Source organism: Ranitomeya variabilis, chromosome 1 (genome assembly GCF_051348905.1).
Source record: "Ranitomeya variabilis isolate aRanVar5 chromosome 1, aRanVar5.hap1, whole genome shotgun sequence".
NCBI classification, from domain to species: Eukaryota; Metazoa; Chordata; class Amphibia; order Anura; family Dendrobatidae; genus Ranitomeya; species Ranitomeya variabilis.
In genome coordinates, this window is record NC_135232.1 from 814,423,375 (window position 1) to 815,576,807 (window position 1,153,433).

Here is a 1,153,433-nt window from a genome sequence, read left to right on the forward strand (position 1 = left end):
AGACCCAGGCCTTGTTCATTTTCTGAAAAGTAAGCCGGTCAACGTTATCGGAGGATAATCGCATGTGACGCTCTGTTAGTACACCACCTGTGGCACTAAGGACGCGTTCCAATAATACACTAGCAGCAGGACAAGCCACCACCTCCAATGGCTAAGCTCTGGCCATGTATCCAGCTTAGAGACCCAAAACTTGAAGGGGGAAGAGCCGTGTGGGAGAACAGTGAGAGGGCAAGACATGTAGTCTGTCACCATCTGACGGAAATGTTGCCTCCTGCTGACTGGAGCCGTCTGTGATGGTGTAGACATTTGTGGCTGGGACACAAAACTTTGCCACTGTTGGGCCATACTGGTCTTGCCTTGTGCTGAGGCGCTGCTTCTGCTCCCTCTTTGTGCAGAGCTTCCTCCACTGCCTTGACGCACTGAGCTGCTTTGTAAAGCACTAGCAGCACTGCTCTTGGTTGGAATGGAGAACATGATGGAATGCACAAGTGTGTCTTGGTACTCCTGCATTTTACGCTCCCAGTTCAACGGTGTTATGAGGCTTTGTAAGTTTTCCAGGTAGCGAGGAACTAGAAGGGTGTACACCTAATAATCAGCCGTGTTGAGAATGTGGGCGATGCGGTGGTCGTTTCTCAGGCACTGCAGCATGAACTCAACCATGTGCTGCAGACTGCCAACTGGCCAAGAAATGTTGTCCCCTGCTTGAGGCATCATCTCTTCCTGCTCTGCATCACCTCACCCTCACTCTACATACTGACTGCTAGAGCATGGTGTACCTCCCTCCTCTGGACAGATGTCTTCCTCCTCCATTGACTCCTCCTCATCCTCCTCACAAAGTGTCCCCTGCCTAGGCCTTTGTGAGGAACCATGTTGCGCAGACTGTCCAGAAGCAGATGGCATTTGTGTCTCCTCATCCTCCACCTCTTCCACAACCTCCTCCCTTAGTGCTTGCAGTGTTTTTTTAAGCAGGCAGATGTCCTTCATAGAGGCCCACTCAGTGGTGGCTTAGTGTAAACGGTGCGCAGTGTGACTTGTTTGCGCCTGATGCAGCTGGTACTCCACTACTGCTGCCTGCTGCTCATACAGCCATTCCAACATATGTAACGTTGAATTCCACCTGGTGGGTAGGTCATGATGCGATGTTCCAGAAAGCTGCAATGCGCGATCTTGCCATGCTGGAACGCCGCAAGTGAGCGCACTCTATGCGGACCTTGTGCAGCAGTGCATCAAGATCCGGATAGTCCCTCAAAAAACTCTGCACGACCAAGCTGAGCACATATGCCAGACATGGGATGTGAGTGAGGTTGCCTAGGCCCAGAGCTGCCACCAGATGTCGGCCATTGTCACACACTACCATGCCTGGCTGGAGATTCGCTGGCACAAACCACACGTCGCTCTCCTGTTTGATGGCATTCCAGAGCTCCTGCGCTGTGTGGCTTCAATTCCCCAAAGAAATTAATTTCAATACGGCCTGTTGACATTGGGCCACGGCTGTGCTCATATCGGTTGCAACAGGTAAGCGTTCACGGGTCCATGTGGAGGTAGAATATGATGGCTCCTGCAGCGCTGATTCAGAGGAACTGGAGTATGAGGAGGAGTCAATGTGTACAGACTGGATTCCTGCAATCCTTGGAGTTGGCAGAACACGTACAGCGCCACTCGCAAGATCTGTGCCCGGCTCACAACATTTACCCAATGGGCAGTGAGGGAAAGGTATCGTCCCTGTCCATGGTTACTGGTCCACACATCGGTGGTCAGGTGGACCTTGCTACTGACGGCGTTTAGTAGCGCATGTTTAATTTTTCCCTCCACATGCTTTTGCAGGGCAGGGACAGCTTGCCTGCTGAAATAAAAGCATCTGGGCACATTGTATTGTGGGACTGCCAATGCCATCAAGTTACTGAAGGTGTCAGTCTCCACCAGCCTGAATGAGAGCATTTCAAGGGACAGTAATTTTGCAATGCCAGCATTTAGAGCCTGTGCTCGGGGGTGGTTTGCCGAGTATGGGCGCCTTTTCTCCCATGCCTGTGCTACCAATGGCTGTAGACTGGCCTGGGAGTGTGAGGATGACAGGGAACGTGGTGCTGGGGGTGGAATGACACTGTGTGTCTGTACAACAGTGCCAGAGGTTCTTCCATGGCGATCCTGTGAGGAAGCCGAACCAGCTGTGTGTGAGCTGAAGGAAGAGGCTACCACATGAGCTGAAGAGGTGGTAGGTGGTGCTGTATGTTGGCTTAGGTCTTCAGTGTGTCTTTGTAACTCCACCACGTGCTTGGTCCGCACATGTTTGCACATATTTGTGGTATTGAGGTTGTTGACACTCTTCCCTCTTTTGACTTTCTGATTACACATCTTGCATTTGACAAAGCAAATGTCATCTGCAACTGTGTCAAAAAAGGACCAGGCACTGCAAGTCTTGGGAGCGCCCGTTTTGGAAGAGGCATGCTCCTAATGGGTGCCGAAGTGGAGGCTACAGGCAACCCAGTCTGCCCCCTCCCTCTCCCTCCTTATTGGGCCATTCGGGGAATCTCTTCCTCAGAGCTGCTCCCACCACCTTCCTGTACCCCACGCCATGATGGGTCAAGGACCTCATCAACTACACTACCCTCTTCCAACAACTGCTTCTCCTGTGTAGTCTCAGCAGCACAGTATGCACCAGAAAGTGGCACCTGAGTCTCACCATCAGATGCGTACTGAGGTGTGCCAACCATAGGCACTGGCCCACCCGCCTCTTCAGATTCAGAGAGGCAAAGCAGTTGCGCATTACTGCATACTGCCTCTTCTTCTATTTCTCGAATGCTGCTTGGCTGACCTCCTCTTTCCAAGCCAAGAGATTCAGAGAACAGAAGTAGAGATGGCTCCTGTCCAGGGCTCTCTGACTGCCTGGGCAATTTGGCAGGTGGTGAAGAGACAGATGGGTGCTCTTCAGTGCTCTGGACCTGAGAGGATGTGGTACTAATTGAAGTTGATGCGTTGGCTGCCATCCATCCAACAACTGCTTCAATTTGTTCCTCCCGCAGCAGTGGGGTACGGTGAGCTCCTACAAAGCTGCGCATAAAGGACTGTTCCATGGTAAAACTGGGGGATGCTGAGTCACTGGTGCCCGCAGCAGGCACAGAATCCTCACGTCCTCTCCCTGCAGAAACTCCACAACCACATGCCTTACTCCCTGCCTTCTTCATCTTGGTAGACTGATAAACATAGGCAGAAAAGTACTAAGGGCTTAGTGTGCTTATTCCTGAACAGCTGCTAAAAGGTATAAGAAACACTAATTTTATAAAGTGTGGACTAGACTTTAGTAAGAGCTAATGTGGCCTACACAACTGTAAAGTGGAGTGTTTGGTGAACTTTATTTAGGTTTTTTTTTAACAAAAAAAAAATGGATGTGCCCAAATATGTCAAACCGATAGTATCACAAACTTTTTGTAGGTATTACAATGCAGGAAGGTAAACTACAATGCAATAGATGAGGCTACAAAAAATAGGCTAATACTAATCTGGCTGGGGCTGCAGGGCACAAGGCTGCAGAAAGGCTCCTCTATCTACTTCTATATAGTGTTTGCACACTATCTAGCTGGATACAGATGGAAACACACTAATAGGAGAAATCAGGAAAAATGTGCAGCAGCACTAATGCAAAAAAGGACAATGTAACAGTATGAGGCAGTGACGCATGCTGAGCGGACTACAACCAGATGTGGCTGCAGAACACACTACAGCGTGAGCTGCACTCACACACAGAGACCTCGCAGACAGCCGTGAACAGCGCTGCAAGGCAAACAAAAGCTTCTCACACAGCGGTTGCTAAAGTAGCCTGGGTGAAGCACAATGAAGCAAATCGCTATCTCAAACTGTCCCTCAGTCAGAACAGCAGAGTCTAGTCCCTAACTGAATGCACAGCAGAATGGACCCAAAATGGCGGCGGCAGCTTTTATAGTGCATCATGACATCATTTCAGCAGCCAATCACAGCCATGCCATTAGTTACATGCCTAACATGCATAACAGGATGTGCCCACACTTCTTAGGATTCCTCATTGGCTGAATTAAATCAATCTGGCTCATTACATTGTGGGAACTTCCGATTCCAGTATTCAATATTGCAAAAGTATCGGAACTCAGTATCGGAACTACGATACCGCGAATATCGGCCGATACCCAATATTGCAGTATCGGAATGCTCAACAGTCAACACTAGTCAGCAGTATTCCTATCATAACTATTCGGGGATCATGTTGCAGACAGAAGGAACTGATATGTTGGGCTCTACCATGAGGTCCAAGCTGTGTTGGTAGCTGAGCAACAATGAGGCTTGTTTCATCCATCCCCTCCCACCAACCACAAACAACAGAGAGGGGGGATTATCCTCTTCATCTGACAATTGCTCGTCCATCACTTCTTCCTCCTCCGTTTGTTCCTTGGATCTTGCACCTTCGATAATAGTTTGTCTGTTATCACCAACATCCCTCGATCGCAGTAATCCTCCCTCGGCACCCACCTGTGTGACGACAGTCTGGAAACTTAGAGACAATGTTATCCCTTCCGCATCCTCCTCTGCTTCCTCCTTTTCTTCTGGGACCACCATCTCCTCCCACAGGTTATTCAAAGTCTGCTCAAGCATATAGATGACCGGAATAGTGATGCTCATGAGGGTGTTGTCAGCACTAACCATCTTAGTAGCCATTTCAAAGCTGTGCAGAAATGTGCAGAGGTCCTTAATCTGTGCCCACTCCGTAAAAATTATATGCGCCAAGTCCGTACTGCGTTGGCTCAGGCTATGCAACATGACATACTGTGTCAGGGCTCGTTGCTACTGCCACAGTCGCTGCAACATGTGCAGAGTGGAATTCCACCGTGTCGGCGCATCACATATCAACCTGTTAACTGGCATGGACAAAGACCTCTGTATTGATGCAAGTCGATGACATGAGGAGTGCGAATGGCGGAAATGAGCACACAGCTTTTGTGCCTTCTGAAGCAGCTCCTGCAGGCAAGGATAATGGCAGAGAGAATGCTGTACCACCAAGTTGAGGATGTGAGCCATGCAAGGCTCGTGTGTGAGCTTGCATTGCCGTAGGGCCGCCACCAGGTTTTCACCATTATCGGACATAGCCTTCCCTGGATGCAGGTTCAGTGGAAACAGGCATTGATCAAACTCAGCCTGGAGCGCTCTTTAGCTGTATGATTGTGATCTCCAAAGCATATCAATTTTAATGCTGCCTGATTTCAGTGAGCCCTTGCTGTGCAGCACGGAGGTGGTGGGGATTCGCTCTGCACTGTTTGAATGCATGTCTCATAAAGGCAGAGATTGAGGGAGGAGGTGGAGGCCCAAGAGGAGATAGAGGAGGAGGCAGAAGCAGTGGAGGAACTTTAAATGTAGAGGCTTTTCCTGCAAGCCATGGGGATTCTAAGACTTGTGGAGCAGCGCTGGCACCCACAGCCACTAGAGTCAAACAATGCCCAGTCAGTGGGATGTAACGCCATCGGTAGATTTAGTCAAGGAACAGGTGAGGTTGTATGTGACATGCTGGTGTAGTGCAGGCACAAGTAATGGCGGCTGGGCAATTGGTACTGGGGGACTGCGATGGCCATCAGCTTTCAGAAACTGCCTGCATCTACCAGGAGGAAAGGCAGCATTTCCGTGGCCAACAGTTTGGAGATGGTGGAGTTCAACCTCTTAGCTTTGTCATGAGTAGGAGGAAACAATTTTTTACGTGACCACAACTTCAGAACCGTGGGCTGGCTGCAGTGCTGAGAGAGAGCTGAGTATGGTGAACTGGACAAACTTCTGGACCGTGAGAGAGGTGCAGACGGAGTTGTTATGGTGGATTGAGAAAGTTGTGGTGTGCTCGTGCTCTGAGATCGGTCAAAAACAGCAGACATATCCGCTTCTGTTACAACTGACAGCGGGCTCTCAGTCAGCATGACTGGAGTGGGTAAAAAACCCAGGGTGCTGGGCGTCTCAATAGTTGGCACAGTAACAGAGGAGGAGGAAGAAGCAGCAGATGAGATTGATGGGGCGTCTGATGGTTGTTGAGGTCTGCTGGTCCACATTTTTGTGCCGTGGGGTTCCCACAGTAACGCATGTTGATTGCACGTGTGGTTTATACATGTAGTAGTCAAATTATTGCACTTTTTACCTTGACTGTTTTTTTATTGCAAAGTTGGCAGATTACGCAAATTAACTCATCCTCTGCAGTGTCAAAAAAGGCCCAGGCTAGGCAACACTTGCCAGCCCTGCAAGCTGCATACCAGTGGACACTGCTGGTCACAGCCACGGTTGTGGCTGAGGATGAATTGCTCGTCGTGGCTGCATCACTATGTGTCTGCGACATACAGTGCAATGTAACCTCCTCGTCTTCTTGCTCAGATGACCAACTCAGCTGTGTGCCTCTATGTTCACACCAACTGGGATCTAACATCTCATCATCATCCTCAGAGTTATCACATTCCTGGCTGTTGCAGTCACTTTCCTCCTCTTCTTGCCCTGACAGCAAAGGACAGTCCGTGTGAGCCTCAGATATCTGAGTCTCTTCAGACTCACTCCTCTGTGGTTCTGGGGACGAGGGGGGAAGCAAGGGGAATATGGGTGCCACCTCTGTGGACTGCACTGAGTGTGATGTTGAGGTGGAGGAAGAGGGTGAAAGGCCACTTCAAGCTGCACTTGCCATCCACTAAAGCACATGCTCTTTCTGGGCCTCACCAATAAGGCATACCACTGTGCGTCTGTCAAAAAAAGGTAGTGGAGCAGCCCGTCCAGTAACAGAAGTTGTCAAATGTCTTTGCCTAAGATGTGACGTTGATGGTTCATTAGTGCTTTCACTAGCTTTACCACTTACCCCTTGAACACCAAGCCTAATTCCCATTCCACCACAGCCTTGCTTTTTTCCAGGCATGTTTCTCAGATACTGTGGTACGAGCACAGTATTTTCAACAAAAAAATAGATTTTAAACTCTGCACCACCTCTGCAAACAACTGAATTTCAGGAAAAGTAAATTCCAAGTGAAATATGGTGTGCTGTATCGCGTTAGTCACTGAAGAAAGAATAATAATAATTTTTATTTTTACATAGCGCTAACATATTCTGCAGAGCTTTTTTTGCACACATTATCATCGCTGTCCCCAATGGAGCTCACAGTCTAAATTCGCTCTCAGTATGTCTTTGGAATGTGGGAGGAAACAGGAGTACCCAGAGGAAACCCACGCAAACACGGGGAGAACATACAAACTCCTTGCAGATGATGTCTTTGGTGGGATTTGAACCCAGGACTCCAGCGCTGCAAGGCTTGAGTGTGGATTAGGCTTGTATGAGAAAGAAGATATGCTACAAACAATTTGAAAGTCAGATGTCCCCTACTGTATGATGTTAGGAATACAAGAATTTTTTGGTTGCCTCTTGATAAGGCCTCTATAACACACTAGAGGCTGTGACCTATTTAAAAGTCAGGTCCCCTGCTGTATGACACTAGGAACAGAATAATTTTTTGGTGGCCTCTGGATCAGGCCTTTATAACACACTAGATGCTACAAACTATTTTAAGATCAGGTCCCCTACTGTGTGACACTAGGAACAGAATACTTTTTGGTGGCCTCTGGATCAGGCCTCTATAACACACTAGATGCTACAAACTATTTTAAAAATCATGTCTCCTACTGTGTGACACTAGGAACAGAATAACTTTTTGTGGCCTCTGGATCAGGCCTCTAAAGCACACTAGGTGCTTTAAACTATTTTAAAGTCAGGTCCCCAACTGTATGACATTTAGCAACATTTTTTTGGTTATGTGCATGAGATCTACAGACAGCTTAATTTCAACTCAACAAAATATCAAAGTGTGATACGGCATGCTGTCTAACTTTTTGTAAAAATTATAATTTCTTTTAATGTGCCTTAGGTCTGCAAGAAGTTTCATATCACCACAGCACTAAATGACAGAGTGGGATACAGCAGGCTGTTTCTCATTGAGCTAGTGAAAAAATATTATTTAGAATGCTATACTCGTGCATGGAGCACAGTAGAAGCAGTGCACAACACACTTGTAGGACATGTGCCCTGCTAGCTTTGTCTGTGGACCTCCATAATGGCCAAAAAAATGCTGGAAGATAAATTTAACAGCCACACTGGACAGTAGCTAGCTACAGGATCTGACTGATATACAACCAACTAGCTAACTAGCTAAAATCTTGCTGCTAACAGTGCCTGCATCAGTAGCAGCCTCTCTGCACTGTTACAGTGTCAAAATTGCGCTAAAACAAGATGTCTGCTCTTTATATAGAGAGGGACATGTGATTTCAGCAGCCAATGACACAAGCTATGGTTTCAGGACATTGTGAATGTTTCCTGCACCTTTATTGGCTAACCACAATGTGCACACATAAAGTTAGGAAAAAATAAATGTTTATGAGAACACAGCGCCTCTAAGCTTTGCAAGCCCCCTCTTCTCATCAAACACATGCAAAACGCTCATGATACACCACCATTATCGTTGCAAAAGTGCTGAAAATACTTTTGTGGCAGCTCAAATATTTTCCCACACTTTTTAGCGAATGTTACCGATTTTATAATATTTTGCTCTTGTTTCCTATCACGAATAGTGTTGAGCATTCCGATACCGCAAGTATCGGGTATCGGCCGATACTTGCGGGTATCGGAATTCCGATACCGAGATCCGATACTTTTGTGGTATCGGGTATCGGTATCGAAACAACATTAATGTGTAAAATTAAGAATTAAAATAAAAAATATTGCTATACTCACCTCTCCGACGCAGCCTGGACCTCCGCGAGGGAACCGGCAGCGTTGTTTGCTTAAAATTCGCGCGTTTACTTCCTTACTTGAAGTCCCGGCTTGTGATTGTTCGCGTGCCGCCCATGTGGCCGCGACGCGACCAATCACAGCAAGCCGTGACGTAATTTTAGGTCCTTCAGGATTTTAAAATTACGTTCTGGCTTGTGATTGGTCGCGTCGCGGTCACATGGGCGACGCGACCAATCACAAGCCGTGACGTCACGGGAGGCAGGACAAGCGCGCATTTTAAAATGCGCGCGTGTCCAGCCTCCCGTGACGTCACGGCTTGTGATTGGTCGCGTCGCCCATGTGACCGCGACGCGACCAATCACAAGCCAGAACGTAATTTTAAAATCCTGTAGGACCCAAAATTACGTCACGGCTTGCTGTGATTGGTCGCGTCGCGGCCACATGGGCGGCACGCGACCAATCACAAGCCGGGACTTCAAGTAAGGAAGTAAACGCGCGAATTTTAAGCAAACAACGCTGCCGGTTCCCTCGGTAAGGTGCAGGCTGCGTCGGAGAGGTGAGTATAGCAATATTTTTTATTTTAATTCTTTATTTTACACATTAATATGGTTCCCAGGGCCTGAAGGAGAGTTTCCTCTCCTTCAGACCCTGGGAACCATCAGGAATACCGTCCGATACATGAGTCCCATTGACTTGTATTGGTATCGGTATCGGATTAGATCCGATACTTTGCCGGTATCGGCCGATACTTTCCGATACCGATACTTTCAAGTATCGGACGGTATCGCTCAACACTAATCACGAATCCGAATGTTCCATATTCGTGCCGAATTCATGAACAGATTCGCTCATGACTAATCAGGATGCCGGGTAGAGAAGGCAGCAGCATGGTGTTGCCTGTGTGCCAATGTTTTCAGATCTTCAGCTATCTTCATTCACAGGCCGGACTGGAAGAGCTAGAGGGCAGTGGTGTATCCAGGGGGGGGCAGTCGGGGCATGTGCCCCGGGCGCAGCCGACAGGGGAGCACCAGCGGGCCACCTGATGATCCAGCGGTCCAAGGAGGCTCATCGTTGGCGGCATTCTGCCACCCCCACACTGAGATAGTCCCGTTCTCTGAGCCAGCTGTCATATTGACAGCCGGCTCAGAAAAAGTGCTGCACGACCAATCCCAAGTGTCAGCGGCGTAACTACCGTGGTCGCAGGGGTCGCAGCTGCAACAGGGCCTGGAGTGCTTAGGGGCCCACCCAGTCCAGCAGAGACTGGGCGGACCTGTAAGCACTCTGAGCTACAAAATGGGTCGACGGCCCTTTAAATCTTCAGTACAGGCCCTGGTGCGCGTGCACTCTCTCAGTGCGTGCGCGATCACGGGTGGGAGTGCATTTGTCCCACAACAGAGCCCCTCCACCGCAGAGAGCCGCACACCATAACTATTGCTGCCGCTGCTCTGTGTGCACAGGACCTGTGATGAGATCACAGGAGGGGAGGAGTCAGGAGCCACATGATCAAGGGCCTCCATGTAGTGCAGGACTCTGCTGGTTGTCATGGTGCTGGACGAGGGTAAGCTTTTGTGTGGGGTGAGGAGTGGTTTGTGTGGATGTAGCAGAGCCATGTGTGTACGAGGTGTACAGAGCGGAAGCTGTGTGTGCAAGGTGTATGGAGCGGAGCTGGGTGTGTACGAGGTGTGCAGAGCAGAAGCCATGTGTGCAAGGTGTATGGAGCAATGCTGGGTGTGTACGGAGCGGAGCCGTGTGTGTACGAGGTGTACAGAGCGGATCTGGGTGTGTGCAATGTGTATGGAGCTGAGCCGTGTGTGTACGAGGTGTACAGAGCGGAGCCATGTGTGTACGAGGTGTACAGAGCAGAACTGGGTGTGTGCAAGGTGTATGGAGCGTAGCCGTGTGTGTACGAGGTGTACAGAGAGGAACTGGGTGTGTGCAAGGTGTATGGAGCGGAGCCGTGTGTGTATGAGGTATACAGAGCGGAGCCGTGTGCGTACGAGGTGTTCAGAGCGGAGCCGTGAGCGTACGAGGTGTACAGAGCGGAGCCGTGTGTGTATGAGGTGTACGGAGCAGAGCCGTGTGCGTACGAGGTGTACGGAGCAGAGCTGTGTGTGTATGAGGTGTACGGAGCAGAGCTGGGTGTGTACAAGGTGTATGGAGTGGAGCCGTGTGTGCAAGGTGTATGGAGCAGAGCCGTGTGTGTCTATGAGGTGTATGAAGCAGAGCCGCGTGTGTACGAGGTGTACGGAGCAGAGCCGCGTGTGTACAAGGTGTATGGAGTGGAGCCACGTGTGTACGAGGTGTACAGAGCATAGCCGTGTGTGCAAGATGTATGGAGCACAGCCACGTGTGTAGGAGTAACTAGGTGTGGCCATTATACTGTACGCAATATGTGTGTGCGTGTTTGTGCGTGCATGCGTAGCACTGCGGATGAATGTGCAGAGATGTAAATGGTTTTGTGTGTATGTGTACGGGGAGGAGAGGTGAGGGCAATGATGGGGCTGACGGGGAGAGGCAATATTTGGGATGGAAGGGGAGGAGGAAATGATGGATACGGTGGAATGGGCAATGATGGAGGTGGAATGGGCAGTGATGGGGGTGCAGGGGAGGAAATGATGGAGGTGGTGGAATGGGCAATGATGGGGTGGGGGGAGGCAATGATGGAGGTGGAAATTGGAATGGGCAAAGATGGTGGTGGGGGGAGAATGCAATGATGGTGGAGAGGAGGAAATCATGGAGGTGGTGGAAAGGGCAAAAATGAGGGGGGGGAGAAATGATGGAGGTGGTAGAATGGACAAGGATGGTGGTGGTGGAAAGCACACTGTTGATATTGGAGGGGGAGAAAATGATGGAGGTAGTGGAATGGGCAAGTATGGTGATGGCGGCGGAAAGGATAATGATGATGGTGGTGGCAAGGGCAATGATGGGGATGGTGGGGGAAGAGAAAATGATGGATATGGTGGAAAAGGCAAAGGAGGAAATGATGGAGGTGGTGGAATGGGAAATTATGGGGTGATGGGGAGAAAGCAATGATAGTGGTGGTAGAGAAGGCAAAGATGGAGGTGGTGAAGAGAGCAATGATGGGATGGGGTAGAGGAAAATAATGGGCATATATGAGGAAACAGTACAGGAGAATGGGGGGCATATCTGAGGAAACAGTATGGGGGGATGGGTGCAGACAGTATGCGGAGCGACGGGGGAATGTATGTGGACACAGTATGAGTAGCAGTGTGAAAAATGTATGTGGACAGAGTACAGGGAGTGAGGGTGATGAGATGTAGTGAGTAACTGAGTAGTGGGGCGTAGCATGGGGGGACAGTGTAAGGGCACAGCCAGGAGGGGACAGTATACCATAGAGGGGGAGTGTGATGAGAGAGTACAGTATAAATACTGGGCCCTATAGGGAGGACACAGTGTGAGAGGACAATGTGGAGAGGGGGGCCGGAATGGAAAGGAGAGGTCAGTGTAAAGAGCATGTACCATAAGAGGGACAGTGTGGGGGTCATATTTTGTGCAGACAATATAGTGAGGGGCAATTTTTTATTCAGGAGCATTATAATGACACTTGTATCTTTAAGGGCATCATGTGGAGATTTTCGGCAAAAGAGCGGAGAAGATGGAAGTCTGCAGAGACGAGCTGTGGATGAGAAAACTCATCATGGGGTCTGGACAAGATGAAGAAAAGGAGAATGATTCCAGAGGTGACGTCATCTATAAGGTACCTGGATGTAAATGTTATTTGTGATACTGACTAATTCTCATGTTTTTATTTATGTTAGGAGAATTAAAGGGGATGTCCAGGTTTGTAATGAGTCTGCAGTCATTCTTTGTGACTGCAGAGTTCTGACTTCTCACAGTATGCCCTGCACGCTGTCAGGATTCTCTCGTGCTGGCGATTTACATACATGTGGTCACATGCTGACTAGATATGTGTGGCCTCAGTCAATGAAAATTAACTGAGAGAGTCTAGTCGGAATGTGGTCAGAAGTATACAAATCGCATGCTTGTGTTGACATGACTGTCCACCGGCAAGGGAGCATCCTAAAATTATGCAGTGCATTAGTTGTGAGAATTCAGAAGTCTGCGATGCCAGGATTCAGCTCTGCAGGTTCCAGTAGTCGTCACATGGACACTTCACTCACATGCGACTTTCATACTTATGGTCCTGTGACAACGAGCTTCTCTTCTGCTTCTGTTTTTCACTGAATATTGAGAGCATTAGGGAGAGGAGCTCGTGGGCACATGACTAAGTGTGCAAATTGCATATGTCCTGGGGGGGGCGCCAAAATGTATTCTTGCCCCGGGTGCCAGAAACCCTAGATACACCTCTGCTAGGGGGCCAGATGTGGCCCATGGGCAGTACTTCGCCCACATCTGAGAAAGACCATAATGATAAATGTGAAGTTCTTAGCACACATTTTAATCAAATTATTTGAATCTATTCACTAACAACAAGGCAACCTCTTTAGATGGGAGACCTCACTATTTGCTACACATTTTTACATTACTTTATTCAACGTATCATTTCATACTATAATAAACGTTATATATTAATCAGATGTCCTCATTGATAAGTATGGCCTGGATACATATGATACATGAATAGATTAGTCTTTAGCACTCCCAGGTCTGCTTTTATCTGATCATTCCTCATTCTTGGACAGCAGACAATAGTAGTTAAAGAGCTCTGAGTTTATAAAAGATCTTCATAAAGCAAAAGAAATCTGTGAGCATCCAGTGCACATGATATGGAATACGGTATATTCTCATGGACAAAAGAATATCACACAGCAAGTAAATGTAATAAGAAACCACCAGTCCTTTACAAGAACATTTTCTTTTCTAATTATACTGGTATGCTTAGTAGCTATTTAATGCTGTAATGCTGGTTTAACACTAAATTTAGCGCAAGATTGAAAAGTAATACTGAAAATAACTTTAAATGAGCAGCCATAACAGTATCTCAAAGTGTTATAGATGCATATTTAAGAATTTTAATTAGCTTGTGTTTCTTAGCAGATGTTATCTTGCATTATTTAAACATACAATGTTAAAGAAAGTACTTACATGGTTAGCGGTTCTTCATTGCAATTAACCCTCGGGGCACTCTTTCAAGGTTTCAGTATCTGAACAAAAGCTGGCACCCCATCTGGCCTTACCATGGCATAAGTACCACAGAGTAACACATATACACAAAGGTTTGTAAACATGCTGGGATGCTTTACTTTGGTGGAAAGCCATAAAATAAATTGGAATAAATTACGGTATGTAAAAATAGCAGCATGGCACAAGAAACATTTACCATAAGCTCTGCATACAAGGTAGTTACTGTATAAACACATTTATAGGTACAGTAAATTAACTTATTGACTCATACATTGTTTTGCTGACTCTGATGTTTAAAGTGAATCTGTCATCCAATTTTTGCTACCTCATCTGGAAGCAGCATAATAGAGGAAAAGAAGCTTTGAATCCAATGATGTATCACTTAGAATACTGGGTGAAGCAGTTGTGCTAAAATCAGAGTTATTAGATGTATAAAGGTGGATATAATTGCATAACACCGCTTTGAAGACCTCTTTTGTTTAATGTGTGAATAGTGTACTGTATTGCATGTTTTTATCCTCCTGGGGGCTGCAATTCCTATTTGTCAAGGGGTAACAGAGTTAACAGTAGGGCTGGCCCATAGATGGGGAGGAGTCAGGGGCTGGCTGGCAAATTTTAGCCTAGGGGCAAGCACAATGCAGTGGCCCACTGTGACGCGGGCCGTGGCCCATCTTAAGGCTTGGGTCTCCAGTAGTAGCCCCCCCGATGTAACCTGAAAGATAAGAAAAACAAGTTATATTATACTCACCCAGGGGCGGTCCTGGTTCGGTCCGGTCCGATGGGCGTCGCGGTCTGAGTCCGGCGCCTCCCATTTGCATACGATGTCATCCTCTTCCTTGCTTCCTGTCGTGGCTCCTGTGCAGGCGTACTGATTTGCCCTGTTGAGGGCAGAGCAAAGTACTGCAGTGCGCAGGTGCCGGGTCTATCTGACCTTTCCCAGCACCTGCGCACTGCAGTACTTTGCTCTGCCCTCTACAGGGCAGAGAATTACGCCTGAGCAGGAGCCACGACAGAAGCAAGGAAGAGGATGACATCGTATGCAAATGGGAGGCGCCGGACTCAGACCGCGACGCCCATCGGACCGGACCGAACCAGGACCGCCCCTGGGTGAGTATAATCTAACTTGTTTTTCTTATCTTTCAGGTTACATCGGGGGCTTTTTTACAGCATTACAGAATGCTGTAGATAAGCCCCTGATGGCGGTGGCCGCAGTTTATAGCGGCATAAGTAGGTGACAGATTCCATTTAAATCAATAAATATCAGATAGACGATTTTAAGTGTTCTACCGAGCAAATGCACTAATAAGACTGGCACAAACACTATTGTTGCATATATTCCTGTTAATATCATCTAATTCAGTTTGCTATTCAAAAAAAGGCATAATACAACCCAAAGGTATCTGTGTGCCTATATTACTACAGTCAAAGTGAGAAAGAAATATAACCAGACTACATGCAAAGAAAGATCCACTATGTGATGTCCACATGGAGTGTAATTAAATATCTGACTCCTGATCGGGGCAGGAGGCTGCAAAGTCCAGACAACGGCACTATAAGGCTATGTGCACACGTTGCGGATTTGCCTGTGGAATTTTTTGTGCAAATTCTTCCTCTCTTGCCAGAAAACACATGTAAAAATCCGCGTGGATTTGATGTGTATTTTCATGTGGCTTTCTCTGCATATTTGTATGCGTTTTTGTAAGCTAAATAAAGATTATTTAACAAAAAATAAATAAAATAATTGTGATGTCAGTTCCTTGCCCAACCACTTCTTTTACATACTCCAATGAAGACCATAATATCACATACCATGCACACACAAAACAAATATAAGTGAATATATTATATACAGTGCCTTGCGAAAGTATTCGGCCCCCTTGAACTTTTCAACCTTTTCCCACATATGCTTCAAACATAAAGATACCAAATGTAAATTTTTGGTGAAGATAGAATCAACAACAAGTGGAACACAAGCGTGAAGTTGAACGAAATTTATTGGTTATTTTAAATTTTTGTGGAAATTCAAAAACTGAAAAGTGGGACGTGCAATATTATTCGGCCCCTTTACTTTCAGTGCAGCAAACTCACTCCAGAAGTTCATTGTGGATCTCTGAATGATCCAATGTTGTCCTAAATGCCTAATGATGATAAATATAATCCACCTGTGTGTAATCAAGTCTCCGTATAAATGCACCTGCTCTGTGATAGTCTCAGGGTTCTGTTTGAAGCACAGAGAGCATCATGAAGACCAAGGAACACAACAGGCAGGTCCGTGATACTGTTGTGGAGAAGTTTAAAGCAGGATTTGGATACAAAATGATTTCCAAAACTTTAAACAACCCAAGGAGCACTGTGCAAGCGATCATATTGAAACGGAAGGAGTATCATACCACTGCTAATCTACCAAGACCTGGCTGTCCTTCTAAACTTTCATCTCAAACAAGGAGAAGACTGATCAGAGATGCAGCAAAGAGGCCCATGATCACTCTGGATGAACGGCAGAGATCTACAGCTGAGGTGGGACAGTCTGTCCATAGGACAACAATGAGTCGTACACTGCACAAATCTGGCCTTTATGGAAGAGTGGCAAGAAGAAAGCCATTTCTCAAAGATATCCATAAAAAGTGTCATTTAAAGTTTGCAACAAGCCACCTGGGAGACACACCAACCATGTGGAAGAAGGTGCTCTGGTCAGATGAAACCAAAAATCGAACTTTTTGGCAACAATGCCAAATGATATGTTTGGCGTAAAGGCAACACAGCTTATCACCCTGAACACACCATCCCGACTGTCAAACATAGTGGTGGCAGCATCATGTTTTGGCCCTGCTTTTCTTCAGCAGGGACAGGGAAGGTGGTTAAAATTGATGGGAAGATGGATGGAGCCAAATACAGGACCATTCTTGAAGAAAACCTGTTGTTTTTTGGAGTCTGCAAAAGACCTGAGACTGGGACGGAGATTTGTCTTCCAAAAAGACAATGATCCCAAACATAAAGCAAAATCTACAATGGAATGGTTCACAAATAAACGTATCCAGGTGTTAGAATGGCCAAGTCCAAGTACAGACCTCAATCCAATCTAAAAACTGTGGAAAGAGCTGAAAACTGCTGTTCACAAGCGATCTCCATCAAGCCTCACTGAGCTCGAACTGTTTGCCAAGGAAAAATGGGCAAGAATTTCAGTCTCTCTCACCATGGATACAGCAGATGCCCACCCTATTCTCAGGAATCAGCCGGTAGGGAATCGTGGTCCTCAATAGGGATTCCCATCTCCCTGAGTCCAACAGGCCAGTCATTTGCACCCTGTTTACTGTGTCGGGGCATGCCTGCGGTCCCTTGCCTGGTTGAGGGACAGCACTGCAGGTGGGATATGCGAAAAATGAGCAGTGCCGTCCTATGCTGCAGTCCATTGTCTCGGTGGTCATGGGGCAACGGGCGGCTATGTCTTGCTAATGTGTGTGTGTGGTTGTATGCCTGTCGATGGATGAAAGCTCTGAATCATTCCCATCCCTAGTGTCGTTGACTGTTCGCGAATGGTGAAAGCTACCTAGTGCCTGACAGTGCTATCCAGTGCTAGCCAGTGCGGGGCCGTGCGCCAATAGAGCGCTTTCCTGGCCCATGTTTGGGTGGTTAGTGGCATCCGCCAGAGCGGCGCTGCACGCACTCTTGTGCAGTAAATTCCTAGTTCTCTTCTGACAACCGGTCAGTGTAGGGTGGGAATTCCCACTTGGACTCTGCATCTGACTCAGGGCGTCATCCGGCGCTGGCTCAAAAGCCACCGAGGGTCAGAGCAAGTCCAATCACCAGGCTAGTGGGGGTGATTCATAAGGATCCCACCAGCGTCTTTCAGCTGCACCCTGTGGCTGCTAACAGGGCATTCACACTGGGTGAGGTCTAACCCACGTATGAGCAAGCGTCCATCCGCCATTACTCAGCAGCAGGTTCCATCTCTGCATGGTGGACCCCGGGCTGCGAACGCACCTTATATCATAATTATAATTATTTGGTGCATTCCGCCAGCCCTAACAGCCCCTCCCTTTTGTTATTTACTTTCATCGGTGGATTAACCTCTTTTATTTGTTTGATTTCAGTATGATTTATCTTTATGTCTCCTCATTTTCCACCATTAGATCACCAGGCTTAACGTCTTCTGTGCCGCTACAGGCAGTCCAATTTTTGGCAAGGGTGTCTATGATGCCAATAGTATATTTTTAAAAAATGTATCCCCCTTGAGGAAATGTTTGTCAGGCCATGCACTGCGTGTATGGGCATTACAAGTCTAGGAGACACATTCCTTTACATTGGGTCTAGTTTTTAATGAGGCCTTCAGCAATGTCTCCTCATTTTCGACCATTAGATCCGCATGCTTTGTGACTTTAAGAGTCCCTCCTTCATAAATGAAACAAGATGGGTCTACTTATGTGTCACACACCACATGGCCAGCTAGGGCTGTTAAATGTTACAATGACATTTCCCAGTGAATGCATTTGTATTGGTTGAAAGCAATGTTAAAGTTGAAAATCGCATCAAAAACGCTGCATGTGAACATAGCCCAAGTGGTGGAGGAACATTTTGGTCTGGGGTAAATTATTTTGCCTTATATACAAATCATTACCCTGGAAAGGATGTACGTTAACATATTTCCCAGCAAAATCCATTTTGGTTTCTTTTTGTGTGCACATGTAAAAATGGCGTGAAACTCTGACAACATTGTTTACAGCTGTGACCTAGGAGTCAGAAATGCTTCCAAGGACGATCCCCATGATGTCTCTGTGTCATTTGAGCAATGTTTCCATCATTTTCAGACGTTTTTAGACCTTAAAAGGACCCCACAGCTCATACCTCCCACTCCTACCCCCTCCTATCGCTCCCTATCTAATATGAACTACCGCAATCTTTCCAACATAAAACGCATGCACCAGACGCCCACCCCCCTGCTCCCTCTCACTGGAGCACTCTGGAATGCCCGCTCAATCTGCAATAAGCTTCACGTGATTCACGACCTTTTTCTCTCTCGCAATCTTGCCTTCCTTGGCCTCACAGAAACATGACTAACACCCTCTGACACCGCCTTCCCTGCTGCGCTGTGTTACGGAGGCCTCCACTTCACCCACACCCCTCGACCTGGCAACAACCATGGTGGAGGAGTGGGTCTTCTCCTTTCTTCTAACTGCAACTTTAACCCCTTCACCCCCAAGGGTGGTTTGCACGTTATGGACCGGGCCAATTTTTACAATTCTGACCACTGTCCCTTTATGAGGTTATAACTCTGGAACGCTTCAACGGATCCCGGTGATTCTGACATTGTTTTCTCGTGACATATTGTACTTCATGATAGTGGTAAAATTTCTTTGATATTACCTGCGTTTATTTGTGAAAAAAACGGAAATTTGGCGAAAATTTTGAAAATTTTGCAATTTTTCAACTTTGAATTTTTATGCAATTAAATCACAGTGATATGTCACACAAAATACTTAATAATTAACATTTCCCACATGTCTACTTTACATCAGCCCAATTTTGGAACCAAAATTTTTTTTTGTTAGGGAGTTATAAGGGTTAAAATTTGACCAGCAATTTCTCATTTTCACAACACCATTTTTTTTTTAGGGACCACATCTCATTTGAAGTAATTTTGAGGGGTCTATATGATAGAAAATACCCAAGTGTGACACCATTCTAAAAACTGCACCCCTCAAGGTGCTCAAAACTACATTCAAGAAGTTTATTAACCCTTCAGGTGTTTCACAGGTATTTTTGGAATGTTTAAATAAAAATGAGCATTTAACATTTTTTTCACACAAAATTTACTTCAGCTCCAATTTGTTTTATTTTACCAAGGGTAACAGGAGAAAATGGATGCCAAAAGATGTTGTACAATTTGTCCTGAGTACGCCAATACCCCATATGTGGGGGTAAACCACTGTTTGGGCGCATGACAGAGCTCGGAAGCGAAGGAGCGCCATTTGACTTTTCAATGCAAAATTGACTGGAATTGAGATGGGACACCATGTTGCGTTTGGAGAGCCCCTGATATGCCTAAACATTGAAACCCCCCCACAAGTGACACCATTTTGGAAAGTAGACCCCCTAAGGAGCTTATCTAGAGGTTTGGTGAGCACTTTGACTCACCAAGTGCTTCACAGAAGTTTATAATGCAGAACCGTAAAAATAAAAAATCATATTTTTTCTCAAAAATTATCTTTTCACCCCCAATTTTTTATTTTCCCAAGGGTAAGAGAAGAAATTGGACCCCAAAAGTTGTTGTACAATTTGTCCTGAGTACGCTGATACCCCATATGTGGGGGTAAACCACTGTTTGGGCGCATGGCAGAGCTCGGAAGGGAAGGAGCGCCATTTGACTTTTCACTGCAAAATTGACAGGAATTGAGATGGGACGCCATGTTGCGTTTGGAGAGCCACTGATGTGCCTAAACATTGAAACCCCCCCACAAGTGACACCATTTTGGAAAGTAGACCCCCTAAGGAACTTATCTAGAGGTGTGGTGAGCACTTTGACCCACCAAGTGCTTCACAGAAGTTTATAATGCAGAACCGTAAAAATAAAAAATCATATTTTTTCACAAAAATTATCTTTTCACCCCCAATTTTTTATTTTCCCAAGAGTAAGAGAAGAAATTGGACCCCAAAAGATGTTTTACAATTTGTCCTGAGTACGCTGATACCCCATATGTGGGGGTAAACCACTGTTTGGGCGCATGGCAGAGCTCGGAAGGGAAGGAGCGCCATTTGACTTTTCACTGCAAAATTGACAGGAATTGAGATGGGACGCCATGTTGCGTTTGGAGAGCCACTGATGTGCCTAAACATTGAAACCCCCCCCACAAGTGACACCATTTTGGAAAGTAAACCCCCTAAGGAACTTATCTAGAGGTGTAGGGAGCACTTTGACCCACCAACTGCTTCACAGAAGTTTATAATGCAGAGCCGTAAAAATAAAACAAACATTTTTTTCCCACAAAAATTATTTTTTAGCCCCCAGTTTTACCTAAACAGTAAAAAAAAACCACAAGTGACACCATTTTGGAAAGTAGACCCCCTAAGGAACTCATCTAGATGTGTTGTGAGAGTTTTGAACCCTCAAGTGTTTCACTACAGTTTATAACGCATAGCCGTGAAAAAAAAAAAAAACATTTTCACCCCAAAATTATTTTTTAGCCCCCAGTTTTGTATTTTCCCAAGGGTAACAGGAGAAATTGGACCCCAAAAGTTGTTGTCCAATTTGTCCTGAGTACGCTGATACCCCATATGTGGGGGGGAACCACTGTTTGGGCGCATGGGAGGGCTCGGAAGGGAAGGAGCGCCATTTGGAATGCAGACTTAGATGGAATGGTTTGCAGGCGTCAGATTGCATTTGCAGAGGCCCTAATGTACCTAAACAGTAGAAACCCACCACAAGTGACACCATTTTGGAAAGTAGACCCCCTAAGGAACTCATCTAGATGTGTTGTGAGAGCTTTGAACCCCCAAATGTTTCACTACAGTTTATAACGCAGAGCCATGCAAATAAAAAATATTTTTTTTCCACAAAAATTATTTTTTAGCCTCCAGTTTTGTATTTTCCCAAGGGTAACAGGAGAAATTGGACCCCAAAAGTTGTTCTCCAATGTGTTCCGAGTACGCTGATACCCCATATGTTGGGTAAACCCCTGTTTGGGCGCACGGGAGAGCTCGGAAGGGAAGGAGCACTGTTTTACTTTTTCAACGCAGAATTGGCTGAAATTGAGATCGGACGCCATGTCGCGTTTGGAGAGCCCCTGATGTGCCTAAACAGTGGAAACCCCCCAATTATAACTGAAACCCTAATTCAAACACACCCCTAACCCTAATTCCAACGGTAACCCTAACCACACCTCTAACCCAGACACACCCCTAACCCTAATCCCAACCCTATTCCCAACCGTAGATGTAGTCCAAACCCTAACCCTAACTTTAGCCCCAACCCTTAACCCTAACTTTAGCCCCAACCCTAACTGTAGCCTTAACCCTAACCCTAGCCCCAACCCTAACCCTAGCCCCAACCCTAACCCTAGCCCCAACCCTAACCCTAGCCCCAACCCTAGCCCCAACCCTAACCCTAGCCCCAACCCTAGTCCCAGCCCTAACCCTAGCCCCAGCCCTAACCCTAGCCCCTGCCCTAACCCTAGCCCCAACCCTAACCCTAGCCCCAACCCTAACCCTAGCCCCAACCCTAACCCTAGCCCCAACCCTAGCCCCAACCCTAACCCTAGCCCCAACCCTAACGGTAAAATGGAAATAAATACATTTTTTTTAATTTTTTTTATTTTTCCCTAACTAAGGGGGTGATGAAAGGGGGTTTGATTTACTTTTATAGCGGGTTTTTTAGCGGATTTTTATGATTGGCGGCTGTCACACACTGAAAGAAGCTTTTTATTGCAAAAAATATTTTTTGCGTTACCACATTTTGAGAGCTATAATTTTTCCATATTTGAGTCCACAGAGTCATGTGAGGTCTTGTTTTTTGCGGAACGAGTTGACGTTTTTATTGATAACATGTTCAGGTACGGGAGATTTTTTGATCGCTTTTTATTCCGATTTTTGTGAGGCAGAATGATCAAAAACCAGCTATTCATGAATTTTTTTTGGGGGAGGCGTTTATACCGTTCCGCGTTTGGTAAAATTGATAAAGCAGGTTTATTCTTCGGGTCAGTACGATTACAGCAATACCTAATTTACATCATTTTTTTTATGTTTTGGCGCTTCTATACGATAAAAACTATTTTATAGAAAAAATAATTATTTTGGCATCGCTTTATTCTGAGGACTATAACTTTTTTATTTTTTCGCTGATGATGCTATATGGCGGCTCGTTTTTTGCGGGACAAGATGACGTTTGCAGCGGTACTATGTTTATTTATATCCGTCTTTTTGATTGCGTGTTATTGCACTTTTTGTTTGGCGGTATGAGAATAAAGCGTTGTTTTTTGCCTCGTTTTTTTTTTTTTTTTTTTTTACGGTGTTCACTGCAGGGGTTAACTAGTGATATAGTTTTATAGGTGGGGTCGTTACGGACGCGGCGATACTAAATATGTGTACTTTTATTGTTTGGTTTTTTTTTATTTAGATAAAGGAATGTATTTATGGGAATAATATTTTTTTTTTTTTATTTATTTAGGATTTTTTTTTTTTATTTTTTTTTTACACATGTGGGAATTTTTTTTACTTGATCCCAGGGGGGGACATTACAGATCGCTGATCTCACAGTGTGCACAGCATTCATCTGCAGCCTGCTCGGCACCCGGAAGTGATCCCTGCAGGACCCGGATGCAGCCCCGCGGCCATTTTGGATCCGGGGCCTGCAGGGATAGGAGGTAGGAGACCCCCGGAGCAACGCGATCACATCGCGTTGCTCCGGGGGTCTCAGGGAAGCACGCAGGGAGCCCCCTCCCTGCGCGATGCTTCCCTGTACCGCCAGCACACCGCGATCATGTTTGATCGCGGTGTGCCGGGGGTTAATGTGCCGGGGGCGGTCCGTGACCGCTCCTGGCACATAGTGCCGGATGTCAGCTGCGATAGGCAGCTGACACCCGGCCGCGATCGGCCGCGCTCCCCCCGTGAGCGCGGCCGATCGTGCTGGACGTACTATTCCGTCCTTGGGAATTAGGGCCCACCCCACATGGACGGAATAGTACGTCCGATGACAGAAAGGGGTTAACCCAATCCCACCTCTACCCTCCCTTATCCTCCCCTCTTTTGAAGTCCACTCTGTCCGCATCTACTCTCCCTCCAACCTCCAAGTGGCCGTCATATACCGACCTCCAGGCCCAGCCACTGCCTTTATTGACCAATTCTCCACCTGGCTTCTTCACTTTCTCTCTGCTGACATTCCCACCATCATCATGGGTGACTTCAACATCCCCATTGATACTCTTCAGTCAACAGCCTCCAAACTTGTCCCTTACCTCATCCTTTAGACTTACTCAGTGGTCCTCCGCAGCCACCCACACAGACGGACATACATTAGACCTGGTATTCACCCGTCTCTGCTCTCTATCTACCTTCACCACCTCCCCTCTCCCTCTATTCGACCACCACCTGCTCACCTTCTCATCCCTGTCCTCCTCACCGGTCATCCATGTCCAGCAAAATGTGCACCCCCGCAGAAACCTTGCACACCTAGACGCCCACACACTCTCTGACTCTATCCTACCACTGGCATCCATATCTTCACTCCACAGCACAGACACTGCCACTGCTTTCTACAATGTCACTCTTGCATCAGCTATTGACACAGTTGCCCCTCTTGTCCATGGCAGAGTGCGACGTATCAATAGACAACCTTGGCACAATAACACCACTAAAAAGCTCCGGCAAGTGTCCAGGGTTGCGGAGCGGCATTGGAAAAAAACACACCTGCAAGATGACTTCACTGCATTCAAACAGGCAACACTCGCTTTTAAATTTGCTCTCACCTCTGCTAAACAGGCCTACTTCACAACCCTCATATCTTCCCTATCCTACAACCCCAGTTATTCAAAACCTTCAACTCCCTCCTCCAGCTCCCTACTGCCCCCTCCAACCTCCCTCATCTCTGCTGAGGACTTTGCCACACACTTTAAAAATAAGATCAACCAAACAAGGCAAGTCTTCATTGTTCAACCACCACAACCCCTTTGTATACCAGACCAATACCCAAACCCCATAACCTCCCTATCCAACATCACCGAAGGGGGGCTTAATTGTCTCCTCTCCAAATCGCACCTCACCACCTGTGCGCTCGACCCCATCCCATCCCACCTCCTCCCCAACCTCACCACCACACTTATCCCATCTCTAACCCACCTCTTCAACCTATCACTATCTTCTGGTACCTTCCCTTCTGCTTTCAAACATGCCACAATCACGCCTATCCTTAAAAAGCCAACCCTCGATCCAACTGCTATGTCCAGCTATCGCCCAATATCACTGCTCCCATTCACTTCCAAACTCCTGGTGCAGCACGTCCACTCTGAACTTTCCTCCCACCTCTCATCTAACTTACTCTTTGACAATCTATAATCTGGTTTCCGCCCCCATCACTCAACTGAGACAGCCCTGACCACAATCACTAATGACCTACTTACCGCCAAAGCTAATGGACAATACTCTGTACTCCTCCTTCTAGACCTGTCCTCTGCTTTCGACACAGTTGACCACTGCCTCCTACTACAGATCCTCTCCTCCTTTGGCATCAAAGACCCCGCCCTATCCTGGATCTCCTCGTACCTTTCCAACCGCACATTCAGCGTTTCCCACTCCCACACTAACTCCTTATCCCATCCTCTCTCTGTTGGAGTCCCCCAAGGCTATGTTCTAGGACCCCTACTCTTCTCAATCTATACACTTGGCTTGGGACAACTCATAAAGTCCCATGGATTCCAGTACCACCTCTATGCTGATGACACTCAGATCTACCTCTCTGGCCCATACGTCACCGCTCTGCTGTCAAGAATCCCAGAGTGCCTATCAGCCATATCCTCCTTCTTCTCCTCTTGCTTCCTCAAACTCAATGTGGACAAATCTGAACTCATCATCTTTCCTCCATCCCATAGATCTTACTTACCTGACCTATCTATCGCAATCAATGACATCATGCTTTCCCCCGTACCGGAAGTCCGATGCCTCGGAGTAAACTTCGACTCTGCCCTGTCCTTCAAACCGCACATCCAAGCTCTTTCCACCTCCTGTCGCCTCCAGCTCAAAAACATCTCCAGAATCCATCCTTTCCTCAACTGTTAATCTACTAAAATGGTTGTGCATGCCCTCATCATCTCCCGCCTTGACTACTGCAACATCCTTTTCTGCGGCCTCCCTGCTAACACCCCTGCACCTATCCAGTCCATCCTTAACTCTGCTGCCCGACTAATTCATCTCTCTCCTCGCTACTCCTCTGCTTCCCCCCTCTGCAAATCTCTTCACTGGCTCCCATTCCCTCAGCGTATCCAGTTCAAATTACTAATACTGACCTACAAAGCCATCCATAACCTGTCTCCTCCATATATCTCTGAACTAATCTCCCGATATCTTCCCTCACGTAACCTCCAGTCCTCCCAAGACCTCCTTCTCTTCTCCACACTTATTCGCTCCTCATCCAATTGCCTCCAAGACTTCTCACGAATATCCCCCATCCTCTGGAATTCTTTGCCCCAACACGTCCGACTATCAACCACATTCGGATCCTTCAGACAGAACTTGAAAACCCATCTCTTCAGGAAAGCCTATAGCCTGCACTGACCCCGCTGCCTCCTCATTACTACTGAAGCTACCGCCTCACCAACACTGGAGCTGCAGCAACCCTCAACCTATTGTCTCCTTCCCCATAATCCTGTAGAATGTAAGCCCGCAAGGCAGGGTCCTTGCCCCTCTGTATCAGTCTGTCATTGTTAGTTTGTTTACTGTAAGTGATATCTGTAACTTGTATGTAACCCCTTCTCATGTACAGCACCATGGAATCAATGGTGCTACATAAATAAATAATAATAATAATAATCGCGGTAAAAATACTCGGGTCTCCCATAGACTTACATTGGGCTCGTTGTTCTGGCCGAGTACCCGAGTATTCCAATCTGCTTGACCCAAGCAACGAGCACCCGAGCATTTTAGTGCTCGCTCATCACTAATACATAGATCTATAGATAGATAGATAGATAGATAGATAGATAGATAGATAGATAGATAGATCTATAGATAGATAGATATGGGATAGATAGATAGATAGATAGATAGATAGATAGATAGATAGATAGATAGATAGATATGGGTTAGATAGGTAGATAGATAGATATGGGATAGATAGATAGATAGATAGATAGATAGATAGATAGATAGATAGATAGATAGATAAATAGATATGGGATAGATAGATAGATAGATAAATAGATATGGGATAGATAGATAGATAGATAGATAGATAGATAGATAGATAGATAGATAGATAGATAGATATGGGATAGATAGATATGGGATTGATAGATAGATAGATACAGAGGCGTATCTAGGGTTTCTGGCACCCGGGGCAAGAATACACTTTGGCGGCCCCCCAGGACGATTTGCACACTTAGTCATGTGCCCATGAGCTCCTCTCCCTAATGCTCTCAATATTCAGTGAAAAACAGAGAAGCAGAAGAGAAGCTCATTGTCACAGGACCATAAGTATGAAAGTAGCGTATGAGTGAAGTGTCCATGTGATGACTACTGGAACCTGCAGAGCTGAATCCTGGCATCGCAGGCTACTGAATTCTCACAACTAATGCACTGCACACTTTTTGGATTCTCCCTTGCCGATGGACGGTCATGTCAGCACAAGCATGCGATTTTATACTTCTGACCACATTCCGACTAGACTCTCTCAGTTAATTTTCATTGACTGAGGCCACACATATCTAGCCAGCAGGTGACCACATGTATGTAAATCGCCAGCACGAGAGAATCCTGACAGCGTGCAGGGTGCACTGTGAGAAGTCACAAGTCTGCAGTCACAAAGAATGACTGCAGACTCATCACAAACCTGGACATCCCATTTAATTCTCCTAACATAAATAAAAACATGAGAATTAGTCAGTATCACAAATAACATTTACATCCAGGTACCTTATAGATGACGTCGTCTCTGGAATCATTCTCCTATTCTTCATCTTGTCCAGATCCCATGATGAGTTTTCTCATCCACAGCTGTCTCTGCAGACTTCCATCTTCTCCGCTCTTTTGCAGAAAATCTCCACATGATGCCCTTAAAGATAGAAGTGTCATTATAATGCTCCTGAATAAAAAATTGCCCCTCACTATATTGTCTGCACAAAATTTGACCCCCACACTGTCCCTCTTATGGTACATGCTCTTTACACTGACCTCTCCTTTTCATACCGGCCCCCTCTTCACACTGTCCTCTCATACAGTGTTTCCCACTATAGGGCCCAGTATTTATACTGTACTCTCTTATCACACTCCCCATGCTACGCCCCACTACTCAGTTTCTATTCTGTGCCAACTCACTTTTCTCCCCCATACTGTCTCCTCACACTATTCCCCTCCCTCCTCATACTGTCTGCTCTCAAATCCCCGCTGTTCACCATACTGTCTCCTCATATATTTACCCCCTCACTTTCTATACTGCCTGCTCACCTGTCTCCCCATACTGTGTCTGCACACATCTCATCACCCTCACTCCCCGTACTCTGTCCACATACATTTTTCACATCGCTACTCATACTGTGTCCACATACATTCCCCCGTTGCTCCTCATACTGTCTGCACTCATCCCCCATACTGTTTCCTCAGATATGCCCCCCATTCTCCTGTACTGTTTCCTCATATATGCCCATTATTTTCCTCTACCCCATCCCATCATTGCTCTCTTCACCACCTCCATCATTGCCTTCTCCACCACCACTATCATTGCTTTCTCCCCTCATAATTTCCCATTCCACCACCTCCATCATTTCCTCCTTTGCCTTTTCCACCATATCCATCATTTTCTCTTCCCCCACCATCCCCATCATTGCCGTTTCCACCACCATCATCATTTTCCTTTCCGCCGCCATCACCATACTTGCCCATTCCACTACCTCCATTATTTTCTCCCCCTCTAATATCATCAGTGTGCTTTCCACCACCACCATCCTTGTCCATTCTACCACCTCCATCATTCCTTCCCCCCCCTCATTATTGCCCTTTCCACCACCTCCATGATTTCCTCCTCCCCACCATCATTGCATTCTCCCCCCACCATCTTTGCCCATTCTAATTTCCACCTCCATCATTGCCTCCCCCACCCCATCATTGCCCATTCCTCCACCTCCATCATTTCCTCCCCCGCACCCCCATCATTGCCCATTCCACCTCCATCATTGCCCATTCCACCGCATCCATCATTTCCTCCTCCCCCTCCATCCCAATTATTGCCCTCTCCCCGTCAGCCCCATCATTGCCCTTGCCTCGCCTCCTAGTACACATACACACAAAACCATTTACATCTCTGCACATTCACCTGAAGCGCTACGCATGCACGCCCAAACACACACACACACATATTACGTACAGTATAATGGCCACACCTAGTTACTCCTACACACACGGCTGAGCTCCGTACATCTTGCACACATGGCTCCGCTCTGTACACCTCGTACACACGTGGCTCCACTCCATACACCTTGTACACATGCGTCCCTGCTCCGTACACCTCGTACACACGCGTCTCCGCTTCATACACCTCATAGACACACACGGCTCTGCTTTGTACACCTTGCACACACCCAGCTCCGCTCTGTACACCTCATACACACGGCTCTGCTCCGTACACCTCATACGCACACGGCTCTGCTCCGTACACCTCGTACACACACGGCTCTGCTCCGTACACCTCGTACACACATGGCTCTGCTCCGTACACCTTGTACGCACACAGCTCCGCTCCGTACACCTCGTACGCACACGGCTCCGCTCTGTACACCTCGTACGCACACGGCTCCGCTCTGTACACCTCGTACCCACACGGCTCCGCTCTGTACACCTCGTACGCACACGGCTCCACTCTGTACACCTCATACACAGACGGCTCCGTTCTGTACACCTCGCACACACCCAGCTCTGCTCCGTACACCTCATAGACACACACGACTCCGCTCCATACACCTTGCACACTCGGCTCCACTCCGTACACCTCGTACACACCCAGCTGTGCTCCGTACACCTCATACACACACGGCTCCGCTCCGTACACCTCGTACACACATGGCTCCGCTCCATACACCTTGCACACACCCAGTTCCGTTCTGCACACCTCGTACATACACACATGGCGCCGCTCCATACACCTCGCACACACCCAGCTCTGCTCCGTACACCTCATAGACACACACGACTCCGCTCCATACACCTTGCACACTCGGCTCCACTCCGTACACCTCGTACACACCCAGCTGTGCTCCGTACACCTCATACACACGGCTCCGCTCCGTACACCTCGTACACACACGGCTCCGCTCCATACACCTTGCACACACCCAGTTCCGCTCTGTACACCTCGTACACACACGGCTCCGCTCCGTACACACCCAGCTTCGCTCCATACACCTTGCACACATGGCTTCCGCTCCGCACACCTCGTACACACCCAGCTCCGCTCCATACACCTTGCACACACGGCTTCCGCTTTGTACACCTCATACACACACGGCTCAGCTACATCCACACAAACCACTCCTGACCCCACACAAAAGCTGACCCTCGTCCAGCACCATGACAACCAGCAGAGTCCTGCACTACACGGAGGCCCTTGATCATGTGGCTCCTGACTCCTCCCATCCTGTGACCTCATCACAGGTCCTGTGCGCACAGAGCAGCGGCAGCAATAGTTATGGTGTGCGGCTCTCTGCGGTGGAGGGGTTCTGCTGTGGGACAAGTGCAGTCCCACCCGTGATCGCGCACGCACTGAGAGAGTGCATGCGCACCAGGGCCTGTACCGAAGATTTAAAGGGCTGTTGGCCCATTTTGTAGCTCAGAGTGCTTATGGGTCCGCACAGTCTCTGCTGGACTGGGCGGGCCCCTAAGCACTCCGGGCCCTGTTGCAGCTGCAACCCCTGCGACCATGGTAGTTACGGCGCTGACACTTGGGGTTCGACGCGCAGCACTTTCTCTGAGCCGGCTGTCAATATGACAGCTGGCTCAGAGAACGGGACTATCCCAGTGCGGGGGCGGCAGAATGCTGTCGACGAGGAGCCTCCTTGGACCGCCGGATCATCAGGCTGCCCGCTGGCACCCCCCTGTCGGCTGCGCCCGAGGCACATGCCCCGGCTGCCCCCCCCCCCTCCCCCGGATACGCCACTGGATAGATAGATATGGGATTGATAGATTAGTGTGATCGCTAGATACAGACATATAGATAATTAGATGGCTGGATAATAAGATATATAGATCAGAGACAGAGCCAGTTGATAGATGATGCATGTAATACATAACTAGCTGTGTGAGCAGAGTCCTGCCCTCTTGCGCCCCCTGTCGGCCTCACACGCTTCTACGTGCACTGATGTAGTAATCGCTAATAAACCATTCGATCACGATGTAGCAGTGACAGCCACGTGTGCTGCCGACCAGCCCCTGCTATCTACCAACAGAGGAAGCTGCACACATGTCCGGCATGTGATTGGGCCATTTTCTGTGACGTCACAGTAAGTAGCTCCAGGTCTAGGAGCCCGCCCGCGTTGCTAAGGACGCTGTCAGCCTGAAAGATGGAGGAAGAGCAGAGCGGCGCCGCAATGGACGGGATCGTGGCGCAGTACAACACGTACGAGGACTTCCTGGACTCGCAGATCTCCTCGCTGGATCTCTTCTATCTGGAGGTGACAATCCGCGGGGCTGTGAGGCCGGGTGGTTAGATCAGCCTGCACTGTGCCACGTGATCTGTGTATACTGTGCCGTGTGCAGGGAGACTGGGATCAGCCTTCTCAGGCAGCAGTGCTCTGTGTGTTACACATCAGTTTACACCTACTGATAATCTATTGTAAATGGACCCAGCCACCCTCCCCCCACACTGATTGGGTATAGAACTATATTCTCCAGAAAAGCTGCAGATTGTGGACATTTGGGCCCAAATCTGCACATGGTTATTATTATTATTTTTTTTTTTTGCATTTTTTTTAGTTTCAAATGTGCCAAAATTCTGAAGTGGTGAAATGATGTGCATCCTCAGATGGCATCAACGTCCATTTTTTCTTTTTTTGTCACTGGTGTGTAAAATGCCAATCCTAAAGGGGCTCTGTCATCTCCATTCCTCACACTGCGCCTCCTGGGGGCGGGCACTCCTGCATGACTGACAGTTCTGACCAGCTGCGTTGTTGCAGCCAGAAGATACTGCTTTGCCTCTGTAATGGCGGAGGAGCTCAGGAGCACTGGAGCTAACCAAATCCAGTGATGTGGCCAGCGTCAGAGCCTCACTTACAAGCTCCATACCAAAGATCTAGTAAGCACTGTGCTCCTTCGCTAGGAGACCGACCACCTCTGACAGACTACGTTAGTGTCCTGTATCCTTGGCAACGAGCAATAAATAATATGCTTTCACTTTTACTTTCCTCAGCAGTCTGATTTCCAGTTATGGGCTGGTACTTATAGAAGGCTCCCCAAAAATGTCTGTTGTGGGACAGATGTTGCTGTCACTGAAGTAGCTTTTAATCATAGAGCAGCTTCTGCCATCATTATTGGTTACTTGGAACCAGTATCTTGCACCAGGTTCACCATCAGTGTTCCCATGTAACCATTAGTGATGAGCGATGACTAAACTGCTCGGGTCCTGGACCCAAGTAATGAGTATAATGGAAGTCAATGGGAAACTGGAGCATTTTTCCAGTGCTTTTTCTCCCGCAGGCCTGGAGGGAGTCTAAACATTTCTGAAAACAATGGAAATGACATGGGAACAACATGGGGAAAAACCCAGTAGTCATGTCTTAGTCCCAGGTCGTTGCAGAGAACAATGTTTGAGCATTACCCCACCTTTACGGAAAAACTCGCAGCATTGTGCGATTGTAATTGTAAATCGGATCGCTCCCTATAGTAGAAGGCAATCGGTGCGAGAAAAAAATCACACAACACTCGGACCCTGCGATTGCTGTCCAATTTTTACACACCGATCTCCTTGTAAAAGCCGGCAATTCATGTGCCGCATACAGTAAAATCACACTGACGGGTTAGAATAGTATAGATAGAATAGATATATACACATAGGATAGATAGATATACAGATATCAGTGACAGACACATATATATACACTGCTAAAAAAAATAAAGGGAACACTAAAATCCCACATCCTAGATATCACTGAATGAAATATTCCAGTTGTAAATCTTTATTCATTACATAGTGGAATGTGTTGAGAACAATGAAACCTAAAAATGATCAACGTAAATCACAACTAATATCCCACGGAGGTCTGGAGTTGTAATGATGCTCAAAATCAAAGTGGAAAATGAAGTTACAGGCTGATCCAACTTCAGTGGAAATGCCTCAAGACAAGGAAATGATGCTCAGTAGTGTGTGTGGCCTCCACGTGCCTGTATGATCTCCCTACAACACCTGGGCATGCTCCTGATGAGGCGGCGGATGGTTTCCTGAGGGATCTCCTCTCAGACCTGGACTAAAGCATCCGCCAACTCCTGGACAGTCTGTGGTGCAACGTGAGGTTGGTGGATGGTGCGAGACATGATGTCCCAGATGTCTTCAATCGGATTCAGGTCTGGGGAGCGGGCGGGCCAGTCCATAGCTTCAATGCCTTCATCTTGCAGGAACTGCTGACACACTCCAGCCACATGAGGTCTGGCATTGTCCTTCATTAAGAGGAACCCAAGGCCAATCGCACCAGCATATGGTCTCACAAGGGGTCTGAGGATCTCATCTCGGTACCTAATGACAGTCAGGCTACCTCTGGTGAGCACATGGAGGGCTGTGCGGCCCTCCAAAGAAATTCCACCCCATACCATTACTAACCCACTGCCAAACCGGTCATGCTGAAGGATGTTGCAGGCAGCAGATCGCTCTCCACGGCATCTCCAGACTCTGTCACGTCTGTCACATGTGCTCAGTAGTGAACCTGCTTTCATCTGTGAAGAGCACAGGGCACCAGTGGCGAATTTGCCAATCCTGGTGTTCTGTGGCAAATGCCAAGCATCCTGCACGGTGTTGGTCTGTGAGCACAACCCCCATCTGTGGACGTCGGGCACTCAGACCATCCTCATGGAGTCAGTTTCTAACCGTTTTTGCAGACACATGCACATTTGTGGCCTGCTGGAGGTCATTTTGCAGGGCCCTGGGTGTTCCCCCTGTTCCTCCTTGTTCCTCCTTGCACAAAGGCTGAGTTAGCGGTTCTGCTGCTGGGTTGTTACCCTCCTACGGCCCCCTCCACGGCTCTTGGTGTACTGGCCTGTCTCCTGGTGGCGCCTTCAGCCTCTGGACACTACGCTGATAGACACAGCAAACCTTCTTGCCACAGCTCACATTGATGTGCCATCCTGGATGAGCTGCACTATCTGAGCCACTTGTGTGGGTTTTAGAGTCCGTCTCATGCTACCCTAAGTGTGAAAGCACAACCAACATTCAAAAGTGAGCAAAACATCAGCCAGAAAGCATTCGTACTGAGATGTGGTCTGTGGTCCCCACCTGCAGAACCAATCCTTTATTGAGTGTGTCTTGATAATTGCCAATAATTTACATCTGTTGTCTATTCCATTTGCACAACAGCATGTGAAATTGATTGTCAGTGTTGCTTCCTAAGTGGACAGTTTGATTTCACCTAGTTTGATTTACTTGGAGTTATATTCTGTTGTTTAAGTGTTCCCTTTAATTTTTTAGCAATGTATCTACAACTCTGGCAAAAATTAAGAGACCACTTCAAAATGTTCAGTTTGTCTGATTTTTCTCTTTATAAGTATATTTTTGAGTAAAATGTAAATTGTTCTTTTATTCTATAAACTACTGACATGTCTTTGAAGTTCCAAGCAATAAATGTATTTATTTTCTGAAAATGGTCAAAATAACAAAAAACTGTATTGCTTGCAGACCTCAAATAATGCAAAAAAAAAACCCAACTTCATAATCATTTAGAAACAACAATAATGTTTTAACTCAGGAAGAGTTCAGAAATTAATATTTTGTGGAATAACCATGATTTTTAATCACAGCTTTCATGCGTCTTGGCATGCTTTCCACTAGTCTTTCACACTGCTTTTGGGTGACATTATGCTACTCCTGGTACAAAAATTTAATCAGTTCTTCTTTGATTGATGGCTTGTGACTATCCATCTTCTTGATTACATTCCAGAGGTTTTCAATGGGGTTCAGGTCTGGAGATTGGGCTGGCCTTGACAGGGATTTGATGTGGTGGTCCTTCATCCACACCTTGATTGACCTAGCTGGGTGGCATGGCACATTGTCCTGCTGGAAAAAAAAACAGTCCTCAGAGTTGGGGAACATTGCCTGAGCAGGAGCCATCAACTGTTTGTCCAGGATAACTTGTATGCAGCTTTATTCATACGTCCTTCGCAAAGATCAACCTGCCCAATTCCAGCCTTGCTGAAGCATCCCCAGATCATTACCGATCCTCCACCAAATTTCACAGTGGATGCAATACACTGTGGCTTGTATGCCTCTCCAGGTCTCCGTCTAACCATTAGACGACCAGGTGTTGATCTGGGGATGCTTCAGCAAGCTGGAATTGGGCAGGTTAATCTTTGCGAAGGATGTATGAATAAAGCTGCATACAAGTTATCCTGGAAAAACAGTTGATGGCTTCTGCTCAGGCAATGTTCCCCAACTCTGAGGACTGTTTTTTTCCAGCAGGACAATGTGCCATGCCACCCAGCTAGGTCAATCAACGTGTGGATGAAGGACCACCACATCAAATCCCTGTCATGGCTAGCCCAATCTCCAGACCTGAATCCCATTGAAAACCTCTGGAATGTAATCAAGAGGAAGATGGATAGTCAGAAGCCATCAAACAAAGAACTGCTAAAAAATGTTGTACCAGAAGTGGCATAAGGTCACCCAAAAGCAGTGTGAAAGACTGGTGGAAAGCATGCCAAGACGCATGAAAGCTGTGATTAAAAATCATGGTTATTCCACAAAATATTGATTTCTGAACTCTTCCTGAGTTAAAACATTAGTATTGTTGCTTCTAAATGATTATGAACTTGTTTTTTTGCAATATTTGAGGTCGGCAAGCAATGCATTTTTTTTGTTATTTTGACCATTTCTCATTTTCAGAAAATAAATACAAAATTTATTGCTTGGAACTTCGGAGACATGTTGTCAGCAGTTTATAGAATAAAAGAACAATTTACATTTTACTCAAAAATATACCTTTAAAAAGAAAAATCAGACAAACTGAATATTTTGCAGTGGTCTCTTAATTTTTGCCAGAGTTGTATCTAGTTTAAGTCGAACAGTGACCAAACCTCCAGGGTTTAATAACTGTGATATATATAATAAATATGAATATTTATTATAGAGCCAATATATCGAAGCATTACTTCCTATGAAATATATGGTGACATATCCATTACCAGCAAAGTCATGCCCCGGATTTAGGGGGGGGTCCAAGGGGTCCGGGCCCTGGGCCTCCCAGGAAGCGGGGGCCTCCCACCAATATAGGGATAAATATCTCAAAACATGTAAAATACACGTCTCTTTGCTGTGAACCATTTCTAATGATAAGGAACATTTAAGAAAAGAGAAACTATTGAAAGTGTAGGGACCTGGCTACGGTCCTACATCTCAGTGGCTGGCGCAGAGCGGCAGAGTCATGGCACCTGACCTGCATCAGCATCCACTGACCTGGCTAGCCAGACTTCCTTAGTACCCTCTCTGTACCTAATGTTTAGCTTATGGCATGTGGCAGCCTTCTCTGATCCCAACAGAAGCTTTTAGGTGCTACCTATTCAGCTATATGATCGCTCCCTCGGATTAGATCAGATGAGTTTGTTCAGCTACCTTCGAGGAAGGAGGTGGAGCCACGATGTCGGCGTGAGAAGAGGATTCTCCACTGCGGAGCGTGGCAGGACTTCACTCTGGATCTTCAGTCACTGAAGATCCAGAGGTGAAGTGGTTCAGTCTTCACAGTGTCACGGTGGGTGAGTATGATCTCTGTGTGTGTGTGTCTGTGTGTGTCTATGTATCTTTCCTACAGCTCCTGTCCTACACAGTACCATACTGTATATATATAATAAGGACTGTGTAGACAAAAGAATCAGCTTGAAATTGGTATTAACACCACCTTCTGGAATGATATCCTGCAAAGAACAGATGCTACTAGTAAAAATCTACAACACGCAAAACTCGATCTAAACACTTCTGTGACGTCACTGACCAGCTAAAAAAACTACTGTATGTCGCATCAAAGCGTGACTCCTTCAAAATTTATGAGAAGCAAGGCGAAGAGCTGTCTGGTTGATCTAAGTATGTTCAGACGATAAGTCGACACGGGCACCGAAACGTGTGTCTCGATCCATTGGATTATGGCCATACAGAAGAAGTACAACTCAGCCCTTCTGAAACATACAGAACAGAAACTTTCTTATCATTGATCAGTTTATTGCTTCTCTTGACCAACGTCTTCAAGCATGTAAAGATATATCAAGCAAATTTAGCTTTTTTATCCATCTGAAAGAACTGTCTTCAGATGAGCTTAAGGCTATAGCAGAGCAACTCATCAGATCTTATTCAGATGACTTGAACATTACATTACATTTATCGATGAACTGTGTCAGTTTGTAACATTTGCCAATTTATTCACAGACGAGGATCCAAAAGACATCAGCACTGAACTTTTCATGTACAAGCTTATCATGGAAAAGGGTGTGCAGGACACTTTCCCAAATATTGAGATAGCTCTAAGGATATATCTAATTTTGATGGTAACAAACTGCAGTTGTGAGCGTTCCTTCTCAAAACTCAAATTAGTTGAAAACCGATTAAGGACATCCATGAAGCAGGAACGACTTGTAAATTTGGCTATCATGAGCATCGAGTCAGATATACTGCGTGAATTGGACTTTAGTGACATCATTAGTGATTTTGCAGCACGGAAATCAAGGAAAGTGCCTGGATTGTTAAAAAATAATGATTTTACCTGAATTACTCTGCGTAAATGATTTTTGTAAATAAACTTGTGTTCGTTTCATTTTGTGTTTTTGCATTACATATTGCAACACCTTGAAAAATGGGCCTCCCTCCAAAATGGGCCCCGGGCCACCCACCTCCTAAATCTGTCCCTGTAGTAGATTTTGTAATTAAATGCTTCCTCCAGGGGTGGTTAGAAGCTTGTAAGGTACATTTTTATAGTGCCATAGATCAATAGAAGGGAGGAGGTGTACGATCCAATGAAAATGTTCCCGCCGCATTATGTTATACTTAGGTGATAATCACATGATTGTGAGGGGAGGAGTTGCCATGCCGAAGTGCAGTCAAATCAGGTTGCATCAAAGCTACAGCCTACAGTCGGCGGTCACGTAAGTGAAGAAGGCCAGCTCGGATGAGCAGAATACTCATTGCAGGGTGCATTGCATGGTAGTGGGGTGGCACTTCCGGCTATGTGATTGCAAGGAAACCCGGTCACATGGTAAAAAAAACACATGATCGGGTAAAATCACATTACTTATGCAGAACTGACAAAACAAGAAGATGCAACATCCAAAAGGTCAAGAATATGAAATGACAACTCAGCACAAAGTGCCATGAGAAGCAAAAAGTGAAAACTGACATGAATAGCAAAAATCTGAGTGAAAATAAGAGGTAGGTATGGCCCAATAGAGATGTGTATGGAAAGTGAATATATGTAGACGGTGAAAGCTAAGAAGGGCTATAATAAAGATAAATGACAGATATTATTATACTATTGATACCAAAAAACAGAGTGAAGATAATGAGGACCAATAAGAATATAGCACATAATCATTGTCAACCACCATAAACAGAAATAAGAGCCAAAAAGGAGTATAAAAATGTAATATATGATTCTTTTAATCAAAGTGACACATAATAATTATGCATAGTGTAGGAGACATGTGCATCTGACTAAGATTAGTAATATTTTTTGTGCCAGAAGACGTTTCCAGTTGCCTCCACATGGACCAATGAAAACCCTATTGATTCCTTGAATTGCAGTCCAGTAGGGTCACAGTTGTGGACTGCCTTGAACTGACGTGGAAGAGGTTTAAGTGTGGTGAGGTCATCTACACATTTTGCTCCCTCTATATCCAGGACATGCTCCCAAATACTTCTTCTGAATTATCTGGTCATCATCCCAACATGTAGTCCACATAAACATGTAGCGTAATAAATCACCGCTTTAGTGGTACAGTTAATATTGTATGTGATGATAAATTTCCTGCTCGAGTCTGCATTGACTAATTCTTTTGCCATGTCCACATTTTTGCATGCTAGGCATTTTCCACACGGGGAACATCCCCATGCTGGGTCCTTGGAGCCAAAATATATTTTTTATTTTCACCTTTATGGTGACTGTGTACTAGTTGGTCACGTAAATTTTGGGCTCTCCTGTAGGTCACAGCAGGGGTGTTGTCAATGAGTTTCGATAGTGTTTTATCAAGAGATAGAACAGGCCAGTGTTTTTGCAATATTTTGTGCATGTCATCACTACGAGAGTTGTAATGCAATATATATCATACCTTGGGATTCACCAACTTTTTTTTTCTGGATTTGTTTCTCAGAAGGTCATCCCAGTTACTGGAGCGTGCTCTGGTATAAGCCTGACATAGTGGTTTCATTCCGTATCCGCGTTCCTTCAACCTTGTGTATAAATCTTTGGCCAGTTTTTCAAATAGAGAGTTGTTAGAGCATATCCTCCTGGCTCTAAGGAACTGTCTGGTTGGGATGTTGTTCAGTAGATGCCTCGGGTGCTGGCAAGTTGCATGTAATAGGGTATTGGCAGCTGTACTTTTGCGGAACAAGTCCGTCTGGATACTTCCAAAGCAATCCACCTTTATAGAGACATCCAATAATTCCATAAGATGTTGGCTGCTTTTGTAAGTCAATTCGATGTTAAGCTCGTTTACATTCAAATGATTGAAGAAAGAGTCAAGATCATTCTAGGTCCCTTGCTAAATGAGGAGCACATCGTCTATATACCACCACCATGCAACCACCCCAGAACTGAATGCCACTGGATCAAATTGGAAGATGGTCCTCTCCCAAGGCCCAGAAAGAGATTTACATATGAGAGCGCACAGGACGCCCCCATTGTGGTCCCCTGGAGCTGCAGGTAGAGAACATCCCTGAACATAAAAAAGTTGTGTGTAAGGACAAAATGTAAGGCCCTAATGAGAAAATCACACAAATACCTGTCCAAACTGCTTGATGTCAAGAAAAATTAGACCACATGTATACCATCTTTGTGTCGGATTGAGGTATACAGTGACTTGACGTGTATACACTATCAGTGTATACACACCTTCTCTGAAAGGCCACAGAGGCTGCAACACCAATAAGCAAGAGGCACCACTAACCAAACAACACCATGAAGACCGAACAAGCTAGGAACAAAGTTGTTAAGAAGTCAGGGTTGGGTTAAAAAAATATCCCAATCTCTGATGATCCCTAAGAGCACCATCAAATCCACTATCATCATGTGGAAAGAACATGGTACCACAAAAAACTTGCCAGAAGAGGGCCATCTACCAAACTCTCAGCCAGAGCAAGGAGATCATTAATCAGAGAGGCAGCACAGAGAGCAAATGTAACCCTGAAGGAGCTGCAGAGTTCCAAGCAGAGACTGGATTATCTGTCCATGCAACCAAAATATATAGTGCACTCCATAGAGGTGGCCTTTATAGAAGAGTGAGTAGAAAAAAAAGCCTTTACTTACACATAAAAATTTTAAGGCTCATTTTGAGTTTTCCAAAAAGACACGTGGGAGACTCCCCAGATAGGTGGAGGAAGGGGCTGTAATCAGATAAGACAAAAATTTAACTTTTTAGCCACTAAGATAAATGCATTATCTGGTGCCAAACCAACACAGCTCATCAGCATAAAAACACCATGTTTTTTGGCAGCAGGGAAAGGGAAAATGGTTCAAGTCAAGGGGAAAAAAGATGGTGCGAAATACAGGAATATTATTGAGCAAAATATTTTTCAACTAGTCAGATTTTTTAAACTGGCACGAAGGTTCACCTTCCACCAAAACAATGACCCAAAGCATACTGCTAAAGCAGCACTTAGGTTGTTTAAGGCCATGTTCACACTTTGCGGTTTTTACCGCATATCTGCGGCGATTTTGATGCTGCGGGTCCGCAGCAGTTTCCATTGCGTTTACATTAACATGTAAACCCTATGGAAACCGCAAACCACAGTGCACATGATGCGGGAAAAACCGCGCAGAAACGCAGCGGTTTACAACCCGCAGCATGTCACTTCTTTGTGCAGAATCGCAGCGATTCTGCACCCATAGAAATGCATTGTTCCGCTTACTTCCCGCATAGGGCTGTGCCCACGATGCGGGAAGTAAGCGGATAATGTGCGGTTGCTACCCGGGGTGGAGGAGAGGAGACTCTCCTCCAGGCCCTGGGAAGCATAAATAGTGTAAAAAAAAAAAAAAAGAATTAAAATAAAAAATGATGCTATACTCACCTCTCAGCGCTGCACGCGGCCGTCCGGTCTCAGTTGCTGTGCGAGCAGGGCCTGCGGTGACGTCGTGGTCAAATGACCGTGAATACGCCGCGGTCACATGACCGTGACGTCACGAAGGTCCTTCTCGGCACAGCATCTTTGGAACCGGAGCGCCGCGTGCAGCGCCGAGGAGATCGGGACGTCAGAGGGTGAGTATAACCAATTTTTATTATTTTTAACATTACTATTGATGCTGCATATTTCTGCATATGCAGCATCAATAGTATAGGAGTAATCCCGCAGCGGAAATCGCAAAACAAGCCGCGATAAATCTGCAGGGATAACCGCAGCGGTTTTGCCCTGCAGATTTATCAATTCCGCTGCGGGAGAACCCGCAGAGCACGCCGCAGAGTGTGCACATAGCCTAAGGGGAAACCTGTAAATGTTTTTTAGTGGCCTAGTCAAAGCCCAGACCTTAATCCAATTGAAAATCTGTGGTCAGACATGAAGATTGCTGTTAACCAGTGGAAACCATCAACCGTATATACTCGAGTGTAAGCCGACATTTTCAGCCCATTTTTTGGGCTGAAAGTCCCCCTCTCAGCTTATACTCGAGTCATACCTGGGGGTCGGCAGGGGAGGGGGGGTCGGGGGCTATCTAATTATAGTCACCTACTGCTGGCGCTGTCCCTGCGCGTCCCTGCTTCTTCCAGCGCCTCATATTCTTCCTGTACTGAGCGGTCACATGGTCCCGCTCATTACCATAATGAATATGCGGCTTCACCTCCCATAGAGGTGGAGCCGCATATTCATTTCGGTAATGAGCGGTAACTGTGACCGCTCAATACAGGAAGAAGCAGGGACTGCACAGCGCTAGCAGTAGGTGAGTATACAGCGCTGCGCGATATTTACAGCTCCTTGTTCCGATGCGGCTCAGTCATCAGCGTGTTCTGGCTGTGACGCTCAGGTCAGAGGGCGCGGTGACGTAGTCAGTGTGCGCCCTCTGCTGAACGTCAGTGCTGAAGACTGAGCCGCACGAGGAGCAAGTAAATATTGAAAGTGCCGGGGGTCCTGAGCGAAGAGAGGTGAGTATGTGATTTTTTTTTTTTATCCCAGCAAAAGCATATGGGGCATAATCTATGGAGCATCTGTATGGGGCCATAACGATTGTGCAGCATTATAAGGGGCAGTGACTGTACGGAGCATCTGTATGGGGCCATAACTATTGTGCAGCACTATAAGGGGCAGTGACTGTACGGAGCATCTGTATGGGGCCATAACGATTGTGCAGCACTATAAGGGGCAGTGACTGTACGGAGCATCTGTATGGGGCCATAACGATTGTGCAGCACTATAAGGGGCAGTGACTGTACGGAGCATCTGTATGGGGCTATAACGATTGTGCAGCACTATAAGTGGCAGTGACTGTACGGAGCATCTGTATGGGGCCATAACGATTGTGCAGCACTATATGGGGCAAGTGACTGTACGGAGCATCTTATGGGGCCATAACGATTGTGCAGCACTATATGGGGCAAGTGACTGTACGGAGCATCTTATGGGGCCATAACGTTTGTGCAGTATTATATGGGGCATGTGTCTGTATGGAGCATCTTATGGGGCCCTTATTACCCTTTATGCAGGGTTATATGGGGCATATTTTAATATGGAGCATCTAATGGGGCCCATCAAACTTTATGGAGCATTATATGGGGCTCCTGATTCAATATGGATATTCAAAAACACTTAACCTACTGATGTCTCAATTAATTTTACTTTTATTGGTATCTATTTTTACTTTTGAAATTTACCGGTAGCTGCTGCATTTTCCACCCTAGGCTTATACTCGAGCCATTAAGTTTTCCCAGTTTTTTCTGGCAAAATTAGGGGGGTCGGCTTATACTCGGGTCGGCTTATACTCGAGTATATACGGTAACTTGAAGGAATTGGAGCAGTTTTGCATTGAGGAATGAGCAAAAATTCCATTGGCAAGATATGGAAAGCTTATACAGCTGTGATTGCTGCAAAATGAGGCTCTACAAAGTACTCACTTTAGGGGGATGAATAGTTATGCACAGTGAAGTTTTCAGTTATTTTGTCCTATTTGTTTGCTTCACAACAAAAAGAAAACAAAATGTTCACAGTTGAAGGCATGTTCTTTACATGAACTTATACAAACCCTTTAAAAATCAGTGAAATTTTATGCTGTGAGATAGCAAAACACAAAAAATACCAAGGGGGTGAATACTTTCACAAGCCACTGTGCATGCTGTAGAAAAACCCTTTATATGCACGTGGGCTAGACCCAACCACTTCTAGGTCCATATTGTCTAAAGGACCTACATACACATATGACATAAGTCCAACTTCAGCTTGGCTCATGTTCTCCAAAAGCCATTTATAGACAAATGGGTTAGGCCCATATTGTTTAAAGGACCTATATACACACATGGAAAAGGCCCAACCTCAGCTATGCCCCTACTGTCCAAAGGCTTTATGTTTACACATGGGGATAGACCCAACCTCTAGTGGGCCCATGCTATGCAAAGGCCCTATAATAGCTGCATGGACTATGTGCCTATTATTTCATGGTTCCTAACATTTAATCAAAAATTCTTGACCACACTAATTAATGACAGTTTTATCAGTGAGACCACATTAAATAAGGTGATCTTCGGGATGAGGGTTTTTTTTATATGGTTTTATTATGTATCTTCCGCTAATGCTTGATTATTTTCATTAATTTTATATCTTCTGTTGATTTTGCTGAAACATTTTTCAGAGACACTAGATGGCAGTAGATGTTCATTTGTTTTTTCCCCAGCATAATCTCTTATTTGTATTTCTATGTAGCAGGGTGGGAATGTAGCCTTCTTTATAATGTCCACAATGTTTCCTAAATATTAATTGCATGGTATTCTTCAAGAATAGTAATGAAGAGACATGCTAAATAGAAAGCCTTCATTTTAATGACAATTCTGTATTTTTCTTCCTATTTGGTAAATATTTTTCTAACAATTACTTTTTTTATTTATGGTAGAATATTTTTAATTGCATTTTTATTTACTTTACACAAATTTAGCATTCTGAACACTATCTTAATTCATATTCATTAATTACAGCAATTTTCAGTGTGTAAAAAGTTATATTCAAGAGTATACAGTATGAAATTGTCAATATATCTAATACTTTATATTTTTTTTGTTATTTTTTATTTTTTTTTAAATTTCAGAATCATTACTTCCATATTTAATATCATATTTGCTTTATATAATGATATAGATATAGAATCTTTTATGTGCATAAGGTGAAAACTTGGGGCCCCTGTGCAAGAAATGTGTTTGGGCCCCCCTCCTTTTGTGGCAGCAAGGCTACATACAAGTGCTTCTCACTAAATTAGAATATCATCAAAAAGTGTATTTATTTCAGTTCTTCAATACAAAAAGTGAAACTCATATATTATATAGAGTCATTACAAACAGAGTGATCTATTTGATGTTTATTTCTGTTAATATTGATGATTATGGCTTACATTCAATAAAAACCCAAAAGTCATTATCTCAGAAAATTAGAATATTTTATAACACCAGCTTGAAAAATGATTTTAAAATCCGAAATGTTGGCCTACTGAAATGTATGTTCGGTAAATGCACTCAATACTTGGTCGGGGCTCCTTTTTCATCAGTTACTGCAGAGGGGTCAAACTGCATTCCTCGAGGGCCGCCAACAGGTCATGTTTTCTGGATTTCCTTAGCATTCCACAAGGTGCTGGAATCATTCTGTGCAGGTGATTAAATTATCACCTGTGCAATACAAGGAAATCCTGTCCTGGATATATCTGTGTGGTGGTCCTTGAAGCAATGACTCCAGCAGCAGTCCAATCCTTGTGAATATTCTCCAAATTTTTGAATGGCCTTTTCTTAACATTCTTTTTCAAGGCTGTGGTTATCTCAGTTGCTTGTGCACCTTTGTTGTACCACATTTTCCTTCCACTCAACTTTACATTCATATGCTCTCTGTGAACAGCCAACTTCTTTAGCAATGACCTTTTGTGGCTTACCCATGCTTTTGCCTAATTTTTTGCCTGTGTTTTTGATTGATTTGAGTGAAGTCAATGATGACATGCTGCAGATTATATTCTTCACCAAATCTGCATGTCAAAAATACTCAACGTGTGCTTGACATGACAGGTTTTTCATTCGCTTTGTTTCCATCAGGATTGCTTCAGGTTTATTTATAAAATCTGCAAGGAAAAAAACGCACCATATCTGCAATGTGTTCTCCAAATACCACCCAAAAAATGATAGGTGCATATAGTCTCTAAAAAATTCTTACATTTTATTGAAAATAGACAATAAGAATGCATGTAAATTCAACAGAGTAATGCAATGGAGGACCACATAATTCACATAATTATATCTGATTTTCCTTAGTGCTACATAGTATATGGTAAAACATACCAAAAATAGATATAAACCTCAGCCGAGTGTTCGCACTTAACTTTCTATCTTATAGGTATGATACATGTTGCAAAGATACTAGCTTGTTTAAGCTGATGATACTAGTTGCTTTAACCCTTTCCCGACCTGTGACGCCATGTAGACGTCATGAAAGTCAGTGCCAATCCGACCTGTGACGCTTATGTGGCGTCATGGCGGGATCGCTGTTGTGAATTCCGCTCTTGGGCTCCCTCCGGTGGTTGTAAGTAGCACTTTTGTGAATTCTGCTCTTGGGCTCCCTCCTGTGGTTTTGAGTGGTATAGCTGCTTCTTGTATTTAGCATCAGCAGCTGCTTCCACTGATCATCTTTCTGGCTCGGCTATTTTAGTCTGGCCTTATCCCTCAATCAATGCCAGTTGTCAATTGTTCCTGCTTGGAGCCACTGCTCTTTTGGATTTCCCTGACACTCTGTCCAGTTCAGCAAAGATAAGTCCTTGCTTGTCCTTTTGCAGTCCACTTGTTGTGGACTTTATTATTCAGTACATTCTATGTTTTGCTCATTTGTCCAGCTTATCAGTATGGATCTATTCAGCTAAGCTGGAAGCTCTGGGCTGCAGATTTTGCCCTCCACACCTTTAGTCAGGTGTGGAGATTTTTGCATATCTCTGCGGTGGACTTTTTCTAGTTTTTATTACTGACCGCACAGTGTTCTTTCCTGTACTATCTATCTAGCTAGAAGTGGCCTCCTTTGCTAAATCTTGTTTCATACTACATATGTCATTTCCTTCTCCTCTCACAGTCATTATTTGTGGGGGGCTGTCCTATCCTTTGGGGATTTTCTCTGAGGCAAGATAGCTTTCCTGTTTCTACCTTTAGGGGTAGCTAGTTCTCCGGCTGTGACGAGGTGTCCAGGGAGTGACAGGAACATCCCACGGCTACTGCTAGTGTTGTGTTAAGATCAGGAACTGCGGTCTGTATAGTTACCACCTGCTCAGAGCTAGTCGCATGTCGCTCCTAAATTACCAGTCCATAACAGTACAACTGGTCAAAAATGAGTTGAATGCATCTCAAAAGAAGGAAAAGAAAAAGAGTTCTGAGCCATTTTTTTTTTCTTTAGACTGTTTTGTCTTTTTCCTTCCTCTTAATCTCTGGGTGGATTTGGGCGCGGACATGGATGTTCAGGGTTTGTTTTCTCATGTGGATCAGCTTGCTGCAAGAGTTCAGAGTAACCAAGATTATGTTGTTCAGACTCCAGCCTTAGAGCCTAGAATTCCTATTCCAGATTTGTTTTACGGGGATAGATCTAAGTTTTTGAACTTTAAAAATAACTGCAAATTGTTTTTTGCTCTGAAACCCCGTTCCTCTGGTGACCCCACTCAGCAAGTTAAAATAGTTATTTCTCTGCTGCGTGGTGACCCTCAGGACTGGGCATTCTCCCTTGAGTCAGGGGATCCGGCATTGCTTAATGTAGATGCATTTTTTCAATCGCTCGGATTATTGTATGAACCTAACTCTGTGGATCATGCAGAAAAAACCTTGTTGGCCCTGTACCAGGGTCAGGAAGCGGCAGAATTATACTGCCAGAAATTTAGAAAATGGTCTGTGCAAAGTGGTGCACCATATGGTAGCATCCTCTGAACAGAGTCCTGAGCCTATGCAATGTGATAGAATTCTGACTAGAGCGGAACAGAGGGGATACAGACGTCAGAATGGGCTGTGTTTTTACTGTGGGGATTCTGTTCATGCTATCTCTGATTGCCCTAAGCGTATTAAGAGGGTCGCTAGATCTGTTACCATTAGTACTGTACAGCCTAAGTTTCTCCTGTCTGTGACCCTGATTTGCTCATTGTCATCTTTCTCTGTCATGGCATTTGTGGATTCAGGCGCTGCCCTGAACTTAATGGACTTCGCCAGGCGCTGTGGTTTTTCTTTGCAGCCTTTGCAGAGCCCTATTCCATTGAGGGGTATTGATGCTACACCGTTGGCCAAGAATAAACCTCAGTATTGGACTCAGCTGACTATGTGCATGGCTCCAGCACATCAGGAAGATTGTCGTTTTCTGGTGTTGCATAATTTACATGATGTTGTTGTACTGGGTTTTCCATGGTTACAAGTACACAATCCAGTGTTGGATTGGAAATCGATGTCTGTGACTAGTTGGGGTTGTCAAGGGGTACATAGTGACGTTCCTTTAATATCAATTTCCTCTTCCCCCTCTTCTGATGTTCCAGAATTTTTGTCAGATTTCCAGAATGTATTCGATGAGCCCAAGTCCAGTTCCCTTCCTCCACATAGGGACTGTGATTGTGCTATTGACTTGATTCCAGGCTCTAAGTTCCCTAAGGGCCGACTTTTCAACCTGTCTGTGCCAGAACATACCGCTATGCGGAGCTATGTTAAGGAGTCCTTGGAGAAGGGGCATATTCGGCCGTCTTCGTCACCATTGGGAGCAAGATTCTTTTTTGTTGCCAAGAAGGATGGCTCCTTGAGACCCTGTATTGATTATCGCCTCCTTAATAAGATCACGGTCAAATTCCAATACCCTTTACCTCTGCTCTCTGATTTGTTTGCTCGGATTAAGGGGGCTAGTTGGTTTACCAAGATTGACCTTCGAGGGGCATATAATCTTGTTCGTATTAAACAGGGTGACGAATGGAAAACTGCATTTAATACGCCCGAAGGCCATTTTGAATACCTGGTGATGCCTTTCGGGCTTTCTAATGCTCCTTCTGTATTTCAGTCCTTCATGCATGACATTTTCCGCAATTATCTTGATAAATTCTTGATTGTGTATTTGGATGATATTTTGATTTTTTCCAATGATTGGGAGTCTCATGTGAAGCAGGTCAGGATGGTATTCCAGATCCTTCGTGATAATGCTGCATTTGTGAAGGGGTCTAAGTGCCTATTTGGAGTTCAGAAGGTCTCTTTTTTGGGGTTTATTTTTTCTCCTTCGTCTATAGAAATGGATCTTGTTAAGGTAAGGTCCAAGCCATTCATGACTGGATTCAACCCACATCTGTGAAGAGTAGGGTTGAGCGAAACGGATCATTCATTTTCAAAAGTTGCCGACTTTTGGCAAAGTCGGGTTTCGTGAAACCCGACCCGACTCCAGCGTGGGATCGGCCACGTGTTCGGCGATCTTGGCACCAAAGTCTCGTTTTGTATGACGCCTTCCCCGCCATTTTTTCAGCCAATTAAGGAGTGTGGGCAGCGTGATGACATAGTTTCCGGCCTGGTTTCTGCGGCGTCATAGAGCCATATTACCGTTTGGGCTGCAGTGATTTCCGCAGTCAAACACAACATATGCTTTGCACGGAGGGGAGAGAGAGAGAGAGGGAGAGGGAGAGAGATATTAAGTAAATGTAAAAAATAATCCACATTGACTTGCATTGGGTTTCGTGTTCCGGTCCGGAACCCGACTTTACAGTAGAATCGGCTGATTTCACGCGATCCGACTTTCGAGAAGGTTGGGTTTCACAAAACCCAACTCGATCCTAAAAAAGCAAAAGTCGCTCAACCCTAGTGAAGAGCCTTCAGAAATTTTTGGGCTTTGCTAATTTTTATCGCCGTTTCATTGCCAACTTCTCTAGTGTTTTTAAGCCCCTGACCGATTTGACGAAGAAAGGCGCTGATGTGACAAATTGGTCCTCTGAGGCTGTTGAGGCCTTTCAGGAGCTTAAGCGCCGATTTACTTCTGCCCCTGTCTTGCGTCAGCCGGATGTGTCTCTTCCTTTTCAGGTTGAGGTTGACGCTTCTGAGATTGGGGCAGGGGCCGTTTTGTCACAGAGGAATTCTGATGGTTCCTTGATGAAACCATGTGCCTTCTTTTCCCGAACGTTTTCGCCTGCGGAACGCAATTGTGATGTTGGCAATCGGGAGTTGTTGGCTATGAAGTGGGCATTTGGGGAGTGGCGACATTGGCTTGAGGGAGCCAAGCACCGCGTTGTGGTCTTGACCGATCATAAGAATTTGATTTACCTCGAGTCGGCCAAGCGGCTGAACCTAGACAGGCTCGATGGTCCCTGTTTTTCTCCCGTTTCGATTTTGTAGTTTCATATCTTCCGGGATCTAAGAATGTTAAAGCGGATGCCCTCTCTAGGAGTTTTTTGCCTGATTCTCCTGGAGTTCTTGAGCCAGTTGGCATTCTTAGGGAAGGGGTGATTCTTTCTGCCATCTCCCCTGATTTATGGTGGGTGCTTCAGGAATTTCAGGCTGATAAACCTGACCGCTGTCCTGTGGGGAAGCTGTTTGTTCCTGATAGATGGACAAGTAAGGTAATTTCTGAGGTCCATTGTTCGGTGTTGGCCGGTCATCCTGGGATTTTTGGTACCAGAGATTTGGTGGCTAGGTCCTTTTGGTGGCCTTCCTTGTCGCGGGATGTGCGTTCTTTTGTGCAGTCCTGTGGGACTTGTGCCCGGGCTAAGCCTTGCTGTTCCCGCGCTAGTGGGTTGCTTTTGCCTTTGCCTGTCCCTGAGAGGCCCTGGACGCATATTTCCATGGATTTTATTTCAGATCTCCCTGTGTCCCAGAGGATGTCTGTTATCTGGGTGGTTTGTGACCGATTCTCTAAAATGGTCCATTTGGTACCTTTGCCTAAATTGCCTTCCTCTTCTGATTTGGTTCCATTGTTTTTTCAGCATGTGGTTCGTTTGCATGGCATTCCGGAAAATATGGTGTCTGACAGAGGTTCCCAGTTTGTTTCCAGGTTTTGGCGGGCCTTTTGTGCTAGGATGGGCATTAATTTGTCTTTTTCTTCGGCGTTCCATCCTCAGACAAATGGCCAAACTGAGCGAACTAATCAAACCTTGGAAACCTATTTGAGATGCTTTGTGTCTGCTGATCAGGATGATTGGGTGGCTTTCTTGCCGTTGACCGAGTTTGCCCTTAATAATCGGGCCAGTTCGGCTACTTTGGTTTCGCCTTTTTTTTGTAATTTTGGTTTCCATCCTCGTTTTTCTTCAGGGCAGGTTGAGCCTTCTGATTGTCCTGGTGTAGATTCGGTGATGGACAGGTTACAGCAGATTTGGACTCATGTGGTAGACAATTTGACGTCTCAGGAAAAGGCTCAGCGTTTTGCTAACCGCCGTCGGTGTGTTGGTCCTCGGCTTTGTGTGGGGGATTTAGTCTGGTTATCTTCTCGTCATGTTCCTATGAAGGTTTCTTCCCCTAAGTTCAAGCCTCGGTTTATTGGTCCTTATAAGATTTCTGAGATTATCAATCCAGTGTCTTTTCGTTTGGCCCTTCCAGCCTCTTTTGCCATCCACAATATTTTCCATAGATCTTTGTTGCGGAGATATGTGGTGCCCGTTGTTCCCTCTGTTGATCCTCCTGCCCCGGTGTTGGTTGAGGGGGAGTTGCAATATGTGGTTGAGAAAATTTTGGATTCTCGTTTTTCGAGGCGAGTATCTTGTCAAGTGGAAGGGTTATGGCCAGGAGGATAATTCTTGGGTGGTTGCCTCCGATGTCCATGCTGCCGATTTGGTTCGTGCTTTTCACTTGGCTCGTCCTGATCGGCCTGGGGGCTCTGATGAGGTTTCGGTGACCCCTCCTCAAGAGGGGGGGGGTACTGTTGTGAATTCCGCTCTTGGGCTCCCTCCGGTGGTTGTAAGTAGCACTTTTGTGAATTCTGCTCTTGGGCTCCCTCCTGTGGTTTTGAGTGGTATAGCTGCTTCTTGGATTTAGCATAAGCAGCTGCTCCCACTGATCGTCTTTCTGGCTTGGCTATTTTAGTCTGGCCTTATCCCTCAATCAATGCCAGTTGTCAGTTGTTCCTGCTTGGAGCCACTGCTCTTTTGGATTTCCCTGACACTCTGTCCAGTTCAGCAAAGATAAGTCCTTGCTTGTCCTTTTGCAGTCCACTTGTTGTGGACTTTATTGTTCAGTACATTCTATGTTTTGCTCATTTGTCCAGCTTATCAGTATGGATCTATTCAGCTAAGCTGGAAGCTCTGGGCTGCAGATTTTGCCCTCCACACCTTTAGTCAGGTGTGGAGATTTTTGCATATCTCTGCGGTGGACTTTTTCTAGTTTTTATTACTGACCGCACAGTGTTCTTTCCTGTACTATCTATCTAGCTAGAAGTGGCCTCCTTTGCTAAATCTTGTTTCATACTACGTATGTCATTTCCTTCTCCTCTCACAGTCATTATTTGTGGGGGGCTGTCCTATCCTTTGGGGATTTTCTCTGAGGCAAGATAGCTTTCCTGTTTCTACCTTTAGGGGTAGCTAGTTCTCCGGCTGTGACGAGGTGTCCAGGGAGTGACAGGAACATCCCATCGCTACTGCTAGTGTTGTGTTAAGATCAGGAACTGCGGTCTGTATAGTTACCACCTGCTCAGAGCTAGTCGCATGTCGCTCCTAAATTACCAGTCCATAACAGATCGCGTTCCTGCAGGTCGGGTGAACTGGTTAACTCAAACGTCACCTGACCTGCAGGTGCAAGGGGACTTGTACTTGAGCCCAGGGGGGGTGGCTTTGCCACTCCCATGGATACGATCGCTCTGATTGGCTGTTGAAAGTGAAACAGCCAATGAGAGCAATTGTAATATTTCACCAATGAAACTTGGTGAAATATTACAATCCAGCCATGGCAAATACTGCAATATCATTGGCCACGGCTGGAGACCGCGATCTGCCCCCGCCACCGATTGATGGTTGTTTATCTGCCGCTGCCGTCAGTCTTTCCTCCCCTCCCTCCTGTCCTCCGCTGCCCTCCTCTCCCCTCTGTCCTGTCCTCCACTCCCCCTGCAGTCTGATCCCACCCCCCGGTACCTCCCGATTCCTGGTGCCCCTCCTGGTGTTCGTCCGTCTTTCCCCATGGGCGCCACCATCTTCCAAAATGGCGGGCGCATGCGCAGTGCGCCCGTCGAATCTTCCGGTCAACAGATTCATTCATTCATTTTAGGTACATTTCGATCACTGTGATAGACCCTATCACAGTGATCAAAATAAAAAAAAATAGTAAATAAATCCCACCTTTATCACCCCCAAAAGTACGGAAAATAATGACATAAAGAAAATATTTCTATTATTTTTCCACTATGGGTTAGAATTAGAGTTAGGGTTGGAATTAGGGTTAGGGTTGGAATTAGGGTTAGAATTAGGTTTAAGGTAGGAATTAGGGTTAGGGTTGGAATTAGAGTTAGGGTTGAGATTAGGGTTGGGGTTGGAATTAGGGTTAGGGTTGGAATTAGGGTTAGGGTTGGAATTAGGGTTAGGGTTGGAATTAGGGTTAAGATTAGGGTTAGGGGTGTGTTGGGGCTATGGTTAGGCTGTGGTTAGGGTTAGGGTTGGGATTAGGGTTAGGGTTGTGGTTAGGGATGTGTTGGAGCTAGGGTTGTGATTTGGGTTATGGTTAGGGTTGGGATTAGTGTTAGGGGTGTGTTGAGGTTAGTGTTGGATTTAGAATTGAGTGGTTTCCACTGTTTAGGCACATCAGGGGCTCTCCAAACGTGACATGGCGCCACCATTGATTCCAGCCAATCTTGCGTTCAAAAAGTCAAATGGTGCTCCCTCCCTTCCGAGCCCCGACGTGCACCCAAACAGTGGTTTACCCCAACATAAGGGGTATCAGCGTACTCAGGACAAACAGGACAACAACTTTGGGGTCTAATTTATCCTGTTACCCTTGGGGAAAATAAAAAATTGGGGGATAAAAAATTTTTTTTGCGGAAAAAGATTTTTTTATTTTCACGGCTCTTCGTTATAATATTCTGTGAAGCACTTGGGGGTTCAAAGTACTCATAACACATCTAGATAAGTTTCTTTGGGGGGTCTAGTTTCCAAAATGGGGTCACTTGTGGGGGGTTTCTGTTTAGGCACATGAGGGGCTCTGCAAATGTATCATGACGCTCGCAGACCATTCCATCAAAGTCGACATTTCAAAACGTCACTACTTCCCTTCTGAGCCCCGACTTGTGCCCGAATAGTGGTTCGCCCCCACATATGGGGTATCAGCATACTCAGGACAAACTGGACAACAAATTTTGGGGTCCAATTTCTCCTGTTACCCTTGTGAAAATAAAAAATTGCGGGCTAAAAAATCCTTTTTTGAGGAAAAAAAGATTTTTTATTTTCACGGCTCTGCGTTATAAACTTCTGTGACGCACTTGGGGTTTCAAAGTGCTCACCACACATCTAGATAAGTTCCCTGGGGGGTCTAGTTTCCAAAATGGGGTCACTTGTGAGAGCGCTCCAATGTTTAGGCACACAGGGGCTCTCCATATGCGACATGGTGTCTAACGATTGGAGCTAATTTTCCATTTAAAAAGTCAAATGGTGCTTCTTCCCTTCTGAGCCCTGCCGTGTGCCCAAACAGTGATATATGACCACATATAGGTATCGTTGTACTCATGAGAATTTGCCCAACAAATTAATTTTAGGATCCATTTTATCCTCTTGCCAATGTGAAAATGAAAAAATTGAGGCTAAAAGAAAATTTTCGTGAAAAAATAGTACTTTTTCATCTTTATGGATCAATTTGTGAAGCACCTGGGAGTTCAAAGTGCTCACTATGCAACTAGATAAGTTCCTTGGAGGGTCTAGTTTCCAAAAGGGGCTCTCCAAACGCGACATGGTGTCCGCTAACGATTGGAGCTAATTTTCCATTCGAAAAGTCAAATAGCGCTCCTTCCCTTCCGAGCCCTGCCGTGCACCCAAACAGTGGTTACCCCCACATGAGGGGTTTCAGCGTACTCAGGACAAATTGGACAACAACTTTTGGGGTCCACTTTCTCCTTTTACCCTTGGGAAAATAAAAACATTTTTGGTAAAAATCATTTTTGTTACTAAAAAGTTAAATATTCATTTTTTCCTTCCATGTTGCTTCTGCTGCTGTGAAGCACCTGAAGGGTTAATAAACTTCTTGAATGTGGTTTTGATCAGCTTGAGGGGTGCAGTTTTTATAATGGTGTCACCTTTGGGTATTTTCTGTCATATTGACCCCCCAAAGTCACTTCAAATGTGATTTGGTCCCTAAAAAATGGTTTTGTAAATTTTGTTGTAAAAATGAGAAATTGCTGGTCAATTTTTAACCCTTTATAACTTCCTAATAAAAAAAAGGTTTGTTTCCAAAATTGTGCTGATGTAAAGTAGACAGGTGGAAGCTTTGAAACGTTCCTAAGTTATTACCTCATAATGGGACACTGGTCAGAATTGCAAAAAATGGCCCAGTCATTAAGGTCAAAATAGGCTGGGTCATGAAGGGGTTAAATGATAGACAATAATAAAGAGATAATTTACATCTTTATGCCGACTAGTGTGGTGTGTGGTCCTGGTGCCCCAACATACTTTTTTTTGTTTACACTTTGCTTCATCAGGGGGCATACTTCGGGGCACCAGGATCAGATACCACAAAGACGTAACTAATCTCTTTATTATTGTATATCATTTTTGGTATTTTTACCATATATTATGTAGCACTATGGAAATCAGATATAATTGTGTGGTCTTCCATTGCATTATACTGTTGAATTTACATGCATTCTAATGTCTATTTTCAGTAAAATGTAAGAATTTTTTAGCGACTACAGGTGCCTATCTTTTTTTCGAGTGGTATTCATAGTTCAGTTGTGTGTTTCGTGATTATTTATTAAGTATACATGCTCTAAATGATGGTAGCCATAAACTGTACACAGCCTAAAGGAAAGAATAGAGGAAGAAGAACTAGGAAATAACACCTTGAGAGTGTGGTCAGCAAGGTAGGAGGAGATCCAAGACAAAGCAGTATCCTTGAGTCCGATAGAGCAAATTCTTCAGAGAGATCCAGGAGAATTGGCAGGGAGTAGTGACCATTAGATTTAGTTGTTAGTAGATCATTAGAGACTTTATAAATGGCAGCTTCTGTAGATTGGAAAGAGTGGAAACAAATTCTAAGGTAAAAAAAAAAAGTTATCTGAGAAATATCGGACTAGAAAAGAGTAGACCAAGCATTCCAGAAGTTTAGAGGTAAAGGGGAGGTTAGTAGTGATGAGCGAGTATACTCGTTACTCGAGATTTACGAGGATCCTCGGGTGTCCTCCGAGTATTTGGATGTGCTCGGAGATTTAGTTTCTGTCACCATAGCTGCATGATTTGTGGCTGCTAGACAGCCTGAATACATGTGGGGTTTATCCTAACAAACAGGCAATCCCCACATGTACTCAGGCTGGCTAGCAGCCGCAAGTCATGCGTCTACGTCGACAGAAACTAAATCTCCGAGCACGCCCAAATACTCGGGAAATCTCAAGTAACGAGTATATTCGCTCATCATTAGAGCTTAGAGATAGGTCTGTAGTTAGCAGAATAGGGCTGGTTAATAAATAGTTTTATTAGCTAATGGGGTTTTGAGGACATCAGAAGATATGTTGGAAAATGGATAGTGGATTACTTCATACTTCAATTTGTAGATGCAGAGAAGTTAAAAGGAAATTGACCTTAGGTCTATTATAAATAATGGCTCCAATGTTTAATTAAAATATGTCATCAAACATTTTAATTAAAAATTAACAATTGAAGAAAGTTATTGGCAATTCTCACTGTTGACATGGTCCTTGTGTAATAAATTTAGCAGGAAGGGCTGTAATGTTATGGATAAAAATATGTAATTGTATTATCCAGTAACTAATGGTCCCGATGGGAATTTTTGCAGCAGAGCTAATCTGATATTCGGATAGAAGTTTGTGTAAAGGTTGCACTTTGAATTACAGCCAGGCCCCATATTGTGTGAAACTGCACCCTATGTAATAGTGCATACATCCTCCACTGCCTGAAGATGATCTCACAAGCACATTTAATGGATGGATTGGGACATGGAGATGCATTTGGAAGGATTCATATGTTGGAGGAGTTGAGCTCATGTGCATTGCTAAGGATTATTATGGAATAGTCCATGGTATATGTTGTGTATGCACAAATGTACATTTTTAGCATTGGTGTTAGATTTTGACTACAAGCCAGGGAGTGGAGTTGATGTGAATCAATTTAAAGGACCAAATTCATTGGCAATGTCAGTATTCTTTCGCTAATGCTTGGGAGACATAATGTCCACCTCTTACCTGAGGACATGCATGGTTGGCAAATCAAAAGAAGAACTGCAGAACCTGGGAGGTAGGCTGCATTTCTCAGTGCTCCTACCCGATGGTCATGCATTAATGATCTGGACCTCAGAATTCATATGTATCAGGTATTACTTTTCGGTGTATTTGTATCAATTTTTGACACCATTATGTGTATACATGTTTCTTTGTGTGATTTATCTCTGGGCTGTATAGTTGTAGTTTTCTTTCTTTTTTATCTTCTAACTGTAGCTTTATACTTAATTTTAGATTGCCAAAATTAGGGCATTTAAGACCTGCTACAATGAAGGCCACTAAATGCTCTACTTAAGCATTCTTGAACCTTTTGTGGTCCTGTTTTCAAGATGGTCCTCTCAAAATTGGGACCATGAATAAGTCTGTACCTCTCTTCCCAGTCTTTCCATCTGTATGGAGCCCAGCCTATTCTTTCTATATTTTTTCTAGAGTGGAGCTAATTAATACATTGGATATAAAATTTATAAACATCCCTCTTAAAGACCAGGTTTTTATCATGTAAAAAAAACATACCAAGAAGAATAATTTCAAAACTTTTCCTCTCTTTGTTGTCACTTTATTGTCACTCATAATTTGTACAATTTAATTGAAAATAAACTGATATCTTTTCAGGTGGAAAAATAAAAATAAAGAACTCATTTAATGTGGTTGCATGTTAATGACCAGGCCAGTTTTTACAATTCTGACCACTGTCCCTTTATGAGGTTAATACTTTGGAACGCTTGCATAGATCCCGGTGATTCTGACATTGTTTTCTCATGACTAGTGTTGAGCGATACCGTCCGATACTTGAAAGTATCGGTATCGGAAAGTATCGGCCGATACCGGCAAAGTATCGGATCTAATCCGATACCAATACAAGTCAATGGGACACCAAGTATCGGACGGTATCCTGTATGGTTCCCAGGGTCTGAAGGAGAGGAAACTCTCCTTCAGGCCCTGGGATCCATATCAATGTGTAAAAGAAAGAATTCCAATCAGAGCGCCGTGACCTCATCTAAGGCCCTTCAAGCGCGCATTCTTAGGTACAACGGCTCCCGGTTACGGCGGTAAAGTCCAGGCTGCGTCGGAGAGGTGAGTATATCCCTATTTTTTATTTTAATTTTCTTTTACACATTGATATTAATCCCGATACCGATTCCCGATACCACAAAAGTATCGGATCTCGGTATCGGAATTCCGATACCCGCAAGTATCGGCCGATACCCGATACTTGCGGTATCGGAATGCTCAACACTACTCATGACATATTGTACTTCATGTTAGTGGTAAAATTTCCTTGACATTACTTGTGTTTATTTGTGAAAAAAATGGAAATTTGGCGAAAATTTTGAAAATTTCACAATTTTCCAACTTTGAATTTTCATGCCCTTAAATCACAGAGATATGTCACACAAAATACTAAATAAGTAACATTTCCCACATGTCTACTTTACATCAGCACAATTTTGGAACCAACATTTTTTTTATTAGGGAGTTATAAGGGTTAAAAGTTGACCGGCAATTTCACATCACATTTGAAGTCACTTTGAGGGGTCTATATGGTAGAAAATACCCAAGTGTGACACCATTCTAAAACCTGCACCCCTCAAGGTGCTCAAAACCACATTCAAGAAGTTTATTAACCCTTCAGGTGTTTCTCAGGAATTTTTGTAATGTTTAAAAAAAATGGACATTTAACTTTTTTCACAAAAAATTTACTTAAGATCCAATTTGTTTTATTTTACCAAGGGTAACAATAGAAATTGGACCCCAAAAGTTGTACAATTTGTCCTGAGTATGCCGATACCCCATATGTGCGGGTAAGCCACTGTTTGGGCACATGGCAGAGCTCGGAAGGGAAGGAGCGCCATTTGACTCTTCAATGCAAAATTGGCTGGAATTGAGATAAGACACCATGTCTTGTTTGGAGAGCCCCTGATGTGCCTAAACAGTGGAAACCCCCCAAACATGACACCATTTTGTAAAGTGGACCCCCTAAGGAACTTATTTAGATGTGTGGTGAGCATTTTGAACCCCCAAGTGCTTCACAGAAGTTTATAATGTAGAGCTGTAAAAATAAAAAATCTTATTTTTTTCACAAAAATTATTTTTCACCCCCAATTTTTTATTTTCTCAAGGGTAAAAGGAGAAATTGGACTGCAGAAGTTGTTGTGCAGTTTGTCCTGAGTACGCTGATACCCCATATGTGGGGGTAAACCACTGTTTGGGCGCATGGCAGAGCTCAGAAGGGAAGGAGCGCCATTTGACTCACGTTGCGTTTGAAGAGCCCCTAAAGCACCTAAACAGTAGAAACCTCCCACAAGTGGCCCCATACTGGAAACTAGACCCCCCAAGGAATTTATCTAGATGTGTTGTGAGAACTTTGAACCCCCAAGTGTTTCACTAAAGTTTTATAACGCAGAGCCATGAAAATAAAAAGAAACAAATTCCACAAAAATTATATTTTAGCCCCCAGTTTGGTATTTTCCCAAGGGTAACAGTAGAAATTGGACCCCAAAAGTTGTTGTACAATTTGTCCTGAGTACGCTGATACTCCATATGTGGGAGAAAACTACTATTTGGGCGCATGGCAGAGCTCGGAAGGGAAGAAGTGCCATTTTGGAATGCAGACTTGCATTGCGTTTGCAGAGCCCCTGATGTACCTAAACAGTAGACACCCCCCAAAAGTGACCCCATGTTGGAAACTAGACCCCCAACGAACTTATCTAGATGTGTTGTGAGAACTTTGAACCCCAAGTGTTTCACTACAGTTTATAACGCAGAGCTGTGAAAATAAAAAATCTTTTTTTCTTCACAAAAATGAATTTTTAGCCTCCAGTTTTGTATTTTCCCAAGGCTATCAGGAGGAATTGAACCCCCAAAGTTTTCCAATTTGTCCTGAGTATGCTGCTACCCTATATGTGGGGATAAACTACTGTTTGGGTGCGTGGCAGAGCTCAGAAGGGAAGGAGCACCATTTTACTTTTTCAACGCAGAATTGGATGGAATTGTGATCGGACGTCATGTTGCATTTGCAGAGCCCCTGGTGTGCCTGAACAGTGGAAACCTCCCAATTCTAACTCCATCCCTAACCCAAACCCACCCCTAACCCTAATCTCAACCCTATCCACACCCCTAACCCCAACACACCCCTAATCCTAATCCCAACCCTAACCACACCCCTAACCCGAACACACCCCTAATCCTAATCCCAACATGCCCCTAACCCTAATCCTAACCCTAACCATACCCCTAACCCTGGCACACCCCTAACCCAACCGTAAACGCAATTCAAACCCTAACCCCAACTCTAGCTCCAACCCTAGCTTTAGCCCCAACCCTAATTTTAGCTTTAGCCCCAACCCTAACTTTACCCCCCAACCCTAACCCTAATGGGAAAATGGAAATAAATATTATTTTTTATTTTATTATTTTTCCCTGAGGCGGTGATAAAGGGGGGTTTGATTTACTATTTACAGCGGGTTTTTATAGTGGGTTTTTATGTTTGGCAGCTGTCACACACTAAAAGTTGCTTTTCATTGCAAAAAATATTTTTGCGTTGCCACATTCTGAAGCTATAATTTTTCCATATTTTGGTCCACAGAGTCATGTCAGGTCTTGTTTTTTGTGGGACGAGTGACATTTATTGGTACCATTTTTGGGCACATGACATTTTTTTATCGCTTTTTATTCCGATTTTTGTTAGGCAGAATGAACAAAAAAACAGCAATTTGTGAATTTCTTTTGGGGGGGCGTTTATACCGTTCCGTGTTAGGTAAAATTGATAAAGCGGTTTTGTTCTTCGGGTCAGTACGATTACAGCGATACCTCATTTATATAATTTTTTTTATGTTTTGGCGCTTTTATACAATAAAAACTATTTTATAGAAAAACAAATTATTTTTGCATCGCTTTATTCTGAGGGCTATAACTTTTTTATTTTTTTTTGGTGATGATGCTGTATGGCGGCTAGTTTTTTGCGGGACAAGATAACGTTTTCGATGTTACCAAGTTTATTTATATCCGTCTTTTTGATCGTGTGTTATTCCACTTTTAGTTCGGCAGTATGATAAAGCATTGTTTTTTGCCTTTTTTTTTCTATGGTGTTCACTGAAGTGGTTAACTAGTGGGACAGTTTTATAGGTCGGGACGTTACGGACGCGACGATACTAAATATGTGTACTTTTATTGTTTTTTTAATTTACATTAAGAAATGTATTTATTGGAACAATATTTTTTTTATTTTAGGATTTTTTTTTTTTTTTACACATGTAAATATTTTTTTTTTACTTTATCCCAGGGTGAGACATCATGGTATAGTGTCAGATCGCTGATCTGACACTTTGCACAGCACTGTGTCAGATCAGCTATCTGACAGGGAGTGCTGCAGGCTTGTCGGTGCCTGCTCTTAGCGGGCGCTTGCAAGCCACCTCCTTGCAGGACCAAGAAGGCCCCCCGCGGCCATCTTTGATCTGGGGCCTGTAGGGAGGAGGATGCAGGAGATGCTCGGAACAATGCGATCACATTGCGTTGTTCCGAGGGACTCAAGGAAGCAAGCAGGGAGCCCCCTCCCTGCGCGATGCTTCCCTATGCTGGTGGAACGCTGCGATCATGTTTGATCGCAGTGTTCCGGGGGTTAATGTGCCAGGAGTGGTCTGTGACGGCTCCTGGCACATAGTGCCAGATGTCAGCTGTAATAATCATCATAATCATGTAATAACCCCCCGAGAGCACGGCCAATCGCCTATGATGTACTATCCCGTCCCTGGGAATGAAGTCCCAGGTCACCTTGACGGGATAGTACGTCTAATAGCAGAAAAGGGTTAAACTAATACTTTGTTGAGTTACCTTGAATTTATAATATAATAATAATAATTTTTATTTATATAGCGCCAACATATTCCGCAGCGCTTTACAAATTATAGAGGGGACTTGTACAGACAATAGACATTAGAGCATAACAGAAATCACAGTTCAAAATAGATACCAGGAGGAATGAGGGCCCTGCTCGCAAGCTTACAAACTATGAGGAAAAGGGGAGACACGAGAGGTGGATGGTAACAATTGCTTTAATTATTTGGACCAGCCATAGTGTAAGGCTCGGGTGTTCATGTAAAGCTGCATGAACCAGTTAACTGCCTAAGTGTGTAGCAGTACAGACACAGAGTGCTATTAACTGCATAAAGTGTATGAGAACATGATAAGAGGAACCTGATTATGTTTTTTTTTTAATAGGCCACACAGGGATAGTTAGGTTAATGCGTTGAGGCGGTAGGCCAATCTGAACAAATGAGTTTTTAGGGCACACTTAAAACTGTGGGGATTGGGGATTAATCGTATTAACCTGGGTAGTGCATTCCAAAGAATCGGCGCAGCACATGTAAAGTCTTGGAGACGGAAGTGGGAGGTTCTGATTATTGAGGATGCTAACCTGAGGTCATTAGCGGAGCGGAGGGCATGGGTAGGGTGGTAGACTGAGACCAGAGAGGAGATGTAGGGTGGTGCTGAGCCATGGTGTGCTTTGTGGATGAGGGTAGTAGTTTTGTACTGGATTCTGGAGTGGATGGGTAGCCAGTGTAATGACTGGCACAAGGTAGAAGCATCGGTGTAACGTTTGGTGAGGAATATGATCGTGGCTGCAGCATTCAGGACAGATTGGAGCGGGGAGAGTTTGGTAAGAGGGAGGCCGATTAGTAGCGAGTTACAATAGTCCAGACGAGAATGAATAAGTGAAACAGTAAGAGTTATGTAAATTTATGACAGCATTCAGTCTTTTTGGGTAGGAATCTATCCGGATGGTACATCTGGAATTGGCAATGTGTGCCCACACTTCCTTGCAGTGGTGCTCCAAATCTGTTAGATTTCGATGATATATATCTATATCTGACTGGACCATTCCAAAACTGTGAACTTTTTCTGGTGAAGCTATCCTTTTGTTCATTTAAAAGTATGCAAAGGATTGTTGTTGTGTTGAAAAGTGAAATTCCTCTTCATTCTCTGCTTTTGGCAGAGGCCTGGAGGTTTTGATGCAACATTGGCATTTGGACCTGTTCATAATTCCCTCCACCTAAAGTAAAGCTCCAGTTACTGCTGTCGGTAAAACATAGCCAGACTTGGGTGTTTTCTTTTTAAGAAAAGGCTAAAAAATAAATGAAAGCGATGGTGTGAGGGTCCCCCTTATTTGTAATAACCAGCTAAAGGAAAGCAGACAGCTGTGAGCTGGTCTTAATAGTCTGGGAAGGGGCCAATAACTATGGAGCTTCCCAGCCTATTAATATCAGCTCACAGCTGTCTGCCTAGCCCTTACTGGTTATTAAAAAGGGGAACCATTGCTAACCCGGTAGTCAAAAGAAAGAAGCACACACACAAAAGTCCTTTATGTATAAAAAGCACTCAGTCAAATTATTTTTTACCCATTTATTACCAAAAAAAGATTAATTCACAATAGTCCGTTGAAGTCCATATGGATGTCCAACGAGAGTCTCCAACTTTGCTACATCTGGAGGCTGTGATGATTGGTGATATCAGTAACGTTGCCACTCACCACAGCTGCCGGAACACACAGAGCAGCGTGAGTACCAGCAGCAGTGATGAGCGGTGACGTGATTAACCCCTTTCTGACATCAAACGTAATATTCCGTCAATGTGACCTGGGCCTATTTGACCATAGATGGAATATTACATCATCGCTATCGCCTGTGCACACGGGAGATGCACGGACGATCGCTGCCGGATGTCAGCTGATTCTGACATCTGACACCTGTCACTAGATGCCATTAGTGGTCATAGACCGTTTCCGCCACTTTAGTCCCTTAATTTCTGCGGTCGAACACGATCGCAGCATCCCGGAAGCCGACAGAGGGCTGACAGTCCCTCTGCCTTTGGATCGGAGACCCCGACCCGACTATAAACGTTGTGTTTGGAGAGAGGTCAACAAGGCCTATGATGAAAGGAACACCATTCCTACTGTAAAGCACAGAGATGGATCGCTGATGTTTTGGGGATGTGTGCACTACAGAGGCGCAGCAAGCTTGGTCAAAGTTGAAGGAAAGATGAATGCAGCATGTTATCAGCAAGTACTCGAGGCAAATTTGCACTCATCAGCCCAGTAGCTGCGCATGGGATGTATTTGGACGTTCCAATATGACAACTATCCAAAACGCAAGGCCAAGTCGACCTGTCATTGGTTACAGCAGAACAAAGTGAAGGTTGTGGAGTGGCCATCTCAGTCTCCTGACCTCAATATCATTGATCCACTCTGGGGAGATCTCAAGCATGCAGTTCATGCTAGACAGCCCAGAAATTTACAGGAACTGGAGGTTTTTTTTTCCAAAAAGAGTGGGCAGCTTCACCATCTGATAAAATGAACAACTTCATCCACAACTACCACAAATGACTTCAAGCTGTCATTGATGTTAGAAGGGGCATGGTAATACACGGTACTAAGAAATGGGGTATGTGAACTTTTGATCAGGGTCATTTGAATGGTTTGGGTTGTCATTATGATTTAGAAAGAGAAAACACAGTAGTTTGACAATAAATGGCTTCACCCAACCACTAACCATGAGGGGAGAAAAAGTTTTGTTATCATTCATATTCTCTGAAAAAAGGCCAAGAAATCAAAAATTCTGCCAGGGTATGTAAACTTTTGAGAACAACTGTATATTCTATCTCTAAATAAATATATGAATGGAAAAATATATATAAACAATAAAAGTACACATATTTGGTATCGCCGCGTCCGCAACGACCTGACCTATAAAATTGTCCCACTAGTTAACTCCTTTAGTGAACACCATAAAAAAGAATAAAAAAAAAAGGTAAAACAATGCTTTATCCTCATACCGCCAAGCAAAAAGTGTAATAACATGTCCAAAAAGATGGATATAAATGAACATGGTACCGCTGAAAACTTCATCTTGTCCTGCAAAAAACAAGCTACTATACAGCTCCATCAGCGGAAAAATAAAAAAGTTATAGCTCTCAGAATAAAGGGATGCAAAAATAATTATTTTTTCTATAAAATAATTTTTATTGTATAAAAGCGCCAAAGCATAAAAAAAATATAAATAAGGTATCGCTATAATCATACTGACAGGAAGACTAAGGCTGCCGTCACACTAACAGTATTTGGTCAGTATTTTACATCAGTATTTGTAAGCCAAAACCAGGAGTGGGTGATAAATACAGAAGAGGTGCATATGTTTCTGTTATTCTTTTCCTCTAATTGTTCCACTCTCGGTTTTGGCTTACAAATACTGATGTAAAATACTGACCAAATACTGCTAGTGTGACAGCAGCCTAAGGCTACTTTCACACTAGCGTCGTACGACGCACGACGATATGCGTCTTTGCGACGTACCGATGCAAGCAGTGAAAGCGCCGCACAACGGGGGCAGCGGATGCTGTTTTTCAACGCATCCACTGCCCCATTGTGAGGTGCGGGGAGGAGGGGGCGGAGTTCCAGCCGCGCATGCACGGTTGGAAATGCTGGACACAACGCACCAAAAAACGTTACATGCAACGTTTTTTGGCGGCGACGGTCTGACGCAACACGACGCAACCGTCGCACGATGGTTGCGACGTGTGGCAATGCATCGCACTGCGTCGCTAATGCAAGTCAATGGAGAAAAAACGCATCCTGCAAGCAGGATGCGTTTTTTCTACCGAACGACGCATAGCGATGTGCAGTGCACGACGCTAGTGTGAAAGTAGCCTAGGACTGCCTTATCAATTTTACCACACACAGAATGGCATAAGCCCCCCAAAGGAAATTCATGAATTGCTGTTCACTAGAGCATACTGGTCACTACAACAGCAGTTTGCAATTTTCACTCTGCAACATTCATTGCTGCTTGTTTCTGGAAAATACCCATGGAGTCAAAATCGTCACTACACCTGTAGATACAGTAAATTCCCCAAGGGGTATAGTTTCCCAAATAGGGTCTCTTGAGGGGAGATTCTGCTCTTCTAGCAATTAGGGGCTCTGAATATGGAGTCCGCAAACTGTTCCTCCCGAGTCTCTCCGTATGGCTAAGTAGTACTGTACAGCCACATATGGGGTAATGCCACGATCAGTAGAAATTGTGGGACATATTTTGCTGCCATTTTTACCCACTTCTTGTGTGAAAATATAAAATCTTTGGTTAAAACAACATTTTGGTGGTAAAAATGTAGTTATTTTGTCTTCTCTGCCCAATGGTATAAAATTCTATTACATACCCATGGTGTCAATATGATCACTGCACCCCTTGATGAATTGATTGAAAGGTGTAGTTCATAAAATGAGGTAACTTATGGTGGGTTCTGCTCTCCCAGTGGGTCATGGCACCTGCAAACCATAGCAGTAAAATCTGGCGCTCCTTGCCTTCTGAGCTTTTTACTGTGCCTGAAAAATATTTCCTAATTACATGTAGGGTATTGGCGTACTCAGGAAAAAAACGGACCTCAGTTTGTTGTAAAAAATATCCTATTCGCTCTTAGAAAAATTAAAAATTTGGGGCTAAAACAACATTTTAGTGGTAAAAGTGTAATTTATTCTTTCTTCACTGCTCAGTGGTATAAAATTCTGTGAGGCGAATGTGGTGTCAATATGATCACTGCACCCCTAGATGAATTTTGGGGGGTGTAGTTTGTAAAATGAGTTCCCATATAGGGGGTTTCTGTTGTTATGGCACCTCAGGAGCTCTGCCAATGACCTGCAGGTGGTACCACACTACCCGAAAGCATACTACCACAAAGCTGAAACAAATACTAACATTTGCCTTGGGGGCTTTCCAGCTTGCCAAACTCCTTGCCCAGCCGATTTCAGGCAGGTGCATAAAAATATTTGCTACATATGTGGAAGTAGAATAAAAGTAAAACTTTACCTGTTTCAGACTTCAGCTTTAAAACTGAAGATATAAATGAATGCAGCCTAAGGCTACTTTCACACTAGTGTCGTGCGACGCACGTCGCAATGCGACGTGGCGACGTACCGACGCATACTGTGCAAGAAAAACACAATGAGGGTAGCGGATGCAGTTTTACAACGCATCCGCTGCCCCATTGTGATGTCCGGGGAGGAGGGGGCGGAGTTCCGGCCGCGCATGCGCGTTTGGAAATGGTGGACACGACGCACAAAAAAACGTTACATGTAACTTTTTTTGTGCCGACGGTGCGCCACAACACGACGCATCCGTCGCACGACGGATGCAACGTGTGGCAATGCCTCACTAATGAAAGTGTATGGAGAAAAAATGCATCCTGCAGGCAATTTTGCAGGATGCGTTTTTTCTCCAAAACGACGCATTGCGACGTGCGTCGTACGACGCTAGTGTGAAAGCAGCCCTAAAGACAGGTTCTGAACCATCAGATTTTCTGTATTATTGGACAGTCATTGAAAAGTCTAGCTTCCTTCTAAGGTTGCAGCTTGTTGCTGACCTGGAGTCACCTCTGGTTCCATGTAAAAATACTGCAGTGTTGACATAACTTACACTGTACATTGTTTCCCGATGGGAGAGATTGGGTAAAAAAAATGCTGCTACCCCTGTTATTTTGCAAGGTCCTGACAATCAGACCCCTTCGGATCAGTAAGTAAAATATCATTATGTTTAATGTTGGGGATCTCCTTTAGGCTGGAGTCACACACAACGTATAAAAAAAAAAATCCATCCGTTTTACACGGACGAGAATCACAGAAATGTTCCCTGAACAGTGATCCATACGTCATCCGTGTGCAGTGCGAGGATGCAATTTTCTCGCATGTAAGCATCCGTATGGCGAGATCTTCTCACCGGCTTGCAAAATGGACATATAATGGATCCATGGGCTCAAATATTCATGAAAACACACACATATATATATTGTAGGGATTTCACTCACTCAGGTGCGACGGCTGACACGTAGGAGGCAGGTTCCAACAAAAGTTCAAAGGTTTATTACCTCATAAACCACATGGCAAAAATAACAGCAAACAAAATAGCCTTTAGTTCAGGAAAAGAAGAACAGCGTGTCCAGTCCTTCAGGCTCAGTCCTATAGCCTTAACACACTCAGGAGGGTTTCACCTCCACACATATCCCCCTGTGTTAAGCATTAGCCTGTCTTATATAAAGCTAACCACACCCAGTAACCCATCACATGATTAGCCATGTGGTCTGACATCACCACAGGTCCTGAACACACATATATACATGGTTATATACAACAAAGAAATAGTCCGGGCTACATTACAGCAACAAGGCACTTATGTGGCACATACCTCCCATCGACTACACACCCTTTAGCCATGCTACATACCTCTCCCCTCTGCGTAAAGCCGTGGGGCTTGGCACTTTTCCCCACTAAACAAGGGATTCTTGATAGGGCATCTGCATTACCGTGCAGCTTTCCGGCCCTATGTTCCACATGGAAACTGAAGTCCTGCAGGGCTAAGAACCAACGGGTGACCCTAGCATTTCTACCCTTTGTTTCCCTCATCCATCTTAGTGGGGCATGGTCAGATATCAGTCTGAATTTACGACCCAGCAGATAGTACCGTAACGTGTCCACCGCCCACTTTATGGCCAAACACTCTTTTTCCACGACTGAGTAGTTCTTCTCAGATGAGGACAGCTTTCTACTCAGATAGAGCACAGGATGCTCCTCCCCATGTAGCTCTTGGGAAATAACTGCTCCTACCCCAACATCTGAGGCATCTGTCTGAAGAATAAATTCTTTATTAAAGTCTGGAGCCATCAGAACGGGCTGCTTACATAGAGCCCCTTTCAACTCTTGGAAGGCTGAATCTGTCTCTTCGGACCATTTAACCATCACCGATTTTGTCCCCTTTAACAGATCAGTCAGAGGCGCAACCACTGTGGCGAAGTTTGGGATGAACCTTCTGTAATATCCCACGATTCCCAGAAAGGCTTTAACTTGCTTCTTGGAGAGTGGTTTCGGCCATGTTTGGATTGCCTTCACTTTCCTGATTTGGGGCTTTACACAACTCCCTCATCACTTTGCTCATGAAAGGTGTCCCCTGGTCAGTCAGGATCTCCTTCGGCAGACCTGTCCGGGAAAAGACATGGACCAACTCGCGGGCTATACTCTTCGAGGAGGAATTTCTCAGAGGAATTGCCTCAGGATAGCGTGTGGCATAGTCCAGGATGACTAATATATACTGATGGCCCCGGGCTGATTTAACTAAGGGACCGACCAAGTCCATGGCAATTCTCTCGAACGGCACCTCAATAATGGGCAGGGGCACAAGGGGGTTACGGAAATGAGGAGTGGGAACAGTTAGCTGACATGTAGGGCAGGACCTGCAGTAGTTCACTATTTCCCGGTGACACCCAGGCCAATAGAACCTCTGCACAACCCGTTCCTGCGTTTTTTCCACCCCTAGGTGTCCACCCAAGATGTGTGAATGGGCCATGTCCAACACCTTCCGTCTATATGGACCCGGCACTAACAACTGTTCTACCAACTCCTCCCTTATTTTCATGACCCAGTACAACAACTCCCCCCTCATCAGAAAATGGGGAAATCTTGTGTCTGCCCCCGGCTCCTGTACCACCCCGTCAATAACTGTGACATTATTAAAGGCTTCCCTCAGAGTGGGGTCCCTATGTTGGGCAGTCCCCAAATTTTCACCGGTGACCTCTAACTCCAGAATGTCAGATGCAGGGGATACTTCCTCCTCATCCCCAACCAGCACACAAAAAGGAAACCTGTCTGTCTCTGGGTGTGGTGACACCCTTCCAGGGTTCACTGGTTCCCTACACTTGCTAGGGAGCTCAGAACCTTTTCCCCACAAATCCCAAAACAGACAGAAATCCCGGCCAATAATTATAGGGTGCAACAAGTCCTGCACGATGCCAACTATGTGGGACTCAGTGCCACATGCCATTTCAATGTCCACCCTGGCCAAAGGGTAGTCCTTGGCATCACCATGTATGCACCGCACGCCGACCTTCTTTCCCGGGAGCAGGTGGAGAGGGAAAGTGGCCCTCACCAGGGTCACTAAGCTCCCTGAGTCTAACAGCGCCATTGCTGCTCGACCGTTCACCCTTATGGGACACGCTTGAGGTCCCTCGTTGGGCGGAGAGTTCACACTGCAGGCTGGACACGCATAGTATGAACAACGGCGTCCCATGCTGCAGTCCATCTGCTCAGTCGTCTGGGAACAACGGGCAGCTATATGTCCTGGCCCGTGGCACCTCCAGCAAATAATATCACCCGTAGGGACCTTGGGCACCACCTCCCCCACCCTTTGTGACCTTGGACGCGCCACCCCTTTTTGGGACTCAGCAGCTTTCTGGGACCCCCAGTACGACACGGGCTGCCTCCCAAAGGAGCCTTCCGTCCCTTGGTATCTCTCGACCAGTCCGATCAGTTCGTCGGCATTCTGCGGATCACCCTGGGCAACCCAAGTCTGTATGGACCTCGGGAGGGAATGCACAAACCGATCCATCATCACTCGTTCCACCATCTGTGCAGGTGTACATGACTCTGGCTGCAGCCATTTCTGGACCAGGTGCAACAGGTCAAACATTTGAGAGCGAGGCGGTTTGTCCCGGTGATAGGCCCAGCTGTGAACTCGCTGTGCTCTGACAGTCAGTGTCACCCCCAAACGTGCGAGAATCTCAACTTTCAATTTGTGATACTCTTTGGCATCCTGCAAGGTCAAATCATAGTACGCCTTCTGGGGCTCTCCCGTCAGGTATGGCGCCAGTACCTCTGCCCACTGCTCTGGCAGGAGTTTTTCCCTCTCAGCGACCCTCTCAAATACCGTCAGGAAGGCCTCAACATCATCCCCGGGGGTCATTTTCTGCAATGCGCGTCTTACCGTTTTCCGGACGTGGGTGTCATCAGCCAGACCTGGGGTTGGGGCACTCGTCTTGCCCTGGATGGCGGTTGCCAGAAGCTGCATCTGCTCCCGTTGCTCCTGCTGGCTCTGTTGCATCTGCTGCCGTTGCTCCTGCTGGCTCTGTTGTATCTGCTGCATCAACAGCCTGTTAACATAGTAACATAGTAACATAGTTAGTAAGGCCAAAAAAAGACATTTGTCCATCCAGTTCAGCCTATATTCCATCATAATAAATCCCCAGATCTACGTCCTTCTACAGAACCTAATAATTGTATGACACAATATTGTTCTGCTCCAGGAAGACATCCAGGCCTCTCTTGAACCCCTCGACTGAGTTTGCCATCACCACCTCCTCAGGCAAGCAATTCCAGATTCTCACTGCCCTAACAGTAAAGAATCCTCTTCTATGTTGGTGGAAAAACCTTCTCTCCTCCAGACGCAAATAATGCCCCCTTGTGCCCGTCACCTTCCTTGGTATAAACAGATCCTCAGCAAGATATTTGTATTGTCCCCTTATATACTTATACATGGTTATTAGATCGCCCCTCAGCCGTCTTTTTTCTAGACTAAATAATCCTAATTTCGCTAATCTATCTGGGTATTGTAGTTCTCCCATCCCCTTTATTAATTTTGTTGCCCTCCTTTGTACTCTCTCTAGTTCCATTATATCCTTCCTGAGCACCGGTGCCCAAAACTGGACACAGTTGGTCTCTTGCTGCCATTGCTCCTGCTGGCTCTGCCGTTGCTCCTGCTGTGACTGCAACTGGACCAAGGGTTTCAGCAGTTCCTCCATTTTCCCCGGCTGGTTTACAACAGACTTGACCCAGGACATTCAATAACAGACTTTTCGTCTCTGCTGGGAACGCTGCCCGCATTCTCCACCAATTGTAGGGATTTCACTCACTCAGGTGCGACGGCTGACACGTAGGAGGCAGGTTCCAACAAAAGTTCAAAGGTTTATTACCTCATAAACCACATGGCAAAAATAACAGCAAACAAAATAGCCTTTAGTTCAGGAAAAGAAGAACAGCGTGTCCAGTCCTTCAGGCTCAGTCCTATAGCCTTAACACACTCAGGAGGGTTTCACCTCCACACATATCCCCCTGTGTTAAGCATTAGCCTGTCTTATATAAAGCTAACCACACCCAGTAACCCATCACATGATTAGCCATGTGGTCTGACATCACCACAGGTCCTGAACACACATATATACATGGTTATATACAACAAAGAAATAGTCTGGGCTACATTACAGCAAGAAGGCACTTATGTGGCACATACCTCCCATCGACTACACATCCTTTAGCCATGCTACAATATATATATATATATATATATATATATATATATATATATGTCAGTGACACACATACTTCTCCGTGTTCATCAGCTCATTAAATACATTTACATTTGACCAGCTTAATTTTCCTGATATTGCCTGTGCCCCCGACAATGTGCGAAAATTTTGCACGGGCCAGCTAGAATATGCATATACCAATCAAGAGTCTTTCATATATTTTTGTTCATTGCTCCTTACTACATTTGTGGCCATTTAGGCATTTGATATGGTACCAGGGCTGTTGGATAATGATTGTGTTGTGTTTACATGTTTTTAAATGTTCTTAATGGGTTTCTGTATCCATAGTTATGAAATTAACTTTAGTATTCTTTGATTTTTTTATCAGTTGTGCACACCTATTTTTGTATTGGTCTTTTTCTCCCTTTTACATGTACTTTGTCTCTCATACAATGTGCAGCACCCTGATGTACGCTTAGCTTGGTGTTTCTTTATATTAATCGTTCATAGGTGCTCGCTAGTTTATTATACTCAAAAGTAGTATTTCCCTACATATGAGGTATCAGCGTACTCAAGAGAAATTGCACAACAAATTGTATGGTGCAATTTCTCTTGTTACCCTTATGAAAATGAAAAATTTGGAGCTAAAATAACATTTTTGTGAGGAAAATGTTATTTTATTATTTTCACGGCTCAACATTATAAACTTTTGTGAACCACCTGGGGCTTCAAAGTGCTCAACACACATCTAGATAAGTTCCTTGTGGGGTCTAGTTTTGAAAATGGGGTCACTTGTAGGGATTTCCACTGTTTAGACACATCAGGGCTCTCCAAACACGACATGGCGTCCCATCTCAATTCCAGCCAATTTTGCGTTGAAAAAGTCAAACAGCGCTCCTGCCCTTCCGAGCTCTGCCATGCGCCCAAACAATGGTTTACCCCCACATATGGGGTATCAGCGTACTCAAAACAAATTGCACAACAACTGGTGGGGTCCAATTTCTCCTGTTACCCTTGCAAAAATAAAAAATTGGGGGCGATAAAATGTCATTTTTGAGGAAAAAATATGATTTTTTTTTATTTTCACGGCTCTACATTATAAACTTCTGTGAAGCACTTGGAGGTTCAAAGTGCTCACCACACATCTAGATAAGTTTGTTGGGGGGGGTCTAGTTTCCAAAATGGGTTCACTTGTGGGAGGTTTGCTGTTTAGGCACATCAGGGGCTTTCCAAACGCAACATGCTGTCCGATCTCAATTCCAGCCAATTTTGTGTTGAATTAGTCAAACAGCGCTCCTTCCCTTCCGAGCCCTGCTGTGCGCCCAAACATTGGTTTACCCCCACATATGGGGTATCAGTGTACTCAGGATAAATTGCTCAACAATTTCTGTGTCCAATTTCTCCTGTTACCCTTGAGAAAATAAAAAAATTTGGATCTGAAGTAAATTTTTTGTGAAAAAAAATTAAATGTTCATTTTTTTAAAAAACATTCCAAAAATTCCTGTGAAGAACCTTAAGGGTTAATAAGCTTCTTGAATGTGGTTTTGGGCACATTGAGGGGTGCAGTTTTTAGAATGGTGTCACTTTTGGGTATCTTCTATCATATAGACCTGTCAAAGTGACTTCAAATGTAATGTGGTCCCTAAAAAAACGGTGTTGTAAAAATGAGAAATTGCTGTTCAGCTTTTAACCCTTATAACTTCCTAACAAAAAAAAAATGTTGGTTCCAAAATTGTGCTGATGTAAAGTAGACATATGAGAAATGTTACTTATTAAGTATTTTGTGTTACCTCATAAAGGGACAGTGGTCAGATTTGTAAAAATTGGCCTAGTCATTAACGTGCAAACCACCCTTGAGGGTAAAAGGGTTAAGTTTACTGCAGTTCACAGCTGTCCAGCTCACACAGAGGTTCCCGTGAGAACTGCCGGCTGTGACCTGCAGTATCCTTAGTGATGTCACCGCTCGTCCTCTACCGCTGGTTCTCACGCTACTCTCAGTGTTTTCTGGCGAACATTGTGAGCGGTCATGTTGCTGATGTCACCGCTCATCACAGCCTCTGGATGTAGCACAGTCGGTAATCATCATGGGACATCCATCTGGATACGATGGATCTGCGGGGGTGTTTTTAGCGAAAATAAATAGGTTAAAGAGGGTGTCTGTTTTTTTAAATTTTAAAATAAAGGACTTTTCTGCTTGTGTGGTTAATGATTTTTACTTAAAGGGTTTGTAATAAGGGTGTCTGACTTACAACTCTCCCTTACTAACCCCAGGGCTTAATGGCAGCTGTAATTTTTGACAAAACAGAGCTGTCGTCAACTCTTATAATACCCCAATTGTCACCACAACAAGGCAATTGGGATGAGTCGGAAAAAAGCACCAGAATTGGCGTATCTAATGTGATGCACCATTTCTGGGGTGGCCACGAGCTTCTATTTATTGGCCTTTCTTTAACCAAGGACTGTCCCAACCTGATAATAGAAGTCTGCAGCTGTCTGTTTTATATGCACTGGTTTTCAAATATAGGGGGTTCCCCACGTCATTTTTTTATTCCATTAATGCGCAACATGGGGAAAAAAGGAAAACTTCCCTCAATTCCCAGGGGGTGGGTGCTGACTACAACTGTCATCAGCATCGCCTGGTCTCGCTGATCGCAGTGAAACCAGGTGAGGATGATGACAGTTGTAGTCAGCACCCGGTGCTTGGGAATAGCGCTGAGTGTACTGCTTCTCCCATCCGCCAAAGGATGTCATTCCGTTATGTGTCACACAGATGACTCACAGATGTCATCCATGTGTCATCAGCTTACATGTGTGTGGGACGTATTGACATCTGTGCTGCCGGAAAAAAAATAGACATATCCACGTGTGGGTCACACGGACACCTGGTCTGTGTGAACACACTGACATGTGCGCAGCGCCATAGATTTAAATGTGTCTGTATATGTATATGTCTCCAGTACATGTGAAAACTGTCACCACACGTACTGTAGACACTGACGTGTGAAGGAGGCCTTAGTATGATTGTTACATGGCAAAAACCTGGCATTTTAACGGGGGTGTATAGAATTTTTATATCCAATGCACCTTAACGTATAGGAAATGAATGTTATACATGCCTGCATTGCAAGATCAATTATAGTGCAACATTTTGGGCAAAACATTTTTGGGGCTCCTTCCATTATTTTAAGAAGAGAAAAAATTAGTATTGCCATAACACTTCTCATAAAAGTTTCATGCTGGTCTTATGTAATAACTCTATACAGTACCGAATAACTATCACATAATTCCTCTCTGATTTTGCCATATAGTTTTCTATCTTATTTTGATATGGTTGTGGAAGCCTCTTAAATGTGCAGGCTAAGTGTCAATAGCTGTTGCGCATCATGCTACAATTTAGCCTTGAAAAATAAACTTTCTTGCTACCTCTAGTGCCCCTCCAAATGAAAATGGTAAGCAATATGATGCTCTCTCCATGTACTTACCCATGTCTCTATGGATTGTATAAAATAACACTGAGTTCTGTGTCTGACCTCCAATGGATCCCGAGTGCCACAACGTATTGAGCTATGTCTGCCAATGCCATAGTATTAAATATGTCTTGAAATGTCAAAATGTTTTCAAAACTTACAAAGCTTTTGTGTTTGCTTTGAAGATGTTAATTTGTCCTTGGATGGAAAGTTATTACATTATTATAGAACACTAAATTTTCCAAACAATGTTTTTGCCAGTTTTGGGGGAATGAAAGTAGAGAATTGTAAAGCTGGATAAACGTAATTATAATATTGTTGGCCCTTAGTAAAATATTTCAAAATGTTGTATGACATCTGTAGATTATTCATGGATTTTAATCACGCTTTTTTTTCCCTAGAGAGTTCTAATATGTTCAATATGAACCGTGATATTACAGAGAATTAAGTTCCACTGGATTCACATTGTAATGTGTTATAGACCACCATTGGTGAATATGATGGATGGCCTTGGTAGACAGTTCATCTTTTGTTAGTTTACTTTACTGCTACTTCCAGTTATCTTCAGAAGTTAAAGTATGGTATTTCATAAAGAGGATGACCTTGACAAATTCTGTAAACGTTTCCTTAGTCGTAGTGTTCAGCCAAATTGCTTTGTTTAATCTGATCCTAATTTTGTGGACACCGCTCACATTAATCCAAAGGAAACCCAAAATGGGAGCTTTTTTATACTTTGCATAACTTATTTCATTATACAATCCCTGGTAAAAATTATGGAATCATCGGCCTTGGAGGATGTTCATTCAGTTGTATAATTTTGTAGAAAAAAAAGCAGATCACAGATATGGCACAAAACTAAAATAGTAACATAGTAGCATAGTTATTAAGGTTGAAGGAAGACTGTAAGTCCATCTAGTTCAACCCATAGCCTAACCTAACATGCCCTAACATGTTGATCCAGAGGAAGGCAAAAAAACCCATGTGGCAAAGAGTAAGCTCCACATTGGGGAAAAAAATTCCTTCCCGACTCCACATACGGCAATCAGACTAGTTCCCTGGATCAACACCCTATCAAGGAATCTAGTATATATAGCCTGTAACATTATACTTTTCAAGAAAGGCATCCAGTCCCCTCTTAAATTTTAGTAATGAATCACTCATTACAACATCATACGGCAGAGAGTTCCATAGTCTCACTGCTCTTACAGTAAAGAATCCGCGTCTGTTATTATGCTTAAACCTTTTTTCCTCCAGACGTAGAGGATGCCCCCTTGTCCCTGTCTCAGGTCTAAGAGTAAAAAGATCATCAGAAAGGTCTTTGTACTGTCCCCTCATATATTTATACATTAAAATAAGATCACCCCTTAGCCTTCGTTTTTCCAAACTAAATAGCCCCAAGTGTAATAACCTATCTTGGTATTGCAGACCCCCCAGTCCTCTAATAACCTTGGTCGCTCTTCTCTGCACCCGCTCCAGTTCAGCTATGTCTTTCTTATACACCGGAGACCAGAACTGTACACAGTATTCTAAGTGTGGTCGAACTAGTGACTTTTATAGAGGTAAAATTATGTTCTCCTCATGAGCATCTATGCCTCTTTTAATGCATCCCATTATTTTATTTGCCTTTGTAGCAGCTGCCTGACACTGGCCACTAAATGTGAGTTTGTCATCCACCCGTACTCCCAGGTCTTTTTCATTGACGGTTTTGCACAGAGTTTTAGAATTAAGCACATAGTTATACATCTTATTACTTCTACCCAAGTGCATGACCTTACATTTATCCCCATTAAAGCTCATTTGCCATTTTTCAGCCCATGCTTCTAGTTTACATAAATCATCCTGTAATATAAAATTGTCCTCCTCTGTATTGATTACCCTGCAGAGTTTAGTGTCATCTGCAAATATTGAAATTCTGCTCTGCCCCCTACAAGGTCATTAATAAATATGTTAAAAAGAAGAGGGCCCAATACTGACCCCTGTGGTACCCCACTACTAACCGCGACCCAGTCTGAGTGTGCTCCATTAATAACCACCCTTTGTTTCCTATCCCTGAGTCTGCTTTTAACCCACGTACACATATTTTCCCCTATCCCAATTATTCTCATTTTATGTATCACTATTTTGTGTGGCACCATATCAAAAGCTTTTGAAAAGTCCATATACACTAAAGTCATTTCAGATGGCAACTTTCTGGCTTTAAGAAACAGTAAAAGAAATGAAGAACAAAAAATGTGGTAGTCAGTAATGGTTACTTTTTTAACCAAGCATAGGGGAAAAATTATGGAATCACTCAATTCTGAGGAAAAAATTATGGAATCATGAAAAACAACCAAAAAAAACTCCAAAACATCACTAGTATTTTGTTGCACCACCTCAGGCTTTTATAACAGCTTGCAGTCTCTGAAGCATGGACTTAATGAGTGTCAAACAGCACTCTTCATCAATCTGGCTCCAACTTTCTCTGATTGCTGTTGCCAGATCAGCTTTGCAGGTTGGAGCCTTGCCATGGACAATTTTCTTCAATTTCCACCAAAGATTTTCAATTGCATTGAGATCCAGACTATTTGCAGGCCATGACATTGACCTTATGTGTCTTTTTTCAAGAAATTTGTTTTCACAGTTTTTGCTCTATGGCAGGATGCATTATCGTCTTGAAAAATGATTTCATCATCCCCAAACATCCTTTCAATTGCTAGGCCGATAGGCAGAAATAAGGGAGGAGATGTAAGGGGGTGCCGCACTGTGGAGAGCTTTGTGGTGAGAACAAGTACTGTAAAAACCTTCATTGTTTTCTTTATATATAGTGCCTTGATGCAGTTTATCAGTGGAGCAGTACTTCACAACATTTTTCTCAATATTCTATTTTGACATGTTTTTCCTGTATACACAAATAGTTATTGCTAAATGGGGTTGTTTTATAAATCAAGCCCTATTCTAAGCTAGGATTCTTTTTTATAGCCTCTAAATTCATTTAAAGAGGACCTATTCACCAGTCTGGGGATACAGAGGTGAATAAAATATATATTTTTTTAAATTCCTCTTCTCCATTACAGGTATATTAGTTGAAAATGTTTAGGTTATCATTTGTTATTTTCAAAGGGGTGTTACCAGTGATTTGTCACTAGGGGAGTGTCCTTCTTCATCTGCATTGGTCGGCCAATTGTAACCAGGCAGTAACATACTGGGAAACATTAAACATTGAATTGGAAGTGTGTGCAGTGAATGAAGCAAACAAGTGTTCCTTTGCCTAATTGCATTGCAGCCACAATGTTTCTGTCAATGTTGCTTACTAGGTTGCCCAGTTGTAGTTGACGAGGAGTCATCCTGTGTGATATTTCATACAACATTCTGCCCTGTTGCTGATGAGGCCTGGGAGATATTTCTGCTGCAAAACACAGAGAATAGGAGGAAAGGATAACAAATCCCAACTATCTAAAAGTTAAACTTAAGCATTCTACCGTTGGGGACATCCACAGTGTTAGTGCCACATCACCTAGCGACAAACGGAAAGGTACCAACAGTGTGTTCAGACACAGATGTCACAAGTTTTAATACAATTGTGGGAAAATATTGAAAACATTTTTAAAACACAAACACTTTATGAGATAGGCAGTTTCATTTCGATTTCTGGAATGTTGGAGAATTTTCTTTTGTCTTTTTTTGTAAATGAAATAAAAACCTTTAAAGAAAGAAATGCAAAAAGTTGTCGCTTATGACTAGAGATGAGCGGTGTTCGAGTCGAACTGTTCGCCAATTTCAAATTCGAGCTGTTTTGGGCAGTGTTCGAGTCGTTCGACGAACCCAAACAATTTGCTTAAAATTCGGCTGTTCGAGTTTCTGTTCGATAACTGTTCGTTCACCAGAAGCCTAGCTTGATTTGCACATTAAAACTGATTATCATTGTTAATGGACTGTTTCACTGTATAGTGGGCGGGGGATAGATCTGTGCTGAAATAACGCCGATCTCCATTTTTTTTCTTTCTTTCCCGCATTTACAGAGGGGCGGTGCAGTCTCAGCCTATAAGCAGTGCACACACACACAGCAAAGTGCATGTGATGCACACAAGCAAGGGCATGTGTCATTGGCTGTGTATGTCACATGTCCTTGCCCTATAAGAACCAGCCATTTGCCCCGTCACCACCATTTCCTCACTGCTGCAGCTTAGTGTTAGACGGTACCGCTGCTGCTGTGGGCACTATACAGACTAAGAGTGTTTTTTTGGAGCGAATTGTCAGAGAGATAGGTTTAGGGAGTCGGGACTAGTTGTAATTTCAGCCCTTTTCAGGGTAGGTTACAGCAGTTCATAGCACTATTTGCCAGGCAGGTCTGAGCCAGTGCTGTGCAAGTGTTTGTCACAGCATTTGGTGTAATCTAGCTCAGCCAATCCTTTTGGGCTAGTAATATTGTCTGCACGTCAGCAGAGTAGCCCGCCTGTGAAGCTAGCTACACCGCCTGTGTATCTCAATTTTTACTGAATCTAACCCAGTAAATCGTTTTGGGGTTTTGGGCTTAGTAGCAGTTTCGGCACGTTAGCAGAGTAGCCCGCCTGTACAGCTAGCTACACCGCCTGTGTATCTCTATTTTCACTGCATCTAATCCAGTTAATAGTTTTAGGCCTAGGAGCCGTGTCTGCACGTCAGCAGAGTAGCCCGCCTGTGAAACAAACTATACCACCTGTGTATCTCAATTTTCACTGCATCTAATCCAGTTAATAGTTTTGGGCCTAGGAGCAGTGTCTGCCCATCAGCAGAGTAGCCCGCCTGTGAAACAAACTATACCGCCTGTGTATCTCAATTTTTACTGCATCTAATCCAGTCAATAGTTTTGGGCCTAGGAGCCGTGTCTGCACGTCAGCAGAGTAGCCCGCCTGTGAAACAAACTATACTGCCTGTGTATCTCAATTTTCACTGCATCTAATCCAGTTAATAGTTTTGGGCCTAGGAGCCGTGTCTGCACGTCAGCAGAGTAGCCCGCCTGTGAAACAAACTATACCACCTGTGTATCTCAATTTTCACTGCATCTAATCCAGTTAATAGTTTTGGGCCTAGGAGCAGTGTCTGCACGTCAGCAGAGTAGCCCGCCTGTGAAACAAACTATACCGCCTGTGTATCTCAATTTTCACTGCATCTAATCCAGTTAATAGTTTTGGGCCTAGGAGCCGTGTCTGCACGTCAGCAGAGTAGCCCGCCTGTGAAACAAACTATACCGCCTGTGTATCTCAATTTTCAGTGCATCTAATCCAGTTAATAGTTTTGGGCCTAGGAGCAGTGTCTACACTGTCCGACGAGCCCTGTTGCAATATGTTATGACTTATAGCCTGGGCCAACGAGCTCAAGAGGTGGGGCAAATCACGCTGCAGGAGTGGTCTCAGATCTGGGACCTATGCACCCTTCTGCACAGTTTTGAAATAGCAACGAACGAAGATGTTTAGTGCTGACGATGCCATTATCAGCATGACCATTCCGGTGGTTTACATGCTGGATCATACCTTACAGTGTTCGGAGTTAGGTGGTGCAACAAGAGGAGGAGGAGGAACAGGAGGAATCGTATGCGGAGGGGATCATATCTCCAAGGTCAAGAAGGTTGGCAGCACCAAGGTGGCTGGCATTGGAGGCTGCGGGAGAGGGATTACCGAGGGCGCATGGTAGCAGCCAAACTGTTGAGGAAGGTGCAGGAGGCGAGGAAGAAGTGGAGGATGAACTGGCGCTGGGCATGGAAGACTCATCAGATGACGGAGACCTTGATCAAATTTCTGTTGTGCGAGGTTGGGGGGAGAGGGCAGACAAAGGAAGCATGATTTTCACCTCGCCACCACCAAGACAACAAGGACTTGGTCCTCCTGGATGCGCAAGACACATGAGTGCCTTCTTGCTGCACTAACTGCAACATGACCCTCGGATTGTCAGAATCCGAAGTAATGCCGACTACAGGGTTGCCACGCTCTTAGATCCCTGGTACAAAAGCAAATTTGGTGAAATAATTCCTGCCATAGAAAGGGATTCACGCATGCAGGAGTATCAGCAGAGACTGTTACAGAATCTAACATCTGCTTTTCCACAAAACACCAGTGGTGCACGTAGTCAATCTCTGAGTTCTAACTTGCCAACCGTGGGACTATCGAGTCATCTCTCTAACCGTAACAGTAACATCGTATCTGGTGGTAACAGCAATTTTTTCCAATCATTTCAAGATTTTTTTAGACCATTCTTTGCAAGGCCACAGGAGACAAGAAGTCTGACGCACAGCCAACGCCTAGAGAGGATGATACAAGAGTATCTCCAAGTTAACATCGATGCCATGACTGTGGAACTGGACCCTTGCTCATTTTGGGCTTCCAATCTTGAAAAATGGCCTGAGCTCACCACTCACGCCTTGGAGATCTTGTCGTGCCCCACAGCCAGCATGCTCTCTGAATGTGTGTTCAGCACTGCTGGTGGTGTGCTGACAGATAAGCGCACACGGCTGTCTAGTGACAATGTAGAGAGACTAGCGTTCATCAAGATGAACAAATCCTGGATCTGCAAGGACTTTTTTACCCCTGTGTCATCTTGGGGAGACTAAAAGCTTGATGATTTTTGAAAATCACCTCACCAACCATTTTAAAAAACTCTGGCGAAATTGATGCCACTTAAGTGGTGTCTGTGGCCGAATTTTTTGAAAAAATGGAGACTCTTTTTTTTTTAGTCCCCTTGCTGACTTTTACATGATGTTGCCATCGTCAATTCCAGGTGTGTGGGGTCATCTGCAGAGTTGTTTACTCATACTGTGGCCTGGGATTCAGAGGTCTTCTCCAAAGCTTCAGTGTCTGCTAGTCAGCAGAGTAGCCCAGCCACCCACCGCCTGTTTACCTAAGTACTATTTTGTAACGGCATCTGGCCCAGGAAATCCTTTTGGGCCTAGTAGAATTTAGTGCTACTCAGCAGCGTACCCCACCCATGAAGCAAGCTACACCGCCTGTTTACCTAACTACTATTTTGTAACGGCATCTAGCCCGGGAAATCCTTTGGGGCCTAGTAGAATTTAGTGCTACTCAGCAGCGTACCCCACCCATGAAGCCAGTTACACCACCTGTTTACCAAAGTACTATTTTTTAACGGCAACTAGCCCAAGAAATCCTTTTGGGCCTAGTATAATTTAGTGCTACTCAGCAGCGTACCCCAGCCATGAAGCAAGCTACACCGCCTGTTTACCTAACTACTATTTTGTAACGGCATCTGGCCCAAGAAATCCTTTTGGGCCTAGTAGCAATTTCTGCTACTCAGCAGAGTACCCCACCCATGAAGCAAGCTACACCGCCTTCTTTTTTTCTCAATCTAACCCCTCGGCTCTGGGGTGTCCACTCTCCCTCCAGCTCTCTCCTTCTCACAGGTGGACTACCACGTGTTTTCACACTGTGGCGAATATTTTGGGCCCAGGCATAAGAAGTCGTCTTCTATGTAGTATGCTCCTTCACAGAAGCAGCCAAATGGGAGGACACTATTTGGAGGCACAGGTAGTAACCGGAACACCCACTCAATGTCTGTTTGGGCCATTAGGGTGCCCCTTACCAACTTCTTGACCCGCCTGATTGCCTCGTCAAAGGAGGTACAGTACATAGTACTGTACTTGGTTCCGCGTCGATGTTGTCGTTTACTGACCTGTCCCTTGGATATGACAAATGGTGGATTAGTCTGAATGTATTGGGTTCATTTTTTGGCACAACTCCCAATGGGGGTACCACTACATCTTCTAAGGAAAGTGTTCTGAATGGACCCACCGCCATTCTACCTAAAGATATTTATTTTTATTTTTTTTTTGTCAAGACGTCTGGGTGTTGGTAGAGTGAGTTTAGATTTTTACTCCAGCCTTTCTTGATTTTAGAAGGTCATGACATGCCTATATCTGTGTCTCCTCCTCCTTTTACTCCTCCACCTCTTTTCTTTTCGCATGACTCGACGTCACTGTTCGACGAACCGAACCCGAACACTAGGGAGGTGGCTCATCTCTACTTATGACTTGTCCATCTCACAAGCAAGGAAGCAAACTTTCTCAGGCAGACAAGCCTTGGTTTCAGTATTTTTCTTCAGTCGGAAAATTATTACTGAGGGTCTTAAAATGTAATTCTCATTACTAGTCATCAAGAATGAAAAAATCTATCACAGATCAAATAATACAGTCACACAGACTCTAAAAGTTCTGCACCTCCCTATCACTTGTATTTATATATTATTTTCAGAATGAGCCTATGACTCCCATTTCAATGTGCTTTAGCAATGCAGTAGCACAATGCGTTCAGATTTAAGCCTTTTTCTGTTCTTGCGTGTAATGAGTTGTGCGCTCTAATTTCCAATTCCTAGGATGTAAAACCATAAAATGGCCACTGCTTTCCCTGCATCATCTTTCGTAATGGCTGTGCTAGACTATGTGATATTATAGCTCCTTGGCATTATAGGGAAGCCAGCGTGGCCGTGCCTGATGTTGCATGAACCGGCTTTTTGTTTATTTGTAACTCACGGGATTCAAATTTCAGATTGTCCTAAATTCTGGGATCTGCATTTTAATAAAATTGACTGAAAGACAATTTCAGCAGATTAATTCCATCATCTCTAATTTCTAATACTTCCTTGGGTTGTTATTTTAACGTTGCTTTTTAATTTATATTGCTTATATAGCACTATATTCTGCAGCACTTTGCATTCATTACCATAGCCTACCCCAGTGTATCTTACAATTTAAATTCTCTATTAGTATGTCTTAGGAGCACCCAGAGGAAACCCAAGCAAACACAGGGATACATACAAACTCTTTGCAGATGTTGTCTTTGGTGGGGTTTGAACAAAGGAGCCCAGTGCTGCAAAGCAATAGTGCTAACCAGTGAGCCACCATGCTGCCTTAGGGTGTTTGCTTGCAAGGAGGTTGACTGAGAAGCATCACTACAGTTCCCTATAGATAACATATCCTTCAACTCTATTGTTGAGTTGTTCCAGTGAAGTAACCGAACAGTCTAAGGTATTTTATATTACGTTTGCTGTCATTATGGTAATGCAATCACTGCCTCTTTTAGTAATTTTAATGGGTTGCTCCACTCCTTTTATATTATAATTTATAACCTATACTAAAGATTGGTTATCAATGAAATATCAATGGAGGTCTGGCATTTACACTGAGCTGTTATTCTCGGTGCCAGTGGTGGTCAGATGTGGGCAGTTGCGGAGTTGAACAGTAGACCACCATCAACTGTGTAGCTGTGTCTGACAGATACTTTAGATCCCCTCGGGCACGGACACTGAACACGAACTTCACCAAGGAGTCCGTGTTACTGTTCGAGTTCAGCCCCCTTAACACCAGGTATTTGTTGCGCTGTCATGTGCATGACAGCGCACCAAATATAGCTTCTGATCAGTCAGACAGCTGCGGTTCCCACGCTGTCAAATGACAGCATGAGACCGCAGCTGTTGTCGGAGGTAAAAAGTTTACCTCCGGTTACTGGCATGGGCTGATGGGACTACTGCCCTTCCCACTTGCCCTGTAGCTGTGGCAAAGTGGGTTCATATTTGTGGGATTGATTTCACCTTTTTATTTTCCGGTGACATCAAGCCCATGGCTTAGTAATGGAGAGGCACCTATCCATTACTATTCCTATAGTTTTATGATAAATAAACACACAGCAAGTATAAAGTCCTGGTACCCGAATCTGAACTTTTTTAACTGTTCGGCCAAACCTGCTGGACCTGAACATTCAGGGGTCCGCCCATGTCTATTCCTATTCATTCGACATGCTACAGGCATGACAATTCTTGCACAGTATAGATTCTTCTTATACTGTATGTTCCTTCATCTCTGTACAGTTGTACATATCTCACTGCCCTTTTTAGAAAGCAGGACTGTGACAATTGCAGGGGGTAGACTAGTAGATCTTTTACAAGATGCTGGCTTGTAAATGGAGAAAAAGACCAGTCATTTGAACTTCAGAGCAAATAATTTTCACAAAATTTGTAAAAATTTAGGAGTTTTAGCATTATGACTCACAAACATATAGTTATCAAATATTGTATTACAATTGACTGTGGTATGTTGGATTCATAATCTATCTATATGGAACAAGTTCTTATCCTGTTAGGCAGCTGGGAAACGGTGGGTTGTCGCCTTCAGGGGGTGCAGCTGGCGCTAGGCCCCACCTTGCCTGTGTACTCCTTTCAAGGGGACCGGCCTCAGAGCATGATGTGGTTGGGAGACAGGCCCCCATCGCTCTCAGTGCTGATGCTATTCAAGGGCCCTGGGATGCCAGGTTCCCCAGCGTCATCTACTGCTAGGAGACATAGACACTATGTCTCCTGGTTCAGATATGTGGTGGGAGATTCCTTTCTCTCCTCCCTCCTCGCCCCTCCCCTTGCCTCTCTGGGCAGAGAGTGAAGATTGGGTGTTACCTCAGCTGTGTCAAGTGATCCTTGAAAGGTATATTTGAAACCCGCCATATCCTCTTCTCATCACTAATTATTCAGTTGCTCATCAGTGGCATGGTTGGAAATTCTTGGTGAGTGTTTCTTTTGTTTGTCTCTGGCTCTGGTTCCTACATACCTATTTATACTCTCTGACCTTCCAACTTTGGTTTGCCAGATTCGTCTGTGCCATAACGTTATAGTTTATTGGTGTATTTGACCAAACTGTGGCCGATGTGCCCAGCCACCCCACTATTGGTACCTGGGGAACGCCAAAGTCCCCATCCCTTTTGTGTGAGCGGGTGAAGAGTATTCCCATCCTTCTAGGGTGTCCATAAGCGTGATGGCTTGCGCCAAGTGTGTCTGACATACCGCTATTACTGGCCTTCAGTCCGGTCATCTCACCACTAGAGATGAGCAAATTTGATTGGGTCCCTGCTTATTCGACAAACTATAGCGCTTACCAAATAAGCTGCAGAGGGAACCCGGATATCTGGAGCTCACTGGCCGATCAGCTGTTCATCTCCACAGCTGCATGTGTCACGGCTGTGTCACAGGAGAGTCCAACACACAGGCTGTCACACAGCTGAGACACATGCAGCTGCGGAGCTGAACAGCTGATCAGCCGGCAGTCTCCAGGTATCCGGGTTCCCTCTGCAGCTTATTCGGTAAGCGCTATAGATTGCCGAATAAGCAGGGACCCGATCAAATTCGCTCATCTGCACTCACGACTACTCAAGTATTAAATGTCCCCTTTTAATATCATTGTAAACTCACTTGGTAACTCTGCCCAGGTACGTAGCTATATTCCTATGGTCCCAGAGAAAATTTTGGAAAGTAGTGTTGTCCCCTTATGTGGCCAAAATATAGTAGTAAAATTCATTAAAATACTTTTATATGCTCTCCGATTTCCGATATAATTAGCTTTGCTAAAGTCATCAGTGTTTTATTGCACAGGTTCCCCAATTAAGGTACTTTGTTTTAGTTATGTCTTTTAATTTTAAATAGTCATTAATTACCACAGTGCCTTACAGATGTTCATCATCACTGTCACCATCGTGGCTCACAATCTAGATTCCCTATCAGTATGTCTTTGTCTTTGGAGTGTTTGAGGAAATCGGAGAACCCATAGGAAACCCATTACGAGGAATACTTGAACAGCAAAAATTGGTCCAGTACTTCCATAAAATTTAAATATTTTGTATTTTCAAAGTTACATAAAAACACATATGATTTACCAATCAGCTCCCATGATTCCCGTATCTTGCCAAATATGTTTCAAATCTATGTACATGGTTCTTTGTTAAGACATGTGGTCGGTAGGGCATGTTATGTAACCCATCCTAGTTGGCTGGTAAGTCAAGTGGGTGTTTTTTATGCAAACACATGTACGACTTTTTGGAAATAAAGAATGTTTGAATTTATGGAAGTGCTGTATCAATCTAGGCTGTAGAAGTAAAATTCCCTTTATTCCTTCATACATTAATGCAATAATGCCACCCCCCACCATTCATCCACGCGGCATCCATGAAGTAGCATTGTCTCTCTTTGTTTCCCCCATACAGTAATAATGTCCATTTTTATGCCTTCATGCATTATCAATTTCCCTCTTTCTGTTCCCACACCAAAAGTAATATCCACATTTTGGTCTACTATATAGTAGTAGTGTTCATCTTTGTGCCCTCGTACAGTAGTATCACCCACCTTTGTGCACCTATAAGGCAGTAATATTCTCATTGGTGACCCCCATACTGTAGTAAAGGCCACTTACAGTAGTATGTCTTTAATTTGTGCCTCCAATTCAGTAATACTGTTTCTCTTCATGACCCCAAACAGTACTTATACAGTACACAGTAATAATGCCTCCACTTGGTGCCCCCATACAATAATAGTGTATTTTTTGTGTGACCTCTCAACAGTAATAGTGCCCTTGTTTGTGGCACCCCTTACAGTAGTTATGCCCATTTTATCACTCCCTTTACAGTAGTAACAGCCCTTTGTGTCTCCCGTACTGTAACAATATCCTTATTTTGCGGCCCACATATAGTAGTAATGCACCTCTTTATGGCTCATACAGTAGTTATATCTTCCCTTCGTGCCCCCATACAGTATTAGTTGTACAATTTTTTTACCCCTCAGTAGTATGGGCCCCTAGTGTGGCCCCTCTATAGTAGTATTGACTTTTTTTATGAACCTCATTAAAGGACTAATGTCATTATTTTATACTTCCATATCATAATATTAGTGATAGCGTCCTAATACAGAAGTTCTTACACTAATAACATCACCACCCTCTTTGCAGTAATAATTGAAAATAAAATCTTTAATAATATCACCCCACCCTAAAACCACAATATGTGGCTCAGCCTTTTTCCTGCCAGTGCACTGCCTGTGAAGAGGAACTATGGGTCTCTGCTGCTCTAATTCTATGATAGGCCTTTTTAAAACATAAAACATTATTCCATGAAAATTGTTATAAATTGTCAGTTTATAGAAAGCAGGTTCTAAAATGCAAAATGGTTGTTGCATAACAATGGTATGTGTACAATTCAGTAAATGCAAGTATAAGTCTTACCCATAGTGCACAGAACAAAAGTGACACATATGATCTCTTGAGAAACAGCCATGCAAAATTCGCATTGGGGCAGCGGCTATCATATGTGGCACTGTTGATGTATGTACCATGGGTAAGATTTATACTTACGTTTACTAAAATGTATATATTTTATCGTTTTGTACCATCACTTTTGCATTATAATCCTATGCATTGTATTTGACGAGGAGCATGTTGTATTAGGGTATTTTTCCTTGAACTGCACTTGTTCTTTTGAATCTGTTCTCTATAAACTGACAATCTTCACAGTTTTCATGGAATTATGTTTTTGGTAGTGCCTTAATCATGTTGATATTATTTCCTATCCTCCTTTTATGACCCTGGAATTGTTGTATGAATTGTGTTCTGTTTTGGGATGAAATATTAAAACTCCTAGGCTGCGAGCCCACGATCAGTAATAGTAGCATTCTAGACGCAGCATATTTTTGCTGCGTCCAAAATGCTGCATTGTACAGTGCAAGCACAGTGGACAGGATTAATAGAAATCTCATACCCACTGTGTTTTTTTTACGCTGCGTAAACTCACCTGTGGTACGTATTACCAAGCCGCAGCATGTCAATTTCTCTGGCAGGAATGCCAGTCTTCTGTGCAGAATGTCCCCAAAGACTTGCATTCGATGCGGAAAATCCTCAGTTAAAAAGAAAGTACATGCGTTTGTAAGTGCGTTTATGCATGTGTTTTTGGCATGACTTAACCTAAGAAATCAATAATTAATTTAAAAAAAAGACTTGGGGTCCCCCGCTATTTCTGATAACCAGCCAAGGTAAAACAGACAGCTGTGGGTTTATATTATCAAGCTGGGAAAGTCCCTGGTTATTGGGCCCATCCCAGCCTAAAAATATAAGCCTGCATCACATGAGATTCACCAATTCTGGCACTTTGCATTCCTCTTCCTGATTGTCCAGGAGCAGTGGCAATCGGGGTAATGGCAGTTGGGATTGATGACAGCCGTATCAAAAATCACAGCTGCCATAAACTCCAGAGGTTACTAATGGAGTGGTGTCTATCAGACACCTCCATTACTAACCTGGTAATAAAAAATAAAAACACACACAGAAATAAACACTTTATTTGAATAAAGACTTCCCCCATACTATCCCTCGTTCACAACTTTATTGAAAAAAGTAAAAAATTCCATGCAGAGCCGCAGTAATCCACCAAATCAAATGTAGTCCAGAAATGTATTCCTGAAAAACATAAAAAGACAGAAATAAACACAAGAGACAGTCTCTTGTTCACCAATTTATTTGTAAAAATGTTCCCACAAAGCTCCGACACGTAAATTTTTTCCATTTATTTATATGATTAATGCAAAGCTACACACACACTGCTCTAATTATATATCTCACGGATATCTATCTATCTATTTATCTATCTGCACACCTAATCTAACATACCAAAGAGAGACAAAACTGGATGAAAAACGCAAGTGACCTTAGGTGCGTGATTCATTCAGAAATACCGCAGCGTGACAGCCTGAACAAATACTGATCATTGGACCAGACCCTTATTTTTATATGATAAATTTGCGACTCCATTTTTGTTTTTGTAATATTAATACAGAGTCCTAAACAGGAGTGTTTGTTATTTAGCGATGATACTTTACGTATACAGTGTATTCATTCCTAATATATAAATTACGCAGTATGAACAAAGTAAAAAAAAAAAAAGATTATACTGTACAAAAAATGGTCACTTTATATAATAAACATCTTCCAAGCAATCCATGGCCTTGTTAAGACCAGTCTATACATGTATTTAGTATTTGATAGCAAACTTAGATGAACTCATCCTAATCTAAAACAAACAGTAGCCCGCCTAGTCTATTACTTAACTATTTACTTACTACCATTTTAAGACCATGTTAAATATTTAAGTACTCAATCACTTATCTAAGCGATAGCCTACCAAGAAACGTGAGTGTTGGTTTTAGATAAGTCAAAATTCTCCTTATTTCCTTGCACAAGGGACAATAAGTTCATTAACTTTTTAAATACAAGATTAATTATATTACACAATACAATGAATTGCCTTCTAGCATAACTTTCTATACCCACCCAGTTCAGTTATTTCACTTTACATTCTACTTTTTTCATTAAGTCAACATGATTAAGTCAGGGTACTGTGAATTACTTCTGAACTTAGTAAAAATTGAACGTGCATTATGTGCATCACAACAAGTTTCAAAGGCCAGGGAGTGCCCAAAAGCCTACTATGTCGGTACCCATGTAACAAGACAATTGCTATTAAACAGCGTACAGAAGAAATAGATCCCCTGAAAATATGGCCAGCTCAAGGTTTATGCAGTGTTATGAGCAATTGCAGAGAGACTCAGCAAGCCTGGCCCTAAACCGAAAAAGGCGCAGCCACAGACGCACTTGGCACAAACTGCCCCAGTTAGACGAGCCTTAAAGTGCTGGGATACTCTTCACCCAACTCCCAGTAATAAAAGGGGGACTTTGGGCAGATCCCTTTCCAGGCCTGCTGTTGCTGGGCAACTGGCATCTGATGATGTGACCGGAGCCAAGTCGAGAACAGGTAGGTGTTTCTGCAAGAGACCCTGGGAGTGTAGCACTAAGAGAAAAGGAAGGGAACTCTCAGACCAACCCTGAAAGAGAGGAACCAAAACTGAAAGCAGCACTCACCACCACAACTCATATGAACTGCAATAAACAGCACAGACCTTAGCTGCGAACAGGGTTAAATAGCCCGCCTGATGCTGAAGGAAATGATCAGGTGTTGAATGGACACAATCCCACCACTGCCTACTACCAGACACAGCAGCTTCCTGCATTGCCTTGCAACCAGCGAACACGCCCTTTTTCGTTTTTGTGTTTTAGTTTTTCGCTCCCCTCCTTCCCAAAGTCATAACTTTTTTATTTTTCCGTCAATATGGTCATGTGAGGGCTTATTTTTTGCGGGACAAGTTGTACTTTTGAATGACACCATTCATTTTACCATGTCTTGTACTAGAAAACGGGAAAAAAATTCCAAGTGTGGTGAAATTGCAAAAAAAGCGCAATCCCACACTTGTTTTTTGATTGGCTTTTTTGCTAGCTTCACTAAATGGTAAAATTGGCCCACCATTATGATTCTCCAGGTCATTACGAGATCATAGACACCTAACATGTCTAGGTTATTTTTTATCTAAGTGGTGAAAAAAAATTCAAAACTTTGATCTGGGGGTCAGGTGAGGGCTTATTTTTTGTGTGCTGAGCTGACATTTTTAATTATACCACTTTTGTGCAGATACGTTCTTTTTATCGCTCGTTATTGCATTTTAATGCAATGTCGCGGCGACCAAAAAAACGTAATTCTGGAGTTTTGGAATTTTTTCTCGCTACGCCCTTTAGCGATCAGATTAATGCTTTTTTTTATTGATAGATCGGGCGATTCTGAACACGGCGATACCAAATATGTGTAGGTTTGATTTTTTTTTTATTGTTTTATTTTGGATGGGGCGAAAGGGGGGTGATTTAAACTTTTATATATTTTTATTTTTTTCATATTTTTAAAAACATTTTTTTTACTTTTGCCATGGTTCTATAGCCTCGATGGGAGGCTTGAAGCTGGCACCACTCGATCGGCTCTGCTACATAGCAGCGATCATCAGATCGCTGCTATGCAGCAGAAATGCAAGCTTGCTATGAGCGCCGACCACTGGGGAGCACTCACAGCAGGCCGGCATCAGTAACCATAGAGGTCTCAAGGACCTCTATGGTTACCATCCTGATGCATCGCCGACCCGGATCATGTGACGGGGGTCGGCGATGCGCTCATTTCCGGCCGCGCGGCCGGAAGCGCCAGACAGCGGCATTTAACAGGTTAATAGTGGCGGGTGAATCACGATTTCACCCGCCGCTATTGCGCGCACGTCAGCTGTATAACAAATTACAAATATAATTATAAAAAAGTAGCCAATGGTGCTTGAAAAAGAGTCAAACAGATTTAGGTGGCACCACCCTGGGCAGGAAAGTCTAGAAATAACAACTAAATGGCATTGAGTAAGTTAAATGTCTATACCAAATCCAAGTTGAATAGACTGGGACACTAATAGTCCATACCATTAAGTCAAATAGAATCATATAGTGTGCTTGTGTAGATTCAGCAGATAGTAATGAAGAGAAGCACCGAAACTGCCAGAAAAAGTTAACAAAACCCCTAAAAATACATGTGGGAACAACTTAACTAAGCCCAGGTGACGGTGCCACTTCCCCTACGCACGTTTCGGCGGCGTGCCTTCGTCGGGGAGTGGCATCACAACCTAATCATGCCCCTTTTAAACACAGAGTGACCAATCACAACATAACAAACCCCAAGTCATGTAACCGCAGACAGCAGGAAGTCGGTACAAAGGCTGCCGTTATTTGTAGTTTCATTGCAAGGCATTTGATCACATGTAGATAGTTAAGTCATGTGATCATAGCAGGCAGGGGATCGGAAAAGAAAATGTAATAAAGTTGCAATCTGTCTAAGTAAAAACAGCTATAAACCGGGAATAGTGGCCGATGATCGGTGCATGCAAGTACCGACAGTATTGGATCAGATGAGGTGGATGAGGGCACCGCGGCAGGTGGCAAGATGCCGGGAATGGGGTGCAAACTACACAGGCATGTGGGCGGAGTACCGACCCGGCGCCCCGCCCACCGTCGTGGAGTGGCACCGTCATCAGCAACATGTCCAGAACATCAGTGTGCATGCGCTCCATCCGAGATAAGTACAAATGCCCAAAGTCTCACCTAATGTCCACCGGGCTAACCACATTGAAACCAAGATTACACCCCATAATGAAAGATCAGTATTACCTGGAACCACATGTGGAATTCTTCAGAAAACATAAATCAGACCTTTATATATCAGTAGAGATAAATAGGGAGGGGGGAGAAAGAAGAAGAAAAATAAGAGATCGAATAAAATAGAGAACATCGCAGCCACGAAGATGAATAGTGCAAAAGATAACCCAATAGGGATTCGTAGATGGTGAGTAGTGAGAGTGGTCAGTGATTGCAAGTCATTTATGCCACCCCTTGAAACAGGTGCGGCGCCTCCCATCTTCATGCAATGACGTCCTCTTTGCTTCCTGTCTCGGCTCCTGTTGAGGGCAGAGCAAAGTACTGCAGTGCGCAGGCGCCGGGAAAGGTCAGGTAGAATGATCAAACTGATTTTTCTTACCTTTCAGGTTACATCAGGGTCTTATCGACTGCATGACAGAATGTTAAAACTTACAAGAGTTAAAGTAAGCAAAAACCCTGATGTAACTAAATAAAAAAGCAAAAGTGCATTTAAATAACACAGAGTTTTTAGTAATACTGCTTTTTGATCAAAAAATAGCCATCCCACCGCGTCAAGGTAACTCTGATCGGGACAGTCCTACACTGTCTAATATTAAAACCTTACCATGTGTCAATGTTGACCTCAGTGTGAATAAGGGCAGACAAAAGGACTGCGCCCAACCAGGGAACACCAGACTGGGAAAGACTTATATACAATCTCTAGCTCAAAAACAGGGAGGCCACAATCCGGCTTGCACAAAATGCAATAATACAAAGAACAAACACAAAAATTTAGCTTAACTAGAGTTGGTACACATGCAAAAGTTTAACGCATGTTCACATTGGCCACTGTTGTGAACTGTATTTCTTGGCTCCCTCTTGTGATCACTGGTGGTATGACACGTGGATTGTCTTTCTCCAGGTTGGTACCCACCTGGTTCGTTAGGCCTTGGGTGTTCCTATTTAGACTTCCTGGAAACTCAGTCTAGTGCCTGGAATCGATGTAGTCAGTCTATGTCTGTTTGCTCCTGACTCCTGGTCTCCTGCTTTTTGCAAGATAAGCTAAGTCCTGCTTTCTTATTTTTGTTTATTCGCATTGCTGCTATTTTGTTCCAGCCTGTTACAATGTGATTCCTGATTTTTGCTGGAAGCTCTAGGGGGCTGATATTCTCCCCCCACACCGTTAGTCGGTGCGGGGGTTCTTGGATATTCAGCGTGGATATTTTTGTAGGGTTTTTGCTGACCGCATAAGTTCTCTTCCTATTTTCTGCTATTAATTAGTGGGCCTCTCTTTGCTAAATCTAGTTCATACTTACGTTTGTCTTTTCTTCTTACCTCACCGTTATTATTTGTGGGGGGCTTGTATCATAACTTTGGGGTTCTTTCTCTTGAGGCAAGTGAGGTCTTATTTTCTCTGAAAGGGTTAGTTAGTTCTCCGGCTGGTGCGAGACGTCTAGAATCAACGTAGGTACGTTCCCTGGCTACTTCTAGTTGTTGTGCTAGGATCAGATATACGGTCAGCCAAGTTACCACCTCCCTATGAGCTGGTTTTTGTGTTTGCGGACTTAGCTGGAACTTCTGAGGTCCTCTACCACTAGGATTATAACAGTATTCCAGGCCATAAAGTGAATATTTAATGCATTGCAGAAGCGGGATTAAAAGAAAAGAAGTTCAGAGTTTTTTTTTTTTCTTCTTCCCCTTTTTCCTCTGAGTGGCTTGAAGCTCTGCTGCAGACATGAATGTTCAGACGCTGATTACTAGTGTGGATCAGCTTGCTGCACGAGTGCAGGGCATTCAGGATTTTGTTACTAGTACTCCTATGTCAGAGCCTAAGACACCTATTCCTGAGCTTTTCTCTGGTGATCGATTTAAATTTAGGAATTTTAGGAATAATTGTAAATTGTTTCTATCTTTGAGACCTCGTTCGTCTGGAGACTCAGCTCAGGAAGTTAAAATTGTTATCTCTTTCTTGCGTGGCGACCCTCAGGATTGGGCCTTTTCATTGGCGCCAGGAGATCCGGCATTGGTAAATATTGATGCGTTTTTTCTGGCGCTGTGATTGCTTTATGAGGAGCCCAATCTTGAAATTCAGGCAGAAAAAGCGTTGCTGACTATCTCTCAGGGCCACGATGAGGCTGAAGTGTATTGCCAAAAATTTCGGAAATGGTCCGTGCTCTCTCAATGGAATGAGTGTGCTCTGGCCGCAAATTTCAGAAATGGCCTTTCTGAAGCCATTAAGAATGTGATGGTGGGTTTTACCATTCCTACAAGTCTGAGTGATTCTATGGCTCTGGCCATTCAGATAGATCGGCGTTTGCGGGAGCGCAAATCTGCTAATCCTCTGGCAGTGTTGTCTGAACAGACACCTGACTCAATGTTATGTGATAGAATTCAGACTAGAACTAAACGACAAAATCATAGACGTCAGAATGGGTTGTGTTTTTACTGTGGTGATTCTACACATGTTATCTCAGCATGCTCTAAACGCCTAACAAAGATGGTTAGTCCTGTCACCATTGGTAATTTGCATCCTAAGTTTATTTTGTCTGTAATTCTAATTTGCTCATTGTCTTCCTACCCTGTTATGGCATTTGTGGATTCAGGTGCAGCCCTGAGTCTTATGGACTTGTCGTTTGCCAAGCGCTGTGGTTTTGTCCTGGAGCCTTTAAAAAATCCCATTCCTCTTAGAGGAATTGATGCTACGCCATTGGCGGAGAATAAACCGCAGTATTGGACACAAGTGACCATGTGCATGACTCCTGAACATCGGGAGGTGATTCGTTTTCTTGTTCTGCATAAAATGCATGATTTGGTCGTTTTAGGTCTGCCATGGTTACAGACCCATAATCCAGTCTTGGATTGGAAGGCAATGTCTGTGTCAAGTTGGGGTTGTCAGGGAATTCATTGCGATTCCCCGTCGGTGTCTATTGCTTCTTCTACTCCTTCTGAAGTTCCGGAGTATTTGTTGGACTATCAGGATGTATTTAGTGAGTCCGGTTCCAGTGCCCTTCCTCCTCATAGGGACTGTGACTGCGCTATAGATTTGATTCCTGGTAGTAAATTTCCTAATGGACGATTATTTAATCTATCTGTACCTGAACATGCCGCAATGCGTTCTTATATAAAGGAGTCTTTGGAGAAAGGACATATTCGTCCATCCTCTTCCCCTCTTGGTGCGGGATTCTTTTTTGTAGCCAAAAAAGACGGGTCTTTGAGACCTTGTATAGACTATCGGCTTCTGAATAAAATCACGGTCAAATTTCAGTATCCGTTGCCACTATTGTCGGACTTGTTTGCTCGGATTAAGGGTGCCAAGTGGTTCACCAAGATAGATCTTCGTGGTGCGTACAACCTTGTGCGCATTAAGCAGGGAGATGAATGGAAAACTGCGTTTAATACGCCCGAAGGCCATTTTGAGTATTTGGTGATGCCTTTTGGGCTCTCTAATGCTCCTTCAGTGTTTCAGTCCTTTATGCATGACATCTTCCGGAAGTATCTAGATAAATTTATGATTGTTTATCTGGATGATATTCTGTTTTTTTCTGATGATTGGGATTTTCATGTAAAGCAAGTCAGGATGGTGTTTCAGGTTTTGCGTGATAATGCTTTGTTTGTGAAGGGCTCAAAGTGTCTCTTTGGAGTGCAGAAGGTTTCCTTTCTGGGTTTCATTTTCTCCCCTTCTACAGTGGAGATGGACCCAGTCAAGGTCCGAGCTATTCATGATTGGACTCAATCCACGTCTGTTAAGAGTCTTCAGAAGTTCTTGGGTTTTGCTAATTTCTACCGTCGTTTTATTGCTAATTTCTCTAGCGTTGTTAAACCTTTGACGGATATGACCAAGAAAGGTTCTGATGTGGCTAATTGGGCTCCGGCAGCCGTGGAGGCTTTCCGGGAGCTGAAGCGTCGGTTTACTTCGGCGCCTGTTTTGTGCCAGCCTGATGTCTCACTTCCCTTTCAGGTTGAAGTGGACTCTTCTGAGATCGGTGCAGGGGCTGTTTTGTCGCAGAAAGGCCCTGGTTGCTCTGTGATGAGACCTTGTGCTTTTTTTTCTAGGAAATTTTCGCCTGCGGAGCGGAACTATGATGTTGGTAATCGGGAGTTGTTGGCCATGAAGTGGGCATTTGAGGAGTGGCGTCATTGGCTCGAGGGAGCTAAGCATCGTGTGGTGGTCTTGACTGATCACAAAAATTTGATGTATCTCGAGTCTGCTAAGCGCTTGAATCCTAGACAGGCTCGTTGGTCGCTGTTTTTCTCCCGTTTTGACTTTGTGGTCTCATACCTGCCTGGTTCGAAGAATGTGAAGGCTGATGCTCTTTCTAGGAGTTTTGTGCCTGACTCTCCGGGAGTCTCAGAGCCAGCTGGTATTCTTAAAGAGGGAGTAATCTTGTCGGCCATTTCTACTGATTTGCGACGTGTGCTGCAGAGATTTCAGGCTGGTAGACCTGACCCTTGCCCACCTGATAGACTGTTTGTTCCTGATAAAAGGACCAGCAGAGTTATCTCCGAGGTTCATTCCTCAGTGTTGGCAGGGCATCCTGGGATTTTTGGTACCAGAGATTTGGTAGCTAGGTCCTTTTGGTGGCCTTCCTTGTCGCGTGATGTGCGTTCTTTTGTGCAGTCCTGTGGGATTTGTGCTCGGGCTAAGCCTTGCTGTTCTCGTGCCAGCGGGTTGCTTTTGCCCTTGCCCGTCCCGAAGAGGCCATGGACACACATTTCCATGGATTTCATTTCAGATCTTCCGGTGTCCCAAGGAATGTCTGTCATCTGGGTGGTGTGTGATCGCTTTTCCAAGATGGTCCATTTGGTGCCCTTGCCTAAGTTGCCTTCCTCTTCCGATCTGGTTCCTTTGTTCTTTCAGAATGTGGTTCGTTTGCATGGCATTCCTGAGAATATCGTGTCTGACAGAGGATCCCAGTTTGTGTCCAGGTTCTGGCGATCTTTTTGTGCTAAGATGGGCATTGATTTGTCGTTCTCATCTGCCTTTCATCCTCAGACTAATGGCCAAACTGAGCGAACTAATCAGACGCTGGAGGCTTATTTGAGATGTTTTGTTTCTGCGGATCAGGACGATTGGGTGACCTTCTTGCCATTGGCTGAGTTTGCCCTCAATAATCGGGCTAGTTCTGCTACTTTGGTTTCGCCATTTTTCTGCAACTCTGGTTTTCATCCTCGTTTTTCCTCGGGTCATGTTGAATCTTCTGATTGTCCTGGGGTGGATTCCGTGGTGGATAGGTTGCAGCGGATTTGGAATCATGTGGTGGACAACTTGAAATTGTCACAAGAGAAGGCTCAGCGTTTTGCCAACCGCCGCCACGGTGTGGGTCCCCGACTTCGTGTTGGGGATTTGGTTTGGTTGTCTTCTCGGTATGTCCCTCTGAAGGTTTCCTCTCCTAAGTTTAAGCCTCGCTTTATTGGTCCTTATAAAATTTTGGAAGTCCTTAATCCGGTGTCTTTTCGTTTGGATCTTCCGGTGTCATTTGCCATTCACAATGTGTTCCATAGGTCTTTGTTGCGGCGGTACATTGTGCCTGTGGTTCCTGCTGTTGACCCTCCTGCTCCGGTCTTGGTTGAGGGCGAGTTGGAGCACGTGGTGGAGAAGATCTTGGATTCTCGTCTCTCTAGACGGAGGCTTCAGTATCTGGTCAAGTGGAAGGGCTATGGTCAGGAGGATAATTCCTGGGTGGTCGCCTCTGATGTTCATGCGGCCGATTTGGTTCGTGCCTTTCACGCTGCTCATCCTGATCGCCCTGGTGGTCTTGGTGAGGGTTCGGTGACCCCTCCTTAAAGGGGGGGTACTGTTGTGAACTGTATTTCTTGGCTCCCTCTTGTGATCACTGGCGGTATGACACGTGGATTGTCTTTCTCCAGGTTGGTACCCACCTGGTTCGTTAGGCCTTGGGTGTTCCTATTTAGACTTCCTGGAAACTCAGTCTAGTGCCTGGAATCGATGTAGTCAGTCTATGTCTGTTTGCTCCTGACTCCTGGTCTCCTGCTTTTTGCAAGATAAGCTAAGTCCTGCTTTCTTATTTTTGTTTATTCGCATTGCTGCTATTTTGTTCCAGCCTGTTACAATGTGATTCCTGATTTTTGCTGGAAGCTCTAGGGGGCTGATATTCTCCCCCCACACCTTTAGTCGGTGCGGGGGTTCTTGGATATTCAGCGTGGATATTTTTGTAGGGTTTTTGCTGACCGCATAAGTTCTCTTCCTATTTTCTGCTATTAATTAGTGGGCCTCTCTTTGCTAAATCTAGTTCATACTTACGTTTGTCTTTTCTTCTTACCTCACCGTTATTATTTGTGGGGGGCTTGTATCATAACTTTGGGGTTCTTTCTCTTGAGGCAAGTGAGGTCTTATTTTCTCTGAAAGGGTTAGTTAGTTCTCCGGCTGGTGCGAGAAGTCTAGAATCAACGTAGGTATGTTCCCTGGCTACTTCTAGTTATTGTGCTAGGATCAGATATACGGTCAGCCAAGTTACCACCTCCCTATGAGCTGGTTTTTGTGTTTGCGGACTTAGCTGGAACTGAGATCCTCTACCACTAGGATCATAACAGGCCACAAAACATTAAAACCTACAAGAGAAAAAGTAAGCAAAAACCCTGATGTAACGAAGTAAAAAAGCAAAACTGCATTTAAATAACACAGTTTTTAGTAATACTGTTTTTTTTTTTTAATCAAAAAATAGCACAAAAGCCTTCCCACCGCGTCAAGGTAACTTTTGCATGTGTACCAACTCAAGTTAAGCTCAATTTTTGTGTTTTTTTTTAGCATTACAGAATGTTATAGGCCCAAAATTAGGTGACAGATTCCCTTTAAAGACCTTTCCTGCCTTAATTGCCTGTCCGAACTAAATACCTTTGTCTACGCACAATAGACATTCTCATTGGCACTGCTGCCTGCATGTTAATTAATATTTCACTATCCAGCTATATCTGATTTCCTGCTTCTTTAAGCCCATTGTACCATTCTAATTCTACGAGACTCAAACTGTCAGCTATTTTTGCTACTGCAATTCCTGAGTGAGAGGAAGAGGAAAGGGGGGGTCAATGCCCCCCTCACTAGTGGCTTCAGAGATTTTAATATTTTCTATGGCATCTCCCCATTTTTGAGGGAGCATGGGGGCTGATTTACAGATCATCCCCAAAAGCCTGCATTACGGAGCATCCTTCCTGGATCTCACCATACCCTCTCCTTCTGGGATGTGGAGATTAGCCTCTCCGAGGGGGTTACAGCTGTGCTCAAAAGTTTACATACCCCTGTAGAATCTTTGCTTTCTTGTCCTTTTTTCTGAGAATATCAATGATAGCGAGAAAGCTTTTTCTCCACTCATGGTTAGTGGTTGGGTGAAGCCATTTATTGTCAAGCTACTGTGTTTTCTTTTTAAATCATAATGACAACCCAAAACTTCCAAATGACCCTGATCAAAAGTTCACATACCCTGGTGATTTTGGCCTGATAGCATTCACAGAAGTTGACACAAATAGGTTTGAATGGCTACTAAAGGTAACATCCTCACACGTGACCTGTTTGCTTGGAATCAGTATGTGTGCATAAAAGCTGAGTGTGTTTCTGGGATCCAGACAGACTCTTGCATCTTTCATCCAGCCACTGACATTTCTAGATTGTGAATCATGGGGAAAGCAAAATAATTGTCAATGGATCTATGGGAAAAGATATTTGAACTGTATAAAACAGGAAAGGGATACAAAATGATATCCAAACATTTGATAATGTCAGTCAGCAGCTTTCAAACTGTGATTAACAAATGGAAAATTAGGGACTCTGTAAAAACAAAACTACAGTCAGGTAGACCAACAAACATGTTGTCCACAACTGTCAGGAAAATTGTTTGGGATGCAAAGAAAAACCCACAAATAACATCAACTGAAATATAGGACTTTCTGAAAACTAGCGGTGTGGCTGTTTCAAGATGCACAATAAGGAGGCACTTGAAGAAAAATGGGCTGCATGGTTGAGTTGCCAGTAGAAAGCTATTTCTGTGCAAATGCCACAAAGTATTTCGCCTACAATGCGCAAAACAACACAGAGACAAGCCTCAAAACTTCTGGAACAAGGTAAATTTAGAGTGATAAGATCCAAATTTAACTTGTCCACAACCATAAATGTAAAATTTTGAGATAGGTCAACAAGGCCTATGATTGAAGGAACACCATTCCTACTGTAAAACACGGAGGTGGATCGCTGATGTTTTGGGGATGTGTGAGCTACAAAGGCACAGGAAACTTGTTCAAAGTTGAAGGAAAGATGAATGCAGAACGTTATCAACAAATACTGGAGACAAATTTGAACTCATCATCCCGGAAGCTGCTCATGGGACGTACTTGGACGTTCCAACATGACAATGATCCAAAACACAAGGCCAAGTCGACCTGTCATTGGCTGCAGCAGAACAAGGTGAAGGTTCTGGAGTGGCCATCTCAGTCTCTTGACCTCAATAGTCAGGTCTGAGATTCCTGGCTAGAGGTAGCCAGAAATGACACTAAGACCCCCACCTAACAGGGACTGTTATCCAGCTGGATGATGAGGGTCCAGAAGAATGTTTTTTGCATTCCTGTCTCTCAGGCCACATTTGACAGATGCTAGATAAGCCGTCTCTCTGGGGGATATCAAAGTTTTCCTATTTTTGTGACAGACTGTGGATCCAACTCTCCCACCACTCTGAGAAACTGTGAATGCTACATTCCTGCCACTCTAACCAATCTTGCTATCTGATCACCCTGACAAGTTGTGGGACACTCCTTCCCACCATCCTGACAGACTCGGGGTACAGCTTTACCACACCCCTGACAGGCTTTGGGTACTATTTTCCCATCGCCCTGACAGAAGGCACCTTTTTGTCACCCTGATCAGTTGTGGGACATACATTCCCACTAACCGGACAGTCTGGGGGTTAGACCCTTCCTGCCTCCCTTGTTATCGTAAGTGCTGTGCTAATTATGGGGCAGCTACCACTGACCATGTCACTGTCATGACCCTGGCCAGCTGCATGCGACAGCCTTCCTTATGATTCCCATGCTTCTGCCCATCCTCCTGTTACCTCAGGAGCCATGCTAATTATGTGGCAGCTACCACATAATCATATCACCGTCCATCGTGACACTGTTCAGCTGCATGGTATCACCTGCTTCGCGATCCCTGTCCCCATCGCCATTTATGCTGGCTCCTTTAAGGGGATCCTCAGCAACATCACCCCGAAGTGTGACGTGGCTGAGTTCTCCCTTACTACAGAACATGTTTTCCTTATGCATAACATTCACGTTCCCAGTATTAACCATTGTAATGCATGACATGTCAAATCTTGAACGGTTGTCAGTAAGATATTGGACTTTCCAGATCAGTTCCCAGTAACACATTTGTGGGGAGTTCTTGGAAATTTCCACTTGCCTTATCTCTGTCCCTGCAGACCAATCCAGGAAAACTTGGGCCATCAGTAAGAAATGGCAAACACCTCCAAACCCCTCGACAGTCAGGGTCTTCCCAGGGATTAATTCTTCCAGTAGCACAACCTTAGGGTGGATGAGGGTATGTCCTGTGTCGGTGTCCTTAAGCCCACCAGTATTGTGTTGCCTCTATGGGCACACTAGGCTGATGTGATCAGTTTGGTTGCAGGTATAGCACTGGCGGGAGTCAGATGCAGGCCTGGTGCCAGAAGATGGGGCAGGACCCCAGAAGGCTATGGGGATGGTTGTCGACTTACACCCTTTCCAGCTTGCGACAACTGACTTCCACACCTCAGGCGTATGTCTGGCCTCATAGGCATCTGCAATCTGTGCTGCTTTAGCAGCCTCGTTTGGCTCCTGGATCAGCACGAACTGTCGCACCTCCACAGGGTAGATATGAAGGAACTGGTCTTTCATCATCAGGTCCTGCAATTCCTCAAAGGTGGTAACTGATAGTCCCTGGATCCACTGGTTGAAGTTGGTTGTGAGCCCATGCACCAAATCCCTGTAGCTGTTCTATGGTCCACACTGAAGGGCCTGGAAGTTTTTGCAGTACATCTCTGGTGTCGGTACTTTATCAGGGCCTGTTTGATGGCCTCACCTCATACTCTCCATCTTAGTCTCGCAGGAGAGAAGCAAACACCTCCAGAGCTTTTCTTCAGAGCTCTGAGGTTAATCAGGCCCACTGGTCCTCAGGCAGCTGGTACTGTCTGCAGGTTTTTTCAACCCCCCTGCACAAATATGTTCACGTCCTCATCCTTGTCTATCATAGGTAAATGCTCAGGGCGGGGTTTGAGACTGTTGGCATTGCGAAACTCTTGGCCCAGTGGTGTGGATATCTCTGGATTTGGGCTTACTCCAGCTTGTACTGTCGCTGCTCCCACTCGGCGTTGGCCTGTCACTAGACTTGACACTCAGCTTTCTCAGCCTCTCAGTACTGCTGAATCAGGTTCAGATGTCCCTCTCGATCCTTTGCATCGAGTTACCATCTGCAGGTGGGGGTCCACACTACCCTGGTTGCGGGTATGGCTAGTATTCACAGGTGGAACCTCTGCAGCCACCTGCGCGTTGGCTGGCCTCCCCTTCATCAGGGCTTAGGTGATGGACTGGCTCTGCATCACCTTGCAACAGTCCGAGAAAAAAAAAAATTAAAACACTGAATCTGATTCCTCACACGTTGCATAAAATTCTCACAAGAACCATGCAAGTTTTCAGTGACAGGGATGATTTCTCAAGCCAGAGCACTGATGTTCTGAAATTTCCCACCGCTTGCCACCAATTTGTCAAAGATTACAGCCTGGGAGGTCATTCAGATCTACTCGCTGTTATCTTTGGAGCAAATAGCTCTCTGCTGCCTCCCTATCATCCAGACAATTGCGCGTTTGACTGACGATCACTAATAGGGCTGATATTAGGAAACTAACAGCATACAGTATGTACACCTCCGATTCCAATACATGGAATATATGTACAGTTAAGTCCATATATATTTGGACAGAGACAACATTTTTCTAATTTAGATTATAGACATTACCACAATGAATTTTAAGCAAAACAATTCAGATGCAGTTGAAGTTCAGACTTTTAACTTTCATTTGAGGGTATCCACATTAAAATTGGATGAAGGGTTTAGGAGTTTCAGCTCCTTAACATGTGCCACCCTGTTTTTAAAGGGACCAAAAGTAATTGGACAGATTAAATAATTTTAAATAAAATGTTCATTTTCTGTACTTGGTTGAAAACCCTTTGTTAGCAATGACTGCCTGAAGTCTTGAACTCATGGACATCACCAAACGTTGTGTTTCCTCCTTTTTGATGCTCTGCCAGGCCTTCACTGCGGTGGTTTTTAGTTGCTGTTTGTTTGTGGGCCTTTCTGTCTGAAGTTTAGTCTTTAACAAGTGAAATGCATGCTCAATTGGGTTGAGATCAGGTGACTGACTTGGCCATTCAGGAATATTCCACTTCTTTGCTTTAAGAAACTCCTGTGTTGCTTTGGTCATCGTTTCATACTACAGATGGACAATGACCCAAAACATAAAGCCAATCAGTTTTGCTGCATTTGGCTGGATCTGAGCACACAGTATGTCTCTGAATACCTCAGAATTCATTCGGCTGCTTCTGTGCTGTGTCACATCATCAATAAACACTAGTGACCCAGTGCCACTGGCAGCCATGCATGCCCAAGCCATCACACTGCCTCTGCCGTGTTTTACAGATGATGTGGTATGTTTTGGATTATGAGCTGTACCACACCTTCGCCATGCTTTTCTCTTTCCATCATTCTGGTAGAGGTTGATCTTGGTTTCATCTGTCCAAAGAATGTTCTTCCAGAACTGTGCTGGCTTTTTTTAGATGTTTTTAAGCAAAGTCCAGTCTAGCCTTTTTATTCTTGATGCTCATGAGTGGCTTGCACCGTGCAGTGTACCCTCAGTATTTACTTTCATGCAGTCTTCTCTTTATGGTAGATTTGGATATTGATACGCCTACCTCCTGGAGAGTGTTGTTCACTTGGTTGGCTGTTGTGAAGGGGTTTCTCTCCAGCATGGAGATTATTCTGCGATCATCCACCACTGTTGTCTTCCGTGGGCGCCCAGGTCTTTTTGCATTGATGAGTTCACCAGTGCTTTCTTTCTTTCTCAGGATGTACCAACCTGTAGATTTTGCCACTCCTAATATTGTAGCAATTTCTCTGATGGGTTTTTTATGTTTTCGCAGTTTAAGGATGGCTTGTTTCACCTGCATGGAGAGCTCCTTTGACCGCATGTTTACTTTACAGCAAAACCTTCCAAATGCAAGCACCACACCTCAAATCAACTCAAGGCCTTTTATCTACTTAATTGAGAATGACATAACGAAGGGATTGCCCACACCTGTCCATGAAATAGCCTTGAAGTCAATTGTCCAATTACTTTTGGTCCCTTTAAAAACAGGGTGGCACATGTTAAGGAGCTGAAACTCCTAAACCCTTCGTCCAATTTTAATGTGGATACCCTCAAATGAAAGCTGAAAGTCTGAACTTCAACTGCATCTGAATTGTTTTGTTTAAAATTCATTGTGGTAATGTCTATAACCAAAATTAGAAAAATGTTGTCTCTGTCCAAATATATATGGACTTAACTTTATATACTCCTGATACAGTCAATGCGAACTCCACGATAACTCAAGACTACTCGCTGCTACCACCAGTTGTGTTTTATTTCTTTACTTAGCTGCTTTTTTCTTGCCATAATACAAATTCTAACAGTCTTTTCAGTAGGACTATCAGCTGTGTATCCACCAGACTTCTGCACAACACAACTGATGGTTCCAACCCCATTTATAAGGCAAGAAATCTCACTTATTAAACCTGACAAGGCACACCTGTGAGGTGAAAACCATTCCCGGTGACTACCTCTTGAAGCTCATCAAGAGAATGCCAAGAGTGTGCAAAGCAGTCATCAAAGCAAAAGGTGGCTACTTTGAAGAACCTAGAATATAAGACATAATTTCAGTTGTTTTACACTTTTTGTTAAGCATATAATTCCACATGTGTTAGTTCATAGTTTTGATGCCTTTAGTGTGAATGTACAATTTTCATAGTCATGAAAATACAGAAAAATCTGTAAATGAGAAGGTGTGTCCAAACTTTTGGCCTGTACTGTAGATCTTATGAACTAACATCCGGTGGGGAAACACATCAAGATGTAACCCAGAAGAATATGTGGACTGATAAGTATCATGGTGCGTGGTCTGTCATTTTATATTTGCATCTATGATAACATTATAATTATTATATTGGATGTAATTGTGTTTTCACCTACATATAAGTTACTAAATTGTCTCTTATTGTATGAACTATTGTCGTACCAATATCTTGGTAGCGGTGGTACATTGTTGTGTACATGTTGATATATGATAATATATCTGACCTTATAAACACCTATTAAGGCTATGTGCACACGTTGCGGATTCGGCTTAGGAATTTCTGGTGCGGATTCTGTCTCTCCTGGCAGAAAACACACCTGAGGTTTTTTGTGCGGTTCCGCAGCGTTGTTTTGTGCGTTTTTGCTGCGGTTTTCTTGCGGATTTGCTGCGGTTTTTACCCCTGCGGTTTTCTATAATGGAGTGGGTACAAAAACACTGCAGATTCACAAAAAAGAATTGACATGCTATTTCTTTAAAACTGCAGAGTTTCCGCAGCGGATTTTCTGTAGCGGATTTTCTGTGAAGTGTGCACAGCATTTTTTTTCTTCATATATTTACATTGTACTGTAAATCAATTGCGGATCTGCAGCGTTTCTGCACCTCAAAAAACGCTGCGGATCCACAGCAAATCCGCAACATGTGCACATACCCTAAGTGCTCACTTTGACATAGTTTAGAGAGATCCTTTGGCAAAAGAAACTTCTGTTGGTGTTTGTTTGACTTATCCTGTCAACCCATGGCTTGCTTGGAATCTTTTTACTGTATATATATCTGATGGTTTAGTGGATGTACTTAGACCCTTCTACGAGAAATACTGACACACTATGTACTGAATATTTTTTCTCTCTGCCTCAGGTGTATCTATTCAACTATTATTATTATTATTATTATTATTATTTATTTATATAGCACCATTGATTCCATAGTGCTGTACATGAGAAGGGGTTACATACAAGTTACAGATATCACTTACAGTAGACAAACTTACAATGACAGACTGATACAGAGTGGCGAGGACCCTGCCCTTGTGGGCTTACATTCTGCAGGATTATGGGGAAGGAGACAGTAGGTTGGGGGTTGCAGGAGCTCCGGTGTTGGTGAGGCGGTAGCTTCAGTAGTGATGAGGAGGCAGCGGGGTCAGTGCAGGCTGTAGGCTTTCCTGAAGAGATGTGTTTTCAGGCTCCGTCTGAAGGATCCGAATGTGGTGGATAACCGGACGTGTTGGGGCAGAGAATTCCAGAGGATGGGGGATATTCGGGAGAAGTGTTGGAGGCGATTGGATGAGGAGCGAATAAGTGTGGAGGAGAGAAGGAGGTCTTGGGAGGACCGGAGATTACGTGAGGGAAGATATATGGAGATTAGTTCAGAGATATATGGAGGAGACAGGTTATGGATGGCCTTGTAGGTCAGTATTAGTAATTTGAACTGGATACGCTGAGGGAATGAGAGCCAGTAAAGAGATTTGCAGAGGGGGGAAGCGGAGGAGTAGCGAGGAGAGAAATGGATTAGTCGGGCAGCAGAGTTAAGGATGGACTGGAGAGGTGCAAAGGTGTTAGCAGGAAGGCCACAGAAAAGGATGTTGCAGTAGTCAAGGCGGGAGATGATGATGGCATGCACAAGCATTTTAGTAGATTGAAGGTTGAGGAAAGGACGGATTCTGGAGATATTTTTGAGCTGGAGGCGACAGGAGGTGGAAAGAGCTTGGATGTGCGGTTTGAAGGACAGGGCAGAGTCGAAGGTTACTCCGAGGCAGCGGACTTCCGGTACGGGGGAAGCATGATGTCATTGATTGCAATAGATAGGTCAGGTAAGGAAGATCTGTGGGATGGAGGAAAGATGATGAGTTCAGATTTGTCCACATTGAGTCTGAGGAAGCGAGAGGAGAAGAAGGATATGGCTGATAGGCACTCTGGCACTCTGGGATTCTGGACAGCAGAGAGGTTGTACTGGAATCCATGGGACTTTATGAGTTGTCCCAAGCCAAGTGTATAGATTGAGAAGAGTAGGGGTCCTAGAACAGAGCCTTGGGGGACTCCAACAGAGAGAGGGTGGGATGAGGAGGTAGTGTGGGAGTGGGAGACGCTGAAAGTGCGATTGGAAAGGTACGAGGCGATCCAGGATAGGGTGAAGTCTTTGATGCCAAAGGAGGAGAGGATCTGTAGTAGAAGGCAGTGGTCAACTGTGTCAAAAGCAGAGGACAGGTCTAGAAGGAGGAGTACAGAGTATTGTCCAGTAGCTTTGGCGGTAAGTAGGTCGTTAGTGATTTTGGTCAGGGCAGTCTCGGTTGAGTGATGGGGGCGGAAACCAGATTGTAGATTGTCGAACAACAAGTTAGATGAGAGGTGGGAGGAAAGTTCAGCGTGGACGTGCTGCTCCAGGAGTTTGGAAGCGAATGAAAGCAGCGATATTGGGCGATAGCTGGACATAGCAGTTGGATCGAGGGTTGGCTTTTTAAGGATAGGTGTGATTGTGGCATGTTTGAATGCAGAAGGGAAGGTGCCAGAAGTTAGTGATAGGTTGAACAGTTGGGTTCGGGATGGGATCAGTGTGGTGGTGAGGTTGGGGAGGAGGTGGGATGGGATGGGGTCGAGCGCACAGGTGGAGAGGTGCAATTTGGAGAGGAGACAGTTAAGCCCCCCTTCAAATAGCAAGTTAGATGAGAGGTGGGAGGAAAGTTCAGAGTGGACATGCTGCTCCAGGAGTTTGGAAGTGAATGGGAGCAGTGATATTGGGCGATAGCTGGACATAGCAGTTGGATCGAGGGTCGGCTTTTTAAGGATAGGTGTGATTGTGGCGTGTTTGAAAGCAGAAGGGAAGGTGCCAGAAGATAGTGATAGGTTGAAGAGGTGGGTTAGGGATGGGATAAGTGTGGTGGTGAGGTTGGGGAGGAGGTGGGATGGGATGGGGTCGAGCGCACAGGTGGTGAGGTGCAATTTGGAGAGGAGACAATTAAGCCCCCCTTCGGTGATGTTGGATAGGGATGTTATGGGGTTTGGGCATTGGTCTGGTATACAAAGGGGTTGTGGTGGTTGAACAATGAAGACTTGCCTTGTCTGGTCGATCTTATTTTTAAAGTGTGTGGCAAAGTCCTCAGCAGAGATGAGGGAGGTTGGAGGGGGCAGTGGGGTGTGGAGGAGGGAGTTAAAGGTTTTGAATAACTGTTTGGGGTTGTAGGATAGGGAAGATACGAGGGTTGTGAAGTAGGCCTGTTTAGCAGAGGTGAGAGCAGATTTGAATGCGAGTGTTGCTTGTTTGAATACAGTGAAGTCATCTTGCGAGTGTGTTTTCTTCCAACGCTGCTCTGCAACCCTGGACACTTGCCGGAGCTTTTTAGTGGTGTTATTGTGCCAAGGTTGTCTGTTGATACGTCACACTCTGCCATGGACGAGAGGGGCAACCGTGTCAATAGCTGATGCGAGAGTGGCATTGTAGAAAGCAGTGGCAGTGTCTGTGTTGTGGAGTGAGGATATGGATGCCAGTGGTAGGATGGAGTCAGAGAGTGTGTGGGTGTCTAGGTGTGCAATGTTTCCGCGGGGGTGCGCATGTTGCTGGACATGGATGACCGGTGAGGAGGACAGGGATGAGAAGGTGAGCAGATGGTGGTCGGATAGAGGGAGAGGGGAGGTGGTGAAGTTAGATAGAGAGCAGAGACGGGTGAATACCAGGTCTAGTGTATGCGTGTGGGTGGCTGCGGAGGCCCGTTGAGTGAGTCCAAAGGATGAGGTAAGGGACAGTAGTTTGGAGGCTGTTGACTGAAGGGTATCAATGGGGATGTTGAAGTTACCCATGATGATGGTGGGAATGTCAGCAGAGAGAAAGTGAAGAAGCCAGGTGGAGAATTGGTCAATAAAGGCAGTGGCTGGGCCTGGAGGTCGGTATATGATGGCCACTTGGAGGTTGGAGGGAGAGTAGATGCGGACAGAATGGACTTCAAAAGAGGGGAGAATAAGGGAGGGAAGAGGCGGGATTGGGTTAAAGGTGCAGTTTGAAGAAAGGAGAAGACCCACTCCTCCACCATGTTTGTTGCCGGGTCGAGGAGTGTGGGTGAAGTGGAGGCCTCCGTAACACAGCGCAGCAGGGGAGGCGGTGTCAGAGGGTGTTAGCCATGTTTCTGTGAGGCCAATGAAGGCAAGATTGCGGGAGAGAAAAAGGTTGTGAATCACATGAAGCTTATTGCAGATTGAGCGGGCATTCCAGAGTGCTCCAGAGAGGGGGAGCAGGGGGGTGGGCATCAGGGACATGGGTTTTATGTTGGAAAGATTGCGGTAGTTCATGTTGGATAGGGAGTGATAGGAGGGAGTAGTAATGGGAGGTATGAGATGTGGTGGTCCGGGGATGGGAGATATGTCTCCAGCAGTGAGGAGAAGTAGAGAGAGAGCAGGTGGGAGAAAGAGAGTAGCCGACTTGTTTATTATCTTAGGACGAATTTGAGGTTGAGGAGCAGGTCTGCAGAGGAGGACAGGTGGGGAGGGAAGGGGAGAGGATTACTAGGTTAGAGAGTGCTGGGGTTTGTGATATCGAAGGAGAGAGAGGATTAGTGGAGCAAACACTGTAAGGGCACATGTAAACATGATGGAGTAAGAAGGGTTAATAGAAAAGCTAGGTCCAAGTAAATAAGAATTGCTTACTCAGAAGACTGAGGACTCTCAATTCTAAACATTTTACTCAGAAGACATACCCAAAAGAAACAGATACATAGAGTGGGGTCCTGACTCCTGCCGTGACTAACTGCCGTTGAAATAACTGCGGCGTCTGTATGCTTAGCTGCATGATGCTTTGCTGCAGGGATGCGCGGGCCTGACCCCACACGCGTGCCCCCCTTAAGATGCTACTGAATTTATAGGACTGAGTAAAGGATCAGGTGAGAGGGATTGTGGGTCCTTATTTGGGATAAATTAGCAATTGACCAACACCCCAGGGGAGGTTACATAATCAAAGGCACTGAGCCTGGCAACAACCATATGCTCTAACACCTTGACCACGATAATATCTCCTGTGACCCCAGCATGGATGTACAGCAGTAAGTAAGACAATGCAACAAATGAATTTAGCAAACATTCAACAGGCACATTAAAGGCAAGGTTGCAGGATGGTAGGCAGCAGATAACAGCAAGCAGCAGAGATGTTTGTACCATTAAAGGGGAAGGTTGCAGGATGATAGGTGGCAGATAACAGCAAGCAGCAGAGATGTTTGTACCATTAAAGGGGAAGGTTGCAGGATGATAGGCGGCAGATAACAGCAAGCAGCAGAGATGTTTGTACCATTAAAGGGGAAGGTTGCAGGATGATAGGCGGGACTAGAGGGATTAGGGGCATATAGGGATACTGAGGGACAGATGACTTGTGAGTGGTGGCGCCACTGGCATGCTGATTTAGGGTGCCAACCTCCAAAGATAGGAAATGTGAGCTTAGAGGATTTTGAGTATAGTAAATTCCCCCCAAACTAGCCAGGACATCTATCGCATCCATAAACCCATTTTAAACAATATTTGGACAATTTTGGGTTTGTTTCTTTGTTTTTCCGGTTACTTAGTGCAGGTACCCATTTCTCTTTTAATATACACACATGCTCAAAATTGTTTGTACCCCTCGTTTAATGACAGAAAAACACACAATGGTCACAGAAATAACTTGAATCTGACAAAAGTAATACAAAATCTATGAAAATGAACAAATGAAAGTCAGACATTGCTTTCCACCATGCTTCCACAGAATAAAAAAAAAAATTAAACTCATGAAATAGGTCTGGACAGAAATTATGGTACCCTTAACTTAATATTTTGTTGCACAACCTTTTGAGGCAATCACTGCAATCAAACAATTTCTGTAACTGTCAGTGAGACTTCTGCACCTCTTGACAGTTATTTTGGCCCACTCCTTAAGAGAAAACTGCTCCAGTTGTCTCGTGTTTGAAGGTTGCCTTTTCCAGACGGCATTGTTCAGCTCTTTCCAAAGATGCTCCATAAGATTTAGGTCACGGCTCATAGAAGGCCACTTCCGAATAGTCCAATGTTTTCCTCTTAGCCTTTCTTGGGTGTTTTTAGCTGTGTGTTTGGGTCATTATCCTGTTACAAGACCCATGACCTGCAACTGAGATCAAGCTTTCTGACACTGGGCAGCACATTTCTCTCTAGAATCCCTTGATAGTCTTGAGATTTCATTGTACTCTGCACAGTTTCTAGACACCTTGTGCCAGATGTAGCAAAGGAGCACTGGAGCATAACAGAGCCTCCTCCATGTTTCACAGTAGGAACAGTGTTCTTTTCTTAATATGCTTAATTTTTCCGTCTGTAAACATAGAGCTGATATTCCTTGCCAAAAAGTTCCATTTTTGTCTCATCTGTCCAAAGGACATTCTCCCTGAAGCTTTTTGGCTTGTCAACATGTAGTTTTTTCAAATTCCAGTCTGGCTTTTTTATGATATTTTTTCAACAATGGTGTAGTCTTTGGTTATCTCCCATTAAGTCCACTTTGGCTCAGACAATGACGGATGGTGCGATCTGACACTGATGTTCCTTAAGCTTGAAGTTCACCTTTAATTTACTTAGATGTTTTTCTGGGCTTTTTTGTTACCATTCATATTATCCATCTCTTTGATTTGTCATCAATTTTCCTCCTTCAACCACGTCCAGGGAGGTTAGCTTCAGTCCCATGGATCTTAAATAATATGTGCAACTGTAGTCACAGGAACATCAAGCTGCTTGGAGATGGACTTATAACTTTTACCTTTAACATGTTTGTCTATAATTTTCTTTATAATCTCCTGAGACAACTCTTTCTTTCGCTTCCTCTGGTCCACGTTGAGTGTGATACACACCATGTCACCAAAAAGCACAGTATCTGTGGCCCTATATTATTATTTTTATTATTATTTATTATTATTTATATACAGTTCCAGTCACTGATTCCAAGATTGTAGACACATGTGATGCTAATTAGTGGACACACCTTGATTTAACATGTCCCTTTTGTCACATTATTTTCAGGGGTACCATAATTTTTGTCCAGACCTATTTCATGAGTTTTATTTTTTTTAAATTCGGTGGAAGCATGGTTGAAAAACAATGTCTGACTTTTATTTGTTCATTTTCATAGATTTTTTTTAATCTATGATAACTTGTGTCAGATTCAAGTTATTTCTGCCACCATTGTGGGTTTTTCTGTCATTAAACGAGGGGTACCAACAATTATGACCAGGTGTGCATATACTTGGCATGCCTATATCTTGTATATATTTTCTGTCTGCCCCTGGTGTTTCCACTTAACCAGGGGAATTAAGGACATTAAGGATATTTGTCACTGGCTTGCTGAACTAGTGTGCCAACCTCCACGGACAGGAAGGGTGAGGCTAGGATATTTAGAGTACAGTCATTCCTCCTATGTGGGTAATTGCACTGACTGTGATATTGAATTCAGTAAAGGTTTTTGTACCTTGTTGAACACTTTATTCACTTTACCTGGGATTTTTTTTGAAGAATATTTTAATATCTTTAATAAAATTATACTTTTAAATTGGTTATGTAAATAGTTATGTCCTTATCGTTACTTATATTTATTTTGTAAGCCAAATTTCAGTTACCCTTTAAAAGAAGGAAATGGTTAAAAATTCAGATTAATTAAACAGATTAATTTCTGTTGTTATGTAGGATGAAGAATTAGCCCGTCAGCTGGTAGAGCTGGGCTACAGGGGAAGTGGAGAGGTACTTAAAAGAGAAGAGTTTGAGACAAGAAAGGCTGCGGCAGAGGCTTCCAGACTCGCCCAAAGAACTCAACAAAAGTAAGTCCCAGCTGTGTCTGGTAACAAGTGGACCACATTCTCTGCATCTCCTCTGTATGATTAGAAACAGTTTTATTGGCATGTGCTTCCCCTCAACTTCAAATAAGGACACTAGTTACAGGTCTGATATTGTACCAAGACACATGTGCAGCGCAGATCAGTTAGGGTGAGCGAGCTGGAAGATATCTGCTGTGCGACCACATTTGACTGTAAGCTACTAATTTATGAAAAGAGGATAAACATAAAAATATGTGTGCACAACCAGCAGACCATGATGAAAGCACAGGGACAGTACATCGTTTCTAAAAATGTATGCCGAAACAAGGGAAGTCCTGGAACAGATCAAGAATAATCACTGCCCAGAACGTCCCAAGTGTTCTGTTAGTGACAGTAGAATCAAGATTTCTCTAGTAGTTTCCTCTTTTCTGTTTGATCACTGAAACCCGAATACCAATCTCGACAGAAACAACGTAGTCATTATTTAGTTTTCTGTGGCAGCATGTTCCCTTCCTTTCCACGAGGCTCATTTGTTCTTTGTCAGATGAGTTTTACTGTGTCTTCAGGCTTCAGGAAACCAAGTAAAAGACTGGAATAGATAAAGCATGAATGCCAAGAAGCATTGCTTACAATATGCGGTACTAAAAAGGATATTGCTCCTGGCCAAATGCATGTGTTAGTTTATTTCTTCTTTATTACTTAAAGGAGGTTTTCCATACTTTTAGATATTTTTTAATATGCAATTCAACAAAGCTCTAGATGATTTTTTAAGAAGATAATGGATCTCACAGCATGTTTTGCTTTATAACTTGTCTCCTTGTGGAGAGTGACATGCCTGGCATGCCATATAATGTTCCTCTGGGAAATTAAAAATGCAAACTTGCTCTTCAGAGAGGAAGAGGACTTGACCTCTAGCGCCACTTATTGAATGTAGCAATCTCAAAAGTCACTATAATTGAGCTTTGCCATGATAAATCAGAATTTGAATTTGCAGACCCGTGTTTCGGGGCGTTGCCCCCTCCTTGGCCCAAAGCATGAGATCTGATTTGGCTGTATCTACTTCCGATAAAGGGCACAAGAGTTCAAGTCCTCTTCCTCCCTGAAGAAGCAATTTGCATATCGTTTTATGCATGTCATACTTCCAGTCTGACATTTTCTGTGTTCATTTCTTACATATCTCAGCCTGCACTGAACACGTATCAAGCAAACTGAGTGATTTATCTGTGCATGCTCACTGTATGACTAAATGTTTTCAGTCCTCTATTAAATATCAATTTCAACATCAATGATCAGATCAGAACATTGAAACTTTGAAAAATCTGATTGAAGGTATGGGATTTGGAAGTGTCATCAACGGGGACCAGGAAGTTTTATATGTCTAGCATGATGTGACTTGTGTGTCACAATTGGTTGATTTATACATTTTCGGCAACATGAGTAACTTGGAAAGTGCTTTCATTTTGCATTAAACATTAGTTGATTAGTCCCAGAAAACTTTTGCCTGTTGATTCAGTTTTTATCAAGAACACATATTGTACTTACCCTCCCTGAGTATATTGCTGTGTCTCCAACACTACCCTGGTCTCAGTTGTCTGGCTGCAGTAGTGATTTCACTTTGACGGTACTGGAGCCAATCACTGAGTTCAGTGACTCGTGCCGTCTACCTCAGCCGAGCTGCTGAGCTAAGGGCTGGCTGCACTGCAGTCTACGTTATGTCACTGCTTCAACCCATCACCAAGCAACAATAGAGATCAGGGATCAATTAAGAATAGCCAGGTTCCTGGGCAGTTTAGAAGATGTGGCCCCCCAGGAACCCTATGTATCACTTGACATGTCACATGATCCCCCTGATCATTTTCCCTTATATATGGCACTGTAAATAACATAGCTCTATACAAAATAGAGCAGGGATGGCGGATTAATTTTCCCATGAGGCCACATGAAATTAATTCTGCTCAATATTAATGTAATTTAAAAAGAAATGATTAATTATCGTATGACTTAATACTGAGCAAGAATTAAGTATGCTGACATCCCCCAATATAAAGTATGACCCACCAAATAGCCCCCTAAATACAGTATGAGCCCCCACATAGCCCTCTCAATCAACAACCAAAGCAATCAACCTATGGGGCCCCTATACATGTAAATCGCAACAAAAAAACTCTTAAAAATTCTCTCTTCATTTGGTAATTTTAAAACCCAAATACATAAAGACATACAGTGAAGAGCAAAAGGGTAACAATATTTTGAACTTTTGACTTTCGGGCTCCATATTTCACCATCCACTATGGCTTTGATCGTGAGACTATTAGCATTTTATAGACAATCATCTTGGATATCTCATACATAAATTTGACTTGCATCCATTTAGCATACGATTAGTTATGCAAATTATTGTCATGTCACTGCATTGTTATTGTTATTCTTCCTGAATACTGCAAAATACAACCTGCTCTCACATTCCCTAATAGTTCAGTGTAGTATTAGGTTGATTCCCAAGTGAAAGGTCATTGGTTCGAATCGAGGAGCAGCTATGATGACAATTTTGCAAGAAAAGAGAATCATGATCCAGCTCATCGATAGCGGTCTCTTGGCCAAGAAAATTGCCAAACTGCATCATGTGAGTGCCATGACAATTGGAAGAATACAAAATTAAGTCCATCCATCCATTCAGAAGCCAAAAGGTGGACATCCAGGCAAAATATCGGAGTCAACAAGACATCCCCGGAAGAAGCTCAGGGCGAAATGCACATCAGGGTGAGGGGGAACGTCCGATCTACCCACCATTACTCTCATTGTACTGCGTTTCCAGTGTCCAAGTATTATAATCTTTCATTGTCTCTACTGTGCTATTGCATTTTACTTATGATGTCAGCGGGGTTGTGCAGATATACAGGTCACAGTTTATTTAGGGATGCTATTAGCACTCAATTACTTTAATCTATGTTTTGTACTCTACCCCTTGGTCATTTTTCTGTGCTGTATATGACATCTTATTATAGTATAGTTGGCACAGTTATTTTATAGTATTTATGATGCCACTGGAATAGGCTTAATCTGCCTACCTCATTGCTGCACTGTGCCTTCTAATACTTCTACCTAATCTGATGTCTTCTCTGTGAATCTCACTTCCACTCTTAATTTATTTGTTGGGTATATGTCAGAGTTCCCCCTATTGGGTGTGTGTGTAGTGTGCATCTTTTTAATAAGTTTGTAATCTTATGTAATATTTCAATAAACATTTTAGTTTTATATATGGATCTCCTTATTGTTTACTACAGTTTGGCTACCTGTTGTTCTAATTCATCCCAAGGTCTATCAGTTCAGGCACGACAAACAGGGCAGTGGAGGTGGCTTGTGTGCTTCCTAATAATGAGATCGCAGACATCGATGCAAGCACCGTGAAATGCATAATGCCAGGGCCGGCGTTAGGGGCAGGCAGACTAGGCAGCTGCCTGGGGCCCCCACTGCCCTAGGGGCTCCCAGCCAGGGGCAGACATACTGTTGATGGCACTGCTCCAGGGCCCAGAGGTGGAGGGGGGCCCCTGCAGGCAGGCCCGGTATCATGCAGGATCGGGCCCCTCTCACTCCTGTAATCATGTTACATCGGGTGCCGGGAAAGAGAGCGGGGCGCGAAGTGCAGGAGATCAAAAAGGGGGCGTGTCATGCAGGGAGAGACGCTGGCCAATGAACGCTTTCCTTACCTCACAGTGACCAGACTGAGGAGAGCGCTCACTGGCTGCCGTTTGTCCCCCTGCATGGAGCGTCCTAATCGTGAGTACTCGCCTAAAGTCAGGGGCCCCGGCTGCACAGCACACAGGGACATCAGTGGAGGAAGAGCAGGACTTACAGGGGGTCTTCTGCTCCCTCCACTGTTCTGTTCAGAGCAGGCTGCAGCGTCTCCTCACAGAGAAGAGATGGGGGAGGAGCTCACTGCAGGGGACAGCACAGCAGCAACAGGGGGCTGATATTAGTGCTGTCTGCTCTGTGCCCCATCCCCCTCAGTGGGGTCTGCAGCCCTCTCCAGCTGAACTGACCTGCAGGGCTCATCTGATCACCTATACAAGATTAGTATGTATGTATGTATATGCTTGTATATGTGTTGTGAATTTGGTTTCTGGGCTCCCCCGGTGGTTTCTGGTGGTACTGCACTTGTGTGCTTCATCTCCTCTGTTCACCTGTTTCCATCAGGATGTGGGAGTTTTCTATTTAACCTTGCTCCTCAGTCATTTCTATGCCGGCCAACAATGTTACCAGAAGCCTTTCTGTTGCATGTTCCTGCTCCTAGACTACTATCAGCTAAGTTGGACTTGTAGTCCTAAGTTTGTTTTGCATTTTTGTTCCAGTTCTCTGTGATTGATTATTTCTGAGGCTGGAAGCTCTTGTGAGCTGAAATTGCCACTCTGGTGTCATGAGTTGATATTAGAGTCTTAAAGTAATTTCAGGATGGTGTTTTGAAAGGGTTTTCAGCTGACTGTGAAGTTCCCTTTTCTGTCTTCCTACTATCTAGTAAGCGGACCTCAATTTGCTAAACCTATCTTCATACTTCGTATGTCAATTTCCTCTGAAATCACCGACAATATATGTGGGGGCTACTGTCTGCCTTTTGGGGAAAATTTCTCTAGAGGTAAGTCAGGTCTGTATTTTCCTCTGCTAGGGTCAGTCAGTTCTCCGGCTGGCGCTGGGCATCTAGGGATAAAACGTAGGCACGCTACCCGGCCACTGTTAGTTGTGCGGTAGGTTTAGCTCACGGTCAGCTCGAGTTCCCATCTTCCAAGAGCTAGTCCTTTTTGTATGCTTTACTATGTTCTCTTGCCATTGAGAACCATGACAGTTTGGCCGGCCAAGGGTTAAAATAATTGGCAGAAGAAAGGAGAGAAAAGAACCCTGCAGAGAATTTTTTTTTTTTTTCCTGAGTTTGCTCATTAGTTGATTCACTTGCATCTCTGCTTACTGCAGCCTTCGTCTCTCTCTCCTTCTAATCCTTGAATGGTTCTGATTTCACCTGATTAATATGGATCCTCAGAGTTTAGCTGCAGGTTTGGATAATCTCGCTGTGAAGGTTCAAAGTTTACAGGATTTTGTTATTCATGCTCCTATATCTGAACCTAGAATTCCTTTACCTGAATTTTTCTCCGGGGATAGATCTCGCTTCCAGAATTTCAAACATAATTGTAAATTATTTTTGTCTCTGAGATCTCGCTCCGCTGGAGATCCTGCACAGCAGGTCAGGATTGTAATTTCCTTGCTCCGGGGCGACCCTCAGGACTGGGCATTTGCTTTGGCACCAGGGGATCCTGCGTTGCTCAATGTGGATGCGTTTTTCCTGGCTTTGGGGTTGCTTTATGAGGAACCTCATTTGGAGATTCAGGCTGAAAAAGCCTTAATGGCCCTGTCTCAAGGGCAGGATGAGGCTGAGATATACTGCCAAAAATTTCGTAAGTGGTCTGTGCTTACTCAGTGGAATGAGTGCGCCCTGGCGGCGAATTTCAGAGAGGGTCTCTCTGATGCCATTAAGGATGTTATGGTGGGGTTCCCTGTGCCTACAGGTCTGAATGAGTCCATGACAATGGCTATTCAGATTGATCGGCGTTTGCGGGAGCGCAAACCTGTGCACCATTTGGCAGTGTCTACTGAGAAGGCGCCAGAGATTATGCAATGTGATAGAATTCTGTCCAGAAGCGAACGACAGAATTTTAGGCGAAAAAATGGGTTATGCTTCTATTGTGGTGATTCAACTCATGTTATATCAGCATGCTCTAAACGTACTAAGAAGGTTGATAAGTCTGTTTCAATTGGCACTTTACAGTCTAAGTTTATTCTATCTGTGACCCTGATTTGCTCTTTATCGTCTATTACCGCGGACGCCTATGTCGACTCTGGCGCCGCTTTGAGTCTTATGGATTGGTCCTTTGCCAAACGCTGTGGGTTTGATTTAGAGCCTCTGGAAGTTCCTATACCTCTGAAGGGTATTGACTCCACGCCATTGGCTAGTAATAAACCACAATACTGGACACAAGTAAATATGCGTATTAATCCGGATCACCAGGAGATTATTCGCTTCCTTGTGTTGTATAATCTACATGATGTGTTGGTGCTTGGATTGCCATGGCTGCAATCTCATAACCCAGTCCTCGACTGGAAAGCAATGTCTGTGTTAAGCTGGGGATGTCAGGGGACTCATGGGGACGTACCTTTGGTTTCCATTTTGTCATCTATTCCCTCTGAGATTCCGGAATTTTTATCTGATTATCGTGACGTTTTTGAGGAGCCTAAAATTGGTTCACTACCTCCGCACAGAGAGTGCGATTGTACTATAGATCTGATTCCGGGCAGTAAGTTTCCAAAGGGTCATTTATTTAATCTATCTGTGCCTGAACATGCTGCTATGCGGGAATATATTAAGGAGTCCTTGGAAAAGGGACATATTCGTCCTTCGTCATCTCCCTTAGGAGCCGGTTTTTTCTTTGTATCTAAAAAAGATGGCTCTTTGAGGCCGTGTATTGATTATCGGCTTTTGAATAAAATCACGGTTAAATATCAGTATCCTTTGCCACTGCTTACTGATTTGTTTGCTCGAATAAAGGGGGCCAAGTGGTTCTCTAAGATTGATCTTCGTGGGGCGTATAATTTAGTGCGAATTAAGCAGGGGGATGAGTGGAAAACCGCATTTAATACGCCTGAGGGCCATTTTGAGTATTTAGTAATGCCTTTTGGTCTTTCAAATGCCCCTTCAGTCTTTCAGTCCTTTATGCATGACATTTTCCGTGAATATTTGGATAAATTTTTGATTGTGTATCTGGATGATATTTTGATTTTTTCGGATGACTGGGACTCTCATGTCCAACAGGTCAGGAGGGTTTTTCAGGTTTTGCGCTCTAATTCCTTGTGTGTAAAGGGTTCTAAGTGCGTTTTTGGGGTTCAAAAGATTTCGTTTTTGGGGTACATTTTTTCCCCCTCTTCCATTGAGATGGACCCTGTCAAGGTTCAGGCTATTTGTGATTGGACGCAACCCTCTTCTCTTAAGAGCCTTCAGAAGTTTTTGGGCTTTGCTAATTTTTATCGTCGATTTATAACTGGTTTTTCTGATGTCGCTAAACCGTTGACTGATTTGACTAAGAAGGGTGCTGATGTTGCTGAGTGGTCCCCTGCTGCTGTGGAGGCCTTTCGGGAGCTTAAGCGCCGCTTTTCTTCCGCCCCTGTATTGCGTCAGCCTGATGTTACTCTTCCTTTTCAGGTTGAGGTCGACGTTTCAGAAATCGGAGCTGGGGCGGTTTTGTCGCAGAAAAGTTCCGACTGCTCCGTGATGAGACCTTGTGCGTTCTTTTCTCGTAAGTTTTCGCCCGCTGAGCAAAATTATGATATTGGTAATCGGGAGCTCTTGGCTATGAAGTGGGCTTTTGAGGAGTGGCGTCATTGGCTTGAGGGGGTTAGACATCAGGTGGTGGTATTGACCGACCACAAGAATTTGATTTATCTTGAGTCCGCCAGGCGCCTGAATCCTAGACAGGCGCGCTGGTCGTTATTTTTCTCTCGGTTTAATTTTGTGGTTTCTTACCTACCGGGTTCTAAAAATGTGAAGGCGGATGCCCTTTCTAGGAGTTTTGAGCCTGATTCCCCTGGTAATTCTGAACCTACAGGTATCCTTAAGGATGGAGTGATATTATCTGCTGTTTCCCCAGATTTGCGACGGGTCTTGCAGGAGTTTCAGGCGGATAGACCTGATCGTTGCCCGCCTGGTAGATTGTTTGTTCCTGATGATTGGACCAGTAGAGTCATCTCGGAGGTCCATTCTTCTGCGTTAGCAGGTCATCCTGGAATCTTTGGTACCAGGGATTTGGTGGCTAGGTCCTTCTGGTGGCCTTCCCTGTCGCGAGATGTGCGAGGTTTTGTGCAGTCTTGTGATGTTTGTGCTCGGGCCAAGCCTTGTTGTTCTCGGGCTAGTGGATTGTTGTTATCCTTGCCTATTCCGAAGAGGCCTTGGACTCACATCTCCATGGATTTTATTTCTGATCTCCCTGTTTCTCAGAAGATGTCTGTCATCTGGGTGGTGTGTGACCGTTTCTCTAAGATGGTCCATTTGGTTCCCTTGCCTAAATTGCCTTCTTCATCCGAGCTGGTTCCTCTGTTTTTTCAAAATGTGGTGTGCTTGCATGGTATTCCGGAGAATATCGTTTCTGACAGGGGAACCCAATTCGTGTCTAGATTTTGGCGAGCGTTCTGTGCTAGGATGGGCATTGATTTGTCTTTTTCGTCTGCTTTCCACCCTCAGACTAATGGCCAGACCGAGCGAACTAATCAGACCTTGGAGACTTATTTGAGGTGTTTTGTGTCTGCGGATCAGGATGATTGGGTTGCCTTTTTGCCCTTGGCGGAGTTTGCCCTCAATAATCGGGCTAGTTCTGCCACCTTGGTTTCTCCTTTCTTCTGTAATTCGGGGTTTCATCCTCGTTTCTCTTCCGGTCAGGTGGAGTCTTCGGATTGTCCTGGAGTGGATGCTGTGGTGGAGAGGTTGCATCAGATTTGGGGGCATGTGGTGGACAATTTGAAGTTGTCCCAGGAGAAGACTCAGCATTTTGCCAACCGCCGTCGTCGTGTTGGTCCTCGTCTTTGTGTTGGGGACTTGGTGTGGTTATCTTCTCGTTTTGTCCCTATGAAGGTTTCTTCTCCTAAGTTTAAGCCTCGGTTCATCGGCCCGTACAAGATATTGGAGATTCTTAACCCTGTGTCCTTTCGTTTGGACCTCCCTGCATCTTTTTCTATTCATAATGTCTTCCATCGGTCATGGTTGCGCAGGTATGAGGTACCGGTTGTGCCTTCCGTTGAGCCTCCTGCTCCGGTGTTGGTTGAGGGTGAGTTGGAGTACGTTGTCGAGAAGATCTTGGACTCCCGTGTTTCCAGACGGAGACTTCAGTATCTGGTCAAGTGGAAGGGCTACGGTCAGGAGGATAACTCTTGGGTGACAGCCTCTGATGTTCATGCCTCCGATTTGGTCCGTGCCTTTCATAGGGCTCATCCTGATCGCCCTGGTGGTTCTGGTGAGGGTTCGGTGCCCCCTCCTTGAGGGGGGGGTACTGTTGTGAATTTGGTTTCTGGGCTCCCCCGGTGGTTTCTGGTGGTACTGCACTTGTGTGCTTCATCTCCTCTGTTCACCTGTTTCCATCAGGATGTGGGAGTTTTCTATTTAACCTTGCTCCTCAGTCATTTCTATGCCGGCCAACAATGAGTTGATATTAGAGTCTTAAAGTAATTTCAGGATGGTGTTTTGAAAGGGTTTTCAGCTGACTGTGAAGTTCCCTTTTCTGTCTTCCTACTATCTAGTAAGCGGACCTCAATTTGCTAAACCTATCTTCATACTTCGTATGTCAATTTCCTCTGAAATCACCGACAATATATGTGGGGGCTACTGTCTGCCTTTTGGGGAAAATTTCTCTAGAGGCAAGTCAGGTCTGTATTTTCCTCTGCTAGGGTCAGTCAGTTCTCCGGCTGGCGCTGGGCGTCTAGGGATAAAACGTAGGCACGCTACCCGGCCACTGTTAGTTGTGCGGTAGGTTTAGCTCACGGTCAGCTCGAGTTCCCATCTTCCAAGAGCTAGTCCTTTTTGTATGCTTTACTATGTTCTCTTGCCATTGAGAACCATGACATATATGTATGTGTGCATCTGTGTGTATCTATGTGTATGTTTCTATCTGTGTGTGTGTATCTGTGTATGTACAGTATATGTGTGTATGTATGGTATAGTTGTATGGCTGTGTGTATGCATGTACAGTATGTATCTGTGTATGTGCAAAAAAATTGTATGGATATATGGTATATATGTATGTTTATGTGCATGTACATACAGTATATGTGTATGTATATGTGTGTACGGTATGTGTATATACTGTATGTGTGTATGTACGGTACGTGTATGTGTATCTGTATGTTCGGTATATGTGTGTGTATGCATGTAGGGTATATGTATGTATGTACGGTATGTGCATTTGGGTGTATTTTATATGTATGTACGGTATGTGTGTACTATATGTATATAACTGTATCTGTGTATGTACGGTATATGTGTGTGTATCTGTGTGTATGTACGGTATATGTGTGTACGGCATTTGTGTGAATGTACGGTATATGCATGTGTGTATGTACGGTATGTGTATGTATGACGGTATATGTATGTGTATCTGTGTGTATGTATGGTATATGTATGTGTTTGCATATACTGTATTTGTGTGTGTGTGTATGTACGGTATATGTATATGTATGTGTATTTGTGTGTATGTATGGTATATGTATGTACGGTATGTGTATACTATATGTGTATATAACAGTATGTGTGTATGCATGTAAGGTATATGTCTGTGTATGTATGTACGGTATGTGTATCTGTGTGTATGTACGGTGTATGTATGTACAGTATATGCCGGAACAAAAATCATTGTTCTCATCAGCACATCACCCAGTTAAAACTGCAGATATTCTGCTAAGATGACATTGTATGGGGACAGATTGATTTACTAGTGATCATTCTGTACCCAGCCAGTGTAAAGAGGCTGGAAACAAGTGGTGAATGACTTCAATATTGTTGATCACGCTCGTTTAGTGGCCTGAAATCAGCGCATGTAGCTACAACCAAAATGTTTCTGTTGGTGCAATATGTTAGCATTTGGGGCCCCATTTTAAACTTTTGCCTAGGGCCCCACTTTGCCTAAAACCGGCCCTGCATAATGCACAAGTTTGTAATGGTGGCCCAAAAAAGGTGAAGAACTCTCAACTTCAATATTGTCAATAACTTCAATATTGTCATAAGAAGTGTCGGTTCGAGTACGAAAAGTGGACAGCAGAAGATTGGAAACTTTGGTGATTTGGAGCGATGACACGAAAGTTAATAGACTAGGTTCTGATAGGTGCAAATGGGTCTGAAAGAAACAAGGGAAAAAGAGGCTAATGCATTGAGAAATTGAAGGAAATGTCAAGTTCGGTGGAGGAAGACTGATGATATGGGGTTGCTTCACAGCCAAAGGCATTGGATACTTGACCAGGCTCAATGGTGGTCACAATCCTGAGTTATATGTCTGTATCCTACAATATGAGTTACGTCGTACGCTCAAGTATGAAAAGGACAACATAGTGTTCCAACAGGACAACACGAAGCATGTCTTCCTGGAGCAGAACAATATTGTATCATACAATTATTAGGTTCTGTAGAAGGACGAAGATCTGGGGATTTATTATGATGGAATATAGGCTGAACTGGATGGACAAATGTCTTTTTTCGGCCTTACTAACTGTGTTACTATGTTACTATGTTATGTTATTTCAAGATTGGTAAAGAAATGGTTCAATGACAATGAAGTAGAGGTGCTGGAATGGCCCCCACAGTCCCCCAATCTCAACGCAATCAAACACTTGTGGGTAGAATTGAAGAAAGAACTGTATACATACCCAAGTGAGTTGACCAGTATGCACCAACTTTGAGAACGTGTAGAAGAGTCCTGAGATCAAATTTCAGTCCACACATGTTTGAATCTGATCGAGAGCATTCCCGAAACGATTCAGGACGTGCTGAAAGCCAAAGGTGGATTTACAAAATACTACTAAAATTATAGAAATTAAAATTTAGATCTTTAGGAGCAAAATAGTAACAAGTCAGTAACATGACAAGAATCTGCATAACTAATCGTATGCTAAATAGTTGCAAGTCCAATTTAAGTATGAGATATCCAAGGTGATTGTCTATAAAATCATGGCAGTCTCAAGTTCAAAGAAGAAGTGGCTAATGAGATATGGAGCATGAAAGTCAAAAGTTCAAAATATTGTTACTAGTGATGAGCGAATAGTGAAATAATCGGATTCGGGAAAATCAGTACGAATAATTTTTAGTATCCGTACCGAATAACGACTCCAATGCAAGTCAATGGGAAAGCCGAATATTTTCTCTTGGACCCAACAAACAGGTCTGGGTACCTGAGAAAAATTGGATTGGAAAGAGCTAAAACTAAATGGGAACAGCATGGATAAGATGCCTGCATGCCTTTCTGACTCACATATGGTATATGGGAATAATGTTGTCAGACTATTGCGCCGGTTTAACGTATTTTTAAAAAGACCTTCCAAACCTAGCCTAATTTTTTTTAAAGGGAAAAATGCCAAGAAACATTTTTTCCTTTATAATTACTTGTATATAACGCAAAATAATAATAATAATAATAAAAAATTATACCTCCCCTTTAGCATATGTTCACACAGAGTTTTGGCTTTAGTTTTTCCTTTAACATTTGTGAGGGCTCTCACTCCTACATTTGGGAGGAATCTCTCTTATTACAAATTGTTAGCAAGATAGTGGAATACATATTCTCCATCCTTTTATAATGCCAGTTAAAACATGGCCATTTGAATTTTGGGCTTCGCCCACCACCACCTCCTTCATGTCTACCGCCATGTCGTTATGCGGCCCTCTCTTCACATTTTCAGAGTGCCAACAGGTGCCGTGAAACCTGAGTTTGGGAAGAGCCCTCAGGTGGCCCTGTATCATACATTTGGGAGAGCTCTCCTATATTTGTGAGGTCCCTCCCTCATTTCAGATTGTTAGCAAGACAGTGGAATACATATTCCCCATCCCTTTGCAATGCCAGTTCAAACATGCCCATTTGAATTTTGGGCTTTGCCTGCCACCACGACCATGTCACCGCCATGTCATTATGCGGACCTCGCTTCACATTTTCAGAGGGCCAGCAGGTACCATGAAACCTGAGTTTTGTGAGCTCCACAGTTCATTTTGGCCACCGGATCCCAATGGAGCCACTGTCATAGCGGGTGCAGCCACTGTAAGGTGAATGTAATACAGGAGTTGAGGGAGCTGTATGCTCAATGTCAGTAAATTGGATTCTACCAGACACAAAAGCATTAGAATTAAATTTTGACTACAATGTATGCAAGCGATGGCCTGTATTGTGCTCAGTTCGTTAGGCCTTAAACTAATGTCAGGGACATGTACAAGCCTCATTTTACTTTGAAGCAGCCTCCTCAAGGGAAAGAGACAGGAGTGCCATTGACCAATCTGCACAAGCCTACACAGTTCTTCTGGAAACTACCCAACCAGGCAGAATGTATCTTTTGCATGGTTTTGAGCAACAATGGAGTAGTTAGAGGACATGTCCCAGAGACTGTTGAGGTCTGTGGAGTGTATTACTCAGGTGACAGGCAGTGCTTCAGAGCTCAGGTAAAGGCCTTAGTGTGGCAATGACTATGTTCCAATATGTATAAGGCTGCGGTCTGAATTGGACTGTGGAGCATATTAACCCAGTCTCTTGGACCTTCTTAAAATGTATAGAAACTGGCCAATACCCCACTACCATTTTTTTGTAAGAAACCAAATTCAGAAAATTTAAGCAAAGCGACAGTTTAATAAAGAGACAGAAGTCTCATTTAGGAGCCTGGAAAAGTCAGCAATGCTCTTTGTCCAGCACCAGACAATGTAAAGTGCTAGTGAATATGTATGCCCTATCTAACTAACAATTAGTGAACAGACATACAGTATATGCTGACAAGCGACAACTGAATGCTGCGCTCGGACAAAGAACTGGACATGGTTGCTGACTGTTGTGTCTGTGCACCTGCAGGTTGTGGACAGGAGGCATGAGCGCCTGCTTCCTGGACAGCAGATTGGGAAGGATGTAACACAGGGGAAGGACCAGTGGTTTCACCGTCAGTCACAGATTTTGTACCCAGGCTTTCCGCCAACCTACTGGGGTGCTGCGTATATGAGCTGTTTATGGCATTTGCTAACAGATGTATTATGTCGAATTTCTCTTTATAAAAGGATGTATGGGTAAGATTTTCGAACTAGAGGCATATATAGAGCATGCTTCATTGCTCATATTATTATTCTGTGTAAGGCTGAAACCTGAAGAATTGTGTGGAGCATATTAATGCATTGATGTTCCAAAATGTCCAAGTGCAGACCCCAAAAAACACATCAGGCTACCAGATACACACTTAAAGAGACCGTGATAAGGGCAACACAATAAAAAAATTATAATAATAGAATATATAGAGATTGAGAGCAGAAGTTTGACCATTGCACAATGTACAAAGGTTTCCAAAAATTACCTCAAGGGGTCTGTATCATACACGCTGAAAGAGGCTGTGATGGGGACCTCACAATAAATTTTACAGTTATTTAAATAGGTAGAGATAGGGAGTACAAGTTTCACCATTGCACAGTTTTCAAAAAACTACCCAAGGGGTCTCTATCAGACCAGATGAAAGACACAATAAAGGGGACATCACAATACTTTTTTCAATTATTACAAGACAATATGCAGTTTTCAAAAAGGAAAACTATTACCCACGTGGAGTATACATAGATGACCACTAAGTACTTGTTGCAGAAGCAGGGTGAGGAGGAGGATGAGGTGATTTCCTGAACAAAATGGGTTTTGATGGTAAGAGATGGACATTAACACAACTTCCAAAAAAAACCATTTGTGCTGCATTTATATTACATTGCTGTCATTCATAGGGCTTACAAAGTCAGAGGAAATCCTGCCTTTGTTCAATTTTTGAAGAGTCAGCCTGTCTGCATTTTCCATTGACAGCTGTGTGCGCCTATCCCTTTTGCACCAGCTGAACTAAAAGCTTGCTCATACAACACACTTGTGGCAGGACATGGCAGAACCTCCAAGACATACAAGAAGAGGTTGGGCCAAGTGTGCAGCTTGGACAATCAATAGTTAAAGGGCACTAAAGAAAAGGGAAGGACGGTGGTATGTTCACTTAAGTAATCCTTCTCCATCTTGGTCAACTTTTCCCTCGTCAAAGTTACACCCACAGATAGCTTTTGCTGATGTGACGGTTTCATGAAAATGGCCCAGTTGGTGGACATCCCCCCCCCCCCGAATTACAACTGGTGTGTGTGGCCCTCCCCTGTAATACTTGTGGGTGAAAAAAGCCAGTACCTCTACCACCAGCATTGTCTGAAGGTAATCGTTTTAGCAAGTCTTCCACAACGGCCCTCTGGCATGCTTGCATAGAAAATGGCACGTCTGCTTCCGACATAAGAGAAGCAAATTTCTCCTTGTACCGTGGATCAAGAAAGGTGCACAACCAGTATTTCATGATGGACAAAATTTGTTTCACACAAGGGTCTTGGGAAAGGCATCTGGACATGAACTCTGTTATGTTTGGCAGACTACAAAGAGTCAAATGTTCTGTGTCCTCACCATGAATCCTCTACACCTCACGGCGCATAGCCTCCTCCTCCTCCTCTTTAGGCCATCTATGCAGGACAGGCATGAAGCTGGGATTGGGAGTCTCCTCTGTAGCACAGAGCAAAAACTCCTGTTCCTCCTCATCCTCCTCATCCTCCTGTCCCTCGTCATCACCCAATGTGGCCTGAGAATATTGTTTGAGGCTTGGATGTGTGGTACCAGCCACTGTAAAATCTTGCTCCATAGCCGCCTGCTTGGCACTCAAAGCATCCTCTTTCAGATTCTACAACAAATGTTTTAATGGACTGAGCAGCGGGATGGTTATGCTGATAGTAGCATCATCAGTGCTCACCATCTTGTTGCAGTACTCAAAGTTTTGAAGAACCTCACATATGTCAGCGATCCACACCCACTTAGCAGTTATGTGTGGGGGCTGAGTGTTACTCTGACAAGCATTTAGAAGCTGGAATTCAGACACTGCACTCTGCTGCTCACTAAGCCTTGCCAGAATATGAAATGTCAAATTACAGCGTTTGCGCAGGTCAAAAATCAGTAGGTGACAGGGCAAATTAAAAGCGATGCTGCAGCGAAGCTAGACCATCAAAAGCCTGAGATGACTTTCGTAAATGTGAACTGACACAGTGTACCTTGGCAAGTAGGTCGGACAATTCAGGGTATGTTTTTAAAAACCGCTGTATAACCAAGTTCAGCAAATCGGCCATATGTGGAACGTGTACCACTTTGCCTAGCTTTAAAGCCACCACCAAGTTACGTCCATTATCGCACACAACCAGACCTGGCTGGAGGTTCAGCGGGGAGAGCCACTGATCGGTCTCTTTTATCCCTTTCAACAGCTCGACTGGGTTGTAAGCTTTATCACCTAAACAGATGAGCTTCAGCATAGCGTGCTGCTGCTTTGCCTAGACAGTGCTGCAGCTGGGGAGTGATAGGGAGGCTAGTTTCGCTGAGGATGAGGAGGAGGATGAGGAGAGACAGGAACTGGAATACGAGGAGACCAAAACCCTGAAGGAAGTTGGGCCCGCTGTTCTTGGTGTGGATAAGATGTGTGATGTCCCAGCATCTGACTCTGTCCCGGACTCCACCAGGTTAACCCAGTGTGCCATCAGGGAAATGTATTGTCCCTGTCAACAAGAACATGTCCACGTGTCTGTGTTTTGGTAGACCTTCCCTGTGACTGCATTGGCCAGAGCACGGTTGATATTGTGTAGCATGTGCTTATGTGATACTGGGACGGAATACCGGGAAAAATAGTGTTGGCTGGGAATTGAGTACTGTGAGGCGGCCACTGCCAAGAGGTCGCGGAAAGACTCAATTCCCACAAGTCAAAATGGCAACTTAAACAGGGCTAACAATCTGGCAATGTGGGTGGTTAGCATTTGGCCTGGGCCTGTGGGTGGGTGTATATTTCTGCTTTCTTTTAAACATCTAGGGCAGGGACAACTGAACGCTGCGATGGGACAACAAACTAGACGTGGTTGCTGACTTTTGTGTCTGTGCAACTGCAAGTTGTGGGCATGGGTTGAGACATCAGTGCCTGCTTCATGGACAGAAGATTGGGAAGGCCGTAACATGGGAATGGGCAGTGGCTTCACCATCAGGCAAAGATTTTGCATCCTGGCGTTCCGTCCACCTACTGGGGTGCTTGGCTGCCATGTGCTTTAGCATGATGGTGGTGCTTAGGTTGGCAGTTTTCTTGTCTCTTCTTAGCTTGGTTTGGCAGATGCTGCAAATTACAGTTATTTTGTCTGAAGGAATTTCAGAAAAAACTGCCATACAGGCAAACAAAGCACCCTTGGCCTGTTATCTAGCCCAGTGATTTTCAACCTTTTTTGAGCCGCGGCACACTTTTTATACTTAAAAAATCCCGGGGCACACCACCAACCAAAATGGCACAAAATGACACTAAAACAGTACATATTCTACATATAGTTAATAATATAGATTCTATATGTATTTATACTCACTCAGTGTGAAACCTGGGCCTGTTTCGATAAACACAAAAGGGATATCCTGGCAGGAATGGTGGAAAGACACACACGAAGCTCTTCCTCAACAGTTCTCAGTCTCTCCCTGTTTTTAGTTATTTTTGTGCACATGCCCTAACCCTACCCCTAACCCTAACCCTAACCCTAACCCTACCCCTAACCCTAGTTCTAACCCTAGTTCTAACCCTAACCCTAGTGGAAAAAGAAAAAAAAATATTTTCTTTTTTTTTATTATTGTCCCTACCTATGGGGGTGATAAGGGGGGGGTCATTTACTATTTTTTTTATTTTGATCACTGTGATAGGTTATATCTCAGTGATCAAAATATACCTGGAACGAATCGGCCAGCCGGCAGATTCGGCGGGCGCACTGCGCATGCGCCCGCCATTTTGGAAGATGGCGGCGCCCATGGAGAAGACGGACGGACACCGGGATGCCTGGTAAGTATGAGGGGGGGGATCTGTGCATGGGGGGTGGATCGGAGGACGGGGGGGTGGCATCGGAGCACGAGGGGAGTGGGCAGGAGGACGGGGGAGCGGACAGGACGACGAAGCGGAGCACCGGACGGAGGACCGGAGAGGAGATCGGTGGTGGTGGGGGGGGGGGGTTTCATAAATGTTTCCAGCCATGGCCGATGATATTGCAGCATCGGCCATGGCTGGATTGTAATATTTCACCAGTTTTTTAGGTGAAATATTACAAATCGCTCTGATTGGCAGTTTCACTTTCAACAGCCAATCAGAGCGATCGTAGCCACGAGGGGGTGAAGCCACACCCCCCTTCGGTGAAGTACCACTCCCCCTGTCCCTGCAGATCGGGTGAAATTGGAGTTAACCCTTTCACCCAATCTGCAGGGACGCGATCATTCCATGACGCCACATAGGCGTCATGGGTCGGATTGGCACCGACTTTCATGACGCCTACGTGGCGTCAAAGGTCAGGAAGGGGTTAATGAGCTGTTGCTGACTTAATGATTATACACAGCATTATTGGCGGGCATTACCTTGGCGGCGGGCAAATGCGAGAGTCTCTCCGCTCTCAGGATGATGCGCCGGCCTCGGTGACGTCATTAAGTCGCGCGAGCGTTCAAAGCTCGCGCATGTGTTATTCCGTGACTGCGCATCGCTGCGCATTGCCGGGGAACAAAACAAAGGGGGCACCATAGTTTGGGGAACTTTCCCCGCCGCACACCCGAACACTGGTTGAAAATCACTGATCTAGCCGAGTGGGAGGGGGGCTTTGTGGAACAGTTTACCGAGTTCTCCCTCTTGTCAAACCACTACCTCTTCTTGTCTGTTTTCGTGCTACGGATACATCCCTCTCTGCACTGCTGTGCTCGCTAAGCATGCCACTGTGCCAGGTTTGATCAGTGATCTTCCAATTCATCAATCTGATCCTCCTTCTGAGTTTCGATTTTAAGCTGATCTGATGGCAGTTGTGCATCATGATTATCCCCCACTTCTTCAGACATGAATTGACTTTCCCCAACGTGGCTACTTTTTACTTTCGATCAGCTTCTGTCACACTATTTGTGATGTCAATTTTTTTTAAATGTTGGGTAATGCACATGTTTGCATGGTTTCCTTTTATAAAAACCTATACAGGGAATGTACAGTATGTCTCAAAAATCTTTCCTACTTTTAATTGTATTTTTTTTTTAATGATTCAGAAAGTTAACACATGACTAGAATTTGCACTGTCATTCTCCTGTGGTCTCCAGAAAATAAATTTAAATTTATCATCAGGAAAGATAAGGTGGCTTTTCCTTTTAGAATAATTTATAAGTACCCATGGTTGTGTTTGCAGATCTATTTAGCCCATTATTATTTTCTTCAGAAGAAAAAATAGTTGCAATTCCTCCATCAGATGCAGTAGGCAAACTGTATACATGCAGTAGTTTGCAAAACTTTTAGACAAGAAAAAATGTACAGTAAGAAAGCTTTAAGCAAATGTAAGTGTTAATACAGGTTGATCTACTCACTACTTTACCTTGAAATATTGCTGTAACGTCTAGAAGTTTGGTACATGATAAATGAAAGTGCAATGAACCTCAGCAACGAGAAACTTCCTTGTGCCGGGTGGTCTCGTCGACTTGTTACCCTGCATGCTTGTCTGCAGGTTGGTAGTTTGTGTGGTGCTTGCATTTCTCTCCTGCTGAATTCCTTCTTCATTTGTGACCATTGTACAGATACTTTGGAGCAACATGTTTTCATTGTGAAAACCTATTGGAAAAATGTGTCCTTAAAGGGAACCTGTCACCTGAATTTGGCGGGTCCTTTTTTGGGTCATATGGGCGGTGTTTTTGGCTCTTTTATTAACCCCTTTTTTTCCCGCTGGTCGCAAAATTGACTTGATGTTGATTCGGTTTCCTCCCTAGTTAACGCATGCGCAAAGCAATCTTGCCTTGCGCATGCGCAGTATGCTTTGCCCAACTGCGGGCAAAGCCGAAAACCATTAGTGCGCATGTGCCGGTACACTATGTCCCGGAACACAGCGAAATACAGCGGGAAAAAAGGGGTTAATAAAAGACCCGAAAACACCGCCCATATGACCCAAAAAAGGACCCGCCAAATTCAGGTGACAGGTTCCCTTTAAAGAGGTGCCAAAGTGACTTTCTAAAGAAGTTTGGAGGTCTAACTGATTTGTCCAAACCATATATTCTGTCATTGTTGAATAAGCTGGAATCACGGGAACATTAGTGGATAGTCATGATGGAGGATGTCCGAAAATGTCTAAGGAAACAATTCAAGATATGAAACAGCATCTTCTGGCATCTCCACCCACGTAAATCATTTCTCAGGCTTTCCCAGGAGACAGGCATGTCATATTCCACATGCCAACGAACGGCCAAGAAAGGTCGCCTGTTGTCGTTCATAAATTGAAAAGGCCCAATCAAGAGAAAATAATTTGATATTCCCAAATATTTATCTTTGGGGCCATTTGAAGGGTTGGGTGTCCGATAACAAACCATGAATATCGCAGGCACTCCGAGAGTACATATTGTACATATAGGGAGAAATTCAAGCTATGACCCCAGATGTCCTGCGAATACATTTAACAATATGAAATGGGTGTTTGTAAGCATGCTTGGATGCAAAAGGTGGACATTTTCAACACTTGCTTTAAAACATCAGGGAGAGTGGCTGAATACAATCAGTAGACTGGGATTAGGCCTGTGCAGTCCATTGGCAAATATATAGCTGCTTTTTTAGGCCAGTCTCACATGTCCAGATAATTCCGGTACCGGAAAAATCGGTACCGGAATTATCCGTGTCTGTGTGCCCGTGCATTTCTGTGGCACATCACCGTGGCACACGTGTGCTGCCCGTGTGCCGACTGGGTACCACACGCACCGTGCAGGAGACAGCGCTAGAGATAAGCGCTGTCCCCCCCACGTGGTGCTGAAGCCGCCATTCATATCTTCTCTGCAGCAGCGTTTGCTGTAGAGAAGATATGAATAATCCTTTTTTTTGTTTCTCGTGTTTAACATAAAGATCCATGTCCCCACCCCCTGTGCGCCCGCCCGCTCGCTGTTATTAAAATACCCGGCTCCCTCGCTTTCGCTGCTTCCTGTCCTGGCCGCATCTTCTACTGTATGAGCGGTCACGTGGGGCCACCGATTACAGTCATGAATATGTGGCTCCACCTCCCATAGGGGTGGAGCCGCATATTCATTTCTGTAATGGGCGGCCCCACGTGACCGCATACAGGAGAAGCTGGGGCCAGGACAGGACACAGCGAGGGAGGCGGGTGAGTATTTTAAGAACAGCGGGCGGGCGCACAGGGGGTGGGAGGGGGGTGGGGACATGGATCTTTATGTTAAACACGAGAAACAAAAAAAAAAGGATTATTCATATCTTCTCTACAGCAAACGCTGCTGCAGAGAAGATATGAATGGCGGCTTCAGCACCATGTGGGGGGGACAGCGCTTACTGTAGCGCTGTCTCCTGCACGGCACACGGACTGCACACGGACAACGTCCGTGTGCGGTACGTGTTTTACACGGACCCATTGACTTTAATGGGTCCGTGTAATCCGTGCGCTCCCACGAACACTGACATGTCTCCGTGTTTGGCACACGGAGACACGGTCCGCAAAAAGTCAATGACATCTGCACAGATGCATTGATTTCAATGTGTCTACGTGTGTCAGTGGCTCCGGTACGTGAGGAAACTGTCACCTCACGTACCGGAGCCACTGACGTGTGAAACCGGCCTTAGGGGAAGGGGGGCAGGTTGAATTGAATATATTTTGATCCATCGAGTATTACTTGATTTGTGTTACTAAATTTCTTACCCATTTACTATTCTGTGTTTTGGATTATTTTTTTATATATAACACTCCAAAAAAGCGTTACAATTTTTTGCAGGCTCACATTTCTCAGCCATACAGTTTCACGTGTTCTGTGGTGCATTTCTGTGACATCTAACATTTCAAAAAGCATTAAAAAAATTAGCTGGATTACATTTCTCTCCCATACACTATTCCATGGTCTGGGGTATCACTTCAAAAAAAGCATTTGAACATTTTCCTGGATTGAATTTGATTGTCATCCATACACTTACACTTTTCTGTTCTTTCTGTTACATTACAATGGTATTAAACTCCTAAAAACTGCTTTGACTGCTGCAGGTGACCAATTTTTTTCTTTTATTAAAATTAAACTATTACAAAATGTACAAATTGGAAGGAAGGAGGGACAGGGATGAAGGAGCTTACCACGTTGGAAGTATGCCAATGAAAATTGTTCTGAAGCTCCACCTGAGGGTGCCTTTTTCACTGGTGATCACAGGAAAATAGAAAAAAGATGGGGAAATATTCCGGCACAGCCATCCAGGGATAAAAGGTAGATTCTTTAATGTAACGTGGTTAAAACACTTAAGAGGTGAGGCCTCGTACCTGACGCGTTTTAGTTGTTTAGAACACTTTTATTTAGGTACGAGACCTCGCCTTTTAATGTTTTAACCAAGTTACAATAAAGAATCTACTTTTTATCTCTGGATGGCTGTGCCGGAATCTTTCCCCATCTTTTTTTTTATTACAAAATGTGTAAGGAGTGCGGTAAGGGACAGGGTAGTGTCAGTGCTCATAATGATGCATGCAGATGCCAAAACATGGGGCAGGTGCAACTATGCCTGTTGCTGGAGCACAAGAAACACTCCCATCCAAGACACATAGGTTCCTGTCCTACTTTGCAGGGAGGCACGGTACTCCACTTCTGAAGCCTGAACAGTGCGAACTGAAGTGACCGATGAAGTAAGCGAGAATCAACGATCTTGGCTATTTGAAATTCCAAATTACCATCCACAATGACTCCACAATGACTGAAGATGACAGTAGCGATGATGGTACAGAAAACACAACATATTTTTTGATTAGAGATCGATGAAACACATTATGGATCCTAAAAGTGAGCGGCAAAGCAAAGCGGAATGCTATGGCATTGACGAAGGCCACAATCTTATAAGGACCGATGAACCTAGGATCCTGTTTCCAAGAGGGAACCTTTAACTTAATGTTTCTTGAGGACAACCACACAGTCACCAGCACACAGGTCCGGACCCACCATCTTCCTCAAATTATCAATAACTAGTGTTGAGCGATACCTTCCGATACTTGAAAGTATCGGTATCGGATAGTATCGGCCGATACCCGAAAAATATCGGATATCGCCGATACCCGATACCAGTACAAGTCAATGGGACACAAATATCGGAAGGTATCCTGGATGGTTCCCAGGGTCTGAAGGAGAGGAAACTCTCCTTCAGGCCCTGGGATCCATATTCATGTAAAAAATAAAGAATTAAAATAAAAAATATGGATATACTCACCCCTCCGGCGGCCCCTGGACCTTACCGATGTAACCGGCAGCCTCCGTTCCTAAGAATGAGGAGTTTAGGACCTTCGATGACGTCGCGGCTTGTGATTGGTCGGGTGACCGCTCATGTGACCGCTCACGCGACCAATCACAAGCCGCAACTACATTTGGACTATAAAATGTACTCCCATTTTCTTCCCAAATTTGGAAAAAAGAACGTCATAGTTATAGTCTGAAAATCCAGTATATCTGCAGGTATTGTGATATGGCTGTATATGGGCCTATTATTGTATGTTTTATATTATGTTGGTATATTTATTGCACATGTCTTTTAAAAAAATATAATTACTTCACCTATAAGTACATGGCTTTTACATCCTGTTAATTGCTTGAAAAACGTTCACATTTTGGAACAGAAATGTCACTACAATGGGCCAATAAAATAATCACTTTTTATACTATTTTGGTTTACTGCCTCCAGTTGCTTTTTTCTATTTGTGAATGGTTTATTTTTTGTCAGGGAGACTTTACACCCTTTTTACTGCTGCTCTATTTTTCTCTCTCTCTCTGTTCACGCTTTCATCACATACAGAAATCTGCTATCACAATTTGCATTACTGCTGTTTTATAATCATATTTTGCAATTAAATTTCCTTTGTATGCAAAGCCTGTATTTGTGATTTAGGTGACAACTATTGTCAATAGTTGTACATTTTCCATGTGCATTTTCATCATTTGTGTAATGACAACTACATAGATCTTTTATCAGATATTTATAGCGTAAAAATAGTAAAGTAAACAATACAAAGATTTCACTTATACCCGACCTGGACAATAATAAAGCAAATAATGTACCAAATGTTTAGCAATTGCACAATTCTGTGTTTGTCTGTGTCTTGCTTGTCTTATGCTTTTAGTATGCCATTGTCATTGAGTTTTTGACAACTGCAAGTTTTTATATATGTGACACCTGGGTCATTTTAGAATGATTATATCCATCTTTTAGAAAGATTATGGAAAACGAATATTTTTTATATGAATAAACTATAAACAGTAAAATACAATCTGTAATTTTATATTAATATTAGGTAATGAAATAAAATTACGGAAAAGAATGTGTTCGTATGTTAAACACATTTTATTTATGTGACAGTTCTAACACAATCTCTTGTAAAACACTAATATCAAAAAACTGACCAGCACCTCTAAACAGAATAAGACAAGTGTGAACAGGTGCAAGCTGTCATGACTATATAATATAACCAAGAAAATCCAGCTGCACTCTGAAATGCTATAATATGCAAACAGTAAATATATGAAATTACAATTGCATTACTGCTATAGAAAATATGTTAAAAAATGAAGGTATGTAGCTCCCAAATTGGCCAATTCATGAGAAGCCAAAAGCCAGTGACAAGGCGTACCTCTTTGTTGGGACTGTAACCTTATATGTCTATCATGGGCTGAAAGCCTACAATTTTAAAGGAAGGGAGTATCCAGCTCTAATTAAAAATGCCTTAGGCTAATGGGAGGAGTGCTCAGTGTGAAAAGAGTACACTACAATTGTAAAAGAAACTGACCAGCACCTCCAAACAGAATAAGACAAGTGTAAGCAGGTGCAAGCTGCAACGACTATTCAACATAACCAAGAAAATACAGCGGCACTCTGAAATGTTATAATATCAAAACATTAAAAAACATTATACTAGGGCATGTATGGTAACAAAAAGTGTCCTTAAATTGTTCCATCTAAGCCTTTTCAACCAGTATGTCGAAAAGTTAGGGGGCTGGCAGAGAAGGCTAGCCCATCTGGTTCGATCCCACACAAGAGTTTCAGTTGTACAAATGGCAGAGGAAGTAACTACTGGCTATGATTGAAAGGTGCCCTGCATAGCATAGTGTTTATCTGGATGCCGGTAAAAAACGATAGATAGAACGATAGGCAGGCGAGCGATTTTGGCACCAAACTTACGCTCGCAGTTCGGGCTGAGAAAAAATTACCGGCATCCAGATAAACACTATGCCCATATGATCACTTCCGGGGCACCAAGGCTAAAGTTACGACCCGCGCATGCGCAGTGATGTAAATTATGCTATTCACTGCGCAACTGCTAAGAAAAAGCGCGATCTGTGCCATTCACAGATCGCGTTTACGAAAGACACGCCGAGAAGCTGGGGGGAGGAACCGCTATTTAATCACGCCCATCCGACCTGACCAACTTGAGTGACAGGACAAAACGGACACTTCACAAAGGTATTTCGGCAGCCTAACGGGGGAATAAAGGCAACAAAAAGACACTAATGTAAAGCCCAGCTCTGCCCCTATTTCACACTATTTTTATCTAATCTTTAAAAAACGGGGTGATAGGTTCCCTTTACTGTATGAACTGTAAGGCCACAAGCACACATTCAGTATTTGGTCAGCATTATACCTCAGTAATTGGTCAGTGTTTTACCTCAGTATTTGTAAGCTAAAACCAGCAGTGGGTGATAAATGCAGAAGTGGTGACGTGTTTCTATTATACCTTTGCTCTGATTGTTCCACTCCTGATTTTGGCCTACAAATACTGAGGTAAAAACTGACTAACTACTCAATGTGTGCAGGTGGCCTAATTGGTGGATTAATTTTACTTGTAATCGAACGTAAAGGTAAAGATCGGGGGCTTTTGAGAATATTAATTCACCAAGTCTTAGCAATCAATTCTGTTATCTTCCCCTAAAAGACATGGGTCTTACAGGGTCTTATACTCAGGGATAATGCTGCATGGGGTGCCTTACATTTTTTTCAAGCATCAAGTCTTTCTGGGATAATTTTGATATTGGGGGATATTAAATCCATACTTAGCCAAATTAATTTATTTAACATGAGATTCCTGGTACCTTTAAATGGTCGGAGTACCAGGCACCAGACTTCAATTAAATTTTGAGATAAGGCTGGATTTTGAGATTCTTTTTCCCCATTTTGAAAGAGAATAGGCCACCTTTGAACCCAGGACACTATTTCTCAGCCACAAATAGACTAATGAAAGAATATACTTTCCAGAGGTATCTCTCATTAAAACATGTAAAGCATTTGAGGGGTTCAATAAATCAAACTGTTTGGGCTTCAGGACGCCCCTGTAATCTGGCAATGAAACAAAAAGTGGGAGTACAAGTAGGTTATATCTTATGCATCATTCAGGCAAGGCATAGTATATGTCATATTGGTGGTGAAATAGATGTTAGACTGATTTGATGCCTTTCTCATGCCCAGAATTTGATCAAATTTCAGATGTCTCAAGAGTGACAGGTACTTAGTAGTATGAGTTGAAGTGAAGGACAGCATCCAATCCAGGTGAAAAAAATTCCTCTTTATTGTGCCATAAATGCAACGTTTCAACCTCAAGGGTCTTTCTCAAGCATTAGTTGTAAACATGAGAATTTCAGTCCTTCCATGTTTTATTTAGGCTCTTTATATTTATGTCAACTCTTAAAGGAGTGCAGCATCTAAAGGAGACACTTTTTTTTCTAGAAGAGAGTTATTTTGCATATTTTTTCCCAGTGATGCTGGATCTCTTCGAAGAACTCAATAAATGAAATTGACTGAAGGCAGTACCATGCTTATGGATTTCTGGGAGAAAGCAAAACAGCCCATAAGCCTCCTCACACTGGCATGCAAGGCATGCCACTCTCCACGAGGAGAAACGTTGCTACTTAGAACCCACCATTTACATTGATTTCAGGAGGGTGCCAGGGAGATCTGCCATCAATTGAAAGTTTTGACAGTTGGGTATAAAATCAGGCAGCTTGTTAATCTGTTAGATGCAATTTACTGTGCAAAAAAGAAATTAATAACTAATAATAGTAAAAGAAAAGTTGTACTGTACAAATGGTCTAGTATTGTAAAAAATTGTAAAAGTTTAAGACTGAATAATTGAAGGGGTCACCTTAATTGGTACTATAAGAGTTACCTCTCATGCAAATGAATGGAAGAGAGTCATTATACTGATCAGGGCCATTACACATTGTATGCAGCTGTGCCACTGCTGGTATGCCTTCTATCCGCTGATTGGTGGGGGTACTGGGAACCAAACTCTCTTGATCTAACTTTGATTACTTATCCTAAGAATAGAAAATCCTAGGGTCACTGTTAGAAAGCTATCTCTTCCATAACTTCTTATTAATGGCTGCTGGCTGCATACATTAAAAAAAATGTATACTTTTCTATAGTATGCTTGCATGCTATAGCGTTACAGAGTGACTGCCAAATTTTTTTATATTTGCATACACCAGTCTTCTGATTGAGCACTTCATCCATCAGCCTATGGCAATTTCAAGTTTTATCCTACCTACCCATACAATTGTAGGTTTTTGGCCCATGAGAGGTATCATATTAGGTTAGGTTCCCAGCAGAGGAGATCACCTTGTCATTGGCTGCTGGGCAGACATAAATTGGCCAATTTATGCATGTAAATGTTTATTGGAATGCCATAACTATAGTTTGAGACAGACATGTCATGATTACTATCAGTGTCTGCATTAAACATACACAGAATCAGGCTGGTGTCATTTAACACACTTTGACAAAAGACACCAAATTTGGATGAACTATTTTGGCACAACGAATCATGTGAAAATTTCTTATAGCTAAATTATCACCAGCTGTGACTGCCGGATTCATTTTTTTTACAATCCACCCACTTGCATATGTGTTCAGTGATGGAGTGTATATACATTGGTGAAAGCAAAAGTTGTAAATAGAAACATCATTATGCCTTAGCTGAACGATCACTTTGGGGTCATACAAGATGAATCATACTAAAGAATATGTCAGTGGGTTCCTAGAAATCACTCATAGGTCTTTTTAACAAAGTATACAAAATACAAACTCTGTGTATATAAACATATAACCCAGACCCATCTCACCAAGCCAAGGGATGGGCTACACTCCAATCAACTGTTGAACATAAAGATCCATGGAGCAACTATTAAGGTGCATATCGAATCAAGAAGTGTTAGACTTTTTTCTCTGATAAAACGTTATAACTTTATTAATGTCCCAACTACATACAATAAAAACAACACATAGTAAAACAATGCCTCATCAACTTGAAATTTTTGATTATTATGGCAGAAAAAAGCAGAAAAAATAATGAAAAAAAATAAAAAATACAAAGGCTAGCAGGAGCAAAAGCAGTAATAATGAAGTTTCTATGGTTGAATTAACCTGACCTACTGCATACAATACAGTGAAACTACATGCTTAGATGTATACAAATAGAATTTAACATGCCCTTTAGTTATACTTGGTGTAATAAATATATATTGCAGCACCTTGCTGCCAGTACGAAAATAACAGGGCTTTACAATATTCTGAGATTTAGAAAAGAGTTTCACAAGGCAAATGCGGTTACCCACTTCATAACATAAAATATGGGCTAACACGGTGGTTATGCTCAGCAACAAAATATCAAGTCAAAATAATCAATATAGATCTCAACAATAGGTCTCTAAAAAGCAAAAAGCAGGAAAAACGGCCTTTAAGCCACACAATACACTGTCCATATGCACCTGCCTAGCAGAAGCTAAATGTCTCCAGTGTACAGCATAATCTGAACAGACGCCATTGGATTCAATGCGTCACCTTGCTGAAGTAGAATACGTCTTACAATGACAGGACCCGCTGCTCGCCGGTACATGACATGTATGAATGAAAAAAGTGGACAGAAACTTCAAAAATACATATTACCTGCAACTATAATGCTTCCCGCTGCCAACCACGTAAGGCACACCAATCTCTGCCAGACCCCGACGCGCGTTTCGCAACAGCTTCCTCTTGGGGGCGTGTCCGAATAGAGGCGTCATAGAGCCTTTAAACAACCATTGACCAATGGGGTCATAGGGGGCGGAGTCTACGTCTCTCAAGTCGTACCTCTGCACACAAATCTGCTGAGCTCTACAATAACCAAAGATCAATCTCATGACCGGTGTGTGGGTGGCGCACAAGCTTAGTAATCCAGCTCACAAGGCTGTAACTCAGTACAAGAAATAGGGGCGTAAATCGCAGGTTCTAGCTATGGCGAGCATGAAACTGTGACAATATATATTTTATACTGAGAAAACCAATTAAAGTGACGGTGCAGCCAAGTTAAATAACGAGAGGATCGTACACAGACGTGTCAGCCAAAAAATCTCTAAAATTACCGATCATAATATATATAATATAATACATAAGAACTGTTTAAAAATAAAGAAAACATAAAAGTGAGGTGAACTATAGTGAGAATAAGAATGAAGAGAATTTATAAGAAAAATGTATAAGAAAATAGAATGCTGAAAAATAAAATAAAACATGTGTGCAATTAGGTATGGGGTGACAAGAGCTACCGCCTGCAGGTTGGTGCAACATGTCAGACCCATAACCCATGCATAAATGTGTGAAATAAAACAATTAAAATGAAGCCCATCGTGCACAATTTAATTTGGTAAAAACCTGTGATTGTATTGTATTATATGCAAAAGACACCGGATGAATAAGCAGCAACAAAAACCGAAAAGATTGCCTAAATAGACCAGAAACAAGAACAAAAGTGAACAAGGTGACCAGAGGTGAGTGAAAATAAATTTAATAAGTGGTGCAATGGTGCAGAAAGAATTTCTTAGAAACCGTTACAATTGAGAAGGAGAACAAGTGATATATATCATAAACACCTATACTAAATATGTGTGACAATGAAATATTCAAAGGTGAAAAAACAAAAATTTAGCATCAGACATTATCCACACCTCGAAATCAGGTGAGTGTAAATAAACCATTAGGACAGCTTTTACGAATAAAAAGTTTGTTGCTAGTGTTCAAATATAAATTATGATGCTCATAAAATAGTTCCACATGGTAAAATAGTCCGAAGATTACGAAGAGAGTTCTTTGCATATAATAAATTGCCATCAGTCCATAATCCGCCTGAAGCAAGGAACAACAGTCACTTGGCCAACTAGCAGATGTTCCAAGAGGTAGAGGAGATTGATGGATCAATAGTCAAGTCCTGGAGATCATCCCCCGGTGCAACACAGACCCCAAGGATAGACGGATGAAAATACGGTACGTCATGTCAAGGCTGAATACAACATGAGCTCTAGAAATAAACAAACACTAATTAAAACATGATTAAAACGTGTACAACCTCAAAAGACACACAAACAAAATTAAAATTAAAAATGACCAATGCTAATATATAATGTATAGTTTATGGTGAACAATATAAATCACAGAAAAGCCCCAAAACCAAAATTTTCATTGAGACCTTGAGGTGCTAATGTCCCTAGGCGGTAGATCCATCGACTTTCGACCTGGGCCAATTTTTTGGCTAAATCGCCTCCTCTCGGACCCAGGTTGACCGAATCGATGGCTACAACACGCATCAATCTAGGATCACTGTTGTGAAATTTTTTGTAATGTCTAGGGAGCGTTTTAAGGCTGGCAACATCCTGGACAACCTTAGACTTTTCTATGTCAAGACAATGTTCACGAATACGTATTTTTAGCTCTCTCGTTGTGAGACCAATATAGATTTTGCCGCATGGGCATGTTGAGTGATAAATCACTCCTTTGGATGAACAAGACAGAAAGCTTCTTATATCGTACTTTTGAGATCCATCAAAATTGGAAAATTTTTTTGCTTTAACGCAATTAGCACAGGCCTTACATCGGCCGCATGGAAAAAAGCCAGTTAGATCTTGTTTAACTCTTTTATTTTCCTTGACTGGTTCATAGTGGCTATGTACCAAAATGTCCTGGATGTTTCTCGATCTTTTAGCCACTAACAAAGGTCTAGACGGTAGAACCTGTTTCAAAACTGGGTCTGTTTGCAAAACAGCCCAGTTTTTCTCTAAAATGTTTCTAAATTGAAACCATTTGTTGTGGTATTCAGTGATGAATCTGACTTGATCTTGTTCTTTTTTCAACCTTGTGGCATTCTTATATAATAAGGTATTTCTGGGAGTTCTTTCTGCCCTACTTCGGCCTTTTTGTATTACTTTCTGGCTATAACCACGTTGTAAGAATCTGGCCGTGAGGTCATCAGCATGTCTATGGAAATCTTCATCCCTGGAGCATATCCGTCTAACCCGTAAGAATTGACCCACAGGTATGCCCTTAATTGTGGACGGCAAATGAGCAGATTTCGCATGAAGTAGCGAATTGGTGGCCGTTGGTTTACGGTATACACTCGTCACCAAATCACCTTCGGGCAGGGCATGTATCCGCAGATCAAGAAAATCAATTGACCGACCATATTTAAAGGTCAGTTTGATATTTAAATCATTGGAGTTGAGGGCAGCGATGAGGGTATGTAATTTGTCAATGCTCCCCTCCCATACAAACCAAATGTCATCAATATACCTCATCCAACCTTGGATGAGGTCATGCTGGGGGATGGGATTGCTCATAAAAATCTCCCTTTCCCAAGCCCCCAGAAAAAGGTTTGCATAAGAGGGGGCACAACAGGCCCCCATCGCTGTACCCTGTAACTGCAGATACATGCCCCGCCCGAATAAGAAGACGTTGTGTGACAAAACAAATTCCAAGAGCACAAGCAATAGCTGGACCAGATTTCTTTCAAGATTACTTGCACTCAAAAACAATGCCACAGCCCTGATACCATCCGAATGCCTGATCGAAGTGTAAAGAGCCTCTACATCAGCGGTCACCATTACACTGTTAGGACTCAAATGTAAATTGTCTATTCTTTGTAAAGCAGATGTAGTATCCTTGATAAATGATGGTAACTGACTTACCAAGGGTTTGAGATAATAATCTAAAACTTGAGTGACCAATTCACATAGTCCACCGTTCCCTGACACAATTGGTCTACCAGGAGGATCCCTGGGATTTTTGTGTATTTTTGGAATGAGATATAGTGTTGGCATTCTAGGGTGCATGTTTTTAACAAGTTCCAGCAATCTCTTAGGGATAGTTCCTTCAAAAAAAGCCCTCTCCAAAATCTCAACCAATTCCTCTTGAAAAGACTCCATTGGGTTCAGGCTAAGTTTCTTGTAACACGCTCTGTCGTCCAACAATTTATAGGCTTGTTTCTCATAGAGTGTACCCTCTGTACCCCCTGTAGCCTCGTACACTCTATGAGAAACAAGCCTATAAATTTTTGGACGACAGAGCGTGTTACAAGAAACTTAGCCTGAACCCAATGGAGTCTTTTCAAGAGGAATTGGTTGAGATTTTGGAGAGGGCTTTTTTTGAAGGAACTATCCCTAAGAGATTGCTGGAACTTGTTAAAAACATGCACCCTAGAATGCCAACACTATATCTCATTCCAATAATACACAAAAATCCCAGGGATCCTCCTGGTAGACCAATTGTGTCAGGGAACGGTGGACTATGTGAATTGGTCACTCAAGTTTTAGATTATTATCTCAAACCCTTGGTAAGTCAGTTACCATCATTTATCAAGGATACTACATCTGCTTTACAAAGAATAGACAATTTACATTTGAGTCCTAACAGTGTAATGGTGACCGCTGATGTAGAGGCTCTTTACACTTCGATCAGGCATTCGGATGGTATCAGGGCTGTGGCATTGTTTTTGAGTGCAAGTAATCTTGAAAGAAATCTGGTCCAGCTATTGCTTGTGCTCTTGGAATTTGTTTTGTCACACAACGTCTTCTTATTCGGGCGGGGCACGTATCTGCAGTTACAGGGTACAGCGATGGGGGCCTGTTGTGCCCCCTCTTATGCAAACCTTTTTCTGGGGGCTTGGGAAAGGGAGATTTTTATGAGCAATCCCATCCCCCAGCATGACCTCATCCAAGGTTGGATGAGGTATATTGATGACATTTGGTTTGTATGGGAGGGGAGCATTGACAAATTACATACCCTCATCGCTGCCCTCAACTCCAATGATTTAAATATCAAACTGACCTTTAAATATGGTCGGTCAATTGATTTTCTTGATCTGCGGATACATGCCCTGCCCGAAGGTGATTTGGTGACAAGTGTATACCGTAAACCAACGGCCACCAATTCGCTACTTCATGCGAAATCTGCTCATTTGCCGTCCACAATTAAGGGCATACCTGTGGGTCAATTCTTACGGGTTAGACGGATATGCTCCAGGGATGAAGATTTCCATAGACATGCTGATGACCTCACGGCCAGATTCTTACAACGTGGTTATAGCCAGAAAGTAATACAAAAAGGCCGAAGTAGGGCAGAAAGAACTCCCAGAAATACCTTATTATATAAGAATGCCACAAGGTTGAAAAAAGAACAAGATCAAGTCAGATTCATCACTGAATACCACAACAAATGGTTTCAATTTAGAAACATTTTAGAGAAAAACTGGGCTGTTTTGCAAACAGACCCAGTTTTGAAACAGGTTCTACCGTCTAGACCTTTGTTAGTGGCTAAAAGATCGAGAAACATCCAGGACATTTTGGTACATAGCCACTATGAACCAGTCAAGGAAAATAAAAGAGTTAAACAAGATCTAACTGGCTTTTTTCCATGCGGCCGATGTAAGGCCTGTGCTAATTGCGTTAAAGCAAAAAAATTTTCCAATTTTGATGGATCTCAAAAGTACGATATAAGAAGCTTTCTGTCTTGTTCATCCAAAGGAGTGATTTATCACTCAACATGCCCATGCGGCAAAATCTATATTGGTCTCACAACGAGAGAGCTAAAAATACGTATTCGTGAACATTGTCTTGACATAGAAAAGTCTAAGGTTGTCCAGGATGTTGCCAGCCTTAAAACGCTCCCTAGACATTACAAAAAATTTCACAACAGTGATCCTAGATTGATGCGTGTTGTAGCCATCGATTCGGTCAACCTGGGTCCGAGAGGAGGCGATTTAGCCAAAAAATTGGCCCAGGTCGAAAGTCGATGGATCTACCGCCTAGGGACATTAGCACCTCAAGGTCTCAATGAAAATTTTGGTTTTGGGGCTTTTCTGTGATTTATATTGTTCACCATAAACTATACATTATATATTAGCATTGGTCATTTTTAATTTTAATTTTGTTTGTGTGTCTTTTGAGGTTGTACACGTTTTAATCATGTTTTAATTAGTGTTTGTTTATTTCTAGAGCTCATGTTGTATTCAGCCTTGACATGACGTACCGTATTTTCATCCGTCTATCCTTGGGGTCTGTGTTGCACCGGGGGATGATCTCCAGGACTTGACTATTGATCCATCAATCTCCTCTACCTCTTGGAACATCTGCTAGTTGGCCAAGTGACTGTTGTTCCTTGCTTCAGGCGGATTATGGACTGATGGCAATTTATTATATGCAAAGAACTCTCTTCGTAATCTTCGGACTATTTTACCATGTGGAACTATTTTATGAGCATCATAATTTATATTTGAACACTAGCAACAAACTTTTTATTCGTAAAAGCTGTCCTAATGGTTTATTTACACTCACCTGATTTCGAGGTGTGGATAATGTCTGATGCTAAATTTTTGTTTTTTCACCTTTGAATATTTCATTGTCACACATATTTAGTATAGGTGTTTATGATATATATCACTTGTTCTCCTTCTCAATTGTAACGGTTTCTAAGAAATTCTTTCTGCACCATTGCACCACTTATTAAATTTATTTTCACTCACCTCTGGTCACCTTGTTCACTTTTGTTCTTGTTTCTGGTCTATTTAGGCAATCTTTTCGGTTTTTGTTGCTGCTTATTCATCCGGTGTCTTTTGCATATAATACAATACAATCACAGGTTTTTACCAAATTAAATTGTGCACGATGGGCTTCATTTTAATTGTTTTATTTCACACATTTATGCATGGGTTATGGGTCTGACATGTTGCACCAACCTGCAGGCGGTAGCTCTTGTCACCCCATACCTAATTGCACACATGTTTTATTTTATTTTTCAGCATTCTATTTTCTTATACATTTTTCTTATAAATTCTCTTCATTCTTATTCTCACTATAGTTCACCTCACTTTTATGTTTTCTTTATTTTTAAACAGTTCTTATGTATTATATTATATATATTATGATCGGTAATTTTAGAGATTTTTTGGCTGACACGTCTGTGTACGATCCTCTCGTTATTTAACTTGGCTGCACCGTCACTTTAATTGGTTTTCTCAGTATAAAATATATATTGTCACAGTTTCATGCTCGCCATAGCTAGAACCTGCGATTTACGCCCCTATTTCTTGTACTGAGTTACAGCCTTGTGAGCTGGATTACTAAGCTTGTGCGCCACCCACACACCGGTCATGAGATTGATCTTTGGTTATTGTAGAGCTCAGCAGATTTGTGTGCAGAGGTACGACTTGAGAGACATAGACTCCGCCCCCCTATGACCCCATTGGTCAATGGTTGTTTAAAGGCTCTATGACGCCTCTATTCGGACACGCCCCCAAGAGGAAGCTGTTGCGAAACGCGCGTCGGGGTCTGGCAGAGATTGGTGTGCCTTACGTGGTTGGCAGCGGGAAGCATTATAGTTGCAGGTAATATGTATTTTTGAAGTTTCTGTCCACTTTTTTCATTCATACATGTCATGTACCGGCGAGCAGCGGGTCCTGTCATTGTAAGACGTATTCTACTTCAGCAAGGTGACGCATTGAATCCAATGGCGTCTGTTCAGATTATGCTGTACACTGGAGACATTTAGCTTCTGCTAGGCAGGTGCATATGGACAGTGTATTGTGTGGCTTAAAGGCCGTTTTTCCTGCTTTTTGCTTTTTAGAGACCTATTGTTGAGATCTATATTGATTATTTTGACTTGATATTTTGTTGCTGAGCATAACCACCGTGTTAGCCCATATTTTATGTTACGAAGTGGGTAACCGCATTTGCCTTGTGAAACTCTTTTCTAAATCTCAGAATATTGTAAAGCCCTGTTATTTTCGTACTGGCAGCAAGGTGCTGCAATATATATTTATTACACCAAGTATAACTAAAGGGCATGTTAAATTCTATTTGTATACATCTAAGCATGTAGTTTCACTGTATTGTATGCAGTAGGTCAGGTTAATTCAACCATAGAAACTTCATTATTACTGCTTTTGCTCCTGCTAGCCTTTGTATTTTTTATTTTTTTTCATTATTTTTTCCGCTTTTTTCTGCCATAATAATCAAAAATTTCAAGTTGATGAGGCATTGTTTTACTATGTGTTGTTTTTATTGTATGTAGTTGGGACATTAATAAAGTTATAACGTTTTATCAGAGAAAAAAGTCTAACACTTCTTGATTCGATATGCACCTTAATAGTTGCTCCATGGATCTTTATGTTCAAAAATACAAACTCTGTTGTAAATATATTTATTTTGGTTAAAGGGGTAATACTTCATTTAAAAATGTTATTGCAATAGTATTCATATTCCAAGTTATTTAATGTACAAATTGTCACTGTCCATACATCTACAGCCCTACACAAATAGAACCCACCAAAGGCAACTTTTGACCACAGCTACACCGCCTGAATCAAGCCTTACAAATAATGTCATGATGAAATCTTTCACACTTTATGTGAGCATGATATTCCCAAGTCAGTGAAAGCTGCAGACAAACTGTATAAGGTTTGGAAGGAGCCAGACAGGGATAGCATCTCTATTTTTATACGCTATAGACTATACCGTCATTCCCAGCTGGATCCACACTACCAGTCTTCACTGTGGTGCTATCACCCCCGCCCCACCCCTGTGCACCTAATTAGTCATCAATCATAAGCATGCATTCACTGCAACACAGTGAAAGGTAAGAAGCAGCACAAAATATATAAAAACACTTTCCACAAATATTAAGAGAGCACAAGGTACAGTACACATTACTTTGCACTGTATATCATACCTCCAAACTTCACTATCACTCCTATATAGATACTATATTACTAAAACAAATCAACCAACAAAGCATTTAAAGACTGAGATAGTGAAAAGGGTATGGGAAAAGGGGATAGGGAAGGTAAATCACAGACCTGAAGCTTTATTGAGAGATAACACACAAGAGGGAGAGGGAAAGTGGAGAGGGATTTAATCCTCTTCATTGACATCTGGACTGTAAAAAGATATCTTTGTCTCTGAGCAGGCTTTGGATGATTCTTGGATGGACACGTTCTTCCTTTAAACAAGGATCCCAAAAGAATGATCCTTAGGAAATATTCAATGAAACAACTGTGATTCCTCTTTCCACTATGGCCAGCTCCCTATATTGACCCTCATTGGGTCAATTATAGTTACCCAGGCATGCATATCTGATGTCATATTCTAAGACATTTTAAAGCCAGTTCAGGTGGCTCAGGTGCTGAGTATTCAGGTTGCAAGTGCATAATGCTAACACATCCTAGCCAGGACTCTAGCTATATTGTTGTCTGCACTTCGGAATCTGCTGCATCAAGGTAATTAATTGCCTGCTCATTAGTGATGCGCGAATATACTCGTTACTCGAGATTGTTCGAGCATGCTCTGGGGTCCTCCGAGTATTTTTTAGTGCTCTGCGATTTAGTTTTTCTTGCCACAGATGAATGATTTACATCTGTTAGCCAGCATAAGTACATGTGGGGATTCCCTAGCAACCAGGCAACCCCCACATGTACTTATGCTGGCTAACAGATGTAAATCATTCAGCTGCGGCAAGAAAAACTAAATATCCGAGCACTAGAAAATACTCAGAGGACCCACGAGCATGCTCGAGAAATCTCGAGTAGCGAGTATATTCGCTCATCACTACTGCTCATCTCTGTCATAGGTGCTGTCCACACAATTGGCACTGCTGCATTTCACACTTACAGCTGAGCTAAACCATGTGCCATTCTGCATATCCAGTTCTACTAGTCCTTGAAGTTCCACATGCTGTCCTACTAGTCCAGCCACGGTTAACCTGACCTATGGCTTAGAAAATCCACTTAAAAAAAAAGAGCCAGTAAAAACACCCCATGTAATGGTAGGCTGTTCCTTGCTCCTTGTTAGGAAGTCCAGCACACTCTTTGCAATGTGACAATCCCAAAGGTCCTACAAAAATGTTTCTTCCACAAAAGAGCATTTTGGGCAATATCTACACTACCGTTCAAAAGTTTAGGGTCAACCAGACAATTTTGTGTTTTCCATGAAAACTCATACTTTTATTAATCAAATGAGTTACCAAATGAATTGAAAATCTAGTCCAGACATTGACAAGGTTCGAAAAAAAGATTTTTTTTTTAAATAATAATTTTCTCCTTCAAACTTTGCTTTCGTCAAAGAATGCTCCCTTCACAGCAATTACAGTATTGCAGACCTTTGGCATTCTAGGAGTTAAAGAAGTTGTCCACTACTATAACCTTTTTTTTTTTTTTTTTTTTTTCATAAATCTTGCTATTATGGGCCACTGAAAACATCTACTATGTTTATTTTAGCAATATTACCTTTTATCATGCTGTAGCAGCACATTTTAGTGCTGGATTCAGCTCTCATGGGGTTAATCGACAACTTCCTTTCTCCTGAGTCATTGTGCTCTAATACTACAAGTTCCATGATGCATTGCACTGCTACTAAGCCTGAACCTAGCACACCCTCTCCAAAACACACCCCAACCCCTCCCTCCTCTCCCTCCTCTAGCTTGAAAAAGATTTGTGATGTCATTTCTGTCCAACCTCCTCTTTTACATTTGTCCAACCCACACTCCATTACACACAGATAGATAGATATAGATAGATAGAGGGAAAGATAGATAGATAGATACATACATACATACAGATATATCTATGTCTATTTCCATAGATATGTCCATATCCATGTTTCTAAACCCCTTCACCCCCTGGAGCTTTTTTGTTTTCGTTTATCGCTCCCCTTTCCAGAGCCATAATTTTTCCGTCAGTATGGCCATGTGAGGGCTTATCTTTTGCAGAACAAGTTCTACTTTTGAACGCCATCATTGGTTTTAGCATGTCGTGTAGCAGAAAATGTGAAAAAAATTCAAAGTGCAATGAAATGGCAAAAAAAGTGCAATCCCACGCTTGTTTTTTGCTTGGCTTTTTGGCTAGGTTCACTAAATGCTAAGGCTGTGTGCACACGTTGCGGATCTGATTGCAGATCCGCAGCGTTTTTTGCTGCACGTGTAGTGTACAACCAATGTAAGTCTACGGTAGCCGCAGACTTGTGCACATGCTGCGGAAAAAGCCGCACCGAAACCGCACCAAGAACTGCATCAAAACCGCACCAAAAAATATATCAAAACCGCACCAAAACTGCGAAACTGCACCAGGTTTTGATGCAGTTTTTGGTGCAGTTTTGATGCAGTTTTTGGTGCAGTTTTTATGCTTTTTTGGGTGCGGTTTATGCGCGGTTTTAATGCCGTTTTTGGAAATAAGTAAATAAACGGAAAATGTGCATGATTTGAATGGAAACATGCATGAAAAAACGGATTCCAAGGCCAAATTCATCATTTCACAGCTCAGTTTCATACTTTTTTTGCCGGATCCGTCGCTGTGCGTTTTTTCGCCGGACAGAAAAAACGTTCCTCTGTATGTGTTTTCCATCCGGCGGAAACAGCTTTTTTGACGGATCCAGCAAAAAACGGATGAAACTCTATGAGAAAAAGACGGATCCGTCGGAAAAAAATGGATCCGTTTTTTTCAAAACTCGCCGGATTGTGCCTCATGGCAAAAACCTGATGTGTGAAAGCAGCCAAATATATGGATAGATACATCTATGTATCTATAGATATATCTATAGATAAATATATCTATAGATAGATATATCCATAGATATATAATAGAAAGGCCGATGTTTCTATAAGGCTACTTTCACACTTGCGTTTTTCGCAATCCGTCTTTTTGGGAAAAAAACAGATCCTGCAAATGTGCTCGCAGGATGCGTTTTTTACCCATAGACGTGTATTAGTGAAGGATCGCGACGGATGGCCACACGTCGCGTCCATCGTGGAACGGATGCGTCGTGTTTTGGCGGACCGTTGGCACATCCGTCACGTCTGCCATTTTCTACCGCGCATGCGCGGCCAAAACTCCGTCCCCTCCTCCCCGGACTTCAGAATGGGCAGCGGATGCGTTGAAAAACTGCATCCGCTGCCCACAACGTGCACAAATTTCACAACGTGCGTCGGTACGTCGGCCCAACGCATAGCGATGGACCCGTGCCGACGCAAGTGTGAAACAGGGCTTAATGAGCGTTTAATTTAATAAAAAACTGAAAAAAACGGCGTGGGCTCCCGCGCAATTTTCTGCGCCAGAGGGGGAAAGCCGACGGCCAAGGCCAATATTTGTAGCCTGCTATGAATATCAGCCCGCAGCTGTCTGCGTAGCCTTTACTGGCTATTAAAATAGAGGGACCCCCCAAAAAAAATGACGTGGGGTCCCCCTATATTTTATAGCCAGAAAGGCTACGCAGACAGCTGCGGGCTGATATTAATAGCCTAGAGAGGGGCCATGGATATTGGTCCCCCCCCCCCCGGCTACAAATACCAGTCCGCAGCCACCCCAGAAATGGCGCATCTGTAAGTCTACGTTCACATTAGCGTTCAGCGCCGCAGCGTCGCCGCATGCGTCATGCGCCCCTATATTTAACATGGGGGCGCATGGACATGCATTGTGCTGCGTTTTGCAACGCATGGTTTTTTTTGGCCGCAAGCGTTGGGCGCAGAGGACGCAGCAAGTTGCATTTTTTTTGCGTCCAACTTTCGGCCAAAAAGGACGCATGCGTCGCAAAACGCAGCGTTTTAGCGTGCGTTTTGTTGCGTTTTTGTTTGCGTTGTGCGTTGCGTCTCCGACGCTGCGGCGCACAACGCAAATGTGAACGTAGCCTTAGATGCGCCAATTCCGGCACTGAGGCTGGTTTCACACTTGCGTTTTTTGACGCTGCGTTTTAGCGCTAAAAATCGCATGCGTTTTTTCCTATACTTAACATTAAAAACGCATGCGTTTTTCGCATGCGTTTTGACGCGTTTTCGGCAACGCATGCGTTTTTGAACGCGCGCGTTTGTTTGCGTTAAAAACGCATGCGTTTTTATAGAAAAAAAAACAGAAAAAACACTGAAAAACCACCCACCACCATCAGGGTGATAAAGGGATCCAAACCCTAACCCTACCCCTAACCTCACCCCTAACCGTTTAATGAACATTTTATGACATAGTGCCACGATATTTCAGTGCCACGTATATAAGTGCCACGTATGTAAGTGCCACGTATGTAAGTGCCACGTGCCACGTATGTAAGTGCCACATATGTAAGTGTCACGTATGTAAGTGCCACGTATATAAGTGCCACGTATTTAAGTGCCACGTATGTAAGTGCCACATATGTAAGTGCCACGTATGTAAGTGCCACATGCCACGTATGTAAGTGCCACGTATGTAAGTGCCACGTATGTAAGTGCCACGTATGTAAGTGCCACGTGCCACGTATATAAGTGCCACGTATGTAAGTGCCACGTGCCACGTATTTAAGTGCCACGTATGTAAGTGCCACATATGTGAGTGCCACGTATGTAAGTGCCACGTGCCACGTATGTAAGTGATACATATGTAAGTGTCACGTATGTAAGTGCCACGTATATAAGTGCCACATATGCAAGTGCCACATATGTAAGTGCCACGTATGTAAGTGCCATGTATGTAAGTGCCACGTGACACGTATTTCAGTGCCACGTATTTAAGTGCCACGTATTTCAGTGCCACGAGCCATGTATTTCAGTGCCACGGATTTAAGTGCCACCTATGTAAGTGCCACGTATTTCAGTGCCACGTATTTAAGTGCCACGTATGTAAGTGCCACGTGCCACGTATGTAAGTGCCACGTATTTCAGTGCCACGTATTTCTGTCACGTTTAGGGTTAGGCCCTAACCCTACCCCTAGCTATTTCTATTTATAGTGGGTTTTCTTGTGGATTTTGATGATTGGCAGCTGTCACACACTTCTCAGCATGCGTTTTAAAAACGCAAACGCATGAAAAAACGCATGTAAACGCGGCAAAACGCCGCTTTTTTTTCTACATGCAAAAACGCATGCGTCTAAAAAACGCAGCGTTTTACCACGTTTACATGCGTTTTTTCACACATTCGGTTTTTAAAAAAACACATGCAGATAAAAACGCAAGTGTGAAACCAGCCTAAGCCCCTCGCTTCCCACTCCCGTGTAGCGGTGGGATATGGGGTAATAAGGGGTTAATGTCACCTTGCTATTGTAAGGTGACATTAAGCCGGGTTAATAACGGAGAGGCGTCAATAAGACGCCTATCCATTATTAATCCAATATTAATAAAGGGTTAATAAAACACACACATTAGGAAAAAGTATTTTAATATTCTTCATTTCACCATACTTACCATACTTCAGCCCCTGCAAAAAACGTAAAATAATAAACCGTATACTACCTGTCCGCCGTAGTCCAAATAATAATGAGTGTCCCACGACGATCTCCCCTATAGAACAGTGACATCGGGTGATGTCACTGCTCTATAGGACCCTCAGTGACACACTGACAGGAGACAATGGCTCCTGCAGTGCATCACTGAGGTTACTATAGTTCACTGGTCTCACTTTATGGCAAAAAGCTGCGTGGGAACTTTCTCATACAGCATACCATAAAGTGAGACTAGGGACTATTTTCTCACAGGGGCGTAGGAATACATTGTGGGGAATACATTGTGGAAGGATACCTTCCTCCCCTCATTGTCTTCCTGGAGCCCCTGGAGAGTGGTTGCATCAGCAGATGCTCCTGTTCTCCACGGGAGATCGTCGTGGGACACTCGTTTTAATTGGATTTCTGCGGATCAGGGAGTATATTGGTTGTTTATTATTTTAATATTTTTTATGACACTGGCTTCGGGGATCAAAGTGACAAGTGATGGTGAGTATGTAATCTATGTTATATGTACTGTATGTCTGTATGTATGTACTGTATGTCTGTATGTATGTATGTACTGTATGCGCATGTCGTCGCATGGCGCATGTCGTCGCATGTCGTCGCATGGCGCATGCTGTCGCATGGCGCATGTCGTCGCGTGGCGCATGGTGTCGCATGGCGCATGTCGTCGCATGGCGCATGTCGTCGCATGGTGCATGTCGTCGCGTGGCGCATGGTGTTGCATGGCGCATGTCGTCGCATGGTGCATGTCGTCGCATGCCGGCGCATGTCGGCGCATGCAGCATGTCGTCGCATGCTGCATGTCGTCGCATGGCGCATGTTCTGTATGTGTGTATGTACTGTATGTGTGTGTTTGTTTTTTTTTTGTTTTTTTTTACATTCAACACATTAGCCGGATGATGAGACTACTACTGTCCCATCATTGGCTAATGTGTCACTGACTGTCACTGTAGCAGGCAGAGCACGATGGGACTTGTAGTCCCATCGGACAATGCCTGCACACAGAGACACACACACACACACACACACACACCAAAGACCACCCCACCCCCCGCAGCAGACCCAGCACATACCGGCAGCAGAGCCCCGGCGCCGGCATCCCACCCCCACCCCCACCCCCACATGCCGGCGCAGAGCCCCGGCGCCGTACCCACATTCCGGCGCTGGCACGCAGAGCACCGGCGCCGGCCCCCACCCCCACATGCCGGCGCAGAGCCCCGGCGCCGTACCTACATACCGGCGCTGGCACGCAGAGCACCGGCGCCGGCACGTACATACAGACCTCAGCGCCCGCACCTTCATCATCACTGCCTAGCCCCGCCCGCCCCCAGCACAGCCCCGCAGGCAGCCACCAGCCCCGCCCACAGCCCAGTCACTCTTGATGAGTGACTGCTCTAACTGTGCGGCTGGGACACACCTGCTGCTGACGTCACGTCAATTTCCAGAGCCTGGAAATTGACATGACGTCGGCAGAAATAAGCGGCGGCTGCAGCCTGGGGGTCACGTGACCCGGACTCAGCCGCCGCTACAGCGCCACTCACAGGCAAAAACGGCAACAAAAGGTATTTGCACAATTCATCAGGGGCCCCGGGGGGATACATTGGGGGGTTAATTGAAAGTAGTGGACAACCCCTTTAATTTGCTGAGGTAATCTGGACAAATTTCACCCAATGCTTCCAGAAGCCCCTCCCACAAGTTGGTTTGACTTGATGGGCACTTTTTGTGTACCATACGGTCAAGCTGCTCCCACAGCAGCTCAATGGGGTTGAGATCTGGTGACTGCGCTGGCCACTCCATTACAGATAGAATACCAGCTGCCTGCTTCTTCCTTAAATAGTTCTTGCACAATTTGGAGGTGTTCTTTGGGTCATTGTCCTGTTGTAGGACGAAATTGGCTCCAATCAAGCGCTGTCTACAGGGTATGGCATGGTGTTTCAAAATGGAGTGATAGCCTTCCTTATTCAAAATCTCTTTTACCTTGTACAAATCTCCCACTTTACCAGCACCAAAGCAACCCCAGACCGTCACATTACCTCCACCATGCTTAACAGATGGCATCAGGTACTCTTTCAGCATCTTTTCAGTTGTTCTGCATCTCGCAAAGGTTCCTCTGTGTGATCCAAACACCTCAAACTTGGATTCGTCTGTCCCTAACACTTTTTTCCAATCTTCCTCTGTCCAATGTCTGTGTTCTTTTGCCCATATTAATCTTTTCCTTTTATTAGTCAGTCTCAGATATAGATTTTTCTTGGCCACACTGCCCTGAAGGCCAGCATCCCGGAGTCGCCCCTTCAGTGTAGACGTTGACACTGGCGTTTTGCGTGTACTATTTAATGAAGCTGCCAGTTGAGGACCTGTGAGTCATCAATTTCTCAAACTACAGACTCTAATGTACTTGTCTTATTGCTCAGTTGTGCAGCGGGGCCTCCCACTTCTCTTTCTACTCTGGTTAGAGCCTGTTTGTGCTCTCCTCTGAAGGGGAGTACTGTTATGATCCTAGTGGCAAGGATCGCAAGTTTGACTAGCTAAGTAACTAAACCGACGACCAGCTCTGGGGAAGTGGTATCTGGATTGACCGCAACCTGATCCTATCCGCAAACAACTATAGGCAGCCGTGGAACGTTACCTGGAAATCCTAGACGTCTCTTCACGGCCTGAGAGACTACCTATTCCTAGAGGGAAAGTAAAGTCCTTACTTGCCTCAGAGAAATGACCCCAAAGATATAGAAAAACCCCCACAAATATTAATGGTGAGTTAAGGGGAAAGCACAAACGCAGAGATGAAATAGATTTAGCAAATGAGGCCCGCTAACACTAGATAGCAGAAAATAGGAAGGGAGCTGTGCTGTCAATAGAAAACCTTAAGCAAAATATCCACGCAGAGATTGCTCGAGCCCCCGCACCAACTAACGGTGCGGGGGAAGCAACTCCGTACCCCAGAGCTTACCAGCAGCAATAACTCACATATTAGCAAGCTGGACTAAACTCACCATACACTGAAATCATATTGCAGACTGATGAGCAAAAAATAATGAAACAGAAATTTAGCTTCTCCAGAAGAGACTGAAAACGAAGATAATCAGGGGAGATCAGAATAGCACTGAATACATTGACAGCCGGCAACAAGTGGAGGTGAAGCAGAGCTAAATAGGAAACTCCCTAGTGCATAACGAGGCAGCTGATCCAGCCACAGATCCGCAGGATAACAAACAAAGCCACCAGGGGGAGCCCAAAAACAAAACGCACACAATACCACCTGTGACCACAAGAGGGAGCCCGAAAACAAAGTTCACAACAGTACCCCCCCTTGAGGAGGGGTCACCGAACCCTCATCAAAAACCCCCAGGGCGATCAGGGTGAGCCACATGGAAGGCACGAACCAAATCAGCCGCATGAACATCAGAGGCGACAACCCAGGAATTATCCTCCTGACCATAGCCCTTCCACTTAACCAAATACTGAAGCCTCCGTCTAGAAATACGAGAATCCAAGATCTTCTCCACCACGTATTCCAATTCTCCCTCAACCAGCACAGGGGCAGGAGGCTCAACCGAAGGAACCACAGGCACCACATACCTCCGCAACAACGACCGATGGAACACATTATGAATAGCAAACGATGCTGGGAGGTCCAAACGAAATGACACAGGGTTAAGGACTTCCAAAATCTTATAAGGACCGATAAACCGAGGCTTGAACTTGGGAGAGGAGACCTTCATAGGAACAAAGCGAGAAGACAACCACACCAAGTCCCCAACGCGAAGTCGGGGACCCACACAGCGACGGCAGTTGGCAAAGCACTGGGCCTTCTCCTGTGACAGCTTCAAATTGTCCACCACATGATCCCAAATCTGATGCAACCTATCCACCACAAGATCCACTCCAGGACAGTCCGAAGGCTCCACCTGACCCGAGGAAAAACGAGGATGAAACCCCGAATTACAAAAAAAAGGCGAAACCAAAGTAGCAGAACTAGCCCGATTATTAAGGGCGAACTCGGCCAACGGCAAAAAAGCCACCCAGTCGTCCTGATCAGCAGAAACAAAACATCTTAAATAGGTTTCCAAGGTCTGATTAGTTCGCTCGGTCTTGCCATTCGTCTGAGGATGGAAGGCCGACGAAAAAGACAAATCAATGCCCATCTTAGCACAAAAGGTCCGCCAAAATCTAGACACAAACTGGGATCCTCTGTCGGAAACAATATTCTCAGGGATCCCGTGCAAACGAACCACATTTTGAAAAAACAGTGGAACCAACTCAGAGGAGGAAGGCAACTTAGGCAAGGGCACCAAATGGACCATCTTAGAAAAACGATCACACACCACCCAGATGACAGACATTCTCTGAGAGACAGGGAGATCTGAAATAAAGTCCATGGAAATGTGCGTCCAAGGCCTCTTCGGGACAGGCAAAGGCAACAGCAAACCACTGGCACGAGAACAGCAAAGCTTAGCCCGAGCACAAATTCCACAAGACTGCACAAAGGAACGCACATCCTGCGACAAGGAAGGCCACCAAAAGGACCTGGCCACCAAATCTCTGGTACCAAATATTCCAGGATGGCCTGCCAACACCGAAGAATGAACCTCGGAAATAACTCTGTTGGTCCATCTATCTGGGACAAACAGTCTCTCCGGGGGACAACGGTCAGGTCTATCCGCCTGAAACTCCTGCAGCACTCGTCGCAAATCTGGGGAGATGGCAGACAAAATCACCCCTTCTCTGAGGATACCAGCCGGCTCAGAATCTCCAGGAGAGTCAGGCACAAAACTCCTAGAAAGAGCATCAGCCTTCACATTCTTCGAACCAGGCAGGTACGAGACCACAAAATCAAAACGAGAGAAAAACAACGACCAACGAGCCTGTCTAGGATTCAGCCGCTTGGCCGACTCGAGATAAATCAGATTTTTGTGATCAGTCAAGACCACCACATGATGCTTAGCTCCCTCGAGCCAATGTTGCCACTCCTCAAATGCCCACTTCATAGCCAACAACTCCCGATTACCGACATCATAATTCCGCTCGGCAGGTGAAAACTTTCTTGAAAAGAAAGCACATGGCTTCATCACAGAGCCATCAGAGCTTCTCTGCGACAAAACAGCCCCCGCTCCAATCTCAGAAGCATCAACCTCGACCTGGAAAGGAAGAGAGACATCTGGCTGACATAAGACCGGAGCCGAGGAAAACCGGCGCTTCAGCTCCCGAAAGGCCTCCACAGCCGCAGGAGACCAATTAGTAACATCAGAACCCTTCTTGGTCAAATCCGTCAAAGGCTTAACACCAGAAAAATTAGCGATGAAGCGACGGTAGAAATTAGCAAAACCCAAGAACTTCTGAAGACTCCTAACAGATGTAGGCTGAGTCCAGTCATGAATAGCCTGAACCTTGACTGGGTCCATCTCAATAGTAGAAGGGGAAAAAATGAAACCCAAAAAAGAAACCTTCTGGACTCCAAAAAGACATTTTGAGCCCTTCACAAATAAAGCATTGGCACGCAGGACCTGAAACACCATCCTGACCTGCTTAACATGGGACTCCCAATCATCAGAAAAAAACAGAATATCATCCAGATACACAATCATAAATTTATCCAGATACTCATGGAAGATGTCGTGCATGAAGGACTGAAAGACAGAAGGAGCATTAGAAAGTCCAAAAGGCATCACCAAGTACTCGAAATGGCCTTTGGGCGTATTAAATGCAGTTTTCCATTCATCACCCTGCTTAATACGCACAAGGTTATACGCACCACGAAGATCTATCTTGGTGAACCAACTAGACTCCCTAATGCGAGCAAACAGATCAGATAAAAATGGCAAAGGATACTGAAATTTGACCGTGATTTTATTTAGAAGGCGATAATCAATACAAGGTCTTAGGGAACCATCCTTCTTAGCCACAAAAAAGAATCCCGCACCTAGAGGGGAGGAGGAGGGGCGAATAAGTCCTTTCTCCAAAGACTCCTTTATATAACTCCGCATAGCAGTATGCTCCAGCACTGACAAATTGAAAAGTCGTCCCTTAGGAAACTTACTACCAGGAATCAAATCTATAGCACAATCACAATCCCTATGAGGAGGTAGAGAACTGAGTTTGGGCTCATGAAATACATCCTGGTAGTCCGACAAAAACGCAGGAACTTCAGAAGGAGTGGATGAAGCAATTGACACCACAGGAGCGTCGCCATGAATTCCGTGGCAACCCCAACTTGACACAGACATTGCTTTCCAATCCAGGACTGGATTGTGAGTCTGCAACCATGGCAGACCCAACACGACAACATCATGCAAATTATGCAGAACAAGAAAGCGAATCACCTCCTGATGAACAGGAGTCATGCACATGGTCACTTGCGTCCAGTACTGAGGTTTATTCATAGCCAATGGTGTAGCATCAATACCCCTTAGTGGAATAGGGAATTTTAAAGGCTCCAAAACAAAACCACAGCGCCGGGCAAATGACAAATCCATCAGGCTCAGGGCAGCACCTGAATCTACAAAAGCCATAACTGGGTAAGATAACAGGGAACAAATCAGGGTAACAGACAAAATGAACTTAGGCTGTAAAGTACCGATGGTGACAGATTTATCAATCCTTTTTTGTGTGCTTAGAGCATGCTGAGATAACATGAGCTGAGTCACCACAGTAAAAGCACAACCCATTTTGCCGTCTATAATTTTGCCGTTCACTTCTGGTCAGAATTCTATCACATTGCATAGACTCAGGTGTCTGTTCAGAAGACACCGCCAAATGGTGTGCAGGTTTGCGCTCCCGCAAACGCCGATCAATCTGAATGGCCAGAGTCATTGACTCATTCAGACCTTCAGGCGTAGGGAACCCCACCATGACATTCTTAATGGCTTCAGAAAGACCCTTTCTGAAATTTGCAGCCAGGGCACACTCATTCCATTGAGTAAGCACCGACCATTTCCGAAATTTCTGGCAATACACCTCTGCTTCATCTTGCCCCTGAGAGAGGGCCAACAAAGCTTTTTCAGCCTGGTTCTCAAGATTAGGTTCCTCATAGAGCAATCCAAGGGCCATAAAAAACGCATCCACACTGAGCAATGCAGGATCCCCTGGCGCCAATGCGAAGGCCCAATCTTGAGGGTCGCCGCGCAAGAAAGAAATAATAATCTTAACTTGCTGAACGGAATCACCAGAGGAACGAGGTTTCAAAGAAAGAAACAACTTGCAATTGTTCTTAAAATTCAGGAACCTAGATCTATCTCCAGAAAACAACTCCGGAATAGGTATTCTAGGCTCTGACATAGGACTGTGAACAACAAAATCCTGAATACTTTGTACCCTTGCAGCAAGATGATCTACACTGGAGGCCAAACTCTGGATATCCATGTCAGCAGCTGAACTCAGAGCCACACCAAGATTAAGAGGAGGAGAGCAGCTAGACACACGGCAGCAAAAAAAAAAAAAAAATTCCTCAAGGCTTCTCTTCTCCTGCTTCTGCCATGCAATTAACACTTAATGGGCCGGCTGTACTGTTATGATCCTAGTGGCAAGGATCGCAAGTTTGACTAGCTAAGTAACTAAACCGACGACCAGCTCTGGGGAAGTGGTATCTGGATTGACCGCAACCTGATCCTATCCGCAAACAACTATAGGCAGCCGTGGAACGTTACCTGGAAATCCTAGACGTCTCTTCATGGCCTGAGAAACTACCTATTCCTAGAGGGAAAGTAAAGTCCTTACTTGCCTCAGAGAAATGACCCCAAAGATATAGAAAAGCCCCCCACAAATATTAACGGTGAGTTAAGGGGAAAGCACAAACGCAGAGATGAAATAGATTTAGCAAATGAGGCCCGCTAACACTAGATAGCAGTAAATAGGAAGGGAGCTGTGCGGTCAATAGAAAACCCTAATCAAAATATCCACGCAGAGATTGCTCGAGCCCCCGCACCAACTAATGGTGCGGGGGAAGCAACTCCGTACCCCAGAGCTTACCAGCAGCAATAACTCACATATTAGCAAGCTGGACTAAACTCATCATACACTGAAATCATATTGCAGACTGATGAGTAAAAAATAATCAAACAGAAGTTTAGCTTCTCCAGAAGAGACTGAAAACGAAGATAATCAGGGGAGATCAGAATAGCACTGAATACATTGACAGCCGGCAACAAGTGGAGGTGAAGCAGAGCTAAATAGGAAACTCCCTAGTGCATAACGAGGCAGATGATCCAGCCACAGATCCGCAGGATAACAAACAAAGCCACCAGGGGGAGCCCAAAAACAAAACGCACACAATACCACCTGTGACCACAAGATGGAGCCCGAAAACAGAGTTCACAACAGAGTACTACACACCATTGTAGGAAATATTCAGTTTCTTGCCAATTTCTCACATGGAATAGCCCTCATTTCTAAGAACAAGAATAGACAGTCGAGTTTCACATGAAAGTTCTTTTTTTCTGGCCATTTTGCGAGTTTAATGGAACCAACAAATGTAATGCTCCAGATTCGCAACCATCTCAAAGGAAGGTCAGGTTTTTAGGTTCTCTAATCAGCCAAACTGTTTTCAGCTGTGCTAACATACTTGTACAAGGGTTTTCAAGGGTATTCTAACCATCCATTAGCCTTCTTACACAGTTAGCAAACACAAAGTACCATAAGAACACTGGAGTGATGGTTGTTGGAAGTGGGCCTCTATACACCTATGAAGATATTACATTACAAACCAGATGTTTGCAGCTGGAATAGTCATTTAACACATTAACAATGCATAGAGTGTATTTCTGAATCATTTAATGTTAGCTTCATTGGAAAAAACGGCTTTTTTTCAAAAATAAGGAAATTTCTAAGTGACCATAAACTTTTGAATGGTAGTGTATATTTGCACAAGTTTTGAGCATGAATGACCGGATGGGCAATTAGCCCAATATAGTTATTATGACAAGACCTTGTTCCTGTTAGCCAACTTTCCAAAACACATTAGTGAAATTTCATTGAATGAGAAGTCGTCAATTCCTGTACATTCTGCTCTACAACCTTAGCCTCTGGCAATGCTTCTTCACTGACTTAGTCCACCTTCTTCTGTGAGGGATTCACACCTGGACTGTCCTTCAGCTTCCTTTTCCTCTGGTTGATATCTGAGGATACAAAAGTGGGAAATTTCTCCAAAGAGAGGACTATAGTAGATTCTGCAAATGGTGACCCCAGGAGCTGGGCAGGATGTGATGCAAGTGAACGTAGCCACTGTCATTTGCAGGTACGGGGGAATGATGAAGATGAAAGCCTCAGTGTGGAAACTTGGATTCTTTAAAGTATCCTGGTTTTACTCTGATGACAACTTTACACACTCTTGGCTTTCTCGCAAGTAGCTTCATCAGGTAGTTACTTGTAATGGCTTCCAAAAGTTTGAGTATTTGTTAGCTGTTTTGCCTTTATTCTCTAGTCCACTGTTTTGCCTTTATTCTCTAGTCCATTTCAACCGAAACCATCTCATTTGGGTTTAGGTCAGGTGATTGTGGAAGCCATGTCATGTGATGCAGTACTTTTTGGCCACTTAGTAGAGATGATTGACCACTAAAATGCTTGAGTACTTGGTACTAAAATTGAGCAGATCAGACGAAAGGAGAAACTCATCACAGGTACTCATTGAAGGTATATTTTCCTGCCTCCATTCTAGCACAGTAGAAAAACAAAAGCACTGCGGCTAACAGGGAAAAAAATAAGAATTCTGGAGCCTCATGCAAGTAAGATTACACCTAATATATACACTCACTGGCCACTTTATTAGGTACACCTGTCCAACTTCTTGTTAACACTTAATTTCTAATCAGCCAATCACATGGCGGCAACTCAGTGCATTTAGGCATGTAGACATGGTCAAGACAATCTCCTGCAGTTCAAACCGAGCATCAGTATGGGGAAGAAAGGTGATTTGAGTGCCTTTGAACGTGGCATGGTTGTTGGTGCCAGAAGGGCTGGTCTGAGTATTTCAGAAACTGCTGATCTACTGGGATTTTCACGCACAACCATCTCTAGGGTTTACAGAGAATGGTCCGAAAAAGAAAAAAAATCCAGTGAGCGGCAGTTCTGTGGGCGGAAATGCCTTGTTGATGCCAGAGGTCAGAGGAGAATGGGCAGACTGGTTCGAGCTGATAGAAAGGCAACAGTGACTCAAATCGCCACCCGTTACAACCAAGGTAGGCCTAAGAGCATCTCTGAACGCACAGTGCGTCGAACTTTGAGGCAGATGGGCTACAGCAGCAGAAGACCACACCGGGTACCACTCCTTTCAGCTAAGAACAGGAAACTGAGGCTACAATTTGCACAAGCTCATCAAAATTGGACAGTAGAAGATTGGAAAAAACGTTGCTTGGTCTGATGATTCTCGATTTCTGCTGCGACATTCGGATGGTAGGGTCAGAATTTGGCGTAAACAACATGAAAGCATGGATCCATCCTGCCTTGTATGGAGCATCTTTGGGATGTGCAGCCGACAAATCTGCGGCAACTGTGTGATGCCATCATGTCAATATGGACCAAAATCTCTGAGGAATGCTTCCAGCACCTTGTTGAATCTATGCCACGAAGAATTGAGGCAGTTCTGAAGGCAAAAGGCGTCCAACCCGTTACTAGCATGGTGTACCTAATAAAGTGGCCGGTGAGTGTATGTTTTATTAGTTTAATACCTCCTCTAAGTAACAAGAGTCTAAATAGTTTCTTTTATAACCAACAGAACTAAAATAAAAGAGTAAAAGATGGAATCATAGTGTTAAGTAAAGTCCATGTCAGAAAATCATCCAGTATTTTCTATTGCTCTAAGAGATCACTGAGGCCAGCAAGTGTATAAGACACCCGCTCCACACCTGCTATTTGTCAGAAATCTTCAAGTTGGGAGTTGACATGATATAGTCTGTTCTACAGACAAGCTGTTGCTTCTGCTTCAGGTCATAGACCTTAAATTCCTCTTAATCCCTAGTCAACAACCCAAGGCACTTAAGAAGAATTTACAACCAACATGGAAACACATTCCAGGCCAAATCCTGCCAAAAAAATAAATCATTTTTAGGTGTCCACTCCTAGATTACTGTTTGCAAATTGGCAAACGCTTCATTGCTTGAGATTGCTTGTTTTCTACATCAAGTATTTCTTATATTCTTGTAGTCAAAAACATAAAACAATAACAGAAAGTAAAGTATTGTGAAATAAAAGTCAGTAGAAAATTGCATAGCTAACAGTTAATTGTAACCATGTGTCATCTGCTGTAAATACATTACCCCACACCAAAGATCCTACTTAAATAATATGCCTGTCTTTAACATGTCCATATAATACTAGCTATTGAACCCGTTCTACGCCCGGGTGGCGAGCATTTATATTGGTATATGGCCTCCATCCTGGTATGTGCTGCTCTCATCTTGCTCTCCCATCCTGTCATGTGCTGCTCCATCCTGCATCCCCATCCTGTCATGTGCTGCTCCATCCTGCATCCCCATCCTGTCATGTGCTCCCATCCTGCGCTCCATCCTGTCATGTGCTGCTCCATCCTGCATCCCCATCCTGTCATGTGCTCCCATCCTGCGCCCCCATCCTGTCATATGCTGCTCCATCCTACACCCCCATCCTGTCATGTGTGTGCCCCCATCCTGTCATGTGCTGCTCCCATCCTGCGCCCCATCCTGTCATGTGCTCCCATCCTGCACCCCCATCCTGTCATGTGCTGCTCCCATCGTGCGCAATCATTCTGTCATGTGCTGCTCGCATCCTGTGCCCCCATTCTGTCATGTGCTGCTCGCATCCTGTGCCCCCATTTTGTAATGTGCTACACCCATTCTGCCTGTTCCTGTTTCCATTCTGCCATATGTTGCTCCCATCTTTCTCTCTCCGGCTCTACTGCCCGAGTGTGGCTGTGGTGAGTGCGGGCGGCTGTGGTGAGTGCGGGCGGCTGTGGTGAGTGCGGGTGGCTGTGGTGAGTGCGGGCGGCTGTGCATGGCTGTGGTGAGTGCGGGCGGCTGTGCGTAGCTGTGGTGAGTGCGGGTGGCTGTGCGTGGCGGTGGTGAGTGCGGGTGGCTGTGCGTGGCGGTGGTGAGTGCGGGCGGCTGTGCGTGGCGGTGGTGAGTGCGGGCGGCTGTGCGTGGCGGTGGTGAGTGCGAGCGGCTGTGCTGAGTGCGGGGAGCTGTGCTGAGTGCGGGCGGCTGTGCTGAGTGCGGGCGGCTGTGCGTGGCTGTGGTGAGTGCGGGCGGCTGTGCGTGGCGGTGGTGAGTGTGGGCGGCTGTGCTGAGTGCGGGCGGCTGTGCTGAGTGCGGGCGGCTGTGCTGAGTGCGGGCGGCTGTGCTGAGTGCGGGCGGCTGTGCGTGGCGGTGGTGAGTGCGGGTGGCTGTGCGTGGCTGTGGTGAGTGCGGGCGGCTGTGCTCAGTGCGGGCGGCTGTGCTCAGTGCGGGCAGCTGTGCTCAGTACGGGCGGCTGTGCTCAGTGCGGGCGGCTGTGCGTGTCGGTGGTGAGTGCGGGCGGCTGTGCGTGTCGGTGGTGAGTGCGGGCGGCTGTGCGTGGCTGTGGTGAGTGCGGGCGGCTGTGCTGAGTGCGCGCGGCTGTGCTGAGTGCGGGCGGCTGTGCTGAGTGTGGGCAGCTGTGCGTGGCTGTGGTGAGTGCGGGCGGCTGTGCATGGCGGTGGTGAGTGCGGGCAGCTGTGCGTGGCGGTCGTCAGTGCAGGCGGCTGTGCGTGGCTGTGGTGAGTGCGGGCGGCTGTGTGTGGCGCTGGTGAGTGCGGGCGGCTGTGCGTGGCGGTGGTCAGTGCAGGCGGCTGTGCGTGGCTGTGGTGAGTGCGGGCGGCTGTGCTGAGTGCGGGCGGCTGTGCTGAGTGCGGGCGGCTGTGCTGAGTGCGGGCGGCTGTGCTGAGTGCGGGCGGCTGTGCTGAGTGCGGGCAGCTGTGCTGAGTGCGGGCGGCTGTGCTGAGTGCGGGCGGCTGTGCGTGGCGGTGGTGAGTGCGGGCGGCTGTGCGTGGCTGTGGTGAGTGCGGGCGGCTGTGCTCAGTGCGGGCGGCTGTGCTCAGTGCGGGCGGCTGTGCTCAGTGCGGGCAGCTGTGCTCAGTACGGGCGGCTGTGCTCAGTGCCGGCGGCTGTGCGTGTCGGTGGTGAGTGCGGGCGGCTGTGCGTGTCGGTGGTGAGTGCGGGCGGCTGTGCGTGGCTGTGGTGAGTGCGGGCGGCTGTGGTGAGTGCGGGCGGCTGTGCTGAGTGCGGGCGGCTGTGCTGAGTGCGGGCGGCTGTGTGTGGCTGTGGTAAGTGTGGGCGGCTGTGCGTGGCGGTGGTGAGTGCGGGCGGCTGTGCGTGGCGGTGGTGAGTGCGGGCGGCTGTGCGTTGCTGTGGTGAGTGCGGGCGGCTGTGCGTGGCGGTGGTGAGTGCGGGCGGCTGTGCGTGGTGGTGAGTGCGGGCGGCTGTGCGTGGCGGTGGTGACTGCGGGCGGCTGTGAGTGGCGGTGGTGAGTGCGGGCGGCTGTGCGTGGCGGTGGTGAGTGCGGGCGGCTGTGCGTGGTGGTGCTGAGAGTGCGGGCGGCTGTGCTGGGGGCCTGAGGAGACGGGGACACCGGCGCGCTGTGGGGGTCAGGTGCCGGAGTCGCCGCTAGCTCAGGCCCCCGGGTCCTCTGGCTGTGACTGTTCAGTCAGAGGGCGGCGCGCATTAAGCACGTCATCGCGCCCTCTGAACTGAACGTCACAGGCGTCCGCGCTTTCCGGCACCATTTTCTTGAAGACACGCAGTGTGTCTTCAAGAAATTGGCGCCGGAAAGCGTGGACTGCGCAGGCGCCGATTCCGGGAGCAGGGGGACATTCACGGCCCGGAATCGCGTCAGTGGAACGGGACAGGTAAGTATTGCATACTCATCCTTCTGGCTCGTCCCTGCTTCTCCGTTGGAGATTGCGGTGTGCGTTCAGCGCTTACGCATACCGCGATCTCCTGGGAGCGTCACTCTGTGGGGTCCAGACTGCGCCGGCGCTTGCGCAGTCTATAAAGGCTTCGGACAGAGTGGCGCTCCCAGCGTTATATTATAGATGTGGGAGGTTGGTTACCCAGTCGGGCACAGTTATGTGGTCATTTAATGTAGTGACTGCATAGCAATGCATCTCTGCACTGTATCAATATTATCATGTTGCTAATGTTTTCTTATCCTTGAACCCACAAGAGCTTATCTTCTATTTTCACTTAAGGTACCTTCACACTAAACGACTTTGCAACGAGAACGACAGCGATCCATGACGTTGCAGCGTCCTGGATAGCGATATCGTTGTGTTTGACACGCAGCAGCGATCAGGATCCCGCTGTGATATCGCTGGTCGTTGCTGAAAGTCCAGAACTTTATTTGGTCGTCAGATCGGCGTGTATCGTCGTGTTTGACAGCAAAAGCAACGATGCCAGCAATGTTTTACAATGGTAACCAGGGTAAATATCGGGTTACTAAGCGCAGGGCCGTGCTTAGTAACCCAATATTTACCCTGGTTACCATTGTAAAAGTAAAAAAAAAACACTACATACTCACCCTCTGATGTCTGTCACATCCCCCGGCGTCCGCGCTGCTGCTCAGAGCTTCCTGCACTGAATGTGTCAGTGCCGGCCGTAAAGCAAAGCACAGCGGTGACGTCACCGCTGTGGTTAGGGACGGCGCTTACACAGTGCAGGGAAGCTGAAGGCGAGGGACGCGACAGACACGGCAATGTAAGTATGTAGTGTTTGGTTTTTTTTACATTTACACTGGTAACCAGGGTAAACATCGGGTTACTAAGCGCGGCCCTGCGCTTAGTAACCCTATGTTTACCCTGGTTACCCAGGGACTTCGGCATCGTTGGTCGCTGGAGAGCTGTCTGTGTGACAGCTCTCCAGCGACCACACAGCGATGCTGCAGCGATCGGCATCGTTGTCGATATCGCTGCAGCGTCGCTTAATGTGACGGTACCTTAAGACACATGCTAGGATGGTGCAGATATTTTTAGCAAATCCATTGATTATGGCAACTTGTGGTCCCCTGGTCCATGTTCTGCAAGACACAACACCAAGCAGTAGAACTTTAGACAATGTTTTTGAGGGAAAATTGTACAAATCATATTTATCTCATAAGAAGAATGTCCTCTCCGGAGTTCTACCTAGAGTCAGAAAACATACCTGAGACCTAATTCATAGGAATTTACTTTATAAAACACTGAATATTAATGTTGATGTAGTTTTAGTCTGAAGTGGGCCATGTTCATGAAGCAGTGGTCTTGTTAGTGCACATGAAATACTACATCTATAAAAGTCATCGATTTGTATCTGTCTTTAAACAAAACACACAGGGTTTTTTCCTCATTTCTTTTCCACTTAATGCCTTAGTGGCCAGATCATTTTTTTCTGCACCTGGTACATTTACATAAGATCAATAAGGAGTAGCAAAATGGCATACAGTGCCTTGCGAAAGTATTCGGCTCCCTGGAACTTTTCAACCTTTTCCCACATATCATGCTTCAAACATAAAGATACCAAATCAACAACAAGTGGAACACAATTGTGAAGTTGAACGAAATTTATTGGTTATTTTAAACTTTTGTGGAAATTCAAAAACTGAAAAGTGGGGCGTGCAATATTATTCGGCCCCTTTAACTTAATACTTTGTTGCGCCACCTTTTGCTGCGATTACAGCTGCAAGTCACTTAGGGTATGTCTCTATCAGTTTTGTACATCGAGAGGCTGAAGTTCTTTCCCAATCTTCCTTGCTTGGCAAACAGCTCGAGCTCAGTGAGGTTTGATGGAGATCGTTTGTGAACAGCGGTTTTCAGGTCTTTCCACAGATTCTCGATTTGATTGAGGTCTGGACTTTGACTTGGCCATTCTAACACCTGGATATGTTTATTTGTGAACCATTCCATTGTAGATATTGCTTTATGTTTGGGATCATTGCATTGTTGGAAGACAAATCTTCTTCCCAGTCTCAGGTCTTTTGCAGACTCCAATAGGTTTTCTTCAAGAATGGTCCTGTATTTGGATCCATCCATCTTCCCATCAATTTTAACCATCTTCCCTGTCCTTGCTGAAGAAAAGCAGGCCCAAACCATGATGCTGCCACCACCATGTTTGACGGTAGGGATGATGTGTTCAGGGTGATGAGCTGTGTTGCCTTTACGCCAAAAATATCGTTTGACATTGTTGCCAAAAAGTTTGATTTGGTTTCATCTGACCAGAGTACCTTCTTCCACATGTTTGGTGTGTCTCCTAGGTGGCTTGTTGCAAACTTTAAACCATACTTTTTATGGATATCTTTGAGAAATGGCTTTCTTCTTGCCACTCGTCCATAAAGGCCAGATTTGTGCAGTGTATGACTGATTGTTGTCCTATGGACAGACTGTTCCACCTCAGCTGTAGATCTCCACAGTTCATCCAGAGTGATCATGGGCCTCTTGGCTGCATCTCTGATCAGTCTTCTCCTTGTTTGAGATGAAAGTTTAGGGGGTCGGCCAGGTCTTGGTAGATTTGCAGTGGTATAATACTCCTTCCATTCCAATATGATCGTTTTCACAGTGCTCCTTGGGATGTTTAAAGTTTTGGAAATCATTTTGTATTCAAATCCAGCTTTAAACTTGTCCACTACAGTGTCACTGACCTGACTGTTGTGTTCCTTGGTCTTCATGATGCTCTCTGTGATTTAAACAGAATCCTGAGACTATCACAGAGCAGGTGCATTTATACGGAGACTTGATTACACAGGTGGATTATATTTATCATCATTAGGCATTTAGGACAACATTGGATCATCCAGAGATCCACAATGAACTTCTGGAGTGAATTTGCTGCACTGAAAGTAAAGGGGCCGAATAATATCGCACGCCCCACTTTTCAGTTTTTGAATTTCCACAAAAATTTAAAATAACAAATATTTTTAGTTCAACTTCACAATTGTGTTCCACTTGCTGTTAACTCTTCACCAAAAATGTACATTTGGTATCTTTATGTTTGGAGCATGATATGTGGGAAAAGGTTGAAAAGTTCCAAGGGAGCCGAATACTTTCCCAAGGCACTGTAAGTATTTGAAACCCCTTTCAAATTCTAAAGGCTGCACGTGTCAAGGAAGTGTTATATATTGCTTACTTAACTGAAACAAGTACAATCTTTGGAACAGCACAATAGCCCACTTTTCTTTGAGATTAAGAGTGCCATACTGAGTAGACAATTTTTAGCAGTTTTTCATACACTCTAGTTTGAAGAATAATGCTATACAAAGAAACTGCAACTCTTACAACACGTCTGGTATGAATCAACAAAAAAATATTGTGACCTCAGATTTCATGCAGCCCCAATTCTAGGTTTACTACTGCCTGACGTGAAAATTGAAATGGCGCCACTTTCAGCAGTACATTATAAACATGTAAATTATAAAAGGTAATAAACCTAATAATTCAGTCATCTTTTTGGCTTATACAGTATTCATTGCATGATAAACAATATCCTGTGAAAATTATTATCTCGATCAATATGACTACTTTGATACCAAAGTTTCATTAATTTTTTTATAATAATAATAATAATAATAATTTTTTATTTATACAGCGCCAACATATTCCGCAGCACTTTACATTATAGAGGGGACTTGTACAGACAATGGACATTACAGCATAACAATAAACACAGGGTTTAGAAGAAAACCTCAAAACATTGTGTTTTATGATATTACTTTTTGTGACCTTTGACATTGGTATTTTTGCTTCTGTGGAGTTGCTTGTTTTTTCATGGTAAGCTGATTTCACTCATAGAAATTTGGGGTACATACAATGTTTTTATTTTTTTTATTTTTTTTTTAGGGATGTTTTGTGAAAAAAAAATTCTAGAATTTCGATTTTATTTTTCCATTACAGGTCAATTAATTTTTGATAGACTGGATCTTTATGTATGCCGCGATACCAAATATGCAAATTTCTAATACATTTGTTTTTAATGAGGGAGAACTTATTTTTTACTTTTTTTTTCAGTTCCCTTAGTAGAATTGAACCTGTGATTGTCTGATCGCTGCTACTATACACTGCAATTACAGTTTCTTATGAAGCTCAGAACCTGTGGTTGAGTTTCACAGGTGAGCTAAAATAGCAGTGACAGGGAACTTCTAAGGCTGGGTTCACATTGCGTTAATGGTGTCCGTTAGACGGACTATGTTACACCGCGGCATAAACGCGGTGTAACGTAGTGCGTTACGGCCGCCATGGACTGCAATGTCGGCGCATCGCTAGCGCACGCCCACAATGGGCGTGCGCTAGGGATGTGCCGTCATTGAGTGACGGACCCTGAGACGCGGGCTCCAGCGTTTCCGGGTCCGTCACTGCTAGCGCAGATAGAGCTGGCAGATGCTCCATCTGCGCTAGCACGATGTAATCGTCGGCACTTGCGTTATCAACAGCCCGTTAGCGTATGTGCTGAACGGGCTGCTGCTAACGCAGTGTGAACCCAGCCTAATATATTTCTTAAGTAAATATCAATGAAATAATCCTTAACTTGTCAGTCAGCACAAAACGTATTATCATAGCCATGCAGCACATCATCTGACAAGTTATGGATTGCTACTTGTGTACAGGATCAGATCCAATAACGGTACAGGGATACAGCACTGGAGACATCATCAGTACATAATTATAGAATGTAACTGAAAGGTAGTAGGTTCAGAATAGTGACGGCTAACATGGAAGGAACCCCCCTAAAAAATATAAAATCTAACTTTTATTAAAGATGATTAAAAAAGAGACTAACAATAATCACGAAAAGACATACACCACACACACTCTAGGTCAACCCAATAAAATATTTCCTAGCCTTTGTTCCTGACTCTTAGCAGTGGTTGGCACCCTACAGGTTTAGCCACACAAATGGTGCCCCCGCTCCTCTGCAGCCGTACCTCCCTGCCCTGGAAAACACTATATGTAAGGGTACCGTCACACAGTACCATTTACATCGCTATGACGGCACGATTCGTGACGTCGCAGCGTCGTATGATTATCGCTCCAGCGTCATAGACTGCGGTCACACGTTGCATTCACGGCGCTGGAGCGATGCCGAAGTCCCCAGGTAACCAGGGTAAACATCGGGTTACTAAGCGCAGGGCCGCGCTTAGTAACCCGATGTTTACCGTGGTTACCAGCGTAAAAGTAAAAAAAAACAAACAGTACATACTCACCATCTGATGTCCGTCAGGTCCCTTGCAGTCTGCTTCCCGCTCTGACTGAGATCCGGCCGTACAGTGAGAGCAGAGCGCAGCGGCAACGTCACCGCTGTGATCTGCTCTCACTTTCCGGCCGGCGCTCACAGTCAGAGCGGAAAGCAGACTGCAAGGGACCTGACGGACATCAGATGGTGAGTATGTACTGTTTTTTTTTTTTTACTTTTACGCTGGTAACCACGGTAAACATCGGGTTACTAAGCGCGGCCCTGCGCTTAGTAACCCAATGTTTACCCTGGTTACAAGCGAACGCATCGCTGGATCGCTGTCACACACAACGATCCAGCGATGTCAGCGGGAGATCCAGCGACGAAAGAAAGTTTCCAACGATCTGCTACGACGTACGATTCTCAGCAGGGTGCCTGATCGCAGTAGCGTGTCAGACACTGCGAGATCGTAACGATATCGCTAGAACATCACGAATCGTGCCGTCGTAGCGATAAAAATGCCACTGTGTGACGGTACCCTAAGTGATAGCAGACACACAATAATCTTACACAATCAATAGAGCTTAACACCACGTAACAGGGCAGAACATCAGGATGTAGCAGAAAGCAACAAATGTCCTGTAAAAGCAATGTAAGAAAATTGCTGGGAATAATCTAACTGCAATGCAATGATAAAACAAGATAAATGTAAATAAATCAAAAAAGACCCATAAGTTTACCTTAAACTGTCTCATATACTGGAAACCTGCCTAAACAGCGGAGGTTGGCACACTACTTTTCAGCGGATATGGCGCCCCCCCGCTCATCGTGACGGTCCCTGGGATGCTCTAGTAAAACACTGATAATATCTACTTGACTACATAATAAGACATCAATTCATCTTACCTCCTGATGATCCTCATATTTGTGAAACACATTGAGGTCTAAAGCTGTATGATATTTGATAAGTACCCTTTTCATTAATCTCCACATACTGGAATGTATTTTCTATTATGACCCCAATGGCAGAGGGTCTCAGGAATAATGCTAAGTCTGTAAATACAAAAAACCAGCTCATAGGGCAGTGGTAACTGGGCTGACCATATAACTAATCCTAGCACCACAAATACCAGTAGCCGGGGAACGTTCCTACGTTGATCCTAGACGTCTCGCGCCAGCCGGAGAGCTAACTACCCCTAGAAGGGAAAAGAAAGACCTTTCTTGCCTCCAGAGGAAATACCCCAAAAGTTGGATAGAAGCCCCCCACAAATAATAACGGTGAGGTAAGAGGAAAAGACAAACATAAGAATGAGCTAGGTATTTAGCAAAGAGAGGCCCACTAGCTAATAGCAGAATATAGAAAGATAACTTACACTCACCGGCCACTTTATTAGGTACACCATGCTAGTAACGGGTTGGACCCCCTTTTGCCTTCAGAACTGCCTCAATTCTTCGTGGAATAGATTCAACAAGGTGCTGGAAGCATTCCTCAGAGATTTTGGTCCATATTGACATGATGGCATCACACAGTTGCCGCAGATTTGTCGGCTGCACATCCCAAAGATGCTCCATACAAGGCAGGATGGATCCATGCTTTCATGTTGTTTACGCCAAATTCTGACCCTACCATCCGAATGTCACAGCAGAAATCGAGACTCATCAGACCAAGCAACGTTTTTCCAATCTTCTACTGTCCAATTTCGATGAGCTTGTACAAATTGTAGCCTCAGTTTCCTGTTCTTAGCTGAAAGGAGTGGTACCCGGTGTGGTCTTCTGCTGCTGTAGCCCATCTGCCTCAAAGTTCGACGCACTGTGCGTTCAGAGATGCTCTTAGGCCTACCTTGGTTGTAACGGGTGGCGATTTGAGTCACTGTTGCCTTTCTATCAGCTCGAACCAGTCTGCCCATTCTCCTCTGACCTCTGGCATCAACAAGGCATTTCCGCCCACAGAACTGCCGCTCACTGGATTTTTTTTCTTTTTCGGACCATTCTCTGTAAACCCTAGAGATGGTTGTGCGTGAAAATCCCAGTAGATCAGCAGTTTCTGAAATACTCAGACCAGCCCTTCTGGCACCAACAACCATGCCACGTTCAAAGGCACTCAAATCACCTTTCTTCCCCATACTGATGCTCGGTTTGAACTGCAGGAGATTGTCTTGACAATGTCTACATGCCTAAATGCACTGAGTTGCCGCCATGTGATTGGCTGATTAGAAATTAAGTGTTAACAAAAAAGGACAGGTGTACCTAATAAAGTGGCCAGTGAGTGTATATGGTCAGCAAAAAATCCTATCAAAAATATCCACACTGGAAATCCAAGAACCCCCGAACCGACTAACGGCCCGGGGGGAGAACACCAGCCCCCTAGAGCTTCCAGCAAGGACAGGAATCACATTTAGTACAAGCTGGACAAAAATGATAGCAAACAAATAACCCAAAAAACAAAGAAGCAAGACTTAGCTTAATTTTGCACGAACCAGGACCAGCAAACAGGAGCAAACAGAATGTGTCTGATAACACCGATGCCAGGCACTGGACTAAGGTTCCAGGAGGTTTATATAGCAACACCCCTGAAGTAACGACCCAGCTGGGTTCAAACTGAGGGAAGGAAATCCCAGAGTCATATCACTAGTAACCACAAGAGGGAGCCAAAAAAAGTCTAATTCACAACAGTACCCCCCCCCTTAAGGAGGGGTCACCGAACCCTCACCAAGACCACCAGGGCGATCAGGATGAGCAGCGTGAAAGGCACGAACTAAATCGGCCGCATGCACATCAGAGGCAACCACCCAGGAATTATCCTCCTGACCATAACCCTTCCACTTGACCAAATACTGAAACCTCCGCCTGGAGAGACGAGAATCCAAGATCTTCTCCACCACGTACTCCAACTCGCCCTCAACCAACACCGGAGCAGGAGGCTCAGCAGAAGGAACCACAGGCACAACGTAGCGTCGTAACAAAGACCTATGGAACACGTTGTGAATGGCAAACGACACCGGAAGATCCAAGCGAAAGGACACCGGATTAAGGATTTCCAATATCTTGTAAGGACCGATGAAGCGAGGCTTAAATTTAGGAGAGGAGACCTTCATAGGAACAAATCGAGAAGACAGCCACACCAAATCCCCAACACGAAGTCGGGGACCCACACCGCGGCGGCGGTTGGCAAAACGCTGAGCCTTCTCCTGTGACAATTTTAAGTTGTCCACCACATGATTCCAGATCTGCTGCAACCTATCCACCACAGAATCGACCCCAGGACAGTCAGAAGGCTCCACATGTCCCGAGGAAAAACGAGGATGGAAACCAGAGTTGCAGAAAAATGGCGAAACCAGAGTAGCGGAACTAGCCCGATTATTTAGGGCAAACTCAGCCAACGGCAAGAAGGTCACCCAATCATCCTGATCTGCCGAAACAAAACACCTCAAGTAAGCCTCCAGAGTCTGATTAGTTTGCTCAGTTTGTCCATTAGTCTGAGGATGAAAGGCAGACGAGAACGACAAATCAATGCCAATCCTAGCACAAAAGGATCGCCAGAACCTGGAAACAAAATGGGATCCTCTGTCAGACACAATATTCTCAGGAATGCCGTGTAAACGAACCACATTCTGAAGGAACACAGGAACCAGATCGGAAGAGGAAGGCAGCTTAGGCAAAGGCACCAAATGGACCATTTTTGAAAAGCGATCACATACCACCCAGATGACAGACATACCCCGAGACACCGGGAGATCAGAAATTAAATCCATGGAAATATGTGTCCAAGGCCTCTTCGGAACAGGCAAGGGCAAGAGCAACCCACTGGCACGGGAACAGCAAGGCTTAGCTCGAGCACAAGTCCCACAGGACTGCACAAATGACCGTACATCCCGTGACAAGGAAGGCCACCAAAATGACCTAGCCACCAGATCTCTGGTGCCAAAAATTCCCGGATGACCTGCCAACACCGAGGAATGAACCTCGGAAATGACTCTGCTGGTCCACTTATCAGGAGCAAACAGTCTGTCAGGTGGACAAGAGTCAGGTCTACCAGCTTGAAATCTCTGCAACACACGTCGCAAATCAGGAGAAATGGCTGACAAAATAACTCCTTCTTTAAGAATACCAACAGGTTCTGTGACTCCAGGAGAGTCAGGCACAAAGCTCCTTGAAAGAGCATCAGCTTTCACATTCTTTGAACCTGGTAAATACGAGACCACAAAGTCAAAACGGGAGAAAAACAATGACCAGCGGGCCTGTCTAGGATTCAAGCGTTTAGCAGACTCGAGATGCATCAAATTTTTGTGATCAGTCAAGACCACCACACGATGCTTAGCACCCTCGAGCCAATGACGCCACTCCTCAAATGCCCACTTCATGGCCAGTAATTCCCGATTGACAACATCATAATTCCGCTCAGCAGGCGAAAACTTCCTAGAGAAGAAAGCACATGGTCTCATTACCGAGCAACCAGGGCCTCTCTGTGACAAAACGGCCCCTGCCCCAATCTCAGAAGCATCCACCTCGACCTGAAAGGGAAGTGAGACATCAGGCTGGCACAAAACAGGCGCCGAAGTAAACCGGCGCTTCAACTCCTGGAATGCCTCCACGGCTGCAGGAGCCCAGTTAGCAACATCAGAACCTTTCTTGGTCATATCCGTCAAAGGTTTAACAACGCTAGAAAAATTAGCGATAAAACGACGGTAGAAGTTAGCAAAACCCAAGAACTTCTGAAGACTCTTAACTGACGTGGGTTGAGTCCACTCATGAATAGCTCGGACCTTGACTGGGTCCATCTCCACAGCAGAAGGGGAAAAAATAAACCCCAAAAAGGGAACTTTCTGTACTCCAAAGAGACACTTTGAGCCTTTAACAAACAAGGCATTCTCAAGCAAAACCTGAAACACCATCCTGACCTGCTCCACATGTGAGTCCCAATCTTCAGAGAAAACCAGAATATCGTCCAGATAAACAATCATAAATTTATCCAGATACTTCCGGAAAATATCATGCATAAAGGACTGAAATACTGAGGGAGCATTAGAAAGCCCAAAAGGCATCACCAAGTACTCAAAATGACCTTCGGGCGTATTAAATGCAGTCTTCCATTCATCACCTTGCTTAATGCGCACAAGGTTGTACGCACCACGAAGATCTATCTTGGTGAACCACTTGGCACCCTTAATCCGGGCAAACAAGTCCGACAAGAGAGGCAAAGGATACTGAAATTTTACAGTGATTTTATTCAGAAGCCGATAGTCAATACAAGGTCTCAAAGATCCGTCCTTCTTGGCCACAAAAAAGAATCCCGCACCAAGAGGGGAAGAGGATGGACAGATATGCCCCTTCTCCAGAGACTCCTTGATATATGAACGCATTGCGGCATGCTCAGGTACTGACAGATTAAATAATCTTCCCTTAGGAAATTTACTACCTGGAATCAAATCTATGGCGCAGTCACAGTCCCTATGAGGAGGCAGAGCACTGGATCTGGACTCACTGAATACATCCTGATAATCAGACAAATACTCAGGAACTTCCGAAGGAGTAGAGGAAGCAATAGACACCGGCAGGGAATCAGCATGAATTCCCTGACAGCCCCAACTTGACACAGACATTGCCTTCCAATCCAAGACTGGATTGTGGGTCTGTAACCATGGCAGACCCAAAACGACCAAATCATGCATTTTATGCAGAACAAGAAAACGAATCACCTCCCGATGTTCAGGAGTCATGCACATGGTCACCTGCGTCCAAAACTGCGGTTTATTTTCCGCCAATGGCGTAGCATCAATACCTCTAAGAGGAATAGGATTTACTAACGGTTCAAGAACAAAACCACAGCGCTTGGCAAATGACAGATCCATAAGACTCAGGGCAGCACCTGAATCCACAAACGCCATAACAGGGTAAGAAGACAAAGAGCAAATTAAAGTCACAGACAAAATAAATTTAGGTTGCAAATTACCAATGGCGACAGGACTAACAACCCTTGTTAGGCGTTTAGGGCATGCTGATATAACATGTGTAGAATCACCACAGTAAAAACACAACCCATTCTGACGTCTATGATTTTTCCGTTCATTTCTAGTCTGAATTCTATCACATTGCATTAAATCAGGTGTTTGTTCAGACAACACCACCAGAGGATTAGCCGTTTTGCGCTCCCGCAAACGCCGGTCAATTTGAATAGCAAGTGCCATAGAATCATTCAGACTTGTAGGAGTGGGGAAACCCACCATCACATTCTTAATGGCTTCAGAAAGGCCATTTCTGAAATTTGCGGCCAGAGCACACTCATTCCACTGAGTAAGCACGGACCATTTCCGAAATTTTTGGCAATACACTTCAGCTTCATCCTGACCCTGAGAAATAGCCAGCAAGGCTTTTTCTGCCTGAATTTCAAGATTGGGTTCCTCGTAAAGCAATCCGAGCGCCAGAAAAAACGCATCAATATTCGCCAATGCCGGATCTCCTGGCGCTAGCGAGAAAGCCCAATCCTGAGGGTCGCCCCGCAAAAAAGAAATAACAATTTTAACTTGCTGAGCTGAATCTCCAGATGAACGGGGTCTCAGAGAAAGAAACAATTTACAATTATTCTTGAAATTCCTAAACCTAAATCGGTCTCCAGAAAACAATTCCGGAATAGGTATTTTAGGTTCAGACATAGGACTACTGGTAACAAAATCTTGTATACCCTGCACACGAGCTGCCAGCTGGTTTACACTTGTAATCAAGGTCTGGACATTCATGTCTGCCGCAAGCACAAGCCACTCAAAGGTAAAGGGGAGGAAGAGAAGGAAAGAAAAAAATAAAAAAAACTCAGAATTTCCTTTCTTATTATCCCACTTCTGCAATGCTTTAAACATTCAATGTTGGCCTGGCATACTATTATGACCCCAATGGCAGAGGGTCTCAGGAATAATGCTAAGTCTGTAAATACAAAAAACCAGCTCATAGGGCAGTGGTAACTGGGCTGACCATATAACTAATCCTAGCACCACAAATACCAGTAGCCGGGGAACGTTCCTACGTTGATCCTAGACGTCTCGCGCCAGCCGGAGAGCTAACTACCCCTAGAAGGGAAAAGAAAGACCTTTCTTGCCTCCAGAGGAAATACCCCAAAAGTTGGATAGAAGCCCCCCACAAATAATAACGGTGAGGTAAGAGGAAAAGACAAACATAAGAATGAGCTAGGTATTTAGCAAAGAGAGGCCCACTAGCTAATAGCAGAATATAGAAAGATAACTTATATGGTCAGCAAAAAATCCTATCAAAAATATCCACACTGGAAATCCAAGAACCCCCGAACCGACTAACGGCCCGGGGGGAGAACACCAGCCCCCTAGAGCTTCCAGCAAGGACAGGAATCATATTTAGTACAAGCTGGACAAAAATGATAGCAAACAAATAACCCAAAAAACAAAGAAGCAAGACTTAGCTTAATTTTGCACGAACCAGGACCAGCAAACAGGAGCAAACAGAATGTGTCTGATAACACCGATGCCAGGCACTGGACTAAGGTTCCAGGAGGTTTATATAGCAACACCCCTGAAGTAACGACCCAGCTGGGTGCAAACTGAGGGAAGGAAATCCCAGAGTCATATCACTAGTAACCACAAGAGGGAGCCAAAAAAAGTCTAATTCACAACAATTTTCTATTTTCCTATATAGTCAATTTATGAAGTCAGTGCGATATTATCAGAGTTCAGCACCTGCTTATGCATATGTGTGAGACTTTGGTTTATGCCATCACATGTGTTTATTAACTATAACTGCTACACTGTACCTTTTATGAACTATAACCACCAATCTGTCCTCCTTTATAAAGTATAACTTACATACTGTCCTCTCTTATAAACTGTAACCAACATTTAATCCACCATTATGAACTATAACATACACACGCTCTGTCCTTATCAACTATGTCCTCCCTTATGAACTATAACTGCCACAATGTCTATCCTTATGAATTATAATGGCCACACTGTCCTCCCTTATGAGCTATGAACTATAACTACCACTCTGTCCACTCTTATGAACTATTAAGACCACACTGCCTATGAACTATAACCATTGTTTTGTCTGTCTTTATTGAACTATAACCACAGCACTGTCCGTCATTATGAACTATAACCACCACACTGTTCTCCATTATACACTATAACCGCAACACTGACAGTCCTTGTGAGCTATAATTGACGCACTATCCATTTTTATTTGCTATTATTTCCAGACTGATTTCCCATATAAACTATTGCCTTCACACTATCCCTAATTCATGCTATCCCCTCACTTCTGTTTCCCCTCAAGCTGCCTCTCCACACTGCCCCCTCTACATACTGTCCCCCATGTTGCCTTCTCTCCAATATGTGCACTAACACTGTCACTTCCACACTGTTCCCTCTTCATATTATACCTTCACACTGCTCATTTTCTATACTGTGCCCATTCTCACGCTTTTCACCCCTCTGGATAATGTCCCCACCATACTGTGGACTCACACTAACTACAGTGCCATTACTCCGAGTTTCAATTGTATTTGTACGTGAAAAGTACAAATGTACGGTACTTAAATGCAGACAGAAGAACTGGTGTTTTAACAGTTTTCTGAGCCGCCTGTCAGTTTAACAACTGGTTTGGAAAACTGGCCAAATCACATTCTCGGGGCAGCAAAATGCCACCCCTTGAGAGATATGTCATACCGCTGCCTCAGACGAGATGCTCATCTTGCCTCCTTGGCAAATGTGATCCTGGTTTTACGGAGTGTCTAATGTTATTGTATTGATGTAGGTTATATAGATTAGATTAGATCTCCGTGGTGTGTAACATGAAGTTTCAGTTCTAGCTAAGACATGTGTGCCAACCTGCCTTGTAGAATTGAAATGTTACCATAAGTGAAGACCTCAGAGCTCCCTCTACATTTGTTCAGCTGATATAAATTAGTGCTCTGTTCTATAACAAGTCCGTGTGGGTGAATTAATGACTTGACAGTTCTGTGATGCCCAGGTTTGCGGTTTAGACCTTTGGTTTTCTTTCTCCAAAATATAACATGAAACCCAAACCACATAATTTTCTCCAATATTGCAAATGTTTTTTCAGTATTGGCTATGCACGTATTATAGGCAGACTGTACATGAATGAGGAAAATTGAGGACAATTATCTTTACTCGTTTTTGTACTACCTACACGCATGTACGTTTTCTGTCTGCTCAATGTCTATTTCTCTGATCTGATTTATGCTTAAATATAGCAAAAATGTTCCTTTAAAACATAATACATTACCTTTTTTCTTTTCCCACCAATATGCAGTGGTAATCAGGAACAAGAGAAAGATTTTGGAGCCGCAAGATATATAGTTAGGAAAATATGGTGGAATCTGTACTAAAGCTCAACCCCTTCATGTGGTCCTTACAAATGATGCCTTATAGTACACCATATGTATAACTTGCATGATTTTTGTCCAATATAATTAAATTTTTGTGTTTTTTAACATTTTTAGCAAATCGTTTATAATAATACAGCTTTTATTCTTAGACACAGGCTTGAGGTTTACTATGCACATTGTTATGAAATGTTACTAAGTCTCAAATTTCAATTTAATTTATGTAAATGGAATGTTGTGTACTCTGCACATAAAGAGTGGTCTCTGATCAAAATATTAATTTAGTTTATGGAAGGAACTAAGGCTCAGAATTCATAGAAGGAACCCATGGAACCTCCAGGATTTGGAGAGTGTTTGTGTGGAAGAATGTTCCTACCTGAGCAATACGTGTGACTCAATCGTTCTTATGCTCCTCTACCCCCACAACTTCCCGATCCACTGAAACTCTTCTATAATTTCCCTGAAGACCAGGGAGTATGTACTATGTTGGCTGAACTGCCAGCAGTATGCACTAGTGATGAGTGAGCATTAAAATGCTATGGGTACTCCTTACTGGAGTATAGCAAATCATAAGGCTCAAGTAATGCGTATAATGGAAGTCAATTTGAAACGCAATCATTTTTCCGCCCCGCCACCCCGGAGGTCTCGAGGGGGTCTAAAAATTGCTGAAAATGACAGAAACAGTGCTGAAATGGCATGATGATAGCATGAGGAAGACCTTTGGAAGCATCTCTAAATCCCAGGTCGCTGCTGGGAAAATTGTTGTCAGAGTATTACACCACTTTTATAGGCTGACAATAAAAAATACAAAACTGCACTTAAAATGGATTTGACTGGAAAAAATGTTAAGAAACATTTTTTCCAGGATAATGACTTATGACTTGTATATAAGGCAAAATAAATAAGAGAAAAAAAATGCTCCCTCACTCCCTCACACCTTGGGCTATGTTCACACACAGTCTTTCTGCTACGTTTTTGCCTGTTTGCATTGCTTTCAATGGTGAAAAACACATTCAACAGGAAATGCAATTTTAGTATTTTACTACCTTATTTCGCCATGTGGTGTGTGAGACAAGATCAGACACATTGAAAGTCACACTTTTTTTTTTAGGGCCATCAGCCAACCATTAATATTTGTAGAGGGCCATCAGGCAGTCCTTTCTATTGTTATTTTTGTGGACAGATGAGACCAAGACAGAGTTTTTTGTTAAAGCATATAATTATTATTGTGCCATTTATAACCATGGCGCTTTACATATGAGGAGGTATACAGAATAAAAAATAAGTACAGTATTCTTAATACAAGTCATGACTGGTACAGAAGGAGAGAGGACCCTGCCCGTGAGGGCTCACAATCTACATGTTGTACTGTTTACTATAAATGGAATGAGGCCTACAAATAAAGTAACAGAGTAATTACAGTCAAATACAATGGAGGTTCAAAGATATTTTGAGGTTGTTTTGCTGCCTCTGACCCTGGGTGCCTTGAATGTGTGCAAGGCATCATAAAATGTGTAGATTCCCAAAGGATTTTGGGTCGCAATGTAGTGCCTGCAGTCAGAAAGCTGGGTTTGCATCTTAGGTCATGGGTCTTCCAGCAGGACAATTCCCCCAAACATACTTCAAAAACCACCCACAAATAGATGAAAAAAAAAGCACTGGAGAGTTCAGAATTGGAAATTCCAGCTCCAGTAGTGTAAACTCTCCCACCACTACCTCTTACGTACAGATGCTACAGTGAAACTGTAAAAGGGCACATTAACTCAGTTAATTTTGCCTTTTTGCCTGCTTTGATGAATTTCTAGATGCACATGACCGTAAAAAACATGAATTGGTCACTGAGTGCATGGAAAAAACAGCATCAAGGCTTAGAATTTATAAGGCAATGATCCCTGACTGCGTGCTCATCATATGCTATCCCTACTGCCACACCTCACCATTGATGAATTGCAGATAAGAGCAGTATTATAGTAGAATATAGAAGGGATTTGAATCAGCCCTAAAAAAAAATAAATCTTGTACGTGGTAGCAATAAACTGTGGAATAACACAAGTAACACTGCCAGCTTTGATGAATTTCAGAGTACAGGTGAATGTAAAAAAACATGAATCAGTCAATGAGGGCATGGAAAAAAACAGCAGCAAGACTTACAATTTATAAAGCAATAATCCCTGACTAGATGCCTGTCATACGCTACACCTACTGCTACATTTCACCTTAGACGAATTGCAGATAAGAGCGTTATTATTATAACAGAATAGAATGTATTTAAATTAGCCCTGAAAAAAGTGATTAGTTAAATATAGCAGCATCAAGGACTGTTATTTCATCAACCCTGCTGGGGAATATAGTGGAGCGTTTCGTATCTACTCATACTGATATGGAGGAGACCAGGTTCTTCTATACTAACTGTGCAAACTTTCCTGTCCCGGCTGTGAAATCCTGTATGCAGTAGGATAACTCCCTATGTGATGACTCCCTGACAGCCCACAACAAGGCACTAAATCATATACTAATAGAAATTTTGGGGTTTAAAAATATGTTCCTTTGACTAGAAGGTGGATCCACAGAAAAGCATTTTTCCCATTACTAAGGAGTAGGTGTCCTACACTAAGTGCAAGGGATGCCAAAAATTAGAAGGAGGCACTCCAATACACCTTTGAATAGATGTGGTGGAGGGCCTCAGAAAACATTTTTTCCCCATTGTTAATATGTGGGTATCCTAGACTGTTAATGCCCATGCATTAAGTGCATGGGCTGAAAAACGTACCCCTGGGGGTATACATATGTATATAAGAAAATGTTTGAGATAAGCTTCTAAAAATAGTTAATGAGGGCATAATAAACACCCTTAAAAAATATATAGTGGGGGTAGCGTGATCACCCTGTTGATATGGTTTTGGAGGAGGCGGAGGAATGACACGAAGAAATTCTGAAGTGTATACCTATGTTTTGGTGGGAAGGGGTGCATGCAAATAGATCAGAAAGAAAAACAAAAAAAGACTGGATTTGAGTTTGTTTTGCTGCTGTCATCCAGTGGAGTACAGAAGTCTGGCCCAGTCTGGCGCAATCTAGCCCTTGTTCATTTTGATAAGAGTCAACCTGTCAGCATTTACAGTTGAAAGGCGAATGCGCCTATTGGTTATAATACCTCTGATGGCACTAAAAACACACTCTGACAAAATGCTAGTGGCAGAGCAGGCCAAGTTGTAGAGAAACAATTCATGCCACATGTCTAGCTTTGATACCCAGTAGTTGTAAGGCACAGAGGAATCACAGATAACTCTGGTACAGTTGGCAAGGTAGTCATTCAGCATGTTCCAAAACTTTTCCCTCCTTGTCAGAGTACCCTAAGCATCAGGGCTCGGACACTGGGAGGGTCTGAGAACACTATCCCAGGCCTTTGAGAGTGTTCCCCTTCCTCTGCTGCATCTGGTGTGTGTCTCCCTAGTCTCCACTTCTGCCACCAGCGTGACCTCTGCCATCAGCATTGTCAGATGGGAATTTTTTTAATAATTCTTCATCTAGGTCCTTCTAGTACTGCAACATTTTCTTAGACATCTTGGCCACGGGAAGGAAACATGTAAAGTTCTCCTTGTAGCATATGTCTAGAAGGGTGACCAACCAGTAATTAATGTTGGCCAAAAGGCATACAGTGCAAGGGTCACGGGAAATGCCGTGGAACATAAACCCAACCATGTGTGTCAGACTGCCAACAGCCAAGACCTCCCTGTCCCCATCAAGAGGGTCACTGTCAATGTTGTCTTCCTCATCCTCATACTCATCCTCCTTTTCCTCCTCATTTTCAGGCCATCTATGCTAAACAGATGGGATGAAGGTGGTGAGGGTACTACTGTCTGTAGTACAGGTAACCAGCTCCTGTTCCTCTGGTCTGGTCTGTTAGACCTTTCAATAACTCCATGGTTTGTTAGCAGATTAGCTTCAGCACAACTTGTTGCCGCTTAGTCGAGGCTGTGCTGCAGTGCTTCTAGCTTGCAACTGATGTTGATGTTTGTGAGATGGAGGATGAGGAGGAGGTGCAGGAACTGCTGTAGGTGGGGCAACCCTGATTGAACTAGGGCTCGCAATCCTCTGTGTCGGTAGCATGTGTTTCATCCCAGGGTCCAACTGGGTCCCGGCTTCCACAATGTTCACCCAGTGTGTCATCAGGGAAATGTAGCGTTCCTGGCCACAAGCACTTGTCCAGGTATCTGTGGTTTAATAGACCTTCTCAGTCACAGCGTTGGTCAGGGCACAGCTGATGTTATGGGACACGTGCTTGTATAAGGTGGGGACGGCACACCGAGAGAAATAGTGGTGGCTAGGACCATGTACCGAGGGATGGCCACCATCATGAGGTTGTAGAAAGGTTCCATCTCCACAAACCTAAACAGCAACATTTTCCAAAGCAAGTAGTCTGAAAATATGGCCATTTAGCTTTGTAGCCTGTGAGTAGATGGCTGCGTATTTACGCTTGCACTTCAAGGACTGGGGTAAGGACAGCTGAATGCTCTTCTGGCACAAGTACGTGGATGTGGTTGCTGATGGTGGATGGACATGGGCAGTGACAGGTGCAGAATGTGAGGCATCTTCGCTTTTGTCATGGACAGTGGATCAGTGTGCCCGTAGAACAGAGGAAGAGGCAGAGGTGTTACCCACAGACACTGTTTCTGGACCCTGACGTTCAGCCCAAGTATTCGGGTACTTTGCTTGCATGTGCCAGAGCATGCTGGTGGTGGTCAGGCTGGTATTTGTGCTGCCTCTGCTTTGGGTTAACTGGGCTGTTTTTAAAAAGTGCCAGACTCAGGAACACTTAACCCTTGGCTTGGCAACTTCACTGATGTTGGTGCGCTGGGGATCAGTTGCCCACCTTATATCTCTGACCACTGCAATACCTCTTCTTGCCTGTTGTAGTGCTGCAGAAATCTCCCCTTGTGCACTGCTGTCCTTGCTCTGCATGTCACCTTCCCAGGTTGGGTCAGTGACTTCTTCGTCCACCACCTCGTCTTCCACTTCTGCACACTGGTCCTCCTCCACTTGCTGTCAATTTTGTGTCATCATCATCCAGCTCTTGCGACAGTAATTTTCCCTCCGTCGCCTTCTTGTGAGTATTGCTGTTCAAATATTTGAGCATCGCTGCATGCAATCTCCTCATATCCCTTTTGTAGAGTAAGAGGCCAAAGTTTATAAATGGAAATGTGAACAGTTCTTTGGAGTGTCCAAGTGTGGAATAGCTTGTCTCCATGCACTTAGCATAGTGGAAGGAAGGAGGATCAGGGTGAAGATTATGTGGTCCAGAATCACGGCTTCTGAGACTGGACCATGTGGTTGACCGTGTGATGCTGCCAGTGTGACTGGAAGCATCTGCTATCCATCCAACAACCTTTTCACACTGATCTGGCTTCAAGAGTGGTGTTCCATGCCCCCCTACAAAGTGGGACAGGAAGCTAGATTGATATGATGTGTGTGTTTGTTTTGCTCCCCCAACAGGCACAGTTTCTCCTTGCCCACATCCTCCATTAGCATCACATCCACTTCCCCATCCCTTACCAAGCACCTTGCACATTTTAAATTACATATGATATATCTCTATTGAGATAACGTTGCAAACAGTATTACAAAGCCAACAAAATGTGCCCATTACAGATTGACACAAGACTGTAGTATCAATATAGCAATGCTATTTGTAACCAAAGTTTCTTTTTGTGTGTTTTGAGGCTCAACTCTAGCATGATAAATGCCATATAAAATGTCACTGATTCCAGCAAAATTTGCCCACTTCAGATGGACGTATAAGACTGCAGTATTAATATAGCAATGCAGTTTTTTAACAAAAGTTTTTTGGGGGGAGGGGCTTGAGGCCCAATTCCGGCATGATAAATGCCATATAAAAAGTCACAGCTCAAAAGAAAGGCTGTATTACAATGCCAGGCAAATTTACGTCCAGGGTGGATTGATTTAAATCACGCCGATTTAAATCATGATTTAAATCACGATTTAAATCAAAAGATTTTTTTCTATTTAAATCGGATCGATTTAAATCATGATTTTAATCATGATTTAAATCACTGATTTAAATCAAAAGGTTTTTTTTAATATAAATCACGATTAAAATGAGAAGTGAGAGCAGTGCGCATGTGCGCCCATAGTTACACGGACGAAACTAGGGGCAACGATCTAACGCCAGGGTGAGGGGGGGACCCCAAAGTAAGTAAAAATCTTTTTTGTTTTACTATATGGCAATAGGTAGGTGTTTAAAAGCAGCATGTCTTAATTGTATAAACTATTAATAGCCTCCACATTTTGTTCATACTGCCCCTTTAATTCCACACTTCTAGCTTGGTTTCACTTTTGGTTTAGTTTCTTTTTCCATTCAGTTGACATGCCCAAACTTGTTGGATAGTCAGCATCCTACAGAAACCTCTGGAAGAGCATGGCATTGTGAATGTTACACATATACAGCCTTTATTCTACTGAGTTAAACAACTCAGCTTTATCTCATGATGGAAGAACCTTTGGATGGTAAAATATTTTCCTCAAAAAGCAGTTTATTGAAAAAAATCCGATTTAAATCAAAAAAATCCGATTTAAATCAAAAAAATCCGATTTTTTTGATTTTTTTAAAAAAACATTGATTTTTATCCACCCTGATACTGACCGCAGACCCTGAACTTAACACATCAACTAGAAGTAGCCGTGGAATGTTCCTTTCACTCCCCAGACACCTCATCACGGCCGGAGGACTAATTACACCTAAAGAAAGAAACAGGAATACTATCTTGCCTCAGAGAAAATTCCCAAAGGAAAGGCAGCCCCCCACAAATATTGACTGTGAGAGGAGAGGGAAATTACAAATGCAGACTGAAAACAGAATTTAGCAAAGGAGGCCACGCTACCTAGAAAGAAAAGACAGGAAAGAGTACTGTGCGGTCAGTATAAAAAATACCACAAAATCCACCACAGAGAATACAAAATCTCCACACCTAACTAAAGGCATGGAGGGTAACTCTGTGACTCCAGAGCTTCCAACTTGGCTGAATAAATCTTAACACAGACAAAGCTGGACAAGAAAAAACATAGCAATTCACAGAACTATTAAGTCCACCGCATGTGGACTGCAAAAACAGAGCCAGGACTTATCTTTGATGATTTGGACAATCCAGAAGGAGAAACCAAGCAGAGATGTGGATCCCTAGAAAACAATGGACAACTGGCACTCACTAAAGGAAGGAGCCAGACTAAATAGCCTCGTCCAAAGTGGAAGCAGCTGATGACTGTTGTGAGGGACAAACAGCAGCACTACCACTTATAACCACCGGAGGGAGCCTAAGAGCAGAACCCACAACAGAATTCACAACAATTAATATAGCGATGCAAATTTTTGAAGTTTCTTTTCTGGGGGAGTTTTGAGGCCCAACTGTAGTACACTAAATGCCATACAAAATTTCACAGCTCAAAAAAAAGGCGTGTTACAATGCCTGGCAAATTTGCACACCTCAGACGGATGTATGAGACTGCAGTATAAATGTAGCAATGTGATTTTTTTTAACAAACAATTTCTTTCTTTGAGGGATTTGAGGCCGAACTATAGCAGGATACATGCCATATAAAATTTCACTGCTCAAAAAAATGGAATATCACAATGCCAGGCAAATTTGCGCACTTCAGATGGACATATAAGACTTCAGTATCAATATAGCGATGCTATTGAGATTCAACCAAGTCTGGCTGCATTCTTTTGATGCACAACTGCTGCAGTAAAATTGGTGTATAATATTTCCCTGCTCAGAACAATTTGCAGGATTAAGAGCAATAAATAAAGAATATTATTACCGCTGAGAAGGGGTTTTGGTATCAGTTGCAGGCTGCAGCAAAAGATGTAAAAATTCACCCTATCCTGTCCTACACAATCCCTTCAGCTCAACTCTCCCTAAGTGCTGCTGACAGCAGTATTACTGTTGATTCTAATTATCGCCAAGAAGGGCTGTTGTACTTAACAGAAATATAAATGTGGTTGAATCCCTGGCTAATACGCAGCTACAATTATTATTATTATTATTATTATTATTATTATTATTATTATACATTTTTATAGCACCATTTACTCCATGGCACTTTATATGTGAAAGGGGCAGATATAGACAAGCACAATAAGCATGAGCAAAACAAGGCACACACAAGTACAGAAGGAGAGAGGGCTCACAGTCTACAGGGGATGGGTGAGGATACACTAGGAGAGGGTAGAGCTGGTCGTGCAGTGTTTCAGCAGACTAAGGATCAATTCTGTCCCTCTCTCACCAGCACCTCTCCCTACGCTGCCTGTGTCCGGGGTACAGTGTGCCGAGCATAGCGTAAAGGGTCTTATGTAGACCTTATGATGTTATGTGGCCAGCCAATCACAGTAATGACACAACCAAGATGGCTATGGCATTACAGTGACTGTTAGGCAATCCCCACTGTTCATTGGCTGCCTACAAAGTACCAAACATGAGGGGCGGGGACTCGAGCTCCCGCTCGAACATTGAAAAAATACTTGCTGAGTAACAAGCATCCTGAGCACACTGATGTTTCAGCAAGTTGCGAGCAGTGTCGAGCACACTCGATCATCACTAGTATGTACTCATGACTTCCTTTATATTACTTCCTACAATGCATTGCATTTTATTGACGTGATGCAAAGCTGTGGAAAAGCTGGGATACAGTTCATTTTTCAGTTTTGCAATCATGACTGCACCCTGACTTGCATAATATTCAGTGCTCAGTCGCAGTGAGGCAGGTGACACAGTGATAGTATTGAAAATCAAACCATTGCTCTTTGTTTTCTACTTTCTACTACTATGTACTATAGAGAGGCTCCTTGCAATAAGAGGTCCTGTTTCTGTTTAAGGCTACGTTCACATTTGCAGTCAGCGCCGCAGCGTCGGGCGCCGCAGCGGCGCCGCATGCGTCATGCGCCCCTATATTTAACATGGGGGCGCATGGACATGCGTTGTGCTGCGTTTTGCGCCGCATGGCCGCAAGCGTTGGACGCAAGAAACGCTTCAAGTTGCATTTTTTTTGCATCCAACTTTCGGCCAAAAAGGACGCATGCGGCGCAAAACGCAGCGTTTTAGCGTGCGTTTTGCCGCGTTTTTGTTTGCGTTGTGCGCTGCGGCGCCGACGCTGCAGCGCACAACGCAAATGTGAACGTAGCCTAAGAGCAGAGAAAGAAGCAGCAGGCATATCAAGACATGGGGCCACTTTCTGTAATCATCCTGCTTGTCTATAGCTATATTTGGATCAATCTTGATAGCAGGCAGTAGTCAGCAAGCTTAGAAAGGAGACAACTTTTAGCCATAACATTAGAAGAATTTTTCACAAAAAAAACCACATTTTTTTATATTATGCTTTTGATAGTGTAGGCAATCTAAAGTTTGTCAAAATGACAGTGATCACTTATGCAAATTGCCTCTTCTGAGAAAAAGAGGACTGAACTCTATAGCGCCACCTGTTGGAAGTAGCGATCCTACAAGTCACAATCAACCCTCTAACGAGTCGTGCAATATGACTTAGGATAAAAGCCAAATCAGAAATCCATAAGGAGAAACGATACCCCTTAGACCCCAGTGATCACTTAAAAATTCTTTTGGAGATTACCTTCTCTTCTAGATGACTTCTCCTACTACTAGCTTACCAAATATATCTGTGTTACATAAATTTTGTACCCTCAGCAACTTCAAAATGAATTCCCACAAATCGGAAATGCTTACTATTTCTCTCCTATCAACATTAGTTGCCCAGTTGTGTTCTTCCTTTCCTTTTAGATGGAAAACTTAATCTCTTACCTATGTACGTGTTAAAATAACTGTGGATCCATGTCTTTTATACAATGCCAATTTTTTAGTGCACCACCTAAAGCTGAGCAAGATCTTGAGAAATGGAATAAATTCCAAATGTCATGGTTCGGAAGGATTAACACAATAAAAATGGACCTTTTGCCTCGCCTCTTCTACTTCTTTCAGACAATTCTCCTTTGCCTACCTGCTTCCTTTTTCTTATATCTTATGTCCGCCATAACTAAATTTATCTGGTCACAAAAACACTAACGTTTATCCTGCAGAGCAGATCAAAACAGGCAGGTGCAGGCCTCCCAGATTTTCTCCTTTGCAATTACACTTCATTAGGGACATGTACAGTTAGGTCCATATATATTTGGACAGAGACAACATTTTTCTCATTTTGGTTATAGACATTACCATAATGAATTTTAAACAAAACAATTCAGATGCAGTTGAAGTTCAGACTTTCAGCTTTCATTTGAGGGTATCCACATTAAAATTGGATAAAGGGTTTAGGAGTTTCAGCTCCTTAACATGTGCCACCCTGTTTTTAAAGGGACCAAAAGTAATTGGACAGATTCAATAATTTTAAATAAAATGTTCATTTCTAGTACTTGGTTGAAAACCCTTTGTTGGCAATGACTGCCTGAAGTCTTGAACTCATGGACATCACCAGACGCTGTGTTTCCTCCTTTTTGATGCTCTGCCAGGCCTTCACTGTGGTGGTTTTCACTTGCTGTTTGTTTGTGGGCCTTTCTGTCTGAAGTTTAGTCTTTAACAAGTGAAATGCATGCTCAATTGGGTTGAGATCAGGTGACTGACTTGGCCATTCAAGAATATTCCTCTTCTTTGCTTTAATAGACTCCTGGGTTGCTTTGGCTTCATGTTTTGGGTCATTGTCCATCTGTAGTATGAAACGACGACCAATCAGTTTTGCTGCATTTGGCTGGATCTGAGCACACAGTATGGCTCTGAATACCTCAGAATTCATTTGGCTGCTTCTGTCCTGTGTCACATCATCAATAAACACTAGTGACCCAGTGCCACTGGCAGCCATGCATGCCCAAGCCATCACACTGCCTCCGCCGTGTTTTACAGATGATGTGGTATGCTTTGGATCATGAGCTGTACCAAGCCTTCGCCATACTTTTCTCTTTCCATCATTCTGGTAGAGGTTGATCTTGGTTTCATCTGTCCAAAGAATGTTCTTCCTGAAAAGTGCTGGCTTTTTTAGATGTTTTTTAGCAAAGTCCAGTCTAGCCTTTTTATTCTTGACACTTATGAGTGGCTTGCACCATGCAGCGAACCCTCTGTATTTACTTTCATGCAGTCTTCTCTTTATGATAGATTTGGATATTGATATGCCGACCTCCGGGAGAGTGTTGGTCACTTGGTTGGCTGTTGTGAAGGGGTTTCTCTTCACCATGGAGATTATTCTGCGATCACCCACCACTGTTGTCTTCCGTGGGCGCCCAGGTCTTTTTGCATTGATGAGATCACCAGTGCTTTCTTTCCTTCTCAGGATGTACCAAACTGTACATTTTGCCACTCCTAATATTGTAGCAATTTCTCGGATGGGTTTTTTCTCTGTTTTCACAGCTTAAGAATGGCTTGTTTCACCTTCATGGAGAGCACTTTTGACCGCATGTTTACTTCATAGGAAAACCTTCCAAATGCAAGCACCACACCTCAAATCAACTCCAGGCCTTTTATCTGCTTAGTTGAGAATGACATAATGATGGGATTGCCCACACCTGTCCATGAAATAGCCTTGGAGTCAATTGTCCAATTACTTTTGGTCCCTTTACAAAACAGGGTGGCACAGGTTAAGGAGCTGAAACTCCTAAACTCTTCATCCAATTTTAATATGGATACCCTCAAATGAAAGCTGAAAGTCTGAACTTCAACTGCATCTGAATTGTTTTGTTTAAAATTAAATTGTGGTAATGTCTATAACCAAAATGAGAAAAATGTTGTCTCTGTCCAAATATATATGGACCTAACTGTATTTCAGACATATTCCACCAGAGTGGATAAAAGAAATGAGTAGAATTAGAGATATCCCAATCTAAATCTTATCCCCCTGCAACTCTTTGGGCCTTGACTATCACATATGTAAATATCAACACACTCCCATTTCATAGTAAAAATCTCATCTACTTTGTTAGAAAAGATAATAAGTTCTTTCACCTCATTTCAGTACCTGGACCCTTAATGTCTCTCTATGATAACCCGTTATTTCCAGCAGGGCTTAATAGAACAACATTTCTAAATAAATCCAGGAACAAACATCCTATTTTGCATGACTTTATATCTCGTTATCCTATTTTGCATGACTGTGTATCTCGTTAGACCAATACATTGTTTTTTCCTAACTCCAACATCCACCCCTGATACTTGTTTTTTCCCTGCACAAGTAACGAGTTTTATAAGATTCATGTCATCACAGGCTGATATCTTCAGACATCTTACCCACTTTGAGGGTCTCTATCTGGCTGCTGACCTTACGGTACATAACGTCTCATCACTGTATGGAATACTTCAGGATGATCGGATCATCAATAATAACTCCCCCTTGGATTTTTCAAAGTGGGAAGGAGAGATATGTTGACCTCTTTCTTGGAAGTATGTTCCAAAATATTTCTTCTCACCCATAAGTCTTCACTTTGCTCACTGTCACAGGAGAGGAACTACAAGGTTTTATCAAGATGGTGTAGGTGTCCCTCAACTATACCACACTATATTTTCCTCAGCCCCAGATATATGTTGGTGATGCATAAAGGAGAAAGGAACTTATATTCACCTATGGTGGTCTTGCCCACCTATAAGTCATTTCTGGAAGCAGAGTTCAAATTACTTAACAAGCCATGAACAAGATCCGACCCTCAATGGAGCTAGCTCTTTTATCTTTGAGTGACATTTCAATTTCTAGATATAAAAGGAGTCTGCTCAAGCACTTTCTAACTGCAGCTAGGAAGCTGATCCCTAGGTACTGGAAACAAGAGAAACCTCCATCACGTGCTGAATTAATAGGCTAAATCTCAGGTAATATGGATAAAGTTATGGAACCTGGGCACCTTGGATTATGTTTAGAAATATCCCTGACCTAGCTACTTGGTTAAATTAGTGTGAGACCTCCATCCTGCTGCATATTTATGCATTTTGTATACTTATGTTTTCTTTTCCCCTTTTTTCCCTCTTTATTTATTAGTATTCAAGAATCAGATATCAGGAACAGTGTTATGTTTGCCACTAATTTGTAATGCACTCCACTACCGATCCCACCGCTGCCACCAATTTGTCAGGAACTGACACTACCGATCCCTCCGCTGCCACCAATTTGTCAAAAGTTCAGAAGTATATGCCACCACTGCCACCAGTTGTCAGTGCAATCATACAATTGACTGAAGATTGATGGACAAGTCAACGACTACTATTGTTACTAAGCCTGTTTGGGCTAACATTGAACATATATACATATCAGATTCTATTTTTCACCAGCAACTACCTAGACAGATTAAAACACTTAGGTATATTTATAATTCAGTATGGTCACCTCCAAGTTCCACTGTGCCTAAAGAAAAACCAGCTGCCACCACCAGTAGTTTATTGCAGGCCGATTGGATGCCCAATTCTGGTAAGATTGAGCCTCACAAGGCTTCAGGGGTGGGGTTTGTAGAGCAAGATGAGCAAAGCTATAACATTTTATATATTTAATACAAAAATTAAGCCGTGCTTGCAAAAATATGCAAAAGATGTTGCAAAGGGGACAAGTCAATACAATATATATAGTTACATAAAAATGAAAGAAATAAGCAAAATAAAGTTACTCCATCTGTTGTTATAGGAATGGTGCAGATCTTGCGAAGGGAGCACTCCATTTAGAAAATGACACAATCCTTACACCATGATGTTTCTCCCAGTATTGAACAATGGTTGTAGGCCAGAATCTGCTTTTACCAAGTACCAACCACTCCCACATACATCCCCTGGTGACCTCAGATACGTTGGTAAATTAAACACAGGCTCAGATACCAAAAATGGTGAGACCCCCAATCTTAACGATATCTGCCGCCCTGGCGGTCTTAGGTGGGAATTATTACCGCTATATTTCCTAGCATAATTTTCTATACATATGAGACATGTCATATGCAACTTTATCCATCTGTCCAATATTAATTCTGGGATAATGAATGCAGTGTATTCGGCACTGCGCCAAGATTCAAAAAAATGTTTCCCATATCTATAAAACCTAGACATGTCACAGAATAAAAACACATAGGATCTGAAAAGTATGCAACATTGCTTTGTGTGGCTCTTGAAGACAGAAAGGCTAAATGCACAGGGACAAAGAAAGTATCACCACAACATGGGTGTGGAATGGGCATTGAACTATAATGTAATTTTTTTAATATATTTACAAAACATATCAGACGTCTTTTACAAATAGGTAAAACAAATAAATCAACTAAGGTACAGTAAATAAATAAAAATAGAGCTAATAGGAACACAAATATATTAATGATTGCAGTAATCCATATCGCACAAGCTAATGTATGTATGAATAAATACATTAATAATTTTAAACAATTAACCCCTTTCTGACATTGGACGTACTATCCCGTCGAGGTGGGGTGGGCCCGTATGACCACCAACGGGATAGTACGTCCAGCGCGATCAGCGGCGCTCACGGGGGGAGCGCGGCCGATCGCGGCCGGGTGTCAGCTGGCTATCGCAGCTGACATCCGGCACTATGTGCCAGGAGTGGTCACGGACCGCCCCCAGCACATTAACCCCCGGCACACCGCAATCAAACATGATCGTGGTGTGCCGGCGGTACAGGGAAGCATGTCGCAGGGAGGGGGCTCCCTGTGGGCTTCCCTGAGACCCCAGGAGCAACGCGATGTGATCGCATTGCTGCGAGGGTCTCTTACCTCCTCCTTGCTGCAGGTGCCCAGATCCAAGATGGCCACGGCATCCGGGTCCTGCAGGGAGGGAGGTGGCTTACCAAGTGCCTGCTCAGAGCAGGCGCTTGGTAAGCCTGCAGTGCTGTGAGGCAGATCGGTGATCTGACAGAATGCTGTGCAAACTGTCAGATCAGCGATCTGTGATGTCCCCCCCTGGGACAAAGTAAAAAAGTTTTTAAAAAAAATTTCCACATGTGTAAAAAAAAAAAAAAAATCCTAAATAAAGAAAAAAAAAAAATTATTCCGATAAATACATTTCTTTATCTAAATAATAAAAAAAACAATAAAAGTACACATATTTAGTATTGCCGCGTCCGTAACGACCCCACCTATAAAACTTTGTCACTAGTTAACCCCTTCAGTGAACACCGTAGGAAAAAAAAAAACGAGGCAAAAAACAACGCTTTATTATCATACCGCCGAACAAAAAGTGGAAGAACACGCGATCAAAAAGACGGATATAAATAACCATGGTACCGATGAAAACATCATCTTGTCCCACAAAAAACGAGCCACCATACAGCATCATCAAAGAAAAAATAAAAAAGTTATAGTCCTCAGAATAAAGCGATGCCAAAATAATTATTTATTCTATAAAATAGTTTTTATCGTATAAAAGCGCCAAAGCATAAAAAAATTATATAAATGAGGTATCGCTGTAATCGTACTGACCCGAAGAATAAAACTGCTTTATCAATTTTACCAAACGTGGAATGGTATAAACACCTCCCCCAAAAGAAATTTATGAATAGCTGGTTTTTGGTCATTCTGCCTCACAAAAATCGGAATAAAAAGCGATCAAAAACTGTCACGTGTCCGAAAATTATACCAATAAAAACGTCAACTCGTTTCGCAAAAAACAAGACCTCACATTACTCTGTGGACCAAAATATTGAAAAATTATAGGTCTCCAAATGTGGAGACGCAAAAACATTTTTGCTATAAAAAGTGTTTTTTAGTGTGTGACGGCTGCCAATCATAAAAATCCGCTATAAAAAATGCTATAAAAGTAAATCAAACCCCCCTTCATCACCCCCTTAGTTAGGGAAAAATAATAAAATAAAAAAATGTATTTATTTCCATTTTCCCATTAGGGCTAGGGTTAGGGTTAGGGCTAGGGTTAGGGCTAGGGTTAGGGTTAGGGCTAGGGCTAGGGTTAGGGTTAGGGCTAGGGTTAGGTTTAGGGCTAGAGTTAGGTTAGGGTTAGGGCTAGGGCTAGGGTTAGGGTTAGGGCTAGGGTTAGGGATAGGGTTAGGGTTGGGGCTAGGGTTGGAGCTAAAGTTAGGGTTAGGGTTGGGGCTAAAGTTAGGGTTATTGTTTGGATTACATTTACAGTTGGGATTAGGGTTGGGATTAGAGTTAGGGGTGTGTCAGGGTTAGGGGTGTGGTTAGGGTTACCATTGGGATTAGGGTTAGGGGTGTGTTTGGATTAGGGTTTCAGGTAGAATTGGGGAGTTTCCACTGTTCAGGCACATCAGGGGCTCTCCAAACGCGACATGGCGTCCGATCTCAATTCCAGCCAATTCTGCATTGAAAAAGTAAAACAGTGCTCCTTCCCTCCCGAGCTTTCCCGTGCGCCCAAACAGGGGTTTACCCCAACATATGGGGCATCAGCGTACTCGGGAAAAATTGGACAACAACTTTTGGGGTCCAAGTTCTCTTGTTACCCTTGGGAAAATATAAATTTGGGGGGCTAAAAATCATTTTTGTGGGAAAAAAACGATTTTTTATTTTCACAGCTCTGCGTTGTAAACTGTAGTGAAACACTTGGGTGTTCAAAGTTCTCACAACACATCTAGATAAGTTCCTTGGGAGGTCTAGTTTTCAATATGGGGTCACTTGTGGGGGGTTTCTACTGTTTGGGTACATCAGGGGCTCTGCAAATGCAACGTGATGCCTGCAGACCAATCCATCTAAGTCTGCATTCCAAATGGCGCTCCTTCCCTTCCGAGCTCTGCCATGCGCCCAAACAGTGGTTCCCTCCCACATATGGGGTATCCGCATACTCAGGACAAATTGGACAACAACTTTTGGGGTCCAATTTCTCCTGTTACCCTTGGGAAAATACAAAACTGGGGGCTAAAAATTAATTTTTGTGGAAATTTTTTTTTTTTTTCACAGCTCTGCGTTATAAACTGTAGTGAAACACTTGGGGGATCAAAGCTCTGAAAACACATTTTGATAAGTTCCTTAGGGGGTCTACTTTCCAAAATGGTGTCACTTGTGGGGGGGGGTTAATGTTTAGGCACATCAGGGGCTCTCCAAACGCAACATGACATTCCATCTTAATTCCAGTCAATTTTGCATTAAAAAGTCAAATGGCACTCCTTCCCTTCCGAGCTCTGCTATGTGCCCAAACAGTGATTTACCCCCACATATGGGGTATCGGCGTACTCAGGACAAATTGCACAACAACTTTTGGTGTCCAATTTCTTCTCTTACCCTTGGGAAAATATAAAATTGGGGGCGAAAAAATAATTTTTGTGAAATAATATGATTTTTTATTTTTACGGCTCTGCATTATAAACTTCTGTGAAGCACTTGGTGGGTCAAAGTGCTCCCCACACATCTAGATAAGTTCCTTAAGGGGTCTACTTTCCAAAATGGTGTCACTTGTGGAGGGTTTCAATGTTTAGGCACATCAGGGGCTCTCCAAACGCAACATGGCATTCCATCTTAATTCCAGTCAATTTTGCATTGAAAAGTCAAATGGCGCTCCTTCCCTTCCGAGCTCTGCCATGCGCCTAAACAGTCGTTTACCCCCACATATGGGGTATCGGCGTACTCAGGACAAATTGCACAACAACTTTTGTGGTCCAATATCTTCTCTTACCCTTGGGAAAATAAAAAATTGGGGGCGAAAAGATAATTTTTGTGAAATAATATGATTTTTTATTTTTACGGCTCTGCATTATAAACTTCTGTGAAGCACTTGGTGGGTCAGAGTGCTCACCACACATCTAGATAAGTTCCTTAGGGGGTCTACTTTCCAAAATGGTGTCACTTGTGGGGGGTTTCAATGTTTAGGCACATCAGGGGCTCTCCAAACGCAACATGGCGTTCCATCTCAATTCCAGTCAATTTTGCATTGAAAAGTCAAATGGCGCTCCTTCCCTTCCGAGCTCTGCGGTGCACCCATACAGTGGTTTACCCCCACATATGGGGTATCAGCGTACTCAGCACAAATTGTACAACAACTTTTGGGGTCCATTTTCTCCTGTTACCCTTGGTAAAATAAAACAAATTGGAGCTTAAATAAATTTTGTGTAAAAAAAATTTTAATGTTAATTTTTATTTAAACATTCCAAAAATTCCTGTGAAACACCTGAAGGGTTAAGAAATTTCTTGAATGTGGTTTTGAGCACCTTGAGGGGTGCAGTTTTTAGAATGGTGTCATACTTGGGTATTTTCTATCATATAGACCCCTCAAAATGACTTCAAATGAGATGTGGTCCCTAAAAAAAATGGTGTTGCAAAAATGAGAAATTGCTTGTCAACTTTTAACCCTTATAACTCCCTAACAAAAAAAATGTTGGTTCCTAAATTGTGCTGATGTAAAGTAGACATGTGGGAAATGTTACCTATTAAGTATTTTGTGTGACATATCTCTGTTAAGGGCATAAAAATTCAAAGTTGTAAAATTGCGAAATTTTCCAAATTTTCGCCAAATTTCTGTTTTTTTCACAAATAAACGCAAGTTGTATCGAAGAAATTTTACCACTATCATGAAGTACAATATGTCACGAGAAAACTTTGTCAGAATCGCCAAGATCCGTTGAAGCGTTCCAGAGTTATAACCTCATAAAGGGACAGTGGTCAGAATTGTAAAAATTGGCCTGGTCATTAACGTGCAAACCACCCTTGGGGGTAAAGGGGTTAAAAAAATGGCAATTTCCTAGTTTTAGAACAGTACCTCTACTAAACCTACCTTTACACACTTGGTCAAAATTGTTGGTACCCCTCGTTTAATTACAGAAACACCCACAATGGTCACAGAAATAACCTGAATCTGACAAAAGTAATAATAAATAAAAGATCTATGAAAATGAACAAATGAAAGTCAGACATTGCTTTTCAACCATGCTTCCACAGCATTTTTAAAACAATAAAACTCATGAAATAGGCCTGGACAGAAATGATGGTACCCGTAACTTAATATTTTGTTGCACAACCTTTTGAGGCAATCACTTAAATCAAACAATTCCTGTAACTGTCAGTGAGACTTCTGCACCTCTCAACAGGCATTTTGGCCCACTCCTCAAGAGCAAACTGCTCCAGTTGTATCATGTTTGATGGTTGCCTTCTCCAAATGGCATGTTTCAGCTGTTTCCAAAGATGCTCAATAGGATTTAGGTCAGGGCTCATAGAAGGCCACTTCAGAATAGTCCAATGTTTTCCTCTTAGCCATTCTTGGGTGTTTCAGCTGTGTGTTTTGGGTCATTACCCTGTTGCAAGACCCATGACCTGCGACTGAGGCCAAGCTTTCTGACACTGTGCAGCACATTTCTCTCTAGAATCCCTTGATAGTCTTGAGATTTTATTGTACCCTGCACAGATTCTAGACACCCTGTGTCAGATGCAGCAAAGCAGCCCCCCAGAACATAACAGAGCCTCCTCCATGTTTCACAGTAGGGACAGTGTTCTTTTCTTGATATGCTTAATTTTTCCACTTGTGAACATAGAGCTGTTGTGCCTTGCCAAAAAGTTCCATTTTTGTCTAAACTCATAGGACATTCTCCCAGAAGCTTTGTGACTTGTCAACATGTAGTTTGGCAAATTCCAGTCTGGCTTTTTTATGATTTTTTTTTCAACAATGGTGTCATCCTTGGTCGTATCCCATGAAGTCCACTTTGGCTCATACAACAATGAATGGTGCGATCTGACACTGATGTTCCTTGAGCTTGAACTTCACCTTTAATCTGTTTAGAAGTTTTTCTGGGCTCTTTTGTTACCATTCGTATTATCCGTCTCTTTGAGTTGTCATAAATATTCCTCCTGTGGCCACATCCAGGGAGGTTGGCCACAGTCCCATGGATCTTACATTTCTGAATAATATGTGCAACTGTAGTCACAGTGATATGGAAATTTGGTTTGGATAAATTTATCCCTGTGTGTGCTGCGGCTGTTCCCAATAAGACTGAGTATTTTGAGCGCTCATCAAGAATGGACTGTACACCATTGTGACAGAAAAGCTTTCCATCAATACTGATACTTTATTGTACATACATAGTTTTATAATTGCATATAGAAAGGAGTGGTTAGGGGTTGTTAGGGGTGGTTAGTTAATTACCATATTGTCTAGCTCCTCTGTCATTGGTTATCTAGACATATATGGAATATTGTGATTAATGCACATATGAATGCTGATTAAGCAACTAAAATTGAGCTCTCTGCATCTTTCTGCATCTAGGACAGAGTTGAGACATCTGATCAGCACTTAGTACTCCGGCGTTGTTCTGCTTTTGAGATGGAAAACCCCATACAATCTGTCTGGCTTATATCAGTTTATGTCAGCCATTTTAAGCCATTGATTATAATGTATATATTAGCTGTGAGTATATGAGTATATATGATTATAGAGGAGTATACATGCAAGTGAGATCTACATGATATATATATTTCTATCACAACAGGAACATCAAGCTGCTTGGAGATGGTCTTATAACTTTTACCTTTAACATGTATGTCTATAATTTTCTTTCCTACTTGTCCATGTTGAGTGTGATATACACCATGTCATCAAACAGCACAGTGAGTATCTGTCGCCCTATATACAGGCCCACTCACTGATTCCAAAATTGTAGACACCTGTGATACTAGTTAGTGGACACACCTTGATTTAACATGTCCCTTTTGTCACATTATTTTCAGGGGTACCATCATTTCTGTCCAGGCCTATTTCATGAGTTTTATTTTATTTTTTCAAATTCTGTGGAAGCAAGATTGAAAAGCAATGTCTGACTTTAATTTGTTCATTTTCATAGATCTTTTATTTATTATTACTTTTGTCAGATTCAAGTTATTTCTGTGACCATTGTGGGTTTTTCTGTCACTAAATGAGGGGTACCAACAATTTTGACGACATGTATATGTCTTTAGTGTATAAACCAAAACTTGCTGATGTTCATATAATAATAATTTTATTTATATATCGCCAACATATTCTGCAGCACTTTACATATTCCTAAAGCTGTGATGCACTGAGCAAGTAGATAATGCCTCACCCTTTAAATATTCAAGCACATCACAATATTACACTGTCATGTTGTTTGCACAGACTAATCAACTCTACAGTATAGCATCCACACATCACCATGGCAGCCATTATTGCATATGCTATAGCCTTGCTGTTACATGATTCCGTTCAGCTAATCTGTTAATAAGTGTGCAGCCAGTGCCATTGCACACATGGGCATAAAAGACTACCAGATTGGGAGGCTGTTGAATATTTATTGGCATGCATTGATCTATTTGATCTGTAGATTTCAAGATATATATTTTTTATGCCTATTGAAATATGAAATGAAACAGTGCCAAAAATTAAAAGAAAATACATTTAACACAAAAATCGGATTTCGTAGTTATTTTCTGATTAAACATTCTCTTTAAAGTGTACCTTTTGTTTAATTTAATGTTTCAACTAAATTGGAGCATATCAGTTTAGCGTGGTGAGAATTTACTGTACATTCTTTATCTGATACAAGTCCGATTCCACCTTTTACAGAATTATTCTGTTAAATGATGAGATTTTATCTGCCTGCTGCCAAGGTTAGAGAGTGCACAAATAAAAATACATAAAAAAGTGAAATTGAGATGGTTAGCATAGAAGGGTAAAATATACAAAATTAAAATGTACATACAAATGGAAACAAAAGATGAAAGGATGTAATGCTTCAGTTTCTAAATCAAAATAATAATGTTTATGTGTTACACATATTCCCAAACTTTTTGTAATTAGGAAATAAACAAGTAGCATGAGAATTGAAAACAAATAACTAATTATTACAAAATACAACTGAATTATGTTACAGCATGTACATAGATTTTACAAACTATATTCAGACATTTCTAAGTCATATGTATTTCTTCAGTACATCAGTCATGTGTGAACATACTGTAAGTATTTACTGTTTGCTATTTATTTCCTAAGTTATGATTCGGTTTTTGCCATTTGCTAAAGCAAAAGTGCAAAGTGGTCTCTGCAACCACTTTGTGGTCAATAAACTTCCACTTTGTAGCCACTACTTTGTAGATAGAAGACCAAAAGACACTTTTAACCCTACAAAGCTACTACTTTGTATTCTGTAGACAGCCCACTACTTTGTGATGTGCTGAATAAATGTTTGTACTATAGAATGCCACTTTTTAGCCAGTACTTTGCTGTATTCTGACTTCTTATTTGTAGCCAGTACTTTGTGGTCAGGAGTCTGAAACTTTTATCCACTACATTTTGGTTAGTAGACCATGTCTTCGTAGCTGCTACTTTGTATTCTGTAGACTGCTCCTTTTAGCCACTATTATGTGATTTGGTTACAGCAAGTTTGCAACCACTACTTTGTGTTCTGTAGACTGCCACTTTGTAAGTACTATTCTGTAGTCTGTTGACTACCCCTTGTAGGTACTACGCTGTGGTCTGTTGCCTGCTTCTTTGTAGATACTACCCTGTGGTCTGTTGACTGCCCCTTTGTAGGTACTACACTGAGATCTGTTGACTGACCTTTTGTAGGTACTATACTGTGGTTGGTAGACTGCCGCTTTGTAGGTATTACTGTGCGGTCTGTTGATTGCCCCTTTGTAGGTACTACTCGGTTGTCTGCTGCCTGCCACTTTGTAGGTACTACTCTGTGGTCTGTTGTCTGACCCCTTTGTAGGTCCTACTCTGTGGTCTGTTGCCTGCCCCTTTGTAGGTACTACACTGTGGTCCTTTGACTGCCACTTTGTAGGTCCACCTCTTTGGTCTGTAGACTGCCACTTTGTAGGTACTACTCTGACGTCTGTTGACTGCCCTTTTGTAGGTACTACACTGTGGTCAGAACACTGGCACTTTATAGATAAAACTCTGTGGTCTGTTGACTGCCCCTTTGTAGGTAGTACACCGTGGTCTGTTGACTGCCCCTTTGTAGGTCCTATTCTGTGGTCTGTTGTCTGACCCCTTTGTAGGTCGTACTCATCTGTTGCCTGCCACTTTGTAGGTTCTAATCTGTGGTCTGTTGACTGCCACTTTGTAGGTCCTCCTCTGTGGTCTGTAGACTGCCCCTTTGTAGGTACTACTCTCTGGTTTGTTGACTGTTAGGGCTGGCGGAATGCACCAAATAAATATAAAGATAGTAATAAGGTGCATTTGCAGTACTTGGTCCACCTTGCAGAGATGTTAACTGCTGCTCGGTAATGGCAGACACAGTATGGGAGTATCACACTGGACACACGTGGGTTAACATCCACCCGGTGTGTAGTTGCGATGAACTCTGTTGCCTCACAGAGCTACTATACTGCAGAATGCCAATACCCTGTTAGCCGTCACAGGGCACAGCGGTATTAGCACTAGTGTTAGGCCACAAGCCTCTGCCCCAAGGACGCAGGGGTATGAGTCTATCTAGATCCACTAGACGCTCGGCATCGCGCTAGCGATGCCTGAATTAGCACTAAACTAATAGAGTTAGTGCACAGAGTGCAAGCAGCATTGCACTGGCGAACGCCACTAACCAAACTAAGTATTTAGCGCACGGAGTGCACGCGGCGTGCACAGGCATACACCACTAACAGACGCTGACCAACCTGTCTTGTGCTGGCACTGCCACAACAAGGCGCTGTATCTTAGCTCCAAACACCCGGACTCAGACACAACATAAGGGTAGGGAATGATTAGTAGCAGTCAACAGATACATACATGCTTGCAGACACACACCATTATGGAATATACTAGCCGTGCTATCCTTTCATAGCCGCAGCCTTCCGTGACCTTGCAGATGGCCCAATCTGAGCTGCTTGAGGACCTTAGCATGTGACCTCTGACCACCAACGCGTGGTCATCTCACGGGTATGCTCAGATGGAAAAAAAGCAGGACTTAGTCCCAGGAGCGTCTGCTCACCGCTGACAAATTCTGGTTGCTATAGCTGGACCTGGAATGGCAGCAGCAACCAGACACACAGCATTAGCCTGAGCAAGACGCTGGGACTGATGTCTCTGCTGAGCAGGCTCCTCTGCGGCTGAGGAAAATTGTGAGAACGCAGAGGACATGGCTTGAGATTCTCCCTGTGCAGGGGAGGGAACTCGGTGCCTAACAGACTGCCACTTTGTAGGTCCTCCTTTGTGGTCTGTAGACTGCCACTTTGTAGGTACTACTCTGTGGACTATTGACTGCCCCTTAGTAGGTTCTATGCTGTGGTCTGTTGACTGCCCCTTTGTAGGTACCATGCTGTAGTCTGTTGACTGCCCCTTTGTAGGTTCTCCTCTGTGGTCTGTAGACTGTCACTTTGTAGGTGCTACTCTGTGGTCTGTTGACTGCCCCTTTGTAGGTACTACGCTGTAGTCTATTGACTGTCCCTTTGTAGGTTCTCCTCTGTGGTCTGTAGACTGTCACTTTGTAGGTGCTACTCTGTGGTCTGTTGACTGCCCCTTTGTAGGTACTACGCTGTAGTCTATTGACTGTCCCTTTGTAGGTCCTCCTCTGTGGTCTGTAGACTGCCACTTTGTAGGTACTACTCTGTGGTCTGTTGACCTCCACTTTGAAAGTCTTTTGTAAAACTAATTTCTACAGAGACAAATCATATTTTAGCAGCACTATAGCTCTTTAAATCATTATACTTTATGCATCTGTTTCATAAAGGAAATATCTTGGTTGAAGCTCTTTTATTATCTGTTTTAATTTATCTTCATTTGATCAAAGAGCAGTTGAACTAATCTCATGTGCAAGTAGACATAGTGGATTATAAAGTTAGTTCATTTTGCTGTTTTCCCTATTTTTTACTCGCTGATGGGTAGGATAAAGAAATAACTATGTCAGCAAAAATCTACACACGCATGGAACTTTCTCATACTTACGTACTTTCCTTACTATACTTATATATGTGACATGTTTGTTCTACAAATTCTGGTCTTTGCCAAACTAGTTAATTAGCTTCACAAATTCTAAAAATCTGTTTCTATAGCAAGCCACAGAAGATTACTCACAGCTATATAAGCTGATATTGTGTGTTTTTCATGGCTGCAAAGGGCTTAGCATTCCATGTGTATCTTTGGCTTTTCCCCTTATATGATACATCAGCAAAGAGTGGTGAACAGTTCAAATTTCACATTTGGGACGAATCCAAGTGCAGTTTTTCCAGATGCGAAACACAAGCACATGGTCTGCAATTAGAGAACAGGTACACTAGAATCTTATGTAGTGAGAACAGGCTGTGTGTCCTAATGATTGTAAAATACATTGCGCTTTTGCATTCTCTAAAGGCAGAGAGCGATCAGTTCTTTGTTTATGTTGTTGGGGCGTGAAGTTTATTAACCTATCATCTGTTCACTCGGATTTCTAGATACCTATTTTGCACTGTGTGACATATATTATTACCCTGTGTTAAACAAATGATACAAAAGATTTAGAGACTGCTAGGATGTGTTTTTTATGATTGCGACTTTTTAGTCTTTTGTAGAACATTTACTTACTCACTTATATTGCGCCATTAATTCCACAGCACTTTACAGACATTATCATCACTGTCCCCATTGGGCTCACAATCTACATTCCCTGTCAGTATGTCTTTGGAGTGTGGGAGGAAACCAGAGAAGCTGAAGGAAACCCACAGAGAACATACAAACTTCTTGCAAATGCTATCCTTGGTGGGATTTGAACCCAGGACCCCAGTGCTGTAAGGCTGCAGTGCTATCCACTGAGCCACCACGCTGCCTGAGATGTTTAACTTGTTTTCATGAGGAAACACATTAGGTTAATAGCTCTATCAGAGTCAGCATATTATTTGGAATAAGTACTTAAAGTTCTAGTATTACCTTGTAGAGTTCCTTTATTAACTGGTATTTATTTGGGCTAGTCATACAGTAAAAGCAAGAACTGATATATGTCTCGCTGCCTGGATAATACTCAATAGACGCAATGCAATTTCCATTGAAAACAAAGTGCAGCAGAATTATCAATGATCTGTTATAGGCTATTTTTTTCCATACTTATGAACGGAAGTTACTGTACAAGTGTTTTAGAGTCTACTTAAAGGAGTAATCTCATCTAGCATTAGCAATCACTGCATGATTGGAAGGTATCTGACCTCTTGTACCTCACCAATCCTGTGAATGACTACATAAAATATAAATACATAAGAATAGGAAAAAAGTCTTTAAAATGTGATGGGACATAGCATTACCTTTCAACCTGTAATATTTAGCCCATGACAGATTCACTAACATTGCTTGCACCCTATGGATGAGTCTGTCATAGAATGAAAAGATACACAAGATGCAAAGAAATTTTATAGACATTAAAATATTGGAGATAGGTTCGCTCTAAGTCTCCTCCATTTCAAGAAATATTGAACAAAAAAAACTATTGTAATCCCTTATCTCACCTACTACAAAAATCATATATCTCCTTTAGGAGAAGTCAATATAAAACATTTTCTAAGACCAGGTTCACAAAATGGAGAGTAGCCAACATCAAGGTTGTAGATACCATATCGACAGATGATGATGTGGCTGCTGTGGGTCCCTTGAAGACTATATCTGGCACTGTTTGACTCCATTCCTATTGCTACTAGGCATTGAGAACCTATGGTCACATTTGGTGATGACAATCTTTGGTCAAACCTTTTTATATGTTCATAATAAAACCAAGATTTAAAACATATTTCTAACTGCCAAACAGAAAACTAGAAATTTGCAGGAAAACATTTCATATTGCAATTGCCATGATATAATTTAAGTCATAGCTCCCCAAACTAGTCCTCATGGCCCCTGACACATCATGTTTTTAGGATTTCCCTAGTATTGCACAGGTAGTTGAATTATTACCAAAAATATGTGAGTTTCCATACGTATGAAATGTGGGCAAAGCAGTCACACCTAGAGGAACCGGGTGCTAACCAGAAACAATCCATGTGAAATTTGAAATGAAGAGAAGGTGACACTCACCGGCCCTTTGAAATCCACAGTTTTATTCAAAATGTCACATTAAAGCTGAAAACAGGGAAGAGTGTGAAACTTATGTCCATTCTATGTACTACACTTTTCCAGGCTGCCAGTTTTAATGTAAAGTTTTGAAAAAAACTGTGGATTTTAAAGGACCGGTGAGTGCAACCTTCTCTTTGCTTCAAGTTTCACAGGAATTATCATCAAGGCAGCAGAAATTGCTACAGCTTCTATACAATACTAAGGACTTGGAGTCCCGAAAACATGATCTGTTTTGGACCATGAAGACTGGAGTTTGGGAAACACTGCTTAAATTGTAAAAGTGCCACCGAGAAACCACCCTTTATTTAAAGGTCTACTTACTGGTTAGATCAACACGTTCACAGGTTACTGATGTGAATACACACTGAGCAGGAGACCTTCATATTCTGTCTGCTGCAAAACTTTCCATGCAGACAGGTTGTTAGAGAAGTAAACTTTATATCTTCTATAATTTCTTTTTTATACATTACAAGTAGTCTTTTTTTATTATGAAGCATTATGTCCTTGCCATCATGTCTAGAGTATAAAGGCTGATCTGCATGTATAACATCAATATTCACAATGAAGTAGAGCAGTGGTGGACACAGACAGAAAAGGGCCCCTGTGCAGAAGCAATATATGGGTACTTGCCAATTGCTAATCGCTATGCACAATTCCACCTGCTTTGGAGGTGGAAATGGGCCCCCTTACCTCTCGGTCTCTTATGTGGCTGCACAGGCTGCAACAATGATGTGACAAAGCTAAGGGAAGCTTAGATGGCCTAACACAGATGTTGGTATGCTATTGAGGTACTCAAGGCAGTAAGCCTTATGTTAAAGGGAACCTGTCACCCCGTTTTTTCAGTATGAGATAAAAATACCGTTAAATAGGGTCTGAGCTGTGCGTTACAATAGTGTATTTTGTGTACCCTGATTCCCCACCTATGCTGGCGAAATACCTTACCAAAGTCGCCGTTTTCGCCTGTCAATCAAGGTGGTCTGGTCAAATGGGCATGGTGACATCGCTGTTTCTTCCCCCAGATCTTGCTTATCTTTCCGTTGGTGGCGTAGTGGTTTGCGCATGCCCAACTGCCGAATCCACTGCGCAGGTGAAGAAAAAGAGCGCGATCTGCGCTATTCCCCTGGTTATCGGTGGGGGCGGCCATCTTCCTGAGGCCGCGCAGGCGCAGATGGAGTGCTCTGCTGCCCAGGGCTTCAGGAAAATGGCCACGGGATGCCGCGCGTGCGCAGATGGAGATCGCGGCGTCCATTTTTCTGAAGCCGAGATGCGAACTCAGCTTCAGAAAAATGATAAAAAAGATAAGCAAGATCTGGGGGAAGAAACAGCAATGTCACCACGCCCATTTGACCAGACCACATTGATTGACAGGCGAAAACGGCGACTTTGGTAAGGTATTTCGGCAGCATAGGTGGGGAATCAGGGTACACAAAATACACTATTGTAACGCACAGCTCAGGCCCTATTTAACGGTATTTTTATCTCATACTGAAAAAACGGGGTGACAGGTTCCCTTTAAGTATCTTCCGAAGAAATTGATTTTTTAAGCTATAGTTGGTTAGATAATATCTATTATGTGTTATGAATTAAAAGAAAACCTTACATTTCTGACAATTAAAGGAGTTTGCTCACTTTGGCCAATTCTTGTATAATTGACTAGTCCTTTGAAAATAAGCTGGTAACAAATTTTCCCTTGGTATGCTCCTCATGGATCAAATGAATATGTTAATTCAAATTAATGGTCTGTCTGCGTGATGTAGGACATGGCAGGTCCTCCAAAGCAAGAAACGCTATTTGTAATCACTCTTTGTTTTAAGAATCATGAATAGAGGATTTATGACCACAGAATTCTAAAATAAGGTGTATGAAAATTGGTCATCATAACTGTATCATCAGTTTAATTCCCTCTTGAAGGAGTGTGCTTTACTTGTTTGATTTCCATGTTGTCCTCAGAAAAGTCAAAGACTAGAAGCATATGCTCTGAGAAAAACTGACGCGTAGTCAGGAGCAAAAACAAAGATCATTACCAAGAGTGCAACCAGGCTAGAAGACAAGATGAGGAAGGCAAGGCTTCAAAGGTGTCAAAACCAGAAATGAACCACAGGCATCAAAGATCAGATTTTAGGACCGAAACTGAAAGCAGGGCAATATCAGAGTCAGTATAGGGTCAAAGTTGAGAACAATATTATAAGGAATTAAAAGTCTGAATTTTATAGGCATGTACTGTGTGGTGTCACTGGGAGTCGGCGGGCGCACAAGTCCGGTAGCTGAAGCCAAATGGACTAAGGATCGTCCCACTGCATGCCCGCGCTCCCTGTAATGTGGGCATAATGCTGCGCAGATAACACAGGGTGAGGGTAAAACAATGTGGCAATATTTTATTGAGCCACAAAACAGGCAGATAACACGTAGAATGTTCCCAGAAAATACCCAAGATAGTGCACATTACAGAGTCTCACCTTTCCGCTGACTCGATAAGATAATGGCAGCTGTTACTTCAGAGTTCCAGGGTTGACTACCCTACCTGTGGTACGCACACAGAGTGAATGTAACAACAAGCTTAGGAAGAATACAGTCCAATCAGGTACAAGGGCCAGTTGACCGGAGGGTGATAACCTGGCTTCATCTTCCATGGTCGATTACCCCACCTGTGGCACGCACACAGAGAAGAGGTAATGACAAGATTAGGAAGGTGAAAGTCCATTGAGGTACAAGGCCAATTGACCCATGGGTCACAACCTGGCTTCTCCAAACATCTCCATGGAGCCAGGTGACCGGCGGGTCCCAATCCTGTTTTCTCCAAATGTATCCATGGTTCAGTGATGGTCAATGGAGCAGCTCTGTATTCTTCCAAACGGGGCTGAGGTCCCCTAAGCCAGCATTCTGTAGAATGATAAATCTGTGTCCATCATGATGTGGCTATGCTGTCTTGGCTGCTGTGCTGTTTCTGGCTGTTTGAATGTCTTGGCTGAATCTTTGGCTTTCTCTGCCTCTGTATAGAGGCATGTAACCTCTTTTTATAATTATCAAGTGTCCTTATTCAGCATTAGCATAATGGGTAAGAATGGAGATGAGATCAAGTAGCATTACTTGATTATTTATTGTTTTTATAGTTTTTCCTCCTCGAAGTGTTTTCGAAGTCAACAAACTATCTAGCCTAGACAATGCATAATTAGCATATCAGTAAACATCACTAGTCATCTACTATATAATTGTCTAAGAGTCACTCCCGTCTGTCTGTCTGTCACGGATATTCATTGGTCGCGGCCTTTGACTGTCATGGAAATCCAAGTCGCTGATTGGTCGTGGCAAAACGCCCACGACCCTTGCCACGACCAATCAGCGACGGGCACAGTCCGGCGGCAAAATGGCCGCTCTTTCCTCCTCGCAGTCAGTGCCCGCTCCATACTCCCCTCCAGTCTGCCTTTACACAGGGTTAATGCCAGCGTTACCGGAGCGCGGTGTAACGCACTCCGGTTACGCAGCTATTAACCCTGTGTGACCAACTTTTTACTATTGATGCTGCATATGCAGCATCAATAGTAAAAAGATCTATTGTTACAAATAAGAATAATAATAAAAAAAAGGTTATTCTCACCCTCCGACGTCGCCCGCTGTCCTTGGCAGTGCAAGCGGCAGGTTCCGGTTCCAAGGATACTATGTGAGAAGGACCTGCCATGACATCACGGTCATGTGATCGCGACGTCATCACAGGTCCTGCGCTCATATCAACCCTGGGACCGGAAGCTGCCGCGTGCACCGTACACAGGCGCCAGGACTTCAAGAGGGGCCTTCGGAAGGTGAGTATATGTTTATTTTTTATTTTAAGTCTTTTTTAACCACGCATGTAGTGCCCACATTGCTATATACTATGTGGGCTGTGTTACATACTGCAAGGGCTCTGATATATACTACATATCTGTGCTATATACTGCGTGGCTGCTATATACTGCGCGGGCTGTGTTATATATTACGTGGCCAGTGTTATATACTGCGGGGGCTGTGCTATATACTGCGTGGCTGCTATGTACTGCATGGGCTGTGCGTGGGCTGTGTTATATATTATGTGGCCAGTGTTATATTTTATGTGGCCAGTGTTATATACTGCGGGGGCTGTGCTATATACTGCTTGGCTGCTATATACTGCGTGAGCTGTGCTATATATATAAATCAAAGCAAAAGACAAAAAGGTAGCATGCATTTCTAGAGGGATCACCACTCGGAAGTATCAAAAGGGAGAATAATTTTATTAAATCACAACACTAACACTGCACAAAAGTTAAAAACATTTAAAATTACAAACCACAACGAATACAGATACAAAGACCCATAATAAGGTCATGCCACAGTCCCACCGTAAACAAGGATAAATATAACAGGTGCTATCGATAACTCACAGGTAACCATGCTGAGTAAACAAAGGCATCATGTTAGTATAATAAAACAGATATATATATATATATATATATATATATATATATATATATATATATATATATATATATATATATATATATATATAATAGGAGTCTATAGTCAAGGGTTACTGCAGCGCCCCAGAGTCCTGGTCGTTGCAGTAATGTCGCTCTGCCACTAAGGGGAGTGATGTTACGTCTGATTGCACTAAAGGAGTTCACCTGACCAAGTATCACAGTCACACATTACACTTCACACTCTGGCCACCAGGGGGAGCAAAGGGTTCTATGTATTAGGCCACTCCTCACACTCTGGTAAAACTGGGGGTTGGATAGGAAGTGAGTGAGAAGCTGACTGGGTTTTGCCCAGGCAACATCCTGTGAGAGAGGGAGTTTCTGGGAAGATTCAGGGGGGTCTCTGTCAGGGGTGGGATCCTGACAGTGGCCTAGCGAAAAGGACAGATCGTTACGGAGCCGCGCCTGCACCCGTTTCGGCGGCATCTTAAGAAAGGACACGAAGCGAGGTTTATTGTGGAGAAGTGAGAAACGAGATCACAGCACAAAGGAGAATAGAACCAGTAGGAGTCGTGCCCTAAGATCGTGGCAACATCCTACTGAGGCGCGTAGCCGGTGGCTGGAACGTCGAGGAAGTATTGGGCTCCAAGCATTACTTCAAACAAACGGCAGGACAGTTAACTTTAGGTTGGCTGTCTCACCTAATTCACCTAAGCAGACAACGGAGGCAATTGTGGGAGAGGGGCATCTCTAGGGTCCCTATAAAATAACTCCAGGCCTACCCCGTCATACGGGTGCGTCCTAGCCATATCATCTGGGGGACAGAGAGAGAAAGAACATCAGAAACAGACACAACAGTTGTGAGGACTATCCCGTGGTGCTCAGCAGGGAAGTACTACAACACACAGGCGCTAGAAGGTAGGCACTGATTTCCACCTGCAAAGGAAACTCTGGATGTGCCTTCGGACCGGCCGGTCTCAGCCAGCCCTGTTAGCAGTGCTATGGATTGCGGACCCCGAAGCCTTCAGTAAAGTGGTAAAGATAATGCAACCCTGTGTCCTCGTTATTCATCATGCCTTGCACCACGCACCGTCATCACCTTTCATTGGACGCCCCTTAGCAGGGTCACAGACCAGGTCTAGCCACCGTGACAACCCCAGGGCCAAGACAGAGAGGCCTTGTACCGAGTACCCTGCAGCCCTGCGTCTGGGGGCACTCCAACTTGGCGTCACGAACAGGATCTACTTAAGCCTGAAGAATCAGGTCATGTGTGCCTTGGAACTGTGTCTGAATTGTGCTTGAACCGTGATTTGTTGCAAAGACTGTGTATTGCTATCTGCCGCCAAAAATTCCCACCAAAACCGACGCCATTACAGCGCTAAGAGGAGCGCAAGAGAAGAAGAAGGGCGTGGAGTGGGTGTACACAAGCTGGAGAGCGCGAAAGATAATGGCCACCCAGTCTAAATATTACTGTATTCTGAGGACGTGTCCGTCAGCAGCTGAGACCCGCCTCTTGATCTTCTATGGCGGGCGGAGACCGAAAAAACGAAACTATGACTCAGATGAGGTGGGACTGGAGACCAGAGAAGGACTACGAAAGAGAATGGCCCCACACCAGCCCCCATCACCGGAGGATTACTCCGACATGCCTCCGTTGGAGGATCTGGATCCATGGGAGCTGCCGGTGGAACGTCCACTGCCTGAACTGTCACCAGTCCGTACGCCTTCCTCAGGAGAGTGGAGTGGCGCCGGAGGAGTTACCTCGAGCGCAGGTACTCGGTGCCGCGACTCCCAGGGAGGTCGCCTCACCTCTGCACCTGACCCAGCGGCCGCTGGCGCCCCGGTGTCCCCGCCGTCTGACCCCAAATTACCGGGGGGGCATGTTCTTGGGCCCTTCCCCTGGGGAGAATACCGGAACCACCTGATCACGAAGTTCCAGAAGGAAGTGGAGCGGAAGGAACGGGGCTAGCTGCTGGATGGCTCCCTGCCGCAATGGGGTGTTGTGATTATCTACCAGCCCCAGGAGGGGAAAGGCTTCGTCCAGGAAATCGGAGCGACCCTGAGAGTCCGCATCACCCGGGACGAGGTGGAGCCCTGCCTGTGCGGAGACGGTGCAAAGTCCCTTCTGCAGCCTGGAGACGTGGTGACTTATCGCCGACACCTAAAGGGAAGGAGTTGGTGGGCCTGAGATATGCAGCGCTGTACAGCCGTCCTGGCGGTATCCAGAACCGAGGGGGAGGAGCTTTCCGCTGAAGCGGCTGCAGCAGCCTCAGCCGCTGCTAGTGTTATCCACCGGCCCACGCAGACACTCATCGCAGCGCACGACCTGGTTGTGCAGAAGACCCAAACTCATAAAGTGCACCTGGCACCGGGAGCAGACTTGGAGTCAAGCTTTCCTGAGCCACATAAGGCCACCTGTCAGGTGAAGCCCCGGTGGAGGCCGCCAGAACCAGAGTAAGCCTCAAAGTCATGGAACTGTAAATAGTTATTTGTTTGTCTTCTACTATTTTGCTGCTAGTACCCGACCAGGGTTGTCTTTAAAGGGATCCCTTCGTTTACCCGGGATCCCTATTGTTTTTGCTTTTTGTTTTTGCTTTTGTTCATCTTTGTTTACAAAGACTGCCGAATCATGGACGGTGAATGGTTCACAAACTGTGTTGTAAATAGTTTCCACCTTCTTACAGGTGCCCCCTACTGGTTTTACAAAAAGGAGAACTTTTTGAAGAGACTGTTCTTGAATACAGCGCAGAAGTTCTCGCCTTAAATGGACTTGCAGATAGAGAGTCTGCACTACCTCAAAGAGACTTGGTCCCCTCTTAAAGGGAATGTTCATGTGTTGCACTTAAGTATAATGTTACTTTAAGAACGTTGAATAGTAATGAATAGTGTGTAGTTATTTAAGAAATAATAGGAAATGTTCGATGATGTTACTAGAGATTGAGGACAGGAAAGAGTTGAAAGCCGAGTTTCAGTGAAGTGGACCCGTAGGGGTTAGTGAGTCCTCCTGGAAACCATAGAGAGATGGTTGATTGATCTTATACTGTGAATAAAAATTGAGCTTATAGAAGAAAAGAGGCAGTAGGCCTGGACGAATAGCCAGGCGGTCCTGCATGTTCGAAGTCAGAGAGTAAAGAAAAGTGTTGCATTTAGAAAAGAGAAATAAAGACAAAGTTAATTTATATTTTAGAGTTTTATAGTAAGCCTTTAGTGGGTTCAGCTTATACGCCCTTAAAGAAAAAGTTAAATTATTGTTCAAAATTTGCACTTAGTAGATAGAATACCCGGCTGGGTAATGATGGTTATTTATAGTCGAGTTAGTCATAAGTGTTATTTATAACCTTGAGTAAAAATGTAAATATGTTTCCGTTTGTAACGTTCAAGTGTCCTCACCTCTCATAAAGGGAAGCACTGTTAAATTTACTTGTTCATTGCATTTCAAAATTTTGTATGTCTTTTGCTAACATGTATTGTTGTTCTTCTTCCCAGTCCGGGAGTACTGGATTTAACCGGGGGGGAGTGCAGCGCCCCAGAGTCCTGGTCATTGCAGTAATGTCACTCTGCCACTAAGGGGAGTGATGTTACGTCTGATTGCACTAAAGGAGTTCACCTGACCAGGTATCACAATCACACATTACACTTCACACTCTGGCCACCAGGGGGAGCAAAGGGTTCTATGTATTAGGCAACTCCTCACACTCTGGTAAAACTGGGGGTTGGATAGGAAGTGAGTGAGAAGCTGACTGGGTTTTTCCCAGGCAACATCCTGTGAGAGAGGGAGTTCCTGGGAAGATTCAGGGGGGTCTCTGTCAGGGGTGGGATCCTGACAGTGGCCTAGCGAAAAGGACAGATCGTTACGGAGCCACGCCTGTGGCGGCATCTTAAGAAAGGACACGAAGTGAGGTTTATTGTGGAGAAGTGAGAAACGAGATCACAGCACAAAGGAGAATAGAACCAGTAGGAGTCGTGCGCTAAGATCGTGGCAACATCCTACTGAGGCACGTAGCCGGTGGCCGGAACGCCGAGGAAGTATTGGGCTCCAAGCATTACTTCAAACCAACAGCAGGACAGTTAACTTTAGGTTGGCTGTCTCACCTAATTCACCTAAGCAGACAACGGAGGCAATTGTGGGAGAGGGGCGTCTCTAGGGTCCCTATAAAATAACTCCAGGCCTACCCTGTTATACGGGTGCGTCCTAGCCATTTCATCTGGGGGACGGAAAGAGAAAGAACATCAGAAACAGACACAACAGTTGTGAGGACTATCCCGTGGTGCTCAGCAGGGAAGTACTACAAACCACAGGCGCTAGTAAGTAGGCACTGATTTCCACCTGCACAGGGAACTCTGGATGTGCCTTCAGACCGGCCGGTCTCAGCCAGCCCTGTTAGCAGTGCTCTGGATTGCGGATCCCGAAGCTTTCAGTAAAGAGGTAAAGAGACTGCAACCCTGTGTCCTTGTTATTCATCGTGCCTTGCACCACGCACCGTTATCACCTTTAATTGTCGCCCCTTAGCAGGGTCACGGACCGGGTCTAGCCACCGTGACAACCCCAGGACCGAGAACCCCGCGGCCCTGCGTCTGGGGGCGCTCCATTACAAGTGCAATATTTCCCATTCAGAAATCCCTTTAGGTTTAAGGTGCCAAACAATATAGCAACCTGTACAACCTGAGCCTAAGGACAAGGCTTCCCAAACAGGGTCTCTGTGGGAAGCATGGATGCAATGAAGGGTAAAGAAAGGAAGGGTGGAATCGGGCACTAAACGCCCAACGCGTGTCGCCAGTCACACTGGCTTCTTCAGGGGCTGTGCTATATATTACGTGGCCAGTGTTATATACTATGTCGCCTGTGTTATATACTGCGTGGGCTGTGTTATATAGTATGTGGGCTGTGTTATATACTGCGTGGCCACTGTTATATACTGCGTGGCCTGTATTAACGCAGCGGGTATTCTACAATATGTATGTATTTATGTATATAGCAGCCACATAGTTTATAGCACAGGCCACTTAGTATTTGTCTGCTATATACTACATGGCTCCTATATACTACGTGGACTGTGCTATATACTATATGGCTGCTATATACATACATACATACATATTCTAGAATAGCCGATGCATTAGAATCGGGCCACCGTCTGGTCAAGGATAAGAGCACAATATGTTTTATCAAATGTCAACTTACAAGTCAATATTACAGGCTTACACTGGGAAAAGTCTGTTTTCTTGACCAACCAGAAATAAATGCTTAAATTCAAAAGCTAACAGTTTATTCATTTTGGCTTGCTAAAAATAGTCATCTGGTTACTTAAGATACAATTTTGTGTCTTAAAAACAGTTATAATGGTTTTTTTTTTAAATGGACAGCCAGATATAACAATTTTGGTGCTGCTGCAGGCATTACCTTCATGGAAACATGTGTAAGACATCATTGCTTTGCTTCAACTGGGCTTTACAGGCAAGGACATTGCTGCTTGTAAAATTGCTTCTAAATCAATCAATAAATCAATCTTTTTTAGATCATGAAGGACTTAAAAGAGAGAGAGGTTAATTTGCTGTGAAGAAGGTTTCAGGGCACTCAAGAAAGTTCAGTAACTGACAGGACCAGCTCCTAAAGAGGATTCAGCTATAGGATCAGTTTAACACCAGTGCAGAGCTTGCTCAGGAATAGTAACAGCAGGCAGGTAATCAATGTATAACAAGGTGAAGGCCTTTGGAGACTGGCCTGATGTCAAAAAGGGCAGTAAAGCAGCCACCTCTCTCCAGGAAAAACATCAATTTATTGCTAAGGACGGGGTTCCATTAGTTAACGTTTCTCCTTGCAGAGAGTGACATGTCAAGCTTGGCATGCCAAGGTGAGCAGACTTTTAAGCCTTGCAAAGATCCACTGGGGAAATAAATATGCAAATTGTGTTTTCAAAGAGTTAGAGGACTAGAACTCTAGTGCCACCTATTGGAGGTATCAGTCCTAAAAGTCAATGTTGACCCTTTAACGAGCCTTCCTCTCTTGACATTTTGCATGTACAGTATAAGGACTGGGTAAAACATTTTCCTGATGAATCCTCAGTCAGACTGTTTTGTTCATTTGTATGAATGATTGTCTAGAGAAGAAATTGTGAGTGCTACCAGGAGTCCTGTGCATTTCAACAGTAAAGCATGCTAAGGCCATTCATGCGAGGGGTTGCTTTTCATCCAAGGCAGTGATCACTCAAAATTTTGCGTAAGAATACTGCCATGAGTAAAGAATGGTATCTAAACATCATTCAAGACCAACTTCTCTCAACAATCCAGGAGTAATTTGGTGATGAACATTACTTTTTCCAGCATTATGGAGCACCATGTCACAAGGCAAAAGTGATAACTCATTGGCTCAGTGAAAAAAGCATTGACATTTTGAGTCCATGGTGAGGAAACTCACCATATCTCTATCCCATTGAGAACTTGTGGACAATTCTCAAAAAATAGGTGGACAAACAGAAGCACAGAAATTGTGATGAACTCCAAGCACTAACAGGAATGTTTTGCCATCAGTCAGGATTTGGACCAGAAAGTAATATCCATCTTTGTAGGGCAAAATACTAACACTTGAAAAATAAGTGACAATTCTGTGAACCTTGAATCTCTGCATGAATATCATCTACTTGTCAATAAAAAGGGTAAAACTTATGAAATGCTTATAATTGTACTTCAGCAACAATAGTAACATCTGACTAAAATATCTAAAAATACTGATGCAGTAAACTTTGAGAAATCCAAAATTTGTTTCAGTCTCAAAACTTTTGGCCACAGCAGTATATAGCAAAGCGAGTTTAAGTCATAACTTTGATTTACCATTTGCTGAGACAGATGTGTCAGACAGATTTATTCCAGACCCACGATTCTGAAACAGTGCCTAAACATCTGTGATCATATAGACTTGTTTCCAATGATTTGTGTCTTTTCTTTCTTGCAAACGATTATGATATGCTACTACTATACTATGCACTTGTTGCTCACTATTTTGCTCTATTGGAGAATGTGGGTTTATATAAGATTTTTGTAGCCCTATTTAATTTAAATATTATGTATCCTACATACTTTATATTATATATTAAAGATTTTACTATGGACACTGTATTGCAATGCTGAGTCCACACCTTGTCACATATATATATGTATTTCTGTAGATGAAGGTCTGGTATATAACGTGCAACTATTGAAATAAACATTTTTGGATAAGATATAAACTGTTCATATGCCTTAGCATTCCTGCTTACTATATGCATCGGCTGCAGGCAGGATTGTGCATAGATGACCATTCTCTGCAGAATAAAGCATTCTCTACTTTGTTCACTATGCTTTACCATCCCATGAAAGGTCTAAGAATGCAATTTCCCTGTTATGCCATGAGGATGTAAAACATACCAGACAATGGGAAATGATTTAGTTTTTAAATGCATGCAGTTGCAATCAAAATGATTCTACTCTATTGAAAATTAGATTTATATATGTTTTGCAATAATCTAATCAATAAAGGGTAGTTTAAATAGCTCAGCAAAACTGACATCTCAAGTGGGTTCACCAAATTCAATTCTAAATTCCAATCAATATGTTAGTAACTGATACCACGCTCAGGTGATTAGAGGACCTATCCCTAGCTGCAGGGATGTGATAGTAGAATAAGGCTATGTGCACACTTTGCGGCGTTCCTCTGCGGGTTCTCCCGCAGCAGAATTGATAAATCTGCAGGGCAAAACCGCTGCGGTTATCCCTGCAGATTTATCGCGGTTTGTTTTGTGATTTCCGCTGTGGGATTACTCCTATACTATTGATGCTGCATATGCAGCAATATGCAGCATCAATAGTAATGTTAAAAATAATAAAAACTGGTTATACTCACCCTCTGATGTCCGGATCTCCTTGGTGCTGCACGCGGCGCTCCGGTTCCAAAGATGCTGTGCCGAGAAGGACCTTCGTGACGTCACGGTCATGTGACTGCGGCGTCATCACGGTCATGTGACCGCGACGTCATCTCAGGCCCTGCTCGCACAGCAACTGAGACCGGACGGCCGCGTGCAGCGCTGAGAGGTGAGTATAGCATTATTTTTTATTTTAAGTCTTTTTTTTTACACTATTTATTAGTGTTGAGCATTCCGATACCGCAAGTATCGGGTATCGGCCGATACTTGCGGTATCGGAATTCCGATACCGAGATCCGATACTTTTGTGGTATCGGGAATCGGTATCGGGATTAATATCAATGTGTAAAAGAAAGAATTAAAATAAAAAATAGGGATATACTCACCTCTCTGGCGGCCCCTGGACTTTACCGCCGTAACCGGGAGCCGCTGTACCTAAGAATGCGCGCTTGAAGGGCCTTAGATGACGTCACGACGCTCTGATTGGTCCGTAGCGGTCGCGTGACCGCTACGCGACCAATCACAAAGCCGTGACGTCACCTAAGGTCTTTCAAGCGCTTGAAAGACCTTAGGTGACGTCACGGCTTTGTGATTGGTCGCGTAGCGGTCACGCGACCGCTACGCGACCAATCAGAAGCTGCGGACGTCTTCTAAGGTATTTCAAGCGCTTGAAAGACCTTAGGTGATGTCACGGCTTTGTGATTGGTCGCGTAGCGGTCACGCGACTGCTACGGACCAATCAGAGCGCCGTGACGTCATCTAAGGCCCTTAAAGCGCGCATTCTTAGGTACAACGGCTCCCGGTTACGGCGGTAAAGTCCAGGGCGCGTCAGAGGGTGAGTATATCCCTATTTTTTATTTTAATTCTTTCTTTTACACATTGATATGGATCCCAGGGCCTGAAGGAGAGTTTCCTCTCCTTCAGACCCTGGGAACCATACAGGATACCGTCCGATACTTGGTGTCCCATTGACTTGTATTGGTATCGGGTATCGGTATCGGATTAGATCCGATACTTTGCCGGTATCGGCCGATACTTTCCGATACCGATACTTTCAAGTATCGGACGGTATCGCTCAACACTACTATTTATGCTTCCCAGGGCCTGGAGGAGAGTCTCCTCTCCTCCACCCCGGGTAGCAACCGCACATTATCCGCTTACTTCCCGCATCGTGGGCACAGCCCCATGCGGGAAGTAAGCGGATCAATGCATTTCTATGGGTGCAGAATCGCAGCGATTCTGCACAAAGAAGTGACATGCTGCGGGTTGTAAACCGCTGCGTTTCTGCGCGGTTTTTCCCACAGTATGTGCACTGCGGTTAGCGGGTTCCATAGGGTTTACATGTTAATGTAAACGCTATGGAAACTGCTGCGGACCCGCAGCATCAAAATCGCCGCGGATCCGCGGTAAAACCCGCAAAGTGTGAACATGGCCTAAGAACGCCCCCACTATAAGTAGTGGTACGCTCAATTATAATGGTCTTTTCAGAAGTGGCACATTTTCTGAGGATATCAGCAGCTGGGTGATTCTATCGGTCATTCTCATTCATCTGGTGGGCATCAGTGCTGAGCGCCAGTGATATTGTTATATATATTTTTGCAATTCTAAATTCCACTTTCAATGACTACTCCCATGTAGAAATCACCACTTTATCTGCAGTAGTGCCTGAAAAAACAATAGCTTATCAATCACAAAGAAGAACCCTGTAATACTGTATAATTTATCTTTCTACTCTGCTTTTTAAATACACTAGCTGATGTGTTCTTTCCAAGCGCTAGATAATAGCACTTATATTCCAGGAATGTATTATCAAGCTAAGTATACACCTAAATAAAATGGGAATGGTTGGTGATATCAACTTCCTGTTTGTGGCACATTAGTATATGGCAGGGAGAAAACTTTTCAAGATGGGTGGTGACCATGGCGGCCATTTTGAAGTCATCCATTTTGGATCCAAATTTATTTTTTCCAGTGGAAAGAGGGTCATGTGACACATCAATCTTATTGATGTGTCACAAGAAAAACAATGGTGTGCTTGGTTTTAACGTAACTTTATTCTTTTATGAGTTATTTACAAGTTAACACATGAGGAGCGGATAGAAATTATGTTGATGTCTGGTGAACGCAGTACCTGGGTCATTGCAGCAGAGTTCAATGCAAGACACCTTACGCAAGAAAACTGTCACAATTCCCATGTTATTTAAGTGCATCCATATAAATGGCCCACTAAGGAATAGTTTGCCTCATCACTGAACATAATGTTTTGTGTAAACTGAGGGTCCTGTTCCAACTTTTGTTTTTGCCCGTTCTGCAAATTCAGCGATCCGATCTGGGTCACCCTCGTTGAGATGCTGCAGCAACATGGCCCACCCTGTGTGTGTGTGTGTATATATATATATATATATATATATATATATATATATATATATATATATATATATCTTTGTAGGTGGGAAAACTTGCAAAATCTCCAGTGTATCAAATACTTATTTTCCCCACTGTAGATGCTTAGGCCTCTATTAAACATGGCATCCAAGGTGGATTCTAGCCATTACAGCTGGATGTCAGATATACTGTAATTTACATCCACCATTTGTTGATAACACAAACACAGTTTCTGTGCCCATGCTACCAATCACATGTAATAAAAAACCTACAAGAAGCAAAATAAGCATAAACTCTGCTGTAACTAAATAAGTAAAAAGCAAAAGTGCATCTAAATAACACAAGGTATCTCTGATCAGGACAGTCCTACACTGTCTAATGTTAAAAACCTTACCATGTGTCAGAATTGATCTCAGTGTGGGAATAAGGGCAGACAAAAGGACCAGGGTCCCAATATGTGGACACCAGTCTAGGGAAGCTCTTAAATGTAGTTTCCAGCTAAAGGGAGGGAGGCCATGCCCCAGCTTGCACAAAATGCAAAAATAGCAAAAACACAAAAATTGAGCTTGGATTAAGTTGGTATTCATGCAGCACATAAACGCATTGTCATATTGACCATAAAGCATAAAAAACCTACAAAAAGCAAAATAAGCATAAACCCTGCTGTAACTAAATAAGTAAAAAGCAAAAGTGCATCTAAATAACACAGGGTTCTTAGTAATACTGTTTTTGATAAAAAATAGCATAAAAGCCATCCCACCGTCGACAAGGTGACCCTGATTGGGACGGTCCTACACTGTCTAACATTAAAAACCTTACCATGTGTCAGAATCGACCTCAGTGTGTGAATAAGGGTAGACAAAAGGACCAAGTCCCAGCCTGTGGACAGTGACACCTGTCTAGGGAATCTCTTAAATGTAGTTTCCAGCTCAAGGTAGCTCATGTAATGTCCATTTTCAGTAGGAATACCTAATTTTGGTTAAGCAATTGCGCTCAGCTGTAGGAAAGGTTAAAGGGGTGGTCCAGCAGCTAAACTGCCCTTTCAAACTATTTATCTTTGCACCGGAACCACTTTTGTAATTATCTATGTTATACAATACCCTGCACGTCTCACTTTCTAGGTTATCCCTAATGGGCAGAAATATAAGCAGCGCCGCCCCACAGCTTCTAGCATCACCCTCAAATGAATTGTTATCTTGGGGTGGCGCTGTTGTCACTCACTGGTTCTATCACCGCACCCTGATAACGACTCATTTGAGGGTGGGGCTAGAAGTTGTGGGGTATGCTGATGATTTGTTTGAGGACAATGCTGCTGGAGAGGTGAGTGAAACATCGACAATTTGCTTCTATCTCCACTGCTGTAGCTTCTGCTCATAGCAAGTGAGCATTTCTGCTACATACAGATGATCTGATCATCGCCTGTATGTGGCGGAGCCTATCGGATTATGGCAGCTTCTAGTCTCTCATGGAGACCATTGAAGTATTCCAAAAAGTAAAAAAAAAAAGTTTTTAAAAATATAAAAAAAATAAAAAATATATAAAAGTTCAAATAACCCCTCTTCGCAACATTCAAAATAAAACACTAAAAAAACCCAAACATACACAAATTTGGTTTCACTGCCTTCAGAATCGCCCGATCTATCAAAAAAGTAAACAAGCCAGATGTACATTTTTTGGTCGCTGCAACATTGCATTAAAATGCAATAACAGGCGATCAAAAGATCGTATCTGCACCAAAATGGTATCATGGAAACGACAGCTTGGCACGCAGAAAATAAGCCCTCACCCAACCCGAGATCACGAAAAATAGAGACGCTACAGGTCTCGAAAAATGACGCCATTTTTTTAAAACAAACTTTGGATTGTTTTTCACTACGTAAATAAAAAAGAACCTAGACATGTTTGGTGTCTATGAAGTTGTAATGACCTGGAGAATCATAATGGCGGGTCAGTTTTAGCATTTAGTGAACATGGTAAAAAAAAGCAAAAAAATAACTGTTGGATTGCACTTTTTTGCAATTTCAAGGCACTTGTAATTATAGTTACATAGTTATTAAGGTTGAAGGAAGACTTTAAGTCCATCTTGTTCAACCCATAGCCTAACCTAACATGCCCTAACATGTTGATCCAGAGGAAGGCAAAAACACCCCATGTCGCAAAGAGTAAGCTCCACATTGGGGAAAAAAATTCCTTCCCGACTCCACATACAGCAATCAGACTAGTTCCCTGGATCAACGCCCTATCAAGGAATCTAGTGTATATACCCTGTAACATTACATAGTTACATAGTTACATAGTTATTAAGGTTGAAGGAAGACTGTAAGTCCATCTAGTTCAACCCATAGCCTAACCTAACATGCCCTAACATGTTGATCCAGGGGAAGGCAAAAAAACCCCATGTGGTAAGAGTAAGCTCCACCATGGGGAAAAAAATTCCTTCCCGACTCCACATACGGCAATCAGTCTAGTTCCCTGGATCAACGCCTTATCAAGGAATCTAGTGTATATACCCTGTAACATTATACTTTTCCAGAAAGGTATCCAGTCCCCTCTTAAATTTAATTAATGAATCACTCATTACAACATCATACGGCAGAGAGTTCCATAGTCTCACTGCTCTTACAGTAAAGAATCTGCGTCTGTTATTATGCTTAAACCTTCTTTCCTCCAGACGTAGAGGATGCCCCCTTGTCCCTGTCTCAGGTCTATGATTAAAAAGATCATCAGAAAGGTCTTTGTACTGTCCCCTCATATATTTATACATTAACATAAGATCACCCCTTAGTCTTCGTTTTTCCAAACTAAATAGCCCCAAGTGTAATAACCTATCTTGGTATGGCAGACCCCCCAGTCCTCTAATAACCTTATTATACTTATATTACATTATACTTTTCAAGAAAGGCATCCAGTCCCCTCTTAAATTTAAGTAATGAATCACTCATTACAGCATCATACGGCAGAGAGTTCCATAGCCTCACTGCTCTTACAGTAAAGAATCCGCGTCTGTTATTATGGTTAAACCTTCTTTTGTCCAGACTTAGAGGATGCCCCCTTGTCCCCGTCTCAGGTCTATGATTAAAAAGATCATCAGAAAGGTCTTTGTACTGTCCCCTCATATATTTATACATTAAAATAAGATCACCCCTTAGCCTTCGTTTTTCCAAAATAAACAGCCCCAAGTGTAATAACCTATCTTGGTATTGCAGACCCCCCAGTCCTCTAATAACCTTGGTCACTCTTCTCTGCACCCGCTCTAGTTCAGCTATGTCTTTCTTATACACCGGAGACCAGAACTGTGCACAGTATTCTAAGTATGGTCGAACTAGTGACTTGTATAGAGGTAAAATTATGTTCTCCTCATGAGCATCTATGCCTCTTTTAATGCATCCCATTATTTTATTTGCCTTTGTAGCAGCTGCCTGACACTGGCCACTAAATGTGAGTTTGTCATCCACCCATACACCCAGGTCTTTTTCATTGACGGTTTTGCCCAGAGTTTTAGAATTAAGCACATAGTTATACATCTTATTACTTCTGCCCAAGTGCATGACCTTACATTTATCCCCATTAAAGCTCATTTGCCATTTATCAGCCCAAGCTTCTAGTTTACATAAATCATCCTGTAATATAAAATTGTCCTCCCCTGTATTGATTACCCTGCAGAGTTTAGTGTCATCTGCAAATATTGAAATTCTACTCTGAATGCCCCCTACAAGGTCATTAATAAATATGTTAAAAAGAAGAGGGCCCAATACTGACCCCATGTGGTACCCCACTGCTAACCGTGACCCAGTCCGAGTGTGCTCCATTAATAATCACCCTTTGTTTCCTATCCCTGAGCCAGCTCTCAACCCACTTACACATATTTTCCCCTATCCCCATTATTCTCATTTTATGTATCAACCTTTTGTGGTGCACCGTATCAAAAGCTTTTGAAAAGTCCATATACACTACATCTACTGGGCTCCCTTGGTCCAGTCCGGAACTTACCTCTTCATAGAAGCTGATCAAATTAGTCTGACATGATCGGTCCCTAGTAAACCCGTGCCGATACTGGGTCATGAGGTTATTCCTCTTCAGATACTCCAGTATAGCATCCCTTAGAATGCCCTCCAGGATTTTACCCACAGTAGAGGTTAAGCTTACTGGCCTATAATTTCCGAGTTCAGTTTTTGTCCCCTTTTTGAATATTGGCACCACATTTGCTATACGCCAGTCCTGTGGTACAGACCCTGTTATTATGGAGTCTTTAAAGATTAAAAATAATGGTCTATCAATGACTGTACTTAATTCCTGCAGTACTCGGGGGTGTATCCCATCCGGGTCCGGAGATTTGTCAATTTTAGTGATTTTTAGACGCCACCGTACTTCCTGCTGGGTTAAGCAGGTGACACTTAATGGGGAATTTTTGTTATCACTGATCATATTGTCTGCCATGGGATTTTCTTGTGTAAATACTGATGAAAAAAAGTCATTTAGCATATTGGCTTTTTCCTCATCCTCATCCACCATTTCCCCCAGACTATTTTTAAGGGGGCCAACACTTTTATTTTTTAGTTTCTTACTATTTATGTAGTTAAAGAATATTTTGGGATTATTTTTACTCTCTCTGGCAATGAGACTCTCTGTCTCAATTTTTGCTGCCTTGATTTGCTTTTAACAGAATCTATTTAATTTTCTGTATTTATTTAATGCCTCCTCACTACCTACTTCCTTTAATTCTCTAAATGCTTTCTTTTTGTTACTTATTGCGCCCCTTACAGCTCTATTTAGCCATATTGGTTTCCTCCTATTTCTAGTATGTTTATTCCCATACGGTATATACTGTGCACAGGTCCTATCCAGGATGCTAATAAACGTCTCCCATTTTTTTTGTGTATTTTTATGTCTCAGGATAACATCCCAGTTAATTGCACCAAGATCCTCTCTCATTCGCTGGAAATTTGCCCTCCTGAAGTTTAGTGTCCTTGTCACCCCTCTACTACCCATCTTATTAAAGGATACATGAAAACTTATTATTTTGTGATCACTATTCCCCAAGTGACCCCCAACCCTTATATTTGATATGCGGTCTGGCCTGTTAGTTAATATTAGGTCTAGCAGTGCCCCCCTTCTTGTTGGGTCCTGAACCAGTTGTGAAATGTAATTGTCTCTCATAGTTGTCAAAAACCGATTACCTTTGCTGGAACTGCAGGTTTCTGTTCCCCAATCTATTTCAGGGTAGTTGAAGTCCCCCATAATAATGACTTCTCCTTGAGTCGCAGCTTCATCTATTTGCTTTACGAGGATATTCTCCATTGCTTCCATTATTTTTGGAGATTTATAACAAACCCCTATCAGTAATTTATTATTTTTTTCCCCCTCCCCTTATCTCTACCCACAGGGTTTCTACATTTTCATTAAATTCACCTATATTATCACGCCGGATGGGTTTTAAGGACGATTTTACATACAGACACACCCCTCCCCCTCGCTTATCTGTACGGTCATTTCTGAAAAGGCTATAGCCCTGCAAGTTAACAGCCCAGTCATGGCTCTCATCCAGCCATGTTTCAGATATCCCCACCATGTCATAATTATGCTCCAACAACATTAATTCTAATTCGTCCATTTTGTTGGCCAGGCTTCTGGCATTAGTATAAATGCACTTGATGTTCCTCTCTGTACCTCTATTCTTTCTTAAATTATTAACTGTTCTAACCCCACCCCCCATGCCAACGCCACCCTCAACTTCCTTATTTGTGCCCAGGTCTCTATATGCCCTATCTTCCCCTCCTATAAATTGAATACCCTCCCCCCAATCCCTAGTTTAAACACTCCTCCAACCTTCTAGCCATTTTCTCCCCCAGCACAGCTGCACCTTCCCCATTGAGGTGCAGCCCGTCCCTTGCGTAGAGCCTGTAGCCCACTGAGAAGTCGGCCCAGTTCTGCAGGAACCCAAACCCCTCCTTCCTACACCAATTCTTGAGCCACTTATTAACCTCCCTAATCTCCCGTTGCCTCTCTGGCGTGGCACGTGGTACAGGCAGTATTTCGGAAAATACCACGTTTGAGGTCCTTGCTTTCAGCTAGCAGCCTAATTCCCTGAAATCATCTTTAAGGACCTTCCACCTACCTCTAACTTTGTCATTTGTGCCAATGTGCACCATGACTGCTGGGTCCTCACCAGCTCCTCCCAGTAATCTGTCCACCCGATCAGCGATGTGTCGGACTCGAGCGCCAGGTAGGCAGCACACCGTCCGACGATCCCTGTCTTTGTGACAGATTGCCCTATCTGTTCCCCTAATAATTGAGTCCCCCACTACCAGCACCTGTCTGGCCTGTACTGCTCTCCTATTTCCCTCCTTACTGTAGCAGTCACTCCTCCGGCTTTCAGAGGACATGCCTTGCTGCAGCAGTGCTACCCCTGTTCTGGCACCCCCCTCATCTGCCAACTTAGCAAACTTATTGGGGTGTGCCAGATCAGGACTAGCCTCCCTGGCACTCTTCCCTCTACCCCGCTTTCTGAATGTCACCCAGCTAGCTACTTCACTGTCCTGCAGCTCCATCCTACCATCCCCCTCTCATCTATCCCAATGAGCGTCTGCTCAGTGAGCAGAAGACTCCTCTCCATATTATCTATGGATCTCAGTGTTGCCAGCTGCACATTTAGATCCAGAATCTGGGCTTCCAAATGCTCAACGTGCTCACATCTCGCACAGCAGTATGCACCCTCGACCGGCTGATCAAGGATTGCATACATGTGGCAAGATGTGCACTGGATGGCATTAACAATAGTGGAGCACATTTCCTAATGGGGATTGCACCAGACAGAAACATTAAATAAAAATAAATACAAAGTATTAATAAAATACAGACAGCAATTCAGCAATTCCTCCCTTGGAAACTCCCTGAATCCAAAGTCACTGAATGACAAGTCACACTTACCGCCGTTCACACTTACGCTGAGGTCACACTCAGCTCGTTCACACTCGCTAAGCTGAAGATTTAAAGATTTTTTTTTCCCCTCAGCAACAATCCACCTTGCTGTTCAATGCTCTACCAATTTCTCGTTTTTGAGTACATGACATGGTTAACCCAATGGTATAGTTCAAAAGTACAACTTGTTCTGCATGAAACAAGCAAGCCCTCACATGGCCATATTGACCAAAAAATAAAAAAGTTATGGCTCTGGGAAGAAGGGGAGCAAAAATTAAAAATTAAAAGATACTGCTGGTCGTTAAAGGGTTAATACACTTTATTGCTTCAGCAGGATGGCAAACAAAAGGCATATGTTTCTACGGTACAGATCAACCTCCTATAAGTGCTACCTCTCATGAACTACTCAAAGTACCCTTCATTTAAGCGGAGTTCACACTGGGTTTGCAGTACGTCAGCAGTATTTCATGTATACTTGCTTTTAGTACTCCAGCTGTGATCCGCTGCAGTATGGTGGGGCAGACCTCTTAATACATTTGGCACCTTTTTTTTTTGCCATGTGTGCACCAGAAAATGAAATCTATACCAGCCATGAGCTGCCAGTTTTGTTGCATATACTGTGGTGATTTTGTTGCTCAGCGATAGCTTATACTTACTTTTACTAAGTAAAAAAAATTGCGCAAAAGTGCAAAAAGTCGCAAGATACCACTTGCAGCAAATTGCATATTTTAGACTCGTTTCCTGACATAGAAGGAATGATAAATTCTCTCCCTAGTGGCGGATGTCTTCCGTAGGCTTCCAAAAATTAATCTGAAAAATGTATTTCACTTGTTAATAATAATCTTTATTTTTATATAGCGCTAACATATTCCGCAGCGCTTTACAGTTTGAACACATTATCATCACTGTCCCCGATGGGCTCATAACTTAAATTCCCTATCAGTATGTCTTTGGAATGTGGGAGGAAACCTGAGTACCTGGAGGAAACCCACGCAAACACGGTAAGAACATACTAACTCCTTGCAAATGTTGTCCTTGGTGGGACTTGAACCCAAGACTCCAGCGCTGCAAATCTGCAGTGCTATCCACTGAGCCGCCAAGCTGTTATACTTCTTTTTGCAGCATGTCTGTGCAATGAATAGTATAGTCAATGACACCATTCAAATACAATAAGTTAATTAGTTAAAATTGAAAAATATGATTACACATACTGTATCTCACTTATGTATGCTAAATGGACATTGTTTTAGAACATGTTTGCTCAATGGGCTCAAATGGAGACATTCAGCTCATGTAACTGGGAGTTTCGGTGGCTTATGCAGCTTTTGTATAGGTAAAATATTTTGTGAATAAGTATTGTAAAGATGAAGTAGCTCTAGTAAGAATTTGACTATCTTCGTGTGTATATCCCTATGATGGATGAAAAGGCTCCATAAAGCCTGTCACAGGAAAAAGCAGAGAAAAATGCGAAAAGTGGGACTTCAATGATTGACAGTGTGGTAGCAAAAACAGCAGAACGCAGAACATGGAGAGTGGAGTTCTTTGATATCCAAGAATAAAGCTGCTTTTCAAAAGTGAAATGTACAACATTGATGTATCTGTCAGACGTGAAATTGTATCCTTTCTATAGATCATCACCATGGTAGAGAATAATAGGAGCTCGTATACTAATTTCACCCTGCCTACTTCCCTGAATAAGTTCAGATTTGCCAACTCTATGTTAATCGCTTATGTAATGGAAGTTCTAATTTGACAGAAATTTTTATACCATTGTAAGTCAACTGGATGGTATTTATTTTTCGTAATAGTAATAACAATAATAAAAATGGGGAGTAGTTGTACAACTATATATTTTTTTAGCAAATTTTAGAAAAGAGAAAAGAAAAAATGCTCCCCACCACAGTTGCACAACTTGATTTGAGTGGAATTGAATTATACTCAAATTTTACAAAAATCTGTATTTTACAGAATGTATATTTTATTGAAATTACTCCTAGTGAATTCATAAAAATGGAGGCCCACTGAACTGGTTCAACTACAGAGGTCCAGCGAAAGGTTAAAAATAGGGATGAGCGGACTCCTGGGTATTTGAATTCGTCAGGATCAACCTAACTTAAGTAGAAAGTTTGGTTTGTGTACCAGAACTCTACCTGAACTTGAACCCAACCCCCATAGAAGACAATGGGGACCCAAACCTTAGGGCTGTAAAATGGTCTTGGTAAGGGCTAGGGGGCTGTGAAAGAAAGCAGAGTATCCACACAGAGACTCTCTTCTCTCTCAACTCCAAACATTAAAATGGACTTCTGGGAGAAGTCAATGTTTGGCGTTCATCAACGGACACTAGGCGTCTGGTATGAACCCCGAACTTTACAGTTCCAGTTCGCTCATCTTTGGTTGAAAACAAAAAAAATTAATGCCGCACCAATCACCTCAAGTGCTCACTCTCCTCCCGTACAGCCCTTGGCTCTTTTTACCACTGTCACAAACTGAAACCTCAGGCATCTTCACTCTAGGTTAGGACTAGATCTGGGATGCAGGTCCTAGTCACATCTGTAAGTACCATCCGAGAGTGTGAGTCACAAAGTCTTGGCACACATTGTGATGTCACAACTTAATAGGCCTAGCATATTGTATTGTTTATGCTTGCAAGGTGGAAGCAAAGATTAACCTTGTGATCCTGATCACTTTACTGGGTGCAGCAGTTGTGATAGACTCATCATTTTCTCTTCTGCAGATCTAGCAGAGCTCAGTTGTTGAGCTGTGCATAACCCCACCCACACCACTGATTGGCAGCTTTCATTGTACAATGTAGTGACAGAGAGCAGCCAATCAGTGGTGGGGGCAGGGCTAGACTAGCAGGCATGAGAACAGTTATCCTGTAGTGATAATCTCCTGCTGATATAGCGCTGATTGTATTGAAACAGCAAAACACAGCCCAGTAAGTGACACAGCCCTGGTATCAGGATCTCTGCCCCTACATCATGGTGTTCTCTGGTTGCATAGAAAAACCCTGCTGAGAGATCCTCTTTAAAGCAATGGTTTAATACTATAATATTATGCTTATTATCAGCCAGATTTGCAGAGCGCCTCTTGCTCCGTCTAAAGGAGTTATCAGAAGGAAGTCGATTTGACTTTGAGTGCATGAAAAGCAAGAGCAATTAAACCATGTAGTATATTTATTTTATATTTTCCATTATAAAGATTTACATTTTTATAAATCTAAAAGTCTATTTTTACTATTGTAAATAAACTAGAATTGGGTTGGGATTTTGAACTAGATTTGTTTTTTTGTGAGTCTTGGCTTTGGTTTGAGTCTCAAAATCGTTTATTCTTAGCACTTGGTTGTTTTAGCTGCTAAGTGTTTTGGGAGACTCGTTATTTTGTGATGTTTTGTGACATGACTTCTAACAGCAATGATTCAGAGTTTGGAAGGTTGAGCTCATGCTCATTGAGCTATGAGCAGGTGCTAAATGATGTCCCCAGGCAGTTAGGGTTTGTGGCCTTGAGCATTTTTTATTAATCTGCCTAGAGCATGACAGCCTTACTGGATGACTCTCTTGAGTGTCTGATGTCAGCGTTCAAGTATTAACTGTCAACACATTGCTTCAAAGACAAGTGCATGGTGCTGTGCTGAGACGAGAGCATTGTCTTGGATTGATACATCAGACATCAATGTCAGCAGTACTGGCATGAACTCAATGGTTATAAAATGTAGTGAAGCATGGATCTTGTATCAGTGTGAACATAATAGGATTTTTTAAAAATAAACAATTATATTGCAAATACATAGCCATGTAAAAGTTTGGGCACCTCGGTTAAAATTACTGTTATTGTGAACAATTAAGCAAGTTGAAGATGAAATGATCACTAAAAGGCCTAAAGTTAAAGATGACACATTTCCTTTGTATTTTAGGCAAAAAAATAAAATATATTGTCATTTTTAAATTTTAAATAGTAAAAAAAATAGAAATGGGCCAATGTCAAAGTTTGAGGACCCCCTGGAGATTTGTGTGCTCAGATAACTTTGACCAAGGTTTCGTATCTTAATTAGCTTGTTGGCTTGTTCACTATCATTGTTAGGAAATTCCAGGTGATACAAATTTCCCAGCTTTATAAAAACCCAGCTTCCTCTAACCTTGTGCCAAAAACCGCCTCCATGAGTTTTTCGAAGCAATTGCCTAAGACTTTGATAATGAAAGTGGTGGAGGCCAAAGCAGGAGAAGGCTATACGAAGATAGCAAAGTGGAGGTCAAGATAAGGTCTGGGAGACCAAGCAAAATTTAAGTGAAAGCTGCTCTAAAGATTGCTGGAGAGGTAAATCAGTTTGGCTGCAAAAGAAAGATTTATACTGCCTATAGATGGATACAAAGTATCCATGAGCCACTCACACGAAAACATAAAATCAATAAAGTTTATTGAACATAAATTTTAAAACCAGATATCATACAAAAGAAGACATATTAATGAGGTTTGTAACAAGGAGGATATATCAAGTATGGAGAAATGGGGTGGTGACGAGTCAAAAATAAAGTATAAGGCAATAGTGCCACATCAGACCAAATGCAGATCACCATAAGCAGTGCAATTGGCAATGGACATTTCATGTGTGCCTGAACAATAGTCCAATGGGTCATACAGTTGAAGTTGTTGCAGCATCAGTGCTTAACCATGCTATGATGTGCGAAGTCACAGACACCACCGCAAACACCCCAACACGCGTTTCGCTCGTGCTTTCTCAAAGGCAGTGTAAAATCTTCAGAAAGATTAAGCAGATGCTGGAGTTGTGGTACATTGTTCTATTGTTCAATGACACCTGCACAAATATGGCCTTCATGGAAGAGTAATAAGAAGAAAGCTTCTCCTGTGTCCTCACCAAAAAAAATTAGGCGTCAAAAGTTTACAAAACAATATCTAAACAATAAACGTGTGTAGAGAACAAAGAGAAATAGCACTCACCATGAGCTGCAGTAATACAGTCTTATAATCCAGCATACTTGCCCAGAGAGGTGGTAGGCGAGGGATGTGCTGTGGAGAGAAAAAAATCGACGACAGCCTTTTCATCCTATTGCTTGTGCTTCTACGGGTCCAATAGTGCAATGATGTGAAACTACTTCCTTTTACAAGGTAAGCAGCCTCCACCTCTGCACCTGTTCTGTGCCAGGAATTAACACACCATTAACACCATTAATGGGTCGCGGTTAGTAGTGGGGTACTACAGGGGTCAGTATTGGGCCCTCTTCTTTTTAACATATTTATTAATGACCTTGTAGGGGGCATTCAGAGTAGAATTTCAATATTTGCAGATGACACTAAACTCTGCAGGGTAATCAATACAGAGGAGGACAATTTTATATTGCAGGATGATGATTAATGGGGATAAGTGTAAGGTCATGCAATTGGGTAGAAGTAATAAGATGTATAACTATGTGCTTAATTCTAAAACTCTGGGTAAAACTGTCAATTAAAAGGACCTGGGTGTATGGGTGGATGACAAACTCATATTCAGTGGCCAGTGTCAGGCAGCTGCTACAAAGGCAAATAAAATAATGGGATGCATTAAAAGAGGCATAGATGCTCATGAGGAGAACATAATTTTACCTCTATACAAGTCACTAGTGCAACCACACTTAGAATACTGTGCACAGTTCTGGTCTCTGGTGTATAAGAAAGACCTAGCTGAACTAGAGCGGGTGCAGAGAAGAGCGACCAAGGTTATTAGAGGACTGGGGAGTCTGCAATACCAAGATAGGTTATTACACTTGGGGCTATTTAGTTTGGAAAAACGAAGGCTAAGGGGTGATCTTATGTTAATGTATAAATATATGAGGGGACAGTACAAAGACCTTTCTGATGATCTTTTTAATCATAGACCGGTGACAGGGACAAGGGGGCATCCTCTACGTCTGGAGGAAAAAGGGTTTAAGCATAATAACAGACGCGGATTCTTTACTGTAAGAGCAGTGAGACTATGGAACTCTCTGCCGTATGATGTTGTAATGAGTGATTCATTACTTAAATTTAAGAGGGGACTGGATGCCTTTCTGGAAAAGTATAATGTTACAGGGTATATACACTAGATTCCTTGATAAGGCGTTGATCCAGGGAACTAGTCTGATTGCCGTATGTGGGGTCAGGAAGGAATTTTTTTCCCCATGGTGGAGCTTACTCTTACCACATGGGTTTTTTTTGCCTTCCCCTGGATCAACATGTTAGGGCATGTTAGGTTAGGCTATGGGTTGAACTAGATGGACTTAAAGTCTTCCTTCAACCTTAACCCCTTCCCGACATGCGCCGTACTAGTACTGCGCTGCCGGCACTGCGTTACTGACAGCCGCAGTACTAGTACGGCGCCCCGATCACCGCGGTCTCACGCTGAGCGCCGCGGTGATCGGGTGCGGGTGTCAGCTGTATATGACAGCTGACACCCCGCAGCAATGCCCACGATCGGCGCTGTCGCCGATCGCGGGCATTTAACCCCTCTGATGCCGCTGTCAATAGTGACAGCGGCATAGAGGGGGATCGCGCAGGGACGGGGGCTCCCTGCGCTCTCCCACCGGAGCAGCGCGATGAGATCGCGCTGCTCCGGTGACCTGGAAGGAGTCCCCGGATCCAAGATGGCCGGGGGACTCCTTCCGGGTCATAAGATGACCCTGCTTGCCGGCGTCTGCTGAGAATCCTCATAGCAGGCGCCGGCAAGCCCCTGCAATGTGCCTGGCACATCGGTGATCAGACCGAGTGCTATGCACACGGTCTGATCACCGATCTGTGATGTCCCCTCCTGGGACAAAGTAAAAAAGTAAAAAAAAAATTTTTCCACATGTGTAAAAAAAAAAAAAAAAAAAATTCCTAAATAAAGAAAAAAAAAATAAATATATTCCCATAAATACATTTCTTTATCTAAATAAAAAAAACACCACACAATAAAAGTACACATATTTAGTATTGCCGCGTCCGTAACAACCCCACCTATAAAACTATATCACTAGTTAACCCCTTCAGTGAACACCGTAAAAAAAAAAAAAAAAAACGAGGCAAAAAACAACGCTTTATTCTCATACCGCCAAACAAAAAGTGGAATAACACGCGATCAAAAAGACGGATATAAATAACCATGGTACCGCTGAAAACGTCATCTTGTCCCGCAAAAAAAAAGCCGCCATACAGCATCATCAGCAGAAAAATAAAAAAGTTATAGCTCTCAGAATAAAGCGATGCAAAAACAATTATTTTTTATATAAAATAGTTTTTATTGTGTAAAAGCGCCAAAACATAAAAAAATTACATAAATGAGGTATCGCTGTAATCGTACTGACCCGAAGAATAAAACTGCTTTATCCTTTTTACCAAACGCGGAACGGTATAAACGCACCCCCTAAAAGAATTTCAGGAATTGCTGGTTTTTGTTCATTCCGCCTCCCAAAAATCAGAATAAAAAGCGATCAAAAAATGTCATGTACCCAAAAATGGTACCAGCAAAAACGTCAACTCGTCCTGCAAAAAACAAGATCTCACATGACTCTGTGGACCAAAATATGGAAAAATTATAGCTCTCAAAATGTGGTGATGCAAAAACTATTGTTTGCAATAAAAAGCGTCTTTTAGTGTGTGATGGCTGCCAACCATAAAAATCCGCCCAAAAACGCTATAAAAGTAAATCAAATCCCCCTTCATCACCCCCTTAGTTAGGAAAAATAATAAAATTTTAAAAAATATATTTATTTCCATTTTCCCGTTAGGCTACTTTCACACTAGCGTCGGTACGGGGCCGTCGCGCTGCGTCGGCCCGACATACCGACGCATACTGTGCAAGCGCCGCACAACGGGGGCAGCGGATGCTGTTTTTCCACGCATTCGCTGCCCCATTGTGAGGTGCGGGGAGGTGGGGGCGGAGTTCCAGCCGCGCATGCGCGGTCGGAAATGGTGGACCGTCAGCACAAAAAAAATTACATGTAACGTTTTTTGCTGCCGGCGGTCCGCCACAACACGACGCAACCGTCGCACGACGCTTGCGACGTGTGTCAATACGTCGCTAATGTTAGTCTATGGGGAAAAAACGCATCCTGCAGATGACTTTGCAGGATGCGTTTTTTCGCCAAAACGACGCATTGCGACGTATGCAAAAAAACGCTAGTGTGAAAGTAGCGCTAGGGTTAGGACTAGGGTTAGGGTTGGGGTTAGGGTTTCAGTTAGAATTGGGGAGTTTTCACTGTTTAGGCACATCAGGGGCACTCCAAACGCGACATGGCGTCCGATCTCAACGCGTTTGTTTGCGTTAAAAACGCATGCGTTTTTATAGAAAAAAAACAGAACACACACTGAAAAGTCACCCACCACCATCAAGGTGATAAAGGGATCCAAACCCTAACCCTAACCCTACCCCTAAACTCATCCCTAACCGTTTAATGAACATTTTCTGACAGTCATAGTGCCACGTATTTCAGTGCCACGTATTTCAGTGCCACGTATTTCAGTGCCACGTATTTCAGTGCCACGTATTTCAGTGCCACGATATTTCAGTGCCACGTATTTAAGTGCCACGGTATTTCAGTGAAATACGTGGCACTGAAATATCGTGGCATTTACGTGAAATACGTGGCACTTAAATACGTGGCACTTAAATACGTGGCACTTATATACGTGGCCACTGAAATATCGTGGCACTTATATACGTATATACGTATATACACGTATTTCAGTGCCACGTATTTCAGTGCCACGTATTTCAGGTTAGGGGTAGGGGTAGGGTTAGGGGTAGGGTTAGGGTTTTTTGGTTTTTTCTTGTTTTCTTGTGTTTTTCTATAAAAACGCATGCGTCTAAAAAAACGCATGCGTTTTACCGCGATTACATGCGTTTTTTCACACATGCGTTTTTTAAAAAAACGCAAGTGTGAAACCTGCCTTACCCTTGGGAAAATAAAAACATGGGGGCTAAAATATAATTTTCGTGGAAAAAAATATATTTTTTATTTTCGCGGCTCTGCGTTATAAACTGTAGTGAAGCACTTGGGGGTTCAAAGTTCTCACAACACATCTAGATAAGTTCCGTGGGGGGTCTAGTTTCCAATATGGGGTCACTTGTGGGGGGTTTCTACTGTTTAGGTACATCAGGGGCTCTGCAAATGCAACATGACACTGCAGACCAATCCATCTAAGTCTGCATTTCAAACGGCGCTCCTTCCCTTCCGAGCTCTGCCGTGCGCCCAAACAGTGGTTTATCCCCATATATGAAGTATCAGCGTACTCAGGACAAATTGGACAACAACTTTTGTTGTCCAATTTCTCCTGTTACCCTTGGGAAAATAAAAATGTGGGGGCTAAAATATAATTTTCGTGGAAAAAAAAATATTTTTTATTTTCATGGCTCTGCGTGATAAACTGTAGTGAAACACTTGTTGGTTCAAAGTTCTCACAACACATCTAGACAAGTTCCGTGGGGGGTCTAGTTTCCAATATGGGGTCACTTGTGGGGGGTTTCTACTGTTTAGGTACATCAGGGGCTCTGCAAATGCAACATGACACCTGCAGACCAATCCATCTAAGTCTGCATTTCAAACGGCGCTCCTTCCCTTCCGAGCTCTGCCGTGCGCCCAAACAGTGGTTCCCCCCAATGTATGGGGTATCAGCGTACTCAGGACAAATTGGACAATAACTTTTGTGGTCCAATTTCTCCTGTTACCCTTGGGGGAAAAAAAATTGCGGGCTAAAACATCATTTTGTGGAAAGAAAAAATTATTTTTTGATTTTCACAGCGCTACATTCTAAACTTTAGTGAAACAACTGGGGGTTAAAAGTGCTCACCACACATCTAAATAAGTTCCTTAGGGGGTCTTCTTTCCAAAATGGTGTCACTTGTGGGGGTTTCCACTGTTTAGGCACGTCAGGGGCTCTCCAAACACGACATGGGTTCCGATCTCAATTCCAGCCAATTTTGCATTGAAAAGTCAAATGGCGCTCCTTCCCTTCCGAGCTCTGCCATGCGCCCAAACAGTGGTTTATCCCCATATATGAAGTATCAGCTTACTCAGGACAAATTGCACAACAACTTTTGGGGTCCAATTTATCCTGCTACCCTTGGGAAAATAAAAAATTTGGGGCAAAAAGATCATTTTTTGTGAAAATTAATATTAATTTTTTTTACGGCTCCACATTATAAACTTCTGTGAAGCACTTGGAGGTTCAAAGTGCTCACCACACATCTAGATTAGTTCCTTAGAGGGTCTACTTTCCAAAATGGTGTCACTTGTGGGGGTTTCCACTGTTTAGGCACGTCAGGGGCTCTCCAAACACGACATGGGTTCCGATCTCAATTCCAGCCAATTTTGCATTGAAAAGTCAAATGGCGCTCCTTCCCTTCCGAGCTCTGCCATGCGCCCAAACAGTGGTTTATCCCCATATATGAAGTATCAGCTTACTCAGGACAAATTGCACAACAACTTTTGGGGTCCAATTTATCCTGCTACCCTTGGGAAAATAAAAAATTTGGGGCAAAAAGATCATTTTTTGTGAAAATTAATATTAATTTTTTTTACGGCTCCACATTATAAACTTCTGTGAAGCACTTGGAGGTTCAAAGTGCTCACCACACATCTAGATTAGTTCCTTAGAGGGTCTACTTTCCAAAATGGTGTCACTTGTGGGGGTTTCCACTGTTTAGGCACGTCAGGGGCTCTCCAAACACGACATGGGTTCCGATCTCAATTCCAGCCAATTTTGCATTGAAAAGTCAAATGGCGCTCCTTCCCTTCCGAGCTCTGCCATGTGCCCAATCAATGGTTTACCCCAACATGTGGGGTATCGGCGTACTCAGGACAAATTGTACAACAACTTTTTTGGTCCAATTTCTCCTGTTACCCTTGGTAAAATAAAACAAATTGGATCTGAAGTAAAAATTTTGTGAAAAAAAAGTTAAATGTTCAATTTTTTTTAAACATTCCAAAAATTCCTGTGAAGCACCTGAAGGGTTAATAAACTTTTTGAATGTGGTTTAGAGTACCTTGAGGGGTGCAGTTTTTAGAATGGTGTCACTTTTGGACATTTTCTGTCATATAGACCCCTCAAAGTCACTTCAAGTGTGAGGTGGTCCGTAAAAAAAATGGTTTTGCAAATTTTGTTGCAAAAATGAGAAATCGCTGGTCAACTTTTAACCCTTATAACTCCCTAACAAAAAAAAATTATGTTTCCAAAATTGTGCTGATGTAAAGCAGACATGTGGGAAATGTTGTTTATTAACTATATTATGTGATATAACTCTCTAATTTAAGGGCATAAAAACGAAAAATTTGAAAATTGCTAAATTTTCATAATTTTCGACAAATTTCTGTTTTTTTCACAAATAAATGCAAGTCATATCGAAGAAGTTTTACCACTATCATAAAGTACAATATGTCACGAGAAAACAATCTCAGAATCACCAGGATCCGTTGAAGCGTTTCAGAGTTATGACCTCATAAAGTGACAGTGGTCAGAATTGTAAAAATTGGCCGTGTCAGTTAGGTGAAAACAGGCTTCGGGGTGAAGGGGTTAATAACTATGTAACTATTAACAACATAAACATGAAATATGCATAAACACTCAACTGAATTCATTAAAAAACAACATCTAATCTATCGTTCAGTCCTATTGGACCTTGGACATTAGTGTTTAAGATCCACCTAAATTATTTTCTCATTAAAAAATTCTTTTAATTTCATTAATAAATGTTAAATCTTAGTATATTTATGGTTCGCTTCATTTAGTTACCAGTTTTATTACTGCTTTCTTGGTTTGCTTGTATTTTCTCATTAATAGTAAATTATGGTTTCCACTTTTTACAGGATATTTTACTCTTTCTTACCCTGCAAAGCAGAGGCGATTCGGATCGGCGTTATGGCATTCTTTCATATGTTTTATCAATCTACTCCCTTTCCTGTACTAATGGAACGATAATGCTCCCTTAACTGGACAAATAAGGATCTATTTTTTTTCCCTATATAGAATTTTTTTTTTAAGGACTGTAACTTCAAACAAGATAGTCAAGTCAGGGACACAAAGACCTTAGAAAACAAGATTAGCTTTCTCTAGGAAAAAGAAAAACATTTTATTTTAGACTATAGTGTCTGGTAAATCATATGATGAATCAGCACGGGTGCCACGAGGACTCCTGATCTTTAAAGAAATCTCACAATTTTATGATGATGAGATTTTCTGTAAACTATGGGAACAGATCCACCTTGAATGTTCTCAGAAACTTTTAAATTTGGTCTTAAAAAGAATTGAAAGATAATATTCTGACTTAGTAAATGAATTAGAAAAAGCTAAATTGGAATTAAAACTCTGTTCACTGACAATAAGTTGAAAACCTTTTCCATAACACTGGACAAAAAATTGGTACCTGCGCAAGCGGAAATAAAAGAAAGAACGAAAAGTTTAACTTTGACAATCAGCAAATTTTTTGTTTGGAAAAAAATATGTATTTTCAAAAATAAAAATAAATGTAATGAAATTAAATCATTCAAGCAGTATAGAAGATGCCCTAATCAAGACAGATGGACTACAGATTCTGATTTCAGCACTGCAGAGGAAACATCTGCAGGACGAGAGATGGATTTTATAACAATTCTCACTACATCCACCAATGGTCAGATCCATTCAGGAAAAGCACTAGAGAAGATATGTGCTCCTGGGAACATCAGAATAGAAACATAAAGGAAACAAGTCTCGAGGAAGGATCAGCGAATACTGGCTTGCAGAATAATGAAGTCATTAATTTAACAGTTCACCATATCCAATGAATAAATATAAAAATCAACTAAGGACATTTCTAAGACAACAAGTTGAAAATGGAAAAATTTGGGAAAAAACAGGATTAAAACTTTTACCAGAATTCCCGTGTAAACCTGACTGGTATTATATACCGAAACTCCACAAGTCATTTTCATCACCTCCTGGTCGCTCAATAGCATCGAGGATAGGTTCAGTCACTGTCACGCACAGTGTAAGACAGACTAAGTGCAATACAAAGGGATGAGGGTAAAGGGAGCCCAACACTAGGGAAGCGGGGAGTGGAGACCTCTAGGCAGATCTAACAACATCCTGCCTGCCCTAAGAGAGCCTAAATAGGTTCCGCACCTATCGCCAAGCAGTGTACCTAGACCCTGTCAGACCCTAGCAGTAAGCCCTGCTTAGGGAAGGAAGGGGTGCCCTGGTCGATCCCCACTAACACTAAAGATGTCTAGGATACACAAAACAAGGAAACACTGCTTGAGTAGACTCAGAGAGAAACAGTCGTCCCTCAAACTCCAAAGAGGACGCTAGCTGACTGCTGCAGCTCCAAGTCTCAACAGGGAAGTGCAAATAGAAAATATCACATGCAATTCCCAACAGGAGTTATAAACATCCAGATACAGATGTGACCATTAGAGCCGGGAGAGGTTGCCACTGGGTCCTAGCATCCGAAGAACCAGGCAGAATTCTGCAAAGCAAACTACTGAGACCTTTTGCAGACAGATGCAGTGCAACAGTTTGCAGCCTATTACACATCCATGTCAGTACCCCCCTTTCTACCAGTGGCCTCTGGACACTCAGGACCAGGTTTCTCAGGACAAGAAGTGTGGAACGAATTAACCAGCTTGGGGGCATTCACCTTCAATGCAGAAACCCACATCCTTTCCTCTGGACCATAACCTATCCAATGCACAAAATATTGAAAGGAATGACGTCAGAGGCGAGAATCTACAATCCTTGAAATTTGAAACTCGAGGTTACTATCAACCATTACTGGGGGCGGCAGTTGGAGTGAGTGCTCAAGGGGTTCCACATGTTTCTTGAGCAAAGACTTGTGAAAAATGTTGTAGAGCTTAAGAGCCTGAGGTAAGTCAAGACGAAATGCTGCTGTACCAATGACGGCGGTTATCTTATAGGGACCAATGAATTTAGATCCCAACTTCCAGGAAGGAACCCTCAACCTGAAATTCCTGGTATACAACCACACAAAGTCTCTCACATTCAGGTCCGGACCTGGCAAGCTTTTACTGACAGTCATACGTCTATACCTGTTCCCTTGACCCTGTTAGGAACAGGTAGTGATGAAACAGGACTAGATGGACAAGTATGCGGTACGTTAGAACATATGCAAAAACTGAAGGAAGCCACTTGTTCAACCTGTAGATACAGCAGAACCATTGGAGTGTGGAGACCCTTCAGGCATAACAAGGGATTACATCATAATGAAAATACCCCACCTTCAGTCTTATGTTATGAACAATTTGTATCAGTGTTCTTTGTGCAAGTGGTGCTGAGTCGATGGTGCAAATGAGAATACAGTAGGTTTAGCCAAGTTAGAGCAGACAAAACCATGAGTTCTAGCAAACTCAGCATACACCATACTGACTCCAGCTCCACTGTCTATAAACATACATTTTTTCAGACCTGCTTTCTAGCACCACTTCTGCTGTCAGGTAAAAAGGAGACTTTCAGATTGAAGAACACACCCCTTGATTATCAATATAAAACCAATGTAAAGAAGTAAAAAGCAAAAAGTGCATCTAAGTAACACAGAGTTTTTAGTAATACTGTTATTGATCAAAAATAGCATAAAAGCCATCCCACCATGACAATGTAACTCTGATTGGGACAGTCCTACACTGTCTAATATTAAAAACCTTACCATGTGTCAATGTTGACCTCAGTGTAAATAAGGGCAGACAACAGGACTGGGCCCAACCAGTAGAACACCAGCCTGGGGGAGCTTTATAAACATTCTTCAGCTCAGAAAATGGTGGCCACCCCCTGGCTTGCACAAAATGCAATAATGCAAACAAAAAATAGAAAAATTGAGCTTGACTTAAGTTGGTACACATGCAGCACATAAACTCATGTTCACATTGGCCATAAAACATATAACACCTACAAGAGAAAAAATTAGCAAAAGCCCTGCTGTAAATAGGTAAAAAGCAAAAAGTGATTATCAAGCTCAAGGCTCCCAAGGGTTAATCGAGTCTCTTTTTGTTTTGGGATCGCAGGACTTTTCACGATAAACTGTCCCTTCATCCTACAAAAAAAATTCACCCTTTTTCTTGCAAATGTAGGGAGAAACATGCAACGTAAAGGCACCTCCCAACTGCATAAGTTCCTCAAACTCTGCAAGTAAAGGTTCTGTTAGGGGTCGAATTCCCGCCTCTGCACAGGGGAATCTTGGGCCATCTCCGCTGCGGTCTCCCATTCTTCTCCTGCCGCAGTGGAGCCTGCTCAGTGGAGATGTCAGTCCCAGCATCTGTACAGAGAGTTACTGCTGCTTTTCCTGCTTCTGCCATTGGAGTCAGTGCTGGGCAGCGGCGAGCAGACACTTCTGGGACTAAGTCCTGCTTTTCTCGTTCTGAGCATGCCCAGAGTAAGATCTGTCAGTGGAGATCGAGGGTTACATGATCAGACACTGCAGCTAAGGCCATTGGTCCTTCAGGAAGGCCCTGTAGGTGGTCACGCTCTGTGGCAGCCTCTCATTGGTCCTTGTAGCTTAAGGTCCTGAACGTGCTGCAACTATTTAAGGCTCGCATGGCCGCACGGCCATGCGCTAGTATTGTTCTAAGTTATGCACTTTGCGCCAGTGTGGTCATGTATGATTGTGTTCAGGGACCCGGCTGAAATAAGCCCCTAGAATGCTGGCACCTCCGGTGAGGAGTTTGTGTGTGTATGTATTCAGGGACCTGGCTGAGAAAAGCCCCTAGAACGCTGGCACCTCCGGCTAGGAGTTTTGTGTGCATGCATGACCACTGACTGCTCTCACTTGGGTAGTTAGCCTGTGCCACTGTGAAGTCTAACAGGGCGCAGTGCTTTGAGTTCACGGCTACTCTGTGAAGTTAGCTCATACCGCCATATTGTTCCGCCGTATGCTAGCAGCAGGTTCACCTGCACGGTGGACCCGGGCTGCGAACGCATCTATTATAATAAAATCTCTATATTCATTTGGTGCGTTCCGCTAGCCCTAACAGGTTCACCCCCAGAGCTTCCCCCAGCACCGGAATCGTGTCTCAGAAAGAGGGCTCAGAAGCAGGTGGTCTTGCCCATAAGTCCCTCAGGTGTTTATCTACCCAAATAGCCAAGGACATGGCAGCCTCCAAAGACTCTGGAGTTTCATACAGTGCTAATGCGTCCTTTAACCTTTCAGTGAGAACCTAAAGGAATTGGCTTCTGAGAGCTCTGTCATTCCATTTGTTATCAGTTGACCACCTGTGGAATTCAGAGCTATACGTCTATACTAAACTATTCTCTTGCTGAATATGATGCAGGCTGGATTCAGCCAATGAAATACGGTCAGGATCATCATAGATAAGGGCTAGTGCCCTGATAAACTCTTCCACAGACCGCAGACACATAGTATCATGTGGTATAGAAAAAGCCCAGGACTGAGGTTCCCCCTGCAACAGTGAAATAACAATTCCTACTCGTTGCTCCTCATCTCCAGAGGAGTAAGGACTCTTTAAACACAAAAAAATTGTACCTACCCCCAGAAAACCTGTCCAGGAGGTCAATTTTGGGTTCAAGCTGTACCCGTTTACCTGCAGCGTCCCCCACAATAGGAGCCTTCAGCCGCTACCATTGCTGCTGAACCTCAGAACGAAGGTCAGTCACCTCCAGTGCCAACCTCTACAGCTGCTCTGCTAGCATAGAAATGGGATCCTTGAATCCAGCAAAAGAAAAAAATCCACACAGAAAAACCACACCAAAAAAACCTCCATGTGTCAGTTTCTTTTCTTTTACAAACGTGGGCGGCAGGTGATAATATCACGCACAGTGTAGAACAGGCTAAGTGCAAAACAAAGGAATAAGGGGAAGCACTAGGGAAGCAGGGAGTGGAGACCCCTAAGCAGATCTAAAGTCACCCTGCCCTAAGAGAACCTAAATAGGTTCTGCACCTATCGTCAAGCAGGATACATAGTCCCTGTCAGAACCTAGCGGTAAGCCCTGCTTAGGGAAGTTAGGGGTGCCCTGGTCGATCCCCACTAACACTAAAGACAGCTAGGATACACAAAACAAGGGAACACTTTGCTTGAGTATACTCAAAGAGAAACACTGTCTTCCTTCAAACTCCAAAGAGAACGCTAGCTGACTGCTGCAGCTCCAAGCCTCAACAGGGAAGTGCAATAAGAAAATATCACCACCAACTCCCAACAGGAAGTTGGGAGTTATAAGCACCCAGATCCAGGTGTGTTAGGGCTGGCGGAACGCACCGAGTTAATTGAGAGATATTATTTGGTGTGTTCGCAGCCCGGAGTCCACCGTGCAGGAGAGGACCTGCTGCTGGCAGATGGCGGCCCTTTATGGCGGTAGAAGCGAACTCTGTTACTTCACAGAGATGCTGTGCCAGATCTCACTTTGACCCTTGGTGGCTATAGTGCCCGTGCCTGAGGACGCCCCGAGTCAGCAGCTGAGACCTTGGCAACTAAGGAAGGCGGAACCCTGTTGACTTCACAGAAGTATCCAGCAACTGCCGAGCTGATGGCAGTGTGTGGCAACACAAACATACAATCTCCTCACCGGAGGAGCCGGTATTCTAGGGGCTTATTTCAGCCAGGGCCCTAAATCCATGCACACAATCTCCTCGCCCGAGGTGCTGGCATTCTAGGGGCTTATTTCAGCCGAGTCCCTGAACACACAAATGTGACCACACTGGCGCATGCACAAAACTGATTCAATACTAGCGCATGGCCGTGCGGTCATGAGAGCCTTAAATAGCTGCAGCAAGTACAGGACCTTCCTAGAAGGGCCAATGAGAGGCTGCTACAGAGCCTGAGCACCTTCAGGACCTTCCTGGAGGACCAATGGATTTAGCTGCAGTATCTGAACATGTGACCCTCGATCTCCACTGAGAGATCTTACTCTGGGCATGCTCAGAACGGGAAAAGCAGGACTTAGTCCCAGAAGCGTCTGCTCGCCGCTGCCCAGCACTCGCTTTAATGGCAGAAGCTGGAAAAGCAGCAGTAACCCTTTGTACAGAGTCAGACTGAGCGAGACGCTGGGACTGACGTCTCTGCTGAGCAGGCTCCACCGTGGCAGGAGAAGAATGGGAGACCGCAGCGGAGATGGCCCGAGATTCCCCCTGTGCAGAGGCGGGAACTCGACCCCTAACAAGGTGTGACCATTAGAGACGGAGGAGGTGGCCACTGGGTCCTAGCATCAGAAGGACCAGGTAGAAGTCTGCAAAGCAAACTGCTGAGACCTTCTGCATACAGATGCAGTGCAACGGTCTGCAGCCTCTGACACATCCGTGACAGTCACGGATCCTTTGTTCAAATATTTAGATTGGTTATTGCGACCGGTATAAATAACATTCATTCTTACTTGAAAGATACTAGAGACTTTCTAATGGTGTTGTTTGAAAAAGATTGGCAGAAGAATAATTAAATAGATGTGGAAAGTCTGTACAAACCGATCCTTCAAGCAGTAGAGATTGAAGCCATAAGAAAAATCTTGAAAAAACAGAATAAGGAAATGGACTTCATTATTTTTGCTACTGAGGCTCTCAATTTCGTACTATTCCATAATCTTAATGCCTTTAAATTTAGAGAACAAGTGGTTTTACCAAAAAGTTGGCATAGCAATGTGGACTCATGTCACATATACTATTGCTAACCTTTAAGTAGCATTTTTTGAAAATAAGTACATCACCACAAATGATAATCCATACTTTAAACAAATCTGTGCATACTGCAGATGTGTGGATGCTGTGTTTATTGTGTGGCCAGGCTCAGCACCTGATTTTATGTCTTTTGTGAATTACCTTAATGATATCAGTGTTGAGAATATGAGGTTTACAGCTTATTGCGGAAGAGACTCTTAGGAGTTTTTAGATGTAAAAATTAACATAAAAATGGTAGAATCTATACAGAAACATACAAAAAACAACTGCTACGAATTCATTGTTGCACTTCAATAGTACTCACCTTTTACATACTAAAAGAAGCCTTCCTTAGAATCAATCAATGAGAATAAGAAAAATTAACAATTATGACAACATTTTCCAGAAACAGGCCAGCGAGCTGGGAAATAGTTTTCTGAAGAGAGGTTATCCCCCCCCCCCCACACTGTTAGATGAAGCATTACAAAAAGTTTTGCCAGAAACCCAGAGACCTATTAAGTAAGAAAAATAATAAAACAGAAGATTCAGAAAGATTTGAGTTTATGTTTAAACACACAAATATGGATGAATTGTCCATTCAGCTATAAGAAGAAATTGCATCTTATAGAGAGCAACAGTGATTTAAACGATAAAGCAATACAAAAACCTCTATTCTCATATAAAAGAATTAGCAACCTGTGTGATCTACTAGTTATTAATAGATTAGAGACAGACAAAAAGAAAGTGGTCTCCCAAAGGGGATTTTTAAATGTGGTCATTGTTCTTTGTCATCAACATTATCAACATCTGACGCTTCTTTTCAGTTAGGACCTGTTACTTGCTGTGTCAAAACTAAGCACGTAATATATGTAATCTTTTGTCCCTGTACATTTTTTTTATATAGGGAAAACAATTAGATCGTTATTTGTCCAGTTTAGGGAGCATTATCGTTCCATTAGTTTTGGAAAGGGAGTTCCTAGATTGATAAAACATATGAAAAAATGTTATAACGCCGATCCGAATTTCCTCTGCTTTGCGGTGTTAGAAAGAGTAAAATATCCTATAAAAGATGGAAACCATAATTTACTATTAATGAGAAAATAAGTTAGGTGGATCTTAAACACGAATGCCCAATGTCCGTTAGGACTGACCGATAGATTAGATATGTTGTTTTTCTATTAATTCACTTGAGTGTTTATGTATATTTCATGTTTATGTTGTTAATGGTACGTGTTAAATCCTGGCACAGAACAGATGCAGAGGTGGAGGCTGCTTACCTTGTAAAAGGAAATGGTTTCATGCGATTAAACTATTGGACCCGTAGAAGTGCAATCTGTAGCGCAAAACGTCTGTTATCCATCTTTTCTCTCCCCTGCAATCCCTTTGCCCACCGCCTCTCTGAGCACGTATGTTGGATTAAAGGACTGTATTACTGCAGCTTGTGGTGAGTGCGATTTTTCTTCTTTCTCTACAAACATTTCAAGTTATGTCTTATGTATAGCACCTCCAACATTTGCTGTAAGTGGCTATTTCATAAATGAGTACTCGAGATATACACTCACCGGCCACTTTATTAGGTACACCATGCTAGTAACGGGTTGGACCCCTTTTGCCTTCAGAACTGCCTCAATTCTTCGTGGCATAGATTCAACAAGGTGCTGGAAGCATTCCTCAGAGATTTTGGTCCATATTGACATGATGGCATCACACAGTTGCCGCAGATTTGTCGGCTGCACATCCCAAAGATGCTCCATACAAGGCAGGATGGATCCATGCTTTCATGTTGTTTACGCCAAATTCTGACCCTACCATCCGAATGTCGCAGCAGAAATCGAGACTCATCAGACCAAGCAACGTTTTTCCAATCTTCTACTGTCCAATTTCGATGAGCTTGTGCAAATTGTAGCCTCAGTTTCCTGTTCTTAGCTGAAAGGAGTGGTACCCGGTGTGGTCTTCTGCTGCTGTAGCCCATCTGCCTCAAAGTTCGACGCACTGTGCGTTCAGAGATGCTCTTAGGCCTACCTTGGTTGTAACGGGTGGTGATTTGAGTCACTGTTGCCTTTCTATCAGCTCGAACCAGTCTGCCCATTCTCCTCTGACCTCTGGCATCAACAAGGCATTTCCGCCCACAGAACTGCCGCTCACTGGATTTTTTTTCTTTTTCGGGCCATTCTCTGTAAACCCTAGAGATGGTTGTGCGTGAAAATCCCAGTAGATCAGCAGTTTCTGAAATACTCAGACCAGCCCTTCTGGCACCAACAACCATGCCACGTTCAAAGGCACTCAAATCACCTTTCTTCCCCATACTGATGCTCGGTTTGAACTGCAGGAGATTGTCTTGACCATGTCTACATGCCTAAATGCACTGAGTTGCCGCCATGTGATTGGCTGATTAGAAATTAAGTGTTAACAGGAAGTTGGACAGGTGTACCTAATAAAGTGGCCAGTGAGTGTATATATATAATGATGAATTTGGACTGGTGCCCATATAGCTTCACTTTTGTGTTCTAACATAAACAATCCTGATGAATTTTTGAAACAAGTCCTGTGGGGCGATGAGGTTAAAATAGAACTCTTTTACCACAATGATCGAAAGGTATGTGTGGAGAAAAAAGGGCACAGAATTTCAGGAATATAACACTTTGCCAACCATTAAGCATGGGGATGCATCAATCATGCTTTGGGGTTGTGTTATAGCCAATGGCATGGGTAACAGTTCATGGATAGAGGGAAGAATGGATTCAATGAAATTTCAGCAAATTCTTGATGCAAACAGAACATCATGTGTACAAGTAAAAAAGCTGAAGTTGAAAAGAGGATGGCTTTTACAACTGGATAAAGATCCTAAACACATGACAAATCCACAATAGACTACCTTAAAATGCGCCAACTGAAGGTCTAGACCTTAAAATAGGAGTGCATGCAAGATGACCCAGGAGTCTCACAGAGCTGGAAGAATTTTCCAAGGAAGACTGGGTGAAAATCCCTCAAACAAGAATTGAAAGACTCTTGGCTGGCTACATAAAGCATTTGCAAGCTGTGATACTTTCAAAAGGGTTTCTTCTAGGTACTAACCATACAGGGTTCCAAACTTTTGCATTGGCCCATCTGACTTTTGTAAGTTTTAAAATGTAAAAGATGACAATACATATATTTTTTGCCTAAAACACAGAGGTAATGTGCCAACTTTAGTCCTTTTAGACATCATTTCATCTTCAACTTGCTAAACTGTTCACAATAACAGTAGTTTTGACCAGGGGTGCCCAACCTTTTACATTCCACTGTATGTCCTTTTTTAAATGTATAACATAAATCAAAATACGTTAAGATTGCAAGATGTTCACAGGTTACCAAGAGGTAACAAGCTTAAAGGAGTTGTCCAAGTTTGGAACAGAAGTCTGCAGTCACTGTATGTAACTTCAGACTTTTATATACTGTACTTAAATCGCATATGGCTCTTGCTGTCAGGATTCTCTGGTGGCGATGCCAGGAGTGGGCTGTCATGTGACCACAAGTATGCAATATGCTTGCTCCTGGCCACAGTCTGACTAGACGTGTTCGGCATCACTCATCACATGTGACTTGAGCGAGGCTTTGCACATCTATTTGGAATGTGGCTACAAGTATGCTTGTGGTTACGTATGGCTTATGGTTGTATATGCAAACTTATGGTTACATGACCATCCGGTCTCATTGATGACAACAAGAACGGTGCCCGATGTGAGTATTTACAAGCCTGCAGTCACATAAAGTGACTGCAGACTTTCGTGCCAAATCTGGACAAGCCCTTTAAAAAGCATCATTTATTAAAACATTTTTAAAGTAAACACCTTCTTGCTTTTAGCAACCAATCAGAGTTCTGCTTGAATTTATTACCGTACCTGAAAAAAAATGAAATCTGCTTAGTCTTTGGTTACCATAGATCCTTCAAAGTCTGGACCTGTCTCTGTGTGTTAGGCGCCGGGATTCTCCCACTGCACAGGGTAGATCCCAAGCCTTGTCTGCCTCTGCAGTCTCCCATTCTTCTCCGGTTGCAGTAGCAGCTGCTCAGTAAAGATGTCAGTCTCAGCGTCTTGCTCAGACTAGGGCTATTCGCTTGAGTTACCGCTGGCCTTCCAGCCAAAGCTATCATAATCAGCAATAAGCAGTGGCAAACAGATGCTCCAGAGGCTAAGTCCAGAAATCACTCTACTGAGCATGCTCATGAGGTGGCGACTTCTCATTGGTGGTCAGCTGTCTGCTGCTTGGGTGATGTGGCAGTTCTGGATTGGCCCTCAAGCAAGGTCCTGTCTGACTGGACTTAAGCGGAACATATATAAGGTTCTCTGGAACGCACGCCGGTGTGCTAAGACCACTTATGTCATGTGTGTGTGTGGAGCATTTCGGTAGTGTGGACTTGTTTGCATGTGCTCAGGGCAGACATAGAGCCTTTAGAATTCTGGCACCTCCGGAGAGGAGTTTGTGTGTGTGCATACACTGTGGCTGTGTCCACAACCTGTTTCCTTACCCCTGAGAGGGTTGCATTCACCTGTGAAGTTACAGTAGTGCCATTTTCATTAGCGTGGCATCTAGCTGTGCCATACTGTCTAGGAACAGCTGTATTTCCGTTTATACCCCTCTGTGAAGCTAACAGAGTTGGATAATTAGTTTCAATTCACACAGGGTGACATTTAACCCCGTATGTTTTCAAGATCGCTTGCCACATGCTTCTGTCATCGTTTACTAGCTGCGGTTTTCCATCTCTGCATGGTGGACCCCGGGTTGCGATCGCACTTCATCATAATTTATATTTAGTGCGATCCACCAGCCTTAACTCTGTGTTAGATTAGAAACTGTGCAAAATGCACACGTATGCTTTAAATAATATATTTTTTCTTTAACTGATGCTTTCATGCTATAGACAATGACTATATAAACAGTTAAATACATGTTATGAAAAAATTTTCACAGTAAAAAGTGGCCTTTTTGTACTAAATCTTCAAAATAAACGAGATGAGTGAGCAATAAAATGCTTGGGTACTTGTAGGTTGAACCGAGCAATTCCTAATACACAAATGCTCTTTTCTAGTGATGAGCGAGTATGCTCAGGTGATTGCCGAGTATATGTTAGTGCCCGGAGATCTAGTTTTCGTTGCCGCAGCTTCATGATATACGGCTGCTGGACAGCCTGAACACATGTGGGAATTCCCTAACAAACAGGCATTCCTCACATGTATTCATCCTGTCTAGCAGCCGTATATCATGCAGCTGCGGCAACGAAAACTAAATCTCCGAGCACTCACAAATACTCGGAGACCACCCGAGCAATGAGTATACTCGCTCATCACTACTCTTTTCGAGTAATGAGTATATTGGGAGTCATTAGGAAAGCCAAGGTTTTTTTTGGCAGACTCTGCAAAGAGGTCTGGGGGGTGCAATGGAAATATTCAAATAGATGGGAAAAGTGATTAATGGAAGGGGAACAGCATGGAGAAGACCCCTGGAAGTATCTCTGACTCCCAGATTGCTGTTGAGGACAATGGTGTCACAATTTTACTGCACTTTAAGGAGTGACAATAAAACATTCCAAACCGACAAAAAATTGCTTTTTACAGGAAAAAAATGTTAAGAAACATTGTTCCTGTACAATGACTTGTATATAAGGCAAAATTTTTAAAGGATTTTTTTTTTATTATAATTAAGTAAACTAAAATTGTTTTTTTTAATTGGAAATTTCAATTTAATTTATGAAGGAAGCAAGAACTGCTAAAAATTATAGACTCAGATACACCCTGTATTAGACATAAAGGAGGGCCTCATACACATTCTGTTAAAATGGTCATATATTAGTACTCCTAGACTCAGAAAGGCTAATCACTTTTGAGGCTTATATACCAAGGAAATGTACTCCGGAGCACGGAAAAATCTATGGGTGAACAATATAATATCGATAAAGCTATGTGCGCACGTTGAGTAAAAGTTCTGCGCCATTTCTGCACCTCTTGGCAGGAAAAACGCAGCTGCAAATATGCTCTTTTTGGTGCAATGCATTTTTGATTGGTTTGAGCGAAGTCAGTGGTGAAAACGCAGGGCAAAAACGCACAGAGAATTGACATGCTGCAGATTATATTGTGCACCAAATCTGCAAGTGCACTTTAGGTTTCTCATTCACTTTGCTGGCATCAGGTTTTGCTTCAGGTTTTCTCACAAATCCATACCGAAATATGTGAAAAAACGCACAAAATCTGCAACTTGAGCCTTATATAGCAACTATATCTACCAAAGAATATGTAAAAGTCTATGGATGAGCAATGTATTATACCGATTAATTTTAAACAAGTTTTTTGAAGCTTATATACCACTGGAATCTACCCAAGAATATGTAAAAGTCTATGGAGGGGCAATATAAAGCCGATAAATTTTTAACAAGTTTTTTGAGACCTATGTAGCAACAAACTGTACCCAAGAAGATGTAATGCCTTATGGATGAGTAATGTAATACCGAAAAATTTTGAACAAGTTTTTTGAGGGTTACATACGAACACAATGTACCCAAGAACATGTAATACCCTATGGATGAGCAATATAATATCAGTGCTTTTTTACAAAAGTTTCTGGAGGCTTATATAGCAGCGAAATGTACCCAAGAAACATGTTATACTGTGTCTATGCACAATGTGATACTAAAAAAATTTGGACCAAGTTTTAGAGACTTTTATAGCAACAAAGTGTACCCAAGAAGACGTAGTACCCTATGGATGAGCCATATAATACATATAAAATTTTGAACAAGTTTTTTGAGGGTTATGCAATAAAAAAGAAAGAAAAGTGTAGCTCACCCACTCTGAAGTTTGGTACTTAGAAAGCCTACAGTGCTACGGGGAGTTGCAATCATGTCAAAAAAAATCCAGCATTCAAAAGACTTACTAAAATCACTTACTTTATTAAATTCCAATAAAACTCATTCACCTGGAATGTCACAACCAAATGGGGGGAAAATGGATATACAAACGCTATTCAGACCCTCACGTCTTTAATCAATGCATATTCAAAGTGCTGAACACTCAGTGCTTTATACCATATCTTGTTTGGAATAAGTAAATTTATGAACAAAATAAAACCATGTATTATAAACCCTAGAAACAATATTTTGAGATGGATAGACATATAAACTAAAATTATATGAGAACAGTGGGAGCAGGAGGAAAATAATCAACCATAATGGTATATAAAACCATCTCTTACATTCATGCCTTGCAGTGTCCTGGTTTGTAACAGGTAAATCCACCAGGTCTCCTGATTGAGTAATTGTTATGGTTGTCTCCTCCTCTGTGTGGTCTGCTAACCCACTTTATACCTTTGATGGAACATGGGGTAGCATCACCTACATAGTGAAGTGAAAAATGCTTGGAGGCGGCAGAATGTTTGGATGTAAGTTTATTAGGTGCACCTGATAAATGGCGTCTGATGCGTTTTTTTAATGGACCAGTAGTGCACACTATGTACTGGACATTGCAGATTTGGCACATAATCAAGCTATTAATGACACTTTAATGGCAACATCATGTCACTCTAAACAAATGATAAAAAGTATTCTGTTGGGGGAATTGATTTGCACAAAAAGAAACATATCTTCTGATATTAAATTTCAATCAGAAGCAGTTACAGTACAACAAAGAATACAAGACCAAAAATATCCAAATTGGATGATCAAGAGGGCACAAAACATGGTACAACACATGATCAGACAAGATATTTTTAAAGAAAAAAGCATACAACCTTTATATATTTCAAATCAGATCACTTTTGTGACTACTTACACATCTCAATTTACAAAAATTAAGAATATCATACAGAAACACATTTGCTAAACTTAAAAAAATCCTCCTTGATCCAAAAAGATTTATGACCCAAAACACCCCACGTTAGGTAGTATTTTATCTCCTAGTCTTTATTAGAGATGAGCGAACCTTTCTAGGTTCGGTTACGCGAATGTCCCAATGTTCGCCGAACAGTTCTTCGAACATACCCGAACCCCAATGGATTCAATGAGAGGCAAAACCGAAAGCATAGACAACACCTTAAGGGAGAAGCAAACATCTTCCCAAACAGCTCAAATTAGGGGCAGACATTAGGAAAAGTGGTGTCAATTGACCCAGAGTACAAATAGTATAACTGTGCAGCATGGATGCATGGGACTGTGCTTAGACCAGCATTTCTAGCTGAATCATTGATCAGTAACAGGTAGATGAGTTATAGTTGTAGGCCTGGTGCTCTGAGAGCCCTGCCAAATTCAGGCAACACACGAAGGAGACACAACTTGAAGTCCAAACATTTCCAAAAATTAGGGGCAGCCACCAGGAAAAGTGGAATCAATTGACCCATGGTAGAAATTTGATAATGTCATAGCAGCAGTTAGCCATGAGCCATGCATGATGTATCTGGGTCTGGGCCAGCATTTAGAGCTTTGACTTGAATTTTCAGTTAAGATGAGGAGGGTGAGGGAGCAGTGTAAGCCTTCTTTGCTCAGAGCCCTGATATCTAATGAAACAGGTCAAACTGTTTTGTTCCCCAGCCACACTCGGGTGGCACAAATATCAGCTTGGTAGAACACTAATTTTTAAAAAATGTAAGGATGGTAACTAGTGTTGAGCGATACCATCCGATACTTGAAAGTATCGGTATCGGAAAGTATCGGCCGATACCGGCAAAGTATCGGATCCAATCCGATACCGATACCCGATACCAATACAAGTCAATGGGACTCAAGTATCGGACGGTATTCCTGATGGTTCTCAGGGTCTGAAGGAGAGGAAACTCTCCTTCAGGCCCTGGGATCCATATTAATGTGTAAAAGAAAGAATTAAAATAAAAAATATTGCTATACTCACCTCTCCGACGCAGCCTGAACCTCAGCGAGGGAACCGGCAGCGTTGTTTGCTTAAAATTCGCGCTTTTCTTTCCTTACGTGAAGTCCCGGCTTGTGATTGGTCGCGTGCCGCCCATGTGGCGGCGACGCAACCAATCACAGCAAGCCGTGACGTAATTTCAGGTCATTCAGTATTTTAAAATTACGCTCCGGCTTTGTGATTGGTTGCGTCGCAGTCACATGGGCGACGCAACCAATCACAGCAAGCCGTGACGTAATTTCAGGTCCTTAAGGATTTTAAAATTACGTCCCGGCTTTGTGATTGGTTGCGTCGCAGTCACATGGGCGACGCAACCAATCACAAGCCGAGACGTCACGGGAGGCTGGACACGCGCGCATTTTAAAATGCGCGCGTGTCCAGCCTCCCGGCTTGTGATTGGTTGACCGCGACGCAACCAATCACAAGCCGGGACGTCACGGGAGGCTGGACACGCGCGCATTTTAAAATGCGCGCGTGTCCAGCCTCCCGTGACGTCACGGCTTGTGATTGGTTGCGTCGCCCATGTGACTGCGACGCAACCAATCACAAAGCCGGGACGTAATTTTAAAATCCTTAAGGACCTGAAATTACGTCACGGCTTGCGGTGATTGGTTGCGTCGCCCATGTGACTGCGACGCAACCAATCACAAAGCCGGAGCGTAATTTTAAAATACTGAATGACCTGAAATTACGTCACGGCTTGCTGTGATTGGTTGCGTCGCCGCCACATGGGCGGCACGCGACCAATCACAAGCCGGGACTTCACGTAAGGAAGTAAACGCGCGAATTTTAAACAAAAAACGCTGCCGCTTCCCTCGGTAAGGTCCAGGCTGCGTCGGAGAGGTGAGTATAGCAATATTTTTTATTTTAATTCTCTCTTTTACACATTTTTACATTAATGTTGTTTCGATACCGATACCCGATACCACAAAAGTATCGGATCTCGGTATCGGAATTCCGATACCCGCAAGTATCGGCCGATACTTGCGGTATCGGAATGCTCAACACTAATGGTAACAAAAGTAGTTGACTGATCAATTGACCCATAGTATAATTCAATTCAATGCATGGAGTAGCAGGGTCTGAGCCATCATTTAGAGCTTTGAATCAAAGTTTCAATTAAGACAAGATGGGTGAGTGAGCGGTGTAACTCTTCTTTTCTGGGAGCTGTGATACCTCGTGCAAAGCTCAAACAGTTTTTTTCCTAGCCACACTTAGGTGCTACAAACCTCAGTTAGACTACTATTGGTAGAAGAATCTAAGGATAGTAACACAGGTAGTTGACTGATCAATTCACCCACAGTAAAAATTTGATAATGTCACAGAAGCAGTAAGTCATGGGCCATGCATGAAGTATCAAGGTATGGGCTCATACTCTCCTGCGAGAAACTCGGATGAATCTCGTATGTTAATACCCGGTGCTGCTGCCAGCAATCAGATCGGAGGATGTGGCCACATAGGAAAACATGCAGCCGCATGCTCTGCTCCTGAGTGCCAGGTGCAGTGCCGGGTATTGACGTGCGAGACTCATCCAAGTTTCTCGCAAGTGAGTATGAGCCCTATGGGCCAGCATTTAGAGCTTTGCAAATTAAGTTTCAATTAAGATGAGGTTTGTGAGGGAGCGGTATAAGAATTCTTTGCTGGAATCCTTGACACCTCATGCAACAGCTCAAACAGTTTTTTTTCCCAGCCACACTCAGGTGGCACAAATATCATCTTGGTAGAGCACTAATGTTAAAAAAATATAAACATAGTAACATAGGTAGTTGACTGATCAATTCACTCACAGAAGAAATTTGACAATGGCATAGCAGCAATAAGCCATGGGCCATGCATGAGGTATCAGGGTCTGGGTCAGCATTTAGAGCTTTGAATTTAAGTATCAATAAAGATGAGGTGGGTGAGGGAGCCTTGTAGGAATTCTTTGCTGGAAGCTTTGATACCTCAAGCAACAGCTCAAACTGGTTTCTTGCTCAGCCACACTCAGGTGGCACAAATCTCAGCTTGGTAGATAACAAATGTTATAAAAATGTAAAGATAGTAACACAGGTAGTTGACTCAAAGTAAGTGCACGTCTGCCGGTCTGGAAACCCTACTGCTACAGGCAACACACATGAAAGAGTCCCAACTTGGAGTGCAAACATTTCAAAAAAGTATTGCCACATACTACTAAAGTGTCATCAATTTACCCAGAGTAAATATAATATAATGGGCCTCTGATACCCCTTCCACTACAGGCAACCCACCAGATGGAGACCTAACTAGGAATCTCCACATTTGAAAAAATATTGTCACACACCACTGAAGTGGCATCAATTTCCCCAGAGTAGAAATAGTGTAATGGGCCTCTGACACCCCTTCCACTACAGGCAACCCACCAGATAGAGACGCAACTTGGAGTCTCCACATTTGAAAAAATTATCGTCACACACCACTAAAGTAGCATCAATTTCCCCAGAGTAGAATAGAATGGGCCTCTGACAATCCTGCCACTACAGGCAACCCACCAGATGGAGACATTTAAAAAAAAAAATTGTAACATCAGCAGCAAGCACAGAAGCCACAACAAAGGTTTTACAGACTGAAATAAGGCAAGATCAGTGCATGACACTAAAAACACCTAGTCTGCCAAGTCTGCAACTGGAGTGCAAAAGTCATTGAAGAGCCATGACTTCTTCATCCTGATGAAAGTTAGCTTGTCTACGCTTTCAGGGAACAGCCGGATGCACTTATCCGTCATGACATCACCAGCAGCGCTGAAGACATGTTCTGAGACAACGCTGGCTGCTGGGCATGACAAAACCTCCAAGGCATGACAGTCAAGCACTTCCATTTTAGAAGACCTAAATGCAAAAGGGTCCAAATTCCCCCTTATGACATTGATATTGAGCTTGAGATACTCCTGCACCATCCTCTAGTCGTTCACAACTTGTCAGACTTGTAAAACTGTAAAGCGCTGCGGAATATGTTGGCGCTATTTAAATAAAGATTATTATTATTATTATTATTACTTGTACTCTGTTCTGCTGGTGCATGGGCTGATCTAAACAAATGTGTGAAACAACTCACAGAAATTGCTTATGCCACTTACACTGCTGCTGCTAATGTTTTTGCATTGATAATTCGATGGGTTGTATGTCTATAACGGTGATTAACACTGTGTGCCTCACTGTTGTCTTGAGGAAAGCCACCCTTAAGATTGTCTACAAGCGTGTTTCGATACTCCAGCATGCTGGCGTCCCTTTCCAGGGGGGGAAGCATCTGGGAAAATTTACTCTTGTACCAAGGATCTAACAGATTAGGGTAATATTCAAGCTTGCTTCCTCCATCCCGTTCTGCCATCCATGGACAACAGAAAGTGGATCACTATCATCTCGATCTCCTGACTATTGCGCCTCCATCAACTGTTCCTCTTCATTCTCCATTTGTTCCTCGGCTCCTGCACCTTTACTAACAGGTGTGTATGGCTGCCCCGGCTTAGGGCCGCCACCAGGTTCGAACTGTTATTGCACATGGCCTTCCCTGGCTCCATGTCCAGTGGAGACAGTCATTGCTCTAACTCGGTTTGTGACTGCTATCTCGAAGGCATATCAATTTAAAAACTGCCCGATTATGGAGAGTTTGGCTGTGCAGTACGGATGTGGGGGGATTCTCCCTACACTGTTGGAATGCGTGTCTCATTAAGAGAGAGGTTGAGGGTGCCAGTTGAGGCCCTAGAGGAGGTGGAGGAGTCAGACGCAGTGGAGGAAGTGTTAGATACAGAGGTTTGTCATGCAACCCTTGGGGATTCTAAGACTTATTGAGCAGCCCCTTGCCCACCTGCCCCCACAGCCACCAGAGTCACCTATTGCTCAGTCAGTGAAATGTAACACCCCTGCCCGTGTTTGCTCCTCCAGGTGTCAGTAATGAAATGAACTCTGGCAGACATAGATTTTTTCAGGGAATGGGTGATGTTGACTACAACATGCTGATGTAGCACAGGCACAGCGTTCTTAGAGAAATAATGGCGACTGGGCAACTGGTACTGGCGACTGCAATGGCCATCAAATTTCAGACACCGTCTGTTTCCAACAGGCAGAAAGTTAGCATTTCCATGGCCAACAGATTGGAGATGGCGGCGTTAAAGCTCTTTTCTTTGGCATGTGTAGGTGGAAACATTCTTTTACGTGACTACAACTGCTGGACCGAGGGCTGACAGCTGTGATGAGAGATGGTGGAGTATGGAGTACAGGACAAACTGTTGTACTGTGGGTGAGGTGCAGGCAGAGATGTTATGGTTGATTGAGAAAAATATGGTGTGCTTATTGAAACAAAAACAGCAGGCATCTACATTTCTGTAACAGCTGAAGCGCTCTCATCCCAACTGTTGGGGTTAAACAAGTGGAGGTTCTGCGGTCATAGACCAGTGTGACAACACTTGCCATTTTGACAGAGGAGGAAGCAGCAGATGAGGTTGATGGGATGGCCAGTGGTTGATGAGGCTCACTAGTACACATTTTGGTGCAGTGTGATTCCCAGACTAAGGCATGTACATCATGCATGTGCCGGTTCATGCATGTAGTAGTTAAATTATTGCAATTTTTGCCTCTACCAAGTAATTTTTTGCAAAGTTGGCAGATAACGGGAATTGGGTCATCCTTTGTGGTCTGAAAAAAAGCCCAGGCTAGGGAAACGTTGCTGCCCATGCGAGCTGCAGACTCGCAACTGGTGTTGGCCATAGCCATAGTTGTGGCTGACAATGCATTGCTTGTCATGCTTGCATCACTCCTTGTCTGTGTGGCAAGCCGCAACGTAACTTCCTCATCTTCCTCCTCCACCTCATCTGCTAAGCTACACAGCTGCATACCTCTGGGTTCACTCTAAGTGGGATCTACAACCTCATCAGCATCCTCTTTGTTCCCACACACCTCGCCCTGAGAGTCAACATCCTCCTCTTTAATCCCTGACACCACAGTACAGTCCACGTGCGCCTCAGGTATCTGAGTCTCATCAATATCTCCTCCACCCTCGTGGGTTAATGTCTGGTGATAAGGGTGTGGATTCTGTTTGGACCCGACCTCATCCGGCCTTGGATACAGCAGTAAAAATTTTGGGCATCGGTGCAGATTCTTTTTTCCTCTAGATTCTGTAAATCTTTGGAGCGGACCTTATATGCCTATGGAATAGAATGTGTGAACAGCTTTGCAGATTTGCCCATCTGTGGTTCCTTACAGTCAGTTAGGTGGTTGGAGAGTTGTGACTTGGGGGAAAATAAGGGTGATTGGGTTGCCACCTCTGAGGATTTTGCTGTGTGTGATGTTAAGGTGCAGGAAGAAGAGAGGCCACTCGATGCAGTGCTTGCCATCCACAGAAGCACATGCTCTTTTGGACCCTCATCTGCAAGGCGTACCACTGTGTGGCTGCCAAAAAGGGAGTCGAGTAGCCCATCCAGTAACAGATGTTGTCAGTTGTGTTTGGATAGTATGAGACAGTGTTTATTCAGTAGATCCTTCAGTATCATTATCACCTAACCCACATACACATCAAACACCAATTGTTTAACAATGGTTGATGGCAGAATGTTCTTGTGGCTTTGTGAGTAAAAGCGCCTATCTGGTGGCTGTGAGGTCACAAGTTCAAGTCTCAGGAGAGAGAACATCAAACACCAAGACTATTCCCACTCCCACCACGACCTCGCTTTTTCCTACTCATGTTTTATGTTTCTTCCCCCTCTTTTAACCAGCTGTTTTACAATTCTAGGCCCAGACCTGTCAGCCACCAATCACTAAATGAACAGTATTTATTTTCTGAGAAAGTGTGCCTGCACAAAATTATTAGCCCAAATGATTTTGATTAGCAATTGGAGCCTGGTGTCTGCACTCCAATATTAGCTCTAACGATTTTGATTAGCAAAGGGGCCTCAGGCTGCAACCTAATATTAGTGCTAGCGATTTTGATTAGCAAATAGGGTCTCCTAGGTGCAGCCCAATATTAGCATTAATGATTTTGATTAGCACTGTGGGCCTCCTGGCTGCGCCTCAAAAATATCCTAACAATTTTGATTAGTAAATGGTGCCTCCTGGCTGCATCCCAATATTAGCCCTAACGATTTTGATTAGCAAATGATGCCTCCTGTTTGCCCCCAATATTAGCCCTAATGATTTTGATTAGGAAATGTGACCTCCTGATTCCTGACTGCAACACAATAGTAGCCCAAATGATTTTAAATGGTAAATGTGGACTCCTGCTTGCACAACATTCTTAGCTCAAACTAGTTAAATGCTCGAAGATCGATTTCACACAAGACAGTATAATATCTATATGACAATTTGCAGCAGTAGCAAGAGCTGTTTTTCTGTGCTGTTACACTGAGAAAATTGCACCAGCAAAGCAACATGTCCGCTTTTTATATGGAGAGGGACATGTGATGCCCTTGTGTCTGGACGTTGTGGATGGTTTCTGCACGCTGATTGTCGGCCAGAATATGCACACAATACGTTAATAAAAAACATCCACTCCGCTGCCGCTCCTCTGACTTATTCACACTCCCTCCCCTCAAAAAATATGTCCCCCCTGCTCATCATACAGAACCACTATCCTAGTCAAAATCCTATCAAAAGCATTACTGGAAACGTGATCAATTACCTGACTGTGACCAAATTTTGCTGACTTTGAGGAAAAATGCGCTGGAAACCAAACACGAATGCGAATGTGCTACGTTCATGTTGAATTTGAGGTTGGCGAACGTTTTCTGAACAAGTTTGCTCATCTCTACTCTTTATGTCAATGACAATAACTCCCCCAAAGGATCTTGGCTCCACGACAGGATTTTTTAAGTGCGGCCGTGCAATTTACACATACTGCCAACATATTACCAAATCAACGCATTTTACTTCATCAATTACAAATAAAACATACAAAGTGCACAACTTCATTAACCGCAATTCGTCTTACATATTATATTTGATTACCTGCCAAACCTGCAATGTCCAATACGTAGGCTGCACTACAGGTCCGTTAAAAAACTGCATCAGACTCCATTGATCGAATGTGGCTAATAAAGTTACATCCAAATGTTTGTCAGCCTCCAAGCATTTTTCACTTCACCAAGGAGGTGATACTACCTCATGTTCTGTCATAAGTATAGACCGGGTTAGCGATCTCAAAATACTGTTTTTATGGTTTATAATATATGGTTTTATTTTAGTCGTGCATCTACTCTGATTGGACACCTTGAGTCCGTGTGTTCCAAACAGGATATGGTATAAAGCACTGAGTATTCAGCACTTTGTACAGCTCGGGCAAAAATTAGGAGACCACCACACCAAAACCCTGTCATGGGCAGCCCAGTCTCCAGATCTGAACCCCATTGAAAACCTCTGGAATGTAATCAAGAGGATGATGTATAGTCACAAGCCATCAAACAAAGAAGAGCTGCTTACATTTTTGCGCCAGTAGCAGTGTGAAAAACTGGTAGAAAGCATGCATGAAAGCTGTGATTAAAAATCATGGTTATTCCACAAAATATTGATTTCTGAACTCTTCCTGAGTTAAAACATTAGCATTGTTGTTTCTAAATTATTATGAACTTGCTTTATTTGCATTATTTGAGGCCTGAAAGCACTGTTTTTTTTATTTAATTTTGACCATTTCTCCTTTTCAGAAAAAAATACCAAATTTATTGCTTGGAAATTCAGAGACATGTTGTCAGAAGTTTATAGAGTAAATGAACAATTTACATTTGACTCAAAAATATACCTATAAAGAGAAAAATTAGACAAACTGAACATTTTGCAATGGTCTCTTAATTTTTGCCAGAGCTGTATATGCAATGATTAGAGACCTGAGGGTCTAAATCACGTATTTCTATCTATTTCTCCCCCCATGGATTCCAGCTGAATCACTCTTATTGGAATTTAATAAAGTAAATGATTTTATGAAGTATTTTGTATGCTGGATTTTTTTGAGGGTTATATATTAACAAAATGTACTCCAGACCACTGAATAGTCTATGGGTGAGCAATATAATACCGATAAAATTTTGAACACGTTTTTTGAGGCTTATATACTTTTGAAATCTACCCAAGAATATGTAAATGTCTATGAATGAGCAATATAATACCGATTAATTTGTAAATAGGTTTTTTGAGGGTTTTATACCAAGTAAATGCACCAAAGAACATGTTATATTGTATGGCTGAGAAATGTAACCCAGTCAAATTTTGAAACTTTTTTGGAGTGTTATATATCGCAAAAATGTACCCCAGAACACAGAATAGTGTATAGATAAGAAATGTAAACAAACAAGCACAATTTTTGAACGTTTTTTGTAGTATTACATATCACCAAAAATGTTACAGAAAGCACATAATACTCTATGGATGAGTAATCAAATCCAGAAATATTTTTCTACTCTTTTTGTTTTATATACCACCATAATACAACAATAACCATGTTAAATTGTATAGATGAGTCATTGAGTCCATAAAAAAATTTGAACATACATATTTTGAAAGTGTGCTTTTTGTACTTATACACTCATAAAGGATTTGCAGAAAGTGCAAAGCCAGACAAAAATTATGAGGAGGTGCATCCATAGACCCCTGAAAGGCAACAACTGGCAGGCCTCATTCAAATATTTTGAAAGTGTACTTGCGGTACTTATACATTCATAAAGACTTTGCACAAAATACAAAGCCAGGAAAAAAATATAAGCAGTGTAATACAGTAATCCTCTTCTGGTGTCCACTTCTTCTTTTCCTTCCTCTTGAAGCTGGGTGGACTGCCTCCACCTGCTTCCTGGAGCTTGAGTGCTATGTGCCTGGGCTGTAAGTGACCTGGCGTTAGGTAGCGCTGGAGCTCCCAACATATAGAAATGGACAACAGCCCCCTGTGTCACCTACACAAGTGGCGGCTCACGAATAGGAGGTGGAGAAAACCAGGGACTGTACGATGTCTTGGGTGTGGTAGTAGCCCTATCTTGAGCCACCTCAAGAAGACTCTCCCAGGCCTGTTCACTCCTCAAAAGAGTTCATCTTGCTCCCTTCCTTCTTGGATCACACACACACTGCATTCCAGCTATGTTGCCCCTCCATTTTGAGGAACGTCACTTTAGTTCCAGATGTTAGCTCTTGCAGCCTTCAAGGTTATTGTCCCCTTTTTACAACCCGAGGTGCGGATTTGAGTTTCACATGGAGCATCGCCCATTACTCACTGAGTAACAAATACATCCAAGCACTGTGATATTTGAGTAATGACCAGGTTTCACGGAGCACGTTCGTTCATCCCTAATTATATTGCTTCAATCTTTGCAACACATATAAAAAATTACATATTATTTAATGTGCACATAAACAATGTAAAAAAAACTTCCATCCCCTAAAAAAGGAAGCTTAGTCAATAACAATAATTTCCTGAAAAAATGGTTATGTAAAAAAATTAATTGTCAACAAAAATAATTCCTCAAACGGCTATAGTACAAAAAGTCTTTCCATATATTTGTCTTTCTCTATGTCTGTCTATGTTTTGACTTACCTATCAACCTGATCAAATAAAAAGCTCTCCTGTGTAAGCGTGTTGTATGTGGTTATTTGTATATGGTGTTGCATGCACTGTGTGATCAATACTATTTTAAGCATTCAGTGTATGCAACTCTAGAGCCAGAAATCTTGAATTTTGATATCAAAATATAATTCACATTGCTCATATAAATGTTTAAAATTTATTATGAGTTAGTAATCAAATAGATCAAGTTCATGTGCAGAATTCCAAATCTCCAGCCAGATGTGTCAGGGTTTATGTCTTAAAGTGGCTCAAATCCAGGACAATGAGCAATTCATTTGACTCGTATTTTGCAGAATTTATAGCTTTCTCCATATCTTACATGAGAAGATCTGCAGTTTCTATCTCTTACCTGGTACTATGTAGACATTTCTGAGTGGGAGATCAGGAGTCAAGCAGTGCTTGCTAAGCTTGGAATGACCTTACTTACTGCTTCTATTTCATTTCCTTTTTGCTTCCCTTTGTAGACGATAAAAGGGTAAGCATGGCCTTCATGTTTGCACAGATGAGGGTATACCTCAAAAATGCATTAAGACAAAAAAAAGCAATAACATTTTCACTGAATATGCCACATGATTATTAAAAACCAAATGTTATTTTCTATAATAAAATTGTATTCTACTGCTTATGCTGCTTGGACTTTGTGAGAAAAAAAATATATATGTACAGATGCTTCTCACAAAATATCATCAAAAAGTTAATTTATTTCAGTTCAATACTTCAATACACAAAGTGAAACTCATATACAGTATTATATAGAGTCATTATAAACAGAGTGGTCTATTTCAGTTGTTTATTTCTGTTAATGTTGATGATTATGGCTTACAGCCAATGAAAAGCCAAAAGTAATTATCTCAGTAAATTATAATAATTTACAAAAAAGCACCTGCAAAAGGTTCCTGAGCATTTAAAAAGGTCCATTAGTCTGTTTCAGTATGCTCCACAATCATGGGGAAGACTGTTTACTTGACATATGTCCAGAAGGCAGTCATTGACACACTCCACAAGGAGAGTAAGCCACAAAAGGTCATTGCTAAAGAAGTTGGCTGTTCACAGAGTGCTATATCCAAGCATATTAATGGAAAGTTGAGTGGAAGAAAAAAGTGTGGTAAAAAAGGTGCCCAGCAAAAGGGATAAAAGCAGCCTTGAAAGGATTGTTAAGAAAAGGCCTTTCAAAAATTTTGGGGAGATTCACAAGGAGTAGACTGCTGCTGGAGTAATTGCTTCAAGAGCCACCACACACAGATGTATCCGGGACATGGGCTACAAGTGTCGCATTCTTTGTGTCAAGCCACTCATGACCAACAGACAATGCCAGAAGCGTCTTACCTTGACCAAGGAGAAAAAGAACTGGACTGTTGCTCAGTGGTCCAAGATGTTGTTTTCAGATGAAAGTAAATTTTGCATTTAATTTGGAAATCAATTTTCCAGAGTCTGGAGGAAGAGTGGAGAGGCACACAATCCAAGCTGCTTGAGGTCTAGTGTGATGTTTCCACAATCAGTGATGGTTTGGGGAGACATGTATTTTGCTTTTGTAGGTCCACTGTGTTTTATCAAGACCAAAGTTAGCACAACCGTCTACCAGGAAATTTTAGAGCACTTCTTCATTTTTCCCTAGCCGACAAGCTTTTTGGAGATGGAAATTTAATTCTACAGCAGGACTTGGCACCTGTACACACTGACAAAAGTACCAATACCTAGTTTAAAAACAACAGTATCAGTTTTGTACATCGAGAGACTGAAATTCTTGCCCATTCTTCCTTTGCAAACAGCTCGAGCTCAGTGAGGTTTGATGGAGAACATTTATGAACAGCAGTTTTCTGCTTTTTCCACAGATTCTCGATTGGATTGAGGTCTGGACTTTGATTTGGCCATTCTAACACCTGGATACGTTTATTTGTGAACCATTCCATTGTAGATTTTGCTTTATGTTTGTGATCACTGTCTTGTTGGAAGACAAATCTCCGTCCCAGTCTCAGGTCTGTTGCAGACTCCAACAGGTTTTCTTCAAGAATGGTCCTGTATTTGGCTCCATCCATCTTCCCATCAATTTTAGCCATCTTCCCTGTCCCTGTTGAAGAAAAGGAGGCCCAAACCATGATGCTGCCAGCACCATGTTTGACAGTGGGGATGGTGTGTTCAGGGTGATGAGCTGTGTTGCCTTTACGCCAAACATATTGTTTGGCATTGTTGCCAAAAAGTTTGATTTTGGTTTCATCTGACCGGTGCACCTTTTTCCACATGTTTGTTGTGTCTCCCAGGTGGCTTGTTGCAAACTTTAAACAACACTTTTTATGGATCTTTTTGAGAAATGGCTTTCTTCTTGCCACTCTTCCATAAAGGCCAGATTTGTGCAGTGTATGAATGATTGTTGTCCTATGGACAGACTGTCCCACCTCAGCTGTAGATCACTGCAGTTCATCCAGCGGGTCTTGGTAGATTTGCAATGGTATGATACTCCTTCCATTTCAATTTGATCGCTTGCACAGTGCTCCTTGGGATCTTTAAAATTTTGGAAATCATTTTGTATCCAAATCCAACTTTAAACTTCTCCACAACAGTGTTGTGTTCCTTGGTCTTCATGATGCTCTCTGTGCTTCAAACAGAACCCTGAGACTAACACAGAGCAGGTGCATTTACACGGAGACTTGATTAAATACAGGTGGATTATATTTATCATCATTAGGCATTTAGGACAACATTGGATCATTCAGAGATCCACAATGAACTTCTGGAGTGAGTTTGCTGCAGTGAAAGTAAAGGGGCCGAATAATATTGCACGCCCCACTTTTCAGTTTTTGAATTTCCACAAAAATTTAAAATAACCAATACATTTCGTTCAACTTCACAATTGTGTTCCACTTGTTGTTGATTCTTCACCAAAAATTTACATTTGGTATCTTTGTTTGAAGCATGATATGTGGAAAAAAGGTTGAAAAGTTCCAGGGAGCCGAATACTTTCGCAAGGCATTGTATATTATCTCTTAGATGGCTGTATTTTGGTGCTTACTATTATTATTGAACATGACTTTGGTAATATGATTGTTTATTCACTTTTTTGTTGCTTAGATTTCTTTCACTTAACCAGCTATTTCTTTTTGCTTTCCCCTCTTATTTGGAGTAGTTATTAGTTATAAGCGAGTATACTCATTGCTGGGGTTTTCCCGAGCACACTTGGGTGATCTCCGAGTATTTGTTAGCGCTTGGAGATTTAGTTTTCTTGGCCTCAGCTGCATGATTTATGGCTGCTGGACAGCCTGAACACACGTGGGAATTCCCTAACAAACAGGCATTCTTCACATGTATTCAGCCTGTCTGGCAGCCTTAATCATGCAGCTGCAACAACAAAAACTTAATCTCCGAGCACTAACAAATACTCGGAGACCACTCGAGCATGCTCGGGAAAACCCGAGCAACGAGTATACTCACTCAACACTAGTGGTTATACTTCTTATAACCATCATTTCCATATATTTTCATGGATTGACATTTTTTTGTCACATTTTGTCTCTCCTCTGGAGTCCTACCTAATTCAGCATCTCTACACTTTGCACTTTGAATGAAAACTTATTACGGCCATCTTTACTATTCTTTATTATTATATGTATGTACTTATATATATTTGTACACTTACATTTATGTGTACCATGTGTAAGATTGCACTTACTGAGTGTATTGGGGGACACTCGCTTGGCACGGGATTAAAGCACTTAGGCACTGATTTTCTACTTAAAGACTCCACACGGTTTATTATGGCATCATAAACCTGACTATGCACAGTTCATCATATACACTTCATAGAACACAATAGGCACCAACCGGTGACATTAAATTACAGCTTTATCTTTAGACACTTCATATTTGGCTTTATCTCACGGACACTAAACATGCAGGACCTCTCACTTCCTCCAGTTACCATGGGTGTCCGTACGCCGAACAGTTCATCAATGTCCCTAGTCATATAGCGCACATGACATTGGGTCGCGGTCTCTAAACACGCTGATCCTTATCTGACCAGTTGCCGTGGATGACCGCACAGCACCCCATATGCTGGGTTAACTTCTCGGAGCTCCTGCTCCATACGCTGACTCCTGTCAGTACTCTCTCAGGGAAGCTGCCGAACTGGGATCACCATCCCGGGCAATGCCTTGCTCACCAGGCCACCTGACAGTCCAGATCCTCAGATGGGCTGTAGCTTCCCCAAACGCAGTGCCATCACGGACTCTGCACACACGTCCTCTCTGTGCGCTATTTAGGACGTCCATCCCCATCTGGGACCGTCCAACACACAGGCCCCCAGGTCCAAGGCCTCCCCCATGTGCTCTTCAGGGATCTAGTCCTACTCCCAGGACCTCCCAACACAGAGTCCCTCCAGGACCTGGCACACAGAACACTCAGGTCCATCCATTTTTCCCCAAGTGACCCACATGGTCACATTATATACTTGTAGCCACTCCCATAGGTGGGAGGTGTGTGTGGCTAGTTCAACCATTACAACTACATATATGCCTCCATGCATATCCTGAGGAGCACATGCAGCACCCCCTAGCTGTAACGGGTCACTGCATCACACATGTCAGTTTGCCTGATCCCTTTTAACATTGTGCCTTTTTTGGCTTTTATTGGTACATTTAATAATGGATATGTTTTTATATATTTTTTGTCTTGCATTTAACCTCTTTTTGGTTTTCCTTAATATGCCCTTAGACCAAGTACTAGGCTGTTTATTGCTCTGTTGTTTTATTCTATTCTAAAACGTACAACTACAATTAAACTAAAAATACTTATTTATTTCCCATATGTTAAAGATAATTGATAACATTCATTATACATGCAGCACTTATCTAGATTCCCCAGAATTGCCAGTTGTGTAGAGTATTGCAGTGGCACTGAGCTACAATACCAGTGAAATCATGTGGATAACGGTGGCGCAGACCCTTATTTCTAATCTCCCAAAATTACTTTAAAAAAGTCTTCTCTCAGTCAAATTGTGTGGCAACATTTCCATTAAGACCTAAACAATAATGATATTACCATTGTGTAAACAGGTACTTGACAATAAAAAGCAGCAGCTGGGCTTTAAAGGGTTATTAAATCATCAGTGTTTTGATGATTCATTGAAAAGTCTAACATGCCAAGATACAAATGATACTCGTTTAGAATTTTTGTTACTTTCAAATGAGTAACAGATGATTGCACCAATCTGTTTCTAATGGTATAGAACCATGCAAATGGGAGTCAGCTGTGGAGGACTGTTCCACGCTAGATGCTGGTAACTGACTCACATTGTTAGGTTTACTTATATTTCAAGAAGCAGAAATGTGGTTTGTCCTGTGCAAAAAGGTTATTCACATCAAACATAATTATATGTTGACTTTATTGCTCTACTTTGCTACATACTTTATTATAATTAGATTTATTTATAGAGTAGTGACATATTACTTAACATTACATTGAGGATACATTTTGCCCATGTACTCTCTAAAATGTCTAAGCCTGTGCTAGGATATTTATAATATTATGAATTAAGATCAGGTGTGCATTTGTCTTTAATCCCTTCCCAAAATAAGGTGTAATATTAATCCTTATTTGGAAAGAAGTTCACAAAAATGGATGCACTGGTATGTTTTAGTGTATGTGTGGGCACTGGAGCTGTGCCCAACATGATCACATATGGAGCTCATCTTCACTGAAGGCCTACTTCTGGCAGTAACACCCTGGCAGTTCTACCCTCTAAATGTAGAGAACGAAGGCTCCCACTCCCACTCCTCTATTCCCTCCGCAATATGATATCACATAGTGCTGATGGCTGTCATATGAATCAGAGGTCAAAGAATAACCTCCAGTTCTACCAGGTACAGTAGCCTGTTAGGCCCTGCTAAAAGCAGTGATTTCTAACAAGACTTCTGTCAGTGTAAGGCAGGGGTCGGACAACATATTTTCTCTCATTCAAGAGAATTGGGCTGATTATGCTAATCACACTCTGATCTGAGTGTGATCATAGTGTGATCATAGTGTGCTCCTATAATCTTGGTTGAGGAGAAGATGGTAAAAAAAAAATCTCCATGTTCTCCATTCTGTCAGTCCATGAAAATCAGACCACACTAAGATGTCATCCGAGTGCAGTCCAATTTTTTCACAGACTCATTGATTTGCGTGACCGAGTGCAGTCCGAATATCGGATACAAATTGAGCATGCTTCCATTTTTTCCTCAAACAGACTAAATCTGAGGAAAAAATTAGACATGTGCACAGCCCCATAGCATAACATGGGTCCGCAAATATGGTCATCTTCTTACGAAATTCTCACACAGCGAGCGATAACATCAGTGAAGTGACCAGAGTTCATCTATGAACTCCAGTCACCTTTCTGACATTAGCGCTTGGCACTGAAGCTGCGTTTGCACAGGCAGCTCAGTGTCTTCTGGATGCCAGGCTGAGTGGTCTCATTTCATGTGACTGCTCAGCAAAGCATCCAGATGTAACTGAATTGGGCTCATCATGGGACAAATGGATTATCGGCGGAATAGGTGAAGATGTCTTTAGTTCTTTTTTTTCTTTGGATATTAATAATGGGTAAAAAAGGGATGGCGAGTTTTTATTTCAAATAAAGGACTTTTCTGTGTTCCTATGTCTTTATTACATATGACTATGGGGTTAGTAATGGAGATGTCTTATAGATGCCTCTTCGTTACTAACCCATGGGATTGATGTCACCTGACATGACAAAGCTGACATCAACCCCAATACTATTACCCCACTTGCAACCACACCAAGGCTAGCAGGAAGAGCTGAGGCTAAGCGCCAGAATTAGCACATGTAATGAATTTCTGAGGTGGCCGAGTGCTGATGTTTTTAGTCTGGGAGGTGACCAATATCCATGGCCCTTCGTAGGCTATTTATAGCAACCTGGAGCTGTCTGACTAGCCTTTGCTGGCTATTTAATATAGGGGGATCCCACGTAATTTTTTTTTAGGGTGGGTCAACCTTAGTTAGTAGCCAGTAAAGGCTTAGAATCTATGAGTTAATAGTCCTCTTTTTCTATGAAGAGGCAATTTGCATAGAAATAGTGTGGGAAGCTTCATGTTTATTACTCCTTATTACTCCGTTCCCAGATTATAAACATCAGCCCCCAGCTGTCAGCTCTTTAATAATAATATAGGGGATCCCACTCATTTTCTTTAATATATACAGTGCAGACCAAAAGTTTGGACACACCTTCTCATTTAAAGATTTTTCTGTATTTTCATGACTATGAAAATTGTACATTCACACTGAAGGCATCAAAACTATGAATTAACACGTGGAATTATATACTTAACAAAAAAGTGTGAAACAACTGAAATTATGTCTTATATTCTAGGTTCTTCAAAGTAGCCACCTTTTGTTTTGATGACTGCTTTGCACACTCTTAGCATTCTCTTGATGAGCTTCAAGAGGTAGTCACCGGGAATGGTTTTCAATTCACAGGTGTGCCCTGTCAGGTTTGTAAGTGGGATTTCTTGCCTTATAAATGGTGTTGGGACCATCAGTTGTGTTGTGCAGAAGTCTGGTGGATACACAGCTGATGGTCCTACTGAATACACTGTTAGAATTTGTATTATGGCAAGAAAAAAGCAGCTAAGTAAAGAAAAATGAGTGGCCATCATTACTTTAGGAAATGAAGGTCAGTCAGTCCGAAAAAATGGCCAAACTTTGAAAGTGTCCCCAAGTGCAGTGGCAAAAACCATTATCGCTTCGAAGAAACTGGCTCACATGAGGACTGCTCCAGGAAAGGAAGACCAAGAGTCACCCCTGCTTCTGAGGATAACTTTATCCTAGTCACCAGCCTCAGAAATCGCAGGTTAACAGCAGCTCAGATTAGAGACCAGGTCAATGCCACACAGAGTTCTAGGAGCAGACACATCTGTTAAGAGGAGACTTTGTGCAGCAGGCCTTCACGGTAAAATAGCTGCTAGGAAACCTCTTCTAAGACAGGCAACAAGCGGAAGAGACTTGTTTGGGCTAAAGAACACAAGGAATGGACATTAGACCAGTGGAAATCTGTGCTTTGGTCTAATGAGTTCAAATTTGAAATCTTTGGTTCCAAACACCGTGTCTTTGTGCGATGCAGAAAAGGTGAACAGATGGACTCTACATGCCTGGTTCCCACCGTGAAGCATGGAGGAGGAGGTGTGATGGTGTGGGGGTGCTTTGCTGGTGACAGTGTTGGGGATTTTTTCAAAATTGAAGGCATACTGAACCAGCATGGCTACCACAGCTCCATGCTATTCCATCCGGTTTGATTTTAGTTGGACCATCATTTATTTTTCAACAGGACAATGACCCCAAACACACCTCCAGGCTGTGTAAGGGCTATTTGACCAAGAAGGAGAGTGATGGGGTGCTACGCCAGATGACCTGGCCTCCACAGTCACCAGACCTGAACCCAATCAAGATGGTTTTGGTTGAGCTGGACCGTCGAGTTAAGACAAAAGGGCCAACAAGTGCTAAGCATCTCTAGGAACTCCTTCAAGATTGTTGAAAGACCATTCCCAGTGACTACCTCTTGAAGCTCATCAAGAGAATGCCAAGAGTGTGCAAAGCAGTCATCAAAGCAAAAGTTTTGATGCCTTCAGTGTGAATGTACAATTTTCATAGTCATGAAAATACAGAAAAATCAGAAAAATCTTTAAATGAGAAGGAGTGTCCAAACTTTTGGTCTGTACTGTGTATGTATATATATATATATATATATATATATATATATATATATATATACAGTGAGTATGGAAAGTATTAAGTCCCCTTTAATTTGTTCACCCTTTATTTCATTGCAGCTATTTGGTAAATTCAGAAACGTTTATTTTTTTTTCACGTTAATGTACACTCTGCACCCCATCTTGACTGAAAAAACATCAGAAATGTAGAAATTTTAGCAAGTTTAATAAAAAAGAAAAACTGAAATTTCACATATTTTTTGGAATTTACCAGATGGCTGCAATAAAACAAAGCGTGAAAAATGTAAGGGGGTATGAACACTTTCCGTACCCACTGTATGGTAGAGTCAACTGAGATGACTGTCGGCTGAACCATCGGAGGAAGCATCATTCTGCTGACAATGATAACGTGTGTGGCCATCATAAGAGTTGTGTTGCTAGAAATCAGACATGTTCAAATAACCAACAGCAGCATTATAGAAAAAAAGGCATTACAACTAGAACTGCAGGATTGCTGACACAGCTAGACTTGTATTCTTTTAATTCATATTTTAATTTTTACTGATTTTTTTAAAATTTATAATCACAGTTTAATTGAATATAGTGCGAATACAAGGTGAACACATTAGCACTTTGCCTGTTGTTCCAACACCTTTTCACTCTTCTTAGATCATAAACAACTCTCATTCAGAAACTATCCCTAGTTGTGATCACCATGGCTGTCCTTAAGAAATAGACCCCGAATTTAGGGACATTTGATGTTTCCATAGCCAGTGAGTGAATAAAATGTAGTGCGGAGAAAGTATTTTTTTTTGCTCCTGGTACTGCTCTGGCTATCATTACTGAAAAACACTTAACCAGGCAGTGGGTCCAAGACATTCTTAGTATTATTCGCTCTCTAGCACCTAGACATGGATTTAGAGTTCACTTCATGGAGTTCTTAGGTTACAGATCCTGGTGTAGTTGTAATTTGACAGTTTACAGCTGAAGATCAAGATAGAACTAAGTTATAAACAGAAGCCAAGCAGGTAGACATTAAAGGCATGAGGGACATGTGGCAAAAATCAGGACAGGAGCAAGGCATGGTCAATAGTAAGCTGTAGTAAGCAAGTTCCAGATTGGCAAGCAAAAGAGCAGGCAAACAGCCCTCAGTACACAACATACCATGGAAGAATCCGACACAAGGTCACGTAACAAGCTTGGTCCAAGTGGCAACATACACTTCAAAAATGACGAGGTTATGTAAACTTGGACTTGGACTAATCGGCATGAGTGATCAATAGATTTAATTAGCATACAGTGCACTGCTTTCTGACTGGTCAGGTGACTAAATCTCCAGATTAGCAGACTAGCCGATTACACAGATGGGGCAAGGCGACCATGCACCTCATATACACATTTTGGGGGACAGTTGGTGCAAAGTGATAGTGCTGGAGTACTTTTGCTATTGTCAGTCAGACTCATTAAAGGGACTCTGCCAGCACAGAATGACTGTTCAAACTAAGTCCAGTGGCTCGGTGCTTCAGGGTGAGACAAAAATTTAAATATACCTACCCACCTGCTTTGTTTCCATCAATCTCCACCCTTCTGAGGCTCTGTAAAACCAGAGCTGTCAATCAAAGAAGAGGGGTGGAAATAGATGGAAAACAAGCAAGCAGAGAGGTGTATTTAAATGATTGACCCCTCCGTGAAACATTGAGCAGTGAGACTTAGTTTGAACAGTCATTCTGTGATGAAAGAGTCCTTTTAACTGTGATCTACAAATATCTCCTATCTGCCACTCCAGAAATTAAAGGGGTGGTCCAGTACCTAAAATGTTCTTTCTAAATATCTATTTTTACACCCTAACCACTTTTGTAATTAGTTTTGCTATACAATGCCTTACACGTCTCTTCACTATCTCTCATATCCCAAAATGTATATTTTTTGTTACTGCACTTCCTGTGATGTTTCATTTTAGTGGAGTCTCAAACAGGAGGTCACGGAAGGCTGGGGCTGCGCTAACTTCGCTGCAACATTTATTACCACTCCTGGGACAGTATGTCATCAGGGGCAGTGCTGTAGTTACGTACTGCAAATTCTTACATCGCTGGCTTTTGCCCTTTTCCCTTACATGTGTGAACATCAATGCTAATTTTAGGTATGCATACATTAATTTTAAAACTGAACTTATTCACAAATTCATACAAGGAAATCAATCTTCTGAGCTAGTTAAAGAAGACCCACAAAGTATATTTTTCTGGTCCCCGAATTTAAAAATACTCCCCACCCCTCACCACTACCACAATAACCACAATGCATACTGATTTTTAAAAGAATAAATCACATTTTTTCCCTTAAAAATGTATGTCTTGTGGTAAATTGAATAGGTTTTGACTTGCTGATTTTTCCATTTACAGTATACTTATATTTTTGTGATCTTTGTCGTATTATTCATGGCTGACCCCACAATAACCAATAACCAGATTCTGTTTTGTTACTATCTTGAAAACCAACATTCTTATTAACACTCCTTAGGCTGTTATTCTTGGAACCAAGTATATTCATTAATCCAGATAAAACAAGATTTATTGCTTTGGGTTAATAATACATCAGTACTTTGACCTCGTAGTTACTTTTACACTTTTCTCCTATTCATGGAAGCTTTTGTGTTGACATACAACTTTAGTCTCTTCTGTTTTCCAGTTTGCCTTCTTAGTCTTATTTATTTTTAAATACTTTATTTTTTGGTAAGTTTCCAGTTTAGCAGAAGAGCTCACTTTATCATACGTGTGAAATCCATTGCTATTATTAGTGCTGGGATTATCAACTCTTAACCTCAGTCTCACAAGAGAGTAAATCCAAAATTATAAATATTAAATTGCCCAGCATCTATTTCTATATTGTAGTTGTATTTTTTTTTCCTTAATATTTAAGGTTACTATAAAGCCACCATAAATCACTTGTTAATTATACTCTTTATTTTTGCCTTACATTTTTTGCTAACTAACTACACAATACAAATCAAAACTTCACATACCTAAACATTTTTTATGAACATTAATGTTCATATAGGCAGTTAACCAAACATCCTTTAACAAAATGCTTGTTAAACTGCTTAAAGGGACACTGTCACCTGAATTTGGAGGGAACAATCTTTAGCCATAGGGGCGGGGTTTTCGGGTGTTTGATTCACCCTTTCCTTACCCGCTGGCTGCATGCTGGCTGCAATATGGGATTGAAGTTCATTCTCTGTCCTTCATAGTACACGCCTGCGTAAGGCAAGATTGCCTTGTGCAGGCATGTACTACAGAGGACAGAGAATGAACTTCAATCCCATATTGCAGCCAGCATGCAGCCAGCGGGTAAGGAAAGGGTGAATCAAACACCCGAAAACCCCGCCCCTATGCCTAAAGATTGTTCCCTCCAAATTCAGGTGACAGTGTCCCTTTAAAGAGGACTTGTTAGTAGGTCAAAGTTGTCAGTTTTTGCTCCTATCTTCTGTGCACTGCTTACTCGGGTGTACCTTATTTTAACCCACTATATGGTCCCAAACATGAGCATTTTCATTTAGTGCTAGTTTTTATAGTCTTTACAAAGGGGTGTGGCTCACTGTATTTTCTGGGAATATATCTTTAGACTGCCCTGTATAATTACTCTGTGAGTAATGCCCCCTTCTAAAGTCCATTAAAATCAACACTATATAAAAAGGCCCAAATCTCTCCATATGGCAGATTAAAGCAAACAAAAACATGAATATTCAAGGTATCAATCGTAATAAAACAAGAGCTAAAAACTGGTCTCTTTTGACCAGGAGACAAGTCCTATTGAAGGCATGAGAGGAGATAGGGCTGAGATTGCTCTGACAACCACACTGTGCGTGTCAGTGTCAGTGTACCACGGATTGATTTCAGAAATTACTCATTGTGGGAAAGTAAGCACTATCAATCAGGACTGGGGAAAGGAGTCAGAAAGCAAATTGAGGGATTGTAATGGTACACTGAGTCCTGAGCCATGTCAAGGGTGAACTGAAGCCTCTTCATTTGTTTATAAAATAAAAATATTTTTCTCAGTCACTAAAAAATTAAAATGTAGGGTGATTATTTAATTTTTATAGGGGTTCCTCTACATAACTATATTTTTCGGATTATTAGATGCACTTTTTTCTCCAAAATTTAGGAGGAAAATGTTGGTGCGTCTTATAATCCGAAGGTATTTAAAGGGAGTTGACTACAGTGGGGCATGGTCACAGGTGACAGGGTCGCTGCTTCAGGAGGCCGGTGGTGGCAGGAGTGGGGTGATTATGCGGGCCCCTGGCTGGGAGCAGGGAGTGTCCTGGCACTGCAAAGCTGTGTGCCCTGGGCTTTACTAAGATTTTGGTGCTGACCGGAGTCCTCCTTTTCATTGATTTCCCGGATGTCAGCATTGGGAAAATGGCCCCTGGAGGCGGTGCATGAGCAGATTGAGATCTCGTCCAGAGATCTCATCTCCAAAGATCTCAATCTGCACATTTGCTGCCTCTGGTGACCACAGGGAAATCAATGAGAAGGAGGATTCCGGTCAGTACTGACATCTTAGGAGAGCCCAGGACCCTTAGTTTCGCAGCATCAGGACACCCCCTCCTCCCAACCTGGGACCCGCAGTATCGCCCCATTCCTGCTGATGGCGGCCTACTGAAGCAGCGACCCTGCCTCCTGTGACCTCGCTCCACTGCCGCCGACCCACTGGTTAGCTACTGTGAAATGGGACTAGAAGACGCATTGCCATTTTATTTAAAACATTTTTTTTCTTATCTTCCTCCTTAAATTTAGGGATGCATCTTATGGTCCGGTGCACCTTATAGTCTGCAAAATATGGTAATTTAATATGCATTTTGAGGATGACAGATTTCATTTAACCCCTTTCCGACACTGGGTCTAATAGTATTCCCATGTCAGAATCCCTCCCTTTGATGTGAGCTCTGGCGCTGAGCCCATATCATTCCCGTCACATGTCAGCTGTTTTGTGTCTATGGTGTCTTTGGTGTCTATGAACTCGTAATAACCAGGAGAATCATAATGGCAGGTAAGTTTTAGCATTTAGTGAACATGTTAAAAAAAACTCCAAAAAACAACTGTGGAATTGCACATTTTTTGCAATTTCGCCGCATTTGGATTTTTTTCACATTTTCCAGTACACGATATGTTAAAACCAATGGTCCCAGGAGCTGTTTTTTGAATACAACAAAGCCAGGCCATATGTTGCTCGTGCTACAGTGCAGACTGTGTGGCCTAAGGCTACTTTCATACTAGTCCATCGGTACGGGCCATCGCAAACCGTCGGCCCGATGTACCAACGGACAGTGTGTTAATGTAGCACAACGGGGGCAGCGGATGCAGTTTTTCAATGCATCTGCTGCCCCATTGTAATGTCCGGGGAGGAGGGGGCGGAGTTCCAGCCATGCATGCGCGGTCGGAAATGGCAGACACAATGCACAAAAAAAGTTAAATTTTTTTGTGCCGACGGTCCGCCAAAACACGACGCATCCGTCGCACGACGGATGCGACGTGTGGCCATGCGTCGCTAATTCAAGCTTATGGAGAAAAAACGCATTCTGTGGTCAACTTTGCAGGATGCATTTTTTCTCCAAAACGACGCATTGCGACGTACAGCAAGCGACGGTAGTGTGAAAGTAGCCTTAACCATGGCCTGCAGCATCTCCGAATTTGCCTCCCATCAAGCACATCTGTGATGTCATTGGTGGAAAGGGGGCTGCAAGCAGCAGATCGTGGTGATTTCTGTGCAAAGTGCATTCAGCGTGGCAGAACATTCCACAACCATTAATATCCACATTGATTTAATGCCATATGGTGAAACTTCGTGTATTTATGTGCATGATGCTTATACTTGATACAGAATAAATCAGGATATTTTGAAAATATGATTTCCTTATTTTTGTAATTTGTATGTCATAAGTATGTCTAATCATCCTATGATTTGCATAATTTCATGAGGTTTACATCTTGGTATTGCAATTTCCATGTTGAGTAGTGTACAATAAATACTGCCCGCTAGGCTGGAAACAAAACAAAGAAAAGTGCACACAGGTAAAAATATTAACATATTAGACATAAATGCAAAAGAGACAATTACAAAAAAGCTATCATGGAAAGCAATAAATAGACATATAGATAAATACTTGTAGATATATTTTTGTTAATAATGATATAGCAAATTGTGTCTGTAATTTAAACCTAAAGGAAAACAACTATTCATTGCTAAAATCGAAAAGGTTTCACAGTTCAATAATGACCCCTGCTTGACTTTACAATTGTAGACAGAAAGCAGGCATTTTTGAACCAAGTGGAATTTTGATATAATGAATAAAGATGAGTGAATTTATTTGAGATGAATTGAATAGGCCTCATGCAATTGCTCAGATTCACCAGAATCCATAATTTTAGCAATTTGCTTTATACGAATTCAGCAATATAGCAACCAGTTGGCCTCCATTTTGCTGAATTGTAAAGGGCAAGGAAAATGGTTAAATAAGAACATCATACTTTGTCACTCACCTGTCCAGCCACCACTCCAGCCCTCTGTCCCGTGCTTTGCACCTCCAAGTTGCTTCTTTTGGCTTTTTCCCGCCATGCAGCATTCACTTCAATGTTCTTCACTCTGTTCTTGGGTTTCCATGCCAAGTAGACCTCTGACAGTATAACGTGCCTCGCCTGTAGCCTAGTCAGCGCCTTGGGTGATGCACATGGTAAGGTGACAAAACAATACTTAGTGCGACATACATCAGAGGTCTAGTTACTCCTGGAATCCCTAGCGAGTGAAGAAGGTCGAAAGCATGTTACACATATGGAGAAGATGAAAATAAGAGGGTGGCTCGTTCGGGGGACAGGTAAACAGTGAGATTAGTATTTTAGGTTTTTTTAGGACCCTTTTTAAATTTGCAGATTTGTTCATTTCTAATATGCTGGAAAAGTTTCTTGTGTCATATAGTAGATATCCTGAATAATTTGCTGACTTTGTTGACAGAGAGCCTGTATAGCGGATACATCTGAGTTTTTATGACTTTATCCTAAATGTATGACTTCAACTACATACAAGTAGTACTACAGTGCAATTTCTGTAATATTATAGACAATGTTGGTGGGATTTGAATGCTAGATAACATTTCACATGTTATTTTGCCTATTAAATATATTGAGCATTGACTTGATAGTCGGCAGGCAGCTGATATCTCGGTGTATTGTTGTGACTGTGTTATGACAGGTTCATGTAGATGGTAGCTCTCAGTTAACTGGTTTAAACATTAGTTCTAATGTTTAGTCAGGTGTGTACTTTCCACTGGAATCCAAATTCTGTGATAACCATGGCAAAGGTTCAGCTTATCAGTCACAAATATACATTTAGTATTTAAAAAAACTCAAATGTCACATTAAAGCTGGCAACCCCTTTGTATTATCTTGCAAAATTCTTATTACAGCCCTATAGTAGATTGGTAAACTTATTAAGTGATATTTAGGAAACTAAGAAACTTTTATCAGAAGGTCAATCATCCCCTTCAATGCTTCTGGCTTCTAATGCAAAATATAAATATACAGATGTCCTCAAAGACTTTTATCATATTTTATATTATTGTAGAATAAATATAAGCAATAAAGATGAAATATTTTTTTTTTAATTCGAATTTGCTTGATTCAATGGATTTTCCCAGAATATTCAATTTATGGCAAAAATGTGTATGATACAATTTTCTATTACTTCTAATATTACTATTTTTCTTCACATGTTAAATTGTCTTCAGAGCTGTGCAGTCACACACACTGTACATGTTTTACGGCATTCTCTCCTATCTCTGCTGCTCTATGGCTAAGCTTTCTGTGACACCCTTTCACTATCCAGATTCACAAAAAAAGGCTGCTGCATTTCCTGTTTCTGCTTTTCTACATGCTATCATAGTCCCTAATTATAGGCTGTGCTGCATCATGTGATGTGATAGCTCTATGCATTATGGAGAAGCCTGGACAAGGTCATCTGGTTATTTTCTGGCTGATGTAATGTTCTGAAATGTGTAAAATGGTCATTTCAGGCGATTCACGTGAAGTGGAGTGCAAATAGTTTGAATTTCTAAAATGTTGTCACAAATTTAGATCAGATTGAATCAATTCTCTCATCTCTAGTAAACATTAAACACTGACTGGACATTCTTTCAGAAGTAAAGCTTCCTTTACCCCTTTTGATTATTGTATATCAAGCCATGAGAGTTCCAAGAAAACATATTATTGAACGATACTAAAAAAAAAGCCATGCACATATAAATACACATAACATATAGAGGTAGAAATATTAAAATGCAAAAGTGCTAATACTCAGATTACTGTGCTTAGAATATGAAAGTGCCCATGACAATACTAGTGTTCTGTCTTCATACACGTTGATACGGTGTGTGATCCGACATACGGCATAAACCACTTCTGTCTCCCAAATAAGCGGACTGTTCTCTGTAGTCTAACTTGTTTATTGGTAAACATGAGCGCGGTAAAACTAGAAGAATACAAATGATATGTATAAGTATTGGGCTAACGATAACACAACTGCAACTAACAGGGAAACATACAGTATGGTGCAACCTCTACATAACTACATACAGCAGATTTCTGGTAACCACATTTCCTGTGTACTGGCTGCTATACAGTTAATCACACTCTGAACAACACTACAGTACAAGAACAGAAATAATGATCTTACCGGATAAACTTAACAAGGATGGGAAGTAAGTGAGGTAGTTCCAACACAGCTGAATAACACGAGTGAACAGGAAATACAAGAGAAAAGGCTGGGGAATTCCCCAATCCCATGATGCTTTGCTGAAACCCACAATGCAACACTCTATTATTCATGGAAAACACAGGTTATAAATTTATCCACCACTGGGTGGTGCTATAACACAAGAAACCCAGAACTATAATAATAGTTAACCTTTTAATGCTTGAAATGAACTCCTGTCCTGTTAGAAGGACAGAACACTCCCCGCTTGGCATCAACCGATGCCACCTACAGGTGCTTTTGGCGAAAACAGTAAGACAAGTTCCGCCACTGGTCTGAGGAATAGTTTGCTTTCCCCAGACTTGCCTACTTTGACCTCGACCTTACGGATCTTCCCATCTTTGCTTGGGAATACTTTAGTGATGAGGCCTAGTGGCCACTCATTTCGGTGTGACTGGCTGTCTTTCATGAGAACGACATCACCGGTTTTGATGTTTGGTTTGTCGGTCTGCCACTTCCTCCTTGGTTGTAAGGTGGAGAGGTACTGCTTCCTCCATCTGTCCCAGAAGGTATTGGAGAGACTTTGGACTTGTCTCCATTGTCGTCTGTAGAGGTCCTTGTTGCTAAATTCTCCAGGTGGAGCGCTGAGAACGCTGGCTTTCTGAGTAAGTAACATGGCAGGAGTGAGAATGGTCGGATCCTCAGAGTCACTAGAAAGTGAAGTCAATGGTCTGGCATTAATGATGGCCGAAACTTCTGCTAGAAATGTGGTCAAACTTTCATGTGTGAGTCTTGCACTACCTGCTTGCAAGAAAATGGAGTCGAGGATTCTGCGTGCTATTCCTATCATCCTCTCCCAGGCACCTCCCATGTGAGAAGAGTGTGGTAGATTGAAAGTCCAGGTACATCCCTGCTCACTCAGATATCTTTCCACACCGGTGGTGTCTAGGTTGGAAGGGATTTGAAGTTCTTTCACTGCTCCTACAAAGTTGGTACCTCTATCGGAGCGTATGTGCTTCACGGGACCTCTGATGGCGATGAAACGTCGGAGTGCATTTATAAATCCTGAAGTGTCCATGGACTCAATTACTTCAATGTGGACTGCTCTAATGGACATACAGGTGAACATAACAGCCCAGCGTTTGGCATTGGCCTGGACTCTTCTAGTGTTCCGTGCAACCACAGACCATGGCCCGAATACGTCCAGTCCGACGTTGGTAAAGGGAGGTTCGGTACTAAGTCTGTCTGGTGGGAGATTGGCCATCTTCGGCTTTTGAGTCCCGCCACGGAGTTTGCGACAAATCACGCAATTGTAAATGAGTTTACTCACGCATCGTTTTGCTCCGACTATCCATAGTCCAGCAGTTCGTAGATTTCCTTCAGTAAACAGTCGTCCCTGATGTTTCACCAAGACGTGGTGGTGTTGCACAAGCAGGGTCGTGACATGATGATGTCCAGGAATTATTATAGGGTGTTTCTCCCCAAATTCCACTTCAGCTTCTTGAAGACGACCTCCAATTCTTAACAGCCCATCCTGGTCAATGATTGGATCAAGCTTCTTCAAGACACTATCTCTGGAAACAGGTTGGCTTCTATTGAGGTTATCTATTTCCTTGGCGTAACATTCACGTTGTATGGTACGGATTATAAAGTTCTTGGCATTTTCCATGCTTGGAACGGTAAAAGCAAGCTTGCAGTGGTGCCAACCTTTGCAAGGTTTCTGGATGGCGGGTGACGTTGACTTGTAGGATCGAGCCACATGAATTAAACAAACGAGGGCACGAACAAGTGAGTCCCAAGTTGAGAACCTGTTGAAGCGGTGGGATTTGAGGTGATTGTCTTTAGTCACCGTACGTAGAACGGATACCTGAGGGCGGATTTCCTCATCTGCCTCTGGATCCACCAATTCAAAGATGTTTGACTCGTCCACATATGGCGTCGAACGGTATAAGAATGTAGGGCCGGTGAACCAGGTTGTGTCCTTAAGTTGTCTTGCTTCAACGGATCTGGTTGCGTGGTCCGCCGGATTGTTGTGCGTGGACACATAGTGCCACTGTTTAGGTTCTGTGGATCTCCTGATCCTTAGCACCCGATTGCTGACATAGACATAGAAGCGACGAGTTTCATTGCAAATGTACCCCAGCACTACCTTGCTGTCAGTGTAGAACTCGACTTCTTTGATTTCCAGGTCCATTTCTGTCGAGATAAGCTCAGCTAACTCCACTGCTAGCACAGCTGCACAGAGTTCCAGTCTGGGTACTGTGTGTTCACGGAGTGGGGCCAATTTTGTCCGGCTCATAACAAGCCTTACGTGGCATTGTTCATTGATGTCAGTTGTTTTCGAATACGCCACTGCTGCAATTGCCTTGGTAGAAGCATCGCAGAAGACACAAAGCCTTTGCACCTTGATTTCTGATGAAGGCACAGAAGCATATGGTCGTGCCACGTAGAGACTCGACAGGATTTCTAAAGAATTTTTCCATCTTTCCCACAATTCTCTTTTATCGCTGGGAAGCGGATCATCCCAATCGGATGTCTCTTGGGTGAAGTCTCTCAACATCATTTTACCTTGGATAGTTACAGGGGTTACGAATCCCAGGGGATCGTACAAACTGTTCACAACGGACAGGACGCCTCTACGCGTGAAGGGTTTCTCTTCTTCGCTGATCTGGAAGGTGAATGCATCCTTTTTCAAATCCCAGAGTAGACCGAGGCTCCGCTGCATGGGAAGGGAGTCCGTGCTTAAATCCAAGTCTTTTAAATCGGTTGAGTAATCTTGAGAAGGAAAGGCTGCCATTAGTTTCTGGCTGTTGGAAGCAATTTTGTGCAACCTCAAATTGGATGAAGCGAGCATTTCTTGTGCCCTTTTTAGGAGACTGACTGCCGACTCCTCTGTGGGTGTGGATTTCAGGCAGTCATCTACGTAGAAATCCTTTTCCACGAAAGATCTTACATCCGATCCATACTTCGCTTCACCTTCTCTGGCTGAATGTCTAAGGCCATAGATAGCGACAGCAGGGGAAGGGCTGTTCCCGAAGATGTGAACCTTCATACGATATTCCACGATGTCCTTGTAGGGGTCATTATTGCGGTACCAGAAGAACCTCAAGTAGTTTCTGTGTTCTTCTTTAACAAGGAAGCAGTGAAACATCTGTTGTATGTCGGCCATAAATGCTACTGCGTCTTTGCGGAAACGAAGAAGTACTCCCAGAAGTCTGTTGTTGAGGTCTGGACAAGACAGGAAGACGTCGTTTAAAGAAACACCTTCGTATCTGGCACTTGAGTCAAAAACCACTCTTATCTGACCTGGTTTCTTCGGATGATACACGCCGAAAATAGGTAAGTACCAACATTCCTCGGAATCTTGAAGTACAGGTGCAATTTCCGCGTGGCCACTCTGGAATATTCTCTCCATGAAGGTAAAGAAGTGTTGTTTTGTTTCTGGTGCCTTCTGCAGTTTGCGCGTAAGGGAAACAAATCGACTGTAGACAAGTTCTCTGTTGTTGGGTAAGCGTTGCCTCTGTGGTTTGAATGGTAAAGGTGCGACCCAACTCTTTGATTCATCTCTTACTATCTCTCGCTCCATGATGTCCAAGAACAGTCTGTCCTCTATGGACATTGCTACCTGGTTGTCTTCTCTTGTCCTGTGGAAAACTGTGCACCCTATATGATCTTGCTCACCGTTGCATGCATGGTCTTCACAGGAAGGATCAGCTAACGGACAAGGTGGAGGGGTGTGGTGTGGCAATTCTTTAATCAGGAAACTACTCTCGCATGGCTGGAAGAGAGACGGGCGTCCATTCTCGAGGGTATTGGTGAGCATGCTGTTGACTGATGTCGGCCTGTGTGCTCCACCCAAACAGACATCTCCCACAATGACCCATCCTAGGTCAAGTCTCTGAGCATATGGGGCGTTTTGTGGGCCATTGATCTGTCCTCTAGCCTTGTGGACCCGTAGTATGTCTCTTCCGAGAAGTAAGACGATAGGAGCTCCTTGGTCGAGCTCTGGTATCAGGTGAGCTATACATCTCAAGTGGGTGTGATGAGCTGCTACCTCTGGTGTAGGTATCTCAGACCTGTTGTCTGGAATCTGGTTGCACTCCAGTATTGATGGCAAGGATAAGCAGGTTTGACCGTCTATAGACTCTACTTTGAATCCAGTTGCTCTCCTCCCCGCCGTCTCGACAGTACCTGCACATGTTTTCAAGGAGTACGGAGAGCCGGGACCAGCAATGTTGAAGGTGTCGAAGAGAAAGGATTTAGCTAGAGACCTGTTGCTCTGATCATCCAAGATTGTATATACCTTGATCGCCTTATCCCGTTGGTTCACTGGGAATACTCTGACAAGACAGATCTTTGAGCAGGATCTTCCTGCTACGAGTTCCTTGCAAATTTCTGTGCACCGAGAAGTGACCACTGGGGTATCCACGTCGGGGTCCGTCTGTTTTTCGGCAGACTCTTCTACTCGTGACGATACCCCTGAGGGTGGTCCAGGATGTAAGGCCGTGTTGTGCTCCACACTACTACATTCTGTGCATTTCACACTGGTCTCACAGTTCTTGGCGAAGTGTGAGGTTGTCGTGCAGCATCTGAAGCATATCTTGTTTTCCTTTAGGAAACTCTTACGGTCTTCTAGAGACTTCTCCCTGAAGGCTCTACATTTTAGGAGAGGATGAGGTTTCTTGTGTAGGGGGCAGTATTTGCTGAGATCCTGCGGTTTGTCCTCTTCTGGAGAGGACTTACTTGCCCTGTAAAGAAAACCTGTGGAGGTAACATTAGTTTTGTGGACTGCCACTGGTGTTTTACTGGGTTTTACACCAAAGGCAGCAGTACATGACATAGTGAAATCGAAACTAGGGTCATTTCTAACTTTAGCCTGCTGGGCAACAAAGTCTACAAACACCCTGAAAGGAGGAAATGGTACCTTATGAGCCTGTTTGTAACGGGACCCGTGACTGACCCACTTTTCTTGTAAGTTGTAAGGGAGCTTTTGGACAATTGGGTTGACACCTCTGGCAGTGTCCAGGAATGCCAACCCTGGTAGATCACCTTCTGCCTGAGCAGCATATACCTCCATTAACAAGTCGCTCAGTTCCCTGAGCTTTTGGTAACCCTTATTTGCTATCTTGGGGAAATCATCAATTCTTTTATACAAAGCATTTTCTATAGCTTCTATTGACCCATAACATTCTTCAAGTCTCTCCCACACCATACGAAGTCCTGTGTGTGGGTACTTTATGTTAATGTTCCTGATTCTTTTGGCATGTTCAGCTGACTCGCTCCCAAGCCACTTAACCAATAGATCTAACTCTTCACTACTGGAAAGATGCAAGTCTCTGATGGCATTCTGAAAAGAGGCTCGCCATGCTCTGTAGCTTTCAGCTCGATCAGTGAACTTTACAAGTCCCTTGGTCACCAGCTCCCGGCGGGTAAAGAACCTTGCAAAGTTCATAGTGGCTGAGTCTGTGCCGACGTGAGCTGGTGTGCTGTTGTTATGCGGTGTTTGTGGTGCATCCTCATACCTGGTAGGAGCTTCTGGCATAGGAAAGTCTGTATAAACCCGTTCAGTGGCGAAGGGTGTCCCTTTCAGTCTGGGCGGAGGCCGTACCTTCTGTTCCGTAGGACGGTAGTGGTGATCAATGTCGTTTCGCAGTAAACTTTCCTGCTTCCAGTACGGTGTTTGGAGGAAGGATCTCTGGTAATCTGTATAGGCTGGTTGGTGTAACGGATCAGAGTTGTCTTCTACTTGGGGATGTTGACGGACATATTCAGAGACGCGTTGAGCAGGGTCCTGATGATCAAGGTCTGGTCCGCGTATGTCGCTGCCTCGCTCGGATTCAGGAAACTCCACGGCTTCTAAAAGCTCAGCTTTGGCTATTGCGGTTGCTGCTTCCTTTTCAGCGGAAAGCCTTTCCAAGGTCGCTCGCAGGCGCGCTGTATCTGCGTCTCTATCGGCTTGCAGGCGGGCTCTTTCTGCGTCTATATCGGCTTGCAGGCGGGCTCTTTCTGCTTCTTGCTCTGCTTGCAGGCGGGCTCTTTCTGCTTCTTGCTCCACTTGTTTCAACTTTAACTGCATCTCTTGTGCGGCAAAGGAGGATCTTACTTTAGCCGCCTCAGCTTCTGCTCGGGCGAGGGTGACAGACCTTTTCGAGGAAGACTTGCTGGAGCGGCTTGTTTGGGACCTTGTCCTGAGTGAAGATGCTTGACTTGCAGACATTTTATGTCCGTTTGCAGGCTGTAGGACGTCTCAGAGCGGGTAGGGGTGACTTCGGCGTGGACTGAGACGTGTGGTACTTGGTGGGCTGCACTCTCGGTACTTGTGACTGTATGGCGGCTGCTGCGGTATTTGCAGGCAGTGCGGTGTGGTACAAGCGGCTGCGTAGGTGGTATTTGCTATCGCTGGCGTCTAGCCTCCCTTTACTGTAATCCCGGCGCCTAGCTTCCGTTTTACTGTTCTGTCTTCATACACGTTGATACGGTGTGTGATCCGACATACGGCATAAACCACTTCTGTCTCCCAAATAAGCGGACTGTTCTCTGTAGTCTAACTTGTTTATTGGTAAACATGAGCGCGGTAAAACTAGAAGAATACAAATGATATGTATAAGTATTGGGCTAACGATAACACAACTGCAACTAACAGGGAAACATACAGTATGGTGCAACCTCTACATAACTACATACAGCAGATTTCTGGTAACCACATTTCCTGTGTACTGGCTGCTATACAGTTAATCACACTCTGAACAACACTACAGTACAAGAACAGAAATAATGATCTTACCGGATAAACTTAACAAGGATGGGAAGTAAGTGAGGTAGTTCCAACACAGCTGAATAACACGAGTGAACAGGAAATACAAGAGAAAAGGCTGGGGAATTCCCCAATCCCATGATGCTTTGCTGAAACCCACAATGCAACACTCTATTATTCATGGAAAACACAGGTTATAAATTTATCCACCACTGGGTGGTGCTATAACACAAGAAACCCAGAACTATAATAATAGTTAACCTTTTAATGCTTGAAATGAACTCCTGTCCTGTTAGAAGGACAGAACAACTAGTGCAGGTAAAAAATGGAGTGGACTCACCGGTATCCTTTGTTTGGATATAGCCCAAGATAAAAAGGCACTGGCAGAAGGGGGAGGTAATAAGGTAACCCTAATTTCCCCTGTTCCCCATGCATAGACTCCTGCCCTGATAAGAGCAGTACCCAAGAATAGACCTACTATACGTGGCCCACAAAGTCCCTAGGCGTTTCAGTCTAGGTGTCCAGGCATCATCAGGGGGATGAAAAGTTCAGAGGGGAGAAAATTGTGAGTAGCAAGTAAAATAGTTAGATGTTATTATGGTCCCATGCAGGGCTGTGCAATGGCACTGTACCCTGTGAGGTGGATGGATTATCTCAGCACAGGAGAAGAGCTCACTAAGACAGATTTAGACAAATTTGTGAACAATCTTTGAGAGAAAAGACCTTTTGAGTACATGGAAAAAGTCTTATATCTTTGAGTTCAGTTCATCAAAAATATGAGCAAAAACAAAAGTGTTGGGTTTATATTTTTGTTCAGTGTAATTCTGCACTCAACAGTGGACAATAGTGAAGAAGTCGAACATTGGATACTTTTTAATGAACTATAATTATTTTTTTTAGCCATAAATACATGCATCTAAGGATAAAAAAAAGTCCTCATAGGTGGAAATCCCCTTTAAGGTATTAGCAAGAGCGGCGTCAGCACCTCACCAACCTGTCAAGTGCCAGGGCCCTGAGCAAGCCAAGCGGCACACTCGCCGTTGGGGACATCATCACTGCTCAGAGCCCTGGTACATGCAATACGGACCTCTCTGAGTTCCTCCTCTGCGGCGTCTTCCATGTCTCCTGACTCTGTGATGTTTCAGGTCAGAGGGCGCAATGACGTCAATATAGAAAATGTAAGGGAGTGGGCACCACCCAAATTATTAAGCAGTTGGGATCAACCTGATGCATACAAAAAAATACATAGAAAGAAGAAGGAGAAAGGGTATGCAGAAATAATGATCACCAAAGAGAATAATTGTATATATAAATATATATATATATATATATATATATATATATATATATATATATATATACTGTATATACAAAGAATTTTATAATAACATGATTGACAACATATGAGAAAATAAATACATTTTAAAAACATTTAAAAAGAAAAATAAGCCAAATAAGGCCTACCGAGACCACACACAAAACAACCTGAAATATGGTTGTTAATGATCCCAAAGATGGATGAAGGGGCATATACCAATGAAAGACAAAACATGTAAACATGGACATAAAGCCTCACTTTCACTCCCATGATGGATTGCATTTTGGCACGCATAGGGACATTTATCCCGCCTAGTGCTAAGTGTTGTTTTATAGCTGTTCTTTGATTCACCATCTTGCCTGCTATTAGTTGACTTATCCTTTATTTTCTCTGCACTTCGGTACTCTGTGACATTTTTGCATGGACAGGTGATTTGAGGACCTTGTGCATTCAACACAGTGCTTTTATGGGATAGGAAACACACCTGCCCTTCTATGGCTATTTGAGTACTTTGTGTTTTTTTACAATTAGTGCTCTATCTAGGTAAGCACTCATTATATAGCACTATTGAAATTTGTGCTTTCTTTAATCTACCATATTTTCCTATTGCGTGTATCAGCTAGCACTATTGCATTTTTTGTCCATGTTTACACGCTTTGTCGTTCATTGTTATCATTGTTATATGCCCCTCAATCCATCTTTGGAACACTAAGGACCATATTTCAGGTCCTTTTTGTTTGTGGTCTCGGTAGGCCTTATTTGGCTTGTTTTTCTTTTTAAATGTATTTAAAATTTGCTTGTTTTCTCATATGTTATCAATCGTGTTACAACAAAAAAATTTGTATATATATATATATATATATATATATATATATATATATATACAATAATTCTCTTTGGTGATCACTATTTCTGCATACCCTTCTCCTTCTTCTCTCTATGACGTCAATATAGTGCACTCTCTGCTCTGAACAGTCACAGTGCAGAAGTGCAGAGAGCAGCAAGACAGAGACACTGAGGGGTCCGGAGCAGAGTAGCGGCTAGTGAGGAGAGGTGAGTGTTTCATTTTTTTAAATTTTTTTTAAAATGTTTGGAGCAATATATGGGGCCCATTCTGTATGAGGCATTATATGAGGCCCATCATATACTGGAGCATTATATGGGGCCCATTATAAATAGAGCAATATATAGGGTCATCATATACTGGAGCATTACATGGGGCCCATTCTGTATGGAGCATTATATTAGACCCATCATATACTGTATGGAGCATTATATGGGACTAGGGTTGAGCGAAACGGATCGGACAAATTAAAAAATCGCCGACTTTCGGCAAAGTCGGGTTTCATGAAACCCGACCCGATCCTAGTGTGGGATCGGCCATACGGTCGCCGATCTGCGCGCAAAAGTTGCGTTTCGTAGGACGCTTTCAGCAACATTTTTCAGCCAATGAAGGAGGACGCAGAGTGTGGGCAGCGTGATGACATAGGTCTCGGTCCCCACCATCTTAGAGAAGGGCATGACAGTGATTGGCTTGCTTTCTGCAGCGTCACAGGGGCTATAAAGGGGCATGCATGGCGACCGCCATCTTACTTCTGCCGATCTTAGCATAGGGAGAGGTTGCTGCAGCTTCATCAGAAGAATGGATATAGTTAGGGAGGGAAGATTAACCCCCAAACCGCTTGTGCTGTAGCGATTTCCACTGTCCAACACCACCTTTTTTTGCAGGGACAGTGGAGGCTAGATTCTTGTGCATCAGCTCTGTAGCTTATTAGGCTGCCTTATAAGGCTCCCTGATAGCTGCATTGCTGTTTGCACGCTGCTGTGCAAACCAGCTGCTTTTTTAAAAGCAAAAATCCTGTTGCTCCTTTCTGCACAGTTATCTTGTTTATTTGTCCACACTTTTGTGTGCAGCAGTCCTTTTTATTGCTGCCATACTTGTCCTGAGATCATTGTAGGGAGATTGAAATTGTACTACAGTCCTTGTATTTTTTCATATATCTTCCAGCCACTTTCTGCCACTTACATTGTGTTGTTTTATACACTGGGCCTGAGTTTTGGTTCAGTCTCCCCCAAAAAAAAGTGAGATTCAAATTCTCACAAAATGGATATACTTCAGTCCTGTTAGTTTGTCGTATGTCAGCCAGCCACTTTCTGCCACTTAGATTGCATTGTTATATACACTGGGCCTGAGTTTTGGTTCAGTCTCCCCCAAAAAAAAGTGAGATTCAATTTCTCACACAGTGGATATACTTCAGTCCTTTTAGTTTGTCGTATATCAGCCAGCCACTTTCTGCCACTTACGTGGTGTTGTTTTATGCACAGGGCCTGAGTTTTGGTTCAGTCTCCCCAAAAAAAGGGAGATTTAAATTCTCAACAAGTTTATATACACTTTCTACCTTGTTTTACAGTACCATATAACGGTTGTTATTTTGGTTAGATTTTCCAAAAAATGAGGAAGTCTGGTGGAAGAGCCCATGGGCAGTGGTTGCCAGCTAGTACTGATGGTGGTGGTGGTGCATCTGGTGGGAGTGGCAAAAGCACAATAGCACCTAAGGCTGGTGGTGTTGAGCCAGCGTCATCGTTTGGCTACACAAGGCCTAGGAAGTAGGGAGTAGGAAAACCGCTTTTAAAGCCGGAGCAGCAGGAAAAAGTTTTGGCTTTCCTTTGCTGACTCAGCCTCTAGCTCTTTCGCCTCCTCTTCAGAAAGTTCCAAATATAAAAGCAGCGAGTCGTCAGTGGATGCTCCCGGTCAGGAACAAGACGTTTCCTTATGTCCTTCACCCAAACCAAAAGTGAAGGATGCATCAGGCGACACTACAGGTTACTCCATGGAGCCCTTTACACATACCGTGCCTGGGTTAGAAAGGGAAATTGTTAACTGCCCATTACAAGATGAATCGGACATGGAGTGCACTGATGCACAGCCACAGCTTGATTATTATGCTGTTCCATTGACTCAGATCACTACATTGCCCTCGCAGTGTACTGAGCCAGAATCTGACCCTGATGAGACTATGGTGCCCCGTCCTGAACGCTATAACACCTTACACGGTGACACAGAGGAAGGTGCGCATGACATTGAAGAGGAGGTGATAGATGACCCAGTTGTTGACCCAGATTGGCAACCATTGAGGGAAGAGGGTGCCGCTGCCAGTAGCTCAGAAGCGGAGGAGGATGATCCGCAGCAGCCATCTACATCGCAACAGCTGTCATCTGGCAGGCCCGTATCAGGCCAAAAACGTTTGTCAAAAACAAAAACAGTTTTAGGACAGCGTGGCCATCCAGTGAAAGTAGCACAGCGTGCAATGCCTGAAAAGGTATTCCATAGTAGGAAGAGTGTAGTGTGGCAATTTTTTAGCCAAGATCAGAATGATCAGTCAAAAGTTATCTGTAAGAAATGCTCAAAGACCTTTAGCAGAGGGAAGAATCTTCAAAATTTAAATACAACGTGCATGCTTAGACATTTAACCAGCATGCACTTGCAAGCCTGGACAAACTACCAAACGCCCCGTACCGTTGGTGCACCTGCTCAGAATGAAGGTAGTCAGCAACGCTACATTGCTTCCCTCACTGTAAGCCCACTGGTTAGGACACCACCAGCAGCAAATGTGGAGGTATTGTCACAAGGCCAAAGCAGTCAGGGAATCACAAGGTTATTGGTAGGAAACACTGTATGTAGGCCAACATCAAGAATACCATCACCAACCCTCTCTCAATCCGCCATGTCCACCACCACCACCGCTAGTTCCACCATATGCAGCTCTCCAGTCCAGCTCACCCTACAAGAGACTCTCATTAGGAATAGAAAGTACTCATCCTCTCATCCGCGTACACAGGGTTTGAACGCCCACATTGCTATACTAATCTCGCTAGAGATGATGCCCTACCGGTTGGTTGAAAGCGAAGCTTTCAAAGACCTGATGGCCTATGCAATACCATGCTATGACTTACCCAGTCGGCACTTCTTTGCAAGAAAAGCCATCTCAGCCCTCCACCAGCATGTCAAAGACCGCATTGTCCATGCACTGAGGCAATCAGTCAGTGGAAAGGTGCACCTCACAACACATGCATGGACCAGTAGGCACAGCCAGGGACGTTACGTGTCCATCATGGCGCACTGGGTTAATGTGGTGGATGAAGGGTCCACAGGGGACAGCCATAGTGGGACAGTTCTGCCTAGCCCACGGTCTAGGAAACACTTGGCTGTAGGCGTTCGCCACCCCTCCTCCTCCTCCTCCTGAAGCGAAAGCTCATCCACAGAGCGCATTCGCATGACCACTCCATCTGCAGCTGCCAGTGTTGCACACGAGGTGTCCCATTATCGAACAGCTAGTGGTAAGCATCAGCAGGCTGCGTTACAAATGAAGTGTTTTGGCGACAACAGACAGACCGCGGAAGTACTGGCCAAGGACTTGCAGCAACAAACTCAGTCATGGCTGGGCACTGTACATCTTGAGGCAGGCAAGGTAGTCAGTGATAACGGAAGGAATTTTATAGGTGCCATAGCCCTTTCAGAACTGAAACACATACCTTGCCTGGCTCACACCTTGAACCTGGTGGTGCAGTGCTTCCTCAAAAATTATCCGGAGTTATCAGCCTTGCTCCTGAAGGTGCGAAGACTTTGCTCGCATATCCGCCGGTCGCCCGTACACTCCAGCTGTATGCTAAACCATCAGCGATCGCTGAATCTTCCCCAGCACCACCTAATAATCGACATTGCAACAAGGTGGAACTCCACATTGCACATGGTTCAGAGGCTGTGCGAACAGAGGCGTGCTGTAATTAATTTGTGGGAGGATACACGTACACGGGCAGGCAGTTGGATGGCAGACATGGAGTTGTCAGCTGTGCAGTGGTCAAAGCTACAAGACCTCTGTCAAGTCCTTCAGTGTTTTGAAGAATGCACACAGCTGGTAAGTGCAGACGATGCTATCATAAGCATGAGCATCCCACTAATGCGTCTGCTGATGCAAAGTTTGATGCACATTAAGGAGCAAGCGTCTGCAGCTGAGGAGGAGGGAAGCCTTGATGACAGTCAGCCATTGTCTGCTCAGGGAACTCTCCTGGACGAGGTGGCGGACGAAGAGGAGGAGGAGGAGGTTTATGGGGATGAATATTTATGGGAGGAGGATGCTTCTCAGGGGGCAATAGAACTGGTGGTGTTGCAAGGTCAGGTACAGGGTTTTTGCAGGACACAAGTGATGTTGATTTGCAAGAAAGTGCTCCTCAACCCAGCACAAGCAGTGAATTGACACCTGGAACATTGGCCCACATGGCTGAGTATGCCTTGCGTATCCTAGAAAGGGACCCCCGCATTATCAAAATGATGACCAATGACGATTACTGGTTGGCCTGCTTCCTGGATCCATGACATAAAGGAAAATTACAAAATATCATGCCACATGAGAACCTTGAGCAAATATTGGCCACCAAACAATTCTTGTAGACCGTTTGGTTCAGGCATTCCCAGCACACAGCGGCTGTGATGATTCTCACACGAGCCGTAGGGGGCAACATGGCAGAGGTGTTAGAGGTGCACAAATCCGAAGTGGCGTTGGACAGAGGGGTTTTATGACCAGGTTGTGGAGTGATTTCGCAATGACCACTGACACGACAGGTACTGCTGCATCGATTCAAAGTGACAGGAGACAGCATTTCTCCAGTATGGTTACGAACTACTTCTCCTCCCTTATCGATGTTCTCCCTCACAGGTCATTCCCCTTTGATTACTGGGCATCTAAAATAGACACCTGGCCTGAATTGGCAGAATATGCATTACAGGAGCTCGCTTGCCCTGCTGCTAGTGTGCTATCAGAAAGAGTCTTCAGTGCTGCTGGTTCAATACTGACCGAAAAAAGGACACGTCTGGCTACCCAAAATGTTGATGATCTAAACTTCATTAAAATGAACCAATCATGGATTTGAAATTATTTTGCCCCACCTTCCCCTGCTGACACGTAGCTTGCCTGAAAAATGTCTTGCTTTTGGCCGCCTCTTACTGACTTTTCCAATTCCTCCATTTGCAACTGCTGAATGTCCACCATAGGCCATTTTTATACGTCCTTAAATGGGCTGACTCCCCCCACAGGGCTGTGGTCACCACCTGGAGCAAGCACCCGTGCGAGTGCCATTTGCCTGGACAGGTGGGTGGGCCCACTCTTGGGCGACGGAACTGGCACAGGGTCCCTCATAGTGCAATGAAGTGTCTCTGACGGTGGTGGTGCACAACCAACGTTAGACACACCGTCGTAATATGAGGGGCCCTGTGCCAGTACCACCGCCCACGAGAGAGTGTTCCCCCCCAGCTCGAACAGTGCTCTACCACTTGCAATACTTACCTCTCCCTGCTCCACCACTGTGTAGTCTGTGCTGTTAAATCCTTCAATGGCACTGCCAATACAAATTTGTTGAAATGAGAGATGATAGTTAAAATATACTGGGGCCCTGGCCTCCATTTAGACCAGTTAATACTTTGCGCCTACTACCACTGTCTGCTACTCAGCAGAGGAGCCCACCCCTGTACCTAGCTATGTCACCTGTTTATTTATGAACAATTTTTTGGCAGACATTTAGCCCACTTTATTATTTGGGCCTACTAACTTAATCTGCTACTCATTACAATTTTCCGACACTGAGGAAAGCAATGTCGCCTGTTTATTTATGAACAATTTTTTGGCAGACATGTAGCCCACTTTATTATTTGGGCCTACTAACTGTGTCTGCCACTCATTACAGTTTACCTCCACTGAACAAAGAAATGCCGCCTGTTTAGTCCTGTTAACAATTTGAACTTCATTTAGCCTACTTTATTATTTGGGCCTACTAACTGTGTCTGCCACTCATTACAGTTTTCCTCCACTGAACAAAGCAATGCTGCCTGTTTAGTCCTGTTACCACATTTGAACTGCATTTAGCCTACTTTATTTTTTGGACCTATATCTGTGTTTCCTCCTCATCCTGCCCATTGCCCAGCCACTGCTAGATGAGTCTGCTGGTACATTGACCCAGACCACTACATTCCCCTTGCACTCTACACAGCCAGAATCTGATGCTGCTGAAAGTCAGGTTCCCCTTCCCGCATACTATACCACCTTACACGGGGACAAAGAGGATGGTGCAGATGAAAGTGCAGGTTCCTTCATCAGGTGGGGGGCATACTCATTGGCGACTTCACTGGCACAGGGCCCCTCATAGTACGCAAAAGTGTCTCTGCCAGTGGGAGGCGCCACCCGCCGTCAAACACACCACCGTACTATGAGGGGCCCTGTGCCAGTGCTAATGAGTGGCCCCCCCTGCTTGCTCAGGATCACAGCACTTGCAAAGTTGAAATACTTACTTCTCCCTGCTCCACCGCCGTGACGTATTCCGCGTTTCCTGGGCCCATGAAAATCTTGAGCCAGCCCTACCCCCCACAACTTTAGCCAAATGACCCCCAGTTTTCAATGCCTAACTATTATTATAAAGTAAATTAAGATTGACAAGCTTAAGTAATAAGAATTGATGTTTTTGGCATTAAAATGGGCACTGTAGGTGTTTTCCTGTCCTCCACTCACTGCCGACTTTGATTCCCCATTGACTTGCATTGGGTTTCGTGTATCAGTCGGCCCCCGACTTTTCGCAATAATCGGCCGATTTCACCCGACCCGACTTTTGACAAAGTCGGGTTTCGCGAAACCCGACTCGATCCGAAAAAAGTAAAAGTCGCTCAACTCTAGTGGTCTCCCATTCAGGCTCTGCTGCTGGGATGACATCTCAGCACAGACTCCGGTCCCAGCACCTTGCCCAGGCTCATGCTGTATGTGTAGTTACTGCTAGCTCAGCAGCTAAGCCTATGGTGACTACTGGTTTACATGTGCAGGATTGTGCTCTGGAGCCTAAGTCCAGATGTCACCCTGCTGAGCATGTCCATGATATGGCACCTTCTCATTGGTACTCGGACCTCAATTGCTCTGGTGATGTGGCAGCTTCAGATTGGTCCACAGGCAAGGTCCTGTCTGTCTGGACTTGAGCTTTAGGTATAAGAGACTCTCAATGGCACACGCCTGTGCGCTAGTATCAACTTATGTTTATGTGTGTATGAACTTTGCAACTGTTTGGTCTGTGTCTGCATGTGCTCAGGGTCGGCTGTAAGCCATTAGAATTCCGGCATCTCCGGAGAGGAGTTTGTTTGAATGAATACAGGGCTGGCATATAGCCACTAGAATTCCGGCACCTCCGGAGAGGAGTTTTTTTGTGTGCAGTTGCTGACTGTATAACACTGTATGCTACCTGCTCCGTTAGTTAGCTTTGATCCTTTGTGAGTTTAATAGGGATCGTATCTAGCATCATTATTTGCCTTACTCCTGTGATATTTAACAGGGTATAGCACTCAGCGCTCTGTGGTATGTTGCCGCTCTGTGGAGTTTCAGAGCTTGCTGCTGAGTTTTCTGTTAACACAGTGTGATGGATAACACTGTGCGTTTAGGTTGCTATTTCGCTACCTTTAGTTTGCGATTGTTCACATTAGCTGCAGTTTTACATCTCTGCACGGTTGACCCTGGGTGGTGAACGCACTTTATTATTATATTTTATTTAGTGCGTTCCATCAACCCTAACAGAGCCCATCATGTACTGTATGGAGCATTATATGGGGCCCCATTATGTATGGAGCAATATATGGTGCTCATTATACCGTATAGAGCAATATATGGTGCTCATTATATAGTATGGAGCAACATATGGGGCTCATTATTCTGTATGGAGCAATATATGCAATTAATTATACTTTGTGGAACATTATATAGGGTAGATTATTCTGTATGGAGCAATATATGGGGTCCATTATACCGAATGGAGCAATATATGGCATCCATTATTCTGTATGGAGCAATATATGGGTCCATTATACTGAATGGAGCAATATATTGGACTCATTATTCTGTATGAAGCAATATATGAAGCTCATATTCTGTATGGAGCACTGTGTGGTGCCCATAATACTGTGAGGAGCAATATATGCAATTCATTATACTTTGTGGAACATTATATGGGGTACATTATTCTGTATGGAGCAATATATGGGGTCCATTATACTGAATGGAGCAATATATGGGGCCCATTATTCTGTATGGAGCAATATATGGGGCTCATTATTCTGTATGAAGCAATATGTGAAGCTCATTATTCTGTATGGAGCACTGTGTGGTGCCCATAATACTGTAAGGAGCAATATATGGGGCTCATTATTCTGTATGGAACAATATATGCAATATTTTATACTTTGTGGAACATTATATAGGGTCCATTATTCTGTATGGAGCAATATATGGAGTCCATTATACTGAATGGAGCACTATGTGGTGCCCATAATACTGTATGGAGGACTATACTGTCCGGTTTCTGAGCTATTTACAATATCACTCATGTATTGTAAGAAGTGAACTCTTTGGCATTGTACAATTCCTTTAGTTCTCTGCTGTATCTGTGAATCATGAATCATGGTATGTGCTAAAGGGACCCACGGAGACTCTTTAGCCCGAGGCCCACGAAAACCTGGAGCCGGCCCTGGGCATTAGTAATGATTCAGAGATTCAGATCTACATAATATTAAGAACAGTGTTCATTGCCTTTTACTTTTGATAATTATATTACTACTGTTAATGAAAAGTTATTTTAAGATTGATAACGATTTTCATATATCATTGATGCATGTGCTTGCAGGTAATGAACAAATATATACAATAAACAACATGGCTAAAAATATGAGCACACCTGAACTTTACAGCTTTATATGAGCTTTCTAGACAAGTCATTCCAAACACTAACACTGCATTAAAATGGTATTGACCTGGTTTTGTGGCTGTAGTTCCTTCACTCTAATAGGAGGGCTTTCTTCTACATTTTGAGCGTGTTTCATTTGTGGTATTATTGTAGAGTTCTTAAAAAAATTTCACATTGATCCAATAGCTACATTGGTAGGATATGGCTGTAGGACCAGAGCCCTGTGAATCTCCTCTTACCTGGTGACATCCTCATTGCCTCTTCTGATTAGTGGGCCCGGTATGACATCATCATTGTGGTGTGATTCATGCATGATGTCACGCTGGGCCTACTAAAAAAAAGCACTGAAGATGCTGATAGACAGGAAGATGTTCACATGACTCTGGTTCAGTGGCCATGGACTACAAAAGTGGTCAGTGGACCGGGGTCCGTAAACATTTTTCTCAACTCTAAACAGTTGTCAACATTTCTGAGGATGTATAAGTCTTTCCCCCATCCACACCCCTTTTGGGAATACACCCAACCCTCTTCGTAATAACTCGATCTACTCTAGAACACCCATGTTTGGGGTGTGGTTTACATGCTATGGGAGTTTGTCCCTACGTAGCCAAATTTTTTTTTGAAAATTTAGGAAACAGTGTTGGACGAGAAGGTTTGTCTCACAATCATCATATCATACATGACTTTAGGCTTTTTGACATCTGTTTACCGTATATAGCTGTTTTATCTTATTTTGTTTCCAAAATGTATGAAGTGTGAAAAGTCTCCAAGACTCTCAGGCTGCCAATCTAAAGGTTAATATACATGCATGATGTGTGTGAAGTAAAACACTGTAAGGGGCCATCAGGGCAAAACAGGCTGCAGAACATTGAAATAAAAGTCACTGTGTTAAAGTAGTGTATGTAAGTTGTAAATGCATATTCATCATTACAGTTGCCTTTTCTATTTTTCAGGATATTGTCAAGTGCAGGAAAAGAATTGAAAGATAATTTCCTAAAAGCATTAGCCTTAAGGGAAGAGGCAAATCGCAATGGGAAGATGACAGTGAGTACTATAGATCGGATTCATTGCTGCTCTGTGCAGTAGTTATTTTCTGTGGTCACACTTCACTGATTTGGAAATTAATTGCTGAATACTCATCTGAGATTTAGGCAGATGGTCGTTCTTACCCTTAGATTTGTAATGTATACACACTGCTCAAAAAAATAAAGGGAACACTAAAATCCCACATCCTAGATATCACTGAATGAAATATTCCAGTTGTAAATCTTTATTCATTACATAGTGGAATGTGTTGAGAACAATAAAGCCTAAAAATGATCAACATAAATCAGAACTAATATCCCTCGGAGGTCTGGAGTTGGAATGATGCTCAAAATCAAAGTGGAAAATGAAGTTACAGGCTGATCCAACTTCAGTGAAAATGCCTCAAGACAAGGAAATTATGCTCAGTAGTGTGTGTGCCCTTCACGTGCCTGTATGATCTCCCTACAAGGCCTGGGCATGCTCCTGATGAGGTGACGGATGGTCTCCTGAGGGACCTCCTCCCAGACCTGGACTAAAGCATCCGCCAACTCCTGGACAGTCTGTGGTGCAACGTGACGTTGGTAGATGGTGCGAGACATGATGTCCCAGATGTGTTCAATCGGATTCAGGTCTGGGGAATGGGCGGGCCAGTCCATAGCTTCAATGCCTTCATCTTGCAGGAACTGCTGACACACTCCAGCCACATGATTTGTGGCATTGTCCTGCATTAGGAGGGACCCAGGACCCACCGCACTAGCATATGGTCTCACAAAGGGTCTGAGGATCTCATCTCAGTACCTAACGGCAGTCAGGCTACCTCTGGCGAGCACATGGAGGGCTGTGCAGCCCTCCAAAGAAATGCCACCCTACACCATTACTGACCTACTGCCAAACCAGTCATGATGAAGGATGATGCAGGCAGCAGATCGCTCTCCACGGCGTCTCCAGACTCTGTCACGTCTGTCACATGTGCTCAGTGTGAACCTGCTTTCATCTGTGAAGAGCACAGGGCGCCAGTGGCGAACTTGCCAATCCTGGTGTTCTGTGGCAAATGACAAGCATCCTGCATGGTGTTGGGCTGTGAGCACAACCCCCGTCTGTTGACGTTGGGTACTCAGACCTTCCTCATGGAGTCGGTTTCTAACCGTTTGTGCAGACACATGCACATTTGTGGCCTGCTGGTGGTCGTTTTGCAGGGCTCTGGCAGTGCTCCTCCTGTTCCTCCTTGCAAAAAGGCTGAGGTAGCAGTCCTGCTGCTGGGTTGTTGCCCTCCTGCAGCCCCCTCCATATCTCCTGGTGTATTGTCCTGTCTCCTGGTAGCGCCTCCATCTTCTGGACACTACGCTGACAGACACAGCAAATCTTCTTGCCACAGCTCGCATTTATGTGCCATCCTGGATGAGCTGCACTACCTGAGCCACTTGTGTGGGTTGTAGAGTCCGTCTCATGCTACCATGAGTGTGAAAGCACACCCATCATTCAAAAGTGACCAAAACATCAGCCAGAAACCATTGGTACTCAGATGTAGTCTGTGGTCCCCACCTGCAGAACCACTCCTTTATTGCGTGTGTCTTGATAATTGCCAATAATTTCCATCTGTTGTCTATTCCATTTGCACAACAGCATGTGAAATTGATTGTCAAACAGTGTTGCTTCCTAAGTGGACAGTTTGATTTCACAGGAGTTTGATTTACTTGGAGTTATATTCTGTTGTTTAAGTGTTCCCTTTATTTTCTTGAGCAGTGTATATTTACTCCATACATTGTAATTGTAGGTGTATATATTATACGTTCACTGTGAAATGCCCAATGACCTGCCTAGTATTGAAAGCAGCTGTGTCCTCTTCCATCAATCGTAAGTCAATTACAGTTAGGTCCATATATATTTGGACAGAGACAACATTTTTCTAATTTTGGTTATAGACATTACCACAATGAATGTTAAACAAAACAATTCAGATGCAGTTGAAGTTCAGACTTTCAGCTTTCATTTGAGGGTATCCACATTAAAATTGGATGAAGGGTTTAGGAGTTCCAGCTCCTTAACATGTGCCTCCCTGTTTTTAAAGGGACCAAAAGTAATTGGACAATTGACTCCAAGGCTATTTCATGGACAGGTGTGGGCAATCCCTTCATTATGTCATTCTCAATTAAGCAGATAAAAGGCCTGGAGTTGATTTGAGGTGTGGTGCTTGCATTTGGAAGGCTTTGCTGTGAAGTAAACATGCGGTCAAAGGAGCTCTCCATGCAGATGAAACAAGCCATCCTTAAGCTGCAAAAACAGAAAAAACCCATCCGAGAAATTGCTACAATATTAGGAGTGGCAAGATCTACAGCTTGGTACATCCTGAGAAAGAAAGAAAGCACTGGTGAACTCATCAATGCAAAAAGACCTGGGCGCCCACGGAAGACAACAGTGGTGGGTGATCGCAGAATAATCTCCATGGTGAAGAGAAACCCCTTCACAACAGCCAACCAAGTGACCAACACTCTCCAGGAGGTAGGCGTATCAATATCCAAATCTACCATAAAGAGAAGACTGCATGAAAGTAAATACAGAGGGTTCACTGCACGGTGCAAGCCACTCATAAGCATCAAGAATAAAAAGGCTAGACTGGACTTTGCTAAAAAAAACATCTAAAAAAGCCAGCACAGTTCTGGAAGAACATTCTTTGGACAGATGAAACCAAGATCAACCTCTACCAGAATGATGGAAAGAGAAAAGAATGTTGAAGGCGTGGTACAGCTCATGATCCAAAGCATACCACATCATCTGTAAAACACGGCGGAGGCAGTGTGATGGCTTGGGCATGCATGGCTGCCAGTGGCACTGGGTCACTAGTGTTTATTGATGATGTGACACAGGACAGAAGCAGCCGAATGAATTCTGAGGTATTCAGAGACATACTGTGTGCTCAGATCCAGCCAAATGCAGCAAAACTGGTTGTTGTTTCATACTACAGATGGACAATGACCCAAAACATAAAGCTAAAGCAACCCAGGAGTTTATTAAAGCAAAGAAGTGGAATATTCTTGAATGGCCAAGTCAGTCACCTGATCTCAACCCAATTCAGCATGTATTTTACTTGTTAAAGCCTAAACTTCAGATAGAAAGGCCCACAAACAAACAGCAACTGAAAACCACTGCAGTGAAGGCCTGGCAGAGCATCAAAAAGGAGGAAACACAGCGTCTGGTGATGTCCATGAGTTCAAGACTTCAGGCAGTCATTGCCAACAAAGGGTTTTCAACCAAGTACTAAAAATGAACATTTTATTTAAAATTATTGAACTGTCCAATTACTTTTGGTCCCTTTAAAAACAGGGTGGCACATGTTAAGGAGCTGAAACTCCTAAACCCTTCATCCAATTTTGATGTGGATACCCTCAAATGAAAGCTGAAAGTCTGATCTTCAACTGCATCTGAAATGTTTTGTTTAAAATTCATTGTGGTAATGTCTATAACCAAAATAAAAAAAATCTTGTCTCTGTCCAAATATATATGGACCTAACTGTATATACTTATCTTGATGATTGGAAGCAGCAGAGTGCTGGTCTGTGACAAATTGGCAGCAGTGTTGAAATATCTTCATGATCTCGTGGATGTTCCTTTACAATAATAATGAAGTAATGAAGTGTTTGGAAAGTATTGCATGTACACTTTTTACGCACAATGGTGGTGTTTGTAGATTTGTTTATTCACTGTGCCACATGGCCGGGTATGCCCAGTAAGGGGGTAGCTAAGCAGCTATCTCTTGTTCTCTTGAGCTCCTAATGGTAGAGACAGACTGGGCTGCAGGAAAAAGCAAGGTACCACTCCAGGGCAGAGACCGGTATTGCAGCTGCTGACCCCAGGGTCAGGTACCCTGACACTGATTAGGGCTAGGTTTCCGTTTGGAATAGTAAGTTCTGGCACTTCTACAGAACAGTTACTGACATGGATTTGGGCTGGCTTCAGACACTTCGGTCTAGGATACTTGATCAGGGTTTGCCCGCACATGGAACGGGGACAATGTTCAGGCACTGGCCACTCATGGACCAGGGGACGAGGTTCAGGCAATGACTGCTCCAGGACCAGGGAACAAGGTTCAGGCACTTGCTACTCTGGAATCAGGGACTTCTGAAACAGGACTGCCCACTCCAGGACCAGGAGACTACATATACAGGACTGGCCATATCGGGACTAGGGGCACAGGTTCAGGACACTGGCTGCACCATGACCAGGAAATCTCACAACTCACTAATAGTATGTCGTACTCACTAATAGCACTACACGTTGCTTAACAACTCCCTAGGGAATAGGGATTCTTTTATATAAGATGCCTCCCAGCTACTGGCTGTGAGCCATCTTGCAGGTGCACAAAATTATACTATATGCCTCTCAACTAAAAGCTGAGTGCATTAACTAAAAGCACACGCTTTCGCTTTAAGAGCAGGGGAGTGCACGCACACGCACACTAGGCGTGCTGTTGGGAACTGTGGTGCACACACACACACAGGCCAGGCAGTAACATGAAGCCGGAGCACGTCGAGGGGCCTGAGCGTTGAGTAAGCTGGCATCCCTGCATGGAGGGGGAAGGGGACAGCATGCAGGGACGCCGGCAGTAGCGCTATGCCTGGCATGCTTACATGGGTAATAATAGGGAACAAGCGTTCCTAAAAATGCTTATTTGCCAATTATTGTCTTGTCTTAAGAAATAATCAGCTGATTGCGTGTTGCCTGACATGTTTTCACAGGTAATATTAGGGTACTGTTATTCCTAAAAATGCTCGTTTGCCAATTATCGTCTTATCTAAACGAGTCTTAAAAAATAGTCCGCTGATGGGCCTGGCTGCCTTCCATACAAATAAGGATTCTCTTGAAAAGACAACTCCTTTAAACACTTACCAAATATAATGAAAAGCTGAAAGGCAAGAAAAAACAACCCCATAGCAGTAAATAGTCGAACAAGTGTCATAACTTTATAACTACATTAATTATTAACACTTGCTGAAACACCACATTGTAATTATTTTAACATTTGCAATAAACAACTGTTTTTTTTTGAATAAATAACGTGTGGTATTTCAGCACTTAGAAGGTAAAAGCAATAACTAAGCTCTGTCTAGTAATATCTACTGGGAAATGAACTTCTGGCCCTGACCCACTAATACAAGAGTATTTGTTAATGAAATGCCTTGATGTTAGTTTATGCTGACAAAGTCAGACGCCCATCGTGTTAGGTTTGTGTGACATGAAACACTCTGATCGGTTCAGACAGCGCAAATGTAAGCTGAATCTGTGAAGCCATTCTCCTTTGACATAACGTTCGGCCTATTGGCTGTGACATTAAGAGCCAACTGAAGGTTGTAAGGGAAGGCGCTCCTGATAGCAGTGAAGTGTGCTTTAGAACTCTGACAAATGTTAAATCCTATGTATAATGAAAGAACATTCAGGAAAAGCTCCAAAATAAGCCTGACCTAATGTTATAGGAAAGTGATAGGTATGTCTTATAGGTCCATTCATCCATTCATCGTGGAGGATTGCTAAATCAATATTAGCATAAAAGTGCATGCGTTCTGTGTTTATTTTCATGAAGCATATATCTACTCTATTACATAAGTTAATAATTTGTCTTTCCTCTTATGTGGCATTGGTATTACGTCAGATTTAGTTTAGCGCCCTTAATTCTCGGAATACCATTCTCAAGCATTTTATCACATTACCTTAGGTCTTCTTGACCAAACAAATTTAAAAATAATTAAGCAGTTCAATGATAGCATAAAGTCTGTGCAGGCATAAATAGAGCAAATTGAATATACTAATTCTGCTCTAAAGGTTCAATATTTGTTAGAATATTCCCTTTTTATCAATGCCATACTTTTTTTTTAACATAATAAAAGTATAAGATAAATTGCTCACGTCTTGCTTTGCCTTTAATAATCTAGATTAATCCACATAATGTGAGATGTTAATTTATCTCCACTCACTCAATCGTTCTCTAAAACTCCATTATAGGCTGTAAATTGAGCAAACTGAAACACATTCCACATACCCAAGATATACAACATGCTGCCGCCAATCACTGGGCAGCACAGTGGCTCAGTGGTTAGTACTGCAGCCTTGTAGCGCTGGGATCCAGGGCTCAAATCCCACCAAGGACAACATCTGCAAGGAGTTTTTATGTTCTCCCCGTGTTTTGGTGGGTTTCCTCCCACCCTCCAACTACATACTTATAGGGAATTTAGATTGTGAGCCCCAATGGGCACAGTGCCAATAATGACTGTAAAGTGCTGAGGAATTAATGGCCCTATATAAGTGAGTAAAATAAATAAAATAAACGGGGAAGTCCTAAAAAATGTATGCTGCTGTCTTACAGTCAAAAGGCCAAACAGTCTCCAAAAGGCTATGGATTATTCAGAGTATACAAGGATAAAACTTGTTAAAGTTTTAAACTTTAATATATAAAGTACAGTACTTAAAACAAAAGGTATAAAAAGAGAAAAATACCTCATATACTTGAGTATTTGCCAACCCGAGTATTAGCCGACCCCCCCTAATTTTGCCACAAAAAAACTGGGAAAATTTAATGACTCGAGTATAAGCCTAGGGTGGGAAATGCAGCAGCTACTGGTAAATTTGAAAAGTAAAAATAGATACCAATAAAAGTAAAATTGATTGAGACATCAGTAGGTTAAGTGTTTTTGAATATCCATATTGAATCAGCAGCCCCATATAATGCTCCATACAGTTTATGATGGGCCCCATAAGATGCTCCATATTAAAATATGCCCCATATAATCCTGCATAAAGGTTAATAATGTCCCCATAAGATGTTCCATAGACACATTTGCACAATATAATGCTGCACAAATGTTGATTACGGCCCCATAAGATGCTCCATAGAGACATTTGCACAATATAATGCTGCACAAATGTTGATTATGGCCCCCATAAGATGCTCCATAGAGATATATTTACCCCATATAGTGCTGCACAAATGTTATGGCCCCATAATATGCTCCATAAAGATAGTTGCCCCATACAGTGCTGCACAATCATTGATTATGGCCCCATAAGATGCTCCATGTAGACACATTTGCCCCATTATAGTGCTGCACAAACGTTAATTATGGCCCCATAAGATGCTCCATAGAGATATTTACCCCATATAATACTGCACAAACGTTATGACCCCATAAGATGCTCCATAAAGATAGTTGCCCCATACAGTGCTGCACAAACGTTGATAATGGCCCCATAAGATGCTCCATAAAGATATTTTCCCCATGCAGTGCTGCACAAATGTTGATAATGGCCCCATAAGATGCTCCTTACAGACACATTTGACCCATATAATGCTGCACAAACATTGATAATGGCCCCATAAGATGCTCCATAGAGATATTTGCCCCATATGCTGTTGCTGCGATAAAAAAAAAGAAAAATCATATACTCACCTCTCGTCGCTCAGGCCCCCGGCACTTTCAATATTCACCTCTCCTCGTTCCGGGCGCCGCTCCCTCTTCAGCATCTTCTGCACTGACGTTCAGGCAGAGGGCGCACACTAACCATGTCACCGCGCCCTCTGACCTGAGCGTCACTGCAGAAGACGCTAAAGACGGAGCGGCGCCCGGAACGAGGAGAGGTGAATATCGCGCAGCGCTCCCCCTCCCCATTATACTCACCTGCTCCTGGCACGGTGTCCCTGGTTCTCCGGCAACGCAACTTCTTCCTGTACTGAGTGGTCACCGTTACCGCTCATTACAGTAATGAATATGCAGCTCCACCCCTATGGGAGTGGGGTCCATATTTATTACTGTAATGAGCGGTACCATGTGACCGCTCAGTACAGGAAGAAGCTGCGGCGCCAGGAGAACCAGGGACCTGCAGGGACCGCGTCGGGAGCAGGTGAGTATTATTTGACTCCCCTCCCCTGCCGACCCCTGGGTATGACTTGAGTATAAGCCGAGAGGAGGACTTTCAGGCCAAAAAAATGGGCTGAAAATCTCAGCTTATACTTGAGTATATACGGTAAGTTGATATGCAAATATGAAAACAATTATAAAATAAAAAAAAGAAATAGAAGAACAACTATATAGGTAAATGTTTAGATATTTCTACTGTTTCCTTTTGGGTAGGGAAGGTTTATGGTTCACACTCAGCTCAGCTGACCCCAACATGTGAACCTTTTTCCATTGTTTCCCCCATGTTTTATATGGAAACTCAAGTTTCCAGGATGGTTTATATTTTAATATGAATCCTTACCTGTCAGTGTACGTTGTCTCTACCTGCATGGCTTTTGACATTTTCTGTAGTGGCTAGCGGTCTGCGACATGCTGAATGACGTGGATCTTTTACTTTGGATCCGTGCTGTATTAAACAAACAGTATCAGCAGCATTGTGACCTGTCACGCTTGCTTGGACACTTGCTTGAAAAAGAAAAACTTCCATACCTGTCAGTGTACGTTGTCTCTACCTTGATGTCTTTCAAAGTCTTCTGTAACACTGAACCCAGCAGGTCTTAATGGTGAAATATAACAGTTTGTTTTTTAGAGAGAGAATGATCAATTAACATTTGGACCAATGTGATATGGCACTTACCTATAAAAGAACTGCCACAGCCATGGGTTGTAATGTCTGAGGAAGGAGGGCAGCACATCAGAAATGCGTTGGATAATCAGCACTCTTTTTTTTGCCTTGAAGAGAGCGTGTGGCTAGTGATGTCACAGAGGCATATCGCAGCAGTTTTTCTTTTTCAAACAAGTGTCTGAGCGAGTGTAACCAACCGTGGCGCTGCCAACACTGTTCTATACAGTACGGATCCATAGTGAGAAATCCTCCCCATTTCCTCCGCATTCCTATCCAGCATATTGCTGGCTGATATTCATGGCTGAGGACTTCGAAAGCCATGCTGGTAGAGACAACTTATACTGACTATCAGTCTATTGCCATTCACTACAGAGGAATTCTAGAACATTGTTTTTTCAGTGAGTACAATTTATTATGCATGTGGGCAAGGGGTGCGCCAGTACAGGCAGCCGTAAGCACCAATATTTAAGTGGAAGACCTGGTGCACACTTGTCATCTGCTTCCAATTTAATGTGTGAAAAATTAAAAATGCATAGCCAGTCATTGCTTACCAGGGATGAGCTATTACAGCAGGCGACCAATTTGAGCAGTTGAAAAATGTTGCTTGGTTTCGTTTGGTGGAAGTAGATGGTGTGGGGAACATTATTATAGCACATGTTGCAACTTTTGATAACTGTGGATGAATATTTGGACAAGTAGGACTTACCTAAGCATTCTTGCTCGCCAAGTTCACCCCTTGACGGCAACTGTTTATCCTATGGCAGAAGATCACTCTCAGCTAAACAGTACACCATACCACAAGGGTCCTACAGTTTTAGGGTACTGTCACACAGTACCATTTTGATCGCTACGACGGTACGATTCGTGACGTTCTAGCGATATCGTTACGATATCGCAGTGTCTGACACGCAGCAGCGATCAGGGACCCTGCTGAGAATCGTACGTCGTAGCACATCGTTTGGAACTTTCTTTCGTCGCTTGATCACCCGCTGACATCGCTGGATCGTTGTGTGTGACAGCGATCCAGCGATGTGTTCGCTTGTAACCAGGGTAAACATCGGGTAACTAAGCGCAGGGCCGCGCTTAGTAACCCGATGTTTACCGTGGTTACCAGCGTAAACGTAAAAAAAACAAACAGTACATACTCACATTCCGGTGTCTGTCCTCCGGCGTCTCAGCTTCTCTCCACTGTGTGAGCGCCGGCCAGCCAGAAAGCGAGCACAGCGGTAACGCGGTGACGTCACCGCTCTGCTTTCCGGCTATGGCGCTTACACAGTGGAGAGAAGCAGAACGCCGGGGACAGACATCGGAATGTAAGTATGTACTGTTTGTTTTTTTTACGTTTACGCTGGTAACCAGGGTAAACATCGGGTTACTAAGCGCGGCCCTGCGCTTAGTTACCCGATGTTTACCCTGGTTACCGGGGACTTCGGCATCGCTCCAGCGCCGTGATTGCAACGTGTGACCGCAGTCTACGACGCTGGAGCGATAATCATACGATCGCTGCGACGTCACGGATCGTGCCGTCGTAGCGATTAAAATGGTACTGTGTAGTTCCAGGGGCATGACTGAGAACTTCACTGTCCACAGATCTTAATGCTCAAAGGGAGGAAAGAACCGAACTAGAAGGTCAAAATGTGAAGCAAAAAATGCAAGTACGTACACAATACGTAGTACAAAAAATTTAATAATTTATTATTAAGAACAAACAAAGGAAGAACAAAATGGTTAACATGGCTCCAATAGCACACAGTGTATATCTGCTCATGAACATACACACGACCACAATAGCAACGTTATAATACTGGCACCAAATGAAGTGATAACCTAATCATACAGAAAAGGACCAAGTACGTAATATGGTGAGTAGACTAATAGCAATGCAACTAAATATTGGTCCAAACAATGAAATAAAAAATATATATGTATTTTATAAAAATGTGTGTTGAATCTAGATATATCTGCACTAATTGAAGGTGACCAGCACCAAACTACACATATGTGTCAGTAATAAATTATGGTAAACCAAATAGTGAACAGGTAACCACCATAGTAGAAGAACATGTAAATATATGACATCAAACAAGATGTGGTAAAAATAAATGTAAATAATAAAAATAGGTGAATAGAAAACAATGTCCACAAAGGCACAAGAGGGCAGGAAAGTAATGAGGGAGAGATTGTCTACATCATGGTAGTGCAGCGCTGCACAAAATGTGAAGTAAATAGGCTATCAATTCCCATCAAGGTGTCCACAAAGCCCAGATACCAAATGATACAGCGTAATACTGAAAGTATTGCCACAGGACAGAATTACCACAGAGAGTAAGGTAGAGAAGTTAGATGCTAACATAAGTGGTGGTTACCTGAGTGGTCATGTGGATGAGAGCAGGCACGCGCCCCACCAACTTTTGATAACTGTGGATGAATATTTGGACAAGTAGGGCTTACCTAAGCATTCTTGCTCGCCAAATTCACCCCTTGACGGCAACTGTTTACCCTATGGCAGAAGATCACTCTCAGCTAAACAGTACACCATACCACAAGGGTCCTACAGTTTTAGACTAGGTCCATGGGCATGACAGTGAACTTCACTGTCCACAGATCTTAATGCTGTAGAGCATTTCTGGGATGAGGTAGAATAGTCCGTTCAGAGCATATCAGTACGTCTATCTAATTTACATTAACTGTGTAGAGATATTCTGCCCACATGGGCCAGAATCCCTGAAAGACTACGTCCACAAGAGATCAAATATGCTACTAGATGGGTGCTTCTAGTAATGTGGTTATTCAGTGTCAATAGGGACATGGTTGTCTTCATAAGACAACGACTTGATTATGCAATTTCTGTAGCATTATTCAGTTTAGTCTTACATGGACAGGCCAAGCACACCAGAGCAAAAGTCACTCCTATGTGCCATCTTTATGTTCTGGCTTATCGTTGGGATCTTGAGTGTCAATGACATCTATGTGTTTAACAGACCTATTCATTTTTATTCTGTTCACTTATTTTATGAAAGTGCTGCTGATAACCCACAGCATGACTTTTTACTGTCATCACATAGTATTTGGTCAGGTAAGGCCCACATCCAGACAAAACAAAAGATTGGTCCATTAGAAATGTTGCACTCTGGAACATCAAATAAATATTCAGAGAAAATCTTGAATAAAGTCGATCCAAACTTTTGTTTGTTTCACTTGACAAACTGTTTCTATTTCACAGCAGTTAAATGTTTCACTGGCTCACTTGAATTTAGCAATAATTATGACCGTGATATCATAAAAGTATCTGAAGAAAAATGTGGAAAAGTTGTGATGAAGATTTATAGTATACAATCTGGAAAACATCAACAAATATCACCCCTTCAAAAGGGGAAAAAAAAAGAGACAAATTGGAGGATTTTTCCATGCCAGATGGTAGTGTTACCGAGTGGCACAAGAACAAATGAGCTGAAGAAAAAGGAAAAAAACATGGTCTATGACGGATTTCTGAGAAACGTGATGGGATAGCTGCTTACCAGAACTGAAAGAATAAATATATAAATAAACATAGATTGTTTTCGACCTACAAAGACATTTTTTCGTACAAATTAATTTTTTTCTTATAAAATTAAAAAATGTAAAGTATTTCCATAATTATATAACAAAATGATGTCATGCCTGTTTGATATTATGAAACTTTTTAGGATCACTCAACAATAAAGCCACCATATAATTTGTACATTATGTGACAGTGGGAAAAAAAGATAAATTACTTTACATTCAAGGAATAAACAAAGAAAAACTGTCTACATTTTGTGCACAGCTATTGGGCAATTTGTTTTATGAATAATTTTATTATTGAACCACTACAGTGCGGTTGGTCAATCCAAAAGGGGAATATCTGGAAACCAAAATATTTAACAAAGTAAAAGTGAGATTTTATCATTCTTAGGAGAATATCTACGTGCCTGATACCCTGGGATTTTTGGGCTAACACAAATCTCCATGTGTGGTGGTAAACTAACACTGCACATCACTATGGAAACACCATCCTCACTGTCAAATATGGCGGTGGCAGCATCATGCTGTGAAGATGATTTTCTCCAGCAGGGACAGGGAATCTGGTCAGAGTTGATGTGAAAATGGATGGAGCTAAATACAGGAGGAAAACCTGTTAGAAGCTGCAAAAGACTTCAGACTTTTAGGAAGACTTTCTAAAATTGCTGTTGACAGATGCTCACCATCCAATCTCACTGAGCAAGAAGAGGTTTACAAAGAAGAATAGGCAAAAATTACAGCCTCTAGACGTGCAAAGCTAGTAGAAATATACCCCAACAGACTTGAGGCAGTAATTGCAGCTAAAGATGCTCTTACAAAGTATTGACTCGGGGGGCTGAATATTAATGTACGTCACAATTTTCAGATTTAGATTTAAATGTACAGAAAACCATGTATAATTTCCTTTACACTTCACAAATACTTGTTATTTAGTGTTGATATTTCAGATTGTGGGTTTAATATGAAACAATGTGGAAACGTCCATGGGGTATGAAGACTTTTTCAAGGCACTGTATGCATAAATATACAGTATATAGTGTATCTGAGAAGGTAATGTTAAACTTGTTTTGCAGCATTTAAAGTCATGGCATGGCATCTTCTAACTATATGAATTTGACATTTCATGTTAATGTTAAGAAAATTAGTGCACCCATATTATGTCGTACTGCTGAAAAACGTATGATATATATGTGCAAACATGAGCAGTTCAGACGTCATTAGGTTTCATGTGTCCACAGGAAATCTAAATGTTAAAATGCAGTAGTTTAAAGGAAGTACCATTTGTGGTAAGGTAAATCTTTCCAGTCTAGGCTGTTTTAAATGGAATTTCTCTGAAAGGAACATTTATTCTAAAGATTGTCACCTTTCACCTTTAAAACTTTCCCACTCTCCCTGAAAGTAGCTGACTTTTTGATGTGTTGTACACCTATTCACTCAAGTTACTTGTGGGCTTCAGAGTCTATTTTGCCGTCCAGGCTGCTTGCGAACAAACTAGATTATCAGATTTAATTTACACTGTTTTATGCTATTTTATCCAATGGTGTGAAATGCTCTACTAGGTGCAAATATATATCAATGTTTTTTAATATAAATAAACTCAGCTTTAATGTAAATGTACACAACATTTGTCAGAAGACTGCGCTTGGAGTTTTTGCAATTTTCATGACCAGTATTATGACTGTTTGTTATATGACTACCCTTACGAAACCTAAATTAGATATTTTTAGCTCTCTTTATTGGATAATGATTTTTCTTAGGCTACTTTCACGCTAGCATCGTGCACTGCACGTCGCAATGCGATGTGCCGACGCAACGACGCTAGCGTTGAAAGCGCCGCATAACGGGGGCAGCTGATGCAGTTTTTCAACGCATCCGCTGCCCCATTGTAAGGTCCGGGGAGGAGGGGGCGGCGTTCCGAACGCGCATGAGCGGTCGGAAATGGCGGACACGTCACACAAAAAAAGTTACATGTAGCGTTTTTTGTGCCGACGGTCCGCCAAAACACGACGCATCTGTCGCACGACGGATGCGACGTGTGGCAATCCGTCGCAATGTGTCGCTAATGCAAGTCAATGGAGAAAAAATGCATCCTGCAAGCACTTTTGCAGGATGCGTTTTTTCTCAAAAACGACGCATTGCGACGGAGGCCAAACGATGCTAGTGTGAAAGTAGCCTTAGTCTGGCGATGTACACTAGATACCTGTCAGTCAAGTTTTGTCTATTGTCTATTCCATCCCCACATACAAATGAGTTTTAAGTGGGGAGAGGTCAGAAAGCCAATGGCCCACAGCAGCACAGCAGCATGTTAGCATTCAATGGCCTATTCCTTTCTTTCCCCAACATCAACCATCAGGACAGTTGCGAATCATCAGATAGTTGTCCATATATACACTATGTTCCAAATTATTATGCAAATGACATTTTTCTCTGATTTTCCTAAATGGTCAGTGCAAATGACAGTCAGTCTAAAATCACCCGTTAGAGTATACATCGAATTTTATTGAAGAAACCTCCCAATAATAACAGTATTATCTCCAAAATGAATAAAAACTCAAAATGCACTGTTCCAAATTATTATGCACAGTAGAATTTCTAAACATTCGATGTTTTAAAGAACTGAAAATGCTCATTTGTGGAATTTGCAGCATTAGGAGGTCACATTCACTGAACTAAAAAGCTATTTAACTCCAAAACCTCCTAACAGGCCAAGTTACATGTTAACATAGGAACCCTTCTTTGATATCACCTTCACAATTCTTGCATCCATTGAACTTGTGAGTTTTTGGAGAGTTTCTGCTTGTATTTCTTTGCATGAAGTCAGAATAGCCTCCCAGAGCTGCTGTTTTGATGTGAACTGCCTCCCACCCTCATAGATCTTTTGCTTGATGATACTCCAAAGGTTCTCTATAGGGTTGAGGTCAGGGGAAGATGTTGGCCACACCATGAGTTTATCTCCTTTTATGCCCATAGCAGCCAATGACTCAGAGGTATTCTTTGCAGCATGAGATGGTGCATTGTCATGCATGAAGATGATTTTGCTCCTGAAGGCACGTTTCTGCTTTTTAGACCATGGAAGAAAGTTGTCAGTCAGAAACTCTAATTACTTTGCTGAGGTCATTTTCACACCTTCAGGAACCTTAAAGGGCCCTACCAGCTGGTTCCCCATGATTCCAGCCCAAAACATGACTTCACCTCCTTGCTGACGTCGCAGCCTTGTTGGGACATGGTGGCCATCCACCAACCATCCACTACTCCATCCATCTGGACCGTCCAGGGTTGCTCGACACTCATCAGTAAACAAGACTGTTTGAAAATTAGTCTTCATGTAATTCTGGGCCCACTGCAACCGTTTCTGCTTGTGAACACTGTTTAGGAGTAGCCGAATAGTAGGTTTATGCACCACAGCAAGCCTTTGAATGATCCTACACCTTGAGATTCGAGGGACTCCAGAGGCACCAGCAGCTTCAAATAACTGTTTGCTGCTTTGTAATGGTATTTTGGCAGCTGCTCTCTTAATCCAATGAATTTGTCTGGCAGAAACCTTCCTCATTATGCCTTTATTTGCATGAACTCTGTATGTGCTCTGTTTCAGTCACAAATCTCATCAGAGTATGATGATCACTCTTAAGTTTTCGTGAAATATCTAATTTTTTCATACCTTGTCCAAGGCATTGCACTATTTAACGCTTTTCAGCAGCAGAGAGATCATTTTTATTTCTCATATTGCTTGAAACCTGTGACCTGCTTAATAATGTGGAACATCATTTTTAAGTAGTTTTCCTTTAATTAGAATCACCTGGAAACTAATTATCACGTGTGTTTAAGATTGATTTCAGTGATTCATTGAGCCCTGAGACACAATACCATCCACGAGTTTATTTGAAAAACAAAACAATTAAATCTTTATGACACTTAAATCCAATTTGCATAATAATTTGGAACACAGTGTATATATATACAGTACAGACCAAAAGTTTGGACACACCTTCTCATTTAAAGATTTTTCTGTATTTTCATGACTATGAAAATTGAACATTCACACTGAAGGCATCAAAATTATGAATTAACACATGTGGAATTACAGTCATGGCCAAAAGTATTGACACCCCTGCAATTCTGTCAGATAATACTCAGTTTCTTCCTGAAAATGATTGCAAACACAAATTCTTTGGTATTATTATCTTCATTTAATTTGTCTTAAATGAAAAAACACAAAAGAGAATGAAGCAAAAAGCAAAACATTGATCATTTCACTAAAAACTCCAAAAATGGGCGAGACAAAAGTATTGGCACCTTCAGCCTAATACTTGGTTGCACAACCTTTAGCCAAAATAACTGTGACCAACCGCTTCCGGTAACCATCAATGAGTTTCTTACAATGCTCTGCTGGAATTTTAGACCATTCTTCTTTGGCGAACTGCTCCAGGTCCCTGATATTTGAAGGGTGCCTTCTCCAAACTGCCATTTTTAGATCTCTCCACGGGTGTTCTATTGGATTCAGGTCTGGACTCATTGATGGCCACCTTAGAAGTCTCCAGTGCTTTCTCTCAAACCATTTTCTAGTGCCTTTTGAAGTGTGTTTTGGGTCATTGTCCTGCTGGAAGACCCATGACCTCTGAGGGAGACCCAGCTTTCTCACACTGGGCCCTACATTATGCTGCAAAATGTGTTAGTAGTCTTCAGACTTCATAATGCCATGCACACGGTCAAGCAGTCCAGTGCCAGAGGCAGCAAAGCAACCCCAAAACATCAGGGAACCTCCGCCATGTTTGACTGTAGGGACCGTGTTCTTTTCTTTGAATGCCTCTTTTTTTATCCTGTAAACTCTATGCTGATGCCTTTGCCCAAAAAGCTCTACTTTTGTCTCATCTGACCAGAGAAAATTCTTCCAAAACATTTTAGGCTTTTTCAGGTAAGTTTTGGCAAACTTCAGCCTGGCTTTTTTATGTCTCAAGGTAAAAAGTGGGGTCTTCCTGGGTCTCCTACCATACAGTCCCTTTTCATTCAGACGCCGACAGATAGTACGGGTTGACACTGTTGTACACTCGGACTGCAGGGCAGCTTGAACTTGTTTGGATGTTAGTTCAGGTTCTTTATCCAACATCCGCACAATATTGCATTGAAAGCTCTTGACAACTTTTCTTTTCCGTCCACATCTAGGGAGGTTAGCCACAGTGCCATGGGCTTTAAACTTCTTGATGACACTGCGCACAGTAGACACAGGAACATTCAGGGCTTTGGAGATGGACTTGTAGCCTTGAGATTGCTCATGCTTCCTCACAATTTGGTTTCTCAAGTCCTCAGACAGTTCTTTGGTCGTCTTTCTTTTCTCCATGCTCAATGTGGTACACACAAGGACACAGGACAGAGGTTGAGTCAACTTTAATCCATGTCAACTGGCTGCAAGTGTGATTTAGTTATTGCCAACACCTGTTAGGTGCCACAGGTAAGTTACAGGTGCTGTTAATTACACAAATTAAAGAAGCATCACATGATTTTTCGAACAGTGCCAATACTTTTGTCCACCCCCTTTTTTATGTTTGGTGTGGAATTATAGCCAATTTGGCTTTAGGACAATTCTTTTTGTGTTTTTTCATTTAAGTCAAATTAAATGAAGATAATACCAAAGAATTTGTGTTTGCAATCATTTTCAGGAAGAAACTGAGTATTATCTGACAGAATTGCAGGGGTGTCAATACTTTTGGCCATGACTGTATATACTTGACAAAAAGTGAGAAACAACTGAAATGATGTCTTATATTCTAGGTTCTTCAAAGCAGCCACCTTTTGCTTTGATGACTGCTTTGCACACTCTTTGCATTCTCTTAATGAGCTTCAAAAGGTTGTCACCAGGAATGGTCTTCCAACTATCTTGAAGGAGTTTCCAGAGATGCTTAGCACTTGTTGGCCCTTTTGCCTTCACTCTACGGTCCAGCTCACCCCAAACCATCTCGATTGGGTTCAGGTCTGGTGACTGTGGAGGCCAGGTCATCTGGCGTAGCACCCCATCACTCTCCTTCTTGGTCAAATAGCCCTTACACAGCCTGGAGGTGTGTTTGGGGTCATTGTCCTGTTGAAAAATAAATGATGGTCCAACTAAACGCAAACCAGATGGAATAGTATGCCGCTGCAAGATGCTGTGGTAGCCATGCTGGTTCAGTATGCCTTCACTTTTGAATAAATCCCCAACAGTGTCACCAGCAAAGCACCCCCACACCATCACACCTCCTCCTCCATGCTTCAATGTGGGAACCAGGCATGTAGAGTCCATCCGTTCACCTTTTCTTCGTCGCACAAAGACACGGTGGTTGGAATCAAAGATCTCAAATTTGGACTCATCAGACCAAAGCACAGAGGTAGTCACCGGGAATGGTCTTCCAACAATCTTGAAGGAGTTCCCAGAGATGCTTAGCACTTGTTGACCCTTTTGCCTTCACTCTGCGGTCCAGCTCACCCCAAACATCTCGATTGGGTTCAGGTCTGGTGACTGTGGAGGCCAGGTCATCTGGCGTAGCACCCCATCACTCTCCTTCTTGGTAAAATAGACTTACACATATCTATCTATATATACACACATATACTATTATGTTTTATTTGTATTATTATGATTTATTTTGCTCTACATTATATATACATAAATGTCATACTGATGTCTTGTGCACGTCTACTGTCATGGTATAATTTTAACAACATACCGCATCTCCAGAGGTGACGCAGAAGAGAGTATACAGACAGAACAGCAGGGCATCATAGCTGATAGGGTTAAACAATTCACTGCCTGTTTGTAAACATGTTTTACCTCACAGAAAGAATCAGCTATGATCCCATGCTGTAATGTCTGTATACTCTCTTTCTCCTCTCCTGCACAGGATCTGTGGTATAATCAGACCATGTCCCATATGGTCAAACACAGACATTACACAGTACACAGCAGGGACACATTTATAAGATTATCTCAGCACATTTTTTTACACATCCAGTTGTTTAAATTATTTTTATTCAAAACGCTATTGATGATGATGTACTTTGTATGTAGGGTAATCCCTTATGTGTCCCTTCAGCGCATGCACTGTGACTGCGGGTATTCTCCGCTACTGGCAGGTTTTTATGCACACTCCACTCCAGAGCCTGACTAGTGGGCATGGCCATGCTCGATGCACTTGTATTGAGCGAAGAGTGATTGCTCCCAACTAGTTGTCCAACCCCACTGGAAGGTTGCATCACTAGATGGGCCATGGCTTCCTTCAATACAAGTGTATGGAGCAAGGCTGTGCCCAGTTATCGGGCTCTGCCTTCGAGTATGCATAACACAGATTCCTGGCTCAGAATCTGGCAAAATGACTGCAGACTTATCATTTTGGACCACACAACCCCTTTAAGTCATATTTTTCCTTATTCACATGTCCCTATTTTCATCAGTATTTGTAAGCTAAAATTAGGGCTGTAAATTACACAGTGAAAAACCGTAATTAACCTAAATCTGAAAAATTTACGCCTCTGCTTTGTTTTGGAGCTGCACCTAGTTTTGGCTCACAAATTCTGACCAAAAATGCTAATTTGTTAAAGGGAGCTTGACAAAATGGCTATTCGAGCCTAGTCCAGATGTTCAATGAAGCTTTGGTGGGCTGAGCTGTTCAGTGCCTCTTCACACCTACTTATTTGGTATCTATATCTACCATTCTCTCCATTCCTTGATGGCTCTGGCTTTTCAGGAAATGGAGGAGGGTGGAAACAGATGGAAAATAAGAAGTGGGATGGGAAGCTAAACTGTTTGGCCACTCCACGGGTGCACCGAACCACTGTGCTTCGTTTTGAACAGTCACTTTGTGGTGACCAACTTTCTTTGATGAGTGATTGAAATCCATATTGGCAAAAGGAATCTAGCGATACATTATGAAAAAAGTACATACATTTTTATTATTGTTCCCTTTTTTGTTTTACTTCTTATAGTATAACTTAATATCCACCACAGCTGAAGACCTTGTTTTAGCCTTCAGTAGTACAGCGCGTATAGACGTGCACAGGTATTTAATGGATAAATTAAACGAGAGGTGGTTTCTTTTGACCAACCAAAGAAACAGTAGTAGGAAACCGGAGAATTGCATATTTTAACTACAAGTTGTACATTTTGGGAATCGTGGCCTCCTATGTGCATTAGACACGAGTGAGTGCACACATGAAGACAGATTTGAAGACAGATATATATATATAGCATTTTTCTGTATTGTAGTCTACCACTAGCCATTAGTTTAATAAGAGATAGAAAGAATGTAAATAGGGCCCAAGTTACAAAAACATGTACTTTCTTTGTAGCCATGAGACGTGATATGCATGCACTGTCATTTAACATATTTCAGTCCTGTAACAGAAACGACTCCGTGGCAGCTGGGACTGACATGATAAACAATAAGCCCCCTTTGTACTTTTGTTCCTATGCCCTACAGTGGGGGCACGCAAGCATTCCAAGTGGTCTAGAGTTGTGTTCTAGCAGTGCATAGATGACTTGTTTTGAACTGGACACAGAATCCTACAGCAACTGTAGAATAAAAGATCATTTTTCATGTGTAGATACAGTTAGATAAGAGACCGGGGGCTCTGTTAGCTTCTAAGGCATCTCATACTCTACTCCGTGCCATTGCCGCCGCTGTATCAGATAATCTGAAGGAGAGATAGCAAACCTTATTAGTAGCTCCACAAAATATAGAATTCATTATAATTACCTTTGGCAGGATGTTTCAGCAAAAACTCATTCTCTAATTTAGGGAGTATATCTGAATTATTAATAAATAATGATTCTCTTTCTAGTGTAATCCCTTACGCTGGAAAATAATGGCTGTCAGGTACCTTTATATTAACTTGACAAGAGGCACCGGTCTATACAATAGCAGGGTTTGTCTTTGGTCTGTGGACCTGGGACGTTCTGCATTGATAGAACCTTGTTCAGTACAGGTAATAAGCTGGTCAGTCATGCAGCCAAAAGATCAAGTTTAAAGTTAAAATTAAGGAGGAATTCCCAGCGCTATTGTATTTCAACTCACGTCGAGCCATTAACTGTCCAGTGCTTCATCTTTGTTATAGGTACGGAAAAGGGAACACAAAGTTGCCTTATGGAAAATGATAATGTCGTCGCATACATTAAGGATAACAGAAGGAATGAATATGTGGTCAAGGTCATTTGTTCTAGTGGAGGCGCACATAAATAGGTAGCAAGTTGTATTATAGAATATTTAAAGGGGTATGCCTTTAAGATCATCGCTAATCCTTCATTTTTTTCCTCCACATCGGTGCTGTGGGCCATTATTCACTTAAATAATGCCATCCTCGATGATGTAATCAAGAATGACCCCATGTAGAGGAAAAATTGTGAAGGAAACACAGCAGTGAAGCAAAGCTGCGGCCCATTCATATATAGCATAGAGGGGGATTCTAGCAACTGATGGCAAATCCTAATTATATACCTTTATTTACTATACTAGGAATACCCTTTTACCCTTTGTTATCTAACATCACATACAAATAACCCGAGAATTTTTGAGCCCTTTTCTATGGATTGCTAAGGATTCCAAGGGTCGGACCCTAAACAATCAGCAAGTAATCTCCATCTAGTTCTAAATAACTCAAGTTTAATACCATTAGTGCATGTAAAACACCATTGACACCATTGATAAAGACTGATTGGTGCAACCAATTTCACCTTTGAATATTTGAAATATTCTTTTATAAAAGGTCACATAATAAAAGCTTTGCCCTTTGATATGGTGCACAATGTGCGGCCCGAGATGCCATTCTGGCGGCCCCCAACCATTTGGGCAGAAAATGCTTGCATAACAGTTTAACTCTATGCGAGCAGCCATACATAGAAAAGTAATGAGTAATATCGCAAATCCCAAAATCATATTATTAGTCTGGGACAAACACATGTGTGTTATATATGACCAGACACATCAAATCGCTCAAAAAAACATATGAATAAAGCTAGGAGAACCTGGAGCATAATGTAAAAAATGCTTTATTAATACAAAAATTAAGAACAACATCTATCAGTAACATTTAGAGGTGCATAATAGTTGCCATGAGTCACATATATCAGGGGAAAGAGACCCCACCCCTCTGAAATCCCCATACTGCACAATAGTCCTAAGAAGAGCGTAAATCAGAGGCCCCTTCTATGCAGTATAACCTGGTACGGCGGCCAGCACGCCAGTAACTTAAATGCCATGCCCAAGAATCAATGTATATAAAAAATATTAGAGAGTCAGCTTAAATAAGCTTACCGGAGCCAGGGGGGAGACAGAGAAGCGGGGTCCCGCCAGAGTAACGACCCCGATGCGCGTTTCGCAGCTGGAAAGTGCCGCTTCTTCAAGGAAGTATAAGGTGAGGAGCGAATAGGACCTGCTATTAACCTATGTGACCTCCGTCACATGCCTGTAGCTGGCCAATCACAATGGCGCCAGCGGCGCATGCGCACGGTGACGGACAGGTCCTCCATGGGGGCAGGGCGTCAAGCCCAGTGCGCGTGCGCCGGGAGGACATCCCGGAGCGCCCGCACAAAGCCTCTAGACGCCCGCCCACATGAAGGAGCCGCCCACCAACCGGGCGATGCGCACGGCCACAGAGTGAGGATCATAAAGATGTCCTGCGCTGTTCCGAATTTAAATCAAGTGATGGCTCCAAAACTTTCAAAATAAGACATCGGATTTCTTGCGGGACAACAAACATCATTTATTATGCTACCTGTCCGTGTCCAAAAATCTATGTGGGCCTCACGACACGTGAATTTAGGATTCGTGTACGTGAACACGTGCGGGACATTGACGCGGCCAAGACAGTGCCCACGGATGCAGAACTAAAAACGCTCCCCCGACACTTTTGGTTGCACCATAATTGCAACTCAAAGTTACTCTCTGTTCGGGGGATTGATGCACTCCACCTGGGCGTGAGGGGTGGGGATAACAAAAAACGACTAGCGCAAATTGAAACAAAATGGATTGTCTTGCTGGATTGTACGACTCCTAAGGGGCTAAATGAGTTCCTGAGTTTTGCTCCGTTTCTCTAGTTATTTACCATCTTTATATTTGATTTATATGGGTTCCCATCTTCTTCTCGCCAGAGTTATTATATAACTCTTTGTTTTTATTCCATTTTTTTTTTTTTTTTTTTTTATTATTAATTTTGTGTCTTCTGTTTTTGTATCATCAGTAATTTTTCTCACCTATGGGCCTTTTGCTGACCATTGTTTCCTTCCTCCTTTCGGCCGTTTGGATCCATCGTCTTGGCGTTTCCATCGCTTCTGATATGAACATCTATGGGAATAAAAGCTGGTCACTACGTCATTTATGCCATTATGCTATTAATTGGATATACTCAATTTTTTGTTTCCAATTGTAGGGAATAGATGCACTATGACATTTATAATATGTATATATAATGATGTGTGATGGATTTTTTCTATTTTGTGCAACATATGTATTTGTCATTTTTATGGTCATTCATCTTCTGTCAACCCCTGTACAGCTTACTATATGATATATACTAACAGTTCTTTGTATGTGGGGTTCATTTGTGCTATATCCCCTCTCATTATATATAGGTTACCGTGTTCTTGTTCCTGGCCAGCATTTCTTATAGTACGCTTGCCCCTTTATGATCCTCACTCTGTGGCCGTGCGCATCGCCCGGTTGGTGGGCGGCTCCTTCATGTGGGCGGGCGTCTAGAGGCTTTGTGCGGGCGCTCCGGGATGTCCTCCCGGCGCGCGCGCACTGGGCTTGACGCCCTGCCCCATGGAGGACCTGTCCGTCACCGTGCGCATGCGCCGCTGGCGCCATTGTGATTGGCCAGCTACAGGCATGTGACGGAGGTCACATAGGTTAATAGCAGGTCCTATTCGCTCCTCACCTTATACTTCCTTGAAGAAGCTGCGCTTTCCAGCCGCGAAACGCACGTCGGGGTCATTACTCTGGCGGGACCCCGCTTCTCTGTCTCCCCCCCCTGGCTCCGGTAAGCTTATTTAAGCTGACTCTCTAATTTTTTTTATATACATTGATTCTTGGGCATGGCATTTAAGTTACTGGCGTGCTGGCCGCCGTACCAGGTTATACTGCATAGAAGGGGCCTCTGATTTACGCTCTTCTTAGGACTATTGTGCAGTATGGGGATTTCAGAGGGGTGGGGTTTCTTTCCCCTGATATATGTGACTCATGGCAACTATTATGCACCTCTAAATGTTACTGATAGATGTTGTTCTTAATTTTTGTATTAATAAAGCATTTTTTACATTATGCTCCGGGTTCTCCTAGCTTTATTCATAGAAAAGTAATGGCAGCAGTTGAGGAGCAGTACTGGCAAGTAATAACGGTGCCCTGTGTCGACAGCTCTGGATGCCTCATACATCAGGAGAATGGGGTCTCTTAACCAGTTTTCCACTCGTGAAACAAGTATGTGAATTAGATAGGTGGCCTTCCATGCCTGTGGCCTTCCATGCCTGTGGCCTGACACCACTTTAGGTTACAGGAAATGTAAAACATTAGGCAATAAGCATAAAACCCATAACCTATGGTAAAGAGCCATGTACATGCATCTCCTCATCCACTTTAGGGCCTATTCACACCATTACTTACCAGAATTTAATAGACTATTTTAGTGCAAATTACTTACTCTACGAATAAGCTTCCTATTAGTTTTACTGGGAAATGTTCAAAATAATGTGCGTGAAAAACGCAGCACTGTGTGCACTAAAGAAGCTATCCAATTTAGTCGGAAATGTATTCAACGATTATTTGACATAGTTTTTGATTTGGCTTTAGGAGCAGGATCTGATTCTAAATACTAAATTCTAAAACTCTTGAGTGAAAGTAGCATGAGTCTAGATTCCCATGGTGAGTTTTTGATGTTGCAGGTATTCTGTAATAGTTATAATAATAATAATCTTTATTTTTATATAGCACTAACATATTCCGCAGCGCTTTACAGTTTGCACACATTATCATCGGTGTCCCCGATGAGGCTCACAATCTAGAATCCCTACCAGTATGTTTTTGGAATGTGGGAGGAAACCCACGCAAACACGGGGAGAACATACAAACTCCTTGCAGATGTTGTCCTTGGTGGGATTTGAACCAAGGAACCCAGCGCTGCGAGGCTGCAGTGCTAACCACTGAGCCACCGTGCTGCCCAGGAGGAGCAAATTCCTTAATTGATGTAAAAAGACATAAATCCATGTGACACATTTATTCCTGCACTGTGTGTCAAAGGTCATCATCAGCTTATATTCTCAGACTCTTCTGTCTCTCTGAGATTTGAAGTTACCTTTTAATACAAGTAATTTCATGTCCATAATGCTATGATCAGGGAGACAAAAATGTATTGCCACATGTAGATCTATTCTTTTTTCTCTTATTGTATGGAGATGAGCGTTCATCCTTGTTCTCAGTTTCTGCCCTGTCTCTTCTACATAGGGACCCCCAGTTGAACATTTAGTACAAATAATTAGGTACATCAAATTAGATCAGGCCATGTGGGGACATCATGACATAGAACCAGACCCCATTTAGAGGACAATAAAACATTCACACTCCTTATCTATGAACCGTTTCAATATTTATGGACATAACTGTTTATCACTCACATAATGGTTGATCTGCTTCACGTCACCTGTCTTATCTATGGCATTTTTCCGTGCTGTGTTGTGCATAAATACGAGATTCTTCAGAATTTCTATTAGTCTAAGCCTGATGAAGGGACCGGAGTAGTCTCAAAAGCTTACAGTTTGTTACCATCTTTTCAGTTAGCCATTAAAAGGTATCAAGCACTGAGGACTCTCAATTCTAAATATTTTTCTATCCACTGGCTAATACGGTACCAAGATATATATATCTTTCCTGTATCAAAAAAGTTGTACACTCCTGAGGGGTAAGTCAAAGGTGTGGTCAGGAAACTGTCCATGGTCAAATGCCAGAAGGGTACGCCAAGACAAGGGAGTAAAACAAACGAATAGTGAGAGGCCAAGTCTGTGGTCAGATACCTGAAATCAGAGAGCAACAAGAGCGGGATGAATAATCTACAAGAATAGTAACAACAAATCCTAGGTATGGCAACAAGTTCAGAGGAAAGATACACAGAGCTAAGCAAACACACCTAACTGAAGCAAAGCTACAACTGGCACTGACTACTAACAGCTAGCCAGCTAAACACCCGTCAAATTATTAAGGATGGGAGGCACCTGGGAAAAGTATTCATACTAAACCAGATTGAGCAGTAGGGCTGTCAATCAAAATGTTAACAATCCAGCATGCCCCAAGATCAGATTGAATAGATTGAATAACTGGACTGTCACTCACAAAACTGACAGCACACTTCAGGTCCCATAGAGCGGCTGAGCTGTCACTCACAGCATTCCTTTGCCACAGTCAATGTTGAAACCGTGACAGATCCTAACTTGGGGGTTAAGAACCATTTATGACTGTACAACATGCAGCTCCATACCTGACTGAGTATGGTCTGTCTAAAAATTAATACTAACTGGTTAATATTAGTTTATCCAATACTCAAGGCAAGCTTGTTGATATATGCTTCCTTAGTAACTGACTTATATAGTTAACCATCATCATAAATCACTGCACATAAATAGAAAGCAAAGCCAAATCTGATTCTTATGCAAGTTTACAAAAATCTCTAAATTCTAGGGTGTTACTCTCTCTTGAGTATCTTGTTTTTCACACATTCCTCAACAGAACACTCTACAATATCAAACAATGAAATATAACTCGACAAACACGCAAAGAAATCTAAGCCTACAGTCAGCCACTTTACTGTATGTCAGATCCAAACTTCATGGCTCTAACATATCCTCAGTGTAAGAATCATAAAAGTTGTAATAATTCATGTTGTTAACCTGAAGTTTTGTTATTCCCTTGTTGGCTTCATTAATCTCCTCTGGGTATCAGTTTTCCCTCAGAGACCTCAGAAAGATTGGTAGGATATTTGGTCTTTTAACTTATTTAAAATTATGTTTAACATTTTCTGATGGTTATCTTGCTTGGAAGAAAGGTGTTCAATCAAATAGTATAGTGTTGGAAACATTCTGATTGTGCATAATGCATTTCTATTTTGCAATTTTATTTGTACATATTTTTAAAGGTTTTTCTTAAAAAAAATCCATATTTTCAAAATTGTACAAAACACGAGCGTGCAAGTATATACCGTACATAAAGTCAGTGTCCAAAGATATATTTCTGTAATTTTCCAATTTCTCTAAAAAGTAACGCACTTTAGTTTTCACATAAAATTGCTAATATGAATACCTGTTACATCACCTTAACTGTAATAGAGATACTACTACTTTTCCATTTTTTAGCTAAATACACAATCTTGCAACCATTAGAATATGGGGGAATAACAATCTATCTTCCTTGGGAAGATTATTATCATTTATTTATATAGCACCATTATTTCCATGGTGCTGTACATGAGGGGTTACATACAAGTTACAGATATCACTTACAGTAAACAAACTAACAATGACAGACTGATACAGAGGGGCGAGGACCCTGCCCTTGCGGGCTTACATTCTACAGGATTATGGGGAAGGAGACGGTAGGTTGGGGGGTTTTGGCAGCTCCGGTGTTGGTGAGGGGGAAGCTCCGGTGGTGGTGAGGAGGCAGCAGGGTCATTGCAGGCTGTAGGTTTTCTTGAAGAGATTCCGTCTGAAGGATCCAAATGTGGTTGATAGTCAGACGTGTTGGAGCACAGAATTCCAGAGGATGGGGGATATATACGGGAGAAGTCTTGGAGGCGATTAGGTGAGGAGCAAATAAGTGAGGAGGAGAAAAGGAGATCTTGGGAGGATGGGAGATTACGTGAGGGAAGATATCGGGAGATTAGGTCAGAGATATATGCGGGAGACAGGTTATGGATGGCTTTGTAGGTCATTATTAGTAATTTGAACTGAATACGCTGAGGGAATGGGAGCCAGTGAAGAGATTTGCAGAGGGGAAAAGCGGTGGAGAGAGATGAATTAGTCGGGCAGCAGAGTTAAGATGGACTGAAGAGGTGCGAGAGTGTTAGCTGGGAGGCCACAGAAAAGGTTGTTGCAGTAGTTGAGGCGGGAGATGATGAGGCCATGTACAAGCCTTTTAGTAGATTGAGGGTTGAGGAAAGGACAGATTTTGGAGATTTTTTTGAGCTGGAGGTGACAGGAGGTGGAAAGAGCTTGGATGTGCGGCTTGAAGGACAGGGCAGAGTCAAGAGTTACTCCGAGGCAGCGGATTTCCGGTACGGGGGAAAGCGTGATATCATTAATAGTGATAGATAGATCAGGTAAGGAAGATCTGTGAGATGGAGGAAAGATCATGAGTTCAGATTTGTCTACATTGATTTTGAGGAAGCGAGAGGAGAAGAAGGAGGATATGGCTGATATACACTCTGGGATTCTGGACAGCAGAGAGGTGATGTCTGGGCCAGAGAGGTAGATCTGAGTGTCATCAGCATACAGGTGGTACTGAAATCCGTGGGACTTTATTAGTTGTTCCAGGCCAAGTGTATAAATTGAGAAGAGTAAGAGTACCAGAACAGAGCCTTGGGGGACTCCAACAGAGAGAGGGTGGGATGAGGAGGTAGTGTGGGAGTGGGGACACTGAATGTGCGGTTGGAAAAGTATGAGGAGATCCAGGATAGGGCGAGGTCTTTAATGCCAAAGGATCTGTAGTAGGAGGCAGTGGTCAACTGTCGAAAGCAGAGGACAGGTCTAGAAGGAGCGGTATAGAGTATTGTCCGTTACCTTTGGCTGTAAGTAGGTCGTTAGTATTAGCAGTTTAAATCTTGATTTTCAATAGTATAGATAGTCCATTGAGCATGCATCATGTTATATACATCTGTCAATTATTGACGGATACCCATAAAATTACATCTGATATATGAATAGGTTCCAACCTTATTTTACACCTCCAGCATAAACTGAAAGTATTTAGGAAACAATTTAAATATAGAATATAATAATAATACTTTTATTTATATGGGGCCAACATTTTCTGCATCTCTTTACAAATCAACAGGGACTTGTACAAAAAATATTAGATATTATAGAGTACCACATCATTCAACAGTTTAAACAAGAGGAGTCAGGGCCCTGCTCACAAGAACATAGCATCTTTAAGGAATATATGGAGTTTCCTTGAACTGTTCGAGTGATTAAAGAAGCTGTCCACTACTTCCACATACCCCTCGCTTGGCCACCATAAAATAATAAAGCACTTGCTCTCCCCAGGGCTCCCGTGCTGTTGTTGTGACACGAGATGCCAGTGACCAATCAGCGCCGTCATCACTGTCCCTGCCTCCTGATGAATTGAGCATGAAGAGGAAGTCAGAGATCAGCTGCAGTGTGGACTTCCTTCTCATGTTTGATTTGTCCAAAGGCAGAGACAGTGACGCCAGCGCTTATTGGGGACCAAACATTTTGATCAAGAAGGGGTTATCCTAGTAGTAGACAACTCCTTTAATGTTTTTAGATTTTCTGCTTGGTAAGTTTTTTGACTCACTTAATTTCTTTACTCATTTACAAACGTAATGGGGACACAGGTCCTTCAACAGCATTTTATAATGATAGCCTTCTTTATTTTACATTGTCACTATTGTCATGGCCCACAAAACTGTATGCAGTATCATGGTCTGCAAATTTGTACATTGTGTTGTCTAAAACAATCGGAAGATTGAAAATCAAACCTCCGCCATCAGTACTGAAATATCCAAAGTTCTTTACTCACACTAGTATCTGTTAATCTACAGTACTTTAGTATCTCCAAAGGTAGATTTTCTTTCAAATCTGGAAATAAATTTCTCTCTATTTTCTATATATTCCATGCTTTGACCTGCTTGTCCAAGCTTTTTTTATCATAAAATATTGTATCATCATGTCAAATACGAATTCTACCTAGCGATTACAAGCCTCACTCAACTAGAGTGCGCTCAAGTGCTCCAATATTACCACTTGATAATAAGATTTAAAGGGGTTTTCCCATGAACAAAGTGTTAGGGTTGGCAGATAGCACTAAATAAAATAAATAATAAAGTACAATCGCAACCCAGGGTCAACCGTGCAGAGATGTAAAACTGCTGTTAATGTGAACTATGGCGGAAGCACAACAGCGAGCGATTGCTTGTGCACACTAAGTTAAGGCCACACAGTGTGAACGGAACGCAGAGTACCCTGCTCGGTTAATTACCAGAGTGGTACAGAACAGTAGATTTCTAAGTGCAGTGCCCTGTTAAACATCACAGGACTAAAGCACATGGATAGAACTAGCACTGCAACCGACCAAAATGAAACAGATGCCGAGTATAATACGCTTGTTAAGGGTTGAGCTTGCTCTGAAACTCTACTGTGCTAACTCCACACATGTAGGTAACAGATACTAAGCCAACAGCTAATTGCCCCCACTGACCCTAGCTGCCTGCCTACGTGTACAGTCCCAAAGCTAGACAGACACGAAACACATGCAGACAGTGTGGTAGAGCCTCCACTCACATAGCCACGCATAAATGATACTAGCATGCCCGCGTGCACTGCTGAGAGCCTTTTAAATGCAATGCTCCACCCCAAACATGCCCAGCCAGCTGTGACATCGCCCACGGGCCAATCCGAAGCTGCTACACCACCAGAGCAACTGACGTCCTACCACCAATGAGAAGATGCCTCATCTCTGACATGCTCAGTAAGGTGATTTCTGGACTTAGACTCCAGAGCGTCAGATCGCCGCTGCCTATCACTGGTTACCATAGACTTGGCTGGAGAGCCAGCAGTAACCAAATGAACACCACGAGCATGAGCAAGACACTGGGACCGATGTCTATGCTGAGCAGCACCTGCAGTGGCTGAACCTGAATGTGAGATCGCAGATAAGGTTTGGGATCTATCCTGTGCAGCGGGAGAATCCCGACACCTAAAATAAAGTTCATTTTAATCAACATTTTAATCGATAGATCTTTAACCCCTTTCTGACATCGGACGGGATAGTACGTCCGAATTCAGAAGCCCCGCTTTAAGGTGGGCTCCGGTGGTGAGCTGACCTCAAAGCTGCAACATATCAGCTGTTTTCAACAGCTGACATGTACCCGCAATAGGTGTGTTCGGAATCGCGATCCGCCCGTGCCTATTAACTAGTTAAATGCCGCTGTCAAACTCTGACAGTGGCATTTAAATCGAGCCGGAAATACACGCACCACTGACCCACGTCACGTGATCAGGGGTCAGCGGTGCTTCGGCATGACAACCAAAGGTCACCTTAAGACCTCCATGGTTGTTAATGCCTGATTGCTATGAGCGCCACCCTGTGGTCGGCGCTCATAGCAATGCAGTAATTCTGCTACATAGGGGAGATCTGACATGGCCTCTATGTAGCAGAGCCGATCAAGTTATGGCAGCTTCTAGCCTCCCATGGAGGATATTGAAGCATGCCAAAAGTTAAAAAAAATGTGATTAAAATTATGAAAAAAAATAAATAAAAGTTTAAATCACCGTCCTTTCGCCCCATTCAAAATAAAACAATTTAAAAAAAATCAAACATACACATATTTGGTATCGCCGCATTCAGAATCGCCTGATCTATCATTAAAAAAGGAATAACCTGATGGCTAAACAGTGAAGTGATAAAAAAAAGTCAAAACGCCAGAATTACTTTTTTTGATCGCCTCGACATTGCATTAAAATGCAATAACGAGCGATCAAGATATTGTATCTGCACAAATATGGTATCATTAAAAACGTCAGCTCGGCGCACAAAAAATAAGCTCTCACCCAACCCGAGATCATAAAAAATGTAGACGCTACGGGTCTCGAAAAATTGCGCAATTATTTATTTTTTTTAAGCAAAGTTTGGAAAATATTTTCACCACTTAGATAAAAAAGAACCTAGACATATTTGGTGTCGATTAACTCGTAATGACCTGGAGAATTATAATGGCTGGTCAGATTTTGCATTTAGTGAACCTAGCAAAAAAGCCAATCATAAAACAAGTGTGGGATTGCACTTTTTTTGCAATTTCACCGCATTTGGAATTTTTTTCCCATGCTAAAATCAATGGTGATGTTCCAAAGTACAACTTGTCCTGCAAAAAATAAGCCCTCACATGGCCATATTGATGGGAAAATAAAAAAGTTATGGCTCTGGGAAGGAGGGGCGCAAAAAACAAAACGCTAAAACGAAAAAAGCACCGGTCTTGAAGGGGTTAAATAACAATCTGTTTTAAAAAAAATGTTCCTGTGCTGTAGCTCCGCCCCCACCACATCACCACACATAATTCCGCACCCCCACCACATTACCACACATAACCCCGCCCCCCACCACATCACCACACATAATCCCTCCCCCACCACATTACCACACATAACCCCGCCCCCCACCACATCACCACACATAACCCCGCCCCCCACCACATCACCACACAATCCTGCCCCCCACCACATCACCACACATAACTCCACCCCCCACCACATCACCACACACAACCCCGCCCCCCACGACATCATCACACATAACCCCGCACCCCCAACACATTACCACACATAACCCCGCACCCCCACCACATTACCACACATAACCCTGCCCCCACCACATCACCACACACAACCCCGCCCCCCACAACATCATCACACATAACCCCGCACCCCCACCACATTACCACACATAACCCCGCACCCCCACCACATTACCACACATAATCCCGCACCCCCACCACATCACCATACATAACCCCGCACCCTCACATCACCACACATAACACCGCCCCCCACATCACCACACATAACCCCGCCCCCCACCACATCACAACACACAACCCCACACCCCCACCACATCACCACACATAATCCCGCCCCCATCACATCACCACAAATAATCCCGCCCCCCATCACATCACCAAACATAATACCACCCCACCACATCACACACATAATCCCACCCCCATCACATCACCAAACATAATCCCGCCCCCATCACATCACCACACATAACCCCGCCCCCCACCACATTACCACATATAATCCCGCTCCCATCACATCACCACACATAATCCCGCCCCCCATCACATTACCACACATAACCCCGCCCACCACCCCCCACCACATCACCACACATAACCCTGACCCCCACCACATCACCACACAATCCTGCCCCCCACCACATCACCACACATAACCCCGCCCCCCACCACATCACCACACACAACCCCGCCCCCCACGACATCACCACACATAATCCCGCCCCCCCACCACATCACCACAAATAATCCCGCTTCCCCAACACATCACCACACATAACCCCGCCCCCCACCCCATTACCACATAATCCCGCCCCCACCCCATTATCACACATAATCCTGCCCACCACATCACACATAATCTGGCCCCCCAACCACATTACCACGCATAATCCCGCCCCCCACATTACCATGCATAATCCTGCCCCCCACCACATCACCACACATAACCCCGCCCCCACCACATCACCACACATAATCCCCCCACCACATTACCACTCATAATCCCGCCCTCCCACCACATCACCACGCATAATCCCGCTCCCCCACCACATCACCACACATAACCCCACCCCCCACCACATCACCACACATAATCCCGCCCCCCACCACATTACCACGCATAATCCCGCCCTCCCACCACATCACCACACATAACCCCACCCCCCACCACATCACCACACATAATCCCGCCCCCCACCACATTACCACGCATAATCCCGCCCTCCCACCACATCACCACACATAACCCCACCCCCCTCCACATCACCACGCATAATCCCACCCCCACCACATTACCATGCATAATCCCACCCCCCACCACATTACCACGCATATTCTCGCCCCCTTACCCAATTACCACACATAATCCCGCCACTTTACTCCATTACCACACATAATCCCACCCCCCCACATGACCACGCATAATCCCGCCCCCCACCACATCACCACACATAATCCCGCCCCCACCACATCACCACATATAATCCCGCCCCCCACCACATCACCACACATAATCCCGCCCCCCACCACATTACTACACCTAATCACGCCCCCACCACATTACCACAGATAATCCCGCCCCACCACATTACCAAACATAATCCCGTGCTCCACCACATTACGATACATAATCCCGCCCCCATCACATCAGCGCACATAATCCCGCCCCCCCACCACATTACTACACATAATCCCGCCCCCCACCACATTACCACACATAATCCCGCCCCATCACATCACCACACATAATCCCGCCCCCCACCACATTACTACACATAATCCTGCCCCCCACATTACCACAGATAATCCCGCCCCCACCACATTACCACACACAATCCCGCCCCCCACCACATTACCATACATAATCCCGCCCCATCACATCACCGCACATAATCCCGCCCCCTCACCACATTACCACACATGATCCCTCCCCCCACCACATTACCACACATAATCCCGCCCCATCACATCACCACACATAATCCCGCCCCCCCACCACATTACTACACATAACCCTGCCCCCCACCACATTACCACACATAATCCAGCCCCCCACCACATTACCACACATAATCCTGCCCCCCCACTACATTACCACGCATAATCCTGCCCCCCACCAATTTATGTTTCGTTATGAAATTTGTTTAGATGCTGGAATGAATAAAAAATGCACATCTTACAGAATCCAGTTTTTTTTTTATTTTACACTGTGAATAAAATGTATTATTAGTATTATTCTGATTTTTAATGATTATTATTGTTATTAACTTCATTTTAAGTTAATTTACCACCTGCGTAAGTGCTATTGAATGTTGTGATTATTTACTTTAGGTTAGTCACCAGCAGCGTTAATTAGATAGCAATGAGCGTGCCGAGCGTTAGCTGGCTGGAAACAGCTAGTAATCTTATAAATGTGCCCCTGCTGTGTACTGTGTATTGTCTGTGTCTAACATTGCAGGACACGGGCAGGGGAGGAAGCAAAAGACTATACACACAGGACAGTACAGTTTTGCAGCTCCCGAGCTCTCAATCTGCTCAAGCGCCAACTCTGACAAACATTTTCCTGTAGTCCACATCAGTGAAAATAATGGAAAGTGCGGGGACTCCGTTGACATTTTCTGAAAGACCAGGACCCACTGCAGCCTCGCACCGCTGAACACCCTGAGGCCTGCAGCATCCCCCCACTCCAGCTGCATCACACACATAACCCCGCCCCCCACCACATCACCACACATAATCCCGCCCCCCACCACATCACCACACATAAACCCGCCCCCCACCACATCACCACACATAACCCCGCCCCCCACCACATCACCACAAATAATCCCACCCCCCATCACATCACCACACATAATCCCGCCTGCCCACCAAATCACCACACATAATCCCGCCCCCACCACATTACCACACACAACCCTGCCCCCCCCACATTACCACACACAATTCCACCCCCCATCACATCACCACACATAACCCCGCCCCCCACCACATTACCACACACAATGCCGCCCCCACCACATCACCACACACAATCCCGCTCCCTCAACACATCACCACACATAACCCCGCCCCCACCCCATTACCACATAACCCCGCCCCCACCCCATTACCACACACAATTCTGCCCCCCACCACATCACCACACATAACTCCGCCCCACCACATCACCACACATTATCCCTCCCCCCAACCACATTACCACACATAATCCCACCCCCACCACATTACCACACATAATCCCGCCCCCCACCACATTACCACACATAATCCCGCCCCCATCACATCACCACACATAATCCCACCCCCCACCACATTACTACACATAATCCTGCCCCCCACCACATTACCATAGATAGTCCCACCCCCCACCACATTACCACACATAATCCCGCCCCCCACCACATTACCATACATAATCCCGCCCCCCACCACATTACCACACATAATCCCGCCCAATCACATCACCACACATAATCCCGCCCCCCACCACATTACTACACATAATCCTGCCCCCCACCACATTACCACAGATATTCCTGCCCCCCACCACATCACCACACATAATCCCGGCCCCACCACATCACTACATATAATCCCGCCCCCACCACATCACCACACATAATCCCACCCCCCACCACATTACCACGCATAATCCCACCCCCTACCACATTACCACACATAATCCCGCCCCCCACCACATCACCACACATAACCCTGCCCCCACCACATTACCACACATAATTCCGCCCCATCACATCACCAGACATAATCCCGCCCCCCCACCACATTACCACACATAATCCCACCCCCCACCACATTACCACAGATAATCCTGCCCCCACCACATTACCACACATAATCCCACCCCCACCACATTACCACACATAATCCCACCCCCATCACATCACCACACATAATCCCGCCCCCCACCACATTACCACACATAATCCCGCCCCCCACCCCATTACCACACATATTCCAGCCCCCCCACCACATTACCACACATAATCCCGCCCCCCACCAATTTATGTTTTGTTATGAAATTTGTTTAGATGCTGGAATGAATAAAAAACGCACATCTTACTGAATCCGGTTTGTTTTTGATTTTGCACTGTGAATAAAATGTATTATTAGTATTATTCAGATTTTTAATGATTATTATTGTTATTAACTTCATTTTAAGTTAATTTACCACCTGCGTAAGCGCTATTGAATGTTGTCATTATTTACTTTAGGTTAATCACCAGCAGCGTTAGTTAGATAGCAATGAGCGTGTCGAGCGTTAGCTGGCTGGAAACAGCTAGTAATCTTATAAATGTGCCCCTGCTGTGTACTGTGTATTGTCTGTGTCTAACAGTGCAGGACACGGTGTGATCATCTCCTGGGCAGGGGAGGAAGCAAAAGACTATACACACAGGACAGTACAATTTTGCAGCTCCCTAGGTCTCAATCTGCTCAAGCGCCAACTCTGACAAACATTTTCCTGTAGTCCACGTCAGTGAAAACAATGGAAAGTGCGGGGACTCCGTCGACATTTTCTAAAAGACCAGGACCCACTGCAGCCTTGCACCGCTGAACACCCCGAGGCCCGCAGCATCCCCCCACTCCAGCCGCCACTGCCAGCTTCCTGCAGCAACAACCCTTTAACCCCATTCCACCATAGCCCCCTCCCCGAAAGCTACAGTAAAATTGTACTATATGACGCACCACCATTTTATTTTAAAAAAATCCTATTTTCCTACACAAAATTTGGGGTGCATCTTAAGGTTTGATGGGTCTTATATTCCACAAAATAATTTCATTAAATTGCAAATTTGTAAATAACTTAATTTACAGAAATATCTTACTCCCATAAGAATGCCTAAAGTGTTGGCCACTAGGTCTCTCCATTGCCTTTAACTGACTTTCTATGGAAGCATTTTAGGCACAATCGTCCTTAGTAATAGAGAAGTAGAGAAGGATCACAGGAAGTGGGTGTGGGGCTTACCGTCTGCTGGGTGTGAACTGTATTACACAGAGGAGACAGATCTGGGGACCTCTCTTCATGCACAGCTCATCCACAGTCCATCTTACGTCTTCATTTTCTTGAGCTCTGCACAAGCTTTGCTCCCCACACAATTATGATTCCTGTCCTCCACTTCTTTAAGCCAGCTCTGCTGCACCACCATCAAAAACTGTGTACACTTGGTATCGCAATAACTGTACTGACCCAAGAAAACAATAGCAGAATTGCTGTCTTTTTTTTAGCTCCGTTATTTTTCAGTACTTCATATGGTAAAATGAAACTTCAGCTCACCTACAAAAAAAACAATACCTCATAGAGCTGTGCTGATGGAAAAATTAAAATGCTATGGCTCTATGGAAGGCAAAGAGGTAAAATATGGCTGCATTTCAGTGAGGTTGCCTTAGTCCAAATATTATCCCAAATTAATACAGTGATCCAATCAGTGATCCAATTGCTGAAGGTTCCCAAATAATACAGCTAGACAGTTAACTAATCATATTGGCATTTGGAAAATTCTGTAATTCAGCTGAAGCTCCCGTTTCATAGAATTAAGATCCAGGTGCCCAGTACATGAGGGCCAATTTGACCCCATTGGTAAGGAGTGCAAAAATTTGGTCTGCCAGCAGATACGAGGGAAACATGCAATAATCAGTAAATAAATGAGTTAACTAATTAGTGCCTACATGATGTCATAAAGGGAAAATGGGGATGTAAGAAGACATAGGGAACTAATGGGGATGATTTACACAGGGTAAAAGCAATGAATTGTTGAGCATGAGCAAAATATGTCAAAAGAAGTGAGCCAAAAGAAGAAAACATCACACCCTATACAGGTCTAGGGAGCAAATGTGAAAGATGCCAATGGTAGCGCTGGCGGACAAAAGCCACAAATTTCCAGGGAGTAGTTTGAAGTTGATTGAAGATGTAAGACAGGAATTGTTTAATGCTTGTCATTCTGACCATAATATCTCTTACATGTTTCCACAAAAGCTTTTTGGATAGTCCCAGAAGACTTATTACAGAGCCACTAGTCATTAGGTTACCAACACAATGGAGAATAGTCTGTGAACACTGTGGAAAGTCAATAACAATGTGACAAAGGTTTATAACCAACTTCCTGGAGATTCTTACTTTTTGAAGTCTATTGGTAAAACTGAAAGACCCTTTTCAGTCATTTATATTATGGATCGATCGTTAAAAAGTCTGATTGTTATGATCTGAAAAGCCTCTTGACATTATGTTGTTGTAAAAGCGATGACCTTCAATTTTTTTCTCTCCATCAGTATATTCATTAGTACATGAGGACTTGTAAATGTATTACAGCTAATAAGTGCATCTAAAAGTAGAGATTCTGCTATTTTGTGTTTGTTTTTTTTATTTCTTTTTGACGAGATACAGTAAGTATTATCATATTTTAGTGTCGGAGTCTGCAATACCAAATGTGTTTCTTTTTTATTTACATTTCAGGAAAAGAAAGTGATTTCATCTTTTTATTTTTTTTATATTCTTTAAAAATAATTGTTATTTTTTTACATTTTTTTTTAGTCCTCCGTAGGAGTTTCTAGCTTTGGCTGCTTGATTGCTTGTCTATTACATGCAATACTATTTCACTGCAGCTTCAATCTTAGCAAACAACAGTCATGTCTAGACGTTTCTGGTGGATTGCCATCACCTCCTACAGTACATCCATACCAACCAGGTGACCACCTTATTTGTCAAGGCATCCATTCTTTATAAACTAAATGACCTCCTTTGAAGCCCAATCATGGGCTGGGTTTTATAAGAGTACAAACATGGCAGAAAATGGACCTCCAGCTACCAGAACAATACCATTGGCACCATTGAGTGTAGAAAACTCCTTTTCTCGATATTCAACCTATTAAAAGAGTAGCGTAATATAGTGCAAGTGAATCTGATTCCAATGGTGTATCACTCAGTTTACTGGGTGCAGCAGTTGTGACACAGAGTAAGAAACTGATCCCACCCACACCACAGCTTTCTGCGTACATTGTATATTGACAGTGAGCTGCTTATCAGAGGAGGGGGTGTGGTCACGATAATGATAATCTCGTAATGATAAAACCTTCATTGAAAGTATGTAAACAACAGCACGCAGCCTTGTGCTGAATTCCGTGTCTCAGCTGCTACCTCATGCTGTCCTCTGATTACATAGGAAAAATATATTTAAGAAAGTTAAATTGATTGTCTCAACGGGATAAATGGGTCAAATTTCAAAGTGCTTCTGGAAATAAGCCTGTTACAATGTTTGTGTAATTAAAAATACTCTCTATGTTCTAGAATGGAGAGATTTTTCATTCTAAAGTTAACTGCTCTTCACCTTGCAATCATTTTGCTAGAGAGCTTGCAAGCATTGCTATGAAGCTGGATGGATCGTTGGATCTGGCCAGCACTAGTGCCCCTGCGATCCTGCTGCGTTAGGGAGGGCATATCTCAATCAGTGTCACCACCATGCCGCTGGTCAGTAATATTAATCTTCAATAGCACACCACATCTCTCAGCAATCAGGAAGCCTGAAGACTGATGTTGAGATCACCCCTTTTACCATCGGTGTTTCATCGGTAATCTTCACGTATGGAAAAAAAATACTTTGCAAAGCTTCTCCGACTCAATTTAGTCGCAGACGGCACATGGATTGCTCACTTTTGCCTTCCGTGTGGTCTCAGTGATTTTCACAAACACATAAACTTGGATGGGTAATTTTGATCCATGACTCCCATGAAAAATGGCCATGTCTCCAAACAGTTGGTCAGCAAAAAAAAGTGCTGACGTGAATACATAAAACAAAGTACGTGAAAAATGGACGCCTGACTGAGGCCTCAGTTAAATGATTGCATCCTTGATACCAAGTCACTGTAATTTCATCCTTAGAAAAACAGCAATATCATATCTAGACTTTTCTGATATTACCATCACCTCTAACATCCATAGTGACCTTGTTACTAACATTGTTGAGTCCGTAAACTACAGTCATGCATAGAGCAACTCAGCCCTCATTAGAAAATAGCAGATTGTTTGAAATTCAAAATTGCCAGATTTTTCCCAAAAATTTGATTTGTGTCGAATAAATTGCACATTTCGTTTCAATATGATCTCAATATCCACTTACCCAATGAATCTGGAAATGCAATCCAACTCTGCCTGCCCCGTACCCGGCCGTACTTCACTGGGATCCACTGATCGCTGGTGACCCAGGTATGATAATCCACGTGATAGACTGGATGTGATGTCATAGCTGCAGGGCATCGCGGGGTAGCCCATGCAAAACATCATTACACTGCGCTCTCATGCTTCAGGAGTGTGGGCAATACTGCCAGGCATGTTTCTTTTTCTTCCATCCTTGCAAATGAAATATCAAAATCACATGAAACCATGAATTTCAGAAAACTTGACTGGAAGTCGATCCTCCTCAGATCCATCTGCTTATATCTCATTCTAATCATTGTAAAATCATAAGCACCCACATGCTGAAGACTAACGCTCAGCTGAGGGTCACATGCAGAATTTATATGTATGCGTTATATTATATGTATATATGTAGATTAGTCTAGCGGTTGCATCTGATCAGCTTCTATATGGAGCTTTTCATGGGCTGAGGCCAAGAAGCCTGTGACAAAATACCTGTAGTTCCTTAAATTCCCTGTAGAAGGAGCCCTTAACTTTTGGTGGTAGACACATAGGGAGCTGTCACCCTCACCGCTTCTCCTCAGTATTTCTTTTTCATCTCTTAGTAAAAGTAATGACACATAGATTTATTATACATTGTAATGCTATTTTTGAAAAGATCTACTTAGAATGGTTACTGCTACTTGCTGACAGACAGATGTCTCACAGATGGCAAATTTCTCTACCGTGCATTGTGCTGGTTCTTTGGAAAGTGATGAAAAAAATCATCATCATAATGTGTTTTTTTATTCCAAATGACAATTTTATCCCTGCTATGATGGTAATACCAGCTCTCCTTACAAAGTGCTATGCCGAAGTCGTAACTGTGGGTTCAGGTCAGGGGGAGTGGGTGGAAAACACCACAGAGTTAGCTCCCACCAGGGTAATGCAGGGGCGCACTTTCATTGTAGCAGTTTTGTAGGGAAAGTGAAAGCTGATATGTCCGTGTATAGGCAAAGACCTGTCAATCCAAGGCAGCGGGCGGGGGGAAGTCGCCGAGGACCCGCCTGTCCAATTAGTCTCCAGCGCAGCTTGGTCCTTCGGTGGCTTTGAAAATGTGTTTTTGTTAGAAACGTTGAGATGAACATACCTTAGCTGATATCATACAGCTAGTGCCGGATACATGCTGCCCGCGGTTCGGTCGGGCTTACTGTAAACCCCCAATTGGGCTCATCAGCAGATAACTAGACATTCAACGGTATATGCATCACCGAATGGGGCTTCTCATCATCTTGGGCAAGAACGCTCGGCTTCCTGCCTTCCAGCTTCTTTCTTGTCGAAGGGGTTATGGGCTCTTGCTTGAGTGACAGTTCGCTTCAGCGGCATGGTCAGCACATTAGTCTGTACTGTGCACTCTTTGGTTCTGCAAGCAGAGGCAGCTTTGACTTTGCAGTATCAGAGGAGTGCAGGGGCACTGAGGCTGGTCAGATCCTGCATTCCAGCCTGCTTCAGAGCAGCGCTTCCAAGCTCTATAGAAAACAACATTGCAAAGTTTCTTGTTTTTATTAGCACTTTGGAGTTTTACCTATTATTAATGACAGGACTAACTTAATATTCTGTTGTCCTTAGGGTTGTGTTTTTCAAGGAAAACTTCACCTCAGAAAAAGCAAACAGAAAAAAGCACCATGTGAATGAGATTCACATAAAGATTTTTTGCATAGATTTTAAGGCAGATTTAGTTTTAAATCCACCTCAAAGTCTGCTCTCTATATCATTACACCCTGTGGCTTCCTTCCCAGGCAACACATTTAATTAACAATTTTGTAAAGTGTGAAATTTGCACCTATATCTTCAATATAAATGCTAAAGATCAGTTCACTTCAACTCTGCAGAGCGCAGCAGACGAGCTGACTTTGTGACTGGCTACTGCCCTTAGAACATAGAAATTGAATGTGCAGAGCGTAGCAGCCAGTGCCAAAGTCCGTTTGTCTGCTGCACTCTGCAGAGGCTGCACTTGCACTGATAAAGCTGAGCTTAATTAGCGCTCAGTGTGCATTACACAGCAGCCGGTGCTGAGTTGACTGCTCAGCTCTGCGCACTGTAGGAGGCAGTAGTCAGGAGCCGTCCCTTCCAAAATAAAAGCTGTCATGTTAGGCCACACTTAGACCCACTTCAGATGAACATATGCAAAATTGTTGTTTCTCATCCAAACAAACCCATATGTCTGACATCCATACGTCTGCTTTTTACATCTGTCTGGCATTCGGTTTTTTAAATTAACATTTTAATAAACAATAAAAGGCGATATGCAGTTTTTTATGGTGATAATTGCACAGAATCCATAGAAAAAGGATGTCATACAGATGGAGTCAGTTTTTTAATGGACCCATTGAGTAAAATTGGCAAATATGATTAAAAAACAGATCAAAGTAACGCATTCTGTAATTTGTTTCAAGTGGACCATCGGTCTATCTGTAAAACACGCTCACATGAATTACCCTATTGGCTTGCGTTGATACACGGTCTGCCTGTATGTTATCCATTATCCACATGGATTGATTACATGCTCATCTGAACGAGCCCTTATTATGCACAAGGAACACCTGGTTTTTGACTAGTTGCAAGTTAACAATATCATGTCCTCTGCGGCTTCCCCGATCTATTATCGCCGAGATGTTTAGAGAATGATTTATTCAGTTTGCTAATATGAGAGTATCTTTGACTAGAGATCCAATTCACCTCTTGCACTTCCATCATTTTATACATAAATTGAATTTACCTAATTTTTACAAACACATCAATCTAGTCAACTGACCGCTGCTGCCAATTTAAGACCTTAATGGTCCTGTGGCAGAAGAATGGTGACATCATGGCTCCCAGTGCCAGTGAAGATGACCACTGGATCCATGTAGGTTACAGTAGGTATTACTCCATTTGATAGCTTTAATTCTTAATGCTCTGCGTAAAGTTTCTATTAAGGCTGGACATCCCCTTTATAGGGAACCTGTCACCAGGTTTGACCGATATAAGATATGGCCATCACCTTTCTGGCCTTATCTACAGCATTCTAGAATGCACCTCCCATCTTCTTGTGATGCCGCTCTCCTGCTTTCTTCATGGCTCCCCGGCATTGTGCTCCTGTGCAGGCCTACTTCTCTGCCCAGATGAGGGCAGAGCAAAGTACTGCAGTGCGCAGGGGCTGGGAAAGGTCAGGGAGGCCCAGCTTATTTTTCTTCTCTTTCAGTACAAGATATTTTTATGGCTACTTAAAGCGAACCTGTCACCAGGTTTGGCTGATATAAGTTATGGCTACCCCCTTTCAGGGCTTATCTACAGCATTCTATAATGCTGTAGATAAACCCCTGATCTAACATGAAAGAGAAGAAAAATAAGTTTTATTCTACTCACCCGGGGTTGTCTGGTCCGATGAGTGTCGCAGGTCCGGTCCTGGTGCCTCCCATCTTCTTGCAATGCAGCCCTCCTGCTTGCGTCATGGCTCCACAGCATCGTGCTCCTTTGCAGGCCTACTTCTCTGCCCAGTTGAGGGCAAAGCAAAGTAATGCAGTGCGCAGGCGCTGGGCCTCCCTGACTTTTCCCAGGGCCTGCACACTGCAGTACTTTGCTCTGCCCTCAACTGAGCAGAGAAGTAGGCCTTCACAGAAGCGCGATGCCGGGGAGCCATGAAGCAAGCAAGACAGTGGCATCACAAGAAGATGGGAGGTGCCGGACCAGGACCTGCAACACCCATTGGACCTGACCGCCCCCCAGGTAAGTATAATAAAACTTATTTTTCTCTTGCAGGTCAGATTGGGGGCTTATCTACAGCATTCCAGAATGCTGTAGATAAGCCCTGAAAGGGGGTGGCCATAACTTATATCAGCCAAACCTGGTGACAGGTTCCCTTTAAGTAGCCATAAAAATATCTTGTACTGATCATTAGTGAAAGTCTGCAGTCAACACAAGCAGTCATGGAGAATGTCAAAACAGGCATTTGTGGAAGAAACCTGATTCTCAAAAATTGTGACAAAAACATCGCAAATCTTCTCTCAAAAAAGAGAAAGAGCACAGAAGAGAAGACTACCATGTAAGGAATAGAGAATAGCACCACAAACGTTTTATCAGGGCAGTTTGAGGTTTTGGAGTACTTTTAGTTTGCTGCAGATCAATTCACCGCAAATCAAATTTCTTGGCAAATTTCATATTTTAAACAATTCCCTCATCTGTAATAAATAGTAATCCGCTAATTAAAGAAATATTTGTTATGGAATTGCTGACAGTTTTGGTAGTTTTCCTGTACTGAACACTACTTACTCTTTGTAAGCACATTATTTTGTGACCTTATTTGTCTGCAACATTCAGAAAGTGACAGGAAATTTTAATGATGTTCCTGGCCTCTATACTAATTGCAGTGGAAGATTCAAATTGCCAAACCACCACAGTAATTTCCAAGGCTTGTAATTTTGCCTTAAGGTAATGAAAATGCATATGTTCTACATCTGTATTGGCGAGTTTAGTCTTGACATTCCTTCATCTCATGCAATATTTGTCAAATAGTCCAGAAATGAATAGGATCAAACATGCTTTGGGCAGATGTGTTTTGAAGGCAGATGTGGTGTGTCCACCAAGACTGCACAGTTTCCTAGCTGTTCAAAGCAACTGTGTCCAGTCTTTGGTGATGAGTCCTTTTGATGTATTTCCTTGCTTACTGTTTTAATCAGTACACCAAATTGAAATGAGGAGTTAGCTGTTGACCCCATACTTCCCCAATATCATTCCTACAGGTGTCCAGGAAGAACCTGAAATTGTTCAGTTGGATCATCACAATGGAGGTCTGCTTTCAATATCCTTGTCCCTATCTTGTGGTCAGGAAAGATTTTCTTTCCTTTCATATAAATGATCTTTATATGGCTCCAACATATTTCACAGCACTGTACAATACTGAGAGCAAATTTACAAACAAAAGTATGCCAGCATAATTTCAGCCCCAAAGCAACCGTAGATATATGCACATGTTGCTCTTTCAAAGGCAAGTCCAGCAATACCTTTACATAGCCATTCTGTTCCTCAGTTACTTAGAAATCAGTGTGTGACTTGATATGCAAATGATGCTAAAGAGTTTTTTGCAGATCTAAAGCCTCTGTCACTCCAGCTCGATTTCCCTTCCAGCAGTGCTTCATCCTGCCTGACTGGCAGCCTCTATGCTACTTGTCAGGCAGGAGGAAGCGGCACTGGCAGGAGAATAGGGCTGGAGTGACAGAGGCTTCAGATCTAGAAATAGTTTTTCAGCATCATTTGCATATATAAAATGTAAAGTGCGGAAAATAGATTGTAACAGGTTAAGAAAAGAGAAATCAGACCTGTGCATATGACATTTCAAGAGTAAGATATTGGGATTTTCAGCAACTAGGCCTGAAATTTCAGGTTGTGAATAGCGTTATGCTTAAATTGTATTTACGTATGAGAGTCTAACCAGCAAAGTATTTGTCTTATAATATTAATACTGCTTTGATATTTTAAAGGGAATCTGTCACCTCATTTTTCGCATATAAGCTGCGGCTACCGCCATTAGGTGCTTATCTACACAATTCTGTAATGCTGTAGATAAGCCCCCAATGTAACCTGAAAGATAAGAAAAACAAGTTAGATTATACTCACCTGGGGGGGAGGGGGGGCACTCTGGTGCGTTCCGGGTCTGATGAGCGACGCAGGTCCGGGTCCGGCGCCTCCCATCTTCATGCGATGACGTTCTCTTCCTTGCTTCCGTCGTGGCTCCTGCACAGGCGCAGAGGTGTATCTAGCGTTTCTGGCACCCGGGGCAAGAATTCATTTTGGCGCCCCCCCCCCAGGACATATGCCCCCCATCAGCCCCATCATTGTCCTCTCCTCCTCCACCATCCCCATCATTACTCTCCCCCCGTCAGCCCCATCATTGCCCTCTCCTCCCCCACACACACACCATTCACTTCTCTGCACATTCCCCTGCAGCGCGATACACACACACACACCCAATACTGAGCCACACACACACATTCACACACACACAGACACTCACATACACACACACATATTCACACACACACATTCACCCACACACATACACCCACATACACACACTCACATACACACACATTCACACACACACACACACATACACACATTCACACACACATTCACACACACATTCACACACACACACACACACACACACATTCACACACACACACACACACACACACTCACACACACACCTCTCACCTCTCCTCGTGCTCTGCTGCAGCAGCTCCATCGCCTTCCTCTGACACAGCCAGCAGCTAAATGATGACGTCATCCAGCGGCGCGTCTGTGTGAGAGGAAGCAAGAGGAAGCAGGAAGACAGATCGCTGGGCAGCAGAGCTGCAGGGATTTCTCCCTGTCCCCACAGCCACTCTGCAGGGGCTCCCCTCCCCCTCTGCACACTTTGGGAGCCGGCGCTCTGCAGCTTCTCTGTGCCGGCTGTCAGCTTGACAGTCGGCACAGAGAACAGCTGACTCCCAGACCGGGGGCGGCAGAATGCAGCCGCCTGGGGAGACACTGCGGACCGCCGAATTAGGCGGCCCGACTGCGCCCCCCTGCCGGATGCGCCCGAGGCACATGCCCCTGCTGCCCCCCCTAGATACGCCACTGCATAGGCGTACTGATTTGCCCTGTTGAGGGCAGCATAAAGTACTCCAGTGCGCAGGTGCTGGGCCTCTCTGACCTTTCCTGGTGCCTGCACACTGCAGTACTTTGCTCTGCCCTCAACAGGGCAAATCAGTACACCTGCGCAGGAGTCGCGACAGACGCAAGGAAGAGAACGTCATCGCATGAAGATGGGAGGCACCGGACCCTGACGGTGACGCCCATCAGACCGAACCGCCCCTGGGTGTGTATAATCTAACTTGTTTTTCTTATCTTTCGGGTTACATCGGGGGCTTATCTACAGCATTACAGAATGCTTTAGATAAGCCCCTAATGGCAGTGGCTGCAGATTATATGCGAAAAATGAGGTGGCAGATTCCCTTTAATATATACAAACAGATATATATATATATATATATATATATATATATATATATATATATATAGAACCATATTAAGGAGATTATATCATATAGATGGAGACAAAGTAAACAGTTTGGATACTGTAACATAAAAATTAAACATAATATAGTTTAAATAATAGAATAATAGCATTATATATTGTGACAAAACACTCCGGGATCGCCTTTGCTGGGGTCAAAGGTCACGTGGTTTGTGCATTGAATTCTGAGGCGTACAGCAGGTTTCCGAGTAGGCTGACCTCAGGTCAGATTTATTAAAGTGAAAGCAACATAGAAAAAACAAAACATAAAAATAAATCCTAGCCTGTCCGGCACTAACTAAACCAACACGTTGCTATCTTAACAACTGGGGGGGCTTCTCCCACCCAGCTAACAACACACAGTCCTTGAGCACTGCACTCACTCACGTTTGTCTCACACAGACAGGCAATCTGTGTGCCCCAGGCTGAAACCGGAACCCCCCAGCTGGTTATCTTTTATTCCTGCACTTATTAACCCATCAGTATCCTGAAGATACTGAGCAGCCTAATTCACATAGGACAAGTACCTGGGCGAGATATATCTGCCCCCGACTACCAGACCGACATGACTCTTACAATATATATATATATATATATATATATATATATATATATATATATATATATATAGTAGTGTTCAAAATAATAGCAGTACAATATAAGTAAACAGATTAATCTCTGTTTTTTATGTAAATTATATTACCACATGTCAAACAATTTACCAGTTGGTGCAGTAGATTATAAGAAAACCACCAGACTCCGCATTCATGATCTGCATGGTTTTGAGTCTGTATGTTAGAATAATTAATTGACAGGGAGTGTATTCAAAATAATAGCAGTGTGGAGTTCAATTAGTGAGGTCAATCATTCTGTGAAGAAACAGTGGGGAATCAGATGGCCCTTATTTAGGGCTAAAGCCAGGACATGTTGTACATGCATTTCTCCTTGAAAGCCTCAGAAATATGGGTCGTTTGAGACATTGTTCAGAAGAACAGAGTACTTTGCTTAAAAAGTTGAGTGGAGAGGGAAAAACTTATAAAGAAGTTCAGACAATGATAGGCTGTTCAGCTAAAATGATCTCCAATGCTCTAAAATGGAAAGTCAAACCAAAGAGACATGGAAAAAAATGGAAGACTACTATTCGAATGGATGGAAGAATAGCAAGAATTGCAAAGGCTCAAAAAATGATCAGATCCAGGATGACCAAAGACATTCTCAAGTTACCTGTGAGTACTGTGACAGTTAGAAGATGCCTGTGTGACTCTAGTCTCTTAGCAAGAAGTCCCTGCAGAGTCCCACTGTAAAAAAAAAAAAACATGTACTGAAGCAGATACAATACCCAAAGAACACATCAACTGGCCTAAAGAGAAATGGAGAAACATTTTGTGGACTGATGAAGGTAAAATTGTTCTTTTTGGGTCCAAGGGCCCCAGACAGTTCATCAGACAAGCTCCAAACTCTGCATTCAAGCCACAGTACACTCTGAAGACAGTGAAGCATGGTGGTGCAAGCATCAGGACATGGACATATTTTTCTTGCTATGGTGCCGGACCTATTTACTGCATACCAGGGATCATGGACCAGTTTGCATATTTTAAAATACTGGAAGAGGTCATGTTGCCTTACGCTGAAGAGGCTATGCCCTAGAAATGGGTGTTTCAACAAGACAACGACCATAAATACACCAGTAAATGAGCACAATCTTGGCTCCAGTCCAACAAAATTGAGGCTATGGAATGGCCAGCCCAATTCAAAACCTAAATCCGATAGAACACTTGTGGGGTGATATTAAAAATACCATTTCTGAGGCAAAGCCAACAAATGCCATATAATTGTGGAATGTACTCCAAGCATCCCGGGAAGGAATAACAGTTGACAGGTGCCAGAAGTTGGTTAACTCTATACAACATAGATGAGAAGTAGTTCTAAAAAACTGTGGGTGCACAACTAGATATTAGGTTTGTGATTCACAGGAATGCTAAATTATCCTAAAAAAAATATTACATATTGTGAGTTTGTAAAGATAAATGCAGACACTGCTACTTTTTAGAACAGCCCAATGTTCATTTTTTATTTTCTGTAAAGTAGTTAAAAATTATACGCATTTCTCTTCATGTTTTGAATTAAAAGACAGTGTGCAATGTTCCCGATGCATGGAAATAAAAACTAGTATAAAGATTTTGTGATTAACTCATGTTTTTGAACTCACTGCTATTATTTTGAATACTACTATATATATATATATATATATATATATATATATATATATATATATATATATATATATATATATATATACTGTGTATATATATATATATATAGAGAGAGAGAGAGAGAGAGAAAAGACAAAAGCAGCACCAGCAAGTGCGGGGTGCAAAGCCTCCCAGGTACATGCATGCCATTCCTCTTTTTGTGGCTTTGCTTTTTAGTTTAGTGTTAGGACTCGCAAGTGTGAGGACCCTTGACGTAGGTTGCGGGCTTGCATATATTGGCCAAAATATCGACCAATACCTCATATATTATATATATATATGGTGCAGCCAAGCCCAGCATTTCTGGCATTGTAAACTAGGGTGTCTTTTCTCAAGAGATGCACTTAGACAGTGCTGGGCAGCTCGCCTAATTTAATAGTATGGGCGTCACTAATAGGCTGTAAGCCAGACACTTTGCACTGCATGTGTGTGACCAGCACCCTCTACAAGACGCTTTTGTGCATCTTAATGCCCCTCCATGAATTGTAGGTTGTGAGTAGTTGTATCATCAGTATTTGCACCTGAGTTGCCGCCATCTATACTACATGGGTTTTCTGCATCCTGAGAGTCATTAGTTCAGGACCTAGGCAAGTGAACAATGTTGCCCCTTTTTTGCGAAATATCTATATCTTTACTGTGTATATATATATATATATATATATATATATATATATATATATACTGTATATATAGTTAGAAAAAATGGAACAGCACTAAAAGTTAAATGTGTGCAAAGTCTCCCAGCAATCAATCCATACTTGCCAACATATAGTAGTAAAAAACAGAAGGCAGCACTCCAAAAAGTAGTTTCAAGATAAGGTGGACTTTATTAGGTCCACATGGCGTGGCGACATTTCGGCTATAAAACGTAGCCACGCCATGTGGACCTAATAAAGTCCACCTTATTTTGAAACTACTTTTTGGAGTACTGCCTGCTGTTTTTTACTAATATATATATATATATATATATATATATATACTAGCTGAAGAGCCCGGCGTTGCCTGGGCATAGTAAATATCTGTGGTTAGCTATAGCACCTCACTTCTCTTATTTTCCCATCACGCCTCTCATTTTCCCGATCACATCTTTCATTTTCCCCCTCACATCTCTCATTTTCTCCCTCACACCACTCATTTTCCCCCTCACTCCTCTTATTTTCCCCCTCACTCCTCTCATTCCCCCCTAACACTTGTCATTTCGACCTCACATCTGTCATTTTCCGATCACTCCACTATTTTCCCTCACTCCTCTCATTTTGCACTCACACCTTTTCATTTTCACCTCACACCTCTCATTTTCACCTCAGTATATACATGTTTGTCATCTCCCTTATATATAGTATACACCTGTATGTCATCTCCTGTATATAGTATATACCTGTATGTCATCTCCCCTGTATATAGTATATACCTGCTGTGTGTCATGTCCCCTGTATATAGTATATACCTGTATGTCATCTCCTCCTATATATAGTATATACCTGTGTGTCATCTCACCTATATATAGTATATATCTGTGTGTCATCTCCTCCTGTATATAGTATATACCTGTATGTCATCTCCTCCTATACATAGCATATACCTGTATGTCATCTCCTCCTGTATATACTATATACCTGTAGGTAATCTGCTCCTGTATATAGTATATACCTGTGTGTCATCTCCTCCTGTATATAGTATATACCTGTATGTCATCTCCTCCTATATATAGTATATACCTGTGTGTCATCTCACCTATATATAGTATATATCTGTGTGTCATCTCCTCCTGTATATAGTATATACCTGTATGTCATCTCCTCCTATACATAGCATATACCTGTATGTCATCTCCTCCTGTATATACTATATACCTGTAGGTAATCTGCTCCTGTATATAGTATATACCTGTGTGTCATCTCCTCCTGTATATAGTATATACCTGTATGTCATCTCCTGCTGTATGTAGTATGTACCTGTATGTCATCTCCTCCTCTATATAGTATATACCTGTGTGTCATCTCTCCTGTATATAGTATATATCTGTGTGTCATCTCCTCCTGTATATAGTATATACATGTGTGTCATCTCCCCTGTAAATAGTATATACCTGTGTGTCATCTCCTCCTGTATATAGTATATATCTGTATGTCATCTCCTCCTGTATTAGACGCGGCGACTTTTATGTTTCAACTTTTATGTGGCGAGGTTGGTGTATGTGTGGTGAAATGTGCGCTGAGGGTGGTATATGTGTTCGAGCACGTGGTAGTGTGTGGCGCATTTTGTGTGTGTGTTCATATCCCCGTGGTGGTATGGTGATTATCCCATGTCGGGGCCCCACCTTAGCAACTGTACGGTATATACTCTTTGGCGCCATCGCTCTCATTCTTTAAGTCCCCCTTGTTCACATCTGGCAGCTGTTAATTTGCCTCCAACACTTTTCCTTTCATTTTTTCCCCATTATGTAGATAGGGGCAAAATTGTTTGGTGAATTTGAAAGCCCAGGGTTAAAATTTCACCTCACAACATAGCCTATGAAGCTCTCGGGGTCCAGACGTTTGACTGTGCAAAATTTTGTGGCTGTAGCTGCGACGGTTCAGATGCCAATCCCGGACATACATATACACATACATACACACATTCAGCTTTATATATTATATATATATTTATATATATATATATATATATATATATATATATATATATATATATATATATGTGTGTGTGTACATGCATACCGTATATACTTGAGTATAAGCCGATATTTTCAGCCCAAAAAAATGGGCTGAAAGTGCCCCTCTCGGCTTATACTCGAGTCATGGTCGTTGGGTGAGAGGGAGCGACAACTGTCAAATACTCACCTGCTCCCGGTGCTCCTCACGCGGTCCCTGCATGTCCCACGGTCTTAGGGCACGGCAGCTCTTCCTCTGTTCAGCGGTCACGTGATACCGCTCATTAAAGTAATGAATATGGACTCAACTCCCATAGGGGTGGAGCCGCATATTCATTACTGTAATGAGCGGTACCATGTGACCGCTCACTACAGGAAGAAGCTTCCGTGCCCAGAGACAGTGGGACATGCAGGGACCGCGTCAGGAGCGCCGGGAGCAGGTGAGTATTTCATATTCACCTTTCTGCGTTCCACCGACGCTCCGTCTTCCCCATCCTCTTGCAGTGACTGTTCAGGTCAGAGGGCGCGATGACCTATTAGTGTATGTGCCGCCCTCTGCCTGAACAGTTACTGAGGAGAGACGGGACGCTGAGGAGCAATGGGCAGCAAGAGAGGTGAGTATGTAATTTTTTTTTAGTGCAGCAGCAGCATTACATGTGGCACATTGTAATATGGAGCATCTATGGGGCATCTATGGGCCATAATGAACTGCATGGAGCATTATATGTGGCATCTATGGGGCCATAAAGAACTGCATGGAGCATTATATGGGTCATCTATGGGGCCATAATGAACTGCATGGAGCATATATGGGGCATGTATGGGGCCTTAATGAACTGCATGGAGCATTATATGGGGCATCTATGGGGCCATAATGAACTGCATGGAGCATTATATGGGGCATCTATGTTATATGGGGCATCTATTTGGCCATAATGAACTGCATAGAGCATTATATGGGGCATCTATGGGGCCATAAAGTACTGCATGAAGCATTATATGGGGCATTATATGGGGCATCTATGGGGCCATAAAGAACGGCATAGAGCATTATATGGGGCATCTATGGGGCCATAAAGAACTGCATGGAGCATTATATGGGGCATCTATAGGGCCATAAAGAACTGGAAGGAGCATTATATGGGGCATCTATGGGGCCATAAAGAACTGCATGGAGCATTATATGGGGCATCTATGGGGCCATAAAGAACTGGAAGGAGCATTATATGGGGCATATTTGTATATTGAGCGTCTTATGGGGCCATAAAGAACTGTATGGAGCATTATATGGGGCATATTTTAATATGGAGCATCTTATGGGGCCATAATGAACTGCATGGAGCATTATATGGGCCTCATGATTCAATATGGATATTCAAAAACACTTAACCTACTGATGTCTCGATTAATTTTACTTTTATTGGTATCTATTTTTATTTTCGACATTTACCGGTAGCTGCTGCATTTTCCACCCTAGGCTTATACTGGAGTCAATAAGTTTTCCCAGTTTTTGGGGGCAAAATTAGGGGGGTCGGCTTATACTCAGGTTGGCTTATACTCAAGTATATATGTTACATACAAGTGCTTCTCACTAAATTAGAATACCATCAAAAAGTAAAGTTTTTTCAGTTCTTCAATACAAAAAGTGAAACTAATATATAGAGTCATTACAAACATAGTGATGTATTTCAAGTGTTTTTTCTGTTAATGTTGATGATTATGGATTACAGCCCGTAAAAACACAAATGTCATTATCTCAGTACATTATTATTATTATTATTATTATTTATTGTTATAGCGCCATAGTAACATAGTAACATAGTTAGTAAGGCCGAAAAAAGACATTTGTCCATCCAGTTTAGCCTATATTCCATCATAATAAGTCCCCAGATCTACGTCCTTCTACAGAACCTAATAATTGTATGATACAATATTGTTCTGCTCCAGGAAGACATCCAGGCCTCTCTTGAACCCCTCGACTGAGTTCGCCATCACCACCTCCTCAGGCAAGCAATTCCAGATTCTCACTGCCCTAACAGTAAAGAATCCTCTTCTATGTTGGTGGAAAAACCTTCTCTCCTCCAGACGCAAAGAATGCCCTCTTGTGCCCGTCACCTTCCTTGGTATAAACAGATCCTCAGCGAGTATTGTCCCCTTATATACTTATACATGGTTATTAGATCGCCCCTCAGTCATCTTTTTTCTAGACTAAATAATCCTAATTTCGCTAATCTATGTGGGTATTGTAGTTCTCCCATCCCCTTTATTAATTTTGTTGACCTCCTTTGTACTCTCTCTAGTTCCATTATATCCTTCCTGAGCACCGGTGCCCAAAACTGGACACAGTACTCCATGTGCGGTCTAACTAGGGATTTGTACAGAGGCAGTATAATGCTCTCATCATGTGTATCCAGACCTCTTTTAATGCACCCCATGATCCTGTTTGCCTTGGCAGCTGCTGCCTGGCACTGGCTGCTCCAGGTAAGTTTATCATTAACTAGGATCCCCAAGTCCTTCTCCCTGTCAGATTTACCCAGTGGTTTCCCGTTCAGTGTGTAATGGTGATATTGATTCCTTCTTCCCATGTGTATAACCTTACATTTATCATTGTTAAACCTCATCTGCCACCTTTCAGCCCAAGTTTCCAACTTATCCAGATTCATCTGTAGCAGAATACTATTTTCTCTTGTATTAACTGCTTTACATAGTTTTGTATCATCTGCAAATATCAATATTTTACTGTGTAAACCTTCTACCAGATCATTAATGAATATGTTGAAGAGAACAGGCCCCAATACCGACCCCTGCGGTACCCCACTGGTCACAGCGACCCAGTTAGAGACTATACCATTTATAACCACCCTCTGCTTTCTATCACTAAGCCAGTTACTAACCCATTTACACACATTTTCCCCCAGACCAAGCATTCTCATTTTGTGTACCAACCTCTTGTGCGGCACGGTATCAAACACTTTGGAAAAATCGAGATATACCACGTCCAATGACTCACCGTGGTCCAGCCTATAGCTTACCTCTTCATAAAAACTGATTAGATTGGTTTGACATGAGCGATTTCTCATAAACCCATGCTGATATGGAGTTAAACAGTTATTCTCATTGAGATAATCCAGAATAACATCCTTCAGAAACCCTTCAAATATTTTACCAACAGTAGAGGTTAGACTTACTGGCCTATAATTTCCAGGTTCACTTTTAGAGCCCTTTTTGAATATTGGCACCACATTTGCTATGCGCCAGTCCTGCGGAACAGACCCCGTCGCTATAGAGTCCCAAAAAATAAGAAATAATGGTTTATCTATTACATTACTTAGTTCTCTTAGTACTCGTGGGTGTATGCCATCCGGACCCGGAGATTTGTCTATTTTAATCTTATTTAGCCGGTTTTGCACCTCTTCTTGGGTTAGATTGGTGACCCTTAATATAGGGTTTTCATTGTTTCTTGGGATTTCACCTAGCATTTCATTTTCCACCGTGAATACCGTGTAGAAGAAGGTGTTTAATATGTTAGCTTTTTCCTCGTCATCTACAACCATTCTTTCCTCACTATTTTTTAAGGGGCCTACATTTTCAGTTTTTATTCTTTTACTATTGATATAGTTGAAGAACAGTTTGGGATTAGTTTTACTCTCCTTAGCAATGTGCTTCTCTGTTTCCTTTTTGGCAGCTTTAATTAGTTTTTTAGATAAAGTATTTTTCTCCCTATAGTTTTTTAGAGCTTCAATGGTGCCATCCTGCTTTAGTAGTGCAAATGCTTTCTTTTTACTGTTAATTGCCTGTCTTACTTCTTTGTTTAGCCACATTGGGTTTTTGCCTATTTCTAGTCCTTTTATTCCCACAAGGTATAAACCACTTACAGTGCCTATTTAGGATGTTCTTAAACATTTTCCATTTATTATCTGTATTCTTATTTCTGAGGATATTGTCCCAGTCTACCAGATTAAGGGCATCTCTAAGCTGGTCAAACTTTGCCTTCCTAAAGTTCAGTGTTTTTGTGACTCCCTGACAAGTCCCCCTAGTGAAAGACAGGTGAAACTGTACAATATTGTGGTCGCTATTTCCTAGATGCCCGACCACCTGCAGATTTGTTATTCTGTCAGGTCTATTAGATAGTATTAGGTCTAAAAGTGCTGCTCCTCTGGTTGGATTCTGCACCAATTGTGAAAGATAATTTTTCTTGGTTATTAGCAGAAACCTGTTGCCTTTATGGGTTTCACAGGTTTCTGTTTCCCAGTTAATATCCGGGTAGTTAAAGTCCCCCATAACCAGGACCTCATTATGGGTTGCAGCTTCATCTATCTGCTTTAGAAGTAGACTTTTCATGATTTCTGTTATATTTGGGGGTTTGTAACAGACCCCAATGAGAATTTTGTTACCATTTTTCCCTCCATGAATTTCGACCCATATGGACTCGACATCCTCATTCCCTTCGCTAATATCCTCCCTTAAAGTGGACTTTAGACAAGACTTTACATAGAGACAACCCCTTCCTCCTCTCCAATTTTTATGATCCTTTCTAAACAGACTGTAACCCTGTAAGTTAACTGCCCAGTCATAGCTTTCATCTAACCATGTCTCGGTTATTCCCACTATGTCAAAGTTACCTGTAGATATTTCTGCTTCTAGTTCTTCCATCTTGTTTGTCAGGCTTCTGGCGTTTGCGAGCATGCAGTTTAGAAGATTTTGTTTTGTTCCAATCTCCTCGCTGTGGATTGTTTTAGAAATGTTCTTACCTCCCTTCTGAGTATGTTTTCCTGGGTCTTCTTTGTCCAAGTCTAATGTTTTTCTTCCCATCCCTTCTTCTACTAGTTTAGTACATTAGAATAATTAACAAAAACATCTGCAAAGGCTTCTTATGCATATAAAAAAGTCCCTTAGTCTGTTTCTGTAGGCACTATAATCATGGGGATGACTGCTGACTTGACAGATGTCCGGAAGGCAGTCATTGAAACACTCCACGAGGAGGGTAAGCCACAAAAGGTCATTGCTAAAAAAGCTGCCTGTTCACAGGGTGCTGTAACCAAGCATATTAATGGAAGGTTGAATGAAAGGAAAAAGTGTGGTAGAGAAAGGTGCACAAGCAAGCGAGATAACCGCAGCCTTGAAAGGATTGTTAAGAAAAGGCCTTTCAAAAATTTGGGGGAGATTCACAAGTGGACTGCTGCTGGAGTCATTGCTTCAAGAGCCTCCACACACACAGACGTATCCATTACATGGGCTCAAGTGTTGCATTCCTTGTGTCAAGCCACTCATGACCAATAGACAACGCCAGAAGCGTCTTACCTGGGCCAAGGACAAAAAGAACTGGACTGCTGCTCAGTGGTCCAAGGTGTTTTCAGATGAAATTAAATTTTGTATTTCATTTGGAAATCAAGGTCCAAGAGTCTGGAGGAAGAGTGGAGAGTAAGGAAGGATTGAAGAAAACATGAATGCTGCCAAGTACAGAGATATCGTGGATGAAAATCTCTTCCAGGGTGCTCTGGACCTCAAACTTGGCCGAAAGTTCATCTTTCAACAAGAAAATGACCCTAAGCACACAGCTAAAATAACAAAGAAGTGGCTTCAGAACAACTCCGTGACCATCCTTGACTGGCCCACCCAGAGCCCTGACTTAAATCTATTTGAACATCTCTGGAGAGACCTGAAAATGGCTGTCCACCAACGATCACCATCCAACCTGACGGAACTGGAGAGGATCTGCAAGGAAGAATGGCAGAGGATCCTCAAATCCAGGTGTGAAAAACTTGTTGCATCATTCCCAAGTAGACTGATAACTGTACTAGCTCAAAAGGGTGTTTCTACTCAGTACTGAGCAAAGGGTCTGAATACTTATGACCATGTGATATTTCAGTTTTTCTTTTTTAATAAATTTGCAAAAATTACTACGTTTCTGTTTTTTTCAGTCAAAATGGGGTGCAGAGTGTACATTAATGAGAAAAACATGAACTTTTTTGAATTTACCAAATGGCTGCAATGAAACAAAGAGTGAAAAATTTAATGGGGTATGAATACTTTCCGTACCCACTGTATATCTCCCTGTCAAGCTACAAGGACTCCATGTGGAACCATACAGATTGCATGATTGCAAAGACAAATGAGTGTACGACATCAGGCATTTTTATTTAACTGTTATTGAATATATAAATGCTTCAGTTAGAATATGCAAATTGCCTCTTCTGAGAAAAAGAGGACTTGACTCTATAGCGCCGCCTGTTGGAAGTAGCGATCCTACAAGTCACAATCAACCCTCTAATGAGTCGTGCAATATGACTTAGGATAAAAGCCAAATCAGTAGCTCAATTCGCAGACATGGTGTTTCGGGCTGTTGGCCCTCGTCAGTGCGAAGCATGAGAACTGATTTGGCTAGGTGAGAGGCTCTGTACTGGGGTCTAAGGGGTAACGTTTATCCTTATGGAGAGTGACATACCAGCTGGCTTGTCAAGGTAAGGAGGCTTATTTGCCATACAATGCTCCTCTGGGAAATTAAATATGCAAATTGCCTCTTCTGAGAAAAAGAGGACTTGACTCTATAGCGCCACCTGTTGGAATAGGCTTTGATCTCAGTCATCATAGCCTCTGATAGTTCCAAAATCCCAGAAATAGAGCCATTTGGGTTTTATGGTTCTATGTCATAACCAGATTCTGTAACCATGCTATTATCAGAAAATGATGATTACATACTTTCACCAAGATAATATAGTACATTGTACACATACATATAACTGAAAGCATAAAAGTATTGTCATTAAAGGGAATCTGCCAGTAGGATCAAACTTGATATTTGCAATCCGATGTTTTATTCCAAGGATATCTATATTTTTCTATATGTAAATGAGCTGTTAAGATCTTTGGGCAGGACACTGATATCCAAGAGGATTTGCTTCCAGAGCTTATTTTAGATGAAAGGGGAAACTATCAGTGTGAAACATGTAGTGCCTGACGGCCTGCCCTTCTGAACTACAGGTGCTTCTCACAAAATTAGAATATCATCAAAAAGTTAATTTATTTCACTTCTTCAATACTAAAAGTGAAACTCATATGTTATATAGTACTGTTTATATACACTTCCAACAGGTGGCGCTATAGAGTTTAAGGCCTCTTTTTCTCTGAAGAGGCAATTTGCATGTTATATAGAGTCATTACAAACAGAGTGATCAATTTCAAGACTTTACTTCTGTTAATGTTGATGATTATTGCTTACAGGCTGTACAGCCAATGAAAACACAAAAGTCATTATTTCAGTAAATTAGAATATTTTATAACACCAACTTGAAAAATGATTTTAAAATCCAAAAATGTTGGCTACTGAAATGTATGTTCAGTAAATGCACTCAATACTTGGTTGGGGCTCCTTTTGCATCAATTACTGCATCAATGGGGCGTGGCATGGAAGCGAGCAGCCTGTGGCACTGCTGAGGTGTTATGGAAGCCCCAGGTTGCTTTGATAGCAGTCTTAAGCTCTTCTGCATTGTTGGGTCTGGTGTCACTCATCTTCCTCTTGACAATACCCCATAGATTCTCTATGGGGTTAAGGTCAGGGGAGTTTGCTGGCCAATCAAGCATAATGATACTGTTGTTTTTAAACCAGGTATTGGTACTTTTGGCAATGTGGACAGGTGCCAAGTCCTGCTGGAGAATGAAGTTTCCATCTCCAAAAAGCTTGTCAGCAGAGGGAAGCATGAAGTGCTCTAAAATTTCCTGGTGGATGGCTGTGCTGACTTTGGTCTTGATAAAACACAGTGGATCTACACCAGCAGATGACATGGCTTCCCAAACTATCACTGATTGTGGAAGCTTCACACTAGACCTCAAGCAGCTTGGGTTGTGTGCCTCTCCACTCTTCCCCCAGACTCTGGGACCTTGATTTCGGAATGAAATGCAAAATTTACTTTAATCTGAAAACAACACCTTGGACCACTGAGCAACGGTCCAGTTCTTTTTCTCCTTGGCCCAGGTAAGACACTTCTGGCATTGTCTGTTGGTCATGAGTGGCTTAGAATGCAACATTTGTGGCCCATGTCCTGGATACATCTGTGTGTGGTGGCTCTTGAAGCAATGACTCCAGCAGCAGTCCATTCCTTGTGAATCTCCCCCAAATTTTTGATTGGCCTTTTCTTAACAATCCTTTCAATGATGTGGTTATACCGGTTGCTTGTGCACCTTTTTCTACAACTCTTTTTTCCTTCTACTCAAATTTCCATTAATATGCTTGGATACAGCACTCTGTGAACAGCCAGCTTCTTTAGCAATTATCTTTTGTGGGTTACCCTCCTTGTGGAATGTGTCAATGACTGCCTTCTGGACATCTGCCAAGTCAGCAGTCTTCCCCATGATTGTATAGCCTACTGAAACAGACTAAGGGACCTTTTTAATTACTTAGGAAGCCTTTTCAGGTATCTTTTGTTAATTATTCTAATTTACTGAGATCATGACTTTTGGGTTTTTATTGGCTGTAATCCATAAACATCAACATTATAACAGAAATAAACACTTGAAATAGGTCACTCTGTTTGTAATGACTCTATATTATGTACTAGATGGTGGCCCGATTCTAATGCATCGGGTATTCTAGAATACATATGTATGTATGTATATAGCAGCCACATAGTATGTAGCACAGCCCACGTAACACAGACAGCCACGTAGTATATAGCACAGCCACGTAGTATATTGGAGCCACGTAGTATATAGCAGCCATGTAGTATATAACACAGCCCACATAGTATATAGCACAGCCACGTAGTATATAGCACAGCCACATAGTATATAACAGCCCACATAGTATTATTATTATTATTATTATTATTATTATTATTTATTGTTATATGCCATTTATTCCATGGCGCTTTACAAGTGAGGAGGGGTATACATAATAAAAACAAGTACAATAATCTTAAACAATACAAGTCATAACTGGTACAGGAGGAGAGAGGACCCTGCCCGCGAAGGCTCACAATCTACAAGGGATGGGTGAGAATACAGTAGGCGAGGATAGAGCTGGTCATGCAGCGGTTGGTTGATCGGTGGTTACTGCAGGTTGTAGGCTTGTCGGAAGAGGTGGGTCTTCAGATTCTTTTTGAAGGTTTCGATGGTGGGCGAGAGTCTGATGTGTTGTGGTAGAGGGTTCCAGAGTAGGGGTGATACGCGAGAGAAATCTTGTATACGATTGTGGGAAGAGGAGATAAGAGGGAGTAGAGAAGGAGATCTTGTGAGGATCGGAGGTTGCGTGTAGGAAAGTACCGGGAGATGAGGTCTCAGATGTAAGGAGGAGACAGGTTGTGGATGGCTTTGTACGTCATGGTTAGGGTTTTGTACTGGATTCTCTGGGCAATGGGGAGCCAGTGAAGGGATTGACAGAGGGGAGAGGCCGGAGAATAGCGGGGGGACAGGTGGATTAGTCGGGCAGCAGAGTTTAGAATAGATTGGAGGGGTGCGAGAGTGTTTGAGGGGAGGCCACAAAGCAGGAGGTTGCAGTAGTCAAGGCGAGAGATGATGAGGGCATGGACTAGGGTTTTTGCAGATTCTTGGTTGATGAATGAACGGATTCGTGCAATATTTTTGAGTTGAAGTCGGCAGGAAGTGGAAAGGGCTTGGATATGTGGTTTGAAGGAGAGATCAGCGTCAAGGATAACCCCGAGGCAGCGAGCTTGTGGGACTGGGGAGAGTGGGCAGCCATTTACTGTAATGGATAGGTTCATTGGGGGGTCACGTGAGATGGGGGAAAGATGATGAATTCTGTTTTGTCCATGTTAAGTTTCAGAAATCTAGCGGAGAAGAAGGATGAAATAGTGGACAGACATTGAGGGATCCTGGTTAGTAGGGAGGTGATATCTGGTCCAGAGATGTAGATCTGTGTGTCATCAGCATAGAGGTGATACTGAAAGCCATGAGATTCTATGAGCTGTCCCAGGCCAAAGGTGTAAATGGAGAAGAGCAGGGGCCCAAGGACTGAACCTTGAGGGACTCCGACAGATAGGGGGCGAGGTGAGGAGGTGGTGTGTGAGTGGGAGACGCTGAATGTCCGGTCTGTTAGGTATGATGAGATCCAGGATAGGGCCAAGTCTGTGATGTTAAGGGATGAGAGGGTCTGTAATAATAGGGAATGGTCCACTGTGTCAAAGGCAGCCGACAGGTCGAGGAGGAGGAGAATAGAGTAGTGTCGCTTGCTCTTGGCGGTTAAGAGGTCATTGGTGACCTTAGTTAGGGCAGTTTCAGTGGAATGGTGTGACCGGAAGCCAGATTGTAAGCGGTCAAAGAGGGAGCAAGAAGAGAGATGGGAGGACAGTTCAAGGTAGACGTGTTGTTCCAGTAGTTTTGAGGCATAGGGGAGAATATGTATAGTATAGTATATAGTATATAGTATATAGCACAACCACGTAGTATATAGCACAGCCACATAGTATATAGCAGCCATGTAGTATATAACACAGCCACGTAGTATATAACACAGCAATGTAGTATATAGCACAGCCACATAGTATATAACAGCCCACGTAGTATATAGCACAGCCACGTATTATATAGCACAGCCACGTAGTATATAACAGCCCACATAGTATATAGCATAGCCACGTAGTATATAGCACAGCCACATAGTATATAGCAGCCATGTAGTATATAACACAGCCACGTAGTATGTAACACAGCAATGTAGTATATAGCACAGCCACATAGTATATAACAGCCCACGTAGTATATAGCACAGCCACGTATTATATAGCACAGCCACGTATTATATAGCACAGCCACATAGTATATAGCAGCCACATAGTATTTAACACAGCCAACATAGTATATAGCAGCCACGTAGTATATAGCACAGCCACGTAGTATATAACAGCCCACATAGTATATAGCACAGCCACGTATTATATAGCACAGCCACGTAGTATATAGCACAGCCACATAGTATATAGCAGTCACATAGTATTTAACACAGCCAACATAGTATATAACACAGACACTCAGTATATAACACAACCCACGCAGTATATAACACTGCCCACGTAGTATATAACACTGCCCACATAGTATATAACACTGCCCACGTAGTATATAACACAGCCCACCCAGTATATAACACTGCCCACGCAGTATGTAACACTGCCCATGTAATATATAACACTGCCCACACCACATAGTATATAACACAGCCCACGCAGTATATAACACTGCCCACGTAGTATATAGCATCCATGCAGTATATAACACAGCCCAAGTACTATATAGCAGTGTGGGTACCATATCCCCGTTAAAAAAAAAATTTAAATAAAAAATAGTTATTTACTCACCCTCCGGCGGCCCCCAGGTCCAGGCGAGGCGTTTAGCGATGCTCTTGTCCCATGAATGCATTGTGGTCTCGTGAGATAATGATGTAGCGGTCTCGCGCGAGAGCGCTGCGTCATCATCTCGCTAGACCGCAATGCATGGCCCGGAGCGTCGTGAGGAACGGAAAAGGTGGCGGAAGGTGAGAATAGCCCGATTTTTTATTTTTTAATTATTTTTAACATTATATATTTTTACTATTGATGCTCTATAGGCAGCATCAATAGTAAAATGTTTGTCACATAGGTTTAATAGCAGCATTAACAGACTGCGTTACACCGCGTTATGCCGTGGTGTAACACAGTCGGTTTAACGGACTACTACAACGCTAAGTGGGCGACGGGTGCTGACTGGGGGTGAGTATGGAGGGGGCACTGAGTGCAGGGGAGTAGGGAGCGGCCATTTCGCAGCCGGACTGTGCCCATCGCTGATTGATCGCGGACAGCTGGCCGCGACCAATCAGAGACTTGGGATTTCCGTGACAGACAGAAAGACAGTCAGAAAGACGGAAGTGACCCTTAGACAATTATATAGTAGATGAGTTTCACTTTTTGTATTGAAGAACTGAAATAAATTAGCATTTTGATGATATTCTAATTTTGTGTGAAGCACCTGTACATGTCTCACACTGACAATGCCCCCTTCTGTTTAAAACAAGCTCTTGGGGCAGATTCTCCTGCAGATCAGTGTCCTACCCAAAGATCTTAACAGATCATTAACATATTAAGAAAAATATGGATTTCTCAGGGACAAGACCGGATTGCAGATATCAGTGTTTCATGTTATTCATCCTCCTATGACCTGCCTACCGATATAGATGGCGTAGGAGGGTTGACTCTACTGACAGATTCCCTTTAAGTAATTAGCTGTGACGGAATCCAAATTATCTGTCTTCAAAAGTAAATCAAATGTGATCTTTGTGTTATAATCAGGGCACTATAGTTAGGGCAGCACAGGATCCTGGGTTCAAATCCTACCAAGGACAACATCTGCAAGAAGTTTGTATGTTCTCCCCGTATGGAATTTCAGATTGTGAATCACAATGGGGACAGTGCTGATAATGTCTGTAAAGCGGTGTGTAAAATAATTGATCTGGTAGATATAGCACCATTGACAATCTATTTATCCATTGAAAATATCGAAATTCTTAACAGGGCTGCAAGATTATTACTAAAGGGGTCCAGTAATAGGTGCTGTCTACTATGACATCTTATAATCCTTTAACCAGATAGAGCTGAGCTGCAGTACCAAACACAGCTGATGGACAAAACTGCAGCTGTTGCTGAAAAAAATAATGACTAACCTCTTAAAATGCAGAATTTGAGGAACAATAAATAGCGTAAAATACTTTTTTCCAACAATTCCTTTACTTCTAATTTGCCCAAATTCTTGCATAATTGTCACTTTATAACAATGACTTTTCTACATTTAACTACCTATAAAATACATGAAATATGATTCTTTTATGATCACATATTTACAAATCTACAGCGTTTTCCACACAATACTGAAATAAGATTATTTTTTACATTTTCCTTTCCCTTTTTCTACTGGATAGTTAAACATATATTTTTTTTCTTTAAAACTCTTGCAAAGTAGTAAAATTATGTGAATGCCTGATTGTTCTATACCAATAAACACTTTTATAGTTGCCTAGGCTGTAGTGCTTGGTTAGGGGAGTCGGCCATGAAAAGCAGACAGATAGGATGCTGATGGGAACTATATGACTTGTTCCCATGGAAGGAAAAAAAATAATGAAAATACCACTTTGGTTAATCGGCCTTTTTTTTAGCAGTCTAGACTAGCTTTGCATCACTACAGATTTTGAGATCATTCGAAGAGTGTTAAGGGTAGTTTTCAGTCCAAACTAAACTGCAGCTGGGTCAGATGAACTTAGGTTTAGGCAATAAGGGAGTTCTTTTTGCTGCAAATCCCCTGTAAAATATTTTTAAAACTTTATTTAATATAATAAATTTACCTTTATAAATTTATTTAAGACCACCCAAGTTTTATATGTGTGCGTAATGTGATTAGTATTTATATTCATAATATATTATACATACACATTTTAGCTGTAAAAACCCACCTGCCTAATTTTGGGTACTGTAAGCCTCTATTCGGCTCCTTATTCTGCTGACAGAGGCCACTGCCATAAGGGAATACAGTGGCCTCAAAATGTTTTTTATTATTTTGGAGTAATAGGTAGATGATAGGTGTTCTCTTCTCACGTTAGGTGACTTACACACAGGAGGCTGTCCAGATGATGTCAATGAAAGTAGGATTCGTTCAACCAGGTCACCTTCTTCCAAAGCTTCTTGGTCCAGATGTTCAAATGCTTTTAGTCAGTGAATTTTGCAGCAAACGGAGTCATCATGGGTACTCTCAGATAATAAAATGAACATTCGCTATTTTCTGACATCTTTCTATCATAATCGGCAGTAACATTTTCAGCAATCAGCCTGTCACGGGTGCAAGGCTTGTACACTGATACAATCACTGGTGCAAGACTTTAGCCAGGTATGATTAATTCTAAAACACTGCAACTTTAAAACGTTGCTGGGGATCAAGTCTCACGGTAAGCTAATCCAGGTGGGCCCACAGTGGCTTCTCCCCACCTGCTCCCCTCCTTGAGTAACAGGTCACTACCTGCATAGGAAAGACCTGGCAGCCGGTGGGGAGGAGATGCAAGGGAGCTGCCTGTCCGTCTAGTCTCACATGTGGTTCAGTCCCCTGCAGCATAAAGTGCCATATGTTTTTTCTCTGAAACACCATAGCTTTTCAGAATTAAAAATACATGGCTGATATAATACGGCCAGTGTCCGATACTTAGTATTGGTGGATTGGACAGCATATATCCGCTGTCAGGTTCCCGTTAAATGACTGCATAAATGAAAACCAGTGGTCATTTATCGGCCTGTTTAGACAGGTGGACCATAATTCTAGGTGCACAGAATGATCAGTAAAACAATTGTTTTGTGTTCATTAAAGTATGTGCTGCCAATAACGATGACTTTTAAATCAGTTAAAAACCCATCATTTCTCACCGACAGGCGACATTGTCTGCCTGTTTAGACATTGGGATAATCGGGAATGAACATTCCTATGAATGTTCATTTTCCTATTATCGGTCCATATAAATGGGCCATAATAGAGAAAGCTTGCATTTACAGCATGTGACTGCTGAGGAAAAATGATCGCCTGCAGCTTTCCATTCACAAATGGTTCGGTGACGTAGACCATGGGCCGTAGACTATAAAGTTAAAAATTCCTGCACTTTTGAAAACTAGAAGCATTTTTAATAAGAAGTAAATTGCATGTTTTATAAGAACTTTGCAGTTTTAGTCATTTAAAAAAATGGAGACAACCCCATTAAGAAATCTATTAATGACATGGCCGGGACAAGGTATTTTAGTGCTCTAGGCAGAGAAGCCGATGGTGCCCCCCCAAATTAATCCTCAGCCCCCAAGTAAAGGAATGGGTCAGAGACTAAGTTATCAGGTCATCTAATACCCCCTTGCTCCCACTCTGATAACCACTTTCCCTATATTTGTTACTTTTTTCGCCCACAAAAGTATTAAAAAAGTGGTATATTTGAGGGGTGAGGCTCAACAGGAAGTGTGTTTTCAAAGTTAGATATAAAATCAATCATTGTTTGATCATGTTTCAATTAAGGTGTTCAGCATTTGGCAGATATTGCAATATCTGCAGATATAAACAGACCCCATTGTAAACAAAGGGATACGTCTGATGGTTTTTAGTACTTGAATACATCACCTGAACTACCATAAGTACATAATTACATCACCAAGCTTAGTACAGCAATCTGTATACACATGTGGTCAAAATTGTTGGTACTCCTTGTTTAATGACAGAAATACCCACAATGGTCACAGAAATAACTTGAATCTGACAAAAGTAATAATAAATAAAATTTCTATGAAAATGAACAAATGAAAGTCAGAAATAGTTTTTCAACCATGCTTCCACAGAATAAAAAAAAAAAAAAACTCATGAAATAGGCCTGAACAGAAATGATGGTAACCCTGAAAATAATGTGACAAAAGGGACATGTTAAATCATGATGTGTCTATTAATTAGCATTATCGGTGTCTACAATCTTGGAATCAGTGAGTTGGCCTGTATATAGGGCTACAGATACTCACTGTGCTGTTTGGTGACATGGTGTGTATCACACATAACATGAATCAGAGGAAGCGAAAGAAAGCGTTTTCTCAGGAGATTAGAAAGAAAATGATAGACAAACATGTTAAAGGTAAAAGTTATAAGACCATCTCCAAGCAGCTTGATGTTTCTGGGACAACAGTTGCACATATTATTCAGAAATTTAAGATCCATGGGACTGTAGTCAACCTCCCTGGACGTGGCCTCAGGAGGAAAATTGATAACAAATCAAAGAGACGGATAATATGTACTTTAACAAAAGAGCCCAGAAAACTTCTAAACAGATTAAAGGTAAACTTCAAGCTCAAGGAACATCACACCATCCGTCATTGTCTGAGCCAAAGTGGACTTCAAGGGATACGACCAAGGAGGACACCATTGTTGAAAAAAAATCAGAAAAAGCCAGACTGGAATTTGCCAAACTTCATGTTGACAAGCCACCAAGCTTCTGGGAGAATGTTCTATGGACAGATGAGACAAAAATGGAACTTTTTAGCAAGACATATAAGCTCTATGTTCACAGGTGGAAAAATGAGGCATATCAAGAAAAGAACACTGTCCCTACTGTGAAACATGGAGGAGGCTCTTTTATGTTCTGGGGGTGCTTTGCTGCATCTGGCATAGGGTGTCTAGAATCTGTGCAGGGTACAATGAAATCTCAAGACTATCAAGGGATTGTAAAATGAAATGTGCTGCCCAGTGTCAGAAAGCTTGGTCTCAGTCACAGGTCATGGGTCTTGCAGCAGGATAATGACCCAAAACACACAGATAAAAACACCCAAGAATGGCTAAGAGGAAAACATTGGACTATTCTGAAGTGGCCTTCTATGAGCTCTGACCTAAATCCTATTGAGCATCTTTGGAAAGAGCTGAAACATGCTGTCTGGAACAGGCAACCTTCAAACATGAGACAACTGGAGCAGTTTGCTCTTGAGGAGTGGGCCAAAATAACTGTCGAGAGGTGCAGAAGTCTCATTGACAGTTACAGGAATCATTTGATTGCAGTGATTGCCTCAAAAGGTTGTGCCACAAAATATTAATTTAAGGGTACCACAATTTCTGTCCAGGCTTATTTCATGAGTTTTTTTTTTTTTTAATTCTATGGAAACATGGTTGAAAAGCAATGTCTGACTTTCATTTGTTAATTTTCATAGATTTTAAATCTATTATTACTTTTGTCAGATTCAAGCTATTTCTGTGACCATTGTGTTTTTTTCTGTCATGAAATGATGGGTAGCAACAATTTTGACCACGTGTGTACATTTGTATCTCATGAACCTACAATTCCCAGTATGTCTTTAATAATGGTAAGGAGATGCTTGGAGTTGTTATTATCAGTCATTATCATACTTCAGACAATACAGGAACCACAGTACTGATGAGATGTAGTCAGTATTAACAAGAACACAGTTACATCCCGGTACCTTATCGATGACTGACATCTAGTGATGAGTGAATATACTCGTTATTCGAGATTTCTCGAGCACGCTCGGGTGACCTCTGAGTATTTTTTAGTGCTCAGAGATTTCGTTTTTATCGCCGTAGCTGAATGATTTACATCTGTTAGCCAGCATAAGTACATGTGGGGGTTGCCTGGTTGCTAGGGAATCACCACATGTAATCAAGCTGGCTAAGAGATGTAAATCATTCAGCTGAGGTGATGAAAACTAAATCTCCGAGCACTAAAAAATACTCGGAGGTCACCCAAGCGTGCTCGGGAAATCTCGAATAACGAGTATACTCGCTCATCCCTACTGACATCTTCTATGATTCAGTCATTTCTTTCTTTTCATCTCCATTTTGTCCAGACACTATGATGGCTTTTCACATTCTAAGCACATCTCTGCAGATTTTCTTTTAAAAATAAGTGTTATTAAAATGGCCTCTGCATAGAAATATCTGTCCATACTATGCATTAAATAAGCCCACTATGGTATATGGCCTCCACACTGTCTGCCCTCATGAACTATAATCATCACACTGTCGTCCATTATCAGTTATAAACTCCACATCATCCACCCTTATGAACCTTGGCTTATACCCATGGCTATCCCCTCCCCACAGTTTTCCCTTACACTCTCTATAACTCCACACTGTCCTCTGCCATGCTAACCTCTCTCCATACTTTGCCCTCTTTCCATATCTATTCTTTGACCCCTCTTCTCAATATGCCTCATACTGCCCACCACATTGTCCTCAACAAACTGTACCCTTTCCTCACACTGTCCCCCTATAAGGTATGATGGTCATCACAGCCTTCCATACAGAGAGTAGTACATCAATATACTCTATGATGTCAACCACAGTGCCATATGTAGTATTATGTCCACAACAGCCCCCATTATATAGTTTGGTCTCCACTACAACCCTCTATAGACAGAATAATGGCCACCACAGTCTTCCATATAATATGATGTCACCACAGCCCCTCTTGTAATGTTCCCCACAGCTCCTCTTCTAATGTCACCACAGTTAGCCCCTCTTATAATGTCCACACAGCCAGCTCCTCTTGAAATGTTCCCATAATCAGCCCCTCATAATGATCCCACAGCCAGCTCCTTATAATATCCCCACAGTTAGCCCCTTGTAATATCTCCACAGCCAACCCCTCAATGTCAACAGAGCCAACTCCCCATAATGTCCACACAGCTAGCCCTTTATAATTTCCACACAAGCAGCCCCTCATTGTCCACAGAGCCCAAAACTCATAATGCCCGGAAAGGCAGCCCCTCTTAATGTCCCCACAGCCAGCCCATCATAATGTACCCACAGCCAGACCCTCATAATGTCCCCACAGCCAGCCCCCCATAACATCCGCACATCTAACCCCTCATAATGTCCCCACATCCAACCCCTCATAATGTACACACAGCCAGCTACTCTTATGTCCCCACAGTCAGCCTCTCATATTGTCCCTACAGCTAATACTCTTGTAATAGTCAGGTGAATTGCGGTCTCAGGGTAGCACATAGGAGGCAGATGGTTCGGATAGATGAATATTCCCCTGCAGCTCCAGCAGTGTGCCTCCAATGGAGGATGGATGCAATAGTAAAATAAAATGATGGTCTGAGGAGCGCTAGGAAATACAGGACACAGGTGATTTGGGTGAATCCACAACACGTTTCGATGGTACCCCGTCTTCATCAGGTGGAGATTTATTAATGACACACAGGAAGAGGTTTTTAAACGAGATACAACCAAACATAATGCAATCATCATGCAGCTGTGTGCCTGTCATGGTGCTGATTTCCTGCATCCAGAGGAAGATGTTGGGCGGCCTCAGACTTTCAGCAATATTTTTTTTTCAGAGAACGCCCCCATTCGCATGGCAAGAGGTGGCATCCTAGGCAAGTCACTACCCTGCCTATCCCTTGTCCCAGACCTGACTAAGGCCACATTAACACATTGAGTATTTGGTCACTATTTCACATCCGTATTTATAAGCCAAAATGAGGAGAGGAACAATCAGAGGAAACGTATAATAGAAACACGTCACCACTTCTGTATTTATCAGCCACTCCTGGTTTTGGCTTACAGATACTGATGTAAAATACTGACCAAATACTCAATGTGTGAATGTGACCTAAGAGTGATACTTTTTTAATAAATTGAACGCTCAGATATTTCCAAATTGTACAGATTTAACTAATTTGTGTACATTGTTACAACTAATTTTATTAATTGGGTAAACCAAGCCGTAGTGCTGTGGAAAGGATCTTTCAGTGCTTTCCAATACTTGACTCACTAAATTGTATGCTTTCTTTCAGTTTAAAACATTACCATCTATCATGCAAACCTTACTTAAACCACCATCTCAGGAGGGGTCATTTCAAGCCATCTGATACCACCTTTAATTCATCCTTCCCAATATAATTATCTTCTGACCAAACCAGTTAGAACTTAGTATAAGCACACCCTTAACACCAGATGGATGTCCAGATGTTTCTATCCGGTGCCCATTCTCCTGTGGTCAGTAGTGGCCAGAGATACTTTGCTTGTTTTTAGTGGTAAACTCATTGCCCTTCCGTGGTTATAATGGGATGCAGCCCTTGTCTGTGGCTGGTCTAGTCTTACATTGTGCTATGAGAGTTGTAACTTTTAATTTTGACATAAAGTGAATACCAAAGTGAGAAACTACAACCTCAAAAAAAACATTCTTCCATGAATCTACTAAGCTACTGTATTTGTCTCTATCAGAATCTAGAGTCACAAATGCCCATTTTCCATCTATATTTTTTTCATCATTGAAGCCAGTTTTCTTATTTTTAGATGTTTTGCCAGAACTGAACACATATTTCTTGTGTTAGCCAATTATAGAATTCTGTTAAATCAAGACCGGCTGGCCTCAAAAGAGATGTTCCAACCTCTTTGTTTGCATGCTGACATGTTTATGTGGTAGTCATGCTGTGTAACAACCCTCCAAATAAGCTGTCAAAATGTCTAAAAATGGAAGTGGATTGTGCCGCAGAAAAAAACATTGTGTGACCTTTAACCTTTAGTAAATCATCCCTTACTAAGCAAAGTTACACATATTGATCTTCTTATGTCTTTATTTACCGCAGATTAGTTGCTTGATTTAGAAGCAGGTATTGTGTGCATTGGTTTATTTGTGCTTTACTGTTCAGTAGAAACATGTTAATTGATAGAAATACACAGACCCGGAAATTGGGACTTTCCAATAAAAATTAACTTGGTATTGAAGTCTCAAATTAACCTAATATTGTTTGCAATGATTTTTTGATAGATGAAAATATTATTGTTAGATTTAGTGGATGAATTTAAAGTAATGTTGGTGGACCCTCTGGTACTATGGGGTTTGTATGTTAGGAGTAAAATCAATTTGTGAGTCTGTTTTGTTCTGCAAGAGGGCTAACATGCATATTCTTCTCTGATTTAAGACTTAGCTCATCTCTTTAGGGAGATCCAGCAATACCCTCACATATGCTTAACAGCGAAATACAAATAAACCAATATCAGGCATGCCTGCCCCTAAATTGTGCATTCAATCCATGGTAAATAAAGCTATGAGATCAATAGGTGTAGCTTTGTTTAGTAAGGGATGATTTGCTAAAGGGCTGAAGTTCACGCAATGTGCAATTCTGCTTCTATTTGCAGATATTTTAACAACTGATTCATAAGGTTATTTAACAGCATGACTACCATATAAACATGCCAGCTATGCATGCAAACAATGTCATGGAGTCCTTAAAGCAAAAATATACTTGATTTGGTTTAATAAAATGCATTTGCAAAGCATTTTTCACTTGGACTTTTCTGCAGGACCTGTATTTAACCTTAAATGAGCTCTATAAATGGCCAAAGTGCGCCCCTTGTGGCCATAAGCTCTCACTTTCCTAATTCGTTAGTCACTCCACTATATGTAACGTTTGGGCTATTAGAAATACACATATAGGCTACAGATGTTTGTACTTTTAAGAAATATGCCATGATTTATTGTAATATCTGATTTTATTTGCTTCATTTGCACATGTCTTGTCTCACAAATATGGAACTAAACCAATTTTTTTCTGCCAACACGTGGAATTTTTTGTTTGTTATACCTGTTACCAAGTGCGGACAGTTGGTTCTAATATAGGCTGTAAAACGCTGAAATGTTACATAGTGTATCTGAGTTCTTTGGATTCCTTTCTTTATAGCACTCCTCTAATATCCAAGCCTGAAGAAATGTTGTGTGGAGTTTTTTCTTCATCTGCTTCTCCTTCTCTCAACAAACTGAAGGAGTAATGCAATGCTGTTGTTAGAGTATGTTGTGGTTGTGAGAAATTATGATATTATTTTGCAAATTGTATCTCCAGAGAGATGAAGGGTTGAAAGATTAGGGCCACATATTGGGGTGGCGGGGGAATAGAAATCCTAAAAGTCACTATTGACTCTAACACTTTTCAAGCCTTGCCACCTGACTTCGGATAAAAGGCCAAACCAGACGCTCTATTTGCAGACATTTGGTATGTTTTGTGGTATTTGCCCCTCATCAGTGTAAAGCAGGAGATCAGATTTGGCTGCGTGAGAGACCTCCGACAGGGAGCCTAAGGGGGGACATTTTTTATGAATGTGCCAAGCCAGCATAAGGAGACTCTTAGGCCAGACAATGCTCTTACAGAAAATAAAATATGAAAATATTCTCTTTAGAGAGGAAGAGAACTAGAACTAGCAATCCTCAAAGTCAATGTTGATCCCTTAATGAGCTTTGCCACATGACTTGGAAGAACAAGTCAAACCAGTCACTCTATTTACAGACTCATGATTTTATTTTAAAGGGAACCTGACAGCTGATGCATGATGCTGATCCATGTGCAGCATGTATCAGACACTGGTTGCATGTTTTCACCCATTTATGTTTAACTCAGACATGCATCGATGTTTCAGAGAAAGACATAGTCACCGGAGACTGAGCCACATGGGCCACTAATTGGACCGGCGCCTTCTTACCACCTTCTGCAGTGGATGGACACATCTATCCCTTTTGTCAAGGGGACGGGCATTTTTGTATCAGATTACAGGTTCCCTTTAACCCCTTCATGACTTATGATGTATATTTATGTCATGTGACATGTCTCTGACTGTGATGTGAGCTCCGACACTGAGCCCACATCTTTCCCTGCACGTGACAACTGATTTAATCAATTATCATGTGCCTTTATCAGCTGTTGGTGAATTGGAACTCCACTCACAGCTGTTAACCATTTAAATGCTGCTGTCAATCTCTGACAGAGGGATTTAACATGCTCTGGCCGAAAGCGCTTCATTCTGGCTGCCCATCGGTTCCGGCTCACTTGTGACATGATCACGGGCACCAATGGGTTGTTATGACAGTCAGAGATCTGCGGAAGACCCCCGTGCTTATCAATTCAAAGCTCCTAAATCATATCCTCTCCAAAATGGTATCAGTAAAAGTCTCACCTCAGGACGCGACAAATAAGCCAACAGCCAGCGCCAGATTCCCAAAAATGGAAACGCTATGGGTCTCGGAAAATGGCAACAAACGCAAAAACTTTTTTTATACAAATTTCTGCATTTTTTCCACTTAACCCCTTTCTGACATTGGACGTACTATCCCGTCGAGGTGGGGTGGGCCCGTATGACCACCGACGGGATAGTACGTCCAGCGGGATCGGCGGCGCTCACGGGGGGAGCGCGGCCGATCATGGCCGGGTGTCAGCTGACTATCGCAGCTGACATCCGGCACTATGTGCCAGGAGCGGTCACGGACCGCCACCAGCACATTAACCCCCGGCACACCGTGATCAAACATGATCGCGGTGTACCGGCGGTACAGGGAAGCATCGCGCAGGGAGGGGGCTCCCTGCGGGCTTCCGAGACCCCTGCAGCAACGCGATGTGATTGCGTTGCTCCGAGGGTCTCCTACCTCCTTCCTCGCTGCAGGTCCCGGATCCAAGATGGCCGCAGCATCCGGGTCCTGCAGGGAGGGAGGTGGCTTAACGAGTGCCTGCTCAGTGCAGGCGCTGGTAAGCCTGCAGTGCTCTAAGTCAGATCGGTGATCTGACAGAGTGCTGTGCAAACTGTCAGATCACCGATCTGTGATGTCCCCCCCTGGGACAAAGTAAACAAGTAAAAAAAAAAATTGCCACATGTGTAAAAAAAAATAAAAAAAAAATTCCTAAATAAAGAAAAAAATATATATATATTATTCCCATAAATACATTTCTTTATCTAAATAAAAAAAAAACAATAAATACACATATTTAGTATCGCCGCGTCCGTAACGACCCCACCTATAAAACTATATCACTAGTTAACCCCTTCAGTGAACACAGTAGGAAAAAAAAAAGGCCAAAAACAACGCTTTATTATCATACCGCCGAACAAAAAGTGGAATAACACGCGATCAAAAAGACGGATATAAATAGCCATGGTACCGCTGAAAACGTCATCTTGTCCTGCAAAAAACGAGCTGCCTTACAGCGTCATCAAAGAAAAAATAAAAAAGTTATAGTCCTCAGAATAAAGCGATGCCAAAATAATTATTTATTCTATAAAATAGTTTTTAGCATATAAAAGCGCCAAAACATAAAAAAATGATATAAATGAGGTATCGCTGTAATCGTACTGACCCGACGAATAAAACTGCTTTATCAATTTTACCAAATGTGGAATGGTATAAACGCCTCCCCCAAAAGAAATTCATGAATAGCTGTTTTTTTGTCATTCTGCCTCACAAAAATCGGAATAAAAAGCTATCAAAAACTGTCACGTGTCCGAAAATGTTACCATTAAAAACGACAACTCGTCCCGCAAAAAAGAAGACCTCATATGACTCTGTGGACCAAAATATGGAAAAATTATAGGTCTCAAAATGTGGAGACGCAAAAACTTTTTTGCTATAAAAAGCGTCTTTTAGTGTGTGACGGCTGCCAATCATAAAAATCCGATATAAAAAACGCTATAAAAGTAAATCAAACCCCCCTTCATCACCCCCTTAGTTAGGGAAAGATAATATAATTAAAAAAAATTATTTATTTCCATTTTCCCGTTAGGGTTAGGGTTAGGGCTAGGGCTAGAGTTAGGGTTAGGGTTAGGGCTAGGGTTAGGGCTAGGGTTAGGGTTAGGGTTAGGGTTAGGGCTAGGGTTAGGGCTAGGGTTAGGGTTGGGGCTAGGGTTGGAGCTAAAGTTAGGGTTAGGGTTGGGGCTAAAGATAGGGTTAGGGTTGGGGCTAAAGTTGGGGTTAGGGTTTGGATTACATTTACAGTTGGGATTAGGGTTGGGATTAGAGTTAGGGGTGTGTCAGGGTTAGGGGTGTGGTTAGGGTTATCGTTGGGATTAGGGCTAGGGGTGTGTTTGGCTTAGGGTTTCAGTTAGAATTGGGGAGTTTCCACTGTTTAGGCACATCAGGGGCGCTCCAAACGCGACATGGCGTCCGATCTCAATTCCAGCCAATTCTGCATTGAAAAAGTTAAACAGTGCTCCTTCCCTTCCGAGCTTTCCTGTGCGCCCAAACAGGGGTTTACCCCAACATATGGGGCATCAGCGTACTCGGGACAAATTGCACAACAACTTTTGGGGTCCAAGTTCTCTTGTTACCCTTGGGAAAATATAAATTTGGGGGGCTAAAAATCATTTTTGTGGGAAAAAATGTTTTTTATTTTCACGGCTCTGCGTTGTAAGCTGTAGTGAAACACTTGGGGGTTCAAAGTTCTCACAACACATCTAGATATGTTCCTTGGGAGTTCTAGTTTCCAATATGGGGTCACTTGTGGGGGGTTTCTACTGTTTGGGTACATCAGGGGCTCTGCAAATGCAAAGTGATGCCTGCAAACCAATCCATCTAAGTCTGCATTCCAAATGCGCTCCTTCCCTCCCGAGCTCTGCCATGCGCCCAAACAGTGGTTCCCCCACACATATGGGGTATCAGCGTACTCAGAACAAATTGGACAACAACTTTTGGGGTCCAATTTATCCTGTTACCCTTGTGAAAATACAAAACTGGGGGCTAAAAAATCATTTTTGCGAAAAAAAAAAGAATTTTTATTTTCACGGCTCTGCGTTATAAACTGTAGTGAAACACTTGGGGGATCAAAGCTCTCAAAACACATCTAGATAAGTTCCTTAGGGGGTCTACTTTCCAAAATGGTGTCACTTGTGGGGGGGTTTAATGTTTAGGCACATCAGGGGCTCTCCAAACGCGACATGGCGTCCCATCTTAATTCCAGTCAATTTTGCATTGAAAAGTCAAATGGCGCTCCTTCCCTTCCGAGCTCTGCCATGCGCCCAAACAGTCATTTACCCCCACATATGGGGTATCGGCGTACTCAGGACAAATTGCACAACAACTTTTGTGGTCTAATTTCTTCTCTTACCCTTGGAAAAATAAAAAATTGGGGGCAAAAAGATAATTTTTGTGAAAAAATATGATTTTTTATTTTTACGGCTCTGCATTATAAACTTCTGTTAAGCACTTGTTGGGTCAAAATGCTCACCACACATCTAGATAAGTTCCGTAAGGGGTCTACTTTCCAAAATGGTGTCACTTGTGGGGGGTTTCAATGTTTAGGCACATCAGGGGCTCTCCAAACGCAACATGGCGTCCCATCTTAATTCCAGTCAATTTTGCATTGAAAAGTCAAATGGCACTCCTTCCCTTCCGAGCTCTGCTATGCGCCCAAACAGTGGTTTACCCCCACATATGGGGTATCGGCGTACTCAGGACAAATTGCACAACAACTTTTGGGGTCCATTTTCTCCTGTTACCCTTGGTAAAATAAAACAAAATGGAGCTGAAATAAATTTTGTGTAAAAAAAAGTTAAATATTCATTTTTATTTAAACATTCCAAAAATTCCTGTCAAACACCTGAAGGGTTAATAAACTTCTTGAATGTGGTTTTGAGCACCTTGAGGGGTGCAGTTTTTAGAATGGTGTCACACTTGGGTATTTTCTGTCATATAGACCCCTCAAAATGACTTCAAATGAGATGTGGTCCCTAAAAAAAAATGGTGTTGTAAAAATGACAAATTGCTGGTCAACTTTTAACCCTTATAACTCCCTAACAAAAAAAAAATTTGGTTCCTAAATTCTGCTGATGTAAAGTAGACATGAGGGAAATGTTACATTTTAAGTATTTTGTGTGACATATCTCTGTGATTTAAGGGCATAAAAATTCAAAGTTGGAAAATTGCAAAATTTTCAAAATTTTCGCCAAATTTCCATTTTTTTCACAAATAAACGCAAGTTATATCGAAGAAATTTTACCACTATCATGAAGTACAATATGTCACGTGAAAACAGTGTCAGAATCGCCAGGATCCATTGAAGCGTTCCAGAGTTATAACCTCATAAAAGGACAGTGGTCAGAATTGTAAAAATTGGCCCGGTCATTAACGTGCAAACCACCCTTGAGGGTGAAGGGGTTAAATAAAAAATAAACATACATGTTTGTATCCTTGTACTCATACTGACCTTGGGAATCATATTATCAGGTCAGTTTTACCATATAGTGAACATGAGAAATTAAAAAAACAAAAAAAAATTGTGGAATTGCATTTATTTTGCATTGCACCATACTTGGAATTTTTTTTCCCGTTTTCCAGTACACTCTATGGTAAAATCAATGGTGACATTCAAAAGTACAACTTGTCCAGCAAAAAAACAAACCCTCTTATGGCTATATTGATGAAAATATATAAAAAAAGTTATGGCTCTTGGAAGAAGTGGAGGAAAAAACGAAAACGCCAAGTGGCCACCATGTGAAGGGGTCCAGCATAGCTTAAAGGGATTAAATGCTTTAGATACTAATGAGACCTCCAAACTTTAGATGTACTCTCTAGGAAAACTTGACAGCATTCTTCAAGTTTCCTTACTGAAGCAGTGCAGGGAAAATTAAGAAAGTGCCATTAGTCCAATAGAAATACTTATGCTGTCCTTATACTATATGGACTTGTCCAGTGCTCCTCAGTCCTGTCGGACTCAGAATTCCCTGTAATATGGAATGAGATTAGGGTATATGAAAATAGATTTTCTAAACTCAATAAAACTGAATACCTTAAAGAGGTCGTCTGCTGTTTTTACATAGATGGCCTGCCCTTAGGATAAGTCATCAATGTCTGATTGCCAAGGGTCCGTCTCATGGCACCACCGCCAACCAGCTGTTAGGTGGCAGCCGCCAGCCATAAGTACTTACTTGTGGAGCTGGCCATCTACTTGTGGTGGCTGGGGTTTGCTACTGTACATCCGCCTCTTATTGATTTGAATAGGAGGCGGATGTGTAGTACCCTATGGCGGCCACTACAAGTAGGCAGCCAGCTCCGCAAGTGAGTCCTTCCAGATGGTGGCCACCACTACTGCCACCTATGACAGCAAGTCGGCGGGGGTGCCGAGTGCCTAGCCCCGGCCGATCAGACATTGATGACCTATCCTAAGGATAGGCCATCAATGTAAAATTAGTGGACAACCTCTTTAAGGATGTGAATTTATCATTCTAAAGTAGCATATTATTCATTAATACATTTTAAATGTACAAATATTGCTAAAGGGAATCTGTCATGTGCATGCTATTAACCTGCAGATATAGGGTTGATTTGTTTGCTAATAGTGTTCCAAAGTTGCCCAGTCACCTTACTGAAAGCCCGGCTACTGGGAGAAAATGAACTTTATTCTACCTGGGAGCCGCCGGCTTTCAGTTATAGAGGTGTGCACGGAGAGCTTATCGTCCTTGCTCACAACATTGTAATTGTGGTTGTAAAAATGCCCCTACACTTTGATTGACAGCTCGCTCTACCGCTCGCTGTCTACTGAGTGGTGAATGTAGCAACTTCGTACATGCCTCAATGACTGAAAGCCAATGGCTCGCAGGAGGAATGAAGTTCATTTTCTTCCAGTAGCAGACAGTTTACTATTAGCCTGCAGATTCCCTTTAACTGTCAATAATATTTGGATTGTATTCACACATTGTAAGTGTATTAATGTACAGACCATTTATGAACAACTTTTTTAATTTCAGACCATAGCTTGATGGAAGACCTGTAATTATTTCCAAAGACCCCAACATTTAAAACGAAATATAGGAAAAAAATGAAGATAAAAGAAAAATAAGCATTAAAAATAGATAAAGCATATCCTTACATATACCAATCACAAATAAGCTACTGGTGTCCATGTTTTACAAAATATAAAAAAGTAAAACATAAAAGTTCAAATCACCCTCCTTTTCCCAGATTAAAAATAAAGATAATTTAAAAAAATTAGCTGCTTCCAGATATGTCCAATCTATGAAAATATAAATGTAATTAACCCGAGTGGTAAACCCCAAAACTTGCGGGGGGGATTTGGTCACTGCAACACCACAAAAATGTGTAAGAAGTGAACAGTGTCATAACTATCCTCAAATGGTATTAGTATAAATGTAATTTCTTTTCACAATTTCCCTAAACTTGAATTTTTTTTCCCATTTTCCAATACATTATGTAGTAAAATGAATGGTGTCATTCAAAAATACAATTTGTCCCTCAAAAAGCAAGCACTCATGCATCTGGATTGCCCCCAGGGGCATGGCAGTGAGGTACTCGGTACCGGGTCCCTCTGTCTCAGTTCTGGGGATGTCACGGTGGCCCGACCCGGTCCGTGGCCCTGCTAAGGGGCGCCCAATCAAAGGGTGAAGTTTGTCAAGTGTTCGTGACGCCACCTGTGGTGTTCGGTCAGGGTGACCGACGCTGCTTAGGGGTCCGCTGGGGTGATGTTATGGCAGCTAGATGGAATACCTTCCCACAGGTGAAGTATGTCCCCAGGGCTTCCCAGTAAGGTAAATGATGATGGTGTAGGTCGCAGTAAATAATGAGGACACAGGGTTGCAGTCTCTTTACCTTTTACTGAAGACTTCAGCATCCACAATCCAGAGCACTGCTAACAGGGCTGGCTGAATCCGGCCGGTCCGAAGGCACATCCAGAGTTCCCTTTGCAGGTGGAAATCAGTAGCCTTCCTACTTGCGCCTGTGTGTTGTAGTACCTCCCTGCTGAGCACCACGGGATAGTCCTCACAACTGTCGTGTATGTTTCTGATATTCTCTCTCTCCGTCCCCCAGATGGTATGGATAGGACAACCCGTATTACGGGGTAGGCCTGGAGCTATTTTATAGGGACCCTAGAAACGCCCCTCTCCCACAATTTGCCTCCGTTGTCTTCATTAGGTTAAATGTTGGGCAGCCAACTTGGAATTAACTGTCCTGCCGTAGTGTGAAGTAATGCGTAGAGCCTATTACTCCCACCGGCTATGCGCCTCAGAAGGATGTTGCCGATCTTAAGGCAGAACTCCTCCCGGTATTATCTCCTTGTGCTGTGATCTCGTTTCTCACTTCTCCACAATATACTCCGCTTCTTGTCCTATCTTAGGATGCTGCCGCAATGGGGTGCAGGCGCAGCTCCGTAACGTTCTATCTCTTGCTAAGTCTCTGCCAGGATCCCACCCCTGACAGGGACCTCTGTCTGCAGCTCAGATGTTCCTCCTTCTCTCCCTGTCTGCCTGACAGGTCTTTCCTGGGTCTCACCCAGTAGCGTTCTCCCTAACTCATTATCCAACCCCCAGTTTTACCCGAGTGTGAGGCGTGGCCTAATAGATAGAACCTTTTGCTCCCCCTGGTGGCCAGAGTGTGAAGTGTAGTGTGTGACTGTGATACCTGGTCAGGTGAACTCCTTTAGTGCCATCAGACGTACCATCACTCCCCCTGGTGGAAGAGCGACAATACTGCAATGACCAGGACTCTGGGGCGCTGCACATCTATGTGGACTGAAAAATAAAATAGTTATGGCTTTTGGAAGAAGAAGAAGAAAAAAAATGGCTGAGGCAGGAAGGGGTTAAAGGGTTTTTGTCACCAGGTTATGCCACCCAATCTGTGAGCAGCAAATGATGTAGGGCAAGCAATATGACACTTACTGGGTGGCTTGTTGTAGTTTCAATACAATCACTGTTTTATCAGCAAGAGATTATCACTAGATGACTAGTAAACCTGCTGCCAGATAGTCCAGTCACACCCCCAACACTGATTGGCAGCTTTCTACCTATGCCCAGTGCATAAATAATTCTGCCAATCAGTGGTGTGGGCGGGGTTATACAGAGCTCAGCACTCAAAGAACTGCTACATCTGCAGCAAGCAGCCCAGTAAATGACATATCACCGGAATCAAGGTCTCTGCACTTACATCCTTCTGCTCTCAGATGAGGTAACAAAAACATGCGGACAGATTCCTTTTAGATTGATTTGTTTTTTATTTAATTTTTCTACTTAAATCTCACAATAATAATATGAATATGATTGTATGTATTTTTGGGATATTATTTTTACTACAGAGCAATAAAACATACCCCACAGCTGCTTTGGTTTCATAAAACAATATCCATATGTGGTTCGTAACAGTACAATCCAGAAAAATAAAAATGCTTTTCCATCCTAATTATGGCCCATTAGATATAATTACAGTCTTTCCCATTACATGTTTTTAATAATTAGCAGAGGATCGAATTAGACGTAACTTGTCATGGAGAAAGTAATGTAACCGTTTTCTCAAAGTGATATAGTAATTATGTAAATGCTAGCTACTGGAATTCTGAACACAAAGACCCAGGAGAGCGAATATGGAGAGCTGTCAATTGCATTCCAGCTAAACAGTCCCATACATTGCAAGCAACGTGGGATCTTGGCAGAATCTTCGCTGGCAGAAAAGTAATCTCTGTGATCTGTGCCGCTTGTTCCTTTCATTTTGGTGCTGAAGTCAAGTGGCTGTAAGATCTTTCATGAATTCCCTTTACATTGGATAACAAACAGCCATGTGAACATCAAAAATACAAACAATTTGGTGGAAAACTTAGCAACTACATTTCTGTAAATACATCCATACATGCTCAACCAATATCTTTTTGGAAAAGTAAACGTAATCTTCCTGTAAATATGTCCCCGTTGTGAATATATTGTTTTATAGCATCATTTTCAATCTCAATGTAAACTTGACAGCCCTCGTGGTAAATTTGCTGGGTTTTTTATTTTAGTGTAGGGACTCACATGACAATGAGAACCCTTGACGTGGGTTGCGAGCTTGCGTATTTTGGCCAAATTATAGACCAATACCTCTTGTATGTTGTATATACTGTATTTTACTGCTCATTTTTTTTATTTCTATGCAAGATACAGCCAGATTCATGAATGTTGGTGTAACAGGAGTGTTGGAACCACTGTGCCATGGTCCGAGGAGAGCCTGGAGGGGCATGACTAGGTGATCCCCTGACTTTCACATTCTCAATTGGACTGAGATCTGAGTAGTTTCCTGACCATAGACCCAAAAAGTCAATGTTTTTGTGATGCTGAGTCACTTCTCATGGATAAGCCATGATTCAGGTAGTCAAGGAGTCGGAGGTCAAGAGCCAAAAGGGTTTGTCATAAACAGAGGGAAGAGATAAAGGCATAGTTGAGTCGCCCGCAGGGCAGTGGGGTACTCGGTACCGGGTCCGGTCGCAAGGGGGGATATCATGGTGGCTGCGACCCGGTCCGTGGCCCTGGGCCTCAACGTCAAAGGGGAAAATGTTCAAAGTTAGTCGTGACGCCACCTGTGGAGTTCAGTCAGTAGTAGCACTGACGCTGCATTAAAGGGGTCCCCTGGGGGATGTTGCGACAGCACAGATGTTACACTTCCCACAGGTGAAGCGGGGTCCCCAGGGGTCCTATGGTGTTGGGTGTAGATGGTATAGCCGGTAAATAAATGAATGAGACATTTGTAAGTCTTTACCTGGTTTACTGCAGGTTGCTGGCCACAGTCCAGGGTACCAGGCATGGGTGATGGTGGTCCAGCCGGCTCAGGCAATAGAGGGTTTCCTTCTCCAGTAGAGGTCCGTGAGCCTTTCCAACTAGCGCCATTAAAGGTGAGGTCCCTGCTGCCTGAAGCTTCCTACAGGGTCCTCCAGTTTCCCCCTGTCCTGGGACAGGTACCTGCACGATGGGCAGCTTGAGCCTTTTTACAGGAACTCTAACATGCCCCGGGCTCCTCAGGTGCTGCTACATCTCAGGCGTGGTGCGGGCAGGTAATGTGTAGTGTTGTGCCCTCCGGTTCTGCTCTGTGTCCTAGAGTCCCACAAAAGCCTCAGGCTCCAGGTTCCCGGCTACTGCGCTTCAGCTCTGAGGGTGCCCTGCCACAGTTCCCCTCTGAGCTCTGTTCCTCTCCTATGCTCCTTCCCTTCCAGCTACTCCACATTCAAACCCTCAGGTCTTCCTCCTTCCAGAGGCTGCAGCTCCCTCATGGCTACCAGGCCTCTCTGTCTGCACTCAGTTTCAGACTTCCTTCTACTTCTGTGTCTCTCCCAGACTAAACTAGCTCCTCCTCCAGGTCAGGATACATAAAGCCTAGAGAACCCTGAATCCGGGTGCTGAGCTCCCCCTCCTGGCCTGGATTCAGAATTTGTTGCATATGTGTGCCTTACCTGGTGAAGAGAACTCCATTGCCTCTGAGCATGACATTACCTTCCCCAAAGGAAAAGCAACATCACTGCAGCAACCGGTCACCTGGGGTGCTGCACAGTCAGGTCACAATCCATAGTCAGAATTTCAAGAGTGCATCAAGGTAAAAGGGATAATACAAACATGTAGTCAGTAGGCCAATCCAGGGTCCTTCAACAAAAGATCAGAATGTCTGAGTTCAGAACTTGCAAACACAGCACTGAGCTGATAGCTACTAAGCTATCTGGGACTGACAGCTTAGTTAAATAGCCATTTAATCACTAAAAACAGGGAGTACCTGAAATTAGCTCAGCACCTTTCAGTCTCAGATTGGACAGCTGAGCTGTCAATCAAATTACCAACAGCTCAGCATGTCCCTGCACTAGATTGGATGACTAAGCTGTCTATCAAACTACTGACAGATCAGCATGTTCCTGCAAAGAAAATTGGATGACTGACCAGTAACTCATAGTATCCAAGACACACTGAGTGGTGGAATCATGACAGTTTTGTACACAAAGCCATTTATCACTTCTGCCGTACGTATTATATGGTGCTCAATCATGCTGAAAAAAGCATTGTTCATTACTAGTGTTGAGCATTCCGATACCGAGTTCCAATATTTTTGCGATATCGGGAATCGGGATCGGAATGCATATTCATGTGTAAAATAAAGAATAAAAATAAAAAATAGGGATATACTCACCCTCTGACGCGCCCTGGTTGTAACCGCTGCAATCGGTAGCCTCCGTTCCTAAGAATGAGCGAGTGAAGGACCTGCGATGATGTCGCGGTCTTGTGATTGGTCGCGTGAGCGGTCACATAAGCGGTCACGCGACCAATCACAAGCCGCCACGTCATCGAAGGTCCTTCACTCGCTCATTCTTAGGAACGGAGGCTGCCGGTTAACACCGCTAGGTCCAGGGTCCGCCAGAGGGGTGAGTATATCCATATTTTTTATTTTTATTCTTTATTTTTTACATGAATATGGATCCCAGGGCCTGAAGGAGAGTTTCCTCTCCTTCAGACCCTGGGAACCATCCAGGATAGCTTCCGATACTTGTGTCCCATTGACTTGTATTGGTATCGGGTATCGGTATCGGCGAGATCCGATATTTTTCGGACATCGGCCGATACTATCCGATACCGATACTTTCAATTATCGGAAGCTATCGCTCAACACTATTCATTACCAAATTGTTCCTGGATTCTTGATAAAAGTTGCTCATGGGGGATGTTTAAATACCATTCTTTATTCATGGCAGTGTTCTTAAGCAAAATAGTGAGTGAGCCCACCAAAGATATTCTCATGATGCTTCACTGTTGACATGACACAGGACTCATGGTATCTCTCACCTTTTCTTCTCCAGACAATCATTCTTCCAGATGTCCTAAACAGTCCGAAGGGAACTTTATCAGAAAAAATAACTCAATATTTTGGTCACAACTGTACAGTTTATTTCCCGAACCCTTTCCATACGATGTAGTATTGAAATCTATGATGTGTATGAACATTTCTGTCATAGCCCAGCTTCTTATCACTTTTCTAAACTGTATATGTTAAACTTGTATTTGTTTCACTTATAACATTTATGACAGACCACACACCTTTCTCTTACTTGTTTTCATTGCCTTACACTTCAAGAATGGTTGACATCATGTCCGGACTGGCCATCTTTCAATTCTGGCAAATGCCAGAAGGTCCTGTCTGGTCATGGGCTGCCTTATCTGCTACATTATTAACAGAATCTGTGTTCTCAAGATACCCGTACTGTTAAGAGTTGTGATGGAGCACAAAGTTGCTGACTCCGTCACCGCAGCAGGCCACCAGTATTAGAAATATTGGTCTCGTAGTGAATCTTCCTTTCCTCCATCCAGGGTAATATTAGTGATATATTCCATTTGGTTCTTGGGGACAGGGATGACATGGGCCTGTGTGATTTCAAATGCCAGGGCTGAATTACAGCCCGAGTCCGTACCTGGTTGACATCTTAAACATAGAACATATATTGGTTTTGACAAGGGTATGATGTGGATCTACTACTCTCAACAGGGGCGTAACAACTGAAGTCTCAGGGATGGGAATCTCAGCAAACACATAACACTCCCTGCTGGCCACGCCCACAACAGCCAGCTTCCCCAGACTTCCAGCGGTGTGAGGCGAGTGGGCGTGTCCCTGATGGACATGTGACCTAGCAGTAGGGCTGGGCGTGTCGCTGAAGCTTGACAGAGATGGAGGGGAAACAACAAAGCCGAGAAGCCTGCAGCAGCTGTCACAGAGTCCGGGTGAGGCGCGAAGGCAGCAGCAGGTGAGTCAAGTGCAGTCGCAGCTGTAAAGTGCTGATGTGTGGCCAGGGTGCTGCTTACACCTGTCATGCATGCACCTACCTGCACCCGCAGAGCCACACACCATATATATATATATATATATATATATATATATATATATATATATATATATATATATATATATATATATGTCTGTTCTGTGCACACAGAACCTGTGATGAGGTCACAGGAGGGGAGGAGTCAGGGGTCACATGATCAGGGGCCTCAGTGTACCCAGGACTCTGCTGTGCTGGTTGTCATGGTGCTGGATGAGGGGAAGTTTATGTGTGGGGTCAGGAGGGGTGTACAGTGTGGATGTAGCAGAGCCGTGAGTGTACAAGGTGTACGGAGCAGAGCCGCGTGTGTGTAGTGGAGCCATGTGTATGAGGTGTACAAAGCAGAGTCAGGTGTGTACGAGGTGTACGGAGCGGAGTCGTGTATGTATGGGGTGTACGGAGCGGTGCTGCGTGTTTACGAGGTGTATGGAGCGGAGCCGCTTGTGAACGAGGTGTGCGGAGCGGAGCCGCGTGTGGACGGGGTGGATGGAGCATAGCCGCATGTGTATTGAGTGTACGAAGCGGAGCCGCGAGTGTATGGAGCGGAGCTGTGTGTGTACGAGGTGTACGGAGTGGATCCGCATGTGTACGGGGTGTACGGAGTAGAGCTGCGTGTGTATGAGGTGTATGGAGCAGAACCGCGGGTGTTAGGAGCGGAGCCGAATGTGTACGAGGTTTACGGAGCAAAGCTGCATGTGTATGGGCTGTAAATTTCCAAGTCCAGCATGTGTCATGTGCACCGTGGGGGAGTATTGGGTGTACACACTAGCGTCAGAATGTGCAGTGTGCATGCTCCGGAGCCGACCAGTACACCCAATACACCCCCACAGTGCACAGGACCGGAAATGGCGCAGGCGGGCATCATACCTGAAAGAAACAGCACACAGATTTCAAACGCCGGGAGTGCGCTTGGAATTAGAGCGAGGGAAGACATGAACGCCCAGAGTGTCTGCACTTCCGAAGACATCACCCTAATTAGCATAGGGACATGTTAGTTATAAAATCATTTTTCTCAGTGATTATAGGGCAGTATTAGGTCAGACTATACAACATTGCAACAAAACTACAGGTCCTTCTCAAAAAATTAGCATATAGTGTTAAATTTCATTATTTACCATAATGTAATGATTACAATTAAACTTTCATATATTATAGATTCGTTATCCACCAACTGAAATTTGTCAGGTCTTTTATTGTTTTAATACTGATGATTTTGGCCTACAACTCCTGATAACCCAAAAAACCTGTCTCAATAAATTAGCATATTTCAACCGTCCAATCAAATAAAAGTGTTTTTTAATAACAAACAAAAAAACCATCAAATAATAATGTTCAGTTATGCACTCAATACTTGGTCGGGAATCCTTTGGCAGAAATGACTGCTTCAATGCGGCGTGGCATGGAGGCAATCAGCCTGTGACACTGCTGAGATGTTACGGAGGCCCAGGATGCTTCAATAGCGGCCTTAAGCTCATCCAGAGTGTTGGGTCTTGCGTCTCTCAACTTTCTCTTCACAATATCCCACAGATTCTCTATGGGGTTCAGGTCAGGAGAGTTGGCAGGCCAATTGAGCACAGTAATACCATGGTCAGTAAACCATTTACCAGTGGTTTTGGCACTGTGAGCAGGTGCCAGGAAGCATGAAGTGCTCCAAAATCTCCTGATAGCTAGCTGCATTGACCCTGCCCTTGATGAAACACAGTGGACCAACACCAGCAGCTGACATGGCACCCCACACCATCACTGACTGGGTACTTGACACTGGACTTCAGGCATTTTGGCATTTCCTTCTCCCCAGTCTTCCTCCAGACTCTGGCACCTTGATTTCCGAATGACATGCAAAATTTGCTTTCATCAGAAAAAAGTACTTGGGACCACTTAGCAACAGTCCAGTGCTGCTTCTCTGTAGCCCAGGTCAGGCGCTTCTGCCGCTGTTCATGGTTCAAAAGTGGCTTTACCTGGGGAATGCGGCACCTGTAGCCCATTTCCTGCACACGCCTGTGCACGGTGGCTCTGGATGTTTCCACACCAGACTCAGTCCACTGCTTCCTCAGGTTCCCCAAAGTCTGGAATCGGTCCTTCTCCACAATCTTCCTCAGGGTCCGGTCACCTCTTCTCATTGTACAGCGTTTTCTGCCACATTGTTTCCTTCCAACAGACTTACCATTGAGGTGCCTTGATACAGCACTCTGGGAACAGCCTATTTGTTGAGAAATTTCTTTCTGGGTCTTACCCTCTTGCTTGAGGGTGTCAATGATGGCCTTCTTGACATCTGTCAGGTCGCTAGTCTTACCCATGATGGGGGTTTTGAGTAATGAACCAGGCAGGGAGTTTTTAAAAGCCTCAGGTATCTTTTGCATGTGTTTAGAGTTAATTAGTTGATTCAGAAGATTAGGGTAATAGGTCGTTTAGAGAACCTTTTCTTGATATGCTAATTTATTGAGACAGGTTTTTTGGGTTATCAGGAGTTGTAGGCCAAAATCATCAGTATTAAAACAATAAAAGACCTGACAAATTTCAGTTGGTGGATAATGAATCTATAATATATGAAAGTTTAATTGTAATCATTACATTATGGTAAATAATGAAATTTAACACTATATGCTAATTTTTTGAGAAGGACCTGTATAGTGTGCGAAATGAATAGGGAAAATGTGAATTTCGGGGGGAAATATTTTGGCATTGGCCCATAACTTTGTAGTTATGCCACTGACTCTTAACATTAGCCGTGGGAAAGCAAATACTTTTAGTTATTACCAACATAAAGCAGAAAAATGGAACATCATGACACCTAATTTCTAAATCTGCATCAAAGATATCAGGACAGTGTTGTAAAAAGTATATATTCCTATTATTGCAGACCCCAGCTTAGCAGGTTGGCACCACTTGAAGTGGGCATGAAGATTGGAACATTTCTAGGACGTGACTGAGGATTGGCGGTGTACATAAGATAGATGCAGACTGCATGGCTTTCATGGGGCTCTTAAAAAATGGGGCCCCTTCCAGAATGCTCGCTTGATAATCACTGGATCACACAGCAGCAGCTACTGACAGGAGAGACGGAGGAGGACTCTTCCTGTGCACACACTGACACTGCGTGTGCTTGTTCTTGGCCACTCCAGTGTCAGTGTGTCCAGCGCTGGCAGTTTAGATCAGACAGCACTCCAAAGTGAGCTCTGCCAATCACCATGAAAAGAGGAAGGAAATATTTTAATTGAGGGGTCAGAAATGTGCACGAGCACTTGACCATGCCATGGGTGCCCCAAAGCCCCTCATTACTATATGTAATAAAAAGTTTTTCTCTAAAGCACATTAACTAAAATCAACAACTATACCAGTACGATTTTTATAATGGCTAAGTCTTCTTTATGAAGGTTTAGATTATGCATTCAGTGACACCAAAATGTTGATCACAGGTATAGTTTAAGGCACAAAATAATCTGCACAGTGAAATAAGTTGTGAAATCTAAACACAGGCATAATATTATTTTGTAAAAAATTGTTTAATGTGCAGTATATGCTTTTTGAAAATAAGACCCTTTGTGCAATGAAAGCCACTGTGGCAAATATGATAGGCCTTCATTTAATATACTGTATTTTTCGGACTATAAGACGCACTTTTTTTCCTCCAAATTTGGGAGGAAAGTGTGGGTGCGTCTTATAGTACGGATATAGCATGTGGGGAGGGGGGCAGCAGCGAGTGGGATCGCAATGATATCCCACTTCAGGATGTCCCCGCTGCCCGGAATCAGCTGCTGTGGAAACCACATGGCCCCGCTGATTAAGTGCAGTGAATATTTATTAGCTGCTCCCCGCCCACCGATCAGCTGAGCGGTGAGCTGGGAGCAGCAAATGAATGCTGCACTTAAGCAGGGACACACAGTTTCCCCAGCACTGATTCTGGGGAGAATCTGTGTGTCCGGGGGAGGAGGAGGCAGCAGCAGCAGGGGCCAGGAGATCGCTGCATACCTGCCTGTGCTGGACGCTGAGCTGTCTGGTGCACAGGGAGGACCTGTGTGATGTCAGAAGTGGGCGGGCTGGAGCATCACATGGCAGCTCAGAGCCCTCCCTCTTCTGACATCATCACAGGTCCTTCAGACTCCCACCTAGAATCTGCAGCTTTCTCTTATGTCCTGCGCTGTGGAAAGGCAACAACAGGGAGGGCTCTGTGTGTGTGCAGCCATGGGATGCTCCAGCTTTTACCTCACCACAGTGTGGCTGTCTGCCACAATTAAGAGGTTAGTCTTTACAAAACACAATAAAGCACTCTGTCACTCCTTTGGTGAACTATAACTCCCAGCATGTCATAGGATCTGCAGGACATGCTGGGAGTTATAGTTCTCCCATGGGATTTTAAAGCAGCACTCCAGTGTTATTTTGCAGTGATGGAGTGGTGCTTTCACTATAAGCCCTGTGCACCCATTCTTAGGGCTCATTTCCACATGCGAGGCACACGTCCGTATCTCGCATGTGGAAACCAAGCTCTGTTGCCGAAACTCCAGAGCGGAGCGTGCGGCCGCATAGGAACACATGGAGCTGCACAGCTCCGCTCCAAAGTGCCGGCACCAGAGCTTGGTTTCCACATGCGAGATACGGACGTGTGCCTCGCATGTGGAAATGAGCCCTTATACTCACCCTCCAGCGTCTTCATATCGTACTTCACAGACACCACACTGGTCCCGCAGCTTCCAACATAATAACATACTATTATATATAATAACACCACATATAATAGTATGTTATTTATGTCATTAAATATTTTACCACATTTTTTTTGCTTCAAATATTTTTTTCCCTATTTTCCACCTCTAAAACCTGGGTGCGCCTTATAGTCCGGTGCGTCTTATAATCCGAAAAATACGGTATGTGTTGGGAGCTTTTTCCAGTTTGTATGTCAAACTGAGGCCATACATGTGATGAAAACATAACCTAAGCTGCAAACTCTGCTCTATTAAATTATTGATTCGTTATATTATTAAGCGATTTGGGGCTGATAGTAAGCCAAATATTTTCTGTAGTTTATTGTCAGCCAAGTAACCTTATAACATTTGTGTTCATGGTGGAATGCTAAGCAAATTAATAAATGAAATGATCTTGTCCGGGCGGATCCACTCCAGGCATCTTTCTCTGAAGTTGTGTTAAATGGTTTTAATTATGAGCTAATAAAATAATAGTTGTAATGTGTGTAGAGTGCCATGGGACTCTTCACCTTGGCCAAGTACTTTTCAGACTAAGTATTGTATTTTTTATGCCAAGCCAATGAACTTTGACCATTTTGGAATGTGTCAAACAAGCTAACACGTTACCCTGGGTGTGATACGTTCATCGTTTCTTTATATTGTATGATAAGAGGGTGATTGTAATAATTATAGGGGATAACTCAGGAGACTCTTTGCGTGGAACAAGACAACTACAGGACACAGTTTTATAAGTGGTAAAGTCTATATTATCACACGGTGATTCAAACAGGTGCAGAGAGAAACTCAAGTCCACAACACTTGGTGTAAATATTAAACGCAGCTTAGCAGTCTATAGGAACCTTCAGAGGAAAATGCAATCACGCAGAAAGTCTATGAAGCACAATTATTCTTGAGGATACTTGACACGAATAAGTCCTTGTTAGTCCAAACACAGATAGATATGCTTATCAGGCAGTTCAAATAATATCTTAGCTCAACCAGGGAGGCCTGGGTAATAGTCTCAGGTTTTTGCAGAGCAGAAACAGCTTACATGTCCGGCAAATGCAGATGGAGAAAACACAAGCAGCAGATGAAGGAGGATTACTGGAAACTGATGTATGCAGCAGGAACTTAGAGCAGAGTAGCAGGATCACCACACAGATTCACAGGAGGTATATAGCCAGGGAGTCACCAGGGTCAGGAGCTGGATGCAAGGCAGAATACTCTAGCACAGACTGAAGGCTGGGGTGGAGTTTTATAGCAGGAAGACACAGTGCATATGAGACCAAAGACGCCATCTTGGAAAAGGGCAGTAATGCACAAAAGGTAATAAAAAATGTTCAGAGTCCTGACAGTGATCTTGGGACATTGCCATACATACAATTGTTTACAAAATCCTACAAGTTCTACTTTCGATGCACTTTGCACCTGCTACAAGGATAACTTACCATTGAAATACCAGGGAAATACATTGGGTCATCTATTTATTGGCAGTTGGTATCTTCTATTCGGCACAGCTTGGCACTAGGATCCTTATGCCACTATCCAATCGTTGCCATCTACACTCCCTGACAGAAGTTATGTCGCTTATCCATGTTATGTAAATAAAAGCTTATAACCTGATGTTAAATTCTGTTGTGAATTGACTTTTTGGCTCCCTCTTGTGGTCACTAGTGGTATGACTCTGGGATTGTCTTTCTTCAGTTTGGAACTCACCTGGGTCGTTAGTCCAGGGGTGTCGCTATATTAACTTCCTGGATCCGTAGTCCAGTGCCTGGCATCGTTGTAATCAGATCCTTCTGTTGCTCCTGTCTGCTGTCCTGGCTCTTGCAAAATTAAGCTAAGTCCTGCTTCTTTGTTTTTTCAGTTATTTGCTTTGCTCCTATTTTTGTCCAGCTTGTACTAAATGTGATTTCTGACCTTGCTGGAAGCTTTAGGGGGCTGGTGTTCTCCCCCCGGCCGTTAGTCGGTTCGGGGGTTCTTGAATATCCAGCGTGGATATTTTAATAGGGTTTTTGCTGACCATATAAGTCATCTTACTATATTCTGCTATTAGCTAGTGGGCCTCTCTTTGCTAAATTCCTAGCTCATGCTTATGTTTGTCTTTTCCTCTTACCTCACCGTTATTATTTGTTGGGGGCTTGTATCCAACTTTCGGGGTCTTTTCTCTGGAGGCAAGAAAGGTCTTTCTTTTCCCTTCTAGGGTTAGTTAGTTCTCCGGCTGGCGCGAGACGTCTAGAACCAACGTAGGCACGTTCCCCGGCTGCTTCTATTTGTGGTGCTAGGATTAGATATATGGTCAGCCCAGTTACCACTGCCCTATGAGCTTGCAGACTTGGTATTTATTTCCGAGACCCTCTGCCATTGGGGTCATAACAGTATGCCAGGCCAAACATTGAATGTTTAATGCATTGCAGAAGTGGGATTATAAGAAAGGAAATTCTGAGGTTTTTTTTTTTTTTCCTCTTTTCCTCCCCTTTACCCCTGAGTGGCTTGAGCTTGCTGCAGACATGAATATCCAGACCTTGATTACAAGTGTGGACCAGCTTGCTGCTCGTGTGCAAAGCATACAAGATTTTGTTACCAGTAGTCCTATGTCTGAACCTAAAATACCTATTCCTGAACTGTTTTCTGGAGACTGATTTAAGTTTAGGAATTTCAGGGATAATTGTAAATTGTTTCTATCTCTGAGACCCCATTCATCTGGAGACTCAGCTCAGCAAGTTAAAATTGTTATCTCTTTTTTACGGGGCGACCCTCAGGATTGGGCCTTCTCGCTAGCGCCAGGAGATCCGGCATTGGCAAATATTGATGCGTTTTTTTCTGGCGCTCGGATTGCTTTACGAGGAACCCAATCTTGAGGTTCAGGCAGAAAAAGCCTTGCTGGCTATTTCTCAGGGCCAGGATGAAGCTGAAGTGTATTGCCAAAAATTTCGGAAATGGTCCGTGCTTACTCAGTGGAATGAGTGTGCTCTGGCCGCAAACGTCAGAAATGGCCTTTCTAAAGCCATTAAGAATGTGATGGTGGGTTTCTCCATTCCTACAAGTCTGAATGATTCCATGGCGCTGGCTATTTAAATAGACCGGCGTTTGTGGGAGCGCAAAACCGCTAATCCTCTGGTGGTGTTGTCTAAACAAACACCTGATTTGATGCAATGTGATAGAATTCAGACCAGAAATGAGCGGAAAAATCATAGACGTCAGAATGGGTTGTGTTTTTACTGTGGTGATTCTACACATGTTATATCAGCATGCTCTAAACGCCTAACAAGGGTTGTTAGTCCTGTCGCCATTGGTAATTTGCAACCTAAATTTATTTTGTCTGTAACTTTAATTTGCTCATTGTCCTCTTACCCTGTTATGGCGTTTGTGGATTCAGGTGCTGCCCTGAGTCTTATGGATCTGTCATTTGCCAAGCGCTGTGGTTTTGTTCTTGAGCCGTTGGTTAATCCTATCCCTCTGAGGGGTATTGATGCTACGCCATTGGCGGAAAATAAACTGCAGTTTTGGACACAGGTAACCATGTGCATGACTCCTGAACATCGGGAGGTGATTCGTTTTCTTGTTCTGCATAAAATGCATGATTTGGTCGTTTTGGGTTTGCCATGGTTACAGACTCATAATCCAGTCTTGGATTGGAAGGCAATGTCTGTGTCAAGTTGGGGCTGTCAGGGTATTCATGGTGATTCCCCGCCGGTGTCTATTGCTTCCTCTACTCCTTCGGAAGTTCCTGAGTATTTGTCTGATTATCAGGATGTGTTCAGCGAATCCAGGTCCAGTGTTCTGCCTCCTCATAGGGACTGTGACTGTGCCATAGATTTGATCCCAGGTAGCAAATTTCCTAAGGGAAGACTATTTAATCTGTCTGTACCTGAGCATACCGCAATGTGTTCGTATATCAAGGAATCTCTGGAGAAGGGGCATATCCGTCCTTCCTCTTCCCCTCTTGGTGCGGGATTCCTTTTTGTGGCCAAGAAGGACGGATCTTTGAGACCTTGTATTGACTATCGGCTTTTGAATAAAATCACCGTTAAATTTCAGTATCCTTTGCCTCTGTTGTCAGACTTGTTTGCCCGAATTAAAGGTGCCAAGTGGTTCACCAAGATAGATCTTCGTGGTGCGTACAACCTTGTGCGCATTAAGCGAGGAGATGAATGGAAAACCGCGTTTAATACGCCCGAAGGTCATTTTGAGTACTTGGTGATGCCTTTTGGGCTCTCTAATGCTCCTTCAGTGTTTCAGTCCTTTATGCCTGATATTTTCCGGAAGTATCTGGATAAATTTATGATCGTTTATCTGGATGACATTCTGTTTTTTTCTGATGACTGGGACTCGCATGTGGAGCAGGTCAGGATGGTGTTTCAGGTTTTGCGTGAGAATGCTTTATTTGTTAAGGGCTCAAAGTGTCTCTTTGGAGTACAGAAGGTTCCCTTTTTGGGGTTTATTTTTTCCCCTTCTGCGGTGGAGATGGACCCAGTCAAGGTCCGTGCTATTCATGATTGGATTCAACCCACGTCAGTTAAGAGTCTTCAGAAGTTCTTGGGTTTTGCTAACTTCTACCGTCGTTTTATTGCTAATTTTTCTAGCATTGCTAAACCTTTGACGGATATGACCAAGAAAGGTTCTGATGTTGATAACTGGGCTCCTGCAGCCATGGAGGCTTTCCAGGAGTTGAAGCGCCGGTTTACTTCGGCGCCTGTTTTGTGCCAGCCTGATGTCTCACTTCCCTTTCAGGTTGAAGTGGATGCTTCTGAGATTGGGGCAGGGGCCGTTTTGTCGCAGAGAGGCCCTGGTTGCTCTGTGATGAGACCATGTGCTTTTTTCTCTAGGAAGTTTTCGCCTGCTGAGCGGAATTATGATGTTGGCAATCGGGAGTTGTTGGCCATGAAGTGGGCATTTGAGGAGTGGCGTCATTGGCTCGAGGGTGCTAAGCATCGTGTGGTGGTCTTGACTGATCACAAAAATCTGATGTATCTCGAGTCTGCTAAACGCCTGAATCCTAGACAGGCCCGCTGGTCATTGTTTTTCTCCCGTTTTGACTTTGTGGTCTTGTATTTACCAGGTTCAAAGAATGTGAAGGCTGATGCTCTTTCAAGGAGCTTTGTGCCTGACTCTCCGGGAGTCACAGAACCAGTTGGTATTCTTAAAGAGGGAGTTATCTTGTCAGCCATTTCTCCAGATTTGCGACGTGTGTTGCAGAGATTTCAGGCTGGTAGACCTGACTCTTGTCCACCTGACAGACTGTTTGTTCCTGATAAGTGGACCAGCAGAGTCATTTCCGAGGTTCATTCCTCGGTGTTGGCAGGGCATCCGGGAATTTTTGGCACCAGAGATCTGGTGGCTAGGTCCTTTTGGTGGCCTTCCTTGTCACGGGATGTGCAGTCCTGTGGGACTTGTGCTCGAGCTAAGCCTTGCTGTTCGCGTGCCAGCGGGTTGCTCTTGCCCTTGCCTGTCCCGAAGAGGCCTTGGACACACATTTCCATGGATTTCATTTCAGATCTCCCGGTGTCTCAGGGCATGTCTGTCATCTGGGTGGTATGTGATCGCTTTTCTAAGATGGTCCATTTGGTACCTTTGCCTAAGCTGCCTTCCTCTTCCGATCTGGTTCCTGTGTTCTTTCAGAATGTGGTTCGTTTACACGGCATTCCTAAGAATATTGTGTCTGACAGAGGATCCCAGTTTGTTTCCAGGTTCTGGCGATCCTTTTGTGCTAGGATGGGCATTGAGTTGTCGTTTTCGTCTGCCTTTCATCCTCAGACTAATGGACAAACGGAGCGAACTAATCAGACTCTGGAGGCTTATTTGAGGTGTTTTGTTTCTGCGGATCAGGATGATTGGGTGACCTTCTTGCCGTTGGCTGAGTTTGCCCTTAATAATCGGGCTAGTTCCGCTACATTGGTTTCGCCATTTTTCTGCAACTCTGGTTTCCATCCTCGTTTTTCCTCGGGACATGTGGAGCCTTCTGACTGTCCTGGGGTAGATTCTTTGGTGGATAGGTTGCAGCAGATCTGGAATCATGTGGTGGACAACTTAAAGTTGTCACAAGAGAAGGCTCAGCGTTTTGCCAACCGCCGCCGCGGTGTGGGTCCCCGACTTCGTGTTGGGGATTTGGTATGGCTGTCTTCTCGATTTGTTCCTATGAAGGTCTCCTCTCCTAAATTTAAGCCTCGCTTCATCGGTCCTTACAAGATATTGGAAATCCTTAATCCTGTGTCCTTTCGCTTGGATCTTCCGGTGTCGTTTGCCATTCACAACGTGTTCCATAGGTCCTTGCTGCGGCGGTACGTTGTACCTGTGGTTCCTTCTGTTGAGCCTCCTGCTCCGGTGTTGGTTGAGGGCGAGTTGGAGTACGTGGTGGAGAAGATCTTGGATTCTCGTCTCTCCAGGCGGAGGCTTCAGTATCTGGTCAAGTGGAAGGGCTATGGTCAGGAGGATAATTCCTGGGTGGTTGCCTCTGATGTGCATGCGGCCGATTTAGTTCGTGCCTTTCACGCTGCTCATCCTGATCGCCCTGGTGGTCTTGGTGAGGGTTCGGTGACCCCTCCTTAAGGGGGGGGTACTGTTGTGAATTGACTTTTTGGCTCCCTCTTGTGGTCACTAGTGGTATGACTCTGGGATTGTCTTTCTTCAGTTTGGAACTCACCTGGGTCGTTAGTCCAGGGGTGTCGCTATATTAACTTCCTGGATCCTTAGTCCAGTGCCTGGCATCGTTGTAATCAGATCCTTCTGTTGCTCCTGTCTGCTGTCCTGGCTCTTGCAAAATTAAGCTAAGTCCTGCTTCTTTGTTTTTTCAGTTATTTGCTTTGCTCCTATTTTTGTCCAGCTTGTACTAAATGTGATTTCTGACCTTGCTGGAAGCTTTAGGGGGCTGGTGTTCTCCCCCCGGCCGTTAGTCGGTTCGGGGGTTCTTGAATATCCAGCGTAGATATTTTAATAGGGTTTTTGCTGACCATATAAGTCATCTTACTATATTCTACTATTAGCTAGTGGGCCTCTCTTTGCTAAATTCCTAGCTCATGCTTATGTTTGTCTTTTCCTCTTACCTCACCGTTATTATTTGTTGGGGGCTTGTATCCAACTTTCGGGGTCTTTTCTCTGCAGGCAAGAAAGGTCTTTCTTTTCCCTTCTAGGGTTAGTTAGTTCTCCGGCTGGCGCGAGACGTCTAGAACCAACGTAGGCACGTTCCCCGGCTGCTTCTATTTGTGGTGCTAGGATTAGATCTATGGTCAGCCCAGTTACCACTGCCCTATGAGCTGGTTTTTTGTGTTTGCAGACTTGGTATTTATTTCCGAGACCCTCTGCCATTGGGGTCATAACAAAATTCATCCATTGGTTGTATAAATTATTCTATTGAAAGCTGAAACCCTCCGAAATGTGGATTAGGTTAATAAAATAAATTGGCATCAATGCAGAAATATTGATCAATTAATGGACACAGAATGGTCAGATATTGACAAGGCAAAAGTTTTGTCGCCTGGTCATATAGTTCACCCAATCCTAGTTTACATCCTCACCTGTGCTAAGTAAATGATCAGTTAATTAGTGTGTGTGTATAAAAAGAAACCCAGCACCCCAGACCTTCACTTGAACTGCTACTTGAGCTCTACAACATGCCAAAAATCCACCCTGCGACCAACGCCTGGATTATCAAGAGGCTGAAGACCAGATCCACTGCAGAGGTGGCTGGCACCATTAATTTGTCTCAGCGTCAAGTACAAAGAATTAAAAAAAGATTTGAAGAGACTGGAGATGTGTTTGACAAGCACAGGCCTGGCAGACCCCGCAAGACAACTGCTCAGGAGGGACATTTGTTGGTTAGAAAATCCAAAACAAGCCCCTCTTCCACTGCCACAGAGCTCCAACAGGCCTGGTCACCTCAAGTCCCTGTGTCAACTAGAACAGTTTTGTAGGATTCTGTCTCGAAATGGCCTCCATGGTCGAATCAGTGCTCAGAAGCCAGTACTAAACAAAAGGCAAATAAAAAACCGTGTGGCATTTGCAAAGTCCCGCAGCCTGCTAAACAGATGGACGCTGGAAAAGTGGCAGAAGGAGGATTTCTCTGATGAATCTTCAGTAGAATTACACCACAGCTGCCGCAAACACTGCAGGAGACCTACTGGAGCCCGTATGGATCCAAAATATACACATAAAACAGTTACATTTGGTGGTGGAAAGATCATGGTCTGGGGTTACATTCAGTATGGGGGTGTGCGAAACATTTGCAAGGTGGAAGGCAATATCAATAGCCTAAAATATCAAGAAGTATTAGTGGAGCGCCCCCAGACGCAGGGCCGCGGGGTACTCGGTACCGGGCCTCTCTGTCTCGGTTCTGGGGTTGTCACGGTGGCTAGACCCGGTCCGTGACCCTGCTAAGGGGCGTCAAATGAAAGGTGTGATGGTGGTGCGTGGTGTGAGGTGCGATGAATAACGAGGACACAGGGTTGCAGTCTCTTTTCCTCTTTACTGAAGGCTTCAGGATCCTCAATCCGGAGCACTGTTAACAGGGCTGGCTGAGACCGGCCGGTCTGAAGGCACATCCAGAGTTCCCTTTGCAGGTGGAAATCAGTGTCTACCTTCTAGCACCTGTGTGTTGTAGTACGTCCCTGCTGAGCACCACGGGATAGTCCTCACAACTGTTGTGTATATTTCTTTTCTTTCTCTCTCTCTCTCCGTCCCCCAGATAATATGGCTAGGACACACCCGTATGACGGGGTAGGCCTGTAGTTATTCTTGGACCCTAGAGACGCCCCTCTCCCACAGTTTGCCTCCGTTGTCTTCGTTAGGTGTAATGGTGAGACAGCCAACCTATGGTTAACTGCCCGGCCGTAGTTTAAAGTAATGCGTGGAGTCTCTTACTTTCTCGGCGTTCCGGCCACCGGCTATGCGCCTCAAAAGGATGTTGCTGATCTTGGCGCACGACTCCTTCTGGTATTATCTCCTTTTTGCTGTATTTCCGTTCCTCACTTCTCCACAATAAACCTCGCTTCTTGTCCTTTCTTAGGAGTCTGCCGCTGTAAGGCACAGGCACAACTCCGTAACGATCTGTCCCTTTCTAGGACTCTGCCAGGATCCCACCCCTGACAGGTCCTCTCTCTAGCTCTTCCCAGCTACTTTCTCCCTCACTTCCTGTCCAACCCCCAGTTTTACCAGAGCGTGAGGAGTGGCCTACTAGATAGAACCACTCCCCCTGGTGGCCGGAGTGTGAAGTGTAATGTGCGTGTGTGATACCTGGTCAGGTGAACTCCTTAAGTGCCATCAGACGTACCATCACTCCCCTTAGCGGCGGAGCATCAGTACTGCAACGACCAGGACTCTGGGGCGCTGCACTCCCCCCCCGGTTAAATCCAGTACTCCCGGACTGGGAAAATAAGAACAACAATACATGTTAACAGAAAACACATAAAATTTTGAAACACTATAAACAATTAAACATAACAGTGCGTCCCTTTATGGGAGGTGAGAACACTTGAACGTTGCAAAAGTTTTGGTCATGCACAGTTCATGACTCCCAGTTCAGTGGTTGTAACTTTAAAACAGCAGGGACCCCGGGTAAACAAAGGGATCCCTTTTGAACGTTTTGGAGCAATTCACTGTCCACTGCTCCGTTGTCCATTTTTAAACTTGTAACATAGATATTTACACAAACACAATTAGCACTTTAGTTAATACCTCCAAGTTTTGTAGCGAAGGGGAGTCTGATTCTTGGTGCTACGTGTAGACCTCCATAGTGCAGGGGTTGCTATTGGCCTAGCAGGGCTCGCTATGCTTGCTACCACTGGTGTAGTGCACTGCCTTCTAGCTATGCTTCTGGTGAGTCTGGGTAGCACTGGCATGCTGGATCTCTCAGAGCTGCTGCTACCAACAGTGGGTACGGCAGATTCGCCGATAGCAGAGGGCGGCTCCGCCGGTCCGACGGTGGGCATGGCATCGTCCGGCGGGGTCTGTGGTGATTGTGGGGCCGGAGGATCTGGCATCACATCTAGTTCAGGCGGGTTCGGTTGACGAAACGTTAAGACAGGTACCACGATGGCCTGATTTATTTGAGTCCAAGACTGGGGAAAATCGCCAAGAACAGTGTGTATCATCTTCTCCTCTTCTACAGGTGGAGAGGCTCTTGAATCTGCTTCCTTCTCCCTCAACTTATCGGGGCATACCTTAAGTTGGTCTCTGGATATTGCCGTTGAGGTTTCCCCTCCATCTTTGCTGATGAGACAGACTTTAATATTGTCGAAATCGGATGGCAGGATGGTATACGGTTCCGCTTCCCATTGGTCGTCAAGTTTGTGTAGCCTTCTCTTCCGCTTGAGTACCTGTTCACCAGGTGGCAAGGGAATCGCAGGAACATGCTGGTTGTAGTCCCTTTCCTTTTTTTGCCTGGCCTGAGCGAGACTCCTTTCCACGCATTCCTGCACTTTGCGGTACCTTTGCTGCCTCTCCGTATCCCAATCGACATCTGGCGAGGTATCTTTGGGGGTTAGAACCCCCATGTCCAGATCAACGGGCAACTTACTAGACCTTCCTCGCATCAGGTACGCCGGAGTGCAATTAGTAGAATTCACTGGGATGTGGTTGTACATGTCGACCAGGTCGGGCAACTTGGTTGGCCACAAGTTCCGTTCCTCTACAGGCAAGGTCTTCAATAAGTCGATCACCACTTGGTTCATCTTTTCACACATCCCGTTGGTTTGTGGGTGGTACGGTGTGGTTCTGATCTTCTTACACCCGTACAGATAGCAGAACTCCTGGAACACCTCCGCCTCAAACGCTGGTCCCTGACCGGTCAGTACCTTCTCCGGGTACCCATGGGGCCTACAGAAGTACTGCTGGAAGGTCTTAGCGGCCGTCCTGGCCGTGAGATCCTTGACAGGTACAACCACCAGGAACCTGGAGTAGTGATCCACGATGGTGAGAGCATAAATATAGCCCGACTGGCTAGGTGTCAGCTTCACGTGGTCTAGAGCGACCTGTTCTAGTGGCTGTTTGGTGATGATGGGCTGCAAAGGAACCCGTTGGCTATCACAGTCCTTCCTGCGTAGGCTGCACGGGCCACACTCCCGACACCACTTCTCGATGGCTCTTTTCATGCCAATCCAATAGAATCTCCCTCGGAGTAGTCTCTCCAACTTCCTCCACCCGAAGTGCCCAGCCCCATCGTGGTACGCTCCCAGAACCATTGGCGCATCTTGCCTGGGAACCACTATCTGCCACACCAATTCATGAGTGCGGGGGTCGATACTTCTTCGGCACAGCTTACCATCGTGAATAAACAGTTTGCTTCTCCCCTTCCACAGCTGTTGGGTTTCTTGTGGATCATCCGGGCCGGGATGCAAACCTGCCTGCGTCAGGAGCTCTTTCACCCGATGGACCGCAGGGTCACCATCCTGGGTCTCTGCCCACCCATGGTGGGGCAGGGGATTCAGCGTGGCATCCTGGTTGTTTCTGTGCCTGTTCTTTACATGATGGGAGCACTGAGTGGCTTTGGGGCGATGGAAAGCGGGCAGCTCTACTTCTTCAAGTGCCTCCGGGTCCTCCCCCGTTTCTGACAAATTGGGCATCCGAGACAAGGCATCGGCATTCGCATTCTTGCGTCCTGCCCAGTACTTGATGGTGAAGTCGTAATTGGACAGCCGGGCCATCCACCGCTGTTCCAAGGCCCCGAGTTTTGCTGTGTCCAAGTGTGTTAGTGGATTGTTATCCGTGAAGACGGTAAATTTTGCTGAAGCCAGGTAGTGCTTGAACCTCTCCGTCACTGCCCAAACGATGGTGAGGAATTCCAGCTTGAAGGAACTGTAGTTGTCAGGGTTCCTTTCCGTGGGACGCAGTTTCCTACTGGCGTATGCGATTACCCTCTCCTTGCCTTTCTGGACCTGAGACAACACAGCTCCCAGTCCTACGTTACTGGCATCTGTATACAGTACAAACGGTTGATCATATTCAGGGTAGGCCAGTGTTACCACCTTCACCGCCGCTCTGCGGCGCCGTCCATCTGCTGCGGGGTCCGGGCGCGTCTGTTCTTCTTCCTCAGCTGCAGCACCTAGTGCGGGCGCTGCGCGCTCCTGCCGCTCTGTCCCTGGGTCTGGGCGTGCCGGCCCTTCTCTCCCTGCTGCTGCGCGCTCCCGGCTGTCTACTTCCGGGTCCGGACGTCTCCTGTTCCCTCCTTCACTTCCGGTGCCTGGCTCTCTGGGGAGTGTGCAGAGTCTGCGCAGGCGCTCCAGTTTCCCCAAGGGACGCAGGCGTCTCCTTTCCGTTCCTCCGCCCTGAGGTCTCCAGGTCAGTACCTCGGTAACCAATCCCGCTCCAGTTCCTGCTATAAAAGGCAGGTTCGCCTGCTCCCCTGCGCCTGATTGTCATTTGCCTTAGCTTGTGCGTCTGGCCCCTTCCGCTACAGTGCTGCGTTCCTACTCCGTTTGGTTCTCCGCCCAATTTCTTCGTTTGTCCCCGGCTCCCCTCCAGTACCTGCTCCTTCCCTTTCCCCTTGTCTTATTGTTCTTTTCTTCCTTCCATCAGCCTTACCGCTCCGGGTTCCAGTTCTCCTAATCATCTCTGCCTTCCTGAGTCTCCAGCCGGTATTGCCTCTCCAGCCTCGGCAGTCTTCCTCCTTCCCTCCTGGAGCCGTTCCTCTTGGTACTCCACCGTGGGTAAGTCTCCTCTGGGCCTGCTCCTAAACGATCCCTGTATAGGGGTCGGTTCCACTCTAGGTCCGCTCGCCCAGGGGTAGGTCCCCCACGGTCCAGAGGGTCCACTCTAGTTTTCTGTCCTGCCCGTCACAGTACAATCAGGCCATGGACCCCACAAGTACCCCTTTTTCGGCCCAGAAGGAACTGGCCCTTTTACGTGATAACCAGCAGCGTATGATGGCTTTCATGAAAACTATGGAGTCACGTTTAACCTCTCTTCAAGCTGCTGATCCCGTAAATGCCACTCAGCTGGCTAGCCTCCAACAGGAGCTCTCTCAGCAGCGAGATACTCAGTCCCGCATGCTGAGTTACATGGTGTCGATTGATGACCGCCTGTTTAATTTACAGTCCGCTCCTACTGCTTCTGCTCTAACATCCCCTCTGGACTCCGGTTCTTCGACCGCTTCTCATCCCCCTCCTCGTCTGGGTAAACCTCCAAGGTACGGTGGTGATCCTAAACTCTGCAGAGGGTTCTTGAACCAATGCCGTCTTCATTTTGAGCTCCTTCCCCAGCAGTACCCCTCGGATCGAGCCAGAGTGGCGTTTATTGTGTCTCATTTGGAGGGAGAGGCCCTTGCTTGGATTAATCCTTTATGAGAACGTGACGATCCTGTAGTCTCCCACTTAGAGGATTTTCTCGAGACCTTTCGTAAGGTCTTTGATGAACCTGGACGTTTGGCCTCTACTACGGAGTCCCTCTTTAATTTACGTCAGGGATCCTTATCCGTCGGACAATATGCCATCCGTTTTCATACGTTGGCATCAGAGCTTGGGTGGAACAATGAGGCTCTCGTGGGTGCCTTCTGGCGGGGTTTATCCAGCCGGATTAAAGACGAGCTTGCTGGACGTGACACTCCGACTACTCTGGAGGATCTTATCTCTCTCGCTACTCGGATAGACCTCCGCTTCCAAGAGCGGTCTCGTGAGACCGCAAGAGAGAGGAGACCGAATTCCTCTACATCCACCTATCGCCAGCCTAGTAGTCCTCGTGCTCCCGTCACTACTCCATCTACCTCTCCTGCTTCAGAACCCATGCAAGTAGATCGATTAAGGATGGCAGAGCAGCGCCATAAGGAGAGGCGTACCCAGGGTCTCTGTTTTTATTGTGGTAGTGCCGCTCATTTGCTTCGCAGTTGTCCTGATAGACCGGAAAACTCCTCCACCTAGGACAGGTAAGAGAGGCCTCCCTAGGTGATCCAGTTTCCTCTCAACCTTTGACTCTTTCAGTTTTACTTGTTTCCAACCAGGATCGTTCCTCCGAGGTCGCGTATGTGGATTCGGGCGCGGCAGGCAATTTTATCAGTCTTGAGGTGGTTCGGAGGCTTCGCGTCCCAGTTATCTCGTTGGACTCTCCTCGCCTGGTTGCGTCGGTGGACGGAAGACCTCTGCAGGAAGCTATTTCTTTAGTCACAGAGGAAGTAGAGCTTCAGATCGGCGCTCTTCATCGTGGAAAGATTGCTTTTTATGTTCTACCGAGTCTTTCTCACGCCTTTTTGCTTGGTCTTCCATGGCTCAGACTTCATGAGCCCACTCTTAATTGGCGTTCCGGAGATGTCCTGCGATGGGGCCCTTCCTGCCATGATCGATGTCTACAGTCTGTGCGTCCTGCGTTCCCTCTTCAACCCACGAGTATTCCGGTTGGTTTACCTTCTCCCTATTGGTCGTATGCCGATGTCTTCAACAAGAAAGAAGCTGAAAATCTCCCTCCACATCGTTCCTACGACTGTCCGATTGACCTCCTCCCCGGCTGTTCTCCTCCTAGAGGAAGAATTTACCCCCTCTCTGCTACGGAAACTAAGTCCATGTCTGAGTATATTCAAGAAAATCTTGCAAAAGGATTTATCCGAAAATCTTCCTCCCCTGCAGGAGCAGGATTTTTCTTTGTAAAGAAAAAAGATGGTTCTCTACGACCTTGTATAGACTATCATGGACTAAACAACATCACAGTCAAGAATAGGTATCCTCTACCTCTGATACCCGAGCTCTTCGACCGTCTTCGTGGTGCCCGCATCTTTACTAAACTTGACTTGCGAGGAGCTTACAATTTAGTCCGAATCCGCTCCGGAGATGAGTGGAAAACCGCCTTTAACACCCGGGATGGGCATTACGAATATTTGGTCATGCCCTTCGGCCTGTGCAATGCTCCTGCGGTTTTCCAAGAATTCGACATCTTCCGAGACCTCCTCTACATATGTGTAGTAGTTTATTTGGATGACATTTTTGTATTTTCTCCAGATCTCCCATCTCATCGAAGGAGTGTGCGCAAAGTTCTGCAACGTCTACGGGATAACCACCTGTATGCGAAGTTCGAGAAATGCGTCTTCGAGCAAACTTCCTTGCCTTTTCTTGAATACATCATTTCGGATTCTGGTCTCAAGATGGATCCCGAGAAGGTGAGTGCCATTCTCAACTGGCCACAACCCTGCGGTGTAAAAGCCATCCAACGCTTTATTGGATTCGCCAGCTACTCTAGGCAATTCATTCCGCATTTTTCTTCGGTCATCAGTCCGCTTTCTGCTCTTACTCGAAAAAATTCCGGCTCCAAGATGTGGTCTTCAGAGGCTGAGAAGTCTTTTCTTTTGCTTAAAGAATCTTTTTCCTCTGCTCCAGTTTTGCATCACCCGGAAGTAAACAAGCCCTTCGTTCTGGAGGTAGACGCCTCTTCCTCTGGTGCCGGAGCTGTGCTCTCTCAAAAGTCTTCCGAGGGTCGGATGGTTCCCTGCGGTTTCTTCTCCAAAGCCTTTTTGACTTCAGAACGGAACTATACCATAGGAGATCGAGAGTTGTTAGCCATCAAGTTGGCTTTGGAGGAATGGAGATATCTTCTTGAGGGATCTGTACATCCGTTTGTAATCTATTCTGATCATAAGAATCTTGCATATCTGCAGACTGCGCAAAGATTAAATCCCCGACAAGCCAGATGGTCCCTGTTTTTCGCCCGTTTCGAGTTCGAGCTACGCTTTCGGCCTGGATTTAAGAACATTAAAGCAGATGCCCTGTCGAGGTCTTTTCAGTCTCCCGATACTGAGGAAGAGCCTACTTACATCATTGATCCTTCTAAGGTCATAACAGTAGCTCCTTTACAGGTGATTCACCCTCCACCGGGTAAGACCCTTGTCTCGGAGGACGACACAAGAAGAGTGTTATCTTGGGGTCATTCTTCTAAGTTAGCGGGTCATGCCGGATTCAAAAAGACTTTCCTCCTTATCTCTCGGAACTACTGGTGGCCTACTTTGCGTCAAGACATCAAAGAGTTTGTCGCTTCTTGTCCCTCGTGTGCCAGGAACAAAGTACCAAGACAACTACCATTTGGAAATCTGCTCCCTCTTCCTGTGCCATCTGCACCTTGGCTACATATTGCCATGGATTTCATTACCGACTTACCCAGCTCTTCCGGATGTACTGTCATTTTTGTTGTGGTGGACAGGTTCTCTAAGATGGCCCACTTTATTCCGCTGCCTGGTTTACCCTCTGCTCCTGAGTTGGCGGACATCTTTATCCTGAACATTTTTAAACTACATGGTTTACCACTACACATTGTGTCTGACAGAGGTGTACAATTTACTTCTCGCTTTTGGAGAGCTTTGTGCAAACTCCTGGGGGTGACTCTGGACTTTTCTTCCGCATATCACCCTCAGACTAATGGTCAAGCTGAACGGACCAATCAGACTCTAGCCGCCTATCTACAACATTTCACCAATGCTCATTATAATGACTGGGTAAATCTCCTTCCTTGGGCTGAGTTTGCCTACAATAACCATTCCAGCGAAGCCTCTGCGAGAACTCCCTTCTTCATTGTATTCGGACATCATCCTGGTGTGCCCCTACCAGTCTCCTCTACCTCTGGTGTTCCGGCAGCCGATTCTCTAGTCTGCGAGTTTTCCACTATCTGGAGTGAAGTCAAGGAGACACTCGACAAGGCATCTTTAAGAATGAAAAGGCAAGCAGACAAGAGGCGTTTAGATCCGCCTTCTTTCCTGCCAGGTGACAAGGTCTGGCTTTCCTCGAGGTTCGTCAGACTCAAGATCCCATCCTACAAACTTGGACCACGATTTATAGGTCCTTTCGAGATTCTGCGTCGAGTCAACGATGTTGCTTACAAGCTGAAATTGCCTGCCTCGCTCCATATTCCCAATACCTTTCATGTCTCTCTTCTCAAACCAACAGTCTTTAACCGCTTTCATCCCTCTTCTGACTCGTCCCCTCAACCAGTTAGCTCTGACAACGTCTTTGAGGTAAAGGATATTTTGGCTGTTAAGAAAGTTCGTGGTAAAGATTTTTTTTTGGTTGATTGGAAGGGTTTTGGTCCTGAGGAGAGATCTTGGGAGCCTCGGGAGAATATTAATGCCCCTCGTATTCTATGTAAATTTTTTTCCAGTCTACGTAAAGGGGGTTGTAAGGAGGGGGGTACTGTTACCACCTTCACCGCCGCTCTGCGGCGCCGTCCATCTGCTGCGGGGTCCGGGCGCGTCTGTTCTTCTTCCTCGGCTGCAGCACCTAGTGCGGGCGCTGCGCGCTCCTGCCGCTCTGTCCCTGGGTCTGGGCGCGCCGGCCCTTCTCTCCCTGCTGCTGCGCGCTCCCAGCTGTCTACTTCCGGGTCCGGACGTCTCCTGTTCCCTCCTTCACTTCCGGTGCCTGGCTCTCTGGGGAGTGTGCAGAGTCTGCGCAGGCGCTCCAGTTTCCCCAAGGGACGCAGGCGTCTCCTTTCCGTTCCTCCGCCCTGAGGTCTAAAGGTCAGTACCTCGGTAACCAATCCCGCTCCAGTTCCTGCTATAAAAGGCAGGTTTGCCTGCTCCCCTGCGCCTGATTGTCATTTGCCTTAGCTTGTGCGTCTGGCCCCTTCCGCTACAGTGCTGCGTTCCTACTCCGTTTGGTTCTCCGCCCAGTTTCTTCGTTTGTCCCCGGCTCCCCTCCAGTACCTGCTCCTTCCCTTTCCCCTTGTCTTATTGTTCTTTTCTTCCTTCCATCAGCCTTACCGCTCCGGGTTCCAGTTCTCCTAATCATCTCTGCCTTCCTGAGTCTCCAACCGGTATTGCCTCTCCAGCCTCGGCAGTCTTCCTCCTTCCCTCCTGGAGCTGTTCCTCTTGGTACTCCACCGTGGGTAAGTCTCCTCTGGGCCTGCTCCTAAACGATCCCTGTATAGGGGTCGGTTCCACTCTAGGTCCGCTCGCCCAGGGGTAGGTCCCCCACGGTCCAGAGGGTCCACTCTAGTTTTCTGTCCTGCCCGTCACAGCCAGTACCTCTTCTCCCATCAGCGCCATCTTCAAGCAAGTGAATGATCCTTCCAGTCCTTCGTTCCAATCAAATGGGGTATTCTTCCCCCTGGTCTTCTTGGATTGGCCCACCAACAGATCTTGCAATGGCGCGGCCTTCTTGGTGAAGTCCTTGATGAACCTCCTGTAATAGCCTACCAACCCGAGGAACTGCCGGACTTCATGGAGGTTGCTGGGTTTCGGCCAGTCCTTAATCACCGTAACCTTGTCGGGGTCCGGGGCCACTCCTTCAGCACTCACCACATGGCCTAGATACTGCACTTTGGGTTTCAGCAGGTGGCATTTGGATGGTTTCACCTTTAAGCCAAAGTTGGACAGGGCTTCAAACACCTCGGCCAGGTGCTTCAGATGGTCTTCATAGGTCTTAGAGAAGACAATGACATCGTCCAGATACAGCAGTATGGTTTCAAAGTTCTTGTACCCCAGACAGCATTCCATCATCCTCTGGAATGTCCCCGGGGCGTTGCACAATCCGAAGGGCATGTAGTTGAATTCACAGAGCCCCATCGGCATCGTGAAGGCCATCTTCTTCTTGTCTGCCTCCGCTACGGGAACCTGCCAGTACCGGTGAGATCCAAGGTATAGAAGTAGTTAGCAGATTTCAAAGCGGCCAGGGACTCCTCTATCCTGGGCAGTGGGTATGTGTCTTTATGTGTAATGCGATTTAACTGCCTATAATCCACACACATTCTCATTGTGCCATCTTTCTTCCTAACGAGGACTAATGGAGCTGCCCAGGGGCTACAACTGTCCCTCACTACCCCAGCCTCCTTCATCTCTTGCAACATGTCCTTGGCACACTGATAATGAGCTGGGGGTACAGGACGGTATCTCTCTTTTATGGGTCGGTGATCCCCTGTGGGGATATGATGTTGGATCCCTTTTACCTGCCCAAAATCTAGGGGGTGTTTGCTAAAGACCCGCTCGTAATCATGAACCACCCTGTAGGCCCCCTGTTTCTGGTGAGGTGGGGTAGAGTCAGTGTCCATGTGTAATTCCCGACACCAATCCTTCGGTTGCCCTGCAGAACCGTTGTTCTCTGCCGGATTGGACGGGACCAAGGGCCCAGGTGCCTGTATCACACTACTATTAACAGTAAACAGTTTGGCAAGTGTGGCATATTTGGCTAGCTGGACTTCTTCCTCCCCGCAATTGAGAACTTGTACTGGCACCCTCCCCTTGCGGACGTCAACCACCACTCTGACTGTCAGGAGGGTAGGCCTATTATCCGAATATACGGGTTCTACCAGGACCTGATAGTCTTTACCCCTGAGGCCTATGGCTGCCCGACACCAGATTAACATTTCACTCCTGGGGGGTATCGCAATGGGGTTTGAATCACTCACTGTGACACGACCAATTTCACCACCAGTCAGCTCCACCTGTTGTCTTTGCATCAGGGCCCTGATTTCTTTTTGCAGGGCACGTTGTTCACTGTAGCCAGCTGTTTCTGCTACCTGTTGTAATAGGACAATAACTTCTGCAAGACAATTTACTATAACATTAGTACCAATGGTCATCATGGGATTACATTCACGGCGGTCAATATCAACAATTACAATCCCTTGGGCCTTCAATTCCACCCGCCTCACTTTGATGGTGACCTCTTTATACCCCACTTGTGGCAATGGCTGACCATTACTGGCTATTATGGTGAAATCGTCATCAGGGCCACAAGTAATATCGGTGTCCTCCCAATACCATTTATAAAGCACGTAAGGCATAGTCGTCACCTGAGAACCGGTGTCCAGCAAAGCGTTCATGGGGATACCGTCGATCACAATAGGAAGGACTGGTCGCCCTCCAATGTATTTGGCTCTCCAATGCTGTGGGCCTGATCTTCCTACTCCTGGGGGTTGGCCCTCTGCCCCAGGGGTTGCTCGTTTAAATGACAGTACCTTGCAAGGTGGCCCACCTGATGACAGCGGCAGCAGATAGGTCGTCTGTCCCGATGAAAGCGATCGTCGTCCCTGCCTCTGGTCGGCGGAGTCCTCCTCTGTCGCATCCAGGGGACATCCTCTGGTCTGGAGGCCAGCTGGATCTTCTCCTTGGGGGCCTCCTGTAGGGACTGCACAATCTGGGCTAGGGCAGCAATGCTCTTGGTCAGCTCCTGCATCTGGAGGCGGAGTCCTTCGGGGAAATCATCCTCTAGGATCTGGGCATCGGCCTCGGCGGCGACTGGGGCATCCGACGCCACCTCCTGGTGGTATGTGAGAGCTTGACGCCTGGGAGGCACTGCACGGCTGGGTTGTCGCTCTTGTAGTGCTTGGATGGCTTTATCCTTGAATTGCGCAAAAGTCAGGTCTGGATTCTGCATGGCCAGGAAGTGCAGTTGACCCCTTTGGTGGCTGCACAGGAGCCCCTCAATGAACCGCTCTTTCAGGAGTTTATCTTCATCTTGCATGCTGCCAGGGTCACTCTCTTTGATGGCCCGCAGCGCCTCCTGGAGGTTAAGGGCATAGTCCCGTAAGCTATCTTGCGGCCTCTGTTTGCACCCATAGAAAGTCAACTTAATTTCTGTAGCGGTGCGGGTGTCAAAGGTGGCTTTAAGCTTTGCAAAGACCTGCTGTGCAGTTCCCTTATCCGCGGCGGGCCAGGACTTCACTTCTCTCAGAGCCGCCCCAAAGAGTTGGCCTGTTATCATATGAACTTTCTGAGGCTCTGTCAAGGGATAGAACTCGAGCAGGCTGCAGATCCCCTCCTTAAAGTCAGTTAGTGTATGTGATTCTCCAGAGTATCGCGGGAGCCAGGCTGCTCCAGGTAGGTACGGCATGGAGAAGGGCATTATGGCCGTGGTAGCCGCGGCAGCCTCCGGCTGGCAGATAGGGGCGGCGAGCTCTGCTGCAGCCGGCTGTGGTACAATGCCCGCGGCTGCATCTACCGTGGGGACCGAAGGTGCCTCTGGGTCTACGGCTGCGACCGCCGCCTCTGCTCCCCCCACTCAGACATGGCTGCTCCTTCCCCCTGCTAACCTGCTGGAAGTTGGTGTCCCTCTTCCGGGATCGTCGCTTTACCGCGTCTTCTGGTTCCGCGCTCTTTTTGACCGGCTCCGCCCGCGAAGCTATGGCTCCTCCCTCCGTGCGCGGCGATGGCGGATTTTGGCGGCAAATGGCCACACACAGTCTTTGCAATAAATCACGGCTCAAGCACAATTCAAACACAGTTTCAAGGCACACATGACCTGATTCTTCAGGCTTAAGTAGATCCTGTTCGTGACGCCAAGTTTGGAGCACCCCCAGACCCAGGGCCGCGGGGTACTCGGTACCGGGCCTCTCTGTCTCGGTTCTGGGGTTGTCATGGTGGCTAGACCCGGTCCGTGACCCTGCTAAGGGGCGTCCAATGAAAGGTGTGATGGTGGTGCGTGGTGTGAGGCGCGATGAATAACGAAGACACAGGGTTGCAGTCTCTTTACCTCTTTACTGAAGGCTTCAGGATCTTCAGGATCCTCAATCCGGAGCACTGTTAACAGGGCTGGCTGAGACCGGCCGGCCTGAAGGCACATCCAGAGTTCCCTTTGCAGGTGGAAATCAGTGTCTACCTTCTAGCACCTGTGTGTTGTAGTACGTCCCTGCTGAGCACCACGGGATAGTCCTCACAAATGTTGTGTATATTTCTTTTCTTTCTCTCTCTCTCTCCGTCCCCCAGATAATATGGCTAAGACGCACCCGTATGACGGGGTAGGCCTGGAGTTATTCTGGGACCCTAGAGACGCCCCTCTCCCACAGTTTGCCTCCGTTGTCTTCGTTAGGTGTAATGGTGAGACAGCCAACCTATGGTTAACTGCCCGGCCGTAGTTTAAAGTAATGCGTGAAGTCTCTTACTTTCTCGGCGTTCCGGCCACCGGCTACGCGCCTCAGAAGGATGTTGCTGATCTTGGGGCACGACTCCTTCTGGTATTATCTCCTTTTTGCTGTATTTCCGTTCCTCACTTCTCTACAATAAACCTCGCTTCTTGTCCTTTCTTAGGAGTCTGCCGCTGTAAGGCACAGGCACAACTCCGTAACGATCTGTCCCTTTCTAGGGCTCTGCCTGGATCCCACCCCTGACAGGTCCTCTCTCTAGCTCTTCCCAGCTACTTTCTCCCTCACTTCCTGTCCAACCCCCAGTTTTACCAGAGCGTGAGGAGTGGCCTACTAGATAGAACCACTCCCCCTGGTGGCCGGAGTGTGAAGTGTAATGTGTGTGTGATACCTGGTCAGGTGAACTCCTTAAGTGCCATCAGACGTACCATCACTCCCCTTAGCGGCGGAACATCAGTACTGCAACGACCAGGACTCTGGGGCGCTGCACTAGCTACCTCTTATATTCCAAATCATAAAAGGGATCAAATTCTGCAGCAGGATGGTGCTCCATCTCATACATCCATCTCTACAACAAATTTCCTCCAGGCAAAAAAGATCAAGGTGCTCAAGGACTGGCCAGCCCAATCACCGGACATGAACATCATTGAGCATGTTTGGGGTAGGATGAAAGAGGAAGACAAAACCAAAGAATCTAGATGAACTCTGGGAGGCATGCAAGACTGCATTCTTTGCTATTCCTGATTACTTCATTAATAAACTGTATGAATCATTGTTCAACTGCATGGATACAGTCCTTCAAGCTCATGGAAGTCACACAAAATATTAAATATGACTCTAATAGCACCACAACTTCATTCACCAATGTTATGCAACATATATTTGTATTTTAAGTTAATTATTTGTTTGAATATGACATTACTTTCTGTGGGCAATAAAACTTTTGTCTTGCCAAAATCTGACCATTCTGTGTCCATTAACTGATCAATATTTCGGCATTGATGCCAATTTATTTTCTTAGCCTAAACCACATTTCAGAGGGTTTCAGCTTTCAAAAGAATAATTTATACAACCAATGGATGAATTTAATGTCAGGTTATAAGCATTTATTTACATAACATGGATAAGCGACATAACTTCTGTCAGGGAGTGTATAGTGAGATATACCATTTCAGCTTCCACAAGGTACAGAGCCCAAGCCAAATGCAGTGTCATGTGGTCTGTTTGAAAAAAGCATTTATAGTAAAAAATATCAAGACTTTTTTATATACACTGCTCAAAAAAATAAATGGAACACTAAAATCCCACATCCTAGATATCACTGAATGAAATATTACAGTTGAAAATCTTTATTCATTATATAGTGGATTACGCTGCGAACAATAAAATGTAAAAATTATTAATGTAAATAAAAATTAATATCCTATGGAGGTCTGAATTTGGAATGATGCTCAAAATCAAAGTGAAAAATCAAATTACAAGCTGATCCAACTTCAGTGAAAATGCAGGAAATTATGCTCAGTTGGGTGTGTGGCCTCCTCGTGCTTGTGTGACCTCCCTACCACACATGGATATGCTCCTGATGAGGTGTCGGATGTTCTCCTGAAGGATCTCCTCCAAGATCTACATTAAAGCTTCAGTCAATTCTGGGACAGTCTAAAGTTCAACATGGCATTGGTAGGACATGATTGTCAGGACTCTGACCATTTTTTATTACCTTTTGTGCATTACTGCCCTTTTCCAAGATGGCGTCTTTGGTCTCATGTGCACTGTGTCTTCCTGCTATAAAACTCCACCCCAGCCTTCAGTCTGTGCTAGAGTATTCTGCCTTGCATCCAGCTCCTGACCCTGGTGACTCCCTGGCTACATACCTGCTCCTGTGAACCTGTGGGGTGATCCTGCTACTCCTGCTACTCTGCTCTGAGTTCCTGCTGCATACACCAGTTCCAGTAATCCTCCTTCATCTGCTGCTCATGTTTACTTCCATCTGCATTTGCTGGACATGTAAGCTGTTGCTGCTCTGTAAGAACCTGAGGCTATTACCCAGGCCTCCCTGGTTGAGCTATAATAATAAGATATTATTTGAACTGCCTTATAAGCATATAAGCATATCTATCTGTGTTTTGGACTAAGCAAGGACTTATTTGTGTCAAGTATCCTCAAGAATAATTGTGCTTCATAGACTTTCTGCGTGATTGCATTTTCCTCTGAAGGTTCCTATAGACTGCTAAGCTGCGTTTAATATTTAAACAAAGTGTTGTGGACTTGAGTTTCTCTCTGCACCTGTTTGAATCACCATGTGATAATATAGACTTTACCACTTATAAAACTGTGTCCTGTCATTGTCTTGTTCCACGCAAAGAGTCTCCTGAGTTATCCCCTATAATTATTACAATGATGTTCCAGATGTGCAATTTACAGTGACAACCCAAAGCTTAGCATTTTTTGTAGAAGTGTGATTAGCTCTGCCTGGTTGTCGTCATGCCATTTTCCTGATGATGAATTAAAAGTTGTTATCATTCAAGACCTTAATTTTAACCAAAATGCTTTAGAAAATATATATGGTCATTTAATTAAAGAAAACTGACTGCCAAAACTTTTGCATATACTATTTATTGATCAAAACATAGAGAGTAATTCATTGTTTACAATGCAATAACTTAATATTTTGTAGTATAACCTCTTGCTTTAATTACTGCACCACACAGACTGGGCATTGAAGCCATTTGGGTATTCAAGACTAGTGTTGAGCATTCCGATACCGCAAGTATCGGGTATCGGACGATACTTGCGGGTATCGGAATTCCGATACCGAGATCCGATACTTTTGTGGTATCGGGAATCGGTATCGGGATTAATATCAATGTGTAAAAGAAAGAATTAAAATAAAAAATAGGGATATACTCACCTCTCCGACGCAGCCTGGACTTCACCGCCGTAACCGGGAGCCATTGTACCTAAAAATGCGCACTTGAAGGGCCTTAGATGACGTCACAGCGCTCTGATTGGTCCGTAGCGGTCGCGTGACCGCTACGCGACCAATCACAAAGCAGTGACGTCACCTAAGGTCTTTCAAGCGCTTGAAAGACCTTAGGTGACGTCACTGCTTTGTGATTGGTCGCGTAGCGTTCACGCGACCGCTACGGACCAATCAGAGCGCCGTGACGTCATCTAAGGCCCTTCAAGCGCGCATTCTTAGGTACAACGGCTCCCGGTTACGGCGGTAAAGTCCAGGCTACGTCGGAGAGGTGAGTATATCCCTATTTTTTTATTTTAATTCTTTCTTTTACACATTGATATGGATCCCAGGGCCTGAAGGAGAGTTTCCTCTCCTTCAGACCCTGGGAACCATACAGGATACCGTCCGATACTTGGTGTCCCATTGACTTGTATTGGTATCGGGTATCGGTATCGGATTAGATCCGATACTTTGCCGGTATCGGCCGATACTTTCCGATACCGATACTTTCAAGTATCGGACGGTATCGCTCAACACTATTCAAGACATCTTGAGGGATCTTGCTCGATATCATTTGTAAATCTGCAAACAATTCATCTTTGTTGCTATGCATGCTGGCCCCAACTCGTTGCCCTAATTCATCCCAAATGTGCTCTATTGGTTTGAAATCAGGTGATTGGCTTGGCCATTGCAACAGGTGAACATTTTTCTTTGCTAACCAATTTTTTACAAAATTGGATATGTGGTTATGCTCATTGTCTTACTGGAATTTCCATTCCCTGCTTACTTTGGTGTTACCATTTGGCAGCATTACATTCTCCAGTAAATCCTTGGACATGGTATCATATAACTTTCCATCAATTCTATGCAGAGGGCCAATGGCAGATGCAGAAAAGCAGCCCCAAACCATGACATTGCCACCACCATGCTTCACTGTAGGTGTATGGTGCCTTGCATCATTACGTTTTCCAACAGGGCCTTATATATAGTACTTGCCATCACTACCAAATAGATTGAACTTGGATTCATTCGACCACAACACCTTAGACCTTAGACCAATCTGACTCTTTCCATTGGCTGTGTTCTTTGGCAAACTCAAGTCGGACCTTCCGGTTCTTTGCAGAGATGAAAGTTTTCTTGACTCAAACTTGTGCATTCAACCCTCTTAGCCATCGCACCATAATTTGACGACTCACTTTGACCCCATATTATGTGTTCATTTTGTGCAAAATTTGTACAGCACATTTCTGGACATCAGATGCTGATTTTGTCTTAATAATGTGATCAACTTTGGAGGAAGTTTTCCACTGTTGCCAGCTGTTCCATAACCTTCATTTTTCTTTTTTTATTACACGTGACTCTTGACTCTGAGAACAGTTGAATTCCATAGCTATCTCTTTTGGCTTTAGCCTGACTACACTCTCATAATAGTAAGATATCTGACAACTGGTGATAAGTTTGCCAATGTCTTTGCATGTTTTAAGCTAAAAACACACAAAGAAAAAATTTCAACAAACCATGACTACCCAAAAATTCGACAACCCATTATAAAATATGCAAAACATTTGGCCCAGCAAATGTTGAAAACTAACACATAAAAGGGATAAAGCAATGTCAAACACAATTTTCATACTTGCGGCCGTGCCCTTTCTTCTCCCAGAACCATTCATATAGAGTGACTAAAGACTAGTAGTTTAAGACCGAAAAATTCACATACCACCTCTTATCTCCCCTTACCACAATAGCGTACAAGATTTCTCCCACACATCACCCCTACTCTGGAACTCTCTACCCCAACATATTAGACTCTCGCCTGCCATGGAAACCTTCAAAAAGAACCTGAAGACCTACCTTTTCCGACAAGCCTACAATCTGCAGTAACCACTGATCGACCAAACTGCTGCACAACCAGCTCTGCCCTCACCTACTGTATCCTAACCCATCCCTTGTAGATTGTGAGCTCTCGCAGGCAGGGTCCTCTCTCCTCCTGTACCAGTTGTGACTTGTATTGTGATAGTATTGTGTGTAATATTACTGTACTTGTTTTTATTATGTATACCCCTCCTCACATGTAAAGCGCCATGGAATAAATGGCTGTATAATAGTAAATAATTATTATTATTATTATGACCTCAAAGGTACTATTACTGCCACAATCAAGCTTCAAGAAGTCCAAGCACATTTGAGTTTATGTGATTTGCTTGTCACAATTGCAGTATCGTGGGGGTTGCAATGAGTCGCCGTGTACCTTATAAATGGTTGGGGGCTAGATGTTACTGAGAGGATGGAAGGTATGAAAAGGCTCCACATCATATAGAAGTTAAAGTCATTTCTAAAGGTGTTATTACTAGAGATGAGCAAACTTGTTCGGGAAATGTTTGGCAATCTCAAATACAGCACAAATGTATGCTTTCACAAGCATTTTCATTCGTAGTTGGCAAAATTCGGTCTCAGTTTGGTAAATCATCACATTTCCACTAATGCTTTTGTTATTACTTTGGCTTTGGTATTGATGTTGTGTGATGAGTGGAGGTGATGGGGAGACATGTTTGATGAGGGGATGGGTTTGGAGAGGTTAGAAGAGCATGTGAAGAGATTAGAGGAGCAGCACGCTCTTTTTTGCCCCTTAACTTTGTGGTTTTTTCCGGAAGCCAATCAGGGAGCAGAAACCATCCACAATGCCATGACACAAGGTCTTATGTGCTTGGCTGCTGAAGTCACATGTCCCTGGCCATATAGAAAAATGGACATCTTGTTTTGCTGTCGCCATTTTTCAGTGTCGCAGTGCAGAGAGGTTGCTCCTGCGCTAGTGCTGCTGCTGAAAGTGAACTTTTAGAATCCTGTGTGAAATCGATCTTCCAGCATCGAACTAGATGGTGCAAAAATTGTGTGGCAGTCTCCGGAGACATCATTTGCTACTCCAAATAGTTTGTGATAAAACTGTGTTTCAGTGGCAAATCAGAAGGCCAGATATCCACTTAAAAATTGTTAGGCCTAATATCGGGGTGCAGTCTAGAGGCCCAATTAGCTAATATAAATCGTTTGTGATAAAACTGTGTTTCAGTGGCAAAAACAGGAGGCCAGATTTCCACTTAAAAATCTAGGTCTAATATTGGGGTGCAGCCACGAGGCCCAATTAGGTACTCCAAATTGTTTGTGATAAAACTGTGTTTCAGTGGCAAATCAGAAGGCCAGATTTCTGCTTAAAAATTGTTAGCTATAACAGTGTTGTTCAGGCATGCTATCTAGGAAAATAAATAGTAGTTGTTAATTTAGTGACAGGTGACTGACAGCTGTGGGCCCAATATTGTCAGTGTTCAAATTAATATGCCTTGGAGATCACAGGCACACAGCGCATTGTGGACAGCTATCCAGGTCAAATTAGAGCAATTGCTGTGTCCACTGAGCCTGGAGCCAGGGAAGGCTGTGTGCAATAACAGTGCAAACCTGTTGGCGGCCTTACGCCAGGGCCACCTCACTCACATGTCTCGCATGACTCACGTCCTCAACCTGTTGGTACAGCATTCTCTCCGCCACTGCTCCGGCCTGGATGCACTGCTGCAGTAAGCATAGTCACCGTGTGCTCACTTCTGCCGATCGCACCCCGCTGGTCATCTACTTGCATAATTACAGAGGTATTTCCACCTACAGGTTAACCATTTGATTTGCGATGTTCTGACATGGTGGAATTCCACTCTGCACATGTTGCAGCGACTGTGGCAGCAGCGACAATCCTTAGTGCAGTATGTCCTCTTGCATAGCATAGACCAATGCAGTCCAGACGTGGTGCAAATCACGCTTGCGGAGCGGGCACAGGTGAAGGACCTCTGCAACCTTCTGTACAGTTTTGAAATGGCTACTAAGATGGCTAGCGCTTAAGATGCCGTCATCAGCATCACTATTCCATTCATATACATACTGAAGCACATTTGGAACAGTTTGCTTAAGCAGGTTTTGGTCCCAGAGGAAGAGTTGGAAGCAGAGGAGGATGCGGAAGGGATAACAATATCTCAAATTTCTGGACTGACATTGCACAAGTGGGTGCCATGGGAGGGTGGCTTCCAGCTGTCGAGGGGAATTAATGGTACCAGACAAACTGTTAGTGAAGGTGCAGTAGCTGAGGAACAAATGTAGTAGGACGAGGTAATGGACGCACAACAGTCAGGAGATGAAAAAGATAATGATCCCCTTTCTGTTGGTTGGCAGGAGGGGACAGAGGAAGCAACCTTGAGTTGCCACCAACACACCATGGACTTGAAACTCATGTAAGCACCCGACACATGAGCGCCTTCTTGCTGCACTATTCTTAGGCTTAGAAATAGTTCTGACTACTGGGTTGCCACTCTTAGATCCACAGAACAAAAGTAAATTTAGCCAGATGCTTCCAGCCCTGGAAAGGGATGAACACATGCTGGGGTATCGAAAAGCGCTTGTAGACAATCTTAAGAGTGGTTTTCCCCAAGACAACAGTGAGGTACACTGTTCTAGATGTGCAACCATGGGAACGTCAAGGTGTCATTGCAAAAACATTATCAGCAGCAGTGTAAGTGGCCTAAGCAATTTCTGTTAGGTGTTTTGGAGGTATTGTCATGCCCGTCAGCCAGGGTTCTCTCAGAATGTGTCTTCAGCGCAGCTGGTGGTGTCCTGTCAGATAAGTGCATCCAGCTGTCCCCTGAAATTGTAGACTGCCTAACTTTCATCAAAGTGAACAAGTCATGGATCTCCAATGACTTTTGCACCCCAGTCGCAGACTAGGCAATGGTGTTGTTTTTACTGTCATTAGTGATGAGCGAGAATACTCATTGCTCGGGTTCTCCCGAGCATGCTTGGGTGGTCTCCTAGTATTTGTAAGTGCTCGGACATTACGTTTTTGTTGATGTAGCTGCATGATTTGCGGCTGCTAGACAGCTTGAATACTTGTGTGGATTCCCTAGGAACCAGGCAACCCCACAAGTACTCAGACTGGCTAGCAGCCATAAATTATGCAGCTGCGTTGACAAAAACTAAATCTCCGAGCACTCACAAATACTCGGAGACCACCCGAGCGTGCTCTGGAAAACCCGAGCAATGAATATACTTGCCCATCACTAACTGTTATGCATTGATTTCACATTATTGCAATCTGTGCCATCTTTGTGGTGTGTTCTGTGCCTGCTGTTGCTACTGCTGCTTAAAAATGTTTGAAATGTGGAGATTCCAAGTTGGGTCTCTAGCTGGTGGGTTGCCTGTGGTGGAAGAAGTGTCAGAGGCCTATTATACTGTTTCTACTCTATGGAAATTGATGCCACTTTAGTGGTGTGTGACAATTTTTTTTTCAAACTGTGGAGACTACAAGTTGGGTCTCCATCTGGTGGGTTGCTTGTGTAAGTAGGGTTCCCAGACAGGCAAGCCTGCATTCTCTTTCCGTCAACTACCTGTGTTACTGTCCTTACATATTTTTACCAATAGTACTGTATGAAACTGATGTTTGTGCCATCAGAGTGTGGCTGGAAAAAAAAATGTAATGTGTTGCATGAGTCATCACGGCTCCCAGATCAGAAGGCTTACACCACTCCCTTAGCCACCATGTCTTAATTGAAACTTCAATTCAAAGCTCTAAATGCTGGCCTGGAGCTTAATTTCACGGTTCGTGGAACATTGCTGACTTCTGCTCTGCCATTATCAAATATCTACTGTTTGATGCCATGTTTCCTGTTGTCTGCCCCTAATTTTGGGAAATGTTTGTACTCCAAGTTGAGTCTCCTTCATGTGTGGTGACTATTGCAGTATGGCTCCCAGACCGGCAGGCCTGGACTTACTTTTAGTCAACTGGCAGTGTTACTATCCTTTCATTTTCTAACCACATGCTCTACCAAGCTGTCATTTGTGCTGTGTCACCCGAGTTTTGCTGGGAAAAAAAATTGAGTTGCTGTATGAGGTATCAGTGCTCACAGCAAAGAAGGCGTACACCTGTCCCTTAGCCACTACATCTTAATTGAATCTTCAATTCCTTACTCTAAATGCTGGTCTAGACCCTGATACCTCATGCATGGCCTATGGCTGACTGCTGCTGTGCCATTCTAAAATTTCTACTGTGGGGGACTTGATCAGTCAAATACCTGTGTTGCTATCCTTAATTTTTTGTACCAATAGTAGTCTACTAAGGTGATATTTGTGCCACCTGAGTGTAGCAGATCAAAAAAGAAGTTTGAGCTGTTGCATGTGGTATCAGGGCTCTCAGCACAGCTGGCCTACACTGATCCCTCACCCACGTAGTCTTAATTTAAACTTAAATTCAAAGCTCTATATGCTGGCCCAGACCCTGATACCACATGCATGGCCTATTGCTGACTGCTGCTGTGCCATTATAAAATGTTCTACTGTGGGTTAATTGATCAGTCACCTACCTGTGTTACTATCCTTACATTTTTCTAGCAATAATAGTCTATGAAACTTATGTTTGAGCCACCTGAGTGTGGCTAGGAAACTAAAAAAAATTGAGCTGTTGCATGAGGTATCTGGGCTTCCAGCAAAGAAGGCTTATACTGCTCCCTTAGCCACCACGTCTTAATTGAATCATCAATTCAAAGCTGTAAATGCTGGCCCAGACCCTGATACCTCATGCATGGCTGACTGCTGCTGTGTCATTACTAAATTTTTACTGTGGGTCAAGTGATGCCACTTTTCATGGTGTCTGCTCCTTATTTTTGCTGTTTGGGAAGCTTTTTGTTACCCCTTAAGGTGTTGTGTATACATTTAGTTTGGCCTCCCATTGAGTTTAATGGGGTTCGGGTACGTTCACTGAACCGTTCGTCGAACGTCTAAACATTTGGCAAATCGAATCAAACCTTGAAAGGTTTGCTCATCTCTAGTTATCACAGCTGATTCCATGACAAATGTAGGGGTCTGCAATCCCACATGTTTAGTCCTTCTATCACATATGTAGTTTACATTTCTCGTGTTTATGATTTGGCATGGAATGGCTTTTATTGCTGTTAACTGAGGACTGAGTGAGATCATAGCAGCTAGGTTGCGGCCTTAATGCAGCTTGTCTCTGAGGTAGAAACATGGGGCGTCTTCCATTTAATCACTAAACGTGTACTGTCTGCTTTGAGAAACAATGCAATGAAGAATGTGACCCGACGTCTGGAAAGTGAACTGTTGCCAAGGGAACTGCACATTATGTTCATTATCTCATACCACACACACATCTGATAAGGGGAGTTTCAATCTTTTGGAATAAATTCTTGGTTATGTACCAGAACACTGCGCAACAGGTCAAAAAAAGATCTTTATTATTTATTTAGCAGCTAAGGTATGCAGGTGCTAATGTGAGACACATGATCATAGGGTCAGAGAGATCCATAGTAAGGAATGAAAAAAATAGGTAAAAGTTAGATTTTTATGTCCAGGTAAACACAATTCTGGTGGTGTTTTTTAAAAAAATTGGCCAGATCGGAGTAGAGTTTCGAAAAGTTCAGTTGCAAAAATTATCTTCATGATCTGGAGATTATAAGCTAAATACTTTTGTCACTGCCTTAGTATCAGCAGAGGCCATGTCACTGCATCAGATCATATTTTGGATGAGCCATCAAGACAACAGCAATATGATAAATGTGCATTGTTTTCATTTTCTACCTTATAAATAAGATTCTTTATATTAAAGTTGTTGAACCATGATTACAAATTTCATTCTCTTTGAGCAAACATATGCAAATCTTTTAAAAGATAAAGACACTATTTGGTACATTTTTTACTTAAATGCATGTGTTTTGAACTACAAATATTTTTTGCAATTGGGCTTTATTAAAAGAATTACATTTTGTTTTTACAGCCCTTTGCTTCCCTGCACATTGCTTTCTGCAGAAGGAAATAAAGGGAACCTTCAGGCCTGATATACAGCATTCTATAATGCTGTATAAAAGCCCCAACTCTACCTTAAAGAGAAGAAAAATAACTTTTTCTATACTCACCTGCTGGGCGGTTTGGTCTGATGGGTGTTAATTTTCTTAGTCTGGCGCCTCGCATCTTCTTGCGATGCCGTCCACCTTGCTTCGAGTGGCTGATGCATCCCAGAATCATCCACACAGTCTCCTCAGCATCACGCTCCTGCACATACTTCTCTGCCTTGTTGAGTTCAGAGCAAAGTACTGCAGTGTGCAGATGCCTGGAAACTTTGACCTGTCCTGGCTTCACACTGCTGTAATTTGCTTTGTCTTCAACAGGGCACAGAAGTGTGCCTGCGCAGGAGCATGATGCCGAGGAGACTGTGTGAATAACACAGGAACGCGTCATCCATATAAAGCAAGAAGGAGGGCGGCGATCGTAAGAGATGGGAGGTGCCGGGCCAAGAACATTGACACCCATCAGACCTGACCACCCCGCAGGTGAGTATAGAAAGAGTTATTTTTTTCTTCTCTTACAGGTCAGGTTGGGGCTTATATACACTATTATAGAATGCTGAAAGGTTGTGGCCTTGTCGCATATCGGCCAAAGCAGGTGACAGGTTTGCTTTAACTAAGAATCCGTTAGTGAGCTCATTCTGATGAAAGACTTTGAAACTCTCGTAATTCTTTTTTTTGTGCAAAATTCCTCTCATAACCTCAAACCATATCAAAGAAAGGGTGCTCATGTGGTCATAAACCAACAAAGAGGAATTCATTAAAAGATGGAGAGAGCTACACATTTTCTATTAGAACCATCTTACTGATGGAATCTTAGTCAAGTCATTTTGAGAGTTTCTCCTCCCGGTGCTAACAGGGATCTCACCGAAGTCACCGCAGTTCAGCCTGGCTGGGAACACAGCCTTGGTGACCAGAGGTAACCTCAATGATGTAACCACCGGTCACTGAGGCTGCGTTCGTTCTCCTGTAATAAAACTAAAAAAAACAACGATATACCATACCTGTCTGTCATTCTGTCCCACTCCGTAATCCTTGTGTGGGGAAAAAGCAGTTTTCAACCTGGACAGTGCCAAGAGGCGACCATCCAGGCTGAGAACCACTGGTGACTGAACTACTGCGAGTGCAGTGTCAGTGACTAGCGGTGATGGCATCGAGGTTACCTCCAGTCACTGAGGCTGTATTCCCTGCTGGGCTGAACTCCTGTGACCTCGTTGAGATCCCGACTAGCATCGTGAGAGTTTTTCCTCATGGTGCTAGCAGGGATCTCTCCGAAGTCACCACAGTTCAGTTCGGCTGGGAATGCAGCCTCAGTGACCAGAGGTAACCTCGATGATGTCATCACCGGTCATTGAGGCTGCGCTCACAGCAGTTCAGTCACCAGTGGTTCTCAGCCTGGAAGGTCGCATCTTGGCACTGTCCAGGTTGAAAACTGTTTATCCCCAGACATGGATTATGGGACAGAATGGCAGACAGGTATGGTATATTGTTGTTTTTTAGTTTAGTTTTATTACAGGAGAATGAGGGCTTCGGTACAAAAGGCATTAGGTAAGAATAACTGTGTTTGCTATTTTTAAATAAAAAAGTAAAAGTGTGTTTTGTTTTATTTCTAATAAAGGACTTCATTCTGGCTGTGTCTTTATTTACCGTACCACTATAGGATTAGTAATGGATAGGTGTCTTATAGACACTTCTCCATTACTAAGCCATGGGCTTGATGTCACCGGACAATACAAAGGTGACATCAACACCACAAATATTAACTCCACTTGCCACCGCAACAGGTCAAGTGGGAAGAGCCGTGCAAAGTGCCAGAATTGGCGCATCTAATAGATGTGCCTTTTCTAGGTGGCTGTGGGCTGCTATTTTTAGGCTGGGGGGCAAATATCCATGGCCCCTTACCAGCCTGAGATTACCAGCCCCCAGCTGTTTGCTTTAGCAAGGCTGGTTGTCAAAAAGGAGGGGGACCCCACAACTTTTTTAAAATTATTTATTTAAATAATTTTAAAAAATACAGCTTGGGGACCCCTCTATTCTTGATGACCAGCCTTGCTGAAGCTGACAGCTGAGGGTTGCAGCCCCCAGCTGTGAGTTTTGCTGGCTGGTTATCAAAAATACAGGGGAACCCACACTGTTTTTTTAAGTTTTTACAGCGCAGGAGTGGCTGATGAATACTCCCACCAGACGCTCCTACTCTCGCTGTTATTAGCTGCAACAGGTGTCGGATGATGGGAGCTGTGGTCCCATCAGCTGACACCAGTGATCAGAGATAAACTTTATACCTCCGATCACAGCTGAGCGCTCACTCTGTCATTTGACAGCGTGGGAACCGTGGCTGTCTGACCAGTGGGGATGATTTCACTGACGATCAGAAGCAGTGTTTGCCACGCTGTCATGCACATGACAGTGAGACAAACACCCGGTGTTCAGGCAGCAGAACCCAAACATTAACACGGACTTCCAGGTGAAGTCCGTGCTCGGTGTCCGTGCCCGAACAGTAGGTGTTCGGTACGGACACAGAACTTTACTGTTCGGGTTCGCCCATCTCTGGTACCCAATGTTATTTACATGCACTAATACATTTTTTTTATTTTTTGGCTTTGTGAAATGGCCACAGTGTGAATGTGCTCCTACACATTGTTGCACTCCAATTTATGTTCTGGCTCATTTCTTTGGTTTTTTAATTAATCTACTGTGATTAGTGGTTGTCTGAAAAATACACTTATTTATGTATTTTACTTGCTATTATAGCGCTATCTTATTGCACCATGCTTTACAGACATTATTATCTCTCCACATTGGTGCCCACAATCTAAATTCCCTATCAGTATTTCTTTGGAGTGTGGGAGGAAACTGAAGAACCTGAAGGAAACCCATGTAGCCATTGTGCCCATACACTTCTAGGATAATAATTTTTACATTACCATTACATAACATAACATTAACATAAGAGGCATTGGGTGGTGGAACGGAACTACTAAGCTTACATGTCTACAGGCACAAGAGAGGAATTAGAACACTAGGAGGTGCCATTACAAGAACTTACAAGACCCCAAAAATCCATTGAAAAATATTTTTGCGTGACCTAATATACATTTTTTAATAGCTGTACAAACCCCATTTAGCAGATCGAAAAACTTTCCATTAGATTAGGCTCTGCAGTGAAAAGAATCATATTTCATAACATGTTACCTTAAATAATACTCAACAGCTCCAAAATAACTAATTTCTAATGACAATATCCTTGCAATAAAATTTGCTTCAAATGGATCTTTGAACATAATGCACTGAATAAATTCTTTGGCACGCTCTATATATTATCATTGCGGAGCAGCCCACAAAGAGCTGTATTATTGCACCTGTATAAATACTCTCTCACCCATTGAGGTCAATCCATATGTTTGAGGGGAAAAAAAGGGGAAAAGTATTGGCATTCTTTAGCGTTTTGTTTCACTTTACCGTGGACAAGAATTTTTTGCTGAAGTTCAGTGCCATCTTACCGGATGCAGTTCTTTAATATTTATGCTACACGTCATCCAGCTGCTCAGGTCATAAACTGTACATCAATATTTTTCTTCTAAACAGGAATCTCAGTCTTTCATTCAGGTCACAGTTGACGCTACCAGCATAGTTTATGGAGGTTACGTGTGCCAAATTTTTCAAATATTTTAATTTCATTGTAATGCATAATAGCAGGTGTACAATATTGCTGCCAGGCTTGGAAGATTCCGCACAAGTTATTATTTACTAAAATAAAAAGGATTCGATTTCAGAGTGTAGAAAATGGAAATCCGCAACTTTAAAGTAATATTGGTTGTGTGTAAGTGATACATCTATCTGTTCCGTGACTGAGTGAAAACACGATGGGCTCAGGCAAATCTGGAGCTGTAGATAGCATGCATACTTTCGTCATGTTTACAAAGCTGTGTACTGCCAGTTTTGCATGGTTTCTCATTGCACAATAGTTTTCAAGTTGTGGAATTATTTAATTTCATGTGTGCTTTAAATTTATGTGATAAAAATATCAATTTCTGTTCCAAAATCTTCTTCTGTCCCAAGAACCCATGAGATCCACAATTCAGAATTTATTCAGAGCACAACCAGCAATGACCAGAAATATTGCTATGTACTGTATGTTGTCTAAAATTTAATGAAAAAGTATATTAAAAAAAATGCAAAGCAGCAAATTGTGATGGGCAGTTCCAGTAAAGAAAAAATGTCAGGACTGAATATGACAAAGTAAAGTGGAAAGTGGTTGTCAGACCAGGCAATTGTTTTAAGAGGTTATTTAAAAGGGAACCTGTCACCTGAATTTGGCGGGACCAGTTTTGGGTCATATGGGCGGGGTTTTCGGGTGTTTGATTCACCCTTTCCTTACCCGCTGGCTGCATGCTGGCCACAATATTGGATTGAAGTTCATTCTCTGTCCTCCGGAGTACACGCCAGCGCAAGGCCACGTGGGTGCAAGGTATGTAGAGCATATATCCAGAATGTCTCACGTTGTTTTAATAATTTCACATGGTTACCTCCTCGCCTCGGACGAGAGACTTTTTCTATGACCTGAAACCTTAGTTGTGCTACATTGTGGTTGGCTTCTTTGAAGTGGAGAGGGAGGGGAAGCCATAGTTTGCCACATCGAATCATGGACTTATGGCTAGATATACGATGACTTATTGCCTGGGTGGTCTCCCCTACATATAACAGCCCACAGGGGCATTTTCTAATGTAGACTACAAATTTGGTTTCACAGGTGTAGTGATCTTTTATTTTGTATGACTTTCCAGTCCATGGGTGTACTACCTCGCTGCCCTTGATCACGTTGGAACAACTCATGCAGCCCAAGCATGGAAAGGTCCCAGTGCGTTTATGTCCCAAGAGTGTTCTGTCTACTAGTGCTTTTTGTGTGCCTAGGTCAGCTCTAACAACCCTGTCTCTTATGTTCCTGGGCCTCCTGGTGCACATCAGAGGGGGTTCTTTAAACACGGGGATGGTTGGATAGGCTCTATTCAAAAGTGGCCAATGTGCCCGAATTAAATTGTGTATCTTGCACATTGTGGGGTGGTGGCGATGTACAAATGGAAGTCTCGGGTTCTTATGGGAGTCTATCGTCTTATTTTCTGTTTCCTCTAGAGCTCTAGTGAACTCCGTGTTGAGGAGGTCAATGGGATAGTTACGGGCCATGAACTTGTCTGACATTTCTTGTAGCCTAGTTACTTTTATATCGGGGTTTGAGACAATACGGGATACTCTCTTAAATTGTGACCTAGGAAGGCTGTCCTTAGTGGATTTAGGGTGGCAGCTATTGTAGAGCAGAAGGCTATTACAATCGGTCGGTTTGGAATAGATATCTGTGTTCAGGTTACCCAAGGAGTCTTTGAGGACTTTGGTGTCTAAGAAGGTGACTTCATTGTCGTGGTATGAGAGTGTAAAGGTAAGTTCCGGTCTAGTTGTATTGATAATGTTGTAGAACTCTTGAAGGCTGGTATGGTCACCTTGCCATATGCAAAATATATCGATATATCTGTACCAGGTCAATGTGTACTGTTGGAATATGGGGTTGGAATACACGTACTCCCTCTGGAAATGATCCATATACAGATTTGTATATGCCGGGGCCACGTTGGACCCCATGGCAGTGCCGCAGGTCTGTACAAAGAAGTCGTCCTCGAACAGGAAGAAGTTTTCTCTAAGTACCAAATTCAAGAGGTCCAAGCAAAGGTCGTGGGTATTTGTGTCAATTTCTGCTTCCTGTAGAGTCATTGAGACAGCTGCGATGCCTCTATCGTGTACGATAGAGGTATAAAGACTATTGACATCCAACGTGAATAGAAGGCTGTCAGGTGGAATGTTGGAGATGTTACGAATTTTAGATAGAAAATCACTAGTGTCCAGTACAAATGATTTCGTCAACCGGGTGTAGGGTGTGAGTAATTTCTCCAGAAATTTGGAAAGGGGGTTGAGTATTGAGTCAGTCGATGCTACAATGGGACGGCCAGGGGGATTTTGGAGGTTCTTGTGTATTTTAGGCAGAATATATAATACTGGAGTTACTGGGTGATGATTAATGAGGAAAGTCTTAGTTTTGGTGTCAGTGGTTCCTAGGCCCATATGTTTGTTAATTACAGTATTAATTTTCCATTGTATGTAATATGTGGGATCTCCCTGTAGCTTTCTAAAGGTATCTTTGTCAGATAGCTGTCTCCTAACCTCGGTGACATAGTGATGTCTGTTCATAATGACGATGGCTCCCCCCTTATCAGCTGGTTTAATCACGATGTTCCTATTTTCACTCAATGAGTCTAGTGCCTGTTTTTCTAAAGGATTGAGATTGTGGCGGACAGGGAGGAGACCCAGGCGTTGTTCGTGTATGGTCCCCTTGATATCCCTGTCAAGGAGACTAATGAATGTTTCCACCGCATGGTTTGATTTAGGCGGGACAAAAGTACTAGGGTTTCTCAAACCTAGTGATCCTATAGTGATTTTTGCATCCTCTCTCTGACTAAATGTTGTGCCTAATCTATTGACTACTGGGTTAGAGGTCTCCTCAAAGTGTACCTTTAGTCTTATGTTTCAATAGAAGCGTTGAAGATCCCTCTCTAGTTGGAATGAGTCCCATTTGGGAGTTGGACAAAATGATAGACCCATGTTTAAGACCTTGAGCTCTAGAGGAGAAAGAGTGTAGTCAGAGATATTCACTACAGAGTTTGGACTCCTACCTGTGATCTCAATGTCATGTAACGATCCTCGTTTCTTCTTCCTTCCCCTCCTTGTGGGCGTGCGGCTTTTCCTAAAAAACGTGGTCCTGTTGTTTGGGCCCCACCAGTCTCGCTGCCGGATCCTGCAGAGGAGCCCCCGGCAGGCGAGGAGCCCCCTGAGGGGTAATTCCCTCCTGGTGTGCGTCGGAACCTTGATCTTGTTAGTCAGGGAACTGTATCCTCCCATCTGTACACTTTATTAGATAGGTAGTCCTCGGTGTCTCTTTGGAATTTTGTACGTTTCCTTTCCTCTAGGGTTCGTTGGTGGGTGGCAAGGCTGGAGTCTATTTTGATTTTAAGTGTAGAGAGCTCTGTAGTGCTTAGGGTAGATGTTAGTTGGGTTTCAATGCTCTCTATTTTTTCCTCAGTGTCTTTTATAGCTTCTTGCAAGTATTCAATAGTCAATAGTATTATGTCGAAGAAACATTTGTTTAGAATTTTTTGGAATGTGGCACAATGTTTTTCGTTGTCTGAAAATAGTGTTGGACATAAATTGCAGCGTAAACCCCGAGGTATTCTGGCTTGTCGGTGGTATTCTCCCAGTGTTACACAATGTAGGTTGTAGCCAATGAGTTTCTTCCTCTCTCTCTCCCAATCCCTTGATTTCACGTCCTTACTTGGTAGATGGAGAAAGTCCGTCTTCGTCTTAATCTTGGATAGAATGGTAGAACCTGTCGATTCTTCATACACGTATGTCTCGGCTGACATGGATTCGATTGGTGCTTACAACTTAAAGGGATAATCACTTGTAGAAAATACGAAAAGCTAGCACTCAATCAGTGTAGTTCACGGTGCCAGTGAACGGGATACTGGGTCCCACAAATCATAAAGTTCAAAGTAATCACTGCACTCATGTAGTTAAAGTTGCAAACATCAAAGGTTTTATTGAACTAGGAACAACAGATGTGAGACCCCAGCACAACCTACAGATAAGTAAACTAAAAACCTCTCATAGGGTATTGAGCTTTCTGTTATCCTCTTACTTACAGTGCCACTAACCCTATGTCCTCCTGGGATATACCAAACTACACAAGGAATATACAACTCAACCTGTGCCCCTGAGTCCCTAAACGAGACAGGTACCTTAAGGGACCGCATGGGACCGCATTTTTACATGTATTTACCAATTCCTTGCCCTAGGTCTTAGCCACCTATTATCCTCTTGCCCACAGCACTATCTTCCACAGCTCCCCTTTGAGAATTCAGAAGCAGCAGATATTACACACCTGATCAATATTCCTGATTGTGTATACATGACAAGTATCCTATAAGCTCTTCTTGTCCATATTTTGGTTACTTAGGATTCCTTCCCCCCCCCCCATTTGCTCTCATGTATATCTAACTTATATTTCAGCAATTGTTTCCCCTTCGGCTGGATCTACAGCTATAGTGCACGGGCAAGCGATTATACCATATCATTTTGGTCAGTATATTTACAGTATGTCTTTGATACCAAACCCACCCCCATGGTGTATATAACTATATACATGGATCTAGGGCACCTTCCCCCTGACTTTGATATAAATGGGGTTTTCCCTCTGGACTCTAGCCTGACTACAGCATTCCCATATGAAACCTCTCCCCGGAGATCGCTGGGTAATATTCCATTGAGCACAAACCGACTATACTATTCCATTGAGCACAAACCGACTATACAATTGCATATATACAATTCTTATTGCTCCCTTACTGTACATTATTCCTTTCAAGTTACACAACTGTGTCCTTCTATCTGACTCATCAGACATACGTTATCCTTACTTTAAACAACAGATTTCTATTGGGGTAGGTCCTCTTGCCTTATTGTGGCTCCATATCATGTATATACATTTTCTTTGAACTACTCTCTTTTGGATCTCTGTGATTTCTGGTCCTCGTGAGCCTCACTTACTGGATACAGTTTATGTTCTTTATTTTGGATATATGGATCCGACTATGGCTGTCAGTATCGGTATCATGGATTTTTTCATGTAAATATGTATATGTACACCTATCTGTTTGTGATATTTTGTTTGTCTTTTTTGCCTTGTTACAGCGATTTTGTGATCAAGGCCACGGGCTGGCAGAAACGTTATATTCGCCAAGCACCTTTTTCACTGATTCAAGTTCAATAAAACCTTTGATGTTTGCAACTTTAACTACATGAGTGCAGTGATTACTTTGAACTTTATGATTTGTGGGACCCAGTATCCCGTTCACTGGCACCGTGAACTACACTGATTGAGTGCTAGCTTTTCGTATTTTTTAGAGACTTTGGTTGTGTTTTAAGGAACCCCAATTCTCATGATGGGAAGTGGTCTCCTATGCCACATGTGCCATAAACATCTCATAGACAACAAAGGACTACTTAAATATGTTTTTTAAAATTTATTCTCCTTTCTATCACAATTATTTTTCTATTTTTTTTAATGGTTGAGGTGCAAATATCAGCATTTTTTTTGTTTGTTTTTTTCTTAATTTATTTAATTGTTCCTTTATTTTGCATTTATTTCGTACATTCTGCCCACCATAATTCAAAAGATATCTATATGCATAGGACCCATCAGTTCATGACTACTGGGTTCGGAGGAGGAAGCAATGTCAGTGTACGTTACTGTTTGTTCAATAATGTTTATACAATGAAGAGGAAGGTAGAGATAGTAACAAACCATCGGTGCCTTCTCTGTTGGGAGTCCGACTGTGTCTGACAGCCGTCCTCCCAGTCCTGCAGCTCCATGATGTCGTACAGCTGCTCTCTTATGAAGAAACATTTTAGAAACAGACTGCCTATATACACGTTTATGGTCTATGAGCACCCCATGGCATCCATTTAATGGATACATCATGGAAAATCTCATGACATATGTTAATTGGTAAAAATGTAGACAGCAATACAAAAAGCAGGTGAGCAGATATCCAAAATTCTTTATTCTGCCTTATACAGGATGCAAAGTTTCGACAGGTATTTTTCAACCTTACACGTTTGTTGGTTCCTCTAAATGTCTATTCGTGATGGGTGATGAACATTGCTGTTAGGCATCCATCATATCCTCTGTATATTTAAGAAGCTTTTCTCAGGGGATAGGTTATATAGAGGCCAAATACACGTTGTGGATGTAGCCAAACTCATTCAGGACCACTTTTGTGATATATTTTACAAAAGGTTTATTTTCTACTGAAGTTGAATCCAGATAGTAACTTTCATGATTGATTTACCCACTAATGAGTATGATAATAATGTACTGCTGAAGTTGGCGGAACATCAGACATTCCTGAAACTGCAAAAGCAACATGCCTCTTCTCCAGCCTCTAATTACCATGGAACAAAGGTAATTGCTGGTTACCAAAACAAAGTAATGCATCCAAAACGTAGTAGCTTTACACAAAGCGATGTAAAATGGAGATTTGATTTCAGGCAAAATGTTATCTTGACTTACTTGACATGATGGCTTTGTCTTAGCATTAAAGGGAACCTGTCACCTACAGAAATGCTATTTACCTGCAGATATAGTGTTAACTTGCAGATAAATAGCGATTAAATAATGTTTGGCAGTGTAACTGGAACAGCAGCTACAGGGAGAAAATGAAATTATATTCTCGCTTCAGCCACTTTCATCCAGTCATTGGGGTAGTGCAGTGGGTTGTAACAGTAACAGTTTTTTCTACTATAATGCACATTTGCAGTGTTGGGATACTTTTTAACTGTTTTTTAGACCGCCTGTGATGGATTTGAATTTTAGACCTGGCAAATATGCAAGGCTCTGTTTTCTCTGGGACAGGTTTGTTACTTTGTGCAGTACAAGAGATACATATTGTTCATCAGATATAGCATACAGATGTAGGAATTAAATGACTAGTTTGGTTCCTTAAGTAGTTTTTCTTATTTGATACTCATGTAAAATTGTTTGTCTACTGTACCGGACGGTACAGAACTGTAATTGTGCTGCTGCTCGCAGAAACGCAAATCTGTGAATACTGTACAGATGAAATGCTTAAGAAACTGGTTGATTACAGAATACAATATTATTGGAACTTTTACCCTTCGCCATGACAGCACCCACTGGAGAGATAGGGATCCGCCCCAAGGAACAGGAAACCTACAGAGACATAAAAGGGGGCGGTCCCCCGCTCCTCCTCAGTTTAGGTTTCCTGTTCCCAGGGGACAGGATCTCTGGATTCTCCGAGCTACAGCATACCTGGGCTAGAAGCATCCGCCTGTGCGGTTTCCGCGGGAACGGCAGGGGATGCAGTCCAGAAGCAGCGTCGGGGGAGACTCCGCTAGACGGCTCCCCCCTCGTCTGGCCGGCATGTGGAACGCCTGGTCCGGGGAGGCCGCTCGGTTCCACGAGGCAATGCGGCAGAGGTGCGGCCCTGAAGGAGCTCCAGACACGGACCGGCAGGTATGAGGTCCAGGATCTGAGGCACAGCTGCAGTGGCAGCCGGCACACCGCTCCATAGCGCAGGCCGAGCAAGATGGCGGCTGCGCATGTGTGGAAGCGGTGTAATAATCCCCATACTGCCCCGGGGCGGGTGAGCACTTCTGGGTCACCCACACAGCGGTGAGGGAAAGCGCGGTTTCGCGCATGCGCAGTACACCGCTGTGGGGTACGAAAAAAAAAAAAAAAAGTTGACCGTATCTTGGCCTATAAAAAGGGGATAGTTGCAAACGCACAGGCGATGCAACATGTCGTCCCCAGGCAAAACAGTGGACCCAGCAGGTGAGCCAGCCAGCAAAAGGTCCTCAGATGCCAGCCACAGGAGCGAGACCAAGGATTCAAGATCCAGAAAGTCGCAACCTCCTATTTCGGTACCGTACAGCTTCACTGGGTGAGTGTAATTCCCCTCTGCCTATAAAGCTGACACTCTTTTCCACAAATGTCTTCTTCACCCAGGCCAAAAGGAGACAAAAATCTAAGCACAAACAGTGTGCGTTATGTGACGAGCCTCTCCCAGATTCCCACCCCAAAAAACTCTGCAATCAATGTATGACTGAAACAATGCAGAGTCCATCTATGTCGGTCACAGATATACGGGCCATAATTAGAGAAGAATTACAGGCCATCTCACAAACCAGTACCCCCCCTAAAAAATCCAGGAAAGAAAAGGCAGTATCCAGCTCTGAGTCCGAGGAGGAAGGCGTTATCCACTCAGACTCCTCGCAGGTGTCATCCTCTTCCTCGACACAGTCGGACATTGAGGGTCGAGCTTGTTTTCCCCTTGATGGGGTGGACAACCTAGTAAAATCCATCAGGAATACAATAGGTTGTGAGGATGCAAAAGACGACCAAACTGCACAAGACATCACGTTTGCAGGGTTGGCAGAGAGGAAGAGAAGAGCATTCCCAGTAATTCCTGCGGTTAAGGCACTGATAAAGAGGGAGTGGGAGAAACAGGACCAGAGAGGTTTTCTCCTGTCAGCCTCCAAAAGGAAGTACCCCTTTAATGATGAGGAGTTAATTTCATGGACTAAAATTCCTAAGGTGGACGCTGCAGTCGCCTCCACTTCAAAACAGTCAGCTCTACCAGTCGAGGATGCGGGCCTACTTTCTGATCCTCTAGATCGGAAGGCAGAATCGTCACTAAAACGATCATGGGAATCTTCCACGGGCATATTTAAGCCATCAATTGCCAGCACGTGCACAGCTAGATCCATGCTTGTTTGGATTGATCAGCTGGATCAACAGATCGAACAGGGGGTCTCCAGACAAAAATTGCGGGATGCGATACCACTAATTAGAGGGGCAGCAGCATTCATGGCCGATGCTTCAGCTGACTCACTTCGCCTTGCAGCAAGATCAGCGGGTCTGATTGATAATGCCAGACGTGCGTTATGGATGAAGAGCTGGAAGGGGGATACGCAGTCAAAGGCTAAGATCTGTGCTATTCCATGTGAGGGTGAGTTTTTGTTTGGGAAAGCATTAGACGAGATCCTCAAAAAAGCGAAGGAGAGGAAAAAAGCCTTCCCTGACCCCTCAATTCCTTTCTATAGGAAGACCTTTAGGAAGAGGCCGTTCGGGAAAAGAACACAAAATGAAAGATCGTCACGATGGGCCACAAGAGAGGGAAAACAGGGTGGCACTATGTTTAAAGGCCCCCCCTTCCGTAGAGACAATAAATTCTAAAACACCAGACACCCCAGTAGGGGGTAGGTTAAAATTTTTCTTTCCCCAATGGCGAAAAATCACGTCAAGTTCCTGGGTGCTAAATATTATTAAGGAGGGAATGAAGATAGAATTCCTCCAAATTCCCCATGACTCTTTTATTTTAACAGCCCTTTCCTCACCAGTGCAACAGAAGGCCCTTGAACTGGAAATTCGAAGTCTCATAGTTAAAAATGTTTTAGTTAGGGTGCCAAAGGGACAAGAGGGTAGAGGGTTCTACTCTCCGTTATTTTTAATCCCTAAACCCTATGGTTCATTTCGAACAATTATAAATCTTAGAAAACTCAATACGTTTATTAAAAATTATACGTTTAAAATGGAGTCTATTAGATCGGCCATTAAACTCCTTTTTCCAAATTGTAAAATGGGCGGCATTGATTTAAAAGATGCCTACTACCATCTCCCTATCCATAGCAGGTATCAAAAATACTTAAGAGTGGCAGTAACTCTTGAGGGGGAGATTCATCATTTCCAGTATACAGCCATGCCCTTTGGTCTCTCCATGGCACCTAGGATCTTCATGAAGGTAATGTTAGAAGTAATGGCCTACCTTCGCCAGAGAGACACCTTAATCATTCCCTACTTAGATGATTTTTTAGTTGTAGGAAATTCGTCCCTTCAGTGTGCGGAACGATTAACTGACACTGTCTCGTCCTTAGAAAACCTGGGCTGGATCGTCAACTATAAAAAATCCAGACTCATCCCACTTTCTCTTCAGACATTTTTAGGGTTCAATCTAGATTCCATAAAACAAAAATGTCTACTTCCCCAAGAAAAAATATCTCTTATAGAGGGTAAAGTAGTGGCGGCCATTCACAAACCTCAAATGTCCCTGAGGGCAGGAATGTCCTTGCTAGGATCCCTCTCCTCCTGTACTCCAGCCGTTCAGTGGGCACAACTTCATACCCGAACGTTGCAACACCAGATACTTTGGGAACAAAGAAAATTTCTGGGGCACCTTGAATCAAAAATAACTTTATCCGAGAAAGTCTTATCCTCCTTAGAGTGGTGGCTAAATAAAAACAACCTAGCGGGGGGTGTCCCTTGGGTAATATCACCATCCCACATGGTAACTACGGACGCTAGTCCCCACGGTTGGGGCGCACACATGGGAGATAGATTCTGCCAGGGAACCTGGGATAAAAATGAGGATTTATATTCATCAAACCTGAAAGAATTGAATGCGGTAAACTATGCACTGCGTCAATTTCTCCCACAGCTACGAGGAAGCCACGTCAGAATCTGTTCAGACAACACTACGACAGTGGCGTATTTAAACAAACAAGGCGGCACAAGATCAGACGCTCTAATGTCTTCCGCAAACAGTACCTTAATCCTGGCCGAAAAGCATCTGTTGTCCCTCTCGGCAGTCCACATCAAAGGAGAGAACAATCAACAAGCAGACTTTCTAAGTCGACACACTCTTCATCAAGGAGAATGGTGTCTCAATCCTCACATTTTCCACAAAATAACATTGTTATGGGGCAAGCCCCAAATAGACCTATTCGCTACAGAACAGAACAAACAAGTCCAGAAATTCGCATCTCGGTCCCGTGCAGATCACCCGGACATTCTAGATGCTCTTCAAACACCCTGGCAATTCAAACTAGCGTATGCTTTCCCTCCGATAATTCTGCTTCCACAAGTAATACAGAAGATCAGGGAAGAGCAGGCCAGGATAATACTGATAGCACCATTCTGGCCCAAGAGACCATGGTTCTCGTGCCTGCGGTCAATGTCGCTGACGGATCCTTGGGTCCTTCCCTCAATCCCAAACCTTCTCTCTCAGGGACCTTTCTTCCACCCTCAGGTGGACAGCCTCCACCTGACGGCCTGGAATTTGAAAGGCAGATATTAAATTCCAGGGGTTTTTCAAAAGGCCTAATTGATACACTCCTGCTTAGCAGGAAACCATCTACAACAAAAATTTACACCAAAATATGGAAAAAGTTTCTTCAGTTCCATACTAGTTCAAACCCCTCTGAAGTCCCAATAAAATCTATACTAGAATTTCTACAGAAAGGGAAAGAGTTAGGTCTGTCGGTTAATACACTAAAGGTCCAGGTGTCCGCTCTGGGTGCCCTCTATGGCCATAATATTGCTGGTAATAAATGGGTATCCCGCTTCATCACGGCCTGTGAACGAGTTACTCCTGTCCACATACCTAGGGTAGCTCCTTGGGATCTAAATCTAGTCTTAGACTCTCTAACATAATCTCCGTTTGAGCCTATAGACACAGCATCTTTGAAACATTTGTCGCTAAAAACAGCCTTCTTGGTAGCCTTAACATCGGCTAGAAGAGTCAGCGACATTCAGGCCTTGTCGATAGATCAACCTTACCTTCTCACATTTCACGACAGACTAATCTTAAAACCAGACCCCTTATACCTTCCTAAGGTAGCAGGGAAGTTCCACAGGTCACAAGAGATACATCTTCCTACTTTCTTTAAAGACCCCTCTACTCCTGAAGAACAAAAATTTCATACTCTAGACGTCAGGAGAGTAGTTTTGCAATATATTGAGAAAACTAGTAGTTGGAGGCAGAGTAGGGCTCTGTTCATATCCTTCCAGGGCAAAAAGAAAGGACATGGAGTCACAAGAGCAACATTATCCAGGTGGATAAGAGACGCTATCCGGTTGGCCTATTCCATGAAAAATGAAGAACCTCCGGAGGGCATCAAAGCACATTCCACCAGAGCCATGGCTTCTTCCTGGACCGAAAAAGGGAACGTGCCAATCGAGGATATATGTAAGGCTGCAACTTGGTTGGCTCCTTCCACTTTCTATAATCACTACAGGCTTGACCTGTCTTCCGACTCTGACCTACACTTTGGCAGGACTATCCTCAGCACGGTGGTCCCCCCCTAGGTGTTGGTCTCTGGAAATCTCTCCAGTGGGTGCTGTCATGGCGAAGGGTAAATAGCCGGATTACTTACAGTAATGCTCTTTTAACCCCTTCCCGACATTTGACGTACTATCCCGTCGAGGTGGGGTGGGCCCGTATGACCGCCGACGGGATAGTACGTCATCACCGATCAGCGGCGCTCACGGGGGGAGCGCGGCCGATCGCGGCCGGGTGTCAGCTGCATATCGCAGCTGACATCCGGCACTATGTGCCAGGATCGGTCACGGACCGCCCCCGGCACATTAACCCCCGGCACACCGCGATCAAACATGATCGCAGTGTACCGGCGGTATAGGGAAGCATCGCGCAGGGAGGGGGCTCCCTGCGGGCTTCCCTGAGACCCCCGGAGCAACGCGATGTGATCGCGTTGCTGCGAGGGTCTCCTACCTCCTTCCTGGCTGCAGGTCCCGGATCCAAGATGGCCGCGGCATCCGGGTCCTGCAGGGAAGGAGGTGGCTTACCGAGTGTCTGCTCAGAGCAGACACTTGGTAAGCCTGCAGCCCTGCACAGCAGATCGTCGATCTGGCAGAGTGCTGTGCACACTGCCAGATCAATGATCTGTGATGTCCCCCCCTGGGACAAAGTAAAAAAGTTAAAAAAAAAATTTTCCACATGTGTAAAAAAAAAAAAAAAAAAAATCCTAAATAAATAATAAAAAAAAAAAATATATTATTCCCATAAATACATTTCTTTATCTAAATAAAAAAAACAAAACAATAAAAGTACACATATTTAGTATCGCCGCGTCCGTAACGACCCAACCTATAAAACTGCCCCACTAGTTAACCCCTTCAGTAAACACCGTAAGAAAAAAAAAAAAAAAACGAGGCAAAAAACAACGCTTTATTACCATACCGCCGAACAAAAAGTGGAATAACACGCGATCAAAAAGACTGATATAAATATCCATGGTACCGCTGAAAACGTCATCTTGTCCCGCAAAAAACAAGCCGCCATACAACATTATCAGCAAAAAAATAAAAAAGTTATAGTCCTGAGAATAAAGCGATACGAAAATAATTATTTTTTCTATATTTTAGTTTTTATCGTATAAAAGCGCCAAAACATAAAAAAATGATATAAATGAGGTATCGCTGTAATCGTACTGACCCGAAGAATAAAACTGCTTTATCAATTTTACCAAACGCGGAACGGTATAAACGCCTCCCCCAAAAGAAATTCATGAATAGCTGGTTTTTGGTCATTCTGCCTCACAAAAATCGGAATAAAAAGCGATCAAAAACGGTCACGTGTCCGAAAATGTTACCAATAAAAACGTCAACTCGTCCCGCAAAAAACAAGACCTCACATGACTCTGTGGAGCAAAATGTGGAAAAATTATAGGTCTCAAAATGTGGAGACGCAAAAACTTTTTTGCTATAAAAAGCGTCGCTGGTTTCACACTTGCGTTTTTGTCTGCAGCGTTTTTTGCACAAAAAAACGCATGCGTTTTTTCCCTATATTTAACATTGAAAACGCATGCGGTTTTTTTGTACGCGTTTGGTCGCGTTTTCAAACGCATGCGTTTTTTTTCTGCATGCGTTCATTTTCAGAAATACAACCTGCAGTATTTTCTTGCGTTTTTAAGCACATGCGTTTGTTTGCGTTAAAAACGCATGCATTTAAACACACTGAAAAGCCACCCACCACCATCAAGGTGATAAAGGGATCCAAACCCTAACCCTAACTCTACCCCTAACCTCACCCCTAACCGTTTAATGAACATTTTCTGACAGTCATAGTGCCACGTATTTCAGTGCCACGTATTTCAGTGCCACGTATTTCAGTGCCACGTGTTTCAGTGCCACGTATTTCAGTGCCACGTATCACATATTTCAGTGCCACGTATCACGTATTTCAGTGCCACGTATCACGTATTTCAGTGCCACATATTTTAGTACCACGTATTTCAGTGCCACGTATTTCAGTGCCACGTATTTCAGTGCCACGTATTTCAGTGCCACGTATTTCAGTGCCACGTATTTCAGTGCCACGTATCACGTATTTCAGTGCCACGTATTTCAGTGCCACGTATTTCAGTGCCACGTATTTCAGTGCCACGTATTTCAGTGCCACGTATTTCAGTGCCACGTATCACGTATTTCAGTGCCACGTGTTTCAGTGCCACGTATTTAAGTGCCACGTATCACGTATTTCAGTGCCACGTATTTCAGTGCCACGTATTTCAGTGCCACGTATCACGTATTTCAGTGCCACGTATTTCAGTGCCACGTATTTCAGTGCCACGTATTTCAGTGCCACGTATTTCAGTGCCACGTATTTCAGTGCCACGTATTTCAGTGCCACGTATCACATATTTCAGTGCCACGTATTTCAGTGCCACGTATTTCAGTGCCACGTATTTCAGTGCCACGTATTTCAGTGCCACGTATTTCAGTCACGTTTAGGGTTAGGGTTAGGGGTAGGGTTAGGGTTAGGGCTAGGGTTGGAGGTAAAGTTAGGGTTGGGGCTAAAGTTAGGGTTGGGGCTAAAGTTAGGGTTAGGGTTTGGATTACATTTACGTTTGGATTAGGGTTGGGATTAGAATTATGGGTGTGTCAGGGCTAGGGGTGTGGTTAGGGTTACCGTTGGGATTAGGGTTAGGGGTGTGTTTGGGTTAGGGTTTCAGGTAGAATTGGGGAGTTTCCACTGTCCAGGCACATCAGGGGCTCTACAAGCGCGACATGGCGTCCAATCTCAATTCCAGCCAATTCTGCGTTGAAAAAGTAAAACAGTGCTCCTTCCCTTCCGAGCTCTCCCGTGCGCCCAAAAAGGGGTTTACCCCAACATATGTGTTATCAGCGTACTCGGGACAAATTGAACAACAACTTCTGGGGTCCAAGTTCTCTTGTTATCCTTAGGAAAATAAAAATTTGGGGGGCTAAAAATCATTTTTGTGGGAAAAAAAAGATGTTTTATTTTCACGGCTCTGCGTTATAAACTGTAGTGAAACACTTGGGGGTTCAAAGTTCTCACAACACATCTAGATAAGTTCCTTGGGAGGTCTAGTTTCCAATATGGGGTCACTTGTGGGGGGTTTGTACTGTTTGGGTACATCAGGGGCTCTGCAAATGCAACGTGACGCCTGCAGACCAATCCATTTAAGGCTGCATTCCAAATGGCGCTCCTTCCCTTCCGAGCTCTGTCATGCACCCAAACAGTGGTTCCCCCCCACATATGGGGTATCAGCGTACTCAGGACAAATTGGACAACAACTTTTGGGGTCTAATTTATCCTGTTACCCTTGTGAAAATACAAAACTGGGGGCTAAAAAATCATTTTTGTGAAAAAAAAAAAGAATTTTTATTTTCACGGCTTTGCGCTATAAACTTTAGTGAAACACTTGGGGGTTCAAAGTTCTCAAAACACATCTAGATAAGTTCTTTGGGAGGTCTAGTTTCCAATATGGGGTCACTTGTGGGGGGTTTGTACTGTTTGGGTACATCAGGGGCTCTGCAAATGCAACGTGACGGCTGCTGACCAATCCATTTAAGTCTGCATTCCAAATGGCGCTCCTTCCCTTCCGAGCTCTGTCATGCGCCCAAACAGTGGTTCCCCCCCACATATGGGGTATCAGCGTACTCAGGACAAATTGGAAAACAAATTTTGGGGTCCAATTTATTCTGTTACCCTTGTAAAAATACAAAGCTGGGTGCTAAAAAATCATTTTTGAGAAAAAAAATAAAAATTATTTTCACGGCTCTGCGTTATAATCTGTAGTGAAACACTTGGGGGTTCAAAGCTCTCAAAACACATCTAGATAAGTTCCTTAGGGGGTCTACTTTCCAAAATGGTGTCACTTGTAGGGAGTTTCAATGTTTAGGCACATCAGGGGCTCTCCAAACGCAACATGGCGTCCCATCTCAATTCCAGTCAATTTTGCATTGAAAAGTCAAATGGCGCTCCTTCCCTTCCAAGCTCTGCCATGCGCCCAAACAATGGTTTACACCCACATATGGGGTATCATCGTACTCAGGACAAATTGCACAACATTTTTTGGGGTCCAATTTCTTCTCTTACCCTTGGGAAAATAAAAAATTGGGGGCGAAAAGATCATTTTTGTGAAAAAATATGATTTTTTATTTTTACGGCTCTGCATTATAAACTTCTGTGAAGCACTTGGTGGGTCAAAGTGCTCACCACACATCAAGATAAGTTCCTTAGGGGGTCTACTTTCCAAAATGGTGTCACTTGTAGGGGGTTTCAGTGTTTAGGCACATCAGGGGCTCTCCAAACGCAACATGGCGTCCCATCTCAATTCCAGTCAATTTTGCATTGAAAAGTCAAATGGCGCTCCTTCCCTTCCAAGCTCTGCCATGCGCCCAAACAATGGTTTACACCCACATATGGGGTATCAGCGTACTCAGGACAAATTGCACAACATTTTTTGGGGTCCAATTTCTTCTCTTACCCTTGGGAAAATAAAAAATTGGGGGCAAAAAGATCATTTTTGTGAAAAAATATGATTTTTTATTTTTACGGCTCTGCATTATAAACTTCTGTGAAGCACTTGGTGGGTCAAAGTGCTCACCACACATCTAGATAAGTTCCTTAGGGGGTCTACTTTCCAAAATGGTGTCACTTGTAGGGAGTTTCAATGTTTAGGCACATCAGGGGCTCTCCAAACGCAACATGGCGTCCCATCTCAATTCCAGTCAATTTTGCATTGAAAAGTCAAATGGCGCTCCTTCCCTTCCAAGCTCTGCCATGCGCCCAAACAATGGTTTACACCCACATATGGGGTATCATCGTACTCAGGACAAATTGCACAACATTTTTTGGGGTCCAATTTCTTCTCTTACCCTTGGGAAAATAAAAAATTGGGGGCGAAAAGATCATTTTTGTGAAAAAATATGATTTTTTATTTTTACGGCTCTGCATTATAAACTTCTGTGAAGCACTTGGTGGGTCAAAGTGCTCACCACACATCTAGATAAGTTCCTTAGGGGGTCTACTTTCCAAAATGGTGTCACTTGTAGGGAGTTTCAATGTTTAGGCACATCAGGGGCTCTCCAAACGCAACATGGCGTCCCATCTCAATTCCAGTCAATTTTGCATTGAAAAGTCAAATGGCGCTCCTTCCCTTCCAAGCTCTGCCATGCGCCCAAACAATGGTTTACACCCACATATGGGGTATCATCGTACTCAGGACAAATTGCACAACATTTTTTGGGGTCCAATTTCTTCTCTTACCCTTGGGAAAATAAAAAATTGGGGGCAAAAAGATCATTTTTGTGAAAAAATATGATTTTTTATTTTTACGGCTCTGCATTATAAACTTCTGTGAAGCACTTGGTGGGTCAAAGTGCTCACCACACATCAAGATAAGTTCCTTAGGGGGTCTACTTTCCAAAATGGTGTCACTTGTAGGGGGTTTCAGTGTTTAGGCACATCAGGGGCTCTCCAAACGCAACATGGCATCCCATCTCAATTCCAGTCAATTTTGCATTGAAAAGTCAAATGGCGCTCCTTTCCTTCCGAGCTCTGCCATACGCCCAAACAGTGGTTTACCCTCACATATGGGGTATCAGCGTACTCAGGACAAATTGTACAACAACTTTCGGGGTCCATTTTCTCCTGTTACCCTTGGTAAAATAAAACAAATTGGAGCTGAAATAAATTGTGTGTGAAAAAAAGTTAAATGCTCATTTTTATTTAAACATTCAAAAAATTCCTGTGAAACACCTGAAGGGTTAATAAACTTCTTGAATGTGGTTTTGAGCACCTTGAGGGGTGCAGTTTTTAGAATGGTGTCACACTTGAGTATTTTCTATCATATAGACCCCTCAAAATGACTTCAAATGAGATGTGGTCCCTAAAAAAAAATGGTGTTGTAAAAATGAGAAATTGCTGGTCAACTTTTAACCCTTATAACTCCGTCACAAAAAAAAATTTTGGTTCCAAAATTGTACTGATGTAAAGTAGACATGTGGGAAATGTTACTTATTAAGTATTTTGCGTGACATATGTCTGTGATTTAAGGGCATAAAAATTCAAAGTTGGAAAATTGCGAAATTTTCAAAATTTTCGCCAAATATTCGTTTTTTTCACAAATAAATGCAAGTTATATCGAATAAATTTTACCACTAACATGAAGTACAATATGTCACGAGAAAACAATGTCAGAATCGCCAAGATCCGTCAAAGCGTTCCAGAGTTATAGCCTCATAAAGGGACAGTGGTCAGAATTGTAAAAATTGGCCCGGTCATTAACGTGCAAACCACCCTTGGGGGTGAAGGGGTTAATGAGTCCATGACAGCACCCAGTCACATCCCTCCCTAATAAAAGCCAATGTAATTACTTCTATGAAATTTATATTCTGATGATACATTGTAATGGTTGACTAACACTGGCGGTCCTCCGGGTACTCTGAAATTAAACTGAGGAGGAGAGGGGGACCGCCCCCTTTTATGTCTCTGTAGGTTTCCTGTTCCTTGGGGCGGATCCCTATCTCTCCAGTGGGTGCTGTCATGGACTCATTAACCCCTTCATGACCTTGCCGTTTTTTGCAATTCTGACCAGTGTCCCTTTATGAGGTAATAACTCAGGAACGCTTCAACGGATCCTAGCGATTCTGAGATTGTTTTTTCGAGACATATTGGGCTTCATGTTAGTGGTAAATTTAGGTCGATAATTTCTGAGTTTATTTGTGAAAAAAACGGAAATTTGGCAAAAATTTTGAAAATTTCGCAATTTTCACATTTTGAATTTTTATTCTGTTAAACCAGAGAGTTATGTGACACAAAATAGTTAATAAATAACATTTCCCACATGTCTACTTTACATCAGCACAATTTTGGAAACAAATTTTTTTTTTGCTAGGAAGTTATAAGGGTTAAAATTTGACCAGTGATTTCTCATTTTTACAACAAAATTTACAAAACCATTTTTTTTAGGGACCACCTCACATTTGAAGTCAGTTTGAGGGTTCTATATGGCTGAAAATACCCAAAAGTGACACCATTCTAAAAACTGCACCCCTCAAGGTGCTCAAAACCACATTCAAGAAGTTTATTAACCCTTCAGGTGTTTCACAGCAGCAGAAGCAACATGGAAGTAAAAAATGAACATTTAACTTTTTAGTCACAAAAATAATCTTTTAGCAACAATTTTTTATTTTCCCAAGGGTAAAAGGAGAATCTGGACCATGAACGTTGTTGTCCAATTTGTCCTGAGTACGCTGATACCTCATATGTGGGGGTAAACCACTGTTTGGGCGCACGGCAGGGCTCGGAAGGGAAGGAGCACCATTTGACTTTTTGAATGAAAAATTGGCTCCAATCTTTAGCGGACACCATGTCGCGTTTGGAGAGCCCCCGTGTGCCTAAACATTGGAGCTCCCCCACAAGTGACCACATTTTGGAAACTAGACCCCCCAAGGAACTTATCTAGAAGCATAGTGAGCACTTTAAACCCCCAGGTGCTTCACAAATTGATCCGTAAAAATGAAAAAGTACTTTTTTTTCACAAAAAAATTATTTTAGCCTCAATTTTTTCATTTTCACATGGGCAACAGGATAAAATGGATCCTAAATTTTGTTGGGCAATTTCTCCTGAGTACACCAATACCTCACATGTGGGGGTAAACCACTGTTTGGGCACATGGTAAGGCTTGGAAGGGAAGGAGCGCCATTTGACTTTTTGAATGAAAAATTATCTCCATCGTTAGCGGACACCATGTCGCGTTTGGAAAGCCCCTGTGTGCCTAAACATTGGAGCTCCTCCACAAGTGACCCCATTTTGGAAACTAGACCCCCCAAGGAACTCATCTAGAGGCATAGTGAGCACTTTAAACCCCCAGGTGCTTCACAAATTGATCCGCAAAAATGAAAAAGTACTTTTTTTTCACACAAAATTTCTTTTAGCCTCAATTTTTTCATTTTCACATGGGCAACAGGATAAAATGGATCCTAGAATTTGTTGGGCAATTTCTCCTGAGTATGCCGATACCTCATATGTGGGGGTAAACCACTGTTTGGGTGCACGGCAAGGCTCGGAAGGGGAGGCGTGCCATTTGACTTTTTGAATGGAAAATTAGCTCCAATCGTTAGCGGACACTATGTCGCGTTTGGAGAGCCCCTGTGTGCCTAAACATTGGAGCTCCCCTACAAGTGACCCCATTTTGGAAACTAGACCCCCCAAGGAACTTATCTAGATGCATAGTGAGCACTTATAACCCCCAGGTGCTTCACAGAAGTTTATAACGCAGAGCCGTGAAAATAAAAAAATATTTTTTCTTTCCTCAAAAATGATTTTTAGCCCAGAATTTTTTATTTTCCCAAGGGTAATAGGAGAAATTGGACCCCAAATGTTGTTGTCCAGTTTGTCCTGAGTACGATGATACCCCATATGTGGGGGTAAACCACTGTTTGGGCGCACGGCAGGGCTCGGAAGGGAAGGCACGCCATTTGGCTTTTTGAATGGAAAATTAGCTCCAATCATTAGCGGACACCATGTCGCGTTTGGAGAGCCCCTGTGTGCCTAAACATTGGAGCTCCCACACAAGTGACCCCATTTTGGAAACTAGACCTCCCAAGGAACTAATCTAGATGTGTGGTGAACACTTTGACCCCAAAAGTTGTTGTCCAGTTTCTCCTGAGTACGATGATACCCCATATGTGGGGGTAAACCACTGTTTTGGCACACGTCGGGGTTCGGAAGGGAAGTAGTGACGTTTTGAAATGCAGACTTTGATGGAATGCTCTGCGGGCGTCAGGTTGCGTTTGCACAGCCCCTGATGTGCCTAAACAGTAGGAACTCCCCACAATTGACTCCATTTTGGAAACTAGACCCCCAAGGGAACTTATCTAGATGTGTAGTGAGCACTTTGAACCCCCAAGTGCTTCACAGAAGTTTATAACGCAGAGCCGTGAAAATAAAAAATGTGTTTCCTTTCCTCAAAAATATTTTTTTAGCCCAGAATTTTTTTATTTTTGCAAGAGTAACAGGAGAAATTGGACCCCAAAAGTTGTTGTCCAGTTTCTCCTGAGTACACTGATACCCCATATGTGGGGGTAAACCACTGTTTTGGCACACGTCGGGGTTCGGAAGGGAAGTAGTGACGTTTTGAAATGCAGACTTTGATGGAATGCTCTGCGGGCATCAGGTTGCGTTTGCAGAGTCCCTGATGTGCCTAAACAGTAGGAACTCCCCACAAGTGACTCCATTTTGGAAACTAGACCCCCAAGGGAACTTATCTAGATGTGTGGTGAGCACTTTGAACCCCCAAGTGCTTCACAGAAGTTTATAACGCAGAGCCGTGAAAATAATAAATGTGTTTCCTTTCCTCAAAAATATTTTTTTAGCCCAGAATTTTTTATTTTTGCAAGAGTAACAGGAGAAATTGGACCCCAAAAGTTGTTGTCCAGTTTCTCCTGAGTACGCTGATACCCCATATGTGGGGGTAAACCACTGTTTGGGCACATGCCGGGGCTCGGAAGGGAAGTAGTGACGTTTTGGAATGCAGACTTTGATGGAATGGTCTGCGGGCATCATGTTACGTTTGCAGAGCCCCTGATATGCCTAAACAGTAGAAACCCCCCACAAGTGACCCCATTTTGGAAACTAGACCCCCCAAGGAACTTATCTAGATGTGTGGTGAGCACGTTCAACCCCCAAGTGCTTCACAGAAGTTTACAACGCAGAGCCGTGAAAATAAAAAATCATTTTTCTTTCCTCAAAAAAGATGTTTTAGCAAGCAATTTTTTATTTTCACAAGGGTAACAGGAGAATTTGGACCCCAATATTTGTTGCCCAGTTTGTTGTGAGTACGCTGATACCCCATATGTGGGGGTAAACCACTGTTTGGGCACACGTCAGGGCTCGGAAGGGAAGTAGTGACATTTGAAATGCAGACTTTGATGGAATGGTCTGCGGGCGTCACATTGCATTTGCAGAGCCCCTGATGTGCCTAAACAGTAGAAACACCCCACAAGTGACCCCATTTTGGAAACTAGACCCCCGAAGGAACTTATCTAGATGTGTGGTGAGCACCTTCAACCCCCAAGTGCTTCACAGAAGTTTATAACGCAGAGCCGTGAAAATAAAAAATAATTATTCTTTCCTCAAAAATTATGTTTTAGCAAGTAATTTTTTATTTTTGCAAGGGTAACAGGAGAAATTGGACCCCAACAGTTGTTGCCCAGTTTGTCCTGAGTACGCTGGTACCCCAAATGTGGGGGTAAACCACTGTTTGGGCGCACGTCGGGGCTTGGAAGGGCTGGAGCACCATTTGACTTTTTGAACGCAAGATTGGCTGGAATCAATGGTGGCGCCATGTTGCGTTTGGAGACCCCTGATGTGCCTAAACAGTGGAAACCCCTCAATTCTAACTTCAACACTAACCCCAACACACCCCTAATCCTAATCCCAACTGTAGCCATAACCCTAATCACAACCCTAACCCCAACACACCCCTAACCACAACCCTAACCGCAACACAACCGTAACCCTAATTCCAACCCTAATCCTAACCCTAATCCCAACCGTAACCCTAATCCCAACCCTAACCACAACTGTAACCCCAACACACCCCTAACCCTATCCGTAACCCTAACCACAAGCCTAATCTTAACCCTATTTCAAACCCTAGCCCTAATTCCAACCCTAACTCTAATTCCAACCCTAACCCTAAGGCTATGTGCCCACGTTGCGGATTCGTGTGAGATTTTTCCGCACGATTTTTGAAAAATCTGCAGGTAAAAGGCACTGCGTTTTGCCTGCGGATTTACAGCAGATTTCCAGTGTTTTTTTGTGCGGATTTCATCTGCGGATTCCTATTGAGGAACAGGTGTAAAACGCTGCGGAATCCGCACAAAGAATTGACATGCTGCGGAAAATACAATGCAGCGTTTCTGCACGGAATTTTCCGCACCATGGGCACAGCGGATTTGGTTTTCCTTAGGTGTACATGGTACTGTAAACCTGATGGAAAACTCGCTGCGGATCCGCGGCCAATCCGCTGCCAATCCGCTGCAGATCCGCGGCCAATCCGCTGCGGATCCGCTGCCGATCCGCTGCCGATCCGCTGCGGATCCGCGGCCGATCCGCTGCGGATCCGCGGCCGATCCGCTCTGTGTGCACATGCCATAACCCTACCCCTAACCCTAACCCTACCCGTAACCCTAACCCTACCCCTAACCCTACCCCTAGTTCTAACCCTAGTTCTAACCCTAACCCTAGTGGAAAAAGAAAAAAAAATATTTTCTTTATTTTATTATTGTCCCTACCTATGGGGGTGATAAAGGGGGGGGGGTTTATTTATTATTTTTTTATTTTGATCGCTGTGGTAGAACCTACCACAGCGATCAAAATGTACTTGTAACGAATCTGCCAGCCGGCAGATTCGGCGGGCGCACTGAGCATGCGCCCGCCATCTTGGAAGATGGCGGCGCCCAGGGAGAAGACGGACCGACTTCGGGAGGATCGGTAAGTATGAGGGGGTGGTGGGGGGTGGATCGGAGCACAGGGGGGGGGGATCGGAGGACGGGGGGAGCGGACAGGAGCACGGGGGAGCGGACAGGAGCACGGGGGAGCGAACAGGGGGACGGAGGGGGGTACCGGACAGAACGGAGGACTGGGGAGGAGATCGGGGGCGGTCGGGGGGGCCAAAACATGATTTCCATCCATGGCAGATGCTATTGCAGCATCGGCCATGGCTGGATTGCAATATTTCACCATTTTCATAGGTGAAATATTGCAAATTGCTCTGATTGGCTGTTGCACTTTCAACAGCCAATCAGAGCGATCGTAGCCATGTGGGGGCAAAGCCACCCCCCCTAGGCTGAAGTACAACTCCCCCTCTCCCTGCAGATCGGGTAAAATAGGAATTAACCCTTTCACCCGATCTGCAGGGATGCGACCACATAGGCGTCATGGGTCGGGAAGGGGTTAAAAGAGCATTACCGTAAGTAATCCGGCTATTCTGCAACATTTACATACAGTGATATGGAATATTCTGTATGTTGTAATGTGGGTTAGGCATTGACTTGTTCCAGCTAAACTACATGCCAAGATACATTATTGCAGTTTCTGTCAATTATTTTATCATTTGGAAACTGGATTTCTGACAGCCAAAACACATTTACATGAAATTCATTACAATAAGATTAATATTATTATATATGGGCCCAGATTATTGAAAAACTATAAATGGCTAGGTTCACAGCAGTGTTAAAACAGAACAGAAAAACGAACTCATACAGAAAATGGAATCCTCACACAACAGATACAAACATTGCCAGTAGGGTTTGCTGAATTTACATCAGGGTATCTGTCCACTTACTGGGGAAAAAAAAAAAATATATATATAGTTTCGCATGAGCTTCTTCTGGGGGTAAGTCTCTCCCTGGGTCTTGTTATTTGTACAATTGTTTCAGGTGATGTATTCTTTTCTTCTTATTTTAATAATGTTCTTGTTCATGGCACTTTACAAGTAATAATGTATGATGCAACTTTGCACACTGATTGCTGACATCTTGTTGCTGGCAGTAAATATTATCAGCACTTCATGTCTCCCATTTCCTATATTTCAGCTCTGTAATCTACTTCTATGGATTCCTTTTTTGCACTAAGCACTTTACACTTGGAAACCCCAATACGGTCACTGCCTTGAACAGAATCTGATCTGATACTAGTCTGCATTAACTTGTCTATGAATTACATGTTGGATATTACATTTAGTGACCCATGTTTTAATGTGTTATCTTCTAACTTCATATCAATAAAATCATTATTTTATTAATCATTTTCTGGAAATCACTTTGTATCTCTAAACGGCATAACCCTAGCTGATAGAGATAGTCTATCTTTCAATCAGAGTTCTTAGATGTAGCATTTAGCAGAGCTCAGAAATCTGATCTCGCCTACACCACAGCTTTCTGTGTACATTGTATATTAACAGTAAGCTGCTGATCAGAGGTCATGGTGGAGTTGGACCAGGATGCTTTTGAGCTGTAGTCAGGACAGTAATTATCTCCTGCTGATAAAACACTAATTGTATGTAAATAATAGGACATAGCCTAATCAGTGTTTCAGCCCCTTCCTCATGAGGTATTTAGATTACAATGCAAAAACCTGCTGACAGATTCCCTTCAGACATCTCAGATGCAGTGAATGAAGCCTACAGAACAAAGTTCCTGAAGTTGCCAGTAATATAAAGCTGAGTTCTCATCTGCACTATCATTTCCATTTTTCTGTTCTGTCTAACCCTATAATGTAATCCATCAAGTTTAGGCAAGAAACTGAAAAACCAATGAAGTTACAGCTGAAAGCGCCCTGTACATGTTACAATTATTTTTTGAGAGATGTCTGATAAAAATACAACTCTTTCCTGCAGGAGAGTTAGGGTACATGTGCACATAGCAGATTTGTTCTAGAAGTTTCTGCCATAGTTCCATTCATCAAAATTGGACTTGCTGAAATCCATGCATATCTTGTGAAAAGAATCTAAGGATATGTTCCCATGGTGCTTTTAAGACGCTGTAAAAAAATGTCTGCGTTTTCCAAGGTGAAAATGCTTCAGGGAAGCTGACAGTCATTTTCCTAAGGCATCTTCTTAGTCATTGTTTGCCCTATATTTGAAATGTGTGGAGTATGGGTTTTCCAAGCAAATTCGCCTGAAAACTGAAGAACAGGTTACTTCTTTTACCTGCTTCAAGGTTTTCTGAACTCTGAGGTGGAATCCACTTGAAAAAGACATGTGCACATTGCCTAATTCAGATAGGTGGCTTTTCAGTCGCAGAATACATTTCTGTGTAATCCATATTAGGCTGTGTTCCCACACAGAGGTTTTAGTGAGTTTCTGACTGTCGTTCTTTTACTCAGTGTAAACTGACCTAAGGTGCAACATGTCAATTTCTCTCACGGGTCGCTGAGTTTTATTTGTAGATTTTCCCTATAGACTTTCATTAGATGTGGAAAATCCTCAGGCAAAAAGCTCACAAATGTGTTTAGTGTGTTTCTATAAAAAAAGCATGGAATCCGCACATAACTATATAAATGTAAGGGGTGCGAGGGGCCAGTTTAATGCCCTGCACTCGTTGCATATGTCCCTGGTATATTTCATATGTCATGTAATGTTTATATATTGTATATTGTATTGTACTTATGTTCATGTGTTGTAAAGCTATAGGGATAGTGTAGGACTTTGACCAGTAGGGGGACCACAGTAGAATAGAGTAGAATAGGGATTAGTTAGACCAATAGGATTTTGTCTGCTTAGGAGGGGAACAACCCTTAACTCCCGAGACTCACGGCCTAGTAAGGAATGGAAGAGCCATTCTTCGACTTCACGTTTGGAGAGGGAAGCGGGCAGGGAACTCCTGAAGCAGGTTAGGCCTCTTTCACACTTCCGTCTTTCGTCTCTCGTCACAATCTGTTAAGTTTTGAGAAAACAGGATCCTGCTAATTTTTCTGCAGGATCCTGTTTTTTCTCATAGACTTATATTAGCGACGAATTGTGACGGATAGTCATCCGTTTCATCTGTCGTGCACTGGATCCGTCGGCAAAAAAGGTCCTTCGGTCGGAGAAAACGTTCAGAGGAACGTTTCTTCTGCACGTCGGAAAATCGCTCAGCGACGCATCCTGCGCTGCCCGTCACTAGCTATAATGGAAGCCTATGGGCGCAGGATCCGTCACTGACTGTGAAAAACAGGAATCCAGCGACGTATGACGTTTTTGTGTTCTGAGCATGGCCGGAAGGATTTTCTAGTCAGGGAAAAAATCTCTCTCTCTCCAGAATTTTTTACCTTAAAATTCGGCCGGTAAGTCATTCGACGCATCCGTCATAACACTTGATGCGTTACACACGTTTTCCACTATTTTCAACACATCCGACGATACGTGGCTTCACTGCATCATGACGCACCCCGACCGACGGAAGTGTGAAAGAAGCCTTAGTCTGACCAGTCAGGAAGCTGCGGCACTGGTGGATCAAAAGGATATTCCTGGAGTAGTGATGGACAGTGCAGGGAACAGAATGGTGATATTCTGCAATGAATCTGTGACTAAACTAGGCGAGCTGAGAAAAATTGTTATGTTGAAGATGACCCTGAACTCTTACTGTCATTGTGTGGTGTTGAAAGAAAAGGAACCCCGGCAGTGTGGAATGGACCTTGACTTACAAGTGAGTGGACTGCAATTTGTTCATGTGACGGAAAGCCAGGGTGTGCCTGTACTGCCACCCTCAGCCACGACTACCCCCCTGGCCTCCATTTTATAAATAACATTTTGTCCAAGCCAAATACCAGGAAGCATCAAAAACAAGCAACTTATTTAACCCCTTCTTGACATGCGCCGTATATGACCGGCACTGTGGGAGCTGCACACCAGCAAAGTGAGCAGAGTAGTGAGTATTCCGGCAGCTGTCCTTCGGCTTGTAAACAGCGCATGACTTCCCTGCCATGCGCTGCTTACAAGCATAAAGCAGCTGCTGGCATCATACAAAGAAACGCTGCGAGGGAGCGCATGAAGGTAAGTGTAATGTTTTTATCTTTTTAATGTTCTGATGGGGCTATGCATACCAGGAGGGGGATGGGAGGCCAATCATACAAGAATAAGGATGGAGCCATGCATACCAGGACAGGGATGGGGGGCAATCATACCAGGATAAGGATGGGGCCATGCATACCATGATGCCAATAATAGAGAAGTGAATATTCATTGCCCTCCACGCCCATGGGCGTGGAATGTAGTGAACATTCATTTCTCTTTAGCAGCGGGCACAGGAGTTAGCCGCAGCCGTCAGCTCCTGCCTACTGTGACCCGCTGCTCCACCGCTGACGCTCCCTCACCTTCCCACCACAGCCAGAGCTGGTACATCTGGACTATAAGAAACACCCTCCCATTTTCCTCCACATTTTTGGAGGAAAAAAGTGCGACTTATAGTCCAAAAAATACAGTAAGTGACATCCAATGTTCTTTAAAAAAAAAAATAAAAAATAGTAGTATACAGTAGCTTTATGGAAGGGAGGTAGTGTTTTTCTTTTGAAAAGTAAAAAAAAAGGGTTGTTATCACCTGGTAACTTCTTAGCTAGTGCATTAGGGAGGGGACCATACGTCGCAGTGTTAGTGACGTCTGTTTTTTTTTTTTAAGAATAATTAACGCCAGGTAAATTTATAGCTAGTGCATTAGGGGAGCATACTTGTGTTTGTGACATTCATGTTTCTTTTTCTTTTAAACATCTTTTTATTGGGTTATATAACACAAATAAACAATCATGTAAAATTACATAACAGTGTGTGTGTGTTTTTTCAATAGAATCTTGTCAAAAGTCCTTTCATTAGGTCGTCACATAGTACATTTTAAGACTAATCATAGTAGAAGTTACAATCTTTCATTCCACAACAGTTTGTCTTCATTTTCCTATTGTTATATAAGGAAGGAGTCTAACCCAATGTGTACACACCTATAGGTCTTAAATTATAACATTGATACAGAGAGACAGATAGTGAAAGTAGGGTGGGGAAAATCAGATGAAGGAGAGGAGGTAGGGGAGAGGTAGGGGAGTCCTCCATGTAAGAATGGATAGTGGTATCGGCGGTTAGTGCCTTACAGCTTCATGAGACCTATGTAACAAGCATTAATCTCTCATGAAAGCTTGTTAGTTTTTATGGTGGATGCCAGATCTTCATTCAGTCGCTGTGTGAGACTGCTGACTCATCATCCTTAAGTATTCATCCGATTCTCTATATAGAACCCATGGCTCCCATGTTACCCCAAACCTGTCTCTTGAGAAGTTTGTGAAAGTTCCAATTTCCTCTACATCAGAGGTGTCAAACTGCATTCCTCGTGGGCCGACAACAGGTCATGTTTTCAGGATTTCCTTAGCATTCCACAAGGTGCTGGAATCATTCTGTGCAAGTGATTAAATTATCACCTGTGCAATACAAGGAAATCCTGAAAACATAACCTGTTGGCGGCCCTCGAGGAATGCAGTTTGACACCTCTGCTCTACATAATAAAGCTGATCAACTTTTTGGAGCCAATCAACAACGCTCGGGCTACTCTGAGAGCGCCATTTTGTGGGAATAATTAGTTTGGCCGCTGCTAATAAAAATAGGAGTATTGATTTGTTCTTGGTCTGTGAAATATCGCTAGACCAGTTCAGAAAGATAAGGTTCGGCCGTGGGGGGTTTGAAAGTTTGCATAACTTGGTAATAATTTTCAAAACACTATTCCAAAATGGTCTAATCTTATCACATGACCACCAAATGTGCAGGAACACCCCTTTATCTCTATTACATCTCCAACAGGTTGAGGGTATGTTGGGGTACCAGGTATAAGTTACCACTGGGGTGGTATACCATCTTGTGATGATCTTATATGACTTTTCTTGAACTGTTACACAGCTAGATGGCCCAAACAAATTTTTATAAATGCGCTCAACCTCCCAGTCTTGCAGTTTATTTCCGAGTTCTTTCTCCCATGCTAATGTATAGGCACGTTTAATAGATACTGAGTCTGACAAAAGGGTCTGGTATAATTTTGCTAATACTCCTTTGGGTTGTTTATGTTGTGTTAATAAGGTTTCAAAAGTCATTAATTCCCTAAATGGGATACCAGCTTGTAAATACCATCTAATAGCTTTCTTAAGTCTATTATAGTGGAGAAAGTTAATGTGTTTTTTGGGGAATTTATTTTGTAATTCTCATAACGGGAGCAGTGTACCTTCTGTGAGTACACTATATATGCCCTCTTTAATCGAGTGCAAGATGTCTCTGGATTTAATCATAGTTTGATCCAAGTACAGCCCTGGTAAATCTATCACCTTGACCAAAGGTGACGGAAGTGGCATTAATAGGTTGGAGTTTCTAGCCCAAGTGTGTACCACATTCCTAGACATAGTGTTAGGTATTTCCAATTTGTGGATAAAATCTTTGGAAGCATGAAGTATGGTAGTGATCGGGACAGGTACTGAGTCATCTGCTATCTTCGTCCATAGCTTATGTTTAACGTTCCTTACCCAATCAACTATCAAAGATAGTGTCGCTGCTGTATGATATTTCTGTGGATCGGGAGTGCTCATACCCCTTTTTGTCCTGGGGAGTGAAAGTATTTTCTAGTTAAGTCTAGATCTTGAGCCTCTCCATATACACTTCCCAAAGATGGAGTGTATTCTCTGAAAAAATGTAATGTAGGGTTGATCAGAGGAGCATAGTTAAGTGAGAATAATGAATGCCAATGTGGGCTTAATTTAAATCCCAAGTATTTAATAAAGCTCGAGTTCCACTTAATTGGAAATCTGGATTTAATGTCTTGAAGGGTCAAGTTCTGGACATTCATACTCATAGCCTCCGATTTATCAAGATTTATTTTAAAATTTGATATGCATCCAAATTTTTCAAACAATTCCAGCACTGCGGGGATTTATTTGCTAGGATTTGTCAATAATAGTAATAAGTCATCTGTGAAAGCTGCTACAATATGGGACATTCCAGCTAATCTAACCCCTTCTATGTCCGGGTGATGGAGTCGGCATACTCCTCCCCCCCAATGCACCTTCCAGGTCATCCCCCCAGCTTCATCACTCTCATTCCCTTCTTTTGAGGTCCACACCATCAGGCTCTTCCGTCCCCTCACCCTCAGAGTAGCAGTCATATACCGGCCCCCAGGCTCACCCACCCACTTCCTGGACCATTTCTCTGCCTGGCTGCCGCACTTCATGTCCTCAGAACTCCCAACCCTTTTCCTGGGAGACTTCAACATCCCCATAAACAGCCCCACTTCTACATCTGCATCCCAGCTTCTATCACTAACCACTTTGCTCGGCCTCTCACAGCTCTCAACCTTTGAGACAAACAAGGACGGTAACACCCTTGACCTGGTCTTTGTCCGGCTGTGTTCAATCTCCTACCTAAATAACTCACCGCTTCCCCTCTCTTACCACAACATTCTCTCCTTCACGCTCACAAATCCTCGCCCACCCCAGCACACTCCTACCTACCATTCAGTCAGAAATCTACAAGCCATTAACCCTCATTCACTTTCAGACTCCTTACACTCATCACTGTCCCTAATCTCCTCTTTTTCCTGTCCTGATCTGACGGTACATCACTACAATGACACTCTTAGAAGCACCCTGGACCAAGTAGCTCCCCTCACCATCAGAACCTCCAAACACAGAGTAAAACAGCCCTGGCTCACATCGCAAACCCGATTTCTCCAGCGATGCTCTAGGAGTGCTGAACGCTTATGGAGGAAAACTCGCACACCAGAAGACTTCATACACTTCAAATTTATGTTAAAAACCTATAACTCCGCCCTTCACCTAGCCAAACAGACCTACTTCACCACCCTGATCTCCTCACTGTCTAACATTCCCAAGAAACTTTTTGACACCTTTCACTCCCTCCTCAGGCCAAAAGCACAAGCCCCTATCACAGACATTTGTGCTGATGACCTGGCCTCCCACTTTATAGAGAAAATAGACAATATCCATCAGGAAATCCGCTCCCAATCACCAAGTTCAGGGACTCCCATCCCTCGCTGCATCTCCCCTGGCTCACTCTCCACATTTGATCCCATCACAGAAAAAGTTTCCAGGCTCCTTCTCTTCTTCTCATCTGACTACATGCACTACCGACCCCATTCCCTCTCATCCCCTCCAGTCTCTCTCTCCAGTCGTCACTACTCACCTAACTACAATCTTTAATCTCTCACTCTCCTCAGGCATTTTCCCATCCTCCCTCAAACACTCTATCATTACTCCATTACTAAAGAAACCCGCCCTCGACCCATCCTGCACAAACAGACCGGTCTCCAACCTCCCCTTCATCTCTAAACTCTTGGAGCGCCTAGTCTACTCCTGACTTACCTGTTACCTCTCCATTCACTCCCTCCTAGACCCTTCACAGTCCAGCTTCCGCCCCCTACACTCGACAGATACTGCACTCATCAAAGTGACCAACAACCTTCTGACAACAAAATGTAACGGTGACCACTCTCTGCTCATTCTTCTCGATCTTTCTGCCGCTTTTGACACTGTTGACCACCCTCTCCTACTCTATAGGCTCCAATCACTAGGCATTAAGGACACTGCTCTCTCCTAGTTCTCCTCCTATCTTTCTGACCGCCCCTTCAGTGTTCTGTTCTCTGGCTCCACTTTGTCTCCTCTTCCTCTCATTGTCGGGGTGCTCAGGGCTCAGTCCTTGGCCCCCTTCTCTTCTCTCTCTACATGGCCCCAATTGGACAGACCATCCGCAGATTTGTCTTTCAGTACCATCTTTATGCCGATGACACACAACTATACACGTCATCCCCTGAGCTTACTCCCGCTGTACTACAGAACACCAGTGACTGTCTGTCCGCAGTCTCCGACATCATGTCCGCTCTCTATCTGAAACTCAACCTCTTCAAAACTGAACTTCTACTGCTCCCACCATCTACTAACCTCCCTAAACCCGACGTTTTCCTCTCCGTGGGTGGCACCATAATAACACCCCGGCAACAGGCGCGCTGTCTGGGTGTTACGTTTGACTCTGATCTCTCCTTCACATCCCATATATAATCTCTTGCCCGCTTGTGCCGCTTACATCTAAAGAAGATCTCTAGAATTCGCCCTTTTCTCACTATGGAAACAAAAACCCTCACTGTCGCCCTGATTCACTCCCGCCTTGACTACTGCAATGCTCTATTAATTGGCCTCCCCCTTACTCGACTTTCCCCTCTCCAGTCTATCCTTAATGCAGCAGCCATGGTTGCCTATCTAGCTAATCGTTACTCGGAGATCTCAAGATCTCTTGCATAAAAGTCCAGTTTACCCTGTCGAACGCCTTTTCCGCATCCGTTCCCATCAGCACCAATGGTTTATGATGGATTTTAGCATGTTGCATAAGGTATAAGACTCTTAGAGTGTTATCCCTACCTTCTCTGTCCCCAACAAACCCCACCTGTTCCAGTGAGATTAATGTGTCTAGTACCAGACCTATTCTTTTGGCAATCATTTTTGCAAACATTTTAAGATCGTTATTCAATAAAGAGATTGGTCTGTAATTGCTTCATATCTCTGAGTCTTTACCTTCCTTATGGATCAACGATATGTGTGCTTCTAGTGTCTGTATCGGGAAGGTCGCTCCCCCCAACACCTCATTACACAATTTCAGAAGATATGGGCTCAATATCTCCTGAAAGGCTTTATAGTAGGAGGCCAGGAGTCCATCTGGGCCTGGGCTCTTTCCTGCCGGACAGTTCGACAGGGCAGACTGGAGTTACCTCAGCGTGAAAGGGCCTACTAATTCTAGTTGTTCTTCGGAAAGGTTTGGTAAATTAATGGTATTTAAAAATTCTTTTATGTTAACTTTTCTTGTTTCTAATTGTTCTTAACTCTCACAAGGGAGAATATTATATAGAGAGGAGTAATGTTCTTTAACAGCTGAAGCAATGCCATCTGGGTCTCTAATTTTCTCTCCATTTGATTTTTTGAGCGTATATATTAGTGACTTAGCTTTTTTTCTTTTTAATCTGAGACACCATGAATTTTGACACTTTATCCCGTGTGCAAGCATTTTGTGTTTCCATTTTGTGAACACCCTGATTGAATCCTTATTCATTATATCTCTGAGTTCTCATCTTTTTTGCCACAAAAGATTAAAAGTGTCAGGTCTAAGGGTACCGTTACACTAAACGATTTACCAACGATCACGACCAGCGATACGACCTGGCCGTGATCGTTGGTAAGTCGTTGTGTAGTCGCTGGAGAGCTGTCACACAGACAGCTCTCCAGCGACCAACGATGCCGAAGTCCCCGGGTAACAAGGGTAAACATCGGGTTACTAAGCGCAGGGCCGCGCTTAGTAACCCGATGTTTACCCTGGTTACCATCGTAAATGTAAAAAAAAACAAACAGTACATACTCACATTCCGGTGTCCGTCAGGTCCTTTGCCTTCAGCTTCCCGCCCTGACTGTGAGCGCCGGCCGTAAAGTAAAAGCAGAGCACAGCGGTGACGTCACCGCTGTGCCCTGCTTTCCGGCCATAGTGAGTAGAGATGCGAACTCTACTTCAGGAAAATGGCCGCCGCGATCTCCATCTGCGCACGCACGGCATCCCTCGGCCATTTTCCTGAAGCCCGGGGCAGCAGAGTGCTCCATCTGCGCACACGCGGCCACAGGAAGATGGCCGCCCCCACCGATCACCAGGGGAATAGCGCAGATCGCGCTCTTTTCCCTCCCCTGTGCAGTGGATTCTGGACTTGGACATGCGCAAACCACTACGCCACCAATGGAAAAATAAGCTAGATCTGGGGGAAGACACCACGCCCATCTGACCAGACCAGCCTGATTGACAGGCGAAAACGGCTAATTTGGTAACGTATTTCGGCAGCATAGGTGGGGAATCGGGGTCCACAAAATACACTATTGTAAAGCACAGCTCAGGCCCTATTTAACAGTATTTTTATCTCATACGGAAAAAACAGGGTGACAGGTTCCCTTTAAGTGTTTCTTCTAAATTTTTCATTTTTACTTTTTTACTCTCTACTCTTTTCTCCAGCATCCCATTCTTCAAGACCGTCTCTGTCAAAGGTACAGTTGCATGCTGCATCATGCGAAAAAATCAGAGAGGCCTCCCTAAGCCACTTATTTGACAACTGCTGAGAAACAGTGCCAGCAGAGCCCTATGCAGCAACAACATTCTGGTGGTCAAGCATAAGGACAAGTGGGATTTCCTTATCTTGACCTCCATACACTGTGACAACAGCTCCCTTGTCATTGTCCGAGGTACCACAATAGAAGTCCCAAAGCCAGACTATATCCTGGATTATAATAAGTACATGGGAGGTGTAGATCTCTCAGATCAGGTCCTCAAATCATATATTGCTATGCGAAAAGAGAAAGTATGGTACAAAAAAACTGCCCGTGCATATTGTACAGATGGCACTGTACATTGCTTTTTTGTTGTTTTGATCTGCAGGTAATAAAGGGTCCTTCCTTCAGTTTCAGGAGGTAGTCATAAAGGTCCTAATGTTTGGCAATCGGGAACTGGATGTGCCTGTACCGTACCAGGTCAACTCGTTTTTTTCGGAGAGGTTCCCCAAAAAGCAAAGAAGGGAAGATCACAAAAGAGATGCAAAGTATGCTCCAAGAGGGGAATACGAAAAGACACAATTTACCATTGTGAAACTTGCACTGAGAAATCTGGTCTATGCATTAAAGATTGCTTCAAAGCATACCACATGTCCATAACATAAATTAATAAATTTGTTTTTCTCTGTTGACACAACCAACTTTTATAATCTGATGTATTTTGCACAACTTACACATACCACAACATTATAAATTCATACACCAGTAAAACCAAAAGCATTATAACCATTACTATAAAACTATGCCTTTAGATAAATTCCTTGAGGTGTGTAATTTCCAAAATGGGGTCATATGTGGGGGATTTCTACTATTTAGGCACAGCAAAGGTTCTCCAAACACGACATGGCCGCACAGATCATTCCATCAAAGTCTGCACTCCAAACGTCACTCTTTCCCTTCTGAGCCCTGTCGTGCGCCTAAACAGTAGTTATCCACCACATATGGAGTATTGACGTACTCAGGATAAATTGCACAACAACTACTTGGGTCCATTTTGTCCTGTTACCCTTGTGAAATAAAAAAATTGGGGTTAAAACATTTTGTGAAAAAAAATTTGATTTTTTTTTATTTTTTTGGCTCAATGTTATAAAATTCTGTGAAGCATCTGGTTCTCACTACATATCTAGATAAATTCCTTGAGGGATATATGGTCACTTGTGGGGAATTTCCACTGTTTAGCCAAATTCAGGGGTTCTCCAAACCAAATGGTGCACGCAGAGATTCCATCAAAATCTGCTCTCCAAAATGTCACTCCTTCCCTTTCAAGACCTGCTCAATGCATAGACAGTAGTTTTCCACACATATGGGCTATCAGTGTACTCAGGAGAAATTGTACAATCATTTTTGAAGTTAATTTTCTCTTGTTACCCTTGTGAAAATAAAAAAATATGGCTGAAAGAACACTATCTGAAAAAATGTGATGTTTTTATTTTCACAGCTCAACGTTATACATTTCTGTGAAGCACCTAAGGGTACAAGATGCTCACCACACATCTACACTTGTGCGCAAAAGTTTACATACCCCAGCAGAATTTTTGCTTTCTTGGCCTTTTTTCAGAGAATATGAATGATAAGTTGATAACACCAAAACTTTTTCTCCACTCATGGTTAGTGGTTGGGTGAAGCCATTTATTGGTAAACTATTGTGTTTTCTCTTTTTCATTCATAATGACAACCCAAAATATCCAAATGACCCTGATCAAAAGTTCACATACCCTGGTGATTTTGGCCTGATAACATGCACAGAAGTTTACAAAAAATGGGTTTGAATGGCTACTAAAGGTAACATCCTCACCTGTGACCTGTTTGCTTGTAATCAGTGTGTGCATAAAAGCTGAGTGAGTTTCACAGATCCAGATAGACTCTTGCATTTTTCATCCTGCCACTGACGTTTCTGGATTGTGAGTCATGGGGAAAGCAGAAGAATTGTCAACGGATCTATGGGAAAAAGTAGTTGAACTGTATAAAGAAGGAAAGGGATACAAAATGATATCCAAGGAATTGATAATGCCAGTCAGCCGCGATAAAACTGTGATTAACAAATGAAAAATCGGGGGCTCTGTAAAAACAAAACCACGGTCAGGAAGAACAACAAAAATATCATCCACAACTGCCAGGAAAATTGTTCAGGATGCAAATGCAGCGCCCCAGAGTCCTGGTCGTTGCAGTACTGTGGCTCCGCCACTATGGGGAGCTACGGTGCGTCCGATGGCACTGAAGGAGTTCATCTGATCAGGTATCACAGACACCAATACATTTCACAGCTGGGCCTCCGGGGGGAGCTAAGGGTGCTATTCATTAGGCCACTCCCCACCATAGTGGGTAAACTGGGGGTCAGGCAGGAAGTTAGATCAGAAAGCTGACTGGGTTGGAACCAGGCAACACCTTGTGGCAGAGGGTGTTGTAGGGGAAGATACAGTAGGGTCTCTGTCAGGGGTGGGATCCTGACAGAGGCTTGGCATTGGAAAGAACGTAACGGGCCCGCGCCAGCTCCGGGAAGCGGCGGGGCCCAAGAAAGGACTAGAAGCGAGATAGATTGTGCTGAGTGAGAAACGAGATCAAGCAATAGGAGAATACCAGTAGGGGTCATGCTGTAAGACCGGAGCAACACCCTACTGAGGCGCACTACCGGTGGCCGGAACGCCGAGGGAGTATTATAACATTCAGCTTCAAGCAATACTCTAAACAGTGGCAGGACAGTCAGTCTAAGGCGGGCTGTCTCACACAAATCACCTATGAAGTCTTGGGGGGCACCTTGTGGAGAGGGGCGACTCTAGGGTCCCAGAAGAGCTCCGAGCCTACCCGTCAAACGGGTGCCGTCCCAACCAGAACATCAGGGAGGGACGGAGGATTAGAAGAACATCATTTAATCGAGTTGTGAGGAAACTTAAGAAACAGACACAACGGTTGTGGGGACTTTCCGTAAGCACAGCAGGGAAGGACCGCAACACTTAGCGCTAGAAGGAAGGCACCGATTTCCACCTGTGAAGAGAACTCTGGAGGTGCCATTGGACCGGCCGGACTTGCGCAGCCTGGTGAACCGTATGCTGGACTGTGGACCCAGAGATCTTCAGTAAAGAGGTAAAGAGACTGCAACCTGGTGTCCTCGTTATTTACTGCACCGCACCCCCCACTACCAACATCCACACCTATCATTCACTGTGCGCCCCACGGCAGGGTCATGGGCCGGGGCCTAGCCGCCGTGACAACCCCAGAAGCAGAGACCCGTAGGCCCGGTACCGGGTACCCCTCGGCCCTGCGGCGGTGGGGGCGCTACAACTTGGCGTCACGAACAGGATCTACTTAAGCCTGAAGAATCAGGTCATGTGTGCCTTGGAACTGTGATTTGTTGTGCTTGGACTGTACTATATTGAGAGACTGTGTGCTGCGCCATTTGCCGCCAAAACCCGCCGCCATTGCAGCGCTGAGGAGAGCGCCGGAGAAGAAGAGGGGCGTGGAGTGGGCGTAGGCAAGCTGAAGAGCGCAAAAAAACAATGGACGCCCAGTCTAAATATCTCGGCCCCTTGAGGACGTGTCCGTCAGCAGCCGAGATCCGCCTCCTGATCCTCAATGGTGGGCAGAGACAGAGAAAACGAAACCGCCCACGAAGGAGAGAGCGGGAAAAGGACCAGGAAGAAGGAGTCAGCGACATGGAGGATGCCATGGCCAGCTGCCAGGAGCCGGAGCGTGGGGTCGGAGCCGAGGACTCCCCCAGCTACCCGGTGAGGCACTGCAGCCAGACCTCCACAGTTGACGCTGACCTCCTGCAGACCGGAGCGGACGAGCTGATCCACCAACTCCTGCGGACGCAGCTGAGCACTGAGGCCGGGTGGAAGAAGACCAACATCGGGAGCCTCACCAGACATCTGCCGGCAGCCTCCTCTGGTCCGGAGCAAGAAAGAAGTTCCAGCGCTCCGAAGCCAGAAAGCAAGGCTTTGCTGGAAAGCGAGATGCTGCAAACGGAGATGACAACGCCGCAGCGCAAGGCCCTGCAGCTAGCGTTCCAGACCCCAGCGGAGGCAGAGCAGACCGGCACCGGAGGGACTGCATCTGAAGCAGGTATGAAGGACGACCCTGCCCTGACGACCGACACCACTCCAGTGACTGCTAGTGCCACAACTGCTGACCTCTTTCCAGTGACTGATCTTGCAGCAGCCGTTACCTCTGCTGCAGCAAATGCCCATACTCAAGCTGCGCAGACCTCCATAGCTGCGCATGATTTAACCGTACATGCAAGACGGATTAACGGCGTTTGTCCAGCACTGGGTGTAACCCTGGGCCTCACTCTTCCCAGGCCAAGAAGGGTTAAGTGCCAGGTGCAGCCCTGGAAGCCGTCCAACTAAACCTCGGAAACCTGAAACTGTACATAGTTAACTGTTTGTTTCCCTGCTTTTTGCTACTTTAAACCCGACCTGGGTTATTCTTAAAGGGATCCCTTTGTTTACCCGGGATCCCTTCTTCTGCTTTTTTGTTTTGTTTCCTGTTTATTCATTACTGAAAGAACTGCTGGATCATGAACAATGCATGATACAAACTTCTTGTATATAGTTTGCACCTTATTAAAGGCGCTCCCTACTGGTTTTACTTAAAGAAGGACTCTTTGTGAAGATACCGCACTGGAACCTTTGCTGAGTATGGACTGGTAGCTTGAGAAGATACGCTACCTCACAGAGACTTGGTCCCCTCTTAAAGGGGATGTTCATTTGTTGCGCTTAAACCGTGATATTGCTTTAAGATTGGAAGCAATAATGTCTTGACCAAAGAAAGTGATGATAATGTTTACATGAGAAAGTTATATGTGTTTAATTAGTTAAATGTGAAGAAAAACTGATGATGTGCTCTGAGAAGTAAAAGGTGAAAGATAGAAGAAGGATGCAGTGGACCCGTAGGGATAGATGTGGTGTCCAGCATGCATGAAAGAAAGAAAGATAATGAGAAGGTTTAATGTTCGATAGAAAATGTTTTTGATAATGCTGATAGATAGTTAGGATAGAAGGTAAACCCTGAGTCCTCATAGGAGTCATGTAGAGATGACTTAGTGCTCTTAAACTGAAAGTAATGTTATGTTCTATACTGTGTATAGTAGTTGAAAAGGCAGTAGGCCCTGGCTGAACGGGGCGGTCCTGTAACAGAAAGGAGAGGCAGTAGGTCTGGTGCCGATAGGACAGGCGGTCCTGCAGATTTAAAGAAGGAGAATAAAAAAGTTAAAATACCTTATAATGTGATTATAGGAAGGTCTTTAGTGGATTAAGAGTGTATGTCCTTAAAGGCGAAGTTAAATTATTGTTCAACAATTTTTGCACTTAGTAGAATACCCGGTTGGGTAAGAAAAGTTAATTATAGCATGTTGCTATGATATTTTACCATGTTTGTAACGTTCAAGTGTCCTCACCTCCCATAAAGGGAAGCTCTGTTCAAATATGCTTATTGTTATTGCACTCAACAAAATTGTATGTCTTTTTGCTAACTTGTATTGTTGTTTTCTTCCCAGTCCCGGAGTACTGTGTTTAACCAGGGGGGAGTGCAGCGCCCCAGAGTCCTGGTCGTTGCAGTACTGTGGCTCCGCCACTATGGGGAGCTACGGTGCGTCCGATGGCACTGAAGGAGTTCATCTGATCAGGTATCACAGACACCAATACATTTCACAGCTGGGCCTCCGGGGGGAGCTAAGGGTGCTATTCATTAGGCCACTCCCCACCATAGTGGGTAAACTGGGGGTCAGGCAGGAAGTTAGATCAGAAAGCTGACTGGGTTGGAACCAGGCAACACCTTGTGGCAGAGGGTGTTGTAGGGGAAGATACAGTAGGGTCTCTGTCAGGGGTGGGATCCTGACAGAGGCTTGGCATTGGAAAGAACGTAACGGGCCCGCGCCAGCTCCAGGAAGCGGCGGGGCCCAAGAAAGGACTAGAAGCGAGATAGATTGTGCTGAGTGAGAAACGAGATCAAGCAATAGGAGAATACCAGTAGGGGTCGTGCTGTAAGACCGGAGCAACACCCTACTGAGGCGCACTACCGGTGGCCGGAACGCCGAGGGAGTATTATAACATTCAGCTTCAAGCAATACTCTAAACAGCGGCAGGACAGTCAGTCTAAGGCGGGCTGTCTCACACAAATCACCTATGAAGTCTTGGGGGGCACCTTGTGGAGAGGGGCGACTCTAGGGTCCCAGAAGAGCTCCGAGCCTACCCGTCAAACGGGTGCCGTCCCAACCAGAACATCAGGGAGGGACGGAGGATTAGAAGAACATCATTTAATCGAGTTGTGAGGAAACTTAAGAAACAGACACAACGGTTGTGGGGACTTTCCGTAAGCACAGCAGGGAAGGACCGCAACACTTAGCGCTAGAAGGAAGGCACCGATTTCCACCTGTGAAGAGAACTCTGGAGGTGCCATTGGACCGGCCGGACTTGCGCAGCCTGGTGAACCGTATGCTGGACTGTGGACCCAGAGATCTTCAGTAAAGAGGTAAAGAGACTGCAACCTGGTGTCCTCGTTATTTACTGCACCGCACCCCCCACTACCAACATCCACACCTATCATTCACTGTGCGCCCCACGGCAGGGTCACGGGCCGGGGCCTAGCCGCCGTGACAACCCCAGAAGCAGAGACCCGTAGGCCCGGTACCGGGTACCCCTCGGCCCTGCGGCGGTGGGGGCGCTACACAAAGAAAAACCCACAAATAACATCAGCTGAAATACTGGACTCTCTGAAACCTAGCTGTGTGGCTGTTTCAAGATGCACAATAAGGAGGCACTTGAAGAAAAATGGACTGCATGGTTGAGTCGCCAGAAGAAAGCCAATACTGCGCAAATGCCACAAAGTATCTCAACCACAATATGCAAAACAGCACAGAGACAAGCCTCAAAACCTCTGGAACAAAGTAATATGGAGGGATGAGACCAAAATTGAACTTTTTGGCCACAACTAGTGTTGAGCATTCCGATACCACAAGTATCGGGTATCGGCCGATACTTGTGGGTATCGGAATTCCGATACCGAGATCCGATACTTTTGTGGTATCGGGTATCGGTATCGAAACAACATTAATGTAAAAATGTGTAAAAGAGAGAATTAAAATAAAAAAATATTGCTATACTCACCTCTCCGACGCAGCCTGGACCTCAGCGAGGGAACCGGCAGCGTTGTTTGCTTAAAATTCGCGCTTTTCCTTCCTTACGTGAAGTCCCGGCTTGTGATTGGTCGCGTGCCGCCCATGTGGCCGCGACTCGACCAATCACAGCAAGCCGTGACGTAATTTTAGGTCCTTCAGGATTTTAAAATTACGTTCTGGCTTGTGATTGGTCGCGTCCCGGTCACATGGGCGACGCGACCAATCACAAGCCGGGACTTCACGTAAGGAAGGAAAAGCGTGAATTTTAAGCAAACAACGCTGCCGGTTTCCTCGGTAAGGTGCAGGCTGCATCGGAGAGGTGAGTATAGCAATATTTTTTATTTTAATTCTTTCTTTTACACATTAATATGGATCCCAGGGCCTGAAGGAGAGTTTCCTCTCCTTCAGACCCTGGGAACCATCAGGAATACCGTCCGATACTTGAGTCCCATTGACTTGTATTGGTATCGGGTATCGGTATCGGATTGGATCCGATACTTTGCCGGTATCGGCCGATACTTTCCGATACTGATACTTTCAAGTATCGGACGGTATCGCTCAACACTAGCCACAACCATAAACGTTACATTTGGAGACAGAAAGAGATTATTTGGTGTGCTGGTGCAATGGACCAGTGGTCCAAATAGCAGAATAGTCGAAATTCACCGCACTCTCATGTGGATTGGTTATGCAAAGGATAATATCCGTTTATTGGGAGCGTAACAGAATATTACAGTATATGCGATAAACAACGTTTCGGCTCAACCAGAGCCTTTGTCACGTGTTCGCTGTAGAAAAAAAGAAAATACGCAAAACAACACAAATAAAGTAAATAACACGAAATAATACAACAAAAACAATAATGAGTCATCCTAGAGGTAAAGGGAAGAAGAGAAGGACGCCTGTGGAAGTGACGACCAGGGGTCGAGCATAGGTGTAGGTACCAAATTGTCCTGTGCATCCTGTGGATAGGAATAATAATGGCATAATGAGTGCCAATACTGAAGTATGTACAATGCAGAGGGAAAAGAATAATCATAATAGTACAGGTGCCACATATTACATACATTTCAATCATTGTACCCAGATTCACATAACTTTAAGTAACAACAAAGCCTGTCTTAGAAAATAGTTGCATAGGTAATTAGTTGCATAGGTAATTACCTTATTAGATTATAGAGTAGTGCGCAGAAAGGGAAGTGTCCCAGCGGTGCAATGTAGGCGTTCTGTAGAGATAGTGAACAAAGGTTAGCTGTAGTGGTATACTCAAAAAGGTGCCCATAGAAGCTGATAGATTACCTTGAGCAATGTATTAAATACGTCTATGCCTCTAAAGGCTCCCTTTGGACGGTGTGGACCTGTGTAAGGCAAGAGATGCGCATATGGTACTCCCATGTATGACTATCATAGATGCAGAGGCAGAGATATAGGACTAATCGCTTGTTACCTTTGTTGATCCTGAATAAGAGCGGCGCTCCCGCGCTGTGCTCTGGTGCAGCATGTGCCTGGTCTATGGTGGGGACGGCGCGCATGTCTTCAATGTCCGCCGCACCGGAAGTGGTTGGTGCGGACCGGAAGTGACATGCCACTGTTCAGTGGGGCCTTATTGCGCAAGCGCTGTTACTGGTTATAGCAACCTAGTAACTAAGCGCCGCCTGCAGCTAGGAATAAGGCAATGTGTGCCAAACTGAGGCCAAATGGAGAAGTTGTGCGGCATAATGATGGCAATATAATAGCTGTGCACCGGTCTGGGGACTATGTAGTAGTATTTTGAATAGCGTACTACCTGTAGCTGTGAATGTGGCACTGCATAATATACAATAATGGTTAGGGGCCAGATGGAGATATTGTTTGGCCTGGATTGGAATGTTTCAGCGGTCTGGGGGCTATATGATGGCAGTGATATCAGAGTGTGTGATGCCTAACCCGGGATGTCAGAATAATCAATTAAGTCTACAATAAATAAAATTAAATAAAATAAATTAAAAGCTGCACAAACTGATAACTTAGATAAGCAATATACAGTTATTAGAGGCTACGGGGCTCAGGGCAACTCACCCAATCTAGTAGAAGGTGAGTAGTATGATGCTAACGAGTCTGAAAAAGAAATATGGTTATGGAATAGATTCAATTAAATTGAAATAATGCTCATACCAGCCAATCAATCTCCCTGTTAAGTCCCTTAGGAGTCAGGGTATCCAATTTATAGATCCAGTGTGTCTCGCGTGCCTTGAGAAGTTTAATATGATCGCCCCCTCTCCTGGGGCGAGGTACATGCTCAATGACTTGAAACTTGAGCTGGGCTACAGTATGTCTAGATTTGGTGAAATGATCTGGTAGAGGTAACCAATTTTTTCCGCACCTAATCGTGGACTTGTGACTATAAATCCTGTCCTTTATGTGCTGCGTGGTTTCCCCTACGTACAGGAGACCGCATGGACATTTTATTAAATAGACGACAAAATTGGAGTCGCACGTATGGAATCCGCGTACTGGATATGACTTCCCAGTTCTTGGGTGGGTTATGGTGTCGGATTTGATCACGTTCGAACAGGCTGCACAATTTAGGCAGGGGAACGTGCCATTACGCCAAGTGCTCAATATTCTCTGCGTGGTAGTAGGTCGCTTGCTGCCAATATCTGCCCTCACGAGTTTGTCCCTAATGTTGGGAGGTCTTTTGTTACACATCAAGGCTGGTTCCTTAAAAGGAGGGATAGTGGGATAGGCTTTTGCTAGGAGTGGCCAATGTCTCCTTATGATGTAATGTACTTTGGGTACCAGCGGGTGAAATACATGTACAAAAGGAATCCTTTCGTGTATTTCTCGGGGGCTGAGGTGATGGAGGTGAAAGGATACGTGTTTTCTCTTCAGCGAGCAATTTCGGAGGATAGCATCGTGTTTGAAATTTGGAGGTCATAGTGTCCAATCTGTCAGTTAATGTCACTGGGTCAGAAACGATACGGGCTACCCTATTCAGCTGGGAACGTGGCAGACTATTTTTTAATGAACGTGGGTGGCAGCTGGTGTAATGCAAAAGACTGTTGCAGTCAGTGGGTTTGCAATACACATCTGTGGAAAGACTTCCATTGGTGTCCTTGAGGACCTCGGTGTCTAAGAAGGGTACTGAATTGGTGTCAAAATGAATAGTGAATTGAAGCTCCGGGAGAACAGAATTTAGGTGGGAGTGAAAGGATGTCAATGCGTCAGAGGTACCAGTCCAAATGAGAAAGATGTCATCAATGTAGCGATGATAACATAGAACATGCTGCAAAAAAAGGTTGTTAGTGAACACATGGGTTATTTCAAAATGGTTCATAAACGCGTTGGCATAAGCTGGCGCAACGTTCGAACCCATCGCGGTGCCGCACTTCTGGATGTAAAAGGTGTCTTCAACCAAAAAATAATTCTCATGGAGCACCAGGGTAAGTAGGTCCATGCAGAATTGCATGGCGTCTTCTGATATTGAAGACTGACATAATAGATGTTTAGTGGCCTCGATGCCTTTAGTGTGTTGAATTGACGTGTAGAGGCTATTGACGTCAAGTGTAACCAAGGTACTGTTGGGTGGTACTCTGTCAAGCCGTTTAATGATATCAAGAAAATGTCCGGTATCCAAAAGGAAGGAACAGGTGGGTTTGACTAGTGGTGTAAGTATTCTCTCCAAAAAAACAGACAGAGGAGACAGGACAGAATCTGTTGAAGCTACTATAGGTCGGCCAGGGGGATTTAGTAGCGATTTGTGGATTTTGGGTAATATGTAGAAGACCGGTGTCACAGATTGGGGATTTGTAAGGAAAGTAGCTGTTTTTTGATCGATGGTATGTTGAGTCAGGTAAGTGTCGATCACAGTTTTGATTTTGTGGCTGATGGTTGCCACCGGGTCCCTAGGTATGATATCATAGGTGTTGGTATCAGCTAGTTGTCAATTAATCTCCCCTATGTACTGTGCACGGTTCATAACTACGATAGCTCCCCCTTTGTCGGCCGGCTTCACTATAATTGATGTATTGGTGTGAAGGGAGGACAGAGCTTGTTTCTCAGTGGAAGAGAGATTGGAATGAGGAGGAAATAGACCAAGACGCTGTTGGTGTATAAGTGAGTCGACCTCATTGTCCACCAGAGAAATAAAGGTTTCTGCCGCATGGTAGGTCTTAGGAGGATAGAAATTGCTCCGATTTCGGAGCCCAAGGGTGGTGATAGACAATGCCGGTGGTGTATCAACCCCAGTTGAAAGTACTGGAGCCCGAGCATGATCTGTATTCAGACCAAAATGAGTCTTTAGTCTAATTGTCCGATAGAAGTTTCCAAGTCCTTTTTAAGTTGCAAAGCGTTCCAATTTGGTGTCGGACAGAAGGACAGTCCCTTCTGGAGTACTGAAAATTCAGCTGGGGACAGAAGATGGTCCGATATGTTAATCACTAGGTTCGTAGTCTCACCTGTGATCTTGTTGTCATTCTTTCGCTTTGCTCTCCTTGTGGGTCTCCTTCGCGATGTCCCCCTCTGCGTCCCTTGGATAAAAAATGGCGACGGTTGGAATGGGTCGAGGAGTCGCTTTCGGAACTGTAGGAACCATCTCTGCGTTGATATCTTGGTCTGTGCCAGGTGGAGGTAGAGGATTCGGTCCATTTGTAGACTTTATTGGTGGCGTAATCCTCGGAGTCTCGTTGGAATTTGAGTCGTTTGCGCTCCTGTAGGACCTTCTGGTGTTCTGTTAAAGCCTTCTCAGTCTTGGTTTTGAGGGAAGACCACTCAATAGATGAAAGGGTGGTTGAAAGCTGTGTCTCTATATTCTGAATATTCTGTTTAGTCTCCGCTATTGCTTTCTGGAGGAATTCTATTGTTAGTATAATAATATCAAGAGAACACTTATTAAGGATCCTCTTGTATTTCTCACAATACTCAGGGTTGTCGGAAAAAAGGGTGGGATGTAAATTGCACCTGAGTCCCCTAGGTATCTTATTTTGCCTGTGGTACTCCGCTAGGGTTGTGCAGTGAAGGTCGTAGGAGAGAAGCCTACGTTTTTCCTTCTCAAAGTCCCTGGTCCTCAGTTCATTCACTGGGGTCCTTAGAAATTCACTTGAACTTGTCACATGGGACAATATATCAGAACTTGTGGCCACATCATACGCAAATGTGTCAGTAGACATGGGAATGTTGCAATGATGTTAGAAGGAATGGCCGGTGCAACTACCAATAGTAGTAGTAGAAAGAGATTATTTGGTGTGCACTCAGCCTGAATTCAGGTGAGGTGCTGGTGCAATGGACCAGTGGTCCAAATAGCAGAATAGTCGAAATTCACTGCACTCTCATGTGGATTGGTTATGCAAAGGATAATATCCGTTTATTGGGAGCGTAACAGAATATTACAGTATATGCGATAAACAACGTTTCGGCTCAACCAGAGCCTTTGTCACGTGTTCGCTGTAGAAAAAAAGAAAATACGCAAAACAACACAAATAAAGTAAATAACACAAAATAATACAACAAAAACAATAATGAGTCATCCTAGAGGTAAAGGGAAGAAGAGAAGATACGTGTCCACTAACAGACATAAGAGGACGCCTGTGGAAGTGACGACCAGGGGTCGAGCATAGGTGTAGGTACAAAATTGTCCTGTGCATCCTGATAGATGGAGATAGTGAACAAAGGTTAGCTGTAGTGGTATACTCGAAAAGGTGCCCATAGAAGCTGATAGATTACCTTGAGCAATGTATTAAATACGTCTATGCCTATAAAGGCTCCCTTTGGACGGTGTGGACCTGTGTAAGGCAAGAGATGTGCATATGGTACTCCCATGTATGACTATCATAGATGCAGAGGCAGAGATATAGGACTAATCGCTTGTTACCTTTGTTGATCCTGAATAAGAGCGGCGCTCCCGCGCTGTGCTCTGGTGCAGCGTGTGCCTGGTCTATGGTGGGGACGGCACGCATGTCTTTAATGTCCGCCGCACCGGAAGTGGTTGGTGCGGACCGGAAGTGACATGCCGCTGTTCAGTGGGGCCTTATTGCGCAAGCGCTGTTACTGGTTATAGCAACCTAGTAACTAAGCGCCGCCTGCAGCTAGGAATAAGGCAAAGTGTGCCAAACTGAGGTCAACAAGGCCTATGATGAAAGAAACCCATTCCTACTGTAAAGCATGAAGGTGGATCGCTAATGTTTTGGGGATGTGTGAGCTACATAGGCACATAAAACTTGGTCAAGGTTAAAGGAAAGACTAATGCAGCACATTATCAGCAAATACTGGAGACAAATTTGCAATCAGCAGCCCAGAAGCTGTGCATGGAACGTACTTGGACATTCCAACATGACAAAGATTCAAAACACAAGGCCAAGTCGACCTGTAATTGGCTACAGTAGAACAAAGTGAAGGTTCTGGAGTGGTCATCTCAGTCTCCTGACTGCACATGTTGCACATGTATTTGCTTACAGGGGACTCCATCAGCTGAGACATGAACTGAGTCCCTCAGTCGGTGAGCATTTCCTAGGGAAACCCCACTCGGGAGAAAATTTCCAGTAAGGTGGTAGCCACTTTTTCGGCCCGAATGGACGACAAAGCTACCTCTTCCGGGTACCAGGTGGCTTAATCTTCTACCGTATGTATGAAGCATTTCCCGGAACGGCTGGGAATGGACAGCAGTCCAATGAGATCCATAGCTACCCTCTTGAAAGGCTCTTCAATGATGGGTAGAGTTACCAGTGGGGCTTTAGGGCGTGGCCCCGCCTTCCCCGCCTCTGACAGGTGTCACATGAATGACAGTAGGCAACCACATTGGTCCCCATTTTAGCCAGGAGTCCAGCCATCATAATCTCATGTGTGATCTGCAACAATTCTGCCCAGAATGGATATTGTACCACTATCTGTTGGTCCAGGAGCCATGCCTCTGGTGAACCCTGCTGGAATATTACCTGGTACAGCCATCTCTGGTCCCATACCACCCACTCACAGTCTGACTCCATGGTAGGCTGTGCCACCTGCTCCTTAAGAGCTTTCAGGCTGTTGTCAGCTTCTAACACCACCTGAAAGCCCTGACTAGATGTGGCCAAAATAGACAAAAAACTGTCACGTCTTCCATCAGTTCCCCGGGACCTGTCTCCCGGCCTCTGTCTGACTCGGCAGCCACTTGGTCGGAGGTGGGTTTAGCTGCTGGACCTCCGTGAGGTTACTTAGGCTCTGGTGCTCCCACTCCTGGTGACAGCAGCCATGACCGCTGCATCTGTGGGTAGTGCCCGCTTACCCTCGGCTCCTCCTTGATTAATTAACACATGGCCTCAAATTCTCTGGCCATATGGAGCGTTCCTGCTCTTTTGGGATTTTGTGTACTTATCTCATGGGTAGGGGCCAAAATTCGGCAGCAGATGGAGATCTCTGGATTACATATTGTGCCTGAAATTAGTAAATCAAAATCGAGTCTCCCTTGTCCCTCACAAGTTAGCTCTATAGGGGCTCACACTGTATACAGGAGGCTATGTGTGGGCTCATACTGTATACAGGATGCTATGTGGAGGCTCATGCTGTATATGGGGAGGCTATTTGGGGCCTCATACTGTATATAGGAAGATTTGTGCAGTCTCATACTGTAGGGTTATTCTTTGTTGTACAAGGATATCATATATGTTTCTTCTTGGACTTTGTTAGGATTTTTTTCAGGTCAGATTGTTGAAAAATATTGATCATATATCAATATAATACACCTCAGCCAACTATTATGTAAATGTTGTATATATTTATATATGCTCATTACATAGAGTCGGGAAAATAAGTGATCCCTTGCTGATTTTGTAAGTTTTCCCCCTGACAAAGACACACTGACCCAAAACATACAGCCAAGGCAACAAAGGAGTGGCTCAAAAAGAAGCACATTATGGTCATGTAGTGGCCTAGCCAGTCTCCAGACCTTAATCCCATAGAAAACTTATGGAGGGAATTGAAGCTCCGAGTTGCCAAGCGACAGCCTCACAATCTTAACCCCTTTACCCCCAAGGGTGGTTTGCACGTTAATGACCGGGCCAATTTTTACCATTCTGACCACTGTCCCTTTATGAGGTTATAACTCTGGAATGCTTCAACGGATCTTGGCGATTCTGACACTGTTTTCTTGTGACATATTGTACTTCATGATAGTGGTAAAATTTCTTCGATATAACTTGTGTTTATTTGTGAAAAAATGGAAATTTGGCGAAAATTTTGAAAATTTTGCAATTTTCCAACTTTGAATTTTTATGCCCTTAAATCACAGAGATATGTCACACAAAATACTTAATAGGTAACATTTCCCACATGTCTACTTTACATCAGCACAATTTAGGAACCAAAATTTTTTTTTGTTAGGGTTAAAAGTTGACCAGCAATTTCTCATTTTTACAACACCATTTTTTTTTAGGGACCACATCTCATTTGAAGTCATTTTGAGGGGTCTATATGATAGAAAATACCCAAGTGTGACACCATTCTAAAAACTTCACCCCTCAAGGTGCTCAAAACCACATTCAAGAAATTTATTAACCCTTCAGGTGTTTCATAGGAATTTTTGGAATGTTTAAATAAAAATTAACATTTAAATTTTTTTTACACAAAATTTATTTCAGCTCCAATTTGTTTTATTTTACCAAGGGTAAAAGGAGAAAATGGACCCCAAAAGTTGTTATACATTTTGTGTTGAATACGCTGATACCCCATATGTGGGGGTAAACCACTGTTTGGGTGCACCGCAGAGCTCAGAAGGGAAGGAGCGCCATTTGATTTTTCAGTGCAAAATTGACTGGAATTAAGTTGGGACGCCATGTTGCATTTGGAGAGCCCCTGATGTGTCTAAACATTGAAACCCCCCACAAGTGACACCATTTTGGAAAGTAGACCCCTTAAGGAACTTATCTAGATGTGTGGTGAGCACTTTGAGCCAACAAGTGCTTCACAGAAGTTTATAATGCAGAGCCGTAAAAATAAAAAATCATATTTTTTCACAAAAATTATCTTTTCGCCCCCAATTTTTTATTTTCCCAAGGGTAAGAGAAGAAATTAGACCACAAAAGTTGTTGTGCAATTTTTCCTGAGTATGCCAATACCCCATATGTGGGGGCAAACGACTGTTTGGGCGCATGGCTAAGCTCGGAAGGGAAGGAGCTTTTCAATGCAAAATTGACTGGAATTAAGATAGGACACCATGTCGCGTTTGGAGAGCCCCTGATGTGCCTAAACATTAAACCCCCCCACAAGTGACACCATTTTGGAAAGTAGACCCCCTAAGGAACTTATCTAGATGTGTTTTGAGAGCTTTGATCCCCCAAGTGTTTCACTACAGTTTATAACGCAGAGCCGTGAAAATAAAAATTATTTTTTTTTTCACAAAAATGATTTTTTAGCCCCCAGTTTTGTATTTTCACAAAGGTAACAGGATAAATTGGACCCCAAATGTTGTTGTCCAATTTGTCCTGAGTACGCTGATACCCCATATGTGGGAGGGAACCACTGTTTGGGCGCATGGCAGAGCTCGGGAGGGAAAAAGCGCCATTTAGAATGCAGACTTAGATGGATTGGTTTGCATGCGTCACGTTGCATTTGCAGAGCCCCTGATGTACCCAAACAGTAAAAAACCCCCACAAGTGACCTCATATTGGAAACTAGACCTCCCAAGGAACTTATCTAGATGTGTTGTGAGAACTTTGAACCCCCAGGTGTTTCACTACAGTTTATAACGCAGAGCCGTGAAAATAAAAAATATTTTTTTCCACAAAAATGATTTTTTTAGCCCCCAGTTTTGTATTTTCCCAAGGGTAACAGGAGAAATTGGTTCCAAAAGTTGTTGTCCAATTTGTCCTGAGTACGCTGATACCCCATATGTGGGGGGGAACCACTGTTTGGGCGCATGGCAGAGCTCGGGAGGGAAAGAGCACCATTCAGAATGCAGACTTAGATGGATTGGTTTGCATGCGTCACGTTGCATTTGCAGAGCCCCTGATGTACCCAAACAGTAGAAACCCCCCACAAGTGACCTCATATTGGAAACTAGACCTCCCAAGGAACTTATCTAGATGTGTTGTGAGAACTTTGAACCCCCAAGTGTTTCACTACAGTTTACAACGCAGAGCCGTGAAAATAAAAAATCTTTTTTTCCCACAAAAATGATTTTTAGCCCCCCAAATTTATATTTTCCCAAGGGTAACAAGAGAACTTGGACCCCAAAAGTTGTTGTGCAATTTGTCCCGAGTACGCTGATGCCCCATATGTTGGGGTAAACCCCTGTTTGGGCGCACGGGAAAGCTCGGAAGGGAAGGAGCACTTTTACTTTTTCAATGCAGAATTGGCTGGAATTGAGATCGGACGCCATGTCGCGTTTGGAGAGCCCCTGATGTGCCGAAACAGTGGAAACTCCCCAATTCTAAAGGTACCTTCACACTAAACGATTTACCAACGATCACGACCAGCGATACGACCTGGCCGTGATCGTTGGTAAGTCGTTGTGTGGTCGCTGGGGAGCTGTCACACAGACAGCTCTCCAGCGACCAACGATGCCGAAGTCCCCGGGTAACCAGGGTAAACATCGGGTTACTAAGCGCAGGGCCGCGCTTAGTAACCCGATGTTTACCCTGGTTACCAGCGTAAACATAAAAAAAAAACCACTACATACTCACATTCCGGTGTCCGTTAGGTCCCTTGCCGTCCGCTTCCCGCACTGACTGTGTCAGTGCCGGCCGTAAGGCACAGCACAGCGGTGACATCACCACTGTGCTCTGCTTTTACTTTACGGCCGGCACTCACAGTCAGTGCGGGAAGCGGACGGCAAGGGACCTGGCGGACGGCAAGGGACCTGACGGACACCGGAATGTGAGTATGTAGTGTTTGGTTTTTTTTACGTTTACGCTGGTAACCAGGGTAAACATCGGGTTACTAAGCGCGGCCCTGTGCTTAGTAACCCGATGTTTACCCTGGTTACCAGTGAAGACATCGCTGGATCGGTGTCACACACACCGATCCAGCGATGTCTACGGGAGATCCAGCGACAAAATAAAGTTCTGGCCTTTCTTCTCCGACCAACGATATCACAGCAGGATCCTGATCGCTGCTGCCTGTCAAACACAACGATATCGCTAGCCAGGACGCTGAAATGTCACGGATCGCTAGCAATATCGTTTAGTGTGAAGGTACCTTAACTGAAACCCTAATGCAAACACACCCCTAACCCTAATCCCAACGGTAACTGTTGTGAATTCCGTTCTTGGGCTCCATCCTGTGGTTGCGAATGGTATTTTTGGGAGTTCTGCTCTTGGGCTCCCTCTGGTGGTTTCAAGTGGAACTTAGCAGCTGTGTTCACTAATCGGTTTCCTGGCCTTGTTATTTAACTGGGCTATTGGCTTTAGTGGATGCCAGCTGTCAATGTATTTCCTGTGGATTCAGTCCTTTCCTGGAAGTTCTCTGTTGGCCAGTCCATTTTCAGCTTAAGATAAGTCTGCTACTTTTTGGGTGTTTCCCTGCTTATGACCTTCTGTTCAGTTCAATTTATGTCTCTTTTGTCCAGCTTGTCATTATGAAATATTCCGGCTAGTTGGAAGCTCTGGGGTCGCAGATTTGCCCCTCCACACCGTGCGTCGGTGTGGTGGTTATTTTTGTAAACTCTGCGTGGACTTTTAGTTTTTATACTGACCGCACAGTAGCCTTTTCTATCTCTGTCTATTTAGATAGTAGTGGCCTCCTTTGCTAAAAAATCTAGTTTCATTTCTGAGTTTGTCATTTTCCCTCTCCACTCACCGTCAATATTTGTGGGGGGCTATCTTCCTTTGGGGTTTTCTCTGAGGCGAGATAGCTTTCCGTTTCCATCTTCAGGGGTAGCTAGTTCTTATGCTGTGCAGAGGCGTCTAGGCAGAGATAGGGACGCTCCACGGCTATTTCTAGTTTTGGTGTTAGGAGTAGGGATTGCGGTCAGTAAAGTTACCACCTCCTCAGAGCTAGTCCTATTTTTGTTTTACCCACCAGGTCATTTCAGTGCTGCTCCTTAGCGAGTCCATGATTGGTTTTGCCCACCAGGTCATCTCAGTACCGCTCCGTACCCACCAGGTCATAACAGTACAGCTGGCCCACAATGTGTTAAATGCATCTCAAAAGAGGGAAGAGAAAGTTCTGAGTTATAGTTTTTTTTTCTTGTTGCTTGTTTTGTCCTTTTTTTTCCCCTTGATTTTTGGATGGTGCGGGAGCTTGGTGCTGATATGGAGGTTCAGGGTCTGTCTGCGCGTGTTGATCATCTCGCTGCAAGGGTACAGAGTATCCAAGACTATGTTGTTCAAACTCCTGTTTCTGAGCCTAGAATTCCTATTCCTGATTTGTTTTCTGGGGATAGATCTAGGTTTTTGAATTTTAAAAATAATTGCAGATTATTTTTTGCTCTGAGACCCCGTTCCTCTGGTGACCCCATTCAGCAGGTGAAGATTCTTATTTCTCTGTTGCGTGGTGACCCGCAGGAATGGGCATTCTCCCTTGAGCCAGGGAATCCTGCATTGCTCAATATAGATTCGTTTTTTCAAGCACTTGGACTGCTTTATGACGAACCCAATTCTGTGGATCAGGCAGAAAAAATTTTGCTGACTCTGTGTCAGGGTCAGGAAGCAGTAGAGATATATTGTCAGAAATTTAGAAAGTGGTCTGTGCTTACAAGATGGAATGAGGATGCCCTGGCGGCTATTTTCAGAAAGGGTCTTTCTGAAGCTCTTAAAGATGTTATGGTGGGATTTCCCACGCCTGCTGGTCTGAATAAATCAATGTCCTTGGCCATCCAAATTGATCGGCATTTGCGGGAGCGCAAAATTGTGCACCATTTGGCGGTGTCCTCTGAGCAGAGGCCTGAGCTTATGCAATGTGATAGAACTTTGACCAGAACTGAACGGCAAGAACACAGACGTCAGAATAGGCTGTGTTTTTACTGTGGTGACCTGTTATGACCCCAATGGCAGGGTTTCCCACGCCTGCTGGTTTGAACGAATCAATGTCTCTGGCCATTCAGATTGATCGGCGCCTACGTGAACGTAAGGTTGTGCATCATATGGCGGTGTCCTCTGGGCAGAGTTCTGAGCCTATGCAGTGTGATAGAGTTTTGACGAGAGCAGAACGGCACGAGTTCAGACGTCAGAATGGGCTGTGTTTTTACTGTGGTGACGCTACTCATGCTATCTCTGACTGCCCGAAGCGAACTAAGAGGGTTGCTAAGTCGGTTGCCATCAGTGCTTTACAGCCTAAATTTCTCTTGTCTGTTACCCTGATTTGCTCATTGTCGTCCTTTTCTGTAATGGCATTTGTGGATTCTGGCGCTGCCCTGAACTTAATAGACCTGGAATTTGCCAAGCGCTGTGGTTTTTCCTTGGAGCCGTTGCAGAGTCCTATTCCCTTGAGGGGGATTGATGCTACACCATTGGCCAAGAATAAACCTCAGTACTGGACACAGTTAGCCATGAACATGGCTCCAGCACATCAGGAAAATATTCGCTTTTTGGTGTTGCATAATTTGCATGATGTGGTTGTGCTGGGGTTTCCATGGTTACAGGTACATAATCCAGTGCTGGATTGGAAATCTATGTCCGTGACTAGTTGGGGTTGTCAGGGGATACATAGTGACATTCCTCTGATGTCAATTTCCTCGTCCTCTTCTTCTGAGGTTCCTGAGTTTTTGTCAGATTTCCAGGATATATTTGAGGAGCCTAAATCCAGTCCTCTGCCTCCTCATAGGGACTGTGATTGCGCTATTAATTTGATTCCTGGCTGTAAGTTCCCTAAGGGTCGACTTTTCAATCTGTCTGTGCCAGAGCATACCGCTATGCGGACTTATGTAAAAGAGTCCTTGGAGAAGGGGCATATTCGCCCGTCTTCATCACCGATGGGAGCGGTGTTCTTTTTTGTTGCCAAGAAGGATGGCTCATTGAGGCCCTGTATAGATTATCGCCTTCTCAATAAGATCACGGTCAAATTCCAGTACCCTTTGCCTTTGCTTTCTGATTTGTTTGCTCGGATCAAAGGGGCTAGCTGGTTTACCAAGATTGACCTTCGAGGGGCGTATAATCTGGTCCGCATCAAACAGGGTGATGAATGGAAAACAGCATTTAATACGCCCGAAGGCCATTTTGAATATCTTGTGATGCCTTTCGGGCTCTCTAATGCTCCATCTGTGTTTCAGTCCTTTATGCATGATATTTTCCGGGAGTATTTGGATAAATTTATGATTGTATATTTGGATGATATTTTGGTTTTTTCTGATGATTGGGAGACTCATGTGAAGCAGGTCAGGATGGTATTTCAGATTCTTCGTGCTAATACACTGTTTGTGAAAGGGTCTAAGTGCCTTTTTGGAGTTCAGAAGGTTTCTTTTCTGGGGTTCATTTTTTCTCCCTCGGCTATTGAAATGGACCCTGTTAAGATCCAGGGTATTTATGTTTGGACTCAGCCCACATCTGTGAAGAGCCTTCAGAAATTTTTGGGCTTTGCTAATTTTTATCGCCGCTTCATTGCTAATTTTTCTACTGTGGTTAAACCTCTGACCGATTTGACCAAGAAAGGTGCAGATGTGGTGAATTGGTCCTCTGCGGCTGTGGAGGCCTTTCAGGAGCTTAAGCGTCGTTTTACTTCTGCCCCTGTGTTGCGTCAGCCAGATGTTTCTCTCCCTTTTCAGGTTGAGGTTTACGCTTCTGAGATTGGGGCAGGAGCTGTTCTGTCTCAGAGAAGCTCTGATGGCTCTGTGTTGAAGCCGTGTGCTTTCTTCTCCAGAAAGTTTTTGCCTGCTGAGCGTAATTATGATGTCGGCAATCAGGAGTTGTTGGCTATGAAGTGGGCATTCGAGGAGTGGCGACATTGGCTTGAGGGAGCCAAGCATCGTGTTGTGGTCTTGACCGACCATAAGAATTTGATTTACCTTGAGTCGGCCAAGCACTTGAATCCTAGACAGGCTCGGTGGTCTTTGTTTTTCTCCCGTTTTGATTTTATGGTCTCGTATCTTCCGGGATCTAAGAATGTGAAAGCTGATGCCTTGTCTAGGAGTTTTTTGCCTGATTCTCCTGGAGTCCGGGAGCCGGCTGGTATTCTCAAGGAGGGGGTGATTCTTTCTGCTATCTCCCCTGATTTGCGGTGGGTGCTTCAGGAGTTTCAGGCTGATAGACCCGACTGCTGTCCTGTGGGGAAACTGTTTGTTCCTGATATATGGACTAATAAGGTGATTTCTGAGATCCATTGTTCGGTGTTGGCTGGTCATCCTGGGATCTTTGGAACCAGAGATTTGGTTGCCAGGTCCTTTTGGTGGCCTTCTTTGTCACGGGATGTGCGTTCCTTCGTGCAGTCCTGTGGGATTTGTGCTCGGGCTAAGCCCTGCTGTTCTCGTGCTAGTGGGTTGCTTTTGCCCTTGCCTATCCCTGAGAGGCCCTGGACGTATATTTCCATGGATTTTATTTCCGATCTTCCTGTGTCTCAGAAGATGTCTGTCATCTGGGTGGTTTGTGACCGGTTTTCTAAAATGGTCCATTTGGTACCTTTGCCTAAGTTGCCTTCCTCCTCTGATTTGGTTCCTTTGTTTTTCCAGCATGTGGTTCGTTTGCATGGTATTCCGGAGAATATTGTGTCTGACAGAGGTACCCAGTTTGTTTCTAGGTTTTGGCGGTCTTTTTGTGGTAGAATGGGCGTTAATTTGTCTTTTTCTTCCACGTTTCACCCTCAGACAAATGGACAGATGGAGCGAACCAATCAGACCTTGGAAACCTACTTGAGATGCTTTGTGTCTGCTGATCAGGATGATTGGGTTACCTTCTTGCCATTGGCCGAGTTTGCCCTTAATAATCGGGCTAGTTCGGCTACTTTGGTTTCGCCTTTTTTTTGCAATTTCGGTTTTCATCCTCGTTTTTCTTCAGGGCAGGTTGAGCCTTCGGACTGTCCTGGGGTGGATTCTGTGGTGGACAGGTTGCAGCAAATTTGGACTCATGTGGTGGACAATTTAACATTGTCTCAGGAAAAGGCTCAACGTTTTGCTAACCGCCGTCGGTGCGTTGGTCCCCGGCTTCGGGTTGGGGATTTGGTCTGGTTGTCTTCTCGTCATGTTCCTATGAAGGTCTCTTCCCCTAAGTTCAAACCTCGTTTTATTGGTCCTTATAGGATTTCGGAAATTATTAATCTGGTATATTTTCGTTTGGCCCTTCCAGCTTCGTTTTCCATTCATAATGTGTTCCATAGATCTTTGTTGCGGAGATATGTGGTGCCCATGGTTCCCTCCGTTGACCCTCCTGTTGTGAATTCCGTTCTCGGACTCCCTCCTGTGGTCATGAATGGTACTTTGGTTAGTTCTGCTCTTGGACTCCCTCTGGTGGCTTTGAGCGGAACTGCTGGTCACTGAGGTTGGTTTTGTCAGCTGCTCTCGTTTATTGCTATGCTGGCTTCCCTATTTAACTCCACTCAGATCGTTACTTCATGCCAGCTGTCAATGTTTCAGTATTGGTTCAGATCTCTCTTGGACTTCTCTGAGGACCTGTCTACTCCAGCAGAAGCTAAGTCTTTGCTAGTTCATTTGTTGTTACTGCTTCCTGAATATATTTCTTAGTACTGCTAATTTCTAGTCCAGCTTGCTATCATGATATTCCCTTGCTAGCTGGAAGCTCTGGGGTGCAGAGTGGCACCTCCACACCGTGAGTCGGTGTGGGGAGTCTTTTTGCTTACTCTGCGTGGTTTTTTGTAGTCTTTTGTGCTGACCGCATAGTTCCCTTTTCTATCCTCTGACTATTTAGTGAAGTCTGGCCTCCTTTGCTAAAACCTGTTTCATTCCTGTGTTTGTGACTTTCCTCTTAACTCACAGTCAATATATGTGGGGGGCTGGCTTTACCTTTGGGGAATTTCTCTGAGGCAAGGTTAGGCTTCTATTTCTATCTTTAGGGGTAGTTAGCTCTTAGGCTGTGAAGAGGCGTCTAGGGAGAGTTAGGTATGCTCCACGGCTATTTCTAGTGTGTGTGATAGGAGTAGAGTTTGCCGTCAGCAGAGTTCCCACTTTCCCAGAGCTTGTTCCGATTACTAGTTTACTCATCAGGTCATTCCGGGTGCTCCTAACCACCAGGTCCATAACACCCTCCTGCTCCGGTGTTGGTTGAGGGGGAGCTGGAATATGTGGTGGAGAAGATTTTGGATTCTCGTCATTCAAGGCGGAAACTTCAGTATCTGGTCAAATGGAAGGGTTATGGCCAGGAGGATAACTCTTGGGTTTTTGCCTCCGATGTCCATGCTGCCGATTTGGTACGTGCTTTTCATTTGGCTCGTCCCGATCGGCCTGGGGGCTCTGGTGAGGGTTCGGTGACCCCTCCTCAAGGGGGGGTACTGTTGTGAATTCCGTTCTTGGGCTCCATCCTGTGGTTGTGAATGGTATTTTTGGGAGTTCTGCTCTTGGGCTCCCTCTGGTGGTTTCAAGTCGAACTTAGCAGCTGCGTTCACTAATCGGTTTCCTGGCCTTGTTATTTAACTGGGCTATTGGCTTTAGTGGATGCCAGCTGTCAATGTATTTCCTGTGGATTCAGTCCTTTCCTGGAAGTTCTCTGTTGGCCAGTCCATTTTCAGCTTAAGATAAGTCTGCTACTTTTGGGGTGTTTCCCTGCTTATGACCTTCTGTTCAGTTCAATTTATGTCTCTTTTGTCCAGCTTGTCATTAGGAAATATTCCGGCTAGTTGGAAGCTCTGGGGTCGCAGATTTGCCCCTCCACACCGTGAGTCGGTGTGGTAGTTATTTTTGTAAACTCTGCGTGGACTTTTAGTTTTTATACTGACCACACAGTAGCCTTTTCTATCTCTGTCTATTTAGATAGTAGTGGCCTCCTTTGCTAAAAAATCTAGTTTCATTTCTGAGTTTGTCATTTTCCCTCTCCACTCACCGTCAATATTTGTGGGGGGCTATCTTCCTTTGGGGGTTTCTCTGAGGCGAGATAGCTTTCCGTTTCTATCTTCAGGGGTAGCTAGTTCTTAGGCTGTGCAGAGGCGTCTAGGCAGAGATAGGAACGCTCCACGGCTATTTCTAGTGTTGGTGTTAGGAGTAGGGATTGCGGTCAGTAAAGTTACCACCTCCTCAGAGCTAGTCCTATTTTTGTTTTACCCACCAGGTCATTTCAGTGCTGCTCCTCAGCGAGTCCATGATTGGTTTTGCCCACCAGGTCATCTCAGTACCGCTCCGTACCCACCAGGTCATAACAGGTAACCCTAACCACACCCCTAACCCTGACACACCCCTAACTCTAATCCCAACCCTAATCCCAACCGTAAATGTAATCCAAACCCTAACCCTAACTTTAGCCCCAACCCTAACCCTAACTTTAGCCCCAACCCTAACCCTAGCGTTAGCTCCAACCCTAGCCCCAACACTAACCCTAGCGCTAACCCTAACCCTAACCCTAGCCCTAACCCTAACCCAAGCCCTAACCCTAGCCCTAACCCTAGCCCTAACCCTAATGGGAAAATGGAAATAAATATATTTTTTAAATTTTATTATTTTTCCCTAACTAAGGGGGTGATGAAGGGGGTTTGATTTACTTTTATAGCATTTTTTATAGCGGATTTTTATGATTGGCAGCCGTCACACACTAAAAGACGCTTTTTATAGCAGAAAAGTTTTTGCGTCTCCACATTTTGAGACCTATAATTTTTCCATATTTTGGTCCACAGAGTCATCTGAGGTCTTGTTTTTTGCGGGACGAGTTGACGTTTTTATTGGTATCATTTTCAGACACGTGACAGTTTTTGATCACTTTTTATTCCGATTTTTGTGAGGCAGAATGACAAAAAAACAGCTATTCATGAATTTCTTTTGGGGAAGGCGTTTATACCGTTCCACGTTTGGTAAAATTGATAAAGCAGTTTTATTCTTCGGGTCAGTACGATTACAGCGATATCTCATTTATATCATTTTTTTTATGTTTTGGCGCTTGTATACGATAAAACTATTTTATAGAAAAAATATTTATTTTTGCATCGCTTTATTCTGAGGACTATAACTTTTTTCTTTTTTCTTTGATGATGCTGTATGGCTGCTCGTTTTTTGCGGGACAAGATGACGTTTTCAGTGGTACCATGGTTATTTATATCCGTCTTTTTGATCACGTTATTCCACTTTTTGTTCAGGGGTATGATAATAAAGCGTTGTTTTTTGCCTCGTTTTTTTTTTTTCCTACGGTGTTTACTGAAGGGGTTAACTAGTGATATAGTTTTATAGGTGGGGTCGTTATGGACGCGGCGATACTAAATATGTGCACTTTTATTGTTTTTTTTTATTTAGATAAAGAAATGTATTTATTGGAATAATATATATTTTTTCTTTATTTAGGAATATTTTTTTATATATTTTTACACATGTGGAAATTTTTTTTTTTACTTTTTTACTTTGTCCCAGGGGGGAACATCACAGATCGCTGATCTGACAGTTTGCACAGCACTGTCAGATCACCGATCTGACTTCCAGTGCTGCAGGCTTGCTAAGCGCTTGCTCTGAGCAGGCACTTGGTTAGCCACCTCCCTCCCTGCAGGACCCGGATGCCGCAGCCATCTTGGATCCGGGCACCTGCAGCAAGGACGAGGTAAGAGACCCTCACAGCAACGCGATCACATCGCGTTGCTCCGGGGGTCTCAGGGAAACATGCAGGGAGCCCCCTCCCTGTGCGATGCTTCCCTGTACCGCCGGCACACTGCGATCATGTTTGATCGCGGTGTGCCGGGGGTTAATGTGCCGGGGGCGGTCCGTGACCGCTCCTGGCACATAGTGCAGGATGTCAGTTGCGATAGTCAGCTGACACCTGGCCACAATCGTCCGCGCTCCCCCCGTGAGCGCCGCCGATCGCGCTGGACGTACTATCCCGTCGGTGGTCATACGGGCCCACCCCACCTCGACGGGATAGTACGTCCAATGTTAGAAAGGGGTTAATCATTTAGAGATGATCTGCAAAAAGGAGTGAACCAAAGTTCCTCCTGACATGTGCGCAAACCTCATCATCAACTACAAAAAATGTCTGACTGCTGTGCTTGCCAACAAGGGTTTTGCCACCAAGAATTAAGTCTTGTTTGCCAGAGGGATCAAATACTTTTTTCTCACTGCAAAATGCAAATACATTTATATAATTTTTACAGTGTGATTTTCTGGATTTTATTTTTGATATTCTAACTCTCAATGTTAAAATTAACCTACCCTTAAAATTATAGATTGTTCATGTCAGGGGCGGACACTGAGAGCTTGGGGCCCCTGTGCAAGAAATGTGTCTGGGCCCCCCTCCTGTTATGAAGGCAAATCTTTATTATATATATATATATATATATATATATATATATATATATATACCGTATATACTCGAGTATAAGCCGAGATTTTCAGCCCAAATTTTTGGGCTGAAAGTGCCCCTCTCGGCTTATACTCGAGTCACGCTTGGTGGGTGAGGGGGAGAGGGCGCTGAGGCATACTTACCTGCTTCCGGGGCTCCTGGCGTGTCCCTGCAGTCCCACGGTCTCCGGGTGCCGCAGCTCTTCCCCTGTTCAGCGGTCACGTGGGACCGTTCATTAGAGAAATGAATAGGCGGCTCCACCTCCCATAGGGGCGGAGCCGCCTATTCATTTCTCTAATCAGCGGTGCCGGTGACCGCTGATAGAGGAAGAGGCTGCGGCACCGAAGACCAGCTGTCCGGGGGAAGGAGCGGGACGCCGGGAGCAGGTAAATATTACATATTCACCTGTCCGCGTTCCACACGCCGGGCGCCGCTCCATCTTCCTGGCGTCTCTCTCTCCGCACTGACTGTGCAGGTCAGAGGGTGCGATGACGCATATAGTGTGCGCGCCGCCCTCTGCCTGATCAGTCAGTGCAAAGAGACGCCGGGACGGGACGCTGAGGAGCTGCAAGCAAGAGAGGTGAGTATGTGTTTTATTATTTTTATTGCAGCAGCAGCAGCACAGCTTTCTATGGCACAGCTTTCTATGGCACATCCTATATGGCACAGCTATGGGGCAATAAGGAACGGTGCAGAGCACTATATGGCACAGCTATGGGGCAATAATGAACGGTGCAGAGCACTATATGGCACAGCTATGGGGCAATTCTGAACGGTGCAGAGCACTATATGGCACAGCTATGGGGCAATAAGGAACGGTGCAGAGCACTATATGGCACAGCTTTCTATGGCACATCTATGGGGCAATAAGGAACGGTGCAGAGCACTATATGGCACAGCTATGGGGCAATAAGGAGCGGTGCAGAGCACTATATGGCACAGCTATGGGGCAATAAGGAACGGTGCAGAGCACTATAGGGCACAGCTATGGGGCAATAATGAACGGTGCAGAGCACTATATGGCACAGCTTTCTATTGTACAGCTATGGGGCAATAATGAACGGTGCAGAGCACTATATGGCACAGCTATGGGGCAATAAGGAGCGGTGCAGAGCACTATATGGCACAGCTATGGGGCAATAAGGAACGGTGCAGAGCATTATATGGCACAGCTATGGGGCAATAAGGAGCGGTGCAGAGCACTATATGGCACAGCTATGGGGCAATAAGGAACGGTGCAGAGCATTATATGGCACAGTTATGGGGCAATAATGAACGGTGCAGAGCACTATATGGCACAGCTATGGGGCAATAAGGAGCGGTGCAGAGCACTATATGGCACAGCTATGGGGCAATAATGAACGGTGCAGAGCACTATATGGCACAGCTTTCTATTGTACAGCTATGGGGCAATAATGAACGGTGCAGAGCACTATATGGCACAGCTATGGGGCAATAAGGAGCGGTGCAGAGCACTATATGGCACAGCTATGGGGCAATAAGGAACGGTGCAGAGCATTATATGGCACAGCTATGGGGCAATAAGGAGCGGTGCAGAGCACTATATGGCACAGCTATGGGGCAATAAGGAACGGTGCAGAGCATTATATGGCACAGCTATGGGGCAATAATGAACGGTGCAGAGCACTATATGGCACAGCTATGGGGCAATAATGAACGGTGCAGAGCACTATATGGCACAGCTATGGGGCAATAATGAACGGTGCAGAGCACTATATGGCACAGCTATGGGGCAATTATGAACGGTGCAGAGCACTATATGGCACAGCTATGTGGCAATAATGAACGGTGCAGAGCACTATATGGCACAGCTTTCTATTGTACAGCTATGGGGCAATAATGAACGGTGCAGAGCACTATATGGCACAGCTTTCTATTGTACAGCTATGGGGCAATAATGAACGGTGCAGAGCACTATATGGCACAGCTTTCTATGGTACAGCTATGGGGCAATAATGAATGGTGCAGAACACTATATGGCACAGCTATGGGGCCATAATGAACGGTATGGTGCATCTATTTTTATTTTTGAAATTCACCGGTAGCTGCTGCATTTTCCACCCTAGGCTTATACTCGAGTCAATAAGTTTTCCCAGTTTTTTGTGGCAAAATTAGGGGGGTCGGCTTATACTCGGGTCGGCTTATACTCGAGTATATACGGTATATATATATATATATATATATATATATATATATATATATATATATTTCCACACACACATACATGTATATATATTACATACATATATTACATGTTAAGTATATTGCCGTTCCTTATTATACAGTGCCCTCTCTTGTTATGTACAGTACCGTCCCGTACATATTGGATTATATAGAGCCCTGTTTTATTACAAACCGTCCTGTCTTGTTAGAAGTATAACGCAATGATGGCTGATGGAGCACGAGAAAGCTTCTTTTCTATTGGAGGAGCTGATGGACTGGTCTCTGGTCACCGGCTCCTCTATCAGCAGTCATTTTATATCGAAAAAGAGAGGAGACTATGCAATAAAAGAGGGCGTTATGAATAACAAAATTAACAAGAATATACTATGTAAGAGACAGCACTGTACATAACAGCAGAGGAAGCTATATAATAATGGTCCGCACCATATATAACTAGAGAGGATGGTACGTAATAAGGGATGGTGTTATACATAATACAAGAGGAAACTATGTAACTAAGGATGGTGTTATACAGAATTAGTGAGTACACTATATACTAAGGAACTGTGTTGTACATAAGTATGTACACTATATACTAAGGGACTGTGTTAGACATAATAAGCAATAATAATGTCTTCCTCTGCCACCCCCTGTTCCTAAGTCCATTATAAGTCCCCCTTCCTCCCATCCCAATGCCCCACACCATTCATTGTCCTCCTCTGCCCGCATCCCATTACTGTCCTCTCCTTCACCACCACCATCATTGTCTTCTTCTCCACCATTTCCATCATTGTCTTTTCCGCTACCACCATCTTTGCCTTCTCCCCCACTCCCATCATTGCCCTTTCCACCACTTCCATCATTTCCTCCTCCCCCACCATCCCCATCATGGCCCTTTCCACCACCACCATCCTTGCCCATTCAACCACCTCCATCATTTCCTCCCTCTCCACCCCATTATTGCCCTTTCCACCATGTCCATCATTTCTTCCTCCCCTACCATCCCCATCCTTGCCCATTCCACCACTTCCATCATTTCCTCATCCCCATCATTGCCCTCTGCTCCACCTACACAGCACCATTCACCTCTCTGCACATTCCCCCTCAGCACTACGCATGCACACAAATACACATACATACAACAAAACACACACACAGCACCTCTCACCTGTCCGCACGCTTTTCCGCAGCTGAATCATCATTGTCGGCAGCTTCCTCTCTGGCACGGCTGGCCGCTGAATGATTATGTCATCCAGCAAAGCTGCTGTGTACATGAGAGGATGCGCATGCAGGAAGCAGGACAGATCCCTGCAGCTCCACTGCCATTTTCTCTTTAGGCAGCGGAGCTGCAGGGATCTCTCCCTGCCTGCCGCACATGAGGGCAATCTGGCCAGGGGCCCCCTGGAGCCTCAGGGCTGGATAAACAGGCCAGATTGCTCTCATTATTAGCCACCCTGCAGGGGCCCCCCGGTGCCTCTGGGCCCCTGTGCAGCCGCACAGGCTGCGCATGCGGTATGTCAGCCCATGGTTCATGTCTTTGTCAGTGGGCAAACTTACAAAATCAGCAAGAGATCAAATAATTATTTCCTTCATATTTCATACTTCATATTCATTCTGTCATATTTCTGTCCAACCGCTTCACCGATGCCTCCATCTTGTGCCAGTCATTACACTGGCTACCCATTCGCTACAGCGTCCAGTATAAACCCATCTCTCTCACCCACAAAGCCCTCCACAGTTCTGCACCGCCTAACATCTCCTCTCTCATCTCTATCGCCCTACACGTGCCCTCTGTTCTACAAATGACCTAAGACTAACATCTCCTGTAATCCGAACCTCACACATGCGTCTCCAAGACTTCTCTTGTGCTGCGCCAGCTGTCTGGAATGCACTTCACCAGACGATCAGACTGATACCTAGCCCCGACCTATTCAGGCGCACTTTAAAAACCGATCTCTTCAAACAAGCCTACTACATCAACTACTCAGTAAACTAACTTTGCCCTGTTCCCTCCTTCCAAATATTACTCTGAATCTGCACCCTACTATTCATCTGTCTCCACACCATCCATGCACATGATAACTGCACTTGATACTTGACTATTGCACTTAAACACACGGGCTGATGACTGGATCATGCAGCTTTATATGAAATTCCCTATTTATTATAATTGCCAGACCTGAAATAACGAGCACTTTTCACGTATTGTGTCCCTCCATTGCCTTGTTGATTGTAAGGTTGCGAGCAGGGACCTCACTCCTAATGTCACTGTTTAAATTGTCTTAACTTGTATGGAATTTGTCTGTACATGTCCCCGGTTAATTGTAAAGTGCTGTGGAATATGTTGGCACTATATAAATAAAAATTATTATTATTATTATTATTATCAGATCACCTATTGAGGATGCCTGGTCAGTTAGCGTAGTGGTAGGGCTACATAGTGGCAGTCAATGAGGAGTAGGGGTACCATACTTAGAGTGCCAATCTCCGTTGTCAGGAAGGGAATTGTGGAGGGCAAAACTAGGCTCTGTCTCCCCTCATTTCTGCTCTTGTTTTATATCACTGTTTTTCTGTGCAAATGTGTGTGCAGTTATATCTCTATGTATTGGGTTTTTAAACTCACTAAATACAGAGAATGTTTTATGTTTTCTTTTTGCTATGGTTTACAAGTAGGGTTGAGCGAAACGGATCGGACAAATTCAAAAATCGCCGACTTTCGGCAAAGTCGGGTTTCATGAAACCCGACCCGATACTAGTGTGGGATCGGCCATTAGGTTGGCGATCTGCGCGCAAAAGTCGCATTTCGTATGATGCTTTCAGCGCCATTTCTCAGCCAATGAAGGAGGACTCAGAGAGTGGGCAGCGTGATGACATAGGTCTCGGTCCCCACCATCTTAGAGAAGGGCATGACAGTGATTGGCTTGCTTTCTGCGGCATCACAGGGGCTATAAAGGGGCGTGCACGCCGACCGCCATCTTCTGCCGATCTTAGCATAGGGCAGTGATGGGCAACCTTTTGAGCTTGGTGTGTCAAAATTCGCCAAAAAACCGAACATAACTTGAGTGGTGTGTCACCTTGATAAAAAAAAACATAATTTTGCGACATGTATAGTTTAAAAACAAATATGTATAATTATAATTATTTAACTTACCTGCTTAGTGACTTCTTTGTTCATCTGTCAGTTGGTTTCTTTTGTTGGTCTTGCTATTATTTAACTTGTGTGGGGTGCCGTGAACTAAGATAAGTGAGGGGGAGGGGGAATTCTTCCAGTGATGGCGAACCTGTGGCACTCCAGCTGTTGCAAAACTACAATTCCCATCATGTCTTCACAGCCAAAGCTTTTGCTTGGAATGGCCAGGCATGATGGGAATTGTAGTTTTGCAACAGCTGGACTGCCACAGGTTCGCCATCACTAAATTTAGTGACTTTTTTGTTGCTGAATTTCACTAGCTAAATGTTCAATTGAAGGTTGGTATTTTGTACACTTCAAGCCCAAGCAAGCGCTACTAAGTTCATCTGTCAATCTGTTTCTTTTGTTGGTTTTGATATTATTTAATGCTGAGAATAAGGTCTCACAAAAGTAGGTAGAGGGAAAAATAGTGAGTAAAGCCATTGCTATATTTTTCAGGGTGCTATAAGTGTCTGGTAACCTATTCCAGGCACTCCAAATTTCCTGTTCATAGTGGCACTCCTCTTGATTCTCCAAGCGGCACCTTTCTAGATTCTCAAGCTTTGACCTCAAGTCAACAAACACCTGAGCCCAGATGCTGTCCTGAAATTCTGCAAGTTGCATCTCCAAATCATCAATTTGTATCCACTGGAAACCATTTAATTCCAAACTACTGTAGACTACTACATCAGGATACTTAATTATTTTCATGGTCTGTTCTAGGCTTCTAAATTGATGAAATCTATCACTGAACTGGTCAAGTAACGAGTCTAAAACATGCTGGTACTTTATATGCAAGGGTTCCATTTCATTTTGTACAGCTGCACTGGCCTTCTCAAAATACTTTGTTACTCGAGGAAAATACTTATAAGTTTTAGTTTCTACATCTCGCTTGAAAATTTTAAGTTTACTTTCAAAAGCTTTTATGTATCCAAACATAACGTCAATACTTTTGCCAAAACCTTGTAGCTTTAAGTTCAGTTCATTAATATGAACAGAGAGATCTGTAAAAAACATCAGGTTGTTGACCCACGTAGAATCATAGAGCTGAGGAAAGTTTCCCAGATCCTTATCCTCAAGAAATACCTTAATTTCTTCAAAACACTCCACAAAGCGCTCAAGAACTTTGCCTCGGCTCAGCCATCTTACATTATTGTACATCAGCAGTCCACTGTAGGTGGAATCAACCTCCAGTAAAAGTGCAGAAAATTCTCGCTTGTGAAGGGGGCGAGCAGCTATTAAATTAACTATTTTTGTAACAACTGATATTAAGTCGTTTAAGTCAGTGAATCCTGCTTTGGCACATAAAGCCTCCTGATGGATAATACAATGAAAAGGAACAATCGGATGTCCAATACCTTCCGTAAACAATTTAACAAATCCGACTTTTTTCCCCACCATGTTTGGTGCCCCATCTGTCGTCACTGACACAACTTTAGAAATATCAATGCTTAGGTCACAGAATGTTTGCATAACAACCTTACATATTTCACTTCCTGATGTACTTGTTGGCACTGATACTAACTTTATCAACTCTTCTCTCATTGTGAGACCATCAGAATATCGACCAATAATGGCCAACTGAACATGTGATGTGACATCAGTAGTTTCATCAAGAGAGATCGAAAAATATTTACAATTACTTATGTCTCTCTTTAATTGATGTTGTACGTTTGTGTTCAGTCTCATTATTCGGTCTTTTATGATATTTCTACTCAGTGGTAACTCAGATATTCTCTTAATAATTGCATCTTTATTCTGCATATCATGAAATAGAACTGGTGCACATCTTAAGAGAGTATCTTTAATAAATTCTCCCTCACTGAGTGCTTTTCCATGCTGAGCTATGGAGTGAGCAATGCTCAGACTTGCAGATGTTAAATTTGTAGAGCTTTTTACAAATTTAAGGATGGAATTAGATTGGCTCTTATGAAGGTGTAGCTGCCTGGAAATGTATTCCTTCCTTTCATCCTCACTTTTTTTCAAGAGCTGGGAATGATTAGTTTCAAAATGTCTATTTACATTCCACGATCTGCTTACTACCGTTTCACTACATAGAACGCAAAATGATCTGCCATTTTTTTCTATAATGCCATACATCTCAGTCCATGTCTCTTGAAAGGGTCGGCTACTACTACTACCACTCCCTTTACTTTACTTTGTTTTTTTATTTTGTGGCTTCTCCATGAGAGAAGATTTACAGTTAGCCCTGCAGGCAATTAGCAGAAATAGGGGTTAATAAGGATGCACAACAAACAGTAATGGTGGTGAAATGGAGTCTGTACTATGCTGCAAGATGGCGTTCCTAATGGCAGGAAACGGCACCCATAGCACAGGCCTCTTCCAGCCTCCCCCTCACTTATCTCAGTAATGGCCAATGACACCCCACAGTTCACTGGATGATGGTTGCTGTAGTAGTCACAGGGCCTGCAGACAGCAATCACAGGGCCTGCAGACAGCAATCACAGGGCCTCCAGACAGCGATCACCTCAGGCCTCAGAAGTGCATCCCAAGTGCAGCCTGGGACTTCCGGCCGGCGCAGCAGGGAGCAGCGCAATGCCACCCAAATAACAGAGCTAGGGCGCAGAGCGTCTAGGCATGGGACCGGTAGGTCCGATCTTTCCGGCCAGCGAAGCAGGGAGCAGGGAGCAGCGCAATGCCGCCCAAACAACAGAGCTCCGGCGCAGAGGCTGGGACTTCCGGGAGCTGCGGCCGGGCCTACCGGAAGTCCCAGGCCTAGACGCTCTGCACCGGAGCGCTGTTGTTTGGGCCCACAGACCTCCTGCATGGCATCCGATCCGATAAAAAATCGGAACGGCTTGCCATGCAATGTAAGGATGCAATTTCTATGGGGCCGCGGCCGGCGGCCTGCGTGTCACTGAAAATGACTACGTGTGTCAGCACTGACACGCGTGTCATAGGTTCGCCATCACTGGCATAGGGAGAGGTTGCTGCAGCTTTATCAGAAGAAGGGATATCGTTAGGGAGGGAAGATTAACCCCCAAACTGCTTGTGCTGTAGCGATTTCCACTGTCCAACAATACCTTTTTTTTGCTGGGACAGTGGAGGGTATATTTTTGTGCATCAGCTCTGTATCTTATTATGCTGCCTTATAAGGCTCCTTGATAGCTGCATTGCTGTTTGCACGCTGCTGTGCAAGCCAACTGCTTTTTTAAATGCAAAAATCCTGTGGCTCCTTTCTGCACAGTTATCTTGTTTATTTGTCCACACTTTTGTGTGCAGCAGTTTTAGTTTATTGCTGCCATACTTGTCCTGAGATCATTGTAGGGAGATTGAAATTGTACTACAGTCCTTGTATTTTTTCATATATCTTCCAGCCACTTTCTGCCACTTACATTGTGTTGTTTTATGCACAGGGCCTGAGTTTTGGTTCAGTCTCCCAAAAAAAAGGGAGATTTAAATTCTCAACAAGTTTATATACACCTTCTACCTTGTTTTACAGTACCATATAACGGTTGTTATTTTGGTTAGATTTTCCAAAAAATGAGGAAGTCTGGTGGAAGAGCCCGTGGGCAGTGGTTGCCAGCTGGTACTGATGATGGTGGGGCACAATCAATGTCAGACACACCGTCGTAATATGAGGGGCCCTGTGCCAGTACCGCCGCCCACGAGAGAGTGTTCCCCCCCAGCTCGAACAGTGCTCTACCACTTGCAATACTTACCTCTCCCTGCTCCACCACTGTGTAGTCTGTGCTGTTAAATCCTTCAATGGCACTGCCAATACAAATTTGTTGAAATAATAGATGATAGTTAAAATATACAGGGGCCCTGGCCTCCATTTAGACCAGTAAAACTTTGCGCCTACTACCACTGTCTGCTACTCAGCAGAGGAGCCCACCTCTGTACTTAGCTATGCCACCTGTTTATTTATGAACAATTTTTTGGCAGACATTTAGCCCACTTTATTATTTGGGCCTACTCACTGTGTCAGCCTCTCATTACAGTTGTCCTCTACTGAACAAAGCAATGCCGCCTGTTTAGTCCTGTTACCACATTTGAACTGCATTTAGCCTACTTTATTATTTGGGCCTATATCTGTGTTTCCTCCTCATCCTGCCCATTGCCCAGCCACTGCTAGATGAGTCTGCTGGTACATTGACCCAGACCACTACATTCCCCTTGCACTCTACACAGCCAGAATCTGACCCTGCTGAAAGTCAGGTTCCCCTTCCCGCATACTATACCACCTTACACGGGGACAAAGAGGAAGGTGCAGATGAAAGTGCAGGTTCCTTCATCAGGTGGGGGGGCATACTCATTGGCGGCGTCACTGGCACAGGGCCCCTCATAGTACGCAAAAGTATCTCTGCCAGTGGGAGGCACCACCCGCCGTCAAACACACCGCCGTACTTTGAGGGGCCCTGTGCCAGTGCCAATGAGTGCCCCCCCCTGCTTGCTCAGGATCACAGCACTTGCAAAGTTGAAATACTTACCTCTCCCTGCTCCACTGCCGTGACGTATTCTGTGTTTCCTGGGTCTACGAAAATCTTGAGCCAGCCCTACCCCCCCACAACTTTAGCCAAATGACCCCCAGTTTTCAATGCCTAACTATTATTATAAAGTAAATTAAAATTGACAAGCTTAAATAATAAGAATTGATGTTTTTGGCATTAAAATGGGCACTGTAGGTGTTTTCCTGTCCTCCACTCACTGCCGACTTTGATTCCCCATTGACTTGCATTGGGTTTCGTATTTCAGTCGGCCCTCGACTTTTCGCAATAATCGGCCTATTTCACCCGACCCGACTTTTGACAAAGTCGGGTTTCGCGAATCCCAACTCGATCCGAAAAAAGTAACAGTCGCTCAACTCTATTTACAAGTATAAGGGCCCCATAGGTTGATCTCTTTGGTTGTTGATTGAGAGAGCTTTGCGGGGGCTAATACTGTATGTAGGGAGAAATGTGGCAGGTCATATTGTTTATAGGGGGATGTGAGCATACTTAATTCTGCTCAATATTAACTCATACAATTATTAAAAATTGTTTTTTATATTATATTAACATTGAGCAGAATTAATTTCAGCCTATTGGTTTGGCTTCCACAATAGTCACAGTATCTCATGTAGCCCCTTGGGAAAATTAAATTCCCTCCCCTGCTCTATTTTCTATAGTGCAATGATATTTATAGTGCCATATTGTGCTGCACACATGGCGCACCGCTATCTCGCTGGCTTTCCGTGTACAGATGTGCCCCAGTGCACTTGTGTGTTACATCACCTGTCACATGATCTATTGAAGGATCATGTGAAATGTCACGTGATACATCAGGTACCTGGGGGAAGCCCATGCCTTCTAAACTACCCAAGGCCCTTGCTACTTTTAATCCACCCCTGGCAAGGCCACAAGCGCAGGTTGAGTTTTTGGTCAGTATTTTACCTCAGTATTTGGTCAGTATTTTACCTCAGTATTTGTAAGCCAAAACCAGGAGTGGGTGATAAATGCAGAAGTGGTGCATATGTTTCTATTATACTTGCATCTGATTGTTCCACTCCTAGTTTTGACTTATAAATACTGAGGTAAAAAACTCACCAAATACCCAATGTGTGCATGTGGCCCAAAAGATCAGAAACTGAATAATTTTGGTGGCATAGTGTTTGCAGTCAGTATGAACACTCTATGAGGTAATGTACATCGACTATTTCTTGTTTAAGAATATATTTATATATTACTATATGTAATTCATTATTATAATTAACAATATAATTTATGTTAGTTGCACAATGTACAGTACAAACAATATTTTCACTTGAATTCACCATTGGAAAATACAACCTGTTAGCTTGTGGAGAGGTTTGGGAGACAGTACTGGATTACACTGTAAAAACAATTTCTTATTTCAACTCATCAAAGACAGCAGACTCAGGTATGTGACAGTGTTTGTCTTTCTCTTCCCCAGGGCTGGTGAAATGACAATTGACGCACTTTAGCTATAGTCTAATGATTGTTTTGAGATCATTAAAGGCTTGGTAATATGAGGGAAATGAGCTTGTTATGAATAGTTGTACACTTTGTATGCAGCAAACTGACTGTACTTTCTATCACCCACATAAATGCTTTAATAGATGTGCGGGTGAGATGGGATCAAAGCTGTTTCTCCATAAAAGCTGCGCCTCTTTAGCTCAAATTACTGGGCCGAAACTGTCTTTGAACATGACATTAGATTGCATGCTTTAATTTTCCAGTTAAAGATGCAAAACAAAAGAAACAAAGGATACACCACTTTAAGTGACAAAGTGATAATTATGGCAAATGCGAATTAAATCATTTTACTATTTCATGAATTGTAAACCTAAAAATATGATACACAACCAGTATGTATGGAAAAATATATAGCATTTATTAACAAAATAATGAAATCAAAATATTTACATCACATGACTAATAAACACAGAAAGGAAAAGCCACCAGGTGGCAAAGGGGTACAGGGTTCCACAATTTAATTTTTTATCCATTGCTATAGATGTTTTGTTAATCTGTAACTATATTGAGTCTCAATTGGAGTCTATATATGCACTAATGATTTATTTTTGCGCAGCAACACATTTGTATCTATTAATATTTTGATATTAATAGCCTAGTCATACCTACTCGCAGTCTTTTGCTGAATGTGTTATCATGTATAAGTAAATAAACAATCATTGTTGGACTTGATACACAGAATGCTAGTATTATTTATTAATTAAGATTATTGTGATTCATATATTTTTTATAATAATATATATATTTTTTGTGTATTTATTTGTCTAACTTATTGTACTGTGTACCGTATATACTCGAGTATAAGCCGACCCGAGTATAAGCCGACCCCCCTAATTTTGCCACAAGAAACTTAATGACTCGAGTATAAGCCTAGGGTGGGAAATGCAGCAGCTACCACTAAATGTCAAAAGTAAAAATAGCTACGAATAAAAGTAAAATAAATTGAGACATCAGTAGGTTGTGTTTTTGAATATCCATATTGAATCAGGAGCCCCGTATAATGCTCCATAAAGTTTATGATGGCCCCATAATATGCTCCATATTAAAATATGCCCCCTATATTCCTGCATAAAGGTTAATAATGGCCCCATAAGTTGCTCCATAGACACATTTGCCCAATATAATTCTGCACAAATGTTGATTATGGCCCCATAAGATGCTCCATAAAGATATTTGCCCCATATAGTGCTGCACAAACCTTGATTATGGCCCCATAAGATGCTCCATACAGACACTTGCCCCATATAGTGCTGCACAAACGTTGATTATGGCCCCATACAGACACTTGCTCCATATAATGCTGCACAAATGTTATGGCCCCATAGATGCTCCATACGGACACTTGCCCCATATAGTGCTGCACAAACGTTTATTATGTCCCCATACAGACACTTGCCCCATACAGTGCTGCACAAACGTTATGGCCCCATAAGATGCCCCATACAGATACCTTCCCCATTTGCTGTTGCTGCGATAAAAAAAAAATCACATACTCACCTCTCCGTCGCTCAGGCCCCCGGCACTTTCAATATTCACCTGCTCCTCGTTCCGGCGCCGCTCCATCTTCAGCGTCTTCTGCACTGACGTTCAGGCAGAGGGCGTGCAGAGGGCGCGCACTAACCACGTCACCGCGCCCTCTGACCTGAGCATCACTGCTGAAGACTGAGCAGCGCCCGGAACGGGGAGCAGGTGAATATCGCGCAGCGCTGCGCTCCCCATTATACTCACCTGCTCCTGGTGCTGTGCAATCCCTGCTTCCCCGACACTGCTGCTTCTTCCTGTACTACTGAGCGGTCACCGTTACCGCTCATTACAGTAATGAATATGCGGCTCCAACTCTATGGGACGTGGAGCCACATATTCATTACTTTAATGTAAGGGTACAATGTGACCGCTCTGTACAGGAAGAAGCTGGGGCACCAGGGAGCCAGGGACCTGCAGGGACCGCGCCAAGAGCAGGTGAGTATAATTAGACAGCCCCCGCTCCCCCTCCCCTGCTGACCCCTGAGTATCACTCGAGTATAAGCCGAGAGGGGGACTTTCAGCCCAAAAAAAGGGCTGAAAATCTCACCTTATACTCGAGTATATACGGTAAGTGTGTTCAATAATCCATACCCTTTGTTGAAGCCTGTACCCTTTTGCCACCTGGTGGCTTTTCCTTTCTGTGTTTATTAGTCATGTGATGTAAATATTTTGATTTAGTTATTTTGTGAATGAATGCTATATATTTTTCCATACATATTGGTGGTGTGTCATATTTTTAGGTTTATAATGCTCAGTGGATACACATAAGTGTAATTACATATTTATTACGTATTTCTTATATATTAATTATTTCATGAATTGTGACACATAATTCATAATACAGTAGATGCCACAGATGATTCAATGTCTTCTATCTATCTATCTATCTATCTATCTATCTATCTATCTATCTATCTGTCTATCCATTTTTCTATCTACACACATACAGACATGGCCGAAAGTGTTGGAACCCTTGAAATTATTCCAGAAAGTATGAAGTATTTGTTCTAGAAAATTATTGCAATTACACATTTTACATGCACACATTTATTTAATTTGTGTGTATTGGAATAAAAGACAACACAAACGAAAAGTCAAATCAGACATAATTTCATAGAAAAAAACAAAAATGGGCTGGACAAAATTGTTGGCACCTTTCCAAAATTGTGGCTAAACAACTTTGATTCAAACATGTGATGCTCGTTCAAACTGACCTGTGGCAAGTAACAGGTGTGAGTAATATGAAAATCACTCCTAAAACCAAATAAAAAGAGAAGTTGACTCAGTCTTTGCATTGTGCAGACATTGTGTATCTGTGTGTGTCACACTAATCATGGAGAATGGAAAGAGGAAAAGGGACTGTCTGAAGATTTGAGCACCAAAATAGTTGAACAATATCAACAATCTCAAGGTTACAAGTCCATCTTGATGTTCCTTTGTCCATGATGCAAAACATAATCAAGAAGTTTACTACCCATGGCATTGTAGCTAATCTCACTGGAGGTGAACAGCAGAGAAAGATTGATGAAATGTTGCCATGCAGGATAGTCTGAATGGTGGATAAGGAGCGCCAATAAAGTTCCAAAGAAATTCAAGCTATTCTGCAGGATCAGGGTGCATCAGTGTCAGCATGAACCATCCATCGATATTTCAATGAAATGAAACGCTATGATAGGAGATCCATGAGGACCCCACTGCTGACAAAGAGAAAAAAGCTAGACTGCAGTTTGTCAAAATGTTCGTGAGTAAGCCTTAATTTATGGGAAAGTGCATTGTGACCAGATGAGACCAAGACATAGCTTTTTGGTAAAACACATCATTCTACAGAACACAGTACCTACAGTCAAATATGGTGGAGGTTCAAAGATGTTTAGCTGTTGTTTTGTTGCCTCTGATACTGGATGTGTTGACTGTGTACAAGGCATCATGAAGATTTTCAAATGATTTTGGGTCACAATGTAGTGCCCAGTGTCAGAAAACTGGGCTTACGTCCTAGGTCATGGGTCTTCCAGCAGGACAATTACACAAAACATACTTCAACAAGCACCCAGAAATGGATGGAAAGAATGCGTTGGAGAGTTCTAAAGTGGCCAGCAACAAGTCTAGATCTAAATCCCATTTAACACCTGTGGAGAGGTTTTAAAATTGCTGTTGAGAGAAAGCACCATTCAACTGAATGAGAGACCTGGAGCAGTTTACAAAAGAAGAGTGCTCCAAAATTCCATTTGAGAAGTGTAATAAGCTTCATGATGGTTATAGGAAGCGATCGATTGTGGTTATTTATTCCAAACAGTGTTCAATCAAATATTAGGTTGAGGGTGTCAACAATTTTGTCTGACCTATTTTTGGGGCTTTGCATGAAATTATGTCCAATTTACCTTTTTTGGCAGTTTTCTTGTGTTAGGGCTCATACTCACTTGTGAGAAACTCGGATGAGTCTCACACGGCAATACAAAATCAGCTGTGGAGGATATCCACTACTAAAACATAACCTTTAATAGTAAAATTCTAAAAAATGCGCACCCAACAGGACACAAACAACAAAAAAAAAGTGCTCAGGTGAACCAGTGCTCAAGATTTAGAAATTGTATTGATCTCACCCAAACTGCCGGACACTGTATGTTTCCGAACGACACAGTAGAGGTCCAGGGTTGTGAAGTAGAGGCAGGGCTGGGGTTCAAAAATCTATCCTGTAACCCCTGTGTAACTCCTGTCCTGACAAGGACAGGCCCCAAATGGACCTCACTAAGGGGGACCGCCACACCGAGTATATATGAAGGCAGAGTCCTCTTATTTCTTCCTCAAAAATACGGTTTCTTCCTCCCAACGCGTTTCAACTCTAGTCACGGAGAATCATCAGGGGAGTCACATAGAAGGAAGTGCCAACAGGCACACAAACTGTAAGTATAAGTCCGTGCAAAATATGGGACCTGCAGTGGCTAGGTATCCCAAATTAGAAGCGACCGTCCACGGTCTCTGGTAGAATGCAGCCCGTCTCAGAGAGCCTTTCTATATATGTCCAAAACCCCTCCCCCTAGTCAATGATATCGAATGTTTGGGAAAACCTGGAACGGACCGTGGCCACATAGCGCAAAATGCACCATAGATATAAATACATACAGCGCGGCCAAAGGCGTCATGCAGTAGTTACGCGCGAGAAACATTAATCATGCCGGCACATTCATGAGAAGTATGCATAATGAGAGTGCATGTCCCCATATATAGATATACACAGCACAGCCAAAGGCGTCATGCAGTAGTTACGACCAAGTAATATTAATGATGTCGGCACATTCATGAGAAGTATGCGTATTGAAGGCACACGCCCCCATATATAAACCGGACAATAAATGACCAGTGTTATGAGGGACCGGGAGACAGAATACCATGATGTAGCTCACCATGTGCCTATAGCTAGTCCCCGGACTGTATGTAAACACTGACATGTGGAAGACGCGGAAACCGAAAGTTGCCGCGCCATCTTGTGCGCGTCACATCCTGGCCGGCGCTCATCTATTCACTAGGTGAGTGCGTTCCGGCATTGAAGCGCAAGCTGACTACCACATCCATGATGACAGAGCGTCAGCTAGCACAATTTCAAAGGGGCGTTCCGGGATGTAACGGAGCCCTAGATAACAAGCATTTGGAGTACACATATATGATAGGCAAAGAAAAGGAGTAATAATAGATGGTCATAACTGATGAGCCCAGGTAGGGGAGGGGTAGAGATTTTCACAAATAAACCAACAGGTAAAAAGACTACCTTACTAGGTTAGGGGCTGAAACAATACACTGTGTAACGACTAGGTGAAGTGTACATAAAAATGGGTGCGCAAAATGAAAAAAAAGGGGCCCACTCTAGATTTAACGGTGTCGCATACTGTAATCAGGCCAACACCTGTTACATAATTGTCTAGAGGGCCAAAAGCAGGGAGTAGCAGTGCCTAGTTCCCAAAGAGATCCAAATGGATCATAACGACTCTTGCTTTCTTTGGCACAGTAAGCTAGCCGAGGGCCCATCAAACAAAACATTAGTTACATAAGCCGACACAATAGTATAAGTATATTTGATCATAGGAAAAAGGGAGAGGAGTTGGACTGGGGGATACAGCAGATGACAGGAGGGGAGGGAATAGATTAAAGAAAACAACTATAATTAAAGGGAACCTGTCACCACGTTTTTGGAAGATGGGATAAAAATAGCGTTAAATAGGGGCAGAGGTGGGCGTTACATTAGTGTGTTTGTTATGCGTTTATTACCCACCTAAGTTGCCGAAATACCTTTGCAAAGTCTCCGTTTTCGCCTGTCAATCAGGCTGGTCTGGTCAAAAGGGCGTGTTGTCTTCCCCCAGATTTTGCGTAGTTTTCCGTTGGTGGCGTAGTGGTGTGCGCATGCCCAAGGTCCCGAATCCTCTGCCAGGGGATTTAAAATAGCGCGCTGTTCGTTATTTCATTGGTAATCGGTGGGCGCGGCCATCTTCCTTTGGCCGCGCGTGCGCAGAAGCGGCGCTCTGCTGGCCGCGGCTTCAGGAAAATGGCCGCGAGATGCCGCGCGTGCGCAGATGGATACCAAAGGCCTCCTTAGTGCCCCTCCACAATATAAAAATATAATCTATATATCTGACCCAAAGATCCACAAGGGCCAGGAAATTCTTATAGGTCTCAGAAAAGGCAATACTATCCTCCCACCAGCCCAGGAACAAGTTTGCGTAGGTTGGCGCACATGGGCTGCCCATGGCAGTGCCCCTGAGCTGGTGGAGGATCCTGCCATCAAAACAGAAATAGTTGTTATTAAGTACAAATTCGTTAATGCGTTAATTATTTTGCCAAGCGAAGGCCTGGAAATGGATTGCGAGAACAATAAATTATTACAACAACCGCTGTGTTTATTTCATTAAAATCCTTTTTAATCATGTGTGTGTGTGTTTTTTAACCCTTTCCTACAATTGGATTAATAATGGATAGGTGTCATAATTGACGCCTCTCCATTATTAATCTGTCTTAATGTCACCTTACAATAGCAAGGTGGCATTAACCCTTCATTACCCCATATCCCACCGCTACAGGGAGTGGGAAGAGAGTGGCCAAGTGCCAGAATAGGCGCATCTTCCAGATGTGCCTTTTCTGGGGTGGCTGGGGGCAGATGTTTGTAGCCACGGGGGGGCCAATAACCATGGACCCTCTCCTGGCTATTAATATCTGCCCTCAGTCACTGGCTTTACCATTCTGGCGGAGAAAATTGCGCGGGAGCCCACGCCAATTTTTTCCGCCATTTAACCCTTTATTTCAGCAGCTACAGCGCTGAAATTTTGCACATACACACTACTAACATTAGTAGTGTGGAATATGCAAAAAAAAAGGGGATATGACATGGTTTACTGTATGTAAACCATGTCTCATATCCTGTCGGGTTTGTGCAGGAGAAATGAAAAGCCGGCAATTGAATTACCGGCTGTTCACAGATATCGCGCTGAATGAAATCTAAATACAGAATATATATATATATATATGTGTCTCAATGACATATATATATATATATATATATATATATATATATATATATACTGTATATATGTTTTCCCTAACATTTGAGCACATAAATCCATTAGATGTCGGTTTTGCAAGCCTGCGAGAAAATATCGCAGTACGGATGCCATACGGATTACATACGAAGGATGCCATGCGCAAAATACGCTGACACACCCTGCCTACGGATCACCATTTTGGGAACATTTCTCCATATTACGGCCACAAAATCTTCTATACACATTTTTTTAATAACGTTAAAGAGTATAATCCCTTTAAAGTACATTTCTTGATCTTTGAAAATGTAATTTATCTTAACTATAAAGCTTCTAAAATTTCACTTCAGTATATATCATGAATACTATGTAAAGATGAAACATAGCTGTGCAGAATTTTTTAATGTTTCAATAGCTTTATTTGTCAAAAATTCCATTTTCACCAATCTAATAACAAGACTTATTTGCCAACTATCATGCATACTACTTTTTAGCCATGCATTGTAGAAATGACTGAATGATTACATGAAAGACAGGTGAAGCATTCTTCTAAAAAGATTTGAGATCAAAGTTAATTTTGCTAATCCTACTGTGTCTGTCTTCAAAGTCATTGTCACGTGCCTCATTTTTCCTCCTGTAAAAATGCCATGAAAACTTTTTTACTGTATGTTAGTCAATTTATATATTGTTTTAGTTTTCTAATGTGAGGTTTGCAATGAAAAATTATAGGACAGATATACTGTAAGGCAGCGGCTTTCGTGTCTTTGTGACAATGAGGCAGTGACCCTGGAAGCTCAACTTAAAAATCTTTATTTTCAAAACTCACAAAATAAATCCAGAATTGTTATCCAGTCCATTGCTGTGGGTTACTGCACGACTGTATCACTCCTGAGTGCGTCAATAGCTTTGGAGGGTTGAACACCTATCACAAGGGTTGAGCGAAACGGATCGGACATTTTCAAAAATCGCCGACTTTCTGCAAAGTCGGGTTTCATGAAACCCGACCCGATCCCACTGTGGGATCGGCCATGCAGTCGGCGATCTTCGCGCCAAAGTCACGTTTCATGTGATGCTTTCCCCGCCATTTTTCAGCCAATGAACGAGTGTGGGCAGCGTGATGACATAGGTTCCGGCTAGCTTTCTGCGGCGTCACAGGGGGTAAAACGCCATATTACCGTTTGGGAAATAGCGATTTCCACAGTAGCGATTTCCACAGTCCAACACAACCTTTGCTGTGCACGGAGGGGAGAGAGAGAGAGAGAGAGACTGACTTTTTCCCCCAATTGACTTACATCGGGTTTCATGTTTCGGTCGATCCCCGACTTTGCGCGATAATCGGACAATTTGACTCGACTCGACTTTTGACAAAGTCGGGTTTCGCAAAACCCGACTCGATCCTAAAAAAGTTAAAGTCGCTCAACCCTACCTACCATACAGGATGCCTGTGACAGGGTATCCACTTTTCCTTGCGCCTTCCCAGCTCAGTGTTCCACTGAGAAACTTAAATATTACAGTTACACAAACCATCTAGTGACTCGAGAATTCCTCTCCTTGACATTTCTCATCCGGACCAAGGATGAACGGTCCATTTCCAGGCTAAACTGTCACCCGAGGAAATAATAATGTAGGGACTTCAAGGCCCCTAATTTTTGGAAATGTTTGAACTCCAAGTTGTGTCTCCTTCATATGTGTTGCCTGAATTTGGTAGGGCTCGCAGAGTACCAGGCCTGCACCTGTCACTCATCCACCTGTTAGTGATCAATGTTTAACCCCTTCATGACCTTGCCGTTTTTTGCAATTCTGACCAGTGTCCCTTTATGAGGTAATAACTCAGGAACGCTTCAACGGATCCTAGCGATTCTGAGATTGTTTTTTCGAGACATATTGGGCTTCATGTTAGTGGTAAATTTAGGTCGATAATTTCTGAGTTTATTTGTGAAAAAAACGGAAATTTGGCAAAAATTTTGAAAATTTCGCAATTTTCACATTTTGAATTTTTATTCTGTTAAACCAGAGAGTTATGTGACACAAAATAGTTAATAAATAACATTTCCCACATGTCTACTTTACATCAGCACAATTTTGGAAACAAATTTTTTTTTTGCTAGGAAGTTATAAGGGTTAAAATTTGACCAGTGATTTCTCATTTTTACAACAAAATTCACAAAACCATTTTTTTTAGGGACCACCTCACATTTGAAGTCAGTTTGAGGGTTCTATATGGCTGAAAATACCCAAAAGTGACACCATTCTAAAAACTGCACCCCTCAAGGTGCTCAAAACCACATTCAAGAAGTTTATTAACCCTTCAGGTGTTTCACAGCAGCAGAAGCAACATGGAAGTAAAAAATGAACATTTAACTTTTTAGTCACAAAAATGATCTTTTAGCAACAATTTTTTATTTTCCCAAGGGTAAAAGGAGAAACTGGACCACGAACGTTGTTGTCCAATTTGTCCTGAGTACGCTGATACCTCATATGTGGGGGTAAACCACTGTTTGGGCGCACGGCAGGGCTCGGAAGGGAAGGAGCGCCATTTGACTTTTTGAATGAAAAATTGGCTCCAATCTTTAGCGGACACCATGTCGCATTTGGAGAGCCCCCGTGTGCCTAAACATTGGAGCTCCCCCACAAGTGACCACATTTTGGAAACTAGACCCCCCAAGGAACTTATCTAGAAGCATAGTGAGCACTTAAAACCCCCAGGTGCTTCACAAATTGATCCCTAAAAATGAAAAAGTACTTTTTTTTCACAAAAAAATTATTTTAGCCTCAATTTTTTCATTTTCACATGGGCAACAGGATAAAATGGATCCTAAATTTTGTTGGGCAATTTCTCCTGAGTACAGCAATACCTCACATGTTGGGGTAAACCACTGTTTGGGCACATGGTAAGGCTCAGAAGGGAAGGAGCGCCATTTGACTTTTTGAATGAAAAATTATCTCCATCGTTAGCGGACACCATGTCGCGTTTGGAAAGCCCCTGTGTGCCTAAACATTGGAGCTCCTCCACAAGTGACCACATTTTGGAAACTAGACCCCCCAAGGAACTCATCTAGAGGCATAGTGAGCACTTTAAACCCCCAGGTGCTTCACAAATTGATCCGCAAAAATGAAAAAGTACTTTTTTTTCACACAAAATTTCTTTTAGCCTCAATTCTTTCATTTTCACATGGGCAACAGGATAAAATGGATCCTAAAATTTGTTGGGCAATTTCTCCTGAGTATGCCGATACCTCATATGTGGGGGTAAACCACTGTTTGGGTGCACGGCAAGGCTCGGAAGGGGAGGCGTGCCATTTGACTTTTTGAATGGAAAATTAGCTCCAATCGTTAGCGGACACCATGTCGCATTTGGAGAGCCCCTGTGTGCCTAAACATTGGAGCTCCCCTACAAGTGACCCCATTTTGGAAACTAGACCCCCCAAGGAACTTATCTAGATGCATAGTGAGCACTTATAACCCCCAGGTGCTTCACAGAAGTTTATAACGCAGAGCCGTGAAAATAAAAAAATAATTTTTCTTTCCTCAAAAATGAATTTTAGCCCAGAATTTTTTATTTTCCCAAGGGTAATAGGAGAAATTGGACCCCAAATGTTGTTGTCCAGTTTGTCCTGAGTACGATGATACCCCATATGTGGGGGTAAACCACTGTTTGGGCGCACGGCAGGGCTCGGAAGGGAAGGCACGCCATTTGGCTTTTTGAATGGAAAATTAGCTCCAATCATTAGCGGACACCATGTCGCGTTTGGAGAGCCCCTGTGTGCCTAAACATTAGAGCTCCCGCACAAGTGACCCCATTTTGGAAACTAGACCTCCCAAGGAACTAATCTAGATGTGTGGTGAGCACTTTGAACCCCCAAGTGCTTCACAGAAGTTTATAACGCAGAGCCATGAAAATAAAAAATAATTTTTCTTTTCTCAAAAATGATTTTTTAGCCCACAATTTTTTATTTTCCCAAGGGTAACAGGAGAAATTGGACCCCAAAAGTTATTGTCCAGTTTCTCCTGAGTACGCTGATACCCCATATGTGGGGGTAAACCACTGTTTCGGCACACGTCGGGGTTCGGAAGGGAAGTAGTGACGTTTTGAAATGCAGACTTTGATGGAATGCTCTGCGGGCGTCAGGTTGCGTTTGCAGAGCCCCTGATGTGCCTAAACAGTAGGAACTCCCCACAATTGACTCCATTTTGGAAACTAGACCCCCAAGGGAACTTATCTAGATGTGTAGTGAGCACTTTGAACCCCCAAGTGCTTCACAGAAGTTTATAACGCAGAGCCGTGAAAATAAAAAATGTGTTTCCTTTCCTCAAAAATATTTTTTTAGCCCAGAATTTTTTTATTTTTGCAAGGGTAACAGGAGAAATTGGACCCCAAAAGTTGTTGTCCAGTTTCTCCTGAGCATGCTGATACCCCATATGTGGGGGTAAACCACTGTTTTGGCACACGTCGGGGTTCGGAAGGGAAGTAGTGACGTTTTGAAATGCAGACTTTGATGGAATGCTCTGCGGGCATCAGGTTGCGTTTGCAGAGTCCCTGATGTGCCTAAACAGTAGGAACTCCCCACAAGTGACTCCATTTTGGAAATTAGACCCCCAAGGGAACTTATCTAGATGTGTGGTGAGCACTTTGAACCCCCAAGTGCTTCACAGAAGTTTATAACGCAGAGCCGTGAAAATAATAAATGTGTTTCCTTTCCTCAAAAATATTTTTTTAGCCCAGAATTTTTTTATTTTTGCAAGAGTAACAGGAGAAATTTGACGCCAAAAGTTGTTGTCCAGTTTCTCCTGAGTACGCTGATACCCCATATGTGGGGGTAAACCACTGTTTGGGCACATGCCGGGGCTCGGAAGGGAAGTAGTGACGTTTTGGAATGCAGACTTTGATGGAATGGTCTGCGGGCATCATGTTACGTTTGCAGAGCCCCTGATGTGCCTAAACAGTAGAAACACCCCACAAGTGACCCCATTTTGGAAACTAGACCCCCGAAGGAACTTATCTAGATGTGTGGTGAGCACTTTCAACCCCCAAGTGCTTCACAGAAGTTTATAACGAAGAGCCGTGAAAATAAAAAATAATTGTTCTTTCCTCAAAAATTATGTTTTAGCAAGTAATTTTTTATTTTTGCAAGGGTAACAGGAGAAATTGGACCCCAACAGTTGTTGCCCAGTTTGTCCTGAGTATGCTGGTACCCCAAATGTGGGGGTAAACCACTGTTTGGGCGCACGTCGGGGCTTGGAAGGGCGGGAGCACCATTTGACTTTTTGAACGCAAGATTGGCTGGAATCAATGGTGGCGCCATGTTGCGTTTGGAGACCCCTGATGTGCCTAAACAGTGGAAACCCCTCAATTCTAACTTCAACACTAACCCCAACACACCCCTAATCCTAATCCCAACTGTAGCCATAACCCTAATCACAACCCTAACCCCAACACACCCCTAACCACAACCCTAACCGCAACACAACCGTAACCCTAATTCCAACCCTAATCCTAACCCTAATCCCAACCGTAACCCTAATCCCAACCCTAACCACAACTGTAACCCCAACACACCCCTAACCCTATCCGTAACCCTAACCACAAGCCTAATCTTAACCCTATTTCAAACCCTAGCCCTAATTCCAACCCTAACTCTAATTCCAACCCTAACCCTAAGGCTATGTGCCCACGTTGCGGATTCGTGTGAGATTTTTCCGCACGATTTTTGAAAAATCTGCAGGTAAAAGGCACTGCGTTTTGCCTGCGGATTTACAGCAGATTTCCAGTGTTTTTTTGTGCGGATTTCACCTGCGGATTCCTATTGAGGAACAGGTGTAAAACGCTGCGGAATCCGCACAAAGAATTGACATGCTGCGGAAAATACAATGCAGCGTTTCTGCACGGAATTTTCCGCACCATGGGCACAGCGGATTTGGTTTTCCTTAGGTGTACATGGTACTGTAAACCTGATGGAAAACTGCTTCGAATTCGCAGCGGCCAATCCGCTGCGGATCCGCGGCCAATCCGCTGCGGATCCGCGGCCAATCCGCTGCCAATCCGCTGCAGATCCGCGGCCAATCCGCTGCGGATACGCTGCCGATCCGCTGCGGATCCGCGGCCGATCCGCTGCAGATCCGCGGCCGATCCGCTGCCGATCCGCGGCCGATCCGCGGCCGATCCGCTGCGGATCCGCGGCCGATCCGCTGCAGATCCGCGGCCGATCCGTGGCCGATCCGCTGCCGATCCGCGGCCGATCCGCGGCCGATCCGCTGCGGATCCGCGGCCGATCCGCTGCCGATCCGCTGCAGATCCGCGGCTGATCCGCTGCGGATCCGCGGCCGATCCGCTCTGTGTGCACATGCCATAACCCTACCCCTAACCCTAACCCTACCCGTAACCCTAACCCTACCCCTAACCCTACCCCTAGTTCTAACCCTAGTTCTAACCCTAACCCTAGTGGAAAAAGAAAAAAAAATATTTTCTTTATTTTATTATTGTCCCTACCTATGGGGGTGATAAAGGGGGGGGGTTTATTTATTATTTTTTTATTTTGATCGCTGTGGTAGAACCTACCACAGCGATCAAAATGTACTTGTAACGAATCTGCCAGCCGGCAGATTCTTTGGGCGCACTGAGCATGCGCCCGCCATCTTGGAAGATGGCGGCGCCCAGGGAGAAGACGGACCGACTTCGGGAGGATCGGTAAGTATGAGGGAATGGTGGGGGGGTGGATCGGAGCACAGGGGGGGGGATCGGAGCACGGGGGAGCGGACAGGAGCACGGGGGAGCGGACAGGAGCACGGGGGAGCGAACAGGGGGACGGAGGGGGGTACCGGACAGAACGGAGGACTGGGGAGGAGATCGGGGGCGGTGGGGGGGGGCCAGAACATGATTTCCAGCCATGGCAGATGCTATTGCAGCATCGGCCATGGCTGGATTGCAATATTTCACCATTTTCATAGGTGAAATATTGCAAATTGCTCTGATTGGCTGTTGCACTTTCAACAGCCAATCAGAGCGATCGTAGCCACGTGGGGGCAAAGCCACCCCCCCTAGGCTGAAGTACAACTCCCCCTCTCCCTGCAGATCGGGTAAAATAGGAATTAACCCTTTCACCCGATCTGCAGGGATGCGATCATTCCATGACGCCACATAGGCGTCATGGGTCGGGAAGGGGTTAAGCTAGAAATGCTGGTCCAAGCCCTGTCCCAGGCCCTATCCTATGCATCCATGCTGCACAATTATACTACTTGTACTCTGGCTCAATTGATACCACTATTACTGCTGTCTGCCTCTAAATTGAGCTATTTTGGCAGCTTTGGGGCCCTCCTGAAGTTATTGTCTATGCATTTGGTTTTGCCTCCCATTGAATTCAATGGGTTTCAGATATATTCAGCGAACTATTGATTTTTGGCTAACACTGATTTTTGGTGTTTACCCTTCTCGACCCTCGCTACAAGGGGAACTTTCCATTTCTCCTTCCTGTGGTGGAGTGGGCTAGTAAAATGGTGCAAAACCAGAAGGTCCTAGTCGAACATTTAATAAAAAAATCTGACAAAGCTGGTGGTAGAGGTATTAGATCCATGAGTAGAGTTGAGGGAATTTGTTCGGATTCGGTCCCAAATACGATGGGCATCGAATAGTGTTTTGCAGTATTCGTTGAACACAGCCGAACGTCATTAGAGTGAATGGGAGTAGAAATTACCAAATATGTTTGGAACCGATCATCAAACGTACATTCGGCACGAATAGGGTTTGCATATGGCCCGAATATGGCAAATTCAGATTCTGCGACCAAATCCGAACAACTTCGCTCAACTCTATCCATAAGCAACCATGGAGCATAAAAGAGGGAGACACACACCAGGTCCAACAGAGGTAGGAAAACACTATAAAAATCTGAGACAGTTTCATTAGAGCCTCCTAGCGCCCATGCCCTAATGCCCAGGGTAGTCTGAAAAGGAGGGAAACATTTTTGAAGATGGTGAAGGAGTACCTAGTCAACTATATAAGCATCCTCCTTGATTCCTCTGTGTCGTACAACTATTGGGTATCCAAGCTAGACACATGGCATGAACCTTTCCTCTTCACATTGGAGATGCAGGCATGCCTTGCCACGAGCGTTTTGCCATAGCAGGTTGTAGTGCTGCTAGGGACGTAATAGCTAATAGGCACATTCACCTGTCAACTGAAAATGCTTACAGGCTGACTCTTATCAAAATGAATAAGGCCTGGATTGGCCCAGACTTCTCAACCCCACTAGATGAAGGCAGCCCTCACTCAAAATCTTTGTACCAGAGGATTGTCCAGTGGTCTCAGGCACTGACCTCTGCTGGCATTCAGAGCCAGCATCTGCCTAGGGCCCCCACTGCCCCAGGGGCCCCCAGCCAGTGGCGTGCCGCTAACAGCGGTGCACTATGCAGCTGCTTATGGGCCCATGAATCAGGGGGGCCACCCGGCACCAGGGAGCAGCAGCGGTGGAGCAGTGGGCACAGGAGGCAGGAGTCTACTGCTGCGGCTAAAGCCTGTGCCCACTGATATAGAGAATTGAATATTCACTGCTCCTCACTCCCATGGGTGTGGAGAGGAGTGAATATTCATTTTCTTTACTAAAGAGAATGAATATTCACTCCTCTCCATGCCCATGGGCATGGGGAGCAGTGAATACTAATTTCTCTTTAGCAGAGGGCACAGGCTTTAGGTGCAGCAGCCAGCTCTTGCCTCTAGCTGCTCCACCACTGCTGCCCCCAGTGCGTGCCGCATTCAACTGTATCGGCATCAGATGATGCTCTCACCCATCATTCTCCTCTGCCTCTGACACAGCTGGTGTGCGATGATGTCACTTCTTATACCCTATGAGGGGGCTACATTATATCATATGGGGTCTGCATTATACCCTATGAGGAGGCTGCATATATTCTTTGGGGAGAGGGCTGCATTATCCCCTGGGGGGCTGCATGATACTATATGAGGGGGGCTGCATTATACGCTATGAGGGGGCTACATTATATTTTATGGGGGGCTGCATTATACCTTATGAGGGGGCTACATTATATTCTATTGGGGGCTGAATTATATCCTATAAGGGGGCTACATTATACCCTATGAGGGGGCTGCATAGGGGATACATTATATTCTATGGAGGGGGGCTACATTATACTCTGAGGGTCTACATTATATTCTATGGAGGGCTGCATGATTCTATATGAAGGGGCTGCATTATACCCTATGAGGGGGCTACATTATATTCTATGGGGGACTGCATTATACTATATGAGGGGTCTGCATTATATTCTATGAGGGAACTGCATTATACCCTATGAGGGGCTGCATTATACTGTTTCATGGGACTACATTATATTCTATGTGAGGGCTGCATTATACCCTATGAGGGGGTTGCATTATACCCTATGAGGAGGCTACATTTTATTCTATGGATGAGGGCTGCATTATACTCTGATGGTCTACATTATATTCTATTGGGGGTTGCATGATACTATATGAGGGGGGCAGCATTATACCCTATGAGGGGGCTACATTATATTCTATGGGGGCTGCATTATACCTTATGAGGGGGCTGCAATTTACTTTGAGGGGGCTACATTATATTTTATGGGGGATCTGCATTATACCCTATGAGGAGGCTGCATTATACTCTATCAGGTGGATGCATTATACTCTATGTGTGGGCTACATTATATTCTATGAGGGGGGCTTCATGATATTCTATGAGGGGGCTGCATTATATTCTATGAGAGAACTACATAATATTCCATGAGGGGGCTGCATTATATCCTGTGAGGGGGCTGAAATACTCTATGTGGGGGCTACATTATATTCTATGAGGGGGCTGCATTATGCCCTATGAGGGGGCTGCATTATACCCTGTGAGGGGGCTGCATTATACTCTATGAGGGACTACATTATATTCTATGAAAGGAGCTACATTATATTCTATGAGGAGGGCTACCTCAGCCTCTGCTATATCATTAAGACATGTACTACCTTAAATTATACCGTGATAGTGTGTGTTACTGCACCGGTGGTCTTGTATTTATTTCTATGTAGCTACATAGTAGGCCCCCAAAATGATTTTCTCTGGTAGGCCCAAGGTGCTCCAGTCCGACGCTGTTTGTAGGTTCAACAGGCAACCCTCCCTCACTAAATGAACAAGGCCTGGGTTGGCCCAGACTCCTCAACCCCACTGGATGACTACAGCGGAATATAAAGTCAATTCAAATGTGGGGTCATCATGTGGTCCTCATGGCAAGTTTTTAGAAGTTCATTATGCGTCACTCTTTTCCTTGACCAGCTGGTCGAGGGTGCATACTGCTGTGCGAGATGTGAGCACATTGTGCATTTGGAAACCCAGATACTGGATCTAAATGTGCAGCTGGCAACACTGAGATCCATAGACAATATGGAGAGGAGTCTTCTGCTCACAGAGCAGACGCTCAATGGGATAGATGAGGAGGGGGATGGTAGGATGGAGCTGCAGGACAGTGTGGCAGTTAGCTGGGTGACAGATAGAAGGCGGGGTAGAGGGAAGAGTGCCAGGGAGGCTAGTCCTGATCTGGCACACCCCAATAAGTTTGCTAAGTTGGCAGATGAGGGGGGTGCCAGTACAGGGGTAGCACTGCTGCAGCCAGGCATGTCCTCTGAAAGCCGGAGGAGTGACTGCTCCAGTAAGGAGGGAAATAGGAGAGCAGGGCAGGCCAGACAGGTGCTGGTAGTGGGGGACTCAATTATTAGGGGAACAGATAGGGCAATCTGTCACAAAGACAGGGATCGTCGGACGGTGTGCTGCCTACCTGGCGCTCGAGTCCGACACATCGCTGATCGGGTGGACAGATTACTGGGAGGGGCTGGTGAGGACCCAGCGGTCATGGTGCACATTGGCACAAATGACAAAGTTAGAGGTAGGTGGAAGGTCCTTAAAGATGATTTCAGGGAATTAGGCTGCAAGCTGAAAGCAAGGACCTCCAACGTGGTATTTTCCGAAATACTGCCTGTACCACGTGCCATGCCAGAGAGGCAATGGGAGATTAGGGAGGTTAATAAGTGGCTCAAGAATTGGTGTAGGAAGGAGGGGTTTGGGTTCCTGCAGAACTGGGCCGACCTCAGTTGGCTACAGGCTCTACGCTAGGGACGGGCTGCACCTCAATGGGGAAGGGGCAGCTGTGCTGGGGGAGAAAATGGTTAGAAGGTTGGAGGAGTGTTTAAACTAGGGAATGGGGGGGAGGGTATTCATTTTATAGGAGGGGTAGATAGTGCAGATAGAGACCTGGGCACAAATAAGGAAGTTGGGGGTGGCGGTGGCATGGGGGGTGGGGTTAGAACAGTTAGTAATTTAAGAAAGAATAGAGGTACAGAGAGTAACATCAAGTGCATGTATACTAATGCCAGAAGCCTCGCCAACAAAATGGATGAATTAGAACTAATGTTGTTGGAGCATAATTATGACATGGTGGGGATATCTGAGACGTGGCTGGATGAGAGCCATGACTGGGCTGTTAACTTGCAGGGCTATAGCCTGTTCAGAAATGACCGTACAGATAAGCGAGGGGGAGGGGTGTGTCTATATGTAAAATCTTCCTTAAAACCCATCCTGCGTGATAATATAGGTGAATTTAATGAAAATGTAGAGTCCCTGTGGGTGGAGATAAGGGGAGGGGGAAAAAATAATAAATTACTGATAGGGGTTTGTTATAAATCTCCAAAAATAATGGAAGCAATGGAGAATATCCTCGTAAAGCAAATAGATGAAGCTGCGACTCAAGGAGAAGTCATTATTATGGGGGACTTCAATTACCCTGAAATAGATTGGGGAACAGAAACCTGCAGTTCCAGCAAAGGTAATCGGTTTTTGACAACTATGAGAGACAATTACCTTTCACAACTGGTTCAGGACCCAACAAGGAGGGGGGCACTGCTAGACCTAATATTAACCAACAGGCCAGACCGCATATCAAATGTAAGGGTTGGGGGTCACTTGGGGAATAGTGATCACAAAATAATAAGTTTTCATGTAACCTTTAATAAGATGGGTAGTAGGGCAAATTTCCAACGGATGAGAGAGGATCTTGGTGCAATTAACTGGGACGATATCCTGAGACATAAAAATACACAAAGAAAATGGGAGACGTTTATTAGCATCCTGGATAGGACCTGTGCACAGTATATACCGTATGGGAATAAACATACTAGAAATAGGAGGAAACCAATATGGCTAAATAGAGCTGTAAGGGGGCAATAAGGGACAAAAAGAAAGCATTTAGAGAATTAAAGGAAGTAGGTAGTGAGGAGGCATTAAATAAATACAGAAAATTAAATAAATTCTGTAAAAAGCAAATCAAGGCAGCAAAGATTGAGACAGAGAGACTCATTGCCAGAGAGAGTAAAAATAATCCCAAAATATTCTTTAACTATATAAATAGTAAGAAACTAAAAAATGACAGTGTTGGCCCCCTTAAAAATAATCTGGGGGAAATGGTGGATGAGGATGAGGAAAAAGCCAATATGCTAAATGACTTTTTTTCATCAGTATTTACAAAAGAAAATCCCATGGCAGACAAAATGACTAGTGATAAAAATTCCCCATTAAATGTCACCTGCTTAACCCAGCAGGAAGTACAGCGGCATCTAAAAATAACTAAAATTGACAAATCTCCGGGCTCGGATGGGATACACCCCCGAGTACTGCAGGAACTAAGTACAGTCATTGATAGACCATTATTTTTAATCTTTAAAGACTCCATAATAACAGGGTCTGTACCACAGGACTGGCGTATAGCAAATGTGGTGCCAATATTCAAAAAAGGGGCAAAAACTGAACTCGGTAATTTTAGGCCAGTAAGCTTAACCTCTACTGTGGGTAAAATCCTGGAGGGCATTCTAAGGGATACTATACTGGAGTATCTGAAGAGGAATAACCTTATGACCCAGTATCAGCACGGGTTTACTAGGGACCGTTCATGTCAGACTAATTTGATCAGCTTCTATGAAGAGGTAAGTTCTATACTGGACCAAGGGAACCCAGTGGACGTAGTGTATATGGACTTTTCCAAAGCTTTTGATACGGTGCCACACAAAAGGTTGTTACATAAAATGAGAGTAATGGGGATAGGGGAAAATATGTGTAAGTGGGTTGAGAGCTGGCTCAGGGATAGGAAACAAAGGGTGGTTATTAATGGAGCACACTCGGACTGGGTTGCGGTTAGCAGTGGGGTACCACATGGGTCAGTATTGGGCCCTCTTCTTTTTAACATATTTATTAATGACCTTGTAGGGGGCATTCAGAGTAGAATTTCAATATTTGCAGATGACACTAAACTCTGCAGGGTAATCAATACAGGGGAGGACAATTTTATATTACAGGATGATTTATGTAAACTAGAAGCTTGGGCTGATAAATGGCAAATGAGCTTTAATGGGGATAAATGTAAGGTCATGCACTTGGGTAGAAGTAATAAGATGTATAACTATGTGCTTAATTCTAAAACTCTGGGCAAAACCGTCAATGAAAAAGACCTGGGTATATGGGTGGATGACAAACTCATATTCAGTGGCCAGTGTCAGGCAGCTGCTACAAAGGCAAATAAAATAATGGGATGTATTAAAAGAGGCATAGATGCTCATGAGGAGAACATAATTTTACCTCTATACAAGTCACTAGTTCAACCACACTTAGAATACTGTGCACAGTTCTGGTCTCCGGTGTATAAGAAAGACATAGCTGAACTGGAGCGGGTGCAGAGAAGAGCGACCAAGGTTATTAGAGGACTGGGGGGTCTGCCATACCAAGATAGGTTATTACACTTGGGGCTATTTAGTTTGGAAAAACGAAGACTAAGGGGTGATCTTATTTTAATGTATAAATATATGAGGGGACAGTACAAAGACCTTTCTGATGATCTTTTTAATCATAGACCTGAGACAGGGACAAGGGGGCATCCTCTACGTCTGGAGGAAAGAAGGTTTAAGCATAATAACAGACGCGGATTCTTTACTGTAAGAGCAGTGAGACTATGGAACTCTCTGCCGTATGATGTTGTAATGAGTGATTCATTAATTAAATTTAAGAGGGGACTGGATGCCTTTCTGGAAAAGTATAATGTTACAGGGTATATACACTAGATTCCTTGATAAGGCGTTGATCCAGGGAACTAGTCTGATTGCCGTATGTGGAGTCGGGAAGGAATTTTTTTCCCCATGGTGGAGTTACTCTTTGCCACATGGGTTTTTTTTGCCTTCCTCTGGATCAACATGTTAGGGCATGTTAGGTTAGGCTATGGGTTGAACTAGATGGACTTAAAGTCTTCCTTCAACCTTAATAACTATGTAACTATGTAACTCTTTTCAAACTTTTAGAGAGTCATTATACTTCACTCTCTCCAAATTTTTAGGAGGTCATTATGCGCTTCTCTTTACAAATATTTAGTGGGTCATTATAGTCACTCTCTCCAAATTTTTACAGGGCCATTATTCATTACTCTCTCCAAATTTTTAGGTCATTTTGTGTCACTCCCTCCAAATTTTTAGAGGGTCATTATAGTCACTCTCTCCAAAGTTTTATTTAGAGGGCCATTATTCATCACTCTCTCCAAACTTTTAGGTCATTATGCGTCACTCTCTCCAAATTTTTAAAGAGTCATTATAGTCATTCTCTCCAAATTTTTAGAAGGTCATTATGTGGCATTTGTTGAAAATTTTTGTTTTCCAGGGTGCATTGCAGTTCCTTCTAATATTTTGGCAGCCCTTGCACTTAGTGCATGGGCTTTATGAGTCTAAGAGTCCCAATGCCTAACAATTTTAACAGAATGTGTTTGAGGCATGTTTTTTTTTTTTTTGCTTTTTATATTCTGCCTTATATACAAGTCATTATGCAGGAAAGAATATTTCCTAACATTGTTTCCTATGAAATCTATTTTATCAGTCCATAAAAGATGCATAATATTCTGATCACATTGTTCCCAGCAGCAAGCTGGGAGTCAGAGATGCCTCCAGGCATCTTCTCCATGCTGTTCCCATTCCATTTGAGTGATGTTTCCTTCTATTTAATTGATTTCTCTGCCCCCCTGACCCCCCAGCCCTCCGGTTAGAGTCTTCCAGAAAAATGCTTGAGTTTCCCTTTGGACTTCCATTATACTCGTTACTCGAGTTGAGCCTGTATGAGCATCTGACCTGCTTAATCCGAGTACTGAGCAGGTATTTTAGTGCTCTCTCATCAATGGTGCTAATACTATACTGATAATGTTTTTTTCTGATACCCACTTAATTAGTGGTAATGCTGTACATTCTGTCAGGCATCTAGGTTCCAGAGCTTATGCTTTGTGGTCAGTTTCAATGTCTGCCTAGCCACAACAGATGCACCTTTTCTCCGCTTGTTTAGTTTCTGTTATCCTTGCTTCAGTCTTTTTAGGGTAACAGACGTTATCATTTGCTCTATTACTTTTTTGGGTGTGGCTTTATATACTGTCCCCTGCTGGTATTTCCTGCTGGTGATTGTCTCATTTGGATGTCCAGCCATACTGCTGCCAGTCAGTGAAATACCAGCTATGGTTTATCTCTCTGCTGTTTCTTCTGTTTCTTTTTATGAAGTAGACGGCATATTCTCTAACCGTACTAACTGAATCCTTTATTTTGTAGTTTGTTTTACTCTGGGATATCTCCTGTTTCAGCACACTTTCCCTTCTGTAGGTAATTTTTTCACTGCTGAGCCCTCTGGTTCTTTAGGAGCAACATGAAGTGCTCAACAGCCTTTCAGGCAGCATAGGTCTGAGTTGCTATTGTCTAGTCTGTGGTTAGGGGTATCTCAGTTTACACAGGAACCTCTAGGCCAGTGTTCCCCAGCTCCAGTCCTCAAGGATGTGTTTTCAGGATTTCCTTAGTATGGCCCAGGTGATGGAATTGTTGCCTGTCTAGGTGATTGAATTCCCACCTGGGAAATACTAAGGAAAACCTGAAAACATGACCTGTTGGTGGCTCTTGAGGACCGAACTTGGGGAACTCGGCTCTAGGGACTGTGGGGACAGGATCTCTAGTCTGTACAGGAAGAGTGAGTTGATTCTCTATCACAACACAATCCTTATGAAAGTCACGTAAATATTTAATGTTTCCAATTTATTGTTATATTCTTTCTGTTACATTTTGTTTGAAACTTCAAATAAAAATGATACTTAATGATATTGCTGTGTGATTTCCTATGAAACGCTATGGCTCAAATTATTAAGACTGGTGTTTTGTACACTGCTCAGGCTATTTCCATTGTCAGCAGCAAAAAATAATGAAATTTTCTCTGCTGATGGCCCATGATTTTTAGCTTGCTGATACTTATATGCTATGTACCATATACGTATTTATCTGGAATTTCTAGTTTCTACATCCAAGAGCTTATTGTTTACTTTCCTTGTTTTTCATAGTTTTTTTCAATTGCATTGCATGCTGGGTTAGTGGTTGTTATTAGACCTTACACTTATAGGTTGCACGGTTAAAATTCAGTTGGAGCTACATGTTCGTAGAATTTGTTTGTTCTCGTTCTTGCATGTTTTTTTTCTCATATTTTCAAATGATAACATTTTTTATGAAGATGACCGTAGTGTAGAAATGCAGAAATTTGATTATCAGTCTCTCTGGGGATATGGAAAGTAGATTTAGGTGCCATGGGCATAATGATAAATTGTGAATAATCAATTGAAGCTGAGACTTTCTCCCTGCTGGACCCATACAAAGCACATGATGCATTTTAACCTTCCCCAGCTAGAAGCATCTCAAAGAAGTATTCTCATTATGACAAGTTCTTAGAATATCCAATACACAGTAAAATGTAAAGAATTGGGCACCCCTGATCAAAAATACTGTTATTGTGAATATATATGGCAATACATACTGTATATATATATATATATATATATATATATATATATTTTTTTTTTTTTTTTTTCTTTTGCTTAAAATACAAAGCAAATATGTCTTCTTTAACTTTAGCTGTTTTAGAGATCATTTCATATTCAACTGGCTTAACTGTTCACAACAACAGTAATTTTGACCACCACCTTTCAGACATTCATGGCATATTTAAAGGAGATCTTGAAACATTGTACGCAGATACCCAACTTGTCACCCACTGATTTTCACCTTGCTCCAAAACTGAAGAAATAGCTTATAGGGATATAGGGGTGTGATTCCTTGATGCCTATTTGAAAGACAAACATTTCCTATGCTTATCAACATCACATACTGTATGTGCTGCATTGTTATCTTATTTTCTTAATTCCAACCATTTAAAGAGATTTTACCATTAGGCTCTCAGCGCATGGCTACGAGACATCTAGCTGTTCTGTAATACCAAGCATGTTTTCACAGAAATATGATCCTACATGTCACAGCATCATTACATTGAGGGATATTTTGCTAAGATTTTATCATCTCTTGGACAGGTTTAAACTGTAAGTTCAAGTTTGATGAACCATTCAGGCAATAAAAAATGCATTGTAAAGTTCTACAGCCTATGAAAGCAGTGTATACATATATTATGTATAGAATATAAATGTAATGTCTATGAATTGATTGCACACGGTAACCCTACCAGACCCTAGAAGTCAGATTGAAGACAAAAAAAGATCAATTCATTCCAATGTGCAGTGTGCTAAGTGCAAGATGTCTGTCCGGTGGAAAGTGACACAATCCCTATAGTGCTGTGTGATGCTACCTGCCTATAGGGATATTCTCCATTGGAAACAGTTGAATATGGCACAATTTGTTTCTGTCATTGACACATAAAACTGAAAGAAGGATCCCTGAGATTATCCTAAAATTCTGGTCTGGAATTCACCGTAGGAGATTAACAATGTTGTTTTAATGTCTTTCAAATGTATTTTAACTATATATTTATTGTCATTGTGTTATTGAAAAAGATGTCTTCCATGTTGTTTGGTTGAATCAGAACAACTGGCGCACTTACATTTTTACAGAGAAGGAATGAGATTGATCACAATCTCTAAGGCACATGCGTGAAACATAGGAGATATGTGGGCCTGCGTGACTGGAAATATTGGACCATGGGAGGCACATGCACAAATAAGAGTTTGAGTAGAGATCACAAGAGTGGTAAAAAGTCAGATATTTGTCCGATACTTGTGCAGCCGCAGTAGGAGTATAAAACCTCTAGTTACTTTCAAATCCTTGTGCGGAGAAGAATTTCCCGAGCAGATTGCTGTCACCATAATATTTTAGGGCCTAAAAAAGAGTAAAATTGATGGCAATAAACCACAGTTTGGGTTCCCTGAGACCATAAACCATTTCCTACTTAAGTTATTAGACTCCCACATGTCATTTGAAGGTAATCAGGATTTTACGCACATGTAGCTCGTGCAAAGACAAGTCTAGTCATATCGTTAGCTAGACAGTCCATTCCTCCATTATCGAGAAATCTGCATTTGTATCAATATGCAAATTAGGCTATAGTGCTTTTGTGGCATGAAAGCTCTCCCCAAATCTCTGCTTTCCCCACCTCTATGCCTCTTCCAGCCATGCCTTCTCCTGTTGGACACACAGCAAGTGAGCTGTTAGTCAAGCATCACTAGGTGGAGATTAGAGCAGGTGAGAGCAGAGGCTTAGAAAAAGCTTCAAGGCACTGAAAGCACTTCAGCCTAATTTGCATATTGATTTAAATGCAGATTTCTTCTTAATGGAGGAGTAGACTGGCTAGGCAAAGGTATGGCTGGACTTGCCATTGAAGGAGATACATGTGTGCATAAATAGTTTGTGGCAAGAAATCCTGCTAAAAGGTTCCCTCTACATTGTGCTCATAATGCCCCATTGGTAGTTCTGGCACATTTGATGGCAAGAATCGATCAGAAAATAGCGCTACTGTCAAACTCAGTGTCATAGCTTACAATTAAATATGTTCAAATGTGGACAGCTGTGAACAAAGCCTTAAGGCCCCGTCTCACTTAGCGACGCTAAAGCGATCCCGACAACGATACGACCTGTCAGGGATCGTTGCTGCGTCGCTATGTGGTCGCTGGTGAGATGTCAAACAGTGAGATCTTCCCAACGACGTTGTGTCGTGTCGTTGGTCGTTGTGACCCTGTCACATGGCAGCTATTATGACGATTCAGACCTCGATGAGGGACGTCCTGTGTGAACGAGGTTGTTGGTAAGGTGTCAAATACAGCGATGTGTGCTACCCAGCGGGACCTCAACGATCAAAAAAAGGTCCAGGCCATTCCGACACGACCAGCGATCTCACAGCAGGGGCCTGGTCGCTGCTACGTTTCAAACATAGCGAGATCGCTACTGAGGTCGCTGTTGCGTCACAAAACTTGTGACTCAGCACTGATCTCGCTAGCGACCTAGCTTAGTGTGACGGGGGCTTTAGAAAACGTAAGCTGTCACTCAGAAAACCGAGATTGGACGAAAAATTGCTGAACAATTGCATTCAGAAAGCTGAGGAACAGCTTAAATGCTAATTTTTGGCTTGTTTGTCTGTGTGTCTCTGAATTGAGATACAAAAATGCTGAGAAATTGTGTGGCAGAGACATATTTGCACCACTTTTTCATTAAAAAACACCTAGAAGACATATTTATGTATCACCTCCTGAGCACTCTAAGCAAGTGAGAGGGGGAAACTGAAGTACATAATTCCTGTAAGTGACACAAAGGATTAGCAATAGGTTAATGATAAATGTGGAATCTTGAGGTCCTTAGTGGGGCCATTTTTGTTTAAATGATCTTAAATGCCACATGACAACGTGGAAGTGCAAGGAATTTGACAACACTGATTTAAAGCAGGGAGAATTGTCTTATCTGGCATTAATCACTGTAGAGGATGTCTGTGTTTGAACTGACAAATTGAATTTATCAGTGAAGTCATAAATTATTGGATGTAAGGGGTAAAACACACATATGAGGATCAATGGCAGACTGCGATAACATAGATAAAGTAAACAGAGCAGTCTGCACACATCTGACATGAACAGCCATTAAACTTCTCCAAGGGTCATTACACCCTGACAAGAGACAGAGGCTTTAAGCTTTCATGTAAAATTGATTTTTATAAAGAATTATTGGAAATTTCCATTCACTTATTTTTGTTTCTCCCATCACAGGGTAATATGTCATATGGGAAAATACTGCACTATCCTAACATGTATTTTCTAGCATAAAGCCTTAACTTTGAAGGGTTCGCACAATAAAAAGGAAGATGTTTTTAACCCATTTTAACCAAAACTATATAAATGGAAACAGGGAAAAATAGTGTTCATTAGTTTTAGTAATATTTTAGCTTTATTTTTACTTTCAGGCCGGGGTCACACTTGTGAGTGCAATGCAAGAAACTTGCACGAGTCTCTCGCATCAATACCCGGCACTGCCGCTGGCACTCGGGACCGGAGCATGCGGCTGCATAGAAATACATGCAGCCGCACGCTCTGGTGCCGGGTATTGAAGCGAGAGACTTGTGTGAGTTTCTCACATTGCACTCGCAAGTGTGACCCCGGCCTCATAGTAATAATTAGTTGATATTTGTGGATAGGAGAAAAACTATGATTGGTGTCACATTTGTTTTTATTTTTTGTTATTATTTGTTTTTTATTTCTATAAAAAGTACTTCAAGGCATCCAGTTGTGCTAAGCTTGATAGTCGGACCGGTGGTCTCCACACTGATCAAAAGAAGAATAATGTCCAGCTCCACCGAATCAGTGAAGATAAAATTTCTTTATTCACAAACTTGTAACATGTCATGATTAACCCCTTCCCGACCCATGACGCCTATGTGGCGTCATGGAATGATCGCATCCCTGCAGATCGGGTGAAAGGGTTAATTCCTATTTTACCCGATCTGCAGGGAGAGAGGGAGTTGTACTTCAGCCTAGGGGGGGTGGCTTTGCCCCCACGTGGCTACGATCGCTCTGATTGGCTGTTGAAAGTGCAACAGCCAATCAGAGCAATTTGCAATATTTCACCTATGAAAATGGTGAAATATTGCAATCCAGCCATGGCCGATGCTGCAATAGCATCTGCCATGGCTGGAAATCATGTTCTGGCCCCCCCCCACCGCCCCCGATCTCCTCCCCAGTCCTCCGTTCTGTCCGGTACCCCCCTCCGTCCCCCTGTTCGCTCCCCCGTGCTCCTGTCCGCTCCCCCGTGCTCCTGTCCGCTCCCCCCGTCCTCCGATCCCCCCCCTGTGCTCCGATCCACCCCCCCACCATCCCCTCATACTTACCGATCCTCCCAAAGTCGGTCCGTCTTCTCCCTGGGCGCCGCCATCTTCCAAGATGGCGGGCGCATGCTCAGTGCACCCAAAGAATCTGCCGGCTGGCAGATTCGTTACAAGTACATTTTGATCGCTGTGGTAGGTTCTACCACAGCGATCAAAATAAAAAAATAATAAATAAACCCCCCCTTTATCACCCCCATAGGTAGGGACAATAATAAAATAAAGAAAATATTTTTTTTACTTTTTCCACTAGGGTTAGGGTTAGAACTAGGGTTAGAACTAGGGGTAGGGTTAGGGGTAGGGTTAGGGTTACGGGTAGGGTTAGGGTTAGGGGTAGGGTTATGGCATGTGCACACAGAGCGGATCGGCCGCGGATCCGCAGCGGATCGGCCGCGGATCCGCAGCAGATCGGCCGCGGATCCGCAGCGGATCGGCAGCGGATCCGCAGCGGATCGGCCGCGGATCGGCAGCGGATCGGCAGCGGATCCGCAGCGGATCGGCCGCGGATCGGCAGCGGATCGGCTGCGGATCGGCCGCGGATCGGCAGCGGATCGGCCGCGGATCGGCCGCGGATCCGCAGCGGATCGGCCGCGGATCCGCCGCGGATCGGCCGCGGATCCGCCGCGGATCCGCCGCGGATCGGCAGCGTATCCGCAGCGGATCGGCCGCGGATCTGCAGCGGATCGGCAGCGGATCGGCAGCGGATCGGCAGCGGATCTGCAGCGGATCGGCCGCGGATCTGCAGCGGATCTGCAGCGGATTGGCCGCTGCGAATTCGAAGCAGTTTTCCATCAGGTTTACAGTACCATGTACACCTAAGGAAAACCAAATCCGCTGTGCCCATGGTGCGGAAAATTCCGTGCAGAAACGCTGCATTGTATTTTCCGCAGCATGTCAATTCTTTGTGCGGATTCCGCAGCGTTTTACACCTGTTCCTCAATAGGAATCCGCAGGTGAAATCCGCACAAAAAAAACACTGGAAATCTGCTGTAAATCCGCAGGCAAAACGCAGTGCCTTTTACCTGCAGATTTTTCAAAAATCGTGCGAAAAAATCTCACACGAATCCGCAACGTGGGCACATAGCCTTAGGGTTAGGGTTGGAATTAGAGTTAGGGTTGGAATTAGGGCTAGGGTTTGAAATAGGGTTAAGATTAGGCTTGTGGTTAGGGTTACGGATAGGGTTAGGGGTGTGTTGGGGTTACAGTTGTGGTTAGGGTTGGGATTAGGGTTACGGTTGGGATTAGGGTTAGGATTAGGGTTGGAATTAGGGTTACGGTTGTGTTGCGGTTAGGGTTGTGGTTAGGGGTGTGTTGGGGTTAGGGTTGTGATTAGGGTTATGGCTACAGTTGGGATTAGGATTAGGGGTGTGTTGGGGTTAGTGTTGAAGTTAGAATTGAGGGGTTTCCACTGTTTAGGCACATCAGGGGTCTCCAAACGCAACATGGCGCCACCATTGATTCCAGCCAATCTTGCGTTCAAAAAGTCAAATGGTGCTCCCGCCATTCCAAGCCCCGACGTGCGCCCAAACAGTGGTTTACCCCCACATTTGGGGTACCAGCGTACTCAGGACAAACTGGGCAACAACTGTTGGGGTCCAATTTCTCCTGTTACCCTTGCAAAAATAAAAAATTGCTTGCTAAAACATCTTTTTTGAGGAAAGAAAAATGATTTTTTATTTTCACGGCTCTGCGTTATAAACTTCTGTGAAGCACTTGGGGGTTCAAAGTGCTCACTACACATCTAGATAAGTTCCCTTGGGGGTCTAGTTTCCAAAATGGAGTCAATTGTGGGGAGTTCCTACTGTTTAGGCACATCAGGGGCTCTGCAAACGCAACCTGACGCCCACAGAGCATTCCATCAAAGTCTGCATTTCAAAACGTCACTACTTCCCTTCCGAACCCCGACGTGTGCCAAAACAGTGGTTTACCCCCACATATGGGGTATCAGCGTACTCAGGAGAAACTGGACAACAACTTTTGGGGTCCAATTTCTCCTGTTACCCTTGGGAAAATAAAAAATTGTGGGCTAAAAAATCATTTTTGAGAAAAGAAAAATTATTTTTTATTTTCATGGCTCTGCGTTATAAACTTCTGTGAAGCACTTGGGGGTTCAAAGTGCTCACCACACATCTAGATTAGTTCCTTGGGAGGTCTAGTTTCCAAAATGGGGTCACTTGTGCGGGAGCTCCAATGTTTAGGCGCACAGGGGCTCTCCAAACGCGACATGGTGTCCGCTAATGATTGGAGCTAATTTTCCATTCAAAAAGCCAAATGGCGTGCCTTCCCTTCCGAGCCCTGCCGTGCGCCCAAACAGTGGTTTACCCCCACATATGGGGTATCATCGTACTCAGGACAAACTGGACAACAACATTTGGGGTCCAATTTCTCCTATTACCCTTGGGAAAATAAAAAATTCTGGGCTAAAAGTCATTTTTGAGGAAAGAAAAATTATTTTTTTATTTTCATGGCTCTGCGTTATAAACTTCTGTGAAACACCTGCGGGTTATAAGTGCTCACTATGCATCTAGATAAGTTCCTTGGGGGGTCTAGTTTCCAAAATGGGGTCACTTGTAGGGGAGCTCCAATGTTTAGGCACACAGGGGCTCTCCAAACGCGACATGGTGTCCGCTAACGATTGGAGCTAATTTTCCATTCAAAAAGTCAAATGGCGCTCCTTCCCTTCCGAGCCTTACCATGTGCCCAAACAGTGGTTTACCCCCACATGTGAGGTATTGGTGTACTCAGGAGAAATTGCCCAACAAAATTTAGGATCCATTTTATCCTGTTGCCCATGTGAAAATGAAAAAATTGAGGCTAAAATAATTTTTTTGTGAAAAAAAAGTACTTTTTCATTTTTACGGATCAATTTGTGAAGCACCTGGGGGTTTAAAGTGCTCACTATGCTTCTAGATAAGTTCCTTGGGGGGTCTAGTTTCCAAAATGGGGTCACTTGTGGGGGAGCTCCAATGTTTAGGCACACGGGGGCTCTCCAAATGCGACATGGTGTCCGCTAAAGATTGGAGCCAATTTTTCATTCAAAAAGTCAAATGGCGCTCCTTCCCTTCCGAGCCCTGCCGTGCGCCCAAACAGTGGTTTACCCCCACATATGAGGTATCATCGTACTCAGGACAAATTGGACAACAATGTTCGTGGTCCAGTTTCTCCTTTTACCCTTGGGAAAATAAAAAATTGTTGCTAAAAGATCATTTTTGTGACTAAAAAGTTAAATGTTCATTTTTTACTTCCATGTTGCTTCTGCTGCTGTGAAACACCTGAAGGGTTAATAAACTTCTTGAATGTGGTTTTGAGCACCTTGAGGGGTGCAGTTTTTAGAATGGTGTCACTTTTGGGTATTTTCAGCCATATAGAACCCTCAAACTGACTTCAAATGTGAGGTGGTCCCTAAAAAAAATGGTTTTGTAAATTTTGTTGTAAAAATGAGAAATCACTGGTCAAATTTTAACCCTTATAACTTCCTAGCAAAAAAAAAAATTGTTTCCAAAATTGTGCTGATGTAAAGTAGACATGTGGGAAATGTTATTTATTAACTATTTTGTGTCACATAACTCTCTGGTTTAACAGAATAAAAATTCAAAATGTGAAAATTGTGAAATTTTCAAAATTTTTGCCAAATTTCCGTTTTTTTCACAAATAAACTCAGAAATTATCGACCTAAATTTACCACTAACATGAAGCCCAATATGTCACGAAAAAACAATCTCAGAATCGCTAGGAAATCGTTGAAGCGTTCCTGAGTTATTACCTCATAAAGGGACACTGGTCAGAATTGCAAAAAACGGCAAGGTCATGAAGGGGTTAAGGGAGCTTAGTCTCCAGAAACGCGTTAAGATTTACACCCACATGGTTTGTGCTGAAGTTTGTACCCTCTATGTTACAAGTTTGTGAATAAAGAAATTTTATCTTCACGGATTCGGTGGAGCTGGACATTTTTCATCTTTTGGACTTTACACGTTTGGACACAGCGGGTCTTTGCTCCCGAAGCTCAACTAATGCATCATGGGTGAGCTGGTTCATTTTTCTTTTCTCCACACTGATACCAACAGCTGGAGCAGAAGTCAAGCATATATGCCTATTCACACTCAATGGGAGTGCCAGAGTGCTCGTCTGACACTGGCGGTCCAATAAAGAGTGGAAGTACACATGCTCCACATCTGCTCTTTTCCCAGGAGCTCTTTAGAGCCATGTTTTTAGGATCAGGGGGGACGTCTAGCAGTCTGACCCCTAGCGATCATGAAGTTATTTCCTAATTCCATGGATAGGGCATACATTACAAACTTGGTACAACCTCTTTAATTTTTACCCATATAGTATTTATGCAAAGGGTTAAAAGCACAATAACTGATATAATACGCTGTAAAAAAAGTAGCCAAAAAAAATGGACCTATGTGGTATTGTACTTGATTGTGTGGTAGCCTTTGTTAGGTGTTGAGTTCCCGCCTCTGCAAAGGGGGAATCTCGAACCATCTCCGCTGCGGTCTCCCATTCTTCTCCAGCCACAGTGGAGTCTGTTCAGCGGAGATGTCGGTCCCAGCGTCTTGCTCAGTCTCACTCTGTGCATAGGATTACTGCTGCTTTTCCAGCTTCTGCCATTGAAGCCAGTGCTGGGCAGCTGCGAGCAGACGCTTTTGGGACTAAGTCCTGCTTTTCCCCTTCTGAGCATGCCCAGGGCAAGATCTCCCATTGTAGATCTAGGGTCACATGCTCAGATACTGCAGTAGATCCCATTGGTCCTCCAGGAAGGTCCTGAAGGTGCTCAACTTCTGTGGCAGCTTCCCATTGGTCCTCCTGGGAAGGTCCTGTACATGCTGCAGCTATAAAAGGTTCGCATGACCGCACGGCCATGCGCTAGTGTACATATGTGTGTGTGTTGATGAGTGCAAGTCGTCCTTAAATATCCCATCCCTATTGAATGACTGCTCGCGTAAGGTGGATGATTGATATCTAGCACCCGACTTAGCCAGTGCGGCGCCGTGTGCTTTCACAGCGCTTTCCTGACCCAAGCCTGGGTGGTTAGTGGCGACCGCCAGTGCAGCACCGCACGCACTCTCGTGCATCTTTATTATTATTATTTCTTTCACTCTGACACCCCAGTTGAGGTGTTGAGCTCAAGAGGTCTATATGAACTGAAATCCTGTGTCTTGGGATTGAGTTCTGAGACTCCTTGCTTGCGCTCTTGGTACGGTACCGCAGCCCTGTGACGCAACAGGGTTTGCTTCCTTCACACAGGGTGAAGTTAACCTGTGTGTGTATCCACATTGTACCACCATATAGTCCGTCATTACTTGGCAGCAGGTTCGATCTCTGCACGGTGGACCCCGGGCTGCGAACGCTCCTTACTCTATCTTTCTTATTATTTGGTGCGTTCTGCTAGCCCTAACAGCCTTATTTTGACATCTGACTGCTGGTATCAATGCCAGAAAAAAAAAGTGGGACTTATTCCAGGACTACTTTAGAACACGATACAGATGAGAAAATAGAGATGCTGTACAATACTTTGGATTCCTATAATAGCTCCTGAAAATCACATATTGTATATTCAGTTGCTAATTTGATTTACAAGGTATAGTGAACTGCTGAGTGTAATAAAGGCCACATATAAAGACTAGAGCAAGTCAATAACAGCTCACCATTACCTAACCTGAAGTCTACAGTTGAGTGACTTTTACTTTTTTCGGATAGAGTCGGGTTTCGCGAAACCTGACTTTATCAAAAGTCGGGTCGGGTGAAATCGGCCGATTATTGCGAAAAGTCGGGGGCCGACTGAACCACGAAACCCAATGCAAGTCAATGGGGAATCAAAGTCGGCAGTGAGTAGAGGACAGGAAAACACCTACAGTGCCCATTTTAATGCCAAAAACATCAATTCTTATTACTGAAGCTTGTCAATCTTAATTTACTTTATAATAATAGTTAGGTATTGAAAACTGGGGGTCATTTGGCTAAAGTTGTGGGGGGGTAGGGCTGGCTCAAGATTTTCGTGGGCCCAGGAAATGCGGAATATGTCATGGCGGTGGAGCAGGGAGAGGTAAGTATTTCAACTTTGCAAGTGCTGTGATCCTGAGCAAGCAGTGAGGGCCCACTCGTTGGCATTGGCACTGGCACAGGGCCCCTCATAGTACAGCGGTGTGTCTCCAACCGGCAGAGACACTTTTGCGTACTATGAGGGGCCCTGTGCCAGTGACGTCGCCATGAGTATGCCCCCCACCTGATGAAGGAACCTGCACTTTTATCTGCACCTTCCTCTTTGTCCCCGTGTAAGGTGGTATAGTATGCGGGAAGGGGAACCTGACTTTCAGCAGCATCAGATTCTGGCTGTGTAGAGTGCAAGGGGAATGTAGTGGTCTGGGTCAATGTACCAGCAGACTCATCTAGCAGTGGCTGGGCAATGGGCAGGATGAGGAGGAAACACAGATATAGGCCCAAATAATAAAGTGGGCTAAATGCAGTTCAAAATTGGTAACAGGACTAAACTGGCGGCATTGCTTTGTTCAGCGGAGGACAACTGTAAGGCGTGGCAGACACAGTTAGTAGGCCCAAATAATAAAGTGGGCTAAATGCAGTTCAAAATTGGTAACAGTACTAAACCGGCGGCATTGCTTTGTTCAGCAGAGGACAACTGTAAGGAGTGGCAGACACAGTTAGTAGGCCCAAATAATAAAGTGGGCTAAATGCAGTTCAAAATTGGTAACAGGACTAAACAGGCGGCATTGCTTTGTTCAGCGGAGGACAACTGTAAGGAGTGGCAGACACAGTTAGTAGGCCCAAATAATTAAGTAGGCTAAATGCAGTTCAAAATTGGTAGCAGGACTAAACTGGTGGCATTGCTTTGTTCAGCGGAGGACAACTGTAAGGAGTGGCAGACACAGTTAGTAGGCCCAAATAATAAAGTGGGCTAAATGCAGTTCAAAATTGGTAACAGGACTAAACAGGCGGCATTGCTTTGTTTAGCGGAGGACAACTGTAATGAGGGGCAGACACAGATAGTAGGCCCAAATAATAAAGTGGGCTAAATGTCTGCCAAAAAATTGTTCATAAATAAACAGGTGGCCTAGCTAGGTACAGGGGTGGGCTCCTCTGCTGAGTAGCAGACAGTGGTAGTAGGCGCAAAGTATTAACTGGTCTAAATGGAGGCCAGGGCCCCTGTATATTTTAACTATCATCTATCATTTCAACAAATTTGTATTGGCAGTGCCATTGAAGGATTTAACAGTCCAGACTACACAGTGGTGGAGCAGGAGAGGTAAGTATTGCAAGTGGTAGAGCACTGTTCGAGCTGGGGGGACACTCTCTCATGGGCGGCGGTACTGGTACAGGGCCCCTCATATTACGACGGTGTGTCTGACGGTGGTTGTGCACCACCACCGTCAGAGACACTTCATTGTACTATGAGGGACCCTGTGCCAGTGCCGTCGCCCAAGAGTGGGCACACCCACCTGTCCAGGCAAACGCCACTCGCACGGGTGCTTGCGCCAGGTGGTGACCACGGCCCTGTGGGGGGAGCCAGCCCATTTAGGGAGGTATAAAAATAGCCTATGGTGGACAACATTCAGCAGCTGCAAATGGAGGAATTGGAGCAGTCAGTAAAAGGAAGCCAAAAGCAAGACATTTTTCAGGTAAGCTATGTGTCAGCATGGGAAGGTGGGGTCAAATAATTGGAAATCCATGATTGTCTCATTTTAATGAAGGTTAGATCATCAATATTTCGAGTAGCCAGACGTGTCCTTTTTTCAGTCAGTGTTGAACCAGCTGCACTGAAGACTCTTTCTGATAGCACACTAGCAGCAGGGCAAGCGAGCTCCTGTAATGCATATTCTGCCAATTCAGGCCATGTGTCTATTTTAGATGCCCAGCAATCAAAGGGGAATGACCTGTGAGGGAGAACATCGATAAGGGAGGAAAAGTAGTTCGTAACCATACTGGAGAAATGCTGTCTCCTGTCACTTTGAATCGATGCAGCAGTACCTGTCGTGTCAGCGGTCATTGCGAAATCACTCCACAACCTTGTCATAAAACCCCTCTGTCCAATGCCACTTCTGATTTGTGCACATCTAACACCTCTGCCATGTTGCCCCCTACGGCTCATGTGAGAACCATCACCGCCGCTGTGTGCTGGAAATGCCTGAACCAAACGGTCTACAAGAGTTGCTTGTTTGGTAGCCAATATTTGCTCAAGGTTCTCATGTGGCACGATATTTTGTAATTTTCCTTTATATTGTGGATCCAGGAGGCAGGCCAACCAGTAATCATCATCAGTCATCATTTTGATAATGCGGGGGTCCCTTTTTAGGATACGCAAGGCATACTCAGCCATGTGGGCCAATGTTCCAGATGTCAATTCACTCCTTGTGCTGGGTTGAGGAGCACTTTCTTGCAAATCAACCTCACTTGTGTCCCGCAAAAACCCTGTACCTGACCTTGCAATGCCACCAGTTTCTATTGCCCCCTGAGAAGCATCCTCCTCCCATAAATATTCATCCCCATCCTCCTCCTCCTCTTCGTCCGCCACCTCGTCCAGGAGAGTTCCCTGAGCAGAAAATGGCTGACTGTCATCAAGGCTTCTCTCCTCTTCGGCTGCAGATGCCTGCTCCTTAATGTGCATCAAACTTTGCATCAGCAGATGCATTAGTGGGATGCTCATGCTTATGATGACATTGTCTGCACTTACCAGCCGTGTGCATTCCTCAAAACACTGAAGGACTTGACAGAGGTCTTGTAGCTTCGACCACTGCACACCAGACAACTCCATGTCTGCCAACCAAGTGCCTGCCCGTGTATGTGTATCCTCCCACAAATTAATTACAGCACGCCTCTGTTCGCACAGCCTCTGAACCATGTGCAGTGTGGAGTTCCACCTTGTTGCAACGTCGATTATTAGGCGGTGCTGGGGAAGATTCAGCGATCGCTGATGGTTCAGCATACGGCTGGAGTGTACGGGCGACCGGCGGTTGTGCGAGCAAAGTCTTCGCACCTTCAGGAGCAAGGCTGGTAACTCCAGATAATTTTTGAGGAAGCACTGCACCACCAGGTTCAAGGTGTGAGCCAGGCAAGGTATGTGTTTCAGTTCTGAAAGGGCTATGGCAGCCATAAAATTCCTTCCGTTATCACTGACTACCTTGCCTGCCTCAAGATGTACACTTCCCAGCCATGACTGCGTTTGTTGGTGCAAGTACTTGGCCAGTACTACTGCGGTGTGTCTGTTGTCACCCAAACACTTCATTTGTAACACAGCCTGCTGACGCTTACCACTAGCTGTTCGATAATGGGACACCTCGTGTGCAACACTGGCAGCTGCAGATGGAGTGGTCATGCTACTGCACTCTGTGGAGGAGCTTTCGCTTCTGTAGGAGGAGGAGGAGGAGGAGGAGGAGGGGTGGTGAACGCCTACAGTCAACTGTTTCCTAGACCGTGGGCTAGGCAGAACTGTCCCACTGTCCCCTGTGGACCCTGTATGCACCACATTAACCCAGTGCGCCATGATGGACACGTAATGTCCCTGGCCATGCCTACTGGCCATGCATCTGTTTTGAGGTGCACCTTTCCACTGACTGATTCCCTCAGTGCATGGACAATGCAGTCTTTGACATGCTGGTGGAGGGCTGGGATGGCTTTTCTCGCAAGGAAGTGCCGACTGGGTAGGTCATAGCGTGGTACTGCATATGCCATCAGGTCTTTGAAAGCTTCGCTTTTAACCAACCGGTAGGGCATCATCTCTAACGGGATTAGTCTAGCAATGTGGGCTTTCAAACCCTGTGTACGCGGATGAGAGGATGAGTACTTTCATTTTCTAATGAGAGTCTCTTGTAGGGTGAGCTGGACTGGAGAGCTGCATATGGTGGAACTAGCGGTGGTGGTGGTGGACATGGCGGATTGAGAGAGGGTTGGTGATGGTATTATTGATGTTGGCCTACATACAGTGTTTCCTACCAATAACCTTGTGATTCCCTGACTGCTTTGGCCTTGCGACGATACCTCCACATTTGCTGCTGGTGGTGTCCTAACCGGTGGGCTTACAGTGAGGGAAGCAATGTAGCGTTGCTGACTACCTTCATTCTGAGCAGGTGCACCAACGGTACGTGATGTTTGGTAGTTAGTCCAGGCTTGCAAGTGCATGCTGGTTAAATGTCTACGCATGCACGTTGTATTTAAATTTTGAAGATTCTTCCCTCTGCTAAAGGTCTTTGAGCATTTCTTACAGATAACTTTTGACTGATCATTCGGATCTTGGTTAAAAAATTGCCCCACTGCACTCTACCTACTATCTATTACCTTTTCAGGCATTGCACGCTGTGCTACTTTCACTGGATCGCCACGCTGTCCTAAAACTGTTTTTGTTTTTGACACACGTTTTTGGCCTGATACGGGCCTGCCAGATGACTGCTGTTGCCATGTAGATGTCTGCTGCGGATCATCCACCTCGCTTCTGAGCTACTGACAGCGGCACCCTCGTCCCCCAATGGCTGCCAATCTGGGACAACAACTGGGTCATCTATCACCTCCTCTTTAATGTCTTGTGCACGTTCCTCTGTGTCACCGTGTAAGGTGCTATAGCGTTCGGGATGGGGCACCATAGTCTCATCAGGGTCAGATTCTGGCTGAGTACACTGCGTGGGCAATGTAGTGATCTGAGTCAATGGAACAGCATAATAATATAGCTGTGGCTGTGCATCAGTGCACTCCATGTTCGATTCATCTTGTAATGGGCAGTTAACAATTTCCCTTTCTAACCCAGGCACGGTATGTGTAAAGAGCTCCATGGAGTAACCTGTTGTGTCACCTGACGCATCCTTCACTTTTGGTTTGGGTGAAGGACACAAGGAAACGTCTTGTTCCTGACCAGGAGCATCCACTGACGACTCGCTGCTTTTATATTTGGAACTTTCTGAAGAGGAGGCGAAAGAGCTAGAGGCTGAGTCAGCAAGGAAAGCCAAAACCTTTTCCTGCTGCTCCGACTTTAAAAGCAGTTTTTCTACTCCAAGATAAGGGAGCCTTCGAGGCCTTGTGTAGCCAGATGATGACGCTGGCTCAACACCTCCAGCCTTAGGTGCTATTTTGCTTTTCCCACTACCACCAGATGCTCCACCACCATCAGTACCAGCTGGCAATGACCGCCCACAGACTCTTCCACCAGACTTCCTCATTTTTGGGAAAATCTAACCAAAATAACAACCGTTATATGGTACTGTAAAACAAGGTAGAAGGTGTATATAAACTTGTTGAGAATTTAAATCTCCCTTTTTTTTGGGAGACTGCACCAAAACACAGGCCCAGTGTATAAAACAACACAATGTAAGTGGCTGGCTGATATACGACAAACTAACAGAACTGACGTATATCCACTTTGTGACAATTTGAATGTCCCTTTTTTGGGGGGGAGTCTACACCAAAACTCAGGCCCAGTTTATAACACAACACAATGTAAGTGGCAGAACGTGGCTGGCTGATATATGACAAACTAACAGAACTGACATATCCACTTTGTGACAACTTGAATCTCCCTTTTTTTGGGGGGAGACTGCACCAAAACTCAGGCCCAGTGTATAACACAACACAATGTAAGTGACAGAACGTGGACAGAATAATATTGCACGCCCCACTTTTCAGTTCTTGAATTTCCCCCAAAATCGAAAATAACCAATAAATTTCATTTAACTTCACAATTGTGTTCCACTTGTTGTTGATTCTTCATCAAAAATTTACATTTGGTATCTGTATGTTTGAAGCATGATATGTGGGAAAAAGTTGATAAGTTCCAGGGAGCCGAATACTTTCGCAAGGCACTGTACATTTATGTAATGGTGTCTTTTTTGAACAATGAGCATACATAGAAACTTATAAATGATAGCGAAGTATGGTAAGGTCATAGGTCAACATCTGCAAGGAGTTTGCATTCTCTCCCCTTGTTTGTGTGGGCTTCCTCCAGGTACTCCAGTTTTCTACCACACTCAGGGCCAAGGTAAAGGCAGGGCAGACTAGGTATTTGCCTACAACACCCACTTTTCCAAGGCCCCAGATGGCAAGGTGCATGCCTCTAATAGTGATAAACCACGCGACCGCTATGAGGTCCATGAGTCAGGGTTGCCCCGTGCCTGCACCACTCTTGGCCTCCCTGTGCCTGACATCACACATTCAATGATATCAGCCTCCTAGATGCCGATACAGTTGAAAGCACTGATGGAGGAGGAAGTGACGCTCCCTCTCCCATCATTCCCCCTCTGCACCAGATGGCTGACACAATGGGCATGATGACATCACTTCATCGCACCATGCTATTGCGGGCAGTTGAGCTGTTAAGGAGACATGTTGCTGAGACCACAGCGGCGGGGGAACAGGGAGAGTTTTTTTTTTTTTTTTAAATCAGTGATTACGTGGTGGCTGTATTACTGTAGGACTTTGATATGTGCATCATACTATATGGGGGCTGAATTATACTCTATAGAGATGCATTATACCATATGGAGGGCTTTATTATACTATATGGGGGCTGTATTATACTACAGTTGTATATACGGTACTCAAAAACCCTCCAATGTGGCTGAATTACAACAATTCTGCAAAGATGAGTGAGCCAACATTCATCCAGAGTGTAGTAAGCAACTTATTGCCAGTTATCACAAATGCTTGTTGTTTCTGCTAAAGATGGCCCAACCAGTTATTAGGTTTAGGGGGCAATCACTTTTTCTCAGAGGGTCCTGTAGGTTTGGATTTCTTTTCCCCTTTTTAATAAAGACATTAACTTAAAAACTGCATTTTTTGTTTACTTGTGTTATTTTTGTCTAATATTTAAATTTGTTTGGGACATGAAACATTTAAGTGTGACCAACATGCAAAAGAATAGGAAATCAGGAAGATGGCAAAAACTTTTTCATTCAGCTGTATAAGGGCGCAGCATTATACTATATGGGGGCAGCATTATACTACATGGGGGCTGCATTATACTACAGTGGCATGCAAAAGTATTCATCACCCCTCCCCCCCAACCAACCCTAGCATTTTTCGTGTTTTGCTAACTCTCAACCTGGAATTTCATGTTTTTTTCAAAGGTTTGATTCAGTTCATGTAAAAACCATGCCTACAACTGTGAACATTTGTTTTTCTTTTTATTGTGAAGCAAACAACAAATAGGGAAAATAAAAATGAAAACCTCAGTGTGCATAACTATTCATTCCCTCTCAAGTCAGTACTTTACAGAGTCTCCTTTTGCGGCAATTACAGCTGCAAGATGCTTTGGGTAAGTCTCTATGAGCTTTCCATGTCTTGCACTGGGATTTTTGTCCATTCCTCAAGGCAAAACTGCTCCAGCTCCTCCAAGTTAGATGGTTTCCTCTGGTGAACAGCAATCTTCAAGTTTGACCATAGATTCCCAATTGGATTAAGGTCTGGGTTTTTATTAGAACTATTCCAAAAATGTACACGTTTCCCCTTAAACCATTCGAGTGTTGCTTTTGAAGCATGCTTTGGGTCATTGTCTCATTGAAAGGTAAACCTCCATCGCAGTTTCAAATCACTGACAGACTGAAACTGGTTTTGCTTGGGAAAATCCCTGTATTTTGCAACATTCCCCTCGACTCAGACCACTTTCCCTGCTGCCGAAAAACATCCCCACAGTATGATGCGGCCACCACCACCATGTTTCACTGTGGGGATGGTGTTTTGGGGTGATGGATGAGCTATGTTGGTTTGGCACCAGACATAGTGTTTACATTTGGGAGCAAAAAGTTAAATTTTGGTCTCATATGACCACAGCACCTCTCTCCATACATTTGGCAAACTCAGTTTTTGTGTTTAGTTTAAGTAAAGGCTTTTTTCTGCCCATTCTTGAAGAAAGGCCATATTATTGTAACCATATGGACAGATTCTTTAGTTTCTGCTTAGGAACGCTACAGCTCCTTCAGGGTTACCTGTGGTCTTTGTTCTGCATCTCTGATTAATGCCCTCCTTGCCTGGGCTGAGAGTTTTGGTTGGTGGCCCTCACTTGGCAGATTTGTTGTGGTATCATGTTGTTACCATTTGATTATAATGGATTTGATGGTGAGCCAGAGGATCATCAGAGATTGGTATACTTTTTTATAGCCCAATCCTCATTTGAACTTTTCAACACGTTTGTCCCTGACTTGTTTGGAGATCTCCTTGGTCGTCATGGTGTTCTTGGTTAGTGGTGCTTCTGGCTTAATCATGTTGTAGCCTATGTGGCCTTTCAGAAAAGGTAAAGCGTGCCCTAAAAATGCATTTGTTCAGACTGGCCTACCGCCTCAACGCATTAACCTAACTATCCCTGTGTGGCCTAATTAAAATTTAAAAAAAAAAAAAAAAAAACATAATCAGGTTCCTCGCATCATGTTCTCATACACTTTATGCAGTCAATAGCCTCTGTGTCTGTACTGCTACATACTTAGGCAGTTAACTGGTTCATGCAGCTTTACATGAACACCCGAGCCTTACACTATGGCTGGTCCAAATAACTAAAGCAATTGTTACCATACACCTCTCGTGTCTCCCCTTTTCCTCATAGTTTGTAAGCTTGCGAGCAGGGCCCTCATTCCTACTGGTATCTGTTTTGAACTGTGATTTCTGTTATGCTGTAATGTCTATTGTCTGTACAAGTCCCCTCTATAAGTTGTAAAGCGCTGCGGAATATGTTGGCGCTATAAATAAAATTATTATTATTATTATTATTATTAAAGTGTTTATACTGACAATGTGACACTTAGATTGCACAGAGGTGGACTTCTTTTCACTTAGTATGTGACTTATGAAAGTAATTACTTGCACCACAAATTTTTGTTGGCTTCATAGCAAAAGGGGTGAATACATATGTACATGACAATTTTTAGCTACTTGATCCTATAAATTTATTTTATGCATATATTTTTCTCACCTCCTTTACCAACTTGGACTATTTACTGCTGAGGCATCTCATACAAATCGGAATACAAAAATATTTAAACACGGGTTGTAATGTAACAAAATAGGTCAAAGCCAATTAGAGTGGATACTTTTGCAAACCACTGTGTATGGGGGCTGCATTATACTTTTAGGGGGTTGTATTATACTATATGGCAGCTGCATTATACTATATTTGGTAAGCATTATACTATATGGGGGCTGCATTATACCATATGGGACGGGTGCTGCATTATGTAATGTGGGGCTGCATTACACTATATGGAGGATGCATTATATCATATGGGGGCTGCATTCTACCTTATCAGGCTGCATTATACCAGATGGAGGCTGCATTATACTATATAGGGACTGCATTATACTATATGGGGAATGCATTATACCATATGGGGGCTGAATTATACCTATGGGGTGGCATACCATATGGGGCTGCATTATACTATATGATGTGTCCATTATACTATATGGAGGCTGCATTAAATCATGTGGGGGCTGCATTATACTATATGAGGGTTGCATTATACTCTATGGGAGCTGCATTATACCATATGAGGACTGCATTATACTATTTGTGGGTTGCATTATACTTTATCAAAGATTTTGGACTTGAACATTATACAATATCTACTCTAGGGTGGCTGCATTATACTCTATCAAGGACTATGGGGTGCATTATATTATGTGTACTATATGTGGGCTGCGTTATACTCTATCGAGGACTATGAGGTACATCATGCTGTATGGAGGAATATGGGGAGTGCATTATACTGTATGGAGGGCTATGGGGAATAAATTATACTATATGAAGGACTATGGGGTGCATTATATTATGGAAAGTGTAAAGTACTATATAGAGGACTATGGGGCGGAGCATTGTACAATATAGAGGACTATAGAGTGCATTATACTGTTTGTAGGAAAATGGGGTGTGTATTATAATATATGGAGGACTATTTGAAGTGCATTATACTGTATGGAGTGCAGTGAAATTGCAAAAAAAACAGTGCTATTCCACATTTTTTTTACCACCTTCACTAAATGCTAAAACTGACCGTCCATTATGATTCTCCAGATCATTACAAGTTCACAGACACCAAATATGTCTAGGTTCTCTTTTATTTAAGTGCTGAAAAAAAAATAAAAAATTTGAGTGAGAGCTTATTTTTTTCACGCCGAGCTGATGTTTTTAATTGATACCATTTTGGTGTAGATATGATCTTTTGATCTCCAGTTATTGCATTTTATTGCAGTGTAGCGGTGACCAAAAAAAGCATAATTCTGGAGTTTTGAATTTTTTTCTCGTTACACCATTTAGCGATTGGGTTAATTCTTTTTTTGTATTGATTAATCGGGTGATTCTGAATGCCCTGTTACCAAATATGTGTATATATGATTTTTTTTGTTTGTTTTATTTTGAATATCGCGGAAGTGGGGTGATTTGAACTTTTACATTTTTATTTTTTAATATTTTTAAAAACATTTTTTTTTTTTTACTTTTTGCATGCTTCAATAGTCTCCATGAGAGACTAGAAGCTGCAATACTTTGATCGCCTCTACAACATACTGCCTCTGCAATCTGGCAATTACAACCATTGAGGTCTTCTGCAGACCTCTGGTTGTCATGTCGACTAATCGGTGAGCCATCATCATGTAATGGGGTCATTAGCGACACGCTTCCTGTAAGCGCGAGTTAAATGCCGCTGTCAGAGATTGAATGTGGCATTTAACTAGTTAATAGCCATGGATGGATCGCGATGCCACCCACTGCTGTTGCAGGCACATGTCAGCTGTATAGATCAGCTGTATAGATCAGCCGTCATGTGCCCAGAAAGGTGTGAGCTCAGTGCCGGAGCCCACAGGGGGAGTCCGACATCGGTTTACTATTATACCACATGTCGGAAAGGGGTTAAACTCAGCGTGTGTAAATACAGCCAAAATGTTTCTCTGTGATGGTGCAGTATGTCAGATGTGTCTAAGACCCACACTCCAAAGACATACTGATATTGAATTTAGATTGTGAACCCCAATACTGTCTTTAGAGCTCTGCGGAATAGGATAACGCTATATAAAGTAGTAAATTAAATAAATGAGAAAAGATAATAAAACAATTTACTGTAGTATAGCATTGGAGGCATATGTTATCCCACCCGAACAAATAGGAATAGAAATCCCAAGCAGAATAGTTAGCTGAGCATTGATTGCTAAACAAACTAAGGAAATAACTTCCAATTGGGGAACAAACCAGTTGACAGAATGATCATTCAACCAACATATAAAGGATATCTGTCGCAAGCTTAAAGGGAACCTGTCAGCTGATACATGCTGCCCTAACTGTGGGCACCATGTATCAGCCACTGGCTGTAGTAGTAACATGAAAATTAAAAAGATTATCTGGCACCCTCCATAGTGGAATAGTCTGCCAACATCTGAATATAAAGGATCAACAATAAACAGATAAGTCATTTCATGTGCTACAATATAGCTTTCATCAGTTCATATACAGATGAATAACTGCTATATACCCTACACGCAGCCTTTTAGTCAAATATCAGTAACATCTGTGTTTATTCTCTGTGTATGAGTAACATGGAACTATTTTCTACCAGCTGCACTGTAATGTTAGGTTATAAGTGTGTAATTGACAATTTAAGTCATATTTATCAAAAGAATCACACAGTGCCAGAAGCCGCGTAAGTACAAACTCACCCACTGAACATCTAATGGCATGTTATAATGATTTACCAATTAAGTCATCTTCAGAGGGATTACACATAGATTAACTTAAAGAAAAAATAATAGGATTTTCAGTCTCTAATGAGATCCTGACTTATGTCATACTTTTTATTTTACTGTGACTAAAATTATAATAATATGTTCCCCAGAGCTCTCTATTAACCAGACTTGTTCGGTTCAAGGGAATCTGTCAGAAGTTTTTGCTATGTGATCTAAGAACAGCATGATGTAGGGACAGGGAACCTGATTCCAATGATATATCACTTGCTGGACTCTTTGGTGCAGTTTTGATAAAATCCCTGTTTTATCTGCTGTAGATGTAGCACTGGGCAGAATGTTGAGCTGTGTATAACCCCACCCACACCACTGATCAAGCTGCCAATCAGTGGTGAGGGCGGGGTTACACAAATTATCACTGCCGTGCACGTGAGACATGTTCAGGTAGTGATAATCTACTGCTGATAATACTTTGATTGTATTGAAACTACAGCACACAGCCTAATAAGTGGCACATCCCTAGAATCAGACAAACTTGCCCTACATTATGCTGCTCTCAGGGGATCGGGTTGTTCTCAGTCATTTTTCTCCACCATCTGAACAAACGATATGGCTGTCCAATAAACTAAGGGGATGCTTTAAATGAGTAAAACTTTTATCACAACTTGACCAGGGTATGCTTTGGGACCAAAGTTGTGATCTACAAAGTAAAATTGGCATTGGGAAAGACAATACTGGAATTTAGGAGAATGGTGGCCACATACTGAAAGGTCCGGATGCACCAATTGTGAGACATATTTACAATGAACACGGAGGGGACAACAGGGTGAATAGCTATATGAGGATTGATTTGAAGCCAACACTTGAGGACTACCCTTGTCAGAAGGAGCTTTTACATGGGGCACAACAGGGATATTGGTCATCTTGAGTACCTAAATAACCCTGCTAACAGAACCTCTGATGCTCCTTGAACCAGGACACCACATCATGATGTTTGGGTGAGATCTAACCTTTACTACAAGAGCACGGCTATTATTGGGCACTTACACATTTATTTTTCCTTGTCGCCAATGGTTACGGCTGATGTATTTCTTTTGGTTTGTCTCCTCATAGACATACGAGGTTGTAATATTATTTGTATGTGGACTAATCCCCCTTATCTATATATCTATTTAATAGTTACATTTTAACCATTTCTCTCCTTGCTGCAGTAGAAAAATCTACTGACAGATTACTTTTCAGTCTAGCAGTATACAGATTAACTTGTCTCCTCTGTTCCTCTTCAACCAGTAGACTATTTCCCTGTTAGGCCTCTTTCACATGTCCTGATATTTCTGGTACCAGAAAAAAACAGTCCAGAGATATGAGAGTCTGTGTGTCCATGTGTGTAATATATGTGGCAACCCTTTACCACCCGTACCGGTGCCAGGGAAGCAGTGGTACTGTTCACACTGTTTGCCAGCATCAGATAGTGAAGACCGCTCTCATCATTTGCCCCTGCTGGGGCAGTATTGAGAGTTGTATTCATCAGATAACAGGGAGAACAGGCAGTGGCTGATGGGAGTATTCATCAGCTGCCGCCTGCACTATAAATAAATTAAAAAAACAGCATAGGTTCCCCTTTATTTTTGATATTGATAACCAGCCAGGCAAAACTGACAGCTTCAGGCTGCAACCCTCAGCTGTCAGCTTCAGCAAGCTTGGTTATCAAGAATAGAGGGGTCCTCACTCTGATCGTTTTAATGATTTAAAGGGACTCTGTCACCTGAATTTGGAGGGAACAATTTTCAGCCATAGGGGCGGGGTTTTCGGGTGTTTGATTCACCCTTTCCTTTCCTGCTGGCTGCATGCTGGCTGCGATATTGGATTGAAGTTCATTCTCTGTCCTCTGTAGTACATGCCTGCACAAGGCAATCTTGCCTTACGCAGGCGTGTACTATGGAGGACAGAGAATGAACTTCAATCCAATATTGCAGCCAGCATGCAGCCAGCAGGAAAGGAAAGGGTGAATCAAACACCCAAAAACCCCGCCCATATGGCTGAAAATTGTTCCCTTCAAATTCAGGTGACAGAGTCCCTTTAATTTAAAAAACAGATGGATTCCCTCCCCCTCATTTTGAAAACCAGCCTAGCTAAAGCAGACAGCTGTTTGCTGGCTTTCTCAGATTGGTAAAGGTCCATGGATATTGACCCCCAGCCTAAAAATTGCACCCTGCAGCCACCCAGCAAAGGCAAATCTTAGATGCGCCAATTCTGGTGCTTTGGTGCCTGTGGCGGTGGCAAGTGGATAATATTTGTGGGGTTTATGTCACCTTTGTTTTGTCTGGTAACATCAACCCCACATGTTAGTAATGGAGAGGCGTCTATAAGACACATATCCATTACTAATACTAAAATATATAAAATATATAAAGATAGAGCAAGTATAAAGTATTTTATTTGAAATAAAACAAAACACACTTTTCTACTTTTATTTAAAAATAACAAACACAATTATATTCATTTAACGCCTAATTCCGTTGAAGCCTTCTTCTCCTGTAATAAAACAAAAAAAGCTACCATATCCCTCACTTGTCCGATGTTCTGTCTCACTCCGTAATCCATGTCTGGAATAAATAGTTGTCATTTTGGACGGTGCCAAGATGTGACCGTCCAGGCTGAGAATCACTTTTGAAAGAGCTGCTGCGAGCGCAGCATCAGTGACTAGTGATCACATTATCGAGGTTACCACCAGTCACTGAGGCTGCGTTCCCAGCTGGGCTGAACTTAGTTGACCTCCACCATGAGAAAAATTCACTGAGTTCACCACAGTTCAGCTCAGTGAGTTCACTGCAGATCACCACGAGAATATCCCATCAGACTCTGCCTGCTCTTGCTGTTATCAGTAGAATACAACTCTCAACATTCTCCCCTGTTCGTGCTGATCACTGGCAGAGCAGGATAGAATTATGAGAGCTGTCTTCAGCACCCAGCGCCAAGAAACAGCGTTAACAGTACCACTGATTTCCAGTCATCGGTACATGTCACACTGATGACACACGGATATCATCTTGAGCTTAAGTTTGGTAGGATTAGATTAACCCAAGCATCCACGAGTCTGCTCATCCCTAATCATGTACCATGGTTTTGCTGGCTCCAACGACAACACTACACCCCTTATACCTATTCCGAGGCATATATGTTGAATTCTTAAAGGAAACCTGTCACCTGTTTTGGTCGCTATGAGATGCAGCCACCGCCTTTCAGGGCTTATCTACAGCATTCTATAATGCTGTAGATGTTATGGTTACCCCAATGACCAGGGGAATAAAAATACAAAACAGACTAGCTCTCGGGTGATGGAAACTAAGGTCGACCGTGACCTGAACCTGACCCAACACTTACAGTAGCCGGGGGATGTACCTACGATGCCCTAGACACCACGCGCCAGCCGGAGATCTAACTACCCCTATAAGAGGAATATACAGGCCTGCCTTACCTCCAGATGAACCCCAAAAGGTGACAGTAGCCCCCCACAGATATTGACGGTGAGTTCAGAGGAAATGACATACGTAGGATGAACAGCAGATTTAGCACAGTGAGGTCCGCTTACTAGATAGCAGAAGGACAGGAAAGTGTTACTTCACGGTCAACCTAAAAACACTATTCAAAAACACCATCCAGAAACTACTTTAAACTCCAGTGACAACTCATGCCACTGGAGTAGTAATTTTCTGTCCACAAGAGCTTCCAGCACTGAAAGGTCACATTGCAGATAGCTGGACAAAAATAGCAAAACAAGAAACAAAATTCAACTTAGCTGAACTGGGACTTGAAGCAGGTGAATGCAACAGAATGCTACTAGCACATTGATGGCCGGCATATGACTAACAGCCAAACAGCCTTAAATAGGAAACTCCCCTAGAGGGTGGCGACAGGTAATCAGAGATGGAAGAAGGCACATAAGAGACACTACCATAACAAACCACCGGGGGAGCCCACAAACCGAATTCACAACAGTACCCCCCCCTTAAGGAGGGGGCACCGAACCCTCACCAGAACCACCAGGGCGATCTGGATGAGCACTATGAAATGCACGAACCAAATCGGGAGCATGAACATCGGATGCTGTCACCCAAGAATTATCCTCCTGGCCATAACCTTTCCACTTAACCAGATACTGAAGTTTCCGTCTGGAAACACGGGAGTCCAAGATCTTTTCCACCACATACTCCAATTCACCCTCAACCAACACAGGAGCAGGTGGATCAGCAGAAGGAACAACCGGTACCTCATACCTCCGCAATAATGACCGATGGAAAACATTATGGATATTAAAAGATGCTGGGAGGTCCAAACGAAAGGACACAGGATTAAGAACCTCCAGAATCCTATAAGGGCCGATAAACCGAGGCTTAAACTTAGGAGACGAGACCTTCATAGGAACAAATCGAGAAGACAGCCACACCAGGTCCCCAACACAAAGACGAGGACCAATACGCCGATGACGATTAGTGAACTGTTGAGTCTTCTCCTGGGACAACTTCAGATTGTCCACAACCTGTCCCCAAATCCGATGCATCCTATCAACCACAGCATCCACTCCAGGACAATCCGAAGACTCCAATTGACCGGACGAAAACCGAGGGTGAAACCCTGAATTACAAAAAAATGGAGAAACCAAAGTGGCAGAACTGGCCCGATTGTTAAGGGCAAACTCTGCCAACGGCAAAAAGTCAAGCCAATCATCCTGATCAGCGGACACAAAACACCTCAAGTAAGTCTCCAAGGTCTGATTAGTACGCTCAGTCTGGCCATTAGTCTGAGGATGGAATGCAGACGAAAAAGACAAATCGATACCCATCCTGGCACAGAACGTCCGCCAAAATCTAGACACAAACTGAGTACCCCTGTCAGACACTATATTCTCAGGAATACCATGCAAACGCACCACATTCTGAAAAAATAGAGGAACCAACTCAGAGGAGGAGGGCAATTTGGGTAAAGGTACCAAATGAACCATCTTAGAAAAACGGTCACAAATCACCCAGATGACAGACATCCTACGAGAAACCGGAAGGTCAGAAATAAAGTCCATAGAGATGTGCGTCCAAGGCCTCGTAGGAATAGGCAAGGGCAACAACAACCCACTGGCCCTAGAACAGCAGGGCTTGGCCCGAGCACAAACATCACAAGACTGCACAAACATGCGCACATCTCGAGACAAAGAAGGCCACCAGAAGGACCTAGACACCAAATCCCTGGTGCCAAAAATTCCAGGATGACCTGTCAACGCGGAAGAATGAACCTCCGAGATAACTCTACTGGTCCAATCATCAGGGACAAACAGTCTACCAGGCGGACAGCGATCAGGCCTATCCACCTGAAACTCCTGCAAAGAACGCCGCAGGTCTGGGGAGACAGCTGACAATATCACCCCATCCTTCAGGATGCCGGTAGGTTCGGAATCACCAGGCGAGTCAGGCTCAAAACTCCTAGAGAGGGCATCCGCCTTCACATTCTTGGACCCAGGCAGATATGACACCACAAAGTTAAATCGGGAGAAAAACAACGACCAGCGCGCCTGTCTAGGATTCAGACGCCTGGCCGACTCAAGATAAATTAGATTCTTGTGGTCAGTGAGGACCACCACCTGGTGTCTAGCACCCTCAAGCCAATGACGCCACTCCTCAAACGCCCACTTCATGGCCAGAAGTTCCCGATTTCCCACATCATAATTTCGCTCAGCGGGCGAAAACTTTCGGGAGAAAAACGCACATGGTCTCATTACTGAGCAGTCAGGATCTTTCTGCGACAAAACTGCACCTGCTCCGATCTCCGAAGCATCCACCTCAACCTGGAACGGAAGTAACACATCAGGTTGGCGCAACACAGGAGCGGAAGAAAAGCGGCGCTTAAGCTCTTGAAAGGCCTCCACAGCCGCAGAGGACCAATTAGCAACATCAGCACCCTTTTTGGTCAAATCAGTCAAAGGTTTAGCAATGGCAGAAAAACCCGCTATAAATCGGCGATAGAAATTAGCAAAACCCAAGAACTTTTGCAGACTCTTCAAAGAAGTAGGTTGCATCCAATCACAAATAGCCTGGACCTTGACAGGGTCCATCTCCATAGATGAAGGGGAAAAAATATATCCCAAAAAGGAAATCCTCTGAACTCCAAAACTACACTTTGAGCCCTTTACAAAAAGAGAATTAGCTCGCAAAACCTGAAAAACTCTCCTGACCTGTTGAACGTGAGATTCCCAGTCCTCCGAAAAAACAAGAATATCATCCAAATACACAATCATAAACTTATCCAGATATTCACGGAAAATATCGTGCATAAAGGACTGAAAAACGGAAGGGGCATTTGCGAGACCGAAAGGCATTACCAAATACTCAAAATGGCCTTCATGCGTATTAAATGCGGTCTTCCACTCATCCCCCTGCCTAATCCGCACCAAATTATACGCACCACGTAGATCGATCTTAGTGAACCACTTAGCCCCCTTTATGCGAGCAAACAGATCAGTCAGTAAAGGTAACGGGTACTGGTATTTAACTGTAATCTTATTCAAAAGTCGATAGTCGATACAAGGTCTCAATGAACCATCCTTTTTACCTACAAAGAAAAATCCTGCCCCTAGTGGAGACAACGAGGGGCGAATATGACCCTTTTCCAAGGATTCTCTGATATACTCCCGCATAGCAGTATGTTCGGGCACAGACAAATTAAACAAGCGACCCTTAGGAAACTTACTACCGGGGATCAATTCAATAGCGCAGTCACACTCTCTGTGGGGAGGGAGAGAATCAACTTTAGGCTCTTGAAAGACATCATAAAAATCTGACAGAAATGCTGGGATCTCAGAGGGAGTAGATGAAGAAATAGGAACCAAAGGTGCATCCCCATGAATACCCCGACATCCCCAGCTCAACACAGACATAGATTTCCAGTCCAAGACGGGATTATGAATCTGTAACCATGGTAATCCAAGCACTAAGACATCATGTAGGTTATATAATACAAGGAAACGAATAATCTCCTGATGGTCTGGGGTAAGACGCATAGTCACTTGTGTCCAATATTGTGGTTTATTGCTAGCCAAAGGTGTAGAATCAATACCCTTCAGGGGAATAGAAACTTCCAACGGCTCCAAATCAAACCCACAACGCTTGGCAAAGGACCAATCCATGAGACTCAGAGCGGCGCCAGAATCCACATAAGCATTCACAGTAACAGATGATAAGGTACAAATCAATGTCACGGACAAAAGAAATTTTGACTGCAAGGTACCTGTAGAAAAAGATTTATCAACCCTTTTATCAACCTTATTTATACGTTTAGAGCATGCTGATATAACATGAGCTGGATCACCACAGTAGAAGCACAATCCATTTTTGCGCCTGTAATTTTGACGTTCGCCTCTAGACAAAACACGATCGCATTGCATATGCTCTAATGCCTTTTCAGAGGTCACCGCCAAATGGTGCACAGGTCTTTGCTCAGAAGACACCGCCATATGGTGCACAGGTTTTTGCTCAGAAGATACCGCCATATGGTGCACAGATTTTTCCTCAGAAGACCCCGCCATATGGTGCACAGATTTGCGCTCCCGCAAACGCCGATCAATCTGGATAGCCAATTTCATGGCATCATTCAGACCTGTAGGCACAGGGAACCCCACCATGACATCCTTCACGGCATCAGAGAGACCTTCTCTGAAATTAGCTGCTAAGGCGCACTCATTCCATCTAGTAAGCACCGACCATTTACGGAATTTCTGGCAGTATATCTCAGCTTCATCTTGCCCTTGGGAAAGAGCTATCAAGGCTTTCTCAGCCAAAATCTCCAAATTAGGCTCTTCATAAAGCAACCCCAAAGCCTGAAAAAACGCATCTACATTTAACAACGCAGGATCCCCTGGCGATAATGCAAATGCCCAACTTTGTGGGTCGCCGCGCAGTAGAGAGATAACAATTTTAACTTGTTGAGTATGATCACCAGCAGAGTGAGATCTCAGAGACAAAAACAATTTGCAATTTTCCCTGAAACTCAAAAACCGGGATCTGTCTCCGGTAAAGTATTCAGGCAGAGGAATCTTAGGTTCAGACATTGGAGCACGTATAACAAAATCTTGTAGGTTCTGTACTTTTGTCGCAAGGTTATTCAAACCTGCAACTAAACTCTGTGAATCCATGATTCAAATGGGTGTAACCCAAACATTCAGAGGTTAAGAGGAGAGGAGAAAAAAAAAGGCTGAAGACTGCAGTTTAAGCAAGGAATACAAATGAGCAAACTAAGGTGCACTTTCAAACACAGAAAAAAAAAAACCTTTTCTCCTCCTTCCTGCTTTAGTGCATATTTTAACACATAGATTTTTTACAGGCCGGCCAAACTGTTATGGTTACCCCAATGACCAGGGGAATAAAAATACAAAACAGACTAGCTCTCGGGTGATGGAAACTAAGGTCGACCGTGACCTGAACCTGACCCAACACTTACAGTAGCCGGGGGATGTACCTACGATGCCCTAGACACCACGCGCCAGCCGGAGATCTAACTACCCCTATAAGAGGAATATACAGGCCTGCCTTACCTCCAGATGAACCCCAAAAGGTGACAGTAGCCCCCCACAGATATTGACGGTGAGTTCAGAGGAAATGACATACGTAGGATGAACAGCAGATTTAGCACAGTGAGGTCCGCTTACTAGATAGCAGAAGGACAGGAAAGTGTTACTTCACGGTCAACCTAAAATCACTATTCAAAAACACCATCCAGAAATTACTTTAAACTCCAGTGACAACTCATGCCACTGGAGTAGTAATTTTCTGTCCACAAGAGCTTCCAGCACTGAAAGGTCACATTGCAGATAGCTGGACAAAAATAGCAAAACAAGAAACAAAATTCAACTTAGCTGAACTGGGACTTGAAGCAGGTGAATGCAACAGAATGCTACTAGCACATTGATGGCCGGCATATGACTAACAGCCAAACAGCCTTAAATAGGAAACTCCCCTAGAGGGTGGCGACAGGTAATCAGAGATGGAAGAAGGCACATAAGAGACACTACCATAACAAACCACCGGGGGAGCCCACAAACCGAATTCACAACATGTAGATAAGCCTCCAATCCGACCTGCAAGTGAAGAAAAATAAGTTTTATTATACTCACCCGGGGGTGGTCTGGTGTGGTCCGGTCCGATGGGAGTCGCAGGTATGTGATGCCACCCTCCTGTTGCTTCACGGTTCCCTGGCATCGCGCTCCTGCGCAGGCGTACTTATCTGCCCTGTTGAGGGCAGCGTAAAGTACTGCAGTGCGCAGGTGCCGGGCCTCTCTGACCTTTCCCAGCGCCTGGGCAATGCAGTACTTGGCTCTGCCCTCAACAGGGCAGATAAGTAGGCCTGCGCAAGAGCACGATGCCGGGGAGCCATGAAGCAACAGGAGGGCGGCGATCCTAAGAAGATGGGGGGCACTGGACCCAGATCTGCGACACCCATTGGACCAGACCGCCCCCCAGGTGAGTATAATAAAACAAATTTTTCTTCACTTGCAGGTCAGATCGGGGGGCTTATCTACAGCATTTGGCAGCATCTTATTGCGGCCAAAACAGGTGACAGGTTCCCTTTAAATATTCACTCTTAGGTTGCTATATTTGTATTTTATACATGCCAATCTACTGTCTTTTGCAATATCCTTAAAAATGATCTTTTACATGATCGGAAGGGTGTTACTCCTAATATATTTTAATTCTTTTTAACAGTTTAGCTACCAAAATATATGGACTAATAATAACGATAAGAGCATTTGTTGCCTCTGTTACCTATTTATAAAGTTCTTTCAGTTTTCTGCAGGCACAAGTTCTGTAGTAAGGGGGAAGGATAATATTGACGTAGGAGACATGTTTGGAGTTTGGGGCGCGTATGGTCTTAAAATAGCAAAACTGAATATTTGAATTTGTTACAGGTGTTGTTATACCTTTGTTGATGATAAGGTTGATGGTTTGGAAAGCGCTGTGTTTAAACCATAATTTCACTGACGTCAGGTGGCAAGCAAAAGACGGCTTTTGGGAGAAGAGAGGGTATCAGCACCTTCCACTAACAAATTTAGTTTACTTGTGGAAAAGAAAACAAAAAATGCTGGAAGCCATGAATAAGATCTTGTAATAGGAGACAGGAAAGGGTAGGGGAAGAGGCCCTGCAGGAGAAGATTAAATAAAGAGAAGAAACAACAAAATAGATTTTGATTTTCAGGTTTTGCCTTTTCACTTAAGGTAATTACCATCACTAAATAATTACTGGTCTTGTCACTCCATTCAGATTATCTGCACATCGGCTTTTGGTCCAGGCCCCTAAACATTGGATTAATTAACTTCCACCTGTGGCTTTGTACGCTGGAATGTCTCCGCTGTGTGAGGGTTTGGGGAGCGGAGCACCTGCTAGGAGGGACAGGGAAAGCCGGTAAACATCAATTATCTGCCCTATGTTTGTCAGGCAGGGGAGCTGGAGCAATAAACAGAGTGGAGCTGACTAGATTTGCATGGTCATGTTGAATGAGACTAATGTATCATGTATGATGTATCAGCCACTAAGATGACCTCAAAAGCAGATTGGCCAGAAGATGCACATATTTTGAAAGACAAAATCATATATAGAACAATATTTACAAAGCACATGACATAATGTAGTATACCGTAGTTAAGGTACTATAATAAGCAGGAGGAGTACTTATATAAACAATATGGTTAGGACCCAGAGGACGGGATCTACTATAGGGACCTGAAAGTAAAGCAGAACAGCATCCCTTCTCAACTATCAGTAGTATTCTGCAGGGTGCTCATAATGAACGTTGTGCTCCACAGTCAGGAGAACTGTGTAACTATATGGCAGCATTATGAATGCACTGTGTGGGAGTATTAGATTAACTCATTACGGATAGGACTACAGTTCAGACAGTGAGATTGATTCATAGTGGCCACACAGCTATCAAAGTGGTCATCGGCTACCTTTCAACTTCAACTTTGTATTCTCCAAATCTATGGCTGCTGATTATCTTGGTGATTAGCAAAAGGATTTGGCATTTAAGTTTAGCCTCCTTTACAACCAATGACAGACATATTTCATCATGAGCAGGTGTCAGTTCCCGCACCATGACAGCTATGCCCGTCATGACTTTAAACTGCAGTGGTGGTTTAGTCCCGACAGCTGTCACAGAGTCCTTGTAATTCAGGGTGCTGTGATCTGATCTGTCAGTCAATCTGATTGACTGATCACAGCATGATTGCACAGGAGGTGCTGAAACATTAGCACCTCCTGCCCAGTCACAGCAGGAGCTCGGTGCTGCTAGTGGATGAGCTCCTGCACTAACAGCTTGGCTGTTTAACCCCCTAAGCAACATTTAGGAGGCAGGTAGAGGGAGGGAGCTATCTCCGCCTTCAGATTAGTGCCCCACAACATTACTGCGGGGCCCGATCTTTGCTATGGTGACCCGGGGTCATCACCAAGCTGCAAAAACCTGCCTAGACTATGCTCACAGCATGGTCTAATATGCTTTCTGTACAGGTATAATGCATTGCAAAAAAGTAAAAAAAAAGTTTACAAAAAATTGCAAAAATATTTCTTAAAAATACAAAATAATAAAGAAATAATAATATTACACTAGTAAATTACGCATGTTTATGTGAAAAAATAAAAAAGTACACATTTTTGGTATTGCAATGTCAGTAACAACTTGATCTATAAAACTGGCACAAAAGTTAACCCCTTCAGTGAATGCCGTAAAAAAACTAAAACATGGAAAACTGTGGTTTTTCATCATAGTGCTGGAAAAAAAGTGGAATAAAATGTGATAAAAAGATGAATGAAAATAAAAATGGTATCTTTGAATATGTCATCGTGTCTTGCAAAAAACAAGCCACCATACATCTCCATCAGTGAAAAAATTAAAATGTTATAGCTTTCAGAATACAGTGATGCAAAAATTATTTTCTTTTTTTATAAAATTTTTATTGTGTAAAAGTGGCAAAACATTTAAAAAATGCCATAAATGAGGAAACGCTGTAATCATATTGACCAGAAGAATAATGCTGCCTTATCAATTTTACCACATACAAAACTGCATAATGAAACCTCTTCAAAAAACAATTCCTGATTTGCTGTTTTTTGTTTTTTCTGCCTCCCAAAAATTGCAATAGAAACCAATCAAAAAATGTCATGTGTCTAAAATGGTATCAATGAAAACATCAACTCAACCTGCAAAAATCAAGACCTCACATGACTTTGTACGCAGAAATATAGAAAAACTATAGCTCTCAAATTATGGCAATGCAAAAACTAGTTTTGTTTTTTTTTTAAAGCAATATTTAGTGTCTGACAAACATAAAAAAGATATAAATCTGTTATTGCTATAATTGCACTGACCCAAAGAATAAAGTTGTCTAATCACTTATAACGTACAAGCAATGGTGTAAAAAAGAAATAAAAACAATTCTTCACCTGTTGTTGATTTTTTCTTATATATCACAAACATCGCAGTACGTCTCGGTGCATATTTATCCTGTGCTCTACGCTGAGCGCTTACACCCCAGTTTCCTTGTAAATCTTTGAAATAGATGATTCAGACGGAACCCCCGACAGAAGATCCCCTAAAATGAGGCAGATGGAGGCAGCCGTCAGGCTGCCTATGATTCGGCGAGGTCCATCTTTTTAGGTGTGCATAATAGTGCCGTCACCGCAGATTTGTGCACTTCAGTTTTGTGCACTTCTGAAAAGAAGGACACCGCTGAACGGAGGCCAGACGGGGTTTTATTTGAATCATGCAATTTGGAAATTTAGATGGAAACCCCAATGTAAATGCTAAGCATAGAGCGCAGGATATATGTGATTCAAAATGTTATGTAGAATGTTCCCAATAAAAGCTTCAACTCAATCCACAAAAATAACAAGTCCCCACTCAGGGCTGTCATCTGTCAATGAAAATATAGGGGGCTTCCATATTACTGGTAGCACAAAGGCTCTAGAAAAGCGCTACGGTTTTTCGCTGCCCAAAACAAAATTCAGCTAATTCTGCACTCCCAAATCCAACTGCCCCCTCGCTTCTGAGCCCCACAGTGTGCCTAAACCACATTTTGCAACTGCATGTTTGGTAGGGATATTTTTTCCAAAATGGGGTAACTTGAGGGGGTTATTCTGCTCTTATAACACTTAGGCTCTGTATATGATGTCTGCAAACTATTCTAGGAAAATCTGCTTTCCGTCCCTCCTGAGTCTCGCTGTGTGGTTAAGCAGTACTGTACAGCCACATATGGGGTATTCCCACATTGCGCAGAAGTTGTGCGACAAATTTTGGTGCTATTTTTACCACTTTCCCATGTGAAAATGTTAAGGCTGAAACAAAATTTGTGTGGTTAAAATGTAAATAATTTTTCTTCACTGCTCATGGTATAAAATTCTGTGATGCACCCGAGGTGTCAATATGATCACTGCATCCCTAGATTAATTCATTGAGAGGTTTAGTTTGTAAAATGGGGTCACATATAGGGGGTTCTGTTATTCTGGCATCTCAGAGGCTCTTGCAGAAGGTTATGGCACCCGCAAACTATAGCAGTAAAATCTACACTGTAATATGGCGCTCATTTTCTTCTGAGCTTTGCACTGTGCCTGAAAAGTATTTCCCGATTACATGTAGGGTATTGGCGCAATCAGAATAATTTGCAGAACAAACTGAGAGGTCCATTTTTTCCTATTAGCCCTTATAAAAAGAAAAAATGTGGGGCTAAAACAACATTTTAGCTGTAGAAATATAATTATTCTTTCTTCACCACTCAATGGTGTAAATTTCTGTAAGGCACATGTGGTGCCAATATGCTCCCTGCACTCCTAGATTAATTCATTGAGAGGTGTAGTTTGTAAAATAACATTGCTTATGAGGGGTTTCTGCTGTTCTTACACCTCTGGGGCTCTGCCAATGTGACATGGCCCCCTCAAACCATTCCAGCAAAATCTGAACTCCAATATGGCACCTCTTCCCTTTCAGCTTTTCACTGTGCCTCAAGTAGTTTTTGACCACATATGGGGTATTGGCGCACTCAGGAGAAATAACACAAAAAAATTGTACTGTGCATTTTGTCCTGTTGTGGAAATAAAAAAATTGGGTCTAAAAGAACATTTTATGTGGTAAAAATATGATTTTTTTTAATGTTCATGGCTCTACCTACCATGTTCAGCTCATAATTACAGCCAATATTGCGCTCCAAATAGTGCTCTTTCCCTTTCGAGCCCTGCCATGTGCCCAAACAGTAGTTTTACTCCACATATGAGGTATCGGTGTACTCATAAAAAATTGAAAAACAAATTTTGGAGTCTAGTTTCTCCTGTTTCCATTGTAAAAATGAAAAAATTGAGGCTAAAAGAACATTTTTGTGAGAAAGATGTGATTTTTGTTATTTACACGGCTCTACATTATAAACTTTGGTGAAGCACTTGGGGTTCAAGGTGCTCACCACACATCTAGTTACATTCCTTGAGTAGTCTCATTTCCAAAAGGGGGTCACCTGTTGGGGTTTTTCTCTGTTTCGGCACATCAGGGGCTCTCCAAACGTGATATGTCATCTGCTCTAGATTGTAGCCATTTTTGTGTTCAAATGTCAAATGTTACTCTTTCCGTTTGAGCCCTGCCATGCTCTCAAAAAGTAGTTTTTCTCCACATATACGGGATAATCTTACTCAGGAGAAATTTCACAACATATTTTGAGGTACATTTTTTTCCTGTTACCGTTGTGAAACCTAAAAATTTGGAGCTAAATTAAATTTTTGGTGAAAAAAGTAAAATGTTCATTTTTTCTTTCCAAGTTACTTTACATCCTGTGAAGCACTTGAAGGGTTAATAAACTTCATGAAAGAGATGTGCAGATTTTTAGAATTTTGTCACTTTATGGTATTTTCAGTCACATAGACCCCCTTAAATTGTTTCAAATGTTATGTGGTCCCTAAAAAATTGGTTTTGTAAATTTTGATGGAAAATGGAGAATTCACTGGTCAATTTTTAACCCTTCTAACTCCCTAACTAAAAAAATGTTGTTATCTCTGGACTGGTGTCCACATTTAGCCAGTAGCTAATAGGCCATGTAACATGCTCAATGAGCTCTGGAGCCTGTTTGTGGCCAAAAGCCCTGACCTGGAGTGAGCGCCGACCCTGAGATGCGACATGATGGAGGTCAAGACAGTAAACATGGGGAGGACTGAGAGGAGAGATGTAAGTGTGTTTTTTTTATTTTTAGGTTTTTGCTGGCCCTCTACTGTTCAGCAAGATGGTGGCCACAGCTTGTCGCCATTTAGCTACATTTCCACATAACGAATTACAAAAAATCTGTACTCTAGAGTATTTTCTATTCAAATAAATTTACCCAACTCTAGCATGCATGTGTTCTCAGTTGGATAAGGGGAGAGAAGACATCTCTAACAGCAGTCTATGTCCCAGAAAAGAAGAATTAGGCTGTTGAAAGTCAACCGTTAAGGGAGAGTTTGGAGGCCCGCACGCATGTTAGACAGTTGTCAAGTCCTGTCGAAGTCAAATACATTTTCAATCTACCGTACTTTTTGCTAATGCATAAAGCGGCCATTTTGGCTCAATTATTCAGTATTCCTGGGACAGGAGAGCTACTGTATAACATTCACATCCTTCACAGTGACACACATGCACCACTTCGGTGTTACAGTGCCAGGGACCGATGTGGTGGTGATGTATAGCTCTGTCCAATATGCAATAAATGCAGATATGAAATAAATAGCCTATGTCTTTCTCGAAATATTCCAATTCTGACCCTACCTATTTGGAAATATTTTTATGAAGACGATTCTAAAATTCTTCGCTTTGGTCTCTTTTCCCTTTCGGGTGATAAGTGAACAGCATAGGTGCGAATTAATCTAGGTGGAAAGTGGGAAGAAAACATAATCTAATTATTCGCAAAGTACTGGCTGCTTCTTTGTCACCGTTAGAGAAAATAGTGAAATACTTACATGCTCAGCTGTTAATTCTTTCACAATAAGCTGTGCAGTTGCCATTAGCTGAGTGCTGCCAGCAAAAACATCCGCTGGGTTCATTTTACCACTAAATACTTTTACACTTCTGAACCAATAAATATAAACTACCATGGCTGGAAGTGGCATATAAAATTCTTCTGATCTTTACATTATACACTGACTGTATAAAATTAACTATAAATATTCCAGTGAATTACACTACATCATGTGAGCCTGTTTAATAAATCAGCCCATGGAAGTACCACACTTCTGTAAATGTTATTTGAGAAAGTGTCAGGAATACAATGCAAATCAGGCACGACATTCTCGTAATATCATAGAGAGTGAGACATGTATGTTTGTGTTTGTTGCAGAAAGGATACCAATATATGCAAATTATCCATGATTCTGAAAAATCTGACATTTTTGCATCTGTTTCATCTTCCGTACTTAGCTTTCTCATATCCGTATGTAATCCAAATGTCCGTTTTGGCCATCGATATGGCATGCAGCTTTTACATCAATAATTTAATAAATAATAAAATAATTTTACAATTTCCTATCTTGTATACATGACATATAGATGATGACCAATATGTTATCCATTTTTTAAGCACCCAGTTTTTATGGGTGGGATTGAATCGGAAACTGGATCAAAGTAGTGCAGATCATCAGTCTGTGTAAAAACATGAATCAAGTGTACTAGCACATTATTTTGCATTAGTCCTTAAACTGTCCATTTGCTACCTATTTTCGACACAGGTGCCAAATACCTTTGCCTGAATAAACCCTCACATAATAATATAACTCATAACCTATGTAATCTAGAGTCTTTAATTAGACATAGGAGCATTTACATGTAAAATATTATAAGTCTTCAAGAGTGAAGGTTTTAGAGATGAGCGGATTGGTCCACAAAGGATTGAGTTCAAGTCAAATTTACTGAAACTCGCTGTTCCACGTGAATTTCAACACTTTGAGATTCGATTTGTGATTTGAGGTACAGGACACTGGCCACACTGGGACCAAGGATTCGAGTTCAGGACGCTGGCCACATGAAAAACCAGGGATTCAGGCTTAGGACATTGGCCACACCAGAACAAAGGGTTCAAGTTCAGGACACTGGGAACACCGAGACCAGGGGAATCTCACAACTGCACTGGTATAACGCCACACTACCTAATGACTAAACTCATTTCTTGGTGACTTCTTAATGGAGATGGAGTCTTTTATATAGGATGGCTCCCAGTGTTGCCCCTTTAAGAGCAGGGAGAGCGCGCCCGCAAAAGGTGCACCGCCATGTACATCAGCATGCATCACAACAGGAGGTAGGAGCACACTGAATAAGCCAACAACCCTGCATGGAGGGAGAAGGGGACACCATTACAGGGGTGCCGCCGATTGCACTACACCCTACACTACAAACATAGTGGGCAGGTAAAGAATGACAGACCTTGCTCTACATATGGAGGTCAAGTAGAGAGTGACAGATCCCACATTACACATGCAGGGCAAGTAAAGAGTGACAGACACTATGCAACACATGGAGGGCAGGTAGAGAGAAAGAGACCTTGCACTACACATGAAAGACAGAGGATGACAGTCCCCACATTGCACATGGAGGGCAGATAGAGGATGACAGAGCCCACATTACACATGGAGGGCAGATAGAGGATGACAGAGCCCACATTACACATGGAGGGCAGATAGAGGATGACAGAACCCACATTACACATGAAGGGCAGATAGAGGATGACAGAGCCCACATTACACATGGAGGGCAGATAGAGGGTGACAGAGCCCACATTACACATGGAGGGCAGATAGAGGATGACAGAGCCCACATTACACATGGAGGGCAGATAGAGGATGACAGAGCCCACATTACACATGGAGGGCAGATAGAGGATGACAGAACCCACATTACACATGAAGGGCAGGAAGTGAGAGACAGACTCCTACGGCACATAGGAGGACCACTAGATAGTGACATACATGTCACTACATGTGGAGGGAAGGTAAGGAGTGACAGGCCCCACACTACACATGAATGGCAAGTAGAGAGAGACAGACGGCATACTACACATGGAGCACAAGTAGAATGACAGACTTCAAACTACACACAGGGGGGAAATAGAGTTACAGACCCCACACTATACATGGAGGGCAAGTAGAGAGTGACAGACCCTGCACGACACATGTCGGGCACACATGACAGACCCCACACTACACAGGGAGAACAAGTAGAGAGCGACAGACCTCACACTAAACCTTTGGGTTTAAAGGTTTAAAGCAGTTTAAGACCTCAGGCACACAATAATGCTCATTTCAGCTCATAGCATAGTATGCAATTCAGTCTAATACTGTAGTGTGTAGTTTAGAATGAAACTGTAATGCTTTTTAGGCAAAACTTTTCATTTTGGGTAACATTTTTCAGACTGTACTCCCACATAAAAGAACTCTTTTCAGAGACAACAATTAACAAACATTTCATATTTAACAATAAAATGATCTATGCCGTGATGCTTAGCGGCGCTAAAATACAGTAAAACTGTGTTATAGATCCACATGTCATGAGTCCCCAATACCTATACCTGGACACCTGCAGGAATGGTCCTGAGTCTTCAGCTTCAACTTGTATCCTCCTGTAAACTTAGGTGCTTTTAAAGTGCTTTTAAAGTTTATGCTTGTGTTACATAGTTTTTATTTTTATATTCCTTATTTTTTTATTATTAGGCTGTTCTTGAATTGTTTCATCATTTCAATAAGTTAGCTAAAAAAGGTTCCAAAACAGTCATATTTTCATATTTTGTACCATTGATTTGTGTGATAATTGCTGATATTATATTTCTCAGACCAGATGTTTTACAATGCTATAAGTGACATCTACAGAAAAAATCCAAAATAAAGTATGTGTATTTAATCTTTAGATGGGGATAAATATGAACATGTGTTTGACTGCACAATCTATTCCCTTGATGATTGTCTTGCCTCCTGCAATGCAACTATTCACTCCTGGGTGGTCAATACAGAGCTTTCCTGAACACTTGGTAAAAGTGCACCATCCCATTCCTCGGGGTAAACAGCGTTATAGTTGTACTGTGTGTACATTGAAGGATATTTAGCAATAAGACCACAATTAATTATTATAAGGTAGCCTGGGAAAGACTCTTTAATCAGACAAGTAGGGACGAAGAACTTGTTCATTACTGGAAATGCGGGTGGTGTGATCTGTGAATGATCATAGATTTCAAAGCAGAACCAGAAAATAACTGCACTTGATGAATTGGAGTCTCATAAGGAGTTGAAGGATTATGGCTTGATGTAGTCCTGTATTGTTATCCCAACATACATACTGGAAATTTCTTAGGCTTTATTAACCAACTCTACTTAAATAAATGTTATTCTAACCACACTGTTTATTTTAAAAAGTTTCTGCTGATAGGGTTACATCTAGACTACAGGTAATCATAGAAATGTAAAATAGCTTGTGTTAGTTCTTTCCAGTTTATTATGTTTATTCCCTAGTTTCCTTTACTACGTAAATATTTCCTTTTTTATGTTTTCCTTGTGTCTTAGTGATGTGATTAGTTTGAATAGTAGCCTGAAATAAACATATACATGAATAGGTGCAAGGCTCTACCTAAAGGTACCGTCACATTAAGCGACGCTGCAGCGATAGCGACAACGATGCCGATCGCTGCAGCGTCGCTGTTTGATCGCTGGAGAGCTGTCACACAGACCGCTCTCCAGCGACCAACGATGCCGAGGTCCCCGGGTAACCAGGGTAAACATCGGGTTGCTAAGCGCAGGGCCGCGCTTAGTAACCCGATGTTTACCCTGGTTACCAGCGTAAAAGTAAAAAAAACAAACAGTACATGCTCACCTGCGCGTCTCCCAGTGTCTGCTTCCTGACACTGACTGAGCTCCGGCCCTAACAGCACAGCGGTGACGTCACCGCTGTGCTTTCACTTTCACTTTAGGGCCGGATCTCAGTCAGAGCAGGAAGCAGACGCTGGGAGACGCGCAGGTGAGCATGTACTGTTTGTTTTTTTTACTTTTACGCTGGTAACCAGGGTAAACATCGGGTTACTAAGCGCGGCCCTGCGCTTAGTAACCCGATGTTTACCCTGGTTACCAGTGTAAAACATCGCTGGTATCGTTGCTTTTGGTGTCAAACACAACGATACACGGCGATCGGACGACCAAATAAAGTTCTGGACTTTATTCAGCGACCAGCGACATCACAGCAGGATCCTGATCGCTGCTGCGTGTCAAACTAAACGATATCGCTAGCGAGGACGCTGCAACGTCACGGATCGCTAGCGATATCGTTTAGTGTGACGGTACCTTAAGATTGTCGTCTGTAATGTGATTTCGGCAGTGCTAGCCTGTTATCTTGTGTGCTTGGGTCTATATTGGTTTGTTCTTTAGGCAGATAAGCCGTAAACAAAATGAGAGTATTGAGGATGGATTAATCCAAAATATGTAGGCTGTTTATGTGGTTATTGTTATGTGAGCTTACTACCTGCAATAACACTCGCTCCATCATACCGCTACACGACCAGCTCTACCCTCAGCTACTGTATCCTTACCGATCCCTTGTAGACTGTGATCCTTTACGGGCAGCGTCCTCTCTCCTCCTGTGCCAGTCAGTGACTTGTTTTGTTCAAGATAATTGTACTTGTTTTTTATTATACACTGCTCAAGAAAATAAAGGGAACACTTAAACAACAGAATATAACTCCAAGTAAATCAAACTTCTGTGAAATCAAGCTGTCCACTTAGGAAGACAGTCAATTTCACATGCTGTTGTGCAAATGGAATAGACAACAGATGGAAATTATTGGCAATTATCAAGACACACTCAATAAAGGAGTGGTTCTGCAGGTGAGGTCCGCAGACCACATCTCAGTACCAATGCTTTCTGGCTGATGTTTTGGTCACTTTTGAATGTTGCTTGTGCTTTCATACTCATGGTAGCATGAGACGGACTCTACAACCCACACAAGTATCTCAGATAGTGCAGCTCATCCAGGATGGCACATTAATGCAAGCTGTGGCAAGAAGGTTTGCTATGTCTATCAGCGTAGTGTCCAGAGGCTGGAGGCGCTACCAGGAGCCAGGCCAGTACACCAGGAGACGTGAAGGGGGCCATAGGAGGGCAACAATCCAGCAGCAGGACAGCTAGCTCAGCCTTTGTGCAAGAAGGAACAGGAGGAGCACTGCCAGAACCCTGCAAAATGACCTCCAGCAGGCCACAAATGTGCATGTGTCTGCACAAATGGTTAGAAACCGACTCCATGAGGATGGTCTGAGGGCCCGATGTCCACAGATGGGGGTTGTGCTCACAGCCCAACGACATGCTGGGTGCTTGGCATTTGCCATAGAACACCAGGATTGGCAAATTCGCCACTGGCACCCTGTGCTCTTCACAGATGAATGCAGGTTCACATTGAGCACATGTGACAGAGTCTGGAGACGCCGTGGAGAGCGATCTGCTGCCTGCAACATCCTTCAGCATGACTGGTTTGGCTGTACGTCAGTAATGGTGTGGGGTGGAATTTCTTTGGAGGGCTGCACAGCCCTCCATGTACTTGCCAGTGGTAGCCTGACTGCCATTAGGTACCGAGATGAGATCCTCAGACCCTTTGTGAGACCATATGCTGGTGCGATTGGCCCTGATTTCCTCCTAATGCAGGACAATGCCAGACCTCATGTGGCTGGAGTGTGTCAGCAGTTCCTGCAACATGAAGGCATTGAAGCTATGGACTGGCCCGCCCATTCCCCAGACCTGAATCCGATTGAGCACATCTGGGACATCATGTCTCGCTCCATCCACCAACGTCATGTTGCACCACAGACTGTCCAGGAGTTGGCGGATGTTTTAGTCCAGGTCTGGGAAGAGATCCCTTAAGAGACCATCCGCCGCCTCATCAGCAGCATGCCCAAGCATTGTACAGTAGATAGGTCATACAGGCACGTGGAGGCATCATTTCGTTGTCATGAGGCATTTCAACTGAAGTTAGATCAGCCTGTAATTTGATTTTCCACTTTGATTTTGAGTATCATTCCAAATCCAGACCTCCATGGGATATTCATTTTTATTTACATTAATAATTGTTATGTTTTATTTGCAAAAAAATTTGCAATTGGAATATTTCATTCAGAGATATCTAGGATGTGGTATTTTAGTGTTCCCTTTATTTTTTTGAGCAGTGCATATTCCCCTTTTCACATTTAAAACTCTATGGAATAAATGGCGCTATAGTAATAAATAATAATAATGTGTGGAAATAAAGTACAATTTTATACTAGAATCACCAACACATGCAAAACCTATACAAAACCAACACATATTCAAAACCATCATCATTCTTGTAGTCTACTGTTAGGGCATTTCAGTGATATGGCCTCAGACGTGCCTTTCAGTGATTTAGTTTATGTCAATGCAGCTGCATAATTTGCAGCTGCTAGACTGCTTGAATACATGTGGGGATTGCCTGTTTGTTAGGCAATCCCCACATGTATTCAAGCTGTCTAGCAGCCACAAATCATGCAGCTGTGTCGACATAAGCTAAATCCCTGAAAGCACGCCGAAATGCTCGGAGACCACCCGAGCAAAGAGTATACACGCTCATCACTAGTGTCTACGCATCAGTTCATCTATGTATCCCTTATTGTTTAACTGTATTTGAAGGGTAATCCATTGCTTCATAAATGTATTTTAAATGGCTATGCAGTTTTGTAGGGACTTGGACCCTATAACAACCATACTAGCACTGTACCTATTGCTGGTACAGTGCCTGAGAAAATAACTTTTAATTCATATGCAAATGAGGAGGCTTTGGTGCTTGTGGTGGCTTGTTCTCCTCCCTGTCTGCTGTCTTCTGCTACTGCTTGCTATAGGAATATAGGAATACATCTGGAAGTGTAGCAAGCACCCTTAGTAGAAAGAAGACAGGGAGGAAAACACACGCCTGCAGCATTCAGACAGCGCTCCCTCTGGGAAGGGAGCACTGTCAAATTGAAACAGGGAAAGGGCCATAAAATGCAAATGAAGAGGCATAAGTCTGCACCCAACTCTTTGTGCCATGTCAATGGGGCACTTACGCCTCCTCATTTCCATAGTTATTTTCTTAGGCACTGTGATAGTAACAGGTACAGTACTAGTATGGTTGTTGTACAGACTAAGTTGCCTACAGCCCTGTATAGCTTATTTATGATGCATTTTTGGGTGACAGACTCCCCATCAAGGTAAATATTCAGAACTGTCAATTTTCTTCTCTGCCCTGGAAACGTCTACAGTTTTCCTTTGTCTCTCTCGGCTCCTGCCTACCTCCAGTTTATCCCCTTTCCTACTTGATAGACTTCGATAGGCAACGGGTGAAGTTTGACCCCTCACTTTAGACAAGTCTTTAGTAGTAGACCGATTTGAGCAGCTTTTGAGGATGGAGGGAAAGAAGTGACTGGTAAATAAATGGAGAATCATTTCCCTCAACACCAGAAACCACCTGGCCAGATGGAAATGATTGACCTAAATTACTCCCTCTTGTCCAACACTGACTTCAATGATTACAGACATCGAAATCCAGGTTTTTATGGCAGTTGGTTGCCAATTTTGTAGCGTAAACGATTGAAGGCTCTGCCAAGAAGAATAGAGATGTAAGAGAACACCCGAAGGGCTCACCCAATTCTTAAATGACAGATTGTTAATATGACCATGTACGTAGGAGAGACTGTCCGTGTAGCAGACTACACCTATAGCCATATATGTTTAACGAGATTGTTTTCTGCAAGCTGTCAGTCTCAGTCCCTGAATAATGTCATGGAGGCACAAATTGTCTCACCAGCCACTGGCCAGAACATCACACGTAGCATAATACCATCTGCAGGCACGGTGGATAAAAAAAAGCAGAACAATTTAGACTGTATGATTGAAATGTCAAGTTCTGGGAAACCCCTTTCAGCCTTAGCAAAGCTAAACTGTGTTTATTTTGTTACATTTATTTCGAGATGATAGATGAAATTTTAGATATTTGTATTTTAAAGGGTTTCCCCACCAGGCATGTCATACAGATCAATCGTTGTGTAAAAGACAGGAATCATCTAAAAGCAGGTGTTGGAACTGAGAACGCAGGAAAGCTGCCATGTTCTGTATATAACTGAGCCTTTGAAAAGGAGTTTTTCTTTTTTTTTTTTTTTAATACTAACTCAAAGTCATAGAGTGTCCATGAATTTAGATACATAACAGCTAAACTTAACTTGCTTAGTGGGCTACAGCAAATACAAAAATAGTGAAATTAGACTGGTAGAGGCTTAAAGATCAGGAGAGACAAGTCAGAACTTGCCAGTTCTTTAGCCGGAATGGAAACTAGGAATTTGAAGCTTTACACAGCTGGTGAATGTTCTCCGTCCAGGGATGGAACGCAGCCAAGTCAGTAGATTCTGAGGAGCAATGGTGGTTCCTCTGTCAAAGCTGAATGCCACCCGTAGTTAGAGGGTTCTTCCAGAAGAGTAACAAGTTAATTAGCTGTCTTGTTTTATGGATGTTATTCTTTATACAGTGGCATAGAAGCTAATTATTGGTACTTTACCCAATTATTGCTAGTTCATAAAATATACACTATTTCATTGTAAGATATTGTCAGCACTGCTAGCAGCTTTGAAGACAAGTAAATGTCTTGTATTGCCTTCACTACAGGAAAAAAGTTGTCAGCTACTTTTAATCCATTTTTTTTTTTAAATAATCTTGTTGCATGGGCATATGCAATCTAGCACTATGTTGTTTTTCCCTTTCTATGATGACAACACAATATCAATAAACAGCTAAGATCAAATTCACACCACTTTTAGCCGTTCCTCCAAATGCATTTAAAAGTTTCCTCCAAATGTGGGCAGCATGGTGGTTCAGTGGCTAGAACCTGCAGTGCTGTGGTCCTGGGTTCAAATCCCAGCAAGGCCTGCATCCAGTGGCGTAATTAGAGTCCAATGGGCCCCAATGCAAGATTTGGACAACTGCAAAATGTTCAGTTTGTCTGATTTTTTCTTCATTTTTGAGTAAAATGTAAATTGTTGTTTTTTTCTTTAAACTTCTGACAACATGTCTCCGAATTTCCAAGCAATAAATTTTGTATTTTTTTTAAAAAGGAGAAATGGTCAAAATACAAAAATAACCTGCTTTCAGACCTCAAATAATGCAAAGAAAGCAAGTTTATAAACAATTAGAAACAACAATTCTAATGTTTTAACTCAGGAAGAGTTCAGAAATCAAGATTTTGTGGAATAACCATGATTTTTAATCACAGCTTTCATGCTTCTTGGCATGCTTTCCACCAGTCTTTTTCACACTGCTCCTGGCGCAAAAAGTTAAGAAGTTCTTCTTTGTTTGATGACTTGTGACTATCCATCATCCTCTTGATTAGATTCCAGATCAGGTCTAGAGATCGGGCTTCCCACGACAGGGTTTTGATGTGGTTGTCTCTTAATTTTTGCCACAGCTGTATATACCCTCCATCCTGGTATATACAGTGGGTATGGAAAATATTCATACCCCTTTAAATTTTTCACTCTTTGTTTCATTGCAGCCATTTGGTAAATTCAAAAAAGTTCTTTTTTTTTTCTTATTAATGTACACTCTGCACCCCATCTTGACTGAAAAAAACCCAAAAATGTTGTAATTTTTGCAAATTTATTAAAAAAAATAAAAACTGAAATATCACATCATAAGTATTCAGACCCTTTGCTAAGTATTGAGTAGAAGCACCCTTTTGAGCTAGTACAGCCATGAGTCTTCTTGAATCTTGATGCAACAAGTTGGATTTGGGGATCCTCTGCCATTCTTCCTTGCATATCCTCTCCAGTTCTGTCAGATTGGATGGCGAATATTGGTGGACAACATTTTCAGGTCTCTCCAGATATGCTCAATTGGTTTAGGTCAGGGATCTGGCTGGGCCCGTCTAGAATGGTCACAGAGTTGTTCTGAAGCCACTCCTTTTTTATTTTAGCTGTGTGCTTAGGGTTATTGTCTTGCTGAAAAATGAACCTTCGGCAAAGTCTGAGGTCCAGAGCACTCTGGAAGAGTTTTTCATCCAAGATATCTTTGTACTTGGCCACATTCATGTTTCCTTCAATGACAACCAGTCATCCTGTCCCTGCAGCTGAAAAACACCCCCATAGCATGATGCTGCCACCACCATGTTTCACTGTTGGGATTGTATTGGGCAGGTGATGAGCAGTGCCTGGTTTTCTCCACACATACCACTTAGAATTATCACGAAAAAGGTCTTCTTCGTCTCATGTGACCTAAGAATCATATTTCTCATAGTTTGGGAGTCCTTCATGTGTTTTTTAGCAAACTCTATGCAGTCTTTCATATGTCTTGCACTGAGGAGAAGCTTCCGTCAGGTCACTCTGCCATAAAGGCCTGACTGTCGGAGAGCTGCAGTGATAGTTGACTTTGTGGAACTTTCTCCCATCTCCCTATTGTATCTCTGGAGCTCAGCCACAGTGATCTTGGGGTTCTTCTTTACCTCTCTCACAAAGGCTATTCTCCCACGATTGCTCAGTTTGGCTGGACGGCCAGGTCTAGGAAGACTTCTGGTGGTCCCAAACTTCTTTTATTTAAGGACTATGGAGGCCACTGTGCTCTTTGGAACCTTGGGTTCTGCAGAAATTCTGTTGTAACCTTGGCCAGATCTGTGCCTTGCCACAATTCTGTCTCTGAGCTCCTTGGCTAGTTCCTTTGACCTCATGATTCTCATTTGGTCTGACATGCACCGTGAGCTGTGACGTCTCATATAGACAGGTCTGTGCCTTTCCAAATCAAGTCCTATCAGTTTAACTTACCACAGCTGGATTCCAATGAAGGAGTAGAACAATCTCAAGGAGGATCACAATAAAATCATCAGCATGTGACTTAAATATGAGTGTCTGAGCAAAGGGTCTGATTACTTATAACCATGTGATATTTCAGTTTTTATTTTTTGTTAAATTTGCAAAAATTTCTACATTTCTGTTTTTTTCAGTCAAGATGGGATGCAGAAAGTACATTAATGTGAAAAAAATGAACTTTTTAAATTTACCAAATGGCTGCAATGAAACAAGGAGTGAAAAATTTAAAGGGATCTGAATGCTTTCCGTATCCACTGTATGTCCCTCATTCTGGCCCCATTCTGGTATATACAGTGGGGAAACAAAGTATTTAGTCAGCCACCAATTGTGCAAGTTCTCCCACTTAAAATGATGAGAGAGGCCTGTAATTGACATCATAGGTAGACCACAACTAAGAGAATCAAAATGAGAAAACAAATCCAGAAAATCACCTTGTCTGATTTGGCAAGGTTTATTTTGCAAATTATGGTGGAAAATAAGCATTTGGACATTAAAAAAGTACATCTCAATATTTTGTTATATATCCTTTTTTGGCAATCATAGAGGTCAAAATACAGCAAATGGAGTTGATACCAAAAAAGTTCTATTTTGGTCTCATCTAACCACATGACCTTCTCCCATGCCTCCTCTGGATCATCCAGATTGTCACTGGCGATCTTTAAACGGGCCTGGCATGAGCAGGGGGACCTTACGTGCCTTGTAGAATTTTAATTCCGGAGCGGGTACTGTGTTACTAACGGTAATATTTGAGACTGTGGTGCCAGCTCTCTTCAGGTCATTGACCAGGTCCTCTTGTGTAATTCTGACTTGTGTATATAGAGGCGATCATTGACAGCTGCTACAGTGCCGGCGTGGGTGGTGCCATCTTGGAGGAGGAATTTGTTTTCTTCTCTAGCAAGATGGCGTCGCCAGCGCCTGAGCAATAGCAGCTATTAGATCACCTCTATAAATACCGGTAGTTGCTACCACGTGGGCGCGGCAGGCTCCATTTAATTTTTTTTTTTTTTATACTCAGAAAAACATCAATCACATTTATTAACTACACATTGAACATGCGATTATGCTGCAGTACAGGTGCCACCGCTGGTACCTGCCTGCTGAAGGGGTTTATGCAGTATGCATTATGTAAACTAGGGGGCAGGTCAGTGAGGGATCAGTGACCTGTCAGCAGTCTGCATTATTAATACCTAATCAGAGCATCACATGAAGACCCCACAGGATGCCCCCAAGAACGAGAATCTCATTATCTCAACACTGAAAATAAAGATTAAACATCAACCACAAGACGGATTTCATCACTCAAGGTATCATATTAAGCAGTATAACGGCACCGACCTGACACTGTTTTATAGGTTACTGTGCACAATCCTGCTGACAGGTTCCCTTTAAAGTCAATTTAGCTGTAAATCTCAGATCCATCCACGAGGAGCACCAGACCAATTCTTTGAAGTCCACTGTTTTGATTTGCAAGGCTCTACAGTATTGGCCACAGGATTTGTATTATTTATTAAACAAATGAAACACTGCAGTTACATTTTGGGGTTTGTTTTTCATGTATACTTTGTTAAAAAAATAAAATCAGACCTGCTTGCTTTTAGCCTCTCCATTACTCCCTCTTCTTTGCTGCTAGGGTCTTTGTTGGCTGCAGAAATTACATCACAAATGCAGCACACTACTGCTGCAGCCAATTACTGGGATGGGCTTACTTTTTAACTTTTATATGTGAGGTCTTTAACTGTATTATTTGTTCATTTTTCTTTAAAAAATAAAAGCTCTCCATTTTTATTTTTCTTATTTTGGGTTGATATTTTTATATTTTCATAGCCAATTACTGTTTTTTTTTTTCAGTTTTTTTCAGAGTCATGGTCTAAGTTACAGTATTTTTTAGTTATTATAATTATGTATCTAGTAACCTAGTAACCTACAGCAAATAAAAAATCAGACCTAATGAAGAAAAATTTAAATGACAAAAGTCTGATATCTAATGAATGCGATCACGTGAAAAAATATACTCTAAATGTATACTGTATAACCGTCTATTTAATTTTGAGACCTCATGCAACCTATAGGGAAACTGTCAGGTACGCAAACGCTATTAACCTGTGGTTATAGGGTTAATCTGCACTTTAATAGCATTATGAAGGTGCCCGGCTGCAATACTGAAAGTGTGGCACCCGGGAGAAAATGAACTTTATTTCTTCCAGGAGCCGCCGGCTTTCAGTCATGCAGGCAAGCTCAGAGGAATTGCAGTCATCACTGACAGCACTGAGAGCGGCAGCTGTAAGTATGCCGCACCACTGTGTTTGGCAGCTCACTCTACAGCACATCTGTGCACTGCAAGCTGTATACCAAAGTACCAGGGAGCACTTACAGCTGCCGCATACAATGCTATGAGTGATGACAGTATTCGCTTCCCGCACTGCCTCTATAACTATAATCTGGCTACTCCCGAGAGGAATAACGTTCTTTTTCTCCCAGTAGCCGCTTTTTCTGTGTGGTGGCCGTACAGCTATGAAACACTTTACTAATCTGCGTATTAACCCTATATTAACAGGTTAATAGCGTTTTGGGACATGAAGGTTTCCTTTACTATCTTTCACGTAGGTGAGCGTATGCAGCATTTTAGAGTCTTACTGAGTCAACAGAGTACACTCAGCAACTCCTGCCAATTAGTAGTGCTGGCAATCAATGAAAGAAAATGTGTCTCCCAGAACTGATGATGGTTGATGATGATTCTGGCTGCATTTGAATCTTTCTTGCTAAAAGTCTGAGCGCTGTTACCAGCCCATCCTGACATGTGCCAACTGTAAACATTGCTATAAATCTGAAACAGTATTGAACGCATTTCATGGCATCTATTGTAACTATTACTTTAGTGACCGGAAGCGTTGGAAAATAGGACATTTTGCAAAAGCACATGCAGCTGTAAAAACAATGTATTTGTTTTATTATACCTAGCAGAGATAGATAGAGTTTAATATTGTTTCATTGTATGACCAAAAACATTTGTAGTAATCTGGGCAACTCGCGCAGAACCAGAGAAGTGTGGTATTACATGACTCCCCTTCCGATAAATGAACAACCATGAGATACATGGTCGCACTTAACCTCTAGAACAGAAGATACTTTTCGTCTCAATCCTCCACTATAGAGGTATGGAGGGTCTTGGACTTCTCATTAAACAATCATTTTAGGGTTCATTCAGATGTCCATGTATAAGAGTACAGACCGCTATGCACGGACCGGCTGCTGGTCTCCTGACCCAGACTTAACAGCTTTATAGGCATATATTGGATTGTCAAGTTCAGATCAGGAGACCTGCGACCGGTCCATGCATTGCAATTCATGCTCAGTCCTCTATATACATGGATGTCTGAACGAGGAGGAACTTGCTGAATTTTCTTTTAAATTCTATTGCCGTATTGCAAGCCTTATTCACATCATAAATGAATATAAAAATATCAACTAGATTGGCCAATATTGTGCAGGAGTTTCACATGAATCATTTGTACTATGATGGATTTTCTTGCATTGTGTGAAGGTTATGATATCAGGTTGCATACCTAACATAGACAATATCAGGACATTTCAGTCACTCCTCTGGAGATAAAGAGAGAGCAGAAGGATACTCACAACTGAGTTTAAAAGTTAAAAGAGTTTAAAAGAGTTCTGTGCTGGACCAGCGGCGGATACCTCGTCCTTACATGCCACTGCGGCACGCCGCACTCATCAGCTACAAGCCTACAGGTCAGTCATTTTTTCCGGCTTTATGCTCCTTTTTTCACCACCGCCTTGGAACCATTGGTACTGTAATCAGTGACTGTTAACTGTTTGCGTCCATTTTCAGGCCCCAATATCTGCATCTTTTATTCCAGGATGCACAGTCTTCTGGGTATGTGGTTATTTTTTCATTACACTGCATTTCCATTTGTTTCCCTCTTTTTTGAACCCATGCGGTTTTTTCAATATGGCCCATCTGAACCAAAAGAAACACTGCAATTTGGTATCTGCCAACACACATTATTACCATCATTAACTCTCTGGCCTCACTACTCTGGCCCTTGCATTTCTGTCTCTGCACCTGAGTTTTGCATATACTGTATGTTCTTTTGATGATGTTTATGGTGAACATAACTCTCTGGCCTCACTACTCTCTGGCCTCACTACTCTGGCCCTTGCATTTCTGTCTCTGCACCTGAGTTTTGCATATACTGTATGTTCTTATGATGATGTTTATGGCATCAGCATTTATTCTGCTTCTGACTGTTTTACCACTTGACCATGTGACTTCCATTTATTGTATATACTTTCTTTGTGTATCGTTTGCTTCTTTATATTCTTTTTGTAGTAACTGAGGAAGGTCTGATGTAAGACCGAAACGTTTTTTGACCACTACAGTGAATCAAATGAAATAACCGTATTGATCCCTTAAGTTGAGTGCTGAGTTTCTTATTATATACTAACGGTGTGGGAACCTACCCTGGCACCCTCAATAGTTGTGTGCACGGTTCTCAATTCCAGTCAAAAATGTCATGACATGCTTACAGCCATCAGAAAAACATGACGATCAGATAGAGGTGGTCATTGACCATACACTACCATTCACAAAAGCTCTCATGGTACAGAGCACCATAGTGCAAGATGGCAATGGAGACTAGAATGGCAATTTATCTTTTTAAGCTATGAGTTCTGCTTTCATCTTGAATGCAATGAAAGCTAGAGATTGGTTTGGAGATTTAGTGGGCAATGTCATGAGTAAGCCTTCACAAGGGAATGTGAAAGTGTTCCAGCAGCTATTTTTTAACACTACAACCCACCCAGGCCGCATGTTGCTCTTGCTACTGTGAGTAGCCTAAGTGGCCTAAACGTGTTACCATGGCCATGGACTGTAGCGTCTCCAGACTTGTCTCGAATTAAGCACATCTGAGATGTCATTGGTTGCCAACTGCAAAGGTAGTTGCCAGCAGCAAATCTTGATAATTTTTGCACTGAAATGCATTCAGCATTGTAGCATATTCCTCAGACACCTATCAGTAAACTCATTGAGAGCCAGTGAGTGTAAGTGCTTGTATTTTTGTTCATGGTGCTCAATCTCAATGTCCTGAATTTTATTTTTTTCCTCTTTTACATATCTTTAACATTTCTATCGGTCCTGTGATAGCTTCACAACATTTTCTTCGTGGTGTTGCAATTTCAATCTTAAAGTGTTTTTTTTTTCCCACAAAGTAAATTTTAATCAGTAGATCTTTGAATAATACCTTCCACAATTGGGTGTTTTAAAAATAATGTTTCTGTGCTGAGATAATCTTATAAATGCGACCCTGCTATGTGCTGTGTAATGGCCGTGTCTGACCGTACAGGAACATGTAAAACTGCACTCTGGATTGGTTAGAATGGTACATCTAGAAAATTGTAACTGCATTACTGCCATAGAACATTGGTTAAGTGCTATATTATGTACATGTGAAATTTTGGAAAATTGGAAATGCAATATTGCTATAGGAAAATTTACAGTATATAGAAGATACTTAGCGCATAGATTGGCCAAGTGTAACATCAATGCGTACCTTATAGTTGGGTCCCTGTCCTGATAAGATACCTCTCTTGGACTAAAAAGCCTACAATATATGGGGCAGGAAGGAACCAGCTAGTTAAAACCACTTGAATCTGTTGGGATTGGGCGTCGGAGTACACATGTCACATGAGTTTGCTACAAACAGAAAAAAATGACCAGCACATCCCAACTAGTGTGAATAGGTGCAAGCTAGCATAGCAATTCTAAGAAAATATAAAGCTGCACTCTGAATTGTTTAGAATGGTATATCTAGAACATTGGAACTGCATTACTGCCATAGAATATTGGTTAAGTGCTAAATTATGTACTTGTGAAATTTTGGAAAATTGGAAATGCAATATTGCTATAGGAAAATGTCCTATACCAATATTGCATTTTCAATTTACCACATTTCACATGTACATATTCTCAAGAGATCGGTCTCAGACTACCTCTTTCTAGCACCATCATTATCCTTGTCTAGTGCTTCCCACGGTGCAACCACCAGTCCACCTTCTGTAGGGTCTGACTGATGCTAATTGTGTCAGGTATTGCCACAAACTACCTTCAATTCCTCTTTCTGGCTCCTTACATGGCTGCTGCAACAAAACAGCCATGATCACAGAAAATTTTTTCAACACAGCATAATACATATATAGACACATACTATCTATAGCTACAGTATTCACGACTTATACAGTATACCAATATACAGTAAAGCAGGTGTGGGGAACCTCAGGCCCACAGGCCATTTACAGCCCTCAATAACCTTTTCTTTAGTCCTGGGCAGATTCTCAGCGACCACAGTGCTTGGTCCGGCAGCTATGTTTGATGGCCTCCAGCCCTTTAATTTCTTCTTGCTCTGTGAGTATGCGCACGTAGCATTCATTACTGAATGCTGAGGCGAGTGCAGTGAAAGATTATCTCCTTACACCAGTGCCAGTGTCATGAAGTACCATGTAGGAAGAGTTAGCGCGTGATTTGTACATCCCCGAAGGATGGTATAAATATCCAATAGGCCCTTGGTAGAAAATTGGTTCAACACCCTTGCAGTACTTTGTCTGCCCTGTTGAGGCCCTGCAGTACTTTGCTCTGCCCTCAACAGGGCAGACAAATTACGCCTGCGCAGGAGCCGTGACAGTAAGCAAAGAAGAGGACGACATTGTATGAAGATAAGAGGCACCGGACCCGGACCACGATGCCCGTCGGACCAGACCGCACCGGGACCGCCCCTGGGTGAGTAAAGTCTATCTTGTTTTTCTTATCTTTCAGGTTACATCGGGGGCTTATCTACAGCATTACATAATGCTGTAGATAAGCCCCTAATGGCGGTGGCCGCAGCTTATAGGCCAAAAATGGGGTGACAGATTCCCTTTAAAATCATTCTCGGCAGCGAGTTATCATATTGCTGATCGGGGATCGTTTAACACCACGCATCAGCTGGCATAAATAAACCCTAAGGAAAACCAAAAGATCATTCTACTCGATGAACTGGCGTTTTTCTAATTTCCTGGTGATTAGCAGCCTGTTTTTGATGCATGGTTATTTGGAAATGATCGTTCTGAAAAAAATTCCAAGTAATTGTTCAGTTTAATTGCATCTTTACACGCTAATCTTTTTTTGCCAACCTTTGCATGTTCTTTGCTCAACAAGTGACCTGGGACTCTTCTTACTCTCATCTGCAGGACTTTTTCCATTCTGAACCCATTCTGTGGAATGTCTGTATGAGACAATTAAGACGTGCTCCTAACTTTCCCACTTTTAATTGTGCTTTGAAAACTAATGTGCAGAACTTGTCCTGATCATTAGTATTTCCACTGTAAGCTGAAACCCTGCCTGCTACCTTTGTCACATCACCCGAGAATTTTTATTTATATTGGCTCAGATTCTAGCTGACTCGCTGAAAATTGCCATCAGCTTTTGGCTCCACCATACAGATTGTACATCTATGTCTCAGCGCAGACTAGATCATACCTGTCTCAGTAGACATATACTCAGTAGACAGTATACTGAGCAGACCATAGCAGCGCACATGATGGAGTGGCTGGGTAAGTAATTTTAATTTTGTCAGTTCTTGTGAGGGGAAATATATCAGTGGGGAACCGTGGGGGCATCATTCTATGTGCGTGGAAGATTTTGTGGGCCTTCATACTGTGTGGGGATAGTGTGGGACAGCATTCTCTGTGGGGGCTATACAGGTCATCATATTATGTGGCTATCATACTCTGGAGGGTGGAGGTGGTAGGGGCCGTGAACCTGTGTGAGGCCCTGTTGGTGCCATATTACTTTGTATGTAGTTACTGTGTGGGGTGTTTGTGTGAGCTATCATAGTGTGTGTCTGGGGGCTGTTAATGGGTGTAAACCTATGTGAGGGGCTATGGGTGCCTTGATACTTTGGGTGTACCCCATCATACTGTGTGGGGGGCTGTGGGGGCATCATACTTTGTAGAGTTCATCAAATTGCGAGGGCTTTCACAATGTATGTGGGGATGGTGGGGTGCATTTTGCTGTGGTGGGTCACTGTAGGTGCATCATGCCGTGTTTCGTGGTTGTGGGGGCATTACACTATATTGGGGCTCTGTGGTGTGGCAGCATCATAGTTTTTTGGGTGCACTGCGGATACATCATACTTTGCTGGTGGCACTGTGGAGTCATTATACTGTGCATGTGAGGGCAAATTGTGTTACAAAATTTACTGTGGAGGTATCATATTGTGAGCATCAATGACGGTATCAAAGTGATTGAGAACACTAGCTTGCTTTAGTAGGGACACAATTACTGTGTAAGTGCTCCAAAAAATGTCCTCTCCCTTCCTTTGGGAGGTATGCCCTTCGATGACTCTACTTTTGCGCTGTGTTTCCTCTTACATCCACCAAATATTTTTTTTTATATAGGGGGGCAGTTAGGATTTTTTCTGTGGCACTTAATAATTTTTATGTACTCCTTTGTTTTTAATACTCAGAGTAAACCATTATTCTAGATTATTGGAAGAACATTGTGAAGTAACAATTGCCTTCAAGAATAGAGATATTTTTTTTTGTGGACATCCAACTCAATTAAAGTATAGATGCAATAAAAATAAATAAATAACGAATGAAAAAAAATAGTTAATTTTGCTTCATCTCCTGCATCCACCTTTTGGGTTTCTGTTTTTTTGGCCAGCTCTAGGATCTTGGAATCAGCTGTGTGTGTATTACATCTAATATATGTGTCATGTGAAAATTTCCACATCTTACAGTTGTTTTTATGGCAAGCAATCTAAAGTAGGAATTGAGGTTTGTAAAAATATAGTGTTAGTCTGCAGCATTTCAATATGATAGGTACTAAAACATCTAAAACACTTGGATTCTGTCATACATCATACATGGGAAAGAGGTAATCATGCTTTTTTGACACTCAAACACTTCCATGTTGTGCTTTTGTAGAATGATCTACCACCTGGATATGTTGGCAGCAGACGAGAAGAAGACTAATTGAGACAAGGCTAAAGCAAAACATGTCAAAGTTGAGTGTTTGTCCAGTGAAAACGTAGATAATTATGGTGGGCAGGCCAATTTCTGATGCAACATTGACTGCTCACTAAGAGCCAGTTTGTTTATCATACTTTTCAGTAACACATTAAGGGTGTAAATCCAGTTTGATTATTGTTTGACGCTCCCATAGATTCTCGGATGGTTAATTACTGGAAGGCTAGCCAACATTTTTCTGTTTGCTCGATACTGTCCAGAAGCATACAGTGTGTTGTGGCTGGAGTGTTCAAAGCAAGCAGTGCGAAACACAATATCGCTTAAATATACACTCATTAACTACTTCCTTCTGGCAATGTTGTTTGGTTTCTTGCAGGTTTAGTATTCTTTATTGCTTGAAGTAGAGAATTGTCTAGTCTAGTTATTACATCATTTATGAACTAGCTGGAATGATGTTACCTTAAAGAGAGCCTGAAAACTGATACATACTGCCCAATCCGTAGGCAGCATGTATCAGGCACCAGCTGTATGATCTTAGCCAGGTATGTTTGTTTCTGAAATGCTGCGACATTTCAGAGGAAAACCTACTTTATCAATGCTGGAGACTGAGCTGCACGGGAGACCAGTCAAACAGGTGGGCTCCTGGAGGCTTCTCCCCGCCCACCGACCTGGATTGACAGGTCTCTGCTTCCAAAGCAGCTAGGTCACCTTCGGCTATTAAAGCATGTTGTTCTCTAATATGCTGTAGTATTTAAGAGTCAAACATACCTGTCTGAGGTCATACAGTGCATGCATGACACATGTTGCTCACAGATTGAGAGTCTGCTCTCTGCTGCAGGGCTCCCACTCCTATCATGTCTGATGGAACCAAAGAGACAACATTCTGAACACCATTTAAAGATAAATTTAGTTAATTTAAAAACATTTTTATTAACCCTGCTGTTTTGTTCGCATTTACTATACACTTGTAGTGTTCCGGGTCACTATGACCCGGCTTATTAAACCTTGATTTTAGACACTCTAACTCCATTTTTTTTTATACTTTTTGCTTACTTACTAGACTGTTTGTGAACATGTTTGGTAGTAAAAAAAAAAGAAAAATGAACTAGAAATCTTTTTTTTTTGTTTTTATTCTGAAAAAACAGATCAATGAGCAAAACGAAAATATAAAACTACACATATTTTGTAAAAAAAACAAAACAAAACAAAACATGTGTACTGATAAGAGCAGAGAAGATAAGAACTCTTCTGAAAACAAGCAGATAAGCCAGGAAGACTGACTTACTTAGCAAAAAAAAATTATTTGCAAGACTTTACAGCTCAGCTTTACAAAAAAAAACGTCTTAGACAGCGCGTTCTGAGCAGTCCGTTCTGCACATAATATACACGTGTAGTGCACACCTAGTGATCTCTCCGGATGCACTCTACATTTTAGAATAGACTGCGCACCAAAAATAATCAATATAAAGCCATTTTTATGGTGCGCAGATCTCAATACATACCCCCGGTAGAGCGCGTGTACGACCCCATTGAAATAATTTAGGAAATAAATCAATTGATATACAATAGTAGATGCAATAAATAGACCCAACTGAGGTTATAACTCCTTTATTTCACTGAAAATATGGCCTCACAGCTGTAAAAAACTATGTCGGGTCACTATGACCCGAACACAACAAGTGTAACTTTTTGCGTGTAGCAAAAAGTAAACGAAAAAAAAAAAAAAAAATACTCATAGGTAGGTCCCCCCAAATGAGGAAAAGTCAAGGAGTCTCAAGTTTTATAGACTTACAGAAAAAAATCTACAGGGCCGCAAAAGTCTGTTCGGGTCACTAAGACCCGAACAGAACATTAGGGTTAAGTACTATGAATAGAGGGGAGAATTAGACATCACTCATACTGGCTACTAGAAGAAGTAAAATTCCGGCAATTCAGAGAAAATATATTTTAAAGCTCCAGTCAGGGATTATAGGCAGTCACAAGTCTAGGCAGGTCTCTGCATCAAGAGAGATCAATCACCTCTAGCAGCACAGGAGAAAACCTGTTTTGAGCTATTATGTGGGCATGTTCTTTTTTCTTTTTTTCTCAGTTGCTGTCTGTTTATGATAGGTCAACGTCATACAGGGGAAGCGGTGCATACCCCCAGAGAAGTATTTCTGGTAACGCCGTCATAGACTTAAAATAAATTATAATCTAAACTTTACAAGTCATTATCTCCACACAAGAGATGAGAAATTAAAAAGTGAAAACTACATTTTTCCAGCTCTGCAGCCACTATTCCATGATGTGATTAGTTGAACCTTTCAAAAACCAGTGAAGAGTCCCCTTTAAATGATTATTTAGTCAAAAAACGTTATTTTTGCAATTGGGTTTCATTAATAATGTTGCACTGTTTTGCCTTCTATAGCCTTCTGTGCACTGTCTTTTGCTGGCCACAGAATGAGTTGACTAAAAACTTTCAGTGAGCTTATTTTAATGGAAGACTATGAACTCACTGATTCTCAGTTAGCTCATTCTGACGCCATTGATAGTTCACGCAGTGCTTGAAAAAGGAAGAGTGTCTCTCGAAACATCCAGATTTTAATTTTTCTATGGACTGTGAGAGAGGACATTGTTCGTACATAGCGTTACCACAATGCATTTTGTGAGTTTGGTTTACGGTAATTTAAACTATTAAGTTAAAGAGATTATCCTCAATTCATCAAAGCTTTCACATCAGAATTCAAGTGTAAAAACTCTTTTTCACTCAAGTTTCTCCCAGATCTGACAAAATGGGTGGAGCTGAGGCCGGATGGAGGCATGGTGGGACACCACAGCTCCATTACTTCATGATGAACTGTTCCCTAAGCTAGAAATCTCACTCCAGTGCCTGACTACAGTAAGATTGCGGGTGTAGCACACGGAAGTGCATGCCAGTTGTTAGCTGCTCCTGATTCATGAAGAGTCTGATGTCTGACTCAACCACGGGGTCAAGAACAATGCTGGTCTTGAATCAGTGAATCAGGCCTTTAAGCTATGGAAAGCAAAAGGTGCTAACTGGTGAATCCTAACTGCAAAAATTCATCAATTAAAGAGGTTGTCCTATTTAAAGGTTTTTTAGCCCATATACCTGAGTTCTACGTATCTTCTTGGTCCAGTGATGCCTTTCTGCACTGCTCTGGTATATGTTGATAGGTTGTCGTGAATCATAGAGCTCAGCAGCTCATCCAATGTAGACGCCATAAGCTGCCGACCTCACTGTTTGGTTGCAGTACTATTGAAGGGGTCATAATTGTAGCTTATCAGCAAACACCAGAGCAGCAGAAGGGGGAATTACTATATTTTTTTCATTTACTGATGCTATTCTTTGGTCATTAACATCTTTTCATATTTCATAAGTGATGTCCTTATGTGCAAGAGAAAGAACATGGCACTCAATTATCACTTGTGAATTAGATGAGTTTATTGCTGCACAATCCAAGGACACAACATGTGACGTTTTGGTTATCTCACGTGACATTCATCCGATATTTATAGAAAAGCAACATTTATTCAGTATACATGTTGATTATAATATGAATGTTTACAATGAGCATGTTATAAGCAGTGTGTGTTTCCAAGCTCTGAGAACTAAGCTCTCTACTTTGAACAAAGGAGATATTTTGATCTCCTTCACATTGACTTTTTGTCCCTTTTTAAACAATGTCAGCAGTTTAACTGTTTCTCGATCACATCCTATAAAGTGAGGTCATATGGTCACTACAGGTATATAAAGCACATACCGGCATCATACCTGTCAGATACCGGCTGTGTTACACAGCCAGCATCTGCCTGCAACAGAAATGACCAGAGCTGCTTTTCAATCATTCAAAGTCTACTGTCAATCAGCAAAAGTGTCATTTAAATGGCTGAGTGCACATTGGCCCTCCCCACCATCATATGATGTATAGTAAGCTAAGGGGACATAATACTGTGTATAGGGTGCCATTTAATCATCATACCGCATATAGGGGATACGTGTCCATCATAATGTGAATAAGGGCAATGCAGCCATCATACTAGGTTAAGGGAATATGGGGCATGTACTGTGCAGATGGGAGTCTGTGGGGCCATGATATTGTGTATAGGGGGTGCTGTGGGGCCATCATACTGCATGTATGGGGGCTGTGGTTCATCATACTTCATATAGTAAGAGTGTGGGGGCATTTTACTGTGTGGGGGAGCATGTGGGGGTTATTTTAGTGGGTGAAAACACTAGGAGGCTTCAGCAGGGACACAATTATTGTGTCCAAACTGCAATATATGTCCCTCTCCCTGTCTATAAAAGGTGGGAGGCCTACCCTTGTGTGAGTGCAGATATTTTGACTTTTGCTCTAGGGCCCCATGATCCTATTGAAGTTCCACATGGCTGCCATGTAGGTTCAACTATGAAGACCAATTTTGCAGTAATTTAACTATTTACTTCAATACTGTGGTTTTGCAGTGTATAGTATAAGCAATCAGGTGATTACAGGTTCATGCCTCCTAAAAAGGTCTAAAAATGAATATAAAAATGTTGAAAAAAATTTTAAAATTAAAAAAAATGAAATCAACTTTCTCATTAAAAAAGGGAGAAAGAAAAAAATAAACATTATAGTTGAAATTAAAAGGTGATATTTCCAACAATGATTAAAAAGTCCCAACGCAGCAGCACAGTTAAGTAGGTTATACTTAAAAGAGGGACAAGAGGTAGTTGGGAACCTTAAAATGGAGTGCCACAAGAAGAGAAAAGCTTCAGTTTCAAGTAAGGACTTGGACTCTCATAGGTAGAAGGTCATTAGCTCATGGAACTTTGAGAAAAGAGCCCATTGTGCAGTAACTGAACCCTGGCAGAGCAGTCAATGTGTAATTTCACGTATTTAAATCTAAATAAAATGTTTGTAGTGAAAATACACTTCCAGGAATCGTGTTAGCAAACTCTTCATATAAGGTATGGCTTTTTAATAGTTGTCCATTAGATTTACAAGTCTCTTCTTCATAGGCACTGTCCCTGACCAGAACTTGAAGGCAGCAAATAATAATATGCACTTCAAGAGGACCAATACAGCTGTTAGATATCAACACCTTCCTTGGCAGAGACATGAAAGCTTATGGCAAAATACCTACCATTCAGGGAGTCATAAATTTGAGTATGAAAGTCCTATCCTGTTATAGATGATAATTAATATGTTTCCAAACTGTGCAGAGTGTCTAATATCAAGTGAGTTTTAAGTTGTTCTCTGGAACGACAGCAGAATCCCAGGCAGCTCATTCAGCGGATCCATTGAGTGAAGTGCACCTGGAAAAGCACGGCGTGGAACACTGACACTTTCAGTTCTCGCTTTAACGTCAAGTCATCTTCTAGTTTTTTTTTCCTAAATATGACTTTTTCCATAAACCTATGGCTATAATTCCTATTTTTTTGGAGTTTTTTAGTTTGTAGTTGTTTTTTTGTAGACTTTATCAAATTAATGTCATTCTATAATGTGTTTATATTTTTAGATTTTTCACCGTTTTAAATATCTTTTTTGTTTATAGTATGGCTTAGCCTCACAAAAGATTACATATTTTTACACATGCCACCATCACACCCATCCTTAAAAAAACTAACCTTGACCCAACTGCTATGCCCAGCTACCGCCCCATATCACTGCTCCCGTTTGCTTCGAAACTCCTTGAGCAGCATGTCCATGCTCAAATTTCCTCCCACCTCTCATCTAACTCTCTCCTTGTCAACCTCCAATCTGGCTTCCGCCCCCACCACTCCACCGAAACTGCTCTGACCAAAATTACTAATGACTTAGTCACAGCCAAAGCTAACAGACAGTTCTCCATCCTCCTCCTTCTTGACCTGTCCTCTGCTTTCGACACAGTCGATCACTGCCTACTGCTACAGATTCTTTTTTCCCTTGGCATCAAGGACCTTGCCCTGTCCTGGTTTGCCTCATACCTTTCCGACTGCACATTTAGTGTTTCCCACTCCCACACCACCTCATCATCCTGCCCTCTCTCTGTTGGAGTCCCTCAAGGCTCTGTCCTAGGGCCCCTACTTTTTTCCATCTATACCCTTGGCCTAGTACAACTCATAAAGTCCCATGGCTTCCAGTACCACCTGTATGCGGACGACACTCAGATCTACCTCTCTGGCCCAGATGTCACCTCTCTGCTGTCCAGAATCCCAAAGTGTCTGTCATCCATATCCTCCTTCTTCACCTCTCGCTTCCTAAAACTCAATGTAGACAAAACCGAACTCATCATCTTTCCCCCATCTCACGTATCCCCCCTACCTGACCTATCTATTATGGTAAACGGCATCATGCTCTCTCCCGCACCTGAAATCCGCTGCCTCGGAGTAACTCTCGACTCTGCCCTGTCCTTCAAACCGCATGTCCAAACTCTCGCCACCTCCTGTCGCCTCCAACTCAAAAATATTGCCAGAATCCGTCCCTTCCTCAGCCCCCAATCTATCAAAACTCTTGTGCATGCCCTCATCATCTCCCGCCTCGACTACTGCAACACCCTCCCCTGTGGCCTCCCCGCTAACTCTCTTGCACCACTCCAGTCTGTCCTCAACTCTGCTGCCCGGCTAATCCACCTCTCTCCTCGCTACTCCCCTGCTTCTCCCCTCTGCAAATTTCTCCACTGGCTCCCAATTCCCCAACGAATCCAGTTCAAACTACTAACAATGATCTACAAAGCCATCCACAACCTGTCCCCTCCCTATATCTCTGAACTAATCTCCCAATACCTTCCCTCACGTAATCTCCGATCCTCCCAAGACCTCCTACTCTCCTCCACACTTATTCGTTCCTCACACAACCGCCTCCAAGATTTCTCCCGAATATCCCCAATCCTCTAGAATTCCATGCCTCAACACGTCCGACTATCCACCACCCTCAGATCCTTCAGACGGAACCTGAAAACCCATTTCATCAAGAAAGCCTACAGCCTGCAATAACCATTCTGCCGCCTCACCATCGCCAGAGCAGCCGCCTCACCACCGCCAGAGCTGCAGCACCTCTGACCTTCTGTCTCTTCCCCACTATCCCATAGAATGTAAGTCAGGGTCCTCTCTCCCCTCTGTACCAGTCTGTCACTGTAAACATGTTTACTGTAAATGATATCTGTAACTCTGTTTGTAACCCCTTTCTCATGTACAGCACCATGGAATTAATGGTGCTATATAAATAAATAATAATAATAATAATATTTTTGTAAAATCATTTCCTTAAGTCAGTGAACCTTTAAGTTAAAAAAGAGATAAATGAGGCTGAGGCTTTCAGGAATACTGCATCGTATTATTGGTAATGAGTTGGTGAAAACTGCTTTTCAATCTAGGAATTTGTTAGGGTGTGCTCGCACTTAGGCCTCCTTCACACGCCCGTTTTTAAACACATTTGTGAAAAAAATGGTACCTCAGTTCAGCAAGTCTAGTGATGTTGAAACCGGTCATAATTAGGAGGGGGGTGAATTGGGGTCACGCATTCTTGATTCATTAAGAAGTGCACATCAGGAACTGGAGTAACATTTCTGCTGTAAGGCACAACACAACTCATTATGAATTAGATAAGCCGTAGCATCACATCTCCGTCCTATCCCAGCTACGCCCATTTTGGCAAAAGCTATCTGCCAGAATGCCCTGTCTTTCCATTTGTTCTTTCAACTTCTAGATCACATTCTACTGGTCTTTCTCACTCTCTGTCTGCAAGCTTGTATCATCTGCACATCTCAGATTGCAGACTTTTTTTTTACTATTTTCACCCCAACTTTTGAGTTATCGAAGTCCAGCTTCCTCATAATTACTTCTGCGTAGAGGGGGAAACAAAAATGAGAGAGGTTTCATACTTGTCTTGGGCCATTTTCACCTTGCACCTTTCTGTAATACCATACTTGATTCCCAGTGTATCTTAATTGTTGTAGAGTGACCTTATTAAAGTAATTAGGTGCACAATCACTCCTACCTAACTCAATGTTTCCCAAAGCTGCTTCTGGTATAGTGGTATCAGTGCAGTATTTTGAGAATTGTTTGAGCAGCTGTGCAATGATATCATTATTGCCATGTGTCTTGTCATTTGGCAGTGCCCAACTGACTTCATTTTCCAATATGTATGGTTCTGGTTCTTCTTGGCCCCTGCGCTCCTCAAGATGGTTTGTTCTGGGGCTGGCATTTAGTTCCTCTGAGTATTCTTTTGATCTCTGCTTTACATCCTGCTAGTCACTAACTTAATGCTCATCATGGCTTTTTCACTTGTTTCATCATTTCAAAAAATTTCTTAATGTTTTTTGCATCAGACATTCAGGAAACTGTCCTTATCTTTCCTTGCTTCTCTTTGGAAGTCAGCATTAAGGTGTCTCTCCTCATTCAGCCTGTCCCTGGTCTTGGTCTCTATTCTTACTGGCATTCTGGAGGGTGGTTGCAGTTGATTAATTCCCATCACATAATGGCTTCTTGTTTGGCACATGCTCTTGAAGTTTCAGTGACGATTCCTTTGTTTTCTGCCCAATATTCATCTAGGTCCCCTTCTTCCTGCCTCAGCAGGTTGAATTTGTGACTTCCATTACATACTGTGAATGGATCTTACTGACATCAAACTTCCTTTACATGGCTGCATGCTTAACCGTGCATAGTCTGACCCTGACTTTAGCTATGAGTAGTTTGTGATCATACCCATAGTTCTACTAATAAAAATTACCAATCTTTCAACACCCTACAATGATAAAACATCGCTTTTATTTACAATCTACTGTACATCTGTGAATTCATTATACCATCAATGAAATGTAGCTCGTGAACACTAAGAGCACTCATGCAGCCGCACAGAAGACACTGCCTCCACCATGTTTCAATGTAATACCATTCATTTAGACAAATGAATTTAGAAAAATGCATTATACTTACAGTTAAACATGGTTGGGGCAGTGTCCTTATGTGGGGCACTATTAGTGCTCCTGGTGTCAGGGAGATACATTTAATTGATGTTAAAATTATTTGACATATGTCCTTATCTATATTACCGTATATACTCGAGTATAAGCCGACCCGAGTATAAGCCGACCCCCTTAATTTTGCCACAAAAAACTGGGAAAACTTAATGATTCGAGTATAAGCCTAGGGTGGAAAATGCAGCAGCTACTGGTAAATTTCAAAAATAAAAATAGGTACCAATAAAAGTAAAATGATGGGCTCCATAAGATGCTCCATATTAAAATATGCCCCATATAATGCTGCACAAATGTTGATTATGACCCCATAAGATGCTCCTTAGACACATTTGCCCCGTATAATGAACCACAAATGTGGATTATGGCCCTATAAGATGCTCCATAGAGATATTTGCCCCATATAATGATGCACGTGGCCCCATATAGATATTTGCCCCTTATAATGCTGCACAAAGCCCCATAAGATGCTCCATACAGATATTTGCCCCATATAATGCTGCACATGGCCCCATACAGATATTTGCCCCATATAATGCTGGACATAGCCCCATAAGATGCTCCATACAGATATTTGCCCCATATAATGCTGTACATGGCCCCATACAGATATTTGCCCCATATAATGCTGCACATGGCCCCATACAGATATTTGCCCCATATAATACTGCACATGGCCCCATACAGATATTTTCCCCATGTAATGCTGCACATGGCCCCATACAGATATTTGCCCCATATAATGCTGGACATAGCCCCATAAGATGCTCCATACAGATATTTGCCCCATATAATGCTGCACATGGCCCCATACAGATATTTGCCCTATATAATGCTGCACATGGCCCCATACAGATATTTGCCCCATATAATGCTGCACATGGCCCCATAAGATGCTCCATACAGATATTTGCCCCATATAATGCTGTACATGGCCCCATACAGATATTTGCCCCATATAATGCTGCACATAGCCCCATAAGATGCTCCATACAGATATTTGCCCCATATATTCCTGTACATGGCCCCCTACAGATATTTGCCCCATATAATGCTGCACATGGCCCCACACAGATATTTGCCCTATATAATGCTGCACATGGCCCCATACAGATATTTGCCCCATATAATGCTGCACATGGCCCCATAAGATGCTCCATACAGATATTTGCCCCATATAATGCTGCAGATGGCCCCATACAGATATTTGCCCCATATAATGCTGCACATGGCCCCATAAGATGCTCCATACAGATATTTGCCCCATATAATGCTGCACATGGCCCCATAAGATGCTCCATACAGATATTTGCCCCATATAATGCTGTACATGGCCCCATACAGATATTTGCCCCATATAATGCTACACATAGCCCCATAAGATGCTCCATACAGATATTTGCCCCATATATTCCTGTACATGGCCCCCTACAGATATTTGCCCCATATAATGCTGCACATGGCCCCACACAGATATTTGCCCTATATAATGCTGCACATGGTCCCATACAGATATTTTCCCCATATAATGCTGCACATGGCCCCATAAGATGCTCCATACAGATATTTGCCCCATATAATGCTGCACATGGCCCCATACAGATATTTGCCCCATATAATGCTGCACATGGCCCCATAAGATGCTCCATACAGATATTTGCCCCATATAATGCTGCACATGGCCCCATACAGATATCTGCCCCATATAATGCTGCACATGGCCCCATAAGATGCTCCATACAGATAATTGCCCCATATAATGCTGCACATGGCCCCATAAGATGCTCCATACAGATATTTGCCCCATATAACGCTGCACATGGCCCCATAAGATGCTCCATACAGACTTTTGCCCCATATGCTGTTGCTGCGATTAAAAAAAATAAAAAATGACATACTCACCTCTCAGGCCCCCGGCACTTGCTATATTCACCTGCTCCCTGTTCTACCGCCGACCGCCGCTGTGTCTTCCCAGTCCTCTGCACTGACATTCAGGCAGATGGTGGCACGCACTCTGACCTGAGCATCACTGCAGAGGATGCGGAAGACATAGCGGCTCCGACGGTGGAACGAGGAGCAGGCGAATATCGCGCACGGAGTTATACTCACCTGCTCCCGGCGCGGTCCCTGCACGTCTGTTTTTTCCTAAATTCACAGTGCCTACAGTGAAACATGCTGGTGGCAGTGTCCTTATCTTTGGCTGCATGAGTGCTACAAATGTAGGGAAGCCACATTTCATTGATGATATCATGAATTCAAGATGTACTGCTCTATATTAAAAGAGAAGATGCTATCATCACTCCTTTCCCTTAGTAGACATGTACTTTTTAAGCATAACAATTATCCAAAGCACACATCTAAAAGGCCATTTTAAAGTGAGTCAGTGGCAAGTATATCTACTGAGTTGAGCGCAATTGAACACCTATGATGAATTATCAAGAGACAAGTTGAGCATCACTCTCCATCCAACATCTATGCTCTAAAATAGGTCGCTCTTGAAGAATGGAAAAGTATAGATGTTGCAATATGTCAACAAATTGTTCATTCCATGCCTAGAAGACTTGGTGTTGTCCTAAAATATCATAGAAGTCATAGAAAATATTAGATGGAGTAGTTTTGATGTGGGGAATTTTCATTTTGCATCAAATAATTTGACTTAGGCTATGTGCACACGTTGCAGAATTTCCGCGGAAATTTCCACGGCAATTCTGCAACTCCCTGCTGCTGGAAATATGCATGAAGAATTGGCATGCATATTCCTGCTAAACACTAGCATTTTGCAAGAGTAATTAGCTTGCAGAATGCTAGCGTTTTCCAAGCGATCTGTGGCATCGCTTGGAAAACTGATTGACAGGTTGGTCACACTTGTCAAACATAGTGTTTGACAAGTGTGACCAACATTTTAGTATTGATGCTGCCTATGCAGCATCAATAGTAAAAAGATATAATGTTAAAAATAATAAATTTAAAAAAAAATCGTGATATTCTCACCATCTGGCGGCCCACGCAGCCTTCCCACTCCTCACGATGCTCCTGGCTGCTCCCGTTCCCAGTAGTGCCTCGTGGCAATGACCGCTACGTCATCGCAGGTCATTGTCGCAAGGCATTACTGGGAACGGTAGCATCGCGAGGAGTGGGAAGACTGCGGGGGCCGCCGGAAAGTGAGAATATCACAATTTTTTATTTTAATTCTTTTTTTTAACAGGTATATGGTTCCCAGGGCCTGAAGGAGAGTCTTCTCTCCTCCACCCTGGGGACCAACCGCACATGATCCGCTTACTTCCTGCATGGTGGGCATAGCCCCATGCGGGAAGTAAGCGGATCAGTGCATTCCTATGTGTGTGGAATCCCTGCGATTCCGCACAAAGAACATGCTGCGTTTTTTTCCGGAATGCGATTCCGCCGTGGGAAAAAACACAGCATGTGCACAAAAAATGTGGAATGCATTAAAAGTGATGGGATACTTATGGAAGTGGGTTTTATTAGAATTTTTTGGTGGAAAATGGCAGAAAAAACGCTAAAAAATGCTAAAAATCCTGAACGTGTGCACATAGCCTAAAACTGAACATTTTGCAATGAAACTTATATTATTAACCTTACTTTCATGTTATGGGCAACACAAAATATTCTATGAAACTCAGTCTTGTAACAATTTGGAAAATTGTTCTTATATTCAGTGAGATAATGATTAAAATCTTACTTTTCAAAAGAGATGTAGGTATTTATCCTGAGCACTGTATACATATACACTCATTTTAGCAGGTGGTCAGGTCTAATAATATTCTTCTTTTCCTTGACATCTTCACAAACGACATGGTCATCAGTTATGCAGATGTTCTTTGCTTTCAAACAAAACTCCCTTCTAAGTATAACTAAGATATCCAAGGCAAAAATAAAGTCATTGAAATAGTGTTCCATAAGAAACTTAGAAACTGAAGCTACCGAACATAAAAGACAATGTAATGATAGGGACATTGCCTCAGGAAGAAAGTAATTTATTTTATTACACACATTGGTGGATGTTTCGTTCTGGAAACAATATTCTTTATATGTGTGTGGCTTACATATAAATTATATATCTGCTTTGGAACCTTTTTTTTTTTACAAAAAACCCTCATGCTTTAAATATTTTAGGTAGTATTATTATTTTAAACCCCAAATAGTTTGTTTTTTGTTTAAAGAAGTCCTCTTGTGTGCAGACTTTTTTGACTATTGATACAGAAGCAGTTTGTACCTTTTTGAACTCTTATTGCTCACCAAAAATTAGTTAAATTTGTATTCTCTTGGGTCACGACTAGGGTTGAGCGAAACGGGTCGGCCATTTTCAGAAGTCGCCGACTTTTGGCAAAGTCGGGTTTCATGACCCTGTGTGGGGTCGGCCATGAGGTCGGCGATCTTCTGAATCTGGTATCGGAATTCCGATACCGAGTTCCGATATGTTTGCGATATCGGAAATCGGTATCGGAATCCACATTTAAGTGTAAAATAAAGAATTAAAATAAAAAATATTGATATACTCACCTCTCCGGAGGACATCGCCGCTGGTAACCGGCAGCCTTCTTTGCTTAAAATGAGCGCGTTCAGGGCCTTCCATGATGTCACGACTTCTGATTGGTCGCGGCCGCCCATGTGACCGCCACGCGACCAAGCACAAGCCGTGACGTAATTCTCAGGTCCTAAATTCCTAATTCTAGGAATTTAGGACCTGAGAATTACGTCACGGCTTGTGATTGGTCGCGTGGCGGTCACATGGGCGGCCACGACCAATCACAAGCCGTGACGTCATCTAAGGCCCTGAACGCGCTCATTCTTAAGAAGGAAGGCTGCCGGAAAGAAGCAGGGCGCGTCCGAGGGTGAGTATATACCTAATAGGAATATACTCACCCTCGGCTTCTTTCCGGCAGCCTTCCTTCCTAAGAATGAGCGCGTTCAGGGCCTTAGATGACGTCACGGCTTGTGATTGGTCGTGGCCACCCATGTGACCGCCACGCGACCAATCACAAGCCGTGACGTAGTTCTCAGGTCCTAAATTCCTAATTCTAGGAATTTAGGACCTGAGAATTACGTCACGGCTTGTGATTGGTCGCGTGGCGGTCACATGGGCGGCCGCGACCAATCAGAAGCCGTGACGTCATGGAAGGCCCTGAACGCGCTCATTTTAAGCAAAGAAGGCTGCCGGTTACCAGCGGTAAGGTCCAGGCTGCGTCGGAGAGGTGAGTATATCAATATTTTTTATTTTAATTCTTTATTTTACACATTAATATGGATCCCAGGGCCTGAAGGAGAGTTTCCTCTCCTTCAGACCCTGGGAACCATAGTATCCCATTGCACTGCATTGGGTTTCGTGTTTCGGCCGACCCCGACCCCGACTTTTTTATAGGATCGGCCGATTTCACTCGACCCGACTATTGAGAAAGTCGGGTTTCGCGAAACCCGACCCGATCCTATAAAAATAAAAGTCGCTCAACCCTAGTCACGACTATATACAGTTGTGTGAAAAAGTAGCTGTCCCCTTTCTATTCTTTTGCATGTTTGTCACACTTAAATGTTTCAGATCACCAAAAAATATTTAAATATTAGACAAAGATAGCACAAGTAAACACAAAATGCAGGTTTTTTTTATTAAGGTTAAAAGAAATCCAAACCTACGGGGCCCTGTGTTAAAAAGTGATTGCCCCCTAAATCTAATAACTGGTTGGGCCACCCATAGCAGCAATGAGTCTTTTACAATGCTCTGGAGGAATTTTGGCAAACTCCTCTTTGTAGAATTGTTATAACTCAGCCACATTGGAGGGTTTCCGAGCATCAACCACCTTTTTAAGATCATGCCACAGCATCTTAATTGGATTAAGGTCAGGACTTTGACTAGGCCACCCCAAAGTCTTAATTTTGTTTTTCTTAACCCCTTTATGCCTAATGACGGACATAGCATGTCATGAGCGGGTGTCAGTTCTCGCACCAGGATGGACTATGTCTGTCATAACTTTGTGCCAGACAGCTGTCAGTGGAAAAATAAAAAAGTTTAGCTCTCAGAATAAACCAATGTAAAAATAATTATTTTTTATATAAATCTTTAAAAACTTAAATATATATATATATATATCTATATATATATATATATATATATATATATCTATATATATATATATATATACATATATATATATATATATATATAAAACTTTTATTGTGTAAAAGTGCCAAAACATAAAAAACTATATAAATGTGGTATCGCTATAATCTTACTGACCCAAAGAATAAAGCTGCCTTATAAATTATACCACACGCAGAATGGAAAAAAAACCTAAAAGACAATTGCTTAATTGCTAAATTGCTGTTTTTGTTCATTCTGTCTCCACAATTAAAACATCAACTCATCCCGCAAAAAACAAGCCTTCACATGACTCTGTCAGCTGAAATGGAAAATTAATAGCTCTCAAAATAAATAAAACCATTTTTTGCAATAAAAAGTGACTGATAGTGTGTGACAGCAGCCATACATAAAAGCCAAAATATAAATATAAATCTGGTTTATTTTTTCCTATTGGTCCTTTTAAAAATGAAATAATTGGGAGCAAAACAAGATTTTAGTGGAAGAACTGTAATTATTCTTTATTTACCGGCTAATGGTATAAATTTCTGTGAGGCACATATGGTGTCGCTGCACTTCTAGATGAAGTCACTGAGAGCTGTAGTTTGTAAAATGACATCACTTATGGGTTTTTTGCTATTCTGGCACCTCAGGGGCTCTGCTAATGTAACATGACACCCTCAAACCATTCCAGCAAAATCTGAACTCCAATATGGTGCTTCTTCTCTTCTGAGCACTATGCATCAAAAGCAGTTTTCTCCTGCATATAAGGTATTGGCACCCATTGGAATCCACTTTTTGTGGAAAAATTGACTTTTTTCAATTTTCTCTACTTTGTAAACTTCTGTGAAGCACCCGGGGGTTCACATCTAGTTTAAGTTCCTTGAGGGTCTAGTTTCCAAAATAGGGTCATTTGTGGGGGGTTTCCACTATTTAGGCACATCAGGGGCTCTCCAACCGCAATATGGCATCTGCTCTAGATTCCAGCCAATTTTCTGTTCAAAAAGTCAAACCTTGCTCCTTCACTTCCGAGCACTGCCGTGTGCCCAAACAGTGGTTTTCCCCCATTCATTGGGTCTCGGTGTACTCTGCACAACAAATATCGGGGTTCATTTTTTAAAAAAAAACTTGTGAATATAAAAAAATTGGGTCCTAAGTTATATTTTTGTGAAAAAAATTAAATGTTTACTTTTTCCTTCCACATTACTTCAGTTTCTGTGAAGCACCTGAAGAGTTAATAAACTTCTTAAATTTGGTTTTGAACACCTCGAGGCTTGTAGTTTTTAGAATGGTGTCATTTTGGGTATTTTCTGTCATATAGGCCCTTCAAAGTCACTTCAAACATGATGTGATCTTTAAAAAAATAGTTTCGTAAATTTTGTTGGAAGAAAGATAAATCGCTTGTCAATTTTTAACCCTCATAACTAAAAAAAATATGTTTCAAATATTGTGCTGGTGTAAAGTAGACATGTGGGAAATTTTATTTGGGAACTATTTTGTGTGACATACCTCTCTGATTTAAGGGCATAAAAATTAAAAAGTTTGAAAACTGAAATTTTCAAAATTTTGTCCAAATTTATGATTTTTTCATAAAGAAAGGCAAGCCAGAGCAAAGAAATTTTACCACTGTCATTAAGTACCATATCAGAATCAGCGGTATCCGTTGAAATGTTCCAGAGTTATTAATAAAGTGACAGTGGTCAGATTTTAAAAATTAGGTCTGGTCATTAGCCTACAAAGTGGCTCGGTCCTTAAGCGGTTAAGAAATTCAGAGGTGGACTTGCTAGTGTGTTTTTGATCATTGTCCTGCTGCATAACCCAAATGCTCTTCAGCCTGAGGTCACGAACAGATAGCTGGACAGTATCTTTTAGGATTTTTTGGTAGACATCAGAATTTGTGGTTCCATTTATCACAGCAAGTCTTCCAGGTTCTGAAGCATGAAAGCAGCCCCAGAACATTACACTTCCACCACACTATTTTACTTTTGGTATGATGTTCCTTTTCTGAAATTCTGTGTTACTTCTATACCATATGTAATGGGGCATACACCTTCCAAAAAGTTAAACTTTTGTCTCGTCAGTCCACAGAGTATTCTCCCAAAAGTCTTGGGGATCATCAAGATGTTTTCTGGCAAAACTGAGATGAGCCTTTATGTTCTTATTGCTCAGCAGTGGTTTTCCACTTGGAACTCTGCAGTGCAGGCCATTTTTGGCCAGTCTTTTTCATTTTGTGGAGTCATGAACACTGACCTTAACTGTTATGGACCTGGTGGTTAGGTGCACCAGGAATGACCTGATAGTTAAACAAGGAATCGGGACGAGCTCTGGGGAAATGGGAACTCTGCTGACCGCAAACCCTACTCTTATCAACACAACTAGAAATAGCCGTGGAGCGTGCCTGACTCTGCCTAGACACCTCTTCACAGCCTAAGAGCTAACTACCCCTAAAGAAAGGAAACAAAGCCTCACTTGCCTCAGAGAAATTTCCCCAAAGGTAAAAGCAGCCCCCCACAAGTATTGACTGTGAGTTAAGAGGAAATCACCAACACAGGATGAAATAGGCTTTAGCAAAGAGAGGCCAGTCTAACTAAACAGATTGAGGATAGAAAAGGGATCTTTGCGGTCAACACAACAAACTACAAAAACCACGCAGAGTGTGCAAAAAATACCCCCGCACCGACTCACGGTGTGGTGGTGCCACTCTGCACCCCCAGAGCTTCCAGCTAGCCAGGCAGTTTCACAATAGCAAGCTGGACTAGAACTTAGCAAGAAAAAACCATAAGTAACAAATGAACAAGCCAGAACTTAGCTTTTGCTGGAGTAGTCAGGTCCTCAGAAAGATCCAGGAGAGATCTGAACCAGTACTAGAACATTGACAGCTGGCATGGAGTAATGATCTGAGTGGAGTTAAATAGAGAATCCAGCCTAGCCCCAAACGAGGGCAGGTGGGAAAGGATTCTCAGAACCAGCAGCTCCACTCACAGCCACCAGAGGGAGTCCACGGACAGAACTCACTGAAGTACCATTCATGACCACAGGAGGGAGTTCGAGAACGGAATTCACAACACTTAACTGAGGCAAGTGAGGTCTGCAGTTTTTTGGATGATGTTGTGGAGTCTTTTGTGACCTCTTGGATGAGTCATTGCTGTGCTCTTAGGGTAATTTTGGTTGGCTGGCCTTTCCTGGGAAGGTTCATCACTGTTTCATGTTTTCACCGTTTGTGGATAATGGCTCTCACTGTGGTTCGCTGAAGTCCCAAAGCTTTAGAAATGGCTTTATAACCTTTTCCAGACTGATAGATCTCAATTACTTTGCACAAAAAAAAGCATGAAACGCACATCCAAAAATCATACATTGATCTAATGTCTTAGTTTGACATTCTGATCAGTGTGTATGAAGCCCACTGCCACGTCACAGCAAACCTCGTAGTGGGTCCTACCGCCCTAACGGAGCAGAGTCGTGTGCCGACCACCGCCACAGCGGCAATGCTCCAGCAGGGCATACGGCCTGGTGCCCCACAGCACCCATGGTGCAGGACTGAGTCCCCATGACTCCAGACCATGCCACCCCACCAGCACAAGGCCACAGCAACAATGGCCACCACACAGCATCCACACCAAATGAAAGGAGTACTGAAACTCACCTTCCTCTTTCTCTTCAGTGAGAGCAAAAATGGGCTAGACCCCTTACTTTGCAGTCTCCTGCTAATTAAAATCACCTGTGCCAAATGGGAGGAGTGTTGGTCCAAGAAAGGGTTTTAACATGCTTTGCACAAAAAAAGCATGAACCGCGCATTCAAAAATCATACATTGATCTAAAGCTGCTAGGCAAAAATTTATATAACTGAACATGTGATTCTTAGGGTGGTAGGACCCACTACGAGGTTTGCCGTGATGTGGCAGTGGGCTTCATACAGTCTGATCAGAATGTTAAACTAAGAACCTCATGTTCAGTTATATATATTTTTGCCTAGCGGCATTGGATCTTTGTATGATTTTTTGAAGGTGCTGTCTAGGGTTGAGCGACTTTTATTTTTATAGGATCGGGTCGGGTTTCACGAAACCCGACTCTCTCAAAAGTCGGGTCGAGTGAAATCGGCCGATCCTATAAAAAAGTCGGGGTCGGGGTCAGCCGAAACGCAAAACCCAATGCAGTGCAATGGGATACTATGGTTCCCAGGGTCTGAAGGAGAGGAAACTCTCCTTCAGGCCCTGGGATCCATATTTACGTGTAAAATAAAGAATTAAAATAAAAAAAATTCATATACTCACCCTCTGACGCGCCCTGGTAGTAACCGGCATCTTCCGTTCCTAAAAATGGTGCTTGAAAGACCTTTCGAATGCTTCACGGCTTGTGATTGGTCGCGGCGGCCCACGTGACCGCTGAGCGACCAATCACAAGCCGGTGACGTAATTCTCAGGTCCTGTTCTGGTTCTCAGGTACATGAGAATTACGTCACGGCTTGTGATTGGTCGCTGAGCGGTCACGTGGGCCGCCGCGACCAATCACAAAGCCGTGACGTCATCGGAAGGTCCTTCACGCGTTCATTCTTAAGAAGGAAGGTTGCCGGAAAGAAGCAGGGCACGTACGAGGGTGAGTATATACCTAATAGGAATATACTCACCCTCGGCTTCTTTCCGGCAGCCTTCCTTCTTAAGAATGAACGCGTGAAGGACCTTCCGATGACGTCACGGCTTTGTGATTGGTCGCGGCGGCCCACGTGACCGCTCAGCGACCAATCACAAGCCGTGACGTAATTCTCATGTACCTGAGAACCAGAACAGGACCTGAGAATTACGTCACCGGCTTGTGATTGGTTGCTCAGCGGTCACGTGGGCCGCCGCGACCAATCACAAGCCGTGAAGCATTCGAAAGGTCTTTCAAGCGCCATTTTTAGGAACGTAAGATGCCGGTTACCAGCGGCGATGTCCAGGCTGCGTCGGAGAGGTGAGTATATCAATATTTTTTATTTTAATTCTTTATTTTACACTTAAATGTGGATTCTGATACCGATTTCCAATATCGCAAACATATCGGAACTCGGTATCGGAATCCCGATACCAGATTCAGAAGATCGCCGACCTCATGGCCGACCCCACACAGGGGTCGGGTTAGGTTTCATGAAACCCGACTTTGCCAAAAGTCGGCGACTTCTGAAAATGGTCGACCCGTTTCGCTCAACCCTAGTGCTGTCCATTCTCTTTTTTTCAGCATATTTCAATTACTTTGTTTCTCATTTGTTCCAGAATTTCTTAAGATCGTGGCATGATGTCTAGCTTTTGAGAATCTTTTGGTTTACTTCACTTTGTCAGGCAGGTCCTATTTAAGTGATTTCTTGATTGAGAACAAGTGTGGCAGTATTCAAGCCTGAATGTGCGGGAGGGGAGGGGGCAATCACTTTTTCACAGAGGGCCCTGCAGGTTTGGATTTCTTTTTCCCTTAATATAAAAGACCTTCATTTAAAACTGAATTTTGTGTTTACTAGTGTTATCTTTTCTAATGTTTACGATTTGTTGGTGATGGGAAACATTTAAGTGTGCAGTCACAGATAGGAACACAGTGTGCAGTCACAGATAGATAATTATACATTTACATAAAATATCACATTAGAAAAAAGTGAAATCCACTCTCTTCTATGACTTTTAATCTCTAAATTATTAAGATTTGTTTTATGAACACTCAGGAAATCTATACAGCACAGCCTTATATGGTGTACTCAGGATTTCTACTTTATTAGCATATGTAAGCTACTGTAACAACTCTGCTGGCATCACGGCATGGCCTCGCATCTCTCACAGTATCTTACCCACTGCTCCAGGTCATGATGTGGTTTCTGTTTCATGCCAGCTCCATGTTCTGTGTCTCTGCTCTCTGCATGCTTCATAGCTGTGTGTATAGGGGGGCGGCGCCTGTACTCTCTGGTTCTTATAGGAATCAGGTGCATCTGTGTAATCTGTTCCTGACCAATTGCCAGGAGGCCTCCAGTATATAGTGCAGCTCCACCCAGTGGTCTGGGCCTGTGCAATGTGTTAGCTCAGTTTGTGTTTAGCTGCTGAGTTTGCCAGGCCTTGCTCTGAGTTACTCCCTCTCTGGAGGCTTTTCTCTGTGCTATTGCCTTGATCTTGTTGTCTGCCCTCCAGGAGGCAGAATATCCTGGTCCCTGTGTCTTTGTCTTTGTTTCTTGTCTTGTTCCATATCCTTGTCTGAACTTAGTCTTATCTCGGTCTCCTTGTCTGTGGCTTCCTTCCCTGCTGTGTCTTTCCTCGTGTTCTCAGTCTGCTTACTCTTGCGGCTCTGCCTGCTCTGTACCCTTGTGGCTTTACCTCTACTCCGCACTCCTGTGGTTCTGCTCCTTTCTACTCTGCTTATCTTCTGCTGCTGCAGTTATCCCTTGCTGCAGCTCCTCTCCACATTCCATGTGGCTCCGCTCTGCTTTGCTGCAGAAACCTCTCGCTGCAGCTCCTCTCTGTATTCCTTGTGCAGCGCCCCAGAGTCCTGGTTGTTGCAGTACTGATGCTCCGCCGCTAAGGGGGGCTATGGTACGTCTGATGGCACTGAAGGAGTTCACCTGACCAGGTATCACAGACACCAATACACTTCACAGTCTGGCCTCCAGGGGGAGCTAAGGGTGCTATGTATTAGGCCACTCCTCACAATCTGGTAAAACTGGGGGTTAGATAGGAAGTTAGTCAGAAGCTGACTGGGTTGGAACCAGGCAACATCCTGTGGCAGAGGGTGTTGCAGGGGAAGATTCAGGGGGGTCCCTGTCAGGGGTGGGATCCTGACAGAGGCCTAGCGAACCGAAAGAACGTTATGGGACCGCGCCTGCACTTCATTGCGGCGGTACCCCAAGAAAGAACAAGAAGCGAGGTTTATTGTGCTGAGTGAGAAATGAGATCAACGCAACAAGGAGAATCACCAGTAGGAGTCGTGCTGTAAGATGAGGCAACATCCTACTGAGGCGCGTAGCCGGTGGCCGGAACGCCGAGGAAGTATTGAGCTCCAGGCCTTACTTCAAACCTACGGCAGGACAGTCAGTTCTAGGCGGGCTGTCTCACCCAAAATCACCTAAGCAGACACAGGGGGCAACATCTGGAGAGGGGCGACTCTAGGGTCCCGGAAGACCTCCGAGCCTACCCGTCATACGGGTGCGTCCTAGCCATATCATCTGGGGGACGAAACAGAACATCATAATCGAGTTGTGAGGGAACTTCAGAAACAGACACAACAGTTGTGAGGACTATCCCGTAAGCACAGCAGGGAAGGACTACAACACACAAGCGCTAGAAGGTAGGCACAGATTTCCACCTGCAAAGGGAACTCTGGAGGTGCCATCGGACCGGCCGGACTCACGCAGCCCGGTTAACCGTATTTCAGACTGAGGATCCGGAAGCCTTCAGTAAAGAGGTAAAGAGACTGCAACCTGGTGTCCTTGTTATTTACTGTGACCGGCACCACACCACAACAGCATCACTCTCCACCTTCATTGGACGCCCCTCAGCAGGGTCACGGGCCGGGTCTAGCCACCGTGACAACCCCAGAACTGAGTCAGAGAGGCCCGGTACCAGGTACCCCTCGGCCCTGCGGCAGTGGGGGCGCTCCAACTTGGCGTCACGAACAGGATCTACTTAAGCCTGAAGAATCAGGTCATGTGTGCCTTGGAACTGTGATTTATTATACTTGGACTGTGACTTATTGCAAAGACTGTGTATTGCCACTTGCCGCCAAAAGTTCCCGCCAAAACCCGCCGCCATTGCCGCGCCACAGGGAGCGCAGAGGAAGAAGAAGGGCGTGTCATGGGAGGAGACTACCAAAGCGGCGCCAAAAGCAGCGACCGCCCCCTCCGACTTCTGCTGCGAGATGACGACCTGCCCAGCAGCAGAGGAGAACCGCCCCCTGATTTGCAACGGCGGGAACGAGGTGAAGAGGGAGCTCGACCTCGGAGAAATGGCAGAGTCAGGTGCATGCACGGCTGCCGATCTCAAGACAGCGAAGATGATCAGCAGGTGCCCGAGCGACGGCGAAGTGATCCCGGCTTGCCCTCACCCACCAGAGGCGGACTCGCATCCACCGCAGCTGAAGGATCTGAACTCCTTGGAGCCGCCGGCAGAGGAGCCGAGCTTACCTATCCCGACCACGGAGCCAGCATGTGCGGAGCCATGGAGAGCGGAGCCACATCGAGAGGCCACCTTGGAGGAGCCGCAGTCTGGGCTGCAGCCGATTCCAGTGTCCTTGTCAGCGGAACGGATCGACATCGGTGGAATCACATCAGGCGCAGGTATGGAAGGCGCCCCTACACCCCCGGCCGATTCTGCTCCCCCGACCGATCCTGCTCTCCTGACCGATCCCGCTCCCGCGACCGCTCCTCACCCCAACAATAACCGTTTCCTCTCAGTGGAGTGGGTGATCCTCACCCCCGACACGATGGGGAGGCTGGTACCTCCACTACCGACCAAGATGGGAGAACCCATAGACGTGAGCTCAGAAGGGGTGATCCTCCAGTGGGACACCCCCTGGATCGGGCCAGATGGAGCTCGGGAGGAGGGCCTCACCCTTGCTGTGCTCACTTGGGAACAATATAAACAATGCCTGATCCTACATTGGAAAAACCGAAAAGAGACAGAACAAACTGATGCGCCGAAAGTACAACACCCAAAGCCTGTGCGCGGCAGGAAAGACGTTGTAAAGCGGGGAACTGTGCTGGCCTTTCACCCAAAGCGGGTTTGGGGCTCCATACAGGAACCGGGTCTACTGACTGACGTCTTCGTTACCAGTTGCAACGTGAAGACTCCTTTCCGCAACCGATATGGTGACCCACTATTGCAAAGGGGGGATCAGGTGACCTACACCCGCCACCGGAGTGCACAAGGATGGTGCGCTCGGAACGTCCAACTATGTGGGCCTGAGGGGGTGTCACCTGTTGCCTCGACCATGATTGAACCAGACTTGACAGATCTTGCTACTATCGCCACCGTACGCCTTGTTGTGGCTACTGAGCTTGCAGCTAAGGTTTGCCTTTGAATCCAGACACTGGGTGACCTGACTGCACCCGAGAGACCAACCACTGACACTGACACCACATCAGCCGGGGACCAGGGGCCGAAGCCTGTACGGTCAGGAGATGTCCACTATCGGCTGATGTCTTGTAACATACTATGAAGCCCTAACGCTCGACAAAATTTGTATATAGTTAACTGTCCGTCTTTCTATGTGTCTTCTTGCTGCTACAACCCGATTAGGGTTAACTCTTAAAGGGATCCCTTAGTTTACCCGGGATCCCTACTTTTGTCTTTTTGCTTTTGTTTCTCGTTCATCATTGTTGAAAAGAACTGCTGGATCATGAACACTGCATGATTACAAACTTATTGTAAATAGTTTGCACCTTCTTAAAGGTGCCCTCTACTGGTTTTACAAAGAAAAGGACTCTTTGTGAAGAAACTGTTCTTGGAAACAGCACCGGAGTCCTTGCTGTATACGAACTTGCAGCTTGAGGAGTTGCACTACCTCCAAGAAACTTGGTCCCCTCTTAAAGGGGACGTTCACCAATAGCACTTAAAGTCAAATAATGCTTACATGTCAAAGTTATATGTAGATAGCTAGTTAATTGTAAGAAATGCTTAATAATGTGTTAGAGAATGAGGACAGGAAGTGAACTCGTATGGGGTTAGTCGGTGAGTCCTCCTAGGAGCCATACAGAGATGGCTCAGCGATCTTGAACTGAGAGAAGGATGATAAGTTCTATACTGTGTATAGTAGCAGAAAGGCAGTAGGCCCGGATGAGAGATGGGGCGGTCCTGCAACAGAACGAGAGGCAGTAGGCCTGGGGCAGATAGACAGGTGCTCCTGCAGATGTAAAGGTGGAAAATGAAGAAAAGTTGATTAGCCTTATAGTGTTTTATAAGAAGGTCTTTAGTGGATTCAGCGTGTACGTCCTTAAAGGCAACGTTAAATTATTGTTCAGAAATTGCACTAAGTAGAATACCCGGTTGGGTAAGAGAAGTTATTTATAGTATGTTATTTAAAATATTTAACCATGTTTGTAACGTTCAAGTGTCCTCACCTCCCATAAAGGGAAGCCTTGTTAAAGTTTACTTGTTATTGCATTTCACAATTGTATGTCTTTTTGCTGACATGTATTGTTGTTTTCTTCCGAGTCCAGGAGTACTGGATTTAACCGGGGGGTAGTGCAGCGCCCCAGAGTCCTGGTCATTGCAGTACTGATGCTCCGCCGCTAAGGGGGGCTATGGTACGTCTGATGGCACTGAAGGAGTTCACCTGACCAGGTATCACAGACACCAATACACTTCACAGTCTGGCCTCCAGGGGGAGCTAAGGGTGCTATGTATTAGGCCACTCCTCACAATCTGGTAAAACTGGAGGTTAGATAGGAAGTTAGTCAGAAGCTGACTGGGTTGGAACCAGGCAACATCCTGTGGCAGAGGGTGTTGCAGGGGAAGATTCAGGGGGGGTCCCTGTCAGGGGTGGGATCCTGACAGAGGCCTAGCGAACCGAAAGAACGTTACGGGACCGCGCCTGCACTTCATTGCGGCGGTACCCCAAGAAAGAACAAGAAGCGAGGTTTATTGTGCTGAGTGAGAAATGAGATCAACGCAACAAGGAGAATCACCAGTAGGAGTCGTGCTGTAAGACAAGGCAACATCCTACTGAGGCGCGTAGCCGGTGGCCGGAACGCCGAGGAAGTATTGAGCTCCAGGCCTTACTTCAAACCTACGGCAGGACAGTCAGTTCTAGGCGGGCTGTCTCGCCCAAAATCACCTAAGCAGACACAGGGGGCAACATCTGGAGAGGAGCGACTCTAGGGTCCCGGAAGACCTCCGAGCCTACCCATCATACGGGTGCGTCCTAGCCATATCATCTGGGGGACGAAACAGAACATCATAATCGAGTTGTGAGGGAACTTCAGAAACAGACACAACAGTTGTGAGGACTATCCCGTAAGCACAGCAGGGAAGGACTACAACACACAAGCGCTAGAAGGTAGGCACAGATTTCCACCTGCAAAGGGAACTCTGGAGGTGCCATCGGACCGGCCGGACTCACGCAGCCCGGTTAACCGTATTTCGGACTGAGGATCCGATAGCCATCAGTAAAGAGGTAAAGAGACTGCAACCTGGTGTCCTTGTTATTTACTGCGACCGGCACCACACCACAACAGCATCACTCTCCACCTTCATTGGACGCCCCTCAGCAGGGTCACGGGCCGGGTCTAGCCACCGTGACACCAGAACTGAGACAGAGAGGCCCGGTACCGGGTACCCCTCGGCCCTGCGGCAGTGGGGGCGCTCCACTTGCGGTTCTGCTCTGCTTAGCTTTTGTTGCTACACTATCTCTTGCTGCTCTACCATTCCTATCTGCAGCCTTGCGATTCTCTTCCTGTGTGAACAGGTCCCAACCTGTTCCTTCATTCTCCTTTCCTTCTGGCTTGTTTCCGTACCTACATCTCCTGTGGGAACAGGTCCCAACTAGTGTTGAGCATTCCGAAATCGCAAGTATCGGGTATCGGCCGATACTTGCGGGTATCGGAATTCCGATACCGAGATCCGATACTTTTGTGGTATCGGGAATCGGTATCGGGATTAATATCAATGTGTAAAAGAAAGAATTAAAATAAAAAATAGGGATATACTCACCTCTCCGACGCAGCCTGGACTTTACCGCCGTAACTGGGAGCCGTTGTACCTAAAAATGCGCGCTTGAAGGGCCTTAGATGATGTCACGGCCCTCTGATTGGTCCGTAGCAGTCGCGTGACCGCTACGCGACCAATCACAAAGCAGTGACGTCACCTAAGGTCTTTCAAGCGCTTGAAAGACCTTAGGTGACGTCACTGCTTTGTGATTGGTCGCGTAGCGGTCACGCGACCACTACGCGACCAATCAGAAGCTGCGGACGTCTTCTAAGGTATTTCAAGCGCTTGAAAGACCTTAGGTGACGTCACTGCTTTGTGATTGGTCGCGTAGCGGTCACGCGACCGCTACGGACCAATCAGAGCGCATTCTTAGGGACAACGGCTCCCGGTTACGGCGGTAAAGTCCAGGCTGCGTCGGAGAGGTGAGTATATCCCTATTTTTTATTTTAATTCTTTCTTTTACACATTGATATGGATCCCAGGGCCTGAAGGAGAGTTTCCTCTCCTTCAGACCCTGGGAACCATACAGGATACCGTCCGATACTTGGTGTCCCATTGACTTGTATTGGTATCAGGTATCGGTATTGGATTAGATGCGATACTTTGCCGGTATCGGCCGATACTTTCCGATACCGATACTTTCAAGTATCGGACGGTATCGCTCAACACTAGTCCCAACCTGTTCCTTCATACCTCATTCCTTTCTGCTTGTTTCCTTTCCTGCACCTCTTGTGTGAACAGGTCCCTACCTGTTCCTTCATAAACCACATCAACCAGTTCTGTGTTTTCTGCCGTGCCTTCCAATCCAGTGGTCCTGCCGTTCCTGCCGTGCCTTCCACTCCTGTGTTCCTGCCGTCCTGTGTTTCCTGCCGTCCCTGCCAGTCTTGTGTTCCTGCCAGCCCTGTGTTCTCTGTCGTGTCTCTGCCAGCCCTACTACTCGTCTGAGTTTCAGCCATGCTCTTCTGCCAGTCCTGCCTGATGCCCGCACCAATCCTGGTGTTCCTGTCTCCCAAGTGGGATCAGCAGCCACAGACAGACACCACCCTGGAGTAGCACCTGGCAGCTGCCTGCTGCACAAGCCTGACCTCAACATCAGAGACTCCAGTGAAAACCCAGGCAGCTGTCATAGTCACGCCCCTTCCAGGGTAGTCTGGTTTGTGGCACAGTGGGGCCACAGACAAAGGAAAATTTCCCTCCAAAATATTTATCCAATAGGAACTTTAGAGGCATGAATAGAAATATGGAGCTTCCTCGTCCAGTGATGTTATTTAATCCCCATGACAGGAGTTGTAAGAGAAGAAGCATACCACAGATGCAAAATAGAATCTGACATCTCACATCTGTATTAGTCCCTAATTACAGTGTAAAGGACCCAACTTTGTAGCAAAAGTTGGGTGTGAAGTTTCAGGTTGTGGGATACCGGCATGAAGAACGTGACCATGCTACCCTGTACAGCCTTCTTTAAGGTTTTACACTACCTGACTTGCAGCATTAACCCCTTAATGCTCAATTACATAAATTGCACGTCATGAGCAGGTGTCAGTTCCAGCATCATGGCGTGCTATGCACATCATGTAAGTGAACTGTCACTGTGTGAAAACACAGTGACAGCTCCATGCTGACAGTGGTTCACTGACTGCTGACCAGCATGGCTAGAGATGCAGTGACCCATTTCAGTGGTCCCCGCTCTCTGATGCTGTGATCGGTCAGTCAATCTGCGTACAGGACATATCATGTAATTGATAAGAAGTGCTGAAAAATCAGCACTTCTCCGCACGATCACCACCGTTTACTCGGCTCGGAAGACAGCCAAGCTCTTGCGGTAAGAGCCAGGGAAGGTGCCTGTATTGTCCCTAGCTGATTAACTCTTGAGATGTCGCAATGTAAAGTAATCTCAGCATTTAGAAGGTTGTGAAAGGGAGAGGGCTCCCTCTCTCACCCCCATAATGCAATAACATGGAGCCAATGATTGTCATCGCACCCAAAGGTCAAACAATAACCTGCTGGTGTTCCAGTTACAGTGGTCTGTGAGACCCATCCACAGGCAGGGTCTGGCAGGCATTCTGCATCTGCAATCTCACTTGTCTCATGCATTACAGTACTGGTGCATTGCAATGCCTGAGACCAGAGATTAGACTAATAAAAGCTAAAGTCCCATGGAAGGACAAATTAAAAAAAGTAACAAAGTTAAGAAGAAGATTGGAAGAATTATTTAAAAAATAGCAAAATAAAGAACCAAAAATATTACACCAATAAATAGACTTATTTATGAAAGGACAAAAAAAGTAAACATATTTGGTATAGCCATGTCTGGAACAACACAATATATAAAAATGTCAAACCAGTTAACTTCTAGTAAAAAAAAGAGGGGGCAAAAACTATGGTTTTTATCACATCTGGGAAAAAGTGGCATAAAGCATGATTAAAAAGACAAATATTAATAAAATTGGTATTGCTGAAAATGTCATCTTATCCCCAAAAAACAAGCTGCCATACAGCTCCATCAGTGGAAAATTAAAAAAGCTAAAACTCTCAAAATACAGCAATGCAAAAAAAATATTTTTTCTATAAAATTGTTTTTATTGTATAAAAGCAACAAAACATAAAAATTATATAAAATGTGGTATCGCTGTAATTGTGCTTACTCAAAGAATAAAGCTGCCTTATCACTTTTACTATGCAGGTGTGCATAAAAGTGCAGTTGGACACAGTTTTGTGCATCTCTTAAAAGCCAAATACCACCATGCAGAGGCCATACAGAGCACAGAGTATCTCTCCTGCCTCATTAGTGCCTCATTAGTCTCTCCGCAGCATTCGAAACTGTGGATCATCAGCTCCTCCTCACTATGCTACACTCCATCGGCCTCAAGGACACCGTTCTCTCCTGGTTCTCCTCCTATCTCTCTGACCACTCCTTCACTGTATCTTTTGCTTTTTCCTCCTCCTCTCACCTTCCCCTTACTGTTGGGGTTCCTCAAAGATCAGTCCTAGGCCCCCTCCTCTTCTCTTTGTATACTGCCCCTATTGGACACACAATCAGTAGATTTGGTTTGTAGTACCATCTCTATGCTGATGACACCCAATTATACACTTCTCCTGATATCACGCCTGCCTTTTTAGAAAACACCAGTGATTGTCTTACCGCTGTCTCTAACATCATGTCCTCCCTCTATCTGAAACTGAACCTGTCAAAAACTGAACTCCTCGTGTTTTCTCCCTCTACTAACCTACCTTTGCCTGACATCGCCATCTCCGTGTGTGGTTCCACCATTACTCCCAAGCAACTTGCCCGCTGTCTTGGGGTCATATTTGATTCAGAGCTTTCCTTCACCCCCCACATCCGATCACTGGCTCCCTCTTCTTATCTGCATGTCAAAAACATTTCTAGAATTCGTACTTTTCTTACTTTCGACTCTGCAAAAACTCTTACTGTTTCACTTATTCATTCTCGTCTGGACTATTGTAACTCTCTACTAATCAGCCTCCCTCTTACCAAACTCTCCCCTCTCCAATCTGTCCTGAATGCTGCAGCCAGGTTCATATTCCTCACCAACCGTTACACCGATGCCTCTACCCTGTGCCAGTCATTACATTGGTTACCCATCCACTCCAGAATCCAGTACAAAACTATTACCCTCATCCACAAAGCACTCCATGGCTCAGCACCACCCTACATCTCCTCTCTGGTCTCAGTCTACCACCCTACCCGTGCCCTCCGCTCCGCTGATGACCTCAGGTTAGCATCCTCGGTAATCAGAACCACCCACTCCCGTCTCCAAGACTTTTCACGTGCTTTGCCAATTCTTTGGAATGCACGACCCAGGTTAATACGATTAATCCCCAGTCCCCACAGTTTTAAGCGTGCCCTAAAAACGCATTGTTCAGACTGCCCTTCCGCCTCAACGCATTAACCTAACTATCCCTGTGTGACTCATTAAAAAAAAAAAAAACTTAAACCATAATCAGGTTCCTCGCATCATGCTCTCATACACTTTATGCAGTTAATATCCCTCTGTGTCTGTACTGTTACATACTTAGGCTGTTATCTGGTTTAGGGCTCTTTCACACGTCCTGATATTTCCGGTACCGGAAAAAACCGTGTCCGTATGTCCGTGTGCTCAAGTGGCACATACGTGCGGCATCCGTGTGCCGCCTGTGTGCCGCCTGAGGACCACACGGACTGTGCAGGAGAGACAGCGCTACACTAAGCGCTGTTCCCCCCGCATGTGGTGCTGAAGGCAGAATTCATCTCTTCTCCCCCAGCGTTCGTTGGAGAGAAGAGATGAAAGATCTTTTTTTTTTTTTTTTTTTTTGGGGGGGGAAATAAAGTTTGCATGTGCGTCCGCATCCCCCCCCCCCTCAGTGCGCTGCCTGGCCCCTTGCCACAGAAATACTCACCCGGCCAGCTCCTGCGATGTCTCCTCTGTCATCTCAGCGCCGGCAGCTTCTCCTGTGTGAGTGGTCACGTGGGAGCGCTCATTACAGTCAGTGAATATTCCCTGACTGTAATGAGCGGTCCCACGTGACCGCTCACACAGGAGAAGCTGCCAGCGCGGAGAGGACAGAGGAGACATCGCGGGAGCTAGGTGAGTATTTCTGCGGCAAGGGGCCAGGCGGCGCACTGAGGGGGGAGGCGGGGGGCACATGAAAACTTTATTTTTCACAAAAAAACCCCAAAAACTTGATCTTTCATCTCTTCTCTCCGGCGGGGGAGAAGAGATGAATTCCGCCTTCAGCACCACAGCGGGGGGCCAGCGCTTAGTGTAACACTGTCTCTCCTGCGGGCGGTACGTACACACGGAGGAGAGTGCCCACTGTTCTCCGTGTGCACGTGTGCTGTCCGTATTGTGGTCCGTGCTGCCGGTAGAAAACGGACATGTCGACGTGTTTTCAGCACGGACATACGGTCCGTGTGAAAACACGCACATGTGCATAGACCCATTCATTTAAATGGGTCTACGTGTGTCAGTGTCTCTGGTACGTGAGAAAACTGTCACTACACGTACCGGAGACACTGACGTGTGAAAGAGGCCTTATGCAGCGTTACATGAACACCCGAGCCTTACACTATGGCTGGTCCGAACAACGAAAGCAATTGTTACCATCCACCTCTCATGTCTCCCCTTTTCCTCATAGTTTGTAAGCTTGCGAGCAGGGCCCTCACTCCTCTTGGTATCTATTTTGAACTGTGATTTTTGTTATTCTGTAATGTCTATTGTCTGTACAAATCCCCTCTATAATTTGTAAAGCGCTGCGGAACATGTTGGCGCAATATAATTAAAATTATTATTATTATTATTATTATTAGTGAATTAATCCACTGGTAGTTTCATTTGAATCATATATTTTCTAGATTTAAATAGAAACCCTAATGAAAGTGCTCAACATAGAACACAGGATAGATATGAACTGATCCAAAATGTTCTGTACCCCTGAATGCCGCCAATAAAATCTTTTATTCAACCTACAAAAAACAAGTCCCCACTCAGGTTCGTTAGCTGTTAACACTAATACAGAGATGGCCCATATTACTGGTAGTACAAAGGCTGTGGAAAAGTGTAATGGCTCCCACCAAAAGAATCTGTGCCCCAAGTCCAAATGCCCCCTCCTCCTGAGCCCCACAATGTGCCTAAACTTCAGTTAGCATCCACATGTTTGGCATTACTATAGCGATGAGAACTCACTTAATTTAATGCATAAGCTGGCCACAATGTATGGGCACTACAATGTATGGGTACTGAAATGTGCGAGCTCTACAATGGAGTATTTGCATTTTCATACTGCAATGTCCATTGCTACTTGTTATGAAAAACACCAATGGAATAAAAATCATCACTATGCTCTTAGATGAATTCCTAGAGGGCTGTAACTTCAAAATTGGGGTCAACTGAGGGATGTTTGTGCTCTTCTGATACTTGGGGGCTCTGTATATTGAGTCATCAAACTATTCTATGAAAATGTATTCTCAATTATTCAGACAGTGCTCCTTCCCTCCCTAGTCTCGCCGTGTGGTCAAACAGTACTGTACAGACACATATGGGGTATTGAAAGGTTCACGAGAAATTGTGTTACAAATTATGTGGTCAGGTTTATCTATTTCCCCTTATAAAAATGTAAAATCTGGGGCTAAAACAACATTATAGTGTTCAAAATGTCATTTTTTTTCTTCACCAACTGATGAGGTTCATAGTTTAATATTCTGATCAGACTGTATGAAACCCACTGCCACGTCACGGCAAACCTCTTAGTGGGTCCCTATCGCCCTAACGAAGCAGAGCCATGCGCCAACCACCACTACAGCGACAATGTACCGGCAGGGTAGACTGCCTGGTGACACACAGCTCCCATGCTGCAAGACTGAGTCCCCATGACTCTAGACCATGCCGCCCCACCAGCACAAAACCACAGCAACAATGGCCGCCACACAGCGCCCACACCAAATGAAAGAAGCATTGAAACTCACCTTCCTCAAGCAGAAATGGGCTATACTTCGTAATGGCATGCTTTCTGTTGTGAGCTTTGCACTGTGCCTAAAAAGACCATACATAGGATATGCCCTGGGCCTTGGCGGTCCCCAGAGTAGGACATAGAGTGGGCCCGCTGGTTTAAACTGAATGTGAGTCTGTTTCAATAGTTATTGAGGGCACCATCCCAGCAGAGGCCATTGGCTGATGCGTGTGCACCCGTTGCAGGCGGCGCATGACAATGATATCTCCAGCGTCAGTGATGTCATTTTAACGTGATCATGCCAGATCTGTAAGAAGAGAACGCTGTAGGGAGCACAGGCAGCTAAGAGGAATCTTTTTTTCTTCTATGGATGAGGCATGATGCTGGGGCGAGAACAAGGGACAGGTGGGTCAGCTAGGCCAAGGGACATAGTATGCTAGCCAGGCCAAGTGACATAGAGGGCCAGCCAAGACAAAGGACAGTGGGGCCAGCCAGGACATAGTGTACCAGCCAGGCCAAGAGACATTGTGTGCCAGCCAGGGCAAGGGACATAGGGGTCAGCGAGCTCCATGGACATAGGGGGCCAGCCAGGCCAAGTGACATCAGAGGCCAGCCAGGCTAAGAGACATAGGGGGCCAGACATGCCAAAGGGCATAGGGGGCCGGCCAGGCCAACTGACATCAGAGGCCAGCCAGGCCACGGGACATAGGAGGCCAGACATGCCAAAGGACATAGTGTGCTAGCCAGGCCAAGAAACATCAGGGGCTGGCACACCCAGGGACATAGTGTGCTAGCCCAGCCAAGTGATATAGTGTGACAGCGATGCCAAGGGACATAGGGTGCCCGCCATGTGAATGAACATAGTGTGCCAGCTAGGCCAATAGACATAGGGGACCAACCGGGCCAAGAGACATTATGTGCCAGCCAGGGCAATGGACATTGTGTGCCAGCCAGGGTAAGGGACATAGGCGGCCAGCCAGGCCAAAGGACATAGGGGGCCAGCCAGGTGAAGAGATATAGGTGGCCAGGATGGGGCACATTATTAAATCAAGGGGCAGGACAAGGGTCATAATTACTGTATGTGGGCCAGAATGAGAAACATACATTATTGGTTTATGGTGGCAAATGGGGGACATTATCACTGCTGTAATATAATTTACTTTTTAGAAGACTGTTTTTCATGGGGGGGGGACAAAAAGGGGGTCCTGTTACTTTGCAGGGTGGCACTGTTTTTTTTTTTTTTTTGAGAAAAAGTGGGAAATCCGCTCTAGGAGCAATCAGCTATAAATAATTGTTATTTTCTGCAGAGACAATTCCTGGCAGGAAGAAATGATGGTGGTCTGTGCCAGATGAAGTGGAAAATCGAAGAAGACCTAGAGACATCACTGATGAGTCACTGTATCACATGTACACGCACACTTTACACAATATGCAGAGCTCCTGTGTATAATGTCACTGGTGATCACTGTATTACCTGTACACTGATACTGTATACAGAGCTCCTGTGTATAATATTACTAGTGATCACTTTACTACTTGTACTCTATACACTATATACAGAGCTTCTGTGTATGTAATGTCACATGTGATAACTGTATTACCTGTAAACTGACACTATATACTGAGTTCCTGTGTATAATGTCACTGGTGATCACTGTATTACCTGTACACTGACACTATACACTATACTGTACACTATACACTTTTGTGTGTAATGTCACTAGTGGTAATAACAGTGTTGTCAGTATTGTGGTTTTTATTCATGATCAGTATTGTAGCATCCGGTCACTAAGTGGTGGTAATATGTGGTCTGGTCACAGTGTGATGTTATTTCTCCCTTGTATGTAGTATTATTCGTCCGCTATGTGGTTGTAACATGTGGTCTGGTCACTGTGTGGTGGATTTGTCCCTGTATGTGATATTATTTGATAACTTTTTGTTGGTAATATTTGGTCTGGTCTGATGTAGTGATATTTGTACCTTGTATGTAGTATTACTCTGTCATTATGTGGTAGTAATATGTAGTCTGGTCACAATGTGGTGATATTTGTCTCTGTATGAGGTATTATTTGGTCACTATGTGATGGTAATATGTAGTTCAGTCATGGTGTGGTGGTGGCTGCACCACTATAACGGGGATGACAGCTAACAAATATTTCCATATAGCTGTAAAGTGGGCCCTAGAGTAATTTCCCCTGTGGGCCCCAGACAACCAAGTCTGACTCTGCTCAGAAGGCATTGCTTAACAAATTTTGTTGTCCATTTTCTTCTATTAGCTCTTTTGAAAATTAAAACTTGGGGCTAGAACAACATTTTAGTGGAAAAAAATTATATTTTCATTCTCACAGCCCAATGTTATACATTTCCGTGAAATTCCTGTGAGTTTAAAGTGTTTACTACACCCTTAGAGGAATACTTTGAGAGGTGTAGTTTTCAAATTGGGGTCACTTGTGGGGGTTTCTCTTTTATTTAAACCATGGCGACTCTCTAAATGCTACATGGCATCCATATTCTATTCCAGACAATTTTGCACTCTAAAAATCAGATGACACTACTTACATTCCAAGCCCTGATGTGTGCTCAAACAAGATTTTTTAACCACATATGTGGTATCTGTGTACAACAAATTGTGTTGTCCATTTTCAGGGTCCAATGTTTTAAAATTATGTAAAGCATGTGTGAATTTAAGAAGCTCACTACATCTCTAGATAAATTTCTTGTTTAGTGTACTTTCCAAAATGGGTTCCTTTGTGGGGGATTTCCACTGTTTAGTCACATCAGGGGGTTTGCAAATGTGATATAGCGTCCGCTATTTATTCCAGCCAATTCACCGTTTAACTCCTTTTCTTCTGAGCCCTGCTGGGCACCCAAACAGTAGTTTTTCACCACATATTGGGTATCGGTGTACTCATGAGAAGCTGCACAAAAAGCTGATTGGTCCATTTTCTCCTACTACCATTGTGAAAATGAAAAATGTGGAATTAAATCAACACTTTTATGCGAAAAACATATTTTTCATATATATTTTTCATCACTGCTCAACATTATAAAATTCTGTGAAGCACCTGCATGTTCAAGGTGCTCACCACACCTCTAAATGAAATCCTTGAGTAGTGTAGTTTCCAAAATGAGGTCACTTGAGAGGGGTTTACACTTTTTAAGCATATCAGGGGCTCTGCAAACGCGACATGGAGTTTGCAAGTTATTACAGCCTATTTTGCACTCCAAAAGTCAAATGGTGTTCCTTCCCTTCCGAGCCCTGCTGTGCACCCAAACAGTAGTTTTCTACCACATATGGGGTATCGCAGACTCAGAAGAAATTGTTCTGTCCATTTTCTCCTGTTCTCCTTGTGAAAATTAAAAATTTGGGGCTAAAGCAATTTTTATGGGAAAATATTAAAATTTTCGTTTTTTCCATCCATATTGTTTTAATTCCTGTGATGCACCTAAAGGTTTAATATACTCCTTCAATGTGGTTTTGAGCACATGGGGGGTGCATTTTTTGAAATGGTGTTACTTTTGGGTATTTTTTCATATAGCCCTTCAAAGTCAATTCAAATATGCTGTGGTCCCTAAAACAAAAAGATTTCGTAAATGTAATTTGGTCCCTAAAAAAAGGTTTTGTAAATCTTGATGGAAAAATGAAAAATTCCCGATAAACTTAACGTTTATAACGTCTTGGCAAAAAAAATGTTTTGAAGATAATGTTGATGTAAAGTAGACATATAGCAAATGTTATTTATTAACTATTTTGTGTGGTATAACTATATGATTTAAGGGCATAAAAATTCATAGTTTGAAGATTGTGACATTTTCAGATTTTTTTGTCAAATTTGGGATATTTTCATTAATAAACATAAATCAAATAGACCAAACTTTACCTCTAACATGAAGTACAACATGTTACAAAAATTAGCCTCAGTATCACTGAGATATGTTGAAGAGTTATTACCTCATAAATTGACGCATGTCAGATTTTAAAAATGAGGCTCGGTCCTTAAGGGGTTAAGCAACAGTTAGCTGGTAAACATTTACCTATCATGACCATTTATTATTCTGCTTACACTGGCAGATGTGCACCAAGATCATTCAGCATGTATAGACTGCCAGTGTTTTGAGCAGCACATGTCATGTTTACACAGGCTAATGCTCTGCGGAGAAAGATGATCTATCACCTGATGCACAAGCATTTTGCTCACTCATTAAGCGATTGGCAACCTGTCTACTGCAAGACTTTCTATGGATACTCACAAGAGTGTAAACAGATCCAGACTATTTTCACACTTTGCATTTTTGCTGCATATTTTTCTGCAGTCAAAACCTACTCCCGTGGCAGTAAAGAAGCTGCTTACAAAAAGGAGGTTTTGCTACGTTTTTGTTGCCTCTTGTGCATGCTGATTTAGTTTAGTGCCCCCAAAAAATCCTCATGCAACTTCCTTAAGGTTTTTGCACCAACAGCACAGCAAAACTTGTACCTGCGTTTTTTTGCTGCGTTTTTGCATTGCTTTCTATGGGTGAAAAAAATGCTGAAAAAAATCATGAAAGAAGTGACATGCTGCAGTTTGCCAAATCAGTCAGGAAAAAAAACAATGTGTCTGCGTGAGATTTCTGAAATCTATTAGCATTTGCTGGTACTGGAAAAATCAGCTTAAAATTTGCATAAAAATGCAGCAAAAACGCAACGTGTGAATATAGCCTTAAGGTACCGTTACACTAAACACACAGTCACACAGACAGCTCTTTCCAGCAACCAACGATCAGGGGAACGACTTCGGCATCGTTGAAACTGTCTTCAACGATGCCGAAGTCCCCCTGCAGCACCCGGGTAACCAGGGTAAACATCGGGTTACTAAGTGCAGCGCCGGCAGTAACAGCGGTGACATCACCGCTGTGCTCTGCTTTATGGCCGGTGCTGACACAGTCAGTGCAGGGAAGCTCTCGGCTACAGCACATGCATATTAGCAGCGCTCTTGCCGAAAGCAGTTTTAACCCTGTGGACGCCGGGGGACGTGACAGACATCAGAATGTGAGTATGTACTGTTTTTTTTTACTTTTACAATGGTAACCAGGGTAAATATCGGGTTACTAAGCGCGGCCCTGCACTTAGTAACCCGATATTTACCCTGGTTACAAGTGAACACATCGCTGGATCGGCGTCACACACGCCGATCCAGCGATGACAGCGGGTGATCAGCGACCAAAAAAAGGTCCTGATCATTCCCATAGACCAACGATCTACCAGCAGGGGGCCTGTTGTGAATTCTCGTTAACGATATCGTTATGTGTGACTTAGCCTTTACTGTGAATGCACAAACACTTGCATATTATTATGAGATCTCATTATTTTAACTAAAAAAGTGCTGTTGAATTTTTTACAAAGCAATTATCCATCAACTAGATGGAGGCCCGATGCAATCGCATTAGGAGGGCGGTAATGCCACGATGGGGGCAGGCATATGGCGCTGTTGTTGCCTAATGGCATCCTGTGATAATCTGATGACTTTTAAATCAGGGGACTTATGTGCTTGACGCCTACACTTATATGCATTGTTTTTGTCCCAGCAATGCTGTTGCTCTTCAAGAGTCTCATTTGCCCTTTGTTGTCTTCGACGTTGTGCCTTTGCTGCTTTCTTTCATTGTCATTGGTGTACTTTTTATGGGGAGCCATGTTGGCATTGATAATTGCTTTCTAAAGGGGTTTTCCCAAGAACAAAAGTTCATTTTAAAAATTGTCTGTGTCTGGCAGTGTACCGAACATACCACAGCTCCTGGGCAGGGGAGGAAGCAAAATACAATACTTACATCACAGGAGATCGCAGAGGATACATTTTGTGAGGTAAAATATTTTTTAAAAACAGTCCGTGAAATATTTTACCTCACAAAATGAATCCACTGTGATCCCTTGCTGTAATATCAGTATTGTCTTTTGCTTCCTCCCCTGCCCAAGAGATGTGATATGCTCCGAACACGGTCAGACACACTCATCCCTGTGTCTGACCATGTACAGAGCATACCACAGCTCCTGGGCAGGAGGCACTTTTGTTTGTGGGAAAACCCCTTTAATGTGACTGGCTTCCTCTGCCTGTAGACACGTCATGCATCTGCTGCCAGGATCAGCCGAATGATTCGCTGCACCTGCGCGTAATTCACGTAGGCACAGTAAATCAGAACACCACCATCTTTGTGCAGACAGGTAGCGGCGGTCACATTAAAACTGTGCATACACTCCTCCTGTACAAAGATGAGTCAGTCAGTGAGTCATTTGGCTGATCCTGGCAGCGGCATGTTTGCGACGGTGTTCCGCTTGTAATACCACGCAAGAGGCTGCGTGAGTGTGAGTGACTGTGAATGTGTGAGTGTGAGTATGTGAATGTGAGTGTGAATTTGTGAGTGTGAGTGTGAATGTAAGGCTGGAGTCACACCGCAGTATTTCTCCTGCGAGAATAGCATAGTAAGACTTGTACTGGCTGATGGCTCTCCTGACCTGAGCTTGACAGCTGCATAGTAATCCATCATGCTGTCATACTCGGGTCAGGAGAGGTGACAGCCAGTCCTTGCAGTGCGATGCGATTATCGCACGAGAAATACGGCAGTGTGACTCCAGCCTAAGTGTGAGTGTGTGTGAGTGTGTGTGTGTGTGTGGTGGGTATGCCATATAGCGAGTGTGTGTGTGTGTGTGGTGCGTACAGCGTATAGAGTGTGTGTGTGGTGCAACGGTGTTCCGCTGGTGGTACAGCGCAATAGGTTGGTACCATCAGCAGTTTCCATATTGAGACACCCATCACTTGATGAACTTCCTCCGCTTGGAATTCTGACAGACGGTGACATCTGGACAGAAGAGGAAATTAAAACAGTACAAGGCAATTATATAAATATATGCTCTTTAAAATGAATCAGTCACTAGGATCAACCCTCCTAAGCTGTCTATATGGGCATATAGGTCATAGGAAGCTGAATAGAATGATACCCTGATTTTTATGATCTGATGTCTTTTTCCAGAGAAATCCATGTTTTTCTTATATTTAAATTAGCAGGACTATTTGCAGGACATTAATCTGCACGAGAATTTTTCCTCCAGAGCTTATTTTATATGAAGGGGGCATTACCAGTGTGATGTGTAATGGCCGCTCTCTGCTCTCCTGATCTCACTGCAGAGCTGTGTGTGATTAGAACTGACACATCTGCAGATTCCTCTCGGCTTTAGCAATGTTGAGAGCTGTGAGAGCTACAGCTGAAACCGTGTTGTAAGGAGACAAAGTTCAGTTCTGTCTGTGTTAGGCTAGGTTCACATTGCGTTAGGGCAATCCGTTTAGCGCTAGCGCTAGCGGATTGCGCTAACGCAATGTTTATTTAGGGGCCGCGTTCAGGGGTCGCGTTAACGTCCCCGCTCTCGCAGATCCCCGATCTGCGAGAGCGGGGAATGGACCTCGGGCGCGCCGCGGACGCTGCAAGCAGCGTCCGAGGCGCGTCACAGAAGAACGGCACATCACTAGCGCGAGCCGAAAAAGGCACGCGCTAGTGATGCGCTGCAGGCGAAATTTACATTGCTGTCAATGGGTGCGCTAACGGACCCGTTGCACGGCGTTAATTGCGACATTTTCGCCGTGCAACGCTGTCCGTTAGCGATCACCCACTAACGCAATGTGAACCTAGCCTTACATGTCTCACATCAGTAACATTGCCTTTCATTTACAATAAGTTCTGGAGGCAAATTTTTATGCATATCATTATCTAGTGAGGTTGAAGTTCTGGAGGATAATGGGTTCCTGATTGCTTGACACATAATTTTTCTCAAATCTTTGGTCATTAATATGTTTTTTTTGTCAATACATTTTTTGTGACCCTGTTGACTCTTGCATCAAAACTTGCTATGGTTCTGTGATCACACCACAATATATTATCAATTCAAGAGTGCTGCAACCCTGTGTAACACATATAACAATTTTTTTACTTTTTAGAGTCATTTAAAACTCTTATGCTATGTGCGTATGATGCATTTGTGATCCATTTTCGCTGTGTTTTTTAAGCATGTAAATAGTCCAAAAACGCAATGGAATACTAAAGCAAGATAATTCAATGACAATCCTGAAGTGTTGTGCACCTGATCAGTAAATTTCCATCCATATTTGCAGCATTTTATTTTCAGCAGCTGACATGCTTTTTGCATTTCTGCAGTGTTTTTGATTCATTGACTTCAATTGAGTCAGTCAAATCTGCAGCAAAAATGCAGGTGTAAAAAGGTTTGCATATTTGCTGTGTATTTGCTGCCAAAAACACTGTGAATTGTCAAAGGGAAATGATCTCAGAAGGAGGAAGAGTGTCTGGGTGGAGAATGTGTGTGGGCAGAGGATATTTGTGTGTGTCTGTCTGTGTGTGGGCGGAGAATATGTGCATGTGTCTCTATGTGTGGGCAGAGAATATGTGTGTGTGTCTCTGTGTGTGGTGGAGAATATGTGTGTGTGTCTCTGTGTGTGGGCAGAGAATATGTGTGTGTGTCTCTGTGTGTGGGCAGAGAATATGTGTGTGTGTCTCTGTGTGTGGGTGGAGAATATGTGCGTGTGTGTGTGTGTGGGGGCAGAGAATATGTGTATGTGTCTCTGGGCGCGGGCAGAGAATATGTGCGTGTCTCTGTGTGTGGGCTGAGAATAAGTGTGTGTGTCTCTTTGTGTGGGCGGAGAATATGTGTTTGTCTCTGTGTGTGGGTGGAGAATGTGTGTGTGTGTCTATGTGTGGGCGGAGAATATGTACGTGTGTGTGGACGGAGAATGTGTGTGTCTGTGTGTGTGTACCCAGGTGTTGCCTGATGGGACAAAAACTCCCATCCATCAATGTCTTTTGTCACATAAAGCAGAGACAGCATGAGCTGATGATGGGTGAATAGCCTCATCATCCAACGCCTGTGTTCAGTTGTAAAATAAATCAAAACATTTACATATTCACATACAAAATGCATACTCACCAAATGCCTAATCCCCGATGCCCATGTCTCCTGCAAACATATACTCATCTTCCCGCCGTAGTCCATTTAATACCGAGTGTCCCATGTCGATCTCAGCTGGCCTCCGGCGATACACTGACAGGAGGTGATCGCTCCGGCAGTGTATCACTGAGCCACTATGAGAGTTCACCGGAGTTCATCAGCTGATCAGCTCCAGTGTCCTCACTTATAGCACCACTGTGTGGGAAAGTTCTCACACAGCGGTAGTGCCAAAAGTGAGAGCACTGGAGCTGATGAACTCTGGTAAACTCTCACGGCAGCTCAGTGATACACTGTGAGAGAGATTACCTCCTGTCAGTGTATTGCCGGAAGCCGGGTAGAGAGGTCACATCTCCCGATGAGATCGCCATGAGACACTCGGTATTAAGTGGACTATGTCGGACAGGATAGTATTATACGTTGGTTTATTATTTTTTGATTGTTTGCAGAAGACGAGGGCGTCGGGGATTAGGCTTTCAGTAAGTAATATGGTAAATTTAGATTCAATAAAGGAGTTTGTTTGATTATTTCAAATAAAGGACTTTATTCTGGGTGTCTGTGTTTTTATACAATATCACTATGGGGTTAGTAATGGATAGACACCTATCCATTACTAACCTGTGGGCGTGATGTCACCTGACAATACAAAGATGACATCAACCACACAAATATGAACCCCATTTGCTACCGCTACAAGGCAAGTGGGAAGAGCGAGGTTAAGTGCCAGAATTGGGGCATTATAAATTTCACCATTTCTGGGGTGGCTGAGAGCTGATGTTTTTAGCCTGGGAGGATGCCAATATCCATGGCCCCTTCCTAGGCTATTAATATCAGCCCACCATTGTCTGCCTAGACTTTGATGGTTCAGTTTTTTTAGGGGGACCCCATGTCAATTTATTTCTGGGGTTCCCCTGTAAACTAGCCAGTAAAGGCTAAGCAAACAGCAGTGAGCTGGTCTTAATAGAATGGGAACCTTTGGCTATTGGCTCCTTCCTAGAATATTAACATCAGCCCTCAGCCGTCAGCTTTCCCTCTGCTGGTTATGAAAATTATGCAGGAGCCCATGCAATTTGTTTTTAAATTTTTTGAAAACTAAACAGATAGGTTAGGTATGTTAATGCTCCTACATAGGCTGGTGTGTGTGTATGTCTTTATTTAATATTAATGAGAGTATCTGGCTGAAGAGGTTGAACAAGTAAATGACATCGCAATTCTTTTTTTTAATAATATATCTTTATTTAGCTCTATGGATTAACAAAATTGCATGAAAAAACGCATGCAAAAATGCCACGAAATGCAGAAATTTCTGCAAACAAATACGTAACGTGCACACATAGCGTTAGATGCAAAAAAATCCTATATGTAGTCCTATTGGTAACAATGTCAAAACTCAATACATAGCATTATCACAACCATCTCATAGGAACAAATAAACCTAGGATATTACAGAGTATAGTAAACCAAAATCTTCTTTATTAAATTAAAAACATTGAACAAGTAACAAATCAGAGTGCTGCTATTAAGGTGCAGGGATATATAGCATACCAATCCCAGTCAAGATTAGCAAGCAGTACCAAACACTTTAAATTAAACTTTTTGTAGTGTGTGTAGGATAGCCAACCTGTCCCTTAATCATTAGGGATACAGTAGCAACATGCATGTGTGCAAGCAGTGATTAGCATGGATTATGTGGATAGCATCAAACAATAATTGTATAGGATGGTAGGATTAGTTAACTGTATGGCAAATAGGTATGAGTAAATTTTGGCAAGGTGCTTTAACCGCCCCCCAACGTGCGTTTCGTCCTTTCTATCCTTAGGCCACATCTTGCTTCATCACAAACATACACATCATCTGACCAACCTGCTTGATCCAATAAGCATTCAGATTTGTACAGCTTGAAGTTGGAAAATATGCATTAAAATTATATATAGTTAAAATTCTTACTTGCCTAATAATTGTGCATATTGTGTATGTTTTCATAATGTACTCAGTATTACACATTAAATTAAGTCATTTCTGGTTTGTTCTCACTTCCTTATGTAAAATGTAAAAAAGGAAATAACCAAAGGTAGCCATTATGAAGGCCGTAGAGAACTTGCTTCAACAAGCTGCAGCCCTCTTCTTATGTCTACCTATCTTTATGTTACAACCTGTAGTAACTGAAGTTAAATACAATGCTACATGGAGGTAGAAATACTTGCCTAACAGGTATCTTTGGCCAAGTAGCCAAAAATGCAAATCCTCCCTCTTAGAATTTCCATGAATTCAATAGGGATAACTGTCAGATCCATACTAGGAGAGCATTGAATGCTATGCTACATTTAGACTTTTTTTGTCTATTCTGTTCTTAGAAACAGGCAGAATTAATGTAAAAAAAATGACCAGTTGTATAATTGATATGAAAGAAAGCACAGAGGACTCCATTTATTGTTATGGAGACCCTCTGTAGTCTGCTATGTGTCCATTTTAAAAAGTTTTTCATGAAGTGCCTTTTCTTTCGTTCTAAAAATGGACACATAGCAGAACCTAGAGAGACTCCATAAAAATCATTGAGGTCCCTCTACTTACATTTGCATTAGTTATGCAGTGGATCCATTTTCACATTAATTCAATTTCTCTTCCTAAAATATGAGCTGACAAATGAAATGCCAAGACACTAGTGTGAACATAGCCTTACTAAAAATATGGTAAAACAAACAGTTTTTGACCAAATAGCTTGGGGTCCACAAATTATTTCAGCTTTGTATCAATAATTAAGTGTTCCCTCTACTACGCCTTGCGTGTACCGCATTCTATACATATGACCTAAAGTGTTAAATTAAAAGCAGTTGCAGTATTCATATGCATTAATAGCACATACATAAATTTTACACCCACTGGGAAAAGAATAATCTTCCAGGTGCTCTTTATCTTTGCATTTTTCTGTTTTGTTTTATCTGCTGTTAGATTTTTCTGTTCCTCCAGGGTCATTACCCAACACATGCTGCAAACACATGGAGAAGATGACTTTTTTTGACCCGCATATTCATCTAACAACTTAAAAAAATAAATGTTTCATGTCTAAGGAATAGTGAAAAATGCGATTCGTATATATTTTATGTGCCAGACACATTTTTATACTCCTTTAAATGTGAAGTGAGAGTATTTTGTGCAATGCTAAGTCTTAAAGGATAACTGTGCTTTCATGTAACTATTCAGAATAAGGTGCCCTGTGTATGTACATAAGGAATTACACCATTTCTTGCCTATGTGACTCACATCTTGCATTCCTACCAGTTTTCCCCTCTTCATGCTATATCTGTAATTTGCAATCCATTGGTTGGTTAGGAGACAATCTGCAGTGATTTATCCTGTAGGCAGAACTGCACTAAGAGGGGGAATGCCTTCTCTTCAATCACTTTTTATCTCACGGACAAATGCTAAAGCAACATGGAGAACATTACACAGCAGAGCTGAGCTGTGTTAATCGGAGTCAAGCTCTGATGTGTAGTAAAACACTTTTTGTAGAGCTCTGCACCATGTTATTCTGTTTCCCTCTCACTAACAAGTGCAGAATGAGAACCGGTAATACTTATAAATTCCATCAAAAGAAACTGGCTCTTCAGGCAGAGTGTAACTGCTGCAGCTAAACATTACACCCTGAGTGGCTGCAGTTGGCACATGACATCTCCTCCAGATGTTAATGCGCCAAGTGCAGAGTAGTAGCAGCAGTCTAGGAGGTGAATATAACATATTTTTATTACATCACTTTTTTCCTAATAAGTTTCAACATGGAGAAAAAGCCTTTAAAGGGAGAAAAAAGGGCTCAGAATTTCAGGAAAAGAAGAACTTGCCAACCATTAAGCATGCGGTGGATCAATCATGCTTTGGGGTTGTTATGCAGCTAGCAATCAGTGAACCCATGGATGTTTGGGTCCAGTGAGTTCGGTTGAAAATCAACAAATTCTTGATGCAAACATAACACCATCTGTAAAAAAGCTGAAGTTGATAAGAGGATGCTTCTGCAACTCAACAATAATACTAAACACACATCAAAATCAACAATAGACGACCTCAAAAGACGCAAGCTGAAGGTTTTACAATGGTCCTCACAGTCTCCTGATCTGAACATCAATGAAAATCTGTAGCTAGACCTCAAAATAGCAGTGCATGCAAGACAACCCAGGAATCTCACAGAACTGGAATAATTTTCCAAGGAAGAGTGGATCAAAATCCCACAAACAAGAATTGAAATACTCTTGGCTGGCTTCAAAAAGCCTTTTAAAGGAAGAAAAAAGGGCGCAGAATTTCAGGAAAAGAACAACTTGCCAAACATTAAGCATGGGGTCAATCAATCATGCTTTGGGGTTGTTTTGCAGCTAGCAATTGGTGAACCCATGGATATTTGAGTTCAGCGGGTTCGGTTGAAAATCTTAGAAAGTTTGATTTTGGTACCAAAATGGCACCCAAATCCTGACTCCATTCAGATGAGTAGGTGGTCTGAGCATCCATCGTTTGCTATGCTGTCATCTGCATGACTGCGCGGTAAACATAGGCTCTGATCGGTTTTAAGATCAATACCATCGGTCAGAGAACTGCAGATCCCATGCTGTCAGATGAAAAAAAGGTTACCTCCATCGGCTGATGAAAAAGTGCTACTCTCATCAGCCTTCTGTCGCTGATAACAGCCAGAGCCGGCGCCGCTGATGGGATATTCATCAGCAAGCATCTGTGCTATAAATAAATAATTTAACAAAAAAAAGACATGGGGTCATCTCTTTTTTTGATAACCAGTGCAGGCAAAACTGACAGCTGCAGGCTGCAACCCTGTAAGCTGGTTATCAAGAATAAAGGGGTCTCACGCCATTTTTTTAACAATTATTTCCCCTTATTTTTTGACAACCAGCCAAGCTAAAGCAGACAGCTGGGGTCTGGTATTCTCAGACCGGTAAGGGGCCATGGATATTGGCCCCCTTAGCTTAAAAAGAGCCCGGAGCCGCCCCAGAAAATGCACATCTATTAGATGCCCCAATTCTGGAGCTTTTCCTGTTCTTCAAACTTCACCTGTTGTGGTGGAAAGTGGGGTAATATTTGCAGAGTTAATGTCAGCTGTTTTATGGCCACTGACATCATGCCCCTGGGTTAGTAAGGCAGAGGTATCTATAAGACGCCCCCATTACTAACCCCACAGTTATACTGTAAAAAAAGACAGAAACAGAATAAAATCCTGTAATTGAAATAATGATACAGACTCCTTTATTTGAAATAAAAATAAAAAAGCACAGTTATAGTCACTTGAATGCCTAATCCATTGAAGCCCATGTCACATGTAAAAAGCAGACAATAATAAACAACCATAATACTCACCTTTACACCTAATCCACTGATGTTTATGTCCCCTGGAAAAAAAGGAAAATAATAACCATATCCCTCACCTGTCCGATGTGAAGATAATCCATGCTGTCCCACGATGATCCAGAAAATTTGGATAGTGGACACATCAGTGATGTGACCGATAGCCACGCCAGCCGGAACACACTGTCACAGGAGCGTACTTGCTTCTGCAATGTGTTGTGCTGAGCTGCCATGAAAAAGTTCCAGGAGGAGTTTAAAGCTGATTTTTTTATTATATATTTTTTAAATTTATTTATAGCCCACAGGCGCCGATTGATGAATATTCCCATCAGCGGCACCTGCTCTCGCAGGTGGTATTACTCTCTCATCAGCCGATGCCTGTGACTTGTGGGAACCGCAGCTCTCTGACCAGTGATAATGATCTTAACACCGAACAGAGCCACTGGTGTTTCTCGCACTTCATGACAGCATGAGAAACGGCCAATGTTTGGGGTGCCGAACTCGAACACCAACACGGACTTCCTGGAGAAGTCTGTGTTCGGGGTCCGTGCATGAACCCTAGGTGTTTGATACAGACCATGAACTTTACTGTTTGAGTTTGCCCAATTGTAGTTGCAGCCAATGGCACGGGGAATATTTCACGGGTAAAGGGAAGAATGGATTCAATTAAATTTCAACAAATTCTTGAAGCAAACATAACACATCTATAAAAAAAAGCTGAACTTGAAATGGGGATGGCTTCTACAACTTGATAATGATACTAAACACACATCAAAATCCACAATAGACTACCTCAAAATATGCAAGCTGAAGGTTTTACAAAAGCCCTCACAGTCACCTGATCTGGACATCATTGAAAATTTGTGGCCAAACCTCAAAATAGCAGTGCATGCAAGACGACTCAGGAATCTCACAGAACTGAAAGAATTTTTCAACGAAGAATGGCTGAAAATCCCTCAAACAAGAATTGAAACACTCATGGCTAGTGTAACAAAACACTCAGGGATCGCCTTTGCTGGGGTCAAAGGTCACGTGGTTTGTGCATTAAACTCTGAGGCGACAGCAGGTTTCCAGGTAGACTGACCTCAGGTCAGGTTTATTAAAGTGAAAGCAAATACAGAAAACAAATCATAAAAATAAATCCTAGCCTGTCCGGCACTTACTAAACAAACACGTTCCTATCTAACAACTGGGGGGGCTACTCCCACCCAGCAAACATAACACAGGTCATGAGCACAGCTCTTACTCACATTTGTCTCACACAGACAGGCATTCTGTGTGCCCCAGGCTGACACCTGAAACCTCCAGCTGGTCAGCCTTTATTCCTGCACTTATTAACCCCTCGGTATCCTGAAGATACTGAGCGGCCTAATTCACATAGGACAAATACCTGGGCGAGATATACCTGCCCCCGACTACCAGACCGACATGACTCTTACATATCCTCCCCCCCGCTCAGACCACTCAGGTCGAGCAAGAATACTCTCGAAACAGTGTACTCGGGACAGGGCATCAGCGTTCCCCATCTGCACCCCGGGGCGGTGCTCCACCGTGAACGAGTAAGCCTGCAGAGCAAGGAACCACCGGGTTACCCGACTATTACGGTCCTTGTGGAGATGCATCCACTTGAGAGGGGCATGGTCCGTGACCAGCCTAAACTTCCTACCTGCCAGGTAATATTTGAGGGAGTCGAGAGCCCATTTGATGGCTAGGCACTCTTTTTCTATCACGGCATACCTCTGCTCATGTACATTCAGTTTCCGACTGAGGTAGAGGACCGGGTGTTCGACTCCGTCCCTTACCTGGGAAAGTACAGCTCCGATACCAGTATCAGAAGCATCAGTTTGCACCACAAACTCGCTGCTGAAATCAGGAGTCACTAGTACGGGCTGAGAGCACAAAGCCCGTTTCAGTCTGTGGAAGGCCTCTTCGGCCGCTGAAGTCCACTTTACCATGACGGAATCCCTCCCTTTGGTAAGATCCGTCAAGGGGGTAGCCATGGCCGCAAAGTTGGGTATGAACCGGCGATAATAGCCGGCAATGCCCAGGAAAGCTTGAACTTGTTTCTTGTTCACTGGTTGCGGCCAGCCCTGAATTGCCTGTATTTTGTCGATCTGGGGTTTAACCACTCCTCTGCCAATCACGTAGCCCAAGTATCGGGCTTCTTCAAGGCCGATGTGACATTTCTTAGGATTCGCCGTTAAGCCTGCGTCTCTCAGGTCATCAATCACCGCCTGTACCTTCCGGAGGTGAGCTTCCCAGTCCACGCTGTAAATTATGATGTCGTCTAGGTAGGCAGAGGCGTACTGCCTGTGGGGCCTCAAGACTCGATCCATCAATCTCTGGAACGTTGCTGGGGCTCCGTGAAGTCCAAACGGCATGTAGATATACTGGAACAGCCCTTCCGGTGTAGCAAATGCCGTCTTCTCTCTGGCCGCCTCGGCCAGAGGGATCTGCCAGTACCCCTTTGTTAGATCCAGGGTCGTAATATATCGGGCTTTACCCAGCCGATCGATCAACTCATCGACCCGGGGCATAGGGTAGGCATCAAATTTAGAAACCGCATTCAGTTTCCGAAAGTCATTGCAAAACCGTATAGAGCCATCCGGCTTAGGTATCAACACGATTGGACTGGACCAGGCGCTGTGCGACTCTTCAATGACTCCTAAGTCCAACATGGCCTTCACCTCCCGGGAGACGGCTTCACGGCGTGCTTCCGGAATCCGGTATGGCTTCACATGATCTGTGACACCAGGCTCTGTGACAATCTCATGTTTCACTAGTCTAGTCTGGCCAGGTTTTTCCGAGAAAAACTGTTGGTTCTGTAACAAAAACTGCTTAACCTCAGATTTTTGTCATTCAGAGAGTCTCGGCAATCTGTACCTCCGGTATGGTAGGTGAGCAAACCGGACGGGGCAGATCCGCTGTTAGGGCAGCGCGGTCTTTCCAGGGTTTTATCAGATTCACATGATAAATCTGCTCTGGTTTTCTCTTACCAGGCTGGTGCACTTTATAGTTCACTTCTCCAACTCGTTCCATGACCTCAAAGGGGCCCTGCCATTTTGCCAGAAATTTACTATCCACCGTAGGGATTAGGACCAACACCCTATCCCCGGGTGCAAACGTACGGACCTTGGCGCCTCTATCATAACTTTGCCTCTGGGCTCCCTGGGCCTGTAACATATGTTCCCTAACAAGGGGCATGACAGCAGCAATCCGGTCCTGCATGTGCGTTACATGGTCTATCACCGTTTTAAAGGGAGTGACTTGACCTTCCCAGGTTTCTTTTGCGACGTCCAACAGTCCACGGGGACGACGGGCATATAATAGCTCGAAAGGCGAGAATCCTGTGGAAGACTGGGGAACTTCCCTAATGGCAAACAGCAAATAGGGTAACAAGTAATCCCAGTTCTTCCCATCTTTGTCTATCGCCTTCCGGAGCATCTGTTTTAAGGTTTTATTGAACCGCTCAACCAGGCCATCTGTTTGAGGGTGATAGACAGACGTACGCAACTGGTCTATTTGTAAGAGCCTGCAGAGCTCCTTCATCACCCTTGACATAAAGGGAGTCCCCTGGTCGGTGAGTATCTGTTTTGGAATTCCCACCCGACTAAACACTTGTACCAACTCTTTGGCGATCGTTTTGGTAGCAGTGTTACGCAAAGGGATGGCTTCGGGATAACGAGTGGCATAGTCCATGATGACGAGGATATGTTGATGCCCACGTGCGGACCGGGGAAGGGGCCCAAACAAATCCATCCCAATTCTCTCAAACGGGACCCCAATAATAGGGAGGGGTACCAAAGGGCTAAGGAACCGAGGTTTAGGTGCCGAGATTTGGCACTCTGGACAGGACTCACAATAGTTACGCACATCATTGTGTATTCCGGGCCACACAAAACAATGCAATATCCTTTCTATGGTTTTTTGTACCCCCAGGTGTCCCCCCGTTATATGTCCGTGGGCCAGGTCCAGTACCTTCCGCCGATAAGGTTTGGGTACCACTAACTGTTGCACAGTGTCTTCCCCTTTTTTCTCTACCTGGTAGAGTAAATCATTCTCAAGAACCATGTACGGGTACGCTAGCCTAGTGTCAGGTTCCACGGGTACGCTATCTCTCACTTTTACATTTTTCCTAGCCTGAGTCAGGGTAGGATCTTTCATTTGTTCGCTGTGGAAGTCATCCAACTGAACTCCCAAATCGGGTAGGCAGGGTGCTGGATGACTGTCTGCCTCTGCCTCTCGCTGAGTTTCCTCAGTTTCCTCAGTTTCCCCCACCATAACTGAGAAGGGGAACTGAAGGTTAGATTCAATAACCTCCCCAGCAACATCTTCCTGTGGGGTCTCGTCTAGGAACTTGGGACCTCCAGATGGCATGGGGGAAGATTCACGGTTACAGCTACCGTGAAGGAGCAACTGATTCTCCCACAACTGCCAGAAATGAGGAAAATCCCTGCCCAGGATTATATCATGTAACAATGCGGGAACGAGTCCCACTTTGTGTTGCACAGACCCATAGGGAGTGGAGATACATATGACCGCTGTAGGATATGAGCAGGTGTCACCATGCACACACGTTACAGAGAATTTATCAGACGGAACAGATGGAAGTGCCACCAGACTGGCTTTCACCAGAGTCACCACACTTCCAGAGTCTAGCAATGCCACAACATTTTTCCCATCTACAGACAATTCACGCAGGTGTTTCGCTGTATCATTTTGACCCGCATTCACACTTACTAGCTGTGTAACCAAAGACATGCGTTTCTTAGAGTCCGTAACGTCGCACTGCATGGGTTCAGTGGTGACAGGACAGTTCGCAGATACATGGCCCTTCTCATGGCAACGGAAACACCTAACAGGCCCCCTATTGAAACCAGAGTCCGACACCCTTGATCTCGGGGTGCGAGCAGTCCAGTGTTCCTCCCCCACAGTTTTTGGCAATTTTCCTTCCCCCGCAGTCCCTGGAACAGTCTTACCGATTCCACGAGGAGGAGGCACAGTTCGGGTAGTAGCGGTATCATCAGGAAGTCCTTCCGCCACGGAATAACGCTCCACCAAGTCCACCAATTGATCCGCTGTCGCGGGATTTCCTTGGCTCACCCACTTTTTCAGCGCCGGTGGTAGTACTCTCAGGTACTTGTCCAGAATGATCCGCTGGATTATCTCCGGAGTTGTCAGTACCTCGGGTTGCAGCCATTTCTTTATCAAGTAGATCAGGTCGAACATCTGCGACCGCGGCGGTTTATCTGGCTGATAGGTCCACTGATGTACCCTCTGTGCACGGACAGCCGTCGTCACACCCAGCCGGGCCAGGACCTCAGCTTTCAGCCTCTCAAAGTCCTGAGCGACTTCCGGGTCCAAGTCATGGTAAGCTTTTTGGGCCTCACCGGAGAGATATGGAGCAATTAGATCGGCCCATCGTTCCTTCGGCCACTTCTCTCTCAACGCTGTCCGCTCAAACGTTGTCAGGTACGCCTCGACGTCATCTTCTGCGGTCAGCTTTTCCAGTACCGACTCACATGGATTCTCCTGGACTCTGCTTCCGGGGTAGCCTCAGGCATGCTCACCAAGCGCTGCGCCACCTGTTGGAGAAGCTGGCGGTCTGCAGTCGTCACGTCCATTAACTCCTTCAGCTGTGCGGCCATCAAGCGATTAGCTTCATGCTGTGCGGCAGTAGCCTGCTGCTGTACGGCAGTGGACTGTACCAGGGCTTTCACCACGTCTTCCATACTGTCGCCTGTGCCACGCGATGCCCGCGTTCTCCACCACAATGTAACAAAACACTCCGGGATCGCCTTTGCTGGGGTCAAAGGTCACGTGGTTTGTGCATTAAACTCTGAGGCGACAGCAGGTTTCCAGGTAGACTGACCTCAGGTCAGGTTTATTAAAGTGAAAGCAAATACAGAAAACAAATCATAAAAATAAATCCTAGCCTGTCCGGCACTTACTAAACAAACACGTTCCTATCTAACAACTGGGGGGGCTACTCCCACCCAGCAAACATAACACAGGTCATGAGCACAGCTCTTACTCACATTTGTCTCACACAGACAGGCATTCTGTGTGCCCCAGGCTGACACCTGAAACCTCCAGCTGGTCAGCCTTTATTCCTGCACTTATTAACCCCTCGGTATCCTGAAGATACTGAGCGGCCTAATTCACATGGGACAAATACCTGGGCGAGATATACCTGCCCCTGACTACCAGACCGACATGACTCTTACACTAGGTATAAAAATCATTTACAAGCTATGATACTTGCATAAAGGGGGTGCTACTAAGTCCATTTTCCTTTTTGTAATTTTTAAAATGTAAAGAATTACAATATTTTTTGTCCAAAATACAAGCTAAATGAATCATCTGTAACTTTAGCCTTTTTACAGATTATGTAATCTTCAACTTGCTTAATTGTTCACAATAACAATAATTTTGACCAATGGTTCCCAAATTTTACATGCCACTGTAACTCCCCTTTGTTTTGTCTCAATTCACAATAGTACAGTGATTTTAACTTTTAAAGTTGAAGTTTTTAACCACTTTTTAGTTTAGATCATTCTCCATAATTTTAGCAATCAAGTTCTATTGTAGCTTAGAAACATCCTATGGAGGAACATAGAAATCTGCTCCATATACTGGAACGCTCACAGAATATTTCATTATTGGATTTGAATAATATTCTATCCCAGTAGGGCTTTCTCTGTAATGTAAGTGTTATTTGTTATGTAACCTCACTGAACTGTATGGCTTTGCCAGATGAAATACAGCTGCTATTGTTTAATGTACCTCCTGGTGCCCAGAATGCAACCAATGTTAATACAACTCCCAACTGAGATTCTAACTTAAAAGATACAATGACTTTGCTTCAGTCGTAGTCATTTCTTGTTGTGCATAGAAAAACAACTGCTATCAATTGTGTGTCTGCTTGTATAACATTTTTGCCTTCTGTATATCTGCTGCATCAAGAAATAAAAATGAAAAGATTAAGTAAAACTGCATCAAATGATTTAGCAAAAATTTCAGGGGGCACAACTCTGTTGTGTTCATTCAGTTGTTTTCCTTATTAAGCCAGTTATTGGAGAACTCAGAGTGAGCGAATGGAATATGCAGTGGGTACGGAAAGTATTCAGACCCTTTAAATTTTGCAGCCATTTGGTAAATTCAAAAAAGTTCATTTTTTTTTCTCATGAATGTACACTCTGCACCCCATCTTGACTGAAAAAAAAAATAGAAATTTTGTAATTTTTGCAAATTTATTAAAAAAGAAAAACTGAAATATCACATGGTCATAAGTATTCAGACCCTATGCTAAGTTTTGAGTAGAAGCACCCTTTTGAGCTAGCACAGCCATGAGTCTTCTTGGGAATGATGCAACAGGTTTTTCACACCTCGATTTGGGGATCCTCTGCCATTCTTCCTTGCAGATCCTCTCCATTTCCATCAGGTTGGATGGTGAACGTTGGTGGACAGCCATTTTCAGGTCTCTCCAGAGATGCTCAATTGGGTTTAGGAAGGGCTCTAACTGGGACAGTCAAGAATGGTCACAGAGTTGTTCTGAAGCCACTCCTTTGTTATTTTAACTGTGTGCTTAGGGTCATTGTCTTGTTGGAAGGTGAACCTTCGGCCAAGTCTGAGGTCCAGAGCACTCTGGAAGAGGTTTTCATCCAGGATATCTCTGTACTTGGCTGCATTCATGTTTCCTTCAATGCCAACCAGTCGTCCTGTCCCTGCAGCTGAAAAACACCCCCATAGCATGATGCTGCCACCACGTTTCACTCTTTTGATTGTATTGGGCAGGTGATGAGCAGTGCCTGGTTTTCTCCACACATACCAGTTAGAATTATCACCAAAAAGGTCAAGCTTCATCTCATAAGACCAGAGAATCTTATTTCTCATAGTCTGGTAGTCCTTCATGTGTTTTTTTTAGCAAACTCTATGCAGGCTTTCATGTGTCTTGCACTGAGGAGAGGCTTCCATCGGGCCACTCTGCCATAAAGGCCTGACAGGTGGAGGGCTGCAGTGATAGTTGACTTTGTGGAATTTTCTCCCATCTTCCTACAGCATGTCTTGAGCTCAGTCACTATGATCTTGGGGTTCTTCTTTACCTCTCTCCAAGGTTCTTCTCCCACGATTGCTCAGTTTGGCTGGATGGTCAGGTCTAGGAAGACTTCTGGTGGTCCCAAACTTCTTCCATTTAAGGATTATAGAGGCCACTGTGCTTTAGGAACCTTGAGTACTGCAGAAATTCTGTTGTATCCTTGGCCAGGTCTGTGCCTTGCCACAATTCTGTCTGAGCTCCTTCGCCAGTTCCTTTGATCCTATAATTCTCATTTGGTCTGACATGCACTGTGAACTGTGAGGTCTTATATAGACAGGTGTGTGCCTTTCTAAATCAAGTCCTAACATTAAAAAAAAAAAAAAAAAAAATCTTACTTGCCTTTCTGTGCTGCCTCACGGCATCTAGTTCCAGTGAAAGCAGCTAATTTATGCTTGTAAGCAGCTCATGGCAGTGACATCATGCGCTGCTTACAAGCAGAGCACAGCTGCCGGAATACTCACTGATCTCCATACCGGGACGAGGTGCGTGGAGGGCAGTGAGTATACATTGTTATTAAGTGGCACGCACAGTGTCAGCCGCAGCCACCGTCCGGTCACATGTGCCCCTACTTAAAAGAAATGAATTTTCACTTCTCTTAAGTAGCGGGCACCCGTGACAACCCATCCACTACAGAAAGCCGTCGGCTGCAACTACTGTGCCCTTTATTACAGAGAAATGAATATTCATTGTCAGTGCTGTGAATATTAATTTCTCTTTAGCAGCAGGCACAGGCTTCAGCTGGATCAGCCGTCTCCTGCCTTCTGTGACCCACTGATCCACCGCTCCCCCTCCATCTTCTGGACCCTCACTCGAGTATAAGCCGAGGTGGGCGTTTTCAGCACAAAAAATGTGCTGCAAAAACTCTGCTTATACTCGAGTATATACGATATTTAATCTAGAAAAGTAGAGAAGGTTTACAAACCACGATGTTGGCTTGTCCTGGTGAAGAAGTTGTAAAACTTTGAAATGCATTGACAAGTAAACTACTTACACTAGGATTCTGCATCCCTTCATTCTTCTCCAAGGGCAGCACAGATTATCACATTTGAGAAATTGTACTTCTCCACCTCTGAGTATGCGAATCCTAGACTTGGTGGCTGTCTCTCAGCCGATCCCTTGTTGTATTTACCTGTTCACAGCAAGAGATCCTACTTCAATGGACATTGAAGTGTCATCTTTCTCACTTTCCAAGTAATAGTTAATCACATATGATCAATGTGAGGGTGATATGTCCCCTCTCCAGAGATGTCTTTATAGATTTTACTATTTTTCTCTATGACAAAAAAAGAATACACCCAGTAACTGCTGCTTTACCTGTTTGGCATAAATTGAGGAGTTGTCGGCAAAACATAACTATTTTCTTCCAAAGACAATGCACATGTCACAGGCTTACCATGACAGCGGGGGCCAGAAGACCTCGATGTCTGATTTCATGAACTCCTGCACTGATTAGAAGTCCTTCACCATCATATTAAAGAGTGCAGGTTTCTGACATATTAATTTATTCACAAACCTACACAAAAGGAAATGCCAAATATAACAAAACTGATGAATGCCTATGATCATACAAGATTTGAACCTATAGAATTTGTTAAAAAAATAGGCAGAATCATACAGATTCAAAAATGATCATTTTATTTAAACAATAACATTGACAAAACACCATAAATAAAAAGGAGGGGATATGGAAAAAGGTGGGAAACGTTAAAAGAAAAAGGGGGAAGGGAACGGATGTGCATAACATGTATACAAGGTAAAGATGTTAGGAGTAATTCAATATATGATAGGATAACAGTATTAGTAAATACATCTTATATAAATGCATTATAAATAAGGATGATAACAGATGTAATTGATGGCTAAAGAGATCAATCAAATACAACCTGAGAAAAGAGACACCCCACAGAGAGTTATTTTTGTGCAATAAATATTAAATAATGGGTATGTTCCACCTAATTATGTAAAAAATATTTAAAAATAATTACAACTAAAAACATATTGCTATCCCAAAGGGAGAGTGTAAGTTGGCAGATGACCCCCAAAATATATATTATAAATTCATAATACTGTATATTGCACAAATCCCGATTGCAAAAAGCCCTATTTAACTCATGGAGAGTGTAGTCTCCCACAAATGAATGCAGTAGAATGCATAATAAGGGTTAGGTAAAATTCAATAGGTATATAAGATTCCAAGGAACGCTAAACCATTGTATTTTGATAAATCATAGGCTGAAAAAAACATGAAAATGCATACTGACCTAGTGAAGAACACCACGTCCCCCTTCACCAACTCCAATGCAAATTTTGCTTCCGCTTTGTCAGGGAGTCAGATGGAGAGGGAGTGAGTAGTTTAAATAGGGTCTGCACTGCTGAGTATATCTGCAATCAGGTATGTCACATTACCGCGTGCCGCACACTCATATGCACGTGACCCGCCATCCCCACCACTGCTTTACGTGCGTTATCGAAGTGCGACCAAGGTTGCAGTTCAACAACCCAGTGTCCCACCAGTGTCTGATTTCACATACTTCTGCACTAATTAGAAGCACGTCATCATCATATTAAACAGCCGTGCAGTGGTTAATCTGTTCAGCTGAGAAATCCTGGAGCTTTCCTGCTTTGATCTCAGCTGTTCAGTGTTGGTTACTCTCCTCTGCTAAGTATACTCGCCTCTGGCAATCAAGGACTGCCAGTGTTACTGCCTGGTTCTGGAGGTGGAGGTGTTGGTTGTTTGAGGAGGCGTTTGGAGTGTTGTTCAGAAGGCTGTTGCTTGCTGATTTATCTGTGTGCATATCCTCATCCACTCCTATTTATTTTTTCGTTCCTTTACTTCTCACTGCTCCACTCTGTTGTTTTTGAGTTCATATTTGTATGATTGCTATTTTCATTTATTCCTGTACGTCTACCCTTGTTAGTCTGGTTTGTGTATTCTTATACACTGCAAATTCACACTTCTCTAGGTGGGTGAGGGTACAGATAAGGGCTAATTTAGGAGCTCAGCAAGGCACATGGCCCTGGTGTCTTCGCCATCAGAAGTAATCCAGAGAGCAGGGATAGCTAGGGTGCCCCTAGCTTTAGGGATGGTAAAGAGCCCCTAGCCCTGGGATATCCTGTAATAGTGCCATTACAGCAGACCTGTCCATATTTTGGGTGTGATTTTACTGCTCAACCCCACTAAAAGAACCACTCCATTGATATATTTTTTCCTGTGTATAAGTGTCATGAAGGTTGTAACAATCTTGCCGGTTACCAACTTCTCCCAGTTTCAGCAGCAGGTTCTTGGTGCCTACTGGTAACCGCATTTGTTACCTACCAGATCTCACAGCAGTTACTTTGTGGAGCAGACGTCACTTCTTTCTCAGTGCATGGGAAATTAAAGCTGAGAACACGGATGTGTAGATTCGTGGATCGAGATAAAAGAGCAGCCCAAGGTTAAATTATATATTTAATTGCCTTAAGGGCACACTATACAATATACTGTATACACAATAGTTATAAATACTGTATACAATAGTCAGATATGCAAATACAGGTAAAGTACAAAAGATATAAGCAGATGAATCATGTTAATTACCAGTTTAATGTCCGACTATGTGTGCTGGGCCACATAGGGGCATGGGCTGCCAGCTGGTTCCAGTTCCTCCCAGCACGTTACTCGATGTGCCCCTTCCCTGCAGGATTAAACAGCAAGCATGACAACAAGAGAGAGCACTGACCTTGCACAAACCTTTTAACTCTTTGCTCAATCACACCCTTTTCGCCCACTGGGATGTGCCTTATCCAATTCCCTGGGTGTTTGTAGATAAAACTCCCAAAGCCTATGAAGGATCAAAGCTTCCCAAAGGAAGATCATAGGGTGGAGGTTCTGGCGCCAGCGGATCTGGCCTTGCCCCCGTTATACTTAGAGGCCAAACACGGCTTTGCTACCTGGCTTCTACTAGCCGGTCGGCGTATCTACCCACCCCGGGGTGCTGGAATGAATCGAGTCCCTGGAAGGCTTTCGGCACGTTACAGAGATCTCAAAACTATAACAGTGTGTGGCTAGGACATTCAATAACTCCATATTCTCCTTAAATCTCCTTATGAAATCCTACCTGACTGGAGGAATATTGAATGAAGCAGTCACACAGCATGGGCTTCACAGGTGGTTATCCTGTGTGAGCCTGAATATTTGCTGGTGGGGTTGGACCACCTGCTGAGCTATGTGTCCTGTTAACTCCCTCCATTTCCTTCACACATGCACTACCATTTTTATTGATCTAAAATTGAAGAAAGAGCTAATTCAAGAAATGTTTATCAGTTGGAGGTAGAGGGCTTGGGATTTGAAGAACAGGAACAAGTTAAGGTCTAACCAGAGGCATTGGGTTTGGGAAATTGGAAAAGCTATTAGTAGTGATTAATAGATCTGGTGATGGAGGGTGAAGTGAGATGGTGTAGAGATAAATAATTCAGTTGACTCCATGTTAAATTTCCAGAAATAAAGGATAAGCAGACACATATCTGACACTTCAGAACTCTAATTACCAGAATGGTAGCATCTAGGACGTGGGATACTATGAATTTGTCTAAGCCAAAGATAAAAATGGCAAAAATGGGAAACAGTAGAGGTTCCAGGAATGATCTTTGACATCTGCAGAAAGCTGAAAGGGCTAAGATGAGGTGATAATATTTATGGTTGGTGAGATTTGAGGAAGTCCTGATCTGTGATACCAATGGATGAAAGAGTTTGTAACAAGAGAAAATGGTCAACTGTGTTTAATTAAGGGGACAGGTCTAGAGGAAGGCGCATGGAATAGTGTCTGACTCATGAGGCCTTGGCACTTGGCAGATCCCCACTAATTTGGCTAAAGTATATTAAGTAGAGAAGGGAGTTTGGAAATCAGATTGTAGTTGATAATCAAAACATCCACAAATGCTGCAAATATACACTCACCGGCCACTTTATTAGGTACACCATGCTAGTAACGGGTTGGACCCCCTTTTGCCTTCAGAACTGCCTCAATTCTTCGTGGCATAGATTCAACAAGGTGCTGGAAGCATTCCTCAGAGATTTTGGTCCATATTGACATGATGGCATCACACAGTTGCTGCAGATTTGTCGGCTGCACATCCCAAAGATGCTCCATACAAGGCAGGATGGATCCATGCTTTCATGTTGTTTACGCCAAATTCTGACCCTACCATCCGAATGTCGCAGCAGAAATCAAGACTCATCAGACCAAGCAACGTTTTTCCAATCTTCTACTGTCCAATTTCGATGAGCTTGTACAAATTGTAGCCTCAGTTTCCTGTTCTTAGCTGAAAGGAGTGGTACCCGGTGTGGTCTTCTGCTGCTGTAGCCCATCTGCCTCAAAGTTCGACGCACTGTGCGTTCAGAGATGCTCTTAGGCCTACCTTGGTTGTAACGGGTGGCGATTTGAGTCACTGTTGCCCTTCTATCAGCTCGAACCAGTCTGCCCATTCTCCTCTGACCTCTGGCATCAAGAAGGCATTTCCGCCCACAGAGCTGCCGCTCACTGGATTTTTTTTCTTTTTCGGACCATTCTCTGTAAACCCTAGAGATGGTTGTGCGTGAAAATCCCAGTAGATCAGCAGTTTCTGAAATACTCAGACCAGCCCTTCTGGCACCAACAACCATGCCACGTTCAAAGGCACTCAAATCACCTTTCTTCCCCATACTGATGCTCGGTTTGAACTGCAGGAGATTGTCTTGACCATGTCTACATGCCTAAATGCACTGAGTTGCCACCATGTGATTGGCTGATTAGAAATTAAGTGTTAACAAGAAGTTGGACAGGTGTACCTAATAAAGTGGCCAGTGAGTGTAAATACTAATATTAATAGTCAACCTGTAGCAGAATAGGAAATCTCAATCTACCAAAGATATATAAAACCAAATAAAACTAAAAGCTCTATCTGTTTTTTGCATAATGTTTCGATAGTGGTTGTTGATCTTGTTTTACAGATATTATTAATATGTTCTCTAATATGTTTGTATAATGAGCATAGAGTTCATGGAGAAAGTCATCAACTGTATTGAATTCAGAGGACATGTCAAGAGAAAAGTGCATGGAGTAGTGTTGTGAGGCTTTAACACTTGGCAGATCATTACTGATTTTGACTAAAGGTACCGTCACACTAGGCGATATCGCCAGCAATCCGTGACGTTGCAGCGACCTGGATGGCGATATCGCTGTATTTGACACGCAGCAGCGATCTGGATCCCGCTGTGAAATTGCTGGTCGCTGCTAGAAGGTCTGCACATTATTTGGTCGCTAGGTCGCCGTGTATCGCCGTGTTTGACAGCAAAAGCGACGATACCAGCGATATTTTACACTGGTAACCAGGGTAAACATCGGGTTACTAAGCGCAGGGCCGCGCTTAGTAACCCGATGTTTACCCTGGTTACCAGCGTAAAAGTTAAAAAAACAAACAGCACATACTCACCTGCGCGTCCCCCAGCCTCTGCTTCCTGACACTAAAGCGCCGGCCCTAAACTGAAAGTGAAAGCAACAGCGGTGACGTCACCGCTGTGCTGTTAGGGCCGGAGCTCAGTCAGCGTCAGGATGCAGAGGCTGGGGGACGCGCAGGTGAGTATGTACTGTTTGTTTTTTTAACTTTTACGCTGGTAACCAGGGTAAACATCGGGTTACTAAGCGCGGCCCTGCGCTTAGCAACCCGATGTTTACCCTGGTTACCCGGGGACCTCGGCATCGCTGGTTGCTGGAGAGCGGTCTGTGTGACAGCTCTCCAGCGACCACACAGCGACGCTGCAGCGATCGGCATTGCTGTCGCTATCGCTGCAGCGTCGCTTAGTGTGACGGTACCCTAAGGTATATTCAGTAAAGGAGGGAGGTTGGAAAACAGATTGTAGTTGGTCAGATTGAGAATTGGATCTGAGGTGGAAAGACAGTTCAAGGTGGACATTATGTTATTGCTACAGAGGAGAAATGAGATGGAGCGATAGCCGGACAAAGAGTTATGAGTCTGAGTAATATTCTTTCACTTTATAAATAAAGGATAATAATAATTAAGAGTTTATTTATTAGAAGACTAATTTTATTAATTTTCTACAATAGAGTTGCACATTTTTAATGCTCTAATTAATGGTAAATTTCATAGTCACTAGAACAGATATCATTCTAGAAAATATTACACAGTTAACTCGAGTGAGTATAATACACACACTGTGCTTAATTGCTTTGTAATAATAGCGTGCTTTGCACAACACGCTACTGGCCTAGACATATTGTCTGCTACTTAATGTAGCTTTTGTTTATCTTTAAATACATTTGTAGACTTTTTTAATTGACTCAGGAAGTTGTCGTTCTCTTCAGTTCCAAATTTAATTTGAATTTTAATTAACTTTTCAGTGAATGACAATTGCTGAAATTACAGCCAGGCTAACTGTATTCATATACAGTTGTGTGACAAAGAGTTTGCTCCCTTCCTGATTTCCTATACCTTTGCATGTTATCACAAACGCTTGATTGCAGTTGTTGCTGCCAACCAGTTATTATGTTTAGGGGGGCAATTGCTTTTTCGCACAGGGCCCTGTAGGTTTGGATTTCTTTTTCCCTTAATAATAAAGACTTTAATTTAAAAACTGCATTTTGTGTTTACTTGTGTTAGCTTTATCCAATATTTACTTTGTTTGGTGATCTGAAGCATTTAAGCGTGACAAACATACAAAAAAATAGGAAATCAGAAAGGGGGCAAACACTTTTTCACACAACTGTAGTTGCTTTGTTAGATAACTGTTAAGTATACTAAATTGTTAACTGTTAAGTATTTTTAATTGTATGCCAGATAGATAGATGGATAGATAGATGGATAGATAGATAGATAGATAGATAGATAGATAGATAGATAGATAGATAGATAGACTGTGTGCACAATTATTAGGCAAGTGAGTTTTTTATCATATCATTTTTAAGCAGATTTTCCTACTCCAAGCTGTATAAACTTGAATGCTTATTGGATGAAGCAAATCAGTTGATGCGTTTTTCTGTTCATCAAGGTTTGCTAAATTATTAGGCAGCCTGTTTTCTTCATGTGAAATAAGCCAAAAAAGAGATATGTTTCTGAACAGTAAAAAAATTGATACAAGTTTTACATAGGGATGCAGCAATCTTGAAATTGCTAAAGTATTGTGTGATCCCAGTACCATCAAAGGCTTTCTTGCAAAAAAAACACGCAATGAGAAAAATAACGCACATTATCTGCCAAATATTTGAGAAGAATCAAACATGGAGCGACCAGGAACCCATTATTCTTCAGTGCTGTCATAATCCAGAACTGCAACCTCCCTGGAGTGCTCTGAAATATACGGTGTTCAGTTGTCAGAGCCATGTTCAAAGTAAGGAAGGCTGAAGCCTGACCAACAATGAACAAGACACAGAAGATGGAATGTCAAAAAATATCTAAAGACAGATTTTTCAAAGGTTTTATTCACTGATGAGTTGAGAGTGACTCTTAATGGACCAGATGTATGTGCCCATGGCTAGATGAGTGACAAGCACAGTCCTCTACTTCAACTCAGATACTAATAAGGTGGAGGTGGGGAACTGCTATGGGCCGGCAATATTAAAGTTGAGCTAGTTTGTCCTTTTCGGCTGGAAGATTCTTCTGTCTTCTAGATAGGTAGAAGATCTATTTTATATCTATCTTCTACAATAGCTATCTTAGTATATACTTACCTTGTAATGTCATCACATCCTGTTCCGTCCAGATGTGTCCGGATCCCAGAATTCCATACTGCAGAAGTTCACCGACCGCCATATTGGGACACTCAAGTGATGGGTATCTCAATATGGAAACTGCTGGTGGTACCTGCCTCTTGCAGGCGACGCAACGCACAACGCATGCAAAAAGCATGCAAAACGCAGCTTTTTGTGATGCATGCGTCCAATTTTGGCATAATTTTCGGCGCAAAAAAAATGCAACATGCAGCGTCCTGTGCGCCCTGACGCTTGCGCCAAAAATGATGCATGCGTCACAAAACGCAAGACAATGCATGTCCATGCGCCCCCATGTTAAATATAGGGGCGCATGACGCACGCGCCGCTATGCATTGCCGAACCTGCGCCCGACGCAATGCAAATGTGAACGTAGCCTAAGGCCTGGGCTGGATCCGGGGGCCGCCAGAAGGTGAGTATTATAACTATTTTTTATTACCAGGGCCTGGAGAAGAGTCTTCTCTCCTCCACACCCGGCAATCATCAGCACATGATCCACTTACTTTGCTCATGGTGGGCATAGCCCCATGCAGAAAGTAAGCGGTTTAATGCTTCCCTATGTGTGCGGAATCGCCGCGATTTCGCACAAAGAATGAGCATGATGCGTATTTTTCCACAATGCGATTCCACCGTGGAAAAATACGCAGCATTAGCACAGCATTGAATTCAATGGGTTGTGTATGCATTTTTGCAGCGTTTTTGCCACATTTTCGCAGTGAAAAAACGCGGCAAAAATGCATACAATCTGCAACATGTACACATAGCCTAAGGGGTCATACTCATTTGTGAGAAAAATAGACCAGTGCAGTCTGATAATAAATTGAATTGCACTCTGACTAAGGCTATGTTTCCATGGGGTGTAATCTCTGCGCTTTGGACACAGCGGATACCCCGCTCCGCCCAAAGTGCCACCCCCTTTTGTACGTGCGATGATTCCGCAGGTGTTCATTGAACACCTGCGGAATCACCGCATCATATTCATAGACTGGGCTAGCATGAAAATCGTGTAACACTTGCATGACACTCATCCGACTTTTCGGGAACAACAACAGACCAAAATTTATTCATGCTGATGGGTTGAGCCCAAAGGCAGTTTATCATGCAGTGTGTCTACTCTTTTTGACAGGGGATCATGATTCATCTCTGCCTAATCCCACTAACAACTGAAGACTACCCTGTACACAGTCACTAAGGAATAAATCCAAGGAGATAAGTCTTTGTTTGGCTGTATAGCAATGTTCAGCTATTATGCCAAGAGAGAATACTGCTGCTTTGTTAAAATTTAATTATGTGAAAAACATAAACAGATGGATTAACACCGAGCAGTCACTTTAGGAATATAACCCTAGGGTTCATTGAGTTAATGAATTTGTCTTGATTGTGCAAATACTTGGTAGACCTTTTGAATGGGAGTTTCTGTTAAAAAATATTTGTTCCAGCAATGAATTAATCACAGTAATGTCACTGTGTTTTATTTATTATCAATTGTACTAGTGGAAAAAGCTGTGCCAATGGTATTGAATGAGCGGAGGCTGAGTATATGCACTTTTGCTCCATTCTGGAAGGGTGTGCTGTTATGACCCCAATGGCAGAGGGTCTCAGGAATAAATACCAAGTCTGCAAACACAAAAAAACAGCTCATAGGGCAGTGGTAACTGGGCTGACCGTATATCTAATCCTAGCACCACAAATAGCAGCAGCCGGGGAACGTGCCTACGTTGGTTCTAGACGTCTCGCGCCAGCCGGAGAACTAACTAACCCTAGAAGGGAAAAGATAGACCTTTCTTGCCTCCAGAGAAAAGACCCCAAAAGTTGGATACAAGCCCCCAACAAATAATAACGGTGAGGTAAGAAGAAAAGACAAACGTAAGAATGAACTAGGTATTTAGCAAAGAGAGGCCCACTGACTAATAGCAGAATATAGTAAGATGACTTACACGGTCAGCAAAAACCCTATCAAAATTTCCACGCTGGATATTCAAGAACCCCCGAACCGTCTAACGGCCCGGGGGGAGAATACCAGCCCCCTAGAGCTTCCAGCAAAATCAGGAATCACATTTAGTACAAGCTGGACAAAAAATAAGAGCAATTACATCTTAACACTATTGGCTCTGAGCCTCCCTATATAAGTAGGCTTTACCTTGTCATTAGCCATAAGCAAGTGTTCACATTGGGTAGTAGCTCAGAGACCATAGGTAAGTGTTCACACCAGGCAGTCAGTGTAGTTACCCATTCAATCTGAGATTACCTTGTCGTTGGTGAATGGGCTCACAAAGTTTGGCCAAATCTTGTGCTAAAATCTCATGTTTGTTCATAAAGTTCATAAGCGGTTATGCTATTCCTATTCCATATATTTCAAACTTCCTTATTTTAGCACAGATGTGTGCGGCCATAATCTATTATGTATGTATCTTTTTTGGCTGCGCACCAGCATTTATAATTGTTTTATATATATTGTTCAGTCAGTTTACTTATTTTTACTATATACTATTTTCTGACTTGAACGTCCCGCCCTGCACCATACCTGTGATTTTAATTACATCTTAACACTATTGGCTCTGAGCCTCCCTATATAAGTAGGCTTTACCTTGTCATTAGCCATAAGCAAGTGTTCACATTGGGTAGTAGCTCAGAGACCATAGGTAAGTGTTCACACCAGGCAGTCAGTGTAGTTACCCATTCAATCTGAGATTACCTTGTCGTTGGTGAATGGGCTCACAAAGTTTGGCCAAATCGAGAAGACAGCCATACCAAATCCCCAACACGAAGTCGGGGACCCACACCGCGGCGGCGGTTGGCAAAACGCTGAGCCTTCTCCTGTGACAACTTTAAGTTGTCCACCACATGATTCCAAATCTGCTGCAACCTATCCACCACAGAATCTACCCCAGGACAGTAAGAAGGCTCCACATGTCCCGAGGAAAAACGAGGATGGAAACCAGAGTTGCAGAAAAATGGCGAAACCAAAGTAGCGGAACTAGCCCGATTATTAAGGGCAAACTCAGCCAACGGCAAGAAGGTCACCCAATCATCCTGATCTGCAGAAACAAAACACCTCAAATAAGCCTCCAGAGTCTGATTAGTTCGTTCCGTTTGTCCATTAGTCTGAGGATGAAAGGCAGACGAAAACGACAAATCAATGCCCATCTTAGCACAAAAGGATCGCCAGAACCTGGAAACAAACTGGGATCCTCTGTCAGACACGATATTCTCAGGAATGCCATGTAAACGAACCACATTCTGAAAGAACAAAGGAACCAGATCGGAAGAGGAAGGCAGCTTAGGCAAAGATACCAAATGGACCATCTTGGAAAAGCGATCACATACCACCCAGATGACAGACATGCCCTGAGACACCGGAAGATCTGAAATGAAATCCATGGAAATGTGTGTCCAAGGCCTCTTTGGGACAGGCAAGGGCAAGAGCAACCCGCTGGCACGAGAACAGCAAGGCTTAGCTCGAGCACAAGTCCCACAGGACTGCACAAATGACCGCACATCCCGTGACAAGGAAAGCCACCAAAAGGACCTAGCCACCAAATCTCTGGTGCCAAAAATTCCCGGATGCCCTGCCAACACCGAGGAATGAAACTCGGAAATGACTCTGCTGGTCCACTTATCAGGAACAAACAGTCTGTCAGGTGGACAAGAGTCAGGTCTACCAGCCTGAAATCTCTGCAACACACGTCGCAAATCCGGAGAAATGGCTGACAAGATTACTCCCTCTTTAAGAATACCAACTGGTTCTGCGACTCCAGGAGAGTCAGGCACAAAGCTCCTTGAAAGAGCATCAGCCTTCACATTCTTTGAACCTGGTAAATACGAGACCACAAAGTCAAAACGGGAGAAAAACAATGACCAACGGGCCTGTCTAGGATTCAGGCGTTTAGCAGACTCGAGATACATCAGATTTTTGTGATCAGTCAAGACCACCACCCGATGCTTAGCACCCTCGAGCCAATGACGCCACTCCTCAAATGCCCACTTCATGGCCAGCAACTCCCGATTGCCAACATCATAATTCCACTCAGCAGGCGAAAACTTCCTAGAGAAAAAAGCACATGGTCTCATTACAGAGCAACCAGGGCCTCTCTGCGACAAAACGGCCCCTGCCCCAATCTCAGAAGCATCCACTTCAACCTGAAAGGGAAGTGAGACATAAGGCTGGCACAAAACAGGCGCTGAAGTAAACCGGCGCTTCAACTCTTGGAAAGCTTCCACGGCTGCAGGAGCCCAGTTAGCAACATCAGAACCTTTCTTGGTCATATCCGTCAAAGGTTTAACAACACTAGAAAAATTAGCGATAAAACGACGGTAGAAGTTAGCAAAACCCAAGAACTTCTGAAGACTCTTAACTGACGTGGGTTGAGTCCAATCATGAATAGCTCGGACCTTGACTGGGTCCATCTCCACCGCAGAAGGGGAAAAAATAAAACCCAAAAAGGGAACCTTCTGTACTCCAAAGAGACACTTTGAGCCCTTAACAAACAAAGCATTCTCACGCAAGACCTGAAACACCATCCTGACCTGCTCTACATGCGAGTCCCAATCATCAGAAAAAAACAGAATATCATCCAGATAAACAATCATAAATCTATCCAGATACTTCTGGAAAATATCATGCATAAAGGACTGAAACACTGAAGGAGCATTAGAGAGCCCAAAAGGCATCACCAAGTACTCAAAATGACCTTCGGGCGTATTAAATGCAGTTTTCCATTCATCTCCCTGCTTAATGCGCACAAGGTTGTACGCACCACGAAGATCTATCTTGGTGAACCACTTGGCACCTTTAATCCGGGCAAACAAGTCCGACAACAGAGGCAAAGGATACTGAAATTTAACAGTGATTTTATTCAGAAGCCGATAGTCAATACAAGGTCTCAAAGATCCGTCCTTCTTGGCCACAAAAAAGAATCCCACACCAAGAGGGGAAGAGGATGGACGGATATGCCCCTTCTCCAGAGATTCCTTGATATACGAACGCATTGCGGTATGCTCAGGTACAGACAGATTAAATAGTCTTCCCTTAGGAAATTTACTACCTGGAATCAAATCTATAGCGCAGTCACAGTCCCTATGAGGAGGCAGAGCACTGGACCTGGACTCGCTGAATACATCCTGAAAATCAGACAAATACTCAGGAACTTCCGAAGGAGTAGAGGAAGCAATAGACACCGGCGGGGAATCACCATGAATTCCCTGACAGCCCCAACTTGACACAGACATTGCCTTCCAATCCAAGACTGGATTATGGGTCTGTAACCATGGTAGACCCAAAACGACCAAATCATGCATTTTATGCAGAACAAGAAAACGAATCACCTCCCGATGTTCAGGAGTCATACACATGGTTACCTGTGTCCAAAACTGCGGTTTATTTTCCGCCAATGGCGTAGCATCAATACCTCTAAGAGGGATAGGATTTACCAATGGCTCAAGAACAAAACCACAGCGCCTGGCAAATGACAGATCCATAAGACTCAGGGCAGCACCTGAATCCACAAATGCCATAACAGGGTAGGAAGACAATGAGCAAATTAAAGTTACAGACAAAATAAATTTAGGTTGCAAATTACCAATGGCGACAGGGCTAACAACCCTTGTTAGGCGTTTAGAGCATGCTGATATAACATGTGTAGAATCACCACAGTAAAAACACAACCCATTCTGACGTCTATGATTTTTCCGTTCATTTCTAGTCTGAATTCTATCACATTGCATTAAATCAGGTGTCTGTTCAGACAACACCACCAGAGGATTAGCAGTTTTGCGCTCCTGCAAACGCCGATCAATTTGAATAGCCAGCGCCATGGAATCATTCAGACTTGTAGGAATGGAGAAACCCACCATCACATTCTTAATGGCTACAGAAAGGCCATTTCTGAAATTTGCGGCCAGAGCACACTCATTCCACTGAGTAAGCACGGACCATTTCCGAAATTTTTGGCAATACACTTCAGCTTCATCCTGGCCCTGAGAAATAGCCAGCAAGGCTTTTTCTGCCTGAATTTCAACACAAATAGCAGCAGCCGGGGAACGTGCCTACGTTGGTTCTAGACATCTCGCGCCAGCCGGAGAACTAACTAACCCTAGAAGGGAAAAGATAGACCTTTCTTGCCTCCAGAGAAAAGACCCCAAAAGTTGGATACAAGCCCCCAACAAATAATAACGGTGAGGTAAGAAGAAAAGACAAACGTAAGAATGAACTAGGTATTTAGCAAAGAGAGGCCCACTGACTAATAGCAGAATATAGTAAGATGACTTACACGGTCAGCAAAAACCCTATCAAAATTTCCACGCTGGATATTCAAGAACCCCCGAACCGTCTAACGGCCCGGGGGGAGAATACCAGCCCCCTAGAGCTTCCAGCAAAATCAGGAATCACATTTAGTACAAGCTGGACAAAAAATAAGAGCAATGCAAATAACCAAAAAACAAGGAAGCAAGACTTAGCTTAATTTTGCTAGAACCAGGACCAGCAGACAGGAGCAAACAGAAAGGACTGATTACAACGATGCCAAGCACCAGACTGAGAATTCAGGAAGTTCATATAGCAACACCCCTGGACTAACGACCCAGGTGGGTGCCAAACTGAGGAAAGACAATCCCAGAGTCATATCACTAGTGACCACAAGAGGGAGCCAAAAAAGTCTAATTCACAACAGTGTGCAGAGTCCTGTTCTCAGTGTTCTATTGCCCTGAACTCAGGATTGCTGGGGGTCTCAGTCAGAGGCATAGCTAGGGGTTCAACTCAGGAGGGGGAGGGTCTGAAACATCTGAGCGGACCCCCAACCAGGTAACCCCGATTCCAAATACGATGGCACACCCTAACTGTGGGTAGAAAAGTATCTTGGCAAATGGTAATGCTACTGCTGAAAATAACTCACTATACAAAGACCAACACTGATATTATTGTCATATGGTAACCATATAGTTTTAGGACATATAAGAGAGCACAGTACAGTTATAGATGGTGACTTACAGCTGACATTCTTTCTGATGGAGTCATTCTCTTTTTCCATCTTTTCCATCTGGCCCAGACCGACATGATAACTTCTCCAGTCACGACTCTACAGAGTGTCATGGTTCTCAATGGCAAGAGACCGTAGTAAAGCATACAAAAGGACTAGCTCTTGGAAGATGGGAACTCGAGCTGACTGTGAGCTAAACCTACCGCACAACTAACAGTGGCCGGGTAGCGTGCTGTTATGACCCCAGTGGACAGGGTCTCAGAGGAACGTGTAAGTCTGCAAGATACAAAAATCCAGCTCATAGGGCTGTGGTAACTGGGTTGACCAAATAGCTACTCCTAATGCCAACACTAGAAGTAGCCGGGGATCATGCCTACGGTGATCGCTAGATGACTCGCGCCAGCCGGAGAATCTAACTACCCCTAGGAGAAGAAAACAAAGACCTCTCTTGCCTCCAGAGAAAGGGACCCCAAAGCAAGATACAAGCCCCCCACAAATAATAACGGTGAGGTAAGAGGAAATGACAAACACAGAAATGAACCAGGTTCAGCAAAGAGAGGCCAGCTTACTAATAGCAGAATATAGCAAGATAACTTATCTGGTCAACAAAAACCCTATAAAAATCCACGCTGGAGATTCAAGAACCCCCGAACCGTCTAACGGTCCGGGGGGAGAACACCAGCCCCCTAGAGCTTCCAGCAAAGGTCAGGATACAGATAGGAACAAGCTGGACAAAAATACCAAACAAAACAAAAGCAAAAAGCAAAGAAGCAGACTTAGCTTGAAAAACAGGAACCAGGATCAGAGGACAAGAGCACAACAGATTAGCTCTGATTTCAACGATGCCAGGCATTGAACTGAAGGTCCAGGGAGCTTATATAGCAACGCCCCTGAACTAACGGCCCAGGTGAGGATATAGGAAAAGACAGACGCTCCAGAGTCAAATCACTAATGACCACTAGAGGGAGCAAAAAGCAAAATCACAACAGCGTGCCTACGTTTTATCCCTAGACGCCCAGCGCCAGCCGGAGGACTGCCTGACCCTAGCAGAGGAAAATACAGACCTGGCTTACCTCTAGAGAAATTTTCCCCAAAAGGCAGACAGTAGCCCCCACATATATTGTCGGTGATTTTAGAGGAAATTGACATACGAAGTATGAAGATAGGTTTAGCAAATTGAGGTCCGCTTACTAGATAGTAGGAAGACAGAAAAGGGAACTTCACAGTCAGCTGAAAACCCTTTTCAAAACACCATCCTGAAATTACTTTAAGACTCTAATATCAACTCATGACACTAGAGTGGCAATTTCAGCTCACAAGAGCTTCCAGCCTCAGAAATATTCAAACACAGAGAACTGGAACAAAAATGCAAAACAAACTTAGGACTACAAGTCCAACTTAGCTGATAGTAGTCTAGGAGCAGGAACATGCAACAGAAAGGCTTCTGGTAACATTGTTGGCCGGCATAGAAATGACTGAGGAGCAAGGTTAAATAGAAAACTCCCACATCCTGATGGAAACAGGTGAACAGAGGAGATGAAGCACACAAGTTCAGTACCACCAGTGACCACCGGGGGAGCCCAGAAACCCAATTCACAACAGTACCCCCCCCCTCAAGGAGGGGGCACCGAACCCTCACCAGAACCACCAGGGCGATCAGGATGAGCCCTATGAAAGGCACGGACCAAATCGGAGGCATGAACATCAGAGGCTGTCACCCAAGAATTATCCTCCTGACCGTAGCCCTTCCACTTGACCAGATACTGAAGTCTCCGTCTGGAAACACGGGAGTCCAAGATCTTCTCGACAACGTACTCCAACTCACCCTCAACCAACACCGGAGCAGGAGGCTCAACGGAAGGCACAACCGGTACCTCATACCTGCGCAACAATGACCGATGGAAGATATTATGAATAGAAAAAGATGCAGGGAGGTCCAAACGAAAGGACACAGGGTTAAGAATCTCCAATATCTTGTACGGGCCGATGAACCGAGGCTTAAACTTAGGAGAAGAAACATTCATAGGGACAAAACGAGAAGACAACCACACCAAGTCCCCAACACAAAGACGAGGACCAAGACGACGACGGCGGTTGGCAAACTGCTGAGTCTTCTCCTGGGACAACTTCAAATTGTCCACCACATGCCCCCAAATCTGATGCAACCTCTCCACCACAGCATCCACTCCAGGACAATCCGAAGACTCCACCTGACCGGAAGAGAAACGAGGATGAAACCCCGAATTACAGAAGAAAGGAGAAACCAAGGTGGCAGAACTAGCCCGATTATTGAGGGCAAACTCCACCAAGGGCAAAAAGGCAACCCAATCATCCTGATCCGCAGACACAAAACACCTCAAATAAGTCTCCAAGGTCTGATTAGTTCGCTCGGTCTGGCCATTAGTCTGAGGATGGAAAGCAGACGAAAAAGACAAATCAATGCCCATCCTAGCACAGAATGCTCGCCAAAATCTAGACACGAATTGAGTTCCCCTGTCAGAAACGATATTCTCCGGAATACCATGCAAGCGAACCACATTTTGAAAAAACAGAGGAACCAGCTCGGATGAGGAAGGCAATTTAGGCAAGGGGACCAAATGGACCATCTTAGAGAAACGGTCACACACCACCCAGATGACAGACATCTTCTGAGAAACAGGGAGATCAGAAATAAAATCCATGGAGATGTGAGTCCAAGGCCTCTTCGGAATAGGCAAAGATAACAACAATCCACTAGCCCGAGAACAACAAGGCTTGGCCCGAGCACAAACATCACAAGACTGCACAAAACCTCGCACATCTCGCGACAGGGAAGGCCACCAGAAGGACCTAGCCACCAAATCCCTTGTACCAAAGATTCCAGGATGACCAGCTAACGCAGAAGAATGGACCTCCGAGATGACTCTACTGGTCCAATCATCCGGAACAAACAGTCTACCAGGCGGGCAACGATCAGGTCTATCCGCCTGAAACTCCTGCAAGACCCGTCGCAAGTCTGGGGAAACAGCAGATAATATTACCCCATCCTTAAGGATACCTGTAGGTTCAGAATTACCAGGGGAATCAGGCTCAAAACTCCTAGAAAGGGCATCCGCCTTCACATTTTTAGAACCCGGTAGGTAAGAAACCACAAAATTAAACCGAGAGAAAAATAACGACCAGCGCGCCTGTCTAGGATTCAGGCGCCTGGCAGACTCAAGATAAATCAAATTCTTGTGGTCGGTCAATACCACCACCTGATGTCTAGCCCCCTCAAGCCAATGACGCCACTCCTCAAAAGCCCACTTCATAGCCAAGAGCTCCCGATTACCAATATCATAATTTCGCTCAGCGGGCGAAAATTTACGAGAAAAGAACGCGCAAGGTCTCATCACGGAGCAGTCGGAACTTTTCTGCGACAAAACCGCCCCAGCTCCGATTTCTGAAGCGTCGACCTCAACCTGAAAAGGAAGAGTAACATCAGGCTGACGCAATACAGGGGCGGAAGAAAAGCTGCGCTTAAGCTCCCGAAAGGCCTCCACAGCAGCAGGGGACCAATCAGCAACATCAGCACCCTTCTTAGTCAAATCAGTCAACGGCTTAGCAACATCAGAAAAACCAGTTATAAATCGACGATAAAAATTAGCAAAGCCCAAAAACTTCTGAAGGCTCTTAAGAGAAGAGGGTTGCGTCCAATCACAAATAGCCTGAACCTTGACAGGGTCCATCTCAATGGAAGAGGGGGAAAAATGTACCCCAAAAACGAAATCTTTTGAACCCCAAAAACACACTTAGAACCCTTTACACACAAGGAATTAGAGCGCAAAACCTGAAAAACCCTCCTGACCTGTTGGACATGAGAGTCCCAGTCATCCGAAAAAATCAAAATATCATCCAGATACACAATCATAAATTTATCCAAATATTCACGGAAAATGTCATGCATAAAAGACTGAAAGACTGAAGGGGCATTTGAAAGACCAAAAGGCATTACTAAATACTCAAAATGGCCCTCAGGCGTATTAAATGCGGTTTTCCACTCATCCCCCTGCTTAATTCGCACTAAATTATACGCCCCACGAAGATCAATCTTAGAGAACCACTTGGCCCCCTTTATTCGAGCAAACAAATCAGTAAGCAGTGGCAAAGGATACTGATATTTAACCGTGATTTTATTCAAAAGCCGATAATCAATACACGGCCTCAAAGAGCCATCTTTTTTAGATACAAAGAAAAAAACCGCCTCCTAAGGGAGATGACGAAGGACGAATATGTCCCTTTTCCAAGGACTCCTTAATATATTCCCGCATAGCAGCATGTTCAGGCACAGATAGATTAAATAAACGACCCTTTGGAAACTTACTGCCCGGAATCAGATCTATAGTACAATCGCAATCTCTGTGCGGAGGTAGTGAACCAAGTTTAGGCTCCTCAAAAACGTCACGATAATCAGATAAAAATTCCGGAATCTCAGAGAGAATAGATGACGAAATGGAAACCAAAGGTACGTCCCCATGAGTCCCCTGACATCCCCAGCTTAACACAGACATTGCTTTCCAGTCGAGGACTGGGTTATGAGATTGCAGCCATGGCAATCCAAGCACCAACACATCATGTAGATTATACAACACAAGGAAGCGAATAATCTCCTGGTGATCCGGATTAATACGCATAGTTACTTGTGTCCAGTATTGTGGTTTATTACTAGCCAATGGCGTGGAGTCAATACCCTTCAGAGGTATAGGAACTTCCAGAGACTCTAAATTAAACCCACAGCGTTTGGCAAAGGACCAATCCATAAGACTCAAAGCGGCGCCAGAGTTGACATAGGCGTCCGCGGTAATAGACGATAAAGAGCAAATCAGGGTCACAGACAGAATAAACTTAGACTGTAAAGTGCCAATTGAAACAGACTTATCAACCTTCTTAGTACGTTTAGAGCATGCTGATATAACATGAGTTGAATCACCACAATAGAAGCATAACCCATTTTTTCGCCTAAAATTCTGTCGTTCGCTTCTGGACAGAATTCTATCACATTGCATAATCTCTGGCGCCTTCTCAGTAGACACCGCCAAATGGTGCACAGGTTTGCGCTCCCGCAAACGCCGATCAATCTGAATGGCCATTGTCATGGACTCATTCAGACCTGTAGGCACAGGGAACCCCACCATAACATCTTTAATGGCATCAGAGAGACCCTCTCTGAAATTCGCCGCCAGGGCGCACTCATTCCACTGAGTAAGCACAGACCACTTACGAAATTTTTGGCAGTATATTTCAGCCTCATCTTGCCCCTGAGACAGGGCCATCAAGGCTTTTTCAGCCTGAATCTCTAAATGAGGTTCCTCATAAAGCAACCCCAATGCCAGGAAAAACGCATCCACATTGAGCAACGCAGGATCCCCTGGTGCCAAAGCAAATGCCCAATCCTGAGGGTCGCCCCGGAGCAAGGAAATTACAATCCTGACCTGCTGTGCAGGATCTCCAGCGGAGCGAGATCTCAGAGACAAAAATAATTTACAATTATGTTTGAAATTCTGGAAGCGAGATCTATCCCCGGAGAAAAATTCAGGTAAAGGAATTCTAGGTTCAGATATAGGAGCATGAATTACAAAATCCTGTAAACTTTGAACCTTCATAGCGAGATTATTCAAACCTGTAGCTAAACTCTGCTGATCCATTTTTATCAGGTGAAATCAGAACCATTCAAGGATTAGAAGGAGAGAGAGACGAAGGCTGCAGTAAGCAGAGATGCAAGAAATCAACTAATGAGCAAACTCAGGAAAAAAAAATAAAAAATTCTCTGCAGACTTCTTTTCTCTCCTTTCTTCTGCCAATTATTTTAACCCTTGGCCGGCCAAACTGTCATGGTTCTCAATGGCAAGAGACCGTAGTAAAGCATACAAAAGGACTAGCTCTTGGAAGATGGGAACTCGAGCTGACTGTGAGCTAAACCTACCGCACAACTAACAGTGGCCGGGTAGCGTGCCTACGTTTTATCCCTAGACGCCCAGCGCCAGCCGGAGGACTGCCTGACCCTAGCAGAGGAAAATACAGATCTGGCTTACCTCTAGAGAAATTTTCCCCAAAAGGCAGACAGTAGCCCCCACATATATTGTCGGTGATTTTAGAGGAAATTGACATACGAAGTATGAAGATAGGTTTAGCAAATTGAGGTCCGCTTACTAGATAGTAGGAAGACAGAAAAGGGAACTTCACAGTCAGCTGAAAACCCTTTTCAAAACACCATCCTGAAATTACTTTAAGACTCTAATATCAACTCATGACACTAGAGTGGCAATTTCAGCTCACAAGAGCTTCCAGCCTCAGAAATATTCAAACACAGAGAACTGGAACAAAAATGCAAAACAAACTTAGGACTACAAGTCCAACTTAGCTGATAGTAGTCTAGGAGCAGGAACATGCAACAGAAAGGCTTCTGGTAACATTGTTGGCCGGCATAGAAATGACTGAGGAGCAAGGTTAAATAGAAAACTCCCACATCCTGATGGAAACAGGTGAACAGAGGAGATGAAGCACACAAGTTCAGTACCACCAGTGACCACCGGGGGAGCCCAGAAACCCAATTCACAACAACAGAGATTGTAACAAAGACACATTTGACTTCTCAGATTTCGAGCACTGTCCTCATTCATTCCCAACCTGCATATTTATTCCTGCACATTTATTCCTCATTCTGCTGTCACCCTAATTTTGGGTCGCTGCTGACGTATGTGTCCCTACTACTGCACCTGCTGTTTAGCACAATAACAGTGCTCCTCCTACTGCCCCACATAATAATGCCCACCGCTGGGCCCCTTGCAAAGTTAAATGCCACCTTTATGCCATCTAGTTGGTAAAATTTCCCTCTAGAAAATATTAAAGCCCCTTGCAAATGCCCTGGAAAACATTGTCCACAGTTTGCCTCTAGAAAGAAATAATTCCCCATGTGCACCTTTGATGGCCACAGTTTTCTGTGGGCTCCTATAACAATAATACTTCTTAAGTGTCCACTGAACATTTAATAATGTCCCCTGAGTCCCCCATGTACAACTGCCCTGTACACAGTATGATGGCCCCACAGATCTTATACATTTTATGATGGACCCACAGATCCTCTATACACTGTTTGATGATGGTTTCACAGATTTATACATAGTATGAAGGACCAACAGTTCCTTTATATACAGTATGATGAGCCCACAGCTCCTCTTTGCTCAGTATGATGGCCTTACAGTTCCTCTGTACAAAGTAAGATGAAACCATAGCTCCCCTATATACAGCATGATGAGCCTACAGCTCTCCTATATGCAGTATCATGAGCCAACAGCTCACCACCTATACACAGTATAATGCACCAACAGCTCCACTATACACAGTGTGGTGGGACCACAACTCCCCTTTACTCAGAATTCTCTGCACATAGCTCTCCTATACACAGCATGATAGACAAACATCTCTCATAATAGTATGATGGACTCACACCTTCCCTTTACATAGTATGATGCTCCCACTGCCCCTCTATACACAGTATGATGTCCCTACAACTCCATCAAAACACAGTTTAATGATCCCCACAGTAGCCTGCACACTGTAGAATGGCTTCACATTAACTCTGACACAATATAATTGCCCCACATTAGCTCCCACTCTGTATAATGGCCCCACATTATCTTCCATGCTGTATAATTGCACCACATTTGCTCACAAGCTGTTTAATTGTCCTATATTGTCTCCTACACTGTATAACTGCTCCACATTAGCTCCCACACTGTATAATTGCCCCACATTACCTCTCACTCTGTATAATGGCACCACATTATCTCCCACGCTGTATAATGGCACCACATTAGCTCCCACACTGTATAATTGCCTCACATTAGCTCCCACACTGTATAATAGCCCCACATTAGCTCCATCCTGTATAATTGGCCCATATTGGCTCCCATGCTGTATAAATGCCCCACATTAGCTCCCATGCTGTATAATTGTCTCACATTAGTTCCTACACTGTAAAATGGCCACACATTAGCTTCCAAGCTGTATTATGGCCCCACAATAGCTCCTGCACTATATAATGGCCCCATATTAGCTCCCACGCTGTATAATGGCTGCATATTAGCTCCCACGCTGTATAATGGCCCCACATTAGCTCCTATGCTGCATAATTGCCCCATATTACTTCACACACTGTGTAATGTACCCATATTAGCTCACACACTATAGAGTGGCCACCCATTAGCTCCTACACTATATAATAGCCGCCTATTAGCTCCCACTCTGTATAATGGCCACACATTAGCTCCCACACTGTATAATAGCCCCACATTAACCCTAAAAACTGTATCATGGCCTCACACTACCTCCAATGATGTGTAATAAATGAAACAAAGGAGAAGTATATGTACCTTTGCTCCATTTAAGTCAGAGTTCAGATGCCAGTTTGTAGATTCTAAAGATCTGATTTCAAGATGGAGGGAGGTATTAATGGTTGGACCCCCATTGATCAGTAAATTAGTCCCTCTCCTGTAGATATGAAATAACTTATCATCAAGGGATTAACCCTTTAAATCAATTACAACAATTTTGCGTTTGATACCTATTTTCTTCATGAATAACCCCTGTCTACAATTCTACTCTTTAGGCCATGTTCACACGCTGCGGTTTTTACCGCGGAACCGCCGCGATTTTGATGCTGCGGGTCCGCAGCAGTTTCCATAGCGTTTACATTAACATGTAAACCCTATGGAAACCGCAAACCGCAGTGCACATGCTGCGGGAAAAACCGCGCAGAAACGCAGCGGTTTACAACCCGCAGCATGTCACTTCTTTGTGCAGAATCGCTGCGATTCTGCACCCATAGAAATGCATTGAACCGCTTACTTCCCGCATGGGGCTGTGCCCACGTTGCGGGAAGTAAGCGGATAATGTGCGGGTGGTACCCGGGGTGGAGGAGAGGAGACTCTCCTCCAGGCCCTGGGAACCATAAAATAGTGTAAAAAAAAGAATTAAAATAAAAAATGAAGCTATACTCACCTCTCAGCGCTGCCCGCGGCCGTCCGGTCTCAGTTGCTGTGCCGAACAGGACCTGTGGTGACGTCGCGGTCACATGACCGTGATGACGCCGCGGTCACATGACCGTGACGTCACGAAGGTCCTTGTCGGCACAGCCGCTTGCAGCGCCGGGGAGATCGCGACGTCAGAGGGTGAGTATAGCCAATTTTTATTATTTTTTACATTACTATTGATGCTGCATATTGCTGCATATGCAGCATCAATAGTACAGCAGTAATCCCGCAGCGGAAACCGCGGAACAAACCGCGATAAATCTGCAGGGATAACCACAGCGGTTTTGCCCTGCAGATTTTCAATTCCGCTGCGGGATTAACCCGCAGAGGAACCTGCAGCGTGTGAACATGGCCTTATATTAATAAGGAGCAAATCAGGAGTAATTCAAAATTGTAACATTCTTAAATTATTACAAAATCTTAAAAATACAAATGATATATAAATATAAAAAAATATTAAATTTTTCTTATCATGCTTTCACCTAGAATTTGTCTGGCAGCCGTTTGCAGTCTTCAGTCTGTTCCTGTTAGTATGTGCATATGCATCAAACCCGTGGAAGCCTACCCACCAACTCTCAGTTAAGCTGCTACCTCCGAGATGAACAATCACGCACTTGTAAATTTTTCTGCAGGTGTCTAGGGGTGTCAGCTGGCCTCTGTTTATTATTGGTGTGCTGTGTACAGGGAGACCGGCCAGGCCATCAGTAACAACTCTATGCAAACGGGTCAGGGAAATTAAAATAAAGCTTGTGCTGCTGGAGCTTTAGGGTCTGAGGTTTTTCTGGCCAGACCTTCCTGAGTTCCTCTTAGGTGCTACTTAAAAATTGCTACTTGTTTTACTTGGAAGGAACTTCACATAACAAGGTCTATGTGAGATATGTGAAGCAAGGAAACCAGATGTGTGCAGGTGTGCTGCTTTTTTATTTTAAGTTCTACCGGAGGAACACTTCCTCTGCCTTTTTCTAAGGGGTTTCTCTTTTTTCAGAAGTCTGTTTGCATAATTTGTTTTTGAGTTGGAAAAAAAGTGCTGTAAAAATAGCTAAGACTTCATTTACATGATTTTGAACTTTACTTAAAAGCCTCTTATTTCATTGAAATTAATGAAATGTGCCAGCATCTGTCTAAATTCTACAGCTTCAATTCAGTAAACATCTATGACATGCTTAATTCTACTTATCACGTGATATTGGAATTATTAACATGTTTTTTTTGCTATATGACAGACAACAAGATGATTTACTAACGTATACAAATTTTGCACTACATTAATATTTATGACACGAACAGAAAAAAGCAAAAATCGCAGGCGGCACTATCTTGTTAAATGCCGGCTTTTCAGTGGGGATTACAGACGTATATCCTATTTAGCCACTCAAAAGGAAAACTTATAGGTGCTCCATCGTGAAAAATAGTCTGGTAATAAGAACATCCAATTAGAAAAAGCAATGAGGGCACTCACCAGTTTCCAAAAGTGATTCCTTTATTTATGCAACAACATCCAGAGGGCCGTTGTGGCCGGGGGAAAGAGAGGGGGCCTCAGCCCGTGTGAGCAGAGGAGATGGACGACGGCTGTTTCGCACCTGTTTGTGCTTCTACGGGTCCTGTAGAACCCTGTGGGTCCTGTGGACCCGTAGAAGCACAAACAGGTGCGAAACGGCCGTCGTCCATCTCCTCTGCTCACACGGGCTGAGGCCCCCTCTCTTTCCCCCGGCCACAACGGCCCTCTGGATGTTGTTGCATAAATAAAGGAATCACTTTTGGAAACTGGTGAGTGCCCTCATTGCTTTTTCTAATTGGATGTTCACATTAATATTTATTCCTCAACATTCAAATTCCAGCACCAAGAAGGAAAAGTTCTGGAATTATGGAAATTACAGAATTGATTGACATGTTTATAATATGCAAATAATGATACAATGGAAACAAAACATTAAAAACATTTTTGTTAGGCAATCCATGCATGTCTTGCGTCTATCGAACAGCCACAAAACATGCAATCACAGGAACTCAAACATATTTTTTCGAGCACACAAAGACACTCGGTTAGCACACAACCGTGCTGGGATAAACAAAAAAAGTGAAACTCATATATTATATAGAGTCATCACAAACAGAGAGATCTAATTCACGTGTTTATTTCTGTTAATGTTTATGATTATGGCTTACAGCCAATTAGAACACTTTATAACACCAACTTGAAAAATGATTTTAAAATCTTAAATGTTGGCCTACTGAAATGTATGTTCAGTAAATGCACTCAATACTTGGCCCGGGCTCCTTTTGCATCAATTACTGCATCAAGGCAGCGTGGCATGGAGGCGATCAGCCTGTGGCACTGCTGAGGTGTTATGGAAGCCCAGGTTGCTTTGATAGCAGCCTTCAGCTCCTCTGCATTGTTGGGTCTGCTGTCTCTCCTCTTCCTCTTGACAATACCTCATAGATTCTTTATGGGAGTCAGGCAATTTTGCGGGCCAATCAAGCACAGTGATAATGTTGTTTTTCACCCCTGCTTCCCAGAGCCATAACTTTTTTATTTTTCCATCAATATGGTCATGTGAGGGCTTATTTTTTGCAGGACAAGTTGTACTTTTGAAAAACATTATTGTTTTTAGCATGTTGTGTACTAGAAAACGGGAAAAAAATTCCAAGTGTGGTGAAATTGCAAAAAAAGTGCAATCCCATGCGTGTTTTTTGCTTGGCCTTTTTGCTAGGTTCATGAAATGCTAAAACTGACCTGCCATTATGATTCTCCAGGTCATTACGGGTTCATTGACACTAAACATGTCTAGGTTATTTTTTTATCTAAGTGGTAACAAAAAATTCCAAACTTTGCTAAAAAAAAAAAAAAAAAGTTGCGCAATATTTCAATACCCATAGTGCCTCCATTTTTCTGGGGTTGGGTGAAGGCTTATTTTTTGCGTGCCGAGCTGAGGTTTTTATTGATACCATTTTAGTGCAGATACGTTTTTTTGATCACCTGTTATTGCATTTTAATGCAATGTTGTGATGACCAAAATAATGTAATTCTGGCATTTTTAATTTTTTTCTCGCTACGCCTAGCGATCAGGTTAATCCTTTTTTTTTATTGATAGATCGGGCGATTCTGAACACGGCAATACCAAATATGTGTAGGTTTGATTTTTTTTTTAATTGTTTTATTTTGAATGGGCCGAAAGGGGGGTGATTTAAACGTGTATATATTTTTTTTTTACTGTTGCCATGCTTTAATAGCCTAGAAGCTGGTACAACTTGATGTATAGATCGCTCCTATGTAGCTGAATTACAGGCTTGCTATGAGCGCCAACCACAGGGTGGTGCTAACAGCAATCCGGCATCAACAACCATAGAGGTCTTCAATAGACCTCTGGTTGTCATGCCGACGTATCACTGAGCCCCGATCACGTGATGGGGTCAGCCATGCGCTCAATTCCAGCCCTATGGCCGGAAGCGCTAGTTAAATGCTGCTGTCAGAGTTTGACAGTGGCATTTAACTAGATAATAGTGGTGGGTGGATCGTGATTCCACCTGCCACTATTGCGGGCACAGCACATGTCAAAACAGCTGACATGTCCCAGCTTTGATGTGGGATCACAGCCGGAGCCCACATCAAAGCGGGGGTTCTGACCTCGGACGTACTATCCCGTCCAAGGTCAGAAAGGGGTTAAACCAGGTATTGGTACTTCTGGCAGTGTGGACAGGTGACAAGTCCTGCTCGAGAATGAAATTTCAACCTCCAAAAAGCTTGTTTGGAAGAGGGAAGCATGAAGTGGTCTAAAATTTCCAGGTAGACTGCTGGTCTGACGTTGGTCTTGATAAAACATAGTGGACCTACACCAGCAGATGACATGGCTCCCCAAACCATCACTGATTGTGGAAACTTCACACTAGACCTCAAGCAGCTTGGATTGTGTGTCTGGAGCGGGTTTGAATACAATAATAAAAGGCTAATTCACTCACATGCATAATGATTTTTACTGCTGTAAAAATCAATTTTGTAATATTGTATCATCTCAACTGGAGTATTTCTCAGAGCCCATCTCTATGCATTGCAGTAGACACAAGTCATCTAATTGTCAGAGGAGTTAATGTACTTATTTAGATATTCAAATTCAGATGGTAAGAGTTGAAAGCATTGAACTAATTTCAATGATAATTTTCTACTTTCATCTTGACTATATTTGGAACATAAATATAATTTGTGCTGAAGCATAACTGTAGTTTAAAATAACTTTTTAGAATACGCTGTCCTGGGTTCCTCCATGAGGCATAACACTATCTGGCCATTAACACTAGAAGTCCCGAGAATTTCAAGATCCCCCCCGAAGTCCTGAGAGAGGGTCAAATGACCCTCAGTCCATATTGACACCTTAATTAGCATCCTTTCATTTGTAAATGTGCTCTTGCCTGATGAATCTGCAGGGGGGATTATCTAAGATAAGAGTGTATAAACAGAAGAATGCAAGCTATTCCTGAGTGTGGGGGTTGCTGCTCACAAGAAAGAGATGCTGGCTTCAGGCTGTGTTCACACGTTGCAGATTATTCGTGGTTTTTTCGCGGTTTTTCCCTATAAAAACGCTATAAAACCGCAAATAATCTGCTTATATTATGCATCCTATCATTTTTAATGAATTCTGCACTTTTTGTACACATGATGCGTTTTTTTCCGCGGTAAAAACGCATCGCAGTAAAAAACGCAGCATGTTCATTAATTTTGTTTTTTTTTTGTGGATTTCCCACTTAAAATGCATTGGGAAATGTCCGGAAAAAATCGCACCAAAAACGCGTCCAAAACGCGGTAAAAACGCGCAAAAAACGCATGCGGTTTTCTAGCAGATTTCTTGCAGAAAATTTCAGGTTTTCCTCAGCAATTTTCTGCAAGAATTCCTGAACGTTTGCACATTGCCTCACAGTGCCTTTTTTTGCCTGATCGTTTGCATCCTGTTTTGCAGGGGTTGGTGCAGAGAAGGTACAGTCATCCAGAGAATGGCCCGGGGATCGCCTCTGAACTACAGGCTGGTTCCGAGGCGATCCTTCACAGACATACGCCGGCGACATGTCCGCATGTGTTATGTCACCAGTGATGCCCCGGCGATGTGCACGCGCACGTGATCGCCTGCACATCGCCGGGAATCATCTCCCCGTGTGATGGCCCCATTAGGGCCCAGGAGTGACTCCAAAACCCAGAACAGGTGTCAATCTTGAAAGAAAACTGATCAGGAACTGAAGTGTGTCCCTAGCCAAAGAATGTGAGCTGCTCCTGAGTGTCTGCCCCCCCCAGCTGCATTGCATTAGCAAATTTGCATGCAGCTTTATGTACTGTGGGGGAGAAACCTATTTTGTTCACAGGAAAGAAAATGGAGAGAAGGCACACCATTGAAGAGGCATTGTAACTGATTCTGAGCAACACAAACCCTTCTGACTCAGATGGAGAAGACATAGTCCTTCAACCGGATTCGGACTCTGAGCTGTGCACATGACGTCACCGCTGTGCTGTACTTTCACTTTCACTTTACGGCGCTCAGTCAGTGTGGGAAGCGGACGCCGGGGGATGCGAAGGTGAGTATGTAGTTTGTTTTTTTTACATTTTACACTGGTAACCAGGGTAAACATCGGGTTACTAAGCACGGCCCTGCGCTTAGTAACCCGATGTTTACCCTGGTTACCAGTGTAAAACATCGCTGGTATCGTTGCTTTTGGTGTCAAACACGACGATACACGCCGGTCTGACGACCAAATAAAGTTCTGAACTTTGTTCAACGACCAGCGATATCACAGCAGGATCCTGATCGCTGCTGCGTGTCAAACTAAACGATATCGCTAGCCAGGACGCTGCAACGTCACGGATCGCTAGCGATATCGTTTAGTGTGAAGGTACCTTTAGCACCCACTTCCCCATATTGGATGGCTGAACTGTCAATCACTGCACCAAAGACACAATGAATGGGGGACATCTGGATTGAGTTACACCCTAAAATAATATATTCTTTCTCTGAAAGATAGGTTAGGGCTTATATTGAAAGAATGTCTTATTTTTTTTTCCATGAACAACAATCCACATTTCATAGAATCATAGAATGTTAGCATTGGGAGGGATCTCAAGAGTCATTATACTATATAGTCTGCCTATGGAGGGCTGGATTATACTATAGAGTCTGCCTATGGGGGTCATTATACTATAGAGTCTGCTTATGGGGGGTGCATTATACTATATAGAGTATGCCTATGGGGCTGCATTATACTATATAGAGTGTGCCTATGGGGGCTGCATTATACTATAGAGAGTCTGCCTATGGGGGTGCATTATATTAGAGTCTGCCTATGGGGGCTCCATTACACTATATAGAGTCTGCCTATGGATGGCTGCATTATACTGTAGAGTCTGCCTATAGGGGTGCATTATATTAGTGTCTGCCTATGAGGGACTGCATTATACTATATAGAGTCTACCTATGGGGGGCTTCATTATACTGTATGGAGTATGCCTATGGGGGTGCATTATATTAGAGTCTGCCTCTTGGGGCTGCATTATACTATATATAATCTGCCTATGGGGGCTGCATTATACAATATAAAGTCTGGCTATGGCAAGTGCACTATACAATATAGAGTCTGTCTCTCGGGGAATATATTATGCAATATAGAGTCTTCCTATGGGGGCTGAATTATACTATAGAGTCTGCCTTTGGGGGTGCATTATATTAGAGTCTGCCTATATTATATAGAGTATGCCTATGGAAGGTACATTATGCTACATAGAGTCTGCCTATGGGGGATGCATTATACTATGTAGAGTCTGCCTATGGGTTGAAATATACTGTATAGAGTCTGCCTATGGGGGTCTGCATTATACTATAGAGTCTGCCTAAGGAGGTGCATTATATTAGCGTCTGCCTATGGGGGTACATTATACTATATCGAGTCTGCCTATGGAAGGTGCATTATACTACATAGAGTCTGCCTATGGAGGATGCATTATACTATGTAGAGTCTGCCTATGGGGGGTGCATAATACTATATAGAGTCTGCCTATGGGGAGTGCATTATACTATATTGAGGCCTATGGGGAGTACATTATGCTATATGGAGGGCTATGGGGAATGCCTTGGACTATATTTTGGACTATCTGGTGCATTATTCTATATGGAAGCTGTCTACAGGGCCATTATACAGTGTGGAGATTACAGTGACGAGGCCACCATACAGTGTTGTAGCCATCAAAGAGGTTAGTATATATACAGTGAGGGGCAGGGCTGGACTGAGACAATAAAGCAGCCCTGCCACACAAACCCCACCAGCCCACATGCTTTAACACTCTTCACCCCGATCAGTGAATTTTGCCTTTCTTTGTCGTGCCCCTCACTCTCGTAAAAGGAGATATTTGAAGAGCCACATGTGAATGACGCCACAGTGCGTATGATCGATCATAGCTGCCTTTACATGGTGTTCTACAGAGCTTTGATTTTCATGGTGTTCTACAGAGCTTTGATTTTCAGTCCCAGCAGTCAGATCTCCAGGAATTGTAAAGTTATTCCCTATCCAGAGGAGAGGGGATAACTTGGGATAATCCACTTAAACAGCTTTTCCAATATTTTTTTTTTATTTGGCCATAGTAATATTAAAAATACTAAACCAATATTGACCCTCCCAAAGTTCAATGTCGCCTCTTCGACAACAAGACAGGAGAAGTCGCACTGTGCAGTATATACAGGGCCAGCTCCAGGTTTTTGTGGATCTTGGGTGGAAGAGTCTCAGTGAGTCCCTTTAACACATACCACAATTCATAATGCACAGATGCAGCAGAGAAATATAGGTTTAGTACAATGCAAAATATTTCACTTCTTACACTACATGAGTGATATGTATTGTACATTGTACAATAGGTCAGAAACAAACAGTATATTGCTCCATACATAATAATGAGCCCCATATAATGCTCCATACAGTATTATGGGTACCACATAGTGCTCCATACAGTATAAATGAGCCCCATATATTGCTCCATACAGTATAATGAGACCCATATATTGCTCCATACAGAATAATAAGCCCCATATATTGCTCCATACAGAATAATGAGCTCAATATATTGCTCCATACAGAATAATCAGCCCGATATAATGCTCCAAACAGTATAATGAGCCCCATATAATACTCCATACAGTATAATGAGCCCCATATATTGCTCCATACAGAATAGGTCCCATATAATGCTCCATACAGCATATGATGGGCCCATATAATGCTCCAGCATATAATGGGCCCCATATTATGCTCCATACAGTATTATGGGTACCATGTAGTGCGCCATACAGAATAATTATCCCCATATAATGCTCCATACAGCTTTTTGGGTACCACATAGTGCTCCATACAGTATAATGAGCCCCATATAATGATCCATACTGTGTAATCAGCTCCATACAGTATAATGAGCCCCATATAATGCTCCAAACAGTACAATGAGCCCCATATAATACTCCATACAGTATAATGAGTCCCATATATTGCTCCATACATAATGTGCCCCATGTAATGCTCCATACAGTATTATGGGTACCACATAGTGCTCCATACAGTATAAATGAGCCCCATATATTGCTCCATTCAGTATAATGAGACCCATATATTGCTCCATACAGAATAATAAGCCCCATATATTGCTCCATACTTAATGGGCCCCATATAATGCTATATACAGTATAATGAGCCCCATATAATGCCCCATATATAATGAACCCCATATATTGCTCCATACAGAATGGGCCCCATATAATGCTCCATCATATAATGGGCCCTATATTATGCTCCATACAGTATTATGGGTACCATGTAGTGCGCCATACAAAATAATTATCCCCATATAATGCTCCATACAGAATTATGGGTACCACATAGTGCTCCATACAGTATAATGAGCCCCATACAATGATCCATACTGAGTAATCAGCTCCATACAGTATAATGAGCCCCATATAATGCTCCAAGCAGTATAATGAGCCCCATATAATACTCCATACAGTATAATGAGCCCCATATATTGCTCCATACATAATGTTCCCCATATAATGCTCTATACAGTATAATGAACCCCATATAATGCCCCAAACAGTATATGATGAACACCATATATTGCTCCATACAGAATGGGCCTCATATAATTCTCGATACAGAATAGGTCCCATATAATGCTCCATACAGAATATGATGGGCCCCATATAATGCTCCAGCATATAATGGGCCCCATATATTGATCCAAACAGAATGGGCCTCATATAATGCCCCATACAGTATCTGATGGGCCACATATAATGCTCCAGTACATGATGGGCCCTATATATTGCTCCAAATAGAATGGGCACCATATAATGCTCCAAATACAATGGGCCCCATATGATGCTCCATACATAATGGGCCCCATATGATGCTCTATATATAATTGGCCACATATGATGCTCCATATATAAAGGGCCCTGTTATGGTTCTCAATGGCAAGAGAACATAGCCCAGCACACATAAGAACTAGCTCTTGGAAGGATGGAAACTAAACTGACCATGAACTAAACCTGCCGCACAACTAACAGTAGCCGGGTAGCGTAGCCTGCGTTTTATCCCTAGACGCCCAGCGCCGGCCGGAGGACTAACTAATCCTGGCAGAGGAAAATATAGTCCTGGCTCACCTCTAGAGAAATTTCCCCGAAAGGCAGACAGAGGCCCCCACAAATATTGGCGGTGATTTTAGATGAAATGACAAACGTAGTATGAAAATAGGTTTAGCAAAATTGAGGTCCGCTTACTAGATAGCAGGAAGACAGAAAGGGCACTTTCATGGTCAGCTGAAAACCCTATCAAAACACCATCCTAAAATTACTTTAAGACTCTAGTATTAACTCATAACATCAGAGTGGCAATTTCAGATCACAAGAGCTTTCCAGACACAGAAACGAAACTACAGCTGTGAACTGGAACAAAATGCAAAAACAAACAAGGACTAAAGTCCAACTTAGCTGGGAGTTGTCTAGCAGCAGGAACATGCACAGAAAGGCTTCTGATTACAATGTTGACCGGCATGGAAGTGACAGAGGAGCAAGGCTGAATAGCGACTCCCACATCCTGATGGAAACAGGTGAACAGAGAGGATGATGCACACCAGTTCAATTCCACCAGTGGCCACCGGGGGAGCCCAAAATCCAATTTCACAACAGTACCCCCCCCTCAAGGAGGGGGCACCGAACCCTCACCAGAACCACCAGGGCGATCAGGATGAGCCCTATGAAAGGCACGGACCAAATCGGAGGCATGAACATCAGAGGCAGTCACCCAAGAATTATCCTCCTGACCGTATCCCTTCCATTTGACCAGATACTGGAGTTTCCGTCTGGAAACACGGGAGTCCAAGATTTTTTCCACAACGTACTCCAACTCGCCCTCAACCAACACCGGAGCAGGAGGCTCAACGGAAGGCACAACCGGTACCTCATACCTGCGCAATAATGACCGATGAAAAACATTATGAATAGAAAAAGATGCAGGGAGGTCCAAACGGAAGGACACAGGGTTAAGAATCTCCAATATCTTGTACGGGCCGATGAACCGAGGCTTAAACTTGGGAGAAGAAACCCTCATAGGGACAAAACGAGAAGACAACCACACCAAGTCCCCAACACAAAGCCGAGGACCAACCCGACGCCGGCGGTTGGCAAAAAGCTGAGTCTTCTCCTGGGACAACTTCAAATTGTCCACTACCTGCCCCCAAATCTGATGCAACCTCTCCACCACAGCATCCACTCCAGGACAATCCGAAGATTCCACCTGACCAGAAGAAAATCGAGGATGAAACCCCGAATTACAGAAAAAGGGAGACACCAAGGTGGCAGAGCTGGCCCGATTATTGAGGGCAAACTCCGCTAAAGGCAAAAAAGCAACCCAATCATCCTGATCTGCAGACACAAAACACCTCAAATATGTCTCCAAGGTCTGATTCGTCCGCTCGGTCTGGCCATTAGTCTGAGGATGGAAAGCAGACGAGAAAGACAAATCTATGCCCATCCTAGCACAGAATGCTCGCCAAAATCTAGACACGAATTGGGTACCTCTGTCAGAAACGATATTCTCCGGAATACCATGCAAACGGACCACATTTTGAAAAAACAGAGGAACCAACTCGGAAGAAGAAGGCAACTTAGGCAGGGGAACCAAATGGACCATCTTAGAGAAACGATCACACACCACCCAGATGACAGACATCTTCTGAGAAACAGGAAGATCCGAAATAAAATCCATCGAGATGTGCATCCAGGGCCTCTTCGGAATAGGCAAGGGCAACAACAATCCACTAGCCCGAGAACAACAAGGCTTGGCCCGAGCACAAACGTCACAAGACTGCACAAAGCCTCGCACATCTCGAGACAAGGAAGGCCATCAGAAGGACCTTGCCACCAAATCCCTGGTACCAAAGATTCCAGGATGACCTGCCAACGCAGAAGAATGAACCTCAGAAATGACTTTACTGGTCCAATCATCAGGAACAAACAGTCTACCAGGTGGGCAACGATCAGGTCTATCCGCCTGAAACTCCTGCAAGGCCCGCCGCAGGTCTGGAGAAACGGCAGACAATATCACTCCATCCTTAAGGATACCTGTAGGTTCAGAATTACCAGGGGAGTCGGGCTCAAAACTCCTAGAAAGGGCATCCGCCCTAACATTCTTAGAACCCGGCAGGTAGGACACCACAAAATTAAACCGAGAGAAAAACAACGACCAGCGCGCCTGTCTAGGATTCAGGCGTCTGGCGGACTCAAGATAAATTAGATTTTTGTGGTCAGTCAATACCACCACCTGATGTCTAGCCCCCTCAAGCCAATGACGCCACTCCTCAAAAGCCCACTTCATGGCCAAAAGCTCCCGATTCCCAACATCATAATTCCGCTCGGCGGGCGAAAATTTACGCGAGAAAAAAGCACAAGGTCTCATCACGGAGCAATCGGAACTTCTCTGCGACAAAACCGCCCCAGCTCCGATTTCAGAAGCGTCGACCTCAACCTGAAAAGGAAGGGCAACATCAGGCTGACGCAACACAGGGGCGGAAGAAAAGCGGCGCTTAAGCTCCCGAAAGGCCTCCACAGCAGCAGGGGACCAATCAGCAACATCAGCACCCTTCTTAGTCAAATCAGTCAATGGTTTAACAACATCAGAAAAACCAGCAATAAATCGACGATAAAAGTTAGCAAAGCCCAAAAATTTCTGAAGACTCTTAAGAGAAGAGGGCTGCGTCCAATCACAAATAGCCTGAACCTTGACAGGATCCATCTCGATGGAAGAGGGGGAAAAAATATATCCCAAAAAGGAAATCTTTTGAACCCCAAAAACGCACTTAGAACCCTTCACACACAAGGAATTAGACCGCAGAACCTGAAAAACCCTCCTGACCTGCTGGACATGAGAGTCCCAGTCATCCGAAAAAATCAAAATATCATCCAGATACACAATCATAAATTTATCCAAATAATCACGGAAAATGTCATGCATAAAGGACTGAAAGACTGAAGGGGCATTTGAAAGACCAAAAGGCATCACCAAATACTCAAAGTGGCCTTCGGGCGTATTAAATGCGGTTTTCCACTCATCCCCCTGCTTAATTCGCACCAAATTATACGCCCCACGGAGATCAATCTTAGAGAACCACTTGGCCCCCTTTATGCGAGCAAACAAATCAGTCAGCAGTGGCAACGGATATTGATATTTAACCGTGATTTTATTCAAAAGCCGATAATCAATGCACGGCCTCAAAGAGCCATCTTTCTTAGCCACAAAGAAAAAACCGGCTCCTAAGGGAGATGACGAAGGACGAATATGTCCCTTTTCCAAGGACTCCTTTATATATTCTCGCATAGCAGCATGTTCAGGCACAGACAGATTAAATAAACGACCCTTAGGGTATTTACTACTCGGAATCAAATCTATGGCACAATCGCACTCCCGGTGCGGAGGTAATGAACCAAGCTTAGGTTCTTCAAAAACGTCACGATATTCAGTCAAGAATTCAGGAATCTCAGAGGGAATAGATGATGAAATGGAAACCACAGGTACGTCCCCATGCGTCCCCTTACATCCCCAGCTTAACACAGACATAGCTTTCCAGTCAAGGACTGGGTTATGAGATTGCAGCCATGGCAATCCAAGCACCAACACATCATGTAGGTTATACAGCACAAGAAAGCGAATAATCTCCTGGTGATCCGGATTAATCCGCATAGTTACTTGTGTCCAGTATTGTGGTTTATTGCTAGCCAATGGGGTGGAGTCAATCCCCTTCAGGGGTATAGGAGTTTCAAGAGGCTCTAAATCATACCCACAGCGTTTGGCAAAGGACCAATCCATAAGACTCAAAGAGGAGCCAGAGTCGACATAGGCATCCGCGGTAATAGATGATAAGGAACAAATCAGGGTCACAGATAGAATAAACTTAGACTGTAAAGTGCCAATTGAAACAGACTTATCAAGCTTCTTAGTACGCTTAGAGCATGCTGATATAACATGAGTTGAATCACCGCAATAGAAGCACAACCCATTTTTTCGTCTAAAATTCTGCCGTTCACTTCTGGACAGAATTCTATCACATTGCATATTCTCTGGCGTCTTCTCAGTAGACACCGCCAAATGGTGCACAGGTTTGCGCTCCCGCAGACGCCTATCGATCTGGATAGCCATTGTCATGGACTCATTCAGACCCGCAGGCACAGGGAACCCCACCATAACATCCTTAATGGCATCAGAGAGACCCTCTCTGAAATTCGCCGCCAGGGCGCACTCATTCCACTGAGTAAGCACAGCCCATTTACGGAATTTCTGGCAATATATTTCAGCTTCGTCTTGCCCCTGAGATAGGGACATCAAGGCCATTTCCGCCTGAAGTTCTAACTGAGGTTCCTCATAAAGCAACCCCAAGGCCAGAAAAAACGCATCCACATTGAGCAACGCAGGATCCCCTGGAGCCAATGCAAAAGCCCAATCCTGAGGGTCGCCCCGGAGCAAGGAAATCACAATCCTGACCTGCTGAGCAGGATCTCCAGCAGAGCGAGATTTCAGGGACAAAAACAACTTGCAATTATTTTTGAAATTTTGAAAGCAAGATCTATTCCCCGAGAAAAATTCAGGCAAAGGAATTCTAGGTTCAGATATAGGAACATGAACAACAAAATCTTGTAAATTTTGAACTTTCGTGGTGAGATTATTCAAACCTGCAGCTAAACTCTGAATATCCATTTTAAACAGGTGAACACAGAGCCATTCCAGGATTAGAAGGAGAGAGAGAGAGAAAGGCTGCAATATAGGCAGACTTGCAAGAGATTCAATTACAAGCACACTAGAACTGAAAAAAAAAAAAAAAATCTTCAGCAGACTTCTCTTTTCTCTCCTTTCTCTGTCAATTAATTTAACCCTTTTTGGGCCGGTCAAACTGTTATGGTTCTCAATGGCAAGAGAACATAGCCCAGCACACATAAGAACTAGCTCTTGGAAGGATGGAAACTAAACTGACCATGAACTAAACCTGCCGCACAACTAACAGTAGCCGGGTAGCGTAGCCTGCGTTTTATCCCTAGACGCCCAGCGCCGGCCGGAGGACTAACTAATCCTGGCAGAGGAAAATATAGTCCTGGCTCACCTCTAGAGAAATTTCCCCGAAAGGCAGACAGAGGCCCCCACAAATATTGGCGGTGATTTTAGATGAAATGACAAACGTAGTATGAAAATAGGTTTAGCAAAATTGAGGTCCGCTTACTAGATAGCAGGAAGACAGAAAGGGCACTTTCATGGTCAGCTGAAAACCCTATCAAAACACCATCCTAAAATTACTTTAAGACTCTAGTATTAACTCATAACATCAGAGTGGCAATTTCAGATCACAAGAGCTTTCCAGACACAGAAACGAAACTACAGCTGTGAACTGGAACAAAATGCAAAAACAAACAAGGACTAAAGTCCAACTTAGCTGGGAGTTGTCTAGCAGCAGGAACATGCACAGAAAGGCTTCTGATTACAATGTTGATCGGCATGGAAGTGACAGAGGAGCAAGGCTAAATAGCGACTCCCACATCCTGATGGAAACAGGTGAACAGAGAGGATGATGCACACCAGTTCAATTCCACCAGTGGCCACCGGGGGAGCCCAAAATCCAATTTCACAACAGGGCCCCCTTATGATGCTCCATATGTAATTATGGGCCCCATATGATGCTAAAGGGGAAAAAACCCAATGGTAAACAAGCCAGGGGACCTGAATGTGCGCACATGCCTGGAGAAAGACGCAGCATCCGTTGCTTGTCGCTGCGTCTTTCTCCAGGCACAGGCGCACATTCAGGTCCCCTGGCTTGTTTACCATTGGGGTTTCTTCTCCTTTAGACGCCCCATACTCTTGTGAAAGTGACCATACCAAGACGTGCCTCACTAAAATCCACAGGATTCCCACGAACCCAGACACTCCTGTATAGTTTGTAATTGATAAAGGCCAGATGCGGCCGAAACATTTTGCCTTGACTATATTAAAAGTCTAAAAATTCATCCTTAAGTTGAGTGCCTAGTTTATTTTGTATTATTCAAAATTGAAGGCATACTGAACCAGCATGGCTACCACAGCATCTTGCAGCGGCATGCTATTCTATCCGGTTTGCGTTTAGTTGGACCATCATTTATTTTTCAACAGGACAATGACCCAAAACACACCTCCAGGCTGTGTAAGGGCTATTTGACCAAGAAGGAGAGTGATGGAGTGCTACGTCAAATGACCTGGCCTCCACAGTCACCAGACCTGAACCCAATCGAGATGTTTGGGGTGAGCTGGACCGCAGAGTGAAGGCAAAAGGGCCAACAAGTGCTAAGCATCTCTGGGAACTCCTTCAAGATTGTTGGAAAACCATTCCCGGTGGCTACCTCTTGAAGCTCATCAAGAGAATGCCAAGAGTGTGCAAAGCAGTCATCAAAGCAAAAGGTGTCTACTTTGAAGAACCTAGAATATAAGACACATTTTCAGTTGTATCACACTTTTTTGTTAAGTATATAATTCCCATGTGTTAATTCATAGTTTTGATGCCTTCAGTGTGGATGTACAATTTTCATAGTCCTCAAAATACAGAAAAATCTTTAAATGAGAAGGTGTGTCCAAACTTTTGGTCTGTGCTGTAAATATATATATATATATATATATATATATATATATATATATATATATATACTGCACACAACTCTGCATTATATACTAAATTAAGACAGCATTATACTACTGTATATATTATATTATGTTGCTTACATCACATAGGAGTCACACATATAAATAACATAGGAGACACCACGACTGCTAAATATATCACATTAAGGCTGTGTGCACACGTTCTGGATTTTTTGCGTTTTTTTCGCTATAAAACCACGAAAAAAGCACTCACATTAAGCATCCTATTAAAAGAATGCAATACGCATTTTGTATGCACATGCTGCATTTTTTTCCTGTTCGGAAACGCATTCCGGAAAAAAACGCAGCATGTTCATTAATTTGCGGAATCGCGGGGATTCCGTACACATAGGAATGCAGTGATCAGCTTACTTCCCGCATGGGGCTATGCCCACCATGTGGGAAGTAAGCGGATCATGTGCAGATGGTACCCAGGGTGGAGGAGAGGAGACTCTCCTCCACGGACTGGGCACCATATAATTGTTAAAAAAAGAATTAAAATAAAAAATAGTGATATACTCATCTGCCGATGGCCTCCGGTGTCCTTCCACCTCTCAGCGGTGCACGCGGAGGCTGGGATGCTGTGTGCGAAGGACCTGCGATGACTTCGTACACAGCATCCAAGCCACCGCGTGCACGGCTGAGGAGATCGGGTGACGTCGGAAGGTGAGAATAACTATTTTTTTTATTGTTTTCATTATTTTTAACATTAGATCTTTTTACTATTGATGCTACATAGGCAGCATCAATAGTAAAAAGTTGGTCACACTTGTCAAACACTATGTTTGACAAGCGTGACCAACCTGTCAATCAGTTTTCCAAGCGATGCTACAGATCGCTTGGAAATGCTAGCATTCTGCAAGCTAATTATGCTTGCAAAACGCTAGTGTTTAGCGGGAATACACATGCCAATTCCGCATGCGATATACCCGCGGCAGGAGTTGTGGAATTGCCGCGGAAATTTCCGCAACTCCGCAATGTGTGCACTTAGCCTAAGACTGCTGTATTTACATTATGTAAGTTATACTGTGACTGCTGTATATACATTATATAGGTGGTACTGTGACTGGTGTGTATAGTCCCAGTATCACTCATGTAACATATATACAGCAGTACCACCTACATATTGTATTTATTTATAGCAGTCACAGTATCCCCTATATAATATATACAGTATAAACTGCTGTATATACAATATACAGTATATTCAATACTGTGATTCTGTTGTGTATATATATATATATATATATATATATATATATATATATAATATATAGGTGATACTGAGATTATGCACAGATTTAGCAGCCAATATCACCTATATAATGTATGTACAGCAGAGTTGCAGTATTACCTATATATTGTATTTACAACAGTCTATATACATTGTACAGGTGGTACTGCAACATGTACATAAAGCAAAGTTTCCATATTGGGACTCACCCAGGTCCCTGAGATGGGGGGAGGATAAAGAGCTGAGGTGGGTCCATCGTCGGGCATGCAGAAGAGCAGATCCATGGCTGGGACTGATGAGTACAGCAGGAAACGATACAGATGCTCTGACGCTGGTACTGGCCAACTTCAGAAAGAAGTACCCTGCGCACCGCAGCGACCCTTTCAAACTTGTGAAAGAAGGCCCTGTGTGTACGCACCCTCATGCTTGCACACAGTGACAAGGGCCGCAGCCGCATGCATGCATACATGCGCTGACAAGGGCCGCCGCAGCGAGCACATATTAACAAGTGCCACAGTGGCCTTTGTCAGTGCATGCAAGCAAGAGAGCACGTGCACACAGGGCCTTTAGTAAGATGTTTTAAAGGCCCGGTGGCCCATTTTGTATTACAGAGCCGCCAGCCCACTGGGCATCTGCCTACCTCAGCAGATTAGCAATCTGGGCCTGGTGAGGGGTCATCATACTGTGTATAGGGGAGCTGTACAGGGGGGAGACTCGGGACATTATTAAATATAAAGTGGGCACTTATGTTTATAGGGGAATTCAGGTTACTGTGACTGTCAAAGGGGCAAACAGAGGGCATTATTAGTTTCTAGGGGACAAAATGTGGGCATTACTATATTCTAGAGGGTTGCTTTAGAATTTAGAGGGCATGGAGAACCACACAGCAGGTGCAGTAATAGGGGCACATACGGTAGCAGCGGCTCAGCATTGGGGAATCAGGGGCAGTAATGGGGGCACATACGGCAGCAGCGGCTCAGTATTGGGGTATTAGGTGCAGTAATAGGGACACATACAGCAGCAGCGACTCAGTATTGAGGTATCAGGTGCCGTAATAGGGACACATACGGCAGCAGCGGCTCAGTATTGGGGTATCAGGTGCAGTAATAGGGACACATACAGCAACAGCGACTCAGTATTGGGGTATCAGGTGCAGTAATGAGGACAAATACAGCAGCGGCTCAGTATTGAGGTATCAGGTGCAGTAATAGGGACACATACGGCAGCAGCGGCTCAGTATTGGGGTATCAGGGGTAGTAATAGGGACACATACGGCAGCAGCGGCTCAGTATTGGGGTATCAGGTGCAGTAATAGGGACACATACGGCAGCAGCGGCTCAGCATTGAGGTATCAGGTGCAGTAATATGGACACATACAGCAGCAGTGGCTCAGCATTGGGGTATCAGGGGCAGTAATAGGGACACATACGGCAGCAGTGGCTCAGTATTGGGGTATCAGGTGCAGTAATAGGGACACATATGGCAGCAGCGGCTCAGCATTGGGGTATCAGGGGCAGTAATGGGGGCACATACGGCAGCAGCGGCTCAGCATTGGGGTATCAGGTGCAGTAATGAGGACACATACGGCAGCAGCAGCTCAGCATTGGGGTATCAGGTGCAGTAATAGGGACACATATGGCAGCTGCGGCTCAGCATTGGGGTATCAGGCTCAGTAATAGGGACACATACGGCAGCTACGGCTCAGCATTGGGGTATCAGGTGCAGTAATAGGGACACATACGGCAGCAAAGGCTCAGTATTGGGGTATCGGGCAGTAATGAGGACACATATGGCAGCAGCGGCTCAGCATTGGGGTATCAGGCTCAGTAATAAGGACACATACGGCAGCAGCAGCTCAGTATTGGGGTATCAGTTGCAGCAATAGGGACACATACGGCAGCAGCGGCTCAGCATTGGGGTATCAGGTGCAGTAATAAGGACACATACGGCAGCAGCAGCTCAGTATTGGGGTATCAGGGGCAGTAATGGGGGCACATACGGCAGCAGCGGCTCAGCATTGGGGTATCAGGGGCAGTAATAAGGACACATACGGCAGCAGCAGCTCAGTATTGGGGTATCAGGTGCAGCAATAGGGACACATACGGCAGCAGCGGCTCAGCATTGGGGTATCAGGTGCAGTAATAAGGACACATACGGCAGCAGCAGCTCAGTATTGGGGTATCAGGTGCAGCAATGGGGACACATACGGCAGCAGCGGCTCAGCATTGGGGTATCAGGTGCAGTAATAAGGACACATACGGCAGCAGCAGCTCAGTATTGGGGTATCAGGGGCAGTAATGGGGCCACATACGGCAGCAGCGGCTCAGCATTGGGGTATCAGGGGCAGTAATGGGGACACATACGGCAGCAGCGCCAAGTTGTAATTAAGGTTACCTGGTTAGGGCCCCACTCAGAAGTTTCACCTTCCCCCCCGAACCAAAACCCTAGCTACACCTCTGCTCCTGCAGTATGCCCTGAGTATATGGCAAGTGCAAACTTATACAAAGCTTACATTTCTCCTTCATTACTGGCAGTGTCAGCCATCTGTGGTTGTCTAAATGCCACAAGTCTTTGAAATGTGAAATACCTCTCTGCCGCCAACTGTTAAATAATTAATTTTTTCTGCCCATGGGGAAAGCATGAAGTTCGCCACAAGTTATTGTGGTTTTCATAACTTTTAGATTGAGTCAAAGCAAATAAAATGTGGCATGCCGTACAGGCAAGAGAAAAGGTGTGTCATGCATAAAAATATGTCCTGGTTGTCAGTAGGGTTGAGCGAAACGGATTGGACAAATTCAAAAATCGCCGACTTTCGGCAAAGTCAGGTTTCATGAAACCCGACCCGATCCCAGTGTGGGATCGGCCATGCGGTCGGCGATCTTCGCGCCAAAGTCATGTTTCATATGACGCTTTCACATCCATTTTTCAGCCAATGAAGGAGGACGCAGAGTGTGGGCAGCGTGATGACATAGGTCTCAGTCCCCACCATCTTAGAGAAGGGCATGACACTGATTGGCTTGCTTTCTGTGGCGTCACAGGGGCTATAAAGGGGCATGCACGCCGACCGCCATCTTACTTCTGCCGAGCTGAGCATAGGGAGAGGTTGCTGCAGCTTCGTCAGAAGCAGAGACATAGTTAGGGAGGGAAGATTAACCCCCAAACCGCTTGTGCTGTAGCGATTTCCACTGTCCAACACCACCTTTGTTTTGCAGGGACAGTGGAGGCTATATCTTTGTGCATCAGCTCTGTAGCTTATTAGGCTGCCTTATAAGGCTCCCTGATAGCTGCATTGCTGTTTGCACGCTGCTGTGCAAACCAACTGCTTTTTTAAAAGCAAAAATCCTGTTGCTCCTTTCTGCAGTTATCTTGTTTATTTGTCCACACTTTTGTTGCTGCCATACTTGTCCTGAGATCATTGTAGGGAGATTGAAATTGTTCTACAGTCCTTGGATTTTTTCAGATATCTTCCAGCCACGTTCTGCCACTTATATTGCGTTGTGTTATACACTGGGCCTGAGTTGTGGTGCTGTCTCCCCCCCAAAAAAGGGAGATTCAAATTCTCACAAAGTGGATATACGTCAGTTCTGTTAGTTTGTTGTATATCAGCCAGCCACGTTCTGCCACTTACATTGTGATGTAAAATACAGTGGGCCTGAGTTTGGGTTCAGTCTCCCCCCCAAAAAAAGTGAGATTCAAATTCTCACAAAGTGGATATACCTCAGTCCTCTTAGTTTGTCGTGTATCAGCCAGCCACTTGCTGCCACTCACATTGCGTTGTAAAATACACTGGCAAAAAAAAAGGAGAAGCCAGCACTGCTTATGGTCAGAACGCAATACAAAAGGTGCACATGCACATACTGAATTCTAACTGTATTTCAAATATGAGACATTTAGCAAATAATTGATCAATTCTTTGAGCTACCCCGCCACTTCACGGCAATCTCATAATGGGGCAGTCCTACTCTACGTATTTTATTAACATTGTGCCATTACGACCTCCTAAATGTATAAAGAGTATAAAAAGAAAGACACCATTACATTACTATAACATGCAAATTGTACCTGGAGCATTTTCAGAATCACTCCCTTGGTGCCAGGAAGGACAAGTGCAGGTAAAGGCCGATCAGGTCCTGTGCGGACATTTCAGATCTAGCTTCCACACTGCCAAAACTGCCCCACTATGAGATTGCCGTGAAGTGGCGGGGTAGCTCAAAGAATTGATCAATTATTTGCTAAATGTCTCATATTTGAAATACAGTTACAATTCAGTATGTGCACGTGCACCTTTTGTATTGCGTTCTGACCATAAGCAGTGCTGGCTTCTCCTTTTTTTTTTTCTTGTAAAATACACTGGACCTGAGTTGTGGATCAGTCTCCCCCCCAAAAAAGTGAGATTCAAATTCTCACAAAGTGGATATACCTCAGTCCTCTTAGTTTGTCGCGTATCAGCCAGCCACTTGCTGCCACTCACATTGCGTTGTAAAATACACTGGGCCTGAGTTGTGGTTCAGTCTCCCCCCCCAAAAAAAGTGAGATTCAAATTCTCACAAAGTGGATATACCTCAGTCCTCTTAGTTTGTCGTGTATCAGCCAGCCACTTGCTGCCAATCACATTGCGTTGTAAAATACACTGGGTCTGAGTTGTGGTTTAGTCTTCCCCCCAAAAAAGTGAGATTCAAATTCTCACAAAGTGGATATACCTCAGTCCTCTTAGTTTGTCGTGTATCAGCCAGCCACTTGCTGCCATTCACATTGCGTTGTAAAATACACTGGGCCTGAGTTGTGGTTCAGTCTCCCCCCAAAAAGAGTGAGATTCAAATTCTCACAAAGTGGAAAAACCTCAGTCCTCTTAGTTTGTGGTGTATCAGCCAGCCACTTGCTGCCACTTACATTGTGTGTGTTATACACTGGGCCTGAGTTGTGGTGCAGTCTCCCCCCCAAAAAAGGGTGAATTACATTCTCAACAAGTTTATATACACCTTCTACCTTGTTTTACAGTACCATATAATGGTTGTTATTTTGGTTAGATTTTCCCAAAAATGAGGAAGTCTGGTGGAAGAGGCCGTGGGCGGTCGTTGCCAGCTGGTACTGATGGTGGTGGTGGTGGAGCATCTGGAGCATCTGGTGGTAGTGGGAAAAGCAAAATAGCAGCTAAGGCTGGAGGTGTTGAGCCAGCGTCATCGTCTGACTACACAAGGACTCGAAGGCTCCCTTATCTGGGAGTAGGGAAACCACTTTTAAAGCCGGAGCAGCAGGAAAACGTTTTGGCTTTCCTTGCTAACTCAGCCTCTAGCTCTTTCGCCTCCTCTTCAGAAAGTTCTAAATTTAAAAGCAGCGAGTCGTCAGTGGATGCTCCCGGTCAGGATCAAGTCGCTTCCTTGTGTTCTTCACCCAAACCAGCAGTGAAGGATGCGTCAGGCGACACAACAGGTTACTCCATGGAGCTCTTTACACATACCGTGCCTGGGTTAAAAAGGGAAATTGTTAACAGCCCATTACAAGATGAATCGGACATGAAGTGCACTGATGCACAGCCACAGCTAGATTATTATGCTGTTCCATTGACTCAGATCACTACATTGCCCTTGCAGTGTACTGAGCCAGAAACTGACCCTGATGAGACTATGGTGCCCCGTCCCGAGCGCTAAAGCATTTTACACGGTGACACAGAGAAAGGTGCACATGACATTGAAGAGGAGGTGATAGATGACCCAGTTGTTGACCCAGATTGGCAGCCATTGGGGGAAGAGGTGTTGTGAATTCTGCTCTTGGGTTCCCTCCGGTGGTTGTTGGTGGTAATGCAGTTGTCCCTGGGTTGCAGTCCTGGGCAGGTGTCCCTGCTGATTGCAGCTCTGACTGGGATATTTAGGTGTGCAGGATTCATTAGCCCTTGCCAGTTGTCCATTGTTCTTGGAGGTTTTGCATCTCTGTCTGGTTCCTCCTGCCCTGCTGCCAAATCAGCAAAGATAAGTGTCTGGTTTTGTTTCTACAGCACACATGCTGTGTGCTTTACAATTCAGCACTATTCAATGTTTTTTCTTGTCTAGCTTAGACTGTGTTTGGATATTTCAGTCAAGTTGGATTCTCAGGAGATGCAGATATACATTCCATGTCTTCAGTTAGATGGTGGAATTTTTGTATTATCTGCTGTGGATATTTTTAGGGTTTTAATACTGACCGCTTAGTATTCTGTCCTATCCTTTCCTATTTAGCTTGTGTGGCCTGTTTTGCTAAATCCTGATTTCTGCCTGCGTGCGTCTTTCCTCTAATACTCACAGTCAATATTTGTGGGGGGCTGCCTATCCTTTGGGGTTCTGCTCTGAGGCAAGATAGAATTCCCATTTCCATCTATAGGGGTATTTAGTGCTCCGACTGTGTCGAGGTGTCTAGGATGTGTTAGGTACACCCCACGGCTACTTCTAGTTGCGGTGACAGTTTAGGGTTTGCGGTCAGTACAGGTTCCACCTACTCCTGAGAAAGTCTCATGCGGCTCCAAGGTCACCGGATCATAACAGTACAACTGGCCAACAATGAGCTAAATGCATCTCAGAAGAAGGGAAGAAAGAGCCATTTTTTTTCTGTAGCCTGCTTTGTCTTTTCTTCCCTCTTTTTCTCTGGGTGGCTGAGGAGTCTTGTGCTAGCATGGATGTTCAGGAATTAGCTTCTCGTGTAGACCAGCTTGCTGCTAGGGTACAGGGTATTTCTGATTATATTGTTCAGACTCCAGTTTTAGAGCCTAAGATTCCTACTCCTGATTTGTTTTTTGGGGACAGGTCCAAATTTTTGAGTTTTAAAAACAACTGTAAACTGTTTTTTGCTCTGAGACCTCGATCCTCTGGTGATTCCATTCAGCAGGTTAAAATTGTCATCTCCCTGCTGCGTGGTGATCCTCAGGATTGGGCATTTTCCCTGGAATCTGGGAATCCGGCCTTGCTTAATGTAGACGCCTTTTTTCAGGCTTTAGGATTATTATATGATGAACCAAATTCTGTGGATCAAGCGGAGAAGACCTTGTTGGTCCTGTCTCAGGGTCAAGAAGCGGCAGAATTGTATTGTTAGAAATTTAGAAAATGGTCTGTGTTGACTAAATGGAATGATGATGCTTTGGCGGCAATTTTCAGAAAGGGTCTTTCTGAATCCGTTAAAGATGTTATGGTGGGGTTTCCCACGCCTTTCGGTCTGAGTGATTCTATGTCTCTGGCCATTCAGATTGATCGGCGTTTGCGGGAGCGCAGAACTGTGCGCGCTGTGGCGTTGTCCTCAGAGCATATGCCTGAGTCAATGCAGTGTGATAGGATTCTGTCTAGAACGGAACAGGGATTCAGACGTCAGAATAGGTTGTGTTTTTATTGTGGTGATGCTTCTCATGTCATTTCAGTCTGTCCTAGGCGTACAAAGAGGATCGCTAGTTCAATTACCATCAGTACTGTACAACCTAAATTTTTATTATCTGTGTCCTTGATCTGCTCATTATCATCATTTTCTGTCATGGCGTTTGTGGATTCAGGCGCCGCCTTGAACTTAATGGACTTTGAGTTTGCCAGGCGTTGTGGTTTTCCCTTGCAGTCTTTGCAGAACCCTATTCCTTTAAGAGGCATTGATGCTACACCTTCGGCTAAAAATAAGCCCCAGTTCTGGACACAGGTGACCATGTGCATGGCGCCAGCCCATCAGGAAGATTGTCGATTTCTGGTGTTGCATAATTTACTATCGTTAGCTAGCTAATACTCACAGTCAATATTTGTGGGGGGCTGCCTATCCTTTGGGGTTCTGCTCTGAGGCAAGATAGAATTCCCATTTCCATCTATAGGGGTATTTAGTCCTCCAGCTGTGTCGAGGTGTCTAGGATGTGTTAGGTACACCCCACGGCTACTTCTAGTTGCGGTGACAGTTTAGGGTTTGTGGTCAGTACAGGTTCCACCTACTCCTGAGAAAGTCTCATGTGGCTCCAAGGTTACCGGATCATAACAAAGAGGGTGCCGCTGACAGTAGCTCAGAAGCGGAGGAGGATGATCCACAGCAGCCATCAACATCACAACAGCTTTCATCTGGCAGGCCCGTCTCAGGCCAAAAACGTTTGTCAACCAAAAAAACAGTTTTAGGACAGCGTGGCCATCCGGTGAAAGTAGCACAGCATGCTATGCCTGAAAAGGTATTGCATAGTAGGAAGAGTGGAGTGTGGCAATTTTTTAACCAAGATCCGAATGATCAGTGCAAAGTTATCTGTAAGAAATGCTCAAAGACCTTTAGCAGAGGGAAGAATCCCCTAAATTTAAATACAACGTGCATGCGTAGACATTTAACAAGCATATACTTGCAAGCCTGGACTAACTACCAAACGTCCCGTACCGTTGGTGCACCTGCTCAGAATGAAGGTAGTCAGCAATGCTACATTGCTTCCCTCACTGCAAGCCCACCAGTTAGGACACCACCAGCAGCAAATGTGGAGGTATCATCGCAAGGCCAAAGCAGTCAGGGAATCACAAGGTTTTTGGTAGGAAACACTGTATGTAGGTCAACATCAAGAATAGCATCACCAACCCTCTCTCAATCCGCAATGTCCATCACCACCACCACCGCTAGTTCCACTATATGCACCTCTCCAGTCCAGCTCACCCTACAAGAGACTCTCGTTAGGAAAAGAAACTACTCATCCTCTCATCCGCGTACACAGGGTTTGAACGCCCACATTGCTAGACTAATCTCGTTAGAGATGATGCCCTACCGGTTGGTTGAAAGCGAAGCTTTCAAAGCCCTGATGGCCTATGCAGTACCACGCTATGACCTACCCAGTCGACACTTCTTTGCGAGAAAAGCCATCCCAGCCCTCCACCAGCATGTCAAAGACCGCATTGTCCATGCACTGAGGCAATCAGTCAGTAGAAAGGTGCACCTCACAACAGATGCATGGACCAGTAGGCATGGCCAGGGACATTACGTGTCCATCACGACACACTGGGTTAATGTGGTGGATGCAGGGGCCACAGGGGACAGCCATAGTGGGACAGTTCTGCCTAGCCCATGGTCTAGGAAACAGTTGGCTGTAGGTGTTTGCCACCCCTCCACCTCCTCCACCAGAAGCGAAAGCTCGTCCACAGAGTGCAGTCGCACGACCACTCCATCCGCAGCTGCCAGTGTTGCACACGAGGTGTCCCATTATGGAACAGCTACTGGTAAGCGTCAGCAGGCTGTGTTGGAAATGAAGTGTTTGGGTGACAACAGACACACCGCGGAAGTTCTGGCCAAGTACTTGCAGCAAGAAACTCAGTCATGGCTGGGCAGTGAACATCTTGAGGCAGGCAAGGTAGTCAGTGATAACAGAAGGAATTTTATGGCTGCCATAGCCCTTTCAGAACTGAAACACATACCTCACCTGGCTCACACCTTGAACCTGGTGGTGCAGTGCTTCCTGAAAAATTATCTGGAGTTACCAGCCCTGCTCCTGAAGGTGCGAAGACCTTGCTCACACATCCGCAGGTCACCCATATACTCCAGCCGTATGCTGAACCATCAGCGATCGCTGAATCTTCCCCAGCACTGCCTAATAATTGACGTTGCAACAAGGTGGAACTCCACACTGCACATACTTCAGAGGCTTTGCGAACAGAGGCGTGCTGTAATGTATTTGTGGGAGGATACACATACATGGGCAGGCAGTTGGATGGCAGACATGGAGTTGTCAGGTGTGCAGTGGTCGAAGCAACAAGACCTCTGTCAAGTCCTTCAGTGTTTTGAGGAATGCACATGGCTGGTAAGTGCAGACCATGCCATCATAAGCATGAGCATCCCACTAATGCGTCTGTTGATGCAAAGTTTGACGCACATTAAGGAGCAGGCATCTGCAGCCGAGGAGGAGGGAAGCCTTGATGACAGTCAGCCATTGTCTGCTCAGGGAACTCTCCTGGACGAGGTGGTGGATGAAGAGGAGGAGGAGGATGATGGGGATGAATATTTATGGGAGGAGGATGCTTCCCAGGGGGCAATAGAAACTGGTGGCGTTGCAAGGCCAGGTACAGGGTTTTTGCGGGAGACAAGTGATGTTGATTTGCAAGACAGTGCTCCTCAACCCAGCACAAGCAGTGAATTGACACATGGAACATTGGCCCACATGGCTGAGTATGCCTTGCGTATCCTAAAAAGGGACCCCCGCATTATCAAAATGATGACCGATGACGATTACTGGTTGGCCTGCCTCCTGGATCCACGATATAAAGGAAAATTACAAAATATCATGCCACATGAGAACCTTGAGCAAATATTGGCTACCAAACAAGTAACTCTTGTAGACCGTTTGGTTCAGGCATTCCCAGCACACAGCGGCAGTGATGGTTCTCACACGAGGGGGCAACATGGCAGAGGTGTTAGAGGTGCACAAATCAGAAGTGGCATTGGACAGAGGGGTTTTATGACCAGGTTGTGGAGTGATTTCGCAATGACCGCAGACACGACAGGTACTGCTGCATCAATTCAAAGCGACAAGAGACTGCATTTGTCCAGTATGGTTACGAACAATTTTTCCTCTCTTATCGATGTTCTCCCTCACAGGTCATTCCCCTTTGATTACTGGGCATCTAAAATAGACACCTGGCCTGAATTGGCTGAATGTGCATTACAGGAGCTCGCTTGCCCTGCTGCTAGTGTGCTATCAGAAAGAGTCTTCAGTGCTGCTGGTTCAATACTGACTGAAAAAAGGACTCGTCTGGCTACCCAAAATGTTGATGATATAACCTTCATTAAAATGAACCAATCATGAATTTCAAATTATTTTGCCCCACCTTCCCCTGCTGACATGTAGCTTGCCTGAAAAATGTCTTGCTTTTGGCCTCCTCTTACTGACTGCTTCAATTCCTCCATTTGCAGCTGCTGATTATCCACCATAGGCCATTTTTATACCTCCCTAAATGGGCTGACTCCCTCCACAGGGCCGTGGTCACCACTTGGCACAAGCACCCGTGCGAGTGCCGTTTGCCTGGACAGGTGGGTGTACCCACTCTTGGGTGATAGCACTGGCACAGGGTCCCTTATAGTACAAAGAAGTGTCTCTGACGGTGGTGGTGCACAACCAACATCAGACACACCATCGTAATATGAGGGGCCCTGTGCCAGTACCGCCGCCCAAGAGAGAGTGTTCCCCCCTGGTCGAACTGTGCTCTACCACTTGCAATACTTACCTCTCCCTGCTCCACCACTGTGTAGTCTGTGCTGTTAAATCCTTCAATGGCACTGCCAATACAAATTTGTTGAAATGATAGATGATAGTTAAAATATACAGGGGCCCTGACCTCAATTTAGACCAGTTAACCCCTTCACCCCGAAGCCTGTTTTCACCTAAGTGACAGGGCCAATTTTTACAATTTTGACCACTGTCACTTTATGAGGTCATAGCTCTGAAACGCTTCAACGGATCCAGGTGATTCTGACACTGTTTTCTCGTGACATATTGTACTTTATGATAGTGGTAAAACTTCTTCGATATGACTTGCATTTATTTGTGAAAACAACAGAAATTTGTCGAAAATTATGAAAATTTTGCAATTTTCAAATTTTTCGTTTTTATGCCCTTAAATTAGAGCGTTATATCACATAATATAGTTAATATACAACATTTCCCACATGTCTGCTTTATATCAGCACAATTTTGGAAACATAATTTTTTTTTGTTAGGGAGTTATAAGGGTTAAAAGTCGACCAGCGATTTCTCTTTTTTGCAACAAAATTTGTAAAACCATTTTTTTTACGGACCACCTCACACTTGAAGTGACTTTGAGGGGTCTATATGAGAGAAAATACCCAAAAGTGACACCATTCTAAAAACTGCACCCCTCAAGGTACTCAAAACCACATTCAAAAAGTTTATTAACCCTTCAGGTGCTTCACAGGAATTTTTGGAATGTTTAAAAAAAATTGAACATTTAACTTTTTTTTTACAAAATGTTTACTTCAGATCCAATTTGTTTTATCTTACCAAGAGTAACAGGAGAAATTGGACCACAAAAGTCGTTGTACAATTTGTCCTGAGTACGCCGATACCCCACATGTTGGGGTAAACCAATGTTTGGGCTCATGGCAGACCTCGGAAGGGAAGGAGCGCCATTTGACTTTTCAATGCAAGATTTGCTGGAATTGAGATCAGAACCCATGTCGAGATTGGAGAGCCCCTGACGTGCCAAAACAGTGGAAACCCCCACAAGTGACAACATTTTGGAAAGTAGACACCCTAAGGAACTTATCTAGATGTGTGGTGAGCACTTTGAACCTCCAAGTGCTTCACAGAAGATTACAATGTAGAGCCGTAAAAAAAATGTCATATTAATTTTCACAAAAAATGATTTTTCGCCCTAAATCTTTTATTTTCCCAAGGGTAACAGGATAAATTGGACCACAAATGTTGTTGTGCAATTTGTTCTGAGTACGCTGATACTTCATACATGGGGATAAACCACTGTTTGAGTGCATGGCAGAGCTCGGAAGGGAAGGAGCGCCGTTTGACTTTTCAATGCAAAATTGGCTGGAATTGAGATCGGAACCCATGTCGCATTTGGAGAGCCCCTGACGTGCCTAAACAGTAGAAACCCCCCACAAGTGACCCCATTTTGGAAAGAAGACCCCCTAAGGAACTTATCTAGATGTGTGGTGAGCACTTTTAACCCCCAATTGTTTCACTAAAGTTTAGAATGTAGCGCCGTGAAAATTAAAAAATTGTTTTTTCTTTCCACAAAATGATGTTTTAGCCCACAATTTTTTTTTTCCCAAGGGTAACAGGAGAAATTGGACCATAAAAGTTATTGTCCAATTTGTCCTGAGTACGCTGATACCCCATACATGGGGGGAAACCACTGTTTGGGCGCACGGCAGAGCTCGGAAGGGAAGGAGCGCCGTTTGAAATGCAGACTTAGATGGATTGGTCTGCAGGCATCATGTTGCATTTGCAGAGTCCCTGATGTACCTAAACAGTAGAAACCCCCACAAGTGACCCTATATTGGAAACTAGACCCCCCAGGGAACTTATCTAGATGTGTTGTGAGAACTTTGAACCAACAAGTGTTTCACTACAGTTTATAACGCAGAGCCGTGAAAATAAAAAATATTTTTTTTTTCCACGAAAATGATATTTTAGCCCCCACATTTTTTTCCCAAGGGTAACAGGAGAAATTGGACCACAAAAGTTGTTGTCCAATTTGTGCTGAGTACGCTGATTACCCATATATGGGGGGGAACCACTGTTTGGGCACACGGCAGGGCTCGGAAGGAAAGGAGCGCCGTTTGAAATGCAGACTTACATGTATTGGTCTGCAGGCGTCATGTTGCATTTGCAGAGTCCCTGATGTACCTAAACAGTAGAAACCCCCCACAAGTGACCCCATATTGGAAACTAGACCCCCCAGGGAACTTATCTAGACGTGTTGTGAGAACTTTGAACCAACAAGTGTTTCACTACAGTTTATAACGCAGATCCGTAAAAATAAAAAATAAAAATTTTTCCACGAAAATGATATTTTAGCCCCCACATTTTTTTTTCCCAAGGGTAACAGGAGAAATTGGACCACAAAAGTTGTTGTCCAATTTGTGCTGAGTACGCTGATACCCTGTATATGGGCGGAACCACTGATTGGCGCACGGCAGAGCTCGGAAGGGAAGGAGCACTGTTTTACTTGTTCAAAGCAGAATTGGCTGGAATTGAGATCGGACGCCATGTCACGTTTGGAGAGCCCCTGATGTGCCTAAACAGTGAAAAAACCCCAATTCTAACTGAAACCCTAACCCCAACCCTAACCCCAGCCCTAACCCTAGCCCTAATCCTAGCCCTAACCCTAACCCTAGCCCTAACCCTAGCCCTAACCCTAATGGGAAAATGGAAATAAATAAATTTTTTTAAATTTTATTATTTTTCCCTAACTAAGGGGGTGAGGAAGGGGGGTTTGATTTACTTTTATAGCGGTTTTTTTGGCGGATTTTTATGATTGGCAGCCATAACACACTAAAAGATGCTTTTTATTGGAAAAAATAGTTTTTGCATCACCACATTTTGAGAGCTATAATTTATCCATATTTTTGCCCACAGAGACATGTGTGATCTTGTTTTTGCGGGACGAGTTGACGTTTTTATTGGTACTATTTTCGGGCACATGACATTTTTTGATCGCTTTTTATTCCGATTTTTGGGAGGCGGAATGAACAAAAACCAGCAATTCCTGAAATTCTTTTAGGGGGGGCATTTATAGCGTTCCACGTGTGGTTAAATTGATAAAGCAGCTTTATTCTTCAGGTCAGTTCGATTACAGCGATACCTCATTTATATAATTTTTTTATGTTTTGGCGCTTTTACACAATAAAAACTATTTTATATAAAAAAATAATTGTTTTTGCATCGCTTTATTCTGAGAGCTATAACTTTTTTTATTTTTCTGCTGATGATGCTGTATGGCGGCTTTTTTTTTGCAGGACAAGATGACGTTTTCAGCGGAACCATGGTTATTTATACCCGTCTTTTTGATCGCGTGGTATTCCACTTTTTGTTCGCCTGTATGATAATAAAGCATTGCTTTTTGCCTTGTTTTTTTTTTTTTTTTCCGGTGTTCACTGAAGGGGTTAACTAGTGGGATAGTTTTATAGAGCGTGTCGTTACGGACGCGGCGATACCAAATATGTGTACTTTTATTGTTTTTTTTTAATTTACATGAATAAATGGATTTACTGGGAAATGTTTTTTTTTTCCTTTATTTGGGGATTTTTTTTTAATTTTTTTATACATTCTATTTTTTTTTTTTTACTTTCTACTATTGTCCCAGGGTGGGACATCACTGTATTAGATCAGATTGTTGATATGACAGTGTGCATAGCACTCTGTCAGATCAACGATCTGACAGGCTAGTTTAGGAGGATTTCCGGCGCCTGCTCTCAGCAGCTCTCAGCAGGCGTCGGCAAGCCAGGTCATTTTATGACCCGGAAGGAGTCCCGCGGCCATCTTGGATCCGGGGACTCTTTCTGGATCACCGGAGCAACGCGATCTCATCGCGTTGCTCCGGTGGGAGAGCACAGGGAGCCCCCGTCCCTGCACGATCCCACTCTATGCCTCTGCCACTACTGACAGCGGCATCAGAGGGGTTAAATGCCCGCGATCGGCGCTAGCGCCGATCATGGGCATTGCTGCGGGGTGTCAGCTGTCATATACAGCTGACACCCGCACCTGATCACCGCGGTGCTCAGCATGAGACCTCGGTGATCGATGGCCGTACTAGTACTGCTGCTGGCACAAATGCAGTGCCGGCAGCGCAGTACTAGTATGGCGCATGTCGCAAAGGGGTTAATACTTTGCGCCTACTACCACTGTCTGCTACTCAGCAGAGGAGCCCACCCCTGTACCTAGCTATGGCACCATTTTACTTATGAACAATTTTTTTGGCAGACATTTAGCCCTCTTTATTATGCTACTCATTACAATTTTCCAACACTGAACAAAGCAATGCCGCCAGTTTACTCCAGTTACCAATTTTGAACTGCATTTAGCCTACTTTTTTATTTTAGGCCTACTAAATGTGTCTGTCTGCGCCACTCATTACAGCTGTCCTCCATTGAACAAAGCTATGCGGCCTGTGTACTTCAGTTACCAATTTTGAACTGCATTTAGCTTACTTTTTATTTTAGGCCTACTAAGTCTGTCTGTGCCACTCACTACAGCTGTCCTCCATTGAACAAATTTATGCCACCTGTTTACTCCTGTTACCATTTTTGAACTGCTTGGAGCCTACTTTTTAAATGTGGGCCTAAAAACTGTGTCTGCGCCACACATTACAGCTGTCCTCCATTGAACAAAGCTATGCCGCCAGTTTACTCCTGTTATCAGTTTTGAACAGTGCAGCGCCCCAGAGTCCTGGTCGTTGCAGTACTGATGCTCCGCCGCTAAGGGGAGTGATGGTACATCTGATGGCACTGAAGGAGTTCATCTGACCAGGTATCACACACACCAATACACTTCATAGTCTGGCCTCCAGGGGGAGCAAAGGGCGCTATGTATTAGGCCACTCCTCACAATCTGGTAAAACTGGGGGTTAGATAGAAAGTTAGAACAGAAGCTGACTGGGTTGGAACCAGGCAACATCCTGTGGCAGAGGGTGTTGCAGGGGAAGATTCAGGGGGGTCCCTGTCAGGGGTGGGATCCTGACAGAGGCCTAGCGAACAGGAAAGAATGTTAAGGAACCGCGCCTGCACTACATCGCGGCGGTATCTCAAGAAAGGACAAGAAGCGAGGTTTATTGTGGAGAGTGAGAAACGAGATCAAAGCAAAAAGGAGATAACACCAGTAGGAGTCGTGCTGTAAGATCGAGGCAACATCCTATTGAGGCGCGTAGCCGGTGGCCGGAACGTAGAGGAAGTATTGGGCTCCAAGCATTACTTCAAACCAATGGCAGGACAGTTAATTATAGGTTGGCTGTCTCACCTAAATCACCTAAGCAGACATAGGGGGCAACTGTGGGAGAGGGGCGTCACTAGGGTCCCGGAAGAACTCCAGACCTACCCGTCATACGGGTGCGTCCTATCCATATCATCTGGGGGACAGAGAAGAACATCAGAACAGACATAAGTTGTGGGAAAGAACATCAGAAAGAGACACAACAGTTGTGAGGACTATCCCGTGGTGCTCAGCAGGGAGGTACTACAACACACAGGCACTAGAAGGTAGGCACAGATTTCCACCTGCAAAGGGAACTCTGGAGGTGCCATCGGACCGGCCAGTCTCAGACAGCCCTGTTAACAGTACTCTGGATTGAGGATCTTGAAGCCTTCAGTAAAGAGGTAAAGAGACTGCAACCCTGTGTCCTCATTATTTACCGCGATCTGCATCACGCACCACCACTTACACCTTTCATTGGACGCCCCTTAGCAGGGTCACGGACCGGGCCTAGCCACCGTGACAACCCCAAGACTGAGACAGAGAAGCCCGGTACCGAGTACCCCGCGGCCCTGCGTCTGGGGGTGCTCCAACTGCATTTAGCCTACTTACTTTTTTGTGCCTACTAACTGTCTGCCACTCCTTACAATTGTCCTCCGCTGAACAAAGCTATGCTACCTGTGTACTCCTGTAACCAATTTTGAACTGCATTGAGCCTACTTTTTTATTTTAGGCCTACTACATGTGTCTGTCTGCGCCACGCCTTACAATTGTCCTCCGCTGAACAAAGCTATGCCGCCAGTTTACTCCTGTTACCAGTTTTGAACTGCATTTAGCCTACTTACTTTTTTGGGCCTACTAATTTTCAGCCTCTCATTTCAGTTGTCCTCCGCTGAACAAAGCTATGCCGCCTGTGTACTCCTGTTACCAATTTTGAACTGCATTTAGCCTACTTTTTTATTTTAGGCCTACTAAGTCTGTCCGCGCCACTCCTTACAATTGTCCTCCACTGAACAAAGCTATGCCGCCTGTGTACTCCTGTTACCAATTTTGAACTGCATTTAGCCTACTTTTTTATTTTAGGCCTACTAAGTCTGTCTGCGCCACTCCTTACAGTTGTCCTCCGCTGAACAAAGCTATGCCGCCAGTTTACTCCTGTTACCAATTTTGAACTGCATTTAGCCTACTTACTTTATTGGGCCTACTAACTGCCAGCCTCTCATTACAGTTGTCCTCCGCTGAACAAAGCTATGCCGCCTGTTTAGTCCTGTTACCAGTTTTGAACTGCATTTAGCCTACTTTATTATTTGGGCATATATCTGTGTTTCCTTGTCATCCTGCCCATTGCCCAGCCACTGCTAGATGACTCTGCTGGTACTTTGACCCAGACCACTACATTCCCCTTGCACTACACAGCCAGAATCTGACCCTGCTGAAAGTCAGGTTCCCCTTCCCGCATACTATACCACCTTACACGGGGACAAAGAGGAAGGTGCAGATGAAAGTGCAGGTTCCTTCATCAGGTGGGGGGGCATACTCGTTGGCGACGTCACTGTCACTGGCACAGGGCCCCTAATAGTACGCAAAAGTGTCTCTGCCGGTGGGAGGCGCCCCCGCCGTCAAACACACCACCGTACTTTGAGGGGCCCTGTGCCAGTGCCAATGCGAACGAGACTGCTTGCTCAGGATCACAGCACTTCCAAACTTGAAATACTTACCTCTCCCTGTTCCACCGCCATGACGTAGTCCACGTTTCCTGGGCCCACGAAAAACTTGAGCCAGCCCTACCCCCCACAAATTTAGCCAAATGACCCCCAGTTTTCAATGCCTAACTATTATTATAAAGTAAATTAAGATTGACAAGCTTCAGTAGTAAGAATTGATGTTTTTGGCATTAAAATGGACACTGTAGGTGTTTTCCTGTCCTCCACTCTCTGCCGACTTTTCACAATAATCGTCCGATTTCACCCAACCCGACTTTTGAGAAAGTCGGGTTTCGCGAAACCCGACTCGATCCTAAAAAAGTAAAAGTCGCTCAACTCTAGTTGTCAGTGTCACAAATACCACTCGCTTAAAGAACATACAGGTCCTTCTCAAAAAATTAGCATATAGTGTTAAATTTCATTATTTACCATAATGTAATGATTACAATTAAACTTTCATATATTATAGATTCATTATCCACCAACTGAAATTTGTCAGGTCTTTTATTGTTTTAATACTGATGATTTTGGCCTACAACTCCTGATAACCCAAAAAACCTGTCTCAATAAATTAGCATATCAAGAAAAGGTTCTCTAAACGACCTATTACCCTAATCTTCTGAATCAGCTAATTAACTCTAAACACATGCAAAAGATACCTGAGGCTTTTAAAAACTCCCTGCCTGGTTCATTACTCAAAACCCCCATCATGGGTAAGACTAGCGACCTGACAGATGTCAAGAAGGCCATCATTGACACCCTCAAGCAAGAGGGTAAGACCCAGAAAGAAATTTCTCAACAAATAGGCTGTTCCCAGAGTGCTGTATCAAAGCACCTCAATGGTAAGTCTGTTGGAAGGAAACAATGTGGCAGAAAACGCTGTACAACGAGAAGAGGTGACCGGACCCTGAGGAAGATTGTGGAGAAGGACCGATTCCAGACCTTGGGGAACCTGAGGAAGCAGTGGACTGAGTCTGGTGTGGAAACATCCAGAGCCACCGTGCACAGGCGTGTGCAGGAAATGGGCTACAGGTGCCGCATTCCCCAGGTAAAGCCACTTTTGAACCATAAACAGCGGCAGAAGCGCCTGACCTGGTACTTTTTTCTGATGAAAGCAAATTTTGCATGTCATTCGGAAATCAAGGTGCCAGAGTCTGGAGGAAGACTGGGGAGAAGGAAATGCCAAAATGCCTGAAGTCCAGTGTCAAGTACCCACAGTCAGTGATGGTGTGGGGTGCCATGTCAGCTGCTGGTGTTGGTCCACTGTGTTTCATCAAGGGCAGGGTCAATGCAGCTAGCTATCAGGAGATTTTGGAGCACTTCATGCTTCCATCGGCTGAAATGCTTTATGGAGATGAAGATTTCATTTTTCAGCACGACCTGGCACCTGCTCACAGTGCCAAAACCACTGGTAAATGGTTTACTGACCATGGTATTACTGTGCTCAATTGGCCTGCCAACTCTCCTGACCTGAACCCCATAGAGAATCTGTGGGATATTGTAAAGAGAAAGTTGAGAGACGCAAGACCCAACACTCTGGATGAGCTTAAGGCCGCTATTGAAGCATCCTGGGCCTCCATAACATCTCAGCAGTGTCACAGGCTGATTGCCTCCATGCGACGCCGCATTGAAGCAGTCATTTCTGCCAAAGGATTCCCGACCAAGTATTGAGTGCATAACTGAACATTATTATTTGATGGTTTTTTTGTTTGTTATTAAAAAACACTTTTATTTGATTGGACGGGTGAAATATGCTAATTTATTGAGACAGGTTTTTTGGGTTATCAGGAGTTGTAGGCCAAAATCATCAGTATTAAAACAATAAAAGACCTGACAAATTTCAGTTGGTGGATAATGAATCTATAATATATGAAAGTTTAATTGTAATCATTACATTATGGTAAATAATGAAATTTAACACTATATGCAAATTTTTTGAGAAGGACCTGTATACCTCGAATGCTAGTGTAAAGGGGGTCTCCGCTTCTCACTCACTCGTCCAACAATTTCATTAGGCCAACAATGAGCTAAGCGCACCCCACAGACGGTCCCACGTCCACACCACATCTTATGCTGCCACCCCTCAACGTTGCCTGCACTGGGCAACACACTAATAGACATACACACCCAGCTTTCCCAAGCTCCTGAATGGTTCACTAGTAGCATTCTGGCTACAAGGTAACACAGCCAAGCATTTTTTTCTCCTCAAAATCATGGGACAAACACTAAATTTTAAACTTAATAAACAAAAAGAAGTACAGTGTTTAAAAAGCTGGAATAATAAAAAGACATGCATACAGACAAAACAGAAGAAAGAAAAGGGATACAATACAGATACACCTTACAAATTGAATCCATGAGTGTTTCTAGTGGAGGAAAATGCTGCGGGAAATAGGACAATTAAGAAAATTCTAGAAATAATGCACAGATAGGTTGAAGGTAATTGCATCATGTGAAAAATCCGAATATCTTATCTGAATGTATTAATTGGATAGTATAAGAAAAAACTCCGGTATTATGTAGGACTGAGCAAAATGGAGTGCTGACTTCATAAATATAAATTAATCAATTTTATTAATCACAATCAATCATAAAAAATAGAGAGGAGACTCATACATGTCTAGTTGGCATGTGACCACATGTATGCAAATCGCCGGCACCAGAGGATCCTGACAGCGTGCAGTGCGCACTGTGAGAATTCATAGAATGATTGCAGATTCATCACAAATTGGACAACCCCTTTAATTTTCCTAACGTAAATAAAAACATGAGAATTAGTCAGTATCACAAAAAACACATTTACATCCAGGTACCTGAGAGATGATGTTGTCTCTGATTGGAGTAGTCCCTTTCTTTTATTCTTCACCTTGTCCAGAATCCATGATGGATTTTCTCACCCACATCCCATCTCTGCAGACTTTTATCTTCTCTCGACTTGTACAGCACATCCCCACATGATGCCCTTAAAAATGGAGTCAATATAATTCTCTTGAATATACATATCTGCCCTATGCTGAGCCCCTGAATAAATAATTGCCCCTCACCATATTCCCTGCACAAAATATGACCCCAAACTATCCCTCTTATGGTACATGCCCTCCACATTGCTCTCTCCTTTCCAAACTGTGCTGCCTCTTCACATTATCCTCTCACTGTGTGCCACCTATAGAGCCCAGACTCTATACTGTACACCCTCAACACACTCCCCTTCCTTGGCATACTGTTCCCTCCTGGCTGTGCCCTTACACTCTACCCCAATTCTACCCACCGACTACTTAGTCTCTATTCTGTGCCGACTCACACTTTTATCCCCTCATAGTGTGTCCTCACACTTTTCCTCTCAATAGTCTCCTCTCACATTCCCCCTGTTAGCCATACTGTCTCCTCATATATTTACCCTGCACTCTCCATACTGCCTGCTCACACATTCCCCGACTCCCCATACTGTGTCTGCACACATCCCATTACAATTAATCCCGCACCCTTTCCCCCCACTTACCCCAGACTAAATCTCCCCACACATATTAAATACTGGTATCCCACACCAAATCTCTTCACACACATTAAATACCCCCAACCCCACACTAAATTTCCCCACACACAATAAATACCCCCATTCTCACACCAAATCTCCCCCCACACACTTAATATTTGGTGTCTTCAGCTCAACTAGAGCACTTACCACCAATGTGTTCCTCTGCAGCGCCGGCTAATGAAATCAGCAGCGTGATCACATGACCTGAATGACGCGAGTTCAGTTGATCACTGGGAGGCGGCACGCTGCAGATTCTCTGACAGCTGGCTCAGAGAACTGCTGACTCCCAGTTTGGGGGGTGTCAAATTGCAGCCACCAGGGGAGACACTTCGAATTGCTGCATTAGGTGGCCCGACTGCATCCTCCTGCTGGCTGCCCCCGGGGCACATGCCCTGCCAACACTACCCCTAGATATGCCACTGGACCTCACCATTAATCCAGTGGCACTCTGGCCTACAAAATTACACAGAACGTCATATCACCTACATGCTCCAGAAGAAGGTGTTTTATTTGGGCCCATAGCAGGCACAAATTGACCTCTGCATTTTTCTCCCTGCACCTGCTACACCACCACCAGCAGTAACCCTATTTGATGCTCTGCTCATTGTTTTCACCAAAAGAAAACTGCAGAGGATTACACGGCCTGTATACAGAGAGAGAGTGGCCAATTACACTGTGTGTTTTCGGAGTACCCCTCAAAAATTCAATAAAAAACCCCAAAACACAAAAGCAGTGTTGGCTACCTCCTCTGCCTCTTCCACCTACACCGCCACGTTTACCTCCTCCTCAACCTCCTCCTCTACTTGGAGCTCTGCCGCCTGGTTCACGATTATTATTTTTCATTTATTTTTGTTCTATGTTATTTTAAGTCATTTACCTATCCACATTTGTTTGCAGGGCACTTGTCCTGCTTGTACCCATATTTACTTTCCTTTTTCAGCCCCCTGTTCCTTACTATGACTATTTTACAGCCATTTTAAGACACCAAAGTTTGAGTCGCCTTTAACTTCTATGGAGTCGCCTTTAACTTCGGCCGAACCCAACGAACCTGAACATCCACAGGTTCGCTCATCCCTAGTGACAACCATGTTCATAATTTTAAATGGTGCAGAGATGTAAGTGGCTATTTCAGTAAATCATAGCAGTTCAACATCCTGGGAGGATTTCACAAACATTACTTAGTCGACCAGTCAGAAGGGGAAGATTTGTGTACTTTGATTTTTTTCGTATTTAGGCATTAAAAAATCCAATTTTGTTGCGTGTAATCTCTTTTTCCAGTGCCTTTGAGAACAGATAATGAAAATTACTGTCATCCTTTGTAGCATTATATTTTGCCATTATTTTTAGAAATCTTTTATATTGTTTATTAGTAGCTGTTGGTGGCCTTTTATTTTTCTTTAGTGGGCCAACCAATATTTCTTGAAAATAGAAAAACAAATATTAAACAGGTGCCTGACTGCACTTTGCGATGATTGTATTATGAACACACATGTCATCACTCCAGAGCTATTGCATTTTAATATTTTTCATCTGCTGGGATTGCTCGCACCTGTAACTAGTTAGCACTGAGTGATTTGTAGCCTGGGATCTTCCTTCTTTTACTGTTGTCCACTTTTTTTGATCCTTCCGTGTAGATGATATTATGGCATCTGGAAAGATTCAACTCCTTACACATGAATATGATATTGAAGAAGTTTACCAAAACACATTTTATTTGATTTTGCTGTTTGTTTTCTTGGATCTGTTTTATTGCTGCAACTTGTCAGCTGTGTTTTGACCTGCAATATTCTCAATCTATCAAGATGTTTTTCTGCATCCCTGCCCAATTAGACCATGATGTGGGTCACATCCCAGCTGGGAAAAGAGAGGCACGGCATGAAATACTTATCAGCATGAGCAGCAACTATATATTAAAGCTTGCTTTCTTTCTTTTTGGCATCAATTGGGTTTATTCTATTAAATGAGTCACTGTAGTGATCTTACAGTGCACAGAGAGCAATGTTTCTATAACACAGGACATCAATGTCTAGCTGGTAGGAAGCTTTTTCCTTATGTGGCTTTTAGGCCCTTTAAACGGAATCATTCTCCAGGTTTTTGGTATGTAATCTGTGAGCACCAAGATGTAAATGAAGAGAGGCTGATTACAGTGATGTGTCACTTACTAGGCTGTGTTATGCTGTTTCAATACAATCAGTGTTTTGTCAGAAAGAGATTATTACTACAGGACAACTGGCCTTATGGCCTTAAGATTCCTAGCCCAATCACGCCCCCTGCACTGACAAACAGATCTATGTCCCTATTAGTGATGAGCGAGTATACTCGTTGCTCGAGATTTCCCGAGCACGCTCGGGGGTCCTCCGAGTATTTTTTAATGCTCGGAGATTTTGTTTTTCTTGCCGCAGCTGAATGATTTACAGCTATTAGTCAGCATAAGTACATGTGGGGGTTGCCTGGTTGCTAGGTAATCCTCACATGTAATCAAGCTGGCTAACAGATGTAAATCATTCAGCTCCAGCAATAAAAACTAAATCTCCGAGCACTAAAAAATACTTGGAGGACCCCCGAGCGTGCTCGGGAAATCTCGAGTAACGAGTATACTCGCTCATCACTAGTCCCTATACAGTGTACACAGAAAGCTGTGATGTAGTAGAGCTTATAAACAGCACATTAGCTCATCTCTGCTAAATCTGCAACAGTGAAAACCATGATTCTATCTTAACTTCTGCACCCAGTAACCTACATGACACAATCTAGATCTTTGTCCCTACCTCATACTATTGATTGCATAGCAAAAACCTGCTGACAGATTCCCTTTAACCATGCTAGGTTTGATCAGTATGTATTATACAGTTTTTAAGCTAAACCCAGGAGTTTATTTATAAATGAGAAGTAGTGTCTGTCCTTTATATGTTTTCCCACACTACTGGATAACCCTGTCTTCATTATTGAAAGAGGTTCTCTCATGTTATGAATTTGGTTATAATTAGGCATCATGAAAATAAGCAAGTTTGCAATATACTTAATTTTTCCATCTGCTTTCATTCTCCTTCTTTTTATCATACATAGTGTACAGCTTGTTTCCATGGAGATCACCTCTCTCCAGCCCATCAATTTAAATACAACAGTTAGGGGTTCTCCTCCCTCTTCCTTACTCTAAGCTCCTGAACTGTTATCCGTCCTGCAAAATCAACCCATATCTTACAATGGGCAGTTTTTACTTCAGCTGTGCACTTGTTGAAAGGCCCTGTTATCTCTATATATACAGGTGCTTCTCACAAAATTAGAATATCATCAAAATGTTAATTTATTTCAGTTCTTCAATATAAAAAGTGAAACTCATATACAGCTCTGGGCAAAATGAAGAGACCACCACATCAAAACCCTGTCATGGGCAGACCAATCTCCAGACCTGAACCCCACTGAAAACCTCTGGAATGTAATCAAGAGGATGATGGACAGTTACAAGCCATCAAACAAAGAACTGCTTACATTTTTGTACCAGAAGCAGTGTGAAAGACTGGTGGAAAGCATGCCAAGACGCATGAAAGCTGTGATTAAAAATCATGGTTATTCCACAAAATATTGATTTCTGAACTCTTCCCGAGTTAAAACATTAGTATTATTGTTTCTAAATGATTATGAACTTGTTTTCTTTGCATTATTTGAGGTCTGATAGCACTGTTTTTTTTTTTTTTTTGACCATTTTTCTTTGTCAGAAAAAAAATACTAAATTTATTGCTTAGAAATTCAGAGACATGTTGTCAGAAGTTTATAAACTAAAAGAACAATTTAAATTTTACTCAAAAATTTACCTATAAAGATTATTATAGGCACGTTTGATTGTCAAAATGAAAGAGTTACTAATGTCCTATCCAAATATTGGGATATTCTTGCAACTGACCCTGATCTGAGTAATTTGATTGGTCCTAGACCCCTTGTAACATATAGAAAAGGGCGGTCTTTAAAAGACAATTTGCCACTTTAAGAGACAAACTCCAGCAGGAACTTGGCTTGACCGCAAGACATGCGGGTTTTTTAGATGTGGGGGCTGTGTCAACTGTAGATTTATGAAACCAGGAAAATTCATTACTAGCTCCTCAACTGGTAAAAAGTTCTGTCTTCGTGATTTTGCCAACTGTAAAACTAGTGGACTGATTTATATAGCTACATGCAGGTGTCCAAAAGACTATGTTGGCAAAACCAGAAGAGAGTTCAGGAGACGTGTGGGGGATATTAAGCACAAACGAGACAACCCGATAGCTAGACACATGAACGAGGTACATGAAGGCAGTGTTGATGAGATATCCTTCTGTATAATTGAGACTTATACACCAAACCCGAGAGGTGGAAATTTTGATAGACTTCTACTACAGAAGGAATGTGCGTGGATCTATCGTATTAACTGCATTGCCCCATTGGGCTTAAATTAAAATGTCTCCTATGCTTGTTTCTTGTAAATATTAATATTTCCACTTTCTAACCATTCTCTGGTCAAGTTTTCTCAGCAACAGGTTGTTGTAAAAATGAGGGTACCATTTTTTATTGGATACTAGTTGCTAGCCATGCCGCAATTTCATTCTCTGCTTATTCACAGGGAAACACGGTATTGACTGTATACATCTATGACATCATCTTTATGGTTCTATACATCTATATGTTTAATTATTGTATTTTCCACTATATACATGTTACTATATAACATATTCTGCATTGTGTCTAATTATATCATTAAGCTAGTGAATATATTTACCAAGACCCTAACTATATATAATAAAATAGGGTATTATATTTACTTTTAAGTCATCAATCATGATACAAACTTATGCCTATATGAATTTATATTGCTGTATAGAATGGCTGGCTTCTCCAATATGATGGAGGAAGTTTAGCATTTATATATTAGGCAGAGGTTTATTATACACTCACCGGCCACTTTATTAGGTACACCATGCTAGTAACGGGTTGGACCCCCTTTTGCCTTCAGAACTGCCTCAATTCTTCGTGGCATAGATTCAACAAGGTGCTGGAAGCATTCCTCAGAGATTTTGGTCCATATTGACATGATGGCATCACACAGTTGCCGCAGATTTGTCGGCTGCACATCCCAAAGATGCTCCATACAAGGCAGGATGGATCCATGCTTTCATGTTGTTTACGCCAAATTCTGACCCTACCATCCGAATGTCGCAGCAGAAATCGAGACTCATCAGACCAAGCAACGTTTTTCCAATCTTCTACTGTCCAATTTCGATGAGCTTGTACAAATTGTAGCCTCAGTTTCCTGTTCTTAGCTGAAAGGAGTGGTACCCGGTATGGTCTTCTGCTGCTGTAGCCCATCTGCCTCAAAGTTCGACGCACTGTGCATTCAGAGATGCTCTTAGGCCTACCTTGGTTGTAACGGGTGGCGATTTGAGTCACTGTTGCCTTTCTATCAGCTCGAACCAGTCTGCCCATTCTCCTCTGACCTCTGGCATCAACAAGGCATTTCCGCCCACAGAACTGCCGCTCACTGGATTTTTTTTCTTTTTCGGACCATTCTCTGTAAACCCTAGAGATGGTTGTGCGTGAAAATCCCAGTAGATCAGCAGTTTCTGAAATACTCAGACCAGCCCTTCTGGCACCAACAACCATGCCACGTTCAAAGGCACTCAAATCACCTTTCTTCCCCATACTGATGCTCGGTTTGAACTGCAGGAGATTGTCTTGACCATGTCTACATGCCTAAATGCACTGAGTTGCCACCATGTGATTGGCTGATTAGAAATTAAGTGTTAACAAGAAGTTGGACAGGTGTACCTAATAAAGTGGCCGGTGAGTGTATGTGCAGCTATTGTTTTACAACTGGTGGGTCTAGTGGCGTTCTTTGACATGCGCAGTCACGAAGGGGATGGGCGACCTCTCCTCTGACGCTGTGCTTGGTCTGTGAAGCTGGTATGGTCATGTGCTGCTGTAGGCGTTAACGTTTTTCATCATGACGTTGCGCCATTTTTCAGCAGCATACTCGGGCATGCGCAGTGCCATGCGGTCTAGCTGACACGCACGCCGCCGGAATTCTCTGATTTAGCGATATGCGTGATGGTATCCTGACATGCGCAATGCGGTGCGGGTCAGCTGACACGCACGCCAACTGGACTTCCTGGCTAGCAGCATGCAAGAGGTAGGGCAATCTCGACTTTAGACACCCTTATGCAGTGTATAGTGCGGTATTAGAACGAGGGTGGCTACGGATGTCGGCGGCTGCTAGAGTGTTGCTTATGGCCCTAGCGTTTTTCAGCCACTCATCTGGACCACAATTAAATGGCGGTTCTGGTTCTGGCTCTAGTGTTTACTCTAAGTACTGCCCATATGAATATTGGCATGTTTATATAAGGGGATGAATCTTGATTCCATGCAGCATCTACATATCATGGCCTCCTGATGATCCGCTGAGGTGAAACGCGTTGGGGCGTATTAATCAACTTCTCTGATAAGTATTGTTTCTCACTCTCTGCTATCATGCTAATGCATATGTATGTAATCTTTAGCTGAAGATGGGAGCTGAATATTGCTGTTTTTTGCCTTGCCTTATAGTCTTATCTTGATATGGCTAATACCCATTATGTTTACATCTAAATATCAGTAGGGCTTTTTAGGGTCAGCCGCCGAGGAGTGGGGGGCGCCATATCCGCTGAAAAGTAGGGTGCCAACCCTCACAGATAGGCAGGTGTTTATATCAGCAGGGGACAGAGAGAGTGAGGTTTAGTGTATTTCACAAGCACTTTTCTTTTTTGCACTATTGTCTTTGTCCTTGTATCTCACCCTGCCACAACCAAGCCAATATATATGTGTATGTATATATACTCTCCGGTCATGTGTATATGCTGGCGTACATGATACACTATAATCAGGGCTCATTGTAGGAGATATAGGGCCAGCTGACAGTGAGTGGCCCCCTAATCTCGTATCAGTGTCTAGGGTGCCAACCTCCACTGATAGGTAGGAATTGATATAGGATTACCATTTGCAGGTGGTATCTAGAGTGCACGGTTGTGTGTGTTTTTGTGAATAACTTTTTTTGGCTGTTTCATGGTTTTAAAATTAATATAAATAAATTTAGTTTTTTATCTATGTTATCATAAAATTCATAAGGGTTATTTCTTGATTTTTCTACATTGATTTTTTTGACCTTAAGGCTGTTTATCAGCTTATGTTTATTATATTATTATTTTACTCAAAAATATACCTATAAAGAGAAAAATCAGACAAACTGAACATTTTGCAGTGGTCTCTTAATTTTTGCCAGAGCTGTATTATATACAGTCATTACAGAGTGATCTACTTCAAGTGTTTATTTCTGTTATTGATGATGGTTATGGCTTATGGCCAATCAAAACCCAAAACTCATCATCTCATTAAATTACAATAATTAACAAAAAGCAGCTGCAAAGGCTTCCTTAGCGTTTTAAAAAGGTCCCTTAGTCTGTTTCAGTAGGCTGTACAATCATGGGGAAGAGTGCTGACTGGACAGATGTCCAGAAGGTAGTCATTGACACATTCCACAAAGAAGGGTGAGCCACAAAAGGTCACTGCTAAATAAGCTAGCTGTTCACAGAGTGCTGTATGCATATTAGTGGAAAGTTGAGTGGAAGGAAAACTTGTGGTAGAAAAAGGTGCCCCAGCAACTGGGATAACTGCAGACTTGAAAAAATTGTTAAGAAGAGGCCATTAAAATTTTTTGGGGGATTCACAAGGAGTGGACTGCTGCTGGAGTCATTGCTTCAAGAGCCACCATACACAGAGGTATCCAGGACATGGGCTACAAGTGTCGCATTCCTTCTGTCAAGCCACTGATGACCAATAGACAATGCCAGAAGCATCTTACCTGAGCCAAGGAGAAAAAGAACTGGACTGTTGCTCAGTGGTCCAAGTTGCTGTTTTCAGATGAAAGTAAATTTTGCATTTCATTTGGAAATCTAGGTCCCAGAGTCTGGAGGAAGAGTGGAGAGGCACACAATCCAAGCTGCTTGAGGTCTAGTGTGAAGTTTCCACAATCAGTGATGATTTGGGGAGCCATGTCATTTGCTGGCATAAGTCCACTGTGTTTTATCAAGACCAAACTCAGCGCAGCCGTCTACCAGGAAATTTTAGATCATTTCATTCTTCACTCTGCCGACAAGCGTTTTGGAGATGGAAACTTCATTCTCGAGCAGGACTTGGCACCTGTCCGCACTGTCAAAAGTACCAATACCTGGTTTAAAAACAACAGTTTCACTTTGCTTGATTGGCCAGCAAACTCACCTGACCTTAACCCCATAGAGAATCTAAGAGGAAGATGAGAGACACAAGACCCAACAATGCAGACGAGCTGAAGGCTGCTATCAAAGCAACCTGGGCTTCCATGATACCTCAGCAGTGCCACAGGCTGATTGCCTCCATGCCACACCACATTGATGCAGTAATTGATGCAAAAGGAGCCCTGACCAAGTATTGAGTGCATTTACTGAACATACATTTCAGTAGGCCAACATTTTGGATTTGAAAATCATTTTTCAAGCCGATGTTGTAATGTATTCTAATTTACTGAGATAATGACTTTTGGGTTTTCATTGGCTGTAGTCATCATCAACATTAACAGAAATAAACACTTGAAATAGATCACTCTGTTTGTAATGACTCTATATAATATATGAGTTTCACTTTTTGTATTGAAGAACTGAAATAAATTAACTTTTTGATGATATTCTAATTTTGTGAGAAGCTCCTGTAAATATAGCATTGACAGTGTAGGTTTCAGATCAAGCACTGATCGTTAATTTTTCACAGTAGGATAAGCTCAGCAGTAGGACAAAAGTACTAAAACAAAACTGTCATTCAAGTAAGAGTGCCAGCTTCCCCCTCTCCCCACGCAATAAGGAAGTGAGGAGACTGGTTTCCTCCAGGTTCTCCGGTTTCCTCCCACACTCCAAAGACATACTGATAGGGAAATTAGATTGTTAGCCCCATTGGGGACAGTGATAATAACGTATGTAAAGCGCTGCAGTGTAAGATAGCACTATATAAGCAAAGCATAATAAATAAATAAAATAGTGTCCCCATGCAGACTAATACGGCAATAATAATAGACTTATGACTTTTCCATATGTTGCCTGAAGATCACTACCATACAGTTCTCTTTTATGGAGAGAATATTATACATAAAATGGGAAGGCTACTAGACTTTATGTAATAATAATAATAATAATCTCTTTATTTATGTAGCACCAACATATTCCGCAGAGCTTTACTGATTTTGCACACATTATCATGTAAAAACTAGTCTTTAATTATATATAAAAAATCATTAGATAGAATTCAAAAAGCTAAATGGGTTAAAAAATGAATCTCAGAGAGAAAAGTGCGACACATTCAGCAGGAAGAGACTGAAGAAGACTCAGTCGGAGTATATAATAATCAACAGGAAAAGTTGAATTAATGCTATCGAACATATATGAAGTTATGGATAACATAAGTTAATGAGAATCTAGGAGAATCTACTCGTATAGTACGTGAGTTAATAGACTGACAAATGACTTCAAGATGTGGAGTGGTTTGCTCTTGATGAGTAAAGAAAATAAAGCCCAACTATACAGGAAAGTCATTTAAAATACTGTGTTGTTCAATGCCCAATTAATTACATGATACACCTCTAAAATAATTGCACTTCTCATGACATGTCATTTTAGATCTTTGTGAAAAAATTGTGGTAGCAAAGTGGCAGAGGCCCCTTTTCATTGTACCATGATCTCGCCCTGATGTCTACCAGATAGTTATCTAATCAAATTCCATGTGATTAACCCAAATCTGTAAACATGCGAGAAGCAATTTTAATTTTATGCTTTAATATGAAGAGATTGTGATAATAACTATATTTGAAGTGATTGCTGTGCATAAACATATGGGTGTAGTTTTATGCTGTAATACTCATCATTTAGGTTGTATTTAGAGATGAGGCTATATGATGGGCGTTCATTATAGATTTCCCCTGACCCACTTCCTGTGGACTGAGAGCAATGAAACTTGGCACAGTTAATAGTCCTTCTCTATATAGGTGCCACCTAGGGACACACACTTCTCCCATCTCTTTAAGCAGCTGTAAACACCTTGCTTATAGAAGTTGACAGGTTGCTCCAAAAGCCTCATTGTGACCTCGGAAATCAGAGTCTCATCATCTGGTAAATGCTTGCTTTTCAAAAATAACTTCACTGTTTGAACGAGGTGGAAGTCCGATGGTGTGAGTTCGGGTGAATAAGGGGGATGCAGTAGTATTTCAAAGCCACAGGAGCATGCTTCCATTTGGGCAACGTGTGAGTTGTGAACTGATGCATTGTCTTGCAGAAGGCGGACACCTTTAGTGTGCAAGCCACATCTCTTGGTTTTGTTGGCCTCCTGCAATTTTTGCAGCAGTGAAGCATAGTATGCCCCAGTGATCATGATACCCTTAGCTAGGAAATCCATCAATACTACTCCGTGCTGGTCCCAAAATACTGTGAGCATGACCCTGCCTGCCGAGGGTTCTGCACGTGCCTTCTTTGGAGGTGGTGAATCATGATGCTTCCATTGCATCGACTGGACTTTAGTCTCAGGATCATAGTGATGGACTCAGGTTTCATCCTGTGTGATCAGTCTGCTGAAAAAGTCCTCCTGGTTTCCATGGCACATCGTCAATAGAGCCTGAGAGCATTTGACTTGTTCCAGCTTCTGAAAAGGTGTTAGCAGCTGGGGAACCCAGCAAGCGGATACCTTATGCATGTGAAGATGGTCTTGGATGATTTTTTCCATGGACCCCACACTAATCTTGACATTTTGGGCTAGGTGGCAAATGGTTACATGGTGATTTTCCAAAATGGCAGCCTCCACTTGCTGGATGGTGTGTTCATCAATAGCAGAGTGTGGTTGCCCTGGAATTGGAGCTGTTTGCACCGAAGTCCGAACACATTTGATTTGATGATGCCAGTTCATGACTACATCATATGATGGGGAATCATCACCATAAACCTCTAAATGACTGCTCTGAATTCCACTGGGTCCATTATCAAACCTCACACCTTGTCAGCCCCTGTAAAATCAAGACTGTTATCAGTTCTCAGTTGCAAATTGGCGCGTAACCTAAAGAGACTTACCGTATTTTTCGGACTATAGGACGCACTGGACTATAAGACGCACCCAGGTTTTAGAGGTGGAAAATAGGGAAAAAATATTTGAAGCAGAAAAATGTGGTAAAATATTTAGTAACATAAATAACATACTATTATATGTGTTATTATATATAATAGTATGTTATTATGTTGGAAGCTACGGGACCAGTGTGGGTAGCTGTAAAATACTATGTGAAGACGCTGGAGGGTGAGTATAAGAATGGGGCACAGGGCTTATATTTAAAGCACCACTCCAGCACTAAAAAATAACACTGGAGTGCTGCTTTAAGAACCCATGGGAGAACTATAACTCCCAGCATGTCCTGCAGATGCTGTAGCATGCTGGGAGTTATAGTTCACCACAGGAGTGGCAGAGTGCTTTATTGTGTGTTGTAAAGACTAACCTTTTAATTGTGGCAGACAGCCAGCCACACTCTGGTGAGGTAAAAGCTGGAGCATCCCATGACTGCATAGAGTCCTCCCTCTTGTTGCCTCTCCACAGCACAGGTCATAAGAGGAAGCTTTCAGATTCTAGTTTGGTGTCTGAAGGACCTGTGATGACATCAGAAGAGGGAGGGCTCTGTGCTGTCATGTGATGCTCCAGCCCACCCACTTCATGACGTCACACAAGTTCTTTATGCCCAGCACTCAGCATCCAGCACTGCCCAGGCAGGTATGCAGTGATCTTGTCCCCTCTGCCCCCTGCTGCTGCCTCCTCCACCAGGCACACAGATCTCCCCAGCTGCTGCAGGAATCCAGCGCTGGGGAAACCATGTGTGTCCCTGTGTGAGTGAAGAACTATTCAATGGCTGCTCCCCGCTCACTGCTCAGGGCTGACAGGGGGGCAGGGAAGCGGCTAATGAATATTCACTGCACTTAAATCATCGGGATCACGTGGTTTCTCCAGCCAGCCAGGCAGTGGGGACATTTTTCTGCCTCCTGCAAGTGGGTTAATGGTGTGATCCCACTCACCGCTGCCCCCTCCCCACATGCTACATTCCGACCATAAGACGCACCCACACTTTCCTCCCAAATTTGGAGGAAAAAAATGTGTCTTATGGTCTGAAAAATACGGTATATCATTACACATGTGCAGTTTCAGCATCCTGTGAAAAATAGAAGTGTGTCAGGGGAAATCTTTAATGAACACCCCTCGTATATGTGCGTGGAAATGAGTTGTACTCAAATTTTACAAAAAATCCACAGTCACATAACCTGTAAAAGGCCATCAAAAGGTTAAAAACAAATGTTATACTCACCTTACTGATGACTTCTTCTGCCCCTCCATTCTGTACCTTCACCCATCCAATCATCTCTGCGACTTCTTATCGCTGGCGTTCAAGCTGAAATCCTCTTGGACGGCATGGTTCTGCTCATGCGCACTTAAGGTCACTACTCGTGTCTTCATGTCGGGACCTTTTGCCTGTTTGCACAGAACCCTCACAGGCCTCATCAAGTCAGAAGTCCAGGCCTGGTAAGACATGCCAGTGGATTTCAGCAGCTGGTGATGAGAAGATGCAGTGAGAATAGGACGGGTAACTGTTAGGAGTTGAGGAGCCGGAGAGGTGAGTGGTGAGTATGAGGATTTTTATTATTTTTTTACATGTTAACTTTATTGTTCTGTGGGATCTGGAGAGATACCTCAGCACAATAAAGTACATTCAATTTGCAGAGAATAACTTTTATGCAAATTGACATTTTGGGGAAAAATCCGCTAACAGGCGAATTTGAAGTTTGCTTGATCTGCTCATCTCTAGTTGTAATTACACTTTGAAGTTGACATCAGATATTTTGTGTGCAATTTATTACAATAGAACATGCATTATATACCACATAAAATAACTCACTATAGCTGGAGAAGAAACTTCTCTCTGCTATTCTTCTAATTTGTTGAAGTGAAAAATGGAATGAGAACGGCACATGTGGAGTTTTTCATTGCTTGCATGAAAATATTTGAAGAGTCCATGAACCTGTACATCTTCTGGGAATAGTTTTAATTCTGCAGCCATAATTAATCAGTAGGCTGTATGCCCAAAGGCATTACGGGAGAAGCAAATGTGGGGTTGGTTTTATTTTATATGTTAGGATAGAAGCAAATAGTTTAGTACAGGTGTTTTTGATACCTGAGACATATGAGCAGCGTGCAGTGGCCGTGGAGCTCACCTTTTCACCTGGGAGGTGTGATAGTGTTTCCAAAATGGAATGCAATATGGAACATGAACTCTAAGAATATATTGTCTCCAGAGTCACTAGAGGGTTACTTGGCGTTGTACTTTATGCATTTCTTGTATCTTGTGCCAACAAATCACAGGTGCAAACCATATGAGCAGGTGAAGCACGGATTGTGAAGGGTGAGGTATGAACGGTCTGTGTGGCTGCTGCTCATATTCCGGAGTTGGTCATAAAAAGCTACAGTTTTTAGAAAATGATTTCTATGATATATGCATATTTGGGAAATTATCATCTACATCGCAGAATCGTGCAATTATTTTGAATGTGTGCAGAAGAGGAAAATAGTGTCTAAAAGAAGCATTTTAGGAAAGCGATAATTGGCGTTTAAAACATTTACTGCCTTTTTATTGCTTATAATGTTTTTGTTTTGCGGGAATTGTGCTCTCCAGGCTGCTGAGCTCAAACCTCCCAGAACTTTCTTCTTGTTCAGCGCCTGCACAGACTTTGCTCTGGTAATACATATTTTTTGTAGTCTTCTGTCAAACAGTTCTGTAAAGAGCAATGCGATACCTAAGCTTAAAAATAACCTGCCCCTAGGTCAAAAGTGGCCAGTTTTTACTGTTATTGCCACTGCATCTGTGAGTATTCAGTCACATTTTTAATCCACTATACATTTCACAGATGCGCACCTTCTTTTAGTGCAAATTGTATAGTCTTTTCAAAGAACCATGGCTCTGATTCAATTCCGTTGGGGTGTGTGTTTTGTGTGAAGACACATTTGGCTTAGCTGTTCATGGTTACTGTAAGCTCCCAACTCCATTTATTCTTAGGACTAGCTTACAAATTTTAGTATATATGGCCACTGATTAGCCACTATACAGGCATAGTCTGCAAGTTTACAGATACATATGCCTATGGGTTGTTATATACAGGTAGCTTCAGCTAGGACCGGGAATCGATGTCCATCAACCTTTCAATCATCCTCCGATGGATAAATATACAGTAAGTGCCTAATATACTATGATGCTCCTCATTTTATCATGGAATAAGCTACCCGTCTGTAAGATCTATTACCGCAGCCAAGTGTCATGCCATTCCTTTATGTAATATATATTTATTTTTCATATAGCTTTGCTTGTAGTCATTCTTCTTTGCAATTCTAAAAATCAACCAGGTTTGACATGCTTTGGAGCCTTAGGCCAGTGTCACACTTGCGAGTGCAATGCACGCTCCAGTCCCGAGTGCTGGCGGCAGTGTCGGGTATTGAGGCGAGAGACTCGCTCGAGTTCCTCGCATTGCACTCACAAGTGTAACACTGGTCTTAGTCAGTCTCCCATGTATCAAGGCAAACCATCATTGCTCCACACTTAACTCTCAGTGGTCAACTGAGGGAGTCACTTTCACTACTGACTGCGGCATTACATCGGCGAATGGCCTGGAGAGTAGCTGTAAGCTTTTGCCAGTCTCCAATGTTTATTGCACAGGCACACCTTCTGTTTTTTTACCATTACGTACTTGTACAACAATATGCAGGGACTACAATGAACAGATGATATAGCACATATACCTCATTCTGAGTTAATGGGTTAAGAACAGGTTAGGTCTTTGCTTGGAAATATGGAGGGACATAGAACTGTAGAACTTAAAGGGGTATTCCCTTCTCCAAGATCCTATACCACTATGTAGTAGTAGGTGTAATAATAATAATTTTTTCAAATGCCAATTAGAGATGTAGTATAGTTCTTCTGATTTGCTATGTCGCTTACGCCATGAGCAGGGCATTGCAATAGTTTACATTTCCATTGTTACAACCATTCATATAGTGACAGTTGGGTAGTTGTTAGTGGTCTTTGCTTTGTAATCTCAACTAAAAAGGGGGAAATTGCAGTGCATTGAAATTCTGTTGAAAAGAATAAAGTTCATACCCAAATCCATTTTTTATGATGGTACACAGAGGGTTTTGCCAACACAAGTAAACACTTCTATTTCAGTCCATGCAAGAAGGATGGTGCTCAGCAGCATACTACTCTGCTATGTAAGTCCAGCAGACGCAGGAGTGGAACGCCAGTCCTTATAAGTGTGTCACGGTTTTATAACCTTCTGGAAGCAGACTGTAACTTTCCTTGCCCCTTACCAGACAACCAGGGCCGGACTGGGACTAAAATTCAGCCCTGGCATTTGAAGTTACACAGGCCCACTTGTCACATGGTGACTGTATAATATCTTTGTACACTTGTAGGCAGGGCCGGTTTTAGGCAAAGTGGGGCCCTAGGCAAAGTTTAAAATGGGGCCTCAAATGCTAACATATTGCACATCACACAAAAGCATTTAGGTTGTATTTGCAAGTGCTGAGTTCAGGCCACTAAATGAGTTTGATCAACAATGCTGAAGTTTTTCAACATTTGTTTCCCGGCCTCTTTCCACCAGCTGAGGAATAATGATGGGACAGAACGATCACTGATAGATCACTAACAGATCACCATACAGTATCATGTTATCAGCAGCACATCTACAGTTTACACCGGCGATGTGCTGCTGAGAACAAGGATTTTTGTTCCAGCAAAAACAATCTGAATATGCAGCATTTTACTTATTTAGTAAAATACACCCCATAGTCCTCCATATATTATAATGTGCACCACAGTCCTCCATATAGTATAATACACTCCCTATAGTCCTCCATATATTAAAATACACTGCTCAGTCCTCCATATAGCATAATACACTCCTCATAGTCCTCCATATAGCATAATACACTCCTCATAGTTCTCCATATAATATAAACAGCCCAAAATGGATAAAAACAACAAAATCGATCTCTCCCACATGCTCATCGTCATGTGTCAAAAAGTGTTTTTTAGAGAGATCACATGCCACAATAAGGGACACTCCAACTACCGATTAGCTAAACCTGAGAAAAAACACTCGGAGTATATGTCCAATTTGAAAAAGTAAATAAATACATTTATTATTCCATAGAAAAATCATGTACACAATATTAAGACAATCAATACATCAGTACATAAACAGTAAATTCAATGAGGGGGACTGAAGAAAACACTGAAAATAACCAGTGGCAGCCCCTAAAGAAATCTGCAAATATTACATCATAAAGTGCCAACAGTACATGTCATAGCAAGGAATTTTGGACCGGGTAGTAAATAACTGAGGTAGTAAATAACTGAATAACTTGAATCCCACAGTGGGGTTAAAGTCAGAGTATAACACCCTAAATCCCGCATACCTAATAGGAATATACTCACCCTCGGACGCGCCCTGCTTCTTTCCGGCAGCCTTCCTTCCAAAGAGAGAGCGCGTGAAGGACCTTAGATGACGTCGCGGCTTGTGATTGGTCGCGTGACCGCCCATGTGACCGCTCACGCGACCAATCACAAGCCGCGACGTCACCGCAGGTCATTCACGCGCTCTTTCTTAGGAAGGAAGGCTGCCGGTTAGTAACAGGGCGCGTCCGAGGGTGAGTATATCAATATTTTTTATCTTGATTCTTTATTTTACACATTAATATGGATCCCAGGGCCTGAAGGAGAGTTTCCTCTCCTTCAGACCCTGGGAACCATAGTATCCCATTGCACTGCATTGGGTTTCGTGTTTCGGCCGACCCCGACCCCGACTTTTTTATAGGATCGGCCGATTTCACTCGACCCGACTTTTGAGAAAGTCGGGTTTCGTGAAACCCGACCCGATACTATAAAAATAAAAGTCACTCAACCCTAGTAATAACCAATTTATTGTAGAAAAATTATAACATCACTGCATTACTATAGGGGGGTTTTAAACAAAGAAGAGCATTACAGTTATACAACATAAAATGTAACTGTAACATTAAATTTTTTAAACTTATTTAAATTTCAATGAAAGTTATTAATAACAGAAGAACTGTATTAATTTTTAAAACTGGAGTAAGGGGTCGGTACAATTTTACTGACTTTAACTACTACTTCAACTCCACCCAAAACCACATCATAAGCCCAATTTTATAAAAAAAATTACTTGTACATTACTTTGAAAAGTCACAACATTTTTTCACAATTCTGAGTTGCATGATTTGCCATTTTTCCAGAGCTGGAGTGGGACGAGGGCACTACAGGGAGTGATACCACAGCTCATCTACTTCATTGTGAGCTATAGCGTTCTTTACACCAGATGTCTTACTCCAGTTCCCGACTGGACTAAGATTTGTGGCGAGGTGCAATGAGGCGCCTCTTATTGAAGCAGGAGCATCTGAATTCCACAAGCCCATCATTAAGACCAGGATATATAACTGACATGTCTCAATTATTGTAACACTATAAACATTAACTCCATAGAATTGTCATCAGGGGCAGACATACCATTGGTGCAACGTGTGCAGCCGCACATGGGTCCATGGGGTAAGAGTCCCACCTGCACCTCCAAAGCAGGTGAAAAGGTACATTATTATTATTATTTATTATTATAGCGCCATTTATTCCATGGCGCTTTACATGTGAGGAGGGGTATACATAATAAAAACAAGTACAATAATCTTAAACAATACAAGTCACAACTGGTACAGGAGGAGATAGGACCCTGCCCGCGAAGGCTCACAGTCTACAAGTATTATGAGAAGCTATTGGACTGTGAAGAGCCCATATATTGCTCTTACCCAAGGGCCCTCTTCTGCCTGTGTCTGCTCATGCCAGTCATCAACATCGGACTTCTACAGACGAGTATATAGCTCCTAGCAGAAAATAGTAATCTTAATAATAATCTTTATTTTTATATAGCGCTAACATATTCCGCAGCGCTTTACAGGTTGCACACATTATCATCGCTGTCCCCGATGGGGCTCACAATCTAAATTCCCTATCAGTATGTCTTTGGAATGTGGGAGGAAACCGGAGTACCCGGAGGAAACCCACGCAAACACGGAGAGAACATACAAACTCTTTGCAGATGTTGTCCTTGGGGTATGAACCCAGGACTCCAGCGCTGCAAGACTGCTGTGCTAACCACTGCGCCACCGTGCTGCTAACCTAGACAACCTTTGTTGTGTAGTTATAGCCCAGATATAGGAACTGAAGTCCCTTAAACTGCTCAATGCTGCATATTAGATAGTGGCTATATGCCATGCATTACGGGCTCCTCTTCCTGCACCAATACTACATAGTAGCTACAATGGAGACCTTTCATAAAGTCATTGTAGTATAGAAATGTTGAACACCACACATATACTCCTGACAATATAAAGGGTATAAAGCAGGTACACTCCATTAATATAAAATGCTTGATACAGATATTGCTAGCAAAAAAACCCACATTTTTTTGTCCTTTTCTGACTAAACATGTGTCAACATGAAACAATTAATGATTTAAACTCATCGTCAGGATCAGCCGAGAGAATGCTCTCTTCTAATACAATTGGTCCTTCTTGGTAGAGTAATAAAAATGGCCCTTGTAATTTGCTAAAGGCTTTCCTCTGTAAAAACCTGCAGATGGGCCTAAATGGAGCACCTGTTACATTGTTGGTACAACAACGGCCTGCAGAGGGGCTTAATGGCCGGACTGTCTGCCTTTGTTACCCTCAGCTCCTCTTTGTAATTTGTCATTCTTCGGTGTCTCAAGTTTACTTGTGCTTTGTTGGAAAGAACAAGCTTCAATTCTCCTTCCCAGAAAAGATAAGTCATCAACACACAGTAAAGCTGTCCAAGTTAACACAGCAAAAAGCCTTTAGGAAGAATCTCCTTTAACATCTCATCCTAATAGTGACTGAAACTACCGGAGCATTTTATTCTACTTAACTCCCCAGGTTTTAGGATGTCTTATTTAAGGAGCTAACACAGGGTATCAACTTTCACTCTGCTGAACTTCTGCACGATTTTCATTACTCTGAATTTTATGTATAAATGATAGTAACAACGATATGTTAGATGGCTGGTCGGGCTTGGACAACTTCTTTTCCTACATTATTTAGTATTTATGCATCGTGTACAGCTCTCACTCCTGAGCTAGTGAGAATAACCATTGATCCCCAATTTTAACCCCTTCACCCCAAAGCCTGTTTTCACCTAAGTGACAGGGCCAATTTTTACAATTCTGACCACTGTCACTTTATGAGGTCATAACTCTGAAACGCTTCAACGGATCCTGCTGATTCTGAGAATGTTTTCTCGTGACATATTGTACTTCATGATAGTGGTAAAACGTCTTCGATATGACTTGCATTTATTTGTGAAAAAAACAAAAATTTGTCGAAAATTATGAAAATTTAGCAATTTTCAAACTTTTAGTTTTTATGCCCTTAAATTAGAGAGTTATATCTCATAATATAGTTAATAAACAACATTTCCCACATCTCTGCTTTACATCAGCACAATTTTGGAAACATAATTTTTTTTGTTAGGGAGTTATAAGGGTTAAAAGTTGACCAGCGATTTCTCATTTTTGCAACAAAATTTGCAAAACCATTTTTTTTTTACGGACCACCTCACACTTGAAGTGACTTTGAGGGGTCTATATGACAGAAAATGCCCAAAAGTGACACCATTCTAAAAACTGCACCCCTCAAGGTACTCAAAACCACATTCAAAAAGTTTATTAACCCTTCAGGTGCTTCACAGGAATTTTTGGAATGTTTAAAAAAAATTGAACATTTAACTTTTTTTCACAAAATATTTACTTCAGATCCAATTTGTTTTATTTTACCAAGGGTAACAGGAGAAATTGGACCAAAAAAGTCGTTGTACAATTTGTCCTGAGTACGCCGATACCCCACATGTTGGGGTAAACCATTGATTGGGCACATGGCAGAGCTCGGAAGCGAAGGAGCGCCATTTGACTTTTCAATGCAAAATTGACTGGAATTGAGATCGGAACCCATGTCGTGTTTGCAGAGCCCCTGACGTGCCTAAACAGTGGAAACCCCCACAAGTGACCCCATATTGGAAACTAGACCCCCCAGGGAACTTATCTAGATGTGTTGTGAGAACTTTGAACCCCCAAGTGTTTCACTACAGTTAATAACGCAGAGCCGCGAAAATAAAAAATATATTTTTTTCCACGAAAATTATATTTTAGCCCCCACGTTTTTCTTTTCCCAAGGGTAACAGGACAAATTGGACCCCAAAAGTTGTTGTCCAACTTGTCCTGAGAACGCTGATACCCCATATGTTGGGGGGAACCACTGTTTGGGCGCACAGGAGAACTCGGAAGGGAAGGAGCACTGTTTTAGTTTTTCAAAGCAGAATTGGCTGGAATTGAGATCGGACGCCATGTTGCGTTTGGAGAGCCCCTGATGTGCCTAAACAGTGAAAACTCCCCAATTCTAACTGAAACCCTAACCCCAACCCTAACCCCAGCCCTAACCCTAGCCCTAACCCAACCCTAACCCTAGCCCTAACCCTAGTCCTAACCCTAGCGCTACTTTTACACTAGCGTTTTTTTGCATACGTCGCAATGCGTCGTTTTGGCGAAAAAACGCATCCTGCAAAGTCATCTGCAGGGTGCGATTTTTCCCCATAGACTAACATTAGCGACGTATTGACACACGTCGCAAGCGTCGTGCGACGGTTGCGTCGTGTTGTGGCGGACCGCCGGCAGCAAAAAACTTTACATGTAACTTTTTTTGTGCAGACGGTCCACCATTTCCGACCGCGCATGCGTGGCTGGAACTCCGCCCCCACCTCCCCGCACCTCACAATGGGGCAGCGGATGCGTGGAAAAACAGCATCCGCTGCCCCCGTTGTGCGGCGCTTGCACAGCATGCGTTGGTACGTCGGGCCGACGCAGCACGACGGCCCCGTACCGACGCTAGTGTGAAAGTAGCCTAACGGGAAAATGGAAATAAATATATTTTTTAAAATTTTATTATTTTTCCCTAACTAAGGGGGTGATGAAGGGGGATTTGATTTACTTTTAAAGCGTTTTTTGGGCGGATTTTTATGGTTGGCAGCCGTCACACACTAAAAGACGCTTTTTATTGCAAAAAATAGTTTTTGCATCACCACATTTTGAGAGCTATAATTTTTCCATATTTTGGTCCACAGAGTCATGTGAGATCTTGTTTTTTGCGGGACGAGTTGACGTTTTTATTGGTACCATTTTCGGGTACATGACATTTTTTGATCGCTTTTTATTCCGATTTTTGGGAGGCGGAATGAACAAAAACCAGCAATTCCTGAAATTCTTTTAGGGGAGGCGTTTATACTGTTCCGCGTTTGGTAAACAGGATAAAGCAGTTTTATTCTTCGGGTCAGTACGATTACAGCGATACCTCATTTATGTAATTTTTTATGTTTTGCCGCTTTTACACAATAAAAACTATTTTATATAAAAAAATAATTGTTTTTGCATCGCTTTATTCTGAGAGCTATAACTTTTTTATTTTTCTGCTGATGATGCTGTATGGCAGCTTTTTTTTTGCGGGACAAGATGACGTTTTCAGCGGTACCATGGTTATTTATATCCATCTTTTTGATCGCGTGTTATTCCACTTTTTGTTTGGCGGTATGAGAATAAAGCGTTGTTTTTTGCCTCGGTTTTTTTTTTTTTTTTACGGTGTTCACTGAAGGGGTTAACTAGTGATATAGTTTTATAGGTCGGGTCGTTAAGGATGCGGCGATACTAAATATGTGTACTCTTATTGTGTGATTTTTTTTTTATTTAAAGAAATGTATTTATGGGAATTTTTTTTTTTCTTTATTTAGGAATTTTTTTATTATTTTTTTTTTACACATGTGGAAAAATTTTTTTTTAACTTTTTTACTTTGTCCCAGGGGGGGACATCACAGATCGGTGATCTGACAGTGTGCACAGCACTCTGTCAGATCACCGATCTGAGAGGCACGTTCCAGAGGCTTGCCGGCGCCTGCTATGAGGAATTCTGAGCAGGCGCCGGCAAGCAGGGTCATCTCATGACCCGGAAGGATTCCTGCGGCCATCTTGGATCTGGGGACTCCTTCCAGGTCACCGGAGCAGCGCGATCTCATCGCGTTGCTCTGGTGGGAGAGCGCAGGGAGCCCCCGTCCCTGCGCGATCCCCCTCTATGCCGCTGTCACTATTGACAGCGGCATCAGAGGGGTTAAATGCCTGTGATCGGCGATAGCGCTGATCGTGGGCATTGCTGCGGGGTGTCAGCTGTCATATACAGCTGACACCCGCACCCGATCACCGCGGCGCTCAGCGCGAGACCGCGGTGATCGGGGCGCCGTACTAGTACTGCGGCTGGCACTAATGCAGTGCCGGCAGCGCAGTACTAGTACGGCGCATGTCGCGAAGGGGTTAATGGGCATCGCGGAACAATTAGTTTGCCTTAAAACAACATTAGGCTTTGTTCACATTTTACAGCACCAGCAAAAATTATGAGATCTCAGAAATCTCATAAACTTCTACGTTTTAAAAAATATGCAGCATGTCAATTCTATGGGTATAAGAAAAAATGGGACAGCACTGGGATGGCATCCAAATGCCGTTCGATTTTCATGGACTATCACATATTAAAATAATAGAAATGTTATATTCCTTTTCACTTATGAGGCTGGGGTCACACTTGGCGTAAGACAATACGCCACGTATTATACTTCCGTACTACGGCCGTAATACGGAGAAATGTTCCCAAAATATTAATCCGTAGTCAGGGTGTGTCAGCGTATTTTGCGCATGGCATCCTCCGTATGTCATCCGTATGGCATCCGTACTGCGAGATTTTTGCGCAGGCTTGCAAAACCGACATCTAATGGATTTATGTGCTCAGATGTTCATTAAAACATATATACAGTATATATATATATATATATATATATATGTCATTGAGACACATATATATATATATTCTGTATTTAGATTTCATTCAGCGCGATATCTGTGAAAAGTCGGTAATTCAATTGCCGGCTTTTCATTTCTCCTGCACAAACCCGACAGGATATGAGACATGGTTTACATACAGCAAACCATCTCATATCCCCATTTTGTTTGAATATTCCACACTACTAATGTTAGTAGTGTGTATGTGCAAAATTTCAGCGCTGTAGCTGCTAAAATAAAGGGTTAAATGGCGGAAAAAATTGGCGTGGGCTCCCGCGCAATTTTCTCCGCCAGAGTAGTAAAGCCAGTGACTGAGGGCAGATATTAATAGCCAGGAGAGGGTCCATGGTTATTGGCCCCCCCATGGCTAAAAACATCTGCCCCCAGCCACCCCAGAAAAGGCACATCTGGAAGATGCGCCTATTCTGGCACTTGGCCACTCTCTTCCCACTCCCTGTAGCGGTGGGATATGGGGTAATGAAGGGTTAATGCCACCTTGCTATTGTAAGGTGACATTAAGCCAGATTAATAATGGAGAGGCGTCAATTATGACACCTATCCATTATTAATCCAATGGTATGAAAGGGTTAAAAAACACACACACACATGATTTAAAAGTATTTTAATGAAATAAACACAGCGGTTGCTTTAATAATTTATTGCTCGCTCAATCCATCAGCAACACCCTCGCTTGGCAAAAACAATAAACGCACAAGATACATACCCTCAGCTGAACCGTCACGTCCCACGAAGTAATCCATCTGAAGGGGTTAAAATATGTTACAGGCAGGAGCCCTGCTAATGCAGCTGTGCTCCGTGCCTGTAATCCCCGGCGAATGAATGAAATGTAGGTCATTGACCTACATTTCCTTCAGTCGCAGTGATGCGCCCCCTGGTGGATGTCCTCATATGACCTGGAGCGTGGGAAAAAGTTCCCAGGCTGCAGTTCATGAGAACATCCAGCAGGGGCGCATCACCGCGACTAAATGTAAGTATAGATCACAGCTTTCCTTTCAGCACCCGGGGATTACAGGCAGGAGCGAGTGGTTTATCGCAGCTCCTGCCTGTAATATTAGTTAACCCCTTCAGATGGATTACCTCGTTGGACGTGATCTGACATCAGAAGGTATGTATCTTGTGTGTTTATTATTTTGCCAAGCGAGGGTGTTGCTGATGGATTGAGAGAGCAATAAATTATTACAACAACCGCTGTGTTTATTTCATTAAAATACTTTTTAATCATGTGTGTGTGTGTTTTTTAAGCCAGAAACTAGCTCCTTTAGCATGGAAAATTAAATCGAGAAACGGGCATGTGAATTCGTGGATGGAGATAAAAGAGCAGCCCAAGGTTAAATTATATATTTTATCACCTTAAAGGCACACTAGACAATACACTATATACACCATAGTTACATAAACTGGCAAAAATGAAGAGACCACCACATCTAAACTGTATCATGGGCAGTCCAATCGCCAGTCCTGAACCCCATTGAAAACCTCTGGATTGTAATCAAGAGGATGATGGATAGTCACCAGCCATCAAGCAAAGAAGAGCTGCTTAAATTTTTGCACCAGAAGCAGTGTAAAAGATTGGTGGAAAGCATGCCAAGACGCATGAAAGCTGTGATTAAAAATCATGGTTATTCCACAAAATATTGATTTCTTCCTGACTTAAAACATTAGTATTATTGTTTCTAAATGATTATGAACTTGCTTTGTTTGCATTATTTGAGGTCTGAAAGCCCTGTTTTTTTTATTTTGACCATTTCTCCTTTTCAGAAAAAAAGATACAAAATGTATTGCTTATAAATTCGGAGACGTTGTCAGAAGTTTATAGAATAAATGAAAAATTTACATTTTACTCAAAAATATACCTATAAAGAGAAAAATCAGACAAAGTAAACATTTTGCAGTGGTCTCTTAATTTTTCAAGAGCTGTATATTGAATGGTCAGATATGCAAATACAATAGTGGTAGGACAAAAGACATAAGCAGAATATAAGCCCTGCAGGAGCATTTAAACCCTTGATTGGTCACACCCTTTTCCACCCACAGGATGGTGCTTATCCCCCTTCCCTGGAGGTTTGAAGCTAAATCTCCAAAATCTATGAAAGATCGTAACTCGGTTCTGGACCGTCCTAGGGTATCAGTTCTGGCGTCATCGGATCCGGTTGGGCTCTTGCTATGTGTTAATAGCAAGCACAGTTTTATTACCTGGCTTCTAGTAGCTATTTTATGTATCTCTACACCCCTAGGATCTAGAATGAATCGTGACCCTGGAAGGCATCTGGTCCGGTTCAGAGATCTCAGAAATATACACGATGTATTGCTAGGATGTATAGTATCTCCATAACTCCTTATGGAATCGCAGCTGACTTAAGAAAGCAATTTTGACCACATGGTTTTCACATGGCAGCAAGTCTTTTGTTGTGCTTAGAGCTGGTCAAGGTGTGAGTTGTGCGGGGAGTCGAACATATGTTTTGAGCACATCGAAGACACTTGGTAAGCACATGAGCATGCCCAGATAATGCCTTAATTGAGCACGTTCTCATCACTAACTAACACATAAATAATCAAGTATAGGTATGCTAGAGAAATGATTTTACAGCATTGACATACCCAATTATACATGTTTTATTGTTGGCCATCTAATTACATGCAATTGAATAAAAATAAATTATACTCCTGGAATGTTACACAGTAGTTTACTGTTACACTGTTAATTAACCAGTTTTAATACAAGCTTTTCATTATTCAGATGCTATAATTGGTGCCAGTGTTTACGTGCTGCCACAAAATGTAACAAAGCATGTTGTAGTGCAGCGCCCCAGAGTCCTGGTCGTTGCAGTACTGTGGCTCCGCCACTATGGGGAGCCATGGTGCGTCCGATGGCACTGAAGGAGTTCATCTGATCAGGTATCACAGACACCAATATGTTTCACAGCAGGGCCTCCGGGGGGAGCTAAGGGTTCTATTCATTAGGCCACTCCCCACCATAGTGGGTAAACTGGGGGTCAGGCAGGAAGTTAGATCAGAAAGCTGACTGGATTGGACGAAGCAACACTCAGTGGCAGAGGGTGTTGTGGAGGAAGAGACAGTAGGGTCTCTGCCAGGGGTGGGATCCTGGCAGAGGCTTGGCATTGGAAAGAACGTAACGGGACCGTGCCTGCTCAGAATAGCGGCGGTGCCCTAAGAAAGGACTAGAAGCGAGATAGATTGTGCTGAGTGAGAAACGAGATCAAGCAATAGGAGAATTCCAGTAGGGGTCGTGCTGTAAGACCGGAGCAACACCCTACTGAGGCGCATTACCGGTGGCCGGAACGCCGAGGGAGTATTATAACATTCAGCTTCAAGCAATACTCTAAACAGCGGCAGGACAGTCAGTTTAAGGCGGGCTGTCTAACACATATCACCTATGAAGTCTTGGGAGGCAATTGCGGGAGAGGGGCGTCTCTAGGGTCCCGGAAGAACTCCAGGCCTATCCGACAAACGGGTGCCGTTCCAACTGTAACATCAGGAAGGGACGGAAGATTAGAAGAACATCATTTAATCGAGTTGTGAGGGAACTTAAGAAACAGACACAACAGTTGTGGGGTACTTTCCGTAAGCACAGCAGGGGAGGACTACAACACATAGCGCTAAGAAGGAAGGCACCGATTTCCACCTGTGAAGAGAACTCTGGAAGTGCCATTGGACCGGCCGGACTTGCGCAGCCTGGTGAACCGTATTCTGGACTGAGGACTCAGAGATCTCCAGTAAAGAGGTAAAGAGACTGCAACCTGGTGTCCTCGTTATTTACCGCGACCTGCACCCCACAACTGCACCGTTACAACACCACTTATTGCACCGGACGTCCCCCACTGACAGACAGGGCCACGGACCGGGTCTAGCCACCGTGACAACCCCAGGACTGAGACCTAGAGGCCCGGCTCCGGGTACCCCTCGGCCCTGCGGTGGTGTGGGGGCGCTCCAAATCTTGGCGTCACGAACAGGATCTACTTAAGCCTGAAGAATCAGGTCATGTGTGCCTAGAGACTGTGATTTGTTGTGCTTGAACTGTACTTTATTGCAAAGACTGTGTGCTACCATTGACCAAGAGAAGTTCCCGCCAAAAGCCGCCGCCATTGCTACTTCGGAGAAGAAGGAGGGCGTGCTATGGGAGGAGACTACAAGAATGGCGCGAGAAATGGATACCGCCCCCTGCGCTTCTGGCTGCAAGGAGATGACCTGCCCCAAAGCAGAGGACAACCCCCTGATTTGCAACGGCGGGAAGCGGGTGATGGAGAAGCCCGACCTCGGAGAAATGGCGGAGTCAGATGCATGCATTGCCACCGATCAACAGATCATGATGAAGAACAGCGAGTGCCGGAACGGGGAAGGAGCAGTCCCGGCTTACCCTCGTTCACTAGAGGTGGACCCGTGTCCTCTACAGCCGGCAGACCCGAAGCCTTTGGAACAGATAGCGGAGCCGAGTCACCCAATCCTGGCCTCGGAGTCAGCGGAGGAGGAACTACAGCGAGCGGAGCCGTGTCCGAGGACCGCATTGGAGGAGCCGCGGTCCGAGCAGCAGCTGACTCCAGCGTTCTTGTCAGCGGACCGATTCGACACCAGTGGAACCACATCAGGCCCAGGTACGACAGATATCCCTGCCCCCACGCTCGGTCCTGCTCCCGCGACCGATCTTCCCCGCAGCAGTAATCATTCGTTCACTATTGAGCGGGTGGTCCTCGGCCCCAGTGCGATCGGGAAGTTGTTACCGCCATTACCAACTAAGTGGGGAGAGCCCATAGAAATGGACCCCGGTGGAGTGATGTTTCGGTGGGATACCCCTTGGGTCGAGCAGGATGGGGTTCCAGTGGATGGTCTCACTATTGCGATACTTACCTGGGACCAGTACAAACAATGCGTGCTCCAGCACTGGGGGCAGCGCAACGAAGTTGAAAAACGGGAATTGCAAGGCAAGAAGTTGATATATGGTGGAATGGATGTGGTAAGACGAGGAATTGTGTCGGCCTTCCACCCCAAGAAAGGATGGGGCTCCATTTGGGAGTCGGGTCTACCTACTGGCATCTTCGTTGCTGGCTACGACGTGGAAACTCCCTGCTGTGATCGAGAAGGCAAGCCACTACGGGAGGGAGATCAGGTGACGTACACCCGTCACCAGAATGCGCAAGGATGGCGTGCCCGGAAGGTACAGCGATGTGAGTCTGAGAGAGTCTCACCTGTGGCCCCAACTACGGTTGGTCCAGAGTTGCCGGATCTTGTTACTGTCTCCACTGTGCGCTTTGTAGTAGCTCCCGAGCTTGCCCGCCGGGTTAATCTTCAAATCCAGACACCGAGTGACCTGGTGGCCCCTGCGGGGCTTGCCGCTGGAATCCGTGCCACCGTGGACGGGGCCCAGGGGCCAAGGCCGCCTGAATAAGGATAAACCTCGGAAACCTGAAAATGTAAATAGTTCTCCTTTTAACTGTTTGTTTACTGTTTGCTGCTTAACCCGTCCAGGGTTAACTTTTTATGGATCCCTTAGTTGACCCGGGATCCTTATTGTTTGTTTTTCTACAGTTTTGCACGAGTTTTACAAACTGAGAAATCATGAACAGTGCATGATCCAAACTTTCTTGTAAATAGTTTGCACCTTATTAAAGGCGCTTCCTACTGGTTTTATTTAAAGACTCTTTGCGAAGATACCGTTCTGGAACCTTTGCTGAACAAAGACTGGTAGGCTGAGAAGACGAGCTACCTCAGAAAGACTTGATCCTCTTTTAAAGGGGATGTCCAACAGCGTACTTACGAGAGATACTGTTTTAAGAACAGTAATGCCATGGTAATGTTGGAATGAGAAAAGTTGTATGTGTTTTAACTGGTTAAATGTGAAGAAATGCTGATGATGATGCTCTGGAAGAAATGTAACTGCTTTGCATATAGGAAAGTTATGTGTGTTCAATTTGTTTAAAATGTGAAACCTAGATAATGTTCTTTGAAAAAGAAAGATGCAGAGAGCCCGTAGGGGCAGATTTAGAGTTCTGCTTAAGTGAAAGTAAGAAAGTAATAATGAAGGTGAGGATAGAAGGTAAACCCTGAGTCCCCATAGAAAGTTAATAATGTGTTACTAAGGACAGAAAGTGAACCCGTAGGGGTTAGTGAGTGAGTCCTAATAGGAGCCAAGTAGAGCCGGCTCCATGTTCTCTAATTGAAAGGAATGTTATGTCTATACCATGTATAGTAAAGAAATGTAGTAGGCCCTGGCTGAACGGGGCGGTCCTGTAAAAGAAAGGAGAGGCAGTAGGTCTGGTGCCATAGGGACAGGCGGTCCTGCAGGTTCAAAGTAGGAGAATGAAAAGTTAACTTGCCCTGTAATGTGATTATGGGAAGGCCTTTAGCGAGCTAGGAGTGTATGTTCCTTGAAGGCAATGTTAAATTATTGTTCATTTAATTGCACTTAGTAGAATACCTGGTTGGGTAATGAGTAGTGTTGAGCATTCCGATACTGCAAGTATCGGGTATCGGCCGATACTTGCTGTATCGGAATTCCGATACCGAGATCCGATATTTTTGTGATATCGGGTATCGGTATCGAAACAACATTAATGTAAAAATGTGTAAAAGAGAGAATTAAAATAAAAAATATTGCTATACTCACCTCTCCGACGCAGCCTGCACCTTACCGAGGGAAGAGGCAGCGTTCTTTGTTTAAAATTCGCGCTTTTCTTTCCTTTACGTGAGTCCCGGCTTGTGATTGGTTGCGTGCCGCCCATGTGACCGGCACGCAACCAATCACAGCAAGCCGTGACGTAATTTCAGGTCCTTCAGGATTTTAAAATTACGTTCCGGCGTTGTGATTGGTTGCGTCGCAGTCACATGGGAGACGCAACCAATCACAGCAAGCCGTGACGTAATTTCAGGTCCTTAAGGATTTTAAAATTACGTCCCGGCTTTGTGATTGGTTGCGTCGCAGTCACATGGGAGACGCAACCAATCACAAGCCGTGACGTCACGGGAGGCTGGACACGCGCGCATTTTAAAATGGGCGCGTGTCCAGCCTCCCGTGACGTCCCGGCTTGTGATTGGTTGCGCCGCGATCAACCAATCACAAGCCGGGAGGCTGGACACGCGCCCATTTTAAAATTTTAAAATGCGCGCGTGTCCAGCCTCCCGGCTTGTGATTGGTTGACCGCGGCGCAACCAATCACAAGCCGGGACGTCACGGGAGGCTGGACACGCGCCCATTTTAAAAAGCGCGCGTGTCCAGCCTCCCGTGACGTCACGGCTTGTGATTGGTTAATGGCGGCCATGTTGCCGGGACGCGGACCAATCACAGCAAGCCGTGACGTAATTTCGTCACGGCTTGCTGTGATTGGTCCGCGTCCCGGCAACATGGCCGCCCTGACCAATCACAAGCCGGGACTTCACGTAACCAAGTAAAAGCGCGAATTTTAAACAAACAACGCTGCCGGTTCCCTCGCTGAGGTCCAGGCTGCGTCGGAGGGTGAGTATAGCGATATTTTTTATTTTAATTCTTTCTTTTACACATTTATATGGATCCCAGGGCCTGAAGGAGAGTTTCCTCTCCTTCAGACCCTGGGAACCATCAGGAATACCGTCCGATACTTGAGTCCCATTGACTTGTATTGGTATCGGGTATCGGTATCGGATTGGATCCGATACTTTGCCGGTATCGGCCGATACTTTCCGATACCGATACTTTCAAGTATCGGACGGTATCGCTCAACACTAGTAATGAGAGTTAATTGTAGCCTGTTGCTATGATATTTAATTATGTTTGTAACGTTAAAGTGTCCTCACCTCCCATAAAGGGAAGCCTGTTCAAGTATACTTATTGTTTTGCACTCAACAAAATTGTATGTCTTTTTGCTAACCTGTATTGTTGTTTTCTTCCCAGTCCCGGAGTACTGTGTTTAACCAGGGGGGAGTGCAGCGCCCCAGAGTCCTGGTCGTTGCAGTACTGTGGCTCCGCCACTATGGGGAGCCATGGTGCGTCCGATGGCACTGAAGGAGTTCATCTGATCAGGTATCACAGACACCAATATGTTTCACAGCAGGGCCTCCGGGGGGAGCTAAGGGTTCTATTCATTAGGCCACTCCCCACCATAGTGGGTAAACTGGGGGTCAGGCAGGAAGTTAGATCAGAAAGCTGACTGGATTGGACGAAGCAACACTCAGTGGCAGAGGGTGTTGTGGAGGAAGAGACAGTAGGGTCTCTGCCAGGGGTGGGATCCTGGCAGAGGCTTGGCATTGGAAAGAACGTAACGGGACCGTGCCTGCTCAGAATAGCGGCGGTGCCCTAAGAAAGGACTAGAAGCGAGATAGATTGTGCTGAGTGAGAAACGAGATCAAGCAATAGGAGAATTCCAGTAGGGGTTGTGCTGTAAGACCGGAGCAACACCCTACTGAGGCGCATTACCGGTGGCCGGAACGCCGAGGGAGTATTATAACATTCAGCTTCAAGCAATACTCTAAACAGCGGCAGGACAGTCAGTTTAAGGCGGGCTGTCTAACACATATCACCTATGAAGTCTTGGGAGGCAATTGCGGGAGAGGGGCGTCTCTAGGGTCCCGGAAGAACTCCAGGCCTATCCGACAAACGGGTGCCGTTCCAACTGTAACATCAGGAAGGGACGGAAGATTAGAAGAACATCATTTAATCGAGTTGTGAGGGAACTTAAGAAACAGACACAACAGTTGTGGGGTACTTTCCGTAAGCACAGCAGGGGAGGACTACAACACATAGCGCTAAGAAGGAAGGCACCGATTTCCACCTGTGAAGAGAACTCTGGAAGTGCCATTGGACCGGCCGGACTTGCGCAGCCTGGTGAACCGTATTCTGGACTGAGGACTCAGAGATCTCCAGTAAAGAGGTAAAGAGACTGCAACCTGGTGTCCTCGTTATTTACCGCGACCTGCACCCCACAACTGCACCGTTACAACACCACTTATTGCACCGGACGTCCCCCACTGACAGACAGGGCCACGGACCGGGTCTAGCCACCGTGACAACCCCAGGACTGAGACCTAGAGGCCCGGCTCCGGGTACCCCTCGGCCCTGCGGTGGTGTGGGGGCGCTCCAGTAGTGTATGGAATGTTCATTGGCAGAGGGACTTTCCCTAAGAAAAATCCATTTATTACAAGCATAGCAGAACGATCATAGATGTGCCTCTGTCAGGGCGAAAGGCTCTGAAAGACAGTATAAAGTCAAATATTATTTTATTTTTTTTAATATATACAGTTAGGTCCATATATATTTGGACAGAGACGACATTTTTCTAATTTTGGTTATAGACATTACCACAATGAATTTTAAGCAAAACAATTCAGATGCAGTTGAAGTTCAGACTTTCAGCTTTCATTTGAGGGTATCCACATTAAAATTGGATGAAGGGTTTAGGAGTTTCAGCTCTTTAACAAGTGCCACCCTGTTTTTAAAGGGACCAAAAGTAATTGGACAATTGACTCCAAGGCTATTTCATGGACAGGTGTGGGCAATCCCTTCGTTATGTCATTCTCAATTAAGCAGATAAAAGGCCTGGAGTTGATTTGAGCAGTGGTGTTTGCATTTGGAAGGTTTTGCTGTGAAGTAAACATGCGGTCAAAGGAGCTCTCCATGCAGGTGAAACAAGCCATCCTTAAGCTGCGAAAACAGAAAAAAAAACATCCGAGAAATTGCTACAATATTAGGAGTAGCAAAATCAACAGTTTGGTGCATCCTGAGAAAGAAAGAAAGCACTGGTGAACTCATCAATGCAAAAAGACCTGGGCACCCACGGAAGACAACAGTGGTGGATGATCGCAGAATAATCTCCATGGTGAAGAGAAACCCCTTCACAACAGCCAACCAAGTGACCAACACTCTCCAGGAGGTCGGCGTATCAATATCCAAATCTACCATAAAGAGAAGACTGCATGAAAGTAACTACAGAGGGTTCACTGCCCGGTGCAAGCCACTCATAAGCATCAAGAATAAAAAGGCTAGACTGGACTTTGCTAAAAAACATCTAAAAAAGCCAGCACAGTTCTGGAATAACATTCTTTGGACAGATGAAACCAAGATCAACCTCTACCAGAATGATGGAAAGAGAAAAGTATGGCGAAGGCGTGGTGCAGCTCATGATCCAAAGCATACCACATCATCTGTAAAACACGGTGGAGGCAGTGTGATGGCTTGGGCATGCATGGCTGCCAGTGGCACTGGGTCACTAGTGTTTATTGATGATGTGACACAGGACAGAAGCAGCCTAATGAATTCTGAGGTATTCAGAGCCGCCATACTGTGTGCTCAGATCCAGCCAAAAGCAGCCAAACTGATTGGTCGTCGCTTCATACTACAGATGGACAACGACTCAAAACATAAAGCCAAAGCAACCCAGGAGTTTATTAAAGCAAAGAAGTGGAATATTCTTGAATGGCCAAGTCAGTCACCTGATCTCAACCCAATTGAGCAGCATTTCACTTGTTAAAGACTAAACTTCAGACAGAAAGGCCCACAAACAAACAGCAACTGAAAACCACCGCAGTGAAGGCCTGGCAGAGCATCAAAAAGGAGGAAACACAGCGTCTGGTGATGTCCATGAGTTCAAGACTTCAGGCAGTCATTGCCAACAAAGGGTTTTCAACCAAGTACTAGAAATGAACATTTTATTTAAAATGATTGAATCTGTCCAATTACTTTTGGTCCCTTTAAAAACAGGGAGGCACATGTTAAGGAGTTGAAACTCCTAAACCCTTCATCCAATTTTAATGTGGATACCCTCAAATGAAAGCTGAAAGTCTGAACTTCAACTGCATCGGAATTGTTTTGTTTAAAATTCATTGTGGTAATGTCTATAACCAAAATTAGAAAAATGTTGTCTGTGTCCAAATATATATGGACCTAACTGTGTATATATATATATATATATATATATATATATATATATGTATTAAATGTTTTTTTTGCGATCTACAGATGTAGCCAAGTTAACTTGACAAATAACATACCATCTCAATAGCTTATTACAGAAGGTTATCTCACTTAGGGCTCATTCACACATCCGATTTTTCCATGTAAGAGCAAATTGGACTGATTATTCTGAGCAGGCTTTGATCAGAGTGTGGTTCAAGTATCATCCGTTTTTTTTTCATGGAGAAATAATGAAAAAGTTTCTCCATGTTCCCCATCCTTACTTTCCATGATCATCGGACCACCTTCGGACGTTATCCAAGTGCTGTCTGATTTTTTTTCACAAACCCATTGAATTGAATTTCCAATTTTGATCCGACCTTAAGATCAGAATTGGACGTCTCTGCGATTTTTTGCAGACCAGTGACAGACATGTGAAGGGCCCCATAGACTATCACAGGGACGTGTGCTTTCCTTGAAAAACATTACATGGCTAGCACTTGTACGTGAAAATTGGATGTGTGAATGAGCTCTTAGGCTTATTAAAATAATGTAACTGTGCACAGGCCATTGACCGATGTCAGGGTAGAAGTCAAATTACACTGTTGTGTTATCAGTATTAACACAAATTTTCCTAAATCTGTAATTATTAAAAAATATTCTGAACATTATTAAAATACTAAGTGGTTTTTTGGTGGTCTGGGTGAAATTATATCTCTTTTGATTTCTTTTGTAGCTCTTTTTACTTGGCTCATCTTAACTTTTCATTTGAACTAATAGTCATTTCCATTAAAATAATGCCCAACTTTGTGCTTTTTTTCTTTGATGACAGAATTTAGCAATTATTTGTTGTTTTTGCTTGAAATGCTGGTGAAGTTTCCACAAATCAGATGGGATTTAGAGAAGCTAATATCAAGTGTCCCTCCTTGGTCGTGTGTCATAGCTGAAGGTATGCAGCTGTAGTTTATGGGCTCCTTGCGGTAATTCACATGGCAGAATTTGGTGCTATCGCAAGTGGGAGAGGGAAAGGGAATGCTAAGTATTGTTGATCCTTCTTTTGTTCTGATAAACTAGTGTGACTAGATAAATAGCACCTCTTAATCTGACTCTCAACAGGAGAGAAAAAAGCATGTTGCTGAACAAGTTAAAGCCTTAAAGGATTTATAGTCTACATAGGAATGAAAAAAGTTTCAGCTAAGTTTCAGCTAAGTGGGGTCGGCTTCTTCTATACTGAGCATTAAGGAATTTGTCAAGGGCTAAAACGTATGCAATGACGTATATGGGAATCTCAAGTAGTTGTTTGGCTTACAAAACACATATATCCAAAATATTCATCTTCTTATGGAAAGTAAAGAGCATAATATACTATTATATCCTTAGCACCCAAATAATGGTGGCCATGTACATAAAATATCGCTCAGGTGAAGTCCACCTGCATGCTCCATCAGCATAAATTCTCTGCTCAGCCAAGTGTACGTTTATTTCAATGGAGAGAGATGTCTTTGGTAGATACTTATTTCACATGAGGAATTAAGAATTTGGCATGTTAAAAACAAATATGAAAAGAATGTCCAGCTTCACCGAATGACCATGATTAAGGGAGCTTAGTCTCCAGAAACGCGTTGAGATTCTTACCCATATGGCTTGTGCTGAAGTCTGTATCCTCTATGCTTAATAGTATGTGAATAAAGAAAACTCTTTTTTTACGGATTCGGTGAAGCTGGACATTCTTTTCTTTTTTGGACTCTATACGCCTGGACACAGCGGGTCCGTGCTCCCAAGGATTGGTTTATGCATCACGGGTGAGCTGGTTTATATTCCTTCTTTAAAAACAAATATGCCTGATCATTCTTTCTTCAGGCATTTACTGTGAAGAGGAGAGAAAGTTTTTAATAAAAATTGTATTAATTAGATAATTATATAGTGCTAATATATTCCACAGCACTTAAAGATTTACAGGGGACATGTACAAATGTACAAATTATTACAGAGGAGTGTACGGTTCTACAATGAGACTAGAGGAGAGAGGGTCCTGCTTCCAAGACCTTACCATTTATCAGTAAGTAGATATGACACAAAAAGTAAAAAGAGGTTACAAACGACTGGGTCTCGGACATCTTTGCGCATATGACTCATAAAGTCACAACAATGTGCTATGAGACTTTATGATGTGCACTCTACGCTGAGATTTCTGTCTGCGACTGGGCCTGAGATATCTCTGTGCCACTGCACAAGCCTGTCCTAGCATAAAGGTACGGAAGTTTTCCATGCAAGGCAAAGGTAAAAAGAGGCACTGAGGACCGTATGGGGAACAGAGAGTGGTGTGGTGTGTATTAGTTGTTTGGGTTTTCTTTTTTTTTTTATATGTCTTAAGTTTATTTTGCTTTGAGGTCTCTCCAGATGCCAGAGCATACTTAATGACATTCAATTCTCCTAAAATAAATTAGCTGCAAATAAAAATTCTATAAAAAAAACTGAGATTGGCAAATTCATTTCTCGTCAGATCCGCTCATCTATATTATTCATGTAAAATTACATGAACCAGCCTTCACCAAGTATTTCTATATGAATAGATATTAAATGCTACTGAGTGCATGGAGTGTGAGGAAAGTTGTCTGATCCTGCTAAAATTGCAAGAAGCAGACAAGTTTTTATTAACTTATATGAAATTCTTTAGTCCTTCTTGACTCCTTACTGCTAACCAGAGTTATTGCTGATCAGTTTATATTGTTTTATTAGATAGATACATTTTTTAATATTCACTTTGCTCCAATATGAAAATTACAAACTTTGGACTTGCTTAATGGCCAATAAACAAGAGATATAACATCTATACCGTAAAATTATTGTGACAAAGTCATGGCAAAGTTCTGCAGGGGAGATACATTTCAATGAGGCTATTAGCCTGAAAGTTTGCTCCTGCATATGTGTTGAGAGGGGTTATTCGACTATTTTAAGGGCTGGGTTTATGTGGACAACGATGGAGTGGTTGTTAACCTTATCTCCACCCCAAGGTTTGGACTGGGGTTTAAATAGTCAGCCTTTTGAGGCATTCAGTGTTCAGCAGGCCTGGAGAGTTGAACTCCTGTGCTTTGTGTCCTGACAAGGAAGCTGAACCAGTGGAGGTTGATTGTTCCTGAATGTGTGGATCCCCGCAACAACAGGGACTATGCTTTATGTTATGTTTTGTTTATTCTTAGACCAGAAGGCCTTGTTTATTTTTCATATCTCTAAAATGGCTTGCGCACCACTCCTAATAAACTAATGAGAATCTTAAAGAGACAGTGATCCTTTTGTCTACAACCGTGTGCAGCCGAGTGCACCGATCCACCACACAGAATATATATATATATATATATATATATATATATATATATATATATATATATATACATATGTTAGGGCTAGCGGAACGCACCTAATGAAAGTATATATTTTATTAGGATAGATGCGTTCGCTGCCCGGGGTCCACCATGCAGGAGAACCTGCTGCTAGCAAATAGCGGAACTAATGGCAGTGTTAGCTAACTCTGTAACTTCACAGAGCAGCCGTGAACTCAAAGCGCTACGCCCTGTTAGACTCCACAGAGGCACAGGTTAACTGTCTAAACAAGAGCAGTCAGTGGTCTTGCACGCACACAAAACTCCTCGCCAGAGGTGCCAGCATTCTAGGGGCTTATTTCGTCCAGGTCCCTGAACACACAAGCATACGAACTCCTCGCTGGAGGTGCCAGCATTCTAGGGGCTTATTTCAGCCGGGTCCCTGAACACACTCATACAAGACCACACTGGTGCAAAGTACATAATTGAAAGCAATATTAGCGTATGGCCGTGCGGCCATGCGAGCCTTATATAGCTGCAGCAAGTAAAAGACCTTCCTAGAAGGACCAATGAGAGGCTGCCATACCTGAGCATGTGACCCTAAATCTCCACTGAGAAATCTTGCCCTGGGCATGCTCAGTGTGTGCCAAGCAGGACTTAATGCTAGCACCTACAGGACCTTCCTGAAAGGACCAATGGACTTAGCTGCAGTATCTGACCATGTGACCCTCGATCTCCACTGAGGGATCTTACTCAGGGCATGCTCAGAACGAGAAGAGCAGGACTTAGTCCCAGAAGCGTCTGCTCGCCGCTGCCCAGCACTGACTTCAATGGCAGAAGCAGGAAAAGCAGCAGTAACTCTTTGTACTGAGTGGGACTGAGCAAGACGCTGGGACCGATGTCTCCTCTGAGCAGGCTCCACTGTGGCAGGAGAAGAATGGGAGACCACCGCAGAGATGGACCGAGATTCCCCCTGTGCAGAGGCGGGAACTCGACCCCTAACATATATATATATATATATATATATATATATAGTGCCTTGCGAATGTATTCCGCCCTGTTGTGGATTCTGTTTGTGGGCTCCCTCTGGTGGTTACTGCTGGTACTGGGTGACTTTGGTGGGTTGCGGCCTTTGGTTTCCACCTGTCCATCAGAGGCTGGGTGTTTCCTATTTTACCTGGCCTTTCTGTCATTTCCTTGCCGGCTATCAATGTATTCAGATGTGCTCTGTTTGGTTCCTGCCTACCTGCTCCCAGATCTTTCAGGATAAGCTAAGTGCTGATTTTCAGTTGTTTGGTTTTTTGTCCAGCTTGCTTATTATGTCTCTATGCTAGCTGGTAGCTCTAGTGGACTGAGGTTCTCCCCATGTGCCATGAGTTGGCACATGGGTTCTTGTAATCTCAGGATGGTTTTTTGATTAGGGTTTTTTGCTGACCGCTCAGTCCCCTTTTGTATCGTTCTGCTTTCTAGTTTACAGCGGGCCTCAATTTGCTAAATCTATATATATCATCTCTATGTGTGTGCCTTCCTCTCATTTCACCGTCAATACATGTGAGGGGGCAACTATATCTTTTGGGGTTCATTCCTCTGGAGGCAAGTGAGGTCTTTATTTTCTCTGCAGTACTAGTTAGCTCTTAGGCTGGTGCGTGGCGTCTAGAACCAACGTAGGCACGCTCCCTGGCTATCTCTAGTTGCGTTTGTCAGGCGTAGGGCAGCGGTCAGCCCAGGTTCCATCACCCTAGAGCTCGTCCGTTATTTATTTGTACTTTGCTTGTCCTGTGCTATCCCTAGCCATTGGGGATTCATGACAGTATAGCCGGCCAACAAAGTGTTAATTGTTTGGGCTGAAGCAGGAGAAAAAGAAGTGTTTAAGGGAATTTTTTTTTTTTTTTTTTTTTCCCTTCAGAGTTTTGCTGCCTAGCCCTTAATTGCTGTCTAGCTGCTTCTTATCTCCTCTTAACCCTTGAATGGCTCTGATCTTAGCTGTTTAACATGGATGTCCAGAGTTTGGCTTCCAGCCTGAGTAATCTCGCGGCAAAAGTTCAAAACATACAGGATTTTGTTGTTCACACTCCCATGTCTGAACCTAGAATTCCTATTCCAGAGTTCTTCTCTGGAGATAGATCTACCTTCCTGAATTTCAGGAACAATTGTAAATTGTTTCTTTCTTTAAAATCTCGCTCCTCTGGAGACCCTGCTCAACAGGTCAGGATTGTAATATCTTTCCTGCGGGGCGACCCTCAGAATTGGGCATTTGCATTGGCACCAGAGGATCCTGCATTGCTCAGTGTGGATGCGTTTTTTCTGGCATTGGGATTGCTCTATGAGGAACCCAACCTGGAGATTCAGGCTGAAAAGGCTTTATAAGCCCTCTCTCAGGGGCATGATGAAGCGGAAATATATTGTCAAAAATTTCGGAAATGGTCGGTGCTTACTCAGTGGAATGAGTGCGCCCTGGCTGCAAACTTCAGAAATGGTCTTTCTGAGGCCATTAAGGATATTATGGTGGGGTTCCCTACGCCTACAGGTCTGAATGAGTCTATGGCTATGGCCATTCAGATTGATCGGCGTTTGCGGGAGCGCAAACCCGTGCACCAGTTGGCGGTGTCTTCTGAACAGGCACCTGAGACTATGCAATGTGATAGAATTCAGTCCAGAAGTGAACGGCAAAATTATAGGCGGAAAAATGGATTGTGTTTTTATTGTGGTGATTCAGCTCATGTTATATCAGCATGCTCTAAACGCACAAAAAAGCTTGATAAATCTTTTGCCATTGGTACTCTGCAGCCTAAGTTCATTTTGTCTGTGACTCTGATTTTTTCACTGTCTTCCATTTCCGTTGATGCCTATGTGGATTCGGGCGCTGCCCTGAGTCTTATGGATTGGTCATTTGCTAAACGCTGCGGTTTTAGTCTGGAGCCTCTGGAAGTCCCTATTCCTCTGAAGGGAATTGACTCTACACCATTGGCTATGAATAAACCGCAGTATTGGACACAAGTGACCATGCGCATGACTCCCGTTCATCAGGAGGTGATTCGCTTCCTTGTACTGTATTATTTACATGATGTACTAGTGCTGGGTCTGCCATGGTTACAAACTCATAATCCTGTCCTGGACTGGAAAACAATGTCTGTGTTAAGCTGGGGATGTCAGGGGGTTCATGATGATGCACCTCCGATTTCTATCGCTTCATCTACTCCTTCTGAGATCCCTGAGTTTTTGTTTGACTATAGGGATGTTTTTGAGGAGCCTAAGCTCAATTCGCTCCCTCCTCATAGAGATTGTGACTGTGCTATAGAATTGATTCCTGGCAGTAAGTTCCCTAAGGGTCGTTTATTTAATCTGTCACTGCCAGAGCATACTGCTATGCGGAATTATATTAAGGAGTCCTTGGAAAAGGGACATATTCGTCCATCTTCGTCCCCTCTGGGAGCAGGTTTTTTTTTCGTGGCAAAAAAAGATGGTTCCCTGAGGCCTTGTATAGATTATCGCCTTCTGAATAAGATTACAGTCAAATATCAGTATCCATTGCCATTATTGACTGACTTGTTTGCTCGCATTAAGGGGGCTAGGTGGTTCACTAAGATAGATCTTCGCGGTGCGTATAATCTGGTGCGGATAAAACAAGGTGATGAGTGGAAAACCGCATTTAATACGCCTGAGGGCCATTTTGAGTATTTGGTAATGCCTTTTGGACTCTCCAATGCTCCGTCAGTCTTTCAGTCCTTTATGCACAATATTTTCCGTGAATATCTGGATAAGTTTATGATTGTGTATTTGGATGATATTTTGGTGTTTTCTGATGACTGGGAGTCTCATGTTCTACAGGTCAGGAAGGTGTTTCAGGTTCTGCGGGCCAATTCTTTGTTTGTGAAGGGCTCAAAGTGTCTCTTCGGAGTCCAGAAGATTTCTTTTTTGGGGTACATTTTTTCTCCTTCTACTATTGAGATGGATCCCGTTAAGGTTCAAGCAATTTGTGACTGGACACAACCTACATCTGTTAAGAGCCTACAGAAGTTCTTGGGGTTTGCTAATTTTTATCGTCGGTTCATTGCAAATTTTTCCAGTATTGTTAAACCTTTGACTGATTTAACTAAAAAGGGTGCTGATGTTGCTAATTGGTCTCCTGCGGCTGTGGGGGCCTTTCAGGAACTTAAGCGCCGGTTTTCTTCTGCTCCTGTGTTGTGTCAACCAGATGTTTCACTTCCTTTTCAGGTTGAGGTTGATGCTTCCGAGATTGGAGCGGGGGCGGTTTTGTCACAGAGAAGTTCTGATGGCTCGGTGATGAAGCCATGTGCATTCTTCTCTAGAAAATTCTCGCCCGCCGAGCGCAATTATGATGTGGGTAATCGGGAGCTTTTGGCCATGAAGTGGGCATTTGAGGAGTGGCGTCATTGGCTTGAGGGTGCTAAACATCGTGTGGTGGTCTTGACTGATCACAAGAATCTCATTTACCTTGAGTCTGCCAGGCGTTTGAATCCTAGACAGGCTCGTTGGTCGTTGTTTTTTTCTCGTTTCAATTTCGTGGTTTCATACCTGCCAGGTTCAAAGAATGTGAAGGCAGATGCTCTTTCCAGGAGTTTTGTGCCTGACTCTCCTGGAGACTCTGGGCCTACTGGTATCCTTAGGGATGGGGTAATATTGTCCGCCGTATCCCCAGACTTGCGACGTGCATTGCAGGAGTTTCAGGTGGATAAACCGGATCGTTGTCCACCAGAAAGACTGTTTGTTCCGGATGATTGGACCAGTAGAGTCATCTCCGAGGTCCATTCTTCTGTGTTGGCTGGTCATCCTGGAATATTTGGTACTAGAGACTTGGTGGCCAGGTCTTTTTGGTGGCCTTCCTTGTCTAGGGATGTGCGTACCTTTGTGCAGTCTTGTGAAGTGTGTGCTCGAGCTAAGCCTTGCTGTTCTCGGGCCAGTGGGTTGTTGTTGTCCTTGCCCATCCTGAAGAGGCCTTGGACGCACATTTCCATGGATTTTATTTCTGATCTCCCGGTTTCACAGAAAATGTCCGTTATCTGGGTTGTGTGTGACCGCTTTTCTAAGATGGTTCATTTGGTGCCCTTGCCTAAGTTGCCTTCCTCCTCTGAGTTGGTCCCTTTATTTTTTCAGAACGTGGTTCGTTTGCATGGGATTCCGGAGAATATCGTTTCTGACAGGGGATCCCAGTTTGTGTCTAGATTTTGGCGGACGTTTTGTGCCAAGATGGGCATTGATTTGTCTTTCTCGTCTGCATTCCATCCTCAGACGAATGGCCAGACGGAGCGAACTAATCAGACCTTGGAAACTTATTTGAGGTGTTTTGTTTCTGCTGACCAAGATGACTGGGTTGCTTTTTTGCCACTGGCCGAATTTGCTCTTAATAATCGGGCTAGTTCTGCCACGTTGGTCTCTCCTTTTTTTTGTAATTCGGGGTTTCATCCTCGTTTTTCCTCTGGTCAGGTGGAGTCTTCGGATTGTCCTGGAGTGGACATGGTGGTGGACAGGCTACATCAGATTTGGAATCAGGTGGTGGACAATTTGAAGTTATCTCAGGAGAAGACTCAGCAGTTTGCTAATCGCCGTCGCCGTGTGGGTCCCCGACTTCTTGTTGGGGATTTGGTGTGGTTGTCTTCTCGTTTTGTCCCTATGAAGGTCTCTTCTCCTAAGTTCAAGCCTCGGTTCATCGGTCCTTATAGGATCTCGGAGATTCTTAACCCTGTATCTTTTCGTTTGGATCTCCCAGCATCGTTTGCTATTCATAATGTGTTCCATCGGTCGTTGTTGCGGAGGTATGAGGTGCCCGTTGTTCCTTCGGTTGAGCCTCCTGCTCCGGTGCTGGTGGAGGGAGAATTGGAGTATGTTGTTGAGAAGATCTTGGATTCTCGTGTTTCCAGACGCAAACTCCAGTATTTGGTTAAGTGGAAGGGTTATGGTCAGGAGGATAATTCCTGGGTGATCGCCTCCGATGTTCATGCGACTGATTTGGTTCGCGCCTTCCATAGAGCTCACCCTGATCGCCCTGGGGGTTCTCGTGAGGGTTCGGTGACCCCTCCTCAAGGGGGGGTACTGTTGTGGATTCTGTTTGTGGGCTCCCTCTGGTGGTTACTGCTGGTACTGGGTGACTTTGGTGGGTTGCGGCCTTTGGTTTCCACCTGTCCATCAGAGGCTGGGTGTTTCCTATTTTACCTGGCCTTTCTGTCATTTCCTTGCCGGCTATCAATGTATTCAGATGTGCTCTGTTTGGTTCCTGCCTACCTGCTCCCAGATCTTTCAGGATAAGCTAAGTGCTGATTTTCAGTTGTTTGGTTTTTTGTCCAGCTTGCTTATTATGTCTCTATGCTAGCTGGTAGCTCTAGTGGACTGAGGTTCTCCCCATGTGCCATGAGTTGGCACATGGGTTCTTGTAATCTCAGGATGGTTTTTTGATTAGGGTTTTTTGCTGACCGCTCAGTCCCCTTTTGTATCGTTCTGCTTTCTAGTTTACAGCGGGCCTCAATTTGCTAAATCTATATATATCATCTCTATGTGTGTGCCTTCCTCTCATTTCACCGTCAATACATGTGAGGGGGCAACTATATCTTTTGGGGTTCATTCCTCTGGAGGCAAGTGAGGTCTTTATTTTCTCTGCAGTACTAGTTAGCTCTTAGGCTGGTGCGTGGCGTCTAGAACCAACGTAGGCACGCTCCCTGGCTATCTCTAGTTGCGTTTGTCAGGCGTAGGGCAGCGGTCAGCCCAGGTTCCATCACCCTAGAGCTCGTCCGTTATTTATTTGTACTTTGCTTGTCCTGTGCTATCCCTAGCCATTGGGGATTCATGACACCGCCCCCTGGAAATTTTCAACCTTTTCCCACATATCATGCTTCAAACATAAAGATACCAAATGTAAATTTTTGGTGAAGAATCAACAACAAGTGGAACACAATTGTGAAGTTGAATGAAATTTATTGGTTAGTTTAAATTTTTGAGGAAATTCAAAAACTGAAAAGTGGGGCGTGCAATATTATTCGACCTTTAACTTAATAATTTGTTGCGCCACCTTTTGCTGCGATTACAGCTGCAAGTCACTTAGGATATGTCTCCATCAGTTTTGTACATCGAGAGACTGAAATTCTTGCCCATTCTTCCTTGGCACACAGCTCGAGCTCAGTGAGGTTTGATGAAGATTGTTTGTGAACAGCAGTTTTCAGCTCTTTCCACAGATTCTCGATTGGATTGAGGTCTGGACTTTGACTTAGCCATTCTATCACCTGGATACGTTTATTTGTGAACCATTCCATTGTAGATTTTGCTTTATGTTTGGGATCATTGTCTTGTTGGAAAACAAATCTCCTTGCCAGTCTCAGGTCTTTTGCAGACTCCCAACAGGTTTTCTTTAAGAATGGTCCAGTATTTGGCTCCATTCATCTTCCCATCAATTTTAACCATCTTCCCTATGCCTGCAGAAGAAAAGCAGGCCCAAACCATGATGCTGCCACCACCATGTTTGACAGTGGGGAAGGTGTGTTCTGGATGATGAGCTGTGTTGCCTTTTCGCCAAACATATTGTTTGGCATTGTTGCCAAAAAGTTCAATTTTGGTTTCATCTGACCAGAGCACCTTCTTCCACATGTTTGGTGTGTCTCCCAGGTGGCTTGTTGCAAACTTTAAACAACACTATTTATGGATATCTTTGAGAAATGGCTTTCTTCTTGCCACTCTTCCATAAAAGCCAGATTTGTGCAGTGTACGACTGATTGTTGTCCTATGGACAGACTGTCCCACCTCAGCTGTAGATCTCTGCAGTTCCTCTAGAGTGATCAAGGGCCTCTTGGCTGCAAAGTTTAGAGGGACGGCCGAGTCTTGGTAGATTTGCAGTGGTATGATACTCCTTCCATTTCAATATGATCGCTTGCACAGTGCTCCTTGGGATGTTTAAAGTTTTGGAAATCATTTTGTTTCCAAATCTGTCTTTAAACTTCTCCACAACGTTATCATGGACATGCCTGTTGTGTTCCTTGGTTTTCATGATGCTCTCTGTGCTTCAAACAGAACCCTGAGACTATCACAGAGCAGGTGCATTTATACGGAGACTTGATTATACACAGGTGGATTATATTTATCATCATTAGGCATTTAGGACAACATTGGATCAGTCTGAGATCTACAATGAACTTCTGGAGTGAGTTTGCTGCACTGAAAGTAAAGGGGCTGAATAATATTGCACACCCCACTTTTCAGTTTTTGAATTTCCACAAAAATTTAAAATAATCAATAAATTTCGTTCAACTTCACAATTGTGTTCTACTTGTTGTTGATTCTTCACCAAAAATTTACATTTGGTATCTTTATGTTTGAAGCATGATATGTGGGAAAAGGTTGAAAAGGTTGAAAAGTTCCAGGGGGCCAAATACTTTCTCAAGGCACTGTATATATTTGTACACCCCATTTGAAAAGTAAGATTTTAATCATTATCTCACTAAACAAAAGAACAATTTCTAATTTTTTGATAACTGAGTTTTATAGAAAGATTTTTATCCTATAATATGAAAGTATGATTTTTATGGACAGCACCAAGTTTTCTAGGAATGAAATGAACAAGTTGGAGACATATTGCAACATCTGTCTTTCCATTCTTCAAGAACGACCTCCTTTAGAGCCTGGATGCTGAATGGAGGAGAGTGATGACAACTTGTCTCTTCAGAAATCTCCATAGGTGTTTGATTGTGTTCAGATCATGAGAGATACTTGGCCACTGAATCACTTTCACTCTGATCTTATTCAGAAATATAGTGACCTTAGTTGTGTGTTTTGCATTATTGTCATGTTGAAAAAGGACAGGTATATCAAAAGAACAGAGTGATAGTAGCATTCTCTCCTTCAATATAGAGAAGAATATCGGTGAATTCATGATATCATCAATGAAATATAGCTTCTCGACACCAGCAGCACTCATGCAACACTGCATAAGGACAATGCCTCCACCATGTTTCACCATAGGAACTACACTTTTTTTTGTACTCCTCACCTTTGCAATTCCATACAGTTTTGAAGCCATCAATTCCAAAAACATTTATTTGGGCCTCATCACTCTAGAGTATAGAGTCCTAGTAGTCTTGATATTTTAAAGTAAGGACCTTGAAAATTGTAGGAGGCTTTTTTGTGCATGGGCTTTAGGAAAGGCTTCCTTCGTAGGCGATACCAGTGCATGCCATTCCTATCCAGTGTAAGCAGTTTTGTGTTACAGGAAACCCTCACCCTATTTTGACTTTCTACTTTATCTAACTGCAGTTACCCTGCATGCCAATCAACTTTTCTCATCAGAATATGCTCCTATTTAGGTATTAACTTTCATGGTCATTCTGCACATCTGCTGGTTGTAGTTACATCTTTGTTAAATTTTTGTGTTACTTTTTCTGTGATATCCTGACTGAACAGTGAAGCTTTTCTGATCCTTTTGTAACCTTTACCATTCTTGTGCAAATAAATTATTTCCTTCCTTGGATCTTGTGTCATTTCTCTTCCAGGTGGTGCCATTACTGACATGAAATGGGAAAGGGTTTTCTTTGATAAGTAACACACTGTCTGTTGTCTGTTGGACACCCGATTAATGAATAATTAGACTTTCCTGTGGTTGAATTCTTGCAATTAGAATTTTGTAGTCTAAAATTTAGCTTTGCTCCTAAGGCTGCCGTCACACTAGCAGTATTTGGTCAGTATTTTACATCAGTATTTGCAAGCCAAAACCAGGAGTGGGTGATAAATGCAGAAGTGGTGCATATGTTTCTATTTTACCTTTCTTCTAATTGTTCCACTCCTGGTTTTGGCTTACAAATACTGATGTAACATACTGACCAAATACTGCTAGTGTGATGGCTGCCTAAGATTCTCATAAGGGTGTACTCACTTTTCCAACATGGACTTTGAGTTTGTTAGGGAAATTACTTTTTTGAGTGGGCAAAGTAACAAATCTTGTTTGCAATAAATGACCCATGCTTGTGAGAGTATTTTCTAGTTTGTAGAAATTATTAATTCTGAAAAAAGAAAAGAAAAGTCTTCTGACAAAAATAAAAATGTGGTGTATTCCTTTATGCTGAGCACTGAATAATTATATATATATATATATGCATTATATATATACTATATATATATCTACTTTGGCATGTAACGTCCACTTTTTCCTACAGTTAGATGAGCTTTATAGAGAAAATTGATTTGCTTCATATTGCAAACTTGTAATCCACCTTTTAAAATGTATGCTGCTAGGAAGATTTCTACTTTTTAGCCTCATCTTAGCCACCTGAACTGTATTCTGAACACTTTGGTGGGTGTTGTGGTTTATATTGCTCATAAGCATTCAGATTTTTTATACATTCATTTTGGAAATAGGATAAAATATGAGCCATAATCCTAATTGTTGCACAATTTTTAGACAAGCATGTTCTAGTCTTGCTCATGGCCTCCACACTGTATAATTTATTATTTTGTTCCCTTATATTTCTTCGCTTATATAGTGCCATCATATTTCCCAGCACTTTCTTCTACACCTCCATGTAATATTGCATTGGCACAGATACTATCGGTAGGAAACTGGCATAATCTATTTGTATAGGCAGTACAGTGTTGAAGAATTTTTGTAGCGTTAGAGTCTGGAATAATGTGGCACAGATACAGTAGAGTAGGATGGTGTCTGGAGAATGTCAGCCAGGTATACCGTGGGTGTTCTGAGTGCTGATGTGTTGCTGCTGACTGTTAGTTAAATAGCTTCAACATCAAACAATGTATTTTTAGCATGGTTTTGACTATGATAGTAGAAAAATATTTTGATCAGTCATCACTCTTTGAAATCGTCATAACAGCTACAGACGAGTAAGTTCTTGTCTGTTTAATAAGCATAAAAATATCTAGATCTTAAGCATTATGGTGTGAAGACTAGGATGGAGATGATTATGGACTGTCTGTAAATTTGTCTGTAAATATAAGTTGCCAATATTTGAGAACTTTAATATTCCTTTACTATAGATGTAAACTTAAAAAACTTTGGAACATGACTTTCTAGTAGCAATAATAAGCAAATAGCCTCTTCAGAGAGACAGGGAATAATACCTGTAGTGCAGCCTATTGGATAAAACAAACCTAAAAATCAGTATCAACCCTTTAATGAGCCATGGCACATGACTTAGGATAAGAAGTCAAACCAGACAGTTCATTTGTTTTTTTAAAGGGTTTATACTGACTTTTAGGAAAGCTACCCCCAATAGGCAGCACTAGTGTTCTAGCTCTCTTCCACTCTGAACAGGATACTTGCATATGTAACTACCCACAGGAGCAGCTCATGGCCTAAAAGTCTCCTTAACATTAAGATGCTGTTCACATTGATATATTCCCTGTTTTACTGTTTTTTTTTTATTACTATTATATAAATATTTTCAATAAAAGCTTTTTGTGCCATAAGTTGGATTTATTTAGTGTAAGGATGCACTCGCTCTGATAGGCATTAGGCCTTATGGAACATCCACACAGGCAATGCAGTTTTAGTCCAAACACATGCAGTACAGGCTGCACAGCAACACAACAACAAAATCATAAACATAAATCCCTAACCTTGTCCAGGTGATAACTAAATAGCATAGACCCTGATCACTCCAACACACACAGCCTACAAATTGACCTGAACGTGAGTTTCATGTTTGTTGACATGAGGGTGACCAAGTAACTCCAAGAAACTTCTCTTATTTTTATGTACCAATTTTTGCCAGTGCTGATTTTTGGACAGCGGCAAAGTTCCTGCATCTTTGACACCTGCAAGGTTGACTACTGACCAGTTCAACCAGCAAGGGGTTTCGAACAGGTCCCTACTTTTCCAGGGTTTTAGTAGGTTGTCATAATGTATGGTCGGTGTACTTTATTGTTGACCTTTCCCACTTTTTACTCCACCCTATAGGGCCACTGGCACTGATTAAGGAACTTGCTCTTTCGTGTGCGCATTTGATCCCCAGGCTTAAATTGTTTCACTCGAACCGACTGATTTTATTCCCTGGATTTTTCCTGGTGGGCCTTGAGGAGGAGCTCTTTCACCTGTCTCTTAACTTTGTTCCCATGACACAATAAATCAGAGAATCTGTCAGCAGGAGAAAGAAAAATTAAGTCTACTTTTCTATTCTGCACATTAAAGTGTTTTCTGTTAAAAGCTAATTTCATGTATTCTGCTGGTATTCATGTATTCAGAGTTAATGCAGGTTTCTATTTCTTACTTGTTAGCCAAAGCAGACAGTGGCTACAAATATTCTCTCTCACAGAGTGTCCATGCATCACATGGAAACCATTGATTTCAATGAGCATGTTGTAAAATATTTTCACTATGGTGGCACTGATAGTTAAACACTTGCTTCCAGGTATTAGGCGCCAGGATTGTCCCACTGCACGGGGTAGATCCCAAGCCTTGTCTGCCTCTGCAGTCTTCAATTCTGCTCCGGTCGCAGTAGGAGCTGCTCAGCAAAAATGTTGGTCTCAGCATCTTGCTCAGACTAGGGCTGTTCGCTTGGTTACCTCTGGCCTTCCAGCCAAAGCTATGGTAATCGGCAATACGCAGCGGCAAATAGACGCTGCAAAGGCCAAGTCCAGAAATCACTCTACTGAGCATCCTCATGAAGTGGCGACTTCTCATTGGTGGTCGGTCATCGGGTGATGTGGCAGTTCCGGATTGGTCCTCGAGCAAGGTCTAGTGTAACTGGACTTAAGCAGAACATATAAAAGGTTCTCTGGAGCGCACACTAAGATCACTTATGTCATATGTATATGGAACATTACGGTAGTGTCAACTTGTCTGCATGTCCTGAGGGCAGGCACGTAGCCTTTAGAATTTTGGCACCTCCGGAGAGGAGTTTGGGTGAATTCCGGGCAGGCGTGAAGCCTTTAGAATTCCGGCACCTCTGGAGAGGAGTTCGTGTGTGTGCATACGCTGTGACTGTGTCCACTACCTGTTTCCTTGCCCCTGAGAGGGTTGCGTTCACCTGTGAGGTAACAGGGGATTTCACATAGCTCCATATTCATAAGCGTGGCATCTAGCTGCACCATACTGTCTAGGGACAGCTGTATTTCTGTTTATACCCCTAAGTGAAGCGAACAGAGTTAGGTAATTAGTTTCAATTCACACAGAGTAACTTTTAACCCCCTGTATTTTCGATATCGCTTGCCGCATGCTTCCGCCATTGTTTACTAGCTGCGGTTTTACATCTCTGCACGGTGGACCCCGGGTTGCGATCACACTTCATCATAATTTATATTTAGTGCGATCTGCCAACCCTAACACCATGTTTCTCATAGGACAGCTGGTCTGTGAGCAGTCAGCAGGACAGTACCTGATCTCTTATCATTGCCGGATCCTGCTAATTAAATGGGATTGTCTAAAGGTACCGTCACATTTAGCGACGCTGCAGCGATCTAGACAACGATGCCGATCGCTGCAGCATCGCTGTGTGGTCGCTGGAGAGCTGTCACACAGACAGCTCTCCAGCGAACAACGATGCCAAAGTCCCCGGGTAACCAGGGTAAACATCGGGTTACTAAGCGCAGGGCCGCGCTTAGTAACCTGATGTTTACCCTGGTTACCAGTGTAAATGTAAAAAAAAAAAAACACTACATACTTACATTCCGGTGTCTGTCGGGTCCCCCGGCGTTCTGCTTCCCTACACTGTGTAAGCGCTGGCCCTAAAGCAGAGCGGTGACATCACCGCTGTGCTTTGCTTTATGGCCGGCCGGCGCTGACACAGTGCAGGGAAGCAGAACGCCGGGGGACGCGACAGACATCGGAATGTAAGTATGTAGTGTTTGGGTTTTTTTACATTTACACTGGTAACCAGAGTAAATATCGCCGCGCTTAGTAACCCGATGTTTACCCTGGTTACCAGTGAAGACATCGCTGAATCGGTGTCACACACGCCGACTCAGCGATGTCTGCGGGAGATCCAGCGACGAAATAAGGTGCTGGCCTTCTAGCTCCGACCAACGATGTCACAGCAGGATCCTGATCGCTGCTGCGTGTCAAACACAACGATATCGCTATCCAGGACGCTGCAACGTCACGGATCGCTAGCGATATCGTTGTTAAGTTGTTCAGTGTGAAGGTACCTTAAGGCCTCTTTCAGATGTCCATGTTCAACCTCCACAGTCAATCCATTTTTCTCATGAGATAGTTAAAGAGCTGGGATCTTTATCCACACATGTATGTACAACATTTTGGCTCTTTAAACTATGAACCATGAACATTCATAGTGCATGAATAAGATATGGAAAGGTTACACTCCACAGATTAATCAATATACATCAGAAAATCATAGTGCATATGTATACAGTGCAATAACATTTTCTCATGTGTCATTATGTGTATTGTAATTAGTCATTTATAATCTGTGCTAGATCTAATTTATTGTGCCTATAAAGATATGTGCACACAATGTCTTTTCCAAGTAGACAATTTCAAGAGGGGGACACTTCAGGAAATGCTGGCGTTTTTTTTCCTTAGTCATCTTTTTTACCATTTTTTGATCATTTCCTGTGCTCTTTTTTGATGTTTTTGGCCACTGGTGTTTTCTTTGACCGTTTTCCCTGCATTTTTGTGGTGTCTCATTTACTGAGTTTTTTTCAACTCCCATTTAACAATGAAGAAACTGTTACCTGTTTTTCAAGAAATAATGCTGGCAAAACATTCAAGAAGTCGCCCAGCCATCATTTAAGCATTCTCGCCTTAAGAACTGTCAGGTCGTTTCTTTTAACCACTTGGCGCCTTTAGAATTCTGAAGTCAAAAGACTGATCATGTGAACAGAAAGGTATCTTTGCATTTGCATTTGTTCATTGTTTTGAGAGTTTAGTTAATGCTTTTTCATGTGGGTTTCAAACAACGGACCTGTCTGAAAAAAGTCTTGTGCAGAAAAACAGAAAAAAAACCCTGCTGCATCATACTGATATTGTGATAACAGCTGTGTTATAAATAAAAAAACACTCTCCCAGCTGCTGATGTCAGAAAACCCATCATCATAGTCTATGGGCATGTTCACATGACCTTTCTCAATTAAAAAAACAACAAATCCGATTTATGAGAAAATTCCTGTAGGGGTAAGATCAGTTGAGCGCTCATCTTATTTGACCATAATGGATGAGTGCACCAGCTGTCTTACTATTTACATGCTCTGGTCTGGGTTGTAAATTGGGCCAAGATGGTGCATGCTATAACTTTTTGCCACATCTACATGAGATCCTTGTGCAGGCACCAATGTGCACTAGCCCATAGGTTAACATTGGTCTGTGTGGTGACCATGTGCAGTCCTTTTGCATACATGGAAACAAAAATATGCTAATTTGAACTTCGCTCCAATGACCCCATATACATTAGACTAATGGCAGCCGATACCACCGATATGAATGAGTTCAGACGATGGTCTAATGGGTATGGGGCACTTACTGATTTTGGTCATGTCAGTTGGCAACTTTCTCATATAGAACACAGAAGTGCTCGACCAAGTGAGCTCTCCTATGTATGGAAGTGCCAGATTAGATAGCTGTTGGCCAAGCTATCGAAGCATCATTTGGCCGAAAGCCATCTAATATGTATGGCTAGCCTAAGAGTAAGATAAATTTGACAGATGCTATTTAAGGGGTTGCCTCATCGTGCCAAAACTTATCCATACTCTGCAGTGATCAGCTAATTAATGCTGGATTTACCTGTGATAAGAGAACCATTCTAAGATATTAAAAGGAAGTTTTAAAACATTATCCCAGTTTGGCACACTCAAAAAATTGTGAATCCAAAATAAAAGGAGGTTTTGACACTAAAGTGAACAAGTACTAAGATTGAGCCTACAAGAATGTTTGCGTTTTTTGCTCGAATTATGGCAATTCATATCCTGCTAGTTTTTCATTTTGTTATTACATTTTGAAATAGCGGAATAAAGATACATTTTCACAATGATAGCACAGTATGCATCGCACATCAGATTGTCCAGAGTGAATCGCGTAGCATTTAACCATCAAGTAATTTGTGAGTAACAGTCTCCAAATGGTGTAATTTGCTGCACGTCTTGTAGATATATAATATTCTCAAAATACAGCATTGTATATGATTTTGACTTTTTTCTTTATAGATAACTTTTGTATTTTCTCTTTTAGTCTATCATCTTTATACGAGATAAAAATTCACATGGACAAGAGTTGTCTGGGTATATTGACTATTCCCATCGACTGAAGTCAGAAGATTTTGAAGTGTACTTTAGTGGCAAGAAAAAGCTCCTTCCTCGTCCCACTGACCTAAGGTACCAATTCTAATACCAAGTATGTAGAAATATTAAAAAGCTTTGGATAAAACAGATGCGTATTCTGAAGACTAGGAGTATAGTAGAGGTAGTAGAGGACCGAAAAAACCATCCTTATTGGGGCATGTAAGATGTGATCAGAAAACAATGGTCATTAAAATGGTCATTAAATGAAGAAATGTTAAAGGCGTCCAAACGGTGCTTCCAGCAGATTAAGGTGTGGGCATATAGTGTAAGGTGAGACCGGTGTTCAGATGAGGTCCCTAGTAGATAATTGCATAAGTAATTATTGGCATAACAGGTGTCATTCACGCATAATGCAGTTGAAACCAGATGTTTACATACACTATATAAAAATAATAATAATAATAATCTTTATTTTTATATAGCGCTAACATATTCCGCAGCGCTTTACAGACATTATCATCGCTGTCCCGAATGGGGCTCACAATCTAAATTCCCTATCAGTATGTCTTTTGGAATGTGGGAGGAAACCGGAGTCAAAAGAAAAAATCCAGCTCACCATAGTTGTAGTCCCTGGAGGCTCGGAGCACGGAAACACTGTGTCAAGGCGTGAGGAATGCAGGAAATAGAAAAAAATCCAGCTCAACGAGGTGGTGAAAAAGCAAAGTCTTGGTACTTTATTCACTTCATATCAAAAAATAGAGGATAAAACAACAGCACAATATAATTAAAAACACTATCTACGCGTTTCTGGTGACATAGCACCCTTAGTCATGATAACTTTAGTGCAGCCTGTTCTATGCTTTTATGCTAGCAACCAGTAGGCACACCGGTGCTATAACTAATTACAAAAGGTAATCTAGTCAAAATGAAGAACACATGATAGTGTATGCAAACTGCAATTAGTTGCACAAGACAGATAGAAAAAAAGCACAGAAAAAAAACACAAGCAGTTTTTGATATATCAAATTATTTATGAAGTAGCTGGAAGAAAATGATTGGAGCAATGTCATAATGAAAGACCTGTGCAAATGCGATGTTCTCCCCCTCTCTGTGTAGCTGACCGTTGCTCCACTGTTTCACGTTTACTTTTGCCCCCGAATGTCTCCAATGCAGTCCATAGGTTTCTTATCCAGTAAATTAATACCCGCCTCCTTAATCATTTTTTGTATCCTTATAACCATCATCATGCCAATAATTAGAATTCTTTATTTATTTATATATCTTCATAGGTCTCCGATTTAGAGATCGCTCAAGATCCTGTGTATAAATCTTCTTTGAATAAAAATTCTCTTCGAATGATTATCTTGGAACATATAAATGAAACACCCAACAGGTCTTTCATTATGACATTGCTCCAATCATTTTCTTCCAGCTACTTCATAAAGAATTTGATATATCAAAAACTTTTTGGATATTTATTATTATTATATGTCATATAATTCCACATGCTTCATTTGTAAACAACGAATTATTATGGAATGACATATATGTATTCTGTATTTCCTTTTATATAGCCAAAGTATACATGTAGTCTGCTTGTTGTGTTTTTTTTCTGTGCTTTTTTTCTATCTGTCTTGTGCAACTAATTGCAGTTTGCATACACTATCATGTGTTCTTCATTTTGACTAGATTACCTTTTGTAATTAGTTATAGCACCGGTGTGCCTACTGGTTGCTAGCATAAAAGCATAGAACAGGCTGCACTAAAGTTATCATGACTAAGGGTGCTATGTCACCAGAAACGCGTAGATAGTGTTTTTAATTATATTGTGCTGTTGTTTTATCCTCTATTTTTTGATATGAAGTGAATAAAGTACCAAGACTTTGCTTTTTCACCACCTCGTTGAGCTGGATTTTTTTCTATTTCCAGGAAACCGGAGTGCCCGGAGGAAACCCACGCAAACACGGGGAGAACATACAAACTCTTTGCAGATGTTGTCCTTGATGGGATTTGAACCCAGTACTCCAGCGCTGCAAGGCTGCAGTGCTAACCAATAAGCCACCGTGCTGAGACACATATCCATGTTTTTCTCAATTTCTGACAAGAAATAAGAATAAAACTTTTCCCATTTTAGGTACACTAGGACTACCATAATTATTAATATTTTCCAAATGTCAGAATAATGAGAAAGAGAGAGACAGACAGAGAGAAAATGTTTTAAGGCATTTTATTACTTACTGCAAAGTCAAAAGTTTACATACATTTCATTAGTATTTGGTACCATTGCCCTTTAACTGAATGACTTGGGTCAAACATTTGGAATATCTTTCTACAAGCTTCTCACAATATTTGGTTGGAGTTTTGTCCCATTCCTTCTGACAAAACTGGTGTAACTGATCCAGGTTTTTAGTACACCTTGCTCGCACCTGCATGTTCAGCTTTGCCCATAAATTTTTCAATTGGTTTGAGATCAGGGCTTTGTGATGGCCACTCCAAAATATTGACTTTGTTATCCTTAAGTCACTTTGTTACCATTTTGGCAGTATGCTTTGGGTCGACTCATTGCCCATTTGGAAGACCCATTTCCGCCCAAGCTTTAACTTCCTGGCTGATGTCTTGAGGTGTTGCTTCAGTATTGCCACATAATATTCTTTTCTCATGATGCCGTCTATTTTGTGAAGTGCCCCAGTCCCTCCTGCAGCAAAACAACCCCACAACACGATGCTGCCACCCCCGTGTTTCACAGTTGGGATGGTGTTCTTTAGCTTACAAGCTTCTCCCTTTTTCCTCCAAATGTAACGATGGTCATCATGTCCAAAAAGTTTAATTTTAGTTTCATCAGACCATAGGACATATCTCCAAAAATAAGGTTTTTGTTCCTGTGTGCATGTGCAAACATTAATCTGGCTTTTTATGTTTCTTTTGGAGCAAAGGATTCTTCCTGGCAGAGTGGCCTTTCAGCCCGTGTTGATACAGTACTCGAAATAAAGAAGTGCGCACTGGCGGTTACCACTCAGAAATAGATTGTTGATAAATCTCAGATGCACCTGGTGAAAGTGTCAGGCCCTGTGCCAGTTCCTGTAAAAAAATTGGGGCTAATAAACAAGATACCAATTCACCGCGCTATGCTGAGACAATAGAGAGAGAGAAAAAAAATATATATATATATACTCACTCTGTGATTGTGTTAATATGGAGCATATATCAGGAAACTCATAAGAATTAAATCCTTTTGGTGGTCACTGCCAATAAAAAATAGTATAGATCATATACTAAAATGGATAGAATTACCAGTAGTACTGCTTGCTAAAAAAATTTCAGTACTTACTACTTGGTGCAAATGTCCATGAGAGACTTCTTGGACCGGGTTCTGTGTTCTAGCGTGAAGGGGTTCTGCTAGTAGTATGCTTTAATTGTGCGTATTTAGTACTTCAGGAAATAACAATATGTTATATGATTAATGGATGTGTTCCCTATACCTAAATACTAGCCTCTGAGTATTTGAGACTTACTGCGGTATAGGAAGAGGCAGCAATTGACACTTGAAGGTGAAGGCAGTCCAACTAGTGAGATACTGATGGAAAGCACTAGGTAAATGAGAGCAGTAATTAGAGGATATCTCTCATGCAGCTGAGTGCTTGAATAACCTGTGCTTATATGTGTAAGATTAGTATGAGCCCATAAGACCTTACTGCGATATAAGATACGGGCAGTGGCAGCGTATAATAATTCTAGGTGATGGCAGCCCAACTAGCAGAAACTCTGATAGCAAGCACTAAATAAATGATATATGATAGCGGTGATTAGAGAAATAATCTCAGAGTTAAATGCTAGAGATAGAATTGCTTACTTGTAGAACCTAATTCCTTGAGTGGGCCGGCTGGGTGCTGCTGCTAAGCGTGGTGGTGCTGGCTAGCAGTGACAGTGCGGTCTGAGGACGCGCCGACCCCTTGCGCACTCTATCCGGAAGCAGCGCTAAGGGTTGCGGCGTGGAAAAAAAGCTTCTGTGACGTCACGTAGAAGCAGGACGGGGTGCGCGATAGAATCCTACGCGTTTCAAGGGGTGTCGCCCCTCTTCGTCAGGGATATGTTGTAAGCTATGCGTATTTGTCCATATATATACCAGCACCCTGAGCCCTGCAGGTGTCTATCCTAATAGACAAGGGCTGGCCTGTGTGTCCAATTAAGCCATCAGTTAGCCAGAATAGAGTTGATCAATGGATTTTGATGTATGGATGTAGTATTTTGATTCTGGGTAATGAGCTGCATTAGAGTAATATAAAGCCGAACTCACCTCAAATAGTGAAAGGCTTTCATGGGTTAAACTGAATAAAGATAAATAAATATAGATAAATACGTGTGCCTATATGTAGAAATATAAAGATATAAAACATAACTTTTATTACTAGAATGGGATAAAAACTTCTGGTGTTATAAAATGAAATGAAAAAAAAAAAGATATTTTTAATACTAAGCTTAATCAGAGCTTATATAAAAGCTAATATCAAAGCTAATAAAACACACCACCTGGTAGCTCGTGCCAATAAGATAAACCAATGTTTATTTACTCTAAAAACTGTAGCATTTAGCTTGCGATTTGGGATGCAAGCATTTGCAATGAATGCGTTTGCGATGAGCGTGATCGCCATGTATTGCCTTAAAGAATAAGCGCCAATATAAAAAGAATTAAAAATAGAGGGGAGAATGATAGACTAGAATGCATAAATCTCGATTTCATGGTTTAAGCCTTTTGGCACCAGACTATCCAAAGTGTAGATCCATTTGCTTTCCACACGTGACATGGCTTTTATGTAGTCGCCTCTTCTAGGGTTTTTTGGGACTACTTGTATGCTATAATAAGAAACCCCTTTGCAGGACCGCTTATGTTTGTCTAGAAAGTGTCTTGATAATGGGTGTCCCTTAAAGCCGTTAATTATATTATCAGGATGTTCTTTAATTCTATCCTGTAAGCATCTTTTGGTTCTCCCAACGTAAATTTTATTGCATGGGCACTTCAGGATATATAGAACTCCTGTTGACTGACAGGTGATTTTATCTTTGATATAATAGGTTTTACTGGTAGTGTCCATAAAGTGCTTATGCAGTTGCTTCGATGTAGCCGTTCTTAGACATCAAGAGCAACATCCACATGATAAAAAACCCACTGTGTTTGACTCTACAAGGGTTTGCTGGATGGCACTATTTTGCCCAGATTGTGCATCCTTGTGATTGGTGCCAGCAAGAGGCCCAGGTTTTGGGCCTTAGTATAGATGAATCTGGGTTTGTTTGGTAGCAAATCCCCTATACACTTATCCTTGTGTAATAGTGACCAGTGTTTAGATACAATTTTATTAAATATTTTGTGACCAGAATGGAACTGGGTTATAATGGGTAATTGTTGTATTTGTTCCTGAATGGTTGGAGGGGTATCGTGCTTCAGAGGTTTATAGATTAAAGAGGGTCTGGGCATAGTTTTAATTTCTTGTTTTGTTTTAATTAAGGATTCAAATTTGTATCCTTTTTCTAAAAATTGATCAGTTAGATATTGTGTTTCTCTATTGTAGTCCTCAATATTGGTACAATTCCTCCTTATTCTCTTGTATTGGCTTTTTGGTATATTGGTGAGCCAAATTGGCAGGTGACAGCTGCTTACGTGGATGAAACTGTTAGAGTCGACATCCTTATGGTACCCTTTTGCAATTATTTTGCCATGTTCCACACATATAGTCAAATCGAGAAAGTTGACGCTGGCCAAGGTTACAACAGAATTTTTGCAGTACTCAGGCTTCATAAGAGCACAGTGGCCTCCATAATCCTTAAATGGAAGAAGTTTGGGACCACCAGAAGTCTTCCTAGACCTGGCCATCCAGCCAAACTGAGCAATTGTGGGAGAAGAACCTTGGTGAGAGAAGTAAAGAAGAACCCCAAGATCACTGTGCATAAGCTCCAGAGATGCAGTAGGGAGATGTGAGAAAGTTCCACAAAGTCAACTATCATTGCAGCCCTCCACCAGTTGGGTTTTATGGCAGAGTGGCTTGACAGAAGCCTCTCCTCAGTGCAAGACATATCAAAGTCCCCATAGAGTTTGCTTAAAAGCACATGAAAGACTCCCAGACTATGAGAAATAAGATTCTCTGGTCTGATGAGACGAAGATAGACCTTTTTTGGTGATAATTTTAAGCGGTATATGTGGAGAAAACCAGGCACTGCTCATCACCTGCCCAATACAATCCCAACAGTGAAACATGGTGGTGGCAGCATCATGCTATGGGGGTGTTTTTCAGCTGCAGGTACAGGACGACTGGTTGTCATTGAAGAAAACATTAATGCGGCCAAGTACAGAGATCTCCTGGATGAAAACCTCTTCCAGAGTGCTGTGGACCTCAGACTTGGCCAAAGATTCACCTTCCAACAAGACAATAAACCTAAGCACACAGCTAAAATAACAAAAAAGTGGCTTCAGAAGAACTCTGTGACCATCATTGATTGGCCCAGCAAGAGCCGTGACCTATACCCAATTGAGCATTTGTGGAGAGACCTGAAAATGGCTGTCCACCAACGTTCATCATCCAACATGATGGAACTGGAGAGAAACTGCAAGGAAGAATGGCAGAGGATCACCAAATCCAGGTGTGAATAACTTGTTGAATCATTCAAAAGAAGACTCATGGCTGTACTAGCTCAAAAAGGTGCTTCTACTCTATACTGAGCAAAGGGGCTGAATACTTATGACCATGTGATATTTCAGTTTTTCTTTTTTTAATAAATTTTCAAAAATTACTACATTTCTGTTTTTTTCAGTAAAGATGGGGTGCAGGGTGTACATTAATGAGAAAAAAAATGAACTTTTTTGAATTTACCAAATAGCTGCCATGAAACAAAGCGTGAAAAATTTAAAAGGGTATGAATACTTTCCCACTGTATGTAGTAAGCCCATAGCAGACAAACATGCGAAACATGTATTAATACATTTGTTGCATTATACTCCAGGGGGCTTTTGATTAAGATTGTCATATGGAATCCCAGTTTTAGTAAATGTCCCCTATATAGCTGTATATATTTGGAAAATAGCATTTTACCAGTAGTAATATTTTCTTGTCACCTAGTTAGCCATTACTTATTAGTCTACAAATTCATATTTCTGCGAGTATATGTAACTTTAGCCATCACAGATGTTATGTCTCTGTAATGTTAATGTACTCAGATGAATCTATATTACAGCAAATGAAATCCTTTGTAGTTATTGAACCCCTTACTTATTTGCATTGCCAAGATATGCAGTGACCAGGGGCCTTAGCCAAAGTTAAGGTGGTCTTTAATTGTGGTTGTGGTTTTAAAGGATTTAAATACAGTATTGGCTGCGCTCGCTGAACCTCAGCTATGCAACCCGCAGTATTTTCAGCTATCTTGAGCTGTTTTATTATGGACAAGAGATTTTAACTAGATTTAGATCACATTCCATATGTATTATGTTTTAAGGAAATAAGGTAAGGGTACAAAAACTAGAGCATATGTGTACCTCGGCTTGCTGCATGCACAAGTATGTCATCCGGAGCATTAAAGTCAATAGCCTGTATCATGCAAGCAGGTCAAAAATAAGAGTTCTCAAAGAGGGACTTCAGGGGAAGAGCAATATAATCGGTAAAATATTAACAAAGCAGGTGAATGTTTCATAGACGTATATATTTTCTACCTGAAGGATGTAATTTTTTTCTTTTCGAAGCAGTATTACTAGACTCAGTCCAGCTAACCCTTCCACAGTGATGCACAAGTGGATGAACATTGTGATAGAAATGGCTGTTAGTAGCCAGATTTACCCGTCACACTCCCTCAACACTTCACCTTTTTGGTTGTTCGCCTTAATCATGTGTTCATATGGTCTAAGGACCCCTTCAATTTTTCTCGCACTCGTACCAAAATAAGTTTAAGGGGCTGTTCACATGTATTACACATATATACCCTTGGCCCAAGAGGCCCATACAAAGTCACAGAGACTTGTCTGATATTGATCCAAGTGTCGAATCAAACTCGCCCGGGCAAGTCTATGGATCCGTGTAAGAGTCGGACAGCATTTGGATGCCAGAACATTTGTTTGATAGGAGAAGAGTCTTTTTATTTCATCCTGGAAAAACTGATAACATTCTGACTATATTCTGTTGGTAAAAACGGACATTCTGACCGAACCGGTGACACGCTAATCAAAAACACTGATGAAACCTGGATCATTTTCTAAGTATGAGAAAAATCACTGATGTCTGAATGAACCCTAAATCAGTAACCTACAAAACTCCAGGTGACAGTTGCATAAAAGGCTTGTTCACATTTTGTGGACTAGATGCGTTTTTAGTTGCGTTTATTTCATGCTTAAAATCCTCATAATTTTACAATAACAGCAAAATGAATGACATTTCCAAAATCTTATGCACATGGTATGTGTTTTCTTTGTCTTTTATTTTTTCATTTGTACTGCATTTTGTAGACAGTGCAGCCCGTCAATTCTTTCAGCATTTTTACTGCATTCTTTCCACATTAAGATAGAAATGACTTTGCCCCCCCAAAAAACACATATAATTTATTCTTAGGTTATAGGTCATAGACTGCTTTTTTCATGCGGAAAAAAACCCATCAAAAGCACTACATATGAGCATATCCTTAGGCCGTGTCCAGCCAGGGCATAAATGCTGCATTTTTTCCTGCTGTGTTTTTTTTTTTATGCCCATAAAATTTGCGGTGTTTAAGTGTTCAAGAAATGTGGATGTGACTTCGTGAAAACTCATGCCCTCTGTGTGTCTAAAGGCGCATACATTTTTAAGTGCAGAATTAAAGCTTCATTTATTTCTATCAGGCTATCGTTCTCAGGTCGTTCTCGCTCCGGTTTGCACAGATGTTTGCATGAGTCCTTACTATGTCCCATATTTCTTTAAAACATACATTCAAAGGTTTATTAGGAGGTTAAGGTTACATGGAAGGGAGTAGGGCAGCAGAATCAGACTACACAGGATTTGTTTGTAGTATGACCCATAGAGAAACATGTATTATATGTATAAAAGTGTTAATCATTACCACAGGTCCATAAATTCCAGCCTCTTAGGCCACGTTCACACGTTCAGCATTTGGTCAATATTTTACATCAGTATTTGTAAGCCAAAGCCAAGAGGTGGTGAAAACTGCAGAAGTGGTGCAGACACAAAACAGTAGGAGCTTTCAATTTAAGACACAGTTAGTGCGCTCTTTATTTATGAGATATCGAATCAATAGAAAATGGTTAAAAAAGTGGAGAGATGTGCCCATCCTAATTATAACTTGAATTGCAGTATGTTACGCAATGTCATGTTACAATTTAATAAAATCAGTTCATAAATCCAGTAAAAAAAAAAAAAAGAGAAAAAACGTAACTCGGGAATCTATGCATAATGAATGTATACATTTTATACTTATTTATCATCTTGCTCATACATTTCAGAATAATTGGGTTAGATCCTGTTCAGATCACATCCTTCTGGTCTCTTGGACTGTATTGTGCATCCACCACCATTTCATTTCCACTCTCCAGAGCCTCAGGATCATTGGAGGTCACAACAGTCAGACCCCCAATGAGGTTCCGATGCATAGGGAAAACGTTCCAACTTAAGAATACCCTTTTTTAAGAAAGGGCACATATGTAGCCATTACAAAAGGAATTTTAATGTCGAACATATGGTAATAGTGTATGTTGATAATAAAACGATCATCCTTAGATCTTGTCCAGGTTTTATATTGAAAATGAATATACCTCTTCAAATCTATTTTAAGTGGATACTGTAATACTTAAAGGGCCACTGTCACCCCCCTCCAGCCGTTATAAACTAAAAGAGCCACCTTGTGCAGCAGTAATGCTGCATTCTAACAAGGTGGCTCTTTTAGTTTTAGGTTCAAGTATACCCCAAATAAAGTGTTTTTATACTTAGCCACAATTCCTGTCTCTAGCCAGGTAGGCGGGTCCTCACTCCCCAGCTTGGCCAGCTCCTCTGCCGTCACTCCAATCTTCCTGCGCTTTCGGCGCCGCCCCCTCAGCGCTGTTATCATTTCAAAACCGGCGCCTGCGCTGTGTACTGGTGTCATGCGCAGACGCAGTAAGCTCTGGCCGTCTGACGTCCCAGCCAGGCTTGCACACTGCGCCTGCGCGGGCATTGCGGCCACCCACCTTTGGAATCCCAGCCCCGCACTGTGCATAATGCATAACACCGTGCGGGGTGGGGATTCCAAAGGTGGCTGGCCGCAATGCCCGCGCAGGCGCAGTGTGCAAGCCTGGCTGGGACGTCAGACGGCCAGAGCTTACTGCGTCTGCGCAGGACACCAGTACACAGCGCAGGCACCGGTTTTGAAACGATAACAGCGCTGAGGGGGTGGCGCCAAAAGCGCAGGAAGATTGGAGTGACGGCAGAGGAGCTGGCCAAGCTGGGGAGTGAGGACCCGCCTACCTGGCTAGAGACAGGAATTGTGGCTAAGTATAAAAACGCTTTATTTGGTGTATACTTGAACCTAAAACTAAAAGAGCCACCTTGTTAGAATGCAGCATTACTGCTGCACAAGGTGGCTCTTTTAGTTTATAACGGCTGGAGGGGGGTGACAGTGGCCCTTTAACATTTCCCATCAACTTGTCACAAAAATTTTGAATTTATAAAGAAGGAAACTGTGTGAGTCACCAGAAAGCCCATATTTCCATATTTGAGAAAAATCTTTTGATGGATCTTCTGTAGAGATTTGTTCTGACTTGAGCTCCTGAAATCTGTGAGTCATTCATTCAAAAAGGGTAATGACAAATTTGAAAGGTGGTGGTACTATATATATATTTTTTAAATATGATTCTTTCCATCCCTGAGACATTTTGTACTATGTCTTTGAACTGGATGTGTTCTTAGTTTTACTATCTGCTAAAGTTACTACTTACAGTAAAAGCAAATAAAAGTGGAAATCAACAAATCGGCTTCTGAAATGATGGATTTGAGTAAGAGAAGTAGCGATATATTAAACTAAATACATTTTTTATGGAACATTTGCTTAAGCTCTCATGTCCATACACTATGGTAAGTCTGTACCAAACATTTGATACTGTCCATTTGATCAGATTATTTTTTCATTTTAAATACTTGAAACCTGGAAAATGAAACAAATAGATAATTTCACACGTAGATATTATATTTGCATACAGTAAATTGATATGCATAGTGTCAACACCTTCCAGACCACATTACAGACATTGTCATCACTTACTGTCCAGTGTGTGGCTCATGACCTAAATTCCCTATCTTTCTTTCTTTCAATTTTCTTTTTATTGATAATTTGTTTAACAGAACATCGAAGTTGTTGAAAGAATGTAACAATATTTAGAAAATCAAGAAATTGACAAGAATGGAAAGTTCCATCCAACCATCTATTATGAATATATATATATACAGTACAGACCAAAAGTTTGGACACATCTTCTCATTTCAAGTTTTTTCTGTATTTTCATGACTATGAAAATTGTACATTCACACTGAAGGCATCAAAACTATGAATTAACACATGTGGAATTATATACTTAACAAAAAAGTGTGAAACAACTGAAATTATGTCTTATATTCTAGGTTCTTCAAAGTAGCCACCCTTTGCTTTGATGACGGCTTTGCACACTTGGCATTCTCTTGATGAGCTTCATGGATGTTTTTTCGTTGGTGGAATTTAACATTCAACATTAAAAATATTGTATAGTGTAGGTCATCATTTTTCTGTTACTCTGACCTATCACAGCATGGACTCTGCATGACCTATGAAAGTATCCTGTCTGTGGTATCTGACTCTACAGATGTCAGCTAATCCTTTAAGGCCTGCCTGTTGTGAGGACATATTTTTAACAACATTCTACAGATACATGATAAGATTAACATCTGTAGAACTTGAAGGCTAAGTCAAAACCTTGAACTCTTTGTTACTTTCCTCAAAACGTTCCTAAACATTTGCATGCTTAAAGAGGCCACTGCAGAATTGAAAGATTGTATTTGGTTGGCAAAAGTAGGGCATGTAGAAGTAACATTCAGAGGGATTGTAGGGCTTAAGGTACTTACCAAAAGAACATTTTCTAGAAGAACATCATTGGCTTGCATTTTTCAAATACTGGATAATAGTGCCATCTTTTTCCCTGGTACGTGATATCACTGCATCTGGTAGTCTACATGATTGAAAATTAAATGTGAGACGTTAAAGAAGGTCACCTTGTTTTGTTCCATGGTCCAGTAGTGATGTTAACATAGCAAATCCAGGCAATTTTGGTGTGGAGAGAGGTCACCATGAGCACACCGAACAATCTGTACATGCTAAAATTTACCGTGTGTTTTGACACATTCCTATATTAGCCAGCTTTACAGTTTTCAGCAATTTGTTAGCGCCTTTTTAGTTTTGCAACATGTGGCACCCCAGGAGTTTGGGTACCACAGTGGTGCTGCCTTCCTCTCGGGGAGGGTAATGCCATGCCTGGAGACAGGAGAGATGCCTTTGGCAAGCAATCTTACATTCAACACATTCTGACTCCAGGCCAGAAGGGGGAGCTCTAAACCCGGTTTAAGGGGAACTTCCCTAGATACATCCTGGTCTGGAGGAGGAGTTAGACAGTTGGTAGCAGACAGTGGAAGAACACAGAAGTCAAGAGCGAGAGGAGGGCTGCGACTGGGCCCCTCTAAGCAGAGCACAGAAACTGGGCACCAGGAGCCCGAGGCTGTGGGGAACTGCAAGTCCCACAGCAGAACTGGAGGGCAGGAAGTTAAAAGTGAGTTGCCCACATTAAACCTGAGGTACAGCAGCATTCCAGAGCCTGGAGTCACCGTGTAAAGAGACCCCAGAGAAACAGCTCAAGTTGCCTACCGTGCAGGTACTGTCCCAGGACAGGAGAGCAAGAGAACCTTGTTAGACAACCACAGGCAGCAAGGGACTAGAAACCAGTGCATAGGGAAAGAGTCCAAAACTAACCTGGCAAAGGGATTCCCACTTGCTTTCAGGCTACCTGGACTCCATCGACACCTGTTGCCGGTACCCTGGACTGAGGCTGACTACAGCATCAGTAAACCAGGTAAAGACTGCAACCCTGTGTCATCCATTTATTTGCCGGCATTCACCATCCCTGCCAAACACACCGGGAGCCCTGGGGACCCCGCTTCACCTGTGGGAATCGTCACCATCTTTGCTGTAGTAACATCGCCCCAGAGGACCCCTTTAAGCAGCGTCGGTCCCCTCTGACCGAGAACCACAGGTGGTGTCACGAATACAAACTTTATTCCTACAACTCCCTTAAAAGACCTACCCCCTTTTACTTGAGTGCCCAGGGCCACGGACCGGGTCGCTGCCACCGTGACCACCCCTTTAATTGCGACCGGACCCAGAACCGAGTACCCCAAGCCCTGGCGGGCAACTCACAACATATGGACTAGCTTTCACTCTCATATGCACATTGGATGCCCAGGACACTTCTGCTGCTCACAAGTTTTCCTTCTTCGAACCAGCCGTGTTATGTGCTAACCACTTCATGACACTCTTTTTAACTCTTAATATAGAGGAATATGCTGTTAGACCCGTCAAACTTCCACACATGTATGATTTGAACGAATTTAAAAATATAAAAAAAATAACTTGGAGCTAGTTTAGTCAGATCCTGTCAATAAGATGTGTGTTAGTTCATATAGTGTTAAAAACACATTGCGTCACCTATAAGTGGAGATGTACTTTCAAGTGCTAGTTCGCTCTTAGCATTAAAACACCATAGGCATATACATAAAAGGAGATCATCTATTTCAATGCTCTTCTCATTCTTCTCTATCCCTGTTACATATGTCCTCATATTGCCCACTCCAGTCTCCATAATTATCGCTCATTTCTTCCACTGCATCGTCCATAGTCGACAGACTCACATTCGTCTCCTCTCATTCTATTCTTCGTGAGTACTTCCATGATGTTTTTGTCTCTCCCCGATGGGGTCACATCCGTCCGAAGTCCGAGGCTGTTAAGTGCGGGTTAGGGTCTCACAGCCGGTTCGTGAATCATAGTCTGTACTCAGACTGTGATACATTGATATATGAATGAGGCCTAAGGGTGATAACAATAAGAAGTGTCACTGGGTAACTCCACATTAATGAGATTTTTCTTTATTTTATTTAATATACTTACAAAAAGAACAGGATGAAAGCAGCATATCAATATAAGTACTGTATATGGTATGGTTGTTATTCTGTGCAACTGGTCTTGACTAAACAAGCATTCTCAAGGGCTCGAGAGCCTTCAGTCGAATCCCATATTTTAAACATATCTTCACAAATCTTTTCAGATCATGTCAAGTTCAACAGTATTATAGTATACCCTTTTTACTAATATAAAAACAATAATGTTCAATAACATAACCAGATTATGTTCATTCTAAAACTTCCTTCTCATTAAACTTGCCTAAGGGCATGTTCACATGTAACATCTCCAACTCACTTCTGTCCAGATTTTGCAGGCCAAAAACAGCACTCAACAAAAACTGTAGAAGAATGAGGTTTCTAAAATTCCATTAAAACGGTACATTCTTGAACCTGCAAGGTGTTCCTCCCCCAACATTATCAGTAGCAGTAAAGAAAAAGCAGAAAAAAACTTTATCAAAAGCAGTAAAAAAATGTATGCTGAGTTTCTTTTGCAGTCTTCATGCCACAGCCTGCATTTTTCATGCTTGAGAAAAAAAAGCATAGAAAATGTCACATGTGAACCGACTCTCTTGGCCTTATAAAACCGTTCAGATCAGCATTCATCCCATTTGGGATCAGTGTGTTCAGCTTGCATATCATCTCCGTCTCTTTCTGTGAAAGATATTTTATCATATTCCCTCCCTTACAATCTGAAACACTAATGCCTGCACCCCTGCATGGTTCCTCTTCCCTCTCCATGTAGGGATTCAGACATATTCACCACTCTGGCTGCTTGGTGACTCCTCATCTCCTGCTCCCTGCTTCCTGTGCACACAGGTTTTCCAGCGGCGTGCCTAGTGCGCGTGCGCTCCCCTGCTCTTAAAGGGGCAGCACATGTACCTTTAAAATGCCCCCAGCCAATTGCTGGAAGGCATCTTGTATAAAAGGCACCCTTCCAAGTAAAGAGGTGCCTGAGCAACCCCTTTATTTTCCTTACATCTCTTGTGCGTACAACTGTATGTTGCCAGGTCCTAATCTAGGGCAGTTGGTATATGAACCTGAACCCCTGTTCTTTGTGTGGCAAAAGCCTAAACCGGAACCTCTGGTCCTTTTGTGGCAAGGGCCTGAACCTGAATTCCTGGTCCTTGTGTGGCCAGGGCCTGAACCTGAACCCCTCATCCTTGTGTGGCCAGGGCCTGAATCTGAACCTCTGGTCCTTGTGTGGCCAGGGCCTGAACCTGAAACTGTATCTGGCGGTGCCTGAAGCCTCAAGCTACACAGGCAGTACCAGAAGCCTGACCTCGCACCTGCGGTACTTGAGCCCTGAAGCTACCTGGTACCTCAACTCTGAAGCTGCATCTGTGGTACCTGAGCCCTGTAGCCACACCAGTGGTACCTGAAGCTGAAGCCACATCGGTGGTACCTGAACCTGTAACCATTCTGGCAGTCCTTGAACCTACACCAGTGTCTGCCCTGGCTAGTTTTTAGAGTCCGCACTGTTGGTGTCTGTTCCAGTATCGGGATTCAGCCATGTATCTGACTCCATGTCAATATCTGTTCTGCCCGAGGATCCAGAACCTGTGCAGTCTGAACTGAGTCTATATCCTGTCCTGCCATGTACTTCGAGTCCAGTCCGTGTCTGCGATCCTGACCCCTGAGCACCAGGGACTGCCTAGGAGTGGTACCTGGTTGCTACCTGCAGTAAAATACTTGGGTGCTCGTTACTCGGGTTGAGCAAATCGTAATGCTCAGGTTCTCGACCCGAGTAATGAGTATAATGGAAGTCAATGAGAAACTCAAGCATTTTTTTCTGGCAGCCGTCCCTGGATGTCTGGAGGGGGTCTAAAATATTCTCAAATCGATGGAAACAGAGCTGAAATCACATGAGGAAGACCCCTGGAAGCATCTCTGAATGCCAGGTTGCAGCTGTGAAAAATGTTGTTAGGCTGGTTTCACATTTGCGGTTGTGTCCGCAGTGTTTGTACCGCATATATCCGCATGCCTTTTGTATTCCTATATTTAACATTAGGGACGCATGCGTTTTTCCTTTTTCGCGTTTTGCCGACGCATGCGTCGTTTCGTCGTTTGCGGCTTGGCGCGGAAATGCAACATGTAGTAATTTTTAGAGGCGTCAATTTGCCGCCTGGAAACGCATGCGGTCGATTGCGCAAGGAAAAAAACGCATTGCTGTCTATATGAACGCACCGTTTACAAGCATATGCGTTTGGTTGCGTTCATGAACGCATACGTTCCACAAGAGAAAAACATGTCTAGACACTGATAAGCCACCCCCCACATACAAGGTGATAAAGGGAGGGTGTGGACAGTTGCAGGTCACTTCTCAGCAGACAGCCAAGCAGAGCAGACAGACCACAGCACCTTGGAGAAAACAAGCCTCTGAACAATGTGAGTATATCCTAGCCAATGCCTTTATTTTCTATTTTCTTTCTCTACATGTCCTAATTTCTGCCATTTCTTTCTTTCTACATACATCAGAATGTCTTCTTCGGATTCTTCCCATGAGGAGTTTCTTCCTGGGCTGTCTGAAGTCGAGCATGTCAGTGAGGTGAGTACTTGCCTCGTCAGATTGGTAAGTAATCACTGTCACATCTACACATGTGACAATTTGAATTTTTCTTTTGTTAGAGCTCTTCTTCTACTGCGGCAGAGACAGGGCAGGAGCAGCGAAGTCAAGGTCTGGTCGAAAGACGGCAGCGGGTACGTATACAAGGCTGACTGTTATCTTGAATCTTCCTTTCTTTCCATTCGTATTTCTTAACTTTTTTCTTCTGGAATCCTTTTGTATGTTGACTGTCCTATTCACGCCATTTCTCAGCATCTTTTTTCTTTCTTTTCCTTATGTTAATTGAGCAAACTTTAATGACTTTATTTAATTTTTAGGTTTCACAACGGGAGGATGATCTTATTGAGAATGACCTCCTCATCTCGCTGGTCCAGGAGCGAGTACCGTTGTGGGACACCCAGGATCCACTGCACTCAAACAACGTCACGATCCGGCGCTTATGGAATGAGGTGGCCAAAGAGATGTGGGATGGCTGGGACAATGCCCCGACACGGGTCCGAAATGCATTTGGTAAGTATTGCACTGCAGTGTGAAGCAGCAGAGACCTTGGCCGTGCTCACTCAACTATGTGTGATGAAAGAAACTCTCTGGAGTTTCTGTCATCACACACAGTTGTGTGAGCACGGCTAAAAGTCCTTTTTCTGACCACAATTTTTTTTTAACAGTGGCCAAAGTCAAAACACGTTGATGTTCGATGAAGGACCGCTTCAACAAGGACCTGCGTCAAGAGAGCCGTGTTCCCAGTGGTTCAGGAGCAAGGATCAGAAGATACAAATACCATCGAGTTCTGGCATTTTTAAGACCGGTCCTTGCCCAGAGAACGTAAGTATCACGTGCATTAGGTTGTATTGTATTGCCATAATCTGTATTTTTATATTCCACAGGATTTTGCGTCTGGTTAATATTTGGTATTAAGTTTCTTTTTCCTTTTTTCACAGCACATACAGCACTACTGTTGGCCCAGGTCCTGGAGCGGTCCTTCATCCGACAGCCACGGACCCGTCACAGCCATCTAGCAGTGCAGCAGCAAGTGGGCCTTCCACACTGACTGGAGACCAGGGAGCTGGTCCATCAGGTCTTCCCCTTTTGCAGTCCTCTTCCACTGCCCCTTTTTCTTTGGGCTCCTCCTGGCAGCGGCAGAGGGCTTCGGACAGGTCACTCATGAGTTTTTGCACTTGAGCTCGGTTTTACACGAAGCAATCAAGGCTTTGGGTGACCGAATGGATGTTTCACATGAATGCACGTATCCAGGAGGTCAGCAAAAGCCTTGACCAAGTGTAAGCCGACCTCCAGAGGCCAGCACATCATTTTTTTAACCAAATTGAGCAGGGCATGTCGGAACACCTTACTCCTGATCTCCAGCTGAGTATCATGCAGGCCTCTAATGCTGCTTATGTGCAGGCTATGCAGCAGAGTCGGTATTTCCAGCAGACAGTGTCGGCATATCCACCTGTGCCTTCACTGTCACGATTGACCTCAATGCCGACCTCTGCTGCATACCACTGCACGGCCACCTCAATTCCTTCCACAGCCGGACACCACTACAGCACCACCACCATGCAGAGTGCAGTTGGACATCCCACCGCCACCGCCATGACAACCGCTGCTCCTGCTTGGAACTCCTCCACTGACACCACGATGCAGCAGGACCCTGGCATGGCCTTCCGTACCACCACCACCATGATGCAGCAGGACCCTGGCATGGCCTTCCGTACCGCCACCACCACAATACAGCAGGACCCTGGCATGGCCTTCCGTACCGCCACCACCACGATGCAGCAGGACCCTGGCATGGCCTTCCGCTCTACAAGCGCTATGGACTCTGGCATGGCCTTCCGATCTACGAGCGCTATGGACTCTGGCATGGCTGCACACTCTACGAGCACTATGGACTCTGGCAGGGCTGCACACTCTACGAGCACTATGGACTCTGGCATGGCTGCACGCTCTATGAGCACTATGGACTCTGGCATGGCTGCACGCTCTACGAGCACTATGGACTCTGGCATGGCTGCATGATCTACGAGCACAATGGACTCTGACACAGTGCAGCCAGACCCTGAAAGGTCACCCACCACCACGCCATGCCATATGAGCCCACCAAAACCTCCCACAACCAGGCAAACAAAAAAAACACAAAAAAAAACAGAGGACTCTTAGCATTCCTCCTCCTTCACCTCCCAATGTGTCTGTAATGTTAGGTTTGTCTCACCCTTCCAGTGTGTCAAGCCTCTCATGTGTCAAGCCCCATCCCCGAACTTCCAGACCCCAGTAGTTTCATTGCCCCTTCTCCTGCCACCTCTGCGTCGTCCATGGTTAGCCAGGCCTCAGTACTTTTCACTCCACGTTTACATCACTCTACCCTAAGCCGGCGCAGTTAAATAAAGTTTTTTGGTTGTAAAAAAATAAATACAATTTGATTTGCCCAAATTAGGTTTGGTTTATTGTATCTATCGCTGCCGGCAACACACACCGTGCGCCAACTAAGAAACTTCGCCACACACTTACTTTTTGGGCCACATCATATCTCCAGTAGATATAAAAAAAAGACTGCAGCTTTGTGTGTCTTTAGTATACAGATATGAGGTGGGCCCAAAAATATTAGATGTATTATCTCCATAATCTCTTCTTTCTGCTTAGTCTGTGACTAGTGTGGCAGTCTGAAGAGAAAATGGTGGAAATACAGTGCAGACGTCTACTGAACAGGTCAGGTGTCAAAAAACTCATTAGTTGGGACACCTGACCTGGTGAGTATAGAACTGCCTTGTATAACCACCATTTTCTCTTTTTTGTACATAATCTATTACACACAAATTGAAGGGGCGATGGTGATCACACACGGCATATCTACGCTCACCTGCACAGGTGTCAGAAATAGTGAATTCATGAGGCTGTTATATGTGCATCATGAATTCATTATTTCTGACACCTGACTTGATGAGTATAGATCTCTTTAGTGTGACAGTCATTGTCTCTTTAGTCTGTGTCCGATGGATAAAGCAGAACAGAATCAGGACGCAATGACGTCAACAAGCTTAAATAAAGCAACATGGCTGCCATAACACTAGCAGTATGTGGCCAGTGTTTTTTATCAGTATTTGTAAGCCAAAACAAGGAGTGGAACTATTAGAAGTAAATTCTGATATTAATATAATAACTATCACCTCTGCCTCTATCACCCACCCCTGGTTTTGGATTACAAATACTGATATTAAATACAGACCAAATACTGCTAGTTTTAGGACAGCCTTGGTTTGTAGAGGAAATACATAGGAGACACGGTCAACACAACCAAAAATAAAGTTTATTAATGAGAAATATTATTATCATTGCAGAAAATTACTGGTACAGATCGAATTACAACAGGACATTTACACAACATTGTCCTGCCATGACACACGTCCAATATCTGAATCAAAAAAGGCAGCAAATTGGTCCCGCCTGTGACCAACTGCTGCAGTTGACCGCAGCGGGTGATGCTGGAAATTGGGCAATGGGTGTGCAACTGGTTCATCCAGTTCAATGTTGGGTTGCTCCTTAGCCATTATATAATTGTGTAGAACCACACAGGCTTTGACCACCTCGTCGACTGTTTCCACTTTTAGATTTATGGCTGATGCAAGAATGCGCCATTTAGAGACCAGAATGCCAAAGGTACACTCTACTGTTCTTCGGGCCCTGTTCAGTCTGTAGTTAAAGATCCTTTTAGTGTGGTTCAAGTCCCGATTGGAATATGGCTTCAGTAGGTTTTCACACATCTGAAAGGCCTCATCCCCAACCATAACAAATGGCATCGGTGGACCTTGAGTGTTGGGGAGAGGTTGTGGCGGTGGAAAATTGAAATTTTTGCCATACACACGGCGGCCCATATCCGAGTTCTTGAAAGTCTGGGAATCGTTGCCACTGCCAAAAGCTCCAATGTCCACGGCGATGAAGCGACAGTTCGCATCGGCTATTGCCATGAGCACAACAGAAAAATATTTTTTGTAGTTGAAATACTCCGATCCTGTTCTGGCAGGTTTGATAATGCGGATGTGCTTTCCATCCACCGCTCCTAAACAGTTGGGGAAATCACACACACTCCAGAATTTTTCCACAATTTCAAGCCACATGTCCAAGGTGGGTAGGGGTATAAACTCATCCCCGAGTACATTCCACAAAGCCGGCAGGTGTCCGCAACTATTACGGACAGGGTGGATATTCCAAGCCGGTATTGGAAGTGGAGGGATGATAAACTCTCTCCGGTTGCCAGAAATCTGTAAGAAAAAGAAACCCCCCAAAAATTACAAACTATTATATTTATGGTGTGGTTACGCTAAAGAAAGAAAGGAAAATCCCCAAAACATACATGTCAGAAAACACAAAATTTGGACTGTCATTGTTTTAGATTTGGAACGTACCTTAATGTAACCAGCAGACGTTCCACCGGTGGAATCGCTCTACGGAGCTGGGTGTCCTGTCTCCGTATGGCTCCTTGGACACGAGCAAGCAAATCCCGGAACGAGTCTTGCGACATCCTTGTATATTCATGGAATTTCTCCGGGTTGGCATTAAGCTCGGCATACAGCGTGTGATAGGCTCCACGGCTCTCATGTAGTTCGATAATGTAGTGTCTCCAAAAACACCTACGTTGTCTCCTTCTCCATCTTTCGCAATTTCTGTCTTGCTCCCAAGCAAACACACAGGCAAGAAACAGCTTGATGCTTAAATCCAGGTTGAAATAAAAGCTCTCCATGTGAAGATCCATTATGACACAGCATACAGGAGCAAAATCTGAACATTTCAGCTGTTCAAGGGTCTATATATAGAGATTCCATAATACACGCCCTCTGTAGTCCCATTGGCGGTGTCTGGTTGTCTAGATTTTTCTCTTGTGAAATTTCACATCAAAAACGTTTCACCAAAACTCAGGAAAAAACGCATATAAACGCGTACAAACACGGCGTTTTTTTAACCGCATGTGATACCGCATACGTCTAAAAAACGCCACGTTTGTACACGTTTATATGCGTTTTTTCCACCACTTGCGGATGTGTTTTAAACGCTGCGGATTTAAACGCAAATGTGAAACTAGCCTTAGAGTATTATGCCACTTTTACAGACTGACAACAAGCATTTTTTGAGTGCTAGCAGCCGGCTATGTTTTGCTACTGCAATATAATTTATCCATCTGAGGTGGGCAAATTTTCTGTTTAATATTAATACTGTAAATTTAGAAACTTGGAGGGCCATCAGGCAGCCCCCACAATTTATAAAGGGCCATCAGGCGGCCACCATTATTTTTAGAGGACCAGCAGGCATCTTGTGGACAGATGAGATGAAGATAGAGCTTTTTGTTAAAGCACTTCATTCTACTGTTTACTGTAAATGGAATAAGACCTACAAATAAAAGAACACATTAGTACAATATGGAGGAGGTTCAAAGATATTTTGGGGTTGTTTTACTACTTCTGGCACTTGGTGCCTTGACTGTGTGCAAGGCATTATGAAATATGAAGTTTCACAAACGATTTTGGGTCGCAATGTAGTGCCCAAGTCAGAAAGCTGGGTTTGCCTCCTAGGTCATGGGTCTTCCAGCAGTACAATGACCCCAAACATACTTCAAGAAGCACCCAGATATGGATGTGAACAAATCAGTTCAGAAGTGGTAATTTCAGCTCCAGTAGCGTAGAGTCTCCCATCACTTCAGATGCTATAGAGAAACTGCCAATGGACACATGAAATCGGTTAAATTTCACTGCTTTGATGAATGTCTGAGTACAGATCACTGTAAAAACATGGATCTGTCAATCAGTACATGGAAAAAAGCAATGAAGTTATGGACTGTGGAAGATGTGTGTGACCAGAATGAACACTAATTTCAGAGGATACCTAGCACCTATCCTACACTAAATGCAGGTAACAGCAATATTAATAGGAAATAGAATAGATATTATCTTGATATTTTTTTTTATGTTTCAGCAGCAAGTATAATTTAGAAGGCAATAATGCCTGATTAGGTGCCTGTAATACACTATCCCTACTGCAACAGCTCACCCTACACAAATTGCAGATAAAAGTGGTATTATTAAAGAATGGAACCAAATTGAATTAGCCCTGAAAAAAGCTATTAGTTTAACGTAACAGCATCAAGGACTGTTATTTCATTAACCCTGTTGGGGAATACAGTCGAGCGTTTTGCATCTACTCAACCTGAAATGGAGAGGAGAATCTTCTGAACTTACAGTACAAACTCTCCTGTCCTGGCTATAAAATCCTGCATGCAGTGTGAGAACTCCCTACGTGACGACCACCTGACAGCCCACAAGGCACTGAATCATATACTAATAGAACCCACTGGCTCTTTTAGTTTCCAAAAATGTTCCCTCAACTACAAGGTGGAGCCTCAGAAAATCAATTTTTCCCATTACTAAGTAGTGGGTCTCCTACACTTGTAAAACGTATGCACTAAGTGAAAGGGATGCCAAAAATTAAAAGGAGGCACTCCAATACTCTTTTAAAGAGATGTGGTGGAGGGCCTCAGAAAGCATTTTTTCCCCGTTATTAAGGAGTGGGCATACTAGACTGATAATGCCCATGCACTAAGTGCATGGGGTGAAAAACAACAGGGTATACATATACGGTAGTGTTCAAAATAATAGCAGTCCAATATGACTAACCAAATTAATAACTGTTTTTGGTATAAATTATATTACCACATGTCAAACATCTTACCATTTGGTGCAGTAGATTCTTAAAAAACAACAGACTCAGCATTCATGATCTGCATGTTCTTGAGTCTGTGTATTAGAATAATTAAAGGAAAGGGAGTGTGTTTAATATAATAGCAGTGTGGAGTTCAATTAGTGAGGTCAATCATTCTGTGAAGAAACAGGTGTAAATCAGGTGGCCCCTAATTAAGGGTGAAGCCAGAACATGTTGTACATGCATTTCTCCTTGACAGCCTGAGAAATACAGGTCGTTCGAGACATTGTTCAGAAGAACAATGTACCTTGATTGAAAAGTTGATTGGAGATTTCAATCCAATCTTCTGGTGATGATTCAGCTTATGTTCATTGTTTCTTAGGTCATCTAAAGTTTTGATTCCTTCTTCCACCAGCTCCACCAGTGCAGACAATGATAGGTTGTTCAGCTAAAATGATCTCCAATGCTTTAAAATGGAAAGCCAAATCAGAGAGACCTGGAAGAAAACAGAAGAATACCATTTGAATGGATGGAAGAATAGCAAGAAAGGCAAAGGCTTAGCCAATGATCAGCTCCAGGATGATCAAAGACAGTCTCAAGTTACCTGTGAGTACTGTGACAGAAGATGCCTGTGTGAAGCTAATCTTTTAGCAAGAAGTCCCTGCAAAGTCCCACTGTTAAAACAAAAGACATGTACTGAAGTGGATGCATTTTGCCAAAGAACACATCAACTGGCCTAAAGAGAAATGGAGAAACATTTTGTGGACTGATGAAAGTAAAATTCTTCTTGGGTCCAAGGGCCGCAGACAGTTCAGCAGATGACCCACAAACTCTGCATTCAAGCCACAGTACACTATGAAGACAGTGAAGCATGGTGGTGCAAGAATCATAATATGGGCATGTTTCTCTCACTATGGTGCCAGACCTATTTACCGCATACCAGGGATCATGCACCAGTTTGCATATATTAAAATACATAAAGAGGTTATGTTGCCTTACGCTGAAGAGGATATGCCCTAGAAATGGGTGTTTCAACAAGACAACAACCTTAAACACACCAGTAAATGAGCAAAATCTTGGTTGTAGTCCAACAAAATTGAGGTTATGGAGTGGCCAGCCCAATCCCTGGACCTTAATCTGATAGATCACTTGTGGGGTGACATTAAAAATGCTGTTTCTGAGGCAAAGTCAACAAATGCCAAAAAATTGTGGGATGTAGTCCAAGGAATAACAGTTGACAGGTGCCAGAAGCTGGTGGACTCTACGCAACATAGATGTGAAGCAGTTCTAAAAAACTGTGGGTATACAACTAAATATTAGGTTAGTGATTCACATGAATGCTAAATCTGCAAAAAAGTTCATATTGTGAATTTGTAAAGACAAATGCAGACACTGCTATTTTTGAGTAAAGACCAATGTTCCGCTTTTGTTATTTTCTGTAAAGTAGTTAATAATTATACATATTTCTTTTCATGTTTTGAATTAGAAAACCATGTGCAATGTTCCCAATGCATGGAAATAAAAACTAGTATTAATAATTATGAGAAGGACGATACAATAAAGACAAAATCCTGAAGCGTATACCCATGTATGGGTGGGAAAGGGTGCATGAGAATAGACTCCCAAAACAGCTAAAAAACACTGGATTTTCCACTACTGTCATCCAGTCGTGTTGAGAAGTGCGGGCCAAAGAAGCCCTTGTTCATTTTGAAAAGAATCAGGCTATCAGCATTTTCAGTTGACAGGCGGATGTGCTTGTCAGTTATAATACCCCCGGCAGCACTATAAACCCGCTCTGACAAAATACTAGCGGCAGGGCAGGCCAGGACCTCCATGGTGTACAGAAACAGTTAATGCTATGTGTCTATCTTGGACGCTGATAAAGTCGGCAAGGTACTCCTTCAGAATCTTCCAACACTTTTCCCTCCTTGTCAGAGTACCCCACACACGGGCCTGGGAGGTGCGAGGGTCTGTGAAAACTGTCACAGACCTTTGAGAGTATCCCCCTGCCTCTGCTGCATCTGGCTGGTGTGTGTCTCACTCATCTCTACTGCTTGGTTGTCGAAGGAACTATGACCTCTGCCACCAGCACTGTCAGATGGGAATTTTTTTTAATAATTCTTCAACTAGGGCCTTCTGGTACTGCAACATTTTATTATAACTCAGCCACGGGAAGGAGATATGTAAAGTTTTCCATGTAGCGTGGGTTTAGAAGGGTGACCAACCAGTAATTAGTGTTGACCAAAATACGTACAGTGCGAGAGTCACAGGATAGAGTGTTGAACATACACTCAGCCCTGTGTGCCAGACTGCCAACAGCCAAGACTTCCCATTCCCCAACAAGAGGACAACTGTCCATATTCTCCTCATCCTCCTCCTCGTCCTCCCTCTCTTCATCATCTTCAGGCCATCCAGGCGGGATGGCCGAACAGGCAGGATGAAGGTGGTGTTGGTAGTACAACATGCAACCAGCTGCTGTTCCTCCTCATTATCAGCCAGTCCGCATTGAGAAGATTAGATGAGGCTGGGCTATGTAGCATCACCCTGTATAGTTTCTTGCTCCATCTCAACTTGCTCCCCATGCAAATATTCCTCTTTAATTGTGAGCAGGGAGCGTTTCAATAGACAGAGAAGTGGGATGGTTATGCTGATTATGGCGTCATTGCCACTCACAATCTTGGTCAAGTCCTCAAAGTTTTGAAGAACTGCACAGATGTCAGACATCCATGCCCATTCATCAGCTCTTATGTGCTGAGACTGACTGGAAAACCGACGTGCATGTTGTAGCTGGTATTCAATTACTGCCCTCTGCTGCTCACAAAGCCTTTCCAATATACCTAACATTTGGTGACATCGCACACCAGACAGTAAACTGTAAGTTGCAAACATGGCAGCACTGCCAAGGCAGCAGCAGCTGTAGCTGACTGGCGGAAATGGGTAGACATGTGGCATACTTTCACAAGTAGCTCAGGCAGATCTGGATAGGTTTTAAAAAAATCGCTAAACCACTAAGTTGAGCACGTGGGCCAAGCATGGTACGTGTGAGAGGTTGCCAAGCTTCAGAACCGCCACCAGGATATGGCAATTTTCATACACAACCATGCCTGGTTGTAGTCTCACGGGCGAGCAACCTTTCAACAAATCTGCGGTAGTGTGCGTTTTGTCACCTAACTAACTTCACTAACCTAGCTTCAGTAGTGCCTGTTGCTGGATGGAGACTGAGAAGAATGAGTTGCAGGAATTGCTGTGGATGGTGTGGACAACCCTGATTGAACCACGGCACGCAGTCCTTGGTGTCGGTAGCACATGTTCCTTCCCAGGGTCCGACTGGGTCCAATATTCACCCAGTAACTGCGTTGGTCGGGTCATATTTTGTATCAACCCACTTTCCCTTTTTGTAATTTTTAAAAAGTGAAAGATGAAAATTAGTGATGAGCAAATATACTCGTTACTTGAGATTTCCCCAGCACGCTCGGGTGTCCTCCAAGTATTTTTTAGTGCTCGGAGATTTAGTTTTCATCACCTCAGCTGAATGATTTACAGCTATTATCCAGGCTAAGTACATGTGGGGGTTGCCTAGTTGCTAGGAAATCCCCACATGTAATCAAGCAGGCTAGTAGCTGTAAATCATCCAGCTGCGGCGAAGAAAACTAAATCTCGGAGCTCTAAAAAATACTCGGAGGACACCCGAGCGTGCTCGGGAAATCTCGAGTAACAAGTATATTCGCTCATCACTAATGAAAATATATTGAAATATTTGTTTTCCTATAATACAAAGGGAATATGTCATCTTTAACTTTAGCCTTTTTAGATATCATTTCATCCTCAACTTACTTAGCTGTTCGCAGTAACAGTCATTTTGAGCAGCGGTGCCCAAACTTTTACATGCCACTGTAGATTACATTACTTTAAATAGTTTATCTGGCTAAATCTGTGGAAAAAGTCTCACTGTAAGGCTGAGGTCACACAATCGTAGAGTCTCTCATGCAAGTGAATCGAATCAATTGTGCTAATGACACTCAGACTAAACTCTGATCCGAGTTTGAGCCAAGTGTCATCTTAGTTTGATCCTATTCTCTCGTGTGAGAGAATTAGAACACAGGTGTGGAGAAGATGGAGAACATAATTTCTTCATCTCTTTTGTCTGAGTCCGCAGAAGTCGGACTGTACTCTGATGTCATCCAAGTGCAATGCGATGTCTTAAACACACTCATAGACTTGTATGGGTGTGTATCATCCGATTTGCCACCCACAGCATGGTGCAATTTTTTCCACAGACTAATTCTCTCTGTAGAAACTATGCACTGCCCAATAGTATAACATTGGTCATCAGATAGCACTTTGGCCATGTTAAACGCTCGTGTGAGCAAGCCCTGGAAAGACATGTAGCCTCTTCCTAAAAAAAATTGGTAGAGCTTGGCCCGGTTGATTTTTGAGCGATTTTCATAGGCCTTCTTATGGGCGCTGATTTCTAGCATTGCAGAACATAGTAGAGTGTAGCCCTGTATCATTTGACAACTAGAACAGATCCATTTTCACAAATCTGGTTTGAAAAATTAAAGCTGGATTTCTGTTCATAATAATAATCAACAGATAATCCTGTAAAGTATTCTTAACAGATTGCAACATGTAATTTGGAAAAAAGAAATGTTTCACCCGTAAACCTCCTCTCCACACATTGTTCTCTTGAGACAAGTAACACTTCCATCTGTATTATTTCACACACGACATGCCAAAAATCTATTTGTGTTTCAAGATTATAATTTGCGATGTTAATTGACATTTGTTAAAAATTATACACATCATTTTCTTGTAGGATTTAACCTTTAGTTTTCTGATTGCAATTATTCCACTATAGCTTCTGCCAGGTAATATAAGGACAAACTTTAATTAGTTTGGGAAAGAAGTCTGGGATGTCACTCCACTGTTTATTTGGAAAAGTGTACTTTAAACTAAGATAAAGTAGTAATCTGGTTCAAAATGACTTTCACTTTGTTAAATTAGAAAGTACAGGATTAAGCTAAGCGTAAATTACGGTATGTATATCATACATAAGACACTACTGTAACTTAATACATTTGTATTCCAATGTAAGTGTTATACAAGTGTCATATAAAAGGACAGCACACCAATGTACTCATATATATGCTCTTAATGCACTTCTAGGCTAATTTGTATGAAGATGCAAGGCTTCATTTCTCAGCACTGGCACATCAGATTACTTCAAAACAAGTACCGTATTTTTTGGACTATAAGACTCACTTTTTCCCAAAAAAATTTGGGAGTATAAGGGGGTGCGTCTTATAGTCTGAACACAGGCTTACCGGGGGGTTACAGCAGTGGTGTAGCAGCGTCCCTTCCTCTTTAACCATAATATAATAAACTTTTTATAGGATTCTAGTAGAATTTCTTTTACTCTCCATTTATGTCCAGTATCTCAAGTTATTAAGAGTAGATGCCAGTCCACAAGACTAAGCTCTTCCCTCAACTGAATTTTACTTCCTAAAGTTCCAGCTTTTTGTATTTACAATTTGTACAGTTTCGTTAAATATTACTTCGAAACATATTAAATTGTGGTTGCTTCTGCCCAAATGTTCCTGTACCTGTAGATCTGATATTGGATCTCTTGATGTGATTTTGGATCTCCTATAGTTGGTTCATCAACCAATTTAGAGAAGTCATTGTCTTCAATTGTCAATAAGAACACACAACCAGAAGATTCTATGTCCCATTGAAAGTCTGGATAGATAAAATCCCCCATTATATAGACCTTATTATTTGCTGCCTTTTTAATTTGTTGCAGCATTTCATTCTCTACCTGTACAGCTATAGGAGATTTATATCAAAAACTCCAATTAGCAGCTTTCCATTATTGCCGTCCCCATGTACATTTACCCATACTTACTTTACATTGTTTATATGCAGAGAGAAAAGAGGAGTACAAAACTACCCATATATAAAAAGTATATCAATTATTTATTAATTACCAATATAATCATAAAATTACCACATATATAATTATAAAAAAAACATTTTTTCCCATAGACAAATATATAGTGAAGGACACAAAACAGAAATGAAGTCCGACACAACTGCATATATAACAGGAGCGGGAAGTCAGAGACCATAGTATATATTACAGCACTGTCTCACCACCATAAGTATAATTAGAGTCAAAAAAGCATATTGCCAAAATGGCTATCTCCCTATACCTGTAGCCAAGGTGTAGGCAGTGAGGATCCTATATCAAAATATAATCTCACCCAATTATGTCCAGACAATAGGTCAGACCACGCAGCCCCAAAGCGCGTTCCGCATGGCCTTCCTCAGGGTGCTGAGTGCATCTTTTAGTGCATTTTACAGTGCATCTTCTATTAATTTAATTCTAGGGTTTTTTTTATTCTTACTCTACATTGTTGCAGCTCCCCCAAAAGTCATCAATGAACTCAGGTCTTAAGTTGAATCTAATGATCATTGTTGATTTTCCTGTCCTTTCTAAATGTGGTTTAAACGTACACAAGACCTAAAATATATAAATCATAAGTAAAGGATTTATGACAGTTTCTTGCCATCCACCTCCCTTCCCGTTTACCAAGAAACTTCAAAATGTTTAACAATGATTTATAATAAGTTTTATTATTTGACTATTGATTGATTATGTGAGGTCATTTTGATAGGTTGTATCCACATTTAAATCTGTAAACAGTACAGCGTGAAACAAACCCATAGAGCAGAAGAGCGGAAATGGATATACACACGTGGTCAAAATTGTTGGTACCCCTCGTTTAATGACAGAAAAACCCACAACGGTCACAGAAATAACTTGAATCTGACAAAAATAATAATAAATATAAAATCTATAAAAATGAACAAATGAAAGTCAGACATTGCTTTTCAATCATGCTTCCACAGAATAAAAAAAAAAAAAAAACTCATGAAATAGGCCTGAACAGAAATGATGGTACCCCTGAAAATAATATGACAAAAGGGACATGTTAAATCATGGTGTGTCCACTAATTAGCATCACAGGTGTCTTCAATCTTGGAATCAGTGAGTGGGCCTGTATATAGGGCTACAGATACTCACTGTGCTGTTTGGTGACATGGTGTGTATAACACTCAACATGGACCAGAGGAAGCGAAGGAAAGAGTTGTCTCAGGAGATTAGAAAGAAAATTATAAACAAACATGTTAAAGGTAAAAGTTATAAGACAATCTCCAAGCAGCTTGATGTTCCTGTGACTACAGTTGCACATATTATTCAGTAATTTAAGATCCATGGGACTGTAGCCAACCTCACTGGACACGGCCGCAGGAGGAAAATTTATGACAAATCAAAGTTACGGATAATACGAATGGTAACAAAAGAGCCCAGAAAAACTTCTAAACAGATTAAAGGTGAACTCCAAGCTCAAGGAACATCAGTGTCAGATCACACCATCTGTCATTGTCGGAGCCAAAGTGGACTTCATGGAAGGCAACCAAGGAGGACACCATTGTTGAAAAAAAATCATAAAGAAGCCAGACTGGAATTTGGCAAACTAAATTCTGACTAGCCACAAAGCTTCTGGGAGAATGTCCTATGGACAGATGAGACAAAAATAGAACTTTTTGGCAAGACACTTCAGCTCTATGTTCACAGAAGGAAAAATGAAGCATATCAAGAAAAGAACACTGTCCCTACTGTGAAACATGGAGGAGGCTCTTTTCTGTTCTGGGGCTGCTTTACAGCATCTGGCACAGAGTGTGTAGAATCTGTGCAGAGTATAATGAAATTTCAAGACTATCAAGGGATTCTAGAGAGAAATGTGCTGCCCAGTGTCAGAAAGCTTGGTCTCAGTCGCAGGTCATGGGTCTTGCAAAAGGATAATGACCCAAAACACACAGCTAAAAAAAAAACAAGAATGGCTAAGAGGATAACAATGGACTATTCTGAAGTGGACTTCTATGAGCCCTGACCTAAATCCTATTGAGCATCTTTGGAAAGAGCTGGAATCTGGAAAAGGCAATCTTCAAACACGAGACAACTGGAGCAGTTTGCTCTTGAGGAGTGGGACAAAATACCTGTCGAGAGGTGCAGAAATCTCATTGACAGTTACAAGAATCGTTTGATTGCAGTGATTGCCTCAAAAGGTTGTGCAACAAAATATTAAGTTAAGGGTACCATAATTTCTGTCCAGACCTATTTCAGTTTAATTTTTGTAAAAATTCTGTGGAAGCATGGTTGACAAGCAATGTCTGACTTTCATTTGTTCATTTTCATAGATTTTTTATTTATTATTACTTTTTTCAGATTCAAGTTATTTCTGTGACCATTGTGTTTTTTTCTGTCATTAAACAAGGGGTATCAACAATTTTGACTATGTGTGTATATCATACATAACACTTCTACCTATAACTCTCCATTAGCATCATATCGTATGGTACCTGAGCAACCTGTTACCTTCACCTCTAAATCTTTCCACTGCAGTCATCTTGTTTTTCTTCATAAATTGAAATTTGCATTGAAAAAAAATGAAATTGAAAGAAGTAATATTTACAGTGTATAACACAAGCCAGATGTGGAAGTAACGTTCTCCAAGCTAAACATTTACTGAGTTGGCAGGAGCGCACTTCTTTCCTACTCCTTCCAAATATGTTAAGTTAAAATGGACTGTAATTTCTTCTTATTCCCTTAACTTCCCTGGCAGAGTCCTGTTGCCTTGTTTACTGACTAGTGGCTTTAAGTTACTATTACCTACCCCAATCCGGCACAGCTGCATTTCAGCTTTGCATAACAACTCATTTTCAATCTAAAACTATATTTCATGGTTAAGCTGAGCACATTAGTAGCATTAAAAAGCTGTCATCGGGGTGTCATGTCACATTTCTCTTAATTCTGCACTGATTAATTGTCCTAATATATGGCTCAGTCTTCCTTTCTAATCTTTTCTTTTAAATTTGGAACCAGATATATTGATAAATAAATGTTTAGATATTCTACATGCTAAATAAAGCGATAAGTGATTGATAGACAGAAATATAGAGATAGACAGACAGACAGACAGAAATACATATAGATAGATAGATAGATAGATAGATAGATAGATAGATATCACCAATTTAAGAGCCACGTAATTAAATTCCTTTTACCTGCTTAGCCCCCAAGGTGGTTAGCATGTAAATGACCAGGACAATTTTTACAATTCTGACTAGTGTCACATTAAGAGGTACTAACTCTGGAACGCTTCAATGGATCCCACTGATTCTGAGACGGCTTTTTGGTGACATACTGTACTTCATGAAAGTGGTAAAATTTCTTTGATATAACTTGTGTTTATTTGTGAAAATATATAGTAGAAAATACCCCAAAGTGAAGCCATTGTAAAAGCTGTACCCCTCAAGGTGCCCAAAACCACATTCAAGAAGTTTATTAACCCTTCAGGTGCTTAACAGGAAATGTGGGGAAAAAAATGAACATTTAACTTTTTTTCACAAAAAAAATTACTTTAGACCCATTTTTTTATTATTTTAACAAAGTTAACAGGAAAAAATGGACCAAAAATTTGTTGTGCAATTTCTCCTGAGCATGCCGATACCCAATATGTGGAGGAAAACCATTGTTTGGCACACGAGAGAGCTTGGTAGGGAAGGAGCACCATTTGACTTTTTGAATGCAAAATTTGCTGAAACAATTAGTGGATGCTATGTTGCTTTTGAAGAACCCCTGACAGCGATGGACTGCAGTACCTTGTGCCCACCAGAGAAAAATCATTTTTGGGGCCCACCATGCAGTTATTTAAAAATACCACACAGGATATATCCTATATACTACATCACACTCGAGAGCTGACAGATCCTCTAAATACTGCACCACACAGGAGAGCTGACAGATCCTCTATATATTACTCCATACAGGAGAGCTGACAGATCCTCTATAAACTGCACCACATAGAAGAGCTGACAGATCCTCTATATACTACACCACACAGGAGAGCTGACAGATTCTCTATATACTACACCAAATAGGAGAGCTGACAGATCCTCTGTTAGGTGTTGAGTTCCCGACGCTGCACAGGGGGAATCTCAAACCATGTCTGCTGCGGTCTCCCATTCTCCTCCAGCCGCAGTGGAGCCTGCTCAGCGGAGACATCGGTCCCAGCGCCTGGCTCAGGCTGATACTGGACAACTGGTTACTACTGCCCTTCCAGGCTCTGTCTTTGTAGCCAGCAATGTTCAGCAGCAAGCAAGTCTTTCTGGGACTAAGTCCCGCTTTTCCCATAATGTGGATACTGTGCATCCCATTGGAGGTCAGGGGTCACATGCTCAGGTCATGTAGCAGCTCCTATTGGACCACCAGGAAGGTCCTTGTCTGCTACAGCTATAAAAGGTTTGCATGGCCGCACGGCCATGCGCTAGTATCAACCTATGTTTTGAGCCTTGCTACTGTGTAGTCATGTTTAAATGCAGAATCATGAAGCAACACATTATGTCGTACTGGAGAGGAACTCGCATAAACTCTCCCTGCACCACCAGGTGCTGACCAGATCGGATAACTCCAAACAAAACTTATTAACAAGAACCGGAGCGAAAATATCCATAACACCATAATTTTATATAAAAAGTATACATTTTATTCAAATAATTTGTCCTAAACAACATCAATGCTAATGCTGCACTCAGTGCTATATGCACTTTGTACAAATAGTGCACTTTGCACAAATAACGAGGTTACAGAAAGGGGACATGATGGTTTACCAAACACCTAAAAGGGAACCATACTGAGTAATATGCCTTATATATACTCATAACACTAAAGGCTATAGCCCACAATTGATCATTTATGAGGTCCTACCGGTATCCCCTTAATCCAAGTGGCTATGCTATATAGTCATGGTATGTAGGATACACGCTATGTACAATTACGCTTACCCATTCGTGGTTGGCTGAGAAATAGGTTCCCCCTCCTGGTGTGGCCCCCCTGGACGCGCGTTTCGCGTTCCCGCTTTTTCAACAGGGTTCAAACCTGTTCAAACCTGAGCTGACAGATACTCTATAAACTGCACCACATTGAAGAGCTGACAGATCCTCTATATACTACACCACGCAGAAGAGCTGACAGATCCTCTATATACTACATGGGAGAGCTGACAGATCCTCTACATACTACACCACATAGGAGAGCTGACAGATCTTCCATACACTACACCACACAGGAGAGCTGGCAGATCCCCTATATACTACATTGAAGAGCTGACAGATCCTCTACATACTACCGTACATAGGAGAGCTCACAGATCCTTTATGTACTACACCATACAGGATAGCTGACAGATTCTCTATATACTATACCACACAGGAGAGCTGACAGATCCTATATATACTACACCACACAGGAGAGCTGACAGATCCTCTATATATTACACCATACAGGAGAGCTGACAGATCCTCTATATAATACACCACACAGGAGAAATGACAGATCCTCTATATACTACACCACATAGGAGAGCTGACAGATCCTCTATATACTACACCACACAAGAGAGCTGACAGATCCTCTATATACTACACCACAAAGGAGAGGTGACAGATCCTCTGTATACTACACCACACAGGAGAGCTGACAGATACTCTATAAACTGCACCACATAGAAGAGCTGACAGATCATCTATATACTACACCACACAGAGGAGCTGACAGATCCTCTATACACTACACCACACAGGAAAACTGACAATTCCTCTATATACTACACAACACAGGAGAGCTGATAGATCCGATATATAGTGCACCACACAGAAGAGATGACAGATCCTCTATATATTACACCATACAGGAGAGCTGACAGATACTCTATAAACTGCACCACATAGAAGAGCTGACAGATCCTCTATATACTACACCACACAGGAGAGCTGACAGATCCTCTATATAAAACAGGGGAGAGCTGACAGATCCTCTACATACTACACCACATAGGAGAGATGACAGATCAACTATATACTACACCACACAGGAGAGCTGACACATCCTCTATATACTACACCAAACAGGAGAGCTGACAAATCCTCTATATACTACACCAAACAGGAGAGCTGACAGATCCTCTATATACTGCACCACACAGAAGAGCTGACAGATCCTCTATATACTACACCACACAGGAGAACTGACAGATCCTTTATATACAACACCACACATGAGAGCTGACAGATACTCTATATACTACACCACACAGGAGAGCTGACAGATCCTCTATATACTGCACCACACAGAAGAGCTGACAGATACTCTATATACTACACCACACAGGAGAGCTGACAGATCCTCTATATACTGCACCACACAGAAGAGCTGACAGATCCTCTATATACTACACCACACAGGAGAACTGACAGATCCTCTATATGCTACACAACACTGGAGAGCTGACAGATCCTCTGTATACTACACCACATGGGAGAGCTGACAGATCCTCTATATACTGCATGGTAGAGCTGACAGATCCTCTACATACTAAACCACATAGGAGAGCTGACAGATCCTCTATATACTACACCACACAGGAGAGTTGACAGATCCTCTATATACTGCACCACACAGAAGAGCTGACAGATACTCTATATACTACACCACACAGGAGAGCTGACAGATCCTCTATATACTGCACCACACAGAAGAGCTGACAGATACTCTATATACTACACCACACAGGAGAGCTGACAGATCCTCTATATACTGTAATGAGCTGGCCGGCTCTGACTGTTCTGTGATCATTGACATAGAATCTGTGACAGCCACTGCCCCCGTGTGGCCAGAAGTTGTACCTATGTCGAATGTGATTACAGGGAAACAAACTGTATTTGCAAAACTCCCCCCTGCTGTGTCATGTGATCAGGAAGGAGAAGAAGAAAAAGCCCGGGAAGTCTGTCTGTGCAGAGAGAGATCAGTGTGTGATCTGGCGTCCTCCCATATATGCGACATAGGAGATTGCCTGGATGATTCCCCTCCCTTGAAAGCTGACTTCCAGATTGTTCCCAGCTCCCACACTGCAGAGCACTCAGCGGTGACATCTCCACAGATCCTGAGCCCACGAACTGTAAGCGGGTCCTCTGTTGAGAGGCCGAACATTCCACCCCTACCTGCCGTACCCCAAGGACTACAGTTTGGACCTGAGAGACGGAATTTTGTTTAATCCCTGTTGTTTTCTCTTCGGCTGGAGCGTCCCCCTGCAGTGACAGGCCTGCGACGTGGGAAGATAACCTTCTGGAGCAAAGAGACTGGTAACGTGTGGATAGGGAAAGTGAGGGACAGTTTGTATTACACGTTATTTCTGTGGATAGGCATATTTTGTGTTGTTTATTATTGTGTTCCGCTGTATTAAGGAAAAATGTATAACAGTAAAGATATGTTTGTTAAAATGGAATCTGGGTGTGGAAGTTTTGCTGAGCCAGATCATGGATATACATGGGCGAACTTGCCCTCAGTCACTTCAATACTACACCGCACAGGAGAGCTGACAGATCCTCTATATACTACACCACACAGGAGAGCTGACAGATCCTCTATATACTACACCACACAGGAGAGCTGACAGATCCTCTATATACTGCACCACACAGGAGAGCTGACAGATCCTCTATATACTACACCACACAGGAGAGCTGACAGATCCTCTATATACTACACCACACAGGAGAGCTGACAGATCCTCTATATACTGCACCACACAGAAGAGCTGACAGATACTCTATATACTACACCACACGGGAGAGCCGACAGATCCTCTATATACTACACCACACAGGAGGACTGACAATTCCTCTATATACTACACCACACAGAAGAGCTGACAGATCCTCTATATACTACCCTACACAGGAGAGCTGACATATCCTCTATATACTACACCACACAGGAGGACTGACAATTCCTCTATATACTACACCACACAGGAGAGCCGACAGATCCTCTATATACTACACCACACAGGAGAGCTGACAGATACTCTATATACTACACCACACAGGAGAGCCGACAGATCCTCTATATACTACACCACACAGGAGGACTGACAATTCCTCTATATACTACACCACACAGAAGAGCTGACAGATCCTCTATATACTACACCACACAGGGGAGCTGACATATCCTCTATATACTACACCACACAGGAGGACTGACAATTCCTCTATATACTACACCACACAGAAGAGCTGACAGATCCGCTATATACTACACCACATAGGAAAGCTGACAGGTCCTCTATATACTACACCACACAGGAGATCTGACAGATCCTCTATATACTACACACAGGAGAGCTGACAGATCCTCTATATGCTACACCACACAGCAGAGCTTATAAATCCTCTATATACCACACCACACAGGAGATCTGACAGATACTCTATATACTGTACCACAGAAGAGAGCCATACCCGTGGCCATATTCCACTGCAATGAAGCAGACAGAAGCAATGGCACAGTGGCGTAAGACGGCGACTGCTGCGTATTTTATTACACACAGGGAAGCTGTATGATAGCTTTCTGTTGGGGGGGCGAGACATTGTTTTTATTAGTACCATTTTGGGATAGATGTGATATTTTCATCAATTGTTATAACTTTTTTTGTGGAATTGTGGCGACCAGAAAAAAGGACATTTGGCGTTTTAGAATTGTTTCTGTTTACGGTGTGTGCTGATTGGGTTAATTGTTTTTATATTTTGATAGATCGGACTTTTCTGAACGCAGCAATACCAAATATGTGTATTTTTTATTTTTAAATATCTTTATTTTCAATGGGATAAAAAGGGGTGATTTGAACTTTTAGTAAATTTTTAAAATATTTTTTTTTTACCTTTCACTAGTACAGTTAGCCCCCTTAGAGGGCATGAAGATGCGACCGTCTGATCGCATGTGCTATTATACAGTGATGCCACAGCATCACTGCATATAGCACAAATCACGGTCTCCTTTAAGGCCCCGCCACAGGAAGAAGACCCCTGGATGTCATGACAACCCATTGACGACCCATGATCACGTCATGGGCACCAATGGGTGAGAGAATGATGCACACGCATGTTGGCATGTGTTATATGGTGCTGTCAGAGATTGACAGTGGTATTTAACACGCATCATACATGTAAGGCGGATGTCATAAAGGTGTTAATTACCTGAAGATCCCTTTCTCCACTGTGTCACCTAATATCCCGTGGGCCTCCTCCCCCACTGTTTCACCTCTATTTTCCTGTGGACCCCCTCCCCCACTGTTTCACCTCTATTTTCCTGTGGACCCCCTCCCCCACTGTGTCAGCCAATATTCTGTGGGCCCCCTCCCCCACTGTTTCACCTCTAATCTCCCGTGGGCCTGCTCAGAGAGGGAAAGTGGACCCACAGTAAAGTAGAGGTGGTTGACACACACAATGGGGGAGGGGGCCCACAAGAAAATTAGAATATTACTGTGGGCCCCCTCCCCTGTGAAGAGAATTCACTGCACACTCTATCCGTAAGGTGATGCAAAAAAGCTGCAGCAAAGAGCAGACGCAGCCTAAGCACACTGTTCAAGGGGGCAAAGTGCTGGAGTGCTGCCCATAATGTCCACTTCACAGGACCACTCAAGCATTTCTCAGCATAAGGCGGCATATTGAGTAAGACCTGAGATGGGTCGAAACGTCGACTAGAGTCGCTTATATATGTTTTTCTCTTCTCTGTTCTATGAATATTGTGTGTGACCACAAAAATAAACTTCCTTTTTTGCATCACCTTACGGATAGAGTGTGCGGTGAATTCTCTTCATTTGGACTCAGGGTCTCAAGTGCCCATTCCACCAGCACCTCACATTTGGACAGAGTGCAGGCCAATTTATTGTATCTAGGCCCCCTCCCCTGTGTCACCTTTATGTTGCATGGGGCCCCCTCCTCTAACTGCCTCAGTGGCTGGAGATCTAGTCAGGGTGCAGGCTGTACAGTACTGCTTAGCCATTCATAGAGACTTGGGAGGGACAGAGTGCAACTTGCCTCCTGAGCGCAGATTTTCCTAGAATAGTTTGCGGACTCCATATATAGAGCCCCTAATTGCTAGAAGATCAAAATCCCCCCTCATGTGACCCAATTTTGAAAATGTTACCCCTTTGGGAGATTATCTACAGGTGTAGTGATGATTTTGTCTTCATGGGTGTTTTTCAGAAACAAGCAGCAATGAATGTTGCCAAGTGAAAATTGCAAACTGCCGTTGTTGTGACCAGTACATTGTAGTGACCAAAATGTTGCAGTCACCAGAACGTTATGCCCAGCTCATGCTTCTGGAGACCTGCACCTGTAAGTTAGTTGGGCTCTCCTTACTTTAGAAATGCCAAACATGTGGATGCTAAATGTGGTTTAGGTACACTGTGGGGCTCAGAAGGGAGGGGGGGATTTGCTGAATATCTTTTGAGGGGCAAAGAGCCATTTTGCTTTTCCAAAGCCATTGTACTACCAGTAACATGGAAGCCCCCTAAATGTCCAATGACAAACCTGAGAGGAGGCTGGATTGAAATGAAGCTTTTATTGGGAACATTTTAAGGGGATCACATTTATCCGACTCTCTACACTGAAAACGTACATAGGGGTTTCCATCTAAATCTCCGAGTGATATGATTCAGATGAAACCCCCAAGGGATCCATTCACTATAATGAAGCAGCAGAGTTACTCTGCACTCCATCTGGCCTCTGTTCAGCTTTGTCCTTTTCAGAAGTGCGCAAAACTATGGCCATCGGCACTTTTATGCAATCCTAAAAAGACGGGCACCTCCAGATTGCATGTCCTATAGCATCCACAGTGCCTCCATCTGTCTCATTATAGGGAATCTTCCATCAGGGGCTCCTCCTGAATCACGTATTTCAGAGATTTACACAGAAACGCCGGTTTAATCGAGTAAATATGCGCCAAGCCTTACTGCGATCTTTGGGAGGCAGAATGAACAAAACAGCAGGTGAAGAATTGGTTTTATTTATTTTTTACACCATTCCTAGTGCAGTATAAGTGATTAGACTATACCAGATTTATCTTTTTTATGTTTGGCTGCTGTCACACACTATAAGACGCTTTTTGTTGCAAAAACTAGTTTTTGCATCACCATATTTTGAGAGCTAGAATCTTTCCATATTTCGACCCACAGAATCATGTGAGGGGTTGTATTTTTTGGGACGAGTTTATCATTTTCGATAAACAGTAGAATGATGTGTTTTACCAAAAAGCTATATCTTGGTCTCAACTGTCCACAAGATGCTTTCCCAGAAGGATTTTGGCTTACTCACTTACATTTTGGCAAACTGCAGTCTAGATTTTTTATGTCTCTTTGTCAGCAAAGGGTCTCCTGCCATAGCATTTTATTTCATTTCATTCAAATGTTGATGGATAGTTCGCAAGGGTACTGATGTCCCCTAAGACTGCAGGACAGCTTTAATTTCTTCGAAACTTAAAGGGAACCTTCCACCCCCAAAATCGAAGATAAGCTAAGCCCACCAGCATCAGGGGCTTATCTACAGCATTCTGTAATGCTGTAGATAAGCCCTCGATGTATCCTGAAAGATGAGAAAAAGAGGGTAGATTATACTCACCTGGGTAGGCGGTCCGATCCGATGGGCGTCGCGGTCCGGTCTGGGGCCTCCTATCTTCATAGGATGATGTCCTCTTCTTGTCTTCATGCTGCGGCTCTGGTGCAGGCGTACTTTGCCCTGTTGAGGGCAGAGCAAAGTACTGCAGTGCGCAGGTGCCGGGCCTCTCTGACCTTTCCTGGCGCCTGCGCACTGCAGTACTTTGCTCTGCCATCAACAGGGCAGACAAAGTACGCCTGCTCCGGAGCCACCGCGTGAATAGAAGAAGAGGACGTTATCGTAAAAAGATGGGAGATCCGGACTGGACCACAGCGGGACCACCCCTGGGTGAGTATAATCTAACCTCTTTTTCTCCTATTTTAGGTTACATCGGGGGCTTATCTACAGCATTACAGAATGCTGTAGATAAGCCCCTAATGGCGGTGGGCTTAGGTCATCTTCGATTTTGGGGGAGACAGGTTCCCTTTAATTGAGTCTGCTTATCCACCATCCAGACTATCATGCGTTGCAACCTTTCATCTATTTTCTCTGCCATCCACATCCATGTAGGTTAGCTACAGTGCCATGGGTTGTAAACTTCTTGATTATGTTGCGCACCATTGACAAAGGAGCATCAAGATCTCTGGAGAGGGACTTTTATCCTTGAGAGTGTTGATATTTTTCACAATTTGTGTTCTCAAGTCCTCAGACAGTTCTCTTCTCCTCTTTCTGTTCTCCATGCTTATTGTGGTACACACAGACACACAATACAATGATTGATTCAACTTCTTCCCTTTATATCTGATTTTAGGTATGATTTTCATATTGCCCACACCTGTTACTTGCCACAGGTGAGTTTGAACGAGCATCACACGCTTGAAACAAAGTTGTTTCCCCACAATTTTGGAAAGTTGTCAACAATTTTGTCCAACTCATTTTTGGGGTTTTGTGAGAAATTATGTCCAATTTGCCTTTTTTTTTTTTACACACCATGGAAATAAACATGTGAATAACAAAACACGTGCAATAACAATAATTTTCTGGGAGAAAAACTTATTTTCTGGAACAATTTCAAAGGGTGTGAACACTTTCAGCCATGACTGTATGTAGTCAATTTGATTCTTGCAGGTCCAATGTTCATGTGTAGAGTTTCCATTTGTGATTTTGGAAGAACGAGTTTATGATGGAGAGTTGATTTATTGTGCAAAAGTCAATGAATCTAACTCCAGCTTTGCTTCCTTCACCAAGTCCAAAGTTGCCAAGAACAGTTGAATGTTTGCTGTGGCCCACTTTGGCATTCAAGCCTTCCATGATAAAGAAAAGGTCTTGTTTGGTGTCATTTTTTCAATTACTATCAATAAAAACACTTTATTTTGACGTAATAACAATTAATAATTTTGTTTGTAGCTCCAAATTTACTGCAGTGTTTATCTCCATGTTGAGATTCTTCACTGCTGCCACAGATGATTTTCAAAGGCATTGGTTGCAGTCTGCATATTGCTATACCAATACACATTGCTCACAAGATGAATGTGTAACAAATTGTTCTATGAGCATACTAACTACATCAAACAATACTACTCAATGGAGCGCATTTTTTTCCTCCTTCTTCTTTTATAAGTTATTATTACAGTTGTAGCCAAGCAGTGAACACTACAAGCTTTTTATGACATTTATTTAGTTGGCGTCACAAACATAATTGCTACATTTTTTGTTTTGGCAAAACGAAGATAGAATATCCAACAAAAGTCTTCCAAAAATATGTGCCTACTTTCAAAGGAAGCATACACCCACTAGAGGACCTTGTCCCAGTGCTTATAAAGTGGAGCTGAATCATTTCGTGACATTCTAATGGCTCTAGCAGTAGAAATCTGTACAATGTATCAAAGGCAGCCTATATATTTTATAATGATTTGAAAGAGAATCTGTCATCAGGACAAATCCATTAAACCCTTTCAAGACCAAGGCCTTAAAATAATTGAATAAAAATCAGTTTGAATTTATCATAAATGTTTAAATGATACAAATATCCTTCTATTTGTCCTTTAAAACTGAATATTCTACCATATGAAAGAAGATAACTTCATAATTATTGATGATCGAATAGTGAAATATTCGGATTCAGGAAAATCAGCACAAATAATTTCTAATATGCGTTATTCATACCGAATAACGAATCCAATGCAAGTTAATGGGAAAGCCGAATATTATTCTGTTGGATCCAACAAACAGGTCTAGGGGCATGAGAAAAAAGCTAAAATGGATGGGAAGAGCTAAAACTGAATGGGAACAGCATGGAAAAGATGCCTGCATGCCTCTCTGACTCACATATGGTATCTGGGCATAATGTTATCAGACTATTGTGCCCAAACCAAAAATTGTTTACCCCTTCCCGACCCATGACGCCTATGTGGCGTCATGGAATGATCGCGTCCCTGCAGATCGGGTGAAGGGGTTAACTCCTATTTTACCCGATCTGCAGGGAGAGGGGGAGTGGTACTTCAGCCCAGGGGGGGTGGCTTCACTCCCCCGTGGCTACGATCGCTCTGATTGGCTGTTGAAAGTGAAACTGCCAATCAGAGCGATTTGTAATATTTCACCAAAAAAACTGGTGAAATATTACAATCCAGCCATGGCCGATGCTGCAATACCATCGGCCATGGCTGGAAAACCTGAAGTGACCCCCCCCCCACCCCACCGATCGCCCCCCCAGTGCTCCGTTATGGGGTTCGGTCCCCTCCGTCCTGTGCTCCGCTCCCCCGTCCTCCTGCCCGCTCCCCCCCTGCTCCTATGTCACCCCCCGGTGCTCCGACGCCCCCCCCGTGCCCCGATCTCCCCCCCATTATACTTACCGAGGCTCCCGGTGTCGGTCCGTCTCCTCGCTGGGCGCCGCCATCTTCCAAAATGGCGGGCGCATGCTCAGTGCGCCCGCCGAATCTGCCGGCCGGCAGATTCATTACAAATACATTTTGATCGCTGTGGTAGGTTCTATCACAGCGATCAAAATAAAAAAATAATAAATAAACCCCCCCCCTTTATCACCCCCATAGGTAGGGACAATAATAAAATAAAGAAAATATTTTTTTTTCTTTTTCCACTAGGGTTAGGGTTAGAACTAGGGTTAGAACTAGGGGTAGGGTTAGGGGTAGGGTTAGGGTTACGGGTAGGGTTAGGGTTAGGGGTAGGGTTATGGCATGTGCACACAGAGCGGATCGGCCGCGGATCCGCAGCGGATCGGCCGCGGATCCGCAGCGGATCGGCAGCGGATCCGCAGAGGATCGGCAGCGGATCGGCCGCGGATCGGCAGCGGATCGGCAGCGGATCGGCAGCGGATCGGCAGCGGATCGGCAGCGGATCCGCAGCTGATCCGCAGCGGATCGGCAGCGGATCGGCAGCGGATCGGCAGCGGATCCGCAGCGGATCGGCCGCGGATCCGCAGCGGATTGGCAGCGGATCCGCAGCGGATTGGCCGTGGATCCGCAGCGGATTGGCAGCAGATTGGCCGCGGATCCGCAGCGGATTGGCCGCGGATCCGCAGCGGATTGGCCGCGGATCCGCAGCGGATTGGCCGCTGCGAATTCGAAGCAGTTTTCCATCAGGTTTACAGTACCATGTACACCTAAGGAAAACCAAATCCGCTGTGCCCATGGTGCGGAAAATTCCGTGCAGAAACGCTGCATTGTATTTTCCGCAGCATGTCAATTCTTTGTGCGGATTCCGCAGCGTTTTACACCTGTTCCTCAATCGGAATCCGCAGGTGAAATCCGCACAAAAAAACACTGGAAATCTGCTGTAAATCCGCAGGCAAAACGCAGTGCCTTTTACCTGCAGATTTTTCAAAAATCGTGCGGAAAAATCTCACACGAATCCGCAACGTGGGCACATAGCCTTAGGGTTAGGGTTGGAATTAGAGTTAGGGTTGGAATTAGGGCTAGGGTTTGAAATAGGGTTAAGATTAGGCTTGTGGTTAGGGTTACGGATAGGGTTAGGGGTGTGTTGGGGTTACAGTTGTGGTTAGGGTTGGGATTAGGGTTAGGATTAGGGTTGGAATTAGGGTTACGGTTGTGTTGCGGTTAGGGTTGTGGTTAGGGGTGTGTTGGGGTTAGGGTTGTGATTAGGGTTATGGCTACAGTTGGGATTAGGATTAGGGGTGTGTTGGGGTTAGTGTTGAAGTTAGAATTGAGGGGTTTCCACTGTTTAGGCACATCAGGGGTCTCCAAACGCAACATGGCGCCACCATTGATTCCAGCCAATCTTGCGTTCAAAAAGTCAAATGGTGCTCCCACCCTTCCAAGCCCCGACGTGCGCCCAAACAGTGGTTTACCCCCACATTTGGGGTACCAGCGTACTCAGGACAAACTGGGCAACAACTGTTGGGGTCCAATTTCTCCTGTTTCCCTTGCAAAAATAAAAAATTACTTGCTAAAACATAATTTTTGAGGAAAGAACAATTATTTTTTATTTTCACGGCTCTGCGTTATAAACTTCTGTGAAGCACTTGGGGGTTGAAAGTGCTCACCACACATCTAGATAAGTTCCTTGGGGGGTCTAGTTTCCAAAATGGGGTCACTTGTAGGGGAGCTCCAATGTTTAAGCACACAGGGGCTCTCCAAACGCGACATGGTGTCCGCTAACGATTGGAGCTAATTTTCCATTCAAAAAGTCAAATGGCACGCCTCCCCTTCCGAGCCTTGCCGTGCACCCAAACAGTGGTTTACCCCCACATGTGAGGTATCGTCATACTCAGGAGAAATTGCCCAACAAATTTTAGGATCCATTTTATCCTGTTGCCCATGTGAAAATGAAAGAATTGAGGCTAAAAGAAATTTTGTGTGAAAAAAAAGTACTTTTTCATTTTTGCGGATCAATTTGTGAAGCACCTGGGGGTTTAAAGTGCTCACTATGCCTCTAGATGAGTTCCTTGGGGGGTCTAGTTTCCAAAATGGGGTCACTTGTGGAGGAGCTCCAATGTTTAGGCACACAGGGGCTTTCCAAACGCGACATGGTGTCCGCTAACGATGGAGATAATTTTTCATTCAAAAAGTCAAATGGCGCTCCTTCCCTTCCGAGCCTTACCATGTGCCCAAACAGTGGTTTACCCCCACATGTGAGGTATTGGTGTACTCAGGAGAAATTTCCCAACAAAATTTAGGATCCATTTTATCCTGTTGCCCATGTGAAAATGAAAAAATTGAGGCTAAAATAATTTTTTTGTGAAAAAAAAGTACTTTTTCATTTTTACGGATCAATTTGTGAAGCACCTGGGGGTTTAAAGTGCTCACTATGCTTCTAGATAAGTTCCTTGGGGGGTCTAGTTTCCAAAATGTGGTCACTTGTGGGGGAGCTCCAATGTTTAGGCACACGGGGGCTCTCCAAACGCGACATGGTGTCCGCTAAAGATTGGAGCCAATTTTTCATTCAAAAAGTCAAATGGCGCTCCTTCCCTTCCGAGCCCTGCCGTGCGCCCAAACAGTGGTTTACCCCCACATATGAGGTATCAGCGTACTCAGGACAAATTGGAAAACAACGTTCGTGGTCCAGTTTCTCCTTTTACCCTTGGGAAAATAAAAAATTGTTGCTAAAAGATCATTTTTGTGACTAAAAAGTTAAATGTTCATTTTTTACTTCCATGTTGCTTCTGCTGCTGTGAAACACCTGAAGGGTTAATAAACTTCTTGAATGTGGTTTTGAGCACTTTGAGGGGTGCAGTTTTTAGAATGGTGTCACTTTTGGGTATTTTCAGCCATATAGAACCCTCAAACTGACTTCAAATGTGAGGTGGTCCCTAAAAAAAATGGTTTTGTAAATTTTGTTGTAAAAATGAGAAATCACTGGTCAAATTTTAACCCTTATAACTTCCTAGCAAAAAAAAAATTTGTTTCCAAAATTGTGCTGATGTAAAGTAGACATGTGGGAAATTTTATTTATTAACTATTTTGTGTCACATAACTCTCTGGTTTAACAGAATAAAAATTCAAAATGTGAAAATTGCGAAATTTTCAAAATTTTTGCCAAATTTCCATTTTTTTCACAAATAAACTCAGAAATTATCGACCTAAGTTTACCACTAACATGAAGCCCAATATGTCACGAAAAAACAATCTCAGAATCGCTAGGATCCGTTGAAGCGTTCCTGAGTTATTACCTCATAAAGGGACACTGGTCAGAATTGCAAAAAACGGCAAGGTCATGAAGGGGTTAAAGGGAAAAATGCTAAAAACATTATTTCTTTCATAATTACATGTATAGAAAGCAAAATAAAAAAAAAAATTATACCTCCCCTTTAGCATATGTTAACATGGAACATTTTGGCTTTATTTTTTACTTTAACGGGCTCTCACTCCTACATTTGGGAGGACCCTCCCTCATGCCAAGATAGTGGAATACATATTCTCCATCCCTTTACAATTCCTTCCAAACATGCACATTTGAATTTTGGGCTTTGTCCGCCACCATGTCCACCACCATATCATTATGTGGCCCTCGCTGACAATTAGCAGAGTGCCAGCAGGTGCCGTGAAACCTGAGTTTGGTAAGGGCCCTCAGGTGGCTCTGTATAATATATTTGGGAGAGCTCTCACTCCTACTTTCAGGAGGTCCCTCTCTCATGGCAAATAGTTAGCAAGATAGTGGAATACATATTCCCCTTCCCTTTTCAATGCCATGTCAAACATGCCCATTTGAGTTTTGGGCTTTGCCCGCCACCACCATCATGTCCACCTCCATGTCATTATGCAGCCATCGCTTTTAATTTTCAGTGGGCCACTGGGTGCTGTGAAACCTGCATTTTGTAAGGTCCACAGTTCATTTTTACCTCCGGATCCCAACTGAACCACTGTCATACCAGATGAAGCCGCTGTAAGGTGAATATAATATAGGAGTTGGGTGAGCTGCATGATGAATGTCAGTAAATTGGATTATACCAGACATCAAAAGTATTACAATTAAATTCGGAATACAGTATATGCAAGTGTGGTCAGTCTGTCAGGCATGAAACCCATGTCAGGAATATGTACAAGCCTTATATTACTTGGAAGCAGCCTCCTCAAGGGAAAGAGACAGGAGTGCCATTGACTAGTGTTGAGCGATACCTTCCGATACTCAAAGGTATCGGTATCGGATGGGATCGGCCGATATCCAAAAAATATCGGATATCGCCGATACCGATACCCGATACCAATGCAAGTCAATGGGACACAAGTATCGGAAGCTATCCTGGATGGTTCCCAGGGTCTGAAGGAGAGGAAACTCTCCTTCAGACCCTGGGATCCATATTCATGTAAAAAATAAAGAATTAAAATAAATAAAAATAAAATAAAATAAAAAATATGGATATACTCACCCCTCCGGCGGCCCCTGGACCTTACCGATGTAACCGGCAGCCTCCGTTCCTAAGAATGAGGAGTTTAGGACCTTCGATGATGTCTCGGCTTGTGATTGGTCGCGTAAGGTCCAGGGGCCGCCGGAGAGGTGAGTATATCCATATATATCCATATACTCACCTCTCCGGCGGCCCCAGGACCTTACTGCTGTAACCGGGAGCCTCCGTTCCTAAGAATGAGCCCGTGAAGGACCTTCGATGACGTTGTGGCTGACGTCGCGGCTTCTGATTGGTCGCGTGAGCAGTCACATGAGCGGTCACGTGACCAATCAGAAGCCACGACGTCATCGAAGGCCCTTCACGCGCTCATTCTTAGGAACGGAGGCTCCCGGTTACAGCGGTAAGATCCAGGGGCCACCAGAGAGGTGAGTATATCCATATTTTTTATTGTAATTCTTTATTTTACACATGAATATGGATCCCAGGGCCTGAAGGAGAGTTTCCTCTCCTTCAGACCCTGGGAACCATTCCGATACTTTGCGTCCCATTGAAATCCGATACTATCCGATACCGATACTTTCAAGTATCGGACGGTATCGCTCAACACTAGTGTTGAGCATTCCGATACCGCAAGTATCGGGTATCGGCCGATATTTGCTGTATCGGAATTCCGATACCGAGATCCGATACTTTTGTGGTATCGGGTATCGGTATCGAAACAACATTAATGTGTAAAAGAAAGAATTAAAATAAAAAATATTGCTATACTCACCTCTCTGACGCAGCCTGGACCTCACCGAGGGAACCGGCAGCGTTGTTTGCTTAAAATGCGCGCTTTTCCTTCCTTCCATGACGTCACGGCTTCTGATTGGTCGCGTGCCGCCCATGTGGCCGCGACGCGACCAATCACAGCAAGCCGTGACGTAATTTTCAGGTCCTTCTAGGCATTCAGTATTTTAAAATTACGTTCCGGCTTTGTGATTGGTCGCGTCGCGGCCACATGGGTGACGCGACCAATCACAAGCCGTGACGTCACGGGAGGCAGGAGACGCGCGCATTTTAAAATGCGCACGTGTCCAGCCTCCCGTGATGTCACGGCTTGTGATTGGTCGCGTCGCCCATGTGGCCGCGACGCAACCAATCACAGCAAGCCGTGACGTAATTTCAGGTCCTTCAGGATTTTAAAATTACGTTCTGGCTTGTGATTGGTCGCGTCGCGGTCACATGGGCGACGCGACCAATCACAAGCCTTGACGTCACGGGAGGCTGGACACGCGCGCATTTTAAAATGCGCGCGTCTCCTGCCTCCCGTGACGTCACGGCTTGTGATTGGTCGCGTCTCCCATGTGGCCGCGACGCGACCAATCACAAAGCCGGAACGTAATTTTAAAATACTGAATGCCTAGAAGGACCTGAAAATTATGTCACGGCTTGCTGTGATTGGTCGCGTCGCGGCCACATGGGCGGCACGCGACCAATCAGAAGCCGTGACGTCACGGAAGGAAGGAAAAGCGCGCATTTTAAGCAAACAACGCTGCCGGTTCCCTTGGAGAGGTGAGTATAGCAATATTTTTTATTTTAACTCTTTATTTTACACATTAATATGGTTCCCAGGGCCTGAAGGAGAGTTTCCTCTCCTTCAGACCCTGGGAACCATCAGGAATACCGTCCGATACTTGAGTCCCATTGACTTGTATTGGTATCGGGTATCGGTATCGGATTAGATCCGATACTTTGCGAGTATCGGCCGATACTTTCCGATACCGATACTTTCAAGTATCGGACGGTATCGCTCAACACTACTCAACACTAATTGTAAGAAACAGATGTTTGTACCATCTGAGTGTGACTGGAAAAAATGGTGTTGCATGAGGTTTGAGAGCTCCCAGCAAAGAAGGTTTACACCGGTCCCTCACCCAACTCGTCTTAATTTAAACTTAGATTGTAAATGCTGGCCCAGACCCTGATATCTCATGCATGGCCCATGGCTGACTGCTGCTTGCCATTATAAAATGTTCTACTGTGGGTCAATTGATCAGTCAATTACTTGTGTTACTTTCCTTTCATTTTTATACCAATAGTACTTAATGAAACTTATGTTTGCGCTTTCTGAGCGTTGCTGGGAAATAAAATATTGGAACTGTTGCTTGAGATATCTGGACTCCCAGCGAAGAAGGCTTATACTGCTCCCTTAACCACCACGTCTTCATTGAAACTTCAAATCAAAACTATAAATGCTGGGCCAGACCTTGATACCTTCTGCATGGCCCATGGCTTACTGATGCTGTGCCATTAGCAAATTTCTACTGTGGGTCAATTGATGGGAAGCTTTTTGTCACAACTTAAGGTGTTGTGTATACGATTGGTTTGGCCTCTCATTGAATTTAATGGGGTTCAGGTACGTTCGTTGAACTGTTCAGAGAACATCAGAACGTTCAGCGAATCTAACCAAACTGAACCTTAAAAGGTTTGCTCATCTCTACTTGCCACCCGTGTCAAGGGTCCTCGTCATCCTGTCAGTCCTTACATTAAAAGGAAAAGCAATTTACTAAGGAGGACATGAAATCAACAACATATCACTCAAGTAAGAGCCAAACTTACCATTACATGGATATCCCCCTCCCACCGTGCACTTCTTTTTTTTTTTTCCTTTCATTGTTCCAACAACCATAATTTTTTTTAACATCAAAATAGCTGTATCAGCACCTGTTTTTTTTTTGCAGAACTAATTGTTTGTTTTTCTTATAGTGTTCACTGACCTGGCAACATGATTCTCCAGGTCAATATAATTAAGGTGAAACCAAACTTGCATCATTTTTTGTTCTTTTAGCGTAAACAGTGGAGAAAAAAAAATTAAGATTTGTAAAAACTTACAATTGATAGAGCTGTCTGAGGGCTTACCTGAGCTGCTGTTTATATGTATACCATGTTAGGGATCACCCTATATTTTGATCACTTTTTTTAGGCAGGTATGGCAACAAGAAAAACAACAACTCTGGATTTTGATATTTTTCTCTCTTTACGGTTAATTCATTTTATATTTGAATGGATCAGACTTTTAAGGACATGAAGATATCATTTATGCTTATTTCACTATTTATTGTTAATACTGTTGTGCTCAAAAGTTTACATACTGTACCTCAGCAGAATTTTTGCTTTGTTGGCCTTTTTTCAGAGAACATGAATGATAACACCAAAACTTTTTCTCCACTCATGGTTAGTGGTTGGGTGAAGCCATTTATTGTAAAACTACTGTGTTTTCTCTTTTTAAATCATAATGACAACCCAAAATATCCAAATGACCATGACCAAAAGTTTACATACCCTGGTGATTTTGGCCTGATAACATGCACAGAAGTTGACACAAATGGGTTCGAATGGTTACTAAAGGTAACATCCTCACGTGTGACCTGTTTGCTTGTAATCAGTGTGTGCATAAATCTGAGTGAGTTTCTGGGTTCCAGACAGACTCTTGCATCTTTCATCCAGGCACTGACATTTCTGGACTGTGAGTCATGGGGAAAGCAAAAGAATTGTCAACAGATCTACGGGAAATGGTAGTTGAACTGTATAAAACAGGAAATGAATACAAAAAGATATCCAAGGAATTGATAATGCCAGTCAGCAGAGTTCAAACTGTGATTAACAAATGGAAAATCAGGGGCTCTATAAAAACAAAACCACGGTCAGGTAGACCAACCATAATGTTGTCCACAACTGCCAGGAAAATTGTTTGGGATGCAAAGAAAAACCCACAAATAACATCAGCTGAAATACTGGACTCTCTGAAAACTTGCGGTGTGGCTGTTTCAAGATGCATAATAAGGAAGCACTTGAAGAAAAATGGGCTGCATGGTTGAGTCGCCAGAAGAAAGCCATTATTGTGCAAATGCCACAAAGTATCTCGCCTACAATACGCAAAACAGCACAGAGACAAGCCTCAAAACTTCTGGAACAAGGTAATTTGGAGTGATGAGACCAAAATTGAACTTTTTGGCCACAACCATAAATGTTACTGTCACGCCTCCCGCATCCCCCTCTGGCTCTTCTCATACTTACCTGTCCCGGCACACCGCTGCTGCCGCTTCTGCTGGGTCTTCTTCCGGCTCCCGGTGTGCGCATTTGTCTCTGCACGCTCCCGGACTGTCCGCGCGCCGCCTGGTCTCCTCTCTTCTTCCTTCCTCGCTGGACCCTGATTCTCGGCGCCAGCGCGTGCGCACTTCACCTTCCTGCTCTGTCGGCGCACGCGCTCTCCCTCAGGCTGGTCTTCGCTCCCTTCCTGATCCTGGAGGGACCCTGACCCGGAACTCCTGCTATATCAGGTAGCCTCTCCCCCTACTCTTTGCCTGATTGTCATTTGTCCTCATTTGACCCAGGTCCTGCCATACCTTGCTCTGTCCTGTGCGTCCGCTATACCTTGCTCTGTCCTATGCGCCCGCCATACCTTGCTCTTTCCTGTGCATCCGCCATACCTTGCTTTGTCCTGTGTGTCCGCCATGCCTTGCTCTGTCCTGTGCGTCCGCCATACCTTGCTCTGTCCTGTGCGTCTGCCATACCTTGCTCTGTCCTGTGCGTCCGCCATACCTTGCTCTGTCCTGTGCGTCTGCCATACCTTGCTCTGTCTTGTGGGTCTATCATACCCTGCCTGTTCTGTGTTACCGCCATACCCTGCCTGTTCTGTGTTACCGCCATACCCTGTCTGTCCTGTGTCTCCGTTATAGCCACTTCTGCGTCTTCTCCGCTCCTACTTTCTGTCCCCGAGTATCAGCTTCCGGGGCAATAGTCTCCCTCGGGCCTGCCCCTAATGCTCCCTGTATTGGGGTGGTCCACCTGGTTAGCTCACCCTTGGGAGGTTCGTTGTCGCAGTACTGTGGGTTCACTCTAGGAGTTTCGGAAGATCTGACAGTACAATCAGGCTGTGGACCCCGCTGGTACTCCATCACCCTCCCAAAAAGAACTTCTATTTTTAAGGGAGAATCAGACTAGAATTATGTCCTTCCTAAAGACCATGGTGTCCCGTTTGTCGGCCCTTCAGACCTCTGACCCTGGGAGCGCTACTCAGTTGGCCGGTCTCCAACAGGAGCTTGCTCAGCAGCGTGATACCCAGACCCACATTCTGAATTATATGGCATCGGTGGATGATCGCCTGCTTGCCCTTCAGTCCGCCACCTCTGTCTCACCCCAGGCTACAACTCCTCACCCTTTGCCCCGTTTGGCAAAGCCGCCACGGTACAGCAGAGACCCCAAGTTGTGTAGAGGGTTTCTTAATCAGTGCCAACTACATTTTGAGTTGCTGCCTCAGCAGTACCCCACTGACCGAGCAAAAGTGGCTTTTGTTGTGTCTCATTTAGAGGGGGAGGCCTTAGCCTGGGTGAATCCTCTCTGAGAGCGTGATGATCCTTTAGTCTCTCAGCTTTCTCGATACATTCCGCAAGGTGTTCGACAAGCCTGGTTGCCTGGCCTCTGCTACGGAATCGCTCTTTAATCTTCACCAGCGTTCGCTCTCTGTGGGCCAATACGCCATTCGGTTCCGCACCCTGTCTTCCGAGTTAAGTTGGAACAATGAGGCTTTGGTGGGAGCTTTTTGGCGTGGTCTCTTGGCCTGGATCAAGGACAAGCTGGCTGGTCGGGATACTCCGACATCGTTAGAGGACCTGATCTCCCTGGCAACCCGTATAGACTTACGCTTTCAGGAGCGTTCCCGTGAAGCCGCTAGGGAGAGAAGATTTCCTCATGTTCCTCCGGCTACCTCTAGTTCCTCTCGTTCTTGTCCTGTGTCTTCCCCAGCTGTTCCTGCTCCGGAACCCATGCAGGTGGACCGACTCAAGCCTGTAGAGCAGCGTCGTAAAGAGAGACTCGCTCAAGGGCTCTGTTTTTACTGCGGCAGTGCTTCCCATTTCCTGCGTTCCTGTCCCCTGAGGCCGGGAAATGCCTCCGCCTAGGACAGGTAAGAGAGGACTTCCTAGGTGATTCTGATTCCTCTCCACCTATGACTCTTTCTGTTCTTTTGCATTTAGGTTTGCATTTAGGTTCTAAGCGTTTCTCTGAAGTAGCTTATATTGATTCAGGTTCGGCCGGAAATTTCATTCAGCTTGAGGCGGTTAGAAGACTTCGGATTCCTGTCAGGTCCCTGGAGGTTCCTCGGCAGATAGCTTCGGTCGATGGTCAACCCCTGCGGGAGTCTGTTACTCAGGTTACCGAAAAACTGGAATTACAGACTGGAGTCCGACATCGAGAGAGAATTGTCTTTTACCCTCCTTGTCTCATGCTATTCTTCTCGGTCTCCCTTGGTTGAGGAAGCACAAGCCTACTCTCGACTGGCAGTCTGGGGACATTCTGCATTGGGGACATCTCTGCCAAAATCAGTGCTTGCTTCCCCTCCAGTTTAAAACCTCTTCTCAACCAACTTCTGTGTCTCCAGATTTACCTTCTGCCTATGTGGCCTTTGCTGACATCTTCAATAAGAGAGAGGCGGAGATCCTTCCTCCACATCGTCCATATGATTGCCCGATCGACCTTGTTCCAGGTTCCACTCCACCTAGGGGCCGGATCTACCCTTTTGTCCACTGCTGAGACCCAAGCTATGACCGAATATGTCCAAGAGAACTTAGCCAAAGGCTTTATTCGAAAATCTTCTCCCGCTGGTGCTGGGTTCTTTTTCGTCAAGAAGAAAGATGGTACCCTTTGTCCTTGCATCGACTTCCGAGGTCTCAATAATATCACGATTAAGAACAAGTACCCACTTCCTCTCATTCCAGAACTATTTGGCCGTCTCCTTGGTGCACGTATCTTCACTAAATTGGATCTCCGTGGGGCCTACAATCTCATCCGTATCCGTCCCGGAGATGAGTGGAAATCCGCATTCAACACCTGGGATGGTCATTACGAGTACTTGGCTATGCCCTTTGGTCTGTGCAACGCTCCAGCTGTCTTCCAGGAGTTTGTGAATGATGTGTTCCATGATCTACTTTATTCTTGTGTAGTGGTGTACTTGGATGATATTCTTATATTCTCTCCAGATCTTCCTACCCACAGAAGAGACGTCCGTCAAGTCCTCTTACGTCTTAGAGCGAATCGTTTGTATGCCAAGCTAGAAAAGTGCGCCTTTGAACAGTCATCCCTACCATTCTTAGGGTATATCATATCTGACTCTGGTCTACATATGGCTCCAGGAAAAGTGTCTGCCGTGCTGAACTGGCTGCGTCCTCAAGGCGTCAAGGCGATCCAACGATTCCTTGGATTTGCCAATTACTACCGGCAGTTCATCCCACACTTTTCTACCCTGTTCGGCTCCATCTCCGCTTTGATCTGCAAGCGAGCTGACCCTCACTCCTGGTCCCCGGAGGCTGAAAACGCCTTCCAGTCTTTGAAAGAAGCCTTTGCTACAGCTTCCGTTCTCCATCGTCCAGAGATTAGCAAACCCTTCATTTTGGAGGTGAATGCTTCTGCTATCGGAGCCGGAGCAGTTCTTTCCCAGAGGTCTTCCTTTGGTCGGCTGGTCACCTGCAGCTTCTTCTCTAAGACCTTCTCTGTGGCTGAGAGGAACTATACCATTGGTGACAGAGTTGCTGGCTATCAAATTGGTGTTGGAGGAGTGGCGGTATTTGTTGGAAGGAGCTGTTCATCCTTTTAAGATCTACACTGACCACAAGAATCTGGCATACATCTGCTCTGCACAGTGTTGTGGATTCTGTTTGCGGGCTCCCTCTGGTGGTTACTGCTGGTACTGCGTGACTTTGGTGGGTTGCGGCCTTTGGTTTCCATCTGTCCATCAGAGGCTGGGTGTTTCCTATTTTACCTGGCCTCTCTGTCATTTCCCTTGCCGGCTAACAATGTGTTCAGATGTGCTCTGTTTGGTTCCTGCCTACCTGCTCCCAGATCTTTCAGGATAAGCTAAGTGCTGATTTTCAGTTGTTTGGTTTTTTGTCCAGCTTGCTTAGAATGTCTCTTTGTTAGCTGGTTGCTCTAGTGGACTGAGGTTCTCCCCATGTGCCATGAGTTGGCACATGGGTTCTTGTAATCTCAGGATGGTTTTTTTGATTAGGGTTTTTTTGCTGACCGCTCAGTCCCCTTTTGTGTCATTCTGCTTTCTAGTTTCAGCGGGCCTCTATTTGCTAAAGCTATATACATCATCTCTATGTGTGTGCCTTCCTCTCATTTCACCGTCAATACATGTGGGGGGCAACTATATCTTTGGGGTTAATTCCTCTGGAGGCAAGTGAGGTCTTGTTTTCTCTGCAGTACTAGTTAGCTCTTAGGCTGGTGCGTGGCGTCTAGAACCAACGTAGGCACGCTCCCTGGCTATCTCTAGTTGCGTTTGTCAGGCGTAGGGCAGCGGTCAGCCCAGGTTCCATCACCCTAGAGCTCGTCCGATATTTATTATACTTTGCTCATCCTGTGCTATCCCTAGCCATTGGGGATTCATGACAGTATAGCTGGCCCACAAAGTGTTAATTGTTTGGGCTGAAGCAGGAGAAAAAGAAGTGTTCAAGGAAAATTTTTATTTTTTTTTTTCCTTCAGAGTTTTGCTGCCTAGCCCTTAATTGCTGTCTAGCTGCTTCTTACCTCCTCTTAACCCTTGAATGGCTCTGATCTTAGCTGTTTATCATGGATGTCCAGAGTTTGGCTTCCAGCCTGAGTAATCTCGCGGCAAAGGTTCAAAACATACAGGATTTCGTTGTTCACACTCCCATGTCTGAACCTAGAATTCCTATTCCAGAGTTTTTTTCTGGAGATAGATCTACCTTCCTGAATTTCAGGAACAATTGTAAATTGTTTCTCTCTTTGAAATCTCGCTCCTCTGGAGACCCTGCTCAACAGGTCAAGATTGTTATATCGTTCCTACGGGGCGACCCTCAGAATTGGGCATTTGCATTGGCACCAGGGGATCCTGCATTGCTCAGTGTGGATGCGTTTTTTCTGGCATTGGGATTGCTCTATGAGGAACCTAACCTAGAGATTCAGGCTGAAAAGGCTTTATTAGCCCTCTCTCAGGGGCATGATGAAGCGGAAATATATTGTCAGAAATTTCGGAAATGGTCGGTGCTTACTCAGTGGAATGAGTGCGCCCTGGCTGCAAACTTCAGAAATGGTCTTTCTGAGGCCATTAAGGATATTATGGTGGGGTTCCCTGCGCCTACAGGTCTGAATGAGTCTATGGCTATGGCCATTCAGATTGATCGGCGTTTACGGGAGCGCAAACCCGTGCACCAGTTGGCGGTGTCTTCTGAACAGGCACCTGAGACTATGCAATGTGATAGAATTCAGTCCAGAAGTGAACGGCAAAATTATAGGCGGAAAAATGGTTTGTGTTTTTATTGTGGTGATTCAGCTCATGTTATATCAGCATGCTCTAAACGCACAAAAAGGGTTGATAAATCTTTTGCCATTGATACTCTGCAGTCTAAGTTCATTTTGTCTGTGACTCTGATTTTTTCACTGTCTTCCATTTCCGTCGATGCCTATGTGGATTCAGGCGCTGCCCTGAGTCTTATGGATTGGTCATTTGCTAAACGCTGCGGTTTTAGTCTAGAGCCTCTGGAAGTTCCTATTCCTCTGAAAGGAATTGATTCTACACCATTGGCTATGAATAAACCGCAGTATTGGACACAAGTGACCATGCGCATGACTCCCGTGCATCAGGAGGTGATTCGCTTCCTTGTACTGTATAATTTACATGATGTACTAGTGCTTGGTCTGCCATGGTTACAAACTCATAATCCTGTTCTGGACTGGAAAACAATGTCTGTGCTAAGCTGGGGATGTCACGGGGTTCATGATGATGCACCTCCAATTTCTATAGCTTCATCTACTCCTTCGGAGATCCCTGCGTTTTTGTCGGATTATAGGGATGTTTTTGAGGAGCCTAAGCTCAATTCGCTCCCTCCCCATAGAGAGTGTGACTGTGCTATAGAATTGATTCCTGGCAGTAAGTTCCCTAAGGGTCGTTTATTTAATCTGTCACTGCCAGAGCATACTGCTATGCGGAATTATATTAAGGAGTCCTTGGAAAAGGGACATATTCGTCCATCTTCGTCCCCTCTGGGAGCAGGTTTTTTTTTCGTGGAAAAAAAAGATGGTTCCCTGAGGCCTTGTATAGATTATCGCCTTCTGAATAAGATTACAGTCAAATACCAGTATCCATTGCCATTATTTACTGATTTGTTTGCTCGCATTAAGGGGGCTAGGTGGTTCACTAAAATAGATCTTCGTGGTGCGTATAATCTGGTGCGGATAAAACAGGGTGATGAGTGGAAAACCGCATTTAATACGCCTGAGGGCCATTTTGAGTATTTGGTAATGCCTTTTGGACTCTCCAATGCTCCGTCAGTCTTTCAGTCCTTTATGCACAATATTTTCCGTGAATATCTGGATAAGTTTATGATTGTGTATTTGGATGATATTTTGGTGTTTTCTGATGACTGGGAGTCTCATGTTCTACAGGTCAGGAAGGTGTTTCAAGTTTTGCGGGCCAATTCTCTGTTTGTGAAGGGCTCAAAGTGTCTCTTCGGAGTCCAGAAGATTTCTTTTTTGGGGTACATTTTTTCTCCTTCTACTATTGAGATGGATCCCGTTAAGGTTCAGGCTATTTGTGACTGGACACAACCTACATCTGTTAAGAGCCTTCAGAAGTTCTTGGGGTTTGCTAATTTTTATCGTCGGTTCATTGCAAATTTTTCCAGTATTGTTAAACCTTTGACTGATTTGACTAAAAAGGGTGCTGATGTTGCTGATTGGTCTCCTGCGGCCGTGGAGGCCTTTCGGGAACTTAAGCGCCGGTTTTCTTCTGCTCCTGTGTTGTGTCAACCAGATGTTTCACTTCCTTTCCAGGTGGAGGTTGATGCTTCCGAGATTGGAGCGGGGGCGGTATTGTCACAGAGAAGTTCTAATGGCTCGGTGATGAAGCCATGTGCTTTCTTCTCTAGAAAATTCTCGCCCGCCGAGCGCAATTATGATGTGGGTAATCGGGAGCTTTTGGCCATGAAGTGGGCATTTGAGGAGTGGCGTCATTGGCTTGAGGGTGCTAAACATCGCGTGGTGGTCTTGACTGATCACAAGAATCTCACTTACCTTGAGTCTGCCAGGCGTTTGAATCCTAGACAGGCTCGTTGGTCATTATTTTTTTCTCGTTTCAATTTCGTGGTTTCATACCTGCCAGGTTCAAAGAATGTGAAGGCAGATGCTCTTTCCAGGAGTTTTGTGCCTGACTCTCCTGGAGACACTGGGCCTGCTGGTATCCTTAGGGATGGGGTAATATTGTCCGCCGTATCCCCAGACTTGCGACGCGCATTGCAGGAGTTTCAGGTGGATAAACCGGATCGATGTCCACCAGAAAGACTGTTTGTTCCGGATGATTGGACCAGTAGAGTCATCTCCGAGGTCCATTCTTCTGTGTTGGCTGGTCATCCTGGAATATTTGGTACAAGAGACTTGGTGGCTAGGTCTTTTTGGTGGCCTTCCTTGTCTAGGGATGTGCGTACCTTTGTGCAGTCTTGTGAAGTGTGTGCTCGAGCTAAGCCTTGCTGTTCACGGGCTAGTGGGTTGTTGTTATCCTTGCCCATCCCGAAGAGGCCTTGGACGCACATTTCCATGGATTTTATTTCTGATCTCCCGGTTTCACAGAAAATGTCCGTTATCTGGGTTGTGTGTGACCGCTTTTCTAAGATGGTTCATTTGGTGCCCTTGCCTAAGTTGCCCTCCTCCTCTGAGTTGGTTCCTTTGTTTTTTCAGAACGTGGTTCGTTTGCATGGGATTCCGGAGAATATCGTTTCTGACAGGGGATCCCAGTTTGTGTCTAGATTTTGGCGGACGTTTTGTGCCAAGATGGGCATTGATTTGTCTTTCTCGTCTGCATTCCGTCCTCAGACGAATGGCCAGACGGAGCGAACTAATCAGACCTTGGAAACTTATTTGAGGTGTTTTGTTTCTGCTGATCAGGATGACTGGGTTGCTTTTTTGCCACTGGCCGAATTTGCTCTTAATAATCGGGCTAGTTCGGCCACGTTGGTCTCTCCTTTTTTTTGTAATTCGGGGTTTCATCCTCGTTTTTCCTCTGGTCAGGTGGAGTCTTCGGATTGTCCTGGAGTGGACGTGGTGGTGGACAGGCTACATCACATTTGGAATCAGGTGGTGGACAATTTGAAGTTATCTCAGGAGAAGACTCAGCAGTTTGCTAATCGCCGTCGCCGCGTGGGTCCCCGACTTCTTGTTGGGGACTTGGTGTGGTTGTCTTCTCGTTTTGTCCCTATGAAGGTCTCTTCTCCTAAGTTCAAGCCTCGGTTCATCGGTCCTTATAGGATCTCGGAGATTCTTAACCCTGTATCTTTCCGTTTGGATCTCCCAGCATCGTTCGCTATTCATAATGTGTTCCATCGGTCGTTGTTGCGGAGGTATGAGGTGCCTGTTGTTCCTTCGGTCGAGCCTCCTGCTCCGGTGCTGGTGGAGGGAGAATTGGAGTATGTTGTTGAAAAGATCTTGGATTCTCGTGTTTCCAGACGCAAACTCCAGTATTTGGTTAAGTGGAAGGGTTATGGTCAGGAGGACAATTCCTGGGTGGTCGCCTCCGATGTTCATGCGACTGATTTGGTCCGCGCCTTCCATAGAGCTCACCCTGATCGCCCTGGGGGTTCTCGTGAGGGTTCGGTGACCCCTCCTCAAGGGGGGGGTACTGTTGTGGATTCTGTTTGCGGGCTCCCTCTGGTGGTTACTGCTGGTACTGGGTGACTTTGGTGGGTTGCGGCCTTTGGTTTCCATCTGTCCATCAGAGGCTGGGTGTTTCCTATTTTACCTGGCCTCTCTGTCATTTCCCTTGCCGGCTAACAATGTGTTCAGATGTGCTCTGTTTGGTTCCTGCCTACCTGCTCCCAGATCTTTCAGGATAAGCTAAGTGCTGATTTTCAGTTGTTTGGTTTTTTGTCCAGCTTGCTTAGAATGTCTCTTTGTTAGCTGGTTGCTCTAGTGGACTGAGGTTCTCCCCATGTGCCATGAGTTGGCACATGGGTTCTTGTAATCTCAGGATGGTTTTTTTGATTAGGGTTTTTTTGCTGACCGCTCAGTCCCCTTTTGTGTCATTCTGCTTTCTAGTTTCAGCGGGCCTCTATTTGCTAAAGCTATATACATCATCTCTATGTGTGTGCCTTCCTCTCATTTCACCGTCAATACATGTGGGGGGCAACTATATCTTTGGGGTTAATTCCTCTGGAGGCAAGTGAGGTCTTGTTTTCTCTGCAGTACTAGTTAGCTCTTAGGCTGGTGCGTGGCGTCTAGAACCAACGTAGGCACGCTCCCTGGCTATCTCTAGTTGCGTTTGTCAGGCGTAGGGCAGCGGTCAGCCCAGGTTCCATCACCCTAGAGCTCGTCCGATATTTATTATACTTTGCTCATCCTGTGCTATCCCTAGCCATTGGGGATTCATGACAGCACAGAGACTGAATCCTCGGCAAGCTAGGTGGTCGCTCTTCTTTGCCCGATTTGATTTTGAGCTACATTTCCGCCCTGGCAATAAGAACTTAAAAGCTGACGCCCTATCCAGATCCTTTCTGACAGCCGATGTTGAGAAGAGACCTTCACATATCGTGGATCCAAGCAAGGTCATCTCAGTTGCTCCCGTTACCTTGACTTCGTTGCCTTCGGGTAAAACTTTTGTTCAAGAGCGCAACAGGAAGCAAGTTTTATGTTGGGGTCATGCTTCCAAGCTGGCAGGCCATGTCAGTTTCAAAAAAACCCTTTTTTGGTGTTGCGGTACTACTGGTGGCCATCTCTTCCTCAAGACACCCGAAGTTTCGTCGCGTCCTGCCCGTCTTGTGCTAAGAACAAAGCTCCTAGACATTTACCCTCTGGTCTATTGCATCCGCTTCCAGTTCCCTCGGCTCCTTGGCGACACCTTGCAATGGACTTTATCACTGATCTGCCTCGGTCCTCAGGTCATACAGTTATCTTTGTAGTTGTGGATCGATTTTCCAAGATGGCTCATTTCGTTCCTCTTCCTGGTTTACCTTCTGCTCCCGAATTGACAAAGATCTTCATCGCTCATATTTTTTGAATTCACGGCTTTCCTCAGCATATAGTTTCGGACAGAGGAGTTCAATTCACCTCGCACTTCTGGCATGCATTATGCAAACTAATGGACGTGACTTTGGACTTCTCCTCTGCCTACCACCCTCAAACTAATGGTCAGATAAATCAAATCCTGGTCACCTATCTTCGTCATTTCTCTAACGTCAATCAAAATGACTGGTCCTGTCTACTTCCTTGGGCCAAGTTTGCATACAACAACCACACTAATGAATCCTCTTCCAAGTCACCTTTCTTTGTCATCTACGGGCGACATCCTGGTGTACCTCTGCCAGTACCCCCTGCCTCGGGTGTGCCGGCGGCTTATCTGTCCGAGGAGTTTTCTAGGGTCTGGCAGGAGACCAAAACCACACTCGAACGAGCTGGAGACAGAAATAAAAGACATGCCGACAAGAGGCATCTGGATTCTCCATCTTTTCAACCTGGTGATAAAGTATGGTTATCTTCCAAGTTTATTCGGCTTAAGATTCCTTTGTATAAGTTAGGTCCATGGTATATCGGTCCATTTGAGGTGTTAGCTCGTATTAATGATGTTGTTTAAAAGTTAAGGTTACCCGCCTCGCTTCGCATTCCAAATTCGTTTCATGTTTCTCTACTCAAGCCAGTCATATTCAACCAATTTCACCCTACCACTGGCCAGTCGCCTCTACTCATTTCCGCACAAGATGTTTTCGAAGTTAAGGACATACTGGCTATGAGGAAATCTTGAGGTAGGACCCTCTTTCTAATTTAAGGGCTTTGGTCCTGAGGAGAGAACTTGGGAGTCTTGAGAGAACATCCAGGCTCCTCGAATTCTAGCTAAGTTTCTTTCTAAGCTTAGGAGGAAGGGGGGGTAAGGAGGGGGGTTCTGTCACGCCTCCCGCATCCCCCTCTGGCTCTTCTCATACTTACCTGCCCTGGCGCACCGCTGCTGCCACTTCTGCTGGGTCTTCTTCCGGCTCCCGGTGTGCGCATTCGTCTCTGCGCGTTCCTGGACTGTCCGTGCGCCGCCTGGTCTCCTCTCTTCTTCCTTTCTCGCTGGACCCTGATTCTTGGCGCCGGTGCATGCGCACTTCGCCTTCCTGCTCTGTCGGCGCACGCGCACTCCCTCAGGCTGGTCTTCGCTCCCTCCGCTCCTCCCTTTCCTGATCCTGGAGGAACCTTGACCCGGAAGTGCTGCGCAACTACTGCTATATCAGGTAGCCTCTCCCCCTACTCTTTGCCTGATTGTCATTTGTCCTCATTTGACCCAGGTCCCGCCATACCTTGCTCTGTCATGTGCATCCGCCATACCTTGCTCTATCCTGTGCATCTGCCATACCTTGCTCTGTCCTGTGCATCCACAATACCTTGCTCTGTCATGTGCATCCGCCATACCTTGCTCTGTCTTGTGCGTCTATCATACCCTGCCTGTTCTGTGTTACCGCCATACCCTGCCTGTTCTGTGTTACCGCCATACCCTGTCTGTCCTGTGTCTCCGTTATAGCCACTTCTGCGTCTTCTATGCCCCTACTTTCTGTCCCCGAGTATCAGCTTCTGTGGCAATAGTCTCCCTTGGGCCTGCCCCTAACGCTCCCTGTATTGGGGGTGGTCCACCTGGTTAGCTCACCCTTGGGAGGTTCGTTGTTGCGGTACTGTGGGTTCACTCTAGGAGTTTCAGAAGATCTGACAGTTACATTTGGAGAGAGGTCAACAAGGCCTATGAGGAAAGGAACACCATTCCTACTGTAAAGCACGGAGGTGGATTGCTGATGTTTTGGGATGTGTGAGCTACAAAGGCAAAGGAAACTAGGTCAAAGTTGAAGGAAAGATGAATGCAGCACTTTATCTGTAGGTAAATTTGCACTCATCAGCCCAGAAGCTGTGCATGGGATGTACTTAGACGCTCCAACATGACAACAATCCAAAACACAAGACCAAGTCGACCTGTCATTGGCTACCACAGAACAAAGTTAAGGTTCTGGAATGGCCATCTTAGTCTCTTGACCTCAATATCATTTCATGCTAGACAGCCCAGGAATTTACAGGAACTGGAGGCTTTTTGCCAAGAAGAGTTGGCAGCTTTACCATCTGAGAAAATAAAGAACCTCATCCACAACTACCACAAAAGACTTCAAGCTGTCATTGATGTTAGAGGGGGCAATACATGGTATTAAGAAATGGGGTATGTGAACTTTTCATCAGGCTCATTTGGATGTATTGGGTTGTCATTATGATTTAAAGAGAGAAAACACAATAGTTTGACTATAAATGGCTTCATATAACCGCTATCCATGAGTGGAGATAAAGTTTTGGTGTTTCATATTCTCTGACAAAAGGCCAAGAAAGCAAAAATTCTGCGGGGGGGGGGGGGATGTAAACTTTTGAGCACAACTGTAGGTGAAAAATGTGGTCATTCCAATTTTTTTCCTATTTTTAAAAACTTTTGTATACATTTTTCAATCGCCATAATGGTCTTGAACCTGTGCATGTATGAGCATCAGCAATTGTGTTCCTTAAATGTTGCTGGGGTCTAAGGGGTAACGTTTCTCCTTATGGAGAGTGACATACCATCTCTGGCTTGTCAAGGTAAGGAGGCTTATTCGCAGTGCAATGCTCCTCTGGGAATTTAAATATGCAAATTGCCTCTTCTGAGAAAAAGAGGACTTTACTCTATAGCGCCACCTATTGGAAGTAGCGATCCTACAAGTCACAATCAACCCTTTAACGAGTCGTGCAATATGACTTAGGATAAAAGCCAAATCAGTATCTCAATTCACAGACACGGTGTTTCGGGCTATTGGCCCTCGTCAGTGCGAAGCAGAAGAGGCAATTTAAATGTTGCTGTCATTTAAATGATTAAACAGCTGCGATTGGAGCGAGTTCCAGTTGATGCTCTCACAGGCAGATGGCAAAAGTGTAAGACATTTGCTAGGTATGGTGGAGCTTCAGCTCCTCACTATAAAAGGGGAATTAACATAGGGTATATTATTATGTCCTTTGACAGGAAGGGGATTTAACCCCTTAGTAACGGAGCCAAATTTTTTAAATCTGACCACTGTCACTTTATGTGGTAATAACTCTGGAACGCTTCAACAAATCCCAGTGATTTTGAGACTGTTTTTTTGTGACACATTATACTTTATGATAATAGTAAATTTACAGTACAGACCAAAAGTTTGGACACACCTTTTCATTTAAAATTTTTTCTGTATTTTCATGACTATGAAAATTGTACATTCACACTGAAGGCATCAAAACTATGAATTAACACATGTGGAATTATATACTTAACAAAAAAGTGTGAAACAACTGAAATTATGTCTTATATTCTAGGTTCTTCAAAGAAGCCACCTTTTGAACACTCTTGGCATTCTCTTGATGAGCTTCAAGGGGTAGTCATCGGGAATGGTCTTCCAACAATCTTGAAGGAGTTCCCAGAGATGCTTAGCACTTGTTGGCCCTTTTACCTTCACTCTGCAGTCCAGCTCACCCCAAACCATCTCGATTGGGTTCAGGTCTGGTGACTGTGGAGGCTAGGTCATCTGGCGTAGCACCCCATCACTCTCCTTCTTGGTCAAATAGCCCTTAAACAGCCTGGAGGTGTGTTTGGGGTCATTGTAAAGCGCTGCGGAATATGTTGGCGCTATATAAATAAAAATTATTATTATTATTATTATTGTCCTGTTGAAAAATAAATGATGGTCCAACTAAACGCAAAATGGATGGAATAGCATTCTGCTGCAAGATGCTGTGGTAGCCATGCTGGTTCTGTATGCCTTCAATTTTGAATAAATCCCCAACAGTGTCACCAGCAAAGCACCCCCACACCATCACACCTCCTCCTCCATGCTTCACGGTGGGAACCAGGCATGTAGAGTCCATCCGTTCACCTTTTCTGCGTCACACAAAGACACGGTGGTTGGAACCAAAGGTCTCAAATTTGGACTCATCAGACCAAAGCACAGATTTCCACTGGCCTAATGTCCATTCCTTGTGTTCTTTAGCCCAAACAAGTCTCTTCTGCTTGTTGCCTGTCCTTAGCAGTGTTTTCCTAGCAGCTATTTTACCATGAAGGCCTGCTGCACAAAGTCTCCTCTTAACAGTTGTTGTAGAGATGTGTCTGCTGCTAGAACTTTGTGTGGCATTGACCTGGTCTCTAATCTGAGCTGCTGTTAACCTGTGATTTCTGAGGCTGGTGACTCGGATAACCTTATCCTCAGAAGCAGAGGTGACTCTTGGTCTTCCTTTCCTGGGGCGGTCCTCATGTGAGCCAGTTTATTTGTAGTGCTTGATGGTTCTTGCAACTGCACTTGGGGACACATTCAAAATTTTCCAAATTTTTCGGACTGACTGACCTTCATTTCTTAAAGTAATGATGGCCACTCGTTTTCTTTACTTAGCTGCTTTTTTCTTGCCATAATACAAATTCTAACAGTCTATTCAGTAGGACTATCAGCTGTGTATCCACCAGACTTCTGCACAACACAACTGATGGTCCCAACCCCATTTATAAGGCAAGAAATCCCACTTATTAAACCTGACAGGGCACACCTGTGAAGTGAAAACCATTTCCGGTGACCACCCCTTGAAGCTCATCAAGAGAATGCCAAGAGTGTGCAAAGCAGTCATCAAAGCAAAAGGTGGCTACTTTGAAGACCCTAGAATATAAGACATATTTTCAGTCGTTTCACACTTTTTTGTTAAGTATATAATTCCACATGTGTTAATTCATAGTTTTGATGCCTTCAGGGTGAATGTACAATTTTCATAGTCATGAAAATACAGAAAAATCTTTAGATGAGAAAGTATGTCCAAACTTTTGGTCTGTACTGTAGGTCGATATTTTTTGTGTTTATTCATAAAAAAATATATTGAAGAAAACAGCCGCACTCAGGTTTGGATTTTTTGAATGCATAACAGGAGCAAAAAGTTTATTCAAGTCACCACAATGTTAAGGCAATTAGGAGAGGGACTCCGTGGTAGGTATAAAGTAGGTAAGTAGGTAATGTTTCGACCCCGTGATGGGTCTTTGTCAAACCTCACTAGAAAACAAGTATATACATGATTAGGGGCAAGGAAGAAAAGAAAATGAGCACTACAGAAAAATAGTCATGTCAAACAACAGACATGTGCAACAAATGCACAAGAATATATAGTTTGTCTTGGTGATACATATACAAAATATATACAGAATATATACAAAAATATATATTCTGTATATATTTTGTATATGTATCACCACGACAAACTATATATTCTTGTGCCTACAGGGTTAAACCTCAGAAAAGAGATGATGTTACACTATTAATATCTTATTATTGTTTTTGTATTCTATATTTATCTTTCAGGTGGATAATTACACCTGGCTGTGGGGTATTTGTGGTATGTGTATATAATTTGTGCTTAATGATTTTTGGTTTCTTGTACCTGTCCTAATGGTCACGTGTTCTGGATGTCCAATGGGATTTGTCGGGGTGGGGTTAATCATTTTCATGGCTACTCACCTGTTAAATCTGTTTTTATATGTCTTGTTGGGCTATTCAAGTTTATGCTGTGGACAAAGAGCACCATGCGTGCTCAAAACGCGTTCAAATAACTTATGGCTTCTTTTCTGGAATAGTTGTGCAGTTACTTGTAAGCAGCTTTTTCCGCATTTTTAAACATGTGGAAATAAATTCGATGATTTTTACTCCGGAGCTGGATTTTCTTCTTACTTAATTAATGCAAAGTGGCATGACATAAATGAAAATGTGTATTTTTACCACCTATATGTCGGTAACTTCTGAACAGGTTACAACACCCGTCAGACTCTAAGGCCGCTATTTGGTCATGAATTGCCATCGCAAATATCAGGACCACACAATCATGATCTGAGGGCACCAATTGGGATAAAGAGGAAGCCCCCACACTCTCTTAACCATTTATATGATGTAGTCACTATTGACAGCAGCATCTAAGGGGTTAAACAGAGGAAGGTGCAAACACTGATCATGGCTAATGCAGCAAGTTGTCAGCTAAAGTGTCCAGTCTACAGCTGCTGGATTGTGACCTGTATGGGGAGGCTATTCTCTTATATCTCAGGTCAGTTAAAAGACGTATTGGTGGTTAGTTTACTGTTTGATGCAGACAGACCCCAATGGTATATTATGAAGGTACAAAATACTGATGAATGTTTACCCGCAATCAAATGCAAACAGCTTGTGTAGGGTGCCAGTATTTTGTATATTACCATTTGCATCCTACAAAATATATGGTGCATTGTACTTCCTAGACTGTTTTCATATAATGGCATTAGTAAGTTACCTCCATATTCTCTTGGTTTGCAAAGTATTTTATTCACATTCTAAAGTTACACTCTTGCGAATAAAAAATTAAAATGACTTTTCAGTCTGATCTATTAACAAGATTTGAATATGGAAGGATATAGGGAGTCCAAACTAGCTGTTGCTTGTGCCAGCAAAGCTCTGTTTCATTGCTATATTTTGGCAGTGTACTTATAGCTAGTAGAATATATATACCAAAGAATAGATGTGTAGTCTGCAAAAAACGGAGCTTTCTGCATTAGCGTGACAAAGTGTCTTGGCACAATTAAAGATGACAATTTTGTCATTTCTAATTCCCCCGTTGTTCCTGAATTCCATGTTATAATATTGAGGTAGTTACTTGTCAGGATGTTTCCTTTTTAAGAGGATAGAAATCCAAACTCATGGTACATATTCACAAAGTGTAGACCACCAATAGGATACTAAAGAGAGGGAAAGTGAATATAAAATTTAATCTTTATTAATCATGTAAAAATTATTATTTAAATGAAATATGCATACATCTATCGATGTACAGTATATTGGATCATAGTGTGTGATGAGTTATATTATAAACACCACCATGATCCACTGATTCCCCAATGATAGGTCACAGGAAAATATTATAGATGATATCACAGCTTTGACCCTAAATTATATGCTGGATTTCAATTTATTGTATGCACCAAAAATGAATAGCTATCATATTATTTGTCCCTTTATTTTATATGGGCAATTGGGATGCAACACATGCACTCCTATTATCACACACAGTTTGCAAGTGTGAATGTAGGCTGTAACAGAATTAAATGCTGGTAATCTCCTCCTCATAGATTATTGCATATAGGAAGCACATAGGCAATACAGCCATATTATTGTAGCAAAGCCACTAAATGGGGTGCTAACTGCTCTAAGCAGAGACAATGTATGTACAAATCACTACCGGAGGTCTCCGATCAGCAGCTGAATATAGATCAGAGAGACCGTCAGGAAATTTGTCTCGGAGCGCTATGTTGATTGTGCTAACACACACTGAAGCGGATCATTAGCCACCGCTCTCAGTAGTGTGTTTAATTGCATCCCAATTGCCCATATAAAATAAAGGCACAAATAATATGATAGCTATTCATTTTCGGTGCATATAGTACATTGAAATCCAGCATATTATTTAGGGTCAAAGCTGTGATATCATTTATAATATTATCCTGTGACCTCTCATTGGGGAATCAGTGGATCATGGTGGTTTTTATAATATAGCTCATCACACACTATGATCCAATATACATCGATAGATGTATGCATATTTCATTTAAATAATAATTTTAAACATGTTTCCTTTTTAGAAAGGTGGTTTACTACAGAAATGTTATTGAAGATACAGTTATACTGCCATCTACAAGAATGGAAACCAAGATGCAGACACTTCTTAATTTTTCATTTCCTTTTAAACGTTTCTTATTAAACTAATGGATGTTCCAAGATAGTATGCAGAGGACAGAATGAATGTGCTATATTTCATTATAACTAGAGATGAGCGGACATCGTCAGCGCCCTCCTTATTTGGCAAGCTATAGCTCTTACCGAAGAAACTGCATCGGGAACCCAGATATATAGATCACTCCTGATGATCAGCTGTTCGGCGCCGCAGCTGCATGTGTCGTGGCTGTGTGACAGTCACAACACACAGGCTCTCCATGCATGTGTTGTGACTGTCACACAGCCACTACACATACAGCTGCGGTGGGAAACAGCTGATCATCGGAAGTGATCCATGTATCTGGGTTCCCGATGCAGCTTCTTCGGTAAGTGCTACAGTTTGCCGAATAAGGAGGGAGCCGTTGATGTTCTCTCATCTCTAATTATGATGCAATGTTTTGGAATATGTAAAGTGATATGTACTATGATCATAAAGTACTCTTTAATCGAAGATAAGTCAAACAAATCTTTATAATAATGTTTGCAGCATGTAGTGTTAAATTGGTCCACTTTAAAAAGTTTTTCTCACAATTTTAATACTCTTCTATATAATATTATGTGTCACATACAGTGTATAAAGTATATGGTATTACAGAAATTGTTCTGAGTTGTCTACCATTTCTATTCAACCATAATAAGGCATCCTTATAGCGATCATGCATGGAATCCCCGTGATTAGAGCATATAATCATAGTGCACATAGATAGTGTTTTTCTCGATACTGATCATCCTTTTTGACAACCTGGGGAGGGGTATGTACATGACCTGTACTGAAGTAAGGGAGTCAGGAGTTCATAACCTCAAAAGTGGAGGATATGTTGAGATAATATATACCCTGTATTCGCTGCCTAGGGTGTAAGAAGCCCTGGTTGCACTGTTCTTTGGATGAAAAATGGGAGTGCCACAGAAGTGGAGAACCCTGGGGAACAAATTAAGAACAGCTTGAAGGAGGTCAAGCCATGCCAGGCTGTTGACCCACCCACAGACAAGTGCGCCCAGTGAAAGAAATATTCTGTTGACTGATGTCTTGTAAAAATGCCGATTTGTCTAGGAAAATACATTGCATGCTTAAAGGAAACTTCCTTTAAATTTCGTAAGAATAGTCTTACATGAGTTATTATTTTGACTTTTAGACAATTTAAAAAAGCAATCCACTGGTTAATATTGAGAAAATCAATTTAACTACTGTCAACACGATTAATCAAGTAAGTCATTATCAAGTTGGTTAGATGAGAAACTAGATATTTTAGACATAGTTCAAAGTTTGGATACCTACCTCCAGAAGACCCTGCTATGAATTTATTTGACACTGTTAGTTGCTTGCTTTGTGAACTCCTTCTCAATAGCTTGATCCCCATACTCGCTCATTATGATCCCAGTCAACAAGCCCAACATCTTCCAAAGCATATACAGCCATCTTAGCAATTGCAATTTGAAACAGGCAGTTTTTAACTACCGTATATACTTTCCTTTCAATAACCTCCAGTTGGTATCACAGACTCTCTTCTGGTTGCATGACCATACACATCCATCAACCTGTAAGAAGTGCTAAGCATTTTCTTTGACTTCTTTGACCATAAATTCAAATTGGACTGAAGAAATGGATCATTTTCTTGACCAGTCAAGTGCTGTGACCTTAACAAAGTGTGAACTAGTGTAAAGTTCGATAATATACATCTTTTGAGCTTAGCAGACATTTCGCTATAAATTTGGGAAAATATATCTGTTCTGCAGATCCTCCAAAGACTTCCTGTTACAGCTGGAATGGACAGTAAATTTCTATGGGAAAAAATAAATAAAAGATCTATTAAGATAATAAAAGAGTACATTTTCTGATAAGTAATATGGTATTTTACTTAAAAAAATACAGGAGTTTAATAGAAAAGTGCAATTTAACATTGAAAATGTACGGAAGGTAATTATAGCTCTAGAGAGCTCAGTAGTAGATTTTAGACACCATATCTTAGAAGGTGTACTATTAACATTAATTCACACTACAGTATAAGGCCATTTTCACATGTGCACTATTTGGTCAGTATTTTACCTCAGTATTTGTAAGCCAAAACCAGGAGTGGGTGATAAACGCAGAAGTGGTGCATATGTTTCTAATATACTTTTCCTCTGATTGTTCCACTCCTGAACATGATCTGTTGTGATACAATTGCAATATGAGACTAAATGGGAGTTTACACAATTCACAAAAATATCCTTATTTCCCTCTGAGCCTTCCAGTGAACAGATGATGCGATTTCATATCTGCAGCTTTTAAGATGTGCTATTTAGGGAGCATGCCATTCCATATGCCCACCGGGCCTCCTTTTTGCATCCCTGCATCATCCACACAGTCTGCTCAGCATTGCGATCCTGCGCAGGTGTACTTCTCTGCCCTGTTGAGGGTAGCGCAAAGTCCTGCAGTGCCCAGGCGCTGGGCCTCTCTGAGCTTACCCGGCACCTGCGCACTACAGGACTTAGCTCTGCCCTCACCAGGGCAGGTAAGTTCACCTGAGCAGGAGCGCAATGCTAAGCAGACCGTGTGGATGATGCAGGGATGCGTCACCCACACAAACCAAGAAGGAGGACGTCATCTCAAGAAGATGGAAGGCGCCGAACCAAGAAGAGCAACACCCCTCGGACTGGAACACCCCCAGGTGAGTATAATAAAAATTATTTTTCAGTTCTTCTAGGTCGAGTTGGGGGCAGATATACAGTATATATATATATATATATATATATATATATATATATATATATATATACACAATGCTGTATATAAGCCTTGAAAGGCGGTGGCCACATCTTATATCGGCCAAAACTGATGACAGGTTCCCTTTAGGAATTTTTTTTAAATCAAATGGCCTAGTTTATCGGTATAACATGGAGGAGTTCTCAGCCCCCACATGAAGTACATCAGGATTCTATCAGTGGTGACTTATTGAGTGAAATCATTTATGTTATAAGTTTCAAATTAACCTGAAATCAACTTCTTGTAACAAGGCTAGTAGATGTAGCATATGCATGGCTCTTACTATTACTGCAATGTGTGTTTTCCTCAACAGCAATCATTCTTTGGATATATTAGAAATGAAAGATTATGTTATGAAACCACTTTTTTTTTTTCGTTAATAACATCTTTATCAAATGTTCTGTGGAAATAACCTTGGAAGTGGTTCATTCAGACGCAGTGATTTAAATTACCCATGTTTAAATTGGCTCATTCTTTTTCCCAACCAGTTCATCGATCTTCTATCCAGAGGCATTTCCCATAACCTTCTGTTTCCTTTGTATCATTCCATCCAGAGCAGGTTTGAATTTACTTTAATTTATGTTTTAGTATCAGAGTATCAGACCACACCTAATGTATTTGAAACATGGCTTCAGACTTGCTAGCTGTTCCAAATATATTTTGATTTAAATTCTCATTGTATCTTTTTAACATAAAAATAAAAAATAGAACCTTACAAGGACATTTTATTACTATTCCCTGAAGAGTGAGATGTGTATTTTTTAAAATTACATTTGAGTCCTCATTATTATTCCAGATTTTTCCTCAGAGTTTGGTTTATAAAGCCAATTGTCATACACTGTTTTAGCATATCACCCTGTACTAGACAGCCCACTCCTGTGCTGCGCTATTTGTACAGACCATAGACAAAACACTGGTTGTTTGGGCACTGTGCAATCCTTAATTTCCCCTGTGATGACGCTGCATGGAAATTAAATATATAAACACTTAATGCCAGGTTCCCCCCTTAGATGACAGTAGGTCGCTGGAGTCCCAACATACTGTAGGTATTGTTATGACTGTATATGCACACTCACACGGGCGATGTATAAACCAGGGGAGATGATAAATCTGAACACCACAGGTACCTGTTCAGATTAGGCAATCCCTAACCAGGTCCTGATTTGTTCCTGCCTGACTGCGGAAGTTGGCACCCTAATTTTACGCAATGGCGTCCTTAACACATAGTGTATACTCCAAAACAACAGAAAGTAGTGCACACAAGCAAAGGGTGAGAAGATAGGCTAAGGTTGTGTTCACACAGTCACACCGGAAAGATGGAAGAAAATAAAAAGAAGCAAATGGAAAACATCCCCTGACCCTAAAAGTAAAAGAAAGAAAAAAGAACTGGGGAGGAAGACACACAAACTGTAAGAAAAGCAACAGGGGTTAATAAGGTAGGATAATCACTAGCTGCGAAGCTAGTTCTCCAAACACCATCAAACATGGAATACACCATAGATGTTAGAAGGCAAACCAAAATGAGGAAGTGAAAACACCTGCACAGAAGCAGCACAGCAAATCAAAGACAAGAGCATTATCAGCAGTTGGATAGAGACAACATGGACTGTGGTCCAACAGAGAGGGAAAACCCACAACCAGAGGTCACCAGATTGAGTGGTGGAGATGAGACACAGCTGTATACTTTGTGATCAACCAATTGTAAATGGGGGCTTTACCAGAATACAAAAAATATATACGTGAAGAAACCTACCCTAGCATGTGCCATAAAAGCTCCTACACATGAAGTGTGTAGGAAGATGTGCGCCTAGTGCATATTCTGTTCTGATATGGGAGATGCAGAGCTGCTGAGGTAAGGAGCGGCTGCTTAAACTGCTGTCTATCCTGCCTTTCTAATCCTATACTGGCGATACCATAGGTTTTGAGGTAAGAAGAGACAGCGCACACTGCTGTCCATCCTGTCTTTCTGATCTTATATGGAGATTTCATAGGTTTTGAGGTTAGAAGAGACTGCTCACACTGCTGTCCATCCTGTCTTTCTAATACTGATATATTTCCTGTCCAATCTAATACTGGAGATGCCAGGGGTTCTGACGTAAGAAGAAACTGCTTCCACTGTTGTCCACCCTGTCTTTCTGATGTAATACTGGAGATACCAGGAGCGCTAAAGTAAGAAAAAACTGCTCGCACTGCTGTCAACCCTTTCTTTCTGCACAACAACACATAATGTATGAATCTCCAGGTCACAGCAGAGGAGCTTCTACTGCACATGCTTACTTACACTTGTCCTAACATTCTAGGACAGGTCTCTGTCAGTGTAACAAAGTGATAGCCATTTTAATTATATTAATGATTACCTCCCTAGACAGAACCATTTTGATTTGCTAATTTCCGTATTTTTTGTACTATAAGACGCACCGGACTATAAGACTCACCAGGTTTTAGAGGTGGAAAATAGGGAAAAAAATATTGGAAGCAGAAAATGTGGTAAAATATTTAATAACATAAATAACATACTATTATATGTGGTGTTATTATATATAATAGTATGCTATGTTGGACGCTATGGGTAGAAGATGGTGCTGGGGGACCCGTGTGGTATCTATAAAGTACTATATGAAGACGCTGGAGGGTGAGTATAAGAATGGGGGCACAGGGCTTATGTTTAAAGCACTGAAAAATAGCACTGGAGTGCTGCTTTAAGAACCCATGGGAGAACTATAACTCCCAGTATTTCCTGCAGATCCTATGGCATGCTGGGAGTTATAGTTTACCACAGGAGTGGCAGAGTGCATTTTTCTGGATTGTAATTAATAAACTCTTACTTAATTCTTACTTGTACAGGCTGTGCTCACTGTACTCAGTGCAGGTCCTCCAGCCAGCCACGCTAGAAAACCGAAAGTCTCTCTCTCTCTCTACAGCTGACAGGACCTGTGGGGAAGTAAAGAAGGGCCAGAGCATCACATGACCGCACAGAGCCCGCTTCCCTTACCTCACCACAGGTCATGTAAGAAGAAGCTGCATTGTTTCTAATGCGGTGTCTGAAGGACCTGATAACATAGTGAAGAGGGAGGGCTCTGTGCTGTCATGTAATGCTCCTGCCCGCCCTCTTCATTACATCACACACATCCTATATGGGATCCCTCAGCATCAGCAGAAGCCCGGGCTGTGCTGTCAGGTATGCGGCATCCCTCCCTCCTGTGGCACCCTGATCTTGTCGTCTCCTTCTCCACCGGACACACGATCTACCCAGTCACTGCAAGAATCCGGTGCTGGGGAAACCATGTGGGTCCACTGTGAAGGAATATTCATTTGCTGCTCCCCGCCCACTGTTCGGCTCTGACAGGTGGGCGGGGAAGCGGCTAATGAATAGTCATTCACTTTAAGCATCGGGACCACGTGGTTTTCCCAGCGCCAGATGATGACATTTTCCTTCCTCCAGCGAGTGCGATCCCAGTGCGATCCCACTCTGCCGCTACCCCCTCCCCACATGTTATATTCAGACCATAAGACGCACCGCACACTTTCCTTCCAAATTTGGAGGAACAAAATGCATCTTATGGTCCAAAAAATAAGGTATAGATATTTTGAAATTTATTTATCATAAAATTTTTGTTATTTTTTTATATTATTGAAGAACCCCTTTAAGGAGCATTTCTACCTCATAAGGCTTGTTTAAAGTTGACAACCTCTGTAAAGTCACTCTTCCATATAAGAGTAATGTCGACCACAAATGTTTGTTTAGACAAACTAACAATCTAATGTGTATATAAGCCTCCCAACTTTCCTGTCACAGATGATGTTGAGCGAAAGAAAGACTGGCCGAGTTGAATTACAATACCAAATCCTTTTGTTCTTACAGTAGATACAGTGGGGGAAAAAGTATTTAGTCAGCCACCAATTGTGCAAGTTCTCCCTTTTAAAAAGATGAGAGAGGCCTGTAATTGACATCATAGGTAGACAGGTAGACCACCACTGTGAGAGTCAATATTGAGAAAGCAAGTCCAGAAAATCACCTCGTCTGAATTGGCAAGATTTATTTTTCAAATTATGGTGGAATATAAGTATTTGGTCACCTAAAAACATGCAAGATTTCTGGCTCTCACAGACTTGTAACTTCTTCTTTAAGAGGCTCCTCTGTCCTCCTCTCATTACCGTAGTAATGGCACCTGTTTGAACTTATTATCAGTATAAAAGACACCTTTCCACAAACTCAAACAGTCACATTCCAGACTCCACTATGGCGAAGACCAAAGAGCTGCCGAAGTACACCAGAAACAAAATTGTAGCTCTGAACCAGGCTGGGAAGGCTAAATCTGCAATGCGCAAGCAGCTTGGCGTGCTGAAATCAACTGTGGGAGCAATAGTAAGAAAATGGAAGACATATAAGACCACTAATAATCTCCCTTGATCTGGGGCTCCACACAAGATCTCACCCTGTGGGGTCAAAATGAACACAAGAACAGTGAGCAAAAATCCCAGAATCACATGGGGGACCTAGTGAGTTACCTGCATAGAGCTGGGACCACCGTAACAAAGGCTACCATCTGTAACACACTATGCTGCCAGGGACTCAGATCCTGCAGTGCCAGATGCGTCCCCATGCTTAAGCCAGTACATGTCCGAGCCCATCTAAAGTTTACTAGAGAGCATTTGGATTATCCAGAAGAGTATTAGGAGAATGTCATATGGTCTGATAAAACCAAAGTAGAACTGTTTGGTAGAAACAAAACTCGTTGTGTTTGGAGGAGACAGAATGCTGAGTTTCATCCAAAGAACACCATACCTACTGTGAAGCATGGGAGTGGCAACATCATGCTTTGGGGCTGTTTCTCTGCAAAGGGACCAGGATGACAGATCCATGTACATGAAAGAATGAATGGGGCCATGTATCGTGAGATTTTGAGTGCAAACCTTCTTCCATCAGCAAGGACATTGTAGATGAAACGTGGACGGGTCTTTCAGCTTGATAATGATCCCAAGCACACACTGCCAGTGCAACAGAGGAGTGGCTTCGTAAGAGACATATGAAGAGTCTGAAGTGGCCTAGCCAGTCTCCAGATCTCATCCCCATAGAAAACTTTTGGTGGGAGTTGAAAGTCTGTCTTGCCAAGCGACAGGCCCAAAACATCACTGCTCTAGAGGAGATCTGCATGTAGGAATGGGCCAACATACCACCAACAGTGTGTGCCAACCTTGTGAAGACTTACTGAAAACCTCTGTCATTGCCAACAAAGGGTATATAACAAAATATTGAGATGAACTTTTGTTAATGACCAAATACTTATTTTCCACCATAATTTGAAAAATAAATCTTGCCAAATCAGAAAAGGTGATTTTCTGGATTTGTTTTCTCAATTTTGTCTCTCATAGTTGTGGTCTACCTTTGATGATCAATTAGAGGCCTCTCTCATCTTTTTAAGTGTGAGAACTTGCACAATGGGTGGCTGACTAAATACTTTTTTTTCCATACTGTACAGTATACTGTAAGGGGCAGAGGGTGGAAGTCAGGGGCGAGGGGCTGCTGTTCTCCCACGCCCTGGCCCCCTACTAATAACTAGTGTCCTGTCGGTCGTATGGTTTTGGTGTAATGTTTAACACTCACTTTTGTGCTTGAAGTCTCTGCTGGTTCAGCAATCCCAGATTTGGATGCCACCACACATGCATCAGCAAACTTGGTATTCATTTTTAAAAGTCCAACTTTACTTAACATAAGATTTTCCAGCCTGAGCTCTCTCTTCCATTCCTGGCACCACTGAGTTGCTCTTTCTGGCTCTACAGTTCCCATGCTTTCTGTCCCACTTCTCTGACTGGCTCCCCTTTCTGGGAGATGAAAAAGGCACCTGCTTCCGTACCTATTTCGGATCGTAGGTCCGGGATATCCTGGGAGGGACCGCTGAAATTAGTGTCGGCCGTCTGCATGCTGTTCCCTAAAAAATCCTGTGCTTTTCCATACTATTTAGCCCAATAGCCTAGTCTGCCTTTTTTTCTGATCTGTCAATATCTTATCTCCAACTATATCTAATCTATATATCTTCCAAACAAAATAGACCAGAATGTGTACTACTCTTTTAACTACTCATACCCCTCCCACATGGGGAAATTCCCTAAAACCTTAACCTTTTCCTTACTAGACTTAGGGTACCATTATACTAAATGACTTACCAACGATCACGACCAGCGATACGACCTGGCCGTGATCATTAGTAAGTCGTTGTGTGGTCGCTGGGGAGCTGTCACACAGACAGCTCTCTCCAGCGACCAACGATCAGGGGAACGACTTCGGCATCATTGAAACTGTCTTCAACGATGCCGAAGTCCCCCTGCAGCACCCGGGTAACCAGGGTAAACGTCGGGTTACTAAGTGCAGGGCCGCGCTTAGTAACCCGATATTTACCCTGGTTACCATTGTAAAAGTAAAAAAAAAACACTACATACTCACATTCTGATGTCTGTCACGTCCCCCGCTGGCGTCCACAGGGTTAAAACTGCTTTCGGCAAGAGCGTTGCTAATGCACGCGCTGCTGCCGAGAGCTTCCCTGCACTGAATGTGTCAGCGCTGGCAGTAACAGCGGTGACGTCACCGCTGTGCTCTGCTTTACGGCCGGCGCTTTACGGCTGGCGTTGACACAGTGCAGGGAAGCTCTTGGCCGGAGCGCATGCATATTAGCAGCGCTCCTGCTGAAAGCAGTTTTAACCCTGTGGACGCCGGGGGACGTGATAGACATCAGAATGTGAGTATGTACTGTTTTTTTTTTTTACTTTTACAATGGTAACCAGGGTAAATATCGGGTTACTAAGCGCGGCGCTGCGCTTAGTAACCCGATATTTACCCTGGTTACAAGTGAACACATCGCTGGATCGGCATCACACAAGCTGATCCAGCGATGACAGCGGGTCATCAGCGACTAAATAAAGTTCTGGACTTCTAGCTCCGACCAGCGATATCACAGCGGGATCCAGATCGTTGCAGCGTGTCAAACACAACGATATCGCTATCCAGGACGCTGCAACGTCACGGATCGTTGTCGTTCTCATAGTAAAGTCGCTGAGTGTGAAGGTACCTTTATCCTTAGCACATTAATACACTGCTATAAAAATACATTTAAGTAATAAAGATGAATCATCCACATTAACCCATTTTTAAACTATATAAGCATTCCATTACAAAAGCGCACACGTTTTATTAGGAAGAGATGAAGCGCATGCTTGTCCCTGAAATACTCTTACATACCTCCTCCTAAAACATGATCGTCCCTTACCATATGGTACTGGTGGCATACCACATGTTTGGGTAAACATCATTTTAAAAAACTTCAAGAAACATTTATAAGCATAAAAAAGTGATCACACTCTACATTAGTCCGTTTCTATAAACTGGCCCTTTGGCACACATAAAACACTCTCCCGAATACGCACTGGCACAGTCCTTTTTAACCCAGATTGACTCTCAGTTTGTCCGTATGGTAACTCGGATATGCCTGAACCCGGTCCCTCCGCTTTGGGGACCCAACGTGAAGTGTTCCTTTTCCTGAAATTCGGGTCCGACTGACCCCAGTTCCCTTGCTTCCGGGACATGGGCACTGCATGTCCGTTTTTAAAACTTAACAGGCCCATTGGCCAACTAATCCTGCTCCAGGTATGCATAGACTAGAAGTCTATGTATTAAACATAATGGGTATGTTTAACTAAGGGTGTTTGCTTCCAAGAGAGCAACCTAGGAAAATTTTCCAGCACATGAAGTACTGAAAGGGCTTAATCAGCCATGTTTAGTGCTATTTAGTGCTATCTGTAGAGTGGGAGGAGTCCAGAAGATAAATACCCAGCATTCTAGAGCTTTCAGTGTGGGGTAGGCCTGGAGGTGCAAGTTCTGGAGCTGTGGTTTCCTTATAAAGGAGAGCTGGACCTTTTGTTGTTTTTTCCTAAAGCAGGAAGGCCGGGTTTGTTTTTCTAATATTGCACTGGTTTATGCAGTACTTTAAAAAACCAAGTGAAAGATTTAAAGAGACAGTATTCCTGTGTCTTACTCTATATGCAGCCAATTGAGAAGTGAAACGGTATGCCAATGTATATATTTACATCAATAGAAAAAAGAGTTACCGCACTACCGCTCACAAGTATCGCTGAGCAGACTGACCCGTAGAAGCGCCAGGTAGGCATGAAACGGCCGTCGTCAGGCCTGCAGCACTCTGTGCGAATGTACCCCCGGCCGTGAAGACTTTTATGTGAGTTAATAAAGAAACTGCTTTGGAAGATCGGTGAGTGCAGCCTTTTCTTACTCTTCAGCGCTCAATATATATATTTATATATACAGTGGGTATGGAAAGTATTCAGACCCCTTTACGTTTTTCACTCTTTGTTTCATTGCAGCCATTTTGCAAATTCAAAAAAGTTCATTTTTTTCACATTAATGTACACTCTGCACCCCATTTTGACTGAAAAAAAAATGTAGAAATGTTTGAAATATCACATGGTCATAAGTATTCAGACCCTTTGCTCAGTATTGAGTAGAAGCACCCTTTTGATCTAGTACAGCCATGAATCTTCTTGGGAATGATGCGGAAAGTTTTTCACACCTGGATTTGGGGATCCTCTGCCATTCTTACTTGCAGATCCTCTGCAGTTCCATCAGGTTGGATGGTGAACGTTGGTGGACAGCTATTTTCAAGTCTCTCTAGAGATGCTCAATTGGGTTTAGGCAATGGCTCTGGCTGGGCCAGTCAAGAATAGTCACAGAGTTGTTCTGAAGCCACTCCTTTGTTATTTTAGCTGTGTGCTTAGGGCCATTGTTTGTTGGAAGGTGAACCTTCAGCCAAGTCTGAGGTCCAGAGCACTCTGAAAGAGGTTTTCATCTAGGATATCCCTGTACTTGGCCACATTCATGTTTCATTTAATGGCAACCAGTTGTCCGGTCCCTGTAGCTGAAAAAAACCCCTATGGCACGATGCTGCCACCACCATGTTTCACTGTTGGGATTGTATTGGGCAGGTGATGAGCAGTGCCTTGTTTTCTCCACACATACTACTTAGAATTATCACCAAAAAGGTCTATCTTCATCTCATCAGACCAGAGAATCAAATTTCTCATAGTCTGGAAGTCCTTCATGTGTTTTTTAGCAAACTCTATGCAGGCTTTCAAATGTCTTGCACTGAGGAGAGGCTTCCGTTGGTGCACTCTGCCATAAAGGCCCGACTGGCGGAGAGCTGCAGTGATAGTTGACTTTGTGTAACTTTCTCCTATCTCCCTACTGCATCTCTGGAGCTCAGCCACAATGATCTTGGGGTTCTTGTTTACCTCTCTCACCAAGGCTCTTCTCCCACGACTGCTCAGTTTGGCTGGACGGCCAGATCTAGGAACACTTCTGGTGGTCCAAAACTTCTTCCATTTAAGGATTATGGAGGTCACTGTGCTCTTAGGAACCTTGAGTACTGCAGAAATTCTGTTGTAACCTTGGCCAGATTTGTGCCTTGCCACAATTCTGTCTCTGAAAACCTTGGCCAGTTCCTTTGACCTCATGATTCTCATTTGGTGTGACATGCACTGAGAGCTGTGAGGTCTTAGGCTACGTTCACATTAGCGTTAAGCTAATGTGCGTCGGCGACGCAGCGGCGACGCATGCGTCATGCGCCCCTATACTTAACATGGGGGACGCATGCGTTTTTTTTTGTTGCGTTGTGCGACACATGCGTCTTTTTTGCCGCAAGCGTCGGACCAAGAAAACGCAACAAGTTGCATTTTTCTTGCGTCCGATTTTCGGCAAAAATCGACGCATGCGTCGCAAAACGCAGCGTTTTTGCGTGCGTTTTGACGCGTTTTTGCGTGCGTTGTGCGCTGCGTCGCCGACGCAGCGGCGCACAACGCTAGTGTGAACGTAGCCTTATATAGACAGGTGTGTGCCTTTCCAAATCAAGTCCTATCAGTTTAATTAAACACAGCTAGCCTCCAATGAAGGAGTAGAACCTTCTCAAGGAAATGGACAGCATTTGACTTAAATATGAGTGTCTGAACAAAGGGTCTGAATACTTATGACCATGTGATATTTCAGTTTTTCTTTTTTATTAAATTTACAAACATTTCTACATTTCTGTTGTTTTCTGTAAAGGGGTCTGAATACTTTCCTTACCCACTGTAGATATTGATATACACTGCTCAAAAAAATAAAGGAACACTAAAATCCCACATTCTAGATATCACTGAATGAAATATTCCAGTTGTAAATCTTTATTCATTACATAGTGGAATGTGTTGAGAACAATAAAACCTAAAAATGATCAACGTAAATCACAACTAATATCCCATCGAGGTCTGGAGTTGGAATGATGCTCAAAATCAAAGGGGAAAATTAAGTTACAGGCTTATCCAACTTCAGTGGAAATGCCTCAAGACAAGGAAATGATGCTCAGTAGTGTGTGTGGCCTCCATGTGCCTGTATGATCTCCCTACAATGCCCGGGCATGCTCCTGATAAGGCGGCAGATGGTCTGTGGTGCAACTTTGGTGGATGGTGCAAGACATGATGTCCCAGATGTGTTCAATCAGATTCAGGTCTGGGGAATGGGCAGGCCAGTCCATAGTTTCAATGCCTTCATCTTGCAGGAATTGCTGACACACTCCAGCCACATGAGGTCTGGCATTGTCCTGCATTAGAAGGAACCCAGGGCCAATCGCACCAGCATATGGTCTCACATGGGTCTGAGGATCTCATCTCAGTACCTAATAGCAGTCAGGCTACCTCTGGCAAGCACATGGAGGGCTGTGCGGCCCTCCAAAGAAATGCCACCCCACACCATTACTGACCCACTGCCAAATGGTCATGCTGAAGGATGTTGCAGGCAGCAGATCGCTCTCCACGGCGTCTCCAGACTCTGTCACTCCTGTCACATGTGCTCAGTGTGAACCTGCTTTCATCTGTGAAGAGCACAGGGCACCAGTGGTGAATTTGACCATCCTGGTGTTCTATGGCAAATGCCAAGTGTCCTGCACGGTGTTGGGCTGTGAGCACAATACCCATCTGTGGACTTCGGGCACTCAGACCATCCTCAAGGAATTGGTTTCTAACAGTTTGTGCAGATACATGCACATTTGTGGCCTGCTGGAGGTCATTTTGCAGGGCTCTGGCAGTGATCCTCCTGTTCCTCCTTGCACAAAGGCTGAGGTAGCGGTCCTGCTGCTGGGTTGTTGCCCCAGCCCCCTCCACATCTCCTGGTGTACTGGCCTGTCTCCTGGTAGGGCCTCCAGCCTCTGGACACTAAAGGCCCCGTCACACATAGCGAGATCGCTAGCGAGATCGCTGCTGAGTCACAAGTTTTGTGACGCAACAGCGACCTCAGTAGCGATCTCGCTATGTGTGACACGTACCAGCGACCAGGCCCCTGCTGCGAGATCGCTGGTCGTGTCGGAATGGCCTGGACCTTTTTTTGGTCGTTGAGGTCCCGCTGACATCGCTGAATCGGTGTGTGTGACACCGATCCAGCGATGTCTTCACTGGTAACCAGGGTAAACATCGGGTTACTAAGCGCAGGGCCTGCGCTTAGTAACCCGATGTTTACCCTGGTTACCCGGGTGCTGCAGGGGGACTTCGGCATCGTTGAAGACAGTTTCAACGATGCCGAAGTCGTTCCCCTGATCGTTGGTCGCTGGAGAGAGCTGTCTGTGTGACAGCTCCCCAGCGACCACACAGCGACTTACCAACGATCACGGCCAGGTCGTATCGCTGGTCTTGATCATTGGTAAATCGCTATGTGAGACGGGCCTTTACTGACACAGCAAACCTTCTTGCCACAGCTCACATTGATGTGCCATCCTGATGAGCTACACTACCTGAGCCACTTGTGTGGGTTGTAGAGTCCGTCTCATGCTACCACGAGTGTGAAAGCACAACCAACATTCAAAAGTGACCAAAACATCAGCCAGAAGGCATTGGTACTGAGATGTGGTCTGTGGTCTCCACCTGCAGAACCACTCCTTTATTTAGTGTGTCTTGATATTGAGTGTGCGAATAATTTCCATCTGTTGTCTATTCCATTTGCACAGCAGCATGTGAAATTGATTGTCAAACAGTGCTGCTTCCTAAATGGACAGTTTGATTTCACAGAAGTTTGATTTACTTGGAGTTATATTCTGTTTGTTGTTTAAGTGTTCCCTTTCTTTTTTGAGCAGTAAATATATATATATATATATATATACACACACACACACACAAACTATTATTATTATTATTTATTATTATAGCGCCATTTATTCCATGGCGCTTTACATGTGAGGAGGGGTATACATAGTAAAACCAAGTACAATAATCTTAAACAATACAAGTCATGACTGGTACAGTAGGAGAGAGGAACTACTCAGTACCACTTCTCCTGTACTGTACACTGGGTGTAATTCTTAGTTATTAACATCTGTTGAGAATTTCATGTCAGCAGCCTCTTTAGAATTATATTTACTATTCACCCACTGTATTTAAACTACACAGTACCACTTCTCCTATCTGCGTGTAATCCTCAGTATCTGTTTTATTCTTCATATATACACTGCACAGTACCACTTCTCCTATCTTGCTTTCTAGGTATAATTTTCAGTACCTGTATTATTCTGCATATACATTGTACAGTACCACTTCCCTTGTCCTATATACTTGGGGTAATTTTCAGTATCTGTATTATTCTGTATATATACACTATACAGTACCACTTCTCCTGCCCTGTATATATACACTGCACAGTACCACTTCTTCTGACCGGTAGATACACTGCACAGTACCACTTCTACTGTTCTGTATATATACACTGCACAGTACCAATTCTCCTGTCCTGTATATATACACTGCACAGTACCACTCCTCCTGTCCTGTATATATATGCAGCGCCCCAGGGTCCTGGTCGTTGCAGTAATGTCATTTTCCTCTAGGGGGGAGTGATGTTACGTTTGGAGACAATAAAGGAGATCTCTTTACCAGGTACCACAAATATACAACACATTTCATACTCCAGTCCACCAGGGGGAGCTATGCTCCTATTTATTGGGGCACTCTTCACCCTTAGGTAAAACTGGTGGCCTGGAGAGGAAGTTAGGCAGTTGCTAGCTGAGCTTCGCTCAGGTAGTTGGTCCCTGACAAGGGTGGGAGCCTGTCAGAGGCCCAGACAGAAGGTCACGGAGCTGTGCCTGCCCCACGTGCGGCAGTTCCTAAGAAAGGACACGACAACAGAACTGTATTGTAGAGAGGGTGAAGAAGTCATAGCAATGGAGTGGATACCAGGAGGAGTTCTGCCCTTCACAGGCTGCCTCCTTCTGAGGCGCAGGATCCCGTTAGCCGGAACACCGAGGGAGCAATAGTCTTTTATGCCTTGCTCCAGAGACCGGCAGGACAGCTAATTGCAAGTTACTGATCCGCCCTATACCCAGGAGGCAAGGTGGCACCCACAAGAGGCCGGGGCATGATAGAGTCTCTGTAAAAAGCCTCAAGCTACCGGTCATACGGGTTTGTCCTATCCATCTGGGAGACAGAGAGAGAGATAACATCGATAACATCTACAACTGTGAGGACCTTATGAGAGGCTTAGCAGTAAGGTACTACAACACCCAGGCGCTAGAGGAAGGCTACTGATTTCTATCTGGATAAGGGGACTCTGGATTTGCCTCCAAACCAGCCGGACTCTGCCTGCCCTGTGATCTGTACCCTGGACTGTGGATGCTGAAGTCTTCAGTAAAGGTAAAGAGACTGCAACCTTGTGTCCTCGTTATTCACTGCACCTCTCACCATCCACCATCTACACACTGGGAAGCCCTGGGGACATACTTCACCTGTGGGAAGGTATACCATCTAGCTGCCATAACATCACCACAGCGGACCCCTTAAAGCAGCGTCGGTCACCCTGACCGAATACCACAGGTGGCGTCACGAACGTATCCCTTTAAAGACCTTTCCCTTTTATCAATGGACATCCCAGGGCCACCGACCGGGTCAGCCACTGTGACATCCCCCTGTGAACCGAGGGACCCGGTACCGAGTACCCCTAGCCCTTGGGGGCGCTCCATACACACTGCACAGTACCACTTTTCCTGCCCTGTATATATACACAGCACAGTACCACTTCTTCTGACCTGTATATACACTGCAAAACACCACTTCTTCTGACCTGCATATACACTGCACAGTACCACTTCTCCTGTCCTGTATATAAACCCTGCACAGTACCACTTCTCCTGTTCTGTATATATACACTGCACAGTATCACTTCTCCTGTCCTGTATATATACACTGCACAGTACCACTTCTCCTCTCCTGTATATGTACACTACACAGTACCAATTCTTCTGTCCTGTATATATACACTGCACAACACCACTTCTCCTGTCCTGTACACGTACACTGCACAGTACCACTTCTCCTGTCCTGTATATATACACTGCACAGTACCACTTTTCCTGTCCTGTATATATACACTGCACAGTACCACTTCTCCTGTTCTGTATATATATACTGCACAGTACCACTCCTCCTGTCCTGTATATATACACTGCACAACACCACTTCTCCTGTCCTGTATATATACACTGCACAGTACCACTTTTCCTGTCCTGTATATATACACTGTACAGCATCACTTCTCCTGTTCTGTATATATTGTAGCGTTTCACCCGCTACGGGTCTTGGGGATACTCGCTTGGCAGCAGGATAAACACTTCAGGCACAATATCTCACACTAATCAGTCCATATGGTTTATTCAAACTCCGCATAAACCAGACAGGGTACAGTCCATTTCATTACAGCCATGAAACATTAGACAGTTCACGTAGCAGATAGGCTTCTCTGCTGTATATTATGATACCGTTGTCCAGGGTTACCTCTCAGTTTTCACTCCTTACACTGACTTCAGGTCAGTCCCAGGTCCTCAATACAGACCGTCCAGGTCTACGGTCTCCAGGTGCTTCCAGGACGACTCCACTCCCAAGAGTCTCCAACACCAACCGTCCGTGCTATGTCCAGCACGCAGGTTCTCCAGCCTGGAATGGTCTCTGTGTGCTTCCAGGACGTCCCCACCTGGAACCGTCCAACACACAGGCCATTCTGCAGTGTCCTGCCTGGACACATGGAAGTGTGTCCACCCTGACAGACACTCACACACTCACTCAATCTCTCTCCCCATGTGCTACATGTGCTACACGTGCTACACACCTCCTTTACATAGGTGTAACCACACCCAGGTACCTGTCACATGGCTAGTCAGGTGAGCGTGACATCACCACAGGTCCTTACATACAAAACCATCTTACATGTTCAGACACGCCTCTTTGGCTGGGTTTGTAGGTGACTGAACCCACCCATCTCTCCAATCACCTGGAAGCCTTCACAATGTAAACAAACCCCTCAGCAGTAGATCTGCTTGAGCAAAACATACCCAGGCTTCCATCACAGGGCCACCCACCTCTGCGATACATACCGTCCATCATTCACATGACCAGTCGCTATGCTACAATATATACTGCACAGTACCACTCCTCCTGTCCTGTATATATACAGTTAGGTCCATATATATTTGGACAAAGACAACATTTTTCTAATTTTGGTTATAGACATTACCACAATGAATTTTAAACAAAACAATTCAGATGCAGTTGAAGTTCAGACTTTCAGCTTTCATTTGAGGGTATCCACATTAAAATTGGATGAAGGGTTTAGGAGTTTCAGCTCCTTAACCTGTGCCACCCTGTTTTTAAAGGGACCAAAAGTAATTGGACAATTGACTCCAAGGCTATTTCATGGAGAGGTGTGGGCAATCCCTTCAATATGTAATTCTCAATTAAGCAGATAAAAGGCCTGGAGTTGATTTGAGATGTGGTGCTTGCATTTGAAAGGTTTTGCTGTTAAGTAAACATGCGGTCAAAGGAGCTCTCCATGCAGGTGAAACAAGCCATCCTTAAGCTGCGAAAACAGAAAAAACCCATCCGAGAAATTGCTACATTATTAGGAGTGGCAACATCTACAGTTTGGTACATCCTGAGAAAGAAAGAAAGCACTGGTGAACTCATCAATGCAAAAATACCTGGGCACCCACAGAAGACAACAGTGGTGGATGATCGCAGAATAATCTCCATGGTGAAGAGAAACCCCTTCACAACAGCCAACCAAGTGACCAACACTCTCCAGGAGGTCGGTGTATCAATATCCAAATCTACCATAAAGAGAAGACTGCATGAAAGTAAATACAGAGGGTTCACTGCACGGTGCAAGCCACTCATAAGCATCAAGAATAAAAAGGCTAGACTGGACTTTGCTAAAAAACATCTAAAAAAGCCAGCACAGTTCTGGAAGAACATTTTTTGGACAGATGAAACCCAAGATCAACCTCTACCAGAATGATGGAAAGAGAAAAGTATGGCGAAGGCGTGGTACAGCTCACGGTCCAAAGCATACCACATTATCTGTAAAACACGGCGGAGGCAGTGTGATGGCTTGGGCATGCATGGCTGCCAGTGGCACTGGGTCACTAGTGTTTATTGATGATGTGACACAGGACAGAAGCAGCCGAATGAATTCTGAGGTATTCAGAGCCATACTGTGTGCTCAGATCCAGCCAAATGCAGCCAAACTGATTGGTCGTCGTTTCATACTACAGATTGACACTGACCCAAAACATAAAGCTAAAGCAACCCAGGAGTTTATTAAAGCAAAGAAGTGGAATATTCTTGAATGGCCAAGTCAGTCACTTGATCTCAACCCAATTGAGCATGCATTTCACTTGTTAAAGACTAAACTTCAGACAGAAAGGCCCACAAACAAACAGCAACTGAAAACCACCGCAGTGAAGGCTTTGCAGAGCATCAAAAAGGAGGAAACACAGCGTCTGGTGATGTCCATGAGTTCAAGACTTCAGGAAGCCATTGCAAACAAAGGGTTTTCAACCAAGTACTAAAAATGAACATTTCATTAAAAATTATTGAATCTTGTCCAATTACTTTTGGTCCCTTTAAAAACAGGGTGGCACCTGTTAAGGAGTTGAAACTCCTAAACCCTTCATCCAATTTTAATGTGGATACCCTAAAATGAAAGCTGAAAGTCTGAACTTCAACTACATCTGAATTGTTTTGTTTAAAATTCATTGTGGTAATGTCTATAACCAAAATTAGAAAAATGTTGTCTCTGTCCAAATATATATGGACCTAACTGTACACTGCACAATGCCACTTCTCCTGTCCTGTATATATACACTGCACAATGCCACTTCTCCTGTCCTGTATATATACACTGCACAGTACCACTTCTCCTGTCCTGTATATATACACTGTACAGCATCACTTCTCCTGTTCTGTATATATATACTGCACAGTACCACTCCTCCTGTCCTGTATATATACACTGCACAATACCACTTCTCCTGTCCTGTATATATACACTGTACAGCATCACTTGTCCTGTTCTGTATATATATACTGCACAGTACCACTCCTCCTGTCCTGTATATATACACTGCACAGTACCCTTCCTCCTGTCCTGTATATATACACTGCACAATGCCACTTCTCCTGTCCTGTATATATACACTGCACAGTACCACTTCTCCTGTCCTGTATATATACACCGCACAGTACCACTCCTCCTGTCCTCTATATATACACTGCACAATACCACTTCTCCTGTCCTGTATATATACACTGCACAATACCACTTCTCCTGTCCTGTATATATACACTGCACAATGCCACTTCTCCTGTCCTGTATATATACACTGCACAGTACCACTTCTCCTGTTCTGTATATATATATACTGCACAGTACCACTTCTCCTGTTCTGTATATATACACTGCACAATACCACTTCTCCTGTTCTGTATATATACACTGCACAATACCACTTCTCCTGTCCTGTATATATACTCTGTACAGCATCACTTCTCCTGTTCTGTATATACAGTGGGGCAAAAAAGTATTTAGTCATTCAGCAATAGTGCAAGTTCCACCACTTAAAAAGATGAGAGGCGTCTGTAATTTACATCATAGGTAGACCTCAACTATGGGAGACAAACTGAGAAAAAAAATCCAGAAAATCACATTGTCTGTTTTTTTATCATTTTATTTGCATATTATGGTGGAAAATAAGTATTTGGTCAGAAACAAATTTTCATCTCAATACTTTGTAATATATCCTTTGTTGGCAATGACAGAGGTCAAACGTTTTCTGTAAGTCTTCACAAGGTTGCCACACACTGTTGTTGGTATGTTGGCCCATTCCTCCATGCAGATCTCCTCTAGAGCAGTGATGTTTTTGGCTTTTCGCTTGGCAACATGGACTTTCAACTCCCTCCAAAGGTTTTCTATAGGGTTGAGATCTGGAGACTGGCTAGGCCACTCCAGGACCTTGAAATGCTTCTTACGAAGCCACTCCTTCGGTACCCTGGTGGTGTGCTTTGGATCATTGTCATGTTGAAAGACCCAGCCACGTTTCATCTTCAATGCCCTTGCTGATGGAAGGAGGTTTGCACTCAAAATCTCACGATACATGGCCCCATTCATTCTTTCATGTACCCGGATCAGTCGTCCTGGCCCCTTTGCAGAGAAACAGCCCCAAAGCATGATGTTTCCACCACCATGCTTTACAGTAGGTATGGTGTTTGATGGATGCAACTCAGTATTCTTTTTCCTCCAAACACGACAAGTTGTGTTTCTACCAAACAGTTCCAGTTTGGTTTCATCAGACAATAGGACATTCTCCCAAAACTCCTCTGGATCATCCAAATGCTCTCTAGCAAACTTCAGACGGGCCCGGACATGTACTGGCTTAAGCAGTGGGACACGTCTGGCACTGCAGGATCTGAGTCCATGGTGGCGTAGTGTGTTACTTATGGTAGGCCTTGTTACATTGGTCCCAGCTCTCTGCAGTTCATTCACTAGGTCCCCCCGCGTGGTTCTGGGATTTTTGCTCACCGTTCTTGTGATCATTCTGACCCCACGGGGTGGGATTTTGCGTGGAGCCCCAGATCGAGGGAGATTATCAGTGGTCTTGTATGTCTTCCATTTTCTAATTATTGCTCCCACTGTTGATTTCTTCACTCCAAGCTGGTTGGCTATTGCAGATTCAGTCTTCCCAGCCTGGTGCAGGGCTACAATTTTGTTTCTGGTGTCCTTTGACAGCTCTTTGGTCTTCACCATAGTGGAGTTTGGAGTCAGACTGTTTGAGGGTGTGCACAGGTGTCTTTTTATACTGATAACAAGTTTGAACAGGTGCCATTACTACAGGTAATGAGTGGAGGAAAGAGGAGACTCTTAAAGAAGAAGTTACAGGTCTGTGAGAGCCAGAAATCTTGATTGTTTGTTTCTGACCAAATACTTATTTTCCACCATAATATGCAAATAAAATGATAAAAAAACAGACAATGTGATTTTCTGGATTTTTATTTCTCAGTTTGTCTCCCATAGTTGAGGTCTACCTATGATGTAAATTACAGACGCCTCTCATCTTTTTAAGTGGTGGAACTTGCACTATTGCTGAATGGCTAAATACTTTTTTGCCCCACTGTATATACTGCACAGTACCACTCCTCCTGTCCTTTGTATATCCACTGCACAGTACTGCTTCTCCTGTCCTGTACTGTATATATGCACTGCAAGGTACTACTACTCCTGTCCTTTATATTTACACTGCACAGAACCACTACTCCTGTCCTGTATATTCACACTACACAGTACCACTTCTCCTGTCCTGTATATATACACAGCACAGTACCAATTCTCCTGTTCTGTATATTTACACTGCACAAAACCACTTCTCCTGTCCTGTATATGTGCACTGCACAGTACCAATTCTTTTGTCCTGTATATATACACTTCACAGTACTACTTCTATCTGGTGTATATGCACAGCATAGTACTGCTTCTCCTGTCCTGTATATATACACTGCACAGTACAATTTATCCTGTACTGTATATATATATATATATATATATATATATATATACAGTATATATATATATATATATATATATATATATATATATATATATATATATATACACTACACAGTACCATTTCTCCTGTCCTGTTTGCTGTGTGTAAATCTCAATATCTGCTCTTATTCTCTACAAGTAGACACTACATTGTACCTCTTTTCCTGTTCCTGTATGCCAGGTATAATTTTTAGTATTATTATATACTTTGAACAGTACTACCCAATGGTGGGGCTATATCAGTTTTCTTTTCCGAACTCTCCCAAAGTCCCAGAACACAATGATGAGAATATTGAGAATATGATTTCTTGTGTCTAAAGTATCTAGATCCTCACTTTTCTTATCCATGTAGCAAAGCTCTAAGCTTCATGAGACAAGTGCACGCACAACACTTGGCAGCCGTTGTTACATGCCTCTCACTAAATGAACAAGCATCTACAGTCTATCATGTTTCTGGTTAACATTATTGTAATGTCAGAAGCATTAGCAGTCTCACAATATGTTTATTCAGCTTTATGTGAGCAATCATGTGCAAAGCTCCAGGGAAGATGTGCAGTTGTTTCTTTATTCCTTCTTTGATGTGTTTCTTGGATGATGTGAGTTCTAAAAAAGATGAAAAGTCTCCTTCAACTTATCCCTTATTTTAAAAAAATGACCTTCCTATGTGAAATCAGAGCCATCTACGCAAGCAGTGGAAGGACCACATAGCTCACATTTTAGACTCTCCTGTGTATGCTACACGTGGTATGGACATACTGGTTATTGGGTGTTGATTGCAAGTGAGTGACCTTGGATTATGTCCACTGATGCACGTTTTTTCCCACGAAGGCTACAAGATCAGCAATCATTTGCCAGACCACAAAACCAATTATGAGTCATTTAAGAATGTTGTGTGAATCCAGGCCTCATTAATGCTGTCTAATTCTGAATACTGTATTACTTATACTCGCTGCAGATTATTACTATATTATTATATTCCAAATTAATGATATCATCACAGACAGCATTAAATTATAAGTGTATTGACCTTGCTGGTGTGTACTTATAACTCATTATTGCTTTTAAAAATAACATGAAATAAAACCAGTACAACTCCACAATTAAAGAGGGATTTGGGGAATCTTAACACGTAACTGCAACATGATGTACAGTATATGTGTGTATATATATATATATATATATATATATATATATATATCTGCAGAGAAAAATTTAAATCCATAAAGACATCTCCAGAGAGGTGATAAACAACATTCTTAGTTTTTCCTTCAGGTGCCACCAACACACCCTAACTGACATGCTGTTACCTCACACAAGCTTTGTTATACTGAGAATGTCCTTTGTTGCTTATATTAACCAATCAGAGCTCAGATTAATTTACTGTAGCAAAATAGAAGCTGAGCTGTGATTGGTTGCTATTGTCAGCCTGATAAATCCCCAGCCAACAGGAAGCCCTCCCCCCTGGCAGTATATATTAGCTCACACATACACATAATAGACAGGTCATGTGACTGACAGCTGCCGTATGTCTGCTTATTAATCAGATTTTTATTTTTGAAGGATAATACCAGACTTCTGTGTGTTTTAGGGTGAGTTTCATGTGTCAAGTTGTGTGTGTTGAGTTTTGTGTGGCGACATGCATGTAGCAACTTTTTGTGTGTCGAGTTGCATGTGACAGGTTAGTGTAGTAAGTTGTGCGCAGCAAGTTTTGCGCATGGCGAGTTTTGTGAGTGGCGAGTTTTATGTGTGGTGCGTTTTGAGTATGTGCAAGTTTTGTGTGAGGCAACTTTTGCATGTGTTGCAACTTTTGTACATGTGGCAATTTTTCCGCGTGTGCAAGTTTTGCTTGTGGCGAGTTTTCCATGAGGTGAGTTTTGCACGTGTGGCGAGTTTTGCGTGAGCCTAGTTTTGCATGTGGCCAGTTTTGCATGTGGTGTGTTTTGCATGTGGCGAGTTTTGAGCAGTGACTTTTGTGTTTCGACTTTTATGTGGCGAGGTTTGTGTATGTGTGGTGAAATGTGTGCTGAGGGTGATATATGTGTTCAAGCATGTGGTAGTGTGTGGCGCATTTTGTGTGTGTGTTCATATCCCTGTGTGTGGTGAGTATCCCATGTCGGGGCCTTAGCAACTGTACGGTATATACTCTTTGGCGCCATCACTCTCATTCTTTAAGTTCCCCTTGTTCACATCTGGCAGCTGTCAATTTGCCTCCAACACTTTTCCTTTCACTTTTTCCCCATTATGTAGATAGGGGCAAAATTGTTTGGTGAATTGGAACGTGCGGGGTTAAAATTTCGCCTCACAACATAGCCTATGACGCTCTCGGGGTCCAGACGTGTGACTGTGCAAAATTTTGTGGCTGTAGCTGCGACGGTGCAGATGCCAATCCTGGACATACACACACACATACACACACACACACACACACACACAATCAGCTTTATATATTAGATTTTGGAGTAAAATGTAAATAGTTATTTTATTCTATAAACTTCTGACAACATGTCTCCGAATTTCCAAGGGATACATTTTGTATTTTTTTTCTGAAAAGGAGAAATGGTCAAAATTAAAAAAACAAGTGCTTTCAGACCTCAAATAATGCAAAGAAAACAAGTTCATAATCATTTAGAAACAACAATACTAATGTTTTAACTCAGGAAGAGTTCAGAAATCAATATTTTGTGGAATAACGATGTTTTTTAGTCACAGCTTTCATGCGCCTTGGCATGCTTTCCACCAGTCTTTCACACTGCTTCTGGCACAAAAATTTAAGCAGTTCTACTTTGTTTGATGGCTTGTGACTATCCATCATCCTCTTGATTACATTCCAGAGGTTTTCATTGGGGCTCAGGACTGGAGATTGGGCTGCCCATGACAGGGTTTTGATGTGGTGGTCTCTTAGGCTTCTTTCACACTAGCGTCAGGCTCGGCCCGTCGCAGTGAGTCGGGCCGAGGTTACCGACGCTAGCGTTGTATACGCCGCACAACGGGGGGCAGCGGATGCATTTTTCCAGCGCATCCACCGCCCCATTGTGAAATGCAGGGAGGTGGGGGCGGAGTTCCGGCCACGCATGCGCGGTCAGAAAAAGCGGACATGTCTCACAAAAAAACGTTACATGTAGCATTTTTTTGTGCCGACGGTCCACCAAAGCACGACGCATCCGTCGCACGACGGTTGTGACGTGTGTCAATGCGTCGCTAATGTTAGTCAATGGGGAAAAAACGCATCCCGCAGACAACTTTGCAGGATGCGTTTTTTCGCCAAAACGACGCATTGCGACGTATTGCAAAAAACGCTAGTGTGAAAGTAGCCTTAAACTTTGCCAGAGCTATCTATCTATCTATCTATCTATCTATCTATCTATCTATCTATCTATCTATCTATATCTATATATATGCATATAATATTGGGGTGGCTCCCTTTTTCCTCTCTGAAAAAGACAGAAATGAAAGGTGATACGTATTTGCTATCACCAAGTCTATTAGAGTCTGGTCTATAAAAAAATTGTGATTCATAAGGTTAATGCCGTAAAGAGAAATAAATTAAACTCCAGAATTGTGGTTTTTCGGTCACTACATCTGCCTAAAAAATGCATGAAAAAAATATCAAAATGTCATGTGTACCAAGTGATATTAATAAAACTGTCAGCTAATGACTCAAGAAACAAGCCCTCACGCAGCTCCATCAAAAGAAAACAAAATGTTATGTGTATTGGAAAATAGCAACACAAACAAAAAATGTTCTTATAAACTTCTGGAATTTCTTTTTACCACTTAATTAGAAAAAAAGTTATGCAAGTTTTGATATTAACCTAATTGTACTAACCTGAGAATCTTGTTTATATATCATTATCATTCAATGAATGCTAGTTAAAATCCAAAAACAAAATGGCAAAATTGTATTTTTTTTTACCATTTTATCCCACTTGGGATTTTTTCTTGTGAGTAACCGCTACCCATAATCCTCACCTATGGGTGTGGTTACAGCCTATTTAATGGAGGCTATTGTTTGTCACATGGTCTGTATGATGGGAGGGAGAAGGCCTCTTGTGTGTTTGGCTCAGACTGAGCTGGAGTACTGGACATTGCCCCAGCCTGTGTGCCCACAGGCCTGGCGGAGCAGAGCCCTGCTATGGACATTTGTATTTTGTTTGCCTGATCTAAAGGCTGGCTGTTTTCTGTTTTTGCTTCTGGGGTTATAAAGCAATAAACCCACAAACTTTTAAAGGAACAAGTCTCCTGTTTTCCTCCCGTTGCACCCGAGTTGGTAAAACCCCATACAGTATCCTCCTTTATACTAACTACAATGAAGGGTCTCTATTTGTTAAAAGTGGAAATCTCAAAGATGTAGACCAAATGCTTTTCAGTTTGTGGCTTCATAATAAACTGTATAAGGCTGGTTTCACACTTGCGTTTTGATCTGCAGCGTTTAAAAAAAAAACGCATGTGGTGAAAAAACGCATGTAAATGCGTGCAAACGCTGCGTTTTTTAGATGCATGCAAAAAAACCGCGGCGTTTTGCTGCGTTTACATGCGTTTTTTCCTGCGTTTGCGTTTTTTAAACGCATGCTGAGAAGTGTGTGACAGCTGCCAATCATCAAAATCAACTAGAAAACCCACTATAAACAGAAATAGCTAGGGTTAGGGTTAGGGTTAGGGTTAGGATCCCTAGTAACCCTAGGGATCCTAACACTAACCCTAGGGATCCTAGCCCTAACCCTAACCCTAACCCTAGGGATCCTAACCCTAACCCTAACCCTAGGGATCCTAACCCTAACCCTAAGGGTTAGGATCCTAACCCTAACCCTAAGGGTTAGGGTTAGGATACCTAGGGTTAGGGTTAGGATCCCTAGGGGTACTAGGGATCCTAACCTTAGAGTTAGGGTTAGGGTTAGGATCCCTAGTAAGCCTAGGGTTAGGGTTAGTGTTAGGGTTAGGATCCCTAGTAACCCTAGGGTTAGGGTTAGGGTTTTCTTGTTTTTTCTTGTGTTTAGGGTTAGGGTTAGGGTTTTCTTGTTTTTTCTTGTGTTTTCTTGTGTTTTTCTATAAAAACGCATGTGTTTTTAACGCAAGCAAACGCATGTGCTTAAAAACGCATGCGTTTACATAAACAGCAATACATTTTTTTGCCGCAAATAAACGCATGCGTTTTTTTGCGGCAAAAAAAAGCCGCTAGAAATTACTACAGGTTGCATTTCTGCAACTAAACGCACGCGTCAAAAAACACATGCGTTGCCGAAAACGCGTCAAAACGCATGCTAAAAAACGCTTGCGTTTTTAATGTTAAGTATATAAAAAAACGCATGCGTTTTTTAGCGCTAAAACGCTGCAGATCAAAACGCAAGTGTGAAACCAGCCTTAGAAACACTAAAGTTTTTTATTTTTATTTTTTATTCCTTTCTCCCAGTTTTTGTCTAATTTTTAAAAGGGTTATCCAGGTTGTTCCTAAACTAGGTCATCAATATCAAATAAGTGGGAGTTTGAAGAATGGTACACCCACCGATAAGCTGTTTGAAACTCCTACTGTAGCTATATACACCTAGTGTCCACAGCCAGAACAGTACAGCTCTATAAACAACCTTTGGGATGTACCAGAGCACATCTCTAATTCACTTCAATAAGAGTTCAAATACAATGCCCAAGAACTGCCATTATACAGTGCTGTTATGGCTCTGTACTGGGGCACATATGGCCATCATAGCTGCAAACAACTGATCAGTGGTGGTGGCGAATAACAGACACCGATCTGTTTAATATATCAATCAGGTTCTACGTTTCACCCCTTACCGACATCTGCTGTAAATGCATGGTGCAATTCAGGAATGAATGTCCAGAACAGCCTTAGAGGCGGAGCCCGTCACATACCTGACAGGCAATGGCTATGATACACCACCAGCTGTGAGCGGAGCCAAGCTCTATTCACTGCTGTTAACTATTTAAATACTGCTGTCAATCTGTGACTAGGGGTCACGCTGTTACATGCCACTATCAGCCCACCCACAAAATGAACAGCATTGAAACAAAGCACAGAAAACAATGAATGAATGGCATTTATTTTTGCAATTTCATTGCACTTTTTGGTCCCATTTTCCAGTACATTGTATGGTAAACTGAATGGTTTCATTCATAAGTATAACTTGTTCAGCAAAAAAAACAAGCTCTTATGCATTTATGTGGAAGAAGGGGAGGAAAAAACAAAATGCACAAAAGTGAAAATTGTCTGTGTCAGGAAGGAGTTAAGGTGGTGGAAAAACAAGAATATTATTGCGCAAGTTTAGATCATGTGGTGTGTTTTTTGAAATCCAGCATGCTCTTGTTTTTGGTATATTGGCAATCCTCACACTACAAACTGGATAACTTGTTCTGCTTGTAACACTAATTTGTGGGAAGTTTGAACAGTGCCAGCAAAAAAATAAAATAAAATCATAATACCTCACTGCTGCACATCTTTGGCCTCTTCACTATAGGCCAAGACTTCCGACTGTATCCAGGCCTCGGAGTTCACTGTGGGTTAAAAGGTTGCAGCTCATGTCTTGATGTCACAAGGTCACTAACTTACACGTGTGATGTCCTATGAGGCCTGGATGTGGCAGGAAGGGTTGACCTACAGTGAAGGGACTGTAGATGTGGTGCAAAACAGCAGAAAGAAGAGGACCAAACAGTGGTGGCCAAAGAGGTGTGCAATTATGTATTAGGTTTTTTTAAAACATCATACGTTCGTAAGTCGTATGTTCGTAAGTTGGATGCTCATGAGTCAGGCACTCTGTATTTTTCCCATTAATGCAAGGGTTATTCCCTGTTATAGCATATGACTAGGTTATACCATAACCCTAAGATCTTGAAGCTGGAACCTCCTTTTTTCTTCTTGTTTTTTCTGCGGCACCGCAAACTTTCTTTCCTCGGATGTTAATATGGATGAGCTGACTTTTTAAAAAAATTTTCATAACCCTAAGATTGATAGGGATCTGAACCTCCTAAATGGCTCCATTGTAGACTTCAGGGATTATTCAGGCTTACCTCACGCGATACATTTTAGATTATGGATCCATGGATCCATTGTACTTGGCAAAAACTATCTGCAATTAACCCATTGTCCATAAAACAATGGTTAATCAATTGATGCTAAATCATATCATTATGAAGAAGTTAGTCGCTTATTTAAGGTCTGACTTTACTTTTCTGATTTTTTTCCTATTTTTGCAGTTTCTATAACTGGGAAACCCATGTTTCAACTTCAAACGCAAGTCCAAATTACCAAGTGATTGCAGAAAATTCATCTGGATTACTGTTTAAAAATAAGCGGGACAGGAAAATACTAAACGTGGATCCTAAGGTAAATATTTTTCTCCAAGCAAAGCGGCAATTTTCACTTCTCTTCTCACATTACCATATGTTTTAAGGATTCCGGACTGTTTTTGCTCCCTGTGCTTCATGGATTTACAAGTGGTATCACTTAGCAACTTGAGGACTAATATTGTCACTCCTTTGTGTGTTTATATATTTAAGGATCTGCTCGAAATGAGGGATCTGTACAGTCTTTTACAGCTCAGAGGTTCATTGTTCATGGCTCCTTCACACGTATAAATATGCATTCACTGTTATTTTAGGTTGGTTAAGGAGAATCCATCATGGGATTTTCCTTTTGTGTTACCTTTAAATGTACATAAGTATCAAGTAGTCCGCTAAAAAAGCAAATAAAAGTCAGGTGGAGATTTTTCTGACTAACACTATGCTGTGGTTGTAGTGATAAATGTCCTTTATGTAGGTTCTGTCGTTCTCCTTCTTTTCCAGTGAACACGTCATCCCAAATAAAATGTCCATGGTTCTTTTAAAACATCCTAATGATGTGTCTATCTGACTGTATGCTTATGCAGGACAGAACTTTTCTACAGACTTTTTCCATACACTTTCTAAGTGACCCATCTTGCCAGGTATACAATGACTTGTTCCCATTTTGTAACTCATCTCATATTACTATGGCAGTTGTCTGAATTATCATTTTCCAATGCATGTGAAATAAACCATTTAATTTCAGTATTACAAAGTGGCTCTGTAGTTGGAGGGTCATTTTTTATAAAATTCTATTGCTGGTATAGCTTTTTCCAACCATGATATTTTGTTTCTTTAACCAGTTCTTTAACCAGCCCGACTGATTTATTCCCATTCCTGATCACAAATCATCATTTTCATTTTTTATTTCTTACATGCGGCATAAGAGCATAAAGAGCTATAAAAGATGTTCTTTCAGACATTCAAGTAATTTTTCGCATACCCCTATAGATGGAAATGGGAATTCTATCTTGCCTCAGAGCAGAACCCCAAAGGATAGGCAGCCCCCCACAAATATTGACTGTGAGTATAAGAGGAAAGACACATGCAGGCAGAAAAACAGGATTTAGCAAAAGAGGCACTTCTAGCTAAATAGAAAAGGATAGGACAGAATTCTAAGCGGTCAGTATTAAAATCCTAAAAATATCCACAGCAGATAATACAAATATTCCACATCTAACTAAAGACATAGAAAGTATATCTGCATCTCCTGAGAATCCAGCATGACTGAAAAATCCAAACAAAGTCTAAGCTGGACAAAAACACAATAAATTGCACTGAATTGCAAAGCACACTGCATGTGTGCACAGAGACAAAAAACCAGACACTTATCTTATCTGAATTGGCAGCATGGCATGAGGAGCCAGAGAGAGATGCGATCCCTCCAAGTACAATGGACAACTGGCACTGACTCATGGAGCCTGCACACCTAAATACCTAATAGAGCTGCAATCAGCAGAAACACCTGCCCGGATTACAACCCCAAGACAACTGCACTACCATCAACAACCACCGGAGGGAGCCCAAGAGCAGAATTCACAACAGTACCCCCCCTTGAAGAGGGGTCACCGAACCCTCACCAGAGCCCCCAGGCCGATCAGGACGAGCCAGATGAAAGGCACGGACCAAATCAGCAGCATGGACATCAGAGGCAAAAACCCAAGAATTATCCTCCTGGCCATAACCATTTGACAAGGTACTGAAGCCTCCACCTCAAAAAGCGAGAATCCAAAATCTTCTCAACCACATACTCCAACTCCCCATCAACCAACACAGGAGCAGGAGGATCAACAGAGGGAACAACGGGCACCACATATTTCCGCAATGAAGATCTATGGAAAACATTATGGATGGCAAAAGAGGCCGGAAGGGCCAAACGAAAAGACACCGGATTGATAATATCAGAAATCCTATAAGGACCAATAAACCAAGGCTTAAACTTAGGGCAAGAAACCTTCAAAGGAACATGACGGGAAGACAACCAGACCAAATCCCCAACCCGAAGCCGGGAACCAACACACCGACGACGGTTAGCAAAACGCTGAGGCTCCTCCTGAGACAACACCAAATTGTCCACCACATGAGCCCAAATCTGCTGCAACCTGTCAACCACAGAATCCACCCCAGGACAATCAGAAGGTTCAACTTGCCCTGAAGAAAAACGAGGATGAAAACCAAAATTACAAAAGAAGGGCGAAACCAAGGTAGCCGAACTAGCTCGATTATTAAGGGCAAACTCGGCCAATGGCAAGAAAGCCACCCAATCATCCTGATCTGCAGACACAAAGCATCTCAAATAAGTTTCCAAAGTCTGATTAGTTCGCTCGGTCTGGCCATTTGTCTGCGGATGAAATGCGGAAGAAAAAGACAAATCAATGCCCAGCCTAGCACAAAAGGCCCGCCAAAACCTAGAAACAAACTGGGAACCTCTGTCAGACACAATATTCTCCGGAATACCATGCAAACGAACCACATGCTGAAAAAACAACGGAACCAAATCAGAAGAGGAAGGCAATTTAGGCAAAGGCACCAAATGAACCATCTTAGAAAACCGGTCACAAACCACCCAGATAACCGACATCCTCTGGGAAACCGGAAGATCTGAAATAAAATCCATAGAAATATGCGTCCAGGGCCTCTCAGGGACCGACAAAGGCAAAAGCAACCCACTAGCACGGGAACAACAAGGCTTGGCCCGCGCACAAGTCCCACAGGACTGCACAAAAGACGCACATCACGTGACAAAGAAGGCCACCAAAAGGAACTACCAACCAAATCTCTGGTACCAAAAATACCAGGATGGCCAGCCAACACAGAACAATGAACCTCAGAAATCACTCTACTAGTCCATCTATCAGGAACAAACAGTTTCCCCACTGCACAGCGGTCAGGTTTGTCAGCCTGAAATTCCTGCAGAACCCGTCGCAAATCAGGGGAAATGGCAGAAAGGACCACCCCTTCCTTCAGAATGCCGACCGGCTCAAGTACCTCAGGAGAATCAGGCAAAAAACTCCTAGAGAGGGTATCAGCCTTAATATTCTTAGAACCCGGAAGATACGAAACCACAAAATCAAAACGGGAGAAAAACAGGGACCATCGAACCTGTCTAGGATTCAACCGTTTGGCAGATTCAATGTAAATCAGATTTTTATGATCGGTCAAGACCACAATACGGTGCTTGGCTCCCTCAAGCCAATGTCGCCATTCCTCAAACGCCTAAAGAAAACAGAACCAGCTCACTGAGTCGCCACCGCAGGTGCGCGGAACTCCACGTTGATCAGCGTGGTCATCAGATGAGGAGAAAAAGAACATTTCGTTCCAGCACCAAATTAGTAAAATCCAGGCTTGAAGCTTTATTTTGCCAGTATAAAAGCAGTGGAGACAAGCTCTTCAAATACACACCAGGACACAAACAGCGACGCGTTTCGATCTATGGATCTTTATCAAAGCTATATATACAGAGTTGTGCGCTCAATATATACACCCCTATGACCAATCAAAACCAAATGAATGGTCACATGATCAAACGTGAGGTCCTACAAATGTAAAGGAATCCCCTCGCAAACAAAACAAATAATCAAAATGTGACATATAATAATAAAATAATACAGTAATCACAAGTTAAAAACATGCCAAAACACATAATAATGATAATATCAATTATGAAACATCAGTTCATTGCGTTTGTTGAGACCTAACGGGAAATGGGTATTCAAATGATAAATCCAGAAGGCTTCACGGGTGTGAAGAATTCGTCTCATATCTCCACCCCGCGGGGGTCTGATAACCCGTTCAATTCCCTGTACCCGGAAAAACTTGGTGCTACGTGCATGGATCGTAATGAAATGCTTGGAAGCCGCAGAAATCGTACGAGCTGAATCACCAATATAGCCAATATCGTACAAGTGTTCACCAATGCGAACTTTCAATTTGTGTGAAGTGCACCCAATGTATGATAAATGGCAAGCAATACAATCAATTTTATAAATAACAAAATTGGTGTTGCAATTAATATATTGCTTAATATTAAAACTTTGTGAATTGTCAAAGTTATAAAAAACCTTGGTAATGCTTGCATGTGCACACGTTCTGCAGCTATTAGAACCGCATTTAGAAAAGCCACTACAATCCAGCCATGTTTTATTCCTGTTTCTGTTGGCATCAAACATACTTGGTGAGATCCTATTGCCTATGGAGGGAGCTTTTCTAGCAACAATATTAATGCCTGTATGTAAATTTCTAGCTAGGTTCTCATCTTCATATAAAATAGGAAGAAATTTGTTAATAATACCCTTAATCTGATGGAACTGAGGGCTAAATTGGAAGCACACATAAGGTTTACTGGCATTTGAAGAAACCGATGTTTTAATTGGCTTTCGTGCAATAAGATCCTCTCGTTTCTTATGACTAAGGATCTTATGAGCTCTACTCAGTGACCAATCTGGGTAATGGCGACGTTTTAATTTGCCCGATATTAAATCCAGTTCTTTATTTAAATCATGATCATTGCTACAATTTCGTTTAATTCTGACATATTCACCCACCGGAACAGACCGGATGGTGTGCTTGGGATGCCCGCTACTAGCGTGCAGAATACTGTTCCCACTAAGTGATTTGTGGTATGTATTGGTTGAAATCAAACAATCTGCTGTGCCACTTAAATTAAGATCCAAAAATTGAATATGGCCAGGATCTTGTCGGTATGTGAAACGAATATTATAATGATTAGAATTAAGATAATTAATAAATTCCAGTATGGCAGACATATCGGCACCCCAAAACATGAGTAAATCGTCGATGTATCTGCCATACCATACTAAACAAGACAAAAACGGATTGGACACGGAAAAAATAAATTCATACTCCCAAAACGCCATCACCAGGTTAGCCAGGGAAGGTGAAAATTTAGCACCCATGGCCACACCTGATTTCTGCAAAAAAAACTGACCATTGAAAGAAAAAAAATTATGTGTCATGAGAAAAAAAGTGACCTGTAAAATAAAATTTTTTAAATCAACCGAATAATTACTTAATCCATCCAAATGAAATTGTAGGGCACGCATTGCCAAATCATGTGGAATGCACGTATATAGCGAAATTTCATCGCAACATAGCCAGGAATAATTGGAAAGCCAAACTTTGTCCGAAAAAACTTTTAGCACTTCTTGTAAACCAACCACATGCTGAAAAAACAACGGAACCAAATCAGAAGAGGAAGGCAATTTAGGCAAAGGCACCAAATGAACCATCTTAGAAAACCGGTCACAAACCACCCAGATAAACGACATCCTCTGGGAAACCGGAAGATCTGAAATAAAATCCATAGAAATATGCGTCCAGGGCCTCTCAGGGACCGGCAAAGGCAAAAGCAACCCATTAGCACGGGAACAACAAGGCTTGGCCCATGCACAAGTCCCACAGGACTGCACAAAAGAACGCACATCACGCGACAAAGAAGGCCACCAAAAGGAACTACCAACCAAATCTCTGGTACCAAAAATACCAGGATGGCCAGCCAACACAGAACAATGAACCTCAGAAATCACTCTACTAGTCCATCTATCAGGAACAAACAGTTTCCCCACTGGACAGCGGTCAGGTTTGTCAGCCTGAAATTCCTGCAGAACCCGTCGCAAATCAGGGGAAATGGCAGAAAGGACCACCCCTTCCTTCAGAATGCCGACCGGCTCAGGTACCTCAGGAGAATCAGGCAAAAAACTCCTAGAGAGGGCATCAGCCTTAATATTCTTAGAACCCGGAAGATACGAAACCACAAAATCAAAACGGGAGAAAAACAGGGACCATCGAGTCTGTCTAGGATTCAACCGTTTGTGTTGTGAATTTGGATTCTGGGCTCCCCCGGTGGCTACTGGTGGAATTGAACTGGTGTCTTCATCTTCTCTGTTCACCTGTTCCCATCAAGATGTGGGAGTCGCTATATAACCTTGCTGCTCTGTTAGTTGCTTGCCGGTCAACAATGTTATCAGAAGCCTCTCTGTGCTTGTTCCTGCTCCTAGACAACTACTAGATAAGTTGGACTTTTGTCCATGTTTGTTTTTGCATTTTGGTTCCAGTTCACAGCTGTAGTTTCGTTACTGTGTCTGGAAAGCTCTTGTGAACAGGAATTGCCACTCTGGTGTTATGAGTTAATGACAGAGTTTTAAAGTAATTTCTGGATGGTGTTTTTGATTAGGGTTTTCAGCTGACCATGAAAGTGTCCTTTCTGTCTTCTGCTATGTAGTAAGTGGACCTCAAATTTGCTAAACCTATTTTCATCCTACGTTTGTTATTTCATCTTAATTCACCGCCAATACATGTGGGGGGCCTCTGTCTCCTTTTGGGGTATTTCTCTAGAGGTGAGCTAGGACTAATATTTTCCTCTGCTAGCATTATTTAGTCCTCCGGCTGGTGCTGGGCATCTAGAATCAACGTAGGCATGCTACCCGGCCACTGCTAGTTGTGTGTTAGGTTTAGTTCATGGTCAGCTCAGTTCCCATCTTCCAAGAGCTAGTTCCTATATATGCTTATGCTATGATCTCTTGCCATTGAGATCATGACAGTTTGACCGGCCCACTAAAGGGTTAAAATCCTTGGCTGAGAAAGGAGAGAAATAAGTAGTCTGCTGATATTTTTTTTTTTTTTTTTTTCTCTCCTTTGAATGGCTCTGTGTCCACCTGTTTGTAATGGATCTTCAGAGTGTAACTGCAGGTTTGAATAATCTCGCCACGAAGGTACAAAATTTGCAAGATTTTGTTTGTCATGCACCTGTATCTGAGCCGAGAATTCCTTTGCCAGAATTTTTCTCGGGGAATAGATCTGGGTTTCAGAATTTTCGAAATAATTGCAAATTATTTTTGTCCCTGAAATCTCGCTCTGCCGGAGACCCTGCACAGCAGGTCAGGATTGTGATTTCCTTGCTCCGGGGCGACCCTCAAGACTGGGCTTTTTCATTGACACCAGGGGATCCTGCGTTGCTCAATGTGGATGCGTTTTTTCTGGCCTTGGGGTTGCTTTATGACGAACCTCATTTGGAGCTTCAGGCAGAAAAAACTTTGATGTCCCTATCTCAGGGGCAAGATGAAGCGGAAATTTACTGCCAAAGATTCCGTAAATGGTCTGTGCTTACTCAGTGGAATGAGTGCGCCCTGGCGGCGACTTTCAGAGAGGGTCTCTCTGATGCCATTAAGGATGTTATGGTGGGGTTCCCTGTGCCTGCGGGTCTGAATGAGTCCATGACAATGGCTATTCAGATCGATAGGCGTTTGCGGGAGCGCAAACCAGTGCACCATCTGGCGGTGTCCACTGAGAAATCGCCAGAGAGTATGCAATGTGATAGAATTCTGTCCCGAAGCGAGCGGCAGAATTTTAGACGGAAAAATGGGTTGTGTTTCTATTGTGGTGATTCTACTCATGTTATATCAGCATGCTCTAAGCGCACTAAAAAACTTGGTAAATCTGTTTCCATTTGCACCTTACCGTCTAAGTTTATTCTATCTGTGACCCTGATTTGCTCTTTGTCATCTATTACCACGGACGCCTATGTCGACTCTGGCGCCGCTTTGAGTCTTATGGATTGGTCCTTTGCCAATCGCTGTGGGTATGATTTAGAGCCTTTGGAGACTCCTATTCCTCTGAAGGGGATTGACTCCACCCCATTGGCTAATAATAAACCACAATACTGGACACAAGTAACTATGCGTATTAATCCGGGTCACCAGGAGATTATTCGCTTTCTGGTGCTGTATAATCTACATGATGATTTGGTGCTAGGATTGCCTTGGCTGCAATCTCACAACCCAGTCCTCGACTGGAGAGCTATGTCTGTGTTGAGCTGGGGATGTAAGGGGGCTCATGGGGATGTACCTGTGGTTTCCATTTCATCATCTATTCCCTCTGAAATTCCTGAGTTCCTGTCTGACTATCGTGACGTCTTTGAAGAATCCAAGCTTGGTTCGTTACCTCCGCACCGAGAGTGCGATTGTGCCATAGATTTAATCCCGGGTAGTAAATACCCAAAGGGTCGTTTATTTAATCTGTCTGTGCCTGAACATGCTGCTATGCGAGAATATATAAAGGAGTCCTTGGAAAAGGGACATATTCGTCCATCGTCATCTCCCTTAGGAGCCGGTTTTTTCTTTGTGTCAAAAAAAGACGGCTCTTTGAGACCATGTATTGATTATCGGCTTTTGAATAAAATCACTGTTAAATATCAATACCCATTGCCGTTGCTGACTGATTTGTTTGCTCGCATAAAGGGGGCCAAGTGGTTCTCTAAGATTGACCTTCGTGGGGCGTATAATTTGGTGCGAATCAGGCAGGGGGATGAGTGGAAAACCGCATTTAATACGCCCGAGGGCCACTTTGAGTATTTAGTGATGCCTTTTGGTCTTTCTAATGCTCCGTCAGTTTTCCAGTCCTTTATGCATGATATTTTTCGCGATTATTTGGATAAATTTATGATTGTGTATCTGGATGATATTCTGATTTTTTCGGATGACTGGGACTCTCATGTCCAGCAAGTCAGGAGGGTTTTTCAGGTTTTGCGGTCTAATTCTTTGTGTGTGAAGGGTTCTAAGTGTGTTTTTGGGGTACAGAGGATTTCCTTTTTGGGATATATTTTTTCCCCCTCTTCCATTGAAATGGATCCTGTCAAGGTTCAAGCTATTTGTGATTGGACGCAGCCCTCTTCTCTTAAGAGTCTTCAGAAATTTTTGGGCTTTGCTAACTTTTATCGTCGATTTATTGCTGGTTTTTCGGATATTGCTAAACCATTGACCGATTTGACTAGGAAGGGTGCTGATGTTGCTGATTGGTCCCCTGATGCTGTGGAGGCCTTTCGGGAGCTTAAGCGCCGTTTTTCCTCTGCCCCTGTGTTGCGTCAGCCTGATGTTGCTCTACCTTTTCAGGTTGAGGTCGACGCTTCTGAGATCGGAGCTGGGGCAGTGTTGTCGCAGAAAAGTTCTGACTGCTCCGTGATGAGGCCTTGTGCCTTCTTTTCCCGTAAATTTTCGCCCGCTGAGCGGAATTATGATGTTGGGAATCGGGAGCTTTTGGCCATGAAGTGGGCTTTTGAGGATTGGCGCCATTGGCTTGAGGGGGCCAGACATCAGGTGGTGGTATTGACTGACCACAAAAATTTGATTTATCTTGAGACCGCCAGGCGCCTGAATCCTAGACAGGCGCGCTGGTCATTATTTTTCTCTCGGTTTAATTTTGTGGTGTCATACCTACCGGGTTCTAAGAATGTTAAGGCGGATGCCCTTTCTAGGAGTTTTGAGCCTGACTCACCTGGTAACTCTGAGCCCACAGGTATCCTTAAGGATGGAGTGGTATTGTCAGCCGTTTCTCCAGACCTGCGGCGGGCCTTGCAGGAGTTTCAGGCGGATAGACCTGATCGTTGCCCACCTGATAAACTGTTTGTTCCTGATGATTGGACCAGTAGAGTCATCTCTGAGGTTCATTCTTCTGCGTTGGCAGGTCATCCTGGCATTTTTGGTACCAGGGATTTGGTGGCAAGGTCCTTCTGGTGGCCTTCCCTGTCACGAGATGTGCGAGGCTTTGTGCAGTCTTGTGACGTTTGTGCTCGGGCCAAGCCTTGTTGTTCTCGGGCTAGTGGATTGTTGTTGCCCTTGCCTATTCCTAAGAGGCCTTGGACGCACATCTCGATGGATTTTATTTCAGATCTGCCTGTTTCTCAGAAGATGTCTGTCATCTGGGTGGTGTGTGACCGTTTCTCTAAGATGGTCCATTTGGTTCCTCTGCCCAAGTTGCCTTCTTCTTCCGAGTTGGTTCCTCTGTTTTTTCAAAATGTTGTTCGTTTGCATGGTATTCCTGAGAATATCGTTTCTGACAGAGGGACCCAATTCGTGTCTAGATTTTGGCGGGCATTCTGTGCTAGGATGGGCATAGATTTATCTTTTTCGTCCGCTTTCCATCCTCAGACGAATGGCCAGACCGAGCGGATTAATCAGACCCTGGAGACATATCTGAGGTGTTTTGTGTCTGCTGACCAGGATGATTGGGTTGCTTTTTTGCCATTGGCGGAGTTCGCTCTCAATAATCGGGCCAGCTCTGCCACTTTGGTGTCCCCGTTTTTCTGTAATTCGGGGTTTCATCCTCGATTTTCCTCTGGTCAGGTGGAATCTTCGGATTGTCCTGGAGTGGATGCTGTGGTGGAGAGATTGCATCAGATCTGGGGGCAGGTGGTGGACAATTTGAGGTTGTCCCAGGAGAAGACTCAGCTTTTTGCCAACCGCCACCGTCGTGTTGGTCCTCGGCTTTGTGTTGGGGATTTGGTGTGGTTGTCTTCTCGTTTTGTCCCTATGAGGGTCTCTTCTCCTAAGTTTAAGCCTCGGTTCATTGGCCCGTATAAGATATTGGAGATTCTTAACCCTGTTTCCTTCCGTTTGGACCTCCCTGCATCCTTTTCTATTCATAACGTTTTTCATCGGTCATTGTTGCGCAGGTATGAGGTACCGGTTGTGCCTTCCGTTGAGCCTCCTGCTCCGGTGTTGGTTGAGGGTGAGTTGGAGTACGTTGTGGAGAAAATCTTAGACTCTCGTGTTTCCAGACGGAGACTCCAGTATCTGGTCAAGTGGAAGGGATACGGCCAGGAGGATAATTCTTGGGTGAATGCATCTGATGTTCATGCCTCTGATCTGGTTCGTGCCTTTCATAGGGCCCATCCTGATCGCCCTGGTGGTTCTGGTGAGGGTTCGGTGCCCCCTCCTTGAGGGGGGGGTACTGTTGTGAATTTGGATTCTGGGCTCCCCCGGTGGCTACTGGTGGAATTGAACTGGTGTCTTCATCTTCTCTGTTCACCTGTTCCCATCAAGATGTGGGAGTCGCTATATAACCTTGCTGCTCTGTTAGTTGCTTGCCGGTCAACAATGTTATCAGAAGCCTCTCTGTGCTTGTTCCTGCTCCTAGACAACTACTAGATAAGTTGGACTTTTGTCCATGTTTGTTTTTGCATTTTGGTTCCAGTTCACAGCTGTAGTTTCGTTACTGTGTCTGGAAAGCTCTTGTGAACAGGAATTGCCACTCTGGTGTTATGAGTTAATGACAGAGTTTTAAAGTAATTTCTGGATGGTGTTTTTGATTAGGGTTTTCAGCTGACCATGAAAGTGTCCTTTCTGTCTTCTGCTATGTAGTAAGTGGACCTCAAATTTGCTAAACCTATTTTCATCCTACGTTTGTTATTTCATCTTAATTCACCGCCAATACATGTGGGGGGCCTCTGTCTCCTTTTGGGGTATTTCTCTAGAGGTGAGCTAGGACTAATATTTTCCTCTGCTAGCATTATTTAGTCCTCCGGCTGGTGCTGGGCATCTAGAATCAACGTAGGCATGCTACCCGGCCACTGCTAGTTGTGTGTTAGGTTTAGTTCATGGTCAGCTCAGTTCCCATCTTCCAAGAGCTAGTTCCTATATATGCTTATGCTATGATCTCTTGCCATTGAGATCATGACACGTTTGGCAGATTCGATGTAAATCAGATTTTTATGATCGGTCAAGACCACAATACGGTGCTTGGCTCCCTCAAGCCAATGTCGCCATTCCTCAAACGCCCACTTCATAGCCAACAACTCCTGATTGCCGACATCATAATTGCGTTCAGCAGGCGAAAACTTACGGGAAAAGAAGGCACACGGTTTCATCAAGGAACCATCAGAATTCCTCTGAGACAAAACGGCCCCTACCCCAATCTCAGAAGCGTCAACCTCAACCTGAAACGGAAGAGAAACATCTGGCTGACGCAACACCGGGGCAGAAGTAAATCGGCGTTTAAGCTCCTGAAAGGCAGAGACAGCCACAGAGGACCAATTTGTCACATCAGCGCCCTTCTTTGTCAAATCGGTCAGGGGCTTAACCACACTGGAGAAGTTAGCAATGAAACGGCGATAAAAATTAGCAAAGCCCAAAAATTTCTGAAGGCTCTTCACGGATGTGGGCTGAATCCAATCATGAATGGCCTGAACCTTAACCGGATCCACCTCTATAGATGAGGGAGAAAAAATGAAGCCCAAAAAAGAAACCTTCTGCACTCCAAAGAGACACTTAGACCCCTTCACAAACAAAGCATTATCACGAAGGATCTGAAATACCATCCTGACCTGTTTCACATGAGACTCCCAATCATCGGAAAAAATTAAGATGTCATCCATACAATCATGAATTTATCAAGATAATTCCGGAAGATATCATGCATGAAGGACTGAAAAACAGATGGAGCATTAGAGAGCCCGAATGGCATCACAAGATATTCAAAATGGCCTACGGGCGTATTAAACGCAGTTTTCCATTCGTCACCCTGCTTAATACGAACAAGATTATATGCCCCCGAAGATCAATTTTAGTAAACCAACTAGCCCCCTTAATCCTGGCAAACAAATCGGAAAGCAAAGGTAAAGGGTATTCAAACTTGACAGTGATCTTATTCAAGAGGCAATAATCAATACAGGGTCTCAAGGAGCCATCCTTCTTAGCAACAAAAAAAAATCCCGCTCCCAACGGTGAAGAAGATGGCCAAATATGCCCTTTCTCCAAAGACTCCTTAACCCCTTCCCGACATGTGACGGTATAGTACGTCACATGTCGGGACCCCCGCTTTGATGTGCGCTCCGGCGGTGAGCGCACATCAAAGCCGGGACATGTCAGCTGTTTTGAACAGCTGACATGTGCCCGCAATAGGCGCGAGCAGAATCGCGATCTGCGCGCGCCTATTAACTAGTTAAATGCCGCTGTCAAACGCAGACAGCGGCATTTAACTACCGCATCCGGCCGTGCGGCCGGATATGAGCGCATCGCCGACCCCCGTCACATGATCGGGGGTCGGCGATGCTCCTCCATTGTAACCATAGAGGTCCTTGAGACCTCTATGGTTACTGATTGCCGGTGGCTGTGAGCGCCCCCCTGTGGTCGGCGCTCACAGCACACCTGCAAATCTGCTGTGTAGCAGCGATCTTATGATCACTGCTGCATAGCAGAGCCGATCGGGCTGTGCCTGCTTCTAGCCTCCCATGGAGGCTATAGAAGCATGGCAAAAGTAAAAAAAAAAAGTTTTTAAAAATGTGAAAAAAATAAAAAAAATATAAAAGTTTAAATCACCCCCCTTTCGCCCCAATCAAAATAAATCAATTAAAAAAAAACCAACCTACACATATTTGGTATCGCTGCGTTCAGAATCGCCCGATCTATCAATAAAAAAAAGCATTAACCTGATCGCTAAATGGCGTAATGAGAAAAAAATTCGAAACGCCAGATTTACGTTTTTTTGGTCGCCACGACATTGCATTAAAATGCAATAACGGGCGATCAAAAGAACGTATCTGCACCAACATGCTATCATTAAAAACGCCAGCTCGGCACGCAAAAAATAAGCCCTCACCTGACCCCAGATCACGAAAAATGGAGACGCTACGAGTATCGGAAAATGGCGCAATTTTGTTTTGTTTTGTTTTTTGCAAAGTTTGGAATTTTTTTTCACCACTTAGGTGAAAAATAACCTAGTCATGTTAGGTGTCTATGAACTCGTAGTGACCTGGAGAATCATAATGGCAGGTCAGTTTTAGCATTCAGTGAACCTAGCAAAATAGGCAAGCAAAAAAACAAGTGTGGGATTGCACTTTTTTTGCAATTTCACTGCACTTGGAATTTTTTTCCCGTTTTCTAGTACACGACATGCGCAAACCAATGATGTCGTTCAAAAGTACAACTCGTCCCGCAAAAAATAAGCCCTCACATGGCCAAATTGATGGAAAAATAAAAAAGTTATGGCTCTGGGAAGGAGGGGAGCGAAAAACGAAAACGGAAAAACGGAAAAAGCTCCGGGGGTGAAGGGGTTAACAACTCCGCATGGCAGTATGTTCCGGCACAGACAGGTTGAAAAGTCGGCCCTTAGGAAACTTACAGCCTGGAATCAAGTCAATAGCACAATCACAGTCCCTATGCGGTGGAAGGGAACTGGACTTGGGCTCATCGAATACATCCTGAAAATCAGACATAAACTCTGGAACTTCAGAAGAGGAGGAAGAGGAGATTGACATCACAGGAACGTCATTATGAACCCCCTGACAACCCCAACTAGTCACAGACATAGACTTCCAATGCAACACAGGATTATGTATCTGCAACCATAGAAAACCCAGCACAATAGCATCATGCAAATTATGCAACACCAGAAAATGACAATCTTCCTGATGGGCTGGCGCCATGCACATGGTCACCTGTGTCCAAAACTGGGGTTTATTTTTAGCCAAAGGTGTAGCATCAATGCCCCTTAAAGGAATAGGGTTCTGCAAAGACTGCAAGGGGAAACCACAACACCTGGCAAATTCAAAGTCCATTAAGTTCAAAGCGGTGCCTGAATCCACAAACGCTATGACAAGAAAATGACGACAATGAGCAGATCAAGGTCACAGATAACAGAAATTTAGGTTGTACAGTTCCGATGGTAACTGAACTAGCGATTCTCTTTGTACGCTTTGGGCAGACTGAAATGACATGAGAAGCATCGCCACAATAAAAACACAACCTTTTCTGATGTCTGAATCCTTGTTGTTCCGTTCTAGACAGAATCCTATCACACTGCATAGGCTCAGGCATCTGCTCTGAGGACAACGCCACAGTGCGCACAGTTCTGCGCTCCCGCAAGCGCCGATCGATCTGAATGGCCAGAGACATAGAATCACTCAGACCAACAGGCATGGGAAACCCCACCATAACATCTTTGACAGATTCAGAAAGACCCTTTCTGAAAATTGCCGCCAAAGCATCCTCATTCCGTTTAGTCAGCACAGACCATTTTCTAAATTTCTGACAATACAATTCTGCCGCTTCTTGACCCTGAGACAGGGCCAACAAGGTCTTCTCCGCTTGATCCACAGAATTTGGCTCATCATATAATAATTAGTGTTGAGCATTCCGATGCTGCAAGTATCGGGTATCGGCCGATACTTGCTGTATCGGAATTTCCGATACCGAGATCCGATATTTTTGTAATATCGGATATCGGTATCGAAACAACATTAATGTAAAAAGGTGTAAAAGAAAGAATTAAAATAAAAAAAATCGCTATACTCACCTGTCCGACGCAGCCGGGACCTCGGCGATTGTAAGCGGCAGCGTTGTTTCTTTAAAATTCGCGCTTTTACTTGCTTACGTGAATTCCCGGCTTCTGATTGGTCAGGGCGGCCATGTTGCCGGGACTCGGACCAATCACAGCAAGCCGTGACGAAATTACGTCACGGCTTGCTGTGATTGGTCCGCGTCCCGGCAACATGGCCGCCATTAACCAATCACAAGCCGTGACGTCACGGGAGGCTGGACACGCGCTTATTTTGAAAAGCGCGCGTGTCCAGCCTCCCGTGACGTCACGGCTTGTGATTGGTCACGGCGCCATATTGCCGGGATGCGGACCAATCACAGCAAGCCGTGACGAAATTACGTCACGGCTTGCTGTGATTGGTCCGCGTCCCAGGAACATGGCCGCCATTAACCAATCACAAGCCGTGACGTCACGGGAGGCTGGACACGCGCTTATTTTGAAAAGCGCGCGTGTCCAGCCTCCCGTGACGTCACGGCTTGTGATTGGTCACGGCGCCATATTGCCGGGACGCGGACCAATCACAGCAAGCCGTGACGTAATTTCGTCACGGCTTGCTGTGATTGGTCCGAGTCCCGGCAACATGGCCGCCCTGACCAATCAGAAGCCGGGAATTCACGTAAGCAAGTAAAAGCGCGAATTTTAAAGAAACAACGCTGCCGCTTACAATCGCCGAGGTCCCGGCTGCGTCGGACAGGTGAGTATAGCGATATTTTTTATTTTAATTCTTTATTTTACACATTTATATGGTTCCCAGGGCCTGAAGGAGAGTTTCCTCTCCTTCAGACCCTGGGAACCATCAGGAATACCGTCCGATACCTGAGTCCCATTGACTTGTATTGGTATCGGGTATCGGTATCGGATTGGATCCGATATTTTGCCGGTATCGGCCGATACTTTCCGATACCGATACTTTCAAGTATCGGACGGTATCGCTCAACACTAATAATAATCCTAGAGCCTGGAAAAAGGCATCTACATTAAGCAAGGCCGGATTCCCAGATTCCAGGGAAAATGCCCAATCCTGAGGGTCGCCACGCAGCAGGGATATGACAATTTTAACCTGCTGAATGGGATCACCAGAGGAACGAAGCTTCAGAGCAAAAAACAGTTTACAGTTGTTTTTAAAACTCAAAAATTTGGACCTGTCCCCAAAAAACAAATCAGGAGTAGGAATCCTAGGCTCTAAAAGCGGAGTCTGAGCAATATAATCAGAAATACCCTGTACCCTAGCAGCAAGCTGGTCTACATGAGAAACTAATCCCTGAACATCCCTGCTAGCACAAGACTCCTCAGTCACCCAGAGGAAAAGAGGGAAAAAAAGCCAAAGCAGACTACAGAAAAAAAATGGCTCTTTCTTCCCTTCTTCTGAGATGCATTTAACTCATTGTTGGCCAGTTGTACTGTTATGATCTGGTGGCCTTGGAGCCGCATGAGAGACTTTCTCAGGAGTAGGTGGTACCTATACTGACCGCAAACCCTAAACTAACACTGCAACTAGAAGTAGCCGTGGGATGTACCTAACACGTCCTAGACACCTCGACACAGCCGGAGAACTAAATACCCCTATAGATGGAAATGGGAATTCTATCTTGCCTCAGAGCAGAACCCCAAAGGATAGGCAGCCCCCCACAAATATTGACTGTGAGTATAAGAGGAAAGACACACGCAGGCAGAAAAACAGGATTTAGCAAAAGAGGCACTTCTAGCTAAATAGAAAAGGATAGGACAGAATTCTAAGCGGTCAGTATTAAAATCCTAAAAATATCCACAGCAGATAATACAAATATTCCATATCTAACTAAAGACAGAAAGTATATCTGCGTCTCCTGAGAATCCAGCATGACTGAAAAACCCAAACAAAGTCTAAGCTGGACAAAAACACAATAAATTGCACTGAATTGCAAAGCACACTGCATGTGTGCACAGAGACAAAAAAACAGACCCTTATCTTATCTGAATTGGCAGCATGGCATGAGGAGCCAGAGAGAGATGCAATCCCTCCAAGTACAATGGACAACTGGCACTGACTCATGGAGCCTGCACACCTAAATACCATAGAGCTGCAATCAGCAGAAACACCTGCCCGGATTACAACCCCAAGACAACTGCACTACCATCAACAACCACCGGAGGGAGCCCAAGAGCAGAATTCACAACAGCTCTCCTTAAGGTTACAAGGCATTTAATAGGGTATTTAAATATTGGCATTTTTTTTCATCTTATTTCCCTTTAACTGGGGCTGCTATAATAGCTCCAGTTACAGGGGAACTGCAGCTTCATTGACTGCATAGCAAAGCTGTCTTGGTCTCCTATGACACCTTAGTTGTTGCTCCCTATACACAGCACAGCAATTATATGACTATCAGTCCTTTCCATTACTGCATACTCAATGCCTCTTTGGCGCTGTGTATACAGCTATGAAAATGACACAGACGGTAATGAACTTTCTGTGCCTTCTCAATGGGGACTCCGGCTATCTCAGTCAGCAGCGCTCCTATGCAATTACATTTTAGAACATCACTGCACAGCAGGGCCGGACTGGCCATTTGGCAATTCTGGCAAATGCCAGAAGGGCTGGTCTGGTCATGGGCTGCCTTGTGTGCTACGTTGTTAACAGAATCAATGTTCTCAAGACATCCATACTGTTAAGAGTGGTGACAGAGCACAAAGCCAGTCACTCCGTCACTTATCCCAGCATGAGATGGGTATAATTAGAAATATTGGTCTTGTAGTAAATCTTCCTTTCCTCCATGCAGGGTAATATTAGTGATATATCCCATTTGGTTATTGGGGATGGGGACAACATGGGCCTGTGTGATTTCAAATGCCAGGACTGAATTTCATCCCTAGTCCATACCTGCCGCACAGTAGGAGTGAGACCACCTGGATGTTTAAAGTCTATTAGTTTTTTCAATTTTTGTTTTGTCATTTTTGCATGAAGAACAATCATCTTTGCACTTAGTAAACTCCTCAATATTGAATTTGCCACACCAAGAAAAAAAAGTGGAGGATTTAAGAAAATCAACAAATTGATAGACATGTTAACAATAAGCAAATGATGAACAGTAGAAACAACATTTTCAAAAAACTGAAGAAATAAATGCACTTACACACCTTGCAATGTATTAGTAATTCAGAGGAATGTTCTGTGGAATGCACTTGGGCACATAAATCGTCAAGATCCACTGCTGGCAGCTCTCATTGCAATTGCTGATCAATGATTTCCCAGATGTGCTTGATGGAGATAAGTTCGGAGATGGTTCAGGTCACGGCAGCAGGTTTAAGCCACGCATGCTGCTCACAGTAGGGCAAGCAATATGCGGTTTGGCAATTTCAAGTTGAAAAATGGCTCCTGGGACACTTTGGGAAATCGCCATGTGTTGTACTTGACTAAAATAAATGTTCCTTTGTCAGAGCTAAATGTAAACCTGAAATGTAATATGAATTTGAAGCATAATCTATTTAATTATGCTGATGAAAAGGTAGGGGGCAGGAATAAGTATTGTAGCATTTGTATGCTGTAAAGCATTTTTTCACAAAGCAGCTAAGCGGATGTTCTAGAAAAAACAGAATAATGCTTGCACCTGTGTATGGAAGTAAGGTAACCTCTGCTAAAATAAACCAGTTTTATAACTTTTGCCCAACTTCCGCAAATAATGTGATATTTTTAGAATTAAAATGACATGATCCCGATTCATAATAAAAGTGTGCACATCCATGAAATAAACAAGAAGACTATTTATTTCCTTAGTGCACGGTCCCGGGAAACAGACAGTGCTGGCATAGCAGTTTCCTCCAATGGCTATCATTGATTCCATATGGAAGGACATATCTTTTGAAGAGCACTATATGTGAATTATCTGTCAGTACAGCAGATAAAGCAAGCATTCAGTTTTTTCTTCCTCCCAGATGAATGATTAATCTTCTGTTTATTTCTTCTTCTAACTGGCTGGTTTGATAAATGTTCATATAATGAATTCCATTCTTTATTAAACTGAAGCAAAGTTTGTTCAATAGTTTCCTAATAACAGTGTGTAGCTACTTCAAAGGCCACGGAAATGTAATAAGATCATGTAGGAGATGCCACTTATTAAGTGATGGGCACATGTGGAAGCCGAAGAATTTTACAGTGGGGTATCTTGTCTTTATACTGTACAGAGAATACAGATGTAACAGAGCTGAATCTGTTGTTTAGCCAGAGAATGTCTGAGAAGGGTCTTGATCCCCATCCACAAGCTATCTTTCTCCATTGACTTCACTGTGGAAGTAAAATATACCAAAACCTAGTGGATTTAACTACAGCGAATATGAAGGAGGCCTCCAGAAGTGACAAGTCATCAGACACTGTTCTAATGATATAATGACTGTGACCGCTGCTGCCTATAACTGACTGCAGCAGTCACATTAATTAACTTTTCATGTCATTGCTAGAGCTGGAAGAACAATGTCTGGTCTTAGAACCAAGAAAGCATGACATGGGATCAGAAGAATGAAGGGTATACATGGGACCAGCAGAAGTTTGGGACCTAATATGCCATGCTTTATTTTTAATTTATTCTTTTATTTAAAACAAACTGCTGTTAGAAGCTACAAATGGAAATCCACATGATATGCTGCACTGTGGATCGCTTGTGGATTCTTGGTTGAATTTGTTACAGTAAGTGCCACCTGTGCGTTAAAATATAACTTTTAATTTAAACATTAAAAAAGAGCCAAAATTTATATGACACTTCATTGTGAGCTATGGCAAACCACATAAATACAGTGTATAGACAAAAGTATTTTTACTTTACACCCACCCTCTATGGTATGAGGAAGAGAAACAATAGAAAAAAGCTATTGTACCATTATTTTCTACACAAACATAGACAGCAAATCATCTGTAACACCCGAGGTAACCTGTTGTTACAGTGATGTTGCCTTCCTTTCAGGGAGGGTAATATCATGCTTGGAGTCAAGGGAAGTTTCCTTTACCAGATAAGGCACCCACACACAACACACACAACACATTCCGAATCTAGGCCAGAAGGGGGAGCTCTGAACCCTGATTCAGGGGAGCTTCCCTCAGATAGAGATATTCTGGTCTGGATGAGGAGTTAGGCAGTTAGTGAGAGACACTGAGGAGTGAAGAGCAGATGGCGGAGCCGTGCAGCCAGGCTTTGAGCTGCAGCTCTGGGATAGGAGGAGAACCCGAGGGGTTGAACGTGGTGGAGCCAAAAAGGGAAGTAGCACAGTGGAGAAAGCAAAGGGCTCAGAGGAGAACTGTGACCAGGCACCCTCAGAGCCTGTGTCTGTGTTATACTCTAGGACACATAGCAGAACGGGAGGGCATTAGACTGTACGTTACTTACCCACACCAAGTCTGATGTGAACAGTATCTGAAGAGCCCGGGTCGTGATAGAGACCCTGTAAAATGGCTCACATTGCCCACCGTGCAGGCACCTGTCCCAGGACAGGAGAGAGAAAGGAGTACCTTGCCAGCAAGCTTCAGGTAGCATGGACTTCGCACATCAGAGCAAGTAGGAAAGTGTTGTGAATTAGACTTTTTTGGCTCCCTCTTGTGGTCACTAGTGATATGACTCTGGGATTGTCTTTCCTCAGTTTGGCACCCACCTGGGTCGTTAGTCCAGGGGTGTTGCTATATGAACTTCCTGAATTCTCAGTCTGGTGCCTGGCATCGTTGTAATCAGTCCTTTCTGTTTGCTCCTGTCTGCTGGTCCTGGTTATTGCAAAATTAAGCTAAGTCCTGCTTCCTTGTTTTTTGGTTATTTGTATTGCTCTTATTTTTTGTCCAGCTTGTACTAAATGTGATTCCTGATTTTGCTGGAAGCTCTAGGGGGCTGGTATTCTCCCCCCGGGCCGTTAGACGGTTCGGGGGTTCTTGAATATCCAGCGTGGAAATTTTGATAGGGTTTTTGCTGACCGTATAAGTCATCTTACTATATTCTGCTATTAGTCAGTGGGCCTCTCTTTGCTAAATACCTAGTTCATTCTTACATTTGTCTTTTCTTCTTACCTCACCGTTATTATTTGTTGGGGGCTTGTATCCAACTTTTGGGGTCTTTTCTCTGGAGGCAAGAAAGGTCTATCTTTTCCCTTCTAGGGTTAGTTAGTTCTCCGGCTGGCGCGAGACGTCTAGAACCAACGTAGGCACGTTCCCCGGCTGCTGCTATTTGTGGTGCTAGGATTAGATATACGGTCAGCCCAGTTACCACTGCCCTATGAGCTGGTTTTTTGTGTTTGCAGACTTGGTATTTATTTCTGAGACCCTCTGCCATTGGGGTCATAACAGTATGCCAGGCCAAAATTGAATGTTTAATGCATTGCAGAAGTGGGATTATAAGAAAGGAAATTCTGAGTTTTTTTGTTTTTTTTTTTCCTCTCTTTCTTCTTCCCCTTTACCTCTGAGTGGCTTGAGCTTGCTGCAGACATGAATGTCCAGACCTTGATTACAAGTGTGGACCAGCTTGCTGCTCGTGTGCAGGGCAGATTTTGTTACCAGTAGTCCTATGTCTGAACCTAAAATACCTATTCCTGAACTGTTCTCTGGAGACCGATTTAAGTTTAGGAATTTCAGGAATAATTGTAAATTGTTTCTATCTCTGAGACCCGTTCATCTGGAGACTCAGCTCAGCAAGTTAAAATTGTTATCTCTTTTTTACGGGGCGACCCTCAGGATTGGGCCTTCTCGCTAGCGCCAGGAGATCCGGCATTGGCAAATATTGATGCGTTTTTTCTGGCGCTCGGATTGCTTTATGAGGAACCCAATCTTGAAATTCAGGCAGAAAAAGCCTTGCTGGCTATTTTTCAGGGCCAGGATGAAGCTGAAGTGTATTGCCAAAAATTTCGGAAATGGTCCGTGCTTACTCAGTGGAATGAGTGTGCTCTGGCCGCAAATTTCAGAAATGGCCTTTCTGAAGCCATTAAGAATGTGATGGTGGGTTTCTCCATTCCTACAAGTCTGAATGATTCCATGGCACTGGCTATTCAAATTGACCGCCGTTTGCGGGAGCGCAAAGCCGCTAATCCTCTTGTGGTGCTGTCTGAACAAACACCTGATTTAATGCAATGTGGTAGAATTCAGACTAGAAATGAACGGAAAAATCATAGACGTCAGAATGGGTTGTTTTTTTACTGTGGTGATTCTACACATGTTATATCAGCATGCTCTAAACGCCTAACAAGGGTTGTTAGTCCTGTCGCCATTGGTAATTTGCAACCTAAATTTATTTTGTCTGTGACTTTAATTTGCTCATTGTCTTCCTACCCTGTTATGGCGTTTGTGGATTCAGGTGCTGCCCTGAGTCTTATGGATCTGTCATTTGCCAAGCGCTGTGGTTTTGTTCTTGAGCCGTTGGTAAATCCTATCCCTCTTAGGGGTATTGATGCTACGCCATTGGCGGAAAATAAACCGCAGTTTTGGACACAGGTAACCATGTGCATGACTCCTGAACATCGGGAGGTGATTCGTTTTCTTGTTCTGCATAAAATGCATGATTTGGTCGTTTTGGGTCTGCCATGGTTACAGACCCATAATCCAGTCTTGGATTGGAAGGCAATGTCTGTGTCAAGTTGGGGCTGTCAGGGAATTCATGGTGATTCCCCGCCGGTGTCTATTGCTTCCTCTACTTTTTCGGAAGTTCCTGAGTATTTGTCTGATTTTCAGGATGTATTCAGCGAGTCCAGGTCCAGTGCTCTGCCTCCTCATAGGGACTGTGACTGCGCTATAGATTTGATTCCAGGTAGTAAATTTCCTAAGGGAAGACTATTTAATCTGTCTGTACCTGAGCATACCGCAATGCGTTCGTATATCAAGGAATCTCTGGAGAAGGGGCATATCCGTCCATCCTCTTCCCCTCTTGGTGCGGGATTCTTTTTTGTGGCCAAGAAGGACGGATCTTTGAGACCTTGTATTGACTATCGGCTTCTGAATAAAATCACTGTTAAATTTCAGTATCCTTTGCCTCTGTTGTCGGACTTGTTTGCCCGGATTAAAGGTGCCAAGTGGTTCACCAAGATAGATCTTCGTGGTGCGTACAACCTTGTGCGCATTAAGCAAGGAAATGAATGGAAAACTGCATTTAATACGCCCGAAGGTCATTTTGAGTACTTGGTGATGCCTTTTGGGCTCTCTAATGCTCCTTCAGTGTTTCAGTCCTTTATGCATGATATTTTCCGGAAGTATCTGGATAAATTTATGATTGTTTATCTGGATGATATTCTGTTTTTTTCTGATGATTGGGATTCGCATGTAGAGCAGGTCAGGATGGTGTTTCAGGTCTTGCGTGAGAATGCTTTGTTTGTTAAGGGCTCAAAGTGTCTCTTTGGAGTACAGAAGGTTCCCTTTTTGGGTTTTATTTTTTCCCCTTCTGCGGTGGAGATGGACCCAGTCAAGGTCCGAGCTATTCATGATTGGACTCAACCCACGTCAGTTAAGAGTCTTCAGAAGTTCTTGGGTTTTGCTAACTTCTACCGTTGTTTTATCACTAATTTTTCTAGCGTTGTTAAACCTTTGACGGATATGACCAAGAAAGGTTCTGATGTTGCTAACTGGGCTCCTGCAGCCATGGAAGCTTTCCAAGAGTTGAAGCGCCGGTTTACTTCAGCGCCTGTTTTGTGCCAGCCTGATGTCTCACTTCCCTTTCAGGTTGAAGTGGATGCTTCTGAGATTGGGGCAGGGGCCGTTTTGTCGCAGAGAGGCCCTGGTTGCTCTGTAATGAGACCATGTGCTTTTTTCTCTAGGAAGTTTTCGCCTGCTGAGCGGAATTATGATGTTGGCAATCGGGAGTTGCTGGCCATGAAGTGGGCATTTGAGGAGTGGCGTCATTGGCTCGAGGGTGCTAAGCATCGTGTGGTGGTCTTGACTGATCACAAAAATCTGATGTATCTCGAGTCTGCTAAACGCCTGAATCCTAGACAGGCCCGTTGGTCATTGTTTTTCTCCCATTTTGACTTTGTGGTCTCGTATTTACCAGGTTCAAAGAATGTAAAGGCTGATGCTCTTTCAAGGAGCTTTGTGCCTGACTCTCCTGGAGTCGCAGAACCAGTTGGTATTCTTAAAGAGGGAGTAATCTTGTCAGCCATTTCTCCGGATTTGCGACGTGTGTTGCAGAGATTTCAGGCTGGTAGACCTGACTCTTGTCCACCTGACAGACTGTTTGTTCCTGATAAGTGGACCAGCAGAGTCATTTCCGAGGTTCATTCCTCGGTGTTGGCAGGGCATCCGGGAATTTTTGGCACCAGAGATTTGGTGGCTAGGTCCTTTTGGTGGCCTTCCTTGTCACGGGATGTGCGGTCATTTGTGCAGTCCTGTGGGACTTGTGCTCGAGCTAAGCCTTGCTGTTCTCGTGCCAGCGGGTTGCTCTTGCCCTTGCCTGTCCCGAAGAGGCCTTGGACACACATTTCCATGGATTTCATTTCAGATCTTCCGGTGTCTCAGGGCATGTCTGTCATCTGGGTGGTATGTGATCGCTTTTCCAAGATGGTCCATTTGGTATCTTTGCCTAAGCTGCCTTCCTCTTCCGATCTGGTCCCTTTGTTCTTTCAGAATGTGGTTCGTTTACACGGCATTCCTGAGAATATCGTGTCTGACAGAGGATCCCAGTTTGTTTCCAGGTTCTGGCGATCCTTTTGTGCTAAGATGGGCATTGATTTGTCGTTTTCGTCTGCCTTTCATCCTCAGACTAATGGACAAACGGAGCGAACTAATCAGACTCTGGAGGCTTATTTGAGGTGTTTTGTTTCTGCAGATCAGGATGATTGGGTGACCTTCTTGCCGTTGGCTGAGTTTGCCCTTAATAATCGGGCTAGTTCCGCTACTTTGGTTTCGCCATTTTTCTGCAACTCTGGTTTCCATCCTCGTTTTTCCTCGGGACATGTGGAGCCTTCTGACTGTCCTGGGGTAGATTCTGTGGTGGATAGGTTGCAGCAGATTTGGAATCATGTGGTGGACAACTTAAAGTTGTCACAGGAGAAGGCTCAGCGTTTTGCCAACCGCCGCCGCGGTGTGGGTCCCCGACTTCGTGTTGGGGATTTGGTATGGCTGTCTTCTCGATTTGTTCCTATGAAGGTCTCCTCTCCTAAATTTAAGCCTCGCTTCATCGGTCCTTACAAGATATTGGAAATCCTTAATCCTGTGTCCTTTCGCTTGGATCTTCCGGTGTCGTTTGCCATTCACAACGTGTTCCATAGGTCTTTGTTGCGGCGGTACGTTGTACCTGTGGTTCCTTCTGTTGAGCCTCCTGCTCCGGTGTTGGTTGAGGGCGAGTTGGAGTACGTGGTGGAGAAGATCTTGGATTCTCGTCTCTCCAGGCGGAGGCTTCAGTATCTGGTCAAGTGGAAGGGCTATGGTCAGGAGGATAATTCCTGGGTGGTTGCCTCTGATGTGCATGCGGCCGATTTAGTTCGTGCCTTTCACGCTGCTCATCCTGATCGCCCTGGTGGTCTTGGTGAGGGTTCGGTGACCCCTCCTTAAAGGGGGGGTACTGTTGTGAATTAGACTTTTTTGGCTCCCTCTTGTGGTCACTAGTGATATGACTCTGGGATTGTCTTTCCTCAGTTTGGCACCCACCTGGGTCGTTAGTCCAGGGGTGTTGCTATATGAACTTCCTGAATTCTCAGTCTGGTGCCTGGCATCGTTGTAATCAGTCCTTTCTGTTTGCTCCTGTCTGCTGGTCCTGGTTATTGCAAAATTAAGCTAAGTCCTGCTTCCTTGTTTTTTGGTTATTTGTATTGCTCTTATTTTTTGTCCAGCTTGTACTAAATGTGATTCCTGATTTTGCTGGAAGCTCTAGGGGGCTGGTATTCTCCCCCCGGGCCGTTAGACGGTTCGGGGGTTCTTGAATAACCAGCGTGGAAATTTTGATATGGTTTTTGCTGACCGTATAAGTCATCTTACTATATTCTGCTATTAGTCAGTGGGCCTCTCTTTGCTAAATACCTAGTTCATTCTTACGTTTGTCTTTTCTTCTTACCTCACCGTTATTATTTGTTGGGGGCTTGTATCCAACTTTTGGGGTCTTTTCTCTGGAGGCAAGAAAGGTCTATCTTTTCCCTTCTAGGGTTAGTTAGTTCTCCGGCTGGCGCGAGACGTCTAGAACCAACGTAGGCACGTTCCCCGGCTGCTGCTATTTGTGGTGCTAGGATTAGATATACGGTCAGCCCAGTTACCACTGCCCTATGAGCTGGTTTTTTGTGTTTGCAGACTTGGTATTTATTTCTGAGACCCTCTGCCATTGGGGTCATAACAGGAAAGGCTTACGGACCTCACCTGGAAAAGAGGATTTGCCTATTGCCTCCAAGCCAGCTGGACCACAGCTACACCTGTACCTTGTACCCTGGATAGAGGCCTGTTACCATCAGTAAACCAGGTGAAGACTGCAACTCTGCATCATCCGTTATTTACCGGCAACCCACCATCCTTGCCATACACCTTGGAAACCCTGGGGACCCCGCTTCACCAGTGGGAAGTGTCACTGTCTTGCTGGAATAACATCACCCCAGAGGACCCCTTAAAGCAGCATCAGTTCCTCTGACCGAGAGCCACAGGTGGTGTCACAAATAGACTTTATTACCAAATTCCCTTTAAAGACTTTTCCCCTTTTAGTGAGTGTCCAGGGACACGGACCAGGTCGCAGCCACCGTAACATCCCCTTTAAAAGCGTCTGGACCCGGTACCAAGTATCCCCATTGACCTGGTGGGTGACTCACATCCACCTTAGTATGTGTCTAGTAAGTCAATAGTGCAATGTCACCCAATTTCCATATGAAGCATAGAGTTGTTCTCAGAAGTTAAGTACCCCGGCATAATTTTTGCTTTCTTGTTTTTTTTCGCCAAAGAATATGAATGATAACACCAAAACTTTTTCTCCACTCATGGTTAGTGGTTGGGTGAAGCCATTTATTGTCAAACTACTGTGTTTTCTCTTTTTAAATCATAATGACAACCCAAAACATCCAAATGACCCTGATCAAAAGTTCACATACCCTGGTGATTTTGGCCTGATAACATGCACAGAAGTTGACACAAATGGGTTTGAATGGCTGCTAAAGGTAGCATCCTCACCTGTGAACAGTTTGCTTGTAATCAGTGCATGTGCAGAAAAGCTGAGTGAGTTTCTGGGATACAGACAGACTCTTGCATCTTTCATCCAGCCACTAACGTTTCTGGATTGTGCGTCATGGGGAAAGCAAAAGAATTGTAAATAGATCTATGGGAAAAGGTAGTTGAACTGTATAAAACAGGAAAGGGATACAAAAGTGTTCAAACTGTGATTAACAAATGGAAAAACAAAACCACGGCCAGGTAGACCAACAAAAATGTCATCCACAACTGCACAATAAGGAGGCACTTGAAGAAAAATGGGCTGCATGGTTGAGTCGCCAGAAGAAAGCACTGTGCAAATGCCACAAAGTATCTGACCTACAATACGCAAAACAGCACAGGGACAAGCCTCAAAACTTATGGAACAAGGTAATTTGGAGTGATGAGACCAAAATTGAACTTTTTGACCATAACCATAAACATTACATTTGGAGATGGGTCAACAAAGCCTATGATGAAAGGAACACCATTCCTACAGTAAAGCATGGAGGTGGATCGCTGATGTTTTGGGGATGTGTGAGCTACAAAGTCACAGGAAACTTGGTCAAAGTTGAAAGAAAGATTAATGCAGCATGTTATCAGCAAATACTGGAGGCAAATTTGCATCATCAGCTCGGAAGCTGACAATGGAATGTACTTGGACGTTTCAACATGACAATGATCCAAAACACAAGGCAAAGTCGACCTGTCATTGGCTACAGCAGAATAAAGTGAAGGTTCTGGAGTGGCCATCTCTGTCTCCTGACCTCATATCATTGAGCCACTCTGGGGAGATCTCAAGCGCGCAGTTCATGCTAGACAGCCCAGGAATTTACAGGAACTTGAAGCTTTTTGCAAAGAAGAATGGGCAGCTTTACCATCTGAGAAAATAAAGAACCTCATCCACAACTACCACAAAAGACTTAAAGCTGTCATTGATGTTAGAGTGGGGAATATACGGTATTAAGAAATGGGGTATGTGAACTTTCGATCAGAATCATTTGATTGTTTGGGGTTGTCATGATTTAAAAAGAGAAAACACAGTAATTTGACAATAAATGGCTTCATCCAACCACTAACCATGAGTTGATAAAAAGTATTGATGTTATCATTCATATTCTCTGAAAAAAGGTCAAGAAAGCAATAATTCTGCCAGGGTATGTAAACTTTTGAGCACAACTGTAACATCAGGATCCTTCATTGGTTCAGGGTATCTCCTTTTTATAACCAGGGGGCATCTGGATAAACATATAATAATAATAATAATCTTTATATAGCGCTAACATATTCCGCAGCGCTTTACAGACATTCTCATCGCTGTCCCCAATGGGGCTCACAGTCTAAATTCCCTATCATACTGGGAATTTGGGAGGATAGGGTTGGAATGTGGGAGGAAACCGGAGTGCACAGAGGAAGTCCATGCTAACACAGAGAGAACATACAAATTGTTTGCAGATGTTGTCCTTGGTGGGATTTGAACCCACGACCTCAGCGCTGCAAGGCTGCAGTGCTATCCACTGAGCCACCGTGCTGCCCTACATAGCCCTGCAGTACCCTGTAGGAGCTGTTGTAACCCTGTAGATCCCAAATGCTGCTCCTTTTACATATTTCACAACATTTTACATATATTGTCATCGCTGTCCTCATTGTGGCTCACAATCTAGATTCCCTATCAGTATGTTTTTGGAGTGTGGGAGGAAACCAGAATACCAGAGGAAGCCCATGCAAACACGTCGAGAACATAAAAACTCCTTGCAGATGATATCTCGGATGGGATTTGAACTCAGGACGCTAGCACCTAATTTTCAACTTAAATGATTAAATTGCAAAGTTTTTGTAAGCAAAATTAGTTTACTGCTTTGTGCCTAGGACCGGCCTTCATCATTGCTTTGCTTAGAAGCTTCTCCACATAGAGCTTGTAAGTAGTGCTCTGGTGCTTGCTGGTAGAGTTGAGCGAATATATTCAGAATCGGTCACCGAATCTGAATTTGCCATATTCGTACCATATTGGTAGCCTAGTCGTGCCAAATTTATGTTTGGTGATCGGTTCCGAACATATTCGGTAATTTCTACTACCATTGACTCCAATGACATTTGGCTGTATTGCTAAAACAATATTTGCTGCCGATCGAAATCGGAACAAAATTTTGAAAAATTTGCTCAACTCTACTTGCTGGATAGCTGGATCTGGCCAACATCAGTCGCACTGCACTCCTCTGATCCTATCTTCTAGAAGGATAAGAGAGCAAAAAGTTCAGGCCAGCGATGATACCGCTGGTCTGAAATGTCAACCGAGCAGTAGCACACTGCCCCAAACAAGCATGAAGCTGTAAGACAGGGGAACGGTGCGCTCCTGCAGAAGAATTTAAGAAAACCCCTACATATCTGTCCTTGGATGTACCTTCAACACAGTTAAAGCGTTGTATGATAGTGTGAACTGGGAGAGGAGAGTTACATTATTAAAAAATATAATAGTCAGGTATTTTGCATATACAACCTAGCAGATTAAGCTGTGCAGATATTATTAAACATTATGGATCATGTTTACTAATCTGCAGCTGCTTCCTGCACATGGTTCTTCTTCAAGGATACATTCAGATGTCTTATTTACAATCCTAGTGTCAATATTTATATGAAGGAGCTTTGTACTTGTGCAAACATTGGATATTAAAGTTGTTAGAAGATCGTACTTGTTATTTTCGGGATAAACTAAAAGAAACACAATACATGTATTATCGTTTTCTTAAGTGTGGCAATTGTAGCAGTATTATTGCTGTAGGCTACAGCTCCTAGGCAGCAAAGTGCATGGTCTATACATTAAAGTAAACTTGATTCCCGTTTGTTTATTCAGATTTTCCAGCTGCAAACCTGGGCATATGAAAATAATTGAAGCAGATTTCTGAACGCTAACAAAATGAGTGACATTAATTATGTCCACTGCATCTGGTGCTTCGATTTTCCAGCTGAGAGCTTCTAATGGATTTAATATATACAGATTGTTTACAAACAGGCTGTAGCTGTATGAGGGACGCCATTATTGCAGCTGATAATTCAATATTCATCATGTTATTAAAGGGCATCTAATACGGCTTCTATTACATTTGTCACTGTTATTTCTAGTGCAACACTCACTCTCAAGTTTGCTATGAAATCCCCCAACCAACTGTTCCCATTGTATACATATTTATGGAAAAGGCAAAAATGTATCCAAATGTAGACTTTCGATAAACATTTCTACTGTTTTAGAGCTACGGTATATAACACAAAACGATTATCTAATGAAAATCGGTACTTTGGTGCCGCTTGAATTTGAAGTTTCAAACTAGCAGTGCAGAATTTAGTGACTGTTCAGAAACTTTACCTACAAATTGCAGACAATTAAATCCCCCAGTGATGGTTAATGGATGTCCATTTCCATGCTGGATTTGTTGCAGATTTCCCTCTTCATTTATGTCCCACTGTTGCTTAAATGGTCATTTTTATTTCAACAAACTTTTCTATATCCTACCCTACAGTCAGCCACAAGTTATCCCACTTTAAAAGATGAGAGAGGCCTGTAATTGACATCATAGGTAGACCACAGCTATGAGAGTCAAAATGAGAAAACAAATCCAGAAAATCACCTTGTCTGATTTGGCAAGATTTATTTTGGAAATTATGGTGGAATAAAAGTATTTGGTCATTAACAAAAGTTCATCTCAAAATATTTGTAATATTACCTTTGTTGGCAATGACAGAGGTCAAACATTTTCTATAAGTCTTCACAAGGTTGGCACACACTGTTGGTGGTATGTTGGCCCATTCCTCCATGCAAATCTCCTCTAGAGCAGTGATGTTTTGGACTTGTCGCTGGGCAATACGGACTTTCAACTCCCTCCAAAGGTTTTCTATGGGATTGAAATCTGGAGACTGGCTAGGCCACTCCAGAACCTTCATATGCTTCTTATGAAGCCACTCCTTCGTTGCCCTGGCGGTGTGGTTGCGATCATTATCATGCTGAAAGACCCATCTTCAATGACCTGGCTGATGGAAGGAGGTTTACACTCAAAATCTCATGATACATGGCCCTATTCATTCTTTCATGTACTCAGCTCAGTAGTCCTGGTCCCTTTGCAGAGAAACAGCCCCAAAGCATGATGTTGGCACCCCCATGCTTCACAGTGGGTATGGTGTTCTTTGGATGCAACTCTGCATTCTGTCTCCTCCAAACACAATGAGTTATGTTTCTACCAAACAGTTCTACTTTGGTTTCATCAGACCATATGACATTCTCCCAATACTCTTCTGGATAGTCCAAATGCTCTCTAGCAAACTTCAGACGGGCCCGGACATGTACTGGCTTAAGCAGGGGGACATGTCTGGCACTGCAAGATCTGAGTCCATGGCTGCGTAGTATGTTACTGATGGTAGCCTTTGTTACGGTGGTCCCAGCTTTATGCAGGTCATTCACTATGTCCCACCGTGTCGTTCTGGGATTTTTGCTCACCGTTCTTGTGATCATTTTAACTCCATGGGTTGAGATCTTGCGTGGAGCCCCAGATCAAGGGAGATTATCAGTGGTCTTGTATGTCTTCCATTTTCTTATTATTGCTCCCACAGTTGATTTCATCACAACAAGATGCTTGCCTATTGCAGATTCAGTCTTCCCAGCTTGGTGCAGGGCTACAATTTTGTTTCTGGTGTCCTTCAACAGCTCTTTGGTCTTCACCATAGTGGAGTTGGAGTATGACTGTTTGAGGTTGTCCACAGATGTCTTTTATACTGATAACAAGTTCAAACAGGTGTCATTACTACAAGTAATGAGTGGAGGACAGAGGAGCCTCTTAAAGAAGAAGTTACAGGTCTGTGAGAGTCAGACATCTTGCATGATTTTAGGTGACCAAATACTTATTTTCCACCATAATTTGCAAAATAAATCTTGCCAAATCAGACAAGGTGACTTTTTGGGTTTGTTTTCTCATTTTGACGCTCAAATTTATGGTGTACTTATGATGTCAATTACAGGCCTCTCTCATCTTTTTAAGTAGGAGAACTTGAACAATTGGTAGTTGACTAAATACTGTTTTACCCCACTGTATAAGAAACCTTGTAATATACAGAACTGTGCAAAAGTTTCAAGCAGGTGTGGAAAAAAATGTATGCTTCAAAAATAGTTTATTTTTATCAATTAGCAAAATGCAAGGTCAATAAACAAAAAAGAAATTTTAATTAAATCCTGTTTTTTGGTGTGACTGACCACCTTTTGTCTTCAAAACAGCATCAATTCTTGTATGTGCAACTACACAATGTCAAGGATCTTGTAGGATTATATACAGTTGCCGTAGTAACCCATTATTCCAAACAGGTGATAATTATCGTCATTTTCATATGTAGGGTGGAGCATAGTTATTAACTAAAATAGGAACAGATGTGTGAGAGCCTTAACCCCTTAAGGACTGCCGATACGTCTTTTAACGGCGGCAGTTGAGGGTACTTAAACCACAGCTCTGCTTTTTAACGGCGCTGAGGTTTTTAAGTGTATAGCGCCCCCAGAGTCAGAATTTCTCTGGTGTCTTGGCTACTGGCGGCAGCTGAGACCCCAGAGACATAATTTGGGTCAGTTTTTACTGACCCTGGTGTTGCAATCGCCGTTGTTAATGGTATAATGGAGACCGCAAAAAAAATCCATTTAATTTCTCTCTCCTCTGATGTGATCGCACATCAGAGGAGGGAGAAATAGGGTCCCCCGGTCACCCCCCTGGTACCTCTGATGTTCCTGCATGCACCCTGGAAGTCCCCCGGGCCACCTCTTCCGGGAGAAAATGGAGGGCGCATGCGCAGTGTGCCCGCCAAGATCTGCCGGCCGCCACCCGGAAACAATAGGAAATTTATCCTATTTGTTTTATTTTGATCACTATGATATACCCTATCACAGTGATAAAAAAAAAAAATTGTAAATAAAAAACCCCTTTATCACCCCTTTAGTTAGGGAAAAATAATAAAATAAAAAATATATCTTTATTTCCATTCTTCCATTAGGGTTAGAGTTGGGCTAAAGTGAGTTTGGCTAAAGTTAAGGTTACGGTTGGACTGAAGTTAGGGTTAGGCTAAAGCTAGGGTTAGGGTTGAGCTAAAGCTAGGGTTAGGGTTGAGCTAAAGTGAGTTGGGCTAAAGTTAGGGTTAGGGCTAGGGTTAGGGCTAGGAATAGGGTTAAGGTTAGGGATAGGGTTAGGGCAAGGGGTGGGATTACAGTTAGGGTTGGTATTAGGGTTTGGGGTGTGTTAGGGTTAGGTTTGTGGTTAGGGTTAGAATTAAGGTTAGGGGTGTGTTGGGGTTAGGGTTGGAGTTAGAATTGGGGGGTTTCCACTGTTTAGGTACATCAGGGGGTCTCCAAGCACAACATGGCGCCACCATTGACTCCAGCCAATTTTGCATTCAAAAAGTAAAACGGTGCTCCCTCTCTTCTGAGCCCTGCCATGCACCCAATGTGGCTTTCTTCCACATATGGGGTATCAGCGTACTCAGGAGATATTGCACAACAATTGGTTCCACATTAATTTTTTTGTGAAAAAAGTAAAATGTTTATTTTTTTCTTCCATATTGCTTTAGTTCTCGTGAAGCACCTGAAGGGTTAATAAACTTCTTGAATGTGGTATTGTGCACCTTTAAAGCTGACATTTTTAGAATGGTGTCACTTTTGGGTAAATCACTTCAAATGTGAGGTGGTCCCTAAAAAAAGGTTTTATAAATTTTGTTGGAAAAATGAGAAATCACTGGTCAACTTTTAACCCTTATAACTTCCTAACAAAAAAAATTGTTTCCAAAATTGTGCTGATGTAAAGTTGACATGTGGGAAATGTTATTTAAGCCCTTTCTGCCATTGGACGTACTATCCCGTCCATGTGACCTGGGACTTAATTCCCATGGATGAGATAGTACATCATAGGCGATCAGCCACGCTCACGGGGAGATCATGGCCAATCGCGGCCGGGTGTCCGCTGATTATCACAGCTGACATCCAGAACTATGGGCCAGGAGTGGTCACGGACTGCTCCTGGCACATTAGCCCCCGGAACACTGCGATCAAACATGATCGCAGTGTTCCGGTGGCATAGGGAAGCATCGAGCAGGGAGGGGGCTCCCTGCGTGCTTCCCTGAGACCCTCAAAACAATGCGATTGTGATCATGTTGTTCCGAGGGTCTCCTCAGTTCTCCTCCCTGCAGGCCCCGGATCCAATATGGCCACTGGGGTCCTTCTGCTGAGAGCAGGAGCCGGCAAGCCTCCATCACTGCATGTCAGAGCTCTGTTCTGACACAGTGCTGTGCAAAGTGTCAGATCAGCGATCTGACACTATATAGTGATGTCCCACCCTGTGACAAAGTAACAAAGTAAAAAAAATAAAAAATACACTGTGTAAAAATATATATATATAAAAAAAATCCTAAATAAAGAAAAAATATATATTGTTCCAATAAATACATTATTATGTGAATAAAAAAACAATAAAAGTACATGTTTAGTATCAACGCATCCGTAATGACCCGACCTATAACACTGTCCCACTAGTTAACCCCTTCAGTGAACACCATATAAATAAATAAATAAAAAACGAGGCAAAAAAATGCTTAATCATCATATCGCCGAACAAAAAGTGGAATAACACGCGATCAGAAAGACGGATATAAATAAACATGGTACTGCTGAAAACGACATCTTGTCCCACAAAAAAAGAGATGCCATGCAGCATCATCAGTGAAAAAAAGAAAAGTTATAGCTCTCAGAATAAAGCGATGCAAAAATAATTATTTTTTATATAAAATAGTTTTTATTGTATAAAAGCGCCAAAACATACAAAAATTATAACTGAGGTATCGCTGTAATCATACTGACCCGAAGAATAAAACTGCTTTATCAATTTTACCAAACGCATAACGGTATAAACGTCCCCCCCAAAAGAAATTCATGAATTGCTGGTGTTTGTCCATTCTGCCTAACAAAAATCTCTATAAAAAGCGATAAAAAAATGTCATGTGCCCAAAAATGGTACCAATAAAAACGTCAACTTGTCCCGTAAAAAACAAGACCTCACATGACACAAGTGGACCAAAATATGGAAAAATTATAGCTCTCAAAATGTTGGTGACGCAAAAACTATTTTTTGTTATGAAAAGCATCTTTTCGTGTGTGACAGCTGCCAAACATAAAAAACAGCTATGAAAACACACTATAAATAGTAAATCAAACCCCGCTTTATGACCGCCTTAGTTAGGGAAAAATAATAAAATAAAAAAATGTATTTATTTCCATTTTCCCATTAGGGTTAGGGTTAGGGTTGGAGCTAAAGTTAGCGTTATAGTTGGGGCTAAAGTTAGGGTTGGGGCTAAAGTTAGGGTTGGGGTTAGGGTTTGAATTATGTTTATGGTTGGGTTAGGGGTGTGTCAGGGTTAGGGGTGTGGTTAGGGTTATGGTTAGGGTTGTGATTAGGGTTAGGGGTGTGTTGGGGTTAGGGGTGTGTTGGGGTTGAGGTTAGGGTTAGGGGTGTGGTTAGGGTTGTGGTTAGGGTTGGGATTAGAGTTAGGAGTGTGTTGGGGTTAGGGTTGGAGTTAGAATTGGGTGGTTTCCACTGTTTAGACACATCAGGGGCTCTGCAAACACAACGTGATGCCTGCAGACCATTCCATCAAAGTCTGCATTTTAAAATGCCACTTCTTCCCTTCCGAGCCCAGACGTGTGCCCAAACAGTAGTTTTCTCCCACATATGGGGTATCAGCGACCTCAGGATAAATTGGACAACAACTTTTGGGGTCCAATTTCTCCTGTTACCCTTGTGAAAATAAAAACTTGGGGGCTAAAAAATATTTTTTGTGGAAAAAAAATATTTTTTATTTTCACGACTCTACATTATAAACTTCTGTGAAGCACTTGGGCATTTAAAGTTCTCACCACACATCTAGATAAGTTCCTTGGGGGGTCTAGTTTCCAAAATGGGGTCACAAAGTTGTACAACAACTTTTGGGGTCCAATTTTTCCTATTACCCTTGGTAAAATAAAACAAATTGGATCTGAAGAAATGTTTTTGTGAAAAAAAAGTTAAATGTTCATTTTTTTTTAAACATTCCAAAAATTCCTGTGAAGCACCTGAAGGGTTAATACACTTCATAAATGTGGTTGTGAGCACCTTGAGGGGTGCAGTTTTTAGAACGGTGTAACTTTTTGGTATTTTCTATCACATAGACCCCTCAAAGTGACTTCAAATGTGATGTGGTCCCTAAAATAAAAGGTGTTGTAAAAAGTAAATATCGCTGGTCAATTTTAACCCTTATAACTCCCTAACAAAAAAAAATGTTTCCAAAATTGTGCTGATGTAAAGTAGACATGTGGGAAATGTTATTTATTAAGTATTTTGTGTGGCATATCTCTGTGATTTAAGGGCATGAAAATTCAAAGTTGAAAAATTGCAAAATGTTCGCCAAATTTCCATTTTTTCACAAATAAATGCAAATAATATCAAAGAAATTTTACAACTGTCATGAAGTACAGTATGTCTCGAGAAAACATTGTCCGAATCACCAGAATCCATTGAAGCGTTTCAGAGTTATAACCACATAAAGTGACAGTGGTCAGAATTGTAAAAATTGGCTTGGTCATTAATTAATTAATTAATTAATTAATAATTTTGTTTATATAGCGCCAAAATATTCCACAGCGCTTTACAAATTATAGAGGGGACTTGTACAGACAATAGACATTACAGCATAACAGAAATCACAGTTCAAAATAGATACCAAGAGGAATGAGGGCCCTGCTCGCAAGCTTACAAACTATGAGGAAAAGGGGAGACACGAGAGGAGGATGGTAACAATTGCTTTAGTTATTTGGACCAGCCATAGTGTAAGGCTCGGGTGTTCATGTAAAGCTGCATGAACCAGTTAACTGCCTAAGTATGTAGCAGTACAGACACAGAGGGCTATTAACTGTATAAAGTGTGTGAGAACATGATGCGAGGAACCTGATTATGGTTTCATTTTTTTTTTTTCTTTTTTGGGCCACACAGGGATAGTTAGGTTAATGCGTTAAGGCGGTAGGCCAATCTGAACAAATGAGTTTTTAGGGCACGCTTAAAACTGGGGATTGGGGATTAATCATATTAACCTGGGTAGTGCATTCCAAAGAATTGGTGCAGCACGTGTAAAGTCTTGGAGACGGGAGTGGGAGGTTCTGATTATTGAGGATGCTAACCTGAGGTCATTAGCGGAGCGGAGGGCATTTCAGTTTCAGATAGAGGGAGGACATGATGTTAGAGACAGCGGTAAGACAATCACTAGTGTTTTCTAAGAAGGTCAGCGTGATATCAGGAGAAGAAGTGTATAATTGGGTGTCGTCAGCATAGAGATGGTACTGGAAACCAAATCTACTGATTGTCCAATAGGGGCAGTATATAAAGAGAAGAGGAGGTGGCCTAGGACTGATCCTGGTCATTAAGCACCAAATTAGCTCTGTCACTAAGGGGTTAAAGCTGGGTAAGAACCAACCAAACTCTGAGACAAAGGTGAGGTTGTGGAAGACAGTTTCATGTCATTGGTTATACACCAGGGATAAGAATAAGCACAGCAACAAGAAATAAGGTATTGACACTTCATCAGCAAAGTCTCCTAGGCAAAGATTTCATAGGAGACTGGAGAAGGAGCTGTACAGCAGTGTCATTACCTAAAAACTGACACGATCAGTGGGTCTCAGCCACACCCATCTACTGTTCAGAAATTCTGGCCCGAAGTGGTCTTCATGAAAGAATTTTGGCCAAAGAGCCATACTTTTTACATAGAAATAAGGCCCCACAAATCATCTATACAAGAAAACATAAGAATTGGGGTGCAGAAAATGACAGCAGGTGCTCTGGACTAATGAGTTAAAATTTTTAATTTTGAGCTGTATCCGAAGGCTGATTGTTCACAAAAAGACTGTAGAGTGGTGCAATAGTGAATGTCTGCATGCAACAGTGAAGCATGGTGGAAGTTACTTACAAGTGTTGGACTGCATTTACACAAATGGAGATGGGGATTTTGTCAGGATTAGTAGTGTCCTCAATGCTGAAAAACACAGGCAGATACTTATCCAATATGCAATACCATCAGAAAGGCATCTGATTCTCTCCAAATTTATTCTACAGCAGGACAACGACCCAAAACATAACCAAAGTCATTAGGGCAGCATGGTGGCTCAGTGGTTAGTACTATTGCTTTGCATTGCTGGGGTCCTGAATTCAAATCAGACCAAGGACAACATCTGCAAGGAGTTTGTATGTTCTCCCTGTGTTTGTGTCGGTTTCATCTGGGTCCTCCATTTCCCTCCCACAATCCAAAAACATACTGATAGGGAATTGGTAGGGAAGATGTCCAGCAACAGAGCGGTAAGTGTTAAAAACAACTATTTATTTTTTAAAATGTTTTTTTTTTGTATCATATCATTAAAAAATGCATACTATAACTAAGATCAAGTAGTTTGAAATGCATTTGTCTGGTGCATTCCCAAGGATATGCAATTTTTACTGATAAGATACAAAAAAATTTTTGGGAAAAAATACATTTTCTATTAGTTTTTTTAAATAAATAGTTGTTTTTTACACTTACTTCTCCGGATCTGTTGCTGGACATCTTCTTTACCAAGCTGTCTTCATTTCCTGCTGCTGACACAGGACTTTATGTCCCTGCACTACCGGAGGACTTCAGTTTATGGGTGAGCTGGATAACCATTTTTTCTACATGATAGGGAATTTAGATATTTAGATTGTGAGACCAAATAGGGACAGTGATGAGGATGTCTCTAAAGTGCTGTGAAACATGATTGATGACACTATATGAGTAAGCATAATAAATAATAATTAATTAAGAACTACAGTTAGGTCAGAAATATTTGGACAGTTACCAATCATCATAATCTGGCCTCTGCATGTCACTATTTTGGATTTAAATTGAAACAACTGAGATACAATTGAAGGGTAGATTTTCAGGTTCAATTAAAGGGGTTAAGCATAAATATCCTATGAAATGTTTAGGGATTGCAGCCATTTTTCTAAAAAGTCTCAACAACAAATTCCAGTTCTTTAAATTAAAACTCCTGGATTGCTTTCACAGTATGTTTTGGATCATTGTCCATCTGCACTGTGATATGCTGTCCAATCAACCTTACTGCATTTGGTTAAATCAGCAGAAAATATCGCTGTGTCCACTTCAGAATTCATCCGGCTGCTTCTGTCTTCAGTCCCATCATCAATAAACACTAGTGACGCAGTGCCATTAGAAGCCATGCATGCCCAAGCCATCACACTGCATCTACCATGTTTATTAAATATTATGGATCATGTTAACTAATCTGCAGCTAATCTCCACCACATTTTACAGAGGATGTGGTGTGCTTTGGATCTTGAGCTGTTCCAAGCCTTCTCCATACTTTCTTCTTCTCATCATTCTGGTGCAGGTTGATCTTAGTTTCATCTTTCCTAAGAATGCTTTTCCAGAACTGGGCTGACTTCTTTAGATGCTTTTTTGGCAAACTCCAATTTGGCCTTTCAACTTTTAAAGCTGATTAATGGTTTGCACCTTGTAGTGAACCCTCTGTATTTGCTCTTATAAAATCTTCTTATCATGCTAGACTTACATACTGACACACTTACTTCCCGGAGAATATTTTTCACTTGTGTGGATGTTTTGAATGGGATTTTCTCCACCATGGAAAGAATTCTGTCATCAGCCATCACTGCTGTATTCCATGGCATCCAAGCCTTTTTGAGTTTCCACAGCTCTCCAGTGTGCTCTTTTTTGCAGAATGGACCAAACTATTGATTTGGCCACTCCTAACACCTCTGCTATCTCTCCAATAGATTTCTTTTTTTTTTTCCATCCTAATGGTGGTCTGTTTCTCTTCCATTGAGAGCTCCTTTGACCAAAAGCACATGCCACACCTGTTGTCATGGTCTGCATGGAGTTTCTGTTATGGTCCTTCTAGGGTTAATCCTATGCGGCCTCTCTTTGGTTTGGGGAAGGCTATAAGTAACCACACTGGTACTATGCTCATTGTCAGTGATACGTCCATTCCTGGCTGAGTAGCTGACCCTTGTATACCGGTGTATATTGCCTGCTTCTGTGCGATTGCTCTGTGTATGACCTGGTCTGTTTCCCATTTGATATTTGTTTGCTGATTCTGTACTTTCTGTGTTTCTCTTGGTTCTACTCCGGCTTCGTCCCTGACTTCCCACCTGCCTGTTCCCCTGGTACTGCGTTGCATTCTCTGGCTTCTGAGCCCCAGCTTGCTTCTTACCACTCTATTCGTGTTACCCGCTTATTACCACTCTGCCCTCTGGTCTGACCTTGGCTCTATTGACTATTCTTCCAGCTCTGCTGGGTCCCACTATCCCTGCTAGGAGTTCGGGACCTAGCTCTGCCCCGATCACGCCCCCAGTGCTCACACGATTGCAGGTCCTGTTCCTCCTGCAGCAAACTTTCTGCCATGTCCACATTCCACTGCAGGAGTTTCCGGGTTCCCCAGCACATCTTTGGACACATGTACAGTCTCTGGTGGTGAGTCTGATATGGTATCTTTCACACCTGAAATCAGCTCCAGCTCTTTTAGCTGCTTAATTGATAATGCATTAATAAAGGAAAAGCTCATGTAGGCCGTTAAAGAGCTTTTCAGATAATTGTCCAATTACCATTGTCCCTTGAAAAAGAGGCAGTTACATATTAAAGAACTGTAAATTCTAAACCCTTACTCCAATTAGGAAATAAATACCCTCAAATTAAAGCTGAGAGTCAGCACATTAAGCTCATATTGATTATAATACTGTACCTTGAATATGTTTTGGTGAGCAGATACAATCCCAAAACTTGTGCCACTGTCCAAATATTTCTGGACCTAACTGTATGTTCAGAGAAAAGAATAACAGCCAATACTGGAAGTGATGATATGGCCCTCAAAGATCACTGATCTCAGCATCATCAAGTCTGTGTGAGATTAGATGAAGAGAAAGAAGGATTTGCACTAGCACACATCCTCCGAACAAGCTTTCTTTTGAGTTCCTTCAAAAGCCGTGAGCAAGTGTACCTTGAAAAATTGATGTTTCTTTGGCAAAAGATGGACAAACCTAATATTGATTTGATTTAGATTCCTTTTTTGTTCGTTCACTTTGCAGTTCATTAATTTATAGCAATAAACTAATAACGCTTCTTTTTTTAAGTGTTCTTTGCAGCATTTTTCTATGGGTAAAACTGGCAATAAATGTAGGACACACATCATATAGCGACCAAAAATAGTATTATTTTTCTGTACACACCTTACAGTTATTTCTGAAATATCAGCTAAAGCAACAGGTTACATAGGCACATGGGAATCATCTATATCCTTGACCATTATTATAATGTCTGTCTTAATTATCCTTTTTTATTGCAGAACATATTTATGTACCGTATTTTCCGGCGTATAAGACGACTGGGCGTATAAGACGACCCCCTAACTTTACCAGTTAAAATATAAAATCTTCTTAAAAGTCGGGGGTCTTCTTATACACCCTATGTCGTCTTATAGGGCCGGTGAATATGTGCCTTTTGGGGGGGGGGGGAGTGATCCTGATGACGAGGGGGCGTCTCACAGGAAAGTGAGTATCCCCCATTACCTTATCGTAGCGGTGCAGCGTGGGGGTCTCAGTGCTGGGAGTGGCGGCGGCGGCTGCTGTGCTCTGGTGCGGCGGCTGCTGTGCTCTGGTGCGGCGGCTCCTCTTCTGTGTGGGGCCTCTGTGCTGTGCGGTGGCGGTGGCGGCGGCATATCTTTATCCAGTTGGGGCTCCTCTGGCATCTCCTTAGCCCTGGAGGCCCCGCCGCAACTCCATGAGTGCAATGCAGCGGCCATTTTCCCGGAGGCAGCTCAATAGGTGCGATGCGGTGGCCTCCGGGAAAATGGCCGCTGCTCAGATTCAGATCTCGTCCCGAAATCTCGGGACACGAGATCTGAATCTGAGCAGCGGCCATTTTCCCGGAGGCCACCACATTGCACCGATGGAGTTGCGGCGGGGCCTCCAGGGCTAAGGAGATGCCGGAGGAGCCCCAACTGGATAAAGATACGCCGCCGCCACCTCACAGCACAGAGGCCCCACACAGAAGAGGAGCCGCCGCACCAGAACACAGCAGCTGCCGCCGCTCCCAGCACTGACACCCCCACGCTGCACCGCTAGGATAAGGTAATGGGGATTACTCACTTTCCTGTGAGACGCCCCCTCGTCATCAGGATCACTCCCCCTCCCCACCCACCATATACACCGGCGTACAAGTCGATTCCCGGCGTATAAGACGACCCCCGACTTTTAAGAAGATTTTCGGGGGTTAAAAAGTCGTCTTATACGCCGGAAAATACGGTAATGATCTAATTCCTGGGACAGTTTGCTATAGGTGACTGCAATCAGTGGCTTAGCTCGAAGCTTGGAGAATCCAATTCAAATCTCCATCAGGGCCCCCAAATATCATAAGTCTTTAATATTTTAGGTCTTCTCATATAGGCCAAAATGAAAAAGTACATTTGTGGCTAGAGATGGGCAAACCTGAGCAGTAAAGTTTGGGGTCCATACCGAACACCTACTGTTTGGGCACAGACCCCAAACACTTACTATTCCGGTTTGGCACCCCCGAACATCAGGTTTGTCCCAAGATGTCATCTGCATGACAGTGCGAGAAACATCGGCAGCTCTGATCAGCGGTGAAATTCAGCTGATGGGACTGATACCAGTGAGAGCAGGAGCCAGCTGATGAGAGTATTCATCAGCCAGTGCCTGTGATATAAATACTTTTTTTTTTAATGGGGTGGGTTCCCCTCTATTTTTGATATTAAGCATGACAAAACTGACAGCTGTGGGCTGTCAGCTTTATCACATCTGGTTATCAAGAACAGAGGGGTCCCCATGTCATTTTTTTTAATTGTTTAAATAAATAATTTAAAAAACAGCATGGGGTCCACCTCATTTTTGACAACTAGCCAAGCTAAAGCAGACAGCTGTGGGCTGGTATTCTCAGGTCGGTAGAGGGCCTTGGGTATAACCCCTCCAGCCTAAAAATAGCAGCCCACAGTCACCCCAGAAAAGGAGCATCTATCTATTGGTGTTTTGCCCAGCTCTTCCCACTTGCCCTGTGGCAGTGGCAAGTGAGGTAATATTTGTGGGTTTCATGTCACCTTTGTAATGTAAGATGCCTATCCATTACTAACCCCATAGTCATATTGTAAATAAACACACAGCCAGAATAAAGTCCTATATTTGAAATAAAAATATACACCTTTATACTTAAAAAAATAAAAAAACAAAGTTATACTCACCTTAACCTTATTCCATTGAAGCCCTCAACCCCTTTAAAAAAAAAGAGAAAATAGTGAATAACAATAATACTCACCTAAATCATTTTATAGACATCTATGCTTTTCTGGGGTGGCTGTGGGCTGCTATTTTTAAGCTGGGGGGTCCAATATTAATGGCTCATTACCAGCCTGAGAATACCAGCCCCAGCTGTCTGCTTTAGTTTGGCTGGCTGCCAAAAATGACGGGGACCTCACCCTTTTTTTTAATTATTTATTTAAATAATTAAAAAAATAATGACATGGAGAACTCCTCCACTCTTGATAACCAGCTATGATAAAGCTGACAGCTGAGGGTTGCTATGCTGGTTATCAAAAATACAGTGTGTCCGTAAAGTCATGGTCCACTTTTGACCAGTCACTGGAAATCAACAAAAAGCAATAGAAATGTGAATTCTGCTCCAAATAAAAGAAAAACTCTCCCAGTTTTATATTCAGTGCAGTTTGATGTGGGCTCCATTTGTTACCCTACACACATCCAAACAATAGCATATGCTTGTGGTTGCATGATGTCTCAGACATGGCAGTGTAATAATCAGAGTTCAGTTTATCAGGGGTTAATCTGACTGTGGGCACAGCAGCTGCTTAAATGAGTTTGTGTTGTTTGATTGGTTCTTGTTATCTCTCCTCATGAACAGGTCTGATATGATTGGGCCAGAGAAAGGGCACCAAAATATAAACTATAAAAGTGCACCATGACTTTACTGACACACTGTAGAGGGGAACCCACATCATTTTTTTAAGAAAAATTTATTTTTTTATAGTGCAGGCATCGGCTTATGAATCCTCCCATTAGCCACCACCTGCTCTCGCCGTTATTAGCGGCAGCAGGCGTAGGCAGATGGGACCGGAGGTAAACTTTTTACGTCACAGCTGCCGGCTCATGCAGTTTCTGACCAGCAGTAATAATCTTACCATCGATCAGAGCCAGTGTTTGCTACGCTGTCATGCAGATGACAGCATGGCAAACAATGGATGTTCAGGCTCCCCATTTGGTCTGGGCTCAGGGTAGGGTACTGTTCTGGTACCCGAACCAAACTTTTTTTTAATTATTCGGTCAAACCTGCGGGACCAGAACATCCAGGAGTTCTCCCATCACTATTTGTTGCCCCCCTAGGCTTCAGGGCTCAGGTGTCACTGCTTCTCTTGTAACCATTATAATTTTGCCCCTGACTCATTAATCCTCTAGTCGATAAACATTATGGGCCCGATTCAGTATTGCATTTCCATCAGTGTTTTTTTACGTGACTACCTCACAGTTGGCAACTTTTTGATTTGCGACAAATTCATGATACAATTGTCACGATTGGACTAGCGAGTAAACTGGGACCAGGGGCACCTTTCCTGGCCCTAGCTCTAGGGGGCGCCCTAATTCGCCCTGTTCCCCAGGATACCTCAGATGGTGAGGATGCCGGGGCCTGCGCCCTTGCCCTGTCTCCTGACTGCTGCCCTGCGTCTGTCCCCCTCCCCACCCGGGGAAGAGAGGCGCTACCGTGTACAACAGTACAGCAACCCGACAAACAGGGGAACGAAGACAAGGGTAAAAGAAAACTCCACTCACACAAAATATGCTCTCACAAATAACAGGGGTAACCACCAGGGTGTGAAGGACGGGGAGAGTAAATAAGGCAGGTAAGGATGAGGAATATTCCAAGCGTACAAACCATACAACTGTCGCACAATAAATTCCTCCAGCTCTCCAAACACCAGCTCCTCACTACTCCAGGTCTATCAAGCAAGTGCTATCTCAGACAAAGGTCTGATCAGAAGGCCTAGCTTTTATAGGAGAGAGGAGTGGCTAACCGAGCACAGCTGAAAGCAGGAATTTCCACATGGCCTCTTAACCCCTGTCCTGCTGAAAGAAAACAAAACACCATTAATACACAGGAGAAGTGATTCTTCTCAGAGATGAAGCAGAAGTCATCAGACGCCGTGGTCTTCTGGTACTGCTCTTTCACGGAAACTCCGTGACAACAATTTGCACTTTTTTCACGTTGCCTTTTGTTGTTCTGTTAGTTTTCAGATTTTTCCATCAATGTAGGTTTGTATTAGACAAATTTATGAAATATGCCTTTTTTTAAACAGTAACTAAATGTGGCTCAACTTTATACCATCTCCCCCCAAAGTGATTTTATGAATGCCAATCATTTTTGCGCCAATATCATGAACTGAGTGCATCAGGTTGATGAATTTGGTGCAACAGTCAAAAAAAAGAAGTGATGTAAAAAAAAAAAGAAAATGATCAATCTTATTTTTTATCTGATTCTTGTCTTTTAATATTTTGACTCAAATTCAAGAAAGTACAACAATCTCAGGTTCATATGCAATATAAATACAATGCCTTCAGTACATTGAAGTAAGAGAACAGCACTTGCGGCACCCACAAAACGTGTCTTCAATCTTGTTTACTCCAAAGTTTTGGAGTTAAATGGGAAGAATAGCACTCCATCAGGCCAACGTCTTTGTGTGTGCACTCATCCTTCCTCAAGGCCTCCTCTTTTGTTATATTTCTGTGCATTGTGCTAGTAAGAATAAAATGTACTATTGTTTTTGCAGGAATAATTGTACTAGCTGCAAATATTGCATGGACATTACTATTATCAAAAAGCCTAACAATATGAAAACATGTGACATTGAAAACTAACTTTTGTTTTATAAATTTTAGGCCTCACCAGGAGACAATTCATCTAGGACTCCTATCCAGACCGATCTTTATATCCAAGCCGTTATCTATGATCATATCACTCGACGGAAAACTTAAACTGAAGAAACAAACTTTGTCTGGTCTTATTAAATAAATGCTTGCACTTAAGAAGTGTTTCTTGTGTTCATTGGAGATAATATTCTGGGTTATCTGCTCTATACATAAATTTTACTACACAAAGGCCATGTTCACACTTTGCGGTTTTTACCGCGGTTTGATGCTGCAGCAGTTTCCATTGCGTTTACATTAACATGTAAACCCTATGGAAACCGCAAACCGCAGTGCACATGCTGCGGGAAAAAACGCGCAGAAACGCAGCGGTTTACAACCCGCAGCATGTCACTTCTTTGTGCAGAATCGCTGCGATTCTGCACCCATAGGAATGCATTGAACCGCTTACTTCCCGCATGGGGCTGTGCCCACGTTGCGGGAAGTAAGCGGATAATGTGCGGGTGGTACCCGGGGTGGAGGAGAGGAGACTCTCCTCCAGGCCCTGGGAACCATATTTGGGGTAAAAAAAAGAATTAAAATAAAAAATCATGTTATACTCACCTCTCAGCGCTGCACGCGGCCGGCCGGTCAGAGTTGCTGTGCGAACAGGACCTACTTTAGCGGAGTAGAGAGCCATTGGCTCCCTGCTCCACCACTTGCACAGGGAGGCACAGCTTTTTTCAAGGCTGCGGACGGCAGGAGACCAACGTCATGAAGGGAACGTCAGGTGGTGCCATTACAACTTCGCATCTGCGCTAACCCGTAGACTTTCAAGGGTGTTGCACATCACTGCTCGATGTGCGAGCAGCATGTAGTTAGTATTAGTTTTTAATTTTTGTTAGTCTCAGATACAAAATATTCATTACGATAATAATAGGGCTTTCTGTGCTATAATACAAATAATAATGACCCCATGCCTCCTTATAATAATAATAATAATAATAATAATAATAATAATAATAATAATAATTAGAGTTGAGTGACTTTTGCTTTTTTTGGGATCGAGTCGGGTTTCGCGAAACCCGACTTTGGCAAAAGTCGGGTCGGATGAAATCGTCCGATTATTGCAAAAAGTCGGGGATCCGACCGAAACACGAAACCCAATGCAAGTCAATGGGGAATCAAAGTCGGCAGTGAGTGGAGGACAGGAAAACACCTACAGTACCCATTTTAATGCCAAAAACATCAATTCTTGTTACTGAAGCTTGTCAATCTTAATTTACCTTATAACAATAGTTAGGAATTGGAAATTGGGGTCATTTGGCTAAGTTTTTCGTGGGCCCAGGAAATGCGGACTATGTCACGGCGGTGGAGCAGGGAGAGGTAAGTATTTCAACTTTGCAAGTGCTGTGATCCTGATCAAGCAGGGGGGCCCACTCGTTCGCATTGGCACTGGCACAGGGCCCCTCAAAGTACGGCGGTGTGTTTGCACGGCGGGGTCGCCTCCCACCGGCAGCGTCACTTTTGCGTACTCTGAGGGGCCCTGTGCCAGTGATGTCGCCAACAAGTATGCCCCACCACCTGATGAAGGAACCTGCACTTTCATCTGCACCTTCCTCTTTGTCACCGTGTAAGGTGGTATAGTATGCGGGAAGAGGAACCTGACTTTCAGCAGGGTCAGATTGTGGCTGTGTAGCGTGCAAGGGGAATGTAGTGGTCTGGGTCAATGTACCACAAGACTCACCTAGCACTGGCTGGGCAAAGGGCAGGATGAGGAGGAAGCACAGATATAGGCCCAAATAATAAAGTGGGCTAAATGCAGTTCAAAATTGGTAACAGGACTAACCAGGCGGCATTGCTTTGTTCAGTGGAGTAGAAAACCCAGGAGCGGCTGAAACCGTTAGTAGGGCCAAACCACACTAGTAGGCCAAATGCAGTTTAATATTAAAAATATAGGCCAAAAGCCTGAAGATTGAAGCTCAGGAAAATAACACAGGACAACACCAAGGTGCGGCAGACACCGTTACTAGGCCCAACCAAAGTAGTAGGCCAAATGCAGTTTAATATTTAAAATGTAGGCCGAAAGCCTGAAGATTGAAGCTCAGGAAAACAAAACAGGAGAAAACCCAGGAGCGGCAGACACCGTTTTAAGGGCCCAACCACACTAGTAGGCCCAAATGCAGTTTAATATTAAAAATATAGGCCGAAAGCCTGAAGATTGAAGCTCAGGAAAATAACACAGGAGAAAACCCAGGAGCGGCAGACACCGTTTTAAGGGCCCAACCAGACTAGTAGGCCCAATGCAGTTTAATATTAAAAATATAGGCCGAAAGCCTGAAGACTGAAGCTCAGGAAAACAAAACAGGAGAAAACACAGGAGTGGCAGACACAGTTTTAAGGGCCCAACCACACTAGTAGGCCCAATGCAGTTTAATATTAAAAATATAGGCCGAAAGCCTGAAGATTGAAGCTCGGGAAAATAACACAGGAGAAAACCCAGGAGCGGCAGACACCGTTTTAAGGGCCCAACCAGACTAGTAGGCCCAATGCAGTTTAATATTAAAAATATAGGCCGAAAGCCTGAAGACTGAAGCTCAGGAAAACAAAACAGGAGAAAACACAGGAGTGGCAGACACAGTTTTAAGGGCCCAACCACACTAGTAGGCCCAATGCAGTTTAATATTAAAAATATAGGCCGAAAGCCTGAAGATTGAAGCTCAGGAAAACAAAACAGGAGAAAACCCAGGAGCGGCAGGCACTGTTTTAAGGGCCCAACTAGACTAGTAGGTCCAATGCAGTTTAATATTAAAAATATAGGCCGAAAGCCTGAAGATTGAAGCTCGGGAAAATAACACAGGACAACACAAAGGTGCGGCAGACACCGTTACTAGGCCCAACCAAAGTAGTAGGCCAAATGCAGTTTAATATTTAAAATGTAGGCCGAAAGCCTAAAGATTCAAGCTCAGGAAAACAAAACAGGAGAAAACCCAGGAGCGGTAGACACCGTTTTAAGGGCCCAACCACACTAGTAGGCCCAAATGCAGTTTAATATTAAAAATATAGGCCGAAAGCCTGAAGATTGAAGCTCAGGAAAATAACACAGGACAACACAAAGGTGCAGCAGACACCGTTACTAGGCCCAACCAAAGTAGTAGGCCAAATGCAGTTTAATATTTAAAATGTAGGCCGAAAACCTGAAGATTGAAGCTCAGGAAAACAAAACAGGAGAAAACCCAGGAGCGGCAGACACCGTTTTAAGGGCCCAACCAGACTAGTGGGCCCAATGCAGTTTAATATTAAAAATATAGGCCGAAAGCCCGAAGATTGAAGCTCAAGAAAAAATACCTGGAGAACACCAATGAGCGGCAGACACCGTTACTAGGCCCAACCAAAGTAGTAGGCCAAATGCAGTTTAATATTTAAAATGTAGGCCGAAAGCCTGAAGATTGAAAATCAGGAAAACAAAACAGGAGAAAACCCAGGAGCGGCAGACACCGTTTTAAGGGCCCAACCAGACTAGTAGGCCCAATGCAGTTTAATATTAAAAATATAGGCCGAAAGCCCGAAGATTGAAGCTCAAGAAAAAATACCTGGAGAACACCAATGAACGGCAGACATGGTAGTAGGCCCAACCCATGTAGTAGCCCCAATGCAGTTTTCAAATTCCTATAGGCTGAAAACCTGACAATTGAAGCTCAGCTTTTTTCTGAGGAGGACAGCTGTATTGAGTGGCGCAGACAGAGACAGACACAGGTAGTAGGCCTTAAACAAAAAAAATTGGCTCAATGCAGTTTAAAAAAGGTTGCAGGGGTACACAGGCAGCATTGGTGTGGTCAGTGGAGGACGACTGGAAGGAGTGGCGCAGACTTACTAGGCCTAAAATAAAAAAAGTAGGCTCTATGCAGTTTCAAATAGGTTACAGGGGTACACAGGCAGCATTGGTGTGGTCAGCGGAGGACGATTGCAAGGAGGGACCGCAGACAGACTTCCTAGGCCTAAAATAAAAAAGTAGGCTCTATGCAGGTTTAAATAGGTTACAGGGGTACACAGGCAGCATTGGTGTGGTCAGCGGTGGACAATTGCAAGGAGGGACCGCAGACAGACTTCCTAGGCCTAAAATAAAAAAGTAGTCTCTATGCAGGTTTAAATAGGTTACAGGCGTGCACAGGCAGCATTGGTGTGGTCAGCGGAGGACGATTGGAAGGAGTGGCGCAGACTTACTAGGCCTAAAATAAAAAAGCAGGCTCTATGCAGGTTTAAATAGGTTACAGGGGTACACAGGCAGCATTGGTGTGGTCAGCGGAGGACGATTGGAAGGAGTGGCGCAGACTTACTAGGCCTAAAATAAAAAAGCAGGCTCTATACAGTTTTAAATAGGTTACAGGGGTACACAGGCATCATTGGTGTGGTCAGCGGAGGACGATTGCAAGCAGGGACCGCAGACAGACTTACTAGGCCTAAAATTAAAAAGTAGGCTCTATGCAGGTTTAAATAGGTTACAGGGGTACACAGGCAGCATTGGTGTCCTCAGCGGAGGACGATTGGAAGGAGTGGCGCAAACTTACTAGGCCTAAAATAAAAAAGCAGGCTCTATGAAGTTTTAAATAGGTTACAGGGGTACACAGGCAGCATTGGTGTGGTCAGCGGAGGACGATTGCAAGGAGGGACCGCAGACAGACTTACTAGGCCTAAAATAAAAAAGTAGGCTCTATGCAGGTTTAAATAGGTTACAGGGGTACACATGCAGCATTGGTGTGGTCAGCGGAGGACGATTGCAAAGAGGGACCACAGACAGACTTACTAGGCCTAAAATTAAAAAGTAGGCTCTATGCAGGTTTAAATAGGTTACAGGGGTACACAGGCAGCATTGGTGTGGTCAGCGGAGGACGATTGAAAGGAGTGGTGCAGACTTACTAGGCCTAAAATAAAAAAGCAGGCTCTATGCAGGTTTAAATAGGTTACAGGGGTACACAGGCAGCATTGGTGTGTCCAGCGGAGGACGATTGGAAGGAGTGGCGCAGACATACTAGGCCTAAAACTAAAAAGCAGGCTCTATGCAGGTTTAAATAGGTTACAGGGGTACACAGGCAGCATTGGTGTGGTCAGCGGAGGACGATTGCACCGAGGGGCAGACACAGTTAGTAGGGCCAAAAAAGTAATAGGCAAAATGCAGTTAAAAATAGGTTACAGGAGTACGCAGGTGGCCTAGCTTTGTTCAGTGGAGGACAACTGTAAGGAGTGTCTGACACAGTTAGTAGGCCAAAATAATAAAGTGAGGTTAATGTCTTTAAAAAAAAATATTTCACAAATAAACAGGTGGCATACCTATGTACAGGGGTGGGCTCCTCTGCTGACTTGCAGACTAGTGGGCCCAATGCAGTTTAATATTAAAAATATAGGCCGAAAGCCCGAAGATTGAAGCTCAACAAAAAATACCTGGAGAACACCAATGAGCGGCAGACACCGTTACTAGGCCCAACCAAAGTAGTAGGCCAAATGCAGTTTAATATTTAAAATGTAGGCCGAAAGCCTGAAGATTGAAAATCAGGAAAACAAAACAGGAGAAAACCCAGGAGCGGCAGACACCGTTTTAAGGGCCCAATCAGACTGGTAGGCCCAATGCAGTTTAATAATAAAAATATAGGCCGAAAGCCCGAAGATTGAAGCTCAAGCAAAAAAAAACCTGGAGAACACCAAGGAGCGGCAGACACCGTTTATAGGCCCAACCCAAGTAGTAGCCCCAATGTAGTTTTCAAATTCCTATAGGCTGAAAACCTGACAATTGAAGCTCAGCTTTTTTCTGAGGAGGACAGCTGTATTGAGTGGTGCAGACAGACACAGGTAGTAGGCCTTAAACCAAAAAGTTGGCTCAATGCAGTTTAAAAAAGGTTACAGGGGTACACAGGCAGCATTGGTGTGGTCAGTGGAGGACGATTGGAAGGAGTGGCGCAGACTTACTAGGCCTAAAATAAAAAAGTAGGCTCTATGCAGTTTCAAATAGGTTACAGGGGAAGACAGGCAGCATTGGTGTGGTCAGCGGAGGACGATTGCAAGGAGGGACCGCAGACAGACTTCCTAGGCCTAAAATAAAAAAGCAGGCTCTATGCAGGTTTAAATAGGTTACAGGGGTACACAGGCAGCATTGGTGTGGTCAGCGGAGGACGATTGAAAGGAGTGGCGCAGACTTACTAGGTCTAAAATAAAAAAGCAGGCTCTATGCAGTTTTAAATAGGTTACAGGGGTACACAGGCAGCATTGGTGTGGTCAGCGGAGGACGATTGCAAGGAGGGACCGCAGACATAATTCCTAGGCCTAAAATAAAAAAGTAGGCTCTATGCAGGTTAAAATAGGTTACAGGGGTACACAGGCAGCATTGGTGTGGTCAGCGGAGGACGATTGCAAGGAGGGACAGCAGAGAGACTTACTAGGCCTAAAATTACAAAGTAGGCTCTATGCAGGTTTAAATAGGTTACAGGGGTACACAGGCAGCATTGGTGTCCTCAGCGGAGGACGATTGGAAGGAGTGGCGCAGATTTACTAAGCCTTAAATAAAAACGCAGGCTCTATGCAGATTTAAATAGGTTACAGGGGTACACAGGCAGCATTGGTGTGGTCAGCGGAGGACAATTGGAAGGAGTGGCACAGACTTACTAGGCCTAAAATAAAAAAGTAGGCTCTATGCAGGTTTAAATAGGTTACAGGGGTACACAGGCAGCATTGGTGTGGTGAGCGGAGGACGATTGCAAGGAGGGACCACAGACAGACTTACTAGGCCTAAAATTAAAAAGTAGGCTCTATGCAGGTTTAAATAGGTTACAGGGGTACACAGGCAGCATTGGTGTGGTCGGCGGAGGACGATTGGAAGGAGTGGCGCAGACTTACTAGGCCTACAGTAAAAAAGCAGGCTCTATGCAGTTTTAAATAGGTTACAGGGGTACACAGGCAGCATTGGTGTGGTCAGCGGAGGACAATTGGAAGGAGTGGCACAGACTTACTACGCCTAAAATAAAAAAGTAGGCTCTATGCAGGTTTAAATACGTTACAGGGGTACACAGGCAGCATTGGTGTGGTCAGCGGAGGACGATTGGATGGAGTGGCGCAGACTTACTAGGCCTAAAATAAAAAAGCAGGCTCTATGCAAGTTTAAACAGGTTACAGGGGTACACAGGCAGCATTGGTGTGGTCAGCGGAGGACGATTGGAACGAGTGGTGCAGACTTACTAGGCCTAAAATAAAAAAGCAGGCTCTATGCATTTTTAAATAGGTTACAGGGGTACACAGGCAGCATTGGTGTGATCAGCGGAGGACGATTGCAAGGGGGGACCGCAGACAGACTTACTAGGCCTATAATTAAAAAGTAGGCTCTATGCAGGTTTAAATAGGTTACAGGGGTACACAGGCAGCATTGGTGTGGTCAGCGTAGGACGATTGCACCAAGGGGCAGACACATTTAGTAGGGCCAAAAAAGTAATAAGCAAAATGCAGATAAAAATAGGTTACAGGAGTACGCAGGCGGCCTAGCTTTGTTCAGTGGAGGACAACTGTAAGGAGTGTCTGACACAGTTAGTAGGTCAAAATAATAAAGTGAGGTTAATGTCTTTAAAGAAAAATTTTCACAAATAAACAGGTGGCATACCTAGGTACAGGGATGGGCTCCTCTGCTGACTTGCAGACAGTGGTAGTTGGCGCAAAGTATTAACTGGTGTAAATGTAGGACAGGGCCCCTGAATATTTTTACTAGCAACAATCATGTCAACAAATTGGTATTGGCAGTGCCATTGAAGGATTTAACAGCACAGACTAAACAGTGGTGGAGCAGTAAGAGGTAATTTTGCAAGTGGTAGAGCACTGTTTGAGCTGGGGGGGAACACTCTCGTGGGCGGCGGTACTGGCCCAGGGCCCCTCATGTTACGATGGTGTGTCTGACGTTGGGTGTGCACCACTACCGCCAGAGACACGTCATTGTACTATGAGGGACCCTGTGCCAGTGCCTTCGCCCAAAAGTGGGCACACCCACCTGTCCAGGCAAACGGCACTCGCACGGGTGCTTGCTCAAAGTGGTGACCACGACCCCGTGGGGGGAGTCAGGCCATTTAGGGAGGTGTTAAAATGGCCTATGATGGACATACTGCAGCTGCAAATGGAGGAATTGGAACAGTCACTAAGAGGAGTCCAAAAGCAAAACCTTTTTACAGGAAAGCTACGTGTCAGCAGGTGAAGGTGGGGCAAAATAATTAGAAATCCATGATTGGTTCATTTTAATGAAGGTTAGATCATCAACATTTTGCGTAGCCAGACGAGTCCTTTTTTCTGTCAGTATTGAACCAGCAGCACTGAATACTCTTTCTGATAGCACACTAGCAGCTGGGCAAGCGAGCTCCTGTAATGCATATTCTGCCAATTCAGGCCAGGTGTCTATTTTAGATGCCCAGTAATCAAAGGGGAATGACGTGTGAAGGAGAACATCGATAAGGGTGGAAAAATAGTTAGTAACCATACTGGACAAATGTTGTCTCCTGTCACTTTGAATCAATGCAGCAGTACCTGTCGTGTCTGCGTTCATTGCGAAATCACTCCACAACCTGGTCATAAAACCCCTCTGTCCAACGCCACTTCTGATTTGTGCCCCTCTAACACCTCTTGCATGTTGCCCCCTGCAGCTCGTGTGAGAACCATCACCGCCGCTGTGTGCTGGGAATGCCTGAACCAAATGGTCTACAAGAGTTGCTTGTTTGGTAGCCAATATTTGCTCAAGGTTCTCATGTGGCATGATATTTTGCAATTTCCCTTTGTAGCGTAGATCCAGGAGGCAGGCCAACCAGTAATCCTCATCGGTCATCATTTTGATAATGCGGGAGTCCCTTTTTAGGATACGCAAGGCATAATCAGTCATGTGGGCCAATGTTCCAGGTGTCAAATCAATGCTTGTGCTGGGTTGAGGAGCACTTTCTGCCAAATCCACATCACTTGTCTCCTGCAAAAAACCTGTACCTGACCTTGCACCACCAACAGTTTCTATTCCCCCCTGAGAAGCTTTCTCCCATAAATAATCATCCCCTTCTTCCTCCTCCTCTTCGTCCGCAACCTCGTCCCCGAGACTTCCCTGAGCAGACAATGGCTGACTGTCATCAAGGCTTCCCTCCTCCTCGGCTGCAGATGCCTGCTCCTTAATGTGCATCAAACTTTGCATCAGCAGACGCATTCGTGGGATGCTCATGCTTATGATGGCGTCGTCTGCACTGACCAGCCGTGTGCATTCCTCAAAACGCTGAAGGACTTGACAGAGGTCTTGGAGCTTCGACCACTGCACACCAGACAACTCCATGTCCGCCATCCAACTGCCTGCCCGTGTATGTGTATCCTCCCACAAATATATGACAGCACGCCTCTGTTCGCACAGCCTCTGAAGCATGTGCAGTGTAGAGTTCCACCTTGTTGCAACGTCGATTATTAGGCAGTGCTGGGGAAGCTTCAACGATCGCTCATGGTTCTGCATACGGCTGGAGTGTACGGGCGAACGGCGGATGTGAGAGCAAAGTCGTCGCACCTTGAGGAGCAGGGCTGGTAACCCCGGATAACTTTTCAGGAAGCACTGCACCACCAGGTTCAAGGTGTGAGCCAGGCAAGGTATGTGTTTCAGTTCTGAAAGGGCTATGGCAGCCATAAAATGCCTCCCGTTATCACTGACTACCTTGCCTGCCTCAAGATGTACACTGCCCAGCCATGACTGAGTTTCTTGCTGCAAGAACTCGGCCAGAACTTCCGTGGTGAGCCTGTTGTCGCCCAAGCACTTCATTTCCAACACAGCCTGCTGACGCTTACCACTAGCTGTTCCATAATGGGACACCTCGTGTGCAACACTGGCAGCTGTGGATGGAGTGGTCGTGCGACTGCGCTCTGTGGATGAGCTTTCGCTTTGGCTGGAAGAGGAGGAGGAGTGGCGAATGCCTACAGCCAACTGTTTCCTAGACCGTGGGCTAGGCAGAACTGTCCCACTGTGGCTGTCCCCTGTGGACCCTGCATCCACCACATTAACCCAGTGTGCCGTGATGGACACGTAACGTTCCTGACCATGCCTAATGGTCCCTGCATCTGTTGTGAGGTGCACCTTTCTACTGACTGATTGCCTCAGTGCATGGAGAATGCGGTCTTTGACATGCTGGTGGAGGGCTGGGATGGCTTTTCTCGAAAAGAAGTGTCAACTGGGTAGCTCATAGCTTGGTACTGCGTAGGCCATCAAGGCTTTGAAAGTTTCGCTTTCAACCAACCGGTAGGGCATCATCTCTAACGAGTTTAGTCTTGCAATGTGGGCGTTCAAACCCTGTGTACGCGGATGAGAGGGTGAGTACTTTCTTTTCCTAATGAGAGTCTCTTGGAGGGTGAGCTGGACTGGCGAGGTGCATATGGTGGGACTTGCGGTGGTGGTGGTGGTGGTGGACATGTCGGATTGAGAGAGGGTTAGTGATGGGATTCTCGATGTAGACCTACATGCTGTGTTTCCTACCAATAAACCTGTGATTCCCTGACTGCTTTGCCCTAGCGACGACACCTCCACATTTGCTGCTGTTGTTGTTCTAACCGGTGGGCTTACAGTGGGGGAAGCGATGTAGCGTTGCTGACTACCTGGATTCTGAGCAGGTGCACCAACGGTAGGGGACGTTTGTGAGTTATTCCAGGCTTGCAAGTGCATGCTGGTTACATGTCTGAGCATGCACATTGTATTTAAATTGTGGGGATTCATCCCTCTGCTAAATGTTTTTGAGCATTTCTTACAGATAACTTTGCACTCATCATTCTTGGGTAAAAAATTGCCACACTACACTCTTCCTACTATGGAATACCTTTTCAGGCATTGCACGCTGTGTTACTTTCACTGGATGGCCACGCTGTCCTAAAACTGGTTTTGGTTTTGCCAAACTTTTTTGGCCGGAGACGGGCCTGCCAGATGAAAGCAAATGTGATGTAGATGGCTGCTGCTGATCCTCCTCCTCTGCTTCTGAGCTACTGCCAGCGGCACCCTCTTCCCCCAATGGCTGCCAATCTGGGTCTACAACTGGGTCATCTATCACCTCCTCTTCAATCTCATGTTCAGCTATCTCTGTATCACCGTATAAGGTGCTATAACGTTCGGGAATGGGCACAATCGTCTCATCACGGTCAGTTTCTGGCTCAGTACACTGCGAGGGCAATGTAGTGATGTGAGTCAATGGAACAGCATGACAATCTAGCTGTGGCTGTGCATCAGTGCACTCCATGTCCGAATCATCTTCTAGTGGGCTGTTAACTATTTCCCTTTCTAACCCAGGCACGGTATGTGTAAAGAGCTCCATGGAGTAACCTGTTGTGTCGCCTGACGCATCCTTCACTGTTGTTTTGGGGGAAGGACACAAGGAATCAACTTGTTCCTGACCGGGAGCATCCACCGACGACTGGCTACTTTTCAATTTTGAACTATCCGAAGAGGAGGCGAAAGAGCTAGAGGCAGAGTCAGCAAGGAAAGCCAAAACTTTTTCCTCCTGCTCCGGCTTTAACAGCGGTTTTCCTACTCCCAGAAAAGGTAGCGTTCGAGGCCTTGTGTAGCCGGACGATGACGCTGGCTCAACAACTCGAGACTTAGGTGCTATTTTGATTTTCCCTCTACCACTCGATGCTCCACCAGCACCACCACCACCACCATCAGCATTACCAGATGGCAATGACCGCCCACGGCCACGACCTCTTCTACCAGCCTTCCTCATTCTTGGAAAAATGTAACCAAACTAACAACCGTTATATGGTACTGAAAAACAAGGTAGAAGGTGTATGTTAACTTGTTGTGAATATAAATCTCCCTTTTTATGTGTGGGTGAGTGCTGAATAAATCTGGCCCACTGTATTACAGTATAGTTTCTGTGGCAAAAAATTACTGACTGAGATACCACAGACAGGACTGGCACAGATGCACAGATTTGGCAATATTAATCTCCTTTTTTATGTGTGGGAGACTAGTGAATAAATCCGGCCCACTGTATTACAGTATAGTTTCTGTGGCAGAAAATGACTGACAGAGATACCACAGACAGGACTGGCGCAGATGCACTGATTGGCAATATTAATCTCCCTTTTTTATGTGTGGGAGACTAGTGAATAAATCCGGCCCACTGTATTACAGTATAGTTTCTGTGGCAGAAAATGACTGACAGAGATACCACAGACAGGACTGGCGCAGATGCACAGATTTGGCAATATTAAACTCCCTTTTTTTTTGTTTTTGGGAGACTAGTGAATAAATCTGGCCCACTGTATTACAGTATAGTTTCTGTGGCAGAAAATGACTGACAGAGATACCACAGACAGGACTGGCACAGATGCACAGATTTGGCATTATTAATCTCCCTTTTTTTGGGGGTGAGACTAGTGAATAAATCAGGCCCACTGTATTGCAGTATACTTTCTGTGGCAGAAAAAGACTGGCAGAGATACCACAGACAGGACTGGCGCAGATGCACTGATTGGCAATATTAATCTCCCTTTTTTATGTGTGGGAGACTAGTGAATAAATCAGGCCCACTGTATTACAGTATAGTTTCTGTGGCAGAAAATGACAGACTGAGATACCACAGACAGGACTGGCACAGATGCACAGATTTGGCAATATTAATCTCCCTTTTTTTTTGTTTTTGGTAGACTAGTGAATAAATATGGCCCACTGTATTACAGTATAGTTTCTGTGGCAGAAAATGACTGACAGAGATACCACAGACAGGACTGGCGCAGATGCACTGATTGGCAATATAAATCTCCCTTTTTAGGTGTGGGACAGTGCAGAAAAATACAGGCCCACTGTTTTACACTACACAGTTTCAGGGGCAGAAAGTGGCTGGAAGATATATTAAAAAAAAAAAAAGGGACTGTACTACAATTACTATCTCCCTACAATAATCTCAGAAAAGTATGGCAGGCAGCAATAAAAAGGACTGCTGCACACAAAAGTGTGGACAAACAAACAAGATAGCTGTGCAGAAAGGAAGGAGCAACAGGATTTGTGCTTTTAAAAAAAGCAGTTGGTTTGCACAGCGGCGTACAAACAGCAATGCAGCTATCAGGGAGCCTTCTAGGGTAGCCCAATAAGTTACAGAGCTGATGAAGAAAAATCTAGCCTCCACTGTCCCTGCAAAGAAAAGGTGGTGTTGGACAGTGGAAATCGCTACAGCACAAGCGGTTTGGGGGTTAATGTACCCTGCCTAACGCTATCCCTGCTTATGACGAAGCGGCAGCAACCTCTCCCTATGCTCAGATCGGCAGCAGTAAGATGGTGGTCGGCGTGCACGCCCCTTTATAGCCCCTGTGACGCCGCAGAGAGCAATCCAATCACTGCCATGCCCTTCTCTAAGATGGTGGGGACCGAGACCTATGTCATCACGCTGCTCACACTCTGCGTCCACCTTCATTGGCTGAGAAAAGGCGCTGAAAGCGTCATACGAAACGCGACTTTGGCGCGAACATCGCCGAACTCGTGGCCGACTCCACACTAGGATCGGGTCGGGTTTCACGAAACCCGACTTTGCCAAAAGTTGTCGATTTATGAAAATGACCGATCCGTTTCCCTCAACCCTAATAATAATGCCTCCATGTCTCCTAATTAATACTGGGATTCACAGCAGGAACACACACGCCTGATCTATCTAAGCGCGGGAGCGCCACAACCAAGAGCGATATGTACAGGTAATCACCGCTTATCCCTCTGACCTAGCCCCCAGACGATATTAATGTAAAATACCGGTTACATATATCTACCACTCATTTGCAGATCCTCAGCAGCCAGCCAGGGCCGGCTCCAGGTTTTCATGGGCCCTGGGCGAAAGAGTCCCAGAGGGCCCCTTTAACACATACCACAATTCATAAAGCACTGATATGGAAGAGAAATAAAGGTATAGTACAATGCCAAAGATTTCACTTACTTCTTACATTACATGAGTGATATCTATTGTACATTCTACATTAACTCAGAAACCGGACAGTATAGTCCTCTATACAGAATAATGAGCCCCATATATTGCTCTAAACAGAATAATGAGCCTCATATAATGCTCCATACAGTACAATGGGCACCACATAGTGCTCCATACAGAATGAGCTGCATATATTGCTCCATACGGAATTGACCCCATATAATGCTCCATACAGTATAGTGAGCCACATATAATTCTCCATACAGTATATGATGGGCCCCATCTATTGCTCCATATATAATGCGCCCCATATAATGCTCCATACAGTATATGATCGGCCCCATACAGTATACTGAGTCCCATATATTGCTCCATACAGAATGGGCCCCATATAATACTCCAAAAATAATTGGCCCCCTAAGATGCTCCATATTAAATTGGCCCCATATAATACTCCCTTTAGAATTTGCAACATAAGATGCTCCCTATATTATTGGCCCCATAAGATGCTTCATATAGAATTAGCCCCATATACTGTAATGCTCCATATATGGGCCCCTTCTGACGGTCCCCATATATTGCTCCAAATATTAAAAAAAATAATTATGGAATACTCACCTCTCGTTGCTTGTCGCTGCTCTGTTCTGGACTCCTCAGCGTCAGCGTCTTCCTGCTCTCTGTGCTGCGACTGCTCACGCAGAGGACGCGCACTGGTGACGTCATCGCGCCCTCTGAACCTGAACGTCACAGTCAGAGGATGGAAGACGCTGCAGCGCTGGAACCGGGAGAGGTAAGTATCGCAAGTGCCGGGGCCCGGAGCAGGCGGGAGTCAACTCGCTGGGGCCGGCACTATAGCGCACCAGTGTCCCCGACAGTGAGTGGGCCCCCTGCCTGCGAGTTGAAGCGAGCAATGTGCATCGGCACGCAGACGCCATCTGTTTTTTTTTAGTCAAGATGGGGTGCAGAGTGTACATTAATAAGAAAAAAATTAACTTTTTTGAATTTGCCAAAAGACTGCAATGAAACAAAGTGAATATTTTAACGGGGTCTGAATACTACCCACTGTATATAAATCTGTCATCTATCTATATATATAGATATATCTATCTGTATATATATATATATATATATATATATATATATATATATATATATACAGAGTGGGCCATTTATATGGATACACCTAAATAAAATGGGAATGGTTAGTGATATCAACTTCCTATTTGTGGCACATTAGTATATGGGAGGGTGAAAACCTTCCAAGATGGGTGGTGACCATGGCGGCCATTTTGAAGTTGTGCATTTTGGATCCAACTTTATTTTTTCCAATGGGAAGAGGGTCATTTGACACATCAAACTTATTGAGAATTTCACAAGAAAAACAATGGTGTGCTTGGGTTTAACGTAACTTTATTCTTTCCTGAGTTATTTACAAGTTTATGACCACTTATAAAATGTGTTCAACGTCTTGCCCATTGTGTTGGATTGTCAATGCAACCCTCTTCTCCCACTCTTGACACACTTATAGCAACACCACAGAAGAAATGCTAGCACAGGCTTCCAGTATCCGCTGTTTCAGATGCTGCACATCTCGTATCATCACAGCATAGATGATTATTTTAGATGACCCCAAAGATAAAAGCCTAAGGGGGTCAGATCGGGAGACCTTGGTGGCCATTCAACTGGCCCACGATGACCAATTGACTTTCCAGGAAACTGTTCATGTAGGAATGCTCGGACGTGACACCCATAATATGGTGCACCAACACATTATGTCTCTTTAATCAGAGCTTTCATGCATCTTGGCACGCTTTCCACCAGTCTTTCACACTGCTTTTGGGTGACCTTATGCCATTCATTGTTCAAAAATGTATGCAGTTCTTCTTTGTTTGATGGGTTATGACTATCCATTTTCCTCTTGATTAGATTCCAGAGGTTTTCAATGGGGTTTAGGTCTGGAGATAGGGCTGGCCATGACAGGGATTTGATGTGGTGGTCCTTCATCCACACATTGATTGACCTAGCTGTGTGGCATGGTGCATTGTCCTGCTGGAAAAACAGTCCTCAGAGTTGGGGAACATTGCCTGAGCAGAAGGAATCAACTGTTTTTCCAGGATAACTTTGTATGCGGCTTGATTCATACGTTCCTCGCAAAGATCAACCTGCCCAATTCCAGCCCCGCTGGCATCCCCAGACCATCACCCATCCTCCACCAAATTTCATAGTGGGTGCAAGACACTGTGCCCTATAGGCCTCTCCAGGTCTCCGTCTAACCATTAGATGACCAGATGTTGGGCAAATCTGAAAATTAGACTCATCAGAGAAAATTACCTTACTCCAGTCCTCTATGGTCCAATCCTTATGGTCTTTGGAAAACTTCAGCCTGGCTCTCCTTTGCTTCTCGCTGATGAAAAGCTTTTTTCTAGCTTTACATGACTTGAGCCCTGCCTCTAGGAGCCTGTTACGAACTGTTCTTGCCATGCACTTCACCCCAGCTTCCATTTGCCATTCCTTTTTAGGTCACGATGTCAGCCTGCAGTTGCTGATGCATCGAATAAGATGACGGTCATCCCGGTCAGTGGAGAGACATTTTTGCCCTCTGCCGGTCTGTAGCTTTATTGTCCCCAATGTCTGCTGCTTGACCTTGTTGTAATGGACTGCGGTCTTAGAAATTTTAAGGATGGAGGCAACATGACACTCACTGTATCCATTTGCTAAAACCAGAATTGAGCCCATCTTTTCCTCACTCAAGATTTTTCTTTTCAACTCTTTTGGCATGGTTAAGTTATTTTTTCATTCCTACTACTTTTTTTTAAATACTACCTTGTTTTGCCATCCAGCTTGTCTTATTGCAAGAGAATTGTGAACACCACAACAGGGTTTTTTTTATACTTTCCTTCATTAAATAAGATTTGGTTCAGGTAATCACCTAATCAGAAGCACATTAAGTAGAATGAGGTGTACTCTGGTTGGAATTCAACTGACACTGGAATGGACTGGCTGTCAGACATGTAGAGAAGCTGATTTTTATAAAACTGTGCAGTGGTCTCTTAATTTTTGCCAGAGCTGTATATATATATATATATATATTGTTCAGGATGGGGGACGACCAGTCGAAATCTTCCACCAGGACCCATCAGACTCTAGTTTCGGCACTGCTTGAGGCCATTCATGTGTTGGGCTGCTTTTCATCTAAGGGAGTAGGTTTTCTCACAATTTTTCTTAAGAACACTGCCATGAATAAAAATTACCATATATACTCGTGTATAAGCCTAGATTTGCAGCACATTTTTTTGTGCTGAAAACGCCCCCCCTCGGTTAACACACAAGTCAATTGTTCAGAAAGCTGACGGGGAGGGGGAGCAGCAGCAGGAGTCGGTGGCTATGGTACAGTGACAGCTGCAGCCTCTGGCTAACAGAGGACATCATACTCATCCTCCATCGCTACATCTACGCCCCTTCATCTCCTTTGTCCCGGCTCAAGCAGCTCTCCTCTCCTGTGCTGAGCGGTCACGTGGTACCGATCATTAAAGTAATGAATATGTATGCGTCTCCGCTCCCATAGGTGTGGAGCGCATATGCATATTCATTACCTTAATGAGCGGTACCACATGACCACTCAGCACAGGAGATCTGCCGTCACTGGGATGACGAAGATGCAGGGACGGAGATGCAGCAATGGCATGAGGAGGGTGAGTAGGATGGGGGGTGAGTAGGATGAGTGGGTGGGAGGAGGCAATGTGAGCCATGCATACAACAATGGGAAAGGGGCAGCCAAACCATGCGGGACCGGGGGAGCTGAGCCATGTGGGACTGGGGGAGTCGAGCCATGCGGGATTGGCAAAGCCATGCATACAACAGGGGTGGCCACACATACCAGGACAGGTTGAGGGAGCCACATACCAGGACAGTGGGAGCCATATACCAGGACAGGACTGGGGGAGCCACGCATACCAGGACAGGGGGAGCCACATACCAGGACAGGGGGAGCCACGCAAAGCATAGGTGGCTTATGCTCGAGTCAATAAGCTTACCCAGTTTTCCATGGCAAAAGTAGGCGACTTGGCTTATACTCGGGTCAGCTTATACTTGAGTATATACGGTATATCTAAATATCCTCTAAGAACAACTTCTCCCAACAATTCAGGAATAATTTTGTGATGAACAATGCTTTTAAAGCATGAAGGTGCACTATGTCACAAGGCAAAAGTGATAACTAAGTGACTCGGTGAAGGACACATTGTATTCATGGTAAGGAAACTTCCGAGATCGCAATCCTATTGAAAACCTGTGGTCACTCCTCAAAAAGCTGATGAACAAACAGAAATACAGAAGTTGTGATAAACTCCAAGCACTGATTAGACAATAGTCGGTTATTATCAGTCAGGATTTGGCCCAAAAGCCAAAGTTCATATAACATTTTGATTACTTTTCATTAATTTTTTTGAGAGATGAGTTTTTTTTAGTTATTTTCTCTTTATTGTGTTCACTATATGAGTCAATGCTATTGTCATACCGGCCTTCTCTGACGCTGCGGCCGCTGCTCCTGCTGGCTCCTCTCACTGCATCTCTAATCGCCGCTCTCAGCATCGCGCCGGTTCCCCAGTTCCTCCTCCTGCTGCTCGGAGATTCCGTCGTGGTGTCCGCGCTTCTTTCTTCCTCCGTCCTTTGCCTGCTCCGCACATGCGCCTTAGGATGCGGGTGCGCGCTCCTTCCTCCTCTTAACCCCTTCCGCATCTTCCTTGCGCCTGAGTCCTCCAATCAGGTACTTCCTCTGGCTATTTCAGGTGTCTCCTCCATAATGGAGGCGCCTGATTATTGTGTGCAGTTTGTACCCTGTTCAGGTCCTGTCTGGTTCGGATTCCTTTCCGTTCCCGACTGGTCTGCCCTCGCAGGCTTATTCTCTTATTAACTCCTTGTCTCCTTCCGTCGTCTAGTCCAGCCTCCTGTACTTAGTTCTTTGTTTTTCCTGCTTCCCTTTCCCACTGTTCTGTTTGTCTTCTCCCGTCCTCCCTCTCCAGCCTCTCCTAAGAGCCGTCCCTCTTGGCACCGGCTGTTGCGGTACTTGTCCCCCTCGGGCCTGCTCCCAACTATCCCTGTATAGGGGTTGCATCCTGGGTTCGCTCGCCCCTGGGTGCGTCAGTACCGTGACCCAGAGGGTCCACTCTCTTTCCGTCTTACTCAGACGTCACAGCTATACAGTACCGTATTTTTCGGACTATAAAACGCACTTTTTTTCCTCCAAATTTGGGAGGAAAGTGTGGGTGCGTCTTATAGTACGGATATAGCATGTGGGGAGGGGGGCAGCAGCGAGTGGGATCGCACTGTTATCCCACTTCAGGATGTCCCTGCTGCCCGGAATCAGCTGCTGGGGAAAGCACATGGCCCCGCTGATTAAGTGCAGTGAATATTTATTAGCTGCTCCCCGCCCACCGATCAGCTGAGCAGTGAGCCGGGAGCAGCAAATGAATACTGCACTTAAGCAGTGACACAGTTTCCCCAGCACTGATTCCGGGGAGAATCTGTGTGTCCGGGGGAGGAGGAGGCAGCAGCAGGGGCCAGGAGATCGCTGCATACCTGCCTGTGCTGGACGCTGAGCTGTCTGGTGCACAGGGAGGACCTGTGTGATGTCAGAAGTGGGCGGGCTGGAGCATCACATGGCAGCTCAGAGCCCTCCCTCTTATGACATCATCATAGGTCCTTCAGACTCCCACCTAGAATCTGCAGCTTCCTCTTATGTCCTGCGCTGTGGAAAGGCAACAACAACAGGGAGGGCTCTGTGTGTGTGCAGCCATGGGATGCTCCAGCTTTTACCTCACCACAGTGTGGCTGGCTGCCACAATTAAGAGGTTAGTCTTTACAAAACACAATAAAGCACTCTGCCACTCCTTTGGTGAACTATAACTCCCAGCATGTCATAGGATCTGCAGGACATGCTGGGAGTTATAGTTCTCCCATGGGATTTTAAAGCAGCACTCCAGTGTTATTTTGCAGTGCTGGAGTGGTGCTTTCACTATAAGCCCTGTGCACCCATTCTTAGGGCTTATTTCCACATGCGAGGCACACGTCCGTATCTCGCATGTGGAAACCAAGCTGTGGAGCCGGCACGCCAGAGCGGAGCGTGCGGCTGCATAGGAACACATGGAGCTGCACAGCTCCGCTCCAAAGTGCCGGCATTAGAGCTTGGTTTCCACATGCGAGATACGGACGTGTGCCTCGCATGTGGAAATGAGCCCTTATACTCACCCTCCAGCGTCTTCATATCGTACTTCACAGACACCACACTGGTCCCACAGCTTCCAACATAATAACATACTATTACATATAATAACACCACATATAATAGTATGTTATTTATGTTATTAAATATTTTACCACATTTTTTTTGCTTCAAATATTTTTTTCCCTATTTTCCACCTCTAAAACCTGGGTGCGCCTTATAGTCCGGTGCGTCTTATAGTCCGAAAAATACGGTATTTTGATAGATCAGACTTTTGTGAAAGTGGTGATACAAATTATTTTAATTTATAAATTCCTTTATTTTCAATGATCATAGATGGGTGATTATAATTTAAATTTTTGTTACATTATTGTTAGCCTTAGTAGACTTGAACCTGCAATTGTCTGTTGGCATAACATTGCAGTATATAGGAAAAGTCATAGTTTTCTATGGAGCTCAGCCTGTGGAATACCAAGATGGCAGGCATGAGGGCTTTTACCAGGCACCTAGCTGACATGGTAACTCTTCAGCAACAGCTCCATATAAAAGCCCCTCTCGGAGATTGACAACAGCATCTAAATGGTTAACTGCCATTGTTGTAGAAAGCCAGCATCAACTGCTTGTAAGCTGGCTAAGCCTCAATGCAGGTGGACCCCTACCTAGGACATTTGTTCAAGTACTAATGCGAGAAGGGGTCAAGGTAACGCAACATGTCTACTCTTAACCCCTTTACCACCTGAGACGTATAGGTATGTCTAAGGTTGGCTCGCCCTGTTTGTTGTAGGCTCCGGCTATGACCCCGCAACCTTTCTGGCACTTGTCAGCTGATTTGAACAGCTGACATGTGCCCTTAACAGCCGTGGATGGAATTGCGATCCACCCATGACTGTTAACATGTTAAATGCAGCAGTCAATCTTTGACAGCACATGTAGCATGCTCCAGAACCGCATCACTAATCTTGCCCATCGGTGCTCATGCCACATGACCGCAGGTCACCGATGGGTTGGCATGACAACCCAGAGTTTTGCAGCAGACCCCTGTGGTTGTCATAGCCGGATAGCTATAAGTTCCCCCACCCATTCAAAATAAAACAATTAGAAAAAAATAAAAAGTACACATATTTGGTATTGTTGCGTTCAAAATCACCCGATCTATCAATATATAAAAAGAATTAATCCGATCAGTAAACGGTATAACGAGGAAAAAATCAAAATGCCAGGATTACCTTTTTTGGTCACCGCAACATTGCATTAAAATGCAACAATGGGCGATCAAAAGATCATATCTACATCAAAGTGGTGTCAATAAAAACGTCAGCTCTTCAGGCAAAAAATAAGCTCTCATTCAGCCATAGATCACCAAAAGTGGAGACGCTATGGGTCTCTGAAAACGACATTTTTTTTTATTATTGAGAAAGTTTGGATTTTTTTTTACCACTTAAATAAATATAAAATATTTATGTTTAGTATCTACAAACTCATATTGACCTGGAGAATCATAATAGCAGGTCACTTTTAGCATTTAGTGAACATGGTAAATAAAACAAAATAAAAAAACAATTTTGGAATTGCACTTTCTTTGCAATTTTACGCACTTTGAATTTTTTTTTCTGTATTCCAGTACACTAAATGGCAAAACCAATGGTGTCGTTCAAAAGTACATTTTGTCCCACAAAAAAACAAGCCCTCACATGGCCATATTGATGGAAAAATAAAAAAGTTATGGTTTTGGGAAGAAGGGGAGCAAAAAACGGAAACTCAAATTGGAAAAAAACAAGGTGGTGAAAGGTTTAATATTACAATTTCAACAACAACAAAAAATGTTTGGTCTCTAAAGGTACCTTCACACTGAAAAACTTAACAACGATAACGATAGCGATCCGTGACGTTGCAGCGTCCTGGATAGCGATATCGTTGTGTTTGACACGCAGCAGCGATCAGGATCCTGCTGTGACATCGTTGGTCGGAGCTAGAAGGCCAGCACCTTATTTCGTCACTGGATCACCCGCTGACACCGCTGAATCGGTGTGTGTGACACGGATTCAGCGATGTCTCCACTGGTAACCAGGGTAAACATCGGGTTGCTAAGCGCAGGGCCGCTCTTAGTAACCCGATATTTACCCTGGTTACCATTGTAAATGTAAAAAAAACCAAACACTACATACTTACATTCCGGTGTCTGTCGGGTCCCCCGGCGTCCGCTTCCCTGCACTGTGTCAGTGCCGGCCGGCCATAAAGCAGAGCACAGCGGTGACGTCACCGCTCTGCTTTAGGGCCGGCGCTTACACAGTGCAGGGAAGCGGACGCCGGGGGACCCGACAGACACCGGAATGTAAGTATGTAGTGTTTTTTTTTTTTTACATTTACACTGGTAACCAGGGTAAACATCGGGTTACTAAGTGCGGCCCTGCGCTTAGTAACCCGATGTTTACCCTGGTTACCCGGGGACTTCGGCATCGTTGGTCGCTGGAGAGCTGTCTGTGTGACAGCTCTCCAGCGACCACACAACGACGAAACAGCGACGCTGAAGCGATCGGCATTGTTGTCTATATCGCTGCAGCGTCGCTTAATGTGATGGTACCTTAAGAGATTGCAATGCTCCACTATCTGGCTAAATTTAGAAAACCTGTATTACCATCATCTGTATCCTCAGGATTTTTAATCAATATCCTATTTGAAAATATATTGATGTAAATATTTATGGGAAGGAAAACAAATCCCATTGTTCCCCTTCATTTTTGGAAATTTGGTTTTGAAAAGTAAGAACTCAAATGAAATTAACTTTGCTAAAGCAGTCATCAGTCCAGAAGTGCAGCTGTGTGGATTATGTTACTGCTTGTGACAGAGCATAGTGCAGACTTTAATCACTGAAACAAGTATATGTTTCAATGCGCACGCTTGTCATAAGTGTAAGGAAAAATGCAAGCTTGCTGTCATTTTATATTTATAATGGCTGTCACAGGGAACTTTCTTTTATTACAAATGAAATGTAAGATAACAGTCATATCAAGTGGTCCTACCGCCACAAAACTCACCATAAAGAGGTAGTGTAGGAACCGAGATATGTAACAGGGGTCCACATACACATTAGGCCTGAGTGAGCCCTTTCATCTATGCACTACTGCTGTAGAGCTTGTTATCCGGGAAGTCATTTCCAAAATCACTTTGTGCCAACATAATATACTAAGAGATCTATGAATCAAAACATGCTGGAGGCAAATCTACTGAAGGAAAAACCACAGTATGGAATTTGCTGAGCAGAATCCCTCACAATTCCATTAGTACATTACATCAATGCATGTATGGAGTTGATTGCCCTGTACTGGTATTTGTATGCTGGTAAGAACACATCTACATTTGTGTGAAAAGTTTTAGCCCCCTTCCTGATTTCCTATTCAAGCTGAAGCACACTTTAGTCATGCAGCAGGACAATGATCCAAAGCGCACTAGCAAATCCACCTCTGAATGGCTTAAGAAAAACAAAATTACGACTTTGGAGTGGCCTAGTCAAAATCTTGACCTTAATCTGATTGAGATTCTGTGGCATGACTTTAAAAAAGCAGTACATGCTTGGAAACCCTCCAGTATGGCTGAATTACAACAATTCTGCAAAGATGAGTAGGTCAAAATTCCTTCAGAGTATTATAAAAGACTCATTGCCAGTTATCGCAAACTTTTGATTGCAGTTTTTGCTGCTAAGGGTGGCCCAACCAGTTATTAGATTTATGGGGCAGTCACTTTTTCACACAGGGTCCTGTAGGCTTGGATTTCTTTTTCCCTTAAAAATAAAGACCTTTGTCACACAGGTGATTTGTGGACACACTGTGCCACGGACTGGACTTACTCTGGAGGGGCATAACTAATCAGCTACCTTGGCATTCACTAGAGCCTCTAGTGGTGAGGTCAGGCTATGCTTGTGCAGCAGGTAGCTGCCAAGTGCCACTCCAGGGTGGCGTCCAGCAGTAGCGGCTGACCCCAGGGGTCAAAGTCGAAAAGGGAATCCTAGAAAGGGCAGGACGGATTTGGACAGTGCAGTTTCTGGATAGCAGACAGGACGGTCTCTTGGGACATAGTATATAGACGTACAGGTCTCCGGAAAACCGTTCGATGAACATGTTCGGCAATTGTCTAATCGTTTGGTGAATCAAACCGAACCATGAAAGGTTCGCTCATCTCTAATTATCTTTGTCTAACTTTTAAACTTGTTTGGTGATCTGAAATATTTAAGTGTAGCAAATATGGAAAAGAATAAGAAATCAGGAAGGGGGCAAACAATTTTTCTAACAACTGTATGTAATATATATATATATGTATATATATATATATATATATTTATTTTTTTTAAGAGAATGGCTTTGATACTGGACTCAGACTTCTCTTCATTCTCCTAAAGTCTGGGTGCAAGACACAACCTCAGTTGTTGGTGAGGTGCATCAGAGAGTCTATTCCATTCACAGAGTTCATGTTCTTGATCTCCACTGTTTTCAATGGCTGAAGAATTCTCTGGTTTAGCCACATAATTCTCAGTTTAAGAAACAAAGTCAAACTTATAATGCCTCTTATTTTAATATTTTTTCCACAACTTGTCATCTTCATCTGAGTTGTTTATTACTTTTATATTACATGTCAATGAAATCTTTGAAATATAAAACCTTGCTCCACTAATGGTGCAGTCCAGGTACTATCTTTGTCCTTTGGTGAGACCTCAGAATAAAAAGGCAGAGAAAGCCTGTCCAAATCATGAAGGATAAAATAACGTCTTACAAAAGTTCTGTCCATGAATTTCAGCCAAGGAATGGGAGAATTAGGAAAGGGAGCAAGCACTAAAATGATGGGGTGCTTGTTGCTCGAACCCAGCAATACCTAATTCTCACATGCTTGTTTCGAGTATGGAGTATAATGAGAGTCAATGGGAAAGCTAAGCTTTTTTCCAGCAGACCCTACAAAAATGACTGAGGGCAATGAAAATGTTCAAATGGATGGGAAAAGTGCTGAATGGAAGGAGAATAGCATGGGGAAGACCCCTTGAAGCAACTCTGACTCCCAGATCGTAACAATAAAACATTCCAAACTGACAAGAAATTGCATTCTACAGGAAAAAAATGTTAAGAAACATTTTTTCCTGTAAAATTACTTGTATATAAGGCACAATTTAAAAAAGATTTAAAAAAGTTTAAAGGCTTATCCACTTCTAGGACAACCCCTTCTTAAACTAAATGTCATTTCCCGATAAAATAATACAACTTATACTCACCTGATATGCCGGCACCATTCCCGCAGTGCCGGGACTGTGATGCAGTGGAATAACACGTAATGCCCAACGCCCTATCAGGGCTGGTATCATTATCTTCCTTAGGACAAACTGAACATGAAGAGGAAGTCTGGGCTTCAGCTGATCCCTGGCTTCCTCTTCATGTTCAGTTTGTTCGAAGGAGGAGTGTCATGGTTCCCAATGGCAGGGGAATGTCAGGACACATAAATAACGGACGAGCTCTTGGGTGATGGAATCTCGAGCTGACCGTGAGCTAAACCTACCACACAACTAATAGTGGCCCGGGGGGCGTGCCTAAGTTTTATCCCTAGACGTCTCTCGCCAGCCGGAGGACTAACTAACCCTAGTAGAGGAAAAAACAGACCTGGCTTACCTCCAGGGAAATTCCCCCGAAAAGGAGACAGAAGCCCCCCACATATATTGACGGTGAGTTCAGAGGAAAAGACATACGCAGTATGAAGGTAGGTTCAGCAAAGCGAGGTCCGCTTACTAGATAGTAGAAAGATACAAAAGGGAACTGCACGGTCAGCTGAAAACCCTTTTAAAATACCATCCTGAAATTACTTTAAGACTCATGTGTCAACTCATGACACCGGAGTGGTAATTTCAGCCCACAAGAGCTTCCAGCTACAGAGAATGATATAACTGTAAACTGGAACAAAAAATGCAAACAAACTTAGGACTAAGAGTCCAACTTAGCTGATCAGTAGTCTAGGAGCAGGAACATGCAACAGAAAGGCTCTGGTTACATTGATGGCCGGCAAGGCAATGACTGAAGAGCAGGAATAAATAGGAACTCTCCACTACTGATGAAAACAGGTGAACTGAGAAAGAAAACACACCCGAGTCACCAGTACCACTAGCCACCACCAGAAGGAGCCCAAAAGCAGATTCACAACAGTACCCCCCCCTCAAGGAGGGGGCACCGAACCCTCACAAGAACCACCAGGGCGATCCGGATGAGCCCTATGAAAGGCACAAACCAAATCGGAGGCGTGAACATCAGAAGCAGTTACCCAAGAATTATCTTCTTGACCATAACCCTTCCACTTAACCAGATATTGTAGTCTCCGTCTGGAAATACGGGAGTCCAAAATTTTCTCCACAACATACTCCAATTCACCCTCAACCAGCACAGGAGCAGGAGGCTCGGTAGAAGGAACAACCGGCACCTCATACCTCCGCAACAACGACCGATGGAAGACATTATGGATAGCGAAAGATGCCGGAAGGTCTAAACGAAAGGATACAGGGTTAAGAATCTCCAAAATCCTATAAGGACCGATGAACCGAGGCTTAAACTTAGGAGAAGAAACCCTCATAGGGACAAAACGGGAAGACAACCACACCAAGTCCCCAACACGAAGACGAGGCCCAACACGACGACGGCGGTTGGCAAAATGCTGAGTCTTCTCCTGGGACAACTTCAAATTGTCCACCACCTGTCTCCAAATCCGATGCAACCTATCCACCATAGTATCCACTCCAGGACAATCCGAAGACTCCACCTGACCGGAAGAAAAACGAGGGTGAAACCCCGAATTGCAAAAGAAAGGAGAAACCAAAGTGGCAGAACTAGCCCGATTATTGAGGGCAAACTCTGCCAACGGCAAAAAGGCAACCCAGTCATCCTGATCCGCAGACACAAAACACCTCAAATAAGTCTCCAAGGTCTGATTAGTTCGCTCCGTCTGGCCATTAGTCTGAGGATGGAACGCAGACGAAAAAGACAAATCAATGCCCATCCTAGCACAGAATGCCCGCCAAAATCTAGACACGAACTGGGTCCCCCTGTCAGAAACGATATTTTCCGGAATACCATGCAAGCGAACCACATTTTGAAAAAACAGAGGAACCAATTCGGATGAGGAAGGCAACTTAGGCAAAGGTACCAAATGAACCATCTTTGAAAAACGGTCACACACCACCCAGATGACAGACATTTTCTGAGAAGCAGGGAGATCAGAAATAAAATCCATAGAGATGTGAGTCCAAGGCCTCTTCGGAATAGGCAAAGATAACAACAATCCGCTAGCCCGAGAACAACAAGGCTTGGCCCGAGCACAAACATCACAAGACTGCACAAAAACTCGTACGTCTCGAGACAGGGAAGGCCACCAGAAGGACCTAGCCACCAAATCCCTAGTACCAAAGATTCCAGGATGACCTGCCAATGCAGAAGAATGAACCTCCGAGATGACTCTACTGGTCCAATCATCAGGAACAAACAGTCTACCAGGCGGGCAACGATCAGGTCTATCCGCCTGAAACTCCTGCAAAGCCCGTCGCAGGTCTGGGGAAACAGCAGATAATATCACCCCATCCTTAAGGATACCTGTAGGTTCAGAATCACCAGGGGAATCAGGCTCAAAACTCCTAGAAAGGGCATCTGCCTTCACATTTTTAGAACCTGGTAGGTATGAGACCACAAAATTAAACCGAGAGAAAAACAACGACCAGCGCGCCTGTCTAGGATTCAGGCGCTTGGCAGACTCAAGATAAATCAGATTCTTGTGATCGGTCAATACCACCACCTGATATCTAGCCCCCTCAAGCCAATGACGCCACTCCTCAAAAGCCCACTTCATAGCCAAAAGCTCCCGATTACCAATATCATAGTTTCGCTCGGCGGGCGAAAATTTTCGAGAAAAGAACGCACAAGGTCTCATCACGGAGCAGTCGGAACTTTTCTGCGACAAAACCGCCCCAGCTCCGATCTCGGAAGCGTCGACCTCAACCTGAAAAGGAAGAGCAACATCAGGCTGACGCAACACAGGGGCAGAAGAAAAGCGGCGCTTAAGCTCCCGAAAGGCCTCCACAGCAGCAGGGGACCAATCAGCAACATCAGCACCCTTTTTAGTCAAATCAGTCAAAGGTTTAGCAACATCTGAAAAACCAGTTATAAATCGACGATAAAAATTAGCAAAGCCCAAGAATTTCTGAAGGCTCTTAAGAGAAGTAGGTTGCGTCCAATCACAAATAGCCCGAACCTTGACAGGATCCATCTCAATGGAAGAAGGGGAAAAAATGTACCCCAAAAAAGAAATCTTTTGAACCCCAAAAATACACTTAGAACCCTTCACACACAAGGAATTAGCCCGCAAAACCTGAAAAACCCTCCTGACTTGTTGGACATGAGAGTTCCAGTAATCCGAAAAAATCAAAATATCATCCAGATACACAATCATAAATTTATCCAAATATTCACGGAAAATGTTATGCATAAAGGACTGAAAGACTGAAGGGGCATTTGAAAGACCAAAAGGCATTACTAAATACTCAAAATGGCCCTCAGGCGTATTAAATGCGGTTTTCCACTCATCCCCCTGCTTAATTCGCACCAAATTATACGCCCCACGAAGATCAATCTTAGAGAACCACTTAGCCCCCTCTATTCGAGCAAACAAATCAGTCAGCAGTGGCAAAGGATACTGATATTTGACTGTAATTTTATTCAAGAGTCGATAATCAATACACGGCCTCAAAGAGCCATCTTTTTTAGACACAAAGAAAAAACCGGCTCCTAAAGGAGATGAAGAAGGACGAATATGTCCCTTTTCCAGGGACTCCTTAATATACTCTCGCATAGCAACATGTTCAGGTACGGATAAATTAAACAAACGACCCTTAGGAAATTTACTGCCTGGAATCAGATCTATGGTACAATCGCAATCTCTGTGAGGAGGGAGTGAACCAAGCTTAGACTCCTCAAAAACATCACGATAATCAGACAAAAATGCCGGAATCTCAGAGGGAATAGATGATGAAATGGAAACCAAAGGTACGTCCCCATGAGCCCCCTGACATCCCCAGCTTAACACAGACATTGCTTTCCAGTCAAGGACTGGATTATGAGATTGTAACCATGGCAATCCGAGCACCAAAACATCATGTAGATTGTACAACACAAGGAAGCGAATCACCTCCTGATGGTCTGGAGTCATACGCATAGTCACTTGTGTCCAGTATTGTGGTTTATTACTAGCCAATGGCGTAGAATCAATACCCTTCAGAGGTATAGGGACTTCCAAAGGCTCTAGATTAAACCCACAGCGCCTGGCAAAGGACCAATCCATAAGACTCAAAGCGGCGCCAGAGTCGACATAGGCGTCCGCGGTAATTGACGATAATGAACAAATCAAGGTCACAGATAGAATAAACTTAGACTGTAAAGTGCCAATTGAAACAGACTTATCAACCTTCTTTGTGCGTCTAGAGCATGCTGATATAACATGAGTTGAATCACCACAATAGAAGCACAACCCATTTTTTCGCCTAAAATTCTGCCGTTCGCTTCTGGACAGAATTCTATCACATTGCATATTCTCTGGCGCCTTCTCAGAAGACACCGCCAAATGGTGCACAGGTTTACGCTCCTGCAAACGCCGATCAATCTGAATAGCCATTGTCATGGACTCATTCAGACCTGTAGGCGCAGGGAACCCCACCATAACATCCTTAATGGCATCAGAGAGACCCTCTCTGAAATTCGCCGCCAAAGCGCACTCATTCCACTGAGTAAGCACAGACCATTTACGAAATTTTTGGCAGTATATTTCAGCTTCATCTTGCCCTTGAGACAGGGCCATCAAGGCTTTTTCAGCCTGAATCTCTAAATTAGGTTCCTCATAAAGCAACCCCAAAGCCAGAAAAAACGCATCCACATTGAGCAACGCAGGATCCCCTGGTGCCAATGCAAATGCCCAATCTTGAGGGTCACCTCGCAGCAAGGAAATTACAATCTTAACCTGCTGTGCGGGATCTCCAGCGGAGCGAGGTCTCAGAGAAAGAAATAATTTACAATTATATTTGAAATTCAAAAAACGAGATCTATCTCCGGAGAAAAATTCTGGTATAGGAATTCTAGGTTCAGATATAGGAGCATGTATAACAAAATCCTGTAAATTTTGAACTTTAGTGGCAAGATTATTCAAACCTGTAGCCAAACTCTGAGGATCCATTTTAAGCAGGTGAGATCAGAGCCATTCAAGGGTTAGAAGGAGAGGGTGACAAAGACTGCAATTAGAGCTGAAATGCAACTGATTCAACTATAGAGCAAGCACCAAGGGAAAAAAAAAAAATTTGCAGACTTCTTTTTCTCTCCTTTCTTCTGCCAACAGTTTTAACACTTGGCCGGCCATACTGTCATGGTTCCCAATGGCAGGGGAACATCAGGACACATAAATAACGGACGAGCTCTTGGGTGATGGAATCTCGAGCTGACCGTGAGCTAAATCTACCACACAACAAATAGTGGCCGGGGGGCGTGCCTAAGTTTTATCCCTAGACGTCTCTCGCCAGCCGGAGGACTAACTAACCCTAGTAGAGGAAAAAACAGACCTGGCTTACCTCCAGGGAAATTCCCCCGAAAAGGAGACAGAAGCCCCCCACATATATTGACGGTGAGTTCAGAGGAAAAGACATACGCAGTATGAAGGTAGGTTCAGCAAAGCGAGGTCCGCTTACTAGATAGTAGAAAGATACAAAAGGGAACTGCACGGTCAGCTGAAAACCCTTTTAAAATACCATCCTGAAATTACTTTAAGACTCATGTGTCAACTCATGACACCGGAGTGGTAATTTCAGCCCACAAGAGCTTCCAGCTACAGAGAATGATATAACTGTAAACTGGAACAAAAAATGCAAACAAACTTAGGACTAAGAGTCCAACTTAGCTGATCAGTAGTCTAGGAGCAGGAACATGCAACAGAAAGGCTCTGGTTACATTGATGGCCGGCAAGGCAATGACTGAAGAGTAGGAATAAATAGGAACTCCCCACTACTGATGAAAACAGGTGAACTGAGAAAGAAAACACACCCGAGTCACCAGTACCACTAGCCACCACCAGAAGGAGCCCAAAAGCAGATTCACAACAGCGGAGACAGTGACACCAGCGCTGATTGGGCGCCAGTGTCACATGTCACAACACCGCATCACAGCCCTAGGGAGAGCGAGTGCCAACACTGCGGGAATGACATCGGCATGGGAAGTGAATATATGCTTTATTATTTTATCGGGGCCGAACATTTAGTTTAAGAAGGGGTTGTCCTAGTAGTGGACAACCTCCTTTAAGTAAACCAAAATTTATTTTTTATTAAAAAATAGGAAATTTCAGTTTAATTTATGAAGGAAGCAAGAACTGCCAAAAACTAGAGACCCAAATCTACCCTGGATTAGACATAAAGGAGGGCCTCATACACATTCTGTCAAAATTGTCATGTATAGGTACTCCTACACTCATAAAGGTTATGCACTTTTGAGGGTAATATACCAAAGAAATGTACTCCAGACCATGGAATAGTGTGTGGGTGAGCAATATAATTCCAAGAAGGGTATGTGCACATGTTGAGTAAAACTTCAGTACCATTTATGCATCTCTTAGCAGAAAAAATGCAGCTGCCTGCGTTGTGTTTGATTTATTTCAGTGAAGTCAATGGTGAAAAACGCACAGAGAATTCACATGCTGATGATTATTTTCTGCACCAAATCTGCAAGACAAAATTACTCAACATGTGCATGACACTTCAGGTTTCTTATTTACTTTGCTGGCATCAGGTTTTGCTTCAGGTTTTGTCACAAATCTGAGCAGAAAATCGAGACAAAAATGCACCAAATCTGCAACGTGTGCACACAGCATAAATTTTGAACAAATTTTTTGAGGCAAATGTAGCAACCAATTGTAGATGCAATACCCTATGGATGAACAATATAATACCGATAAATTTTGAACACGTTTTTTGAAGCTTATATAGCAATGAACTGTACCCAAGATAATGTAATACCCTACGGATGAGCAATACAATACTGATACATTTTTAAACAAATTTTTTGAGGGTTGTATACAAACAAAATGGACTCCAGACCATGGATTAGTCTATGGGTGAGCAATATAATACAATAATAAAAGTTTAAACACATTTTTTGAGAGTTATATATCAACAAAATATACTCCAGACCACGGAATAGTCCGTGGGTGTGCAAGTTTTTTGAGGCTTAGATAGCAATAAACTGTACCCAAGAATATGTAAAAGTCTATGGATGAACAATATATTATACCGATCAATATTTTAATACATTTTTTGAGGGTTATATAGCAAGAAAATGTACCCAAGAACATGTAATACTGTATGGATGGGAAATATAATTCAAAAAAAAAATTAAAAGAAAGTTTTTAGAGGCTTAGATAGCAACAAATTTCTTCCAAGAATACAAAATTTCCTATAATACCAATAAATTTGTAAACAAGTTTTTTGAGGGTAATATGCCAAGGAAATGTACCCAAGAGCATGTACTACTGTATGACTGAGAAATGTGATCCAGCAACATTTTAAACACCTTTTTGTATTTTTATATTCCACTAAAAATGTGACAGAAAGCAAGTAATTCTCTATGGATGAGTACTCTAATCCAGAAATATTTTCCTATGCTTTTTGCAAGTTTTACATACCATCGCAATGCAACAATAACCGGGTTAAAGTGTATAGATGAGTCATTGAATCCATAACAAAATCTTAAACATAAATATTTTAAAAGTGTACTTGCTGTACTCCTACATTCATAACGGCTTTTCACAAAGTTCAAAGCCAGGAAAAAATTATAAGCAGGGTAATACAGTGATCCTCTTCAGGTGTCCACTTTTTTCTTCTTCCTCTTGAGTCAACTGCACCATCGGCTGCTCACGCATAGGAGGTGGGGAACACCAAGGACAGTACGATCTCTCGAGGGGTAGTATGAGCCTTGTCTCGAGACCCTTCAAGGAGCCTCTCCCAGGCCCATTCATTCCTCAAGAAGAGTTTATCATGCTCTCTTCCTTCTGGGATCACACCCACTGCATACCAGTTATGTTGACGATCCATTATGACGAACATGACCTGAGTTTCAGCCGTCTGCTCAAGCAGCTCGAGGCAAGTTGTAAGGGATCTCACAGGGGAAGGGGGTGTCGATTTCACTCACCTCGCAGAAGGGGAGAGAAGAACCCAGCAGTAATCGGCTCTCTGGCACCACCACTTGCCTCAGGTCAGGCACCGAGGGCAAATAGTCACCGGAAAGGCTTCCCTTATAGGTACGAGTTAGTGAGGCGCTCCCAGTGGGGGGATATATATCACCAGTCCAGGCTGGGGAAATATATATAATCCTCCTGTCCATCACTGCCAGAGTTCCTCACTAAAACAGTACGGTATTCTACCAGTTCCTCATTTGAAACAAGCCCCATCCGACAGCAGGCTTATATCGGATCAGGAACCAACCCTGAGGTAGCGTATAATATAACCAACAGAGCTTGATGACGCGGGGATTAGTGGATCAAGATAAAAGAGCAGCCCAAGATAAATTTTATATTTAATTGTGGAGGAGGCGCACTAGAAAATACAGTTATATATTCAAGAGCAAACATATACAGTCGAGAATGTAGTACAAGGATAGGGTATAGATAGGTTGCAATTACCGTGTTATGTAGCATGTGACCACATGGAGGCGCTGATGGATCACAGGTCCAAATCTTAGTTACAGGCTTTCCTGGCTGTGTCAGCCAACGTATCCTCTGGCCATTAGAAAAACTAAGTCCAAAATGAGGGGCTGCCTTATATCTCCTAGGCTGTTCCCTCACACATCTGCTCCCACCCCTGGGTGTTGCAGCCCCTGGGTGGTGCAGCCTCTCTCCTCCCATCTCTGAGAATATGATTTTCTGCCTAGAACCATGGAGGTTCATAACTTTGCACCCAAAACTCTGAATGGGTTGTTAGTTCCGCCACTGGATTCTGCTGGATTTTATCTGCTCATAGAGACTAAATATGCCTAGTATATGTAATTCCTGTTAGCTATGCTTTATAATTTCATAATCCAGAGTGCTACAAGTGGCTAAATAATTTGGGCGCCTGGGAAAAGGAACGCTGATTCTGATTATATGCTCAGCTAGTCTCAGAGTTATTGCATTCTGTTATTATAAGTCATTTACCAGATTCAATACCTCATAGCCTTGCTGTGCCTTATAGAGCCACACTGTCTCCATGTGTGTCAGACAAAAAGGTTCAGGTTGCTGTTGCTGCAGAAAAGTTTGCACCCTCATGTTAAGAGCTTCAAAGAGCTTGAGGTAATTAAAGGTAAACAGTGATCCTGGGGAATGAATGCCAAGGGTGGAGGCACATTTCAGGAGTGGAGAGACATTTAGTTTGTCCCTCACACAAGTGTTCCGTCTTTCCTGCCGGATGGTTGAAGGAGATATGATGACAGGTCACAAACTCTTCAATGGACTCCCTTCTACGCTGATGGTCATAATTAACTACCACCCCCCGAGATGCCAACTCTCACTACCTTGTGACTAGAGGGCCTGATAACATTTGACCAGACCTGGTCCTGGCTCACCTCCTTGTCTCTTCCGACCAGCCTAGACCCCGCAGTCTGCTCACCAGTTCCTGAATCCTGGATCTCCCGTCTGCAGTCTGCAAGAATTCCAGCATATATGGATGTGTCCTGGGTTCAGGCTTTGTTGGGTCCGGGATATCGACCTGATCAGAAACACAAGCTCCTGCAACCTCTGCTTCTGCACCAGGTTCCTCTGGCTTTGATATCACTCTGGTCACTCCTTCCGGAGTCTCACGTGCTTCTGCCATCTTTGTCACCCACTATGCACTTTACACTGTATAAATGACCAATTGAATATAATGAAAAAAATGTTTTTTGTAGTGTTATAAATCACAGAAATCTACTTCAGACAACATAAGAATGGATGGCTGAAAAATGCAACCCTACAAAAATTTTTAACTCTTTTTTCAGTTTTATAGATCACAGGAAATGTCCCCCATACCACTTAATAGTGTATGGATGAGAACTGTAATTCAGCCAATTTTTGTTAACTTTGTTTGTAGTCTTAGATAATATCACACAAATTTAACCCAGACCATGGAATAGTGGGTGGGTGAGAAGTGTAATTCAGCTAATTTTGTAATGCTTTTTTGGAGTGTTAGATACCAAAGAAATGTACCACAAAATATGTGAAACGGTATGGCTGAGAAATGTAAGACTGCAAGCTTTTTTAACGCTTTTTTTCAGTTTTAGAGATCACAGAAATGTACCCCAGACCACGGAATAGTGTATGGGTGAGAAATGTAATCCAGCTAATTTTCCTCTACTGTCCTCCGCTCCACTTCGTCCTCCTGTCCGCTCTCCCCGTACTCCGATCCCACCCCCGTGCTCCGATCCCACCCCCCATACTTAACTAGCTCCACTGTCCTTCCCGGTGTCTGTCCATCTTCTCCATGGGCACCACCATCTTCCAAAATGGCGTGCACATGGGCAGTGCGCCCGCTGAACCTGCCGGCCGGCAGATTCATTCCAGGTACATTTTGATCGCTGTGATAGAACCTATCACAGTGATCAAAATAAAAAAAATAAATAACCCCCCCTTTATCACCCCCATAGGTAGGGACAATGATAAAATAAATAAAATATATTTACTTTTATTTTTCCACTAGGGTTAGGGTTAGGGTTAGAACTAGGTTTAGAACTAGGGTTAGGGTTAGAACTAGGGTTATAATAATAATAATAATAATAAATAATCTTTATTTTTATATAGCGCTAACATATTACGCAGCGCTTTACAGTTTGCACACATTATCAACGCTGTCCCCGATGGGGCTCACAATCTAAATTCCCTATCAGTATGTCTTTGGAATGTGGGAGGAAACCGGAGAACCCGGAGAAAACCCACGCAAACACGGAGAGAACATACAAACTCTTTGCAGATGTTGTCTAAGGTGGGATTAGAACCCAGGACTCCAGCGCTGCAAGGCTGCTGTGCTAACCACTGCCACCGTGCTGCCCTGATGTTAGGGTCAGGGCAGCACGGTTAGGGTGCTGCCCTGACCATTAGGGTTAGGGTTAGAACTACGGTTAGGGATAGAACTAGGGTTAGGGTTAGAATTAGGGTTAGGGTTAGAACTAGGGTTAGGGTTAGAACTAGGGTTAGGGTTAGAACTAGAGTTAGGGTTAGAATTAGGGTTAGGGTTGCAATTAGGGTTAGGGTTGCAATTAGGGTTAGGGTTAGAGTTAGAGTTAGGGTTGCGGTTAGGGTTAGAATTAGGGTTAGGGTTGCAATTAGGGTTAGAATTAGGGTTAGAATTAGGCTATCACAGTGCGGTTTTGGCTGCGGATCCACAGCGGATTGGCCGCTGCGGTTTCATAGCAGTTTTCCATCACAGCTTACACTACTATGTAAATCTATGGAAAACCAAATCCACTGTGCCCATGGTGCGGAAAATACCGCGCGGAAATGCTGCATTGTATTTTCTGCAGCATGTCAATTCTTTGTGCGGATTCCGCAGCGTTTTACACCTTTTCCTCAATAGGAATCTGCAGGAGAAATCCGCACAAAAAACACTGGAAATCCAAGGATTTTTCAAAAACTGCGTAAAAATCCTAACACGAAACCACAATGTGGGCACATAGCCTTAGGGTTAGGGTTGGAATTAGGGTTAGGGTTCGAAATAGGGTTAAGATTAGAGTTAGGGGTGTGTTGGGGTTAGGGTTAGGCTTATGGTCAGGGTTATGGTTAGGGTTGGGATTAGGGTTAGGGGTGTGTTGGGGTTGGGGTTGTGGTTAGGGTTGGGATTAGGGTTAGGGGTGTGTTGGGGTTAGGGTTGTGGTTAGGGGTGTGTTGGGGTTAGGGTTGTGATTAGGGTTATGGCTACAGTTGGGATTAGGGTAGGAGTGTGTTGGGGTTAGTGTTGGAGTTAGAATTGAGGGGTTTTCACTGTTTAGGCACATCAGGGGTCTCCAAACGTGACATGGCGCCACCATTGATTCCAGCCAATCTTCAAAAAGTCAAATGGTGCTCCCCCCCTTCCGAGCCCCAACGTGCACCCAAACAGTGGTTCACCCAAACGTATGGGGCATAAGTGTACTCAGGAAAAATTGCACAACAGATTTCGTGGTCTAATTTCTCCTGTTACCCTTGGAAAAATAACAAAATGAGGGCTAAAAACATATTTTTGTGGGAAAAAAATGATTTTTTTATTTTCACGGCTCTGTGTTATAAATTTCTGTGAAGCACTTGGGGGTTCAAAGTGCTCACCACACATCTAGATAAGTTCCTTGGGGGGTCTAGTTTCCAAAATGGGGTCACTAGTGGGGGGTTCTACTGTTTAGGCACATCAGGGGCTCTGCAAACGTAACATGACACCTGCAGACCATTCCATCAAAGTCTGCATTCCAAAATGTCACTACTTCCCTTCCGCAGGGAAAATGAAGATCAGTCACAGGAGCGCTCCTGAGACCGATTTTCATTTTCCCTGCTATCTCGTCCTCCCCTGGAGGTGTTCGGCTGGAAGCTTTGGGGGACTCTGCACCTTTTCTTCCCTCTCCCCTCTCTGGGTCTACCTCTTGGCGCTCCACTACTAAACTGCCTTTTTACTATAATCCAATTGCATTCACTACTTCCCTTCCGAGCCCTGATGTGTGCCCAAACAGTGGTTTACCCTCACATATGGGGTATCAGCGTACTCAGGACAAACTGGTCAACAACTTTTGGGGTCCAATTTCTCCTGTTACCCTTGTGAAAATAAAAAATTGCGGGCTAAAAAATACTTTTTGAGGAAAGAAAAATGATTTTTTTTATTTGCACAGCACTGTGTTATAAAATTCTGTGAAGCACTTGGGGGTTCAAAGTGCTCACCACACATCTAGATAAGTTCCTTGGGGGGTCTAGTTTCCAAAATGGGGTCACTTGTGGGGGTTTCTACTGTTTAGGCACATCAGGTGCTCTGCAAACATAACATGACGCCCGCAGACCATTCAAAGTCTGCATTCCAAAACGTCACTACTTATTACAGACTATTACTACAGACGCTCTCATCCCTTGGCATCACAGACTTGGCCCTATCCTGGATCTCATCATACCTAAATGACTGAACATTCAGCGTCTCCCATTCACACACCACCTCCTCACCTCGCCCCCTATCTGTCGGAGTCCCACAAGGTTCAGTTCTAGGGTCCCAGCTCTTCTCCATTTACACTTTTGGCCTGGGACAGCTCATAGAATTTCACAGTTTTCAGTATCATCTCTATGTTGATGACAAACAGATCTACATCTCTGGACTATATATCACCACCCTACTAACCAGAATCCCTCAATGTCTGTCTGCTATTTCATCCTTCTTCTCTGCTAGATTTCTAAAACTTAACATGGACAAAACAGAATTCATTGTCTTTCCCCATCTCACGCGACCCCCCCAACGAACCTATCCATTACAGTAAACGGCTGCCCACTCTCCCCAGTCCCACAAGCTCGCTGCCTCGGGGTAATCCTTGACACTGATCTCTCCTTCAAACCGCATATCCAAGCCCTTTCCATTTCCTGCCGCCCTCAACTCAAAAATATTTTACGGATCCGTACATTCCAAAACCAAGAATCTGCAAAAACCCTAGTCCATGCCCTCATCATCTCCAGCCTCGACTACTGTAACCTCCTGCTCTGTGGCCTCCCCTCTAACACTCTTGCACCCCTCCAATCTATTCTAAACAGCTGCCCGACTAATCTACCTGTCCCCCCGCTATTCTCCGGCCTCTCCCCTCTGTCAATCCCTTCACTGGCTCCCCATTACCCAGAGACTCCAGTACAAAAGCCTAACCATGACATACGAGGCTATCCACAACCTGTGTCCTCCATACATCTGTGACCTCGTCTCCCGGTACTTACCTGCACGCAACGTCCGATCCTCACAAGATCTCCTTCTCTACTCCCCTCTTATCTCCTCTTCCCTGTTATGTTCCCAGTGGCTTAGGATCACAAATCTAACCAGCTAAGTCAGAGATAATAGGACAAGCTCTGGGGATGTGGTAACTGGACTGACCGCAAACCTGATTCTAACCAAACACACTAAAGGTAGCCGTGGAACGTTTCCTGAAATCCTAGACGTCTCTTCACGGCCTGAGAAACTGAATACCCCTAAAGAGAAAGTAAGACCTCACTTGCCTCAGAGAAATACCCCAAAGATATAGAAGCCCCCACAAATAATAACGGTGAGTTAAGAGGAAAAGACAAACGCAGAGATGAAACAGGTTAAGCAAATGAGGCCCGCTAACGCTAGATAGCAGAAAATAGCAAGGGATCTGTGCGGTCAGTAAAAAACCCTATGCAAAAATATCCACGCAGAGAATGCGAGAATCCCCACACCAACTAACGATGTGGGGGAGCAACTCAGCACCCCAGAGCACCAGCAAGCAGGGAAATCACATATTAGCAAGCTGGATCAAAACACATCATATACTAGGACACATCTTGAACACAGATGAGCAAAAATAAGCAAACAAAACTTAGCTTCTCTTGGAGAGACTGATAACGGATGTAGACAGGAGCAATCAGAATAGCACTGAATACAACGACAGCAGGCAACCACTGAGAGTCCAGCTGAACTAAATAGGAACCAGCTAACAGATAACGAGACAGCTGATCCAACCTCAAACCTGCAGAATGACACAAAGAGCCACCAGAGGGAGCCCAAAGACAACACTCACACAGTACCACTTGTGACCACAAGAGGGAGCCCAAAAACAGAGTTCACAACAGTACCCCCCCCTTGAGGAGGGGCCACCGAACCCTCATCAAAAAAAACCCCAGGGCAATCAGGATGAGCCACATGGAAGGCATGAACCAAATCGGCCGCATGAACATCAGAGGCGACAACCCAGGAATTATCCTCCTGAGCATAGCCCTTCCAGTTAACCAAATACTGAAGCCTCCGTCTCGAAATACGAGAATCCAAGATCTTCTCCACCACATACTCCAATTCGCCCTCAACCAGCACCGGGGCAGGGGGCTCAACAGAAGGAACCACAGGCACCACATACCTCCCCAACATAGACCTATGGAACACGTTCTGAATGGCAAACGACGCTGGGAGGTCCAAACGAAATGACACCGGGTTAAGGATTTCCAAATTCTTATAAGGACCGATGAAGCGAGGCTTGAATTTAGGAGAGGAAACCTTCATAGGAACATACCGAGAAGACAGCCATACCAAATCCCCAACACGAAGTCGGGGACCCACACCGCGATGGCGGTTGGCAAAGCGCTGAGCCTTCTCCTGTGACAACTTCAAATTGTCCACCACATGGTTCCAAATTTGCTGCAACCTATCCACCACAGAATCCACCCCAGGACAGTCAGAAGGCTCAACCTGACCCTAAGAAAAACGAGGATGAAAACCAGAATTGCAGAAAAAAGGCGAAACCAAAGTAGCAGAACTAGCCCGATTATTAAGGGCAAACTCGGCCAATGGCAAAAAAGTCACCCAATCATCCTGATCAGCAGAAACAAAACATCTTAAATAAGTTTCCAAGGTCTGATTAGTTCGCTCGGTTTGGCCATTCGTCTGAGGATGGAAGGCCGACGAAAAAGACAAATCAATGCCCATCTTAGCACAAAAGATCCGCCAAAATCTGGACACAAACTGGGATCCTCTGTCAGACACAATATTTTCAGGGATGCCATGCAAGCGAACCACATTCTGAAAAAATAGAGGAACCAAATCGGAGGAGGAAGGCAACTTAGGCAAGGGCACCAAATGGACCATTTTGGAAAAACAATCACACACCACCCAGATGACCGACATTCTCTGAGAGACTGGAAGATCCGAAATAAAATCCATGGAAATGTGCGTCCAAGGCCTCTTCGGGACAGGCAAAGGCAAAAGCAAACCGCTGGCATGAGAACAGCAAGGCTTAGCCCGAGCACAAATCCCACAGGACTGCACAAAGGAACGCACATCCCGCGACAAGGAAGGCCACCAGAAGGACCTAGCCACCAAATCCCTGGTACCAAAAATCCCAGGATGGCCTGCCAACACCGAAGAATGAACCTCGGAAATAACTCTGCTGGTCCATCTATCTGGGACAAACAGTCTCTCTGGTGGGCAACGGTCAGGTCTATCCGCCTGAAATTTCTGCAGCACTCATCGCAAATCTGGGGAAATGGCAGACAATATCACTCCCTCTCTGAGGATAGTAGCCGGCTCTGAAACTCCCGGAGAGTCAGGCACAAAACTCCTACAAAGAGCATCAGCCTTCACGTTCTTCGAACCAGGCAGGTACGAGACCACGAAATCGAAACGGGAGAAAAACAACGACCAACGAGCCTGTCTAGGATTCAGCCGCTTGACAGACTCGAGATAAATCAGATTTTTGTGATCAGTCAAGACCACCACATGATGCTTAGCTCCCTCGAGCCAATGTTGCCACTCCTCAAATGCCCACTTCATAGCCAACAACTCCCGATTACCAACATCATAATTCCGCTCGGCAGGCGAAAACTTTCTTGAAAAGAAAGCACAAGGCTTCATCACAGAGCAATCAGAGCTTCTCTGCGACAAAACAGCCCCTGCTCCAATCTCAGAAGCATCAACCTCGACCTGAAAAGGAAAAGAGACATCAGGCTGACACAAAACTGGAGCCGAAGAAAACCGGCGCTTCAGCTCCCGAAAGGCTTCCACGGCCGCAGGAGACCAATTAGTCACATCAGAACCCTTCTTGGTCAAATCCGTCAAGGGTTTAACCACGCCAGAAAAATTAGCAATGAAGCGACGGTAAAAATTAGCAAAACCCAAGAACTTCTGAAGACTCTTAACAGATGTAGGCTGAGTCCAGTCATGAATAGTCTGGACCTTGACTGGGTCCATCTCAATAGTAGAAGGAGAAAAAATAAAACCCAAAAAGGAAACCTTCTGTACTCCGAAGAGACATTTTGAGCCCTTCACAAATAAGGCATTAGCATGCAGGACCTGAAATACCATCCTGACCTGCTTCACATGGGACTCCCAGTCCTCAGAAAAGACCAAAATGTCATCCAGATACACAATCATAAATTTATCCAGATATTCTCGGAAAATGTCATGCATGAAGGACTGGAACACAGAAGGAGCATTAGAGAGTCCAAAAGGCAGCACCAAGTACTCAAAATGGCCTTCGGGCGTATTAAATGCTGTTTTCCATTCATCCCCCTGCTTAATACGCACAAGGTTATACGCACCACGAAGATCTATCTTGGTGAACCAACTGGACCCCTTAATCCGAGCAAACAGATCAGATAATAATGGCAAAGGATACTGAAATTTGACCGTGATTTTATTTAGAAGACGATAATCTATACAAGGTCTCAGAGAATCATCCTTCTTGGCCACAAAAAAGAATCCTGCACCAAGAGGGGAGGAGGACGGGCGAATATGTCCCTTCTCTAAAGACTCCTTTATATAACTCCGCATTGCGGCATGTTCTGGTACAGACAAATTAAAAAGTCGTCCCTTAGGGAACTTACTACCAGGAATCAAATTTATAGCACAATCACAATCCCTGTGAGGAGGCAGGGCACCGGATCTGGGCTCATCAAATACATCCTGGTAGTCCGACAAAAACTCAGGGACCTCAGAAGGAGTGGAAGAAGCAATTGACACCAAAGGAGCATCGCCATGAATCCCCTGGCAACCCCAACTTGAAACAGACATAGCTTTCCAATCCAGAACTGGATTATGGGCCTGCAGCCATGGCAGACCCAAAACGACCACATCATGCAGATTATGCAGCACAAGAAAGCGAATCACCTCCTGATGTACAGGAGTCATGCACATGGTCACTTGAGTCCAATACTGAGGCTTATTCTCAGCCAATGGTGTAGCATCAATACCCCTCAGTGGAATAGGGAATTCCAAAGGCTCCAGGACAAAACCACAGCGCCTGGCAAACGACAAATCCATCAGGTTCAGGGCAACACCTGAATCCACAAAAGCCATAACCGAGTAGGATGACAAAGAACAAATTAAAGTAACAGACAAAATGAATTTAGGCTGTATAGTACCAACGGTGACAGATTTAACAATTCTTTTTACGCGCTTAGAGTATGCTGAGATAACATGAGTTGAATCACCACAGTAAAAGCACAACCCATTTTGATGTCTATGATTTTGCCGCTCAATTCTGGTCAGAATTCGGTCACATTGCATAGACTCAGGTCTCTGTTCAGAAAACACCGCCAGATGGTGCGCAGACTTGCGCTCCCGCAAACGCCGATCAATCTGAATGGCCAAAGCCATTGAGTCATTCAGACTTGCAGGCATGGGGAACCCCACCATAACATTCTTAATGGCTTCAGAAAGACCTTCTCTGAAATTTGCAGCCAGGGCACACTCATTCCATTGAGTAAGCACCGACCATTTCCGAAATTTTTGACAATACACCTCAGCTTCATCCTGGCCCTCAGAGAGAGCCAGCAAGGCTCTTTCTGCCTGGTTCTCAAGATTAGGTTCCTCATAAAGCAATCCAAGCGCCAGAAAAAACGCATCCACATTCAGCAATGCAGGATCTCCCGGCGCCAGGGAGAAGGCCCAATCTTGAGGGTCGCCACGTAACAGGGAGATAACAATTCTAACTTGCTGAGCGGAATCACCAGAGGAACGAGGTCTCAAAGAAAGAAATAATTTACAATTATTCTTAAAATTCAGAAACCTAGATCTATCTCCAAAAAACAACTCAGGAATAGGTACTTTTGGCTCAGACATAGGACTGTGAACAACAAAATCCTGAATGCTTTGCACCCTTGCAGCAAGATGATCCACACTAGAAGTCAGACTCTGAATATCCATGTCTGCAGCTGAACTCAAAGCCACCCAGAGATTAAGGGGATGAGAGAAGCTGGACAGACTGCAGCAAAGGGAGAGGAAAAAAAAAATTGTACTCAGGACTTCTCTTATCCCACTTCTGCGATGCATTAAACACTTTTCGGGCCTGCTGTACTGTTATGATCCCAGTGGCTTAGGATCACAAATCTATCCAGCTAAGTCAGAGATAATAGGACAAGCTCTGGGGATGTGGTAACTGGACTGACCGCAAACCTGATTCTAACCAAACACACTAAAGGTAGCCGTGGAATGTTTCCTGAAATCCTAGACGTCTCTTCACGGCCTGAGAAACTGACTACCCCTAAAGAGAAAGTAAGACCTCACTTGCCTCAGAGAAATACCCCAAAGATATAGAAGCCCCCACAAATAATAACGGTGAGTTAAGAGGAAAAGACAAACGCAGAGATGAAACAGGTTAAGCAAATGAGGCCCGCTAACGCTAGATAGCAGAAAATAGCAAGGGATCTGTGCGGTCAGTAAAAAACCCTATGCAAAAATATCCACGCAGAGAATGCGAGAACCCCCACACCAACTAACGATGTGGGGGGAGCAACTCAGCACCCCAGAGCACCAGCAAGCAGGGAAATCACATATTAGCAAGCTGGACCAAAACACATCATATACTAGGACACATCTTGAACACAGATGAGCAAAAATAAGCAAACAAAACTTAGCTTCTCTTGGAGAGACTGATAACGGATGTAGACAGGAGCAATCAGAATAGCACTGAATACAACGACAGCAGGCAACCACTGAGAGTCCAGCTGAACTAAATAGGAACCAGCTAACAGATAACGAGACAGCTGATCCAACCTCAGACCTGCAGAATGACACAAAGAGCCACCAGAGGGAGCCCAAAGACAACTGTTGTGAAATTGGATTTTGGGCTCCCCCGGTGGCCACTGGTGGAATTGAACTGGTGTGCATCATCCCCTCTGTTCACCTGTTTCCATCAGGATGTGGGAGTCGCTATTTAACCTTGCTCCTCTGTCACTTCCATGCCGGTCAACATTGTAATCAGAAGCCTTTCTGTGCATGTTCCTGCTGCTAGACAACTCCCAGCTAAGTTGGACTTTAGTCCTCGTTTGTTTTTGCATTTTGTTCCAGTTCACAGCTGTAGTTTCGTTTCTGTGTCTGGAAAGCTCTTGTGATCTGAAATTGCCACTCTGATGTTATGAGTTAATACTAGAGTCTTAAAGTAATTTCAGGATGGTATTTTGATAGGGTTTTCAGCTGACCATGAAAGTGCCCTTCCTGTCTTCCTGCTATCTAGTAAGCGGACCTCAATTTTGCTAAACCTATTTTCATACTACGTTTGTCATTTCATCTAAAATCACCGCCAATATATGTGGGGGCCTCTGTCTGCCTATCGGGGAAATTTCTCTAGAGGTGAGCCAGGACTATATTTTCCTCTGCCAGGATTAGTTAGTCCTCCGGCCGGCGCTGGGCGTCTAGGGATAAAAACGTAGGCAACGCTACCCGGCTACTGTTAGTTGTGCGGCAGGTTTAGTTCATGGTCAGTTTAGTTTCCATCCTTTCAAGAGCCAGTACTTATATTTGCTGGGCTATGTTCTCTTGCCATTGAGAACCATAACAGTTTGACCGGCCAAAAAAGGGTTAAATTAATTGACAGAGAAAGGAGAGAAAAGAGAAGTCTGCTGAAGATTTTTTTTTTTTTTTTTTTTCCCCCCTTCCCTTCAGTTCTGAGTGTGCTTGTAATTGAATCTCTTGCAAGTCTGCCTATATTGCAGCCTTTCTCTCTCTCTCTCTCCTTCTAATCCTGGAATGGCTCTGTGTTCACCTGTTTAAAATGGATATTCAGAGTTTAGCTGCAGGTTTGAATAATCTCACCACGAAAGTTCAAAATTTACAAGATTTTGTTGTTCATGTTCCTATATCTGAACCTAGAATTCCTTTGCCTGAATTTTTCTCGGGGAATAGATCTTGCTTTCAAAATTTCAAAAATAATTGCAAGTTGTTTTTGTCCCTGAAATCTCGCTCTGCTGGAGATCCTGCTCAGCAGGTCAGGATTGTGATTTCCTTGCTCCGGGGCGACCCTCAGGATTGGGCTTTTGCATTGGCTCCAGGGGATCCTGCGTTGCTCAATGTGGATGCGTTTTTTCTGGCCTTGGGGTTGCTTTATGAGGAACCTCAGTTAGAGCTTCAGGCGGAAAAGGCCTTGATGTCCCTATCTCAGGGGCAAGACGAAGCTGAAATATACTGCCAGAAATTCCGTAAATGGGCTGTGCTTACTCAGTGGAATGAGTGCGCCCTGGCGGCGAATTTCAGAGAGGGTCTCTCTGATGCCATTAAGGATGTTATGGTGGGGTTCCCTGTGCCTGCGGGTCTGAATGAGTCCATGACAATGGCTATCCAGATCGATAGGCGTCTGCGGGAGCGCAAACCTGTGCACCATTTGGCGGTGTCTACTGAGAAGACGCCAGAGAATATGCAATGTGATAGAATTCTGTCCAGAAGTGAACGGCAGAATTTAAGACGAAAAAATGGGTTGTGCTTCTATTGCGGTGATTCAACTCATGTTATATCAGCATGCTCTAAGCGTACTAAGAAGCTTGATAAGTCTGTTTCAATTGGCACTTTACAGTCTAAGTTTATTCTATCTGTGACCCTGATTTGTTCTTTATCATCTATTACCGCGGATGCCTATGTCGACTCTGGCGCCGCTTTGAGTCTTATGGATTGGTCCTTTGCCAAACGCTGTGGGTATGATTTAGAGCCTCTTGAAACTCCTATACCCCTGAAGGGGATTGACTCCACCCCATTGGCTAGTAATAAACCACAATACTGGACACAAGTAACTATGCGGATTAATCCGGATCATCAGGAGATTATTCGCTTTCTTGTGCTGTATAACCTACATGATGTGTTGGTGCTTGGATTGCCATGGCTGCAATCTCATAACCCAGTCCTTGACTGGAAAGCTATGTCTGTGTTAAGCTGGGGATGTAAGGGGAAGCATGGTGACGTACCTGTGGTTTCCATTTCATCATCTATTCTCTCTGAGATTCCTGAATTCTTGACTGAATATCGTGACGTTTTTGAAGAACCTAAGCTTGGTTCATTACCTCCGCACCGGGAGTGCGATTGTGCCATAGATTTGATTCCGGGTAGTAAATACCCTAAGGGTCGTTTATTTAATCTGTCTGTGCCTGAACATGCTGCTATGCGAGAATATATAAAGGAGTCCTTGGAAAATGGACATATTCGTCCTTCGTCATCTCCCTTAGGAGCCGGTTTTTTCTTTGTGGCTAAGAAAGATGGCTCTTTGAGACCGTGTATTGATTATCGGCTTTTGAATAAAATCACGGTTAAATATCAATATCCGTTGCCACTGCTGACTGATTTGTTTGCTCGCATAAAGGGGGCCAAGTGGTTCTCTAAGATAGATCTCCGTGGGGCGTATAATTTGGTGCGAATTAAGCAGGGGGATGAGTGGAAGACCGCATTTAATACGCCCGAGGGCCACTTTGAGTATTTGGTGATGCCTTTTGGTCTTTCAAATGCCCCTTCAGTCTTTCAGTCCTTTATGCATGACATTTTCCGTGATTATTTGGATAAATTTATGATTGTGTATCTGGATGATATTTTGATTTTTTCGGATGACTGGGACTCTCATGTCCAGCAGGTCAGGAGGGTTTTTCAGGTTTTGCGGTCTAATTCCTTGTGTGTGAAGGGTTCTAAGTGCGTTTTTGGGGTTCAAAAGATTTCCTTTTTGGGATATATTTTTTCCCCCTCTTCCATCGAGATGGATCCTGTCAAGGTTCGGGCTATTTGTGATTGGACGCAACCCTCTTCTCTTAAGAGTCTTCAGAAATTTTTGGGCTTTGCTAACTTTTATCGTCGATTTATTGCTGGTTTTTCTGATGTTGTTAAACCATTGACTGATTTGACTAAGAAGGGTGCTGATGTTGCTGATTGGTCCCCTGCTGCTGTGGAGGCCTTTCGGGAGCTTAAGCGCCGCTTTTCTTCCGCCCCTGTGTTGCGTCAGCCTGATGTTGCTCTTCCTTTTCAGGTTGAGGTCGACGCTTCTGAAATCGGAGCTGGGGCAGTTTTGTCGCAGAGAAGTTCCGATTGTTCCGTGATGAGACCTTGTGCCTTTTTCTCGCGTAAATTTTCGCCCGCCGAGCGGAATTATGATGTTGGGAATCGGGAGCTTTTGGCCATGAAGTGGGCTTTTGAGGAGTGGCGTCATTGGCTTGAGGGGGCTAGACATCAGGTGGTGGTATTGACTGACCACAAAAATCTAATTTATCTTGAGTCCGCCAGACGCCTGAATCCTAGACAGGCGCGCTGGTCGTTGTTTTTCTCTCGGTTTAATTTTGTGGTGTCCTACCTGCCGGGTTCTAAGAATGTTAAGGCGGATGCTCTTTCTAGGAGTTTTGAGCCTGACTCCCCTGGTAACTCTGAACCTACAGGTATCCTTAAGGATGGAGTGATATTGTCTGCCGTTTCTCCAGACCTGCGGCGGGCCTTGCAGGAGTTTCAGGCGGATAGACCTGATCGTTGCCCACCTGGTAGACTGTTTGTTCCTGATGATTGGACCAGTAAAGTCATTTCTGAGGTTCATTCTTCTGCGTTGACAGGTCATCCTGGAATCTTTGGTACCAGGGATTTGGTGGCAAGGTCCTTCTGGTGGCCTTCCCTGTCTCGAGATGTGCGAGGCTTTGTGCAGTCTTGTGACGTTTGTGCTCGGGCCAAGCCTTGTTGTTCTCGGGCTAGTGGATTGTTGTTGCCCTTGCCTATCCCGAAGAGGCCCTGGACGCACATCTCGATGGATTTTATTTCGGATCTTCCTGTTTCTCAGAAGATGTCTGTCATCTGGGTGGTGTGTGACCGTTTCTCTAAGATGGTCCATTTGGTTCCCCTGCCTAAGTTGCCTTCTTCTTCTGAGTTGGTTCCTCTGTTTTTTCAAAATGTGGTCCGTTTGCATGGTATTCCGGAGAATATCGTTTCTGACAGAGGAACCCAATTCGTGTCTAGATTTTGGCGAGCATTCTGTGCTAGGATGGGCATAGATTTGTCTTTCTCGTCTGCTTTCCATCCTCAGACTAATGGCCAGACCGAGCGGACGAATCAGACCTTGGAGACATATTTGAGGTGTTTTGTGTCTGCAGATCAGGATGATTGGGTTGCTTTTTTGCCTTTAGCGGAGTTTGCCCTCAATAATCGGGCCAGCTCTGCCACCTTGGTGTCTCCTTTTTTCTGTAATTCGGGGTTTCATCCTCGATTTTCTTCTGGTCAGGTGGAATCTTCGGATTGTCCTGGAGTGGATGCTGTGGTGGAGAGGTTGCATCAGATTTGGGGGCAGGTAGTGGACAATTTGAAGTTGTCCCAGGAGAAGACTCAGCTTTTTGCCAACCGCCGGCGTCGGGTTGGTCCTCGGCTTTGTGTTGGGGACTTGGTGTGGTTGTCTTCTCGTTTTGTCCCTATGAGGGTTTCTTCTCCTAAGTTTAAGCCTCGGTTCATCGGCCCGTACAAGATATTGGAGATTCTTAACCCTGTGTCCTTCCGTTTGGACCTCCCTGCATCTTTTTCTATTCATAATGTTTTTCATCGGTCATTGTTGTGCAGGTATGAGGTACCGGTTGTGCCTTCCGTTGAGCCTCCTGCTCCGGTGTTGGTTGAGGGCGAGTTGGAGTACGTTGTGGAAAAGATCTTGGACTCCCGTGTTTCCAGACGGAGACTCCAGTATCTGGTCAAATGGAAGGGATACGGTCAGGAGGATAATTCTTGGGTGACTGCCTCTGATGTTCATGCCTCCGATCTGGTCCGTGCCTTTCATAGGGCTCATCCTGATCGCCCTGGTGGTTCTGGTGAGGGTTCGGTGCCCCCTCCTTGAGGGGGGGGGTACTGTTGTGAAATTGGATTTTGGGCTCCCCCGGTGGCCACTGGTGGAATTGAACTGGTGTGCATCATCCCCTCTGTTCACCTGTTTCCATCAGGATGTGGGAGTCGCTATTTAACCTTGCTCCTCTGTCACTTCCATGCCGGTCAACATTGTAATCAGAAGCCTTTCTGTGCATGTTCCTGCTGCTAGACAACTCCCAGCTAAGTTGGACTTTAGTCCTCGTTTGTTTTTGCATTTTGTTCCAGTTCACAGCTGTAGTTTCGTTTCTGTGTCTGGAAAGCTCTTGTGATCTGAAATTGCCACTCTGATGTTATGAGTTAATACTAGAGTCTTAAAGTAATTTCAGGATGGTATTTTGATAGGGTTTTCAGCTGACCATGAAAGTGTCCTTCCTGTCTTCCTGCTATCTAGTAAGCGGACCTCAATTTTGCTAAACCTATTTTCATACTACGTTTGTCATTTCATCTAAAATCACCGCCAATATATGTGGGGGCCTCTGTCTGCCTATCGGGGAAATTTCTCTAGAGGTGAGCCAGGACTATATTTTCCTCTGCCAGGATTAGTTAGTCCTCCGGCCGGCGCTGGGCGTCTAGGGATAAAAACGTAGGCAACGCTACCCGGCTACTGTTAGTTGTGCGGCAGGTTTAGTTCATGGTCAGTTTAGTTTCCATCCTTCCAAGAGCCAGTACTTATATTTGCTGGGCTATGTTCTCTTGCCATTGAGAACCATAACAGACAACACTCACACAGTACCACTTGTGACCACAAGAGGGAGCCCAAAAACAGAGTTCACAACACTTCCCACAATCGCATACAAGATTTCTCTCGCGCATCACCCCTACTCTGGAACTCTCTACCACAACATATCAAACTTTCACCTACCATTGAAACCTTCAAAAAGAACCTGAAGACCTACCTCTTCCGGCAAGTCTTCAACCTGCACCAACCACCGATCGACCAAACCACTGCAAGATCAGCTCTATCCTCACCTACTGTATCCTCACCCATCCCTTGTAGATTGTGAGCCCTCGTGGGAAGGGTCCTCTCTCCTCCTGTACCAGCTGTGACTTGTATTGTTTAAGATTATTGTACTTGTTTTTATTATGCATACCTCTCCTCACATGTACAGCTCCACGGAATAAATGGCACTATAATAATAAATAATAATAATAATAATAATACTTCCCTTCTGAGCCTTGACGTGTGCCCAAACAGTGGTTTACCCCCACATATGGGGTATCAGCCTACTCAGGACAAACTGGACAACAACTTTTGGGGTCCAATTTCTCCTGTTACCCTTGTGAAAATAATAAATTGCGGGCTAAAAAATAATTTTTGAGGAAAGAAAAATTATTTTTTATTTTCACAGCTCTGCGTTATACACTTCTGTGATGCACTTGGAGGTTCAAAGTGCTCATCGCACATCTAGATTAGTTCCTTGGGAGGTCTAGTTTCCAAAATGGGGTCACTTGTGGGGGAGCTCCAATGTTTAGGCAAACAGGAGCTCTCCAAACGCGACATGGTGTCTGCTAACGATTGGAGCTAATTTTTAATTCAAAAAGTCAAATGGCACTCCTTTCCTTCCGAGCCCTGCCGTGCGCCCAAACTGTGGTTTCTGACCACATATGAGGTATCAGTGTACTCAGGAGAAATTGCCCAACAAATTTTAGGATCCATTTTATCCTGTTGCCCATGTAAAAATGAAAAATTTGAGGCTAAAAGAATTTTTTTGTGAAAAAAAGTACTTTTTGATTTTTACGGATCAATTTGTGAAGCACCTGGGGATTCAAAGTGCTCACTATGCATCTAGATAAGTTCTTTGGGGGTTCTAGTTTCCAAAATGGGGTCAATTGTGGGGGAGCTCCAATATTTAGGCACACAGGGGCTTTCCAAACGCGACATGGTGTCCGCTAAAGATTGGAGCCAATTTTTCATTCAAAAAGTCAAATGGCGCTCCTTCCCTTCCGAGCCCTGTTGTGCGCCCAAAAACTAGTTCCCCCCACATATGGGGTATCGGCGTACTCAGGACAAATTGTACAATAGCTTTCGGGGTCCAATTTCTCCTTTTACGCTTGGGAAAATAAAAAAAATTGTTGCTAAAAGATCATTTTTGTGACTAAAAAGTGAAATGTTCATTTTTTCCTTCCATGTTGCTTCTGCTGCTTTGAAGCACCTGAAGGGTTAATAAACTTCTTGAATGTGGTTTTGAGCACCTTGAGGGGTGCAGTTTTTAGAATGGTGTCACTTTTGGGTATTTTCATCCATATAGACCCCTCAAACTAACTTCAAATGTGAGATAGTCCCAAAAAAGATGGTTTTGTAAATTTTGTTTTAAAAATGAGAAATCGCTGGTCAAACTTTAACCCTTATAACTTCCTAGCAAAAAAAAAAATTGTTTCCAAAATTGTGCTGATGTAAAGTAGTTATGTGGGTAATGTTATTTATTAACTATTTTGTGTCACATAACTCTCTGGTTTAACAGAACAAAAATTCAAAATGTGAAAATTGCCAATTTTTCAAAATTTTTTGCCAAATTTTTGATTTTTTCACAAATAAACGCAAAAATTATTGACCTAAATTTACTACTGACATGAAGCCAAATCAAACACAATATCTCAAATACAGATATCATAGTATGATACCAAAAATTAGTCCCAGAAAAATTATATACCAAAACCACACTAGATGGTATCCTATGGAGCTCCCTCAAAGTATCCAAACACCAGAAATTGGAGCAAAAAACCCACAAAATATGTACATCATAAAATAGTAAATTTTATTTTAGACATAAAGTATAACATATCAAGGTAAGTATCACAAAGTAAGTAATCAGAACAGAGCAAAAGATTAGGTTAAGGGTGCACCTCAGGTAATGGCACCCCAAGGACAAAGGCATGGAAATATAGCTATCTCATGTAGCCCAAACAGGGATCAGATTAAAATTAAGTGCCAGTGAATGTAGTTATATCCATAGCCTAAATGGTCAGATAAGTCTCAAGAAGTAAGGTCCCATTATATCAATTAGCAGCCATGTGGCTAGTATATTCTAAACAGTGAAGAGACACGAGACCACCCGTAGATCTTACCCATATCTTTGTCCATAGGGATACCCACGCACCTCTGCGGGCATTTCACAACAGCTTCCTCAGGGGGCAGAGTGATAACATGAAGCCCAATATGTCACAAAAAAACAGTCTCAGAATCGCTAGGATCCGTTGCATCGTTCCTGAGTTATTACCTCATAAAGGGACACTGGTCAGAATTGCAAAAAAATGGCCATGTCATTAAGGTCAAAATAGGCTGGGTCATGAAGGGGTTAAAGGAAAGGGTCCCAACTTAAACTAGCTGGACATGCGAATTACCTTCCAATGCAAGAACTCTTAGTTGCCCACATATATATTCTTTACTCCCCTGATGAATCCCCCAAAAGGGGGAGGAAATGCGTAAGGAGACCTTACATGATTGGGTGGTACATCTTAGTAGCCTTACTTGGGTACTGTCCTTGTAAGGGCAGGAGCAATACAGGGGAACAACAGGGGATATCAGAAACTCCCCTCACATTTATACAACTATCTAATGAGCTCCTGCAAACCTGTGACCTGCAGAGAATTACTACAATATTGGTGAGATCAAACCATCTCTTATTGAGTACTGGTGGTAACTTTTTTAGCAGTTGCACTTTATCACTATGGTTTATTTGTTATGATTTATCCAGTTTTTTAACCACATACTAAAAGTTATGTTTTAAGTAGTGTTGAGCATTCCGATACTGCAAGTATCGGGTATCGGCCGATACTTGCTGTATCGGAATTCCGATACCGAGATCCGATATTTTTGTGATATCGGGTATCGGTATCGAAACAACATTAATGTAAAAATGTGTAAAAGAGAGAATTAAAATAAAAAATATTGCTATACTCACCTCTCCGACGCAGCCTGCACCTTACCGAGGGAAGCGGCAGCGTTCTTTGTTTAAAATTCGCGCTTTTCTTTCCTTTACGTGAGTCCCGGCTTGTGATTGGTTGCGTGCCGCCCATGTGACCGGGACGCAACCAATCACAGCAAGCCGTGACGTAATTTCAGGTCCTTCAGGATTTTAAAATTACGTTCCGGCGTTGTGATTGGTTGCGTCGCAGTCACATGGGAGACGCAACCAATCACAGCAAGCCGTGACGTAATTTCAGGTCCTTAAGGATTTTAAAATTACGTCCCGGCTTTGTGATTGGTTGCATCGCAGTCACATGGGAGACGCAACCAATCACAAGTCGTGACGTCACGGGAGGCTGGACACGCGCGCATTTTAAAATGGGCACGTGTCCAGCCTCCCGTGACGTCCCGGCTTGTGATTGGTTGCGCCGCGATCAACCAATCACAAGCCGGGAGGCTGGACACGCGCCCATTTTAAAATTTTAAAATGCGCGCGTGTCCAGCCTCCCGGCTTGTGATTGGTTGACCGCGGCGCAACCAATCACAAGCCGGGACATCACGGGAGGCTGGACACGCGCCCATTTTAAAAAGCGCGCGTGTCCAGCCTCCCGTGACGTCACGGCTTGTGATTGGTTAATGGCGGCCATGTTGCCGGGACGCGGACCAATCACAGCAAGCCGTGACGTAATTTCGTCACGGCTTGCTGTGATTGGTCCGCGTCCCGGCAACATGGCGCCGTGACCAATCATAAGCCGGGACGTCACTGGAGGCTGGACACGCGCGCTTTTTAAAATGGGCGCGTGTCCAGCCTCCCGTGACGTCCCGGCTTGTGATTGGTTAATGGCGGCCATGTTGCCGGGACGCGGACCAATCACAGCAAGCCGTGACGTAATTTCGTCACGGCTTGCTGTGATTGGTCCGCGTCCCGGCAACATGGCCGCCCTGACCAATCACAAGCCGGGACTTCACGTAACCAAGTAAAAGCGCGAATTTTAAACAAACAACGCTGCCGGTTCCCTCGCTGAGGTCCAGGCTGCGTCGGACAGGTGAGTATAGCAATATTTTTTATTTTAATTCTTTCTTTTACACATTTATATGGATCCCAGGGCCTGAAGGAGAGTTTCCTCTCCTTCAGACCCTGGGAACCATCAGGAATACCGTCCGATACTTGAGTCCCATTGACTTGTATTGGTATCGGGTATCGGTATCGGATTGGATCCGATACTTTGCCGGTATCGGCCGATACTTTCCGATACCGATACTTTCAAGTATCGGACGGTATCGCTCAACACTAGTTTTAAGATAATCTGTCTCTCCTGGCAACTTGAGCAGTTCCCCTGAAACACAGTGTCTGCAAATTGAGATTCTGGTTTTGGCTTTTATCCTAAGTCATGTAGCAAGGTGCGTTAAAGGGCTAACATTGACTTCTAGGATTGCTGCTTCCTATAGGTGGCATTAAAGTTCTATTCTTCTTCCTCTCCGAAGATACTATTTGCATATTTCCTGTATGATGAAACACATGCAAAAACTTCATAGCTAAAGCATGTTGTTATATGGCAAAAATGGCCGGGATTAAAAAATGTGTAAAAATATTAAATCATCACACAAAGAAACTGCTTGTTTGAAGTCCATTCATATGTTCCTATTGACTTACAGAAAACATTTTTTGGAAAGGAAGGAAGCAAGGCGAAAGTGGTAAATATAATGCAATTTCTAGGTCTCAACCTTTTATGGTAACTATATCATAAACTAATCTGAAAGATTGCACTTTAATACATTACATCAACTAAAAGAATAAAAAGTAAAGTGTATGAAACATTGTTTCCAATATATCGATGAATATTGTTGCTTTGTCCAATAGTTTATAAAAGTAGGGACAATGTTGGATGTAAGATGTTCGTGATGCCAATATTTTATATTTTCTCCATATTTTAGAAGATATCTTTGCTCATTTTTATGAGGGAAAGGATTGATCCAAAGAGGTTTAAGACCATAATACTAAACCACGTCCTGGGACATGATGCCGGAGAGATTGTTAAAGCTTTGCTCATCTCCAATGTTTAATGTTTGTACGTTTCTGTTTCTCGATGTTCCCAGTAGTATAAACAAGCCAAGTATTTTGTCTTAGCAGGTTGGATTTAACACATACAAAGAGGCTGACACCATAATTAAGAAGCGCTCATAAATGCTGTAGGAATGCTGGCAAGTTAGTTGGTTCACTGAAAGGTGTTTTATAGTTTCCTTTCTATCCAGCTTTTCTTCCTTCTTCTGTCCTGGCTGTGATTTTTTATTTGTACTTGAGATTTGCTTGAGTGCACTTTTTATTAGTTAAGAAAAACAATGAATTTACTGGCGTTCCTGATCACTTGACATAGACCAATAAGCGTGAATAGAAGCGTGATGAACCGAAGGAAAAAAACATCACACTATAATATTTATGAGGTTGGAGTCATTTACACTTCTGAGAGATGGAACATGTCAATATTCTGGTTTTACACACAATGATGTAGAATTTTATAGTATCTTAATCAGAATATAATGCAATTTTTATATGTTGTCTAGTGCCAGTTGCCATATAGCATATTTATACATACAGTACAGACCAAAAGTTTGGACACACCTTCTCATTTAAATATTTTTCTGTATTTTCATGACTATGAAAATTGTAAATTCACACTGAAGGCATCAAAACTATTAATTAACCCATGTGGAATTATATACTTAACAAAAAAGTGTGAAACAACTGAAAATATGTCTTATATTCTAGGTTCTTCAAAGTAGCCACCTTCTGCTTTGATAACTGCTTTGCACACTCTTAGCATTCTCTTGATGAGCTTCAAGAGGTAGTCTCCGGAAATGGTTTTCACTTCACAGGTGTGCCCTGTCAGGTTTAATAAGTGGGATTTCTTGCCTTATAAATGGGATTGGGACCATCAGTTGTGTTGTGCAGAAGTCTGGTGGATACACAGCTGATAGTCCTACGGAATAGACTGTTAGAATTTGTATTATGGCAAGAAAAAAGCAGCTAAGTAAAGAAAAATGAGGGTCCATCACTACTTTAAGAAATGAAGGTCAGTCACTCTGAAAAATTGGGAACACTTTGTAAGTGTGCAGTTGCAAAAACCATCAAGCGCTACAAAGAAATTGGCCCACATGAGGGCCGCCCAAGGAAAGGAAGACCAAGAGTCACCTCTGCTTCTGAGGATAAGTTTATCCGAGTCACCAGCCTCATAAATCGCAGGTTAACAGCAGCTCAGATTAGAGACCAGGTCAATGCCACACAGAGTTCTAGCAGCAGACACATCTCTACACCAACTGTTAAGAGGAGACTTTGTGCAGCAGGCCTTCATGGTAAAATAGCTGCTAGGAAACCACTGCTAAGGACAGGCAACAAGCAGAAGAGACTTATTTGGGCTAAAGAATACAAGAAATGGATATTAGACCAGTGGAAATCTGTGCTTCGGTCTAATGAGTCCAAATTTGAGATCTTTGGTTCCAACCACCATGTCTTTGTGCGACGCAGAAAAGGTGAACAGATGGACTCTACATCCTTCATCCCCACCATGAAGCATGGAGGAGATGTGATGGTGTGGGGGTGCTTTGCTGGTGACACTGTTGGGGATTTATTCAAAATTGAAGGCATACTGAACGAGCATGGCTACCACAGCATCTTGCAGCGGCATGCTATTCCATCCGGTTTGCCTTTAATTGGACCATCATTTATTTTTCAACAGGACAATAACCCCAAACACACCTCCAGGCTGTGTAAGGGCTATTTGACCAAGAAGCAGAGTGATGGAGTGCTACGCCAGATGACCTGGCCTCCACAGTCACCAGACCTGAACCCAATCAAGATGGTTTGGAGTGAGCTGGACCGCAGAGTGAAGGCAAAAGGGCCAACAAGTGCTAAACATCTCTGGGAACTCCTTCAAGTTTGTTGGAAGACCATTCCAAGTCTCCTCTTAACAGTTGTTGTAGAGATGTGTCTGCTGCTAGAACTCTGTGTGGCATTGACCTGGTCTCTAATCTGAGTTGCTGTTAACCTGCGATTTCTGAGGCTGGTGACTTGGATAAACTTATCCTCAGAAGCAGAGGTGACTCTTGGTCTTCCTTTCCTGGGGTGGTCCTCATGTGAGTCATTTCTTAAAGTAATGATGGCCTCTCATTTTTCTTTACTTATCTGCTTTTTTCTTGCCATAATACAAATTCTAACAGTCTATTCAGTAGGACTATCAGCTGTGTATCCACCAGACTTCTGCACAACACAACTGTTGGTCCCAACCCCATTTATAAGGCAAGAAATCCCACTTATTAAACCTGACAGGGCACACCTGTGAAGTGAAAACCATTCCCGGTGACTACCTCTTGAAGCTCATCAAGAGAATGCCAAGAGTGTGCAAAGCAGTCATCAAAGCAAAAGGTGGCTACTTTGAAGAACCTACATATAAGACATATTTTCAGTTGTTTCACACTTTTTTGTTAAGTATATAATTCCACAAGTGTTATTTCATAGTTTTGATGCCTTCAGTGTGAATTTACAATTTTCATAGTCATGAAAATACAGAAAAATCTTTAAATGAGAAGGTGTGTCCAAACTTTTGGTCTGTACTGTATATGAGAATGAACTCTATGCACCAGGATATAAAGGTAACCATAGAACTGGATAAAATCTCCTGAAACCTACATGAAAAACCCAATCCCTTATGCTCTGTTAAGACATATGGATGGTAGTTTATAGAATTTGATGCTCTAGACCAGTGATTTCAAGCTCCAGCCCACTGGAACCACCAACAGATCATGTTTTGTGGATTTCCTTAGAATTGCCAAGTGATGAAGTTATCACCCATGCAATACTAAGGAAATGCTGAAAACAGTATGTGTTGGTGGCTCTTGAGGGCTGGAGTTATGGAACTCTACCCTAGACCCTTCTATTCTAGCTTTAGCACAAAACTTGCTGGAAATAGTAATCAGAGCTCTTGTTGACCATAATCAATAGCCATAGAAAAAACTTGCTGGAAAGAGTATCCTGAGCTCTCGTTGACCATAATCACCTATTTAATTTGTCATGAAAAGGAGCAGTGTGACCAGTGATCAAGCTTTTCCAAGTTGAGTGACAAGATTTTTTTTCAAAGAGATTGTTCATTATAGCTTAGATCTTTATGGGAATAGACAACAAATTTTAGAATAAATTGGGTTATTTACTTTACAGAATAAAATTGTATATGTATGACTTATTTACTATGTAGAAACATGTCAATGGTCTGTATAGATACAGAATTTAGCTATCTATCCAACTATCTTATTACAGCTAAAGAAATAGCATCCACTTATTCTGTAGGAATGTTTCACCACTTTTTACTGTGTGAATGGTATAATCTACTTAAGGAGGGTGTAATGGTAGAACTTTTAATTAAAGCGTAACCATCATTTTAATTTTTCTTTCATAAATCAATAGGACATACAAAAATAAGCAACATTATAAAATATCTTATTTGATGATTCTGCTTCTTTCTCTGCCTGAGGTCAAATCTGTATTCACTGAAGACAGATTGCTACATTACTGAGATTGGAGATGGCAGTTGGTGATTACACAATTCTATGGAGAGGGGAGAAGGAAGGAGACTGTGACACTATAACACTTTAACCCTTTCCGATGCTGAGCGTAGTAATATTTCCACCTCGGACTCCCTCCCTTTGATGTGGGCTCCGGCCATGAGACCCACATCTTTCAAGGTAAATGTCACCTGTTTTGAACAGCTGACATGTGCCTCTAACAGCCGCGGGTGAAATCGCGATCCACCCGCTGTTGTTAACCTGTTAAATGTCGCTGTCAATCTCACAGTGGCATTTAATTCGCGCTTCTGTTAAGCACGTCGGAAATCCCACCCTTCAGTGATCACGAGTCACCGATGGGTTGGCATGACAACCAGAGGTCTCCAGAAGACCTCTATGGTTGTCATAGCGGGATTACTATGAGCGCCGCCCCATGGTCAGCGCTCATAGCAAGTGAGCATTTCTGCTACATACACGCAATCTGATCATCGCCTGTATGTAGTAGAGCCGATCAGATTATGGCAGCTTCTAGTCTCCCATGAACACTATTGAAGCATGCAAAAAGTTTAAAAAAGTTTTAAAAAATATTTAAAAAATAAAATATAAAAATTCAAATCACCCCACTTTTGCCCCATTCAAAATAAAACAATAAAAATATCAAACATTCACATATTTGGTATCCTCGAGTTCAGAATCGCCCAATCTATCAATATAAAAAAACAGCGTAATGAGAAAAAAATTAAAAACTACAGAATTACGTTTTTTTTGGTCGCCACTACATTTCAATAAAATGTAATAACGGGCGATCAAAATATTGTATATACACCAAAATGGAATCAATAAAAATGTCAGCTCAGTGAACAAAAAATAAGCCCTCACCCAGCCCGAGATCAAGAAAAATGGAGATGCTACGGGTCTCGGAAAATGACGTCTTTTTTTTTTACCAAAGTATGAATTTTTTTTGCACCACTTAAATAAAAAAAACCTAGACATGTTTGGTGTTTTTGAACTCATAATGACCTGGAGAATCATAATGGCAGGTCAGATTTTGCATTTAATGAACATGATAAAAAAAAATCACGAGTGGAATTGCACTTTTTTTGCAATTTCACCACACTTGGAATCTCGTTTTTCAGTACATGATATGTTAAAAACAATCATTTTTTTCAAAGGTACAACTCGTCCCGCAAAAAACAAGCCCTGACATGGCCATTTTGGCCAAAAAATAAAAAAAGTTATGGCTCTGGGAAGAAGGGGAGCAAAAAAACGAAAAACGCAAAAACAAAAATACCTCTGTTCATTAAGGTGTTAATTCCTTCAGCCACAGGCCTGTTTTCACCTTCCTGACCGGACCAAATTTTAAAAAATCTGATCACTGTCACTTTATGAGGTAATCACTCTGGAACACTTCAATGTATCCTAGTGATTCTTCGAATTTTTTGCAACACATAGTACTTCATGATAGTGGTAAATATAGGCCGATATTTTTTGCATTTATTTATGAAAATATCAGAATTTAGCAATTTTCAAAAGTTTAATTTTATGCCCTTAAACCAGGTAGTTAAATCACACAATATAGTTAATAAATTACATTTCCCACATGCCTACTTTACATTAGCATAACTTTTTTAAACATAATTTGTTTTTGTTAAAAGTTGATCAGCAATTTCTCAATTTTTCTACAAAATCACATTTTTTAGGGACTACATCATATTTGAAGTTACTTTGAGGGCCATATATTACAGACAATACCCAAAAGAGACACTATTTTAAAAACTGCACCCCTCAAAATGTGCAAAACCACATTCAATAAATGTATTAACCCTACAGGTGCTTCACAGAAATTAAAGCAGTGTGGAAGGAAGGAGTGAAAATTTTACTTTTTCCTACAAAAATGTTACTATAGCCTCAGCCTTATTCACAAGGTTAAAAGGAAAAAATGGTAAACTATTATTTTGGAGCATGGACGGTCTCGGAAGAAAAAAAAAGTGCAATCCCACAGATGTTTTTTTTTTATTTACAATGTTCACTAAATGCTAAAACTGACCTGTCATTATGATTCTCCAGGTCATTACAAGTTTATAGACACCAAACATGTCTAGGTTATTTTTTATTTAAGTGGTGAAAAAAATTCCAAAGTTTGTTAAAAAAAAAAAAAGTGCCATTTTCCAAAACCCATAGCGTCTTCATTTTTCGTGATCTGGAGTTGGTTGAGGGCTTATTTTTTGCATGCTGAGTTGACATTTTTAATGATACTATTTTGGTGCAGATATGATCTGTTGACCACCCGTTATTACATTTTTATGCAATATTGCAGCAACCAAAAAAACGTTATTCTGATGTTTTGACTTTTTTTCTCTTTGTGCCGTTTAACGATCGGGTTAATTCTTTTTTCATATTGATAGATCAGACAATTCTGAACATGGAGATACCAAATAAGTGTATGTTTGATTTTTTTATTGTTTTATTTTGAATGTTGCCAAGGGGGGTTATTTGAACTTTTATATATTTTTTATTTTTTTAATATTTTTGAAAACTTTTTTTTTACTTTTTGCATGCTTGAAAAGTCTTCATGGGAAACTAGAAGCTGCAGTTGTCTGATAGATCTCTGCTGTAGACATTTGGTTTTCATGGCAACCCAACGGTGACCCACGATCATGTGATGGGGTCACCGATGGGCGGGTTTAGTGACGCGCTTCCACTAAGCGCGAGTTAAATGCCGCTGTCAGAGATTGACACCAGCATTTAACTACCGTATATACTCGAGTATAAGCCGAGATTTTCAGCCCAAATTTTTGGGCTGAAAGTGCCTTTCTCGGCTTATACTCGAGTCATGATCGGTGGTGGGGTCGGCGGGTGAGGACTGTCATATACTCACCTAGTTCCGGCGATCCTGTCGCTCCCCCTGCCTGTCTTCGGTGCCGCAGCCTCTTCCCCTGTTCAGCGGTCACGTGGGACCGCTCATTAGAGAAATGAATAGGCTGCTCCACCTCCCATAGGGGCGGAGCCGCATAATTCATTTCTTTAATCAGCGGTGCCGGTGACCGCTGATAGAGGAAGAGGCTGCGGCACCGAAGACCAGCTGTCCGGGGGAAGGAGCGGGACGCCGGGAGCAGGTAAGTATGACATATTCACCTGTCCTCGTTCCACACGCCGGGCGCCGCGCCATCTTCCCGGCGTCTCTCCGCACTGACTGTGCAGGTCAGAGGGCGCGATGACGCATATAGTGTGCGCGCCGCCCTCTGCCTGATCAGTCAGTGCGGAGAGACGCCGGGAAGATGGCGCCGAGGAGCTGCAAGCAAGAGAGGTGAGTATGTGTTTTGTTTTTTTTATTGCAGCAGCAGCAATGGCACAACTTTATGTGGAGTATCTATGGGGCAACGGTGCAGAGCACTATATGGCACAGCTATGGGGCAACAGTGCAGAGCATTATATATATGGCACAGCTATGGGGCAATGGTGCAGAGCATTATATGGCACAGCTATGGGGCAACGGTGCAGAGCACTATATGGCACAGCTATGGGGCAACGGTGCAGAGCACTATATGGCACAGCTATGGGGCAACGGTGCAGAGCACTATATGGCAGAGCTATGGGGCAACGGTGCAGAGCACTATATGGCACAGCTATGGGGCAACGGTGCAGAGCATTATATATATGGCACAGCTATCTATGGGGCAACGGTGCAGAGCATTGTATATATGGCACAGCTTTATGTGGAGCATCTATGGGGCCATAATGAACGGTATGGAGCATCTATTTTTAATTTTGAAATTCACCGGTACCTGCTGCATTTCCTGTTGTGAACTATACTTCTTGGCTCCCTCTTGTGGTCACTAGTGATTTGGCACTTGGATTGTCTTTTACCAGGTTGGTACTCACCTGCTTCGTTAGGCCTGGGGTGTTGCTATTTAAACTTCCTGCATTCTCAGTCCAGTGCCTGGCATCGTTGTAATCAGTTCATTTCTGTTTGCTCCTGTCTTCAGGTCCTGGTTCTTTGCAAGATAAGCTAAGTCCTGCTTTCTTATTTTTGATCATTTGCATTGTTTATATTTTTGTCCAGCTTGTACAAAATGTGATTCCTGATATCACTGGAAGCTCTAGGGGGCTGATATTCTCCCCCCACACCGTTAGTCGGTTTGGGGGTTCTTGGATATTCAGCGTGGATATTTTGCAGGGTTTTTGCTGACCATATAAGTCATCTTACTATATTCTGCTATTAGTCAGTGGGCCTCTCTTTGCTAAATATCTAGTTCATTCTTACGTTTGTCTTTTCTTCTTACCTCACCGTTATTATTTGTTGGGGGCTTGTATTACTTTGGGGTCTTTTCTCTGGAGGCAAGAGAGGTCTTATTTTCCCTTATAGGGTTAGTTAGTTCTCCGGCTGGCGCGAGACGTCTAGGATCAACGTAGGCACGTTCCCCGGCTGCTGTTAGTGTTTGTGCTAGGATCAGGTATATGGTCAGCCTAGTTACCACGTCCCTATGAGCTGGTATTTAATGTTTGCAGCCTTTGCTGTAATCTCTGAGATCCTTTGCCATTGGGATCATAACAGTATGCCAGGCCTATGAATAGTTAATGCATTGCAGAAGTGGGATTAAAAGAAAAAGAGTTCTGAGGTTTTTTTTTTGGTTTTTTTTTCTCCTCTTTCTTCCTTCCCCTTTTTCTCAGAGTGGCTGTAAGCTTTGCTGCAGACATGAATGTTCAGACCTTGATTACTAGTGTGGATCAGCTTGCTGCACGAGTGCAGAGCATTCAGGATTTTGTTGTTAGCAGTCCTATGTCTGAGCCTAAGATACCTATTCCTGAGCTGTTCTCTGGAGATCGATTTAAATTTAGGAATTTTAGGAATAATTGTAAATTGTTTCTATCTTTGAAACCTCGTTCGTCTGGAGATTCAGCTCAGCAAGTTAAAATTGTTATCTCCTTTTTGCGTGGCGACCCTCAGGATTGGGCTTTCTCGTTAACGCCAGGAGATCCGGCATTGGCGGATGTCGATGCGTTTTTTCTGGCGCTCGGATTGCTTTATGAGGAGCCTAATCTTGAAATTCAGGCAGAAAAAGCTCTACTGGCTATCTCTCAGGGCCAGGATGAAGCCGAAGTGTATTGCCAAAGATTTCGGAAATGGTCCGTGCTTACTCAATGGAATGAATGTGCTCTGGCCGCAAATTTCAGAAATGGTCTTTCTGAAGCCATTAAGAATGTGATGGTGGGTTTCACAATTCCTACAAGTCTGAATGATTCTATGGCGCTGGCTATTCAGATTGATCGGCGTTTGCGGGAGCGCAAATCCGCTAATCCTCTGGCGGTGTTGTCTGAACAGACACCTGTTTCAATGCAATGTGATAGAATCCTGACTAGAACCGAACGACAAAATCATAGACGACAGAATGGGCTGTGTTTTTACTGTGGTGATTCTACACATGTTATATCAGCATGCTCTAAACGCCTAACCAAGGTTGTCAGTCCTGTCTCCATTGGTAATTTGCAGCCTAAATTTATTTTGTCTGTGACTTTAATTTGTTCATTGTCTTCCTACCCTGTTATGGCGTTTGTGGATTCAGGTGCTGCCCTGAGTCTTATGGACTTGTCGTTTGCCAAGCGCTGTGGTTTTGTCCTGGAGCCTTTAAAAGTTCCTATTCCTCTCAGGGGAATTGATGCTACGCCACTGGCGGAAAATAAACCGCAGTATTGGACACAAGTGACCATGTGCATGACTCCTGAACATCGGGAGGTGATTCGTTTTCTTGTTCTGCATAAAATGAATGATTTGGTCGTGGACTCGTGTTAGGTCTGCCATGGTTACAGACCCATAATCCTGTTTTGGATTGGAAGGCTATGTCGGTGTCGAGTTGGGGTTGTCAGGGAATTCATTGCGATTCTCCGCCGGTGTCTATTGCTACTTCTACTCCTTCAGAGGTTCCTGAGTATTTGTGTGACTATCAGGATGTATTCAGTGAGTCCAGGTCCAGTGCTCTTCCTCCTCATAGGGACTGTGACTGCGCTATAGATTTGATTCCTGGCAGTAAATTTCCTAAGGGACGATTATTTAATTTGTCTGTACCCGAGCATGCCGCGATGCGTTCTTATGTCAAGGAGTCTTTGGAGAAGGGGCATATTCGTCCATCCTCTTTCCCTCTTGGTGCGGGGTTCTTTTTTGTGGCCAAGAAGGATGGGTCTTTGAGACCTTGTATAGACTATCGGCTTCTGAATAAAATCACTGTTAAGTTTCAGTATCCTTTGCCACTATTGTCAGACTTGTTTGCTCGGATTAAGGGTGCCAAGTGGTTCACCAAGATAGATCTTCGTGGTGCGTACAACCTTGTGCGCATTAGGCAGGGAGATGAATGGAAAACTGCATTCAATACGCCCGAAGGTCATTTTGAATACTTGGTGATGCCCTTTGGGCTCTCTAATGCTCCTTCAGTGTTTCAGTCCTTTATGCATGATATCTTCCGGAAGTATCTGGATAAATTTATGATTGTTTATCTGGATGATATTCTGGTTTTCTCGGATGATTGGGATTCTCATGTAAAGCAGGTCAGGATGGTGTTTCAGGTTTTGCGTGATAATGCTTTGTTTGTGAAGGGCTCAAAGTGTCTCTTTGGAGTGCAGAAGGTTTCCTTTTTGGGTTTTATTTTCTCCCCTTCTGCTGTGGAGATGGACCCAGTCAAGGTCCGAGCTATTCATGATTGGACTCAGCCCACGTCTGTTAAGAGTCTTCAGAAGTTCTTGGGGTTTGCTAATTTCTACCGTCGCTTTATCGCTAACTTTTCTAGCGTTGTTAAACCTTTGACGGATATGACCAAGAAAGGTTCTGATGTGACTAGTTGGGCCCCTGCAGCCGTGGAGGCCTTCCAGGAGCTGAAGCGCCGGTTTACTTTGGCGCCTGTTTTGTGCCAGCCTGATGTCTCACTTCCCTTTCAGGTTGAAGTGGATGCTTCTGAGATCGGTGCTGGGGCTGTTTTGTCGCAGAGAGGCTCTGGTTGCTCTGTGATGAGACCATGTGCTTTTTTCTCTAGGAAGTTTTCGCCTGCTGAGCGGAACTATGATGTTGGTAATCGGGAGTTGTTGGCCATGAAGTGGGCATTTGAGGAGTGGCGTCATTGGCTCGAGGGTGCTAAGCATCGTGTGGTGGTCTTGACTGATCACAAAAATCTGATGTATCTCGAGTCTGCTAAGCGCCTGAATCCTAGACAGGCTCGTTGGTCATTGTTTTTCTCTCGTTTTGACTTTGTGGTCTTGTACCTGCCTGGTTCGAAGAATGTTAAGGCTGATGCTCTTTCTAGGAGCTTTGTGCCTGACTCTCCTGGAGTCTCAGAGCCAGCTGGTATTCTTAAAGAGGGAGTAATCGTGTCGGCCATATCTCCTGATTTGTGACGTGTGTTGCAGAGATTTCAGGCTGGTAGACCTGACTCTTGTCCACCCGACAGACTGTTTGTTCCTGATAAATGGACCAGCAAAGTCATTTCCGAGGTTCATTCCTCGGTGTTGGCAGGGCATCCGGGAATTTTTGGTACCCGAGATTTGGTGGCTAGGTCCTTTTGGTGGCCTTCCTTGTCACGGGATGTGCGGTCATTTGTGCAGTCCTGTGGGACTTGTGCTCGGGCTAAGCCTTGTTGTTCTCGTGCTAGCGGGTTGCTTCTGCCCTTGCCCGTCCCGAAGAGGCCTTGGACACACGTTTCCATGGATTTCATTTCTGATCTTCCGGTATCTCAAGGAATGTCTGTCATCTGGGTAGTGTGTGATCGTTTTTCCAAGATGGTCCATTTGGTACCCTTGCCTAAGTTGCCTTCCTCTTCCGATCTGGTTCCTTTGTTTTTTCAGAATGTGGTTCGTTTACACGGCATTCCGGAGAATATCGTGTCCGACAGAGGATCCCAGTTTGTGTCCAGATTCTGGCGATCTTTTTGTGCTAAAATGGGCATTGATTTGTCATTTTCATCTGCCTTCCATCCTCAGACTAATGGTCAAACGGAGCGAACTAATCAGACACTGGAGGCTTATTTGAGATGTTTTGTTTCTGCGGACCAGGATGATTGGGTGACCTTCTTGCCATTGGCGGAGTTTGCCCTTAATAATCGGGCTAGTTCCGCTACTTTGGTTTCGCCATTCTTCTGCAACTCTGGTTTTCATCCTCGTTTCTCCTCGGGTCATGTTGAGTCTTCTGACTGTCCTGGGGTGGATTCCGTGGTGGATAGGTTGCAGCGGATTTGGAATCTTGTGGTGGACAACTTGAAGTTGTCACAGGAGAAGGCTCAGCGTTTTGCCAACCGCCGCCGCGGTGTGGGCCCCCGACTTCGTGTTGGGGATTTGGTTTGGTTGTCTTCTCGGTATGTCCCTCTGAAGGTTTCCTCTCCTAAGTTAAAGCCTCGTTTTATTGGTCCTTATAAAATTTTGGAAGTTCTTAACCCGGTTTCTTTTCGTTTGGATCTTCCGGTGTCGTTTGCCATTCACAACGTGTTCCATAGGTCTTTGTTGCGGCGGTACCTTGTGCCTGTGGTTCCTGCTGTTGAGCCTCCTGCTCCGGTGTTGGTTGAGGGCGAGTTGGAGTACGTGGTGGAGAAGATCTTGGATTCTCGTCTCTCTAGACGGAGGCTTCAGTATTTGGTCAAATGGAAGGGCTATGGTCAGGAGGATAATTCCTGGGTGGCCGCCTCTGATGTTCATGCGGCCGATTTGGTTCGTGCCTTCCACACTGCTCATCCTGGTCGCCCTGGTGGTCTTGGTGAGGGTTCGGTGACCCCTCCTTAAAGGGGGGGTACTGTTGTGAACTATACTTCTTGGCTCCCTCTTGTGGTCACTAGTGATTTGGCACTTGGATTGTCTTTTACCAGGTTGGTACTCACCTGCTTCGTTAGGCCTGGGGTGTTGCTATTTAAACTTCCTGGATTCTCAGTCCAGTGCCTGGCATCATTGTAATCAGTTCATTTCTGTTTGCTCCTGTCTTCAGGTCCTGGTTCTTTGCAAGATAAGCTAAGTCCTGCTTTCTTATTTTTGATCATTTGCATTGTTTATGTTTTTGTCCAGCTTGTACAAAATGTGATTCCTGATATCGCTGGAAGCTCTAGGGGGCTGATATTCTCCCCCCACACCGTTAGTCGGTTTGGGGGTTCTTGGATATTCAGCGTGGATATTTTGCAGGGTTTTTGCTGACCATATAAGTCATCTTACTATATTCTGCTATTAGTCAGTGGGCCTCTCTTTGCTAAAATCTAGTTCATTCTTACGTTTGTCTTTTCTTCTTACCTCACCATTATTATTTGTTGGGGGCTTGTATTACTTTGGGGTCTTTTCTCTGGAGGCAAGAGAGGTCTTATTTTCCCATATAGGGTTAGTTAGTTCTCCGGCTGGCGCGAGACGTCTAGGATCAACGTAGGCACGTTCCCCGGCTGCTGTAAGTTTGTGCTAGGATCAGGTATATGGTCAGCCTAGTTACCACGTCCCTATGAGCTGGTATTTAATGTTTGCAGACTTTGCTGTAATCTCTGAGATCCTTTGCCATTGGGATCATAACAATTTCCCACCCTAGGCTTATACTCGAGTCAATAAGTTTTCCCAGTTTTTTGTGGCAAAATTAGGGGGGTCGGCTTATACTCGGGTCGGCTTATACTCGAGTATATACGGTAATTAACAGCCATGGGTGGATCGCGATTCCACCCGCGGCTGTTGCGGACACATGTCAGCTGTATATATCAGCTGTCATGTGCCCGGAAAGGTGTGGGCTCTGCGCCGGAGCCCACACCAAACAAGGGGAGTCCGATATGGGCGTACTATTATGCCCGATGTTGGAAAGGGGTTCAAGTGGAGTAAAAGTGTGACACCTTTGCTATCAGCAGCATCTCAGGGTATGTGCACACGTTCAGGAATTTTCAAGTTTTTTCGTGTTTTTTCACAATAAAAATGCTATAAAAATGCATAAAAAATGTATACATATGTATTCTATCATTTAGAATGCATTCCGCATTTTTTGTGCACATGATGCCTTTTTTTCCGCAAAAAAAAACGCATAGCGGGAAAAAAAGCATCATGTTCATAAAAAAAGCATCATGTTCATTAATTTTGTGGATTTTATGCGGATTTCCCATTATATTATGGCATTTGTAGTGTCTGGAAAAAAAAACGGTAAAAATCCGCATAAAATCTGCAAAAAAAGCGCGCAAAAAAAACATGCAGAAAAACATGAAAAATACGCATGCAGAATTCCTGCGGAAAACCTCGGGTATATCTCAGGAAAATTCTGCATGCATTCCGGACGTGTGCACATACCCTAAGGCTACTTTCACACTAGCGTCGTGCGCTGCATGTTGCTATACAACGTGGTGGCGCACCGACGCTAGTGTTGTGGATTCTGTTTTTGGGCTCCCTCTGGTGGTTACAGCTGGTACTGGGTGACTTTGGTGGGTTGCGGTCTCTGGTTTCCACCTGTCCATCAGAGGCTGGGTGTTTCCTATTTAACCTGGCTTTCCTGTCATTCCCTTGCCGGCTATCAATGTATCAGTGTGTCTGTTACTTTTGCTACCTGCTCCTAGGCCTTCAAGACAAGCTAAGTCTGGATTTCCCTGTTTCATGTTTGCTTTCATGTTTTTAGTCCAGCTTGCAGATATGTAATTCTCTGCTGCTGGTTGCTCTAGTGGGCTGAAATTACCACTCATGTACCATGAGTTGGCACATGAGTTCAAGTAATTTCAGGATGGTATTTTGAAGGGTTTTAAGCTGACCGCGCAGTTCACCTTTTGTATCCTCTGCTATCTAGCTTAAGCGGGCCTCATTTTGCTGAATCTGTTTTCATAACTACGTTTGTGCCTTCCTCTCATTTCACCGTCATTATATGTGGGGGGCTGCTATTTCTGTGGGAATATTTCTCTGGAGGCAAGATAGGTCTGTGATTCTTCTGATAGGGGTAGCTAGATCTCCGGCTGGCGCGAGACGTCTAGAGTCCCCCCAGGAACGTTCCCCGGCTGCTGTTAGTTGAGTGTTGAGGTTCAGGATCGCGGTCAGCTCAGGTTCCATCACCCTAGAGCTCGTCCTGTTTTTGCCCGTGTTATGTGTTTAATTCCCTGCCATTGGGAACATGACAGTATAGCCGGCCCACAAAGTGTTAATTGTTTGGGCTGAAGCAGGAGAAAAAGAAGTGTTGAAGGGAATTTTTTTTTTTTTTTCCCTCAGAGTTTTGCTGCCTAGCCCTTAATTGCTGTCTAGCTGCTTCTTACCTCCTCTTAACCCTTGAATGGCTCTGACCTTAGCTGTTTAACATGGATGTCCAGAGTTTGGCTTCCAGCCTGAATAATCTTGCTGCAAAAGTTCAAAACATACAGGATTTTGTTGTTCACACTCCTATGTCTGAACCTAGAATTCCTATTCCAGAGTTTTTTTCTGGAGATAGATCTACCTTCCTGAATTTCAGGAACAATTGCAAATTGTTTCTTTCTTTGAAATCTCGCTCCTCTGGAGACCCTGCTCAGCAGGTCAAGATTGTAATATCTTTCCTGCGGGGCGACCCTCAGAATTGGGCATTTGCATTGGCACCAGGGGATCCTGCATTGCTCAGTGTGGATGCGTTTTTTCTGGCACTGGGATTGCTCTATGAGGAACCTAACCTGGAGATTCAGGCTGAAAAGGCTTTATTAGCCCTCTCTCAGGGGCATGATGAAGCGGAAGTATATTGTCAAAAATTTCGGAAATGGTCGGTGCTTACTCAGTGGAATGAGTGCGCCCTGGCTGCAAACTTCAGAGATGGTCTTTCTGAGGCCATTAAGGATATTATGGTGGGGTTCCCTGCGCCTACAGGTCTGAATGAGTCTATGGCTATGGCCATTCAGATTGATCGGCGTTTACGGGAGCGCAAACCTGTGCACCAGTTGGCGGTGTCTTCTGAACAGGCACCTGAGACTATGCAATGTGATAGAATTCAGTCCAGAAGTGAACGGCAAAATTATAGGCGGAAAAATGGATTGTGTTTTTATTGTGGTGATTCAGCTCATGTTATATCAGCATGCTCTAAACGCACAAAAAAGGTTGATAAATCTTTTGCCATTAGTACTCTGCAGTCTAAGTTCATTTTGTCCGTAACTCTGATTTGTTCACTGTCATCCATTTCCGTCGATGCATATGTGGATTTGGGCGCTGCCCTGAGTCTTATGGATTGGTCATTTGCCAAACGCTGCGGTTTTAGTCTGGAGCCTCTGGAAGTTCCTATTCCTTTGAAGGGAATTGACTCTACACCATTGGCTATGAATAAACCGCAGTACTGGACACAAGTGACCATGCGCATGACTCCCGTTCATCAGGAGGTGATTCGCTTCCTTGTACTGTATAATTTACATGATGTACTAGTGCTTGGTCTGCCATGGTTACAAACTCATAATCCAGTCCTGGATTGGAAAACAATGTCTGTGTTAAGCTGGGGATGTCAGGGGGTTCATGATGATGCACCTCTGATTTCAATCGCTTCATCTACTCCTTCTGAGGTCCCTGCGTTTTTGTCTGACTATCGGGATGTTTTTGAGGAGCCTAAGCTCAATTCGCTCCCTCCTCATAGGGATTGTGACTGTGCTATAGAATTAATTCCTGGCAGTAAGTTCCCTAAGGGTCGTTTATTTAATCTGTCAGTGCCAGAGCATACTGCTATGCGGAATTATATTAAGGAGTCCTTGGAAAAGGGACATATTCATCCATCTTCGTCCCCTCTGGGAGCAGGTTTTTTTTTCGTGGCAAAAAAAGATGGTTCCCTGAGGCCTTGTATAGATTATCGCCTTCTGAATAAGATTACAGTCAAATATCAGTATCCATTGCCATTATTGACTGATTTGTTTGCTCGCATTAAGGGGGCTAGGTGGTTCACTAAGATAGATCTTTGCGGTGCGTATAATCTTGTGCGGATAAAGCAGGGTGATGAGTGGAAAACCGCATTTAATACGCCTGAGGGCCATTTTGAGTATTTGGTAATGCCTTTTGGACTTTCTAATGCTCCTTCAGTCTTTCAGTCCTTTATGCACAATATTTTCCGTGAATATCTGGATAAGTTTATGATTGTGTATTTGGATGATATTTTGGTGTTTTCTGATGACTGGGAGTCTCATGTTCTACAGGTCAGGAAGGTGTTTCAAGTCCTGCGGGCCAATTCTCTGTTTGTGAAGGGCTCAAAATGTCTCTTCGGAGTCCAGAAGATTTCTTTTTTGGGGTACATTTTTTCTCCTTCTACTATTGAGATGGATCCCGTCAAGGTTCAGGCGATTTGTGACTGGACACAACCTACATCTGTTAAGAGTCTTCAGAAGTTCTTGGGTTTTGCTAATTTTTATCGTCGGTTCATTACTAATTTTTCCAGTGTTGTTAAACCTTTGACTGATTTGACTAAAAAGGGTGCTGATGTTGCTAATTGGTCTCCTACGGCTGTGAAGGCCTTTCAGGAACTTAAGCGCCGGTTTTCTTCTGCTCCTGTGTTATGTCAACCAGATGTTTCACTTCCTTTTCAGGTTGAGGTTGATGCTTCCGAGATTGGAGCGGGGGCGGTTTTGTCGCAGAGAAGTTCCGATGGCTCGGTGATGAAGCCATGTGCGTTCTTTTCTAGAAAATTCTCGCCCGCCGAGCGCAATTATGATGTGGGTAATCGGGAGCTTTTGGCCATGAAGTGGGCATTTGAGGAGTGGCGTCATTGGCTTGAGGGTGCTAGACATCGTGTGGTGGTCTTGACTGATCACAAAAATCTGATTTACCTTGAGTCTGCCAGGCGTCTGAATCCTAGACAGGCTCGTTGGTCGTTGTTTTTTTCTCGTTTCAATTTTGTGGTTTCATACCTGCCAGGTTCAAAGAATGTGAAGGCAGATGCTCTTTCCAGGAGTTTTGTGCCTGACTCTCCTGGAGACTCTGGGCCTACTGGTATCCTTAGGGATGGGGTAATATTGTCCGCCGTCTCCCCAGACTTGCGACGTGCATTGCAGGAGTTTCAGGATGATAAACCTGATCGTTGTCCACCAGAAAGACTGTTTGTTCCGGATGATTGGACCAGTAGAGTCATCTCCGAGGTCCATTCTTCTGTGTTGGCTGGTCATCCTGGAATATTTGGTACTAGAGACTTGGTGGCCAGGTCTTTTTGGTGGCCTTCCTTGTCAAGGGATGTGCGCACCTTTGTGCAGTCTTGTGAAGTGTGTGCTCGGGCTAAGCCTTGCTGTTCTCGGGCCAGTGGGTTGTTGTTATCCTTGCCTATCCCGAAGAGGCCTTGGACGCACATTTCCATGGATTTTATTTCAGATCTCCCTGTCTCACAGAAAATGTCCGTTATCTGGGTTGTGTGTGACCGCTTTTCTAAGATGGTTCATTTGGTACCCTTGCCTAAGTTGCCTTCCTCCTCTGAGTTGGTCCCTTTGTTTTTTCAGAACGTGGTTCGTTTGCATGGGATTCCGGAGAATATCGTTTCTGACAGGGGATCCCAGTTTGTGTCTAGATTTTGGCGGACGTTTTGTGCTAAGATGGGCATTGATTTGTCTTTCTCGTCTGCATTCCATCCTCAGACGAATGGCCAGACGGAGCGAACTAATCAGACCTTGGAAACTTATTTAAGGTGTTTTGTTTCTGCTGATCAAGATGACTGGGTTGCCTTTTTGCCACTGGCCGAATTTGCCCTTAATAATCGGGCTAGTTCTGCTACTTTGGTTTCTCCTTTCTTTTGTAATTCGGGGTTTCATCCTCGTTTTTCCTCTGGTCAGGTGGAGCCTTTGGATTGTCCTGGAGTGGACGTGGTGGTGGACAGGCTACATCAGATTTGGAATCAGGTGGTGGACAATTTGAAGTTGTCTCAGGAGAAGACTCAGCAGTTTGCTAATCGCCGTCGCTGCGTGGGTCCCCGACTTCTTGTTGGGGACTTGGTGTGGTTGTCTTCTCGTTTTGTCCCTATGAAGGTCTCTTCTCCTAAGTTCAAGCCTCGGTTCATCGGTCCTTATAGGATCTTGGAGATTCTTAACCCTGTATCTTTTCGTTTGGATCTCCCAGCATCGTTTGCTATTCATAATGTGTTCCATCGGTCGTTATTGCGAAGGTATGAGGTGCCCGTTGTTCCTTCGGTTGAGCCTCCTGCTCCGGTGCTGGTGGAGGGAGAATTGGAGTATGTTGTTGAGAATATCTTGGATTCTCGTGTTTCCAGACGTAGACTCCAGTATTTGGTTAAGTGGAAGGGTTATGGTCAGGAGGATAATTCCTGGGTGGTCGCCTCTGATGTTCATGCGACTGATTTGGTCCGTGCCTTCCATAGAGCTCATCCTGATCGCCCTGGGGGTTCTCGTGAGGGTTCGGTGACCCCTCCTCAAGGGGGGGGTACTGTTGTGGATTCTGTTTTTGGGCTCCCTCTGGTGGTTACAGCTGGTACTGGGTGACTTTGGTGGGTTGCGGTCTCTGGTTTCCACCTGTCCATCAGAGGCTGGGTGTTTCCTATTTAACCTGGCTTTCCTGTCATTCCCTTGCCGGCTATCAATGTATCAGTGTGTCTCTGTTACTTTTGCTACCTGCTCCTAGGCCTTCAAGACAAGCTAAGTCTGGATTTCCCTGTTTCATGTTTGCTTTCATGTTTTTAGTCCAGCTTGCAGATATGTAATTCTCTGCTGCTGGTTGCTCTAGTGGGCTGAAATTACCACTCATGTACCATGAGTTGGCACATGAGTTCAAGTAATTTCAGGATGGTATTTTGAAGGGTTTTAAGCTGACCGCGCAGTTCACCTTTTGTATCCTCTGCTATCTAGCTTAAGCGGGCCTCATTTTGCTGAATCTGTTTTCATAACTTCGTTTGTGCCTTCCTCTCATTTCACCGTCATTATATGTGGGGGGCTGCTATTTCTGTGGGAATATTTCTCTGGAGGCAAGATAGGTCTGTGATTCTTCTGATAGGGGTAGCTAGATCTCCGGCTGGCGCGAGACGTCTAGAGTCCCCCCAGGAACGTTCCCCGGCTGCTGTTAGTTGAGTGTTGAGGTTCAGGATCGCGGTCAGCTCAGGTTCCATCACCCTAGAGCTCGTCCTGTTTTTGCCCGTGTTATGTGTTTAATTCCCTGCCATTGGGAACATGACACGCTAGCTGTGGAAGCGCCGCACAACGGGGGCAGCGGATGCTGTTTTTCAATGCATCCGCTGTTGTGAATTCCGTTCTCGGGCTCCCTCCTGTGGTCATGAGTGGTACTTTGTGAGTTCTGTTCTTGGGCTCCCTCTGGTGGCTTTTAGTGTTACGGCTGGTCTGTAGCTGGATTCCAGCTGCCTCGTTTCCTGCTAGGCTTGCTGCCTATTTAACTCCACCTGGACCTTTACTTGTTGCCTGCTGTCGTTGTATTCAGTACTGGTTCAGATCTCTCTGGGACTTCCCTTGTGACCTGTCTCCTCGTGGAGAAGCTAAGTTCATGCTAGTCTATTTTTGCTCATTGCTATTTGAAAATGTTTCTCAGTATATGATGAGTTCAGTCCAGCTTGCTTATATGCTATTTGATTGCTAGCTGGAAGCTCTGGGGTGCGGAGTTGCGCCCCTCACATCGTGAGTCGGTGTGGGGGTCTTTTTGTATTCTCTGCGTGGATAATTTTTGTAGTATTTTATACTGACCGCACAGATTCCTTGCTATCCTCTGACTATTTAGTTATTAGCGGGCCTCATTTGCTAAAACCTATTTTCATTTCTATGTTTGTGTTTTCCTCTTAACTTACCGTCATTATTTGTGGGGGCTGCTCTCACTTTGGGGAAAATTTCTCTGAGGCAAGTGAGGCTTTGTTTCTCTCTAGGGGTAGCTAGTTTCTCAGGCTGTGCAGAGGCGTCTAGGCCGAGTTAGGAACGCTCCACGGCTGCCTATAGTGTGTGTTGATAGGATCAGGATTGCGGTCAGTAAAGTTCCCACATCCCCAGAGCTTGTCCTATGTTTTGGTTTACCTATCAGGTCAGTTCATGTGTTCTTACCACCAGAACCATAACAGTACAGCAGGCCCCCACAAATAATGACGGTAAGTTAAGAGGAAAACACAAACATAGAAATGAAAATAGGTTTTAGCAAATGAGGCCCGCTAATAACTAAATAGTCAGAGGATAGCAAGGAATCTGTGTGGTCAGTATAAAATACTACAAAAATTATCCACGCAGAGAATACAAAAAGACCCCCACACCGACTCACGATGTGAGGGGCGCAACTCCGCACCCCAGAGCTTCCAGCTAGCAATCAAATAGCATATAAGCAAGCTGGACTGAACTCATCATATACTGAGAAACATTTTCAAATAGCAATGAGCAAAAATAGACTAGCATGAACTTAGCTTCTCCACGAGGAGACAGGTCACAAGGGAAGTCCCAGAGAGATCTGAACCAGTACTGAATACAACGACAGTAGGCAACAAGTAAAGGTCCAGGTGGAGTTAAATAGGCAGCAAGCCTAGCAGGAAACGAGGCAGCTGGAATCCAGCTACAGACCAGCCGTAACACTAAAAGCCACCAGAGGGAGCCCAAGAACAGAACTCACAAAGTACCACTCATGACCACAGGTGGGAGCCCGAGAACGGAATTCACAACAATCCGCTTCCCCATTGTGAGGTGCGGGGAGGCGGGGGCGGAGTTCCAGCCGCGCATGCGGGGTCGGAAAAGACGGGAACGACGCACCAAAAAACGTTAAAGCAACGTTTTTTGGTGGCGACAGTCCGACGCAACACGACGCAACCGTCGCACGTCCAAGAAGATGTACAGTTTACATTCCCTGGCAGAATTTTTGCTTTCTTGGCCTTTTTTCAGAGAATATGAATGATAACACCAAACTTTTTCTCCACTCATGGTTAGTGGTTGGGTGAAGCCATTTATTGTCAAACTACTGTGGTTTCTCTGTAATACCCTATGGATTAGTAATACCTGTCATGGTTCCCAATGGCAGGGGAACGTCAGGACACATAAATAACAGACGAGCTCTTGGGTGATGGAATCTCGAGCTGACCGTGAGCTAAACCTACCACACAACTAATAGTGGCCGGGGGGCGTGCCTAAGTTTTATCCCTAGACGTCTCTCGCCAGCCGGAGGACTAACTAACCCTAGTAGAGGAAAAAACAGACCTGGCTTACCTCTAGGGAAATTCCCCCGAAAAGGAGACAGAAGCCCCCCACATATATGGACGGTGAGTTCAGAGGAAAAGACATACGCAGTATGAAGGTAGGTTCAGCAAAGTGAGGTCCGCTTACTAGATAGTAGAAAGATACAAAAGGGAACTGCACGGTCAGCTGAAAACCCTTTTAAAATACCATCCTGAAATTACTTTAAGACTCATGTCTCAACTCATGACACCGGAGTGGTAATTTCAGCCCACAAGAGCTTCCAGCTACAGAGAATGATATAACTGTAAACTGGAACAAAAAATGCAAACAAACTTAGGACTAAGAGTCCAACTTAGCTGATCAGTAGTCTAGGAGCAGGAACATGCAACAGAAAGGCTCTGGTTACATTGATGGCCGGCAAGGCAATGACTGAAGAGCAGGAATAAATAGGAACTCCCCACTACTGATGAAAACAGGTGAACTGAGAAAGAAAACACACCCGAGTCACCAGTACCACTAGCCACCACCAGAAGGAGCCCAAAAGCAGATTCACAACAAATACCAATACACTTGCTTTTATGACAACAAAATGGACTGCAGACCACAGAATAGTCTATGGGTGAGTAATATAATACTGTTACTTTTTAACAAGTTTTTTAATGCTGTTATACCAGCAAAATGGTCTCCAGAACTCAAAATAGTCTATGGATATGTAAGATTCCCAAGTGAGGTAGTCGTGGATGAGCTCTGGTCCCCACTTGCTCTGGCATCCTACAGACAAGGAGTGTCTCAGTATAGTATTGGTGTGCTGCTGTGTATCTGGTGCTTTCCACTTACTTCTGAGTCCAGGAATCCCTTTTCTGGAACCAGGTCAACAAACAGTCCAGGAGACACGTGACTAATAAAAGCAAACCTTTACTTAGTGAATGGCAGTTTGTACAATATTTACCAGCAGGTTTGAAGGATAAGGCCAAATGGGTTGTCATCTTTCCCACAGGTACCGGATACAACTTTAGCCCTGGTTCTCGGGATAGGTGGCATATCACCCTTTTTGGCTTTCCTAGACCTTGGGAATATTCCTCACCTCTAGCAGCATTTCTGGATTGGGATACCTTCCACTGCATGTAGTCTGAGTCCATCCTTTCATCTAGCTTTGCAAGCGGAGTATGCCTCTTGCACCCCATGTCCCATGTCCATTTCAAGGTTGCCCTTGGCCATTAGACAGAATCACATGGAAGGTGTTTACAACAATCTGCTGTCCCGAATATTGAGCTCACGTCATAATTTAGATTGTGAGCCCCATCGGGGACAGTGATGATAATGTGTGCAAACTGTAAAGCGCTGCGGAATATGTTAGCGCTATATAAAAATAAAGATTATTAAAATAAAGATTATTATCCCTAGCAGCCCACTATTCCTGATACATACAGTATGTACTCCTGCCCTCGAATTAACTGACATGTCACTTCCTGCATCTGCCTCTAACACTCAGTTCCCACCTCCCATCTGGGTTGGCCAATACAGATAACCTTGTCCCAGCTAACTGCAGTCCCATGGGGTATTCTACCTGTACCACATACAAGTACATAAAACACATTTATTCCTTGGGAAGCAATCTGTGAGCATCCACCTCCATTACAGATGAGCAATATAATACTGAAAACCTAAACGCCAAGGACCCCTAAAATCTAACTTTTATTTAACAACAATTAAAAACTCTCTTATCAAGAACAAAAAATATATTAAATAAATAAACAACAAGGGAGTAACTACGCTTATTCCTACCTAACAGTGGGGGTTGGCACCCTAATTTACTGCGGTAGGCGCCCCCACTCAGCGTGGACTTACCCTCAAAAATCCCTAGAATTCCCTGAATAAGGAACCCTGAAAAAGTCCTGAAGAATCCCTATAGGGAAAATACTACCTAACAGTGGGGGTAGGCGCCCTAATGTGAGGCGGTAGGCGCCCCCACTCTGCGTCGACTAACCCTAGGATCCCTACAAAGTTCCTGAATCGGGATAGAAGATAAAGAATTGTGCCCAAAAACTCCCAAACACCCCAAAAAGAAGGAAAATCAAAAAAAAGAGAAAATACAAAAATTCAAAAAAAACGTGAGACAAAAATCTCACCAATTACATTGTGCCCAAAAATCACATAGCAGACATCTATAGCTAGAGCAAAATATGCCCCACAAAAATGGGTATGTTACATTGCTCTATCTACATGCCCTGAATATTGGTTGATTTTTACTACTTGCTTTATCTAATGCTTGACATGTTATATTGCAATATGCACTTTAAATAGTATTGATATGCTATATTGATTTATATGTCTTGAGCACCTGCTTATTGTTATTTATATTGTAAGAGCGCTTTTTTGATCTTATAAGGACAATATTGTTATTGCTGCATCTCATTCACCTACATTGAGACTATTTGCGTCCTATTCATCTATTTGTTGCAATTTTTGTGGGGCATATTTTGCTCTAGCTATAGATGTCTGCTATGTGATTTTTGGGAATTATTCAGGGAATTCTAGGGATTTTTGAGGGTAAGTCCACGCTGAGTGGGGGCGCCTACCGCAGTAAATTAGGGTGCCAACCCCCACTGTTAGGTAGGAATAAGCGTAGTTACTCCCTAGGACCCAAAAGGTACATAACTTGTTGTTTATTTATTTAATATATTTTTTGTTCTTGATAAGAGAGTTTTTAATTGTTGTTAAATAAAAGTTAGATTTTAGTGGTCCTTGGCGTTTAGGTTTTCAGATTTATCTAGGATTCCAAGTTATCCTTTTTTGTGGTTTGGTTTCCAATATAATACTGACAAAATTTGGAACAAATATTGTGAGGTTTATATAGCAACAAACTATACCCAAGAAAATGCAATACCCCATGGATTAGCAATATAATGCTGTTTAAATATTGAACATTTTATGAGGGTTGTATGCCAATGAAATGTACCCAAGAACACGTAATATTGTATGACAGAGAAATGTAACCCAGCAACATTTTTAAAAGTTTTTTTGTTTTATATATATCAAAAAAATGTACTCCAAAACACAAAATAGTGTGTGGGTAAGATATGTGAAGAAACAAGCAAAATTTCCAAACGCTTTTTTTCTACTGTTATACACCACCAAAATGTGACAGAAAGCACATAATACTGTATGGATGAGTAATCTAATCCTGACCTATTTTTCTATGCTTTTTGTAAGTTTTACATACCATCGCAATACAACAATAACAATAATAATAAGAGGAGGGTCATCCATAGACCCCTGAAAGGAAACAACTGGCAGGCCTCATTACAATATTGAATATTACAAACACTTTATGTGCTGCTGTCATCTGGTGGTTTGGAAAACTGTGGGCTAATTCAGGCTTTGTTCATTTTTATGAGAGTTAGCCTGTCTGCTTTCTCTGTTGAAAGGTGAAAGGCCTGTCTGTTATGACCACCCCGGCAGCAAAGAAAACACGCTCAGACAAGACGCTAGTCACAATAGTTGAAAGTCGCAGCAGAATTAGGGAGTACGCTGGTTTGGCTGGCCACGTATTCTCTGAACATCTTTAAAAAAACTTTTCCCACCTTTTCAAAAATACCCAGTCATCAGACCCTGAGTGCTGGGCCGGTGTCATAAAATTGGCCCACACCTTTGACAGTGTCTCTGCTGTTTATAGGGTCGGACTGGAACACCTTGGGCCCAACCAGAGAAAATCATTTTTGGGACCCACTATGTAGCTACATAGAAATAAATACAAGACAACCAATTCTGCTGTAAAACAAGCTAATATCAGGGTATAATATAAGGTAGTACACGTCTTAATGATATAGCAGAGTTTGGGGTGAACTCCCTTATAAAATATAATGTAGCTCTCTCATAGAATGTACAGTGGGGGGAAAAATAGTAAGAAATGGCACCTATTTGAACTTGTTATCAATATAAAAGAGAACTGTCCACAACTTCAAACAGTCACACTCCAAACTCCAATATGGTGAAGACCAAAGAGCTGTGGGAGAACATCAGAAACAAAATTGTAGCCATGCATCAGGCTGTGAAGACTGAATTTGCAAAAGGCAAGCAGCTTGGTGTGATTAAATCAACTGTGGGAGAAAAAAATAAGAAAATATAAAACATACAAGACCATTGATAATCTCACTCGATCTGGGGCTCCACGCAAGATCTCACCCTGTGGTGTCAAAATGATCACAAGAAAGGTGAGCAAAAATCCCAGAACCACATGGGGGAACCTAGAGAATGACCTGCATAGAGCTGGGACCACTGTAACAAAGGCTACCATCAGCAACACACTACGCCGCCAGGGACTCAGATCCTGCAGTGCTGGACGTGTCCACCTGCTTAATCCAGTACATGTCTGGGCCCATCTGAAGTTTGCTAGAGAGCATTTGGATTATCCAGAAGAGTATTGGGAGAATGTCATATGGTCTAATGAAACCAAAGTAGAACTGTTTGGTAGAAACAAAATTCGTGTTTGGCAGAGCCAGAATGCTGAGTTGCATTCAAAGAACACCATAAATACTGTGAAGCATGGGGGTTGGAAACATCATGCACTGGGGCTGTTTCTCTGCAAAGGAACCAGGACAACTGTTCCGTGTACATGAAAGAATGAATGGGGCCATGTATTATGTGATTTTGAGTACAAACCTCCTTCCATCAGCAAGGGCATTGAAGATGAAATGTGGATGGGTCTTTCAGCATGATATTGATCCCAAGTACACCGACAGGGCAGCGAAGGAGTGGCTTTCTGAGAAGCATATGAAGGTCCGGGAGTGGCCTAGCCAGTTTCCAGATCTCAACTGCTTAGAAAACCTATGGGGGGAGTTGAAAGTCCGTATTGCCATCGACAGGCCCAAAATATCACTGCTCTTGAGGAGATCTGCATGGAGGAATGGGCCAACATGCCACCAACAGTGTGTGCCAACCTTGTGGACACTTACAGAAAACGTTTGACCTCTGTCATGACCAACACAGGATATATAACAAAATATTGAGATGAACTTTTGTTAATGACCGAATACTTATTTTCCACCATAATTTGCAAAATAAATCTTGCCATGTCAGACAATCTGATTTTCTGGATTTGTTTTCTCATTTTGACTCTCATAGTTATGGTATATCTATGATGTCAATTACAGGCCTCTCTCGTCTTTTTAGTGGGAGAACTTGCACAATTGGTGGCTGACTAAATATTTTTTTCCCCACTATAATGTAGCCCCTTCACAGAGTATAATGCAGCCCATTTATAGAATATAATGTAGCCAGTCATATAGTATAATGCAGCCCCCTACATAGGATATAATGCAGCCCCCCTCATAGAATATACTGCAGCCCCCCATAGAATATAAAGCAATCCTACAGTATTATGGCCACCACGTACTCATTCGCTCACTGATATATATTGTATTTTTCTAACCAGAAGAGGCACCAGACCATAAGACGCACCTAGGCTTTTGAGGAAAAAAATTTAAAAAAATTGCAGCAAAAAATGTGGTCAATTCGGTACTCATATCCTCCATCCTGGTATATATAAATACATCGTATATACTTGAGTATAAGCCGAGATTTTCAGCCCATTTTTTTAGGCTGAAAGTGCCCCTCTCGGCTGTCACATCATACTCACCTGCTCCCGATGCGGTCCCTGCTGCTCCAATGCGATGGTCTCCAGGCGCTGGCAGCTCTTCCTGTGTTCAGCGGTCATGTGGTACCGCTCATTAAAGTAATGAATATGGACACGACTCCACTCCCATAAGGGTGGAGTGCATATTCATTACTTTAATGAGCTGTACCAGTGACCGCTGAACACAGGAACAAGCTGCTGGCCCAGGACGATGGAGAAGCAGGGACTGCGCCGTGAGGGTGAGTATAATGGGGGAGGGTGAGCATTGCGATATTGACCTGTCCCCGTTCCACCGCCGGGCTCAGTCTCCCACGTCCTCTGGCTGTGACATTCAGGTCAGAGGGCGCGATGATGTGTTTAATATGCGCCCTCTGCCTGAGTAGTCACTGCAGAGAGACGGAAGACAGAGCAGCTCGCAACAGTGGAACGGGGACAGGTGAATATTGCAAGTGCGGGGGGCCTGAGCGGTGAGAGGTGAGTATGTCATTTTTTTTTCATAGCAGCAGCATATGGGGCATAATATGCTATGGAGCATCTTATGCCCCATAAGATGCTCCATAGCATCTCCATAGCACCTTTGTGCAGCAGCATATGGGGCATAATATGCTATGGAGCATCTTATGGGGCCAGCAACCTTTGTGCAGCATCATATGGGGCATAATCTATGGAGCACCTTATGGGGCCATCAACCTTTGTGCAGCATTATATGGGGTATAATCTATGGAGCATCTTATGGGGCCATCAACCTTTGTGCAGCATTATATGGGGCATAATATTCTGTGGAGCATCTTATGGGGCCATCATTAACCTTTTGGGCAGCATTATATGGGGCATATTTTAATATGGAGCATCTTATGGGGCCCATCATGAACTTTACTAGCTGAAGAGCCCGGCGTTGCCTGGGCATAGTAAATAGCTGTGGTTAGTTATAGCACCTCACTTCTCTTATTTTCCCATCACGCCTCTCATTTTACCCCTCACATCTTTCATTTTCCCCCTCACATCTCTCATTTTCTCCCTCACACCTCTCATTTTCCCCCTCACTCCTCTTATTTTCCCCCTCACTCCTCTCATTCCCCCTCACTCCTCTCATTCCCTCCTAACACTTGTCATTTCGACCTCGCATCTGTCATTTTCCGATCACTCCACTATTTTCCCTCACTCCTCTCATTTTGCACTCACACCTTTTCATTTTCACCTCACACCTCTCATTTTCACCTCACACCTCTCATTTTCACCTCACACCTCTCATTTTCCCCTCAGTATATACATGTTTGTCATCTCCCTTATATATAGTATACACCTGTATGTCATCTCCTGTATATAATATATACCTGTATGTCATCTCCCCTGTATATAGTATATACCTGCATGTCATCTCCCCTGTAAATAGCATATACCTACTGTATGTCATCTCCTCCTGCATATTGTATATACCTATGTGTCATCTCCTTCTGTATATAGTATATACCTGCATGTCATCTCCTCCTATATATAGAATATACCTGAATGTCATCTCCTCCGGTATATAGTATATACCTGTAAGTCATCTCCTCCTGTATATAGTATATACCTGTGTGTTATCTGCTCCTGCATATAGTATATACCTGTGTGTCCTCTCCCCTGCATATAGTATGCACCTGTATGTCATCACCTCCTGTATAAGACCTCGTTCACATGCTATTTGGTCAGTATTTTTACCTCAGTATTTGTAAGCTAAATTGGCAGCCTGATAAATCCCCAGCCAACAGGAAGCCCTCCCCCCGGCAGTATATATTAGCTCACACATACACATAATAGACAGGTCATGTGACTGACAGCTGCTGTATTTCCTATATGGTACATTTGTTGCTCTTTTAGTTTTTCTGCTTAGTAATCAGATTTTTATTTTTGAAGGATAATACCAGACTTGTGTGTGTTTTAGGGCGAGTTTCATGTGTCAAGTTGTGTGTGTTGAGTTGCGTGTCGCAACATGCATGTAGAGACTTTTGTGAGATGAGTTTTGTGTGGCAACATGCGTGTAGCAACTTTTTGTGTGTCGAGTTGCATGTGACAGGTTAGTGTAGCAAGTTGTATGCAGCAAGTTTTGCGCATGGCGAGTTTTGCGTTTGGTGAGTTTTATGTGTGGTGCGTTTTGAGTATGTGCAAGTTTTGTGTGAGGCAAATTTTGCATGTGTTGCAACTTTTGTGCATGTGGCAATTTTTCCGCGTGTGGCAAGTTTACCATGAGGTAAGTTTTGCACGTGTGGCTAGTTTTGCATGTGGCGAGTTTTGCATGTGGCGAATTTTGCGCGTGGCGAGTTTTGAGCGGTGACTTTTGTGTTTCGACTTTTATGTGGCGAGGTTGGTGTATGTGTGTTGAAATGTGTGCTGAGGGTGGTACATGTGTTCATGTGTTCAAGCACGTGGTAGTGTGTGGCGCATTTTGTGTGTGTGTTCATATCCCTGTGTGTGGTGAGTATCCCATGTCGGGGCCCCACCTTAGCAACTGTATGGTATATACTCTTTGGCACCATCGCTCTCATTCTTTAAGTCCCCCTTGCTCACATCTGGCAGCTGTCAATTTGCCTCCAACACTTTTCCTTTCACTTTTTCCCCATTATGTAGATAGGGGCAAAATTGTTTGGTGAATTGGAAAGCACGGGGTTAAAATTTTGCCTCACAATATAGCCTATGACGCTCTCGGGGTCCAGACGTGTGACTGTCCAAAATTTTGTGGCTGTAGCTGCGACGGTGCAGATTCCAATCCCGGACATACACACATACATACAGTACATACACATTCAGCTATATATATTAGATTGAGCATTATATGGGGCGTATTTTGTATGGAGCTTCTTATGGGGCCCATCATGAACTGTATGGAGCATTATATTGGGTTCCTTATTCAATATGGATATTCAAAAACACTTAACCTACTGATGTCTCAATCAATTTTACTTTTATTGATATCTATTTTTATTTTTTAAATTTACCAGTAGCTGCTGCATTTCCCACCCTAGGCTTATACTCAAGTCAATAAGTTTTCCCATTTTTTTGTGGCAAAATTAGGGGTCTCGGCTTATACTTGGATCGGCTTATACTTGAGTATATATGGTAAGTCCCTAATCCAGGTATACATATCCCTCTCATCACTACCGTGCTATACATGGCCCCCTTCCACATCCTGGTATATATTGTCTCCTCATCCTTATCCTGGAATGCATGGTCGCCTATGTCCCTATTCTAATATGCATGGTCCCCTCATCTTTATCCTGGTATGAATGGCCCCCTCATCCCTATCCTGCATGCATGCTTCCCCCCTCCGTCCTGGTATGAATGGCCCCCATCCGGGTATACATGGACCCCATCAAAAAACATTAAAAAAAAGTGAACCATTCTACTTACCTTTCCGGCGCTCCCTTGCAGCATCCTGTTCTTATGCCAGAAACTGATTGCTGATGCTCCATATATAGTGGGTTCCTTATATTGCTTCATATATAGTGGACCCCTTATGATGCTCCACATATAATGGGCCCCATATGATGCACCATATATAATGGCCCCATATGATGCTCCAGTGTATCATGGGCCCACATATGATGCTCCAGTGTACGATGAGCCCCATATAATGCTTCATATATAGAGGGCCCTATATATGATGCTCCAGTGTAAGATGGGCCCATATGATGCTCCATATATAATGGGCCTCATATATGATGCTCCAGTGTGTGATGGGCCAATATAATGCGCCATATATAATGGGTCCCATATATGATGCTCCAGTGTATGATGGTCCCATATAATGCTCCACATATAATGGGTCCCATATATGATTATCCAGTGTATGATAGGCCGATATAGTGCTCCATATATAGGGACCCATATATGATGCTTCAGTGTATGACGGGCATCATATAATGCTCCATATGTAATGGGCCCCATATGTTGCTCCCCATATATTCTCCAAACATCAAAAAAAAAAAAATACTCACCTCTGCTTGCTGGCCACTGCTTTGCTCTGGACTTCACAGCGTTAGCATCTTCTGGCTCTCTGCACTGAGACTGTTCAGGCAGAGGGCTACAAATGTGACGTCATGGTGCCCTCTGACCTGAAAGAAGGGGAAGATGCCGCAGCACTGGAGCGGGGAGAGTTAAGTATCACAAGTGCAGGGCCCCTGATCAAGCAAGGGATCTCACTAGTGGGCGCAAGGCACTTGCACAGGCCCCGGGCCCCCATAACACACCAGTGCCCCTGACGGTGAGTGTGCTCCCCTGCCTGCTCAAGGCTCCGGCACTTGCCCAGGTGTGCCGGTTGCTGACGCCTGCCCTGCTGCCCGCTATTAAAGTGAAATAAATATTCACTGCTCTCCATGCCCATTTGCTTTGGGAGCAGTGAATACCATTTCTCTTAAGCAGGGGGCACAGGTTTTAGCCGCAGCAGCCGGCTCCTGCCACCTGTCACCCGCTGCTCTGCCGCTGCTGCTCTGCTGGCACCGGGTGGGCTCCCTTGGCTCACGAGCCCCACAGCAGCTACGTGGTGTGCTGCTATTAGTGACACTTCATTGGCTGGAGACACCTGGGACAGCGGGGGCCCAAGGCAGCTGCCGGACCCTGCATGCCAGCAGATGTCAGTGACTGGGCCCACCAGAGAGTCCTCCAGTTCTCCAGTGTGCCAGTCTGACCCTGGCTGTTTGTCTCCCTGACCTCTCCTCCTAGGTTGGGCAAGGAATCTTACCCCCTGCCACTAGCATTGACTGTTGGGAATTTTTTCTACATATTTTCCTCAATGGCCTTCTGGTATAGCACCATTTTAGAAAACCTCTCCTCCTTAGCAAGAAAAGACGTAACATTCTCCTTGTAGTGTGGGTCTATCAGGGTGAGCAAATAGAACTTTTTTGGGGCCACGATGAATGTAATGTGAGGGTGACGGGAAAGGCAGCTTTACAAAAAGTTGGCCATATGTGCCAAGCTCCATACAGCCAACACTTCTTTGTCTTCACCATGATGGTGACTCTCCCTCTCTTCCTCCCTCTCTTCCTCCTCATTCCCATTCTCAGCCCATTCACGTAGAAGAGACAGGACGAAGGTTGTGTGGCTACTAGCCTCTGTTGCGCTAGCCACCAGCTCCTGTTTCTCCTCTTCAGCGTGCACCTCCTCACTGTTACCCAATCCATGCTGAGAAAATCAGAAAAGGCTGGGCTGAATACAATCTCTCTGTGTTATGTTCTCCTCCATCCCTAACTGGTCCACATGCAAAGCTACGTGTTTAATTATGAGCAATGATTGTTTAAGTATGTAAAAAAGTAGGATATCTGCGCTGACTATGGCATCATCACCGCTCACCATTTTTGTAGAGTCCTCAAAATCTTGAAGAACCAAACAAATGTCAGACATCCATGCCCACTCTTTATTTGTTATGTGCGGAGGCTGACCAGAATATCAATGGGCGTGTTTAAGCTGGTTCTCAACCACTGGCCTCTTCTGCTCAAAAAGCTTTGCCAGCATGTGCAGTGTGGAGTTCCATGGCATGGTGATGTTGCACTTCAGTTCGTTAACTTGCACTTGCATGCGCTGCTGCAGCGCTGCCAGACCGGAGGCAGCTGTAACTGACTTGTGGTAATGGGTGCTGACGTGGTGTGCCTTGACCAGAAGCTCTGGTAAATCTGAGAATGTTTCCAATAACCCCTGTAATACCAAGTTGAGCACATGTGCCAACCATGGTAAGTGTGAGAGCTTGCCAAGCTTCACAACCGCCACCAGGTTATGCCCATTATCACACACACCTATGTCTGGATGGACAAAACCACAGATCTGTCTGGCCTGTTTTTCCTTTAAGTAACTCTGCTGCAGTGTGTGGATTGTCTACTAGACAAATTAGCTTTAGCAGTGCCTGTTGCCGCTTCTCTGAGGCAGTGCTGCAGAGCTTCCACGACGTGGATGACATGCTGTAAAATACCACATTGGAAATGGAGAATGATGAAGAGCAGGAGGGGGTGAAGGAACTGCTGTAGTAGGTGGAGGAAACCCTGATAGAAGTAGGGCCAGCAATCCTTGAGGAGGACATGAGCCATGCAAGGATGTAACTCAGCCCCATCCTCCAAAATGTTCACCCAGTGTGCTATCAGGGAAATGTAGCATTCCTGCCCATAAGCGCCTGTCCACGTGTCTGTCGTTAAGTTGACAGTGCAGTAAATGCATTGGTAAGGTTACCGGTGATGTTCCTGGACACGTGCTGGTACAAGCAGGGACTCCACACCGGGAGAAAAAGTGGAGGCTGGAGACCGAGAACTGAGGCAGTTGAAGAGGAAGTATGTTCACTGATGGCACCAATCGTGGACCCAGTTGGCTGGTAGCCACCGAATCGGGTGCTTAGATGACATATGACTGCTCTGGCTTCAGAAGTGGTGTACTGTGCCTCCCTTCAAAGTGGGACAGTAATCTATGTGTCGTGTATGGGCGTATTTCTCGTGCTCCAGCAACAGGCATTGTCACACCTGCCCCACATCCTCGACATCTGCGTGTACCATCATCAGAACTTCCACTTCTCTTAACACATGCCCTATTCATTTTGCAATTGCTAGGTCTCTTGAAACTTGGTTTATTTTTAATAAAAGAAAAAAATTGGTCACCTGCAGCAATCATAGCGGTTTTTGTGAGTTTACTCCACCATAATGTAACAGAAAGAATGCAAAAGTATATGGATGACAATCAAATTCAATCGAGAAAAATGTTTAAATGCTTCATCTCAGTTTTAGAGATCACAGAAATACAGGTGCTTCTCACAAAATTAGAATATCATTGAAAAGTTAATTTATTTCAATTCTTCAATACAAAAAGTGATCTATTTCAAGTGTTTGGTTCTGTTAGTATTGATGGTTATGGCTTACAGCCAATGAAAACCAAAAAATCATTATCTCAGTAAATTAGAATAATTAACAAAAAAACACCTGCAAAGGCTTCGTAAGCATTTAAAAAGGTCACTTAGCCTGTTTTAGTAGGCTCCACAATCATGAGGAAGACTGCTGACTTGAAAGATGTCCAGAAGGCGGCAGTCATTGACACACACCACAAGGAGGGTAAGCTAAAAAAGGTCATTGCTAAAGAAGATGGCTGTTCACAGAGTGCTGTATCCAAGCAGATTAATGGAAAGCCATCTACCAGGAAATTTTAGAGCACTTCATGCTTCCCTCTTCGGACAAGCTTTTTGGAGATGGAAATTTCAGTCTCCAGCAGGACTTGGCACCTGTCACACTGCTAAAATCACCAATACCTGGTTTAGAAACAACAGCATCACTGTGCTTGATTGACCAGCAAACTCGCCTGACCTTAACCCCATAGAGAATCTATGGGGTATTGTCAAGAGGAAGATGAGAGACACCAGACCCAACAATGCAGACAAGCTGAAGGCTGCTATCAAAGAAACCTGGGCTTCTATAACACCTCAGCACTGCAACAGCAGTACAACAGGCTGATCGCCTCCATGCCAAGCTGCATTGATGCAGTAATTGATGCAGCAATTGATGCAAAAGGAGACCCAACCAAGTATTGAGTGCATTTATTGAACATACATTTCAGTAGGCCAATATTTCGGATTTTAAAATCAGTTTTCAAGCTGGTGGTATAAAGTATTCTAATTTACTGTGATAATGGCTTTTGGGTTTTCATTGGCTGTAAGCCATAATCATCAACATTAACAGAAACAAACACTTGAAATAGTTTCACTTTTTGTATTGAAGAACTGAAATAAATTAATTTTTTGATGATATTCAAATTTTGTGAGAAGCACTTGTATTTACAGACCATGTAACACTGCATGGTTGAGAAATGGAAGCCTTAAAATGTTTTTAAAGCTTTTTATCAGTTTTAGAGATCATGGAATTGTTCACAGACCATGTAACACTGTATGTCTAAGAAATTGAAGTCTGCCAAATATTTAAAAGGTTTTGATCGCTTTTAGAGATTGCAGAAATGTTCAGAGACCAAGTAATACTGTATGTCTGAGAAATGGAAGCCTACAAACGTTTTTAAAGCTGTTTAGCAGTTTTAGAGATCCCAGAAATTTACCCCACACTACTGAATAGTGCATGGTTGAGAAATGTAGCCCTGGTAAATGTTTCAATGGTTTTTGGGTTAAATCTCTGAGAGAGCTTTTTGTATCCTTCCCCTGAACAACTATGTTGTATAATTTTTTTTTTTTATTATGTATACCCCTCCTCACTTGTAAAGCGCCATGGAATAAATGGCGCTATAACAATAAATAATAATAATAATAATAATAATCTTTGTGTTCAGATCATTTGACAGTTGTTTTGAGGAGCCCATGATGCCACTCTTCAGAGGAGATTCAAACAGGAGAACAACTTGCAAGTGGCCACTTTAAGTAGCTTTTCTCATGATTGCATACACCTGGCTATGAAGTTCAAAGCTCAATGAGGTTATAAAACCAAAAAAAGTGCTTTAGTAAGTCAGTAAAAAGTAGGTAGGAGTATTTAAAACAAGAAAATGATAAGGGTGCCCATACTTATGCACCTGTCAAATTTTGTTTGAATGCAGATTGCACATTTTCTGTTAGTACAATAAACCTCATTTCAAGGCAGAAACATTACTGTGTCCAACAGTTATTAGATATATGAAACTGAAATAGCTGTTACAAAAAAACAATTTTTATAAAACATTAAGCTTAAGATTAATAGGGGTGCCCAAACTTTTTCATATAACTGTATAACACAAAAAAGGACTTCAAAGCAAGTGATACTTCATGGATCAAAATATGGAAGATGCGGGGAGGGGATTTCAGTTGTACATCGAGCATAGCACGTTACTCGCCGATCTGAGCACCATGATACTTGAGTGATAACCGAGTATTACCGAGCAGGATCGCTCATCCCTAATAATAAATACTGCATCCAGGCTCATATATCTGTCCAGCTATTACACTGCCACCTCCACCCAATACCAATTATTGCACTGGTTGCCCATACACTTTAAAATACACCTCAAAAATGTCTTACTCATCAACAATGCTTTCCACAATTCTGCACCACCCAACATCTCCTCCTTCATCTCGTTCTCCTATGCTAGCCATGCTCTGCTGGTCGGTCTCTGCTAATGTGTTCTCTCCTTACAATGCGCACTAACAATATGCTCTCTTGCCAGCTCATCATTTTTTGTCAGAGCCGGCAAGGGAGCGCACTGTCACTGTGCATGGAGAAGAATATTGCACAGTGACTGCAATAGATCCATGTGCAGTATGGCAGGGATTAAGCCAGCCCCTGAAATGGACATCACTGATGAAGCTTTGTTTCAGGGTGCTCGCAGAGGCTGAGGCAGTGATCGCAGCCTCTGCTCCCTGATGACAACTCCTTTGAGTATTCCAGCATAAACTGGGGATTCTCAAACAAAGTGGAAGCAGATAAAATAAATAAATAAAGCAGTTAGATAGAGTAGAGCGGGAATGGCAAGTCTCTATTAATTAAAGTAAATTATAAAAGTGATTATTTTATTACAATAAATAGATTGCCATTTAGTATTAAAAAAAATATTGGTTTTGGATTACCAAAAGGATTATGTACTGTATGTGTGTAAGTATCATGAAGATAGTAATATACATACTGGTTGTCGTTTTCTCCTGGTTTCAGCGGTAATCTGGTCCATTGCGGCACTATGCGACCTAATTTGTGACCTGCTAGATCACACAGAATCGCAAATTGATCCGCTTATATCTATGCAGTAGATTCATGGTTCCATAGCTATGAAATACAGACAAATTAATCAATACAAATAATCTGCTTAGATCTATGTAGCCATTTAATGAAGTTAATCATTTAGGCCTTCATGTGCATAGCCAGAAGACCGGAATTCAGTAGTAAACACATTTCTGACATTACTTGACATACCTTTGAGTTAATAAAATGGTTTCAGGTTCATTATAGAATACTAATTATCAGTGTGGTGTAGGGTTGCAAAAGGATCACCTTTCTTGGTGGTAATATATCCCTAGGTACCATATTTACATAGCGTGGGTCAAGTGGCTGCAGTATTGACCTGACAACCTATATACTGCTTTGGGGCAAACAATGAATGTTTGTAACTTTTAATAATGGCAGTATTGGTCAAAGTCTTGACAAGAAGAGTTATTACACTTCCTTACTTCTTTACATTTGTCAATCGATGAGTGAGTAGAATATATAATGATTAGAAAAAATATTTATAGAGAAAGCATCACTGCATAGCATGCACACCATCCAAATAATAACAAATGCATAAGAAAAAATATAAATATAATTTATTAATGCGCTGAAAACACACCAAACAATAAATAAAACATACTTAAAAACTAACACAAAACATAACAGGTTGAATCATATACAAAATAAGGCAACCACCAAAACCTGACTAAACTGGCTCATATGATAGAATCCCGTGTGGCCATAACAAGGTAGAAGCCACTAATAAGGATCTAACAAAGGGAAGTAAATATATTCCCACAAGTACATGGCCTTAGCCAGATAGTAGACCAAAGTCCTAGAATAAACCGGACAAAGGAAGGGCAATATAGCCATATAAGCAGCACAAATAGTAGCTCATAATGAGATCACACAGTGCATACAACCTGATGTAAACAATTATCCCACGCGTATCGCCCGGCGAACCGGGCTTCCTCAGGGAATGACACATTCCCTGAGGAAGCCCGGTTCGCCGGGCGATACGCGTGGGATAATTGTTTACATCAGGTTGTATGCACTGTGTGATCTCATTATGAGCTACTATTTGTGCTGCTTATATGGCTATATTGCCCTTCCTTTGTCCGGTTTATTCTAGGACTTTGGTCTACTATCTGGCTAAGGCCATGTACTTGTGGGAATATATTTACTTCCCTTTGTTAGATCCTTATTAGTGGCTTCTACCTTGTTATGGCCACACGGGATTCTATCATATGAGCCAGTTTAGTCAGGTTTTGGTGGTTGCCTTATTTTGTATATGATTCAACCTGTTATGTTTTGTGTTAGTTTTTAAGTATGTTTTATTTATTGTTTGGTGTGTTTTCAGCGCATTAATAAATTATATTTATATTTTTTCTTATGCATTTGTTATTATTTGGATGGTGTGCATGCTATGCAGTGATGCTTTCTCTATAAATATTTTTTCTGGTTTTGTTTATCACTGCTTTTTGCACCCTCCGTACCTATATTATATTATATGGCTGTGCGCCTTGTTTCTATTCTTATATAATTATTAGAGACATAATAAATTACTTGATTGGAATAAATTTTGCCTGTTTATTGAATGCTTTCTCAGCGTGAGGACAAATTATAGCATGTTCTATTTATACAGTGCCTTGCGAAAGTATTCAGCCCTCTGGAACTTTTCAACCTTTTCATACATATCATGCTTCAAATATAAAGATACCAAATGTAAATTTTAGGTGAAGAATCAACAACAAGTGGAATACAGTTGTGAAGTTGAACAAAATGTATTGGTTATTGTAAATTTTTGTGGAAATTCAAAAACTGAAAAGTGGGGCGTGCAATATTATGCGGCCCCTATACTTTCACTGCAGCAAACTCACTCCAGAAGTTCATTGTGGATCTCTGAATGATCCAATGTTGTCATAAATGCCTAATGATGATAAATATAATCCACCTGTGTGTAATCAACTCTCTGTATAAATGCACCTGCTCTGTGATAATCTCAGGGTTCTGTTTGAAGCACAGAGAGCATCATGAAGACCAAGGAACACAACAGGCAGGTCCTTGATACTGTTGTGGAGAAGTTTAAAGCTGGATTTGGATACAATATGATTTCCAAAACCTTAAACATCCCAAGGAGCACTGTGCAAGCGATCATATTGAAATGGAAGGAGTATCATATCACTGCAAATCTAGCAAGACCCGGCCGTCCCTCTAAACTTTCATCTCAAACAAGGAGAAGACTGATCAGAGATGCAGCCAAGAGGCCCATAATCACTCTGGATGAACTGCAGAGATCTACAGCTGAGGTGGGACAGTCCGTCCATAGGACAACAATCATTCGTACACTGCACAAATCTGGCCTTTATGGAAAAGTGGCAAGAAGAAAGACATTTCTCAAAGATATCCATAAAAAGTGTTGTTTAAAGTTTGCAACAAGCCACCTGGGAGACACACTAAACATGCGGAAGAAGGTGCTCTGGTCAGATGAAACCAAAATTGAACTTTTTGGCAACAATGCCAAACAATATGTTTGGCGTAAAGCAACACAGCTCATCAACCTGAACACACCATCCCCACTGTCAAGGATGGTGGTGGTAGCATCATGGTTTGGGCCTGCTTTTCTTCAGTAGGGACAGGGAAGATGGTTAAAATTGATGTGAAGATGGATGGAACCAAATACAGGACCATTCTTGAAGAAAACCTGTTGGAGTCTGCAAGAGACCCGAGACTGAGATGGATATTTGTCTTCCAACAAGACAATGATCCCAAACATAAAGCAAAATCTACAATGGAATGGTTCACAAATAAATGTATCCAGGTGTTAGAATGGCCAAGTCAAAGTCCAGACCTCAATCCAATCGAGAATCTGTGGAAAGAGCTGAAAACTGCTCTTCACAAACGATCTCCATCAAACCTCACTGAGCTCGAGCTGTTTGCCAAGGAAGAATGGGCAAGAATTTCAGTCTCTCGATGTACAAAACTGATAGAAACATACCCCAAGCGACTTGGAGCTGTAATCTCAGCAAAAGGTGGCGCAACAAAGTACTAAGTTAAAGGGGCGAATAATATTGCACGCCCCACTTTTCAATTTTTGAATTTCCACAAAAATTTAAAATAACCAATAAATTTCGTTCAACTTCACAATTGTGTTCCACTTGTTGTTGATTCTTCACCAAAAATTTACATTTGGTATCTTTATGTTTGAAGCATGATATGTGGGGAAAGGTTGAAAAGTTCCAGGGGGCCGAATATTTCGCAAGGCACTGTATATATTACATAAGCAGCAGCAGCAGCAGCAGCACACAGTAATGGAGCCTTTATATGTATGCAGTGAGCGCTATGTACACACATACAGTGCCTGCAAGCCTTGCACTGATGTGGATATGTGCACATAGACTCCCCTGCCTACCTAGCGCTGCAATCTCGGGACCCCCCAATTAGCCCTAGAAAGGACTGTTGGTTTCTCAGAAGTTATGTACTGAAAAGTTGCAGACCTACACTAACTATTAAAAGGACGATTCTGACCCTATCTCAGCAACAGCTCTCCCTACACTTGCTAAGTCCGGAGCAGAATGCGGTGAGCAGGGCGGCACCAGGTCTCTTATAGACCTGATGACTCTGTGCAGCAAGCCATTCACTTTAATACCATAACAAAGATGGCTGCGGCATTACAGTGCATGGCTGACAATCCCTGCACTGTCATTGGCACCAGAATTCCAGGGTGGAGACCCGAGCTCCCATCGAATACTCCCGGAAATACTCGGTGCTCGCCGAGTACACCGAGCATAGAGATACTCGGGTAGTGGCGAGCAGGTTCACTCATCACTAGTATTTACATGTATTTACATATATTGGCGAAGGGTATTGTTGTAATCTTGCAATTTGTATTTGCAATATTGTACATAGACTTAGTGGCTATAACATTAGTATAACACTCAGGTTGGGCAGGGTGTGTGTCTTCATCCAATGGGTACTCAGGTGTTTGGTGTATGACTAATTGACATGTATTGTGATTGGTTGTAGCCTTTTGTTATGTGCCTTTATACATTGTGTTGCAATGTGTTTTATTATGCTATGACTAAGGGCAGTACTGCCTGAAACGCGTCAGCTTGTTTTTATGATACACCAATAAAGGACAAGATTTTTATTCTATTTTCATCTCCTCCATTCAATATTTGCATGAGCTGGACAAGTGAGTGATTTGCATTTATACCTAACACACTACCTATAAAACTACTCTGTACGATTTTTTTTTCTTTAAAAGGAGATGGGTCGTCACCAACACTGATGCCGGCTACGCTACCTTGCTATGTCTAAAACTACACTGTACTAACTACTGTTATTATTTTTTTCTAAAAATAAAATCGAATGTCGCTTAGACTGAGATGTCTGTTACGCTAACTAGCTAAAAAAAGGAAAAGTCCCTTAGTCTCTGATCGGCAGCGCTACTGATCAGAGCACTGTGGACACAAGAAGAGCACGAATGCTCTATGCAGGATGCCGCGCACACAAAAAAAACGCAAAAAATTCAATTGGAGGGGGGAGGGGATACTGGAACAGGGATGGCGGACTAGAAAAAGGATGGGGGAGGTGCTGCTGCTCTGCTGTGATCACAGATGAGTCACACAGCAGGCAGATAGCAGCACACAGCACAGAAGCAGGAAGCTGAAGCAGGAGGCAGCAGATCGCAGGGATGATCGCATTGACCACCAATGAATTATTTTCTCAGGTAACACAGGGGGTCTCACAACCACTCTGCTCGCCAAATCAGAGAGAAAGATGGCGTGCAGGGCGGTGATCGCTATTTTAGATTAACTCATTTGGCGCTGATTGGTTAGAAGCTCTTATTATTATATGTGGTTAATCTGCAGGTTACTATGCTGCCAGGCACCTTCATGTAGCTGAATGCAGCAGGGAGCTAATTAACTTTATTCTCCACGGCAGCATTCGGTTTCAGTTATGGGGGGTGGGGCCAGCACTGGTTCAGTCACCACTCTGAGCACACACAGCGGTGGCTACAACCATGCCCCACTCTGACTGACACTGGCTCTGCATTGCGTCTGACTGCTAGTCGGGAGGGTGGAGTTACAGCTGGCATTCTGTATTCTCAGAGTTGTGACTGAACCAGCTCGGTCACTATCCCCATGACTAAAACCGAATGTGTTGGGTAGAATTTATTTTTTCCTCCCAGCTGCATTTGACTACATGCAGACACCAAGCAGCATAATAATGCTATTAACCTGCACATTAACCGCATGTCTGCAGGTTAATAGTGTTATTTCTGGTGACAGGTTCCCTTTAATAAAGCATATACTCACATACATTAATTCTTATTTTTCTAATAGGATGTTGACATGAATCCCACCAAGTGAGAAAGTGAGAAGCTACATGCCCCCTTGTGGTCTCAGGGTATTGACTCTTCTAAGAGTTTTGCTCAAATTGTTGGAGTGCAGCTGTTGGACCCTATTTTCAGAGATGATATCCTCTACCCCACTCTGAAAAAGCTGAAAGGGTCTTTAGTAGAGATGGGTCAAGCTGGGCTATCAGATGGTCATCTCTATAGCTGTGGTGTCATCCTTCCTATTGGTAATAATTTTTATATGGCCACCAGACACAGTGGTGTGGCTAGAGGGAGAAGGCAAGCAATTGTGTTCCTTATATTGCTAGCATATTCATATTCCCATGCACCCCTTCCGACTTAAAAAATGGTTTCCAGCTAATGTTTTTTTTTTATTTGGCCTCCTCCTCTACCACCATATCAAAAGAGTCATCAGGCGGCACTAACTCAGTTTTAGGAGGACCATCAGAAGCAGTCTGATGTATAGAGGAAGAAAGCAGACAACTATTCCCCAGAGCACCCACATATGGCCGGGCCCCTCAAGAAAAGTTATGTGTAGTGATGCTGTAAACCGGTAGATGTTCAGGTTCAGTGGGTTCGGCCAAATACCTAACAAAAGGTTTGAAGGGCACCCAAACCCAGACCCCATTCAGATGAATGTGGGTGTCACGTACCCGCTGTCAGCACGCGACTTGGGGTTGCGCCTGCCAGGGTTAATCTATTTCCCCTCTCTCAGTCTAGCATTCAACCTCTGTCCTATGCTGTAATGGGAGCATGAATCATCACACACCGACCCAGGCCTCACACCCGCTCATACACGCTGCCACCACTCACGGAACACACGGGCGATGAGTCCCGGAAATATTACTACTACTGTCTGCCAATCATAAGGCTCACACAGTTTAAGGCTATGGATTCTTTAGAACATGCAAGGTTCAACTTGTTAAAGTGTTATGCTTTAATACAAAGGATACAGTGCTTACAATAAAAAGGGTATAAAAATATGGTAATAAGACATACAAAATATACAAAACAGTTATAAAAATAAATGGGAGAAAACTTACAGAAGTATCTAACTTTGTAGTCTGCTTTCTGCTCCCTGAGGGGGGGGACAAATACGGACTGGAACACATCAGCTTGGCTGCCCCTCAATCTGTGAACCACGATTCTATTTGTATGGGCCTAATTTATAGAGATAACTTGGAGGTCAAATTTCTAGACCAGCCTCTCAGGTTAATATTTATAATTGCTTGTTTGTGACTGGACCATGAACGCTCCACAAATGAATATATTATTTCCTCTTAAGTTCTCTGTGTAAGTTTCTCACAGATAGATAGTGTCAGGCTGAAATTGACATATCTCTTCAAAAGTTAGCAAGGTCCCCTGGTGAGATTGGAGACAATGGACTGCTTTCTCAGGATAACATATGTTGTGACCCCTGTGAGACCTGTAGTCTCAGGACAGATGTTAAATTACTGCTAGTCACACATATATACCTATACATATTTTGCTACAGTGGGTCTCAAACATCCATTGTTTGCTATGCTGTCATCTGCATGATAGCGTGGCAAACACAGGCTCAGATTGGCAGTAAGATTATCACCGCCCATCAAAAAGCTGCAATTCCCGAGCTGTCAGATGACCATGTGAGCAAGCAGCTGTTATGAAAATTACTTTCTTACACAGCGAGCAATGCCATAAATAAGTTCACAGGGGTTCACAAGGTTTGAACTTTCTCATGGGAGCTGAGCACTAGACTGACTGCTAGAGCTGCTGGATTGATTATGCTTCTGTCAGTGTGCTCTGGCTGGCGGGGATAGCGGCCGCATCTCTTATCCAGATATTTGTGGATTTGTGTGACAGTATGAATTATCTTCACATTGGACAAGTGAGGGATATGGTTATTTATTTTTCTTTTTTACAATGAACAAGGACTTCAAAGAAATGGGCGTAAGGTGAGTATTATGTTTATTATTTTTTTGGGGGGGTTAACATGTGACAAGGGCTTCAATGGATTAGGTATAGGATAAGAATAACTGCTTTTTTATTTTTATTTTAAATAAAGGAGTGTGTATCTTTCTTTCAAATAAAGGATTTTATTCTGACTGTGGATTTTTTACAATCTTACTACGGGGTTAGTAATGGAGAGGCGTCTTATAGCTTGGGGGGGGCAATAGCCATGGCCCCTTACCAGCCTGAGAATACCAGCCCCCAGCTGTCAGCTTTAGCAAGGCTAAATAAAAAAAAACAGCATGGGGACCCCTCTATTATTGATAACCAGCCTTGCTAAAGCTGACAGCTGAAGATTGCAGCCAGCAGCTGTCAGGTTTTCCAGGCTGGTTATCAAAAATACAGGGGAACCCATGTCAATTTTTTTAAAACTATTTATTTATAGCGCAATTGATGGGTCAATTGATGTCACTTTTCCTGGTGTCTGCCCCTAATTTGAGCTGTTTTGGCAGCTTCTGGGCCCCCCTGAAGGTATTGTCTATGCGTTTGGTTTTGCCTCCCATTGAATTCAATGGTGCTCGGTTATATTCGGCGAACTTCGAGAAGTTCAGTGAACATAGCTGAACTGAACCTTAAAAGATTCGCTCATCTCTACATATCAGATAGCACTCGGGCCAATGTTATACTATGGGGCAATTATTTTCTCATGTTGATACAGCATGTGAAAACAATTTCAGCATGTTGCGCGTAACTCCGATATTCAGATCAGGGTGCACCTATAAAGTGATCCGTGTGCTGCCCAATGTACGCATACGGAGACAATAGAGAAGATGGTGAAATTAAGGTGTCACACAGATGACAACGTGGGAACCACCAGATGTTCTGGCCCCCCATTCATTTAAATGTGATTTAAGTTCGGGAGCAAACTGTTTTATCAAATTCAGCAGAACCTGACTAACCCGAACATCCATGTTCCACTCATCTCTAATGACAAACTATCATCACCATGGGCACAAGAAAAATTTATTGCTGCAACAAATTTTACTAGGCTCCTTGTTGTAAAAATCCTTTCTTCTTGAGTCTACTGTCAGAATGAGATAGGAAGAGGGAAAGAAGTTTTTAAATAGTGTTCAAAATTTACTGAACTTAATTAGGTTTTTACACCTTTTCATGCTTGATGCACTTAAATTAATAGAACAATAATCAGGAGAGTGCATTGAAATTCTGGGTTCCCCTATCAAAGTTCTAAATCAAGCCCCCAGCTGCTATGACAACAAGCCATTAGGTTGCAGTGATCATAATGCAGGACAGGGGGTTACAAAAAGCCTTTCTCTCTGTCTAACCACTAAAGGTACCTTCACACTAAACGATATCGCTAGCGATCCGTGACGTTGCAGCGTCCTGGCTAGCGATATCGTTTAGTTTGACACGCAGCAGCGATCAGGATCCTGCTGTGATATCGCTGGTCGTTGAACAAAGTTCAGAACTTTATTTGGTCGTCAGACCGGCGTGTATCGTCGTGTTTGACACCAAAAGCAACGATACCAGCGATGTTTTACACTGGTAACCAGGGTAAACATCGGGTTACTAAGTGCAGGGCCGCGCTTAGTAACCCGATGTTTACCCTGGTTACCGCTGTCACACAGACCACTCTCCAGCGACCAACGATGCCGAGGTCCCCGGGTAACCAGGGTAAACATCGGGTTGCTAAGCGCAGGGCCGCGCTTAGTAACCCGATGTTTACCCTGGTTACCAGTGTAAAATGTAAAAAAAAAAAACAGTACATACTCACCTTCGCGTCCCCCGGCGTCCGCTTCCCACACTGACTGAGCGCCGTAAAGTGAAAGTGAAAGTACAGCACAGCGGTGACGTCACCGCTCTGCTGTTAGGGCCGGCGCTCAGTCAGTGCAGGAAGCGGACGCCGGGGGACGCGAATGTAAGTATGTACTGTTTGTTTTTTTTACATTTTACGCTGGTAACCAGGGTAAACATCGGGTTACTAAGCGCGGCCCTGCGCTTAGCAACCCGATGTTTACCCTGGTTACCCGGGGACCTCGGCATCGTTGGTCGCTGGAGAGTGGTCTGTGTGACAGCTCTCCAGCGATCAAACAGCGACGCTGCAGCAATTGGTATCGTTGTCGCTATCGCTGCATGGTCGCTTAATGTGAAGGTACCTTAAGGCTACTTTCACACTTGCGTTGTGCACTGCATGTCGCAATGCGTCGTTGTGGCTAAAAAACGCATCCTGCAAAATTGCTTGCAGGATGCGTTTTTTGTCCATAGACTAACATTAGTGACACATTGCGACGCATTGCCACACGTCGCAACGTCGGACCGTCGTCACCAAAAAACGTTGCATGTAATGTTTTTTGGTGCGTCTTGTCTGCCATGCGCGGTCGGAACTCCGCCCCCTCCTCCCCGCACCTCACAATGGGGCAGCGGATGCGTTGAAAAACAGCATCCGCTGCCCCCGTTGTGCGGCGCTTTCACTGCTTGCGTCGGTACGTTGCAACAACGCAATTGTCGTGCGTCGTACGACGCTAGTGTGAAAGTAGCCTTAGCTGTCATGGTCCCAGTTCCCCACAGCATTTGAAGAGATAAACTGCTGTTAGCAGAGCTAGCACCTATTGCAACAGTTACCGGTAGGTGACTTCTGTGTAAAATAACCATCTCTCAGTTGGGTGGATGCTGGACAGGGAACAAGCTCTTCAGTACTGGGTCCCCACAGCAGATGTGTGGTCTGCAGCCAATGCTGGTACATCACTACTAACAATACAGTTCATACTAATTTTCATGCTCCCTCATCTACAAACTACCAACAATTGCAGAGCCAACAGAAGTCGGTGTTTGGCAGAACAAGCAAGTAGTTATCAACTATCTGCTTGTAAGTTCTTGGCCCCATAGGGAAAAATAAGCAAAGCCCAAGTTAACCCCTGTGAGATTGCTCAAAATTTATCACTAAATGTTAGGGTATGTGCACACGTCAGGATTTCTAGCAGAAATTTTCCTGACAAAAACCGGACATTTCTGCCAGAAATCCGCATGCTTTTTTTAGCATTTTTTCATGTGTTTTTGACGCGTTTTTGACACGTTTTTTGTGCGTTTTTGGTGCGTTTTTTTTTCAAATGGATAGAATTGCGGGAAAAATGCGGAAAATCCGCAAAATTAATGAGCATGCTGCTTTTTTTTACCGCGATGCGTTTTTTTTGCGGAAAAATACGCACCATGTGCACAGAACCTGCAGAATGCATTCTAAATGATAGGATGCATAATGTATGCATTTTTAATGAGTTTTTATAGCGTTTTTATTGCGAAAAAAAACACGAAAAAACCTGAACGTGTGCACATAGCCTTAATGTTTTACCACTGTACCACTAATACAATTGTTCTTTGAAGATAAAACTTTAGAAACAATTTAAGGCCATTCCCTAACTGAGACATGATTTGGTACTAGTCTAGTGTCATGGAAGAAAAAGAGTAGGGAATTCATTGCACAATATTCATCACACAGCTCAGTTTGAGGACCTGCAGGCCTGTTTTCATCTCATCTTTACAAGTGTCTTCTTAGATATAGATTTAGAAATAAGAAATATTATATACAAATAAAAGTGCCCATTTGTTCAGGGATCAAAGCTGGTAATGTTGCTGGGATATGGCTTGTTCCAGGACACATTTCCTAAGGATGGTCTATTTTAAATAAGGTGCTTTGTTTATTAACCAGTCATTTTTGTCTGACAATGAGACAGTCTGAATCTGCTGTAAGGTTTAGACTTGCTATTTTTAGATATGAGAATTTTGTATTTTTTTTTGTCATGTTATCCTGACTGCTAGGGAACCAGCCAAGGGATCCCTCAGATATCCCAACCACGGACACCAATCTGTCACGAACCAGCACTCTGCTGACTCCAAACATCAGGACAATTATGCAAGTGACTAATAATTGATGGACGAGGCCACAGCTCCTTTTGCTACTACGCCAGTTATTGGGGAACTCACAGTGAAATTATATGTACATATTGTAAGGAGGCTAATGGCTGCATAGTCGATGGGAGGTATGTGTCACAAAGATGGCTGCGCTCTGTGATAAGCATGTAAGCACTAAGAGGTTCGTTTGGTGCACCTGGGACAGGGTTGCAGATAGCTATGAGAGATAGGCGGGTTTGGCTACCCACATACCTCACCTCTGCATGTGGTTACAGCCTATTAAATGGAGGCTGTTGTTTGGCAAATGGTCTGTGTGTTGGGGAGGGTTAAGGCCTCCCGTGTGTTTGGCTCCTGACCAAGCTTGAGAACTGGACACTAACCCAGCTTGTGTGCCCACAGGCATGGCGGAGCAGAGCCCTACTATGGACATTTTGTGTTGTATTTGTCTGATCTAAAGGCTGTTTATTTTCTGTTCTGCTTCCTGGTTTATGAAGCAATAAACCACCAAGAATTTTTAAAGGAACAAGCCTCCTGTTTTCCTCCCGTCGCACCCAGTGAATAAAACCCCTACAATATATGTATATTCCATGAGTCTGAATTGAATATGTGTATATATTGGCAAAAAACAAAGAAAACTAGCTGTCCCCACCAATTGTTTATACAGGCCAATTGGACACCCTTTATGGGTAGCATATGGCGTCAGGGGTGCGGTTTATAGAGCAAGCGGAACAAAGCTAGTACTTTTTACATATTTAATCCAAAAACTAGGCAGTGTTTGTAAAAATATACAAAATATATTACAAAAGGGGACAAAACAAAACAGTATATACAACTATGTAAAATAAAAAGTATAACAAAAGAAAAGTACTAGACCTGATGTCACAGAAATGGCACTAATCTAAATGGAGGGAAGCTCTCATTTGAAAATGGTACAAAACGACAGTGAACTGTATCTTCGAAGACTGACAATGACTATAGTTCCAGTATATGGTCTCACAAGGGGTCTGGGGATCTCATCTCAGTACCTAATGGTAGTCAGGCTACCTCTGGCGAGCACATGGAGAGCTGTGCAGCCCTCCAAAGAAATGCCACCCTACACCATTACTGACCCACTGCCAAACCGGTCATGTTGAAGGATGTTGCAGGCAGCAGATCGCTCTCCACAGCATCTCCAGACTCTGTCACATCTGTCACATGGGCTCAGTGTGAACCTGCTTTCATCTGTGAAGAGCACAGGGTGCCAGTGGCGAATTTGCCAATCTTAGTGTTCTGTGACAAATGCCAAGCGTCTTGCATGGTATTGGGCTGTGAGCACAACCCCCATCTGTGGACATCGGGCACTCCATGGAGTCGGTTTCTAACTGCTTGTGCAGACACATGCACATTTGTGGCCTGCTAGAGGTCATTTTGCAGGGCTCTGGCAATGCTCCTCCTGTTCTTCCTTGCACAAAGGCTGAGGTAGCGGTCCTGCTGCTGGGTTGTTGCCCACATATGGCCCCCTCCACTCCTGGTATACTGGCCTGTCTCCTGGTATACTGGCCTGTCTCCTGGTAGCGCCTCCAGCCTCTGGACACTACGCTGATAAACACAGAAAACCTTCTTGCCACAGCTCGCATTGATGTGCCATCCTGGATGAGCTGCACTACCTGGGCCACTTGTGTGGGTTGTAGAGTCCATCTCATGCTACCATGAGTGTGAAAGAACAACCAACATTCAAAAGTAACCAAAACATCAGCCAGAAAGCATTGGTACTGAGATGTGGTCTGTAGTCCGCACCTGCAGAACCACTCCTTTATTGAGTGTGTCTTGATAATTGCCAATAATTTCCATCTGTTGTCTATTCCATTTGCACAACAGCATGTGAAAATGATTGTCAAACAGTGTTGCTTCCTAAGTGGACAGTTTGATTTCACAGAAGATTGATTTACTTGGAGCTATATTCTGTTGTTTAAGTGTTCCATTTATTTTTTGAGCAGTGTATATATATATATCAGTGAGTGAGTACTGGAGGCCATAATACTGTCGTACTGTGTTACTGGATTATATTCTATGGGGGTACTACATTGCAGTATATTCTATGAGGTGCTGCATTATAATCTATGAGGGGGCTACATTAAATTCTATGGGGGGTGCATTATACTCTATGAGGGGGCTACATTATATTTTGTGGGGGCTGCATTATACTAAATAATGGGGTTGCATTATATTATATGGAGGGGTGCAATATATTCTATGGGGGGTGCTTTATACTCTATGAGGGAGCTACATTACCTACTGGAGACTGCATTATACTATATGCGGGGGTGCATTATATTTTATGGGGGGCTGCATTATACTATATGAGGGGACTGCATTACATTCTAAGGGGGCTGCATTATGTTCTATGAGGGGGCTACATTATATTCTGTGGGGGCTGCATTATATTATATGACAAGACTGCATTATATTCTATGGGGGCTATATTATTTTATATGAAGGAGGGTGCATTGAGGGCTGCATTATACTCTATGGGGAGCTATATTATATTAAATGGGGGGCCTGGATCATACTGTATGAGGGGGCTACATTACAGTATATTCTATGGGGGGCTGCATTATACTCTATGAGCGGGCTGTATTATGTTCTAAGAGGGGACTGCATTACATTCTATAAGGAGGCTATATTTTATTCTATGCGGGTGCTGCATTATACTTTTGAAGGGGATACATTATATTCTATGGGGCTGCATTATACTCTATGAGGGGGTTGCATTATATTATATGGGGGCTGCATTATATATATGAGGGGGCTTCATTATATTCTATGGGGAATCTACATTATATTTTCTGGGGGCTGCATTACACTCTATGATGAGGCTACATTATATTCTAAGGAGTGCTGCATTTTTCTCTATGAGGGGGCTACATTTTATTCTTTAAGAGGCTGTATTATAATCTATGAGGGGGGGGCTGTGTTATACAGTTGTGCTCCAAAGTTTACATACCCCAGCAGAATTTTTGCTTTCTTGGCCTTTTTTCAGAGAATATGAATGATAACACCAAAACTTTTTCTCCACTCATGGTTAGTGGTTGGGTGAAGCTATTATTGTCAAACTACTGTGTTTTCTCTTTTTAAATAATAATGACAACCCAAAACATCCAAATGACCCTGATCAAAAGTTTACATTCCCTGGTGATTTTGGCCTGATAACATATGCAGAAGTTGAAACAAATGGGTTTGAATGGCTACTAAAGGTAACATCCTCACTTGTGACCTGTTTGCTTGTAATCAGAGTGTGTACATAAAAGCTGAGTGAGTTTCTGGGATCCAGACAGACTCTTGCTTCTTTCATCCAGCCACTGACATTTCTGGATCGTGAGTCATGGGGAAAGCAAAAGAATTGTCAATGGATCTACTGGGAAAAGGTAGTTGAATGGAATAAAACAGGAAAGGGATACAAAAAGCCATCCAAGGATTTGATAATGCCAGTCAGCAGCGTTCAGCTTGTGGTTAACAAAATGGAAAATCAGGAGTTCTTTAAAAATAAAACCACGGTCAGGTAGACCAACAAAAATGTCATCCACAACACCAGGAAAATTGTTCAGATGCAAAGAAAACCCCACAAACAACATCAGCTGAAATACAGGATTCTCTGAAAATTAGCGGTGTGGCTGTTTCATGATGCATAATACAGAGGCACTTGAAGAAAAATGGGCTGCATGGTCGCCAGAAGAAAGCCATTACTGAGCAAATGCCACAAAGTATCATGCATACAATACGCAAAACAGCACAGAGACAAGCCTCAAAACTTCTGGAACAAGGTAATTTGGAGTGATGAGACCACAATTGAACTTTTTAGCCACAACCATAAACGTTACATTTGGAGAGAGGTCAATAATGATGAAAGGAACACCATTCCTATAGTAAAGCATGGAGGTAGATCGCTGATGTTTTGGGGATGTGTGAGCTACAATGTCACAGGAAACTTGGTCAAAGTTGAAAGAAAGATTAATGCAGCACATTATCAGCAAATACTGGAAGCAAATTTGCATCATCAGCTCGGAAGCTGACAATGGAATGTACTTAGACGTTTCAACATGACAACAATCCAAAACACAAGGCAAAGTTGACCTGTCATTGGCTACAGCAGAATAAAGTGAAGGTCCTGGAGTGGCCATCTCTGTCTCCTGACCTCATATCATTGAGCCACTCTGGGGAGAGCTCAAGCGCGCAGATCATGCTAGACAGCCCAGGAATTTACAGGAACTGGAGGCTTTTTGCCAAGAAGAGTGGGCAGCTTTACCATTTGAAAAAATAAAAAACATCATCCACAACTACCACAAAAGACTTCAAGCTGTCATTGATGTTAGAGAGGGCAATACATAGTATTAAGAAATGGGGTATGTAAACTTTTGATCAGGGTCATTTGGATGTTTTGGGTTGTCATTATGATTTAAAAAAAGAAAACACAGTAGTGTGAGAAGAAATGGCTTCACCCAACCACTAACCATGAGTGGAGAAAAAGTTTTGATGTTATCATTCATATGCTCTGAAAAAGGCGAAAAAAGCAAAATTTCTGCAGGGGTATGTAAACTTTTGAGCACAACTGTTTTGAGCACTTCTATAAGGGTAGCAGGTACAAAGTGTTATGGACGTTTCTTTCAGTGTAAAGCATTTTAACACACACAGTATCCTTCCAATGTTGTCTACTCCAGGGCCGGTGAAACGCACTGTTTCGCCTTACTTCGTCAAAGCCTAACTTGTCGCCAGAATTCTGTTCAGCAAGTCTCTACCTGCTCAGTATCTCTGCGTCCTATTTCTTTCACTACTGGTGCCCTTGATCTACCACTCGGGACCACAACTAGTCCCACAAAATCCGTCCTGTTTAGGTCCGTTAGCTTTGGCATTTAGCAAACTCAGGGTTTCTCTTGGCACATTGTCCTATTCAAGGACCTCTTGAATAGGTGGAAGGTCACTCTGTCTCTTTGGTCACTTCCTTGTCCCTTAGTCTTCCATACTTCACCCACAAAGGCAGTACTGCTCACAGATACTTCCTAACTGAAATTGTACTTGTCTCTAATTATCTAATTATCTACAGGAAGTAGTCTCTTTCTGTAACACTAGACTTCTCCCACTATGGGTTAATCCCCAAAAATAATTCTATCCTTAACCTAACCTCACTTATCTAACTACAGTCACTATCGTATCCTACTTATCTTATGTCCTAAGTAGTGTTGAGCGATACCTTCCGATATCCAGAAGTATCGGTATCGGATTGGATCGGCCAATATCCAAAAAATATCGGATATCGCCGAAACCGATACCAATGCAAGTCAATGGGACAAAAATATCGGAATGTAAATAAGCCCTTTCTGTCCTTCTACATCCTGTTCCGGAGGGGGGAAGAGTGTGGGTGGTGTGTGGGCAGACTCTGTGCGTGTCTGTGTGTGTGATCGGGGTCTGTGTGGGCCTGCCAGGGATCTGTATGGCCTCTCGGGGGTCTATATGGGCTACCGGGACTCTGTGCAGGCTGCCGGGGCTCTGTGCGGGCTGCCTGGGATCTTTGCGGGCCTGCCGGGGCTCTGTGCGGGCTGCTGGGGCTCTGTGCGGACTGCCGGGGCTCTGTGCGGACTGCCGGGGCTCTGTGCGGGTGATGTCACTGTTCTATAGGGTAGATCGTTGTGGGACACTCGTTATTAATTGGACTACGGTGGACAGGTAGTATACGATTTATTATTTTATGTTTTTTGCAGGTGCTGAAGTATGGTAAGTATGGTTAAATGAAGAATATTAAAATATTTTTTCCTAATGTGTGTGTGTTTTATTAACCCTTTATTACTATTGGATTCATAATGGATAGGCATCTTATTGATGCCTCTCCGTTATTAACCCAGCTTAATGTCACCTTACAATAGCAAGGTGACATTAACCCCTTATTACCCCATATCCCACCGCTACACAGAAGTGGGCAGAGAGGGGTTAGGTGCCGGAATTGGCGCATCTTACAGTTGCGCCATTTCCGGGGTGGCTGTGGACTGGTATTTGTAGCTGGGGGGGCAATATCCATGGCCCCTCTCTAGGCTATGAATATCAGCCCGCAGCTATCTGCATAGCCTTTCTGGCTATAAAATATAGGGGGACCCCACGTCATTTTTTTTGGGGTCCCCCTATTTTAATAGCCAGTAAAGACGATGCAGACAGCAGCGGGCTGAAATTCTGCATCAGACTATGCCTGCTACAGTGACAGTGATTGACACATTAGCTAATGATGGGACAGTAGTAGTCCCATCATCCAGCTGTGTTGAATGTAAAAAAAACAAAAAAATACATACTGCATACATACTACATACATACATACTACATACGATATACATACTACATAAATACATACTATATACATACTACATACATACATACAACATACATACTACATACATACTACATACATACCACATACATACTACGTACAAACAACATACATACTACATACATACTACATGCACACTAAATACATACTACATACATACTACATACATACTACATACGATACATTCATACATTACATACAATACATACATATAGACATACAGTAAATTAAACATAGATTACATACTCACCATTACTTGTCATTTTGATCCCCGAAGCCAGTGTCATCTGTAAAAAAGATTAAAATAACAAACAAACAATATACTCCCTGTCCGCAGAAATCAACGAGTGTCCCACGACGATCTCCCGTGGAAAACGGCAGCATCAGCTGATGGGACCGCTCTCCAGGGGCTCCAGGAATACAATGACGGGAGGAAGGTATCCTTCCGCCACTGTATTCCTCCGCCACTGTAAAAAAATAGTCCCTAGTCTCACTTTTGGCATTACTGTGTGAGACATTTTCCCACACAGCAATTGCTATAAAGTGAGACTTTGAACTATAGTAACCTCAGTGATGCACTGCAGGAGCCATTGCCTCCTGTCAGTGTGTCACTGAGGGTCCTATAGAGCAGTGACATCACCCGATGTCACTGTTCTATAGGGGAGATCGTCGTGGGACACTCATTATCAAATGGACTATGGCGGACAGGTAGTATACGATTTATTATTTTATGTTTTTTGCAGGCGCTGAAGTATGGTAAGTATGGTTAAATGAAGAATATTAAAATACTTTTTTCCCAATGTGTGTGTGTTTTATTAACCATTTATTACTATTGGATTAATAATGGATAGGCATCTTATTGATGCCTCTCCGTTAATAACCCGGCTTAATGTCACCTTACAATAGCCAGGTGACATTAACCCCTTATTACCCCATATCCCACCGCTACACAGGAGACGGAAGAGAGGGGCTAAGTGCCGGAATTGGTGCATCTTACAGTTGCGCCATTTCCGGGGCGGCTGTGGACTGGTATTTGTAGCTGGGGGGGCAATATCCATGGCCACTCTCTAGGCTATGAATATCAGCCCGCAGCTGTCTGTGTAGCCTTTCTGGCTATAAAATATAGGGGGACCCCACGTCATTTTTTGGGGGGTTCCCCTATTTTAATAGCCAGTAAAGACTACGCAGACAGCTGCGGGCTGCGCCGTTTTTTTCTGTTTTTTTTAATTAAACGCTCATTAAGGCCTCTTTCATACTTGCATCGGTACGGGTCCGTCGCTATGCATCGGGCTAACGTACTGACGCATGTTGTGAAATTTGTGCATGATGTGGGCAGCGGATGCAGTTTTTCAATGCATCCGCTGCCCATTCTGAAGTCCGGGGAGGAGGGGGTGGAGTTTCTGCCGTGCATGCGCGGTAGAAAATGGCAGATGCGATGGACTAAAAAACATTCACTTGAACGTTTTTCGTGTCAACGGTCTGCCAAAACATGACGGATCCATTGCACTACGGACGCGATGTGTGGCCATCCGTCACCATCCATCGCTAATACAAGTCTATGGGTAAAAAACGCATCCTGCGAGCACATTTGCAGGATCCGTTTTTTATGCTGGATCCGTTTTTTTCTCATAGAGTAGTATTAGCGCTGGATTGAGCCTGATGGCCACACGTTTCATCCGTTTTTTGCAGGATCCATCAAAAAAGCTGTTTCCGCCAGATTGAAAACACATACAGAGGAACGATTTTTCTGTCCGGCGAAAAAACGCACAGCGACGGATCCGACAAAAAATGGATGAAACTGAGATGTGAAATGATGAATCCGGCCTCCGAATCCTTTTTTTATGCATGTTTCCATTCAAATCATGCACTTTTTCCGTTTATTTATTTCCAAAAACTGCATCAAAACTTGCATTAAAAACTGCATCAAAACTGCACCAAAAACTGCATGAAAAACCGCACCAAAAACCTGCATCAAAAACTGCACCAAAAACTGCACCAAAAACTGCATCAAAAACAGCATCAAAAACCGCACCAAAAACCGCACCAAAAACTGCCTCAAAAACAGCATCAAAAACCGCACCAAAAACCTGCATCAAAAACAGCACCAAAAACTGCACCAAAAACTGCATCAAAAACAGCATCAAAAACCGCACCAAAAACTGTATCAAAACCAGTATCAAAAACTGCACCAAAAACCTGCATCAAAAACTGCACCAAAAACTGCATCAAAAACAGCATCAAAAACTGCACTAAAAACAGCATCAAAAACCGCACCAAAAACCTGCACCAAAAACTGCACCAAAACTGCATCAAAAACCACATCAAAAACTGCACCAAAAACTGCACCAAAAACTGCATAAAAAACCGCACCAAAAACCTGCACCAAAAACCTGAGTTTTTGATGCAGGTTTTGATGCAGTTTTTGGTGCAGTTTTTGATGCTGTTTTTGATGCAGTTTTTGGTGCAGTTTTGATGCAGTTTTTGATGCAGGTTTTGATGCAGTTTTTGGAAATAAATAAATAAACGGAAAATGTGCATGATTTGAATGGAAACATACATGAAAAAACGGATTCGGAGGCCGGATTCATCATTTCACATCTCAGTTTCTTCCGTTTTTTCCCGGATCCTGTATGTGTTTTCCGTCCGGCGGAAACAGCTTTTTTGACGGATCCTGCAAAAAATGGATGAAACGTGTGGTCATCAGGCGCAATCTAACTCTATGAGAAAAAAATGTATCTGGCAGAAAAAAACGGATCCTGCAAATGTGCTCGCAGGATGTGTTTTTTTACCCATAGACTTGAATTAGCGACGGATGGCGATGGATGGCCACACGTCACGTCCGTCGTGCAATGGATCCGTTGTGTTTTGGCGGACCATCGGCACGAAAAAACATTGAAGTGAACTTTTTTTGTCCGTCGCGTCCGCCATTTTCTACTGCGCATGCGCGGCCGAAACTACGCCCCCTCCTCCCTGGACTTCAGAATGGGCAGCGGATGTGTTGAAAAACTGCATCCGCTGCCCATGTCATGCACAAATTTCACAACGTGCATCGGTACGTCGGCCCAACGCATAGCGACGGACCCGTACCGATGCAAGTATGAAAGAGACCTTAATGAGCGTTTAATTAAAAAAAAAAAACGGAAAAAACGGCGTGGGCTCCCGTGCAATTTTCTGCACCAGAGGGGGAAAACCGACGGCCGGGGGCCAATATTTGTAGCCTGCTGTGAATATCAGCCCACAGCTGTCTGCGCAGCCTTTACTATTAAAATAGGGGGACCCCCCCCAAAAAATGATGTGGGGTCCCCCTATATTTTATAGCCAGAAAAGGCTGTCTGCAGGCTGATATTCATAGCCTAGAGAGGGGCCATGGATATTGGCCCACCCCCGGCTACAAATACCAGTCTGCAGCTGCCCCAGAAATGGCGCATCTGTAAGATACTCCAATTCCGGCACTTAGCTCCTCTCTTCCCACTCCTGTGTAGCGGTGAGATATGGGGTAATAAGGGGTTAATGGCATCTTGCTATTGTAAAGTGACATTAAGCCGAGTTAGTAACAGAGAGGCGTCAATAAGACGCTTATCCATTATTAATCCAATAGTAATAAAGGGTTAATAAAACACACACACATTAGGAAAAAAGTATTTTAATATTCTTCATTTAACCATACTTACCATACTTCAGCGCCTGCAAAAAAACGTAACATAATAAATAGTGTTGAGCATTCCGATACTGCAAGTATCGGGTATCGGCCGATACTTGCTGTATCGGAATTCCGATACCGAGATCCGATATTTTTGTGATATCGGGTATCGGTATCGAAACAACATTAATGTAAAAATGTGTAAAAGAGAGAATTAAAATAAAAAATATTGCTATACTCACCTCTCCGACGCAGCCTGCACCTTACCGAGGGAAGCGGCAGCGTTCTTTGTTTAAAATTCGCGCTTTTCTTTCCTTTACGTGAGTCCCGGCTTGTGATTGGTTGCGTGCCGCCCATGTGACCGGGACGCAACCAATCACAGCAAGCCGTGACGTAATTTCAGGTCCTTCAGGATTTTAAAATTACGTTCCGGCGTTGTGATTGGTTGCGTCGCAGTCACATGGGCGACGCAACCAATCACAGCAAGCCGTGACGTAATTTCAGGTCCTTAAGGATTTTAAAATTACGTCCCGGCTTTGTGATTGGTTGCGTCGCAGTCACATGGGAGACGCAACCAATCACAAGCCGTGACGTCACGGGAAGCTGGACACGCGCGCATTTTAAAATGGGCGCGTGTCCAGCCTCCCGTGACGTCCCGGCTTGTGATTGGTTGCGCCGCGATCAACCAATCACAAGCCGGGAGGCTGGACACGCGCGCATTTTAAAATTTTAAAATGCGCGCGTGTCCAGCCTCCCGGCTTGTGATTGGTTGACCGCGGCGCACAAAATGAGTGAGGATGAACTAAACCAAACAAGGGGAAACTGCCAATGTTGTCAAAACATCAATTATTGCATAATAAGTTTGGTCGAATTTGCAGGATGTGTCTCACATTCCCATGTATCACCTCTCAGCTGATGTATTATACAAGCCTCCCGGCTTGTGATTGGTTGACCGCGGCGCAACCAATCACAAGCCGGGACGTCACGGGAGGCTGGACACGCGCCCATTTTAAAAAGCGCGCGTGTCCAGCCTCCCGTGACGTCACGGCTTGTGATTGGTTAATGGCGGCCATGTTGCCGGGACGCGGACCAATCACAGCAAGCCGTGACGTAATTTCGTCACGGCTTGCTGTGATTGGTCCGCGTCCCGGCAACATGGCTGCCCTGACCAATCACAAGCCGGGACTTCACGTAACCAAGTAAAAGCGCGAATTTTAAACAAACAACGCTGCCGGTTCCCTCGCTGAGGTCCAGGCTGCGTCGGACAGGTGAGTATAGCGATATTTTTTATTTTAATTCTTTCTTTTACACATTTATATGGATCCCAGGGCCTGAAGGAGAGTTTCCTCTCCTTCAGACCCTGGGAACCATCAGGAATACCGTCCGATACTTGAGTCCCATTGACTTGTATTGGTATCGGGTATCGGTATCGGATTGGATCCGATACTTTGCCGGTATCGGCCGATACTTTCCGATACCGATACTTTCAACTATCGGACGGTATCGCTCAACACTAATAATAAACCGTATACTACCTGTCCGCCGTAGTCCAATTAATAACGAGTGTCCCACGACGATCTCCCCTATAGAAGAGTGACATCGGGTGATGTCACTGCTCTATAGGACCCTCAGTGACACACTGACAGGAGACAATGGCTCCTGCAGTGCATCACTGAGGTTACTATAGTTCAAAGTCTCACTTTATGGCAATTGCTGCGTGCAAAAATTTCTCACACAGCAATGCCAAAAGTGAGACTAGGGACGATTTTTTTTACAGCGGCGGAGGAATACAGTGGTGGAAGGTTACCTTCCTCCCATCATTGTGTTCCTGGAGCCCCTGGAGAGCGGTCCCATCAGCTGATGCTGCCGTTTTCCACGGGAGATCGTCGTGGGACACTCGTGGATTTCTGCGGACAGTAAGTGTATTGGTTGTTTGTTATTTTAATCTTTTTTACAGATGACACTGGCTTCAGGGATCAAAATGACAAGTAATGGTGAGTATGTAATCTATGTTATATGTACTGTATGTCTGTATGTATGTATTGTATGTAATGTATGAATGTATTGTATGTAGTGTGATATATGTGATGGTGTAGTGACCCCTGTGGTAGCTAGGGGGCGCTTTGTGCGCTCTGTGAGATATGCATGGAAGCGTATCTGTTGTGGTGATATTCATGGTGTACCTGTAATCGGCAGTGTTATGAATGGCCAATGTGTGTCGCGGAAGGAGTCTGCGTAGTAAGTCAGATGTATTGTGGTTATGCTGGGACCTGTAGTCCCTCAAGAGTTTTGTTGCAATGTGTATAGTTAAGTTTGGGTGACTTACTAGGCTAGTCATGAGAGACGGGAGGGTCAGACTAGGCACACATCCACACACCCATCCAGGGGTGTGGTTTCAGGTATATAATGTGACCAGGTTGTGGGTCACAGGGGAGGCGTGTCTGGCAGGTCCTGTGTGAAACCTGTGTGGTTCCTGTGTATGGACCTGGCCGGGGGGATTGTCCTAGGAATGACTAGGGTCCCGGGGATTGTCCTAGGAATGACTAGGGTCCCGAACAACGCTGACCGGTGGGACCGTCCTAGGAATGACTAGGGTCCCGGGGACTGTCCTAGGAATGACTAGGGTCCCGAAGATGCAAGACTGTCCTAGGAATGACTAGGGTCCTGAATGCTGCTGGATTGGCCTGGGAATGACCAGGGTCCTGCAAGCACCAGAGAACGAGGTGAAGGTGCTGGATTGTCCTAGGAACGACTAGGGTCCTACAAGCACCTGAGAACATGGACAAGGCCACCGGCGTGATCCTGGTAACCTAAGGTAACAGGTGGAGGACGGGGTCCAGGACCTAAGCTGATAGGTGGAGGACGGGGTCCAGGACCTAAGCTGACAGGCGGAGGACGGGGTCCAGGACCTGTTGTGATAGGTGGAGGACGGGGTCCAGGGCCTAAGCTGATAGGTGGAGGACGGGGTCCAGGACCTAAGCTAACAGGTGGAGGACGGGGTCCAGGACCTGTGGGTACGAGGTGAGCACCAGGATCTGCTGGGCCGGTGTCTGTTACTGTGTGGGGAAGCTGGAGTCCTTCGGTGAGGTCTGGACTGACTACTGTATGCCGGACAGGCGAGTTGGTGATCCCCGTTAGGCAGCTTACCCGGAAGAGGGTTAACAGAGTGTGGGGAAGCTGGAGTCCTTCGGTGAGGTCTGGACTGACTACTGTGTATTGACCAGGCGAGTTGGTGATCCCCGTTAGGCAGCTTACCCAAAGGCTGTTGGAAGAGTCGGCAAGGTGGAGCAGGAGCTCCCGTCAGGTACCAAAGAGACTGTTGGTGCCTGTTGTGTTCTATGTAATGAACTGTGTTTAAACCCGGTTTACGTGGCTTAATAAACCGTATGAACTGTTTTGATATAAAAACCCATGCTGTGTGCTTAAATATCGCGGCTAAGCGAGTGTCCCCCAACACTCTGAGTAAGAGAAACCTTACAGTAGTATGTATGTATGTATGTATGTGGTATGTATGTATGTATGTAGTATGTATGTAGTATGTATGTAGTATGTATGTAGTATGCATGTAATATGTATGTAGTATGTATGTAGTATGTTGTATGTATGTAGTATGTATGTAGTATGTATTGTATTTATGTAGTATGTAAGTAGTATGTATGTAGTATGTATGTATGTAGTATGTTGTACTGTATGTATGTAGTATGTATGTAGTATGTATGTACAGGGGTTGGACAAAATAATGGAAACACCTGGAAACATCAACAAAAGTTAGTTTAATATGGTGTAGGTCCACCTTTTGCGGCGATTACAGCCTCAATTCCCTGAGGTATTGATTCATACAAGGTGTGAATTGTTTCCAAAGGAATTTTAGCCAATTCTGCAGTTAAAACACCCTCTTTGAGCAACGATGGTGGCGGAAATCGACGTCTAACTTGAATCTCTAAAATCGACCATAAGTGCTCAATAATGTTGAGGTCTGGGGATTGTGGGGGCCAGATGAGATGCTCAACTTCATTAGAATGTTTCTCATGCCATGCTTTAACGATTCTAGCTGTATGAATTGATGCATTATCATCCTGAAAGATGGCGTTTCCCTCCGGGAGCAGTGCTTGAACCATTGGATGCACTTAGTCGCTCAAAAGGCCTAAATAATCTCTGCTGTTAATTTTTCCATGAAGGGATATCATTGGCCCGGCGGATCTCCACGAAATAGCACCCCAGATCATCACAGAACCTCCGCCATGTTTTACGGTTGGGAGAAGGCAGTCTGGATGGAATGCATCTTTCGGCTGTCTCCAATCGTACACTCGGCCGGAGGTCGGAAATAAGGGAAACGATGATTCGTCTGAGAATATCACATGTTTCCACTGCTCGTTGGACCAATTCTGGAGGTTTCTACACCACTCTAAACGCTTGGAAACATTTGTCATTGAAAGCACCGGTTTTCTAATTGCAATTCCGTGGAATCCAGATTTGTGCAGCTCCCGAAGAACAGTTTTCGTGGAAACTGGGTTCTGTAGGTGTTCATTGAGCTCAGCAGTGATTTTCGGAGCTGTGGTCTTGCAATCCTCTCTCACAATTCACTTTAGAGTCAGACGGTCTGTCTCAGTCAACTTTGACTTTCGGCCGGACCTGTGCTTTGCTGCAGATGTTTTTCCTTCTCTTTCAAATGCAGTCAATACTTTGGAGACAGTACCTCTTGAAACACCAAGCATTCGGGCACTTTCTGTTACACTAGCGCCTGCCATATGAGCACCAACAATTTGGCCTCATTGAAAATCCGAGAGGTCTGCCATTGGTATCAGGTTCTCATCAATGTTCTTACAATTATGTAAAAACAAAAAGTTAATTTACATACACATATCACATAACACAAATAATCAACTACAAAACATTACCATATGTCACAGTTTGCATGTTTAATACATGTTCGAAGATTATGATGCCAAAACGTTAGGTGTTTCAATGATTTTGTCCAACAGCTGTACGTAGTATGTATGTAGTATGTATGTAGTATGTATGTAGTACCTATGTAGTATGTTGTATGTATGTAGTGTGTATGTAGTATGCATGTAGTATGTATGTAGTATGCATGTAGTATGTATGTAGTATGCATGTAGTATGTATGTAGTATGCATGTAGGTTTTTTTTTTACATTCAACACATTAGCCGGATGATGGGACTACTACTGTCCCATCATTGGCTAATGTGTCAATCACTGTCATTGTAGCAGTCATCGTCCGATGGGACTTGTAGTCCCATCAGATGATGCCTGCACACAAGCACAGACCCCCGGCAGCCCGCACAGACCCCCGGCAGCCCGCACAGAGCCCCGGCAGGCCCGCACAGGCCCCCGGCAGCCCACACAAACCCCCGGCAGGCCCGCACAGACCCCCGGCAGCCCGCACAGACCCCCGGCAGCCTGCACAGAGCCCCGGCAGCCTGCACAGAGCCCTGGCAGGCCCGCACAGACACCCGGCAGCCCGCACAGAGCCCCAGCAGGCCCGTACAGACCCCCGGCAGCCCGCACAGAGCCCCGGCAGGCCCGCACAGACCCCCGGCAGCCTGCACAGACCCACGGCAGGCCCACACAGACCCCCGGCAGCCCGCACAGACCCCTGGCAGGCACGCACAGACCCCCGAGAGGCCTGTACAGACCCCCGGCAGGCCCGCACACACACAAACGCAGTCTCCGCCCACACACCACCCACGCACCGCCCACGCACCGCCCACACTCCATTATAGTGCATAATTGCACTATAGGAACTTCCGATTCCGGTATCGCAAAAGTATCGGAACTCGGTATCAGAATTCCGATACAGCGAATATCGGCTGATACCCGATATTTGCAGTATCGGAATGCTCAACTCTAGTCCTAAGCCATAAACTATTACTTACCCTATGCTTTCCTATACTGTACATTACACATTGCAGATTGTAAGCTCTCATGAGCAGGGTTGTCTTATTTTGCTTTAATTATTGTATTGTTAATGTTGTTACTTATGACTGTTGTGTTTGAAACTGTTAAACAAGAAATTATTCACAATACAACACGATAGGAACGCAATAGTCCAGTCCACACCTCTTACAATATCACTTCATCCCCAATTGGCATGAAAGATGGGTGAGGAGAGTATTGTGCAGGGGAGAGCATTAATACAATAGTTTAGTGGATGAAAGATCACAAATGAATAATTTGGTGAGAGTAGCTTGGCAGACAGAGAGCTGCACAAGAGTTGGCACTTGGTATACACTAAATAGCAGTAGACAGAGTTAGCGTTTAGCGAAATGGATCGGTCATTTTCATAAATCGCCGACTTTTTGGCAAAGTCGGGTTTCATGAAACCCGAACCGATCCTAGTGTGGGATCGGCCATGCGGTCGGCGATCAGAGCGCCAAAGTCGCGTTTCGTATGACGCTGTTACCGCCGTTTTTCATCCAATGAAGGAGGACGCAGAGTGTGGGCAGTGTGATGACATAGGTCTCTGTCCCCACCATCTTAGACAAGGGCATGGCAGTGATTGGCTTGCTGTCTGCGGCGTCACAGGGGCTATAAAGGGGCGTGCACGCCGACCGTCATCTTACTTCTGCCGATCTGAGCATAGGGAGAGGTTGCTGCAGTTAGTCAGAAGCAGGGACAGAGTTAGGGAGGAAATATAAACCCCCAAACCGCTTGTGCTGGAGCGATTTTCACTGTCCCACACCACCTTTTTGTGCAGGGACAGTGGAGGTCGTATTTTAGTGCAGCAGCTGCATAGCTGTGTGCACGGTGCTGTGCAAACCAACTTTTTTCAAAGCAAAAATCCTGTTGCTCCTTTCTGCACAGTTACCTGTCTTGTTTATTTGTCTACCAATTTTTTTGTTCAGCAGTCCTTTTTATTGCTGCCATACTTGTCCTGAGGTCATTGAAGGAAGCTTGTTATTGCAGTAATTTTTTTTTTATAATAATAATTACAGACACTTTCTGCCACGTTCATAGTGTTGTGTTATACCACTGGGCCAGAGTTGTGGTTCAGTGTCTCCCCCCAAAAGTGAGATAGTAATTCTCACACAGTTTATATTCTGCAGTACTGCTAGTGTGTCATATATCAGGCAGCCACTTTCTGCCACGTTCATAGTGTTGTGTTATACCACTGGGCCAGAGTTGTGGTTCAGTGTCTCCCCCCAAAAGTGAGATAGTATTTCTCAAACAGTTTATATTCTGCTGTACTGCTAGTGTGTCGTATATCAGGCAGCCACTTTCTGCCACGTTCATAGTGTTGTGTTATACCACTGGGCCAGAGTTGTGGTTCAGTGTCTCCCCCCAAAAGTGAGATAGTAATTCTCACACAGTTTATATTCTGCAGTACTGCTAGTGTGTCATATATCAGGCAGCCACTTTCTGCCACGTTCATAGTGTTGTGTTATACCACTGGGCCAGAGTTGTGGTTCAGTGTCTCCCCCCAAAAGTGAGATAGTATTTCTCACACAGTTTATATTCTGCTGTACTGCTAGTGTGTCGTATATCAGGCAGCCACTTTCTGCCACGTTCATAGTGTTGTGTTATACCACTGGGCCAGAGTTGTGGTTCAGTGTCTCCCCCCAAAAGTGAGATAGTAATTCTCACACAGTTTATATTCTGCAGTACTGCTAGTGTGTCATATATCAGGCAGCCACTTTCTGCCACGTTCATAGTGTTGTGTTATACCACTGGGCCAGAGTTGTGGTTCAGTGTCTCCCCCCAAAAGTGAGATAGTAATTCTCAAACAGTTTATATTCTGCTGTACTGCTAGTGTGTCGTATATCAGGCAGCCACTTTCTGCCACGTTCATAGTGTTGTGTTATACCACTGGGCCAAAGTTGTGGTTCAGTGTCTCCCCCCCAAAAATGAGGAAGTCTTGTGGAAGAGGCCGTGGGCTGGGGTTGCCAGCTAGTACTGATGGTGGTGGTGGTGCTGCATCTGGTGGTAGTGGCAAAAGCACAGTAGCACCTAAGGCTGGAGGTGTTGAGCCTGTGTCATCGTCTGGCTACACAAGGCCTCAAAGGCTCCCTTACCTGGGAGTAGGAAAACAGCTTTTAAAGCCGGAGCAGCAGGAAAAAGTTTTGTCTTTCCTTGCTGACTCAGCCTCTAGCTCTTTCGCCTCCTCTTCCCAAAGTTCAAAATCTAAGAGCAGCCAGTCGTCAGTGGATGCTTCCGGTCCGGAAAAAGACGTTTCCTTGTGTCCTTCTCCCAAACCAAAAGTGAAGGATGCGTCAGGCGACACTACAGGTTACTCCATGGAGCTCTTTACCCATACCGTGCCAGGGTTAGAAAGGGAAATTGTACACTGCCCATTACAAGAAGAATCGGACATGGAGTGCACTGATGCACAGCCACAGCTAGATTATGATGCTGTTCCATTGACTCAGATCACTACATTGACCTCGCAGTTTCCTGAGCCAGAATCTGACCCTGATGAGACTATGGTGCCCTGTCCCGAACGCTATAGCACCGGCTTACACGGTGACACAAGACACACGGTGAGGAAGGTGCACATGACATTGTGGAGGAGGAGGTGATAGATGACCCAGTTCTTGACCCAGATTGGCAACCATTGGGGGAAGAGGGTGCCGCTGGCACTAGCTCACAAGCGGAGGAGGGTTATCCGCAGCAACACCAATCTACATCGCAACAGCTGTCATCAGCCAGGCCCGTATCAGGCCCAAAACGTGTGACAAAAACAGTTTTAGGACAGCGTGGCCAACCGCTGAAAGTTGCACAGCGTGCAATGCCTGAAAAGGAATTCCATAGTAGGAAGAGTGCAGTGTGGCATTTTTTTGACCAAGATCCCAATGATCAGTCTAAAGTGATCTGTAAGAAATGCTCAAAGACCTTTAGCAGAGGGAAGATTCTTCAAAATTTAAATACAACGTGCATGCGTAGACATTTAACCAGCATACACTTGCAAGCCTGGACTAATTACCAAACGTCCTGTACCGTTGGTGCACCTGGTCAGAATTAAGGTAGTCAGCAACACTACATTGCTTCCCTCACTGTAAGCTCACTGGTTCGGACACCACCAGCAGCAAATGTGGAGGGATCGTCGCAAGGCCAAAGCAGGCAAGGAATCAGAAGATTATTGGTAGGAAGCACTGTATGTAGGCCAACATCACCAACTGTCTCTCAATCCGCCATGTCCACCACCACCACCACTGCTAGTTCCACCATCAGCAGGTCTCCTGTCCAGCTCACCCTAGAAGAGACTCTCGTGAGGAAAAGAAAGTACTCATCCTCTCATCCGCGTACACAGAGTTTGAACGCCCACATTGCCAGATTAATCTCGTTAGAGATGATGCCCTACCGGTTGGTCGAAAGCAAAGCTTTCAAAGACCTGATGGACTACGCAGTACTACGCCATGACCTACCCAGTCGCCACTTCTTTGCGAGAAAAGCAATCCCAGCCCTCCACCAGCATGTCAAAGACCGCATTGTCCATGCACTGAGGCAGTCTGTCAGTGGAAAGGTGCACCTCACCACAGATGCATGGACCAGTAGGCATGGCCAGGGATGTTACGTGTCCATCACGGTGCACTGGGTTAATGTGGTGGATGCAGGGTCCATAGGGGACAGCCATAGTGGGACAGTTCTGCCTAGCCCACGGTCTAGGAAACAGTTGGCAGTAGGCATTCGACACCCCTCCTCCTCCTCCTCTTCCAGAAGCGACAGCTCGTCCACAGAGCGCAGTCGCCTGGCAACTCCATCCGCAGCTGCCAGTGTTGCACATGAGGTGTCTCATTATGGAACAGCTAGTGGTAAGCGTCAGCAGGCTGTGTTGGAAATGAAGTGTTTGGGTGACAACAGACACACCGCGGAAGTACTGGCCGAGTTCTTGCAGCAAGAAAGTGAGTCATGGCTGGGCAGTGTACATCTTGAGGCAGGCAAGGTAGTCAGTGATAATGGAAGGAATTTTATGGCTGCCATAGCCCTTTCACAACTTAAACACATACCTTGCTTGGCTCACACTTTGAACCTGGTGGTGCAGTGCTTCCTGAAAAATTATCCGGAGTTACGAGCCCTGCTCCTGAAGGTGCGAAAACTTTGTTCGCACATCCGCCGGTCGCCCGTACACTCCAGCCGTATGCTGAACCATCAGCGATCGCTAAATCATCCACAGCACCGCCTAATTATAGATGTTGCAACAAGGTGGAGCTCCACACTGCACATGGTTTAGAGGCTGTGTGAACAGAGGCGTGCTGTCATTTATTTGTGGGAGGATACGCATACACGGGCAGGCAGTTGGATGGCAGACATGGAGTTGTCTGGTGTGCAGTGGTCGAAGCTACAAGACCTCTGTCAAGTCCTTCAGTGTTTTGAGGAATGCATACGGCTGGTAAGTGCAGACGACGCCATCATAAGCATGAGCATCCCACTTATGCGTCTGCTGATGCAAAGTTTGATGCACATTAAGGAGCAGGCGTCTGCAGCCGAGGAGGAGGGAAGCCTTGATGACAGTCAGCCATTGTCCGGTCAGGGAACTGTCCAGGACAAGGTGGCGGACGAAGAGGATGAGGAGGAGGATGATGGGGATGAATATGTATGGGAGGAGGGAGCTTCTCAGGGGGCAATAGAAACTGGTGCCGTTGCAAGGTCTGGTACAGGTTTGTTGCGGGACACTTGTGATGTAGATTTGCAAGAAAGTGCTCCTCAACCCAGCAGAAGCAGTGAATTGACACCTGGAACATTGGCCCACATGGCTGAGTATGCCTTGCGTATCCTAAAAAGGGACCCCCGCATTGTCAAAATGATGACCGATGACGATTACTGGTTGGCCTGCCTACTGGATCCACGCTACAAAGGGAAATTGCTAAATATCATGCCACATGAGAACCTAGAGCAAATATTGGCTACCAAACAAGCAACTCTTGTAGACCGTTTGGTTCTGGCATTCCCAGCACACAGCGGCGGTGATGGTTCTCACACGAGCCGTAGGGGGCAACATGGCAGAGGTGCTAGCGGTGCAGAAATCCAAAGTGGCGTTGGACAGAGGGGTTTTATGACAAGGTTGTGGAGTGATTTTTCAATGACCGCTGACACGACAGGGACAGCTGCATCGATTCAAAGTGACAGGAGACAGCATTTGTCCAGTATGGTTACAAACTACTTTTCCTCCCTTATCGATGTTCTCCCTCACAGGTCATTCCCCTTTGATTACTGGGCATCTAAACTAGACACCTGGCCTGAATTGGCAGAATATGCATTACAGGAGCTCGCTTGCCCTGCTGCCAGTGTGCTATCAGTTTGAGTCTTCAGTGCTGCTGGTTCAATACTGACTGAAAAAAGGACACGTCTGGCTACCCAAAATGTTGATGATCATGATGAAATGCTCATTAAAATGAACCAATCATGGATTTCAAATTCTTTTGCCCCACCTTCCCCTGCTGACACGTAGCTTTCCTTTAAAAAGGTCTTGATTTTGGACTCCTCTTACTGACTGCTCCAATTCCTCCATTTGCTGCTGCTGAATGTCCACCATAGGCCATTTTTAACACCTCCCTAAATGGGCTGACTCCCCCCACGGGCCCGTGGTCACCACTTGGCGCAAGCACCCGTGCGAGTGCTGTTTGCCTGGACAGGTGGGTGTGCCCACTTTTGGCCGACTGCACAGGCACAGGGTCCCTCATAGTACAATTAAGTGTCTCTGGCGGTGGGAGTACACACCCAACGTCAGACACACCGTCTTAATATGAGGGGCCCTGGGCCAGTACCACTGCCCACGAGAGAGTGCCCCCCCCCAGCTCAAACAGTGCTCCACCGCTGTTTAGTCGGTGCTGTTAAATCCTTCAATGGCACTGCCAATACAAATTGAGAGATGATAGTAAATATATACAGGGACCATGCCCTCCATTTTGACCTGTGAATACTGTGCGCGAACTACCACTATCTGGTACTCAGCAGAGGAACCCACCCCTGTACGTTGCTTTGCCACCTGTTTATTTACGAACATTTTTTTTGCAGACATTTAGCCCGCTTTACTATTTAGGCCAACGTACTGTGTCAGCCACTTATTCCAGTTGTCCTCCACCGAAGAAAGCAGTGCTACCAGTTTACTCCTGTTACCAGTTTACAACTGCATTGAGCCAACTTTTTTATTTTAGGCCTAGTAAGTCTGTCTGCGCCACTCCTACTAATCGTCCTCCGCTGACCAAAACAATGCTGCCTGTGTACCCGTTACCCATTTTGAACTGCATTGAGCCTACTTTTTTATTTTAGGCCTAGTAAGTCTGTCTGCGCCACTCCTAGCAAACGTCCTCTGCTGACCAAACCAGTGCAGCCTGTGTACCCCTGTTACCCATTTTAAACTGCATTGAGCAAACTTTTTATTTTAGGACTAGTAAGTCTGTCTGCGCCACTCCTAATAATCGTCCTCCGCCTAACAAAACAATGCTGCCTGTGTACCCCTGTTACCCATTTTTAACTGCATTGCACCTACTTTTTTATTTTAGGCCTACTAAGTCTGTCTGGCCCACTCCAGTCCTGACAATCGTCCTCCGCTTAACAACGCTCTGCCGCTTGTGTACCCCTGTAACCAATTTTAAACTGCATTGAGCCAACTTTTTTATTTTAGGCCTAGTAAGTCTGTCTGCGCCACTCCTACTAATCGTCCTCCGCCTAACAAAACAATGCTGCCTGTGTACCCCTGTAACCCATTTTTAACTGCATTGCGCCTACTTTTTTATTTTAGGCCTACTAAGTCTGTCTGGGCCACTCCAGTCCTGACAATTGTCCTCCGCTTAACAATGCTCTGCCGCCTGTGTACCCTTGTAACCAATTTTAAACTGCATTGAGCCAACTTTTTTAATTTAGGCCTACTACCTGTGTCTGTCTGCGCCACTCAATACAGCTGTCCTTCACTGCACAAAGCACAGCCTCAGTTTGCAGCCGATATCACATATTAAAGTGCATTTGGCCTTCTAGTTTGGTTGGGCCTACTAACGGTGTCTGCCGCTCCTTGGTATTCTCCTGTGTTTTTCTCCTGAGCTTCAATCTTCAGGCTTTCGGCCTATAGGAATTTTAAAAATGCATTTGGCCTACTGGTTGGTTGGGCCTACTAACGGTGTCTGCCGCTCCTTGCTGTTCTCCTCCACTGAACAAAGCAGTGCTGCCTGTTTACTCCTGTTACCAATTTTGAACTACATTTAGCCTACTTTATTCTTTGGGCCTATATCTGTGTTTCCTCCTCACCCTGCCCATTGCCCAGCCACTGCTAGATGAGTCTGCCGGTACATTGACCCAGACCACTACATTCCCCTTGCACTCTACATAGCCAGTATCTGACCCTGCAGAAAGTCTGGTTCCCCTTCCCGCATACTATACCACCTTACACGGGGACAAAGAGGAAGGTGCAGATGAAAGTGCAGGTTCCTTCAACAGGTGGGGGGGCATACTCGTTGGCGATGTCACTGGCACAGGGCCCCTCATAGTACGCAAAAGTGTCTCTGCCGGTGGGAGGCGCTCCCGCCGTCAATCACAACGCCGTACTTTGAGGGGCCCTGTGCCAGTGGCAATGCGAACAAGTGTGCTTGCTCAGGATCACAGCACTTGCAAAGTTGAAATACTTACCTCTCCCTGCTCCACCGCCGTGACGCAGTCCGCGTTTCCTGGGCCCACGAAAAACTTGAGCCAGCCCTACTTCCCCCACAACTGTTGCCAAATGACCCCCAATTTTTCAATGGCTAACTATTATTATAAGGTAAATTAAGATTGACAAGCTTAAGTAACAAGAATTGATGTTTTTGGCATTAAAATGGGCTCTGTTGGTGTTTTCCTGTCCTCCACTCACTGCCGACTTTGACTCTCCATTGACTTGCATTGGGTTTCGGGTTTCGGTCGGATCCCCGACTTTTCACAATAATCGGCCGATTTCACCCGACCCGATTTTTTACAAAGTCGGGTTTCGTGAAACCCGACTCGATCCTGAAAAAGTAAAAGTCGCTCAACCCTAGACAGAGTGTCCAGAACTCAGCCTTTTTATGCACAACAATTTTCGTACATGCCACCCCTTTTGTTGAAGGCGGAGAACACAAGATTTTGTTCACCTTTTATGCTTTAATGTGAGATATATTAGCTGAGGAAGCATAATCAATAATTACCATATTTAAAATAGACATGACTTGAATTTTAAATTAAACTACTTGGGTCCCCTAGTCTCCTTACAGCCTGGATGTTCAGTAGTCAGTGTTCACCTTTGAAAGTTACAGTAAAAGGTATTCTGTTTTTAACATCAATGGCCCCTCCAGCTTCTTTCTCTACAATTTTCACTAAGGGCTCATACTAACTTGCGTGAAATACGGCCGAGTCTCGCATGTTAAAACCCGGCTCTGCCGCCGGCACTCCAGAGCGGAGCGTGTGTCCGCATAGCAATACATGGAGCTGCACACTCCGCTCCCAAGTGCCGGCGGCAGAGCCGGGTGTTACCATGCGAGACTTTCACGCAAGTGAGTATGAGCCCTTAGACACACAACAGCCTTTGCTACCAGTCGTCAAGGCAGCAATGTACTCATGGTGAAGATAGGCACTGAGCGAATTGCATTTTTATTAATGTTATTGAGAGGTTTTAGACAGTACTTGGACAAGGGAATCCTTCCTACATGGTGACTATTGTAAGGAAGATAAAAGTAAAATATAATATAATTTATTTTATATATTCAATATGTAATAGAATCACTTACATAGAAATTTTGCATAATTGCTTGTAATTGTGATATACTATATATATATATCTATATATATATATGTACACTATGCACCCTATCTTGACTGAAAAAAAACAGAAATGTATTAATTTTTGCTAATTTATTAAACAAGAAAAACTGAAATATCACATGGTCATAAGTATTCATACCCTTTGCTCAGTATTGAGTAGAAGCACCCTTTTGAGCTAGCTAGCCATGAGTCTTCTTGGGAATGATGCAACAAGTTTTTCACACCTGGATTTGGGGATCATCTGCCATTCTTCCTTGCAGATGCTCTCGAGTTCTGTCAGGTTAGATGGTGATCGTTCGTGGACAGCCATTTTCAGGTCTCTCCAGAGATGCTCAATTGGGTTTAGGTCAGGGCTCTGGCTGGGCCAGTCAAGAATGGTCAAAGAGTTGTTCCGAAGCCACTCCTTTGTTATTTTAGCTGTGTGCTTAGGGTCATTGTCTTGTTGGAAGGTGAACCTTCGGCCAAGTCTGAGATCCAGAGCACTCTGGAAGAGGTTTTCATCCAGAATATCTCTGTACTTGGCCAAATTGATATTTCCTTCAATGACAACCAGTCGTCTGGGCCCTGCAGATGAAAAACACCCCCATAGTATGATGCTGCCACCACCTTGTTTTACTGTTGGGATTGTATTGAGCAGTGGCTGGTTTTCTCCACACATAATGCTTAGAATTATCACCAAAAGGTCTATTTTTGTCTCATCAGACCAGAGAATCTAATTGATCATAGTCTGGGAGTCCTTCATGCGTTTTTTAGCAAACTCTATGCAGGCTTTCATATGTCTTGCACTGGGGAGAGTCTTCCGTCAGGCAACTCTGCCATAAAGGCCTGACTGGTGGAGGGCTGCAGTGATAATTGACTTTGAAGAACTTTCTCCCATCTCCCTACTGCATCTCTGGAGCTCAGCCACTGTGATCTTGGGGTTCTTCTTTACCTCTTTCACCAAGGCTCTTCTACCACGATTGCTTAGTTTAGCTGGACGGCCAGGTCTAGGAAGGCTACTGGTGGTCCCAAACTTCTTCCATTTAAAGATTATGGAGGCCACTGTGCGCTTAGGAACCTTGAGTACTGCAGAAATTCCATTGTAACCTTGCCACAATTCTGTTTATGAGCTCCATTGCCAGTTCCATTGACCTCATGATTCTCATTTGGTCTGATATGCACTGTGAGCTGTGAGGTCTTATATAGACCGGTGTGTGCGTTTCCAAATCAAGTCATATCAGTTTAATTAAACACAGCTGGACTCCAATGAAGGAGAAATGGGCAGCATGTGACTTAAATATGAGTGTCTGAGCAAAGGGGCTGAATACTTATAACCATGTGATATTTCAGTTTTTCTTTTTTATTAAATTTGAAAAAACTTCTACATCTGTTTTTTTTCAGTCAAGATGGGGTGCAGAGTGTATATTAATGTGAAAAAATTAACTTTTTTAATTTACCAAATGGCTGCAATGAACCAAGAGTGAAAAATTTAAAGGGGTCTGAATACTTTCCGTACCCACTGTATATATATACATATATGCCAAGAGTATGCAAAACATTCATCAAAGCAAAAGGTGGCTACTTTGAAGACCCTAGAATATAATACATAAATTCAGTTGTCTCACACTTTTTTGTTAAGTATATAATTCCACATGTGATAATTCATAGTTTTGATGGCTTCAGTGTGAATGTACAATTTTCATAGTCATGAAAATACAGAAAAATCTTGAAATGAGATGGTGCGTCCAAACATTTGGTCTGTACTATATATATATATATATATATATATATATATATATATATATATAAAGCTGAATGTGTGTGTGTATGTGTGTGTGTCCGGGATTGGCATCTGCACGGTCACAGCTACAGCCACAACATTTTGCACAGTCACATGTCTGGACCCCGAGAGCGTCATAGGCTATGTTGTGAGGCGAAATTTTAAGCCCGCGCGTTCCAATTCACCAAACAATTTTGCTCCTATCTGCATAATGGGGAAAAGTGAAAGGAAAAGTGTTGGAGGCAAATTGACAGCTGCCAGATGTGAACAAGGGGGACTTAAAGAATGAGAGCGATGGTGCCAAAGAGTATATACCGTACAGTTGCTAAGGACCCGACATGGGATACTCACCACACACGGGGATATGAACACACACACAAAATGCTCCACACACTACCACTTGCTTGAACACATATACCACCCTCAGCACACATTTCACCAGACATACACCAACCTCGCCACATAAAAGTCGAAACACAAAAGTTGCCACTCAAAACTCGCCACGCGCAAAATTCGCCACATGCAAAACTAAGCTCACGCAATACTCGCCACATGTGCAAAACTCGCCACACGTGCAAAACTCCCCTCATGGAAAACTCGCCACACGCAAAACTTGCACACGCGGAAAAATTGCCACATGCACAAAAGTTGCAACACATGCAAAACTTGCCTCACACAAAACTTGCACATACTCAAAACGCACCACACGTAAAACTTGCCACGCGCAAAACTTGCTGCACACAACTTGCTACACTAACCTATCACATGCAACTCGACACACAAAAAGTTGCTACACGCATGTCACCACACAAAACTCATCTCACAAATGTCGCTACATGCATGTCACCACAAAGAACTCAACACACACAACTTGACACATGAAACTCGCCCTAAAACACACACAAGTCTGGTATTATCCTTCAAAAAAAAAATCTGATTAATAAGCAGACAAACTACAAGAGCAACAAATGTGCCATATAGGAAATACGGCAGCTGTCAGTCAGCTGTTTGTCTATTATGTGTATGTGTGAGCTAATATATACTGCCAGGGGGAAGGCTTCCTGTTGGCTGGGGATTTATCAGGCTGCCAATAGCAGCCAATCACAGCTCAGCTTCTATTTTGCTACAGTTAGTTAATCTGAGCTCTGATTAGATAATATAGGCAGCAAAGGACATTCTCAGTAGCTTGTGTTCTCAAAGCTTGTGTGAGGTAATAGCAAGTCAGTTAGGGTGTGTTGGTGGAAAGGATGATGTCAGTCACATTACCTCTATGTGAGAGGATATAGAAACTGACAGTTACAGACTATTTTTACCACAATAATGTCTCATAAGAAAAGGAATTCCATGGCATGAATGTCAGCTAATGTGAAAAGAAAAGCTGCATTACGGGCCAATGAAAAATGTGAAGACTGTGAAACAAGGCTGACACACGTGAGAACAGCAGCTGCTTCCTCAAGAGCCAATGAACTTTCTGAGCAGAGGGAAGCGAGGCTTGCAGACAAGACAACAAAAGCTGCTTCCTCAAGGGCCAATGAACTTTCTGAGGAGAGTGAAGTGAGGCTTGCAGACAAGAGAACAAGAGCTGCTTCCTCAAGAGCCAATAAACATTCTGAGGAGAGGGAAGCGATGCTTGCAGACATGAAAACAAGAGCTGCTTCCTCAGGAGCCAATGAACTTTCTGAGGACAGGGAAGCGAGGCTTGCAGACAAGAGAACAAGAGCTTCTTCCTCAAGGGCCAATGAACTTTCTGAGGAGAGGGAAGAGAGGCTTGCAGACATGAAAACAAGAGCTGCTTCCTCAAGAGGCAATACGCTTAGTTTTTGCCTTTTAATAATTACATTTCTATCTATTTGTTTTGTGGTTTTTGTGTGCAGAATAAATTTTTGTTAACACATTCTATTTTGCTAACAGCAATTATTAACCCGGGCGAAGCCAGGTAGTACAGCTGGTATATATATATACACTCACCGGCCACTTTATTAGGTACACCATGCTAGTAACGGGTTGGACCCCCTTTTGCCTTCAGAACTGCCTCAATTCTTCGTGGCATAGATTCAACAAGGTGCTGGAAGCATTCCTCAGAGATTTTGGTCCATATTGACATGATGGCATCACACAGTTGCCGCAGATTTGTCGGCTGCACATCCCAAAGATGCTCCATACAAGGCAGGATGGATCCATGCTTTCATGTTGTTTACGCCAAATTCTGACCCTACCATCCGAATGTCGCAGCAGAAATCGAGACTCATCAGACCAAGCAACGTTTTTCCAATCTTCTACTGTCCAATTTCGATGAGCTTGTACAAATTGTAGCCTCAGTTTCCTCTTCTTAGCTGAAAGGAGTGGTACCCGGTGTGGTCTTCTGCTGCTGTAGCCCATCTGCCTCAAAGTTCGACGCACTGTGCGTTCAGAGATGCTCTTAGGCCTACCTTGGTTGTAACGGGTGGCGATTTGAGTCACTGTTGCCTTTCTATCAGCTCGAACCAGTCTGCCCATTGTTCTCTGACCTCTGGCATCAACAAGGCATTTCCGCCCACAGAACTGCCGCTCACTGGATTTTTTTTCTTTTTCGGACCATTCTCTGTAAACCCTAGAGATGGTTGTGCGTGAAAATCCCAGTAGATCAGCAGTTTCTGAAATACTCAGACCAGCCCTTCTGGCACCAACAACCATGCCACGTTCAAAGGCACTCAAATCACCTTTCTTCCCCATACTGATGCTCGGTTTGAACTGCAGGAGATTGTCTTGACCATGTCTACATGCCTAAATGCACTGAGTTGCCGCCATGTGATTGGCTGATTAGAAATTAAGTGTTAACAAGAAGTTGGACAGGTGTACCTAATAAAGTGGCCAGTGAGTGTATATATATATATATATATATATATATATATATATATATATATTATGAAAAAAACGAGTTTTTGGCAAAGCCAGCTCACCGCTTTGAAGAAACAGGAATAATACATCCAACCTGTTGGTACAGTTCGCACGGAATCGGATTAGGATCAATCACACATGTAAAGAAAAAACGTTCTGTTTCTCCAGCGATCAGTCCAATGGTAGAGTAAAATATATCTTTTATTTATCCATTAAAAAGTTCCAGATTTCTTCAATAACAGTATTGCATACATTCAATCCCTTATGGATGACATGTTTTGACACCACATGTGTCTTCCTCCATGTCCAAATGAGTACTGGATCAAGACCGCATATATAGATTTAATTTAAGCCAGTTAACCCTATAGCCAACAGTAACCCGTTGTGACATTGACCCTTCCCCAAGGATTTCAACAACATAAAAAAAACGAATGATTAAAATGCACATTATATACAAATTAACCCCTTCATGACCCAGCCTATTTTGACCTTAATGACCTGGCCGTTTTTTGCAATTCTGACCAGTGTCCCTTTATGAGGTAATAACTCAGGAATGCTTCAACGGATCCTAGCGGTTCTGAGATTGTTTTTTCGTGACTAGTGTTGAGCATTCCGATACCGCAAGTATTGGGTATCGGAATTCCGATACCGAGATCCGATACTTTTGTGGTATCGGGAATCGGTATCGGGATTAATATCAATGTGTAAAATAAAGAATTAAAATAAAAAATAGGGATATACTCACCTCTCCGGCGGCTCCTGGACTTTACCGCCGTAACCGGGAGCCGTTGTACCTAAGAATGCGCGCTTGCAGGGCCTTAGATGAGGTCACTGTGCTCTGATTGGTCCGTAGCGGTCGCGTGACCGCTACGCGACCAATCACAAAGCAGTGACATCTTTCAAGCGCTTGAAATACCTTAGAAGACGTCACTGCTTTGTGATTGGTCGCGTAGCAGTCACGCGACCGCTACGCGACCAATCAGAAGCTGCGGACGTCTTCTAAGGTATTTCAAGCGCTTGAAAGACCTTAGGTGACGTCACTGCTTTGTGATTGGTCACGTAGCGGTCACGCGACCGCTACGGACCAATCAGAGCGCAGTGACCTCATCTAAGGCCCTGCAAGCGCGCATTCTTAGGTACAACGGCTCCCGGTTACGGCGGTAAAGTCCAGGCTGCGTCGGAGGGTGAGTATATCTCTATTTTTTATTTTAATTCTTTCTTTTACACATTGATATGGATCCCAGGGCCTGAAGGAGAGTTTCCTCTCCTTCAGACCCTGGGAACCATCAGGGATACCGTCCGATACTTGAGTCCCATTGACTTGTATTGGTATCGGGTATCGGTATCGGATTAGATCCGATACTTTGCCGGTATCGGCCGATACTTTCCGATACCGATACTTTCAAGTATCGGACGGTATCGCTCAACACTATTCGTGACATATTGGGCTTCATGTTAGTGGTAAATTTAGGTCGATAATTTCTGAGTTTATTTGTGAAAAAAAATGGAAATTTAGCGAAAATTTTGAAAATTTCGCAATTTTCACATTTTGAATTTTTATTCTGTTAAACCAGAGAGTTATGTGACACAAAATAGTTAATAAATAACATTTCCCACATGTCTACTTTACATCAGCACAATTTTGGAAACAAATATTACTTTTGCTAGGAAGTTACAAGGGTTAAAATTTGACCAGTGATTTCTCATTTTTACAACAAAATTTACAAAACCATTTTTTTTAGGGACCACCTCACATTTGAAGTCAGTTTGAGGGTTCTATATGGCTGAAAATACCCAAAAGTTACACCATTCTAAAAACTGCACCCCTCAAGGTGCTCAAAACCACATTCAAGAAGTTTATTAACCCTTCAGGTGTTTCCCAGCAGCAGAAGCAACATGGAAGGAAAAAATGAACATTTAACTTTTTAGTCACAAAAATGATATTTAGCAACAATTTTTTTTATTTTCCCAAGGGTAAAAGGAGACAATGGACCATGAACGTTGTTGTCCAATTTGTCCTGAGTATGCTGATACCTCATATGTGGGGATAAACCACTGTTTGGGCGCACGGCAGGGCTCGGAAGGGAAGGAGCGCCATTTGACTTTTTGAATGAAAAATTGGCTCCAATCTTTAGCGGACACCATGTCGCGTTTGGAGAGCCCCCGTGTGCCTAAACATTGGAGCTCCACCACAAGTGACCCCATTTTGGAAACTAGACCCCCCAAGGAACTTATCTAGATGCATAGTGAGCACTTTAAACCCTCAGGTGCTTCACAAATTGATCCGTAAAAATGAAAAAGTACTTTTTTTTCACACAAAAATTTTTTGCCTCAATTTTTTCATTTTCACATGGGCAACAGGATAAAATGGATCCTAAGATTTGTTGGGCAATTTCTCCTGAGTACGCCGATACCTCATATGTGGGGGTAAACCACTGTTTGGGTGCACGGCAAGGCTCAGAAGGGAAGGCATGCCATTTGACTTTTTGAATGGAAAATTATCTCCAATCGTTAGCGGACACCATGTCGCGTTTGGAGAGCCCCTGTGTGCCTAAACAGTAGAAACTACCCACAAGTGACCCCATTTTGGAAACTAGACCCTCCAAGGAACTTATCTAGTGTGTAGTGAGCACTTTGAACCCCCAAGTGCTTCACAGAAGTTTATAACGCAGAGCCATGAGAATAATAAATGTGTTTTCTTTCCTCAAAAATTTTTTTTTTAGCCCAGAATTTTTTAATTTTCACAAGGGTAACAGGAGAAATTTGACCCCAAGAGTTGTTGTCCAGTTTCTTTTGAGTACGCTGATACCCCATATGTGGGGGTAAACCACTGTTTGGGCACACGTCGGGGTTCGGAAGAGAAGTAGTGATGTTTTGAAATGCAGACTTTGATGGAATGCTCTGCGGGCGTCACGTTGCATTTGCAGAGCCCCTGATGTGCCTAAACAGTAGAAACTCCCCACAAGTGACCCCATTTTGGAAACTAGACCCCCAAAGGAACTTATCTAGATGTGTGGTGAGAACTTTGAACCCCCAAGTGCTTGACAGAAGTTTATAACGCAAAGCAGAACAAAAAATGTTCAGAGTCCTGACATTACTCCCTCCTTAGAAGCGGCCTCAGGACAATCCTGGACCTGGTTTCTCAGGGAATCTCTGATGAAAATGAGAAATCTTCTGTGGGGCATTGATGTTTTCCACAGGTTCCCAAGAGTCTTCCTCAGGGGGGATATCCCTGCCATCTTATCAGATATTGGAGCCGATTCCTGCGAATCCTGGAATCAACAATTTCCTCTACCACAAATTGTTCTTGCCCATCAATCACCACAGGCTGCGGAGGTGGCACAACACATCCCTGGAAGGTAATAGGAGATACAGGCTTTAGTAAAGATACATGAAAAACTGGGTGTACCTTCATAGTCCTAGGCAGTTTTAGCCGGCAGGCCACAGAGCTCACAATACCATTGATCTTGAAAGGGCCGATGAATTTCTGTCCAAGTTTTTATGAAGGAATGTTTAACTTCAGATTCTTAGTTGCTAACCACACGGAATCTCCTACCTTGAACATGGGTGCAGGTTTACGGAATCTATCAGCCGATCTCTTATAACGTTCTTGAGCTGTGGTCAGGGATTCCTTCAGAACCTCCAGATTTTGCCTCATCGCAGTCAGCCTTTCCTCCACTGCCGGAACCGGAGAATTAATTGGAGACCTAGGTAAGCTACACGGATGATAACCCAGATTGGCAAAGAAAGGTGTAAATTTAGTGGAGGCGCTCTGAGAATTATTATATGAAAATTCGTCTAACGGCAGCAACTCCAACCAATCATCCTGGAGATGGCTGACATAGTATCTTAGATATTGTTCCAGCGTCTGGTTGGTACGCTCAGTCTGACCATTTGTCTGGGGATGGTAAGCGGAAGAGAGACAGACATTAATATTGAGTGCAGAGCAAAACTCCTTCCAGAATCTTGAAGAGAACTGCACTCCACGGTCAGAGATGATCTCATCCGGAACCCCATGCAACCGAAAGACATTCTGTATAACCAAGTTCATTGTATCTTTAGCTGAGGGGAGGCCGGTGCACGGAACAAAATGAGCAGCTTTAGTAAGGCAATCAACTACCACCATGATTGTATTCATGGCCCCCGATATAGGCAGCTCCACAATAAAGTCCATTGATATAGACCCCCAAGGGTGGGACGAAACAGGTAATGGTTGTAGGAAGACCCATAGGTTCCACATGAGGAGTCTTGTAACGAGCACATACCTCGCAAGAGAGAACATAGTCCTTGCTATCCTTCAAGCAAGCTGGCCACCAGAAGAATCGGCTCAAGAACTCTTGTGTCTTCTGTACCCACCTGTGACCAGCCAACTTGGAGTCATGTACCAACTTGAGGATCTGCAGACGGACGACCTCAGGGACGTAGATATGTCGATCTCTGAACCTCATGCCACCCTTAAAGACAAGATTAATATCCACAGGTGGGTTGGCCAGAAATACATCACCGTCATAGGCCTCCCTGCACTCCTTCCACAAGTCCTGATCGTGGATAACTCCGATGAAATTGGCATCAGATAGAATGGTCTTGGAAGGAGCTCCAGGTATGGAATCTGCAGCATGGATTCGGGATAAAGCATCAGCCTTCCCATTACGAGAACCTGGATGGTACGAGATAACAAAGTTAAATTGATTTAAAAATAAGTTTTAATGAGCCTGACGAGGAGAAAGACATCTAGCGGATCTAAGGAACTCTAAATTGCGATGGTCAGTTAGCACTATGATCTGTTGTGCAGCTCCTTGCAGATGATGCCTCCATTCTTTGAAAGCTGCAATAATAGCCAGCAATTCCTTGTCTCCCACGTCGTAATTCTTCTCTGCTGAAGTTAGTCTATGGGAAAAGAAAGCACAAGAATGTAGCAGACCCTTCTCTCCAGTTCTTTGGGAGAGAATAGCCCCCAAAGCATTATCAGAAGCGTCCACCTCCACAAAGTAAGAAAGTGTTGGATCTGGGTGTATCAACAGCGGTGCTGATGTGAAACAGATCTTAAGCCGATCAAAAGCTTCTTGAGCCTGTGATGACCACTTAAAGGGCTTTTCCTTCTTTGTCAAGGAAGTAATGAGACGGACAATATCAGAAAAATTTCGACGAATGAAGGGTCTGTAGAGATTTGCAAAACCAATAAAACGTTGGACCTCCTTAACGTTCTTGGGTACCGGCCAGTCAAGGATAGCCTGAATCTTACCAGATTCCATGTTCAGCCCCTGGGGAGAGATGATATAACCTAAGAACTGTATCTCAGAACGATGGAACTCGCATTTCTCTGGCTTAATATACAGATGGTTCTCTTTCAGACGTTTTAAAACAGTTTTGACATGTTCTTCATGTTCCTGTAGAGAGTCAGAAAAGATTAGTATATCGTCCAAATAGATCACTACAAACTGGTCCAACAAATCTCTGAAAATATCATTAGCAAGGTATTGAAACGTTGCAGGGCCGTTACAAAGCCCGAAGGGCATCATAAGAGATTCAAAGTGTCCATACCAGCATCTGAATGCTGTCTTCCACTCATCCCCTGGACGAATACGCACCAAATTATAAGCCCCACGAAGATCCAGTTTAGAGACCACCTTAGCATGGCGGACTCTTTCCAGTAATTCGGGAATCAGAGGCAAAGGGTAAAGGTTTCGTACGGTTACCTTATTGAGTTCCCGATAGTCAACACAGGGTCTCAGGGTCCCATCCTTTTTTTTTTACAAAAAATATAGGTGCCCCTGCTGGCGAGGAAGAAGGATGTATGAAGCCTTTGGCCAGATTTTCATCAATATACTCCTTTAAGGCTTGAAGCTCAGGTGCCGCCAAAGGGTATACGTTACCAAAAGGAATAGCTGCCCCAGGAAGCAACTCAATGGGACAGTCATAATGCCTGTGTGGAGGAAGCTGATCTGCATTCTTCTTGTCACAGATGTCAGAGAGCTCTTTATATGCTGGAGGTAAAGAAAATACCTGTACATGTGGTTCCGTAGCCTTGAACTCAGGGACAGCTTCTGTTAACGCTGAGTTGTTCCTTGTTGGAAAGATAATCTCCTTGGTCTCCCAGATGATAATTGGGTTCTGAGAACGCAACCAAGGAATGCCTAAAATCACAGGAAAATGACGAGAAGAAATTATCAAGAAAGAAAGTTGCTCCTGATGATTAGGCTCCAACAAAATTTCAAGGGGTACAGTCTCCTGATCCACAGGCCCAGAGATTAAAGGTGACCCATCCACTGTTTCCATGGTAATTGGAGAGGCTCGTTGCTGAATTTCAATACCATGCTCCTTGGCAAATGCAATATCCATGAAATTGCCACCTTCCCCCGAGTCAATCATAGCTGCACTGGAAATCCACTGTCCTGAACACAGGATCTTAATAGGGAGAGAACAGTGAGAGTTCTTTTCCTTAAGCTCCTTGGGGGGTGAAGTCATAGAAAGTGAATGGAATACAGCATTTAAAGGCAGGCTACATTCAGAGATGTCAGATTCATCATCACAGTTGTCATACTCCCCTACTGCTGCTAGCACCTTGTTAGGCCGTCTAGGACACTTAGGACAATTGATCAAGAAGTGGTCAGACTGGCCGCAGTAGAAACATAGACTTTCACGAAGGCGATGGTCCCAGCACTCATTGATCTCGCGCCTCTGAATTGAATCAATTTGCATGGGCACCTCCTCCACCTCCCGAGATGTTATACCTGCAGGCTCTTTGGAAGGAAGGGAAAAGTTAGAAATGCAGTTATATGCAGCAAACTTCTGCCTACGCTCAGTAAGGCGAATGTCTATGCGCACACAATGCTGTATAAATGTCTCTAGCTCTTGTGGAGACTCAGAGTGAGCTAGTTCATCTTTTACAATACTATACAGACCCTTTTTAAAAATAGGCAATTGTGCATAACTGTCCCAATTGGTATCTACCGCTAATCTCCCGAATTCAGTAGCATACTCAATAACAGAACGTTTTGCATGGCGTAAAAACAATAAAGCAGATTCAGCGGTTGCACGGCGATTAGGATCATCAAACATTAATGCCATAGTGGCCAAGAAATCATCCAAGTTATTTAACCGTGGGTCACGAGACTCAATCATCGGATTCGCCCAGGCGAGCGCTCGTGCGGTTAGCAGCATTATTACACACAATACTTTGGATCTATCATTAGAAAAACGGTCAGCATGCACATCAAAATATAGCATACATTGATTCACAAAGCCACGAAATTTGTTGCGATCACCATTAAATCTGAATGGGGCAACTTAGGTGGGCTAGCTGGTGGCGGTTGCCCAGAGGGAAAAGTCGCTTGTGCAGCTATTTGCGTGCTTATGTCCTGAAAAGCCCATCCATACTGGGACTCTATGCCAGCAAGTTTGTTTTCCTGGGCTGCCATGCAGGTGCTTAAGTCCTGCAAAGTCTGTCCAAACACTTGTTGATTGTGTTCAAAGCTTCCAAACTTCTTTTGCAGACGTTCCACATCTTTCTGCAGTGATCTAATTATGGAAAACACCTGCTCTAGTCTGCTTTCTGCAGTCATTGTTCCAGCAGTCTCCTTTTTTTTTTTTAGCCCAGAGTATCCTGTAATAATTATAGGGGATAACTCATGAGACTCTTTGCGTGGAGCAAGACAACTACAGGACACAGTTTTAGAAGTGGTAAAGTCTATATTATCACATGGTGATTCAAACAGGTGCAGAGAGGAACTCAAGTCCACAACACTTGGAGTAAATATTAAATGCAGCTTAGTAGTCTATAGGAAACTTCAGAGGAAAATGGAATCATGCATAAAGTCTATGAAGCACAATTATTCTTGAGGATACTTGACACGAATAAGTCCTTGCTTAGTCCAAAACACAGATAGATATGCTTATAAGGCAGTTCAAATAATATCTTAGCTCAACCAGGGAGGCCTGGGTAATAGTCTCAGGTGCTTGCAGAGCAGCAACAGCTTACATGTCCAGCAAATGCAGATGGAAGTAAACATGAGCAGCAGATGAAGGAGGATTACTGGAACTGGTGTATGCAGCCGGAACTCAGAGCAGAGTAGCAGGATAACCCCACAGGTTCACAGGAGCAGGTATATAGCCAGGGAGTAACCAGAGGTCAGGAGCTGGATGCAAGGCAGAATACTCTAGCACAGACTGAAGGCTGGGGTGGAGTTTTATAGCAGGAAGACACAGTGCACATGAGACCAAAGACGCCATCTTGGAAAAGGGCAGTAATGCACAAAAGGTAATAAAAAATGTTCAGAGTCCTGACACCGGTTTAAGGGGAACTTCCCTACATACATCCTGGTCTGGAGGAGGAGTCAGTTAGTCTGGTGCAGACAAGAGACAGGGAAGGAGCAGAGGAGTGATCAGGAGCTAGCGGAGGGCTGCGATTGGGCCTCCTCTAAGTCAGAGCACACAAACCGGGCACCGGGAGGCCGAGGTCATGGTGAACTGCAGGTCCCATGGCAGAACAGGGGGGCCATAAGCTAACAGTGACTTGCCCACATAACACCTGAGGTACAGCAGCAGTTAGAGCCCGGAGTCACCGTATACAGAGACCCCAAGGGAATGGCTCAAGTTGCCTACCGTGCAGGTACTGTCCTAGGACAGGAGAGAAAGGGTACCTTGTCAGACAACCACAGGTAGCCAGGTAGCAATGGACCAGAAACCAGCACAAAGTGGAAGGCTCAGAAACTGGCCTGTCAAAGTGATTCCCACTTGTTTTCGGGCTGCCTGGACTCCACTGACATCAATTGATAATACCCTGGACTGAGGCTGACTACAACTTCAGTAAACCAGGTAAAGACTGCAACCTTGTGTCCTCCATTTATTTGCCAGCATTCACCATTCCTGTCAAACACTCCGGGAACTCTGGGGACCCCGCTTCACCTGTGGGAAAGTCACCATCTTTGCTACAGTAACATCGCCCAGAGGACCCCTTTAAGCAGCATCGGTCCCCTCAGACCAAGAACCACAGGTGGCGTCACAAATACAAAGTTTATTAAACCCTTTAAAGACCTTTCCCATTTTACTTGAGTGCCCAGGGCCACGAACCGGGTCGCTGCCACCGTGACCAACCCTTTAATTGCGACCGGACCCGGTATTAGTACCCCTAGGCCCTGTGGGCGACTCATTGGGGCAAAGAATTCCAGAGGATGGGGGATATTCGGGAGAAGTCTTGGAGGCGGTTGGGTGAGGAGCGAGTAAGTGTGGAGGAGTAATAAACTGATCTATGCTACTGCCTCAGCAATCATGGAAATACTTGGCTATACAACCAACAAGAAAAACAGAAGTATGTGCCCCCTTGGAAAACAAGACAAAGATCAAGGTGACATGAAGGGAAGTCAGACAGCTAACAGAAAAAAAAAGATCAAGAATAAGACCAAGCTGGACAAGTGCAAAAGGCCTGACCCAAAATGAAGCCCTAGAGACTGCTAAACAAAGGCTCACAGCACTCGCTGCAAGACTAGGAATATACACTAGAGCAGTGATTTTTAACTAGTGTGCCGCGACACATGGTCGGGTGTGCCGCGGGGAAAGTTCCCCAAACTATGGTACCCCCTTTGTTTTGTTCCCCGGCAATGCGCAGCGATGCGCAGAGATGCGCAGTCACGGAATAACACATGCGCGAGCTATGAACGCTCGCGCGACTTAATGACGTCACCGAGGCCGGCGCGTCATCCTGAGAGCGGAGAGACTCTCGCATTTGCCCGCCGCCAAGGTAATGCCCGCCAATAATGCTGTGTATAATCATTAACCCATTCCCGACCCATGACGCCACGTAGGCCTCATGAAAGTCGGTGCCAATCCGACCCATGACGCCTATGTGGCATCATGGAAAGATCGCGTCCCTGCAGATCGGGTGAAAGGGTTAACTCCAATTTCACCCGATCTGCAGGGACAGGGGGAGTGGTACTTCAGCCCAGGGGGGGTGGCTTCACCCCCCCGTGGCTACGATCGCTCTGATTGGCTGTTGAAAGTGAAACAGCCAATCAGCGATTTGTAATATTTCACCTATGAAAATGGTGAAATATTACAATCCAGCCATGGCCGATGCTGCAATAGCATCTGCCATGGCTGGAGACCCCGATCTGCCCCCCCCACCGCCGATCGCCTCCCCAGTCGTCCTTTCTGCCCCGATCTCCTGTCCGCTCCCCTCCTCCCTCCTGTCCGCTCCCCAGGTCCCCCGGTCCTCCGATCCCCCCCCTGTGTTCCGATCCCAATCCCCCATACTTACCTAGCTCCGATGTCCCTCCCGGTGTCCGGCCGTCTTCTCCATGGGCGCCGCCATCTTGGAAAATGGCGGGCGCATGCGCAGTGCACCCGCCGAATCTGCCGGCCAGCAGATTCGTTCCTGTACATTTTGGTCGCTGTGATAAGTTCTATCACAGCGATCAAAATTGTAAATAAACCCCCCCTTTATCACCCCCATAGGTAGGGACAATAATAAAATACAGAAAATATAATTATTTTTGTTTTTCCATTAGGGTTAGGGGTAGGGTTAGGGTTAGGGTTAGGGGTAGGGTTAGGGTTGCACTTAGGGTTAGGGTTGCACTTAGGGTTGCACTTAGGGTTGCACTTAGGGTTAGGGTTGCACTTAGGGTTGCACTTAGGGCTAGGGTTGCACTTAGGGCTAGGGTTGCACTTAGGGTTGCACTTAGGGTTAGGGTTGCACTTAGGGTTAGGGTTGCAATTACGGCTAGGGTTGCACTTAGGGCTAGGGTTGCACTTAGGGTTGCACTTAGGGTTGCACTTAGGGCTAGGGTTGCACTTAGGGCTAGGGTTAGAATTAGGGTTAGGGTTAGAATTTAGAATCTATATTATTAACTATATGTAGAATATGTACTGTTTTAGTGTCATTTTGTGCCATTTTGGTTGGTGGTGTGCCCCGGGATTTTTTAAGTATAAAAAGTGTGCCGCGGCTCAAAAAAGGTTGAAAATCACTGCACTAGAGAAGCTGAGGCCAAAAAGATAAATGACCTGTTCTCCAAAGAACCATCCAAGGTGTACTCCCAACTACAGAGTAACAGCACAAAGGCAGCAACTGCACCAATAGCAGACTGAACAATACTGAAGGAACATATGGGAGAAGGAAAAACCACACACCAGTGCAATGTTGCTGCAAGATCTCAGAATGAAGCATAGCAACCAGAGCAGCAACCACACAGCAACCACAGCTTCAGAGAATGAAGCAGAGCAAGAACCAGTCACCATTACAGAAGCAGGAAAGATATATTTTGGTACCATGTTAGTCAGTAGATAGAAAGATATTTAGAATTGAGAGTCCTCAGTGGTTGATACCGTTTAATGGCTAACTGAAAAGATGGTAACAAATTGCAAGCTTTTGAGACTGCTCAGGAAAAAAAAAAAAAACATGGATAAATTATCCATGTTTTTTTTTCTGTGATGTGTTGTGCATAAATATGTGATTCTCCAGAATTTCTTTTAGTCTATGCCTGATGAAGAGACCTGAGTAGTCTCGAAAGCTTGCAATTTGTTACCATCTTTTTATAAGAAATAATGGCTTGTCTATGTGACCCACTAAGTACTTCAAAGTGAAACTGTTCTGGGTGTAATGTACAATTTGTACTTGAAAAGTGGATCACATGCCTTCTTTGATGCTTGCATGAAAGAAATGATTAGACAGATATGTAAGGAGGAAGACCGGGCTGCAAGTACCTGTGCTGCGCCTGGTCCTGAACTTTCGAGGCTGCATCCCCTGTTTCCTGGGGGAAGGAATAGGGGACTGGACATACTCCATGACCCATGAATGGCAGAGAGTGAGGCGGCGTGTGCCCAGTGACCGCCTGAGAGTGTGGCGCCATGTGCTCCGTGACCATAAGTACAGCGCACGTGCACTGTAGAGAGAGCCAGTTCAGGCCACGTGTCCAACTTGGATACCCAATAATTATAAGGCACAGAGGAATGACGGAGGACAATGGTACTGTCAGCAAGGTACTACTTCAGCATCTTCCCAAACTTTGCCCTCTTTGTGAGAGTACACCGTGCCTCAGGGCCCGGGCGATGGGAGAGTCTGAGAAAACTCTCCCAGAATTTTGCCAGTGTTCCACTGCCTCTGCTGGATTGGAGTTGTGTCTCTCTCACCTGTACTCCTTGGTTGGCCAATGAACTGTGACCTCTGCCACCAGAACTCTTCTGCTCACAAATCCTTTCCAACATATGCAGTTGTCAGGACTCTGAACATTTTTTACCTTTTGTGCATTACTGCCCTTTTCCAAGATGGAGTCTTTGGTCTCATGTGCACTGTGTCTCCTGCTATAAAACTCCACCCCAGCCTTCAGTCTGTGCTAGAGTATTCTGCCTTGCATCCAGCTCCTGATCTCTGATTACTCCCTGGCTATACACCTGCTCCTGTGAACCTGTGTGGTGATCCTGCTACTCTGCTCTAAGTTCCTGCTGCATACACAAGTTTCCAGTAATCCTCCTTCATCTGCTGTTCGTGTTCACTTCCATCTGCATTTGCTGGTCATGTAAGCTGTTGCTGCTTTGCAATAACCTGAGACTATTAACCAGGCCTCCCTGGTTGAGCTAAGATATGATTTGAACTGCCTAATAAGCATATCTATCTGTGCCTGGACTAAGACAATGATTTATTCGTGTCAAGTATCCTCAAGAATAACTGTGCTTCATAGACTTTCTGCTTGATTGCATTTTCCTCTGAAGTTTCCTATAGACTGCTAAGCTGCGTTTATTATTTGCACCAAGTGTTGTGGACTTGAGTTTCTCTCTGCACCTGTTTGAATCACCGTGTGATAATATAGACTTTACCACTTCTAAAACTGTGTCCTGTAGTTGTCTTGTTCCACGCAAAGAGTCTCCTGAGTTATCCCCTATAATTATTACAGGATACTCTAGCCTAAAAAAAAAAAAGGAGACTGCTGGAACAATGACTGCAGAAAGCAAATTAGAGCAGGTGTTTTCCATAATTAGATCACTGCAGAAAGATGTGGAAGGTCTGCAAAAGAAGTTTGGAAGCTTTGAAAACAATCAACAAGTGTTTGGACAAACTTTGCAGGACTTGAGCAACCGCATGGCAGCCCAGGAAAACAAACTTGCTGGCATAGAGTCCCAGTATGGACGGGCTTTTCAGGACATAAGCACGCAAATAGCTGCACAAGTGACTTTACCTTCTGGGCAACCGCCACCAGCTGGCCCACCTAAGTTTCCCCCTATTCAGATTTAATGGTGATCGCGACAAATTTGGTGGCTGTGTGAATCAATGTATGCTATATTTTGATGTGCATTCTGACCGTTTTCCTACTGATAGATCCAAAGTATTGTGTGTAAGAATGCTACTGACCTCACGAGCGCTCACCTGGGCGAATCCGATGATGGAGTCTCGTGACCCACGGTTAAATGACTTGAATGATTTCTTGGCCGCTATGGCATTAATGTTTGATGACCCTAATCGCCATGCAACCGCTGAATCTGCTTTATTGTCTTTACGCCAGGCTAAACATTCTGGTCACCACAAGAGCTAGAGACATTTATACAGCATTGTGTGCGCATAGACATTCGCCTTACTGAGCGTAGGCAGGAGAAATTTGCTGCATATAACCGTATTTCTAACTTTTGCCCTTCCTTCCAAAGAGCCTGCAGGTAAAACCTCTCGGGAGGTGGAGGAGGTGCCCATGCAAAATGATTCCGTTCAAAGGCGCGAGATCAATGAGCGCCGGGAGCATCGCCTGCGTGAAAGTCTATGTTTCTACTGTGGCCAGTCTGACCACTTCTTGATCAATTGTCCTAAGTGTCCTAGATGGCCTAACAAGGTGCTAGCAGCAATAGGGGAGTATGACAACTGTGATGATGAATCTGACATCTCTGAATGTAGCCTGCCTTTAAACGCTGTATTCCATTCACTTTCTATGACTTCACCCCCCAAGGAGCTGAAGGAAAAGAACTCTCACTGTTCTCTCCCAATTAAGATCCTGTGTTCAGGTCAGTGGTTTTCCAGTTCAGCTATGATTGACTCTGGTGCAGGTGGCAATTTCATGGATATCACATTTGCCAAGGAACATGGTATTAAAATTCAACAAAGAGCCTCTCCAATTACCATGGAAACAGTGGATGGGTCACCTTTAATCTCTGGGCCTGTGGATCAGGAGACCGTACCCCTTGAAATTTTGTTGGAGCCTAATCATCAGGATCAACTTTCTTTCTTGCTAATTTCTTCTCGTCATTTTCCTGTGATTTTAGGCATTCCTTGGTTGCGTTCTCAGAACCCAATTATCAACTGGGAGACCAAGGAGATTATCTTCCCAACAAGGAGCAACTCAGTGTTAACAGAAGCTGTCCCTGAGTCCACGGCTACAGAACCACATGTACAGGTATTTTCTTTACCTCCAGCTTATAAAGAGTTCTCTGACATCTGTGATAAGAAGAATGCAGATCAGCTTCCTCCACACAGGCATTATGACTGTCCCATTGAGCTGCTTCCCGGGGCAGCCATTCCTTTTGGTAACATATACCCTTTGGTGGCACCTGAGCATCAAGCCTTAATAGAGTATATTGAAGAAAATCTGGCCAAAGGCTTCATACGTCCTTCTTCCTCACCAGCAGGGGCACCTATATTTTTTGTAAAGAAGAAGGATGGGACCCTGAGACCCTGTGTTGACTATCGAGAACTCAATAAGGTAACCGTACAAAACCGTTACACTTTGCATCTGATTCCCAAATTACTGGAAAGAGTCCGCCATGCTAAGGTGTTCTCTAAACTGGATCTTCGTGGGGCTTATAATTTGGTGCGTATTCGTCCAGGGGATGAGTGGAAGACAGCATTCAGATGCCGGTATGGACACTTTGAATCTCTTGTGATGCCCTTCGGGCTTTGTAACGCCCCTGCAACAATTCAACACCTTGCTAATGACATTTTCAAAGATTTGTTGGACCAGTTTGTAGTGATCTATTTGGACGATATACTAATCTTTTCTGACTCTCTACAGGAACATGAAGAACATGTCAAAACTGTTTTAAGATGTCTGAAAGAGAACCATCTGTATATTAAGCTGGAGAAATGCAAGATCCATCATTCTGAGATACAGTTCTTAGGTTATATCATCTCTCCCCAGGGGCTGAACATGGAATCTGGTAAGATTCAGGCTATCCTTGACTGGCCGGTACCCAAGAACGTTAAGGAGGTCCAACGTTTTATTGGTTTTACAAATGTTTACAGACGCTTCATTCGAAATTTTTCTGATATTGTCCGTCCCATTACTTCCTTGACAAGGAAGGAAAAGCCCTTTAAGTGGTCATCACAGGCTCAAGAAGCTTTTGATCGGCTTAAAGTCTGTTTCACATCAGCACCGCTGTTTATACACCCAGATCCAACACTTCCTTTCGTTGTGGAGGTGGACACTTCTGATAATGCTTTGGGGGCTATTCTCTCCCAAAGAACTGAAGAGAAGAGTCTGCTACATCCTTGTGCTTTTTTTTCCCATAGACTAACCTCAGCAGAGAAGAATTACGATGTGGGAGACAAGGAATTGCTGGCTATTATTGCGGCTTTCAAAGAATGGAGGCATCATCTGCAAGGAGCTGCACAACAGATCATAGTGCTAACTGACCATCACAATCTAGAGTTCCTTAGATCCGCTAGATGTCTTTCTCCTCGTCAGGCTCATGGAACTTATTTTTAAATCAATTTAACTTTGTTATCTTGTACCGTCCAGGTTCTCGTAATGGGAAGGCTGATGCTTTATCCCGAATCCATGCTGTGGATTCCGTACCTGGAGCCCCTTCCAAGACCATTCTATCTGATGCCAATTTCATCGGAGTTATCCACGATCAGGACTTGTGGAAGGAGTGCAGGGAGGCCTATGACGGTGATGTATTTCTGGCCAACCCACCTGTGGATTTTAATCTTGTCTTTAAGGGTGGCATGTGGTTCAGAGATCGACGTATCTACGTCCCGGAGGTCGTCCGTCTGCAGATCCTCAAGTTGGTACATGACTCCAAGTTGGCTGGTCACAGGTGGGTACAGAAGACACAATAGTTCTTGAGCCGATTCTTCTGGTGGCCAACTTGCCTGAAGGATACCAAGGACTATGGTCTCTCTTGTGAGGTATGTGCCCGTTACAAGACTCCTCATGTGGCACCTACGGGTCTTCTACAACCATTACCTGTTCTGTCCCGCCCTTGGGGGTCTATATCAATGAACTTTATTGTGGAGCTGCCTACATCGAGGGGCATGAATACAATCATGGTGGTAGTTGATGGCCTGACTAAAGCTGCTCATTTTGTTCCGTGCACCGGCCTACCCTGTTGTGAATTTGCTTTTTGCTCCCTCTAGTGGTTACTAGTTTTTTGACTCTGGTTTTTTCTGTCATTCCTTTTATCCGCACCTGGGTCGTTAGTTAGGGGTGTTGCTATATAAGCTCCCTGGACCTTCAGTTCAATGCCTGGCAACGTAGTTATCAGAGCTAGTCTGCTGTGCTCTTGTCTACTGATCCTGGTTCCAGTTATATCAGCTAAGTCTGCCTTTTGCTTTTTGCTATTTGTTTTGGTTTTGTATTTTTGTCCAGCTTGTCCCAAATCTGTATCCTGACCTTTGCTGGAAGCTCAAGGGGGCTGGTGTTCTCCCCCCGGACCGTTAGACGGTTCGGGGGTTCTTGAATTTCCAGTGTGGATTTTGATAGGGTTTTTGTTGACCATATAAGTTACCTTTCTTTATTCTGCTATCAGTAAGCGGGCCTCTCTGTGCTAAACCTGGTTCATTTCTGTGTTTGTCATTTCCTCTTACCTCACCGTTATTATTTGTGGGGGGCTTCTATCCAGCTTTGGGGTCCCCTTCTCTGGAGGCAAGAAAGGTCTTTTGTTTTCCTCTACTAGGGGTAGCTAGATTCTCCGGCTGGAGCGTGTCATCTAGAATCAACGTAGGAATGATCCCCGGCTACTTCTAGTGTTGGCGTTAGGAGTAGATATATGGTCAAACCAGTTACCACTGCCCTATGAGCTGGATTTTTGTATTCTGCAGACTTCCACGTACCTCTGAGACCCTCGCCATTGGGGTCATAACAGTTTGCCAGGCCAGTATTAAATGTTTAATGCATTGCAGAAGAGGGATTATAAGAAAGAAGATTCTGAGTTTTTTTTTTCTCCTTCCCCTTTACCTCAGAGTGGCTATGCTTGCTGCAGACATGAATGTCCAGACCTTGATTACAAGTGTGGACCAGCTGGCTACTCGTGTGCAGGGCATACAAGACTATGTTATCAGAAATCCTAGGTCAGAACCTAAAATACCGATTCCTGAACTGTTTTCCGGAGACAGGTTTAAGTTTAGGAATTTCATGAATAATTGTAAATTGTTTTTGTCCCTGAGACCCTGTTCATCTGGAGACTCTGCTCAGCAAGTAAAAATTGTTATTTCGTTCTTACGGGGCGACCCTCAGGATTGGGCTTTTTCGCTGGCGCCAGGAGATCCGGCATTGGCTGATATTGATGCGTTTTTTCTGGCGCTCGGTTTACTTTATGAGGAACCCAATCTTGAGATTCAGGCAGAAAAGGCCTTGCTGGCTATGTCTCAGGGGCAGGACGAGGCTGAAGTGTATTGCCAAAAATTTCGGAAATGGTCCGTGCTGACACATTGGAACGAGTGTGCACTGGCCGCTAATTTTAGAAATGGCCTTTCTGAAGCCATTAAGAATGTTATGGTGGGTTTTCCCATTCCCACAGGTCTGAATGATACTATGGCACTGGCTATTCAAATTGACCGGCGGTTGCGGGAGCGCAAAACCGCAAATTCCCTCATGGTGTTGTCTGAACAGACACCTAATTCGGTGCAATGTGATAGAAAAACCGCAAATTCCCTCATGGTGTTGTCTGAACAGACACCTGATTTAATGCAATGTAATAGAATCCTGACTAGAAATGAGCGGAAAATTCATAGACGCCGGAATGGCTTGTGCTACTATTGTGGTGATTCTACACATGTTATCTCAGCATGCTCTAAACGTATAGCTAAGGTTGTTAGTCCTGTCACCGTTGGTAATTTGCAACCTAAGTTTATTCTGTCTGTAACTTTGATTTGCTCACTGTCGTCTTATCCTGTCATGGCGTTTGTAGATTCAGGTGCTGCCCTGAGTCTTATGGATCTGTCATTTGCTAAGCACTGTGGTTTTACTCTTGAACCATTAGAAAATCCTATTCCTCTTAGGGGTATTGATGCTACGCCATTGGCAGCAAATAAACCGCAGTATTGGACACAGGTTACCATGTGCATGACTCCTGAACACCGCGAGGTGATACGTTTCCTGGTTTTACATAAAATGCATGATTTGGTTGTTTTAGGGCTGCCATGGTTACAGACCCATAATCCAGTCCTGGACTGGAAGGCTATGTCAGTCTCAAGTTGGGGCTGTCGGGGTATTCATGGGGATTCCCTGCCTGTGTCTATTGCTTCTTCTACGCCTTCGGAAGTTCCGGAGTATTTGTCTGATTATCAGGATGTCTTCAGTGAGTCTGAGTCCAGTGCACTGCCTCCTCATAGGGACTGTGACTGTGCTATAGATTTGATCCCAGGCAGTAAATTTCCTAAGGGAAGACTGTTTAATCTGTCGGTACCTGAACATACCGCTATGCGTTCATATATCAAGGAGTCTCTGGAGAAAGGACATATTCGTCCGTCCTCTTCCCCTCTTGGTGCGGGATTCTTTTTTGTGGCAAAAAAGGACGGATCTTTGAGACCTTGTATTGATTATCGGCTTTTAAATAAGATCACTGTCAAATTTCAGTATCCTTTACCGCTGTTGTCTGACTTGTTTGCCCGGATTAAAGGTGCCAAGTGGTTCACCAAGATAGACCTTCGTGGTGCGTACAACCTTGTGCGCATTAAGCAAGGTGATGAATGGAAAACCGCATTCAATACGCCCGAAGGTCATTTTGAGTACTTGGTGATGCCTTTTGGGCTCTCCAATGCGCCTTCAGTTTTTCAGTCCTTTATGCATGACATTTTCCGGAAGTATCTGGATAAATTTTTGATTGTTTATCTGGATGATATTTTGGTTTTTTCTGATAATTGGGATTCGCATGTGGAGCAGGTCAGGTTGGTCTTTAAAATTTTGCGTGAAAATTCTTTGTTTGTCAAGGGCTCAAAGTGTCTCTTTGGTGTACAGAAGGTTCCCTTTTTGGGGTTCATTTTTTCCCCTTCTGCTGTGGAGATGGACCCAGTCAAGGTCCGAGCTATTCTTGATTGGACTCAGCCCTCGTCAGTTAAGAGTCTTCAGAAGTTCTTGGGTTTCGCTAACTTCTACCGTCGTTTTATCGCTAATTTTTCTAGCATTGTGAAACCTTTGACGGATATGACCAAGAAGGGCTCCGATGTAGCTAACTGGGCTCCTGCTGCCGTGGAGGCTTTCCAGGAGTTGAAACGCCGGTTTACTTCGGCGCCTGTTTTGTGCCAGCCCGATGTCTCACTTCCCTTTCAGGTTGAGGTGGATGCTTCAGAGATTGGAGCAGGGGCCGTTTTGTCGCAGAGAGGCCCTGGTTGCTCTGTTATGAAACCTTGTGCCTTTTTCTCTAGGAAGTTTTCGCCTGCCGAGCGAAATTATGATGTGGGCAATCGGGAGTTGTTGGCCATGAAATGGGCATTTGAGGAGTGGCGTCATTGGCTCGAGGGTGCTAAGCATCGTGTGGTGGTCTTGACTGATCACAAAAATCTGATGTATCTCGAGTCTGCTAAACGCCTTAATCCGAGACAGGCCCGCTGGTCATTGTTTTTCTCCCGCTTTGATTTTGTTGTCTCGTATTTACCAGGTTCAAAGAATGTGAAGGCCGATGCTCTTTCTAGGAGCTTTGTGCCTGATGCTCCTGGAGTCGCTGATCCTGTTGGTATTCTTAAAGATGGAGTTATCTTGTCAGCTATTTCTCCGGATCTGCGACGTGTGTTGCAGAGATTTCAGGCTGATAGGCCTGAGTCTTGTCCACCTGACAGACTGTTTGTCCCGGATAAGTGGACCAGCAGAGTCATTTCCGAGGTTCATTCCTCGGTGTTGGCAGGTCACCCGGGAATTTTTGGCACCAGAGATCTGGTGGCCAGGTCCTTTTGGTGGCCTTCCTTGTCAAGGGATGTGCGGTCATTTGTGCAGTCCTGTGGGACTTGTGCTCGAGCTAAGCCTTGCTGTTCTCGTGCCACCGGTTTGCTCTTGCCCTTGCCTGTCCCGAAGAGACCTTGGACACATATCTCCATGGATTTCATTTCTGATCTTCCGCTATCTCAGGGCATGTCCGTTATCTGGGTGATATGTGATCGCTTCTCAAAGATGGTCCATTTGGTTCCTTTGCCTAAGCTGCCTTCCTCTTCCGATCTGGTTCCTGTGTTTTTCCAGAACGTGGTTCGTTTGCACGGCATCCCTGAGAATATTGTGTCAGACAGAGGATCCCAGTTCGTTTCCAGGTTCTGGCGATCCTTTTGTAGTAGGATGGGCATTGATTTGTCGTTTTCGTCTGCTTTCCATCCTCAGACTAATGGACAGACGGAGCGAACCAATCAGACTTTGGAGGCTTATTTGAGGTGTTTTGTCTCTGCTGATCAGGACGATTGGGTGACATTCTTGCCGTTGGCTGAGTTTGCCCTTAATAATCGGGCTAGTTCCGCCACCTTGGTTTCGCCTTTTTTCTGCAACTCTGGTTTCCATCCTCGCTTTTCTTCGGGTCATGTGGAGCCTTCTGACTGTCCTGGGGTGGATTCTGTGGTGGATAGGTTGCAGCGGATCTGGAATCATGTGGTGGACAACTTGAAGTTGTCACAGGAGAGGGCTCAGCGCTTTGCCAACCGCCGCCGCGGTGTGGGTCCCCGACTACGCGTTGGGGATTTGGTATGGCTTTCTTCCCGCTTTGTTCCTATGAAGGTCTCCTCTCCCAAATTTAAACCTCGTTTTATTGGGCCTTACAAGATATTGGAAATCCTTAATCCTGTATCTTTTCGTCTGGATCTTCCTGTGTCGTTTGCTATTCACAATGTATTTCATAGGTCCTTGTTGCGGCGGTACATTGTGCCTGTAGTTCCTTCTGCTGAGCCTCCTGCTCCGGTGTTGGTTGAGGGCGAGTTGGAGTACATGGTGGAGAAGATCTTGGATTCTCGCCTCTCCAGGCGGAGGCTTCAGTACCTGGTCAAGTGGAAGGGCTATGGTCAGGAGGATAATTCCTGGGTGGTCGCCTCTGATGTTCATGCGGCCGATTTAGTTCGTGCCTTTCATGCCGCTCATCCTGATCGCCCTGGTGGTCGTGGTGAGGGTTCGGTGACCCCTCACTAAGGGGGGGGGTACTGTTGTGAATTTGCTTTTTGCTCCCTCTAGTGGTTACTAGTTTTTTGACTCTGGTTTTTTCTGTCATTCCTTTTATCCGCACCTGGGTCGTTAGTTAGGGGTGTTGCTATATAAGCTCCCTGGACCTTCAGTTCAATGCCTGGCAACGTAGTTATCAGAGCTAGTCTGCTGTGCTCTTGTCTACTGATCCTGGTTCCAGTTATATCAGCTAAGTCTGCCTTTTGCTTTTTGCTATTTGTTTTGGTTTTGTATTTTTGTCCAGCTTGTCCCAAATCTGTATCCTGACCTTTGCTGGAAGCTCAAGGGGGCTGGTGTTCTCCCCCCGGACCGTTAGACGGTTCGGGGGTTCTTGAATTTCCAGTGTGGATTTTGATAGGGTTTTTGTTGACCATATAAGTTACCTTTCTTTATTCTGCTATCAGTAAGCGGGCCTCTCTGTGCTAAACCTGGTTCATTTCTGTGTTTGTCATTTCCTCTTACCTCACCGTTATTATTTGTGGGGGGCTTCTATCCAGCTTTGGGGTCCCCTTCTCTGGAGGCAAGAAAGGTCTTTTGTTTTCCTCTACTAGGGGTAGCTAGATTCTCCGGCTGGAGCGTGTCATCTAGAATCAACGTAGGAATGATCCCCGGCTACTTCTAGTGTTGGCGTTAGGAGTAGATATATGGTCAAACCAGTTACCACTGCCCTATGAGCTGGATTTTTGTATTCTGCAGACTTCCACGTACCTCTGAGACCCTCGCCATTGGGGTCATAACACTCCCCTCAGCTAAAGATACAGTGAACTTGTTTATACAGAATGTCTTTCAGTTGCACGGGGTTCCGGATGAGATCATCTCTGTTGTGAATTAGACTTTTTGGCTCCCTCTTGTGGTTACTAGTGATATGACTCTGGGATTGTCTTTCCTCAGTTTGGCACCCACCTGGGTCGTTAGTCCAGGGGTGTTGCTATATAAACTTCCTGGATCCTTAGTCCAGTGCCTGGCATCGTTGTAATCAGATCCTTTCTGTTTGCTGCTGTCTGCTGGTCCTGGTTCGTGCAAAATTAAGCTAAGTCCTGCTTCTTTGTTTTTTGGTTATTTGCTTGCTCTCATTTTTTGTCCAGCTTGTACTAAATGTGATTCCTGACCTTGCTGGAAGCTCTAGGGGGCTGGTGTTCTCCCCCCGGGCCGTTAGACGGTTCGGGGGTTCTTGAATATCCAGCGTGGATATTTTGATAGGGTTTTTGCTGACCATTTAAGTCATCTTACTATATTCTGCTATTAGCTAGTGGGCCTCTCTTTGCTAAATACCTAGCTCATTCTTACGTTTGTCTTTTCCTCTTACCTCACCGTTATTATTTGTTGGGGGCTTGTATCCAACTTTTGGGGTCTTTTCTCTGGAGGCAAGAAAGGTCTTTCTTTTCCCTTCTAGGGTTAGTTAGTTCTCCGGCTGGCGCGAGACGTCTAGAACCAACGTAGGCACGTTCCCCGGCTGCTGCTATTTGTGGTGCTAGGATTAGATATATGGTCAGCTCAGTTACCACTGCCCTATGAGCTGGTTTTTTGTGTTTGCAGACTTAGTAATTATTTCTGAGACCCTCTGCCATTGGGGTCATAACAGTATGCCAGGCCAACATTGAATGTTTAATGCATTGCAGAAGTGGGATAATAAGAAAGGAAATTCTGAGTTTTTTTTTTTTTTTTTTCCTCTCTTCCTCCCCTTTACCTCTGAGTGGCTTGTGCTTGCTGCAGACATGAATGTCCAGACCTTTATTACAAGTGTAGACCAGCTTGCTGCTCGTGTGCAGGGCATACAAGATTTTGTTACCAGTAGTCCAATGTCTGAACCTAAAATACCTATTCCTGAACTGTTTTCTGGAGACCGATTTAAGTTTAGGAATTTCAGGAATAATTGTAAATTGTTTCTATCTCTGAGACCCCGTTCATCTGGAGATTCAGCTCAGCAAGTTAAAATTGTTATCTCTTTTTTACGGGGTGACCCTCAGGATTGGGCTTTCTCGCTAGCGCCAGGAGATCCGGCATTGGCAAATATTGATGCGTTTTTTCTGGCGCTCGGATTGCTTTACGAGGAACCCAATCTTGAAGTTCAGGCAGAAAAAGCCTTGCTGGCTATTTCTCAGGGCCAGGATGAAGCTGAAGTATATTGCCAAAAATTTCGGAAATGGTCCGTGCTTACTCAGTGGAATGGGTGTGCTCTGGCCGCAAATTTCAGAAATGGCCTTTCTGAAGCCATTAAGAATGTGATGGTGGGTTTCCCCATTCCTACAAGTCTGAACGATTCCATGGCGCTGGCTATTCAAATTGACCGGCGTGTGCGGGAGCGCAAAACCGCTAATCCTCTGGTGGTGTTGTCTGAACAAACACCTGATTTAATGCAATGTGATAGAATTCAGACTAGAAATGAGCGGAAAAATCATAGACGTCAGAATGGGTTGTGTTTTTACTGTGGTGATTCTACACATGTTATATCAGCATGCTCTAAACGCCTTACAAGGGTTGTTAGTCCTGTCGCCATTGGTAATTTGCAACCTAAATTTATTTTGTCTGTGACTTTAATTTGCTCATTGTCTTCTTACCCTGTTATGGCGTTTGTGGATTCAGGCGCCGCCCTGAGTCTTATGGATCTGTCATTTGCCAAGCGCTGTGGTTTTGTTCTTGAACCGTTGGTAAATCCTATTCCTCTTAGAGGTATTGATGCTACGCCATTGGCGGAAAATAAACCGCAGTTTTGGACGCAGGTAACCATGTGCATGACTCCTGAACATCGGGAGGTGATTCGTTTTCTTGTTCTGCATAAAATGCATGATTTGGTCGTTTTGGGTCTGCCATGGTTACAGACCCACAATCCAGTCTTGGATTGGAAGGCAATGTCTGTGTCAAGTTGGGGCTGTCAGGGAATTCATGCTGATTCTCCGCCGGTGTCTATTGCTTCCTCTACTCCTTCGGAAGTTCCTGAGTATTTGTCTGATTATCAGGATGTATTCAGCGAGTCCAGGTCCAGTGCTCTGCCTCCTCATAGGGACTGTGACTGCGCCATAGATTTGATTCCAGGTAGTAAATTTCCTAAGGAAAGACTATTTAATCTGTCTGTACCTGAGCATGCCGCAATGCGTTCGTATATTAAGGAGTCTCTGGAGAAGGGGCATATCCGTCCATCCTCTTCCCCTCTTGGTGTGGGATTCTTTTTTGTGGCCAAGAAGGACGGATCTTTGAGACCTTGTATTGACTATCGGCTTCTGAATAAAATCACTGTTAAATTTCAGTATCCTTTGCCTCTGTTGTCGGTCTTGTTTGCCCGGATTAAAGGTGCCAAGTGGTTCACCAAGATAGATCTTCGTGGTGCGTACAACCTTGTGCGCATTAAGCAAGGAGATGAATGGAAGACTGCATTTAATACGCCCGAAGGTCATTTTGAGTACTTGGTGATGCCTTTTGGGCTCTCTAATGCTCCCTCAGTGTTTCAGTCCTTTATGCATGATATTTTCCGGAAGTATCTGGATAAATTTATGATTGTTTATCTGGATGATATTCTGGTTTTCTCTGAAGATTGGGACTCACATGTGCAGCAGGTCAGGATGGTGTTTCAGGTTTTGCGTGAGAATGCTTTGTTTGTTAAGGGCTCAAGGTGTCTCTTTGGAGTACAGAAGGTTCCCTTTTTGGGGTTTATTTTTTCCCCTTCTGCTGTGGAGATGGACCCAGTCAAGGTCTGAGCTATTCATGATTGGACTCAACCCACGTCAGTTAAGAGTCTTCAGAAGTTCTTGGGTTTTGCTAACTTCTACCGTCGTTTTATCGCTAATTTTTCTAGCGTTGTTAAACCTTTGACGGATATGACCAAGAAAGGTTCTGATGTTGCTAACTGGGCTCCTGCAGCCGTGGAGGCGTTCCAAGAGTTGAAGCGCCGGTTTACTTCGGCGCCTGTTTTGTGCCAGCCTGATGTCTCACTTCCCTTTCAGGTCGAAGTGGATGCTTCTGAGATTGGGGCAGGGGCCGTTTTGTCGCAGAGAGGCCCTGGTTGCTCGGTAATGAGACCATGTGCTTTCTTCTCTAGGAAGTTTTCGCCTGCTGAGCGGAATTATGATGTTGGCAATCGGGAGTTGCTGGCCATGAAGTGGGCATTTGAGGAGTGGCGTCATTGGCTCGAGGGTGCTAAGCATTGTGTGGTGGTCTTGACTGATCACAAAAATTTGATGTATCTCGAGTCTGCTAAACGCCTGAATCCTAGACAGGCCCGCTGGTCATTGTTTTTCTCCCGTTTTGACTTTGTGGTCTCGTATTTACCAGGTTCAAAGAATGTGAAGGCTGATGCTCTTTCAAGGAGCTTTGTGCCTGACTCTCCTGGAGTCGCAGAACCAGTTGGTATTCTTAAAGAGGGAGTTATCTTGTCAGCCATTTCTCCTGATTTGCGACGTGTGTTGCAGAGATTTCAGGCTGGTAGACCTGACTCTTGTCCACCTGACAGACTGTTTGTTCCTGATAAGTGGACCAGCAGAGTCATTTCCGAGGTTCATTCCTCGGTGTTGGCAGGGCATCCGGGAATTTTTGGCACCAGAGATCTGGTGGCTAGGTCCTTTTGGTGGCCTTCCTTGTCACGGGATGTGCGGTCATTTGTGCAGTCCTGTGGGACTTGTGCTCGAGCTAAGCCTTGCTGTTCTCGTGCCAGCGGGTTGCTCTTGCCCTTGCCTGTCCCGAAGAGGCCTTGGACACACATTTCCATGGATTTCATTTCAGATCTCCCAGTGTCTCAGGGCATGTCTGTCATCTGGGTGGTATGTGATCGCTTTTCTAAAATGGTCCATTTGGTGCCTTTGCCTAAGCTGCCTTCCTCTTCCGATCTGGTTCCTGTGTTCTTTCAGAATGTGGTTCGTTTACACGGCATTCCTGAGAATATTGTGTCTGACAGAGGATCCCAGTTTGTTTCCAGGTTCTGGCGATCCTTTTGTGCTAGGATGGGCATTGATTTGTCGTTTTCGTCTGCCTTTCATCCTCAGACTAATGGACAAACGGAGCGAACTAATCAGACTCTGGAGGCTTATTTGAGGTGTTTTGTTTCGGCAGATCAGGATGATTGGGTGACCTTCTTGCCGTTGGCTGAGTTTGCCCTTAATAATCGGGCTAGTTCCGCTACTTTGGTTTCGCCATTTTTCTGCAACTCTGGTTTCCACCCTCGTTTTTCCTCGGGACATGTGGAGCCTTCTGACTGTCCTGGGGTAGATTCTGTGGTGGATAGGTTGCAGCAGATCTGGAATCATGTGGTGGACAACTTAAAGTTATCACAGGAGAAGGCTCAGCGTTTTGCCAACCGCCGCCGCGGTGTGGGTCCCCGACTTCGTGTTGGGGATTTGGTATGGCTGTCTTCTCGATTTGTTCCTATGAAGGCCTCCTCTCCTAAATTTAAGCCTCGCTTCATCGGTCCTTACAAGATATTGGAAATCCTAATCCTGTGTCCTTTCGCTTGGATCTTCCGGTGTCGTTTGCCATTCACAACGTGTTCCATAGGTCTTTGTTGCGGCGGTACGTTGTACCTGTGGTTCCTTCTGTTGAGCCTCCTGCTCCGGTGTTGGTTGAGGGCGAGTTGGAGTACGTGGTGGAGAAGATCTTGGATTCTCGTCTCTCCAGACGGAGGCTTCAGTATCTGGTCAACTGGAAGGGCTATGGTCAGGAGGATAATTCCTGGGTGGTTGCCTCTGATGTGCATGCGGCCGATTTAGTTCGTGCCTTTCACGCTGCTCATCCTGATCGCCCTGGTGGTCTTGGTGAGGGTTCGGTGACCCCTCCTTAAGGGGGGGGTACTGTTGTGAATTAGACTTTTTGGCTCCCTCTTGTGGTTACTAGTGATATGACTCTGGGATTGTCTTTCCTCAGTTTGGCACCCACCTGGGTCGTTAGTCCAGGGGTGTTGCTATATAAACTTCCTGGATCCTTAGTCCAGTGCCTGGCATCGTTGTAATCAGATCCTTTCTGTTTGCTGCTGTCTGCTGGTCCTGGTTCGTGCAAAATTAAGCTAAGTCCTGCTTCTTTGTTTTTTGGTTATTTGCTTGCTCTCATTTTTTGTCCAGCTTGTACTAAATGTGATTCCTGACCTTGCTGGAAGCTCTAGGGGGCTGGTGTTCTCCCCCCGGGCCGTTAGACGGTTCGGGGGTTCTTGAATATCCAGCGTGGATATTTTGATAGGGTTTTTGCTGACCATTTAAGTCATCTTACTATATTCTGCTATTAGCTAGTGGGCCTCTCTTTGCTAAATACCTAGCTCATTCTTACGTTTGTCTTTTCCTCTTACCTCACCGTTATTATTTGTTGGGGGCTTGTATCCAACTTTTGGGGTCTTTTCTCTGGAGGCAAGAAAGGTCTTTCTTTTCCCTTCTAGGGTTAGTTAGTTCTCCGGCTGGCGCGAGACGTCTAGAACCAACGTAGGCACGTTCCCCGGCTGCTGCTATTTGTGGTGCTAGGATTAGATATATGGTCAGCTCAGTTACCACTGCCCTATGAGCTGGTTTTTTGTGTTTGCAGACTTAGTAATTATTTCTGAGACCCTCTGCCATTGGGGTCATAATAACACATCTCTGACCGTGGAGTACAGTTCACTTCAAGATTCTGGAAGGGGTTTTGCTCTGCACTCAATATTAATGTCTGTCTCTCTTCTGCTTACCATCCCCAGACAAATGGTCAGACTGAGCGTACCAACCAGACCCTTGAACAATATCTAAGATGTTATGTCAGCCATCTCCAGGATGATTAGTTGGAGTTTTTGCCGTTAGCCAAATTTTCATATAATAATTCTCAGAGCGCCTCTACTAAATTTACACATTTCTTTGCCAATCTGGGTTATCATCCATGTATTTTACCTAGGTCTCCAATTAATTCTCCGGTTCCGGCAGTGGAGGAACGGCTGACTGCGATGAGACGTAATCTGGAGGTTCTGAAGGAATCCCTGACCACAGCTCAAGAACTTTATAAGAGATTGGCTGATAGATTCCGTAAACCTGCACCCATGTTCAAGGTAGGCGATTCCGTGTGGTTAGCAACTAAGAATCTGAAGTTAAAAGTTCCTTCATAAAAAGTTGGACAGAAATTCATTGGCCCTTTCAAGATCAACGGTATTGTGAGCTCTGTGGCCTGCCGGCTGAAGCTGCCTAGGACAATGAAGGTACACCCAGTTTTTCATGTATCTTTACTAAAGCCAGTATCTCCTAATACCTTCCAGGGACATGTTGTGCCACCTCCGCAGCCTGTGGTGATTGATGGGCAAGAACAATTCATGGTGGAGGAAATTATTGATTCCAGGATTCGCAGGAATCGGCTCCAATATCTGATAAGATGTCAGGGATATCCCCCTGAGGAAGACTCTTGGGAACCTGTGGAAAACATCAATGTCCAACAGAAGATTTCTCGTTTTCATCAGAGATTCCCTGAGAAACCAGGTCCAGGATCGTCCTGAGGCCGCTTCTAAGGAGGGAGTAATGTCAGGACTCTGAACATTTTTTACCTTTTATGCATTACTGCCCTTTTCCAAGATGGCATCTTTGGTCTCATGTGCACTGTGTCTCCTGCTATAAAACTCCACCCCAGCCTTCAGTCTGTGCTAGAGTATTCTGTGTGGTGATCCTGCTACTCTGCTCTGAGTTCCTGCTGCATACACAAGTTTCCAGTAATCCTTCTTCATCTGCTGTTCGTGTTCACTTCCATCTGCATTTGCTGGTCATGTAAGCTGTTGCTGCTTTGCAATAACCTGAGACTATTAACCAGGCCTCCCTGGTTGAGCTAACATATGATTTCAACTGCCTAATAAGCATATCTATCTGTGCTTGGACTAAGACAAGGATTTATTCGTGTCAAGTATCCTCAAGAATAACTGTGCTTCATAGACTTTCTGCTTGATTGCATTTTCCTCTGAAGTTTCCCATAGACTGCTAATCTGCGTTTATTATTTGCACCAAGTGTTGTGGACTTGAATTTCTCTCTGCACCTGTTTGTATCACCGTGTGATAATATAGACTTTACCACTTATAAAACTGTGTCCTGTAGTTATCTTGTTCCATGCAAAGAGTCTCCTGACTTATCCCCTATAATTATTACAGCAGTGTAGAGATCCAACGCGTGGGGACATCACACACCAGTCGGTGAGCCAGAAGCTGCAAATGCTGCTGAAGCAATGCAAGGGCGGATGAAGCTCTAGCTGACTTTCTAAAATGGGCACGCAGGGCATCGTACTTTCTCAAGCAGACCAGGCAGCTCCGGGTCATTTTTCAGAAAACATTGAACAATGAGGTTAAGCACATGGGCCAGGCATGGTATATTTGTGAGCTTGCCTTGCCTCAGAGCCGCCACCAGGTTCTGGCCATTGTCACACACGACCATGTCTTGCTGTTGGTTCAGCAGTGTGAGCCACAGAGCAGGCTGCTCTTTCAGAGCTGTCCACAACTCTCCAGTATTGTGTGGTTTGTCACCTAAGCATATTACTTTCAGCACAGCCTGTTGCCGCATGGCTGAGGCCGTGCTGCAGTTCTTCTGGCTTGTGACTGATGTGTTCATTTCAGACATTGAGGCTGAAGAGGAGGAGGAGGAGGTGCAGGAACTGTAAACTGTGGGCAAGCCTCATTGATGTAGGGCCCGTAATCCTGGTCATCGGGAGGATGTGTTCCATCTCAAGGTCCCACTGGGCCCTGGCTTCATTATGTTAACCCAGTGTGTCATCAGTGAGATGTATCATTCATGCCCACAATGTATTGGATCACGTGCTTGTGTAATGCCAGGATGGCACACCGGGAGAAATAGTGGCGGCCGGGGACAGAGTACCTTGTGATGGCCGCTGAAATCATGTTGCAGAAAGCTTCTGCCTCCATGAGCCTAAAAGGCAATATTTGGAGCATCGGCAGACAAGCAATGTGTGAATTTAGTATTGTTGCTTGTGGTGCATTGGCTGCGTATTTCCGCTTGCATTCAAAGGACTGTGGAATGGACAACTGAACGCTGCGCTAGGACAAGGATGTGGATGTTCTTCTTGATGGCAGTAGTTGAGTTTGTGTGTGACTACAGATGAAGGGCATGAGGCATCTTCGCATGCACCATGGGCAGGGGATTGGCTTGCACGCACAACAGCGAAAGAAGCAGTTGTAGACACCACATCACTCCCAGACACTGTTCCTGGAGCCTGTTGTTCGGCCCACAAAGTCATGTGCTTTGCTGCCATGTGCCTGATTATGCTGGTAGTGGTCAAGTTGGTAGTTTTGCTACCCCTGCTGATGCGGGCATGGCCGGTGGTGCAAATGGCCTTTTTGGGGTTATCGGCAGAGTCTTTAAAAAAGCAACAAGACTGTTACGGGGACATTCAGTGTCTCCCTCTTATATACCACCTCCTCACCTCGACCCCTTTCTTTCGGTGTTCCCCAAGGCTCAGTTCTAGGACCCCTACTCTTCTACATCTACACCTTCAGCCTGGGACAGCTCATGTAATGACACGGTTTGCAATATCATCGGTATGCCGATGACACACAGATCTACCTATCTGTACCTGACATTAACTCCTTACTGACCAAAATCACACGTTTGCCTGCTATTTCATAATTCTTTTCTGCTCGTTTTCCAAAAGCGGACATGGACAAAATGGAATACATCATCTTTCAACCATCTCCCGCTGAGTAGACATGAGAACTGTGTATGCATCATTCAGTACCACTTTAGTAAGAGGGAAAGTTTGCCCAAGAGAAAATGAATTTACAGACATTCACGGCCTTTTTGGCACATTGTTGGTAGCTGTGATCTTCATCTTAGTGAGGATGTGGTAAAGTTCCAATTCGACTTCAATGCCATCATCATCCATATCTTGTAAAGAAGAATATGTTGTTTCCCAATTTCATGGTTAACTAACTTTTTTGGCATTCCTTTAACAGTGTTCGTTACACCGGAACCAATAGTTTTCGGCTGTGACATTTGGATATTCTTGGTAATATGTACTGTATGGATGAAGAAGAAACTTGTGCCACAGATGTCTTGATAGTTACGGCCGGTGCATTCCTATTTAAACATATTTTTTCCCGACTATCCTTCACTTTGTTTGGTTTTCCTCACACACTGATCTGCTTTCTAAAATTCAGCATCTCATGAGCATGTTGCACTTTGCCCTTTATACACGTGAGTCTTAAGCAACTTATTTCTTATGGCCATCTTTTATGCCGAGCTTCAGACGCTCCTCGGTTACAAAGATCTTCTGATGGCCATGAAATGCATTCTGGTAATTGGTGGTGGGTAAACGACTAATCATTGTAGGCTGGATCCCGGATCTCATACCTCCCATAGCCACCGCTGTTATTAATCCTGCACATTACCATTCCTGGCGTCATCATGCCCCTTTTCCCGATCACTTCATCCAACGCCTCTTCCACCATATTTTTGTGAAAAGCATGCACCTTCCCATCAGCAACTGTGTAGGAAACCACATTATTGTTTTCAAGGGTGTTTATGATGCCCGTAAAAAAAAAGTTTACACACTATGTTGATGTGTACCCCCAAAGGTGAATGGTTTGTCAGTCCATAGGCATTCCAAGTATAGGAGACCTGCTCCTTTGTAATGGGACAGTTTTTTTATGAGGCCCTCCACGTTTCTTCCAAGGGGGGATTGGGGTGCGTGCAAATGTGGGTCAAGGTGGCCCGTGCATTCAATGCATTGCCTAAGAGTATGGCAGCACCAAATGAAAAATAATCAGAACTTTGGTTTCATGTGGCCATCCAGGACGTTTGTTCCAAGGGGTATTGGGGTGCCTGTTACTTTGGTGCAGGGCATACTTTGCATTCAATGCATAAGCAAACAGTATGGGAGTACAAAATGAATAATGTGAAGTGGGTTTTCCTGTGGCCACCTGGTACCTGGGTTCAAAGGGTTATTGGGGTGCATGTAACTTTGGTACAGGGCAGCCCTTGCATTCAATGCATAAGCAAACAGTATGGGAGACACACTTTCTTCTAAAGAGAACAATTTTGTCATGTGGCCCTCAAGTATGTCTGCTGAAAGGGTTATTGGGGTGCATGTATATTTGGTGCAGGGCAGGCTTTGCATTCAATGCATGAGCAAACAGTATGGGAGACACACTTTCTTCTAATGGGAACAATTTTGTCATGTGGCCCTCAAGTACGTCTGCTGAAAGGGTTATTGGGGTAAATGTAACTTTGGAGCAGGGCAGGCCTTGCATTCAATACAACATTTTTTCAAGATGCCCTCCTGTACGTCTCGTGAAAGGGGTATTGGGGTGTGTCCTATTTTTTGCAGCCCAACCACTCACTGCATAGGCATTAACAGTATAGGAGACCCACTGTTTAATAAGAATGTTAATGCCGCCTGATGCCCCTCTAAAAATAGGCTCTGTGACTTTAAGAGTCCCTCCTTCATAAATGAAGATGTGTCTGCTTATTTGTCACACACATGGCCAGCTAGGGTTGTTAAATGTTTCAATGACATTTCCCAATTAATGCATTTGTATTGGTTGAAAGCAATGCTAAAGTTGAAAAACACATCAAAAACGCTGCGTGTCAACATAGCCCAAGTGGTGGAGGAACATTTTTGTTTGGGGTTAATTATTTTACCTTATATACAAGTCAATACCCTGAAAAGGGTGTTCCTTAACATATTTCCCCTGCAAAATCCATTTTGGTTTCGGTTTTGTATGTTTTTTGGTGCACATGTAAGAATGACATGAAACTCTGACATTGTTTACAGCTGTGACCTAGGAGTCAGAAATGCTTCCAGGAGCATTCGCCATGATGTTCCCATGTCTTTTGAGCGGTGTTTCCATCATTTTCAGACATTTTTAGATCTTAAAGGGACCCCCGTGGGGATCACAGTAAAAATACTCGGGTCTCCCATAGACTTACATCGGGCTCGTTGTTCTGGCCGAATACCTGAGTATTACAAATTGCTCGACCTGAGTAATGAGCACCCGAGCATTTTAGTGCTCGCTCATCACTACTCAAGATCCAGACAGACCAATCTTAGCACAGCCTGGATTGACTACAGGAAAGCCTATGACTGAATGCCGCACACATGGATCTGTGAATGCTTGGCTCTCTATAATGTCAACAGGAAATTAAGGACCTTCTTCAGAAACTCAATGGGGCTATGGAGAACAACATTTGAAGTCAACTCAACACAACTAGCACAATTGACCATCAAATGCGGCATATACCAAGGTAATTCACTCTCCCCATTGCTGTTCTACATAGGCTTGAATCCCCTCAGTCAGATAATTGCAGAGCCTGGCTATGGATGCAAGTTCAAGAGTGGAAGTACTATCAGCCACCTCCTCTACATGGATGACATCAAGCTGTATGCGAAAAACAAAAAAAACATCAATTCACTGATCCACCTGACAAGAACCTACAGCGAAGACATCGGGATGTCCTTCGAACTGGAGAAGTGCAGCCGGTTGGTAATAAAGAGAGGCAAGGTATTCAAGACTGATGGAGTGGAATTACCAGCAGGCCACAAAGCAGATGTAAAGACATACCATAAGCTACAGGAAAACAGGTATAGCCTATATGGACATGCTACAAGTACCTTGGCATCCCACAGCGATATGGTAACCATGATGATGAAGCAAAGAAAGCAGCAACATCCAAATACCATCAAAGGGAAAGACAGGTCCTGAAGATTCAGCTCAATCAGAAGAATAAAATCTGTGCCATCAATACATATGTCCTGCCAGTTATCAGATGCCCTGCTGGACAAAATAGGAAATGGAAGCTGCAGATATGAAGACACAAAAGCTCCTCACAATGCATGGTGGAGATAAGGGAGGCTAACTCTAACACCCAAAGAATGTATACCAACAGAAAGGAGGGTGGTCAAGGCTTGATAAGCATCCAAGCCACCATCACTGATGCACAGCCAGAGAACAGCTGAGACCAGATTCCTGAGGAATCTTAGCTTATTCATCCTATGCAAAAGTCTCCAATTCGCTAATTTTATTGGGTTTCAATGTTATAACCGCCTTCTTCAAATGCCACCAATTATTTTCCATGGATTCAAGATAAACTGTGATGGCCACTCAAGGATCTTCCTGGGCTTTTTCTGTGCCAAACCTTGGTGGACATTCTGATAAGCTTGTGATTGCTGTCCTGTTGGAAGGGCTGATGACACCCACGTTGTAGCTTTCTCACAGAAAGCATGATGTTTTCTCCTAGGATTTCCAGATACTTCTTTCAATTGTGTATTTAATCACAGGGTCATGTATATATACACATGTGCCCGTCTATCTACTGCTATTTTGGAAAGAGATTAGAGAAAGCTGCACTGTCTGTAACAAAAGCTTCTTTAGAAAGCAAGTGGTGTTTCTCAAAGGAAAAACCCATAAAACTTTATGGCCACAAAATCCTGTCACCAGCACATTTGTAGAAATAAAAATAAAATGAACAATTAAAACAGAAATAAAATTCCATATTTAAAATATACAGTACTTGTAAGTCTGTTAAAGCAAGTCATATGAAAGCAGAACATGTAAGTTGCACAGATATTCATGTTAATTCTACTTACATAAATAAAAAGTAACAGCCACCATACTTACATGTTAGTAGGCAGAGCTCAGGAGTGAGCTCTGTATGCAGCAGTTTAACCACTTAAACAACACTGTCAAGGTGTCCTTCACTCCATAGCCCATCAGAGCCCACGTAATGCAATAGTGGGATGTCAGTAGGTTCCATGACATCAGTAATTATACCACAGACAGCATTATTGCAGTACAGCATTTTCTTGTATAGGTAATCAAAATATTGCAGCTTCAAGTCCCCAAAAGGGACTAATAAAAATTGTAAAATAACATTTAATAATATTTACAAAAAAAAAAAAAAAAATGTAAACAGCAAAGTCATACCATAAAAAACCTATTTGAATATGTGGTATTTCTGCATGCATAAATGTCTGTACTAATAAAATCGTAAAATATTTATCACAGTCGATGAATGTGAAAATGAAGGAAAAAAATCTAAATTGCAAAATCTGTTTTTCTGTTACTTTGCATATAAACAAAATGGAATAAAAAGAGATCAGACAGTAGTATTAATAACAAAATAGTACCAATAAAAACTACAACTTGTCGTGCAAAACACAAATCCTCCAATGCTATTGGCCAAAAAATAAAAAAAGTTATGGCTCTCAAAAAATTGTAACTGAAGCCAAAATGACGACGGAAGTTTTTATTTTTCAAAGTATTTAAACAATAAAAAAAATATATAAATATAGTATTCCCATAACTCAGAATTTTACTTTAAAGTGATTATAAAAAAAACACCAACAAACACAATATTTTAAATTTTGTCAATCCCACCCCATTTTTTGTCGTTTTTTTTTTAGGTAAACTATGTATTAAAATTATTTTTGCCATTAAATACTACAAATTCATCCCATGCAGTATAAGCTGTAATATGGCTATGTCAATGGAAAAATACATAAATTTAAAGCTCCTGGAAGAAAGAAGAGGGAACAATGGAAACATACAAAAAGTTATGGCTTCTGGAAAAAGGAAGGGAGAACAATGGAAGAATACAAAAATATATGGCTTCTGGAAGAAGGAAGGGGGATCAGTGGAAAAATACAAGAAGTTATGGCTTCTGGAAGAAGGAAGGGGGGTCAACGGAAAAATACAAAAAGTTATGGCTACTAGAAAAAGGAAGAGGGGAACAATGGAAGAATACAAAAAGCTATGGCTCCTGGAAGAACGAAAATGGATCAACGGAAAAATACAAAAATTTATGGCTCCTGGAAAAAGGAAGGGGGAACCAAGGAAAAATACTAAAAAATTGTGGCTCCGGGAAGAAGGAAGGGGGATCAACGGAAAAATGCAAAAAGTTATGGCTCCTGGAAGAAGCAAGGGGGAACAAAAGCTGAATTACTTTAAGTGGCCTGTGCTAAGATTTTAATGGTGCTAATGATGTGAATAGATTCTTACAGCTTTGCTTTGCTAGAACAATATACTGTATTAATCATGTATTGTAACAAATCATTAAACAATAAAAATGTTTCCAGTGAAATAAATAAATATATCAGACCAGATTCACCTTTTCTTTCAAGCAACTGTTTAAGTTTCAATGAGTGAGGCCTCATTCAGACGTCTGTGATTTTTTAATACGGAAAAACAGGGACCGTTGTTCATTAGTGTTTTTCATCCAAGTTTCATCAGTGTTTGGTCAGTGTGTCAGTTTTCATTACCAGTATTTTATCAGTGATTTTCTAGTATGAAAAAATAAATAACAAAGCTTCTCCTATTCATTACATTTATAAACATTCAGACTGCACACTGTTTTTGAGTGTGTTTTTTACACTTGTTTTTATAATAGTTTTTCTTGCTACTGTTTTTGTCTTTTTTTGGACTGTTATGTTTTAAATAAAAATGCTTTGTTTCAGAACTTCCTGTTAGCTTTGGTGACACTAAACTGATAAAATCATGTGCAGATTACATGCGTTTTCAGTGTGTTTCTGCTGCGGTAAGGCAAGAAGAATGCACAGACATACCGCAGACTTCAGAGGAGCACCGCAGATCGCTATAAGCAGAGGAAGAAAAAAAACGGGCATGAGATTTCTATGAATTCATTTTGCTGGAACTGTAAAAAGCTGTGTTTTTTTGAGTAGCAGAAATACGTTGTATAAAAAATAAAACCCGAATACTCACTGTGGGAACTTAGGCATGCTCAGAAATTATGTTGTTTGCCATACGAATTAACTCAGCAAAATGTAAGTACCTATAAATGTACTCATTACCCAAAACATGCACATCGGGTTATCTTATGTTTATGGCAAGATCCAGCTGAGGTACTTGACATAGTTCTGCAGTAGCAACAGCAATAAGACCAATGTCTGTACTTCATTCACTTTTATTGCAGATGACTTCACTACTAATTCTGTTGATGCCTTCTGGAGGAAAAGCTGACACTCTATTTTGGCCTGTGTCTGTGTGCCCTGGAGTCCTACTGATGCTCCTTTGTTTGACAGTTTTATAGTGAGACAAAGTATATCAGGAAGAAAATCTCTAACCTTAGGAATACAGAAGAGCTGCGGAGATGAATGGAAGCCATTGTTGCATCTGTCTGCAGGGTGTCTGAATGAGGGAGGTGGGGAGAACTGATGCAGACCAGGGAACTCCACTCACTGAAAGCCAAACAAAAGCACAGGTGCAGAATTTATTGAAGTCCTGCAGGTGCGGGCCTTTATACCATATACAGTGTTTACAAAAAGAAAAACACTTCTTCAAGCTCTGTTTTCCACTCTTCTTTTAAAGTCAAATACATGAATAGCTCCAGTTTGCGAATCCCATTGCCCCTACTCATTGACTTCTCTTTGGCACTGAGTCTTTAGTTCTATATCGCTTAACATGGTGGTCTTTTTTTTCAATTTTTTAACACGCAAACAGAAATTTCCAAAATAGTTTTAGATCTCCTATTGTCACAAAAGCTGGACATGTGATGTGCATAGCAAGAAGGAATAACAGCAGTCTAGTCATTCCAGCTAATCCCACTTATAGTGCGCAGCAAAGAATGCCTGGGGATAAGAGGTTTCGGAAGTTCACTTTAGTGAATACAAACTATGCTAATAGCAGAAAACTTAGGACTATATGTATTAGACGCTGGGTATAATAGTAGTCCAGGTACTGAGCTCAAACTGAATATACTGAGTCTGTCCGTCATTAGATCACAAGCAGGTTTTGAGGACTCGAGTCAAATCGGGAGCTACCGTAAGAGCAATCTAATTGCTGTGTATAAATCATTCAATCAGTGGTCAATACAGATTCATGTAGCAATCTTTATTCTCTTTGGAGACAGCCACCCAGAAACAGTTGTTGGCAACAAGAGACTGCTCCCTAAGGGCGGGTTCACATCACATTTTAGCCACTTGTCATTGGCTCCATCAGAGGCTTCATCTGAAGCCCTGAAAAACACGATTCATGTGTTGTCCCCTGACGTGGCATTGACTTTAATGAAGCAGACAATCTAATATTCTGCTCTGTCTGACCTCATTTTTGAGGCTGTCCACCCTTTTGAGGTGGGCAAAAAAGAGTAGTCAACCACGTTTGTGTGTAGGCCTCAAAAAGGTGGACACTGCTGAAAATGAGGTCAGACAGAGAACAAAGTGACTACATCACATCACATTAGCACATATGGAGCGCCCGCTAGGACTGTGGGGTACTCGGGCCGGGTCTGACGGTTCTTCAGGGGGTTGTCACAGCAGCAGTGACCCGGTCCGTGGCCCTGGGCATCCAATAAAATTAATGAAAGGGGGAATAAAGTTCATGGGGGATTTGTTCGTGACACCACCTGTGATGTTCGGCAATGGATGGCCGACGCTGCCTAAGGGGACCGCTGGGGCCGATGGTGTCACAGCTGGAATGGTTCTGCTCCCCACACATGGAGTGGGGCCCCAGGGCTACCAGTACAGTTGGTAAGAGATCGTAGATGATGGGGTGCGGGACTGAGGGTGCGGGAAATGTCTAGAGGACACAAGGATGGCTTGTTGCAGGTGCAGTCCGGAGCATGGGTAATAGGTGATGATGGGGCCGGGCAGCCTGGAAGCAACTTAGGATCCACCTAGCCAGGTGGGTTTGGAGGCCTTCCTTCTGCGCTATTCTCTTAGGTCCTTGCTGCTCTAAGCTCTGCTCAAGTTCCTCTCCTGCGTGTTGCTTCTAACCTGCATGGCAGACAGCGTGAGCCTATCATGGGCACTGCCTTTTAATTTTTCACTTTTAATAAAAAATATGGATGGGAGTGCTTTATTAAAAACTAGCATGGTTGTATTATCACTACAGTAAATGCTGGTGTTATTTTTCTGCTATATTGCAATATTATTTCATTATTATTATTATTATAATATCTTATATAGCATTGTTATTGGAAATATAGGTAGCAGTAAATCTTGATTTTCTGAAAGTAGGGTAACTTAAGTAATAAATACCTCAATCTGAGGAAGGAATGGAGCTGGCTCAGGCCTGAATGCTTTCAAATATCAGGGCTGAATTTTATTTCCAGTCTGTCCCACCTTATAACCAATTAAATGGAATCTGTCAGCAGGTTTTGGCTATGTAATCCGAGCATGAGGTAAGGGTTAAAACACTGAATTCAATGATATGTCACATGTCCGGCTGCATGCTGTTGTTTACATAGAGTGAAAGTTTTAATATCTGGTGATTATCATTGCTGTGACAAGCTGGTGCATCCGACTCAGCCCCTCCTGTGATAAACAGCTTACTATCAATAGACAATGTACAATACATACAGAGTCTATTGTGGGCCAGGTTAACCTTATCAATTCTGCTGCATTGCTCAATCTAAAAATTCTAATTGTGTCGGAACCGATGTACCCAATTATATATTGTTGGATTCAAGGACCCTTTGCCTACATCATGCTTCTCTCAGATGAGATAGCATCAGATTTCGTTTAACTGTTTATGGAGGTCGTGTGTAGTGTTGAGCGATACCTTCCGATATTCTAAAGTATCGGTATCGGATTGGATCAGCTGATACCGGCAAAATAACGGATCTCGCCGATACCGATACCCGATACCAATACAAGTCAATGGGACACAAATATCGGAAGGTATCCTGGATGGTTCCCAGGGTCTGAAGGAGAAGAAACTCTCCTTCAGGCCCTGGGATCCATATTCATGTAAAAAATAAAGAATAAAAATAAAAAATATGGATATACTCACCCCTCCGGCGGACCCTGGACCTTAGCGGTGTAACTGGCAGCCTCCGTTCCTAAGAATGCAGAGTGAAGGACCTTCGATGACGTCGCAGCTTGTGATTGGTCGCGTGACCGCTCATGTGACCGCTCACGCGACCAATCACAAGACGCGACGTCATCGCAGGTCCTACACTCATTGCATTCTTAGGAATGGAGGCTGCAGGTTACACCGGCTGTGGAAAGAGCTGAAAACCGCTGTTCACAAACGATCTCCATCAAACCTCACTGAGCTCGAGCTGTTTAACAAGGAACAATGGGCAAGAATTTCAGTCTCTCGATGTACAAAACTGATAGACACATAACCCAAGCGACTTGCAGCCGTAATCGCAGCAAAAGGTGGCGAAACAAAGTATTAAGTTAAAGGGGCCGAATAATATTGCAAGCCCCACTTTTCAGTTTTTGAAGTTCCACAAAAATTTAAAATAACCAATAAACTTCACAATTGTGTTCCACTTGTTGTTGATTCTTCACGAAAAATTTACATTTGATATCTTTATGTTTGAAGCATGATATGTGGGAAAAGGTTTAAAAGTTCCAGGGGGCCAAATACTTTCGCAAGGCACTGTATATTATTGCTTTCCTTCATATATAACCACAGGCATAATGACTGCGATCGCCGCGGTCGCCACTCTGACTGGGCCTGGCGGGTCAAGGGCCAGGCGGGTGAGGGGCCCACCAACGCCAGCAAAAGCTGGAACTGGATGTGCGTAACAATACACGTTGCTGACCAATCAGAGGCCAGCAGCTGACGTAGGCCTGCACGTGATGGCTGCACTTTACGGATGACTATAGGGGTGCATTATTCTTTATGGATGACTTTGGGAGTGCATTATACTTTATAGGATGACTATGGGGGTGCATTATACTGTACTTTATCTATATCTATGGAGGGTGCATTATACGTTATGGATGACTATGGAGGTAAAGTATATAACTATGGATGATTATGGAGGGTGCATTAACCCCTTAGTGACAGAGCCAATTTGGTACTTAATGACCGAGCCAATTTTTACAGTTCTGACCATTGTCAATTTATGAAGTTATAACTCTGGAATGCTTTAACAGATCCCGCTGATTCAGAGAAAGTATTTTCGTGACATATTGTACTTCATGTTAGTGGTAACATTTCTTCGATATTACTTGCGATTATTTATGAAAAAAACAGAAATATGGCGAAAATTTTTTAAATTTTCCAATTTTCAAACTTTGTATTTTTATGCCCTTAAATCAGAGAGATATGTCACACAAAATAGTTAATAAATAACATTTCCCACATGTCTACTTTACATCAGCACAATTTTGGAAACAAAATTTTTTTTTTAGGGAGTTATAAGGGTTAAAAGTTGACCAGCAATTTCTCATTTTTACAACACCATTTTTTTTTAGGGACATCACATTTGAAGTCATTTTGAGGGGTCTATATGATAGAAAATAACCAAGTGTGACAACATTCTAACAACTGCACCCATCAAGGTGCTCAAAACCACATTCAAGAAATTATTAACCCTTTACGTGCTTCACAGGAACTGAAACAATGTGGAAGGAAAAAATGAACATTTAACTTTTTTTTGCAAACATTTTACTTCAGAACCATTTTTTTTATTTTCACAAGTGTAAAAACAGAAATGTAACCATAAGTTTTGTTGTACAATTTCTCCTGAATACGCCGATACCCCATATGTGGGGGTAAACCACTGTTTGGGCGCACCGCAGAGCTTGGAATAGAAGGAGCGCTGTTTGACTTTTTCAATGCAGAATTGGCTGGAATTGAGATCGGATGCCATGTCACGTTTAGAGAGCCCCTGATGTGCATAAACAGTGGAAACGCTCCACAAGTGACACCATTTTGGAAACTAGACCCCTTACGGAACTTGTCTAGATGTGTGGTGAGCACTTTAATCCCCCAAGTGCTTCACAGAAATTAATAAAGTAGAGCCGTGAAAATAAAAAAATATTTTTTTTTCCTCAAAAATGATTTTTTAACCTGCAATTTTTTATTTTCTCAAGGGTAACAGGAGACATTGGACCCCAAAATCTGTTGACCAGGTTGTCCTGAGTATGCTTATACCCCATATGTGGGGGGGGGGCACTGTTTGGGCACTCATCAGAGCTCGGAAGGGAAGGAGCGCCGCTTGGAATGCAGACTTTGATGGGATGGTCTGCGGGCGTCATGTTGCATTTGAAGAGCTCCTGATGTACCTAAACAGTAGAAACCCCCCACACGTGACCCCATTTTGGAAACTAGACCCCCCAAAGAGCTTACGTAGATGTGTGGTGAGCACTATGAACCCCCAACTGCTTCATAGAAGTTTATAATGTAGAGCAATGAAAATAAAAAAAAACATATTTTTTCCACAAAAATGATCTTTTGACCCCCAAATTTTTACTTTCACAAGGGTAACAGGGGAAATTGGACCCCAAAATTTATTGTGCAATTTATGCTGAGTAGGTTGATACCCCATATGTGGGGGGGACCACTGTTTGGGCGCACGGCAGAGCTCGGAAGGGAAGGAGCGCCGTTTTGGAATGCAGACTTTGATAGAATGGTCTGCGGGCGTTATGTTGCGTTTGCAGAGCCCCTGATGTACCTAAACAGTAGAAACCCCCACAAGTGACCCCATTTTGGAAAATAGACCCCCGAAGGAACTTATCTAGATGTGTGGTGAGAACTTTGAATGCCCAAGTGCTTCACAGAAGTTTATAATGCAGAGTCGTGAAAATAATTTTTTTTTTCCACAAAAAAGATTTTTTACCCCCAAGTTTTTATTTTCACAAGGGTAACAAGAGAAATTGGACCCCAAAAGTTGTTGTCCAGTTTGTCCTAAGTATGTTGGTACCCCATGTGTGGGGGGGACCACTGTTTGGACGCACGGCAGAGCTCGGAAGGGAAGGAGCACCGTTTTGGAATGCAGACTTTGATAGAATGGTCTGCGGGCGTTATGTTGTGTTTGCAGAGCTCCTGATGTACCTAAACAGTAAAAAAAAACACAAGTGACCCCATTTTGGAAACTAGACCCCCCACGGAACTTATCTAGATGTGTGGTGAGAACTTTGAATGCCCAAGTGCTTCACAGAAGTTCAAATGCAGAGTCGTAAAAATAAAAAATATTTTTTTTCCACAAAAAAGATTTTTTTAGCCCCCAAGTTTTTATTTTCACAAGGGTAACAAGAGAAATTGGACCCCAAAAGTTGTTGTCCAATTTATCCTGAGTAAGCTGGTACCCCATGTGTGGGGGGGACCACTGTTTGGGCGCACGGCAGAGCTCGGAAGGGAAGGAGCGCCATTTTGGAATGCAGACTTTGATAGAACAGTCTGCGGGCGTTATGTTGCGTTTGCAGAGTCCCTGATGTACCTAAACAGTAGAACCCCCGACAAGTGAGCCCATTTTGGAAACTAGACCCCAGAAGGAACTTATCTAGATGTGTGATGAGAACTTTGAATACCCAAGTGCTTCACAGAAGTTTATAATGCAGAGTCGTGAAAATAAAAAATATTTTTTTTCCACAAATAAGATTTCTTAGCCCCCAAGTTTTTATTTTCACAAGTGTAACAGGAAAAATTGAACACCAAATTTTGTTGTCCAATTTATCCTGAGTACGCTGATGCCCCATATGTGGGGGTAAACCACTGTTTGGGCGCACGGCAGAGCTCAGAAGGGAGGGAGCACCATTTGTCTTTTTGAGCGCAAAATTGGCTTTCGTGTTTGAGACCCCCTGATGTAACTAAACAGTGGAAACCCCCCAATTCTAACTCCAAACCTAACCCCAACACACCCCTAACCCTAATCCCAACCCGATCCATAATCCTAATCACAACCCTAACGATAATCACAACCCAACCCCAAAACAACCCTAATCTCAACCCTAACCATAACCCTAATTAAAACCCTAAATCCAACACACCCCTAATCCTAATATCAACCCTAACCTCAAACCTAACCCTAATCCCAATACACCCCTAACCCTAATCCCAACCCTAACCTTAACCCTAATCCCAAACCTAACCCTAATCTCAAATGTAACCCTAATGCCAACCCTAACCCTAATACCAACCCTAATCCAAACCCTAACCCTAATCCCAACTCTAACCCTAACTTTAGCCGCAACCCTAGCCCTAACTTTAGCCCCAACCCTAGCCCTAACTTTAGCCCCAACCCTAACCCTAGCCCTAGCCCTAAATTTAGCCCCAACCCTAACCCTAGCCCTAACTTTAGCCCTAACCCTAACTGTTGTGAATTTGCTTTTTGCTCCCTCTAGTGGTTACTAGTTTTTTGACTCTGGTTTTTCTGTCATTCCTTTTATCCGCACCTGGGTCGTTAGTTAGGGGTGTTGCTATATAAGCTCCCTGGACCTTCAGTTCAATGCCTGGCAACGTAGTTATCAGAGCTAGTCTGCTGTGCTCTTGTCTACTGATCCTGGTTCCAGTTATATCAGCTAAGTCTGCCTTTTGCTTTTTGCTATTTGTTTTGGTTTTGTATTTTTGTCCAGCTTGTTCCAAATCTATATCCTGACCTTTGCTGGAAGCTCTAGGGGGGCTGGTGTTCTCCCCCCGGACCGTTAGACGGTTCGGGGGTTCTTGAATTTCCAGTGTGGATTTTGATAGGGTTTTTGTTGACCATATAAGTTACCTTTCTTTATTCTGCTATCAGTAAGCGGGCCTCTCTGTGCTAAACCTGGTTCATTTCTGTGTTTGTCATTTCCTCTTACCTAACCGTCATTATTTGTGGGGGGCTTCTATCCAGCTTTGGGGTCCCCTTCTCTGGAGGCAAGAAAGGTCTTTTGTTTTCCTCTACTAGGGGTAGCTAGATTCTCCGGCTGGCGCGTGTCATCTAGAATCAACGTAGGAATGATCCCCGGCTACTTCTAGTGTTGGCGTTAGGAGTAGATATATGGTCAACCCAGTTACCACTGCCCTATGAGCTGGATTTTTGTACTCTGCAGACTTCCACGTTCCTCTGAGACCCTCGCCATTGGGGTCATAACAGTTTGCCAGGCCAGTATTAAATGTTTAATGCATTGCAGAAGAGGGATTATAAGAAAGAAGATTCTGAGTTTTTTTTTTTTTTTTTTCTTCTTCCCCTTTACCTCAGAGTGGCTATGCTTGCTGCAGACATGAATGTCCAGACCTTGATTACAAGTGTGGACCAGCTGGCTACTCGTGTGCAGGGCATACAAGACTATGTTATCAGAAATCCTAGGTCAGAACCTAAAATACCGATTCCTGAACTGTTTTCCGGAGACAGGTTTAAGTTTAGGAATTTCGTGAATAATTGTAAATTGTTTTTGTCCCTGAGACCCTGTTCATCTGGAGATTCTGCTCAGCAAGTAAAAATTGTTATTTCGTTCTTACGGGGCGACCCTCAGGATTGGGCTTTTTCGCTGGCGCCAGGAGATCCGGCATTGGCTGATCTTGATGCGTTTTTTCTGGCGCTCGGTTTACTTTATGAGGAACCCAATCTTGAGATTCAGGCAGAAAAGGCCTTGCTGGCTATGTCTCAGGGGCAGGACGAGGCTGAAGTGTATTGCCAAAAATTTCGGAAATGGTCCGTGCTGACACATTGGAACGAGTGTGCACTGGCCGCTAATTTTAGAAATGGCCTTTCTGAAGCCATTAAGAATGTTATGGTGGGTTTTCCCATTCCCACAGGTCTGAATGATACTATGGCACTGGCTATTCAAATTGACCGGCGGTTGCGGGAGCGCAAAACCGCAAATTCCCTCATGGTGTTGTCTGAACAGACACCTAATTCGGTGCAATGTGATATAATAAACCGCAGTATTGGACACAGGTTACCATGTGCATGACTCCTGAACACCGCGAGGTGATACGTTTCCTGGTTTTACATAAAATGCATGATTTGGTTGTTTTAGGGCTGCCATGGTTACAGACCCATAATCCAGTCCTGGACTGGAAGGCTATGTCAGTCTCAAGTTGGGGCTGTCGTAGTATTCATGGGGATTCCCTGCCTGTGTCTATTGCTTCTTCTACACCTTCGGAAGTTCCGGAGTATTTGTCTGATTATCAGGATGTCTTCAGTGAGTCTGAGTCCAGTGCACTGCCTCCTCATAGGGACTGTGACTGTGCTATAGATTTGATCCCAGGCAGTAAATTTCCTAAGGGAAGACTGTTTAATCTGTCGGTACCTGAACATACCGCTATGCGTTCATATATCAAGGAGTCTCTGGAGAAAGGACATATTCGTCCGTCTTCTTCCCCTCTTGGTGCGGGATTCTTTTTTGTGGCAAAAAAGGACGGATCTTTGAGACCTTGTATTGATTATCGGCTTTTAAATAAGATCACTGTCAAATTTCAGTATCCTTTACCGCTGTTGTCTGACTTGTTTGCCCGGATTAAGGGTGCCAAGTGGTTCACCAAGATAGACCTTCGTGGTGCGTACAACCTTGTGCGCATTAAGCAAGGTGATGAATGGAAAACCGCATTCAATACGCCCGAAGGTCATTTTGAGTACTTGGTGATGCCTTTTGGGCTCTCCAATGCGCCTTCAGTTTTTCAGTCCTTTATGCATGACATTTTCCGGAAGTATCTGGATAAATTTTTGATTGTTTATCTGGATGATATTTTGGTTTTTTCTGATAATTGGGATTCGCATGTGGAGCAGGTCAGGTTGGTCTTTAAAATTTTGCGTGAAAATTCTTTGTTTGTCAAGGGCTCAAAGTGTCTCTTTGGTGTACAGAAGGTTCCCTTTTTGGGGTTCATTTTTTCCCCTTCTGCTGTGGAGATGGACCCAGTCAAGGTCCGAGCTATTCTTGATTGGACTCAGCCCTCGTCAGTTAAGAGTCTTCAGAAGTTCTTGGGCTTCGCTAACTTCTACCGTCGTTTTATCGCTAATTTTTCTAGCATTGTGAAACCTTTGACGGATATGACCAAGAAGGGCTCCGATGTAGCTAACTGGGCTCCTGCTGCCGTGGAGGCTTTCCAGGAGTTGAAACGCCGGTTTACTTCGGCGCCTGTTTTGTGCCAGCCTGACGTCTCACTTCCCTTTCAGGTTGAGGTGGATGCTTCGGAGATTGGGGCAGGGGCCGTTTTGTCGCAGAGAGGCCCTGGTTGCTCTGTTATGAAACCTTGTGCCTTTTTCTCTAGGAAGTTTTCGCCTGCCGAGCGAAATTATGATGTGGGCAATCGGGAGTTGTTGGCCATGAAATGGGCATTTGAGGAGTGGCGTCATTGGCTCGAGGGTGCTAAGCATCGTGTGGTGGTCTTGACTGATCACAAAAATCTGATGTATCTCGAGTCTGCTAAACGCCTTAATCCGAGACAGGCCCGCTGGTCATTGTTTTTCTCCCGCTTTGATTTTGTTGTCTCGTATTTACCAGGTTCAAAGAATGTGAAGGCCGATGCTCTTTCTAGGAGCTTTGTGCCTGATGCTCCTGGAGTCGCTGATCCTGTTGGTATTCTTAAAGATGGAGTTATCTTGTCAGCTATTTCTCCGGATCTGCGACGTGTGTTGCAGAGATTTCAGGCTGATAGGCCTGAGTCTTGTCCACCTGACAGACTGTTTGTCCCGGATAAGTGGACCAGCAGAGTCATTTCCGAGGTTCATTCCTCGGTGTTGGCAGGTCACCCGGGAATTTTTGGCACCAGAGATCTGGTGGCCAGGTCCTTTTGGTGGCCTTCCTTGTCAAGGGATGTGCGGTCATTTGTGCAGTCCTGTGGGACTTGTGCTCGAGCTAAGCCTTGCTGTTCTCGTGCCAGCGGTTTGCTCTTGCCCTTGCCTGTCCCGAAGAGACCTTGGACACATATCTCCATGGATTTCATTTCTGATCTTCCGCTATCTCAGGGCATGTCCGTTATCTGGGTGATATGTGATCGCTTCTCCAAGATGGTCCATTTGGTTCCTTTGCCTAAGCTGCCTTCCTCTTCCGATCTGGTTCCTGTGTTTTTCCAGAACGTGGTTCGTTTGCACGGCATCCCTGAGAATATTGTGTCAGACAGAGGATCCCAGTTCGTTTCCAGGTTCTGGCGATCCTTTTGTAGTAGGATGGGCATTGATTTGTCGTTTTCGTCTGCTTTCCATCCTCAGACTAATGGACAGACGGAGCGAACCAATCAGACTTTGGAGGCTTATTTGAGGTGTTTTGTCTCTGCTGATCAGGACGATTGGGTGACATTCTTGCCGTTGGCTGAGTTTGCCCTTAATAATCGGGCTAGTTCCGCCACCTTGGTTTCGCCTTTTTTCTGCAACTCTGGTTTCCATCCTCGCTTTTCTTCGGGTCATGTGGAGCCTTCTGACTGTCCTGGGGTGGATTCTGTGGTGGATAGGTTGCAGCAGATCTGGAATCATGTGGTGGACAACTTGAAGTTGTCACAGGAGAAGGCTCAGCGCTTTGCCAACCGCCGCCGCGGTGTGGGTCCCCGACTACGCGTTGGGGATTTGGTATGGCTTTCTTCCCGCTTTGTTCCTATGAAGGTCTCCTCTCCCAAATTTAAACCTCGTTTTATTGGGCCTTACAAGATATTGGAAATCCTTAATCCTGTATCTTTTCGTCTGGATCTTCCTGTGTCGTTTGCTATTCACAATGTATTTCATAGGTCCTTGTTGCGGCGGTACATTGTGCCTGTAGTTCCTTCTGCTGAGCCTCCTGCTCCGGTGTTGGTTGAGGGCGAGTTGGAGTACGTGGTGGAGAAGATCTTGGATTCTCGCCTCTCCAGGCGGAGGCTTCAGTACCTGGTCAAGTGGAAGGGCTATGGTCAGGAGGATAATTCCTGGGTGGTCGCCTCTGATGTTCATGCGGCCGATTTAGTTCGTGCCTTTCATGCCGCTCATCCTGATCGCCCTGGTGGTCGTGGTGAGGGTTCGGTGACCCCTCACTAAGGGGGGGGTACTGTTGTGAATTTGCTTTTTGCTCCCTCTAGTGGTTACTAGTTTTTTGACTCTGGTTTTTCTGTCATTCCTTTTATCCGCACCTGGGTCGTTAGTTAGGGGTGTTGCTATATAAGCTCCCTGGACCTTCAGTTCAATGCCTGGCAACGTAGTTATCAGAGCTAGTCTGCTGTGCTCTTGTCTACTGATCCTGGTTCCAGTTATATCAGCTAAGTCTGCCTTTTGCTTTTTGCTATTTGTTTTGGTTTTGTATTTTTGTCCAGCTTGTTCCAAATCTATATCCTGACCTTTGCTGGAAGCTCTAGGGGGGCTGGTGTTCTCCCCCCGGACCGTTAGACGGTTCGGGGGTTCTTGAATTTCCAGTGTGGATTTTGATAGGGTTTTTGTTGACCATATAAGTTACCTTTCTTTATTCTGCTATCAGTAAGCGGGCCTCTCTGTGCTAAACCTGGTTCATTTCTGTGTTTGTCATTTCCTCTTACCTAACCGTCATTATTTGTGGGGGGCTTCTATCCAGCTTTGGGGTCCCCTTCTCTGGAGGCAAGAAAGGTCTTTTGTTTTCCTCTACTAGGGGTAGCTAGATTCTCCGGCTGGCGCGTGTCATCTAGAATCAACGTAGGAATGATCCCCGGCTACTTCTAGTGTTGGCGTTAGGAGTAGATATATGGTCAACCCAGTTACCACTGCCCTATGAGCTGGATTTTTGTACTCTGCAGACTTCCACGTTCCTCTGAGACCCTCGCCATTGGGGTCATAACACCTAACCCTAGACCTAGCCCAACCCTAACCCTAGCCCTAACTTTAGCCCCAACCCTAGCCCTAGCCCTAAGGCTACTTTCTGTTGTGGATTTTGTTCTCGGACTCCCTCCGGTGGTTGTGAATGGTACTTCGGCGAGTTCTGTCCATGGACTCCCTCTGGTGGCTGTGAGTGGAGCTGCTGGTTCTGAGGTTCCTTCCTCAGCTGACCTCGTTTAGTCCTAGGCTGGCTGCTCTATTTAACTCCACTTAGATCGTTACCTGATGCCAGCTGTCAATGTCCTAGTACTGGTTCAGTTCTCTCTTGGATCTTTCAGATGACCTGTCTACTCCAGCAAAAGCTAAGTCCCTGCTAGCTTATTTGTTTACCACTGTTTTCTTGTCCAGCTTGCTATCATGATTTTGCCTTGCTAGCTGGAAGCTCTGGGATGCAGAGTGGCACCTCCACACCGTGAGTCGGTGTGGGGTCTCTTTTGCACACTCTGCATGGTTTTTTGGTAGTTTTTTATGCTGACCGCAAAGATACCTTTTCTATCCTCAAGTCTGTTTAGGTAAGTCTGGCCTCCTTTGCTGAAACCTATTTCATCCCTGTGTTTGTGACTTCCATCTTAACACACAGTCAATATGTGTGGGGGGCTGCCCTTTTCTTTGGGGAATTTCTCTGAGGCAAGTTAGGCCTTATTTTCTATCTTTAGGGGTAGTTAGCTCTTAGGCTGTGAAGAGGCGTCTAGGCAGAGTCAGGTACGCTCCACGGCTATTTCTAGTTGTTGTGATAGGATTAGGGGTTGCGGTCAGCAGAGCTTCCACTTCCCAGAGCTTGTCCTGTATTACTAGTTTGCTCATCAGGTCATTCCTAGTGCTCCTAACCACCAGGTCATCATAACAGTACAGCTGGCCAGTAAAATGTTAATGCATCTCAATAGAGGGATAAAGAAGTTCTGAGACCATTTTTTTTTTCCTCTGCAGCGTGTTTTGTTTTTCTTTTCCCCTAAATCTCTGGGTGGTTCAGGACACAGGTGTAGATATGGACATTCAAGGTCTGTCCTCTTGTGTGGATCAACTCACTGCAAGGGTACAAGGCATTCAAGATTACGTAGTTCAGAACCCGATGTTAGAACCCAGAATTCCAATTCCTGATTTGTTTTCTGGGGATAGATCTAAGTTCCTGAATTTCAAAAATAATTGTAGACTGTTTTTTGCTTTGAAACCCCGCTCCTCTGGTGACCCCATTCAGCAAGTAAAAATCATTATTTCTTTGCTACGTGGCGACCCTCAAGGCTGGGCATTTTCCCTTGCGCCAGGAGATCCTGCATTGCGTAATGTAGATGCGTTTTTTCTGGCGCTTGGGTTGCTTTATGATGAACCAGATTCAGTGGATCAGGCAGAGAAAATCTTGCTGGCTTTGTGTCAGGGTCAGGATGAAGCGGAGGTATATTGTCAGAAGTTTAGAAAATGGTCTGTGCTTACTCAGTGGAATGAGTGTTTTTACTGTGGTGACTAGTGTTGAGCATTCCGATACCGCAAGTATCGGGTATCGGCCGATATTTGCTGTATCGGAATTCCGATACCAAGATCCGATACTTTTGTGGTATCGGGTATCGGTATCGAAACAACATTAATGTGTAAAATACAACATTAATGTGTAAAATAAAGAATTAAAATAAAAAATATTGCTATACTCACCTCTCCGACGCAGCCTGGACCTCACCGAGGGAACCGGCAGCGTTCTTTGCTTAAAATGCGCGCTTTTCCTTCCTTCCGTGACGTCACGGCTTCTGATTGGTCGCGTGCCGTCCATGTGGCCGCGACGCGACCAATCACAGCAAGCCGTGACGTAATTTTCAGGTCCTTCTAGGCATTCAGTATTTTAAAATTACGTTCCGGCTTTGTGATTGGTCGCGTCGCCCATGTGACCGCGACGCGACCAATCACAAAGCCGGAACGTAATTTTAAAATACTGAATGCCTAGAAGGACCTGAAAATTACGTCACGGCTTGCTGTGATTGGTCGCGTCGTGGCCACATGGGCGGCACGCGACCAATCAGAAGCCGTGACGTCACGGAAGGAAGGAAAAGCGCGCATTTTAAGCAAAGAACGATGCCGGTTCCCTCGGTAAGGTCCAGGCTGCGTCGGAGAGGTGAGTATAGCAATATTTTTTATTTTAATTCTTTATTTTACACATTAATATGGTTCCCAGGGCCTGAAGGAGAGTTTCCTCTCCTTCAGACCCTGGGAACCATCAGTAATACCGTCCGATACATGAGTCCCATTGACTTGTATTGGTATCGGGTATCGGATTAGATCCGATACTTTGCCGGTATCGGCCGATACTTTCCGATACCGATACTTTCAAGTATCGGACGGTATCGCTCAACACTAGTGGTGACTCCACTCATGCTATCTCTGATTGTCCTAAACGCACTAAGCGGTTCGCTAGGTCTGCCACCATTGGTACGGTACAGCCAAAATTTCTTTTGTCCGTTACTCTGATTTGCTCTTTGTCATCCTATTCTGTTATGGCATTTGTGGATTCAGGCGCTGCCCTGAATTTGATGGACTTGGAGTTTGCCAGGCGCTGTGGTTTTTTCTTGGAGCCCTTACAGTATCCTATTCCATTGAGAGGAATTGATGCTACGCCTTTGGCCAAGAATAAGCCTCAGTACTGGACTCAATTGACCATGTGCATGGCTCCTGCACATCAGGAGGATATTCGCTTTTTGGTGTAGCATAATCTGCATGATGTGGTCGTTTTGGGTTTGCCATGGCTACAGGTCCATAATCCAGTATTGGATTGGAAATCAATGTCTGTATACAGTTGGGGTTGTCAAGGGGTACATGGGGATGTCCCATTGTTGTCAATTTCGTCTTCCCATCCTTCTGAAGTCCCTGAGTTCTTGTCAGATTACCGGGATGTATTTGATGAGCCCAAATCCAGTGCCCTACCTCCTCATAGGGATTGCGACTGTGCTATTAATTTGATTCCTGAATAAACCAAAAAAGCCAAAAGGAAGCCAAAGTCATAAGTTCAAATTTACACAAAAAACTTTATTAAATATTTTTTAAAAACACTCCTTTAAATATATTAAAAATGGAGACAACACATGTCAGATAAACTACACAAAGTAAGCCACGGATGACATATCACCATTACACCATCAAATTGGTTACTCCAAAGAGCTGCTGACCACCCCTATTGCTTTAAGTATGTGGACTCTAATTTTGCCCACTGACTATAGTCCTATGGTGGACATAACACAATGTCTATGCTGTATATAGATATAAAGTGCATAGTGCTTCACTAGACATTAAGCAGTAAACAGTCCACAGGTTGTTACCATAAACATAGGCCAAATCCTATTATGAGCCAAACTCACTTTTCAGGAGTTGAAGCGTCATTTTTCTTCTGCCCCTGTGTTGTGTCAGCCAGATGTTTCGCTCCCGTTTCAGGTCGAGGTGGATGCTTCTGAGATTGGAGCAGGGGCTGTTCTATCTCAAAGAAGTTCTGATGGCTCGGTGATGAAACCATGTGCTTTCTTTTCTAGAAAGTTTTCGCCTGCTGAGCGCAATTATGATGTGGGCAATCGAGAGTTGTTGGCTATGAAGTGGGAGTTCGAGGAGTGGCGACATTGGCTTGAAGGAGCCAAGCATCGCGTGGTGGTCTTGACTGATCACAAGAATCTGACTTATCTCGAGTCTGCCAAGCGGTTGAATCCTAGACAGGCTCGATGGTCGCTGTTTTTCTCCCGCTTCGATTTTGTGGTTTCGTACCTTCCGGGTTCTAAGAATGTGAAGGCTGATGCCCTTTCAAGGAGTTTTGTGCCTGATTCTCCGGGAGTTCCTGAGTCGGCTGGTATTCTCAAAGAGGGGGTAATTTTGTCTGCCATCTCCCCTGATTTGCGGCGGGTGATGCAGGAGTTTCAGGCTGATAGACCTGACCGTTGCCCAGCAGAGAAACTGTTTGTCCCTGATAGATGGACTAGTAGAGTTATCTCTGAGGTTCATTGTTCGGTGTTGGCTGGTCATCCTGGAATCTTTGGTACCAGGGATTTGGTGGCTAGATCCTTTTGGTGGCCTTCCTTGTCACGGGATGTGCGTTCTTTTGTGCAGTCCTGTGGGACTTGTGCTCGGGCTAAGCCCTGCTGTTCACATGCCAGTGGGTTGCTTTTGCCCTTGTCGGTCCCGAAGAGGCCCTGGACGCATATTTCCATGGATTTTATTTCAGATCTCCCTGTCTCTCAAAGAATGTCGGTTATCTGGGTGGTTTGTGATCGCTTTTCTAAGATGGTCCATTTGGTACCTTTGCCTAAATTGCCTTCCTCCTCTGATTTGGTTCCATTGTTTTTCCAGCACGTGGTTCGTTTGCATGGCATTCCGGAGAACATCGTGTCGGACAGAGGTTCCCAGTTTGTTTCGAGGTTTTGGCGGTCCTTTTGTGCTAAGATGGGCATTGATTTGTCGTTTTCTTCAGCTTTCCATCCTCAGACAAATGGCCAAACCGAACGAACCAATCAGACTTTGGAGACATATCTGAGATGCTTTGTTTCTGCTGATCAGGATGATTGGGTGTCCTTCTTGCCTTTGGCTGAGTTCGCCCTTAATAATCGGGCCAGCTCGGCCACTTTGGTTTCGCCTTTTTTCTGTAATTCTGGTTTCCACCCTCATTTTTCTTCAGGACAGGTTGAGCCTTCGGACTGTCCTGGTGTGGATTCTGTGGTGGGCAGGTTGCAGCAGATTTGGACTCACGTGGTGGACAATTTGACATTGTCCCAGGAGAAGGCTCAGCGTTTCGCTAACCGCCGTCGCTGTGTTGGTCCCCGACTTCGTGTTGGGGATTTGGTTTGGTTATCGTCTCGTTATGTTCCTATGAAGGTTTCGTCTCCTAAGTTTAAGCCTCGTTTCATTGGTCCTTATAAGATTTCTGAAATTCTTAATCCTGTGTCATTTCGTTTGGACCTTCCAGCTTCTTTCGCCATCCATAATGTGTTCCATAGGTCGTTATTGCGTAGATATGTGGCTCCTATGGTTCCCTCCGTTGACCCTCCTGCCCCTGTGTTGGTTGAGGGGGAGTTGGAGTATGTGGTGGAGAAGATTTTAGATTCTCGTATTTCGAGACGGAAACTTCAGTACCTAGTCAAGTGGAAAGGTTATGGTCAGGAGGATAATTCCTGGGTGGTTGCCTCTGATGTTCATGCTGCCGATCTTGTTCGTGCCTTTCATTTGGCTCGTCCTGATCGGCCTGGGGGCTCTGGTGAGGGTTCGGTAACCCCTCCTCAAGGGGGGGTACTGTTGTGGATTCTGTTCTCGGACTCCCTCCGGTGGTTGTGAATGGTACTTTGGCGAGTTCTGTCCATGGACTCCCTCTGGTGGCTGTGAGTGGAGCTGCTGGTTCTGAGGTTCCTTCCTCAGCTGACCTCGTTTAGTCCTAGGCTGGCTGCTCTATTTAACTCCACTTAGATCGTTACCTGATGCCAGCTGTCAATGTCCTAGTACAGGTCATTCCTAGTGCTGCTAACCACCAGGTCATCATAACAACTTTCACACTTGCGTCGTGTGGCATCCGTCGCAATCTGTCATTTTGGACAAAAAACGGATCCTGCAAATGTGCCTGCAGGATGTGTTTTTTGCCCATAGACTTGTATTGCCGACGAATTGCGACGGATGGCCACACGTCGCGTCCGTCGTGCACTGGATCCATTGTGTTTTGGCGGACCGTCGTCACAAAAAAAGTTCAATGTAACTTTTTTGAAAGTCGCCTCTGCCATTTCCGACCGCGCATGCGTGGCCGTAACTCCGCCCCCTCCTCTGTTGTGAATTTACCTTTTGGCTCCCTCTAGTGGCTACTAGTGATTTGACTCTGGGTATGTCATTCATCCCTTGTATGCTCACCTGGGTCGTTAGTTCAGGGGTGTTGCTATATAAGCTCCCTGGACCTTCAGTTCAATGCCTGGCTACGTTGATATCAGAGCTAATCTGTAGTGCTCTTGTCTACTGATCCTGGTTCCTGTTTGATTAAGCTAAGTCTGCTTTCTTGCTTTTTGCTATTTGTTTTTGTTTGCATTTTTGTCCAGCTTGTATATAATCTGTTTCCTGACCTTGCTGGAAGCTCTAGGGTGGCTGGTGTTCTCCCCCCGGGCCGTTAGACGGTTCGGGGGTTCTTGAATCTCCAGTGTGGATTTTGATAGGGTTTTTGTTGACCATATAAGTTATCTTACTACATTCTGCTATTAGTAAGTGGGCCTCTCTTTGCTAAAATCTAGTTCATCTCTGTGTTTGTCATTTCCTCTTACCTCACCGTTATTATTTGTGGGGGGCTACTATCCTACTTTTGGGGTTTATTCTCTGGAGGCAAGAGAGGTCTTTGTTTTCCTCTTCTAGGGGTAGTTAGTCCTCCGGCTGGCGCGAGACATCTAGCGACCAACGTAGGCATGTTCCCCGGCTACTGCTAGTGTTGGCGTTAGGAGTAGATATATGGTCAACCCAGTTACCACTGCCCTATGAGCTGGATTTTTGTACGTCGCAGACTTACTTGTTTCTCTGAGACCCTCGCCATTGGGGTCATAACAGTTATATGGTCAACCCAGTTACCACTGCCCTATGAGCTGGATTTTTGTACGTCGCAGACTTACTTGTTTCTCTGAGACCCTCGCCATTGGGGTCATAACAGTTTGCCAGGCCGGTATTAAATGTTAAATGCATTGCAGAAGCGGGATTATAAGAAAGAAAGTTCTGAGTTTTTTTTTCTCTCTCTCATTTTTTTTTCTTTTCCCCTTTACCTCTGAGTGGCTTGTGTTTGCTGCAGACATGAATGTCCAGACCTTGATTACAAGTGTGGACCAGCTTGCTGCTCGTGTGCAGGGCATACAAGATTATGTTTTCAGAAGTCCTATGTCAGAACCTAAGATACCGATTCCTGAACCGTTTTCCGGAGACCGATTTAAATTTAGAAATTTCAGGAATAATTGTAAATTGTTTTTGTCCCTGAAACCCTGTTCATCTGGAGACTCCGCTCAGCAAGTAAAAATTGTTATTTCTTTTTTACGGGGCGACCCTCAGGATTGGGCCTTCTCGCTGGCGCCAGGAGATCCGGCATTGGCTGACATTGATGCGTTTTTTCTGGCGCTCGGTTTGCTTTATGAGGAACCCAATCTTGAGATTCAGGCAGAAAAGGCCTTGCTGGCTATGTCTCAGGGCCAGGACGAGGCTGAAGTGTATTGCCAAAAATTTCGGAAATGGTCCGTGCTTACCCAGTGGAACGAGTGTGCATTGGCTGCTAATTTTAGAAATGGCCTTTCTGAAGCCATTAAGAATGTGATGGTGGGTTTTCCCATTCCCACAGGTCTGAATGATTCTATGGCCCTGGCTATTCAAATCGACCGGCGGTTGCGGGAGCGCAAAACCGCTAATTCCCTCATGGTGTTGTCTGAACAGACACCTGATTTAATGCAATGTGATAGAATCCTGACTAGAAATGAGCGGAAAATTCATAGACGCCAGAATGGCTTGTGTTACTACTGTGGTGATTCTACACATGTTATCTCAGCATGCTCTAAACGTCTTACTAGGGTTGTTAGTCCTGTCGCCATTGGTAATTTGCAACCTAAATTTATTCTATCTGTAACTTTGATTTGCTCACTGTCATCGTATCCTGTCATGGCGTTTGTAGACTCAGGTGCTGCCCTGAGTCTGATGGATCTGTCATTTGCCAAGCGCTGCGGTTTTGTTCTGGAGCCATTAGAAAATCCTATCCCTCTTAGGGGTATTGATGCTATGCCTTTGGCAAAAAATAAACCGCAGTTTTGGACACAGGTTACCATGTGCATGACTCCCGAACATCGGGAGGTAATACGTTTTCTTGTTCTGCATAAAATGCATGATTTGGTTGTTTTGGGTTTGCCATGGTTACAGACCCATAATCCAGTCTTGGACTGGAAGGCTATGTCAGTGTCAAGTTGGGGCTGCCATGGAATTCATGGAGATTCCCTGCCCTTGTCTATTGCTTCTTCTACGCCTTCGGAAGTTCCGGCGTATTTGTCTGATTATCAGGATGTCTTCAGCGAGTCTAAGTCCAGTGCACTGCCTCCTCATAGGGAATGTGACTGTGCAATAGATTTGATTCCTGGCAGTAAGTTTCCTAAGGGGAGACTGTTTAATCTGTCGGTACCTGAACATACCGCGATGCGTTCATATATCAAGGAGTCTCTTGAGAAGGGGCATATCCGTCCGTCTTCTTCCCCTCTTGGTGCGGGATTCTTTTTTGTGGCCAAAAAGGACGGATCTTTGAGGCCTTGTATTGACTATCGGCTTTTAAATAAGATCACTGTCAAATTTCAGTATCCTTTGCCGCTGTTGTCAGATTTGTTTGCCCGGATTAAAGGTGCCAAGTGGTTCACCAAGATAGACCTTCGTGGTGCGTACAACCTTGTGCGCATTAGGCAGGGCGATGAATGGAAAACCGCATTCAATACGCCCGAAGGTCATTTTGAGTACTTGGTGATGCCATTCGGTCTCTCTAATGCACCTTCAGTTTTTCAGTCCTTCATGCATGACATTTTCCGGAAGTATCTGGATAAATGTTTGATTGTTTATCTGGATGATATTCTGTTTTTTTCTGATGATTGGGACTCGCATGTGGAGCAGGTCAGGATGGTTTTTGAGATTCTGCGTGAAAATTCTTTGTTTGTAAAAGGCTCAAAGTGTCTCTTTAGTGTACAGAAGGTTCCCTTTTTGGGGTTCATTTTTTCCCCTTCTGCTGTGGAGATGGATCCAGTCAAGGTCCGAGCTATTCATGATTGGACTCAACCCTCGTCAGTTAAGAGTCTTCAGAAGTTCTTGGGTTTTGCTAACTTCTACCGTCGTTTTATCGCAAATTTCTCTAGCATTGTTAAACCGCTGACGGATATGACCAAGAAAGGCTCTGATGTAGCTAACTGGGCTCCTGCTGCCGTGGAGGCTTTCCAGGAGTTAAAACGCCGGTTTACTTCGGCGCCTGTTTTGTGCCAGCCTGACATCTCACTTCCTTTTCAGGTTGAGGTGGATGCTTCGGAGATTGGGGCAGGGGCCGTTTTGTCACAGAGAGGCCCTGGTTGCTCTACTATGAGACCTTGTGCCTTTTTCTCTAGGAAGTTTTCGCCGGCAGAGCGAAATTATGATGTGGGCAATCGGGAGTTGTTGGCCATGAAGTGGGCATTTGAGGAGTGGCGTCATTGGCTCGAGGGTGCTAAGCATCGTGTGGTGGTCTTGGTGAGGGTTCGGTGACCCCTCACTAAGGGGGGGGTACTGTTGTGAATTTACCTTTTGGCTCCCTCTAGTGGCTACTAGTGATTTGACTCTGGGTATGTCATTCATCCCTTGTATGCTCACCTGGGTCGTTAGTTCAGGGGTGTTGCTATATAAGCTCCCTGGACCTTCAGTTCAATGCCTGGCTACGTTGATATCAGAGCTAATCTGTAGTGCTCTTGTCTACTGATCCTGGTTCCTGTTTGATTAAGCTGTCTGCTTTCTTGCTTTTTGCTATTTGTTTTTGTTTGCATTTTTGTCCAGCTTGTATATAATCTGTTTCCTGACCTTGCTGGAAGCTCTAGGGTGGCTGGTGTTCTCCCCCCGGGCCGTTAGACGGTTCGGGGGTTCTTGAATCTCCAGTGTGGATTTTGATAGGGTTTTTGTTGACCATATAAGTTATCTTACTACATTCTGCTATTAGTAAGTGGGCCTCTCTTTGCTAAAATCTAGTTCATCTCTGTGTTTGTCATTTCCTCTTACCTCATCGTTATTATTTGTGGGGGGCTACTATCCTACTTTTGGGGTCTATTCTCTGGAGGCAAGAGAGGTCTTTGTTTTCCTCTTCTAGGGGTAGTTAGTCCTCCGGCTGGCGCGAGACATCTAGCGACCAACGTAGGCATGTTCCCCGGCTACTGCTAGTGTTGGCGTTAGGAGTAGATATATGGTCAACCCAGTTACCACTGCCCTATGAGCTGGATTTTTGTACGTCGCAGACTTACTTGTTTCTCTGAGACCCTCGCCATTGGGGTCATAACAGTTATATGGTCAACCCAGTTACCACTGCCCTATGAGCTGGATTTTTGTACGTCGCAGACTTACTTGTTTCTCTGAGACCCTCGCCATTGGGGTCATAACACTCCTCCCCAGGACATAGACTGGGCAGTGGATGCATTGAAAAATCGCATCCGCTGCCCATGTTGTGCACAATTTTCACAACGTGCTTCAGTACGTCGGGTGTTATGATCCCTAGTGGCGGAGGATCACAAATAGATCAGCAAGTGATTAAATTAAGGACGAGCTCTAGGGAGATGGTAACTGGACTGATCGCAAATCTGAACCTATCCAAAACAACTAGAGGTAGCCGGTGAACGTGCCTAAAAAATTCTTAGACGTCTTGAGCCAGCCTGAGGAACTAGCTACCCCTAAAGAGAAAGAAAGACCTCGCTTGCCTCCAGAGAAATAATCCCCAAAGATATAGAAGCCCCCAACAAATATTAACGGTGAAATAAGAAGAAGGCACATACATAGGGATGAAATCAGATTCAGCAAAAGAGGCCCACTAGTACTAGAAAGCAGAAAATAGAGCAGGGGTCTATGCGATCAATAAAAAACCCTTACAAAATATCCATCCTGAGATTTCAAGAACCCACACACCAACTAACGGTGTGTGGGGAGAAACTCAGCCCACTAGAGCAACCAGCAAGCGAGGGAATTACATTTTAGCAAGCTGGAACAGAAAACATGATAAACACTGCTGATCAAAAAATGAGCAAACAAAACTTAGCTTATCCTGGATGGACTGGGAGCAAGGTAGTCAGAAGGAATCTGAGAAGCACTGATTACATCGACAGCCGGCCACAAGTGGAAGTAAAACAGAGCTATATAGGAACCTCCCAGAGGATAACAAACCAGCTGATAGCCAGAGACCAGCAGGATAACAAACAAAGCCACCAGGGGGAGCCCAAAGCAAAAGTCACACAATACCACCAGTGACCACAAGAGGGAGCCCGAAAACAGAGTTCACAACAGTACCCCCCCTTAAGGAGGGGTCACCGAACCCTCATGAAAACCCCCAGGGCGATCAGGATGAGCCACATGGAAGGCACGAACCAAATCGGCCGCATGAACATCAGAGGCGACAACCCAAGAATTATCCTCCTGACCATAACCCTTCCACTTGACCAAATACTGGAGCCTCCGTCTAGAAACACGAGAATCCAAGATCTTCTCCACCACGTATTCCAATTCTCCCTCAACCAGCACCGGGGCAGGAGGCTCAACCGTAGGAACCACAGGTACCACATACCTCCGCAACAACGAGCGATGGAACACATTATGAATAGCAAATGATGCCGGGAGGTCCAGACGGAATGACACAGGGCCAAGGACTTCCAGAATCTTATAAGGACCGATAAACCGAGGCTTGAACTGTTATGATCCCAATGGCAGAGGATCTCTGATATTCCGGTAAGATAGCAAAAATATAAATACTGCTCTAGGGAGGTGGAAACTGGGCTAACTGCATACCTGATCCTGACACAAACAACTAAAAGTAGCCGGTGAACGTGCCTACATTGGTTCTAGACGTCTCGAGCCAGCCGGAGAACTGACTACCCCTAGAGGGAAAAAATAAGACCTCGCTTGCCTCCAGAGAAATTGAACCCCAAAGATATAGAAAGCCCCCAACAAATAATAACGGTGAGGCAAGAGGAAAACACTAACGTAGAGATGAACTAGATTCAGCAAAGTGAGGCCCAATAGTCTAGATAGCAGAAAATAGATAGTGGACTATGCGGTTAGCAGAAAACCCTACAAAACATCCACGCTGAACATTCAAGAACCCCCACATCGACTGACGGTGTGGAGGGAGAATATCAGCCCCCTAGAGCTTCCAGCGAGTCAAAAATCAAATGTAAAGCAAGCTGGACAAAAACACTGAATAATGCAAACGATCCAAATTGTACAAAACAGACTTAGCTTTTCTTGCATGAGGCAGACTGAAAGGAATCCGGAGGAGACCAAATAGGTCTGGATACAACGATGCCAGGCAAGAGACTGAGTCCAGAGGAGACTCAAATAGGAAACACCCGCTGCTTAACGACACAGCTGGAGCTCAGGCCTGCAACAAGACATACCTAACACAATACCGTTAGTGACCACCAGAGGGAGCCCAGAAACACAGTTCACAACATTGAACTTAGGAGAGGAGACCTTCATAGGAACGAAGCGAGAAGACAACCACACCAAGTCCCCAACGCGAAGTCAGGGACCCACACAGCGACGGCGGTTGGCAAAGAGCTGAGCCTTCTCTTGTGACAACTTCAAATTGTCCACCACATGATTCCAAATCTGATGCAACCTATCCACCACAACATCCACTCCAGGACAGTCAGAAGGCTCCACCTGACCCGAGGAAAAACGAGGATGAAACCCCGAATTACAAAAAAAAGGAGAAACCAAAGTAGCAGAACTAGCCCGATTATTAAGGGCAAACTCGGCCAACGGTAAAAAAGTAACCCAGTCGTCCTGGTCAGCAGAAACAAAACATCTTAAATAAGTCTCCAAGGTCTGATTAGTTCGCTCGGTTTGGCCATTCGTCTGAGGATGGAAGGCCGACGAAAAAGACAATTCAATGCCCAACTTAGCACAAAAGGTCCGCCAAAATCTAGACACAAACTGGGATCCTCTGTCAGAAACAATGTTCTCAGGAATCCCGTGCAAACGAACCACATTTTGAAAAAACAGTGGAACCAACTCGGAGGAGGAAGGCAACTTAGGCAAGTGCACCAAATGGACCATCTTAGAAAAACGATCACACACCACCCAGATGACAGACATTCTCTGAGAGACAGGGAGATCTGAAATAAAATCCATGGAAATGTGCGTCCAAGGCCTCTTCGGGACAGGCAAAGGTAACAGCAAACCACTGGCACGAGAACAGCAAGGCTTCGCCCGAGCACAAATTCCACAAGACTGCACAAAGGAACGCACATCCCGCGACAAGGAAGGCCACCAAAAAGACCTGGCCACCAAGTCTCTGGTACCAAATATTCCAGGATGGCCCGCCAACACCGAAGAATGAACCTCGGAGATGACTCTGTTGGTCCATCTATCCGGGACAAACAGTCTCTCCGGTGGACAGCGGTCAGATCTATCCGCCTGAAACTCTTGCAGCACACATCGCAAATCTGGGGAGATGGCAGACAAAATCACCCCTTCTCTAAGGATACCAGCCGGCTCTGAATCTCCAGGAGAGTCAGGCACAAAACTCCTAGAAAGAGCATCAGCTTTCACATTCTTCAAACCCGGCAGGTACGAGACCATGAAATCAAAATGAGAGAAAAACAACGACCAACGAGCCTGTCTGGGATTCAGCCGCTTGGCCGACTCGAGATAAATCAAATTCTTGTGGTCAGTCAAGACCACCACACGATGTTTAGCTCCCTCGAGCCAATGTCGCCACTCCTCAAATGCCCACTTCATAGCCAACAGCTCCCGATTACCGACATCATAATTCCGCTCGGCAGGCAAAAACTTTCTTGAAAAGAAAGCACATGGCTTCATCACAGAGCCATCGGGGCTTCTCTGCAACAAAACAGCCCCCGCTCCAATCTCGGAAGCATCAACCTCCACCTGGAAGGGAAGTGAGACATCTGGGTGACATAAGACCGGAGCCGAAGAAAACCGACGCTTCAGCTCCCGAAAGGCCTCCACAGCCGCAGAAGACCAATTAGTCACATCAGAACCCTTCTTGGTCAAATCCGTTAAAGGCTTAACAACGCCAGAAAAATTAGCTATGAAGCGACGGTAAAAATTAGCAAAACCCAAGAACTTCTGAAGACTCTTAACAGATGTAGGCTGCGTCCAGTCATGAATAGCCTGAACCTTGACTGGGTCCATCTCAATAGTAGAAGGAGAAAAAATGAAACCCAAAAAAGAAATCTTCTGGACTCCAAAAAGACATTTTGAGCCCTTCACAAATAAAGCATTGTCACGTAGGACCTGAAAGACCATCCTGACCTGCTTAACATGAGACTCCCAATCATCCGAAAAAACCAGAATATCATCCAGATACACAATCATAAACTTATCCAGATATTCACGGAAGATGTCATGCATAAAGGACTGAAAGACTGAAGGAGCATTAGAAAGTCCAAAAGGCATCACCAAGTACTCAAAATGGCCTTCAGGCGTATTAAATGCAGTTTTCCATTCATCACCCTGTTTTATACGCACAAGGTTATACGCACCACGAAGATCTATCTTGGTGAACCAACTAGACCCCCTAATGCGAGCAAACAAATCAGTTAACAATGGCAAAGGATACTGAAATTTGACCGTGATTTTATTCAAAAGGCGATAATCAATACAGGGTCTCAGGGAACCATCCTTTTTAGCCACAAAAAAGAATCCTGCACCAAGAGGGGATGAGGACGGGCGAATATGTCCCTTCTCTAAAGACTCCTTTATATAACTCCGCATGGCAGCATGCTCCGGCACAGATAAATTGAAAAGTCGTCCCTTAGGAAACTTACTACCAGGAATCAAATTTATAGCACAATCACAGTCCCTATGAGGAGGTAGAGAATTGAGTTTGGGCTCCTCAAATACATCCTGGTAGTCTGACAAAAACGTAGGGACTTCAGAAGGAGTGGACGAAGCAATTGACACCACAGGAGCGTCACCATGAATTCCCTGACAACCCCAACTTGACACCGACATAGCTTTCCAATCCAGGACTGGATTATGAGTCTGCAACCATGGTAGACCCAACACGACGACATCATGCAAATTATGCAGTACAAGAAAGCGAATCACCTCCCGATGAACAGGAGTCATGCACATGGTCACTTGTGTCCAGTACTGAGGTCTATTCGTAGCCAATGGTGTAGAATCAATGCCCCTTAGTGGAATAGGGAATTTTAAAGGCTCCAAATCAAAACCACAGCGCCTGGCAAATGACCAATCCATCAGACTCAGGGCAGCACCTGAATCTACAAAGGCATTAACCGGGTAAGATGACAGGGAACAAATCAGGGTAACAGACAAAATGAACTTAGGCTGTAAAGTACCAACGGTGACAGATTTATCAACCTTTTTTTTGCGCTTAGAGCATGCTGAGATAACATGAGCTGAGTCACCACAGTAAAAGCACAACCCATTTTGCCGTCTATAACTTTGCCGTTCACTTCTGGTCAGAATTCTGTCACATTGCATAGATTCAGGTGTCTGTTCAGAAGACACCGCCAAATGGTGCACAGGTTTGCGCTCCCGCAAATGCCGATCAATCTGAATGGCCAGAGTCATTGACTCATTCAGACCTGCAGGCGTAGGGAACCCCACCATGACATTCTTAATGGCTTCAGAAAGACCTTCTCTGAAATTTGCAGCCAGGGCACACTCATTCCACTGAGTAAGCACCGACCATTTCCGAAATTTCTGGCAGTACACCTCTGCTTCATCTTGCCCCTGCGAGAGGGCCAATAACGTTTTTTCAGCCTGGTTCGCAAGATTAGGTTCCTCATAGAGCAATCCAAGGGCTAGAAAAAACGCATCTACACTAAGCAATGCAGGATCCCCTGGCGCCAATGCGAAGGCCCAATCTTGGGGGTCACCACGCAAAAAGGAAATGATAATCTTAACTTGCTGAACGGCATCACCAGAGGAACGAGGTTTCAAAGAAAGAAACCACTTACAATTGTTCCTAAAATTCAGGAACCTAGATCTATCTCCAGAAAACAACTCCGGAATAGGTATTCTAGGCTCTGACATAGGACTGTGAACAACAAAATCCTGAATACTTTGAACCCTAGCAGAAAAAAGGTTCCAGACTGGAAGCCAAACTCTGGACATCCATGTCAGCAGCTGAACTCAGAGCCACACCAAGATTAAGAGGAGGAGAGAAGCTAGCCACAGCAGCTAGACACACGGCAACAAAAAAAAATAAAAATTTCTCAAGGCTTCTTTTCTTCTGCTTCTGCCATGCAATTAACACTTTATGGGCCGGCTGTACTGTTATGATCCCTAGTGGCGGAGGATCACAAATAGATCAGCAAGTGATTAAACTAAGGACGAGCTCTAGGGAGATGGTAACTGGACTGATCGCAAATCTGAACCTATCCAAAACAACTAGAGGTAGCCGGTGAACGTGCCTAAAAAATTCTTAGACGTCTCGAGCCAGCCTGAGGAACTAGCTACCCCTAAAGAGAAAGAAAGACCTCGCTTGCCTCCAGAGAAATAATCCCCAAAGATATAGAAGCCCCCAACAAATATTAACGGTGAAATAAGAAGAAGGCACATACATAGGGATGAAATCAGATTCAGCAAAAGAGGCCCACTAGTACTAGAAAGCAGAAAATAGAGCAGGGGTCTATGCGATCAATAAAAAACCCTTACAAAATATCCATCCTGAGATTTCAAGAACCCACACACCAACTAACGGTGTGTGGGGAGAAACTCAGCCCACTAGAGCAACCAGCAAGCAAGGGAATTACATTTTAGCAAGCTGGAACAGAAAACATGATAAACACTGCTGATCAAAAAATGAGCAAACAAAACTTAGCTTATCCTGGATGGACTGGGAGCAAGGTAGTCAGAAGGAATCTGAGAAGCATTGATTACATCGATAGCCGGCCACAAGTGGAAGTAAAACAGAGCTATATAGGAACCTCCCTGTTGTGAATTAGACTTTTTGGCTCCCTCTTGTGGTCACTAGTGATATGACTCTGGGATTGTCTTTCTTCAGTCTGGCACTCACCTGGGTCGTTAGTCCAGGGGTGTCACTATATAAACTTCCTGGATCCTTAGTCCAGTGCCTGGCATCGTTGTAATCAGATCCTTCTGTTGCTCCTGTCTGCTGGTCCTGGTTCTTGCTAAATTAAGCTAAGTCTTGCTTCTTTGTTTTTTGGGTTATTTGCTTTGCTTCTATTTTTGTCCAGCTTGTACTAAATGTGAGTTCTGACCTTGCTGGAAGCTCTAGGGGGCTGGTGTTCTTCCCCCGGCCGTTAGTCGGTTCGGGGGTTCTTGAATATCCAGCGTTGATATTTTAATAGGGTTTTTGCTGACCATATAAGTCATCTTACTATATTCTGCTATTAGCTAGTGGGCCTCTCTTTGCTAAATACCTAGCTCATTCTTATGTTTGTCTTTTCCTCTTACCTCACCGTTATTATTTGTTGGGGGCTTGTATCCAACTTTTGGGGTCTTTTCTCTGGAGGCAAGAAAGGTCTTTCTTTTCCCTTCTAGGGTTAGTTAGTTCTCCGGCTGGCGCGAGACGTCTAGAACCAACGTAGGCACGTTCCCCGGCTACTGCTATTTGTGGTGCTAGGATTAGATATATGGTCAGCCCAGTTACCACTGCCCTATGAGCTGTTTTTTTTGTGTTTGCAGACTTGGTATTTATTCCTGAGACCCTCTGCCATTGGGGTCATAACAGTATGCCAGGCCGACATTGAATGTTTAATGCATTGCAGAAGTGGGATAATAAGAAAGGAAATTCTGAGTTGTTTTTTTTTTTTCCTCTCTTCCTCCCCTTTACCTCTGAGTGGCTTGAGCTTGCAGCAGACATGAATGTCCAGACCTTGATTACAAGTGTGGACCAGCTTGCTGCTCGTGTGCAAAGCATACAAGATTTTGTTACCAGTAGTTCTATGTCTGAACCTAAAATACCTATTCCTGAACTGTTTTCTGGAGACCGATTTAAGTTTAGGAATTTCAGGGATAATTGTAAATTGTTTCTATCTCTGAGACCCCGTTCATCTGGAGACTCAGCTCAGCAAGTTAAAATTGTTATCTCTTTTTTACGGGGCGACCCTCAGGATTGGGCTTTCTCGCTAGCGCCAGGAGATCCGGCATTGGCAAATATTGATGCGTTTTTTCTGGTGCTCGGATTGCTTTACGAGGAACCCAATCTTGAGGTTCAGGCAGAAAAAGCCTTGCTGGCTATTTCTCAGGGCCAGGATGAAGCTGAAGTGTATTGCCAAAAATTTCGGAAATGGTCCGTGCTTACTCAGTGGAATGAGTGTGCTCTGGCCGCAAATTTCAGAAATGGCCTTTCTGAAGCCATTAAGAATGTGATGGTGGGTTTCTCCATTCCTACAAGTCTGAATGATTCCATGGCGCTGGCTATTCAAATTGACCGGCGTTTGCGGGAGCGCAAAACCGCTAATCCTCTGGTAGTGTTGCCTAAACAAGCACCTGATTTGATGCAATGTGATAGAATTCAGACCAGAAATGAGCGGAAAAATCATAGACGTCAGAATGGGTTGTGTTTTTACTGTGGAGATTCTACACATGTTATATCAGCATGCTCTAAACGCCTAACAAGGGTTGTTAGTCCTGTCGCCATTGGTAATTTGCAACCTAAATTTATTTTGTCTGTGACTTTAATTTGCTCATTGTCCTCTTACCCTGTTATGGCGTTTGTGGATTCAGGTGCTGCCCTGAGTCTTATGGATCTGTCATTTGCCAAGCGCTGTGGATTTGTTCTTGAGCCGTTGGTTAATCCTATCCCTCTGAGGGGTATTGATGCTACGCCATTGGCGGAAAATAAACCGCAGTTTTGGACACAGGTAACCATGTGCATGACTCCTGAACATCGGGAGGTGATTCGTTTTCTTGTTCTGCATAAAATGCATGATTTGATTGTTTTGGGTTTGCCATGGTTACAGACTCATAATCCAGTCTTGGATTGGAAGGCAATGTCTGTGTCAAGTTGGGGCTGTCAGAGTATTCATGGTGATTCCCCGCCGGTGTCTATTGCTTCCTCTACTCCTTCGGAAGTTCCTGAGTATTTGTCTGATTATCAGGATGTATTCAGCGAGTCCAGGTCCAGTGCTCTGCCTCCTCATAGGGACTGTGACTGTGCCATAGATTTGATTCCAGGTAGCAAATTTCCTAAGGGAAGACTATTTAATCTGTCTGTACCTGAGCATACCGCAATGCGTTCGTATATCAAGGAATCTCTGGAGAAGGGGCATATCCGTCCTTCCTCTTCCCCTCTTGGTGCGGGATTCTTTTTTGTGGCCAAGAAGGACGGATCTTTGAGACCTTGTATTGACTATCGGCTTTTGAATAAAATCACTGTTAAATTTCAGTATCCTTTGCCTCTGTTGTCAGACTTGTTTGCCCGAATTAAAGGTGCCAAGTGGTTCACTAAGATAGATCTTCGTGGTGCGTACAACCTTGTGCGCATTAAGCGAGGAGATGAATGGAAAACCGCATTTAATACGCCCGAAGGTCATTTTGAGTACTTGGTGATGCCTTTTGGGCTCTCTAATGCTCCTTCAGTGTCTCAGTCCTTTATGCATGATATTTTCCGGAAGTATCTGGATAAATTTATGATCGTTTATCTGGATGATATTCTGTTTTTTTCTGATGACTGGGACTCGCATGTAGAGCAGGTCAGGATGGTGTTTCAGGTTTTGCGTGAGAATGCTTTATTTGTTAAGGGCTCAAAGTGTCTCTTTGGAGTACAGAAGGTTCCCTTTTTGGGGTTTATTTTTTCCCCTTCTGCGGTGGAGATGGACCCAGTCAAGGTCCGAGCTATTCATGATTGGACTCAACCCACGTCAGTTAAGAGTCTTCAGAAGTTCTTGGGTTTTGCTAACTTCTACCGTCGTTTTATTGCTAATTTTTCTAGCATTGTTAAACCTTTGACGGATATGACCAAGAAAGGTTCTGATGTTGCTAACTGGGCTCCTGCAGCCGTGGAGGCTTTCCAGGAGTTGAAGCGCCGGTTTACTTCGGCGCCTGTTTTGTGCCAGCCTGATGTCTCACTTCCCTTTCAGGTTGAAGTGGATGCTTCTGAGATTGGGGCAGGGGCCGTTTTGTCGCAGAGAGGCCCTGGTTGCTCTGTGATGAGACCTTGTGCCTTTTTCTCGAGGAAGTTTTCGCCTGCTGAGCGGAATTATGATGTTGGCAATCGGGAGTTGTTGGCCATGAAGTGGGCATTTGAGGAGTGGCGTCATTGACTCGAGGGTGCTAAGCATCGTGTGGTGGTCTTGACTGATCACAAAAATTTGATGTATCTCAAGTCTGCTAAACGCCTGAATCCTAGACAGGCCCGCTGGTCATTGTTTTTCTCCCGTTTTGACTTTGTGGTCTCGTATTTACCAGGTTAAAAGAATGTGAAGGCTGATGCTCTTTCAAGGAGCTTTGTGCCTGACTCTCCGGGAGTCGCAGAACCGGTTGGTATTCTTAAAGAGGGAGTTATCTTGTCAGCCATTTCTCCGGATTTGCAACGTGTGTTGCAGAGATTTCAGGCTGGTAGACCTGACTCTTGTCCACCTGACAGACTGTTTGTTCCTGATAAGTGGACCAGCAGAGTCATTTCCGAGGTTCATTCCTCGGTGTTGGCAGGGCATCCGGGAATTTTTGGCACCAGAGATCTGGTGGCTAGGTCCTTTTGGTGGCCTTCCTTGTCACGGGATGTGCGGTCGTTTGTGCAGTCCTGTGGGACTTGTGCTCGAGCTAAGCCTTGCTGTTCTCGTGCCAGCGGGTTGCTCTTGCCCTTGCCTGTCCCGAAGAGGCATTGGACACACATTTCCATGGATTTCATTTCAGATCTCCCGGTGTCTCAGGGCATGTCTGTCATCTGGGTGGTATGTGATCGCTTTTCTAAGATGGTCCATTTGGTGCCTTTGCCTAAGCTGCCTTCCTCTTCCGATCTGGTTCCTGTGTTCTTTCAGAATGTGGTTCGTTTACACGGCATTCCTGAGAATATTGTGTCTGACAGAGGATCCCAGTTTGTTTCCAGGTTCTGGCGATCCTTTTGTGCTAGGATGGGCATTGAGTTGTCGTTTTCGTCTGCCTTTCATCCTCAGACTAATGGACAAACGGAGCAAACTAATCAGACTCTGGAGGCTTATTTGAGGTGTTTTGTTTCTGTGGATCAGGATGATTGGGTGACCTTCTTGCCGTTGGCTGAGTTTGCTCTTAATAATCGGGCTAGTTCCGCTACATTGGTTTCGCCATTTTTCTGCAACTCTGGTTTCCATCCTCGTTTTTCCTCGGGACATGTGGAGCCTTCTGACTGTCCTGGGGTAGATTCTGTGGTGGATAGGTTGCAGCAGATCTGGAATCATGTGGTGGACAACTTAAAGTTGTCACAAGAGTAGGCTCAGCGTTTTGCCAACCGCCGCCGCGGTGTGGGTCCCCGACTTCGTGTTGGGGATTTGGTATGGCTGTCTTCTCGATTTGTTCCTATGAAGGTCTCCTCTCCTAAATTTAAGCCTCGCTTCATCGGTCCTTACAAGATATTGGAAATCCTTAATCCTGTGTCCTTTCGCTTGGATCTTCCGGTGTCGTTTGCCATTCACAACGTGTTCCATAGGTCTTTGTTGCGGCGGTACGTTGTACCTGTGGTTCCTTCTGTTGAGCCTCCTGCTCCGGTGTTGGTTGAGGGCGAGTTGGAGTACGTGGTGGAGAAGATCTTGGATTCTCGTCTCTCCAGGCGGAGGCTTCAGTATCTGGTCAAGTGGAAGGGCTATGGTCAGGAGGATAATTCCTGGGTGGTTGCCTCTGATGTGCATGCGGCCGATTTAGTTCGTGCCTTTCACGCTGCTCATCCTGATCGTCCTGGTGGTCTTGGTGAGGGTTCGGTGACCCCTCCTTAAGGGGGGGGTACTGTTGTGAATTAGACTTTTTGGCTCCCTCTTGTGGTCACTAGTGATATGACTCTGGGATTGTCTTTCTTCAGTCTGGCACTCACCTGGGTCGTTAGTCCAGGGGTGTCGCTATATAAACTTCCTGGATCCTTAGTCCAGTGCCTGGCATCGTTGTAATCAGATCCTTCTGTTGCTCCTGTCTGCTGGTCCTGGTTCTTGCTAAATTAAGCTAAGTCTTGCTTCTTTGTTTTTTGGGTTATTTGCTTTGCTTCTATTTTTGTCCAGCTTGTACTAAATGTGAGTTCTGACCTTGCTGGAAGCTCTAGGGGGCTGGTGTTCTCCCCCTGGCCGTTAGTCGGTTCGGGGGTTCTTGAATATCCAGCGTGGATATTTTAATAGGGTTTTTGCTGACCATATAAGTCATCTTACTATATTCTGCTATTAGCTAGTGGGCCTCTCTTTGCTAAATACCTAGCTCATTCTTATGTTTGTCTTTTCCTCTTACCTCACCGTTATTATTTGTTGGGGGCTTGTATCCAACTTTTGGGGGGTCTTTTCTCTGGAGGCAAGAAAGGTCTTTCTTTTCCCTTCTAGGGTTAGTTAGTTCTCCGGCTGGCGCGAGACGTCTAGAACCAACGTAGGCACGTTCCCCGGCTACTGCTATTTGTGGTGCTAGGATTAGATATATGGTCAGCCCAGTTACCACTGCCCTATGAGCTGGTTTTTTGTGTTTGCAGACTTGGTATTTATTCCTGAGACCCTCTGCCATTGGGGTCATAACACCTCCCAGAGGATAACGAACCAGCTGATAGCCAGAGACCAGCAGGATAACAAACAAAGGCACCAGGGGGAGCCCAAAGCAAAAGTCACACAATACCACCAGTGACCACAAGAGGGAGCCCGAAAACAGAGTTCACAACAGTCGGGCCGACGCATTGCGACGGCCCCGTACCGACGCAAATGTGAAAGAAACCTAACCCTTACCCCAACCCTAAGCCTAAATTTAGCCCCAACTCTAACCCTATATTTAGCCCCAACTCTAACCCTAACCCTAAATTTAGCCCCAACTCCTCTAGCTGCCGGCCAGCAGATCATGGCTGGCGCACTGCGCATGCGCCTGCCAATTTCTTACCGGATGAAGAAGCCGGTGGGCAGGAGGGGACCCAGGGACACCGGTAAGTATAAAAGGGTCCCTGAATCCCCCTATTTCTCTGTCCTCTGATGTGCGATCACATCAGAGGACAGAGTATGACACATCACTTTTTTTTTTTGTGGCCGCCGGTAAACAGTTAATTACCGGCAATCGCAAAACAGGGGTCGGTAAAAACCGATCCCGATCATGTTCTTTGGGGTCTCGGCTACCCCGGCAGCCGAGACCCCAAATACCTTCCGGGTGCGGGCCGGCGGGCGCATGCGCCCGCCATTTTTTGGCCGGAACAAGATGGTGGCGCACATTGGGAGCCATGAGGAGCACAGGGGAGACAGGTAAGTATCGGGGGGCTATCGGGGACCCCATTTCTCTGTCCTCTGATGTGCGATCACATCGGAGGACAAAGAAATTAAATGGGAAATCGCGGGGGTTTTTTTTGCGACCCCTTTAAACGGTTCGATCGCAACCCAGTAAAAAAAAAACGAATCATGTTCTCTGGAGTCTCGGCTACCCCCGGCAACTAAGACCCCAGAAAAAATCTGACTCTGGGGGGCGCTATTCACTTTTTCAGTTTAAGTAACCTTAACTGCCGCCGTTAGAAGGCGTATCGGTGGTCGTTAAGGGGTTAAACTACAGCTCTGGCAAAAATTAAGAGACCACCACATCAAAACCCTGTCATGGGCAGCCCAATCTCCAGACCTGAACCCCACTGAAAACCTCTGGAATGTAATCAAGAGGAAGATGGATAGTCACAAGCCAGTCAAACAAAGAAGAACTGCTTACATTTTTGCATCAAAAGCAGTGAAAGACTGGTGAAAAGCATGCCAAGACGCATGAAACCTGTGATTAAAAATCATGGTTATTCCACAAAATATTGATTTCTGAATTCTTCCTGAGACAAAACATTAGTATTGTTGTTTCTAAATGATTATTAACTTGTTTTCTTTGCATTATTTGAGGTCTGAAAGCACTGTTTTTTTTTTGTTTTTATTTTGAACATTTCTCCTTTTCGGAAAAAAAATACAAAATGTATTGCTTGGAACTTCGGAGACATGTTGTCAGTAGTTGTCAGTAGTTTATAGAATAAAAGAACAATTTACATTTTACTCAAAAATATACCTATAAAGAGAAAAATCAGATAAACTGAACATTTTGCCAGAGCTGTATATTCATGACTATGGGCTGTGCATTATACTACTATGGATTACTATGGTGGTGCATTATACTACTGTGGATGACTATGTAGGGTGCATTATACTTTATGGATGACTATGGCCTGTGCATAATACTACAATGTTGACTATTAAGATGCATTATACTTTATGGATAACTATGGAGGGTGCTTTAGAAATTATGGATGACTATGGGGTGCATTATACTTTAGAGGTTGACTAAGAGGGTGCATTAAAATACTATGGATGACTATGGGGGTGCATTAAACTATATGGATTACTATGGACTGTTCATTATACTAATATGGATGACTATGGGCTATGCATTATAATATTATGAATAACTATGAGGTGCATTATGCTATATGGATGACTATGGGCTGTGCATTATACTATTATGGATCACTATGACGTTGCATTATACTACAATGGATGACATTATACTTTATAGGATGACTATGGGGTGCATTATACTTTATGGATAACTATGAAAGGTGCATTATACTACTATGGATTACTATGACGTTGCATTATACTACTATGGATGACTATGGGGGCATTAACTTTATGGGTGACTATGGGGGTGCATTTTATTTTATAGAATGACTATGGGGGTATATTACACTTCATAAATGACTATGTTGGGGCATTATACTTTATGGATGACTTTTGGGGTGCATTATAATATTATCTATGACTATGGGTGTGCATTATACTTTAAGGATCACTATGGGGTTGCATTATATTTTATAGTTTACTATGCGGATGCATTGTACTGTATGAGTGACTTTGGGGGTGCATTATATTTTATGGATGACTATGGAGGGTATTATACTTTATGGATGACTATGGGGTGCATTATACTAAATGGATGACTATGGATGTGCATTAAACTATATGGATGACTATGGGTTGCATTATACTACTATGGATGAACTATGGGCAATGTATATCCCAAAATAGGACCATCATGAGGTCCTACTCATTATATACTCATTACTCGAGATTTCCCAAGCACTCTCGGGTGACCTCCGAGTATTTTTTAGGGCTCGGAGATTGTTTTCAACACCGCCGCTGAATGATTTACATCTGTTAGCCAGCATAAGTACATGTTAGGGTTGCCTAGTTGCTAGGGAATCCCCACATGTAATCAAGCTGGCTAACAGGTGTAAATCATTCAGCTGCGGTGAGGAAAACTATATCTCCGAGCACTAAAAAACACTCGGAGGTCACCCGAGAGTGCTTGGGAAATCTCGAGTAACGAGTATATTCGCTCATCACTACTCACCACCTCTCGTGGCAGCCTGTTTCACTCATTGATCACCCTCACTGTCAAAAAGTTTTTTCTAATTTCTAATCTGTCTCTCCTCTCATTCAGTTTCATCCCATTGCTTCTAGTCTTTCCTTGTGCAAATGAGAATAAAGATGATCCTTCTACAATGTGACAGCCCTTGAGATATTTGTAGACAGCTATGAAGTCTCCTCTTAGTCTTCTTTTTTGCAAGCTAAACATTCCCAAATCCTGTAAACGTTCCTCATAGGACATGATTTGCAAACCAGTCACCATTCTGGTCGCTCTTCTCTGAACTTGCTCCAGTTTGTTGATGTCTTTTTTTAAATGTGGTGCCCAAAACTGGACACAGTATTCCAGATGAGGTCTGACCAAAGAGGAGTAGAGGGCAATAATGACTTCACGTGATCTAGACTGTATGCTTCTGTTAATACATCCCAGAATTGCATTTGCCTTTCTTGCTGCTGCATCACACTGTTGACTCAGTTCAGTCTGTGATCTACGGTATTAGTATACTCAAGTTTTTTTTCACATGTGTTGTTGCTTATCCCTATTCCTCCCATTCTGTATAGGCCTTTTTCATTTTTATTGCCCAGATGTAGTACTTTGCATTTTTCCCTGTTAAAAATAATTCTGTTAGTTGCTGCCCACTGCTCTAATTTATTTTTATCTTTTTGAATCCTCTCTCTCTGTTCTCTAGTATTAGCTATCCCTCCTAGCTTTGTGTCACCAGCAAATTTAATCAGTTTACCCTCAATCCCTTCATCTAAATTATTGATAAAGATGTTGAACAATATAGGGCCCAGGACAGAGCCCTGTGTTACCCCACTTCAGACATTCTTCCAACTGGATATGCAGCCATTTACGACAACTCTTTGGGTCCGATCACTAAGCCAGTTATGAATCCACCTAACAGTTGCCTTGTCCATTCCATACTTTTTATTTTCAATAAGGATTGTGTGAGATACTTAGTCAAATGCTTTGCTGAAGTCAAGATATACTATATCTACAGCATTTCCCTGATCCATCCGGTCAGTGATTAAGTTAATTAGTTAGGAAATTAAGTTAGTCTGACATGACTTATTAGTTACAAACCCATGCTGACTCTGTTTAATCACTTCGTTCTTATCCAGGTACTTACATACATGTTGTTTAATAATTTGTTCAAAGATCTTTCCTCGTATAGACGTCAGACTCACCGGCCTATAGTTCCCTGGGTCCACCTTCTTCCCATTTTTGAAGATAGGAACAACATTTGCTATTCTCCAGTCTTCTGGAACTTCTCCTGTTCTCCAAGAATTTTCAAAGATTATGGAGAGTGGTTCAAAAATTTCTTCTCCTATCTCCTTCAGTACTCTGGGGTGTAATTCATCTGGACCCGGAGACTTGAATTCATTTATGCTAGCTAAGTGTTTCCTCACTATCTTTCTGTTTATAGATATCCTGGATTCTTCTATTCCCTTAATAGGACCGTGAAAATCAGTTGATGTTACATTTTCTTTCTGAGAGAAAATAGATGCAAAATAGGAATATAAAAGTTCAGCCTTCTCAACATCCTTTCTTACCATTTCATCATTTTCATCCTGTACAAATCCTATAGCATCTTTGACTTTTCTTTTACTTTTGACATATCACCAAAATCCATTTTTATTGCTTTTGACATCTCTTGCAAGTCTTAATTCATTGTCAGCTTTAGAAAATCTGATTTGTGCCCTGCAGGTTCTGCAGACAGCTTTATATTCTTCTTTAGATATGCCTCCCTGTTTCTATTTGATAAACATTTCTTTCTTCCTTTTTAGCATGTGTTTAAGTTCTGTGTTCATCCATCCTGGTTTCCATAAATGCTTCCTATTCTTCCTTCTTTTTGGAATTGTTAACGATTGTGCTTTGAGAATCTCATTTTTCAAGGTGTCTCATCCTTACTGGACATTTTTGTCCTTAAGGATATCCAGCCATTGGATCCCTCTGATTCTCATCCGGAGTCCCTTAAAATCTGCCTTTCTGAAATCTAACCTTGAAGTCTGAGTCTCCACAGGTCTTCCTTCTCTAGTTATCCAAAATTCTAAAATAGCATGGTAGATACCTCCTAGGGTCCCAGCCACTCTTACCTCCTCAACCATTTCCTCCCTGTTTATGAGGATTAGATCCAAGGTAGCAGATCCCCTTGTTTTCTCTTCTACCTTTTGGAAGATAAAATTGTCAGCAAGAGAGGATAAGAATTTATGGTGTCCTTTCCGTTGCTCTCTCCTTGTATTCTTACCCAAACAGTTTCCACAGAACTCCCAGTCTCTGAAGCTTCAATCTCTGTGCAGATATATGCTCTTCTAACATACAATGTTCTTGCAAATAAGTTGTATCCTTCTAGCCTTGTATTCCAATCATGTGTATCGTCCCACCAAGTTTCAGTGATTCCAATGACATCATATTCCTTTTCCTGCGTTAGTAGTTCCAATTCTCCTTGTTTGTAGCCCATGCTTTGTGCATTCGTATAGAAAAATGTTAATTTGTGATTGGTTTCTCTTTCTACAATATTTTTCTCATTTAGATTTTTTTGTCTTTGTTCTTCCTTTCCACTTCTAATAGCAAAATTGTCAACAGATCTATGGGAAAATGTAGTTGAACTGTATAAAACAGGAAAGGGATACAAAAAGATATCCAAGGAATTGATGATGCCAGCAGCATTCAAACTGTGAATAACAAATGGAAAATCAGGGGCGCTTTAAAAACAAAACCACCGTCAGGTAGAACAACAAAAATGTCATCCACAGCTGCCAGGAAAATTGTTCAGGATGCAAAGAAAATACCACAAATAACGTCAGCTGAAATACAGGACTCTCTGAAAACTAGTGGAGTGGCTGTTTCAAAATGCACAATAAGGAGGCACTTGAAGAAAAATGGGCTGCATGGTCGAGTTGCCAGAAGAAAGCCTTTACTGTGCAAATCCCACAAAGTATCTGGAATAAAATACTCAAAACAGCACAGAGACAAGCCTCAAAACTTCTGGAACAAGGTAATTTGGAGTGTTAAGGCCAAAATTGAACTTTCTGGCCACAACCATAAACAAGGCCTATGATGAAAGGAACAACATTCCTACTGTAAAGCATGGAGGTGGAGCGCTGATGTTTTTTGGGGATGTGTGAGCTGCAAAGGCACAGGAAACTTGGTCAAAGTTGAAGGAAAGATTAATGCAGCAAGTTATCAGCAAATACTGGAGTCAAATTTGCACGCATCTGCCAGGAAGCTGCGCATGGGACGTACTTGGACGTTCCAACATGACAATAATCCAAAACACAAGACCAATTGACCTGTCAATGGCTACAGCAGAACAAAGTGAAGGTTCTGGAGTGGTCATCTCAGTCTCCTGACCTCAATATCATTGAGCCACTCTGGGGAGATCTCAAGCATGCAGTTCATGCTAGACATCCCAGAAATTTACAGGAACTGGAGGCTTTTTGCCAAGAAGAGTGGGCAGCTTTACTATCTGAGAAAATAAAGAACCTCATCCACAACTACCACAAAAGACTTCAGGCTGTCATTGATGATAGAGGGGGCAATACATGGTATTAAGAAATGTGGTATGTGAACTTTTGATCAGGGTCATTTGGATGTTTTGGGTTGTCATTATGATTTAAGAAGAGAAAACACAGTAGATTGACAATAAATGGTTTCACCCAACCACTAACCATGAGTGGAGAAAAAGTTTTGGTGTTATCATTCATATTCTCTGAAAAAAGGGCAAGAAAGCAAAAATTCTGTCAGGGTATGTAAACTTTTGAGCACAACTGTATGTTGAGGACACATACAGTATATATATTTTTTATTCATGATGGGGGGGCCTGGTGCAAATTTTGCACTGGTGCCCATCAGACCCTAGTTACACTACTGTATATCGCCCATATCTCTAGTCAAAGAATGAGTCACCCCTTCCAAAAATTCTGAGGAAAAGTCTCTCCTGGGCAGAGCGCTACATTTGAGGAAACCCCACTCCAATCAGGAATTCATCTGCAACATTGAATGCATTTCAACTAATGCATTCAATCACTTTATCCAAGTCTCATTTAGGTGGCATTCACCTTTACCAATCATCTGTAGCTAGGTTGCTATCCTTTCAATAGAGAAATTATAGTTTGCAGATCTTAAATTTCCGCAAAATCTTTTTTATATCCAAGCCTATATGATAAGGTCATACATGTGCTTTTAAGAAGTAACGTACATAGAATTCATGGGCACACAGCAGAAGTCCTAATTGCCCCCCCCCCCCCCACAAAATATGTATATATATTAAATATATTAATGATTAAATATTAAAGTAATTTAGCTCCCGTTGAGGTTTTTTATTGTTCTCACGCACCCTTTCAAGTTCCCATAAAGTATGACATTTTTAACAAAAATATAACAAAAAGTGCCCCCAAAACACTGTATGATTCCACCACACTGAGTCCTTCCACAGTACCCTTTATACGTACAGCATGATGACCTGACAGTACCCCCTGCAAAGTATAATACCACCACAGTTCACCTATGCAGTATGATGCCTCCACAGTGACCTAAAACCGTATGATGGCCCCTACATTCGTCCCCACACAAAGTACAATGCCCCTGACACAGTCCTTCCTCCCAGTATGAAGCCCTCCACACAATATGATGGCCCGCTCACAGCCTTCCACAAAGTATGATGACCATTCATACAATATAATGACTCTCTGTACAGTATAATGGCAACCACACTGTATATTAGCCCCCACACAGCATAATAGCTCCCATATAGCCCTGCAAACAGTATACTGGCCAACATACATACCTCCAAACAATACAATGGCCTCCACACAGTAAAAAAATGGAAAACAACTCACCTCTCCCTGTTGCCCTGTTGCTCTGACCTCTGCAGCATGTGATCTGAAGATTCACACATCTGAGATGTCAGAGCTCAGATGCCCGGGGAGAATGATGGAGGGGGGATCTGATGGCTCCATGTTCCATCATTGCTTTTAGTTGTATCTGCATCCAAGTTGTAGATTTAGTTGAACATGTGATGCTGGGTGGGGGGACCCAGGGCAATTAGTGCTTCCTATACACGATCTACAACATCACATGAACTGTGTAGCATTTTATGCAAGCTAAAAATCAAGTCAGACCCCCACCAATCAGATATTGATTACCTTTTCTTAACATAGGCCCTTTATATTAAAGTTACAGAAAAAAACATTTAATAATTTGGATATATGGATGATGAAAAATGTTGGCACATGCTTCAAATTATAGGTTGTCAGCCATCTTTGGTCAGCTCGTTTTCCAGAGCTATTGCTTCTATCGTAGCAGCTAACTTGTACATATATACAGTTGAAACCAGAGGTTTATATACACTATATAAAAAGACACATATGCATGTTTTTCTCAATATCTGACATGAAATCAGAATAAACCTTTCCCGTTTTAGGTCAATTAGGATTACCATAATTATTAATATTTGCCAAATGCCAGAATAATGAGAGAGAGAGAGAGAGAGAGAGAGAGAGAGAGAGAATGTTCTAAGGTATTTTTATTACTTACTGCAAAGTCAAAAGTTTACATACATTTCATTAGTTTTTGGTAGCATTGCCCTTACACTGAATGACTTGGGTCAAGGCCATCATGCTGTGTGTGGGGACTGTGGGGGCCATCATACGGTTTACATTCCATTGTTCTAGGTACATTTACATAAATAACGTTTTCATGCCCACAGTATCTGTAAAATTATTGAGAACTGTCACACTTTGTTATACAACCTTCACGGTCTTGCTTACGTTCTCATACATATTTAAGCAAGCAAACAGAGGTGCAATTGATGACTATCCATGCTGTCTATAGCTCCGTTTGGGTTACTTTCCATTTCCTCATACAGACCTTTTTAAAGTGTATAAATTACAGATCAATATCTGTAGCATTCATTTACATTAGCTTTATGGATGTTTCCATAGAAACACAACAGGGATAAAGTTCAAAGACATTTGTTTAAATCAAGTTGCATTTTTTTCCAAATGCAAGACAAGAGGTGTGTGACAGATATGTGGGTAGTGCGCGCTAAGCAATAAACAGAATAGTTAAATAACGTACTGAGCTAATACTCATCATGGGAAGATTATTGGAGTTATAATTTCATGCCAATTGTATCCTATGTGGCATGGGATAATAAAACCCCCTTCAGTGTGCATCTACCAGTGAAGAAGGGGGGCAAACCTCAAATTGCTGTGAGTGACAAACCTCACACATTGAGCAACTCAGAGCAGGACAAAGGCTGGCTTGCAATACAGAGTCATGCTGAAGCTGCCAAAGACAATTCTAGAAATATTATTCCATAAGTTATGAGTTATGGAGATACTATGCGCCCTAGCTGTACATTGTGTATTTTTCCGAAATCCCCAGAACGTGCCAAACAACCGCCTGGGCCTCGACCCTTTCTAGCATCCACGGTTATGGAGGTACATAGAACATCTAGTAAAAGCCATGTAGTGAATGCTTGTTTGGTCACCACGCGTAGCAGGGGCCTGGTTGGATCCAAAGGCGCCAGAACCGCATCCCTAGGACTCTCCAGAAAGTTATGATCTTTCATAGGTTTTGGAATTTTAGCTGCAGAGGCAAGGAGAGGGGATTTAAGGTCAGCCCAGAGGGCAGTGACCCAAAGGAGATAAAGGAAAGTGTAAGGCCCTGTGATCCCTTTCTCTGTTATGCATGCGGTCCACTTCGACAGTGGTTGTCACATTGAGTTGTGTCATGAAGGGCCTAGGAGCCAGCTGGTAGCCCATGCCCCCTTGTGGCCCAGCGCACCCAAGATCTAACATCACCCGGTAATTGACATATTCTGCTTATATCTTTTGTTATACCACTATTTGTATTTGTATATCTGACTATTGTATATGTATAACCATTGTGTACATAGTGTATTGTCTACTGTGCCCTTAAGGTGATTAATTATATAATCTAACCTTGGGCTGCTCTTTTATCTCGATCCACGAACTATACAGGCTACAGGGGCTAGTTTCTTTAACTAGTAAAAATCTGACCAGGGTGACCAAGTGCTGTTTCAGTGGCGCTAGTGAAAGGGTCCTCTCAGCCTGTCAGGGTTGAGGGCGACTGCGGTGCCATGTCAGTGACTGCGTTGGCCACATCCTCTCACTCTCCTTGCCTCCCCGAACCCTTGTGGACATGGGGCATTTCTAAAACTGTGTCAAGCTGACCTTGGAACGTCACATTGGTGCAAGTGACAAAACCATACCATGTGATCTGGCTGACGAAATAGTGATGTCAGGCGTGGTGGCAAGGTACGGGTTTGTCACATGTGGTGGCGGCGGGAGGGATTCTGCATGATATTCTCATTATTTACTAACTGTAATTTGCTATTTTTATTTGCGCAGTGAAAATATACAGCGTCAAAAACACACCAAATACTCATTATGGGAACTTATCCTAAAAGACAGAAAGATTTTTCACATCTTAATAAATAAACCTTATTGGGAAATTTGACATGCATGAGAAAATTCATCAGAGAATACTCGGACAAGAAAAGGCTGGAAATTTCCAGTAAAGATGGTTAATGATTAATATTATGACCTTGAGGAAGTGAAACCGTTTTCCATGATATTATACTTAGATGTTCATAAAAAAGGAAACTAAAATGTAGAGGACCATTTACAGAAATGTATATTTTTAAGCTGCATGAATAAGCCACAGCTAATAAAGCCCCCAAACCTGCGAACCGAGAATACTCATGGAATTTCAATGTTGGGTTAAAAGGAATGAAAGCAGGAGAACATAATATTATTTTCATATGTAATGTAACCTTGCATTTGAACTCCGTGGAACATTGCTTTTAGTCCTGTTGTCACCTTACCTCACCCAGTATCCACTTTATTTCATGAATACAGTATCTTAGTAGCTTTATCATCATCCATATAAATGAGATAACAAAACAGTGCAATGATGAAATAGGGCGTGCAGCTCTTGCAGCCTGACACCACTTGGCAATTCCCCCAAGTTATATTGATTAACAATTCAAACATGCAGTGCAATCAGATTTTAGATAGATAAATCAGGACATGTCATTGCTATAGAAAACACACAAACACTAAGTTATAAGCTTAATAATGTCATGTGTAACATATAGTGTTATAATTATTATTTTCAAGTTTGGATGGCACAAATACTGTGAGATTGTTATACAGGGTGGGCCATGTATATGGATATACCTAATAAAATGGGAATGGTTGGTGATATCAGCTTCCTGTTTGTGGCACAACTTTTCAAGATGGGTGGTGACCATGGTGGCCATTTTGAAGTTGGCCATTTTGGATCCAACTTTATTTTTTCCAATGGGAAGAGGGTCATGTGACACATCAAACTCATTGAGAATTTCACAACTAAAACAATGGTGTGCTTGGTTTTAACGTATCTTTATTCTTTCATGAGTTATTTACAAGTTTCTCTTTGCTTACAGCCATTGACATGTCGCAGAAGTTAACACGTGAGGAGGGGATAGAAATTGTGTTAATGTCTGGTGAACGCAGTACCCTGGTCATTGCAGCAGATTTCAATGCAAGACACCCTACGCAAGAAAACTGTCCCCATTCCTATGTTATTTAGGTGTATCCATATAAATGGCCCACCCAATAAAGTTTGCTTCATCACTGAACATAATGTTCTGTGTAAACTGAGGGTCCTGTTAAAATGTTTGTTTTGCCCATTCTGCAAATTCAGCAGGCTGATCTGGCATCAGTCAAACATCCCTTCGGTGGATACTAGCTACTCACAAATGGCACCCTTACAAAATCCAGCTGCTGCAGCATCTCAATGAGGATGAGCCAGATTGGGGAGCTGAATTTGCAGAATTCAGTGCACCGTCCCAGTCCCTTCACATGTTGCCTCTTGTATCTGGATGGAAGTGGATGACGTCTTCCACGTCATCCACACAATGCTCGAAGTCTCGCTCCTGCATAGTGGAATCAGCGACCTGTACAGCTCACCTCACTCTGCCCTAATGAACATCCAGGGAGCTATTGAAGTAGAAATGAAGATGAGTGAAGCTTCGAGCACTGTGTGGATGATGTAGGAGATGTGATCCCCTTCCGGATAAAAGAGGCTACATTTAAATGGACTCATGCGGCGATCTGTAGTCGCCCATCGTACCAGAATATACAATTTACATGCAGCACAGGACACAAATAAAGCATTTTTCAGAGTTATGCATGGGTACCTCTGAGGTTATAATGGGGTTGTATAAACCCCTTTTACATCATTTTAAAAGCAAAAAAATTGTGACAGGTTACTTTTAACTAAGAAATGGTGAATGTGAAGTGTCTGTCAGTTATTAATTTAATACAAAGTATACTAGTTCTGATTGCATTGTACATAAAAAGTTTTATATTTTCAAACACAAAGCTGATTTATTTGATACATCAGTTGAAAAATTGTATTTCCTTGCCATCCAGTAGACTGTCATTTTTTGAAATTGTGAAGAAATGTCTTTCTAATCAACAAAAATCTAGGTCTTTAATGCAGCAGGTAGAATAGTTGTAGTGGGAAATGGAGCTGTAGTTTCTCACTCAACATATTAGTGGGGTGTGAGGGGAAGCTGGAGATAGCACTGGGTAGACTGGCTCACAGCATGCAGAGCTTTTACATGATGCCAGGAATAGTTCACCCACTCACTGGACCCAGAAATGTACAAGTTACAGAAACCTGAGAGGGAAAAATGAAATGGATTTACATATGCATATGTTTTATTATGTTTTTTAGTACAATGTTAAGACTGTATATAACAAATGTTCATTTCCAATTCCAATCAAATAGTCATATCTAGATTCTGGTAACTGTACCATAAAGAATGATATTGTTACTATGTAATATTTCTCCAAGGTAAGAGCTGTTCCCTTTCAGTAAATACATTTTCCCGGCTGCAGGTTATTATGTTTAAATAAACTAAACTTTATTCACCTTCCCCGGATCCACCGGCCAGCCTGCGCCACTGCGCCCTCAGTGTGGCATTGGTTACAGCACCGACATCATGTTGACACGTTAGCCAGTTAGTGGCTCTGCCAATGTAGACAAAACGCCCCTTGAAAGACACTGAGCAACTGATTGGCTGCAGTGCTGCCAACGTGATATGAGCACTGCAGCAAATGCTAGACACCCGAAGTAGCAGCAAAAACTCACCGTTGGATACTGGGAATGTGAGTACATTGCTTTATTTTTTTATGATAACCTGCAGCCAGATACACTTGTCAACTGAAAGGGAACAACCCAATTAGGTGCACCTACATCTCTCTAACCCCTTAAATAAGAGACAATTTTAATCTTGCATTTTTATCTATTTTGTGGTATCCAGCACAAAAGACTTCCAATGTCCCTGCGAGCTGTGCCAACGCAGCACACGTTGTGCAGTCACAACATGTGTCCATCAAGGCGCGACTAGGCCTAGGGTGATGCATATTATAATGTTGTGATTTCACACCATGAGCAACCTCTGTTAATGCAAAGCGATTTCAGGGCATCGGAAACCACAACTCACAGTAAAGCGTGCTAAAGAAGATACGTGCCACAGAGGAAGGGAAGGTGAAGAAGAAACGTGGAGAACCAGATGTGGACTTTGGGGGATATGGGACAGGTGATCAGTGAGGTAATACATTTTTAAACCTTTTGCTGGCTCTTTATGGTTCAGCAATATGACAGCTGACTGGCTATTGTGCTGAAATTGTGCAGAGCGAATTGTAAAAATCTGTATCCTGGAAAATACATTTATTTGTAAAATGCTAGTAGGATTAAATTCCACTCAAACTTGCTCATCTTTAATTATGCTTCCTTATTGCCCTGTTCTTTTGTTTTCAGTTGCAAACTGTTATGAACAGAAGTTAATTTGGGGGTCACTTAGCATCAACACGCAGGCAATTCTGGGTTTAGTATATTGGTGTCATTATAGTAGTATGATTTTTACTGCTTGTGTTGGCAAAGTAAATCAAAGTTATCACCATTCTCTGTCTACCCATAATAAATTGGTGCCTGTGCTTTTATTCTGGTTTGTGGGCTTAGCCTTTCCATGATAAGTGATATGCTGCTACTGAGTAGTGGGCAACTCCCAAATACAACTGTGAAGCTATACATTGCAATCCAGATGGAAGATATTTTTCTCTCTCAAGTGTTCATAGCTTACTGCAGAGTCATAGGGCAATGAGCAGCATTATTCTCCATGGATTAGCCTCTGGACATTTTGCTTTTGTTGATGACTTGTCTTTCCAAGTGTTTTCATGCTTGACTAAGACAATGCTGGCATTTTATTAAATTTCCTAGTGTCTATGAACTATATCAAGAGGTCAAGAGGCCGTTTACACCTCAGGAGGCATATCACATGAGAAGACTGCAATTGATGGCACTCATGTTGCTCTTAAATATATCTTGTGGACAGGAGGATAGGTTTCCATCAGGAATGTGTCTCACACTTTCCAAAGACCTACTTAAGGTTCTTCGATTATTTTTCCCTCATAAGTCACCCATCACGAAGGTTGTCAGAAATGGCAGCTAGTTAATAGGCAAGAGCACCTGAAAAAAAAGATGTTCCCCAACATAATAGAAAATATTAAACAACTAACAGATACAATTTATACAATATATACAGTGAGTGAAATAAATATTTAATACATCCTCATTTTTCTAAGTAAATATATTTCTAATTCTCAACAGATGTCGATAACAACCCATCCAATCCACAAAGGCAAACAAATCAAACCATAGATGTCCATAAATTAAGTTATGTGTAATAATAAGAAATGTCACAGGGAAAAATATTGAATACACTGAAATTTATTTAATAGTTCATATAAAAGCCTTTGTTGCTACTGACATCTGATGGGAATTTTATGTCAAGAGTGTTATGGTTCTGGACAGGATTCCTTTTCCTGCCCTCTCAGGGTTAATTTTGCATGGCCTCCTTTTGGTTTAGGGAGGGCTATATTTACCTGCCTCCATCTGGGGATCCTTGTCAGTGATACATTCCTTCTTGTCTGTGTGTCTTACCCCTGGTGTGCCTGCAAACTGTTTTGTTCATTTGCCCTTAGTGTATGACCCTGTAGGATACTAGCAGGTGCGTGGGATGCAGTGACGGATGGGAGGCAGAGCAAGGGTTAACAGTTTTATTAACAATAAACCACTTCACGCAGGGAGTAGTGGGTTGCAGGGTGACGGTAGGGAACTGGGAGAGTGGCAGGGTAGGTCAGAGTTCAGTATTACAGAGAAAAAGTTATGCAGTCTTCTTGAGTGTGGCGTCTCAAGGTTCCAACGGTGGCACCGACAACAGCGGTACATGATGTCTCAATGAAGTCTGTAATGAACGGGGATCCAACGGTGGCACCAACAACAGTGGCGCATGCAGGTATGTGGACCAGAAACTGCAAAACTATAACCCACTGGCAAAGTCAGGTCACGCATGTCAGGGCCGCTATAAACTAACACAGTCAGAGGTAGCTGAAGGTCATGCTCCTGGTCTCTTTTCAAGTAGCACGAGCACGGTACTCACTTTCCCGGGGCGTCTGGCACCTGACTTTATGGCGGTCACCGGGCATGAACTGCACGTCTCCTTTCCTCTTGTGCTCGGTGATGGCGGTGGGCGACAGCGGTTACTGGTCCATGTGGCGTAGGTGCTCCCCGGATAGAGTACTCCACTCTTTGTCTGCAGCAGCACCCGACTTGGCTCTGCTCTGCGCGCACAGCTCTGCACCACTCTACTCTGTATGCCTGGCCCTATTCTCTGCTGTAGCCCCTCTGTGAGCGGTGGGGCCTGTCGCAGTGCCGATACTGTCTGGAGGGACAGGGCACAGCGCTTCTCTCTCTGCGCACTGCTCTGCACTCGTGCCAAAAGCCCCCTGCAGCGCACTTTTCTCCTTTTACCTCACACTGCTGTGTGCTCTCCTTTTGCTCTTCCCGCCCCTCTTGTTAGCAGGAAGCTTTCTCCCTTTCCTCCTTCCCTCCGGCAGCAGGGGAAGGTCTGCCTCCCTAAAGCCTCCCCCCGGAAACAAGGAATGCAGCCCTTTCAGTTCTGGACCCGGCATGCAGGTACCCAAGGTCCAGTCTATCTCCTTACATTCCCCCTCTCTTTTAGCTCGTCATTCCATGGGCAAGAACTCTTCATACTCCACTACAGTCTTCTGAGGGCCAATAGATGCCCATAATTTTTTCAACCACTCCTGCCTCTCTGGCTCCATCTTCAGCCATTAAGGCTGGTACGGGAGTTCCTCTTCATCTTCAACAGCCGTGGTAGAGAAGTCTTCAGACTCACTTTGCTTTGTGACCTTGGGTTGTACAACTACATCCATCATCTTCTTCTTCTTTTTCTTCTTCCTAGCTTTGCTGCCAGCAGACATTTGAGCAGACGGTTCGCCCTTTCTTTTATCATCAGTGAAAACCATAGGGACTTACTGCTCGGGCTCCTCAGTTTGGGGACTTAGTACTAGCATTTCTTCTTCATAGCTTCCATTCTCTTTGACGGGCGCATTCCCGTCAGAACTGGAATCGGATGAATTAAGACCATGCAGGCCGGACCCTTAGTCGTCCAAACTTGGCTCTGCGAACGTCAGTCCCCATTGCTGTTCAGCCTCACTCTTTGTCTCACACAGCTGCTTCACCTCTTCTGGATCAACATATGGCGGGTTGGGAGATTTTCCCTATTCATCATCCATAGCTGCCGGAGGCAATGTCTTAGGACCTTCTTCCTCTCCACAGTCTAATACTTCTGGCGGGGGTAACTCAGAGGCATCTTACAATTCTTTTGATGGATCAGGGTCCCTCGAGTTGGCGAGCTGCGAACTTACCACTTCAGGGGATGAGATTAGAGGCTCTTCCTTCTCATAAACAGGAACTGTAGGAGCAGGAGTCTCAGGAACACTTGTCACCTTCTCTTCTTTGTCAGGATATTGTGGTGGGCAAGAAAGCGATTTACTCCGGTGGACCACTCGGGCAGACATCCCTTCTTGCTGTTGGGTCAAATATCACAGGCGAGACCTTCGGATCCAGGTAGGAGTTCCACCAGACTTGCCTCTACGTGCCTGGACAGCGCAGACATCTCACCATGGATAGTCGACACCTTCTTCATCTCTTCTCAGTGTCTGACATCGTAACTCTGTGTGGCTCTAGGTGTGGCTCCACTCCTCTCACCATACCATTTTTTCCAGGGGTGACGTTCTCTCCAATTAGCAGAACCTTCAGAGGGGTGAGTGCATCACCTCCGTCATCTGTCTCAGGTAGGGCAACTTCTGGACAGGTATCCCAGTCTTCCACACGTCCAATACCCTCTTCTGTGCATGTCTGTTGGGCGCTTTGGTCGGGATCACCATCCTCCATGGGAAGCATACCCCCTCCACCTTCGCTCTTCTCCCCACCATATAGGGTTAAATTCTGGAGCTGCTGCTGATATTATTTTCATGCTCCGCACCTCTCCTCTAACCTCTTTCATCTGTTGAAATGAGTTACCTCGGGGTATGACGCCGGTCTCCCAGGTGGCAATAAAGACTTCCTTTAGGTTCTCGATTGCTGTCCATATTTTTTCTATTCCTTGCCATAATTCGCGGGACCACTTTGGTTCTTCCTCATTGGGCGTGGGTACCTCGCAACTTCTGACTTGACTGGGACACCATCCCTGTCAAGGCTCCAATCCCCTGCTTCTGTTCACCTATGCGCACCCCTGCCCCAATGTTGGCAAAAGTCATGTGCGGGTTAACTCGCAGGCGCTCACGCAAACCCCTCCCAAGCAGCACATCTCTCAGGTCCGTCACCAACTGGTTTCGCAGCATTATGTCAGAGGGTCCTAGGCATATGCCGTCTTTCTTAAGAATTGCATTGTGTATCTCCTGTAGCATATTCATGTACTGCGTCACGGTCTTCTCTCTCCGCACGCTGCTCTGCACTCGTGCCAAAAGCCCCCTGCAGCATGTGCTTTTCTCCTTTTACCTCATGCTGCTGCACACTCTCCTTTAGCTCTCCCTGCCCCATCTTGTCAGCGGAAGCTCTCTCCTTTTTCCCTCCAGCAGCAGGGGAAGGTCCTCCTCTCTAAAGCCTCCCCAGAAACAGAGGATGCAGCCCTTTCAGTTCAGGACCCGGCATGCCAGTACCCGCGGTCTGGTCTATCTCCTTACAACCCGGTCTGTTTACTCATCTGTGCATTTGCCTTGTTACTCTGTCCCTGTTATTGGTTTCTGGCTCTGACTCCTGGCTTGGTACTCTTTCTTCTCGTCTGCCTGCCCTGTTTGTACTGCGTCAATATCTCCTTTTCATCTCACCCTTTTGTACTACGTTGACCTCCCAGCTTGACTTCAGCACTTTCTGACTACTCTCCGGCATCAACTGCCACCGCTGCCACTTGTCATCTGGCTCTGCTTCTGGACACTCCCCCATGTTTCAGGTCCTTGACACCGGCAAGTAAGCTTGCCACAGCTCTCCATACACACCCTCGGTCTGCGTGGAACACACGCACTGACTCCTGCTGTGAGTCTGCAGCAGGGTTCCTGATATTATCCCTGACCTACCAGTACCTTTCCTCTTCTGGTGTGGGTTTTTTTTTGTTTTGCTATGGACCCGTTACATGCACTTTCTGAGCAAGTGAGTAATCTCACTCAAATGATGCAAAAACTGTCTGTGGAACAGGGAACTCTGTTTCAGTCGCATCAACAAGGTTCAGAAAAGAGTTGAGGATGCCATGCAGGGTTCTTTTTCTTCTGGGGCTCGGGATGAGAATGCCACAGATGTTTCCTTAGTTTCCCTCAAACCACCTGTGAAGTTACCCGACACCTTTTCTGGGGCTAAAAAATTATTTAGGGTGTTCAGAGAGGGGTGTAAATTGTTTTTTTCCCTACGACCGTGTGCCTCTGGGAATGAAAGCCAGAGGGTGGGGATTATTATTTCTTTATTAAGGGGGCTCCACAGGCTTGGGCTTTTTCTCTCTCTCCCACCGCTCCGGAAAACATATGTCTGTGGATCTGTTTTTTGAGGCTCTTGGGTATATTTATGATGAGCCTGATAGAGTGCGTCTGGCTGAGCATATAGTGATGAGTGTGACAAAGGGGAAGCACTCAGCAGAATGGTTTTGTTCCGAGTTCAGACGCTGGGCAGCCGAGATTTCCTGGAATGATGCTGCTTTAAGAGGGTTGTTCCGCAGAGGCCTGTCCAGCTGTTTGCCGTATACACTGGCGTTGCATTCTCCCCCCGGATACCCTGGAGAATGCTATGACTCGGGCTGTCCATATGGACTATAGGCTCTGTGCCAGAGGGGTCATGCAGCAGGAAACCCCATTACACCTCAGTCCAGGTGACTGGAGAGGAGACGTAACAGAGATAACAAGCTGTGCTTTTACTGTGGAGCCTCAGGACACTGGAAAAAAGACTGTCCCTCTTGTCCCTCCGCATCTAAGATGTCGGGAAATGCCTAAGTCTCTTTAACGATCGAGGAGGTTGCCCAGACTCCCAGGTACAATTTTCCTCATTTGCTAAAATCCTTCTCCAGGTGGAGTTGGAGGTTGTTGGTGGCCCATTTTTGACTACCACTTTTGTTGACTGTGGATCTACTATTAATTTAATTGACTCTCATGTTGTGGCTCTTTATAAGATAGGAACAGTTAGGATTGAGTCTCCAGTCACGGTGGTGGCCATTGACTCCTCTCTCACCCAAGAGGGAATCTGTTTCGTGTCTGAGGTTTTTCCTCTATAAGTGGGCTCTATTCATGTGGAAAACATAAGCTGTTTTGTCTTAAATAATAAACCTGCGGGTCTTGTTTTAGGTATGCTCTGTCTTTAATGCCATAACCCTGTTATTGACTGGGTAAGTGGGGAAATTGTCCAATGGGGGTCTAATTGCTCCAGTCTGTGTTGCAATTTTGGGCCATTTTCCACCCCTTTAAAATCTGTTTCTGTGTCATCTGTCAGTCTGGAGGGTATTCTAGAGTACCTAAAAGACTTTGAAGACGTGTTCTCCGAAAGCGAGGCTGAGGCATTAACCCAACATAGAACTTTCCATATTGCCATTGACTTAGTTCCTGGCACTAAACTACCCAAGGCTTGTGTTATGATAGGGCTAGCAGAATGCACCTAATGAAAGTATATATTTTATTAGGATAGATGCGTTCGCAGCCCGGGGTCCACCGTGCAGGAGAACCTGCTGCTAGTAAATAGCGGAACTAATGGCAGTGTTAGCTAACTCTGTTACTTCACAGAGCAGCCGTGAACACAAAGCGCTGCGCCCTGTTAGACTCCACAGAGGCACAGGTTAACTGTCTAAACTAGAGCAGTCAGTGTTCTTGCACACACACGAAACTCCTCGCCGGTGGTGCCAGCATTCTAGGGGCTTATTTCAGCCAGGTCCCTGAACACACAAGCATACGAACTCCTCGCCAGAGGTGCCAGCATTCTAGGAGCTTATTTCAGCCGGGTCCCTGAACACACACATACAAGACCACACTGGCGCAAAGTACGTAAATGAAAGCAATACTAGCGCATGGCCGTGCGGCCATGCGATCCTTATATAGCTGCAGCAAGTAAAAGACCTGTGTGCCAAGCAGGACTTAGTCCTAGCACCTACAGGACCTTCCTGAAACGACCAATGGACTTAGCTGCAGTATCTGACCATGTGACCCTCGATCTCCACTGAGAGATCTTACTCAGGGCATGCTCAGAACGAGAAGAGCAGGACTTAGTCCCAGAAGCGTCTGCTCGCCGCTGCCCAGCACTGACTTCAATGGCAGAAGCAGGAAAAGCAGCAGTAACTCTTTGTACAGAGTGGGACTGAGCAAGACGCTGGGACCGACGTCTCCGCTGAGCAGGCTCCACTGCGGCAGAAGAATGGGAGACCGCAGCGGAGATGGCCCGAGATTCCCCCCGTGCAGAGGCGGGAACTCGACCAGTAACAGCTTGTTTGTTTAATTTGTCTGGGACTGAGCTCTAAGCAATGAAGAAATATATTGCAGAGAGTCTCCGCAAAGGGCATATTCACCCTTCTGTCTCGCCTGTAGCAGCTGGGTTTCCCAGTGTCTACCTCTTGAAGCTCATCAAGAGAATGCCAAGAGTGTGCAAAGCAGTCATCAAAGAAAAAGGTGGTTACTCTGAAGAACCTAGAATATAAGACATAATTTTAGTTGTTTAACACTTTTTTGTTAAGTATATCATTCCACATGTGTTAATTCATAGTTTTGATGCCTTCAGTGTGAATGTACAATTTTCATAGTCATGAAAATACAGAAAAATCTTTAAATGAGAAGGTGTGTCCAAACTTTTCGTCTGTACTGTACCATGGACACATTTGTCCATGGACTTTATCGCTAATCTCCCTCCATCCAGGGGTAACTCTGTGGTGTGGGTGGTGGTGAATAGATTTTCCAAACAGGCTCATTTTGTAACTCTGCCTGTATTACCGTCTACTGAAACCTTGGCCAGGTTGTTTGTTCAGCATGGGGTTCGGCTGCATGGTGTGCCTATGAATGTGGTGTCTGACCGAGGTGTCCAGTTTGTGGCCAAGTTTTGGAAGGCTTTTTGTAAAAAGCTGGGCATTACACTTTTTCCTCTCCTTACCATCTGGAGTCTAATGGGCAAACTGAGCGTACGAATCAGTCCCTGGAGAAAATTCTCAGATGTTTGGCTTCTTCCAGACAAGATGACTGGTTTGAAGTGTTGCCAGGGGCAGAATTTGCTTTCAACGGTCGTGTGAGTCAGTCCACAGGAATGTCTCCCTTCCTGGTCAACTATGGGTTTTATCCGCATTTTGAAGAGTTTTCTCGCATGGACTCAGGTTGTTCTGGGGCAGAGTGTATGGTACAATGCTTAAAGACCCTGTGGGTGGAGGTTTCATCGAAACATTACCAAGGCCCAGGGAAGGTACAAATTTTTTGTGGATAAGTGAAGTTAGTCCTGCATTCCGAGTGGGCGAGAAGGTATGGTTATCCACCCGCAATATTAAGCTCAAGGTCCCCTCAGCCAAAGTGGGCCCTAAGTTCATTGGCCCGGTATAAAATTGTGGAGGTTTTCAATCTGGTGGTCTACAGGTTGCAGCTTCCCACCTCACTCAAAATATCCAACATTTTTCACAGGTCACTTTTGAAACCATTGGGAACAGTCAAGGAGGACTCCTCGTCCGTCACTCCTCCTGTGTTGGTGGAGGGCCATCTAGAGTATGAGATGGGGCGCATCGTTGATTCTCGGTGGGTCCTCTGGAATCTGCAGCATTTGGTGCACTGGATGGGGTATCGTCTGGAGGATCGGTCTTGAGTATCGGCCAGTTCAGTGCAAGTCAATCGGTTGGTTCAAGCTTTTCATGCCAGGCATCCTGAGAAGCCTGGGGGTCCAGTGGCCCCCGTTAAGAGGGGGTTACTGTCATGGATGTGGACAGGATTCCTTTTCCTGCCCTCTCAGGGTTAATTTTCCACGGCCTCCTTTTGGTTTGGAGAGGGCTATATTTACCACCTCCATCTGGGGATCCTTGTCAGTGATACATTCATTCTTGTCTGTGTGTCTGACCCCTGGTGTGCTTGCACACTGTTTCGTTCATTTGCCTTTATTGTATATCCCGGTCCATTTACTCATCTGTGCATTTGCCTTGTTTCTCTGTCCCTGTTATTCATTTCTGGCTGACTCCTGGCTTGGTACTCTTTCTTTCTGTCTGCCTACCCTGTTTGTACTGCATCGCTATCTCTGGTTATCTGACCTCTTGCTACGTCCTGACCACCCTTTACGTCTCACCCTTTTGTACTACGCTGACCTCCCAGCTTCACTTCAGCACTTTCTGACTACTCTCCAGCATCTCCTACTACCGCTGCCACAGGGCATTTGGCTCCGCCTCCGGTCACTTCCCCGGTGGTCACATGTTTCAGGTCCTTGACACCAGCAGGTAAGCTTGCCGCAGCTCTCCGTACATACCCTCGGTCCGCTTAGAACACGTGCGCTGACTCCTGCTGTCTGCAGCAGGGTTCCTGATAAAGAGCACCTTTAGAAATATATTTGCCATATTTTTTGGACTATAAGGTGTACTTTTTTCCTCCAAACATTTGGAGGAAAATGAGGGGTGCGTCATACAGTCCAGATGTACCTGCTGTGGCTGTGGATGGGGAAGTGGAGGAGTGACAGCGGTGGAGCAGAGGGTCACAAGTGGCAGGAGCCAGCTGCTGCGGATAACCTCTATGCCCTCAAGAGGTGGGAGAGAGTATGGGCATGGAGAGCAGTGAATATTCATTTATTTCTTATAGCAGGCACACATGATCACCCAGCCGCTGGCTTCCTGCAGCTGCTGCCTTTAACTGTGTGCCATTATTAAAGAGAAATATACACTGTTCTCCACTCCCACAGTCCAGGATGTGGGAAGCAGTGAGTATTCTGACAGCTGTCCTTGACTTGTAAGTAGTGCACAATGTAATTGCCAAGCACTACTTACAAGCATAAATCAGCTGCTGTTGCAGAACAGTATGCTGTAAGGGAGCGCAGGAAAGGTAAGTAGAATGGTTTATGTTTTTTTATGTTTTTCTCATGAGGGTCATACATACCAGGGTGGGGATGGGGACCATGCATACCAGGATGGGGAAGGGAACCATGCATACCAGGACAGGGATGGGGCCCATGCATACCAGGACAGAGATGAGGGGCCATGCATACCAGGATGGGGATGGGGACCATGCATACCAGGATCGGGAAGGGGACCATGCATACCAGGACAGGGATGGGGCCCATGCATACCAGGACAGAGATGAGGGGCCATGCATACCAGGATAAGGATGAGGGGGCCATGCATACCAGGATAGGGAAGAGGGGTCATGCATATCAGGATGGGGATGAGAGTGCAATGTATACCAGGATGGGGATGAGGGGGTCATGCATATCAGGATAAGGATGAGAGGACTATGCAAACCAAAATAGGTATGAGGGGGCCATGCATTCCAGAATAGGGAAGAGGTGGTCATGCATATCAAGATGTGGACGAAAGGGCCATGCATATCAGAATGGGGATGAGGGGACCATGCATACTAGGATGGGGCCATGCATACCAGGATGGGAATGAGGGGGTCATGCTTGGATTGGCGATAGATACAGTGCCTTGCGAAAGTATTCGGCCCCCCGGAACTTTTCAACCTTTTCCCACATATCATGCTTCATACATAAAGATACCAAATGTAAGTTTTTGGCGAAGAATCAACAACAAGTGGAACACAATTGTGAAGTTGAGTGAAATTTATTGGTAATTTATTATTTTAAATTTTTGTGGAAATTCAAAAACGAAAAGGTGGGGCGTGCAATATTATTCGTCCCCTTTACCTTCAGTGCAGCAAACTCAAGTTCATTGTGGATCTCTGAATGATCCAATGTTGTCCTAAATGCCTAATGATGATAAATATAATACACCTGTGTGTAATCAAGTCTCCATATAAATGCACCTGCTCTGTGATAGTCTCAGGGTTCTGTTTGAAGCACAGAGAGCATGATCAAGACCAAGGAACACAACAGGCAGGTCCGTAGTACTGTTGTGGAGAAGGTTAAAATCTGGATTTGGAAACAAAATGATTTCCAAAACTTTAAACATCCCAAGGAGCACTGTGCAAGCGATCATATTGAAATGGAAGGAGTATCATACCACTGCAAATCTACGAAGACCCGGCCGTCACTCTAAACTTTCATCTCACACAAGGAGAAGACTGATCAGAGATGCAGCCAAGAGGCCCATGATCACTCTGGATGAACTGCAGAGATCTACAGCTGAGGTAGGACAGTCTGTCCATAAGACAACAATCAGTCGTACACTGCACAAATCTAGCCTTTATGGAAGATTGGCAAGAAGAAAGCCATTTCTAAAAGATATCCATAAAAAGTGTTGTTTAAAGTTTGCAACAAGCCACCTGGGAGACACACCAAACATGTGGAAGGAGGTGCTCTGGTCAGATGAAACCAAAATCGAACTTTTTAGCAACAATGCCAAACAATATGTTTGGTGTAAAGGCAAGACAGCTCATCACCCTGAACACACCATCCCCACTGTCAAACATGGTGGTGGCAGCATCATGGTTTGGGCCCACTTTTCTTCAGCAGGGACAGCGAAGATGGTTAAAATTGATTGGAAGATGGATGGAGCAAAATACAGGACCATTCTTGAAGGAAACCTGTTCGAGTCTGCAAAAGACCTGAGACTGGGACGGAGATTTGTCTTCCAACAAGACAATAATCCCAAACATAAAGCAAAATCTACAATGGAATGGTTCACAAATAAACGTATCCAGGTGTTAGAATGGCCAAGTCAAAGTCCAGACCTCAATCTAATTGAGAATCTGTGGAAAGAGCTAAAAACTGCTGTTTAAAAACGATCTCTATCAAACCTCACTGAGCCCGAGCTGTTTTCCAAGGAAGAATGGGCAAGAATTTCAGTCTCCCGAAGTACAAAACTGATAGAGACATACCCCAAGCAACTTGCAGCTGTAATCGCAGTAAAAAGTGGTGCAACAAAGTATTAAGTTAAAGGGGCCGAATAATATTGCACGCCCCATTTTTCAGTTTTTTAATTTCCACAAAAATGTAAAATAACCAATAAATTTCGTTCAACTTCACAATTGTGTTCCACTTGTTGATTCTTCACCAAAAATTTACATTTCGTATCTTTATGTTTGAAGCATGATATGAGGGAAAAGGCTGAAAAGTTCCTGGGAGCCGAATACTTTCGCAAGTCACTGTATATATAAATATACAGTTGAAACCAGGAGTTTACATATACTATATGAAAAGATACATATGCATGCTTTTCTCAATATCTGAAAAGACATCAGAATAAACCTTTCACGTTTTAGGTCGATTGGGATTACCATAATTAATAATATTTGCCAAATGCAAGAATAATGAGAGAGAATGTTTTAAGGCATTTTTGTTATGATGATGTCATGTGTTTGGAAGATTCTGATAGGTTTTTTGACAACATCTGAGTTAATTAGAGACACACCTGTGGATGTATTTTAATGCACACCTGAAACACACAGCATCATGGGAAAGTTTAAGGAAATCAACCAAAATATCAGGAAGAGAATTATGGACTTGCACAAGTCTGGCTCATCCTTGGGTACAATTTCAAGATACCTGAAGGTGCCTCGTTCATCTGTACAAACAATTATACGCAAGATGGGAATGTCCTGCCATCATAACACTCAGGAAGGACATGGATTCTGTGTCCAAGAGATGAATATGCTTTGGTCCGACATGTGCACATCAACCCAAGGATTAAAGCAAAAGACCTTGTGAAGATGATGGCGGAAGCTGGTAAGATTGTGTCAATATCCATAGTAAAAAGGGTACTGCATCAACATGTGCTGAAAGGCCACTCTGCCGGGAGGACGCCATAACTCCAAAATAAACATAAAAGGCCAGATTAACCCCTTGGTGACAACCAAATTTGGTACTTAATGACCGAGCCAATTTTTACAATTCTGACCACTGTCACTTTATGAGGATATAACTCTGGAACGCTTTAACAGATCCCACTGATTCAGAGATTGTATTTTCATGACATATTGTACTTCGTGTTAGTGGTAACATTTCTTCGATATTACTTGCGATTATTTATGAAAAAAACAGAAATATGGCGAAAATTTTAAAAATTTTGCAATTTTCAAACTTTGTATTTTTATGCCCTTAAATCAGAGAGATATGTCACAAAAAATAGTTAATAAATAACATTTCCCACATGTCTACTTTACATCAGCACAATTTTGGAAACAACATTTTTTTTTTGTTAGGGAGTTGTAAGGGTTAGAATTTGACCAGCAATATCTCATTTTTACAACACCATTTTTTTTTAGGGACCACATCACATTTGAAGTCATTTTAAGTAGTCTATATGATAGAAAATAACCAAGTGTGTCACCATTCTAAAAACTGCACCCCTCAAGGTGCTCAAAACCACATTCAAGCAGTTTATTAACCCTTTACGTGCTTCACAGGAACTGAAACAATGTGGAAGGAAAAAATGAACATTTAACTTTTTTTGCAAACATTTAATTTCAGAACCATTTTTTTTATTTTTACAAGTGTAAAAACAGAAATTTAACCATAAATTTTGTTGTGCAATTTCTCATGAATACGCCGATACCCCATATGTGGATAAACAACTGTTTGGGCGCACCGCAGAGCTTGGAAGAGAAGGAATTGAGATCGGATGCCAAGTCACATTTAGAGAGCCCCTGATGTGCCTAAACAGTGGAAACACTCCACAAGTGACACCATTTTGGAAACTAGACCCCTTAAGGAACTTATCTAGATGTGTGGTGAGCACTTTGAACCCCCAAGTGCTTCACAGAAGTTTATAACGTAGAGCCGTGAAAATAAAAAATTGCATTTGTTTACACAAAAATTATCTTTTTGCCCACAAGTTCTTATTTTCACAAGGGTAACAGGAGAAATTAGACCACAAAAGTTGTGCAATTTCTCCTGAGTACGCCGATACCCCATATATGGGGGTAAACCACTGTTTGGGCGCACCGCAGAGCTTGGAAGAGAACGAGTGCCGTTTTACTTTTTCAATGTAGAATTGGCTGGAATTGAGATCAGACGCCATGTCGCGTTTGGAAAGCCCCTGATGTGCCTAAACAGTAGAAACGCCCCACAAGTGACCCCATTTTGGAAACTATACCCCTTAAGGAACTTATCTAGATGTGTGGTGAGCACTTTAAACCCCCAAGTGCTTCACAGAAATTTATAAAGTAGAGCCGTGAAAATAAAAAAAAACTTTTTTTTCCTCAAAAATGATTTGTTAGCCTGCAATTTTATATTTTCTCAAGGGTAACAGGAGACATTGGACCCCAAAATCTGTTGACCAGTTTGTCCTGAGTATGCTGATACCCCATATGTTGGGGGGCACTGTTTGGGCACCCATCGGGGCTCGGAAGGTAAGGAGCACCGCTTGGAATGCAGACTTTGATGGGATGGTCTGCGGGCTGTTGTGAACTCTATTTTTGGGCTCCCTCTAGTGGTCACAAGCGGTACTGTGTAGTGTTGTCTTTCTGCAGGTTGCAGCATCAGCTGGTTCGTTATCCTTGGTTGGTTTCCTATTTTAGCTCACCTGGATACTCAGTTCCTTGCCTGCTATCAATGTATTCAGTGCTCTTCAGATTCCTTGTGTCTACCTTGCTCCCAGTCTCTCCAAGACAAGCTAAGTTTTTGTTTGATCATTTTTTGATTATCAGTGTTCATTATGTTTTTAGTCCAGCTCGCTAAAATGTGATTTCCTCGCTTGCTGGTTGCTCTAGGGGACTGAGTTTCTCCCCCCACACCGTGAGTTGGTGTGGGGGTTCTTGAAATCTCAGTGTGGATATTTTGTAAGGGTTTTTTACTGACCGCATAGATTCCCTTTTCCATTTTCTGCTATCTAGTATTAGTGGGCCTCATTTGCTGAATCTGCTTTCACCCCTGTGTATGTGCCTTCCTCTTACCTCACCGTTATTATCTGTTGGGGGCTTCTATATCTTTGGGAATTATTTCTCTGGAGGCAAGAGAGGTCTTTCTTTCTCTCTAGGGGTAGTTAGTTCCTCAGGCTGGCTCGATACGTCTAGGATTTTTAGGCACGTTCACCGGCTACTTCTAGTGTGTTTGGATAGGTTCAGATTTGCGGTCAGTCCAGTTTGCCACCTCCCTAGAGCTTGTCCTACATTTGTTACTTAGCTGGAGTTATTTGTGATCCTCAACCACTAAGGATCATAACAGTATAGCAGGCCAAAAAGTGTTTAATGCATCGCAGAAGTGGGATAAAAAGAAGACCTGAGTACATTTTTTTTTTTTCCTCCCGCTTTTCCTCTGCTGCAGTCTGTTTAGCTTCTTTCATCCCCTTGAACTCTGGGTGGTTTTGAGCTCAGCTGCAGACATGAATGTTCAGACTCTGACTTCTAGTGTGGATCATCTTACTGCACGGGTGCAAAGTATTCAGGATTTTGTTATTCGTAGCCCTATGTCAGAACCAAAGATACCCATTCCTGAGTTGTTTTCTGGAGATAGATCTAGGTTTCAAAATTTTAAGAATAATTGTAAGTTAGTTCTATCTCTGAGACCTCATTCCTCTGGTGATTCCGCTCAGCAAGTTAAAATTGTTATCTCCTTGTTGCGTGGCGACCCTCAAGATTGGGCTTTCTCTCTGGCGCCAGGAGATCCTGCTTTGCTTAATGTAGATGCATTTTTTCTGGCTCTTGGACTGCTTTATGAGGAGCCTAATCTTGAGAATCAGGCAGAAAAAGCGTTGCTGGCTATCTCTGAAGGTCAGGATGAAGCAGAGGTGTATTGTCAAAAATTTCGGAAATGGTCGGTGCTTACTCAATGGAATGAGTGTGCCCTGGCTGCAAATTTCAGAGAAGGTCTTTCTGAAGCCGTTAAGAATGTTATGGTGGGGTTTCCCACCCCTACAAGTCTGAGTGATTCTATGGCTTTAGCCATTCAGGTTGATCGGCGTTTGCGGGAGCGCAAATCTGCTCATCCTTTGGCGGTATTTTCTGGACAGAGACCTGAGTCTATGCAATGTGACCGAACTCTGACCAGAATTGAGCGACAGTCATAGACGTCAAACTGGGTTGTGCTTTTACTGTGGTGATTCTACTCATGTTATCTCAGCATGCTCTAAACGCTTAAAAAAAATCGCTAAACCTGTCACCATTGGTACTATACAGCCTAAATTTATTTTGTCTGTTACTTTGATTTGTTCTTTGTCGTCCTACCCGATTATGGCTTTTGTGGATTCGGGTGCTGCCCTGAATCTGATGGATTTATCGTTTGCCAGGCGCTGTGGTTTTGTCCTGGAGCCTTTGGAATTTCCTATTCCTCTGAGGGGAATTGATGCTACACCATTGGCTGAGAATAAGCCTCAGTATTGGACACAAATGACCATGTGCATGACTCCCGTACATCAGGAGGTGATTCGCTTTCTCGTTCTGCATAATTTGCATGATGTTGTCATTTTGGGTCTGCCATGGCTGCAAGCTCATAATCCAGTTTCAGATTGGAAAGCTATGTCTGTGTCAAGTTGGGGTTGTCACGGAATTCATGGCGATACTCCGTTGGTGTCTATTGCTTCTTCCACTCCTTCTGAGGTCCCTGAGTTTTTGTCTGACTACCAGGATGTATTTGATGAGCCCAGGTCCAGTGCCCTGCCCCCTCATAGGGATTGTGACTGTGCTATAAATTTAATTCCTGGTAGTAAATTCCCTAAGGGACGACTTTTTAATTTGTCTATACCAGAGCATGCCGCGATGCGGAGTTATATAAAGGAGTCTTTGGAGAAGGGACATATTCGCCCATCCTCTTCCCCTCTTGGTGCAGGATTTTTTTTTGTGGCCAAGAAGGACGGTTCTTTGAGACCTTGTATAGATTATCGTCTTCTGAATAAAATTACAGTCAAATTTCAGTATCCTTTGCCACTATTGTCTGATTTGTTTGCTCGGATTAAGGGTGCCAGTTGGTTCACCAAGATAGATCTCCGTGGTGCGTATAACCTTGTGCGCATTAAGCAGGGAGATGAATGGAAAACAGCATTTAATACGCCCGAAGGCCATTTTGAGTACTTAGTGATGCCTTTTGGACTCTAATGCTCCTTCTGTGTTTCAGTCCTTCATGCATGACATCTTCCGAGAATATCTGGATAAATTTATGATTGTTTATTTGGATGACATTTTGGTCTTTTCCGATGATTGGGAGTCCCATGTGAAGCAGGTCAGGATGGTGTTTCAGGTCCTGCGTGCTAATGCTTTATTTGTGAAGGGCTCAAAATGCCTCTTCGGAGTACAGAAGGTCTCCTTTTTGGGTTTTATTTTTTCTCCTTCTACTGTGGAGATGGACCCAGTCAAGGTCCAGGCTATTCATGACTGGACTCAGCCCACGTCTGTTAAGAGTCTTCAGAAGTTCTTGGGTTTTGCAAATTTTTACCGTCGTTTCATCGCTAATTTTTCTAGCGTGGTTAAACCTTTGACGGATTTGACCAAGAAGGGTTCTGATGTGACTAATTGGTCTCCTGCGGCCGTGGAGGCCTTTCGGGAGCTGAAGCACCGGTTTTCTTCAGCTCCAGTCTTATGTCAGCCAGATGTCTCTCTTCCCTTCCAGGTCGAGGTTGATGCTTCTGAGATTGGAGCAGGGGCTGTTTTGTCGCAGAGAAACTCTGATGGCTCTGTGATGAAGCCATGTGCTTTCTTTTCAAGAAAGTTTTCGCCTGCCGAGCGGAATTATGATGTTGGTAATCGGGAGTTGTTGGCTATGAAGTGGGCGTTTGAGGAGTGGCGACATTGGCTCGAAGGAGCTAAACATCGTGTGGTGGTCTTGACTGATCACAAAAATCTGATTTACCTTGAAACTGCCAAGCGCCTGAATCCTAGACAGGCTCGTTGGTCGTTGTTTTTCTCCCGTTTCAACTTCGTGGTCTCATACCTGCTTGGTCCGAAGAACGTGAATGCTGATGCACTTTCTAGGAGTTTTGTGCCTGACTCTCCGGGAGTTTCTGAGCCGGCTGGTATTCTAAGAGAGGGAGTGATTTTGTCTGCCATTTCCCCAGATTTGCGACGAGTGCTGCAGAAATTTCAGGCGGATAGACCTGACCGTTGTCCACCAGAGAGACTGTTTGTCCCGGATAGATGGACCAGCAGAGTTATTTCCGAGGTTCATTCTTCGGTGTTGGCGGGTCATCCTGGGATTTTTGGTACCAGAGGTTTGGTGGCTAGGTCCTTCTGGTGGCCTTCCTTGTCGCGGGATGTGCGTTCCTTTGTGCAGTCTTGTGGGATTTGTGCTCGGGCTAAGCCTTGCTGTTCTCGTGCCAGCGGTTTGCTTTTGCCTTTGCCTGTTCCGAAAAGGCCTTGGACGCACATTTCCATGGATTTTATTTCGGATCTTCCAGTATCTCAGAAAATGTCTGTCATCTGGGTGGTGTGTAATCGTTTTTCCAAGATGGTCCATTTGGTGCCCTTGCCTAAGTTGCCTTCCTCCTCCGATTTGGTTCCTCTATTTTTTCAGAATGTGGTTCGCTTGCACGGCATCCCTGAAAATATTGTGTCTGACAGAGGATCCCAGTTTGTGTCCAGATTTTGGCGGATCTTTTGTGCTAAGATGGGCATTGATTTGTCTTTTTCGTCGGCCTTCCATCCTCAGACGAATGGCCAAACCGAGCGAACTAATCAGACCTTGGAAACTTATTTAAGATGTTTTGTTTCTGCTGATCAGGATGATTGGGTGACTTTTTTGCCATTGGCCGAGTTTGCCCTTAATAATCGGGCTAGTTCTGCTACTTTGGTTTCGCCTTTTTTCTGCAATTCTGGTTTTCATCCTCGTTTTTCTTAGGGTCAGGTTGAGCCTTCTGACTGTCCTGGGGTGGATTCTGTGGTGGATAGGTTGCAGCAGATTTGGAACCATATGGTGGACAATTTGAGGTTGTCACAGGAGAAGGCTCAGCGCTTTGCCAACCGCCGCCGCGGTGTGGGTCCCCGACTTCGTGTTGGGGATTTGGTGTGGCTGTCTTCTCGGTATGTTCCTATGAAGGTCTCCTCTCCTAAATTCAAGCCTCGCTTCATCGGTCCTTATAAGATCTTGGAAATCCTTAACCCGGTGTCTTTTCGTTTGGATCTCCCAGCATCGTTTGCCATTCATAATGTGTTCCATAGGTCTTTGTTGCGGAGGTATGTGGTACCTGTGGTTCCTTCTGTTGAGCCTCCTGCTCCGGTGCTGGTCCAGGGCGAATTGGAGTACGTGGTGGAGAAGATTTTGGATTCTCGTATCTCTAGACGGAGGCTTCAGTATTTGGTTAAGTGGAAGGGCTATGGTCAGGAGGATAATTCCTGGGTTGTCACCTCTGATGTTCATGCGGCCGATTTGGTTCGTGCCTTCCACGCGGCTCATCCTGATCGCCCTGGGGGTCTTGATGAGGGTTCGGTGACCCCTCCTCAAGGGGGGGGTACTGTTGTGAACTCTATTTTTGGGCTCCCTCTAGTGGTCACAAGCGGTCCTGTGTAGTGTTGTCTTTCTGCAGGTTGCAGCATCAGCTGGTTCGTTATCCTTGGTTGGTTTCCTATTTTAGCTCACCTGGATACTCAGTTCCTTGCTTGCTATCAATGTATTCAGTGCTCTTCAGATTCCTTGTGTCTACCTTGCTCCCAGTCTCTCCAAGACAAGCTAAGTTTTTGTTTGATCATTTTTTGATTATCAGTGTTCATTATGTTTTTAGTCCAGCTCGCTAAAATGTGATTTCCTCGCTTGCTGGTTGCTCTAGGGGACTGAGTTTCTCCCCCCACACCGTGAGTTGGTGTGGGGGTTCTTGAAATCTCAGTGTGGATATTTTGTAAGGGTTTTTTTACTGACCGCATAGATTCCCTTTTCTATTTTCTGCTATCTAGTATTAGTGGGCCTCATTTGCTGAATCTGCTTTCACCCCTGTGTATGTGCCTTCCTCTTACCTCACCGTTATTATCTGTTGGGGGCTTCTATATCTTTGGGAATTATTTCTCTGGAGGCAAGAGAGGTCTTTCTTTCTTTCTAGGGGTAGTTAGTTCCTCAGGCTGGCTCGAGACGTCTAGGATTTTTAGGCACGTTCACCGGCTACTTCTAGTGTGTTTGGATAGGTTCAGATTTGCGGTCAGTCCAGTTTGCCACCTCCCTAGAGCTTGTCCTACGTTTGTTACTTAGCTGGAGTTATTTGTGATCCTCAACCACTAAGGATCATAACAGCGGGCGTCATGTTACATTTGCAGAGCTCCTGATGTACCCAAACAGTAGAAACCCCCCACAAGTGACCCCATTTTGGAAACTAGACCCCCAAAGAGCTTATCTAGATGTGTGGTGAGCACTATGATCCCCCAACTGCTTCACAGAAGTTTATAATGCAGAGTTGTGAAAATAAAAAATATTTTTTTTCAACAAAAAATATTTTTTAGCCCCCAAATTTTTACTCTCACAAGGGTAACAGGAGAAATTTGACCCCAAAAGTTGTTGTCCAATTTATCCCGAGTACACTGATGCCCCATATGTGGGGGTAAACCACTGTTTGGGCACATAACAGAGCTCAGAAGGGAGGGAGCACCAATTGACTTTTTGAGCGCAATATTGGCTGTCGTGTTTGGAGACTCCCTGATGTACCTAAACAGTGGAAACCCCCCAATTCTAACTCCAACCCTAACCCCAACACACCCCTAACCCTAATCCCAACCCGATCCATAATCCTAATCACAACCCTAATGATAATCACAACCCTAACCCCAAAACAACCCTAATCTCAACCCTAACCATAACCTAATCAAAACCCTAAATTCAACACACCCCTAATCCTAATCTGAACCCTAACCTCAAACCTAACCCTAATCCCAATACACCCCTAACCCTAATCCCAAACCTAACTCTAATCCCAAGTGTAACCCTAATGCCAACCCTAATACGAACCCTAACCCTAGGCCTAATCCTAACTTTAGCCCCAACCCTAACCCTAGCCCTAACCCTTGCCCTAACCCTAAATTTAGCCCCAACCCTAGCCCTAACTTTAGCTCCAACCCTAACCCTAGCCCTAGCCCAACCCTAACCCTAGCCCCACAATTTTCACAACGTGCATCAGTACGTCGGGCCGACGCATTGCGACAGCCCTGTACCGACGCAAGTGTGAAAGAAGCCTAACCCTAGCCCTAACTCTAGCCCTAACCCTAACCCTAAATTTAGCCCCAACCCTAAATTTAGCCCCAACCCTAACCCTAACCCTAAATTTAGCCCCAACTCCTCTAGCTGCCGGCCGATCATGGCTGGCGCATCTACCGGATGAAGAAGCCGGTGGGCAGGAGGGGACGGAGGAGGACCCAGGGACACTGGTAAGTATGACAGGGTCCCCAAATCCCCCTATTTCTCTGTCCTCTGATGTGTGATCACATCAGAGGACAGAGAATCACACATCGCTTTTTTTTTTTGCAACTGCCGGTAAACAGTTAATTACCGGCGATCGCAACCCGGGGGTCGGTAAAAAAACCCCGAATCATGTTCTCTGGGGTCTCGGCTACCCCCGGCAACCGAGACCCCAGAGAAAATCCGACTCTGGGGGCGCTATTCACTTTTTCCACAGCGCCGTTAATTAACGGCGCTGTGGTTTAAGTACCCTTAACTGCCGCCGTTAAAAGGCGTATCGGCAGTCGTTGAGGGGTTAATGTTTGCAAATGCACACAGGAACAAAGACCTTAATTTCTGAAGACATTTCCTGTGGACTGATGAAACTAAAATTTTACTTTTCGGGCATATTGACCATTGTTACCTTTGAAGGAAAAAGGGAAAAGCTTGGAAGTCTAAGATCTTCATCCCATCTGTAAAACATGGGGGTGGCAGCATCATGTTGTGGTGTTATTTTGCTGCAGGAGGGACTGGTGCATTTCACAAAATAGATGGCATCATCAGAAAAAAAGATTATGTGGCAATACTGAAGCAATATCTCAAGACATCAGCCAGGAAGTTAAAGCTTAGTCACAAATGGGTCTTCCAAATGGACAATAGCCTGAAGCATACTGACAAAATGGTAACAAAGTGGCTTAAGTATAACAAAGTAAATGTTTTGGAGTGCCATCACAAAGCCCTAATCTCAAGCCAATTGAAAAATTATAGGGAAATCTGAACAGGCAGGTGCGAGCAAGGTGACAGACAAACCTGGATCAGTTACACCAGTTTTGTCAGGAGGAATGAATACAAATTTTGACCAACTATTGTGAGAAGTTTGTGGAGGGATATCCCAAATGTTAGACCCAGTGTAAGGGCAATGGTACCAAATACTAATGAAACTTTTGACTTTGCAGTAAGTAATAAAAATGCCTTAAAACATTCTTTCTCTCTCATTATTCTGGCATTTGGCAAATATTAATAGTTATGGTAATCCTAACTGACCTAAAACGGGAAAGGTTTATTCTGATTTCATGTCAGCTATAGAGAAAAACATGCATCTGTGTCTTTTTATATAGTATATGTAAACTTCTGACTTCAACTGTGTGTATATATATATATATATATATATATATATATATATATATATATATATATATATATATATACACTGGCATGTAAAAGTTAAGCAAATTGAAGATGAAATTATTTCTAAAAGGCCTACAGTTAAAGATGACACATTTGTTTTGTATTTTCCGCATAAAAAAATACATATTTTCATCTTTAACATTTTAAAAATTACAAAAAGGAAAATGTGCCGATGCAAAACTTTGGGCACCTTGCATTGATAGTAGCTATTAGCACTCCCTTTTGAAAGTATCATAGCTTGTAAACACTTTTTGTAACCACCCAATAGTCTTTCAATTCTTGTGTGAGGGATTTTCCTCCATTCTTCCTTGGAAAATTCTTCCAGTTCTGTGAGATTCCTGGGTTGTCTTTTATGCACTGCTATTGTGAGGTCTCGCCACAGATTTATTTTCAATGATGTTCAGATCAAGGGACTGTCAGGGCTATTTTAAAACCCTCAGCTTGTATCTTTGCTGACTCTTCCATGAAGGTCATATTTGTGCAGGTGTCTTTGAACAGTAGAACAAAGTACTACAACTCCAGTCTGCTAAATCTTTCTGAAAGTCTTTTGCAGTCAAGCGGGGGTTCTGATTTGCCTCTAGCAATCATACGAGCAGCTCTCGCTGAAATTTTGTTTCGCCTTCCAGACCTTATCTTGACCTACACTGTTCCTGTTAACTGCCATTTTTTAATTACATTTTGAACTGAGGAAAAGGCAACTTGAAGACTCTTTAATATCTTTTTTTATCCTTACCCTGCTTTGTGGACCTCTACCATTTTTATTTTCAGAGTGCTAGGCACCTACTTAGGGTAACCCATGGCTGCTGTATTTTGGCACTTGGTTATAGAAACTTTGGTTTTTATAAAGCAGGGAAATTTACATCACTTGGCCTTTCCTAACGCTGATAATTAGTAACGAGCGAGCATGCTCACCACTACTCATTACTCGCCCGAGCATCTCACTACTCGAAATGCTCAGAGCTCGACGAGTATTTTACGGGGTTGTCCGGTGGGAGCTCGGGTCCCCATTTTGCATGTTTGGTGCTCTTTAGAGGGCCAATGAACATGCAGGGATTGTCTGCCACATACTTTTAATGCTGCAGCCATGTTGATTGTGGCATTACAGTGATTGGCTGGCCGCACAGCGTCATCAGTTCTATATCAGACCTGGTGCCGACATGCTCAACAGTCTACTACGGAATCAGGCAGTGTTGGGAAAGTTGCTGCTGAGCTAGGGAGAGATTTGTTAGGTTCTTCCTTAGTGTGAGTACACCATATAATATACACGTATCCATCTCAACTAACAGTCCTTCTGAAGACTAATAAAGCCGCATAGATATCATTGCTAGGCAGGCAGTGTATGTGGCAGACTGCAGTGCATATAGAAAGACGGTCCATTCCAGTTCTTTATGCTGCTGCTGTAATTACAGATATTTGTAGACATAGCCCCAGGTATCAGGGGCCAGGGATAATCTTTTTACAGGCCAGCTATTGAAAACTGGTTTGTACATCACATGGATCAGAGATAAAAATTGCACTCAAATTTCTGCCATTTCTGGACTCCCTTTAAATTTTGTTTCAGTGTGTTAGCGAAGTTATTGACACCAATTTGCTGGTAAAAATAGTTACCTACAGGTCAGCTATTTAAAACTGTGGTTTGTCCGTCATACGGATCAGAGATAAAAAGTGCACTCAAAATTCTGCCATTTCTGCCCTCCCTATACATTTTGTTGCAGTGTGTTAGCTAAGTTATTGACACCAGTTTGCTGGTAAAAATAGTTACCTACAGGCCAGCTATTTAAAACTGTGGTTTGTCCATCACATGGGTCAGAGATAAAAAGTGCACTAAAAATTCTGCCATTTCTGGCCTCCCTTTAAATTTTGTTGCAGTGTGGTAGCAAAGTTATTGACACCAGTCTGCTGGTAAAAATGGTTACCTACAGTCCAGCTATTTATAACTCAGGTTTGTCCATCAGACGATCAAATATAAGTTCGCTCCAAATTCAGCCATTTGTAGTCAACGTGGAAAATATTGTCCTCCATTTAAAATGGGCAAGGCACTTGGCAAGGGATGGGGAACTAGACATGATGGTGATAGTGCATACAGAGGCAGAGGCCGTAGGCAAGCTGAAATTATGCCACAAGAAACACTCACATCTTCTCGCCTGACCTTCCTGTCCCAATTCCTAGGGGACCGCAGCACACCACTATTGAACACAGAGCAGTGTCGAAAGGTTGTTGGTTGGATAGCGGATAATGCTTCCAGTCACTTTGCCACCACCACCACCCTGTCTTCCACACTGTCAAGTCTCAGTAGCCGTGAGTCTGGATTGCATATTCCTCAGGCTGATCCTCCTTCCTCCCACCAGGCCGAGTGCCCGGAGATGACTGATCCCACACTTGGACTCTCCGAAGAGCTGTTCACTTTTCCATTTATAGGTTCGGGCCTGTCGCCCGGTCCGCTTGAAGTGGGGCAACAGGAGATCGCATGTAGTGATGCCCATATATTTAAGCAGCCACGGTCACATGAAGGCAATGGTGGGAAAGTGTCACAAAAGGTGGACGATGATGAGACACAATTGCCAGAAAGTCAGGAGGACCAGGGTGCGGAAGTGGAAGACAAGGTGGTGGATGATATTGTAACTGACCCAAGCTGGCAGGAAGACATGCAGAGTGAAGACATGCAGAGTGAGGACAGCA

The 1,153,433-nt window shown here is 43.7% G+C and overlaps 1 protein-coding gene and 1 long non-coding RNA gene across 2 annotated transcripts; one reads left to right on the plus strand and one right to left on the minus strand.

Annotated features, from left to right (window-relative positions):
* The first annotated feature begins 31,062 nt into the window (after positions 1 to 31,062).
* CFAP299 (cilia and flagella associated protein 299) lies at positions 31,063 to 909,750 on the plus strand. The gene is made up of 6 exons (XM_077259030.1): positions 31,063 to 31,221; positions 113,669 to 113,799; positions 306,441 to 306,531; positions 763,191 to 763,333; positions 863,260 to 863,389; positions 909,607 to 909,750. Exons 1-6 carry the CDS (start codon positions 31,111 to 31,113, stop codon positions 909,700 to 909,702), a joined length of 702 nt encoding a protein of 233 aa, XP_077115145.1. The 5' UTR covers positions 31,063 to 31,110; the 3' UTR covers positions 909,703 to 909,750.
* On the minus strand, positions 766,233 to 766,649 carry LOC143769884 (uncharacterized). The gene is made up of 3 exons (XR_013214507.1): positions 766,569 to 766,649; positions 766,416 to 766,482; positions 766,233 to 766,318 (listed from the first exon to the last, which is right to left on the minus strand). It is a non-coding gene; the product is annotated as an uncharacterized LOC143769884 (long non-coding RNA).
* Positions 909,751 to 1,153,433: the final 243,683 nt, after the last annotated feature.

What these genes read in the sequence shown, in the direction of transcription:
- CFAP299 (XM_077259030.1), top strand. Translation starts at nt 31,111, where the DNA reads ATGGAGGAAGAGCAGAGCGGCGCCGCAATGGACGGGATCGTGGCGCAG. An exon ending in TGGATCTCTTCTATCTGGAG is followed by an intron (nt 31,222 to 113,668) that starts GTGACAATCCGC and finishes GTTGTTATGTAG; the next exon opens with GATGAAGAATTAGCCCGTCA. An exon ending in ATCGCAATGGGAAGATGACA is followed by an intron (nt 306,532 to 763,190) that starts GTGAGTACTATA and finishes TTTCTCTTTTAG; the next exon opens with TCTATCATCTTTATACGAGA.